This window comes from Artibeus jamaicensis, unplaced genomic scaffold (genome assembly GCF_021234435.1).
Source record: "Artibeus jamaicensis isolate MK-2021 breed Jamaican fruit bat unplaced genomic scaffold, CSHL_Jam_final contig_603, whole genome shotgun sequence".
In the NCBI taxonomy this organism is placed as follows: domain Eukaryota; kingdom Metazoa; phylum Chordata; class Mammalia; order Chiroptera; family Phyllostomidae; genus Artibeus; species Artibeus jamaicensis.
In genome coordinates this window covers 4,719,322-5,813,594 of record NW_026521904.1, presented here as the reverse complement: position 1 = coordinate 5,813,594, position 1,094,273 = coordinate 4,719,322, and the positions used below count along the sequence as shown (strand labels likewise).

At 37.4% G+C, this 1,094,273-nt stretch overlaps 5 protein-coding genes, 1 long non-coding RNA gene, 3 other non-coding genes and 4 pseudogenes across 27 annotated transcripts; 8 read left to right on the top strand and 5 right to left on the bottom strand.

Annotated features, from left to right (window-relative positions):
• Positions 1 to 53,137: 53,137 nt before the first annotated feature.
• On the bottom strand, positions 53,138 to 175,579 carry EPC2 (enhancer of polycomb homolog 2). 4 transcript variants are annotated; one of them, XM_037167665.2, is made up of 14 exons: positions 175,147 to 175,579; positions 133,109 to 133,268; positions 94,677 to 94,822; positions 83,619 to 83,825; positions 77,548 to 77,696; positions 76,601 to 76,763; positions 74,253 to 74,444; positions 70,974 to 71,063; positions 69,602 to 69,747; positions 69,153 to 69,496; positions 61,344 to 61,480; positions 59,521 to 59,680; positions 56,108 to 56,441; positions 53,138 to 54,957 (listed from the first exon to the last, which is right to left on the bottom strand). In XM_037167665.2, exons 1-14 carry the CDS (start codon positions 175,297 to 175,299, stop codon positions 54,888 to 54,890), a joined length of 2,451 nt encoding a protein of 816 aa, XP_037023560.2. In that variant the 5' UTR covers positions 175,300 to 175,579; the 3' UTR covers positions 53,138 to 54,887. The 4 variants fall into 4 exon arrangements, with proteins under 4 accessions (XP_037023560.2, XP_037023561.2, XP_037023562.2 ...); XM_037167666.2 differs by having other exon boundaries at positions 61,344 to 61,474; XM_037167667.2 differs by having other exon boundaries at positions 76,631 to 76,763.
• LOC119065585 (60S ribosomal protein L18a-like) lies at positions 99,197 to 105,273 on the top strand (annotated as a pseudogene).
• LOC119065581 (small nuclear ribonucleoprotein G-like) lies at positions 112,882 to 113,034 on the top strand. Its single transcript, XM_053670690.1, has one exon. It carries the CDS (start codon positions 112,882 to 112,884, stop codon positions 113,032 to 113,034), a length of 153 nt encoding a protein of 50 aa, XP_053526665.1.
• On the top strand, positions 126,040 to 126,146 carry LOC119065600 (U6 spliceosomal RNA). The gene has a single exon (XR_005085625.1). It is a non-coding gene; the product is annotated as a U6 spliceosomal RNA (small nuclear RNA).
• An 83,119-nt stretch (positions 175,580 to 258,698) lies between the features above and the next one.
• LOC119065599 (uncharacterized) lies at positions 258,699 to 258,774 on the top strand (annotated as a pseudogene).
• A 9,778-nt stretch (positions 258,775 to 268,552) lies between these two features.
• LOC119065596 (uncharacterized) lies at positions 268,553 to 288,693 on the top strand. Of its 2 annotated transcripts, XR_005085621.2 has the most exons (6): positions 268,553 to 268,623; positions 278,967 to 279,108; positions 280,153 to 280,292; positions 283,068 to 283,276; positions 284,553 to 284,654; positions 287,595 to 288,693. It is a non-coding gene; the product is annotated as an uncharacterized LOC119065596 (long non-coding RNA). The 2 variants fall into 2 exon arrangements; XR_008392559.1 differs by lacking the exon at positions 287,595 to 288,693 and having other exon boundaries at positions 284,553 to 284,880.
• A 6,764-nt stretch (positions 288,694 to 295,457) lies between these two features.
• Positions 295,458 to 756,951, bottom strand: MBD5 (methyl-CpG binding domain protein 5). 11 transcript variants are annotated; one of them, XM_053670694.1, is made up of 21 exons: positions 756,316 to 756,890; positions 753,850 to 753,927; positions 752,604 to 752,832; positions 743,577 to 743,628; positions 737,942 to 738,030; positions 673,769 to 673,839; positions 673,026 to 673,118; positions 592,721 to 592,814; positions 549,656 to 549,842; positions 450,289 to 450,410; positions 371,497 to 371,641; positions 350,547 to 351,217; positions 347,047 to 347,149; positions 345,829 to 346,009; positions 339,389 to 341,521; positions 326,165 to 327,190; positions 324,346 to 324,554; positions 319,792 to 321,000; positions 310,652 to 310,725; positions 302,514 to 302,589; positions 295,459 to 299,584 (listed from the first exon to the last, which is right to left on the bottom strand). In XM_053670694.1, the coding sequence occupies exons 12-21, from the start codon at positions 350,657 to 350,659 to the stop codon at positions 299,513 to 299,515; spliced, it is 5,196 nt and encodes a 1,731-aa protein (XP_053526669.1). In that variant the 5' UTR covers positions 350,660 to 351,217; positions 371,497 to 371,641; positions 450,289 to 450,410; positions 549,656 to 549,842; positions 592,721 to 592,814; positions 673,026 to 673,118; positions 673,769 to 673,839; positions 737,942 to 738,030; positions 743,577 to 743,628; positions 752,604 to 752,832; positions 753,850 to 753,927; positions 756,316 to 756,890; the 3' UTR covers positions 295,459 to 299,512. The 11 variants fall into 11 exon arrangements, with proteins under 11 accessions (XP_053526677.1, XP_053526669.1, XP_053526670.1 ...); XM_053670695.1 differs by lacking the exons at positions 673,026 to 673,118; positions 673,769 to 673,839; positions 737,942 to 738,030; positions 752,604 to 752,832; XM_053670698.1 differs by lacking the exons at positions 673,026 to 673,118; positions 673,769 to 673,839; positions 737,942 to 738,030; positions 752,604 to 752,832; positions 753,850 to 753,927 and having other exon boundaries at positions 743,565 to 743,628.
• On the top strand, positions 493,144 to 493,659 carry LOC119065595 (oligosaccharyltransferase complex subunit OSTC-like; annotated as a pseudogene).
• On the bottom strand, positions 496,433 to 496,559 carry LOC119065602 (small nucleolar RNA SNORA33). Its single transcript, XR_005085627.1, has one exon. It is a non-coding gene; the product is annotated as a small nucleolar RNA SNORA33 (small nucleolar RNA).
• Positions 669,160 to 669,261, bottom strand: LOC119065601 (U6 spliceosomal RNA). The gene has a single exon (XR_005085626.2). It is a non-coding gene; the product is annotated as a U6 spliceosomal RNA (small nuclear RNA).
• On the top strand, positions 756,269 to 825,861 carry ORC4 (origin recognition complex subunit 4). Of its 5 annotated transcripts, XM_053670703.1 has the most exons (15): positions 757,276 to 757,366; positions 758,232 to 758,341; positions 789,573 to 789,646; positions 792,731 to 792,807; positions 793,351 to 793,441; positions 801,756 to 801,831; positions 802,273 to 802,358; positions 805,046 to 805,094; positions 807,637 to 807,788; positions 813,107 to 813,280; positions 818,649 to 818,735; positions 821,491 to 821,599; positions 822,721 to 822,816; positions 822,907 to 822,974; positions 825,399 to 825,861. In XM_053670703.1, exons 3-15 carry the CDS (start codon positions 789,590 to 789,592, stop codon positions 825,585 to 825,587), a joined length of 1,311 nt encoding a protein of 436 aa, XP_053526678.1. In that variant the 5' UTR covers positions 757,276 to 757,366; positions 758,232 to 758,341; positions 789,573 to 789,589; the 3' UTR covers positions 825,588 to 825,861. The 5 variants fall into 5 exon arrangements, with proteins under 5 accessions (XP_037023580.2, XP_037023583.2, XP_037023579.2 ...); XM_037167685.2 differs by lacking the exons at positions 757,276 to 757,366; positions 758,232 to 758,341 and adding an exon at positions 756,269 to 756,373; XM_037167684.2 differs by lacking the exon at positions 758,232 to 758,341 and having other exon boundaries at positions 757,198 to 757,366.
• Positions 825,862 to 828,809: 2,948 nt separating this feature from the next.
• ACVR2A (activin A receptor type 2A) lies at positions 828,810 to 924,000 on the bottom strand. Its single transcript, XM_037167683.2, has 11 exons — positions 923,229 to 924,000; positions 865,265 to 865,472; positions 859,540 to 859,649; positions 859,185 to 859,339; positions 844,115 to 844,258; positions 842,307 to 842,450; positions 841,184 to 841,329; positions 839,368 to 839,482; positions 836,597 to 836,735; positions 833,179 to 833,309; positions 828,810 to 832,429 (listed from the first exon to the last, which is right to left on the bottom strand). The coding sequence occupies exons 1-11, from the start codon at positions 923,281 to 923,283 to the stop codon at positions 832,235 to 832,237; spliced, it is 1,542 nt and encodes a 513-aa protein (XP_037023578.1). The 5' UTR covers positions 923,284 to 924,000; the 3' UTR covers positions 828,810 to 832,234.
• A 23,692-nt stretch (positions 924,001 to 947,692) lies between these two features.
• Positions 947,693 to 948,260, top strand: LOC119065588 (superoxide dismutase [Mn], mitochondrial-like; annotated as a pseudogene).
• The last annotated feature ends 146,013 nt before the right edge of the window (positions 948,261 to 1,094,273 follow it).

Sequence of the window (1,094,273 nt, the reverse complement as noted above, 5' to 3'; positions counted from 1 at the left end):
TCCCCTGCTGGGAACTGGCCTGCAACCCAGGCATGTGTCCTGACTGGGAATTGAACCATGGTTGTTTGTTTCTCAGGCCCACACTCAATCCACTGAGCTATACCAGCCAGGGCCAGAGTAGATATCTTTAATAAAGAATTCTTACAACTCAGCCCTGGCTGGTGTGACTCAGTGGATTGAGCAGGGGTCTGCAGACCAAGGGGTCACCAGTTCAATTCCCAGTCAGGGCACATGCCTGGGTTGCAGGCCAGGTCCCCAATAAGGGGTGCATGGGAGGCAACCACAAATTAATGTTTCCTTCTCTTTCTTTCTCCCTTCCTCTCTCTAAAAACAAATAAATAAAATCTTTTAATTAAAAAAATTCTTACAGCCCTGGCTGGTGTAGCTCAGTGGATTGAGCATGGGCCTGCAAACCACATGATTGCAGTTTGATTCCCAGTCAGGGCACCCGCCTGGGTTGCAGGCCAGTTCCCTGCAGGGGACCCACAAGAGGCAACCATACATTGATATTTCTTTCCGTCTCTCTTTCCCTTCCCCTCTAAAGATAAATAAATTTAAAAAAATTCTTACAACTCAACATGACAGCTGTAAATTCACAGTAGAAAAACTAACCAAGAATGTAAAAACTCAAACACAAAAGAATTACAAATTATCCTTAAATGCATGAAAAACTCTTCAGCCTCATCCATAACCAAAGAAACACCTATTAATTTGGCAAAGATTACAGTAATAATGCCCAATATTGTCATGTGTACCAGGAAGACAGTCTTCTCCTAGCCTGCTGAGAGGGGGGTTGATTTGCATAATTTTCCCGGGAGGGCAGCACAGATGGATCCCTGACAAGAGTCCAGGTGCAGACCTCCTGCTGAAAGTGACACCAGGCACGCCAGTACTTGCATCTTCCAGGGAAACAAGTGCAAAGTTGTATGAAGGCATCTGGGGACTAAAATGTGAAGCCACTGAGAGGCTGGGACAACAGGTCATAGTGTCTGGGTGACATTCAAATGGCAGTGGAGGTCACTGGTAGTTTTTAAGTAGGGGAGTAATCAGTTGAAAGAAGAATTCTCAGCCCAGTTAGAAACACCATTGAATGAGCTATTGGGTTGGCCAAAAAGTTTGTTTGGTTTTTTTTTTAAAGATGACTCTGGTAGTACTTAATTGTCTTTAACTTCATTCAGAGCAATTTTGTTAGATTGTGTTGTGACAGCTGTCATATCAGCCTGCATTTAAAAAAATACTTACCAAAATTGGTGAATTTTTGTGTAGCCATTTTAATATTGAAGATGGAAAAAAATAGGCAACTTTTTGGCACATGATGCTTCATTATTTCAAGAAAGGTAAAAACCCAACTGAAACAAAAAAAGATTTGTGCCATGTATAGAGAAGGTGCTGTGACTGATTGAATGTGTCAAAAGTGGTTTGTAAAGTTTTGTGCTGGAGAGTTCTCACTGGATGATTCTCCACAGTGGGGTAGACCAGTTGAAGTTGATAGTAATCAAATTGAGACATTAATTAAGAACAATTAATGTTCTACCACATAGAAGATAGCCAAAATACTCAAAATAACCAAATCAATAAAATTATTGCTAAAAATGAAAAGTGTATTTTTTAGCCCTGGCTGGTGTAGCTCAGTGGATTGAGCGCGGACCTGCGAACCACACCATCACGGTTCGATTCCCAGTCAGGGCACATGCCTGGGTTGCAGGCCGGTTCCCTTCAGGCCAGTTCCCAGCAGGGGACACACGAAAGGCAACCATACATTGATGCTTCTCTCCCTCTCTCCTTCCCTTCCCCTCTAAAGATAAATAAATTTAAAAAATCTTAAAAAAAAAGTGTATCTTTATTTGATGGAATAAAATACAGAATCTTTACTTGTTTATTTTATTGACTATGTTATTACAGTTGTCCCAATTTTCCCACTTTTGTCCTCTCCACCCGGTACTCCCACTCCCTCCAGCATCTCCCCTTAGTTCATGTCCATGGGTCACACGTGTAAGTCCTTTGGCTTCTCCATATCCTATACTGTTCTTAACACCCCCCCATCTACTGTGTACATACCAGTTATGCTCTGTAGTCCCTTATGGACTTTTTGGCCCACCCAGTATGAATCCAGAGACAGAACCGGAGGACCCACCAGTCTTTCCATGGGGACTCTGAGCCTGCCCCTCCGCTTCACTCTCCACCAGAGCCAGACAGATGGTCCTCCTCACTGAACGGACACTTATGCATACATCAGCCTCTGGGCTCCTTTGATCTTTTACATTTGAGGCCTGTTGGTCTATGAGTCTGATATCACCTCCACAGGGCATGGAACCGAACATACTAAGGAATTGCATAATCCATGGTGTGTTATTTAGGATTCTTTGGGTTGCAAGCTACAGAAACTACTTGAACTAGCTCAAGCAAAAAGCAGAAGAGGAGTTAATTATAATTCTTGAAGAAATAAGTCTGGACTGCAACTGGGCTCAGAACTGAACGGGAATCAGGGACTCGAACGTTGAAAATTTCTCTTTGTCTCGTCTTTGCTCCTTTTTGGGAGCACGCTTTCTTCTTTTTCTCTCTGCACAATGTGTTCCTTGGTTTTTCCAGGCTCTCTCACAGAATATTCAGCTCTCCCAGCTCAAAATTTGTGTCCAGCAAAGTAGAAAATTATGAAAACTCTGTCTGTCTTGGCCCTGATCCCAGTTTCTGGGAAAGACCCTGATGGGCTCAGCTCAGCTAAGGTGCCTCTGCTGGACAAATCAGCTCCGACCAAGGACAACATCATGATCAATAGTCATGGTCGTCAGATGTAATCCCTTAACTCCATGGTTTCAGGTGGTGGAGGGTGGCTGCACAGATCCCAGGAAAGGGAATGCACTGGAAAAACTACCACGGTATTGATGTCCATGAAGCTTGGGGAGTCACGGAGGCCACCTCCTTTCCCTGCAGAATTCTTCCCAAGTGGTTGCTGATGCAGCAATCATCAATTCTATGTGCCGTCCGTAATATCACTCATCTCAGATTCTACCAGAGTCAAATGCCCCTCCCTGCCAGCTTCTTCCCCAGTGGCACCCCTGCACCACACACACATTAATTACCTAATGACAATCAGGAAAATCCAGGTCCAGCAGAGCCCTCATATGGCCATTAGTCAGCCTGCCACCAACAGTCTCTGCTCTGGAAAGCCAGCTGATACATCGGTCCAGTGGCTGAAGGTCCAGCCAGCTGATACATCGGTCCACCTCGTGCATGGCTGAAGACTCTGAAGGTGGCTTTATTTTTTTCCTTAAATGACCCATTTCCTCTGGAGAGGAGAGAGAGTAATTGAATTGCAAGAAATTGACTGGAAACAACTCTCTAAGTAACCCTGAACAGAGATGAATTTGTTATAGCACTTCAGGAGCCCAGCCCTGCCGGCACCGGTGATATGTGCAGGCTCAGGTGGTGCGGGCGGGGCCGCAGCTTGAACCCGTCTGACAAATGATTCTCCTGTTTGAAGGACTCCTTACTCCTACAATACATATATGGGCAACACTCCGCCTCTTGATTCTAATTCATAAAACTAACTGTTGATGTGTCTTTGCTTTTACTGACAGTCATCTGGCTATCTTAGCAAAATACTAGTGCCAGCCTCAAAACTTAAACCCTAGGATCCATTTTCCTCTATTTAGTCCAAACTATGAGCACTCAGGGATACACACACACACACATATATATATATATATATATATATATATATATATATATATATATATATATATGATATGCAAGCATATATATATTACATATCACATATATATGGTATATATGTGATAGATATCTTTGTGCTGGTGTTTTGAAAAATTCATTCATTTATTTCACAGATATGTATAAAATGCCTATTACATGCCAGACACTGTTTTTGGTGCTGAGAATACAGTAGTGTGACGAGATGGATGTGGTGTAAGCCCCGTGTACAGGAGGAGGCAGACAATAAACAAATAAGTATATGACGTGGTATGTCACAAAATAACACGTACAAAGAAGGAAAGTAAAGAAGGGTAAAAGGGGTGGTGGCTGCTATTCTAGTTCAGGTGACCAGGAATTAAAAGAAATTTGGAGATACTGGTATGTTTCAATCCTAAGTTCCAAGAGAAGAAGAAATGGGGGGAAACACACACACACACACACACACATACACACACACACATTAAAAAAATTTTAAAGCCCTGACTGGTGTGGCTCAGTTGTTTAGAGCGTCGTCCTATAAACTGAAGGGTTGTGGGTTTGATTCCTGGTTACAGCACGTACCTAGGTTGCTGTTCAGTCCCCGGTCAAGGCACGTGTGAGGGGCAATGGATCAATGTTTCTCTCCCTCCCTTCCCCTCTCTCTAAAAAAAAAGAAAAAGAAAATTGAAGAGAAAGAATGGAAGGAGGAAGAAATGGAGAAAGGGTGTTAGGTAGCTATTGTCATTTAACAAACCACTGCAAATGCAGTGGCCTAAAACAACAGCCATTCACTATTTCTCACCTGCCCGTGGGTCCCTGGGCAGTTCTGCTGAGCTAGGCCAGGCTCAGTGGCCCCAGCTGGGCTCTCTCCCATTTCAGGGGATCGGCTGATTGTCAGCTGGTTCTGAGATGGTCTTCGTTCTTCTCTGAGGGACTCTTGTGTCATTCCAGGGGGCTAGCCCAGGAATGTTCTCAAGGCAAGGTAAAGGCCTAAGAGTGAACAAGTCCAACTGTGCAAGAGATTAAGTGAAAATGTGTGTGTGATTTTCAAGCCTTCACTTGCCAGTCTTTCACTAACAGTGCTCAAACCAAGCACTTGGCTGAGACCAGAGACAAAGTAGGACTGCGTGTCACACAGCAAAGCACGTAAACAAGGGCTGAACTGTGTTCTTCCCCTCAAATTCATGGGTTCAAGTTTTAACCCCCCGCTATGACTTGTATCTGGGGTTGGGGTCTTTGCAAGTAATTAAGATTCAACGAAGTCATAAACGTGGGGCCCTAACCCAACAGACTGTGGCCTTTTAAGAAGAGGAAGAGAGCCCCGGTTGGTGTGGCTCAGTCGACTGAGCGTCGGACTGAAATGCAAAGGGCTGCTGGTTCAGTTCCCAGTTAGGGCACATGCCTGAGTTGTGGGCCACAACCCCAGTATAGGGGTTACATGAGAGGCAACCACACATTGATGTTTCTCTCCCTCTCTGTCTCCCATCCTTCCCCCCTCTCTAAAAATAAATAAAATCTTTTTTAAAAAAAGAAGAGGAAGAGGGATCCCTGTCTTTTTCTCCACCACATAAGGACACAGTGAGAAGGCAGGTATCTGCAGCCAAGAAAGAAGCTCTCATCAGAGTGCCCGCGGCACCTTGATCCTGGACTTGTCAGCCTGTGGAACTCTCAGAGATCCATCTCCATTGTGTAAGCCTCCCGGCCTGTGGTACCGCGTCACGGAAGCCCACCCTAAGGCAGGCACGGAGGCCACTTTCTAGCACAAGAAAAGGCTGGAGAAGCAGGGAAGCTAGAAGGGAGGGAGAGCAGTTTATTTTTTTAAATGTGTATAGTAGAAAAAAATGAATAAACTCCACTTTCCTTCATTGGAAGGAGGGTTTGTGCTTTGTAACCAACGGCAGTCTCCACTGGTGGGTGAAAGGCAGTCAGGAGGTGACGAGGTTTGGGACCAGGAGACAGAAAGAGACTGGGACCCGCTCACTTGATTCCAAAATCAAACAGGAATGGGTTGGGGATTTTTCATGCTCCGGACAAAACCCATTGTCATGTGAAAAGTTCTGGCTCTGCCTGAAGGACTCTCGGCGTAGCCGACTCCCTATCTGCAAATGTCAGGCGAGCTCGAGGTATCTCCTCCTAAATGCAGACTAGTGAGTCCTTTCCTTCCTCTTTCCGCCTTTGAGGTCACCAGACACGTTTTCAATAGCTACCAACATCTGTCACCAGCAGGCAGAATATTAGATTTCAGGCAGGATGTACTTATTTTATTGCTCATGCACATCACTAAGTCCAATGAATTCTTTGTCTAAAATATCTTTCCTTTGTATCCTTAAAAAAAACACCTTTAACATCATTCTAGACCAAGCCGTTATGACATCACACCTAGGTCACTGCAGCAGCTTCTTAACAGCTCACTCTGCCCCTGTGCACCGATCTCAGATTTTCCTTCCAACAGGCACTGTAAAACTTGGTTCTATTTTTATTATTCCATTAACTACGGCCAATGTGGGAAGGCAACAAACAGAAATGGGAGGCATAGCTGTGGAAAAAAAGTGGAAATGAAATTATACATAATTACAGAAAAGGTGATCAACATGCCCTAAATCATAAGCGTTAGCTAAAAAAGCTAATAGAGCTCAATAAAGTGACCAGATGAAAAACAAATAGATGAAGTCACCCATTTTTCTGTCCACCAGGAACACTGAGCTTTGTACGGGAGATGAAATGCCGTGAAAGAGAGCTCTGATTTCACGCACAGGTGGGGAGAAATGGAGCCTGTCCTCAAGCAGACAGTGCGGAGGGTGAGGGCTCAGGTTCTGGAGCTGGACCGCGTGGGCTTTAGCCCCATTCCACTGTTTCATTTTTGAGTGACTAGGCAAGCTACCTAAACTTTCTGAGCCTCGATTGCTCATCTGCAAAATGGGGATGAGCATTGTACTACCTGGAAGGTATACGTGGATTCATGAGATAGTACGGAAAGTGTGAGAGCAGTGCCTGACATAGAATAAGCACTACAGAGGGTTTGCTATTACTATTTATATATTTTATTATAATTAACTCTCAGTCACGCTGTGTCGCGCACCCTGAACATTTACCTCAAACCCTGAGTCTCATAAATTCTTTCATGAAAACAATGCCATTATTTCCTAACCTTCATTCTTTGATTAATATGGGGGTTTGGTGCGAGTCCAAGACCCAAACACTGTGCTAGCTCTCCCATTATTATCGACCCTTCCTTAGCTGAGGGCATTTTCTCTGAAAGCAATCAAAGTCTGCAGAATACAACTCAATGTGCAGTAAGGACAACATTTTTACCATCTTAAATTCTAAAACTGTTTGGCTCCTTGGAACTTGTCCCTAGCACCTTCATTTGGAAGAGATCTTTGCTTTACATTTTTAAAAAGATTTTATTTATTTATTTTTTAGAGAGTAGGGGAAGGAAGGAGAAAAAGAGGAAGAGAAACATCGATGTGCGAGGGAACCATCCATTGGCTTCCTCCAACACGCCCCTAACTGGGGGCCTGGCCCACAGCCCAGCATGTGCCCTGACTGGGAATTGAATGGTTGACGTTTTGGTTCCCAGGACGGCACTGGACCCACTGAGCCACTCTAGCCAGGGATGCTTTAGTTTTGCATCACTGAAATTTCTACTTGCAGGGAATTCTAGGAACAAAAGAAATGCCTCTGAAAAAACAGCTTATAAATAACAAGAGCTATTTATTTTTATTCTCTTAATTGTAAAGGTTTCAAAAAGTATTTGGATTCAGGTCTCAGCTTGGGCATGCCAGATACAAATGTCCGCTATCCCTCCTTATTCCAAAATTTTAAAATAATGTAATGGATGTGGTTGGATAGTGTTGTCATTGGAATCTAAAGATGAAGAAGCATTGAAAGTATCCGTTAGCTGGAGGCGGCTAAGCAGGCAGCAGGGACTCCAGGCTAAAGATGAGTGAGATAGATTCCTTAAGGTTATGTTACTCTTTTTGTTTATTTCCCCTCGGTTACCTGGAGTTTTCAAGAACTGTTAAAAAAAATCTTCCAGCCTGTTCTTAGCTGTGCCAAATGGAATTAAGGGAAGAGTTTTATGCTGTATGTTCTCATGCTTGGGCTGAACCCTCAAAAGTAAAGCAGCGGTTGCTGAGGCCAGACTAAAGGCAATAGGAGCAATTAGCAAGAAATCCCCAGGAGAGCAGTGAATCTCAGAACCAGAGTGAAAGCCTTGAGGTCTATCCAGCCCTGTCACTTGGTGATTCCCCCCCCATCACAAGCCTTAAAAAATCTGGGCTAGATTTTATTAGGCTAGCCATCTGGTTCCTTTCAATATAAACCCAAGTAGCATTAATACGAACGGGGATGTTATATCATGTATCACTGCCACGGGGAGTTAGAGGCAGGTGTTATAAGAATTCAAAGGCAAGAGAAGCCATTTCTAGCTTTCAAAAGGTCATGCAAGACTTCCTAGGGAAGGTGACATTTGAGAAAAAAATGGTGGCTTAACCACACAAGGATTTATAGTCTTTATAAGAAGGTATTTCAGGAGTGATACGGCAGCTCCAGAAGGTGACAAAAGACCCAGTATTCAAAGCAAAATGTTTTTTGATCCTATTCTGCCATCCTCAATGTGTGGCTTCTGTCCTCAGGATTGCCTCATTGTCCAAGACAACTGCTAGCACACCAGCCGTCAAGACTGTATTCTGGGCCACAAGAAAGGCCCAGGATCACAGTGCTGACTAAACAGTTCCCTTCATGTAACTAAGATGCAGACAGTACTCCCACTTACAACTCATTCACACAACTGCACCTAGCTGCTATAGCCTTTGAGCTGGGTACACTGCTGCCCAAAATAACATGGGAATTCTCTGCCTGAGGAAGAGAGGGAATACAGATATTAACTCTCAACTAATGGTCCCTGGGACAGGAATTTTGAAAGTTTCTGATCAAAGTAACGGCATCAACTAAAATGTCCCAAAGAGAATGACCCGGTGGAGGGTGTGAGATGGATTGGACTGGAGCGCACTTCCAGGACGGTGGTATGGGCAGCTGTGCAGTCCCTTCACCAGTAAAACAAGCAAAGCTAGTGAACACCACTTTAAAAACAGCCATTTGACGTCCTTGGAAATTCTCCTAAGGGCACACAGCAAATGAAGAAACATTCAGTGAAGGAAACCTATGTGAGTAGCACAGCAAGCATCTGTGGCATTTGAGCCATGACCTACTCCCTCCCTCTCCCTACCCCATCCCAGCCTGATGGGAGCTCTACGCCAAGCAGGCGTGGTCAACGAGACAGGGCTCCCTCTCCCCTCTCCTCCCAAACAATGGTTACTATGTCTCACTCAGGGAGACAGCGTTTCTCATCCCCTCCATCTCCGAGTTAAAGAGGCGACATTTCTGGTGAGCTCTCCTCTTCCATCCAGCCTAACCCACAGGACAGAGGTTATATCCACAGCACGACAAGCCAAGAACGCTGAAGCCTCAACTACCCTTATCCACGCTTGTTCACCTGTAAGGTGGAAGCAAGCCAAGAAGGCCAGAGGCTGCCATACCTATCCATGCTCAGAGCAGTAACTCAGAGATTTTACCCAAGGGAAAAGGCAGCCCATACGAAAGAAAAGCTCCAAAGCATGTGTGCTCTCTCTTAAAAAACACAGAGGACTGTGTTTTCTTAAAGAACTGACTTCACTTGAAACAGAGTGTGATAGTTCAAGCCTAAGATGTTCTAGAAAAACAGAGCCCCTTTTAATTAAGAGCAATAAGCTAGACCACAGGTTAGCTAGTTCACCAGAGAGGACTGAAGAAAGGACAGTTAAAAAAGAGCCCTTCTGGAGTCAGACCAAATGTCAAAGACTGGCTGGAAGACTAGCCTTGGAAGGATTCTGGGAGGATGGGAGACTAGGAAGCACCGAAATCTGTCTCCCAACCAGGACAATAATTGCACTGGCAGAAGCTCTCGGATGCAGCTATTCTGGAACTCTGGAGTCTATTGAAATTCTGTGACTTCCAGGGAGAGGCTTGGATGGTAAATTATAGTTAAATTCAGTCAACTTCATTTCTAGCACAACAGCAGCTACCCATCACCCCTGAAGCAGGCTGCTGTGCACATGTTCCTGAAGGAGTTTGTGTACAGCGTTCAGCAGCTAGGGTAGACAAAGAGGGTGCTGTGCTTCAAACATCAGGGATCTGTGCCCTGAACGCTGATTGTTGCTTCTGGTCACGAGGTGCAGACAGAGAGGCTGTGACCATTGTTGCATCTCTCCGCATTGTCGCAAGCAACCTGCTTCTGGCTGACTCGACTTCCAGGTGATTTAAAGGACCCATGCTTTTCCTCCTTTTTCATTTTTTTCTTTTTTCCAGTTTTTGAGTCATACATTAAAGACTAGAATATTTTTAAACAAAGTCATATTCAAGGAACATTAGAAAGTCATGGCTCATGCTCAGAGGAAAGCATAGGCTCAGAAAAACACCCAGAAAGACTGTAAGTTTATGCCTCGGCCTGACCTTTAACACAGAGACAGCCTAGCAACAATCACAAATACAAAACAAAACTTAGCAAGTCTCCCTGGGGAAAGGAGAAAATCTGATTTTCAGACCTACCATATATTATTTGATTTAAACGTCTGCTTTCAAAAACAGCAACAAGAAATCACAATACATACAAAGAAGTAAGACTATACTTTCAGGGATCATTTCTATACTTTGTTACAAAAAAGTAAGAAAGTATGGTCCCTGCAAAGGGAAAATATAAACCAATAGAAACTATCCCTAAAAAGAACCTGATGGCAGATCTACTAGAAAAACACTTTCAAACAACTACCTTAGCCCAGTGGAGGTCACAGCTAATCTGAGAGATACAAACTGTATTTGTAAATATTGCTACATATATCAGGTGCATATGCATTTGTGCATGACTAATATTAAGCCATAACATTAGTCATGACCTTAAACTTATGTGCTTGATATATGTAAGTTTTTTAAAAATTACTTTATTGTTGTTCAATTACAGTTGTCTGCATTTTCTCCCCCTCCACCCTAGCCAAATATGTAACAGTATTTAAGAAAAGAATTTGTTTGTATCTCTCAGATTATCCATGACCTCCTCAGGGTTAAAGATGCTCAAAGAACCAAAGAAAAATGTTGAGAAAGTCAAGAAAACCATGTATGAGCAAAATGGAGATATCAACTAGGAGATACAAGCCGTAGGCCTGACAGTGTGACTCAGTTGGTTGCAGCATCATCCCACACACCAAAAGGTCGCAGCTTCACTTTCCAGTCAGGGCACCTGCCGAGGTTGCTGGTTTTGTCCCTGGTTGGGGCACATGCAAGAGGCGACCAGTCGATGTTTCTCTCTCGCATTGATGACTCCCTTTCTCTCACTGTCCCTCCCTTCCCCCCTCTCCAAAATCAGTGAGCCTGTCCTCAGATCAGAATAACAAATAAAATAAATGAATGAAGTGGAATAAAATAAATACAAAACCTAAAAAAGAAACCAAAAAGAAATTCTGTAGCTGAAAAATATAATAACTGAAGTAGAAAATTAACCAGAGGAATTCAAAGGCAGATTAGAGCACATCGGAGAAAAGACAAGAAAACATGAAGATAAGAGAATGAAAATTACTGAGTTTGAGGACTGGAAAGAAAAATGATTGAGGATAGCGAACAGAGCCTAAGGGACACGTGGGACAGCCTCAAGCTGACCAACATGCATTGTGGAAGTTCCAAAATGAGAAGAGAGTGAAAAGAGTAAGACTATCCAAAGAAATAATGGCTGAAAACCCCCCAATTTGATAAAAGGTATGAATATAAACATCCAAGAAGCTCAATGAATTCCAAGTAGGATGAAATGAAAGGGACTCACACTGAGACACATTATAATCAAACTGTCAAAGACAAAGAGAGTGTTTTGAAAGCAGCAAGAGAGAAGTGATTTGTCACATACAGGGAATTCTCAATAAGACTATCAACAAATTTCTCAATAGAAACTTTGGATACTAGAAGGCAATAGGTGGATATATGCTAGAAAAAAAAACTCAACAAAGAATCCTATATCCAGCAAAACTGTCTTCTGAAAGTGAGGCAGAAAGTAGCCATTTCCAGACAAACAAAAGCTAGTGGAGTTCATTGCCAATAGAACTGCCCTGCTAGAAATTCTAAAGGCAGTCCTGCGGGTTTCAGTAAAAGGACATTAGATGGGAACTTGAAGCTATATAAAAAAAATAAAGATCTCAGTGAAAGTAAATACATGGCGATTACAAAAGTTAGCATTATTGTAACAATGGTATATAACTATTTTTTTGTTTTGCACATGTTTTAAGAGACAAATACATTCTATTTTATTTTTAATATGTTTTATAGATTAAACTATTACAGTTATCCCTGTTTTCCCCCCTTTGCCCCCTTCTACCAGGTACACCCCCACTCCCTCAGGCAATACCCATCTTAGTTCAATCCATGGGTCATGCATTTAAATTTTTTGGCTTCCCCATTTCCCATACTGTTCTTAGCATTGCCCTGCCTATTCTATAACTACCAATTTGTAGTTCTTAATCCCTGCAATTTTTCCCTTATTGTCCCCCTTCTCCCCCAACTGATAACCCTCTAAAGGATCTCCACATCTATGATTCTGTTTCTGTTCTGACTGTTTGTTTTGTTAGGTTTTTAGACTCAATTGTTGATAGTTGTGAATTTATTTCCATTTTAATATTCATAGTTTTGATTTTTTCTTAAATGAGCCCCTTTAACATTTCATATAATAATGGCTTGGTGATGATAAACTCCTTTAGCTTTACCTTGTCTGGGAAGCACTTGATCTTCCCTTTCATTCTAAATGGTGGCTTTGCTAGATATAGTAATCTGGGTTGTAGGTCCCTGCTTTTCATCAATTTGAATACTTTTTGCCAGTCCCTTCTTATCTGCAAAGTTTCTTTTGAGAAATCAGCTGACAGTCTTACGGGAACTTCTTTGTAGATAACTCTGCTTTTCTCTTGATGCTTTTAATATTCTCTCTTTATCTTTAAGCTTCGACATTTTAAATATGATGTGTCTTTGTGTGGTCCTCTTTGCATCTATCTTGTTTGGGACTTTGTGTTTCTTCAACTTATATGTCTATTCTTCCCTAACCCAGTTAGGGAAGTTCTCTTTCATTTTTTTTTCAAATACGTTTTTAATTTTTCGTTCTTTCTCTTCTCCTTCCAGCACCCCTACGATTCAAATATTGGTTTGTTTGAAGTGGTCTCAGAGGCTCCTTACACTATCCTCATTCTTTCTGGATTCTTTTTTCTTCTTGCTGTTCTGATTGTTTTTTTCTTTCTTATGTTCCCAATCATTGATTTGACTCTTGGCTTCATCCATTCCACTGTCGATTCCCTATAAATTTGTCTTTATTTCACTTAGTGTAACCTTCATTTTTGCCTGGGTCTTTTTTATGCTATTGAAGTACCCAATTAGTTCCTGGAGCTGTTTCTTAGGAAGAACCTGAAGGAGGGGAGGCTATTGAAATGGTCCAAATCAGAGACCGAACACCTGAAATGGAGGGCAGAATGACAATGGAAACCTAGAGGAGGGAACAGATGCTGGCTCTGGGGCAACGGAAGGGGAACTACTGTGTACTAGTGATGACGAAGTTTAAACATCCATCTCTTGAAGTATTTTAAAGGTTAAAAAACTATAAGAAACTTGGAGACTGCTTTAAAAAAAACCTTGCTGGAAATACAAGAAAATGTCAAGGATACACACACACACACACACACACACACACACACACACTCACAAACCATACATTTAAAATAATTCACTGCATGACAAATGGCAACACTGGAAGTATCCTGGGGGAACGTGGGGATGGTATGCCTTATGAAGAAAAGGAAAAGATGGCCCTGGTGAAGAAACAGAAAAGATCACCAGCTGCGGTGTGTGTTCATTAACTCATCCACCAAATACTGATTGAGCATCCACCATAATCCATGCTTTGTGGATAAAGCATTGCTTAAGACTCCACCCTCATGAAACATTGTATAGTGATGAGTGCTACAGAGAAAATTAAGCCAGTTAAGAAAATAAATTCAAGGGATGGTATAAATGAAGCAGATGACTCTGAGGAGGTGGCACTTGAGGAGCCAAGACTGGAATGATGCAAAGGTGTGAGCCCTGTGGCAATGGGGAGGGAGAACATGTCAATCACAGAGGCTGTTCGAGGCCAGAACAACTGGGAGAGTATGAGGAAAAGCAAGACCAGTGGCTGGAGCGCAGTAAGCTAGGTGCAGAGCGCTAGCAGGCCAAGAGCCGTGGAAGCTGCAGTTGAAGGGGTAGCAGGGCCCAGGTCAATCCCTAAGGGTCATAGGTCATAGTAACAAGTATTCAGGGGGAGTACTGAATTTATTTTACATACAATGGGAAGCCGTGGAAGGTTTTAACCATGTGAGTTACATGATCAGATTTGTATTAAAACAAGATATGTGGAAATGAGGGATATTAGGTATGTGTGGAAGGAGGTTGTTGTGAGTTGAATTGTGTCCCCTCAGAAAGATGTGCAGAAGTCCTAGCACCCAGCAAGAGTATCTGAGACTATATTTAAAAAGAGGACCTCTGTAAATATAATGAAGTTATGATGAGGTCCCTAGGGTGAGCCTTAATCCAATGTGCCCTTAGAAAAAGAAAGAAATTTTTACACGATACACGGAGAGAATGCCATGTGAAAACAGAGGCAGCAGAGGGTAGACGGCCGTGTGGAGACGGAGGCAGAGACTGGCTATGCTGCCAGGCCGCAGTCCACACCTGGGGTTTTCAGAAGCTGGAATCTCCTACGGTTTTCAGAAGCTGGAATCTCCTACAGCTTTCAGAAGGATCGTGGCCAACGCTTTAATTTCAGCCCTTTAGGCCCCAGAGCTGTGAGAGCACACACTTGTGTTGGTTGAGCCCCCTGTTTGTGGTGCTTTATTACGGCAGTCCCGGCAAACAGATGTCAGGGAAACAATCAGGTGGTTCGTGCAGATGTCTGAACGAGGGAAGCAGGCTCTCGGACAGGGAGGGTGAGAGAAGACCTGATTCCTAACATCCACGTATTTTGGAAGCAGATCTGACAGGAATTTGCTGATACATCATTGGGTTGCAAAAGAGAGGAATTAGTTGGCCAGAGGAGCCCTTTTCAAGGATCTCTAAGACCAATTAGTGTTTAGAATTTCTCAATGGGTATGGGAACTGGGGGGCAAACTCAAGACAGGGGCCGCTTTGCCTCCATTTCTGCGAAGCAGCTTTATGAAACTGGTTAGGCTAGAGTACATTTAGACCAAGTTGAACTAGCCTAGACCAAACTGAACTAGCCTTGGGTACAGCGCTGAGTCCTGAAGACACTCAGGTGTCACACTGGAAAACATTGGCCAGGGAGTAAGTGAGAGGCCTCCTGGGGGTGCAGGGTGACAGACAATGAGGCTTGCCTGCAGGGGTGCCACATTTTCCTCACCTGAGGGCCACCCCTGGCCATGATGGGGGTGTTTAATTCAAAGGAGCTTCAGGCAGATCCTGCTTCTCTGTAGCAGCCAAACACAATCAAAGCCAACACCCATGCACCAAGATCCCTGGGAGGCCTGTGGTGTGAATAGATTTTGTGTGTGTGTTCAGTGACAGTGGTGGTGGTGTAAGTGGGAAAAGGTTTCTGGGAAGGAGGACCAGGCAGAGCCCGTCAATTGTTGGGTAGTCTCTACATGCAAGCATTTTGCTACCCGTCTTACAAGCATGGTCTAATTTATCCCACCACAGGGTACTGAGGGCCAGAGATTTGCACAAGGACTGAAGCCCCAACAATGAGGGTAAACTATCATCTGCAAGAAGCATAGTATCGCCCCCATTTAACAGATGAGGAAACTTAAGCTCACAGAAGTTTAGAAACATGTCCAAGACTGCACAGTAGCAAGCACTGAACTTCAAACTCAGGGCTTTGTGGCAGAAAGTCTTGGATCTTCCCATTATATTGTGTAATGAGGTCTTTCTTGCTAGTTAAAGTACAGCCCATGGACCAACAGCATCAGCCTCACCTGGAAGCTTGTCCAGGCTGCAGACTCACGGGTCCCAGACAGACTTACTGAGCTAGAACCTGCGTTTTAACATGATCCCCAGGGGAGTCAGCTCTTGTTAGAGTATGAGAAACACCGTTCTGCTTGGCTTTTAAAAGGCCTTTGGTAAGTGTCCCCTCAAGAGTTCAACTGCCTTGCTATCTGGATGAGGAAACTGAGGGTCAGAGAGGATGAGCGAGTTGCCCAGTGTTCCCAACTTGATGCTTCTAACAACAGCGTGGGCCACCCCTGAGGACCCTGGCCAACAGGGTGCTGGGAAGGCAGCCAGATGATGGGAGCTGTCAACCAAGAACAGCACTGAAATGAGAGAGAAAACACTGTCCCGTTTGTTACACAGAGCAGCAGAAGGGCGGCTGCAGCCTCCCAGTCCCTCCCCTAGACCTGCTCTAGGCTTGCTTGTCAGGGTTACACTGACTCTTCCACATCCCAACTGTGAGCCCCTTGAGGGTTGGGACACTCTTACTTCTTTTTTTGCCATCTTAAATACCTGCATATATGCTGTGCACACAGTAGGTACTCAAGCCATATTTGCTGATGTCCCTGATGTGTCCAAGGAATGCGGCTCTGATGAGAAGTGGTGAAGTGTACACGAAGCCTGCAGAGTTGCCTGTGGGCAAATCCCCAGTCTTCACTCTCCCATTCCCCTTCCTTCAGTGTTTCTTTACGAAGCATTAAACTGCCTCAGTAACTCTTGGACTTCTCCAAATTCTTTAACAGGAGTGCTAGCAAGTGTGCCAGTTCTTTACTCTCTTGCATTGAAAACCCATTTTCTCTTCAATACCATTATTACTGCTGAAACTGCCAAGGCACTTTGGCTCTGAACTCTAATGGACATTGGGCAGCTGAGCCCTAGAGGATCAGCAAAAATCCTTTCTGGACACAGCTGGACACCAGTGCCCAGCATTCTTCATCCCCTAACTCTCAGGCTCTGCTTCCACCTGCTGCTGGCCCCTACCCACTGCCTCCTTGCAAACTCCGCCCACCTCCAGACCACAAACACCATGACCAGTGGGCAGTGAACTACCCAGGAGGAACTTCCACCTTGGCGAGGTCTCTGTGGAGTGAGGGCCAGACCAGGATGACCAAGGAGATGATGAAGCCAAGAAGACCAAAAGGCCTGGAGAGCCACAGGCCCAGCTACCCTCTACCCTGCTGGAGTCGAGAATGATCCCAGGCTCTAGCTCTGGCTGCAGGCATGTGATGGCCCTCCCACTCATGCAGCTGCACACAGGGAGCCATGATGAGGGGCTTTTGCCCTCTGCCTGTGTGTGCAGCCCCATTTCTCATTGCTGCTCTTGTTGGCTGTCTCTAGAGTATTCTGGATTCTGACTTCCACTGCTGGCTGGAGCTCTGGGTTTTTTTCTGTTGCCTCCTTCCTGATCTCAGATTCTGGACTCAGCACCTCGGATTTACAGAGTTTCTACATCATTGTCTAAGTTTCCTACAGCAACCCCTATTACTCTGGCCATCAGTTACCCCCCTTACCAACTAACTTCCCAAGTTCAAGCCCAGTGGGTTGTATAATCCATCCCTGTTCAACTTCTTGGCCAGTGATTGTGACACAGGAGGCTGCCATACAACCCCAGAGGCACGTGTACTCACATCACTAGCAGTCATGCCTTGGGGGACAGAAAGAAAAGAACAAATACATGATTACTCAGCTTGAAGAGCTAATAAAATAGACACACCTTGAAACACCCGACCAGGCACAGCCATGTGTACACACTGATAGCACAGCACCTGCTGTTGCATATCTGTCCACTCATTTTTGACCCAACCCAGGAAACTTGACTCAGCTGCAGGGGGAGTCAGCAAGCCTCTTTTCACTTTATTCTTTAGACAGATGCACAAAGATGGTCATGATATCTAGTGATTTGAGACCTAAAATAGGTTAATGAATGCCAGTTGGATAAACACCATTAGACTGAGGTTGAGTGGCTAAGATGTCTGGCACCACAGACAGGTCAGTGAGGATGTGCAGGGAAAATGTGAACCAGGCCCTGGCCATCGGCAAGTAAGGCCAGGGGAGCACCACATGCAACCCGACCTGGGTGAAGGAAAGCTGAGAGTGCTCTTGACCACAGATTCAACACACCACCCAACCTCCCCATCTGGGCAAACTTCAAAGCATGGGTGGCAATATCAGCAATGGCACACTTGCTAGGAGATGGCACTGGCTGAGGAGAAGTGGGTGGAAAGGAGCACTTTAGGACATCAGCCTGCCATGACGAGGCTCAGAGGGAAGTGGGGAAGGGAGACAAGTGAGCTGGGACGGCCTGGCCAACTGAGAAACGATGGGCTGGGCACAGGGCCAGGACAAAATGCGTCAGGATGAGAGTATTTAATGGAATGCATAAGTTATGAGCAAGACACAGCCAAAGTAGCGGACGGAGAAGCCCAATGGTTAAAAGAGATGAAATGGATTAAAGACACTGCCTGAGTGGCAATCTCGGCTCTGCTAATTCACTTCTCTGAGCCTCACTTCCCTCATCTGTAAATTAGGAATGATGCTGACGTCTGTCACACATGCTTTCAGCTATAGCTGGAGTGGAAGGTTCTCTGGGGGCTCACTCTCCAGCTAACAGCTTTGCAGGTGAGGAGCAGATCGGGTGCTCCTCAGCCTATAGACCTAAATCCCTGTGCCTCAGGCCCTCCTCTGAAAAAGCAGGACAACATCCATATCAGCACCCTCCGTCAAAGGCAGATGGGAGCCCATGGGCCAGTGGCCTAGCTGGGGGACAATTAGTCTTTCCTGCTTGGGACAGAAGATACGGATAGGGCGATTCTGGGGAATCAAGCCTCTCTTGCCTAGAGCAGCAATCTCCATGACATTCTCTGAAGTGACTTCCCCTCCTCTTCCTTGCTGTCCCTGCCTTCTCCCTCCTGCTTCCTGGGATGACTTTACCATAGGCAAGCTCCAACCACATCCTTATCTTAGGCTCTACATTTCAGAGAGTTCAAACTAAGACAAATTCCTTCCTCATGAAGTGGCCATAAGGAAAAAAGGAGAGAGTCTTTGTAAAGCTCTTGGAAGAGAAGACAAAAGGACCCAAGCAGTGAAAAAGGAAAAAGCAGCACCTGTCTCCTGTGATGTGGTCTGACTCTCAGGGCTGACCTCAGTGTTGTCAGAGCTCTTCTGACTGTCATAGCTGGGGCGTATTCTCCTGATGAACAGGAACCATCTCATGGAGCACCGGCATCAGCACATAGAGGGTCTCAAAAATGACACCGCCAGGACATAAAGGATCTCATGGAACACCAATGTCAGATGCTGTCACTATGATGCTATTATAAAGTGAGATAAAAACAAGGTCACTGTACAACACACAGAATACCAAACACTTTTCTCTGTACCTCCCCCTCTCTCCCTCCCTCCACTAGTGCTTCTTTACAATTATAGCTTTCACTTCACTCTGCTCTGCCCTCTCTCAAGATTTATTGACTTCCGTGTACTTCCAATTACAGAATTGCCCCACTTCCTAACAGCATCCAGTTCAAAGCAAATCCTTGAGCCTCCCCCAAATAACCCAACCAAAGTCTGCATCCCATCCCAGTTCTTACTTGCCCTCTTCCTGTGACACCCCTCCCAGCAGAGATGCGCCCGAAGCCCAGGAAGGAAAGAAGGCCCAGGAGGAGGTGAGGCCAGAAGACAAGTCCTGCCTCATCCCAGACCGTTTCACACCTGCTCAGCTATTTAGCAAGCATATATTGGCAGCTTTGGTGTGGAGTGTTGAGCAGCTCAGGGTTGGTGCTGAGTGCAAACAAACCAATGCTAAGACACAATCCCCACCCTGGAGGTTTTTGTGATGTATAATGGAGAGGAGAACAAACACTCGCAGGAAGCAGTGCAGCTCAGTGCAGGTATTTGAGGAACTCAGTTTTCCGCCCCTGCGGGCTCTTTGCCGTCATGCAACTTTTTACTAGGCCCAGGGAAGCCACAGAGCCTTTGTAGCTTTGTCTTGTTTTGTTTTGTTTTAAAAAAACACTAAACTCTACCAGTAAACATTTTTAAGAATCTCTTTGGAAACATATTCTGGACATCTTCTAGGACACAGATCTCCTCTGATGATCAAGTTTAACATCCTCAGTGACAAGTCACGTTAGCTCACATCCTTGAGGTGCTGTGGTAAGAATGGCAGGTCACAAGATGGAGGCGTAGGTAGACACACTGTGCCTCCTCACACAACCAAAAGAAGGACAACAACGATTTTAAAACAAAAAACAACCAGAACTAACAGAAAATCAAACTGCATGGAAGTCGGACAAGCAAGGAGTTAAACAAGAAACATTTATCCAGACCGATAGGAGGGGCAGCGATGGACGGCCAGGAGGAGAGGACTCACAGTAAGGCAGCAGATTGCGAACTGGGTGGTCCCACATTCATGTGTGGATGAACTGGGGGGAACAACTGGGGAGCAGGACAGACCCCACAACCCGGGGTTCTAGCACAAGGAAATAAAGCCTCAAACCTCTGACTGAAAACACCTGTGGAGGTTGAGGTGGCAGCAGGAGAAACTCCCAGCCTCACAGGAGAGTTCGTTAAAGACACCCACAGGGTCCTAGAATGTACACAAACCCATCCACCCACTGGGAATCAGCACCAGAAGGGCCCACTTTGCTTGTGGGTAGCCGGGGAAGTGACTGAAAATTGGCAGAGAGTGGAGCAAGCAGCACTGTTCCCTCTCAGACCCCTCTCCCACATATGAGGCGCCACAACAAAGTGATGTGGGTTGTCACGCCCTAGTGAACACCTAAGGCTCTACCCCTCACTATGCAACAGGTGCGCCAAGACAGAAAAAAAAAATGGCCCAAATGAAAGAACAGTTCAAAGCTCCAGAGAAAATACAACTAAGCAACGAAGAGATAGTCAACCTATCGGATGCACAGTTCAAAACACTGGTTATCAGAATGGTACAGGAACTCACTGGGTACTTTAACAATGTAAAAAAGACCCAGGCAGCAACGAAGGCTGCATTATGTGAAATAAAGAAAAATCTGCATGAAACCAACGGTGATGGGAAGGAAACCAGGACTCAAATCAACAGTTTGGAGCAGAAGCAAGAAAAAAACAATCAGCTGGAACAGAATGAAGAAACAAGAATTCAAAAAAATGAGAGGCTTAGGAACCTCCAGTATATCTTTAAACATTCAACATATGAATCATAGGGGTGCAAGAGGGAGAAGAGAAAGACCAAGAAATTGAAATTTTATTTTTAAAAAATAGTGAGGGAGAACTTCCCTAATCTGGCAAAGAAAATAGACTTTCAGGAAGTTCAGGAAGCTCAGAGAGTCCCAAAAACATTGAACCCAAAGAAGCATATACCAAGGCACATCATAATTACATTACCCAAGATTAAAGATAAGGGGAGAATCTTAAAAGCAGCAAGAGAAAAGGAGACAGTTACCTGCAAAAGAGTGCCCATTACACTATCAGCTGATTTCTCAAAAGAGACCTTGTAGGCAAGAAGGGGCTGGAAAGAAGTGTTCCAAGTCATGAAAGGCAAGGACCTACATCCAAGATTACTTTATCTATCAAAGCTTTCATTTAGAATGGAAGGGCAGAAAAAGTTTTTCCCAGATAAGGTCAAGTTTAAGGAGTTCATCACTACCAAACCCTTATTATGTGAAATATTAAAGGGACTTATCTAAGAAAAAGAAGATAAAAATATGAACAGTTAAATGGCAACACACAGCGATTAACAACTGAACCTAAGAAAAAAGAAAAAACTAAGCAAACAACTGCGACAGAATAGAATCACAGAAATGGAGATCACATGGAGGGTTATTAGTGAGGGCATGTGAGGGGGAGAGAGGGGGAAAAAGTACAGAGAATAAGTAGCATAAATGGTAGGTAGAAAATAGACAGGGGGAGGGTAAGAATAGTATGGGAAATGTAGAAGCCAAAGAACTTGTATGTACAACACATAGACATGAACAAAAGGAGGGGAATGTGGGTGGGAGGGGTGTGCAGGGCAGAGAGGAATAAAGGGGGGAAATGGGACAACTGTAATAGCATAATTGATAAAATATATATAAAAAAGAACGGCAGTTCACCTCAATGTGTTGCCTCTCAAAGATTCATAATACCATCTAATCATGAAAATGGCATCAAACAAACCCAAATAGAGAGGCATTTTACAAAATACTTGACCAGGAGTCCTCAAAACTGTCCAGGTCAACTTCCGCCAAGATGGAGGCATAGGTGGATGTGCCGTGCCTTCTCACACAACCAAGTTCAGAGACAACTAAATATTAGCAACAGAAAACACAGCCAGAACACGGAAAATTGAACTTTTTGGAAGTCCGTTAACAACAAATTCTTCAGCCTGACTGGTAAGGGGCGAAACCAGCGGCTGGTGAAGCGGGGTTGCACAGGAAAACTCGGTCAGCCGGACTCAGGCGCGGAATCCATGCGCAGGGTTGGACCTAGTGAGCGACCGAGCGAGCCACCAGGCGAGTTACCTCGGGGGAGACAGCGGGGGAGCGGTGCTGCGTGTTGACTGTGGTCTCGCATTTGTGCGCGGGCGGACAGGCGAGAGAGTGGGCGGTTCGACCGGGCCCGACAGGTCCCCGCGGCAAGCAGCAGTGGAGGGCGCCGCCATTTCCCTGCTCTGACCCCACCTCCACATACAGCGTCATAACCCAGCGACTCTGAGTGGCCCGGCCCAGGTGAACCACCTAATGCGCTGCTCCTCACCCAGCTGTGGGAAACAGCACAGGGGGTCGCCATTTCCCCACTCTGACCATGCCCCCACATACAGCGTCACAACCCAGCGACCTGGGAATCCAAGGCACCACTTCTCACACTTAAAGGGCCAGAACAGATCAAAAATGGAGCAAGAAGATCTCAAAGCCCCAGAGCCCATAGATCTAAGCGATGAAGAAATAGCAAAACTCTCAGACGCACAGTTTAAAACACTGGTCATTGGGATCCTCATAGAACTGGTTGATTATAGCCACAAATTAGACAAATATATGAAGGCGAAACTAATTGAAATGAATGGAATTGCACAGGACACCAATAGCAATGAAAAGGAAACTGGGACTCAAATCAATGGAGTGGACCAGAAGAAAGCAAATAATGGCCAAACAGAAAAGAGTCAAGAAGCAAGAATTCAAAGAAATGAGGAGAGTCTTAGGAACCTCCAGGACATCTTTAAATGCTCCAACATCCGAATTATAGGGGTACCAGAAGGGGGAAAGGCACAGCCACCAGTGGAAAACTTATTTGAACAAATAATAAAGGAGAATTTCCCCAATCTGTCAAAGGAAATAGACTTCCAGGAAATCCAGGAAGCTCAGAGAGTCCCAAAGAAGTTGGACCCAAGAAGGAACACACCAAGGCACATCATCATTACATTAGCCAAAATTAAAATGAAGGAGAGAATCCTAGAAGCAGCAAGAGCTAAGGGGACAGTCACCTACAAAGGAGTTCCCATCAGATTGTCAGCGGATTTCTCAAAAGAGACCTTACAGGCAAGAAGGGGCTGGAAAGAGGTATTCCAAGTCATGAAATCCAAAGACCTACAACCAAGATTGCTCTATCCAGCAAAACTTTCATTTAGAATGGAAGGACAGATAAGGTGCTTCTCAGATAAGATCAGATTCAAGGAGTTCATCATCACCAAGCCCTTATTATATGAAATGTTAAAGGGACTTATCTAAGGAAAAGAAGTTAAAGAAACATGAACAGTGAAAGGACAACAAACTCACAGTTATTAACAACCACACCTAAAACAAAAGCAAACTAAAAGGACAGCTAGATCAGGAGTGGAAACATAAAAATGAAGATCTCAAGGAGGGTTAGCAACAGGGGGAGTGGGAGGAGGAGAAGGGGGGGAGAAGGTACAGAAAATAAGTAGCATAGACAGTAGATATAAAATAGATGAGGGGGCAAGAATAGCATGGGAAATATAGAATCTAAAGGAATTGAGACACATGGTCATAAACTAAGGGGGGGTAACGGTGGGGATGGGGGGTAGGGTGGAGGGGAATGAAGGGGGGAATAGAACAACTGTAACAGCATAATCAATAAAAAATTTTTTAAAAAAAACTGTCCTGATCAACACAAGGAAAGTCAAAGAAACTGTCACAGCCGGGAGAGATCTAGAGGAGTATGATGACTAAGTGTCCTGCAGTGTCCTGGGTGGGATCCTGGAACAGAAAAAGGACATTAGGTAAAAATTAAAGGAATCTGAATAAAGTACAGACGTTAGCTAATAATAATGTACCGAATATGGTTTATTAACTGTGATGAGTACACCATAGTGGTGTGTGACCAGCAGGGGACAGAGAAACTCTGCACAGTCTTCACAACTTTTCTGTAAACCTAAAACTATTGTAACATCAAAAGTTGTTAAAAACCAGTAAACTTTCAGTACTGCATGTTTTATGTACTACTTCCTTAAAGGTGCATGCTGTTTGGGTGGGTCCTTCCTGCCGTCTAAAACATGGGGGTGTGCGTGTGTTGTGTGTGTGCGTGCATACGTTTAAAGGGGCGATTCCTACCCTGGGACTGGCTGTAAGAAGTCACCTAGTCATGGTGCGGCTGCAGAAGTGTGCGCACATGTCAGAATGTACCAGGTCGTGCACTGTGAACATGTCCAGTTTACTGTCACCCATTACGTCTTTGTAAAGCTAAAAAAAAGTTAGTCCAGCTAAATTTTGATGCCAAAACAAGTAAACTAAATTATGACCTCAGAATTTTTTTGAGGGAAAAATCAAACAAACTTTAGCGTCTCATGGGTTTTTCCCATGAAGACCGAACTAGCCACGTAAGAGTATGAGCCTGACATTCCAAATTAGAAGTTTTAGCAAATCTCCATAATCGTAATGTTCAACCACTGGAAGAATGGTCTGGCATCAGAAGAATTTTAACTCTGCGCCACTGAGAATCGGAGATTGGTGAGAAAGAAATACAGGAGGGAAGGAGCCGTGTCTCTGTTCTCCCAAAGTGCTGACTCCATCTGCACAACCTAACCAGCCCCCGACTTCATCTGAATGCTCTAAAGGGGGTGTTTTCCCACAGGGACTTTCTGGGGCTGGGTGGTGGGTGGCCTTCTCCTGACCTTGCTCGGAGACTTTCCAGACCCTCACTGCCTACTGGTTTTATTTAAAATCCTTCATCTTCAAGCTGTTGTCATTCAGCTATGTCACCTTTTCCTGCCTTGACTGTGACCCTCTCCAGAGCTCCCGCACATTTACTGAGGGCCTGGACAATCAATTTAGCATTGTACTAATAATGAAAATGATGCTATGAGTGATACAGTTAATGGGCACAACCACGTTGCTGAGCAGTTCATAAATGACCGTATATGGAACATGTATGCTATCCTTACAACACCCATGATGTGGACACTAGTATTGTCTTTGCTTCAGAGATGGTGAATGGAAGCTTAGCTCCATCGTTCTGGCTGGTGGGTGTCCTATCGGTGATTTCTACACCATGGAAATCTGTTCCACTCTAACATCCCCACATCACTTCAGCGGTCCCCTCCTTGTCCTTATCCTGGAACTCGTAATCTCTCCCAGTCTCTCCAATTCTCCTTTACTTGTGTGCATGCAATGAACATCTGTTGAACACCTATGAAGTCCCACCTAGGGCAGGAGATGGCAGGGGCCACACAGGACAGGGGCTGGGGACTCTTCTCTCCACCTATGGTAATAGCCTGTCCTCCAGGCACCTTCACGGCTCCTTCATTCCCACTAAGCCCTCTCCTCCCCTCACCCTCCAGCCCCGGAGACTCAGTTTCTCCAAGTGTGACTCCTGCTGTACATGGAATCACCTGGGGTGGTGGTAAAAGGTGACCCATGGCTCCTGCCCCAGGAAACTGAGTTAGAAATTCAAGGCCAACTTGTCCTTATGTGTGGCTGAAACTTCTCATCTCTTTTTAATATTTTAATAAAGTTCCATAAACTAATATTTTATATTAAAAATTCAAATAATATCAAGTAAATAAAATAAGGTGAATGTCAGCCTTTATTTGCCACTGAAATCCTGCTCGGAGTAAATAGTCTGGGCTTCTTTTTTCTTTTTCTTTCCTTTTTTTTTTTTTTTTTGTATGTACAAACACACAGGGTCTTCTTTATACAAATAATCATTAGGAATTAACCAAGCACAAGAAAGCTATTTAACTGAGTTGTTCCTTTATCCCCTTCTGCTTTTTACTGAATTTTCAAGGCTCCTTATCTTTTCCCTCCCTTAATTATTTGAAAATTATACAATTTCATTTCTATTTATGTTACACTTAAATTTTGACAGACATATGTAAGCATATTTTTCCTGTCAATGTTGAGAATTAATGAGCACCCATAACATCATACTCAAACAAGGTAATACTGTTATCAAAACTTTGTCTCATACCCCCTTTAAAAATGTTTATTATGGAGAATTCCCAGGACAGAAAAGAGTGGTCCAAATGGTAGAACGAATCCCTCTGCACACCTCATCAGCTTAAACATAAGGAGTATCTACCAGCTCATGGTCAATCCTCTTTCACCTGTATCCCCATCTACTTGCTCCTCCCATGTTATGTTGCAGTCTATCCCACATATCATATTATCTCATCTGTACATTTTCCAATATCTATCTCAAAACTATAAGGACTCCTTTTTAATATATAACTGCAAAATCAATTTCACACCCAAAGTAGGTTAATAATATTACCAAATACCTCATAGATATCCAGAATTCCAATTGTCTCATAAATGTCATTATTTTTTTTCTACAGCTTGTTTGAATTGGAATCCAAATAAAGTCCACAGTGTAAATATTGCAATTTGTTGATAGGGTTTATAATCTTATTTTAAAAAATATTTTTTAGCCCTGGCTGGTGTAGCTCAGTGGATCGAGTGCGGGCCTGAGAACCAGAGGATTGCGGTTTGATTCCCAGTCAGGGCACATGCCTGGGTTGCTGGCCAGTTCCCAGCAGGGGACACATGAGAGGGAACTATACATTGATATTTCTCTCCCTCTCTCCTTCCCTTCCCCTCTAAAGATAAATAAATAAATAAAATCTTTTAAAAAACTATTTAGGGAGTAAAATTCCCCAAATAAAAAATATATTTTTTAGCATTTTAAGGAAAATTTATTCATTAATGTTAGAGAGAGGGGAAGGGAAGGAGAAAGAGAGGGAGAGAAACATTGATTGGTTGCCTCTCACACATGCCCCAACCAGGGACTGAACCCACAGCCTAGGTTTGTGCCCTGACTGGAATTGGTGACCTTTCATTTTGTGGGACAACACCCAAACAATTTAGCTACGTTGGTCAGGACTATAATCTCTTTTAGTCTATAAATTGCCTTCCTTTTTCTTCTTACAATTAATTTGTTGAGAAAAACAGATTTTCCTATAGTTTTCCAACTGGATTTTGCTTATGACATTCCATGGGTGTTGTTTAGCAAGTTCTTCCTTTCTCTGCATGGGCAATTAGATCTACAGGCTTGATCAGATTCAGGCTAGATATTTTGGGCAAGAATGCTTGTTAGATGATAGTGTGTGCTTCCCTCCAGAGGTACATAACTGTCTGGTTGTTTTTCTTTTTGTTATGTTAACAGCTAACAATACTCCCAGATCCAAAATTGTGATATTCAAAATCCACTAGTGTTTCTTTATTTATCAGGTAAAATACTTCTATAAAAGTAAAATGCTTCTATAAAAGTATATAGAAAATACTTCTATACTTCTTTGCTTTGCCTGGTGGTACAGCAAGTAAAGAAAAGGCAGGATAAAGGCTTAGTTCTTCCCTTTTATTTACACTTTTCAAAATAATGGCTTGTTTCCAAGCATCTTCCAATGGTGACCAATTGGATTTACTTTTGTTATCATTTCTGGGTTAATATTATTATATGCTCATGTACTTACACATAATTGGTGTGCTTCAATCTGATGTAGTCATCATCCTCAAACTGTCTGATCTTTGGCCAGGTGGAACCTCTTCAAATTTGCTCGACTGTACTGGCTGGGTGAAGACAACATCATATTTTAATGGTTAGTCTCTGGTAAATATTCAAGTTCAAAATCCACATGGAGTTTTTTTGCCCTGTCAAAAGATTTTATTTGCACAAGCCTTGGAGAATGGAAAGCACAGAAAGCAGACCACAGTCCTCTGGGGAAGACACACACGCTTGATTACTATTACGAGTAAACATCCCCCACACCTCCTTTCAGGCACAGGCACCTTCACTGATTCCAGCAGAAGAGCTGGTGCTGGGCTTGGCCACACATTCATCTGTCTTTCAGTCTTTGCACCCAACCACATAGGATCCCTGGTGTGAGATTTGATTATTTATTTTTCTCCAACTACTTCTTATCGATGTATAATTCACATATACTAAAAGATACAGGTCTAACTGCACAAGTTGATGGGTTTTGACGAATGCACATCTCATGTATCTGTCACCCCAACAAGAAATAGAACATTTCCCTCCCAAACAAAGTTTCTCCTGCCTCTTTCTAGTCAATCCCAACCTCCCACCCAGACGTTACCACTGATCTGTTTTCTATCACCATAGATTAGATTTGTTTGGTTCAGGTTTCACGTGACTGGGATCAAACCCAATGAACTCTTCAGTGTCAGGCTTCTTTTTCACAACATAATGATTCTAAAATTTATCTAAGTGGTATCAGCAGCTCGTTCATTTTTAAGGCTGAGTAGTACACCACAATTTGTTAATCCTTTCACCAGTCGGTAGACATTTGGGTTGTTTCCCGTGTTTGCCTATAAATGAAGCAACTGTAAACATTCATGTACAAGTCTTTTTTGGAGACATATGTTTTCATTCCCTCTGGGTTTGATTGGAGTTATATTGTAAGTATATGCTTAAGTTTAGGAAAAACTACCACACAGATGTACAAAGTGATTGTACCATTTTACATGCCTGCCCACCATGTTCCAATTGCTCCACATACTCAGCAGCACTTGGTGACACCACCTCTAATTCCTGCTGTTGCAGTGGAGTGATCTCTCATTGCAATTTTAATCATTGCATTTCCCTAATGACTTAATGGCATTGAATATTTTCATGTACTTACTGGTTGATCTTATATCTCCTTTTGTGAAGTGTCTGTTCGAGTCTTTTGATCCTTTGTTATTGGGTTGTTTATCTTTTTACCACGGATTTGTGGAAATGTTTTCTATATTCTCGGTCTCCCCTGCTGGATACACATATTATGAATAGTTTCTCCTAATCGATGGCTTGCCATTTCATTTCCTTAGATTTTGTTTTTAATTGTATTTTTCACTTCATTTCTGTACTCCAGGATCTTTCCTCAACTGCTCATCCAAGCTCAAAATAGGATATACTGTTTATTGAGCACTTTACTCTGCTGAGCCCTCTGTACCCACTGACTTCCCCTCCTACCCACCACAATTCTGGGAGGTTCAAATAACACTCACGACATTGGATCACTGGGGAAACTGAGGTTGAACAGCCTTCCAATATCACCAAGCCAGTAAGCAAGTAGCAGAGAGTCCTCAAAGCAATGGTGCTCGATGCTGCCTGCACATTTGAGTCATTGGATGGAGGTGCTGCCAGTGCCCCAGGCCCAGACTCAGGGATTATTTGGTCTGGGAAGAAGGTCAGACATGGGTTTTTAAAAATGCTTCCCAAGGGATTCTACTATTCAGAATCTCTGACTCAAAATGTGCTCTGTTTCCTGCTGCTACTGAAGATTGCCCTGCCCGCCAGTGCAGAAAGAGTTAAGTGACAGACTGTGGTGGGGAGCCATCTCTCTGCCTCATTTACAGGCTGCGTGAGGAGTATGCATGCCCGGCTGAGGCAGCCTTTTGCTGTGCAGACTGCAGATGATTGGGGTTTTAATTTAAGGAGCTCTTTAAAATCTGTTCTCTCCTCTACTTGCTCCTTCCCAGGAGGCAGCACATTCAGACACCAGTGCACAAAACCAGGTCCAATTTGGAAGGCTGCAGCAGTCTGGGGAGCCATCCAACGAGTCCTTGCACACAGGCAGTCACAACTGGGAAATGACGACTGCATCGGGGGTTTTTATGTTGCATGCGAATTGACAGTTTTCAACTGGCTGTCATTTAATGAGGTCCCCCACCTCTCCAAGGAAGGCCGGTACCTAGTGGGGGAGGGGCTGGCTTTTCTTTTCAGTATTCTACGGATGTGCTGTGGCTTTCAGAAGCTGAGCTGGGATTCCTGAAAAGCCAACATCTTTATCAACTGGTAAAGGAGAAAGAACCAGGGAGAAAGAGGTTTCTTTAAAACCACCCCTTTCTTGATTTTTCTCCCTGTGATGCAGCTCATAGCGATGAGCCCAGAAAATTTGTATTTGTTCTGGAATCAGAACCCTGGTGTCACTCAGTTGAGGGTAAGAGAGAGGAGAAATTTAATGTAATTCTTCTGTGGAGCTTTGGCAATTACCAGTCACCGCGCATTTGTGAAAAACACCGAGTGTGTGAAACAATGTTGGATATCTGCTCCTGGCCAGTAAGCTTTCACAGAAAGAACATATCAGACTTGCTGAGGGAAAACAAAGTGACTCACATCAGGACAGACTCTCTCCCCAGACAGCTCAGGTGCCATGCTTTGCAAAACAAGGATGCCTGAGTTTCAGGAGAGGAGACTAGGGTCACGGCCACCTCAGCCGGTGGCTGGTGCCTGGAGCATGACATCTACAGCACTGGTTTTCGAAGTGTGGTCCCCAGGCCCATGGCACCGGCATTCATGGGTCCCCTCTCAGAACTATGAAGTCAGAAACGCTGGGGGTGGGGCCCTAGCGAGCCCTCCAGTGGTTCTGACTCACCTTGAGGTCTGAGACCCGTTCTCTAGCCCAGACTCTTGAGAATCATTCTTGGAAAACCTGAGCCCTCCTGAGTAACAGGCAGGAGGCAGGTGAGGAAGGGACCTGCTTCAGGCCTTTCCGGTCATTTCCTCCGTAGTAGAATGGGTGGGAGTGGGGTTGGAGGGGTGAAGGTCAGAGCAGCCAGAAGCAGAAGCGGAGCAGCTGAGGAGGCAGAGAAGCAGCTTCGCCACCTTCACACTGTGGCTCCAGGCAGCTGGGGCCACTTTTCTGCAGGTGTTCCCTGTGGAAGGAGGGTGCCTTCCAGTGCAGTCCAAAGCAGCTGCCTGAGTAGGATCCTGCCCTCTGCTTGAGTGGCACCAGGTCTGCAAACATATCTGGAAGGGATCCAGGGCCGTGGGAGGGACAATCTCGGGAACAACAGTCTCCGGCCCACAGACACAGGGGCCTCCTCTGGTCCACTCAGGGCAGTCTGGATACACCTCTAACTGGTTGCTGTCTGTAACCTGCACACCTGGCTATGGAAAGAGGAGCTTAACCAAACAGGAGTGTCGTGCTCGGGACAAAGAGGAGACGAGAAGGAGAGTGCCAGTGCTGCGGAAGGGGAGGAAGTTAATGAAAGAAAAGATAAGCCCAGAACAGAGTGGTTGAAGGGAACCTGGGATTATTTTAACTGGGTGTTATGAAATATGCAGACACGGCAATGACTGCCGTGAAGGAAGAACTGTGTAATAACACACTCACAGTTCCCTAGGAACAGGAGACCTGCTGCACCAGGCAGGGAGGCCACACGCAGAAGACCTGGAGCACAGGAGGCAGAGCGAGTGAGGAGAAAATGTGGACGAGAGCCTTTATGGTGGTTTCCACAAGAAGAAGAGAAAAGGCAGGCTTAGAGTTGGCTAGTTGGAATCATTTTGGCAGGCTCTGGGCCACAGGGTTGTTCCTAGCTGGCTGGTTGTCACCAGCGCATGTTTCACGACATATCTTTCCTATGAGTCAGCTGGGAGACTGCTCTGCTAGCTGCCTACAGAACAACCCAGCACCAAGGAATAGTCAGAAGTCACACAAAGTAACTATGCTGTTCGCTCAGACTTTACTGAATGCAGGTTCACTCGAGATAGAACATCAACATACATTGATAATCCTACTCACACTCTAACAAGGTTGGAAGAGTATAACACACACACAGCTATCAATGAGGGATAACAAACCCAAGTCCCAGAGTCTCAGCCGGTGGGTCCGGGAAACAGCATGGTGGGCAAGAGAGAGTCATCAGCATCTTGCAAGGAAGAGCCAGTTTCACATTTAAAATATTGGCTGGAAATTAAAATACAGGTTGGAAAGGGTATGGTCTTGATCCAGGGGAGCAGAGCCTTTGGTGGCCAATGCCACGGGAGATCAGCGTGGCAGGAGCAGCACTCTGGTGTGTGGAGCTCGGCTGTATCAGCAGTGGTCTGGAGCCTGCCTCAGTTTACCCTTGAGGGTGGCGTACTCCACCCTTTTGACTCTCTTGCTAAGTATCTTGGCCCCCGTGATGGCAAGTGGGGAATTTGCTCAGGAGCCTGTATATGGGTGATCCTGCTCTGCAGACACTGCTGTTCTGGTCATGTGTGCAGATATTTTAGGTGTGCTCCTTCCCAGACGTATCCGGCGTGACTTAGGTAGTTTCTTTCTTGAACCAAACTGTCATGACTGACTGGTAACAATCTCAGTTGACATGATCGATGCCATCATGTTTTATACACTTGATCCTATCTTGACCAGACCAGTGCCATTGTATTTGTCCTACTCTCCACACTGGTACCTGCTCCTGGGGTGACTAGGGCAGGGAGACAGTGGCCTCAAGTGTGAGAGCCCCACAGAGGAGATGTGGGAAGTGGGTTCTGCATTGTTTACCTTGTACATGAAAATGCTCAGGGCAAGTTATTTGCTAGCTCCAGGAACTGGGAGGGGCAGTCCCTGCAGGGTCAGAGCAACAGAATACAAAAAAATAAAAGACATGGCGAATACACAGGGTAATGAAGTAAGATCCAGCAAGTTGGTCTACTTAATCAAACCTACCATGTTCCCCCTAACCCTCTGCACCTGTGCTGTCCAGCCCGGTAGCCCCTGGGTACCTGTGGCCATTGAGCACTTGAGATGGAGCCAGTGTGACTGAGGAATGGAATTTGATTTGTATTTAACTTTTATTAGTTAAATATTCAAAGCTGAAGCAGAACAAAACAGCCTTCCATTAAACAAATTTGGTAAGAGTGTAAAACATCTAATTATTTTAGTATTGATTACATTTTGAAATTAAAATATTTAGGATTAATATTGGGTTAAATAAAACATAGTATTAAAATGAATCCCACCTATGCCTTCTTACGGTTTTAAGTGTGGCTACTAGGAAATTTTTAATTATAAATGTGGCTTGCATTATATTTTATTAGACATTGCTAGCCCATATACTTATCAGTGATCAGTAGCAAAATCCTAAGACAACGATAAAATAGTGGTTTGCCCTGAAAGGTGGGTGCAAACAAAGCAAACGCAGCGCCTGCACGTCTTCTCACTGGGGTGGGCATATGCTCTTCGGGATCTAGGAGAAAGGGGTAGGGTAGGCAGGATGCGGACCTGGCTGGAAAAAAACCACCCAAAAAACTCATGCTTAAGCCATTTCTTGAGAGAGAGAGAAATCTACCTTAGCTACTGCAGTCCAGCAATGGCCCCAAGGCCCAGAGGCGATCTGCATTTCCTGGCTGCCACAGTCCATGAGGTCTGCCAAAGCCTGCCTGAGACCCCCCAGCTCCCCCTCCTTCCCCAAGACTGACCACTCCCAGGATGGCCGGGTCTGGCAGAGACAGAAAACAGCAAAGAACGGCAAGTGAAGGGACCAGGCTGAGGATTTCGAATGGCCTAGTGCCCACCATGCTAAGTGCCTGCTACCAAGCAGCCCTTTACCCTGGGTGTTCTTGTCTGGCAGCCAGCCCTGGGAAGTGTTCATGACTCAACAGATATCCTCAAGGTTAGACTTTGGAGCATTGTGGTTATAAATTAGCACAAGAGGTTTCTTGGCACTGGATCCAAGAGTCCTGGTCCTATGTCAACAGCAAGAAAGCATCTCAACTAATTGGGAGGGGGTGGAGGGAATGAAGGAAGGTAGGGTGGGACGGGGGCTGGTAAAGGGCCAATGCTTCCTGAGCCAAGGACAAGAGCAAAGCTGCTCCCAGGCTCACTAACGGGAACCCTGCTGGTCTGGGCAGGGCAGTGGTGGGGGCCGAGTGTGAAAGGCTGACCTGGCAGAGCCCCAGAGGACAAGGTAGCACGGCCAGCAGCATTTTGCACCCACGTACTTTGACAAGGGGCTCAGGAGCACTGGCCTCCATGCAAATGTCATCTGAAATTTTGGGTCACATCTTCTAGTAAGTTAGGGGTGGAGGGGTCTCTTTAGATGGAAAAGAGAACTTCAGATGTCCAGAAACAGACTATCTCAAAAAAGCGGGTAGCTTTCTCTTTCCCGTTGGAAAAAGTAATCCAATTCCATCCAGCAAGTTACTGTATGTGCCAGGCACTGGTGTACGAGTACGGAGAGCTTAGAGGCAGAGGATCTCACCCCGCAGGTGTCGTGACAGGGAAGTAAAGAGGAAGTAGCCTCATCTGAGAAAGCTTGTCAGAGAAGGCCTCCTCCAAAAATATGTACACAAAAATACATGAAAAAGGAATCAAAATGGTATACTGCAAAAAATCAGTTAAATACAAAAGAAGGCAGCAATGGATAAAACGGAGGGGACAGAGGTACGGCATACAGAAAACAGAGAAAAATACAGAAGTTAGATCTTCCCTATTACTAATCACATTAAATGTAAATGGATTAAGCTCTCCAATCAGAAGGCAGATATTAGGAATTGATTAAAAACAAATAATCCAACTATATGCTATCTATAAGAGACTCACTTTAGATCCAAATATACAAATTGGTTGAAAGTGAAAGGAAAAAATAATTTTCAGCAAATGGTCACCAAAAGAATGATGGCTTGGCTATATCAGAAATATAAGGAAAATGTCAGATAATATCAGGAAAAAATAGACTTTAAGTCAAAAACTATTACAAGAAACAAAGGAGGATATATATGAAGAAGGGCAACTCATGTAAAAAATGTAATATTATAAACATAAACACACCAAACAAGAGAGTCCCTAAATATATATATAGCAAATATTGATAGAACTGATGGAGGAAATAGACAGTTTTATGATTATACTGGGAGATTTCAATACCCCACTTTCAATAACAACTAGCACACCCAGGGAGAGACTCACAAGGGAGGAGAGGACTTGAACACACTATAAACCAACTAGGCTAATGGACATCTATAGAACACTCTCCCCTCAAAAGCAGAAATACACATTTTTCCCCAAGTGCACATGGAACATTCACCAGGGTAGACCATATGTTAAGCCATAAAACAAGTTTCAATACATTTAAAAACACTAAAATTATACAAAGTATCTTGTAGATTAGAATATAATGAAACTACAAATCAATAACAGAAAGAAAACTGGAAAATTAACAAGTATGTGGAAATTAAACAACATACGTTTGAAAAATCAAATGGGTCAAAAAAAATCACAAGTAATCTAGAAAATACTTTGAGATTAATACAAACAAAAATATGATACACCAAAACTTACGGATGCAGCAAAAGTAGTGCTCAGAGGGAAATTTATAACAGTAAATAACTACATTTAAAAAAGAATAAAGATCTCAAGTCAATAACATAACTTTATATCTTAAGAAAGTACAAAAATAAGATTAAACTAAACCCAAAGCTAGCAAATGGGAAATAAAGTTGTGAATAAAGATATCATTTTTTTCAGACTAGAAAAATGATAGAATCAATGAAGCCAAAAGTCGATTCTTTAAAAAGATCAACAAAATTTTAAAAACTTTTAGCTAGGCTGACAAAGAACAAAAGAGAGAAGGCACACAACAAATTAGTAAATTGTAAGTGAGGGTATTAAAATTCAATATAAAAAGGCAAACAACCCATTTAAAAAACGAATAGAGAACCTGAGTAGATGTTTCAGATATATAAATTGCCAAAAAGCACATGAAAACATGCTCAATTTCATTGGTCATCAGGGAAATGCAAATCAAAACAATGAGATGGCTATAATTTAAAAAAGAAAGATAGTGTCAGCAGGAATTTGGAGAAATTGGAACTCATGTCTTTCGCTGGTATGGATGTAAAATGGTTCAGCCACTGCGAAAAGCAGTTCTGTGCTTCCTTCAAAAGTGAAATATAGAGTTACCATATGACTCAGTAATTTTACTCCTAATTAAATACTCAAGGACATTGTAAATAGGTACTTAAATTACTACATGTACTCACATGTTCACGGAAGCATTACTGATAATGGCCTGAAGGGGGAAAAACCCAAAACAAATACATCAGTGAGTGAATGGATAAAGAAACTGTGGTATGTACAAACAATGCAATATAATGCAGCCACAAAAAATAACAAAGCACTAGTAGTTCATATACCACAACACAAATGAACCTTAAAAACATTATGGTAGGTGAAATAAGCCAGACACAAAAGGTCCCATATGTTTCCATTATTATGGAATGTCAGGAGTAGGTAAAGCCAGAGGCAGAGAGACTGAAGGTTGCCAGAGGCTGCGGGGAGCAGGCAGCTGTGAGTAATGGCTTAATCGCCTTGGGGTTTTCTTTCAGGGTGTTGGAATGTTTTTGAACTAGGTAGAATGGTTATTGCACAACCCTGAATTGTATAGCAAATATCACTGAACTCTTGACGCTAAAATGGTTGACTTAATGTTATGTGAATGTTATCTAAAAAAAAAATGTGTATCTGTAAAATTCAAGCATTAAGAAAGAAAAGGTCCTGCCTTAATGTCAGGTGAGATGGCATTTAGACCAAAAATCACCGAACAGGACAAAGGAAGGTATTCTAAACAAGATGATTTAAATTTGATACTGAAAAGTAAAATAGAAAAGAAAAGGCAGAATAACTAAAAAACAGAAAAGCAATGATTGGAGACTATCTCTCTTATATTTAAAATACTTCAGCCCTGGTTGGTGAGGCTCAGTGGGTTGTATGTCATCCCACAAACCGAAAGATCACTTGATCAGTTCCAGGTTAGGGCACCTGCCTGGGTAGTGGGCCAGGCCCCTGGCTGACGAAATGCAAGAAGTAACCAACCAGTTTTTCTCTTGCACATTGATGTTTCTTTCCCTCTTTTTCTCCCTTCCTCCCCCATCTCTAAAAATACATACATACATATTTTAAACTAAAATACTATAAAGCCCAAGAATTAAAACAGTAAGTTGATAACACCAATAGAACAGAAAAAACAGAAATAGACCCAAATATATACAAGAATTTAGAACATGATAAAGGAAAGAGATCATTAATGAAGGAAAAATAGACTTACTAACAACAGTTTAATACAACTTTGGATAAAGATAAACTTGAACCTATATCTCATCATTTACCAGGATATACTTCAAATAGATCAATGTTTAAATATAAAAAAATGAAATGATACAAGTCTTAGAAGATAACAAGGGGGTAAACACTTTATAACTTTTGAGGGGGAAAGACTTTTTAACCGTGACTCAATAACCAAGGCATTAAAAATGGATATACTTGACTACATAAATTTAAAAAAAACTTGTGTGATGAAAATATATTCAGCAAAGTCATAAGACACATACTTGCCACTCCTACCGCAGAGAAAGTGCTAATTTTTCTGTTTTATAAAGTGTTCCTAGAAATTATGTAGAGGACTGATAATCCAATTTTAAAAAATTGGTAAAGAAACATAAAACTGCCCCTTAAGTTTATGAAAAGATAGATACTAAGTCTCTTTCATTATGATTCTAAATTAAACCCACACTAAAATGCCATTTTCACCTCTCAGATCGACAACAGTGCCAAAGTTTAAAAACACACTATTGTTGAGGCCTGGTGGGAATGGACGCTCAAATACGACCAGTGAGAGCACAAAACCCCGCATCCTCCAGAACGCCGTTAAAACCTACTCAGATTGCCAATAGCCTCTGACTCATGACTTCCATTTGGGGAATTGACTGCATGGATAGACCTGGACGCACAGGAAGTGCCACGGGTACCACTTGTTCATAAAGCTCGTGTCAGTGAACACAGGCCGCCAGCCACCACTTCTTCACACTGCAGCTCAGCATCAGGAAAATCTAATAAAGCAGTCGGAGCAGGAATAAACTGCATTGGGATGTGCAAGGATCACTTGTTAGTATGTTAATTTCTCAACTGAATATATTGAATTTTGGGGGGTCAGTGAGGCAGAAAAAGTAGGTTTCTAGGACCCTTTTATTTTATTTTTAATTTTTTTATTGTTTATACTATTACAGTTGTTCTTGCTTTCTCTCCCTTCCCCCACCTCCACGCAACCCGATCTTCTCCCCTTTCCAAGTCAATCCCCATATTGCTGTCCATGTGCATGGGTTGTGCATAAATGTTCTTTGGGTAATCCCTTCACTGCTCTCATCCTGCCCCCTCCCTTGCCTCCAGCAGCTGTCAGTCTGTTGCATGTATCTATGCTGTTTCTATTTTGTTCCATTAGTGTGTCGTGTTCATTAGATTCCACATATAAGTGAGATCGTGTGTTATTTTTCTTTCAGTGACTGACTTATTTAACTTAGGTCCAGCCATGCTGTTGCAAAAGGTAAGAGGTTTTTCTTTTTCACTGCTGCATAGTGGTCCATTGTGTAAATGTACCAAAGCTTTTTTATCCGCTCATCTACTGATGGGCACCTAGACCGTTTCCAGATCTTGGTTATTTTAAATAGTGCTGCTATGAACATAGGGATGCATATATTTGATCATATTGGAGTTTCAAGATCCTTACGACATATTCCCAAAAGCGCAATTGTTGGGTTGAAAGGGAGTCCCATTTTTAATTTTTTGAGGACACTCCATATTGTTTTTCATAGTTGCTGCACCAGTCTGCATTCCCACCAACAGTGTTCTAGGGTTTTCTTTTCTCCACATCCTTGGCAACACTTGTTGTTTGTTGATTTATTGGTGGTAGCCATTCTGACAGGTGTAAGGTAATATCTGATTGCAGTTTTAATTTTCATTGCTCTGATGATTAGTGCTGTTGAGCAGTTTTTAATACGTTTATGGGCCATCTGTATGTCCTCTTTGGAGAAATATCTATTTAGCTCTTTTGCTCATTTCTTAATTGGGCTGTTTGTCTTCCTGGTGTTGAGTTGTATTAGCTCTGTTTATTTTAGAGATTAAAACCTTGTTAGACACATTACCATTGGCAGATAGGTTCCCCTGTACAGTAAGTTCCCTTTTCATTTTGATGATAGTTTCTTTAGCTGTGCAGAGGCTCTTTAATTTGATGCAGTCCCATTTGTTTATTTTCTCCTTTGTTTCCAATGCTCTAGGAGATACATCAGCAAACACATTGCTACATGAGATATCTGAGATTCTACTGCCTAGGTTTTCTTCTAGGATTTGTTATGGTTTAGAGACTTATTTTTAAGTCTTTTATTCACTTTAAGTTTATTCTTGTGTGTGGTGTAAGTTGCTGGTCTAGTTTCATTTTTTTGCATGTATCGATCCAATTTTCCCAACATCACTTATTGAAGTGACTGTCTTTGCTCTATTGTAGGCTCTTGCCACCTTTGTCAAATATCAATTGATCGTAAAGGTGTGGGTTTATTCCTGGGCTCTCTGTTCTGTTCCGTGAATCTATATGCCTGTTCTTATGCCTGTACTGGGCTGTTTTTATTACAGTGGCTTTGTAGTGTAGCTTGATATCAGGAGTTGAGATACCGGCAGCTTTGTTCTTCTTTCACAAGACTGCCGAGGCTATTTGGGGTATTTTTTGGTTCCATATAAATTTTTGGAATATTTGTCCTAGTTCTGTGAAATGTGCCATTGATATTTTTATAAAGATGGCATTAAATGTATAGATTGCTTTGGGTAGAATGGACATTTTAAAGATGCTAATTATTCCAATCTGTGAACATGGTACATGCCTCCATTTATTTATATCTTCTTCAATTTCTTTTTTCAGTGCCTATAATCTTCTGAGTGCAGATCTTTTACCTATTTGATTAAATTTATTCCTAGGTACATTTTTTTGCTGCAATGTTAAGTAAAATTGTTTTCTTGGTTTCTCTTTCTAATAGCTCATAATCGGCATATAAAAATGCCATTGAGAGTTCTAGACAAGATGCAGGCATTGGTAGAAATGCTTCTGATGTATTCAGACAACACTGTGGAGGTTGTGGCTGATTTAAAAGATACAAGCAAACTCTTTTCTTAAATATTGTTACATATATTGGGTTTATAGGTTCAAGGTCATGACTAGGTGCATGTTTGTACATGACTAACAGAAATTGAAGAAAATTCTAATGACTACAGATATGGCTCCCTTGACAAGCTGGAAAAATAAAAGCTGTGTTAGGTGCTATGCATCCAAAACAGTTTGCTTATCAAAATAAATTTGGAAATGTTGTGAGAAGTATTTATGACTTGCACACAGCAATATTGTTTGCAACGACTGTTACAAACATTTTGCAAAGCCAACCATGGATGATTCTGATTAATTAATGTTAAAGACATTTTTTGGTTATATTTTTAAACAATATCCATGTTTCTGCTATTTGAAAAGAAAATTTTTTACTTTTTATGTTTTCATATTTCTTTGTTTAATAATTTCTAGAGTATAACTGAAAATCAGTTAAAATCATGTATTATATTTGCAGTGTTTTTAATTTTTTTCACATTTCAGTACCTACTAGCAATGACTTTATCCCTTGGATACACATGATCTACAATGTAATTTTCTGATTGTGACCTCCACAGGATTAAAGTCCACCATGATTTTTAAAATATCTTTAGCCACTTCTGTATTGGGTGCATAGATGTTTATAACAGTTATATCTTCTTGTTGAATTGATCCCTTTAGTATTGTGTAGTATTACGGTCTTTGTTTTGAAGTCTATTTTGTCAGATATAAGTATTGCTACACCGACTTTTTTCACTCCATTTGCATGGGAATTTTTCTCCATCCCTTTACTCTCACCCTGTGGAAACCTTTTGCTACGAGATGGGTCTCCCGCAGACACTGCATATATTGGCCATGTTTTCTTATCCATTTGGCTACTCTATGTCTTTTGATTGGAGCATTTAGTCCATTTACATTTAAGATTATTATAGATAGGTAGTTGTTTATTTCCATTTTATTGTACCTATGATTTTCTCTCTATGTATTATTTGTTCTTTTTATTTTTTAAATATATTTTATTGATTATGCCATTAGAGTTGTTCTATTCCCCCCCTTCATTCCCCTCCACCCTGCACACCACCTCCCCCACCATTCCCCCCTTTAGTTCATGACCACATGTCTCAAGCTCTTTAGATTCTGTATTTCCCATACTATTCTTACCCTCCCCCATATCTATTTTCTACCTACCATCTATGCTACTTATTTTTTGTACCTTCTCCTTCTCCCACTCCCCTGTTGCTAACCCTCCATGGGATCTTCATTTCTATGGTTCACTCCTGATCTAGCTGTCCTCTTAGTTTGCTTTTGTTTTAGGTGTGGTTGTTAATAACTGTGAGTTTGCTGTCCTTTCACTGTTCATCTTTTTTATCTTCTTTTTCTTAGGTAAGTCCCTTTAACATTTCGTATAATAAGGGCTTGGTGATGATGAACTCCTTGAATCTGATCTTATCTGAGAAGCACTTTATCTGCCTTTCCATTTTAAGTGAAACCTTTGCTGGATAGATCAATCTTGGATGTAGGTCTTTGGATTTCATGACTTGGAATACTTCTTTCCAGCCCCTTCTTGCCTGTAAGGCCTCTTTTGAGAAATCAGCTGACGGTCTGATGGGCAGTCTTTTGTAAGTGACTATCCCCTTATCTTTTGCTGCTTCTAGAATTCTCTTCTTCATTTTAATCTTGGCTAATGTAATGATGATGTGCCTTGGTGTGTTCCTTCTTGGGTCCAACTTCTTTGGGACTCTCTGAGCTTCCTGGATTTCCAGGAAGTCTATTGCCTTTGCCAGATTGGGGAAATTCTCTTTTATTATTTGTTCAAATAAGTTTTCCACTGGTGGCTGTTCCTCTTCCCCTTCTGGTACCCCTATAATTCAGATGTTGGAACTTTTAAAAATGTTCTGGAGGTTCCTAAGCCTCTCCTCATTTTTTTGAATTCTTGTTTCTTCATTCTTTTCTGTTTGGTCATTTTTTTCTTCCTTCTGGTCCACTCCCTTGATTTGAGTCCCAGTTCCCTTTCCATTACTATTGGTTTCCTGTGCATTTCCCTTCATTTCAATCAGTTTACCCTTCATAGGTTCCTCTAATTTGTTTCTAAAATCAACCAGTTCTGTGAGCATCCTGATCACCAGTGTTTTGAACTGTGCATCTGAAAGTTTGGCTAATTCTTCATTGCTTAGATTTATTGGCTCTGGGGCTTTGAGTTGTTCTTGAGCCATGTTTTGATCTGCTTGTGCCTGTTACGTATGAGGAGCTGAGCCTTAGGTGTTCACCAGGGTGGGGCCACCCAGGTCGCTGTTTTGTGACGCTATAGGTGGGGGCGGGGTCAGAGAGGGACAATGGCGGTTCCCTCTGCCGATTCCCGCCACTGGGGCCTGCACAGTCTGTCTTACCACTCACTCCTTCACCGGTTTATCTGTGTGCAAATGTGTGACCGCAGTCAGCCCTCAGTGAGTCCACTGCCTTGCGCCCTCAGTGGGTCCACCCACTACTCCACACCTGGGATCTGCCCACGGCTGCGGTCGCACTCCCAGGTCAGTCCCGTGGATCTTTCCTGCCCGACCCCGTTCTGCTGCTGGCTCTGCCCCTCTTACCGGTTTGGCTGAAGTGTTCATTGTTGTCGGACTTCCGTATAGTTCAATTTTCTGTGGTTTGGCTGCGTTTTTGTTGCTAAAACTTTGTTGTTTTTAAACTTGGTTGTGCGAGAAGGTACAGTGCTTCCACCTACGCCTCCATCTTGGCGGAAGTCCTTATTTGTTCTTTTTAAGAAAGATCCTTTAACATTTCTTACAATGCTGGTTTTCTGGTAATGAAGTCTTTTAACTTCTCTTTGTCTGGGAAGCTCTTTATTTGGCCTTTGATTTTTAAAAAAATATTTTATTTATTTTTAGAAAGAGAAGGGAGGGGAAAAGTGAGGGAGAGAAACACTGATGTGTGAGAAACAATCAGTTGCCTCTTACATGCCCCCAGCTCGAACCTGGCCTGCAACCCCCGCATGTGCCCTGATTAGGGATTGAACCAGCAACCTTTTGGTTCACCAATGGCACTTAATTCACTGAGCCACCACCAGTCAGGGCTATTTGGCCTTCAATTTTAAATGATAGCCTTGCTGTGTAGAGCAATCTAGGCTGCATGTTCTTAGCTTTGATCACTCCGAAAATGTCCTGCCAAACTATTCTGGCCTGTAGTGTTTCTGTTGAAAAATCAGCTGAGATTCCTCCCTTGTATATAGTTGACTGTGTCTCTCTTGCTGCCTTTAAAATTCTCTTTGTGTTTAAACTTTGCCATTTTAATTGTGATGTCTCTTGGTCTGAGACTCTTTGGGTTCATCTTGATTGGGACTCCCTGAGCTTCCTGAACTTCTGTGACCTCTTCCTTCACCAGGTTAGGGAAGTTTTCCATCATTATCTCTTCAAATAGGTTCTCTCTCTCTCTCACTCATTTCCCTCTGGCACTCCTATGATGTGGATATTGATAGGCTTGATGTTGTCCCAAAGGCCCATTAGACTTCCCTTGTTTCTCGAGTCTCTTTTCTTTTTCATTTTCTCTTTAGATGAATACTGTTATATTGTCCTCTAATCTGCTGATTCGATCCTCTGCTTCATCTAACCCACTGTTGATTCCTTGAAGAGAATTCATTTCAGATACTATCATCTTCATTTCTGCCTAGTTCTTATTTATGGTTTATATATCTTTTTAATGCTTTCTTTCTTCATTGAAGTTCTCACTGAAATCATCCTTTCCTCTCCTAAGGTCTTGGAGCACCCTTCTGATCACTAGTTTAAACTCTGCATCTGGTTTTTGTGTTGCTTCTATCTCATCTATTTCTTTAAATACTTTTTGTGGGAATTTCTGTTGTTCTTTTACTTGGGACATTTGATCTTTGTGTGTTGGGTAGGTGTGCTATGTTTCCAGAACCTGCTTTGATTGTTTTATGATAAAGGTGTCTTGCTGGGGTCAGTTGCACAATCTTTCTGAATACCTGAACTTTGTGGTCCAGGAATGTTTCTTGTGGGTTTTGTGTCCCCCTGGGTGCAGTTGCATCTTAAATGCTGGTGGCTCTTTTGTAGATAGAATTATCCCTTCAGGCAACTGTGAGAGTGACCCTCAATCTCCAAGTGTGGGGTGATGTGCAGTTGCTGCCTGTGATGTGGTGTTGCTCCCAGCAGGGTCTGGAACCTGCAGGAATCCCCCTTTGGGTGCACTGATTGTGTGGCTAGTTGGTTGGAGCTTTCTTGTGGGCTGAAGCCCACCATTGGTTTTGTTCTTTCTAGGTCCAGTTTGGAGGAGGTTCAGATACAGGTCACTGTGAGATGTTGTATGTAATCAGCCCTAGGCTTTCTCTCTTTAGCTACCATGCTGTTCACTGCCTGTGCGTGTCTACTGAACCTGCGTGTGCCTCTGAGGTGCCACGCTCTTTAGAAGAGTCAGCTTCTTGCTGGCTGGAGCTGGTGGCAGCTCTGTGTGAGAACTGAGACTCTCTGAGGTCTGCCTCCACCTTTTAGCCACTCTGCCTCTCCCTAAGGCTACCTGGTCTTCCTCCCAGGACTGAGTACATTAGAATCTGTGAAGATGAGCCCAGAAGTCTGTTTTTTTGTTTGTTTGTTTGTTTAAGGTTCTCAGGAAATCCTGATATAATCAGCCTGGCACTGTTCATTTCCTTATTTATTCAGGAACTATTTACTGAGCCTCTGTTTACATTCCAGGCTGCTGTAGGAGGTAATGAGGACAGAGCTTGGAATAAGACAGGCACTGTTCCAGCTCTTAATGAGACTAGAAGTCTAGGAGGAGAAACAGGCCACAACCAAGTGCGTGAACAAATACACAGAGAGTTTCAGGTAGAAATACATGCTGTGATGGAAGTAAAACAAAAACTAAATGAAAGTGAACTGATAGAGTTTAACTGCAGAAAAAGTTGGGAAAGGTCCCCTGAGGATGTATTTCAGCCAGGAACTGTGTAAGAAGGAGCTATAATCATGTGAAGATATTAAGAGTGTTCCAGAGGGAGCAGAGCACAAAGGCCGTGGGAGGAACAGTTAATGGGTACCAGGTAGACCAGGAAGGCCACTGTGGCTATAAGAGACGACAGGTAAGTCAGATCTAAGAGGTGGGCAGGGAGCAGGTCAAGAAGGGCTGTGTAGGCCAGGATAGAAAGCTGGGTTTTTATTTTAAAAGTAATGTAAAGCCCTGGAGTTTGGGAACCATGTTAGGGGTATTCAAACAACCCACCTGGCCGGTGCAGGAGTTGGAACCTAGGCTCTGATTAGCTGATCTGTTCCCATCTTCTCCATTGGTACATGTGTATGCCTTTTTTTCCCACAGGGTCAAGACTTAAAATTTTATATCCCTGACTGTGCCCAAGGGTGTCTTAAACAAAGTGAGTGGTCAACAGTTGCATAAAATGATAAATTCAGGTATCCTGAACAATTAGTAAATAAAATCAAAAGAAGGCACCTTATCCAAATTTCCATGTGATCTCTGTAGATTTTTAAAGCATTATTACCAGGAGCTCACTACTCCAGTAATTTACCACTTTTCAGTGACATTGCTAGTCTGCAAGATATATCTAATTTAAATGCTTGCAAATAAGTATCTTTAATCCAAGTAAATGAGGCTGAATTAGTAAATATATATATATACATACATACATATATATATATATATATATATACACACACACACATATATATATATGCAAAATTTCTGAAGTTGGCTTGCAATAAAAAAATTTTGTTTAAGCAATGGCTGCTTATATGTAATAATCTAAAATACTACCCTAAATGCAAATGGACATTAAAATATAAATTTCAAGGCATGCAGTATTTAATGGTCTCTAAACCCATGCAGTATGCATATCAAACTCTCTAAATGTTTATTAGTAGAATGGCCATCAATACTTTCAAACTTAGAACTTAAAACTAAGAGCTAAAAACCACTTAGACAAGCATTTGTTGGACCAAGTTCATGAGTGTTAAGAAATCGCACCAGCATTGGCAACCTTTTTGGGTTAATCCCAGGTCAGGCACCATCTAGCTCTGTGGACAAGCTTCTTCATCTCTCTGGGTCCTAGTTTCTTCCTATGTAAAATGGGAGAGTTAGATGAGATCATCAGTAGGACTCCTTTTTAGTCATAAAAAGTCTATGCAATCTAGTCCCAAGACAGAATAGAAAAGGGCAAAGCTTTTGAGAAAAGGGTTTTTCTCATTCACAAACACTGACAAATTTCACCCGCGGTGATGGAGGCTGGGGAGAACAGCACTTTCTAAAGCATCCAGGACAGAGTGGTTTACAGATGAATAAATCAACCCCATGTCAAACCGGATTTGGAACAGAACTGGTGTGAAATGTCAACAAGTGGGCACAGATGCTATTTGCGTTTTTGGGCAAGCATCTGCTGTGTCTTCAGTGTGAGCAAGCATCCTCTCTCCGAAAGAGCTCGAGTGGACAGCTCTGCTACATTCCGGATAAGTGTGTTGAAATCTAATTTTTTTTTTACACCCCCTCCCCAAAGCATAATGCATAGGCAACTATTCATTAATCACAAACCCCAGACACAAGCCGTGCAGCAATCATTAGTGAAGAGAGATTACTAGTTCACAAACACAATGACAAAACCAGGAGCTAGAAAATCTGCTCCCAGATTTTCTTATACTTGAGCACAACTGCTAATTCTGTACAAATATAAGCAGAAAAAAGGCTTTTAGGGATCTTAAAACAAAGCCTATTTTCTGCCACTATCCACCTACAACCATCTGCCAGAGCGCGGTTGAAGGAAGATTATGGCAACCTCCTAAAGAAAGCTTCCCAAGGAAAACGAGCTTCTGACTACAGGTCAATCACTTTAAGACTAACTGAACTATTTTAGATTCAAGTCTGTTTGGTTGATAAGTCCAAGAGAAATAAAAATATGTATTGTGATCAACATATTTTGCTTTAAAGTAACAATAGATAAAAAGGAAATCTCTTGACTCTCTTTGATATCACTAATTGTCTTTTTTTTTTTTTTTTGCTTATTTATTCAACAAATATTTCAGCAACTACCACATGCCAGGTTCTGTGCTGGGCGCAGGAGATTTAACAGAAAACAAGTTCCTGCCACCTCCAGGCTCAGGGACTAGTAAACAAGTAATAAAAATGATTTCCTTCATGTCACTGACAGATAAGGGGCTGGGACGGAGAAAAACAAAGGAGGAAGGCCAGAGAACAAACATCTCTCTCAAGAAGGGACACTCAAGGTCTAAAGATGAGGAGCTTATAGGCAGAGAGAAGTATCTGAGGCAGAACAGATGTCCCCATGCCATGGCACTGAGGTAGGAAGTTGTTTGTTGAAGTCAGGACCCAGATCCTCCAAAGGGGCTCCAGTGTGGTGAGTGAGAAAGTAATGGGAGGAGTTAGAAAAGGAAGGAGAAAATCTCAGTCATGGTAGGAATTGGGATTTTGAGTATTTTATTTATTTATTTCCCAGAGCAAGGGGGAGGGAGGGGGAAGATCAATGTGTGGTTGCCCCCCACGGGGCACCTGGTCTGTAACCCAGACATATGCCCTGACTGGAAATTAAACTTCGAACCTTTGGTTTGCAGGCCAGCACTCCACCAGCCAGGGCGGAATTGGAGTTTTAAATGTAAATGGAAAGTGAGAGAGAGGTTTTAGGAGCCAATTGAGATCATCTGACTTTTGAGGGCTATTTGCTATACTGTAATTGACTGGAAATGGGCAAGAACGGAAGTGGGAAGGTGTCATGAGGCTAGTGCAGTGCAGAGAGGACCATGGTCTAGACAACGTGGTGGTAGCCTGAACAAGCAGAAAAATGGATGGGCCCGACATATATTTTAGAGCTCACGTCAAAAGACTTGTTGATGGATTTAATGTGATGGAGAGGATGGTGAGGAAAGGGAGGAATCAAGATGACTCTTGGGCACATGGTGGTGCCATATCTGAGATGGTGAACACTGAGGGGAGTGGTGCTGGGGTGAGGAGGTGGTGGTAACAGATTTGGGAGCATGTAGGCAACAGACTGTTTGCATGTGGTTAAGTATGAACATGTCTGTGAGACTTTCAAGTGGTGTCAACAAAGCACTGGATATGTGAGAATGAAATTCAAAGCAGAGTTCTGAGATAGAATATACATTTTGAAAGCACCGTGATAAAGACTGTATTTCAGATCTGTGGCAGGGAAGAGTATAGAGGCAAAGAGGTCCTTGGAGAGAGAAGGCGCCAATGTGCTGCATAAATGTCAGGCAAGTAAAATTCTCCTAAAACAGCTTCTTGAGGACAGTAACTTTGTTCTTGTGGACAAATGCACATTAATAAATATACAACTGGAAAGGGTGTACGGACAGCCACAGTCCAGAGAACCTGAGTCTCTAACACTGGAAATAAGTCAACATTTGAAAATTGGGTATTGAGACCACAGAAGCAACTGTTCTGTCTCTAAGCGCGTTGATGTTTTGGGAGTGATTTGGGAACTTAGATTGCTTGGAATGGAAAGGTATGAGGCATATTTATGAATCGCTGTAGAGAATTTAAGTAACCACAATTTTAATCCATGAGGCACTGCAAGACAATTTTTAAAAAAACATATTATCTCAAAACCTTAGAGGATCAGGGAAAGGTATTTGTTGTAAGGAATTCTTCTAAATGAGCACTATTTCTAGTGCCCAGGGAGAGGGATTCTCTGTGTTCCTTTGGACCTAATGAGACTCAGGGAAATATTTTAGCCCTCCTTATTGTATAGCTAAGGAAATAAATTCTGAGCTTTTCAGTAAAGTTGTTTGTCCACTGTCACAACCAGTAAAAAAAAATTAGATTAGTCATTCATGACCTCAGCTGCAGTCAACAAACACCATCTGGTGAGCTAACAAACAAAAACACAATCAACCAACCAACCATACAAACAAACAAACAGAAAATACTGGTATCCTGACTCACTTTTGGAGATTCAACCAGCCTGGGATGAGACCCACACATCTGTACTTTTACAAGCTCTCCAAGGTGTTTCTGAGGGCTAGAAGCACTGGATAGGACTTCATTCAGTTCAGGACTTCTGATCCGTATCTTCACTCCACTTTTTACCTCACTGCTAAACCCTCATCATCTGTATTTCCTTACCAACCCAAACCACTCATTTCTGTCTACTTGCACTCTACCTCTGCATAATTCTCCCAAAGAAGGTTAGGAAACCTCCTGGATTACCAGATCCTCCTCCTCAATTGCTGCCCTGTGTCTTCCTCGGTGCCCCCTGCCCCAGGTTGCCCTGGCTGCATAGATGCTGATGTTTTGCCGTTCAGTTTTCTTCTCAGTCTCCTCTTAATCCAGCTGATGTCGCCCACTCATTTCCACAAGGCTTTCGCGCTGATGATGTGCAGGCTTATCTTCGGACTGGACCTCACCTCTTGCCTATCATGTAGGTGTTTGGAATTTATGATTCAGAAAGTAGCACAGTGTTTGCACTAAGGAATAGCTTAAATGGTTTCTTTGTGGGGGGGAAGGCTAGTGAGTGGGAGTGGGATGGTTAACCCAATTATTGAGATGTGGTAGACACCCCCTGGAGTGGCCCTATAGTTCCTGAGTATCTACACCTAGCGTCCCTTGGAGTGTGGATAAGACCTGTGACTTGCTGCTCATAGAACAGGGGACAAGTGAAAGGGTTTTACACGTCATTAAGGTCCTAATCAATCAGCTGACTGAGTTAATGAAATCAGATCTGGCTGCATGGGCCTGACCTAATTAGATGAGCCCTGTAAGAGGACTTCCCTGAAGCAAGAGACTTCACATGGCATAAACTCTCCTCCATCGCCAGCTTTGAAGAAGCAAATGCTGTGAATTCTACAGCCACAAGTGGTGAATTCTGCCTACAACGTGAGGGAATTGAGAAGTGACTGCTTCCTTACTGAGCCTTTAGATGAAAACAGAGTTGCTGCCACCTTGATTTCGGCCTGGTTACTAGACTCCTAACCCACACTATGTGTTGTTTGTAACAATTTATTACTCAGCAGCAGATAACCAATGTTTTATGTTAAAAGCTGAAATCTTGCATCTTGGCTTTCCCTAACTTGGGCTGACCAAAATCTACTCACGGCAAGTGAGAAGAGCACAGGAGAGACAGGCATTAGTAAGACAAGCAGCTGTGTGTGCCCATGCCCTTCGGCAGCCCTGGTATTGAGCAGAGGAAGAACACAGTGTTCGTCTATACACTAAAGACAAGGTTTCAACATTGGCAAATGGGAAATGCCATTGCTTTTGACTCTGACATTGATCAAATCAAGTTTGCATATGGAAGGTGAAATAATTTTTTGTGACTGGAGTTGGTCTCGTTCTAGCAGTGACAAGTAACTGCAGAATCCTAGCCTTTCCTGAGAATAACAGGTGTTTATTCTGAGGCGGGGTCAATGTTGATATTTTATCATCGTTTGACCCATAGCATTACTCTGATCAGTCAGCCAGTGAAGGAGGGATTTTGTTCAAATATGCAGTAATATGATAAGGGAGACTTCGCTAGAATAACAAAATGTCCTTAAGTACAGACAGAACCCTTAATCTTGATCTGATATAAAAGATGCTATTTCAAGATAGCCTGAGCCTAAAATTCTGTATGAGATAAATTGTTGCTGGAGAAATATGTGGCTTAATGTTACCTTCCTCTTCCCTATGGTAAAATCTCAAGCTTTGTAGTAAGCCACAGCCAAAAAGGGTAAGCCCATGTTTGAAATAAGAAATAGTTCCCTTCAGACATAGGAAAAGACATGGCAGGAAAGTCTGATTTCTTACTGAGCTTTTTGAATGGTGCCAGTAAGTCAACGGATGGACTTATCAGTAGAGGTTGTGATTTTCCTGGGAAGCAAGAGAGCTAAACAGGGAAATGAGAGGGGGAGGACTGGGATTTGATTCTGGTAGCGCCAGACCTGGCAGAGATGATGGGGTCACTGAATTCTACCTGTTTGTTCTCTGAGTTCAGTGATATGAAGAGGATAAAATTATGTCTACAGCCAATTAAATGGCACAGAAGGTATAAAAACCCAGCTCAACAAATCGATAGTCTACTGCCCGGTGTTGTCTGTCTTGTTTCCCCATTCACATCTCCTCTGAAAAATGTAATTCTTGTGACCTCAGACTTGCAGTCACTGAAGTTGGTTAGAAAGGTTAGTTCCACATGAGCTCAGCTGCATGACAACTGTCGATACTCTAGTCAGCCTTGATGACATTACGACTGAAGAAAAGCTCCAGACTAACTGTATCTCAGTCTTAGGTCCCACATGTTCTTGGTGAGAAACCAGTAGCACAGAGGCCATACAGAAACCTCCACCAAGCTTGTCCATGGGTCCTCCTTTCTGGAGTTTCATGAAAACTTCCTTCTTTTACAGAGGGGGAAACCAGATCCACAAAGAGCAAAACTCAGCCAAGTCCTGGCCCAGAACCAGCTCCCAGTGCCGACTGAGAGCTTCAGCCCTTACTGACCAGGTCTGACAGAGGAGGATCACCGATGGGTTTGGGTTTGCTGGGCAGTCGGCTAGAAGCCACAGTTGGATCTAATGCATTCAGTCTGAGAAGCAAAAAACAAACACTAATTGCCTGGTGGTCTAACAGTGGGGTGGCTGTTTTCTAAATGAAATGTAAAACTCTGCTACAGATGCTCCCAGTAAATGGACTGAGAAATACAGTTAAGTACTTCTTGGAAGAGTACTTCTTCCACACTAAAGATGAACACAGTGGTTTAAATGCTGATTACCTAAGTTTAGTTGCTGGCTCCACAACTTTCCAGCTATGTAACATATTTAACTTCTCTAAACTTGACTTTCCTAATGTGTAAAATAAAAAAACTAATAGTACTTCACACACCTCGTCAGGACTAAATGAGAAAGTCCCTAGCAGAGAACTCAACGTGCTCTCACCCTAGCAGTTCTGTCGTGGTTAATGCTGAACACATCTGTCTTACGGGATTAAACAGTCCCAACTGAGGTATCAATTGAGACTTGAGATATCCTTAAACTTTTGAAATTTAATTTGCCAAGTCAGTTAAAGAACAACAAAACATTTCAGTCAAAAGTGTATTACTGATCAATAAAATTTGCTCAAATACGGCATTATAGAATAGGAAGAAGTTTCTGAAATATTAGTCTTCCTTACTGCCTTCCCCTCGAAAACAACAACTTTGGGGATGAAAAACACTAAGTATAGTTGCAAATACTGTAACCCCTATTTTTAAAAAAGAATGTGTGTATACAGTGTATATATATTCTTTGTATCTGTCCTCCAGATAATTTTATTCTCCCCTTACTCTTGTCCAAAAAAAAGATGTGCTGTAACACATCACGAAAAATACTTGGAGATCTCTCTCTTCATAGTAACTGGTCATGATGGTCTCCACTCACTCTCTTTAGGAAGGCAGACAACTAGTTTATGCATATTTTTATCTATGCTGAGTTACAAGATATACCAAGTACATGAGAGTTACCCCTTTGTTTAAAACAAACAAACCTACTACACACTCCATCAAAAACCATTCTCCTTGCCCTGGCTGGTGTAGCTCAGTGGATTGAGCACGGGCCTGCAAACCAGACAATCCAGGTTCGATTCCCAGTCAGGGCACATACGGGGGTTGCAGGCCGGTTCCCTGCAGGCTAGTTCCCAGCAGGGGATGCATGAAAGGCAACTATACATTGATGTTTCTCTCCCTCTCTCCTTCCCCTTCCCCTCTAAAGATAAATAAAATCTTAAAAAAAAAACCAAAAACATTCTCCAAGGATTCTAGGAGCTTGACTGACCTACAAGTACCAATTCTAGTTTCTTCCGAAAAACAAGAGTGATAGTGGTATTGTTCGGGGGAGGGCCCATGCAAAAATAAACTATTCTTCTATTTAATACAGTGAAAATAAGTGTCTGTCATGTAAGTTTTAAAAGAACATTGGAAAAATGTGTGTGCAAGTAACTGAAATGCCATCTGTGAAACAGTTACAACCACCAAAATAAGAAAGGCTTATTTTTCTATTTTACTTCAAAGGAACACATAAATCAGTCATCAGTCTGATAAATTCTGGATTTGCCACATCTCCAGATACTGTACAAATGAATAGTTTTGTTTTACTTAAAATTATTTTTAACACGTATATCACATAAGGCAAATTCACTTCATGCTTTGCTTCAGTAAAATGGAAAAAAAAGCTTTCTCCAAAATTGGCACTAAAGTTGTCTTAAGTTCTTAATAGCAGAGAGATATACCCAACTATGAGCAGAATGAACACAGTCGTAATACATAGCACATCAAAATCATTTCCTTTATATCATCAGCAATGAGTAACTCCAGAGGTAGTATGGCAGAAATGAGCATGGATCCTATCAGGTCACAACCAATGAAGAAATTAAATTTATTTTTTTTCTCTGGTTTGCCCATAAATTGCTTCACACATTTAGGATCTGAATAAAAACCACTCTCAGCAGAAATCTTGGCCCATTAGTTCAACTGACACATCAATTTACAACTTTTAGAACTGCAGATATAAAAAATGTAAAGTATAAAATTATGTAAGTTTGAAATGGTTTAATCATATTCATTAAAAATATTTACATTTCCCAGTACTTACTTGACAAAACGCCCTTGCAATATAATTCTACTCTAAACTTCTATTTATAAAATGAGGCTCATTTATGAGATTTCAATGAATGTTATACTACAAATTACTTACATTCGGTAAAATATTTCAAGAACTTTTCATATCAAAGGTAGTTTATATTGGATTATCTGAAACCCAATAGTGCCCACAGATGAGCGGCTTATAATTCTTTTCATTAATGCTTGGCAAGCACTGTGAAAATGAAAAGTGCTATTAAGTGCTATCATCTCCCTTAAATTTTTACTTATATTGTGTGCACATTGTGAAATAAACACATATGCAGCATGTCCATGTTTTGATATGTATTTTTTATTTCCCTGCAGTTTTCACTTATCAAGAACAAGTAACAGGGAAAGTTGTCTGAACTAGTGCATAAACAAACATTCTGAAACACCACTACACGTATCTAATTTACAAGAACCGTATAAAAAAAGTCACTAAAACACTACACTATGAAGGTGTCCAACGCTTACAGTCAGACTTTTTCCAACCCGTTACTTGCCTTGTAGCCACAGGAAAACTCTCCAAAATTGAAAAGACAATCTTGTCACAACCCTCCCCCCCTCCCAACACCTGGGATGGCTCGATATCTAGACTTCCAATAATTATTGCAATGATATAATGCAATACATACCTGGTAAAATATCCTTTATGTGGTGTGTTACAGTTTTAAAGCCAGTTAAAATATGCAGTCTTCAGATAAAATGTAATCCTTGAAAAATTTTCATGTCTGCACAGTTTAAATGTGCTAGATGCATAATTTTTCCTAGTCCATTTTTTCTGTGTAATTATTTTTTATAAACTGGTATTATAAATAGAAATATACATTCAAAATATATGGAAAAGTGAGTTACTACATTAAATTTGCATGTATCGATCCATCCCTTTCCCCTGCACAGTAATAGAAAATACTATTTTGCCTTGAACTTCATATTTGACAGTGAAATGCCACTAAAGTATTTACCAAAAAGTCCATCTAGTCAAATTGTGAAACAAAATGAACCAAGTGAAAACTTTACAGTTCCTTTAGAAAAAAATTACAAGAATTTCATTTCCTAGCTATGAATCTTTAACTTTTTAGACACAAAGTTGGATTTATTTTTACAAGATACAAAATGTAAACATGGCAAAATAAATAGTTAAAACAAGTGATGCAGGATCCCATTTCATGCTCATGATCCCATTAAAGAATTATTTTTTAAAATCCATTCAGTTGCAAATTCAAGTGCAAAAGCATGATGATGAATATCTACTATTCAAGTAACAGAAATAATATTGATGATACAAATAAACTATTTTACAAGGTAGTGATTTTCCCAATTTTACAAAATATACATCATATATCGATTACACATCCGATATACTGCAGTCCGTTTCGGTCCACTGTCAGCCTCTGGGATCCACAGTGTTGCCTTCTGCGTTCAGCTGGAATACGAATGACTGCACACCATCAGCACAGGTCAGAGCCATACGTTTTAGGTTATGTCACTTCCATAGCCACTGTTGTCTCTATTCCATTTAAACCCAATCTTTCTGGTTCATGGTTCTCTCTGTAATAAGGCAAAGAATAAAATAAACATTAATCCTCTCTACTTAGATACATATTTCTGTACTATAAACATGTACTTCCCACGAACATTTCCTATTTTTACAATTTCTGTATAGGAATGAGAAAAAGTTTCCTTCAGCTAAGAAATCCTATTAATTCCTCATTCCTTGATTATAACTATTTACTTAGGAAAAAGTAATTTAATGTAGTATTTCAGTGTAAGCTAGTGATACATTACTTATGCAATATGTAACATAGGACAATCCAAGATTTTTACAACAGATGGACTTTATGATGCTCAAAAACAAGGATCATTAGGGGCATAATATTAATTAAATTAGTTTCAACAACAGTTTAATTTTACAAGTTTAAAGTCATATAGTTAATAATTCAAATCAATATTTTTCTGATTCGTTGTTCTCATATTTTAGTCTCATAGAAAGAATGTAAAAATATTCAGAAATACGTTATCCTAGATTTAGTTAACCCCAGAATATTTTTTTAAAGATTTTATTTATTTATCTTTAGAGGGGAAGGAAAGGAGAGAGGGAGAGAAATATCAATGTATGGTTGCCTCTCATGTGTCCCCTGCTGGGAACTGGCCTGCAACCCAGGCATGTGCCTTGACTGGAAATCAAACTGCGGTTGTTTGGTTCGCAGGCCCGTGCTCAATCCACTGAGCTACACCAGCCAGGGCAAAATATTCTAATTTTATATATAAAATAGAATAATTTACTTTCCCTTGGTGCTTAATATCGAAGAAAACAAAAATTTTGATTTGAAAATTAAAGCTCTGACATGAAAGTTAATAATAACTCTAATCATCCAGGCTGTCTAAACTACAAAGAGGAAAGAGAGAGTAATAGAAGCTTCTAAAATAGACTCTTTGATGTATTTTTTTTGGCTTGATGGTTCCCAATTTGATGAGGTTTTCTCCTAATGTTTTTATAATTCTGGTGGCTTTTAAACACTCTACTAGTGACCTCAAATGAATAACCTAAGTCATAGCACTTTACACTCAGCAGATAGTAAACATCTGTTGAAAAGCGGGTCAATCAACAGACATTTATTACTTGAGCGGTAACTAAAAAAGCCTTTTTCCTCCCACAGGATAGCCAGCAGAGAGAGAATAATGCTTGAAACACACACACCTTGCTATGCTGCTGATGGCACTGCTAGGAGTAACCTTTGGCACTCTGTCCATACTGGCAGCAACTGTGGCAAGTTTTAAGGCGGTTGGCGATGGTGCTGAAGTCCGTGTGTTGATATGCACATTGACTGGAGAAACAACACTGACGTTATTGAGGTGCACTGCATTCGTCAGGCAAGAATTGTTCATGGGAAGTGTTGGAGAACTGCTTGTGCACAATGCTGGGATTAAGTGGTTTGTAGTGGTGTGGCCAACTGTCCTTACAAGTTGTACAGCTGAAATCCCTGGGCTGGATGATAAAGCCATATTGGTGGAGTACAATGTTTTAGAGGTTCCTGAAGGAGAAAAAAAATCCATCCACATCATAAGACATTCATTAAACTCTTAAAAAATACCATGCGATCTCACTTATGTGTGGAATCTAATGAACAAAATAAAGTGATGAACAAAACAGAAGCACAGGCTTAGACACATGGACCAGTCTGACAGCTGTGAGAAAAAAAGGGGGGGGGACCTGGACAAAAGAAGGCGAAGGGATTAGCCAAGGAGCATACATACATGCATACGCACAGACACAGGCAACAGTCAGGTGATGGTCAGAGGGAAGGTGGGGGCACGGGCTAGGTGGAGGTGGGCAAAGCAGGAAAAAATGGGGACATTTGTAATAGCATAAACAATAAAAATGAAGGAAAAAAAGCAAGCATCTAAAAATTGCACATGCTGAATAGTGCTTGCTTAACAGTATACAGCATTTAGCAAGTACTTCATAAATTTTCTTTTTTTTCTTGTTTTTTTTAAATAAATTTATTTATTTTTTTTGAATTGTTTATGCTGTTACAGTTGTTCTATTCCCCCCTTCATTCCCCTCCACCCTGCCCCCCCAACCCCACCATTACCCCCCTTTAGTTTATGTCCATGTGTCTCAAGTCCTTTAGGTTCTATATTTCCCATACTATTCTTGCCCCCCCCATCTATTTTCTATCTACTGTCTATGCTACTTGTTTTCTGTACCTTCTCCCCCCGTCTCCTCCTCCCACTCCCCTGTTGCTAACCCTCCTTGAGATCTTCATTTCTATGTTTCCACTCCTGATCTAGCTGTCCTTTTAGTTTGCTTTCGTTTTAGGTGTGGTTGTTAATAACTGTGAGTTTGTTGTCCTTTCACTGTTCATGTTTCTTTAACTTCTTTTTCTTAGATAAGTCCCTTTAACATTTCATATAATAAGGGCTTGGTGATGATGAACTCCTTGAATTTGGTCTTATCTGAGAAGCACCTTATCTGTCCTTCCGTTCTAAATGAAAGTTTTGCTGGGTAGAGCAATCTTGGTTGTAGGTCTTTAGATTTCATGACTTGGAATATTTCTTTCCAGCCCCTTCTTGCCTGTAAAGTCTCTTTTGAGAAATCCGCTGACAGCCTGATGGGGACTCCTTTGTAGGTGATTGTCCCCTTAGCTCTTGCTGCTTCCAGGATTCTCTCCTTCATTTTAATTTTGGCTAATGTAATGATGATATGCCTTGGTGTGTTTCTTCTTGAGTCCAACTTTTTTGGTACTCTCTGGGCTTCTTGGATTTCTTGGAAGTCTGTTTCCTTTGCCAGATTGGGGAAATTTTCTTTTATTATTTGTTCAAATAGTTTTTCCACTGGTGGTTGTGTCTTTCCCCCTTCTGGTACCCCTATAATTTGGATATTGGAGCGTTTATAGATAGATGTCCTGGAGGTTCCTAAGCTTCTCCTCATTTTTCTGAATTCTTATTTCTTCATTCCTTTCTGTTTGATGATTTTTTCTTCTTCCTTCTGGTCCACTCCATTGATTTGAGTCCCAGTTTTTTTTTCATCTCTATGGTTTTCCTGTGGAATTCCATTCATTTCCCTTAATTTAGCCTTCATATGTTTCTCTAATTTGTGGCTATAGTCCATCAGATCTGTGAGGAAGCTGATGACCAGTGTTTTAAACTGTGCGTCTGAGAGATTTGCTATTTCTTCGTCACTTAGATTTATCTCCGGGGCTTTGAGGTCTCCCTGCGACATTTTTGGTCTGTTCTGGCCCTTTAAGTGAGAGAAGCGGCGCCTTGGAGTCCCAGGTCGCTGGGTTGTGACGCTGTATGTGGGGGCGTGGTCAGAGCGGGGAAATGGCGCCGCCGCCGCTGCTGGTCCGACCGCTCACTCCCTCACCCGCGCGCAACCGGGCAACCACAGTCAACTCGCTGCCACCGCCTCCCCACTGTCTCCTCCGTAGTCGCTCACCCGGTGGGCCGCTCGGTCGCTCACTAGGTCCAATCCTGGGTTTGGAACCCGTGCGACTGGATTCGTGCGTCTGGATTCCGCGCCCGGGTCGATCGAGCCCTCCTTTGTAACTCCTCACCCGACGCCGGTTTCGCCCCTTACCGGTCAGGCCGAAGAATTTGTTGTTAGCGGACTTCCGAAAAGTTCAGTTTTCCGTGTTCTGGTTGTGTTTTCTGATGCTAATATTTAGTTGTCCCTGAACTTGGTTGCGTGAGAAGGTACGGCACATCCACCTATACCTCCATCTTGGCGGAAGTTGCTCATAAATTTTCAATGTTCAATTAAAATAAATAAATGCAAACATTTGTTTTCTAATTGAATGCCAAATTAATCCTCCACATGACGGCCTCTCCAAAGACAGCTTCTAATCAGTAAGTACAACATACGTACCTGTTTCAACCCCAAAGACAAACCCGCTCTCTTTCTACTGGTCTACGTAAAAGGACTTTGTAAAGTATTCTACTGCTTCCATACCTAGGAACTCTGTAATAGGAAGAGAGGTCTGTGCTAGAGGTGGAGGGCATGTGAAAATGATAGTTGGATTTTTATTAGAATGCATACATGTAAGAACATCAGTAAGGAGGGGCAAGGATTGTGGATGCAAGTAAAAGCAAGTGGAACATTCTAAGGTCTGAGCTGTAGTCGAAGGATGTCAGAACAGCAAGTCTTTGAGGACTCAGGGTAGTAAGAAGCAGATGACAGTGTTTCACAATAATGCTGTACTTGAAGAGATGGAGTCAGAGAGAGCAGGCCTATGAGCATGTAAAAGAGGGGAGGTAAACCTGATTTCAATCATATTGACCATCCTGCACTGTATTTTGCCTTATCAATGTATGGATAATTCAATGGTGATGGTTAGTGATTAGCTTGATGCATTTCCTAGATGTGGCCTAAACCAGGTAGGTTGGAAAGTCACATAGGCAGGTACCCAGTGGGTGTAGAAGGAAATAGAAAGCAGGCTCTATGTAAATTCTAGAACACATCCAACTATTCCACTACTCATTATCGATAGAAATTCTGAAGACTGACTTTTTTGTACCTTTTCCCCTTGGATATAAAAAACAAAAACTATACCTCAAATCAGTGAGTTGCAACTCTGAGCTAGTAACAAACATGTGAAACCACAGGCTTACCTGAAGGCTGGACGACACCGTTTACGTTGTTGTGGCCAGTGTTCTGTTCCTTGGCTACCTCACTGCGACTTGGAACAGGTGCACTGACCACTGCAGATGCAGCAAAGTGGGCGCTGGCTGAGTCAAGTGTTTTAGACATACAGTCAGAGGTGCTTGAGCCCTATAAAACGAATGAAATTAAACTCAAGTTTTTACAGGTCATTCCATGAACATACTAAGAAATGGGCAAAGCCAAGAGGCTTTTGCCTTTTTCATATGGAATAGTTACAGGTGTTTAGATTAAGAGATCTAGGACTCCACAGACTATTTTTGGCAAATGGAGCGGGGAAGTGACTAAAAACTTGAAAGCAACTATTTCTAAGAAAGAACTAGGGGTTTAAAAACCCAACCTTTATTGCTGTATAATTTTTCCCAATAAGTGTTAATAAATGCCTTTAAAAATATTTGACAATCTTGATACTATGAGCAAAAAAAAAAAATCACAGATGCCTAATAGTCATTTTTGTCACAATGTAAAAAAGCATGTCTCAGCCTAATCTTGCAGTAGGCTGAAAATACTTTAGGCTGGTTACCAAAAAAACTCAGAAAAAGCAAATAAAAAGGCAAGTTTAATGGCATTTATTCTTATTTCTGTATAAAATTGGTAGCTACTACTAACAGCCAACAGCCCTAGAATGTGGGACAGTCCCACACCCACCAGCATGTCATGGGGGTGTTGAGGGGTCCTAGGGTCACTAGGATTTTCATGTTGTTAGACTTGGGATCTCCAAGGTCAGTGTGCCGACCCTGTGATGATAAACTGAACTCCTGTGGCAGACGCTGGCCTGAGATACAACAAAACTGAGTTCATCTCAGTTATTATTTTAGAATTACGAAGCAATAAAATTTAAGACTTAAAACACTAGGTTTATGTTTTTCAGGTGGCTCAAATTTGAAATAAATTTTGTTACGGTTTTGTTTTTAGAGGCTTAAACAACAAAAATTTATTTCCATATAGTTCTGGAGGACAGAAGCCCAAAATGAGTCTTATAGGGCTCATGTGAAGGTGTTGAAAGCTTTCTCTTCTGACAGTTACAGTTTTATAAAGTATTTTTATTTTTATCCATAGTGTCCTCATTTAATGGTGCTTATGGAAAATCTCATCTGGGGGCATATTTTTTTCTTCAGGAAAATATGATTCAAGGAGGCAACAGGCTATGTTTAGAGTTGCTGTACAATTAAAGAGGGTTACCTTTCAGCTTGGGCACACCCACATGGAAAGAGGAGCTAGGAAAGTTAAATCCTTGAAAAAAAATTTGAGGGGCAGTAGGGGCGAGAGATAATGGTTCTTTTTTTAAAAAAAATCCTCATCAGAGGGCATGCCTACTGATTTTAGAGCGAAAGGTAGGGAGGGAGAGCGAGAGGGAGAAAAACATTGATTTGAGAGAAAAACATGGATTGGTTGCCTCGCAAACGACCGGACTGGGAATCAAATCGGCAGCCTGAAGGGTTGTCCACGGGACAACAGTCCCACCAACGGAGCCACCTTGGCCAGGGAGGGGATAATGGTTCTAAGAGTATATAATTCCTTTTACAAATTCTTAATAACCATTCAAAACATTTTTTTCCTAAATTAAAAAATACAGTATTTGGCTCTAGTGCTCCTCTCATAAAATATAAACTAGTCACTCAAAATTATGTAAGTTAACTAAAAAGTCAGTTTTGATTTTCAAAATTAAGAGCGGCGACGTCAAAATTATCTTCTATGATGTGACTAAAATCGAACAAAACTATGTAATTTGGGGAAAAGGAAGAGAAATAAGCACAATTAAAGACAGGGTTACCTGTGCTTTTGGATGTGTCTGCTGTGAGGAATGCTGAGATTGCTGTTTCTGCTGAAGCTGAGCAAGCTGCTGCCTCTGCATTTGAACTAACTGCTGTTGATGTGTCTGAAACTGCTCTTCTGTGATACCCCCTGTTACTGATAAAGGACATTCATTTCAGAATAAGTATGTTTTAAAGTATTTTTAACAAGACAAGTAAAAATACAACATAAAATTATTCCATAAGTAAGATGAAAAGCAGTTACAAATCACAGTATTACATCATCGGCAAAGAACCCAATCAAAATGACAGCTCTTTTAGCAAGTAGCTTATACTAATATCCATGATCTTATGCTAAGAAAAAGTCCCTCTATGGTTTTTGCTCTAAAACAGTTTTAATATAAGAATTCTACCATTTATTCATATTCTCAGTATCTCTGTGATCACTCTTAACTCTCTACACTGTAGTAACTAGTAATTGTGTAATGAGAAAAACTTAGATTAGTACAAATAATAACATTAAGTTATAGTCTTAATAAGAAGACAGGACCATCTACAAGATGTAAATGATTCTGGCTGCTGGCTTTCATCTATGACACTCAAGTGAAAATATATTTTCTGATTATAAATCAGAGTGCAAGACAAAGATCTTCATCTAACATAACCATAAACCATAGTTCAAGCTAACAGATCAGATGCCTAAAATAAGTCCTATCTATAAATCTATGGGCTAGAAATCAGAGAGGTGTTAAGAAAATTTAAGATACAATGTATCCCTGGATGTAACTGATTATGCTATAACCAACTGTATTAAGTTAGTAATTTGAAATAAAAACAAGACATCTAAAACTTTTGTTGAAAAAATTAGCTAAGAGAAATTTATAACAGGAAACATTTCCCCCAAAAGAAATGTAAACAAAGCTTTCATATTTAAGTAGACCACTAGTAAAAAAAGATTTAAAGGGAACAAAGCTATTTCCATAGATGTGAGTACATTATTAGAGTCAAGAACTATTAAATCACATCGGGATACATGTACTACCAGAGTAATTTTGGTCTATTTTTTTATATTGCTTTTCTCTCTCCTATTTCACTCAATCAACAAGTATTTACTATCTACTGTGATGCACAGTGCTGCATTAGCAGTTAAGAATGACTACAGGTAAAAATAAATTAAGATGGTCCATCCTATAAAGTCCCAGAGGATTGTTGGGAAGCAAAGATACATATAAAGAAATACCACCTAATATGAGTCAAACTTTAAATGCAATTGAGAAATCTAGTCAATATGACCTAAAGGAGTTCAGCTAAAAGATACACCCTTAACCTAGCCCCCAAAGTATTGTTTAGTAGGACAACCAATTGGACATTTTAAAAAAACCTGTTTTTGAAGATTCTATTTTTATTTATTTTTAGAGAGGAAGGGAGGGAGAAAGTGAGGGACAGAAATATCAATCTGCAAGAGAAACACTGTTCAGGTGCCTCTCACCAGCACCTGGCCGCAACCAGGCATGTGCCCTGATGGGGAATCAACCAGCCACCTTCCAGTTTGTGGATGACGCCCAACCCACTGAGCCACAGCAGTCAGGGTAAGAAATTTTTTTAAAAAATTTGTGATAGTAAGTTAGATATAACAAGTTATGTGTAATATAGTCTACTTTCTATGAAAATGGAGTTAGGCATCAGAAATGGATAAAGCTTTAGATATGCCTTCATTTCTGTTCCACATCAATTTAAATTATCATTAAAATTAGACAATGAGGGGAAAACAGTTCTTATATTAGTAGCGATTTTATTTTTAGAAGATTAAAAAACCTGGGGCTATCATCATGCTCACTTTAACATTTTAATATTAACTGTATTTTTGAAGTATACATTAATTATCTTACTGAATTACCAACGAAATCAAATGTCTTTCTTTGCCCATGTTAAATTCACTGCAAGTGTTATAGTTTAAGTAAGAAAAATAATTTTAATTCTAAATTTACAATCTTCAAAATCAAATGAAAATGTTAAGTATTCATGAATTTCCAGATGTATGAAAACCTTGGGAAAGATGAAAAATAGTTTATTAGACACAAAGGCAGGAAGGAAAAATTACCCACCCCCCAAATCTGTTTGTCTTATGTGTATAAGGAATATATAAATTAAAAAAAAAAAAAAAGACCTGGAATCTGGTGTTAACATGGTCTACTCCCTCAAATCCAGCATTATGTTATGTTTTTTTAAAGACTTAGGCCCATGGAGGCAAGGTCATAGAGAAAGGTCATAGTTGTTACAACATGAAGAAATCTGTTTAGGGATAACCAGCTTTGGGACAGTGGTGGTGGTGGCACAAAGGGGAAATGGGGACATCCAAAAGAGAAACCTTGTTTACTTCTGTTGCTTAGGACCAACCCAAGTTCTTTCCTCTAGTTGCTCCTAAATTGCTAGCTTAAAAGTGAAGTTCACACTGGTTATAAATCTACCCTACCCTACCCTTCCTAGCCCTATCATGTTAAAAGTAACTACAAATCTTGTGAAGGTGGTGATATTTCACTATTCCAGACAGATGGGAAGCGTTCCTTTCCCTAGGTAAAAAGTTATGCAGATCTCCCTGGGTAACCTATTCCAATGGATAGATATATATACAAGGTCCAGCAGAACTAAGGCCTGCTTGAGTATTGTTGGTACAGTAATAATACGGGCATAAATATTTATAGTTTTAATTTGAACATTTCACTTAAAATGTCATATGGTGTGCTTGAGTGTGACATTGTTATGTTACAGAATAACAAGCTTATGATTTTGTAATAAAAAAGGGTGTTACTTGTGCCAGACCCTGTACATGTTATAGAATTTTCCCTTATACGTAAATGTCATTCTACACATTAATAACATACTAACATTTCTAAATATTTTGTGCATATAACCATCAGTCTGTTCTTCACTAAAGCCCCTAAACTTTCTGTCTATATCTTCTGTATACATGGCTCATTACCTATCTTTATCAGTTTACTTTAATCCTCAGATGAATCCAGGTACCTCTTCATAGGACACTATTCACAATTCTCGGAATGTTGATTGTTTTCAGAGTTTCTAGCATTCCTTATTGCATCTTTCACCTTTTCAGGCATGTGGTTCCTATACAGTGGTCTGGTGGGCTGACCACTTATCACCTTTCCCTCCCCACAGTAATTTATCAGAAACATACTATAGGTACTGTTGTTAGCTTATACACTGATATGATAATTCTAAAACCCTGGATCACTATTTTTTTAAACTTGGACCCACAGAGGTATTAAGTATGTGTGAAATCTCTACAAGTATTTGTTAACTCTGTATTGTTTCACTGCTAAACTAAAAAGAAAAATCTAATAGAAACATTCTAAATCTACTGCATGACCTCACAATATGATTCTGTGCTTGTATCTCCCTCTGTAAAATAATAGCTCTTAATGCAGTATTTTTCAAAGTGGGCTAAGATGATGAATTATTGGAAAACCATGAATTTTAACACTAGTTTAGACCAAGTTTTCATAGTTTAGTGAAGAACATCTAATGTGGTAGTAAAAATTATCTAAAAGTCAACATGAATATATTATCCAGCTTTTTATTATCAAGCAGGTTAGGTCTTAAAAGTTTTAATGCTGCCCTGGCTGGTGTAGCTCAGTGGATTGAGCACAGGCCTGCGAACCAGACAATTGCGGTTCGATTCCCGGGCAGGGCACATTCTTGGGTTGCAGGCCAGTTCCCTGCAGGCCAATTCCCAGCAGGGGACGCACGAAAGGCAACCATACATTGATGTTTCTCTCCCTCTCTCCTTCCCTTTCCCTCTAAAGATAAATAAATAAAATCTTTAAGAAAAAAAAAGTTTTAATGCTTTATTGAAGGAATGCTGATTACACCCAATTTTTGCAAATACAGATCTCCGGTCTGTCTTGGGGGCAGGGGAGAGGGAGTTCCTATTTTAAACCTTCCAGGTTGAAAGTTCACATACACCATGGGAGCTAACCTGAGGATGAATCTTCCAATCCTTGAAAGTTGACATAACCTGTCCAGGACTATATACATCCTGTAATAAAATTCTCACAGCTGAAGGCAAACTAACAAAGTGCAAAACTATGGGGGTAGGACAGGTGGAGATGGGAAGAGTTGAGGGTGGGTGGGGGAGAAGATGGAGAATAAGAAATAAGATGTGATGATAAAGAAAATGAAGTAAAGAGTCATTTAAACTTCTGACATTTAAGCTAAATAGTTACAACAGAAATTTCAGTAGTATTGCCCATAACTAACTAAAATCTTTTAATTCCTGAAGTCTGAATCCATTTCACCTTTGGAAGTCACCTTGACTCAAAAATAAATCATGAGTTCTGTAGCTAGATGTTAAAAGATAGTTTTAGATATCCTAAAACTTTTATACTTGCAAACAAACATTTTACCCTAATTTAAGAAAAGGAAGAGAAATGGAAAAATAAACTAAAAATCAGGAATTTCTCTTGTAAAATTGTCCAAAATGTTGATATTTTACAAATTGGTAATAGTAAGATATTTGAAGCTGGTCCAAAGGGCTGCTGGTATCTACTACTCAATATACTAAAACACAGGAGAAAAAAAAGTCGCAACCACGCATTTGTCAAAACCAAAATTAATCCAGCCCTTCAAATCTAAACAAGCAAAGCTACTTTTAGATATGAAATACATTCTCTTGAGGTTTGGATTTAAGAACATCTCAAAAAAAGTTAAATAACACTACACTTTCAAATGACTAAAAACTTCATCATCTATTTTTATAAAGAATGTAGTATCTGCCACGTAGTGTTAAGTTCCTTGAAGGTAAGAATTATGGCTTTGTAAAACTCCGCAACTTTTAAACATTTAATATAGTGCTTTGCATATAAAATACTCTAAAATAATTATGTATGAAGTTAACAGTCCTTGGTTATTCACTTGCCATGTTCAGCATGTCTTTCCTTTCTCTGTCTTGATTCCTATTCTTTGAGAATAATTTTTCAATGAAGAAAACATATCCTTGTTTCATTTAATAGTTAACAAGACATATCTCTTTGCTTTAAAATTATGTCTTTAGTTTTAGATCCCCTAATATTTAGGACATACATTTCAATTTGTTTTAAGTCCTTTATGTTTGATATAAAAAATAAGAATCAGAATATGTTTAGGATACAAGAAGTATGAGTTGAAATATTAACTGGGTAATTAACATCATTAAAAAAAACCCTTTTTTACCACTACCCCTCAAGTTCAAGTTTTTAAAAAAAATTACTAAGGAATCTGTGACACAAATAAATATAATCATCAAGTGTATTATATTTCTTTTTATGATTAAACTGTTTATTTGCTGGGTTTCCCAGCTGTGAAACAGAAGATTCAGTACTTCTAATTTGTCTAGCTCAGGTAAAAGTCAGGGCCTGGGAAAAAGTCTTGGACACTCTTAAAGACCCTCAAGGCCAAGGTAACTAAAATTAAGCAGAAGGCAAAAGTGTTAAAAGTCACACTGATTAAAAAGAAATTATAGGAGGATTCAACCCTTTTGTCTATGTCAATCACATACAAAAATACAACTTTCTAAAAATACCTACATCTTTTGCTTTAAGCAAATGAAAGATTCTCTACTAATATTTATTGAACTGTAAGTGAATCCACTTAAAATGACCTAACAGAACTAAGAAAATTATTGTAATGAATATAACTGGCACAAAAGAATACTTAAAATTGCCACTGCTTTTTGATTATTTATAACAATCCTGTTAAAAGACTTGTTTCCTTATGTATTTATATATAACAGTGCCTAATATTTTGAAACAAAAAAAATTTGTTAAAAACAACCACATTCTTTGTGGCTTCAATGACTAGAATAACATACTTAGCAGAGAAGAAAAAAATTCACACCAAATCCTTTACTCTAGTGACAAATAATTATATACTTGAAAAACATAATTAAAACATTGATTCTAATGTAGCTTAATTCTTGCTTAAGCCCTGAAATTTTTCAAGGAAAGATATACACAGTACAATATTGAGAGTACTAAAAAACATAAGACAGAAAAAATTATATAAACCAGAAAACTATTTTTCCTGATAGTAGGGGAAAGGCAACCCCCCCAAAAAACACCCCAAACTGCCACCCCTCCAAATCTTGGCGTCTATGACATTACAATTTTTTAAACATCTGTGATTTAAGTTCCTTGAGCAATGCATATTTTGTTATTATAACAGTATTAAATACTTATTTTATGCTAATGTATGGTAGTGTCATAAAATTCTAGGGCTGATTATGAAGTTATCTAAATTACACTAATTTTTTTCTGGATCAATACATTTATTAGAGTATGAATGCTATAATAACATATGCAACAAATACACATTTTCTGGAAAAGCGTTAAGTCCAATAGATCTAAAGTTGATTGGGAATGCATGGTAGAAAGGCTGTGTGTGTTCAAGTTGAGGAGGAACATATTAGATCATTTTTTGGCTTGGTATACATTGGTAGAGTAGAAACTGTTTCCATGGTAAAATCTAATGAGAAATGCCTATTCCAATATGTTTTCAAACTCCCTTTTTGGCAAAAATCATTTTTGAGTAATTTTTGGTATAGGAATTCTTGTTCATTTTAATAATTTGAACAATGTCTTAGAGTTGGCTGAAAAAATGATCGACCTAATATTTGTCAAATTCCTATTATCTTTAGATTTCTTAGAATCTTACCACCTCAAAATCAAACTAGGTATTTATTCAGTTTAGCTTCAAAAGCTCATTAAACATCAGACTCATGAACTTTATAAAATGGGATGCTATTTTACTTCCTAAGTTCATTTAGAAGATAATTAACCAACTAATTTAAAGAAATGATATGCCAATTTCCAATCATTAAAACAAATGCAATTTCCCATTATAATCTTTAAACAGATAATGTCTAGATCATGACTGAAAATAAGCAGTTCAGTAACTGAAAGACAACATTCACTAGACCAAATTTCAAGCCAAAATGATTTAAAATCACTTTAAAGAAGTTTAACAAAATTTCTCATACTGTACCATCCAGAAAATAATTTAGAATAAACAACTATTACAGAAAGAAAGGATATCAACAGTATAAGTCAAGTCACATCTAGTTTTGTCTCTGGATACCATGCATTATTTGCAATGCATACATTATAAATGCATTTACTAATTTTGCATACATGTGATTACAGAGAAACTATCCACAAAAGGGAACAAATCAAAATTACATTTAAGATTCTCTAGCAATTATGTTATTTATAATGTACATGTCATAAAGCTATTAAATTTAAGTACAATGTCTCTTAAAGTAAAAGAAAATAATAACTTTCCGAACTCAGAGAGAAAGGTTATCAGATAAAAATTATAACTATTCATAGAAAGCCTAATATCTTTTTTCATAAGAAAGCTTTCAATGTACTCTCAAATAGCAATGCCTAATTTTAAGCAAAGTTTATACTTAAAAAATAAGAATTTTCTTTAGATCGAGGCAGACAGAATTGTCTAGTGATGGTCTGGTTGCAACTTACAACCACTTTGCCCATTGGGATCCCTATGCATTCTACTAACATTTCACCACACAGGCACACACATCCAATAGGTGTTGGTAGTTTTATAGGTACCAGAACATTTTGGTTAAAGTGCAAACCACAGTAATTAGGTTTAGTATCTTGGGCTGGGAAAAAATGTACTAGGTTAGGTAAAATTGCTCTTGTCAGTGGGATTATGAAAACAAACCTTCGAAATTTACCCTGTGAGTTTTTGGAGTAGATAATGAAAATTAAGGAGAAAAGAAAAGCAGGATATACCTCCAAAAAGTGACAGCTTACCTGATATGCCATTCTTGCTGGTGTTCAATAAAGCTACAGATGCTGCAGAAACTCTTTTATTGTTCACAGTCTGCCCTGGTTTTCTTGAGGTACATTCTTCACTATCGCTGTCCTGTACATTTAATAGCCTTGGCTGGAAACACTGTAGTCGACATGATCTGATATTGCTTAATATTTCAGAAAGGGACAGTCTATTTTCACAATGTTTACTGGAAGGATTGGTCCGTGAGAAATTAGAAGAAAAGTCTATAGTTTGGGAAGAGCTTGAAAAACCATTCAGCATTTCAGGGTCTATCTGTTTCAGGACTGGGTCATGTTCTGTGGCTATTCGGTCCATTATGACCCTGAAAAGCAATATAAAACCAAGTATTATCTGGGAGAACTTAACATTTTCCTATACCTTTCTTTCCAGCTTGTAAACAAAATCCAGGTCAAAATAAATAGTTTACCTTCCACCTCTGCCAATTCGCCTCCTTGCAAATCCTATACATCTTCTTGGGACTGTCAATGTTGTAAGGCAATGCCTGTATCTCAACTTATCCAAATCTGCCAATTCTGAATTTTCAAATGAATGGTTAACTTGGTCCAAACGAGGCTGCAAAGAAAGAAAAATAATTAAAACTCATGGAGTAAATCTGAAATGAAGAAAAGCTAAATAATAAAAAGTAAATACAGCATTAGTAGAAAAATTAGAATTTAGCTATGAACTGTAAAATTGGGGTTTAAATAATATCAACCAGGTAAAATTTTATAAAATTGAATGAAATAATCACTCACCAAACTAACTCAAACTGAATTTTAGTTTACAAATATAGATACATTGAGGGTATATTATATTTTTAAAAGAAATCTATCCTTAAAGAATAAAAATGGCTTTTAATATTTATGTAAAAAAACAGAAATAGTGAAGTTAGTAATTTATAAGCTTCCTATTGAGATAAACCAGAGAAAATTTTTTCTGGACCAAAAATTGCACTTTAAGCATGAGTCAAGTTGATACTTCCTCTTTGCTTTTAAGAATACATAGTCCATTTCTTTGCCTTCTCATTCCCTTTATTATTCTGCTTTTTTTGTGCTTTACCACTTTTGCCCCTTTCATAAAACTTTCCCACCTCTATCATCAGCATAGCTTGTAAACAACTCCTTACCTCTTCTACACTAAATACAAACACACACACTGAAAAAGTTGTATGTTTACTGTAGTGCAATAAGACAAACAGTATCCACAGCCATATATCAAAGTCCTCCTTATAACTCTACAGTTATACTTTATCGGAAAACCCACACATTTGGGAGTGAAGGTCATTCCTTGATATTATGCTGCACCAAACCTTGACTTAATAGCACAAAGTAATTTCTAAGTGTGTCAAACAGTTATGAACATAATGACCAGATAAAATAATGCCATGAGGAAAGTTTAAAAATGATTTATTTTTGATACTTACTGGATATGTATGCACGAGATAAGCTTGCCTAATAGTAAATTTCAATAAACACTTTAATCAAGGGTTCAGTTAGAGATTCTGGCCTTACCTAACTATAGCACTGACACTGAGTGATTTTTGTAAATGCTGAGCTACAGCTGAAGCCCACAGTAAACTAGATATCTAAAATATGAGTCATCAAATTCCAGGTGAAAGATTTGGATATCCTTTGAAATAACTCAGTACTTTTAATCATCTTTTACTGGTATCTGCACAGGGAATATCAAATTAAAAATGCTGATGGATTTCCCATTTTTAGATCAAGTCTAAGTCACCTTGACAAGAGTTACCTGTTAATTCCAGTTCACAAAAACACCACAAAAAATAAAGTTCTTACAGCATAATACTGGCATCCTGCTCGCCTCCTGAAAGCACAGGGACCATCAGGATCATTTTCTTCTTCAGGTTCTGATACTGGGGACGGTACCTGAAAAATGAGGGATGAGACATTCTATTTAGAAGTTATCAAAAGTCAATAAATAAATCTTTATAATAGTCTAAAATTAGAATCTGATGATCAACAGTAAATTATGCGTATATTATACACAGAAGGCAGTGGACTCCCGAAAACATTTAAAGAATAGCAAAATTTCCTACAATTAGAAAGTGATTCTTTTTAATAGATTAGTTTTTTCAAGTAAGTTCACATGGTATTGCTTATGTGCTTCTGAACATGTAAGTGCTACAGACTTAAGAAGAATTAACACAGTTTTTTATGTCCCACTTATATTTTGTAAATAACATACGTGGCCATAAATACTTTGTTATGATAATTTTGCTTCACCTATAGGTAAGTGTACTTTTATCTAATAGCTTTATCTCTTAGTAATAAAGGCAAAAGCTAGGAAAATTTTTAAAAAGCTTATAAATAGCACCCACCCCAAAGCCATAGAGGCCATGTATTGTACTCAAAGGGGAGTCCGTTATTCCCCACTCATTTTTTTAAAATTACTTTTTAAACATAGCAAATCAGAAGCAGAACATTAGAAAAGGGAAGAAGACTTGCTAAAAGGTAAGGAGACTGGTTGCAGAGAGAACTGATACACCTGTAACTTGATAGCAAAAGGATAAATGAAGACCTGCCACATATTAAAAAGCTTTCTGCCTAGGACACCTTGTGATTATCAGGTCAAATCTGTATATAGTCTGAGTGGACCCTTAGGGCAGCACCCATATATTATAGCACACTTTATAAATGTCATCCAAAACCAGGTATATGATATATAAATATACTTGAGACGGGAGGGAAATAATGTGGTTTAGAGAAATTTCTACCCACAATGGTTAAAAAGAAGTTTCAGGTGTCTCACAATTTCACTTTGGGGTACATCTCTTTTTCTGACAACACAGGCTCATATATTTACTTGCAAATTTTTCAACCTCACAAATCCCCTTCTTCCTATTTTGAGAGGAAAAAATGTTTTCTTCACATTATTTCCAAACTGTGGTAATGACCACTGAGTGGGGTCCTGCAGGGAAGAAAGGCATTTGTCTGAGGTTCCGACATACCTCCATCAGCCCTACGGGGAAGACACAGAAACAGTAAACTAGGCTGGTTCTTCTTTGCAGGGAACCAAGCCCCAAACCTAAAACTTGAAAGGAAATCCCAAATGTGAATTTACACTTTGGTTCCTTTGCAAATCATCTACCTCTTCTAAAGTCTTATAATTTTTTGGCAAAAGTATGCCACCATTCCCTAGGAGTGAATTTCAGGATTTAGTCTGAGATACAGGAAGAGCCATTTTAGGAAAACCAGAAGCAAGATCAAGAGACAGGTTTTTCAGTTTTGCTCTGCTGCAAATCCACTGGATAAGTCTGGTTAAAATGTCTGTTCTCAAGTCTTCTTTTTTACTTGCGTATTGGACAAAGAAGAATATGATTATTTTATTGATTTTTTATCAATAAAATGTTGATTTTATAAGAGACACATTCTAAATAGCTGCAGCACTGAATAATGTCCAACTATAGGTAAATACATACTTTAGCAACTTGGGAATATCATTAAAAAATTAAGAATTATCAATGACCTAGTACAAGGACTCAGAGGAACCTAAGAGTTTCAAACTGCAATTTTCATGTGGCGATGAGAGCGGTGGACTATATGAATAAACACAAGAATTCAGAAAAGAAATGAAGATACCTTAATGTATGAGGAATATATGACTAGTACAATATGTTGAGTATGCCCTACCATCAGGGTGGATAGACCGATTCTAGCAGCAAGAAAAAAGTTTCTACAAGTAATAGTATCCCCATGATATTCTTAAAGGGAATGTACAGTAAAACATTATAGGGCCTTATTAGTACCACCAATATAAAGCTTTATATATACTTATCTACCATGTCATATTTATCTGGGTAGTACTTCAGGCATCATTCTGTTCAACCTTTCTTCCTTTTATTGTTTTATGTTCCAGCAATGCCAAGTTGCTAGCAGTTCTCTCTTAATATGCTGTTTTCTCTGCCTAGAGCCCTTCCCTACACCTTTTATCTGAAAAACTACTATTTGTTAGGACATTATTCCCCTTATTCTTTCAAAATGGTCATTTAATTACTGTTTCATGATTGTTCCAAGCCCTGCATACGTCTACTTGGATGATCCTTTAAGTCCTTTTCAAGAGCATACTAAATCAAACACATCTTGATGAATTGGTTACAAGGTACATGAATGCTAATGTATCACCTGGGGTCTAAAATATTTCTTGGGGTAAAAAATTAAGTAACTGACAAGAGTTAACAATGTATTATCTAGCCATGGGACACATTTTATGGGAAGTCTAGATTTTAAATAGTTACATAAAGGGTTTGTAAGCAGTCTTGCTTCCAAACATATCTTGTGATGTTGATTTTTAGAAAACTTTTTTTTAAAGCAAGTAAGTCAGAATGTTAAAATATGATAAACCTTGTTTGTTAGATAGTCTCTTTAGATCATCTATACCATAGAGAAAAAGAAAAAAAAAAAGGATAGTGCCAGAACAGGTGCTAAATAATTAAAAAAAAACAAAACAAAACAAAACTAATCCTTTAAGACATAAAATAAAGGTCTTGTTTTAAAAGCAGAATTCACAAAAGTAAAATAAAGATGTTAATTACTAATAATTTTCTATACAAGAATTATCTTCACAAGTTAAAATTTGAACCAGTTCTTCTGAATCTTGTTTGTAATCAAATAGTTACTGCCAAACGAATTAGCAAAATTAGCATTAAAGTTGTGAAATACAATGCTAGTGGACTATGGTAAAAAGGAAATTACTCTTGGTGAATATTTATAATTATGTATTAAATATCTTAAAACATAAATAATCTTTGGTTCACTGATTCCATCCCTAATAATCTATTTTAAATAGAGGGAAAAGACAGAGATGCTCATTTTCATAAAAGGGAAAACTGAATACTGCCCAAATTCTCCATCACAGAATAAATTCTATCCTAATGATAGAAAATAACAAGAAATAAATATCATTTCAGTGGCTAGATAAATGTGGAAAATGTTTATGCTATACCATTAGATGAAGAAAACAAGAATCAAAACTCTAAGATGTCAATTGTGTTTTTAAAATATAGCAACATAAAAGACTAGAAGGAAATGTTTTAAGAATAGTTTTAAAACAAGCACCTGTGGAAATTCATCTTCATCTGAGCTGTGAAAGTCATATTGCTTAATGTCACTCTTATTGATCACAGGCAATGTCTCAGGAGTGGGTTGCTGAGATGTTATCAAAGCCTCTGCTTTAGGCTTCTTTGGGTACTTCTTCTTTTGACGAACCACATCAGAAGCCTCTTCTTTCAAAGACAAATGATGAGGGTGCTGTTTACATGACGATTTTTCCCCCAAAGGAAGAAATGAAAACCATTTTAGAAATCATGAAAAACTATACTGCTCTTTGAAAAACATACATTTTTACCCAGGAGTAATTTTATTTACTGTTTTTATTATGCAAAACTTATGTGATCATAAATTTTAAGTGTTTTACTTCCTGTAAGTTACGATAAAAAATAATTATGGTATTAAGTTTGCTTTATATATTATTATTAATACTTGTTGGAGATTTTTAAAAATTGCTCTATTATTGTGCAATCCAGTATTTAAAAAGTATTTAATATTAATTTAAAATTATCTGTACTAATGATAAAAATTACTTTTTATTTTGAAAATAACCTGAATTAGACTATGAATTCATTAATTCATTTCTACTCTTATTTCCAATTTTTAAAAACATAATTTTTTTTTTAGAAAAAAGCAGCTTATTAACTAGAAAAAAAAAACTTCACTTTTTAGAGTGTATAATTACTGCCTCAACTGAACAATAATTAAACTGTTCTCAAGTACCCCAGAGCTATGTCCGTACTTCTAAAACCATCAGGCAAAAGACTGCCTGATGCGGTGGATTTCCACCTCAGCCTGTACCCCACGATGCCTCTCTTCAACAGAGTAGCTCTGTTTCTGTTTTAACATATTGGCATTCCTTTTATGAAAGGGACCTACCACTTTGAAAAGTTTGAAAATGGCTGTTCTAAGCACCAGAGTACAAGCAATATGAAGAGTGTAAAACTATTTAGGAAATTATACATTTTCCCATGTAGCCCAGATTTTTGTTAAAACTACATTAGGCTCAATATGGTATACACAATGAAAATGTTGCTTAAATACCAAATTATTTAGTGAGACATAATGGTTTCATACAATGGGTATAGTTTCAACACCACAAAGAAAACCTCAACTTCTTAGAAACTACCTGTACTTTAAGGTGGGATGTGTGACAAAGTAAATATAGTTAATTATGAGTAATATGGTACAGCAACAATGGATGCAACCATATTTCTGAAAGTAGAGTTTATATAGGCTGAGTGTTTATTCTTAGAAATGATCTTAAAAAAAGAATCAATATATAATAAAGGCTAATTCTGTCAGTAATTTGGGGTTGAGATTTTCATATTCTATGCCTATCAATCAAATACCTAGGGAAAGCACTGATTTATATAAAGTAGATTTTTAAAATGACTTAGAAAATGACACTTATTGCACTGATAACAGTGTAGCTATAGAGGCAAGTGCGATTTGAAGGGAATCAGGTAGGTGGGCTAGATGCCTGTGATTAATAAGAAAGAAGTCTGGTGTTTGAACTGATACGAGTTGAGTAAAGGAGGAGTTTCCCTGCTCCCACATTCTTCCTTGACCTTTAAGAAGAAACCCATGAAAAATGAGGATTGTGTACATTTTTAAAAGATGAATTTTCCACAAACACCCTAAGTCACTTTCACATCTTGATTCACAGTAAAGCTCTATCATCCAATGATTCATTAATACTTGTTTCTTATTTAAATCTAAGCTCCTAAAATTAAAGGTCTTATTTTTATATTTCTATTGAATATTTTAAATGTGCCAAGTGAATACCGAATAAATTTTTTAGTCTAAAAGACTAAAGTATTTAGTCTTTCAGTATTTAGACTAATTCTTTATTCTCAAAGACTGAAGTAATTGTGTCTGACTCATCACTAGGAAGAAATTGTAATCTAGAAATTAGAAGACTCTTTCAAATCACTAAGGATAGATAGTAATGGATAACTGCTGGTTTGGCAATGATGATGACAACAAAAATAACAGTCTCAATGAAGAAAGCTTTTATTTTAGATTCTGATGCCTGTCAGTACAATGCAGGATTTGTTAAGGCTCCTGGTAATAACTAAACTTTAACTTATTCTCTACCGAAGCAGCATGCACAGTGGAAAGCACATCATCTTTGATGGTAGACCTGGACTCATAACTTGAATCTGCTACTTATCAGTTATTTGATCTAGAAGTCACACAGAGTAGAATCTATCTCAGAGGACTGAGTCATATGTATGTAAAATTCCCAGCCAAGTATTGGCAGGTAGTAATAACTGAAAACGTTATTACTTTTTTCTTTAACTCAACTCTAGTAAGATGACTTCAGAAACCAATAATGTGAGATCAATTATTACCATACGTTCTTCTTCCGAGAAGATATTCACCTTAGTTTTACATTCTTGGACTTTATGATGATTTCCATTATGAAGAGTTGCTGGAGTGGCATATAACTCTTTTTCTGATCGACTAATTTTCACTTCATTAAGGATTTCACCACCATAGTCTCCCAAATGATATCTTGAAAATGTAACAAAATGTAAAAAAATGTAGCACAGTTTAAAAATAAAGGAAAAACAATGATACTTCAATTAATAGGAATACAACTAATCAAACAGAGACAGCAATTAGATTATTCTTAAAAGAGAAGATTTGTAGGAATAAAGAAGCTCATAACTGAGATTTAGTAAACAAAACAAAGAAACCCCCCAAATCTCCAAGGTACACAGAAAACAAATTTCTTGTATATTTTATATTTTGGAGCACTGGGAAATGATGCTTAGAATGCTAACTTCAGGAATCACATAAAATTCTATTAGGATTAGTACAGTCTAATTATGCAGAGAAAAGACCATTATATTAGAGAACACATTTTCAAAATGCACTGAAACAAAAATGGTTTTTTACCTACTCAGAAAATAAAATCAAACACTTATTCCCCTCAAATTCTGATTAATAGAAGTTTTAATAAAGATTTTGGACAAAATGATCCCTAGGTTCTTTTCTAAATACAATTCATTGATTCTGCAAAAACAAACAAACAAAAAAACCCCATAAAGCTTAAGTGTATTAGGGGATCTATATTACACACAAAAGTATCTCCCAAGAGTGTACTCCAAATTATAACAATCTGCTTTAAATAAAAACTAGTAACCAAAATTCTTCCAAAAAAAATGTAGATTTTGCTAGAGAACCAATTTCAATTGTTTTAAATTGAACAACAATAAAAATCTCTCTCATCTGGTTATGTTTTGCCCACCATTTGGCTAAAGATGCCACTAGTATGTAATTGTAGCAATGTTACCTTTTTTCCACAACTTCTAAGGTTAAGTGCAATAATTCTCGTTTTGTTTTCTCTCTTCTCTTAATCATTTCCAAAATTGTTATGGCTCTACTAAACTCTCGTCTCAGTTTCAACATCTTTTCATAAGAGGCTTCATCATTCTTACGATTCTATTGAAAATAATGACGATGTAAGAATAAACAATTATTCCAATTATCCACATTTCCAGCTTCATTCAACAAAATCTTATCAGACTCAAATTCATTCATGGTATACAAGTAAAATGTTAAAAGTAAAAATGTTTAAAAATCATCTAAACAATAACTGCATTAAAAAAACTAACCCTGAAAATATGAGGAAACATTTCATAATAAATATTCAGGAAAAATGTTGCCCACTGTCGAAAAGATGGAATGACGTAGAAGGGATAATTCCAATGTAACCAAATTTGTAAAAGTTTGCCTGAAACAAAACCTAGTGAGTAAATCAGAAAATGTAGTTCATTCGTATTTTAGCCAGGTATTTTCCAATAACAGAAACAGTTCTGTCAAATCAAAGTTACCTAAAAATAGCCAAAATGGGTTTTACACTTCTATGTGAACACGTACAAGGACAAGCAAAGCTTCACTTCAGAAACTCAGATAGAAAACAATGTGGGATATAAAGCATCTCAAGGAATGAGATTATCATGATTTAGTGTAGTAACACTTCACTACAGAGTAGAAAACAGATTTAGTAAAGATTCTGAGTTTCAGAGTGTTGTTCAGAAGTTTCTTTCTACTTTAAATTGTAGAAGGAATTTGAACAGACTTAAGAGTGACAGTCCTATTTAATAACCAGGAAAGGCTCAGTTGAAATTAGCACATCAACTTGCATACAAAAATTACTGTTAATATAAAATATTTTGTTCAATCAAATAGCCACAGAATATTTACTTTATATTAGGCAAGGCACACTATTTGTTTTAAAACAGACCATTACCACTCCCCATTCTACATGTCCATACAGACTGTACACTTAAAACAATCTCTCCATCCTTGAGTTAATAATGCAATATGACACTAAAAAGAACCTGAAGAAAGCCAGGTTTCATGAGGAAGGATTATAAGTAATAAAACTTGAGAAAGCATCAAAGTTTTACTTTTTCCTTTTGTGTAGTTTCTTGTATTTTAAAATTAATCAGCAACAACAAAATGTCACCTAAACTAAGGTGCTACTAATATCTACTAAGGTGCTGTATATCAACTACTAAGAAACTTTATGTTAGTAAGTCATCCTTTTATCAAGAGGAAATTAATTTTTTCCATTCATTACTATGCAACAAAAGGCAAAATCTAAAGCATAATTTTAAGAATTGGGTTTTTATTTTGCAAACAGGAAGCAATAATGCCCTCCAATTGAAAAAATTAACATTACCAACAGCAAATATTAAAGTATCTGCTCTGGGCAGGATATTGTGCATGTCCCTTATCCTCAGAAAGCTTAAAGTCTTGTAAGAATGAGATACATATAGATTCGAAACATAAAACATAATACGAGGCTACAAGCCAGCTGACCAACACTGAAAACAGCACCAGAACCAGAACCTTCAGGTTGCCTCCCTCTTCTTCACTAAGGCTTCCTCCTCTTGGACTGCATGCTTCTGCCCTGTTTTACTTGTTCACTTCTTGCTCTCTTTAGGCCAAAATAACCACCTTTTCTTAATTTTTTTCTTTCCCCAGCCCAGTTTTCCTTTTATTTTGAAATAATTTCAGATTTACAAAAAAATTACATAGTATAAAGAATTTCCATATATCTTCATTCATGTTGTCCAAATGTTAATATTTTACACTTCTGCCTTATCTCTCTCTCTCTCTATGTACACAGGGTGGGGCCAAAGTAAGTTTACAGTTGTGAGTATGCAAAACAGAGTTTATTCTTATATTATTACTTATTAATTATTGTATTATTTTTCCCTATGAACATAAACCCACTTTTGCCCCACCCTGTAAATATATATCCACACACACATTTGTTATGTATTTATGTACATGCATATGTATACTTGTCTCTCCTAAAACTTCCTATGCTGAAATTCTAACCTCCTAATGTGATGGTATGTGGGGGTGGGATATTCTGGAAGCTGATTAGGTTATCAGTGTGGATTCTTAGGAAGGACTAGTGCTTTTATAAAGGAGACCCCAGGGAGTTCTCTTGGGCCTTCTACCATGTGAGGGCACAGCAAGATGACCATTCATGAACCAGGAAGCAGCCCCTGACCAGACACTGAATCTGTTAGTATCTAGATCTTGGACTTCCTAGCCTCCAGAACTGTGATAAATAAATGTTTGTTAAGCTGCCCAGCCATCCAATCTAATACATTTTAATTACTGTAGGCCAAATGAACTAAGACACATATACACATATGTATAAAAACTTAAGCTATAATGCCCCTTTATCCCTCAACACATTAAAGTGTATTTTTTTCTAAAAACAATATTCTCTTACATAACCACAGTAAATTATCGAAATCAGGAAATTAACATGATATAATCCTATTATCTAGCTTACACATTTCATTTATATTTCACCAATTGTCCCACTAATGTCCCTTACAGCAATAAATATAATCATTACATATATTTTTATATACTTACATAACTGTTGCTATAAAGGATATTGAGTGGGACAAATAGTAATTTTTATTATTAAAATTCATTAAAATGTAATAAATTATTTTTTTCTGTCTGGGATCTGATTATGGATGAAAACTGCATTTAGTTGTCATGTCTCTTTTTAATGTCCTATAATCTGAAATAGTTCTCTGATTTTCTATGGTGATCATGATCTTGATATTTCTGAATAGTAGAGGCCAGTTATTTTTACAGAATATTTCACAATTTGGGTTTCTTTGATGCTTTTCCATAATTAAATTTGGGTTATATATTTTTAGTAGGACCTTAACAAAAGCAATGTTATATCCTTCTCTTATCATATCACGAGTTAAATGATACGCATTTGTCCCATGCATGAGTGCTGATGTTTAACTTCGATCACTTGATCGAGATGATTGTCTGCCAGGTTTCTCTAGTCAAATTACTGTTTTTCCTTTTTTTAAATTAAACAGTATGCTGTAGAATTTTGTATCTTATTTTTCATCAAATTTCCTCCCACTAGTTTTATATCCATTGACTCTAACATTTGCCTGAAACATTATTACTATGATGGTTGCCAAATGCTGATTTTTAAACTGCATCATTCCACTGACATTTATAAGATGGAAATCTACTATAAGGAAAAGTATACCCTTCTCTTACCTGTCTGTGTATCAATCATCCATTCATCCATCCATTTATATCAGTATGGACTCATGTCACTTACACTCTATGAGTTACCCATTACTCTCATTTAGACACTCAGACTTTCCCAGATTTGCTCAGTGGGGACCTCCTGTAAGCTGGCTCCTGAAGCCTTCTGTAATGACTACAATATGTTTCAATCTTCAGTCACATTCTTATTTTCTGGTATAACACAATGTCCCAAGCTTATGTTAGTATTTTTCTAGCCTCAGACCAGGAATCAACTATTTTTCTAAGGAAACCTGATTCCTTTTTATGAAAAATGGTATTTAACATCATGATCTACATGCAAAGCATGCCCACTGCTACTGAGTGATTGCTTCTAGACCCTCTCAGAGAACTAAGTTAGGAAACATGTATGTAATATATGTATGCCCCTAAACACACACAGATGCATATCTGTGTCTAACTATATCAATATATTAAAATCCATGAGTTCATACCAATACCTTTCCTACATGCTTTTAATATGACCCTATTCCCTATATTCAAACCCACTCATTCCCTTTGCCCTTCCTTACAGGCGTCTCTGCTCAGGGCTACTTCCTTCATTCCTATTCCAGGAATGAAGGTCTGACCCACTGCCAAATCTCTAGGGAAATGGTTCTCAAACTACTGCACTTCAGAGTTAACTAGATGTTTCTGTAACCAAGGGTAATTCACAAGTGATTGTTATGTGCAGCCAGACTGAGAACCACTACCACGAGAGTTTCCTGTTTGTCTTGCTGCGTCTGGGCCACAGAGAGGGAGGAGAGAAGGCACAGATGCTAACAGTTGCATCTCTGGGGTTAAACATATAAAATGTATATGCTGATTCAAAGCTGTCCAATCAGTGCATTTAGACTTGCTGGTGCCTTAAGATTACCTCATTTAAGAACATCCTAAAGTAGTTACACACTCCCAAATTATTAGTTTGGTGAATTAAAATTAAATTCTAGACTACCAAACAAATATTTTACAAGTCCCTTACTTTGTCTTTGCATCATCTATATAAGTGTTTTTAATTTTGTGGAAATAGAAAAGGAAGCAGAAAATCTTTATTAGCTGCATTCATTTTTGCATATCTCAATGCTTGCCCACCTCCTAATTACCCTGGAGGATGGGAGTGGGGAGTTCACTGTTGACTGTTCTCCCGACTTTCTCATTTTGAAAGACATAAACATTTTTAACCAGCAACGGCATGCAAGGAGAATAGTCTTTGGTACTACAACTAAAAACTGAGAGGAATAAAAAGACTAGTGGAAAAAATATATATATACCACCCTGTGGAAGAAGATGAAAATAACAGGTAAGAGAAGGGGTAGGAATCAAGAGAGTCAGGAAAAAGCTGGACTAGTTAGTTATGATACAACGGTGAAGCATCTAAACACAGGGATACATTACTAGCAATTCTCAATATCCACTGGTTAAAAAAGTGATTTAACCTACTGAAGAATAAAACATTTAAACATTTAGAATATTGTTTAGATGCCAATAAATATCTCTAATTTTAAATACTTCATACCTACTCACTAAAGGTCAACCAACAGTAGTTTTCCTTCAAAAGACATTGCTAAAAGTCTGTTTTACAATGTATCTTAATTAATTTCTTTTAAAAAACAATTGGCAGTTCAAATTTTCCAGTCATTCAGATAACCTTTCCTTCCTCATGTCCAATGGTCTATATTTATAAAGTTTTACTGTATGAAAACTTATCACACTCTTATCTTTTCTAACACACTAAATCTTCATGAAATATCTTCCTTAGCTAAGAACTAAAATGCCAAAATGCAAAAACTCAGCCTTGGTTAGGGAATGTCATCTACACTTGGGAAATCCTAGAAAGAGTTACATAAACTCTTGACTGTTAACCAGTAGGAGAGTTTCTCCTAAAATCCACTATCCCTGACAGCTGTTACACTTCCCAGCTGTTGTAATAACAGCTGACAAAGACGAGCTTTCAATGTTAGAAGAAACGGGATTCCACAGAAAAAAAACGTTTTGCCTCCAATTATAATTCCTCATGGTTTTTACATTTATATGTTCTTACTATTTTACAAAGCTAGAGAATGTGTTAGCATATGTGGGGTTGGCTGTTAATTATGAGAAATGGAAGGTAGCGAATAACTACTCTGAAATAATGCTTTCTTCTATACCATATCATCCCACAGCAGGAGACCTTTTTCTCTTAAAATTCTGGCTCACACTGCTTCTGAAATCCAGATGGGGACAAGTTTATCAATTTGAAATCTGACATTAACTGACAACTCATAAAAAGATTCCTCTGTGTTACTTATGACTGTTGGCAGAACAAGCTTGAAAATGAACCTTTCCCTACTTCCCATGACCCTATAGTAGCTAGAAGCTGTCAAGTCCATTTTTATTTACAAGGATTAGAATATGGTTTCAAGGGAACTATAAGCTCTTAAGCTTCCCAAATAAAGGATATAGATATAGATATAGAATGTATAGCTTACTGAAGAAATCGAAACTCCCAAGGTACACAAATACCTGTCATTCCACATATCACTTCAACTGCATGTCTAAAATAGTTATGATCAGTAGATTTATAAAGGGCATGGGATTAAATAAAAACTGTACACGAGTGGTCAACAGAAGCTACTAAAGAGAGAAATTTCTAACATAAAGCTCAACAATATCAGCAGTGCCCCTTTATGTTCAAAATATTCAAAATTATTCAAGTTATTAGCAGAAAAAAATACTGGTCTTAAATAATATTAAGCTATATTCAATTAAATCTAATCTGCACATTACCTTTCGAGTTTGCATTTTCTCCGTTCTCCTCCGAAAGGCAACATAAGGGTCGTTGTTAGTAGAGCCATCTCTTTTCTCTTGTTTTATCTGAGGAATGAGGGACGGTCCCCTGCAGTTTTTACGTTTTCTCACCCAGTAGTCATATACTGCTTTAATAAGGTAATCATCTTCATTTAGCAGCAGTTTTGCTTCTTGAAGTGTTACAAGCTAAATTTTAAAAAAGAAACAATATCAACTATAATGTTTGAAAAAAAGAAATAAAAAAAGTTAAACTATACCTATGGAAAAATATGATCAAGTCTAACAATTATGATCAGGTATCATGACAGCAGAAAACAAAATTCAATTCAATCAAACAAAAGATTTATTATTAAGGAGCTTTATCTGAAAATTTACATTCTGCTCTGAGAGGTAGTGAGTACTACTACTTAAAACATTTAATAATATTGGATGAATTATGGGAAGACTACAATCGATTCGTGCCTCAGGTAAATCTTGGACTGGAAGATATTAGAGGTTGTTCCAAAAAAAATTTTTTTAAATATATTTTATTGATTATGCTATTACAGTTGTCCCATTTCCCCCCTTCTTTCTACCCTGCACACCCTCTCACCCACATTCCCCCCCTTTAGTTAATTTCCATGTGTCATACTTAAAAGTCCTTTAGCTTCTACATTATTTCTCATACTATTTTTACCCTCCCCCTGTCTATCTTCTACCTACCATCTATGCCATTTATTCTCTGTACCTTTTCCCCCACTCTCCTCCTTCCACTCCCCTGTTGCTAACCCTCCATGTGATCTCCATTTTTGTGATTCTGTTCCTGTTCTAGTTATTTGCTGTTTGATTTTGTTTTAGGTGTGGTTGTTAATACTTGTGAGTTTGCTGTCATTTTGCTGTACATGTTTTTTATTTTCTTTTTCTAGATAAGTCCCTTTAACATTTCATATGAGGGCTTGGTGATGATGAACTCCTTAAACTTGATCTTATCTGAGAAGCATTTTATCTGCCCTTGTATTCTAAACGAAAGCTTTGCTGAATACAGTAATCTTGGATGTAGGTCCTTGCCTTTCATGACTTGAAATACTTCTTTTCAGCCCCTTCTTGCCTGCAAGGTCTCTTTTGAGAAATCAGCTGACAGTCTTATGGGAGCTCCTTGGTAGATGATTGTCTCCTTAACTATTGCTGCTTCTAGGATTCTCCTTCATTTTAATCTTGGTTAATGTAATTATGATTTGCCTTGGTGAACTTAGGTCCAAGTTCTTTGGGACTCTCTTGAGCTTCTGGAATTCCTGGAAGTCTATTTCCTTAGCCAGACTAGGGAAGTTCTCCTTTATTATTTGTTCAAATAAGTTTTCCACTCATGGCTGTTCCTCTTCCCCTTCTGGTACCCCTATAATTCGGATGTTGGAATGTTTAAAGATGTCTTGGAGGTTCCTAAGCCTCTCCTCATTTTTTTGAGTTCTTGTTTCTTTATTCTTTTCTGATTAGATGTTTCTTTTTTCCTTCTGGTCCACTCCATTGATTTTGAGCCCCAGTTTCCTTCCCATCAATACTGGTTGCCTATACATTTTCCTTTATTTCATTTAGTGTAGCCTTCATTTTTTTCATCTAATTTGTCACCAAATTTGACCAATTATGTGAGCATCCTGATTATCAGTGTTTTGAACCTTACATCTGATAGGTTGGCTATCCCTTCGTCACTTTTATCTGGAGCGATTTGTTTCCTTTTGGGCCTTTTTTTTTTTTTTTGTCTTGACGCGCCTGTTACGTATGGGGGGTGGAGCCTTAGGTGTTCACCAGGGCGGGGCAACCCAAGCCGCTGGGTTGTGACACAGTATGTGGGGGCGGGGTTAGAGAGGGAATAATGGCGCTTGCTCTTTCAGTCCCTTCCACTGCTTCCCCCAAGCAAATTGGGACCCTATGGTACTGATTCCTGTGTGGGTGGACTTGTGTACATCCTGGGACCCTGTGAGTCTCTCCAATGAACTCTCCTGTGAGGCTGGGAGTCTCCCCTAGCACCTCAACCCCTACATGTATTTTTAGTCGGTGTTTTAAGGTTTTATTGCCCTGCACTGGGACCCTGGATTGTGTGGTTTGTCTTGCTCCTCAGTTTATCTGTGTGCAAATGTGGGGCTGCTTGGTACACCAGCCGCCTTGCACACCACCCCCCTCCACAATCTGCTGCCTCACTGGGTCCGCCAGCTGCTGCCTGTGCACCTGGGGCCCACCAGCCACTGCTTTTTTTGCCACAACCCCTCTCTGCCCCGTCTACTGGTCTGGATGAATGTGTCTACTTTTAACTCCTTGGTTGTTGGACTTCCACACAGTTCAATTTTCTGTCAGCTCTGGTTGTTTTTTTGTTTTTAAATTGCTGTTATCCTTATTTTGGTTGTGTGAGGAGGCACAGTGTGTCTACCTACACCTCCATCTTGGTTGGAAGACTCAGAGGTCCTTTCAAAAGCCTGATATTCTACATATGATTCTACACATTTGAGGATCTACTAGTTTTTAATAGTCTCCTCTTTTCTGTGTTTTTGTTTATCAACAGAAACTAGAAGATAATAGGTTTATTTTTATCTCTCTTCAAAATAAAAGATAGATACTGAGTGGTGAGAAAGTAGTTTAGAGGGTATGGAGTGTAGTTTAGAGTTTGTTTGTATGGAAAATGATACAAGAAGAAACTGTTTGGTGTACTCATAACTGTAAGGCTACTTTTGCCTCACCCTGTATGCTCTAATTTACTGCAACTAAATATATAGTGCTTGTTTTGAAATTGTAAAATGGCAAACTGTTAGCATGTTTCCAGAAGTTTCAACACAACTTTCAATTTCTGGTATCAATTACATGTAAAAGCAATTCCTCTGTCCAAGCTGGTTATGTACTAAAGTCTTTTTTCTCAACACTCATTCTGCTAATGATATTGTCACATCTGCCAAGTGACAGCATCCTAGAAGTTTTCCTCTAGAAGCTCTGACATTGGTATCTCAGGGATCTGCTCCTTCATCAATGTAGCCAGTATAATACAAACATATTTCAAAATAACAATGGTAAAATTTCCTTGGTCGCATCTGTTTCCTTGTTCTTTGTGAAAATTGGATAGACCAATCAACTTCAGAATGGATTTGGGGTTACATATATCCATTTAGAGTAAACTTTAATGAAGATCATAGAGGAGTTTTAGGGCTGGACAGCCTCAATGAAGTAATATTATCTCAATTTTTTAAACTTGTATCAATTTAGAGATTAAGATTAGTTTCAAAATGGGTTGAGATAGCTACAAAAATGTTTCCCTAAAACTCAGAAATGAAGAGAAAATTTTCTCACTCAAATTATAAGATCAACATATGAACTGACCTATTGGGTTTTATGAAGTCATCTGAAGAAGGCATGACTCACCAAATAAACTTCTCATATGATCTGACTTACACTGGTATAACTTCATGGAATAAATGCAATGATCATTTGGACTTCCAGTCCTATGACAGTGATTACTAGGGCTAATTAGTTAATCTCTTATATAATTTTGTTGCCAAGATAGTTTAAACAACCACAGAAGGAGAATACACTGATAATGAAAACTCAAGTATTCTAGTTTATGCAACAGTTACATTTAGTTTATTAAAATTATAAGTGGTCATTCTTCAGTTTATTCACTGTCTCAGTGAAGTCAGCTTAACAGCATTTGAAAGCTGAGAAATTTGGTCTTTCAAGTGGCTGGTCAGAGCCTGCCCAAGCCAAAAGAATGAGACCAAGCCAAAAGAATCAATATTTCTAATCATCAACTTTATTACTTTTTAAAAATAATTTATTTAAGGGGAGAGAGAGTGGAAGCAAGGGAGGGAGGTGGGTTTGACTGGGATGGGGGTAGTAGTGGGGGTAAACGCAGACTTTATTTTTTAAAATATATTTTATTGATTATGCCATTACAGTTCTATTTCCCCCCTTCATTCCCCTCCACCCTGCACACCCCTCCCCCACCATTCCCCCCTTTAGTTTATGACCACGTGTCTCAAGTTCTTTAGATTCTATATTTCCCATAGTATTCTTGCCCTCCCCCTATCTACTTTCTACCTACCATCTAGGCTACTTATTTTCTGTACCTTCTCCCCCCTTCTCCTTCTCTCACTCCCCTGTTGCCCTGCATGTGATCTTCATTTCTATGGTTCTGCTCCTGCTCTAGCTGTCCTCTTAGTTTGCTTTTGTTTTAGGTGTGGTTGTTAATAACTGTGAGTTTGCTGTCCTTTCACTGTTCATCTTTTTTATCTTCTTTTTCTTAGATAAGTTCCTTTAACATTTCATATAATAAGGGCTTGGTGGTGATGAACTCCTTGAATCTGATCTTATCTGAGAAGCACTTTATCTGCCCTTCCATTCTAAATGAAAGCTTTGCTGGATAGATCAGTCTCGGATGTAGGTCTTTGGATTTCGTGACTTGGAATACTTCTTTCCAGCTCCTTCTTGCCCGTAAGGTCTCTTTTGAGAAATCCACTGACAGTGTGATGGGAACTCCTTTGTAGGTAACTGTCCCTTTATCCTTTATCTCTTGCTGCTTCTAGGATTCTCTTCTTCATTTTAATTTTGGCTAATGTAATGATGATGTGCCTTGGTGTGTTCCTTCTTGGGTCCAACTTCTTTGGGACTCTCTGAGCTTCCTGGATTTCCTGGAAGTCTATTTCCTTAAATGCAGACAACTTTAACTGAACAACAATAAAATAGTTTTTTAAAAAAAGAACAATATGGGAAATGGAGACGCCAAAGACCTGGGGAGGGGGGGAGAATGCTGTTGGGATGGGGGTGCAGGATAGAGAAGGATAAATGAGAGAAAAAATGGGACAACTATAATAATATAATCAATAAAATATTCATAAAAAAAGAATTTATTCTCAGAAAGAGGGAAAAGGAGGGAGAAAGAGAGCAATATTTGTATGAGAGAGACGTATCTGTTGGCTGCCCCTACAATATGCCCCGAGGGGGACCAACCCAGCAACCCCAGGCATGTGCCCTGACTGGAACGGCACTGGTGACCTTTCGCCCTGCGGGATGAAGTCCAACCAACTGAGCAGGCCAACCAACTCAGACTCACAATCAGGGTTCCAAATGTGTACTTTATTGGGACACTTTCCTATTTTAAGTTCTCTGAAATGGTGACATATGCCTCCAAAGGCTACAAGGACAATGGTACAATAAGAATCAAGCCTTGGCCCTGGGAGCATAGCTTAGGGGATTGAGCAAGGGCCTGTGAACCAAAGGGTCACAGGTTCGATTCCCAGTCTAGGGTACATGCCTGTGTTGCAGGCCAGATCCCCAGTAGGAGGCATGTGAGAGGCAAGCACACACTGATGTTTCTCTCTGTCCCTTCCCCTCTCTCTTAAAAATGAATAAAATCTTAAAAAAGAAAAAAAAGAATCAAACTTTGTGGACCTAATAAAATTCCACCTTGCGACGACAGCATCACAGCATCACTATCAGCTCTCATGTCCTGTTCCAGGGCCAAGGGACACAATGCTGGGATTATGCTACAGGTGCTTTAGTTGCTTGGTCCTTCTGCTTCTGATAAAATTTTACAACCTTTACTAATTAAATTAAAATTTTAATCTAACCTTAGAGTAGGAAGGATGGGATTCTTTCTATCAACCTGCAGAGCAGTCCAGAGTTTCTTACATAACAATACTATCAAAATACCACTGCTTCCTATCCTCTTACAGCGGGTATTAAGGGATTAAAACACTGCCTCAGATTTTCTTCTTTGGTGCTTCTTGCTCCTGCTAGAAATACTCTTCTGTTTGGTTGTTAAGTATCCTCTTTGTACCTCAGGTCACTAAGAATTCAATACACAATTTACAGTTAAGCATCCTGACATTTCTTTCCATTGTTAACTGTATTTCTTTAGTTAACTGCTGTTTTTATGTTGTTATCCAGCATAATTTTATTTTATTGAATAATCTTGGTTTTAATCATTCTATAAAAATTGTCTGTAGCTATTCTAAGGCAACTGGTTATCACCGTATCACCATGATGAAGGTGACAGCATCGATTTGAGTAGGCAAGAACTATTTGCAGATAAAGTAGTCCCAAATTATGTCACACGATTAAAAACCTATCAAATTAGAATTCTACTACTTTTAAACCTCAGGAAAAGTTCTGCCATTCACTTAGTGCTTTGTCAACTAGAAAGTAGTAGGAACCAGTATTTAACTGGCAAAGCATCTGGGGTAAGTTTACTACCCCCAAGGCAACTCTGAGTTGTTTCATTTACTTAACTTTGGGGGCCTGGGGATGGGGAAACTAAAAATTACCCAACCATACGGTTTTTTCTTCTAAACTGCTACTAGCTCCATCAGGACAAAGATCATTTAGTGTGTTTATAAACAAAACTCATGGTCTGGCAATTTTAATAAACATATTTTTAGTATATAAATAAATAAATTACATGCAAAAATTAATGTTTTCTATATATAAAATAGCCAATTAAGCAAAAAGTAGTTAATAATTAATTACTAGCAGCCCATCATTTTGTTATAGGTTGTGAAGAAGTAAAAAAAAAAAATTTTAAAGATAAATCCACCACCTAATGAAAATTATAGCAAAAAAGGTAAAGATAAATACAAATTAAACAATAAGAAAACAATGTAAGAACTCTGGAACTGAGTTATTAGTGAACTAAGATGCAGGACAGAATTACAAGAACACTATCTGGGAGTGCCTGCAGAGGTAGCTTACCATGTAAGAATACATTCGCAGGACAGATATCAAAGAAAACGGCAATGAATGAGATGCAGAGGAGCAATGGAAGAGGATGAAGACAACGATCAGTACATGTGGAGGTCGACAGCATCCAATACTACAGGGATATTAAGCGGGATACAGGGTGAAAAGAGGCGCTTGGATGACATAAGAAGGTCACTCCCTGATGGACCTTATTTAATTTCTATAAACAGAAATGGATCGTGGTGGCTAATCTTCTGAAAGCTGTGACAGAAAAAGGAGAGACATAAGGTGGTAGTTTATTAAGAAAGACAGTGTCAACTATAGGGACTCATGGCACATTTTTGGACAGACAGAAAAAGACTGAAGAAATGAGAGAAGAGACAACTGAAAACTAAACATTCAAGGAATATGAACATACACGAGGAAAAGTCAGAATTAGGAACTTAGGGACTAAAGGAAAGGTATAAAAGACAGATGATTCTGAGTTTTACAAATCACTGGAGAGATAGATAAAGAATAATATACCACAGCATCATCTGGAGTTGAAAGTAAATGAAGTTTTGGAAAGGTTCAAGTTGAGAGGTCTATGGAACATCTAGGTGGAAATGCCAAGAGGCAGTATGAAAAGAAAAACAAAATCCTGAAACCTGAAAAAGATGTCAAGACTAAAGGGGTATGTGTTGTTACACCCACAAAAAAGGCTTGCTGAGGTGATATCACCCCAAAATGCACAGGTTAAGAAGACCAAGAAGAAAACTTCAAGAAACCCTGATGTTTTCAGGCGTTGAATAAAAAGTTGGCAAAAGAAAATTAGAAGGAATGGTCATTGAACATAATAAGAAAAACCAGAAGGGAATGATTTATATTCTCAAGATCAAAGATAATGAGTCAAGAAATAAAAACAGGTTGAATTAGACATAAGGAAGGGGACAGAAAATAATCACAGCATTTAGCAAAAGGAGTTTTCACTAATGACTTCTTTACAGTAACCTCTACAGACTAATGCAGGCAAAAGCTTTGTCCCAGTCTATCTTCTGTATCTTTCTCTACTTAACCTAGTAAGTACTGATTTATCTGGTACTATGCTAGCCTCCAGTAAGGAAAAATAAAGAAATCCATGAATTCACACAACAGGGACTGGGAATGAGGACAGCCTTTTCGTATCTTTAATCCTTGATTCTATTAACAGGATCACTACATTGTTTCTCTGACAAAACCTTCACCTTCATTCATCTCCACTGCTGAAAGCAAATGCATGCTCTCATGCTCTGAGTCTAGCCAGTTTATTTAGGGCCTAGAGAAGCTTGTCACTGAGCAAAGAGAACTCAAATAGGATGATGCTAATTATATGAGTATAGTTTATTGCATTGTTTCCATGCTTTTTGTTTATCCTGCCCCTACTAAGAAAATAAACTCAACAAGGTGAGAACTTCTGTCACTTCTCCTGTTCACCTGAGCACTAAACAAATATTACTGATTGAATGAAAGGAAGTAAATTACAGAAGGGTGAAGGCTTCTGATGATAATTTCGGCCACCTTGAGTAATTTCTGAGCAATCATAGAAAAAAGTAGAAATACCAAAAAACTGATCAAGTCTAAGACTGCTAGGAAAATCTGAAACTATATCTGATGCCAGTGATCAAAATCCTAGAAAAACTGTAAGCATTAACTATAATGAACATCAATTTGATCATTAAAACAAATCTCCAATAAAAAAATTTTCTCAAAAAGCCAATTAAGTTGAATTTTACAAAATTCAGTTTTCAATGTACTTCTTTGGAAGTACACTAAATACTACTTTCTGTCAAAATGTGGGTAAAAGCTTGGTAGGAAGGCTAAATATGCAATAAAATAACTTTACAATGCAAAAGGTTTTAGAAATGTTCTGAAAGCTGGTAATGCCTCTGGAATTCAAATGACTTAGGTTGGGAGGTGAGGACAATTAATAGATTTGCATGGGTCAAGTAGTGAAAAGTTTTAATAGTCTATTTCCAAAAGTTTGTATCTGGGGAGCACAGGGCAAGGGGGCTGGGATGGGAGAAATAGACAAAAAACTGTACTTGAAAAATAAATAAAATTTAAAAAAAAGTTTGTATCTGTAACTTCTTACTACATTAATAACAACATATTAATATATCACACAGGTATACCAACAATTATATTTTTTATTGTTGTTCAAGTATTCTTTCTTCATTTGCCCCCCTATACTCTCCCCAGCCCCACCCCAATCCTACTCCCCTTTAACTTTGTCCACGGGTCCTTTATACATGTTCCCTAATGACCTTCCTTTTCTTTCCCCCGTTATCCTCCTTCCCCCATCCCTCTGGTCACTGTCAGTTTGTTCTTTATTTCAATGTCTCTGGTTATATTTTGCCTGTTTACTTTATTGATTAGGTTCCACTTATAGGTGAGATCATACCGTATTTGTCTTTTACCACCTAGCTTCTTTCACTTAGCATAATGCTCTTCAGATCCACCCATGCTGCCATGAAGGGTAGTAGCTTCTTTCTTTCTGCTGCATTCAGTATTCAGTTGTGTAAACGTACCATAAATTTTTTGATCCGTTCGTTTACTGATGGGCACAGCACTTAGGTTGCTTCCAGCACTTGGTTATTGTAAATTGTGCTGCTATGAACATTGGGGTGCATATGTTATGTTCTTTTGAATAGGTATCTCGGGATTCTTAGGGTATAATCCCAGCAGTGGAACTGCCAGGTCAAAAAGCAGTTCCATTTTTAGTTTTCAGAGGAAATTTCATACTGTTTTCCACAGTGGCTGCACCAGTCTGTGTTCCTACCAACAATGTGCTAGGGGCCCTTTTTTTCTACACCCCCTGAAGCACTTGTTTGTTGCTTTGTTTATGACGATCATTCTGACTGCTGTGAAGTGGTATCTCACTGTGATTTTAATTTGCATCTCTCTGATGGCCACTGATGCTGAGCATCCTTTCATAAGTCTCTGGGCCTTCTGTATGTCCTCCTTTGGAAAAGTGTTTGCGCATTTTTTAATTGGGTTGTCTGTCTTCCTGGAGTGGAGTCCTGTGAGTTCTTTGTATATTCTGGAAATCAAACCCTTGTCTAAGGTATCAATGGCAAATATATTTTCCCTTATGGTTGGTTCCCCAACAATTATTTTTAAAGATAGTTTATTTAAAAAATCTAATTATCATATCAACACACAATCATAGTAAATTTGGAAACCAGAAAAACAAATAAAAAACACAAAAGTCATCAATAATTCTATTACTTAACTATAACCATTGTTGGCTATTTCCATTGGACTTTCTTCTTTTATTCTATGCGACGAATAAAAGAACAAGGCTTTAAATAAACTTCAGAATTTTCCACTTAAACAATTCTATTATCCTGTTTTTGAAACCTAACATAAAATGGGTAATTTACTGTGGCATTAGATGTGATTCAAAATAATGATTTTAAATGGCTGTATGATATTCTACCACAAATATAACTTGTAAGTTATTCTGAACTGCACTGTTGAAAAATCTTTGAACCTGGCTGGCGTAGCTCAGTGGATTGAGCACAGGCCTGCGAACCAAATGATTGTGGTTCGATTCCCAGTCAGGGCACATGCCTGGGTTGCAGGCCAGTTCCCAGCAGGGAACGCAGGAGAGGCAACCACACACTGATATTTCTCTCTCTCTCTCTCCTTCCCTTCCCCTCTAAAGATAAATAAAAAAAATCTTAAAAAAAAATCTTTGAGATTTTCACTAATTATTTTTCTTGAGAAAAATTACTAGAGTTAGGATTACTAAATCAAAAGCTACAAACCATTTTATACCTAACATTTGCTGCCTAAATGCTTTCCAGGAAGACTACATCATTTAAAATTTTCTATAGCATATAAAGGTTGTCTCACTAAGGAAAATTTATTATTACTTTGTGAATAATAGTCCCTTCACTTAAAATTTTAATATATACATAAAATTAAAATACATTTAAAATAATTAAGAGTACCTCAATATAAATCTGAGCCACTAAACAAGATTTGGTATGAGGTATAATGCATTAGAGAGACCCTACCAAGCAAATTTAGCTATCGAAGCACCAAAAACACAGCCCTATGAAAAGGTACAAGAAGATATTATAATGTTGTAACTAGTATATTTTAATATCCAAACAATAAAAAAGTCAGAACACTACTCTTCATACTCCCAAAGAAATTATGCTTAAGTATTCAGCTGAAGAACTATTGTAAATAAAACTTCTAGCATGTCAGAAAAAGAAATACAAAAGACAGTAAAATGCAATATATATGTCTAAACATGTAAAATAAAGCTACTACTTGGATTAACCGTAAGACAAAAGACATTTTTACAATGTACAGTACCTGATTAGAACTGGCTTTTTCAAGTCTGTCAATCATAATTTCAAATTGCAAAGGCTTAATTTCCATCTTTCTGTTAAGTCTATTTAATAAGGTCTCATCTTCTGAATCCATATCATAATCTGGTTGCTCATTGTCTAGATTGAAGGCTAGAAAAGGAAAGAAAAAGTTTTCAAACTGAAGAGAAAATATAGATATACAGTGTTTATATTCTACCACACAATACTCCTAACCTATAATGCATTTACCAAAGAGGAGCTCATGAGCAGACACCTAAAAATTTGTTTCAGAGACACAAGGAACAATGGAAACCATTAAAATTTTAAATCATATATAATTTAAAGTTTAATAAAAGCAGTAACAAAAACTTATTTTTAAAAAGTTCACAAATATATGCTAAAATAAAAAATAGCAATTAAAAAAAGATACATCTTTATTAACATGATAATTTGGTAGCATAACGAGAAGCTATGAAACAAAATTACCCAAATACAAAATATAATGGAAATGGCATTTCAAATCATTGAGGATAAAAACAGATTTAAAAAAAAGAGGGGGCCATCGGCAGCATGGCTTAGTTGGTTGGAGCATCATCTGTAAACCAGAAGGTTGAGGGTTCGATTCCTGGTCTGGGCACATGCCTACTTTGCAGGTTCTGTCGCAGTCAGGGCACGAATGAGGGGCAACCAACTGATTGATGTTTCTTTCTCACATTGATGTTGCTCTCCCTCTCTCTAAAATCAATACGCATGCCCTCAGGTGAGGAAAATAAGTAAGTAAAGGGGGGAGATGGTACAACAGACTAATGTAAGACTAGTTACCTTAAAAAAAAAGTAAGTTTGATTCCTCATACTCTTAATACCAATACATGATATATTAAAAACACTTTGTAGTAAAAAAAATACATATACGAGAAGAAAATACAAGGGAAAAATGTTATATGGGCAGGTACTAGCTCAAAAATCATAAAACATTAAATAAATGCAAATGCAATAACTACAGTATGTTTTACTTATCAAAAGACCAAGGTCTAAAATTTGATGATAAACTACTTTGTAATAAATGGGGAAAGAGGCCTTCTTAACCTTCTTAAAATTGTGAGAAGGTAATTTATAAACTGGTATTTGGTATTTAGTTCCTATGTCTAGAATTTTATCTAATAAACTTATACAGAGACAAAGACATATAAACAAGAGTATTAGATGTAACACTGAAAGAAGTAAAAAATATAAAACAAGCAATGAATTAAAGAAATAAATGATCGTTTGTACATAAACTGAATCCCCGAGAATGAATGACAATGATGTATATACACTTATATGAAATGAAACTAATGTTCATAAACAGTAAATGAAAAAAGCTAAGGTACAGAATAGAGTATACAGTGCACTAAGTTATGTTTTTAAAAGGGTAAGGAATGTGAATGTGTGTGTGTGTGTGTGTGTGTATACGCGCGTGTGCAGAATATTTTAAAAGGATACTGGTACTACTTCTCCAACATCTACAAGTGGAATGTTAAGTAGAAATTCAAGAACAGTAAAGAGAATTTAAATTTTCTCTTTTTTCCTTTTATACTGTCCCCTTTATTTTTAAATACAAAGCATTTAAGATTTAAAAATAGAGGATTTTAAGTATGTATATGCATTAAGTTTTAAAATATAAAGGAAGAAAATGAAGGGCCACGAAGTATGTATTGAAATCACATGTCAAGATTTAGCATCAGGCAATGAATAATACCAGTCACCAAGAGGCAGTTTATTTGAAGGCTGCCTCAGTGCATAAATGAGTATCTCATATTCATATTGTGTGAAATGTCCAGCCATTCTCAGATGCAGCATGACATTCATAAAGGAAGTTTATAACACAGTAACAGATGTATATATTCATATAATTTTAGTAAAATAAGCTCCCAACTACAGGTAGTACTGGTGGACATAAAATATTTAAAAGCAAAAATAACTTATTATAAAGCAAATGACTATATCTCAAAAATCTGAACTGTGGCTAATTGTTTAATAAAATTGAACCACTATATAAAAACAAAAATAAATTTTAGTTAACACTTACAACCTTACATAGCATTTAATATGGGCCTAGCAGTGTTCAAAGTGCTTTATACACACTAAATTATCACACTCGCCCTAAGTAGTTAGTAGTATTTTATCCCTAATGAATCTTATATTCTAAAATCTGTAAAAATGTTATTGTATTTAACCTGCATCGCACAGCACAAAAAAATGGTGTGTACATAAATTGAGGCAATGAGAATGATTAATAAATCAAAGAAGTTATAACCATTCATGAAATAATGATGTAGATTATTTTGTAAGTATGACTGATTCACTTAAAATAGTCCTGAAAATAAAATTTTCTTCCTTCTCTTGATATACAGCTTTTTATTACTGAAAATAGCAGTAATTTACAAGTATGCTTTAAAAAAATTCAATCTGCATTGAATTCAATAACAGATGATATGGACCCTTAAACCACGCAGATCACTAAAAATTAATGTATATAATTTTTATATACACTGAAGTATATACAGTATATAAGGTGATGTATTTGTAAATTCACACAGTGACAGTCAGTGATCTGCCTTTAGTCCACAGACTAACAAATAATAAAATCAGGTTATCTATTACAACTAGAAGACATTTTAGAGGAAGATGTTTAAAAAATATTGAGCAGATATACTGAATTTCAAAGTTAAACACAAGTTTTTGAAAGTTCAAGGTCAAGGCTATATATACAAAGTTTGTATGACCATCTTTTACACACCTACCTATCTCACTCACCTCTTGTTCCTTCACCTCCCATCTCTGGTTCTATGTTCTTATTCTAGTCTTACAAAAGGCAGTGCCCTAGCTTCTGAGGCAGGGGAAGGGGCAAGAAAAGCTAGGAAATAGTTAGAAAAATTAATAGTGAGAATTGATAGGTCTTACATTATGTTAAATCAGAACCAGGGCAAAGACTTGCACTAGCACTGTAAGTCTTCTGAGGCTATCATTTCTCTTTTTATTCAAAAACTGTACAAGAATTCAAGTACACATTCAGGTATCCTATTGCTTCTGAACACCTATACGGTTTTATCTGTACCTCTCTTTATCAGATATTACACTGATTATCATCTCTATCAGAAAAAAAACCCCAAATTTTTAAAGCAGTGATTACTTTAAGTTATACTTGTATACTCCCTGCACAGCACATAAAGGAAAAAAGGTGGGTAATAAAAGCTGCTGAATAGAAAGTGTGTTTCTTAAATATAAGCGATTCTTTTAAACTACAAGCAGAATATATTCTGTAGGCTTTTTAGTATCTCATTTTTGAAAACCAAAAAATACTTACAAATATTGAGTTAGTTTTATAAGTCAGTCAACCAAACAAACAAGTAAAACAATCCCTTTTCTCTACACTTAAAAAAGAGGGAAACGAAGCAGACAGGAGGGGGAAAATTCCTTAATGTAGTTAATCAACAGAATCCAGGTAACGAACAAGGTTAAGGACAGTAGGGTATGTCTGTGTGTATGTGTAGAAAGCTTCCTGTGATAAAGTTAACTGTGCAGTAAACAATTACAAAAGAAAAATGAGGAAACTAGAGCATGTGCATAATTGCTATGAGAAGGAAAAAGAAGTGGGAAGGAAAGTAGATCAGAAAGTTCTTTAGGGTGGCTACCACTGTTCAGGGAAATTTGGTTGTTTTCTGAAGGGAAAGCAACTGCTTCTGCGTAGGTAGGAAAGTGAGTATAACCTGCTGTTTGAATATATAAGACATTTTCAAGTCAATTGGTTATTGCTTAGAAAATACATAGAACACGGTTGGTTAAAATTAGCTGGTAAAGCAAATATTACTTATAGTAAAATGTAACTTTCAAAGTCCCTTAGGCTACCTATTATTTGGATATAAAGGGTGGGGCAAAAGTAGGTTTACAGTTGTGAATATGTGAAACAAAGTTTATCCTTGTATTATTCTTTATTAAGCATTGTATCATTTTCCATATGAACAACTAGAAGCCTTCTTTTGTACCACCCTATATTCATACCCAAGTACCTAACAGGCATAGCTATCCAATGGAATTTTTAAAAAAGTGATTTCATGGCAAAGAAAAAATGTAAGAAAAATTTCCAGAACTAAAAAACATCAAGAAGTTTTCAGATTAAAAGGCATTTACCAACCATGGTATGAATGAGTGTCAAGTAACTCAATGTAGCACACAATAATGGGCAAGTTGCTGCCCATGACTGTATAATATTATGAATATTAATTAATATTATTACTACTACATATAGCATGCCTATTATATGTTCTAAGTTAATGGGAAATAGCTGTTCCCCACATTTCCACTCAAATATCCAGGCGGGAAAGGGATAGGAAGAATACTCTCAGCTTCTCTCTCTTTCACTCTCCTCAGCTAGGAAGGAGAGACTTAAACTGGTGAACTTGGGACAAGAACCTAGTCAGCCCTCTACTATGGGGCTGATTCTGCCTTTTATGGGGAGACCAGCTCTGTCAGTGACCACCAGTAATGAGGTAAGTTTAATTCAAGGGTTAAAAATTAGATTTTCTGTTGAGGCCAAACGTCTATGCCTTGTATTCCATCCCCATTTCTATTAGTAATAAAGCTAAAATTTTATATGTCTATACCTGTTTCTCCATTAGTTCCAAAATAAGAAGGGAAAGAAATGTTGCTTATTGCTCTTCTGAGCCTCAACATTACAGGCTAAACAACTTATAAGTGCTTTGTGCTTTCTTCCCCTCCTCCAGAACATTCTATCTCTGTATTTCAGTCTCCGTCATACTCCACATCCAGGGTTTATTTCACTCACCCTCTTCTCTCTGATTATTTATACGACTAGGATGCAATAGCTCACATAATGTAACACACTGAATGTAAGCCAAAACCAATGTTTTAAAAACAAAACAAAACGAAACACAGGTAATTTCTCTACCTTAATTATGTGAACTCAGAACTCTTTACATAAAATTGTCCAGTATTTATAGATGTTAATCACTGTATTTACCTTTCTGGACCCTCTTATGCCATGTTTGATACTATGTGACATCCCATTCCACAGGGAGTTGTACCATAGATGAGTAACTGACCCTTAAACTGTAGGTGACTGGTGACCTATGAAATGCTTCTGGGTTTAAAGTATGTGTAAGCCAGATTTTCCTCTAACAGAAATGTGACCAGAAAGATGGTTTCTGGTTAAGTAAGCCAGAATGAACTCATGTTTGTTTTGAAATCCTAATAAAATAAAAGCAAAGCATTTTTTTTCTCTGAAATGTCATTTATCCTCAGAGGGGACAGGAATGAGCAGGTAAAAATTATCAATCAAATTTTCAGACCGGTAATGCACATGGATTAGCAGACAAGCAAATAGTGAAATACAAATGGTGAGGAGAGAACACATGAAGTAGGAAAATTCTCTTGCCCATCTAAATACTTATGGAGAGTTGAAACTAAGTTACTCTCTGAAAGAAGAGGTAGGGCACTTCCAAAAAACAAGGCTGAATAAATATCTTTATGAAAATTAGACCTTTTGCTCATCTAGTATACTTAGGCAACTACTTTTCCTTGCAAATGGTAGAAGACTGAAGGCTTAATCTGTAAAGGTGAACCCAGAGAGCCAGTGGACTCCAGAGTAAAGGCATGCTGAAGGAAAGTATGAGGCTCCATACCAAAAATGATTAAGTACAATTCTACAGGTTGAAACATGAACTTTCTTACAACCTCATTCCCATTCCCCAACTCAGCTGTAAAAATTGAAAAAAACAGCTACTCAGGAATGATACTGAATTCTTTTTTGGGGGAAACTGAACAATCCCCCCCAAACACCATAAGATAAATGACCTTACTCAAATATAGACAGTCAAGTAATCCAAATATTTGAGAAAAGACAGCAAAAGAAATAAAAATTGGGGGGGGGGGGTGAGGATCCCAGGAAACAATGTAGTGGGAAGAAAAAAGATCTTTACAGAGACAGTACTGCATCCGTGAAACAAGAACAGAAATGGAATACTATATTAAAAAACACTTAGCATTGGCCAGTGTGGCTCAGAGGTTTGGAGGATGGACCTGTAACCAAAAGACTGTGAGTTTGATTCCAGTCAGAGAACGTGCCTAGGTTGTGGGTTCAATTCCCAGTCAGGATGCATACGATTCCCAGTTGTATGTGTATAAGAGGCAACTGTTTAATATTTCTCTCTCTCATTGCCTCACTCTCTAAAAGCAATGAAGAAATGTCCTCAGATGACAAAAAAACAAACGAAAAAATCCTACCCCATTTAGATATCAAAAAACTTAAAAATTTAATATCTATCTATCTATCTATCTATCTATCTATCTATCTATCTATTTAGAAAGCAGAAGAGACAAAGAAAGGGAGAGAAATATCAAGGGAGAGGGTTGCCTCTCACGTGCCCCCTTCTGGGGACCTGGCCCACAACCCAGGCATGTGCCCTGACTGGGAATCAAAGTGGTGACCCTGTGTCAGGCTGGCACTCAAGAGTCCCACCAGCCAGGGCTCAAAAAATTAAAGTTTAAAACTATGAAACTTCTGGTCAAGAGGGAGGCATACATAAACACAACTTGCCTCTTCACACAACCACATCAAAATTACAATTAAACTATAGGACAACCATCATTTAGAACCATAGGAAGTTGAGTTGAATGGAAGTCCAATTATAGGCTTAAAGAAACTACATCCATCTAGACTGGTAGGAGGAGAGGAGATGTAGAAACACAGAATGGGCTGGTCCCACCCACACCCATGTGTGGTAGATAAAAATTTGGGAGGGATATCTTGGGAGTGAGGGTCCCATTCCCACACTAGGCCCCCCAACTGAGGGTCCCAGTGCCAGGAAAATAAGTCCCTATAATTTCTGGCTGCAAAAGCCAGCAGGGATTGAGTCAGTGGAAAAACTTCTGGAGCCCCAAGCAGTTCCTCTTAAAGAACCCACACAGGGCCTCACCAACTCAGATACACCCCCTCTGAGTTCCAGCACAGGGTAGCAACTTGAAAGGCACCAGTGGCATATGGAGAGGAACTGAAGTGTCTGGCATCAAGGCGAGACCTAGGGGATATAGCTTTCTCCCAGACAGAAAGTCAGGCAAGAGACCATTGTTCCTCTTCTGAACCCTCTCTTTACAGAACCACAAAGCTGGCAGGCTTGTGCCATATCTGAAACTCCATCAATCTGGTTAACACTGTTTGCCTCTCCCTGGAGATCCCTTGTGACTCTGTCCCACCCAACTTACAGACCCACCCAAGCTGTTAACAGTGGCCTTCCCATATAAATGACTGGTCTTGGTTCATGCTTCACAACTTTCCAAATTCTCTCAATCAAGCAACAGCTGGCCTCAGCAAGCCCTCCGAACATGTACCTGTCTTTTTAAGTGGCCCAGCCCCAGCACTAGCAGCAGCCAGCCTAGGTTCACCTGGGAATCGCAAAGTCCAGCATAAGTAGCAGCTGTTTGCAGACTGCTTTGTAGCTCATACAGAGTGGCCCTGGGATGAACACAAGTGGGGGCTGACTTTGGCTTGCACCACCTTGGAAACCCCAGAGCCTGCACACCCAGTGGACAGGTACAGACCATGCTGGAGTACTACCACACTGCCCCTGCATAGCTGATCCTCCATGGAGGGCAGAGGTTGGTGGTCAGTGGTCACAGCCAATTGTTATAGCTGACTGGCCTGGGTAAGTCCCTTCCACTGACCTGCCAACAGAAATCAAGGCTCAACTATAAGAGGAGGGTATATTCAGAACACACGAAGGGTGCATTCTGAGTACCTAGCTTGGATAAAAGGGAAGGCTGTGCCACTGGACTCAACAGGACACCTATTACATTAGACCATGCTAATAAGACAGGGAGTTATAGAAGCTCTACCTAATACTTAGAAATACAACAGAGAGGCTGCCAAAATGAGGAGACAAAGAAACATGGCCCAAATGAAAGAACAGAACAAAACTCCAGGAAAAGAACTAAATAAAATGGAGATAAGCAATCTATCAGATGCAGAGTTCAAAAAACTCATTACAACAATGCTCAAGGAACTTAGTAAGAACCTCAACAGCATAAAAAAGATCCAGTCAGAAATGAAGGATACACTAACTGAAATAAAGAACAATTTACAGGGAAACAACAGTACAATGGATGAAACCAAGAATCAAATCAATAATTTGGAACATAACAAAACAACAACAACAACAACAAAAAGGAATCATAATAACAAGAAGAAAAAAGAAAAAACAAACAAAACCACGCAAGGACAGTGTAAGCAGCCTCTGGGACAACATTAAGAGGTCTAATATTCACCTTGGAGAGATGACTGAAGAGGAAGAGAAAGAGCAAGGAAATGGAAATCTTTTTGAAAAAAAATAATGAAAGAAAACTTCCCTATTTTGTGAAGGAAATAGACATGAAAATCCAGGAAGCACACAGTCCAAAGCAAATAGGCCCACTCCAAGATACATCATAATTAACATCCCAAAAGTTAGAGAGGGAATCTTAAAAGCAGCAAGAGAAAAGCAGACAGTTACTTACAAGGGGAGTTCCCAGAAGACTTATGAGCTGATTTCTGAAAAGAAACTTTGCAGGCTAGAAGGGACTGACAAGAAATATTCAAAGTCATGAAAAGCAGAGACCTATAGTCAAGATTGCTTTAACCAGCAAAGATATTATTTAGAATAGAAGGGCAGATAAAAAGCTTCCCAGATGAGAAAATTCTGAAGAAGTTCATCATCACCAAACCATTATTCTATGAAATGTTAAAGGGACTTATTTAAGAAAAACATCAAAACTATGAACATTTAAACGGCAATACATACATATCAACAATCAAATCTAAAACTAAGCAAAGAAAAAGAACAGAGACAGAATCATAGATACAGAGAGTGTTTTGATGGTTGCCAGATGAGGAGATTTGTGGGATTGGGTGAAGAGGTGAAGGGATTAAAAATTGCACATCAGTAGTTACAGAAGAGTCATGAGGATGTAAAGTATGGTACAGGAAATGGAATAACCAAAGAACTTATATGCATGACCCATGGCCAAGAACAAAGGTTTGGGGATTGCCTGAGGGAGTAGGGTGTGCTAGGTAGAGGGGGGCACAGGGAGAAAAACTGGGACAAACCTAATAATATAATCAATACAATATAATTAAAAAACTGTAATAGCAAAAAATAAAGAAAAGATTTTTCAATAGCAACAATAAAAGTTAGAACACAATATAACCAATATTCAAAATTCTGAAGGATATAGGTTTTCAACCTAAAACATTCCACTCAGCTAACCTATCGATCAAGTATGAGGCTAAAATAAAGTTAATTTCACACATACTTGACCTAAAAAAATTCACCTTCCACACACCCTTTTTTAGAAAACCACCAAAGGTTGTGCTCCATTAGAATGGAGTAAATCCAAAAGGAAGAAAGCATGAATTCCAGGAACTGGGGAAAAAGACATACGAGAGAAGCAAAGAAATTCCTAAGATAATGGATGATAATCAAGCAGTAAGCCTAAAAGCAACCAGCCCAGAATGCAGAGGCAAAATACATGGTTACATGAAAAAAAGTGTCCACAAAAGAAATAAAACTGACATTATCTGGCTGTCTGAATATATTAAGAGAGTTACACACTTCTGTGGGAGAATTTGTGGTGACTTAATTGAAGGTACATAGAAGAGGAAGCAGATACAAAGATAAGAAAGTTACCTTTGAAAATAAAAACCTAAACAAAAAAAGGGCATGTAATCATTGTTAAGCTGTTAATATTTGCAGAATGATAATACTGCATGCACTGGATACTGATTTAATGATTTACCCAGAGCCAAAATATGGGACAAGAAAAGTGTGCTGAGAAGTAAATTTTAGCCAATAACTGAAGGGTAATATATTTTTAAAGAGTTTTAAAACATTGTTATGTTAGGCCCACTATTTAGAAATGTGAAGTTAAATACCAAAAGAAAGGAGTTTTGAAGTTAGTTACCTCTCCAGAATGGAGACTACCATTCTTAGGGGGAAAAAATTTCAACTAAGACTATTAATGTATGTATTGCTTTGATTTTTATGTTTTATGCTTGAAAGAATGTAATTTTTAGCCTTTTGTAGGTGGTGGCAAACATGGAGAGAACGTTACGAACACCTTGGACGCTGCCTGCCCACACATAAGTGCCACATACTGCCTGTCTATCGCAGGCACATCTCTGCACCATGTTGTTGCCAAGTCCTGCTTCTGGTACTTTGTGTCTCAACTGAGGAAGCAGAACCCTCCAGGAGAAATTGTCCACTTTGGGCAGACGTTTGAGAACTTTGGTCTCTACCCATGCTGGACTCCCACAGTGGACACACATTATGTACTGAGAGTACTGGACCTGAACAGAGCAGGCTCCTGTCACCCAGTACTAACCAGATATGGGAGCCCTGGATGCCCACTTAATCCACATCATAAAGGTGGAGGAGATGGCAGATAGCAAATGCCATGAACCGGCAGTCAGGCAGGCCCATCACTCCAAGATCAAGTTCCTGCTGCCCCACTGGGTCCTTCATTGCTAGCACAGGCCATGCTTCACCACAGAGAGGCCCAACACCAACTTTTAGATGCATGGCCTCCCTGGCTCCTGGTCTACCCAAACAAACTCCTCGGGAAAACTGGGGTACTCAGGTAAAAAAGAATGCAATTTTTAAAAACTTAAAGGGAGACAATAAAAATGTTTATGAAAGGAGCAAAGAGGTGGAAAGATACCATTTACAACATGGCCCATGAAGACCAAAGCTGTAAAGTAATAGAAACTAAAAAGAAATAAGTAAAAGAATTCCAGCTGCAGGTTACAGGCATTCATAGTCCTTATACTAATCCACCTTTTTTGCTTTAGTTATATGAGTGATCACCAACCTCACAATCAAAAGTGCCTATTTAAAACACTTTACCTATTGCAAAAATATTTCCATGAGGGCCAGTACAGTTTATTTCAAGATTTTAAGATTTTAGCCAAACTTTGTTGTTCTTCTAATTTGTTTTTGGCCCTAAACATTTCCATTTAAAGTACTTAATAAAACCCTAATTCAGCTGTTGCTTGAATGTACTGTAAATTACAAGTACTCAAAACAATGCTTAAAACATTGATGCAATTCCTGTATCTAAATGTATGCATCATATACAGTTTTTCTAATCCTCACAAAGCACTGAAAGGCATGGTACTTGTATCTTCATTTTGCATCCACCAAAACTGAGATTTTAGAGATGTTTTGTTACTTTGCACCAGGTCGCACAGATAGAATTGGAACTCAAGTCTGTTGGATTGAAAAGCCCATGCTACTTCTCCTTTACTCCAATTTGCCTAAAAGGAGTGTATTCATAGGTTCTCTTAGTCCGCAATTTTTTGTGTGTGGTACAGAAATTTAAAGTTTTAATATAGTGAAATGCATCATCAATCTTTCCTTTACGATTTTGGCTCTTTGCCTTAAAAAATCTTCACCTTTAGGTCATAAAGTTATCCTCACATTTTTTTTCAAAAATAGTTAACATTTTGCTTTTAATACTGAGTTGGCCAAAAAGTTTTTTCCCCCATAAGATAGCTCTAGTAGGTATAGTTAACTTCATTTGAAACAATTTTGTTACACTGTATTGTGACAGCTGTCATATCAGCATGCACTTAAAAAAACTTACCAAAATTGGTGAATTTTTGTGTAGCCTTTTTAATCCTGAAGATGCAAGAAAATACATATTTTTGGCATATTATGCTTTATTATTTCAATAAAGGTAAAAATGCAACTGAAAAGCAAAGATTTGTGCAGTGTATGGAGAAGGTGCTACAACTGATTAAATGTATCAAAAGTGGATTGTAAAGTTTTATGCTGGAGATTTCTTGCTGGATGATACTCCATAGTGGGGTGGACCAGTTGAAGTTAATAGTGATCAAATCAAGGCATTAATTGACTACAGTCAATGCTCTCATGAGGGAGATTGCCAACATACTCAAAATATCCAAATCAGTAAAATTACTAGTGAAAATGAAACATCTGTCTTCTGTCTTGCAGAAGAAACCATATGGGCTTTTTGGCCAAGCCAATATTTACTCCTTATTTTTATATTTTCTATAGAAAAAAATCACTGTGCCAGTACTATTTATCAAATATTTCAATCCTTTCCCCACTGCTTTGTAGTTGCTCTTTGGTCATATATCAAATTTCCACCTATGTATGGGTGGATATGTTTCTAGCCTCTCTTTTTCTTCATTGGTATATACTTACCAATCTTCAAATAAATGATTAATATCCCAAACGGCAAATCTTTAAGAAATGGTTACTATAAGAGGAGGGAAGAAACAGAATGTGCTACACAAACACACATGAGATAGCAACTGAACGACTTTGATTATGTCTTATTTTATAGATAGGACTTTTAGAACCATACATTTTACATAATTATGAAACAAAATAAAATCTTGGAACAAAATACCTAAAAATAAAAATTAAATGGAACAAATAAACTGAATTTTAATTTGGGTTCTGTTGCAAGTACCTTTAAAATACAATAAAGTAACCTTTCTGGTGCGAGATATCCTAAGGACTAAAGGCAAAAACCAACCAACCAACCAACAAACAAAAAACTCCAAATTATTTCCAGTAATTATATAGTTGGTATAAGGGTTGGCATTATTATTCTGAGATTCTTGTGGTGTAAGGTGAGATGAAACATGGGAATATTTGGATGTTCTCGAGAACAGATGTGGAAGAAAGTTTTAAATGTATAAGGTTAAAATCCTGTAGTCTTGAATTAAAATAAGAAATACTAGTATAAACTCACGATATATTTTAGCTTTAAAAAATTTCAAGTATGTACATATTTCCTAGTGTGGCTGGCTAAAAAGTCTCCATTAAGGAGACAATGGCCAACCCAGCAGCAATGAACACCCTCAGTGCCCTGATTATAGTCTCCAAGTATGATTTCTCATTAAAAGGAACATGAGCTCTCTGGAGAAACAGATGCTTTCAGATTTGAGCAGGAAATACAGGGGTGGGGCAAAAGCACATTTGCAGTTGTAAGTATGTGAAAGAGTTTGTTATTATATTATTTATTTGTAGTACAACTGTAAACCTCTTTGTTTTCTGGTATGGTAGAGTCATGTCAAAAGTTAACCTGAATAACATTTTGTGAATATGAGTATCAGTGAGAATAGTAATGCATTGAACTGAAATATAATAAAAATATATAAATCCGTGATTCATAATAGTTCTAAAACAAAACAAACAAACACCTTCAGTCACCTTAAAAAATAGTAAGAAACTATCCTCCATCAGGAAGCACATAATTTTTGGTTGTCTCTCCTTTTATAATGTTGGCAACCATTAATGATCAATGCCTTGATACATTAACTCATTAGGGGTTGCAAAACAGTGACATTCTACCATTCCTTTTTGTTTTACTTTAGCTGGAATACGTCTATAAAGAGAAACAGTCCCCTCCTCAAATAATTAGAGATCCTGAGATATAGTTTATAGAAAAGGTAAGATATATGCTCCATTCCCAATTAAGAGTCTTCAGAAACTGATTAACCAATTGTAACACATGGAAGTTTCCTGGATCCCAATTCAAAAATATTTCTAAATTCATTTCTACAGTTAAATTGCCCTACGTTCTTGATCCCAATTCAAAATAATCAGCTTTAAAAAAAAATGAGAAAACAGAGAGAGAGCAATCACATTTAAAGGACAGCTAAGAAATGTGCACACTGACTAAATATTTTATACTATTTTAAAAATGCTGTTTTTCTTTTAAAGAGTGCTGGGAGACTGGTACTGTGATTATGTTTAAAATTTCCCAGTTGAAATCATGTTGCGTTGCTGTAAAATCATGGGGAAGGGGATGTATAGGAACAATACTGGCAATGCTGAGTGATGAGTACATAGAAATTCACTGTATTATTCTTTCTACTTGTGAATGTTGGAAAAATTTCCATAATAAATGGTTTTAAAAATAGACAACCTCTTTTAAAAAATCAGTAAGAAAATGACAGAAAAATGAACCTAAAGATAGGAAGAGGTAATTGACATAAAAAGATGTTTACCCTCATTATAATTGATGAAAGGCAAAATTAAATCAGCAAATACCATTTCATATCTATCAGATTGGGAAAAATTATAGTTTGACAATTACAAGTCAAAAATGTGAAGAAATAAGAATTCTCATACACTACTGATATATCCATACTGTGGAATTACACTAAACAATACATAATATCAAACTAATGATACATATAACAACTTGGTGCCATTCATTGCTGCATTATTCATAGGAGCTGAAAATTAGATAAAAACTAAATATCCATCAATTACGCAGAATTATACTTATGAAATGAAAAATTATGTTCACACAAACCATGCACATGAATGTCCATAGCGGCTTTACTCATAAATAGCCAAGCATGGGAAACAACCCAAATGTCCTTCAACCAGTGAAGGGTTAAACAAAGAGGTACATCCATACCAGGGAATTATGTTGAGCAACATATAATATCAAACTAATGATACATACAACTTGGATAAATCTCAAGGGAATTATGCTGAGTGAAAAAAAACCCAATCCCAAAAGGTCTCAACCTTTTTGTTTTAGATCTTATCTTTATAACATTCTTAGGATGACAAAATTAGAGGCAGAGAATAGATTAGTGGCTGTAAAACAAAACCAATAAATGCATCTCTATCTCATAAGATTCTTGTCAGGATTAAAGTAAATAACTGGTGCATATCATAGTGATCAGTGTAGAGTAAAAGTGCTCAATGAAGGTAGGCTGCAATTATTACTCAGTGCTACTTACTCCCTTAGGTAGATCAAGACTATTCTGTAATATAGCATAAGTGAAACTAAAGTACAATATAACTTTATAGGAATTTTTAGTACTAATGCCCTTAATCATCAGGTCATACAGAAATCATGGTTTTTAGTTTCAATACTTTAAAGAAGCCCCAACTATGACTAACTGAAAATGATAACAGTTCACTGTTAAAAAAAGGAACTTCTTCTTTCTAGCCCCTTCTTGCCTGTAAAGTCTCTTTTGAGAAATCCGCTGACAGTCTGATGGGAACTCCTTGGTAGGTGACTGTCCCCTTAGCTCTTGCTGCTTCCCGAATTCTCTCCTTCATTTTAATCTTGGCTAATGTAATGATGATGTGCCTTGGTGTGTTCCTTCTTGGGTCCAACTTCTTTGGGACTCTCTGAGTTTTCTGGACTTCCTGGAAGTCTATTGCCTTTGCCAGATTAGGAAAGTTCTCCTTTATTATTTGTTCAAATAAGTTTCCCACTTGTAGCTCTTCCTCTTCCCCTTCTGGTACCCCTATAATTTGGATGTTGGAACATTTAAAGATGTCCTGGAGGTTCCTAAGCTTCTCTGCATTTTTTTGAATTCTTGTTTCTTCATTCTTTTCTGTTTGGTCATTTTTTCCTTCCTTCTGGTCCACTCCCTTGATTTGAGTCCCAGTTTCCTTTCCATCACTATTGGTTTCCTGTGCACTGCCCCTCATTTCAATTAGTTTGCCCTTCATTTGTTCCTCTAATTTGTGACTAAAATCAACCAGTTCTGTGAGCATCCTGATCACCAGTGTTTTGAATTGTGCAGACCTACAACCAAGACTGCTCTATCCAGCAAAGCTTTCATTTAGAATGGAAGGACAGATAAAGTGCTTCTCAGATAAGATCAAATTCAAGGAATTCATCCTCACCAAGCCCTCATTATATGAAATGTTAAAGGGACTTATCTAAGAAAATGAAGATAAAAAATGTGAACAGTGAAAGGACAGCAAACTCACAGTTACTAAGAACCACACCTAAAACAAAAGCAAACTAAGAGGACAGCTAGATCAGGAGCAAACCATAGAAATGAAGATCACATGGAGGGGTAGCAACAGGGGAATGGGAGGAGGAGAAGGGGGGAGAAGATACAGAAAATAAGTAGCATGGATGGTAGGTAGAAAACAGATAGAGGGGAGGGCAAGAATAGTAGGGGAAATATAGAATCTAAAGAACTTGAGACACATGGTCATAAACTTAAAGTGGGGGAATGGAGGGGAGGTGTGCAGGGTGGAGGGGAACGAAGGGGGGAATAGAACAACTGTAATGGCATAATCAATAATAAAAAAAAAAAGGTACTTCTTCCTGTTTCTCTAAGGTTAAAACATACCATGTAAGAGCTGCAATATCTATTTTTCCAGCTTATTTCTTAAGATTGATTTGTAGCCAATTTGCTTTTCATTTATAAAACTTAAACTCACAAATGCTTTGATAGAATTTGGAGAAACTTTTAAAATTTACTCCTACATGTATCGCAGGAACAGTTTACAAAGTGAATCCCAAAATGCCTGATCTAATACTAATTCAATTTATCAGGTAGAGAGCTGGGTACAGTAGATGAAGCCATGAATCCCTGTCCTAGAGGATTTGTGGTCCCTCATTTTAAGTATAATGGTATTTATTTTTATTTGGAAACACCCATGGATTGGATAAGAACTTGGTGATTTTCCTCAGAAACACAAATACCTGTGGACATTGAGCTTAGAATATTGTTCATCTCCCAACAAAGTGCTAGCCTACAACCTTTGAATTACCATATCCAGTTTAGGGTTCCCTCCCCACCCTCTGATTAGAGGAGCAAATCTGGCTACATGTCACTCTTCTTTAGGTTACCTACAATAACAAGCGTAACTTGGGTACATATTTCTGAATTTTAGTTTCTTTTAGGTATGTCTGTTCAGAAAACATCATTAATACGAAGATTTGCCAAATAAGCTCTACATACTTATTTATGTACATACCTGCAATTTAAAAAACTTAACAGGGGGACAAGACAAAAGTTCACAGCAGAAGGGCTTAGCATTTCTTTCTTTTACCCAGCATTCAGAACTAGGCATTGTTTAAGATGAGGGTCATGTGTACAGTCTATAATGAATCCAGTAATAAGCTGGTCTGCACCAAGACCACAGTGAGGAACAAGCATGTGTTTATCAACAGCATGTAGTACCTAGCAATGGTACAAGTGCCATGAAATCACATGGGGCAAAACTGACTCCTGAGGAAGAAGTTTAAACAAAAATGTCAAAAAATGTCAAAAGAAATATGATTAAGAATAAAAGTTTCTGATGGAGTTCCTCCTCCAGAGCTGGGAAAGCTGCTTGGGTGGCTAAGCTGACAGCTTTGTGATGGAGAACAAACTAGAATTCCATCTACGGAAGATTGAGCCCCAGAGAGGTCAATCTCCCCCCTCCCATCTTAGTTCAGGTAATAAAGTAGTTTATTAAAAAACAAACAAACAACCTCCCCACCAAAAAACCTCAAGAAACAGTTAATATGATAAAAACTAATTTCTTACAATTATAATTTTTTTTAACAAGAAAAAGCTCAAATTCAGCTTGAATACTTCCAATGAAGTAGACCGTGAACTGTTTCAACCTTTTTAAAAAACCCTGAGTTAATAATGTCAGATACCTTCTTCTCTTACACCTCTAAGAAAAACATTTACTTTGAAGTAGAAAGTTTCCACATAAAAATTCATTCATTCTCTCTGATTTGAAAGAACAACAAACTGTAAGCCAAACTCTGAGATTTACAACTGTTTCACAAGTGGCTAAAGGGATGTAAGCATGAGAATGTCAAGTCCTGATTTTAAATACTTTTTAAAAATTATCAAAATTAGGCCCTGGCTGGTGTAGCTCAGTGGATTGAGTGTGGGCCTGCAAACCAGACAATCGCGGTTTGATTCCCAGTCAGGGCACATGCCTGGGTTGCAGGCCAGTTCCCAGCAGGGGACGCAAGAAAGGCAACCATACATTGTTATTTCTCTCCCTCTCTCCTTCCCTTCCCCTCTAAAGATAAATAAATAAAATCTTTAAATATATATATATATATGTATCAAAATTACTCCATTTTTATTAGGAATATTTTTTTTTCACCTAAAGTTGTCTTCTACACAGGAATTAAAGAAAATAAAGAGGTCACAGAAACCAAATGCAGTGAGGGTGTAGAAAATATTTACTATACTTAAAGAGTTTTTTCCTTACAAGCTGTTTTTTCTCTGATGTCCAACATGCATTATAGAGGGTCTACAATGTGCTAGGTAGTACAAGAGAAAGGATGCACAGGGGAATTCCAATTGGTGGGATCTTTGAGCTCCTTGAGTAGACATCATGAGCAAAGTTCCCAAGCTAAAATAATTTATGGACAAGAAGTTACCAATGAAATTAAGTGGTGGCAGACATGTCCAAGGAATACTGTGGGGATTTTATCCCTTTATGAATCATGTGATAGATGAATGTGTGGAGATGGCCACCAGTAGGCAACGGAACAAGACTAGAATGGTGGCAATATGAGGAAATAGTATCGTCATGTTAAAAGTCTTGGACCGAACATAAAGAATGGCTGTGTTCATTTGAGAGATCGAGTGCTTCCAGAGTCCCTTCTCCATATGGTGTGGGTCACTGGGTTGGGTGTTGTCTAGCAAAATGAAAGGTTGCCAGTTTGATTCCTAGTCAGGGCACATACCTGGGATGTGGGCCAGGTCCCCAGTTGGGGGCATGAGAAAGGAACTAACTGATCAATGTTTCTTTCCTCATCTTTTTCCCACCCTTACCCTCTCACTAAAAATTATTAAGTAAAAATTAGTAAGTAAAAAATAAGATTTTTTAAAAAGCAAAAAAATCTCAGTGTCATAAAATAAAACTTGGACAGTTTTCTTTTTATGATTTTTCTTATTCCTGGAATCCATTTTGATTCTTCCCCCTTTTCAAATCTCCCCTCTCCCCTCCTCCCTGTCAACTTCTTTTCTTTCTAGTATAACACTACTGGGTTCATTGTTAAAATACATCAATACAAAAACTAAAAAGCAAGTTAAAGATCAAATACACCAGTTAATTTACATGTTAATCCAAATAATAAAGTTACACACTGCAGAGCTAGAAACACCTTATTTTACAGATCAGAAAACTATGAAAGGTTAAGAACCTGATGAGTTGAGCACAAGTTTCAGGGCTTTGACTCAGGGCTCAATATTTTTCCCATTACATCACAGATGTTGATTAAATTAAATTCTAATCATTATAGCAGTAATGAAAACTTCTTTGAATACCAAAGGGAGCAAACATATAGATAAATCCAAATATTATTTTTGTTTGACTTTAGATTTAAATGTTCAAACTTACAGATTACATTTAATAATCAAAGATAATAAAAATTAACCTACAGATAGTAAGTAATTACCAGTTGACAGGAATGCAGATAAAACAAGCTATCGTGAACCTAGTGTATTAGTTACTCTAAGATTTGTTATAAACAAATGTTAAATATGAAAACCAACAAACTATTATAGTTTCCCACGTAAAGTTACTTCACGTTCAGAAAATTTCTAAGATTTGTCTAAGAATTATCAAGGATAATTTTTTGAATTGATTTTTTGAGATGGAGAGGGTGGGAGACAGAAAGAGAGGGGGAGGGAGGGAGCCAGAGAGAGATACATAGATTTGTTGTTTCACTTATTGATGCATTCAATTCATTGGTAGATTCTTGTATTTGCCCTGACTGAGGATTGAACCAGCAACTCAGGCACATCTGGACAATGCTCCAACCAAATGAGCTTCTGCAAACTATTTGCCCATATCCATTCCCTTTAATGGTAGTAACAAAATTAGACAGACACACAAGTACACCTTGTTTGTAAAGGCTCTTCTTTGGAAGTATTAACAATAGCACCTTCTAAGAGTGCTGTTCACTTAAAAACTCAATGGTCTATCTTCTAATTTTGCACCTCCTTTTTTATGTAACATAATTATGTTTATTAATTTAATGAACCCACTAACAACCCACACTGACTTTAACTCAAGTACAACATGTAAAACAGACTCCTTTCTAAATTAGAATAGTATCAATACTGTAAGGCAGAGAGAGAGAGAGTGGATGCCAGGGCATTACAGACAGAGCTGCAGGAGCAAAGATGGAATATGCTTAACTGCAAGAGACACAAATTATCAATAATTAGACAGGACTGGAGGCTGTATGATCCAAATCAACCTTCAAAATGAACAAAAATTCAGAACCAGATGTCCATAGAAGTTGTATGCACATATATAAGATGTGTGTGTGTGTACATATATACATATATATATTTTTAAAGGAGAGTTGAGGTCTAGGGATTTGACAAAACTTTCTCCTTGACATGCAAGCATCATCAACACCTTTAACCTGGTGTTTCTCAAACTTTAGCATTCACCACAATCATCTGCATGGCTTATTAAAACAGATTACTGAGCTTGATCACCAGATTCTGACTCAGCAGATGTGGAGAGGAGCTTGGGAATTCACATTTCTAACAAGGCCCCAAGTCATGTTGGACAATGTTTTGAGAACCACGGATCTAAACCCAACTCTTTGCTCTTAAAATGTTATAAACTTTACTTATGCCTAATATGAAATACACTGACTGATCTTTTAAAATTTTTAAATCTTCTTCTCAGGCTTCAAATAGGTCTGAAAATAGTTACTGACAAGCAATTGTATTTCAAAGTTCAGAAGCAACCCAAGCACCATCTTCCCTTTGCCCGGAGCTCTCCAAGGTTCTGATAGCCTCCAAGCCTAGCAGTTCTCAATATTGAACCGAGAGAGCATTAATGTTCAAAGTCAAGATCACGAATCTTGGCTTTAATTCTCCAAGATTTCCTACGGTTATAAAACTTGGTCAGAGTCCTCCCTGACACTCCCTCCCAATGTGCAAATGCAGAGGAGGAGTCCAAGGCTACTTTCCACAAGATCACATAGTGATCCAAGCCTCTCTACTGATTACAAAAAAGCCCCAGGTTTATACTATCATAAGGATTATTCTTAGTGTTTTTGCTGACCAGTCAACCAACAATCCACTCCCACTTTAAAGAATTAAAATTTTATACAAATAACAAATATTACTGGCAAAAATTAGTAACAGTGATGACAACTACTGAAAGCATAGACCATGAGAATGGATAAGTATGGGTTGGCCAAAAATTCTGATTGTTTTTTTCCTGTAAGATGTCTCTACTAGTGCTTAGCTGTCTTTAACTTCTTTTGAAACAATATTGTTAGACTGTACTGTGACAGCTGTCATATCAGTGTGCACCTAAAAACAAACCCTCATCAAAAGTGGTTAATTTTTGTGTAGCACAGAAACTGAATTTTAATACTGAAAATGGAAGAAAATAAATGACTTTTTTGGCATATTACGCTTTATTATTTCAAGAAAAATTAAAATGTAACTGAAAAACATAAAAAGATTTGTGCAGTGTATGGAGAAGATGCTGTGACTGGTTGAATGTATCAAAAGTGGTTTGCCACATTTCATGCTCGAGATTTTCTTGCTGGACAACGCTCCATGGTCAGGTAGATCAGTTGAAGTTGACAGAGATCAAATCGAAACACTGAGAACAATCAACATTCTACTACGCAGAAGACAACCGACATACTCCAAATCAATGAAGTTATTGGTGAAAATGAAAATTATGTTAGGACCTAAGGAATGCAATAGTGAATAGGTTTTTTTTAAAAAAGTAAGGTGTGTAAAGATAATGATCTTTTTATTCTCCCCCTAATTACTAGCCTTTTTCTTAAGTCTTCTTTAGACTCTTTCTCCCTTCTTTTCTAACTATTCAATAGACAACTGGACTAAAAAACAGTAACAATTCAAGGATAAAACTGTTAATAGCTCGTAAACATAAGAAAAGACACTCAACCTCATTCATAATGAGAAATCCAAATTAGAACTATACTAAGAAAAATCAAAAGTCTGGGTTTTAGTTAAGAATAATGTACTAACATTGCTTTCTTATCTTTGACACAGGTGCCACAGTAATACATGATGAGAATACTAAAGAAAACTGAATTGGGTAAGAGGTATACAGGAACACTATGAACTATGTTCGCTACTTCTCTAGAAATCTAAAAACAATTTTTTTAAGGATTAAAAAAAATACTACACCAAAGTATATCATCTTCCACTTATTAGACTGGTAAAAATCAAAAAAATTCAAAACCAACCTTGTGACCCAGCTCCAAGCACTCTCACACATTGCTAGTGGAAGTGCAAAATAGTATGACCGCTATAGAGGGCCATTTGACAATTTCTGTAAGAAATAGATATACTCACACCTTTATGAAACTATGTTTATTCACAGTTCTTCACTGAAGCACTATTTGTCATTAAAAAGACTGAAAATAATCCAAGTTTCCTTCTATAGGAAACTGGATAATAAAATGGCACATCCAAACAAAGTACACCATTATGTAGCACTAAAAAAGAATGAGGACACACACTACATGCTAATATGGGACAGTTCCCAGATTATATTCATTACAAAAAAAAAGTGTCAAAAAGTACATGAAATGGCATGCTAAGAGGGAGTATAAAAACATAAAACCTGGCTGGTGTAGCTCAGTGGATTGAGCATGCACCTGTGAAGCAAAGGGTCACTGGTTCAATTCCCAGTCAGGGCACATGCCTGGGTTGCAGGCCAGGTCCCTAATGGAGGACACATGAGAGGCAAGCACACATTGATGTTTCTCTCCCTCTCTCCTTCCCTTCCCCTCTCTCACAAAATAAATAAATAAAAATATTTAAAAAAACCATAAAGTCTTAATTATGTGCTTGAATTTGCATAGCAAAACCCCAAAAGAATATATGGACTAATAAAAGTGATTCCTTGTAAGGGGAGGGTGACTGGAGTGAAAAATGGAAAGGGATGAGGTTGTTTTTATACATTTTTATTTTGAAATCATCTGAATGCATAATCTGTTTACAAATAAAATAAAAGAATGTTATTCTGTGAATCTAAAGAGGTTTCGTTTTAAAAATAATATTCAGGGTCAGTGACCCCTATATACTATCTGAGATTTTCCCCACTTTCTGTTCATTTACTTTCTCATTCACTCTCAACCAATCATCCAACAAATGCAGACTGAAGGTAAAGAGCCTCACTCAGACGTCTGGGTGCAGGAAGTAGCTAACCACTACAAACTCATTCTATCATTGTATATAATGTGTACAAGAATATACATTCTACTCTCGTATCTAATATATTTAATAGTATAAAAATAATAAGTCACAGAAAGATAACATACCTTGATAGCCCACTAAATAATCAGGAATTTAAGAGATTAAACAGCAGTATTCTTATAAGCAGATTAGTTTTAATGTTAGCAGAGTACTGAATGGACAAAGAAGTAAACTCCGTATATTGGAAGACATCAGATGTTTTGAAATAGAACTCTTAATAGAGCTGCAAAAAACCAAACGTATAAAAAATAAAGCAGAAGGCGATGAATAATTAATTTCCTTCACTAAAGAGACTGTGCTAAATATTTTGCCAAATGCTCTTTTCAAAAACTAGCCCTACTGGAAATATAAAGTATCTCATTTAAAAATACATTTAAAGTTTCGAAGCATATTAGGAAGTTATAATAATCAAATCAGTGTGGTACTGGCATAAAGACAAGCACACAGACCAATAAAACAGAGCTAAGAAATAAATTTCTAGCATACGTTATCAAATAATCTAAAAGGGTGTCAAGACCACACATGGAGAAAGGATAACATCTTCAATGAATGATTTTGGAAAACTGAGAAATTCATGTGCAAAAGAATGAAGATGGCCCATTATTTTACATAATATACAGGTACTAACAGTAACTCAAAATGAATTAAAAACATAAATATAAGACCTGCAACTTAAAACTAGAAGAAAACAAGAGGGGAAAAACTTCATGACATTAGGTTTGACTATGATTTCTTGACTAATACTACTGCACAGGCAACAGAAGCAAAAATAGGCAAATGGGACTATGCCAAACTTAAACTTCTGCACAGCAAAGGAAACAAGCAAAAAAGTGAAATGAATGGGAGAAAATGGTTGCAAAACATATATAAGGGGTTAACATTCAGAATATATAAAGACTCCTACAACTCAAGAATAAAAAAATAAGCAAAGGACTTAAAGAGCGATTTCTTTGAAGAACTATAGAAACAGTCAACAATATATGGAGATACTCCACATCACTAAGTCATTAGGGTATTATAAGTTAAAATTTCAATGCAATATCACCTCACGCTCCTTAGGATGGCCACTATAAAACAACAACAAACCCTCACCAGTGCTGCTCAGATGAATGGGCGTCATACCTGCAAAGCAAAAAAGTTGCTGGTTTGACTCCTGATCAGGGCACATGCCTAGGTGGCAGGTTCAGTCCCCCACTGGGACATGTAGAAAAGGCAACCCTTCAATGTCTCTCTATCACATTGAAGTTTCTCACCCCCCCTTTCTCTCTCCTTCCCCTTTCCTCTAAAATAAATCAATAAAAAATTTAAAAACAAACAAAAACAAAAATTACATTTGTGTGAATGTGGAGGAACTGGAACTCTTGTGTACTGTTGGTAGGATGATAAAATACAGCCTCTGTGGAAAACAGTATGGAGTTTCCTCAAGAATTAAAAAACAGAACACGTGATCTAACAATCAAATTTCTGGGTATATATCCAAAAGAACCAAAAACAGGACGTCAAAGACATGAACACCCATGTTCACTGTAATATTATTCACAACAGCCAAGACATGGAAGCAGTCTAAATGTCCACAACAGACTAATGGATAAACAAAATGTGGTATATTCACATAACAGAATATCATTTACTCTTAAAGTTTTTTGTTAAAAACCATGAACCCTGAGGACATATTAAATGAACTAAGCCAGTCACAAAAAGACAAACACCACATTCCATTTACATGAGGTATTTAAGGTCGTCATATTAATAGAAACAAAAAGTAGAAGGTGGTTAGCAGGATGAGGATCTGTTGTACAACAATGTGTATAATTAACAGTACTGTAACAGACACTTAAAAACTGTTTAGAGATAAAATTTATTATTCTTTACCACAATAAAACAACAGCAATAACAACAAAACCCCTATTTTAACCTGAATGAAGTAATGAGGAAACAGACAAACCTAAGCTGAGGAACGTTCTACAAAACAAATGGCTTGTACTCAAAGTGTCAGTGGCATGAAGCCCAAAAAACCTTAAGAACAGGTGGAAGAGATGTGGCAACAGGATGCAACATATCATGAGTTTTCCTTCACTTATCAAGAATATCATTCAGAAAGCTATTAAATGGGAATAAAGTTAAGATTAGATGAATAAATCAACGATAATTTATTGAATTTGTTAACTGTGTTGTGGTTATATAAGAGAATCTGTTTTAAAGAAACATGCACCGAGGTACTCAGAAATAAAGGAGCATGACATCTCAAACTTAGGATTTGGAACAAAACTATTGTGGGGGGAAAAGAGAGAGAATGACCAACACAAAGGGTATGAGACTGGAAAGAAAGAGAAAGCAAATATTATTAAATGTTAACACTTAGTGAAATCATGGAGAAGGGTATAGAGAATTCTTGATACTATTCTTGCAACTTTTCCATAAACTAAAAATTAGAAATATTTAATATATTAAAACAAAAAGTAAATAAATGTGTATGTATTATATATTTTTTAAGCAATTTTCTCAACTAATCTCTTATATTCTAATTTAAATACAAGCCAGTGCTAAGACGCGGATATCTAATATAGCTGTTGTCAAAGACTAAATTCTGTATTCCAGAAAATTAGATAACTCATAAATATTCCAATGTTTCTTTAATATTATATGTCACTAGAACAGGGCCAGAAGAGTAATTAAAGAGAGAGTAATCAAAAAGATGAAAAATGTTTCTTACTCCCAGGTAACTGTCTAATCAAGTAATATTTAATTATAATATAAAGTGATTAAGTGTCTTAGGAAGAAGGGGTGAATTTGAAGCAAGTATCTCACTCATTAACTATGTGCCATCCATGTTCTCTTCCAAACAATCTATGTGACATTATAATTCTACATCCTTCAGCAGTAAGATTCCTGAATTCCCAATATAACATCTTATAACAGCTGGACAAAGCACAGAGATAGAAATCCTAAAAAATGAATCAAAAAGAAATATAGTATGACAACAGAAATTTCCAAAACTGAAAAGACAAAAAAAAAAAAAAAAAAGACTTAAAAACAACAGCTTTTAAAAAAGAAATAAAATATCCAAGAACTGTGGGACTACTATAAAACATACATGTAATAGGATTATCAAAAGTAAAAGATGTACAGAAAGGAATAGCTCCATCATCTAATGCAGCAATGACTGAAATATCCCCCAAATTAATGTCACACACCAAACCACTAATTCAGGAAGCTCAGACAACACCAGGCATAAAAAATGCCCTCCAAAACTATCTCTAGGCATATCACATTCAAGTTTCAGAAAATCAACTATGAAGAAAAAAACCCTGAAAGAGGGCAGGGGTCGGGGAGAACATCTTACCTATAGAGAGGAACAAAGATAAGAATTAGATCTGAGTCTCCAGAGAAACCACGCAAGCTCCTAAGAGGAAAGCATGGTGAAATAATGAATTGTTGAGAGAAAAAACTCACCAACATAAATTCTGTACCCTATGAAATTATCCTTCAAAAATGAAAAATAAATAAAGGCCTTTCAGACAAACAAAAATTTAGAAAATTTGTTGCTAGTAGACCTCCGTTATAAGAAGTGTTAGTTCTTCAGAGAGAAGAAAATGATATAGGTCAGGAACTTAGATTTATTTTAAAAAAGAGCTCTGAATAATGATTAAGTAAAAGCAAAGTAAAACCTTTTATTTTTCTTACTCTTCATTAATCTAACACGTAACAATTCTGTGCAAAATAATAGTAAAAATGTATCTGATTATGTATGCTTATGCATAAGCCAAACAAATGACAGCAATGATACAAGGAAAAAGCAGGAGGAATCAAATATTTTGTTGTTATAAGGTCCCTGCACTATCCAAGAAGTGACATAGTGCTACTTGGAAGTGACCTTGGATTATTTGTAAATGTATAGTGGAAATTCTAAGGCAACCATTAAAAATTTTGTTAAAATTTTTAAGTGTAATCGATATGCTAAGAAAGACAGAAAAATGAGCAATAAAATACTCAATTAAAACCAAGGCAAGGAATAGGTAACAGTAACAAACATGGTAGATAGAAATCCAACTATACCAATAACTGTTTTAGACATCAATGGTCTAAATACAGCGATTAAAAGAAACTGTTAGAATAAAAAAAAAAAAGGCCCAATTCTTATCTACCAATAACCCCACTTTAAATCCAAAGACACATATAGATTAAAAGGATGGCGAAAAGTAAATCCTGCTAACACTAAAAAAAAAAAAAAAAAGAAAGAGTAGCGATATTAATTTCACACAGAGCTGATTTCAGAGCATGGAAAGTTATCAGCAATAAAGAGGGCATTATACAATGATGAAGGATCAATACTTCAAGCAGATATAATATAAACACCTGCAAAAGATATTGAGCAGTTTTTTTTTTCATAATTGCCCCAAACTGGAATCAATCAAGCAAGATGTCCTTCAACAGGTAAATGAATAAACAAACTGTGGTATATCCATACAATGGAATATTATTCAATTATAAAAAGAAATCAACTGTGAAGCCACAAAAAGACATAGCAGAATCTGAAATGCATGCTGCTAAGTGAAACAACAGTCTGAAAAGCCTAAATACTGTATAATTTCACCTACATATATGACATTTTAGAAAAGGCAAAACTACAGAAACCAGAAAAAGATCAAGAAATAACAAATGCTAGTGAGAAAATGGAGAAAAAAGAACCACTGTGTGCTGATATTGAGAATCTAAATAGATATGGCCACTATGGAAACAGTTTGGAGGTTTTCAAAACACTAAAACCAGAACCACAAAATGACCCAGCAATCCCACTGATGGGAATAAATCCAAAGCAAACAAAAATACTATGTTTAAGAGATATCTGCATCCCCCTGTTCATAGGAGATGTATTTATAACAGCCAAAACCTGGAAATACCCCAAGTGCCCACTGATGGATGAATGGATAAGTAGTTCTGGTACATGTATACAAACAATGAATATTATTCAGCCAATACAAAAAAGAAAAAAAAGAAAATCCTGCATTTGTGACAACATGGATGAACCCTGACAGCATTATGCTAAGTGAAGTAAGTCAGACAGCTATAGTATGATCTCACTTAAATGTGAAATCTTAAAAAAAAAGGCAAAAACCAAATTCATAGAAAAAAAGAGATCAGATTTGTGGTTACTGGAAGTGAGGAGGAGAACTGGATGAAGACAATCAAAAGATACAAACTTCCAGTTATAACTACTAGGATGTAATCTAAAACATGACTATAGTTAATACTACCATATGATATATATTAAAATTGTTGAGAGTAAATCTTGAAAGTTCTCATCACAAGGAAAGAAAAGGGTTTTTGTAACTGTATGAAGTAATGGATGAAACTTACTGTGGTAATCATTTCACAACATTTGTAAATCAAATTATTATGCTGTGTACCTTAAACTTATGCAGTGCCTGTGTGTCATTATATCTGAACAAAGTGGGGTGAGGAAAGCAAGAACTCTGAAATCCGACTGCCTAGTTCAAATTCTGGCTCCTCTACTAAAAAGGCCTAGGAAACATGCTCCTAAACCTCTCTGTATTTACAACAGATTATTATAATCTCTGTAAAATGAAAAGTAATTCTCCTACCTCATACAGTTTTCATAGGTATGAAATAAAACAGACTACTAAAAAATTTAGCAAATCATTAATACTCAATATGTATTAATTATCATCAGATATTATGGAACCATACCTAAACATATTTCATTTCCACATTCTACAGGTGGACAATTAGTTATGTTCAATTCTGTTCTCTCTCATCTTATCTAGTCAGTTAAAAAATACCACCTGAAATTGTACAAAAAAATGGTTCTCTAAATCTAAACCTCATTGGCTCTTGTCTAAAGTTTTGCAGATGTGCTTATGGTTTTGTTAGAGGTTGGTAGAGTTTAGAAACATGTCAAATTAACAGTGGTTGTTCTAATATTATTTCATTTTATTTTTCAAGTAATCATGTAAAATAGGTATGAGTCCCTACCCCACCCCCCATTCAATAGAAGTATCTAAAACTCTAGATGAGCTCCATACCTTGACTCAAGTTGATCTAGCTCAACTTGTTAACGACTTTGTAAGTACTAGCACTGGAATGTCCCATTAATATCAAGTTATATACACTTTGTTTCTTAAGCACTCCAGCAATTAATAAATACCCCTTGTGAAGAAAAAGGGGAGGAAAACCTCTTAGAGAGTATTTCCTCAGGAAAACTGAAGTTATAAATTGCCCTGAAAGGACATAAATATTGGCATCTTACAAACTTTATGATTTCTCAAAAAGATTATGTAGTTGGATTTGGTAAGATTGTAAATGTTTCTTAGTTAAATCAGATTATACTAAAAACTTTTTTAGACACTACCTCTTGAAAAAAATAAATTACTAACTTCTTTAAAAAGCCTAAAATCTTTTTTCCTTGAAATGAAAATTTTATTTTACTAATGCAGATTTCTAATTTACTAATATACAAATTCATATTTTACTAATATAACAAAACCACAAATAACCTTGGTCTTAAATTTCTTAAGTCTAAATAAATAAAGACCTTTAGTACTGGCTTGCTTTCCTTATGGATTCCTATTGACTACTGACAAATACAAAACTAATTCCTGACAATATTTTACAGTTAAAATACAACTTTTATCTATGGTTATCTCTATGAGATAAGATTATTATTTTTTCTGCAATGAGCATTTTACTTTTCATTATAGAGAATAAATTTCAACTTCTCAAAAAAAAACAAAAAACAAACAAAAAAAACCCCCAAATCCGAAACACTAAATTTTCTTAGTTTTATCAGAAAAACAAAGGATATTCTTAACCCAGTGATGAGAAATAACTCCTTTCGAACAAGGTCCAACTGGGAGTGGGGTGGAGCGGCTTTATTCAACCTCCACAGGGAGAAGGGTCTTACATTCCTACGATTTCTATTAGTTTGATGTTACTGAAAAATGTCAGTGAGAAAACAATTCTTTTAATCACTAAAATATTACCATGTTAGATTAAAAAAACCCCAACTCATTCTAAATGCTTTATCCTTTCATCTTGTACATTACTTCCATTATCTATTTTAGCTTCCTCTGAACAATCACAAGAGGTACTATTTTATATATATGTATGTATTATTTTTAGACAGAGGGAAACAGAAGGAGAAGGAGTGGGACAGAAACATCAATGTGTGATTGCCTCTCATGCTGCCCCCACTGGGGACCTGGCCTGCAACCCAGGCATGTGCCCTGACTGGGAATTGAACCGGCAACCCTTTTGCTTCACAGACCCGTGCTCAATCCACTGAGCTACATCAGCCAGGGCTTAACTATATATTTTTAAACAGAGAAAATACAGCCCACTTGACCAAGGTCCTATGCAGTCCAATTCATTCCACCCAAAGCAAACTTAGCAGCTATGCTTAGTTGGAGGTGTTAGAAATAAAGCAGTACCTACTACATAGCCCTTTCCTAAATTGGGCCTCCCTCTATTAGTGTTGCAGGATTATCTTCAAAAATGGGTTGATCTTGGAGAAAGCCAGGACACCCAGAGCCACTAGAAGAGATTCTCTAGCTCAGCTCTGTTAGTTACCAGAGGCCAAGGGTCTTGCCTGATTCCTTACTTCCTGTGTGTGTGTGTACACTTGTGCCAATGTTGTATATGTATGGAATAAGAATATTTTTTTTAAGGCTCAGCCCATATTGTTACCCTAGTGGCTTTCTCCCCCAATATCTTTGATTGGTACAACTTAAAAGGCTTTTTACAAAATATTAGATCTTAGGTCTTTCTAAATGCTAAAACTCACCCACTTTCACTGGAACTCCACACTATCCTAAGAGAACTGTAAAATCTGTTTTTATTTCTTGTTTTTATAACTCTTATGGCGCTCTTTTCTTCAAGCTTTTCCCTCCTGCTAGCACATCCCTTCATCCCCAAGCACAGTACTTTTCACTTACTAAGCAACCCTGCTAGGCCAAACCATAAAAATGTCATAGCAGGTATCTGCTCCTGTCTTTCACATCCAGGACTCCTTTTCCTATCAGCAGGCAAACTGTCATCTATCCTGCAATTTATTCATCAAAAAAAAGGGAGAGAGGGAGTGATCCTTTACTTCACTGATTCGATTATCAGCCACACATGAATGGTAATGCATTTCTGTTTAATGTGCATCAGTATTTGCATCTCATAACAATGAGGTATAACTGAGAAGCAGTAAGAGCCAGAAGGCCTGGGTTTGAATTCTGACTCAGTTGCTAGCTGCATTACCTTAGGCTCTTTATATAATCTTCCATTAAAAAGGTGGTAAAAAGTGCTCACTTCAGCAGCACATATACTAAAATTGGAATGTTACAGAGAAGATTAGTATGACCCCTGTGCAAGGATTACACACACATTTGTGAAGCATTCCATATTTTTTATAAAAAATATGAACAATAAAATGGCAACAAACTCACAACTATCAACAACTGAACCTAAAACAAAAACAAAAACAAACTAAGCAAACAACTAGAACAGGAACAGAATCATAGAAATGGAGATCACATGGAGGGTCATCAGCAGGGAAGGGGGAGGGAGGAAGAACGGGGGAAAAGATACAGGGAATAAGGAGCATAAATGGTAGGTACAAAGTAGACAGTGGGAGGTTAAGAATAGTACAGGAAATGGAGAGACCAAAGAAGTTATATGTACGACCCATGGACATGAACTAAGGGGGTGGGTGAATGCTGGTGGGAGGAATGGTGCAGGGCACAGGGAAATAAAAAGGAAAAAAAGAGACAACTGTAATAGCATAATCAATAAAGTATATTTTAAAAAGAAGGTAAAAATATTAGCTGCCCTGTAAGATTTCTTTGAGAAGTAATTGCCATTAACATGTAAAACATAAATAGAATGTGAGCACAATATGAAAATGTTAAGTATTTTACTATACCTCTTCCCCATAACTGTGGAAAGTTTGTTTTCTATTAAAATTCAGAAAATAAACATATGAGGAAATATTTTTATACACAGGCAGCCCATGAATTCTATTACCAGCAACAGATGGGAAAAAAATTAGTCTTTTATGGTAGAGAGACAGAGAAGACTCTAAAAAGGTGCCAACCCTCAGGGCAGTGTGGTGTCACTGAAGAATCTTCCATGGAAATGCTAGATGAATGTGTTGAAGGCCTATTTCTAGTAACTCCTGTTAGTATAATCAGGTGTGCTGCTAGGTTGCACGACAGTATCTTCTTTGTGTGGCCCCACAGCAGAGTTCTGATGCTTCAGTGCCAGGAAACACGCATTGAAATATGCACCTTAAAACCAACACCATGCCCAGGCTGGTACAGTTCAGTGGACTGAGTTCAGCCCTGCAAACCAAAGGGTTGCTGATTTGATTCCCAGTCAGGGCACATGCCTGTATTGCAGGTTCCCAGAAGGGGGCATGCAAAAGACCCCCTTCTCTCCCACTCTTTCTCCTTCCCTTCCCCTCTCTCTAAAAATAAATAAATAAAATCTTCAAAAAGAGAAAACTCCAACATTACTTTTTTTGCTTTGTCTATTAATTATATCATGCCTAAAATATGTATCACTGTACATCAAATTTATCTCTTACTATAGTGTTTTTTTCTATTTCACTGATTGCTCTAACCATGGTCTTTAATCTACTGCACTATGTTTATTCAAAGTCACCGCAAACAATTTTTTTCATAGTGGATATAAATAAATGCATTATAGAACATCCAAACTTCTCTTTCACCTCTCTATCCCAGACTGTCAAGTGATTATTTTGCTTTTCCCAAATATACCTGGCATTACCTTAATATTTAATATTTTCTAAGTTCAGGGGTTCCCCCTCCTTTCTGGGTTAGTAGCTACCCAGATAAAGGTCTACCATTTCAGTCCTCACTCACAGCTCTATACAAAGACAAGAAGGTACTGAGAAGAGAGGAAAATACTTAAAGCTACCTAATCTGAATGTAGATTGCCTTCAGTGCCAGGCCTTGCTCACTGTTCCTTTTATAACCCCTCTCTCTAATCACCATGACCTGAAGGCAATCAGGACCTCTCTCTCATCACCCTGACATCCAGCTTCACCTGGAATGTGTTCTCTATAAATCTGATATAATCTGCTTTTTTACTTGTTATTCTGTTTTTCTACTATTTACTAAATGTTTGATGTCATTTCATGGGACTTGTGCTCAATTTGACTTAATATATATCCATTGAGTTTTACAAGAAAATGATGCCCCTAGAATGCATCCTCTCCACCAAGAAGTTTAACTGTATAAAACAAAACAGTGTGCCCTGGCTGGTGTAGTTCAGTGGATTGAACACGGGCCTGTGCACCAAACAACTGCGGTTTGATTCCCAGTCAGTGCACATGCCTGGGTTGCAGGCCAGTTCCCAGCAGGGGATGCACAAGAGTCAACCATACATTGATATTTCTCTCCCTCTCTCCTTCCCTTCACCTCTAACGATAAATAAATTATAATAATAAAAAAATCTTAAAAAAAAAAAAAGAAAATAGAATAGAAAAACAAAACAAAACAAAACCAGTAATCTTCATTTGGGATGTTTTTCAACTCTTTCCAATCAAAATGTGTTTGTTTCTCCAGGGACAAGAGTCAATTACCATCATTTTTGTTTAATGAGAATAGCAAAGGACATTCCAAGGATAATGAAATTCAAGTTGGATGTTAAGCCAGCATCTATCTGTCTCACTCTTGCTGAAAGCCTAGTGGACTATTCAGGTCCACTTTATATTGAATAAATGGGATTTTTTTCTCCTTTTTTTTTTTTTTAGCACATACTGGTCTGCTTAATGAGAGTGAGAAGGAACCAGCCTCAAGTGTACTGAGCTATACAGTAGAGTACACACATACAAACACTTTCCCGGGGCTTAAGATCTTGGCCGCAGGTACAAAAGAACAGAATTCAATTTCCTTTGCTAGAGTTGCTTTCACTACCTAACAGATAAGAGGGTGCTACCCCACCTGTCCTTTCAGCCAAAAAGCAGCAACATGTCTACTAATTTGTGTTTGTATGTGTAATGCAGTGAAGGGGAAGCGAAGCTTCCTACCAGTACAAGAAAAACAGTACTGCTATCAAGAACCACCTGAGTTAAAAACTAGACAAAAATTAACTTCAGAATACTTATGAAACAGTATCTCAAGTTCTAAATCCTGTTACCTAATCATGTTCTAAAATCCTGATACCTAATGTGAACTGTAAAAAATTATTAAATGAAAGGTCATGGGAGGTCAAGATAAATAACTTAGTATAAAGTAAACAGAGTTATTTCCTTAAGAAGAAATATTTGGATCCTAAACTTACTGAAGTTCTTAAACTCCAAAAAGAATTAAAAATTATAACATCTGTGTTGACATACCCCAAGTAAATCTGCTGTAACTGTAGGAATAACTTAACTGTAAGTAAAATGAAGGTAGCATTTTCTACACACGTAACACAAACAACTGATCAGTATGTAGTTAGCCTAAATGAGGAACAGTTTGAGTATTTTGGGTCTTCTATGTGCTTCCAAGATAATTCCAACTTGGTAAGAATACCCCAGTGTATTGTAATCAAGTTCCCTAGAATACAACTTGGGTGACTATGAAGAACTGGTACTAAAAGGGACAGGAAGGAACAAGGTTTCTCTCATGTCCCTACCAAAACTGGAGTCAGTCCACTCCCAGGTCCTTCTTGGCAGACACTTTTTGCCCTAAAATGACACTTTTGGTGAATAATAGAACTCACTTTTAAATTTCTAACTTGGATCCACAAAGTGGGTCTCTCAATTTCACTGTACACACTAAAAATTTTATTCTTATATTTGATTCTGTACACAATTTTGAGTCCTACAAGCCCGATGTCTGAAAAATGCCATGATGTGTATACTTTTATCTTCAACCATCCGTTCACTCATTTATTTATTCAGCAAATAATTACACACATAACCATATGCTAGGTACTATACTAGAAAGTGAAATTAAAAGAAAAAAGATCCCCTGCTCTCAATGAGCATTGTGTCTATTGAGGCAACAGAGGGCAACAATCACAACTGAAATGGTCATTGCCACACTAAAGGTGTGCGCCTGACACAGGAGGACTTAAGGTAAACAGTGCCAAGGCTTCAAGGGATCAGGAAAAGGCTCCTACAGGTAATCTGGGAGATGAGAGGTGGAGAACAAGTTATGCTTTAACAAGTGGAGCAGAAAAGTAAAAGGTTATGTGAAGGCATAAAGGCATGAGAAAATAAGGCATGAGCCAGAGAGTTGTGAGTTGCAAGCTCATTATTATAGCTGAAAGTATGGAGAGTTATAGGAAGTGGAAGAAAAAAGTATATCAAGACTAAGGATTATGTGGTGAATGAGGCGGAGCTTCTGTTTCTTAAGAGCTTAAAGCCAAGAGAAGTAAACAGCTCCCAACAGTTCATTTCAATAAGGTTGGTGTCATAGTAGAAGAACACACAGGGAACTGTGGCTGGACAGACACAATATTTAAGAAGGATCTTAAACATTACATATACAAAGATAATAAAATTTTATCCTATAGGTATCAGAGAGTGTTGAAAAAAATTTTAATGGGTAATAATTACAATAGTGGCAGTGTGGATAATGGATTGGAAGGCATGGAGACAACAGAAGAGAGACCAATAAAGAAGGTTCTGTTAAAGCCTAGGTAAGCAATATGATGGGCCTGAACAAGGCCACCCTACTATGGAGATTTTCTGGTAGCTTTTTCTAGCCAGGCAAATTGGGGACTCTTTCAAATCACTAAAAGAATAAAAGAAAAAAATCCAAAGCAGCATTATCTGAATTCTTTGTATTTAAGGGTTTAGAGAGAAGTTATATATAAAAAAACTTTTTAAAAAGCCTTCCTAGAAAATATTTTCAATTACACAAGATTAAGGTTTACTAGAGATAACTTTAAAGCAAATAAATAGGCATATAATCAAGAAAGTGAGGAATATTAATTTGATGAAAAAGTGATACACACTGAAAATGAAAATAAGAGATTATATAATACAAAACCATGAGAAACATAAATAGAAAAAATAAAAATATATGCATAGTATGAAATTCTATAGCATGTACAATATAAATGCTGATAAAAAGAAGTGAATTTTCTATTATTTTTATTTCACTTTTTACAATAGAATAAAATGAAATAAAAAAATTAAAACAAGATTAATGTTTACTGTATCCAATGGGCCTGACCCAGGTAAGTTACACCCAATTTCCTGATTCTTGATTTCTCAAAATGGTTTTTACAAATATTCTTGTTGTCTAGCTATACTGTTATTTAAAAAAAAATGGATACTTTGGCTTGAGAGATTGTTAAAATTCCTACTGTGAACAGCTAAATCCTTCCTGATACAAAGATAAGGCAAATGCAACAAGCTAAAAGAACTGAAAATTGAAGAACACAGAGGAAACCTACAACAAATAATTTTTCCATGTGTGTTTCTCTTAAATGCTTCAGAGAAAAAAAGACTCTGGGAAATGGTTAACACCTAACAGACTTATGAAAGCCACTTAGAAACAATTTAATCAGTCAAGAAACATGCTATTTATTGAGCATCTATAAGCCATGCACTTTAAAGACACAAAAATTTAATCAGTCAAGAAACATGCTATTTATTGAGCATCTATAAGCCATGCACTTTAAAGACACAAAGAGAAAATAAAAGAAAGTCCTCTGTTCTCAAGGAACTCACAGTCTAAAAGGAGAGAAAGAATGGCTGCGAATAACTGCAATGATATACAGTGAGTCCTCTAACAGAGGTTATGTACAGGATACTCAGATAAGCAAAGAAGAGAGAGAGAATGAGAAAAGTCTGGGTAAGCTTCAAATGGGAGTTAGGGAGTCTTAAATGAGCTTTAGGAAGGGAAATAAGACTTAAATATTGAATAGCAAGCACATGTAAGGAATTGTGAAATGTTAAAGCAGGCAAATGTGTATAATTTGTAGTTAGTCCCTATGGTCAGAGTCAGGGAAAGAGCAACAGGAAATGAAGTTAACAGAGCAGTCAGGTAATAACTCACAAAGTACCTTGTACTTAACATGGAGAATTGGCCATTACCGAGTTCTGTCAAATCTAAACTGCCATCAATTAATTGTAAGATGCACCATGATTTTATGTACAGTAAGAAAAAGAAAACTTTGTGCTAGAGTCTATTAAGAAGTAGTGCATTAAGCTGCACTACCCAAAGAGCAACAACTTCAGTGTACAGTAAGGAAACAACTGCCCATGCAGAAAAGAAAAGCAAAGAACTTTGTATTTCTCCGCTTGCCCTTAGGTAGACATGGGGGGGGGGGCCTGTGGGGAACCTCCCCAGTTTTAAACTCCAAGCAGGTCTGTAGTCTGAACTATAGCTACCAGTGTAGTCCAAAAACAAACAAGCAAAATATTTAATATAGTTTCAGATTAGTAGTATCCTCAGATGCCCAGCAGAAACAAATGTAGATTCTCTTTAGAACTCAATCAGAACTCAATCCTGGAGAACAGCAATTTAAAATATAATTTTAAAGATAACACATGAAAAAAATGTGCATCTTAGAATCAATTAAAAAAAATAGATCTCACAGTCACAATCTCATATCTGGAAATGTTTCAGAATTACTTGAGAAACTTAAAAAAAAATTCTTATTACCAAGCTACATACCAGAGATGCTCAGACAGGTAGGCCTAATGGAGCTCTGGAATCTCTATTGTAACAAACTACTCAAGGGGTGTGTGTGTTAGATACTACTAGACAAGACACTAGCATGTCTGTCAGCTGAAAACTGCTGTTGTAGACAATAAAGAACAACAGGATTTTAAGTCAGAGCGATGCATCAGGAAGACCACTCTGGTACTGGTGGACTTCGTGTATAGAAAGTTTAGAAGAGCATAAGGATACAAGATTGGGGTGGGATGGGGTGGGGGGTAACATAATAGTTATGAGATTAAATTTAAGCAAGAGATGGTGATCATTTAAATAGTAACAATGGAAAGAAACCTAAGAGAATATCAAGGAGGCAGAATTAGAATTTTGTAGTAACTAGATGAAGGCAGGATCTAATTCTAAAGAATTTCAGAACTCACATTTAATTGGCATTACAGCCATTAGGCTTTTAAAATAAATCTTATTTAGACTTGGTAATCCACCAATTTGTAGTCATATAATAAAGTATAAGTGCTATACAAAATCCTACACTACATAAACATCAAATGTTCCAAACACAACAAACACTCAAAATCTCCAAGTTCAGATATAAAGAGAGGGATTTTATTCTTTAATGTTTTACATTTCTATTATCCGTGTATATGAATTGAAAAATTAAAATCTCTTTGGGCAAAGAGAGAAAGGATTTTAAATTACAAACAGAAAATAATGAATTAGCAAACTTACGCTGAATATGAATAAACTGTTTTGGTTGTTTAAACTCTCCTTTGTACAAGCGATTGTAATAGTTGACGTTGCTCTCTGCCTCAGGAACTGGAATGACCATGCTCTCTTTTTTTTCTCTAAACACTTGCTGTGCTGAAATAGCTCGCTGTAAATGATGTTCCTGGAAAATGTAAAGTAAGCAACATAAGTTGTTTTAATAATATTACTTCAATGCAAAATTACATTTAAATTTTACTGTTTAATATTAGCAAAGTGCTTTAAGAATCAATTATAAATACTTCCTTTGCCGCAAAACCATTGGTACCACTGTTCTTTAATACTTGTGTTCATGCTGGTATCACCTTACATAATTTTAATAAGTAGAATTTAAAAAAATACATTCATATTCACAAACTAGAATTTAACATCTTAATTACAAGAAAATTAACCCCTTGTTTGCTAAAGTAATTGAAGTGTCTGTCACCAGTAACAAATTACAAACAAATATGCAAATACAGGAAAATAATTTTTATGACAGATTTTAAGTTCTTCTGCATTTATGTACTTGAAACTTCAACAGTACAAAATTCTGGATAATTCAAAGAATGATGAAATAATGTGCAAGAGACAAAAGTTAAACAAAAATTCCTATATAATTCACCCAGATTCTAAGAACTTTTCATTACCTCCAACACTTACTGCCTACTTTTCTCCCTTGACCCACTAGGGATCATTCCTAACAAACCAGCTTTACCTTATGGAAGGAAAATTAGGTTATGTTACTCTCCAAGAGATCCCCTTCATATAGATTCAAGGTTAAAAATCACTCAGTGAATAAGGCCCTGGATGCGTAGCTCAGCTGGTTAGAACCCTGGCCCATTATGCCAAGACTGTGGGTTCAATCTCAGGATGGGGCACATACAAGAAGCAACCAGTGAATATATAAACCAAAAAAGGTTTACCTTTGCCTTAAGAAAGCCCTGTGCATTGTTTCTGTGCTTGTAAGTTAACATACTTTTGAAATGCCCCTTTCAGAACCCTTTTAAAGGGTGAATAATCTTAACAATCCTGAAATCCAATTCTCATCTTGCTTGTGTTCACCTTCATATAATCTTCCTCACATTCCCTCCTTAATTTCAATACATAAAAGAAGCTACAAAGCTGTTATTCTCTGGAGCATTTGAGATCTTGCTCCCCTGCAGATGTCAGTATGGCTCAGGTAAACTGATACAAATTCTCTACAGGTTTGTACTTTTCTTACATCAACACATACAGGGTGGGACAAAAGTAGGTTTCTAACTGGGAGTATGTAAAACACAGTTTATTCTTGTATTATAATTTTAAAGTATTGTATTTTCTATACAAACAACTGTAAACCTACTTTTGTCCCACTCTGTATTCAGGTAATTTTCCTCTATGCTAGCTTGTTGAGTGTTTTTTTCATGAAAGAATGTTGAATTTTGTTAATGCATTAATTGAAATGATCATGTGTTTTTTGTCTCTGGTTCTTTTATTATGGTGTAATATATTGATAAATTTGTATTCTTGCATTGAAGGACTAAATCCCACTTCTCATGATAGTCACCATACTGTACTTTATATTCCCAGAATTTTATTAATCTTATAACTGTAAATTTATAACTTTTAACCACTTTCACTCATTTCCTCCTCCCTCCACTCTCCTTTGTCTGATTTTGTATCTGATTTTGGTATCAGGATAATACTGGCCTCATAAAACTTGTTTGAAAAGTTTCCCTTTTTCTTAATTTTTCTTGGAGAGTTTAAGAAGGACTGGTGTTAATTCTTTTTATGTTGGCAATATTCTCCAGTGAAGTCATTTGGTAGTGAACTTTACTTTGCTGAGAGATATTTGATTACTGATTCAGTAATCCTTAGTAGTTATAGGTTTGTTCAGATTTTTTATTTTCATGATTTAGTCTTGATAGGTTGCATGTTTCTAGATATTTATCTGTTTTTTCTACATTATCCAATTCATTGGTGTGTAATCGTTTATAGTAGTCTCTTATTATTCTCTTTATTTCTCTGGCATTAGTTTTAATGTCTCTTTTATTTCAAATTTTTAGTATTTGCGTTAACTCCTTAGTTCATGTAGCTGACGGTCTGCCAATTTTGTTTATCTTTTCAAAACAACTTTTTGTCTCATTGATTTTCCCCCTATGTTTTTAAATAATAATACTTCATTTATTTCTGCTGATATTTATTCCCTTTGTTTTGCTAATTTTGGGTTTTGTTTGTTCTTTTTCTAGTTCCTTGAAATACTGCTTTTGCACAACCCTTAAGTTTTGTTATGCTATATATTTTTTTATTTGTCTCAATATTTTCTAAATTCCTTTGTGAAGTGTGTTGTTCAATTTTCATATTCAGGGGTGGGCAAAAGTAGGCTTCCAGAAAGTTGTATATGAAAGTTTACTCTTTTTAAAAAATTTTGAAAGGTTTTATTTATTAATTTTTAGAGAGAGGGGAATGGAGGGAGAAAGAAAGAAAGACAGAGAAACATCAACTGGTTGCCTCTCACATGCTCCCAACTGGGGACCTGTTCCACAACCCAGGTATGTGCCCTAATCAGGAATCGAACCAATCTTTTCTGTCTGCAGGCCAACACTCAATCCATTGAGCTTCACCAGCCAAGGCGAAACAGTTTATTCTTGTATTATTTATTAATTATTGTATTTTCCATACAGACAAGTGTAAAACTACTTTTGTCCACCTGTATATAGATGGACAAAAGGCCATATATGAACAGCCCGCAACTAATACACTCAATGTTGAAAAACTAAAAGCTTTCCTTTCAAAATGAGGAACAAGGCAAGGATGCTTGCTTTTACCACCTATTCAACACAGTACTCTAAGTGCTAGTGAGAGCAATTACCAAGAAAAAAATTTAAAAAGGTATCCAAATTGGAAAGAAAAAAGTAAAATAATATCTGTCTACAAATAACATGATGCTTTATGTGGAAAACTTTAAGATTTTATAAAAACCTATTAGAATAAGTAAACAAGCTCAACAAAGTTATAGGACAGATCAACACACAAAAAATCAGCTCTTTCCATACACTAACAATGAGCAATCTATGAAGGGAATTAAGAAAACAATCCCATTTACAACAGTACTGAAAAGAAAAAAAAATACTCAGAAATAATTTAACAAAGGAAGTAGTGATAGAGCTGTACATTAAAAACCACAAAACACTGCTAAAATTAAAGACGTAAGTAAAAAGGAAAGACACCCAGTGTTCATGGACTGGAAGCCACAATTCCAAAAACAGAACTACCATATGATCCAGCAATTCCACTTCTGGATATACATTCAAAAAAGTCGAAAGCAGGATCTGGAAGAGAAATTTGCACTCTCATGTTCATTGTAGGTAGTCACAACAGCCAAGTGGTAAAAGCCAAGAGTTTATTGACAGATGAATGGATAAACAAAATGTAGTATAGTTATATACATGTAATGGAATATTATTCAGCCCTAAAAAGAAAGGAAATTCTGACACATGCTAGAACATGGATAAACCTTGTGGACACTATGCTAAGTGAAATAAACCAGCCACAAAAAGATCACTACTACAAAATTTCATTTATATGAAGTCTAAAATACTCAAATTTTAGAACACAAGGTAAAATGTTGGTTGCTGGGGGCTGGAAGGAGGCGGAAAAGGGGAAGTTGTTCAATGGATAGAGTTTCAGTTTTCTAAGATAAAAAAAGACATGCTAGACATCTGCTGCATAACACTGCATATATATAGTTACCACTACTGTACTGTACCCTTAAATATGGTTAAAATAGTATATTTTAGATAATGTGTTTTTCATAAGGAAAAAAAAAAAAACTTCAAGTATCTGGCAAAAGTAACCCAGAGCAACCTACTCTGACATATATTTGAATGAAACTATTTCAAAAATAATTGTAAAAATCTTCATAGCCTCCAAACAACAGTAAGAGTAATATTAATTACTATAATAACTTCAAAGGACAAAATAATCAGATTACACTAGACTTTAGAAGCAATATATAATAAAAACAATGAAGCAGCACTTTTAGGAACCTCAGTGAATGAGAACTGTGAACTAAGGACTTTTCATCCAGCTAAGTTGTCCTTTGAGTATCAAAGATAAAGAAAAACTCAGAGAATTCTGTAAGAGACTTTTGAAGAATCTATTAGAATAGCACTGTTCACCAGAAACATAAGCCACAAATGTGAATCATATATTCAAATTATCTAATAGACATACTTACCAAAGTAAAAAGATAAAACTAACTTTAATAATACTTTATTTAAGCCAATATACACATTTAAAACATTGTCATTTCAACATGTAATCAATTTTAAAACTGTACAGGGGTATTTTGTATTTTTTATTCTATACCGAGTTTACAAAATCTAGCATTTTTTTTTACATGTATAGAACATCTCAGTTCAGACAAGCCATATTTCAAGTGCTCAATAGCCACAAATGACTAGTGGCTACAATGGATAGTGCAGTCCATCTTCACATTGGTTTCCTACAATCAACAAGGAACTGGAACCCTAGCCAATGTGGCTCAGTTGCTTGGGTGTCATATTGCAAACCAAAAGGTTGCTGCTTTGATTCCTAGTCAGGGTACATGCCTAGGTTACAGGTTTGGTCCTGGTTGAGGAGTGTTTTGGCGAGTACAAAAAGGCAAACAATCAATGTTTCTCACATCAATGTTTCCCTTCTTTCTCCCTCCCTTCCCCTTTCTCTAAAAAAAAACCCCTCTCCCTTCCTAAAAACAATCTGTCTCTAAACGCAGTGCTAAAATGTCCTCAGGTGAGGAAAATAAAGGAAGAAAGGAAGGGAAGGAGAGAGGGAGGCAGGCAGGCTGAAAAAATTTATCAAAAATGTGTACACATACACATCAAAGACAGCGAAAAGGCTGGAAGACTAATGTTCAAACACCTGCACACTAAAGTGAAAATAATGCATCTAAAAATGTGAAATTGGAAAAAAACTTTCTTAAATACCAAATGCAATCTTTTAAAAAAATAGAGCAAAAAAATAAAGACAAAGAAACACAGCCAATATAACAAAATTAAAAAAAAAATTACTAGGACTTCCACCAAGATGGAGACATAGGTGAAGACGCCGTGCTTTCTCACACAACCAAGTTTAGAGACAACTAAATATTAGCAACAGAAAACACAGCCAGAACACAGAAAATTGAACTTTTCGGAAGTCTGATAACAAATTCTTCAGCCTGACCGGTAAGAGGGGTGAAACCAGCAGCTGGCGGAGCGGGGTTGCACAGGAAAACTCGGTCAGACGGACTCAGGCACGTGGAACCCAGGTGCAGGGTTGGACCTAGTGAGAGACCCAGCGAGCGACCTTGGGGAAACAGCGAGGGAGCAGGGCTGCAGGTTGACTGTGGTCGCGCATTCGAGCGCAGATAGACAAGTGAGGGAGTGGGCGATTAGACGGGAACCAGCAGGCCCCAGTGGCGAGTGGCAGCAGCCAATTCCCTGCTCTGACCCCGCCTCCACATACAGCGTCACAACCCAGCGACCTGGGAGTCCAAGGCTCCGCTCCTCATACATAACGGGCGCAAACAGACCAAAAATGGCTCAAGAAGATCTCAAAGCCCCAGAGCCTATAAATCTAAGCAATGAAAAAATAGCAAAACTCTCAGACGCACAGTTTAAAACACTGGTGATCAGGATCTTCACAGAACTGGTTGATTATAGCCACAAATTAGAGGAACATATGAACGCGAAACTAATTGAAATGAATAGAACTGCACGGGAAACCAATAGCGATGAAAAGGAAACTGGGACTCAAATTAATGGAGTGGACCAGAAGAAAGCAAATAATGGCCAAACAGAAAAGAGTGAAGAAGCAAGAATTCAAAAAAATGAGGAGAGCCTTAGGAACCTCCAGGACATCTTTAAATGCTCCAACATCCGAATTATAGGGGTACCAGAAGGGGGAAAGGAACAGCCACGAGTGGAAAACTTATTTGAACAAATAATAAAGGAGAATTTCCCCAATCTGGCAAAGGAAATAGACTTCCAGGAAATCCAGGAAGCTCAGAGAGTCCCAAAGAAGATGGACCCAAGAAGAAACATACCAAGGCACATCATCATTACATTAGCCAAGATTCAAATGAAAGAGAGAATCCAAGAAGCAGCAAGAGATAAGAGGACAGTCACCTACAAACTGTCAGCGGATTTCTCAAAAGAGACCTTACAGGCAAGAAGGGACTGGAAAGAGGTATTCCAAGTCATGAAATCCAAAGACCTATAACCAAGATTGCTCTATCCAGCAAAACTTTCATTTAGGATGGAAGGACAGATAAAGCGCTTCTCAGATAAGATCAAATTCAAGGAGTTCATCATCACCAAGCCCTTATTATATGAAATGTTAAAGGGTCTTAGCTAAGAAAAAGAAGTTAAAGAAACATGAACAGTGAAAGGACAGCAAACTCACAGTTATTAACAACCATACCTAAACCAAAAGCAAACTAAAAGGTCAGCTAGATCAGAAGTGGAAACACAGAAATGAAGATCTCAAGGAGGGTTAGCAACAGGGGAGTGGGAGGAGGAGAAGGGGGGAGAAGGTACAGAAAATAAGTAGCATAGACAGTAGATAGAAAATAGATGGGGGGGGCAAGAACAGTATGGGAAATATTGAATCTAAAGAACTTGAGACACATGGTCATAAACTAAAGGGGGGGGTATGGTGGGTAGGGTGGAGGGGAATGAAGGGGGGGAACAGAACAACTGTAATGGCATAATCAATAAAAAATTTAAATAAATAAATAAATAAATAATAGTTACTATGAAAGAGCTAAAAATTTCAGTCATATCAATAAATATAAATGAACTTTACTCAATATTTTTAAACTTGTTTCATAACTCAAGAAACATATGCTATATACAACACACACAGATGGTAGTTCAGAAAGAGTAAAATTAAAAGCACAGATGAAAGTTTTATCATGTAGTGAAAGACAATAAGAACAAGTAGAACTTAATATCAGACACGCAGAATTCAAGCCAAAGAGCAATAAGCATGACCTAAATAAAAGCCACAAATCACAGCCAAGATTTTCAGTATTTACATATCACTTATAAATATCTATATATCAAATAACTCAGCAACCATTTTTATGAAGCAAAGCTATAGGATATGCAAGAACTAATCTATAAGACACACTAATAATCAGTAACTTGAACACACCACTCAGCATAAGGCAAAACAAGTGGACAAAGAACAGGCAAGGAAGGACCTGTGCAACTTAATAAGGATCAAACTTTATATCCAATAACCCTTCTTCTCAAGTACCAATGAAACTTTCTTAAAACTGATCATATATTAGTTAAAAATTACGAGGAGAGGATATTATAAATGGAGTGGAAGGTATGAGGAGGAAGTGAAAATTCTGACCATATATGTACCCTTTATATAGTTTTGAATTTTAAAACCAAGTTAATGTTTCATGTACTCTAAAAATTATTAAAATCAATGGGGATGTGAAGAACCCAAAATAGAATACAAAGAGAAACAAAAAGAAACCTCAGGTATTAGAAATGAATATTCATACACCTACCATGAAGGGATGGGAAAAAAAGGAATTTCCTTTAGAAAATGATGTGAAAGTCATCTGTAAAAACTTCAAAGGATTGCTGTGATGATTATACAAGTTAATAACATGTTCAGAATAGCCCACTGCACACTATAAGGTATAAAAGTTTTTTTGTTTTTATTAGACATATAAAAATGACACAATATTCAAAATAATAGAATTTTCAGATCAAAAGTAGGACTTCTGGCCAAGATGGAGGTGTAGGTGGAAACACTGTGCCTACTCGCACAACCAAACTTAAGGACAACAAAGATTTAAAAACAGTACCAACCAGAACAGACAGAAAATGTAACTGTATGGAAATCCAACAATGAACCATTCATCCAGACTGTTAAGAGGGGAGAAGTCGGAAGCCAGCAGAGAGGGGTCACAGCAGGAAAAAGTGGTAGTTGGCAGACCCCGGAGAACAGGCAGTGTGGGGCTAGCAGACCCTGGGCATGGGGAGGAAACGAGCAGACCCAGTGAGGCGCACAAGGCGGTTGGCTGAACACAGACACACATTCGCGTGCAGATAAACCAGACAAAAATGAGCAGTGAGACAGACTGTGCAACCCAGGGCTCCAGTGACAGAAAATAAAGCCTAAAAGCACTGATTGAAAACACGTGTGGGGACTGAGATGCCAGGAGAGACTCCCAGCCTTTCAGAAGAGTTCACTGGAGAGACCCACAGGGTCCCAGGATGTACACAAGCCCACCCACCCGGGAACCTGCACGAAAAGGGACCAATTTGCTTGTGGGAAGCAGGAGAGGGGACTGAAATCCAAGAGAGAGCAGAGCAAGCACCATTCTTCCTTCTCTGACTCCGCCCCCACATACAGCCTCACAACCCAGCCACTAGGTTGCTCCGCCTCCTCATATATAACAGGCATGACCTGATCAAAAAATTATGGCTCAAACAGAACAAATCAAAGCCTCAGAGCCAATACTTTTAAGTGACCAAGAGATAGCCAACCTAATAGATGCATAGTTCAAAACGCTGGTGATCAGGATGCTCACAGAACTGGTTGACTTTGGTTGCAAATTAGATGAAAAAATGAAGACTACACTAAGTGAAATGAAGGAAAATGCACAGGGAACCAATAGTGATGGAAAGGAAACTGAGACTAAAATCAGTGGAGTGGACCAGAACGAAGAAAGAAACATCCAATCAGAAAAGAATGAAGAAACAAGAATTCAAAAAAATGCAGAGAGGCTTAGGAACCTCCAGGACATCTTTAAATGTTCCAACATCCAAATTATAGGGGTACCAGAAGGGGAAGAGGAAGAGCTACAAGTGGAAAACTTATTTGAACAAATAATAAAGGAGAACTTCCCCAATCTGGCAAAGGCGATAGACTTCCAGGAAGTCCAGGAAGCTCAGAGAGTCCCAAAGAAGGTGGACCCAAAGAGGAACACACCAAGGCACATCACAATTACATGAGCAAAGATTAAAATGAAGGAGAGAATCCTAGAAGCAGCAAGAGATAAGGGGACAGTCACCTACAAAGGAGTTCCTATCAGACTGTCAGCTGATTTCTCAAAAGAGACCTTGCAGGCAAGCAGGGGCTGGAAAGAAGTATTCCAAGTCATGAAATGCAAGGACCTATATTCAAGATTGCTCTATCCAGCAAAGCTTTCATTTAAAATGGAAGGGCAGATAAAGTGCTTCTTAGATAAGGTCAGGTTCAAGGAGTTCATCATCACCAAGCCCTTATTACATGAAATGTTAAAGGGACTTATCTAAGAAAAAGAAGATAAAAAAATATGAACAGTGAAAGGACAGCAAACTCATAGTTAACCACCACACCTAAAACAAAAGCAAACTAAGTGGACTCCTAAAACAGGGGTGGAGCCACAGAAATGGAGATCACATGGAGGGGTTGCAACAGGGGAGTGGGAGGAGTAGAGTGGGGGAGAAGGTACAGAGAATAAGTAGCATAGATGGTGGGCAGAAAATAGACAGAGGGAGGGCAAGAGTAGAGTGGGACATGTAGAAGCTAAAGAACTTATGACACGGGGACATGAACTAAAGGCAGGGAATGTGGGGGGAGGGGTGTGCAGGGGGAAGGGGAATGAAGGGGTGGAAATGGGACAACTGTGTTGGCATAATCAATATATTTTAAAAAAGAAAAAATCAAAAGCAAGAAAAAACTTAGAAATTTGACAATTAAAAACCTTTTCAACACTCACTCATAACAAAAATTTTCCTGAGGAGAAATGTCCTCAAGCTGATGAAGGGAAAGCAGCTATGAAAAATCTACACCTAACACGATTCTTAATTGTCAAAGTCTGAATGCTTTCCTCCTAAGACCAGTAACAATCCAATGAAGTCTGTTCTTACTACTTCTAGTTCACATTTTAACAGAAGTTCTAGCCAGTGCAAAGAGGAAAGAAATTAGAAATAAAAGCATACAGATTGGAAACAAAAAAGTAAAACTATCTGCTAATGATATGATCATATAGGGAGAAAATCCTAAGAAATATCTCTAAAGAGCTAAGAAAACTAAAAGGTAAATTAAACATGATTGCAAGTCAATATTCAAAATTCAGTTTTAGCCCTGGCTGGTGTGGCTCAGTGGACTGAGTGTTGGCCTGCTGTTTGAAAGGTCATGGGTTCAATTCCCAATCATGGCACATGCCTGGGTTGCCAGCCAGGTCCCCAGTTGGGAGAGTGTAAGAGTCAACAGATTGATGTATTTTTCTCACATCGATGTTTTTTTCCCTTTCTCCCTCCCTCCCCCATCCCTAAAAATAAATAAATAAAGTGTTTTTAAAAAATCACTTTTTTCTATGCGTCAGCAACTGAAAATGGAAAAAAAGAGGCCATATTATTTACTAGCATCAAAACTACATACTTAGGGTTTAACAAAGTATGTGCCAAACTGCACAGCAATATAAATGGAGAGATTTAACATACTCATAGGCTGGAAAGTTGAATAATATTCAGAAAAACCTTTCTCAGGTAAATTTCCCCCTAAATTAATCTAGTAACAGTGACTTTCAACTTTTTTCATCTCATGACGCACACAAGCAAATTACTAAAATTTTGCAGCACACCTGAAAATAGATTTTTTGCCTATCTGACCAAAAATAGGTATAATTTTGATTCACCCACACTGGACAGCTATTGTTGTGTTGGCTGTTGTCATTTTATAATTTGACAACCTAAAGGAAAGGCAGTCACTGCTCCTGACTAAATAGATACTCAATGTTTCAAAGCCTCTTGTGACATACCAGTGTGCTGCAGCACACTGGCTGAAAATCATTGATCTAGCCCTGGCCACATGGCTCAGTTGGTTGCGGACTCATTCTGTGCACCAGAAGGTGGCCAACTCAATTTCCCATCAAGGCACATACCTAGGCTGGGGGTTCCACCCCTGGTGGGGCACGTATACGAGCCAACCAATCGATGTCTCTCTCCCTTCTCTCTCTCTCTAAAAACTAAACATGTCCTCAAGTGAGGATTAAAAAAAGAAAATCACTCATCTAGATAGACATTCATCATAACCCCAATCAAAGCCCCAATAGGCTAAAAAAAAAAACCAAAAAAACAAAACACCAGAAATGGACAAGCTGATTTTAAGATTCATATGGGAAAGCAAAAATAATAATAAATAAATAAAATAGCAAAAACAATCCTCAGAAGAAATAAATTTGAACATATACAATTTGACTACAAGCTAAATTAATCAACAACATGTTGTTACTGCCATAATGACAAACATATAACGCAATGCAGATAAAAGAAGTCTAGAAATAGACCTACACACACACACAGGTAATGAATTTTAGACAAAAGTGCCAATTAAATGGCAGTAAAGGACAGTCTGTTCAACAAATGGTCCGGACTGAAATGATTTAAAAAATGAGCCTAATGTTCTTACCTCACATTATACACAAAAATTAATTCAAAAGAGATGACAGAATTAAACATAAAGCCAACCCTTCTAAAACATGTACATGAAAATACAGGAGAAAAATCTTAGTAACCCTGGATTCTGCAGTTTTTTCTGGGTATAAAAAGCACAAATTATAAATGGAAGAATTAATAAACTGATATTCTTCAAAATTAAAAATGTGCTTTTCAAAATATATTTTAAACATATATTCTACTGATTATGCTATTATAGTTGTCCCACTGTTTTCTCCCATTTCCCTCTCAACTGCATGCCCCCCACCAGCATTCCACCACCTTAGTTCATGTCCATGGGTCATACATGTAAGTTCTCTGGCTTCTCCATTTCCCATACTATTCTTAACCTCCCTCTATTTTGTACTTAGTATTTATGCTTCTTATTCCCTGTACCTTTTTCCCCATTCTGCCCCATCCCCTTCCCTGCTGACAACCCTCCATGTGATCTCCATTCTTGTGGTTCTGTTCCTATTCTACTGGTTTGTACTGTTTTTGTATTTTTAGGTGCAGTTGTTGACAGCTGTTGAATTTCCTGTCATTTTACAATTTGTATTTTTGATCATCCTCTTTTTCTCAGACAAGTCCCTTTAACATTTCATATAATATGGGCTTGGTCATGATGAACTCCTTGAACCTGACCTTATCTGGGGAGCACTTTATTTACCCTTCCATTGTAAATAATAGCTTTGTTGGATAGAGTAATCTTGGATGGAGGTCTTTGCCTTTTGTAACTTGTAATACTTCTTTCCAACCCCTTTTTGCCTGCAAAGTTTCTTTTGAGAAATCAGCTGATAGTCTTGTGGGCACTCCTTTGTAGATAATTGTCTACTTTTTCTTGCTACTTTTTAAAAAAGATTTATTTATTTTTAGAGAGGGGAAGGGAGGGAGAGAGAGAAATATCAATGTGTGGTTGCACCTCACATGGCCCCCACTGGGGACCTGGCCCACAACCCAGGTACGTGCCCCGACTGGGAATCGAACCAGAGACCCTTTGGTTTGCAGTCCGCACTCAATCCACTGAGCTACACCAGCCAGGGCTTCTTGTTACTTTTAAGATTGTCTCCTTATCTTTAATCTTGGCTAATGTAATTATGATGTGCCTTGGTGTATGCTTCCTTGGGTTTCACTTTCTGAGGATTCTGAGCTTCCTGGACTTCCTGGAAGTCTATTTCCTTTGCCAGATTGGGGAAGTTCTCCTTTATTAAGTTTTCGAATAAGCTTTCAACTTCTTGTTCTTCCTCTTCTCCTCTGGCACTCCAATGATTCATACGTTGGAACGTTAAAAGTTGTCCCGGAGTTTCCTAAGCCTCTCTTTATATTTTTTAATTCCTCTTTCCTCATTCTGTTCCGGTTGAAAATTTATTTCTGTCTTCTGCTCCAAACTGTTGATTTGAGTCCTCGTTTTCTTCCCGTCACTGGTGGCTCCCTAAACATATTCCTTTATTTAGTTTTTCACACTAAACATATTCCCTTATTTAGTTTTTCACAGGTGAAAGTAGGCAACCTTGTCTTGTTCCTGATCTTAGTGGTAAAGCCTTTAGTTTTTGCCCACTGAGTGTGATACTGGCTGTAGGTCTCTAACATATGGCCTTTATTAGGTTGAGGAATGCTCTCTCTATTTCCACTTTGCTGAATGTTTTAATCATCGATGGGTGCTATACCTTATCAAATGATTTTTCTGCATCTATTGATCTGATCATGTGATTTTTGTCTTTGCATTTGTTTATGTGATAGATTACATTTATTAATTTGCAAATATTGTACCATCCTTGCATCCTTGAGATGAATCCCACTTGGTCATGGTGTATAATCTTTCAAAATATATTCTTAAGAAAATAAAAAGACAAGCAGACTGAGGAAAAATATTCACAATATATACGTGAGAGAAGTTGTATGTAGAATATAAGGTAGGGCAAAAGTAGATTTACAGTTGTGAGTATATAAAAAATTTATCCTTGTATTATTTATTAACTACCGTATAATTTTCCACACAAACAACTATACTAAAGAACTCTTATATATCAGTGAGAAAACATTCCAATTTTTAAACAAAGTGGGCCAATATTTTAAACAGGTATGTCACAGAAGATGCTCAATAAACACTTTAAAAGATGCTAAAAAATCACTGTATGAGGAAAATACAAAATAAAATCACAGGAACTTTTGACTATACAACCTCAAAATCACTAAAATTAAGAAACTGATCACACCAACTGCTGGTGTGTTAAATGACAGTACCACTTTGAAAAACTGTTGTGCAGTTTCTTATAAAGTAAATCTACATTTACACATGACCCAGCAATCCCACACTGCTAAGTATGTACACAGGAAGTGAAACGCATGTCCACAAACAACCTGCACATGAATGTTAAATGTAATTTTATTCACAACAGCAAAAAATTGGAAATAATACAAATGCGCATCAACAGGTAAAGAGATAAACAAAGTGAATACATTTATTCAATAGAATATCTGGTTAAAAGAAAAAAAGAAATAGAGACAAATTAATCACATACACAACAGGATCTCAAAAGTATACTGAGCAATAACCAAACGTAGATGGATACATACTGTATGGTTCTTTTTATATGAATTTTGAGAACAGACAGACTAACCTATAGTAATCAAAATCAGATTAATAGTTGCGTGAAATGAAGGTGGAAGATATGACTGCCAAAAGGTTAAAGGGAACTTTCATAGGGATTGAAAATGTTCTATTTCTTGTTTGGGGTGCTGGTTACACTGGTATATTTCTTTTTTTTTTTTTTTAACTTTTAACTTAAAAAAAAAAAGATTTTATTTACTTATCTTTAGAGGAGAAGGGAAGGAGAGAGGAAGAGAAATATCAATGGATGGTTGTCTCTCATGCATCCCCTGCTGGGAACTGGCCTGCAACCCAGGCATGTGCCCGAACTGGGAATCAAACCACAGTTGTTTGGTTCACAGGCCCACGCTCAATCCACTGAACTACACCAGCCAGGGCTATTTCTTTATTAAAACACAGAACCATCTCTAGGTGGTGTGACTCGGTAGACTGAGCACCACCTGCGAACCGAGAGGTCGCTGGTTCAATTCCTGGTCAGGGTACATGCCTGGGCTGTGGCCCCTGGTTGGAGGCATGCAAGAGGCAACCAACTGATGTCACACATTGATGTTTCTCTCCCCGTCTTTCTCCCTCTCTTCCCTCTAAAAATAAATGAAATCTAAAAAAAAAAAAAACAAAACAAAAAAACCACACAGAGCCAAATACAAAGCAAATTTTTAAAATCTAAAAACGATTAACTTGTGAGGCAAACAAATATTTAATATAAACAAAATATGGTGGCGAGACAATATTTACAATACAGATAAGACTGTGATGAGTAAAAGAAACGTAAGAAGGAGTGTAGATAAAGTGTTAAAGTATAAATTGGCATGTTCTGGAGAAGTTTGGTAGTATGTTTCTAAGCTTTAAAAATCTAACAGTTAATCTATTATTTAAACAATAATTATAATAAGTAAAAGTGAAAACAACCTAATTATCTCCAAAACTGGAATAATTGTAATGTAGTATATCCATATAATAAACTTATACACTGCCACTTAAAACTTCTAGAAAAATAATTCCATATTTGGAAATACTTACATGTTAAGTAGAAAATGCAGAAAACAAAATTGCACACTGTAGATAATCTGTGTCCAACAGAGTAAGGTGAATAAATAGATGACAAGGGATGGGATATTAAGTGCAGATTTAAAAAGTAGAAAAAAAAGTCTGGAAAGAAATGTGTTGAAGTACTAGATAATAAAATAATAGATGGTCTGTTTTCTACATTTTCTACAATTTACTCAGAACATAAATTACAGAAAGCAACCAGTGCCAATCTTTAAAACCATTTAAATTGATCTGATATCCCTTTCAGAATAAAAGAAAGGAAAAGATGAAGAAAGGCAAATAAAAACAGATTCTAGGGAAGTCCTTATCGTATCTATTTAAAACTGCTTCTCTTCTAGCACTTTCTAAATCTAATTCTCAGCCCTGGCAATAAATTAAAATTACCTGGCAGGCCAAATATAGACTATATGGGAGGTGAAAGCAGCAGCAGAAATCAATTAAAAGGTTTTGGCATTTCACTTCCACTCCAACAAAGACAAAACACATATAACAAAATATTATTCAGCCATAAAGAAAAATGCAGTACTGGTGTATATTACAACATGGATGACCTTTAGAAACACCATACTATGTAAAAGAAAGCCACATATTATATGAGTCTATTAAAAGGAAATGTACAAAAATAGGCAAAGAATGTGTAAGGGGGGGGACACAAAAGAATCCCCTAGGTTTATCGTCTGGAGGATAGGCCCGTTGTAGTACAAGCTTCCCCTGCTAAGAGACTGTTCCAGGAACACATCTGTATCAGTGTATTAGCTAGTGGTGTTGTGAGACTGCGTTCAGCTTCAGTGAATTTTTTTTGAAGACTCTTTCAACACATTTGCCCATTTCATGATGCGTGATTTACAAGCACACCTGCCACAATGCATTGAGTGCGCAGCAGTTTTCCACCAAAATCAGCATTACCCCCATGCCTCGCCCTCCCTATTTACCCAACCTCACCCCAAGAAACTTTTTTTGTGACATTTTTTTTGTTTCCCGGCTGAAAAATGTCCTCAAAGAGAAACATTTTGCCCATGTGCAAGAGGTGAAACAAAAAACTGCAGAAACACTAAAAGGCATAAAAATTGACGAGTTCAGAAACTGTTTTGAGCAGTGGAAAAAACATTTCAACAGGTGTATTGCATCAAATGGTAAGTACTTTGAAGGTGATTTAAGTTTAAACATGCAAGAACAAATACTGTTTTTTTATTTAAAAATTCCAGTTTCTTGGGCCCCTCCCTCATAGTAGTAGTGGTTGTTGCAGTGTGATGCGGTGGTGCGGAAGAGTAGGTTAAAGACTGACCTATAAGAAACCCCATAATAGGTCTAGGGTTTGTTTTTTGAGTGATGAAAGTGTTCTTAAACAAAACAGTTGTGACATTGTAGAACACTGTGAATATACAAAAAAACCCCACAGTTATACACTTTAGTATGATGAATTATGTTATGTAAATGTTTTTTATCACAATAAAAAAAATGCTGAAAAGAAAAAAGAATGAAGTGACCAGAAATGAATTCAGCCTTCTACCTGAAGCAAAAACAAACTGGACAAAAGAGATGATATAATGGTTTTCTAGACACTGGACATCAGGTACTAAAAGACAATGACACTTGAAAGAAGGAAAATAAACCAGGTGAGCCCTATGACAGCTTCAGCTTACTGTACTGAAAGAGTTCCAGGCCATGGAGCAAAAGAATGAACTGAGGCAGAGCCAGAAAGACTTCGTGAACTGCAGAGACAGAAATAAGAGTCCAAGAAGACTAAGGCACTTAAAAGTTCTTAGGACAGCATACCAAAGAGGAAAGAACTACATGGAAAGAGAAAGAGCCTGGGAAATCTGCAGAGAGTTCCCTGGTATGTTTAAGAGAGAATGTGTCAAGCATGTGCATGTGAAGAAACTACCTGACATTGGAGAAAACTACCCCAAAAAGTTAGAGGGAACAGTGACTGTCACTCATGGTCACAAAGAGCACCTGCTCTTACCAACCAGACTGGGGAAAAAAATGATACATACAGAAGAACAAAGACACAGATGACACATCACATTTCTCATCAGAAACAATGCAAAAAAACCTGGAACACCATTTTTAATGAGTACTAGAAGAAAAAACTGTCAACCTAAAATTCTATATCCAGAACATCTTTCAAAAGAAAAGCAAAAATCATAGATCTGTTGTACAACAATGTGCATATACTTAACCAAACTGTAATGTGCATTTATAAGTGTTAAGAGTATAAATTATGTTACATGCTTTACTACACACACAAAAAAAGGTGAAGCAGAGACATTTTTTAGAAATGCAAAAGCTGCAAATATTCATCACCAGCAGACGGGCATTACAAGAAATGGTAATAGAAGTCCTTCGGTAAAAAGGAAAATGATACTGGATGGAAGTCTGGAGATAAGACAAATTGATGAAAAGCAGGGCTAAAGATAAATAAATACAGGGGATAAATATATACATCTTTTTCATATTATTTTCAAGTACTTGAAAAATGGGCTGTTTATGTATTATAGGGCTTATTATACATGAAAAATGTATGAAAACAATAGCATAAAGGCTAGGCAAGGACAAATGGAAGGGCACTAATATTAAGTTCTTATATTGTACGTAAGTGGTATATCACCTGAAAGTAGGCTGTGATGAAATAAAAACGTACATTCTAATCTCAAATCACAGGTTCTCAACTTTGGCACTACTGACATTCTGGGCAAGAATTCTTTTTTGTGGGAGGCTGCCCTGTGCCCTTTAAGATGTTTAGCAGCATCCCTGACCTTTCTCTATTCACAAGATGTCAGTAGCATGCCCCAAGCTGCCCAAATCAAAAAGGTTTTTAGACATTAGTAAGTGTCCAACAGGAAAGAAATCAGACCCCATTGAGAATCACATTCCTAAAGCAATCACTACAGTAACAAAACTAAGAACCATTGCTAATGAGCTAAAATGGAATCATAAAAAGTACTCAATCCAAAAAAAGGGTTAAGAAGAGGAAAAAATAACAAAGAACAGAAGAAACAAATAGAAAAGAATAAGATTGACAGAGTAAAAACCAACCATTATGCAAAATCCTTTTAAATCTCAGTAAAAGAGTAATACAATGGAACTTCCTCAACTTAACATAGAATACCCACAAGAAGCTACAACATCCTAGGTAATGGCGAGAAACTCGAAGCATTCCCATTAAGATCACTTATGAGGCAAGATGTCCCTTCTCACCAGCTTTGTTTCAACATCATACTAGAATTTCTAGGTAACACAATGAGGGGAAAAAAGGGAAAATAAAAGGTATACAGAGTGGGGAAAAAAACATAAAATAGTCTTTATTTGCAGATGGCCTGATCATCTCTGTAGAAAATATGAAGAACTGACAAAAAAACCCTCATGGAACTAATTAATGATTTATAGTAAGGCTAAAGGATTCAAGGTTAATATACAAAAGTAGCCCTGGCTGATGTGAGTCAGTGGACTGAACGCTGGCCTGCGAACCAAAGGGTCTCCAGTTCGATTCTTAGCCAGGGCACATGCCTGGGTTGTGGCCAGGTCCTCGGTGGAGGGTATGCTACAGGCAACCACACACTGACATTTCTCTCCTTCTCTTTCTCCCTCCCTTCCCATCTTAAATCAAATAAAATCTTCGAAAGTAAATCACTTTCCTATATACCAGCAATGAATAAGTGGAATCTGAGATTCAAAACAGTACCTTATACATTAGCAACACCCAAAGTAAAATATTTAGAGATAAATCTAACAAAATATTGCCAATATCTATGAGGGAATATCATAAAATTCTGAAGAACAAAATCAAGGAACTTAAATAAAGAGATATTCCACATTCACGAAGAGGAAGACTAAAAACTGTCAAGATGTCAGTTCGTCCCAACTTGACCTACAGGGTGGGGCCAAAGTAGGTTTATAGTTATATGTGAAATAGTTTATTCTTGTATTATTATTTATTATTTATTCTATTATTTCCCATATAAACTGTATACTTACTTTTACCCCACCCTGTGTATAGATTCAATGCAATCCCAATCAAAATCCAGGAAGATTTTTTATGGATATTGACAAAGAAATGATCCTAATATACATGGAGAGATACAAGACCTAGATTAGCCAACACAATATTAAAGAAAAGGAAAAAAGTTGGAAGACTGACACTACCTGACTTCAAGACTTATAAACTACAGTAATTAAGACAGCATGGTATTGGGGAAAGAACAAACAGATAACACAACAGGGAGCCCAGAAACAGACCCACATAAACAGATCCTTTTCTATATGGGAGCAAAGGCAATGCAACACAGCAATTCTTTTCAACAAATGGTGGTTGAACTGGAGATTCGAATGCACAAAAATAAACAAATGAAAATCTCAACAGACATTATAGCCTTCACAAAAATTAACACAAAATGGATCAGAGATCCACATATAATATGCAAAGCTATAAAATTATAAGTAACAGGAGAAAAGTTGATGACCTTGAGTATGGCACTTAGTTTTTAGATACAACAACTACCGCACCATGCATGAAAAGAAATAATTTATAAATTTGACTTCATAAAAATTAAAAATCTCTGCTCTGCACAAGAGAATGTCAAAAAATAAGAAGACAAGCCAGAGAATTAGAAAAATATTTGGTAAAGGGCTGTTATCCAAAATAAACAAAAACTCTTAAAACTCAGTAAAACAACCTGATTTTACAAAATGAGTTAGAGACTTTAACAGACATCTCACCAAAGAAGACAGGCAAACAGAAAATAAGCATAAGAAAAGATACTCTATCACAAGAGTAACTTGTGATACTCTATCACAGTTTACCCCAAAAGAGAAAAGTAAACATCCTTTGCAAATGCACTTGGAATATTTTCTAGAACGGACCACAGGTTAGGATACAAAACAAGTCTCAATAAATTTAAGAAGACTGAAATCACATCAAGCATCTTCTCTGACTGTAACGACTACACAATGAATGGGTTAACAATAAAAATCAAGGAAGAATTCCAAAAGTACCTTGAAACAAATGAATATGAGAACACAACAACTCAAAATCTGTGGAACACAGTGAAAGCAATCCTATGAGGGAAATTCATACCATTACAGGTCTATCTCAAGAAACAAGAAAAACCTAGTCTGTACTAAAACTCCTTCTATTTTTCTCTTTTAGGGATACAGGAAATTGTATTGAGAACCTACATAGATAATCTAGAATAAACTCCTCTTCTGAAAATCCTTTATCAAATTTCATCTGTTGCTAAAGAAGTTAATGGTTACAGATTTCAGGAACTGACCACAGACCCATCTTTTGGAGACCATTCTGGATCTGCCACAAAGGTTACCCAAACAATAAATGGCAGAACTGCAAATAAGTGGAATCTGGTAACTTGAAACCAAAGCCTGTGTTCTATGTATTTATTTTCTTTTTTAAACCTTCACCCTGGGGTATGATTTGATTATTTTAGAGGAAGAGGAAGAAGCAGAGAGGCAGAGAGAAAGAGAAACATTGATGTGAGGAAGAATATCAATTGCTGCAGTCTGAGACCAGGGATTGAGCCTGCAACCTATATAGATGCACCCTGACGGGGAACTGAACCCACAGCCTTTGGTGTTCCACACAATGTTCCAACGAAGTGAGTCACCAGGCCAGGACAAAGCCCATGTTCTTTGTAATAAACATTTTAAACCTTATCTATACTATAGAATAAAATTGGAAAATTTTTTTAAAGAAACAAGAAAAATCTCAAGTAAACTAACTTTATACTTAAAGGAACCTGAAAAAGAACAACAAACAAAGCCCAAAGTGAGTAAAAGAAAAATAATAAATATGAGAGCAGAAATAAATAAAAGAGCCTAAAAAAATACAAAAGATGAGTGAAACCAAGAGCTGGTTCTTTTGAAAAGATAAATAAGAGTGGCAAACCTTTAACCAGGCCCATCAAGAAAAAACAGAGAGGACCCAAATAAATAAAATCAGAAATGAAATAGGGTAGGTAACAACTGACACCAAAGATACATAAAGGAATGTAAGAAAATATGAACAACTATATGGCAACAAATTGGACAACATGAACAAAATGGATAAATCCTAGAAACATACAGTTCTCCAAAAGTGATTCAGGAAAACCAAAGAATCTGAATAGACAGATTACAAGTAGTGAAATTGAAGCAGTAATCAAAAAACTCCCTCAAAACAAAAGTCTTGGACCAGATGGCTTCGCAGGTGAATTTTACCAAACATTCAGAGAAGAACTAACATCTATCCTTCTCAAACTATTCCAAAAAAATTCAAGAAAAAAAGACTCCTAAGCTCATTTTATGAGGCCAGCATTAGCCTAATTCCAAAGCGAGATAAAGACACTACAAAGAAAGAAAATTATAAACCAATATCCCTGATGAAAAAAATGCTAAAATCTTCAACAAAATATTAGCAAACCAGATCCAGCAAGACATTAGGAAGACCATACACCATGATCAAGTGGGATTTATTCCAGGGATGCAAGGTTGATACAATATCTGCAGATCAATTGATGTGATACATCACATAAACAAAATGAAGGATAAAAAATCACATAGTTGTATCAATAGATGAGGAAGCATTTGGCAAAATCCAGCACCCATTTATGATAAAAACTCTCAGCAAAGTGGGAATAGAGCAAATATACCTCAATCTAATAAAGGCCATATGACAAGCCCACAGCCAACACTACACATACTCGAAGGGCAAAACCTACAAGCATTCCTCTTAAGATGGGGAACAAAACAGGGATGTCCACTTTCACCACTCTTACAGTACTGGAAGTTCTAGCCATCAGACAAGAAGAAATAAAAGGCACCCAAATTGGAAAAGAAGTAGTAAAACTGTCATTATTTGTAATGACACAATAATGTATATAGAGAACCCTAAAGTTTCCATTAAAAATCTACTATAACTGATAAATGAATTCACTAGAGTAGCAATACACAAAATAAACATCCAGTGCATTTATACACCAATAATGAACTATCAGAAAAGGAAACTAAGGAAACAACCTCATTCACAATTGCTTCAAGAAGAATAAAATACCTACGAATAAATTTAACCAAGAACGTAAAAACCCTATACTTCAAAAATTATAAGATACTCAAAAAAGAAACTGAAGAAGATACAAATAAGTGGTACCATATACCGTGTTCAAGGACAGAAAAAGTTAACATAATTAAAATATCCATACTACCCAAAGCATTCTACAGATTCAATGGAATTCCTATCACGATACTAATGGTGTTATTTCACAGAATCAGAACAAATATTCCAAAAATTTATATGGAACCACAAAAGACAGCAAATAGCCACAGCAATCTTAAGAAAGAACAAAGTTGGAGGAATCATGCTAAAAAAGAAAGAAACTAGAGAACCTTCTTACGCCATATACAGGAATGAACTAAATATGAATTGAAGACTTAAATGTTAGGGTGGGTGGCAAATTAAAAAAAAAAGACTTAAATGTTAGACTTGAAACCATAAATATCCTAGAAGAAAACAAAGGCAGTAAAATTTCAGATATTGCCCATAGCAACATTTTTTCTGATGTATCATCACCTGGGGCAAGGGAAACAAAACAAACAAACAAACAAAAAACCAAATGCAACTACATCAAGCTAAAAAGTTTTTGAACAGCAAAGGAAACCTGCAACAAAATAAAGACAACCCACTGAATGGCAGAACATATTTGCCAATGATACATCTGATAAGGGTTAATATCCAAAATTTACAAAGAACTATAAAACTCAACACCAAAATAACACCAACAAAAAACCAACCCAATTAAAAAATGGGCAAAGGACCTGAATATACACCTCTCCACAGAGGATATACATATGGCTAATAGACATATAAAAAGATACTCAATGTCACTAATCATCAGGAAAATGCAAATTAAAATCACAATGAGATAATACCTCATATCTGTCAGAAGGCTATCATCAATAAATCAACAAATAACAAATGCTGGTGAGGATATAGAGGGAACATAATCTTCATGCACTGTTAGTGGGAACGCAGATTGGTGCAGCCACTGTGGAAAGCAGTATGGAGTTAAAACTCCATACTCCAAGAAAATTAAAATTGAAACGGCCTTATGACCCAGCAGTTCCACTTCTGGGAATTTATCCTAAGAAACTCAAAACACTAATTCAAAAGAATATATGTACCCTTATGTTTATTTACGGCAGCCTTGGCTTATTTACAACAGCCAAGATTTGGAGCAATCTAAATGCCCATCAGTAGATGAGTGGATAAAAAAGCTGTGGTACAGTTTTATACAATGCAATACTATTCTGAATAAAAAAAGAAGGAAATCTCACCCTTTGAAACAGGATGGATGGAGCTGGATAGTATTGTATTAAATGAAATAAGCCAATCAGAGAAACATGGAGACCATATGATCTCACTTACATGTGGACTCTAATGAACAAAATAAACTAACAAACAAAGTGGAAACAGACTCATGGACAGAGAGAACAGACTGACAACTGTTGGGGAGTGGGGGTGTTAAAGGGCTAGGCAAAAAAATGGAAGGGATTAAGAAAACAACAAACAAACAAATCCAAAATATACAACTCATAGACATAGACAATAGTATGGTGATTACCAGAGAGAAGAGGGGGAGGGTTGGGGGAAGTAGAAGAGATAGAGGGGATAAATGGTGATGGAAGGAGACTTGACTTGGGATGATGAAAACACAGTATAGGTAATGTATTGTAGAATGGTATACCTGAAACCTATATAATTTTATTAACCAATGTCACCCCAATGAAGTCAATAAAAAAAAGAAAAAAACTACTGAGCAAAGATTTTTACCCATAATTGAAGTTCCTATATTTCCTCGTAAAATGAACATTAAAAAAAAATTAAAACAATGAGATACCACTACACATCTATTACAATGGCAAAAACCCCACATCACTGACAACATTAAATACTGATGATAGGGAACAGGAGCTCTCATTCATTGTTGGTTATGATGAAAAATGGTACAGCCAGTCTGGAAGACAGTTCCTTACCAAACAAAACGTGCTCTTACTATACAATCAGCAACTGTGCCCCCTTTGTATTTACTCAAAACAGTTGAAAACTTATGTTCATAAATAACCTGCCCATGAATGTTTACAGCAGCCTTATTTATAACTCTCAAAATTTGGAAGCAACCAAGATGTCCTTCCAACCAAGTAGATGAGTGGATAAATTGGTATATCCAGACAATGGAATATACTATCAATGCTAAAAAGAAGTGAGCTTTCAAGTCATGAAAAGAAATGGAAGAATCTTAAATGCATATTACTAAGTGAAAGAAGCCAATCTGAAAAGGCTACATATTGTATAATTCCAACTAGATGACATTCTCAAAAATGCAAAACAATGAAGACAGTAGAAGTATCAGTGGTTGTGGGGGGCCCAGACAATAAATAAGCAAAGCACTGAGGATTTCCAGGACAGTGAAAACACTCTATGCACCATAATGATGGGTACATGTCTTTCATTATACATTTGTTCCAACCCACAGAATGTACAACACCAAGTGTGAACTGTAATGTAAACCATGGACTTTGAGTGATCATGGTTTGTCAGTACAGGTTTATTAGATGTAACAAATGTACTACTCTGGTAGGCAATGGAGACTGATAGGATGGAAGGCTATGTATGCATGGGGACAGGGGTATAGGGGAAATCTCTGTCCCTTCCCCTAACTTTGTTGCCTAAAACTGCTCTTAAAAAATAGTCTTAATTTAAAAAATCATATTAAATGTAAAAGATCTAAACACCATAATTAAGAAACTGAGATTGCCAGACTGACTTTTTAAAAAAACTCCCAATTATAAGCTACCAATAACTGCATTTTAAATATAAGGATATAAACAGGTTAAAAGTAAAAAAAAAAAAAATAGAAAAAGATATAGCATGCGAACACTACTGAAAGACACTTAATGGGACCACATTAACATCCAACATAGATTTCAGATTAAAGAAAATCACCAGATTTAGAAATTTATTTCACACTGCTTAGAGGGGGTCAGTCAGGAAGACATAACAATCCTACCCATTTAAGCACCTAACAGTAGAGCTTCAAGATACATTAAAAATGAATGTAACTTCAAGGATAAATAGACTTATCTACAAGTACAGAGATTTCATTACCATGTTCTCAATACACAAAACAAACACACAGAAAAATCAGCAAAGATATGACTAAGAACACTACCATATAACTTGACCTGACCTTTAAAGAATGCTCTACCCATCAAAGGCAGCATATACATCCTTTTTATATTCAAAGAGAATATTTACCACAGCAAAATACACTCTGAACTATAATACAAGTCTTTAACCCCAGGAATAAAAAAAGAAATTGAAGGGGAAATTAAAAAGTATTAAGTACCACTTAGAAATTTATAGCACTAAACACCTATATTAAAATAGAAAAAGGGCTTCAAATAAACAACCTTTGCTTCTACCTTAAAAAATAGAAAAAGAGTGAATTAAACCTAAAGTAGAAGAAATCATCAAGATCAAAGATCAGTAAAATAGAAAACAAAATCAATAAAACTGATAAATTTCTAGCTAGATCAATGAAGAAAAAAAGAAGACACAAATTACCAATGTTAGGAACAAGAGAGGAGAGACTGTTACAAACACCTTCACACCAATAAACTCAACAATAAGACCAGAAGGACAAATTTTTTAAAAGAAATAAAGCTCAGAGGAAGAAAGAGATAACCTGAATAACCTTGTATCTATTACAGAAATTGAACTGTAGTTAAAAACCTCCATACAAAAAAAACTCTAGCAACAGATGGTTTTACTGGTGAGTTCTACCAATTATTTGAAGAAAAAATAATACCAACTCTACGCAAATTTTTCCAAGATACTGAAGTGAAAGAAATACTTCCCAACTCATTCTATAAGGCCAGCATTACTCTGATGACAAAACAAGAAAAAGACATTACAAGAAAACTACAAATATCCTTGTGAACACAGAAGCAATCATCGTAAACAAAAATTTATTTAGCAAATAGAATCCAACAATATATAAAAAGGAAAATACATGGCCAAATAGTCTTTATTCCAGGAATACAGCACTGGTTTACATTAAAGATCAATGTAACTGATCATATTAATAACTCAAAAAGAGAAAAACAGTACAATCAACTCCACCTACAAAAAAATTTATAAAACCCAACTACCATTCCGAAAATTTTTAGAAAACTAAAAACAAAGGAATTTCTTCAACCTGAAAAAAGGCATCAACCAAAAAACCACAACTAACACCATAGTTAAGTGAAATTCTGAATACTTCTTCCCTAAAATTAGAAACAAGATAAGGATAGCCACTCTCAACACTTCCATTCAATACTGTACTGGGGGGTCCTAGTCAGTATAGTGACCAGATAAGAGGCAGGCAGGCAGGAAGAGTGAGCAAGCATCCAGACTGGGAAAGGAAGAAGTAAAACTGCCTTTATTCACAGACCCACATGATCCCCTATGGAGGATATCTGATGGAATCTACAATAAACAAAACAAAACAAATCCTAATACTAATGAAGTGAGTTTAGTAATATTTCAAGATATAAGACCAATATACAAAATCACTAGTATTTCCATTACTAGTTAAAAACACACTTAAGTTAAAATACAGATTAATAAAGACAAAAATCCCACTTCAATTGCAGTGATTTGAAATATAACAATGTTGTCAGTTCCTTTTATTATGTACTGAAACAACCTGCCAAACATTCAACTCAGATAAGTATGTATCAGTTGCTATGCAACCCTGAGGTCTTAAACACATGAAAAGTTTTGACCCACAGAGTCTTCATCTGGGTGAGAGCAATGCCAGGCTCCTCAATTTGATCAAAAGAATTTTATTTATGCAATCAATATGCTTAATATCTAAAACACCAGAATCTTTTTTCACTTAGCACATATATTTTCAGACGAGATCGAGCACGTTCAGGGTGGTATGGCCGTAGACAGCACATATATTTTCAAACATCTCAACCATTAATGATGTTATTTCCTATCTAAGAATCCATGACGGATTTAACTTTTCAACCAACCATATCTTTCAGTCTTTCTACTACACAGTTGGCACTCAAAGAAAGTTAAGACTACCAATTCTTTCTTAGAAAGCCCAGATAATCAGCATTTTAGAGGAAAAACCCAAGGCAATGGCTCTTCAAAGTTAATGTGCATCAGAATTGCTTATACGTCTCATTTCAAAACATAGATCTGGAGTTAAGTAGACAATTCTCATTTCTAACAAGTTCCAATGTGATAGTAAAGTTGGAAGCTGGGGGACAACACTTAAAATTACTGGTCTAAAGGAGTGCTACTCAGACTACGGTCCTCTGGAAATTTTAAAGCAATGTGACAAAGTAATTCTGTGTGTTAAAACTAACAATTTTCTACAGCTTTCTTTTAATTTTTCTAGTAATTCATTTTTATTATACTTGAGAAAAGTATTAGCAAGCAATGGATCATTTTATTCAAACAGATCTTTCACCACAAAATCTGAGAAACATCAGCCTAAAGAAGATAGTATCCATCCATTCTTCTAGTATTCTACTGTCTTTGGAAGTAAAGTTACATTTACTTCATTAACTCTGGCTCCCAAAGAGATATATTAACTTTAGCCAAAAATCAGTAACAAAAAGTAACCTTATTAAGGTTTCTCTTTTTCTATACAACTGTATTTAAAGACATTTATCAGTTAAACAGGTAAGTGCCCATTTGCAATAAACCCTTTTAGAACTTAATAACAGGGTAAAGATTTTTCTCTTCTGAAAAACAGCTGTGTTAAATTTTAAATAAATAAGTATTGAATCACCCATAGCTTTTCCTTCTTTCTTAACTGCCCGTGGGGATGTAAAAAAGAAACGTGGGTGAGGAGGCTTTAATGGCCTGAGTAACTGGTATTTTAAATGAAAATGTAAAAATGAAAGCAATCTTACTGTGCAGAAATAGTTCACCACAAGTATTGCTGTGTAATTCTTAATACGAGGTCTGTCCAGAAGGTATTCAGCCACGTAATATAAAAAACAGAGACATTTATTGAAGAAGATACAAGAAACAGTGTACATAGGGCAATGACCTCAGTCCCCTTCAAAGCTGGCACCTAGAGATCTTGTGCAGTTCTCCCAGTCACCATCAGGTGCCTTATTGTATTTTCCTGAATCTCATCGATGATCTGAAATCTCTTCCCTTTCAAAGGTGATTTTAGTTTTGGGAAAAGCCACAAGTTGCAGGGCACCAAATCTGGGCTATAGCGGTGCTGAATCACCTGGGTGATTTGATATTTCACCAAAAAACTCTGCACAAAATGTGACGCATGAGTGGGACCACTGTTCTGATGAAGCTGCCAATCACCAGCTGCCCATAGCTGAGGCCTTCTGAAACTTCTGAATACTACACACTTAGTGCAAAATCTGATGCAAATTCATTGCTCTAGTAGCATGGTCATTTTGAATGCAACTGCCGCACAGTAAACATGCTCATTCGAGGGTGTCTACGACCCCACTAACAAATACAGTGTAGTCAGTGTTCACACATGTGCATTCCAGTCCACTCTTCTTTGCTTCCAGGTTATATAGATGTTGCACAAACCATTCTTGTTACGTTAACGATGGTTGGACTCTTCCTCAACAGACATCGTGTTTGATTTCTGATCAACTTCTGGAGAACAACTCAATTATAAGTTACAAAACACTAACTTGTTTTACTTGATTAAAAAAAAACAAATACTAGTTTTTAAGTAACGTGTTTCTTTTTAAAACGTTGTTTTAAATTGGGAATTTCCTAATGCTGATTAAGGCCATGACCTTCAACAGTAAGACTAATTCAGGAAGGTGACAGTAATATCAATGTAACCTGACCTTAAATATTCATGCAGCAATGAAAATGAGCAGTAGAGAAAATGTGAAACAGGCAAAATAAACTATTGGTATTTGGCTTTAAAAGCATTGATATTCAGTTAATTTACAGGTTGATTAACAAGGTCATTTCTGAATTTATTTTGCATTCCTTGAAAATTAAGAGTAGATAGATAACCCTTGCAGAAATTTTCCAGATTCCCTAATACGAAAATAACCAAAATTAAATACCTGGTTATGAAAACAACAATAACAAAAGCGAGCAAATGGACTCATTCACCAGATAAATTATGCAAAAAGAAAAAGAGCTCTTACCCACAAAAAAAAAAATTGTGTCGGGCTACACAGCTCTATATTGGAAAATGCTTGGGAAATAATTACTTCTAAAACTACCATATTTGAAATGGGCAACAGGCAAAAATATATTGTCATTAGTAAACCACTATGAAACAATCATCTGAAGAAGGGCAGAACACTCGAAATTTATCAATATTATGTTGGAATAAATAAGTAAAACTGTATCTCTTAGCCCCATTTGAGAATGTCATATAAATAAATGAGATAAAGCCATAGACATGTTAAAGCAAAACAGAAGATCGAACAAAACTGCTCTAAAACGGAGCTTCTCAAATCCTTATGTGCATTTGAACCACTCAAGTATCTTTTTAATTTTTTAATATGCACATTTTGATTCATTTGGTATATAATGGGACCTGAAATTCAGCAATTTTAAATAGCTCCTAGGTAATGCCAAATCCACAACAGACTTTGAGTAGCAAGGTACTAAGATATGTAAACATCTCATAACAAGATACCTTTACAGTATAACTGAAAAAGTCCGACAGTTTTTTTTTAAGTAACCTTTTAAAGTATACATACCATACAATCTAGCCATTTCACCCCCAGGTATTTAACTTAAACAACTGAAAGGAGATTCGTGTGCACGCACACACACACACATTCATAGCAGCTTATCTGTAATAACCAAAAATCAATCAACAGGCAAATGGATAAACTGTGGTACAGTCATTTTTATGCTGAGTAGGAATACTACTCAGCAATAAAGAGCAAAAAATGGAAATCCACTGTGTATTTGTTGTGTGCTTGCCTGCGTGTGTCAATGTGTACTTCATTTTGGTTACATAGACACACACACAATAGCGAAGTCAAAAAAGTTTGAAAGCCAATGAATAAAGAGTAAAATAAAGAGTAGAAAGAAGAAACTCTGAAAGGAGCGGTAAAATGGTGAGGCAGACAGGAAGGGGTTATGGGCACACACGCTAATCATCTTCTATTTAGAGTCAGAATCACCCCTAAATTGTGATTTGGTTAGTAAATCTACAGCAAAGACTACACTTGTACTTTTGAAAAGTATCACAGATATTCTGATACATGGTCTAAATGAGAACCACTGTTCTTCCTAAACAGGTAGCTCTCAAAGAGGGTTTGCTAGATAAGTAACATCGGGATCACCTAGGAACTTGTTCAAAGTGCAAAACTACGGCCCCAACCCAGACCTTCTACTAAATTCTACACTCTGGAAATGGTGACCAGTGTTTTTAACAAGCCTTCCAGGTGATTCTGAGGAATGCCACAATTTGCAAATCACTCATCTTAATCTTTTACATTTCTTTTAGCGGTATTTTGAAAGTCCTGATGAATTCTGCTAAGATGGCTGAGGCTATTTCATACAAAGCTGAAGGGTAACTGCTACTGTTACCCTATCGAAGCACCCATAATATATAGGAAAAACTTCTTCCAAGTGGTTTCTTTATGGAGAGTGACCCCTGCACTTTAAACCAAAGTAAAACCTACACATTACTTATATAATAATCAAGCAGCATGGTGTCTTTAGGCCATCCTCCATAACAGTTTCTTTTCTTCCGAACTCCTAAACAGATAATGTTTTGTTTTTTTTCCAAGATAATGTTAACACAAGTATGCTAGTCCTAAAAGGTGAATCTACACTAGACCACAAAAATTCTTTCAGCCCTTCAACAACTCTCCTGGGCATCACACACTTCCCTATATAAAAAACAATGACATGTGTTTATTAAAAATAACTTATGGCATTCTGGCACATGGACATAATTTTAAAACTAATTTGTAAATATTAATCCAATAGTATATTATTCTCAATTAGCTACTACATAAATTCATATATACTCTTGTTCAAATATCCTTCATGTCACAAATTTCCAAAATACCATTTTTATCTTCCACATAACACATTAAACCTCATATGGAGTTACCTGTGTACAACTCTTTTCTCTGGGGCCGTAAGCTGCTTAAAGACAGGTACTACATTTTCCCTGTCTCCGTGTCTAAAGTATACAGGAGGTATTGACCATTCTTTCAGCAAATGCAGGGTCCAGCAGAAGTAACTCCTGCTTGAGTGTTGTTGGTAGGGTAATAATATGGATATAATAGTTGAGTTTTAATTTGAATATTTCAGTTAAAATGTCATATGGTGCCCCTGAATGTGATACTGTTATGTTACAGAATTATATGCTTATGATTTTGTAATTGAAAAGGGGCATTATTTGTGCCAGACCCTGTATTTAATGAGCATCTACCATATCTCATTCACTGTACCAGATGACACAAAGGTGGTACAGATTCCCTGTGTTCATAGAGCTATTTACTGAATGAATAAACCTCACAAACTACACTGAAAGTCTGAGAGTGTAGTTGAGATGAACACCCAGTTTACCAATGTTATGCATGCTATTTAAGTTGCTATTTAAGGCCATATATGATTATTAGAGAAAATACAGACAAGTTACTTAATAGTCAGACTTTAATGTTTTATATATAAAAAAATAAAAGTCTGTGAACAATGCAAGGCTTACGGCTATAGATTAAGAAATTTAACTATAAGGTTTCACACATTATCACCCACTTATAAAATGAACACAACAGCAGAAATATTTGCCCAGTTCACCAAGTAAAAAGCTTGTGTTTAGAAATTTTCCAGGATACACACGCATACATGCATACGCATGCCAACAGCAGCTGCCTCTGTAGTATCTGGGGACATGGAGAAGGAAAGACACTTAGTTTCTATGTGTATCATTTTATTATTAAATTGTTATCTTCAATCATATGAATCTATTAATTTTCCATTTTAAGAAGCTAGAAATGTCGAAGTATCGGGGGGCCAATTTGTAAAGTGTATGACTGATCACTATGCTGTACACCTGAAACTAATACAAAATAATATAGAATGTAAAGTATAACTGAATAAGAAAAAAAAGGCTAGAAAATGTCTTAGACATAAAATAACATTGTTTATAGTAGCATCTTTTTTATAATGATGCGGATAAAAATATGGAGCCTACCTATATATTTGGGATAAGATAACACAGAACTGGGTTGTCATTGGGCCATGGAAATTCTCCTGAGGGGTTGTGAACCGGTCACAGATCCCCAAAACATTCACGGAAAGACCTGAGGCATCCATGAACTTGAATGAGAAAAATAATCCATTCTCTAATTTCACTCATTTCTAACATATTTAACATTTCCTTCAATTACTGATGTAGGCAGCAGACCACAGTAGTGCTAGTAATACTTAACAAATATTTAAATTAAAAGTTGTTTTAATGTTGATAACTATTTCAATATAATTGGATTATGTGATTTCATTTTATGCATTCAATAAGTCATTCTGAGGAGTTTCACCAGACAGCCAAAGGAGTCAGTCACAAAAAAGGTTAAGAAGCCTTGGGTAATAGTTCTCAAATGAAGTGCAATAGCCCTCATCTGGAAATTGAGGGAGGAAACATTTTGAGTTTATTCCAATTAGAATGCTACCAGATATTAGTGGGCAGTAGATTGATAAGAAACTTCCTGATGAGCCAGTCCCACACAACCAACTACAAACTGAATGTCAAAAACATCCTTGTTAAGAACCATCTCAAGAATCAAATAAATGGCAACAGTATCCTCTTCAGTACCATGCTTTCCAAAGTTTCCAAACTTAAGTGTTCACTGGTATAGCAGAATGTTTCTCTTCACTTGCTTCTTTAGTGTATACCACACACTGGAACATATTTTTATCACTAATACTAATTTTCCCCCAAGACCATCTAATCTTAAAAAAAATCACTTCTAAGAAACAAATATAACTATCAATTACTCAAGTCATAATTATTACTCTGAAGATTAGCTAAAGATTTAGTTCTCCTGGCTGTTAATTTTCAAAGTCTTCAATTCTATTTATCAATTCGATTGTTATCTTCTCTGCCAGGAAACAGAGATGAAAGGAAAAAAATAAAGTGTCAATCTATTCATGTCTGACAGATCTAAAAATATATTTAATTGTCAGGAGAAAAAGAAGTTAAAGTATACCACAGAGTAATGTATGGAGGTACTCTGTATATATTACTCTTCAATGTTCCTTCATACTTATTATTCTGCATAACTAAAAATTATCACTAATTAAAAAAACAGCAACTGCCTGTAGAAAACACTAACTTAAGTCTTTACAAAAAAGTTAATCTTTAAAGTTATCTTTTGAGATACTCATTAAACAGATGAAGAAATATTTAATGAGAGAAAGTAATTTATTTTGCCCAGAGGGAAAGTGACAGAGACCAGGAATGGAACCTAAGTCACAACTTCAAAGTTCCAACAACTTCATCAAATTAGTAGTACCAACTATGGGTGGCTTGTCAACTGATGCCCCAACCAACAACATTAATGTCTTCGTCCATGAAAAAGGGGTTGGCACAGTAAGAAAGCTGGAAGTAAAAATACCAGGACATGTGTTAGAGAGCTAGCCAGCCAACAAGGCAGGCTGACTCTTCTACTCTGCATCGTAATACTAGCTAACAAGAAAAAAGAAACCTAAAGGCGCGCGCGCGCGCGCACACACACACACACACACACACACACACACTCTCTCTCTCTCTCTCTCTCTCTCTCTCTCTCTCTCTCTCTCTCTCTGCTAAAAAGAATCTGGAAGTGACTGCCATCTTCTTCTAGCATAAATCCCAGAAGAAACAGTCCTACATAACGAAATAGACAAATCTGAAGTTGTTCCATTTAAGTGTAGGCAAGGCAAAAAAAAAAAAAAAATCAAGGATAAATTTTAAGGTAACACCATAACCATGATGGACCTTCTACTATTTACATTGGTCTCCTTCACTGGCTTATTCCTACCTATTACCCTTTCTTCCTCAGGTGGTTCCCTATGCATTCGTTACTGTTTTTCTACCACAAGTCTACTTAAAATGAAATAAAGATGCAATGCTGTGTTTTTAACATTTCAATACTTTAAAGGTCACTATTTCACAGATGAGAAAACTAAGCGCCAAAAAAGTTTTAAAAAACTTCTTTGAGGTCACACAGAATTCATCCTCTACTACTCTGAAAATCAGTACGTGTGAAGGGGTTGCTTTCTTTAAAACGATTCCAATCTCATTAAAAAAATGTGATACATACAAAATATTCTAATCTCATTAAAACACCTCATAAATTTTAGGTTTGTAAAAACACATCCAGTAAACAATTCACTTTGGGTCAAAACAATTTAACTCTACAACGTTTGATTATGGGTATGTTATATACCCACTAAAAGATCTCTAAGAGCAGCTCCCTGGTTACAGCTCCATTCTCAGGAGGGTAACCCTTAATAGCACATGTATACTAACTCCCCCTATTCCTTGACTGGTAGACTTAGAAGTAGACAGATACCTGATACAAGCCAAACCAATAACACCTTCTATCTCAGGAATCTAGAATTTTTAACTGGAAAAAATATAACAATGATAATGATAGCTAATATTTATTGAATGCTTACTGCATGCCTTGAACTGTGCCAAGCACACTACAATCCATCCTCCAACAACCCCATGAGATTTTATAGCTCTCATGGGGTTGCCTGAAGACTCAAACCCATACAGTCTGGCTCTAGAGTACATGTTCTTAGCCACTAACCCGTACTACTTCTCAGAAGATTAAGAATGGGTAGAATGACATCAGTATCACTTGCTACGGAAGGACCCATAGCTGCCCTGATTCCTGTCCTTCCCAAACCTTGACAGTTCACCCCTTCCTTGGTGTTTGTGAGACAACCTCCAGAATGTTAAAGAAGACAGATACGGCTTTTGCTACTTGAACCCTAATGATCCCACCTGTCAAATACTTTTAGGTTTCATTTTTAGAGAGCAGATACAGATGAAATCTAAAATCTAAACTTACATCACAGATTGTTCCTTTGATTTTTTTAAAAAAGGAATGTGTTTACAGAAGGCATTCACCACCAAGTTTCTCTCATAATATTCCCTGAGGAAAACTTTTAATGAGTCCTAGATGCCTATGAATAATAAGTGATAGAACAGTAGATACGTAATGAACTTTAGATATCTAGTTTCAATACACATTTTACAGATGAAGCAGGACAATGGTGAAATCAAGAGCCTCAGAGTCAATCACCAATAGAGCCTGAGTTCAAATACCACCTCTACCATGTTCTAGTCTAGTCTAGTCTAGTCTAGCCTAGCCATGTTCTAGTCTAGTCTAGTCTAGTCTTCCGGAGAAGAAGCACCCAAGGAGCTGTAAACCACCTAGAGTTCAACAGCCTGGCACATGCTCAGGATACTCACTACACTAACACACACTCAGTAAGTGGTAGCTGAGATGGTAGTGATGACCAACCTGAGGCTTAGAGAAGCTAGGCAACTTTCTCAGATCATATGGCCACTAGACAACAAAACTAAAACTCAGAAAACAGATTTCACACTTGTACCTCCATTCTTTCTTCTGTACCATCCTACAAACTGCTGGGCCCAATCAAAATTATCTACAAAATTCTACCTTTTTTCAACCTGGTCTGCACTCCAAACAATTTTTTTCATTCAGTTTGTTCTAAACATATCGAGTGCTGAAGATATAGCAGGAAATAAAGGAAAGGAAAGAAGTAAAAGCCATCTGCATGGAGGCTGTGGCGGGAGGAGACAGAGCCAGAGCTAATACTAAGAGAATGACATGCTCAGAAATGACAGACTGCTATCCTCCTCAAGTTTCTATCAGTAGGGGAAGGATAGACAACAAGAGGTGAAAAGCTTTTAACATGGAAGAATCTTCCTCTAGTCCATGTAACATCCACAGAACTAGTTTTAAATATTCCTGCACTAAATACTTGCTTCAACATACACCATACAACCAAAAGCCCAAAGTGTTCAATCTCTCTCCAAGGAGCCTTCTCTACACATTCCAATGAGTTTTCTCTTACTCCTCTTAACTACAATAACATTTAACTTTTTCTAGTGTTCTTTTAATGTCTGTCAGGCTGACTTAACCCAGTTGTTTTTGCTAACTTTCCAGATACGTTTTTGACCTCAATGATTCATTTAGTTACCCTCAAGTGAAGATCTGTATCATATTCTCCTTTTTATCCTAACAACACTTCAGCACACAGCTGTACATATACTGATATACAGACCCTTTTAAAGAGTTTCCCAATATCCTACTTGGGTAACAGTTGGAACTGAGACAATACCTGGCTCATGTTTGCTTTTGTTGAAAGAATGGACGCTTAATCTTTTTACAATATTAACTTACAAAATTGCATTTATATCCTCTTTAGAATTGCCCCCACATTATGAAACATGAAATATATTGCATTAGAGCCAAAAATAACTTATGGTGAAGAGTGAATATACTTCTACTCTATCACTCAAAATATCACTTAAAATATTAAGATAATAACAAAAACTAGACAACTAACATGAAGGAGAAATGGCAATTTAAATCAGTTATGGTCTTTGTTTTTAAAAATAAACAGAATCATCTAGTTCATGTTGATTTTGGTTCATTGTAGTATGAAGAGATCTTACACAAATCTACATACACCTAGGAGAGTGATAATTAACACAAGATAAATACTAATACTGCAACCATGTCTGTGTGTAAGAAGTTCTATAGTTAAATAGGTCTCTGACTCAAGAGGAAAAGAAAATTAGCATTGCAATATACACAGTACACCCAAGAAAGAAACCAAAAAGAGTCCCTGGAAGAATAACTTAAACCAAATTCTGCTAATGAATTACACACACACACACACACACACACACACACACACACACACAGTGTTTACAAAAACAGCTCTTGACATAGAAAAAGAAACAGAAGCTCATTCAACACTGTGCAAATACATGTTATATGTTAGGCACAGTTCCAGGAACTGAAATATATTAAGGAACAAAACATGTAAAGATCCCTGGCCTTACAGAGATTACATTCTATTAGGAGAAAATTAAAATAATAAAATAGGTTAGTTTCCCACAAATTTATTGTATGCTTAGGAGAACAAACACTCAGATAAATATAATGGCACCAATAGGAAAAACCAAAATTAACAGACTTATGAGAGAGAAAAAGAGAAAAAGAAAATTTGAAAAGCTAAACGCAAAAGTCAAAGTAATGGAAAACTATACTTCTTAATAATTTTTTATTTCAATCAAATCAGTATCATTTCTCGCGGTTCCCAAACTGATAAAAAGTACATTATTTACTAAAACTATAATCAACTTAATAGTTCATAAGATAATTTGAGATTCTGTAAGAAGTCAATGTGAAGCATAGTGATTGAGAATGGGCTTTTGTGACATTAAAGGCAAGGGTCTGAATTCTACCCCTGCCAGTTACTAGTAGTGAGACCCTTCAGTTTCTTCATCTATGAGATAGAAACAATAGTATTTCAAAGGGCTGTTTTGCAAGGATTCAATGAAAACCAAAAACTAGAAAAAACTCAAATATCCAACAGATAGATGGATCAATATACAGGGGGTAGGCAAAAGTAAGTGTACAGTTGTGGGTATGCAAAATAGTTTATTCTTGTATTATCATTAATCATTGTATTATTTATTCATATTACAATTAGACCTACTTTTGCTCACCCCTGTATTATAGCATATAAATTCATTGAGATACTATTCAGTAATAAAAAACAACGTACTGATATATGCAACAGGGATGAATCCTTAATACATTATGCTGAGCAAAAGGAGCCAAACACAATAAAGTATGTACAGTTTCATTTAAATGAAATTCTAGAAAAAGCCAAACCAATCTATAACAAGAAAAAAGAAATAACTGGTTGCTTAGAACTACTGATGGAGAGGGACTGACTTGCAAAGGAGCACAAGGGAACTTTTTGGGTATTTAAAATGTTTCTGTATCTTGACTGTGGTGTTTTCACTGTTGCACACATTTGCCATAATTCATCAAACTCTATGCATTAAATGGGTATATTTTATTATATGTAAATTATACCTAAAATTTAATTTTAAAAAGGATCCAATAAGATAAATAATGCTAAGTTCTTGGCACAGTACCTGTTGCACAAGAAGTATTAAAAAAGTGATAGATATATTAAAAACAACTACCACTATATAAACTCATGGAGAAGTGGCAGAACCAATGATCACCTGATCCCTCTGGCTGTTTAGATTCTAAATAAATGTAATGTTAACCAATAGTTTTTGACCAAGACTAAGTGCAATGAGGAGCACGGCAGAGACCAAGTTATAGAAAGATGCCAACTGGCAGACCTCAGGGGAAAACAAGAAAAGTAAAAGATGCCTGCATGTCCAAAAGAGAAGAGAAAGCTAAGAGAAAAACATGGTCTACTGATAGACTGCTACCAAAATAGAATACCAATATCATAGAACACCTAGATTTATCACAGCATTATTTACAATATCCAAGATAAGGAAGCAACTGAAGCGTCCAATGATAGACAATTAAAGATGTGAGATACACACCCACACTCTCTCTCTCTGAAATACTACTTGGCCATAAAAAATGAGGTTTTCAACAACATGGACAGACCTAGAGGATACACTAAGTGAAATGAGTTAGACGTAAAAAGACAAGTACCACACAATTTCACTTACATGTGTAATCTAAAAAAACAAAATAAACAAACAAATGAAACAGAAACAGACTCATAGATACAGAGAACAAACTGATGACTGCCAGAGAAGAGGGCGTTGGGAGGCTGAATGGAAAAGGTGAAGGGTTAAGATAAACAAATCAGCAGTTACAAAATAGTCATAGAAATGTAAAAGTACAGCCGAAGGAATACACTATGTTGGGGGGATCACCTAGTAAGTTACTGTGTCTAACCACACTATACTGTACGTATATAAATGTCTGACCACTATGCTGAAATTAATATAATACTTAATGTCAACTGTAATTAAAAGATTGTTTAATAAAGATTAAAAATAAAATTACAAAAGACCTGGGTTACTTCATCTAGGTATTATAAAAATGTAACTCAAAACTGACTCAATGACTATACAAAATTTAATGACAGTCTAATAGCTACACAGAGACAGCCTTAATTTTATTTTGGGAGGGGTATGTCCATGAAGTCTTTAAGCGAAGTCAAAGGATACTGCCAACCAATGAAAAAAGAGGGTCATGGTCATATTGTGGGCAATTTAGAAATGTCAAGAAAAAATTATAAATCCATATGCCAAGGTTTTTCTTGTTGTTGTTTTTTGTTTGTTTGTTTTACAAGTCTGTGATTAAGGTAACTAATTAGAAGCACATTAACAACCGAAGCTGAATTGAAATACAACTCAAATAAAGTGAGACATTTATGAAATTTATATTTACTGCTGCTTAAAAATGCTTATCAACGCAGAACATTTTTTAATGAACAAGTAATTCTACTAAGTAACAAAAATCCTGTACATAAGACCAGCAGACCTAAAGTGGCTGTCACTAATGAAAGCACAAGTCTTCTGACATATTTTATTTTATTTTTTTAAAGAAAAAACTAGTACCCAATGTAGACAATCTGGGAAGCAAAAGACTTTAGACTATATATTAATCTAAACTGTCAAGATCGGTTTAGTGTTGTTTTAATTTTAAGAAACTCCACTTGTAACACTAACCAGGCAGAAAGGGCAGGACAGAGAGTCCACAAGTCCTGGGTTACAATTCTAGTTCTATCAGAATTTGGAGCTTTTCTTCCTAAAACTAGTAGATGAAGCAGACTTCTTTAAATAATCCAACTTTAGTAGTGATGCTCCAGATTGAAAAATCACACATTTTACTGAAAAAGGTAATAGTACAAAACTGTGATAGGGTTAAGCATTTACTTTTACTCTATCACTAAAAATAACTACACTGAAAGTTTTCTTCCTAAATTCAGATAAAATACCAACATATTGGGCAAACTAAGGACCTAAAGCAGTAACTAAATATAATGATCACTGTTTGCAAAAAGTATTAGTAACATACCTTCCAGGGGTTAACTGTTCATTTTAGAACAAGTTTCTAGATTCAAGTTTTTCCTAAACCAAGATAATAGGATCCAAGTAGTTACAAACAGTACAAGGTGGGGCAAAAGCAGTTTTACAGTTGTGAGTACATAAAACAGCTCATTCTTGTATTATTACTTATTATTGTATTATATTCCATACAAACAACTGTGAGCCGTACATTGATACTTTAAGACCCATCAGACACCTTTCTTTTCGGATAAAGTAATATTAACAATAAATTTAATGTTATGAAATACAAAGTTGTGTTGTTTAAAGTTCAATTCAGTTAATTCTTGTACATACTACAACTTTCTTATTTTAATTGTATTTCCCATGGAAAACTGAGCTAAGTTAGAAATAAATTTTATTCAAAAAGTAATTTTCACATAGGACATAGTTCTAAACTTTCGGCATAAATGTTGGGTTTTTATCTGATTTACTCACAAGGAGTTGAACGTTCATCCTGATAGTGCAGCCATCTTTATATTCTACTGAAAGTGCAAAACTTTCAAGTAATCAACCACCAGAGAAATGTGATTAAATCACAGGACAAAATAGTAATACAGGGTAATGTAATGAGGTCAGAACTCGAGCAGCCAATCAAAGGCATAAAAGCATTTCCTGCAATATTAACAGTCAAAAGAGAAAACCAATCACAGGAACCTCAGGTCTTCTGTTGACAGTCACAGAAGCAAGAGGACCAATCCCCGAATACCCAGCGTTGACAATAAGGCGGGACCGTAGGTTCATTGAAGAAAATCTTGAGGGTGCAGTTACTATAAACTTCCCATGCAAGTAACACCATCCAGAGTCATAAACACTGTCAAACCAGATGAAATTCAACCGTATGCAAAATTTAACCCATCACGAAAAAACAGCAGCATTTTTGCCAAAATGCGCTGTATTATCATAAATGCAACGGTCAATTTTAGATGTACTAGGTCCTCAACTTCTTCAAGACTCCCCCCCTGATGACAATTCTCGGGGCGGCAGCATGACAACAGCACACCGCCGGCAGCTCGTGGCCGAACATCCCTGGTTCCTTTCCAAGGCTGCGTACTGAGCCGGGCCGTCCGACCTCTTCTCAGTGCCCTCATCAGACCACTGAGCTAGCGGGTTCCCGGCTTTCTAACGCTACAACCTGCTAAGGAGTCGCGGAACCCGCCCTCCCTCAACGTAGTGCCGCAACGCCTCATCCCGCCGCACCACCAAGGGCCTGGGAACGTGAACTACCTTGCTAGGAGCAAGACGTTTGTTTTAAAAGCGCTTTACTTTCCACAAGTTATTTCAAAGATATCCTAATGCAAAACTAAATTTAAAAGTGAAAAACAAATCTTTCCCAGCCAAAAGATCCCTCGCTCATTAGTTAACGCAGTGTCGGGAGTTAAAATAAAAGGTAAACAGAGGCCCCACGCCAAGTGCGGCCAGAACATTCCCTGCGCCATTCTCAGCTGCCGCTTACGGCATGGCCCCCTTACGGCAGCGTAAGGGGAGCTGCGAGCTAATCACAACACACGGACGCAACAACATGGCGGCCGCGGGCGGGCGCTGCGCCGGCAGAGGGTTTACGCTACTCCGCCGGCGTAGCCTCACGCGTTGGAGCTGCAGCGGCGCCCTCCAGCGAGCGTAAAGCGCGCTGTGAATGGCAAGGCCCGACTGACAAAGGGGAGGGGGGAGGAGGGAAGGGGGGGTAATAAACACTCGAGTCCCTACCGATTCCTCCTCCTTCTCCATCCCGGTGGGCATCTGGGGCACGGCCCGGTTGATGGAGACGCAGTCGTTGAGATCAGGCATGTCCTTGCCGCGGTAGATAGGCAGCGGTTTGGCGGCGTCCAGCGCCCGCGCTCGGAAGGAGAGTTTACTCATTGTCTCCCCGCCTTAGAGGAGCAGCCCGGGCGGCGGCGGGGCGGGTGGGGAGGGGGGGAGAACTCCCGCCGCCTCCTCCACCTCCTTCCTCAGTGCAGTGCGGCCGGCCCGCTCCTCCTCCTCCTCACTGCCCCCGGCCACAGCATGGGCGCCCACCCGCCCGAAAACAGCCCCCTGCCGCCCGCGGCCGCTTCCACACACTAGATCCTCCGCTCGCCCGCCCGATCCGCTCCCTGCGCCATGGCCAACATGGCGGACATTACCACAGCGGCGGCGAGCGATCCCGGCAGCCCGCGCGAGAGCGCGCCCCCGCCGCGGGAACGCGCCTCGCCCTTTCCCTCCCTCCCTCCTTCCTCTCCCTTCCCCTCCCTCGCCTGTCCACCCACTCTCACCGCGGCGCAGCTGGCCCGCGGGAGCGTGCCCTGCCTCGGGCGCCTTAGGCACCTCGGGGGAGAGGGGGCGGTGACTGCCCTGCGCCCGGCGGGCCGCGCTCTGGCCCAGTGGCAGGTGCCAGGTGCGCAAGTTCACCCGCGCCCCCCAGCGTGCGCCTCTGCCTCCACGGCCCCGGCACCTTGCTCACCGGGTTCCCGGGAGGGAGGCGCCGGGCAAAACAGCCCCGCCGAAATTGTCAAGGGCGCAGAAGTCTGTGAGCGAGAAAGGAAGATGACAACCAGGGCTATCACAGCTACCACGAAACCTGTACTTATAAAGTGCTTATCTTTAAGGCTCCCCGAGCGCCGGCTGATTTGCACCCTACAATTCGCACATCCCCCGGAGGTGCCAAAGGTCCTTTCTGGCTGCCCATAGGGGCGCAGACCTGCGGTCTTTTTCTCCCGCCGCTAAAACGCGTATGCAGTCCCTACCATCTTTCCCGCATCCTCACTTTAGTACCTGAACCAAAAGACCTCTCGAATGTCCCAGCTCACCCTCGCCTTCGCGGGGAGGATGCTAATGGCAGCAGTGAGACTTAATGTCTGGGACTGCCAGATGCAACAAGTGCACTTGAACCTGTCACCTAAACTTTAGTGGGTGGTAGATATTCTTCGAATTTCAAAAATACTAGAGTTTGAAAAACTAAACATAAAGTTTAACCAAGGCAGCAACATTTCCGCAGTGGTAGATATGTGTAAAATATTGGGTACTGTGGAAGACGATCAGAAGTTTGAGATAAAGTTCCTGCCCTCGTGGAGCTTTCAAGTTAATGGAATGGCAGGATGGTTGGGAAAAATCAGTAACAGTAAGAGACGTAAATGATTGAAGGACAGGCAACTGGAGACATAAACAACAGCAGAAAAAAATACAAGGTAGTAGAATGTGCTTAATTACCAAATGAGTTGTATTGACAATAATTGCCAGGAGAGCTCAGAGGAAGGAGATATTAACATTACCTTAGCCTGAACTGGCTAGAGAAAGTTCTGAAGAGGAGGAAAAATCAAATATACCAGCTATTGTTAACATCAAGCTCGTTTAGTCAAGTTTCTTGGTTATTCTCTAAACATTACAATTTTCATACAAAATCCCTGGGAAGGGTACAACATTTTACCATTTTCTAATAATTGCTAAATAATCTGCCTAGCTCAGAGAAGAAAGATGGTTTGCTGAAGTCCAAAAGTGGAAAAATTGATTCCTACAGTCATTTTCTATTAAAAAATGATACTTTCTTCTCCCATTTCCTCCTCCTCATCCACTTCTTCCTCTCTCCTCTTTTCCTCCCTTTTCTCTCCACCTGCCCTCTTGAAGACAAAATGGTGGCTATGGACTGCTGGCAGTGTCTGAACAGACTAATCTGCTTGGTCCGGCGGGACTTCCAGCTTTGTTTAACTGGAGGTGAGTGTTTTCCATCCACTTTGTTTTGGGAAACAATGGAGATGCTGTGACTCACGTTTTGTACGCAACACCTTCCTCAAGCCTGTGAGCCTGGCCTGCTCTGACATGCTACCCTCTGGAGCAGTTCCAGTCCTCTTCGAGGAAGAACGCGATGTTGGGAGGGGGTCAGCACTGTTCAAGCCTGAAGATGGTTGAAGAAATGAGTCGTCCAGAGCTTTTATCTGGGTGCCCAGCACTTTTCAGTTTCAGAAAGGATAGCTTTCTTCTATTCCCTATAATTAATATTACTTTTTTTCTCAAGAAAGGAAATAGAGTATTTATAACATACCGCCTACTATAGTTGTTATATATATATATACATATAATATATATTATATTATATATATATGTATCTCAATTGAGTTCCATTTTATTCTCATCACCCAATGAAAAAGTATTATAATTTTACTAACAAGGAAAATGAGGCTCAGATAATATGCCACTAATAACTCACAAAACTGGGTTCAAAACCAGGTCTAGCCTACCTCTAAAACTCCTCTGTTTCTCAGCAGCGCCACCTTGCTATCCAATGGCTAAGAGAGTGATAACCCACTCTGTATAAAAATGCAATATATCTTCAACGAGGTCAAGAACAACATCTGCTCTGTTAATGACTATAGCCCCAGTTCCATGCCTCACACACAGCAGAAACTTAATGTATATCTGTTGGCTGATGATATCCCTGAAGAGACTCTGATACTGACCCCACTTCACTCCAGTTTGGAGTTCACCATACCTTATTGGCCTGTTACCCAACCTAGTCAACCTCTGCCAATATTTATTCTTATGGTCCACCTTGCTCTCCAACTTTCTACCTGTGAGCATGGGAATTTTAGAACCAATTAAAGCAATTCAAAGAAATTTTTTAAAATCTGAAATTTTCTGATATAAATGGGTTTTTGTTATAGTAGTTTTTGTTTTGTTGTTCTTTTCTTTGACCAGGTAACAAACAGATTTCTTCTCCAAATCTCTATTTTCCTTTTGCCCTGTGGACAATGATTATAGATCCGGGAATAAAACAGTTTGAGGCAGACAATACAATATGCTTTTCAAGTGAGACACAGCCTGTGTTTTCGGGGCTTCCAATCCAGTGCCCAAATCAGAATGCCTCTGTTCACATTTGGAAAGTAGCTTTTATTTGTATACAAATAATCTTTTTCCATAAAGTTTATTTCTGATCTATTTGTTGAATACTCATATACTTGTTAGTGCTAAAAACAGAAAATATCTTTTCAACTTTCAAAGTAGATTCTGTTATAAAATGTCTATATCAAAACCTGTTGCAAATGACATTGCAGCCTAATAGTTTAATTTCCTTGTACAATGAACTGAGTACAGTCATTCTAAAATCATTCCACCTCAATTGTGCTCTGGGCCAATTCAAAATGACATGCATTTAGCCAAGCAAATGTCATAAATAAACACCCAAGAATCGAAATAGTTATAAATTCATATCCAAACCAAAATCACTGTCTAAATGTAGTCTAAATTAGAATAAAGGTCAGGTAGCTGTATTGAGATTATATTCCAATTTCCATCTCCCCATACTATGAGCAGGACAGGCAGCTTCCAAATAATGAACAGATAACTTTTTGAAAGGAAATTTAAAACTGGTAAATATAGTTGCTATTCAACTACTTCAGAGCTTTGTAAATACCACATTCTTTCTCATTGGCTCCCTATTTCAGCGAACCCAGTTGAAAGTTAATTGAGTTGGTGTGTCAACTGCCCCATGCGCTTTGCTCCTAGGGATGAGGGCAGTTATCAATAAAGCTTTGCTGTTTTCCATATGTATTCTGAATGTGGGGTCTGCATTCATTACAGGCAAGAGGAATCAGCCCCCAAGTTCCAGTGCCCTTTACTGAGGCAACTCTGAATCTTTGCAACATAGGGACAGCAACTGACCTCAGAAATGACATACCAAACATCTACTTCCACCTTTGTATTTGCCACAGTGAGAAAATGAAATGCTGAACAAAAATTGTGGCTGTGGCTCAGTCTCTTCACAGCATCGCTCCTCTCAAACCTGGTTGGAATCACAGGGTGCCACCTTGTGTATAAGCTGACGATTTACTTCCCAGTAGCACATAGGATCCAGATAGACTAAAAAATAATCAGACCCAAAGCTCTGTATTTTATCAAGCAAGGAAAAATGAGACAGATGTAATAGAAGGAAACAGACTTGGAAATACACAGCTCGAGAGGGTCCACGACACTCAATATTGAACTATGACAGCCTGGCTCATGTATTGCCCCACCCTGACCAGAAAACACACCCAATGCCCCATACATGGAATAGATGGATGTCTGTCACTCAAACTTTGGGATCGGAGGGGGGGAACTGATATTCTTCCCATTTTCTCCTTCCCTTCCCCTCTCTGAAATAAGATAAGGGCGGAACACCAGAAATAAGTAAAGCTCTTGTGGCAGAGCTAATAAATCTGAGCAGGACAATTATCTGTGTCCAGACAGCAAGTGAGCTATGTAGATTTAATTTTAGGACTCCAAATTTCTGAGAGGCACTGGGTTCCACTGAGGTGATGAATATAATCCTACTTATTTCAATAAGGTGCTAGGTTTGAAACAGAGTAACACAATTGTTGAAGGTAAAATAGGATCTTTCCCAATCCAGCTACCTTGCCCTTGAAAAATTCCACACTTCTATAAATTCGGCACAGCTGCCATTCAACCGAAGCCTCTGTTAACATGCGTGAAATTGGATGGACCTTTCATATTATCATCAGTAGGGAAGTGGAGTGGAGAGCCTGGGGCTTTGGGGCTACAGGTGCACTTCTGTTGGCTTAGGTCTCCTGTAACATCTACTCCTGGCTACCTTCCCTGGCGCTCTGCACCAGGCATCTTTCCTCCTCAAGCACCTCTGAAAGGTAACTTGGAAAGGGGTGATTCCCTCCCTGTGAAGGCAGGTGAGCCTCACTGATGCGCTAGCACATTTCAGACAACTGAAGCAGGCTCAGAGCACTGAACTTGGACTTGTTGGGGTCCCAAGTGTTAGCTGAGAGGAGTCCATTATTAGGAACCTTGGGTTGCTAACCTAAATGTTGCTCCCCTCACCGATTTTTTAAAAATCTCTCCCACCACCAAAGGACTAAATGTTCATAAACACAGATTTGTGCATTGAATACGCTATTGGAATCCTAAATTTTAAAAAATCGTTAAACTGATTTAGTAACATCCACACCTTATTGATCTTATCTTTGTTGTTCCCAAGAACAAAATGGTCTGTTTCCTAAGAAAAGGTTCTGGTATTAGCATATTGAGAACCCTGAACAAAAGCTCCTGACATTAGCATCTTGAGAGTCCCCTAAACTCCAAGGTGATTTGTCAAGAGGCAGAAAGGAAAGTACCTTTATGTCTCCAAATGAAAAGTCAGATCTACTTGTCTTTCGTTAGCCATTAAAGGTAACTGGCAGAGGAAGAAACTAAACTATTGAAATAAAATACACTAATTACCTAAATATTTACTGCCTCACCCACACCCCTTACCTTGTTTTAGAAAGACTTTTAGGTGACTTCTTATCTTTAAAAAATATTTTTTAATCCTCACTCAAGGATAAGTTATTTTTTATTGATTTTAGAAAGAGAGCGAGAGTGAGAGCAAGAGAGAGAGAGAGAGAGAGGAACATCAATGTGAAAGAGAAACATTGATCGGTTGCCTCCTTCATGAGCCCAGACCAGGGATTGAATCTGCAATGTAGGTATGTGCCCTGACCGGGAATTGAACCCACAACCTTTTGATGTAGGGAATAATGCTCCAAACAACTAAGCTACCCAGCCAGCCAGGCAGCCAACTAAGGTGACTTTTGAGAGTAGCTAAAATATGCTAGGATAGCATTTGGGCTTTATATTTCCCAGGAACATGAAAATTCCTAGTCATGTGAAAATAGGAAACTTTGCCAGCTTCACAATGTCTATCAGATAAAATGACTGCTCAGGAGATTTACAATTGTTCCTGTTTCTGGTTGAATATCCAAGAGTTCATAAATAGAGCAACTAAGGTGGAATGACAGACATCTCAACTATGCTTTCGGTAGGCACAAAAGGAGCATCCCAGGGTTGTCTCTTACAGTGACACCATATAAGCTGGTGGCCTCGTATGCAATCCAGCACAAACAATTCTGCAAGGATTAGAATGGATCTGGGCGTCTGAGGCTGTGAGCCCCACGCCATGCAGATCTGGGAGGGTGAATGGACTCCATGACCTCCAAGAATTCCTCCCTGAATAGTGTTTTCCTCTCAACTGTCACCTGCTAATGTGGCTAAGAGCTCAAAATTGTGCTCTATTATGATTGTCTGAAGTGCAGCTCTTCTATCAGTCCAATTAAGAGCAGACCCATATGCCTTAAATGACTGTGTTGTGGAGGACAGAGTTTAAGTCCTTTTCTGGAAAGGAGCTTAACAAGGACTACTGCCTGAGTAGAAAGCTGCCCTCCTGCTCTTGAAGTGGGGCTATACTGGCATGGCCAAGAGGTAATTTGGCCTTGGCATAAACAAGGTGTACGTTGCTACCTTAGATTAGATGACGAGGTTGGGAGTAGGGAGAGAAACAAATGGTGTTCTTGCACACTGCATCCACGTGAAGGTTGCCCTCTGGTTAGTGGTATCAGGTTCCAGTTCCAACTCTGCTTCCAGGGCTTATATTGTGCCTTTACTTAAAGAGCAGCCCATCTCTAACCACTGCTTGCTATAAACAGCTTTATAGCCCAGCAGGCTGTGTCAGGGCTGGTTTGGAAGGAAACTGAGCTTCAGAGTATCCTCTTTGGAAGGAAGACATCAGCTCCTCCTACTCAAACGCAGGTAGGGGACGCTTTTGTACCAAGCCTCCCCATCTTCCACACTTAGCGGTTCCAGCGGTCCCTCAGAGCCCTGGGCATTCTCCTCTAGCAGTAGTACACAGGCCCATGCCCACAAATGACCCAGACCTACCATTTTTTGGAAACATAACCTAGATGAAGGGATTCTAGAATGAATGTTGGTTTGAAGGCTAATTTTCCCTATCACATGGATGCCCTCTGTAAAGCTTGGGGGCAGCTATAGCTTATTTTAGAGCTTGCTGCTTCAAGGCCCTGCTGACTTTCTTAGTCCTTTCTTCTTCTGTTTCTCTATTTCGTGGAAATTAAATGGCCTAAATAGTGTATTTCAACCATGGATGCGATAGCTCCAGCTGTTTAAAATGTGCCCGAGTCGCTTAACCAAAGAAAACATTTGAAACCTATTTTAGGCATAGAGACAAGTCTGGATGGAACATTCTATCAAAATATTCCCTCTAGTGAGGGAAATGAGATTGCAGGGAAAGGGAGAGGGGTAAAGAGAAATCCTTACTTCTCACTTCCCAAATCCCTGTGTCAAATTTAAATAAGAATAACAATAATTCTAGAGAGATCGTTTAAAAAAACTCGTTAAAAATTTGAAGTCAGAAAATGGAGTACACTTGGGCTTTGAAGAAAGACAAAGCCTGTCTCCCTGTATTCTCTGACCCTCGTAGCATTGTTTAACTCTGTGACTCTCAGGAAAGGCTATCATGTGCCTCTCTCGTAGGCTGAATTAATACGGTACAATTTGGCTAACAGCGCCTGGCAAATAATGTAGGCCCAATCATCATTAAAACTCTTGTTCCTGTTTCCTTCCCTCTGCCTTTTTATTTACATGGCTTGAGGATTAAAATTTTATAAAATTAGATCCCTAGCTCATATAGTATACAACTTTGAGTTTCTACTCTGGTTTATGGTTTACTTTAAACACTTTAATTTAGAACTAAATAGAACATTCTTCCCTTCTCCCACCTGCCATAACACCTCATTCCCTGGCCCAGTTTGGTTCTCAGGCATGGGGTAGAACTATTATTATTCACATTATCATGGGCATCAGGCTCTGCCAAAGAGATGACATTAGGTACTTCATGATGAGAAGATCTAGTCTTTATTAGGAATGGACACACTTATATCTAAATGCCTAATCAGACTCTTTGAAAATTCCAATTTGTTTTCCATTTTCTAAAAGTCCTCTTCAATGACTGTGATAAGACGAATCCCATGAGTTTAAGACCTAGATTTGAGGGGAAGGATCCTGCCTTTCCTTTCTTCCTTCTTTTCTGTCACTCTTCCTCCTTCCTTCCTTCCCTCCCTCCCTCCCTTCCTTCCATTCTCTTCTTATTTTAGGAAATTCTAAAGCTAATTTTTAACAGCTCAAATTTCTGTGTGAATAGCAATATGGTTAGCTCCTATTCAAAATCAGAAAGAGATGGGCTACTTACCCATGAAAAATCCCATCATAATCCATGAGCTAGTTTGTGTCTGACTTTGTTTGCCTGTAAAATACTGCTACCACATTCACAAATGAGATTGTAAAGGATCTTAGTAGGAGACCTAATATAACATACTGGTAGGCTTTCCAAAGGAATTTATAAGAGATATTTTAAAATAATGCTTGTCTGATTGTTTTCAATAAATCTGTCAGAACATAGCCACCCTAAAAAGCCAGACACCACTTAGAGTCAAATCTGGTGACTAAAAGTAAGTGAGCCATTCAAGTAGAATTTTTTCTGGTCAAAGAGGAAGGAGATAATGACTCTGGTTTGCTCATATGATTGCTAAATGATCTCTGAAAGTCTTTCCGAAAGAGAGTTCTAAGAGGACAGTAAGCTTGCTCAGATCTCCACTTTGAAGGGTCACGGATTTGGATGTGTGTAGTGTATGTTGGCATGCTTATTAAGCCAGGCCCATCACTTACTGACCTTTTCTCCTCTTTATTATCTGTTGATATCATTCACAGAAAATATTGGAACATAAGACTTGGTTTACTAACATTCCTTGACTCCTGAAAGATGAGAATTTTCTTCAGACAACAGTTTAGCCCAAAAAGAACAATAAACATCCCGCTCAACACTGTGTTCTCTGACATTTATTTTTTAATTATTTTTACAAATTTATGAACAACTCTGAAGGCACTCTGTTTGGATTAAGATACAGTGCTCAAGCTTGATTTGGTAATTTCAATATCCTCCTTATACAGATTTTTGTCACTTTTAGAATCACTTTATCCTATTAGAAATAATTTGGCATGATAGGAAATAGTAAGAAAAGAGGGAATAACCCCAAAACACTCAGAATTAAGAAAATCGTCTTCATTTCCATCGCCAAACCAATCATTTGTTTCCCACCCTGGAAGCTCACGCTTGCTCTCAATAGTACAGCTAACATCCCCAAACAGGCACAATTATTGACTTCTCCTTTGCCCTGTTGCTTGATTTGTGGTAATAAGTTCCCAGGGTGGCTGCACGATTACATACAATGTGATCACTATCACAGCAGGCTCAGCTAGATATGGATGCACGGCATGATCACTTACCCAGTAGGCACTGCTCAGCATGGTTAGGCAATGTGATCACTGCACGGCAGGCCCTTTTCAATGTGGATTCTTAACATGGCCATGACTAATATACCAGGCAACTTACAGGCAACAAACTGCAGCCACCATCCTGTGGGATCCACAGCTTGATGAGGACATGTCATGTAATACCTAACTCCACAGGTGCACTCAGGTACAGACACCCTGCACAAAGTCATTCAGCACAGTGGGTTCTGCCACACAGAAATCTGACCACAGACACAATGGAAACAGATTTGGTCCTATAGACAACATGTGGTAGAACCTCTGTGGGACTGCTAACATGGTAGGCTGTATTCTGACTTTAGCCAAGTCAGTAAACAAAACCTAATGAACACAAGATATGTGATGGAGAAAACATCATAACAAAAGCACCCATAAGAATAGTGCTTCAGGCAGGAGAGGATGCATTTGACATTATCCCGCTGTGTCATTAGAGCACATCCTCTTGATGGAAGGTGCTGTGATAAATGTGAAAATACTCTGTGTAAAGTAACATTATCAACAGTTGTGTAGAATAAAAAGAAAAAGCTTTTTAGGCAAATAAATGAAATACTTTTTTGCCAACGTTAAAGAAGCAAATGGATTTATAAATTTGAAATCAAAATAATCCAAAATCAAATTATAAAAAAGTGTAATTATTTCATCAAAAAGATTTTCTTTTAAATGATGCTACCCCCATAGAGTCCAATATGGCTGATCTGGAATGTGGCCCAGAAATATACATTCAATAAATATGCCAGGTGATTCTGCCTCAGACTGTTTTACATAGCTTTATCTCATTGGTTCTCTTTCCTGCCTCATCTTTTCTCTTCTCTAATTTTCACCTTCCTCTTTCTCTCCTTACATCTCCCATTTCATTCTTCTGACTTCTTTTTTCCCTCAGTCCTATCTTCTTCCCTTTTTCTCCCTCTAGGTATAGGTAGGGATGAGGAGTATAGTTGGAGGGTTCTGAAGAAAACAGAAGAAAAAAAATCCTGCCAATTTCATCATCCTCAAGCCATGTTCAAAACCAGTGTGAGGTCTCACTGTTTTCCCTGTGTCCCTATAATTGCAATAAGCAGTGCCTGCCATTTTTTAACTTTTATTATTGTCCAATTACAGTTGTTCCCATTTTCCCCCCATTCCTCTCCCCTGCCCTATCCAATACCCACCCCTCAACCCAGATTTTCTGCGACCATGGTTAATAGAGGAAGGTCTTCAGGGGCCAAGAGAAGATAAGCAGAGATCTTGTACCAAGCCTACAATTGTCCAAGTTTGGTTTACTAACTAAAAGATGCTACATTTAAAATACTTGTAGAAAACCTGGTAGTGGAGCAAGTATTGTCTTAATTGCCACCAATGGCTTCAGGAAATAACGAGGCTATAGTATTCATGGTCATCCCTCTTCTGTGCCCTCTTTCCCAATTCTCCATCTATTCACTGGTCGTTTGGTTTTGTTTACTTCTGCTGTGGAGTGTTGTATTGAACACTAGTGAAGCGATATGGTTTAAAAGACCCTAGGAGTCAGGAGGCCTATATCCACCTCTTGCCCTGGCACTAGTTAAACTTGTGATCGCGGGCAGGTCGTGCGACCTCTTCAGTCTCATTGTCCTCATTGTAAAGTGAGGGGGTTACCTGCAATGCTCATTTCATTTTCAAAATTATGCAGAATAAAAAGAAGTCACATTACTCTTCTATAATGCTTCGAGATAAGTTGTTAGCATCCAGAATGATTTTGTTGTCCTTAAAAAAATTAAACTATTTTTCTAAGACAGTTGCATCTAGAGTCAAAATTAAATGGCTGCCAATTTTTTTACTGTTTTTGTTGGATCATAATCAAAGTTAGCCTGAATGGAAAAATGTAAACATTTAAAAATATATTGTATATAAAAGAGGTTAATGTTTTAAGTGAAACTACTGGCTTCTTAAATTTCCCTATTGTTAAGGATATATTTATTCTTACCAAGATTATCTTTTAAAGAAACTGCTAGAAAGCTTTTTAAAAAATTGAACAATTTGGATGAATCAAAACATTGGCTTCTTTTAATCACCACAACCCATATTTAGATGCCCCTTGAATAGGGAAAAAGTAGTTTTGATTTTTTTTCTGAACACTTAGGAAAAAGATGAGAATATGGTAAAGAATGAAGGCACATGGAGTTCTTAGGACAGAAAACCTTCCTTCCTGAGCACAAAGTGTCAGGCTTTATGGTGACATTCCACAGGAGAGACGAGAAGCTGCGGGGTGGTGGGGGAAAGAACTAACACTTAGGGAACAATATCATTTACCAGGCATTATGCGAGGCAGTTTTACCTCACTTAATGCATAACTACTGAATGCTTTCTATGCCTAAGAACTGAGCATGGAATGGTGAACAAGAAAGACACATCCGTTGCCCAGTTTAATCCTATAGCAATCTCTAACAGTCCTTATTATTGACCCATGTTCTTTGCACTGCTCACCTTGCATTCTATTACAATTCACAAAGTTTAAAATGTTTTCTCCCATCCCTCGCCAGACATAAACATACCTTTCCTTTTCTATCCTACACCTCGTATTGGTGATGAATTAAGTGCTACTTAGTAGAGAGCTATTCAGGTATTGCTCAATTAACTAAATTGATAAGAATATTAGCCTCCAACTTTTACTAGCTGCCTGGACAGAGAAGTCAATCAGAAAAATTAACAGCCTGAAATTTCCTTGGATTTCATAAAGTTCTATGTGTTTTTATTTTGATTTTTAATTTTTTACTGATAAAATACATAATACAAAATTTATCATCTTAACCACTTTTTAATGTACAGTTCAATGCTATTGAGTATATTTACATTGCACAACTAATCTCCAGAACTTTTCATCTTACAAAACTGAACCTCTGTTTGTTAAACAGTTACACAGGTCCCTTCCCCACAGCCTATGGCAACCACTGTTCTACTTTGGGTTCTATGGATTTGGCTGCTCTAAGTACCTCATATAATTGGGATCATAAACTATTTGTCCTTTTGTGAATGGCTTATTTCACTTAGCATGAAACCGTCAAGGTTCATCTATGTTGTAGCATGTGTCAGGATTTCCTTCCTTCTTCAGGTTGAATGATATTCCATTGTATGTATATACCACATTTTGTTTATCCATTCATCTGTCAGTAAACACTGGGTTGCTTCCACCTCTAGGCTATAGTGAATAATTTTGGGATGAATGTGGGTGTTGTGTGCAAATATCTTTTTGAGACCCTGCTTTCAATTCTTTTTAGTACACACCCAGAAGTGGAATTGCTAGATCATGTGATAGTTTTATTTTTAACTTGTTGAGGAAACTCCATACTGTTTTCCATTGTGGGAATGTACCATTTTACATTCCTACCAACAATGATCAAGGGTTCCAATTTCTCTATATTCCCACCAACATTTTTTATTTTCTGTTTTTTAACAGTAGCCAACTTCATGGGTTTGATGTGATATCTCATTGTGGTTTGCACTTGACTGTTGGCCATTTGTATAGCTTCTTTGTAGATATGTCTATTCAAGTTCTCTGCCCTTTTTTAATTGGGTTATTTAACTAAAAATAAGTAACCTGTTTTATATTAAATTCCATATAAACTATAAATTAAAAAAATAAATTAAATTCTATATAAACTTGTAGTTTATGTGGAATTTTCACACAGTTTACTGTATTTACTAACCCTGTGGGGTTGGCAGGTGGATATTTTGCCATTTGCTATGACAAAAAACTGAGAATAAAAAACTACATTTACTAACCTTGTGGAGTTGGCAGGTAGATATTTTGTCACTAGCTACGACAAAAAACTGAGTATTTTGGCTGATAGTCATTAAAACGCAGGACCAGGACTGAAAGCCTTATTGACTGCAGTCCAGATCTTTCCACTCTCCACATTTCCTCCTTCAGGTTCCTGATCCCAGAATGTATCCTAATCTTTCCCCCTTCATACCTTTCCTCCTGAACTCGTTGCCCCATTTCTACCTCTTCACATATTTTTCAAGGCTCAGATCGTATTTCACCCTAAAGCTTTTTCTGACATGCTCCTAGCCCACCAGCCAGTAATCTCTCCACAGTTTCTCCCCCACAGCATTTTTGGGTAGATTTTGCTTAAGATACAGATCACTTTCTATGTTGCAACATAGTTAGCTGTGTACATGTCTTGTCTTCTCTACCAGATAGCGGGCCCTGAGGGCAGATATTTTCTCATCTTTGACCCCTCAGAGCACTTAGTAAAAAGTCTTGCTTAGTTAGTAGAAAGTAAAAAGCATAGTAGGCATTTCTAAATATTTGAATGAATGAATGAAGTGCAAAAGTTAAGCCCCAAGAACATGGTCTTTGGAAAAGAATCTGTTTCTAACAGTTTCCTTTCTCTCCAGTTCACCCTGTTTAGAGTGGAAACATACTCTAGAAAAGTTCAAAGATTCCTAGCAAGCGTACTTCTGTTTAATTTTTATGAAGGGTTCACCTAATTTCTTACACAAATTCAACCAGGCATAAAGCATGAAACTTGGGTTTAATAACCACAAAAAGCTATACGAGGATAAGGAGTTTTTCCTAGTAGATTGGGGCCAGTGTTCGAAGGTCATGAGCATCAGGCTAAGAGGTTTGCCTACAACACTTGTACCAGGAGCTGATGAGAATTCCCATTGCTTCCCAAGTAAAGTCCAGTTACTTCTTTTATATAATGTAATATAATCAGGTACACCAGCTATGTATACATTTGGTATTGGTTATACACCTGTAACTCACATATTAAAATAACTTGCTACAAGTTCAAATTTTAAGCATAAGCTTCTAATTTTCCCTGTTTTCCTCCCCTATATGTTGACAGGTTTATCCTCTGGCCTGGACATTGGAGCCACCTTTTTGAATTTTTTTGTTCTCACAACTCCCTCTCAGGCCCACACTGGAGACATTCTTCCCAGCTCCACTGATTCCTGAAGAATTAAACTCAATCCTGGTCTGGAGCCCAGATTCCATTATTCAGCTCAGATTGAAAGGAATTCCCACTTACAAGGTAAAAATTATTTAAATCAATTAAGGGTGAATATATAAGTGGCAGTGTCTGGAAGGGTCTGCAGTAGCAGTTGAATAATCATTGACTCCAAATTTCTGCTGGTTTTTATTTTATGCTTAACTTTTTGGTTGTCACTAAAAATGAATTATTTGCAAAATTAAAACCTTTCAAAATAAAGCTGAAATGAATTTCTTGTAGATGTGGTGGCCTGCTCCCCACCCACTAACTGCCGTCAGTTGCAGTACCATTTCTCCATGATCAGACTTTCCGTGGTCTCCACGAACTCCAGTGGTCTCCTCACCAGACCCTCTTGCCCAGTCGTGCCTTCTTCCCATGCAGCCTCTACAATGGTACCAGAGTGGTCATTCTGAACATGCAGATCTGGCTGTGCCTTTCCTTTGCTTCCTTAGCATGGCTGACACCCCTCCATGATGTCATCCCCTGCCACTGCTCCCTGATTTTCATTCCCCCAGCTCTAATGTCCACATCCTTTATGTCACACCGCATACCCACTGCACTCCAAGCCACCACCCTCGTTTACAGTTTGCTTTTTCACATGTTATTCTCGGGATTTCTGCTCAGTGTCTTCATATTCTACCTTCAGGTCTCCTATCTATAAATCCCTTCTCTGTGAAGATACCCTGATGGGGACCCCTCACATCTTCCCCCAACATTGGCATCATCAATGCAGGCCTTCTCTCAGCACTTCATGCAAAATTAACTGTTGGGGCATTATTATATTTATTGCATCACCACTGTTTGTTTGCTCATCTGTTGCTTCTCTAGATCCTGAGCCTTTTATTTTTCCAAGCCTGAATATCTAGGGCAGTTGAGCCCAATACATAATTGTTAAATGAATGACTAGCAAACCCACAGGCTTTGACTTTAGAAAGTACTCTACAAATCCTAGTCCCCTTTCATCCTTTTCTGATCTCCTATTCTATTTAGTTTCCAAAAGCCATAATTTCCATTTCAGCTCAACTTAGGTCACCAAATGGAGATCCCAACAATAAATGTCCACTTTCAGGCAGTCATGTTACCAGCCATGGTGAAGACATCACTTTGTATTTTCAAGTAATCTAGAGTGAAGAAAAAGCCTCACATCTATTAACGGTATTTTACTCTCTTGCCTGAATCAAGCTTTCAGTTACACATACACTTCGGAGGAAAAAAAAAATACTGGTTTTGTCATATTTGTTCCTCCACAGAATTTTACCTAACAGAAGTAATGACAGAAAACAAAAATAGAGGTGTTACCCCAACCCATTTAAACTAGAAATTTAGTTCAATATTGGATGCCTTCTCTGTATCACGCTCAATGTGAGCAAGGTGCTTGTCCATCTTCTTTCTGCCAGAATCATTTACCTAGTTCAGGTTCCCCAACATTGGTACAATTGACATTTTGGGCCAAATAATTTTCTGTTGTGGGGGCTTTTAGGTGTGTTTTAGGATGTTTGGCATCATCTCTTGCCTCTATCCACTAGATACCAGCCACCACCCCACCCCAACTGTAATAATAAAAAGTGTTTCCAGGCATTGCCAAATGTCCCATGGAAGGCACAGCCATCCTGTCTGAGAATCACAGATTTAACTGATTTCTCCTCATTCTTTATATTTTAGCTAATGTGTCCTCACCTTTCTTGACCCTTCAGAGTGGATTAAATGTCCCATTACATGTTCTTATAACATCGTACTTCATTTCTTTACAGTATGTATCAAGGTTTGCAATTACATATTTATTTCCATGCTTATTCATTTATTATTTTTCTCCTAGTTTATAAGGCCCATGGAAGTGGAAACTGGATCTATTTTTCTCACTGTTGTATGCCTTAGCACAGCACCTGGCTCATGTTAGTTACCCCATAAACAAATGATATGTAAAAGAGAGGCTGGGGATGCAGGGAAATCCAAGATGTAATTTGTGCCCTCAAGTAACAATGAAAAAAAATTCAGAGAAAACATACATGTGAACCATTGGCCAGAAGTATCTAGGAAGCAATGTAGTTCAAGGGGGATGGGAGGTTGTAAATAATATTCCTTTTGTTTAATTGAGAAACAGTGGAAAGCAGCTATAAAATTAGTGTGTCAAGAGAGTCCCTGATGAGATGCTGTGGGGGGATGATGGGATGGGCACATACAGACGTGGAGCCATCTGTAAGAACTGGTCCATGGCAAGAAGAAGCTGGAAAGAGGTATTCCAAGTCATGAAATCCAAAGACCTACATCCAAGATTGCTCTATCCAGCAAAACTTTCATTTAGAATGGAAGGACAGATAAAGTGCTTCTCAGAGAAGATCAAATTCAAGGAGTTCATCATCACCAAGCCCTTATTATATGAAATGTTAAAGGGACTTATGTAAGAAAAAGAAGTTAAAAAAAACATGAACAGTGAAAGGACAACAAACTCACAGTTATTAACAATCATACCTAAAACGAAAGCAAACTAAAAGGACAGCTAGATCAGGAGTGGAAACATAGAAATGAAGATCTCAAGGAGAGTTACCAACAGGGGAGTGGGAGGAGGAGAAGGGGGGAGAAGATACAGAAAATAAGTAGCACAGACAGTAGATAGAAATTGATGGGGGGGGCAAGAATAGTAGGGGAAATACAGAATCTAAAGAACTTGAGACACATGGTCATAAACTAAAGGGGGGGTAATGGTGGGGACGGGGGGGGTAAGGTGGAGCAGAATTAAGGGGGGGAATAGAACAACTGTAACAGCATAATCAATAAAAAAAATAAATTAAAAAAAAGAAAAGAACTGGTCCATGGAGACTAATGCCCCTGGAGCTAAGGCTCAAGTAATGGTCTACAGGGAGGACTTCACAATACCAGGTTTAGATGGCAGGACTCCACATGCATGAAAAGCAGCAGCAGCAGCAGTTGTGGCCCTTAAGGGAACTAAGGACAGAGAAACTAGAGGAGCGTGAGGAGTGTCATTAGTTCTCAGCTTCTGATGTATTCTGTATTCATGGCTATTTGAAACAGAGCAGTCATTTTTTCCTTTAATGAATGAATAATAGATCATCTCCTTCATGAAGATGTAAACAAAATAGGAACCAAGGTATTTTATTGTAGTTATCGGTTGTCATTGCCTTCCCCAAACAAGGGGTCTTAAATTGTTCTCATCTTTTCTTGCTCTGAACTTTTTGCTTTGATTTGTTATTATTTATTTATTAGAAAGGTGTTAGAGTCAGGTTATGGACAGAAAAAAGGATGGACTTAATGAAGGTATTGTGTACAGGATGTGTTAGGAAACTACAAAGACAATGCTATATTAGGGGTCTAACTGGGAGGCATTTTCATCATTTCTAGACCTAGAGAGGTGAAGAAGTTACAGTAAGAGAAAAGAAAAGGGAATGGGGGAGAGGGAAGGGAAGGGAAGGGAAGGGAAGGGAGGGGGGAGGGGGGGAGGGGAAGGGAAGGGAAGGAAGGGGAGGGGAAGGGAGGGGAAGGGAGGGGAGGGAGGGAGGGAGGGAGGGGAGGGAGGGGAGGGAGGGGAGGGAAGGGAAGGGAAGGGAAGGGAAGGGAAGGGAAGGGAAGGGAAGGGAAGGGAAGGGAAGGGAACCGTACAGATAGAGAGGGTCACCTGCCATGAGCTGTGGCCTCAGAAGAGGATATAGCCTGCCTGCAGTGGCCAGGCTAGGAGAGAGCACAGAAAATGAATCAATACCCAGCTTTGCTCTCATCTCCCCTCTCCAATGTGTGTTGCTCATCATTGGTAGCCATCAAGCAGGCAAAGTCACCTGCTGATTCAGTTCACAAAGGTGAGCCTCTTGGAGCCCAGGACAGGGAGGAGAAGGGATCAAAGAGGACATACAGGGGCAACAGAAAATATCCAGTGCTGTGTATTATGCATTGCATACCATTTCCAGGGGGCGGCCCATAACATTATTTCAGACTGAACGTCAATGATTTGTAAAATAGCATTGTGTTACAAAATTTTTACTGGAGATGGAATATATACTCTCAAGTGTGTATATACTTTAAAAGTAGCCACAAATTAGAAAAATCTTGCATGACTGTGTCAGAGACTTGGTAATTTTCATAGGCTTTGTAGTGGCTCAGAATTAAAACTAGGCTGGCGACACTTCCAAGCTCTCTGTTGCACTTTTGAGCATGGCTGCCTGAAAAAGACTGAATAGAACTTAACCTACCTCTGCCTTTCCTCTTTAGGGATATGATGGAATCACACAACAGAGCCTTCTTAACTTTACCTACAAGGGAGCGGAAGCCTCAGAAATGAGAAGAGCCATCATGGCCGTCTAAGAAAGTTTAGAGGAAGGAAGGGAGGAGAGGGAAGATGAGAGAGAGGAGAGAGAGAGAGTGTGTTGGAATGAGAAGGACCTTGGTAATACGATAGATGGCTAAAAAGGAATGTTAGGATATTTGCCTCTGTGTCATGTGCTATTACATCTTTCCCTTTGGAATTTTCTGAGTGACCTAAGTAAAGATTTAAATTGCTTCCCAATTTTTTGCTTGAAAGTGAAGCTGTTCAGATAGATCCCAAGTCATCTCAGCTGTCTGTAGGCCACAGAAACAAACAACAGATGGCCATCTGGACAGCGGCACTAGAGCCAGAAGGAAAATATGAAGAACGTGGGAACTCAGTGATGCCAGCCTCAACATGATGCCTAGGTGAACTCTCCCCTACTCTCACTGTATTTTCCATGAAGAGAGAGCACATTCATCATGGGCAGTATGAAGCATTCATGGCTGGGAAAAGTACAGCCTAGCTCAATGTACTAATAGGTGCAAACATTTAAGAAATAGGTTGGCACTGCACTTAACTAGACAGACCCCCTTTTAGGATAATAAAGCTTACCAGAAATGATCCTAGTTGCTGTCTGAGACCAAACCTTGGCTTCTGCCTGTCCCAACTCTTGAGTCTTGATTTGGGCTTGTTGCCCAAGCTCCCATCTGTCCTTCTCACTGCTTGGTGCTCCTTCCCATTCATAACTTCAGCCTTCACCCATCTGTACCTTTGATGAGCCCCTTCTGTAAACTCTAGCACTAGCATGCATGTGAATTATGAGTTTTTAAAAAATACGTTTTACTGATTATGTCATTACAGTTGTCTCATTTCCCCCTTCATTCCCCTCCAACCTGCACACCCCCTCCCACCCACATTCCCCACTTTAGTTCATGTCCATGTGTCATAAGTTCTTTAGCTTCTACATTTCCCACTCTACTCTTGCCCTCCCCCTGTCTATTTTCTGCCCACCATCTATGCTACTTATTCTCTGTACCTTCTCCCCCGCCCCCCACTCCCCTGTTGCTAACCTTCCATGTGATCTCCATTTTTGTGGCTCCGCTCCTGTTTTAGGTGTCCACTTAGTTTGCTTTTGTTTTAGGTGTGGTTGTTAATAACCGTGGTTTGCTCTCTTTTTGCTGTTCATAATTTTTATCTTCTTTTTCTTAGGTAAGTCCCTTTAACATTTCATATAATAAGGGCTTGGTGATGATGAACTCATTGAACTTAACCTGATTTGAGAAGCACTTTATCTGCTTTTTAATTTTAAATGAAAGCTTTGCTGGATAGAGCAATCTCTGATGTAGGTCTTTGGATTTCATGACTTGGAATACTTCTTTCCAGCCCCTTCTTGCCTGTAAGGTCTCTTTTTTTTTTTTTTTTTAAATATTTTATTATTTATTTATCTTTAGAGGGGAAGGGAGGAAGGAGAGAGGGGGAAGGAGAGAGGGGAGAAACTTTTTTCGGGGCCTGTAAGGTCTCTTTTTGAGAAATCGGCTGACAGTCTGATGGGAACTCCTTTGCAGGTGACTGTCTCCTTATCTCTTGCTGCTTTTAGGATTCTCTCCATTTTTTCTTGGACAATGTAATGATGATGTGCCTTGGTGTGTTCCTCCTTGGTCCACCTTCTTTGGGACTCTCTGAGCTTCCTGGACTTCCTGGAAGTCTATTTCCTTTGCCGGATTGGAGAAGTTCTCCTTTATTATTTTTTCAAATAACTTTTCCACTTGCTGCCTTGTCATATTTTCCTGAATCTCATTGATGGTCTAAAATATCTTCCCTTTTAAAGGTGATTCTGGTTTTGGGAAAAGGCAGAAGTTGCAGGGTGCCAAATCTGAGTTGTAGGGGGGCTGAGTCATGTGGGTGATTTGTTGTTTTGTCAAAAAACTCTGCATGAGATATGATGTGTGAGCAGGCACAATTTGTGATGAAGCTGCTGATCACCAGTGGCCCATAGCTGTGGCTTTCTGAATCATTTGAATAGTTTTCGTGGAGGAATGTTCAAGCTTAAAGCAAAATTTGATGCAGATTCATTGCTTTAATTGTTCAGTCATTTTGAATGGGATGGCCACACAGTACACATGCTCACTCAATGGCATCTACCATCCCTACTGACTAGTACAGTGAAGTTGTGATTGTTCATGCATGCACATTCCAGTCCATTCTCCTTGGCCTCCAGGTTACATTGATGTTGCACAAGCCATTCTGGTTATATTAAAAATGGCTGGGCTTTTTTCAGACAGACTTTGTATATACAATTTCTACATCACAATCAAGATGAGCTTGGGTCTGATACTAAACCAAGTTCATGACAATGTCCCTACAATACTCTAGTCTGGCCCAGGCCAACTACCTCAATCCTTACAAATCAGTATTATATCAGTAATAATTACTGCTTTTCTCCCCTATAAAATTAGCACTTTGCATGAATTATCTCATGTCTCACACAGAAAATACCTGTATGTAAGAGAATACTACATTTTCTATCTTATATATGTAAAATGCCAAAACATAGAAAGGTCAAGTAACTTCTCTTAAGTCAGCTAGCTGGTGGTGAAGCTGGCATTGGAAACCAAGCCAGTCAGACTTCTGAGCCTGTGCTCTAAACCACTGTGCTACATGTGTCCAGAATGTTTCTGACCATTCAGAAAGCGATACATGATCTACACAGAGCTGTGCCTTACAGTCAGTGACACCTTCCCTCACTCTGTATGTGGTGAGCTCATCCTCAAGTGTCAGTTTACATATTTCTTCCTCATTGAGGTCTCCTCGCTTATCAGTCTGAAGATGGTCTCTCCCACTTACATTTTTTTCATGCACCCTGTTTTTCTTCTTTGTATCATTTATCCCAACAAATATTCTTTTGTTTGTTTACTTGTTTAATGTGTTATTTTGCTCTGCAAGGGCTAGGCCTGGGCCTGTGTAGCTCAGCACCATATTCCCAACACTCATCTCAGCAACTGACCCCTACTAGTCGATATCTTTTGAATAAAGGAGTAAATGAATAGACCTCCTTCTGGCATTATTTTCAACCTAGAATCTTCCAAAATTTCATCTGTTACCTAAATTGTTGAGCTTGTGAAAAGGTTTTTTGCTACATGCTTACTGCTGAGAAAGCAAACATTCATCTATTGAAGGTAGATTTTTATTTTCAGAGATAGAAGTCTTGGTCAATTTTGCAACAAGCAAGTTTGTCACAACTAAGTAGCTTAACTTTGGTTCAGAAATGCCTTGTGATTATAAAGTAGTAAGACTTTGTATGTCCTATAGCTTCTGCAGAAGATAGGTTCAAATGGCTGCCCAATGACAGTGGTGCTAATCAGTGTACAGTCTACAGGGAACAACTCAATTAGTTGCATACATTCTGGCACACCTGTTCAAGATGAGCTTTATTGCTTTCTAATTAGATTTCCAATGGGCCCAAAATATATCCTTTTCTATTTTTAAGATACTGAGGATTCCTGAAGGATCCAAGATGGCAGAAGAGTAAGTGGAAGCTACACTAACCTCCTTTCAGGACCAATCTGGAATTATTACTATATTGTAGAGAAATAATCCTGAGTAATCAACTGAACACTAGCTGGAGAGGAGCTTTATAACCATGGACAGACAGAATAAACTACTTCACCACAACAAGACTGGTAGTCTGTGCAAAGGAGATACAAGAGTGCTGGCTGGGCTCCCTGGGGTGGCAGGTGAAGTTCCAGAGGGATATTTCAGTGGCCAGTGGGTTTCTCCTGAGTACTGTTGGGTCTAAACCCCAAGCTGGGCTCCCCAGCCTATGGCACCAGAGCCAGAAAGGAACCCAGATAACATCCAGCTGTGAAAAGCAACGGGGTTTCTCTCTGCCAGGGAGAGATGTCTGGAGACACAGAGAGTCTTTTACAAGGTCAACACACAAAATTTTGCTTGCAACCACTTGTCCTGGGCTCAGGCCAAGGGAAGGAAGAGTGGACTAGAAACACTTGAGGAGAGTCTGAGGTTGGTGACTCTGAGGAGAGAACTGAAGAAACAGCCACCAAGATCCCTGTGCTGAGTCATTCCCCACACTGCAGAGGCCATCTTTCTCAGGCAGAGCACTCCTCTCTGAGTGGCATCAGCCTGAGATGAAGCCGTAGACTTTCCCATAGGAATTACTCTGCCCCATTCTGGGGAGCTTAAGTCAGGCTGCTGATTACAGCTTGAGGCTGTATCATTGATAAGTGTAACAGCTAAGGCAGGTCTCTGGGAGCTTTATGAGATTTCAGCTGACCTTCCCCAGGGTGTGGTGCTGATAATAGCTGGCCTTGGTGCACAACCTGGTTCTTTCTGCACACAGACAGTCCCAGCAGAGGGAGCAACATGCTAAGGATCATTGATAGCTCCAAAGAAATTGACCAGGGCCAGTCATAAGCAGTGTCTGACAAAGCACCGCACCAGAGTCTTTGCAGAGCTAACTAATACATAGAAAAAAACCCATAAAACAAAGAAGCAGCAAAAGTGAGAAGATAAACAGACCCCAAATGAAAGAACAAGAGAATTCTCCAGAAGAACTAGATGAAATAGAGGCAAGCAATTTATCAGATAGAGAGTTTAGAGTAATGATTATTAGGATACTCAACAGCATGAAAAAAGATATAAAAACTATTAAAATGACCAGTTAGAAATAAAGAATGCAATATCTGAAATAAATAATACCCTGAAAGGAATAAACAATAGGTTAGATGAAGCCAAGAATTGAATCAGTGATTTGGAAGACAAGGTGGAAAAAACACCCTGGTAGAGCAGCAGAATAAAAAATAATTAAAAAAAATAAGGATAGCTTAAGAAACATTTTGGACAACATGAGGCATAACGACATCTGCATCATGGGAATACCAGAAGGAGAAGATATTGAGCAAGGGATCAAGAACCTATTTTAAGAAATAATGACCTAAAATTTCCTGCCCTGGCTGGTGTAGCTCAGTGGATTGAGCACGGGCCTGAGAACCAGAGTATCGCGGTTCGATTCCCAGTCAGGGCACATGCCTGGGTTGCAGGCCAGTTCCCAGCAGGGGACTCACGAGAGGCAACCACACATTGATGTTTCTCTCCCTCTCTTTCTCCTTCCCTTCCCCTCTCTCTAAAAATAAATAAATAAAATATTTTTTTAAAAAAAAGAAATAATGACCTAAAATTTCCTTAATCCAGTGAAGGAAAAGGCACACAATTCCAGGAAGCTCAGAGAGTCCCCAACCAGTTGGACCCAAAGAGGCCTACACTGAGACACATAAAAATTAAAATGACAAGGCTTAAACACAAGGAGAGAATCCTGAGAGCTGAAGAGAAAAGCAGGTAGTTACATACACACAAGTCACCTAATTTCTCAACAGAAACTTTTCAGGCCAGAAGAGAATGACATCAGATATTCAAGGTGATGAAAAGCAAGGACCTACGACTAGGACTAATTTACCCAGCAAGACTATTGTTTAAAATAGAAGAGGAATGAGGATCTTCCCAAACAAGAAAAAGCTAAAGGAGTTTCTTAACACAAAACCAATACTACAAGAAATGTCAAAGGGTTTGCTTAAGAAGAAGAGGAAGAAGATGAAAAGGAAGAAAAAAAAAACAGAGAAAACTAGTCTAACAATAAAATGGAACTACATACATATCTATCAATAATAGATAAATGGCTTAAATGTAAATGGCTTAAATGCTCCAATCAAAAGATGGAGGGTGGCAGAATGGATAAGAATACAAGACCCATACGTATGCTGCTTCCGGAGACCCATATTAGATTGAAAGATACATACAGACTAAAAGTAAAGGGTTGGAAAAAGATATTTCATGCAAATGGAAAGGGGAAATAAAAGCTGGGTAGCAGTGCTTATAGCCAAAAAAAACCCACCAAAAACAAAAACAAACAAACCAGACTTTAAAGCCAAAGGGTACAGTAAGAGACAAAGAGGGATATTACATAATTATAAAGGGAACGATCCAACAATAGGATATAACCTTAGTAAACATTTTATGCACCCAACATGGGAGCAGCTAAATATGTAAAGCAAATCTTGATGCACATAAAGGGAGACTGACAGAAATGCAGTCATAAGTAGATGCTTTTAACACCCCATTGGCTTCAATGGATAGGTCTTCCAGACAGAAAACCAACAAGGAAACAGTTGGCACACTAGATTGAAAGGTTTGACACACTAGATGAAAGGATTTAATTGCTATCTTCAGAGCATTTCACCCCAAAGCAGCAGAACACACAGACTTTTCAAGTGCACATGGAGCATTTTCTAGAATAGGCCACATTCTAGGACACAAAACAAGTCTCAACAAATTTTAAAAGATTGAAATCATATTAAGCATCTTTTCTGACCACAATGCTGTGAAACTAGACATCAATCACAAGAAGAACACCGAAAAACACACAAAGACATGGAAGCTAAACAACATGTTATTAAACAATGAATGGGCTAACAATGAGATAAAGGAAGAAATCAAAAGATACCTTGAAACAAAAGAAAATGAAAACACAAGAACCACAAATCTGTGGGCCATAGGGAGACCAATTCTAAGAGAGAAATTCATAGCATTGATCTATCTTAAGAAACAAGAAGAAAATCAAATAAACAATCTAATCTTACATGTAAAGGAACTTGAAAAAGAACAAAAGCAATGCCAAAAATGAGTAGGAGGAAAGAAGTAATAAAGATCAGAGCAGAAATAAACAAAATAGAATATAAAAAAACAGTACAAAAGATCAACGAATCCAAGATCTGGTTCTTTGAAAAGATAAACAGGATCAACAGTCTTTTAACCAGACTCATCAAGAAAAAGAGAGGACCCAAATAAATAAAATGAGAAATGGAAGAGGAGAAGTAACAACTAACAACAAAGAAATACAATTGATTGTAAGACACTATTACAAACAATTATATGCCAATAAGCTGGATAACCGGGAAAAAGTGGTAACTTCCTAAAAACATAAAATCTTCTAAAACTAAATCAGGAAGAATTAGAGAATTTGAATACACAGACTACACCTAGTGAAGTTGGAGCAGTAATCAAAAAACTGCCAGCAAGCAAAAGTCCTGGACCAGATGACTTCATGGGTGAATTTTACCAAACATTCACAGAAGAACTAACACCTCCTTTTCTCAAACTGTTTCATAAAATTCAAGGGGAAGGAACACTCCCAAATTCATTTTACAAGGCCAACATTATCCTAGTTCCAAAACCAGATAAAGACACCATAAAGGAAGAAAATCATGGGCCAATATCTCTGATGAACATAGATGCTAAAATCCTCAACAAAATATTAGCAAACCAAATACAGCAGTGCATGAAAAAGATCATACATTCTGATCAAGTGGGACTTATTCCAGGAATGTGAAGTCGGCACAACACTCACAAAGCAAAAAATGATTCACTACATAAAAAAAAAAAGAATCATAAAAACCACATGATCATATCAATACATGCAAAAAAAGCATTTGATAAAATCCAGCACTCATTTCTGATAAAAACTCTCAACAATGTGTTATTAGAGAGAACATCCCTAAACAAAATAAAGACCATATATGACAAACTCATGATCAGCATCATATTCAGTGGGCAAAAACTACAAGCATTCCCCTGAAGATTGGGAATGAAACCAGTCGTCATCTTTCACCTCTCTTATTCAAAATAGTACTGGAAGTCCTAATCACAGCAATCAAACAAGAAGAAGAAATAAAAGCCATCCATATTGGAAAAGAAGAAGTAAAGCTGACATTATTTGCAGATAACATGACACTATACATAGAGAACCTCAAAGATTCCACCAATAAAGTACTAGAACTAATAAATGAATTCAGCAAAGTAGAATGATACAAAATTTGTATCCAGAAATCAGTTGCCTTTTTGTATGCCAGTAATGAACTAAAAGAAAGGGAAATGAAAGGAAATCACAATTGCCACCAAAAAAAAAAATACCTAGGAATAAACCTAACCAAGGATGTAAAAGACCTATACTCAGAAAATTGTAAGACAGAGAAGAAAGAAATAGAAGGACATACAAATAAGTGGAAGCATATATCATGTTCATAAATAGGAATAATTAACATCATTAAAATGTCTATACTACCCAAAGCAATCTAAACATCCAATGCAATTCCTATCAAGATTCCAATAATGTACTTAACAGAACTAGGCCAAATATTTCAAAAGTTTATATGGAACCACAGAAGGCTCCAATTAGCAACAGCAATCCTGAGAAAGAAGCACAAAGTTGGAGAAAGCACACTACTTAATATAAACAATACTCAAGGCCATAGTAATCAAAACAGCATGGTACTGGCATTAAACACAGACACATAGATCAATGCTACAGAATAGACAGGCCAGAAATAAACCCATATCTCTATAGCAATTAATATTCAACAGAAAGAGCAAGCACATACAATGGGCTAAAGATAGTTTATTTGATAAATGCTGTTGGGAAAATTGGATAGATATGTGCAGAAAAAATGAAACTAGATCACCTTCTTACACTATACACAAGAACAATTTCAAAATAGATCAGAGACTTAAATATTAGACTTGAAACCATAAATATTCTAGGAGAAAATATAAGCAGCAAAAGCTCAGACATTGCTCACAGGAATATTTTATTGAACATATCTCCCCAGGCAAGAGAAACAAAAGAAAAATAAATAAATGGGACTACATCAAACTAAAAAGCTTTTGTACAGCAAAGGAAATCATCAACAAAATAAAAGGAAAATCCACTGAATGGGAAAACATATTCACTGATATGCTTGAGAAAGGGTAAATAGTCAAAAATTTTTAAACTGACAAAACTCAATAACAAAAAAATCAAACAATCCAATTAAAAATGGACAAAGGACATGCATCTCTAAAGAGGACATACAGATGGCCAATAGACATGTGAAAATATTCTCAATTTCACTAATCAGCAGAGAAATGCAAATTAAAACCACAATGAGATACAACCTCATACCTTTCAGAATGGCTATCATCAATAAATCAACAAACAAGTACTGGTGAGGATGTAAAGAAAGGGGAACCTTTTTCCACTGCTGGTGGGAATGCAAACTGGTACAGCTACTGTTGAAAGCAGTAGAGAGGTACCTCAAAAGTTAAAAATGGATCTGCCTTTTGACCCAGCTAGCTCACTTCTGGGAATATATTCAGTAGAACCTAAAACACAAATTCAAAAGAATATAAGCACCCCTATGTTCATTGTGTCATTATTTACAATTGCCAATATGTGGAAGCAGCCTCAGCGTCCATCAGTAGATGAATTGATAAAACAACTCTGGGACACAGGGAGGCTGCCAAAATGAGGAGACAAAGAAATGTGACCCAAATGAGAGAATTGAACAAAACCCAGAAAAAGAACTAAATGAAATGGAGATAAGCTACTGTCAGGTGCACAGTTAAAAACACTTTTGATCAAGATGCTTGAAGAACTCATTGGGTACTTCAATGCCATAAAAAAGACCGAGGCAGTAATTAAGGTTCAATTAAGCGAAATAAAGAAAAATCTATAGGAACCAATGGTAGAGGGGATAAACTGGAGAATCAACTCAATGATTTGGAACACAAGGAGGGAAAAAACATTAAATCAGAACAGCAGGAAGACAAAAGAGTTCACAAAAACAGGGATAGGGTTAGGAACCTCTAGGACATATTTAAATCTGCCAACATCCAAAACATAGAGGTGCTAGAAGGAGAAGAGGAAGAGCAAGAAATTGAAAACTTATTTGATAAAATAATGAAAGAAAACTTCCCTAATTTGGTGAACGAAATAGGCATACAAGTCCAGGAAGCACAGAGAGTCCCAAACAAGTTGGACTCAAAGAGGACCACACCAAGACATATCCTAATTAAAATGCCAAAGGTTAAAGATAAAGAGAGAATCTCAAAAGCAGTAAGAGAAAAGCAGAGATTTACCTACAAAAGTGTTCCCATAAGACTGTCAGCTGATTTCTCAAAAGAGACTTTACAGGCAAGAAGGGACTGGCAAGAAATATTTGAAATGATTCAAAGCAAGGACCTATAGCAAAGATTACTCTATCCAGTAAAGCTATCATTTAGAATGGAAGGATAGATAAAGTGCTTCCCAAGACAAGGTAAAACTAAAGTAGTTCATGATCCCTCAGCATTATTACATGAAACATTAAAGGGACTTATTTAAGGAAAGGAAGAAGATCAAAACAATGAACATTAAAATGACAACAAACTCACAACTATCAACAACTGAATCTAAAAAACAGAAACAAACTAAACAAATAACCAGAACAGGCACAGAGTCATAGATATGGAGATCATTTGGAAGGTTATCAGCTGGGAGGAGGAAGGGTGAGAATGGGAAAAAAAGGTACAGGGATTAAGAAGCATAATCAGTAGGTACAGAATAGCCAGAGGTTGTTAAGAATAATAGAGAAAATGGAGAAGGTAAAGAACTTATGTGCATGACTCATGGACATGAACTAAGAGGAGTAGATTTCTGGAGGGAAGGTGGGTACCGGGTGGAGGTGGGCAACAGGGAAAAATTGGGACAACTGTAAGAGCATAATCAATAAAAGATACTTAAAAATGTGGTAGCCTGAAAGCTCTTTTCTAAGTGGAGCAATTGGGTTCTGTTCACAGTGAAGGAGAGGTGAATATGGGAGCCCTTCTTTTAAGTTCCATGTGTCATGTTGACAGCCTGGGATGCTGTGTTCGCATGACTGGTCTAGAGGATAGGGCCTTGGAGAGGGGCGATCTAGGCAGAATCAGGGTGAAGTGCAAGAGAAAGGAGGAGAACAGGCCATATTTGTCACATCCATGCAGTGTGACTACTGATAGGGAAAACAAAACTTTCTGTCCTTTTGGCATCTTCTCTGACTCTGAAACGTGCAGACAGAGTTCTGGACAGAACCTATTCCACCCCTGGGGTGGAACTCGCACCAAAACCTCATACTAGCACCAGGCCAGTGAGCCAGAAACACTGAAAGAAGTTGCTGACCAGAAGGCCTAACCTTGAAACTATGGAGGTGAAGCACTGGTTGGATGGACATGGCAGTGAAATGCCAGATATGGGTCAGCAGATGCTTCACGTTCCTCTCCCTCTAGTGGGTGACATGGACCCTGCCAGAGACCTCAACTGATGAATTGGAATTGAGAATTTTCTCAGCCTGCTGTGTCAACAGGCAGGAGGGGAGAGGTTATGTAATATGAACCATGCAGGAGAAGGGGAAAGGGAGTCAGAAAGTTTTTCTTATCACGAGGAAAGGCTCACTGATTGGAGAAAACTCGACCTGGGCTCAGGCTGCTCATGGTAACAAAAACAATGGTGCCATACATTTTCAAAAGCACTTTACCATTAGGGAGCATTTTCCCATGTTGCATTACCACGGTTGCACCTCTCTACAACCAAATGATGTAGGCAAAGGGCAAAGTGAGCCTCATGACTCACAGAAATGCCAGGGACTGTTTTTATAATAAGAAAATACACAAGTTGTAAAAACTGTCCATACATTCAAGCCACAAGCCTGTTCTTCAGTATAAAGTGAAAGGTGGAAATGAACACCGATATGAGTGCTTTTAGAGAAATTTCTTTTGGTGTCACAAGAAACAAGGACCTAACCTTTCTCTCAAACATAGAGCATTCATAATGAGAACAGAAGGTATCTGTTTTGGATGTTTCTGATGAAGTCATTCCATTTTTCTTCTCTTCAAAACAAGAATAAAGGCATCCAGTGACTTTCAGTCTGCCCTGGTTTTTATTACTCCAAGGGCAATGAGAGTTGACAGTGCCCATAATTCCAGTAATAAGTCTTTGCTGGCACCCACGTAAAAGTGCCAGCATTTGGAACTTTCTTAGCCTTCGGCTCTCTTGGGTCTCCTCTTAGTACCTAGAGTCAGAGGAATTGGGAAGAGACTCAGCTTCTTTGAGCCCGGGCTTCCCATCTGTAAAATGGTGATGATAATATCTACTTCACAAAGTATTGTAAGTGCTAGATTAAGGGAGCAATCACACAGATAAATGTGTACAGCAAAATTGCACAGCATATTAGTATAAACTTATTCAGTGGTGTGCTGGAGTTGACTTGTATGAGCTCGCAAAAGCTGATGATTATATTTTCCGGAACATTTCTAGACAGTTGCTAAACCGTTGGTAGCTTGAAACTAACTGTAGTACGAGTATTCACATCACTGGAAAGCAGCAAACTATAAATCAGTGTTCCTCCCCAGCCAGTGGATAGATGTCCAAACACATCACTGCTACTCACAATAACTATTTTTTTCTCTTGGCTTTTAATTTTCTATTTGATATTGTTTTAAAAAAATGTATGAACTAAATACTTGTGGAGTATAAGTATCTTGAAATTGTAATGAACTTTCTCTTACTGGGGCAGAGTCTCGGTTGCATTAAAGCACCAATGCAACAATCACGGGATTCCAGGCACCAGCAAGCTTAGTGGTTGTGGCAGACACTGCTGGCTGCCTTCCCAACAACCATTTTCCTGCCCCACCTCTCTTCCCTCTTCACAGAACTAGATTCTGTGATTTCAGGGGAGGTAGCCCCCAGTTCTGATTGGTAACCCCAGAGATGGATCCCAATTGCTCAAGTTCTACCTGGCAATGTAATTCTCCTTCACCAGAGATTGGTCTAGTGTTGGGCATATAACTGAGTTCCAGCTTCCCTTCTCAGATTAAAAAAAAAAAAAAAAGATCAGACCCTTCTTAGAAGAAAGACCTTGAGTCCTTTTCTCTCTATTCACTTTGGTATGGGAATATGATGCCCCAAGACCAACCACAAGGCAATAGGCAAGCAGGGAAAAAGGCAACTCCCTGAGGATGTCTGAGGAGGAGAGTGGAGAGTGTCTATTTGTGTGTCAGCATCACTGAGTCCCTGACCGAACCCTGAACCAGCCTCTTGCCAATAACAATGGTTTAATCCACAATTATATTGTTCTACTACTTGTGGCTGCAAGTAAGAGAATAAAGCATTCTTATCTAATACAGGAGGGGCAATATATTTCAAGGAGAGCTATCTTTTTCACTTAGTTATTTACACTTTGTAGTTGATATCTCCTTAAAAGTCATCTGGATCCAATCTCAAAGAGCACAGGGCTTAGAGCCAGAGGGGATGATATTAGGGTGAGGAGAATGCAGGCCTGGACTGGGGAAAGGAGATATTGATGGGTCTGGGGTTGTCCCCAGAGCTATGTGGATCTGCTCAGCTATTATAATGAATCAAGATGGATAGACAGCACTCTGCACACTGACAAGGTCTTGCATATTGTGCTCGTGAAGTATTCCTCTGGGCACCATATTATTAGGTTCTTCTTAGGACTATTTTATCTTGACTTATTGTGAATGCTCTAGATGGTTTCCAGAAAGGATTTCTGGAAAATTCATCCACAGTTGGCAAATAAATGAAAGAGGAATTAAGGGAATGGTGAAGATGGTGGTGGGGCTGTCTAGAGGCTGTATCTGTTACCCTTTCAAAAAATTTTGAAAAGAACATGTCATCATACATGTGAGAAAATAAGAACCTGAAGAAGATGAGGCTAGAAAGCAGAGGAAATAGTGAAATAGCACACGGTGTACTGGCTGGGTGTCAAAATCTGCCTATGACCCCTCGCCCCCCAAAGATTTGCAGCCAAGTCAGCGAAAGCCAGCAGCAAGGGAGCAGGAAGGAGGACATTCGAAGAAGCAGGCAACGTAGGTCTTGTTCCCAGAGGCAGCTTAGAGGCAGTCAGAGAAAACTCTGCCTGTCTAGATGATTTCCCTGTGTGCCCTGCCCCCCCAACCCCACCCAAGCCCGGGTTTTTCAAGACTTGCTGCAGGAGCGTTGGGACAGGAAGCGTGATTCAGGAGGGTATGAAAATAGCCTTATGTATTTCATCTCCCCACCACCACGGTTCTGGCTCAACTCTTACTCTGCGCAGTCTGTGATCCTGTCTGGCTTCTTCCCATACTCCAAAACCTATCAGCCTCAGAGAGCTCAGCTGCCAGGCTAGTGCCCAAGAAGAACAATGACGATAGTGAGAAGCCACATTCAGGGGCTTCAGCACTGGGAAATGGCAGAGAATGCTAGGACGTCTGTGAATGGCCTCAGAGGCCGTTCAGAGCTTATGAAGTCCTCCTTTCTCTTTTTGCTAAAAACTCCCATGGAAGTGAAAGGAACCTCTGTTTGGTTTATTTCAAAGAGGAGTTTGTAGAAAAAAAATATTCAACGTTATCCAAGTAGCTCTTTACTGGATTATTTTTCGAACTAAACATCTCATCTGCTCCCAAACATTTTAAAGATGTTATGTATTTATTTTTAGAGAGGGAAAGGGAAGGAGAAAGGAGAGAAACATCAATGTGTGTTTGCCTCTTGAATGCCCCCTACTGGGGATTTGCCCTGCAACCCAGGCATGTGCCCTGACTGGGAATCAAACTGGCGACCCTTTGGTTTGCAAGCACTCAATCCACTGAGCCACACCAGCCAGGGCAACACACATCTCATATTAGTCCAAGAGACTGGTGATGGGGTCTGACATCGAATGCGTTTTCCACTTATACATTCTGTTTCTCTTTCTTTAGGGAGATAGCCAATGCTTAAGTCTTTTCAGAAGCTATTTTTAGGGAACAATTGCTCACTGATCAGAGTTCATCAGAATAAAATCAACTGCCGGAAGCAGGGGAGTACTGGAAAATGTTCTTATTCTTTGGGATCAATGAACTCCAAATCTCTTAAAGCTGTCACCGCCTGTCCTGAAGAAAAGGAATCAAGAATGTGCTAGAGGCACTCTAGTGCCACGGCCTTTACTGGGGAAGTGTGATGTTTACATTAGAATACGGCCCCTCACTGCCCTCACATCCAGAAACAGAGACAAAAATCTGTGCGTGTGTTTAAGCTAAAATCATGCTATAATCACATCATTCAAAATAAGACTATATATAGTTTCAGTGACAAAGACACATTCAAATTAGCATTAAAAGAATGAGTGTTGTAAGCAGTGCTTCTGCTTCTACTGCTGGCGGCTTTAAAAATCCGAAAACCAGGAAGTCCAAATCCCCTGCCATAGGGAGGTTAGCAGTTGGAGTGGAGCTTGGGGGAAGGGAGAGGAAGGATTTGTCCAACCGGACACAGGAGCTGGTTGTGCCTATCCAGCTCCTCTGTTGGTCTGCCGCCTGCGTCTCATTTCTGCTTTCTCAGAGTTTTTGCTTCCTCATCCTACTCATAGTTTCTGTTTCCCCTTAACTTCTCCGGCCCGTGAAGATCCAGCGGAACCGCCCAGTTTCCCTCAGTGCTCCCTTTCAACCCCCGAGCTTACTTTTCCTCCCTCACTCACCGAGTGTGTCCTCATTCCAGGTTCTGGGAGAGGACTTGATCCAGTTTACCTTTTCCTGTATGGCTGGCAGTCCTGAGGATTGATCGCTCCTGGAACAGGGTCATGTGTTTCAAAACATGGCAGTCTTGGCTGTCTCTTGCTTAGGGGCAGTGGTTGGGGAAGTTCCTGTTAACAGTGGTGAGCACCGTGACTGGACATCTATCTAAAGATGTATAATATGTATAGTGTGTGAGTAGGCACCTAGTGCATCCTCTTAATTTAAACTTTCATTAAAAGTTTTGAAATCTGATTTGCGTAACAGGACTAAAGTTCCTATGTGTGTTGATGTTTGTGTTTTATCCAGAATGAGAATTCTGAAGAGAAAAAAATCATGAAACATGCATCTCAATTAGATGTCACCTCTTCATAGAGCCTTTCTTGACTATTTAATCTAAAGGAATGACTGAGCTTCTTGCCCCCCAACTCCCCTTCACTTTCTTTATTTTCTCCATAGTTATTACATGAAATTACATTAAAAATAATTTCTTGCTTCTCCCCACCGCACCCCTGCTACTCAACTATAAGCTCCTTAGATCAGGGACTTGGCTGGTCTGGTTTACCACTTTATTCCCCAGCACCTGAGATTGTGACTGACAATTAGTATTTGTTAAATGAATGAATTCATGAACAGGGTCAATGATGAATGCATAATAGGAGAAATACTACCTAGACTTTAGATCTCCAGCTTTCATGTACATAAGAATTACCTGGTTCTTTTCTAAAATGCAAAACCTTTGCACATACTCTGATTGAGCATTTCTGGGGTAGGATCCAGAATCCACCACTGCACACAACCACTCTGAGTGACTCTGATGTGAGTGGTGCCCAGGCCACATTTTGATAAACACGGCTGCGGTCGAGCCTGTAAGACCATTGACTTGAAATTCCCTACCAAATACATACAAAAGCAAACATGAGGTTACAGGGGGCCAGCACTTGGAAGATCAGAACTTGCTCCCTTTTTCATCAAGGACTGTCATGACCTATGTCCCATCAATTAGTTTGTTGCCCCCAGTTAGACTGTGAACTGCTTTTACTAGAAGAAAGAGAAATGGATGCTGGGGAAATATCAACAACAGATGTCTACTAGAAATATCTTGGCAAGGTAGCATCACTCTCAAACTCCTTTGCACAGTGTTGAAGCATTTCATCACCTGACTCCTGATGACTCGTCCAGCCACATTTGTCACAACTAACCAATCTCATAGGCAACAGCAGACATGCTGACCTTCTGCCATTTTTCTTAGATGACCATGCTCTTTATCATATCTGGGCAGTGGGTATGTTGGTAATTTAAGGTCCAAAAGCCCTGCTAAGGATGTTTGCCAATTTCTGTGGTATGAATACCCCTCCTGTGACTGATACCAGGCTATCGTGGTGACATCAATACATGTAAGGCTGGGAGGAGAAGCACACAATCAGCTCTTCCAATAGGCACTCACAGGCTCCAGCGCACCACTGCCTCTGGGTCCTCACACATTCTGTTCTTCCTGCCCAGTACCATCTTCCCCCAGGTTCCTCCACATCCCCGCCAACACACACTTCCAGGCTAATTCCTATAGAGCTTCAACCCATGACCCAGCTCAGGCCACCTTGGCTGAGAGCGGTACTCCTCCACCTGCACCAAGCCCTGGCGTTCCCTCTGGTAGAGACACTCACGCACATCTCGATAAGGTCACGGGTTCATGGCACCCGCCACACACTGCACACTGCCTAGCATACAGCAAGCATTCAAAATGGTTATTGCATGCAGAATGAATGTACTCCTTGTATGTCATAAATCTCTTCATGGGAGCAGCTGTCTACTGATACAAGGGCAGGCAGAACATATTAATTAGAGATGTAAACAATGCATCTTGGAAATGACTTTCCAAGGATTGGGCTAGTGAGTGCTTTCTCACTTCATTAAGATGCTTGTGCCCAAGAGATCAGAAATTCAGTTCTTAGTCTCCAGCCTTGCATGTGCCCTACTGTCCATGAAGCCCGAGGGAGGCATTCATTAGTGAACAAGCGCCTCATGCGGGGATGGAAGACGCTTGTGTGAGCTCAGTGCATGGCTTGTTTTTGTTTGTGAGGAAAGCTCACTGGAGAGACGATAAAGCCATCAGGATGGGACGTGTGAGATGTGGCAGACACGCCGGGACACTGGCGGGTGGGAGATGGGCACCAGGAGGACTCAGGAGGAAAACTGGAGGGGTATCGGTGCCTTCTCAGCATCTTTTCTGAACTTGGAGTGCACATTCTACACTCAGAGAGCTTTAATATTGTACCCCTTTTCTGGGAAATTAGGTCCTTCTGACTCTGCAATAAAGAATACAAGAGCACGTCAAAGAAGGGTTGGTGGCTACTTGTCCAGGAGTTGGGAAATAAAGCTTTTAGGCCTCTTGGGTGTCCCATGGAAGACACCTGTAATGCCCATGTCCCCGTCTGCACCTTCACTCCAAGCAACAGCTGGGGTTGGAGTGCATGTATGGCCACATGTTCATATCCACAGCCTTGTAGATGGGAAGTGAATAACCGACAGTTAGGGCCTGGCGAGTGTGCCTTTACAATTATGTGCACTCTGTTGAAAGCAATGGGATTGATTATTACTTGAGTCTTATTATCTTTACAACATCATTATTCTCTGAAATGTTTTTTCCTCCTTCTTCTTTGCTTCACTGACCCCCTCACACTCCTTCCGACAGTTTCTACAGCACTTTCATGGAAGTGCAAACATTTCCCTATCTCCACCAGGTGCCAACCTTCTAGTTACACAGTGGTGGAAAAATGGAAGCTTCTCTTTCTGTCTTTAAGAACTTTATAGACAAAAGGAGGGGTGCTTTACCTGGGTCCGTGATCCCAAGGGAGTCTGGGGATGACCTATAGGGTCTTGCATGTGGCTTGACACTGAATGCAAACCTCAGTTATCAGGGAGAGGGTCCATCACCTTCCTTGGTGTCTTAAAAAGTTTCCTGAAGCCCACAATAATAAGAGATGGGTGTGCGACTTGATAGAATGAGGCTGCCATTGAGGTGTCAGGAAAGCACTGTGGTGTCCCACCAACCCTGTGTAGAGCTCAGAGCTTGGCAGTGAAGCTCCGAAGGAGAAAGCAGGTGGCCTTGGGCCTTGGGCAGGGAAGCTTTAAATCCTGGCTCTGCCACAGAGCTGGGGTCAAGGCAGGCAGCTTCCCTGACCTCAGGTCCTCACTGGGTGTGAGAGTCCAGTGGGTATACAGGGTACTTGAGAAGTTGGGCAAAATAGTACAAACTTATCTTTAAACAGCACGGCAGTTATATTTCCAATACTGTGCTCAATATGTATTGTTCGAATCAATCTTCAGAGAGCTTTTCAGATGAGCTTCTAAATGTAAAGCAATGAGTCCAATTTTTTATTTGAAAAAAATACAGTAAGCACCTATTTTTCTCTGTTTCCAGACTTTTTTGAATGTCCTGTAGCATACTGACATTTAGAAGAATTTTACCTGAAAAGGTGTCCGGCAGTAGAGGAAAAATAATATTGAGCACATTATTTGAAAACACAGTAGCACACTGTTTAAAAACAGGTTTATCCTATGTTCCCAGACTTTTCAGACACTCTCTGTATGCGGGTGGCCGGGACACCATTTTCATCTATTTTTTCCTGTGGAAGGAGCAGAGCTATTTGAATCCCCGGACCTCAGCTAGCAGCACAGCTGGGGTTCTTGCAATTCTTGGTCTATGCACTGTTGACTTTTCACCACTGGTGCTGGAGTGTGCAGCTGACCATGTGCCCCCGTCCTTCTGACCCTCCCTCCCTCTGTCTCTCTCAACTCAGTGGCATGGAGGTGTCTAGCAGTCCTCCTTCATCCCTGACAGATGACCGCCCTGAGGTAGTCTTGCCTGAAGGGAAAAGACTGCTGATGAGAGAAGAGTCCAGTTCCACCTAGTTGTATAAACCTGGTCTTTAAAAAGTGATGCTTAGAGAAGGAGCAGTTGAAGGAGGCTCTGTCACTGTCTCCCAGCGGGCCCTGCACTTCCCTCTCTGGCACTGAGGACCAAGATGACGATTGCCTGATCTGCCCCCTCACCCCCAGCTCACATCCAGGGCTCACCAGCACATGGTAGAGCCTGCTATATAGCATGAGTTTAAGTATTTTTCAAAGAAGTACTTCTTGAAGAAATTTACAAGGAGATTGTTACTTGAGATTAGTGAGTTACAGTTGGATATAAAAGTTCCTTGAATGAGAAATGTCTTGTTAGTAAAGGCAAACATCTGAACTCTGATTCCCCAACTTCCTTTCTTCCCTGAGGTTGTGTCAGTAATGCAAGATACACAGTAAGCGAGTAAGGGCTGATGCGCTAACAGATTTCACTAATGAACCAGGGAGTGTCTACGGTGCCATCTCGGAGTTCTACATCTATCTGCTTCACGGAGGTTTTCTCAGTGTGAGTAGCACCCAAGATGTTTTCAGGTTTCCAGCCCCAGTGGGTCAGAGGATCACCTAGAAGTCCTTTGGGAAATACAGATTCCCAAATTGCATTCCTGAAGATGCTGGTTCAGAAGGTGTGAAGCCAGGCTCAGATTCTGTTTTTAACAAATACTCCCTGGGATTCAGAGGATCAGTTCTGTTTGGGGACTGACTTTCAAGGGACCTGTAACGAACTGAGCAGTGTTGAAAAGTTCCCTGTGACTCATACCTCTAAAGCAGTGGTTGGATATGTGTAAGAATCAGCCACAGAGCTCTTGAAAAATGCCGATTTGACATCCAGTAGAAAGCGTCAAAAATGACAAAGACAGACAACAGCAAATATTGGTTAAGAAGAAGCGGAGGGGGAGGACAGCAGGAACTATCATGACATTATAGAAGGAAATGCAACACTGTGCCGTCTTTTCGAAAAACCGTTAGACATTTTCTCATAAAGTTAAACATACACCTACCCTGTGATCAAGCGATTCTACTCCTACGTATTTACCCAACAAAAGTGAAAGCATATGTTCACCTAAAGACTTGTGTACTAGTATTCATAATTACTAAAAACTAGGAATGACTTCTGGTCGATGCATTCTAAGGTGGCCCCCAATAATCCACTGCCTGTACTATCCCCTCTCCTGGAGTCTGGGGGAAATTTGTGACTGGCTTCTATTCAATGTGGCAGAGGTGATGAGATGTCACTCCCATGAGTGTATTTTATATAAGACCCCATTTCAGCAGACTGAAGAGGGAGACTCTGCCACTGGTCTTGAAGGAGCAAACAACCAAATTATGAACTGTTTCCAGAGACAGCCGCATGGCAGAAGCTCTAGTGACAGCCAGTAAGAAGCCAAGACGTTTTGTACTCAGTTACAAGGATCTGGGTTCTGCCTACAGCCGTGTGAACTTGGAAGGGGACCCTGGCTCCCAACGGCAGTGCAGCAGGACTGACACCAAGGTTGCAGCTTTGTGAGCCAGACCTTGGATCCAACTAAACTGTGTCCAGATGCCCTACCTATGAAAATTGTGACACAATAGATGTGTGTTGTTTTAACTGCTACATTTGTAGTAATTTGTTACACTGCATAGAAAAGAAATGCACAGATCAAATGTATCAACTAGTGAATGTATAAACAAATTATACATCTGCCAGGGCCAGATGTAGAATTCTCCAGTTTTAACAAGCTTCCCCAGACAATTCTAACATAGAATTCTTTGGAACACATTTAGGAAAACACCGCAGAGCAGTAGGTCATTTAAGGAGGAAGGATGGAAGAGTCAGGAACACATGGTTTCTTCTGACTTAGTCTAGCTTTCTCTCAAGAGACCTGTGTTCTAATTAAAACAACAATGTCTTTCATTCATTCTTCAGCCAGTTAATGGGCAATTTCATTCAGTTCTATTAATTGAGTATAAGAAATCATAAGACATAGCCATTTTTCCAAAGGAGCTAAAAATTCACTTGAAGAAAAATGTCCATATATGCATGAAACTGGAAATACTTGACAGCAATACAAAGCAAACAGGATAATCAACCACTCTCTCTAGTTATAAAATCTAGTTTTTGTTGGTCACTTTCCAAAGTCCTCCCAATGGCTGCATCTCCCTTATGTCAGTGTGTCTTTAAAGTCACCTTTTCATGGGCTGGTTAATCATTTTAATGATCATTCAGATGTTGTTCCCTTACTAGGGTCCCTGCATTTTTCCTAACTTAAGGTTTTTCTTTTTCTCTCGTTTTATCCATTTCTGTTCTAATTTGCCATCCATGCTACTGGGAGATTTCAGGAGCCCTTGGTTGAGGATCATGGGAAAATTCAGCGCCACCTGCCTTCCTTGGTGTCTTGGCAAATCTCTTGGTACTGCATCATGTTCCAAGAACCAAGAAAAAAATCTTATTACAATCAGAATAAATGTTATCCCAGGGGGACAGGTGAAATACAACATCTTAATTCCCAGATGCTGCTGGTTTTCATTGAGCTTACTTCACCTGGAGAAATTTTTGTTAACTACCTAAGCACCTAATTTTAATTCTAATTAAGTATCACAATCTATAATGTTCATGCAGATTCATACTTTTGAAAACTTCCTGACAATTTTCTACTGAAATGTTTGATTCCAGGTCATTCTAAAGGAATCATGGCTGATGGTCCAGAAAATAGTGTTTATCTTTGGTGATAATGATGGAAAATGTCTCCTTTGTAATGGAAGAGTAAGATACTCCAAATCAGCAAAGGCTTTTCAAACATATTATTGTTACAGTAATTTTCCATTTCTGTAAAATGTAAGTTCAGGGACCTAAGCAAAACATAATACATTTTGAGAAAATTAACCGGAATGGAGAATGCACAGGCAATCTCTGGTCCAAAGAACAGAAGGCTCAAATAAGCTGTCTTCAAATATAGGACGGTTTCAAGAACTAAAACTAGCCCTGGCTGGGTAGCTCAGTTGGTTAGCGCATTGTCCCTGTATGTCCCTAGACACTAAGGTTGGGGGCTCGATCCCATCAGGGCACATATAAGAATCAGACAATGAATGCATGAACAAGTGGAACAACAAATTAATGTTTCTATTTCTTTCTTCCTCCCTCTTAAATCAATCAATACATTTTTTTTTTTTTTTGCTAAATTAGGTTTATTGTTGGAAGAAATGGAATGTTAGATCTTAGTGCAATAAATAAGGTGGCATTTCCATGCAAGGAGTGCTGTTCAAAGATGGAATAAGCTTCTTGGGAGATTTATTTATTTTCTATGACTGCCATAAGAAATCACCACAAATTCAGCAGCTTAAAACAACACTCATTAATTACCCCATAGTTCTGTAAATTGGGTGTAATTTGTTACAGAACAATAGAGAACTAATACATTTAGCTTTACCCTTAATGCCTCTTTTTTTTTCACTTTCTACATCTAATCCATCAGAGAATCTTATTGGATTTATGTACTTACATCCAGAATCTGACCCTCTTTCACCAGCCAGGCCCATCATCTCTCTGCTTCTACGCCTGCACTACCTCAGTCTCTTCTTAAAGGAGCATCCATGATCTTTGAAAGACACTAGTTAGATCACTTCACTCCCCTGATCAAACCCTGCAATTCTTTCAATTTCACTCATATAAAAGCTGAATGCTTACAGTGACTCTATATTCCCTTCCCCACCTCCATCCACTGGGATCTCAACTACTGTTCTACATCCGCCCCTATATCTGCCCCCCTACATTCCACACTCACCTCTTGGTTGCTATTTAAATTTGCAACCCTCTCTGCCTTGCTCGCCCTTCCTTATATCCTTAGCACCTATCATCATCTGACATATCGTGTAGGGCCAGGCCATCTGGGCCTAGTCTGACCCCTTCAATGGGCTGTCTTCCCCCAGCACGGGCAGAGCACTGTTACATAGCATCATGGTCTCAATGTTGTCCCTGCCCGGTCTGGCCTCCCTTGCCTTTTATCTTTTATGGGCATGACACTCAATAATTTTTTGCACTCCAATTCCTTCTCAGTGTCTGCTTCCCAGAGACAAAAACTAATACCAGTACAGTAGGATTCACTTTACCTATATTAACTCGTTTAAATGCTTGGCTCTTTTCCATTCTGGCTTCTACTCAAAGAGCTTTCAAAACTTTCTAGAAGCTAAAATTCCAGCAACATGGGAATTAACTAAGATACCTAAATCTTTACCTTTAGCAAAAGTTTCCTTTTCATAAACTTAAATCATTGCAAAATGTCCCCATTTTTCTCTTTTTGGACAGAAAATAATAAACCTTTATGAGATTCCTTGTCCCCTCTGATTTTCTCCGTCTTTGCACTGTCACACTTCCTAAAGGAGCTGTCTCCTTTTCCTCCCAGCACACCTGTGCCGTGTAGCTGGCAGTCCGCCTGCCCGCAGCCCAGGAAACTGCTCCCCTAAAGTTCCTGCTGCAGCTGGCACTCTTGACAGCTCTCTGCTTGGAACTCTCGCCCCTGTTGGGTAATTCCCATAGCACCTCTTTTTCCTTCCTCTCACTCACATATTTCTCCTGCATATTCTTTGCTTTCTCATCTTCTCCCTCAACCTCCGGTTTGGATGATTCAATAGGCGCGGTGCCTGGCCTCCCCCTACTGTCTCTACATGTTTCTTCTAAAGAATTGACTCATTCTCATGCTTCCATTATCACTTGCAGATATCTCATGATGTCAACCTCTGTCACTTCACTGCCCTGTTACCACTTCAGAGGAGATGCCATAAAGGAGGGCTTCATGTAGAATCAGAAGCCATAAAGATAACCACTGTTCAATTTGATGACCAAAAATCTAAAATAAGTGAGTGGCTAAAAGTCAAACAAAGACATGTGAAAACAATCAGCAAAGCAAGCTACCATAAGCAAAGTTAACAGATTAATCATAATCGAGAAAGACTATTTATAATCTATATGGCCAAAGATTAATTTTTGTACTAGACAAATGACTCTTCCAAATCCATAGAACCCCCCAAAACAACCTGGTAGGCATAAAATGGGAAAGAGATATGAACAGAAAATTTACAGGGATTTAAAAAAAGAAAGTGGGTGCTGGGACAACTGGATGTTTATGTGCAAAAGAATGAACTTGGACCCCCTAACTCACAATATATACAAGTGTTAATGCAAGATAGATCAGTGTAAGAGCTAACACTATAAAACTCTTAGAAGAAAACGTAAGTATGAATCTTTGTGACCTTGGACTAGGCAGTTTTTCTACATATGATGCCAAAAGCCTAGCAGTCAAAGAAAAAGTAAAACTTTTTTAAAGTTAAAACTTTTGTTCATGAAAAGACACTACTAAGAAAGTGAAGAGAAGCCACTTTCTTAGTAGTGTCCTAGTGGGAGAAAACATTTGCAGATCATATATTTGATAAGGAGATAACATCCAGAATGCAGGAACAACATTTACAACTCAACGATTAAAAGTTAGAACTAAGGGGGAGGGAGGAAATGGGAGGGAGGTGGGGGAAGGGGGGCTGGTGGGAAATACTTACTTGAAAATTTATTAAAAAAAATAACAGTTTTAAAATGGGCAAAGCATTTGTTTTTGTTTGTTTTTCTATGTCTATGAGGATTTTTTTTTTTACTTAGTCCCATCTTTTTCACCCAATGCCCTCGACCCCCTTCCCTCTGACAGTTGTCTGTTCTTTGTATCTGTGAGTCTGTTTCTATTTTGTTTGGTTATTTATTTTGTTCATTGCATTCTACATATAAGTGAGATCATGTGGTACTTGTCTTAACTTTTTAAGGCAACTCCATACTGTTTTCCACAGTGGCTGCACCAGCCTGCATTCCCACCAGCAGTGTATCAGGGTTCCCTTTTCTCCACATCCTCGCCAGCACTTGTTGTTTGTCAATTTATTAATGATGACCATTCTGACAGGTGTGAGGTGATATCTCATTGTGGTTTTAATTTGTACTTCTCTGATTAGTGACATTGAGAATCTTTTTATATGTCTATTGGCCATCCATATGCTCTCATTGGAGAAGTGTTTATTCATGTCCTTTGCCCATTTTTTAACTAGATTGTTCGGGTGTTTTTGGTATTGAGTTCTCTAAGTTCTTTATAAATTTTTCGTATTAACCCCTTTCAGATGTATCATTGGTGAATATGCATTTGAATAGATATTTCTTCAAAGAAGATACACAAATGGTCAATAAGCACATGAAAAGCTGCCGAACCTCAGTAGTTATTAGGAAAATTCAAGTGAAAACCATAATGAGATAGCACTTCACGTATACTGGATCTGTTATAATTTTTTAAAACAGGAAAATAATAAGTATTGCTAAAGATTTGTAGAATTTGGACTCTCATACATTGCTGATAAGAATGCAAATGATGCAGCCACTGTGGAAAACAGGCAACTCCTCAAAAGTTAAACACAGAGTTACCAATGACCCAGCAGTCCTTTTCTTAGATATACCCAAGAGAACTGTAAACATGTGTCTCCACAAACACTTGCACACTAATGCTCATAGCGACATTATTCATAGTAGGAAAAAGTGGAAACAACCCAGACACCCATCACTTGGTGAATGGATAAAGGAGAGGTGGTCTGTCCACACAATGGGATATTAATCAGCAATAAAAAGAAATGAAGTACTGACACACGCTGCAACATGGATGAACCTGGAAAATATTATGCTAAGTGAAAGAAGCCAGTCAAATAAGGCCACGTATTACTTGATTTTGTGTGTAGGAAAGGTCCAGAACAGGCAATGCCATAGAGACTGAAAGTAGATTAGTGGTAGATCAGGGACTGTGGGTGGGAGCTGTGGCATTGAGAGAGTGGGGGGGGAAGGGAGGGGGTAGGGATGACTGCTAAGGGGCTTGGGGTTTCCTTCGGGGTGCTGAAGTGTCTTGAAACCAGGTAGAAGTGGTGGTTGTACAGTCTTGTGAATATACTAAAATCCACTGAATTGTATACTTTAAAATGGTGAATTTTATGGTATTATGGTATGTGAATTCTATCTCAATTTTAAAAAATGAATAAAGGAATTGGAGCAATAAACATGGGACTAGATGATCAAACTCACTAGTAACCTTTAATATTCCAATTAAAACAAAAATCAAGATTCATTTTCTCATTTTAAAAAAACATCTATAGCAGACACCATGTTTCATGGTCTTAGAAAAACTCATATCTGTCCTCTTGGGGAAAATGTAATCTGGCATATTATATTCATACTCTTTGATAAATAATCTTACTTCTGAGAATTTATCCTGGGCTTATAGTTGCCCAGAACAAATGTTTAGAACTGTTAACTATAGTGTTGTCCTTAATAGTAAAACACTGAAAATCATTTCATTGTATAGCCATATAATGCAGAGTTAAGCTACTGATTACACAATAAAGTAGGTTTATATGGAAAAATGCCCATGATACAAGGCAAAACTTAAAAAATTTATCACAAATATATATAAATAATAGCTATAATCATATAAAAGGTTTATATTATATATAGTCATGTACCTTATATAAATATATATACATTATGTAAAATACATCCCATTTTTGCCCCCAAATGTATGCATGCATGCATGCATATCAATTTATAAAATAAAGACTAGAAAAACATACACTGAAATGTTAATAATGGGTATTGGGCACAGGGGAAGATGGGGTTTGGGGGAAATTTCTCTCTATCATCATTATTTAAAGTTTTAAAAATGAACATGTTTGTCCCTGACCAGTGTGGCTCAGTTGGTTGGGCATTGTCTTGGAAAGTAAAGGTCGCTGGTTCAATTCCCAGTCAGGGTACATGCCTAGGTTACAGGTTGTGTCTCTGGTCTGGGCATGTGCAAGAGGCAATCGATCAATATTTCTCTCCATCTCTTTCTCCCACCCTTACCCTCTCTCTAATAAATAAATACATACATATTTTAAAAATACAATTGAATGTGTAGAATCTTTAATCATCAGAAAAATTAATCACTGTTATTAAAAATTAGTGAGTTTCTTGAAAGCTGAAAACATAATATGTGAACATTATGATATATTTTGAGGTATTTTAAAGAGATCATTTTGGAGAACAAAATGAAATTTTTTAAAAATCTACCATTTATGATATCCTGTATTTCTTTTTTTGGTAGGGGGAGTTGTATTGCTTTATTTGTGTTTATCACCAGTTAATTTTTTTCTCACACACAGTTACAGTATTTTTTATCCTTTTCTACCTAAAGAGAAAAGAGCTGGGACTTGGGCAGTAAGAGGCTTCTGCTCTTGGACCATCACCCTACTACACAGAGGACAGAGGACGGCTGTGCCTCTGAGGAATGATTAGCATCACTATGACTATCAATAACTTCACAGCTCACAAAGAACTTCGGCACATCTCACCTTATTGAACTGAGGGGCCTCATGCGGTTCCATATTCCTTCAGATCAGGTTTCTACTTCATTAGCCACTGTGTTCCCAGGATCTAGCTCCATCAATGCTGTTTTCTAAACGAAACTGAACTGAAAGTGGAGAAAGAGACAGAAGGATTCCAATTATCCACATGTATTAGGGGGAAAATAAGGATTGAAGAGGAGAATGTTGAAAATAAGGATGACCCTGGAGCTGTTTAATAGGGTTTCAAATTTTCATCTCCCACCTATCTCATCCCACCTTTAAACTCTAGAAAAGAAAGCAAGACAGCAGGCCAGAGTAGAGTGACAGGAGTGAAACGGACAATGGGAAATGATAAAGCCAAGTTTCACCTAGTTCCCACTTTCAGAAGCCAGTCACAAGCTCCGAACTGCAAGGTAAATTGTACAGAGCTAAGCTTGACTAGATAAAGGCATCGGGCACTCTACCTTTTGTCCTCCAATCACAGTGAAATTTTGGTTTTGTTTTTAAGTGAAGCATATTGGTCTGTCTCCAATATTTAGCTGAATTATGCCAGGAAGTTGCTATTTGAAGTTGTCACACTTTTCAGACACTTCTGCTGGTGACAATCGTGGCTATAATGCAAATGGTCCAAAGTCTCCTTCAAAACTGTCAAGCTCAAGGTTTCAGGCTATGGTTGGCAGTTGCTTCATATCCTCTCATTGCTCTGAATTCTGCTCCGTTCAAAAGAAATTCATGAATGCTTCCTACATCAAGAAGGACAGAAAGCTGTCTGAATTTCCTGAAGCACCTGTTGCCAGGCAGGTTGAGGTAGGCGATCCTGTCATGCTTCCCTTGACAGTTTTGTGATGGCATCTTTCTTTGGTCTTTATGTTACTTACTGGCAAATTCCAAATAACATCAGTGCTGATGAATGTAAAACAGCCTAGTGACTGTGCCATCACCACTGCTCAGGGAACAGACGTTGACTGCTCTTGGGCAGAGTTCTTTAGGCTGGAGGCTGTCTGGCCCACTGAGGGGTTCGAGCAAAAGCTCGGTAGATCATGACGGCACTTAAAAAACAGAGCTGAGCAGGACAAAGTGGAAGCACACCAGAATCTACAGTTCATGGAAAAGGTGAGGACTGTGTTATGAACCTTGAGTTTGAATTACATACGTGTATGTGTGTTTATATATGTTGTAGCCTATTATGAATGCCTTTCTTACAGTCACGGTCAAGAGCCTGAAAGCCATTGATCTAAATCAGAGGTTGGCAAAGTGTGGTTCGCAAGCCAAATCCAATCTGCTTCCTCTTGCCTCTATGGGCCACAAACTAAGAATGGCTTTTCATTTTTTAATATTTTGCAAATAATCAAAAGAAGAATATTTCATGACATGTAAAAACCATGTGAAATTCAAATTTCAACATCAATAAAATATTTGGAATGTAGCCACACCCATTTGCTCATATATTGCCTGTGGCTGCCTTTGTAAGACTTGAGTAGTGGTGACAGATACTTTAATGTAATTTTAGGCCCGTAAGTCCTAAAATATTTACTGTCTTTTTGGAAAAAAATTACTGTATCTAGAGGACTCATTTTCATGATGCATTTTTTTCAAGTCTGTGTATCTATTTAATTTGGTTTGTGGAAGAAATTGGGGGTGTTGTGGACACTGCCACTGCTCCCAACATCCCCTGGAGTCCCCTCAGCTGTGCCGTCAGGTGTCCCGCACCTGCAGTTTTCTGCAGAGGCCTGGCTTTGGGCTTCCAGAGAGGCTTTGCCCACCTGTACAGGAGCCATAAGTGCCTGCTGTAGGTAGGTCCTTAGCCAAGATGCAGCGATATGAGAGGCTAATGCACTCACTTGAAGTCATGAGGACAAAACTTTGAAGGGGAACCTCTATTCCATAGGTAGATGCTTTGATACAGTGACGGGACTGTTACCAAAACAGCCAGCAGTGGAGCATGACCATGACAGAAAAGAATAACAGACCAAAGATTTGGTGCCAGGTATGAAGCCCAATATAGCAGAACTGAGGCTGGGACTGGGGTGAGGAGCGTTCATAGCTGTAAAGTCTGAAGCTTTACAGCTTAGAGACTCCATATCAGGGAAGCAAATCTCATAGTGGGATCAAGCAGACGTTCCCTTCCTCTGGACTTGCCCAAACCACACCCTTTCTTGATTTCCCTCTCTCCTGCGCCCTGTTTGCCGTTTCAGATTTCCCAGAGCACTTATTTAATGCTTAGGGACACATAAATCTTAGACTCAGAGATGTCTTCTGGGGAACCCAGCCTCTAGGAGAGGGCACTGGGGGTGAAGCTCATAAATGGCAACTCTTTTTGACAAAACTCTGGTTTAGTGGGTACCACCAATCTGTCTTGCTCTGTGTTGACTCTGCTGCTGTTGTTGGTGTTTTTCAGAAAGGGGAAAGAAAACTTTCTTACTGAAGATGAACTTGCAGCATTTGTAATTTTAAAGGGCTCTGGGATGTGTCAAGAGAATTGGATTCTAATTCTAATTGATCCAGGGGGCAAGCAGTAATGTCTACGAGACTCATTTCCCCCACTTCAGAAAGAGTTAGATAAGCCAATTTTTAAGGTTTCCTCCAATTTTCTGAGTCTCCTTGTAAAGTGGGTGGTTAAAACCATCTTCTGGGTACTGACTAATCCTGATCCAGCTGTGTGACCCACGAACTTGGCTGGGCTCCCAAGTCCAGCCTGGTGGACACACTGGACCCGTCATCCCCGGCGAGCACCCCCATTGCGATAGAGCCCTACCAGGGAGCCCAGGGCTTCCCCGGCTGCAACCCCAGACATGGGCAGCCAGTCAGCAGCATGAAGAGATTTGCTTCCCTAATGTGGAGTCCCTAAGTGTGATTTTAGCACGATGAAAGTACTAAAAGAGCGTGCAAGTTACAGCTATGGATGCTCCCTCACCCCAGTCCCAGCCTGGGTTCTGGGGTGCTGAGCCTCCTACCTGGCTCCAAATCTTTGGTCTGTTATTCTTTTCTGTCACGGTCATGTTCCACTGCTGGACATTTTTGTACCAGTCCTGTCACTATATCAAAGCACCTACCTGTGACACAGAAGCATCTCTAGTAGATGCTCAGGATGAGAGGCAGCCCTGAAGAGGGAGTGGGGAGAGTAGTGTGGGATGGTAAGAAGTAGGCGACTGTGAGGCGGCACCATTTTAGGCTTTATCTTTTTTAAAAATCTTGCTCATTATAAAAGTTTTAAACTATGCAGAAGGATAGAAAGTATTTCTTCAACCAGGTCTAAGAACCCCTAGAGATTCTGGACATATTGTCTGAGGACTGTGAGTTCCTCACACAAAATTATTTGTAATTGTGTCTATTCATCTGGATCACTATCTCAGTGATTGAATAGGAAAAACCCCATCATCCAGATTCTAGAAGGTGACCACATTCAACTTCAAGGTTGACCACCTTTGTTTTTGTTTGTGTTCGTAATCTTTGGGAGCCAAGTAATAAAGTGACAGCATTTTTAACTTTTCATTTTTTTAACAATAAAATCAGCTTTATCATTTGCTTTTTAGTTTATGAAATAATTGTGATCATTTAAACGCATTCCAATAGCACATGAAAGGGCAAGGAGGGAGTAAAACTTATTCAAAACCACTGATACCATGACCCTTTGCGCTGCTCTTCCCTGGGTTTCCACCCTTTAGGAGCTGGAAAGCGTGTCCAACTGTCACTCAGTTGGCAGGTCCCAGATCAGCAGTAGCTATCACCCTTGTACTGAATCATTTTCTTGTTAAGACCAAACCTCCCTTTGGCTTTGACAATTTGTGCTCGAGTGGCATTTTCATATATCAAAGCTTAAGCTTTTAAAATTATTTAATAATTACAAATTTAAGTTGACGTCCTGAAAGTTAACATAATTAAAATGAGTAATGTACTGCTTTCACTAATGGGAAGTGATGAGGACAGAGCAGAAGCAGATGTAACAGGGAGATGAGGCATGTGGGTCATCTGAAAGCCACAGGACAGGGTGCTGACATAGTTTCAACATTTTAGTTGCAGACAATACAGAAGCAGGGAAAATAAAACTTGAATTACGGTTGTTTTCTAAATGATATGAATGACTCACTTTCCACTTTTACCATTTTCTTTCCAAACTTATTTATGGACTCTGTGTTGAAACTATTTTTTTAACATCTGCAAGAAATAGAGCAGATTTGTATATTATTTTCTTGTTCCACCAAAAGTTTAATAGTTAAAAAAGTTACAATAGTAAGCTTGCTTTTAAGGAAATAAAACCAGTTTAGAGTTATCAAGCATCATCCCATTAAAATTAATTCATAGTTTTGGCTCAGTATTGTCTGATTATCTGGATATCAAACATAGACTAAATTTTTTTAATCTTTTTAGAGAATAAAGCAATAGAAAGAGTATCATCAAAAGTCAAATGCAAAAAAGTTTTAATACATGTGCCTGAGATTACATCTTTTCATCATTGTAACTTTGACAGATATCTTACTTCAGGACAAAACTCCACAATTTGAGTTTTCATTGCATAGGTTTTTGGCATTTAATTTATAAATTATCTTTGGATTTACATTTCTTTTAATACTGTAACTCTCTAGGACCTCCTAACTAATGCTAACAGCACAGAGAGTACATTGATTTCTAATACTTGTCCCTATTTAAGGAAAAATTAGTATTAAAAATTTTAAGCCAATGATGAATAGCCAAAGAACTATTTTCCTTTAAAAGATCCATATATCATCTGAATTTGAGAAAACCAGATGTAAGGCTGAAAAAAAATATTTGTTTTCCTATTGCAGGCTTTTAAAAGATGGAGAAAGAGAGAGATAGATTCTTTTTGTATCCATGGGACCATTCCACATGTGCCACCCTGTAATATGAATTTTTATTTAATAATATGTCACATTTTAAAAAATTTAATAATATATCACATTTTTTAATGGCCAAAAATTATTCCATTGCATGACTGGTCAGTCAGCCCCCTCATTAGGCTATTTTTGTTGTTCCCAGATTCCACTCAGGGAACATTGGGATGAGCATTATTGTTCATTTTGTAAACTTTTTATAGAAGTGGAATTGCTGAATTCAGGAGAACTCGCGTTTAAACTTTTGATAAATGTTGCTCAACTGCTTTCCAAAAAGGCTCTATCAGTTACCCGCTGGGTGTGGGAGTTTTGCCACACTCTTACCAACCCAGAGTATTATAGAATTTTTAAATGTTTGGAAATCTGACCATTGAAAAGTTAGGGCTGTATGTAAACTGAGTTGATGGCCTTTTATGTTTCAAATATATATAGATGCTGCTGTAATCACTGAAATACAAAAATCATTCCAAAGTGTCACTGCATTAATTTATCTATTTACCATTATGCATGTTCTCAATCAACAGCTACTTAACCACTACCATGCAAAAATTTATGATTTTGTTGCTTTCAAAAAAGGGTGTGCATAGTAATATATATTTGGAAGCCTGCAATTATTTGAGACAACTGTCCGCATGAGGATCTACCCAACGTAATGCAGAGAAATTGACAGAGTAGGGCCAAGACGGGGCGGCTCTTGCAGGTGCCCTGCCCCTTGGCACTGACACACGTACCACTCTGACTGGCCCTGGATTCAAAGGGGTCCCAAGGAAAGATGAGGTCCTAATCTGAGAGGAATTTTTTTCTTAAACAGGAATAAAGGTATCCTTTGTCTTCGTTGTTTCAAAGTTCCAGACTCTTAAATCCCATTATTGTGGAATCAGCATCCGTAGATAACATCTTAAAAAAAAAAAAGCAGCTGAGCCCATGTGTCCGGATGACACTGCACTTGAAGTCCTATGTGCTCGAGTCGTCCTAGCCCCTCCCAGTGCCTGGCAGAATGTCTGGCAGCACACACAGGAATGTGTGCTATCGTGAGCATGCGTGTACCTTTCTTAACCTGTGCGGGGTGACAAGCTTTGTAATCTTTCTCATTTTCACTCTTAATTGGGTTTCAACCTTTAAAGAAATCCTTTTGGGAATTACTGGTAAGGTCTTTTGATTTAGACTTTTGCTGGAAGTGGTGATAAAATATTTTACAAGACGAGTACAAATTTTCTCTGAAAACAAAACTATCTGACTTCTTAAAAATGAAGCTTCTATTACAAGGGCAGAATGTAACCTCCTACCCTGGTTCAGTTGATGCTATTTCAAAGAGACATTGTACACCCCTGTTAGTGTTGTGGAGACTGGGCTGATCCCATTATGAGTTCTACTAGTTACCTTCATCCAGAGGAGAAAGATTTGCTTACTGACAGCAACTCTGTCACTAAGTGAACTGAATATATCAAACTCCATACTTCTGACCACCTTGAAACTCCACAATTTAGGGCACAAAAAGAAAAAGCATATCTGTCCATAAAAATAGTCTCTCTGAAGTATTATCTGACCTCTCTTGCATTTTGACTTTCTTTAAAAATTTTTAACAATTAAGATATAATTCACATACCATAAAATCCACCCTTTTGATCTCTTTTCTTTATTGTTGACACTTTTACAAATTAAAAAATGCACCCTTTTAAATTACAATCTAGTCATTTTTAGTATATTTATCCACCACCACTATCTAATTCCAGAATGTTTTCATCACCCCAAAAAAGAAAATCCCTGCCGTCAGCCCCTGGGACCTCTAATCTATCCTCATTTCCTTTTACTTTGAGTTAGTAGTGCCTCTAGCCTTGGAGAGGTAGTGGTCATTAGTATCACAGGCCTTGAGAAAGTTCTGTTTCCCCAGCTGAATTTCTTTCTGCTGCCATTCACCATCTGTAAATGCTGTTGACCAAGTACAGAAATCCCAGGAAATTCTCTATAGGTCTGGCACAATGACTGTTAGTCATATAAAAGAAAAAGGGTGTGCAGTGACTAAGGAAGGGCTAACTGATGAACACATGGACTATTGCCTTTGCTGAAGTACAGTATTGATCGTCATGGCTGGCTGAAGATCATGTTGTCTTGAAGAGATAAAATAGTAGGGTAATATTTTTAAGAGTTAAACAAAGGCATTTGCCATCCCAGAGTCCAAGACTGCATTTTAAATTCATTTACATAATACAAAACTCTAAACTTGCCGACAATTTTTACCTGGCATTTTGTCTGCAAATGCAGCAAGGTGGTTTAGGAAAGAGCTACATGGGAAGGTGTGAGAGAGAAAGGCAGCCCGGATATCCAGGAGTGTGGTGCTCACAGCTAGGCCTCGTTCTCTTGTAGAACAGGGGCAGTGTCTGTAGAACAGAATGCTGACATCAGACAAGGCCATTCTATGACCACGATGGATCCCAAGAAAGACCCAACCACTCTGTGATAATGTCTGAACACAGGCTGAACATGAATGTTGCCCAAACCACAAAAATGAGCAAATATCCTCCTAATCAGGCTAGTAAGAGTGAATGCCACCTCCTTACCAATCTCAGCTTGTTACCTTCATTTCTCTCACCTTCTGGATAAGATGCCAAACCATAGAATTACCTTTTTTCTGATAGCATTCAGTCCAGAGCAAGGCCCCGCTTCCATAACCCTCCTTGAAAATCATATAGCACAAGCCCAGATCCTGCTGTCAGTTTCTAACGCCTCTTGCTGAGATGTCCCACAGTTCTCCCTCACTGAATGGGGTAACCGATCGAACTTGTTCGCCTGCAGGTGCGCTTTTGTCGGCCTCCAGCTGAAGGACATTGACCAGGGAAGTGGGTCATCTTCTTCAAGCGTGATTTCGGATCATACCAAAGCTCCTTCCTGAAATTATTTCACCTTCCTACCTGCCACAGGTAGTACCTGAAATTCCATCATGAGACTGTTATTTTCTGGGTAAACACTTTAATGATTATAGAAGTAGACATGCTCTTAGAAAAGAGGATGGCCTTTAAAACACTCATTCTGTAAATTTCCCCACACTCCAGCCGTTTGAGATTAGGTCACGTCCTATGGTTTGTGGCATCTGAAACCCTCTGACACTGGGTGATGCGGCTGAGCTTCAGTTTCTTTAAGTGTGAGTTGCAGTGGTGGGTGAGTAATATCTCACAAAACCTCAGTTCCTGGCACACAGTAATTCTTGCTATATGCATGTGCTACATAATGATGTTCAAATCATATCCGACTTTACAGCAACTCACTTTTAAATTTTAAGTAAATGTACTTTCTTCATAATAATATCCATGAAATCATGGGCAAGATACACTAGTCATAGTTTTCCCAAAAATATATTAAAATATATACACTACTGTAAAAAACTGTATAAAGTGGTTGTTCATGTTCCAACTAAAATCATCATACTTATCCTGTGGGGTGGCTGTGTCAAGCTTGGGCAACACTGAACGGCTTGACCCCCGCTGTCTTCCTGGTCCCTATGTTCAGTGTTTCTGTGGTTCCAAGAGGGGCGCAGTCTGTCCCCCATAGTTTACAATCAAAGGGGCAAGACTAACATGAACAAATGGGAGAAGAACGTACAATCACATATCCTTTTAAACACCAAAATAGATTCTATTAGCCATGGATATGGATTTTAAGTAAAGATAATTGTGTTGGGATCACTGGGGCTTGAAGATTAATTATCTGTGTTAGCAAAAAGCATCGGATCTCTTGATACTTGGAAACACATGTGAAGGATTTCAGATATAATCTTGTTTCAAATATTTTGAGGAGGATTTTGATTGGAAAAATACTGGGTCTGGCACAAATAATGCCCTTATTTTACTACAGAATCTTTTATTACAAAATCATAAGCATGGAATTCTGTAACATAACAATATCACACTGAAGCACACCGTATGACACTTTAGGTGAAATGTTCAAATTAAAACTATACATTATTACACCCATATTATTACCCTTCAAGCACACTCAAGCAGGCCTTACTTCTGCTAGACCCTGACTTGTTTTGAGTAGTCTGGGAAAGCCTGTTAGAGGAGAAAATATTTTGCAAATTACACACTCTTCTCTTTATTGCCACCAGTTAAAGGTCCTGTAAGCTGTTGCTACTAAAAGTGTGTTTGATGAACATCAGCTTGGCCAGGGAACTTGTTAGAAATGCAGGTTCTAAGGTCGTAACTGCAGCCCTGCTGAACTGGAATTAGCATTTTTCCTGATCCCAGGTGATTAGTATACATATTAAGTTGGAGAGGCATTGCTTTAAGCCACCGAAGCCTGCTTTAGCCACTGCTTACTTAAAAATGGTCCTGCCAGGCCCTGACTGGGTGGCTTATTCGGTTTGAGAATTGTCTTGTACTCTAAAAGGTTGTGGGTTTGATTCCTGGTTGGGGAGGATACGAAAAGCAACCGATTGATGGTTTTCTCTCACATCAGTGTTTCTCTCTGCACGCCCCCTCCTTCCTTTCTCTCTGAAATCAATAAACGTACCCTCGGGCGAGGAGGAATATAAGTAAATTAATTAATTAATTAATTTAAATGGTCCTCCCAGGCTAATAGCAAGGAGACCAGAGGTCCCAGGTAGATTAAATACATTAGATTCATATGTTTCCCCTCCACTCTCTTTGAGGGACACCACATTACACAGAAGACTTAGGATGGGAACATTTACTTTATTTAGGGGGAAAAGATACATCAATTTAAACTAAACTCAAAACCCCAAGCCATGACTTGTGGTTCTCGAGCTGACGGAGGCCAAGAATAAGATGAAATAGCACTCGCTGCCTTCCTTGTTCCAACCCCTGCGCCATCCCACGCCCTGCTGTCTGTGGCCCGAACCACATCTGCCTCCACTGTGAAATTGTGAGCCACAGCGTGACCACCTGAAGTGATAAAGAACCACGTACAAGAAAATATTTGTTGGTAAATGTACTCACATGAAGGAGAAAATGTCATATTTCACTCAGAGAAGGCACAGGCGTTTCTGTGAGAAAACGTTTTCCCTGGAAGCATTAGCCCAGAGGACTCAGTTGATCTCAGGACCTCTGTTCCTTCCTTCCTGCATTCATTTAGTCAACCCTCAACAAGTGTTTATTGAGTGAATGAATGAATGAGTGAACGAATGAATGAAAACATTTTCCCTCACGGGCAGCAGCCTATAACCCCGCTTCCCCACTCAGCCCCTCTGGATTCTTGACAAAGGCTGTTTGAGAGCCTGTTTTCTGCCATCCCACCACAGAGTAAAATCAAAAGCATTTTTTAAATTCCCAGTGACTAAGCAGAAATTGAAGAGAGCTAATCAGAAAACAAGCAGCTAGTGGCTATGCACAGCCATGGAGATTTCTGACTTCGTCGGTGAGCCACACGCCAATATTTTGATATAAAAGAAATTGTTTTATTTTTAGCATATCCAAATTCTTTATTCCGAAGTTTCCATTCACAACTCAAACTATACCAGGCTCCAATATTGCTACTGCTTTATTTCTGTGTCACATTTTGTCAGCGTATTCAAAAATCTTCCCACCTAGCTTTTCAACAGTTGCTGTTGGGAGGACACAATGTTATTGTTAGAACATCATCTCATGCGATGGTATGGAACAGTGGACTTTGATATATCCTTGTGAGTAAGAGTAAGTCATTTATTTGAGTTTAAAGGTCCCTCACTTTGCACGTTTCGACATGCATGGTATTAAGGTGCTTCAGTTTTTTTTAGATACTTTCTAGCCAGAAGAAGCGTGGAAAGGAGTGGCCACTTACAGTGCCTCTATTCTTCGCTCTGCTGGGAGCTTTGGAAGAAAGAAAGGTGGAAAGAATATTAGAAAAAGATATATCACAGGTGACCTACCATGTGCCAGATATTGTTTTGGACTCTAAGTGTCTAAGGCAGAAATTCTAATGTAATGGTTTTCGATCCTGGCTGTACGCTGGAAGCACTTGGAGTCTTTAAAAGTATATCCTAGTGCCTGGATCCCATGTGCAGAACTTCTGATTCAAGTGGTTGAGGTGGGGCTAGGGACATCAGGGGTTTTTTAAACAACTCCCTTGGTGGTGCAGCTGCGGGCCAAGGTTGAGAACCCCTGCTTTGAGATGTGTATTGCAGCACTGTATTCATGTCATCCACATGTAAGCCAGAGTAGAACATTTCTTGATGTTTCAGGGTAAACGATGGATAAAACATCTTTCTTTATGATTCTTGAGAACATGGGCCAGATTTTGTCTTTCCAGTCCCTATCACAGGGCATAGTCCATAAACACGTGTTAAGGACCTTAATGATGACAACTGCAAAGTTTCTTGAAGTCACACTCACTGCCTGCCCCATCTCAAGTGCTTAACACATTTTTATCAAATGAAAAACAGGCTTCGGCTAATGAAGGAATGATGATGAGGTGACATGGTGCTATATTACTTCCTTGAAAGGAGAACTCATAGGAGCTATGTTAGCTCTATCGTTCTGGGCTCTGTGGAACTTTACTAGTCATCTCCTCCACAGCAATAACTAGTGTGAGTTCTTTGCCACATATGGACTTAAGAGCCCTGAGTCCATCTCTGGAGCAGCTGAGGAGGTCTGTGGACCCTTCCTGCCTTATCTGGGGCTCCTCATTGCCAGGGTCCAAATTGTGACCAGGCAGGGGAGTAAGTAGGGAGATCAGACACACCATTAGCACCATGGTAGAAGAAAGAGTTCTATGGACCTTGGTAGCCAGTGAATGAACTCTGCTGGGAGAGTATTGCCCCCTTTTTTTTTTTTACTTGGAGTCAAATGTTTGCCCTTTTACAAATTCTTCCCTTTTTGTTATGACCGATTGTGGTGGGACTGAGCTCTCAGGCACTGAAGGAGATTCATAAGATTAAGGGATATTATGCATGCGTACGTGTGCTTAGATGTCACCTTCTATGAAAGAGTTCCTTTGAACAATTTGTGATGCCAGAATCCATGTACCATATCTTGCCATCTTGCAATACACTATATAAGATATATCACATTACATTCTTATCATAGGAGCATCCCACTATGTTATTACATTTTACTACACAGATGTGGTTATATCGGAAGTCCAATTGTTTCATGAAGCCTATAACACTATAAAAGACGGTCTTACATTGTCAGCCTTTTCATTGGGTATTGGTCTCTTCCCCAGTGCCAGTAGGATAAAGAACTCTCTGCTATTTGACATTAACTGATGTATCTGGTGTGTGAGGCTCCATGGAGGATGTTCTAGAAAACAGTCACCTGCTTCAGCACTAGCCATTGCAAAAGTTGTTCCCAAGTGTCTCACTGGCAGAGACATTGGTTCAAAGGCAACTATCCACAGTTTCTTAGGCACACAAAGAGCAACCACTAGGGATATACTCAAGAGCAGCAGGAAGTTACTCAGAATGCTGAGAGCCCTGACTACATACAGTTCTGTCCATGATACCATCTGAAAATGAGAGCATTGGCAGAAAGAGGGTGGCTCATTTCTGTACGATGGCATACTTATAAGAGAAAAATTCTGAGAATAAAGCGAATAACCCCTTTTCCAGCTCTTGTCTCCTTACTTGGTCTATGTCTTACAAATGCTCTTATCCAAATGTTCACTTTCTGTTCTTGATCCCATTTAAAAACTTCTGATGTCTAGCCCTGGCTGGTGTAGCTCAGTGGATTGAGCACGGGCCTGTGAACCAGAGTATGGCGGTTCGATTCCCAGTCAGGGCACATGTCTGGGTTGCAGACCTACCCTTCCCCTCTAAAGATAAATAAATAAAATCTTTAAAAAAAAACACAAAAAACCCCAAACTTCTGATGTCTAGAACAAGGAGGTAGGATAATATAAACACATATTAGCAACATAAAAACATTAACAATATATAAAAATACATAGATCCAAACATCCCATTCTTTCTTTGAAGGTTACTTTTGTGACTGTGGTTCGTCTCATTCCATCTGCATGTTGCCTCTTTATCAACTCACCTTCTACTATATTTCTTTACTCCTTCCTCTTGTAACTTTGTAATTCTCTTTCTGTTCCAGAATCTCCAAAAGCTTTAACTGCTCATTTATCAAACCGCATTCCCACACTGATATTTAAGTGCCAGGGAACAGTTATGATAAAGGAAATTAGATGCAGTGCCCATCATATTGTCTTCGTTCTCCCAACTGTAATATTTCCTGGGATTTTGTTTATAAAAGATTGCGTATATTGCTCATAGTTTGGTTTTCCCCCCACTTACATTCCTTCAATTTCTCAGTTTCTGTACTAAAAGGAAGTGATCACAATCACGAAGGGAAACACATCTGGGGATTTGGAGCTGGGCCCCAGGGTGGGGCGGGCAGAACAGTTTTCTAGAGCTGCTGTCGCCAAGTACCACAAATTGGGTGACTTACGCTACAGAAATTTGCTGTCTCACTGTCCTGCAGGCTAGAAGTCTGAGATCAAGATTTGCTTCTCTTCTGAGGGCTGGGCAGGAAACCTGTTCCACGGCTGTCTCCTGGTCCCTGGGGTGTTGCAGACCATCTTTGGCGCGCCTTGGCTTGAGAAGCATCGGCCCAGCCTCTTCCTTCATCCTCACGTGCCATTCTCCTTGTGTATGTCTGTCTCCAAATTCTCCCTTTTTAGGGGGACACCAGTCTTACTGGATTAGAGCCCACCCAGATGATGTCACTTTAACTTGATTACCTCTGTAAAAACCTTATCACCAAACCTGCTGAGGTACTGACAATGAGGATTTCAAATTTGGGAAGGAGACACAATTCAACCCTTAACAGGAGACTACTTTCTTCTGTTTTGTGAGTGGCTGGACCCGGCCGTGAATGCTTCCTCAACAGCAGATGTGACGAGAGAAGGGCACTTCCTCCCGGTTTCATTCTGCCTTTTGACTGCATGACATTGGTCTCACTTGGTATCCTTGTTCAAAGGAAACAGTCATTACTGGAGAGAGTGAAAATAGTGACTTGCTTTAAAAGAACTTGCTCATCAACCCTAAGGGAGAACAAAACCTCGCTCAGACTCTGCACATCCTTGTTCCTGTCCCTCCTCATCCCTCCCCACTCCCCCAAACCTCTCCCAAGCTGTAACTACATCTGACATTTTCTTCTGACCCTCCTTAGAAGTTGCTCTGCTTTGAGCCACTACATGCTGCTTGGTTCAAAGCCAAAGAAGCAGCTTATCTAGGTCTCTTTCTCAGATAGCAGAAATGCTGAGCCTTCCTGCTGTGAACCTTTTGTCCCTCTCAGACATCTGCACAAAGCCAATCACTGACCCAGAGACCAGCGATAGGTTTTCCTGAGAGGCCAGTGTGATGAGCTGAAAACACTGTACCTGCAAGGAAAAGGAGTTTAAATGAGATGGACAATAAATGGCAGAATCCATGTAGCCATTCAGAAAATTCTGCTTGAAGTTTTGGTTCACTCCAGCCTGCCATGGAGTGTCCTGTCGGCCTCCTGGTCAGGAGAAAGCACACACCTTGGCCATCTTTCAGGCAAAGAGGAGCAAAGCTGCGCAGCTGAGTGGTGGCTGACAAGGTTCTGTTTATGCTTGTGTTTTCCCAGCGGGAAAGAAGGCACATTGTTCACAACTAAACCATTTAAAATCTTTGTGTTCTCCTGATGCTTTGACATCAACAGAAATAAAAGGTACCTTTGCCTCAGGGAAACTTGGGAGCTGAATTAATACCGAGACTGGGAAAGCTTATTGAAAATCATCTTCCAACATGTCCAAATATTAGACCTTCCAGAAAGGTGGTCGCTGGGGCATCAGAGAGACTGAGAGATGAAAGAGGGGAAGTCCGTTCTGAGATTTGTAACACATGGCATAACCTGGGTGTGGTAGAAAGGGCAACACCATACCTCTTACCAACTCCACGGCTTCACCTCTCCGAACTTCAACGTTTGTCTTTCAAATTTTGCCAAATGGGGAAAATAATTTCCGTCTCGAAGATGAATATTAAGTGAGATGATACAGAATGACAATGTTTTTACCTTCATGGGTCATTTGGAGAAAAATTCTCCCGCCCATTTCAATAGAAGTATCTCAACGTGGTTTTGATTTAAAGGTGGGAAAAGAAAGGACAGGAAATGAGTGACAATCAAAGTGAGACAAGGAAAGAAGCTGCTTCATGCTGCAGCATCTCTCTCTCTCTGTGCAGAACTTCCCTGCAGGGCACCTCCTCTGACGGACTGGAGAGGCCAGAGCAAGGCCAAGACCACCATGCCCGCCCCTCGAGGCTGTTCTGACTTGACGGTCCCAGTTCAAACTCAGACTCACCTACCTGTACACACGTGCTCAGGGATTGACAAGGAGACTTTACTTTTGCTCTGGCACAGAACTTGAGGAACAAAAGAGACTTTCTTTGATTTTCTACAGTTCACTCTAGTGCTTCCCTTCTCCCTAATTACATACTCTCCGTGAAGTGTGCTGTAACTATTCCATGTCTTGTCTCAGTACATGAACAGGGAGGGCAGGGAACAATCTTATATCTTTTTTACCCACTGAAGCTCCACAATGCTGAGTCGATAGTAGGTGTTCAATAAATGCTTTACTAACTTCGTTTCCACTTGGGCTATAAAAGTCAACTTGTGTTAGACCAACTCTCCACTGAACACAATGAGAATAGCTGGATTTTTAGAAAGACCCTACCATTTGAAGTCATCAGAGCGTTCCCAAGGCAGATAGAAACTAGGGACAGCATCCTGGAGAGAATGGAAATGTGTTGAGAGGAGGCAAGGTTGGGGCCATGTCTCCCCTCCAGGCATTTGCTGATCCAGAAGAGGGATGCAGCTGAGAGGCTGAGGATGCAATCAGAAAGTGATAGCTAATCAATTATATGGATAAAGCTGGGGAAACACACGCACACCCAGATGATCCCAGAACTGGAAGAAAGAAATAAAAAGTGATGGCTGAGAGAGAAGCTGAGAAGCCAAGCAGAGTCTCACGGGGTTGAGGAAGCTGGAACTGTGGTCTCGCCAAGGGGAGAGGCCTGGGTCGCACCTCAGGAGCCAGCTGTGGTCCCTGAGAAGTTGTACCTAGGAGTAAGGAAGAGCCAGAAACAGCTTTTTGGCCAGCAAGACTGAAATCAACTTTGCACCAGATCAGCCCATTCTAACTGCCCTCCAGAAGCAAATGTAAATGTACCCTGGAGGAAGACAACATTATCCAGAAAATCTATAATTTTCTATGTAATTATTCAGTGATATTTACCTTTCTATATCTCCCCTCCCTTACCTTTCAAATCCTCCTGGTCAGATATGGAAAAGGCATGAAGAGTCAGAAACTCTGGCCTCTAGGTCTGTTTCTTTATTCACAGGTTTATCTGGCTTTGAAATTCTGTTTCCGTTTGTGGAATTAGACTCTGTCTTACCCTAACTGTACTGTCTTTGTGTTAACAACATCTTATTTTCCCCACTGGGGAGGAGCAGATTCCTGCCTTAGGGTTATAGGAATAGCTGGACAAAGGACAACAACACTGGACATACCCACACATATAGTCACACTTACTCACACCCCAGAGAAGGAAGACATGGTAAGCGCATGCCAGGGAGGGCCACGTGGGGGCTGACTGCGGGGACAGAGTGAATGGCCAGAGGCTGTAGGAGGCAAGCTTTATAGTACCAGGGGGGTGTGGTGACCCTGGTTTTCATGGAGTGATGTGATTGGCTTGTTTAAAATGTTCAGGGACTGGAACCCACCTCTCAGGGATAAGCAGAAACTGTGCTGGTCCCTTTGATAAGGAATGTCATTTGCCTATAGGACCTTATCTGCAGGAGCAGGGTGGCATGGGGCACTCGCAGTCAGGCCATTTGAGGCTGTCCCGATGTTACCAGCAGTCAGGGCAGCACATACTGCAGAGCCTGCATTTTAGGAGTCACACCACACCCCCCAATAGACAAGGCCCCCAGAGCCTGTCCGCTACTCTCCTCAATTGTCTTGACTTTTTATTTATCTTTAAATCTCCTACTCCTTTTTTTTAAAGTCTTATGGTCCCCACCAAAGTTTCGTCTCTTACCCTCATATCTGTTACAATAACATCATGCGGTAGGTTTCTGTGCTTCTATTTCTTCCCTGGTTGAATCTACCCTTGTCACAGCTCACATATTAATCATCACAAAATACCACTTTAACCACATTGCTTCCCAGGAGCTCCTCACAGCCCTCCAATAGCTCGCTATTGAACTTGTGATTTGGCTTGCCCGAGTTGTGTCAAAGGGCAGTAACAGCTAGCACAACGACAGGCCAAAGGAGCTAACTGTGATCTGCTAACCTTTAGGAGCCAACTCTCTGATTTCAGGATGAAAAATTAGGTATTTCTCTCCATGCTGCTACTTTCTAAACAAGATCTAGTAACAAAACTTAAAAAGTAGGGTCATCCCTCCCCTGGCTGTATGTGGCTCTGTTGTTTAGAGCATCATTCCATACACCGAAAAGGTGGTGGGTCAGTCCCTGGGCAGGGTGTGTATGGCAAGCAGCTAATCAATGTTTCTCTCTCACATCTGTGCTTTTCTCTCTCTCTCTCTCTCTCCCTTTCCCTTCCTCTCTCTCTAAAAGCAATGAAAAAAATGGCCTCGGGTGAGGATAAAGATAAATAAATAAATATACGTGTATACATGTGCATATATATGTAAAGTCAGCGCCAATTATTGACATTTTTTCAATAAAATAGGTAATCTTGGTTTTATGAATATGCTTCTTATCTATCTGAGTCCAAAAAAGCTGTTTTTATTTTGAATGATTTAAAGACAGTGGAGCTGTAACCATTTTTATTTTTCCTGAATTGATTCTTTGCAGGAAAAGATTGAGAAGCTAGGCCCATCACAAAGGCTTCCATTTCCCCCTGCTAACTCCCTGGATGTTCTATTACAGGGACCACACGGGATCCTCATCACATAATTCCGTCATTCATCTGGCTGACTTTATAAAAAATAGACTTTTTAGAGCAGTTTTAGGTTCAGAGCAAAAATGAGAAGAAAGTACAGCAAGTGCCCCGACTCACACACGCACGACTTTCCCACTATTGACAGCCGCACTACCCAGACCCCACACTGCGGTGGTACCACTGTGACAATTGATGAAATTGTGTTGACACATCATTATCATCTAGGTCCACAGTTCGCATCAGGGTTCACTCTCGGCAGTGTATGTGTTATGGGTTGGACAGGTGGGCAGGGACATGTGTCGATGACTGTAGCGTCGTACACAGTAGTTTCACTGCCCCCAAATCCTCTGTGCTCTCCCTGTCCATTCTCCCCCCACGCCCAACCCCTGGCAAACACTGATCTTTTTTACTGTCTCCATAGGTTTGCCTTTTCAGAATACCATATAATTGGAATCATACAGTATGTAGCCTTTTCAGTTTGGCTTCTTTTACTAAGTAATGTGCATTTAAGTTTTATCTATGTTTTTCCATGGCTTAATAGCTCCTTTCTTTTTAGCATTGAATAATATTTCATTGTCTGGATGTACTACTATTTTTTTATGCATTCACTTCCTGAAGGACATCTGGGTTGCTTCAAAGTTTTGGCAATTAACAACAAAACTGCATGTGGCACACCTGTTGCTTTATAAACAAACCTACCTAAGTTGGCCAGGCCAAAGGAGACCATGGCAGGAATTCCAATTAACAGCAGCATCAGTAAGTGGTGCTATATGGGGGTGACATTTAAGATATCTGCTAACTATACTTTTGCACATGGCTGAGTTATAAAATTCAGGTCTGGGCACTTTTCAGATTAGCAGATTTCCCCAGTGGAAATTATTCATTTAGCCTCCACAAGCACGTATTGAGTATATTCAATATGCAGGTGGATGATGAGGTGACTTGGATGACTACCTGCCTTCAGAAAGGCCTGAGAACAGTGTAGAGAGCCTATTACTACTATAATGTCCATAACAATGAACATTTATTGAGCAAGTATTGATGCTAGTGCCAAGTGCAGTGCTAGGTATTTCATTTGATCCACACGTTGACCCAGCAAGGATATTTTACAGAACAGGGGATTGAGGCTCTGCAGGGTAAAGGAAAGCCCTCCCAAGCTGAACTGCAGAAACTTGAAATGCATTTAGGACAGCCTGGACCTGCCCCTGTCCATTTGCTGCTGTCCATAGGAAGCTACCCCTTGGGCCCTAAGATCTCAGGTTATGTTCTTTATTCCTTTCCTTCTAAGCCAAAGGCAGGATCAAGGCCACATAGGAAAAGCTCCTCCTTGGATTCCACATACACACACACACACACAAATCAGAAAATGTGTAATAGACCCCTTGTCTAGCAAGGAACCTTGATGCCTTCCTTACAAACTGTTTGGTCTCCTGGAGTTAGAGCAAGATGAAGGCATCAGTGCAGGTATGATTACCTACCTCAGGAGGGAAGGGAGGAAGGAAAGTCATCTTGAGCCTTTGGGGCAGCAGATGCTGCAGCATTGGGCTGTTACCTGACCATGAGTGTCTTGTGATAGGCCATTCAAGAGATATGCTGATTAAAAAAAAAAGATGGGCAGGGGAGGTGAGAAAAAGAACAACCACAACAAAATAACAAAAATTAGTAAATAAAGCAAAGCAAAAGGAATTAATAAAAAACATAAAGAGTAATTAATAAATTTAAAACAGTAAAACTAACAGAAATAAACCCGAATGCTAATTGGTTGACAACAATAAAAAATACAACAGGTAATCTATACTCCTACTCACCAGGGCTGGTCTAGCTACAGGCATTGCTGAGTGACCAACCCACCAGCTACTAGAACAACACTGAGTTCACGATAAAGCACCATCGCTCATAGAGACCAACCAACTAGGGGTGATAGGTTGGTTACATTGGACCCCTCCCACCTTAGAAAGACAGGCACTTTCTCTGGACTGGAATGAACACATATTATAGGTTTTGATTTGCCTCCCCAGGAACATTATCCAAGGTCTTCTAGAATGGTTCATCCAAAAGAATCCTGCACAGTACCACCAAGGACCAAGGGACACACTTCATAGTCAGGGAGGTGTGCTGTGGGCACCCAGCCATGGGATCCCCTGATCCTATTACACACTACTCCACCTGGAAGTTGCCAGCCTGACTGGATCATAAAATAACTCAATGCCAAGGTGCCAACTTAGAAAGGACACCATCTTCTAGAATGTAGTGTGTACCCTCACATAATGGCTTTCATGAGGGGCTGTGTGCCCAGTAGGTAGAATTCATGGGTCCAGGAGTCAAGGGGCGGGGCAATGGAGAAGGCCATGATTACCATCACTTCCCGTGAACCCTTGGAAAATGTATGCTCAGAGCTCCTGCAAAGCTCTATCTGTGGGCTGAGAGGTCTTGGTTCCCAGCAGGAGAAACTCTTCCACCAGGAGTAACAGAAAAAGCCCCATTGAACTTGTAGCTATGACACTGAACTTGTTTACTTTGGGTTCCTGAGCAAAGAGACCAGCAGACAGGCAGTGGCCTTACTCTCCTGGCTGCAGAAACCTGGCTGATTGGCCCCGATCTGCAGGAATGGGTAGCTGCTTTTACATAACGGGGCAGGGTCAGTTATATTTGGTGTCTAGGTCATCCATGAGGTTTCCCTTCATACTCCCCTGTCCAACCATCATGGTAAATCAACAAGTGTGGCAACTCTGGCTGAGGAGGGCGTGGCAACTAGGCCCAGGGATGGAGATCCTGATTCCCTTCAACATGACAGACAGCTAAACTAGCAGAGGCTGAGTAGAGCCACAGCTGGATAGCAGACGATCAGCATCTGGTGTGACAAGATCAGCTGTAGCAGTGGGGGCTGTAGTTTGTGTCACTAATCTTAGGTCTTAATGGAGGCAGCCTGGAGGAGCTGTATATTTCATCTTCAAATGGAAATCTGAGTGTACAGAGGCAGACTACAGCGGACACTGGGATGCACTGCCTAGAATCCCTCTTCAGAACCGAGGCGCTCCCCATCCCCTCCAGCTACCGGAGGAGTGTCTGCTGGTGGCCAGGCTCTCACACGAGTCTCTCCCTAAGAACTGCCCTTGGCTGAGGGAGCTGTCTCACTCCAGGTTGTGCCCCTTGCCGGTCAGCAAGGATCTACTTGACGTGAGGGTCCACAGGCCTGGAGCCTTGCCTCACGTTGAGGCATCTCTGGAGGGCCATCCAGCTTCGGAGCTGAGGCCTCTGTTGTGACTGCGTCTCAGTTCAGCCTCTCCGTCTGTCCATCTGGTCTCCCGCATTCCCTCGCAGTGTTGTTCCTGAGAGCATGCTCCAACCACCCACCTGTACACAAATCTCCATCCCACAGTCTGTTTCCTAGGAAACCCAACTTACAATACTAGTGATTGGGCATTTTAGAAGCCGACTCCACTTGCTGATTTTGTGGATACCAGACATTGCATCCCTGAAAGGCAAAGGGAACTGAGTGAGAGAGTACAGAAAGGTGGCAGAGAAATCTCAGAAATCTGCCCTTGTATCCTTGGCCAGTGGCTGGCTCTTAGGGCCACAGCAGCAGCAGAATGACGCCAGATGTTCTACAGGCTCAGGCAGTTTCCTTTCCTCTCGGCAGTTCTCCCAGAGCTTGAAGCAGAGGACCCTTCTCATTGCTCTTTCGAACAGGTTTTGAGTCTGCTTTTGTGGCATCTTTGAGATGCCTTCTGTTAAGCAATCAGCCAAAGAGCTAACTACTGCCAGGAGTGAACACAAAAGTGCTCCTTCCATTCTGTTCCTTACTGTCTCCTCATAGAGAAACTAAGGGATATTTCCTAAGCAGGACACGGTTAAACACGTTTCTTTTAAAATATATTTTTAGCAGCCCACAGTTCAGGGTAGCTTTACCTGAAAGGAAGCTTTATCCACCTCAAAACCATTTCTTCACCATTCAAAATGATTTCAATGCTCTTCAACTCTTTAACTGTGTCCTTATGGTCTATTAGTCACCAAAAAGACATTTAGAGCAGACCAGAAACACAGAGAATGAATGCATCGGCAGATGTCCCCTTGTGGTTTGGGGGCCCAGCACAAAGTAGGAATTTGGCTGTGTGCATTTTAGCCAGATTTTCCACAGTCTCAAAGGTAGGCGACTCCATGTTTTAAGGTCAGCGTTGGAGTTGGGACAAATGACAAGCAGAAGAATGAAAAACTGACAAGCAGGTGGATGAAGGGTGAGTGCTGCTTCTCCCCTGCCATTAGACCGTGACACTGAGGGAACTGGAGGAACAGGACCATCGGGCAGGAGGTCCAAGGACTCGGGACTGCAGACACACTCCACCCCCCGCCCCTTCAGGGCCTTCTCTGGTGCTCACTCTCCAGGCTGAGGAAGCAATGACAGGGGATGCCACTTGGTTCCTGTTGTAAGTCTCTCCTCTCAGGCAGAATGTAGGCACTGTGAGCGCCCGCTGGTACGTGGAAGGAGATAACTGGGGATATTTACCTCAGCCTGTCCCTGGCTGCTGTCACACAGGGAAGGACTGATTTCTGCATCTGTGCCACCTGAGAATCTTCAGGTCACTCAAGGGCTAGTTTACCAGAAGATGCATTGATGCAATGTCCCACTGGCCTCACAGTCAATTTCCTAATAAAGAGACTCTCCTCTTTAGCATCTCCAGGCTGGAATACACAGTCATAGGAACAAGCAGAGCAGATCCCTCCCCAGTCTACCATCCCTTCCTCTCTCTCTGGGGGGGGGGGGGGTCCTCAGACCTGACCCTCCTTTCTTCTCCTCCTGGCATCGTCCTCTGACTCCTTTCCTGAGAACAGGGGTAGGGATGTTTTCAGATGGCCCACAAAGCTTCTTTTATCAGTCTGGCCCTGCTTTGCACCCATCAGCATAAACCCCAGGATGTGGTGATGCTGAGAAACCTCGCCACATGCTCTCAGGGCGCGCTGGGTGGCGTAGCCTAGGTGATGCATTTAAACACACACCCACACTGCTTTCTTCAGTTCACTCTCAGGTCTTGACAATGTTGGCCCTACAGGAGACAATTCCTCCTGCAGTCCAGAAAGCTCTTACTTTGTTTTCATTTAGAAATTATTTTCATCCATAGTATGGCCTCAGGCCAGCACCATGCCCATCCTTAGGCTCAGGAAGCTTTCTGGTTCAACAGATGGACAGCAAGTACTGTGGTCCATCAAGGGCACAGATAATCATCTCGACCATTTGTTGGCATCATTACCCTGTTCACCACTTCTTCCGTCAGGAACTTTTCCACCTTGTGCGGGTCCAGCAACCCTTTTCGGTCCCATGGCTCCAGTCAGCAGTGTCATGGGAGAGATGACACAAGATCACTACTGTGGTGGAGTGCGCTGGTGGCGATTAGACTCTTTCTAGAAAAATCTCTCCACCTTGAGAAGCTTCTGTGTGCTAGGCTGTGGGAAGATGGCTGAGAAGGTGCCGTTCTGAAGCCCAGCCACTGAGGTGTGCACATGTAGTGGCCAGAGCTAGTTCCTCTGAAGGAGAGGTGGCCAGGACGCCCCAGAGAGCAGACAGCTGAGTGGGACAGTAAAACAGTCCCACAGAACTCTGGTGGGACTTCCCGTAATGAATTTGGATGGTAGTACGGGCCCTGGAGTCAGATGCTGAGGTCAAATTCTGCCTTTGCTCTTGCCTAGGTGTGGCGCCTTGAGTAAGCGTCAGGGTTCCATCATCTGTAAGTCGGGAAACAAAGTCCCCGCATGGCAGGCCTGTTCTGAGGACCGGGTGAGCTAACACATGTGAAGCTCTTAGCACAGTCCCTGGCATACATTAAGTGCCTAATTAGCTGGTAGAAAATTTTAGAACATGTGCTTTTACAAACCTTTTTGTAACAGGAATGTTTTCATCTTGCCAGGCCGATTGAAAAGTGGAGGGAAACCCAGGAGAGGGAAGAGGAGAACGAGGCTGAATCTGGGAGAGTGGAGGGAGGGGGACAGGCAGGAGGCAGCTCCCCAGGGCGGCCGGTCTCCCACGGGCTCCACGGGCCTCCACGGGCCTCCACGGCCTCCACGGGCCTCCACGGGCCAAGTGAGAGGCTCCTCCCTGGGGTAGGGAGCAGTTACTCCACAAAAGATGCCTCCCCGAGATGAGAACATTTACAGGATTTCTGAGAAAAGGGCGAAGCCGCAAGGCCACCGCTGTGGAGGAAACACACCCCACAGTTTCACATGCCAGGAAACACTGCGGTGCGGACAGTGAGGGAGATGGGGTCGGACACCCAAGTAACTCAGTCCACACACGTAACATTTGCAGTTGCATGCGATGTAATAAGATATTCGGAATATTCTGTTGATTAAATCTGGACGTGAATATGAGGCAAGAGTATCTGTCTAGCATGGCAAACATTCAGGTATGTTGGGGGAAAGGGCAGGGAGTGCTGTGTCATTTGACTATATCTCAGGCCACTGATCGCCTGGTTGAGTGTATGTTAAAAAAATACCTTGATGTTGGTACCACTGCAGGATGAAGAGGAGTTTCCAGCTAGACAAGCAGGGAGGGAATGAACGTGCCAAGCAGGGGCAACAATGTATCATAAAAGTCCAAATATGAGTCAAGAATAGCTGGTGCGGAATGCACCAGAGATTGGGTGATTGATTATCTGATCATGAAGTGCAAGGAGAGGCGGCTGAGGGCCGGGGTGGGCCAGGACACTGTGTGTCTTGCCTGAACACTTGATCTTTCAAAGCTGTGAGAAATGACTGAATGGTGTTGAGCTGAGGGGTGTCAGCTCGGATACAGTGGAGAATAGTTTCCAAGGAGCTGAGACTGCATGGTGGGAACAAAGTGAGAATCATTAGGTCAGGCAGGACCAATAAAGGCCTAAACAAAAGCAGAAGAAATCCAGGCTATCAGGCAAGTTTCCTTCTGGAAGTCAGTAGAACTCAGAGAGCTTATCAATAAGAGAAAAGATCATTCTCTGGTTCCTGGTTTGGTGTTTGAGGGGATGATGAGGATTCAACAGACAGAATAAATACAGGTGGGCAAGATAACTTCCTTTTTGGAAGCAACGTGGAGAAGAGGAGCTGAACAGATAGAAGTGTGTACAGATGCACAGAAAGAGTGAAGTTAGTAAAAGACACTTTGCAAAGTTAAATTGAAAAGACAGCTCATCTGTTATTTTGTGTTATTTTTGCTACCTCGCTTCTTCTTCAGAAAGGGAATATTAAAAGACATTTCAAAGGCCAATTAAACAACTAACATTTATTAAATATGTCTTTTGTGACTTCTTTGGGTGGTTAAATACTTTACAAAGTTACCTCATTTGATCCTCAAAACAGTTTTATGAGATGAATATCACCACTCCTAGTGTAGAGATTAACCAATTAAGATTCAAAGGGATGAAGTAATGCATAAAAGCCTCATAGTTAATAAGTGGTACAACTGATACTTCTCCCTGAGAATAAAGAAGATTTCAGGAAAGATGAATTTCATTGTTCATATTTCCAGATGGGGGGAGTAGGCAGATAAGAAATTTTGATGAACAAACGCACTCTGGCAGTTTTATCAACACTGTACATTTATATGTTTATGTTTTCAAAGTATGTTCACATTCTGCACCTCGGATTTCTCTTAAAATCTGTCCCTGCATGGGACAGCCAGGGCAGTTGCTGGTCTCTATCAGTCAGTGAACAGACGTGTGCTGGGCCTCGCCTCTGAGCAAGTCACCACTCCCAGGCACTTCCTGAAGTTTCACTCTCAGTCCTGCTCAGAGGGGTTTTCAGTCTAGTAAGGAGCGGCCACAGGAGGCTGCAAGCAAGCATGCTGAGTGATAGTGAGATGCTGTCAACCGCTAGTTTTCAAACCTATTTCCCAGACCCCTGTGCCTCTAGGGCAACGGCTCTCAATGAGTGGACTGACTTTGCCTCCCTGGGGGACAACATCTGGAAGCAAACTGGATTCTCACAACCTTGGGGAAGATGTGGGTGCTGCTGGCATGAAGTGGGGGGAGGGAAGGGATGCTCTCAACATCCGATGAGGCCCAGGACAGCCCCCCACAGCAAAGAACCATCGGCCCAGAGTAGCACAGTGCCAGTACTGAGGAAGCTGCTCCAGGGTAATGCAATCACCTTATTTAAATTTAATGTCTTCAATTACACTGTATTTTAAAATAGTAATAAAACCACAGATAGGCTGCAAAGTATTATCCTGTACTAAAGTTCAACACATTGTACTCACCAAAGGATTAACCTGGGCTGCCAAATTAAATGTCTCCATGGAGAATTTGAACTAAATCTTCCTGGCATAGTAATTGTAAAGGAGAACAATTCTTGACAAGATTACCCAGTATGAAGAGTATCCTAATATTTCCAGTTGTCATTATTTTTAATAAAATTAACCACTTTTTAACGATTTGTCTGTTTGTATCGGAGTTTTCCTAATAAACACACAGAAATGAATTTGGAAGCTGAAGCTGACATTAAGCTACAAACTGTCACAAACAGCTTCGAGTTCATATTTTTGTATTTATCATGCATCTTAAAAGTAAGCATTGTTAGGTTGGAGCTTGTATCTTTGAATTAATGAAGTATTGATCTTATTTGGGGGGGGAGAAATGGTCTGTGTTGCTAGGAAGAAGTTTTACAACCACTGGACAGGGTGTAAGATCCTTGGCCTGGCCTCAAAGTGTGTCATTCAGACCGGCAGCATCAGCGTCACTTAGTACAAATGCAGAGTCTCAAGCCCCACCCTAGCTCTTCTGAGCCAGGATCTGCACTTCAACAAGATGCCAGGTGCACGTGAGAGTTTGAGAAGTGCTGGTGTATAGGGCTTCACAGACAGGAATCAAGTAGAGCTTATGATTAAACGGTAAAGACTGCAGGCAAAGTGCGGTCCCAGCAGGCGTGATTCAAGTTAATTGTTCAGGAATGTGGGGAGGGCGTTCTAGGTGGGGAAAGGGGCAAGACAAGGGGAGCAGGAATATACCACACTGGCCAGAAAGCCAGTTCTGGTAGCACAACACTTAGGAACAGTGTGAAGAATTTGGGGGCAGGGGAAGTTGGGGCTGAGAGAGGCCAGTAGCCGCCATGCTCCCCCACTCCAGGGCTACTTGAGGCCTCCTTACCTTGTAGACAGAGCAGCCTCTGTGGAATCCTGGCCAGGATTGCCAACCACTTCACCACCATGAATCAATTAAACCTTCAATAGCCCCAAGAAGTTGGGGCTCATTATCTCCATTTTCTAGATGGAGAGCCAACCCCTTCCGCAGCTGTAATTACAGAAGGTCAGAGGGCACCTGAGGAAGGAAGTCTGGTCTGTAACTGCACATTCTTGGCCCGCCCTGCTTCTCCCTTCCAAGGGGCGCGGAAGAGGACCTGCTCGCTGCTGCCGGGAGCTCTTCCAGAGCTTAAGGGGCTTCAAGGAGCCCTGGCCAGGAACAAAGGTGCTGATAGTGTCTCCACTCACCCTGTGGGGAAGGGGTGGGCTGCTCAGAGGGTTCGCTGGAAAGAGGCTGGGGCACAGCAATCATGGGGAATGGAAGGAGTTGCTAGGGAGGGCAGAAGAGGAGGCGGCTAGAGAGGGGAGGTTGGCTGAAGGAGGCCTCAAGTGGGGTTATTCCGGAGAGGAGTTGAGACTTGAATAGCCCTCCAATCGAGCAGTGAGAGAACTTCAGCTGAGTTGAGAACAACCTAGTTTTCTTGAACAAGAAGAAGAAATAAAAGGCATCCAAATTGGAAAGAAAAAAGTAAAACTGTCATTATTTGCAGATGACATGATACTGTACATAGAGAACCTCAAGGATTCTATCAAGAAACAAATAGAACTGATAAAAGAATTAAGCAAAGTAGCAGGACACAAAATTAATATCCAGAAATCAGTTGCATTTTTATATACCAATAATGAGCTACAAAAAGGAAAATTAAGAAAACAATCCCATTCACAACTGCTACCAAAAGAATAAAATACCTAGGAATAAACCTAACCAAGAATGTAAAAGACCTGTATTCAGAAAATTATAAGACACTGAAGAAAGAAATAGAGGAAGATACAAATAAGTAGAAGCATATACTGTGTTCATGGATAGGAAGAATTAACATCATTAAAATGTCCATACTACCCAAAGCAGTCTATTGGTTCAACACGATTCTTATCAAGATTTCAATGACATGTTTCACAGAACTAGAACAAATACTTCAACAATTTTATATGGAACCACAAAAGGCTCCACATAGCAACAGTAATCCTGCGGAAGTAGAACGAAGTTGGAGGAATCGTATTACCTAATGTGAGACTGTACCGTAAGTCCATAGTTATGAAAACAACATGGCACTGGTATAAAAACGGAAACATAGATCAAGGGAACAAAGTAGAGAACCCAGAAATAAACTCACATCTTTATAATCAATTAATATTCCACAAATACAATGGGCTAGATATGGCATATATTAGCATATACAATGGGCTAAACATAGTTAATTCTATAAATGGTGTGGGGAAAATTGGACAGATACATGCAGAAGAATGAAATGAAACCACCTTCTTATACCACATACAAGAATAAATTTAAATAAGTGGATCAAGGACTTAAATGTTAGACTTGAAACCATAAATATTTTAAAGGAAAACATAGGCAGCAAAATCTTGGACATTGCTCATAGCAGTTTTTTATTGGATATATCTTCCCAGGCAAGAGAAACAAAAGAAAAAATAAACAAGTGGGACTACATCAAACTAAAAAGTTTTTGCATGGCAAAGGAAATTGCCAACAAAATAAAAAGACAACCCACTGAATGGAAGAACATATTTCGTGATATATCTGATAAGGGGTTAACATGCAAAATTTATAAAGAACTTATAAAACTCAACACCAAAAAACCAAACAAATAACCCAATTAAAAATGGGCAAAGGACCTGAAAAGACTCTTCTCCAAAGAGGACACACAGATGGCCAATAGATATATGAAATAGACATATGAGATAATGCTCGATGTCACTAATCATCAGAGAAATGTAAATCAAAACCACAAGGAGATTATCTTCTCGCACTTGTCAGAATGGCCATCATCAATAAATCAACAAACAACAAGTGCTGGAGAAGATGTGGAGAAAGGGGAACCCTTTTGCACTGTTGGTGGGAATGCAGATTGGTGCAGCTACTGTGGAAAACAGTATAGAGATACTTCAAAAAAATTAAAAATGGATCTGCCTTTTGACTCAGCCATTTCACTTCTGGGAATATCAGGAGAAATCTAAAACACTAATTTGAAAGAACATAAGCACCCCTATGTTCACGACAGCGTTATTTACAATCACTAAGATATGGAAGCATCCCTAGTGTCCATCGGTAGATGGATGGATAAAACAACTATGGGACATTTACACAATAAAATACTACTTGGCCATGAAAAAAAACTTACCCTTTGTGATAATATGGATGAACCTGTAGCACATGTAGAACATATGCTAAGTGAAATAAGCCAGTCAGAAAAATATATGTATATACAATTTTACTCATATGTGGAATCTAATGAACGAACTGAACAGATGGAGGGTAGGATGACAGCTAAGGTGGGGTGGGGGAGTGAGGGAGTGGAGGGATTGAGGAAATAAGGGAAAGGACTCATGGTCATGGACAATGGTGTGGCGACTGCTGGGGGAAGGGAGTAAAAGGGAACTAAATAGTAATGGAAAAAAATACAGGAAATGTTTCTAAAAATCACCTAGTTTTCTTAAACGGGTCTAACTTGAAGCCTAATATGTCAGCTGAATTCTTTCCAGGCCACATAGGAACCCTGGGAAACAATGTGCAGCTCAGCTTGTGGCCAGAAGCACTGATGCTGACCAGGACCTTCTGACCAGCCCTGATTTTGCTAGGGATTTAGCACTGGGTCAACTCTCTCTTGACTTCTTGAGAAATTTCTAAGCCAAGGAAGGCGATGGACTCTACTCTAGTAGAACAAGTGACCAAGGGACAATGGGAAATGCCAGGGCAAGCTACTCTATCACTTCAGGGCTGTCCTGAAGGTGGAGAGACTGGGACACCACTCCACCCTGCCCCACACTGCTGAGGGCATTTGTCCACATCCAGCTGGGCCCCCTTAGCTCTGCCTTGGGCTAATTCATCCACTACCGGAGGCTGTGTTAAGGCCTGCCTCCCTTTCCTGGATACTGCCCTTTGATCCCCAGTTAATGATTCCCAGCTGTGCAGGTTTTGAATTTGTTCAGACTCCCTGGAAAGAAAAAGCTCTGAAACCTGAGCTCTATACTAGGTGTCTGTGGACACCTTTGGGGACAGAGCAAATGCTCTTGGTCCTTCTGCATCTGATGATGTGCTATGGCTTAGGGCACTGAGAGTGGGGAGAGCAGGGAAGTCACCCCCACCTCTTGGCCTCTCAGGCCTCCTGGGCAGGCTTCAAGTATGAGATCTGTCCTTAAATTCAAGGAATGATCTTGGAGACAGATCTTACCTTAAAGAGCCTAAGACTTCACCCAAGCAGAGGAATGTGGGTTTCTTGCCTCTCCTCCAAATTCCTTAAACTGACCTTTCTGGGATTAAGAAACTGTTCCTCACAGACTCAAACCCAGGGAAGGAGTAATACTAAGCTGAGAACACTGTACGTTAGGGGTTCTTCTTCAAGAAACAGCTAACGGAAGGTGACAAGAGTAGGGAGAGGTGTGAAGATAAATGGGGAGGCCCCTTGTTCATTGTTATCCACCCACTAAAGGGTACTTCACGAGGGGGTGCTCCTCAATCAGGAGGTTGTGTGGGCCTTGGATTTAGGGCCCACTTGCATAATCCAGAATTTGCATCTTCTCATTTGAAAATTCTAAATGGAATTACATCTGCAGAGAGCCTTTTTCCAAACAAAGTCATATTTACATATCTGGGAATTAGGATGTGGCTATGCCACCATTCCTAATGGTGAGGAGGCTGAGAATCTCCTGGGGAGCATTTCAGAAGAAACAGGGAGAGAGAGAGCAAGACAATGCTCACAGTGCCTTGGAGAGGAAGCCAGCCCCGGGGGCTGGACTGGAGTTGAACCACCGAGCAAGGCATCTGGTGGGGCCAGTGGAGAAACAAGACACTGCCACTGCTGACAGCCTGACTTCCCCAGGGGCCAGGGAGGCAGCGGGGCCCAGGTGATTTCAACACCCGAAGACCTAGACAACTATAGGATCCACGTATTACATACACGACATAGCCATTAAAATCATGCTGTTCTTTAAAAATACTTCAGTACATGGGGAAATTCTCATGATATATCTGTAAGTAAAAAGAAGCTAGTACTACAAACAGCACATGCAGGTTCCACTTATTCAGTCCAATACACACACACGCACACACCAGAAGTGTGGAACACTGGAAGTACGCCAACACATTTACACCGGTTACCTCTGTGTAGTAGCCTTGGAGGTGATGTTTAGTTTTTTTTTTTAATACATCTAAATTTTCTATGGTTGACATGCCTTGCTTTAGCAAACAGAGAGGATAATGACTATTTACTTAAGTGGCACTGGTTCTGCCTAAACTGGTGGTTCTGTTTAAACTGGTGTCAAGTGTTAGAGTTGGTGAGCTGTAGGCTAGGGAGTGGGGCTTGGTGGACACCGTCAGTCCCCTGGGACCACCCACTCCCTTTCTTTCTCAGTTTGCCTGTGCTGTGCTCCATATCTTCCGTGTGCCCTTCCAGACCCACTCTCCACTTCTCTCTTCCTCCTTCTGGGCCCCAGGATGCTGGCCTTTGTGGACCACCCCGAAAGCTTGGGTTGGGTTTGCCTAATAGGGGACTCCAGCAGGAGAGTGAAAGCCAGGAGCGTAAGGCCTGGTATCAACTCTCCCAGCTTCCTCCCAGTGGGCTATCTGTGCTTCCCTTTGGAAGGCTGTGGCTCCTGAAAAAGGCCCTCTCCTCATAGCCCTCTCTGTCTCTGGGTCACCCCTCACCCCAGCAGGCCTAAGGGCCGTTGAGTGGTGAATGGTGGCTTGCTAAGACGTAGCCACATCCTATTTCCCAGATATGTAAATATGATTTCTTTGGAAAAGGGTCTCTGCAGATGTAATTCTGTTTAGGATTTTGAAATGAGAAGATACAAATTCTGGATTACTCATATGGGCCCTAAATCTAATGGTAAGTATCCTCACAAAAGATCAGCAGAGGGAGATTTGACAAACAGGAGAGAAGCAGGCCATGGGATCATGGGGCCATGAGCTCTCCTCCTATGACCTGGTTTTTGTGAGCTACCCTTGTGACCTGCCTGGAGTCTTTCTGCTATGATGCCTGCCTCACCCATGTGAAGAAGTCTGTCCCACACCGACACCCAGGGCAGACCCTGCTGCATCCAAGCTGTCGTGCTAATCCTACTCCTTTTGTAATCGATTGGTCCAAGTGCAATGTGTCCTAACTTTGGCCAAATCAGAGGGAAACCTGGGGGCATTCTGGGACTGTCCCTTGTTCCTATGACAGAGCCACAGGGGAACATAGTCCTATCCCTCTCCTTCCTCTGCATTTCTGTGAGTCTGGGTGTGATGCCTACAACTTCTGCAGTCATCTTGCCACCGATCTGAGCCAACTGATGGGCCAGTGAATCTACCAGCCTTGAACATAGTCCTGGTCTGGACTTCCTCTCACGTGAAATGATGCATTTCTCTACCACTTATTTCTGAGGAAGAAATACCACTTATTCCAGGAAGCTGGGAGAGTCAATACCAGGCCTTACGCTCCTGGCTTTCACTCTCCTGCTGGAGTCCCCTATTAGGCAAACCCAACCCAAGCTTTCGGGGTGGTCCACAAAGGCCAGCATCCTGGGGCCCAGGAGGAGGAAGAGAGAAGTGGAGAGTGGGTCTGGAAGGGCACACGAAAGATATGGAGCACAGCACAGGCAAACTGAGAAAGAAAGGGAGTGGGTGGTCCCAGGGAACTGATGGTGTCCACCAGCGGCAGGAGTTATATTATTAGTGGCTAGAATCCTACTAAATGATGGAGAAATTAGATTGGTTATATGTTGCTCTAAGGCAGAGGGTCAAAAGGTTTTAAATATCCCCTCACCTTTAAAAAAAAACTTTCAAAACTTGAAAAATCTTGATTAAAAAAATTTCATGATATACATGTGTGCATATTTGTTTGGCAAATATACAAAAGCAAAATGGGCAGAGGTTTATAGTTAATAGTGGGGAGGGCCTGAAATCACAGCAATAAGGTAAAACAAAAACAACTGGGTATTCAATTCAGCAAACAACTGTTAAACACACTGTATTCTAGACACTGAGCACTGGGGCATCCTGTGGGAATGGTAAGTTTCCTGGAGGAGCTCGTAGTTAGTGGGGGTGGGGGGGGGGTTAGTATTTTTTCTCCATGTTATATTTTATCCAAAATCATAGACAAATAAATGAAAAACTCTTTATCCAGCAATATTTGTATTGTTCATTCCTGTGCTGCTGTTGATAATATTCTTGGTGAGAAACATCCTGTTAAAGTCAAATGAATGAAATTTAGAAGCAGTAAAATAGAAAAAAATTGTTTTAGAAAGATTGCATACAGAAAGTATGGAAACAAAATTGATCTTTACCCCCAAATGCTAAAAACTATGATCTTCTTGTAAAATATTACTTGTAACAGTAGCAGGTATTTTCCAGGGTCTCAGTTTGAAGCAAACCAGTTGGAAGCTTGGGGGAGCAATGACAGGGTGCCAGACCTACCCCTAAACGTCACAGAATTAAAAAAAGGAGATAGAGCCCTTTATTTACCAGCCAAGACCCTGCCCCTTCCTTGCAGGACCAGGAAGCAGACATCCATCAGGAGGGCAGATGGGCTCTTCCCTCAAAAACCACTCCCACCAGCCTGATACATCAACTAGATATCCATTCCTTCCAGTCAAATAGGACAACCACATAAATCCTCTTTAAAATATTAATACCCTTGGGAGGGACATCAAATTAATTCACAACAGTAGGTGATACTTTTAGTGTTTTAACGAGAGCTCTGAGAGAATAGGACACGGGGGATAAAGAAAAGAGGGACTGAGGGACTTGTGTGGGAAGATGGTACAGGTGGGACCTTCAAAGTGGAAATTCATAGCAAGCAAAAAGGCTGAGCAAGGGGCCTGGAGATAGAGTGCCTACTTTGGCCTCTCTCCTCAGTCCTATTTCCCATGTCTGCTTAGCCTTCCCTTAATGAGAAATGCTTAAAAAGAAGCCCATGGAGTAGACTTGCCCAAGGTTCACTCCATGGAACACTGGTTCTATGGGACTGTAGAACCAGTGTTCTTTACTCCTCAAATTGAGTGCTCTGAAAATTCTGTGTTTGGGAAGCTGTGGAAAGTGACAAGTAAGTTAGTGCACTGATGCCTCTGAGAAGCCCTGCAGCAAAGGATCCTAATTTGTGCCTACTTAATCCAACATTGTCTAAACTTTTCTTTGATCAAAGAACTCTTCATGCAGGTAAATGGTCATGTCTTAGTGACATTTTCTGAGAAATGCTTCTATGATGCTCACAGTTTTCAGTTGCAGTGTTTGTTATCTGAGTTTTCAGATAATAGTCCTATCCTTCTTCTGCCACTTCCCCAGCTAATTGCTGCCCCATAGCATATGAGCAGGGAGGAGAAGAGGCCAAATATACACTGAACCCTCAGTTGTTTCCTGTTGGCCTAGCAAGTGATTTGGCCAGGAACAGATTTAAACAATCCCTTACCTTATTGTTAGCAAATTTGCCACAGATAACAATCATCTACACTCTTATTCCTTCATTAATCTGGAAAAAGTGCAAGTTTACTCCTGCTGAGTTTTTCCTCAGCAAAAAAAGTGGCTTCTTTAAAAGCAGTAGCTTCTTTAGTAAGATTCTTCTCATTATTCTGTTATCTTTGAAAAGACCTTAAACATCTCTTCTCTCCCAGAAGAGCTGGTTCAGGAGAACTACTGTTGCTGGCCAGGAATATTTCAAATAGAATCATCACAGATGTCATGTCACTGGATGTTCAGGAGATTGCCCAGAAGCCATCAAGTGATCAAGCATTTGAGACCATGAGAGACAGACCTAAGGGCTCAGTCTAAGACTTTACTCCTCAAATTGAGTGCTCTGAACCAGCCACTGAGATCTTGTTAAAAATGTGGAAACTGGGGCACCCCACCCCAGACCCACTGAAGCAGAATCTGCATTGGAAAAGACTCACTTGTATATCCAAGTCTAAGAACTAACAGGATTCATCCCATAATTTCTGAGTCATTCATTCATTTATTCAGCAAATAATTGTTGAGTATCTCTCCATGCAACAGGATCTGTTTTAGGTACTGGGGATATAGTGGTAAAAGAGGAGAGAAGTTCCCAATTCTCTTGCAGTTCATATCCTAGTAGGGATGAGAGACATAAACAACAGGATTATGGAAGTGGTAAATGCCTGAAGAAATAAGACCATCATGGATCAGAAAACGACTGGAGTTGGGGGTGAGATGCAATGCTCAGGGAGTGTTTGTCTGCACGGGTGCTCACGCAGTGAGAGATGGGGGCCACAAGGCTGTCTGGGGACATTGCTGGCAGATAACACATCTAGAGCAAAAGCCCTGAGAAGAGTATGATCTTGGGAACAGAAAGAAAGAAGGCCATAGAGGCTAAAGTGTAGTAAATTAGGAAACTCAGAGGTCACAGAGGAAGGGAAGGGCCAATGATGCTCGAACTTAGTGTGCATCAGAATCACAGAGAGTAGAGCTGCTTAGAAAGATTCCTGGGTCCCACCCCCAGACTCTCTGAATCAGTAGCACTGAGGTGGGACCCAAGAATTAGCATTTCTGACAAGTTCCAGGTGATGCTGCTGGTCTAGGATCCACGATTTGAGGAGCATTGATATAGAGCCTCGTAGAGTCTTGTCAGGAGTTCAGTTATGTTATATGTGTGACAAAATGCTATTGGAGGTTTTTTTTTTTAAGATCTTATTCATTTATCTTTAGAGGGGAAGGGAAGGAGAGAAGGAGAGATATATCAATGTATGGTTGCCTCAAGTGTGTCCACCACTGGGAACTGGCCTGCAACCCAGGCATGTGCCCTGACTAGGAATCAAACCATGATCCCTTGGTTCACAGCCTGCACTCAATCCACTGAGCTACACCAGCCAGAGCCAAATTGGAGGGTTTTAAGCAGGGGATTTGCATGACCTGGTTTCCATTTTCCTCTGTCATCACCAGAAGAGCAGACTTTTCCAGTCATCTGTATATCACCTGGACATGCATCTCTTTCCTGCTTTGCTCATCACCTGATTTGACCCAGTTTCCATTTGACCTTCATTTCCTCCCAAACATTCCCATTGTATCTTCTGGAATCTTCCCCCACTCTCACCTTGTCTAATCAAAAATTCTGACACATCCTCAGGCTGTAACAATCTTTTCTCTTCCTCCTTGTCTTAGAGCCTGGCTAGCCCCAAGAACACTGTGTTCTTGCAGCTCTCTCTGGAACAACCGATTTTAAAGTTCATGAACTTCAAGGCCAAGAGGTACTGTTGGTGCCTCCACTTGGCTCCCAGGCCCCAGTTCCTATTCCCTCATAAGAAGCTCCCGCTGGTTAGGGTCCTGCTGCCTGACTTTCCCTGGAGCCCATGTCCTCACTCACTGAGGGCCGGAGCTCCATCTTCTGCCCTGCATTGCCCCTTTTGTCACTCTCAGTAAAGCTGACCACACTGATGCCCCATCCAGTACCCTGGCTTCTCAGTTACCTTGACCTTCTCATCTCTAATGACCATTTCTTCCTCTATCCCTCCTCAAGGTCATCATTTGAACCTTGTCATCACCAGAAATTGTCAGGTCTCTGCAAGCTCAATGCCACCGTCTCCCACATCTTCCTCTCTTTAATGCACTTGCTTAAGTGTCCACTGCAACAATTCTTCAACTCTACTGGTTCCATCATTTTTTACTGTCCATCAGTCACTGCCAGTGCTACTCTTTTTGTGCAGCTTAGGGTACAGAGTCCATCACAGTATACACTCCCTTCAAAAACTCTCATTCTCAGAATCCCCTAATCTTCTAGTATAGAACCTACATACACTAATTGGATCCAACCATCCATTTCTCCATGTCTTTATTCAAATGACTTAGTATTACTATGGAAAAGCCATGTAAGTAGACTGCTTTCACTCTAAGTTCATGATTGCAGACCCCAAAGCAGTCCTGAAAACTGCTTAAGCAACATTACCATGTTTAACAGCATTCGCATTTCTAGAGGCCATTTTTCATATGTTTTTAACCTTTAAAATTTCCACAATCCTTCCTTCTCCTTACTCTCAGGTAATGAACTCTCTTCATATTTCATTAAGAAAAGAGAAGCTATCAAATATAAATTGCCTCATTTTTCCATCTTAGATCTACACATTTATGCTGTTGTCCTCTTCTCCTCCCCTCTGGTCAGTTGTATTTGCACCCCATCAAAGGCAACCAGTCCACTGGTGCTCCAGGTGGACTCTCCCTGTTCACTCCATCATTCCCCATCAGCGTCTGCCTCTCTATCGGATCATTCCCATTGGCATACATATGCATTATTATCTCTCAGCTGTTTCTTCTGTAATTTGTGTCTGTACTTCTAGATAATACAGGTATTTTAAGACTATACTTTCAGGGATCATTTCTATAGTCCATTACTAGATAATACAGGTATTTTTAGCTTCTTCAATAATATACTTCCATTTGTTTTTATTTTTTATTTGTTAATACTCACCTAGGACAGGAGAGAGACAGAGAGAGAGAGAGAGAGAGAGAGAGAAACATTGAATTGTTGCCTCCCATACATGCCCCAACCAGGGATCAAACCTGCAATCTAGATATGTGCCCTGACCAGGGATCAAATCTACACCTTTTGGTGTATAGGATAATGCTCCGAACAACTGAGCCACCTGGCTAAGGCCATTTTAAACACTTTCCATTGCTTTTATGCACTTTCCTCATGCACATTTCCATCCTCCCACTTTTGGCTAAAGTTATATCGCCACTTTTGGCTAAATCAATATTTAGTGTTTGCACTACTGTGACTTAAGTACTCATAGCTGGACCCTGTAAAGATGATATTCTTTTATGGGTCAACTTTGTTTTTCCTGGGGTTACTTAATTTTTCATTGCTTTTTAAAAAAGTATCTGTTACTAAGTTTTTACCAAACTATCCAATCAAATTGCAAATCTCCTCTCATAAGTCACAGGAATCCAACCCAAGATGGCTTTGCACTCTTGAGTCTGGCACCTTGGCTTTTATGGCTGAAGTATGAATTACTTGGGAGTGTTGAGGCAGATCCAAGATGATAGAAGAATAAGTGAAAACTACACTAACCTTCCCTCAGGACCAATCTGGAATTACAACTAAATTGTAGAGATATCATTGTTAATAACCACTAGCTGGAAAGGAGCCCATAACCATGGATAGACAGAAGAAACCACTCTTCACCAGTGCAGAGGAAGTGCAAGAGGGCTGGCTGGGCTCCTGAGGGTGGCAGGTGAAGTTTCAGAGGGATATTTCAGTGGCCAGGGGGTTCCCTCTGAGAAGTGTGGGTTATAAACCCCAAGCTGGGCTCCCCAGCCTATGGCCCCAGAGCTGGAAAGGAACCCAGATAACATCCAGCTGTGAAAAGCAGCAGGGTTTCTCTCTGCAAGGGAGAGATGGCTGGAAACTCAGTCTCTTAAAAGGTCAAAACTCAAAATTTCATATGCAGCCACTTACCCTGGGCACAGGAAGAAGGAGGGCAGAGTGCATTATAGACGCATGAAGAGAGAGGCTGGGGCTGGTGGCTCTGAGGAGAGAACTGAAGAAACAGCCACCAGGATTCCTCTGCTGAGTCATTCCCCACACTGCAGAGCCCATCTTTCTCAGGCAGAGCACTCCTCTCTGAGTGGCATCGGCCTGAGTGGAAGCAGTAGTCCTGCCTGCAAGAATTACTCTGCCCCATTCTGGGGAGTTAAGCCAGGCTGCTGATTACAGCTTGAGGTTATATCATTGATTAGTTTACAACTAAGGAAGATCTCTGGGAGCTCTGTGAGATTTCATCTGACTCTCCCCCAGACTCAGTGCTGATACAAGCTGGCCTTGGTGAGCAGCCTGGTTCTGTCTGCACACAGACAGGCCAAGCAGAGGGAGCCACATGCTGTGGATCACTGATAGTTCCAAACAGATTGACCAGGGCCAGTCACAAGCAGCATCTGACAACGGCCTACACAAAAGTCTTTGAAAATCTACCTAATACATTGAAACAAATACAAAGAAGCAGCAAAAATGAGAAGATAAATAAACAGACCCCAAATGAATTCCCCAGACTAAGAGCTAGATGAAATGGAGGCAAGCAATTTATCAGATAGCTTAATGATTATAAAGATACTCAACAGCATATAAAAAATATAGAAATCATACAAAAGAACCAATCAGAAATACAGAATGCAATATCTGAAATAAATAATACACTGGAGGGAGTGTCAGGCCTATATGCTTGCATGTGGTCTCTTTAGCATGGTGCTCATAGAATAGCTGAAATTCTCACATTGCAGCTCAGGATGCTAAGAGTGAGTATTCTAGCAAAAGTGGAAGCTGTATTGCCTTTTGGACCTTGAATGGGCAGTCAGTTACATTATGTCTCCATATTGTAATGGCTGATGTAGTCACAAGCTCACCCAAACTCAAGGAGAAGGGACATAAACCTCACCTCTCAGTCAGAGGAATGTCAAAGAATATTTGTGGCTATGCTTTAAAACCGCCAGAGATGCATATACTTATACTTGCGTGTGAGTAGAATGCCTTTGGAAGGAATCACAAGAAACTGGTAAGGGAGAAACTGGGGACAAAAGTAGAAAAGATACTAACTTCACCCTGTAAGCCATTTTGCACCTTTTGAATTTTGCATCATGTGCTTGAACTACCTTTTCAAAAAATTAAATGTTTTTACCAAGTCACAGCTTTTCCTGGAGCTACACTTGCTCCTAGAAGCCACAACGGTTGCCAGGAGACTCCAGACCAGTGCTGTTCAGTAGAACTTCCCTTGATGATGTAAGTATCCTATGTCTGCACTGTCGAATGTAGCAGCCACTAGCCACCTGTCATTTTTAGAAGTAAAATTAAAATAAATTTAAATTAAATTTCTCAATCATACTAGCCACATGTCAAGTCCTCACTAACCACACATGGCTGGTAACATCACACCAGTAGCTCAGCACTGGAAGATGGAAGGAGTGCATATGAATGAGACCATGGTGTAGGGCCCGAGATTCCTTGGGTCAATGGTCTCCAAACATTTTTACACACGTACCTCCTAAAACAACTTTAAAGAAATACATACCCCATTGAAAAAAAAAAAAGTTGACATCTAAATGCTTCATCTTCAGTTTAAAAGTTTGTTTTTGTAGGAGTTATAAAAGATTAAACATTTTATAAGATAAGAACTATAATTAGAATAAATATTTCATGAGGTGGTTTGATAAGATAGGTTTAATTACCGAATAATGCAGACTGAATCTAAAAGAAATCCTGTAAAATTTAGCACCGCTAACCTATCCTGCTGTGTTTGTTCTAAATCTAGAGCTTCTCTACATGGGCCACCCTCACCCTGAACAGAGATATGTACAAGACAGGGAAAGACAGGAGGCCCTGAGGGGCAGTGTTGCCTCGACGAATCATTAAAGAAGCTCTCAGGAAACCAGTACATTAATATCCCCCCCCTCTCTTTTTTTTAATCAAGGAGGTTTTTACACCCCAGAGAAATGCTCCATGTTGAGATTATGATGGGTGAGTGGTCCATGGGAATTTTTATGAGATGATTTTAGAAATCTGTTCTTGGACTTTAAGACTCTGGAAGTGGATTCTCTTTAGATCATTTATGGACATTTCATGAATGAAAAATCAGTAGACCCTTCGGCGTACTTGAGCCCCAGTTTGAAGGCAGCTGCCATAGGAGGATGGAAATGGGGCTTGGCACCAGTTGCTGCCTCTGCTGCTGCTGCTGCTCTGAAAGTTTCCACTGGACCCTGCCAAAGAGTATGTGAGGACAGTCTCCTGCACTTCTGGAGCAGAGGCAGGGTGGCCCTGTCAGCATCACTGTCACTGGCCTCTGGCCTGTCCTCCAAGGCTTGTTCATCACTAAGCTGGAACTACTGTCTGGGTTTCTTCCACAGAAGCTCACTTCCTTGTCTGGAATTTTTAAGTCTGTTCTGAGTGGAAAGGGCCAAACACAGTGTAGCTTTCTTCCAGGATGGGGAACAGTCAGCAAAGCAAGGTTAGTTCCTTTTCTCTAGTTGATTCTGCTCCTATACTTCCCTCCTTTCCATCACCCCCTTCTCCCTCTCCATCTAATTACTTCAGATGCAATATACAACAGAGATGGGAAGAATCACAGGTCACTAGAACAGGGGGTGCAGGACTGAGAGGAGCTGACTGAGCACATCAGAGTGGACAGTAATCTAAGTTTACTAAGCGCTGGTCAGAGTATCCTCCTCTGTAAGGTGCTGTATGTCTGACCTGGGGGTTGCTCTTGAGATAACAGTTGCAAGGAGTCAAAATTAGTCTTCAAAGTCTCTGAAATCAACCTCTAACTATATCTTGAGGGGCAGTGTTCATGTGCCACATTGGAGACAAATACACCACTGCTCAGAATGTCCAATATGGAATCTGTTTTTTCTTCTGGCCAACTCAGGATAAATTAATGCTTTTTTTGGGTCAAAAACTAGATGTGTAGTTGGCTTGTATCTAAGAACCCTACTGTACAAAAAACATATATTTTTTAAAGCTGGGAATTACACTTAGTATTTGGGGTCTCAAATTGTGAGAGGCAGGAACTGAGACCCGACACGAGGGCAGAACAGAGGTGAGGGCTCCCTTTCACGTCTCCCTCCTACCCACACAAATGACCACTAAGGGGCTCATGGGCAGAAGCACAGAGAGCATTTAAATGGCCATTTAAAAATCTCCCCCTGCCTCCTCTCTTGGCCCAGCAGTTTGTAGTTGAACTTTAAGTCTGCATCTGTGTAGGGTACGTCTCTGCTGTATTCCCTCGTGCCGTCACTATTTTTGGTCTTCTCAGGAAGGTGGTAGGTATGAACTGCTGTTTCATGGCAGGCACTGCACTGAGCAGTCTACTCTGTGAGCATCTTCAGATAGGGGTTAGCACACGGGCCTTTCCACCTCACCCTGCTCCCCATTTAAAAACTCCACCTCTGTTTACTTGCAGAGTTGTAGAAGACATGGACAGCCAAGAAGATGAATGACATTTGGCCCACTTCCTTGCACAAGGGAGCCTGAGTCTGCCAGGAAGTGGCAAAAGTGGTGGCAATTAAACACCCAATGATTAACTGAGTGTTTGAGTGGAGCCTGTCCCAGGGGAAAGCAAAAGGGACCCAGCCAGACACAGCCACTGAACAAGTTGAACTGAAGATGAAGATGGATGAGTTAAATCCAGGAAAATAAAAGGACTTCATTTGCCAAAAGAAATGCCATCTTCATGTTCTTCAGTGAATGAAGCTTAGGCCAGCAATGTATTTTCTCTAATTTTCTCCATTTGCCTGTAATTCTTATCATAAAGAAAAGCCATCACCTACAATGAACACAATTAGTTTAATAGCTTTTAGGACTTGTCACCATTTATTTCATCATGTTAACCTTGGTGGCACATGCTAATCTCTCTTTGGAAATGGATTCCATATTAACATTGCCACAAGATAATTCACATGCTGCTGGTTTTCTTCCCCCATCACACCCCCTTCATTGAACTTACAGTGTTCTTTTCCCAAAAGGCCCTGTGAGAAGGTGTACTGAGGCATGCTTCCAGTGGGGTTCTCCTTAGTCTACTACCTGCATAGCCTATCTCCCCCTGCAGATGCCAGAGATGAAACAAGGACAAATCAGCCAAAACATAAGAGGCTGTTCTGTCTGCAGCCAGAGATGCCAGTTCCTCAAGGGAATCGTATTTCTGCTCCAACGCTGCCAAAGACCACCTTCTAGTAGTTTAATGGTAAGTCGGCTGATGCTATAGTACCTCCGTCACTGTATTTTCTTTGAAGTACCCATTACCAAACTAGCAGGGTACTGTTTATCCAAGGAGAAAAAGGGTGGTAGCTCCCTCTTTAACTGGGACCCCAGCCCTCTGCATGTCTCTCGGACTCAGGACACGTTTGTTCCTGTCCACCTCAGCACTGTCTGTCCTGGAAATATCAGTTGCCCCATGTATTCTCTGTTCATGCATAATCAGGGGCTGACTGTCTTTTAAATATATCCGCATGCCCAAGCTCTCAATTCTGTTCACAGTGAACCCCTGTGAGATGCTCTTCCACTCCTCCTCTTTCTCCAAGGCCTAGTTCTAGGTCTCTTGACATCTAACAACCATTCTCTCCCTTCACCAACGCTGACACCTTTCTCTGAACTCTAAGTCCTTTCTATAGACCTCCCAATCTGCCCAGTCTTTTGGCACCTGTTTCCGCATTGGAGCTGTTACTGTGTTTCTGTGGATAAGTCTTAGCTTCCCAGCCTGTTAGGCCATCAGAGCAGTATCAACCTACTTCAGAGCACAGACTCTGGATTATTTGTGTTGGTATTTCCCTCACCCGCCTTACAGCCAGGTCTGGTACAGTGCCTTGCAGGAGTAGGATTCCATCAGCGGTAAAGCTGTACTGCACATGCAGTACTCAAGCCCAGAGCTTACGAGATAAGTTTAGGACTCCAAACGTGGAAGCTGTGGCTTCTCCAGAGCTCTTGCTCAGCCTCCCCATCCACTCTGGTGCCATCAGATCCTTAGGTTGCACAGGCCAATGTGGCCCTTGGGAACCCAGTGCTGGATGGCAACCACCAGGGTAGGCTCTGTCCATCACCCAGGATCACATTGAGGGTCAAGGATTGAGAGGTCTTTCAGTGGCAGAGAACTTGAGATCACGAGATGGAAAAGACCAAAGTAGGCCCTGCCTTTGCTATATCTCTCACTTGAATTCTTCAGAAATATGAAAAATAACCTTCTTTTCATTCCCTTTCACTTGACCATGGTATTCACAGTTCCTAGCCCTGCCGCCATGCCCTGGACAACCCCCCGCACACCATCCCCTGAAGAACAGTTTCAGCCCCTCCACGTGGGCAGGGGTGGAAAAGCTGTTTATTCAAGAAAAGACTATTGTCTACTATGTGCCAATGAGCAAAACAGACCCCTGACCTCATGGAGTTTACAATCTAGTAGGGGGAAGGCAGGCATTAAACAATACGCATAATCAATAATAGCATTATATAATATGCTAGGAGGTGATTAAGTGTGATGGAAAAGCTCCTGGAGTAGGGTGGGGAAAATCAATATGGACAGTGATGGTCAACAAATCACCTCAAATTTTGTGGGTCACAGAGTTCAAACCTCAGGATAGCTCTTTCACGTATGGAAACGTCACCCTTATCAGCATGAAGGAGGAGCTTTTCCAGTAGAAACTGGCAACTTGGAAAGCTCTGTTGGTGGTAGAAGAGGCTCTTAGACATAGTTCCTGGGATCTGCTCAATGGCATTCATATTAGTTTTCCTAGGATAACCATAACGAAGTGCCATAAACTGGATGGCTCAAAACAACAAAATTCATTGCCTCACAGTTCTGGAGACTGGAAGTCCAAAGTAGAGGTGTTGGCAAGGTCATGCCTCCTTGGCAACCTGTAGTGGAATCCTTCTTTGACTCTTCCTAACTTCTGCTGGTTGCTGGCCATCTTTGGTGTGACTCAGTTTGTAGCTGCATTTCTCCAACCTCTGCCTTTGTCACAGACTCATGGCATTCTCCTGAGCCTGTGTCTTCATATGGTCATCATCCTACAAGGACACCAGTCATGTTGGATTGGGTCCTTATAAGTAGGGACCCATCCTGCTTTAGTACAACCTCATCTTAATTAATTGTATCTGCAATGACTTTATTTCCAAATGACATCACATTCTGAGGTACTGGGGATACACATATCTTTTTAGAGAGACATGATTCAACCATAACATCATCAGATTGGGGAGAAATGGGGTGATGGCCAAAGATAGGGGTACCCTCAGAGATGACAGTCCTGCAAGAGAGAGAGAGCGAGGGTGGCCACAAAACTCCCTTGCAAATGGAAATATTTTCAGAAAGCAAACAATCATGAGCACAGGAGTATGGGTTAGGAAGGCAAGAAGTCTGACAGAGCAGAGTGAAGTGAAGGGAAAGTACGGCAAGAATAAGGAGAGGGAAGGAAGGGGCATCTGAGCCCAGGAAGACACATGGGCAGTGAGAGGCACAGGAAGGGAGGGAAGAACGCACATTCTGAAGGACAGGAAACCACAGATTCAATGTAGGAAGTCTCGGTTTTGCAAGTGATTATTCTGGAGCTCATTAAGCAACTTCCTGCATGAGGCTAGATAGGCAGTGCATGTTCTTTCTAGCAAGCTGGTGGTCTTGCTTCATCTTGGTATAAAAGGTGAAAGAGCACATGGGAGGGGCCCGGAGCCGAGGCATTTTGAGCCAGGTTCTTTGAGCCATAGAGCCAAGTCTACCCTGACAGACACCCCAGCTAGGGGGAGAACAAGACTGCCTGGAGGAACAGAGCTGTTTGCTATGGGAGCTGAGCCCATAGCTTGGCCAGACACCACCTACCCCTACCTCGTACCAGGGAGTGGGCACAGCACAGGTCCTCCCAGCTCTCTCAGGCTCAGAGAGGAACACCATTCCCTGCAGACAGTTAGAATCTTCACTACCATCCCACCCATCTCCGAGGGTGTTCAGCCATAGTTCAAGCCAAGAAGTAATGAGCTGGTGTGGGAAGAGCAGGTTTCTCCATCTGGGGTTCTAGGGAACCGTGTCTTGCTTCCTTCTGTACGCATCTTTGTGAAACATGGAGCTGCTCATTTGTGTCATCCTTCAGCAGATTTGGGAAGAAGGTGGTGGTTCCCCACAGCCTGTAGGCACCCAGGATCCGCAGCCAACACACTGGACTGAGGTCCTTGCAGTAGGTTCTGAACCTCTCATGTCCCCTGGCAGTGCCCATCAAAGTGCCCCCACCTTGTGCTCCATTTTGTCTCCTAATAGATGGAAATGTTTAATTTGATAAGTTAATCAGAAAAAAAGTGTTGCAAAAAACTGAATGTGTTTATAGATTCTTATAAGGTCTGTCTGGAAAAAGTCCAGCCATTGTTAATATAACATGAACAGTTTACACAACATGGATGTAACCTGGCAGCCAAGGAGAGTACACTGGAATGCTCATTCATGAACAGTGATAACTTCACCGTACTAGTCATTGGGCCCCATAGCTGCTGTTGAGTGAGCATGGGTACTGGGTGGCCATTGCATTCAAAATGACTGAGTGAGCAGAGCTGTGAATCTGCATTTGATTTTGCATTAAGCTTGACATTCCTTCATGGAAACTACTTGGATGATTCAGAAGGTGCACCTATGAGCAATGCACCTGCTCATGCACCATGTCTTATACAGAGTTTTTTGGTGAAATATCAAATCACCCAGGTGACTCAGCCCCACCGTAGCCCAGATATGACACCCTGTGACTCCTGGCTTTTCCCCAAACTAAAATCGTCTTTGAAAAAGAAGAGATTTCAGACCATCAGTGAGATTCAGGGAAATACGATGGGGCAGCTAATGGCTATTGAGAGAACTGCGTGAGGTCTCAAAAACCCTACTTTGAGGGAGACTGAGGCATCATTATCCTATGTACAATGTTTTCTGTACCTTGTATCTTCTTCAATAAATGTCTATTTTTCATATTACATGGCTGGATACCTTCTGCACAGACCTCATATTCTCAACTGACTCTCTTAGAGAATTTGGTTGCACGGAGCAGGAAGTAACCCTAGGCACTTAAGCAGAAAGCTCAGTTAATGAAAGCACAGGCAGTTGCTCACAGCGTGGGCAGAGGTAATTTCTTCTCTATCACCACCTCAGGTGACTGGACACTTGGCACTGCTCCCTTGGACTTGACTTGGCCACAGCACCTGTGGGTCATCTCCACAGTGACCTGGGCCTTTGTACCACTTCTTTAAGACAGACAGTCCTGGGCTGCAACATTTGGTTGGAGCACCAGGTCCTGGGCTTCTTGCCAGCTTTCAGGAGGTGGGGATGGGCCATCCATAAATTTCATTTCTGTAGTGAAATGTGGAAACTTTTTTTCCTATTTTAGGATTCCTCCTAAATAAGAAGAGAGTTCAATGTGAGCGGTCTAAAAGAACAGCTGTTTACTGCAGTAATATTGTGATTATTCATAAGGACCTCCCAAGACAAGTTCCTAAGCCGAGAGTGCCTCTCCTGAGGATTTCAGGTACTGTGACAGAGGGGTGGGGAGACTTGCCCCATCTCCTAGGCAAAAGCCCTGAGTCAGAGCTCAGTTCTGAATATAGATCCAAGTGCTGTTGACGGCACTGGCCTCATCACGTACCTTGCACTTAGCTAATGTTCAACCAATATTTGCTAAGTGAATGAGTGAATCATTAGGTCTTTCACTATGCAATCACCTTCCTCAAGTCTACATGAAAAAGGGCAGGATAAAATTATCAACAGTAAAATCTGAGAGTTTGGGGGTAAGTTATTTAATCTCTCTAGATTGTAGTCTCCTTATCTTGTGAGATAAAACACTGGTTGATGTCTAAGAACTTCCTTTTGTGTAAGAATGTTGATCACTTGTAAGATAATAGGAAATTTGAACACTGATTAGATAACTTGGTGACGTTAAGGAATTACTATTAACTATTTTTTAGGTGAGATAATGATAGGGTTTGGTTTTTAAAGTGTCCTCTTTTTTTGTTTGTTTTCTAATCCTCACCTGAGGATATGTTTTACTGGTTTTAGACAGAGAGAGAGAGGGAGAGAGAGAGAGAGAGAGAGAGAGAGAGAGAGAGAGAGGGAGGGAGGGAGGGAGGAGAGGGAGAGAGACAGACAGACAGACAGACTGATGTGAGAGAGAAACATCAGTCGATTGCCTACTGTGCACATGCCAACCAGGAATAGAACCTGCAGCCTAGGTATTGAGCCCTGACTGGGAACTGAACCTGCAACTTTTGGGTGTATGGGACAATGTTCCAAGCAAATGAGCCACCTGGCCAGGGCCAGTGTCTTTGTTTTTTAAAGATCCATGCTGAAATAATTTTGGGTGAAATGATATGGTGTCTGGGATTTGCTTTATAATTCGAGGAAGGAAGCAGGAAGGCAAATAGGTGAGAGTCCGTGAGTTAATCATTGTTAAGGCTTGGCAATGTGAACATGAGGGTTTGTTTCCATCTTTTGTCCACATTTTAAATGTTTGAAAATGTCTGTAATAAAAAATTTTTTAAAATACAACTCTCCCCACAGCCTCTGTAGTGCCCATCACAGTCAAAACTTGCGGTGGGCCCTGCTAGTTGCCTACCTGGATGGCATCTCTTGCTCCCTGGGTCTTTCCTAACAGAAGCCCCAGTTTCACCCACCTGCCCATTCTTCCACACACAGACCCAGTGACTCAAGGCAAGGTGACCCCCATCCTCTCATTAGTCTGAGCCGATCTGGGCAAGCCCAGCCTTCTTGCCGATGAATGATTGGTTCTGGAAGGACACGGGAGGCAAGGAGAGGTGTGCCAGGGCTTCTGAGAGGGTCCTCCCTACTCTCCTGGAAGGCCTCTGAAGGCGGCACTGCTTTCCGCAGATGCCACCATCAGCTGTGCTTTATCCTAGACTAGCCCTGGGAGGAAGCCGACATGCTGGACAGTGGAGCAGAGAGAGAGAGAAAATCGACTCCTTGATACAAATGCTGAGCTGCTGGAACAAACAACCCTGAAGCCCACCCTCTCTCTGGACTCTATTACATGATACAATTAATAACTGTTCTTACTGGTGGAGCCAATATGATTTTACAACCTAGAGTATCCTAACAGATATAGCGCTCAGCAAACACTCACCCTGACTATGGTGGAATGAGGATGGTCCTGAATCTACCTCCATTGTTTGAGGTGTAGGATGGAACTGTGTAGGGGGAAAGGGGCAGCAGTAGGAGGGGTCTGTCGGAAGGTGGAGACCCTGGCATACCCTGGCACCATTCCTGGTCCAGACGGACAATTGTCCCTGAGGTCAGCCCACCCTGCTTTGAGTGACACTAACCTGCAGCTCCAGAGCAAGTGTCAGCAACAGGAAAGCTGTGCCTGGCCCTTGCTGCCTTTAGAACACGGTGGCGCCTGTTCCTTGGCAGAACATTCCCCACAAAAATTCTGCAAATTCATTTTTATTAAGAAGGAATCCTGGAGGAGGGCCATGCACAGGAGCAGGCGGCAGGGGAGGCCTGCAGCCAGCGGAGGGGTCTGACTCTGCCCGCACGTTAGAGATGGACTCGCTGGTCTTCTCCTTCATCCAGGTGGCCCACTTCCCCCATCCTTCTTCAGGGGACTTGAAATCCAGGGGATGGCACCCTTGAATTGAGCCTGGGTTTACTCACAAAGCAGAGAACTTCTCTGTAGTTTTTCAGTGAAAGCTAATTAAGCTCTAACTGCAGGGAACCTCAGAGTAGGGGTGCTACTGGACTCTCCTTTCTCCCATACCCACTGCGGGCAGTCAAGCCCCGAATTTTCACCCTATTACTTCCCAGTCTCTTGCTGAGTCATCCCCCGCCCCCTTTCACCTTCTCTGCCACTGCCCCAGTGCAAATCATCACCACCTCTCCCCCATGCCATGATTGCAATCTAGGGGTGTCCAACTCATTTTCACCAGGGTCCACATCATTATTTCACCCACTATAATGAACTTCTTCAGTAAATTTTTCTAAGATGAGACTTTCTCATGACAGTATAAGGAAGGGGTGCCAAACTCATTTTCACTGGGGGCCACATCAGCCTCGTGGTTGCCTTCACAGGGCTGAATGTAATTTTAGGACTGTATAAATGCAACTACTCCTTCCCAGTTAAGCGAGAGCTCAGCACTGCCGCTGAGTAGAAACAAGGTGCCCGACTGGATAAAACAAGGTGCCAGCCGGATTTGGCCCGCGGGCCTTGTGTTGGTACCTGTGCAACAGTCCAACCGTCTCCCTGAATTGATTCCTGCTTCTTCCAACCCCTTTCTCTCCACAACAGCTGGAGTGATCCCCTAAATATGCAAATCTGATGGTGTCTTTTCCTTTCTAGAACCCATCAATTGTTGCCCACTGTCAATCACGTTCTCCCAGCCTCTGCCTACTGCCCCCCACCCCTCGACTCCAGCCCCACCCCCTCCCTCCCCTGTTGTCTCCGCTCTGGAATCCGGTTATCAGAGTTCCTTAAACACACCTGCGCACTCACCTCAGGACTTTCCACCTAAGCTGCCCCTCCCCCGCCCCGTGCGGGCAGAGCTCTCTGCTCTACAGCCCTCCCCCTCATTTCCACACGCCCCGCTCCTTTAGGTCTTCACTTAAATACCACTTCCTTGGAGAAAAGGCTGCTTACTCTATCTCCCACGCCCAGCCCAGTTTATGTGAGCCCACAGCATCCTGTTCTTCTCTTTTTTTAATAGTCAATATAACTGGAAAGTATTGCTTAATGTCTTTCTTTCCCACTAGATTTTAAGCATAAAGAGGGTAGAGATTTTGTCCACGTAGCTCCACACCATCCTGAACACCTGTCACCACGCCTGGCCCGCAGTTGATGATTCTTAAATAAGTATCGGCTGGCTGCCTGTCAGGTGTAGCTACTGTTGAGGCCTCCCAGGAATATGTTCCCAATCACCCCTAAAAACCCCTTACACGCCCATGGAGCTACACACCTGCCATTCCTGAGGACAGCTCATGAAGACAACCAGGTGTAAACAAATCGGGGCCACTGGGAACCTGCAAGCAATGTTGTTGCCATACAGGGAAAAACGGCTTATTAGAATTCAGAAAGTTCCCCTCACAGACTCGTTTCTCACTGTTTGTTCTAAAATGTTTTGCATGACTCAAAGATTCAGACCACGGACTTGAAACAGAAAGCAAGGCCGAGAGGAAGAAAGGCCGGCGCCGTTTCCCGTTCCCCCACGGCACACATCAGGGGAGGCAGCGTCCTGTCCTCCTGCTTCCTCAGCAGTAGCACAAGCCTTTAAGTCCCCAACGGTGCGCTCTCACCTGGGCTGCAGGGAGAGCTGTGGCGGGAGAAGCCACAGCTACGATGCCCAGGCGTGGGGACCACGCGAAGTGGCACAGGTGGGAACCGCTGGTCCCTCCTCTCGAGACAAGGGCATTGGAGGAGCTCCGTGTCCCGAAGGGAGGTGTGACCCTGGGGCAGGAGCCGGTGCGTGTGCGCCCTCCTCGACACAAGGCCGTCAGGGTTATGGGAGACTCACCCCTACTCTGGGTGTGAGAACACCCATTTCTCTTCAGAAAAAGACACTGGAAATTGATTGTCATGTCTCCCTCTGACCAAGTCATGGAGTCACTTTCTCCTGGTGGGGTGAGAGCAGCCAGGCCCCGGCCACGTCAGTCCAGTGGCAGCTTCCTGGACCCAGCCAGGTGGCTAAGGCACCATGGCCTCCCAGAGGTGGGCCTGACCACAGGGACCCTGGGAGCTTGCCATATTGGAAACGGGGAACGCAGAGGGTCTCAGACACAGAGACAGATTGTCAAAGGGCGTAGCGGGCGGCGAGATTCAGCAGGCCTGCTCTTGAATTCAGGCCGTGTGACCAAAACTCCCTACCTTTCTGAGGTTCACTGTCCCGAGGTTACACAGGTCTTGCTGGGGACCTGAGGAGAAATGCACGTGGATTCCATGGCATACGGGTGGCTCTGGTTTCAAGAGGCAACTCGAACGATTATTACACAGAGGCTGAGCTTGAGAACCTAACCCCGCTCCTCCCATCTGACCATGCTGCGCTCAGAGCGGTTTCCCCACCGCACAGGCCAGTCCTGCCGGCTCTCGGCACGAAGCTTCCCGGACCTCCCGAGGCCCCACGGGAACTTCTCATCCGCTGAAGCTTCCCCAACGGGACGAGGACACGCTCCAGAGCAAGAGATGCAATTTCTCTTAAGTCCCTTGCTCTATTTTAAAAATTCATGTGAATTTTTGTTTCTTATTCTGTGACACCTTCATGCTTATTTTAATATAAATATGTTATTTTCTTCAAATATTCAAATTAAATGTACAATTCTAAGAAGTTCTTGGGAGAAGGGGGCAGGTGGTGAGGACGAGGAAGGAGGGCTTGGCCCCTTACATTCTGAAATTTGTTTAATTCTCCCTATAGCCCTATAAGCTAGAAACTTTTCTTTTTGTGAAAGAATTGAAACATTATAGCTTTATAAAACAGCATGTGAGCATCCCCACAGTGTTAACTCCCTGAAAGAATCCCATGTAAACAACATCTGTGGTCCTTTTCTTGCCACTGACCTTACAGTGTGTGGAGCATCCGGCTCCCTGGGTCTGTGAGGTGTCTCACGTGTACGGACCCTTGCAGGCACGGTCCCTACCCTTTCAATGGATGGCAGTGGCCTCCTGCCTAGATCCCATTCCGTTAATTAAATGTGAGCTTTGGCCTGAAGTCAGCTCTGCCGTAAGCCGAGAGAAGTGATAGGAGGGACACTTCTTAAGGCCCTGCCTGATCTTTGCTTTAGAAGTCGCTGAGCCCAGTGGGGATTCCCCACCCAGTGCAGTCGTGAGCCAGTTACTCAGGGGTATGTTTGCGTAAAGAGAGGGGGTGATGTGCACTTCAACTCAGGGTCTGGGGAGTAAGGGTGGGGCTGGATGTTATGGTGTTTGTTCCCCCTGCCCTGTGGATGAGGAAGTGCAATTAGAAAGAAGCTGCAGGCAGGCCAATGAGCTCCTTGCAGTGGGGACCTTGGGGTCCCAGGCTCAGAGGGTGACATACAACACAGGGTTTGGATGAAGGCTCGTCTCCTCATATCTGCAGGGCAGATAGGGGCTCAGGAGGAAGGCAGTGCTCCCAGAAATCCTGGCCAAAACGGTCACCAGCAGCTTCGCAGGGAGAAGTGGGCAGTGAGGGGCTGGGCAGGAGGTCCTGGGGCAGAAGGTCCGGTGACAGAGGTACTTCTTTCACACGGAGAAGACCAGCGACACGGTGGGGAGACTTCAGGGGATGCCAAAGCAGGGGCAATGAGCCAGTATAATTTAATGTTAACACTTATGTGGCCTAACGAATATTCACACACAGGGAGAGCTTGGGGAAATTAATCTTAGAGAAAGATTCCATCAACCAAAAATTAACCATGTGATTTTTTTTTTTTGCCTATACTGTATATGCACCTAAAATCAAAAGCAGAAAATAGACAAATTGGAACTCTTTATGAAATAGATTTGTCCCTTCAGAGAGGTGCCACAGGAGGTCGTGCACGCGTTCCAGGAGCTCACAGCATTTGCAGACATCATTTTTGGGAACTGCCTTCAGAGTCATCCTGTGAGTCATGCTTTAGGGTCAGCTGGTTTGACCACTCATCTCATTCTTCAGATTTGCCTTCAAATAACTTTTGTGTGATTCCAAAGATGAAACCCTCCATCCAATGATTACCCTCTTTCACCCAGCCCGTTTCTCTGTAGGTAGGAAATTTCTTGAACAGTAGAACCAGTGGTTCATCTTTGCCCGCCCAAGCCCTGGCCAGGCCCTTCAGAAATGCTTGGTCACTATTTAGTTCTGTGGTTGTTCCCTTCACTGCACAGGAGTGAACCCTTCCTCTTTCCATCACTGTTGTGTCTTATACACATTGTGAACATCAAAACATTTGCCTTCTCTTTGCTGGCATTTAAAAAAATATATTAAATAGTTAACATTTGTCCCAGAAAGGGAAGGGTTATTCTAAATCTGCACCCACCAAAACCCACAGTAGAAATGCCTTCTGGAAGTAGCATCAACCATTCAGCTTTTTCTGATGGTTGACGTCACAGAGAACAGTCTGTCAACATTTTCCCTTACATTGCTTTTCTTTTGGGGGGCACAGAATGGAGATGAAAAAGCACAGCTCTGGGAGCTGACAGAACTGAGAGCTGGCAGTCAAGGGATTGATTATGTATTCACTTATTTATTACAATTTTTAAAAAAAAATGGCCCAGCTGCTTCAGCTTATGCAAGCTGGGTTGAAGTATTTCACTCGATAGTATTCTCATCTGGTGACTACAATACTGAGTGATTTAATGCAGATTTTATTCAAAACCTAAAAGAAGAAAATCAAAAGTAAGTAAAAAATAATGTTGAGGACTGAAACTGAGATTCACACACTCAAGTGTTTTTGAGAAATGCTCACCTCTTTGCTTTCCCTCCCTGTGGGTTGATCTGTAGCAGCCATACTCTCCAGTGGCGCCTGTAAGAACACCTCACCGGACAGAATCCCCAGTCTGACCTGGGTCCCTCAGGGGACCTCAGAGGCCCAGGCCCAGACCCATTCACCTGTATCTGGTAAAATGTCTCCCCAGTGATTCTGCTGTGGCCCTGTGGCGGAGAATATGCCATCTACAGCCATCCGATCACTGCTGCCCTATGGTTTCTATCTTATGGTTGTCATTATTCCTGATAAATTATGTTTGGTCAAATGATGGACTAACCCCATTCCAATGGTCTTAGACAGAAGTTCATTGGCTCATGGAACTGGAAGTGCAAGGGTGGCTGTGGCACACGATGTGGCTTGGTTAAGCTACTCGAATAGTGTCAACCTCAGGCTTCCCTCATCTCTGGGCTTGACCGCCTCGTGTTGACGATATTCTCAGACAAGCCCTGTTGTGACAGCAAGATGGCTGCCCGCTGCTCTGCCCTCCGAGTCTATCAGAAAGTTAGTTTCTCTTTCTCAACTGTTTGAATACAATTCTGTGACTTGACTCTCTCCGTGGTCCAAATGGGTTCCCAAATAACCACCTCCTCTGTACCAGGCAGGGTTCATTGGTAGAACGCAGAAGCCGCTCTAGATACTTAAAGCAGAAAGGGTTTAATTCCAGCATTAGGTGTTTGCCAAATTGTTGGATGGTCTAAAGCAGCAATATTCAACTGGTGTGCCACGAGAATGTTTAAAACATGCAATACTTGACTAGTCAGGGGCAATGACCTATTTTCCCTTAGATTGTCAAATTAAAAAATGACAACAGCTAACACAACAATAGCTGTCTGGTGTGAATGCCCTGTCTTGAACCATAAATATATAGGTCACAGGGTTGTACCTTTTAGCTACATTGCATAATAAGGTTGTGTCTGATTGGTTATTTTGGTACCAGAAATCCTTATATACAAATATAGGTGCCTGATTTTTTATAAAGTCCCTTCAGAACAAAAAGACTAAGCAATTACTATTATTATTTTTGTAATATAATCAAAATTACACCCATTTTTAATCAGATCAGCAAAACAACATATTTTTGGTGTGCTGCAGAATTTTAGTAATTAGTTTATGTGTGCCATGAGGTGAAATAGGTTGAAGATCACTGTTCTAAAGGAATGAAAGGAAAGGTCAAGTCCACCTGCAGCCCAGGGACTAAGAGTGGGATGAGTCTGGCCGCCCAGAGGAAACTAGGTTGTAATGTAACCACTATACTGGTGCTAGAAGGACAGGTAAAGATTCTGGGTGACAAAACCACAAAATGTCTTCTGTAAGGTATATTTGATGCTTTATTGTATACAAGTACCTCCACCTACGCCACTCCATTTGATTCCCATAAGAGCACCATGGGAGGAAGGTCAATATATTATATTCCCATTTTACAAATGAGAAAGTGCAGACTCAGAGGTTAAAAGTGTGCCCAAATTAATCCCTTACAGCTGGTAAGAAAGAGTACTTAGATTCAGACTCAGTCTTCTGGCTCGAATTCTACTCTTTGGGCTGCAGCGGAATGTGGAGGAAACTTCATTCTGAAACAAAGGTCCCTCGTGTGCAGAGCCCTGTGCCGGAGGACTATGAGGGAAGGCATCCCCAGCTTTCGGCAGCTGTGGGCCAGGTGGGAGCACAGGGGCACGCAGGACCTTGTGCTGAAGTGGAGAAGTGGAGGGAAACCTGCATAAGCACCTTGGATGCTCTGCCCACCTTTCAACTGGTGTTTATGTAAATAATGAAACAGGGAGTTTTGTGTTTGTTTAACGTGGGGTGTTTCAAGATACCACATTTTCATTTTAAATATCTGAATTTCTCCCAAATAGCAATATGATTAGTATTAGCCATTCCCATGTAAATGCAAAATCTTCTCTGATAATAGATCAAAGCAGACCCCCCCCCCCCCAAGCCTTTCCTGTGGGCTGCAAAATGACTGGGTTAGCACAAACCCGATTTGAGTTGCACAGAGCTGCTACCAGCCCTACAGTGAGGACCCAGGAAAACTCCACTGCCAGATCAGCAAGGGCTTCCTGTCCATCGACTCTCAGAGACTTAGACCATCTTAGTGACAGAGATCTCAAAACCAGACTGCCTAGTGTCCTGGGAGCACCACATTGTAAAGAAAGGGGGCTTACTCCAGGGCCAGGGGGGCAGCAAGACTTTGTTCTTGGGGAAGAAGAGGAAGCATTAGGGTCTGTCCTCTGGAGGTCAGACCCTGCAGGGCCCCACGCAGCTGCCATGTGCAGATAGCTCCACCCCACCGGGTAGTGGGGCTGAAGATCAAGTTTGTGATTGAGGAAATTCCTCCTTTCCACATGTGTGGCTGGGTCATCATGCTCCTAGAATCCTTACCATCTGTCTTGGGCTGCTCTAAATTACCCCAGACTGGGTGACTTAAATAAATATTTATTTCTCACAGTTCTGGAAGCTGGGATGTCCAAGATATGTTAGTGGCTTTGGTTCTGGCGAGAGCCCTCTTCTTGATTTGCAGATGACCTCCTTCTTGTGTCCTCACGTGCTGAAGAACAGAAAGCAAACTTTTCTCATAAGACCCTAATCCCATCATGGGGGCTCCAGTCTCCTGACCTAATTAGTTCTCAGAGGCTCCACCTCCTAATACAGTCACAGGGAGGGTTGGAATTTCAATACTTGCACAGAGATTCAGTCCCTAGCACCACCCTGCTATAGGGGAGGCTGGGGTAAGAGCCAATCACTCCTGGAGTCCTGGCCCAAAGTGACCAAGGTGTGCCTTTCTTTTTGTCCTCCACAGCAGGCCCTGATGATATCTTTATGACATTCCACACAGTGAGCTGGTTGGTTCTATTTTCTCCAATTGCTTCATTTTAAACAAAGTTAAGAAAACACTGCTTTTATGGGCTGAATTTTACCTTCTCCCAAAATTCACTTGTTGATGTCCTATCCCCCAGCACCACAGAATGTGACTGTGTTGGGAGGGAGGGTCGTTAAAGGGGGTAATAAAGTTGAGGTAAGGTCATTAGGGGGACCTAATCCAATAACAATGGTGTCCTTATAAGGAGAGATTAGACATGCACAGAGGGAAGACCATGTGAGGACTGGAAGCAGAAGATGCCCACCTACGAGCCAAGCAGAGAGGCCTCAGAAGAAAGTAACCCTGATGACAGGGTTACTTTGTGCGTGTATTGAAATGCCAACCCTCCTTGTGGCCGTATTAGGAGGTGGAGCCTCTGAGAAGTAATTAGGTCAGGAGAGTGGAGCCCCCATGATGGGATTAGGGTCTTATGAGAAAAGTTTGCTCTCTGTTCCTCAGCATGTGAGGACGCAGGAAGGAGGTCATCTGCAAACCAAAAAGAGGGCTCTCGCTAGAACCAAAACCACTAACACATTAATCTTAGACTTCTGGCCTCCAGGACTGTGAGACAATAAGCTGTTGTTTGGGCCACCCTGTCTGTGGTACTTGGTTACAGCAACCCTAGTAGGCTAATACACCTTCCCTTCAGACCAACTGTCACATGATTTCTTGCCTCTGCTCTCTAGCCCTTATCTTAATAGCAGTCCTGATGAGTTGCCCTCCAGACTCAGAGATGGCAATGAAGCCATGACTGGTATGTGTGTGAATGAAGTCATCTCCCAAGTATGACCTTGGACTCGTTCACACATACCTTCTTTCTCTGGCTCCCTCTAGGGCCAAGAAAAGGCAAGGCTTACCAGGTGCTTCTGGCTGGGGAGCAGTCCATGGAGGGAAACTGAGAGGAGGCGAGGCCCACACGTACGTGATAGCCCTCCTTGGTCTCCACCTTTTCCATTCTAGCCAACAGACTCACCGGGTATTTACATCTCTATTTCTTTTCACCATGGCTGGCTTAATCCAGTGGGCCTTGTCTTCCCACGTTTATCTCCAATTACATCAGCACAACACACAGACACATGTAGCACCTGGATTGGTTCATGCTTTCTAGACAGGGTTAGTGCCTTGTCTCATGCATGCATGACAGGCTCATCATGGTCATACGTCTGAGCTGATCATACCTTATCAATGATGGCAGTTGATGCACCCTCTTGCTCTCAGTCCTTCATGGTGTAGCTTGCATTCTTGTTATAGTATTTTAAAGAAACATTATGAAATCTTAGAAGAATAAGGGTTAACTGCATCAGTAGTGGTTGTATAGTGCAGATCGCCTCTCCCCTTCAGAAGTCTCATAGCACCTGGTGTTTTAAGACAACTGGTCTTTCCATCTGCACCTCAAGACAATCTCACATTTGTATGTCTGCTGTCTCTACCAATCTTCCTCTGTGGACAGGCTCTTTCTGGGTCTAACTATGTCATTTCCACTGTACCCAGTACAAATCCTGGCATGCACAGGGGCTCAACTAATATTTATTGAAGGAATAAATTATGCCCCTAATTTAGATTGATTTGCACTTGTTAGCATTTTTAATTTCAAAATATTTTTTCTTTTTTTATCCTCACTGTAACCACCCTTACAGTTAAGGAAACAGAGACACATGAAAGTAGAGGGGAAGGTCCCCTAGGCTTTCATGAGGAACCTCTGCTCTGGTTTTTCAAGCACAATTTTCCCCTCATTCTCTTTGGGTCTGACACTCTTAAGATGAGTCTCTTCCAAAGTAATTAGCATAGTGCTTACTATGGTGCCTGGACTAAATTAGGCATTCAATAAAGATCTGATGAAAGATGTTTGGATGGATGAATGAGTGAGTGAATGAATGAATATATGAATGAACAAACCCCAGAATAAAGTACAGATGTTCTTATTCAACCAACCAGTACCTCAAAGTTTCTTAAAACTTGTTCTCATCATTGGGCCTAATTGCTTTTACTTAGAACATGATTTTGGCAATGTTTGCACCAGGTGCCCCAACCTCAGAAGAAGCCATAACCTTGGTGATTTTGCTCAGATCCGGAATTTCCTACAGCAGTACAACTTCCTCTGACGCCTCCTGTTTGGCCTTAAAGATCCATGTGGAGTGTGCATTCTACTCTGTAACATAGGTGCGTCCATGTCTATATTTTTAATTACGTGTACCTGAATGAAACTGATGCTCTGTGAAGATGTGCCCTCTACCATAGCTTCCAGCACCTCTAGCACATCACTCTGTGTTCAGGGGTCTATGCACTGTGAGTGACTGGCAAAGGCTTAGGCCAGGATACATAGACAATATTACAACTACTTGTATGTACCTTTCTCATTACCCTGCCACTTAGCAAGAAGAGGGACAGAGAGTCAGGCTGTAAAGTCTGCAATTCATGCATGTCTTCCTCTTCTTTCAGGGTCTGGGAAGGTCAGGGGGGAGATGAGGGGTTGTGAGCTTATAAAAAATGGGATAGAGTCTTCTCCATTTGTCCATCACCTGCTGGGTTGCTGAGTTAGGGAATCCCCATGGGATTCCCAAGGGTGGCGCCATCCTGCCTTAAGTCCGACTGGCAGCAGGCAGGACCCAAGTGCCCACCCTTGCCAGCCCCCACCCCTGGCGGGCAGGGCCAGGGTGGTCTGGAGTCAAGCAGAGCTGTTGGCTGGTGCTCAGAGGACCTTGGAGCAGTGCCTGCTGTCACCCCTGCAATGAGAGAAACCTGGATTGTTTGTGATATCCAGAGGTCAGAGAAAGAAAAAAATGACTGGCAAGAGTATGCATGAGGGTGGGAACAGCTTGATCTTAAACTGGGTGCATCTACAGTTACATTTTTAGCTCCATGTCAACAAGTGCCTGGAGGCACAACCTTCCCTGTGGTCTGATTCCCAGCGTGCAAGCAAATCCAGCTGGGGCTGCCAGACCGAGGCCCGACAGTGAAGAGATCTGATGCAGAATGTTGAAGACACACACCCAGAACAAACACACACACATACTGAGCAGAACCAGGAGTCCAGGCGCCTCCTGCAGCTCTCAGACGTCAGTGTGCAAGGGAAACACCTGGGTTGGGCAGCTTATCACAGATGCAGTTTGAAGGCCCACCCTAGGGACTGTGACCTGTAGCTGTAGGGTGGTCTCAGGTGGTCTCAGGGAATTTGCATTTTATTTTCTAGATTTTATTTATTTATTTTTAGACAGAGGGGGAAGGGAAGGAGAACGAGAAGGAGAGAAACCACAGTGTGTGGTTGCCTCTTGCATGCCCCCCACTGGGGACCTGGCGCACAACCTAGGCATGTGGCCTAGACTGGGAATTGAACTGGCGACCCTTTGGTTCCCAGGCTGACACTCAACCACTGAGCCACAGCAGTCAGGGTGGAATTTGCCTTTTATATGCGCTCCTCTGACGGGATGACCTGGGAGCTGCTCTTCACCGAGAGGACGAAGGGAGCTGGAGAGAGGTTATGGGCAGCTGGGTACAGAGCCGAGGTGCTGGTGGGACAGAGGGAGAAAGCTAAGCTGCAGCGTCCAACAAGGGGGCTGGCAGTGAGCTTGGCGGGCTCAGTTGGGATGGAGGGCTCATGTGCAGGCCTCAGAGCGGGGGCTCCTCCATCTGCAACAGAGCACCAGCAAGTTCAAGCCTCTGCACTCAGCCTCAGTGATAAGTGATGCAGCAGAGAATGAAGCCATGCAAATCAAGAAAAGAGCGAGGACTCAAGAAATGTAAACATAGAAAATAATATTTAAAAAATGCATACAAGGTAAAGCATGGAGATGACAATTATAGGCGCTCTTTCAAAATGCTGCGGACATGGTGGAGAACATGGGTAAAAGGCCTTTTTACTCAGCGTTTTGTTTCAATCTTTTGTGGGGGAGGGCGCCCTCCACACTTTGCCTGCTGCTTGGAGATGTGGGTGGAGAAGGAGATGTTGAAGGTGCTGGAGAGGCAACCAGGGATGTCCCTGAGGGGCAGGGCACAGATGGCAGACTGGTTTTAGACAAAGGAAGTAAATGCTTGTACTCCCTCCTGACCCTCAAGAAGAATCAGGAGGAAGGATAATAACATACGCAGCCCGGAACAGTTTTTTGGGGGGAGGGGAGTGGAGTTCCCACCTGTGGCTTGCACCTTCTCTGTCATTTGGGGCCCACTCTTCCTGTTTTCCTGTGGAGGAACTTCAGCCGGACTGCCTCACCTGGCCTCCCCACACCCAGGCCTCCCTGTCCTGTGGGGTGTCACCAGGAGGAATGATGCCTTTGAGAGGAGCTGAGAGCGCTGCACTGGGGCCTAGCTCCCTCCTCCCTTCCCTTCTTCCATGTATCTTCTCCTGGCTGTGTGCGGAGGAGAGGACTGGCTAGGACTCCTTCAGGGTGTGAGAACACTAACTCCTCATAGGAGGGTCCTAGACCATGGGAGACTGGAGAGGGACTTAGAAGATGACAATACTATGGTTTCCACCCCACTTTGCAGAGCCCTGATCAGTGGGCAGGATTCTGGACCTCACCCCTCCCCTTCTACCTAAGCAGCTCGCTCAGCTCATGAGTACCTCCTTTGTTTCTGCTTCCTTATGAAGAAAGGCTGCTTGTGGGATTTTTAAAAATTTATTTATTTATTTTTTAAAAACCACAAATCTAATGCAGCTGCCTCATTTTTCAGATAAGGAGGCCCGAGAGTAAACTCTCACCTTCCCAGTTTTCAGTTTTGATTTGGGTGTCGGACATTTGCTAAAATCGGATCATACTTTTTATGCAAGTTCCAACTGGAATCAAGAGAATTATAGTGAAACAGATTTTCTTCGAAAGCTGAGTTCAGGTCAATGACATTGGCAGAGGCCAACAAGCAAGCAAACAAGCCCCGGAAACAGGGAGGCATGTGTGTTTTTTTTGTCTTAAAACAATAGAAGTTTCTTTTCTTTAATTCCAGATGCCACATGTTTGAAGTCAAGGTGAGAGCAGGGTCGCTGCACCTCCGAAGGCTCTCGGACAGAACCCCGTGCCTCTAGCTGCCCGGCGTCCGCGGGCGTGTGGCAGCGTCACTCCAACCCGTTCCCACCTCCTCGGGTCCTTCCTTCCCCACCGTGTCTCTGTGTCCCTTCCTCAGAAGCACATCAGCCATTGAATGTGGAGCCCACTGTAAGTGCGGTTGTTTGCTTTGCTCTTATTGTATCATAAGCTTAATGATTACAGAGATCATAAGACCTTACCTCTTCTTATAAGGACACCAGTATGACCTGGCTAGGGTCCCACCCCTATGACCTCATTAAAGGTCTTATCTGTGAATACAGTCACATGGGGATTGGGGCTTCAACAGATGAATTTTGGGGTTTAGTTGATAATAGTCCCTGAACCCCTGAACTGAGGATGCCCTGCTCTGGGTAGGGGCTCATCCTGTCACACACCTCATCCTGTGCCCTTGGCTCAGGCCTAGTAAAGTCTCAGTAACTTTCAGCAGCCCCGCTGGGAGCTGGGAGCACACATACTGCAGAGCAGTTTGCTTCTGTTTTGCTCTTGGAGATCTGAAATCCTTAAAACCCAGCCGAATGCTGGTGAAATGCTCTTGTCCCATGTGACCATGTGGGACCTCTGTCCTTTGGTTAAATTTGGCCCAAACTCTAATTCCATGGCCCCCCTCCAGTTTCCTTGTCTCATTACCATCAGCTTCTCCCAGACTCCTTGCTAAGTTCCTCAGGCTTCTTGGCCTCACATGAGATACAGGAGCCCATCCCTTCACTTTTTCCATACACATCCAGACACACGCAGCAGTTTCACAGGTCAGGTGGGGACAGTGTGAGATCCTATTGGCACGATCAACCTTCTGTAACCTCCTCCTGGCCCCTCTCAGCCCTCCCTTGCTCATCTTTCCCAAAGCCCAGGCCCTCCTGCGTTACCGGGCCCCTGAGAGGTTGGGTTCCGTTGCAGCATGCAGCAGAGACCATGGCGATGAGCCTCCCCGATCCCCCATCAGGGCCGAGGCACTCATCCCCCACCTGAGGGAGGTGTCGCCTCCCGAAGCTCCCACAGCCGGGTCTCACCTTGCCCTGTAAGGCAGGGTAAGGCATCCTAGGCCCAAGGACTTTCACATGGGGAGCGCAGCCCAAGCGCGCAGCCACGTTTCCATTTGAGACACCTCGGAGGTGCATCCCCGCTTGGGTGCTCCTTGGAATCGGCTGCCGCCTTCGCTGCGACTCCGCCTGCTGCTCAGTCCGGCTGTCCTTCCTTGCGGCAGGTGTTATCCTGACAGCCTTCCCTGATACTGTTCTCTCAAACCCCTGCCTCAGAGACCGCCTCTGGAAAACGGGACCCAACACCCAGGGTCTGCCCCATCATGGTGACCCCTTGTCGCGACTCCCACAGTCCTGACAAGTCAAAATCTCTCCAGTCCTGACCATCATCCCCATTTTCTTGACAGAAACCAAGGCTCAGACAGGACGAGGCATGCAGACCCAGCTGCAGCCATTCTATCGGCTGAGCCCACCGGAAGGTCATAGCCACTGGGTTATGTGTAACTCCTGTTAGTGTGGTTAGTTGACTTACCATGTGGCACTGTGGGCGCCTGATGGTAAAACTAAGCCTGATGGTCCTGGCCATGGGAGAAGAAAAATCTCTCCCTCACCCTTAGTCCCTCCCCTTGTGCTGCCTTGCAGGCCTGCTCCATCGACGATCCATTCTTCTTAGCATGTCCACTCTTTCCCATTTTGAAAGCTCAGATCTTCCCATTTGATTTGGATCTTTTTTTTTTTTTTAGTTGCTAGGAACCGAGCCCAGTGTGAGTGCCTCAGGTAGGCTCAGGTGGTCTCAGGAACTGCAACAAAGCGTGAGTGCCGGAGCTTAGGAGGGGTCGCCGCCAGACCCCAGACAGCACCTCTGGTCTCCAGTGCGGGAGGCAGTAGTGTGTGTGGCTAAAAGTGAGGCCTCCATGTTACAGAACAAGGGGCCAAGGGGGGGCAATTATTGGCCCACCCAGGGAGGCCAAAAACTGTTACAGAACATGCCTCCCCCCCACACACAGGGCCAAGGGGGGTATGATATACTATTAGTGAAAAGACCCCCCCACTAGGTTCATTTGTCCGCTGCCTTAGGAAAGACATCTCTCGATGCCAGAGATTTGTGAAAAGGAAAGGAAATATTTACTCAGTGCTATACAGACTTAAAGTAGTGACCTAATGTCTTCATGAAAATGTCGAGAGTCCTTCTGGGTACCCACGGGTACACACAGTGCTTCCTTCTCCCCTGCCCTAATTCAGGGGACCGTAACTCCAGAAAAGAAGCAAACGCAAGTGATTCAGGCTGCCGGCACCGTCAGCTGTGTCACTATCCAGGCAGGATCTCTAATTAATCCAAAGCCATGTGGGCTCTCATGGCCTACTGGCAAGACTTCTTTCTCCTTTCTTCCAGGCAAAGTCTCTCCTGCTTCCCAGGCCACGTGGCGAAAGGGAGCACCCCAAAGCTGCGTGGTCCTCTTCTACCAAAGCTGTAGGGGTCCCCCACTCTGGCCAAAACCTCATGGTTCTCTCCACCAGAGCTGCAGGAAGGGGAGGGTCACCACTCTGCCAAAGCCGAGTGGCGGTTCTCTGCTAAAGCTGCATGGTGATTCGCTCCACCAGAGCTGCGGGAGTCCCCACTCTGGCCAAAGCTGTGGGGTTCCCTCTTCACATGGCTGCAGGGGTCTCCACTCTGCCAGAAGCTCCTGGATCTCTCTGGCAAAGTTGTGAGGGATTCTTTACTCCACCAAAGCCACGTGGCTCTCTCCTCATTGGCTGCTGCATCTCAGTTTAAATCCCCTTGCCAATCCTCCTCTGAAGTCCCATTTCCGACTCCTCCCACAATCAGCTACAGGTGCCAGCACTCCCATATCCTCCCAACTTTACTGGGCTGCCACTGTGAGTCTGGGCAGGTGTGGCCCCATGGCGTGGAGCCAATCATCTCCAAGCTGTCACGCAGGTGTTGTAACCTGGGGGACCTGCCCCAGTTCCATCTTGGTGGGGGGAAGTCCCTTTCCACCCCACTGGCTCAGAGTGTGGTCACAGCTATTTAACATATCTAAATGACCACACCATGGATTAGCTGCAAAGTTGTCGCTCTACAAAACAGCTCTGCATGTTCCTGCTTCATGTGTCCCTTCCCCCAACTCACACCTGAGGGGGAAGGGGTGAGGACATCTTATATGTCTTTCTAATATTTCCTGGACACCTTGAGTTCCGGTCCTTATTCCAAATCCCTATTTTGGACTTCCCCTCTTGGCTGCACCCTGTTACATCCGCAGCCTATTCAGTTTACGTCGTGGCTTCACCGTGAGTCCTCTTGGGCACGACTTCTTTGAGTCTTGGGTTCTTCCTCTGTAAAATGAGGATAACCCATCACGTAGGGTTGCTATGAGAATAAATGAGTAAATTAAGGTAGAGGTCTTAGTCCAGCACTTGGCCTACATGAAGCACTCGAGTTGGTTATTCTCTTTCACTTGTGGTTTCTCCTTGTTCCTCCTTTTGTGCGTTGTTCTCTCCTTTCCAGGGATTTTCCGTGGGTCCCCATGACTTAGGTATGCACATGACCAGATAATAGCTGCTCTATTCTTATCTACTTGATTTTCAGCTCAAGGATCTGTTCCCAAAGGGCACCTTTCATCTGCGCCCCTTTATTTGGGACTCCTATGAAAAGGGGTGTGATTGTCCCCAGTCATCTTTTTGAGCCTGATCATTCATTCAAGAGATAGGTCCTTGGCAAGTTGGGTTGGTCCTCTTCAGATCAGGTGCGCACCTCAGTGCGATCATGTGCAGCTGGGACCATGAAGACCACCGAGTCCCTCTGCACTCAGCAGGCACATGGTGGGGAGTGGACTTTCTGAGAAGGAAGGGTGGGGAGGGCAGAACCCCCCAATACAAGTATACCTGCTGCATCGTTCTGTGAAACAGCCACGATCTTTTGACTTCCCCTATCACTGTGGTTTCTTTCTCTTCCCAACATGTTCAAAGAGTATCTTTTTGATGGCTTTGCTTCTCTCCCCCCTCTTAACCCTTACATCTGACTGCCCCCTCTACCCACTCACCTGGAAGCATTTTCCTGAAGGTCCTATTTGTCTCCTTGACACATCCACAGATGTCTGCTCAGTTCTTTTTCTCCTGAACTCTGCATCACTGAGCCTTCTGATTATCCCTCCTCTGTAAAGTCTCCCTTGTTTTCTGTCCTTATGGTCCTCCTGCTTCACTCATCAGCGCAGCCACTTCTGCTACTTTAATAGATACGTGGGGGTCTAATTTTTGTCTTAGGTCACAAGCTTCTAGAAGTTAGATACTGTGTCTTGCACAATTCCACAGTCCACACAGGCTTCCACACAAGAGGTGTACAATTTACACTGTGAGCATTTTAGTCAGCTTTTGCTAGATTGTGCTGCAGGAACAGCCTCAAAATCCTACTGGCTTAAAACAGCAAAGGTTTTTCTGTCTTACTCCTGCAGGTCAGCTCTGCTGAGCCCCATCTGGCTCCAGGCAACACATCTCTTTCATTGTGGGACTCAGGCTGAGGGAATAACTCTCATCCAGGATAAAAACTGTGGGGGAAGAAAAGAGCAAGAGACCTGACAAAAAACACATAGTGGCTCTTACAGCTTCTTTTTGGAACAGGCCCAGTCACTTCTACTCACAATCCATTGACCAAAACCAGCCCACGGCCAAGCTTGATGTCCTCAGGGAGGGAACCAGGAAGACACCACGAGTGCTCACATGGCAATGAGGTCCTTTTATAGGAAGGGGGTTGTGAACAAGTGGGAAGACTATACAGTATTGCACAAAGTACTGTTTGGGGACCACTGACAGGGGCAGACTTAAAGGTGTTACATAGCAAGTGCGATGACAGCCATAATTGTATACAACGAGGGGTCAGTATTAAGTTATGACTCCAACCAGAATATGACAACTCTCCCACGAAATGGGGCCTAAGGGCTCTGCTCCACTTGGCGCTGGGAACAGTTCTCCACCGCCCCACAGAAAACACAGCAGCCGCCAGAACACGCAGGGGGCAGAGACAGGAGCTACAAGCCCCACAATCCAGGGCCAGATTCGTCAGAGCTTGATGGAGGAAACTGAAGTATTTTGTAGGAAACAATGGACACTTGGTGTTTAATGGTTAGGTTTTATGCTGAGACATCACCAAGAGCCTGAGGCTAGAGGAGGCAGATAACACCGGGCAGGAGGAACAAGGTGGGAAGCCTCAGGCAGCCTGGATTCGACTGCAGCAATGGCTTCAATGAGATGGGTGGACCTACTGCCCCTTCCCTAATGGAAGGGAACCGGAGACAGCCCTTGAGGTCTTTTGTTGTTAAGCACAAAGAATAAAATGCATCTGATTCTTACCACAGAGTGTTGGGTTAGTTTCAGTGAGTAATTAGAGTTGGTTTCCTAGACAGCTTGAGGAGTCATTATTATCTGGACTGCGTTGGACCTACCTGCCTAGCACAGTGCTGGCATCCAGAATGGGCAAAACAAGGTGAACAGCCTCTCAATCCAGAATTCAGTGTTACTGAGGTTTGTATCCAGGCCTGATACGTGTTCTCAATAGAAAAGGTTCCTGAGAAGGAGGCGGCAGCCCCTGGTGGGGCTGAACCTAGTCAGTGGGTTCAATCACTCTGTCAGGGACACGGACTAATAGTTAGAGGGCATGATCTGAGAACCCAGAGGTGAGTGTCTCCCTGTAGCAGCTTGGGCTGGTTCCGAGCCATCCTGGACAGGAGACTCAGGCTCTGAGCACTAACGAGGAATCCAGCTGCACCAAACTGTCGTGCAGTTCCCAACCTCACTGGAGAACTTTCAGAGGCACAGGGGCTGTTCACATTGCACGGCACATGGTGTCTTTCTTGCAAACCTCTTTACAAGACACAAATCTTTTTTAGACACATTTCTTCTCCTAAATCTCCTCCTGCTCCCCCTACAAGGAAAGGGGTGGGTTGAGAGTGGGGGACTGCTTCTTTCTTCCTCTTTCCCCCACAACAGCGCCTCCTTCTCCAAGGAAGCCCCCCTAGCACTACAACGTGGCTAGAGAGCTCCCTTCATCCCGCAAACGGGTGATCACAGCATCTTTCCCTCAAATACAGCTTCACCCCCCCAGAAATCTTCATATAAGAGCTACCAAGAATTTTCTCCATATCATCATGAACTGTACAGATATGTTTTTGTGTGTGTGACTGTGTACAGTTATGCATGCACTTACTAACTTTGAGAGACTTGTCTCATGTACCTGAACCTCATCTCACATACATAAATGAGAGCCAGAGGAGAGGGGCCAGGCTGGCTTAGTGGATGGGTGCTTGGACCCTCGGCCCGCCAGGGCCGCCACTTCTACCTGGGTAACAGAAAACGGGGGACGACTAGTATCTGTCTCATAGAATGGGTGCCATTTAACTCTCACACCAGGCACAGTGCTGAGCACCTTTCCTGGCATATAAGTGCTCCAGAAATATTAGTAATTACTTTTATCTTAGCAATACTTCTACCAGCAGAGAGAATATATCCCAATCACGAATTCTGTTGAAAACTTGTGTAGTTGTTATAAATGTGTCTGCACATTTCTGTCACTTCATCGAGAGAGGGAGTCGAGTTCCCCTCTTACGCACTGGCTTTAGGGCTGTGCTCCTGACCGAATGAACAGGGCAAAAGCCTTTAGAACCTGCCTTTAGAACCCGGATGGGCTGCAGTGGGGAGGCCCAGAGCCCAGGAGAAGACGTGTGTGAGAGCGCCTGTCCACAGACACACGAGTCTGAATACTTTGATTTCATCCGTACGATGGTCTGCATGATTTTTTTTTTTGCAAAATACCTTTATTTGTACATTCATGTGAACTTCATGATAACTCTGTGGGGCAGGTAGGATGATACTAGTGCCCCTAGAGATATATGAGAAAACCCAAGGTTCAGAAAAGTCCAAGGTCACACAGCCACAGCAGAGCTAAGACTAGAACCCAGTTCTGTTCTTTTCCCACAGTACCTTGACTTTACCAATGAGCTGCCTAGAACCACACTTCCTGGGTAACCTGTTCAGAAAGTTCCAGGATTCTTTTGAGGCTGGAAGTGCATGGAGTGACATGCACATGCACAATTAGGGTCCCTGGCCCAGGTCTGTGGGCTGGCAGGCCCACCCTGCCGTAGGTGAACCCATTTACTCCTAAAAGTGTGGTGTGGGCAATGGCGGGCCTGTGGTCAGCCCCACGCACAGTGGGGTGGCGCCTGTCTGAAACCAATGGCAGAACCTGGTAATGACCCTGTCTCATGTTTGAAGGCATGTATTTGGTAGACGGTTGGAACTTATGGAAGGATCAAGGTTTTCCACATAACCTAATATAAAACATACACTCCACAGTCATTATCAGATTTTCAGGAATGCTTTCCTTCCTTTCTTGTCTCCTTTACAATTTAATTAGAATCAAGCACAGAAAGTTGAGTAAGAAAAACCAGGTCTCTCCTTCAGTGGTCTGGTTCCGTCACTGGCCCTGCCCGTGGGAGAAACGTACTATGGCCTCCCAGCATCTCATCACTCGAGTGGTTTCTAGAGCCGAAGGCACACACACGACAGGCACAATGTGAGGTGACCTCTGGGGCGAGAGAGAAATGTCAAAACTTTTATTTCTGTTTCATTCAACTCAGCCTTTCCTAATTTCTGTTTTGTACACACGCATACACATGCTTATACCTGTATATGGTATGGTCTCAATTTTATTATTTTATGGGTAGGAATTTCTGTCAATAAAATTTGGAAAGCATTGCTTGAGAACAAAGCTTCTCCTTGAGGCAGGAGCTATACCTCTGTTTTGTTTTCTGCACAGAGGCTATGGGCTCCCTGTGAGGTGGTCGCTATGGCCTGAAGTTTTGGGGCTGACCCAGTGCTTTACAAGGCACAAGACACACACTTTTCCCCTCCTCTTAAGATGCCTCACCTGCTCCATGATCACCCTGGATGCAGGGAAGAGCTGGGAAGCCAGCAGAGAGGGGCGGAAACAGTCTCTCTTCGCCTTTGCTGACTGGCTCAGACGGATGGCTTGTCCAGAGAGAGAGCGTGTGCATTTCTCCCACCAATTCCTGCATGCTTTCTTTTCCAGCTCTGCAAATTTTAGCTTTCCATTCTTTCCCAAATAAATCAGAACAGTCAGAGTCAGCCTAAAATCACAGGCTCCTGACCCTCCACGCTTGTTTTGATATTTGAAAGAAGCAGCAATTCGAAATAATCCCTATTTGATTGGAAAAGGGGGACAGAGCTTGTAAAAGGTCACAGAAGATTTCCTAAGGATATCATCCCTGACCACGAAAGCTTTGAAAGATTACCTTGGCTGAGAAAGCTATGTTCTGGGGGATGCGGCCACAGTCCAGGGACCAAAGCCTTGGCGACCGGTCCTCCAAGCCCCACACTGTGCAGAGCAGCGGCCCAGGTTGCTGAGCACACAGGAAACCTTGAAGAGGCCCCGATGCTGAGAGGCTACGTGTTTAGCTAAACCATCTCCCTCCATCAGTGCTTGACAGGTTCTGCCCCCTCTTTTAGCAAGACGTGTCTAAAGTTACACAGCCTGAAGATTCTAAGCAAGTATTTAGATATAAGCTTCCAAAAAAAATAAATAATAATCTACCCTGGCTGGTGTGGCTCAGTGGATTAAGTCGGCCTGCGAACTGTAAGGTTGCTGGTTCAATTCCCGGTCAGAGCTTATGCCTGGCTTTTGGGACAGATACCCAGTAGGGGGTGCTTGAGAGGCAACCACACATTGATGATTCTCTCCCTTTCTTTCTCCTTCAAATAAATACATAAAATCTTTTAAAAAGTGATATACGAAGTCTACACCATTCCCATCTATGGCTGAAGGAACTAAGTGTGCCTCAGCCTCTATGATTAATAGTAATAATAACGATAATAGCTAGACTTGTATAGCACTTAATTCTATGCCTATCACTCAGGAAATTTAATCCTTAAACAATTTTATGAGGTAGGTTCTTTTATCCCTGATTTTCAGAGGATGAAACAAAGGCTTGGAGGTTGTCATTCGCCTGAGGTCACACTCAGTGTCTAGATTCACACCCCTGGAGGCGGGGCCCAGGGTCTTTTTAGTGATCACGTCCACCCATATGAAGAACTAGGACCCCAAATTTTAGTCTCTTAAGTCAAATACACTTTTCCATTCTAAACTCTGCATTCTCTGATTTGAGTGATTTTAGGTTGCTTAAAATTTTCCCACCTCGTGCTACTTATTTGAAGAGCCCTTTCCAATCTCACTCTGAGGCTGAAGGTTAGAAGTTTGGCTTCTCTTTCGGTTATCAGAGCCATGCCCTTAGCTTCCTGGAGAAATGATTTTGCAGGCTATTTTATTGGGAAATCAGTTTGCTGGTTTATTTCTGCATGACAGACATGTGGCTTTACGGACAGTAGAGTTCATCTAAGAAACACCCTAGGAGATCGATCCAGAGACTGTGGGCTGGGTGTGGAGAACCAGGAAAGGTTTCCAGGGGGCAGTTTGCTCTGTCAGAACTGCCCTGGACAGGCAGACCACGCACCTGCCTTTAAAGACTTCCTTGGGAGACACGGCTGCTCCTTATGGCTGACACTGGTGACTGGCAGAAAGTTCCCTTTTCTAACCTAAAACTATTTCAGGTTAACAGTAAACATCCTGATGCCTGCTTTACTTGCATTATCTCATTCAACCTTTAATTAGCCCCACAAAGAAAAGTGCTATTATTATCCCCTTTTGTAGGTGAAGCTAACCATAGATAGGTTAAGTAACTTGCCCCAAGTCAACTAGCTGGTGGCCTGACCTGGATTTGAATGTGGACAATCCCTCTCCAGGGCCCAATTTGTAAATGTTATGATGGGCGGACTCCCTGCGAGGGTCCGTGTCCTGTGTACAGGATCCTGTGCTGGAGGGAAGACCTATTTGTGGCCTCTGCCTCATAGAAATGAATGCCTGCTATTGCACTGCCTCTGCTTTAAAAAACAAAACGATTAGCTCTCAAACCCCTCAAGTTCAATGTTCATTGAATGTAGGAGGTGACTCATTGTGCCGGGGGTACTTTCAAGGGCAATCCATGGGCTGGACTGGATGATGAAATGGAGTGGTCTCCCCGGCTTCGGGGCAGAGGTCCATGCAGCCAGATGGCCTTGCTCTGGGCTTGGACTCCTCGTGGTTCCGCTTTCCTGTGCTTTCATCCCCGTGGTGCTCACCTCTCCAGCTTCCTGTTTCCCGTGGCTGTGTGCAGGGTGCAGTGATCACTCCAAAGTTCTACACCTGACCCACACTGTGTACTCTCATTGGCAGGACTTGCTTTCTAGCAGTTTAACAGGAGGCTCTGAGAGGTTAAACTTTCAGACCTCCAATCGTCAGAGTTGGAACACTACTGCTCCAAGAGCACGCTCGTTTGTGTGAAAGAAATAGGGAATGAATATTGCTGGCAAAAATCATAAGTGAAGCATTTCTTCATGACTGCTGAAGTGAACTTAAACATATATATGTACATACATCTGTCAAGACTGGGATGGAACTTGCTCAACAAACGCAGTAAGAATTAGAGTGGCCCCACATTTTATTTGAGTTTCTGAGGAAGCACATGCGTTTTAAAAATGCTGCACCTGACATGACGGGCGTGTTCTTCAGTGCTGTCCCCCTTCAAATGCTTCTTCTTCACACGGCAGTCAGAATAATATTTTTAAAACACAAGCCTGACCATATCACCCCCGAAAACCCTACAAGAGCTCCCCATCACACTGATGCTCAAGTGCAGAGTCCTGACCAGACTTGCCCAGACCCTCACTTTGCCCTTCGCTCCCTTCCTTTTTATAACTTCCTTTTGTTTTCTATTCTTCACTCGTGCTCCTGCCACTTCCACGCCTTGCACATCTGTTCTCTCTGCCCCCGACTCAGTCTCTCTTGCCCCCTCTAGACCACACGCCTCTCCTTTGCCTGACTGATCCTGTTCATCTTCTTTGATCCTCACAGAAGCGCCATCCCCATTCACTTAGGCTGGGGGCTAGCGATGGGCTCCCCCGCCCCAGCCCTATCACCTGTTATCGCACTTACATGTGTCATTGGCCAGCTCCTCGGGCAGCTCTGTGAGGGCAGAGAATGGGTCTGCCTTATGCACTATTGCCACGCACGGGATGTGGCACAGAGGAGAAGTCCATAAATATTTATCGAATGAATAAACGTATCCATGATATCTATAAGATCTATTGAACTGCTTCTATAAAAACTTACAAATAAGAGGATCACACAATAACTACCCATTACGGAACCAGACTGCTGTAGAGCACCGTTGAAATATGTATATAACATGGTCCCCTAATCTAGTTCCTCATCTTGACCAAGGGAGGGAGCCACCCTGTCATTAGCTCCTCCTTGCATTGCCCAAAGTGGGCTATCAGTCTTCCTGAAAACTCAGAACCATGGTGTTTAGGTTACTCTCCTCAGCCTTACCTGGGAGTTCTCAAAACATGGTTGTCCTGGGTCTTATGATAGAAGTGTCTAATGTGTTCAAATTGAAACCAAAGCTAATGCATTCACTTCCTTAACCATGGATAGAGAAGCACTCACTTGGCATGGATTTTGTTTTGGATTTTGGTCTAGGAATCAGTTTCCTGTTGATTACAGCACGCAAAACATGCCCATATTTTACACAGACATATGCTCCCTAACTAATTCCGTTCAGGCAGTGGCTTTCAAAGCTCACTTTGTCTCCCACGCCCGGCCCCGACTCCCACTCCAGGAGACATTTGGCAATGTGTAGACTAATTTTTGATTGTCACCATTTGGAAGGGATGCTACTGGCATCTGGTGGGTAGAGTCCAGGGCAGCTGCCAAACAACCTCCAATGCACAGGATGGCCCCCACGACGCAGAGTGATCTCACCCAGAGCGTTCACAGAGCCAAGGCCAGCGGGCCCCGAGTGGAGAAGACATTCTCGGCACAAGAGCTAGGCCTTGTGTGTCTGTGTGGTGCTTTCCCAGATGCATGGAAATGAAGCAGAAAAGAATAAATTAAAAGCAATAAGGTGGCTGTGGTTATCTCCCTGCCTATGGTTTAGAAATTAAGATGCACAGCCTGTATTTAACATAGAATAATTTGGTGTGAAGAGGCTTCCTAGGCAGAGCCCAGACCCGGATTCATGAATTTCCTATGGAAATCTCACAATATAAGGCATTTAGCATGGAATTGAAAAGACTCTTGAGTGTAAAAGGAATTTTGGTGAATTCAAAATCATGTTTGTTTTCCACATGGAAAATGTTCATGTCATTTTCTTTTCCTAAGATTATGAACATCTGGACAAAGATACTCACTTGAGATGCAGGTGAAACGTGAACAGCTACTCTTCTACACAGACGATCCAGTGTGTTCACACTTAATCCATAACGGCATGACGTTACAAAACACATTTGTATATCGTGAAGCCATCTGGCATCAAAGTTTCCAATTTATAGACAACTTTGTATTTACATAGCAAATTAGTAAATCAACCATTTTTTTCCGGCTTATAAAAGGTCACTGAGGCACACACACAGTGTGTATAAAAGCACATAAGGCTGATAATACACATTTACAGTAGATACAAATTAATCTTTTATATTTAAGAAAATCCTTTTTTGTATATTTTTTCTATATCAGACTCCCCACTGTTAGCAGGATATCCCATGCTTGTTTATTGCTTTTTGGCTCGCTGATTTAATAATCACTTCGGGGTTTTTTTACACATATGAATTACTAATGTTCTTATCTCTTTGGCTAATGCAAATGTGACAGAGTGAATGAAAGAAAAAGATAAACTAATTCAGTATTACAGTTCTCTATTACAGTTCTGACTGGTTGATATTATTTGTTCGTAGCCCCCAATGGATCGAGTAACACACAACTCACTTTATACACTGTGGTGATCAGTCCGAGTCTTTCGCATTACACCATTTGGGCATGAATGGGCAAAGTAAACAAGATATCACATTTCCGGTGAGGTCTAGAATCCTTGGCTTTCTTTTTAGGAAGAGTGATGTAACCAGCATCTTAAGTGTCTTAGATTTTAAAATCTCAATGCGAAACTGCCTGTGACTTCCAAGAGAACGTTGCAAATCGAGCGGCAGATTACCAGAGTTAACCACCATGGGTTGTCCTGGTCTGGAATGAGGAATCAACTCCTCAGTGGAAAAGTCAGTGGAGAATCTTCGTAAAACTTACAGAAAGCGAAAGAACTGCCTTCCACTCCTCCCACAATTCTACTGGGTTATGTTCAAAAAAGAAGGTTGGGTTTAAGTTAAAAACAAACAAACAAACAACCAGACATAGCAAATAACTCAGGGTCTAAATAAAAGACTAACAGTGGCCCATGATATCACAAGGGATGGCTATTCTTCTTAAAGCATTTATATTTACAGTAGAACTGAAAAGTACAAACCAAAAATGTCCCTTTAAATAAATAAAAACCCTGATTGCTTTTAATGCCACAAATAAGACAAATCAAATGAGAGGTGCTCTGTTAATATTCACTCATTTGAAATAATCTTCAAAAACTACTTAAAAGTATAGGCTGTTCTCCTTGTGCTCCTAAGACTGTTAAGGGAACAGGAGAAAACTAGATTTCCTTTTCCAAGGGAGACGATTCTGTTCCTCATAGGAACAAAAATTCTTCAGTCTGTTGCCATTCTCAGATATGTTGGTGGGGAAAAGTTTATTTTAGGGAATAAAAAATGTACTAATGTAGAAGGGCTAGCTTCATTTAAAAAAATTAATTGGCTTCAGTACAAAGAGAAAGAAATGGCTCTAAGGGCAAAATTCAAGTACGGTGACCAATTTTTTAATCATAAAGTAGGTGCAACATTTTAAAAAAATGTTACAGCACTGCATGACCTGTAATGCTAACAATATTTACAATGACTGCTTACACGAAACCATAAAACTATAAACGAAACTGTGAAAGAGCGGGGGGAAAAGCCCATGTGGGCTGAAACGACACCCAGTACCCACATCGAAGCCGTGAGCAGCCGGTGAAATCATGGGCGCAGACATACTTTACATGGTCTCGTGATGTAAAGTACACACAGGTGGCGGGAGCACAGGCCCGGTTAGGTTAGAATATGAAAAAGGAAGGCTTGGTCGACACAAACTCAGTCTGAAGACAAAAAAGTAAAGGCTATGAAAACCTCTGCATATCAACACACACACACACATGCACACACATGCACACAGACGTGGGCACCTCTCTGTGAGTAAAAACAACCATGTAAACAAAACAGTGGAAAAGCAGGTTGGTGCAGAGAAATGGACATTAATGGTTTTAACATGCCAAACACATCAACTTATAACAAAAATGTGCCAACTAAACTATGTATAAGATTACTGGAGGTGACTACATGAAGGACCGGGCAGGCCATCCCACCACTATTCCAAGGACAAAACCAACCTGCCTCGGAAGGAAGGGTGCCTGCCTGCGGGCCACCAGGCCGAGGCGGCCCGCTGCAGGCCAGCAGGCTTGGGGTAGGGCCGAGGGTGGGAGTGGGAAGGACACAGAGACACAGGAGACCTGGGGGAAGAATTAAGAGCTGTTGATATTAACGGTGAGCTCAGGTGCAGTGCTCTGTGCTGTGGCCCCGAGAAACCAATCGGAGGAATGACCTTGGTCTCCTTCTTCCTGAGTTACTGGAACTCTGAGGAGTTTGGGGCGGGATGAGAGGAGGAGTGAGGGAGGTGGCGGGCATTTGGGGGCCAGGGTCAGCTAGGCAGGGCCTCCCAACAGCCCGATCTTTTAGGCTGTTGAGTGAGCCCCAGGCAAGGGGGACAAGGCAGCGCTCCCTAGGAGTATAAGGATTTGGGGGTGGAGGCTGGTAGTAGTAAGAATAAAGGGATGATGGACTTTTGACAATTCATCAACAGAAGTCAGGCTGGAGGCCTGAAAATTTGCTCAACTGCCTGGGAGATAAGGTTATACCACCACTACAAAAACTGTGAAAAAAAGACGGAAAATTATGTTGTGCTACATTTCTTATTAATAACCTTGTACTTTACAATGGCTCACAGTTTTAGGTTTGTATACTCGTAATGTAGTATTTTCTTTCTACATTTGTTTCCATGTTTTTCTTACTTAATATAATATAAATAATTTGGTTAATAGATTTAACCTGCACATTTAGCCACATTAATATATATATATATAAGAATCTGTTAATGGTATAAATAATTCTTTAAATAAAATAAATCTGATATGTTACATAATACTGATAAAAAATTACCACTGCTAATAATTTTGTAAGCCACCTTAACTCCTGGTTTAAGTAACATTGATGAATGGATATATGAAATTTGCTTTGATGACTTATATTTCTTTTTTGCTGCTCAAGAAAAACTGAATTAGAATCAACCTTACTCCTGATAATGATTTCAAAGTGGGGCTTTAGCTTCTGGTTCTGGGAACAGAAAGTTTCACCTTGCCAGGTATTGTCTGTAAAAGGACTGAACTCTGAGCCTCGGTGGCGGTGCAGCATCAACTATGTAGTTCCACAGGTGGCTACTGAATGTTGCCTACAGAAATGACTGCGGAAAACAGTCCTCCTAAGATTTCTGTATAAAATCTATTCTACATTAAAACTTAGGTAAAAAAAATATGCAACAAATGGTTGCAGTTTCTGAGTTCTTAATTTAGACCTGTGAGCCCTCATCCCTTTAGAAATCTGCAAGGTTTCCATTTCCTGGACGCCCGAAGTCTAGTCCAGCACTTCCAGGCCAGGTTCATTGCAAACAGACAATAGAAGTGGACACTCGGCGGTGTGCGGTGCATGTCATAATTCAGGGAATACAGCATCATGCCTCTTCTCTGCTGTTAAATACAAAAACAGCATCTTTTACATTATCATAGAAAAGCATTTAGGTTGTATTTTTATTTATCACTTTACACTGGTAGTCTCTGGTAGGTGTACTCCATAGAAACCAAAGAATTTTGTACACTATTTCTTTGTACAATAAAAGATAAAGTGTGCATTAGGTACGCTTGTACATGACAATATTGTACAATATTTACATTTCTGATATCGCCATGAAATTCTGTATTTTCTATATACAACATTGAAAATTCTTCAGAAACATTTGGACTATTTCTTATAATCACAATTTTAGTATTATAGAAAAAAAGCGTTGCTTAGTAATCTCTTGACCACTTATCACTCTCATTATTCAGGGATTTTGATTGTTTTTTCCAGCATTCATTACCTTTCCTGACCAAAAAAATATTGTATCCCATTTCTTTTAGCACCCTGTGGCGGTGGTAGCTCTCTGCCAGAGTATAAATATCGACACAACAGTGGCTGTATCAATACCTATCTAGAGATACGTCTGTGCACGTCCCTTGAATAAACACTGTGGGTGGTGGAGCAGTCCCTGTTATCTGGAGATCTTCCTCCTCTTGGGTTTGGGGGGTCTCATTTGTCTGTCTCCCTGGGGGATTTGGTGAACCTGGAAAAAAAGAGGTGGGAAAAACAATAACGGAGATTGCAATCAGAAATATTGTATGATTTCTGATAAAGAAGCAGAGTAGAGAAATAAACTCAGGCTTTCATTTTCTAATCACTGCTATTGCGAGGCATTCAAAAATTTTACCAAGATTTTTACCTAGATCTCAGTGGGCCCACAGTCACTACATAATAGGAGGGTCCTGGAAACTTCCAAGCAGAGCATATGCGGTGGGCCCCCGAAACAGTGGAACGTATTGGAGGAACTGGAAAAATTCACGTGTGGAAAATGTGATAGGCAGATGCTACTGCTGCTGTCCATTAAAGATGAAAACGAGACCTTTCCTAACAGAGAGCTCCCGATCATCGAGTTCACGAGCTTCTGGAAAGTGGGTAAATACACACCAATCATGTTTTTTCTTCGCTCAATCATCCTACTTATTTTACAACTAGGAAGGGTCAATGACAGTAAGAACCTCTGCAGTTTATGCGTGAGAAGAGTCAGGATGGAAAGTAGAACACCACTACCATCTGTTGGCAGATCAAAGCCTGTGTAGTCTAGGAAGAGCAATTAATACAACTCATCTGTATCGACTAACACAGAAACTAACAGGATTCAGGGCTGTATATCAGACTGAGCTGAGCGGAAGCCTTCACAGAGAATGTATGAGACAGCAGGTATGGTGCAGAGGTGCAGATGGCAGGTGCTAGAGGGGTGATTGGGTGCCCTGCGTGGTACAGTAACTACCAATAAGAGAGGGCAAAGTCAAGACCCAGGAAAGGCAGGATGGACCCAAGGCAGCAGCGTAGCAAATGCCTAACAACCAGCTCCCTGTGGAGGGACCAAAGTGCATGGTAGCACAAGGCAGTTTCCAGGGTATAAATACTTCTACCGTGGCCAATTTCAAGCTACGGATGTGATGTCTCAGAATCTGGAGTTCGGAAGAGGTATGAACAATCAGCTCTTGAGATCCACTACAAGCTGGCTCTATTGTATGTGTCGAAGATAGTGTCTATATAACGGCAAAGGCCAATGCCCTTCAGGGTCAGATGCAGAAAACTTATTCAAAAATAGTATTTAAAATTTTAAAATAACATTTATGAGTTTTTCAAACTGCCTCTTTTTCCTATCCCCTTCATATACATTCTTAAAAAAAATTATTAGTTTCTGATAAGGAGCTATAACTGAAACTGTTTTATAACTGAGGAAAAAAGCCTTTATTTGAGAATGTAAATTAGTAACCCCTGGGCCAAATGTGGCCTGAAAAGGTATTTTGTGTAGCCATATGATGTTCTAATATTTAAAAAATAGTTGTCAACACTTAAAAAGAGAGAGCGGGAAGGAGGAAAATTTTATTTCTAGACTTCTGGGATCTCACAAAAAAACAGAAAAATCTTGGAACGCTGGTGCAATTTCCCACACGGTGCAGATCTGCCAGAGCTTGGAAAAGGGCCCTCCTCCGGACAGAGCACGCTCTCAGGGTCGCTGCAGTCCCTGTTGCTCCAACTGCCCCCCATCCACGAAGGCCCAATGCCCTGAGCAGACACCAGTGAGATGCTCGCCAAACCCATTTTCTCTTCTTCCTGAGCAGGCACGTGATAGAATGTTAAGAGGGCCACATGCTTGGGTCAGGCCAGGAAAGTCAGCAAAAGTGATGAGCATCCAGGCCTCACCCATAAAACCTATCCTGGTGACGACCTCTGTGTACTCTCTCTTCTCTCAGTAGCTGGGTGGGATGCAAAGGATATAATGGAGCACGCTGAGGCTCTAAGGAATAGTGGACACTAGATGCAGAAAAAACCTGAGCCGCTGAGTAACTGTGTGGAGCAAGACCTTCGCCAACTAGAATCAGACCTGCATGAGCCTTTACCGTGTTGAGCCTCTGAGACTGAGAGGGTGGCAGGCAGCCTACCCCGACCAGTGCATCTCCGTGGGCATTTCTCAGTCCACTCACATTGCTGCTTTTCTCATACCTAATGCACCTGACCTATTGACATTGTTTGGTCCTAGAAGGTTGAGTGTACAATCACTGCTCTAGACTTTTCCTGTAATTCTATCAGGAAATTTAACATCTCAGGGCCTCAGTGCACCCATCTGTGAATGGACGGGTTGGATCAGAGTCTTTAAAGCCCATAAAAATCCAGACACTCTCTGAATCTATACCATGTATCTGTTATGCAGTAGCCGCTGAATAGGTTTCAGATAACCTTGTTCTGAAACCTATCCAGTGGCTACTGCATAACAGTCAGAGTAAAAGAAATGACCTTTTATAGCTGAATAGCTTTAGATAATTCACATTTTTACAGAGATTCCCCAAATTATATTTTAAGGGTTTACATTAGGGGACTGGAGGATAATGATCACATTGCTCACATTCAACGCTATTACATGCACTGTTTAATAAAGAAAAAGTAGACACTACTTCTTAAAGCCAGAGGTTATAGTCTTAGTTACTTTAATAACAGAATTTTGTGCTGAATATTTTATTTTTTAGGTAACAGTGGAAGAAAAATGAGAGGTCTAAATACTCTTGATCTTGACCCTGTTGTTCAATTTCACTTTTCATTCTAGGAACAGAGTGAAATTTGTGCTACTGAACATTTAGCCAACACTGATGAATGGTTACTGCTACTTAGAGTCCAATGCAGAAAGCTGCGGTTTGAACTTCAATATTTTCCTACTCATATTTTAAATGAATGCTATGTGGGGAAAAAACCCCAAAGTTACTTATATCAGAAAAAGACATAGTAAATACTGCTAGGTTGTTTTTTCTTAAATTACTTTGAATGTTTTCGATATTAGTCTTTTTTCGAGTCTAGTAATTTAGTATTGGTCCGAGAGTTGCTTGACAATATTTAGAAGCTTCAGCAAAAAATGTAATATAATTTATTTTCAAGGAAACACAATATAATGGAAAAATAAATTAACTTACAGTCCCAGACATTTTGTCCAGTTCACTCATGGCCTCATGAATAGCAGCTTCTAAATGGTTATTTAGCTTTCCACTTCTAGAATTAATGAAAACAACACATCAGATTAATAGGTTAAAGAAACAAAAGTGCAATATAATTCCCTAGTCAGAAAACAGAAGTACCAATTCCATCAGAAAAAATCAACTTATATTTGCATTGGGAAAATTCAGATGACAAAGCACTGTGGAATTCTCACCACTGAATACTGATGATAAAGTAGCAGAATTATGGGGAAAAAAATGAACGCATGACTGGGGAAATGGATTCTTTTCCCTTCCATGTGCTTCTTCCTGATAATTTTGCAAGAAATTTGGGCCACGGGTCTCCCTTCCCGTAGACGCAGCTTGTCTTCCCAGATTCCAGCCTGCCCTGTATTGCTCGTTGTTCTGGCTTGTTTCTTTGCAGGCAGGAAGGCAATGTGGCCAAGAGGGAGGGTGGAGGGGCTGAAATGCAAGCTCTGGCCACTAGGGAGCTCCCTCTTCCCTCTCTGGAGCTCCTGGATTCTGGAGTCGAGCGAACGAAGGCTGATATCCAGATGGGAAACGGTTAACTTGCCACACCCGAGGCTCCGTCCATGCCTGGCCAACCCCCACGTTTTCCCAAAAACCAAAATAGCATAACTATTCAAACAGATGAAGAATGACGGCCTCAGAGTGTCTGCCACTTGTGCGACCTTTTCTTCCCATTCCCCTTCTCTTACACATGTTTATATAACATACGCGGTACATCTGCCTGTATCGAAACTTACATCTAGGTAGCTGTTGAACTAAAACCAGGCAAATCCACATTATTCACTTCTGTAGTTATGTGCCCTTGTCCATTCTGTTAACCTGTTTCCCCTTCTTTATACATATAAATAATCACCCAATTATTCTGAATAAGGTCATTCATTTCATTTATCTTGTCCTGAAAATGAGTAGAAAAGGTGCAAAGGTAAAACTTTTCATAATCGTACCTCAACGTCTATGTGGAGATTGGATTTACAATTGTGGAAGAGTCTGTCTCACAGTCCTATGTAATTTGGTTGTAATGTGTTTAAATACCCATGTGAACTTGAGAGAAATGCCTTTAGATGAGGCCTTCTGGTTTACCACAGTCCTCACCAGGGTCTACCCTCGTATACCAGGGCTGGGCAAGTCACACATTCAGTTTCTGTGTACACCTTGGGGAACTCGGAGTCCTCCATTCCTGGGTGGTATATGGCTAGGCACATCATGGATGCCTGTATTTACTAACCAAAAATATGTGTCCAAAGGTAGCACAATGGCCCTATATGTTGGAAAACATATAGTATGCACTTGTCAGTTTAACTGGAAGGAAAGATTAATGTATCGATTTTAACTATACTATAAGGGTAATATATTCCCCAAACCCTCTCACTCACCTTCTGCTAACCTGTAAGCTAGCCTCTAGCTCTCATATTCTTCCCATTTATTTTTTTTAGAAATGTAAACAATGCAGAAAAGTACATAAAATAAATTACTCCTAACAAACCCATTTCCAAGAACAAACCTGTTAATAAATGACATATTTTCTTTCAGTTTTTAAAAGTTATTTTATTGTTGGTCCATTATAGTTGTCTGCATTTCCCCCCCCCCCTTTAAGTCTTTTTCATTTGAAAAATTAAAGCTAAAGTTCCCATTTGTCATCAGTTCCTGGTCCCATTCTCTTCCACCCTCCTCCCCAAGGGCAACTGTGTTGTATATCCTTTTAGAATGTTTTCACATTTTATATAATATATCCATGAACAATACCTAGTACTGTTGTATTGGTTTTTGGAATCTAATGAACAAAATAAACTAGAAAACAAAATCGAACCAGACTTATTAATACAGAGAACTGACAGGCAGCTGTCAGAGGGGAGGGGGTCGCAGGGTGAAAAAGGTGAAGGGATTACCCCCCCCTCCCCCCCAACCCACAGTAAACTCATAGACAACAGCATGGTGACAGTGGAAGGGAAGGGGGGTGGGAGGAGGTAGGAGCGGGTATGCAGTGGGGGACAAATGGCGATGGAAGGACACTTGACTTGGGGTGGTGAACACACAGTACAGGTAATGTATTGTAGAACTGTCTACCTGAAACCTATGTAATTTTATTAGTCAATGTCATCCCAATAAATTCAGTAAAAATATATAAACATATACACACAGAAATGTTGTCCTGATATCCACACTATTCTGCAACTGATCTTTTTTCCCCCCCTTATCACTGTTTTCGAGCACCGTCCGAGTTGATACAACCTATTTATATATTGTCTTTTATTACCTACCCATTCAGTGTTTTAAGAGGCCCTGGTTATCTTGGGGAGTCAGTCTGCCTTGTTTTCCCAGTGATGAGTTTGCTAAGCATGATGCTGGGTGGCTGGGCAGGAACCTGGGCCCAGGACCTGGCTGAGCTGGGGGAGCTTGGCGGAGGCTTCTGCGGGCTGCTTAGAGACAGACTGGGAAATGTCATGCATGCCTGGTTGGTACTACCCCTTGTGTGAAGGGTTAAATGAATTTATCCTACTCTTTTCTTTTGTATTGAAAAATATGATCGTAAACTTTAAAACATATTTATTTGTTATGCATTTGATTATAAGATCTTATGGGTTTAAAATTGACTACATAAAACCCTAAATGTCTAAATGAAAGGAAAAATGTTCGCATAAAAAACCATCAGAAAATCTTGTTTCTCTCACCTTTACCTTAATAAAAAAATAGCTACTATTTATTAAAAATTTTCTAAGTGCCAAGAATTGTGTTAAATCTTTATATACATTCTCTTATTAAATCCATACAATCCTAAAACTTAGATATTATGACAACTGTTTGTATGCAATACTTCATGACTTTTGAAGAATTGGTAAAACCAATTCTAATTTCGTAATGAGGAAGGTGGATATTTAAATACAACAGTTTTCAAAAATAATAAACAAAGAGTCATAAAAAATTTTAACTATTAAACATTACAATAACATTACCATTAAATTACATAAATAATTCAACATTACTTGTCAAATGGAAAGATAGAATTTTAGGAGTTTGTGATCTCATTCTTCAACAAGATATTTAAAATGTTTGTAAATATCTTTGATTTGATTTAAACTAAATTTGTACAATATTATTTTTCTTTGACAAACTGAAGTAGTTAATAGAGGAAGAAATGACTATGCAAAAGAGAACAGACACAGAGGTGTGGGGCATGAAATGACTTGAAGGTCAAATTTGCAGACCAATTTTTACACTCACTTGTCAGGTCAGGGAAAAATGAACTTAAAAAGGGGGAGAAAAAAACCTCCGTGAGAGCCAGAAATGAATGATGGGTCGAAATTCAGTCCTCCAGCCAGAGGACCCCCCTGTGGTGTCTATTCTATTGCCTGTACCCTGCTGACATTTAATAAACACTTTTACTAACGGACACTCTAAAACCTACTTAATTAAGGAATAGATGTTCATACAATCACATTTCTGGTTCCTAATGGAAATAATTGTCATGTCTCATCTTCATTACATATATTGTTACATATGATCCTCAACTTCACCAAAAAAAAAAAAACTGCCAGGTACACGTCTGGGAACGGTACAAAGACTGAGAGGGCAGTGAGAAACTGCAGGATACTCTGCACCGTCAGCTCAAAATTCAGGCGACTTCATGTAGAACAGAACGAATTGGAGTAAGACAAACGTGAAGAACCTTAGACTCTGACACTCAGTTCGTAGAGCAAGCACGCAGATTTAAGACAACTCTACACACTAAGTTTCATTTCTTGGTTTTAAAGTAAAAGTGTGGTTTATGTTATTACTTTATCCTGTTTCAGCTTCAAAAAAATCAGGTTACCACATAATTTATATGTACAAATAAGACAGAAGATTTGATCCTCACTTAAGTGAAAACTGCTACATGTCCAAAAGCTATGAAATTTTTTCTGAAAGCAATTGCTTCTTTTAAGTACAAAATGACCCTTGAGTAGTGTCTTCAATAAATATGTTAATATTTCTTTTGTGATTAGGCTGTCATAAGCATATACATTTAAAGATATTTTTATTGTACGATTTGCAGGATACTGAGGATTAAAATGAGTACATAAAGTTTTAAACTCTTAACATGGTGGTGGAATGTTTCAACTGGCAAAAAGATCAGATAATTTTGTTTCACCTGTACCTTCATAACAAAAATAACTATTTGGTAAATATTCATCATGTTCCAAGTATGTTGCTAAGGCTCTAATTATGTTATCTGTGCCACAAAATCTTACAAGATAGATAAAAATATGTCTCTTTTAGAGATGAAGAGTTTAGGCTCAGAGAGGTTAAGCAACATACCCGATGGCACAGAAAAATGAAGCGAAAGCAACAGGATTTCATCTCGGGTCAAAACCCAACCTCTCTGCAGTCTCGTTCCAAATACCATCTTCCCCTTTCAGTCTCTTCCTCTCTTCTTTCCCCCTTACTCTACAAAAACAGTCAAACCTTTGTCATCTGAAAAACTCTTCCATTGATATTTCTCAGGAACTTCTCACATGAATGGCAGAGACCCAGGGCCACTTTGCTTTTCTGCCGACCACACCAGTGGAAAGTGCTTCCACCGAGGCTACCACCGGCCTCCAAACTGCCCGGGTCAGTGGAGACTGTTCAGTTCTCGCCTGGGACCTGCCTCTGTGGAGCATTTTGTCATCCCGCAATGTTTAGTCTTTGGCTAACACCCTGCTCTGCTGCCACTGAGTCTTCCCCTCCTTACTGACCATTCTTCCCATCTTCTTCAGTATCTCTAGTAAATGTTCCAATGCCCCAGTATTCAGTCCTCAGTCCACCATTCAAACTGGTCCAAGTACCTCGGTGTGATTGCAGCCATTCTTACACTGTCAACTACAAATTCTTCCCAGTTTCAGACCCGTGTGTCCCAGGGCCATCCCACAGGGCCCCACGCCGCACTCAGTGGTTCTCCCTGGGCTCTCCAGCTCGGTCGGGGTTCCACTACCCACCAAGTCACACAACTGACACCCTGCCTGCTTCCTCTCCTTCACATGCCCATCACTCACCAAGACCGTCTGTCAGCTTCACCTCCCAAATGTTTCTCTACCACACTCCTCCTCCATCCTCAGTGTTCTCTTCCTGGCTTGAGTCCTCATCCTCCCTTGTCTTCTTCTGCAGCCTCCTAAACAATCCCCCTGCTTTCAAAATTGTTACCCTAAAATTTATCCTCCACACAGCCATATCTACAGTGGAAACCCAACCCCCTTCTCCTTCGGGCACTTCCAATAAGATAAAGTGTTCTATGGACCCTCACGAGGTCCTTACGCTCTGGCCCCTGCTTACATCTGTGGTTGCATCTCTTACAGTTTCCTGTTCGACACTTTACGGTCCCCAATTCCAGCTGCTGATCCCATCTAACACTATCCCACGCCATCCCATCTTGGTCCTTGCTTCTTTTGTCTGGCTAGTACCCAGGTAGCGTGTAAGGCTTAGCTCAGGCATCATCCTCCCCAGCAAGTCCTTCTTTACCTGAATCTAATGCCACTTCCCTATTATGCCAAAATGGATGGTACACGTCACTGCCATTGCAGTTTCAACAGTTTACTTATTTGTTCCTGGGTCTGTCTTCTTCACCAGTGAGCTCCGGATCCTGCAGCACTATTTTTTTGTTAGTCTCCTTAAATTGGGGAATAAATAAATGACCGGGTTCCACACATCCTTTATCATCACTTACGTGCCCTTCCACTAATTATTTAAGCGATTTCAGTCTGAGTGTCCCCATCTATAAATGGACTCAGTAATTCTAGCCCATCCTGTGATTGCATAAACCACATGTGCAAAGTATAATCTATCCTTCTGGGCATTTGCAAGGCATGTCAGTCTACTTAAACAAGAGCACTGTATAAATAAAGCTGTTGTTACTAATGTGCGCCTCACCATTTCTTCCTTACCTCTTCAATCTGCACTCTGAGTTTATGGTTTCATCAGAGTGACTTTAGGTACTGCCACTTAGGACCCATTAAGTCCACTACAGATAGTAAACTGGTTTTGAAGAAAGAATTTAAAAAATCACTGTTTACTACTCAATGCCTTTCAGGAATTGCTGAATAGCAAATTTATGGGGAAAATACAGCTTTTTCAAGGCACTATCCCTAAGTATTTGGAGGAGTTGTTTCATTTCTATGTTATCAACTCTGTTTTGGGTATTTTGTGTATAATCCAGCTAACTTGCATGCTTCACTGGAGAAAAAGTTGGGGGGATTGTTAAAAACCAGTGAAACAAGTACTGTTGAATATGCTATAGTAAACAATTCATTGCAAACTTGTGATGTAAATAATTTTCAATCTCCCTCTTTTCATCCAGATCTTATATTAATTTTATAGGCCTATCCTGACACTAAGCTCTACAGGAAGTGCCACTTAATCAGAGTAGAGGGCACCTGCCTCACTGTGTCCTGATCAGATTTATAGTGAGTCTGGCCATTCACTCAGCCCTCGTCACAGCCAGTGCCAACTTGCTACCTTCCAAAAGAGTCCAACGTAGGAGTTGGCCCCTTGCAGTTGACATCCTTTAATGAGACATTCCAGTGAAATGAGGAGAGTCTTTCCCAAGATTTGTTGAGTTCTAAAATTTTACCTCTAGAAAAATTACGGAAGACCTCACTAAAAAAAAGAGAGTGCCCTTTAACAGATATTGCTATCATTATGTACACCTTTAATACAAGATACGATGAGGTCTGTCCAGAAAAAGGCCAGTCATGGTTAATATAATGAGAATGCTTTACGGCAACATTGATGTAACCTGGCAGCCAAGGAGGGTGGAATGGAATGTGCATGTGCGAATAATGACAACTTCACTGTACTAGTCAGTGGGGACAGTAGATGCCACTGAGCATGTGTACTGTGTGGCCTTCACATTCAAAATGACTGAGTGAGCACAGCAACAAATCTGCATCAAATTTTGTATAGTTTGAACACTCCTCCTTGGAAACTATTCAGATGATTCAGAGGCCACAGCTGTGGGCAACTGGTGACTGGCAGCTTCATCAGGACAATGTACCCGCTCATGCATCACGTCTTGTGCAGAGTTTTTTTGGTGAAATATCAAATCACCCAGGTGACTCAGCCCCCCTACAGCCCAGATTTGGTGCCCTGTGACTTCTGGCTTTTCCCAAAACTAAAATCACCTTTGAAAGGGAAGAGAATTCAGATCATTGATGAGATTCAGGAAAATAAAATGCAGTAGCTGATGGTGACTGGGAGAACTGTGTGAGGTCTAAAGGTGCCTACTATGAAGGGGACTGAGACATCATCGTCCTATGTACAATGTTTCTTGTATTGTGTACCTTCTTTAGTAAATGCCTCCATTTTTCATATTACACGGCTGGATACCTTCTGGACAGACCTCGTATACTCCTAATCAGTCTGACTTCATTATTTTTGGATGTCTGATAATATGAAAACTGCAGTAACTGAACAGCTCTGTCAATTATATACATTTTAAAATAATTTTTCATATTCATATAGAAAAATAACCTTTGAAGTTCTTTTCCTCAAAATGAAATAATAGTTATGATACATAAAACTACATTGTATTACAGTGGAAACTGTGTTTCAAACATTCTTTACCTGTCCACTCTACAGTTACTCAGAATGTACAGATCTGGAAGAACATGAATAATACTGTCCCAAAGTTCAACTTCTTGTTATAATTCCTAAGAGAACTTATTGCACCTGATCCAAGGAAAAAATATTATTTACCTCCACTTAGATTAATAAGTCAATTTGCCAAACTGTAAATTGTAGACTTTTGCTATACTTTCAGACAATGTAACTGCTACATGTTGAGAATATTAATCATATTTTCTTGCCCACCAAATCAGAGAGATGGAGATGCAGGGAGTTAGGAAAGAGCCGATGAAGAGGGAAAACTCCCACAAAGTATAAATTGTTGAGAAAATATTTCCTGTAATAGCTGATTTGGCTTGTCTACCATGGTCCTCTTTGGTTACCACTATTCAACTGTTTATAGGCAGGCTACAAGATGGACAAAATCAGTGACATGTCATTGTCCTTTTGAAGGAAAACCAGTAAATCATATTTCTGAAAAACAAGATGGGAAGGAAAAAAAAAATAGCGCTTACTTTCTGTTTCTTTTCCGGGCTCGGCTGTAGGCTTCAAAACCTTCTGTTAGTGTCCTCAACTTCTCGGGCTCCACCTGAGTGAAGGCATGAGACCACACCACATTACCCAGACCTGCCATTGTTAACACTGTTTCTGTTTCCTGCTGTGCGCGCGGGCTGTGGCTGGGGGAGGGAGGCTAACACTGGCGCCGCCCTGTCAAAGGTCACAGGTCGGTTCTGTGGCTCCAGGCTGCAGACATCAAGGGAAAGGAAGACTCTGGCTTTTAAATTGTCAACATTTCAAAAATAGTGTTCGAAGAACAAAACTTAGAATTTAAGTAACTTGTGATTTGAAAAATCATATAAGTCAGAGATTCTGGTTTGCTTTCTTTGCAACCTGCTGTTCAGAAACTCAAGTCTGTATTTCCTCAGGAAGGACAAGCGTAGTGGTCAGTGAGGAGCAGGCTTTGGACTCAAGAGTCAAGTTTCAGTCTGACCTCCTGGCATGGGTAAAACATTTAAGTTTTCTGAGCTCCCGTTTCCTCCTCTTTAAAATGAAGTCGATGGTACCTACCTTGTTGTTAGAATAGCTGTGGGCTTAAAATGTGACAAGTCATGCTGAACATTTAACCAAGCATAGAGAAGCTAGCATCACCTGGTGTGTGTGAGGGAGGCCACCCGCAGTCCCTACTGGTGTGGGAGGAGGGTGTTGCTACACCTTATGGGCGGGCCCTCTCCCCTCTCCTGCTTTATCATGAGCGACCTGTGTGAAGCCTGCTGCCTCATCACCATCACTGCCAAAGGGCAGCTGGGGGATCGGTGGTGGGGGGGGTGCAGCCTTTGCCACTCACCCACAGTGATCTCTAGCTTGGCTCTTGAAGCTCCCTCCCCTAGGAAAAACAACGAATAAATAGGAACACTTGTATGTAACTTGTGAATAAAAACACCTTTAGAAAAACACTGCTATTTTTATTGATCTTCAGAAAAAAGACAAACTGAGTAAAGACAGTGTTACTTGTATAAACACAGCTTCACAGCAAATCCCCTGGCTGTCCCTTAACCCAGCTTTTTCCCAAGCCCTCTGCTACTTTTATGTAAAAATTATACAAATTCAGAGGTTGACAGAAATGCTTCATGGGTAAGAAAGTGAACACTAATAAGCAAGAATATTATTATCACTTTTTGTCTTTAAATCTTCCTGACTTATGAATATTATTTATAAGTGATTTTTTCTTTTACCCCTTTCCAATTTAGTACACAGTAATGATTAATGAAGTGTTTTAGTCATCAAGTCTGAAAACAAGCATTTCTAATCATTCAATGGGAAAAATGGTCAAACAGTGAAAACATTTTCCTTATAGTAATTTTTTGTATTTTGTCATAAAGGATCCAAATATCTCACAGAGCAGGAGACATCTCTGTTCCAGTCACACTTCGTAATGTAAGAGCTATGAAGGAAATGTCTTATCAGGATGAGTGGAAAAGCGTAAGTACAATGAATACATCCATGTGTTGTTTAAAGAAAGAAAAAGGTGCCTGGGATACATTTTCACCTTTCCTGTGAGACACGAGACTCCATCTCGTATTCACTCCCCCGAAGAATATGAAAGCTATTTCACACATTACATTTATGTAACTTAGAGCTAATTCCACTTGTATTTAAATGGCTTTCTTGACGGCAGGAAGAAAGCTTTCCTGTAACAGAAGCTTCTATTAGACACACGCTGGCGCGGTGAGAGATCTCGGAAGGAAGGATGGATGCGGGCGACAGAAGGCGGATTCGCGGTGAGACAAGGTGGGGTGGGTACCACAGTGGGAACTTTCCCTGTAGAACTCCATGAAAAAACAGAACACTAAGCTAGCTCAAACTCTCTTTTTAAATCTTCAACTTTTCATTTTAATTAAATAAGGAATATGGGGCAGTAAAAACATTTCATGTGCATTTTTATGTAAACGGCACTGTTTTATTATTGGTCTGAAAACCAGTATTATTTTTGTTATTTCTCAGGTGGGCCTCAGTCTTTAAGTGCCAGGGCCAGCACTGAAACTCACGTCTGACTCCAATGCACTCAATCTCTCTCTGCCACGCCAACTCTAATGCCCATTGGAACAGTCATTTTATATGTATAGTATATACACACATGTATATATGTATGCACACAGACATAAAAAAGTCAGTCAAATGATTTGAAATCAAACTGCATTTTTGCAGAAATTTAGATAACACCTGTCCAACTTTGCTTTCAAAATTTTCCTATGTTTACATAATTTTCTGGTTGTTTTTCTAAACTAAATCTTTACAATGATTTCTTCATTTAATTTTGCCCGTAAGGGTCAAAGTTCCTCTCACAACAAACTACATTGTTTTTAAAGGATTCAGTGAAGTGACAGAGAAAGCAATGATGTTAACTGTAAATGAGAGTTACGATGTTAAAACTAACTCTAAATGAGATACGATGTTAAAATTCCCTGCAGGCTTTAATCCTGATAACAGGTTTAAATCTCTTGGTGATTCCTTTTCAGCTACTTAGTGCTGAGGCAAAGCTGTCACACAAAGGTTTTGACCTTTGTGTGACAGTGCACAAGCCACATCACGGATTTCATCACGGAGGTAAGACAGCTGACCTCAAGTTCCTCCTTTCGTTCTTCACTTCCCCGCCCCATTTCTACGGCGCCAGCGGCCCCGTGGGCTGGTGGCAGCAGGCCCGGCACTAAACCCGGAGTCAGGAAAGGAGGACCTCCCTGCTTGTGCGTTGTGTGCTTGGGCATCCCTCTCCTCCGGGCTTCCGTTCTCTCATCTGCACGGCAGGGGTAATTGTGCACATTTTTATGGGTCACTGAGAGACTCTAAAGAGACGATGAACATGAAGGTGTTTACAAACACCAAAGCAGTGAAATTATTTTAGGTGCAACACAGACAGGCCTTTAAACATTTTTAATAGTTATGTAATCATATAAACTTATATTAGAAAAATACAAGAACTACTTTACCTATGATTTCCATATATTATAATTTGGAAGGCTGAAGAAGCTATTTAAAAATGGCTTGAATAGTGCCTAGTACACAATATGCGTTCAAAAAATAGCTGTTGAATGAATAAATGAGTAAATGGGTTTAAAGGAAAATTTTAACTAAGTAATAGTACAGGTAACATACTTCTTTAGCTGAAGTCTGGGAAATAGCAAATTAAGCAAATATGAGGCATTTCTTAGGTTCATTATTGTCAAATATTTATTAAATAGTAAATTTTTTAAATCTTGAAAGAATGGAAATTAATGATAAATAAATAATTTGGGGTAAAATGTTAACTCACTGGTGACAGAAAGGATGAACCAAATTTTCCAACAATAGAACTCGTGGACATAGCACTAAATTGACTCCTAATTTTTCCCAGCGAACCCACCAGGTCCACATTATTACCATTTTTGTCAGTGGTACGACCTGAGGCTTTTGTGTCTGTGTGTGCTTCCTCGCCTCTGCACTGTGAGTAGCAGGATCTCTGAGTTTTAGAGAACTGCACGACAGGACCACAGTACGTCTATTCTAAAGGTCATGACAAATTTTGTGCCGGCCCACAACACATAAACAGATGAGATGTTTTGGATAAACTTGTATATCTCAAGGAACACTGGGTAAAAGCTCATGTAACAGAAGTGTGTATATGCCTCTGACCTGAGATTGTGTTTGCCACAAAAGCATCTACATGCAAACAGCATCGACAAGCTCCTGAACTCTGCACTGAGTTCCCGTGAATGGAGAGAGGCCACCTTTCCCTCTGGCTCAGGGGAAAGAAGTCACAATACTGGATTCCACAGTCCACTAGAGTAAGGCTTACAGTCTTACCTACGCTTTCGGCTCACTCAGTTTAGTCTTCTTCCTGATGTTCACATGTCTGATCTTACCTAGCTCTTCCTTTTTATGAACTCTCAAATTTTGATCAGGCACTGACTTTCTTCGCCAGGATCTTATCTTGCTTATCACTTGTCAAAAAAACGATTTTGCTTCCTTTTCAAGAAGATTCCGTTGCTACAGAGCATTGATTGCCTTTGCCGCCCCACCAGCCAAAATGTAGCCCAAATATTACAGAGAAAGGATTCATTTCCAACTGAGGTTAGGAAAATATTTAAGGTAAAGGGAGTACACAAAGAACAATTTCAACATTGTTTCGGCACCAAACAATGTAAACGGCTCACACTAATAATCAAGCCCAGAAAGAATGCTCTTGAAAATGAAATGTTTAAACATCACGGGAGGGCGGCCTCCCAAAGTCGGTCCCTAGGCTCGGGTTCTTAAGTTAGGCCCCGCCCCCTGAATATGACGGCCGCCCAGCTCTGGGTTGGACCCACACCGTCAAGATGTGTGAGCATGGGATGCAGAGCTGACAGACCAGAAGTGGGTGCTCCGCGGATCGATTTTCTTATGAGTTTTGTCTCCTTTGAACGGCTATCGAGAGAACTACTTTTATCTCTATCTGCCCAACATGACGGTGCGGGAAAAGCCAACAGTGAGTCCAGAGAAGGAGCACCCGCCCACTGCCTTGCAGAGCCTGTTGTTATTTCACCAGGTGCTGTTGCACTGACACGTGGAACTTTTCTGGGTGGTCAGGTGATGTCTCTATTCGTCAAACAACAAATGTCCCATTGAAGAGAGACATTCTGGTGACAATCTAGAAATAAATCTCTTCCTAAGTTAAGCTCAAGTCAGAACACGTATCAAATGTTAGAGCAATGAAATGTGACGGCCAATGGGGCAATGTCCAGAAAGAGTAAAAATGATCTACTCAGAAGAAAATAAGAACTTTATTTTTTGTTAGTAAAAAAGAAAAAAGAGAATCATCCCTTTCAGGCTAGTTAATGCAAAATCAAAGATGAGAATTATGACATTTGTTTTCGACAATGAGAGCATTTCTCCTATGCTTAAATAATTAGTGAAATAAGTACACAAAGACAACTGCCTCCCCCACAGTTGCACAGCCTCGAAGTGTTCGCACGGCACGGCACATAGGTGTAGTGCCGGTGGAAGCCGTTTTCTTTGCAAGAATTCTCTCATCCAGAGCCAAGGTCTGGCAGTGCGTCTCTCCAGCCATGAATGGCCATGTAATTGAGCACTGCAGTTAGGTCTTACCCTGGGCCCCTGAACCTCAAACTATAAAGGGTTCAGGGTTTAGAGAGGAACTTGCATTTATTTAGAAAAAGTATAAATATTTTCCAGAAGATACTTCATTACAAACTGCTAACCACAGGGGAAAAATTATTAGTAGGTGATACCACTTCCCGGATGGTGTGACGTCACACAGTGTCCTCAGCGCAGCCAGTTTCAGTGCCCGGCCAGGATCATACGGGGGCGATCAGCCCAACTCTTTACAGATGGTTAAAAATCTCTACTAATTAATGTTGTTGGTCAGGCGAAAGGGTATGAGGGGAGGTGGGAGAAGGGCGTGAAGGAAGGTAGATGAAGAAAGCGTGAGTTTACATTTTTTAGAAACTCTGAGACGGGATCTTCAAGCTGACTCAGTAACTCAGAGCTTCGAAATGCTTCCAAGTTGAGCTCCTGTATGAAATGAACAGCTAATACTAATTTATAATCAGATATGCCAATTTGTATGATGTGCTGAGGTTTATAAAAAGTTATAAATGATTTCATTCACTGGATATATTCCTTATAGCCCTTTTATACCCAGCCTGGTTAGTAAACCCTTTACTCATGCATAATGCATAGATAAGCCCTAAGGTCAAATGACCACCATTCCAGAACACTGAAAGCCAAATTAACCAGGTTGTCTTACACAGAGAACTGGGGTGAAGAGGCTCATTTTTACTGAGCCTTTTTGTGTGCCGGATAATCTAGTTATGGTATCTTGTTTAATTCTTAAAAACGTCATTCTGAGTAAGGAATTAATATTCCCACTGGAGAGGCGCGAACATTGCAGCCCTGGCAGATGAATCTGCCTACCCAGGACCGTTTTGGTAACTGGCGGAGCTGGGGTCAAGCTCACGTCAGAATGCCCAAAGCCCGTGCCTCTTCCTGGCCACACCTTGCTTTCTCTCTAGTTTTCTGTAGACTGTGTTCAGGGAGTATTTGATGTTTAGAAATCACACATCTTAGGAAGTCATCTCAGAAACTATAGAATATTGCCCACGGCTTATTCATAGTTTTGCTACATGTCTTGCCCCACCAAAGGTTGAAAGTGCCTTTCTAAAATCACAAAATGAACCAGTCATTTACCGTCATGACAGACAGTCGGTGAAAGCATCAGCTCATGGACAACATGGAGATGGAAATCTCGGCCCCCAGCAGGCATTCGCACTCCAACCACAGCACCGGCCCCTCAGTCCAGAGGTCCCTCACACAGCCAGAAACACAGCAGGCGCCTGGTCTGCTCTGACTCAGTAACCCGCAGTCCTGCCAATTAATTATTTATTTTCCCCTGCTCGGCCTGCTTCCAAAAAGAGTTTGGAGGGCTCGTTGAGAACAAAGACTGCCACAGAAAATAAATGACAGGTTTGTGGGATGTGGGGTAGTAGGGAGATAAGATAATACATCTCCTCTAAAACTGGAGTTAACAAAGATTTTATCTGGTGGGATCTGACAGGATCTTTGATTAATTTGCTTTGGTAGACAGAGAAACCGTATGAAAAACTGAGAGGTGAAGAAGTTTTTAAAGGATAATGTGTAAGAAAACTGTCCAGCAAACCATTTCTTCTGAGATGCTACAAAGATAAACACTAGGGAAAATGGTCCCTTCTGCGTTGGTAAGGTGGAATTAATGAGACCTTACTATTATAAACAAACTGTTTACACAGTCAACCTCTATCTCTCTTTTGACTTCATTAAAATGTCAGGCATTGCCACAGTATATAGAAGAAGCCCTAAAGTGTTGCTTACTTTTTTAAAAGCAGAAATCTGGTTATCAATGTGCAAGACTTGACCTAACACTGTTGAGGATAAAGGGTGCTATGCAAACAAAATTCACATCACTGTTTGTTCACTTGAATAAGAGTACACATTTTAAAAATGTTTTACTGAACATCTTTTCAAAAAGATCCTGCTTTGTCTTACACAGAAATTAGACACAATTTAACTTTCGCTGGGTGAACCAGGATCACCAAGACATCAGGCAGAGGCCAGCTGGCTTGAAGTCAGGACTGTGTTTGAACTTTTGCCTTTTCTGGGGCTGTAAACTGGGAACACTGTTTGGCTAGCTGGGCATCTTTAAATAAGGTATGAGGAAGCCCTTCCTTTGTTTTGTGACCCATAGGAGAAAAAAAGATTCTTTGTGAAGTAGCACTTCGTTTTTCCTGTGAAAAAGTGAGGTAGGCCCTGGAAAGACCTGAGGCTTTCAAAAACATTAAGTACCCTAGAGCATTTAGGGTTATTTACCTTGCTTTTTAATGATAGATAAATATTTCATGTGTTATTAATATTTCATTACATATATGTTTTGTTTTTCACCTCTAAACATGCGCTTTGACTTATTTTTCCTGAAACTAAAAATACGTGTAGTGTATCTTCATAGCAATGTTTTGAGAATGCAAAACTACAGTGTCAGCCAGTGGGAGGGGAATATACGAATTTACAGATAAAAATTTATGCTTCCTATTAAGAATTCCTCTACTGCTTACAATAAGAAAGAAGAATCTGGATTTTTGGAAATGTAAACCAGTTGCCTATTTAAAGGAAGGAAAATAAATGTTTCTTGGACTCTTAGGTAATAACATTTTTTAAAAAGTACATCTCTCCAAATATCAGTGAAGAACTCAATTTTAGGAGCTTGCCAACACAGACTAATCAGAAGATTAGGACCGTTGTTTAATGTGGAATGTGTTAAAGGAACATGCCTCTAGTCTCGTGGGGACATACAGAGATGTTTAGACAAGGCATTCAGGTCAGGAAGGTTTCCAGGAATCAGAGAGCAGCCATAATCTTTTCTTCCGTTAAGCTTTTGAAAATGGCGCATTAAAAAAAGACATGGTTTCATTCGCACAGACGTTGTAAAACAGTTCAGTGTCTACATCTTGTGTTTGCAGCAGTTCCATTTATACCATAAAAGCCCAATTTTGCTGTTTCTAATTATTTTTGAATAAACTGTCAAACATATTTAGGTTTATCAACCTAAAGAATGTTTGTCTGGTCTCAGAGAGATTAGAGCACAAAATGTTTTGTGAATAGGAGTATGGAGTTCATTTTCTTATCAAACATAGAAACATTATGCCCAGAATGCATCCTGACAAGTATATATTAGGCATTATAAGCAACGGGTTGAAGGACCTCCCGGTCATTTGGAGACAGACAATCCTTTTATTGTGCTGGCAAAAACGCTTTTGGTTTCCTGCCATTAAACCTAAGTGCCAGTGGAGGTTTGAGCAGAGTTGAAATAGCTTTGCTCAATATACTCTTTAAGAGAATAATACTATATACCTGGAAGAGTAATTTTTATTTCCTAAGGAGATGAAAAATTATATGTTTCTTCACTACATGTGGGGAATATGCATTATTATTTCCTCCTGGTCAGATGTAAATTTTTTTTTTCAGATGTAAATTTTTGTACTTTAAACATTCTGCATATTTCTGGCCTAGTGAATCACTTCTACCAACTCTGGGGTGGGGGGAGAGAGACCAGAAGACCCCCAGTAATTTCTTCTAAACTGAATGGTAGTTTCATGGAGTTTTCATTTAATTTATATGATCAGATTGTGTTAAGTAGAACCAGACTATGGGGTTAAACATTTCCATGTGTTATAAAGGCCCAGAACTTTTCCTGAAAGGAGACATCATTCTGATTCCAGACATGACCTGCTGCTTCCAGAAGTGGCTGCAGCTCCACCCAACGTTAGCCTCTCCCCAGCGCTAAGGGTCGCACGGAGGTGCAGGAGGGAAAGCTGTCCCCTGGCACTTCCTGTTGCCTCCGGTTTCCCGGGTGAGAACCATTCTGAGCCTTAGCGGAATCTACAGACGTTTCACAACTCACCCCTTGATGATACGACATTTGGTGACTATAAACTTCCCCTCTTCACTTTATGCTCCAGAAGTTTATGAGACCTCAATGAGTCATGGAGAATCCTAATTTCACATCCAAAGACTCCAAAGTGATGATAACAAAAAACAATAATTGATATTGGAATAAAGGTTAGTATTTGACAATGGATAAAGATTGGTATACCTTCCCTTCCTCGGGGCTTTGTTGACATAAATTGTGAACGTCGTCTTCTCTTACTAATTTTCCAGGCCAGGAAGTCAGTCCTTTGATTTGGCCCCAGACCAAGTCGCCAACATTGAACGTCCTTGGCCTATAATGTATCAACTCGTTTGAAGAGGGGGAGTCTGGATTCCGTAGGTCATCTTCACTACTAATGCTTTTAGCATCTGAAGGGCTAGGCACACACCCATTAATGCTTTTGGCATTAAAGTCTCCATTGTAATGGATGCAGTCTTTGACCAGAGAACTTTCCAAACTGTTTGAGGAGCTTGGAGACTGCTCCTCTAGGATCAGGTCTTGCTTGGTGGTGCTCAGCAACTCTCCAAAGCCACGACTCTGCCGCGGTCTGTTCCCATTAATGTGTGTACATCTCTCCACAGTGTTCTCTAGCCTCTCCTTAAAACTCATCATAGTTCTTTTGTAGTTATTATACCTGAAGTTCTCCTCTAGAATTTTATTCCCTTGACAGTTTCTTGGTGGTAACAGTATTGGGTGCTGCTCCCCAGGCAGAAATGGCAGTGTAGAGATGTTGTTGGCCCTCTCGTGACAAGGACTACTGTGAACATGGCCTGCATGATCTAAAAAGTCCTCACACTTCCACCTGTTGCGCTCCCCTCCAGGGCTTTGCTCCCCATCCCACTGTTTTTTAGATGCATGGCAACTTGCTGACTTGAAATATTCAAACCCATCTCCTTCGTTTGAGTTTTTTCCCTGGTCCAGGCTCCTAGGCAGCCGTGCCCCTCTGGCACTCCTCGGCCTCCCGTCATGATCGACAGTGCCCATGTTCCGTCCGTGAATGACCGCGCTGACAGCACTGGGGAGACTTAACGGGTCACCGATGGAAGCAGTGAAGGCACTCATGGCACTCAGAGCTGGAATGGGGCTGATCTGGGTCGTGTTGTTGACGGCGGTGGTGATGACAACCTGCATTCCTTTGCTGGCTGCATCAACAACTGCCTTGTAAATGGCATCTACCGAGGCGTCACCTTGGCCACCCACAACGAGGCCGTCCTTCACCTGCTGACCCAGAGGTGGGTCCATCCTGGGCTGCAGATCACAAGATGTATCTTGGAAAGGTGGGAGTGCGGTGTTCGGATTCTCAGGGAGTGCTGTGAGCCCTGGCTGAGTGCTTATTCTTTTGTTGAGGAGCGCTGCATCTTCCTGCATTCTCACCTTAAGGACACAGGAAGCAGTGAAGGAGAGAGAGAGAAAAAATTAAAGACCTCAGAGAGAAAGACATAATTTTAAGATCTACCAAAAGACACACAGGTATGACAAGGAAGGAAAGGTAAAGAAAAAAAAAGATTCAAAAATAAAATAAAAAGCCACTCTACAGAAAAGCTTGTGCGTCCATTATATTTAGGTACTTTTTCTTTGGTTAAGAATCATTCAACAGATTAAAAAAAATCACTAAATATTCTCTAGAAAAGTTAAAGTTGAGGATGTTGGACCCAGAGTGTTTTAAGGTGATGACTCCCAGTATTTTGCATCCTTACAGGTTTTGCAACTTGGGAGTCAGCCACCAATACCGCTCAAATTACAAAAAGAACCGATTTTGAAAATGATTTCTACTGAATTAAGTGAAATGTATACAACATAAAACAAAACAAACATATACTCCTTTCTTTACGATAAGATATTTCTGATGTAACACCGAATTTTGAGTCTTCAGGTAGGGCCATAACATCTACTTTTCACCCTTACCCGGCCACAGCTGAGGGACACCCCCTCGGTGTCCTCCGTGACACAGGCTTCCTAAGGAAGCGATTCTCGGTGGAGAAGTGGTGAAGGGAGGGAATGCCCACCAGGGAAGAATATCAAATCTCAGGATGGGAAGGATGAGTGCGGTTTGAACATGTCCCCAAGGTTATTCTAAGTTCACCAACCCCATCACCAAGAACTGCTGCTCCAGACCTCTGATACTTGATGTTTTCCCTTCGGTGGTGACTCCCTTCCTGTTTTCCTATCCTTCCCCACTAAACCAAGACCTGGGACACACCAGCACATCAGTCACTCTCTTGCCATTCACCTCTTCTCTACACCTACCACAGAGAACCCCAGTCCTGAATCAATTCAACTGCCTGCTTCATCTACATCTGCAGTGAGGATGCTGAGTATCTGACTGCCAATCCAGCTGGCAGCTTATTGTTTCCACCAATCCTACGATCCTCCAGTGAGGTAGCACTCTCCTTCACCACTGTTCAAATCTTTACCCACTTCCACAAGCCAGCGGCTATCCCATCTCCTGCACTGTTCTTAGAAGGTGGCCTTACTTAACACAGAAAGTGGAGTTTGCAGGTTAAGAATTCTCTTAAGTCTTACACTCTGTCCTCCCTGCCTTCTGGCTGCACATCCTTCTCTGCAACTATGTGTGTCCCAAATCCTGTCCAGTTTCCCAGGGTAAGAGGGGCCCCTTCTGCTCTCCGAGAGTAAGTTCTCTGTTTACGCTTTGGATCCCAAGGCCCTGCTCAGGGATCTTGCCTTGTCTATTATTCCTTCCCTTCTTCATGTTCTATCTCTTCCACTTTATTAAAATTGAATTTATTGCAGTGACACTGGTTAGTAAAATTATATAAGGTTTCATGTGTGCAATTCTATAATACATCACCTGTATATTGTATTGTGTGTTATCACCCAAGGACATTTATTCTCTCTTTACCCTCTTCCACCAACCCCCAGCCTCTGCCCCTCTGGTAACCACCATCTCTTCCACTTTTTTTGCCTCTTTCCTTTAGCACACAGCTATGTGCATGGTGTTCCTATTTTAAAAATTGGCATTCAACCTGTGTCTGCTTTGGGGCATTACCCTGTTTTTCTTATGTTCTTCGTGGTTAAATTTTCAAAAGTGTTTATTTCACTCTTTGATTCCTAATCTTTTCAATCCTTTCATCCATTGCAGTCTGGCTCTTGCTCCCACTACTCCATCAGAACTGCATTCCACCAAGTCACAGGTCATATTCTCACTGCTGAATCAAACAGTGTCTCTTCAGGCTTTATCCACTTATTTTCTCAGTGACATGGTTAAGCACTTCCTCTTCTTTCCTAAATTATATGTCTATGAATATATTCTCATTGTCAAAAACAAAAGTTTTCTTCACCATTGCAACCCACCTAAACCTGGACTTTCCCATCCTACTCCAACCCCATTTCCTTGCAGACACTTGTTTTTAATTCATTAAAATGTATAGGTGAATATCTCATCTTCCTTCTCTTTCCTTCCCTTTTCCTCTCTCACTCCCTCCCTTCTTTTGTTCTTTGTATCTTTCCCATAAATGGCATTGTATTTCAGTTTTCTTCTATAATACTACAGTACTGGAGTCTCACAATCTTGTGGATCTTTTCACATCAGATTATATAAGTCTAGCTAATTGTTCAAACCACTAGGTAGATGAATCTACCACAGCATATTTGACTATGCCCCTACTGATGGACACTTAAGTAGTTGTAACGAACATTCTGAATTGTGCCCTTTTGTTCACATATGAAGACTTCTCTAGAATAGATACATAGAAGTTAAATTTCTGGGTCAAAGACATGTATATTTAAAAACCTGATAAACGATCAAAAGGACTGAATCAGCATATAATCAGACCAAGAATAAATCTCAAAGACTTCATTATCTCATACCACTGTCAACAAGGTATCATCAATCCAATGACATATTAGTGTTGTGATTTACATAATGCTGATTATTCTTTTCATGTTTATTAGTAGTTTATCTTCAAAGATAAAGATTTTAAATGTGTATGTATTTAATTATATAACTTTTAAAAAACTACTTGGTTTTGTGTCTTGCTGAAAGAGTCTTCTCTATCCCAAGATTATTGTTTTATTTTTTAAGGTTTTATTTATTTATTTTTAGAGAAAGAGGAAGGGAGGGAGAAAGAGAGGGAGAGGAACATCAGTGTGTGGTTGCCTCTTGCATACGTCCAACTGGGGACCTGGCCTGCAACCTAGGCACATGCCCTGACTGGGAATCAAACTCTGACCTTTCAGTTTACAGGACAATGCCCAACCCACTGAGCTACACCTGCCAGGGCCCGAGACGATTTTGAAAAATTCTGTATTTTCTTCTTATATTTATTTAGTGTTACTCTTTGCATCTAGCTCTTAAATCTATCAGGGATTTATCCAGTTTGTCTAACTAAAGGAAGACCAGGTGGCCAAAACCAGGAAGACAGCAGTAAGAGCTGGGGCTGGAGAGTGAGGTAGGCATGTTAAGGCTGTGGATTTTAAGCATGAGAGCAATCGGATTAAACCCTCTGAAGGGTTTGGGAGGGTGCCAAGATCAGTTTTTACTAACCACTCCAAAAGAACCACTGACATGCTTCAGACAAAATAAAATAAGCTTCACACGAAAGACCAGATCTAATGTTTAACATTCATTCCTGAGAAAAGACAGTGAGTAGAAGTGGTGGAAGGGCATGTAACTTCCATCTTTTGTCTCTTCCCCCAAAGTAAGTGTTTCCAAAATTCAGACACTGTTCTGCACTAAAGTGACCCAGGGAAGGCGAGTACCTGGAAGTTCTGAAACAGACAAGCCATGGGGTTACTGTTAGCTGGGCAAGGGATTGCGGGCTGTCCTTGAAATGCCTGGAGATTCTGGGAGCCCTGAAGAAGCTGCTGCTGCTGCTGATTTGGAGGAAACATCTGATTGTTGTTTAACAGCGACTGTAGATGAGTCAGTTGATGGTTATTCAAAGTATTGTTTATTGAGGACATGTCACCTATAGTTTGAAAAACATAAAACATAAGTCAATGTGATTCTTTGGCAATCTTATGCCTACCTTTGTGCCTGACAATTCCTAAAACAAAAACTAAAAACTAGACTGACATGATAATTTTCCCTTTTTCTTCTCAAAGTCTTATTATTATTAGGTGGTGAGGAAAGAGTATTTTATTATTTAATTTTATCTTTCATGATTAGTTTTTTTTTTAAATTTTCTATTACGGAGAAACTAGTCTTTGCTTTATACACTAACCAGGCCTTATATTCAGTTTAGGTGTTAAACAATTCTTTGAAACTATTTTTATTAAAGTGCCTACAATTAAAGGTAGAAATTAGTCCTACACTGTTTTAGCAATCACAGGAATTTGACCAGATGATTAAAATGAGTGGCTCTGATCAGGCCTTACTTATAAAATTTAGCTCTCAAATCACAATCATCTGCAATTACCACCAAATAAAATTAGATTTGGTCTGGAAATATGTATTTTATTTTAAGTAAAAGGTTGTCTAAAAATTAAAATTGTAAAGAAAGCTAGCAATACAAAAGACATCACTGTCACAATCATTAAAAATAAATATTAGACGATCAGGTAGGACTAGTTAATAACTAAATTTATATTCAAAATTGATAATAGACTTGTTTTGAAATTACACTGAAGTTATTTTGAGGATGATGCCATAGAAATTGTCCTGTAATTTGAAATATATACATCTGTTATGCTCTTAGGTTATTTACCTCCATTGATTTCAATGTCAAAGAGAACTAATGAAACTGTTATAAAGGTGTCCATAAATCTGGAAATGCATGTATTTGTATATATAAATATAAATGTATAAAAACATGTATGTTTACATACAATGAACCTGAAAGTATCGAGTACGTCTGTCCCTGCTTCCAGACTTATGGGAACCATCTCTGTTTAGTATAGTTACCTGCATCAAGCAGTTGAATATACTTGACATTATTTTCTAACATTTTTGTGGTAGTATAATCTACAGGAAGGATTCTGTTTGTAAGCCACAGAATTCCAAATACTACTACTGTCTGAGGAAATCTGGCAGTAACTATTGGGGCTGTTTCCTTGAACTTGGGCAAACTTTAATTTTGAATGTTTGTATGCCTTGTTTCTTATTTGGCTGGATAAGTATTTAGTTCTGTTTATTTAGGGGTCACCTGGAAAAACACTTCCTCAAACTGTTTCCATCCACAGTGCAGCTGCTCATACTAACCCTGTGATGCCACACCAACTAAAATTCAAAGAAAAGTTATTTTTAAGATGTACCTGTGCTTTATTATTTGAAAAATAAAACTCTACTTGGCTTAAAAGACTGACAAACAGGTTAGGTTTAAGTGGCATCAGAATTAGAAGATGAGAAAGCAAATTAAAATATTTAGCATTGCTAAAACAGGGGAAAAGGAAAAAGTCACTTTCATGTTTGTATAACTCTGGTTGTGTGCGGGTGTTATTGTATTTAGTTCCTTAAGCAAGCTGTGACATAACAAAAACATTTTTAAAAATAGTGTGACAAAATGGAGTTTTTAAAAAGGAGAAAATAGAATTAGAAAAACGTTTCTTTTGTAAAAATTTGTGAAAAAATTTAACTTACCAAGCAAACCTGTCCCCAGTAGAGGGTTAAGTAGCTGTGGCACCACAGAGTTACTGTTGAGTTTAGCTGGACCAGGTGTGTTCCCAGCATTATTAGATATATTCAGCAATGTTTCTGCCATTGACACCACTGCTGTCCCACCAAGTGTTGAGACAGTCAGTGCTGCCACTGCTGATGATGTAGTGGTTGTGGTAGTGGTTGCCTGGGAGGAAGTTGCTATGGAAACCTCTGGATGATTAGCGGTGTTGGCCGATGCCGAGTTCAGGACACCTCCCAACAGCTGGGGATTCAAGGCCATTAATCCTGAGGCCCCAGTGACAGCTGGGAGGAACAGGGGGTTAAAAGCAGTGTCACTGCCTGCAAAGCTTGGTAAAGGGTTCCCCAGGGGGCTGGTTAAAAGGGTCTCAGCTTGGCTGTTCTCTGACTGATTGCTTGGCAAATGGTCTGGTGGGGCTGTCATCTGTGTTAATGAGGGGAAAGGGGTATTTTGCTGTTGAAAAAGATCTGAGATGGTCAGATTGAAAGATGGCAGGGGAAGCATGGCAGCTGCGTGGGCTTGGTTCTGAAGCAGGGCTGCTAAGAGCTGAAAGTGAACAGGCTGCAATACCTGCCCATCCACGTCACCGGAGAGCAAAGCTAAAGCAGCGTTTACATTCGGGTTGAGAAAACCTAAGGGGTGGAGGTTGATCTCAGACTTGCCTTCTCCTGCTGAAGGCTGGAGGATATTTAATAGATTCTGGTTTAGGAGATGCTGTTGATTCACTGGCAAAGAGATAGGTAGAGAACTGAGGAGGCTGGGGTTCAAGGGGTGTGGAAGATGGTTGTTTGAAGTGCTGTTGGATGGAAAATGAAGTGCGTGCTCCTGGCCAACAAAAGGAAAATCGCTCCCGATGGGCAGCTGGCTCTGCAGTGGGTTTCCAGCTGCAGTGGTGACTATGACGCCGTCCTGAAGAACAGATGTTGTCTTTGTGATGGCAGGGTGGCTGGTGCCGGCTATGGCAATGGAGGATGACGGTCCTGACCTGCCTGCAATGGGAAAACAGCAAAACAAGAACAGCACTTGTTAATGACGGATGTCAAGGAAGACAACCCCCTAACAATACATTGAGAAACTTTTCAATCAGTTCGTTACATGTCATCTTTACTGGTTTTAACCAGATTAATTGTGATCAAAGATGATATGCCCTCTGTTAGTGACACAAGTTTAACTTCGTACTTCCTAGTCTACTTTGAAAATACATGTATTGGAAAAGTTTAGCATATTGAGAAATAGCTGTTTCTATCAAATAGCTCATTTTTCACAGTTGGGCAAAGTGAAGATGGAGAAAGTTCTGTAGTAGTTCATTCATTCGGGTTAGACAAAAGCAGAAGTCTTCATTTTTCAAGATACATATTTTTCATTTTTAAAAAGCTTTTGATCTTTATGTGTAATACTCTTCTAGTAAGAAAAAAGGAACCAAGTAGAATATACATGAGTGTACAACAAAAATAAAAATTACCTTATTTTAACACTTTAATGTATAGTTATCCCGCCTCTCTATACACACATATATACATATACACATATACACATACCTATATACACACATATGCAGTTATGTTATATATTTTAACAAAAAGGGAATCATGCTGTTTTATAACTTTTTCATTTATCAATATAAGTATCTTTCCATGTTAACTCATTTAACTACAGAATTATTTTACTAGTATCATGTATGAATACACCATAATTTAATCAATCCACAGATGTGATATTTGGATTGTTCAGAATCTTTCACATTGTAAGCACGCTCTGGAAACATTAACTCATCTTTGTCAATATGCTTAATCCCTTACCAAGGCTCAGTTCTTCACAGTGGAATTCCAAGGACACAAGCATTTACATACACTTAAAGCTCTGAATACATACTGTCAAACTGTCCTATAGAGAAGTTGATCAATACACATTTAATTTACATTTCTACAAATAGTGTATGGCATTGGTCATTCTCATCAACACTGTATTTCACTATTTTTAAATCTTTGCTACTCTGACAGGATAAAGGTGCTTTTTTTGTATTCGTGATTTCTTAAATCAGACCAGTCTTCACCCAAAAGGCATTTTTAGTCCCGAAAGTCTTATTTATGCATGAGATGAAAAATCTGGGAATTTACTATTTAATAGTTGTTATTATAATTTGGATATTATAATTGTTCTGATTGCTCTCAATCCAAGCTGCACACTAGCATTACCTGGATAACTTGAAAAGAAAATAGCAATGCTGAGGCCCTATCCAGACCAGGTGGAAGCGCATCCTGGGTGCAGCTCCCTGCGCAGCAGAGTTCTCTGAAATCACCCTGGTGCCTCAGATGCACAGGGGGTGGGGTGAGGAGGGTGAGAATCACATTCTGTTGAAAAGCAACCTATAATCATTTTCTCATAAAAGCTTTCCCCCTAAAGAGATGCATTGTTTCAACATAATACATGCATTTGGCAAATAGTTATTGTTACAAGCATATGCATTTAATTTTATATTAAAATATAAACATGTATATGGTATAATGAACAATAGCAGTGTTACTGAAAATCTAAAATAACTCAGACATTTTAGTGCTCTTCTATGTCATCATAAGAAGTTTTACATTTGACCAGGTCACCACTGAGGCATTGTCCAAATACACAGAAATGTTTCCACAGTTATAAGAGTAGTACAAATATAATTTTATATTCTTCTTGTTTTCTCATAACAAAATAACACAATAATTTTTCCTTTTTGATATATAGACTCTATATTAATATATTCGGCCATGTAGCGTATGGATTGATCATATTATTCTGATAAAGTCTGGCATTTGTATTTTGATTTTTTCACCATTATATTTAACACAGGGATGAACATCTTATTGCATATATGATACTTTCCTACCTTTAAACTTTTCCTAAGGAAAACTTATTATGAGAATCAAAAAATAAACAAGTGAAGGCTTTGTAAAAGTCTATACAAACAAAAGGAGTTATCATCACCATTACTGACGACACTGGCAGATGTCACTGTAGCAGTTAGCACAGATGAACACGCCCAACACACCTCACAGCCTGTGTCGGTAGCACAACTCTGAAACTTTTCCCAGCTGTCATGCCTGCTTTTTAAAAAGCTCCCAGTGTTTCATTTAAAGAATGAGATTTAAAAACACCTTCTATTTGAAAATATATAAATATTTATAGAATATTATCATGAAATAATAACTATGTTCACAAAGAGTCGGGTAATAACTTATCAAATGATGAAGCAGGCATGTGGTATATAATTCTTTAAGTATTAATTCCAACTTATAATAAAACAATCAACATCTTCAACATTTCATTGCCTCTTAAATCTCACTGCTATTTTGGCAAATAGGTACTGTGCTTTATTTGCATTTGGAAACTGTATTTTTAAACAAGTGAATAAAAAATTTCTTATTTACTGGTAATCACTATCTGAGGCCTCTCCCCTATCTGCTAAGTAAAAATGACATGTTTAAATGCACAGATCACCACCCTTCTGTTCGCAGAGCACATTTTCAAAGTACCCCGGCATGCACGGGGCAAGGCTTTGTAGAAGGAGGATTTCCATAGAGGTTATTTTTTAAATCTTTGTAAGAAAAGCATCCTTATTTAAGATTCAAGAAAGTAGCCATTTGGGGACATTATTCTAAAAGTGTTCTACCTAAATATTCTTGAGGAATGACAATAACAAGAATCCAGTTACTCTGGGTGTCTTTTTGCATTGCAAACGAGGAGGTGGTGAACAGCACAAGCTTCCTAAGAGTAATATGTAGAACAAGTTCTATTTTTATCTCCTCTATTTTTCAACAAATCAGTTGGACAAACAGGTATACTGTGCTGGATAAAAGTGTAGACATGATCGTACAAAAGCAAGCACCAAACAAAACCACCACACAACACCCTGCTCCTTCCTACAGGAACTCTGTTCAGGCAAAGTCCGGAGCACACAGACCTCCCTGTCCCTCTTTTTCTTCTCTCAAATACACAATTATTGAGAGCTTAGTATGAATGAGGAAATCATGCTCTTTTCAGAGCTAGTGCCATTGTAATAGCTAAGAGCTGTAATAGGTGTATAACAGGAAGGCAACTGTAAAACTGAAAGTGTCTGGGAAAACCAAGCAAGTGGTAAAATTTGATCTGGGATTTGAGAGTGGAAAAGGAGAAAGAAATTGCCTTAAAGTAAAAGTGAAGTATTAAAAAAAAAAGACAAGGAGGTAATAAAATGTTATGAAGGATAATAGATTCTTACATACTCTTGAAATGAATAAATATGCCTGAAAATATCATATGCTGCTTTTCCAGACACTGTCCCTCCCACCCACGGTTAAATGTGCTGCCTTAGACAAAGAGGTGATGAAGTTTGAAAGCATCTTTCTAACCCATTAAAGGCAAGGACCACTTATTTCCCTCTGTATTTCCAAGACCTAACACAGTTGGTCACACATGGTTGGCATTCCTGGTTGAATTAATCTAAGGAGGAGTTCATAAAACTGGAACATGTTTTCTGGAAATCAGATCATCTGCATTTGATGCTGTGTGTGTGGCATGTGTGCATGTGCACGGAGGGAGGGAATACCACTCACTGGTGGAGAAAGTAACTGCCTCTCCAGTATTCTGGTCCAAGGCCAGGAGATGAAGGCTGGGAAAGAGATGGATGGAAGATATTAAGTTACTTTAGAAGGCTCCCAGGTGCTCCTGGGAGTTAAAGTCACCTTATGGAGGAAGAGGGTCACCACAAAGCTCTCAGTTCTTAAGGTCACACATTAACGCTTTGGGTCATTCTGAGGACCCTGAATTTTTATAGCTGGAAAGAAATCAAAAGTTGCTTATTTCGGAATCATTTAATCTTGAATAAGCACTCCTTGGTGATCCTTGGTGAACCTACTTCATAGTTCTACATAAAAGCCTTGTGGTCTATTGAGGCATTCGGGGCAAAATGCTTTTTCTTCTTTCCTTTTTTCTTTCTTTTTCTCTTCTCTTTTCCCTTCCTGCCTTCCTTCCATCCTGCCTACCCCCCTGCCTTGACCTTGTTAGGCAGCCAAGATGTTTCATGCTTAATGTAATGAAAGGAACAGTTAGAGCTTTTGAAAAGGCAAACTATTCATTAACCATTTAGCAGAAAGAATGAAAAGGCAGTTGGGAGCCTGAAAAATGTAAGTTGGATAAGTCCTTTAATTGGAAAAAGTGATTATTTCATACCACCACAAACTGGCACAATTTCTTCTTCTCATCATCTCTGTTGCTCTTAAAGACGCAGAAGGCTCGAAAGCCACCCAAAGAAACTATCCCCGTGCGAGACCATGTGCCTGGACCCCCAGCCGGACACTGGGTCTAGTACAGTGGGGAGAGGACTTGCCACGAGGGGACATTTCCAGATACAAACAATATTCTACATGTACACATATAATTGATAATGTGTATTTGCCAGTGTATAATGAATAGCATCAGTAAAATTTTTTGAAGAATTTTTATGCTATTTTTCCTGCTACTAATACTATTTTCATTCTTGAGAAGTTGATTCTTATTTAAAAAATGCTTTTCAAAACAAAGGTAATGTCTACCTCTTTAGATTTATGCATCTTCTTCATCACTGACATTCTTGGAGGAAAGTCAGTGTTCGCACTATGCTAAACTCCTTTCAAGCTGGATCTGAAGTGTCAATGACATTGTCAGACGTATCTGTGTATGTGTGCAAAAGAGGACATGAAGCTCACATGGAACAGACCAGTAAGTTGTTTTTGAACTGTCACTATACCATTTTAATCTGTATCTCCAATTTTGAATAAATAGTACTTTGTGTTAAAAAACATTTTTCTAAACTGATACGTGCAAATACTGAGTTTTGTCCATACAATTCAAGAAGTGAGTCATACAGAAGGAATGCCTGTACTGTCTAACTTTTGTCATTAGCTTTGGCAAGTGTACTTGAACTGCAAATAGTTAACAGTGATCTCTAATCAAAATGAATGCTTCTAGATACAAGAGAAAATATCACCCCTAATGAGCCTAGTAAATATAATGTACTTTTCAATCCAATGGAAATAGTAGAGTTTTCTCCTCTATATTTCAAGGATTGATTTAAAAATTGAAAAAGAACTTTGATGAGAAGTCTTTATCTTCCAACACGACATTATTTCCCTGAGCTTTAGGAAAGACATGGTAATATGTATTTACAAAAATATGTCAATATCTATGCTTGTGGTTCGGATTGTGATGTAAATTTGTAGCATCCCTTTAGCTGAAATAGCCAGGAAGCCCTAGGAACTACAGATGTGTCTAACTTCCAATCGGGTTACACCCCAATAAACCCATTTTAAGTTGAAAATATCATAAATCAAAAGTGCATTTAATATAACCTACTGAAACATCACAGCTTAGCTTAGTAGCCTACTTACACGTTCAGAACATTTGCATTAGCCCATAGTCGGTCAAAATCATATATAAAAAGCCTATTTTACAATATAGCATTGAATATCTCATGTAATTTACCGAATACAGTATCCAAAACATGCTGGCAACACAGCGCACTGCGGAGTATTGGTTGTTTGCCCCTGTGCTCACGTGGCTGAGTGGGGGCTGTGGTTCCCGGCTGCTTGCTGCCCAGCACCAGGAGAGAGCGCATGCTGCGTATTGCTAGTCTGAGAAAAGATCAAAATTCAAAATTCGAAGTACAGTTTCTACTGAATGCATACCATGTTTGCACTGAAGTGAAAAAATCGTAAGTCGAACCATCATCAGTTAAGGCTGTTGAATTCTTCACCAAGAACACACGGATGGACTCAAAACCAAAGCGCTTAGGAGAAGAGGGGGAAGGAATTAATGAGCCTCTTGCATTCTATTGTATGCCTGCTGGAGTAACAGTAAAAATGCTTCGCCAGTATTCCGATTGGAAGTCTTATCTCCTTATTTTCCTGAGCTGAGTTTCTAGATCATTAATACAGTTAACTTTGCATCCTTCCATTGTATACTATTTTATCTGCAGTGCTAAAATAAGCACACAAGAGGTGCTCAATAAATATTTGCTGAGTTAATTACCACATGAATAGTCTAAGACAGTGTTTAAACCAATTTGGGGCTGCAAATTCAATTTGGTGTGCCCCAACCAGTATATTTTGATGAATGAAATAGACAAGAGTGCATTGCATAGCTAAGGTATTATTTTGTGGGAACTGCTTCTTGTTAACACGTTTGAGTGCTGGGTTATGTTGTTATTGGGTGATAAAAGAATTCCAGTGAGTTACAACTGCTTATAAAAGAAATACAATAAAACAGGACAAGATAGAATGAGATGGAAAATATCAGACTGCATCCCATGTAATGAGTGTTTTTCCAAGAAACTTTCATGTGTTATACTTTGAAAATATACCTCCAGTGGATTGTAGGGCAAATCCATTTTTTTTATTGTGGGAAGAAGTAAAAGGAAAAGCTTGAGAAACGCTGCTTTGGGATCAGGCCTCGGAGGTGCTCCACTCCGCGGGGGACGACCTACGGAGCTGGGCTCAGGAAGCCTACTTAGCGGACGGCAGTGCGAGGAGTCCCGGTGGAGCGGAGGAGGTGTGCGGCCAGCAGCCTGCTGCAGGGTGTCTGCGATAAGCACTCTTGGACGTGTACCCGTGCGTCTTGGATAGACGTTCTGAACATGCCTGGACTAATGCTATCTCAGGACGGACCTCAGCCAGTCCTTCAGAACTGTCAAATTCCATTTTTAATCTGTAAAAAGTTGAGTTATTTGAATTTGCAAGAAGTTTAATTCTTCGAAAATATTTTTTACTTTGCTCCGTTGGCATTAATGTTGTTTGCTGTAAATTCCTAGAACTTTATGATTTGATTCATTTGCAACCACATGCACATGGAAATGAAATCTGTTCTGCTGATATCATAGGAATATTTTTAATTATTATCTTTAGCGAGTCAGTTTTTGTAGAGTTAACATTACTGCCTACAATTTGGGTACTTTTAGAAGCTGCTCCACTGTTTTCAGACCACTTGATTTTAGTAAATAATAGCTTGGGCATCTCCTGGTGAAGTGAGGATTTCCAGTGGCTTTATAAGTGAGTTTAGTGTATGGCAGTGGAATAAAATTCTCCCAATTTGCACACTGGCACAATTTATTTCTTGAAAGGTACAAAATAGATCATAGAATCAGTGAACATAGCACCCGATCTGAGTTCTGTTCTCACCTTTGATTACACAGACTCAGTGTCTAAAGTCAAACATATTTTAGCTTTTTTTTTAACACAAGGAAACATTAAACCTGGAATATGTAAACAAGAGGCGTAACCCTGGTATGAGGAAACCTTCTTAAACAGCAAGACACAGCCTGTTGTAAAAATATCTTACAACAAAAAAGAAATGGCTCATTTTGCAAAAATTAAACCAAAAGAATACATAGATTATTATCACACAGTCAATAATTTAATAAAGTTTTGGTATTTGGTTAAAAAACAAGAGCAGAGGGCAACTTTTAACTTACAGGCCTTGTGCATTGAGGATAAAAGGTAGTCAGCATTTAAAAATTCGGGTGGAAATGCTTTCAATAGAAACTACTAACTACATATTCAGTCACGACCTCAAAAATGCCTCTGGCTTTCTTCACTTTACGTTAGTCTATAAGAGACTAGGTTACTTCTACAGCAACTTCCCATATTTTGAGTGGTTTAGCTTACATAGTACGATCTACCCTTGAGCATTTTTATCCCATAAATTTGTTTGTACCTGTGACATGTAGGGAATGGTAATTTCCCTTTATTGTCTTTCTGGCATGTTCTAAGAATAAATAAATACATACAACAAAACAACAACAATCTTATTAGTTCAAAGTTTTTTTGCCCAGAGTGTTCCTTTGTGGTTTTCTATTTCATTTTCTTATACCTACCATATCAATGGTTGTATGGAGTTTCAGTCAAATGTATTTGTACTGAAATAAAACTTTCTTTTCCAGAGTTTTAAAAAATATATATATATAAATATCCACAAACATACACTTGTAGGTTTATTTATATTCTTCTCAGTCGATGCATATCTTTAAGTGTTAAGGCAAATAAATGTTTGAATTATTTTCTCTTCTAGTACAAACTCAGAGGATTTATTCTCACGTGTTTAGAAGAGTTGATTAAATGATTTTATTAGGAAAAAATAAGAGAATAGAAAAAGCATTTTAAAGTGAAAAAGTTGATATATTTAATGACTTTATCATATTGGAGGAAGGTAAAGCTCAGTTAAGTTGGTTAGCAGAGTAGTCTAAATCTTTTTCTTTGAAAACTGGAAAAAAAGTAGAGGGCCAGGGAAAGGATGGGCTGTAACGTGGACAACGACAGTGTGAGGTCATCTGCAGAGGCTGGGGGTGCAGCCGGAACGGGGTCCCCTGCGGAAGCCTGGGTTCTTGGCACGTGTGTTTCTGTCCTAGGGCCAGCAGGGGCAGTAGTGAGAGGCCTGAGGAGGCACAGCCTGATGAAATTTGCCAGTCAAGGGCACCTGGATTTTGGATTCCTTTCTAAACCAAAACACCAGAGAACATGCTGAAGCTTGTCGCCTTTCATAAACTGAAAGTTGCTTTCAAAGTACACTGGTGATGGCTCCCAGAACACACCTGCGCCCAGCAGTCTGCAGTGAGGGCAGGAACTTGGGGTGAGGCTGCCAGGTGCACCAGTGCCTTGCTTTACAATGTGAGGAATGCCACCAAGTGTCCTACCAGTCAGTTTCTAGATCTGTCACTTGGAAATACTAAACTTTACCTGTAATTTGATATTCACAAAGCTAATAGAAACCTGTGAACTTTACAACGCAAGCTTTAGAAAGCTTTAGTAAGCTTAGTGGAAAGGCAGTTTCAAAACTCCAGATAAAACTATTAAAGCCTTGGTGGTCTTAAGTTTTAAAAATGTCTTCTAAGCATTTCACATTTTATCTGATTTTGTTTTTCTTTTATGATCTTTGCGTCCCATTCACACCTGAGTGTGTCCCATAGAATTCACTGATAGGCCCCAGAGTCTTTATTTGGGTGTTTATGATAGAAAAACTCTTTAATTTAAAAAGGACTTTTAAAAAATAAATTACCAATAGAATGAGGCATTTTCAGAGCAAGTGATTTCTTATCTTAATTGATGTCTTAATGTGACATTTTTGGGCTGTTGCTTCCGAGAGCGGAAAAGGCACTGCACGGACCAAAAGGCGACCCCAGTTCTGCTCCGGCTCTGTTAAAGCAGTCGGCCCGGCCACCTGTGAGCCTCTTTCACCCTCCCCCACGCTGTCCTGCTCGGGTGGCAAAACCGGCATGTGCACCACTGTCTCCTGCAAAAGTCTGATGACACGTGAGCCACAAGGAAACTCGTTCTCATCTGAGATGATACCAATTCATTAAAATAAAGGTCACCAAACATGATTCACAAAAGAAAGGCAGTTCCCTTATATTTTGGACATTTCATCTGCATTGACACATTCTAATCATTGTATACTATGATATCAGAATCTAAACAGAGAAGGCAAAAGTAACTGACTTTTGTCTAAAAGTCCATCTAAAGTTTAAGAATGAGACTTCTAAGGTGTCAATGTGCTTCAATTCATTATCTGTTAGATAGTTTTTAAGATGTTGAAAGGGAAGAGTATTTTTGACCACTAAATGCTTTAGTTGAAGAACTTATGCAGTTGAGAAGAAAATGGATTTTAGAGTTAGACGAACCTGAGTTCAACTCCTAATTCAGTTATGTATGATTTTGGGCAGTTACATTCTCTGATGCTCAGTTTACTCATCTGGAAAATGGGACATAATATCTTATACTTTGGGAAACTGCACAAATTAGAAATAATATAGGTAAGTCACCTGGCACATAATATGTAATCAATAACAGCTATAAGCAACACTTTAAGAATAAAAGTGTTTTTCTTCTCTTTTCTACCTGGTGTGCTAGGAATACCCAACAAAGTTTATGAAGATGATGGTGACTACCATCTGCTGTCTACCTCTGAACACCAGCCTGGGTGCTTATTTGATGGATGCATAAGTGTCAGTGTATATAAATATTTAGTGTAAGCAGCGACAATGACAGAACACTCTGTGACAAAATTCACTACATATCAAAAAGAAAAATGGCATGAGACTTCTTCAATATTCAGCTTATTGAAAGAATTATATTAATTTGTAAAGCTACTCATTTTCATAACTAGCTGCATATCAGATCTCAATGAACATTTAATTTTATAGAGTTTAATATCTTAAAAATTCTTGCTGACCTAGGTATCCATCAAGCATATGCTTTCTGTTAGCTTTCATATGATCATATCCATATCATTTACTAGACATTTATTCTTGTCCCTTTTAGCTATTTATAAACCAATAGTTTTCTTATACGAATAAATTTTCAGCCTGTGTGTTTTGACACTCCCAGCACTGGGAATCCAGAGCCAATGTTTTACAGAGATGAGTGGAACAAGAAAATACATGTTTCAGACTATGTAAAATAAATCTAAACTTGACAAGCAGAACAAGAATGTAAATGCTGGTCTTTTCCATTATAAATTTAAATACATCATTAATAAAATGTATACACTTTCAAATATGAATGGAGACCTGAAATGAAGTTAAGTTGAGGTAAGGGGTATCAAAATGTAAAGATATGAGGTTAACAACACCTCATCTAAGTGATTGAAGGCATGCTTAATAAATATTGTGCATTTTAGAACAATTGCTTATTTCATATAACTTTAATCTGTTAAATGCATAAGATTAAATTTTCATTTGTGTGGAATTATCTAAAAAGGAATATGAATCATTGAAAAAGTGGAAGCCCATTTGGAGCAAGTATCCTCTTAAACACAAAAAATATTTTCATGAGATTCCTTAGATTACAAGTTTCAAGAAGGCACTGATGATTTCAATTATCTTCCCTACCTTACATTCTTTTTAACACAAGGCGTCAATGAATAGTTCTTCATTAAACACTGACAATGGGACATAACACACAACACAAGTCGTGGAGGATGGCAAATGAAGTCGTGACACAGGGGAAAGAACACCTGATTTCACCCTCAGCAATGAAGAGAAGAAAGAAGGTTGTAATGCTTTTCCGGCAGGATGGTACAATACAGTCTGCACAGACCTACACAGTAGCTTATCATTAACAACCTCGGCAGTTTTCCCATGTTCCGTTAGCACTCCGGTTTTTAAAGCCCACTGTTTTCATATTTGAACAATATTGTTTCTACAACCACCTTTTATTTCCTCCCTGTCATTTCCCACAAACTTCCCAAATTGTTAGTGCTGCATTTTGGATATTGTACTGTTTTCATCATAAAATTTTTGGATGCCTCAATGAATTTCCCTCTTTAGTGCCTCTTTACAGTTTTTAGTAACAACTTCTAATGACTCTATTGCACAAAATACAGTTCCTTCTAATGTGTCTGCTTTTAAATAACTTTTCTGTATTAGTAGCGGATGAAGAGACATAATAATTTGGGTTCGAAAACCTTACTGTCAATGCTAAAAATAATGGTTTAGTCCTACAAGGAAACTGTAAAAAACAATTTCAAGATCAAAAATTCTGGAAATCAGGTTTTCAAGCCTTTTTTTTTTATTAGAAAACTTAAATTATTACCCTTTTTAAAAAGGGAGTTGTCAATGTCCATTTTTAAATTTTCTCTAACAAATAATAATAAAGGATAGCAAACTCGGATAAGAAAACACATTAGAAGACAGCTTTCTACTTCATACAACTTCTGGTTACCTTTTCCTATCCATTCACCTATTTCTGGTCAGCAGCAAGAACAGAAAATCCACTTATTTTTGCCTTTTTGGGTCTTCCAAGAGGAGCTTCATTTACCTGAATACAAACAAAGGCTAGGGGAGATGGCTTTCATGCTAGCGCCAACCGCGTGCCAAGCTCGTGAACCAGCACACCCTGCCTTCTATGGCTTCTTCTGCAGCTTACAGTCCAATGGCTATGTGACCAACTGAATGGTGACTGATACTTGCACTGACACAGATGGACAACAAATAACGGAAACAGAGGGAATCCCCTTGGCTGTTCTTTTTTCTAACAGACAAATCCCTAGCATTCTGTAAATAAAATTATAAATACTAAAGAAGTGATGAGAGTTTTACAATGGGGAGAGGATCATTTCTTATAATAAATATTCTGGTACAAATTTTAAAAAATGTAGAAAAGTTTAGTACCTCTGGGTACTTTTTTCTAATAAAACCATACCTGCTTCAGAACTTGTTTGATTATAGCTGCTAACAATGCTGTTTGGTATCACTGGAGTAGAGGACGTTGAAATTCTTGACTGAGGTGGATTGGGATGTAATGAATTTCCTAAAGCCATGCCCGACTGACTGAGCATCCCACAGTTCCCGCTAGCCTGAATCTGATTTATTAAACCTGCAAGGTGGTGGTTTGGGACTGAACTGTTACTGTGAACAAAGTTAGTGTTTGCATTGTGGCAGTGCACGGCTTCCCCTCTTAAAGGTATGCTCTGTGTCAATGAATTCTGAAGAACACTGGAGTTCATATTGGGATCTGTAAAATGCAGCTGGTTAGCAGAGCAAGGCAAAGCAGTATTTGAGGCCCCGCAACCCGGGGTACTATTGCTACTCAAGTGAGAGCTTTGACAACTCATAGACTGCAGTAACTGAGACATTGAACTGATGGGAAAAGAACCCTGACCTTGCTTCCTTAGCAAGTCGGGCCCAGGTTTAGGAACTGAAGAACTATCCATTTGAGACTGTCTGAGCAAACTCAAAACCGTGGTAGGTGGCTGTTTTCTTTTCCGCAATGAGTCTTTTTGCTGAGACATCAGCTTATCTCTTAGTGCTGCTCGACCACTTTGCCCTTCACCTGTTGGGAGAAGCATGTTGGCAGTAGGAGGGAACATGGTGTTTAAAGTGCTATGTCCTTCAGTGTTGCCACTGCCAGCAACAGCTCCAGAATTGCTACTGCTGCTACTGTTGTTACTAGCAAGTTTGTTTTGATTTGCTAGCTGTGCTTTGGCTGCTGCTGAGAGTAAACTACTTGCTGGAAAGGAGGCAGCATTGTGCTGGTTCAAGATCTGATTTAAAGGCATTCCCAGCAAACCAGGCTGACTCTTTACAGAACCACTTCCGGCAGATGCAGTAGGAAAAGCTGCACTGCTTGGAGTATTTAGTACATTACTCATTCCAGCAATTAATGGGTTAGGGATATCCTTGTACTGATGATGTCCATCGGACTTGGTAGAAGGGCTTGATGGCATTGATGGCCTTGGGGACCCTATTGTTGACCTTGGTGACCTGGGTGGAACCTTGATACCACTGCAAGTGGCCTGGGGTCCTAGAGGTGGCATCATGAAATTTCCGTGATCTGATGATGTGGAAGATGAGCGTGATCTTTGGGGCGATGCCTCAATCCTTCCGATTCCAGCCCCCATCATGTGCACTGGGGATGTCACTGGAGAAGGGGACAGGGAGGTTGAAGCTGAATGCTGAACTCTTTGTACATGACTCCCATGATTCATGTGGCCGGGTTTTACAGTTGGCAAAGGGAGATTACTTGGCAAAGGAACAACAGCAGGAGGCATGCTTACATTCATCACAGGTACCTGAGAGTGGACATTTGAATGGAAACTGGCTGGATTAATGATAACAGGGTTCTGATTCACCGGTTTACTAGGAATAGGGTCAAGAATGCCAAGTGGATCTTTCTCAGATGTTAATGGCTTTTTCTGAAGAGCACAAGAAGGTGGAGGGGGAGGTGGGCCTTGGGGTGGTTTGTGGTGGAACATTGCTCGTGGTATTTCCATATTAGTTGAAAAATTACACATTGGTTTTTTCATTACTGGACTCTTTGTAGTCAAGGTTGGGGAAAGAGGTATATTAGTCCTTCCAGCCATTGCACAGGATGACTGTACAGGAGAACCGTGTAGCATTACTGAAGGTGGAGAAAGAGGAGTCCTATTCAGGTGAATAGGACTAGAATTGGGAGCTCCATGAAAACCAGGATTATTTCTTGTGAAAACATCGGGGCTTCCAAGTGGGTCAGTCCTTGGAGAGATTGAGCCGTCTCCATAAATCTGGGATCCTGACGATGCTGGGCTGGGCAGGCCCCCGTGGCTGCCACGGAATGGAGACTTCTGTCCGTGTTCACTGCTGCCCAATCTTTGCCGGGGGTAGACAGGGTGGAGTTCTTGTTGCTGGCTTCCAGGCAGTTCTTGTACATACAGCCTTCCCATGGCATTTGATGATCCAATCATTAACTTGAAAGGATTCTTACATTCAGGCATTACAGAATTTGTAATTCCTTCATGAGGCTTATTTCTTATGGATCTTGGAGTTGCTGCCCGTGAAGGTACTACTGGAGTTGCATCTGATGTGTGAGAGAGAGAAAAAAGTCTGTTAAGGAGTGTAAGTTCTTTTGTATTTTGTGGGGGGGGGTGTTGCGGGGAGGGAAGGAAAGCAGGAAATGAGGAAGGGATGGCACCTGGAAATAGAAATCTGCAAACAGAAGCTGTGCCTCTATGCAACTAGAAATTCTGCACTCTACATTAAGTTTTGATTTAAAAAATGCACATTATTCTCCCTTAGTTGGCCAAAAGTTCTCAATTAACTGCTCATTATGCTTGTTTGTCTCTTATCTGTGGAGAAAGGATGGAAATCTGAATTAGTTCACACTGACATTAGCCATTCCAGTAATATTTAGAATATGCAAAATCAAGACTGACAGCCCAGATGGAAATGATGGTGTTACTATCTTATTGGATTTGAATTTTTTAGGAACACAGTTACAATAGAAAATTATCTTTGTGGCATATTTACTTGGGCAATTTAAATGAACTGCCATTTTCACCAAAAAAATCTGTTACCCTATTAATATTTCTCTTACTGAAACCTCCTCAGATGGCTAAAAGAAATGCTTCCTTATCCCACCATTTCCGCTGTGAGAGTAAAAGAGTCTTAATTTTTGTGAATTAAGTGAATGGGATTCAGCATCTCTCACAATGGGAGCACTAACAGTAAATGCAGTGGTACTGCAGTCATGTCTAGCTGCCCATCGAGTCTGTAACAGTTTCTTTGCCATTAATCAGTCATTACTGCAAAATTGGCTTTAGTCAGTCAATTCAGGTAAAAAACTGCAATTCTTTTGTTAGGAAGAATTCCCATGCAAAATTTAGTCACAGTGCTAAATCTTCAGTACTGAGTTCTAATTGAGAATTCTCTTTTCACAGAGTGCACTGCTCCCTCACTGGCTTTCCGGAATCCCTTCAGGTTCTTTGGAGATCAGACAGAACACAGGCAACAAAGGCACTCTGGCACGTCGGACTGAACTTTCACTTTATCCTGTCAGAATGTGAGGTTTAAGCTTTTTAGCCCCTGCAGATGCTTGACTATTTTATAAAGTTATACCTTCTAAAGCAGGGATAGAAAAGATAATTGATTTCATGGGCCAAGTCCCATCAACTGGTGGTGGCTGCTCAGCGGGCTGTGATGAAAAGGATGCTGAGCTTTGCTGGGCTCCGCGCGGGCCCACTGAGTTACCACAGGCACAGCGGATGTGAGTGGTACCACCCACGCCACACTGGCCATTTCCCCTCTGAGACACAGCATATTGGCAGGTATATTTGAATTCATCTGCAATCAGAAGTACATTGACTCAAATGAATACTTGCAAATTTAAGATACCTATACTTCTCCTACATTCTAGGTGGTATACATATCAAATCATGTAGTAATTTCTAAGACTCTGGTTCTCAACTTGGGGTACACAGAGGTCTAGGTAAGGCGCATTCAAGAAGTAAGAGAATACAGTGTGGAAATGTGGGCTTTCTGTCTGTCGCATGGTGGAGATTTTTGGTAAGAGTCATTTCTGGACATAATATATGAAAAGTTGAGAACCAATGATATAGGAGAATTGTAGCAGATAAACTCCCCTGAACTTCCTTTCTTTTAAAAAGAGATTTTTAAAGTTTGCGATAAAAATAATACATACATGAAAAATATACATACGAGGCACTATGTGTGGCGTGTGGGGAGAACAGTTGTCTGTATCAGCCCTGTTACAGGGCTCACGCATCCTCCTCAGTAACTACACTACAGACTTGTGTCTCTTCTAGGGTATTTATGTAATTATTTACAGTTAAATGATTAAAAATGTAGGCATTGGATTTTTTAAAATATTCAACAGAATTTAGAAAGTAGCTGGTTTTAAAAGGATTTCTTCCATACCCGGGGAAAACCAGTTACCATCTTTAAAATAACAGGAATACTAAATACACAACAGAAGTCATGCTGTGGTTACGTTGGGGTTAGGAACTCAAGGGTTACAAGGGTTGGTAAATATGAATGTTAGGTGCCCATCAAGGGCTTTCATGGAGACCTTTCAAAAGAGTAAGTAGAAACTAAATATATGTTTATGTATGTTAGAGGTGAAAACTTCTATACAAGTCTTCTTAACCCTTAATTATTTAAAGTTCAACCTCATGATAGCAGTTTAAAATAAGAAAAGTGAAATAAATGTTATTCCTGATGCTAGTAAAACAGCAGCAATTAATCGAAAAGTACACCATTTTAAAAGGGAATAGACGTATACATCTTATACCTGTACCAGTTAAATATTTACCTTTCTTTTCAATAATGAAACTTGCATGTATAGGGTACGACAAAGGACCAAATCATGACTCTGTTAAGTTCATTAAAAAGACAAGGTAGACGCTGTAGAAAGAGGTAGAACTGTTTGATATGATATGATACGAGAACGACAGCAGATATGAATATATGAAAAAGTGAAAACACAGTTACATCAAGGTGGCAAGATACGTGTGTTAAATAATTCATTACTATTAAATGTCTTTATTGTAATATCTTTTAATTAAAAAATGTAGCTCATTAAAAGAAAAAGAAAAATCCCTTACGAGACTTTGTTTCCTTACATACCTTAGTGCAGCAATTTTTTCCTGATCTTTCCTGTTAAGGTTCAAAGGTCAGAGGGTTATTGGAAAGGAGCTCACTGACAGCTGTGAAGCTCACCTCTCCCTGCCCTGTGCACGTGCTGAGTTCCGAGTGTAAACCTGCACCTGTGTGACGTCACAGCCGCTCCTCTCTGTATGAAAGTCTGCACGGGACCCCGATTTACCCACACAGGCTTAACTCTCCCTCCAGTCAGATTAGTTTCCCCATCATCACTTCTACGGATTCGGGACAAGAACTTTCTTATTTCCTTCATATGTCTAAATCCTACCCTTCCCCAGACTGGTTGAAATCTGCTTTCTCTGATCACTACAGGCTATCCTCATCATCTCTACTTTTCTCAAAGCTTTGCAAAACAACATCACTTTTCCTTCATAAACAAATGTTTTGGCACTTGGCCATATTTTATTCTGAATTTTATTACTGTTTAGGTGCTGAGTAGATTGTAATATTTTAGAGAGAGTTAATACTCTAGCCCTTACAAAAAGAAGTTCCTCAGTCTCAAAGGATAATTCCACATGTTACATATTAATTGTAAAGGGAAAGGGTACCTTAACAATGCAGTAATCAGATGGATATATCTACAACCAAGCCATCAAACTTAAGGTCATCCATTTGGGGCAAACTGACACTATGTGTCTCCTGAGGAGGACATAAAATCACCTGTGCACTATTCCTAGCAAAAAGGGTTTAACCTGAATATACATATGAGGACACAATCAGGCAAATCCAAATTGAAGAACATCCTACAACCCTGACCTGGACTCTTCACAAATGTCAATGCCAGGAAAGAATGAAAGAGACTGAGGAATTGGTGTAGGTTAGAGAAATGTCGCAACTAACTGTAGTGCAGAATCTCTGATTGCATCCTGAATTTAAAAAAACTGGATTGAAACTAACTATAACAAATTATTCGGACAACTGGAGAAATCTGAATATAGACTGCATATTAGATAATATTGTATCAGTGTTAAATTTCCTGAATGTGATAATTAGATTTTGGTTTATGAGGAGAATGTCCTTGTGTGCTGAACTATTTAGGGGTCAATTTTTACAACATCTGCAATTTCTGTAACAAAATGGTTACTTAGGGAAACTAGATGAAGGGTATGTGGCATTCAGTGAACTGTTCACGCAAGTTTTCTGCACCTTTGAATTTTTTTTAGAAAGTGAAAGCATGCATGCATACATACGAGCACGATGGGGAAGGTACAAAAAGCTGCCGACAAGGTAAGATCTGTTAGTAGGTGCTCAATAAATAGCTGTTAAATGACAGAAAAAATAATACTGCTAGTTCTTGAAAATACTGCTAGTTGCATTTGAACATTTGATACCACACACTCCAATAAAGGCTGCATTAGTTTCCTAAAAATCTGTGGCACTTTCTTTTTGTTAGCTGAGCTCTATATCTGCATAACATTTCTATGTGCTAATGAATGCTTAGTCTAATTGTGTAACTAGATGATTTATTTGGATAGGAAATTTTGGGAAACAAATTGATGAGAATTTTTCAGAAATTCTTGGAAGATTTTTCGGGGTGAATTTGCTCTTTGTAATAAAATGATAAAACATTCATAACTTTAACAGCCATGTGCATGTTTGAAAAGTGGGCTTGGAAAATGCTTGACAAAGTGATTTCTCATGGCTCCTCCAGGACTGGTGAGGAGTGGTGGGGCGGCAAAGTCCTGAACCCTCCCCGGGGTTACATACTTGTTCCTCCTCCGGGACTGGTGAGCACCAGAGAAGGGTGTGGGGCTTCCATGCTTTTATGAAGTGTGGCCACGGCGATGATTTTTCTTTTGTGTATGCATAGCTTTGTGACATCTTCATCTGCTTTAACGTCTTCGGCAGTTCTTTGTTTCACGGCAGCTCCAGGATCAAAGTTAAACACCTGGAAAAGGATGGCCTTTGTTTAGAGTATGTTGTAAAAGCATAAAATGAAAAGATCCTTTGTTTAAAGAATTTCTTTATGTAGATTAAGCCACAAATCTGAATAAAATTTTCTCCAGTTTTTAAATTTAAGAAAAGCAACCTTATATAACTTGGTAAATACTTTTGCTGAACTCTTGGTTTTTAGCGGCACAGTATGTAATGAAAATTATCCTAATTCTAAGATAGCCAAGATAAATGCATGCAAAGATATACTATCTGATAATGTTGCTAATATAGATATTTCCTGATGCTATAACAGTACAAAAAATAGATGAAGTTCAATTTGAAATCCAAGCTGACATTTCTACATGCTAACTTTTCCTTTGGCTTACTTTTATTACTATGTTAACATTCCCTTTCACCTATTAAAAATCTATTTCTCTGTTTTAAAAAAATACTATCTATTGTGTACATACTTATGAGATGTTTCAAATCAACTTTTTGGAATGATGTGACACACACATAAAGAGAAAGAAGGTGTCTGTTAACCCAAGTTCTAAAACCGGCACCATAACAGATCCTTGGAGAACACAGTCTCTTTCTAGAGTAGTAATATTTTGTCATTTATCACAATTTTTACTTTCTACCTTGCAAAGAAGTAAAACAGTTTCACATGTTAGCTTTGTGACTTTAGAAACACTGGTGGCAGAATTATCATTTTAGATTGAACAGTTATAGTAGGGAAAGAAAATACTGCACTATTAAGAAAATACTGCACTATTAAATGGTGAACATAGGTACAGTTCTAATAAAATGGGCAGAAGAGGTTTTAACAAAATATTTAACATAAAATATTTAAAAATGACTCCAGGATTTGAACCATTTTCCACAATCACTAAGTATTCCAAAATGCATGCAAAAGATATCTAGTTAGACTTTAGAAGTAACATGTGATTGGAGAAGTAATGTAAAAACGAAATGTCAAATGAGAAACGCAAATACACAAAACACCTAAAAAATAAAAAAACGCTGAGAGATCTGTTGTGAAATGGTTACCTTGGGAAGAATAAGAGGACATTCCAAGCCACACTTGCATGTTCCGTCAGTAAGCAGGTATGTTTTAACCTGCTCCAAGCAAGATAACAAAGACCCACTGGGACTGTAAAAATAATTTTACAAAACATCAGGAAATAATTCTGACTGCACATATTATGTGAAAAAAGGCATAATTTATAGTCTTACTTCCTTCATGGGGTAATATTTTCCTACTAAGGAAAAGCATTTCCTTTGTCAATATTATGTTAGCTACTAAATTATAGTCTTTCAGCACTATCACTCTTTCTTGTGAACCAAAATATTTCTCAGAAAAATACAGATCTTCACAGAAAATTAAACAGAAGTATTCTGAAAACCAAAACTGGACTAGACTGGGGAAAATGCTATTCTTAGGAAAAGACGATTGAAGCACAAGCAAGCAAGAAACAAGAAAACTCCATGAAAGTAATCATTATCATTTTAAACCAGAAGATGTACACTTAGAGCTGTTGGAGGGAAAACGGAAATTTAGGAACACACTGGAGGTCAAACTGGAAAGTCACTAAGTGTACAAAAGCTGGAGCTAGCAAGTTCTCTCCATTAATCTCGGAGACTACAACCAAGTTGCCCTTATGTAAAAATAGGTTTCCTTTTTCTTCTCCCTCATCCACGTGTTTCTTTGAAGATAGATCTGTGCGGCTCAACTCCAATTACTGCGAAGAGCCGAACCATTCTGACAAGGAGCGAGGAGCCGGGCGGATCTGACAAAGGCTGAGGGGGCTCTTGAGGAAGCAGGGCTTCGGTGCTAGGGAGGCACCTGCCAGGGCTTCTGGCTGGTAAATGGGCCGTGTTCTCAAGTTATCACTCTTTGCTTTTATTCAATTTTTATTCACAACGAGGGTTAGTTTAAAACTGATCATTTGCATTTTAAGATGTTTATTATTAAAATATTAATTTTACAACCTTGAAAATTATTATATACTTTTTATTCAAGAATACCTTTTATTTCTGGCTACTTACCAAAACCTTCACTTGAGCCTTCTGGTCAAATCTGGACTTGACCAGAAATAATATAGAGCATTACACTACTGGGGTAGACTACTCTACTACAGGTAGTTTGCATCTATAAATGGACCAGCTTTAAAATACAATTAATATTTTACTTATGGACAATCATGTAAGTGACTTATGCATGTAGAAAACCTCAATTAAAATTCTCAACTTTGTCGATTCACTCATTCATTTACTTAGGCTAACAATTTTTTTTCAAATGGTCTGTAAAAAGTAATAATTCCCATATTATAGACTTGAGTTCCACTCCGGTGGTAAGGACGAGATGTTTCGGAGCCCTACTAATTTAAATAAAATAAGATCGCCAAAGAGTTACTTGAAAAGTTCATGAGTTTTGTGACATGAAATTGCCTAACATTTTATAGTTAAAGAAAATGTACAGACTAAACCCTAGAGGAATTTAACTGGAACATTAAAACCAAAGACAAAAGCTCCTAAATTCTATTAGAGTACTCCAGACACTTTAAAAACACTTCCTCTCAGTCAGTCAGTTCAGTTCTTTTCTTTAGTTGTACCTCTTTAATTAACTTTTGGGAATAATAATTAACATAGAAAATAGTTACAAGTCTTAAGGCATAGATAAAGCTTAGGAGGTTGGAAGCAGGTGGCAAATCTACTGTGCAGCCTCAATGCCTCCCTGAGGCATAGCAACTGAAGACAAACCTAAAAATTACCAGCAAACTGCACACAGAGAAGGGGGCTAGAGAAGGGGGCTAGCCTCCTATACGGGTTCAGGTAGTGATGTCACCAGTTATATACAAACAGATCGAACCCATATTGGTTTAATTTATTTGAAAGTGTTTTACCTTATCTGGCAGAGTTAGTTGTGAGAAGAATTCTTAGTGCAAGACCTGGATTTGGAGAACTTACGCTACCTCACACTAATACACAGTGAAGTCTACTTATGCCTGGACAATCATGGAAAAGATAACTTACAGATTCCTAGACTTACTGTGGTTTAACTTAGTTTATTTTAAAGTAAATTTCATTTTCTTTTTTAAACATTATTTTATTGTTGTTCAAGTATAGTTGTCTGCATTTACCTCCACCATTCCTGCCTCCCAACCCCTCAGGGTTTAACTTAAGTTTTCTGCAATTCAGAAAGCTGATCTGTCTTTCACTGGAATGAAGATGAAGTAAAAAAATTAGATTATCAAGATCTTAGAGTCAGTTGCTCTAAGATGAACACACACTTGCTCCTTACAGACTAGAACAATCATAAATATAAACAGTAACACACCTTGCTACATTATATTAATAACCAAGTGTCTCTGGCAGTGTGGTAACAGCATGGGCAATATGAACACTGAGAAAGTCACCCCATGTGTCCACCTTACCGACTGTGGGACAAGCTCCACAGCCCCTGCTTCCTTATTCCTTCACTCCAATTAATGCAGAGCACATCTTTAACATTCCCAGAGGCAAACAAACAAAACTGATGTGCAAAAGAATTATTAATTGTTAAGAAATACCTAACATAAAACCAACCCAAGACAGAATCTGAACTGAGTTTTGAGTTATGACACGAAATCATTTATGTTTATACAATGGCAAATACCTCTTTCATATAAATATATCTTTGCACAAATAGAGAATTCCACTGAAGCAGAGATACACATAACTGCATTAAAAGTAACAGCATTAATATATTGGTGCCATGTGATATCTTTAAAAAAGTTCTAAGTCTATTTCTAATAATTTGTATTATATCACGAAGAAAGATTTATGGCATTGTAACTTTTCATATACTATTGATAAGCTACTATGTAAGGAACTTGGGCATCGGTTATTTGAAAATAAGACTGAAACTCCTTGCCAACAGTTTAGTTATTCCACTCAGCTTGCTCTATCAGTGATACCTGCCTTCAAAATGTAAAAGAGCAGGCATTTGCATTTTATTTGTATGATTTGATTTTTTTTTACTATAATATGCAAAGGTATAGCTCAAAAACTATGCAGAAAAAAACTGGGAAATTTTTATGTAATATTAGGCATTAAGGAGTGTAATAATTAAAACTGCCTGTAGATGAAAACATGAACCTTACATCCGAAAATCCAGTTGAAGCACCATGAAGGACAGAATCACATTATCAAGAGACATTAGCTCTGTTTCCGGTATTTACATTCTCTTGTGAATGTGGTAATAGCACCTATGTTTCTTTTAGAAATCTTTATTTTTTTCTTTATCCTTGTTACAGTGATAAGCAGAATGACACATTATATAAACACAAGTAACGCATAAAACCTCTCTCTTGTAACCTAGGGCAATTTACATTGCAAAATAGTACAGATTAAAATTACCTGAATATTTTTAGCACAAAGTTCATTTATTCAAATTTATTTGAGGTGCTGTCAGTCACAATATTTTGCTCCCTCAGAGGAACAGACTCTGCCTCCTTAATTTGGGGACTGCAGACTTGGAGGTGACACAGGTAGTAACGAGGGCTCACCTGACATAAAGAACTCCATTCTGATCCACACGGCGCTGCCAGCCCACAGGAACTTGTATAGCTGGAAGACCTCCATCCTTGTCCCCTCCGTCACACTCCTTGCCTCCATTCATTTTCTGTATCTGCTTGGGACTCTCCAAAGATATCAGCAATAAGATGATATCCTTATATTACAGGGCATGATGGCCTTCAAAAACGGCCAGTGCAGCATAGTTGTTCCCAGACTACAAAATGTACTGGGACGCTTCGGCTCAGTTTGGAACCAAGTCCTTGAAATCTGCCATTGTGGAAAAAATCAGTTTCCCATTATAATCTACATTAAATAACCAATATTTAATTCCTAAGAATGACCTACATGGGTGAAAAGGAGTGCTTCTGACTAAGGAAAACCATATTTGACCAATGCTGGTACCTGTCTGAAGTGGGGGAGGGGAGGAGTGTAGTTTTTAGTTCAACATGTTGTCTTGAACCTTGATGTTGGACTAAAATAATCTCTACTGTTTAAAAATCGGTCTCATTTTTACAATGTGAGTCGGTTAATATTTCCAGGTACTACCCGCCTTTAGAGGCCACATTCTTTAAACTTTCTCTTCATCTTCCGATCTGAGTCCAAGACGTTGCAGGTTGGTTCATCCGATGTTTTCATGTCTTCAAAATTCTAATAACGTAGCCTGAAACATATATAAATATATAAAATGTACATTTAATGTTGAAAAACTGAGAACCCACACACTTCTATATATAAACTGATGAGTGTACCAAACTATTTTGATGTCTTCTGCCATCAAAATGACAAATTCAACTTGTTTTCTTCACCTAACAATCCACTTAGCCGAATTTGCTTGCTTTTTACCACATGCAACTCTTTTAAAAATCATTTTTTATTTTTCAGTTACAGTTGACATATTGCATTGACATATTCTATCAGTTTCAGGTGTATATTCCAGTGATTAGGCATTATAGAACTTACTAAGTGATCATCCCGATAAATCTAATACCCATCTGATACCACACAGTTATTACAACATTATTGACTATATTCCCTATGCTGTACTTTACTACCTGTGACTATTCTGTAACTATCCTTTTCTACTTCTTAATCCCTTCACCGTTTTCACCCATTTCCGCAACCCCCACTCCCATCTGGCAACCATCCAAATGTTCTTTGTATGTATGTTTGTTTCTGTTCTGCCTGTTTGATTTCTAGATTTAATTATTGATAGATATGTATTTATTTTCACTTTACTGTCCATATTTTTAATCTTTTTTTTCCACCTCCTTTTTAAAGAAGACCTTGTAACATTTCATGTAATACTGGTTTGGTGGTGATGAACTCCTTTAGTCTTTCCTTGTCTGGAAAGCTCTTCATCTGTCCTTTGATTTTAAATGACAGTTTTGCTAGGTAGAGTAAACCCTGGTTGTAAGGCCTTGCTTTTCATCACTTTGAATATTTTTTCCTTTTTATTGAATACATTGGAGTAACATTGGTTAATAAAATTATATAGGGTTCAGTTGTACAGTTCTACAATACATATTTGTGTATTGTATTTGAATATTTCTTGCTACTCCCTTCTGGCCTGCAAAGTTTCTGTTGAGAAATCAGCTGACAATCTTAAGGGAACTCCCTTGCAAATAACTGCTTTTCTCTTGCTGTTTTTAAGATCGTGTCCTTTTCTTTAAATGTTTGCATTTTAATTGTGATGTGTCTTGGTGTGGGCCTCTTTGGGCTCAACTTGTTTGGAACTCTCTGCACTTTGTAGGCTCGTGTGTCTTTTTCCTTCATTAAGTTAGGAAAGTTTTCTGAGGGGAGAGGGAAGGGAACTTAAGGGGAAAAAGGGGGAGGGATTTTGAGGAAGTTGAGAGGGGGGGGGGGGGGGGGGGGGGGGGGTGGTTTGTTAGGAAAGTTTTCTGTTATTATTTTTTCAAATAGGTGTTCAATTTTGTTCTCCTTCCAGCACCTCTGTGACATGAATGTTGGAATGCCTGACATTGTCCCAGAGGCTCCTTATTCCAGCCTTACTTTTTCTGCATTTCTTTTTTTGATGTACTGATGGAGTGTTTTTTGCTTCCTCAAATTCTAAATTGTTGATTTGATTCTTGGCTTCATCTACTTTGTTGTTAACTCCCTATAAATTCTTCATTTCAGTTAGTGTACCCTTCATTTCTGACTAGTTATTTTTTAGAGTTTCTATGTCCTTTTTCATGCTGTTGAAGTTCCCACAAAGTTCCTTGAAGTTCTCACTAAGTTCCTTGAGCATCCTTATAATCATTGTTTTGAACTCTGCACCTGGTAATTTGCTTACCTACATTTAATTTAGTTCTTTTTCTGCAGATTTCTCCTGTTCTTTCATTTGGGACCTGTCTCTTTGTCTCTGAATTTTGCCTGCTTTCTTCTGTTTATTTCCATGTATTAGGTAGAGCTGCTCCATCTCTCAGACTGGTTGAGTGGCCTTGTGTAGTAGGTGTCCTGTAGGGCCCAGTGGTGCAGCCTTCCACCTCCCAATCCCCCGTTACCCAGCCTCGGTGCTTCAGGTGTGCCCCTGTGTGGGTCGTGTGAAGTGTCTGTTGTAGTTCAGCCTTGATTGCTGTTGGTATTACTGGGAGGGATTGATCCCTTACGCAAACTGGCTTCAAGGACCAGCTGTGACTACAGTGGAGGAGCTGCTATGCAGAAACCAACCCTATGGAGCAGGACTTGCTCTAGTGAGGCTTTGTTGCTTACCCAGTCCGCCCCTTGAGTGTGTCGCTGGGGGAGGTGGCAAGGTTGTAAACCAGTGTGGTCTGAAGCTGTCCACTGGGCACACTGGCTCTGGGGCCTCCTAGAGGTACAAGATCAGCCACCACCGGTACCCTGCCTGAAGCCACCTGGAACGGGCTATAGAATTATTTGCAGATGGCTGCTACCTGAGCTGGGCTTGGAGGTACCTTGGAGAGGCCAAGTTGTGAACTAAGGCCAGCTCCTGTTAGTGCTGGGCCTGGGGCCACTGAGCCAGAGGCCCAGATACACAGAGACCAGATGCTGCTTGTTTGAGAGATTTCAGGAAAGTCTGATGCCTGTGGCAAGAGAGGTCATTTGTATGGAAAAGCAACTGGGAGTGGTGTGGGTGGGCTTGTAAATTGGGTGGGGTGTGGCCTCAGGGAATCACCAGGATTGGGGGAACAGTGATAGCCAGGTTGGTGGAGACTTAGATACGGCACCTTCCTCTAGGCTTGTTGGGGGGAAGAAGGGCTCACCAAAAAAATAATGGCATCTGTCAGCATTTCTGTTTGGGAGAAAGCTGCCCCTCAGCTTCTGCCCTGATGCCAGACAGCTCAGTTCTTCCCCACACATCCCTGGTGCCTTCTGAGCACCTGTCACAGTGCTGAAGCTCAGAGGTAGTACCTCCAAGTATTTCCTTATGAAGACCCTTTAAGAGGAATGCCTGGGACTCTTAAAGCCCTTCATCTCCCTCAGCCTCAATTCCCACTGGGTTTTACAGCCAGAAGCTGTGGGAACTTCTCCTCCCGTCATTGGAACCCTGAGCTTCGGGGCCTGGTGTGGGGCTGGCACCCCTCAATCCTCGGGGGGCACCTCCACAGTCAGGATATCCTTCCTGTTTTTATCTGCTACGTGTGTGTCGAACCAGCCTGTTCTATATCTCCACCCCAACTACAAGTCTTGTTGTGGCTTCTTTAAATCCCTGGTTGTAGGACTTCCATTCAGCTAGTTTCAGGAGGTCCTGAATGATGGTTGTTCTATAGTTTAGTTGTAATTTTGATGCGGTTGTGGGAGTATTTGAGTACTGCATTTACCTGTGCTGTCATCTTGACTGGAATTCCCCCTTTGCAACTTTCTAATTACTGGAGGCCAACCCATAATTATGGCATTACACACACTCACACAACCCTCCTTAACTCACAATAAAAACACATCTTTCGAAACTTCTTATGACCCGACAACTGGAAAGTTAGGTGTTAATCCAATCACATTTGGTTACTTCTTGATTCCACATACCCCTATGATTTACTTTTCTTTTCTAATCATCATACTGGCCTAAAGAGAAAAAGGTGTTGTTATTGTAAAGCAAAAAATTAAAAGGAAATAAACTTCTAGTAGATTTCCAAATATAAAAGGTTTTTCTCCACCGTTCTTAAATACTAGAGTGGAAGGTGCTTCATAGTTAAGATTCACAAGCTCCTTTCCACTATGGGATACTCTCTCAATTCCTTTCCTGAATCATAAGGTACTGTTTTGGGAGGACATATTGGCTTGAACCAGCAGGAATCACTGCTAGTGTAGAATGCTTGCAAGAGGTCATCTTAAAGGATCTGTTAAATAAAAAAGATGGGAAGTAAATTTTTAAAATGGTTTAGTATGTAATCTTTGCAGAGAATGTTGTATCATAATTTCTAGTATTATTTGTTATGGTAAACAAGACTTGTTTTCTTCTTCTCCTTTTTGTTTTGGTTTTCAGTGAGAGGACAAGGGAGGGAGAAACAAAGGGAGGGAAACGTTGATGTGGAGAGAGAAATACCAATTGACTGCCTTCTGTATGTGCCTTGACTGGGGACTGAACCTGCAACCCAGGCATATGTCTACCAGAAATTGAACTGCTGACATTTCGGTTTGTGGGACAACGCCCAATCAATGGGCCACCCTGGCCAGATTGTAAACATGACTTTTTATTATCAGTTTAATACATAGTATATGATTACATTGTGGGACTCTTGAAAGTACACTAAAAATGAATGAAAAAATGTTCTAATGTTATATGAGAGGAACTTGTGGGTTTGTGATAAAAATTTCCAGTGATAGCATCAACTCCAGATTCAAAAAAGTAATATATCTCAAATAACTTAATGAAAGCAAGGTGTGTTAAAAGATTTAAGATTCATATGGAAGTACTAAAACTGTTTCAAAAAATTTAAATAAAAAGTTCATATTTTAGATGATATGTTTAAACATGCATGCATAACAATCAACAAATTAAACAGTGTAAACAGACACATAACTGCTTAATCTGTGTTCCTAGAAGTCTACACATTTAAGTTAAAGCCAGACCTTTTTGGATCTCTTCGTTGGGAAAGCAGGAGAATGCCTTATTGTAAATGGTGTCACATATTTAGGCATATGCCTTATGTGCAGTTTCAGTTTGACACAGATTAAAAATGTCACAATGAAACGTATACTCATTTAGCTGAAATTGGGGAACCATACATATCAGTGTAGAAAAGACTGGTAAGGCAATGGGAAAAGTAGCAAAAATTTATTGGGAAAAGTGTAGGATATAAAAAAGAGTGCCAGGTAGTAAGACTCCCAAATGGTGTCTCAAGCCGGCAATCTGTGTTGTTGGGCTGACTCCACTGTGTCTGTGCTTCTCATTTGCACGTATAGCATCCGGTTTCTGTCTTCCATTCGCTGCATCTTTAACCATGCCCTCTTCTGATCATATACGTGTTTATTCATATTTTATTCAACAGTTAGTGAGCAGCTACTGTGTACCTGATACTATGACATGTGCTGTAGTACAAAGATGGTAAGACACCACTTTATCCAAAGCCCAGGCTAATACTTGTCACTAAAGCTCAGTGTGGGGGAACAGAAAGGAAAGTGGGATGAGGGAGGATGAGAAAGGATGGGGAGAGCAAAAGGGTCACATCCTGGACTCCCAGTTTTGTCAAATAGCTACAGACCCTGATAACGGAACTGGTTTGTATTTTGTTAATAGTGCCTTTTAATGCTCATTCTATTACCTGCCTTTTCCTAAAGAAATCCCTTCAATGGTCTTTGATCATTATATTGGACCAGCTCTCACTTTGTCTACTTCTGAATTTTCTGACCATCTGATGACTTCTTTTTTTTTTTTTTTTGTCTGCTTGCTGTCTAGCATGTGACTCCAACTTCTCGGAGACTGGCTGGCTGGCTCCATTAAGTAATTTGTAGATCTGCCAGATAATAACATCCGAGTGATTACTGCCAAATGTTTCCCTCATGTTTCAGCAATCAGAACTACAAATACCTGATGGCTGCACTTTGAGTATACCAGAAGTTCTCAAAGCATGGTCCTGAGACAAGCATCATTATTGTCAATAACAGCTAGAAACTTGTCAGAAATGCAAAATTCAGAGGCCTGACCCCAGATACTGAACCAGAAACTCTGGGGTGGGGCCGGGTTGGAGGGGGAGCAATCTATTTTTTAACAAGCCCTCTAAGTGATTTTGATACATGCTGAAAAGTTTGAGACCCATGGCTTAGAATGATGCCCATCCTCCCTTCCCACGACAGAGCGGTTTTACATGTCCACACTTCGCAGCCAGCCAGCCCTCGACTTCCTTTCCTCTGGGGGAGGAGCATCCTTTTTTGCTGACTCTTCAGCTTTCTAGAGGCAGCTCCTCTGTAAGGGCCTTAGACACCCCTATGGGGCACAGGTCCAGTAACTATACAGCTACTGGCTATTGTTTATTTATCTATGTGGCACTAGTTTTCTCAACATCGATTTTGTGAATTTGGAAAATGCAGGGAAGTTTAAAAATAAAAATTGAACTGTAATCTTACTTCTGAATAATAACCACTGCAAACACACATGTACCTTCTTCCAGTCACTGTTTTTAGAAAAACTTAGAATCATACTTCCCACATGAGTCTCACCCTGCTCCCTCCCACCCTAAGGAAGCCACCATCAGGATTCTGGTCTGCAGGCTTCCGGACTTTGCTCTCCTAAGTTTGTTCCCCACTGTGTAACTGTCAGCAGTATACGATATTGTTGTATCTATTTTAAATTTTTATGTAAATGTTACTGTACATATATATAGCATTCTGCAACTTGCTTTATAAAATTCAACATTATTTTGAGAGCTGTCTGTGTTGAGATATATCGATTTATCTCTGTTGCAGATATATTGATCCAATTCATTAATATTTAAAAGCTGAATAGCATTTTATCATATGAGTATATAACTACGTATTGGTATATCAATCACACTAACTTTTGGTTAGGGTCTGCACATTTTCAACTTAACAGGCAGTGCCAAATGGCTCTCCAAATTAGTTACATTGATTCCAATTTTTTTCTAAGTATAAATGTGTCTTTTTCCTTTAAATATTGAGTCATTACCACTTTGTACTTTATCTTTGTCCTGAGCATTTTATTATGGCATCAAATATTTTCCCAAAATACAGGTTTTAATTGCTGGATAGAAATGTCTTGGATAATTGTATATACTTTAATTATATAGATTTTTTCTCCTAAATTCTCACAATTATAAATAAACCTGAGATAAATATTCCTGTGTATAACTTTATGGCCAGTTTAACAATATTTGTTAAAATAGAATTAACTGGATAATTTTAGGGCCCTTCATAAATTTCTTTAAAGTGCTAAGAGGGTAGTTTTAAGAAAGCCCTTCAGGCCGTATTTCTCAAACTTCTGACACCTATACGTGCCCTCTTTTGCTAAAATAGTAACATATTCTTTGTGCCTCCAAGATTCTGGTAACTACTCTTCTATATAAACCCATCATTCAAGATTCAGTCAAGCTCTATTTTTATGGTTTGTATTATAAAATACAGTTTTTCCTCTTTTCTAATTTTTATAAATTTAACATAAAAAACTACCTATCCACAACATTTTCTCTCCACTTCTCCTGAAGATTCCGTTATGGCCTACCTTGTTCATAAGGCTTGGGCTAAGCCCAATAGATAATAGGCTGATATCCTGGATAAAGGATAGACCTTATACTTACGACATAATTTACATTTACTTCACAAACTGTTTTAGTAGTATTACTAATTTAATTCAAAAAATGTTGTGTATGTTCTAAGGAGAATATATGTCATAATTCTACCAATATTTTATTTTCCTGCTTCTTTTCCACATGCATATTCATCTATGAGAAATGGCTTGTGGTTAATTGAATTTTAGTGACTTGATTTCTTTACACTGGCTTTTTCTGACCACAAAGAATTCTAATTAGATGTCACCATGTTACAGGGACTATTCTGTGAACCCTCAGTACTTGCTCACACTTTGTTAATTCACTGACTCCTCTTAGTATCTGATTTTTTTTTAACGTTTGTTTGTTTATTGACTATCTCTACCCACAGGAATGTAAAACTCCCTCAGGGCAGGAGTCTTGTCTCTCTAGGACCAGTTTATCTTCCCAGTTTCAGACTATGCATATTCTCATTAGTTAACATAATTTTATATACTCTGATTTTTATGAGGTAGGCATAAAAAGTTGTAACAACACATGTCTAAAATGAAAGAAACATTTAAAAAATAAGCCAATAGAAGTTGATGAGTAGGTGTTTAGACAAAATATACAAAGAATTTTTTGCTTTAGATTTGTCCCTAATGATCTCATAATCTCTGATTGTAGAAAAAGTATGGGAGAATTTCTAAGAAAATTAATATGCTAACTTTATGCATCAGAGTTTTATTTATTAAGTGGTTTATATACTCACATATAATTTTAATTGAATTTCTAAAGGAAGCACAAAAATAAATAAATGCAACAACACAAAAATTAAACATGATGTTAATGCAATAAACCTTTTTCTCAATCTGCTTTACTGACATTCTTGTCAGGCTATGAATAAACTCACTATGCAGTGTTGATGCAAATTTTTAATGTTACACCCAAAACATCATGAAGATAACTTAAAAAATTTTATGAATATGACATCATGTAAATAATTAAGCAGATATCCTTCACAAATTTTTCTGAATAACATCAAACATAATAAATATTCTGAATATCACACAAAATTAATGGTAAAAATAATGAACTGATTTTTGAATCACATGATATGAGTAAATTCTGATAAATGTTTATGATGACATCACACACTGATCTTGTGCTCAGTAGGTTTACTTGGATACCAAGGAGGAGAGAATTAATACCTAATGAACTATTCATTTATCAAGGTGAGACTATGTAACGGGGTAATACGCCAACATTTAATATGTTATATAAATCTAAATCATTATTATACTCTTTAATACTGTGTTTCATTAGCCCATGAAACATTTCCAGTTAAATACGAAGTCTACTCCATTCCTACATTTGCAAGAGTGAACACCTCATCTTCTGCAATGGAGAACAAGGAGCACATAAAACCTACCTATATTTAAATTCCGAAACAGTATGGGCCCACAGTGATGAATATGATTGGATTAAGGCAACAACATCAGCATTAGTATTTTGGAGAGCAATGTCTGAGTGGCTACAAAATAATTATCATTTGATTTGGTAAAAAATGGATATACTTATAATCTTTCCATCATTATTAGTTAAATGATGTTTGTTACGGTAACCCTAAATGTTATTTCCCCTTTTCAACTATCTTTCATCTGTGTATATCAATGATTCAAACAGCTCCTTCATAGCACTGAGCCATCCCCCTAATCCAGCCTTCCCATCTGCTTCACCTTTCACCTATTTATTCAAGCTATGCATTTTTACTTATGAACACACTTATCTTGCAGTTAGATCTTTCATTAAAAAAAAAAACCTTCCAGTGGATCAGTCAGTCCCATTTTCACTCTGGTTGTTATTTCTACTTGGTTCCTATCTTCACTGTGCAGCCACCTCTTTTAAAACACACCTCTCAGATAGATCCTTTGTAAGAGACCTAATCTCTGCCAGGGTTTCTTTACTCATTCCAACCCCCTCCAGCACATTTGCATTTTATGTTTTATATGGTTGTATCAGGAACCTCAAGCACATCTTTCCTGCTCTGATCACTGAAGCTCTCTAGGTCTTGATGTCCTTGTCCTTTCAGTGCAGAACAGTGTAAATGTAAAAGGACACTACATAATGATAAAAGGCACAATCCAACAAGAAGATATAACCCTACTAAACATCTATGCACCCAACATAGGAGCACCTAAGATGTAAAGCAAATATTGATGGACATAAAGGAAGAGACTGCCAGTAATATAGTCATACTATGGGATTTTAACAATGCATTGACAACTGTGGGTAGATCTTCCGGATAGAAAATCAACAAAGAAATGGTGGCTATAAATGACACACTAAATCAAGTGGATTTAATTGATACCTTCAGAGTATTTTATTTTAAAGCAGCAGAATATACATACTTTTCAAGTGCACATGGAACACTTTCTAGGGTAGATCACCTACCGTTGTCACAAAACAAGTCTCAATAAATTTAAGATTGAAATCATATCAAGCGTATTCTCTGACTACAATACTATAAAACTAGAAATCAATCATAAGAGGAAAACTAAAAAAAAACACACAAAGCAAACATATCTTTGTGTGTTTTTGGAAAAAACATGTAATTAAACCATGAATGGGTTAACAATAAAATCAAGGTAGAAATCAAGATACCTTGAAACAAATGAAAATGAGGACACCATAACCCAATATAGAACACAAGACAAGCGGTCCTAAGATGGAAATTCATAGCATTACAGGCTTATCTCAAAAAACAAGAAAAATCACAAATAAACAATCTATCTTTACACTTAAAGATACTTGAAAAAGAACAAACAAAGCCCAAAGTGAGTAGAAAGACAGATGATAAAAATCAGAGCAGAAATAAACAAAATACACTCTAAAAGAAACCATATGAAAGATCGAGAAAACCAAGAGTAGGTTCTTTGAAAAGATAAACATGACTGACAGACCTTTAACAGGACTCATCAAGGAATAAAAGAGGGGGGACCCAAATAAATAAAAGCAGAAATGAAAGAGAAGTGACAACTGACACCAGAGAAATGCAATGGAATGTAAGAAAACATTACTAACAACTATATGCCAACAAATTGGACAATCTACATGAAATGAATAAATCCCTAGAAACATGTAATATTCCAAATTTAAATCAGGAAGAATCAGAGAATCAGGAAGAAACAGATTACAATTAGTGAAATTGAAGCAGTAATAAAAATTAAGACCCAACAAACGAAAGTCCTGGACCAGATGGTTTCACAGGTGAATCTTACCAAACATTCAAAGAACTAACTTACCCTTCTCAAACTATTCCAAAAAAAAACCTTAAGAGGAGAGAAGACTCCCAAACTCATTTAAAAGTGTTTTCTTTTTTTATCCAAGGACATGTTTTCATTTTAGAGAGGGAGTGAGAGAGAGAAACATCAATATGAGACAGAAACATCAGTTGGTCACCTTCTTGTACGCACTCTGACTGGGGATCAAACCCGCAACCAGGGTGTGTGCCCTGACCTGGAATCAAACCCATGACCTTTATGGGAAATGCTCCAACCAACTGAACCACATTGGCCAGAACCAGCTGCATGAATGAAGGTTCATTCATCAGTAATGAACCTTCAGAAAGGGAAACAATCTCATTCATAATTGCTTCAAAAGGAATAAAGTATCTGGGAATAAACTTAACCAAGGATGTAAAAGACCTTTACTCAGAAGATTCTAAGGCACTGAAGAAAGAAACTGAAAAACAAGTAAGTTGAAGCACATACTGAGTTCATGGACAGGAAGAATTAACATCATTAAAATGTCCATGCTACCCAAATCAGTCTAAAGAGTCAATGAAATTCCTATTAAGACACCAATGGAATATTTCACAGAAGTAGAACAAACATTCCAAAAGTATGGAACTACAAAAGATTCTGAATAGCAACAGCAATCCTGAGAAAGAAGAACAAAGTTGGAGGAATCATGCTATATGATACCAAAGTATATTACAAGGTCATAGTAATCAAAACAGCATGGTACTTGCATAAAAAGAGACATATAGGTTAGTGGAACATAACAGAAACCTCAGAAATAAATCCATGCCAAATTAATATTTGACAGGGAAGGCAAAAACATACAAAGGATAAAGATACTTTTTCCAATAAATGGTTTTCGGAAAACTGGAAAGATAGTGTGTAAAATATGAAACTAGACCGCCTTTTTATACCATACACAAGAATAAACTAAAAATAGATTAAAAATTTAAATGTTAGACTGAAAACCATAAAACTTCTGGAAGAAAAGGTAGGCAGTAAAATCTTGTACATTTCTCATAGCAGTATTTTTTCTGATATCTCTCCTTGGGCAAGGAAAATGAAGAAAAAATGAACAAATGGGACTACATCAAACTAAAAAGTTTTTGCATAGCAAAAGAAACCATCAACAAAATGAAGACAACCCACTAAGTGGGAGAACATATTTGTCAATAGTACATCTAATAAGGGGTTCATGTCCAAAAATTTATAAGAAATTTATAAAACTCAATACTAAAAACCAAACAATTCAATTAAGAGATGGGCAGAGGACCTGAAAGGACATTTCTCCAAAGAGGACATCCAGATGGCCAATAGACATGAAAGGATGCTAATCATCACTAATTATCAGAGAAATGAAAATTAAAACCACAATGAGATATCACCTTGAATCTGAAGGGATGTCGACCATCAATAAATCAACAAACAACAAGTCTTGGTGAGGATGTGGAAAAAGAGGAACCCTTGTGTACTGCTGGTTGGAATGCAGACTGATGCAGCCACTGTGGAAAGCACTATGGAGTTTCCTTAGAAAAATTAAAAAATGGAACTGTCTTATGATCCAGTGATTCTACTTCTGGGAATCTACCTGAAGAAACCCAAAACACCAATTCGAAAGAATATATGCACCCCTATGTTCACTGCAGCATTATTTACAATAACCAAGATTTGGAAGCAGCCCAAGTATCCATCAGTAGATGAGTGGACAAACAACTAAGATACACTTACACAATAAAATACTACTCGGCTGTAAAAAAGAAAAAATTATCCTTTCTGACATCATGGATGAATCTGGAAAGCATTATGCTAAGTAAGATAAGCCAGTCAGCAAAAGATAAATACCATATGATTTCACTCATATGTGGAATCTAATGAATAAAATGAACGAACAAGCAAAATATGGACAGACTCACAGATAGAGAGAGCAGGCTGACAGCTGTGTGGGGCAGGGGCCTGGGTGCAGGGGTGGAGGGATTGAGCACAACAGAAAAAGAAAATGAAGGAAGTTGTGGGCAGGGACAACAGCAATGTGAATTTTGGAGGCAGGGGGCTAGTGGGAGGTGGAGGATGGTACAGATGGGCTAAGTGGTTTTGGACGGAGACTGATTTGGGGTAGTAAACATATGATACAGCGTATAGATGATATGGTGCAGAATTGTGCACCCGACAGCTGTAAAATTTTGTTAACCAGCGTTACCCCAATATATTCAATAAAAATAAAAACAGTAATTCCCAGCCTCCATTGCAGTTAAGTATGGTCATGTGATGAGATTCTGACCAAAGAGATGTGAACAGAAGTGACACACTGAACTTCCTGGTCACATTCTTCAAAGGAAGTTGCTGGTCTCCTACTTCTCTCTCTTTTGTCCTTTCTGTGAGCTGAGAGCAATAGTGTGAACCACTTTGACATCATGGGCAGGAACACATCCCAGGAATAAAGTAACAAAATAAAAGAAACCTGTGACCTTGGACAGAGCTACCAACTTATCCTGGACTGCCCACCTACCTCTGCACTGTTAGATGACACAGAAAGAAACTCTTTTTCAGTCATTGTGTTTTTTTAATGACTTGGTTATAGTAGCTCATCCTCTTACCATCTATGGACTGGTTTGGTATTAATAACAAAACACTACATTTAGGTTATTTACTTATAAAAAAGGAGAAGAAAACAGTATGATTTCACTCATAGGTGCAATCTAATGAATGAACTGAACAAGTGAAATAGAGACACACTCGTAGAGATAGGCTGACAGCTCTGTGGGGGGAGGTCAGGAGGTGGAGGGGTTGAACGAAATGGAAAAAGGACTCATGGGCATAGACAATAGTGTGGTGATTGCAGTGGGGATGGGTGATGGTGGAAGAGGGTGTAAGTGGGATAAATGGTAAAGAAAAGAAATACAACAAAAATAAATTAAAAAAACATAAGTACATCACAAAAAAGTATTGGCTCTATACTTGGAAAACATACTATTTCTAAAAATTTAAATGTTATATCTATAGAATAGCTAATTAATATTTTCCTGATCCTTAAAATATTATAGAAGTTTTTTATTAGAAACAGTTACAAGCTTTGTGTCTAGTATTATGCTATTGCTCTTTCTGTTTTAGCTAAGCAGAGAAAAAAAGATATGGAAAGCTGGAAAGAATACCTGTTAACCTGAATGATCTAAATACTAGAGAGAAAATTAGGCTAGCCTTTTGATTGGTTCTAAAATTCTTCACGGTGTCACCCTTAACTTTTCTGCGTAGACTACCTACCATCTCCACCTTGACCTTCTTGTTCTTCACTACTAAACCAGTATCTATTTTTTTCTCAGTTTAAATGTCTATTCCTCAGAGAGGCCTTCCAGGTTTCTCTAATCATTATTTACTTCCCAGATGTAAATTGGATCCCCCCATATAATATCTAGTAATTCACATACATTTCTACACATAACTGAACTTTCTCTTTGCTCTTGCCATTTTACATGACTGCAAAAAAAAATATGATTGAGACACCTAACTTCAAGTTAAAGCTTTCATTTGTGCCTTTAAAAACATTTAGGGAAGTGCTGCCTGTTAACAGCAGAGCCTCCTCTACCTCTCCAAGCTGCAACCAAAGGAGAAGGGGGTTAAGTAAAGAGGTCTCTATACCAGGGCTTACGAAGCAGCACATTTGCTGGTGGTGAAGCACCTAAGAAGCAACTGGCTACCAAAGCCTCTTGCGAGAGCGTGCCCTCTACTGGAGGGGTGCAGAAATCTCATCGTTACAGGCCTGGTACCATGGCACTTGGTGAAATTAGATTTATCACAACTCCACTGAACTTATGATTTGCAAACTCCTCTTCCAGTGACTGGTGCGACAAATTGCTCAGGACTTCAAAACAGATCTGCACTTCCAAAGTGCAGCTGTTAGTGCTTTGCAGGAGGCAAGTGAGGCCTGTCTCGTTGGCCTTTTTTGAGGACACCAACCTGTGTGCTATCCATGCTAAATGTGTAACAATTAAGCCAAAAGATGTACAGCTAACATGCTGCCTACATGGGGAACGTGCTTAAGAATACACTATAATGAGAAACATTTCATTGTTAAACAAATCTCTTCTTCCTTTCATAGGTAGTTCTGAGCATTAGGTATTTTCTTCTGCTGGGGTCAAAAGGTAACTAAGTATATGATTCCAAGTGTGAAATAGGGAACAAAAAGCAGGTATTAGCAGTTTTTCCATTTTCATTTGTATGTGAATTTTAAAAATATAAATGCAGAGAACATAAAGCATTAATGCAAGTCAAAATATTTCAGTGAAGTAATTCAACTTTATAATAATATAAATAAACCCGTTAAATTTTTCTGGACAATGCTAGTATTTGGATTTTTTTAAGAACAATTTCTTTTTTTAAGTATATTTTATTGATCATGCTCTTACAGTTGCCCCAATTTTTCCCCCTTTGCCTCCTTCCTGCCCAGTACCCTCCTTCCTTTCCAATAATCCACCCCCTTAATTCATGTCCATGGGTCATGCATGTAAATTCTTTGGTTTGTCCATTTCCTATACTTTTCTTAACATCCCTCTGTCTATTTTGTACCTACCATTTATGCTTCTAATCCCTGTACCTTTCCCCCCATTCTCCCCTTTCCCTTCCCCCACTAGTAGTCCTCTGAATGATTTCTCTAGCTATGGTTCTGTTCCTCTTCTAGTTATTTGCTTAATTTGTTTTTGTTTTTTAGACTGAGTTGCTGATAGTTGTGAGTTTGTTGTTATTTTAATGTTGATAGTTTTGATAGTCTTTTTCTTGAATAAGTCCCTTTAACATTCAATAGAGTAAGGGCTTGGTGATGATGGACTCCTTTAGCTTTGCCTTGTCCGGGAAGCACTTGATCTTCCCTTTCATTCTAAATGATGGCTTTGCGGGATACAGTAATCTGGGTTGTAGGTCCTTGCTTTTCATCACTTTGAATACTTCTTGTCAGTCCCTTCTTACCTGAAAAGTTTCTTTTGAGAAATCAGTTGATAGTTTTACAGGAAATCCTCTGCAGGTAACTCCCAGCTTTTCTCTTGTTGCTTTTGAGATTCCCTGTTTATCTTTAACCTTTGGCATTTTAATTATGATGTGTTTTGGTGTGGTCCTCTTTGGGTCCAACTTGTTTGGTACTCTGTGTTCCTAGACTTGTATATCTATTTCTCTTATCAAGTTTTCTTTCTTTCAAGTAAGTTTTCAATTTCTTGCTCTTCCTATTCTTCTGGCATCCCTATGATTCAAATATTGGGACTTCTGGAGATGTTCCGGGCTCTTCTTATTCTTGCCTCATTTTTTTGAATTGTTTCTTCATTGTGTTCTGGTTGATTGTCTATTTCTTCTTATGTTCCAAATTATTGATTTGAACCCCTTCCCTTCACTCTTAGTTCCCTGTGGATTTTTCTATATTTCACTTAGTGTAACCTTCATTTCTTTCCTTATGTTTTTGTCTTAGTTCAGTGAGTTCTCTGAGCATCCTTATCACCAGTGTTTTGAACTCTACATTTGACAGGTTGGCTCTCTCTGTTTCTCTTAGTTCTTTTTCTGGGGTTTTGTTCTATTTTTTCATTTGGGCCATAGTATTTCCTTGTCTCCTCCATTTGGCAGCCTCCCTGTATTTGTTTCTGTGTATTAGGTAGAGCTGCTTTGACTCCCTGTCTTAGCACACCAGTTAAGTTGTATGGGGTGGAGCCTTAGGTATTCATGGGGTGGGGCAACCAGCTTCACTGCTTTGTGGCACTGTATGTGAGGGTGGGGTCAGAATGGGGATGATGATGCTGAGGCTCACTTATGACTTACCCCATTTCCAGTCACTTCATTCCCTTCCGGTAAGCAACTGGCACCCCTCTAGCTGCTGCCCTGGTGGTGGTTCCCAGAGCGGGTGGGTTTGTGTCCCAGCCCTATAAATGGCTTTTCTCAAGAGACTGGCAGTTTATGCCACTGTCCTAACCTCTACTGGTTTTTACAGGCAGAAGTTATGAGGTTTTATGTTCCTGGTGCAGAAACCCTGGTCTGTGTGGTCTGGCCTGGGGCTGGGATTGCTTGTTCCCAAGGTATCCCTCCTGATTTTATTCACCACATGGGAATGTGGGACCACCTGGTTTGCCAGAGGCCTATTTGCTGCTGCCTTGCCACCACCACACAGTGTCCTCTCTGCCTTGGCTCCCGGTCTCTACCCTTTCTATCCATCTGGATGAGTAAGGCTTCTGTAAATCCTTGGTTGTTTGGACTTCCGTACAGTTTGTTTGGCAGTTCTGGGTGTTTTTGTTTTGAGGTTAGTTGTGATCTTTTTTACGGTTGTGCAAGAAGGTGAAGTGGTGTCTACCTATGCCTCCATCTTGACCAGATGTCCAAGTAAATTTCTTTTCTTTTTAAAATTATTTTTTATAGTTGTCCAGTTACAGTTGTACCCATTTTCCCCTCATTACTCTCCCTTGCCCAACCTACCTCCTCTCCCACATTCAATTCTCCCTCCATGGTCTCTGTCCATGGGTCTTTAATACTGTTCCTTGACTTGACCCTTCCCCTTCTTTCTTTACTTATCTCCCTCCTCCCTCCCCTCTGGTCACTGTCAGTTTGTACTGAGTAAATTTCTTATGGATGGCAACTAACTGGTGTTTGTAGCATTTTAACCATACAGTAGATTCCATCCATTCAGTATACATTTCTGAGTTGTCATCCTACATGCAAGCACATGTTTTTAATGTTGTCTCTCTTCTGTGCTGTTCCTGTAAGCTTGCTATTAAAATACATTAAAATACAAAAAATAAGGGAGTGAAAAGTGTGGGTCTGTATGCATGTGTTTAGAAAACATATGAATAGACAACAAATGAATAGAAAATGCTTACTATTCATTTTACCTTCTTAAAAGTTAAAAAGTGAACAATTACCAGCTCCTACATACATATCCTTAAAAAACAGAGAATTGTTTTAAAATAAAGTAATAACAGAGAACAGCTATATGTTCATTGATAAACACAGTATAATTCTGAGGGAAAATAGTTTATAATGTATTTCTGTATTTTAGTCATCAGCGGTTTGTTACTTTTGCTTTTGTATGGTACAATGAAACTTCTTATAGGAAATATTTATAAGAAATGCTTGTTTGTGTTTACATAATCTACTTAAGAGTACACTAAGCAAGTTTAAGTGGATAATTATTATTTTATTATTTATTTATTTATTTTGATTTTATTGATTATGCCATTACAGTTGTTCTATTCCCCCTTTCATTCCCCTCCACGCTGCATCTCCCACCCCTACCATTCCCCCCTTTAGTTTATGACCATGTGTCTCAAGTTCTTTAGATTCTGTATTTCCCAGACTATTCTTGCCCCCCTATTTTCTACCTACTGTCTCTGCTACTTATTTTCTGTACCTTCTCCCCCCTTTTCCTTCTCCCACTCCCCTGTTGCTAACCCTCCATGAGATCTTCATTTCTGTGGTTCTGCTCCTGATCTAGTTGTCCTTTTAGTTTGCTTTTGTTTTAGGTGTGGTTGTTAATAACTGTGAGTTTGCTGTCCTTTCACTGTTCATCTTTTTTATCTTCTTTTTCTTAGATAAGTCCCTTTAACATTTTATATAATAAGGGCTTGGTGATGATGAACTCCTTAAATTTGATCTTATCTGAGAAGAACTTTATCTGCCCTTCCATTCTAAATGAAAGCTTTGATGGATAGAGCAATCTTGGTTGCAGGTCTTTGGATTTCATGACTTGGAATACCTCTTTCCAGCCCCTTCTTGCCTGTAAGGTCTCTTTTGAGAGATCCGCTGACAGTCTGATGGGAACTCCTTTGTAGGTGACTGTCCCCCTATCTCTTGCTGCTTCTAGGATTCTCTCCGTTATTTTAATCTTGGCTAATGTAATGATGATGTGCCTTGGCGTGTTTCTTCTTGGGTCCAACTTCTTCGGGACTCTCTGAGCTTCCTGGACTTCCTGGAAGTCTATTTCCTTTGCCAGGTTGGGGAAATTCTCCTTTATTATTTGTTCAAATAAGTTTTCCACTGGTGGCTGTTCCTTTCCCCCTTCTGGTACCCCTATAATTCGGATGTTGGAGTGTTTAAAGTTGTCCTGGAGGTTCCTAAGTCTCTCCTCATTTTTTTGAATTCTTGTTTCTTCATATTTTCCTGTTTGGCCATTTTCTTCTTCCTTCTGGTTCACTCCCTTGATTTGAGTCCCAGCTTCCTTTTCATCACTATTGGTTTCCTGTGCAATTCCTTTCATTTCAATTAGTTTAGCCTTCATATGTTCCTCTAATTTGTGACTATAATCAACCAGTTCTGTGAGCATCCTGATCACCAGTGCTTTGAACTGTGCATCTGAAAGTTTTGCTATTTCTTTGTCACTTAGAGTTATGGGCTCTGGGGTTTTAAGATCTTCTTGAGCCATTTTTGGTCTGTTCACGCTCATTAAGCATGAGGAGCGGAGCCTTAGGTGTTCACCAGGGCGGGGCTAGGCTGTGACACTGTATGTGGGGGCGGGGTCAGAGCGGGGAAATGAGGGCCCCTTCTGTTGCCTCCCGCTGCTGGGGCCTGCTTGGTGCCGTCTCACAGCCCACTCCCTCGCTGGTCTACCTGCGCACTAATGAGAGACCACAGTCGACCCGCCACCCTGCGCCCTCGCTGGGTCTGCCGGTTGCTCACTGGGTTGCTCACTGGGTCCACCTGTTGCAACCCCGCATCTGGGATCCTCGTGCCTGAGTCCGTCTGATTGAGTTTTCTTGTGCACCCCCACTCTGCCAGCTGCTGGCTTTGCCCCTCTTACGGGTCAGGCTGAAGAATTCGTTGTTATCAGACTTCTGAAAAGTTCAATTTTCTGTGTTCTAGCTGTGTTTTCTGTTCCTAATATTTTGTTGTCTCTAAACTTGGTTGTGTGAGAAAGCACGGTGTCTCCACCTATGCCTCCATCTTGGTGGAAGTCTCTAATTTCGTTTAAGTGGGTAATTTTTACATGTTATTCATGCACTACTAGTCTTTTGGTTACTCAAAATACAGCTCAATATATAGGTTAAACCACTGTTGAAAAAAAGATGTACATCAATATTGCTTTTTCCCAAAACCATACTAAGAATGAAACAATTATGAATTATGCCCATTTGGGGTTGTGCCATATTATAAAACAATTAATATTTATACACTCTTACTATAAAAATATTTAGCATTTTTTAATTCACCTGACAGTGGATGTAAAGTTCTTTCTTGGCATAATCACTTCTGTATAGAGGTAACAACCCCAACCACCACTCATAACCTTGAAACTCAGGCTGTTCCTGGAGTAGAAACAGGAAGACTTCTCAGCCACGGAAGACACCCACCCGAGGACACTGTCTCTAAATGTGTGTAACTACCTAGAAACATGTAGGTCCAATCAACGTCTCTAGCGAACATAATTAAATGTACAACATAACTGAAGTCTAATAAGTTGTCTGATAAGGTCTCTCAAGAAACAAGAGGAGAAAATCATTTCTGTGTGGATTCTAGAAAGGGGGGCACAAAGCATACAATCTCTAAGCCCCATGAAATAAATGATGTTTTACTGTTTTTATCAGTAACTAAATGAGTAAGTAGTATATATCTGTAAGTGTTTAGTGGTGTCATATCAGAAGTGTCTCAGGGATACTCCATTTAGTATTGACTGCTCACTGGGATGAGAGTGGCAGAGAAAATGCAACAGCCAAAAAAAAAAAACTTATGTGCAAAGAACTCAGGTTGGAGAGGAAAGGAGTTTCAATATCACAAAGCTGGGCATAGTGTATTATAGAGCACAAGCTGAAGAAAAGCAAAACCTGTAGAAAATGAAGTCTTCAATTTAACAAAAAAGGAAGCCAAATATAGGACCAAGTTACAAAAGGGAGAAATCTAAGCCAAATCTATCTGTAAAAGTGTTTGGCTTGTATACAGCTTGAGAATAATCATCAATAATAGCAAGTTAGTTGACAACATTTAAATTAAAAATTTCACATGAAAATTTGCATTTCCTGCTTTACCTGATAAACTGGACAGAAGGGTGTCACTAGGTCAACATGCCTGCCTTGCGACAATTATCTGGAACTTGGTTCTCCAGCTCACTGCAGCGGCTTCCTGCTTCATTCCCACCAGACTGGCCTCTGTAGGCACTTGGGTTTCCAATCTCTGGAATAGAAAGGACCTCGAGATAAGGCTTGAGAGACTCACTCACTTCAGCCCTTGAGAAGAGGTACGACTGACTTATTTTTTTCAATGACCACTTAACCTGCCTGCACTTCATAGTTTCTTTACAAGGGTATAGGATAAACTAGTGGACCATCATGCATTATTAGTATATAGAGGAGCACCAGTAAGCCAGCTAAAACTACAAGCAGAGTGAACTTCAGTAAAATTGAGCTGACCCTGAGACTGTGACGATTCTTGAATTAGAGGAGGTACAGTTTTAACTTCAATCCTTTATCTTTCCTTCTTTCTTAGCACCATCATCGGCAAGATCACATTATCATTAACTTATGAACTCATGTTGGGGTCAAAGAATTATGGAACCAAATTGTATATTACCATTATTAAGAGTATTAATTAATTGTAATTATTAGAAAATGCCATTGTTTTATTTTCTGACTTTTAAAATATTTATCTTTTAACAAATAAGAAAATAATTTTTATAAGGACTTTCAAAAGTGTTCTTGATACCCTATCACCCATCACTCTATTGTGTCCTAGCCACCAAGGAGATGCTGACAAGGCCCTGCCTCATCCTGGGTAAAATCATCCTTGTGACAGGTCCAACTCATTCTGCTCTGTTTCCAAGGTTTGGTGGATTTCTTTTTTTTTTTTTTAAATTTAGTTAGATAAGCTTAGGCTTTTATTTTTTTCTCATTTTTTTACTGTTGTTCAAGTACAGTTGTCTCCATTTCATCCCCCCACCGCCCATCCCATGATTATTTGGAGGATTTCACAGGTGCTTTGATATCATTAAGTCAGTGACTTGAATACCAGGTGTATGCATTTCACTCGAAGAAAACAATCAAACAAACACATAGGTCATCTGGCTTACAAATTAATTTCTTGTAAACGTACATTGTGTAGATGGTTTGTATTAGACCCTAGAGGCCATCATCCTCGAGAGCAATGGCAAAATCAATTTTTAAATGGAAGCATAAGGACCACATCCCGGGCCATCCCAGTTACTCCATGGGGTGCGCCTCTACCTTTGAGGTCTTTCCTGATAGCCAGCCTACTTTTTATTTCTCTGTTTGATTTTAGGCCAAAGGAGGACAGGGAAATGTGCAGTATGTGGTACAGTAGCATGCTTGAGCATTGCTATTCCTCAGGGAGCAGCCAGCAGAGACAAAGGAGCAATAGAAGGATGTGGGGTTAAGTAACTACGTTTCCATAATCCTGAAATACTGTAGGCGCTGCAGGCATTATAGTTCACGTTTTAAGTATTTATTGGGAAACTGCATTTGAGACACTGAATGGATGGTAGGAACCCAAACATAAAGAGAACACTGTCCCATCTCAAGGAGCTCACTGCCTGGGAGGTGAAAGGTGGGATGCTGGGCATTCAGGCAAACAGGCAATTACACATGAAATGATACTGGCGTTGATGGGGACTAAGTATGGAGTGCTAAGGGAGCACAGAGAAAGAGCCAGTCACGACTTCAGAGATCAGAGATCAAGGTCAGTTTAGGAGTCAGGCTACATTTAAAGATGCACAGAGGTTAGAAAGGCAAAGAAAGGTAAGGGACTTGAAAGTTCACCTAATCCATGTATATACTCTTAATTCCAAAAGATTGATATTGCAGATGCTACATTTTCTCTGGTAATAACAATGTCAATATTGTACTCTTTTTTAGACGGTAAGCAAGCATAAAGGTCTCATTTTGTCAGAACTTTTAACCTTGAGATGTGGTAAGTCACGAAGCATTAATGAATATTTTCCACAGAAAGATCTGGATGTCTGCCTAATGCCTGAAGTAGAAAGATGACCTGACATCTAAATAAACAACTACTGTTTTCTAGAAGAAATATTATCAAAAAAACAATAACTTACTTCAATAAGTAATATTATCAGTGAGTACATTGAAAGCAGAGGCTAAAAGGAGCAAGATATGGATGAGGGAGTCTTAGCTATGGAGAGGTTCCAAACTTTAAGTATATCCTTTGTTGCAGAATAGCCATGGGGATGTGAAGTACAGGATAGGAAATGGAGTAGCCAAAGACCTTATACAAATGACCCATGGACATGAACAACGGGGTGGGGATTGCCTGAGGAAGTGGGAGGTGCTGGGTGGAGGGGGAAACAGAGGAAAAATTGGGACAACTAATAGAATAATCAATAAAATATAATTTTAAAAAGCCCATAAGTGACGAAAATAAGATGGCTATTGTGTTAAACTTATTTTATCCAAATACATAGGAATACTAGCTGACAACTCTCTTACCATCTTATGGAAACTAGGTTGAGCACTTTATACATGCATGATTTAATTCTTGTCACAACTGTGTAAGAACTAGTATTTTTTTCTTTTCTAGAGTTGAGGAAATGGAGGCAAAAGAAATTAAGTAGCTTTACCTCCTCTTTTCCTTTGATAATTTATATCCCCCTTTTCTACTTTATTTTTTTCTCCTTACTATTTATCACTGACATATCACATATTTTCCTGTTTGTCTTATTATTGTCCCCTTTGACAAAAATGTAAGGTCTGTGAGTACATTAATTTATTCATCATCAAAAAAGACAAAAACCTACTATTTTTTGCTTTGGGTTCACTAGCTCCTTGAAGACTGGCTTTGTATCTCAAGTTTTTTATTTCTAATGGCACAAAGTGCAGAACCTTACACATGCTGCAGCCGAAAATATCTGCTGAGTGAATGATGGGCACGATTAATAAGGAAGCATATGCTGAGCCCTCGCCATTCTCAGCACTGCACACATCACCATCAGACTGGGCAGTGCAAAACACCACCAGGGTTCTTGAAGAACTTAACATTTAGGAATAAAAATAGGTAGACGCGTGAAGGATATGTACGGTACAAAATAAGTTCACACATTTCATTACTTCCACTCTCCAGTCATCTAATGACAGGTAAAAATGTTTATTCGCTGCTCCTCCTAAGATACCCCAGGATCTTACTGCATTAACCTTTCTTGAAAATGCCAGAACCTCTCATAACTCTGTGCCTATGCATGTTGTTCCCTGGGCTTAGAAAGAAAGAACTTCCGTTTGCTTAAGGCAGCCTTCCTTCCTTTAACTAAACTCCAGGGTCAGCTCTTCCATGAAGCTCCCTCCAGCCTCCTGCTTAGAGTTACTTTTTCATTTCTCTCTCATTCTACAGTGCTGTTTACATAAAGGCAATAGCACCCACCACACACATTTCTGTTTCATACATCTTTGAGCTTAAGGCTGCCAAACACATTACCAGGTTCATGGGATGCAAACAGAGAGCTTTGAGTCAAATTATTTGTTTTTCTTACCTTTCGAAAATTCTAAAGAACTTTTTTCACTCCCCTAAAATATAACTACAAATACAAAAGTTCTTGCTAATAATAAAGTAAGCCCACTCAGTGATATATAGGCTAATTGCAGGAGGCTGAACAGAATCACTTTTCTTATTTTATTTTCAGCACAATTTCTAGATTCAGGGAATGTATCCAGTGCCAAAAAGAGTGTCTGGGGTATGGATAATTACTTGTTGACTAAATAAATGATATGTACAAACCGTGTCATTAATACTAAGGGGCATGACATAAACTAAATGCACTATAACAAATAATACACAGAACAGCGAACTAAAGATCTGGAAGTTTGCGACTGCAGTGTTCTAGCTGTAACTTTCAACAAGACACTTAAACTCAGATTTAATGTTTCAATTTGTACAGTTAATCGATTGGGCCAGATGAGTGGTTTTCAAATTATTTTAGTTGCAGCCTTCTTTTATCCAATAAACTCTAAATGAACCCTCCATTATATAAAACAGAACAAGAGATTTGCTAGTAGTAATTCATCTTATAAGTCCAAAGTATGATACCACTTATCAAAATCTATCAATGAAAATAATAAACCATTGACTAACAATAAGTATGAAATCAAGGGACATGGGTAACAGCTGCAATTTTAATCATCATAGACAAATGGCAAATGGTTTTGGAAATATTAAGATCTTTGCAATTAAAATAGTCCAGATGTTTGAAAGATGAATAAAGAAAATCTTGTTTCCAAATTGAATGATTATGTCTAATTATTACTCATGTTTCTGGTCATGAACACAAAGTATTCAAGGGCAACTAACCAAAACATAAATTAAGCAATAAAATTTCTTTAGAATATACAAGGTCTGTACAGAAAAAGTCCAGCCATTGCTAATATAACGAGAATAATTTGTGTGACATTGATGTAACCTGGCAGCCAAAGAAAGTGGACTGGAATGCACATGTATGAACAATGAGGACTTCACTGTACTAGTCAGTAGGAGCAGATGTCTTTGAGTGAGCATGTGTACTGTGTGGTCATCACATTCAAAATGACTGAGTAAGAAGAGCAACGGATCTGTATCAAATTTTGCATTAAGCTTGAACATTCCTCCATGGAATGTATTCAGATGACTGAGAAGGCTGAAGCTATGGGCAACTGGTGATTGGCAGCTTCATCATGACAATGTGCCCATTCATGCATCACGTCTTGTGCAGAGTTTTTTGGTGATCACCCAGGTGACTCCCTCTGTAGCCCAGGTTTGGTGGCTTGCAACTTCTGGCTTTTTCCAAAACTAAAATCATGTTTGAAAGGGAGGAGATTTCAGGCTGTCAAAGTGACTCAGGAAAATATGATGGGGTAGCTGATGGTGATTGGGAAAACTGTGTGAGGTCCCAAGCTGCCTACTTTGAAGGGCACTGAGGCATCATAGTCCTATGTACACTATTTCTTGCATCTTCTTCAATAAATGTTTCTATTTTTCATATTACATGGCTGGATACCTTCTGGACAGACCTCAGTAGATATAAGAATAAATCCTCAGCTGCAGAATGCTTATTGATTTTAGAGAAAGAAGAAGGGAGAGGGAGAGGCAGAGAGAAAGAGAGATAAATGTAGACATCAATGTGAGAAACACTGATTGGCTGGCTGCCTTCTGTATATGCCTTGACCAGATTTTACCCCTGAACCCAGGTATGTGCCCTGACCAGGGATTGAATCCAGAACCTTTTGGTGTATGAGACGATGCTCCAAACAACTGAGCCACCTGCTCAGGGCTCTTCAATATAATTTTATCACATGAATTTACCGTCCCAAACTGTTAAGGAGTGATAAGGATATATGGCAGACAGATGCTTCAACATCTTGTTTGTTTTTATTCAATGAAGCATACAGATGCTGCAGCAGTGGTCTGGCTCACATAATTTGATTTGGATATATAACAATGAACTAAAGTTTTATAAAAAACCCAGCTAAAAACATAAATATAAAAATACATATTTGTAAGTTAAACACCTATATAAAAATTGGTAGTAAAGCTTTTAGTCATAGTCCATAATACAAACTAGCAGGGAAGCTTATTTTTTGTTTCATGGTATGTTCATATTATAAATTGGTATAAAACATCTAAGTGTGCATTTTATTTTCATTACAGTGTTAAAATACTTAATATATTTTAAATTTATATCTAATATTTAGAAAACTCTGAAGAACCTCCTCTGTGATGGATTTTCTTCTAATCCTTTTGATTCTATCATTTCTATGTAAGCTAGAAAAGCAAGAAAGACTTTATTAAGGACTGCTGGTCAATATGGAAGTGTCTGTAAACATGCTTTGCCTTCTCGTGCAACCACAGAAATACAATTAGACATCAAAACAAATAATACCCAGAGCTGTCAGAAAATGAAGATCAATGGAAGAGACTGACAACCAAGGATTTAAAGAAGCCACATTCATCCTGAAGGGTAGGAAGGGTGGGGTTGTAGAGATGGGTGGAGAGGCATGGAGCTGCAGTGTGGCACAGAGGGGTGCCCATGGTGGAACAGGTGGTCCCACATTCATGTGCAGTGGATAAAAATTGGGAAGAATACCTTGGGAGTTATCGCAGCCCAAGTGCCAGTTCCAGTGCCAGGAAGGCAAATCCCTGTAACTTCTGGCTGTGAAAACCAGTGGGGGTTGGGGTGGCAGAAGAAGCTGCTGGATTTTCATGAAAATGTACACCCCTGCACTAGGATTCAGCATCAGGGAAACAGCTGGATTGGCCCCAGTCACACAGGGCAAGTGCTGGGCAAACCTCCAGAGGCCAGGCAGCAAAACCATCCCTGCTTTGAGGCCTCCCACCATACAGAGCCACAAAGCAGTGAAGCAGGTTGAGTGCCCTGTTGATTATCTAAGGCTCTGACCTGACAATTTACAGGTGCCTTTTCTACAACAGGCCACACAGTTGAGACAGGGAGTCAAAGCAGCTCTAGTTAATAAACAGAAACAAAAACAAGGAGGCTGCCAAATTGCGGAGACACAAATATGGCCCACATGAAAGAACAGAACCAAACCCCAGAAAAACAATTAAGTGAAGTGGAGATAACCAACCTATCAGATGCGGAGTTCAAGGCACTGGTGATCATGATGCTCAAAGAACACAATGAGTATGGTAACAAAATAAAAAAGACCCAGGAGGAAATAAAGGTTTCACTTACACTTTGTTTCTAAGTGAAACAAAGAAAAATCTACAGAGACCCAACAGTAAAGGTGATGAAGCTGGGATTCAAATACATGATTTGGAACATAAGGAAGAAACAAGCATTCAACCAGAACAGAGAAAAAAAAAAAGAATTAAAAGAAAAAACAAACAAACCAAGGTTGGTATAAGTTGCCCCTGGGACATCTTCAAAACTATCAACATCTGAATCATATGGATGCCAGAAGGAGAGGAGAAGAGCAAGAAAATGAAAACTTATTTGAAAAAATAATGAAAGAAAACTTCCTAATTTGGTGAAGGTAACAGATGTACAATTCCAGGAAGCACAGAAAATCCAAACAAGTTGGACCCAAAGAGACACATCATAATTAAAATGCCAAAGGTTAAAGATAAAGAGAGAATTTTAAAAGCAGCAGGAGAAAAGCAGAGTTACCTACAAAGGAATTCCCATAAGACTTTCAGCTGATTTCTCAAAAGAAACTTTGCAGACAAGAAGGGGCTGGAAAGAAGTATTTAAAGTGATTAAAAGCAAGGACCTATAGGACCAAGATTACTCTACTCCGTCAAGGAAAGCTATCATTTAAAGTTGAAGGGCATAAAAATGCTTCCCAGATAAGGCAAAGCTAAAGGAGTTCATTATCATCAAGCCCTTATTATATGAAATGTTAAAGGGACTAATCTAAAAAAAGAAGATCAAAACTATGAACAGTAAAATGACAAAAAACTCTCAACTATCCATAACTAAACCTAAAAAACAAAAATAAAAACAAACTAAGCAAACAACTAGAACAGAACAGAATCACAGAAATGGAAATCGCATGGAGAGTTATCAGCAGGGATGGGGAGGGGAGACAATGTGTGGAAAGGTACAGGGAATAAGAAGCATAATTGGTAGATACAAAATAGACAGGAAGAAGTTAAGAATAGTATAGGAAATGAAGAAGCCAAGGAACTTAAATTCATGGACGTGAACTAAGGGGGCGGGGGGAGTGCCAGAGGCTGGGGGTACAGGGTGGTGAGAAATAGAGGAGAGAAAGCAATGGGACAAGTGTAATAGCATAATCAATAGAATATACTTAAAAATTATATCTGCAAACACCTCTGTATTTACAAATTTAAAATAGTCACTCATATATAGGCAGTGTTGAAAGGCAATTTGAAGTCAGCGATCATGAATTTATGGCATAATCTAAAATATAACTTTATTCTCTACAACATGACTTATCAGACAAAAAAGTAGTATGGATAGAGTAGACCCTGTGGCTTACTGAGTAGAAGGATGGACAAATTAAAAACAAAACAGATGACATGATATTTGCAACTTACTCTAAAACTTCTAAAAGGTACACATAAATATACACACTGAGAGGCCAGAGAGAATGATATAGTGGTTATGGTAAAATGTTACCCATTGCTGAATGTGTGTAAAGAGAACTCATTGTACTACTGTAACTTCTCTGTAAACTCAATTTAAACTAAAAAGCTTTCAAAATGTAAGAAAAATACAAAAAATAAAACAGAATCAGGGTTTTGCTGATGGGTGGGCAAAACACAGATGGGCAATTAAGTTTGAGATACGGCAACTGTGTTACTGAAGATACAGAAATGTAAGCTAGAATAACGATCTATACAAAGTTCAAAAACATGCTGTACAGGTTTAAGGGGAGAAGGATAGGAACTGCAGGGATATAAGAGGCAGGAGAAATAGTCTGACCTGAAGGAGTTAAAATACTGGGGAGACAAAACATGGAACCATAAGCATTATAAGGCAAAAGTGAGTACATACTCACATAAATAAAGGAGAAAGAAACATTCTATATCAGGTCAGAAAAAGTTAATAAAATGGGCTATTCTACTTTTAAATGCCTTCCCTGTCTTGCCTAACTCCCCCGACATCACACATGGTTTGAATAACTAAGCTTAATGTAAATAATTTTTTAAAGGTGGGTAACAGAAATTGAAAAAAAAATAACTTAAATCCATCTTGTATAAATGGAGGGCTGACTTTGGGAGGAGGATGGGTAGAGAAAGATAAAACCTTCTTCAGAAGCTGATAAGAATGAGCTCCTTCATAGGTGTTTATTTGGAAATGGAGTTGTCTTGAATATTTATCAAGGCAAATAACTATTATATAAGGTATAAGAAAGAGTAATAAAGAGATAAAACTGTCCGTACTTGAAGTCAATATGAGCTTTTAAAAAATATTTTATTTATTTTTTATGTTGATTTTTTTTTTTAGAGAGAGGGGAAGGGAAGGAGAAAGAGGGGGAGAGAAACATTAATGTGTGGTTGCCTCTCACATGGCCCCCAGTGGGGACCTGGACCAAAACACAGGCATACGCCCTGACTGGGAATGGAACTGCAACCCTTTGGTTCACAGCCCATGCTCAACCACTGAGCTACACCAGCCAGGGCTCAATATGATCTTTTACCTCAAAAAACCAAACTGAAAAATTAGGACCAATGAAAAAAGTAGTTAGAAGGTACCGGGGTATGATACTAACATGCAAAACAAGAAAAAATTGTCCTATCCAATAGTAAACTATGTTAAAAAGTTGTATAATTGGTGCAAGAATAGGCAAGTAGTATATATAACAGGAGAGAGTGGCCACAAACTCATAGCCATGCAAATTTATTTAATTACAAAGTGGCATTTTATTTTATCTTATTTTATTTTTTTACAAAGTGGCATTTTAAATGGGTAAGAAAAGAAAAGTCAATTCAACAAATGGTGTTGGGAAAATTGGATATCCTTTTAGAAAAAAAAAAGAGTTACTTCCATAACTCATGTAATTCACAAAAATGCATTCCAGATGATTCAAGGCTAAAATCAAAAGGAAAAACTAAACCAATGCAATTAAGGAAATACATTAACAAAATGCAAATGAATGTTTACTTGTGCTCTATTTATGAAGGCCTTCTAAACAGGATACAAAAAGGAAATGCCATAATAAAAAAGACTAGTAAATTTTACTGTAATAAAAATTAAAATTTCTGTTCAGGAAAAGAGCCATCAAAAAACTGAAAACATAACTGGTAGCCTGGGGAAAATATTTGCAAAAGATATAACAAGGTATTAATATCTAGAATGTATAAAGAACTAAAAATCAATAAAAAAATAAAGAGCCCAAAAGAAAAATGGACTGTAAAATATGGCTAAGCTGAGAAGACAAAATGCAACAGGAGAGTAAATGTATGATGTTCAATCTTAGTAGTAATCAGAAAGTGCACAATAAAACAATAAAAAACCATTGCTTTTCACTCATAAGTACACAAACATTTTAGAAAGACTGCTAATGTCAAGTTTTGTCAAAAGTATGGGAAGATATCTAGTGTCATTCTGCTGGCAGAAGCATGAACTGTTACCTCCCTTTAGCAGGGTCCTATATCAGTGTCTGTGTGAATTTAAGATATGCATCTTCTTTGAAACAGAAATTTCTCTTCTTCATTATGCCTGGAAAAATAATCAAATATGTGCAACAAAGAATTATGTAAAATGATGTTCACACTGACACCGATCATTAGAATGAAAACTGCAAAACAACATGAATGCCCAGTATTTAGGGAGTGGGCAGGTTGTAAAACCTTCAGAATAGTGCACCACTGACAAGAGGTAGCTCAATGGTTCTATGAAAGATTTCTAATATATACTGTCAAGTGCAGAAAAGTATGCTGAAGATCGACCATGTTCTAAGTGTAAGAACATTTAAGTGACAGTTAAATATCATTCATATGGTTGTCGTACTTAAAAAAATCTACAGATGGTGAAATTGGGTTCCCTTTTATATAACATGCCATGAATTTCCAACCTTTCCTTCCTTAAGTGGCCTTAGTAAGAGTAATTTCTGTATCTTAATCTTCAGAGACTAAAATTATATGTTGGTTTAAACAAACATGGACTGAGCACTTACTATATTCAACTCATATTTCGATGTTCAAAAAATAATATATGGACTGTTTCCTCAAAAACCATGCAATAACTTCTGTAAACCTCTTGGGAATTTCACTTATGTGGCATAAAACAATCAGGTTATTATAAACAAAAGTATATTTATTTTTGGCAATCTACACAAGCTGAGTATTTACCTTAAAGCCCTAACTCAGGCATGACTTTTAACATATAACACAGAGGTGTGCAATTACTCCAATTTAATACTGTTTTTCTATGCTCATTAACATAGGCTTTAATATTTTGTAACAAAAAAGCTTAGAATACTAAATATAAGCCTTCATATAAGTGTTTGAATTTGTGACTTTATTTTTATTATGCAAGTGTCCTTTTTTTTTTTGGATCAAGAATAAAAATATGACAGTGATCTTGATAGTACCATTGGTCACAACAATGGGTTATGTTTGAGTTTCCAGAAAACTCAGCATGGCAGGATCTCTGGGGAATCCAGAATAAGTGGGAGGTTAAAACCTAAAGCTGGCTTAGGAGGCTTTAGCAACATTAGGAATTGAGATGATACAAACCATTCTATATCTGGGTAAATCAATCCAATGCTAATGCAAAAACTGCCATGGCAACCTTTATACAGAAGCAAAGGTGCTGAATGAAAAGATAAAACTTTTTTTGTTCTAATTATAGGTGACAGTTGAAGACTTTTTATTGCAGTTTTTTTGTTTTTAGATATCAACTGAGATATGCTTTAATATTTTTATTTTTATAGTTTTTAAGATGAATACCAGTGATTCAGATCAATCAGCTAATACGCTAGTTTCCACTGACCTACAGAGCCAAAGTCTCTGAAACAGGCTACATAACTTTTAGGAGCATACATTAATTCTAGTTCATGGTTAGGCAGTATCGCCAGCTATCGATTTATTATTGTTGTCAGAAAGATATCCAAATTAGAATCGGAAAACAGATGTTGACATAAAAATCATGTATTAAACACAGCAGGCAACTATAAAACATAACCATGAGTTTTTACATTCAAAACATGAGAAACAAATAATAGAAACTTACTAAATTTATAAGAAAATAATCCTGAAGCCCTCAAATACATTTCAATTTTAGACTATGATGTCATTTCTTGCTAGAAATAAACAATAAATCCAAACATGTGACTGCACTGAGAACCCTAATGTTTCAGCATGAACACTTCACCAGACAACTGCAGTGGTAATTTTATATTTTCAGCATGAACACTTCAGCTAACAATAGCATTCCTGAAAAAAAAAAAAAGCTAGGATATTAAAATACAGGTGCTGTAATTTAACAGTATTATATGATTAATGCTGAACAATAAATGCTGAAGATAAAATTCCATACTGTCTCATATTTTCAATCCCTGTTTTGTATCAGGCATTATCAAATAGCTCACTATTATATACATTCTATTTTTCTAAAAAATTCCCTGGTAGCCTCAATATACTTCATATATACCCTGAATATAAATACGTAAAATGCATACTATTTATATTAATATAGTTACATATATAAAATATCAGAGAGATACTGGGAAATTTCATATTATCTTACAAAACACAAAAAGATGCCATAAACGATTAAAAATTAGAAAATAAAATTATACTTAGAAAAATGTATGTTGTGAGATACTGTTAACGTTAATCTTTTTCATTTGTTCAGCAAAACACACACAAGAGTAACTGGGTCATTCTGAGTCACTATTTCAGGTAATGAGGATTTTAAATTACCTATTTATCCTTTTCCCCTTACTGAATATCTCACACTTCAGTATTAAACAAAATCTTTCTTGAAAAGTTGTATTTATTCTAAATTTTATAATTTACTTTCTAATACAAGAATACCTTATTTTATTGTGCTTCAATTTGTTACACTTTGCAGACACTGCATTTTTTAAAAATTGAAGATTTGTGGTGACCCTGTGCCGAGCAAGCCTCTAAATGCTATTTTTCCAACAGCATTTGCTCACTTAGTGTCTCTATGTCACAGTTTAGTAAATCTTGCAATATTTCAAAATTTTCATTATTATTATATTTGTTATGGTGATCTGTAACCAGTGCGCTTTGATGTTACTGTTGTAATTGTTTTTTGGCTCCACGACCCATACCTGAATAAGTCACCACACTTAATAAATGTTAGGTATCTTCTGGCTGCACTACTGACCAGCAGTTGCCCCACTTTCTCCCTTTCCTCCCTTTCCTCTTTCTCCCTTTCCTTTCTATTCCCTGAGGCACAACTATATTTAAATTGACCAATTAATAACCCTACAATAGCCTTTCAGTGTTCTCATGATAGGAAGAGTCCATTGATCTGACAAACTTCATGGTTGTCCTATTTTAAGAAATTGTCACAGCTACCCCAACCTTTAATGACCACCACCTTAATCAGTCAGCAGCCTTTAAAAAGCAAGACCCTGCACCCGCAAAAAGATTATGACTCTCTAAAAGCTCAGATGATGGTTAGCATTTTTTACTAATACAGTATTTTAAAATTAAAGCAGGTGTGTCCAACCTGCAGTGCAGGATGGCTATGAACATGGCCCAGCACAAAATCATAATTTACTTAAAACATTCTGAGATTTTTTTTGATTACATGTTGCAATATCATGTAAAATAAACATACGCACAATGATGTTTTATTACTTAGACATGTACATTTTCTATATTTGTGATCACAAATTTGGGACCTCCCTGATGATTTCAAAAGATTATTGAAAGGGCCACTGCATACTTAGGGTATTATGTAAGGACTTTTTTGCTTCTCTGTGGTAGCAGGTATCACAAAAATTATGTACAGACCTTTTTTTTTGCTTATTAGTTTTTGTTAGTGTTTGTGTATTTAATGTGTGGCCCAAGACAAACTCTTCTTCCAGTGTGGCCCAGAGATGCCAAAAGGTTGGACATAATTGAATTAAGGTATAGACATTGTTTTTTAGACACAATAATACCATATGCTTAATAAAGCATATTACAGTATAAACATCACTTTTATATGCACTGGGAAACATGAGCCTCACTTTATTGCAATATTTGCTTTATTGCAGTGGTGTGAAACCTAAACCAGAGTTTCTCCAAGTTATGCCTGTATGTTTACTCATTTATTAATTCAAAAATATATGAGCTAGATGTAAACTCAAGTGAAATCACCAAAGTGCTTCATGTAAGGCCTACTTTACAGCAGACAGTTGTGGGCACTGTGGAGGCTGCAGCTGGGAGGTTCAGATTGTAGTGGGGCAAATACATAAATAAAATAACTTCAGGTTATATTAACTGCTATAAAAGAAATAAACAAATGCTTAAAAGAAAACAAGGGGGAGGGATAGAAAAGATCTCTTTTACATAGATGGGAGGTCCTCTCTGAGGAGAAAAACTTCAAGTGAGGCCTGAAGGATGAGAAAGAAACTATTCATGAGAAAAGAAACAGGAAAAGAGTATTCCAAGCAAAGGAAGGAGCATGTGCGAAACTCCAATGCTGGACAAGAGCTGGGTGTGTTCTGGAAACTGAAGGAAGATTGATGGTGCTGGAGTGTAATGAGGGAAGGGAGAGCGGCATGAGATGAGGTTGGAGAAATAGGCAGGGAGGGAATCAGGTCAGAATTTATTATTCATAATCGTGTTTTGAGTTTTATTTTAATTGCCCTGGGGAACCAGCAAAAGAATTTAAGGGCCGGAGTGACAAGACCTTAATTGCACTTTAGGAAGGTATCTCTTTTTTGCTTCATAAGGATGGACTGAGAGAAGCTGCTAGAAGTCTGTGATAAAAGCCAACAGTCTGACAAAAATTTGGATGCCTGCTCACAACTGTCTCCTAAACTACTTCTTTGTGTTTAACTCTAGCTAATAATGATAGGCATAATTAGAATAATTGAAGATATGGGTCATTTTATTTTGGAGATTGTAATAGCTTGAAAAGTGTACACTGGGAGTGATTACACAAGACAGATTTGAGAAAAGCATATTTCAAAGAATTCAAAGGCAAATAAAAATGTATTGTTAGTACTGGTTATAAGGAAGGCAAAAAAAACTTTAAATTATATAAAAAAAACTCCACTGGATCAGGACCTTACAACCAGCATAAGCCCAAGGATGGAGAAACCAGACCGAGATCTCTGGAGGCTCAAGTGGTTGTACAGGGATGTTCCTATGTGGCTTAGGTAGAAAAAGTATGTTTGAAAAGTGAAAGGAGAGGCATATAAACTCATCAGTCATCTTTCAAGGTGGTATGTCAGCAGTCCCCAACCTTTCTGGCACCAGGCACAGGTTTTGTGGAAGACAATTTTCCACTGTGGGCATGACGTGGGGGGGGATAGCAGTAGGGAGAGACAGGAGGTGGAGCTCAGGTGGCAGCATCAGCGAAGCTTGGCTCTCTCACCTGCAGCTTGCTTCCTGCTCTGGGGCCCATCCCCAACAGGCCACGGGTGGGCCTGGTCCATGGCCCAGGGGTTGAGGACCCCTGCAGTATGTCATCTGACACTTGAATACTTCCATGACCATGTTTTGTAGCACTATCTTCTTGGTAAATGACCTCCAGTCTCATCCTTTTTCTATTTCTTGAACATGTCAAACTTATTCTTGATGTTGGGCTTTTGCAGTTGCTGTTCCCTCTTTTAATATTTAAACTAAAATGTCACATCAAAATGCCACCTTGTTTATTTCCTTCATAGCACATATTTCTAACCAAAGTAACATATTATTGATTTTCTAGTATCACTAGAATTTTGTCAATAGTGCAAAAACTTTGTCTGTCATTTTCATGACATTGTCTTCAGTGCTTAGCTTATCACCTGGCACATTATAGACCTTCAATAAATATTTATTGAATAGAAAGTAGAAAAGTTGAAGGAAAAGAAGTGAGGGAAAAATGAAAAGGCATGTGAAAAAGGGAAAAAAGTTTATCAAGTCCAAAATGAATTGGGCTTTAGAAAAATCCTAAAGACATAAAAGAAAATTTTAAAGTTATGATTGGAGCAAAAAAAAGATTAAGGAAGAGACCTTTACTTGGATAAAACTGTAATAATATAATTAAGTTAAAATTCAATTTTCTTTCTATCTTTTTGATTAAAGAGAATAAAATAAGCCTTGTCACAATGAAAACAAATTTGATTAAGAATAAATTAGAGGACTTTGGCTTCAAGTTAAGATGGGATAACAGGGATCAGATTTGCTTTCTTACTCAAAACAATCAAAAACAAACAAACAAACAAACAAACCTAAATCCCAAACAGGCAAGATATATGAAACAATGGTTTTGAAGATACTAGACACCAGGCAATGAAGGACAGTGATTGCTCATAAACAGGAAACAAAGGAGATGAGCCCTGGAACTGCCCCAGCTTATTGCCTTGAGGGAGTTTCTAGTGTGTGTGTAGACAGGAAGAACTTGGTTGGAGTATAATAGATTCTCTAAGTTGAGGAGACACAGATGAAGAGTCGGGGAGGTCAAGGCAGTATGAGTTGCAGGATGAGGGGTTGAAGAAAAGAGAGCTTGCAGAGAGAAAAATGCAGGGACCTACACAGAGTTCATTTGGAGTGTCCAGTGGAGTACTGATTAGTGCAAGCATGTGAAGACACTATCCAAGGTTGAGGAAAGGATTTCCTGAAAGGACAGAACAAATGGCACTTGGTTCTCAGACTGGGCTGGAATGAACACTTCATAAGAACTCATGAGGTACAAGGTAGAATTCTCAGAGATGTCTTGCTCAGTATTGGGAAATACATAGATTTAGACTATACACTACTCTGTTTCCACTAATGAGTTTTAAAAGCAAGACCTGAAAAAATCAAATTGTTATTTCCAAGTCACTTATCTGCATTTCACAGTAAAAGCATGCAAGATGCCCAGAACCCAACCAAAAAATACTGACAATGTCTAGCATCAAATAAAAATTTTCCGATAAGGAAAGAAGCATAAAATTAAATCACATAGTGAGAAAAATCAATCAATCTTGGATGAACCCCAGAGAATTATGCTGAGTGAAAAGATTCACTCAGAAACTTAGAAATGGAGAACATACTAATTGTCACAGGGGTTAGGGATGGAGTAGGTAAAGGCAATATAGATGTGCGAATGGATGTAAAAGGGCAACAGGAGACATTCTTGTGGTAATGGAATGGTACCTTAACTGTGGTGGTGGATATATAAACTTACACATGGGCACACAGATGAGTACAAGTAATAGTGAAGAAATCTGAAGAAGATCAGTGATTTATATCAATATGTTCTGGTTATATTTCACTAATTTTATAAGATGTTACCTTTGGGGAAAACTGGCTAAAATGTACATGGGATTTCTCTGTATTACTTCTTACAATTGCAGGTGAATGTACAATTAACTCAATAAAAATTTCAATAAAATTAATTAATTGAAACTGATCCAGATCCAGATTTAGAATCAGCAGATATGAACATTGACATAGTTATTTTAACTGTCACCCATGTGTTAAAAAATATAGAGTGATGTGCAAGACAGAAAAAAAAAAGCAAAATTGAACTTCCAAAATGAAAACTAAAATTTATGAGATGAAAAATATACTAGATGGAAAAATAAACAGATTAGACATCTCAGAAGAAAAGGCCAGTAAACTTGAAGACACAGCAATATAAACATCCAAAATGGAACATAGGAAACAAAGATTCTGAAAGGAATCAGTGATTGGTAGGACAACTGGAGCAGTCAACTACAACTGCAATTACAATCCTGAAAGAGAGAAAAGAACGAGGGACAAAACTGTTTTTGAAGAAATAATGGCTGAACATTTTCCAAATTTGATAAAAACTATACACCTGGAGATTCAAGAGGCTCAAGAACTCTCAAGACAAAAAGCATTAGGAAAATTTACCTGAAGGCACATAATAACCAAATTGTTCAAAACCAGAGATTTTTTTAAAAGCCTTAAAAGCAGCCAGGAAAAAATAGTGTCAGGTACAGAATAACAAAGTTAAGGATAATTATGAGATTCCTCAATGAAAACAATTCATGTAAGAAGATGGTGGGCTCTTATTTGTGAAGTACTAAAAAAATCCTCTGAAGCCTGTCAACCTAGAATTCTATATACAACAAAAATATCTTCCAAAAGTGAAAATAATATAAAAATGGTATTTTTTGATACACAAATGCTGAAACAGTTAATCGCTAGCAGATCTGCAGTACAAATAATGGTGAAGATGGTCTTCTAGGAAGAAGCAAAACAATACCAGATTTAAATTTGGACCAAAGAAAGGAATAAAGAGCAACATAAAATAGTAGTTATTTGGCTAAATATATAAAATATTTTTCTTGCATTTACATTTCCTTGAAGATAGTTGACAATTTAAACTTTAAAAATGCAGTGTAGGGTATATAACACATGAAAAAGTAAAATACATGAGAGCAATACCACAAAAAGTGAGAAGTAGAAGTATATTAACTGTGAGGTTTACATACTATAAATGAAATAAAATAATATCACTTGAAGGTAAGTGATAAGAATTTAAAGATGTACACTACACCCCCAAACAACCACTAAAATAACAAAATGAGGAGTTACAGCTAAATAGCCATTAAAGAATATGAAAATAGAATCATCCAAAATAAGATAGAGGAAAAATAACAAAATACAGACGGGTCAAACATAAAGTGAGAAACATGGTACAAATTGCAAAACGACTTAAACCTAATGATATCAATAACAATATTAAACATAAGTAGTCTCAACACCCCAATTCAAAGGCCAAGGTGTTCACCTTGTATAAAAAAAGCAAAGCCCAACTATAAGCAGCCTACAAAAATTACACTTTAAATCTTTTTTATATTTAAATTATTTTAATGTTGTTCAATTACAGTTGTGTGCATTTAGCTATAAGAGGCATTTATGATAGTGAAAACCGAACAGATAAATTAACTGTGGTAATCCATATAGTGGAATATGAATCAGGAAAAAAAAGAACTATTGACTTCTGTAGCAGCAAGAATAAATCTCAAAATAATTATTCTGAGTGAAAAAAGCCAAATAAAAAAAATTATATACTGTATTATTCCATTTATATAACATTCTAGAAAATGCAAGCTAATCTACAGTGATAGGAAGCAGATCAGTGATTACTTGGGGGACTTGGGAAGGACATGGGGAGAAAAGAAACTTTTGGTGGTTATGGATATGTATCTTGATGTGATGATAGTTTCTCATATGCTAACTGTATCTCAATAAAACTATTAAAAATAAATAAATTAAAACAGGACAACTCTTCCTCACAGAAGTCCAATCAATACATGCAAAAGGAATGAAAGAGATAGAAAATCCCTACCAGAACACAAGGGTAATAATTTCGGCAAGCATGACCCATCAATGAATGCTAAAAATAGTAGGTGAAGGTTTAAAAAGAAAGAGGATATATGCATAGTATCAAAGGTTTAATCTCCAAAATATACAAAGAACTTACATGACTCCACTCTAAGAAGACAAGCAATCCAATTCTAAAATGGGCAAAGGACTTGAACAGACACTTCTCCAAGGAGGACATACAGAGGATCCAGAGACACATGAAAAGATGCTCAATATTGCTAGCTATCAGAGAGATGCAAATTAAAACCACAGTGAGATACCACTTTATACCAGTCAGAATGGCCATCATAAACAAAGCAACAAACAACAAATGTTGGAGAGATTGCAGACTGGTACAACCATTATGGAAAAGAGTATGGAATTTTCTAAGAAAACTAAAAATGAATATGCCTTTTGACCCAGCAATTCCACTACTAGGAGCATATCCTAAGAACACTGAAACACCAATACAAAAGAATCTATGCACCCCAATGTTCACAGCAGCACAATTTACAATAGCCAAGAGTTGGAAGCAACCTAGGTGCCCATCAGTAAATGAATGGATCCAAAAACTGTGCTACGTAAACACAATGGAATTCTATGCAGTGGAAAGAAAGGAGGAGCTTCTACCCTTTACAACAGCATGGATGGAACTAGAAAGCATTGCACTGAGTGAAATAAGCCAGGCGATGAAAGACAAACACTGTATGATCTCACCTTTAACAGGAAGCTAAACAACAAAACAAACAAGCAAGCAAAATATAACCAAAGACACTGAAATAGAGAACAGGCCGACAGGGACCAGAGGGGAGAGGGGACGGAATCTCAGGGGAAGAGGGGAAGGATTCACAGGAACTAGTATAAAGGACACATGGACAAAATCTAAGGGGGGTGGAAATGGGAGGGAGGTGGGGAGCACTGGAGGGTGTGGGCAGGGATGGGAGTAAAAGACAGAAAACTGTGCTTGAACAATAATCAAAACAACTATTAAAACAATTAAAACAATAATAAAAACAACACCCCCCCAAAAAACAAATGATCACCTTCCAAATATTAATTACAAAAAGGGAAAGTAACTTTAAGAGGGGAAACCTGACAGATATCCCCTAAAACAAGTGATCGAGGTCAACAACCTCAGTAATAAGTGGAACAGCCACCTGTTCTAATGCAATGGTAGGGTACATCACTTTAAAATATTTGTCCCCCAAACGTATAATCTCAATCTAATCAGGGTTGAATGTCAGATAAACCCACATTGAAGGGCATTCAAAATGACTGACTCGTACTCAAAGTGGGAAGGTCATGAAAGAGAAAAGATAAGGATCTCAGATTGGCAGAGACCAGGGAGATATGAAAATGAAATGTTATGTGGATCCTGGATTATATCTTAAAAAAGAAACGGTATATTAATGAGTAAAACTGCTGAAATCAAAACAAAGCCTGTTGTTTAGTTAGAGCATTGTATCAATATTAATTTCTCAGCTTTGATCATTGGTTTATGGCTATGCAGGATGCTAACAGGAGAGCATAGGTAGAGGCTGTAAAGAAATGCTCTGTACTTTTTATACAACTCTTCTATAAGTCTAAAATTATTTCAAAATTAAAAAAGTTTTAAAAATAATAAATCACAAGCTCAGGCAAGTGAAGAAATAGTTACATACTTGCACGTTGACCTGCATGACTGCCTGAAATGAGAGAACTTGGGGAGAAAATGATTGGATGATGATGGTGATCTTGGAAGAACTACAGAGACCAGAAGTGATGTTGGAAGGCTAGATAATGAAACTGTCTCTAACAATACAGTGAAGAATGTGGAGGTCTGAAATTATAAATCAGTCTGGATTTAAATCATGCTTTTAAGCCTTCATGATTTCTAGAAGGAATTAATAAACAGCTTTACATTTGTTTAGAAAGAAAGCCAGTGGTAACTGTGAGCTACTTTGGCTTCACCAAGAACAAGTCATGTCAGATTAATCTCAATTATTTTCTGAAAGTATTGCTTGCTTGGCAGATCTGAAAAATGCTCTAGACCTAGTAAATTTGATTTCAAGAAGGTATTTGGCAAAGTTGTTAGAAATCTTGTGGACCAGATGGTAAAGTAAGAGCTAGATAATATTTCAAATCCTGCATATAGTCATTATTGAGTGACTATTTATAGATTTATGACTTAATGTCCAAGGTCAGTCTAGAGAGTACTCTGTTGGTAGATCAAAAGACTTTTTTCTGCAATTCTATCGAAATAAACATTTTCCATTAAACAGGATGAAGAAACAATGAATTGGAAGAATGGCTGATGGTTATAGAACTGAATTAGAATTCAAATGTCTTTGAAGGGAATTTTTAAAAATCATATTAAAACTAAGATTAAATAAAAAATGGAGGAGATATAATTTATAGTATAAGACATAAAAAAGCCATTTGGGGGCTAATTCAAGTTCAGTAAGTTTTGCTGTATAATGTAGTTGGTAGAAGGGCTAACAGGATTACATTTATCAGAGAGTGATATTCAGCCTATTTTAGAATGAGTTCTTCTGACAAACTTCATATTTCACTCATTAAATTTCTTTAAGACATAGAAAAAATGAGAATAAATAAATATTCACAGTATAGATGGAGTTTCCAAATGCCTTTCAAACAAGCTTCTTTCTTGAAAGAAAGCATCCTGCCTAGACAGGAGAACCACGTTCTCATTATAACCTGTCTCTGATTATATGGGTTAACATGAGTAGAACAAACTCTTTATTAGCAAAATGGGGCAGCCTATTTATTAGTGAATGGCAGCTATTAATTAGTATACATGCTATTTTGGCACAGGGTTAGGATGGCAATAGAGTTCAAGCTAGAGAAAATAAAAAGAAAAAAGGTAAATATTTATTAAGCACTGGTAATAGGTGCTGACCAGTTATTTACCAATTGTGTCTTAGGTGCTAACCTTACTTTAACTAGAACCAGTTCCATTTTTATTTTATGTATTAGGATTATATCTGAGATTTACTTAGATGAAAGCTTTCTATAGTTGCAAATAAAACAAAACCGAAAACAAATCAATGATCTTTTAAAATGTAAGGATTAGAAGACAGAAGTAGAGGGGCCACAGGGTACACTACTTGTGAATTAACCAGAGAATTATAAAGCCAAATATAATCAAGTAGGCCACCCAGTCAATTTTCCCTGATTGGGAACTGAACTGTGATCCTCTGGTTCGAAGGCCCACGCTCAATCCACTGAGCTACACCAGCCAGGAGGACATGTTTTTTTTTAATTTTTAAAAATTTATTTATTTTTAGAGAGAGAGGAGGGGAGGGAGAAAGAGAGGAAGAGAAATATTAATGTGAGAAACATTGATTGGTTGTCTCTCCTACATGTTCTAATGGGATACGAACCTACAACACAGGCATGCTCACTGACTGGGAATTAAACCTGTGACCTTTCGCTTTGGCGGATGATGCCCAACCAACTGAGCCATGTTGGTCAGGGTAAGGATATGTTTTTCACTGACTTTAGAGAGAGAGGAAGGGAGAGAGGGAGAGGGAAGAAGGGGGGAGAGAGAGAATGAGAAAGAGAGAGAGAGAGAATATGAAAGATACGTTGATTGGCTGCCTCTCATATATATGCCCTGACCGGGGACCGAACCCACAATCTAGGTATGTGCCCTGAACAGGAACCGAACCTACAAACTTTTGGTGTCTGGGACAATGCTCCAACCAACTGAGCCACCTGGCCAGGGCTATTTCACACTTTTTTATTTAATAGAGAAATACTAAGGGCCTGAACTAGGATTTTGAGAGAGTGAACAGAGAAAGGATATGACTGCATAATATTTGGCACATGAAATAATCAAGTCTTTGTACTTACGTTGATGTGTGGGACTTGAGGATGATAGAGTTTAGAAAAGGATGGCATATAAATTTTAATTCCCATGCTATACCAGTCATGGTACTGACAGAAAACAAAACAATATACTCAAATTGGGTAATTCATGGTCACGATTTAGGAGAACTGACAAGGGATGATATATGACCTCAGGGCTGGCAATGCCGGAGATCCATTATCACGTGTGTTAGGAAAGAGCAGTTTCTGGAATTGAGGAGGATGTTGACAAGACTTGTGTCCTACAGTAAAGGGATGCAGCCAACCTGTGGCAACCCCTGTAATATCTTGCCATAACTAGCCTCCTGCTTCCTGATCTTCTGCAAATGCCTCCCCGAAAACCCAGCCAGAAGACAGAGGGCAAGGCAAGAAAGGGCTTGATGTATCTGTATGAGTGAATGCATAAAGAACAGGCTGGGGAATAAGCAGGGTACCAATCCTGACTGAATGGCAGTGGTTGCCTGAGACACCATGTAGAAAAAAGATGCTGTGATGTCATTCAGCCTCAGTAGGAGAAAGACCTGTGAGAGCCATATGCCGATTATGGGAACGGGATGAGGCAGTGTCAGCGTGCGTAGTCAGTGAGGCTTGTGTCTGTAATAAGAGTTGGATGCAGGAATGGTGGCACGTGTGCCATGTGTTTTCAAACCTGGGGCTATGCTCGAACGGCAAATGGTGATACCAGTAAATGAAACAGAAATACACGACAAACAAATTTGGAAGAAGGGATGACAAATTCAGCTTGGACATGTTGACTCTGAGGTGCCCAAAGAGCATCCATGGATGCATGAATCTGAAATCTGTGGGGAAGTATAGGCTGAAAATGGAGGTTTTGGAATCAACAGTTTATATGTGAGAATTGAAACCACAAGAGTGAAGAGAACACAGAGTAAAAAGAGTAGTGGGTAAATATGAAATTGGGGGAATACCAACATTTCAAGTGGAAGCCATAGAAAAAGCCCCAAAGAAGAAAAAGAGCAAGAATAGTCAGAAGGTTATGTAAGGAGCATCATGGAACTGTGGATTCACAGAACCCAAGGGAGTAGACTGTTTACAGGAGAAGGAGGCCATGAATGTTAAATGTTGAACAAAGGGCAGTAAAATAAGGAATAAACATCACCCACTGGATATAACAATTAAAAATTCACTAGTGCCCTTGCTCAGAGCAGTTGAGGAATATAAGAAAAGAGTAAGCCAAACTTCAGTGAGATGAGAAGTTACCCAGAGACAGGATGTGACAGCAAACATTCCTCTTCTGAGTACAATAAATGAGATGAAAAGGAGCACTGAATAGATGAAAACACATCTATTCGGTTCTTAAGAAAAACAGAGGATTTCTCTTAAGAGTGACAAAACAAAACTTAAAGTATGAGGAGAGAGAACTAATGAAGTGAAATTGAGTATATAAGAACAAGAGGATGATTAGAGACAACTGGAGCCTGTTCTACCCATATATACGCCCCTAAGAGAAAATGTCTGTCCACAGCACCGGCCAGCACTGAGCGAGTTGGTGTGGTTCCTCAGCCTTCAATACAGGTGGCTGAGTAATGGTACCCACATGGATTGGTTAGTGACTTGTTGCCCATTATGACAAGATGAGTTGAGCCAATTGGGTTCTCTTCGTTAGGAGTATAAACTAAGAAATGGAAATAATGGGCTTGCTAGCCAATGAAGGGGTGGTAATACAAAAGGAAAGACTAGTGCAACAGTAATGAGTCATATTGTAGTTGAAGTTAGAGAAAATAAAAACCATAAGTAGCTAAAGAAGCCTCTATAAGGTAGAGCATGAGGAAGCTAGCTTTTAGAGAACTATATAGAAGGGGACAGATGTGTTGAGAGAGGCAGAGACTCCATGAAAGACCACGTCCCTCTAGAGGAGGGTGGGAAGGACAGAAAAGGGGAGGCGCTGCCTGCCTTAGTATCTAACAGTTTTCTGGCCCACAGTATCCTTATACTAACTCCTGTCTTCTCTCAACATGAATGTGGTTCTATTCCTCATACCCCAAACTCCAATACTACGACAAATCTATAGGCAGAGTCGTGGGGGAGATAGAAGAGGAAAAGTCAAAGTGGAAAGGGTAGGCCTTGAACAGGAAGGGAAAGTCCAATCCTTAGTAATCTTAGCAAAGAAGTAGGTGTGTGTTGGTGCAGGAGCTGGAAGAAGTTCATAGCTCAAAAACATTTATCAAGAAACAAAACGGTTAAAATTGAGTTAAGGGTCCAACTAAAGGTGGGAAAACAGAGCAAGCCCGAAGAAATAAGAAGAAAGAAAATGTTAAGTATTAGGGTAGGTGACATACAGACATATTAACAACCACTACAATAACAGCAAGAAAGAATAGTCAAAGTAAAAAAAAAACCTGATTATTTGAAACAATAAATAAGTGAACATCAGGCAAAGCTAAAAAAAGACAAAAGAGGGAATGCTTAGAAGCACTGGTTTATAACACACAGGAACCAATGACATTAGCAGTTTATTGTTTTGATTTGGGGGGTGCACAATTACTTCTCATAAGGCTTCAAGATCTACTCCTGGACTAATCTGTGAAGATGAGAAAAGGCTACAGATGTCTTTGGAAAAGGGAGATGTCAATCATAGACGATGTGGCTTTTCTGTTTTGTTTTTTTAACTAGTTGGGGGAACAGAGAAATCTGGGCAATATACTGTTTCCTTTCCTCAATGTCAGACTTTTGACTCTGGAGGTAATTTATTTCTTTATCTTAGCATCATAGAGGTTGAAGAGGAGATTCTAAAACCTACAGAAAACAGAATAGGTACATATCAATTTAAAAGATCAGATAGGAATAATTTCCCACAGGACTGCCATGCTTCTCAATTTTCTAAAGTATGTGGTTAGTTTCTTCTTCCTTCATCCAGAAACTCTAGCAGGAGTGAGGGCTGGATATTTTGTTAGAAGGCCTGTATCTTCAGCTCCCTTGGTCTGTGTATAACCATGTATACAGGTCTGTGGCTTATAATGTTTCTAGAACTAACTAACTCTCGGTATGCAGAGCTAAAAGAAATATACTGTAATTCCCAGCAGAGAATTACAGGTTATATTTAAGACGTTGAAAGGCAGGGGAGTTTTAAAACTTAGTTTTAAACTGTTCAAATTTGCAATTACATTGAATGAAAGAATGAATCTTGCATTGTAACCATTATCCCCTAAGTAAACAGTGGGCTAAATATTTCTTTAAATAGATCAAAAGATAATAATTACTGAACTCAAATTACAAAGAGCGGAACAGACTTTACAAATGCTATCTATAGTCCAGGCCTGACAAGACAAGCACAGGGCAGGCATAGGCTGTGAAGGATGCAGAGAAGTTCTTCAAGTGAACTAGTGTAGGTAGGGCCATTTAGCACAAAGCTAGACCTGTGGCTAGGTCTCCTGGGTTTCAAGTTGCTGTTTGATTTAAACTAAGGTAAAAGAGCAATAACACAAGATATCATACTATGAAGCAGTAATTTGGAGGATAAACCACATTTAAAAAGGCAGGGAGAAGAGCTTGTTCAGTACTCAGGCTATTGTGGACATCAGGGGTCCCTGACCTGTAGAATGCCTAAGAGTCACCAGTGTTGCTTGTTACAACACAGATGTCCAGGCCAGACTGGCGGTATTCTGACTGAGAAGCCTGAGGGGAGCATTTAGACACTGGTATTTTTAACATCACCTCCAGGTAGTTTTGATAGAAGTGAATGTCTGTCAAAAGATAAAACATTGAAAAAACACTGGTCTATAATATAAAGAAATAAGAAATAGAATGGTTAGCAGTTCCCCCACTGATTTGGTTTAAAATGAATTTAACGCTCATAACAAATATTTGGAATTTGGGTTCATGCTATGTTACCTTCATTGTCTACACTGCTCTTATCATAAAAATAACCATGGCAGTAATGAAATGTAGTATCATATCTTCTAGAAAATCCATTCCAATATGAATTTTGTCTATATTATTAGAAACACAGACATTTGAAACAAGTAGTACCACTCATATTCAGAGAACAGTAATGAAGTTATTTCTACAATACTTCATTTAAAGTAAAACAGAGAAAAAGTAAAACAGGAATTTACATAATGTAGCATACCAGACTGAGAGAAGCTATAGCAAAAAAATTATTAAATGCTCCATTTGTTTTTCAGTAATTCCACAGAACTCAGAGAAAACAGAAAAAAAATGGGTCTGTATAAAGGTCAACAGAAATATTATTTTACAGAATACATGTTGTATATCTATATCCCTTGAGGAACAAATGCAAAACCTAAGCATAATAGATATTAACTTATTTGTTTTCAGAACAAGGATTTATAAATACATATTTGCTTTTATCTGAAAACTTTATTGATATACCTATTAGCTTTCAGGCTATTAATCTTTGACGAGATGCAGGATAATTGAAGAAATATGCCTGTTGCAAATTTACCTGGAAGCTTCCATTAATTCTTACTTATGTCCTTTCTAAAATCAGGCAGATGAACATATTGGACAGGAATGCTGTCTGCTGATAAGAAACCCGTTCTTTATTTTAGTGACCCCCAAGTATATTACTTGTAAAATATTCAAAGTAAAAAAATAAGCATTCTAGAGTCAAAAATCACTTTCAGGCAGTAAAAGGAGATTTAAATAGTATAAGTTACATCAAATCATCTGGGTATTTGCTAGAATCTTTCTCATATTCAATGCAGAGAAATATTAAGTCATTGAGTCATTCAGTCTGAGTGATTCAAGAACATGCCAAAAATATAAACTTGTGGTAAAACTATTTTTAGATATGAATTTTACCCTATTAAGTACTGTTCTTTAACACTGTTTTCTGAAAAATCTAAAAAATATTCAACATTTCTCTAAGCTCTTTATGGAAAATAAAAAAATTTGGACTATATCTTTAGATTATGTGAAATTAAGTAAAATATTCAGAAACCTCAGAATGTTTTCTTCTCTGGTCTCTTCCACTCTTAGGTTTATTAAAAAGTCCTGGGAGTTGCAATTTACTGGCCTGACAGGTAGTCCTTACAGACTTATGTGGAGTGACCTACGAATATGCCTGTTAAAGCATGTAACCAGTCCTATCCCTTGTACACCCTTTTAATTGCTTCTCTAGAGAAATATGAAAAAAATTTCGAGAGGTTAATATCAAGAACTTTTGAACATCAAAGTGGATAAGTGGGAGGTACACATTTTCTTTATTTTTTGTAATTAAAAATTATTGCTCTAGACTAAATTGAATTTCCCTAAAATTCATATGTTGAAGCCATAATCCCCCAGTATGACTGCATATAGAGATAGGGCCTTTAAAAAGGTAATTAAGGTTAAAGTGAGGTCATAAAGGGGGGTCATAATCCAAGAAACTGGTGTCTTTATAAGAGGAAGAGGCATCGGGGTGGGAGGTCACAGAGGAGGCCGTGAGGACACAGCAAGAAGGCAGCTGTCTATAAGCCAAGGAGAGAAGCATCAGGATAAACCAAACCTGCCAATACCTTGATGTCGAACTTTTAGCCTCCAGAATTGTGAGAAAAGAAGTATCTACCGTTTAAGCCATTCAATCTGTGAGTTTGTTAAGGCAATCCTAAGAATAGCAAAATAATTTTATTGGGTATACAGTAAGGAAATAACCTTACTGTCACAGATTATGAGTTATATAATAATATAAAATCTCACAGTACCTCTCTCATCTCGAAGTCCCTGCCCCAGAGGGAATCATTATCTTAAATTTTGTATTCACCATTCCTTTGCTTTAGGGGGAAAAAAAGGTTTATCACATATTTAGGTAGTATCTCAAAACAATGGAGTTTGTTCAGTTGGTCAAATTGTCCATCCCTCTGCCAATACCACTTTCTTAAATTCTACAGCTTGGCAACAAACCTTATTATCTGACAGATCAAACTCAATCATCTTATTCTTCTTCAGGAGTGTGTTGGCTATTCTAGGCTTTTCGCTTTTCCAAGTAAAATTTAGACCCAAGTAGGAGTCCTCAAAAACCGTATTGGGGCTTTTCACTAGAATCACAGTACTGTATGAATCAATTTGGAAAAAAATTGACATCTGGACTATACTAAATCTGTTATATTAGTGCAACTTCCCAGTTAGACCTCAATTGTCGTTCAGTCAAATTGACAGTTTTCCCACAGAGATCTTGAAAACTTTTGTTCTTGTTATTTCTATGTACTTTATGTTTCTGTAGCTGTTAAATAATATCTCTTCTAACATTTGTTTACATTAAAAATGCAACTTATTGTTGTATACTGACTTTATAGTTAGTCACCTTGCTAAACTCTATTATTTCTAATAGTTTACCTGTAAATTATATGGAGTTTTCCTGGCATCTATAAATGAAGGCAGTTTTATTTCTTCCTTTCAAATGCTTATACAGTTGTCACCTGGTTGGGGGCCTGGGGGTAGAAGCACTGGTTCCAGGAACCAGGATGCTCAAGTCCCTTATATATAACATGGTGTAGTATTTGCATATAACCTACATACATCCTCCTGTATACTTTAAATTATTTCTAAATTATTTATAACAGTACAATGTAAATGCTATATAAATAGTCATCATACCTTGTTTAGGGAATAATGCCATAAAAAAAAAAGGCCATCACAGGCCTCACCACATAATACAGACATACCTCGTTTTACTGTGCTTTGCTTTACTGCGAGTCACAGATGCTGTGTTTTATACACATTGAAGGCAAGACCCTCCACCAGCAAAAAGACTATGACTCACTTCATTGAGATACTCACTTAATTATGGTGGTCTGGAACCAAACCTGCAGTATCTCTGAGGTATGCTTGTACACATCCACGACAAGGTAACATTTTTTTTCCTAAATGTTTTTTTAATCTGTGGTTGGCTGAATCTGCGAATGTGGAACCCATGGATACAGAGGGTTAATGGTTCTCAACCTTTCTTCTCTGTTCTTGCTTTGGGGACTCTGAGCTGCACTACGATATTAAATGGTTTTGTTCCAATTGTAAAGAAAATGTGTCTAGTATTTCATTGATAAAAATGGTATTTGATACAAGTTCTTGTATCAAATACCATTTGATAGATGTCCTTTATCGAGTTTGGGAATCATCACTTCTTTTCCAATTTTTCTAAGAGCCTCCCCGGCCCACTAATGATTTAACTAAATTAAAAAACCAATCTGTTGAGATGATTGCACCTTTTCTCCTTCAATCTGTTAATGTTAAATGATATGTATAGATTTCACCCTAATGTTAAACTTCAGTTATATTTCTTTGATGTCCTTCTTGTTCATGATGTTTTGTTTTTTCTTTTTTAAATATTGTTGTATTCAGTTTGCCAACATTTTGTTTAGGATTTGATGTTAACATTCATGAATGAGAGTGAACTGTACTTTTTTCTCTCCCTTGTTGTCTTTGGTTTGGTTTTGGAGGTTAAGGTTTTAACCTTCGTCTGGTTTGGGTATTAGATATAGGTTTTGATATAGATAAATGCTGCTGAATTTGGGAATATTTCTCCTTTTTCTATTCTTTGAAAGCGTATGCAAACTAGAAATAATTTTTATTTAAAAGTTCATATGTCAGTTTTAGCTATGCAGTATCAGTATTTTAGGGGGGAAGCTTTAACTAAATATTTCATTCTTTAGTGGTTACAAAATTATCTTGGCTTTCAATTTTTTATTGAATCATTTCTGGTAAGTTATAATTCTAAAGAATTTGTACATTTTACCTAACTTTTCATAATTTATTAGTACGAAGTTGTTCATAATACATTCATATCTTTTAAATCTCTACCTGATTTGTAGGTATGTATGTACCCTCCCCTTTTTTACTCATAATATTTGTCTGACTTTTCTCTTTAATTTTTAACTGATTAAACTTCCAGAGAATTGTCTATTTTATAGGTCTTTCAAAAGAACCAATTTCAGGCTCTGTTGATCCCACCTGCTAAATGTATGTTTTTCATTTCATTAATTTCTTCTAATTTCATTCTTACTTTTTTGTCTTTTTTTTAAAGGCTGTTGATCAGTTTCTAATTCACTAATTGGAAATCTAGGCCATTATAATTTTCAGTCTCCCTCCTTTTCTAGTATAAGCATTTAAGGTTATATATCTTATAAATTTGATATACTTAGTTTTTGTCCAGTAAAAGAATAGGTATTCCTCACTTTCTGAAAGTTCATATTATGCCAGTTGCTTTTATGAAAGACCTACATTAGTAGAGTAATGGTTTCTTTTATTCCCCCCCCCCATAGCAGAAAAAATGCTCTTTAGTTTCCTTCAGTTAGCAAGTACAGGTACCAATAGGTCTTTCTTAAAAGCAAAGTGGCAAAAATGTGAACTTCTGGAAAGTGGTATGGATACTCTTTGCTTGACACTATTTCATTATAGGTAATTTTACACAGGAATGCTCTACTTTCAGATAACAGGGGAAATAAGTATTTCTTTTTTATGCATTTAGTAAAAAATCATTTAAAAATTTTTTCTAAATGTATAATTATTTAGCAATTTATCTTTTTGCAATTGACTTTAATTTCAAGAAAGGTAAAAATATGATGGAAAAGCAAAAAAAAAAAAAAGATTTGTGCAGTGTATGGAGAAGGTGCTGTGACTAATCAAACTTGTCAAAAGTTGTTTGCAAAGTTTCGTGCTGGAGATTCCTTGCTGGATGATGCTCCATGGTCAGGTCGACCAGTTGAAGTAGATAGGGGTCAAATGGAGACATTAATTGAGAAGGATCAATGTTATACCATGTGGGAGACAGCTGACATGCTCAAAATATCCAAATCAATGAAGTTACTGGTAAAAATGAAAAAATGTACCTTTTATTTTTTGGAAAAATACATATGGATGTTTGGCCAGCTAGATATATTTCAGAGAATATGGTCTACAAGACAATTCTGTAAAATTTATTGACACTTTGTGGTAAAATGTGGTCCACTTTTGTAAATGGTTAACCACATTAGAGGAATGCATATTCTTTAATTGTTTGGTGTACAGTTCTATACAGATAAATATATGTTAAAGTTTATTTCAATATTGAATTGATCAATTTCTTCTTTTCATTTTATTAAATTTTAATATTTTAGTATATTTTGAGGCTATGGGTATAGAGTCTTAATACTGTTGTACCTTTCTAGTGAATTGAGTCTTTCATTTTATGTAGTGACTCTTCTTCTCTCCAGTCATTCTTATTACATTATAATTGATTACCCAGCTTTTTATTGTTTGTGTTTGCCAAGCATAACTATTCACTGTCCTTTTATTTTCAGCCCTTTCATGTCTTTATGATTTCAGAGTGTCACAGATTGTAATTGCCAATGTATTTAGACTTGTTTCAAGTATATACCTTTTGCTTTCTATTTGTCCCACATTTTCTATGCTTAAAATTTTTCTTCTCGCCTTAAAATATTAACTGATCTGGATTAGACATCATACACTCCATGTATACTTTTTTGGCGGGTTACCTTAGAAGTTTTACTCTGCATACTCATAATCCCTGCTGTATCCCTCCCAAGGCTTTCATGTTATTGTCTACTGTTATATTCCCATCATTTTTCAAGCCCTGAAACTTTAAATAATACTATAATTATTAACAGTAATAGTATTTTATATATTTTTTACTTGGTTTACTTCTGTTTGCCAGTTTTTTCAAGCTTCTAGTATGCCACATTTGCTTTTGGAATTGTTTTCCTTTTATACTGTCATTTAACTGATTTATTTTCCTTAATTATTTTCTTTTAGAAATTCCTTTAGTTTATATCTCGTGGTGGTAAACTCTGTTTTTGGTCATCTATCTTTTTTATATCCTTGGCTTGGGGGAAAGTGTTGCGAGCGACCCATTTAGGATGACAAGTATTTTCTCTCAACAGTTAAAAAATACTCCGTTGATTTCTAGTTTCCATTGTTATTAAGAAGCCTGTTTTCCATTTCCTTGTTTCTTCTCAGGTGATGTGTCCCCTGCCACCTTTAGTATCTTTCCTTGTTTTTTATGACCGTGAAGTTTTACCACACAATCTGCAGCCTGAATTTCCTTGTATTCCTTCTGCGTGTTATTTGTTGTACTTCTGTGATCTCTAGACCCCTGTTTTTCACCATTTTGAAAAAAATACCAGTCATTAGTTCTTCAATTATTATCTATCCTTCATTTCTTCTATTTTTTCTGTGGGAGTCTTTGATTAGTCTCAGAATTTCACATTTAAGCCTAAAAATCTCTACATTGATTTCATGTTTTTCATGTATTTGTTTTTCTCTGCTGTATTTTGTCACTTAAAAAAAATCTCTTTCAATACATCTACTTTCTCTTTAGCTGCGTCTAAACTGGTTAATAACGATCCTGCCAACTGCCTGTCCCTTTACTCTTCAAGCCTGCATTCCCACCCGTCTATACTCTGCTTTATATTATCAATATAGGAGGTGAGGAGTTTGCAAATCCTGGCTCTCCTAACAAGTTTCCTATTAAACTCTTCCAGTAAGAGGCACTGGTGGAGGATTACAAAGAAAGAGCTGCTTTTCAAGCAGTAGAGATAAGGTGAGTCTAGAGCCCAGGCATCTGGGAGGAGGCAGTCACTTTTTGGTCATCCCGGCTGCGGCTGGGAGGCCACTGCTCTAGTGAATCCAGAAGTGATTACTACAACAGCAGGGCAGTGGATCCGTGCTTATGGACTCAACCGAGGTATGTTCGCAGCTTCTGAGCTCCCCACGCTCCTCCTTTTCCCTTTTTAGTTTGTTCTGCCAGTTATCCTCTCTTTGCTCTTCTGGTGCTTTTAATAACCTGCATAACCAATTCCTTGTATTAAATTGTCTCTAAAACAATTAGACTAGTTTCTGTTTTCTTGTCCAGATACTAATACATCTATCCATTAAGTACTTTTTTCATTTCAACAGTTATATTTTCTACTTTCATAAGTTCAATTCTGCCAGACTATTTTTTGAAACATTGCAGGTTTGTTTTTTTACATTTTACTTACATCAGCTAATTTAATATCGGCAGTCCTTGGGGGTCTAAATCTTAATGTTATTTTGACTAATTTTCATGCACAGTGGCTTATTCCTTGTTTGTTGGGCTTTGATTATAAAGTTGATGTAATCTGCAAACAAAACAGAAGAAAAAATAATACATCTGGGAATTATTTCTTCCAGCTCTTCCATCTCACTGTTGGCCAGTTGCTCTCTTTCTAAATTAAGCGCTATTATTTTCATTTAGCCTGAAGTCAGCTCCACTAGTCTTATATGTTTACTGCTCATGCTTCAGTTTCAGTCCAAGATTATTTTTCTTCCCATGTTTGTTGAGATATCTCTCCTATCTGTGGAACCTAGCAATGAAACACCATTAAGTTTTCGGCAGGATTTGTTTTTTTTTGTCTCAAGACATCCCTTAGGAGTACTCTGTTATGCCCTGGATGGGTGGCCCAGTGGTTGGCGCATTGCCCTGTACGCCAAAAGAATGTGGGCTCAGTCCCCAGTGAGGGCACATCGCTAGGTTTCGGTTTGATCCCTAGTCCGTGTATGAATAGGAGGCAACCGACTGAAGTTTCTCTCTCACACAGATATTTCTCTCTTTCGCTTTCCTTTCCTCTTGCTATAGAAATCAGTAAATATATCCTCAGGTGAAAATTTATTTGAAAAGAATAATCTGTTATACTATTGGAAATGAGTGTCTTTATACTGGTTTTCTACCTTTTCCAACTCTGTGCTATTCGAATATTTTCAAAATAGTATTATTTTCAACATAAAATCTTAGTTTCTAAGAGAATTTTAATATAGTAATGCAGACTTTAGCAAGAAAGTATTATATCATTTTTCTTTCCAATTAAATATTTCTTTTAACACTAAGCAATAAAGTATACAGATCAATTTCTTTTACATTTTATTATTTTACGTAATGCACCTCAATCTCTTGACATTCTTTTCACTTGGTATAATAATAGGTAAAATTTAAATCTTACTAATATTAAAAATAGAAAGATGGAAGCCACAAAAAATTTGTTACCTTTCAAATAGGTCAAGGGATAGCTAATAACCGAAAATTTGTAATTACCTAATCATATATTCATAAATAAACAATTTTCTTATGTATATTAATAAACATAAGCTATACCAAATTTAAGTTAATTTTAATTAAAATTATGGACACTATGAGGGTACATTAAACTAAAGCTAGTCAAAATTAATAAATAAAAATGAACTGATTAAAATTAGTGAGTTATTTCAAGACAGAATAAGATAAATATTTCTTTCTCTTTTTTAAATAATAGAAAAATTTAGGTATTTCTGGTAAGAAAAAAGTTATTTCTAACATAGCTGATGAACTATTTATGACACAGTATAAAAACTGAAACTACCTTAATAAAAAGCTGAATTATTTATTTTCCCTAAAAGCCATACAGAAATTTAATCATGTCCTCATATTTGCAAAGCTATAACTCATTAGGCAGTAAAAAAATTAACTTGATATTAGAAAATTAGATGTTACTCTTTGATTTTGGAAAGGCATGCTTCTAAACTCTTAAACCAGGTTAGCAATTTTGGAGGTTAATTTTAAAATGTAGTAATATGATTCAGGTCAAATTTAAAATTAATCAGGACACCAAATGTCATTAAACTGATTTTTTTACTATTTTTATCTTTGCTCAGAATAGTTAAGGATTAATACATAAAATCATTTTACTCGCATAAGCTATCATTTTTTTTAAGGAGTGAATAAATGAATGAATACTGCAGAATGTGTTTTAAAAAACGTAATTTATATGGCTTATCTATAGTTCCTTGCATATGCTCTAAATTACTAAAAGAAATATAAAAAAATTTTTAAAAGAGGCTTTCCAGGCTCAATGCCATATCTTGACTACAACATAACTAATTTCTGTATTGTGGAAACATCGTTTTAAGTAAATTTAATGTAATGACACAATGATAACCTTAAGAAATATGTATTCACCCAATCCACCAAATTTTTGAAGCACAAAGTTTAAATTCAGTGTGAACTAACTTTTCTTTTCCTCCCTCCCTCCCTTCCTTTTTTCCTTCCTTCCCTCCTTCCTTCCTTCCTATAGGTGCCCACTGTGAAGACTATCCTTGAGGAAGGGAGATGATATAGTAGAAAATTTATATCATACAGAAAGGGCACAAGACAAAGCAAAAGAGAAGTGTGGAAAGAAGCAAGTGAATTCCTAGAGGCCTACACAGAAGACACAACTTTTCAACCTTCTGTTTATATTTATATAATTTCTTACATTTTGATGAAAAGAATTTAGGTGAAGCAGCAAGAGACATATAATTATAACATCAATGGTCATATTGTAAGAAACACAAGAAAGTAGTCAAAGGTAGCATACATTTATTTGCGTAAGTTGTCCACTAAGCAAAGACATAGTTTCATCTTAGTGGCTCTCAAGAGACAAAGATTTTGGAATCCAGGGGACCTCTGTCAATGCCTGAAGACAATTTTGATCATTATTATGGGTGTGTCTGTGTATGTCTGTATGCACACTACTAACATCTGGTGGGTAGAAGCCAGGGCTGCTGCTATAACATCCAACAATGCACGGGACAGTTCCCCCAACAAAGAACTTCCCATTCCCAAATGTCAATGCCGAGGGTGAGAAACCCTGCCTTACCAGGACGGATGGGCTCCTCCTCTTTCAGTTCAAGCATGAGTGGTGGTTAGAGGAGCTAACAATTGGTAGAAGTCATTTGCAGAGAAAATAATTTGGATGCTTACTGAAGGTAAAAATTAGGATAAATTTTCCAGAGAAAGACAATGACTTGTATATGACATAGAAATTTTAAATGATGCAATGAAGATTTAAGATGAAAGTTAATCTAGTTCACTGCTGTCTGTGGACATCAGTCACCTGTGCCTACCACAAAGTTCTGAACACTTATCTCTGTTGATTTTCTACAATCTGTCTAGGGCAGAAATCAGAAAACTAGCATTTTCAGGCTGTCGTACAGCAGTAAATATCTTAGGTCCCCGTGGTCAAGTTCAGATTGTAATTTGAAACTGGGAACAAGCAACCTGAGGATATAACTCTTCTTGGAGAACTTGATTTCTTGGTGGAAAGATCAGGTTCTTGGGGGATGATAAAGGGGTTCAGACTGGTGTAACATAAGTGCTGTCTGCCAGTGGAAGTAGTGTTTTGCTAGAGTCTTCTGGAATATGTTTTTTTTAAAATTTAATCTTTATTGTATTTTTTTATTACCATTTAGTCCCCTTATTCCCTCCTCCACTGCAATCACCACACTGCTGTCCACGTCCATGAGTCCATTTTCCTTTTTGCTCAATCCCTCCATTCCTTAGCCATCTCCCAACCCCTAGCTGTCAGCCTACTCTCCATGTGTGGGTCTGTCTCCATTTTGCTTGTTAGTTTGCTTGTTCATTAGATTCTACATATGAGTGAAATCATGTGGCATTTGTCTTTCCCTGACTGGCTATTTCACTTAGCATAATGTTCTTCGGATCCATCCATACTGTTGCAAAGGGTAAAATTTTCTTCTTTTTTACAGCTGAGTAGTATCTCACCGTGTAAATGTCCCATAGTTGTTTTATCCACTCATCTACTGATGGACCCTCAGGCTGACTCTATACCTTGGCAATTGTAGCGAACACTGCAATGAACATACTGACGAGGTAACTTCAGAGCTCTCTGGTCCTGCAGAAGTCTGTTAGCTACTGAATTAATACCTTTTAACATATCTCTTTTATTGTCAACCTAGCCAGAGAGAATTATGTTATTTATAATAAAGAATTTTGATTGAGAAGATGGAGGTATAGGTGGATGTGCCGTGCCTTCTCACACAACCAAGTTTAGGGACAACTAAATATGAGCATCAGAAAACACAACCAGAACATGGAAAATTGAACTTTTCGGAAGTCTGGTAACAACAAATTCTTCAGCCCGACCGGTAAGGGGCGAGACCGGTAAGGGGCGAAACCGGCGTCTCATGAGGGGTTGCACAGGACTCCGGTCGGACGGACCCAGGCGCGGAATCCAGACGCGCGAATCCAGACGCACGGGTTCCAAACGCAGGATTGGACCTAGTGAGCGACCGAGCAACCCACCGGGTGAGCGACTGCTGAGGAGACAGTGGGGAGGCGGTGCTGCGTGTTGACTGCGGTTGCCTATCTGTGGGCGAGCGGACAGGCGAGGGAGTGGGCGCTTGGACCGGCCCGGCGGTCCCCGTGGCTTGCGGCAGTAGAGGGCGCCGCCATATCCCCGCTCTGACCACGCCCCCACATACAGCGTCACAACCCAGCGAACTGGGAGTCCAAGGTGCCGCTTCTCACATTTAAAGGGCCAGAACAGACCAAAAATGTCGCAGGAAGACCTCAAAGCCCCAGAGATAAATCTAAGTGACGAAGAAATAGCAAAACTCTCAGACGCACAGTTTAAAACACTGGTCATCAGGTTCCTAACAGATCTGGTTGATTATAGCCACAAATTAGAGAAACATATGAAGGCTAAACTAAGGGAAATGAATGGAATTCCACAGAAAACCCATAGAGATGAAAAGTAAACTGGGACTCAAATCAATGAAGTGGCCCAGAAGAAAGCAAATAATGGCCAAACAGAAAAGAGTCAAGGAGCAAGAATTCAAAGAAATGAGGAGAGTCTTAGGAACCTCCAGGACATCTTTAAACGCTCCAATATCCGAATTATAGGGGTACCAGAAGGGGGGAAAGACACAACCACCAGTGGAAAAATTATTTGAACAAATAATAAAAGAAAATTTCCCCAATCTGGCAAAGGAAATAGACTTCCAAGAAATCCAAGAAGCTCAGAGAGTACCAAAAAAGTTGGACTCAAGAAGAAACACACCAAGGCATATCACAATTACATTAGCCAAAATTAAAATGAAGGAGAGAATCCTAGAAGCAGCAAGAGCTAAGGGGACAATCACCTACAAAGGAGTCCCCATCAGACTGTCAGCAGATTTCTCAAAAGAGACCTTACAGGCAAGAAGGGGCTGGAAAGAAATATTCCAAGTCATGAAATCTAAAGACCTACAACCAAGATTGCTCTATCCAGCAAAACTTTCATTTAGAATGGAAGGACAGATAAGGTGCTTCTCAGATAAGACCAAATTCAAGGAGTTCATCATCACCAAGCCCTTATTATATGAAATGTTAAAGGGACTTATCGAAGAAAAAGAAGTTAAAGAAACATGAACAGTGAAAGAACAACAAGCTCACAGTTATTAACAACCACACCTAAAACGAAAGCAAACTAAAAGAACAGCTAGATCAGGAGTGGAAACATAGAAATGAAGGTCTCAAGGAGGGTTAGCAACAGGGGAGTGGGAGGAGGAGATGGGGGAGAAGGTACAGAAAATAAGTAGCATAGACAGTAGATAGAAAATAGATGGGGGGGGGCAAGAATAGCATGGGAAATATAGAACCTAAAGGACTTGAGACACATGGACATAAACTAAAGGGGGGTAATGGTGGGGATGGGGGGCAGGGTGGAGGGGAATGAAGGGGGGAATAGAACAACTGTAACAGCATAATCAATTTTAAAAAATAAATTAAAAAAAAAGAATTTTGATTGATACAAAAAATTGTAAGATTTAAAAATATTTCTTCCCTAAACATTTTCATTTGGATCTGGTATTTATAGGATTTTCATTAACATATTGATGAAAGGATGCTAAAATAAAGAAAAGTCTAAGGCTGTGGCATTTAGGATCAAAATTTAACAAAACATTTGTACACAGCAGGCATTGAATAATATTAGCTAGGAGGTTAACTTGAATTGAAAATAGAATCACTATATTGGAATAGTGATCAAGTACTTAAGAGTATCGTTTTCTAGTGTTGAGTAAAAAAAGCACACATATCAGTAAAAATGCTCTAAAATACAAGTATAGTCACATGTATGCACAGCAGAAAGGAAGCTGGGCATAGCAATTCAAGAGGACACTAAAAATCTGTATTATTATTATCATCATTATTTTGCATCTGCTGTACTAGTCTGCACATCTGCCTGAGCAATCATCTTCCTCAGTATCCCAGAATCCTGAGAGGAAGTACTCTGTCCTTCACACCTCAGCCCCAGGGAAGGGAAGTGGTCACCTTTAGCCCTCCTACCCCTGGCAACGCCAATGGAAGGTACTTTAAATTTCAGGTTACACTTTGAAAATGTTGAATATGCACTTAATTAAACAAAATGTGATTTACAAGGATTTAAAAAAATAAGAAAACAGAGCACCTTATAGGAATTACAAGAAATACAGAACCTGGTCTCATAATGCTTAGTATTGCTCAAAAGTCTTTACACTGTAAAAAATATAGCTGAGGACTATTAAATAAATATGTATTCAGAATAGTTCCGCTCTCTATCTGACTTGGTAATTAAAAAATTTTGAGCATATGCACTTTCACAAACACAGAAAGGTACTTATTTAGTCTGGAACAAGTAAGAGGCCTGTGTGCAATGCACAGACTAAGCTTTGCAACAACTCTGGAGGTGACAAATTGGTATTAGTTACTGTTAAATCTGTAGTGTAATCAGACAGGCCTAGCTTCAGTACATAAAAGGAAAGCACTGGAAAAGAAGAATGTGGAGGAAAGCCACTAAATCAATTATTGTGTTGTGAATAATTCTAATTAGTAAATATTTCAAAAAGAAGATTTAGTCACTGATGATTATCGAGAGTATTTTACTTGGCTTGCATTTTCATTGAGGATTTTCCAATAAATGTAACTGGTTTTAGAGTCTCCAAAAAAGGTGACCAATGTGGAGATAGAAACTTGTCTATTTTATCAATAAGTTGAATCAACACCATTAGTTTGTAATTTCCAGTATCTTAAGAGTTCTATTATACCCTAGTCCAGAAAGTCTTATAATTCATTAATTATTGGAAAGGAAATGGATATATGTATGATAAATAAGAGCAAAGATGGTATTTGTAAAACTTCTTTCAATAATAAATACAGAAGAACACGTGTGTATTTTTCCCCATGGCAGGTAGAAATCAACAGGAATTATCACTGTGTTATTATCTGGTTGTTCAGTATGTACTTCTCACTGTAATAAAATGCCATCACTGAACAAGAACTATTATACACTGAATTAACTGAAATCTACCAAAATCACGAGTGGAAATAAATAAGTAAACAAAACATTATCAAATATGTTCTCTCTCTCTGCTTCCTGCAAACTTTGAATAGTTAAGCCAAACAATAAAAATTAAAAAAAATTAGAGCATGTACAATTAATATACATTGGTAATAATAACAAATGACTGTGTTACTCATTTATGTATTTACTGTATTTTTATTGTTAGTTTACAGTGTAGTCTTTGTACTTATATAAAAAAGTTTGCATAAAAAATAAAATTAAAAAATCATTTTCTATAAAAAATTAGGGCTGCTTGTTTTCCTATTAGATATTATAATTAATTTTTCAGTTTTCACTAAAGCATTCTAATCAAAGTTAAAACAAGATCAATACAGAGTTCTTTTAAAAAATTAACTAAGAACTACAGTACAGCTAAACGGGGTTCATTCCTGTATGTGACTAAATGGTAAGAGGTGGGTCTTCAATACGCTGTAGGGAGTTAATGAGAACAACTACTCAAAGGCTAAACTACCTTTCCTCAGTTACCCTCTGGGCAGCATTGGTGAGAACTACTGGCAGAACTGTAGAAAATAACAATGGCTGCACAACAACCCAATTTCAAGTACAAGTGACTTTCCATTAAATTTTTGTGTATGATATATGAAACTCCTAAAACTTCTTGAGTCCACTGTACTTTTCCCCACTTATTCCACTTCATTTAAACTCAAGTTTTCTTCCCTAAACTTCCCAACTTTCTTTTTTACCTTTCATTTTAATTTGTTTTCCCATTTTTTCCTGTATTTGGGAACCTCCCTCTCTGTTCAAGGCTGTTTCACTAAATTCATTGCTGCTACTTTTCAGAAATATTGCTTTTTCTACTGGTCAAGGTTCACAGTGTGATCATGATTTGCTGCCCTTCCTACACAATGATGAAGGTGATGATCCAACAGTGATTAGTAGGCTATGAGTTGGAGCTGAGTTCCTAGTAGTAAAGGATGGATTTTCAATAATGAACCCATATTGTTTCTCCTGGGTACCTCTGAAAGTCAATGGTATCAGTTGTATGGCATGAATTGGTGTATACCAGTTAACAACAAAAGCCAACAATCAGAAGAAATAAGACATATTTTCTTAGGAAAAAAGATCCTCATTATTATTATTATTATTATTTTAGATATCTAATATAGATGAAAAGGCAGTATTTGTTATAATAACTATTATAACATAGATATTAATAAGACATGTTAATAAGCTGAGTTGGATCACAGAAGTTACCTCCTATTTTTCTAGTCCCATCTTTGCCAATCAAAAATCACTGGGTTCTATAACTACCCAGTATGAGTTAGGAGTTCCAGCTCTGTACCTTGATAGCACATTGTGCTTACTTATTTTATTTTTTTAAAAAGAATTTTATTTGCTTATTTTAGAGAGAAGGGAAGGGAGGGAGAGAAATATCAATGTGTGGTTGCCTCTCACATGCCTGCTACTGGGGATTTGATCTGACCCACAAACCAGGCATGTGCCCTGACTGGGAATTAAACTGGTGACCCTTTGGTTTGTAGGACGGCGCTCAATACACTGAGCCACACCAGCCAGGGCACATTGTGCTTATTTTTGTAACACTTATTATATTGCATTGTCATGGTTCAGTTTTCTTGGGGACTGTATTTTCTCTGTCTGCAACTTTAATCCAACCACAGTACCTGGCAAACATGTGTATGATTTAGGCTGAATTAATGAATGAACATAACCTGAACAGCTTTTCCAACAGGGCTTTCAATCACTAACACTAAGAGTGAATTTAATTTATTGATCTTTTTTTAATAGTAAGGTCACTAGATGTATAAGGGAGTCATAATAACATTATGGGAAAAATTACTGGGAAAAAGTCACTTTTCTATTCCTGATTTCTCTGAACCCATGCGAGTTAGAGAATAAAAAATGGCTTTCACAGGAAGTATAAGAGGATGTAAAACCATCTGAAGTAATACAACCTCGACTTGAGATTCTGTGACTTTCCTTCCCATTTTAAATTATGAATTTCTTACTAAAATATCAGTTTAAAGAAGCTTTAGCAAAATTTTGAAAATCTTGAAGTTCTGTAATTAACCTAGTATATATAGCCTAGCTTCCTAGACTAGTTTTTCCTCTGTTGGCTGGGTGCTGGCTGATACAGAAACACAGCAAGAATGAGTTTCTTTTTAAAAAATGTTACGATAAAATTCTGGCTCCAAATCATGGTGTGAGACTGTTATTCTCTCACAAAAAAATATGAATGAGGAAAAAAGTAGGTCAATGTTGGTGCAGAGTCCATTCTTATATAAATAAGAGATTCAAGATTTAATTCTTTAAAATAATTTTACATGGTAATACATGACTATTTTCTCAGAGGAAGTATATGGTCACCAGAAGGACAAAAATACTGACATGTGTTATTCAATACATTTTGAACAGACTATAAAATTCCTGGTGGGATTAAAAATAAAAATTAAGATTAAAAAATTCATTTGCTGAAATTCTTATAAATTTCCCTTTTCCCATTTTCCACAAGAGGACAATATGTTATCTCCCTGCTTTTGGTTTAGAAGCTTGGATTAAAAAATTATACCAGGTGATACCCGAATCTATGAGTTTTTGTATTCCCATTGTCTGTTAAACAGTAAATACCTTTAAAATTAAACTATGGTACTATTTAGCCCTCTGGATTTATTTTGATTTATTAATCTTAATGTAAAAAAACCAACAAGTAATATTTGACTTCTGAACGGAAAATAAATATTAATTTGCTAATAAAGATTACATAGCATATGAACACAAAGAAGGCAGAATTTATACTTTGAGAAAGGTAAAGGAAGTAAGAAATAATTTTACTTACCGTATATAAATAAACATTATATAAATAACATACATAATACAGATAAATATAGTGCCATATTTTTAAAAATTATGATATACTTAAAATATTTAAAACTTTAGGATATTTTAATAATTATCCCATTAAAAAACAAAACATAGTATAGTAATTTATCATACAAAGAAAGTATCAAAAACTAGGCAATTTCTTAGTACAAAGTCTTAAAGTTTCTCAACTTAATACATAATCTATCACCTTTAAAGAGTGGTGGAAATGATTTATTATAAAGAAATAGAGGGCAAAAAGGTTCCTGGACAAACCTTTTGTTACACTTAAACTGGTAAAGTGGAAGATGAAGAGTAAGAGATTTGTAGCAGGTGGATGGAGGCTCTGGAGAATGAATGTATTGTAGTAGTTTTATGTGTCTCTTGAAATAGCTGTCTACAGTATGTCCTCTAAGGGCATTCACTTAAAATATTAGTACCATGAATGTGTATGGTACCTTTACATAAAGAATTTAATATTACTCAAAAATGGACCAGAGTTTACCTTTTCTTCATGGAGAGAGATTATTCATCACTATAGTAATTTGCTTCATAATTGTAGGAGTTTGGATAAAGACCAAGGGATAAATTTCTAAGGTTTAACCTTTTTCTTACATACCTGAAAATTTGACCCATTCTAGTGAAATAGGTTTTAGCTCTTAGTGATATGCTCAAGTTTAAAAAAGTATTACAATTTTTTATTTGAGTATAAATTCAAACTTAGAGAAACATTGCAAAAATAGGACGAGGAACTCTCCAGAAATGTCATCTAGACTCCTCAGTTGTTTACATTTTGACCCATTTGCTTTGCCATCTATGTGTCTATCAATCTAAGTTGTTCTCTGAGAGTAAATTGGAGCAATGCGTCAATTTACCTCTAAGAACTTCAGTATTTCCTTATAAGGCGGACATTCTCCATAATCGTAATACAATTTTTAACAATGCAAAATTTAGTATATCTAATCCATAGTCCATATTGGATTTTTAAATAATTGTCCCAATAATGCTCTCTATAATATTTTATAATTTTTTTTAAAAAACCTCTGGGCCAGGATTGTTAATGTCTCTTTAAGTTCCTTTAAAATGAAATCTTTACTCTCTTTCTCTCTCTCTTCTCTCTCTGTCTTTCTTGATTTTTGACATTTTTGAAGATACAGGCCAGTTAATTTGGTAAATGTCCCTCATTTTGAGTGTGTCTGATGTTTACTCATGAGTAGCTTTAGGTTATACATTTTGATGGGATTACTATAGAGGCAATACTGTGTCCTTTTCCAGTGTATTATATCAAGGGGCACATGAAATGAGAGTTTAGTTCAATATTGGTCACAACTTTCTTTGATCAGTCTGTTAATGTGCTGTCCATCAGTCGCTCCACTATCAAATGACTAGGTTTTCTTTATAATTAATAAGTAATGTGTGAGGAAATATTTTGAAACTATTTTATATAAAATTTTACACACTAATTTTAGCATTAATTCATGCTCTTCTAACTACTTATCCCTTGATTGGCGGACATTCTAACTGAAAAAGAGCTTTGTATTCTTATTTATTTATTTATGTATTCCTTTATATTGGTATAGATTGATAAATTTTCATTTTAAGTATTATATTTTAATTATTATCATATATTTTGATGCTCAAATTTTCCCAGATTTGGCTAGAATTTCTTTAAGCTGACTTCTACCCCAAATATGTTTTGCAAGTAAATTTTCTTAAAAAAAAAAAGGGATTCCACATTTCATTCTACCTTCAAAGACATAAAATATTATTTTATTATTTTTGTTTTTCTAGCAGAAAGTTACTATAATGTCAAATTCAAAAGTGCTCTAGCATTCAAATACATGGAGACTGAATAACACATTATTAAATAATGAATGGGTTAATAATGAGATCAATGAAGAAATTGAAAAGTACCTGGAAACAAGTGAATATGAACAAACAACAACCCCAAACCTATGGGACACAGTGAAGGCAGTCATGAGAGGGAGCTTCATAGCAATAGAGGCCTACCTAAATAAAGAAGACAGAAAAATCTCAAATAAACGACCTAACCCTACATCTACAAGGACTAGAGGAACAACAAACAAAGCCCAGAGCAAGTAGAAGGAAGGAAGTAATCAAGATCAGAGCAGAATTAAATGACATAGAGACTAAAAAAACAATTCAAAGGATCAATAAATCCATAAGTTCATCCCATGAAAAGATAAACAAAACTGACAAACCTTTAACCAGATTCATCAAGAAAGAAAGAGTTATAACTGAAAGCACAGAAATACAAAGGATTGTAGAAAATTACTATGAACAATATATATAGCAAGAACTTGGGCAACCTGGGTGAAGTAGACAAATTTCTAGAAACATACAATCTTCCAAAACTGAAGAAGAAGCAGAAAGCCTGAATAGACCAACAATCACTAGTGAAATTGAAGCAGTAATCAAAAAACTCCCAGCACACACAAAAGCCCTGGTCTGGATGGCTTCATAGGTGAATTTTACCAAACTTTTAAAGAAGAACCAATTCCTATCCTTCTCAAACTATTCCCAACAATCCAAAAAGAGGGAAAACTTCCAATTCTTTTTATAAGGCCAATATTATTCTAATCCCAAAACCAAGTAAAGACTCAACAAAGAAAGAAAGCTACAGACCAGTATCTCTAATGAACAGATGCTAAGCAATCCAGATTTAACAATACATTAAAAAAGATAATACACTATAATCAAGTGGGACTCATCCCAGGAATGCAAGAATGGTACAGTATTCACAAGTCAATAAATGTAATATGCCACATAAACAAAATGAACAAAAATCACATGATCATATCAATAGATGCTGAACAAGCATCTGATAAAATCCAGCACCCATTTATGACAAAAACACCAGCAAAGTGGGAATAGAGGGAGCATACCTCAACATAATAAAGGCCATATACGAGAAATATACAGCAAATGTTATTTTCTTTTTTTTTGATTTCCTCAATCGTCCTTTTCTTTTTTTTTATAAATTTATTTTTTTTGAATTGATTATGCTGTTACAGTTGTTCTATTCCCCCCTTCATTCCCCTCCACCCTGCCCCCCCAACCCCACCATTACCCCCCTTTAGTTTATGTCCATGTGTCTCAAGTCCTTTAGGTTCTATATTTCCCATACTATTCTTGCCCCCCCATCTATTTTCTATCTACTGTCTATGCTACTTGTTTTCTGTACCTTCTCCCCCGGTCTCCTCCTACCACTCCCCTGTTGCTAACCCTCCTTGAGATCTTCATTTCTATGTTTCCACTCCTGATCTAGCTGACCTTTTAGTTTGCTTTCGTTTTAGGTGTGGTTGTTAATAACTGTGAGTTTGTTGTCCTTTCACTGTTCATGTTTCTTTAACTTCTTTTTCTTAGATAAGTCCCTTTAATATTTCATATAATAAGGGCTTGGTGATGATGAACTCCTTGAATTTGGTCTTATCTGAGAAGCACCTTATCTGTCCTTCCGTTCTAAATGAAAGTTTTGCTGGGTAGAGCAATCTTGGTTGTAGGTCTTTAGATTTCATGACTTGGAATATTTCTTTCCAGCCCCTTCTTGCCTGTAAGGTCTCTTTTGAGAAATCTGCTGACAGCCTGATGGGGACTCCTTTGTAGGTGATTGTCCCCTTACCTCTTGCTGCTTCCAGGATTCATTCCTTCATTTTAATTTTGGCTAATGTAATTATGATATGCCTTGGTGTGTTTCTTCTTGAGTCCAACTTTTTTGGTACTCTCTGGGGCCTTCTTGGATTTCTTGGAAGTCTATTTCCCTTTGCCAGATTGGGGAAATTTTCTTTTATTATTTGTTCAAATAGTTTTTCCACTGGTGGTTGTGTCTTTCCCCCCCTTCTGGTACCCCTATAATTCGGATATTGGAGCGTTTATAGATGTCCTGGAGGTTCCTAAGCTTCTCCTCATTTTTCTGAATTCTTATTTCTTCATTCCTTTCTGTTTGATGATTTTTTTCTTCTTCCTTCTGGTCCACTCCATTGATTTGAGTCCCAGTTTTTTTTTCATCTCTATGGGTTTCCTGTGGAATTCCATTCATTTCCCTTAATTTAGCCTTCATATGTTTCTCTAATTTGTGGCTATAGTCCACCAGATCTGTGAGGAAGCTGATGACCAGTGTTTTAAACTGTGCGTCTGAGAGATTTGCTATTTCTTCGTCACTTAGATTTATCTCCGGGGCTTTGAGGTCTCCCTGCGACATTTTTGGTCTGTTCTGGCCCTTTAAGTGAGAGAAGCGGCGCCTTGGAGTCCCAGGTCGCTGGGTTGTGACGCTGTATGTGGGGGCGTGGTCAGAGCGGGGAAATGGCGCCACTGCCCCCGCCGCCGCCGGTCCAAGCGCTCACTCCCTCACCCGCGTGCAACCGGGCAACCACAGTCAACTCGCTGCCACCGCCTCCCCACTGGCTCCTCTGCAGTCGCTCACCCGGTGGGCCGCTCGGTCGCTCACTAGGTCCAATCCTGGGTTTGGAACCCGTGCGACTGGATTCGCGCGTCTGGATTCTGCACCGGGTCGATCGAGCCCTCCTTTGTAACTCCTCACCCGACGCGGGTTTCGCCCCTTACCGGTCAGGCCGAAGAATTTGTTGTTAGCGGACTTCCGAAAAGTTCAGTTTTCCGTGTTCTGGTTGTGTTTTCTGATGCTAATATTTAGTTGTCCCTAAACTTGGTTGTGTGAGGAGGCAGGGCACATCCACCTTAAACCTCCATCTTGGCGGAAGTCTCACAAATGTTATTTTCATCAGGCAAAAACTACAAGCTTTCCCTTCTAGATCTTGAACAAGACAAGGATATCTGCTCTCACCACTCTTATTCAACATTGTACTGGAAGTTCTAGCCACAGTGATCAGACAAGAAAAAGAAATAAAAGGCATTTAAATTGGAAAGGAGGAAGTAAAACTGTCAACACTAGTAGATCACATAATAGTGTACCTAGAAGACCCTATAGTTTCCACCAAAAAACTATTCCACCTAATAAATGAATCTGTAAATTAAGTAAGTGAATAAGCAAAATAGTGGGATACAAAGTCAATATTCAGAAACCAATGACATTTTTGTACACCAACAATGAAATATCAGAAAAAGGAACTGGGGGGAAAATCCCACTTACTATAGTGACAAGAAAAATAAAGTACCTGGAAATAAATTTAACCAAGGAGGTAAAAGACCTGTACTTGGAAAACTATAAAACCCTGCAAAAGAAATTAAGGAAGATACAAATAAATGGAAGCATATACCATGTTCATGGATTGGAAGAATTAACATAATTAAAACATCCAAACTACCCAAAGAAACCTACAGATTTAACAAAATCCTTCTTAAAACACCAATGACACATTTCACAGATCCAGAACAAATATTTCAAAAATTTATATGGAACCCAAAAAGACCCTGACTATCCTCAGCAATCTTGAGAAGAACAAAGTAGGAGGGGTCACAATACCTGATATCAAACTGTATTACAAGGCCACTGTAATCAAAACAGTCTGGTACTGGCACAAGAACAGACACATAGATAAATAGAACAGAATAGGAGCCCAGAAATAAATCCATGTTTCTACAGTCAATATTTGACAAAGGTGGCATGAGCATACAATAGAGTAAAAAATAGCCTTTTCAGTAAATGGTGTTGTGAGAACTGGATTGGTACATGCAAAATAAATGAAACTAGACTACTAACTTAGACCATACACTGCGCTAAACTCAAAATGGATAAAAGACTTAAATATAGTCGTGATATAATAAAAGTCCTAGAGGAAAACATAGGTAGCAAAATTTTAGATATCCTACCTAGCAATATTTTCACATCCCCTAGGGCAAGGAATATAAAGGAAAGAATAAACAAATGGGACTACATTGAAATAAAAAGCTTCTGCATGGCTAAAGAAAATATCAACAAAATGGAAAGGGAACCAATTGTATGGAAGAACATATTTGCCAATGATACCTCAGACACACACGGGTTTGAATATATAAAAAACTCACATGACTCCACACGAGGAATACAAACAATGTAATTAAAAAATGGGGAAAGGACCTGAACCAGACACTTCTCCATGGAGGGAGGACATAGAGAGAGCCCATAGACACATAAAAAAAATGCTCTATCTATCACTAGCCATCAGAGAGATGCAAATTAAAATCACAATGAGATATCACTTCACCCTGGTCAGAATGGCCATCATTAATAAATCAACAAACAACAAGTATTGGTGAGGCTGTACAGAAAATGGAACCCTAGTGCACTATTGGAGGGAATGTAGACTGGTGTAGCCACTGTGGAAAACAGTATGGAATTTCCTCAAAAAAACTAAAGATGGATCTACCTTTTGATCTAGTGATCCCACTTCTGGGACTCTGCTCTAAGAATACTGAATCACCAATTCAAAAGAACCTATGCACCCTAATGTTCATAGCAATGTTATTTACAACAGCCAAGTGCTGGGAACAGCCTAAGTGCCCATGACTATATGAGTGGATCAAAAAACTATGGTACATTTACACAATAAAATGGTATGCAGTAAAAAGAAAAAAAATTTCTACTGTTTGTGACAGCATGGATGGAACTGGAGAGCATTATGCTAAGTGAAGTAAGCCAGTCAGTGAAAGACAAATGCCATATGATCTCACCAATGAGAGGAACTTAATCAACAAAACAAGCAAATGAGCAAAACGTAACCAGAGCCTTGGAAATAAAGAGCAAACTGACGGTGACCAGAGGGAACAGGGCAAAGGGACTAATTCAAGAACATGTATGAATGACCCATGGACATGGACCACAGTGTGGGAATTGACTGTGGGAGTACAGTGTGGGGAATATCAAAGGGGAAAATATGGGACAAGTGTAATAGAAACAATAAATAAGTAATAACCCCTCAAAAAACAAAAGTGTTCTAGTGGACCATGCCATGATATAGGACATTGATGATTACCAAATTAAGTGATGAAAAACAGTATTGCTCCTCCTTCAAAAAAACTATTTTTTCTTTAGCTATTATTTCCTTAGCTTTGTAAGATATGCAGTTTTGGAGTTAAAAATAATATGTGTATGATTTTAGAGAATTTTATCTAAAAACCCTAATGAGTAATGCCATATAATGCCTTAAAATCATTAACACTCTACCTTATGTACTCTAAAATTATGCATATGTTATTTTTAATTGAAAAGACCAAATATATGCTAAGTTGTTACAGTGCTGCAACTTAAGACATTTTTTCAGATAACCCTAGTCCCTCATAAAGCACACAGTTCTTTGCTTGTAAAAATGTGCAGTCCTCTTTTTTCTTTTGAGGAGAAACATGTAAATTGATCATTTAAATTTAAAATCACTGAATATAACAATTCAGAATTACAAAAAAGTTTGGAATATACTGTCCTGTATTTCCCAAACTAGTTTTAAGGACCACTTAATATATGTGTGTTAGTTATGGGGTAATGGAAACTTTTAATACTATATCCATCTGTAAATTCACAGTGCATATTAATATTGCTTATAGTATTTTGCTGAACTTTAATTCAAAATTTTCCAAACTTGGGCACAGGGCTTGGATTTTTTTAGAAGTTCACTGTTAATATCTAGTAAAAAAAAGTGGTAATCTCATTTTCAGAAAAGAACTATCTTCTGTAGTGTCTCATGGATTGCTGATGGCAGATCCGTAACAGAAAATGCAAATCTAGCTACTGGCAGCTCCATGTGTCTTGTTGCAATGCACTGTGTCCTGCATTAACACAAGACGACCTCAGGACATTTTTGGTTGGTGTCCTCTTTACCAAGTATAGTAAGAGTAGAATATAGTTAGAGTGGAACGTATTTTGCTCTAACTAATGTCTAGTGATTGCTGTCCAAAATATAGGATCAGTGTCTCTGTGTTGTGGAGTTTAGCTTCTATGACTCAACATAGTCACTAATAATTTCCTATTTGTTTGATTATACAAATTATGAGTCGTTTATTTTTATAAGATTTTCTTTATTTCTTTATTTATTAGAGAAGAGAAGGGAGGGAGAAAGAGAGGGAAAGAAACATCAATGTATGGTTGCCTATTAGACACTCCCTACTGGGAACCTGGCCAGCAATCCAGGCATATGCCCTAGACTAGGAATCGAACCAGCGATCCTTTGATTTGCAGGCTGGCACTGAACCACTGAGCCACACCAGCAAGTACTAATGAGTCACTTTTATACCAAAGACTGGATCCTGCAAAGTTGCAAATCTGTATTAGTAAATATTGGGAAAACACATTTGTTCATTCAGCATATACCCTACCTTTAAAAAATGGCTTTGCAACAGCACTCTGTATTGAAACAATAAGCAGTTTCTCAAATGGTATCTTGGAGAACACAGCTCCAATGGCTGGCATTTGGTGTGATGCAAAACAGTGCTTGAGGTCAATCAAGTTTGGGAAATGTTGAGTTTACAAATTTCTTTTCCCTGCACTACTCAGAAGCTTTGATTCTAGGCACTGGCTTTCTAGCAGATGGCCTTAGACTTCTCGATATTGATTCTGCTCATCTGCCCTAGTACTTTGTAGTTCTCCCTGGTTATATAAAGGAATCTATAAATTAGTTTGGCAGCTAATCTTTCTATCACCAAGAGGACAAACAAAAATACAGGGTTGATCGTTCACACATCTGTGCTTTAATTTTTCTTAGCAGAGAACTGTGATGTATGATCTATTGTTTCTTCTATTTTATAATATTTTTGCAATAAAGAAAAAACAAACCAGATTTTTTCAGTAATATACGATTCTCTACTTGAAAGTCAATCGTCTGTGCAGATGCTTTAACTCATTCAATGCTTTCCTTTCAGGGTTTGATTTTTTACACAGAAGTATTAAAGGGTGAAACAGCTTTGTTGACTGGAAGAATATGGCTTCCTGAGCACGAAAGCTGACTTTTTGGAAGAGATGCTTTATACCAACCTAACAGATGACAAAATTGCTTTTGATGAACAAAATTTTATAATGTAGACTCTATATGCTATTTTATTTTTAAATAATTTAAAAGAGTTCACTCAAACTTAGAAAGTGGCAATAGATTAACTGCATCTTATTGTGATTAAATTTCAAAATTCGTAAATTACTGTAATTCTAAACAAGGTAAATAATGAGGGGAAGAAATCCACAATAAGGCTTATCTAGCATGTTCTAAAATTTCAAGTGGAAAATGACTGTGTGCATTTTTAACTGGATTATAAAAGCGTTTTATATTAGAATATTTTGAATATTTAAAACAATATTTTAATACTAACTTAAAAATGATTGTGAAGACTTTCAGAGACCTTTTAAAATACCAGTAATATGAAACAGTGTGTACCCTTTAATTTTAGCATGTGTGCCCAAAACGTTTCTGAGGTTTCACAGTAAATATCAGCAATGCAGCACATTCTACCTTGATTTTCAATATCTAGGTCACATGGACCACTTTGAATACTGTGAATAGGAAAAAAAAAAACAAGCAGGAAGATTTCTGTAGTGCCACCAAAAATCTTAACAACATTCAATCATGGAACCACCCCCCAGCATATTACGGCATTTAAAATAATGATTCCTACATAAAAATAGAAGGCAGGGTCCTAACAATGAACTTCTCATCTATTATGTAAATATTTGAGGAGTGTTATATACTTAGTAAAATGCCTTTTGTTTTTATTGCTCCCGCAAATGTGTTTCTGTGTGTGTATGTTTGCACACTGTATGCATGAGCATACACACAGACACAGATAAAACCTGAAAATCAATGTACTGTTAATCAAAACCACATGCAATTTAGGAAAAAAACCTTGCAGTAGTTAGCAGTAATCAGAAAGCATAGCTTCCACTTACAATAAGGGCAAGTGGGTATGATAATAATGATATCTGAAATGAAAATCTTTTAGTTTATGTAAAAGAGACATAGAGGACTGACAATGTATTTTAATTATAAAAAATGAATAGTGGTTTTGCAACTTCTTTTAGCTATAATCATATAGTTGCAGTTGTTTGGAGGCTGGAATCACCTTTACTGTAATTTTTTATTATTTTCCTTGAAATATACTGAATTTATTATGTTAGGGTTTAAAAATTGCTCTCTGTCCTTTGCCCAAGTTGTTATGTGACAAGAAGGAAATACATTTCTTAGCAAAAAAGAGAGACCCTAACAATCTATAATAAAACTGCTACCACTTATAATTTTTATGTATGGACAGTTCTTTTTTAAGGGAGATAGAAATGAAAGCAACTTGTCTAAGTGCATTTTTCTTAATCTATTCAATAACACAAAAGGGAAGTCACACATACGTCAGCATAACAATTCTGACGGGAAACACTGAAAAACACATTTAAATGACTAGAATTTATAGAGATAGAACTTTCATAGATTTTTCATATTAGAAAGACTTGGATATAATCAATGTATATATTTTTAACAGCACTAAATATTACAAATATCTTTTAATCAAGTACAGAACGGAGGTGCTTAAGCCTGCAAGAAAGCAGGACAAATGTGTTCTGCATGTAATATTCCATTAGTTGGCAGCAGACCCTTTTAAAGCACTAAAATTTTCACATGGATACAGCTTAGGAGATTTAGATTACAGAATTACTATAATTATGGAATTGTTCTGAAGGTGGTTTAAAAATGGGTTTATAACACAAAGAAAGGAGAAAAATTAACATTATATGTTTTATCTCATTCTAGTCATCATTGCCACCCACAAGAAAGTCGTTTTATACTCATTGTGGTCAACCAACTGCAAACAAAAGATCATAAACTTCTAGAAATCAAAGTCTGGTTTAAGGTTAATTTATTGCTATGCTTTGCAAAATAAAATTTATATTCAATGATGTAGGAGATGGGTTGGTATAAAGTAATAGATGGAAAGCACTGGCAGAGTAGGTAGAGATTAGGTTATTTCTGAAGAAAGTCGCTTTTGTTTTGGCATGGAGACTAATATATTACATACATATAATTTATTAATATGATATATTTATATAATATAATAAATACATTTTGCCTTTAGTAGGAGAACAAGTATTTAATGAATTTCTAGATAATTGCATTTCATTAAATACTGATCCATTTATGTCTAAGAATACACTATTAATATCATTATTTTAATAAATTGTTTTATTACCTATATTTTGTGCTAAGTGGTATAAGCATCAAAAAAATTACATCCAGGAGAACACAGCTTGTTAGTTTATGTTGCTACAATTCAAACTCCAGCTAGAGTAATCTTTGTTAAATGTCATTTGATCTGGTCAATTTTCTGCTTACAAATTTTCAATGACTTCTAGTTAAAGATGGCAGGTAGACCATACACATTTTTACTTCCTTTAAGAACTACTAAAAAGACAGTAAAAGAATTCTATAAATAAAACCACAAGTAATGAACTTGTTTCCAAGATGGCTGCGGAGTAGGTGGAAGCTATACTCACTTGCTCCAGGACCCAAACTGAGTTTACTTCTAAATTATAGAGCAATCAACCTGAATAGCCAAATGAAGGGTAGCTGAACTGAAATATAACCACAGATTTACAGAAGCCACAGAGACTGGTGAAAAGGTTGGAGGGGTGGAAAGGGCTGCCCCACACCCATGTGTGGAGGCTGAGAGGGGTATCTCGGCTGCAATACTCCCTCCTCCTGGGAGCATGGAGTCTCAAATCCACACAGGGATCCCACACCCAGAGCAACAGAGTAGGGAATAAGAGCCTACATAGCATCTGGAGTAGAAAATCAGTTGGGATTCAGTTCACCTGGGAGATAAGGGAGTCTGCTAGAGACCCAGATGCCACCTTCCCAAGGACCAGAACTCCTGTTGTTATAGCAACAGCCTGGGGAAGTGCTGCCTGGTCCCAACTGCTGGGGAAGGCCACTCCACTATGCTGGGATCCTGAAGTGGGGTCTGTTGGCCGCACTTAGCAGTGACCTTGGGGGTGCTCTTTTCTCTGGGGATGCTCTTGACAGGGACTCAGAGAGTGACTGAACTGTGTGGCTTTGGAAAGGGGACCAGTCTCCTCTACTTGAGCTCACAGTGGCACCCAACCCCCAATCTCTTGATTCACTTGGCCACCCCGTTGTACTGAGTTCAGTCATGCAGGGGGGTCACATTGCTGTGCAGATCTGGGACTTTCAGAGCACCATCTGCCAGGGAATCTTCTGTCAAGGAACTAGATGGGTGGGGCTCAGGTTTGTGGCTATATCGTGGGGAGGGGCACTCCTATCTCCCCAGCATGCTCAACCTGTGATATTCCAGGAAGGGGAAGAAGTGCCTGCTCCACTCCTGCAGGCTTGCAGGCACCACCCCCAATGAGAGACTTTGGATCTGCCCTTCCAAGTCCCCAATAAACCACCCTGCTGAGCTCAGTTCTGTAGGAGGAAGAGAGCTGCTTAAAGCTGGAACATTAGGGATGCGTGATCCCTGTATGTTATTGTGTGGGACCAGGATGAAGGGCTTGGCCCCCTCCTATGGGCTGGGGCAGCATCACCCCCAAGGGAGACTGTTTTGATCTGTCCTTCTGAGCCTGGTGGCTCTGTCCAGCTGAGCTTGCCCCTGTAGAGGGGCTGGCTGGCTGAAGCCATCCTGAACCTGTGGTGTGCCCCTACTGAGGGAGCTATAGTGGAAGGCTTTGGCAGGGACTGAGTGGTTTGACTCTGGATTAAGGTCTACTTTCCCTACATTGAGTACCTGACCATGTGACTCCCAAAGAGGGGATCTACTAACTCCATCTTCCTAACCCTGGTCACCCAACCCTACTGAGTTTGAAAGCCAAGAAAGAGTGTGCGGGTTGTAGCCAGCCTGGGCCCACCTAACAGTCTCTCTTCAGAAGGCTCTGGAAGAAGGCCAGGTAACCTCAGGGAGATATGGAGTAGCTAACAAGTAGAGGCAAATATCAGGGAGCCTCAGTCCTTTTACAGAACTTCCCCCAGCTCTAAGCTACAGGAAGCCAACCCATGTAAACAGACTGACCACCCGGGTCCAGCAGATGCAGGCACAAACAGTAAATAGCATGGCACCTCCTGACAGGTAGCTCAGCACTGGTTACACATAATATCCTACATCCACCCATACCTGAACCATGTCTAAGTGGACCCAGAACCAACACAACCAGTGGTGGGCTTCAGATCACACCAGAGCTTGATCCAACCAGCCACACAGTGGCACACCCAAAGGAAGATTCTGGCGGGCACCAGACCCTTCTTGGAACAATGCGCCTCAGGGGGCAGCTCCTGAACAGTGACTCATACACAAGGACTGAGTTTTCTCCTTATAGTCAGTCAGCCAGCCTGAAGGGTTAACTCCACTTACAAAAGAGGTAACAGCATTCAAGACTCAACTACAACAGGAGGATGCATAATAACCCACAAGAAAAATTCCTGGAGCACAGAACTCAGGTGATCTGGAATATTGTGCCACTAAGCCTAACAAGGTACCTCCATCATAAAGCTATCATAACAATTTTGGGAGTCATAGTAGATCTACCCTCTACACAGAGACAAAATGGGGAGACAAAGAAACATGCCACAAATGAAAGAATAAGAGAAATGCCCAGAAAAAAGAATGAAATGATATAGAAGAAACCAAAATACCAGAGGCAGAGTTTATAACAATGGTTATGAGGGTGCTTAAGGACCTTAGGGGAAGAATGAATGATCTAGTAAGAACTTAAACAAAAAGACAGTAAGCCTTAAAAAGGATAGAAAAACCAATAAAAAAGTAAAAAAAGAAAACAAAATATTAAAAAAGTAAAAAAAAAAAGAAAAAGAAAATATCTGAAATGAAGAGTACACTAGAAAGAATCAACAGCATGTTAGATGAAACAGAAGACTGAATCAGCAATTTAGAGGACAAGATAACATTAAGCATCCAGAGTATCAAAAAGAAAAGAGAATTAAAAAATGTGAGGAAAGTCTTGGGACTTCTGGGACTACATCAAGTGTAACAACATCTGCAACATAGTGGTACCAAAAGCAGAAGAGAGTGAACAAGGGATAGAGAGCCTGTTTGACAAAATAATGTATAAAAACTTCCCTAACCCAGTGAAGGAAAAAGTCAAACATGTATGAGAAGCACAGATAGTCCCAACCAAGATGATCCCAAAGAGGACCACACCAAGACACATCATGATTAAAATGCAAAATGTTAACGACAAAGACAGAATCTTAAATATAGGAAGAGAAAAGTAGTTAGTTACCTATAAAGGAGCTCCAATAAAACTGTCAGCTGATTTCTCAACAAAAATATTTCAGGCCAAAAGTGATTGGCATGAAACAGTCAAAGTGATGAAAAGTAAGCACTTATAACCAAGATTATTCTATCTAGCAAGGTTATTATTTTAAATTGAAGGCAAAATAAAGAGTTCCCCAAACAACAACAAAAGTTAAAAGAGTTGATTACCACCAAACTGGTATTGCAATAAATGTTAAAGGACCTCCTTATAAAGAAAAAATTAAGAGAGGAACATAGATATAAAAATAAAATGGCAATAAATTTGCCATTTATACCTATCAATAACAGTACCTATCAATAATAACCTTAAATGTTAACCAACTAAATGCTCCAATAAAAAGATATGGTGTGCTGAATGGATAAGAAAACATAACCCATATATATATTGCCTACAAGAGACCAACTTCAGAACATAAGATATACACAGACTGAAAGTGAAGGAATGGAAAAAATATATTCCATGCAAATGAAAATGAAGAGAAAGCTGGAATGGCAATACTTATGTCAGACAAAGTAGACTTCAAAACAAAGGCTATAACAAGAGCTATAGGATGGCACTACATAATAGTAAAAGGATCATCAACAGAAGGATATAACCTTTGTAAACATATATGCATACAATAAGAAGCACCTAAATATATACAGAAAATTTGGTTGACATTAAGAGAGAGATGAGCAATAATATAGTCACAGTGGGGATTTTAACACCCCACTGATATCAGTGGACAGATCTTCCAATATAATCAACAAGGCAACAGCAGCCTTAAATGACACATTGGATCAGATGGATTTAATTGATATTTACAGAAAATTTCATCCCCTAAAAGAATATATATTCTTCTCAAATGCATACGGAACATTCTCAAAGATAGGCCATGTGTTAGTACACAAAATAAGTCTTGATAAATTCAAGAAGATTAAAATGATATGAAGCAGTCCTGGATGGTATAGCTCAGTGGATTGAATGCGGGCCTGCGAACCAAAGGATCGTGGTTCAATTTCCAGTCAGGGTATATGCCTGGGTTGCAGACCAGTTCCCAGCAGGGGATGCAATGAGAGGCAACCATACATTGATATTTCTCTCCTTCTCTCCTTCTCTTACCCTCTAAAGATAAATAAATAAAATCTAAAAATCTAAAATAGAATGATATAAAGCATCTTGTCTGACCACAATGGTATGAAAAGGCAACCAAAACTACAAAAAACATCCTGAAAAACATTAAAAACTATGGAGGCTAAACAGAATGTTATTAAACAATTAAAGGGTTAACAATGATATCAAGGGAGAAACCAAAAGTTACTCCCAAAGAAGTGAAAATGAACACACAAATCCAAAATCTATGGGACACAGTGAAAACAGCCTTGTGAAGAACACTTATAGCATTAGAGGCCTATATCAGGAAGTAAGAAAAATCTCAAATATACAACCTAATCCTATACCTAAAATAACTAGAAAAACAACAATAAACAAACCAACAGTAAGTAGAAGGAAGGAAATAATAAAGATCAGAGTGAAAATAAGTGACATAGAGATTAAAAAAATACAAAGATCAATGAAACCAACAGCTGCTTTTTTGAAAAGATAAACAAGATTGACAAACTTTTGAGATTCAACAAGAGAAAAAACAAGAGAGGACTTCCAAAAATAAAATCAGAAAGGAGAGAAGCAACAACTGATATCACAGAAATAAAAAAGATGGTAAGAAAATACCATGAACAACTATGTGCTAACAAACTGGATAACCTGGATGAAAGGGATAAATTCCTAGAAACATACAATCTTCCAAAACTGAATCAGGAAGATTCAGAAAACTTGAACAGACCAATTACAAATAATGAAAATGAAGCAGTAGTCAAAAACCTTCCAGCAAATGGTGACAAGTGCATGTCTAGCCAAGAAGGTGGCAAGAAACCCCTGAAGCAGCCCAAGAAGCAGGCAAAGGAGATGAATAAGGAAGACCAAGCATTCAAGCAGAAGCGAAAAGAGGAGCAGTAGAAACTTGAGGAGCTGGGACTTCCGCCAAGATGGAGGCATAGGTGGATGTGCCGTGCCTTCTCCCACAACCAAGATTAGAGAAAATTAAATATTAGCAACAGAAAACACAGCCAGAACACGAAAAACTGAACTTTTCGGAAGTCCGTTAACAACAAATTCTTCAGCCTGACCGGTAAGGGGCGAAACCAGCGGCTGGCGGAGCAGGGTTGCACAGGAGGACTCAGCCAGACACACTCAGGCCCGCGGAATCCAGGCGCAGGGTCAGACCTAGTGAGCGACCCAGCGAGCAACCAGGTGAGCGACCTCGGGGGAGACAGCCGGGCCCGGGGCTGCATGTTGACTGAGGTCGCGCATTTGTGCGAGGGTGGACAGGCGAGGGAGTGGGCAGTTGGACCGGGCCGGCAGGTCCCCACGGCAAGCGGCAGTGGAGGGCGCCGCCATTTCCCTGCTCTGACCCCACCTCCACATACAGCGTCATAACCCAGCGATTCTGAGTGGCCCGGACCAGGTGAACCACCTAAGGCACTGCTCCTCCGCACCCAGCTGTGAGAAGCGGCAGAGGGGGTCGCCATTTCCCCGCTCTGGCCACGCCCCCACATACAGCGTCACAACCCAGCGACCTGGGAATCCAAGCCGCCGCTTTCACACTTAAAGGGCCCGAACAGACCAAGAATGGCGCAGGAGGATCTCAGAGCCCCAGAAATAAATCTAAGCGATGAAGAAATAGCAAAACTCACAGACGCACAGTTTAAAAAATTGGTGATCAGGATCCTCACAGAACTAGTTGATTATACCGACAAATTAGACAAATATATGAAGGCGAAACTAATTGAAATGAATGGGATTGCACAGGACACCAATAGCAATGAAAAGGAAACTGGGACTCAAATCAATGGAGTGGACCAGAAGAAAGCAAATAATGGCCAAACAGAAAAGAGTGAAGAAGCAAGAATTCAAAGAAATGAGGAGAGTCTTAGGAACCTCCAGGACATCTTTAAACGCTCCAACATCTGAATTATAGGGGTACCAGAAGGGGGAAAGGCACAGCCACCAGTGGAAAACTTATTTGAACAAATAATAAAGGAGAATTTCCCCAATCTGGCAAAGGAAATAGACTTCCAGGAAATCCAGGAAGCTCAGAGAGTACCAAAGAAGTTGGACCCAAGAAGGAACACACCAAGGCACATCGTAATTACATTAGCCAAGATTAAAATGAAGGAGAGAATCCTAGAAGCAGCAAGAGCTAGGGGGACAGTCACCTACAAAGGAGTCCCCATCAGACTGTCAGCGGATTTCTCAAAAGAGACCTTACAGGCAAGAAGGGGCTGGAAAGAGGTATTCCAAGTCATGAAATCTAAAGACCTACAACCAAGATTGCTCTATCCAGCAAAACTTTCATTTAAAATGGAAGGACAGATAAGGTGCTTCTCAGATAAGATCAAATTCAAGGAGTTCATCATCACCAAGCCCTTATTATATGAAACGTTAAAGGGACTTATCTAAGAAAAAGAAGTTAAAGAAACATGAACAGTGAAAGGACAACAAACTCACAGTTATTAACAACCACACCTAAAACGAAAGCAAACTAAAAGGACAGCTAGATCAGGAGTGGAAACATAGAAATGAAGATCTCAAGGAGGGTTAGCAACAGGGGAGTGGGAGGAGGAGAAGGGGGGAGAAGGTACAGAAAATAAGTAGCATAGACAGTAGATAGAAAATAGATGGGGGGGCAAGAATAGCATGGGAAATATAGAATCTAAAGGACTTGAGACACATGGTCATAAACTAAAGGGGGGGTGATGGCGGGGATGGGGGGTAGGGTGGAGGGGAACAAAGGGGAAATAGAACAACTGTAACAGCATAATCAATAAAAAAATTTAAAAAAAAACAACAAAAAAAACCACACCTAAAACAAAAGCAAACTAAGTGGACAGCTAGATCAGGAGTGGAACCATAGAAATGGAGATCACATGGAGGGTTAGCAACAGGGGAGTGGGAGGAGAAGTGGGGAGAAGGTACAGAGAATAAGTAGCATAGATGGTAGGTAGAAAATAGACAGGGGGAGGGCAAGAATAGTATGAAAAATATAGAATCTGAAGAACTTGAGACACATGGACATAAACTAAAGGGGGGAATGGTGGGGGAGGGGGTATGCAGGGTGGAGGGGAATGAAGGGGGAAATGGGACAACTGTAATGGCATAATCAATAAAATATATTAAAAAAAAAAAGAAACTTGAGGAGCTAAAAGCAAAGGTCATGAAGTAGGGCCCCTAACACAGGTGAAATGAATCAATTTGGCAAAAAGTAAGCTGCTGCTGTGCCCGAGGCAATGGTGACTCTTAATTTCATTCCTGTTTCAACATCTGGATTTCCTGCCACAACATCTCTTGCCACTGATGCCTAGAATAAATTGTTGTCCTGGAGCTTGTTGTACATTTAAGAATAAACTTTTGTTAAAACAGCAACAAGTCCTCCCAGACAGCAGAAGTCCTAGACTGGGATGCTTCACATGTAAATTTTACTCAAACTCAAAAAAGAACTGACATCTATCCTTTTCAAACTATTCCAAAAATTCACGAGTAGGAAAGACTTCCAAGTTCTTTTAATTAGACCAGCATTATCCTCATCCCAAAACCAGAAAAGAACACTACAAAAAGAGAGTATTATAGGTCATTATCCCTAATGAACACAGATACAAAAATCCTCAACATAATATTAGCAAACCCAAACCAGCAATGCATTAAAAATGTCATACACCAAGTGGGATTTATTCTGTAAATGAAAAGTTGGTACAATATTTATACATCAATAAACATGATATATCATATAAGCAAAATGAAGAATAAAAATCACATGACCATATCAATAGATGCAGAAAAAACATTTAATAAAATCTAGCACCTATTTATGACAAAAACTCTCAGCAAAGTGGGAATAGAGGGCTCATACCACAACATAATACAGGACATGTATGACAAACTCACAGCCACTATCGTACACAACCGGCAAAAACTAAAAGCATTTCTTTTAAGATCAGGAACAAGACAGAGATGTTTGCTTTCAGTACTTAATCGGTATAGTACTGGAAGTCTTAGCCATAGCAACCAGAGAAGAAGAAGAAGAAGAAATAAAAGCATTCAAATTGGAACAGAGAGAGGAAAACTCATTATTTATAAATGACATGATATTGTACACAAAAAACCCTATGACTCCAACAAAAGTACTAAATCTAATAAATTAACTGGCAAATTAAGAGAATGAAAAATTAATATCAGAAGTCAGTGGCATTTTTTAAATACCAATGATAATCTATCAGAAAAAAGAAGTTAAAAACAATCCCATTTACTATCTCAGCAACAACCAAAAAAGGTACGTAAAAATAAATTTAAGAAGGAGTTTAGTAAAAGACTTGTTCTCAAAAAATTATAAGACACTAAATGTGGGACTGCCTAGTCCGCCAGCCACTGCCTCATCCACCTGGTCTTCCAGCTGCTGCCCTGCCTCACTGCTCTCTGCTCCGGCTGCCCTGTCTCTGCCCCTCCTACAGTCTGGATGAATGTTTCTTTTTTAACTCCTTGGTCGTCAGACTTCCATACAGTTCAATTTTCTGGCACTTCTGGTAGTTTTTTGTTTTTAAATTTGTTGTTTTTGTCCTTTTTTTGGTTGTGCGAGGAGGCACAGTGTATCTACCTATGCCTCCATCTTGGGCAGAAGAGCAGAATAAGTGCTTCCTAGGTAAGGTGAAGTTAAAGGAGTTCATCATTAGCAAGCCCTTATTATATGAAATGTTAAAGAGCCTTATCTAAGAAAATGCTGATCAAAAATATGAACAATAAAATGACAACAAACAACTATCAATCACTGAACCTAAAAAAATCAAAACCAAAGCAAACAACTAGAACAGGAACAGAATCAAAGAAATGGAGATCACATGGAGGGTTATCAGTGGGAAGAAGAAGGAGAGAGGATGGGGAAAAAGGTACAAGGAATATGAAACATAATTGGCAAGGTACAAATATACAGGGGAGAATAATAGTATAGGAAATGGAGAAGCCAAGAACTTATATGTATGACCCATGGACATGAACTAAGGCAGGGGTGGGGGAATGCTGGTTGGAGGGAGGTTGCCAGGCAGAGGGGAATAAAGGGGAAAAATGGGACAACTGTAATAGCATAATCAATAAAATACATCAAAAATTGTAAGACACTGAATATACAAATAAGTAAAAGGATATACTGTGGCCCTGACTGGTGTAGGTCAGTGAATTGAGCACTGGCCTGTGAACCACAGGGTTGCTGGTTCCATTCCCTGTCAGGGTACATCCCTGGATTGTGGGCCAGGTCCCCAGTAGAAGGTGCACAAAAGACAACCACACATTGATGTTTCTCTCCCTTGCTTTCTCCCTCCCTTCCCCTGTCTAAAAATAAATAATTTTTTTTAAAAAACAAGTATATACTTTGTTCATGGATAGCAAGGATTAACATCATAAAATGTTTATGCTAGCCAAAGTAATCTACAGATTCAGTGCATTCCTGTTAAAACACCAATGTTATATGTAACATTGATCTAGAACAAATATTCCAAAAATTTATATGGAACCAAAAAAAGAAAAAAAAAACCAAATAGCCTCAGTAACCTTGAAAGAAGAACACAGTTGAAGGTATTCAATACCTGATAGCAAACTATACTGCAAGGCCACTGTAATCAAAATAGCCTGGTATTGGCAATAAGAACAGGCATATATAGATCAATGGAACAGAACAGAGAGCCCAGAAAAAAATCCGTACTTTTATCACCAATCAATATTCACAAAGAGGGTAAGAACATATATTGTGGGAAAGATAGTCTAATTAATAAATGGTGTTGAAAAAACTGGACAAATACATGCACACACATGAAATTTGAACACCTTCTTACATCACAGACAAGAATAAACTCAAGATGGGTTAAAGACTTAGTGTAAGACTCAAAACCATAAAAATCCTAGAAGAAAACACAGGCAGTAAAATCTCAGACATCTCTTGTATCAATATTTTTGTCACTATGTCTCCTTGGACAAGGGAAACAAAAGAAAAGACTAAATGGGACTATATCAACCTGAAAAGTGTTTGTACATCAAAGGAAACTACCAACAAAATGAAAAGGCAATCTACCGAATGGCAGAATGCAATCACCAGTGATACATCTGATAGATTAATGTCCAAAGTTTTGAAAGACCTTAAAATGAGAAGAAAAAAAAGGACGTACAGATGGCCAAAAGACATATAAAGGATGGTCAATGTTACTAGTCGTCCGAAAAATGCAAATTAAAACCACAATGAGAGGAGTTAAGCCAAAAAAAACCAAAAAACCGCCTCAGGGATAAACAACACTATGGTGATTACCAGAGGGAAGAGGGGGTGCAGGGGAGGTAAAAGAAGGTAAAGGGGATAAATGGTAACAGTAGGAGGCTAGTCTTTGGGTGGTTAGAACACAATATAATATGCAGGTGATGTATCCTAAAACTGCACACCTGAAACCTACAATTTTATTAACCAATGTTACTCCAATAAATTCAATAAAAGTTAAAAAATATCTACCATATCACAAATATATTTGTCTTCTAAAAAACAGAACTCTTTCCCCAGCCAGCATGGCTCAGTTAGTCGGACTACCATCCTGTTCACCAGAAGGCTGAGGTTTTGATTCCTGGTCAAGGCACCTGCCTGAGTTGCAGGTTGGAAACTTGGTCAGTGTGTGAATGGGAGACAATGTTTCTCTCTCTTCCTCCCTTCATCACTTTCTAAAATTAATAAACATATTTAAAAATTAAGAAAAAGAACTAGTATTCTAGCTAGTATTCTCAGGAACAGTGAGTAAACATCATATCCACAAAATAATGATGATGATAATAATAGTAACGATTATAGCAAATACATATAAGGCTTACAATATTCCAGATATTGTCCTCAGTGTTTTATATTTATCAGTGCACTGAATACTCAAAACTCTGAGTCAGATATACTACTCTTACCACATTCAGATTAGGACAGAGACAGTTTTATACTTGTTCAAAGTCACAGAAATACTAAATGTGAGAGATCAGAATTCAAACTCGGCCCAGTTCCAGAATTTGTGCTCTTAATCACTACCCTCTTCAGCTTAAAACAAACAAATAAATAAAGAAAACAAATACTGAGAAACTATGAACCCAGAGTATGAAACTCTTAAAGAATAAAAAACAAAATTTTCCATTTCAAGCCTATAAATCTGTTTTTTGGTTTTGTTTTAACAATTGAGAGCATTGCCAGAAAATAGATTTAAAAAGAAATAAAAAGTATCATTGAAAAGATGAGACACTAGTTGTTCAACTCATGTGGTCCTTCAAAGAGTAATAGAAGTAACAGAGGAAAGAAGAAGACAAAAAGAAGAAAGGGAAGAAATTGTAAAGAAATAATATAAGACAATTTTCTAGAAATGGAATCCTTCAGATGAAAGTGCTCACAAAGCATAACATGAATAGGAAGTCTGTACCTACAGAACTGAAGAAATGCCAAGAAAAATTAGAGTGGACTCCAAAAGTTGTCAGAGGTAAAAAGCAGAGGAACTTCAAAGGACTGAGGGCGGTGTTAATGAATTTTAGAAGTCTGCGGAACATCACCTTCCAAGTTCACAGAGAAAGCAATTTGTACCCTAGATTCCAGATAAACTAGATGGCACACAGTTAGATGGGCAGCCATTGCTTCTCTTCAGCATATTCTTCAAAGGCAGTGTCTTTTCCACAATTTTTAACACAATGATTGTTATGATGATCACAAAAGAAGTACACAGAAGTGGTATGAAATGTCAGTTTTTAGACAGCATATCAAATGTCAAAATGCAGCATTTTTAATGCATTTTTCTTGCTCTCCAACAATGATTCACATGCCCCCACTCCCACTCCACCTCTCCCCTTCCCCCTGGTCAGGCCCTGCACCAAGGCTTGCCCGTTCTGGAATTAGGTCCTGGATACACCGCTAGTGAGAAATAAAATAAACATTTCAAACATGTAAAAGTTAAAATATATATCATCCATATGTTATTTCTTAGGGAGTTGTTAAAGATATGCTTTGCTAAAGGAGGCTGTACAAAGAGACAGGAAACATAGAAATGGAGATAAAAAAACATAAAAAAGAACCAGTCGGAAATTGAGAAATAAAATGGTATCAGAAGTGAAAACTACATTAAAGGGAATCAACAGTAGATTACAGGAAGCAGAGGATCAACTCAGCAATTTAAAAGATAAGGTAGCAGAAAACACCCAATCAGAACAGCAAAAAGAAAAAATATATAAAAAATTGAGGAGAGTGTAAGGAGCCTCTGGGACAACTCCAAGTGTACCAACATTCACATCATAGGGGTGCCAGGAGGAAAAGAAAGAGAGAAATTGAAAACCTATTTGAAAAAATAATTATTGAAAACTTCCTGCCTGGCTGGCATAGCTCAGTGGATTGAGTGTCGGCCTGCGAACCAAAGGATCGCAGTTCAATTCCCAGTCAGGGCACATGCCTGGGTTGTAGGCCAGTTCCCAGCAGGGGACCCATGAGAGGAAACCATACATTGATATTTCTCTCCCTCTCTCCTTCCCTTCCCCTCTAACGATAAATAAATAAAATCTTAAAAAAAACCCACAACAACTTCCCTAACCTGATGAAAGACATAAAAGCCCAGGAAACGCAGAGTCCCAATCAAGATGAACCCAGAGGCCCACACCAAGACACATCATAATTAAAATGCAAAAGGTTAAAGACCTTTAAAGAGAGAATCTTAAAAGAAGCAAGAGAAAAGCAGAAGCTACCTACAAGGCAGCTCCCGTAATTATGTCAGCTAATTTCTCAAAAGAAACTTTGCAGGCCAGAAGGCACTGGCAAGAAATAGGCAAAGTGATGAAAAGCAAGAGTGCTCTACCCAGCAAAGCTAACATTTAGAATCAGTATTATATGAAATGTTTAAGAGATAAATAATATGAAGAACAAAATGGCAATAAATACACATCTATTAATAATGGAAACTAAAAACAAAATAAACAAAGAAGCAGAACAGAAACAGAATCACAGATACAGAGAATGTTTTGATGGTTGACAGACAGGAGGGGGATGGGGAAATAGGTGAAAAAGGTGAAGGATGAAGAAGTACAAAGTGGCTATTACACGATAGTCATGGGGATGAGAACAGCAATGGGAAAATAGTAGCCAAAGAGTATATGCTCAGGACCATGGACATGGACAACAGTGTGGGGACTGCTGAGGGAGTGGGCAGGGTTTGGGTGGAGGACAGCAAAGGGGGAGAAACTGGGACAACTGGAATAGCATAAACAATAAAATATAATAATAAAAAAAAGAATTGAAAGGCTCATTAAGAGCTTCCCAGACAAGAAAAAGCTAAGGAAGTTCATTACTACCAAACCAGTATTACAAGAATGTGAAGGGTCTTGTTGAAGAAGAAATAAAAAGATAAGAAACAAGAGTAATAAAATGGCAAAAATATGCATCTATCAATAATTACTTTAAATGAAAATGGATTAAATGCTCTAATCAAAAGACACGTGTAGCTAAATAAATAAGAAAACACTACTACCCTTACATATGCTGTCTACAAGGAACTCACTTCAGATTGAAAAGCAGATATACACTGAAAATAAAAGGATGGAAAAAGATATTTCATGACATTGGAAACAAAAATAAAACAGCTGGGGTAACAATGCTTGTACCTGACAAAATATACTTTAAAAAAGGCAATAACAAGAGACAAAGAAGAACCCAGCAATTCCACTTCTGGGAAAACACAAAATTGAAAAGATATATGCATCCATAGGTTCACTACAACATCATTTAAAATAGCCAAGATATGGAGGCGACCTAAGTGTGAACTGATATAGAGTAGGGCATACATACAATGGAATACGACTCAGCCATAGAAAAGAACGAAATCCTGCCATCTCCAACAACATGGATGGACCCAGAGGGTATTGCGCCGAGTGAATTAAGTCAGAGAAAGATAAATGCCATATGAGTGAGTTTACTTATATGTAGAATCTAAAAAGCAAAATGAATGAACATGCAGAAGAGAAGGACTCACAGACGCATTTTGACAGATGCCAGATGGGAGGAGGTTGGGGGGTGGGTGAAAAGGGTGAAGGGATTAAGAAGCAGAGACTGGTAGTTACAGAGCAGTCATGGGGATGTAAAGGAAGCACGGGGAGGACAGCCCATAATATTGTAGCAACTATGTGTGGGGCCACATGGTAACAGATTTATTGGGGTGAGCACTTCATAAACTATATAAATGTCTGATCACTGGACTGTAAACCTGAAACTAATATAGTACTAATATAGTACTAACATGTCAACTGTAATTAAAAATATAACAATTATTTAGAAAAATAAAAAAACAAAAAATAACAATAATGCAAAACAACCTAAGAATTCAAAATTTTAAGAAAACTAAAGAAATTGTGTAAGTAATGACATATAACAAAAAAAGACTATTTGGGACTATAATTAATCATTAATTCAAATATTCTGTCTCTGACACGGTTTTAGGTACTGAGAATATAATGGTGAGGGGGAAAATAATAGACGAAAAATCAAATAAATTAAGCTAGATAATAATCCTTGTCTTCTTGAGCTATAGTTAATGTAGAACATGACAATTTCAAAAATTAAGTGATATATGTTATTTTTAGTAATAGTATTATGGAGAAAAAGATTAGAAGGAAAGTAGAGCAAGAATGCCCAGCAGCGCCCTGACCAGTGTGGCTCAGCTGGGTGGAGCATTGTCCCACAGACCAAAAGGTCACAGGTTCGACTCCTGGTGAGGTCACATTCCTTGGCTGTGGGTTGGGTCCCAGGAGTAGATGAGATACAACCAATCAATGTTTCTTTCTCACATCAATGTTTCTCTCCCTTCTTTCCCTCTCTCTAAAATCAATAAGCATTTCCTCAGCTGAGGATGAAAAAAAAAAAAAGAATACCATGTAGGAGAATTGATATTTGCAGTAAAATGGTCAGGGATAACCCTCGGAGCAGCTGCCGCTCGGGTCAAGAATTGAAGGAAGGGAAGGACCAAGCACCGTGGTTATCTGGGTGGGTGAAATTTTCAGATGGAGGGGAGAGCAAATGCAAAGGCATCTTTCATGCAATAATGTAAATCCTTAATTGCAGTTATAAAACAGATGTGAGCAGAATAAATTTTAGAAATATAAACAGAAAGGACCGAGGACAGAACCATGAAGTAGGTGTGTGCACTGATGTCCTCATGTGACACAGGGGACAGTGCCAAAGCAGCAGCACCTGTAGTTCGTGGGACAAAAAATAAAGTTATTAGTTTATTATCCAGAGTTAACAACAGGGAAACCAAAAATAGAGATAAAACCAAACCCAGAATGAGAGAGAAAAGGTGGAGGGGTGGGGTAAGGCGAGTGAGCGTTTAAGGCCTCCTTTAATTATTTATGTGTGTGAGTGTGTATGCTTCTGTGTTAATATATGAAGACTACAAGTAATAAATAAAAAATCTGATGTAGAGGTAGATTACTTTTACCTGGAAAAATGAAGATAAATATCAGAAAGAAAATGAAAAAAGAAGTGAGGCTTAAGTGGGAAATGCTGGACCCAAGAACTATTGATTTTAACCATGTGTGTTATTAATTTGATTTAAGCAGACACACACACACACACACACACACACACACACACACACACACATATCCTTTTGGAGATTTTCCATTGCTCTTAGAATAAATATAAACATCCTAAACACAGCCTACAGGGGCCTGCCTGCCCCTGCCCCTGCCCCATGCCTTCCTCCCCTGAACTCTCTGCTGTAGCCACACCAGTCTCCTTTAAGGTTCCTGAGCAAACAAGCCCCTAGAAGCTTCTGTCCATGCTATTTCTTCCATCTGGAATGTCTGGGGCCCCGTACAGCTGGTCCCACCCCCAGGCCTGACTTACCCATCAGGCACAACAGGCACAAATGCCTAGTGCTCATAATATTTTAGGGGTCCATGAAGTGTTTTAACTTCATTTAAAATAATAGAAAAAAGCCTTTCACATAAAAGAAATGTTTAAGTGGATAATATTAACACATTGTCTTCATGTGAGTGTAACTGCAAAATATAGTTTTAACATGCTAATATTTTTTGGAGGTGGAGGCCATGAAGGCAAAAGTGTGTAGGAGCACAAAAGGCATCATGTGGCCCCTGTCTGTCTTACTTCCTGATTCCATGTGACCTTGTGAATCCCTCAGATCTCAGCCTGATTCAGATTATATGAAGTTCTTATATATGTTCTCCCATCACCATGCAATACGAAAATTAAATATATTATTGTGTGATTTTGTATTTAATGAAATCAGAAACCATGTGTGCGTTGTTCACCTTTATATCTGCTGCACGAAGATTTGTACGCAGTGAGGTGAGACCCCGAAGGACTGAGAATCTTCTGCTGTGTTATCTCAAATGCTTGTTTGGTTTTCTGATCCTGGATTTGCTATTTACTAATTTAATCCCTTAGTGATTAACTTTCCTCATTTAAAAAATGGGGATAATAAAGTTAGAATAGTACCTGGTACATAGTAAACCCTATTTAAAGTCCAGTTCTTCTTCTTGTTATTGGAGGATTACTACTATTTTTATTGCTATTATCATCATCATTATTATTTCATAAATTAGATGAGTCAAGTAAATGTTTTGGTTTGTTAATTCCCCCCCTTTTACTATGTTATGTAAATATATTTTAAATGCCGGGGACCAGCCCTGGCGGGGTAGCTCACTCGATCGGAGCACTGTCCCGATACACTAAGGTTGCAAGTTTGACCCCCTGTCAGGGCACATGCAAGCACCAACCAATGAATGCTTAAATAAGTGGAACAACAAACTGATTCTCTCTCTCTTTTTCAAATCAATAAATAAAAATTAAAAAAATAAACAGGGAGAGTCATTTTAACAACTTAAGTCACAAAGTTCTTGGGAAAGTTAGAATGAATAGCTGTTAAGACAGAAGGAAGCTGAGGTTCTGGTAACTGAAAATACATAATTATCCACGAATTCAAGACTTTAGGGCTTTCAAAATATTTACACTAACCAGTTTATAATTTTACATGATAAGATCAGACTAGAAGAATATTTTCATCAAAGATTAGAAAATTAGAATTCTCTCGAAGATAAATTCCATGAAAATCTAATAAAAATGAGAGGTGGCGTTTATTATCTTATTTTTTAAAACAAAAATCTTACCTATTTCCCCTGAATAGATGTGCTACACAGCTGAACACAATTTTCAACAATGAATGTAATTTTTATACATAATTCCTTCTGCAGGCAAATAAAAAAACATACCCCAAAGCAGTAAAAATAAAATAAAGCCACAGTACCTGAAAAGCCTACTAAGGATTTTTGTTTTGGTAAACATCTGTGTTACCATTTAAACCCCAGACTCCTGAGATGACCCTTGGGATAAAGTGACAGCTTCAGGTTTGATTCCCTCTGGTACTTCAAGCAACGCTCCACAACCTAAAGACTATTTTTTGAGGATAAATGGCTGGCTACAAGCAGAATGTCCTGAGGCTTTGCCTTGGGGCTATAATCTCACCTAATCATTATTCACAATCTCTCAGAAAAGCCTCAGCTAAAATTGTGATTGCTACTTAGAACTAAACTTGCAGATTCACTTTTGAACATTTTTCTTTTTCATAATTTCAGTTTTTGTCTAATTTATGCACCTTTAGGTCTCAATTGCAGCAAGTGTTAAAACATAGAGCAACAAATAATGTGTTTGGAGTGTTGCTTTCTTTACCAATTTATCGAAAAGATATTTTTATAATAAAAAATGCTTAAGGACTACATGGCATCATACATATAACTGAATACATAGAATCCTTAAAGGGAATATGAAAAGCAGTGATAATGGAGAGAAGGTTGGTAAATCCAGAATTTTGCAATAGAGCTCTCATAAGCCATCTTTTATTTGAAAATCCAAAATAATTTTTATAAATACAACAATGAACTAAAGGATGCAATAGTCCCTGAAATATCAGGGAATAAGATACAGTCAAATCACGTCACAAATTTCTTTAATTAGACCTCTTACTTATTTTACTTAGGATGTCAAAGATATTACTTCTTGCCATCTACCCTGCCAAAAGTTTCCACTTTCCCTTTATTTCTAGGATTGATCATTGCAATCTCTTCACTGTTCTTCCTATAACTCTGCTTGAGCTGACAGTGAAATACAACGTCTTACTGATTGTAACAACTTAAAAGAGTCTCCTCTCCTGCAAAGCAGCAATTAAGAGCAGGGGCTGTATGTCTCAGAACGCCTGGATTAGAGTGAGACTCCTTACCTCTATCAAGGATATAGTAATAGTTCTTACTACAAAGTATATGGTGAAGATTGAATGAGACAATTGATATAAAGTATTTAGTAGATTGTTTGGTACATAATAAGCACTCAATAACTGTTAGTTATTATTGTTAATAATGGTTAAGGTTTTTTTTAAATTTAATTATTGTTCAAGTACAGTTTTCTGTCTTTTACTCCCAACCCAGCCCACCCCCGCAGTGCTCCCCATCTCCTTCCCATTTCCACCCCCTCATGGTAAGTTTTAAGAACCTTTCATTAAGCAGAGACTTCCGCCAAGATGGAGGTGTAGGTGGAAGCACTGTACCTCCTCGCACAACCAAGTTTAAAAACAACAAAGTTTTAGCAACAAAAACACAGCCAAACCACATAAAATTGAACTATACGGAAGTCTGACAACAACGAACCCTTTAGCCAAACCGGTAAGAGGGGCAGAGCCAGCAGCAGGGCAGGTCGGGCATGAAAGATCCACCGGACCGAGATCCACCGACAGCAGTGAGACTTGCAGGCCTCAGTGAAGGGAAGCGGCAGAGGGGATCACCATTGTCCCTCTCTGACCCCGCCCCTTCCTACAACGTCACAAACCAGCGACCTGGGTGGCCCCACCTCTGGTGAATAACTAAGGCTCCGCTCCTTAGTTGTCACAGGGCTCAAGAACAACTCAGAGCCCCAGAACCGATAAATTTAAGCAATGAAGAAATAGCCAAACTTTCAGATGCACAGTTCAAAACACTGGTGATCAGGATGCTCACAGAACTGGTTGATTTTAGTCACAAATTAGAGGAACATATGAAGGCTAAACTAACTGAAATGAAGGGAAATGCACAGGAAACCAATAGTAATGAAAAGAAAACTGGGACTCAAATCAAAGGAGTGGACCAGAAAGAGGAAAAAAAAACGACCAAACAGAAAAGAATGAAGAAACAAGAATTCAAAAAAATGAGAGGCTTAGGAACCTTCAGGACATCTTTAAACATTCCAACATCCGAATTATAGGGGTACCAGAAGGGGAAGAGGAATAGCCACGAGTGGAAAACTTATTTGAACAAATAATAAAGGAGAACTTCCCCAGTCTGGCAAAGGAAATAGACTTCCAGGAAACCCAGGAAGCTCAGAGAGTCCCAAAGAGGTTAGACCCAAGAAGGAACACACCAAGGCACATCATAATTACATTAGCCAAGACTAAAATGAAGGAGAGAATTCTAGAAGCAGCAAGAGATAAGGGGACAGTCACCTACAAAGGAGTTCCCATCAGACTGTCAACTGATTTCTCAAAAGAGACCTTATAGGCAAGAAGGGGCTGGAAAGAAGTATTCCAAGTCATGAAATCCAAAGACCTACATCCAAGATTGATCTATCCAGCAAAGCTTTCATTTAGAATGGAAGGACAGATAAAGTGCTTCTCAGATAAGATCAAATTCAAGGAGTTCATCATCACCAAGCCCTTATTATATGAAATGTTAAAGATTACTAAGAAAAAGAAAATAAAAAAGATGAACAGTGAAAGGACAGCAAACTCACAGTTATTAAGAACCACACCTAAAGCAAAAACAAACTAAGAGGACAGCTAGATCAGGAGTGGAACCACAGAAATGAAGATCACATGCAGCGTTAGCAACAGGGGAGTGGGAGAAGGAGAAGGGGGGAGAAGGTACAGAAAATAAGTAGTATAGACGGTAGGTAGAAAATAGGGAGGAGGGCAAATATAAAGTCTAAAGAACTTGAGACATGTGGTCATAAATGGTGGGGGAGGGGGTATGCAGGGTGGAGAGGAATGAAGGAGGAAACTAGAACAACTGTAACAGCATAATCAATAAAATATATTATTTTAAAAAAAAGAACCTTTCATTTACTTATTGACTGCCTTCTGAGAAAACTGGAAAAACACACTGCATGACTTTGGACTAACTGGATTTAAACTCTTGTTCTTTTGCTTTCTCATTCATAAAATAGTATGATCTGACAATATTAACCTACTCTATTAACTATTAAAACTTATATGATTTTACTCAGCTATGATTAAGGTTCACATTTATTTTTCTTCTCTGCTTTTCATAGATTGATCATTCTATTTCTAGTTGAGACCAAGTTTGTTTTTTGCATCTTCTTTGAATAAGAGCCATCTGATGATATTCTGTACTCTTCCTGGCATTCGTAATAATGAGATATTTTCCTAATTTCCTACAATGAACTATAATATTCACTATCAAACCCCACAGAAGACCCTAAGAAAGTACTGCTTTCTTCACAACTGATACCTTAAAAACTAATGAAATATTAATCACACAAACATGTAAAACTTTGTATTCCATCTAATCCAAGGATTAAAAAAAATCTGTTACATCTCTGGAGAAGCATATGTATTTTTACTGTAGAGTTTGGAAAAGTCTCTATTAATACAGTGAAACAACCCACAACTTAGGAGAGTGGCTTCTGAGGACAGAAAAATGTTTATATCATGGTATAAAAAGTTCTGCCCTGGCTGGTGTAGCTCAGTGGATTGAGCACGAGCCTGCGAACCAAAGGATCAAGGTTGGATTCCCAGTCAGGGCACATGCCTGGCTTGCAGGCCAGTTCCCAGCAGGGGATGCACGAGAGGCAACCATACATTGATATTTCTCTCCCTCTCTCCTTCCTTTCCCCTCTAAAAGATAAATAAAATCTTTAAAAAAACTTCAAAAAAGTTATAGCTTCTAATAAGGCATTTAGTAAAAATGGAAAACTGCTTTTTAGCAAAGTTATTTACAATAGCCAAGTGCTGGAAACAGCCTAAGTGCCCATGAGTAAATGAGTGGATCAAAAAACTGGGGTAATTTACATAATGAAATACTACACAGCAGAAAGAAGGAGCTCCTACCCTTTGCAACAGCATGGATGGAACTGGAGGGCATCATGCTAAGTGAAATAAGCCAGGTGGTGAAAGACAAATACCATATGATCTCACCCATAAGTGGAAGCTAATCAATGAAACAAACAAGTGAGCAAAATAGAACCAGAGACATGAAATAAAGAAGAAACTGACAATGACCAGAGGGGAGGAAGGAGGGGGATAACAGTGAAAAGGGGAAGGGTCCAGTCAAGGAACATGTATAAACAATGGGTGGACAAAGACAATGGGGCAGGGAGGACTGAATGTGGGAGGTGAGGGGGTAGGTAGAGCAGGGGAGAGTAACGGGAGCAAAATGGGGACAACAGTAATTAACAGCAAAAAAACCCCTAAAAATACAAAAAAATGACTTTAATAACAAAAAATATGGGTCAAAAACAAAACAAAAACAAAGAAAGTAATGCATGAGTAATGAGAAACACATTTTTTTTTGGTCACAACTACTTAGTATAATTTAATTCTTATAGAGGCTACTTTAAAATCCTAAATTAGATAACACAGGTCTTAGCTAATGCTGATGTTTGGTATAACATTGTAACTATTTTGTACCGGCAGTCAATGATTTCAGCAAGAAAAGCTATGGCAGATGTAAAGTACAGGTTAGGTAAAATGATCCTTAGAGTCACTCTCATACTGAAACATTAAAAGATGGAGTAACCTGGTGTCTGAATTTACTTCCAATAATACAGGTGGTTAAAAAAAACAAGATTAGCCATGAGTTCTTAATTACTAAAGCCAGACTGAGGTACATGGGGGTTAATTATACAATTCTGCCAAATCTTCTATTTCAAACTATCCAAAAAAATTAAGTTTTTAAAGAAAAAGACACTGAACATACAGACACCAAAACCAGAATCTGTGTAGAATAGATGATGACACACAGATTCAACTTCATAAACATGCTAACCTTACATGGCAGAAATGAAGCACATAAAATCAAAACAAAATAAAACATAAACAAATGAAAACATGGGAAATAATTATATAACAAAATTTGCAGCGTTCATATTCTTAATAATGACTGATTCCTTGCAATCCAGAAAAACCATGAAAAAGCCCAAGAAAAATTTGGAATGGAGCATGAATGAGATGGTCCTAAAAGAAATATAAGGACAAATAAAAATACAAAAAGACATTTATTTTACAAATAATCAAGTACTGTATTTTTAGGATTATAAGATGCACCACACCATAAGAAGCACCTGGGTTTTAGAGGAAGAAAGTAGAAAAAAATTTTTGAAGCAAAAAATGTGGTGAAATATGTAATAACCTGTGACCCCGCTGTACCGCCGCCCCCTGCAGTGGCAAGCCAGGTGAGCTACATTCGGACTATAAGATGCACCCCTCTCCTCCCAGATTGTGGGGTGGGGTGCGTCTTATAGTCCAAAAAATATGGCTAATGAATGTTAAAATGCCATATACTTTTCTCATTTCAGATTTATTTAAAAACAAAAACAGTTAATATCAAATAACAAAACTACAGAGAAAGTGGCACTCTTACATAAACTACTGGTAAAGATGAAACTTGGTAGAGATTTTTAATAATTACCTTTTGATCCACCAATTCTATTTTAAGAATGTATCATAAACTAATATTTTCCAAAGTGTTCAATGGATGTTGTCAGATGTTACTTTGTATATGTGTGTTCAAGTCTAAATTTAATTTTAAATGTAAATTTATACAGTGGCACTTAAATTTTTTCTCCTTAAAATTTTTTTCCTTTGCCTTTATAAAAATAGACTTTATTTTTTAGAGAAGTTTTGGACTCAGACAAGTTGAGCAGAAAGTACAAAAAATTTTCTTATATTCCCCACGCACATGTACAATTTCTCTAATGTTCAAAATCCCACAGACAGGTGTTATTTTAAGAAAGGATTCTATAATCAAGTAAGTTTGATTTGGAAGACCTTAGTATACTACACATTGGTATTCTCTAAGCTGGAGAACAATAGTGTTTCCTTACATTCTACATCATGGAACCCTTCCATCAGCGAGCACGCCTAGGAACCAAGGTTCTGCAAAGCTTACTTTTGGAAATTGTCCTAAAAAAATCACAAGGCATGAATTTAATGATGTATGTACAAGTACATTCACTGAAGGCATGTAACCACAGGGAGAAGTTGAAAAAGATCCCAAATGCTCAGTAATTGGAAAGTGGTTACATGACTTAGGCTATATCCTTAAATTAGAATACTATGCAACCACTGACAGTGGTAATGTGGATGAAGATTGCCACAACTTGCTAAGTGAAAGAAGCAGTCTAGCCAAAGAGCATACTTATCCTATTGTGGCTAGCCATAATCATAATAGTTATGTAGACACATATGTTATACATAAACATGTGTATCAATAAATTCAGAGAGACATATAATAAAATATAAAGAATAGTTGTCTCAAGGTGGTAGGATACCTATACTTTTCTGTACCGTCATATAGATAATTTTTTAAATGAACATTTTAATTTTATAATAGAAATATGTTTTTAGAGGCAAGGTATGTCTTAACTCTTTGGCATTTTACTCTACAGATGCAGAAGATGTTTTCCATATTTAATAAAAGTTCAATTCACTGATAAGAAAACCATAATTATATAAAATAATTCCAAGAGAGAAAGAAACCACAGTTCCTACCTTCTGGAGAGAAACTGATAAAAACATAACAAGTGCTGTGAGACCCAGCAGCGTAACGGAGGCAGTAAGTCTCTAGATGCTCTATGCCTTCATGAGTCCCCGTGTGGGAGCACCTCTTCTCTCTGAAACAGAAGTAATGGAGACACACGCATTATTTAAAAGAGCAGCTGAATGGAAACCATTCTTAAGCACAGATTGGAGCTATACAGGCGGCCTGTTTTCAAGTACGGTCTTATAAGTAAACAGTTGGAAATACTATCTCTCACAGTGTAACTTTGGAAACATTATTTATCTTCTCTGTACCTCAGTTTTCCTCACCTGTCAATGGGGATAGTAATAGTACCCAACTAGAAGGACGGCTACAAAGATTAATATTCATAAAATAGTCACAACATTGCCAGATACAGTAGCATATGTTATATATGTGGTTTTTAGAAGTAAACACCTGGGAAGGGTTGATTATTAATAGAGACCCTTCATAGAGTATATTATTGTAAGTGACATTTTATTTCCATTCACATCTCAAGTAATTCTCACCTCAATGCTGTGAGGTAAGTATTATTACGACCTGGCTCTTAGCTTTGTAAATTAGAAACTTGATTTTATCAGCTCCCAAAACTGTTACGAACTCAAAAGAAACTGATCAATTTAAAAAGAGAGTATTTTTGTTGTTCTAAACGATGTTCAGTGGTTTGAATAAAATATTATTTACTGATGTCTGCTCTATTTGAGTATCAAATGACTTAGAAATAACCTATCAGTACAAAATTAAAGCAACGAGTCCTGAAAAGTCAAAGTGGACCTTCTATCGAATCAGAGTAGTGTGCGTGTCCATTGTTTTACCATTTTTTCTTAATGTTTATATGGCATAGCATCTCCAATGGCACATTTTTCCCCAGAATATTAATCTAAATCTAATAATAATTTTTTCAGAAAAATCTAAAGGTAGATCTTAAAAACAATTGGCCCAGATTTTTTTTAAAGCGGGGAAGGGATAAACATCACTGTGAGAAATATCGACTGGTTGCCTCTTGCATGCAGTTTGAACCTGAAATCCAAGCATGTGCCCTGATCGGGAGGGAGACCAATGGTGACCTTCTGCTTTGTGGGACGATGTCCAACCAACTGAGCCATGCTGGTCAGGGCTGGCCCAGACTTAAAAAAAAATGTCAATGTCGTGACCCAAAAAGGCTGGGAAATATATATTTTTTAGATTAAAGGCAATTAAATGGATAGGACTACTGAATACAATCATCCTTATTTGGCTATATGATCCTTATTTGGCTTTTGGATTGGGGGTAAAGGATAAGCTATATTTAATGGACGGTTGGAAAAATTTAAATCGAGACTTTGAAAATCTCTATTAATACATTTAAAATTAACTTAGGTGGTTTGTTCTTATAGGTGAAATTATTCATGTATTTACATTCATCATAATTTATTAAATACCTACTCAGTGTGGCAAGCCTGCAGGTAACAAAAATTCTTACAAATAACAGACCCTAAAATACAGCCCTGACTGCCCAAAAACGTTAAGTGAAGGGCAATGAGGACCCCTCTGTCTCAGTCTGGTAAGTTAGCAAAACAGCTAAACTCTCATCCATTACATGTGGGACTCAGACCATCTTCCTATTCAATTATTTCCCCTTATACTAGAAGGAAAAAATTCAGAATGTGAGAATAGGTTGCTACTTCAGGCAGCCTTCAGTAAAGTTCTACCAGTAGGAGGGGAACATCAGAAAGCAGAGGAGGAAAGGACAGCTTCGCCAAAAAAGCTGCTTCGTGGCTAAGAATCAGATATGGAGCCTGGTAGGATTGAAGAAGACCAATAACAGATGTTTTATATTGATCTCTTATTTGTTTCTTGAATAAATTATTTCCATAATCCAGAACTGGAAGATATTAAAAGGCAATGAAAAATTTCCTTTCCAGGTGTCTTCTTCCCCAGGCACCTGTTTTCCCTCCCCAAAGGCAACCACTGATACCAGATTCTTGTATCTTTTCAGAAGTGGTTAATGCTTTGCCATATCTGCACTTGCATTTACAGAAATGGAGCAAGTTATGCACATTGTTCTATACTTTGCTTTCTTCATGTTTTGTCAACTGATCATTTCAGTATATACAGAACTGCCTTATATACTCTTATTATAAAGCTTATGGCATGAAAACTATAGAGTACACAAAAATGCAAGAGGATATAACAGATGTTTTCCCATGCAGAGGAAATAAGATACTGGCCACCAGGCAGGAGAGAGCATCAAGGTGTCTGAGCACAGAGTACAGAAGGCAATGACTGAGGAAGGTGCCAGGGAGGGTTGTCTGAAGACATCTTTGGGTTTCAAGATGCCAAAGTGTTGCGTGTATTGTGGCAGAGCACCTGAAAAGTTACTGAAGCCTCTGCTATGTATGAGAGGGTTGCAAAAATGGCCAAGACTGATCTGGCAGACGCAGAGGAGACTGAGGTTTAAAAAAATGAAGCAAAGGGAGCACAAACCCCCCAACTGGAGGCCATGGCAAAAACTGTGGCAGCACGTCCAGTGCATGAAGTCCAGGGGCCCAGCAGGGGGAACTACACTACAGTAGGTGCTGGCACGTGGCCAACATGCCAAGGGCCAAGCAGCAACTGGGCAGAGACCAGCAAGCAGAGAGGAGACTGTGGAACCCCATACTTACCACCAATGCCAGAATGATACGGGTCTCCCCAGGAACTTGAGGAAGAGTAGAAGGGAAGGAGAAAATAAGGGGTAGGGGAGAGTCTTAGGTGAAAGCCTAAAGTGACTCAATTTTATTTCAGAAATGAACAAGCAACTACCAATTGGTAAGACGGAGTTTTCCTCTTTCTGTGGAAATGGTGGTGGTGGTGACAGGGACCTAGGGTTTGGAGGGGCCACTGGAAAGGGGGTTTGTGAGATAAGTCAATTTTAGATATAGGCAAACAACTTTCCATACTTGAGATAAACAAGTATAAAATTTAAATTTACACTGTCAGCTCACAGGGCTATTAGAAGGATACAATGAAATGGTTGTGTGAAAATGTACAACAGTAAATGGTTCTGATTTCTATTTCTGACAGTAACCCTTCTTTGACTTTTCACCAAGTTCTTGGTATGTAACAGTCTCATAATTCCAGATTTTATTATGCACACTTACTTCCAAAGGGTATTAGCTTTGAAGTATGGGAATCCTTGGTTCATATTCTACCTCTTGTCACCCACTAGCTGTATGAATTTGGGGAGGTAATGTCTCTGAGTCTCTTTATGGTCTTTATTTATAAAACATAGTATGATAATAAAAAATTATTTCAGGCCATGACTGGGTAGCTCGGTTGGCTAGAGTATCATCCCAATAGGCCAAGGTTGCAGGTTCAATTCTCAGTCAGAGCACATTCAAGACTCAACCGATGAATGCATAAGTAAGTGGAACAACAAACTGATATTCGTTTTCTCCCCCTCCCTATTCCTCTCTCTCTAAAGCAGGGGTGTCAAACTCATTTTCACCAGGGGCCACATCAGCCTTGTGGTTGCCTTCAAAGGGCCGAATGTAATTTCAACTCCTTAACAGTTAAGGAGTAACTACATTTACACAGTCCTAAAATTATTTTGGCTCTATGAAGGCAACCATGAGGCTGATGTGGCCCCTGGTGAAAATGAGTTTGGACATCCCTGTTCTAAATCAATAAATTGTGGGCTTCTGGTCAAGATGGCAGTGTAGGCAGACATGGCTTACCTCTTTGCACAACCACATCAAAATTACATCTAAAATATAGAACAACCATCACTCAGAACTGTAAGAAACTGAGTTTAATGGAAGTCTGACAACTACAGAATTAAAGAAACCACATCCATCCAGACTGGTAGGAGGGGGTGCAGACGTGAAATAGACTGGTCTCCCACCCACATGTGAGGGATAAAAATTTGGGAGGGATATTTTAGGAATGAGCGGACTGAGCCCCAAACCAGGCCCCCCAGCCCAGGATTCCACTGCCAGGAAGATAAGTCCCCACAACTTCTGGCTGCAAAATCCAGTGGGGATTGGGTTGGTGGAAGAAACTTCCGGAGCCCCAGGCAGTTCCTTTTAAAGAACACACACATGGACTCACCTACTCAGACTCACTCCCTCTGAGCTCCAGTGCTGGGTGGCAGCTCGAAGGGAACCAGTGGCATACTGGGAGAGGCTGAAGTGTCTGGCATTGGGGTGAGCAGAGGCCACCGTCCCTTTTCTGAGCCTTCCCCTGGAAGAGCCATGGAGCTGGCATGGAGTCATATCTGAGACTCCATCAGCCTGGCTGACACTGTCTGCCTCCCTTAGGAGATCCCCAGAGACTCTGACCCACTGAACTTATAGGCCCACACAAGCTGTTTCTCCAAATGAGTGGCTGGTCTTGGCTCCTGCTCACAGCTTCCTAAATCCTCTCAAACAAGCATCAGCTGTCCTTGGTGAGCTCCAGGCCCCCACACCAGCCGCAGTTAGATTAGGTTCACAGCTTGTGTTTGCCTGGGAATCTCCAAACCCTGCACAAGTTGCAGCCTTCCTAGATTGCTTTATAGCTTAGGCACGGTGGCCCTGGACAACACACAGGTGGGGGCTGACCTTGGCCTGCACCACCCAGGAACCAGGGCCAGTGCACCCAGTGGACAGCCACAGGCCAATTTGGAGCGCCACCATCCTGGCCCTGCACAGCGGATCCTCTAACTGAGGGTGGAGGTTGGGGATCAGTGGTCACAGACAATCCTTGCAGCTGACTGGCCTGCGTAAATCCCTCCCATCGACCTGCCAAAAGCAATTAAGGATCAAGTACAAGAGGAGGACCTACTCAGCTCACACAAAGGGCACACCTTAGTACCCAGCCTGGGTGATAGGGGAGGCTGTGCCACTGAACCCTACAGGACACCCACCACATTAGGCCACTCTACCAAGACATGGAGTCAAAGCAGCTCTACCTAATACATAGAAACAAACACAGGGAGGCTGCCAAAAACAAGGAGACAAAGAAGCATGGCCCAAATGAAATAACAGATCAAAACTCCAGAAAAGTGAAAAACAAAGTGCAAAACGAAATGGAGGTAAGAAATCTATCAGATGCAGAGTTCAAAACACTGGTTATAAGGATGCTCAAGCAACTTAGTGAGGATCTCAGCAGCACAGAAAAGATCTAGTCAGAAATGAAGGATATACTAATTAAAATAAGGAACAATTTACAAAGAAACAAAAGTAGAGTGGATGAAGTCAGGAATGAAATCAATAATTTGGAACATAAGGAAGCAAAAAACAACCAACCAGAAAAACAAGAGAAAAAAAGAATCCACAAAAATGAACGTAGTATAAGCAGCCTCTGGGATAACTTCGAGAGGTCCAACATTAATATCATAGGGGTGCCAGAAGGAGAAGAAAAGACATTGGAATGCATTTCAAAAAAATAATGAAAAAAATTCCCCATTTTGGCAAAGGAAATAGACATGCAAGCCCAGAAAGCAGAGAGAGTGCCAATCAAGTTAGGCCGAAAAAGACCACACCAAGACACATCACAATTTAAATGCCAACGGTTAAAGATAAAGAGAGAATCTTATAAGCAGCAAGAGAAAAGCAGAGAATTACCTACAAAGGAGCTCCCATATGACTGTTAGCTGATTTCTTAAAAGAAACTTTGCAGGCAAGAAATATTCAAAGTGATGAGAAGAAGGACCTACACTGAAGATGACTCTATCCAGCAAAGCTATCATATAGAATTGAAGGGCAGATAAAGTGCTTCCGAGATAAGGTAAAGCTAAAGGAGTTCATCATCAACATGCCATTATCACATGAAATATTAAAAGGACTTACTTAAGAAAAAGAAGATCAAAACTATGAACATTAAAATGACAACAAACTCATAACTATCAATAACTAAATCTAAAAAAATTAAAAAACAAACAAAATTAAACTAGGCAAACAACCAGAACAGGAACAGAATCATAGGTATGTGAATCATTTGGAGGGTAATCAGCTGGGAGGGTGAGGGAGGAGGAAGAAGGAAATGGTGCAGGGATCAAGAAGCATAATTAGTAGGAATGAAATAGACAGGGTGGGTTAAGATAGTATAGGAAAGGGAGAAGCCAAAGAACTTATATGTACGACCTGGGGACATGAACAAAGGGAGAGATTTCTGGAGGGAATGGGGAGTACTGGGTGGAGAGGGGCAAGGAAAAAAATTGGGACAATTTTTTGTCCCAATAATCAGCATAATCAATAAAATATTGTAACGGCATACTTAACAAAATGTATTTAAAAATATAATCAATCAAAAAAAACTAAAAACAATATTTCAAACATGTATTAGAGAAGATAATGAACTATATATAGCATACTGGCCCAAGGTTGATGGATCTACTTACTTTCTTTAAAGTTTTTTAAAATATATTTTATTGATTATGCTATTACAGTTGTCCCATTTTCCCCCACTTCATTCCTCTCCACCCTGCACAGCCCCCCCCACCCACATTTGCCCCCATTTATAGTTCATGTCCATAGGTCATAACTATAAGTTCTCTGGCTTCTACATTTACTGTACTATTCTTACCCTTCCCCTGTCTATCTTCTGCCTACCGTTTATACTACTTATTCTCTGTATCTTTTCCTCCTCTCTTCCCTTCCTATTTCCCTGCTGCTAACCCTCCAGGTGATCTCCATTTCTGTGGTTCTGTTCCTGTCCTAGTTGTTTGCTTTTGTTTTTTGTTTTAGGTGTGGTTGTTAATAACTGAATTTGCTGTCATTTTACTGTTCGTATTTTTTATCTTCTTTTTCTTAGATAAGTCCCTTTAACACTTCATATAATAAGGGCTTGGTGATGATGAACTCCTTTAACTCGACTTTATCTGAGAAGCACTTTCTCTGCCCTTCCATTCTAAAAGAAAGCTTTGCTAGATAGAGCACTCTTGGACGTAGGTCTTTGGATTTCATGACTTGGAATACTTCTTTCCAGCCCCTTCTTGCCTGTAAGGTCTCTTTTGAGAAATCAGCTGACAGTCTGATGGAAACTCCTTTGTAGGTAACTGTCTCCTTTTCTCTTGTTGCTTCTAGGATTCTTTCCTTCATTTTAGTCTTGGGTAATGTAATTATGATGTGCCTTGGTGTGTTCCTCCTTCAGTCCAACTTCTTTCGGAATCTCTGAGTTTCTTGGACTTCCTGGAAGTTTATTTCCTTTGCCAGACTGGGGAAGTTCTCCCTTTATTACTTGTTCAAGTAAGTTTTCAATTTGTTGCTCTTCCTTTTCTCCTTCTGGTACCCCTATAATTCGGATGTTGGGACGTTTAAAGATGTCCTGGAGGTTCCTAAGCCTCTCCTCATATTTTTGAATTCTTGTTTCTTCATTCTTTTCTGGCTGGATGTTTCTTTCTTCCTTGTGGTCCATTCCGTTGATTTGAATCCCAGTTTCCTTCCCGTCACTATTGGTTCCCTGTACATTTTCCTTTATTTCACTTAGCATAGCCTTCATTTTTCCATCTAATTTGTAACCAAATTCAACTAATTTGGTGAGCATCCTGATTACTAGTGTTTTGAACTGTGCATCTGATAGGTCGGCTATCTCTTTGTGGCTTAGTTGTATTTGCTGTGGAGCTTGGATCTCTTCTCTGGGCCTTTTTTTTTTTTTTGGTCTTGTTGCACCTGTTACGTAGGGAGGGGCGGAGCCTTAAGTGTTCACCTGGGCGGGGCAACCCAGTTGCTGGACTGTGACATTGTTTGTGGGGCAGGGGTCAGAGAGGGAACAATGGTGCTTGCTCCATTCTCTGCCAACTTTCAGTTACTTCCCCTGCTACCCACAAGCAAATTGGGCCCTTCTAGTGCTGAATCCTGTGTGGGTGGGCTTGTGTATGTTCTAATATCCTGTGGGTCTCTCCAATGAACTCTCCTGTGAGGCTGGGTGTCTCTCCTGCTGCCGCCTCAACCCCAGTAGGTGTTTTCAGTCAGAGGTTTTGGGACTTTGTTTTCCGGTGCTGGAGCCCGGGGCTGTGCAGTCCATCCACTTTCCAGTTGTTCCTCCTGGTTTATCTGCATGTGAATGTGGGACCACCTGCTCCACCAGCTGCCGCCTTGCCGCGAGTCCTCTCTGCCTGACTGCCGGTCTCTGCCCCTCTTAGTGGTCTGGATAAGTGTTTCTTCTTTAACTCCTTGGTTGTCAGACTTCCATACAGTTTGATTTTCTGTCAGTTCTGGTTGCTTTTTGTTTTTAAATCGTCCTTCTGTTGGTTGTGTGAGGAGGCGCAGTGTGTCCACCTACTCCTGCATCTTGGCCGGAAGTCACTTTCTTTAAAGTTTAAATTATGTTGTCCAGTTTTTGATTTGAAAAATTTGATCATGTTGTCCTATGTCCTGATTATAGGAGATTGGGCTATGCAATGTATGGCTCCTAGTTACTGTTCTCAGGCCAATGGAGTAATATACATCCCACATGCTGTGAAGGAAGCAGGTCTGTGTAATAATAAAACCATTTAAATGCAAAATATGTAATATGTAAACAGCAATCTCCTCAAATCTTATTGTAAGACTCAGTATAGGAAATGAATATGGTAATTTGCCATAATCTCCAGATAGGAATTTTTTTATTAATGTATTTATCTAAAATCTAACAAGTGTTAGATTTTAGAAAAAATGTTTAAAAAGAAGTAACTATAAATTCAATATAAAGTAAAATAAAAAAGAAGAAACTCCAAAGTAGGTAATAAAGTAAACAATATTGACAGCTGGTTGAAAATGGCAGATTGAACATACACATATAACTTCATCCCCTTTCAAAACCACACTAAAATACAATATGATGTTAAATATTTTATTAAAAAGAATAAATCAAGAAGGAAAAGTAGAACAGAGATTAATGATAGTAACCAAGATTTGGAAGCTAGAAGGCATAAAAACTATAGCTAACTGACCCAAGCAAGTTGACTCCTAAAGCAGCAGTAGGTAAAGCCCGAAGCAATTTCATTTGTACTCCAGTTTCCAAAAAACCTAGGAATTGGTGGCACTCAGACTTATGAAAGTCAGTTAAAGGTAGAAGTAAGAGCAAGGCTATTTGGAATTCTACTTGAAAATTAGTCTTTTACATTCCTTTTTTACTCTTCACAACTAGACAAGAACCTTTTCCTCCCTCATCCAGCAGAAGAGTAAATGTTTATTCTTTGAGGTGGGTAAAACAAAATGTTCCTTAACTGGGAAATTGTGCATAATTCTGGAGGGCAGAATACTCTGATGCAGGGGTCCCCAAACTCCTGGCCTCCCACGGGTACTGTCTGGGCCTGTGAGGAACTGGGTCACACAGCAGTTGAGTTTGGATGTAATGCACTTGAATCATACAGAAACCATCCCTCCCCACCTCCAACATGGTCAATGGAAGACCTGTCTTCTACAAAACCAGTTGGTGGTGCCAAAAAGGTTGGGGATCGCTGCTCTACTGGAAACAGACTGAATGACATTTTACATGTTGAATATTGAGACTCCCAACACCTCTTCTACTTGGTTTGCAGAATGCCAGTAACCTATCACCTAACCTCTAGGGAGGAGGGTAAAAAATTCTTTGGTGAAGCTAACTGGACTGGAATGGAAGGTATTCACTAAAATGATATCAGAGGTTCCTGAACAAACAGCATAGTCAGATTTAGGAAATGCACATTTATTAAGCCCCAATTATGTGTTATCTAGGCATTTTCTTTTCTTACTACTTTAAATGTGAGCTGACCACAGACAATAATCACTAGATATACGAGTAAAACCCCTAACGTGAGAGAGAAAGCCTAAAGCAAATAAACAGGAAATAGAACTACTCAGGGAAATAAAATTCCCAAAAAATTTATCCTGAAAGAGATGAAGAACTGCATCCATGAAACAAGAACAAGTTAACATTTTTTAAAAAGAAAAACAAGGAAAGTATTACTGAAAAAGAAAATTCTATTAGAAATGAAAACCTCAATGAAATGGTTAGATTATATCGCAGCAAGTAAAGGAACTAAGAAAAAGAATGTAGGATAGAAAAGATAAAAAAAATTAGAAAACCAATCTAGAGTTTTAACATCCAGATAACAGAAAAAAAAAGAAAATGGAGAGAAAGATATCAACAAAGAAGTAATTCATGAAAATTTTCCTGAATTAAAGAATATTAGCTCTGGCTGGCATAGCTCAGTGGATTGAGTGAGATCTGTGAAACAAATGGTCACCAGTTCAATTCCCAGTCAGGGCACATGCCTGGGTTTCAGGCCAGGTCCCCAGTGGGGACCACATTAGAGGCAACTGAACACTGATGTTTCTTTCCCTTTCTTTCTTCCTCCCTTCCCCTCTCTCTAAAAATAAATAAATAAAACCTTTAAGAAAAAGAATAATAATTTCTAGATTAAAAGAGCTCACTGAGTGTCAGGCCAAATGAATGAAAATCAAATCCCAACAAGGCACATTAAAATAAAGTTTCCGAATTTTGGGACAAATAGAAAACAGTGAAAGTCCCCAGAAATAAGAAATACATGAAACAGAAATTTGATTGTCTTTCAACTTTTCAACACTGGAAGCTAAAGACAATAGAGACAGACCATAAAAATTATGAGAGATAATGAATTCCAAACCAGAATGTCTGTACTCAGCTACAATATCAATCAAATGTCAGTGAAGCATAAAGACATTTCAGACAGACAAGATCAAAGCTACTGTTAGAATGCTGTATCAGAATAAGAGAGTAAAGGAAGAAGGAAAGACACGAAAAACAGGAGATCCGATTCAAAACAGGTACAAAAAGAAACCCCAAGGTGACAGGAGAGAGAGCTGTTTCATCTGGGACAGAGGCTACAGCTGAATCAGAAACAAGTACATAAAAAACAAGCAAATGAAAAATAAGGCAATTAGTAATCTTGGGGAAAGCAGAGAATTAGATACATAATATGGTTAAGCTTAAGCCACGAAATGAGTTTATGTAGTTATAAAAGAGAGTTACGTAGTTATGTTGTTGTAACTGAATGTTAAACATCAAAATCACGACAGAGGCATCTTGGGAAGACGGGGTGTGTGTGCGGTGATGGTGTAGGGGACTAGAAAGAGATCTAAGTCTGTCTCTCCCACAGCACCCTATTCACAGAGTGTACGTGAAGCTAAAAAAGGCAATAGGTAGAAATACAACCATGTTATTTATAGACATTCTTTTTCATTAACCACCGAAGAAAAGAGCAAAATGAAAAAAGGAAGAAAATAAAGTGACCGTTTCTGGGAAAATGATGAAAGGAAGTTCAAAGCAGGGAATTGCTGTTTTTTTCTAAAAACAAGTTTTGTAGGACTACTTGACTTTTTAAAACTATGTACATGTGTAACTTTGATAAATATAAAACAAAACAAAAACAGCAAAAAATTATCATTAACAATGATCTGTGGGTGTTTAAACTTAGCAGGTGTTTATAAATTCTTAAGCGTAGCTGCATGAATGACATTGTATAAACTTATACAGAAGTTTCCAGAAAACAGCTGTTGCAACAAACATCTGCTATGGCAGCCAGCACATGGCAGGTGTCCAAATATTGCTATTAATTGGTAACAACGAAAATAAAAAAAAAAAAAAAAACAGGCACTGCAGTGGGTTCTGGACTTCCTGGGTTTAAATCTTTAACTCTAGTTACATAATGTTGGGTGAGTATTTAAGCCTCTTTTTGCTTAAGCTTCCTTATCTGTAAAAATTTTTATTTCATAAGGATGTTGTGTTAATTGATACACTACAGGAATAATGCTTAGCACAGTGCCTGACATAATGAAGGGCTAGTGAATATTGGCTTATTTTAATTGTTGTTCCAAATTACTAACTCTGGATTATAAGGTCCATTGTACTTCCTCCCACCTTCTTGCACAGACCTTGGGGCATTTTATTTTCCCCAAATTCCTTGTTCAACCATCCTACAGAGATCAAACTTAATTACCACTCTAGAATCAATCATGCTTGTTCACTTCAAAACATACACTAGAAATAAATATCATACCTAGAACCAACCTCTCTCTTTTCTTATCCATTGCCACTTCCCTTTCCCCTTTGAGGCAGATTTGAGCAGGATTTCAAACAAGAGACCTACGTTTGGGTAGCTCATCTGAATATCCACTTTCTCATCTGTAAGGTGGAGACGATAACATCTGCTAGAGTGGACACTTGAAGTTGGCCACCCACCATGCTTTCCTGCTCCTTTTGGAAACTGTATATTGACCTTCCTTTGGATAATCACCTATTTCCAGCTCTACAGGTGGGTCTAACTGCCAAAGCTTGTTGGAGGTCTAGCGATTCCACTGTCCACAGTGATGTATCCAAGGTTGGGCACTAAACCAAGTAAGTAATAGTGATACTAAAAAATGGCAGGGTCACCAAAGTATGAAGCTGACTTCAGAGCCAATACAGAGGGAAAGAGTTGGAGGCCTAAATTTAGCTCTTTAAAAAATGACTCCATTCTATGAACCAAAATATCACTTTTTAGCCCAGCCACTGTGTGTGTGTGTGTGTGACTAGAATAGGAAAAGAAAGAGGGTGGAAGAATGTTCTTCAACTGCAATCAAATAAGTCTTTTTTTTCTGATTTATTTTTTATTGTTTTTTCAAGTACAGTTTTCTGCCTTTTCCCCCATCTCACCCCACCACCCCAGCCCTCCCCACCTCCCTCCCCCATCTCCACCCCCATCTTGTTGTTGTCCATGGTTCTTTATAACTGTTCCTGTAAACCCTTCCCCCTTTCCCCCTTTTATCCCCACCCCTCTCCCTTCTGATCGCTGTCAGCCTGTTCTCAATTTCAAATGAGTCTTAACTCCTATCTACCTGATAAGTATTATCTCCACAGTTTCTAGAATCAGTCAACTATTTTGAGGTAATATAAAAATATTTGGTAAACGTAAAGCAGTATGCAAATGTTAATTGTTGTCACAATTTTTAATAACATAAATCAAAGTTATTCAGAAAGCGAACTATGCCTTGAAACAATTATCACTTATTTTCACAAAAATCAAAGTACCTTGTTAAGAGTTTTGGCCTGGTAGATATTATTTGTGAATATCTATTTTGTAGAAAAATATAAAGATGTACAATTGTTGTTCCTTTCAGGTCATGCATGTGACAACTGCTCAGATGGCTTCCCATCCATCAGACTTAACAGGTTAGGCCGGTGTCCCCACCCCCATCTCTATTTCACCTTTGAAATTTACGCTTCATAAATCTGTTTAAATCCTTTTGAAATATGTATTCTGTACTAATTACTTATGAGTGAATTTATCAGGCTTAATTAGTAAAGTCTGGGGTAGTTCATTTTATTATTTATAAATAAAACACTAATGAAAGGGAAATTGAAAAAGTACCTACTATTTATAAAAGCTGATTTTATAAACTTGTAAAATAACATACTTTGAAGTCAGAATAAAAACTGGAAGTAAATGGATATTCCAAATGAGCTCAAAGGCTTTAAAAAGGCAATTGTTTTCTTAAATAGATCTATCTCTTCACGTCTATAGGATTAATTTGACTAGAAATTCATTTTTGCTAGCTAAACGAGAAGTAAACTTTAGCTTCACTGCTGTTTCATTTCTCAGAAACTGAATAAGTGCAGGTGAAATAAATGCTGCTCACAGTGTTTGCTCTACCTGACAAGTCCACGGTCGTATCTCTAGATTAGGCTCCTTTAGGTGAAAGATCAGATGATCAGGCCATGAGGATGATTTTTGGTCTCACCCTTTATCATTATTAACTGACAGCAACAATGAATATAATAATGAGAAAATCATGAACATGGTTGCATATAATTTCTCATCATGAAAAATAACCAATAAAAATGAAAAAGCAAAGCTTCAGTTACATTTTTTTAAAGAAATAAAATGATGAAATAAGAATGATATTTTCTAATTAAAAACAAGTTATCACATATGGGTCACTAGTAAAAATTTGATAACGATTCAAAACAGTATTAGACTAATTATTTGTCAGGAAACATCATAAAATGCTTAAATTCCAGTCCAATAAAATGAACTCTCTAATAAACCAGAGTTACAAACTGTGACTATGAAGAGTCTGGTTTTGGACAAGTTTTGTCCTTCAAAATGGTTGCCCTGGGAGGTCATAACCCAAGCCTAGAAATGCTAAAATTGTTCAGTATATTTTGGGAATTTCTCTTTTGTAATTGGCTTTACAATAAGCCTTTGCACCCCACAAGATCCCTTGTTATTGTTGACCCTAAAAGGCCTACATAACTTTTGACTCACTAAGCTTAGTTTGATAGGACATTTAGTGGGTTTATGCATTCAGATAAAACTACTGTGCGTATATGCAAAGGAGTTTATCAAGGAACAAAAGCAATTCTATAAATATTTTGTGCAAAGGCAGTACACATAGAATAAGCCTACAGTTTTCAAAGTGATACTAAGAAAAAGTCAAATAAAATAAATTAAAAATTTTCTGTTTGTCACCTTCCCTACAATAACATCTTAAATTAGGAATAAAATAGTAGTCTGAACATGCAGATCTAATATATTAAATTGCAGACTGTGAGTTTAAATTTTTTAAAAACAGCAGCTCCTAGAAATTAATTCAATTTAACACACATTTATTGAATGTATTCTATGTATCCAGAGCAGTACTAGGAAAGAGAAAAAAATAATACACAGTCCAGGCCCTCAAGGCACTTACAAAGTGGTAGATGAGGAAGTGATATACAATAACCACTACAGCATTCTACTTCAATTCTAGACTGGATAGCTAAATGAAATGTTAGTTGTATAAGTTAATCTATATCCAAACACCAAACACTTAGTTTATATTTTCTCATGCCTATCCTATTACCACTAGCATTTTGTATCTTTAGAAACACACAGCACATTAAACTGTACAAATGTGTTTATATACCTGCATCCTAGCCAGGCTACGAACTTCACACAGCAAGAAGTGCAGATCCTCATAGCACAATGTCTAGGGCAGCGTACGTGCACAACAACTCTATAAATCATAAGGGGTTGAAGCATAAGGTAGGAAGTTAAATGTAGTATCATTGAACGAAATGCAAAGAGGTATGAGAAAATGGAGGATTATAGATAGATGGAACAACCCAGTATCATTACATTTCCAAATGTTCTGACTGACTGCTAGATGTACTAGAGGTCTGGGGAAGAACAGGGAGAAAAACACCTGGACCAGTTAGTAGCGATCTGAGCAGGTCTGCTTTCCCGGACCTGTGTAACTGGGGGACCAATACAGGTGCCGTGAGTTTGCCCTTGGGAATCTGTCTACATGACTGAACGAAATTCAAATCCCTATACCATTTTAGAAAAATGTAAAACACTGTTTACTGAATGGTGCTTCATGGGATAACATACTCTTAGAGAAATGTAATACATGCTGTCAGATCCTAGTTCAATACAGTATATTTTCCAAATAATCTGACCATGAAACCTTTTATTGATAAAATTCCTATTCACATGTCAGTTTGGAAAATAATATAATTTCCCTATGTTTATATGTAAGGCAACACTATATTTTAACTTAAAATCTGAGTCATCAAATGGTTCTGTTTCAAGTATTAAAATATTATATTATTATTGGGAGCAACTCCTAAATATCCACTATTTGGTAGCAAACAGAGAATATGAAATAAAATGATAATAAATAAGAAACTACCAATAGAAGTTTACTTTTTTCTTTTGTTTTGAATTTATTGAAGTGACATTAGTTAATAAAATTATATATGTTTCAGGTATACTATTCTATAATACATCATCTATACACTGTATTGTGTGTTCACCACCAAAACTCCCTCCTTCACCATTTATTCCCCTTATACCCTCTTATATCTCCCTGCACCTCCTTTTCCTCTAATAATCACCAGACTGTCATCTGTGTCTATGCATTGGGTTTTTGGTTTTTGTTTAGGGTTAATCCCTTCACCGTTTTACCTAGGCCTGCAACCCCCTCCCCTCTGATGGATGTCAGTGTGTTCTCTGTCAATGAGTCTGTTTCTGTTTTGTTAGTTTAATTGGTCCATTAGATTCCACATATGAGCGAAACCATATTCTTTCTCTGACTGTCTTGTTTCACTTAGCACAATGCTCTCTAGGTCCATCTATGCTGTTGCAAATAAGATTTCTTTTTTTTTTTAAATCCTCATCTGAGGATACATCTTTATTGATTTTTGCGAGAGATAGGGAGACAGGGAAAGAAAAATATCAATGTGAGAAATAAACATGGATCAGGTGCCTCCCATATTTGCCCTTACTGGGGATCGTGCCTGCAACTAGGAATTGAACCTGCAACCTTTAGGAGTACAGGATGATGTTCCAAGCAACTGAGCTACCTGGCCAGGGCAGGGTTTCCTTCTTTTTTATGCCTGCCTAGTATGCCATTGTGTCAATCTACCACAGTCTTTTTATCCACTGATGTGCCCTTGGGCAACTTTCATTTTATGTACCCAAAACTACAAGAAATATTTCATTTTCAAAGTTGAATGATTTAGACTACAGTGGGATTTAGTGAAATAAACATAAAGTTTGGCTTAGATATAATACCTTGAAACATCAAGAAATAGGCAACAAAATTAATGTCCATAAATAGGGGAACAGCTGAATAAATTTTGATAGGTCCATACAACATACTATATTGCAGTCATTAAAAAATAAATCAGAGCTATCTCTGCAAAGTATACCAGAGTGAGAAATGCAAGCTGCAAGTATATATGTGTGTTTGTGTTAAAATTTTTTAGGGCAATTAACACAATTTCTCTCTCTACACACACACACACACACACACACACACACACACACACACACACACGGTATGTCCAGGAGGTATCCAGCCATGTAATATGAAAAATAGAGACAGTTATTGAAGAAGATAGAAGAGACAAGAAACATTGTACATATTACAATAAGTAGGGCCCTTCAAAGTAGGACCTTGGGACCTCACACAGTTCTCCCAATGGCTATCAACGGCCCTGATGTATTTTCCTGAATCTCATCAATGGTCTGAAATCTTTTACCTTTCAAAAGTGATTTTAGTTTTGGGAAAAGCCAGAAGTTACAGGACACCAAACCTGGGCTATAGTGGGGTTGAGTCACCTTGGTGATTTTATGTTTCGCCAAAAAACTCTGCACAAGACGTGATGCATGAGCAGGTATTGGTGAAGCTGCCAATCACCAGTTGCCTAAAGTTGTGGCCTTCTGAATCATCCATTTTCCACAGAGGAATGTTCAAGCTTAACACAAAATCTGACGCAGATTCATTGCTCTACTTGCTCACATTTTGAATGTGATGGCCACACAGCACACATGCTCACTCAATGACATCTACCACCCCACTGACTACTACAGTGAAGTCATCATTGTTCATGCATGTTCATGCATGTGCAATCCAGTCCACTCTCCTTGGCTGCCAGTTTATGGTGTTATGCAAACTGTTCTCATTATATGAACAATGCTTAGACTTTTTCTGGACAGACCTTGCATGTACAGGGGTGGTTGTAGGTACTTGTTTTTCATCACTTTGATATTTCTTACCAATCTCTTCTGGCCTGCAACCTGCAAAGTTTCTTTTGAGAAATCAGCCAAGAGTCATATAGGAGCTCTCTTATAGATAACTAAGCACTTTTCTCTTGCTGCTTAAGATTCTGTCTTTAACCTTTTACATTTTATTGTGTCTTGGTGTGGGCCTCTTTGCGTTCATCTTGTTTGGGACTCTCTGCACTTCTTGGACTTTTAAGTCTATTTCCTTCACCAGTGTTAGGAAGTTTTCAGTAATTATTTTTTAAAATAGGTTTGAAATTTCTTGCTCTGTCTCTTTCTGCCATCCCTATAGTATGAGTGTTGGTATGCTTGAAGGTGTCCCAGTAGCCTTATTTTTTTGGATTCTTTTTTTCCTTTTTGTTCTTCTGATTGGGTATTTTTTGCTTCCTTATATTCTAAATTGCTGATTTGATTCTCAGCTTCATCTATACTACTGTTGATTCCCTATAAATTATTCTTCATTTCAGTTATTGTATCATCAATTTCTGACTAGTTCTTTTTTTAATGGTTTCCATGTCCTTTTTTATGTTGTTGAAGTTCTCACTGAATTCATCTACTCTTCCCCTAAGTTCACTGAGCATCCTTATTGCCAGTGTTTTTAACTCTGCATGTAGTAGATTGCTTATCTCCATGTTGTTAAGTTCTTTTCCTGGAGTTTTGTTCTATTCTTCTATTTGGCACATTTTTTTTCTCTCATTTTGGCAGCCTTCTTGTGTGTGTTTTTACACATTATGTAGAGCTGCTACATCACCTGGGCTTGACAGTGAGCTAATGTAATAGGGTTCCTGTAGGGTTCACTGGCACAGCCTCCCTGTTCACCTGAGCAGGGCACTCCAGGTACAACTCCCTCTTCCACCCACCCTGTGAACTGGGTACACCATCCTGTTGTAGCTGAGCTATGACTGCTGTTCACAAGTGAGTCTCCAGACTGATCAGGTGTAAGGACTGACTACAACCACTGTTGTAGACTGCTCTGCCTAGTTTTAGGAATTGTATCTCTATCCCTTGTAGCTAAGGGCAAGAGATGACCTTTGGAATGCCAGCCACAGGAGACAAAGCCTGTCTCTGGTAGCAAACGCTGCCTCAGTTCCTCTCCCTGCCCCCAGAGCTTGGTTGGAAGTCAATGACACCTAAGACCCCTCACAGTGGGGGGCAACCTGTGCCAGACTTGATCACCTGGGAGGCCTTCATGGAAGGACTCAGGGGGCTGCAACAAAGAGGGAGCAATGGAAATGGATCCCCCCCCCGCCCCCACTTTGACAAAGCCTGCTGAGTCCCCATGTTCTCTGGGAGAAGTGCTTCCTGGCTCTAATCCCCTTAAGCCTGAATACCTGATGGGGAGAGGTGCAGCTCCTTGCCTGGCTAGAGCGTGCCCTGGGGAAAAATCTGGCACCACAAAGACTTGCTGATAAACCTGTGAAATCTGCTCTGCTAAGAGTGCTTTCATTCATATGATAAGAGTCCGAGAGGAAATGAGTACCTCTCCCAAAGTTTCTGCAACTCTCTTCCTGACAGACACTCACTCAGACTGAAACCCTCAGATCTCTTTGAAATGTTATCTACTGTTTGATCCTTGCCGCCCTGTATTCCTGTCTATTACAACCCAATAAAAGGCTATGGAAAAAGGCACTCGGGGCCTTTTTCTCCTTGGAGAAACTGGCCACTGCCGGCATTTGTCTCCCCTGAGAAACTGGCCACAGCCCACTCCTCCTCTCCAAACAGACCCAGCATGTCTCGGCCATATTTACTCATTCACGCGTGTCCGTGGCACCGGGGGGACCTCTCATGAAGCAGTCACCCCCACAAACCACCATGGAGGATCAGCTGTGCAGGAGCCCACTACACAGAGAAGGACTTACTTTAGTGGGGTTCTAGTGCCCGCTGAGCCTACCCCTTGAGTATGTCACCTATAAATATGGCTGGTTGATGCTTCAACGTGGTCTGAATCTGTCCACTGGTTATGCTGACTCTGTGGTCTTCTGGGAGGTGCTGGCCAAGTTGAGCCACTGCCTGTGTTCTGCCTGAAGACACAAGGCATGAGCTATACTGATCTGTGGATGGCTGCTATTTGTGCAGGGCTTGGAGGTGCCTAGGAGAGGAAAAAATGTGAATCAAGGGAGGTTGCTACTAGTGCCAGGCCTGGGACCACTTAGCGAAGAGTATGAGGCATTCGCAGGCCAGGTGATGCTTCTTTGAGATTTTAGGAAAGTCTGAAGCATGAGTCAAGACAGGCCATGCATATGGAAAAACCACTGGAAACAGTCTGGGAGGGCTCACATGTTGAATGGAATGGAATCTCAGGGAATCACACTGGGGCACAGGGAACAGAGTGAGCCAGGTTGATGGAGACTCATATGACCCCTGCCTACCTGATCTGTGTGTCGGGGGAGGGCTCAGAAAAGGAAGAATGGCTTCTGCCAGCACTTCTGCCTGGGAAAAACCTGCATCTCCAGCTCTCACCCTAATGCCAGACAATTCAGATCCATCCAGTATGCCTCTGATGTCTTTTTGAGCTGCTGCCTCAGTATTAGAACTCAGAGTGAATGAATCCAAGTAAGTCTGTGGGCAGGCTATTTTATTTTACTTTATTTTTTAAAATTATACTTTATTGATTGTTATTACAGTTGTACTGATCTTCCCTCTTTGCCCTCCTCCACCCAGCAACCCCCACTCCCTGAGGCAATCCCCCCACCATTGTTCATGTGCGTGGGACCTATGTAAGTTCTTTGGCTACTCTATTTCCTATACTGTACTTTACATCCCCATGGCTATTCTGTAACTACCTATTTGTACTTCTTAATCCCCTCACCTCTTCACTTATTCTCCACCTCCCCAGTCCCATCTGGCAACCTTGTTGTAACTTCTTTTTTCTTGCTTTTAAGAGTCTCTCTGTATCTTTAACCCTTGACATTTAATAATAATGCTTTTTTTTGGAGTGGGCCTCTTTGCATTAATCACAATTGGGTCCCTCTGTGCTTCCTGGACTTACATGTCTATATCTTTCACCAAATCAGGGAAGTATTTTTTCACTACTTTTTTCAGATAGATTTCCAATTCCTTGCTCTTTCTCTTCTGCTTCTGCCCCCCTTATGAGGCGAATGTTGGACCTATTAAAATTGTGCTAAAGGCTGTTTATGCTATGCTCATTTTTTTGGATTCTTTTTTCTTTTTGTTCTGATTGGTTGGAGTTTTTTTGCTTCCTTATGTTACAAATCATTGACTTCATTCTCAGTTCCATCCAGGCTACTGTTGCTTCCCTGTAAATTGTTCTTTATTTCAATTAGTGTATCCTTCATTTCTGAATGGATCTTTTTCACGATGCTGAGGTCTTCACTAAGTTCCTTGAGCTTCCTTATAACCAGTGTTTTGAACTCTGCATCTGATAGATTGCTTATCTCCATTTCCTTTAGCTCTTTTTCTGAAGTTTTGATCTGTTCTTTCATTGGGCCATGTTTGTCTCCTCGTTTTGGCAGCCTCCTTGTGTTTGTTTCTATGTACTAATTAGAGCTGTTTTGACTCCATGTCTTGGTAGTGAGGCCTAATGTGGTGGGTGTCCTAATAGGGTCCAGTGGCATAGCCTCCCCTATCACCCAAGCTGGGTACATGTGTGCACCCTTTATGTGAGCTGAGTAGATGCTCCTCTAGTGTAGTTGATCTTTGATTGCTGTTGGCAGGTCAATAGGAGAGATTTACTTAGGCCTGTCAGCTGCAAGGCCTTGCTGTGACCAGTGACCCCCAACCTCCACCCTCCATGGAGGATCAGCTGTGCCAGGGGCAGGGTGGTGGTGCTCTAAAGTGGTCTGTAGGTGTCCACTGGGTGGGCTGGCCCTGGGGTTTCCTGGCTGGTGCATGCCAAGGTGAGTCCTCACCTGTATTTTGCTTGAGGCACCTTGCCTGAGCTGTAAAGCAATCTGAGATGGCTGCAACTTGTGCTGGACTTGGAGATTTCCAGGCAAAGCCAAGCTTCGACTCTAATCTGGCTGCTGCTAGGGCTCACTAAAGCCAAGATGGGCAGAACATTCTAGAGGAACTCTCTGGGACTCTAACAGCACTTGGTCTTACCCAGCCACAATCCCTGCAGGTTTTTACAGCCATAAACTATGAGGACTTTTCTTTTTGGGACTGGAATCCTGGGCTAGAAGGACTGGTGTGGGGCTGAGACTCCCTTCTCCTCAGGGAAGACCTCCACAGCTGAGGTAACCCTCTCAGTCTTTATCCCCCACACATGGATATCCCTTTCCAGTCTCTGCCCCTCCTGCCAGTCTCGATTGGGCTTCTATTTTATGTCCTTGGTTGTAGGACTTCTGTTCAGCTATATTTCAGGCAGTTCTAAATGACGGTTGTTCTGTAGTCTAGTTGTAATTTTGATGTGGTCGTGGGAGGCTATCTTTACTGGAAGCCCCATCACAATAGTAAAAAAGTCTCTTTGGATCCTCTCTTTCTCTAGAATCAGTGGGCATGTTCTTGGGTGAAGATTAAAATAAAATAAAATAAAATAAAATAGTCTCATTTGAGTTTGATAATTTCTTTTTCAAATGTCCACAGAAAGTGTTTACGGCACCTAACAAAACTATATTTGATAAAAGTAAATTTTTTGTTATAATTAATTTTTGATAACAAGAATGGAGAAAAAATATATCTAAATCTACTCAGAATGAGTGAAATCAATAATATACTCTACACTGTGATATGTTACAGTGCATTAATAAATTTTAATAGGTTGAACTAGAAGAAATTACCATGTTTGATCATTTTTCATTTTAAAAAGTGGTGTTTTCACTATGATCTCACCCATAAATGGAATCTAATCAACAAAATAAACAAGCAAGCAAAATATAACCAGAGACACTGAAATTAAGAACAAACTAACAGTAACCAGAGGGGAGGCGGGAGGGGAGAAAGGAGGGAAAAGGGGGAAGGGTTGTTGAGGAACATCTGTAAAGCACATATGGAGAAAGCCAAAGGGGGCGGGATCCAGGGTGGGAGGTGGGGATGGCTGGGTGGGTGGGAGTGGGGGGAGATGAAGACTACTTGAAAAACAACAACAAAAAGTGGTATTTTCATATGTTCCACCTAATATTTCCTTAAAGTAGTTTAGACAAAGAACATGCATTTTTATTAATCAAATTCTATACTTTGTTAGCTAAAATAAGCAAGAAATACTGTGGAAAAATAAAGCCAACCAAAATCACTCATGAAATAACAGTCTGGAACCTGGAAAACTCTGTCTCTGCCTATAACCCCTGGTTTCTCTCCTTGCCCCTGCCGTGCTGTTGTGATGAGCAGCCTGGCCTGATGGGTGGCCTGTCAGGCTTCTCCCTACCAACCTGACATATATTAGCCACCACAGGCCTTGTCTTTCTTTGGAATATTGCTTTTTAAAGTATAACTGGAAAGATTTTGTGGAAGGGTAAATGTATTCTCCAGAAACTGAAAGGCCTTTGACTATCTGAATGAATGAAAAACCAAACTGTTATATTTACCAATGAATGCTGCTTGTAATGACTTGGGGATTCGCTGAAATTTATAAACTGTACATATTAAAATCAGTAGCAGCTCTAATTATTTTGCTAAACACCTGCAATCTGGCTATCTACAATCATTATTTCAATCTCTGAAACAAAGTACAAATAGTAGATTCAAACTTAGTTTTAACTAGCTCTTGAAATAAGTACATATAATATGTGGTCATATAAAAAATAATAAAATAAAAAGACATTATTAGCATGTTTTACCATGGTATATCCCTTTTTAGTTTTCAATGAATAAGATGAAAGGTACCCCAACTTGTCAAAGAAAAGCAGAACTGCTTTAATACCCAAATATCAAAAAGTCTGATAACAATTATATGAAATTAAATGGACTTGATAAATTTAAGTCTCTATATTAGTATTAGCTATTAATAATAGCAAGAAACAGGGGGAAAACATTGCTCTGCCCTGTTCTGCATCATATTTAGCTTCAAAGGTTAAAGGGCTATCTGGTGGGAGAAGGGAGGCCCTCAGGTTGGATTGCTCCAGAAGGAAAAGTTTAGGGTTAGTAGGAAGACACGGGCAGGAAGCAATGATCGCACTGGAGCTGTGTGGAACCTCTTCATTCTATGCGCAAAGCTCTCAAATCTGAGTAAAATCACCAGTATTTCCTTACCTTCAATTTATTCTTCAGGCTACTGTAACTCTTTAGAATATACTAATCCAATCATCACATTATGGGGCCAGCTGAAAACCTTCATTATCTTCCCATTGTTCTTAAACTAAAAATAAAAATGTCTTCACATGACCTTGCAGCTTTAATATGATCCAGTTATTTCACTCTTCTAACAACTTTCTTCTACCAGTGACACTTTTCACTAACTAGTTCACTTTATCTTTCAGCTGTATTGTCCCTCCAGTCCCTGGTATTCTCTATGTTCCTTCCAGCCACATGGCTTCCTGCCTAGAATGTTCCTTCTTTCCCTCTTGACAGACTTAACCCATATTCTACCGGCAATTAACTATAAGACAGTATGATTTATTGGTATATTAGCCTGTGAATGAAGTGCTATGCAGGGTACTGAGAGGTGATTATTCTATTAGGCATCCCTGTATCTTAGTTACCAATAACAGAAACCAACCCAGTGTAATTTCAGCAGAAAATAAATTTATTAAAAGATATGAAGCTAGAAATCAGCTTTGGAGGAGGCTATGAGCCAGGAAAAGAAGCTGCAGTGTACAGTGCTCCTACTTGGAAGTTGCAAGTTGGATGTGGTCACTAGAATAACTTTTCTCTTATATTTGGAACTGGAAGTAGCTGCTGCTGCTACTACTACCTTTTCCAGAAATGGAACCTGTGGTCTCTTTTTCCAAGACTAGCCTTTGCTTCAAAGCCTGTGGTGTGCATGCTTGATTAGCAGTCTTGCTTACTTATGCTCAATGTGTGAGGAAGGCTAGGATATTAAGTGGTTGGCATTCTGAGCCTCTGATGTAGAAACTATATCTAATTCACAAGGCTGCAGACATCCTAAACACAGAAAGAGGGCCCTATACTTATTAGCCAAGAACAACAACATATATCCACTGGATTAAGAATGAAGATGGAATTGAGGAAAACTTTTAAGATATGGTAATATTTTAGTTTTAAGATCTCTCTCTGTCTCTCTCTGTTTGATTTTGTTGGGCAAGATTTCTGTAACGTAAAGTGAAAGCAAGAGAGAGAGAGAGATAGGGAAGACATTGCAGGGAGAGAAAAGAGAACAGCCATGGTTCTTAAATAGCTTTACAATCAACTGAAGAGTTTTTAAAAAATAATTGCACATGAAGATTCTGATTCAACAGGAGTGGATTTGGGCCCTGGATTGTTATATTGTTATTAGGACACTATTCCAATGACTTGGTTATCTCTGATAACAAAAGCATGGACATGTGAAATAAATTATATGCTTGGAGAATGTAGCAAGTAGCTGGCCCAGTATAAATGAAGCACAGGCAGAAGACCAGAGATGAGGGAAGACAGGTAAACTGTGGCCAAATAGGAAAGACTATGAATGACTTCTTGAATAGTTTGAAGTTTATTCTACAGGCCATTAGATATTTTTTTAAAATGAGGATGGTGTAACACAAAGAATTACTAACCCTGCATGTGAGTAAAATATTATTGGGTTGGCCACAAAGTGTGTTTAGTTTTTTCCATAAAATAAGACACATTTTCATTTTCACCAGTAACTTTATTGATTTGGATATTGTGAGTGTGTCGGCTATCTCTCGTGTGGTAGAACACTGATTACTCTCAATGTCTCAGTTTGATCGCTATCAACTTCAACTGGTCTACCTGATGGTGGAGCACTGTCAGCAAGAAATCTCCAGCATGAAATTTCACAAACTACTTTTGACATATTCGATCAGTCACAGCACCTTCTCCATACACTGATACACTGAACAATCTTTTTCTGTTTTTGCATTTCACTTATGTTTTTACCTTTCTTGAAATAATAAAGCATAATACACCAAAAATATTGCATATTTTATTCCATCTTCAGTATTAAAATGGCTACACAATACTTCACCCACTTTGTTTTTTAAAAAGTGGATGCTGATATGATAGTTGTCACAATACAATCTAATAAAATTGTTTTGAATAAAGTTAAAGACAACTAAGCACCTCTAGAGCCATCTTACAGAAAAAAAAACAAAACAAAACAAACTTTTTTGCCAGCCCAATATATCATACTTCAGTTGACAACAGAAAATAACTGGATATCAGTTAGTAAATACAACAGAAAAAAGATATCCCCAGGGAAATGGAATAAAACAGAGCCTTTTATGTATCTTGTATGTAGGTGCCTAAAGGCTTAGACAACTGGTAGATCCAAAGATCTTTTCCTCCCATTTTACTGGGCAAATTGGAGTGGAGGATAGTAGTCAATGGAGATTGGGTGGGGTGAAGAGGAAACTCTTAAAATTCTTTAACTTCAAAATTAAGTTGAAAATTTAACTTTATAACTTTTAAAATTCTAAATAAATGTAGCGAAAGCAACTTTAAACAAAGGACAGAGAAAGGTCTTTTGCCAGTGGAGCTCTGGGAAGGGAATGGCTGTTGGGGAAGGAAGGAGGGCCTGGTCTGGCCTGGGTTAACTAGGGGGTCATTTTTTCTCAGAAGAAGGGAAAAGTTTCCCAATCCCTCCTTTGTCACACTGGATATGGACAGAGGCAGTAACATCACAAAAGAATGAGATGGGCTGTGATCCTGCACTGCTTATTCTTTTTCATTATATATGACCTACAAAATGACCATAAGTGAGGTTGCACCTATTCATACATATTGGCTTTAATTCTATACATGTATTATTGATATTTGGGGATGCTATAATTCATAGATTTGTAGTATAAAAAGTGGTCTGTGGCATGATGATGGTGACTCTAGAACTATAACCAATATGTGAATAAATTATAAATCACAAAGTAATAAAGATCCTTCTGAGAACAAGTGAGAGTTTGGTAGGATACCATCTGAAAGTTAATGGATCACATTCGCTTCTGGAATGGATGAGGAGTGAGGAGCTCACTAGTGAAACAACTGTTAACTGGCAACATTATAAAAAAAATCACTTAAAATTTCTGAACATTGTCTTAAGGGCACAAAGCAAATGAAGAAACATTTATGCAAGATAATTTATTCAATCTTGGTAAGAACAGTTGTGGTCAGTGGCACTTGAATCTTGACCCAGACCCTCCATCACCCCTACCCTCCAGCTCAGCATGACAGAGATTTCACTCCAGGTAGATGTGTTAAAGGCACCCAGGTCCCAGGCAACAGTTCTGGTATCTCCCAGAGAAGAGCAACCCATCAACATTTCTCATGACCCTAGCTATGTGTTAGAGACTAAATTCTAGCAAGTACAGATGTACCCAGGGGCTCCCTTCCTGTACCCAGTCTTCACCATAAGTTTTATTCAAGGTGAGGCAGGCTGACAACAGTGGGTTCCCACATCCTTGCTCCAGCTGAGTCTTAGAACACAAGTTCTACTCCACGAGGGCAAGCCAAGATCAGAGGCTACTGCCCTGCTGATTTCCCTACACATAAAACACAGATGTTATTTCAAGAAAAGTGGGCCCTGTCTATCCTCTAGGTTCAGAGTAAAGGCTTCACGATTTAGCTCATAGGGAAGAGCAGGACATAAAAACAGAGCTCCCAAGATTTCTCCCCCACAGAACTGACCTTCTGTAAAACTTGTGTGAGAAAGTTCAAGCTCAAGGAAGGTCTTAAATCAATGGAAATTTCACTGGTAAGCAAGTAAGAAGAAACAAGAAACTCCACGAGACAAATAAGTTTGGCAAGATGGTAGGCCAAACTGTGAACAATAAGAAACGACCAGATTTATCAGTAACTAAACAAAACAAGAAATGCCCCAATAAAATGGAGGTACAAACTAGAAAAGAAGAAGAGCCTTAAGAAGAGCAACTAAGAAGAGCCCTTCTGGGGTCAGGACAAACTCCAAAGAGTGACCTTAAACACTGTTCTAACAAAGGTGCCATTACTTAATTTGATCGGCCTCTGGAGTAATTTTTGTCCTTGGGTTTACAAAAAAAAATAAAAAAAAATAGAGCGTTCCACTTGAAATCACTGAAGCTTAACAGACATGTGACATACCAACAGAAGCAGATAGCACATCCGAATTCAGGGAAAGAGACAGTCAAAGGTAGCTCTGCTATAACTGCTGTCATTCAGAGATGACCATGTGCATGGGCACATCTGAACACTGAGGAGTATTATCAGAAACTTGATAAAATGGAGGGAATAAACTACATTAAAATACTCTAAAGACAAATAAAAGTCATTAAACAAAGAACAAAAAGTCTTGTGATCAGTATCTAGAATTATTATAATATGCTATACAAAATGTATAATTTTACAGAAATATAAGAGACATGCAAAAAATAGGAATGACCAAAAAAGGGGGAAAAATGAACAAAGATTGCCTGTGAGAGTCCAGATGTCAGAAAACAAAGACTTCAAAGGGGCCATTATGAACATGTTAAAAGAACTAAAGCAAAATACGATGACAGTGTTTTTAACAGATATAGATTACTAAAGAGATAGACGTATTAAAAAACAAATGAAAATTCTGGACCTCAAAAGTCTAGTGATTTACATAAAAAATTCATTAGAGGGATTCAATAGTACATTTAAACTGACAGAAGAAGGAATCAATGAACTGGAAGATAGATCAACAGGGATAATGCATTCTGAAGAACAGAGAAAAAGTAAAAAAAATGGAATAGGCTTTAGAGAAATGTGGGACACCACAAAACACACCAAACACATCCATTAACTGGGAGTACTAGGAGGACAGGGGGAAAAGGACTAGAGAAATCATTCAAAGAAATTATTCATAGAAGCTAGAAACTTCTTAAATTTGATAAAAAGCAGAACTGATACATCTAAAAAGTTCAATGAACTCCAAATGGGACACGCAGAAATACACACTGAGACACATCATAGTAAAATGTTTAAGACAGAGACAAAGACAAAGTTTGAAAGCAGTAAGAAAAAAATAACTCATCATGTATCTGAAAAGTCCAATAATATCAGAAGGTGATTCCTAAGAAATAATGAAGGCCAGAATGCAATAGGAAAAAAGAAAAAATCCAATATCTGCCAACCAAAAACTTGTATCTGGCAAAACTAATTTTTGACAATGAAGGTGGAATAAATATGTTCCAACAATAAATAAAAACTGAGAGAAATCATTGTTAGCACTCCTACATCAGAAGAACTACTAAAGAAAGTTCTTCAAGCTGAAAGCAAGTGACTGCAGGTGGTGATATGACTCCAAACAAAAAGTTGAGCACCAGTAAATGACATTATGGAATTATAAGAAAGCATAAATGTGAATTTCTTCTCCTACTTGATTTAAAAAGGAACTGCATAAAAATGAAAAAAAATTACATATTGTTGGGTTCTGACATATACAAATGCAATATACTTGACAATAATAGCACCAAGGAGGTGGGTGGGAGCAAATCTGTATTGGAGAAGGAAATAACAAATTTTAACTCAGACCCTTAAGAACAAATACAGAGCATTAGAAACGGTAAATAAGAAGGCTAAAAGAACACACTCTGTACCTCTGTACTTGCTCGTCTCTCTTCTCTTCTTTAAAAGACAGAAAGTTATTTAAACTAATAATCACATCAATGTATTGTTAGGTTTGTAAATATACAGATGTTAGTGCAAAGTGATAATAGCACAAAAAAGGGAGAAAAGAAAATAGAGCTATACAGGAACACTATTTTTAACTTCACTGGAATATGTTAGTATAAATGTGAAGTGGAATGATGAGATAAGATGGGTAAGGTAATTCCTAGAGCAATCACTAATAACTAAAAAAATCATTACTTATTTCAAAACAAGTAAATAGGAATAAAAAACAAAAAAGAGACATTAAAAACAGATAATTAAATGTCAGGCACAAATCTAAACATCTCAATAACATTAAGTGTGAATGAATTAAATCTATCAAAAATCAGAGATGGTCAAACTGGATTTAAAAATATCCAATATATGCTAAAATGAGACAGCTTGCATTTTATTCATTTTCAATGTTTAAATATGCTGACGTTCAGTATTATTTTATATTAGTTTCAGGTATACAGCATACTGATTGGGCACTTATATAACTTAGAAATTCATCACCTTGATAAGCCTAGTACCCACCTGGTACCATATGTAGTTATTACATTATTATTGAGTATAATCCCTATGCTGTATTTTACATCCCTGAGACTATTTTACCATGCCAATCTGAACTTATTTTCTAGAAAATTTTTAAAATTTATTTTTAGGCAGAGGGGGAGGGAGAAAGAGAGGGAGAAACATAAGTGTTTGGTTGTCTTTCTCACACCCCATACTGGGGAACCTGGCCCCAAACCCAGGCATGTGTCCCAACTGGGAATTGAACTAGTGATCCTTTGGTTTGCAGGCTAGTGCTCAAACCACTAAGCCATACCAGTTGGGCCCCAATCTGAACTTCTTAATGCCATCACCTATTTCACCCAGCTCCTATACTGCCCTTCCATTTGTCAACCATCGACATGTTCTTTGAATGTATGAGTCTGTTTCTATTTCGTTTGTTCATTTATACTGTTTTTTTTTAGTTTTGGCATATAAATTAAATCATAAGGTATTCTTTCTCCATCTAACTCATTTCACTTCACATAATACCCCTTAGGTTTACCCACAGCATCATGAATAGTAAGATTTCATTCTTTTTTAAAGCCAAGTATTCCACTATATATATGTACCACTTATTCTTTATTCAACTGTCTGCTGATGGACACACAGGTTGTTCCATATCTTGGCTAATGTAAATAATGCTAGAATGAATAGAGAGATGTATATGGTTTTTATTGTTTTTTGAGTTAGCATGTTGGATTCTTTTTTTGGTAAATACTCAGAAGTGAAATTGCTGTATCAAAGGGCTTTTTATTTGTCATTTTTTGAGGAGTTTCCATACTGTTTTATAGTGGCTGCACCAATCAGCAATTCCACCAACAGTCACCATGGTTCCCTTCTCTTCACATCCTCACCAAGACTTGCTGTTTGTTAATTCATTCATGACAGTCATTCTTACATGTGTCAGGTGATACCTAACTGTGTTTTAAATTTGTATTTCTTCAATGTTTAGTGGTAGTGAGCAATTGTTCATGTCTATTGGCTATCCGCATGTTCTCCTTGGTGAAATGTCTATTCAGATCCTCTGTCCATTTTTTAATTGGGTGGTTTGTCTTTTTGGTGTTAAGTTGTATGCGTCATATTTTGGATATTAATCCCTTATCAAATGTATCATTGGCAAATGATATCTTGTCCCATTTGACAAGCTGTCTTTTCATTTTATTGATGGTTTCTTTTGCTTTGCAAAACTTCTCAGTTTGATGTAGTACCATGTGCTTATTTTTCTTTTGTTTTCTTGCCTAAGTAGATATATTAAAAAAAATATGAAGAGCAATGACAAAGAGTTTACTACCTATGTGATTTTCTAGGAATTTTGTGGTTTTGAGCCTTCGGTCAAGTCTTTACTCCATTTGAGTTTGTCCTTGTGCATGGTATAAGGGGTGTAGTTTCACTTTGGGGGCACATATCTTTTCTTAACAGCATTTATTGAAGGGGTGTCTCTATTCCATCGTAAATTCTTGCCTCTTTCCTTATAGATTAACTGACCATATAGGTGTGGCTTTATCTCAGAGTTCTTTACTCTGTTCCATTGATCTATATGTCTGTTTTTATGCCAGAACCATGCTGTTTTGATTATGATAGCCTTGTTGTACAGTTTGGTATTAGGTAGTGTGTGGTATCTTCTACTTTGTTCTTCTGTCTCCAGATTGCTATAGCTATTTAAGGTCATTTGTGGTTCTATTTAAACTTCAGGATTATTTGTTCTAGTTATATGAAAAATGTCAATGGTATTTTGATAGGGATTGTACTGAATCTATAGATTACTTTGGGGAGTATGGACACTTTAACAATATAATTTCTTCCTATCCATGAACATGATACATGCTTCCATTTATTTATATCTTCTTTCAATACTATGTTGAATAAAAGTAAAAGTGGGCATCCTTGTCTGGTTCCTGAACTTATGAAAACGTTTTTAGCGTTTCATTGCTGAATATGATATAAGCTGTGGTTTGTCATTTATGCCTTATTGAAGTATATATTTTTTGTTGTTGTTATCATTTTGGATCTATTTCCACTTTGCTGAGTTTTATCATGAATGGATGCTGGATTTTTTCTGCATCTACTGTAAAAATCATATGAGTTTTTCTTAAATTAGTTTATGTGGTGTATCACATTAATTGATTTGCAGATATTGATTTGTAGATAATGAAACAACCTTGCATCCCAAGAATAAATCCCAATTGATCATGGTGTATGATATTTTTAATGTATTGCTGAATTGGATTTGCTAGTATTTGTTATGGATTTTTGCATTTATGTTCAATAGCAACATGGTCCTATAATTTTCTTTTATTATAATGTCTTTGTCTGGGTTTGAAATCAGAGAAATGCTGGTCTTGAAAATAAGCTTGGGAGTTTTCCTTTGTCTTGAATTTTTTGTAATAATTTTAGAATGACAGGTGTTAATTCTTTAAATGTTTGCTAAAATTCGACTGTGAAGCAATCGGGTCCAGGCCTTTTGTCTGTTGTGAACTTTTTTTTTTTATTATAGATCTATTTTCTTAGTCATTATTGGTTTGTTTAGATTTTGTTTCTTCTTGACTCAGTCCTAAAAGACTGAATGATCTAGAAAAATATCCATTATTTAGATTGCCTAATTTGTTGGCATATAATTGTTCAAATATTTTCTATAATCCTTTGTATTTCTGTGGTGTCAGTTTCACTTCTCTTTCATCTGTGATTTTACTTTTTGGGGTCCTTTCCCTTTTTCTCTTGAGATTCTGGTTAAAGGTTTATCAATTTTATCTTTTCAAAGAAGTACTTCTTGGTTTGACTGATCTTTAGTATTTTTTAGACTTTTATTTATTTCCACTGTAATCTTTATTATTTTGTTCCTTATACTCATTTTGGGCATTTCTATTCCTTCTTTATCTAGTTCCTTAGATGAAAGATTACATTGTTTATTTAAGATTTTCCTTGTTTCTTGAGGTGGGCTTTTATTGCTATGAATTTTCCTCTTAAAACTGCTCTGTCTGCATCCAGTAGATTTGGGGTTATTGTGTTCTCATTTTCACTTGTCTCAAGGTGTCCTGTGATTTATTCCCCAATCTTGTTGTTACCCCATATTTTATATAGTGGCATGTTATTTAACCTTCTTCTATTTGTATGTTTTTCAATTTTCTTCTTGTAGTTGATTTCTTTTTTTAATACCACTGTGGTTGGTGAAGATGCTTGGTATGACTTCGATATTCTTAATTTTATTGAGACTTGTGGCCTAACATTGGGTGTACCCTAAAAATTATTCCATGTGGGCTTTAAAAGAATGTATTTTGAGCTACTTGGGGATGAAATGTTAAAAAAAGATAAATTAAATCCATCTGGTTTAATATATCATTTAAGGCCACTGTTTCCTTTGTGATTTTCTGTATGCATGGTCTACCCATTGATTTTGATGGGGTGTTAAAGTTCCCTACAATTACCATATTACTGTTGATCTCACCCTTCATGTCCACCAATATTTCCTTTACATATTTAGGTGCTCTTACACTGGGCATGTAGATATTTACAAAGGTTATATCCTCTTGTTAGATTGATTCCTTTACTATTATTGAATGTATTTCTTTGTCTGTTGTAATAGCCTTCATTCTGAAGCCTATCTTGTCTAATATTAAGTACTGCTACCCAGCTTTTTTCATTTTCATTTACCTGAAATGCCTTTCTCCATCTTTTCACTTTCAGTCTGTGTCTTTCAATCTGAACTGTTTCTCTTGTAACCAGCATTATGTATGGTTGTTTTCTTATCCATTCAGCCACCCTATGTGTTTTGGAGTATTTGATGTATTTGCATTTAAAGTGATTACTAATAGGTATGTAGCTATTGCCATTTTATTATCCATTTTTTTTTATCCTTTTTTTCCTTCTTCTTAAAGAAGTCCCTTCAACATTTCTTGTAATACTGGTTTGGTGGTGTAAAACTCCTTCAGCCTTTTCTTATCTGGATCGCTCTTTATCTCTCCTTTGATTTTAAATGATAGTCTTAAGGAAGCTCCTTTGTAGGCAACTAACTGGTTTTCTCCTGCTGCTTTTAAGATTCTCCTTGTCTTTAACCCTAGATATTTTAATTATAATGTGTCTTGGTGTGGGCCTCTTTGGGTTTATCTTGCTTCAGACTTTTCATGTTTTTGGACTTGTATGTTTACTTTGTTCACCATGTTATGAGTGTTTTCAGTTATTTCTTCAAATAGTTTTTCAATCTTTGCCCTTTCTTCTCCTTCTGGTATCCCTGTGATGCAAATATTGGTATGCTTGATATTGTACCAGAGGTCCTAAACTGTCCTCATTTTTTGGTTTCTTTTTTTTCTTTGTTATGACTGGATGTTTTCTGCTAACTTTTATTTCAAATCACTGATTCAGCTCTGTTTTACCTAATTAGCTTTTAACTCCTTCCAATGTAGTCTTCATTGTAGAAATTGTACAGTTGTTCCTTGCTATATCATGGTTCAGTTATTGCGGCTTCACTGTATTGCGGGTTTTAAAAAGCCTGCAATGTTTTATAAACCCTTCCTGAACTCCTATAAACCTTTCCCACACTCTTACAAACACTTCATATGCTCTTAAACACTTTCTACCCACTTAAACCTATGTAACTTTAACAACATATAAAAATTCTATATGGGTACTCACCTGTGAAGTATACAGTCGTCCCTCGCTATATCATGGTTCAGTCACTGCAGGTTTTAAAAAGCCTGCAATACAGTGAAGCCACAATAAGTGAAATGTGATATAGCAAGGGACGACTGTATACTTCACTGGTGAGTACCCATATAGAATTTTTATATGTTGTTAAAGTTACATTGGTTTAAGAGTGTAGAAAGTGTTTAAGAACATATGAAGAGTTTATAAGAGTGTGGGAAAGGTTAATAAGAGAGTGGGAAAGGTTTATAGGAGTGTGGGAAGGGTTTATAAAGCCTTAAAAACATATAAATAATAAATATAACACTGCTACTTTGCGGATTTTCACCTATCATGGGGGTCTGTGGAAGTAACTCCCACAATAGGTGAGGGATCACTGTATTCTTCATTTCTGATGGGTTCTTTTTTTTTTTTTTTTGGTTTTCTGTCTCCTTTTGTGTTTTCTGTCACTTTGTTGAAGCTACCACTGAGATCTTCTATACTTCCCCCAGAACAACTAGCACCCCCATAAGAATGTTTTGAACTTTGTAGCTGGTAGGTTCATTCTGTTTAGTCCTTTTTCTGTACTTTTGTCCTATTCTTTCATTTTGGTCACCTCCCTGTGTTTCTTTCTATGGATTAAGTAGGTCAGTTATGTCTCCCAGTCACAGGAGAGTGTCCTAATACAGTAGGTGTCATGTGGGGCCCAGTGTCGCAGTCTCCCTGCTTTCCTAAGCTGGGTGCTCCAAGTCTGTCCTCTGTGTGGTTGTGTGTGCTCTCCTATTGTGGTTGAACTTTGATTGCTGTTGGCACATCAGTGGTTGGATTGACTCTTAGGCTGACTGGCTGTGAGGATTGGCCATGACTACAACAGACAAGCTGCTGTACAAGGGCTGACCCGATGAAGTGGATCAGCTTTAGCAGGGCTTGGGTGCCTACTGAATCCATGCTTTGGGTGTGTTATTTGTGGAGCTAATTGGGTGGTGGTGGCCTGGTGTGGTCTCAAGGCAGTCTTCATGTGTGTTGGTTCTGGGGCATTTTGGGAGGAGCTCTGGTGCAGACAAAGGTTAGCTGCTGCCTGTGTCTGGCCTAGGACCTCCTGGTAGGAGCTACAAAGTGATCTGCAGTTGGTAGCTGACTATACTGAGCCTGAAGGTGCCCGGGAGTGGTTACAATGTGAGGAGAGGATGGCTTCCTCTAGTGCCAGGCTCAGGGCTGGTTAGCTAGATATACAGGGATCAATCAGGTCAGCTGTTATTTGTTTAGGATTTGTGGACCTTAGAGATTTTGGGAAAGTGTGCAGCATGGGCCCAGATCAGCAGCTTGTGTCTATTAGTCTTTGAAATAGGGTTAGGTTGGGTAGAGGGTTCTCAGAGAATTACCAGGTTGGAGTGAGAGCTATATTAGCCTGCTTAATGGAGATTCAGACTTGTTGTCCACTTGAATTTACAGGCTGAGTGAGAGGAACAGTCAACAAAGGAACAGCGGCATCTGCAGGTATTTAAGTATGGAGAGAGCGGCCCCTCCAGCCTTCACTCTGAAGCCAGAACAATCCAGTCCCTCACACCACCTGATGTCCCAGGTACTTTTTGAGCTGCTACTCCTTTGCTGGAGCTTAGGGCAAGTGTTCCGGACTGAGTCTGTGCTCAGGTCCTTTTAGAGAGCACCTTGGTCTTCAGATGCCCTCCATTTCACCTGAAATGGGTCCTTACTGATTTTCTCAGCTAGCAGTTGTGCAGACTCATCTTTCCAGCACTGGTGCTCTGGGCTTGGTGTGGAGCTGGGAACCCTTGATCCTCACTGGGAACTTCTGCAGCTGAGATGTCCCTTTCAATTCTTAAAGGCCATATGTGGGAGTAGGACCAGTCCATCCTGCATTTCAACCTCCTACAAGTCTCAATGTAAAGACTAGTAGGACTAGATATAGATATAGGATATAGCCCTAGATATAGGACTACTGTTCAGTTAATCTTAAGGTGGTTCCCAAGAATGGTTGTTTTTACAATTTAGTTGTAGTTTTGATGTGGTCATGGGAGGCAGTGAGCACAGTATTCACCTACTCCAACATCTTGACCAGCACTTTATAAATATGTAAAGCCATATATGTATATTTGATTTTGATGACTTATTTTTTAAATCATAATCTTTATTATATTTTTCCATTACCTTTCAGTCCCCTTCCCCCAGCAATCAGCACAATATTGTCCATGTCATTGAGCCCTTTTTCCTCAATTCCACCTCCTGCTAGTGTACTGACCCCTCAAGCTTTCATCTGTTTTCCATCTATGAATCTGAATCTGTTTTACTTGTTAGTTTGGTTTGTTCTTTAGATTCCATATGTGAGTGAAATCCTATGGTATCTGTCTTTCTTTAACTTCAGTTATTTCACTTGGCATCATGTTGTCCAGGTCCATCCATACTGTTGCAAAGGGTACATTTTTCTTCTTTTTTATGGCTGACTAGCATTCCATTGTATGAATGTCCCATAGTTGTTTTATCCACTCATCTGTTGATTGACACTGGGTCTACTTTCGTATCTTGGTGATTGCAATGCTTCCGTAATGCTGCAATGAACACAGAAGTGGTTATGTTATTTTGAATTAGTGTTTTGGTTCCTTCGGCTATATTCCCAGAAGTGGGATAGCTGGGTCAAAAGGCAGGTCTATTTTTAATTTTCTGAGGTGTCTCCACACTGCTTCCCACAGTGGCTGCACCACAAGTGCAAATGGGTTTCCCTTTCTCCACATCCTCACCAGCACTTGTTGCTTTTTGATTTACTGATGATGGCCATTCTGACAGGTGTGAGATGGTATGTCATGGTGGTTTTAATTTGCATTTTTCTGATGATTAGTGTTGTTGAGCATCTTTTCATGTATATTGAGTATCTGTATGTCTCCTTTGGAGAAGTGTCAAATCAGGTCCTTTGCTCTTTTTTTAATTGGGTTTTTTTTTTGGTGCTCAGTTTTATAAGTACATTATAAATTTTGGATGTTAACCCCTTATCAGACATATTAGTAAATATGTTCTCCCATCTGTGGGTTGTCCTTTTATTGTTGATGGTTTCCTTCTCTGTTGAAAAACTTTTTAGTTTGATTAAGTACCATTTGTTTATTTTTCTTTTGTTTCTGTTGCCTGGGGATATATATCCTATAAAATATTGCTACAAGCTATATCTAAGAATTTGCCACTTATGTTTTATTCTGATTTTTATGGTTTCAGGTCTAACATTTAAGTGTTAGATCCATTTTGAATTAATTCTCATGTGTGGTATAAAAAGGTGGTCTAGTTTCATTCCTCTGCACATATCTGTCCAATTTCCTCATCACTATTTACTGAATAAACTATCTTTAGTTTTTTGTAAGTACTTGCTTCTTCTGTCAAATATTAGTTGACTATAAAGGTGTGGGTTTATTTCTAGGCTCTCTACTCTGTTCCACTGATCTATGTGTCTGTTTTTATACCAGTACCCGGCTGTGTTGATTATCAGGGCCTTGTAGTATAGTCTAATTATTAGATAGTATGATTCCTCCAACTTTGTTGTTCTTTTTCAGGATTGCTGGTGCTATGGGGGGCCCTTTTGTGGTTCCATATAAATTTTTTGAATTATTGGTTCTAGTTCTGTGAAATATATCACTGGAATCTTGATAAGAAATTGCATTGAATCTATAGAATGCTTTGGGTAGTATGGACATTTTAATAATATTAATTTGTGTTAACCATGAACATGGTATGTGCCTCCACTTATTTGTATCTTCTTCAATTTCTTTCTTCAATGTTGTGTAATTTTCTGAGGCTAGGTCTTTTACATCCTTAGTCAGGTGTATTCCTAGGTATTTTTATTCTTTTTTAAAAGCAATTGTGAATGAGATTGTTTTAATTTCCTTTTCCCTTAGTTCATTATTAGCATATAAAAATGTAACTGATTTCTGAAAACTAATTTTGTATCCTGCTACTTTGATGAATTCATTTATCAGTTCTAGTAGGTTTTGGTGGAATCTTTGGGGTTCTCTATGTACAGTATCATGTCATCTACAAATAATGACAGTTTTACATCTTCCTTTCCAAGTTGGATGCCTTTTATTCTTCTTCTTGTCTGACTGCTGTGGCTGAGACCTCCAGTACTATGTTGAATAAGAGAGGTGAAAGCAGACATCCCTGTCTTATGTCTGATCTTAAGGGGAACAACTGTAGTTTTTGGCCATTGAGTGTTATGTTGGAAGTGAGCCTGTCACATATGGCCTTTATTATGTTTAGGTATATTCCCTCTATTCCCACTTTGCTGGGAGTTTTTATCATAAATGGGGCAGGATTTTATTAAAAGCTTTTTCTGTATCTACTGATATAATTGTGTGGTTTTTATCCTTCATTTTGTTTATGTGGTGAATTGCATTTATTGATTTGAGAATGTTGTACCATCCTTACATTCCTGGAATAAATCCCACATGTTGATGGTGTATCATCTTCTTGATGAATTGCTGTATTCAATTTGCTAATACTTTGTTGAGAATTTCAGCATCTATATTCATCAGAGATAGCGGCCTACAATTCTTTTTTGTAGTGTCTTTATCTGGTTTTGGAATTAGGGTAATGCTGGCCTAGTAAAATGAGTTTGGGACCCTTCCTTCCTCTGAAACTTTATGAAATTGTGGAGACGTGTTAATTTTTCTCGGAATGTTTGGTAAAGTTCACCTGTGAGGCTATCCAGGGCTTGTTTGTTGGGAACTTTTTGATTATTGCTTAAATTTCCTTAGGTGTAATCTGTCTATGCAGATTCTCTGATACTTCCTGAGGTAGTTTGGGAACATTGCATGTTTCTAGGAATTTATCCATTTCATCCAGGTTGTCCAGTTTGCTGACTTTCTCTCTCTCTCCCAGTTGTGGTCCTTTCTCTCTCTCTTTTTTTTCTTGATGAGTGTGGTTAAAGGTTTGTCAGTCTTCTTTATCTTTTCAAAGAACCAGAACTGATATTCTGTATCTTTTTTTAGACTCTATTTCATTTATTTCTGCTCTGATCTTAATTATTTCCTCCCTTCTACTCACATTGGGCTTTGCTGTTCCTTTTCAAGTTCCCTTAAATGTGAAGTTAGGTTGTTTATCTGAGCTTTTCCCCTTCCTTCTTTTTTTAAAAAAAAGATGGGTCAGTAATGCTATCAATATCCCTTTTAGAATTGCTTTCTCTGTGCCCCACAGATTTCAGATTGCTGTGTAATAATCTTCATTTGTTTCAAGATATTTTCTGTTTTCTTCCTTGATCTCATACTTGACCCATTCATTGTTTAATAACATGTTATTCAGATTCCATATCTTTGCATGTTTTTCAGTGTTCTTCTTGTGATTGATTTCTAGTTTCATAGCATTGTGGTCTGAGAAGATTCTTGATTAGATTTCAGTCTCCTTAAATTTATTGAGACTTGTTTTGTGTCCTAGCATGTGGTCTATCCTAGGAAGTGTTCTATGTGTACTTGAAAAGTGTGTATATTCTGCTGCTTTGGGGTGAAGTGCTCTGAAGATATCAATGAAATCCATTTGATCTAGCATGCTGTTTAAGGGCATTGTATCTTTGTTGATTTTCTGCCTGTAAGATCAATCCATTGGAGTGAGTGGGGTGTTAAAATCCCCAACTATGACTGTATTTCTGTCGATCTCTCTTTTTATGTCCATTAAGATTTGCTTCACATATTTAGGTGCTCCTATGTTGGATGCATAACTGTTTACTAGGGTTTTATCCTCTTGTTGGATTGTTCCCTTTATCATTATGTGGTTTCCCTCTTTGTCTTTTACTAGAGCCTTGGTTTTAAAGTCTACTTTGTCAGATGTAAGTACTGCTACCCCAGCTGTTTTTTTCTTTTCCATTTCCATGAAATATCTTTTTCCAACCCTTTTAGTCTGTGTGTATCTTTTGATCTGAGATGGGTCTCTTGGAGGCACCATGTATATGGGTCTTGTTTTGTTATCCATTCAGCTACCCTCCATCTTTTGATTGGAGCATTTAAGCCATTTACATTTAAGGTGATTTCTGATAGATACAAATGTTGTGCCATTTTATGGTTAGACTGTTTTCCTCTATCTTTTTTTCCTTTCTTTTTTCTTCTTCTTCTTAAAGCAAGTCCTTTAACATCTGTTGCAGTATTGGTTGGGTGTGAACAAACTTCTTTAGCTTTTACTTGTCTGTGAAATTCCTTATTTCTCCTTTTTTTTTTTTTTTTTCGTTTTTTTTTTTGGGAGATTTTTTTTATGCCTGGCCTCACAGATATTTAAATGATAGCTTTTTAAAATGGTAAAGTAGCCTTGGTTATAGGTCCTTGCTTTTTGTCACCTTGAATATTTCACACCACGCCCTTCTGGCCTGAAATGCTTCTAATGAGTATTTAGATGACAGTCTAATTGGTGCTACCTTATAGGTAACTACCTGTTTTTCTCTTGTGGCTGTTAGGACTCTCTCCTTGTCTTTAAGCATTGTTATTTTAATTATAATGTGTCTTGGTATAAGCCTCTTTGGAACTCTGTCAGCTTCCTGGACTTGTGTGCATATTTTTCCTTCTCTAGATTAGGAAAGCTTTTGGTCACTATTTCTTCAAATAGGTTCTCAATTGCTTGCTCACTCTCTTCTCTTTTTGGTACTCCCATGATGCAGATTTTGTTACACTTCATGTTGTCCAAAATGTTCTCATCATTTTAAAAAGTAAGTTCTTATTTTTTAAAATTCATTATTCTTTTTGCTGCTCTTCCTGACTGTATATTTCTACCTTGTCTTCCAAATACTGATTCAATCCTCTGCTTCATCTAACCTACTGTTTATTCCTTACAGTATATTATTTTAAGATATTAAAGATATAATAAACACATTACATTGTTTATTTCTGATTGATCCTTTTTTATGGTTTCTATATCTTTTTTGATGCTGTTGAGTATCATTAAAATTATTACTCTAAACCCTCTACTTGATCAATTGCTTACTTCATTTCATCTAGTTCTTGAAGAAAATTCTCTTGTTCTTTCATTTGGAGTCTATTTCTTGGTCTTCCCATTTTAAGTGCTTCTTTGTATTTTCTGCCTTAGATGTCAATCCAATCAGCCACTAAACCAATCGTTGTTAATCAAATCGACAAATGATCAGCAGTCGAACTTAAACACCACAGGGAAGGGCAGAGTAATTCCTATGGATGGGGCTATTGCTTCCTCTTAGGCTGATTCCATTCAGAAAGGAGCACTTTGTCTGATAGAGATGGTTCCTGCAGTATGGCAAATGACTCAGTACCTGAATCCTGACAGTTATTTTCTTAGTTCTCTATCCAGAGCCACCATCCCCAGACTCTCCTCACACATTTCTAGGCTAATCTGCCCTCCCTTTTCCTGTACCCAAGGTTTAATGGCTGTAAACAAAAATTTGTGCTCTGGCCTTTTAAAAGGCTCTTCATTTCCTGCTGTCTCTCCCTAGCTGACTGAACCCCTACTGCCTTTCACAGCTGTGTGTTACCTGAGTTCCTTTCTGGCTCTGGTGCTGAAGGCTGGGGAGCTCAGCTTGGGGTCTGAATCCACACTTCTCAGGAGGATCCTCTGACCACTGAAATATCCCTCTGGCACTTCAGCTTCCACCTGTGGGAGCTCAGCCAGCCCTGTCACATGTCCTTCCCACTCCCTACCAGTCACATTGTGCTAAAATGTTTTCTTCTGTCTGTACATGGTTGTAAGGCTTCTCACCAGCTGGTGTTCAGTGGGCTATTCAAGATGATTTCTCTACAATTTTGTTGTAGTTCCAGATTGGTCCTGAGAGGAAGTTACTGTAGCTTTCACTTACTCCTCTGCCATCTGGGGTCTCTAAAGCTATGTATTTGTAACAAATAGTCTATGTTTTGACAAACTGTTTGCAAACATCATGTATAATACCTTCATATTATTGAACTAAAGTCTCCTTATTACTGTTATTATTTATCATTTGGTTTTGTCCAAATTTAATTATTTTAAATAATGTCACAAAATTTCCTTGGGATAATGCTTTTCCCACACTTCTTTAGAATAGATTTTTAGAAACCAGGTGAAACAATAACCAATATATTTAGGTTACAATATACATATATATCTTAATTACTTTCCAAAAATTGTATCAGTTCATATCCACAAGCAATGTAAAAAAATACCTGTTTCTGCATATTTCATCAACATGTCATCATGTTTCCCTCATAAGGGAATAAGAACTCATTGTAAGTTTAGTAATGGGAGTAATGGTAAATGTTCGCTATAAACACTTTGCCTAGTTTTGTGACAGCAATGTACCAACCATTAAATAGGAATCAAGTTAAATTTTCTTATTCTGGAAGAGAGTGTGTTTATCAATCAAATCAAATAAAGTTTTGGCCACATCTACTATTAGGAAGGCACTATAGTAGAAAGTGGAGAGTATGATGGGTTACAAGAGGCTTGGAGTTTGGTTGGAAAAGTTTAAGCATGAAAGGCGTTCAATAACAATATGAGTTTTAAATAAGCTTCTGAAACTAGGAGACCAAGAGCTGTCCTTGCCACCACCGACATGGAGACTTTGTACTGTGTCTCATTTTTAGTGCTGGGATGCTCCAACCTGAAGCTAAAGAAGCTTCCCTAAGTGCGTGTGTTCTTCGCCATGATGGCATATGCTCTGGTGGTGGTGTCTTCATTTCTTATCATCAGAGAAATAATTTATGATGTTATTGTTGAACCTCCAAGTGTTGGCTCCATGACTTATGAGCCTGGTTATCAGAGACCAGTAGCTTTCTTGACCTACAGAGTAAATGGACAGTATATTATGGATGGACTTGCATCTAGCTTCCTGCTTATAATGGGAGGTTTAAGCTTCATAATCCTAGACTGATCTGATGCTCCAAACATTCCAAAACTCAATAGATTTCTTCTTCTGTTCATTGGATTGGCCTGTGTCCTGCTGAGTTTCATCATGGCTAGAGTATTCATGAGAATGAAACTTCTGGGCTATCTTATGACTTGGAGTCCCTTTCGAGAAGAAATCTGTGGATACTGGATTTGTTCCTGTCACTTAAGTTTTAAAGGCTGAACCAATCCTCTGCTATGACATATGGAAAAGGATGAAGAGCAATAGAAAAAGAAATATCTAGTAGAAAACATGGGAAGCATATTAAAGCTTGGACTAGAATATCCTCTCGGTATCAAAGACACAAGTTTATAACACTTTTTCCTGCTGACCTAAACTGACAAACAAATGATGTTAAGTGGCATTTTTTGTTTTTAATTTCTTAAAGAAAATATATTCCATTTAAAAAACTATATTGAAAAGAGTGATTAGTTTTTACAACCCTCTTAACATTTTTTGGAGATGACATTCCTGACTTTCAGAAATTAATGTAAAATCAGGAAGCAAGTTCTCATCTTAAACTCCCATAAGCTGAGAATTCTGGACAGCTTCACCTAGGGTGCTTTGCCTTTAAATAGAGTGTATGGCAGAAAATTATTTCAGATATGTATATAAGACTGTTTCCTGAGCAATAAGGTATATGAAAAAAAGCAGAAACAAGAACTTTTCTAATAAAAAAATTAAGTTTCTGAAAAGTTTATCAAAACTGGTACAAAATTATTTGTTAAGGAAGCAATATGGAAAATGAAGCTTCTACAAGTTCACAAGGGAAAACAATCACTTCAGGTTAGGATGAGATTTATTTCCTAATCACAGAACTTACTATATACATATACAGGAAACCCAGAAGAGTCTTAGCATTATTCAAAAGTCTTTGGACAATAAATGTCAGACATTTAACCAGTGTTTATATCATTTGACCATTAATATAATCATTAAACTGGTTTTTCTTTTATTATTTCGACTTCAAAACTCACTTCCAAAAAAATTAACTTGTTACTGATTGTACTAAATACATCCCTGCAGTGAGTGGTTAACTGCACCTATGGCTCATCCAGTCCTGTCACCAGGGCTTTGTTTTCCCAGGTATGGACCTGCGGGTGGGGCACCTACTGCAATGCAACAATGAGTCAACGGGTATTACATTCTTTTGTCTAATATCTATTACATAGAAAAATATATATTTTTGGCTAGTAGAATAGTATTTATGGTAAATAAATACCACTATCAACACTGGCAGCCCAGTTTAGTCAATGCTGTGAATGAATTTCCATCTCATTAGTTTAAAGCAATCAATTCAGTTTTTTTCAAAGTTTGAAGTTGACACACACACAAATTTATCATTTGTAATAAAATATTATAGTTGATGAGTTTATGAGAGATGAGGAAGCTATCATTTTAAACTCGAGAAGCCTCAGAATCTGCCACCCAGAAAGCTACGGTTCCATATCCAGAAGACCAAAGATAAAACAGGGAGTTGCCATCATCCAAATATTCGTCACCCAAGCAAAAGTTCTCACAGCATAAAACATTGATGTGTGCATCACTCACTAATTGCGTGTATTCACCCATTGCGTGACCAAAGTTTTGTTGGCTGATCTCTCCTTAATCATTGGATTCTGTAAATGTATCTGTTCCTTCGGGAAGCTATTTATGGCTATAAATAATACAACACAAATTGCCTCAAAGTTGATATTCAAAAAATGCAGAATTTCGTGATGTTAATGAAAGTATTTAAATACTTCTCAAATCATACAAAAAGTCAGTTAGACAAGTTGAAAGTGAAATAGGGAAAAACTGTGAAGATTATGTTTCAATGGGTGCACCAAAGGACAGTATCTTAAATATCAAATAATCATACAAACCGCTGAAAAAAAATTCTAAATATTTAAAAAATATTTATTTATTTGGGGGCGCACCAAGGAAAGGTGATTTAAACATCAGGTAATTGAAGAGACCACTGGGAAAATTGAAAAAAATTCTTGAATAATAAAAAAAATATTTATTTATTTTTAGAGAGAGGGGAAGGGAGGAAGAAAGAGAGGGAGAGAAACATCGATGTAAGAGAGAAACATCAATCAGCTGCCTCTTGAGCGTGACCTGAAACTGAACCTGCAACCCCGGCATGTACCCTGACTGGGATTCACACAGGTGGCCTTTTGCTTTGCTGAATGACGCCCAACCAACTGAGCCACACCAGTCAGGGTCTCTGATAATATATATATTACCCCATCCCCCCAAAGGCACCTCTTTAAAAGCATGCTAGAAAATTAAACATTCAGGGTAACATTCATATTGTGTTGTCAACTGTGTTAGATAGAAATTACAAAAAAGCAAACAAAAATGTCATTCAGTCTTTGTTGATTTTCATTATTCCCACAGTTAAAATGGTAACATTTAAATGCTTTCAGTTTAATACTTTCCAAGATAAAGTCCCATTAAAACTTCATTTTCCACTCCCATGTCCCCACTATCTACCATGTCTTCAGTTCCCATTTCATTTAGACTCCTTGCCCTGGTGCCAATTATTCTCACATAACAACAATAACAATGCAGAAAAATGATAAAAGTCTTTTTATTCTAAAAATGAGTAGAACCAGGTTCACTGAATTCTTTTTCAATACAGATGTATAAACCTTAATTAAATGTGCTTATGACAAAGCATTCTATAGTTCTGTATCACTGTTAACAGGGAATGCAGTGTCCATCATCTTCAATATTGAAGAGAGATTTTACACCATGAGAGATTTCAATGCAGAGAATGTACGGTGCTGGATGAATAAGTGATTAACACTTATCTAAATAAACAGTGGTCTCCAAAGTTTGGAAGATGAAAATCAGTGGGAAGTTATAAGGTTAGTCAGTCCGCTCAGGGACTGAAGTGCAGAGGAAATATGACCATGACCCTGATTAATCTTGGTGTAACATTTCTCAGTAACTGAAGGTGTGTTTTTCCCCATATAGCCATTTTTAGGGACCTTAATGACCTCAAGGTCTTTAAGGATCACATGACTTTAGTACTGCCAGCATTCTGTAAATTTCTGTAGCTACGCATTCAGGTAAGCAGACTCATTACCTGGCTTTGCAACTGAAAAAAATTTTAAAGATATATATTAGAAATCAAATAACATAAATATGGAATAATCAGTTCATTACACGAAGAAATCAGGAATCATTTGGAAAGTGATAAAAGTCAATGATAGTTTTTCAAGACAGTAATAAAATATGTTCATTTATTAAAAGGAAAAATTAATCTCTATGTTAACTAGTTCAACCATTAAACTAAATGTCAGAGTCTATGTCCCCATCCCCGCTGTGGGAGATGCAGTTTATTTATACCAGCAGCCATGGGGGCAAGAGAGATACACAGTGTTTACAAAGTTACTTACTTGTACAAGATGGATTACATATGCAAAAATAAAAATCTGAAGACCACAGGACAACGTGAGCCCCCTCCCCCTCCCCTAATGATCCCACAAGGCAGTAATGCCAGGCGGGTGGCCCCTGGGCATGTGGGTGTGGGGCAGGGGGAAGCGATACATGGAAGGAAAAGCCACCAGCCCAAATTCCATGTTTTTTAAGGATACTTTTTATCATGACAATTATAAATTTTTTACTGACATATTATTGCTAAATACTATGTGTAAATCTGAAAACAGTGGTAACAAAAACAAGTGTTTGTGCCCTGGCTGGGTGGCTTGGGTGGTTGGAGCCTTGTCCTGTACATCGAAAGGCTGCACGTTCTGTCCCTGGTCTGGGTGTGCTGGGGAGGCACAGATCAATGCCTCTCTCTCTCTCTCTCTCTCTCTCTCTCATGAATACATGTATCCTTGAGTGAGGACTAAAACAAAAGTTTAAAAAACAAGTGTTCACTGATGTTAAGGCTTATTAAAACTTTAAATAAATTATATAGTATGCCGAAGTATAAATAAAAACAAAACGAGAGGAGAGGCCAGGTATAAGAATGTAGTAAACTAGAGTGATGCCCCATCAATAGGATACTATGGGCATGTCTGGACAGATATTCTGTTATTCAAGTGAAGCCAGAAGTTTGGATTTTAATGTAAAATGTGAGACTATGTGAGACATATGATATAAGCCTGCTGACTGGATCAGGCTGGCAGGCCAGTGGTTGCCAAACCTCGTAAAAGTCAGTGCTATTTTGGTTATGTATGGGTAATTTATATTTACAGTAAAGAAAGAAAATGTTTCAGACACTTTAGTTCAATTTTCTGATGTCAATACTATATTATCACCATTCTTTCTTTTATTAAGTTTACAAACAAAGATATAAAATTGTAAGATCTTCATTGTGTTTCATTTTTAAATGCTTTTACATGGGTAGGAGGCAGAAAAGAGAAGTTCTTTGTGTATCTGAAGTTGTGAACATTTAGTGAAGAACAGTTAACATCTCAAAGGTATACAACTGCAATACAGACTACTTTTTCTGCTTTCCTTCAGTTATTCCTTAGTTATTCAAAACGACAGAATGCTATAAACTGAGCTGTCTATTTGTTTCAGGAGCAGATGGGAAAAGTAGCTGCTTTAAATTGTGATGAAAATACGAGGCCTTTGTTTAATATTTATTTTTCTTTTTAAGCTTCAGATTTTAGGCTTAAGCAACTTTAATCAAGAGAAGAAGGACCAGACAGCTGGGACTGCACTAGGCTGTTGCCTGCGTCTGCACCGGGAATACGCTAACGACAAACAAGCCACCCCAGCAAACAAACCACCAGCTCTATCTTTTGCCAAGGCCGGGAGAGAACAATCACTCACACACTGCTGCAGGGGTTCAGTGAGGCTGTACAAGCTTTACAGAGAGTAAATAGCCAATATTTACTAAAATTAAAAATGCATTTACTATTTGGCATCCAGATTATGGTGGTGGTTACACAAATCTATGCATGTGTTAAAATTTATAGAAAACTACATTAAAGGAAAGAAAAACCCAGTTTTACTGAGTGATAATTAAAAAAATAAAAGCAAGCGAGACTAGCATGTGGGAATCGGGGTTGTGGTCATTATCAGGTTAATGATAATCTGAGCACCTTAATGGTGAGCGGTGCTGACAAATCCCATCCACTTCTCATCTAACTTGATCATTACCCAGCTGAGACAGAGACTGTTCTCCTATACTTTAATACGTATTTTTATTTTTTAAAAGATTTTATTTATTTACTTTTAGAGAGGGGAAGGGAGAAAGAGAGGGAGAGAAACATCAACGTGTGGTTGCCTCTCTCAAGCTTGCTATTAGGGACAGGGTCCGCAACCCAGGCATGTGCCCTAGACTGGGAATTGAACTGGTGACACTTTGGTTTGCAGGCTGGCACTCAGTCCACAGAGCCACAACAGCCAGATGTTCTCCCATTTTGGCAGAGGAGTACACTAGTACAGAGTCCACAAGAGGGGAACTGACCTGCCCAAAGACATAAGACAGGGGGGTGACGAAGCCGGGACCAAATGCAGGACTGTGCACAGTTCCTCCAACAGGTTCCCCCACTCTGTTGTTCTGAGGTGGTTAAAATAATAAAGAAATGCTTTTTTAAGTGCATTTTCTCTTTGACTCAGCAATCCTACATTTAAAAATATATCCTATAGATACCTTCATGTGTACTAAGTGACAGACAACATGCAAAGTTTTTCACTGTAGCAGTGTTTGTATCAGGGTAAGAGTTGGAAAACAGCTCAAGTGTTTCTCCTTGAGAGGCTGATTACATCAACTATGGCACATACTTTCCATGGAATACTACACAGCTCTAAACAGACATAAAGAAGTTCTCTATGTACTGACATTCAAGCAAAAACAAAGGGAAACGCCAAGAGAAACTATTCAATAAAATAAGCAGAGTGGAAACAATATATATAGTATGCTATATATAGTGTATACATATATGTGTGTGTGCACTATGCTATATACTATGTATCTTACACTAATATATACTATACATATACTATACAGTATGCCATCTACATACTGTGCTGTATATAAATATATAAATAAATACAGCATTATTATATAGTATGCTATTCCTTGGGTAAGAAAGGTGAGAATATATCTCTACATCCATCTACATTTTTAAATTTGTGTATATGAAGGAACAGCAGAAGGGTACAGAAGAAACTAGCAATAGCTTTGACCAGAGGGGAGCAGTGGTGGGCGGAGATGGGAACATGGGCAGAAGCAAGATATTCAGTGAATATCTTTTTAATACTGTTTGAATTTTAAACCCTATGTGGAAAATTAAGAAGATAGTTAAGAAGGAAAGATGTTAACAAGCAGCTGAGTAGAGCTATAAGCTTACATCCTAACCTTTTACCTGGCTTCCAAAAGCAGCAATTTTACTCTATTTTTTTATTAATTTGTTTTTTATTGTATTTTTTCCATTAACATTTATTGCTCTTATTTCCACCTGCGCCCACTCCCTTCTTCCCTCCCCACCCTGGCCCCCAGCAATACCCACACTGTTATCTTACCCATGAGTCCTTTTTCTTTTTCATTGATCCCTCTAGCCTCCAACAACCCCTCGTTCTCAGAGCTGTCAGCCTGCTCTCCATCTATGAGTCTGTCTCTATTTTGCTTGTTAGTTCACTTTGTTCATTAGATTGCACATATGAGTGAAATCATATGGTGTTTGTCTTTCTTGGTCTGGTTTATTTCACTTAGCATAATATTCTCCAGGTCCATCCATGCTGTTGCAAAGGGTAAAATTTTCTTATTTTTAAGGCAGAGTAGTACTGCATTGTGTAAATGTAACATAGCTGTTTTGTCCACTCATCTACTGATGGAAACTTGGGCTGTTTCCAAATCTTGGCTATTGTAAATAATGCTGCAATAAACATAGGGGTGCTTATATTCTTTCAAATTAGTGTTTTGGCTTTCTTCAGATAAATTCCCAGCAGTGGAATCCCTGGGCTATAAGGCAGTTTCATTTTTAATTTTTTAGGGAAACTCCATACTGCTTTCCACAGTGGCTGCACCAATCTGCATTCTCACCAACAGTGCAAAAGGGTTCCCCTTTCTCTACATCCTTGCCAGAACTTGTTTATTTATTGGTGACAGCCGTTCTCACAGGTGTGAGATATCTCATTGTGATTTTAATTTGCATTTCTCTGATGATTAGTGACACTGAGCAATTTTCATATGTCTATTGGCCATTTGTGTGTCCATTTTGGAGAAGTGTCTATTCACGTTCTCTGCTCATTTTTTAATTAGATTGTGGGTTTTTTTGGCATTGAGTTTTATAAGTTCTTTATTAATTTGGGATATTAATCCTTTATCAGATATATTGGCAAATATGTACTTTCATTTAGTGTGTTGTCTTTTTATTTTGTTGATGGTTTCCTTTGCTGTGCAAAAATGTTTTAGTTTGATGCAAGGTTGGTACAACATTCACAAATCATTAAATGTGATACTCTACATAAACAAAATGAAGGATAGAAACCACATGATCACATCATTCAATAGGTACAGAAAAAGCATGTGATACAATCCAGCACCCATTTATGATAAAAACTCCCAGCAAAGTGGGAATAGAGGGAATATACCTAAACATAATAGAGACCGTATGTGACAGACTCACTTCCAGCATCACACTCAATGGGCGAAAGCTACAAGTGTTCTTCTTAAGATCGGTCACAAGACAGGGATCTCTGCTTTCACCTCTCTTATTCAACACAGTACTGGAAGTCTCAGCCACAGCAGTCAGACAAGAAGAAATAAAAGGCATTCAAATTGGAAAAGGAGAAGTAAAACTGTCATTATTTGCAGATGACATGATACTGTACATAGAGAACCCCAAATATTCCACTAAGAAACTACTAGCACTGATAAATGAATTCAGTAAAATAGGAGGATACAAAAGCAATTTACTTTAAATGTATTCTGCTCTAGCAAGAATGAAGTAAAACTTAGGGTCCACTTACAGGAGTTTCTGCTGCATTTCAGTCTGCAGGAGGAAGGGGAAAACTGTATTGGAGATTTAGGTGAGGAACACCTTTCTTGTGACTCAGAATAGGGGAATCAACTAAGGATAAACAGCTTGGCTCTTAGGTTTGTTCAGCAGAGTCCATTAAAGGTATGTAGTAACTACCTGATTGGGATGAAAATGCCAGCTCAACTGACTTCAGAACTAAAATTAGGATTCCTTACTTACACAGCAAATTGCTAAGAACTAAATATTGTATGCTGTGTTTGAAAAAGCAAAGGAATCTAAAACTTTGGTCTCAGCAGCTAAACTGTCATACCCAAATACTAGATAATGTGCATTTACTTCACTGCCATCACCTAAGGATCATAGAATGATTCTACACAGCATCCTCGCTGGGAGTGTTCCGTTATTACAAAATGTGCAGGGGGACTGCAACTGCAAAAGTCTTTCTGGGCACAGGACCACCTGTTTCCACACCAGCTCCCTACAGCCTCTCATGAAGACAAGCAATCAGAGCTTACTTTTGTAGAGCTGTTTACAGTTTACAGATTGCATTTTCATGCCTTACTTCATTTAATCTTGATAAACATCTGGTATGTGGACATTATTATCTCTGTTTTACAAATTAAGAGACTGAGGTTCAGAGGTGAGGCAACTGGTTAAAAAACCCAACCTCCAGAGACTGGCAGAGGTCAGACCTGAATGCAGGTCTTCTAATTCTCAGATCAAATGATTTTCAATTATTGCAATGTTATATGTAATTATCAATGCCTGTCATAAGTGCAGACATGAATGGAGATAACTAATGATAGTTATATCTGATGAGAAGATTAAGTCTTAAAGTTGGTCTGTAAGGAAAAATTATATAGTAGTCAAAATTAACTTTGAAGATAATTTACATCACCCATGAAATGGTAATAAATACATAGTACAGAGGATTTAACAACTTTGGTAATACTTAACTTCGAAGTACAATGAATGTATCATATATACTAGATATATACTTCAAATATACTCTTATCCTACATGTATTTCACTAAAGAAAATGACTGCGAGTGAATTTATGTAATTAAATGGGCACATTATGCAACTCCACTATATAAATAACAGCTAACATTCATTGAGGGCTTATTATAAGTCACATATTATGCTAGTGTTTTATATATTTCCATATTTAATCCTTCATAGATATCTATGAGGTAGATACAAACTCATAAACACAGATGAAGAAACAAAAGACTTAGAAGAGTTGAGTCACAGGGGAAGTAAATACCAATGCCACAAGTTGAATCCATTCAAATGGAGTCTAGGAGCCACACCCCTGAAATAAGAGCTGGTGTTCATATTTTTGTTTTGATAGCAGATCTGTGCATTACCAAGCAGAAGAATGAATCTATCTATCTATCTATCTATCTATCTATCTATCTATCTATCTATATATACCAAATATGATGGATTTAATAAAAATTCATATCCTAATTTCCAAATACTTATGGGAAAACTATATAGCTAGGACTTCTAGGTCAGAGAGCATGTGGAGTATACATTTTAGAGTCTTCTCTATTTCAGATATTTAGTAATTAGAGATCAGGTATAGAGGGGAAAAATGGAAAGATATACCAGTTCTAAAAATAAAAATCCCCATGTAACTGAACACAAAGTAGTAAGCAAGCTGACAGTGCACACTTGTTTGGTTCCAGGTTTGGTAACACTCAGAGACACCAGGGTCAGTGCAGATTAAAAAGAACCGACCACCTGGCAAAAGCCTTCAGCTAGTCTTAGTGGGTAAAATCTGCACTGAGGAGTGAGTCCTTAATCTATGAAAAGAGACTGATCGATTCCCAGTCAGGGCAAATGCCTGGGTTGCAGGCCAGTTACCAGCAGGGGACGTACCAGAGAAAACCACACATTGATATTTCTCTACCTCCCTCCTTCCTTTCCCCCCTAGTGATAAGTAAATAAAATCTTTTTTTAAAAAAAGAAAAGAGACTGAAAAAGCTATGAGAGCTAAAGGTTACGGTATATACACCCAGGTCAGAAGTTGCAGACAGAGCCTGCCTCCTAAAACACAGGCTGAACCACCCACTGCCTCCATGATTAGCATCCCCGGAAGACAGTAATAGAGAAAAAAAGTTTTCCTTCAAGATGAGCCTGCAAAATAATTTCCAAAGCACATGAGGAAAATTAAAGCAAAGAAAGGAGCTAAAAGAACCTCAACAATTAGAAGGGTATGTAAAGTTAAAAAAAGAAAAAATAAATATCAGGAACAAATACATACACAGGGCAGTCAGACAACATCTTAAAAATAAGTTTGATTGACAAAATAAACAAAGGAATAAATACCATCCATAAAAAAGAACTAGAAAGTATGAAACAAATTCAAAAGAAAAGACCAGAATAGATCTCTATAAAAAACACAACAAAAATTCTTGGTTTTGAAAATATACTAATTTATAAAGAAAAACTGACAGGGCACCTGCCTGGGTTGCAGGCCAGTTCCCAGCAGGGGATGCACAAGAGGCAACCATACACTGATATTTCTCTCCCTCTCTCCTTCCTTTCCCCTCTAAAGATAAATAAATAAAATCTTTAAAAACCCCTGAAATATATTTAAATATATTAATAGGGAAAACCCAAATGATTCAGTGGTATGAAAGTGAGGAAGAATAAAAAATATATTCCAGGCAAGTACTAGTCAAAAGAAAATAAGATTATAGATGATATGAACAACAGAATTAATATGCTTTACTAACAGCTATATATAGAACCCTGCACCAAAAACATCGAGAATTCCTTTCAGGCACACATTAGACCATTCATGAAAAATGATGACATACTAAATCTCAAAAACTGTCAGAGATTCAGAATCATATAGACTAGACCTCTGATGTAGAATGGAATCACTGATTTGTGTAACAATACAGATGAATCTCAAATGCAATGGGTTAAGTAAAAGAAAATAAAATCGAAAGGCTACATGTGATATGTATATACCTGTATGACATTCTGGAAAAGCATGGAAAACAAACCATTGGTTGCCAGGACTGGAGTTGCAGAAAGAGTTGACTACAAGGTACAAGGAGTTTTTTTGTGAGTAATGGAGGTTCTACACCTTGACCATGATGGTGATTAAATAACGTACATTTGCCAAAGCTGTACACTAAAAAGGTGATTTTAGTTTATGCATATTCTACAATCAACCTGAATTCAAATACCTTACTCAGTTAATTAAAACAGTAATAAAAGCACTGCCCAAAATTCTTTTACTGAATTATGAAACAGATTAAAAATCAATTTTCAATAAAAATAGTAAATATAAGAAGAGAAATGCTGACAATAATGTATACTAATTTCTAGCAAAACTGATGAAGAAAACAAAGAAAAAGACATTTGGAATGTAAAGGGGGCATAATTACAGATACAGCAGCTATAAAAATAACAATATTAAAAACAACTTTAGGATAGAATTAATAGCTTGAATAAACTGAATAGTTTATACAGATATATCTTTTTTTGATAGAATTCAAGTAAAGAAATGAATTTTATAAAATTATTCGTAGTGTTTACTATAGTCAAATTTTAATGAACTGTGTTAGCCCTCAATCTCAGCAAGACTGTTTTTCCTATTTTTGAGATTTATCCATGTTTTCAGCCCCAAGGCTTTGAACTTTCCCTAAGTTTTTACCATGTTTCGTAACCGTTCTCTAATTGCCTTACTTATATAATTATTGTCCATTCAATCTGACCTTATTACTTTGTATTCTCAACTGGGCTTAACATAATGCTCTAAGAAATACTGGGAATGAAACTGCAAACATTCTGTAAGAGTGACGTTGAAGAAGGGAAGACACAATTGTTTTCTGAATTACAGAGACCACAGTACCTCAACTTGAGTATATGAAAAATAGAGAAAAGCAAACTTTCCCTTTCCTTTCACTGGGTTTAATTTTTTTGAAAGGAATAATGCAATCTTTATCAAAAAATTTGAACTCCTGATAATGAATACATATGGAATTGCTCTTTGTGATGAGAAAACAAAGAAAAATCATCACATATGAAAAGAAGAAGCTCATATTCAGGAGTCATATCAAATATTTCTATATAAAACAGATTTACATCAAGAAAGAGCAAAACACTTCAAAATTTTTCTTACATGGTAGCTAAAATTCATGTTTAAGTCTTGACTGAATTATAGACTGGAGAAAAAATAGTTATAAAAATGGAAATAATTGGTAAAATTTTGAATACAGAGTACATATTAGATGACAGCATTATGTGAATGTTGCATTTTCTGAATTCAATACCTGTTTAAAGTTATGTCAAAGAATGTCTTGCTCTTAGAAAATACCTGCTGAAGTATTTAGGTGAAAATTATAAGGTCTGCAACTTACTCTCAAATAGTTTAGCCAAATAATAACAAGTAATGCATATATATGTGAGAAATAAACCAAATATGGCAAATGGTAAAAATCGATCAACCCATGTGAAAGGTTTAATAATATTAAACTATTCCTGAAAATTTTCTGTAGCTTTGAAATTCCTCAAAATAATTTTAAAAAGCAAATAAATATATCAATGTCTTAGGTACATTTTAAATTAAAACATATTTTCAATAAAAATATAAAAAATATTGCAACCACAAAAATATGAAATCAAAAGTATTGCTTTTAAGTGAAAAATATGATTACCAAATTTATAAAAATCCATAAAGTGCTGCAATAATCAAACAGGTATTTTTAGGATGACTATTTTGAGAAACTATCCTAGAACTAAACTAAAAGGAAGGAGGAAAGAGAAAGTGATTCAGGGAATGTGATTCAATTTAGCTAGGCTGCAGTATACAGCTGTTTGGTCAAACACCAGTCTAGATGTTCCTGTGGAGGTAATTTTAGCTCAATAGACTTTGCGTAAAGCAGAAAACTGGTAGTGTGGATGAGTCCTCATACAATCACTTGAAGGCCTTTAGAAGAAAGAATAAGGTCCCCAGGAGATAAAAAAATTCTGTCTCTAGATTGCCTTGGAATGCAAGACTACAATATCAACTCCTGCTGGAATTTTCAGCTTACTGGCCTTGCTTACAATTGCAGACATGCCAGCTGCTACACCAGCATGAGCCTGTTCTCCAAATCTACTTACATGTATACATCCCATCGGTCCTCTGGAGAACCCTGACTAATACAGAGGACATGCCCAGGAGGGCCGACCTAGTAAGAATGTGAGTAGGTGAGAAGGTGGTAAATGGAAGGGAAACAATAATCCAGGAAATAATACTGGGAATATTCCTGATATAAAAGAAGATATAAATCTTCAGACTGAAAGGATTTACTCGAACTTAGGCAAAACAGACACACTTAAAATATTCTTGTGACACTAATGAACTTAAATAAATTAAAATAAAAACAGAACCCTGTATAGGTCTCAGCAGAAAAAAAATGTCATGTAAAATGAAAAAAATCAGGTTGACATCAGACTTCTTGCACATACTGTATGTAATAGAAGACAATGGAACATAATTAATTTTTAAAAATAAAAGATTTTTACCAAGAATTTTAAACTAGCCTAGTTTTAAAATTCATTTCCAAAGTCATTAAAGAATTTCATAATCATGAAAGGACCTAGAAACTTTACCATCCATCGTATAAAAAATAACTTTGTGAAATGCAAAATATTTTAACTACGAGGAAGCATGAGCAGTAAAACCATTAAAGCTTCAGGTTATATGCCTAAGTTAACATGGTTCTCAGGCAATGCACATATTAAATAATCATTTAACAAAAATAAGCAATGTGAAAATGAGAGAAAGTAAAACCATGTTACATGTTTCACTCTACACAGGGAAACTACTACATAATTTTATTCATGACACTGAAAGAAGAATGAAGCGCTTAAAGAGTAAAAACAATGTAATACTCCCAAATGGAAACTAAAATAAAGGAAGACCAGGAAAAACTGGGCAGGCGTTCTATATCTAAATATAGGGAAAAAAAAAGAAAAGGAGCGAGCACAGAAAGTTTTGAAAAAACAGTTCATCTTTGAAACAGATGATGAAAGTGAACCTCCCGTCTCTATAAGCAACGTGGGCAAATTTAAGCCTTCTCACTTCCCAGAGCACATGTGAGATGAGACAAAGAGAAAAAGAAGTGTTTTCTAAGAAGAAGTGTGAAACATAGAGAGCATAAAATAAAGAGTTCTCTTCACAATAACAGTGAGATCAGTTTTTTTTCTCTAGGAAAATAAGACCTGTGGGCTTTTCAAACAACAAAACAAAACAAAATCCAATTCTGTGTTGTTTTCTATGCTATAAGAAAGCATTCTGTGCTTTAAGGCTTTCATTTTAAACATTTCTGAGCAAAGGTTAAAATTAAAGGAATAGGTAAAAACATATGAGCCAAACACAAATAAAAAAGGCCAAAGTGGCAACATTCAAGTATCCTTGTAGAAATCAAAGCAAAATGTATTATACAGGAAAAGTGAATTATTTCAAACTGATTTACAAGTATAGGTTCATAATAGGGATATACAGTTTATGAACTTTTATGCTAAAAATAGCACATGAAACACCCTTTTCATGTTCAAGGAGAACATTAAAAGATGGAAAGAATTGTTGGTTTGGGGAAAGTAACTTCTCTCACACAGTCATTTACAAATCAAGAATCCAGAAATAAATTAAAGAATTAACCTTATAATGAATGTTTATATATCTCTATATAACAGAGAACATAATTTTCTTTGAATGTCCACGTAATGCTCACCAAATTGATTACATTCCATACTACTCAGAAGACTTTACTGAACTTGTAAAATCAAAAAATTTAGACGCAAGCCACTAATCCCAGGGTAATACAACTGAAAATTATAAACTAAATAGTCTATACTAGACTATACTAGTATAAACTAGAGAATAAATAATACTATGAAGGGGTGAAAAATCATTCTCCAAAGAGGAATTAAAAATATAAATTATAGAATGCACATTTAAAAAATAACAATAAAGGCAGTCAAAAGCTCCTAAGATGGGTTTCTGTTATGCGAAGCTGAACTCACAGTCCTATCTCCTTTCCTGTGAGATCTCACTAAAATATGATTAAAGACATACTTTTTTAAAAGTGAAAAACATAAAATGAAGAAAAGAGATGAGCGGTCAGCTAGCAGTAAAAAAAGGAAGTTTTACAACTTCGGAAAGAAGGGAAGAAGGAGTGGTAAATGACAAAGCAGAGCAGAAGAGGAGGAAGCCTGGGAAAGCAGGAAGTACACAATGCAACGCACTTTACTAGAAAGATATAGGATAGAAAACATGAAATAACTGACAAGTCAGATGACAAAGCGGTCAATTGCCCAAGTACTTGTCACCCTAGAATGCTCAGGAGATAGTTAACCTTCATGTTTAGCCCAAGTAAAAAAAAAATTGAGGTTTCTTCTCCAAAGAAATGAACACACATCTGGTATGAACTGGGGTGTCTAGAATGAGAGGCAATGCTTCCCATCTGAGACATGAGCACTTTATATTTAATAAAAAACTCAGACATAAATTCCATTTATCAAAAATAAATAGTTTGAAATACATAAACCAATTATTAAATTCAAGAAGCTAGAAAAAGAACAATAACATAATCCTAAGTAGGAGAGAAGAAAAAAATAAAAACAGAAAAAAAGAAAAAGAAATAAAACCCCCAAAAGGTAGACTTGGAATAACCACAGCTAAAGCTAGCTCTTTTTAAAGATCAGTAAAATAGGCAGTTCCAGTGGTATTTCAATATTTCCAATGATCTTAGAGAAAAAAGATAAGCCTTTAAGTTCATTTTATAAAACTAGTACTTTGCTATAAAATGTGATAATGACAACTCTATAAAAATAAACACCGAAAACTAATCTCACTTATTCCTTCATCAGGTAAATATTTACTGTCTGTTCTATGCCAGGCATTATAACAGGCACTAAAGATAAAGCAGTAAATAAAAAGACAAATTCCTACCCTACCTCCATGAAGATAGGACTTAAAAAATGAGCAAATCAAATAGCTAATTAGGTAGAGTTCATATGAGGAACTGTGTTGGGAAATCTAATGCAATATACTATTAATTTTTTCATTTTAGACAAAGAAAAGGAGAAAGGCAGGGAGGAAGGGATTAGAGGGAGGGAGAGAGACAGAGAGAAAGAGAGAGAGAGAGAGAGAGACTGATCTGTTGTTCTACTTATTTACATATTCATTGGTTGATTCATATATGTGCCCTGACTGAGGTTCAAACCCGAAATCCTTGTGTGTCAGGAAGGCCTTCTAACCAATAGAGCTACCTGGCCAGAGCTAAAATATATTATTTTAACAGGTCAAAAATAAAAAGCATGGGGGAGCGGATGATGGCGAGGTAGGTGGGAGCTGAGCCCACTTGCTTGTGTATTCAGTTCGGACACCTAGCTGATAATCCGAAGAGCAGGGTGAAACAGCCAACAGAATTACAGCTGATGTGAAGTTTGGAAGCCAAAGGTTGCAGAGGACGTTTAAAAACAGACATTTAAGACAGTAAGACCTGTATGATCTCACCTTTAATAGGAACCTAAACGACAAAACAAACAAATAAGCAAAATATAACCAATTACTCTGAAATAGAGAACAGGCTGACAGTGACCAGAGAAAACAGGGGAGGGAATTTCAGGGGAAGAAGGGTTTACAGGAACAAGTATAAAGGACACATGGACAAAAACTAGGGAGGTGGAAATGGGAGGGAGGTGGGGAGCACTGAGGGGGTGGGCTGGGATGGGAGTAAAAGACCGAAAACTGTACTTGAACAACAATTAAAATTTAAAAAATATTTAAAAAAAGACACTAAGACCTGGAGCTGTGAGAAGACCAGAGAGATCCAGGAAGAAGTCAGAAGGCAAACAGCAACAGCTGAGACAATTTCACTTTGCTAGCTTTCAGAACTTGCATTTTATTTTACTTTTTGGTTATTTTTTAAAATTTCTCTTCTTTCCATACAGTTTTTTTCATTTTGTATGTTTGACTCCATTGTTTGATCAGTTTTCTTTATTCTCCCTTTCATACTGCATTTTAATTTTTCTTCTTTCACTTCACTTCTCTTGGTCTTTTACTTTTTATTCTTTTTACTCAGATTATATATTCCTTATCATATTATTGTTATTCCAAATCCCCACAGTACCCTTCCCTGGTCTTAATCCATTTTGCCACCTTCCTGAGCTTTATTACTCTTGTGGTTAACTTTATTCTCTCACATACTATGCCAACTTTCTATCCTTTACTCTCACTATATCACACCATCAAACCTCTCATAAGTGCTGTTTTCTAACACATTCTCTTTCCTATCTAATAAGAGTCCTATCTCTTTTTTACCTTTTACAAAAGGGGCTAGTTGGGTGAAATACCACTGTTATTGCTGTACTTCTCCAAAGGGCCTCCTATCTGCTCTCCACCTGTCAGTACTTTAAATTCCATAGAATACTTTCCCGCTGTCTTACTCCATTTTGCCTTTGCCCTGCCCTTGATCACACACAAGACAAGGTGGGAGCTGTGAACAGCAGTAAACCTGCTGGAGTAGAGAACCCACCAACAAAGTAGCCACCAATCGGTAAAGCCAAAGTACAAGAGAGCCCACACAAACAGAAGAAAGGGCAACCCTAGAACATCCAGACAAGGAGATCGAAGAGACCGCACCACTTGAACCCACAGAACTCCTACCATAGAAACTCACCATACACAGACAGCTGGGAAAGCAGAGCATCGGGAATCACAGAAACAGAGTCGCTTAGAATGGTGAAACAAAGAAAGAACCCACAATCACAAGGACTAGAAGACTCCCCAGTAAAAGAGCTAAATGAAATGGAGTCAGGCAAACTACCACATATAGAATTCAAAAGAATGGTTATGAATTCTATAAGGAATAGACAGACAACCTCAAGGAATTCACAGACAACCTCAAGGAACTGAGTGGGAACTACAACAGTATGAAAAAAGAAACAGAAACTATAAACAAGAACCAGGAAGAAATAAGGAGTATAATTTCTGAAATAAAAAAAATATATACTAGAAGGAATTACAAGTAGGCTACATGAAGCAGAGGACTGAATTAGTGAGCTAAAAGACAAGGTAGAAAGAAATACCCAGGTAGAGCAGCTACACAAAAAAAGACTAAAAAATATGAAGATAATTTAAGGGAACTTCAAGACAACATGAAACACAACATTTGAATCATAGGAATACCAGAAGGAGAAGAAAAGGAGCAAGGGGTAGAAACCCTGTTGACAGAATAATGACAGAAAACTTTCAAATACCGTATGATCTCACTTATAAGTGGAACCTAATCAACAAAATAGAGAAGCAAGCAAAATATAACCAGAGACACTGGAATAAAAAACAAACTGACAGTAACCAGAGGGGAGGAGGGAGAGACATAATGGGGGAAAATAGGGGAAGTGTCCTCAAGAAACATATATAAAGGACACACGGACAAAGCCAAAGAGGGTAGGAATGAGGGTAGGAGGTGGGGATGGGTGGGGTGGGGAAAAGTTGAGGGGAAAAAATGGAGACAACTGTACTTGAACAACAATAAAAATAAATAAAGAAAAAAGAAAAAAAAAAAGATGATTATTACCTTAAATGACTAAAGTTATTTGATAAAGTTCAAATAAAGTTCAGCTACTTCTATTTCACATAAATAAATGATAAACTTTTCAGAGTACACTTGTTTAACATTATTCTGTAAGTATTAACTAATGCAACAAGATATGAAAATTAAACGAGACACAAATATTGGAAAAGATTTAGAATTCTCATTATTTGCTAATGATTAAACTATCTACTGAAAAAAACCCAAGTGTACCTAGTAAACTAGTAAGATAGCTCATGAAGATGGCCTGTTAAAACAAATGTAAAATAAAAATAAGAAGAAAAAGTGTGATTTAAATACTGTATAAGCAAAATAGAAAATGGAATAGAGAAAGTGTTCACAATAGCACAAAAAACATATATACTTGTTAATGGTAATAATTTCACAGAAGCTGTATTACTAAAATCAGTTAAAATAGAATGGGCTCTTTTAGACAATAGGTTATTTCCCAAGAAAAATAAAATTATATCTCTACCTCAAAGCATATGTAAGGCAAATTCCACATGGATTAAAGACCTACACATGGACAGCACAATTAACTATAAAAAATTTAAAAATTAAAACATTATATATTGTTCATCAATAATACGTATAATTAGTAAATATAGAAACATTCACATATATGGACACATTAATTCAGGATAGTGGTTACCTTTGGAGAGGAAGGGCTGGAGAAGAGATGGAACTGGGCTTTGGCTTCGTTAGTAACTGATATAACAGGAGTTCCTGAATAAGTATCTGCTCAGTAAATTTATTCATTTTACCACCAAAGAACCCCACGCCCACTCATAAAAAACCCTGAAAAGCTAGGAATATATTTATAGACTAATATAAATGAGAATTTGCATTTGTACTGAATTTAGTCAAACCAATGTGTATCTATTTGTTATTTATTTTTAAATGTCAGTAAAGTTTTATAATTTTCTTTAAATCAATTGTATATGAAATTTCTTTTAGTTTATCCTTGGTATAATTTTTATTATTGATATCCTTATTCTTTCCTCTTAAAATTAGTTATGATTAGTAAGTAGGGGATTTATGAATTTTTCCAGGTTATTTTTAAAAAATTTATTTAATTATTGTTCAAGTACAGTTTTCTGTTTTTTTACTCCCATCGCAGCCCACCCCCCTAGTGCTCCCCACCTCCCTCCCATTTCCACCCCCCTTGGTTGTTATCCTTTATACTAGTTCCTGTAAATCCTTCCTTTTTTTCCCCTGAAATCCCCTCCCCTCTCCCCTCTGGTCACTGTCAGCCTGTTCTGTATTTCAGTGTCTTTGTTTTTATTTTGCTTGCTTGTTTGTTTTGTTGTTTAGCTTTCTATTAAAGGTGAGATCATATGGTATTTGTTGAATTTTTCCAGGTTATTTTTATCCAGCAAACTTATATCCATTTTTAATTCTACATAGATTATAGTACTCTCTGCAAATAATGACATCCTGTTTCTTGCTACCCAATCTGTATATTTCTCTTCTTTTTTCTTTTCTTACTGCATAGAGTAGTAGAACTTCTATTATGTTGAAAGTGAATTGATAATAGGCAAACTTTTCTGTTTTCCAGACCTTTAAATGGCATGCTTGTTGTTTCTTGATTTTATCAAATCAAGAAATTGTCCTTCTATTCCTAAATAGAAGGACAATTCTATTTTTCCTTCTATTTGCTGTCTTTCTTAAAATTGTTGAATTTTATTGAATGCTTTTTAGTTACATGTGTAGATAACCACACAGTTTTTCTCCCTTAGTTTCTTTACTGTAATAGGTTACAGTGATAGATTTTAAATGACAACACTGGACATTCCTGAATTCCTCAGATAAAGCCTTTATGGTCAAGAGATACTATCCCTCATGTACATGAATATTATTCACTTCAATCTGCCAATATTTTATGTAGGATTTTTGCATCACAGTTTCCATATGAAACTAATCTATAATTTTTCTTTCTAGTATTGTCTTTGCCTGATTTTTGGTATTAAAAATCAAACGAGAGAAGGTTTTCCACTTTTCCTGAAAAAGTTCTAGCTTTCTGCACTCTAGTCTGAGCCACCATTTGAATTACTTTCTAATCCTCCTGTTTGTTTTCAAACTTATTTAGAATTTATTTTTTTCTCTTCCCTGACCCCATGTGTCTTCCCTTCATCCTACCACCTCACACACGACCTAGAATGTAAGCTCCACAGTAGCAAGGGGTTTGCCTCTCTCCAGACATCAGGCCTGTGTGGGACCTATAGCTGGGCCCCACACTATCTGTTGAATAAATAAAGGAAACTAAATACTACTTTTTTATCTATCAGATTAGCAAAGACAAAAACCTTGAAATGCCCATATTGGAACTTTGGGAAAAAACAAACACCCATTTATGTGATTATATTAATACAATTTTCTCAGGAATAGTTTTAAGATAATGACCAAAAGCCTCTAAAATGTGAGGAATTTTGATCAAGCAAGTACATTTCCAGTAATTTATTTTTTTGAAGCAATCTAATAATGTGAAAAACAATAAAAACTGTAAACAACATAACTGTTCAATGATATGTGATTTTTAAATAAATTATGATTTATACATATAGTAGAACAGTATGTACTTCTAAAACTGTCATAGAAAGATGTTTAGGGTGATATGTGGAGTTTAAAAAGATGATAATATAATATGCATTATCACCATATTTTGGTTAAAAACTTTATTTCCATGTATTTACTTCTATGAACAAAATTTGAAAGAATATCAGGTCTGTCCAGAAAAAGCCCAGCCATAACAACAGTTAGTGCAATGTAGATGTAACCCGGCAGCCAAGGAGAGTGGACTGGAATGCACATGTGTGAACAATGATGATTTCACTGTGCTAATCAGTGGGGGTGGTAGACACCGTTGAGAGAGCATGTGTACAGTGTGACCATCACATTCAAAATGACCGAATGAGCGTAGCTATGAATTTGCATCAGATTTCCCATTAAGCTTGAACGTTCCTCTGCCAAAAGTATTTGGATGATTCAGAAGGCTTTTGAGGATGATGCAATGAATGTAGTGCAAATAAAAGTGTTGCAGAAATGTTTCAAAGACGGTGAAGAATCTGTTGAAAGTGATCTATGTTCTGGAAGGCCTGCAACAATCAGAACACCTGAGAATGTTGAATGTGTATGGACTGCAATCAACAAAGATCAGTGACTGGCAGTGTGAGAACTAGAAGATGATGTGTGGATTCCAAAAACTACGGTTTGATATTTTGACACAGGATCTTGGCATGAAATGTGCCATGGCAAATTTTTTTCATGGCTTCTATTACCACAGCAGAAGGAACATCATGCTGCAGTTGGTAATGATTTGATTCAAACTGCTACCAATGAACCAGATTGCCTCAAGGTCATAATCAGAGATGAATTGCGGGTCTATGTCTATGATCTAGAAACAAAGGCCCAGTTGTCCTAATGGAAGTCACCTAGTTCTCCATGAACGAAGAAGGTGCAGCAAAGTCACAGCAAGATCAAGACCCCATTAACTGTGTTTTTTGATTGGGAAGTTGTTGTGCATCACCAGTACACAACAATTAATCCAGGCCGAACAATTAATAAGAATTATTACACCTCACTGTTCTTTGCCAGTTGAGAGATGAACTACGACAAAAATGGCTGCAGCTCTGGGCAACTGGTGATTGGCAGCTTCATCATGACCTTGTATCTGCTTGGGCATCAGAACTGGTGCAGAGTTTTTTTTGTGAAACATTGAATCACCCATGTGACTCAGCATTCCTACAGCCCAGATTTGGTGCCCTTCCGTCCTTTCCCAAATCTAAAATCCCCTTTGAAAGGGAAGAGATTTCAGACCATCCATGAGATTCAGGAAAGTATGACGGGACAGCTGATAGTGATTCCAACAAAGGATTTTTTAGACTGTTTTGAACAGTGGAAGAGATGCTGGGTGAACTGTGTGAGGTCCCAAGGTGCCTGCTTTGAAAAGGTCTCAGGCATTATTGTCCTATGTACAATGTTCTTGTATCTTCTTTAATAAATCTCTTATTTTTCATATTATATGGCTGGATGCCTTCTGGACTGACCTGTCTCATACACAAAAATATTGCTGTTCTCTGTCATCATCAGGTACTAGGATAAAACAAAGTTTATTTTTTCCCATTTTCCTTTATTTGTATTTTTCTACTTTTCTCCCATGAAAATTATGTTTTGAGTAATAAAATATAAATTAAAAAACATTGTAAAATTATGCTGTTACCAATTTAATAATCACTGTCTTGTGAAGTAATATCAGATATTCAAGTGTGTGTGTGTGTGTGTGTGTGTGTGTGAGAGAGAGAGAGAGAGAGAGACACCTGTTGATGACAGACCAGTATCTGAATGTACTTTTTACTTTTAGGAATCTCAAAACAAATAGGTGTCTGGGAAAGTCCCCTCCTTAGTTTCTTGGGTACTAATGAGAAGTCATGTGACCTAGTTTCAGCCAAACTAACGCTGCCACCCAGGGCTTTGAATTTTGTGAGAGTGAAACATAGACATAGAAAACCCTTAATACCCTTCAAATCTGTCGCCGCACTGAGACACACATATACTGACAACTTGTGTCTTGCTATCCAGACCGTATTATCTCTCCCTTTTCTTACTCCATAGGGTAGAACTTCTAGTACGTTGAAATTGGAAAGGTAATAGACAACATTTTGTTTCTCCAGCAACTGTCCCAGGACAGCAGTGCCTAGCACAGGCTAAAGAATATCCAGCACAAGTTACATCAGCAGCAGCTTCCAAAGCAGAATTTTCTTTATAGTAAGATACTGACTAGGCTTTGCTGTGCTTTAGGATTCTGTTTTCTTTCTTAAGGCTGGTAATCCAGTGTCTGTCATAGATAGAATCTGTGAGCTCTACAATGTTTCCATAAAAGTCCTTTTCTACTTTAGACAGTTGGATTCTATTATTTAAAAACAAAAATCCTAACTGGTACAGTTATCAATTGGTATGACTTCCTAGCAAGTATCACTAATAATGCTCTTGCATTTCAGAAATTGCCATTATTTTTCTAGGTAGTTCAAAAGGTTTACTAGAAAATGCATGTGCTTTGAAGCCAGAGAGAGGTCAGGTTTGAATACCAGAAATGGTGATTTCCTAGTTGTGTGATTTTGGGCAATAGAACTAATTTCTCTCAGCCTTAATTGCTTCATTTGTTTATATTTAATTTTTTTTTAGATTTTACTTATTTATTTTCAAAGAGAGGAAAAAGGAGGGAGAAAGAGAGGGAGAGAAACACTGATTGGTTGCCTCTTGCACACCCCCAACTGGGGACCTGGCCTGCAACTCAGGCATGTGCTCGCCATTCATTTTATACTTTAGTATCCCCATCTATAAATAGGAATTTTAATGGGCAACATTTTGGTTTGCAGGCCAGTGCTCAATCCACTGAGCCACCAAGGCCAGGGCTATTTTTGAAGCTTGACTAGGATCACGGTAAAATCTCACATATTCCATATTCATCTCAAATCCCCAACTTTTCTCCCCTATTCCGTGGCTTACATTATATCTACACTTTCGCTCATGTGTACCTCCATTACAGTGAAAACTACTTTATGGTCAACTACTTCTGTCTCTTTAGGCTATGAAATGCCTATCCATAAATCTAAATGTTTGCTTTCTTCGTTATACATAGGTTGCTGGATCTGGTGGAGAAATTGGAATTAACCCATATAAAGTCAAGCTGCTTTTTGGCCAGTCTCATAATAAGATGTTCAGATAAAAATAAACAAACAAAACCTTAGCCTATATCCAATAAGCCCTAAAAGTGAAAAGATATTTTAAATCCTCACTGAACTCTGATGAAAAAAACACTAATGTAGGATTTCATTTCTAATGCATAATAAATTATCTGAAAATTCTCTTTTGTCCTGTCCTTAAATCACAGAGTAGGGCAGCTGTCCCAGAATCACAGTTCATACCCCCAAATCTTCCTCCAACTACCTTCCCGAGCTTCACCCAATATGACGTTTTACTTTAATACAGCCTCTTCTCCAACAGTCTTTCTGGACTGTTGATTCTTTTCCTCCTCTAACTTCCTAATGTAAATCGATCTCACTTCCTTGGTGTCTTTCTCTCCCTTCCCAATACATAAAAGAGCAAAAATAAATTGGCTCTGAAACTGACCAGGCAAATGGGGAAACATTTATTAACTTTTAAAATATTTAAATATTTTATCCTTTCCCATGCCTTCTAAGATTTCTCCTTTTTCTCATCCTCCCTCTGTCCCATATCTTGCTTCTGCCTTGCACTCGCTTGACCCCAATGGTGTAGATATGGGCCATTTTATCTAAAATCAAGTGTATTTGTCTTTTATCCCCTGGCTTATTTCGCTTAGCATAATACTCTCCAGTTCCATCCATGCTGTTGTGAGGGGTAGGAGTTCTTTCTTTCTGCTGTGTAATTGAACAATAATAAACAAACAAACAAACGAAAAAAGAATTTAGCCCTGGCTGGTGTAGCTCAGTGGATTGAGCATGGGCCTGTGAGGCAAAGGGTTGCCGGTTCGATTCCCAGTCAGGGCACATGCCTGGGTTACAGGCCAGGTCCCAGCAAAGGGTCTGTAAGAGGCAACCACATATTGATGTTTATCTCCATCTCTTTCTCCTTCCCTTACCCTCACTCTAAAAATAAATAAATAAATCTAAAAAAAAAGAATTTAAAAAGACAACGATGAAGTAAACAAAGCCAAGGATGGAGATCTGGAATGGTAAAAATTAGTAGCAACCTACCCATCTAAATTTATTTTTTGTCTTTCTTTTTAATAGTTGTATTTGATCAATCATACTTAGTAATGACACCTGCTAGCACCTTAATTTTTACATGGCTTTTGTTCTACCTTTTTGTGCTATGTTCAGATGTGAAAATTATAATTAAACTTTTGGTTGAAAAACAAACAAACAAACAAACAAAAGGACCCTAACTCATTTGCATCCTGAAAAATGATTGGCAATTCTGCATTTCTCTGCCTGATCTCCTTCTCCATTCCCCAGTCCAGATCGTTCTCCTGAGCTCTAGATTCACAAATGTTTTTGCCTTCTGAACATCTTCTCTTGGTTGCCTAATGAGTATTTCAAACACAAGTTTAATGAAACAAAAAACTCAACAACTTTCTCCCTACATATCCTCCTTCTTTTATTCTCTATCTCAACTATCAGCTTCTTACTGAAACAGAAAGCCCTGGATGATTCCTGATTTTCCCATTTCCTTCATATCCTATGTTAATCAATCGGCAAGTCTTGATATTCGTGATTGCTAAAGTCTCGTAAACCCTTGCACTGCTGTATAACATGGGTTCTAAAGTGTGACTGCTGAGTTTTGAACCCTGGTGAAAAAGCAAGCAGGAAGGAGAGAGTTTATGCTATGGCAGTCTGTGACTAACATAATAAGTCTTTTCTTATTAATACGTGACCTTAGAGCAATTACTGAACCCCAGAGGGCTTAGTTTTCTTAATTGTAGAATTGAAACAACAAAAGCATCTATATTATAGAGCAGTTGCAAGGATTACATTAATTAATGTAAAACTCTAGTAGATTAAGATCCACATAAATGTTTACAATTATTACTATATAGCTTTACATAACTTACAATCTTTTTATACTTCAGTATCCCCACCTATAAATAGGAATAATATGTACAACATAGGTTTTTTTAAATTTGATGATGTGAAAGAGACTCACATTAGGTGTCACATCCAGTTAAGGCATTCCCAGACTTTCTCATTCCCCAAGGCAGGAGAATAAAGCATCTGTACCCACTCCACATCATACCAGTTATCACATGTAGTGAAAACTGACTGCTTCTATGTTTTCCTTACCACACTGGATGTCTTACATTGGAGGAGCTACACAACCTCCAGTGGTTTCATTACTATACATTATAGCAAAATTTTATTGTAGAAATGAATGAGTAAATATATATAAAGTACATTTTCTGATGTTTAGCAAATAGTAGGTGATCGGCATATATGAATTCCCTTTATCAATTTTCTCAGTCTATGGTGGGGATGGTGGTATGACAACTTTCTGGGGTTCTCTCTGCTTTTAATCTTCACCTTTACCAGCCAAAATACCAGGGCATTTGGTGAGCCCTTTTACTTATCTAAATCAATTGTCACTGCTGAGTTTCATTATCCCAATATCAATAATCTCCTCATAACAAGAGATTAAGGCCATTTCGATTTCCAGGCCTTTTTCTGAAGGGACAACACTGAAGAAAAATGTCTCTAACAGTTCAGGATACATTCTTCAAATACCACAATGCCCAGTGAAATGGGTAAACTTGGTTTTTCCAATAAACATCTTCATGAGATGGTGGTTTGTTCAGTTTACAGATTATGCCTTAGAGATGACTTAAATCTCAGCTCCTTTAACTTTTCATAAAGATAACTAGCATTTTACACACACTCATAACTAGACTATGCATTAATATCTTTCATTGTTTCTTACTGGAAATGCTTCTGATATTTTGGATAGAAAAAAATCTGTGTTAGATGGGACTGTTTTACACTCTGCATGAAATTGAAAATTCATGGACCCTACCAGGAGCAGCCTTCAATGGCAGCAACTCGTTCCCAGTTAGATTATTCATACACCTTCTAAAATATCTTCTTTTCTGTAATATACTTACTGCTTTGACCCCTGATTCCTACTGATGAAGGCAAGGTGGGAGTTGTAAAGGTTATGATCACTTATTGCCCCTTTTGAAATGATCTGTGCTTTTGTTATATACAAATAAAATGGTGGGGGAAATCAACACTTTCAACAGTTGTTGAATACTTATATATTTTTAAAATACTATCTTTGAAATGTTTTTACACATACTCAGTTTTAGGCAAACCATCTGGCACTGGGCACTCACTCTTAAAATATGAAAAAATTCCATTTAAAATGACTGAGACTCTTCAAAAACCATGACCAGCAGATATTTTATATTGAATAAAAATTATTTAAATTGTAGCTTTAAATAAATTTATATGGACAATTCTACCCTAGCTTCCTAGGTATATTATGAATTGGTACTGAATATTTTCAAATGCCTGTTTATTATTTTTATCAAGATGGTCATACAAATAAAAAATATGAAAATGAAGACCAATCATTTTTTATTTTGACGACAGTAAGTATGATAAGTCACAGGAAGTCTGTAATGCATGGGAGGTCTTGTCTTTCTTAACTTATCATGACACTTAACCTCAACACAACAAATCAGTGAACTAAATAATTCAAAAAACCACCAAATGCTAAGAGCTCCTGAAGTACAGCTTTTTGAGTAAAAAGGAAATATAAACAAAGTTCTAATTTAAAATTTAAACCTAACCTTTTCTGTTTTGAAACAACTACTCTAGCAGGCTTCTTACATAATTCTGAAGAAGTCGGGCATTCCTACCTATTCCTTATTACTCCATCTTTTCCTACTTTTCTTTCTTTTTAAAGAATATTAAGCTTGGACTTCCACCAAGATGGAGGTGTAGGTGGGAATACTTTTCGTCCTCGCACAACCAAATCTAAAAACAACAAAGTTTTAACAACAATAAACACAACCAAACCACACAGAAAATCGAATATGGAGTCTAGAAATAATGGACCACTCAGCTAAACCGGTGAGAGGGGCGAAACCAGCAGCGGAGCCAGTAGGGCAGAAAAGATCTGGGTGGTGCACAGGCAGCCTGGGGCGCGGATACCAGGTGCGGGTTAGCCACGGGCGGAACCCACGGAAGAGGCGCTGCTGGTTGTCTGCAGTTGGTCGCGCATTTGCTCGCAGATAAACCGGTGAAGACGCAAGCGTTGAGACAGATCTCGCAGGCCCCAGTGACTGGCGAAGGGCAGCAGACTCGCACATTTGCACTTGGATAAGCAGGCGGGGGCGAGCAGTGAGGCGGACTGGGCTAGTGGAGAGGACCGCCCCCATGTACAGCATCACAAACCTGTGACCTGGGTGGCCCGCCCGGTAAACATCAAGGCGCCTCTCCTCCTACTTAACAGGCACGAACAGATCAACACGTGGCTCAAGAACAACTCAGAGCCCCAGAGCCAATAAATCTAAGCCAAGAAAAAATAGCCAAACTTTCAGATGCACAGTTCAAAACACTGGTGATCGAGATCCTCACAGAACTGGTTGATTTTAGTCACAAATTAGAAGAACATATGAAGGCTAAACTAATTGAAATGAATGGAAATGCAGAAACCAATAGTAATGGAAAGAAAACTGGGACTCAAATCAAAGGAGTGGACCAGAAAGAGGAAAAAAAAATGACCAAACAGAAAAGAATGAAGAAACAAGGATTCAAAAAAATGAGAGGCGTAGGAACCTTCAGGACATCTTTAAACGTTCCAACATCCGAATTATAGGGGTACCAGAAGGGGAAGAGGAATAGCCACGAGTGGAAAACTTATTTGAATAAATAATAAAAAAGAATTTCCCCAATCTGGCAAAGGAAATAGACTTCCGGGAAATCCAGGAAGCTCAGAGAGTCCCAAAGAAGTTGGACCCAAGAAGGAACACACCAAGGCACATCATCATTACATTAGCCAAGATTAAAATAAAAGAGAGAATTCTAGAAGCAGCAAGAGATGAGGGGATAGTCACCTACAAAGGAGTGCCCATCAGACTGTCAGCGGATTTCTCAAAAGAGACCTTACAGGCAAGAAGGGGCTGGAAAGAGGTATTCCAAGTCATGAAATCCAAAGACCTACAACCAAGATTGCTCTATCCAGCAAAACTTTCATTTAGAATGGAAGGACAGATAAAGTGCTCCTCAGATAAGATCAAATTCAAGGAGTTCATCATCACCAAGCCCTTATTATATGAAATGTTAAAGGGACTTACCTAAGAAAAAGAAGATAAAAAAGATGAACAGTGAAAGGACAGCAAACTCACAGTTATTAAGAACCACACCTAAAACAAAAGCAAATTAAGAGGACAGCTAGATCAGGAGTGAACCATATAAATGAAGATCACATGGAGGGTTAGCAACAGGGGAGTGGCAGGAGAAGGGGGGAGAAGGTACAGAAAATAAGTAGCATAGACAGTAGATAGAAAATAGATAGGGGGGAGGGTAGGAATAGTAGGGGAGATAATAGAATCTAAAGAACTTGAGACACGTGTTCATGAACTGAAGGAGGGAGAATGGTGGGGGAGGGGTGTGCAAGGTGGAGGGGAATGAAGGGGGGGAAATAGAACAAATTTAATAGCATAATCAATAAAAAAGGTTAGAAAAAGAATATTAAGCTTAGAATTTTTTTTTTTTACTCACAGCGCTATACTAGGTACTCTGAATTATGTTGGGTATAGGGACAAACAGGCTGAGCACAGAGGATTTTTAGGACAGTGAAATACTCTGTGTGATATTATAATCCATTATACATTTGTTCAAACCCATTGGATGTACAACATTCCGTACATCTGGGGTGATTATGAGGTGGCAGTGTAGGTTTATCCTTGAAAAGAAATGGACCATTTGGGAAGTGATGTTGATAATGGGGGAGATTATGCACATGTAGGGTCAGGGAGCATATGGGAAATCTCTGTACCTTCCTCTCAACTTTGTTGTAAAAATAAAACTGCTCTATAAACACAACAGCCCTGGCTGGTGTAGCTCAGTGGATGAGCACGGGCCTGCGAACCACACGATCGCAGTTCGATTCCTAGTCAGGGCACATGCCTGGGTTGCAGGCCAGTTCCCAGCTGGGGACTCATGAGAGGCAACCATACATTGATGTTTCTCTCCTTCTCTCCTTCCCTTCCTCTCTAAAGATAAATAAACAAAATCTTAAAAAAAAACCCAAAAAACACAACCTCTTTTTGAAAAATATAAGCAAGAAAAAAGGACATTAAAAGCATAATTTTTCAAATACTTTATTTTCTATGCAGCATAATAAACATTAAAAAAAAAAGGACTGGCTAAAGGAGGCATGCTGCAAGCAATAAAGTATTAAAATGGCCGAGTGGCACTGTAGAAAGAACACTAAACTTGAGTAGGAAAACTTGGCTTCAAATCCCGAATTCTACGTGAAATCGGGCAAGGCACTTATATGCACTTTTTCTAAGTTCTAGTTTTCTCTTCTGTAAAATAAGATTTGTTTTGAGAACTAATCTGTTCTGAGAACTAATGTGCTAAATCACTGAAAACACCAGTTCAGTATAACTAGGCACCCATTAAGTGCCCCCCCCCATAAAGTCTGGGAATGAAAAACAAGGCAGTATCATTATCTGCGAAGGTTTTTTTAATTGTTTCATTGATTTGCCTAATTTCATGATTTATGGAGGAAAACACTGACACAGAAGAGAAGGAAAGCCCTAGCTCTTCAAACCTGTATTTGCCAATCCATTATCTACTGTCTGCACTACTTTGTCAGCTGTAGTAGCAGAATTCAGAACAGACTGTTTATTCCATTAGGGAAATGGTCTACATGGACAGGTATGTCCAAAGAGTCAAACACAGAATACAAGCATAAGAAAGTAGCTAGAGAGGCAGTTTAGGGCTGGGTTGCTCAACTATGGCACTGTTTACATTTTGGGTCAGATAATTTATAGTTGTGGGAAGGCTGTTCTGGACATTGCTGGATGCATAGTAGCATCCCTGGCCTTGTATCATACCCTGACCCTAATGATATCCCCAAATGGTACCAGGTATTGACAAAGGTTCCTTTAGGATAGACCCACTGATTTAGCAGTAACAGTGGCACAAAAAAAGAGTGAGGTAACTAATAACACTATCCAAAAGATTCACAGTTAAAAATAGGCACAATTTTTAAAAGATTACTAACACAAAAATGATAAATGTTTACATGAATCATACCTGGGGAAAACTATAATGTCTTATCTACTTGATACCACAGAAAAAGAAAGAATATAATGTACTGACTGTATCAAAGGTCAGAGCAGAGAGAAAGTAATAATGAAGTGGGTGGGGAAGACACAAAGATATGTGAGTGAGTTGATGGACAAAACTGGGCCACATACTAAACCTGACAAGCTCAGGGGAGGTCTGTGTGGTGGCCTTATTAACTCAGAGACCTAAGTAACCACAGGGTAGTCTGAAATTAAAATTTATTAACTAAAAGCATGGCAGGTAGTCATATCCTAGGTTAGAATCTTCCCTGACAAAAGTCAGTCTTTACCTTAATTAAGCCTATTTGCATCTATAATAACCTACCTTTGGAATTTCAAAGTAATTTCCTTTTTCAAGACTCCTGAAAGCACAGACACCACACCAGAGCAGAGACCACAAAACCCCTCATTGTTACTGAGTTAATCGTTGACTGTTAACTATCCTGTACCCACCCATGTAAAAGAAGTTATGTGTCTACCCTTTTACTGTTTATCCAATCCCAGAAGTTTTCCTGCTTTGCTTTCTCCCACCTCCCTGACCTATCAGCAATGGATTTCACTTAACCCCCTTACGTCCTCTCTGTGGATTGTAGTGTTAGAGCAGGGTGCAGAACTAACACTCACCCAGAGCATCTGCTCTATCTGTTGGGATTTTGCTTCTCAGCAATTGTCAGTTTGGCTCAAATACCCTCGCAAAAGTTCACTATAGGTTTAAATGTTTCTTGCGTTGATACATCAGTTCAAGGTTTCAGTGTGCCAATTTTAATTTGCTTACGTTATTTTCCGAAACAGTGACTGAGAAATACACAGTATTGGATTTTGCCTCTTTAGGTGAATACTATGTGGACAGAGATAAAGATCAGAAATAAAGGGCCATTTAAAAGCAAAATAAGATATAAAAGGTCTTTCACCCATTTTTCTACTTTTTGCATTGATTTGTAATAATTCTTTTTCAATTACATGTTTTGAAATGTCTTCTCTAATTTTAATGTCTTTTCATTCTCTTAAAGTGACTCATGAGCGACCACAGTTGTTATGTAGTAAAATGTAACAAACTTTTTCTTAATGACCTTTTCATTTTGTACCTTAATTTTTTTCCTACTTTGAAGATATTCCCTTAAAATTTTATACTTTGCCTTTTACATTTAGGTCTTTACTTCACCTAGATTTGGTCTTCATAGACGGTATAAAGTGGGGTGAAATTTCATTTTTTGCTATTTTTTCACTAATCAATGACGCCAATACCATTTATTGAAAAGTCAACCCTATCACAATGCTAGATCTGTTTAAAGGGTGGAGGGAAAGTAGATTTACAGTTGTTCATAAGGAAAATAATACAATAATAAACCTACTCACAAACCTACTTTTGCCTCCCCCTGTATATTAAGTTTCCACTCTCATAAATGTTTCTGGGCTGTTTTGCTTCACTGACCAATCCATATACCTATTAATTATTAAAGTTTTATGCCAAATCTTCATATCTGGGATTTAAGTCTCCCCACATTATTCTCCTTCAAGAGTATCATGCTGTTACATTAAACTTTTATTTATTAAACAGATTTGTTTTACATTCTGCTTCATAATTTTAATATCCGACATGACTACAAATCTTATTCTTCTGAATATTGTTTCTGATATTCATAATACCTGTTTTGTAATTTTTGAGTGTAAACTCCTATTTTTTCGAATTATACCTTGGAAGCTTGAGTCCTGTATCAAAGTAGATTTGTTTAGATAGGATTTATATTGCTGCTGCCAGCTACTTGAAGGATTTTAAATTTAGGGCCACGTGAAATCATTGGCTTTGATTTCCTATTTTATATCATCTGTGTGGTGTGACTTTCAGTGGTAAAATCACAAGACCAGCTTTGGTTACAGATGATTAGGGATATATTCTTTTACTACACACTCATTGCCAAGCTTTGAACCAATCAGTTTTCCTTCTGGTGCTGTAGGCTCACTTTATTCTGCATTCTGACAATGAACGTACAGAGATTTGGAAGTGTATGCTGAGGGAGCCTTATGTTTTGACTTTACGTGGAGAAAGAACACGGACTTGAACTGTCTGCTATTCATCTTTCAATGAGGAACGAGTCTGTGAAAACTCTAGTCCCGGGTTTACCACGTTCAACAAAGGCCTACCTCTCTGAGTTGCACTTTTGCCTACGTTTGTTTGTTTGTTTGAGCCTCCAGTTCATAGTTGTATACAAAAACTATTTATAAATATATCACATTATTTTTAGTTGATCATCATGAGATATTAGGACATTTATCATATTAACAAGACAAAAATGTAAATTTTATTTTTTCCCTTCACTTTATCCTTTCCCTTATTTCCTTTAAAATGTCTCTGTTACTTTTGTTTTTCTGGTGAATAACCAGATGCTCATTTTGAAAGAATTCGAATGAGGTGGAAGTATATAAGTAAAAAGTCACAGCCCTCTACCCAAGCTCCACATAACCCTCAGACAAAGGCACTGTTAGTAGTTTCCTCTACATATTATTTTCATTTTTATAAAAAGTTTTATACCTACTTCGACTCCCCTGTTGTTCTTTAAAATGATTTTTAAAAATAAATAGTTTGTCAGGGAGAACTTAATATGTCATTAATTATAGATCTTATTTATGGATATTTTCAAAAGAAAATAGTGACTTACAAATGTTGAATTTATTTCTGTTTTCCTCAATTTAGAATCCCACTTTCTGAAACACATTTGAAAGTATACTTTAATTGGCTTTATTGAATATGCAATGTTTGATTGCAGGCCCAAACATAGCAGTTCAGTTATAATTATGTTATTTATCAATAAGCAACTTAAATAAATATGACATATTTTCAAAGTTTGACATTCTAATTTCTTTTTATTAAATTCCATGATCAGACATTATTAACCTCAGTGAACTTAGAATTTTATGTCATTAGGTAAGTGGTTTACAAAATATTCTTAGTATGTTATATAAGTTTTTTTTCTTTTCTAATGACACTAAGTACATTCAAAGCAGTTGTTGTACTCTCTAAAAGGACACAATGTTCTGTGTGTGAGCTACCATCTTCTCTGGCTATTTACCTATTATGGCAAAGCACAGCTCTTTTTGAGTGACCAACTGAACAATTTAATGACATCTGTCATCTTCAATATTCTGGATGTCCCCTAACATAAAGGGTAGTGGTTACACATATTTTGAAGGCAAGTTAAAACCTGTGAGAACTTAGTAAATAAAGTACTCATACCATAAAAGTTATTTATTATTAGAAAAACATTAGAGATCTTTGTTTTAAATTTTGTTTATTTCATCAAAAGATATTTTAAATGTGGCTTTTGGAAAACTTTTGGAAACAAAAGCATAGACTCTTCAAGAACAAGAACAAATTTCTGGTAGGAATAGTTTGTGAAGTCTGCAAAAAACTTGCTGCAAAGTTTAATAAAGAAACTAACTGGACGAAAGATAATATACACACCAACCATGTTTTCAAAGAATAGTGACAGAGACAGAAAAAGGAATAGGTGGAAAGACAACTTCCTTCTAATTATAAAAAGCTCACAACAGAAAATAAGAGAAAAACTAGTCAATAAAAAGCCCTGTATAAGAAAGGAACTGTAATTATAAGTATACTAGTTGGTTTTGCAGTGAGCAGTATTTACACAATATCAGTAAGGTAAACATTTTTAGCTATATTGGCAGGATGGGGAACAGAAACCTACAAGTGAGTTAAGTCACCATCTATGATAATAAATTAATCATTTCTAATTTCTATTTATAAATAGTGTCTGATATTGATTAACCTAGACATAGCAGTAAAAACATACAGTGACTACGCTCCACCTCTGTGTTTCTGAGTCCAGTGGAGAGGCCATGTGGTACGATGCGTCCTGAATGCAAGTCCAGACAAACATGGGTTTGATTCCGGCTCTGCAACAGACTACTTCAAACATCTGTGGGAAAGCCCGTTAATGTTCTGAGGTCATACTCCTTTATATGTAATTAAGCAATAAAGATTCCTATCATGTGAAGTCTCTGTGAGGACTACCAATAAATAATCTGTGTGAAGCATATGGCACTTAGAAAATGCTTAATATAATAGTAGTTGCTATAATTACTCATTGTCTCTTGCCAATAAAAACAGCAGCTAAATATATCAAAGTTTGTACTTTCTAAAGCTTCATTCTGATTATGAAATCTGAATCACATAACAGTCAGGTGAGTTTTATCATCTAAACTTTACAGCTGAACAAAAAGGACAAGCATACTTGCCTAAATCCTCCAACTGGTAAGAAAAACTTGAAATAAAACTGGAAATGTACACAATGGAATTCTATGCAGCAGAGAGAAAGAAGGAGCTACTACCTTTTGCAACAACATGGATGGAACTGGAAAGCATTATGCTGAGTGAAATAGGCCAGGCATTGAAGGACAAATACCATTTGATCTCACCTTTGACAGGAAGCTAAAGAATAAAACAAACAAGCAAACAGAATAAAAACAAAGACACTGAAATAGAGAACAAGTGGGCAGCGACCAGAGGGGAGAGGGAAGGGAACTTAAGGGGAAAAAGGGGGAGGGATTTTGAGGAACAAGTATGAAAGACACAGGGATGAGGACTGGAGGGGGGGAATGGGAGAGAGGGGGGAGACCGGGCGGGGGGGGGGTGGGATGGGAGAAATAGATTAAAAAAATGTACTTGAAAAGTAACTAAATAAAATTTAATATTAAAAAAAAAGAAAAAAAGAAATAAAACTGGAAATGCTTAGTTTGCTTAGTCTCTTTCAAAAATAGCTCTGTCTCATTCAAACAATAAACAGAAAAGCACAGAAGGGAAGGATCTATGTAGCTTTTTCTGAGATTTAGTGGAATGTTTTGATCAAGAAAGTTTTTTCACAACAATCAGCAATATGGTGATTAATGATGAGGAAAATAGAAGAAAAGTTCCCAACAGAAAATAGCTGTCAACTTGGGTACCAGTCCAAGGCCCAAGGTTTTTTAATACTCAAAAAATAGAGTGAGTTTAATTATGTTTACTTAAAGTAGCCCAGATAACAGAACTAACTCTAATAGTAGAGTTCGATTCAGTTGTGATCATGTACTTTTCTTACCTAACTCTTGTTATTCGTTTGTACCTAAGCCCTCATAATTTGGTAAAGCAAGCTGGGAAATACATCTTTTCTTTAACATGACAGCAAACAATTACATGTAACTTTCAGGAATGTAGACTAATAATGCAATTCTTTAAGCTTGGTGCTGTCTGGCATTATTATGATTTATGGAGTGAAAAAAAAAGAAACCCTCATTCATGCGATGTCTGCTCCTTAAATCTCAAAGACAGTGTCTAGCACTGTTCACCACCTGTGAACCACCTCTGAAGACTGTACTTTCAAATCCAGATCTAAACAATGAACTAGGATTCCAATGAAATGTCACCTTCCTGAAGGCAGGAAGTTGGTCAGCCTTGCTCACAGCTCTATTGCTCGTGGCTACCACAACGCCTGGAAAATGGTTATGCTCAATTAATATTTGTGGAATGAATCAATAAATAAATGAAAGAGTGAATATAATTCTTGAGTGATTATTTGTGTTTTCACTATGCAAAGACAAAATAACAAGGTAAAAATTAAATATTAAATTTATTTATAGCTCATGACATTTTTCCTCAACTTAAAAAAATCAAATAATGTAGATTAAATGAAGTATCACCTATCTAGAGTTAAAATTGTGCTACTTATACTTACGCCAAGTCAGTGCTATGGTTTAACTACTTCTGTTCCATAACAAGGTAATTTCACCAATTCCTTATCAGTAAAGATAATGAGAACAATATTTCTAACAATGTTTTCTTTTTTCTAACCTAAACTATTATAGCCGCTGTAATATAGGCCCGACATACATTATCTCATTCACTCTTCACAACAAAACTATGACATAGATATTGTCACCACATTTGACAAATGAAGAAAATGGAGTTTAAAGAGGTGATTTGCTCAAGGTCACAAAGATGGTAAAATCCAGATGAAAACAATCTAATTCTAAAACACCTGGTTTAATCACAGATCGTTAACAAACACAGACTCACACAACATCTAGTTTGCTCTCCAGCCCCAAGCATGAGGGAATATTCATCTCTTTTTTTTTTAACACTTACTGAACATCTATTATGCTTCAGGCACTATGCTAGTCAGCTCTCTTAAAAATCACTTGTGATTCTGAAACACAGTTAACAATGGCGCACACCAACACTGCTCTCTGGAGCCCAACTACTGAGAACTAAACTGTGCAGGTTTCCCCGCTCTGTTCATCTCCATATGAGACACGTGTGCTTTTGTTTGTCCTACCAAGCAATACTCATCTTACAAACATTGATACCAGATTCATTTTTTGGTATCCCCTAAAAATACCTGGCATGGTGCTTTGCTGATAAAAAGTTCTTAATAAACACTGTTTAAAATTAACACTGAGTAAATTGAATTAAATTTCCTAAATGGAGAGAAAACATAAATGAAGATTTTATCTTCAAATTTTCTGTGCAATTACCGTATAATTAAAAAAATAAGTGTTAAAACAAGACAGTTTTATTATTTTAAATATTTTATTTTATTTACGTTTTAACAAAATTTTAAAGCTTTCATGGAAACAAGTATAAAATCTAATCTGATAAATCTCATGTTCTATATAAATAGGTTTTGTTTGCTTTTCACATATTATAAACTTATATAATGCTCGTTTTATAATATGGCCGTCTCCTACAATCCAAATTAGTGCATATAATCATACAAGTATAAAATTCCATTCTAAAAAGATAAATAATATTTTTTCTATTTTCTCTCAGGGCCATTATTGTGATATAGAAATAAAAGAACCTTGATTCTGCAAGAATTATATATAATAAAAGAAAACCACATCCTTGCACTGCATTTTGCTTCTTAATCTGGATAAAAATAAAGTCAATTTGAAAATAGATTTTAATCTTAGATATTACTGAGCATTTTTTTGGTGGAAGAAATATGTGGCAATTCAAGCTATGCATTGGAGATCAAAATCGGGCCCTAAGTTTACATGATTGATGGGTTTCTATTTGAAAGGCATAAATGTGAATAGTAACTGTAATAATGCTTACCAGAGAGAACTGATGCAACCTCAGCCAGTTTCTCTTTCTTAAAAATTAATTTTAGAGACAGAAAGAAAGGAAGGGAGGGAGGGGGGAGAGCAGGGGAGAGAGAGAGAGAGAGAGAGAGAGAGAAACACTGATTTGTTGTTCCACTTAGTTATGCATTCATTGGTTGATTCGTGCATGTGCCCTGCTCGGGGATCAAACCTGCAACATTGGTGTCTTGGGATGACCCTCTAACCAACTAAGCAACCTGGCCAGGGCTAACCGGTTTCCCTTTTTATCTGTGGCATTAAATTGTTTCCACCATAGCAAAATGCTTTTGAAAATCACACACAAAATCTTATACGCAAAATCTTTCAGTATAACCCAAAACAATATACACATCCATACCATGCTTCCTGTTGACTGAACAATCACTGATGTTAACTATTCACAGAAAAGCTCATTCAATTCAATAGCCAATTTCTTAAATTACATGTCTGTCTAGGGTAAATATTATTCATTTCTGAGTCACAAGTAAACCTGGAGGAGAGGCTAGTTCATTACAGAGTGCTATGTTTTTTATTATAGTCTTTCCTGGCCATATACACAAATACTATTTATTTTACTGAATATCCTGTCTGGCTCTAAAATTGGAGACTTGCTTAGACTCATTCTTCTCTGGTAGGAAAAAAAAAGCTATAGTAGTATCTTCTGTTACCAGTCAGTTGTCTTGCTCTTAAATGCTGGGAAAAGAGAGGACAGATCACCCAGAACCCTGACCATGTAGCCTTACTACTAGTAATTCTTGTTTAGCTGCTGCTCCTCTGAATCACCATCAGACCATTAGCTCTTCCTCATATAAAAAAATACTAAAACTGAAATCTCTGGGAAACATAAAATTATCTTGCAGAATTTATTTAATTAAACTGTGTATCTTTTACATAGCAGAAATACCTTGAGTGAGTTGTTCCATACAGCAATATTTTACCTTCCAAGTTACAGAATAACTATGGTTAATAAAGGTAGAACTATTTATGAGTGGCAAACGTTTTCTAGACCCTGTGCCACATGTTTTACACCCATTATCAGTATTTAAAAGGAATCAACCTACTAAGGTATACATGGTCATTTCCACTTTATAGAAGTACACTACAGATCAGAAATTTGAAGTAACATTATAATACGTGGCAGGGCCAGGAATGAAATCTACATCTAAATTGACTGAACTGATCATGAAGTGACATTATATACTTGAATATGAAATAATAAAGTGAATAGGTAAAAATGAAAGAATTTATTAATTAGTAAATTAATTAATTAATTGTTAATTAATAAATCATCCATTAATTTTGGTAATGGTGGAGTAACTTCAGTCAGACTGGCTATCCCACTGACAGTCAATTATAAACTGTGGAAAATACTAAAACAAATAAAAACAACTATTTAGAGACACAATGGAAGATGACCAAAAGTAACAGAAACAGAGAAAGTGGGGATTTAACCCTTCAAAGAAGGGAACATCACTCAGTGAGATCTCCATTTATACAGCTTATCCCTTGAGATAAAAAGTAGTGGGAACAGCCTGAACTAAAGCCAAAGACCACACTTACTGGCTTGATGTATCAGAGGCCACTGTTCAGGGAAGAAAGAGTGGCTGATAACTGAGGGTTGGGGGAGGTGGATTTCAGAAAGTAGGAAAACATAGGAGAGCTATAAAATTGCATACACGTGACTTGGGCTGACTCCTGAACTGTGCATGCATGGGGAAGACTCCAAAGTACCCAGTGGAAAGTAGTAAGTTGAAGGCTGAAACAGGGATTGCTGTCACTGCCTACTGAATAAGACAAAGTTTTTGGAGTTTGAATCACATCAAATTAAAGCAGCTTAGTGAACAACTCAGGCTTTTCACATAAGTCCCTGAAGGGACATGTTTTAGGAGCAAAGATCATGTTACAGTGCTGAGAGAGTCAACCTGGGATTCAGGGCAAAACCAAAAGAGATTCTCTCTTACAAAATGTAAAACCAAGTCTTCATTAAAGAAAGCAGCCAGTGACTTAACTGTAATAGTAGAATGCTGAGTCTCTAAAAAGATATCACTAACCCAGTATATGATAAAAAAATTTCAAGATTAAACAAACAGGAAAATATGACCCCATGTTCACAGAAAAAGCATTCAAAATAACAGACTTTGAGAGGTCTCAGACAACTACTTAAGGCAAGTAGTATAAATATTATCAAGAATATAAAGTAAAACATCATCGTAATGAATACACACAGGGACTCTTAGCAGAAAAATAGAAACAATAAAAAAGAATTCATGTATCAGTTCTAGTAGTTTCTTGGTAGAATCTTTAGGGTTCTTTATATACAGTATCATGTCAGTTGCAAATAATGACAGTTCTACCAATTCCTTTCCAATTTGGATGCCTTATATTTCTTCTTCTTGTCTGATTGGTATAACTAGGACTTTCAGTACTATGTTGAATAAGATTGGTGGAAGCGGACATCTCTGTCTCTCTTCCAATCTTAAAGGGAACACTTGTAGTTTTAGCCCATTGACTGCTGGGACCCACTCTGCCTGGTTTCAGGAGTTGTAACCATCCCCCAAGGCTGAGGCTGAGGCTGAGTAAGCGACCTCTGGAATGTGAGCCACTAAGGAGACAAAGCTTGTCTCTGGCATCAAGCATTACTTCTGCTTCATCCCCTGCCTCCAATGCTTGGTCAGTTAGTCTATGATGGGTAAGACCCCTCGGGGGAGGCAACCTAAGCCAGACACGATCACTTGGGAGGCCATCACGGAAGGACTCTGGGGCTGTAACAAAGAGGAAGTGATGGACCTTGCCGACCCCCCGGTCCCCCCCCACCCCCGGCTGTTCTGACACAGCCTGAGTCCCCATGTCCTCTCGGAGAAGCGCTTCCTGGCTCTAATCCACTTAAGAGTGAAAACCTATGATGGGGAAGGTGGTGCAGCCCCTTGCTGACTAGAGCAGGATCTGGGTGATCGGGCATAAGAAAGAATTCCTGAAGTCCTGTGAAGCCTGCTTTGCTAAGACTGCTTTCATTCATATGTTAAGGGTCCGAGCAAGAATGAGTATGTCTCCCAAAGTTTCTGCAACCCCCTTACCTGACAGACACTGACTCAGACTAAGCCCTCGGATTTCTTTGAAATGTTATCTACTGTTTGATATTTACCGCCTGCATTCCTGTGTATTACAACCCAATAAAAGCTGTTAAAAAAGGGGCTTTTGGACCCTCTCCCCTGAGAGATTGGCCACCTCTCCTCCCCAAGCAAATCATGTCTTGGTAGTTTCACTTTCATCCATAGCGGATGGAGAAATTTTGTGGGCAAAGTTGTCCCCACAATTGACTATGATGTTGACTGTGGCTTTTTTATATGTGGCCTTTATTACATTTAGGTGTGACCCCCCTATGCCTACCTTGCTAAGAGTTTTTATCATAAATGGTACTGAATTTTACCAAATTCTTTTTCTGCATCTATTGATATGATCATGTGGTTTTTATTTTGTTAATGTGGTATATAATGTTTATTGATTTGTAAATGTTGTACAAACCTTGTATCCTAGAATAAATCCTCCTTGATCATGGTGTATGATCTTTTTGCTGTATTCCTGTATTTGGTTTGCTAATATTTTGTTGAGGATTTTAGCATCTAAGTTCATCAGAGATATTGGCAAATGAATTCAGTGAAGTAGCAGGATACAAAACTAATATCCAGAAATCAGTTACATGTTTATATGCCAATAATAAGCTATCAGAAAGGTAAAGTAGGAAACAATCCCATTCACAACTGCTTCAAAAAGAATAAAATGCCTAGAAATAAATTTAACGAAGGATGTAAAAGACCTGTACTCAGAGAATTAACACACTGAAGAAAGAAACTGAAGAAGATGCAAATAAGTAGAAGCATATATTCTATACGTGACTAGGAAGAAGTAACATTATTAAAATGTCCATGCTACCCAAAGCAAGCTATACATACCTATCAAGATACCAATAACATATTTCATAGAACTAGAACAAATATTCCAAAAATTTATATGGAACCATGAAAGACCCTAGCAATAGCAATCTTGAGAAAGAAGAATACAGTTGGAAGAATCACACTACCTAATATTAAAATATAATATTAGTGTAGGGCCATAGTTATCAAAACAGCATGGTACTGGCATAAAAGCAGACATATAGATCAATGAAACAGAACACATATCCCAGAAATAAACCCATATCTTAACAGCCAATTAATATTTGACACAGGAGGCAAGCACATACAATGTACTAAAGATAGCTATTCAATAAATGGTGTTGGGAAAATTGGACAGAGATGTGCAAAAAAAAATTAAACTAGACCACATTTTTATACCACATACAAGAATAAATTCAAAATGAAGACTTAAATGCTAGATTCAACACCACAAAAATCCTAGAAGAAAACATAGGCAGTAAAATCTCAGACATTTCATGTAGCAATATTTTTTCTGATATGTCTCCTCAGGCAAAGGAAACAGAAGGAAAAAACAAACAAACTGGACTATATCCAACTAAAAAGTTTTTGCACAGCAAAGGAAAACATCAATAAAAAGATAACCCACAAAATGGGAGGCCATATTCACTGATACATCGGATACGAGGTTAATATCCAAAATTTATAAAGATCTTATAAAACTCAACACCAAAAAACCCCCAAACAATCCAATTAAAAAATAGGTAAAGAATCTAAATAGACACTTCTCCAAAGAGAACACACAGATGGCTTATAGACATATGAAAAGATGCTCAATGCCACCAATCACCAGAGAAATGCAAATAAAAACCACCATGAGATACCATCTCTCACCTGTCAGAATGGCCATCATCAATAAACCAACAAACAAATGCTGGCGAGGATGTGGAGAAAGGGGAATCCTTCTACACTGTTGGTGGGATTGTAGATTGGTGCAGCTAATCTGTGGAGAGCAGTATGAATTACCTCAAAAATTAAAAATGGAACTGTCTTATGGACCAGTGATTCCATTTTTGGAAGTCGATGTGAAGAAAGCCAAAACACTAATTCAAAAGGATATATGCACCTCTATATTCACTGTGGCATAATTTACAGTAGCCAAGATTTGGAAGCAGCCCAAGTGTGTATCAGTAGATGAGTGGATAAAACAACTACGGTACATTTACACAATGGAGTTCTACTCAGCTGTACAAGAAAGAAAATTTTACCCTTTGCAACAGCATGGATGGAAAGAAGCCACTCATATAAAGACAAGTATCATATGATTTCACTTATATGTAGAATCTAATGAACAAACTCAACTATCAAGCAAAACAGAGACAGACTTGTAGATAGAGTGTAGACTGACAGGTCTGGGCAGAGGGGTTGGGGGTGTGGGAACTGAGTGAAAAAGAAAAAGAACTCAGACATGGACAACAGTGTGGTTATTGCAGGGAGCAGTGTGTGGGTGGAGGTGGGAGGTGGTATAAGGAGGAAAAATAGTAATAAAAATATAATACAAATAAACTATTAAAAAAGAATTTAATATGTACACTTTAAATAGTTAAAATGGTAAGTCTGTTTATGTATATCCTACCACATACATAATAATAAAAAATTATAAAAGAATTGACCTGAAATCATAGAATTGAAAAGTGTAATATCAAAATTAAAAATTCACTGGATGGGCTTGACAGCACATTGGAAATGATAGTGAAAACAACCAACGAACTTGAAAATAGGTAAATATAGATTTCTGAAGAACAGACAGAGATTACAAAAATAACTCTGGAACGATATTGAGCAATCTATCATATACATACTTGAAGTTTTAGAAGGAGAAGAGAGAAGAAATGATACAGGAAAAAAAATCTTTAAAAGAATGGGAGAAATTTCCAGTGTTTGGTGAAAAACACCAACCTATAAATTCAAGCTCAGCAAAACTCTATAAGAAAATTTACAAAGAATCATAATCTAGGCACATTGTTAAATTGCTGAGGGTGAAGGATAAAAAATAAATCATGATGTAGCCACAGGAAAAAAACAGAGAGAAAATTGGTTCATATCACTCATATAACTACTCAATTCAGTTTTGTTACATTTTTGCCAGTACCTGTTTTTCCTTTAATCAGAGCTATGAGAGCTATAATGTTATGCATCATATCTATGATTGTAAAAGTATTTGTGGGCCAAAAATAAAGTTAAAAATAATTATAATGATATTATTCTATATATACTAATTAGATAGAAGGTGTACATATCAGAAAGGAAAAGATACCTACTCAATAATGGATAGATGAATCCAGACAGAGACTCAATAAGGAAATAGTGGATTTGAACAACACTATAGACATAATGTTCAAAACATGCCACCAACAGCAGCAGAATATGCATCCTTCTCAAGTGCATGTGGAACATTTTCTATGGTAGATAACATACAGGGCCACAAAATGTGTCTCAACAAATTGAACAAGACACAAATTATATCAACTACATTTTCTGAATATAACAGTATGAAATTAGAAATCATAACAAGAGGAAGGTTGGAAAAAACACGAATATGTGGAAATTAAAGTGTACATTCTTAAACACCAATGAATCAAAGAAGAAATCAAAAGGAAAATTTTTTAAAATCTTGAAACAAATGAAAATGGAAATACAACATATCAAAACAGTAAAAGCAGTTTAAGTAGGAAGGTTTATAGTCATAAATGCATACATATAGAAAACACAACAATCTCAAATAAACAATCTAATGCTACACCTCCAGGAAACAAAAAGACCCCCCAACAACAACAACAAAAAACAAACTAAGCCCAAAGTTAAAGATTGGAGTGGAAATGAATGAAAGAGAGAATAGGAAAACAACAAAAAAGATACAAAATTGAAAAGCCTTTAGCTAGGCTAAGCAAAAAAAAAAAAGAGAAAGAACTAAAAAATAAAATAAAATTTTAGATGAAAATGGGAGATATTACAATAGACACCACAGAAATACAAAAAATAATAAGATACTACTGTGAATACTAATATGCCAATAAATTAGACAACCTAGGAAAATGGATATATTGCTAAAACCACACAACCTACACCAAGACTGAATCACGAAGAAACAGAAAATCTGAATAGACCAATAATGATTAAAAGGTTGAATTAGTAATCAAAAGTCTTCCAACAAACAAAAGCCCTGGAGTAGATGGTTTCACTAGTAAATTCTACCAATAGTTAAAAACGAATTAACAACGCTTCTCAAACTCTTCCAAAAAACTGAAGAGGAAGTAACACTCCCACACTTATTTTACAAGGCTAGCATTACTCAAATACCAAAGCCAATAAGGATAGTATCAGAAAACTAGAGGCCAATAATCCTAATAATATATATTTTTGCAATAATATACAGGCAAAAATTCTCAAGAAAATATGTGCAAACTGAATTCAGCAGTATATTAAAAGGATCATATTCCATGATTAAGTGGGATCCATCCCTGGGATGCAAGGATGAGTCAATGTATGCAAATTGTAAATGTAAACGTCGCATTAATAGAATGAAGATTGAAATAATATGATCATCTTAATAGATGCAAAAAAAAGCATTTGAAAAAAATCCAAAATCTTTTTATGGTAAAAACCCCTAACAAACAGCTCAGTATAATATAGACTACATAAGACAAGCCCACAGCCAGCTAACATTATACTTAATGGTAAAGGTTGAAATGTTTTCCTCAATAATCAGAAACAAGACAAGGGTGCCTACTCTTGCCATTCCTATTCACCATAGTACTGGATGTCCTAGCCAGAGTGATTATGCAAGAAAAAGAAACAAGTCATCTAAATGGGAGAAGAACTAAAACTGTCCCTGTTTGCAGATGATATAATCTTATATGTACAAAAACTTAGATACTTTACCACAAAACTGTTAAAACTAATAAATGAATTCAGTCAAGTTGAAGGAACAAAGTCAATACACAAAAATCAGTTGAATTTTCACCTACTAACAGTGAACAATCTGAAGAAGCAAACAATAGTATTTACAGTAGCATTAAAAAATACTTAGAAATAAATTTAAACAAAGAAGTAAAAGATCTGTACACTGAAAACTATAAAACATTGATAAAAGAAATAGAAAATGACGCAAGTGAAAAGATATTTCATGTTCATGAAGTTGAAGAATTAATATTGTTAAAATGTCCATACTCCCGAATGCACTCCCTCTCATAATTCCAATTATTCAGAGAGATAAAACAATTCTGATATTCATATAAAACCACAAACAGCCAAAGAATTATTTAAAAAGAAGAATAAAGCTAGAAGCACCATACTTCCTGATCTCAAACTATACTACAAAGCTCTAATAATCAAAACAGTATAGTGTTGGCATTCAAAAAGACACACAAACCAAAGGAGCAGAATTGAGAGTGCAGAAATAAACCAACACATATGGTCAACAAGGGACCAACTTGATAAGGGAGTCAAGAAAACTCATTGTGGAAAAGATAGTTAAATGTTAGGGAAAATGGATATCCACATACAAAAGAATAAAAAGGTTCTGTACCTTATACCATTCACAAAAATTAACTTGAGTTAGATTAAACATTAAATGTAGGACATGAAATAATAAAACATTAAAACAGGCTCCTTGACATTGGTCTTGGCAATGGGGTTTTTTTGGATGTGACAACAGAAGCAAAAATAAATCAGCTGGACTACATTAAGTGAGCTTCCATTTAGCAAAAAATAAAATAAAATGACCAAAAGAAAAGGCAACCTATGGAATGGAAGAAAATATATGCAAATCATACATCTCACAAGAGGTTAAAAATCCAAAACATAAGAAAATCATACAGCCCTGACTGGTGTGGCTCAGTGGACTGAGTGCCAGCCTGCAAACTAAAGGGTTGCTGGTTTGATTCCGGTCGGGGTGCCTGGGTTGTGGGCCATGTCCCCAGTAGGGGGCATGAGAGAGGCAACCACATGTTGATGTTTCTCTCCTTCTCTTTCTCCCTCCCTTCCTCTCTCTCTAGAAATAAATACATAAAATCTTCAAAAAAATCATACAACAAAACAACAGAAAAACATATAATCTGATTTTTAAAATGAGCAAAGAAATTGGGTAAACATTTAAAAAAAATACAAAACCTGCTAACAGGTAAATGAAAAGTGTTCAAAATCACTATTTATCAGAGAAACACACATCAAAAACACATCCACTGATCAAAATCAATGTGAATGGATAAAGAAAATATGTGTGTGCATATATACATACATATATGTGTGAATATATATACACTTATGTATATATATATATAATTCAACCATGAATTATGTCATTGTGACAACCTGGATGAAACTTGAGGGCATTATGCTAAAATAAGTCAGACAGAGAAAGACAAATACTGTATAATCTCACTTTTATGTGGAATATTAAAAAAACTGAACTCACAGAAAAGAGAGTAGATTGATGTTTGCTGGGGTGGAGGTGGTGAGGTAGCGGAAATGGGTGAAGGTGGTAAGAGTACAACTTCAGTTGTAAGTACGTTTTGGCGATCTACCATAGAGCATGGTGACTATAGTTAACTGTATTGTATAGCTGGAAGCTGCTAAGAGAGCAGATCTTAAAAGCTCTTATCACATATGGGTGTGGACAAAAGGTAATTATCTGAGGTGACAGATGTGTTAATTAAGCTTACTGGAGTAATAAATTGCAATAAGTACATATACTAAATAATCACATGTATACCTTAGACTTACATAATGTTACATGTCAATTATATCACATAAACCTGGGGGGCAAAAAAGAGACAATTATATCTTTACTTATATGATGACATGCATGTATACTTGGGAAACCCAAGAAAATCAATAGAAAAACTAAGGAAAAAACTTAGAAAGGTAGCTACTTTTATACATAGTATATGGAAATCAATGTTTCTCCTATATAAAAGCCATGCCCAATTAGAAAATAAAAACTAGAAACAAACCCATTTAATATAAAGACACAACAAAACTAAATAACTTAGAATAAACAAATCTAGGTATCTGCAAGACATGAAATTTGCTTTCAGGAAAGTATAGTCATATTCTAAGCCTTATTCTGTCTAGATTAATCTATTATTCTAATAAGATTTCAATAAAAATACCAATTGGATTTTTAATTTTGAGAGCTCAAAAGATAATTACAAAGTTCATCTGATAAAAAGATTTCATTATCTAGGAATATTTTGATAAAAAAAGGTGTAAGAGGCAACTAGTCCTTGCAGATATTAAAAACATTTTAAAGATGTAGTAATTAAAGAGTTTAGTTCTACAAAAGGAGTAGACAGATAGAAGTTTATATAATGGAGAATCCTGAAATACACGCCAATATACATAATGTTTAAAAATTTTCCCCACTGGGGACCTAGCCAGCAACCCAGGCATGTGCCTTGACCGGGAATCAAACTGGTTACCTTTCAGTTTGCGAGAGGATGCCCAACCCAGTGAATCACACCAGTCAGGGCTACCCACAAAATTTTAATACAGTATAAAGGTGGCATTTAAGGAAAAGATTATTCAACAAAAGTCGTTAGGACACTGACAACATTCCAGGTGATTTAAAGCTTTAAACATAAAAAAAAATATTGGGGGATGAATAGGCAGAGGATGGAGGACTTTTAAGGTAGTAAAATTAGATCCCCTAATACTGTGATAGGGGATATATGCCATTTTACATTTGTCCAAACCCATCAAATGTACAATAGCAATAGTGAACCCTAATGTACAGTGGAGACTCTGTGATGATGTGTCGGTGTAGCTTTGTCAATTGTAGCAAACATGCCACCGTAGCAGGGATACTGATAATGGGGGAGGCTATGCATGTTTGGGGCGGGGGGGAGTCCATGGGAAATCTCTCTACCTTCTTAATTTTGCTGTGAAACTAAAACTGCTGTAGTAAAAAAAGCCCCTTAATAAAAATTAAGCCATAATGGTGGGAAAGAAAAGATGATGCCGTATATTTTATCATCTTGGACATAAACTCCAGAGCCATAATAGATAAGAGTGACAATCTGACTAAGCCAAAATTAAAAATTTCACTATGGAGAAAAGAAACTACCATAAATCATCTTGAAGGGCATATTAAACTACAGAAAAACATGTGAAACATGAAAAAAGGCACATTTTATTAGTATGCAAAGAACTCTTACAACTCAATAATACAGAGACAAATAGTGGAAAGGCCATGAACAAAGAATAAGCAACTATTTAAGCATTAACGTAAAAAAAGCATATAGTAAAAGTATATGCATGTGTCAGTGTATACATATATGTGTGTTACATATTTGTGTACACATGTATTTATATTTGGATAGAAAATTTCTGAAATGATAGATTAAAAAATTAATTGAAGTTACTTAGAAGTAGAAACAGGATGGCTTCAAATTTTACTTTTATACTTTTTCTATGTTTCTGATTTTAAAAATCATGAATATGCATTGCTTTTATAATTCAAAAGCTAAGCTTACCACAAATACTTTACTTTTGAAGAACCTCATCAGTATAATATGCTGATGGTTTGACTCAATATATATTCATTTCTGTGGTCCCTCTTCACTTATCAATAGTATTACATGTTTAATTCTATTATGGAGTTAAAATATTTCAAAAAAGGGAGTGGCTTACTAAAACCCAGTAAAAGGAAGTGGTAAAACCCTAGAGTAAGGGAAGTTAAGTTAAAAAAGGTAGCTTAATTTTACCTTTAAACTTTTTTCTTTTCCTTATATTGCTTCAGAAGTATACAGCAGAGCCCTGGCTGGTGTGGCTCAGTGGATTGAGTGCCAGCCTGTGAACTAAAGGGTTGTGGGCCAGGTCCCCAGTTGGGGGTGTGAGGGAGGCAACCATGTATTGATGTTTCTTTCCTTCTCTTTTTCCCTCTCTTCCCCTCTCTCTAAAAATAAATAAATAAAATCTTAAAAAAAGAAATATATAGCTGAAGAAAGAAAATAATTATTGATGTTTTCATTTTACCTCTTTAAAGTCAGAACTAGACAGTTTTCTTTAGAAATTCCTTTCCCCTCATTTCCTCTGGGGCTCCAGAATCAATTGAGTCCTATGCTTTAAGACCCATTATACACAGTCTTTCTCTTATGGATACTGCTTCTCTATCATCAGCAGTTTTTCTTCCAGGAAACTGGCCTCTCTCTCCAAGATTCTGGCTATTAATAAGCAATAGCAGCATCAAAAGTAACTTCATCAGTTGCATGCTCGGTAAAAGAGCATGCAGGCAAGGAACAATGACAATGATTAATGTTAGGGTCTGAGACTTACCCTATAGTAGAGTCATTTGAGATACAATATTTTGCATATTATATGGTGTTTTCAAGAAGTTTATCCTGAAAAATCTTGGATCAAGATAATAGCGTTTCTAATGAAGTTTCTTTCTGAACATTTAAGTATATCAAATTCCTTTTTCATACATTTATGTTAGCTCCTAAATGATAATAGAGATAGCCAAAACACATATAAATGACACACAATTGTATCATTTAACTGCCTCCATGATACTATATTGTAGCAATTATGAAACTTAGTATATTCTATTTTTCTCCATATCCATAAATTTTATTTTCCAGTATTGCATCTGGCACATAAAAATTTTCAAAATATATAGACAAAATATAAACTCTAAGAAAGGACAGTAAGTTATTTACAAATATAGCATATTAGAGTTGGAAAGGCCCTTAGAGGTTTTCTAGTTCATGAGATGACATAAGCTACCCTACCCTGTCGCTGATCACAACCACAAGTACCACTGCCACTCTTCCAGCAAATGGTTTTTCAGTCTCACTGGGAATACTCTATTGCTGTTAAATTCCCCATCTAAGAAATTAGTCCACTCCAGTTTCAGACATACCCTGGGCCTTGAAATACAGACATTTGAGGCAAAAGAACACTTTCCTAACATTATGCTCAAGTATTTCTACCAGTAATATAAGTATTTACTTTGTTCTTGTTGATGCTCTCAATTCTATAAAATCTTTATTGTTTAATTTGTATATTTATCTCCTCAAATCCCTTGTTTTTCAGTTCAAAGTTTTCCTAATAAATTGGCACATCTCTAAATATATATTATATTTTATTTCCAATATCTGTGAAACACATTCTTATCTAAAAGTACAATACTTCTGTATCATCTCCACTTCTACAGAACCTGATTCTGTGGACTAAAATAATGCTCAAAGTAACACAGTTAGTAAATGGAACAACTGAGATTAACCGGCAGAGATAGGGCCAAAGTATCTATGTTTTTTAAAAGCTTCTCTGGCTATGCTAAAGCATAGTCAGAGTGGAGAAGCACTACCAGAGTATAAACTAATCCGTAGTTCAGAAAACCAAATCTCAATCACAAAATATATAGTCAACTGCTCATTTAACCATGTACTTTATGTTTTTTTCCCCAAGATTGCGATATTCCCTTGGAAAACAAGATAAAAATATAAACCAAGGTCTTAAATTCCTTCAATTTACTGAAAAGTTACTAGAAATAAAGAACATATCTCCATTTTGCAGCACTGCACACTCTCTAGTTCTTCTCTCTGTTTACCCTTCATCTCAAATTTAAGAAAAACACCTAACATAAAGGTGTGTAACTGACTTAGCTTCAGAATCACTTTACCTTCTCACATCACTCTTTCCGGTTGCTATCTACAAGCAGAGGGACTGATTACAATTTCCTTCACTCACTTCATAAACATTTATTGATTGACTATTATATGTAGAGTAATTTGAAGCAGGTGTTACTTGCAAGAAAAGTATGTTTTGCGTTTTATGTGTTTCATGCAAGAACAGAAAAACATAAGGACACCACAACAGGATTTTATGATGCTTTACTTTCCTTCCCTTTCAGAAGGTCAGAGAGAAGCAAATACTCATAAAATCCTTTTATTGAAGTACTTAAACTTAAACCATGAAAGTTTTATTACATGAAAAATCTGTGACAGTTGTCCAACTATATGGGAGATGACCATAAGGAAGATGTGATAACAATGTGCTGATGATATATACACCACATACCACGTTAGATATTAGAGAGATTTCATGGGAATGAGCTTTAGTAGAATAAGTAGTAGAATTACTGTTAAAAATACATAGTGGCTATGTTCACCTTGAAAGGTCAACAGTTTTTCTTGATTTTAAAGTAAATTTCTTACTCAGGAGAATGGTTCATTTACTTACAACATGTAATTCTCAGTACAATTATAAATGCAAACGTTATACCATTTCTAGTATCTTCAAGGTGTCACATTTGTTGATACATACAATACGGACATAAACCTGTGACCATAAAACTGTAACCCTATTATTATTTGAACTCTGATCTCAAGTAAACAAACAAAATGATAGCTATTGTTCTATAATTTAAAAAAACAGAGCTACTCAGTCTATTGGAAAAAGTATTACAGAGAAACTATGTTTAAGAAATGGTACTGCCAAATCAGTGTAAGCAAAACATGTACATCATTGCACATGCACAATGTACATGAGTACGTGAGTACAGTGTACATGTACATGAATACATCATACATGTACATGAGTACACTGATCATGTTTTGTCGCAAGTGAAACAACCATTATTCTAGGAGAATTCTGTTTTTAAAATCCATTTTTCTTTTGTAACTTTGTTCTCAGTTAAAATATATATCTAAACACAGATAGACAGACACAGAAAAGAAGCTTTATTAGTTGAACTGTGCTTCCCCTCCCAAAAGATATGTTCAAATCCTAATCCTCCACACCAATGAGAGTGATCTTATTTTCAAGTAGGGTCTGTGCAAATGCAATCAAGTTGTGGCCATGCTAAATTAAGGTAGACCCTTATCCATTACGGACCCTGTCTTTACCGGAAGAGAAGAGACACAGACACATAGGGAGAAAATCATGTTATGAAGGAGGCAGAGATTGCAGTGATGAGTCTACAAGCCAAGCAATACCACACATTGCCAGAAGCTAAGAGAAAGGTGTGGAACGAATTCTCCCTTAGGGCGTTCAAAAGAGCATGACCCCGAGGACAAGCTGAGTTTGGATTTCTAGATTTAAGAACTGTGGGAAAATAATTTTTTAATTTAAACCACCCAGTTTGTGACAATTTATTGCAGTACACCTGGGAAACTAACCCAGAGAACCAAACTGTCTGTTTACTTTCATTTTTCTAGTGGGAAGATCAAATCAGTTTCTCATACTAAATAAACATCTGATCAACATATACCTAAAAGATATTTAATCCAAAGAAGAAAATTCTTCAACTTTCCCTGCTTTGCACATGCAATATTTCTCCAAACTACAGTGGTTGATAAAAAGTTAAAATTTTAGAACAGGTAATAAGTCCATGGACACCCAAGTAAAATTGTGCAAAATTTGGAGTGTATAGTTTTCATAAAACTCAAAGATAAACAACTATTAAAAAAAACCCTGTTTTTTAATCATGATTTCTGCATAAATTGCATTTTCCCATATTTAAACATAAACAGAGAACAAAATTTAGTAACAGTACAACAGACATACTGTCAAAGAAATCTGGCATGAGTATAATGGACAGACCCATTATTTATTTTCTGAGAGCTGAGCTTTCTATGAGGAAACCTGCTTCAATCATTTTGCAAAAAAGTAATAACTACATCACCTATCTATTGAGTTAGGTGAGTGCTAATATCTAAGCTTTTTACTAATATTATCATCTATCCCATTTAATCTTTATAATTATATTATTATTAGCATCTATACAAGAAAGATGTACAAACTGGGGTCAGAGAGAATCAACAATTTTCCTGAGGTCACACAGCTGGTGGGTGTGCCACCGGGTTCTCATTAGTTTTAACTGTTCTATGCATAAGGCATACATGCTATGTTCTCATTATCTTTCTAGCTACTAAAATTTTTTACAATAATAATTTGCAAATAAACCTTAAATTATGGAAAATAAATGAAACAGCCAGCACTTTGATTAGACTTATTATTATCTGTGGCATATTAATGACATGGTCATAAATAGAACGCAACTGGAAGAGAACAAAGGGCTGCATCTTACTGTGGAAGAAATACAAATTAGAGCTATCTGACAAGAGATATGTTGCTGTGATTAAAGAATAACTTAATATCAAAATGAGACATGATATATGGATGTGCTAAAAAAAGGGAAAATTAGAGAAAGAAATTTGACTATAGGTTGCCTGTGGAGTAACATTTTTTATGGGAACTACTGATATTTCCATTAATTTAGAAATGGTCAATTTAAAGTATTTTTAAAATAGTTAAGTAAATTGTACTAAGCTAAGGAAAGACTCAAATCATGATTAAAGTGTAATTCTGAGAAAAGAAATTTTAGAAACAGTCACTCAATGAATGTGTGCAAAGGGTTACAAGAAAGAACTTGCTATTCCCAAAAGCTGTTATACTAGATTGGTTTGTTTAAGAAAGCAGTAGAATGTATTTTTTTTTGTTTGTTTTTTTGCAGATACTTCCTGACAAACAGAAGGCATACATTATCAGCAGTTCAGAAAGGTTAGGTGTGTTTCTGCCAGAAGACAGCCAGAGGATCACCACTCAGGGTTCTATGAAGCCCAGTGACTGCATAATAATGCTGTTCTTGTAACTACTAGGCAGGGGCAACACAGCTGCTTTCTTTTCTTTGGTGATCAGGATTTGCTGTCCAAAAAGTTGCAGAATAATTTGAATGTAATTAGATGAAATTTTCCCCAACAGAAAAGCAAGAATTAATTTTGACTCTAGTTACTGAAAGAAACTCAGAAGCCCTACACTGGGCTTTTTAAACATTTATGGTCTCCTTTACTTAGAAAGCGTTTCTCCACATTCAACTTAAAAAGCAGACTCTTTTGCTGGATGACCTTAGGCTTCTGAGTTGAATTGACATCAAATAAAAAATTCTGAGCAAACCTGTAGTTTCTCTGTTTGTATAAAATGCTTTGAAAAATTCAATTTTATTGCATTCTACTTAATTTTTTGTGACTTTACTTTGTTTCATTTTATATTCATCTACTTAAGTCTTTATTTTTCATGAAGGTGAAGAAGGCAGATTCCTTACATTTATAATTTTTTCTTTAAAATACAGTCAATTTTGTTCCAGGCAAACTCTCCCTTTCAAGTGTAAGGTAATTAATTTCAATTTTGAAGATGGCGCTGTGGTCCACAATTTTTGGCTGACTGTTCTTCCAGGAAAAGTAAGAGCAGCTGTGAAAGTAACTAAAAATTCAGTGGGATCTTTAATGTAGACATCTCACAAAACACAAAGCTGTGAGGGATGTAAAGGAATGACTCCCAAGCGCTGGGAACACTTTAGAATATTTAAAAACAAGTGAGAAAACTGCAGGAATTAAAACAAAAATTCAAAATGGTAGGGTAATTTTAAAATAGAAAATAATTCTAACTTTCCAAACTACTCAGTATTTGTCATTATATCATATGTGGGTCCGAAATAGATACGAAGAGCACTGTTTTCAAATGAGCACTTCATTTCTCTTATTTAAATTTTTACTTTGGATTTAGGAATGTAATGTATCCCTACATCATGTAAAAGGCAAACGCAGCTTAGCTCAATGTAATCTTTGACATGCAACAATGCTCATGAAAAAGAGGGAAGAATAGCTTAGCTATATTTATATAAATTACTATGTTAAAGAACACTTCTAATATTTTCATTAAAACATAATTCTACTTGTTTCTACATACTTAATAATAGAAAACTCATAGCATCAATATTTCATTGCTTGCCTCCAAAAAATTGTTGACATCCTCTGTGGCCATCTGCCAAGGTGGTCATTCCTTTGTATTTGATGCAGTTAGAGAAGTATCACGATTCCATGAATTAACAAAAAAATTCTGTGCTCTTGGCTTCTGGTATTTTATTTCCTTGGTCCTGTTAAAAAGGGAATAAGGGTGAATTTACCAATTTTAAACAGGAAGCCAGTTATCTCATATTTCTTTCATTTAATATTTAAGGACATTTTGAGACTTTACGAGGTCTCGTTAAGAATCGTACAATTTTAGTTTTACACACAGCCTTGCTAAATTTATGACTGCAGGTAAGAAAGAGCTATATTAATCAGATGATTCAATTCCCATATTTCACAGTATAGGAAACTGAAATTCAGAGAGGTTAAACAACTCAACCAATGTCACAATCCTAGTGACAGAGCCAGCATGAGAAACCAGTTCTTACTGCTTCAATTTCAGGCTTCTCTCCTCTAGCAGTCTACCTGGGAGGGAAACTGGGAAGAGCGTTATCGTGGCCAAACTAATTTCCCAGCCCTAATACTTAGGGAAAAGTCTAGAACAAGAAACAACAAACATTATAGTTTATTATTTAGATTACTAATTCAAAGCATGGCACTTGTTCAAGGGATATCTGAGAGATTATTTTATTAGCGTATGGTCATAATTTTATTAAAAATGACCAGTTACCATTACATTTCTCAATTGCATCCAGAGTCATAATAATTTTGACTTTGGACGAGCTTTTTTTTTTTTTTTTAAATTGTTGTTCAAATTGTCTCCATTTTCACTCCCTTCTGCTCCCCCCCTTTTCCACCTCCCACCCTCAATCCTACCCCTTTAGGCTTTGTCCATGTGTCCTTTATACCTGTTCTTGATGGACATTTCCCTATTTTCCCCCATTAACCCTCTACACCCTCCCCTCTGGATACTGTCAGTTTTTTTATTTCAATGTTTCTGATTGCATTTTGCTTGCTTGTTTTGTTGATTAGGTTCCACTTAATGATTCATTTCCCCAATGCTTACTAGTGCAACATGGCAAAAGACTGATAGTTTTATTATCTGCAGACCAACAGACTGAAGTTTAAAAAAACTGGGTCTTAGATATGCCTTTGCAAAACCCTTCAAAGATACCCCATAACATTTCAGATAAAAACCCAAAGGTCTTGCCTCAGATGACTGGGCTCCTGGTTACTTCTGACAGCCTACTGATCACTCCCTGATTCCCATTCCACAGCCCTAGGGGCCTGTTCTTCTTCAAACATGCTAAACACATTTTTGTTTTGGGTATTTGAGCTTCGTCTGTCCTCAGACTAGGACACTTTTTTCCAGAAAGCCACATATCTGTTCCCAATGACTGAAGCACTCTTTTCCATTGAGAGTTCCATGCATGTTTCAGAATCTGCTCAAATGTCACCTCCCAAAGAGATCTTTTCATACTACTCTAGTTAAACAAGTTCACCTTCCAGCACTCACTTCTGCTGGCCCTCATTCTCTACATCCATATCTGCTTCATTTCCACTCATAGTATTTGTAATCTATAATTTATAGATGTTATACAGGCCAACACAATCCCTAGAGGGACCAGATGAGTTTTGGAATTCAGTAATATTTGAATGAAGAGGGTACAGGGGGATAAATAATAATAAAAAATACAATAAAAATAAACTGTTAAAAAGGTAATATAGTAAACGTACTGGAATTATGTAACATGTATCGCCTCCCCACTTGAGACATCTGGGACAGCACCCTAAAGTAAAATATTAGTATCTGTACAGATAAAATACATTCATTTAAAGTATATTTTAAAAAATAAATGGCCTCACAGTTTTACAACTACATGAGTGTAGTATTAGGTTTTACCACTATATGAGTGGCAAAAGCTTTCAGTTTCAGAGCTTTCTGATTTTGGAATTAGATACAAGGGATTGTGGGATATACTACATACTAAGTTATTTCTTTATTGGCTGTCTTATCATATAACAGCCTTGTATGCTCACAAGGCCAGAGATATTTTTTTGCTATTGTATGTTGTGTGGCTAACAGGTAACAAGTACTCAATAAATATTAGTAGAATGGATAAACACACACAAGCTTCTGCAAGAACATTGTTTTGTTTACATTATAAGTAAATCCTATGCTATAATAATGCAATTCTTCTCAATTGAAGGAGTAGCTGAAAATGTTATTTTAATAACTTATTTTTTTGAAGATTTTATTTATTTATTTTTAGAGAGAGGGGAAGGGAGGGAGCAAGAGAGGGAAAGAAGCATGGATGTACAAGAAAGAAACATTGATAGGTTGCTTCTTGCATGCTCCCCAACTGGGGCATGGCATGCAACCCAAGGGATGTGCCTTGACTGGGAATCGAACCAGTGACCATTTGGTTTGCAGGCCTATGCTGAATCCACTGAGTTATACCAGCCTGAGCTATTTTAATAGCTTCTTAAAACTATTTCTTAAGGTTCATTGAAAAAAAAATGAGACAACATTTGGACAAAACTAAACAACACCTGCGCTGTGTGAAATAGTGGGAAGACTTCTCAACTAGAATTCTAGCAGTCTTGATTTGCTTCTTTGTGTTCCCATTTTTATTTTAACTACTTACACTTACGCATCCATCTAGCTATTTCTCTTTGATTTAGATATCTCACCATTCTTGGCTTAATTTATCATCTGTAAATTGAGATGATACAACTTGATGATCTTTGCTAGTTCTATGATTTTATTAACAGTTAAATAATTGAGGCAGAAATCGTTTTATCCCAGAAGTTGGCTGGCGATTTTAAAGGCATATATTCTTGTTCATCTAATCTGCAATTTAAAAAGAGATTAGTTTTTAATCAAATTTAAGCATGTCTGTTTAGATCTACTAAAGTGACACATTTGACAAATATGTTTGTTTTTTTTTACTTTTTGTCACATTTTATTTTATAAAGGGGAGGTAATGGTGGGGACCGGGGGTAGGGTGCAGGGGAATGAAGGGGGAAATAGAACAACTGTAATGGCATAATAAAAAATTTAATTAATTAAAAAAAAAGAAAAAACAAATGAGCAAACATGACATGATAGAAAAGATGTTTTGAGAATGAAGAAGAGAAATATAATAATTATGTTTTGATCTCTCTATTTTTTTCTGAAAACATTGCAAAATACTCATGGGGACAAGAGCCAAATTTATTTATTTTTTTTAAAGCACTATGTCTTTTATTATTATTATTATTCATTGACATTTCATGAATCCATTCTTGTTGTTAATCAACTCTATTAAACAACCATTCAAAATTTAGCTTACCAAGAGGTGATAGTTTATGGTCAGAAAGAGGTTTTCCTTTTTTTTAATTACTTTCCTCCCAGAAATCCCATTCTGTCGTCTGATAAGAAGATGGAATTTTTGGAGTGATAATTATAGTTAAAAACCCAGGGCATGTGGTCACCATATAAACCACAAGTGAATTCCTGGTTTCTTTCTAGTTGATAAAAAGGGGAGATTGTTGAGTAGGAAGTGTGGTTCTGAGAGGGGACCCATTACGCAGGAGGAGGGAAAAGGTATTTAGTGGAGATAGAAAAATTAACACTTGTAAATTTAGGAGACAAATATGTATTTTAATACCTAACTTGTATGTAAGTTTCTTCATGAGTATGCCTAATAATATTTATTGAGCAATTACTTGTTCTAGGCACTATTCTAATAAGTCTAAGCTCTTTACACACATTAAACTTACAGCAACTCTATGAGATAGGTGTTAGTATTACCCTTTTGGTAGACTGGATCACTCCTCCCTTTCCTCACCACATACCCAAGGACGGTGTATTTATGATGAAATAAAGTCCCAGCAGATATCACACAAGTAAAGCCTTGAAATAAACTTTAGCAGTTGGGTTTCTGCCTTTTACTCTGAGTAAAAAGTGCTTCAGGCAGTTGTAGGTCCAAGGAAGATGAGAGACAAGTGACAGAGATGTAGACCCATCCTAGTCAGACCTACTCCTGCTTCCCCACAGACCACTGATCAAGAACTAAATTCTTACTGTATGTGAGATGCACAGTTTGTACTGAAGCAATAGCTCACTGATAAAGCTCCTTTTTTTCCTTTTTTATTTAGTTATTTTTCAAGTACAGTTTTTTGTCTATTTCTCCCATCCCATCTCACCCCGCCCTGTGCTCCCCACCTCCCTCCCATTTTTACCCCCTTTAGTTCTTGTCCTTGTGTCCTTCATACTTGTTCCTCCAAATCCCTCCCCCTTTTTTCCCCTTAAATTCCCTCCCCTCTCCCCTCTGGTCACTGTCCCCTTGTTCTCTATTTCAGTGTCTTGGTTTTTATTCTGCTTGCTTGTTTGTTTTGTTGTCTAGCTTCCTGTTAAAGGTGAGATCATATGGTATTTGTCTTTCAACACCTGGCCTATTTCACTCAGCATAATGCTTTCCAGTTCCATCCATGTTGTCGCAAAGGGTAGGAGCTCCTTCTTTCTTTCTGCTGCATAGAATTCCATTGTGTATATGTACCACAATTTTTTGATCCATTCATTTACTGATGGGCACCTAGGTTGCTTCCAATTCTTGGCTATTGTAAATAAAGCTCCTTTTTATAGACAAAATGAAGGTTAGAGATTTAGTAACCTGTCTAAACTTTCACAATTAGGTGGTAGGTTAAGGATCTAAAGCTGTGCAGAACTGGCTAAAGGGTCTACACTATACTGGCCATATTATATGATAAAAAGCCATATATTAACAATGACAGTGGGTGATCTAGTAGATGTATATTAAAATTCATTAATTTAAATGCAGTCTAATTGTAAATGGACAAAGTATCTTGCAGCTTCAAGTGAAATGTTTCATCTTGAGACATTAATAAAGATAAACGCATTGTTTTCTGGAGTCAGATTACCATCCCAATTCACTGTAAGACTAACCATCAGTTCTCCATGCCGACAGCTCTGCTTCGTGACTCTATGTCTGACTTTGGCTGACCAATTCATGCTGGATCAACCAAGCTTCTTTTAATATTCTGGAATCTGGACACATGACTAGGAATTCCCATCAATGGCTTCACTCTGCAGAACCTGAAGTCCTGGAGCAGCCCTTGTTCCTTTCCATCTCACACATCAATTCCATGAAATACTCCAGTTTCTTTAGAGACTAATGCCTTTTATGAATAAGCTTGCCAAAATCTCTTGTTGCAACCAAAAGAAATCTAACCATCAAAGTGCAGGGGAAGGATTTCTTAAGAGACCAAATAACTATGCTTTCATTTTTTTATTCTATCAAAGTAATTTTACAGGTTATAGTTATGGATTGTGTGTTCTCTGATACTACTTAGAAATTCTTCCAAATTTTAAAATCCAGGGTCCATGGATTCTAAAGAGTCTGTGGATAGAAATATATTTTAGTGCAGGTGAATAAAGTAGATTTCCTTTGTAAGTCTACATGTTTTATGCATTTTAAAATATTCTATGTGGAATAAGCTTTCTATATTTCTTTTGATAATGTAAGACAAGTACACATAAGGGACTAACTGAGTCACTTAGAACTACTTAGGAGACCCAAACATATTCCAGACATTGTTTTGGATACTGAGGATGTAAAGCAGGGAGAAAACAGACAAAGTCTGCCCTCAAAATAGTAATACAAGAGAATATGGAGTATAATTAAAAATTTCTTGACTTCTGCCAAGATGGAGGTATAGGTGGAGATGCCTTGCTTTCTCACACAACCAAGTTTAGAGTCAACTAAATATTAGCAACAGAAAACACAGCCAGAACACAGAAAATTGAACTTTTCGGAAGTCCGATAACAACAAATTCTTCAGCCTGACCAGTAAGAGGGGCGAAACCGCAAACTAAAAGGACAGCTAGATCAGGAGTGGAGACATAGAAATGAAGATCTCATGGAGGGTTAGCAACAGGGGAGTGGGAGGAGGAGAAGGGGGGAGAAGGTACAGAAAATAAGTAGCATAGATGGTAGATAGAAAATAGATGGGGGGAAAGAATAGTATGGGAAATACAGAATCTCAAGAACTTGAGACATAGTCATAAAGGGGGGGTAATGGTGGGGAGAGGGGGTGGGGGGAGGGGAATGAAGGGGGGAATAGAACAACTGCAATGGCATAATCAATAAAAAAAATAAAATAAAAAAAGTAAATTTCTTATAACCATTAGTAGTGAACTCGGTACATCTACATACAATGAGGAGATAAGGGTGACTTATACGTGTGAGAGTATGGAGGCAAAAATGCTGGAAAAGTTTATGTGCAATCCTTAACTTATATGTAATTTTCAAGACAGATATATCAGAATATATAGAGATCCCTGTCAGAAATCATATGTAAGAGTAAATAATAAAGTTCAACCACCACCACAAAGGCACTGTTTATGTTACACATTTTACTTTACTAGTGGTTTTCTATCTATTATTACATTATAACCTCTTAATACTTCCAGATAAGCAGGAGAGAAAATGGAGCCATTGAAGAGGTAGAAAGAACTATAGACTGACTTCTAAATTTTACAGTTTTATTTCTATCATACCACACTACATCATCTAACAAAAGACAACTAGTGTCAAGGCAGACAATGTTAAAATTCCTTTTAATATATTTCTGTGAGCTACTTATGGAATGTGACAAAGAAGCAATGCTATTGGGGTCATGAAGAAGCTGCTGGTAAGAAATTGAACATCTTTTATCAGCAGGCAAAAACTCAAATCAGTAGGGACTTTGGGAGGTTTGACAGAATTGGCTGTGGAGAAGTTTGAGAATGTATTATTAAAGCAGATTCTCCCAACCAATGGGGATGGCACACTTCATTCAGAAGAACAAATCGAGTCTGCCATGTTTTTGCATGCCTGCCACCCCCACAAGCATAAAAAATTTGATGCCTGAAGATTACATGAAATTCGAGTTTCAGTATCCATAAAAAAAGCCGAAACACAGCCATGCTCATTTACTTGGGTGTTGCCTGTGGCTGCTTTTATACATCAACAGCAGAGACCTGCTAGACTATCTGGGCTTTTACAGAAAAAGTTGGTTGATCCTTGATCTAGCACAGTGACTTTCAAGTGGTGTGCCACAAGAAGTTTTAAAACATGCAATACCTAATGGTATTAGTCAGGGGCACTGACTTTTCCCTTAGACTGTCTAATAAAATAATGATAACAGCCAACACAGCAATAGACATCTAGTGTAAATGAATCAAAATTATACCAATTTTTGGTTAGATTGGCAAAAAAATTTTTTTTTGATTTGATGTAGAATTTTAGTAATTATGTGCACTATGAGATGAAAAAGGTTGAAAATCGCTGATGTAGAAGGTCAGAGTTTTCCAAAGAGTTCAAGATGTTAAAGGCAGTAATGACATTTGTATAAATTTGTAATTAAATTTAATAACTATATAGTTACTTAAATATTTCTTCCCCTTAAAATCAAATGATTTCAGAGTACCCGAGGTATGTGAGTCATTGACTATCTTAGGGGTCTGAGAAGCATGCTTATGTATCTCAGCCATTCGGTCAGCTGATCACTTAAGTTACCTCTTTGTGTTTAAATTACCTCATGGTGTTTGTGATTCTTACAGAGGTTTTTAAAAAAATAATTGTTGTTCCAGTACAGTTGCCTCCATTTCCCCCCACTACTCTCCCCTGCCCCACCCATCCCCACTTCCCACCCTTGATCCTAGCCCCCTTTGGCTTTGTCCATGTGTCCTTTATACATGTTCCTTGATGACCCTTCCCCTCCCTACCTCCATTATCCCTCCCCCCACCTCTCTGGTTACTGTCAGTTTATTTTTACAGAGGTTTAAATTTCTTAAACCTCTTAAACTCCCAGTCCTACATTTTGAAATTTACTGTTACATAAATTGTTCGTTAAAGACAGCAAGCACAAAGAAACTTTTGGTGACATATAATTAATGAGAAGCACAAAAATCCTATGAAGCCTATCATTTTGCATTCAGATGACCACCATCAAGTTTATTAAATTGCATTAACCTAATTAAGAGGAGCCCCTAGAAGTCTCAAATACTACTTTAAAACTCAGTATTAAAGAGAAGTTGATTAAATCCAAAATTTTCTTGAGCAAAATTATTTATTATTTAGAAATTAAGTCCAGCTGATTTCAAAAGCATAAAATATAAAGGACTCCTAAGCGTGAGATTACAAAAGCAGTTTTGAACCTACTTTTGATACTGTGCCTTATTTTCAATATACATTTAAATACTCATTAGGACTCAAAGTCAAGTATTATTTAAAATATTGTTAAAGTTTTGTATTTACTGTTGTCAAATTAGCACCCCTTACCAACACACATACACACTCCAATTTTAAGTTAAACAGCAGGTCACTTATTAAAAGTAAAAAAAAATGTCTATTATGCACAATAAATACTGATTTATATCTAAAATAAATTTTATAGTTTATCTTTATCCTTTTGTAACTCAACCATCCTTTCAAGGAGGTTTAAAAATGTGTGTGTATATACACATTTCTGTTTATTTTCTGTAACATGGCTGCTCTGAAAAAAGCTACTTTGCCATCTGGAGCCAAAATCTACCTTTGATCAGAAAAAAAAAATTAACATTGTCTTTACTAGTTCTTCTGTTTTTACTTTTTTTCATTTATCCCTTAGGAATATGTCTAAACCTCATTTTGGAACTTCATTGTTTATTCCCACATCTTTCCTCTTCTCCTGCATCATTTTAATTGTTTTGACTTTCCTCTGAGTAAATTTCTAATATTTTTTTCTCTGCATCACTAGGTTGATTTCTTGGAGGTCGAATCTGTTTTTACTGACAAGGTTGATAATGTTAATTTATTTCTGTAATTTTAATTTTCTCCAGTCATTTTTAACCTCAATGATCTTGTCTCTACATTTATCCCAGTGTTTTTAAGTTTTACCAGTTCTCCCCTGTGGACATCTGCTTCTGTTTCAAATAGCCATGTCCTCTTGTGATCACAAGCAGTTTTCTAAATATTTATACTTTTGCTAAGTTATTTCTCTGAGTGTTCACTACAGAGGTCTAATTCTCTTTAATTTGCAATCTTCTTTCATAAACTTTGCATTGTGATTCAGTTTTTTAACAACAGTTTTTTGTAACTCAAAAACAATGACATACTTTTGAAAACTTTCAAGTTTACTTATTTTAAAAATGTTGAAAAATGCTGTAACAGGTAAAAAAAATCAGTGATAATATTTATTCATTCTTCTCGTTCTTCATTATTTCTTCAGCAAACAGAGGGGTACAAACTCTTTGCCACTGCAGAAAAAGCCAAGAGACACCTAACAGCTCTTCCTTTCAAGGAGCTTACTACAGGCCAATAGCTGGAAAAAGGTAAGATTCAGATTGTTAGAACACCATTTGATAGCTTCCCCAATAGATGTAAATTAAGCTGTACAAAGATGTAAAGAAACTGCTACATTATAATCTAAAATGAAAATAAATTCAGTTCTTGATAGTAAGAAAGTGGAAAATGCAAATTATTAATAGTAGAATCCACTGGGCATAGCGACCAATTTGATGAGGGAAGTAAGAGAAATACATAAAATTTAGAGATACAAGGAAAAGGTGGGCAGGGTCTAGAGATGTACATACCTGATTTACTTTTAATGTCATTTTTATTTATTAAAGTAATTCATAATCATGGTAAAATTCAAAGAGCACAGAAGAATGAAAAAGTGAGAAATAAAAGCCCTGTCTGTTCTATCCACAGATAAACACCATCGATAGTTCCTTGCATGTCTCATTCCATAAATTTTACACACCTGTATTAGAAACTCTTGAGGACAAATATATGTAGTAAGTAATTTGGAGTTTTTAGATTTAGGAAGTGAATCTGATGCATTTACTGCAGCATGTCTAATACCAGCCAGTGGTGTCTAAGCAGCAGCTCATTATGAAATACACTAACTTTTCTGTAATGACTAGTTGCACTTTGACTTAAACATAGATTATAAGTAATTTCATATATTCATAATAGCTTTTATTTTTTCCTTAGAGGATGTCCTTTTCCCCCTACCTCTACTGCAATATATTTGACATATAATATTGGTAAATTAAATGTGTACAATGTTGATTTGATGATTTGAATATGTGTGTTTATACAAACACGTGGTTTCATTTGTGTTTAGACTGCAGAGTGATAGTTGTAGTAAGGTTAGTTAACACACTTGTCACCTCACCTAATTACAGTTCATGTTGTGAAAACATAGCATTGTTAACTGTAGGCAGCATGCTGAACATCAGATTTGAAGAACTCACTAGTTTTATGACTGGAAGTTTGTACCCTTTGACCAAAATCTCTCCATTTCCCCTACTTCCCAGCCTCTGGTTACCATCATTCTAGTTCTGTTTGTATGACTTTGGGCTTCTTTTTCTTCTTTTTTTTTAAAGATTCCATATATAAGTGAGATCCTGCAGTGTTTGTCTTCCTCTATATGACATTTCACTATGTTCAATCCCCTCAAGGTCTACCCAGGTTGTCACAAATGACAGGATTACTTTTTATGACTGATTAACATTCATGCATGTATATATGTTCACACATGTGATATGTGTACACTTTGACATATATGTATATCACATTTTCTTTATCTACTGATCTATTGATAGACACTGAGATTGTTTCCATATCACAGCTATAGTGAATAATGTGACGAGCATGGAAGTGCAGATATCTCTTTGAGATTTCCTTCTGATACATACACAGAAATGGGATATATATATATATATATATATATATATATACACATATATATATGCAGATGTGGGACCATATGGTAAGTCTTTTTAATTTTTTGAGGAGCCTACATAATACTCTTTTCAATAGCAGCTATGCCAATTTACAGCCCCACCAACAGGGTGCAAGTGCTCCCTTTTCTCTACATCCTCACCAGCACTTATCTTTCTTTGACAATATCCAGTCTCCCAGGTAGGAGTTGCTTCCCCGGGGTTTTGATTAGCAGTTTCCTGATGATCAGTGATGCTGGGCACCTTTTCCTGTACTGGTTGGCCACCTGTACATGTCTTCTTTGGAAAAATGTCTATTCAGGTCCTCTGCCCATTTTTTTATTCAGCCTGTTTTTTTTATTTTAATTTTTTTTGCTATTTAGTTGATTCAGTTCTTTATGTATTTTGGATGTCAACCCCTTATCTGATGTGGTCATAAATAGCTTTTAAATTCATGACAAAATTAAGTGGGTCTGTAATGTTTCTACATCAGTTTGGTTTTACTGCCAAAATGTATTGAACAAAAAAAGAAACTTTGGATTTGAGAGCGATTTGCCATCTTTCAGAACTGCAATTACCGACCTCTACTAATTCTGCCCGTGGAAATATAATACATCACCATATACTCATAATGAAAAATTATATTCTTTTATTCATTCATATACTTCATTATTAATGAAACGTAATCCTGTTCTCCTCTGTTCAATGACTAAAATCCTTAGAGAACACTACCTATTTACTAAATAAAGGTGGTAATTTAGTACCCATTAGTAAAGTTTCATCATTGAGTTTTTTCTGGATTTGTGTGTATTTCTTGGAAGCATCTTTACAGAGAACTCAGACAGCGGGTTGAGTGAAGATACTCCATCAGGTAGCATATGGTGTATCCATTTAACGTCTCCAACATCAAGCCTTGAATTGCTTGCAGATGTCTCCCATAGTCTCTCTTTGCTTTTGATTATGGGTTATTAATGATCATATATTTTATATATTTGATTCATCCTTTGATATTTCTCCTTTGTCATCTGCAACTTTTTCTCTTTTTTTCATGTTACCTTAACAGCTGTGTTCACTAGATGTTCAATCTGGCTGATAATCCAATCTAACTGCTCTGACAGTTCATAAGCATTGCCTCATGATTTCATAAAGTTCTTATACACTAAAGCTATTAAGCATTTTAAATAAACAAATGCTGAGAAAGACATACAATTCACCTAAATAATTTTACATGTACTGTATTGAGTTCAAAATAAGGTTTATGTTTATTTTATTATTATATTTTTTTATAATTTTATTTATTTATCTTTAGAGGGGAAGGGAAGGAGAGAGGGAGAGAAACATCAATATATGGTTGCCTTTTGTGCGTCCCCTTCTGGGAACTGGCCTGCAACCTAGGCATGTGTCCTGACTGGGAATCGAACTGAGAGTGTCTGGTTCGCAGGCCGGCACTCAATCCACTGAGCTACGCCAGCCAGGGCGGTTCATGTTTATTTTTAAAGCTGCGAAACCTGAACTAAATTTTAAAAACATTGAATAAGCACTGTGAAATGCATGCTGTCTTTAAAATGTTCACTACCTGCCTGTCACCTCTATTTTATAACTGAGATCTACCTTTTTTTTTGCCATCTGCTATATAGTATAAATAACAGGTGGGGTTTACCTAGGATCATTTGATGTGCATTTGTTGTCTAGCATGATCCAATAAAATCCAAGTTCAGCTAAAACTTGGGGAAATATACCTAAGCTTTATATTAATATAAGTAGAAAAAAGCATACACATATCTCCTTTAAAAATCATTCAAATGAGAATATTTTTTTCCATGTATAATGTCCTTTTAAAAGGTATCTTTTCACAATACTACAGAGATCTATTTCTTTAGATCAAATGAGGCCTCCCTACATCATGCAGCTCAATATAGCTGGAGAAAAACCCATAACCATGTTGACTGGTCTCATTTTGAAATTCATGAAGAACTCAAGTGGGCTCTTCACGCTCCCAGGAAATCACAGTACATCTCCCTAGTCCATTCATTCTCCTATTTTTCTAGGTAAGGTTTTCACACTTCCTCTTCCTATGTTCTTTCCCTCACATTCCACATCCAGTCTCTCAGGCATGCAGTTGATTTAATTTCAAATTACATCACTACTTTCACTGCAAATCCTCTGGTCTAAGGCAACATTATCTCGCAGCTTGTGCCCTTACTCCCTATCAACCTGTTTGTAATAACATCAATCAGAGTAAGCTTTTAAAAATTTGTCTGGTAATTGCCACTCCTGTGCTAAGATAAACAAACAAACTCCAATGGATATCATTATCTTTCTGGCCCCATCCCCTACAGCTATCCCTCTTGATCTGCTCAAGCAACACTGGCCTTTAACTCGTTTAAAATATCTGCCATGCTACAACGGTATTCTCTCCACCGAGGAACACTCTTTCCTCAGATAGCCACGAGACTAAATCCCTCAGTTCCTTCAAGTCTTTGCTGGAATTTGCTCTGTCCTGATGAGACCTACGCTGCTAATCCTACTTAATGTTGCAACAACCTCCTCCTAATCCCAATGACACTGCCTATTCAATTTACCCTGTTTTATGTGTTTTTCTTTAAATGTTTTATCTTTTGACATACTACATTAAGTATTTATTATGATTAACTTTTGTCTGTCTCCCACCACTAGAATATAAGCTCCATAAGGGTTGGGATATTTGTCACTGATCCCAATACCTGAAACAGTACCTGGTACAAAGCAAGCCCTCGATTACTGAGAAATAAATGAACAAAAAATGATTCATTTACTCTAATAAGTTAATATACATAATTTTAATATTTTGAAAGCTTAGAATATTTCATAGTAAAATTTCCATCACTCCTGTTCTCCATCTGTCCAGTTTCTATTCTTTCCCATAAGATAATAACATCTTTTTTATTTCCTTGTATTTACTTACAGTGATTTTTTTGCATAAGTAAGCATATATAAATGAACATATTTTTTGCTCACTATCCTTGAACCCCAAAGATAGCATCCTATACATACTCTCCTGCATTTGTAAACTGCAATTTTAATTTAGTTACAATTTTAAAGAGGACTAGACCTTGAATACTTTTCTTTATTAGAAATAACAAGGGTCCTTGTTATTTTTAACAGCAGCATTGTTTTTCATTCTAGATACTGCATAGTTTAATTTGTTCCAAATAGATGAACATTCAGGTTTCTCCATTTGCTATTAAATATTGCAAATAACCCTGCACATCATCTCATTTCATAAAGCAATATATGGGTAGAATAAATTCTAAAAAGTAGTGAAGTCAATGGAAAAGTTTTTCCCCCTAACTTTGACAGATATTGGCACTAATAGTCTCACTGAGACTATTATATCTAATTTTGGGATATTTAGAAATTCTGATAGTGACAAACAGTATTTCATTGTCACTTAAATCTGCTTTTCCTTTATTAGAAGTGAGGTTGGGATTTTCATATTCTTAATGGCCATTTGTATCCCTTTTCCCATAAACAATCTGTTCATGTCCTTTGTCATTTTTCCCAACCTGGTAAGCATTTCAACTTGCCACTTTGTAGTTTTTAGTTATACTTTAGGAAATGTAACCACTCTTAAATAAGAATAGCAAAGATTTTTTCGTCAATATTTACAGTTTGTCTTTTTTTTGCTTGTGTTTTTTCAATAATGTAGTCAAGTCTATTATACTTTTTTAATGGCTTCTAGGTTTTAAAATTTTTATTATTATTGTTTTTATCCTCATGTCAAGATTCTTTTTTCCATTGCTTTTGAAGAGAAAATGAGAGACAGAGATAAACACCAATATGAAAGAGAAACATCAATTGGTTGCCCTCTCATACATGCCTGGAGCGGGGATTAAATCCGCAACCTGGGTATATGCCCTGACCAGAATCAAACCTGCAACCATTCGGTCCATGGGATGACACTCCAACCAACCGAGCCACATCAGCCAGGTTTTTTTTCTTTTAATTATATCCAATGAGGTGACATTAGTTAATTATATAGGTTTCTAGTGTACAATTCTATGACACATAATTTTTACATTGCATTGTGTGCCCACCATTGTCAAATCTTTTTACGTCAACATACGTTTGACCCCTTTATCCTTTACTACCCTTCCACCCCCTTCCTTCTGGTAACAACCATTCTGCTGTCTGAGTTTTTGTTGTTCATTGTTTTGCTTTTAGTTTTATATTCCACATATGAGTGAGATCATATGGTTCTTGACTTTTTCTGACTTATTTCACCTCGCATAATATTCTCAAGGTCCATCCATGTTGTAAAGGCAGTATTTCATCTTTTCTTAGGGCTGAGTAGTATTCCATCGTACATATGTACCACATCTTTTCTATCTAATTACCCTTTGGTTGTTCCCATGTCTTGGCCTCCATGAAGAATGCTGCAGTAAATATAGGGGTGCACCTATATTTGCAAATAGGTGCTTTTGGTTTTGGGGGTGTAGATACTTAGAGGAGAGGTTGCTGGGTCATCTGGTAACTCTATTATTAATTTTTTGAGGAAACTTCACAGTGTTTTCCATAGAGGCTTTACCAGTTTACAATCTTACCAGTTTACAATCTTACCAACAGTGAATGAAGGTCCTTTTTTCTTCACAGCCTCTCCAACACTTGTTATCACTTGTCTTGTTGATAACAGCCATTCTAACAGGTGTGAGGTGTTATCTCATTGTAGTTTTGATTTTTTATTTCTTTAATAGCTAGTGAAATTGAGCATCTTTTCACATATCTGTTGGCCACTTGTATGTCTTCTTGGGAGAAGTGTCTGTTCCAGTCAGTCCTCTGCCCATTTTTAAAATGAATTACTTGTTTGGTGTTGAGTTGTATGAGTTCTTATATAGTTTGGATATTAATCTCTTGTCAGAGGTATTGTTTGCAAATGTCTTCTCCCATTCTGTTGGTTGCCTTTCTGTTTTGTTGTAGGTTTCTTTTGCTGTGCAGAGCTTTTTAGTTTGATATAGTCCCATTCACTTGTTTTTGCCTTACTTCCCTTGCCTTTGGGGTCAAATTCATAAAATTCTAAGACTATGGTCCATAAATTTAGTATCTACGTTTTTTTTATATGTATTGGTATGGCCAAAAAGTTCATTTTCCCCCCATAAGATGGCTCTAGTAGCACTTAGTTGTCTTTAAGTTAATTTGAAACAATTTTTCTAGATTGTATTGTGACAGCTGTCATATCTGTATGCATTTAGAAAAAACTTATTTTCAAAATACATAAATTTTTGAGTAGCCATCTTAATATTGAAGACAAAAGAAAATATGCAACATATTCAGCACATTATGCTTCGTTATTTCAAGAAAAATAAAAAGGCAACTGAAATGCAAAAAATCCCCCAACATCTGTGCAGTGTGCGGAGAAGGGGCTGTGACTAATCGAATGTGTCGAGTAGCTATGAAGTTTCATGCTGGAGATTTCTCGCCGGACAATGCTCCACCCTCGGGTAGGCCAATTGAAGTCGGCAGCAATCAAATTGAGACATTAATTGAGAATGATCGATCTTATACCATGTAGGGTGTAGCTGACATACTCAAAATATCTAAATATGTATAAAGTTACAGGTAAAAATGAAAAATGTGTCTTGTTTTGCAGAAAAAACTAAATGGACTTTTTGGCCAACCCAATAATGTATTGTTTCAGGTCTTATATTCAGGTCTGTGATTCAATTTGAGTTAATTTTTGTTTTTGGGGACAAACTGTAGTCGACTTTGATCTTTAGCACGTGGCTTTCCATTTGTCCTAGCACTTTTTATTAAAGAGGCTTTCTTTTCTCCATTGTATATTTTTGGCTCTTTTGTTGAAAATTATGTACCTAGAACCAGATTTTGTTTTGAAGGCTTTTTTCTATTCCAAAGGCCTAAGAAAAAAATTCTTGTGTTTTCTGACTACCTCTATGGGTTCATATTTTACATTCAAATTTCTGGTCCATTTAGGTGTATAATGTGAAGTGCGGATTCAACTTCTCTTTGCAGGTGGCTAAGCAGCTGTCCCAACAACATGCATTAAATAGTACACCTTTTCCCAGTAATATGAGATGCCATCCTTAACATTTTTGATATTCCTGCATTTATGAAATCTATGGTTGGAGTTTATAATCTTGTTCATTCTGTCATTTCATGCCCCAAGACAAGACAGTCTTTTTCAACCAGGGTTCTGTGAGAGAATTAAACTCTATAAAAATGGTATGTGACTACTTCCTTAAATATCTCAAGGGTGGTACTTGACTTATTCTCTCAGAGATAGTACATAGCCAGTACCATTTTAAATATATAGGAAGTTAATTCATTACATACAAAGAAAATTCAACTCTAAAAAATTTGTATGTGACTATTCTTTAAAATTATCCTAAGGATAGTACATAGCCAGTACCATTCTAGAGGTATAGGAAGTCAATGCATTACATTCATAGAGAATTAAACCCTACAAAAATGATATGTATTTTCCTAATTATCCCAAGGGTAGTACTTTCCTGATTCTCCTAAGGATGGTACAGAGCTAGTATTATTCTAGATGCATAGACTGTTAATTCATTACATAATATATTATATTATATGGAATGGCCACCCAAAGATACCATATCCTAATCCTGGAACCTGTGAATATTATCTTGTAAGGAAAATGGGTCTTTCCAGATGTGATTAAGTATTTTTAATTGGGGAGATAATCCTAAACTACTCCAGTGAGCCCTAAACGCAATTGCAAGAGTCCTTATACGAAAAAGCAGACACACACAATGGGAGGATGCAATGAGGCCACTCAGCCATGGAGACTGAAGTGCTATGGCGACATGACAAGGAATGCTGGTAGCTGTCAGAAGCTGGAAGAGAAGAGGAAAGTACTTGCCCTGAGCCCCCAGAGCCTGCAGCGGGAGGCTGGCCTTGCCAACACACTGATTTTGGCCCAGTGATGCTGATTTCACATTGTGGCATCTGAAACTGTGAGAGAATAAATATCTGTTGCATTAAGTCACGAAGTTTGTGATAATTTGATACAGCAGCCACAGGAAATTAACACACAAAAAAATACAACTAGGCTTACGGCACACACCCAAACAATATGCCTACGCACAGTATGGCACTGGGGCTTACTTAATTCACAGTTATTTTGGTATATATGAAAGTTACCTATATGGATACATTAATCTTGTGCCACATCTAAGTGAATTCTCTTACTATTCTTAGTACTTAGTTGATTTTATTTTTGGTGGTGATTCTGGGTATATGATAATGTATTACGCATGTAGGGGTTTTAATTTCACCTTTTTGATGTTTTAAGAAACCTCTAGTAATTTTCTCTTGTCTGGTTCCCTTCACCATTTTTAAATGATAAGTCATGTCAGTAGGCAGGCATCTTTGTAATATTTCTGACTTTTGAGCAAATGTTTTCAGGGTTTTCTCATTCTCCCCTAACCCAGCCCTGCTTGATTTGCTTGGAAATAACAGGAGAATAAACTTCCCAAGTCTGGTGTGTTTCTAACTATTTTCCTCGTACCTGCATTGTTTTAGTTTTGTAAGTGTTGTGCGATATTATTTGGTTTTTTGATATTTGAAATTGCTACATTTTCATTGTGATTCACTCTTTGCATTAAACAAGTGACTTTGTGCATCTCATCTGATGTTTATGTGGACTGACTGATTGCTCAGGTCTGATGTGAGTAATTTTTCTTGTGTTCATCTGGCTTAATTTTTACCCTTTAGTTTTCAGCATTTCTAAAACACTTCAGTTCTGTTATTTCTGCGTGTATCAGAGAATAGAAGTTTGCTCTGTGATTTAATTGGAAATTCACTTAAGAATACAGACATGAGTTAAGCCCATTAACATTAACTTTTTAGTTGGCTAATTCCCTCCAGTACAATGTTAAATGATAATTTTGATAGTGAGTATCTGATAAATAGAATCAGTCTTCATTCTATTATTATTTTAACTTGTTTTCTAGATTTTTTAAGAAAATATTTTATCAATAGCTGTTATTTCATATTTCTCCATGTATAGTTTTGCTGTATCCATCTTTGTTCTAGTAGTTGTGTTTATAACTTCATGCAACTTGGTACACACAAACCAAATGATCTAATTTCCATAATTTTATTTTCTTATTTCTGTACTCAAGATATATTAGTTTACTTCTATAAACAATTATGATATTAACATATTTTCTATTACTCTGTCCTACTCATTTCTTTATCATATTTCAGTAAATAATTTTCAGTGTTTTTTCTATGTTCTGTTAAATTCTGCTTATTTTTATTATTTGCAGTGTTAACTGATCTTTTTTGACTTGCAAGTATTAAAGAGGAGGAAGTCAACAAATTTAAAAATACAAAAACCTGGGGAAAAAGAGAGACGATAAGGTCACAGTAGTGCATCATTTCTATTTTTAGGGAACAGAGTACTTTAACTCGAATTCTTTATTCTTTAACTCGAATTCCCTTTGTTTTCATCTTTTTGTACAGTTAAATCCCTTCAATGCTCACCATGTATCCTTCTGTGATTTTTCTAGTTATTTTCATCTGAATGGCAGTAGTTAATTTCATGGATTTTTTTCAAGAAGGACACACATGAAATAATGCTCTTTGAGTCCAAAACTGTCTATAGTCTTTATACAAGAAGACAGTTTGACTGAATTTAAAATATATTCACAAAATGTACTTTAAAATATAAAACGCATTCTTTTTTACAAGATCCTGCAGATGCTACTCCATTGTCAGCTGATTCTCTATGGTGATGTGGATAAATTGGAGACAAACCTGAATATTTTTCCCTCTTATCAGTTTATAAACCAGTTCATAAACCAGTCACATTTATAAACCAGTCACTTCATGAGGGTGTGTCTCAGTATTGACAGTTTGAGGTTAATTTTCCCTGGCCCATGGAGTACCCTTTCAACAGGTGGATTAAAACTGTCTCCTACTTTATGAGTTATTAAATTTTATCTTTAAATATTTATTATTTTCTACCATTTTGTGTTCCTTTACTCAGTTTATCTTTCTTACTCATAAATACAAAATTTTCTCTCTAGTCATTTTATTTAGTTTTTTATTCATTCTCTTTATGTTTTTATCTTTTATATTGCTTAAGATCCTTCCCATAATTTTCAGTCTTTCTTGAGATTTTCTAGTTTCATCTTTGAAATAAATATTTTTTCTCTAAGTTTGGTCCACTCGAAATTTATCTTCTCCATTGTTTTATGTATTCCCGAGTTCTTGCTTTCTGGATCATGAATTTTTCTCCTAGAGCTGATTGCTTCATTCATCTTTTTCTCTTCTCTTTCTGTCTCTTTGTCCCTTCCATCTGACTGTCTGTTCTTCCCTCCAAAGTAAGAAATGCATACAACATAGAAATATCAGGATTCCAATAAAAGCAGTTGAAAACTGGTAGGATCTGCATGAGCAGAAGTAAAGAGAAGCAGTTTTGGAGAAATGTAGTGGTGAGGAGCCCACAGTGTGAATCCCAGAAAATGGGGGGAAATATGCCCTAAAGTTATACAGCGCACCCTAAGTTGCTACAGGCCATTTTTAAAGTCACAGGTATGAGAACAGAGGTGAGCTGAGTTGTCAGCAGAATCTATGAGTCTACTAGACTCAGATTTAGAGAAGCAGAGAAGGTGGAGGGAACTCAGAGGATACACAAACCAGCCACTTCTATAGGACGTATCCTCTGTCTGTGGCAGCAGAGGAAGGACTCCTTTGTGAAGACTGGTAAATCTGGAATGATCTTCTGGACTCTCCCTTACCTTCATCCTCTCTACCAACACACACACGCGCATACACACATGCACACTTCTTAAAAACAGCTAGCCAGTTAAGACTGTTACATTCAGTCATGAGTAATAAAAACAAGGAACTAGCACAGCACTGATAACAGAGACTCTATAAAAAGATGGTGAAGATAACAAGAAATACAGTAACAGGCAGCAATTGATTACTAGAAATATGTTACCATAGTGCAAGGGAAAGGCAGGGAAATGAAAAGAAATATTCTCATATAGGTACTTGTTAGCCATTAACATTTCTTTTTTGATAAAATGCATTTTCATCTTTTATATAAATATGTTTTTTCCACATTGAATTAACACTCTGCCTATTAGGAAAATGAGCATCTCCCTTGATTTAGCTACTAAATATTAATTCTTAGTTTTTTAAGTGCCTTTTAATTTGTGGATTTCTAATTATTTAAAAATTCAGAGAAAAAATTATCAATCTATTATTATACGGTTTTTAAAGTGAAAAATCAATGTGAAAGAAACACTGATTGGTTGCCTCTTGCACATGCCCTGACGGGTGATGGAAATCACAACCAAGGCACGGGCCTTGACCGGAAATTGAACCTGGGACCTGCAGGGTTACGGGACAACACTCCAACCAACTGAGCCCCACTGGCCACGAAAAGAATTGTTTTTTTAAAATAAAAACACTATAATTATCATTCAACATGTTTTCTGAAGATGTTTTAAATTTCATACATCACATGAATCTTACATTCAAAATCCACCAACGGCTTCTTGTCAGTAAAAATAAAACCTAAATGTTAAATTCCTTAATATGACCTCTAAGGCCCTACATGCCTGGCTCCACTATCTCCTCAGCCTCATTTCAGACACTCTTTCCCTCACTGTCTCCACGCCCACTCAGTTTCTGGCTGTGCCTCCAGCAGTTCTTGCTGATCCAACAGCCTTTTCACTTGCTGTTTCGTTTTGCTGCCTGGGCCAATCTTTGTCCATTCACAGCTCCTGCTTACACTGTTCAGGAGGGTTCTGCTTAAATATCATTTCCTCAGGTAAGTGTTCACTAACCACCTTATCTAAAATAACATTTCCAGCCCTCACCTACTTACCACATATTATTTTTCTTTTTAGACAATGTAACTTTTTGACATTGTACTATTTAATTATTTACACATGTGTTGCTTGTCTCTGGCCATAGGTAGTGAGCACCATGAGGGCAGGGACTTTGTTGCCTTCACTCTTTGCAACAGCTCCTAGAACTTTTCCTTACAAGTGGCTGGAGCACACGTGTGTGTTCTAAATGAGTGAATGAATGAATGAATGAATAAACAGTGTTTCTGATAATTTAAAATGTTTTAAACAAGGTTGAAAAATTGCCTCTATCAGTAAAAAAAAGCATATGAAGTCGAACTCTTTAGATCAAAAGGCTTCTTTCAATGTTCGTGCTTTTACACATTTCCTTTCAGAGCTCATTGGCACGTGCAGAACATGTCATTTCTTCTGTGGTGAAATGATCATATTTCTGTTGGAAAACATTTAAATTTTATTTACACTTGCCTTACACGTTACAGTTTCATAAAAACTGCGACTTACTGTTCAAGCCCTTTGAGAAAGCACCCATATCAATGCAAAATCCCTGCCTTAGTGACCTAGCTTCCAGAGCAGTTACATGATAAATATGTACGTTACATTATGCATTAGAAAATTTAATGTTATGGAAAATAAATGAAGCAAGGCAAGGTAGAAGAGTGTTGCGATTTAAAAGAGTGGTCATGCAGGCCTTACTGAGGTGGTGACACTTAAGCAAATGTTTAAAGAAAGTGGGAAAACTACCAGTGCAGTTACGAGAATGCATCTCAGTCTCAGACGGCAATTCTAGAAGAGGCTCAAAACATTCAGGGACCTCAAAATCATAGGATCAACATACCATCTCACAAGATGTTGGAGGATTTAAAATTCATTTAGTTGGCATGATATATTTGTTTAATAATCAAATCACCAGTCATACTCTCTACTGTATATGGTATCTTTTTTGCTATTATTAGATACTCATAAGAAATGTTATAGAAGAAAGTATCAGGAAGAAATCCATAGAATCTATGCTAATTGTAAACCTTTCCCCCTTTAATATGTTAGTCCATTTATTTTGTTTTTTTCTTAAATGTCACAATTAAAGGTATGCATTAATGCTGAAATGAGGAAATGTACTGATACTAAAATGATCATCAAAAGCCTGCCCCATTATTTGTCTTTGTAATGGTCATTTTTCTGCATCACCTTCAGCTGTATCACAGCGACTCATTTAAACACTAATTGAGGAGTTGCTGTGATAGTATTTAATAGAATTTTTAACCACTATTAACATCTACAATCTGTTGACTTTAAATAAAAGAGATTATCTTCCATAATCTGTTTAAACCTCATCCAATCAGTTGAAAAGCCTCAAGAGCTAAGCTGAGATTTTCCTGAAGAAGAAATTCTGCCTCATGACTGAAGCATCAACTCCCTGCCTGAGAGTTTTCAGTCTGCCAGCCTGCGCTACAAATTTCATACTTGAGAGACTATGATCTCAAAAGCTAACTGCTTGAAGTGAATATCTTTACATACAAGCATGCATGTATGCACACACACAGACACATTTATATGCATATATGTCCTGTACTGGTTTTGTCTGTCTGCAGACCTGTGACACATACAGTTCTTCTCTGACTAATTAGAAGCTACTTAAGGATAGGTACCCTCTCTTCCTGTGATTAGTGCATCTAATATTGCTGATAGCACTGCACTTTCTTGAAAGAAAAAATAAAACCATAGAGGAGCATTTTAATTCTGCAGGTAGTTGGAAGGCAATTTTATTATTAAACATTAGAAAAAATTATAAACATTTAATAACTTTATACAACAAAATCAAAAGATTAAAAAGGAAGATGACCATGAGATAAATATGACAAAGTTCTTATATCAAATATATATGATGAAATTACAAGAATATATAAAATCATTACAACTTCTCTGTATGAGAAAATCTCAAATTACTCAGCATTCTTTGAGTGTTTAAAATAATATAATATAAAAAACCAAGTCAAATGCTTCATGTGTAGCATTTTACTTACTCCTCACAACCACCGGAGATAGGTAATACTGAGATCCTCGTTTTATGGAGGAGAAAGCCAAAGCCCAGAGACACGGAGAAATCAAACTAGGTGTCTGGTGGTGGAGCGGTCAGGGGACCATGAGGACCCAGGGATTGTAGTGCTGTACTAGGGGGTCACTTAAAAAGATCCAGCCTTGTTCAATCTTGGTATAAATGAAAGAAATTCAAACAACTGGGTAGTTCAACTTTACATTTTAGCAATGAAAGAACAAAAAGAAAAATGTTAAACCTTAACAAGGGGTTTGAAAAAAGATACAATCTATATTGATCATGGTAATGTGAAATATTTTAATTTCTTTGAAGTTAATGTAGGCAGTCATTAGACATTTTAGATGCGATAGCAAAGTAATTCTACTCCAAAGAATAGAGTCTGTGGAAATAACTAAAAGAGAAAGCAAGTTTTTACCAAAACACATGTACCAGCAAAATGTTATAAATAACTTAAATCTTCAAGCACAGAAGAATAAGAATGAGCATGATGGTTTATTAGTAGAACACAGCCCTTATAATGATGACTATGGAAATGCGTTCTCAAATCAAATGATACATGAGATGCTCTATGCAAGTACATACTCCATGATCTTCTTGGAGAGCATCATACATATTAGCACACTAAAGGCTTTGCTGTAGCAAAGAAACTTTCTTGCTATAGTAAGATTTTCCAAATTTATTTGAAAACAGAACTGTTTTGGTACCAGTTACTTATTGCTGCATAACAAAAACCAGTTATATTGTTTGCTGGTTCAGGCAGAGTTCACCGGGGATAACTTATCTCTGCTCTACGAGGTGCCAGGTGGGGCAGCTCAAAGGCCTGGGACTGAACTTATCTGACAGTTGCTCAACTGCACACCTGGGGTGGTGGTGGCCTCTTGTTTGGCCTAGGCTTCCTCACAACATGGGGGTTTGGGTTCTAAGGGTGAGCATCCTGAGAGAGAGACGGAACCATGCAGAGCCATAGTATCTTTTATGATGAAGTTTCTGAAGCTACCTAGTGTCCACTGCATTTACTCACCAAGGCAGCCAAATTTGAGAGGGGAAAAGAGACTCCACCCACCTCTTGGAGACGGAGTAGAAAGGTTCTGAAGAGCGTGTGGGATTAGAAATACGTCCGTGGCCAGTTTTGGCAAATATAATCTGCCACGTATTTTTTTCATGTATTAACTGCTGATTTCCAAAGTTTGGTAAATGTTAATGGAGGTATACTTCAAAAGCTATGTATTGTATATATTATATATAAAATATGTACTTATATATATTTTTTCACATGCACACACCACTTGACCTAGGAAAAAATCCCCTTTGTTTGACACCATGTGAAAGTCCCAATCACTGCGGATGAATGAGGCAATGCCGCTCACATTTGTGTAAAACAACAAGAACCAGCGCCGACTCCAGCTCAGATTCCCTCTGACCACCTGGGCTGACAGACTGTCTGCCTCCTTGCATTTCACAAGAAATACCACGCCTTGTTAATATTAGTGATAAAAAAATCTTAATGTGATTTATAAGTAATCTACACAGATAAATATATCTTTTTTTGCTAAACCCAATTCTGGGTAATAAAGCTTATCTGAGGGATTAATTATTTCTATAGCAACAGCTTCTTGAATTTCCTTCCTTATGAAAGACTGTTTTTCAGAACGTTTCCCTTATGTAGATACAGAGACTAAATAAAGAGAAAGTATTTTTTAATAGTGGTGCAAAAACATATTTACATAACTATTTCTAGTTACCTTTATAAAACAGAACAGCTTAAGGCAACATAAATGAAACCAAAGTAAAAAGATTAGTGAAAGTGAAAAATTATTTCCTGTATATCCTTTCTCATGATACTCCTAGAGGACTGGTTCCACAAAAATGAGACAGCAAACCTTAAAAAAAGGTTTAAGCTCCCTGACCCACGTGGCTCCGTGGATTGGGCATCGTCTGGTGAACTGAAAGGTCACTAGTTCCATTACTGGTCAGGGCACACGTCTGGGTTGAAGGTCTGGCGCTGGTGGGGGAACGTGCAACAGGCAACTGATAGATTTTTTCTCTCACACATCCATATTTTTCCTCCTTTCTCCCTACCTTCCCTTCCCTCTAAATATATGTATATTTATAAAATATATGCAAAAATATATATTCTTTAAATTTTAAGCAACAGGAGTTTCAACACAGGAGGGAGTAAAAGGGAATACCACGAAATAGGAAGGGAGATCCCACAAGGGCACCCGGGGCCACCAAGGAGGAGGGTTGAGGAAGAGCAGCCAGGCCACGTGCAACAGTGTGATTCATGAAGAGAACGGCTGTCATCAGCTAGATTCCCCACTGGCGATTCTAATGGGCTCTCTCTTTTTCTCTCCTTGGTCAGTTTAGTAAGAGATTTATCAATCTTATTGATATTTTCAGACAACAATTTTTGCTTTCACTGGCTTTCCCTATTTTTTTGGTATTTCCTAAATAGTTACTTTTGCTTTTATAGTGTTTCCTTGTTTCTAATTAGTAATGGATTTAATTGGCTTTTCCTTCTCTTAAAATGATACATTTCTCTCTAAGAACTGCTTAAGGTACATTCCACAAATTTTAATATGCTGTGTTTTATCATTCAGTTCAAAATATTTTCTAATGTTCCTTATGGTTTCTCCTTGACACACAGGTTACTTAGGAAGTGTGATACTTAATTACCAAATATTTGGGAATTTTATAAACTTTTTTGTTATTAGTTAGTAACTGAATTCTAGTTTTTACAGACAACATATTCTGGATGATTTCAATCTTTGAGACTGGTTTTATGGCCCGGCTCACGGTCCATCACGGAGCCCGTTCCACGCACAGTGGTAGAGAACGTGTATTTGGCTGTTACCGACTGCTCTGCCAATGTCAATTATGTAGGTCAGGTTGGATTTTACAGCTGTTCAAGGTCTGTTTACTGATTTCTGTCTACATTTTCTAACAGTTGTTGAGAAAGGAAGTTGAAATACTTAATTTTAACTGTGGATTTGTCTATTTCCTCTTTCAACTCTATTCATTTTTGCTTCATATATTTTAAGATCTTAGTTAGGTGCATACAGAATTAGGGCAGTGTGTCCTCTTGATAAACTGTCTTTTTTCATCATTATAAATTTTTTCGTTACTTTGAGTAAAGATGTCTGTCAAGGTATTTCTCTAATATTGAGTCACTTCAACTTTCTTATGATTTGTGTTTGCATGGTATATTTTACTTTTAACCTATGTGCACCTTTATATTTAAAATGCACTTCCTCTTTTTAGTATACCAAGGATTTGCAAACTACAACCTAAGGGCCAGCTGGTTTTGTTTTTATAAATAAAGTTTTATTGAAACACAGACATACCCAATTGTTTACATTCTGTCTATGGCTGTTTTTTATATATCACAGAAGAAGGAATTAAGTAGATGGAACAGCAACAAGCACAAAATATTTACTACCCGGTCCTTTAATAAAAAGCTTGTCAACCCATTCAGCACAGAATTCTTTACAGGTTTTTTTTTTTTTAATCAGTCTAATGAAAAAATCCAATTCACTGGAGTGTTTAGACAACTTACATTTAAGATAATTATCATACAGTTGAATATAAATCTGCCACCCTGGTATTTTTTTTGGCCTATCTCTTCTTTCATCCTGTTTCTGCCTTCTTTTGAACAAATTCTGTTTTTTAGTACTCCACTCTCTCCTCTATTGACTTGTTAGCTATATCTATTTTATATTTGTAGTGGTTATTCTGGGGTTTTGATAGGTATCTTTAAGTTCTCACAAGCTACCTTTAAATAATACTATGCCATTTCCTACATAACGTAACGACTTTATGACACACCTCCTTCACCCTCCCATTCTCTTCACTTCTGTCATACATTTTACTGCTCTTACTTTTATTAATATTTTTAATTTAAATTGTCGATTATCTTTTTTAAAAGTTAAAAAGAAAAGAAGTCTTATATTTGCCCACGTATTTGCCATTTCTGGGGCTCTTCATTCTGTTGTGTGAATTGTGTTCTACTTAAGTATTACCTTTTTCTGCCTTCAGATTTCATTTAACATTTCTTATAACATTTTGTTTACTGGCTGTATTATTTCAGTTGTTTTGTTGTTATTATTTTAGATACGTTTGCTGGATATAAAATTTTAAGTTTATAGTTTTCTTCTTTCAGATCTTAATTTCATTCTAACATTTTCTGACTTTCACTGCATCTTTCATGTTTTGTATATAATGTGCCCCTTTTTTTCCCTTGAACTCTTATGATTTTTGTTTTTAATCACTGATTTTCAGATATGTGTCTTGGTGCGGTATTTTTCCTGTTTGGAGTTAGTTCCTGTTTTTCTAGGACTTTATAGAGTTTATATTTTTCATCAAATGTAGTCAGATTTCAGCCATCATTTCTTCAAATATTTCCTCTTCCTGCAACTCTAATTATACATTTTTTTTATTACCACATGATATCAAGACAGTGATGTAATGTTCAAACTTTTGTAGTTGTCTTACCCTATGCTTTAGTTTGGATGATTTCTTTAAGTCCAAGCCTTTTCTCTGTAGTGTCTAATGCACTGCTAAACCCTCCAGTGGATATTTTGTTTCAGATGCGGGAAATTTCTAAAGCTAAACAATATATATTTTATGGCGCATCTCAAAATTTTAATGTTTTTCTTAAAGTCTTTGAATATGTACACAATTTGTGTGAAAGTTTTTGCCAAATTCATTAATGTCATTTCTTGGTCTGTTCCTATCGACTATCATTTCTTGGTTTTGGGGCAACATGTTCCTAACACAGTTTCATTAAGCATCTGGATTTAGCTGCCTTCCCATGCATCTCTGTGGGTTTACTTTAGGTCTGGGTAAGGACTCACAGGGAAAACAACGTGATTAACTTTTGCCAAACCTCAACAGCAAAATAATCTGCTATTTAATAATCACAAGTCTATTTTAATTTGAGTCCCTTTTCTCATCATCATACTACTTTTTTCTTTAGTCTTGGATGGCAATTTGATTTTGGTAATGTTCAGAACCCTGTAAAGCATTTCCTTCATGATACGGCAAGTCACCCTCTTGCAGACAAACTACAGAAAAGAATGTGACTGTTTCCATTCTGTTTCCTTCTACTTTATTCTCCGTGACTTTATCTACTGTACTTTTACTCTACTACTAAACTGAAACTAAACCAATGATCTAACTGCCAGCTCCAATCATCCTTTCCCATTCCTAATTTTCCATGTGTCACACGTATGAGGGTACATGAGCAAGTTGGCACAATATCTTCTTCATGAGGATCTTCTAACTGGAGACAAGGACATAACATAATAAATCTGTAAAGTACTTTAATACAGTTATACAAATAATGCTGAATATTCGCATGTAATGAATATTTATGCAAGCCCAGAAAGGTCAAGTAAGCATTCTAAATAAACATCACTGTGATGTCCACTATTCTTTATATCTTTAAGAGAAAAATGTCTGCTCTTTCAGATGAATTAGTTTTTTTTATTTTGATAAGGCAATAAAAATTATATAAATTAATACATTTTCTTTTTTCCCCCTTGACTTCAAACTTTCAGACAACACTAAAGTGAACAAATAGAAAAGAAAAACATAAACTAAATGTTTGGTATACCCAACTCCCCACACTTCAGCTGATCACTAGTGCTTTATTAAAATATCTATTTGTTTGTATACTAACTTGGAGTACAAAAGCAATATATGCTCATTTCAGAAATCTGGGGACGTACAAAAAACCTCAGCAAAAATAAATCTCTCCATTATGTTATACTAACATATAATCTCTATTACATTTTGTGCATGTGTGTATAGCTATTCAATAATGTATTATCTCAGAATAGTTTATTCTATGAATATACATTTATTTAATGAACTCCTAATGGGACAATTAAGTTGTTTTCAAATATTATGATAAAATCATTCTTGGTAATAAACAAACTTAGGAGAAACTTATAGAAATGTGGTCTCTGGGTTAAAGGGCACACAAAAATGTAAAGCTTTGGTCAGAGTTTCTTCCAGATAGGTAACACCAAAATGTGGGATTAGAAAAACTGCTGGGTCCCTCTGCAAGGATCAGCTCCCACAAAACTATAGAGAGGAAAAAAACACAAGAAGTAAGAAAACTCAAAATCTCTTGGGGAGGCACGGTGGTGAGAGGACTGTTTTGAATTGGTAAATGTTTTTGGGCCTTGGAACCTGGGGTTCCAGGGCAGGGGGCAGCCTTTAGGCTGTGGGAGGACAAAACAGAAAATAAACTATTAGAGTTCTGCTTTTCCGTTTTTAATTCTTTCCTGGTATTGCCTTGAGATAAAAACTGACTGTCTCTGCATCTGCAGGGACTGTACAAATGTCCTCAGAAATAAACAGAGTAGTTTAAAGAGCTGAGAAAAAAAACATGTGGAGACTAACTTTGTCATATTCCTACCGCTTCCTCCCAAGTCCTAGAGCTGGTGAAATGCAACCACCGGCCTTGAATGCTGCTTTTTCCTGGAGGGATAAGGGAGAAAGGGAGACGGGAAGCATCATTATGTTAACTTGACTAATTACCAACCGTCATTTCTCAGGTGGACTTGGGCTTTTCTACCTAGCACCCTTCCTCTGAGCTCACTGAGAATGACATGAACTAGGTGCTAGCCTTTCACCGTAGGTAATGCCAAATAGAGTAGCCAACATGCCCTGGGGAAAATGATCTTACGGGTCAAAATATGAAGACATTTTAAAGAGCCTGACTATTTCCAAAGACAATGAACATACTGGCATTCAGAGTCTAAGAAAAGCAGAATATTAGCTCTGTTGACTCAAGAATTTAAGATTAGCATAATAAACACACTAAAAAAAGAAGGGAGCATAGCTATACAAAATAAAAACAAGCAAACAAAGAAGCAAGTAGAAATGTAGGTATGAACAATCTAATAACTGAAACATACAGATTAAATAAACAGTAGAACTAAAATGAGGAATAAATTAATTCCTTTAAAGACCAGTTTGAGTAAATCTTCAAGACTAAGCGAAGGGCAAAAACATTAAAAATGTACGAGAAAGGTTAACAGATGGTCGGTGCTAATGTATAAATAACAAGGACACAGAAAGAAAAAGAAAAATATAAGGAATGCATTTTAAAAAATGACAGTGAGAACAAAAGAGCCATGGATTTTCAAATTACTGACAACCTAAAAGCTAGAGTTTTATGCACAGCTGCATGGTCTTTTAATTATGATATGATAATATATATTTTCAAGCATCCAAGGCCTCAGAAACCTGTTGTTGAAGAAATAATCAAATAGAAAGAGAAACAAATCCAGAAAATATTTAAAAGAAGAATAAAGTAATGCTGATCAAATATCTCTGTAAAGTTTCTTGTCCTTAAAAATAGTTAACAGAAGGGGTTGGGGCAGTTCCAAGATAGCTGCAGAGTAGCTGGACGCTGTCAAGTTGCTCTCAGCCCCGCACGGGTCTTGCACCTAAACCACAGAGAAATCAATTAAAAAATCTAGCTGAGTGTGAGTGAAAGTGACGGTGAATAAGCATGTGCACAGACAAGTGTGCAAGTGACTGACCACCTGAGTGGACACTCAGGGATGGGCAGCCCGAGCTGGCCTGGCAGAGCTGCTGCCCAGCCTGGCCTGTCTGGCTGCACAGATTTGGAATGGGAGCCATCCTGAGGAAAATACAATATCCTCCTCAGGAAGAAGCCGCCAAAGCAGCCATGCCTCAGTGCTGGGACTTGTCTCTGTGCCCTCTGCCCTATCCAGGGCCCCACACCCTGCCATTGCTGGGGGCTGTGGTACTTGGCAGGGAGAGGGCTGTGGCCCCTCAGCACCGGGTGCTGCTGGAAATGGGACCAGGGCAGTGTCTGATTGAGGAGGCTGTGGTCTGGCCAAGGAGCGGGGAGCATCGGGGGTGGAGAGAGGTGGCCAGAACAGCACTGGCTGCAGAGAACTCGGGGTGAGTGCAGTGGGAAGGGCTGGAGGCTGAGACTCAGTGGAAGGAGCAGCATGAGTGCCCTGCCACCATCCAGTGTTACAATTTTGCTACTGGACTCTCCCCTTCCCTCACCCCAGCAGGATGCTATGAGACTTGAAAGATGGTGATGCATGCAGGGTATAATCTACTGATTAGGGAGAGAGGGGGAGAGGTGTCAATAGGAGGCCTCTTCTACATGCCTTAACTTGGGATCCAACCTATACCTAGAAGCCCTCAAGGCAGAGGTGGCTGTGTAGGGGTTGAGCCCCTCAGTCAGCTGGAAGTGCGAAAGGTCCCACCAATGAGCAGGCCAATAAAAATCAGTACCCAAATACAACAGAAGAGTCCACATAACCCACAGAAGGGACATTCCTAGAGCACCTGGATCTGGAGATCAAGGAGTCTTGCACCATGGCGATTCTGGGCTCTGGAAAAAGAGGAAAACTGCTGGAGACAAACCCACCATCTTTTTGGTGGACTGGAGTCCTGCAAGGAGAGTGTGAAGTGGGAGAGTACTGGGGGAGAGGTTACGGAAGATTTTCAGGGTCTGGATATCCCTGGGCTCCACAGCAGCCATCTTTCTTGAGACAAGCTGGCCCCTCCAAGAAGAAAATCAATTACCTTACCCTGTGGGATGCCACTCCTCTCACCCTCTGGAATCCCCTTGCCACACCTCTGAAACCCTGCTTGCTTCACTCAGCAATTTCATTTATTCTTTTTTCAGTACTGCTTTGTCTTGGAGTTCTGTTTTGTTTTTTTTTCCTTTCTTTTCTCCAATGCTGCATCTTAACCCTTGCTGAGGAGACAGCAACATAAACGGACTCAGGTGTCATCAGAGATTGGCAGTAGGGTTGGCCAATCCAAAAACTGTTCTGGGAAACAGACTGGTGCTTCCCTCTCGTGGGAGAGCCACAGAAACACTCTCCTGGCATCAGCACACCTAAAATCTGAGCTCTGAAAGTCTGCTAGGGCCCCTGCCCTGCTGAGTAGAGGGAAATAATTCCTGGACAGACCCAGACTAGTGGCTCAGGGGAGGGGGAACACACCCACCACCTTTCTTGAAGTCTGACAGGTACCTGCTATGAAAGATTCAGAAACCACACCCCATTCCTGCTAGAATTCCTCTCAGAAATAGGTCTGTAACTAGTCTAAGATTGACAGCAGGCCAGCAGGCAGAGACAGGCAGAGGCAGACCCTGTGGTGACTTGGGGCATCTGCTGACAAACAGGATCTAGGGCTGGTAAAAGCCAGCTTTGCAGAGCAGCTTGCCCCAACCTAGGAGCTACTAAACCCAGAGGAATCAGCCACAAACTGTGGATCACCTGCAGCTTTTAAAATGCAGCCAAGGGCCAGACATGGACAGCACCTGACACTGGCTTACACCAGACTCCAACATCAGAGCAGCATCCAAAGGGAGAAACTGGAAGACGAGATCTGAACTGTGCTGAGACAAATCCACTCGGTTCTTTTTTCATTATCTTAGCTATCTTTTCTTTTTCATAGCCTTTTTATTTATCTGTTAGTCTACTTTTCTTTTATTTTTTGTGCTCTAATTTTTATCTTGTATCTCCTAATCTTACCTTTGATTACTCTACTGTTCCCCTCCCCTCTTCTTTTAATATTTTTATTACTTTTTCTGTGTTTCTTTTGCCTGTTTTCCTCTTTCAATTCACTACAAATGGTAGTTCTCTTCCCATTTCTCCTCTCATAACCACTTTTCTCTCCTTTGGTCTTCTCATAGTGTTTTTTCTTTTCCCTTTTCTTTATTATTACATTTTGCTTTCCTTTGTTATTCTTTGCTCTCCTGTAGTTCACATTGCTGTGGTGGCAAGTTGTGGTTGCTTGTTTTGGTATTGCTTTTATGTTGTTTTGCTTTGTTCTGACAGCACCTACACAGCAGCGTGCAAAACATGGCAGGGGTCGAGTCTCTTAGTCAGACATGCAGGGGAATTCCCACCAACAAATAGGCCAATAATAATTGGACACAAATACAATAGGAGAGTCCATATAACCCACAGAGAGGTCATACGTAGAACATCCAGATCAGATCAAGGATCTGTACCAGTGGGTCCCATGGGACTTCTGACATACAAGGCCAACCCACAAGACAGAGGGTCAAAGCAAGTCAATCTAATACATAGAAACAAACACAAAGAGACAACTAAAATGGAGAGACAAAGTAACAAGTTGTAAGTGAAAGGAAGAATCTCCAGAAAAAAGCTAAGTGAAATTGAGGAAAGAAATTTATCAGACACAGAGTTCAAAGTAGTGGTTATAAGGATGCTCAAGAAACTTAGGGAAAACTACAAAGAACTTAGTGGGAACTGTATCAACATGAAAAAGGACATAGAAATCTTGAATAAGAACCAGATAGAAATGAAGAATGTAATATCTGAATGAAGAACACACTAGAAGAAATTAAAAGTAGACTAGAAGAAACAGATGATTGAATCAGTGAGATGGAAGGCAAGATAGAAAAAAAACAATCAGAGCAACAAAATGAAAAAAGACTCAGAAAGAATGAGGATAGCTTAAGAGAGCTTTCTGACAACATAAAATGTTACCATATTTGCATCATAGGGGTACCAGAAAGAGTAGAAAAGGAGAAGGGGATAGAAAACTTGTTTGAAGAAATAATGACAGAAAACTTCCAGAATTTGGTGAGGGAAACAGTGATGCAAGTACAGGAAGCAGAGAGGGTACCAATCAAGATGAACCCAAAGAAGTCCACACCAAGTCGCATTATAATCAAAATGGCAAAATTTAAAGACAAAGAAAGAAACTTAAAGGCAGCAAGGAAGAAACAGCTAATAACATACAAGGGAGTTCAGTCCCATAAGGGTATCAGCTTATTTCTCAACAGAAACACTACAAGCCACAAGGGATTGGCATGAAATATTCCAAGTAATGAAAAGCAAGGACCTGCGACCAAGACTACTCTATCCGGCAAGGCTCTCATTTAAGATAAAAGAAAAAAAAAGGGGTTCCCAGACAAAGGAATGCTAAAAGAGTACCTCTCCACCAAGCTGGCACTGTATGATTTGCTAAAAGATGGGCTTTAAGAAGAAGAAATAGAGAGGTGGGGGACACAGGTACAAAGGGAAAAAATGACATTGAAAAAGTACCTATCAATAATGACCTTAATGTAAATGGATTAAATGCTCCAGAAGACATAGGGTAGCTGAAGGGATAACAAAACATGACCTAAATATATGCTGTCTACAAGAGACCCACCTCATAACAAAAGATATACAGAGGCCGAAAGTGAAAGGATGGAAAAAAATATTCCATGCAAAGGATAAGAAAAAAACCCCAAAAACCCTGGGGTAGCAATACTTGTATCAAACAAAAGACTTCAAAACAAAGTCATAAAAGATTACTACATAATACTTAAGGGAATACTCTAACAGAAGGATATAACTCTGGTAAACATATATGTACCTAATATAGGTGTACCTAAGGGACACCTAAGTATACATAAAAATATAGTGTATCTAATATTAGGTAATATTAGGTAAAATATTAGGTACTGTACTTAGTACCTAAGTATATAAAGAAAATGTTGAAGGACTTTAAGGGACAGACAGCAATACAGTCATTGTAGGGGATTTTAACACCTCACTGTCAACCACAGATGGATCTCCCAAACAAAAAAATCAACAAATATATTGCAGAATTGAATGACACTCTATATAAAATGGACTTAAATAATATTTACAGAACATTTCACTCCAAGGAAGCAAAATACACATTCTTCTCAAACTCATGTGGATCATTCTCAGAGGTGAACCATATGGTAGGACATAAAACAAGCCTTAACAAATTGAAGAAAATTGAAATCACATCAAGCATCTTATCAGATCACAATGGCTTATAACTAGACACCAATCTCAAGAAAAATATTCAAAAACATTCAAATACATGGAAGCAGAATAACATGCAATTAAATAACGAATGGGTTACCAATGAGAACAAGAAAGAAATCAGAAAATATCTGGGAACAAATGAAAATGAACACAGAACAACCCAAAACCTATGGGACACAGTGAAGGCAGTACTGAGAGGAAAGTTCTGCCTTTGTAGAGAAGATAGGAAAAAATCTCAAATAAACAACCTAACCCTATATCTGCAAGAACTAGAGGAACAACAACAAAGCCCAGAGCAAGCAGAAGGAAGGAAATAATCAAGATCAGAGCAGAATTAAATGGCATAGAGACTAAAAAGAGTATTCAAGGATCAATGAATCCAGGAGCTGGTTCTTTGAAAAGATAAACAAAATTGACAAACTGCTCATCAGACTCACCAAGAAAAAAAGAGAATTCAAATAAATAAAATCAGAAATGAGAGAGGAGAAGTAACAATTGATACTATAGAAATATGAGGGATTCTAAGAAATTACCATAACAACTATATGCCAAAAAAATTGGACAACCTGGATGAAATGGATAATTTCTAGAAACATATAAGCTCCTATAACTTAATCAGGAAGAAGCAGAAAACCTGAATAGACTAATAACAACTAGCAAAAATGAAGCAGTAATGAAAAAACTATCAACAAACAAACGTCCTGGATCAGAGGCTTTTCAGAAGAATTTTGTAAAACACTGAAAAAAGAACACCTCTCCTTCTCAAACTATTCCCAAAAATTCAAGAGGGAAGACTCCCAAAACTTTTTTACAAGGCCAGTATTACCCTAATCCCCAAACCAGGGAAAGACATAACAAAGAAAGAGAATACAGGCCAGTATCTCTGATGAACACAGATACTAAAATCCTCAACAAAATACTAACAAACTGGATTCAACATACATTAAAAAGAAATTCACAAATCAATAAGTGTGATACATTATATAAACAAAATGCAAGATAAAAATCACATGATCAAATCAATAGATGCAGAAAAAGCACTTGATGTAGTGCTTTTTCTGCATCTATTGATGCAGCACCCGTTTATGGAAACAAACTTAGAAGTGGGAACAGAGGCAGCATAACAACATAATAAAGGCTGTATATGAAAAGCCTACTGCCAACATCATACTCAGTGGGCAAAAACTAAAAGCGTTTTCCTGGAGATCAGGAACAACACAAGGGTGTCCACTGTCACCACTCTTACTCAGCATAGTACTGGAAGTCCTAGCCACAGCAATCACAAAAAAAATAAATAAAAGGCATCCAAATTGGAAAGGAGGACGTAAAACTGTCATTATTTGCAACTGATATGTTGGTATGTGTAGAGAACCCTATAGGCTCCACAAAAAAACTCCTCTAAGTAGTGGGATACAAAGTCAATATTCAGAAATTATGGCATTTTTGTACTCCAACAATGAATTATCCGAAAGAGAAACTAATACAAAATCACATTTACTATAGCAACAACAACAAAAAATAAAGTACCTAGAAATAAGTTTAACCAAAGAGGTAAAAGACCTGTACTTGGAAAACTATAGAACACTGAAGGAATAAACTGAGGAAGACAGAAATGAATGGAAACATATAACCTGTTCATAGATTGGAAGAATTTACATCATTGAAATGTCCATACTCCCCAAAGCAATCTATAGATTACATGCAATTCCTATTAAAATACCAATGGCATATTTCACAAATCTAGAACAAATACTTCAAAAAATTATATGGAACCCAAAACACCCCGAATAGCTATGGCAATCTTGAGAAAGAAGAAGAAAGTTGGAGGGATCACAGTACCTCATATTAAACTATACTATAAGGCCAATGTAATCAAAACAGTCTGATACTGGCATAAGAACAAACATATAGACCAATGGAACAGAACAGAGAGCCCAGAAATAAGCCCGTGTCAATGAAGTCCATTCATATTTGACAAAGGGGGCACAAGTATAGAATGGAGCAAAAATAACCTCTTTAATAAATGGAATTGGGAGAACTAGACTAGTATATGCAAAAAAAAATGAAACTAGATCAAGTTACATCATATACCAGAATAAAATAAAAATGAATAAAAGACTTAAACATAATTCATGATACCATGAAAGTCCTAGTGGAAAACATAGGCAGTAAAATTACAGATATCCCATGCAGCAATATTTTTGTGGCTGTATCTCCTAAGGCAAGGGAAATAAAGGAAAAAATACACAAATGGGACTATATCAGATTAAAAGCTTCTGCATGTCTAAAGAAACTGTCATCAAAATGGAAAGGGAATCTTCTGTATGGGAGAACATATTTGCCAATGATACCTCAGACATGGTTTGATCTCCAAAATATGTAAAGAATTCATGACTCAACACCAGGGAGACAAACAATCCTTTTAAAAAATGGGCAAAGGACCTGGAATAGACACTTCTCCAAAGAGGACATACAGATGGACTATAGACATATGAAAAGATGCTCAACATCACCAGCCATCAGAGATATGCAATGAGATATCACCTCAAACTTGTCAGAATGGCTATCATTGATAAATCAACAAATAACAAGGGCTGATGAGGATGTGGGAATTCTTGTGAAAAGGGAATCTCAGTGAAAAGGGAATCCTAGTGCACTGTTGGTGAGAATGCAGACTAGTGCAACCACCGTGGAAATCAGTATGGAGTTTTCTCAAACAATTAAAAATGGAACTGCTTTATGACCCACCAGTTCCACTTCTGGGAATATGCCGTAAGAATCCTGAATCAATTCAAAAGAACTTAATGCCCTCCTAAGTTCATAGTGGTGCTATCTACAATAGCCGAGGGATGGAAACTGACTGAGTGCCTATCCGTAGATGAACAGATTAAAAGACTATGGTACATTTACAATGGAATACTATGCTGGACAAGGAAACCAGAAGGAATTCCTATCCTTTGCAACAGCATAGATGAAACTAGAGACTATAATGCTAAGTGAAATAAGTCAGTTGGTGAAAGACAAATAGCATATGATCTCACTTACATGAGGACTCAAATGAAGAAAATAAACTAATGAGGAAAACAGACCAGAGACCTGGAAACAGGGAACCCACTGACAGCTGCCAGAAGTAAGGGGGTGTGAGAAGGTGAGGAGAATGGCGGGAAGAAGGGGAAGGGATCAGTCAAAGAACATGCATGAATGACTCATGAACATGAGCAACAGGGCGGGGATGAGCAGTGGGAGTGGGGGGTGGGCTGGGTAGAGGATGACAAAGGGGGGAAAACTGGGAAAACTGTAATAGAATAAACAAGAATTTAAAAGATGAAATGTAGTGATACCTATGAAGAGCTAATAAAAGGATTACACACACCCCATTGCCCAAAAAAAGTAAAAAAAAAAAAAGAAAAAATAGCTAACAGCAAAGGAAAAGACAATTTGATTACCATAGCTTAGAATTTAAAGTAGATAATAGCAACATGATGGAGGCAGAGAAGGTGAGGGAGAAAAAGGATGTCAGGGTGTACAAGAGTCATTTTAGAGAGGATATAAATATCACGTTTTTCAAAAAGACATAAAGATACACTGTCAAAGTGTGTGAGAAAAATTGAATCAAGATGGTGAAAGCACAGTCAAATGTACTGAAATTACATTAACTATTATATTTTCATTGACAATATATTTTTGTTAGTAGGTCTAGGAACTTCCATGTTTTGTTAGGTGGAGATATCTTTAATTTTTTTGATAACACACATGCTTATTATAATGTTTCAAACTCTGGAGGGAAAGTGACAACCTTCCAGAGTTAATTATAATTTGATTTATACTGTGAAGAATGTTAGAACAGGTGACTGCCTCAATTTTCCCAGACACTAATCTTCCCTGAACCTAACTCCTTATTTATTTCTTTGTCAAAATATTTTTCAGAAGTATGGCAACAGTTTTAAGAAATATAAAGAAGTCAATTCAGGGCATCATTAACCAAAGTTTTTGGTTATAAGAAAGTCAAAAACTGTTGGAGTACAGGTTTAGTTTAGGTATGTGGTAGTGAGAGTTCGAGTGAAGCCAGACTGGGCAGATGAGAGCACCCTGGTCAGGGTTAGGATGCTGAATCTCTGGTCAGTCCTAAAGAGGATGACCATTATATGGCTAAGTTGAAAAGTGGACAGCAGGGCTTTCTGGGTATTTTCTGACTCAAAGGACACTGGGTTCGGGTGATACTTGCAGATGGGGAGAACATCAGGTGTCATGGGAAGGGGACTGGGAAGAAGCTAAGAAAAAAAACCCTACTGAATAGACCAAAAAGCATTAAGGCATAAGTACCTTTCTAAGAAATCTCTCAATCAGAACCGGACAGTTTTACATGAATTTTAACACATATCTAAGAAACAATAAATTCATATATCATAATATTGCTCTAGATAATGTTGAAAAAGAATAAAATCTGCCTATCTCATTTTATAATATAAGCTAGTGTAATCTTAAATGTGAAACCAGATGAGGAAAATTAAAAAAATTACAGCCCATTTCACTTAAGAATGTATCTTCTAAAATCCTAAATAAAATATTTGTTAATCAAATACAATGATGTATTAGAAATGATACACCATGATCGAGTAGTGTATAAATTAGGAAAGCAGGAATGGTTTAACAGTAAAAATTCTATCCATATAATTCATAACATTAATATACCACAGGATAAATATCATATGATTATTTTTACAGATGCATAAAAAATCATCTTATGGGGTTCAATAGCTATTTATGATAATGCACAGTAAGCTAGAAATAGAAGAAACTTTCTTAACTTGGTAAACATTGTGTGTTGAAAACTTTTAGCAAACATTACACTTAAATTAAGAAATTAGATGCATCCTCTTTAAGTTGACCTGTATAAGAGGAAGATGCCCACTGTCACTACAACTGTTCAACATAGTTCCCAAGAAACGGACCAAAGATATTGGGAAGAAGTAAAAACATACAGATGAAAAGTACAGAAATAAAACTGTCATTATTTGTAATCAATATAAGATACTCCATCTAGAAAAAAACAACCGATTAAGAACAAGAGTTCAGAAACATTGCCAGAACCAAGATCAAATTTTAAAACATGAGTGGCATTTTTCTATACCAACAACATACATCAAGAATATGTTTTTAATTGAACATTTAAAATATTAATGTCTACTTGAGGAACCTCATGCACAAAATCAAAATGTTGAAAGAAGAGAAGCAGAAATATTTTAATATCTCAAACTGACAGAAATGAGTATCTGAAATACACAACAAACTCTTAAAAAACATTGAGAGATAAGAATGAATATGAAAAAATGTTAACAACCAGTTTCAGAAGTGGGAAGTCAAAAGGGCAACAACAATATAAAGAGATGCTCAAACTCATTAGTGATGAGGGAAATTAAAATTAAAACCCTGTGCTATAAAATTATACACATTAGGCTGAAAATATGAGAAAGCTCAAAAATGCAGGGGTAGGCAGCAATGAAGGGTTAATGCTGGGCAAAGTATGGACCAAAGTGTTTATCTGGTAGAGCATCTCGCAGCACTTGGTTATATTAAGTATAAACACATATCCCATTACCCAGCAATTCTGATCTTTGGTGTACATCCTAAAGAAATCCTCACAAAATTCCACGAAAGGACAAGTGTGAGGATGTTCAACAGGCATTGTTTGTTGTAACAGGAAATTGGAAGCAACCAGGGTGGCTGTCACTGGTAAACATGGAGAGTTAAAACATGGTAGCTACAAATCATGGAATACGATGCAGCAGTCAGAAGCAATGTAAACACAACTACATAGGCAAATAAGAAAATATAAAGTTAGGTAATATAAAATAGTAGGAACCAGAATGAGATACAGAACACAATACTATCTACACGTATTAGAATTTCATGTATACAAATGGGGGAGGGGCAGGGTAGAGATACAGTTATGACAAGCTCATCATGGGATGTAACTGCTGAAGGTGAGAGATGGGCACATGGAGGTTCAAAATATTATTTTCCCTTTTCTAATTATTTGAACATTTCCATTAAAAAATTTAAAATACATGTATACAATACCCATATTAGGACAATATTGCATGCAAACCAAAGACACAGTATAGTGGATATTATTTTAGACTATCACAGGAGAATGGTTGCCCATGGGTTGAGGTCAGGAGCATGAGAGTGAAAATGAGAATAAATGAAAATTCATAAATAAATAAAATAAGTGCTTTGCATGGACCAGTGATGACAACTGTGTCATGTACTGAGCAGTGTGATTTACTCTGTTCTCTGTACAAAAGGACCAATACAAAACGCATGATTCCTTTTTCTTTTCCTTAGAGGGCTCTGTTTTAGGCTGGGGAGATGAAGAAACTATAAAAATAACTGTCTAATTATTATAATTCAGAAAACAATCGGATAGCTGTTCCAAGTAACCAACTCACCATATATAACTGTACAAATGAATTAAAAATAAGTAGTATTTATATCATTTATATTTTCAAGAGAAGTCATTTCTGACAATAATAGTCATCACAGAAAACTAGCAAAATCAGTACGCTGCTAACTACAAATTAAAATGAACAGATTCTTAGTTTTTGCATTCTAAAAGAATAAAGAAACATAGAACAAAGGAAAAAATTCCCCTACCAGAGGCTATAAACTGTTTTATTTAGCTCACACAGTAGCAAAAGTAGATTTTTTTCACTGGCAAAATTTTATGCTGATATTGAAAAATTAGGACTTCTCAAAAATCTGTATTTCTGGTTTCTTCTGAAATAAATCATAAGATATAATTTTTACTGGTCTTTATTTCCACTTAGAAAAGGATTCTAGAACTGAACGGAAGTGGCCCATTTAGAGGTCACATTTACACCTGACATACAACATTATTTATAATTTTAACCCTCATAATCTCACTCAGAATTTTACCAAAATGTATTAAATGTAAGCACATAATCACCAGAGGTACATTAAATGTAGTAATGTAAGCACTACATTAAATGTAGTAATGTAATTAAGCACATAATCACCAGAGGTATGAATAGAACATGCTAAGTGAAAGAATATGGTAGGTCAAAACAAATTTTGGAGGACTCAAGAAATAATGAAAAGAGGTTTGGTATTCAGAGGTAATACTGTGAGTATCTGAAACTATGACAGGGTTCTTGGACAAGTTCTTATCATGGTTAAAGAACAGATTAATGAATACATTAAAAAGGAAGTGCAGTGCATGGTAGTTTTTGTTTAATTATTTTTGCAAGTTAAACACTACAGAGTGAGTTGTGCTCACAGTTGATGGAAGCTACTTCTCCACTCTTCTTAATTGATTTGCTTTCTTCCACAATAATATATCGAGTTTATAACAGCCTATGGTAAATAAAATCCAATACTTCCTGTCAAGATGGTATTATGGCATAAAAATTTGTGTCTGAATACGAATGAATATGGCTGTGAAATCCCTTAGACAGGGCCAGTGATAAAACATAAGCAAGTTCTGCAAGTCAAATTACAGTCTGGCAACCATAACCATTTAAATGAGATTATCTATGAGGCTATAGTTACTACTTACCTTGAGTGTCTGTCTTTTAAAGATATTGTCTGTAAACCATATAACTTTCAATATCTACTTCCCATATGCAGAAACTGGTATTCTCAAAAAGCATCTAAAAGAGAAATGTAAGAAAATATCATAAATTTAATGTTACAAATATGGTTTCATTTACCTAAATGTAAAAGCAGATCTTGAAATTCTTTATGACTTTGTGTAATGAGTCTGGATAAAGGGAGGTGTGTATCAAAGGATGTGTTTTATGTAAGTATAAAAATGATGAGATTTTCACATTAGAAAAATCAGAAAGTTCTGTGGAACATATATTTTGATCCATGCCATAAACTTTAGCACTTTTTACAGTACTAATTTTATGGGGTTGCCTAGGTCCTATGAACATTTTTTAAAATAAAATTTTATCAACATATTGATGCTGATATCCTACATGCACATAGCCACACTCTAGAAAATATTTTGCTTGTTCAAAATAGATAATTAAAAATAATTCCTGATTATATTTGAGTTGCCTATAAACGCCAAAAATCATAAAAATAAACTAATTAAATATATCTGTCCCCAAGAAAAGGTCAACATTTTATTTCCCTTATCAATCAAACAGCCTAATCAGTACTTTATACCAACCTAGTGAAGCTTAGTAGAGATACTGGAAGAGAAATTGCCTCTAAAAGAGAACTGAAATTACCCAGAGAAAATATTCTTTGCAGAAAGAATTTGATTCTAATTTTCTTTGATTATTTTTTAAATGAGTCACAGAATAGTAGTTAGGGATAACAGGATTTGGATGCTACAGAGTCATACCTTTAGTATGTGTTTTGAGTATTATGGATTTCCAAGCCAAATATTAGTAATTTTGAATTAGCAACATCATTGTTCTTTTTGGTCATTTGTGTAGATCCCTCTTTCTCAGTTTCAGCTGCACATTAAAACCACTTGGAACTGTTTAATATACGTTTATAAGGACTCAGCCTATTCCTTCGATGTTTTGATTTAATTGTTACTATGTGGGGCCTGGGCCCAGGTATTTTAAAAAAGTATTAAGGAAGTATATTTGTTCTTCAGGTAAGAAATAATCTCACTGAAACTATTTGCCTTAGATTATACAAATTAAGTAATAAGGCACTATCTTAAAAAAATACTGTCTACAGAGTTCTATTAAAAGTATTGAGATAATTGCTGATCTGACTACTAAATATCTAAAATTACTTCAATTCATCCATCACACACACACACACACCCATCTCTACAACTATGTAATAGATTACATGGATCCACACATGACATAAATGGTAGTAGCAGTGAATTCCAAACTATAATGCACTCACAGACGAAAGGTTTTACTTTGAAATATAAATTCTCAGGTAACATGCCCAGAGCTGATGATTTGGAGAAGGAGGCTAAGGCCATGGACGCTCTCTTTTTAAATCATCTCTGATGATTACAATGCAAAGGTCTACAGTCCTTGTAAAACAGTGCTCTCAGTGTTTCTGAACACTGACTACCAACTGACCTTCATTATGAACATTTATAGAAATACTTCTTGAGTTTTATTCTAAGATTATATTTCTAATATTAAAAGAAAATCCTGAGACCCACTCAGTAGGAAGTAACTTTAAACATAGAGTAAACAGAACTTTGGCAATAAATCAATGTAAATAAGCTAAAATAATGCTTATGGATTATATGTTTTGTAAGTTCTGGCATCCTCCTAAGTAAACTGTGCAGGTAATCAATAAAATACTTGTGGCAAACAAAACAGAACAAGACAAAAACCACCAATTATATTTCACAATGGAAATTTAACCTAGAACCTCATACATAACTAGAACCATTCATTTAATGGCTTAGAATTAAAATTTTTTTGTCCCTAACTTAGTGGGAGGGAAAAAGCTCTCTAGCATCATTTTCTGCTTAAATACAAAGCCAACATTTTTAAAAAGAGAAAGTGTCAAATCATTTCCCTCAAGAACACACACATATAAACTTACTAAAAATAACATCAAATAGGCTGTTGGCATTTTAGTTTTGAAAATTCTTATGAACAGGTCCAGAAATACTTTGCAGTAAAAATAATATATTCAGATACACATACTCTTTAGATTCTTTTTTAAATTTTATTTAGTTATTTTTCAAGTACAGTTTTTTTATTTTTCATTAAAAATGTCAATAAAAAGTATCTGAGTCTTCGCTATACATAATAAGAATGTTGATCTTAATAACTACTAAACCTTTAAAGACATGTGTACTTAGTTTCTTTTACCCACCTAGTTAACCTAGGTTAAAGTCAACCTTCAGTTCATGACTACAGTTGATTCTTTCCTCAGGCCTAGTGCTGCGTAGTAGCCGGTAAACAGTCCTGGGCTTCCCAAATGTCTTCACAAACAGGGAGCTATGCACCTCTGAAATCTACAAGATGGGGTGCATATCTGTCTATGTGGTGAGCAGCTATGAAATGAATCCCCAATGTCTTTCGGCAAAACTCTTGATCTTCTACGATCTGACTCCGGCTGCATTTTTGTTGTTTATCTCTTATCTCTTGGTCAACCCAAACTGCTTCCTCCTAAAAGGAAATTTCCATCAACGTGACATTAAAACCTCTCTTTCTCTCCTGATTTTCTACACTAATTATTGCAAATTGCTTAGCTAATTAATCAGGCACTCACTTATGGTCCTTTATATCTACCTTTTGTCATTATTTAAAATTTGGCATGTTTGTTTCATTTCCTATATTAAATATAGTATATTATAATTTTTCAGCAATTCCTAGCCTAAAAGCTAGATGGTTTCACTTGTTGGTCTTCTGGGTGATTGAGTATAGTGTTTTACAGTTACTGGGTGAGCGACGCAGCATTTCTCTTTCAGTATACTCTATTTCTATGAACGGTTTAAAAATTGTCATCTCTCTGTGCTGCATGAACATTCCCATCTTTTCTGAGGACTACCACAACTAACTCCGTTCATGTCTCATAATCCAGGTACATAATTTGGGATAACTGAGAGTAATGGTGTATTAATTACCATTACTAACCATAGGTGAATTAACAAGAATGAATTTTTTCCCAATAAATTGGGCTCTTTAAATATACTTAACACAAAGTTGCAGAAAACATGGTTTAGTGTTTCCTTAGGAAAACTACATATTTTAATAAGGACCAATAACTGTAAACCACACAATATTCCACAACCCAAAAGAATTCACTCTATGCATGTTATCTTCTTAAAAAAAGATTTTTATTTATTTATTTTGGAAGAGACAGGAAGGGAGGGGGAGAGGGAGAGAAACACTGATATGCCAGAGAAATATCGATTGGTAGTCTTCCACACTCTCCCAACCAGGGACCTAGACCGCTACCCAGGCATATGCTCTAACTAGGAATCCAACCATTGAACTTTTGGTTTGCCATACAATGCCCATTCCACTGTGCCACATTAGTTAGGGCTATGTCTGTTACTTTTAATGACTGAACATACAAACCTCTAGATAATAGACATTGCTAAGTATCTCCAAAATTTGTTATATTAAGTTGCTAAGGCTTCCTTCTTATTTTTAAATACACAAATAAGAACTAACATTCACTGACTGCTAAATTCTAACTAGCATTAATTTCATTCTCACAATCCTAAGAAGTGCTATTTTCATCTACATTTTACAGATGAGGAAGTTGAGGAACAGAGTGATTAACTTGCCCAAGGTTTTACAGACTTGGGTTTCAGATTCATGCAGTCTACAATTAACTATGGTAGTTCATGAATGCCCCATCCATTAAAATAAAATTTCCAGTAGCCCTGGAAGCCTTACCTAATGTGTGTTCATATACATTTCTGCCTTACACCCTCCAGCCTTTTGGAAGGTTTATCAGGTTTCCCACTGGAAGAATGCTGGGGTGGGCCACTTCCAATTCTCAACATGACAAAGAATGATTTGTAAGCCCTCATTCAGCTCTCTGTATTTCATTATTTCTATATACTTCTGGGCACAATACGGCCTCTGAGAGACTAAAGGTTTACCTTAAAAACCTCACTCCTGTTTCTGAGTATAATGTTCTATAAGCCTATTCTACTAAAGATCCTTTAAGTACAGTTCAATATTGGGATACAAAATTAATTATTTTACCTCTTTTTTCATTTAAAAAAAATAAAAGACTACGCTTTCTTATAAATATTACTGCATTCCTAATTTTAAAATACGAGAGTTTTTATAGAAAGAAAACATACTTTCTACTTTCCTGACCTATAGAGAGTATATCCAAACCTAAACTTTTACAGGTGATTGCTTTCATAGCATTAACGGCATGCAATTTCCCTCCTTCCCTCTTCTTCCTTCTTATCCCCCCCTTCTCCCTCCCTCCCTCCCTCCCTTTTTGAGTAAAGCAATACAAATCCTTATTATTCACTCAGTTACCTCAGGCTTTGTTAGAAGGAAGGCAAGAATCCTTGACTTAGCCACACCCCAGGCTTGCTATGCAAAGAGCTGGGGGGGGGGGGTGTTGTGAGATGAGAAGAAATTATCTGAACAACCCATGAATCCCCTAAGAGCAATGACTTTGCCTTATCGAGCAGTATGCAATTTCAAAGCCCTCAAGAGCTCATTCATTCTGATCCGATAGGTGACTTAAAAATTTTTTTAAATTCACGGCCCTGTCTGGTGTGGCTCAGTGGGCTGGGCCTTGTCCTGCAAATTGAAAAGTCACTGGTTTGATTGTCAGTTATGGCACATGGCTCCATTGTGAGCCAGGTCTCCCTGGGCGAATGCAAGGGGCGATTGATCAGTATTTCTCTGGCACATTGATGTTTCTTTCTCTCTCTTTCTCCCTCCCCTCCCTTCTCTTTGAAAATAAATAAAATCATTTAAAAATTCTAATTTACAAATTTCATATATGGTTGAATGCAAACAGATCACAGTAAGAAAAAACAGAATAAAAATAAAACCTCATAAAGTATTTTTAACAGATAAATATTCAAAGAATTAAAAATATTTTCAGCCTATGCTTGTTTTTCTACTTTTTAAATATAATTCTTTTTGAAATTATTTTTAAATATTTTATTTATTTATTTTAGACAGAGGGGAAGAGAGGGAGGAAGAGAAATATTGATGTGTGGTTGCCTCTCGCATGCCCCCGACTGCGGACCTGGCCTGCAACCCAGGCATGTGCCCTTAGTGGGAATCGTACTGGTAACTCTTGGTTTGCAGGCTGGCACTCAATCCACTGAGCCACACCAGCCAGAGCCTATGATTGGTTTTTTAAAGATTCCAAGTTTCTCCTGTATAATAAGAGCTCTAATTACAAAATCCATAAAAGATTTGTTTTCTCAACTGTTTTATCACAAAGAATAATGTTAACCTGAATTTATTTAAGTCATTGCTTAGTACCAGTTAGGACTATTATTATTTTTATTACAGATGACTCCTTTAGTGGACCTTGCATAACTTTTATTTATGGTTTTAGTGCAATTATTCTATTTATTTGTTTCTCTTCTTAAGGCAAACCTTATTTGTTGCAACACTGGTTTGGTGTTAACAAACTTCTTTAGCTTTTTCTTGTCTGGGAAGATCCTTATTTCTCCTTTGATTTTTAAATGATAGCCTTGCTGGGTAAAGTTCCCTCGGTTGTACATCCTTGCTTTTCATCACCTTGAATATTTCATGTCATTCCCATCTGGCCTGAAATGCTTCTGTTGAGAAATCAGACGATAGTCTAATTGATGCTCCATTGTATACAACTACCTGCTTTTTCTTGAAGCATTTAGGATTCTCTCCTTGTCTTTAAGCCTTGCTGTTTTAATATTGATGTGTCTTGGTTTAGTCCTCTTTACGTCCAGTTTCTTTGGGACTCTCTGAGCTTCCTGGACTTGTGTGTCCTTTTTCCTCACCAGTTTAGGAAAGTTTTCAGACATTTCTTCAAATAGGCTCTCGATCCCTTGTTCACTATCTTCTCCTTGTGGTATTCCCACAATGCTGATGTTACGCTTCATGTTGTCCCAAAAGTTTCTTAAGCTCTCTTCATTTTTAATGATGCTTCCCCTTGGGCTGCTGCCACTTGGAGACAGTACTTTGCCTGAGAAAGACGGGCTCTGTAGTATGGGGAGTGACTCAGCACAGGGATTCCGGTGGCTGGCAGTTTGATTTTCTCCCCAGAGCCACCAGCTCCACTCTTCTCAAGCACAGGTGAGGAGGAGGTTAGTGTAGCTTTACTTATTACTCTGCCATCTTGGCCTATTTATTTATTTTGGTAAACAGCATAACAGTCCGTTATTGTGTATGCCTAAATTGATTTAAAATACAAAGCACTAGTGGTAATTCTAAATCTGTCAAACACATTAAGTTTTGTCTTTAGACCCCTTAAAACTCGTTCAGATGATCTGGTTCAGTAAAAAACTATTTTTAAAGTCCAAAGCACCCCAAGTTCTATGAAAGTTGAAAATTACCAATTAATAGTAAATGATATATGTTCATCAGAGAAAGATAAAGAAGAAATCTTTTCTTTCTTACTTTTTTCTCTACCAGCATTCTCTAAAAATATCCATCTGACATGGATGGGGTATCTCTTCAACTGGAATAAGTAATCCATTTGGTTCTGATAGACCACCTTAATTATATCTGTTATTTGGAGAATACCAGTACACTAATTTTGGGTACACTAATTATCAAACACCGTAAGAGCTGACCTTTCTGGAAACAAAGAATTTAGTACAATATTTTGCCAAATATACTATAGAAACATTACTAACATTCTGGCAATAATAAATTCTACTTTATTCTTCTTATCCAATAGATCCCGTTGATATACAACTAATGAGCTATTTAGGTTGGAACCCCATAAATGGACTGGAAGTTAATTAATTATTTTAATTCTCTATAATCTCTCCCAACACCAAAAATAAGGTTCTTGAAAACAACTATGGATTGAGAACTGAAGGAAAAATGATTATAGAGAAAAAAACAGGACTGGATGACTGAAATCATGTGAATATGAAGGTTTATGTTAATAGGTTTATATTCAATAAAACAGTTTTATTAGAAAACTATTTCTTTCTTAAATGGAAAGAAATAATTTCCATTTATCCTTCCATGCACTAGACTCTTTCAAGGATTTCCTCTAGGCATTGTACAGAAATAACACTGTAAAACTACTTAATACAGTTTTATTTTATTTAGCTATTTTACCTTTGAAAACAACAAATATACGAACGACCTTGCTTGCTACCTCACTTCAAATGCTGGCATTGTTAGAAGTTTATGACTAGGGTGATGTAGATGTTACCTTCCTCATACTTTCTCAGGTTCTGCCTCTTGCCTTTTTGAGGTTTGACTGGGTAGTCTCTTACACATTTCTAGCAGTGTACTCTCTCCTTTATCTTCTTCATGGCTTTATTAAAAAAAAAACACTACCATTGACGTCACCTCCATTTTCTTTTCTGAAACATCATATTCCTCTTTTACTCATTACTGTCACCAACAGGAATTGCCTAAATTCTCAGGATGCTAGAAATAAACTATTTTTCAATGCTAGAAAGTTCCGAGGAGGAAACAGAAGGGAAGAGAAGCAAAGCAACAGTGAGAAGTAATGTTGATTTTACTGATGAGGATTATGCTAGAAGTACAGATGGAATTCCTGGAAAAGAGGGGATTCAAAGTATAACATCAGAGGGTATGCTTAAATTCCCTCAACACATGGTAACCTTGAAAGTCCCTTCCCAATCCATGATTCTATGACTTTATAATTAGGAATCAAAAGAAATTTTGTGAGCAAGCAAGAGAAGAATGCTTTGAAAAAAAAAGCATTCACAAGTTAAACACCAAAGTTGTACTGCCCTACTTTGGAGGCAGACAACAGAAATTCAAAAACACTAAATAGGATATTATTAATTAAAAAAAATTCTAAACCAGTAGGCATAATGCAGATGTTAGATATACCAGGAATATATTATACAACATATTTAAATAACTCCCAGGTCAAAACAAACAAAACAGTGTAAATTGATAGTGGGCCAACATAAAGAATAAAACAAAAACCTTGGGACCGATGATGAAATTCATGTCACCAAATAAAAGATTGCAAAAGAAATGAAATTTAGTCCAACAAAAAAATGTTTCTGCTGTTGAGCCAGAAAATAGGTGGAGGACCCTGTGTGCTCATGTGTGTGTGTGACTACTGTTTTTGCACACAAAAATTAGGAGACCTTAAAGAAGCTGCACATATTTTGAAGCATTTTAATGATGCTATGATATAATTTTGGGGTATTTGATGTGTAAGACACTAGTATCCTAAAGAAAAAACACTATGATAAAGATAGATTGCATGAACCTATCATGAATCTGCACCAATGCTTAAAAAGAAATCCAGGTCTGGAATATGAACTATAATGCTTTACTTACATGGTGGTAACAAAGATAATAGGTCTAAAAGCAATTTCACTGTATTGAGCTGAACAAATTACTAGATGTTGTAGGAGCTTGCTTAAACAGAAAACACAAAATCAGAACTTAGAAAAAATCTTTTAAAAAGATTTCCTCAACATAAATTCAAAAGAATATCACATAGCTTAAAAAATTAATAAGTTATGGTAGACTCATTAATCATTAAGACTAATTTTAGAAAAAACTAATAAAAATACGTAAATTAACTTATAGAAATTTTCAAATAAGTACAATTGTAAAGGATGTATATACACATACTAAACATGGCCCTTTGGAAGATATTTTTAAAATAAACAGGTTCAAAATGCAGCTATATATTATTAAAATCAACATATAAAGTCCTTATAGGGAAATATTAAATTTATGCTATCAAATTTTAAGGTGTTCTATAATATGCAAACACCTTCTTTCCAATGTTTTTTGGCATTAATGATGTAAAGCATTACTTTTTTTATACCATGTATACTTCATTCAAAATGACTTTTTAAATTATCAAAAAAAAAAACCCCCAAAAAACTAAAACAAACCCTCTGAAATGAAGAGTTTTCCTTAATGAAAATAAATCCTCAAAGTTTATCCTAAGCTAAGGAAAGAGATGATTAACAATAAAGCAACAAAAGACTTGCATCTTAGGACAATATGAAAAAGTGATAAAGGAAAAAATGGAGACAAAACAGAAAAATGAACATTTTCTACATAACCAAACTAAATTCTACCATAATTTCCAATAAAAACAATAAAGATAGCAGGGAGAGGTGTCAGAAGTTTGTGCAAAGAGGCGGAGAAATCCCCGTGTGCCAACACATTCTAAGAATAAAATGACAAGAAGATAAAATGCAGAGAAGCACACAGAAGAGTAAGGACATTCTCTTTAGTGATGTTTAAAAAGGATATTAATGCAACCAAAGTATCAAGCTGCCAGCATGAGGAAAACACAAGGCTCAGACTTTCTGTTCATTTTTGGTGCAGGCACTTACAACAGTAAAAGAAACTATATTACATGAGGAAGTTTGTGAACCAGCAGTAGTGCCTGATTTTATGATGTCTGGAAATAACTATCTTCTACCAAAAGAAAACAGTATTTCAAACCCTACAAAAACAGCTCAATACTATGCTAACCTGCCAAGTAATGCAGTTTTGTTAGGGAAAGTAGCACACTGATATAAGACTAAAAATCTTATAAACAGAAAAATATGTCTGAATTATACAAGCTATTTCCAGGAGTAAACCAAGATGCGGTCATTACTGACTCCATGAAACATAGTGAAGAGATGAAAAAGTGAAACCTGAACATGAGCAAGTGCAACCAAAGACCTTTTGAGTCATTCTTGTTTGTTAGAAATTTTTCAGGTTTAGGGGACTGTCCTGTCAAGTTTTGTTTTAGAAAAAGAAATGGGGTATCATTTTAGATCTTTCAAAGGTGACAAATCTAAAGCTACACATATAAAATGTACAGTATTTCCAGAAAGTTGCTCCACCTTCTCTTTATAATGAACTGAAATGACTATGCAAAAAACTAACCACTGAAATGTTTAAACCAAAACATTATAGGATATTTTGCTCTATACGAGTCATATAAGTCTTCATACCACATTTCACATATAGGTTTAAATGCTACTTAATATCAATAAAATAGTAAATGTTTCCTATATTCCTGCCATTTATAATGCTACAATTGTTCTTATGGTTCCTCAGCACTGAGAATACAGCTGCACATACCACTGCAGATAGAGATAAAATAAAAACAACCTTATGTAAATAGATATAACACAAACTTTCACTCAGTAAACTGCAGATCAATATACGAAAGTAAAACTTAATATGGTGGGTTCATGGACAGCAAAAATTAAATATAAAATATTTTAAATTATATATGGATTGGATGGTTGCAACACAAACCAACTGAAGCAAAAAATAAGATGAAATATTCTGTTTATTCATATAGAAAATAATAAAAATTATCTCAAATAAGTCAATATGCTGGCAATAAATGCCTCTCCATTAAGAATTACATATAATTTGAACTAAAAGCATTATAAAATTAACATATTTAGTTCATTTAATTCCATAAGATAGTATAATACCCCAAAACAATGTATTCAATGCTTAAAATGTGTACTTCAAACAAAATTTCTACCACGCAGAAAAGGTGGAAGTGAAATGAGTATTATTAGTGATTTCTGTTGTTCCAAGATTAAGAGAAATGATGAAAAGATTAAGAAAAGGATATAATTAAGAGACTTCCGGCCAAGATGGAGGCGTAGGTAGAAACACTATGCCTCCTCAAACAACCAGGTTTACTAACAACAAATATTTAAAAACCAGAACGCAACCAAATCAGAGAGAAAATTAAACTGTAATGAAGTCCAACAACAACAAACCATTCATCCAGACCTGTAAGAGGGGTGGAATCCATGGCTGTCGGAGAGGGGTTGAGCGGGAAAAAGCAGCTGGACCAATCCAGGCGCGCAGGCAGTGGTTGGCAGATCCTAGGCGTGGGGCAGCAATGGGCAGACCCAGTGAGGGCGCAAGGCAGCTGGCTGACTATGGTCACACATTCGCACACAGATAAACCAGGCACAGGAGTGGCAGTGAGACAGACCTTGCAACCCAGGGCCTCAGCGACAGGAAATAAAGCCTAAAAGTACCAATTGGAAAAACTTTCAGGGTCCAGGTGCTGGGGGAGGCTCCCAGGCTCACAGAGAGTTCACTGGAGAGACCCACAGGGTTCTGGAAGGTGCACGAGCCCACACATCTGGCACCAGTAGGGCCTAATTTGCTTGTGGGAAGCAGCAGAGGGGACCAAAATCTGAAAGAGAGCAGAAAAAAATGCCATTGCCCCTCTCTGACCCCGCCCCCACATACAGCGTTACAAACCAGCGACAAGGGTTGCCCCGCCCTGGTGAACACCTAAGGCTCCACACACCTCATACGTAACAAGTGTAAACAGACCAAAACATTATGGCTCAAGAAGAAGAACAGCTCAAAGACCTCAGAGCCAATACTTCTAAGTGACCAAGAGATAGCCAACCTATCACATGCACAGTTCAAAACACTGGTGATCAGGATGCTCACAGAACTGGTTGATTTTAGTGACAAATTAGATGAAAAAATGAAGGCGTCATTAAGTGAAATGAAGCAAAATGCACAGGGAATCGATAGTGATGAGAAGGAAACTGGGACTCAAATCAATCGAGTGGACCAGGAAGAGGAAAAAAATGACCAAAGAAGAAACAATGAAGGAACAAGAATTCAAAAAAATGAGGAGAGGCTTAGGAACCTCCAGGACATCTTTAAATGTTCCAACATTCTGAATTACCAGAAGGGGAAGAGGAACAGCAACAAGTGGAAAACTTATTTGAACAAAGAATAAAGGAGAACTTCCACAATCTGGCAAAGGAAATAGACTTCCGGAAAATCCAGGAAGCTCAGAGAGTCCCAAAGAAGTCGGACCCAATAAGGAACTCACCAGTGCACATCATAATTACATTAGCCAAGATTAAAATGAAGAAGAGAATTCTAGAAGCAGCAAGAGATAAGGGGACAGTCACTTACAAAGGAGTTCCCATCAGACTGTCAGCTGATTTCTCAAAAGAGACCTTATAGGCAAGAAGGGGCTGGAAAGAAGTATTTCAAGTCATGAAATCCAAAGACCTACATCCAAGATTGCTCTATCCAGCCAAGCTTTCATTTAGAATGGAAGGGCAGATAAAGTGCTTCTCAGATAAGGTCAAGTTCAAGGAGTTCATCATCACCAAGCCCTCATTATATGAAATGTTAAAAGGACTTATCTAAGAAAAAGAACAGTGAAAATATGTTCAGTGAAAGGACAGCAAACTCACAATTAACAACCATATCTAAAACAAAAGCAAACTAAGCTGACAGCTAGACCAGGAACAGAGCCACAGAAATGGAGATCACATGGAGGGTTAGCAACAGGGGAGTGGGAGGAAGGGCGGGGGAGAAGGTACAGAGAATAAGTAGCATAGACAGTGGGGAGAAAATAGACAGGGGGAAGGCAAGAGTAGTGTGGAAAATCTAGAATCTAAAGAACTTGTGACACATGGACATGAATTAAAGGGGGTAATATGGGAGGAGGAGTTGTAGGGTGGAGGGGAATGAAGGGGGAAAATGGGACAACTGTAATGGCATAATCAATAAAACACTTTTTAAAAAGATAAAATTAAGAGATTAGGTTTTCAGCAAATTTGAACATATGTTATGTAGATTATTAGGTAAAACTCAGCAATGTTTTATTATTCTTCTATGCATAGAAAAGTTGTAACAAGATGAATGTTACAAATGATGGCAAATTTACATTTAGAATAAAGGTAAACCAAAAGAGTTCTTTATGGTATTTACAACAACTTAATTTTGGGGGCAAAAGAATGTATGGTGTAAGATTCCCCCACTAAATTATTGTAAGATGGTAATATTTAAAAAATAGTTGACTGCAAATAAAGGCAACTTATATTACCTGGAAAATGATCAATTCATCAACCCATCATTGTAAATGGAAAAGGACAAGATATTTATGTAATAACTGTTTAGCAGAAATCTCAAGGAAGGAAGTGTCAATCAATTATTCCTGATCCTAAAATGTGTCAAAAACCACCCCCAAAATAACACACTATTTAAAATTTTATATACCTCTCTATAACATTAGGTACATCACAATGTCCTGTCTTGATGTATCTAATGTGTGATCAGAAAGAACACTGTGGCTATACCAGTTGTTAAAACTCTAAAGAGTAAAGTCTTCCATACTTGTTGGAAAATGGCCGCTGCTCCAACCTTTCCACATGACCCCTTCTCTAGGGCCCTTCTTCCCACTGAGAATTCTCCAGGCTCCAACCCCTAATGAGATAACATCTAGCAACACAAGGGGCCTCCTACAGCCTGCCATCCACTCTGACTGGTTGGTACCTGGGCCATACCAATTGTTATACATTTTGAACCTCTCCTCTGTGCAAGACAGGGAGAGTAGCAGAAGTTTTGAGTCAGACTATATTACAGCAATATTACCTGGATAAATCACTGGATATTGCCGAAATTACAACTTTTAAAGAATGGAGGTTTTTTTTACATTTAGCTTTGTAATATTTAACATTTACTTATTATAAAGTCAATCAAAGAACACACTTGATAAACACAACATTTGAAACTGGGATTAACAGATAACTCCTACAGTCTTTATAACAATATGAACACATAAGAAATTTGAATCTGAGATTTATAGACTTTTTAAAATATTCATACAGAATTCTGGGGTTCCATGAGACACAATTTGACAAACATGGTTTCAGCACGAAACTCTTCTCATAAAGCTGGCCTTTCTTAGCGTTAACTATCCAAAGGCTGCTAAAGATGTCACATTTCCTATGTCTGTTGTATAAATGATATGCTTTTTGAGAAGGCTTAGATCTCCCTGAGGGGTTTGATATCCACACGTACTTGATAAAAAGTTTTCCCTCTAGGACCATCAAAGTCTTCTTTGCCAACTCTTCCTCCCTAGGTCCTGTTGCCTCACTGCCCAGAGACATTCACTGTTAATATAAATGGAGTTATTGATAGCTTCCTAGTAGGGCTGACTGTGGATTACTCATAAAGGACAGAAAGTGTTTATTAGCAGATGGAAACAGTTAATACTACATGGAAAACTAAGCAAAAACAACAGTCCCTTTACTCACAAATGGAGCACGTTTCTAGCATTTCATTTTTGGAGGAGACTGGTAATCAGAATGCACTTTCCCTCAAATAATCATTATACAAAGGCAGTTGTATATGTTAACAATTTATATTTTCCCATTTTATCCATTGCATAATGCTTCCAGGCATTAAAAAAAGTTAAGCATTCATATATGCTGGCACTATTTTAAGAATTTTATATTTAAGTTACTTAGTCCTCAAACAACCTTATGGGATAGTATCCCCTACCGTGCCCACTTAACAAAGGAGGAGATCAGGGCGAAGAGGTGAAGTCACACGGTCTGATCGTTGGTATTAGCTAGGAAGTGGCATAGCCAGCCTCACACCTAGGCAATTTGGCTCAAGGGCCTATGTTCCAAATTACTATGCTATATTGTCTTTGGAGTTATTTGAAATCATAAAACATATAAAGGTTTATAGAAATCAAAACACTGAAAAAATACATGGTAGTTCCGCAACCTGTGATATAAACAAAGCTGTTCCAACTGAGGAAAAGTAGAAAGAAGTATCCTGAATTTATCTTGCATGTTGGTGGCTCAAGGAAACACAGGCTGATACAGATCAGATATAAAGTGGATGGTCTACTGTCAAAGACTTTATATCCTGGTATCATTGCTTCTTCATAATGACAGTCCCTGAATTACTTTTTGTTTCCTTATTTCCATATCTATTATCAGCTTTTACAGAAAGTTACTGAAAGAGGGGCAAATGCAGCAGGAAGTCCTGGGTCCCTGACATGGTTTGATTTCATCCTCTTTCAGTGTGTCTTTTTTAAAGACAGTTTACAAGCAGGCCTTAGACCACCTGACACTGGTCTGGGCTTCCAAAAATGTGTTCTGACAGTACCAGGCTCTTACCTTCACTTTTCCTACAAATCAAGATAACAGGCATATTTGTTCTAAGAGCTTAAGCTCAGATATTGTCTGACCTCCATCTAATTCAGATCAGACTTGGGGCTTTTTACCCTTGGGCTCCTTTGAATGCGCTGTAACCATTTGCAGCTTGAAAGATCATTTTTAAATTCAGTTTTTGGTGTGCTAAAATGGTTTCTGTCTAATACTCCTAGCATTTTTTAATTGTCGTTTTGTATCTATTAAAATAATTTTTAAAAAAGATTTATTTATTTAGTTTTAGAGAGAGGGGAAGGGAAGGGAAAAAAGAGGGAAACATCGAAGTGTGGTTGCCTCTCATACAAAGGCCTGCACTCAGTACACTAAGCCACACTAGCCAGGGCTATTTTTTATTCTATTTTTTCCTTTACTATTTATCCCCATTACACCCCTCTCCTGCTGTAATCACCACAGTGTTGTCCATGTCCATGAGTCTTCTTCCATTTTTGCTCAATCCTTCCACGCCCCAAACCCCCAGTGCTGTCCACCTACTTTCCATCTGAGAGTCTATCCCCATTTTCTTTGTTAGTTCAATTTGTTCATTAGACTCCACATATGAAGAAAATCATATGGTATTTGTCTTTCTCTGACTGGTTTACTTCACTTAGCATAATGTACTCCAGGTCCATCCACGCTGTAATAATGGGTATTTTTTTCTTTTTTTTTAAAGTATATTTTATTGATTATGCTATTATAGTTGTCTCATTATTTTTCTTCCTTATATTTCTATTCACTCTGCACCACCCCTCCCACCAGCATCCCCCCCCAACCCTTACTTTATTTATGTCCATGGGTTGTACATATAAGTTCTTTGGCTTCTCCATTTCCCATACAATTCTTAACCTCCCCCTGTCTATTTTGTACCTATAATTTATGCTTCTTATTCCCTGTACCTCCTCCCCCATTCTCCCCTCTCCCCATCCCTGCTGCTAACCCTTCATATGATCTCCATTTCTCTGGTTCTGTTCCTGTTCTAGCTGTTTATTTTCCTTTTGTTTTTGGGACCAGTTGTTGATAGTTGTGAGTTTGTTGTCATTTTACTGTTTGTAATTTTGATCTTCTTCTTTTTCTTAAATAAGTCCCTTTAACATTTCATATAATAAAGGCTTGGTGATGATGAATTCCTTTAACTGGACCTTATCTGTGAAGCACTTTATCTGCCCTTCCATTCTAAATGGCAACTTCGCTCAATAGAATAATCTTGGATGCAGGTCCTTGCCTTTCATGACTTGGAATACTTCTTTCCAGCCCCTACTGGCCTGCAAATGTCTTTTGAGAAATCAGCTGATAGTCTCGTGGGAACTCCTTTGTAGGTAACTGTCTCCTTTTCTCTTGCTGCTTTTAAGATTCTCTCCTTATCTTTAGTCTTGGGTAATGTAATTATGATGTACCTTGGTGTGCTTCCCTGGGTCCAACTTCTTTGGGACTCTCTGAGCTTCCTGGACTTCCTGAAAGTCTATTTCCTTTGCCAGATCGGGGAAGTTCTCCATTATTTGTTCAAATAAGTCTTCATTTTCTTGCTTTTGTTCTCCTTCTAGCAACCCTATGATTCGGTTATTGGAATGTTTAAAGTTGTCCTGGAGGTTCCTAAGCCTGTCTTCATTTTTTTTTGAATTCTTATTTCTTCATTCTGTTGTGGTTGAATGTTTATTTCTTCCTTCTGCTCCAAATCATTGATTTGAGTCCCCGTTTCCTTCCCTCACTGTTGGTTCCCTGTGTATTTTTCTTTATTTCACTTTGGATACCCCTCACTTTTCCCTCTATTTTGCAACCATATTCAACTATTTCTATGAGCATCCTGATTACCAGAGTTTTGATCTGTGGATCCGATAGACTGGCTGTCTCTACTTCACTTAGTTCTATTTTTGGAACTTCAATCTGTTATTCCATTTGAGCCACATTTCTTTGTCTCTGCATGCCTGTTACATAGTAAGGGGCGGAGCCTTAGGTATGCACCCGGGCAGGGCAACCCATTTTGCTGCATTGTGGTGCTGTACGTGGTGGAGGAGTCCAAGAGGGAACAATGCCGCTTGCTTGGCTCTCAGTTGGCTTTCATTTAGTCACTTCCCGCACTACCCACAAACAAACTGGGTCCTTCTGGTGCTGATTCGTGGGTGGGTAAGTTTGTGTACATTATAGGACCCTATGGGTCTCTCCAACAAACTCTCTTGTGAGGCTGGGAGTTTTTCCTGCCACTGCAACCCCCACAGTATTTTTTACAAGCAGAGGTTTTGAGGCTTTATTTCCCTGCCCTGGAACCGTGGGTTGTGCAGTCTGTCTTGCTCCCCAGTTGTCCCTCCAGTTTATTCCCATATGTATGTGGGACTGCCCAGTCTGCTGGCTGCCACCTTGCCACACTGGTGTCCTCTCCGCCCTGGCTACTCAGCTCTACCCCTCCTGTCTGAAGAAATGTTTTTGTTTTCACTCCTTAGTTGTTGGACTTCCATACAGTTCAATTTTTTGGCATGTCTGGTTACTTTTTGTTTTTAAATGTTCTTTTGTCCTTCTTTTGGTTGTGGAAGGAGGCAAAGTGTATCTACCTACACCTCCAACTTGGCTGGAAGTCAAATTTTCTTCTTTTTGATGGTTGACTAGTATTCCATTGTGTAAAAGTGCCATAGTTGTTTTATCCACTCATATACTGATGGACACTTGGGCTGCTTTCAAATCTCAGCAATTGTAAATAACACTGCAATGAATACAGGGGTGCTTATATTCTTTCAAATTAGTGTTCTGGGTTTCCTTGGATAAATTCCCAGAAGTGAAATCGCTGGGTCATATGGCAGTTCCATTTTTACTTTTTTGTTATCTACATACTGCTTTCCACAGTGGGTGCACCCATCTGCATCCTTACCAACAGTGAATGAGAATTCCCCTTTCTCTACATCCTCACCAGCACTTGTTGTTTGTTGACTTATTGATGACAGCTACTCTGCCAGCTGTGAGGTGGTATCTCATTGTACTTTTAATTTGCATTTCTCTGATGATTACTGACATTGAGCATCTTTCCATATGTCTGTAGGCCATGTGTAAGTACTCTTTTGAGAAGTGTCTGTTGGGTTCTTTGCCCATTTTTCAACTGGATTGTCTGTCTTCCTGGTGTGGAGTTGTGTGAGTTCTTTATATATTTGAGATTAAAGCCTTGTCTTTAATCCATTTTGAGTTTATTCTTGTTTGTGGCATAAGAAGATGGTCTAGTTTCATTCTTCTGCATGTTATCTGCTCAATATTCTGAACACCATTTATTGAATAAAGTATTTATAGCTCATTGTATTTGCTTGCTTCCCCTGTCAAATATTAATTGACTACAATGGTGTGCATTTATTTCTGGGCTCTCTATTCTGTTCCAGTAGGATTTATGCTCCCTAATACCAAGCTATACCTTTCATTTTCAGTGTTCATGTTATCCTGATGAGGACAGATGTCTGCTTCCTCAAGCCTCCAGATTCCAATTTTATTTTATTCAATCTTAAATATATTTTATTGATTATGCTACTACAGTTATCACAATTTTTCCCTCTTTGACCCCCTCCACCCAGTATCCCCCATTCCTTCTGGCAATCTCCACCCTTAGTTCATATTATTTAAGTTCTTGGGCTACTCAATTTCCTACACCATTCTTAACATCCCCTTGTGTTTTCTGTACCTACCAATTTGCATTTCTTAATCCCTGCACCTTTCACATTTTCCCACTTCTCCCTTTCAATTGATAACCCTCCAAATGATCTCCATATCTATGATTCTGTTTCTCTTCTGCTTGTTTGCTTAGTTTTTTAGATTCGATTGTTGATATTTTTATCTATTGACATTTAACTGTTCATAGTTTTGACGTTCTTTTTCTTAAATAACTCCCTGTAACATTTCATGCAATAATGGGCTAGTGGTAATGAACTCCTTTAGCTTTACCTTGTCTGGGAATCACTTTACTTGCCCTAGCATTCTAAATAGCTTTGCTGGGTAGAGTAATCTTGGATGTAGGTCCTTGCTTTTCATAATTTTGAATACTTCTTGTCAGTCCCTTCCAGCCTGCCAAGTTTCTTTTGAGAAATCAGCTGACAGTCTAATGGGATCTCCTTTGTAGGTATCTCTGCTTTTCTCTTGCTGCTTTTAAGATTCTCTTTTTATCTTTAAACGTTGGCATTTTAATTATAATGGGTCTTGGTGTGCTCCTCTTTGGGTCCAATTTGTTTGGGTGTTTCAGTGCTTCCAGGAAGTGCATGTCTATGCCTTGTTAAACCAAGTTAGGGAAGTTTTCTTTCAATTTTTTTCATCCCAAATTTTAATAACAAGAATAGTAGAAATTTACAGGTGGAAGGATCAGCAATCCCACACACCTCCGTGGGAAGGGGGCTCTGCTCACAGGTGCCCCCCCCCCCCCCCCCCGGCAGCCACGGATGAGAATAAGTCTACCAAGATATGATCTGCTTGGGGAAGAAAGGTGGACTATCTCTCAAAAGAGAAGGGCCAAGACCCTTTTCCTCAATGGGCCTTTATATTGGATTTATTTTGCACAGAAATGCAGGTAAAGCTCATTAATCATTGTCAAGCATTAAGGATCAAACACTAGATAACGTACAATGAACCACTAGGGCTTATTCTAAGTCAGGGCCTGTTAGCTAAAGGGCTACAAAACTTTGGGCAACAAACTCATCTCCTGCTTGGACCCTTATCATTTAATTGAGGACATTCTTAGCAAAGCAGGTTTCACAGGATTTTATGTATTCTTTCTTAGGCCTGATAACCTGGGTAACCTGCTCTTTCCAGCACAGGGCTGCACCGCCCTCTGTCATTGTTTCAGGCTTAAGTCAGGTAGGGGAAGTAAGGTAGCCAAGAGATTAGGAGACTTCTAGCAGACAGAATGAGAACTCAGGCTTTGTCAAAGTCGAGGGGTGAGGGTCCATCACCTCCTTTTGCTATAGCCCCCCGAGTCCTTCCCTGGGGCCCCCTGTGATCGCGCCTGTCCTAGGTCATCCCTCTCTTGAGGAATCTTACCCATCATTGGTTAATTGATCATGCACTGGGGGCCAGGCTGGATGAAATAAAAGGGGCAGAGGCAGCACCCCCGTCAGGGAGATAAGCTTTGTCTCTAGTGGCTTATGGTCCAAAGGCTGCTCACTCAGCCTTAGCCATGGGGGGATTACAGTTTCTGAAAGCAGGCAGGGCGGTTCCCAAGACACCTTGTCTTCATTTTCAAGAAGAGAAAACACAGCTAAAAGATTGACTTGCCAAAGGTACAGTCAGTGATAAAAGGGCTAGAATCCAGATCTCCTCATTTCCTCTCAGATATTTACAAATAACTTAAAATATTAATAACATAGTCATTTTGCAATTTGCAGAGCTTTTCATTTGAGTCTCACAACAAACACAATACCTCCAAAGAAGTAATACTTGTAGGAAGAATTATCAGCACTGTACCACCTCCCAACATGAACATATTTCAAATCTACCTTTTTTAATTTATATTTTTTTCTAATAGTTGAGAAAAGATGCTTTTCTAATAGTTGAGAAAAGATGTTTGTATTAAGAATGATGTCTTGACCATTTTAACAATTCTATTGACATGATATACATCTCAATCAATGTAGTTATTTTTAAATTTACAACAAGTCATCAGTCTCAAATATAGAGACATTTTCTGGAAGTCATACCTTCTGAAATTAAGCATATTGTGGAAAGGAGGGAAAGTGGACATATCTTTAAAAACATAAACCTAGCACACTACCCCAATGTCATCTTTTCCTCTATTGTTTTTGTTTTACACTCCTCTCCAACACTACATGTAAATAGAATCAGAAAACTGTTTCTCTATAACTGTTCATCAATACATAAAGTGATTTTAAGCAACAAAATAATATTACTTTATAACAAGTTCTGTTGGTATAGTGTTTTGGCTTGGATATGATACAGTTTTAAGGAAGTTTCAGTCTTCAAAAAACTTGCTCAGAATGAAAGGTATCATGGAGATGACAGGTCTCCATAAACTAAGTCTAGATTCAGACTGAGGAAAAGGCTTATTTGCAATAAGGAATATGGTAAGTATAGTTATATGTTTATGAATGCACAATTGTTTAATTATATTAAAAATGAAATCGTTTTGGGGGGGAACTAAGACAGAGCTATTTATAGCACAGCTTCTTTAAGAATATGTATTTTAGGCTCCTGCTTTGGAGGCTGGGAGAATGTCTTCCTCTTGCCACGTCTACTGGCACAGAGCTAACATGGAAACTCAAGAAATAAGCCTCCTCCTCTCTCCAGAGGAACCTCTACATGCACAGCACAAACACAGCATTCTTTAGGGCTTCACAAATTTGATGCTCAGAATCCAGAGTGCCTAGACTCATTGCTAGCAAATGTGACCATCTATAACATTTTAATCATAGGAATTACAGGTTGTAAAGGGACAAAAATAAAAATATTTTTCCCAGTTTGTGAAAATCCATCTGGATTCAAGTAACATTTAACTAAGTTTTTAGCTTATGCCATATACCTTCTCAAATAAGTTGTGATTTGATCATCACTAAAATCTTAGGGTATAGGTGTTAGCATCCTCATTTAGGAGATGAGAATGCTGACAGACTAAGAGAAGCTAAAGCTCTGACCCTGGAGTGGAAAGCTGCAGAGGTAGAAATTGAACCCAAGTCTCTAGTGCTGCATTCCATCTTTTCCCATTGCTTTGTGGAGCCTCTGATAATGGCTACTAGGTGTGTCAAAATTAAGACCCATCACATTTAAGATTGATTTATTTATATATTTCTGTTTTATTACAAAGTGACTAAGGCAGTTTATAAAATACCAGTATCACACAGGGTGGGACAAAATAGGTTTACAGGTGTAAGTATACAAAGGTTTATTCTTGTATTATTATTTATTAGTTATTGTATTTTCCATACAAACAACTATAAACTTGCCTTTGGCTCACCCTGTATATTACAATGGAAATTAGAACAAAGGAAAATTATAAAAAAGGAAAGTTTAAGAAAGAGTTGTAGGAAACAAATGCTTTTATATATCATTGTGAAGTTGGTACACATATTAATATATAACACCTGCTTTAGCAATATAATCCTCTTTTCCAAATATCACTACACAACAGAAACTGCAAGGAAGGCCCAGCAATGCTGAAAGATGTAAACTCCCTCTGAATTCTTTTTTCTATGGGTTCGTTTCATTCCCAGTGATGTAGTTATCGATGGTGATCCACAATCAGGGTAAGCTGTCCTTTTCACAGGACGGTAGGATGATGATATGTCTAGGAACAGTGCCTTACAATTCCAGTTCCATACATGGAACTGGAATTGTAAGGCATATATTACATATATAGTTTTTGAAGGGGGAAATGTCTTCCAAATTCCAAAACAGTAAAGTACTAAAGAAAATAAAGGGTAATTTCTGGTTTTGGGGGTTTCAGTTATTTCCCATTTACTGGAGTAATGCAGAAAGTCTATGGCATAATTAGTGTGATGACCAAGAACATTTACAAAGATGTTTCTAGTTCCTAACATAGTCATTTCCAAAGAGCCTTTAATTCAAATCAGATCAAGCTCACTTCAGTAAGTTACATTAATAGCATACCCCATTTTGGTCATATTATGTATTAATGGAAACTGGAAGGTACATAACATATTATACACAGAAAATGAAGGGAAGAAATCGTAAGGTCAAAGTTCTAAGTGTTAGTTAGACTTTCCAAAAAAAACACATGTAAAATCCATTTTAAACACCCCTTTTCAATTAAATATTTATTTATAAATATTGATATCTATATAGATATTTATTATTGATAGAGCAATCTATCAGATGTAGACTGATTATCAGGATGCTGTACTACTCTCGGAGTACAGCAACAGCGTTAAAAAGACCCAGGAAGAAATGAAGGTTATAGTAAGTGAAATAAAGAAAAATCTACAGTGCACTAACAGTGGAGGGGATGAAATCAAGAGTTAAATCAATGATTTGGAACATAAAGAATAAATAAACATTCAACAAGAACAGGAAGAAGAAAAAAGAATTAAAATTAAAAAAACGAGTATAGGCTTAGGAACCTCTGGGACATCTTTAAATATACCAACACTCTAATCACACAGGTGTCAGAAGGAGAAGAGGAAGAAATTGGAAAAAATTTCAAGCCCTGGCTGGTGTAGCTCAGTGGATTGAGCACGGGCCTGTGAACCAGACAATCAAGGTTCGATTCCCAGTCAGGGCACATTCCTGGGTTGCAGGCCGGTTCCCTGCAGGCCAGTTCCCAGCAGGGGACACATGAAAGGCAACCATACATTGATGTTTCTCTCCCTCTCTCCTTCCCTTTCCCTCTAAAGATAAATAAATAAAATATTTTAAAAAATTCAAAAAAATGTTTTTGAAAAAATAATAAAAGAAAAATCCCCTAATTTGGTGAAAGAAATAGACACATAAGTCCAGGAAGCACAGAGAGGCCCAAACAAGTTGGACCACACCAACCCATTATAATTAAAATCCTAAAGTTTGAAGATAAAGAGAGAAACTTAAAAGCAGCAAGAGGAAAAGAGAGAGTTACCTAGAAAATAGTTTCCATGAGACTGTCAGCTGATTTCTGAAAGGAAACTACAGGCGAGGAGGGACTGGCAAGAAGTATTCAAAGTGAGGAAAAGCAAGGACCTATAAGCCAAGATTACTCTATCCAGCAAAGCTATCATTTAAAGTGGAAGGGCGGACAAAGTGCTTCCCAGATAATGTCAAGTAAAACAAGTCTACCATCACTGTGCTTTTATTACATGAAATGTTACAGGGATTTATTTAAGGAAAAAAAAGACCAAAACTATGAACAGTTAAATGGTAATAAATAAACATATCTATCAACCACTGAGTCTAAAAAACAAACTAAACAAACAAGCAGAATAGAAACAGAATCATAGATATGGAGATCATTTGGAGGGTTATTAGCTGGGAGAGAGAAGGGAGAGAATTGGGTACAGGGAATAAGAAGCACAAAATGGCAGGTACAAAACAGACAAGGGGATGTTCAGAATAGTATAGGAAATGGAGAAGCCAAATAACTCACATGGCATGACCCATGGATATGAACTAAGGGGGGACTGCCAGAGGGAATGGTGGTACTAGCTCAAGGACGTCAAAGAAGAAAAAACTGCGTTAATAGCATAATCAATAAAGTATATTAAAAAGAAGAAATCAAACCACAGTCTCCTCCTTTGAAAAAGCAGAGTGTAGCCATTTAACACTGTATAAAAACAGTGTAAATATAACAACATTTACAAACCTGGCTTTTACCCTATAAATGATTTTGGATCTTGTGATATAACAAATTCCTCACTATTGTGAAAAAAAGCTGACATGCCCCTCAACTGGGCTACAGGTAAAAATGTCGACAGAGTCTGTTCATATTAAATGTATGCATCTCTGAAATGACTGATATAGTTGAAGAAATGCCAAAGGAAAGAAGTTTAAATACACCCCAACTCAGTCCTACCTAATAGTATTATCCTGAGCAGCACGAACTTTGGCTTTGTGAGTGTGGTCACTGTGGACTGCAGAGAAGCTGACATTCTGTCACTGGAAGACCTTGTGAAGTGACAACATTACACCTGATATGCATTTTGAATTCTGCTTCGCCCTCCTTACCTGTTCTCCTTTCTTTCTTCCCTTTGTTTCTTGCTTCAAAGAAAAAGCTATGTTATTGCTTACTACTTCCCAAAACAAATTAGAAAATAAACAGGTGTCAAATTTAACATGAAAATTTATACACTGTCTTTTGCCATGTATGATGCACTCCTGTGTATAATGTGCAGCAATGTTTCTGGTCAAAACTTTCAGGAAAAAAAAATCTTTCCTGGTTTTAATTTTTAAATTCAATTATTTATTTATTTATATTTAGAAGCAAAACCAGTTATTGTATTTCAAGATTATTATTGCAAAATAAAAAATTATTTTGCATATGAATATTGTTATTGCTTTCTAAAGTTATACTTTTAATGCATAAGCATAAATAAAAGAGTTAAAACACTTATACAGATACAGAATTAGTAGTACCCATGTATAATGCTCATTCTTATTCTTCTCTCCAAAATTTGGGCAAAAGTGTGTGCATTATACACAGCAAAATATAGTATTTATTTTTAAAGATACATAATATTTTATTGCCTATTTCCCTGCACATTTTCTCAATAATTTTTTCTGGATTTTGGCTTCATATATTTATTTTCATTTTTTTAATTTAAATCATTGTTTCAGTTTTTCAATTACAGTTGACGCACAATGTTATATTAGTTTCAGGTGTACAACCCAGTGATTAGATGTTATAGAACTTACTAAGTGATCATCCCAATAAACCTGGTACCTGCCTGGTATGATATACAGTTACTACAATATCATTGACTATGTTCCCTATGTTGTTCTTTACACCCCCTTGACTATTTCGTAACAATCAACATGTACTTTTACTATAAATCTCTTCACCTTTTTCACCCTGCCCTGCAACTCTCTGTCCTTCTGGCAACCATCAAAATGTTCTCTGTATCCTCTTTAACGTTTCATGTAACACTGTTTTGTTGGTATTAAACTCCTTTAGCCTTTCCTTGTCTGGGAAGCTGTTCATACGTCCTTTTGATTCTAGATGATAGCTTTGCTGAGTAGAGCAATTATGGTTGTAAGTCTTTGCTTTTCATCACTTTGAGTATCTCTTGCCCATCCCTTCTGGCCTGCAAAGCTTCTGCAGAGAAATCAGCCGACAGTCCTATGGGCGCTCCTTTGTAGGCAACTAAGTGCTTTTCTCTTGATGCTTTTAAGGTTTGTTCTTTGTCTTTAACCTTTTGCATTTTAACTACGATGTGTTTTGGCATTGGTATTTTGTGTTCATCTTGTTTCCTGAACTTGTATGTCATTTTTTAAATAATTCTTTCTTTTCAAAAACTTTAAATTATGGCTTACACTCAGTATTATTTTGTATTAGTTTCAGGTGCACAGCATAGTGATATAAAGCAAACTGAATTACAGTGGACGGAGATTCCAAATCCAATACTAATTAAGGATCTTACATGTAAGTCCATCACTAATGATAACTTTCAACAAAAAAACCTCATAAACTCCTTCTGCTTATCCTTCTCACAGATATCTCCTACAATACACCCTATGTCTTGGAGTGATCCTACTCAACAGTTTCCTGTCATATTTCACTTAACTTCAGAAAATCCATCACTCCTAGAAAGTCTAGTCACCTGATGGCAAGATGGGTGGTTATTCTCTACAATATGTAATCCCACATTATTCACGTTACTTACTGTAATGTCAGTGTACATTTACATAACTATGTTAAACTCTGGGGAGTTAGTATGTGTCAGGCACTGTGCCGAATTTATTTATTTGCATTTCCTCTGTTGATCCTCACTGCATAAGCTATTTAACAAAATTTACCCTACTTTATGCATCAGGAAACTAAGTTTTAGATACATTAAGTCACATGCTCAAAGTAACAAAATTACTAAACTGTCATCAGAGAGTCTAGCTCCGAGCCCACACTAACCATCAATAAGCAATACTACCTTGCTTAGTGTTTTTATTAGTGACATATTAAGAATTTTTGGATATGAGAGCCTGAGATATCATGATAATACCATTTGCTTCATGTACCCAGGGGACAACTATACACCAAAATCATCTATGGGACATTGTAACACACATATCCATAACCTACCCTGGAAGATGGTGATTCATTTTGTCCACAGTTAGAGTGGACCCTGTAAGTATAGAAAACCACATGGGCATTTTTGATGTGCAGACACTGTTGAGAGCTATTATGTATTACATACTTTCAGAGCAAACAGAGATTTCAAATAGAAAACAAGTTTTTTCTTAAGCATCAGTTTGGATTACTCAGTGGCTGCCTGGAAAACCATGTTAAAAAGAATACTAAAGCTCAGACTGCCTGGATTCAAACCTTGGCTTGGCACTAATTACCGTGAACTTGTGCTTCGGCTTCTTTGTGTGAAAATGTGAATAATACTGGTTTCTTTTTTACTAGGGTTATGAGATGATTGAAAAGGTTACTATGCAAAGAATTTATAATGGTGCCTAGCACATGAAAAATTTCAGTGAGTATTAGCAGTTGTCATGTGTGCAGCATTGTAAGTACTGAGTGTGTGTCAATTCATACCTGAAAAACACTGAGGGTTGAATCTTAATGAATTTAATGCTATACCTATGAGAAAAGTGATATGTACACGACTAGTGTAGAAACACATTTAGAACACACACATAAATGGAAACTGGGGACTGTTTACATTTGAGGCTTTGTGGTGGTGATGTCCAGCATAGCACAGAAAAAAAATCTATGCTGTGCAGTAGAAGCAGCATAGATTTGGAAGTGGGGTACTAGTGTCTAAGCCTTGATTTATACCTGTGCAAGCCAGAGCAGTCACTGAATGTTTCGTTTTCCTGTCTGTAAAGTGGGCACACAAAAAGTTATTACTCTGCAATGTTCTTGTGAAGATTATATGAGATGATGAATGTTAATGTACCTAGTATATATATGATCGAACACAAAATATATTCAATAAATACAGTGTTCCAAGTCCTATTTAACCTATTTACAGTATAAAGACAATATAAACTGCCTAGTATAACCTCCCAGTTCAGTACGTTAACATTTTCTCCTTTCCTGGGTCTTTGCACCATGATGGAACAGAGACCACTGACAAAAGCAGAATCCCCATGGTTGAAAGTCTGAGAGACAGCTGTATGAAAACTCCAATGTAAAAGCTGCCATTTAAACGCCTGGCATAAAGGATTCATCTTAAAGGCACTCAAGAAACACTGACAATTTTCTTTCAATTTTGTGTATGTATGCTTGTTTTACAAAACTGTTCAACTGTTTAATCTTGTACTCAATGTTCTTCTTGTGACATATGCTCATGAGAATTTCCCCATTTCATTAAAAATGCTTTACAAATATTATTGCAATGGCTACACAGTGGTCTATCAGATAGATACATCATATATAATTGCTTCCTTTCTATTAAACATTGCTATTGCGTATATTTTTCTATTATAATAATGCTGAACTGAACATCTCTATTTGCTAACATTTGTATGTTATTTCCTAAGGATGAACATTTAGAAAATAATCTAATAGAGGTAAAATTCACATAATACAAAATTAAACATTTTAAAAGAAACAAGTCAATGACATTTAACAAATTCATAAAGTTATGCAACCACCCCCTCTATTTCTAAAACTTTTCCATCAGGATGATTATTTTGAGGTATTAATGAATATAGACATTAATACCACATTTTTTAAAAAGATTTTTTTGTTTATTTATTTTTAGACAGAGGGGAAGGGAGGGAGAAAGAGCAGGAGAGAAACATCAATGTGTGGTTGCCTCTCATGTGCCTTCTACTGGGGACTTGGCCTGCAACCCAGGCATGTGCCCTGATGCTTTGGTTTGAAGAACAGCACTCAATCCACTGAGCCACCAGGGTTAATACCACTTTTTTTAAAAGGTTACACCAATTTACACTTTCATTAGTGGTAGATGAGAGAATACATTTCATAACACGCTTATTTCCAAGTACATTATTACTATTTTTAAGCTCTCATCTAAGTATTTGTTTATTAATTTGAGAAAGAGAGAAAAAGGTGGGTGGAGGGAGGGAGGCAGCAAAGGTGGGAGGGAGAAAGAGAGAGACAGACAGACAGACAGACAGACATTGATGTGAGAGAGAAACATTGATCGGTTGCCTCCTGTACATGCCTGGAGTGGGGATCAAAACTGCAACGCAGAAATGTGCCCTGACTGGGGATCCAACCCACAAACTTTTGGTGTACGGGACAACACTACAACCAAATTAGCCACCTGGTGAGAGCATTTCCAAGTGTATTATTACTATTAAAAACCAAGAATATGTATTCTTGGGAGAGGTGTCTGTTCAGTTCCTGCGCCCATTAGAAGACATTCAAATTTGTTAATTTGTTTATATCACTACTGTCTTCTCAGCGTAGTAGGCACTCAATAAATGTTTAGTTAATTAATCACTGAATGAAGGAATACACAGTGTTGCCCATACAGGCGTAGAGGAAGGAAAAAAATGTATGTACAAAATGATTACAAGTTCACTTTCAGGTATGTTTAAATATGAGATGTCTCTGGGACATCTAAATAGTGTTAAAAAAAAAAAGGTTTCAACTGGTGCCATGAAGCATATTATACCCAGTGACCGTATGTAGGATAAAATAAGGAAAAATAACAAACTTATTGGGAAATAGCAATATTTAAGGAATGGGCATATGAAGGAGAACAAGCACAGAAGTCTAAAAAGGAATAACCAAAGGAAGAGGAAGAACACTGGAAAAGGAGGGAAAGGAGGGCAGGATGGAGGGTGGGAGGTGGGGGTGGGGAGGCACAGGAGAGTGGTGGAGGGAAAACGGACAACTGTACTTGAACAATAAAAAAATGAAATAAAAAACAAAAAAATAAACAAAGACAATTTCAAGATACTAAATAGTATTAAATGTAATAGAAACTAAAATAAAGGTAGAGAAGGGCACACAATTTCATAAGCAGATTGCTGGCTTTATGCAATATAGTTATATTTTTATTTTTAAGTTTTTATTTATTTTTTAAGTGAGAAAAACATTGATATGCAAGGCATACATTGTTAGGTTGCCTCTCATACACCTCCAACTAGACACCTGGACTACATGCCCTGACTGGGAATCGAACCAGTGACATTTCTGTTCACAGGCTGGCACCCAAACCACTGTGCCACACCACCAGGGAGTGATGTATTTGTAGACATAATCATAAGTATCACTGTTGAGCACCTATTTACATGCTATGCTCGGGTTTTGGTGATTAAAATATAATGACACTAATCCTTTCAACCACACTGCCAAGTAGCGATTCTATTACCTAAATGCTATGAAAGAAATTTAGGCTCAGAGAATTGTCTTATGGATGCAGAGATGAATAATGGGTGAAGAAACTAAGGTTTGAGTCATAATGAAAATATGCTTTCAAAATATTTCGTTCATTTGACACTCGATATAAATTATTTTTTCTAGGAACAAAAAACTTGCCACTTTAAATACCAATACTCACATATTTTATATATCTTTAAAAGAAGTTTTTAAAAAATCTTATATTTGATAACTCAAGAATGTCATTATGAATATCAATTGCTTCTGAGTTGTCTAGAGTTCATATTTTTATGATGAAAGACACTGCAATAATTTTTTTGTATCTGTCTTCATTTTATAATTTTTCTGCTTATGGGTCCAAAGTGCTATATATACATACATTATCTCAGGTAAGCCTCAGCACAACCTTATGATTTAACTTCTATTATTTTAAAAAAATGCATTATGGAGAGGTTAAATAACTTATCCAATGGCCAGTCCTAGCAGCAGCTGAAGGTCTCCGAGCCACATTCGTAATTCTGACTCAGCTGTTTTCCAGGCTGATTTTTTAGTGCAGTCCTTGATACTTTTCGGATAGCCGAGACTTCCAGAGAAGTGCAGATGGATAAGTGCAGATGGAAACAGCACTGCCCTAAAAGAACTCTGAGATACTCAACTGCCAGAACATTTAGTTGGAAAAAAAAAGTTGGCCTTTTAGAATTTTGGACAAATTCTAATAATTTAAGGGGAAAAAAAGGATGCATGTGCCATATTAAGTATAACTTTTCTGGCCTATTGTTAAATGTTTAGTAATATAGAAAATCTTCACTATTTGGGAGTACTCTGTCCTAATAGTTTAATAACTGTATTAATTTCCTATTTGCTACCCAAACAAATTGTCACAAACTTACGGCTTCCAACAACACAATTTATCACCTTGTTCTTCTGTAGGTTAGTAATATTATTGCACAGGTCTCAATAGACTAAAATCGAAGTGCTGGCAGAGCTGCACTCCGTTCTAGAGGTTCTGAAGAAGAATGTTCCCTTGCCTTCTTCGGCTTTAGAGGCTGCCCACATTCCTTGACTCGCAGTTCCCTTCCTCTGTTTTGGAGCCCATAGTAGCAGGTCAAGTCCTTCTCACATGAAATCGCTCTCAGCTCACTCCTGTTATGCCTCTTCCTCCATTTTTAAGGGTCCTTATGAAAACACAGGACCCACCTGGATAATCCAGGATTAACTCTCTATTTTAAGGTCAGCTGGTTAGCAACTTAACTCTGCAACCTTAATTCCCCTTTACCAGGTAAGGTAACATATTCACAGGTTCTAAGGATTAGAACTTGGTTATCTTTGGAGAGCCGTTATTCTCGTACCATGGTAACCAAGATAGCATTATGAACCTACAAGAATGGGTATGGAGACATGTGTTCTCCATTTCTTTTTCTTTATTTCTTTTCTACTGATAGAAGGAAAAGGAAAGAGATACTAGGCTAACTGGGAAATACTAAATTGGATTACACAATTTTCCAGAAAAATTTAGACTATAATTTTAAAATTTATCTTGCACAGGGGGAGGGGGAGGGAATAATGGGGGGTTTTCAGGAACTACTATAAAGGACACATGGACAAAACCAAGGGGGAGGGTGGAAGCAAGGGAGGGAGGTGGGTTTAGCTGCGGCAGGGGAAGTGGTTAGGGGGAAATGCAGACAACTGTAATTGAACAATAATAAAATAATTTAAATAAATTTATCTTGCACATCTTAAAAATAATTTTAAGATGCCCTCAGACTAGGCCATGATATTTACCAGTGTACTGCTATGGTCCTAAAAGGCACTTGCTTTCTGTAAAAGTTAATTAATCTTTTAGTTAATTTTTAGTTAATTTTTTATTAAGTTTTTATTAGGTTAATTACAGTTGTCCCCATTTCCTCCCATTACTCTCCCCTGCTCTACCTACTCCCACCTCCCACTTTCAGTCCTCACCCCTTTGTATACCTTTTTGTTTGCCTTCGTGTACTGCTTCCTTCATCCTATGCCCTTGGAATTTACAAACCCTTTTGCCCAGCCTGGGCATACCGTTTGGCCTTGAAATATACATATACAATAAAAATTTAAGCTACTTGAATGAAAAGCATCAAAATATCAGTAATTCTTCTTAAATACTGAGTAAGGCTTACACTGTTCAGAAATTTCACTGTATTTTAGAAGAGGTAATTATCCCAATTAGTTTACCAGCAGTAGAAATACATGAGAGAAACATTTTTAAGCTGTGAGTGTGCTGAAAGCTTTAGTATCATCTACTAATCACAGATCACCTCCTCTCTTTCCTCCAGTTTCACAGAGGGTGACATCTTGAAACTTCCAATGCAAGAAGTTTAACAAGAAGAAATTGCTAACCGTAAACTTTTAAAGCAATAATTCACAAACTACCGAATAAAGGTGGTCTCTGATATTAAGCAATAATTATAAACTACCCTTTATTATAATAGCAATAAAAAAGATAATCTAGATAGGAATAAACTTAAAACACAAGTAGGATCAATATAAAAACTTTGGAATTCTATTGAGAAAATAATATATAAATGGAATAACATATCTTGTTGGAATAACATCTTGTCAGAATAATGTTAATACTGGAAGGGTGGCAATTATCCCCAAATTAATACATAAATATGTTTACTGCAGTAGTCCTCAGAGTTTGGTGCTCCAGACCAGGAGATCAACAGCACCCTTGAAATATGTTAGAAAAAAAAAAACTTCCCAGGCCACAACCTTTACTTAGTGAATGAGAAACTTGGAAGTTGAGGACTAGCATATTATATATTAAAAAGTTTTTCACTCAATTCTGATTGATGCGAAAATTGAAAACATTGTTTGAATGTAATTTCAGCAAGGTAACGGTAGTATTTTTCCTTAAGAGGAAAACAGAACTAGACAAACTTACTCTAAAGGTCATATGGCAAAATAAACACTAAAAGTTTGGCACTAGACAATCATATTTCAATAACTATGTTTCAACCACTATGCTGTGTACCTGAAACTAATATAATACTGAAGTCGACTGTAACTGAAAATTTAAAAAAATTTTAAAAATGGCAAATGAGAAAGGATAATTTGTGAAGAAATCAATGAAAAAGAATAGAGTTCAGTAATGTTCTCTATACATAAAGGAATTCCGTACCTAACAAGAGTGGCATTTTAAATCAGCAATGCTGCAGAAACAACTGCTTAGTACTCACAAACAACAAACCAGTCAAATAAATACATAAATGGAACAATAAGTTTCAGGAAGAAATTATGGAAAAATCTTTACAAATTGAGAAGCAAATGCCTTTCTAAGTAAGTCAAAATACCAGAGGAAGACTGGAAAATTTGACTATTTGAAAAAAGTTAACATAGATAAATACTGTCCATTATGCCAAATAATCAACTAGAGAAAGATATATGTGTAATATATAGAACAGACCATCAGTCTTAAGTCCCTTAACTCAAAAAGGGCTTTAAAGGTAAAAAATTCCATAAAAAATGAATAAAGAATATTTTAAAAACTCATTCTAGGAGTGGTATGTGTGCTGGGTGGAAGAAGATTTATAAAGAGACAAAAAGGTATTGTAATAGAAGTAAATTAAAACAAAAATTTTTTTCATTTTTAAAATGGCAAAATGTTTGGTAATATAATGTGGCAAGGGCAAAGAGAAACAGTGTTCTCCTTCACTACAGGCAGAAGTAAAAACTGATGACACCCCAGTACAGAGTATATTCAGCAACATTCACCAGAAGTTAAAAACAAGTACAGCTCACATTTCATAGGCAGAAATGCATCCTACAGTATGTATCAGCACACATGGTCAGAGAGTTGCAAATGCAATAGTGTCCTATTGTTTGAAATAACAAAATAGTAGACAAAATCAAATACTTGTTTCTAGAAAATGTGCAAATAGGACTATCCAGCCATGGAATATCAAACAATGACAAACGGATAGTTACATGGATCAATATTGGCAATGGATCAATATTTATTCACTTGGTAAGGCAAATTACCAAGTGAATAAAATGGTGAAAAATATACAATATATTTCTATACATATAAAAGAAAATATAGATCTTATCTCTAGACACATACATGCTTCTCTAGGCATACATTTATAGAGGATGCACAGTAATTGCTACTTACTAGTTAATATTCTGGTTGGAACTGGGAGACTAGGTTTTAGGAAAATAACTTTGTTTACAATAATCTTTTGTTCTATTTGTACTATCTGAATTTTTGTAAAACCACAGCTCAGTATTTTGAATGGCGGAATAAAGATTGCCAAAAACAGTTTCTGCATAACAATAATGATAACACTGGCAAAAACTGCCCAAATCACCCTTTTTAAAGCTCTGAAAATTAAAGGCGCACAACAACCCAAAGATTGTTTAGTCAAGAAAAAATGGGGAAATCTTGCTAAGAAGATAAAATCTTGTGGCATTTCAATTTGCTCTAAGCCCATTCCACTCTCAGGTTCTGGAGTGGCAATGAAAACCAAGAGTCTCCCAACTGGGCAGCTGTAAGGACTATCAGCCTATCAGCATTTTAAGAGACTAGGATAGTCTCTTGAGTTCCCCAGAGTGTCCACCCCCAGAGAACTGTCACTCCTGACTGAACTGGCAGCTCACTAAATGGCTCCATTTCATTTCATTTCATCTGACTCAGAACAGGGCATTTGTTGAAAACAAACAGTGGCGGTTACTAAACAGTGATGCTGCTGGAGGCAGCTTTAACACTTGGGGCTGACAGGAGGCTGATAAAAATAATAGGGAAAACTGGGGAATGAGATGACCACACGGGGCTAGAAAAGTTTCCAACATAGTTTTGGGACACTAGAGTGACATGCACATGCATGGGCTTTGTGCATGACCATGAAAGACCTGAGAAGGCGCTAAGCTCTCACCTATGGCTGACTTTGAGGCTCTGTGCAAGGAGAAAGTAAAGGCTAAGGCTAAGGCAGAGATGTCAAGTGCCCAGTGGACACTGAAGTCATGCCCAGCACATACTTGAAGCCTCTTGGCAAAGGCTGAGAGACTCACTAGTTCAATCTTCTATCAATCATTCGCTGACCATCAAAGTAACAGAGCAGAGGCTTTTAGTTGCCACACACGACAAATCACACAGACTTTACAGAAAAAAATCACTTAAAAAGCAAAGAGCAATAACAAAAAAATCAAATAGCAACAATAACAAATCCTGAGGAAGAAGGCATCTTATAGAGTTGACAAATTATTTAAAATGTCCAATTTCAACAAAAAGCATGAGATATGCAAAACAGAAAAGTATGGCCCATAAGCATAAAATATGGTAGTCAGTAGATACTGTTCCTGAGGAAGGCCAAATGTTGGAATTATTAGACAAAGATTTAAAAGATATCACCTATAATAAATAAGATTAAAAAACTAATAGAAACTGTGTCCAATAAATAAAGTATGCAAATAATGTCTCACCAGATAAAAATAACAGTAAAGATATAATTTTTTTTAAAAACATAGAAATTCTGGTATTGAAAAGTACAACTAAAATGAAAACCTGCACCAGTCTAAACAGCATATTTGAATTGGCAGAAGAAGGAATTAGTTAACTTTTAGACAATGGAATGAAGACAGGTCATTGAGATTATCCAGTATGAAAAGTAAGACATATTTTTAAAAATTAACAGAGCCTCAGAAATCTGTGAGATACCACACAACTTCCCATGCATTATGGGAATCCCAGGAAGAGAGGACAGAAAGAAAGAAGCAGAAAAACAATCTTAAGGAAATAATGACTGAAAATTCCCCAAATAATAACTACACACACAAAAATCATCTTAAAATCCAAGCTGGACAAACTCAAATAAAATAAACTCAAAGATATCTGCACTCAAACACATCATAGCAAAATGGCAATGACAAAAGACGACACATAATCTTGAAAATAGCAATGGGGAATATACCCATGATGTACAGGGAATCCTTGGTGAGATTAAAGGCTGACTTCTCATTAGAAACTAGAGATCAAATGGCTTTGGATGATATATCCAAAATCCTGACAGAAAAAGATGGTTAACAAAGAATCTTACAACCACCAAAACTATTATTTGAAAATGAAAGAGAAATAAGCTTTTCTAGAAAAAAATGGGAGAATATATTGTTAGCAATTCTGCCCAAGAGATAAAGAAGAGAACCCTTCAGGGCAACACGAGACAATAACTGTAATCTATATAAAGAAACAAAGAGCACCAGTAAATTTAACTACATAGGTAAACATAAAATTCATTGTAACCTGTTTCTCTCTATATTATTTAAAAGACAGCTGCATAATTTGAAAACTGTGTTGATGGATTTATAATGTATGAAATGTAATTTATATGATAATAATAGTACCTGGTGAAGAGGAGGTGAATGGAATTACACTGGAGCAAATTCTGGTAACACAGTTAAGGTGCTATTAATCTAAACTGGATTGTTCTAGGTTAAGATGCTAATTATAATCACCAGGGAAACCATTAAGAAAATAACCCTAAAATATATAGTAAAAGAAACAAAGACATTAAAGTGGCATAGTAAAAAAAATGGATCTATTAAACACAAAAGAAGGCAATAATGAAGGAACGGAGGGGAAAAAAGACGCAGGAAACAGACAACAAATAATCAAATGGCAGATGTAATTCTCACCTTATCAGTAGTAACATTATATGTAAATGGAATAAATGAAAAGTTACACAATGGAAGAATAAATATGAAAACATGATCCAACTATATAGTTTCTTAAGAGGTATGATTTAGATCCAGATAAAAATAAGTTAAAAATAAAAAGATTTATGGCCCTGGCTGGTGTAGCTCAGTGGATTGAGCATGGGCCTTCGAACCAAAGGATAGTGGTTCGATTCCCAGTCAGGGCATATGCCTGGATTGCAGGCCAGTTCCCAGCATGGGACGCACGAGAGGCAACCACACATTGATGTTTCTTGCCTTCTCTCCTTCCCTTGCCCTTTAAAGATAGATAAATAAAATCTTTAAAGAAAGATTTAAAAAATATGCCATACAAACTGTAACCACAAGAGAACTGGAGGACATATAAAAATATCAAATGAAAGGAACCCTAAAATAATATGTACATATTTTTACTAGGAAAAAAGGAGACATTTTATGATATTTAAAAAATAGTTAATCCACCAGAAAGACATAACTACTGTAAACCAAAAGAAAAATAAATTTGAAGAGAAAAGTAGACAACTGAACAATACTGTTAGAGATGTCATTATTCCATCTTCAATAATATAACAGGTGGAATAACCAGGCAGAAGATCAACATGGAAACAGAGACCTGAATAACAGTAATAAGGAACTAGGCCTAATGGGTCTATAGAACAGTACAACCAACAACAGTAGACTACCATTCTTCTCAAGTGCATATGGAAATTCACAAATATGTAAAAAGGAAATGACACATTTCTAAATAATCAATGAATCAAGTACACAGGCAAAATTGGAAAAATGTAAAAATACACCAAAACTATGGGATACAACCAAAATTAGAGTATAAATAAAAATTTAATGTAAACACCTGTATTTAAAAAAAATAAAAAGATCTCAAGTCAACTCAGGAATAAAAAAGATTATAAGAGAAGAAATACTATAAATGATGGCAAATAAAGGAATTAGACAACCTACATATAAAGTGGGTATTCATTAAAAGACCTTTAGTTGATGTTTTTAAGTGTTGTTGTATATAAGTTCTGTAAAATGTCAAATCAACACAATTAACTTTTGCTTTCATAAAAGGTAAGATACTGTATTTTCAAATTGATTTTAATTTTATTAAGGTAATGCCTTTATGCAGGTTTTATATAATGTAAAATATTACAAGGCTTATATAAAAAAATAACATTCTTCTGTTGCATCCCTCTCTATACCCCAGAGGCAATTATCCTCAACTTCTGTTTTCCTTTCCTCTGGATGTTTCTAAATGATATTCTTATACTTCTTATTTCTTCCCTTGTCAATTTTAAACAGTACTGGTAGACTCCCAATCATATATGAAGATGTAACTCTTTGGTATTCCACCTCACATTTCTACCCAACTCTAAATGCTAAAACAATGTTATAATTTTTGGTTAAACAGCTAATGTTACATTACCGTAACTTGTGAATATTGTAGGCAAAGTAGTAAAGTAGGAGCTTACTATTTCTCTGAAAATAATAAACAGCTGCCCCATTTTCCACTTTCCTAGTTTTCCTATGTATTTAATACAATTATTACGTACTCCTCCAACATCATTGTCATATATATGTGTGTGTATGTATATGATTATTTTTACATGTATATGTACATATGCATATAAAATTACTTTTTCTGAATGCACAAACGGATCAATTCCTTTTGTTCCCTGGGGAGAGTCTTCCTAAATTCTCTTTTTAAGAGAACAATCTGAAACTGACTGCCCTCTTGGTTTGCTAAAGAGAAGCCCTGCTGAGACATGGAATGCTGTTTTCAGTTGTTTGTCTTTCTCTTGATTTACTGAATTATCTACATAAATCACATTCTCCAGTAATTTCCTAGGAATCATTCCATGGAAAGTATTTTATGGTGTCAGGCAGAGGGAATATTCTTTTTATTCTACTACCACACTTGATTTGGCTGGGTATAAATTCTAACTAATAAAATTATTTCCCTTACAATTTTAAAGAAACTGTTCCACAGTGTAAGTTGTGAAGAAATCCAGTGCCATTCTACTCCCTTGAATGTGAACTATCCTCACCCCTTGCTTTTGGGAAACTTTTTTTTTTTTTTGAAGAGTATAACAAATGATGTTGGGAAAACTGGACAGAGTGAGAAGACTGATCTCTCAGAAAAGAAAAAAAAATGGAGGCTTAAATGTTAGACTTGAAACCACACAATCTTACAAGAAAACGTAGGAAATAAAATCTGGGACATTGCTTATAACAATATTTTTCTCATATATCTCCTCTGGCAAGGGAAACAAAAGAAAAACTCTTATAATCTTTTCTTTACTCTTGGTATGCTGAAATTTTGTGGTGATTTTCTGTGGTGTGGGTATTTTTCATTTACTGTGTGGGCTACAGATACGCAGTGGGCTTTTCCAATGTGGAGATTCATATCCTTCAGTTCTGAGAAACTTAAAAACATTATTTCTTAGTTAATTTCTTGTCCAATCTACTTTTCTCTTCTTCCTTTATGGGACTCCTGTTTTCAATATGATGGTCCTCCTGTGTTAAACCTTGAATCTCACGGTTTTTTTCTATCTTTTGTTTTTTGTTTCCTCATTCCTTCTTGTTCTATTTTCTAGGAGCTCTCTACAACTTTGTCTCCCAGCCTATTTAAGTTTATGGTTAAATTTTGTTTTACAATATTTTAAATTTCAAAGGTCTGCCTTTTTTGATCTTTAAAATTTAAATAGCTCATTATCCTTGTATAATGGATTCAGTATTTTCTCTTAACTTTTGAGGACATATTTTGTTTTACAGGGGTTTTTTTTCTTTAACATTTTTATGTTCCTTTTCATTTTCTTTTTTGCTTTTGAATTTTAATCTGACTACCTTCATTGTCAGTGTCCTCTGGATCCCACTGTACTGTCTGTTTAAGGTTATTATAGTTTTCATGTTGGAGGCTTTCCTTAAATTATTGGACAACTGCTGGAGCGAACTGCTGGACATTCAACCTCAAGAATGAAGCATCAAAAGGAAGTGTGGTATATCAGTAGAACTTGTCATCTCCTGTGCTTTACTGACAGTTAATCAGGTTAACCATCTGTAGGAGAATCTCCAAGTATCAGGTTCTGAAGATCTCTTGCTCTGGAACTATTCAATTCCTCAACAGCAAAGTGCTGTTTTCTTACTCTGTTTTACTGCATAGGTTGACACTCTTTCCGCGGGATTTCCAAAACCTACAGCAATCTCAAGGATAATTCATAAATACACTCACCTAACCTAACATTATAAAATATTTATAATTGATTCTGATTATAATTTAAAAAGATTTGTCAATTTAAAAATTTTTAGCCAAAATAAAGTTCAAACTATTTAAGACATTTTCAGAATATATGTTAGACATGCTTTATACATTCCCCTTATCTCTAAATGCATTAGGAAAAGAGTACTTTGGACAACACAATATTTTAAAATTCAAGTTTAATAACTTTGATTAAGATAAATATAGAGATAGAAAGGATTTAAGCTATCATGCCAAATCAACTATCGCGTTTTATAAAACAGGGAACAACAACTGAATCACTCCTTCAGATGAACTAAATGAGAAAACTGTGACTGACTACACGGGAGGCCAAAATGGAATTAGACTTAAAAAGTGGTCAAATATATAAAGCTATGCCCAATGCAACATTCTCTTTGTGCTTTTGCCTAAAACAACCTACATTCTTATAGTATCTAACTGATACTAAAATTATCAGTGGTGCCTGGTGCTTTTGATTTAGTTATGTAGAAAACGAATTCTTTTTCTAAAATTCAAAGCAAAATTTCATTGTTATTACACATGAACAAATGAAATGCCTTTGGGATAACAGTTAAATCACAAGTCCAGCATGATCTGACAAAAAAAAACCCACTGAACGGAAAATAAGGGGTCTGGGTTATCACTTGTTACTAATATTCTGAATCTGGGCAAACCATTTAAAACCTCTTTTGGCCTCAGCTTCCTCTATTATAAAATATAAGCATCAGACTAGATCATCTCTCAGGGCCTCTCTAGTGGTGAAAGTTGCATTACCTTAATGTAATTATTTCCACAGCAGAAATATTACTTACTAATTGATAATCTGAGAGATGGACTTAGTTTTACAATGCTGATGCTTAGGTTCTGTCACAATTACTGCCATTACCACGGAGTGGCAGCTTCACCTTACGGGCTGCTACTCCATGCCTATTGGGGCCCACGGCACCAGGGAAGAACAGAAACCAAAGATCAGTGGTGATTAAGTCCATGCACATCCAGTGAACACACTGAGAGACGATGGGAAGAGAGGGTTGTGAGAGTCTAATACTGAAAAGTCATTCTGAGAGGAGGGGAACAAGAATCACTGGGCCTGCACTTCAGGTTGTCTGGGGAGAGGAGACATAAAAAACACAATTTATGACTGCTTTCTCTGCATATACCAAGTCCTAGCTTTTTAATGTTCTTCTTGGATCAGAGACTGAATAAATAACTTATCTCTATATTGCCTTTAACAAGTTTACAGAAAACATCATGAGACAATATACTCAGGAAATCAACTGTATCACCTGCGTCAACTCATCTCCCAAACTCAATCTCTCCTTTTATAATTTATAGGTAATCTACAGTGTGTAAAGATAGCTTTAAAATTTGCTAAAATTCATAATTAAAAAATGCAAAAATTCTTCTAAAGTGACATATTAATTGTTTTTCAAGTAATAATGAAATTACAGTATGAATTAAAAAGAAACAAAATATAATACTAAAGATTTCTGAGCTTTGCATCCCTTGAGAATCAAGGACTGTATTTAATTGGTTGCCTCAACCTGAAACCCCTATCAGTTAATAATTCTTCCAAAGTAAATAATTTTTGAAATTTCAAAATATCATGTTTTAGCAGTTATTTCTAAAAGGGTTTATCTTGGAAGTTAAGCAAACAGAAAATCTGGGGATTTGAATTATGTACTTTCTCTCCTTTGCCCTCCATATCCATTCCAATGGTAGGTCATATATGTTCACCCTGTATTAGACTTCTCCTTTGCATTCTTACTGCCTCAACTAGTTTGAAGTCATCATTTCTTGATTAGCTTAGTGCAACAGCTTCCTAACCGCCCACTTCATACAAATCTCCCCATTGTCTTCCTTAGGCAATAGCCGTCTGTACAGGTGTAAGTCATGTCATGTAGCTACATGCTACATTCTAAAAAGTTAAATGGCCATGACATTTTAAAGACGAAGATTTATTCCTAGTACATTAAAGAAAATTACTTCATACAAAATTTTCCTATATTCTGATAGAAATTTAAGCCTGAACTCTGACAGATTGCCTAGATTTACTGTAAATGTGACTGGGCAAGTGTCTTTCCTTTCAAGTACCTTACTTCTGACACTAGTAAAATTGACAGAGGCTGGAGGCACTGTTGTTGACAGGCCAGAGAGTATAACCAAAACCCCCAGCATCTGGGGATATCTTGGCCTTTGCTGAAAGTAAGTTCATGCCCATTTGCACAGTCTGGCTGATGTCTGTGGAAGACCTTCCAAAGAGGCATAACGATGGTCAATCTTGGCCTTTGCTGAAAGTAAGTTCATGCCCATTTGCACAGTCTGGCTGATGTCTGTGGAAGACCTTCCAAAGAGGCATAACGATGGTCAAAGTTGCCCTCTATTCCTTAGGAGAACTTTAACTCAAATCCTGTTGCTTTAAGAAATGGTGATTAGGTGTGCCAGTTGAAATATTTAAAGCTTACAGAGCATCTGCCTGGCCTCTTGCAACTCAAAAGCTGCACAGAAACATTATTAGACAACAGAAAATAATAATGCACCTAAAAGGCTCCAATAATCAGAGAGAAAAAACAAAACAAAACAAAACAAAAAACCCTGAGAACTGGAAGAACCTAGTGTAATGGAATTGTTGGAGCAAGAAAAAAAAGTAATAGTAACATAGAATAATGATCAGCTTTAAAACATATTCTGGAATTTTAAGAATCTGATTTTTGAATTTCAAAGTATCTGTTGAGCTCAGAATTACTGCCTTGTAAGACCAAATGGAAGAAATACCTCAAAATATGAAGCAAATATACAAGGAGAGAAACCTTTGGGGAAATAGACTTGGAAAATAACTCCAAGAGAAATTTCAGGTCAGAAAGATAATAATTACAAGAAAAAATATAAAGGTTAGGAATAAAGAAATAACATATGTGAAGTTCCTTGATTTGAAAAAGAATTGAGCTTGTGAATGAAAGGACTCACTAGATTAATCCATGTAAGCCATGTAACTGGACATAGTTTGGTAATATTCTCATATTATACCGATTAAATATTACAATTTCCAGAAAGAAAGAACAAGGTACTTGGAAAAAAAGAATCAGATGGAGATCTTACTTCTCAACTACCGCACTTGAAGCTGAAGGTAATGGACAACTGAAGACAGAGAGAGACCATCAACAAACAATTCTATGCCTAATTAACTTACCACTGATTTTGCAGGTCAGGAGAAAGAATTGTGGCTGTTCAAAGATGAGAGACAATGATATTCCTCTAGACCCTATATGATGCAAATTCTCAAGAAAATACCTAAACTAAACACAATACGAATCAGAATAGAAATCTCAAGATACATGATGAATGGAAAATAGTTCAATCAGCCCTGCAATATACATGTTAAAACCAAATGGCTAATAACTGTTTGACTGAGAGTTTGTAATAAAACTGTGAAGTAAGGATTCATAAAATAGAAGAGACATGGCAAGGGAAAAACCTAATAAAACTGGAACCCAAAGCATTGAACTATGTCAGCAAAATCAAAGAGCTGGAAGGGGGCGAAAGGAAAGTGAAAGCACCCAAAAGGCCTCATTTAGGAAGATGAACAGACTGGAAATTAAAATATTCTTAAGATTTCATCTAGGAAATGAGGATCAAGTGGATTGTTGGACAGTTTATTTGGTTTCTGGTTTTCACATATTGTGAAGAAATATGTTAGGTAATGAGTATCAGAATTTAAAAAGCACGCCACTTACAGATTAACAGACACTAAGGAAAAGAATAAAGCACTAAAAATGAAATGAATAGTTAATTGAACAAATCAGGAAAAAGGGAAAAGAGCAAATAACAATATAAAACAAACAATGAACATCAATTAATAGGGAAAAACAACACAGAATCAGTTGTCACTTTAGATAGTGATAAGAGGATTTCTCCTAAAATAGAGGGAATTTCAGAATGGCCTAAAAAGCAAAACCCAACCATATGATATTTTATAAAAACATACTTAAAAATTACTAAGTATCTTTCTTGTTTTACTGCCATGAATTTCAAAATATATATGTATATCTCTATATTTATCATTAAGATATATAAGAGCTGGGAATAAATAAAGTAAAATCAAATTTACTTCAAAGACTGGATGGATGATACATGGCCATTTAGCAAAAAAATTTTTTCATATTCCAGAATCTTTAGAGAAAATATTTCCTTAATGACATTCGTGGCACTTTGGACACCTACCCTGACTACCCTTACTCAGCAAAAAAATTTTCTTACTGTAATGTGAATTTTGGGACAATTGTTTTCTTTTTAAAATAAGTTAAAATAGTATGTTTGCTTGCTTGTTTTGAAAATAGTATGGTTTTATTTAAACATACTATTTTCTATATTTGACAACCAAAATGACAGGAAAAAACAAAGAAGAAAAAGTGAAGGCAGAAATGTCAGACTAGGAAAGCTTATCCAAACAGAAATAACAACCTGGAAATAAACAAGGGCAAATTCATACCTCAATATTCTACTGAAAATAATTTATTCGGAATGTTATAATTTGAAAATGTAAGGTTTATAAGGTACACTGCAACTCCAAATCATTTAAAATATGAATAAAGAAAGTGTACTCTACCCTGCATGACATTACATTACCCCATTTGAAATTTATAGAAACTTTGTTCTAAAAATATAATATGCATGCTCTTTTAAGAGATGAACAAATACAAATTAAACTACTATTAAACCTCAGGAGTAGCAGACAAAAATATTTCCGGTTTCTTTTATAAATGATTGCATAATCCCTCCAAATTATGTATTGTGACAGAGACACTAACTGTGAACTTTTTTTTTATTAAACTAACGTTCTGGTATAGTACTATCAATACCCCCACTTTCTAATAAAAAATTATGCTGTTAATCATGAACCATCTTATTATTTTTTAATCATCATTTAAGGACATGCCCATTGATTTCAGAGAGGAAAAGGGAGAGGGAGAAACATCCATGTGAGAGAGAAACGCTGATTAGTTGCCTCTAGTAAGCGCCCGACTGGGGACTGAACCCATAAATTAGGTATGTGCCCTGATCTGGAATTGAATCTGTGACCTTTTGGTTTACGAGATGATGCTCCAACCTACACAACAGGCCAGGACTCACCCAACTGCTTTTTAAGTAGCAAAGATAGTATATGAATACATAGATGTAAGTTACACTATTAAATCATCCTTCAGTTTTTACCATTTCATGCATTTCAAGTAAATGAATGAGTATTCTTATGTAAATACCTGCATATGCCTATAAAAGATGGAAGTACCGAATAACTATAGCCTACAAAACCTGGTTCTGGTTAAAAAGAAATCGTATTAGATTTTAATGTTCCAGCAAAAATCCAAAATGTCTTGAAAAATGATGCATGACTAATTGATGACTTAAAATATTTACCAGTCTATCCTCACTGAACTTGGATGAAGATACTGATAACAGCTGAAATGTTCCTTTCACTCCTGTATAACTTTCCCAAAGGTTTGTTTGGGAACTGTCTCATGCTTAGTCACCCTCCAAATATGATTTTATGAGCAAAAGCAGTTAGCTATTTTTGTGTTATGCAAGATGGGAAAAGATGTATGAGTATTCATTTTTAGGCAACATAATTTGATTTTCATGCTTATTTAATATCAAAAAAGCAGTTCATTTTTATATTTTATAACTGCCATATGGATTTCACTGAGGATCCATTCCTGTTGAAAGCCTAGAGAACTTTTGTTTACAATAAGAGATAAAAGCAAGAATATAATTTATGCATTGCCTGTGTATATTTTATTTGCATTCCAGCTTTTGAACAGTAGATTCTAACAGCAGGCTATGGAGTCTTAGTCTCTAAAAACATGAAGGCGCAGATCCTAAAAAACCTACAATATTGCATTTATTATTCTGTTTTGTAATCCTCTAATAGTTTTTCGATGACTGTTTATTGAGCACTTCCAACTACTGGGCATTGTGCTCAGTGCATTATCTCATTTAATCCCCATAATAGATCTATGTGGCAAGCATACTTCTTTCCATTTTACTACTGAGGAAAGAAAGTTGAAGGCCCATGATAGAATCTTAGCTCAAGTCTGACGTCAAACCTCTTCCTCTAAAATAATGTGAAGGCCATTTAACAAAAAACATTTAACACTAAGACAATGATGTGCAAAGTATGCAGTATGGAATAGTACCCAAGAAGAACACACACACATATGCTGTCCCCAAGCCCCTTTCCTGAAGAGCTCATCATGCTGAAAAGATACAATAATATCTCTCTCATCTGGAACAGTCAAGAAATTACAAACTTTAGGTAAAGATTTTGCAAGATAATTAAAATGTACAGCAATCTATTTACCATTTAAAATAGTAAAGGGACTTTTAAAAATACAATAAATTCTAATTTAACGTATCAATAGGTTCTTGGACCACAAGCAAATTATGTTAAGTTCCTAATGGCATCTCATCAACATTATCACAAAACAACATTAAGAGAAATGAGGTTACAGGAGGGACTGCTGTATGCATAATGCATCTTCCTATATTCTTAATAATATGAACATTTAAGAATAAAAAAACTTTTCTTGATAATGCAACTTTATTCTTATAAAAATCAGAACTTTTTCTGGTAAACAAATTCAGTGAATGTGCTACAACTATAGTGGTGACATCAGCTGCCAATGAGTGTCAGGCTCCTTGCCTTACTGCAATAGGACTTGAGGACCATGCTTTTTGGTTTCTTAAATCTATTCTATTTCCTCTTATTAGCTGCCTACTGTAACCATGCAACCTCTTCCTGGTATGCCCCTCAATCCCTTAAAAGATAATGCCTAAACAACTGCAGACTGGGAAATAAAAAACCAGTAGGTTTTTCAACCCTCCTAACAGCCTTCCTCTCTTCTGTTGATTCATTAAAGTATTGTGCAGCTAATTTAGGTGCCAGGCACTGTCCTAAATGCTGGATGGAGTTAGATTTTATGTTATACAACCCATAAAATGACTGATAAACAATTTCTCTAAAATATTAGCTCTCCTGTCATTGGGATACATAGCTTAGTAACAGAAATTACAGTGAGATAGCAGCTACCATATAGGATGAGCTTACAAAGTATTCACTTTGGCCTTAAACTTCTTGAGTGCAAAATAGATGGTATCTCTTTTCAGGCAGAAATAATGACAGTGTGATAATGTCAAAGGTGCACAAGTAGAGGAATCCAAAATAGAATATAAATATAGATAAAAGCATCTAAATAAACAAGAGCAGAGAGAGGGAAATAAACTCTTGAAGCCTCCAATTATGGTATCATAATATAATCACACAACCCTAATATAATCTATAGGTTAGTCAGAAACCACTTGTATTGGGCTACAGAGACCCTTCCCCACATTTTTCTTTACGTCTTAGATTCTTCTTGGCAATGCTTTATTAAATCACATAGCTGAAGATGATGCTGGTGGTCCAGGATCCACATTTCATTAAGTACATTTGTTCCTCCTGGTCTGCAGTTTTGCTTTCTGCAATTTCAGTTACCACTGGTCGACCATGGGCCAAAAATATTAAATAAAAAATCGCAGAAACAAACAATTCATAAATTTTCAACTGTGAGTTCTAAGTGGCATGTTGTAATCTTTCTCGGATGTTAACCAACCCTTGGACCAGCATACGCACTTCACTTCGTCTCATCACAGGCATTGAATCATCTCGCAACATCACAAGAAGGGTGAGTGCAGTACAATGAAACAGTCTAAGAGAAGAAGACCACATTCACATAAATTCTACTATCGCATATTATTATGCGATAATTGTTCCATTTTTGTTTTTAATCTTTTACTATGCCTAATTTATAAGTTAAACTTTGCCATAGGTATATATACATTGGGAAGAAAACATAGTATATATAGGATTTAGTATTTTCCTTGGTTTCAGGCATCCACTGGGGGTATCTCCCATAGATAAGGGGGGTGTACTATACAATATTATAGGAGACCAGGGTAAAAATACTATCAATGTTACAGTTGAAAAAGGAACATAAGGTCTTGTACATATTGGGAAAGGAGAATGGTTGTGTCAGTCAGGTATGACCTGGGTATGTGGGTTTGGGTTTTGCAATATGGTTCACTTACTACTTGTAAAATAATCATCCATAATCCTGCAGTCACACGCTCTACCACCGAGCTATACCCCAACCCATCCATAATCCTTATCAGTAAAAACATGGATTCCTCAACCTTATTCCAGATCTACTGAATTAGAAAATCTAGGACTAAAGTCAAAGAATCTCCATTTCTAAAAAACTCACTCTTGGAAGCTTAAAATAGATTTTCTATATTACTTTCATACAAAGGCCATTTATTCATTCAGGATTTATGAAACCCTCATTATACATCACACAGTGTTGGTAGTACAAAGATGACTAAGAAAAGTCCCTGAACTAAAAAAACTGAGTGTAATGTTTGTAAAACCACTAAAATCAACAGTGTTTTCACTTAATAAGCTCTAATTTTTATTTTTGAACATGGACAAGTGATTATAGCAATTAGTTGATAATAAAATTTTACCCATAAATCCTCTTTAAAAAACAGCATCAAAGTAGTCCTTTTAAATGACCTCTACATTGCATTTTATGACAAAGAACCTCTCATTCATCTCTTATTATGAGGAAATGAGATATTATGGATGAACACAGTTTTCAGGTAAGTGAAGCTTCAGTTATTAAGTGCCCAACTATTTTGATTCAAATTACCTTTGGTGAGCTTTCTAAAATATATTACACATTAGCTGGTCTCCCCAGCCGTGCCCAGGAGAACCATTCATCATTAAGTGAGTAAATCCCTGCTGCTCAGTCTGGAGCCACATGAGAAAGAGCTGGATGGCAAATCCAGGTCTGCAATTTGGCAGGTCCATCCTTGGATTTTTTATTGGAAAGTTGTACTGAACACCACTGTTTTCTCCAGGGGTATCTTAATACACATCCCTGTCTCTCTTTGGTATGTATGGTAATTTAACTGATCTATGAGATAGGTTCCTTTAGTTCCCAGAGTGAATTTTGTTTATATCACGTAGCTTATATTTTAGGTTATACATTCTAAAGTTTCAATTTTGTTGAAAATTTTCTACGTGCTTGCTTTTAGATGTTCATATGGTAACAAACAGAAATATCCCTGTCATAGTAAGCAAAATATTGGAAACAATTTTGCATGGTTTTACTAACCTAGTTCATTACTTATTATACTGTTCTATTAAAGAATGATACCTAGAGGTGTTCAGGGTCATTGCTATACTGTGCCAGTCTCTAGAAGTACAGTGCTTTTACTGTACTATGTAGGAAGAACTGACAGGTGTCAGAAGTTTATTTAATTAAATTAACTAAAACATATTAATATTTTCTCCAAATAGTGTGTTAACCTTTTTCCAAAATAGTAATAATGCTTATCCTTCTCTCTCTTTTAAATCCTCACCCAAGGATATTTTCCATTGATATATCTATATCTATATCTATATCTATATCTATATCTATATCTATATCTATATCTATATCTATATCTGTCTCTGTATCTATATCTATTATCTTAATATATATGTATATCTCTATATATCTATATGTACATATAGAATATAAAAAGAGAGAGAGAGAAACATAAATGTGAGAGAAACACTGATTGGTTGCCTTCTTGTAGGTGCCCAAACCAAATATCAAACTTGCATCCTGGGTATGTGTCCTGACTGGGAATCAAACCCAAAACCTTTTGGTGAATGGGATGATGTTCCAACCAACTGAGCAACACCAGCCAGGCCTATAATCATCTCTTTCAGGACAAAATTCATGGGCTTTTACATTGTTTCCCTAAATGTTCAGACTTAGTTTCTAGATCAATGGTTCTATAATGGAGTTATTTTAAGCCTACTAAAGCCATCAAAATGTCTACAATGTCACAAAATTACTTCCATTTGATAACTGAATCACAAACATGTTAAATAATGAAAAAAAATCTTACTAATACAAACATTTCTGAAGTGGCAATTAGAAAGGTAGTCTCAATTTCAGAATATTATTAAATTATGTTTAAGTATTTTATAGATGTAAATTAGTACAGAATGTAAAAAAACTTGAAGTCACATATAATTTAATAAATTTAAACTAAATACCAAATTCTGCATTTGCCTATTCAATTATTCAGTAAAACATTTATAATGTTTGAATTATCAATTTTTATAGTATAGTCACAAAAAAGGTAAGTAACAGCAGAACTAATAAATTATTTTCCCAAATCCCAACATTTTCAATTACCATGTTTTTAAAACTTATTACCAACAAAATATTCCTTTTTTTAATACTCAGTGATATTTTCAATACACCTTCACTGTACCATGTATCAGCAGTATTTCCACTGGGCCTGCCTTTTTAGATATAATACTATTATCTGAGTCGCTCTTTTCGTTAAGAAGTTCCTTCAGCCACAGTTTGTGCCCTGCTTCCTTGTTCCCTGCTGCCTATCATTCTCCTGCAGTGTGAGATCTTATCATTGGGGTTGGTTGGTAAAGGCATTTTGGAGATCATTTTAAAAACAATGAAAAGCGACTTGAAATTGCCAGCCTAAAATAAATACAGTTAATGTTTTATTTAAACTGTTATGAGATCTAAACTATGTGCTATATTTTACTTGTGCTGATAGGAATATTCAGATGCCAGTTTTTCCCCTTAAAGAAACAAGAATTATGCTGGTACACTAAATAAGTGCAAATATTATGCACACGAAACCTATTAATTTAATTAATCTTGTCCTAAGACAGGGGTGGAAGTGAAGCTTTAGATATTTGCTGCTGGGAGAATAGTTTTCAGACATTTAGAGAGTAACTCATTGGCAATGTGTATAACATATATGTGTGAGTATAAAAATGTACACATTATGTTTTTCGTGATTGTCATTTTCAGTTCTTTACATGGCAATGTGGTTTAAAGGGAAAAGGACAAGCCCATAAAGCAAGAAACTTTGGACTTAGTTTCTGTTCTTGCTCTAATGTGTGACCTTGGACAACTCTTTGTCATTGGCCTTCAGGACCTTTTCTATTACAAATACGGGGTTATTGTAAAATTCAGTAATACATGTATTGTATGTATATAAAGTAATAGAATTATTTTTAAAGTACAGTTTCTCAATTAAGGTGTGAGAGTAATTCATTACTAATAATTAAGTACCAAAGTTCCCAAAAATATTTTAAATTTCAGGAGTATTCCACATTACTCTTATACTGTAAATTATATTCTCTCACTTTCTTTCAGTGAAGTCATTCTGATATGCTCTTTTGATTAAGGAGTGTGTTGTACACGTGGCTACAATCCACCGTGTAGTCATGCTGGATGAGACTGCCAATGCTGTTTATGCACAGACAGTTGGTGGGGGGAAAGATGGGATTATCACTGTTTCTATTGTTAAAATAGCCCAGGTTAGAAGCCACCTCCTAATGTAATACCTCATTTTGAGAAATGTAAGTAGAAGGATTATTTTTTGTTTTATTTTTTTCCTTTTGGTTTGTGTAGAATATGGGAAGAAAGCACTTTGCAAAAAGCACTCACTATAAATATGAAAGATAAAGTGAATACTCTGGTTTCACATATGGAAGGTTATATTTAGCCAACTAATGACTACAATTACATTTTTCATCTAAAACCTTTAGTAACTTTTCCTTTATAAAGGTACCTACTTCTTAACCTAGAATTCTCAATGCCATGGATGGGTAGATGGCGGATCTGTTCAACACATTTTTATTGTAGTTGCTGCTTCCTCTTAAGATGGCTAAAAACAGAAAAAAGCATGTACCTGTAATACCAAAATATTTTCATGTTCTTCTAAACTAGTCTAATAGCTCTGTAAAATTATCTTATTATTTTCCTTTTCAGCATAGCAAAAAAAATTTTTTGTGAATCTTTAAGAAATATTTGGAAATATTTTCAAAATACTTCACAGCATTATTTACTTCAATATTTACCAACTTATTAACTAGCAGCTACTCATTGTGTTGACTACAAAGTCCCCACTTTAAAAAGTCTACTGCAAGAGATAGAAAAATAAGGCATCTGCAGTACGGTATGGCGAATACTGAAAAATGTTAAGCAAAGGGGCCTATTGAGCTATGCTGGAGATGCATTTGACATTGAAAATAGTCTTCTACAATGACACCAAAGCTAAGTTCTTAGGTCTGAATGGAGAAGGAAAACACGGAGAATACCGTAAGAATTTATATACTACATTACATTTGTCAGGATCACATTTACCTGTTAGAGAGTGGATAACAATTGCAATATGGAGAATGGATCAGAACAAGAAAAACAAGATGTCAACCACTACTGTATTTTCATATATGCAAATTAGCAATATAGCTTATAAGCACTTAGCATAACATGAAATAAACACAACATTTACGTAGAAAAATTAAGCCATTTTGAGTAACAGCAAAAGCTTAAAAACCAAAAATCATATTGGACAACAACAAAAAGCCTTTAACCATAAACAGAATACTAGTTTAAAAAATTAGGAAAGACTCATACCATGGAATAATATGCAGCAAGGGAAAAAATTAATCACTGTATTTTTATCAAGTCTATATGCTAGAACTGGTAAAATATAACTCAATTCAGGGAAGGTAAAATAAAAAATACTTTTAGAACTGATGAAATATGGTAATTCAATACATATAGATTTCTATATTTCAAAAAAACTTTAATTTGAAAACCTATACACACACACATTACTAACCCTACCTTTACGTAAAATAGAGACAATATACATTGATATATATTTGATTTATGTACATACCACATATTTAGTTCTAGTATTTTGATGACTATATTTTCTGGATTTTATATATTATAAATATATATGTAACTTTCATTTTATTAACTCATATAAAATATTTTCCTATTCCTTGATTTTCATATGGTATTCCTTTAATACCAGTCTTTCTGGAGAAAATCCATTAACTTTAACGTACACATCAATTGTAAGACACAGTCTAATTTCAGAAAGATTAAAATGTGAAAAATTTTCTATTTGAAATAGTGGAAATACAGCAATGCTTGTACATGTGGGAAAAATAATCCAAAAGATGCAGAAGAAATTTAACATTTAGTATTTCAGGGAAGAACACAGTGGGGTAGGGGCCCTTAGTTTTTACTTTCTACCTTTTAAATATATTTCACTATTTAAAAAAATAACAATACTTTTAAAATTAAAGTTTCTTTAAAAAAGGTCACTATGGACATTTGTGTTAACTGCCATTACTCAAGTAATTTGTCTTTTGTCTTGCTGCCTTCACTCTTTTGAGTTCCCACTTTCCCAAGTGTTCTATCCAATCCCCTCCACTGGATCCCCTTCTACTGCCCAATTTTAAATATTTCCCTCCACATTTAAGTTCTCAGAAGTGTTCTTTCTGGACAGATGCCTCTCTCGGAGACACTGTCTATTTAATGCAGTAAGCTCATTTCTACATGGTTCTTAGGCCCCACCTCTCATATCTGAAGAGTAGAAAAAGTAAAACTGGAAACAGTCTACTCCCAGCTGTCTGGTGGACATTTCTATTTGGGTATCACATAGTCAACACATAATGAACATAATCAAAACACAAACCATCTTATTCATTCTCCATCCTACTTCGACAATCGTTCTACATCTTAGTTAATGAATCATCAACACTTCTGCTCAAAACCACAGAATCTCCTTTGAGTCCTACCCAGTTTACAAGGCCCCCAATCTAGGCTGCTGCCAGTTACCAAACACTGCTGAATTCGTATCTATGTTGTTTTTGACATTCTCCCCCTTTCAAAGTTCTATAACTTGTATATATCTCTCATTTGAATTATACTAGCTTTCTAAGTTTTGTTTCTAATTTCCCCAAGTCAAGTCATATTAAAGTCATTTTTCTAAAGCACAATGATTCTATTCAGTTGATTCTCCTAACTTAAGAATTTGAAAAGTTTACCACACTATAAATTTCCACAAATATTTAATAGGTACTTATTATGTGCCTGTACATTAGATAAACAGGAGAAAGACTTCAAAAAATCATTAGGATTAAAGGTAAAAGCCAAGGAGAACATCTGATGAGAGCACAAAGTTGTATATTCTTAGTTATTAGTACATCACACAACTGTCCACTGACCACCCCGTCTGTCTACCCTTAGTGTTCACTGCCTTTAGCAAAGTCATCTGGCTCATTTATAGCTGCTTGCATTTGCCTATCTTCTTTAAGAAATATAGAACAGTAAAACACAGCCTTATATGTGATGAAAATGACCAAGAATGAACTCCATACAACACTTTACAATTTACGAAGGCTACTTTTGACATCCACCCTGCATTTAATGTAATTTTTGATCATTGCCTCACATTTTGAGCCTAACATAGTATAGTTGACTGATAGGCAAAAAGTTGTCAACCTAACAAGTAGGTAAGGAAATATGTTATTTTCATCAAGCTATTTTGAGGCAAAATTAAAAACATAAAATACCTCATTTATGCAATTTATAGGAAATGAAGTATTTGGCATAACTCATTTTTCTAAGTAAGTGACATTTACCTCTTCAAATATTAATCTCAAGAATAACTTTACCTTTATTTGATAACTTCAGTCCGTCCGTAATGATATACAATAGAGTGCCATTTTGTAGCTCTCATTTTTTAAAGGCCCCTCTTTAAACGGAGGTTGTCTCTGTTCTATCCAAGTACTTTTCAAATCTCTATGTTCAGATATTGCTTCAAAGCTTTTTGTACTGAACAACTAGAAACCCATGTTTAGAGGCAATAAAGTCAGTGATGGTCTCCCGAGAAAAGGAAATGCTCTAATACAAGACCTGTGTGATAACTATTTTCAGTGCTCTGGTATTCATATTATTTTACCTCTGTATTAGGAGTTGTACTCAAATGCCTCCTTGTGCTGAAATTTATGTCCTATCAAAAGTGAGGAGCTCAGTTAATTCTAGAGTTCTTCTAGATAATACCTAAAGAACAATTTCAAAATGGTATTCAAATTTCATTAGGATGAGAGTAAATCATATGAAACAGTGGTTCACAGGTAAGGAAATTAACATTCTGAAAGATGGTCTCATTGTTGACTCCAAAGAAATACAAAGAATTTCACTTTGAAACTTCTCATCTATATGTATAGCTCATAACAGGTAATAAGGAATCATTTTATCTGTCTCCTTTCTTTCAATTTATGCCCAAAGGAATTCTCAGGATACAAAATAACTGTTTTACTCTGAAATAAAAAGTCTAGAAACTGAGTTCTTTAAACTTTAGGGTGTTCTTAATGAATCTAGTCCCTCACAGCACGACATGTTGCTTTTCGCAGCTACTCATTCATGTTGTCTAAGGACATAGCCTAGCCAACCAAATATCAAAACCAGGGAGGTGTCTCTTGAGCTTTTTCACAGACGTGGTGCATGGCTGCTTAAAGGAAACAGGATCTGAAGAACTGAATTCATCTGTAGGAACAGGCGTGGCATAGATACAAACCAAACAAACCTTAAAACTTCCCAAAAATTGGACAAGGGTTTCTGAATCTTACATTACCCAATTCTGTAGGTGGTAGATACGAACGTAGCCTTAGGTAAGTTTGCTTGAATATTCTTCTAAGAGTAATGTTCATCATTTTTTAAAAATCCCAAAATATTAAAATACATTTTTGAATAAAATATATTATTTCCTTAAGAAATGTCTTCTAAAAAGCCTATGCACGTGAAAAAAAATGTATTGGGATTAATTCATGCATAAATTATGCATATTCTTAATAATTAAGGTATATTAGTGGTTATGAGGCCAACTGCTATTCTAAAGGTTTTATATGTCTTTAAAGGACCCCGTGAGGTAGGTATTAAAAATCAATCAAACCCAGTTCTGCACAGGAGGAAACTCAGGTATACAGAAGTTAAAGTTGTCCAAGTTCATACATCTAGAAAGTAGAAGCACTGTTTAACAGAAAGCAGAAGAGCTATTAATATAACTGAAGAATAATTTAGTTACTGTTGTCTCTGTATGATATGGACTCTGAAATACAAAATATTGAATCCAGTGTAAAAATAGACATTTTTTTTAGTCTCTCCCAGGGACATGCTTATTGACTTTAGCGAGGGAGGGGAGGAAGGACAGAGGGAGAAACACACTGATGTGAAAAACACTGATTGGTTGCCTGTTGTATGCGCCCTAACCAGGGCTGAACTTGCAACCTAGGCATATGACCTGACTGGGAATCGAACCCCCACGTTCCAACCAACTGGCCAGGGCACGACTATTTTCAATTCAATAATTTAAACATTGTACTACACAGACTAGAGATAGAAGGGAATTTCCTCAACTTGATAAAGGGCACTTATGAGAAAACCACAGCTATTATACTTAATGGTGACAGAAAGAATCGTTTTCCCCCTAAGATCATGAACAAGACTTTTGCCACTTGTATTCAGTATTATACTGAAGTTTTTAGTCACAGCATTTAGGAAAGAAAAAAAAAGAAGAGACAGCCAGATTTGAAAGAAAAATTAATGTTGATTTTTTGTTCACAGATGATATGATCTTATTTATAGGAAATCCTAAGGAATACAGTAAGAAAATATTAGAATTCATGAATAAACTCCGTAAGATAGTAGGATAAAAGCCCGACATACAAAAGTCAATTGTATGTCAATACACTAGCAATGAACAATCTGAGAGTGAAATTCAGAATGCAACTCCAACTATAATAGCACGAAAAGAAAATACTTAGAAATAAACTGTAAACAATGTAAAGTTAAACTTTAAAAACTGTAAAACACTGTTTTAAGGTATTAAAGAAAATCTAAATAAACTGAGAGACATGCCACATTTCTGAATCAGAAGACTTCATATTGTTGAAGTCTTATAGTAATATTCCTAAAGTTGATCTACACAGTCAATGCAAGCTCTATCGAAATTCCTGCTGGCAATTCTGTAGAACTGACAAGCTGATTAAGATTTCACATGGAAATGCAGGGATAACCAAAACAATCTTCAAAACGAAAAAGTCAAGGAACACTTACTTCAAGTAATCAAAATGTAGCGCTAGCATACAGACATGTAGATTAATGGGACAGAACTAAGAGTCAAGAAATAAACCCTTATATTATGGTCGGCTGGTTTTTGACAAGGATACTGGGCCATTCAATGGGGAAAGAACAGTCTTTTCAACAAATGGTGCTGCATTCAGTTGGATATCTACATGCAAAAGAATGAAAAGTGGAACCCTTCCTTTCATCACACACAAACGATAACTCTAAATGAATCATAGATTTTAATATAAGAGATAGAACCATGAAACTCTTAAGAAAAAAAATAGGAATAAATCTTTGTGACCTTGGGTTTGGCAAAGCCTCCCTTAGATATGACACTGAAGCGTAAGTTATAAAAATAAATAAGACTTCCAAAATTAGGAACTTTTGTTTTGCAAAGAATACCATCAAGAAAGTAAAAAGATAACACATAAAACAGGGAAAAATTATTTGTAAATCCTGTATCTGATAAGGAACAACTTAAATACCCATCAACTGATGGATGGATAAATAAAATGTGATATATTCATATATTAAAATATTATTCACCAATAAAAAGTAATGAAGTCAGGACATGTACAACATGGGCAAATATTAAAAACATTATGCTAAATGAAAGAAGCCAGTCACAAAAGATCACATACTGCATGATTTCATTTGTATAAAATGTCCAGGAGAGGCAAGTCTATGAAGACAGTAAATGAGCAATTTCTCAGAGCTCGGTGGGGAGAGGTAGGTGATGGTGGGAGAGAATAGAGAGCAATCACTAATGGGTAAACGTATTTCGGGTACATTTTTTTTTGAGGGGTAATTAAGTCAATCTAAAACTGTGCTGATTGTTACACAACTCTCTGAATATATTAAAAATCAATGAATTATATACTTTAAATGGGTGAATTACATCATATAAGTCCCATAAGTTGTATCTTAATAAAGTTGTTAAAATAATTTAACACCATCTTTTCACCTTATATAAGCTATTACGAATGAAATCAACATTAAGTGACCTGGGAAATGCTACCTTTGTGAAAGGGACAAAAAGTGAAATTCTTTTTTTGTCATGTGCTTCGAAGCTTGACGGAGACTAAGCAAGAACAGGTCTAGTATTAAAGTATTATTAGGTATAATAGCTTAATCACTGTAAAGCTAAAACAATGAACTTTTAACAGTTTTTCTTGAAAATAAATTGACTTATACCAATAATTTAGTATGGCAAATTCATTTTTATAACCTGTGGGCACATTTTGAAACTAATTTATTTGCTAGAGCAACTATATCACATCTTTTTTAAGTCCATGAAACTATTATGACACAGGTCTGCTCATTCTCTGTGATTATTTACTGCGTACTATGAGCCTGGCAGTGTGGTAGATGCTGGGTATTCAGTGGTGACCATTCTTTCAGGGCTATAGTGAAATACTGGCAATGCCTAATCTAGTAATAAGCAGCACAAGATCCTTTGTGGTGTTTTATGCTTTACGGTGATGACTTCCCAAGATTCAGTCAAGTTTTCCTATGTACTGGAGCAGATACAAAACTAACTCTCTCTCTCTTTCTCTCTCTCCCCCCTCTCTTAACGAAGATGCAGCATGCTGTAAGCATGCTTTTTAATTCATTCTGCATGGGTTTTTTTCCTGGGTATGACACTATTAGCTAGTTACTTGGATTCTCAGTGCCTTAATTCCTAAATCCACAAAATGGAGGTAATAGTATCTACCTTATTGGGTTCTATGAGAATTAAGTGAGATGATCCAGGTAAAGCCCAGACTATTGCCTATGTGCTTGAGTAAAGACTAAATAAACAATGATGAGGACGGCAACAGTGGCAGTGGTGATGATTTACATACAGGTGTTTTTTTACGTAAACAGGTGAATTCTTTTCCCACCCAGGTCTGTGGGTTGGTTAGGCTTTTTATTTACAAATGCATGTAACTTTATAGCCTTTGTCCATCTGGCTTTCAAAAGTGTATGGATATATATCCTGAGCTGGCAAGTATGTACAACTAGTGTCTATCTAGCTTCTTCTATGTAATGTCTAGCTGTAAGAAGTAATATGCAGAATATTACTTGAAGGTGATGTGATTTTTCCATTTTACTTATTTAGTTCTATGGTTAGATAAAACACAGTTCCCAAAAGGCTACAAACTTGGACTATGTATTTCCTGGTTGTTTGGAGAAACTCCATCTTTAACTAAAAAAGTGAAGAATAAACAACCATAAGAAATCTATTTATGCACTTGTTATTGAAAATCTGTAGAAGCTACAGTCATGCACCATATAATGATGTTTTGGTCAATTCTGGATTGCATATATGACAGTTGTCCCATAAGATTATCATACAGCTGAAAAACTCCTATGATCTAGTGACACCCTAGCCGTTGAAACACTGCAGCACTGTGCATTGCTCATGGGTTTGTGGCGATGCTGGTGTAAGCAAACCTAGCACACACACACTTATGTACAGCTATAATACTTGATAATGACAATAAATGATTATGTTACTAGTTTATGTATGTATTATACTATACTTTGTGTCATTATTTTACAGTGGACTCTTTATACTTATGAAAAAAGTATGCTGTAAACCAGTATGCTGTGTAATACTGCCAGCTGCCTCATAGAAATCATGTTTATTTTGTCTCCTGATTGCATCATTTTCTCATGCGCTTGATTTAATCTTGTGTTGTTTTGTGCAGTAGCAAGCTGTACAGGCTTGAAGCCTAAAAGCAAAGGATATTCCATCTAGCTTTGGTGGGTAGCAGCCTATACCACTGAGGTTTAAGTGCACTCTATGGTGTTTGCACAACCACAAAACTGACTAACAACTCATTTGTTCTAACTCTTCGGTCATTAGTGGCACATGACTGTATACTTATGTACCTTTTTACCATAATCTCCAAAGATGCTTTCACATTCTAGAAGTGTCTTTTTTTAGGCTTCACTAGTAGATAATTACTTTAAAAAACACTGAGAAATTATATTTATGGAAAATTATTTGTAAGCTATCTCTTTCCAACTCTTTTAGGTCCTATTCTTAAAAAAACCTTCACCACAGAAGGCTATGAACTCAAACTACATTATCTTCCATATTTATATAAAATAACGTAACAACTTATCTGACTATTGCTATGCATAGAAAAACGCTGAACTTCTGTTCTACAAGTTGACCATATTCAGTAAGAAAATTCACTTTTTCCCAGTCTGCTCCTGTCGGAACCCCTGCAGCCACGCCTACCTGTGTGCTGAAGTCCATGAAGAGTGGCAACGGCACTGTTAATGAAGACTTATATAAATAAGGATTACTGGATAAACCAGGAGAATCAGTAGTTCAGAAGAGAAGACCAAGGTGAATAAAGTGTGCAAATGGCATCCAATGAAGAGAAATAATGCAAGAAACAGGAGAGCTGATTGAAACTGTCTAAATGTTGTTTTCAATTACATTCGAGAGGTACTATGTCAATAAAATAAGAATATACTACCATGGAAAAGAAGCAGTCAATAACAAAAAAGACCTGTACTTATCTACATATTCCTCCTCATACATAAAATTGAGAATTTCTCCAAATACTCAGGTGCTATTTTTAAACTCAGTTTATCTGAAAAGCAATGGATTAAATGCACTGTCATTTTTATTTATAATTTTTGATGTTTACTTTCACATTGTTGTTGGCAGAAAGCAACAGTGAAATAGAGAGATCTGGTAGGGCAGTTCAAAGTCAAGTACAACTCAGGAACTCTTTGTTGAGGCAAGTTCTGTGCAGTAGAAGAGTCTGGCAGACATTTCTGGCTCCTGACCACTGAATACCAGTAGTGCTTTCTCAATCTTGGTGATAACCTAAAAAGGATCCTAGTATTTCCAATACGTCCCTTGAGGAAGTAGAGGAGGAAGAGTACCAGCTACATTTTTAAAAAAATGGTTGTAAATATTTAACTGTAGAAAATAAAAATGATGAAATCTCTAAAACAGAATATAGGAAGATAATTTTATAATATTGCATATCATGCTAAGAAAATTTTTTCTTAGTATGACACAAAGATCAGAAAAGAAAGGACTGGCACACTTGACTAAAGAAAAGTATAAAACTTAAATGCAGGAAAAAGATAACAAAGTAAAAGAAATAATAATTAAAAATTGTTATAACTTATAAAAGAAATAAACATTCTTAAAATAAAAAATTCTCCTACAAGTCAATATAAAATAAACTATCCAAGAAAAAATTGAACAAAAGAAATTCGTAAAAATTCACTGAAGAAAAATATTTGTAACAATAGAGATATTTTAGTATTTTCTATATGCCAGGTAGAATCGGTACATAGTAACTGACATAATTTTGTTCATTAAGACAGAAGACAGAATCCTCAACAATTCTATAAAGTGGCTTCTAGAGTCACATCAATTTTATACTAAGGCCAATTAGCTTGCCAAAGGTACACAGTATATCAGTGGTGGAGGCTGGGATTCAAACTGTAATACCAGAGCTCAGAGTCTTATCATTACTCTCTATCAATAACAAACAGTTCCACTGTTGCAGGTCTATTTATTTTATGGAAATAATAATAAAGCACATAGATGTCTGTATAAGGTAATAAGTGCACTCACAATCTGTAATTGGTTAGAAAAAATAATCTAAATAATTATCAATAGACAATTTATTTACTAAAATATAGTATGTCCATTCCAGGTAATATCATACAGGAATTAAAAAGAGTAAGGCAAATCTACATGCAATAATATGGGAAGAAATAAGTAGTATGTTGGTAAATTTTTAAAATATCAATTGCACAACAGAATTAGTATGATCATATATAAATTTGACAAATTAAATATAACTTCATATATTTATGTGTATATTTAAACTTAACAGATATTGCTAAGTAATATGATTATAGATAATTTTTATTTCTATTGTTTCATATTTGTATACTATTAGATTTATTAGGCAACATACATTATTATTTTATAATTTAGAATAGGTAATAAATATATCCCCATTTTGGGGAAAAAAAGAGAAAATTACATTAATCAAATCATTTCCTATAGGAGATTTCCAAAGATTTTATACATTGCTAAAATGTCCTATGCTGTTACTTAGTAACACTTTAAATTTATATTGGAAATTCCTAATATAAATTCCTAATATAAATTATATTGGAAATTCCTAATATAAATTAGGAATATTCCTTATGATAAAAGGTAGTAACTAACTTACTCTCACTTGAGATCATTAACCAAATATTTCACAGCTTGCTAAGAGGTTATCTAGAGTTCTCAGAAAACACCTTTGGTTTTCTTTAAAAATTATATTAAGCAATCTTTTTGGTACAGAGTACTTTTAAAAAGAAGTTGAACAATATGTATCAAAATTTTTAAAGTTCAATCCTAGCTATAAAAGTTCGATCTAGCTATAATATTTTTTATTGAAAAGAAATTGTGCTCAAATAGTTATTTCTTACAAGTCATCAGAACATCAGTGTAATAAAAAATTTAAATCAACAAGAGGAAGCTGTTTAAATAATACAAGGAGCAACTACATAATATTATATGGTCATATGAAATAATATTGCAGAAGGAAATGAAATAACTTGAAACAATTTTTTTGGGGGTTTCTTTTTGGGGGCTGGGTTTTTGTCGTTGACGGGGGGGCCGGCAGACTGTCGTGTTCACGTCCACAATATATTGTTAATGAAAAGATTTGAAGTAACAAGGTGGCATACACAATAGATCTAGTTTAAAAAATGGAAATCTCCAAAGAAAAAGATCAGGAAGATACACAGCAAAATGATTATCTCTGTATGCTATTTTAATTTTCTTCTGTATTTTTTAAAAGAAAAAGTATTACTTTGTAATGACAAAATTAGTTTAAAAAATACAGAAGGATAAAAATTGTGTGTTGTGTTATATTTCCCATGTGCTATACAGTCATTTGCAGATTATTCATAGAGAGAGGAAAAATGGGGTAACGAATCAGAGAGATGGACACATCATTTACTAACACAGATCCACCATCCTGTCCTACTTTTTCCTAGCAGTCTCCTCTACACTAAAAGTGGCCGATCACAACAGAGTAAGGTGAATTGAGGCTACTCACATTCTTCTGAAAGGCTGTTTTACTGCATGTCATTTTAAGTTCCTTTATCCCCTAACAAAATCTGGGGATGTCAACAACTTTTTAACTAGAGATTAAAAGCTCTTAACAATGCCAAAAATATCGATAGTACAAGTTTGAGAGTAAATACTATAAATAAGAAAGTTTTCCACAGGCAAGATCCCCAGCATATGAAACACAATGTACCTGCCATTATCTAAGAATTCAACTTAATATGTAAAAGGGAAGCATCAATCATAAGATTATTGAATGAATTTTTATTATAAGAAAGATGAATCTGCAAGTCATACCACTTATTTCTCTATCCCAGCCTCACTAAGAGAATTTGTGTGCTAAAACGAGCAAGACTTTTTAGCTGTAGTTTGAAAGCGAACAGCTGCAGATGTCACACAATTAAGGGAGCATAGCCAACTCTATGCTAGAGTAGATTGTTACAGTCAGTGGTCGTTACCCACCTATCTGGTCTAATGAAAATTTTAGATTACCAAACAGACCCAGACACTCACACAACCAAACAGATGCCTGAGTTTTAGAGCTAGTCAGTAAGCGAACTGGGCCTCCTAGGATTTCTGAATCTGACTGGAAGATTTTCTTTTCCAAATTCAGCACTACATTAGACCAAATGAGACTGACAAATCATAAACAGATGGAAATTAGACTCAATAATAAACATTTAAAAACTGCAATTTGTTAAAAGAAGAAATTGTACATCAGACTATTTTTATTAGGTATTGGAAACATGAACTGCAGAGAGGCTCATGTGATAATTATTCATGCTTACTTTATAATGTGTGAAACATTCATAAAGACATTCATTTTGCACCAAGTAGAAAGTATCTGGTACATAGGTTAGGCCAATTTAGGATAATATTACAAGAAAAGCTAATAAATAGTATAGTTTTTTAAAGAAGAAAAGCACATTTTAGTTTAGGATATTTATGACAGAGCAGAACTTTCAATAAAAAATACATACGCTGAGGAGATTCCTTGGGGAATAGCATTTCAGTAGAGACTCTAAAGGTTCTCACAAATGTGTATGTGTCCATATACACACTCACACACAACACACACAAAATTTCTTTGGCTGAAACTGGGTGAAAAACACCATGAACAAAAAGAAGTTGTTAGAGAATTACTACAAAGGAGATATAGTTATAGGCATAGAATAGCTAAATACATTGTTTAACTTTGATCTGGAACATAAAATTTATATTCAGCACAAATTTTATGTTACAGATCAAAGTTAGATAGTGTATTTTACTTTTCCAACTTTTTTTGAAAAATTTTAAACTTAAAGGAAATTCCAATAGTAACACCCACAGAACACAATTATTTTTCACCTAGTCTCCTAGGTATGAGCTTGTGAGTATGTATACACATACACACACAGATATATATGTGCACATATACACATTTTTTGATTTGAGGGTTGCATAATGATATTCTTTATACTACTGTGATAAGTACCACATTCAAGACATTAAACATTGATATTTAATATGATGTAATTTTTAGTCTATATTGGCATTTTACCATTTGTTCTTGAAGCATCCTTAGCTTTTTTTTTTTAATGAACCAATCGATCTTTTTTCTCCTTTCAGCTAGAGCAATTCTCTGTTCTTGTTTAGTTTTTCACATCACTGTTTTGAAAAACACTAGGTCAGTTGTTTCTCAGACTCTGCAATTCAAATGTATCTGGTCAATTCCTCATGATCAGATTTATGTTAAACATTGTTTGTGGGGCTGTAGCAAGAGTGGCATCTTTTCCTTCGGATGTGCATTGCATTAGGAGGCACAGGATGCCAGACTGTCCTTTGTTAGTGTTGTGAAGTTTAATCATTTGGTTAAGATGATATCTGCCAGATTTCTCCAATTTAAAGGTACTTTTTCCTTTCTAATTAATAAGTAATCTGTGAGGTGGTACTTTGAGACCATGTGAATGTTCTTTTCCCAAACAGTCTTTTTTTACACAACAATTTTAGCATCAATTGATGACTGTTGCCTGAATCAGTTACTATGATTGTTGTAAATAAAGATGACTTTATATTTCTATTCTTTCTACATTTATTCTTACAGCTATTATTCTTCTGTAAAGAAGTACTTTCTGTTCACCCTGTCTTCTGATTTCTTTTATATATCAGTGTGGACTCATGAATTATTATTTTTAATTCACTATTAAAAATAATTCATTTAGAATTATTTTTAATTCTATCATTTGAATTATTGATAGAATTAATTTCTATCATTATTTATTTTGATAGAATTCATTTCTATCATTATTTATTTTGGTAGTCTAATTGTTTCAAAGTTGTCCAGAGGGACATGTGTCCTTTGCATATGTCTCCTTAGTTTTTGAGCCTTTTCTAAAATACATTTAAAAAATAATGACCTATTTCATCACAGAAATCAATTATTACATCCAGTAACAGAACCCTAGTAAAAAACTATTCCCTCCAAACTCAGGGATAAAATAAAGATATTAGTTATTATTAATAATATTTAAAGTGATTTCAAATATTTTTCATAAATGCAGAACAGAAAAAAAATTTGCAACATATGAAGAGCCAAAATTTTTTTGACAAAATGGTTGTATGTTATGAAATGTGAATCAGTACAGAAATATAAAAACTAATGAGTTTAATAAATTTTGCACATATAAGTTAAATATACTAAAGTAATATCACTAAGTAATAACTAGCTGGAAAATGTTACGAAGGAAGAAATTTCATTTCAGATAAAAAGGAAAAACTGTACATTTTGGAATGCAATTTAATGAGAGATGCATTTAATCTTTATGAAGACAACCACTGAACTTAACTAGGAAATTTAGATTATGACTTAAACAAAAGAAGAAAATGTCATAGTTTTAAGTGGGTGACCATGATATTATAAAATGAAATTTTTAGTTAAGCATAGTGGGTAAAACATGGGTTCGTTTCTAATCTTTACTTAAATACCATGTAAATTATATATATATATATATATATAATATATTTTTATATAATTAAAAACTATAACACTACAAGAAAAAAAGAAGACAACAACAGGTAAAATATGTCGATACGATATTTGAAACTGGAAATTGGATTGATTAAAGATAACATACGAATAGGAAAGGTAAGCATGGGAGAAAGAGAAGGAAGAGAGAGCGCAATGAAAGGAGAGAGAAAAAGCACTTCTGCAGAACCTTAGAAAAGCTTGGGCACTTCTGGATACGGGGGTGTATTTGGGCAGGGCTTTACATGGAAGGATTTGTACACAATTGTTTAAAGAAGATGTCAAATTAAACAGATCTCCTTCCCTACTCTGGAGCCAGGTGACAACCCAAATAGATGACTAGAGTTTTATTCTCCAGAACAGTGATTTTCAACCTTTTTCTCTCATGGCACACATAAACTAATTACTAAAATTCTACGGCACACCAAAAATATATTTTTTGCCAATCAGACAAAAAAAATAGTTGTAATTTGATTCATTCCTACTGGATGGCTATTGTTGTGTTGGCTGCTGTCCCTTTTTTACTTGATAATCGGAGGAAATAGAGGTCTGTGCCCCTGACTAAATAGTCAGGTACTGTTTGTTTTTAACGATTACTGAAGCACAGCAGTTGAAAATCACTGCTCTAAAAGCTTGCGCAAGAGAGGCCTTAGATTATGAGCTACCAAGAAGAGCTGAGAGTGGAATGAGGCACTTTGTTTATTTAACAATTGTGATTAAATAAAGGTTTATTATACCACTGCTCCCATTACTGTTATTGCCTCCCAGAATGCTGGCTGGAATCCAGGTTTTTACTCCAGAGGCAAAAGACTGGAAAATTCCTCTTGGTGTAATCTGAACTGTCTAAGAATAGATACCTTGAGATACTGACATTAGGTGATCTCCCAACAAAGTTACCAGTTCATTGCTCATTTGACTCTCAGAGAAACTCTCCAGTCAAGAAGCTCTGTTCACAGCACACAGTGACAAGATTCACACCATAGGAACAAAAAAATAGTGAACTTGGAGAAACTGATACAATTCAGGGGACTGAAGAAACTTCAAAAAACATATTAAAAAACTTCACAGTAATAAGAAACTGTATTGTATCCAGTAAACAAAGACTCAGAAGTTAAAAGAAGCTCTCAAAGATTAAGAAAGATCAGAACTGAATAAAAGAGTATACATTTGTGAAAAGAAGGTTCAAAGATAAAGCTGAAGAACACTTCTACAAGGTAGAACAAAATAAAGACACGAACAATAGAAAACAAAAGACAAAATGATTAGAGTCTAGGAGGTCCAATATCCAAATAATAGGAGTTACAAAAGGCTACAAAAATAATAACATCATCATCCACAACAACAAAAATAGAATACAAGAAACTATCAAAGAAACAGAATATGGAAAATTTCCAAATGAAATATATAGTTAAAGAAAAATAGGACAAATAACAAGGCGAATCATTAAGAAAATTATAAAACACTGAGGGAACAAAGGAAGATCTTAAAAGCTTCCAGAGACTGGGCAGGAGGAGCACCAATGCAGAACATGGGAATCTGAAAGTTATTGGTCTTTTTTCCTTTATTTTTATTGTTTACACTATGTACTACAGATGTTTCCATTCCCTAACTCGCTGCCCACCTCACCCCAAGGTCATACCCTATTCCCTCTGGCCATCACTGCACTGTTGTCTGTATCTATGAGTTAGTTATGCATATTATGTTCTTTGTCTAGTCCTTTCCACCTTCTTTCATCCAGTCTCCCCCTTCTCCCTCCTCAAAATAATGGTCTTAAACTCTATTTTCTGGAATAGATATGAGACTCAGGACACAGAATTAATGCAAACTAATTTCCATTCCTGTTAACAATTATGGAAAACAAACTTTACAAACTACCACACCAGACCGTAAGATGCACCTAGGTTTTAGAGGAATAAAACAGGTATAAAAATGTTGAAGCAAAAAATGTGGTAAAATATTTAGTAACCTGTGACCCTGCTCCATCGCTCCCCCCACCTCCCACAGCAAGCCAGGTAAGCTACATTTGGACTATAAGGCGCTCCCCCCTTTCCTCCCAAATCTGGGGTGAGGAAGAAGTGAGTCTTATAGTCTGAAAAATACAGTAACCAAAAAAACCTCAGACAAATCAGAAAAACACTCAGACAAACCTGTATTGAATTACAGTTCAGCCCCTTACTAGCTTTATAATCATTGAGTTACTTAACTTCTTTAAACCTGTTTCATCTTTAATAACAAGATAATAATACCTAAGTTGTAGAGTTGTTCTAGAAATATAACTTCTATGAAACAACAAAGAGGTATGTAATAAATTAGAGCCGTTATAACTATCTTCAGAATTATCATTTTATTATTTAATTAATGTTAGTCATGATAGATGTTAAAAAGTAAATATTTAAACAATTGGTAATATATTTTAATTATTGAACAAATAGAACACAATTATCATCAAACTGACCATCTAAAAGCCATGTAGAAACATGAAAAAATTAGAAAATGCCAAAGAAAAAGGCAGAATACAAAAATATATGTACAAAATAATTTTAACTACATAAAAATACATGTGCCTAAGCATTAAAATTGAAATTAATATGCAAAAATGTAAATAGTTGTATTAGAATATTGGCATTGTAACTTAAGACGCTTACTTAAAAATTTATTTAATGGCATGTTATCTATTTTTAATAATGTTGAGATCATTTTAGAAAACACAAATGAGTGTTAAAGATCATTGAAAACCTCATTCCCAAGAGCTTTACTTTTAACCTTTTAAGATTGCTTATGGTTATATATATATATATATATATATATATAGTTTAAAAAAAATTAGATTATTTGTGTGTTTCAGCTTGCAATCACTTGTTCCCCCATAACAAATTATCATGAGCTTTATTCAGTGGCATTAATACACTTCAAAGGCATCTTTAAAATTGCTATTTAGCATTTTAGTATATGGGTATTTCATACTCAACTCAACCCATTCTCTTACTGTGAGGCAATTAGTTGTTTTCCAATATTTTAATTTGCTATAAAGTGATAAAAGAATCACTTTTGTAGCTAAATTTCTGCACATATCTTTAATTCTTTTTATAAGAATTTAGCAGTGTAATTTAAGAATCACAAATATAAATATTTTAATACCTTGAATACACACTGCTAAATTACTTTTCATAGGAGATATAGCAATTACCATTCTTACCAGTAAGAGATATGAAGGTATTTGGATTCTTAAATGTTTGTAATTTGGGGGTTACAAATTTCCTTTCCTTCCTTTCTCCCTTTCTAATTATGCAATACCATAAAAAATGGTATTGCATGGATACTTCCATCAGCACTTTCTGGATTACTCACGATTTAAAATATTTATGTTTCAAATACTTAAACATTATGTCTTTCATGTAGTTATTTCTTAAAGCACATGCTCAGAGTCAACTTTTATTTTAGCCTTGGCTTTATTATTTACAGTAACTATAATTATAATGAACCTCCATCTTCTTTAACATGAGTACCACTTGAAAAAAACTAAATAGAGCAAAATAAAATAATATATAAAAATACTCCTTAAATGTTCCCATGAGCTAATATAAAAGCAGTGAATTCTTAGGACAAGATTAAGTGTAGTTTTCAAAATGGTAAGGCAAACATTTATTTTATAATTAATAAAATTCTACTATTAAACATTTTAATTATCTAATTTAATTATAAATATTTTTATATTAATAAAATTCTAACAATGACAGTGGTATAAGGTCATTTAGAGATAAAAGCTGAGAAGGTTTATTACATTCACATCCTCACTGAACATACTATCAGGCAAAAGGACAAACCAGATGCAAGATATGAAATGTCAGAGAAATGATAGGGGGAAAAGAAGCAAATATAAGTAATATTAACATAATAAAACAATGATATTTGTTTCTTACAGAATTAAAAATTGTAGAAATACAAAAGAGAAAAACAGACAGCCCTGGCCAGTGTGGCTTGGTTGGCTGGGTGTCATCCCACAGACGGAGGGGTCATGGGTTCGATTTCCAGTCAGGGCACATGTGGGTTCAGTTCCCAGTTGGGGCATGTGCAAAAGACAACCCACAGGTGTTCTCTTTCACACTGATGTTTCTCTTCCTCTCTTTCTCCCTCATTTTCCCTCTAAAAACAAATAAAAATAAAAATGTATAATTTGGGAAATGGTGAATGGAGTTAAAATGTTCTTTTAAAAAAAGATTTTATTTATTTATTTTTAGAAAGAGGGAAAAGAGGGAGGGAGAGAAACATCAATGTGAGGTTGCCTCTCTAGCACCCCCTACAGGGAACCTGGCCCACAACCCAGGCATGTGCTCTAGAGTAGGTATCAAACTGGCAACTCCTTGGTTCATAGGCGGGCACTCAATCCACTGAGTCACACCAGCCAGGCTGAGTTCAAATGTTCTGTTCTAAGGTCTTAGTATAAGACCTGTTTAGGTGGTAAGTATAAATATGTGCATAATTTGAAAAGTGAACATGATAACATATCTAGGTTAACAACTAAAAATAGTATGACTTCCAAACTAGCAGAACAACAAAAATGAGAAAAAATAATGGAGAATACAAAAAGTCAAAAAGAAAAGAAAAAGAAACAAAAATTGTGGGAAATAACAACGCAAAATACAATGGTAGATATAAACCCAAATATATCACTAATTATAATGAAAGGAAATGAAATGTAAGTTCCAATTAAAAGATAAAATTGTCAGGTTGGATTCAAAATGTTTTACTGATAGCTATATTTTCTTTTTTTTAAAGATATCTATGTAACATAAAAGTACAAAATGAAAAATATATTAATAGCAAATACCAAAAATTATATTAACATTAGACAAAATATCCTAAAGGAAAAAGCATTACTAGAAATAAAAAGGATCATTTTTAAATAAAAAAGGCTTACTTCTCTAGGAGGGCATAATCATATCCAATTTGTATGCAATTAATAACATGATCTTAAAATATATAAAGCAAAACTTTACAAGTAGAACTAAACATTACCACAAAAAGAAAATTTTTAATAAGCTTAGTAAATGAAAGCTTGAGAAGACAATGTCATAAGAACCTAGAAGATTTGAACACATATATAAATGGCACCAACAGCTGTCGAATACATGTTGTCAACTACATTTCCAAAAGAGAGTAAAAACCTGATCACACACTAGAGCACAAACACAGGTTTAGCAACTTTATATAAACCACATATAAATCAGTATAGCAACTGATTTTATATAAACCACACTTTTTAACAGCGAGATTAATATAGACTTTAATAACAAAAAGATAACTAGAAATAATGCAATGCTTTGAAAATAAGCATACTTCTAAATAACTTAAAATGGAAATTGAAACTAAATATTCAGAACAAAAACCCAAATATAATATGAAAAACTTGTGGTATATAGCAAAATCAATAACAGTATTTTATAGCCTTACATGCCTACAGGACAAGAAATAAGAACAGAAATTAAGAAATAGAAAAATAGAAATAAAATAAAGATGACAGCAGAGATAAAAGTTGACTCTCTGAAAAGCCCAATAAAGCTGCAATCCTTTGGAGAGATTTAGCAAAATGTAGCAAGGAAGGAAGAAAGAAAAAAAGGGAGAGATGAAGGAAAGAGAGAAAACTATATAGAAATAGTTAATATCAAAAACTACATAATTATAAATCCTGCACTAAAATAAGAGATTAAAATAGCTTCATGTGAATATAGTTGAAAACAGATAAAATGGACAAATTCCTAAAAAAATATAGCTTACTGACACAAATGCACAAATAGAAAAGTCTCTATAATACTATTAAAGAAATTGAATCAATAGCAAAAATCTTCCCACAAATTAAATTCCAGGCCCATGTGTACAATCCAGGGTATTATTTAACCTTTATGATTCTTAGTTTATTTATTTATAAAATGGATGTTATAATATCCCACTATATAATTTCATAAGTATTGTATTATCTCACATGAGTTTAATATGAGGATTATATTTTTGAAAAGCACAAGAAGGCAATCTGTGAACTCTAAAGTGTTATAAAACCTATAAATATTATTCACACAATTTTAGATTTAGATCAGGAAGCCTATAATTTTAAAAACACATTACAAACAATCCACCAAAGGAATGACATTTTTAACATAAGGCAAATAAATCTTATTTTGCTGCAGCCTCCACTAAAGAACTAAGGACACATTCTCTAGAGGAAAATTTGCCAGAAAACAATACAACTGCAAATTAAGAATGGTAAATTTCTTATTAATAAAGTCAACAATAAAGTAAAAACCTTACTGACAAAGTTATAAATGTAATTTAAATCAACAACTATATTTTGTTTAGGGCAAGAGGTTGAAGTTCCAAAGGAACAAAAATAACACTGCAGAATGGGACAAAGAAGCCTAACAAAGACACGTGTTCAGTGTTTTACGGGTAAAGAGTTAATGCTGGTTTCCTCCTGAAACACAATCTTTTATGAATGTGTGCTTCATAAAATACCTACAAATCTATTAATTTTCATTTTTTCATGTATGCTTTCATTCAACAAAGACATTAGTGCCTACCAAGCATCAGGCACAGGATTAGCTGCTGAAGACACAAAGATGAGAAAACAGTGAAGATTACAATTTTACAGTCCAGCAAGGAAAGATAAATAAAGAGAAGTACCTGAGTGTGCACAGGCTGCTACAGATAATTCATAGAAGAGGTACACATAATGCAAAATGAACAGATCAGAGAATGATCTGTATATTAAAGAAGAAATTAGAGTTAGCTAGGAGAAAAGGAGGCGCTGGATGGCCATTCCAGGAGGAGGAAACCCAATTCTTCATGCTCCCTACAACTTCATCACACACACAGATGTTATCCTGTATTGGTCATGCACAGTGCTTACCATAAACATTATCTCATAAGGAGCAAAATTTTAAATTTACTGTTGAATAACACTAAAAATGAGTTTTAATATGAGTTCATGTATTTAAATTATTCTCATAACTGGCAAGACACCTTGAATTTATTTTCAAAGTAAACTTCAAAGATCCATGTTTGACTAAAATATAATGAAATTTAAAAAATCATGACTGTCACGATGTTGCTTGTTAGTTTGGTCTGTTCATTAGATTCCACATGAGTGAAATTGTATGGTACTTTTTCTGATTGGCTTATTTCACTTAGCGTAATGTTCTTCAAGTCAGTTTATGCTATCACAGAGGGTAAAATTTTCTTCTTTTTTATGGCGGAGGAGTATTCCTCAGTGGTACCACTGGTCTGAGGATGGGGGTTTGGTAGGAAATGGAGGGATCAAGCAAAAGGAAAGAAAACTCAGGGACACGGATAACAGTGCGATCATTGTGTGTGTGTGGGAGGGGTGGGTGGAAGTGGAAGAGGATATCGGAGGATAAATGGTAATGGAGAAAACATAATAAAAACAATCTATTAAAAATAAAAAAAGTAAAAATCTTGACTATCCAGTTTCAGTTTTTCATGCACTGGCATAGCAAGAAATTACAAGAAAGAAATAGGGGATCTGTAATGGGATGGGCAAGTTGGGTAAATCTCTGGTCCAAATGAAGAAAGTGCACTTCACGCTGGCTTATTTTCTGAAGTATTTCATGTACTAACTTGCCATCTTGCAAGTTAGAACATCAGAACATCAATGGGTTGTGTGGCTCCTTGAAAAGGTTCCCTAAACTAAGACCGTTATCCTGGCTCTTCTTCCAGTAGTGATTAACTTTTGGGAGTGTTTTTTATAATACTACTTCCAGCTTGACTTTTCTATGACTCCAGAAATATTTACCCAGGAGCCACTACATTAATATTAAAATATTTTCAGGGTTGCAATGTTTTCAATTACATTAATTTTGATCTCAGTAAAAAAATGCAACCCCACTGTTAAGGAAATATGTTACTTCTAAAGAGGAAAAAGTCATTGATGGAAAGCAAAATAATAGATCAAAGAGTAAGTAGCAACAGGGCTTGGCTTTGATACAATAAGAAAAAATATAATATAAATAGAAAAATACAATACAAGTAGATATTTTTCTTATGGTGCTTACATGAATTTGTGAGGAATTTAATCTAAGGTAACAATTTGATTTCTCACGGAATGTTATATTTTCTTACAGGCAATTCATATATTCTGATTAAATTTTTCCATTTATCTTTCCTTGGCGAGTTGGAATGTTCTGGTATTTTACAACATAATAAATTATATTACTCATAGTTTCTTTTGTATACTTTTTTGGTTATAAGGCTTTAAAATTTTTTTGATGTGACAGCAGACTGTGAGCTCTTAGTAGGGTTAATGTCCTGACTTACCCCTAAGTCTTCTTACTGCTGCTGCTTGTGCCCTATACAAGTACATCTAGCTGAAGAGAACAAGCCATTTACTCCCATGAATGTTAAATCAAAATCAAAATAATATTCAACTTTGAAATATTACAGAAATAACTACATGTTCTACCTAAACTGAATAAGAAGTATTCAGAATTGGGCAGATCTGGCTTAGAATCTTATTCATTGTCACTATGTCAGAGCTGAGAAACAGTCAAGCTCCTTCCTTCATTTCTTCCAGGCTTTTGCTTTCTTCTTTGTGAAATAGAAAGAAGAACAGGTTACTCTTCTAAGTTGTTGTGAGAATTAAATAAGGTAACAAATGTACAGTACCTGGTAAAAATGGCTGACGCTACCATTTTTCAACTCTACTTTTTATCTAGGTAGACTGGGTGGGAAGTTTTTTCTAGGTCAGTGACTCTGAGATTTGGCTGAAGCAGGTGAAAGCGATATGCTGGTTAACTTTGTGCCCAGTTCAACCTTCCTACAACATTTGTAGGTAGGATGGGATGGATTAGAACAGCAAACCTGATCGCAAAAATAGATACAGAACTTTTTTTTATTATTGATTTCTTAGCAGGGGGAAGGGAGAGAGGGGGAGAGAGGGAAGGAGGGGAGAGGAGGGAGGGGGGGAGAGAGAGAGAGAGAGAAACATCGATTTGTTCTTTCACTTAGTTATGCATTCATGGGTTGTTTCTTGTATGTGCCCTGACCAGAGATTGAACCTGCAACCTTGGCTCATTGGGACAATGCTCTAACCAACTGAGCTACCCAGCCTAGATACATTACTTTAAAAAACTTTCCTTCCAATTCAGAACTTCCTGGATTATTTAAAATCAGAGGACTAAGAGGATGGTGAATATATGCAAGTGAAACCAAGGCCTAATTTTGGGTTTATGGCTATGTATGCATATAGAGATGGTTCCATATATTTGTGTATGTATATATACACACCTATGTGTATAAACATACACATCTTGCACAAGTGCATATATAAAATGAATTCTATGCATTAGAAAACCAGGGCCAAAGAAAAACAAACAAATGAAATGAGTTGTAGTTTTAACTTTAATATCTATTTTTACTGGGAGAACACACTGTTTTTAAAGTTTAATATTCTGTTTATATTGTAGCTGAGGCTAGAATACAGTTGTAGTGTGATAGAAGGTTAAACCCTGCCCACACAAAACTGTCCTACCTAGCTAGCAGGCTTGTAAAGGCGATAAAGTAGTAGTAAAGTTCCATTACTTAAAATCACAACAGGTTCTGAAAAAAATGTTCACTGATTTCTATTTATTTATATGTTGAAAGTGACAACATAAAGGCAGTGTAGTTTTATCACTTTTAATTAATAATCTTTTGTTGATTTCCAATGGAATCATATAATTTTTCTTAGTACCACTTCTAGGTTTCTTTCTGCTTTTGCAAATATTGGATGGGATGGGACAACTAGCATTTATAAAATACCTCAAAAATAATGTTAAAGGCATCATGAGTGAGTAACAGGCAAGCTATAAAGGACAATTAGTGACTGCTACTGGTACAGTGGGACATGGATTGTTCTTATTTGTGAACATTCTTACATGAGGAATGTGCAAGATTACTTTTTTCAATATACTAATCAGTCAATCAATCAATCAATCAATAGTTTCCCACATTCTCTTCTTACAATGCCACTAACACTTCTCCGAAAAGGTAGGTTCTATGTTCTCTTCCATTCAGTATGGACAAAGGCCATAAATGCTTCAACAGATACAGTATGGTAAAGATGGTGCATGTGATTTCTGAGGCTAGATCATAAAATAATAAAACTACACAGAGTTTTCTTCTTGAGGCACTTAATCTAGGATCCTGGTCGTCAGGCTCTGAGTATGGTCAAACTAGTCCACGAGGAGAGACCATAGAGAGAGGCTTTTTCAGAAAAGAATTACTGAATTTTGCTGTGTACAATGTGCAGTTTTTGGCCCAAATTTTTGAGGGAAAAATAAGAATGGACATTATACATGGGTAGTGCTAATTCTATATCTATGTAAATATTTTTATTGTTTTAAAAAAATATGGAATGCTGCACGAATTTGTGTCATCTTTGCGCAGGGGCCGTGCTAATCTCTGCATCTTTCCGATTTTAGTGTATGTGCTGCCAAAGTGAGTACTGTTTTTCATTCTTTTATTTATGCTTACACATTAAAAATGTAACTCTAGAAAGCAATTAACAATGTCCATATGCAAAATAATACCTTGGAATAAGACAGTCAGTTTTGTTTCTAAATATAAACAAAAAATTGAATTAAAAAATTAAAATGAAAGATTTTTTTTCCTATAAAAGTTTAGGCCAAAAACTTGGGTGTGCATTATACATGGGAGCGCATTATACACGTCAAAATATGGTAAGCCCTCCAGCGAACAGCTAGCACTGACTGTTAGACAGATGAAGGAACAAATGCTGCAGATGACTTTAGCTCCTCCAGTCCTCAAGTTGACATCCCAAACATCATGGAACTGAGACACGTTATCCCTGTTGTGACCAATTTGAAATCCTGACCCACAAGCTGTGGGTATAATAAATGTTTACTCTATTCCATTAATTTTGAGTAATTTGTTATGCGGCATTAGATAACTGGGACAAGCTACTTCTCCTATACACACAAGTTTGAGACCTGGCATTTGAGAGCTCTAAGTAGGGGTGTGTACTTCTAGGAAAATCTGAGCATATCTCTGACAATGGAGTTGAGGAAGACAATAGGTTAAAAACCTATCTAATTTTTCCCATCTATATATGGCTTTTTGCTTTCTCTTGCCTTAAGAACATTCTACTCTATTCCCTCAGCCTTAATATGCATATTCCCCAGTGACTCAACATTCACTCTTATCTTCACTTGGCAAATTCCTACTCTCCTTGAAGGTCTTAGGTCTCACACAAAATATCACCTCTCCCAGAAGACTCTTTTAACTGCTAATGAATGAGTTTGGGTACCCTCTCTATCAGATTATAGTACATTTGTCACACTGTACTCTACTTGTTTAATTAACTAACTGTCCACCCCACTAGTCTATAAACTATTTACAGGCACAAACTCTTATTTACTAATGCAGGCCCAGCATCAAATAGTGCTGATGACAGATAAATATCACTTGATGAATGAGTGTATTCTATGAGTGCATGCATGCTTTTTTACATCTCTACCCTGCTATAAGCACCTAAGTTAAAAGAAAAGACCTTTAAAAAGTGTAGGAAGTAAATACTCAGAAATTTCATATTAGATAGGAATGAACTAAGAATACACTTAACTTAGCAGATTTCCAAATGAGGCTTTCCTACACCCAAAGTAAAACAAAGGCATCAGGATCGAAAAATTTCAGACGTAAAGTCTCCATTCTAGTTTCAGATAATTTGACAAATCAAACACGTTTCTCCCTCAGTTTGTTTTGCTTTTACCTCCTGACACTCCATTACTTCCTCAAGTTATCCTAGTCTGTAGATCCTCATGATAACCTCCTGATATCCCCGATCTCCTAATTTACCCAGATTTACCCTTTACTGTGCCTCCTACTCAGGATCATAGAGCTTTCACAATGGTGAAAGAGAATGTGACGGAGTGGTGACATCAACCGTCTCCTTTTCTCTACCTTTCACTGACTCCCCAAATTACAGCAACTCGACTTCCATGACAATTAATTCCGGTCATAATTCATATTCACACTGGCAAATCTAAAGATACTTTTTGACCATTATTTTTTATACTCTGCAGCTCTTTACTCAGCTCATTTCCTGATTTTTTTCTTTCTTTGGCTTGGAGACACCAGATGGGTTCCCTCCTGTGTCACTGATTATTAGCCTCCTTTGCATTCATTTTCTGGGTAACCCGACATTAGTGGCTTTCAACCCTGGCTGTATGTTAGCATCACTAGAGGAGCTTTTGAAACACGGGATATCTTAGGACATACTGAGACCAATTTAAGTCTGGAGCCCAGGTAACGTATTTTTAAAAAGCTCAGATGCACTGAGGAAGTTAAGAACCTTTGCCTTAAATGTTGTCTGCAGGGCCCTGGCAGGCTTTCTTCTCTTTCACAGTATACATTTCCCCAGTACAAACTGACTCTCGTGGCTTCAGTTATGATCTATGTGCTGATAAATCTCTTTCCAAGTTAAGGTCTCTCTTCTCATCTCAGACCTATGTATTCCACTTTTGTTTGGCTATAGACACTTTGTATGTCCCAAACTTAGCCAATCATATCCCCCATATATCATACTACTCCCATTACTGACTTCGAACCTATGTCAGAGACCACAAATTCCAACAACTTAAATATCTCCCCACTTTTTTCCATTCCCATTCCTGTAGGTTCCTATCATTGTTTAACCGCACTGATGCTAGTGGTTCTTAACTGGCCCCGTTTGCAATCTTGCTTTCCTCCAATCCATACTGTTCACTTCAACCAAAATGATTTTTCTAAAATGCAAATTTTATTACATCACTCATACCATGCAAAATTTATCATGCTTTAACCTCCCAGTGTCTTCTTACTGACTTCAGAATAATTTCTAAATACCTACACACAGCTTATAAAACCTTTCAGAACTGTACCCCTACCTGCCTTACCCCCCCATTCATTGTTCAAGTGCTATACTTCCAGTTCTTAGATCCTTCTCTTTCCTCTAGGCACTGGCACAAGATTATTTCTACCTAACATAATCTTTCTGTATCTTTCCTGGTCAATTTAACTAATTCTTACTTTTCAGGCATCGATTTAAATGCCACAGCTTCTGGAGCTTTTCCCGCATTGTTCAATCTGTGCTAAAGATTAGTGGTGGAATTGGCCCTCAACACTCAAACGTAGCTCCTCTGCATTTTGTAGCTTGCCTTCCAGTTAGGTTAGAGGAATGAGGCTGATTTCTGGACAGTAAAATGTGAGGGGAAAAAAAGATGTAATCAACGTACAGGACCATTCCTTACATGTTTCTGCAAGATGGGGGAGGGTTGCCTGATACAAACTGGACATTACTTGAGAGAAAAACAAATTCCTTGTTTGATAAATTATTAGTATTTCTAGGTTAATTTGCTACCAGGGTTAGACTAGTTTAACTTACTAATAACAACACAGGACTTCAGCTATAAACTCCCAGACGACCCTTTTATTATTCAACGCAATTTTTATTGGTTATCTTCCCTGACGAGACTATTAACATTTTAAGGAAAAGTTTTGTTTGTCTCTTGCTCGCTGTATTGTCCCTAGAATGTAGCGTCGTGTCCGCAACATCCAAGGCATTGAGAAAATATCTGCTACATGAATGAATCAGTATAATCTACTTTGTTTAATAGAATACTGTAACACCACTTTGAATTTATAAATACTATAATACTATACACCAGATACTTTGTCAGAATGTTTTTAAATTTTTAGTTAAAAGCAGAGGATTAAATTTTATATCATTTAATTTTTTTGCTTAATATAAGGGTGTATCTTTGTTACTACAAATTCATCATAAACATCATTTATAATGAATACATATATTCCTTTATGTATAAATACTGTAATGTACCCACACATGTCCTGCTCTTTTAACACGTAGGTGGATCCCTGCATACAGTTTTGGATGCAAGGTGGTTTTTTTCAACTCACCTTTTGAGTAATTTTTCCCCACATTTCATTTTCTTTTAGATTGTATTTTCCCAAACGCTATACTTTTGTTTTAAAATTCTTATACCCCTACAGTATGCCTTGCAAGATGCTCTGAACTATGAATAAACATTGATAATATGTATTAAGTTTTACACAGAGAAACAAATTGAAGCTACCGATTCCAAAACAAATGGTACTTCTAGATACTATATAAATTAGACAAGTGAATAAACACAATTTAAACCTAATTATGCTACAATTAAGGGGCACATAAAAATGGAGATATAGCACTTACTTTGATAATTCCTTTGCTTCCCCTCTCACTCACTTCTCCAAACTGACAACATTTTTTTTTGTAGTTTTTAATCCTTACACAAGGACATGTTCACTGATTTTAGAAAGAAGAGAAAGGAGGGAGGAGGGGAGAGACAGAGAGAGAGACAGACAGACAAAGAAAGAGAAAGAAACATCAACGTAAGAGAGAAACATTGATTGGCTGCCTCTCATAGTAGCCCCAAGAAGGTACCAATTGGGAAATCTAGGTATGTGCCCCAACTGGGAATTGAACCTGCAATCTTCCGGTTTATAGGACAATGCTCCAACACCAGCCAGGGCAGATAACTCAAGTTTTGATTCTAAGAACAATGAGAATCAAGGAAAACAAATGGCTTGGGGTCAGGAGATCCAAATTCAAGTTATGGCCACTTCATTTAGTAGCTTCAGGGCCTTAAACAAATGAGAGATGGTGTCTCTTTCCAAGGCAGGGTTTCTCAGTCTAACACTGTGGACATCTGGGACTGGATAATTATCTGTTGTTGGCGGCTGTCCTACGTTCTGTATTGTTCAGCAGCATCCCTGACCACTGTGCAACCTGATCCCCTCAAGTAAGGACAATTAAAAGTATCTCTAACATTGCAAAATGTGCCCACAGGGGCCAAATCAGCCCCAGCTGATAATCACTGCTCTAAGTGTAATACTTTACAACTCTATAGCTTTGTCTTTTCAGCAATTTATCCCCCCAGTTTTTCCAGAACTTACTCACAGTCTGCAGTATTTCCTTTTCCTTCTAATTTCCTTTTCTGCTCTCTGCACAGTCGTCTCACCCTTATCTGTGAAATTGAAACCAATTTTCCAAGTTTCAATGATCCACAATGGACCACAGTCCAAAAATATTAAACGGTAACTTTCAGTAATAAAGAATTCGTAAGTTTTAAATTGTGCAAAACTCTAAGCAGTGTAATAGAATCTTGTGTTGTCTGCTCTGTCCTGCCCAGGCCTGAATCGGCTCTTTACCCAGCACCCCAGGCTGTGCATGCTACCCACCTGCTAGGCAGTTAGTAGCCCTCTTGGTTATCAGACCCCCGTCATGTTGCTAACTAGGCTTGTGTTCAAGTAATTATTTTACTTAATAATGGCCTCAAAGCACAAGAATAGTGATACTGGCACTTTGACTATGCCAAAGAGAAGCTGAAAAGTGCTTCCTTTAACTGAAAAGGTGAAAGTACTTACCTTAAAGGAAACAAAAAACATTGTATGTTGAGTTTGCTAAGATCTATGGTAAGAACAAATCTTCTGTGAGATTGCCTAATTTTAAATTAAAGTTTATCATAGGTGTGTATGTGTAGGAAAAAAACAGTACACGTAGGGTTGGGTACTGTCGATGGTTTCAATCATCTGCTGGGGTCTTAGAGATGTTTCCTCTACAGATGAGGGAGAACTAGGGTAATTTCCTTTTAAATACTCAAGAGCATGTCACAGAAAAGAGAAAACAGAAAAGTGTCAATCTTAAACTGATTATATGACTTATCCTGGAATACTAAAAATTGGTAATACTGCTATTTTAACTCTTAACAGTATGCCAATTACTTTTTCTATATTCTCTTTTAAGAAGAAAATGGTACCTCAATTTCCCTTCTAACACATATAACACCATTTTAAATGGCTTGATAGCTCAGGGATCCCAATTAACATTTAACATAACAAGTATTTAACATCTGACACTGTTTATTCACTCAGAACATCTTTAAATTCTACTGAAGATATCGAGAAGAGTCCAAAAAGCTATCAAACAACTTCCAAAACTCAATGCAATGAAATTACCTTAAAAATGAGTATGCATGCAGGCATGTATTGCTCACAGTAAGTAATCTGTATTTATAGTATATCACATACTCTCAAAACACTGTGATTGCTAAATCTATAATTAAATGTTACCACCTTTTATAAGAAATTAACTTTAAGCATCTGAAATGAAGCCTTCAAAGAAAAGTATCTCCTTAAAATACACCTTATATGACTTTAGCACTTTAACACTAAGTAAATTAAGAACACTTTTTACTTAAATGCAGATTGTATGTATACTAAAAGGATTAAATAATTCAACTGATAAAATATTATAGGTGGCCAAGTAGAAATGATTTCCCAGCAAATAGAAATAATTTTGTATTTTGTTCAAGACTTAATATAGAAATGATGTAAGAAAGTAGTTTCAATTTCTAAAGCAACAGAATAAGAGAAAATCTGTTCATATTCAAATACTTATTGAAATAATATCTTAATATTTTTAGGATTTTGAAAATAAACATTTCTATGACATTTTCCTAACCATTAAAAAGAGCTGCTTAATCTGAAGCCGTAATTGTGACCCAACATTTTTAAGTGATTAGGTGTATGCTGGGAGTAACGGCAGCCTTTTAGCTAGATTTAGTGAGAAAATAGCAAACCCTTGCCAAATTTTATTTATTCATTTATTATTTGCACCTGCTAGCTTTCACGAATGATTTACGATGATTCACCTTGTCTTTCCTTGCATACACAGGAATTATGAGGCAGTACTGAATGGCTGAAAAATCACTGGTTTTAGATTCAGACACCCCTAGGTTTGAATCCTGTCCCTGTGGCTTAGTGCCCACGGGACACTGGACAAGTCACTTATTTCACTCTCTGTACAGCAGCTTCTATACCTATTAGCTCTAATACCTGTATTTAGCTGGTGTGTGGCAGGCATTTCATAAGTTATTTTTCTTCCACTTCAAAAATGTTTAGATTTTCAGAAAATTTTCATGGTATTCTGTTCTAGATCAAGAAAGATAAGGCTTTGGCGTTGTGCATAACAGGAAAAACATTAATATCTCAAGATATGAATGCAAATGCCATTTTGGACTCTTTTTAAAAAACTACTTTATATTATGTACTCTACTACTAAATGTAGTTAATGTTACTTAAAGGGTACATAAAAGTGGCAGTGGAAATTAATATTTGAAGACAAATACAATATAAGTAGCATTTTAAAAATATTTTAAGCACGGGCCTGCAAACCAGACAATCATGGTTCGATTCCCAGTCAGGGCACATGCCTGGGTTGCAGACCAGTTCCCTGCAGGCCAATTCCCAGCAGGGGACACATGAAAGGCAACCATACATTGATGTTTCTCTCCTTCTCTCCTTCCCTTCCCCTCTAAAGATAAATAAATAAAATCTTTAAAAAAATATTTTAAAGTCCCTGAGTAAACCTTCACTTTAGAACAGTATGCTTCAAATACAGAGCTCTACTGAATTTTCCTTTAAAGGTCTGTAAGAGATACCATGCTATTCTAATCCTTAGATCAAGTTTTGTTTTTGACTTATGAAAACGTTAATTACTCTTTGAAGCTGGTTTAAGACAATTCCAAACAAAGAAATTTCTTTTGAAATTAGAAAGCAAACAAAATTTTGTCCCCAGTTCACTGAATCAGCTATATTGACTTTCAATTACAGCTATACATTTTTCAAATTTCTGATATGTGAAAATTTAAAGAATATCCTGCTAACAGCCCTGGCTGATGTGGCTCAGTGGATTGATCATCGGTCTACAAACCAAAGGCTCACAGGTTCAATTCCCAGGCAGGGCACATGCCTGGGTTGCAAGCCAAGTCCCCAGTAGGGGGCACGCGAGAGGCAACCACACATCAATGTTTCTCTCCCTCCCTTCCCCCTCTCTAAAAATAAATAAAATCTTAAAGATATATATTCAGCTAACAAAAACATGCACAGAAAAATACATTTTAAATTATTAATCTGGCTTATAAACAAACAAACAGAACTAATCCTTCTCACAACCGGTGCAAAGAAATGTCTAAATTAGTGGTTATGTATCAAAATCATGACCCGGGAGACTTACTGAAACAGAGTGCAGGGCCCCACCACCAGCATTTCTAGTTCAATAGGTCCTTGGAGTTTGCATTTCTAACAAACTCCCAGGTGTTGCTGCTGCTGCTGGCTCAGGTTAGTTTAGCAGGCTGTGAGAAACACTGGTCCAAATACCCTTAAATCCTTATTTCTCCTAGTCTTTTTAAACCAGAATCATCTGTTATGTTTTCTAGACTCAATTCATACATTTTTTTCCTACAGGTATTTCTTGGCTAGTTTAAAAAGGTGCTGGTGATAAAGTGTAGATAATAGATAAGAAGCTTACTTACACTTTATTAAGAGAAACAATCAAGGTGGAAACAAACACATAAAGAAACAGGAAAATACCAGATGGAAAGAGGTAACATAAGCAACTAATATGCAATGATGTGACTTCAGTGATTTCTTTACATTGGTGGTAGCTGAAGACTTCTCTGAGGAGGTAACACTTAAGCTGAGACCTGACTAGGGAGAGCCAGACTAAAGTAGGAACCAGAAATGGCCTAATTTGGATTACAAAAGAGGGTGAAGAGGCAGCAAGGGGCCAAACCGATCATGTATGGTCATTTGTTATGAGGATTAAATAATATAATGGATATACCAACAGCCAGTAATTGCCTGATATTTTGTGGGTACTGTAAAATAGTACTTATAAAAATGTCATTCCAGATCAGTCTCTTCTGGTCTTTCAGATGTATACACATCAGCTCACAATAAAGGAAAGAAGGATTGAAACATACTAGGTGTTTAAGAAAACTCTTTTGTATCTGAATCCCCAATCTTCTACTCTTGTATCTCCAACTTTCCAATGATGCCACTGCACATATATGTCTACATCTGATGTTCAAATACACCCATATAATAATAAACCTAAAAATAATGAGTATTTTAAATCAACATACAAAAACTTATACACCAAGTAAATGTTGCTCTATTCAAAGCATAGAATTACAAGGCTATAATTATTTCAAATAGCTTTGAACCTCTTCTAGAAATATTATAAGAACCCATTTAAAAGCCCCACAAAAACCTACTATTTATTAACTTTCACTTGTTTTGAACACAATACTGGGTCAACTCAATACATAATGATTGATTAAAGGGACATACTGCTACCTAGGGACATAATACTATCACAGCATTGCTATGATAAACAGATATTGAATGAAAAAACTAATATGCAAATTAAAAACTGCCTGGTTAGTCTCTTCAGGGTGATAAAGCCTACCATTGTTAACAGTTATTAAATAGGTCACTCCAAGGACACATGACTAAAACTACTAAAGGCCGAAATACTTCTCTCTCAAAACCCAAGCAGCATTTCGGAATTGATACATACGTAATGTCAAGCCTCTGATTAGCTTCACATAAGTTCAGCTCTGGATTTGCCACCATACCAGTTAAGTTCAAGTCAGATTTTGCTACCTAAATTAAGTATACTTTTACTTAATTTTTTCCTATTTGAAAAAAGTGTGGGTTCCCCACCTCCCTATTCTTTGGAGTTCAGGATTATAGATAATGGACTACGTACACTGTTATCAGTATTTGTAAATATCATTTTCTCAACATCCTTGCATCGGTGCAAGGTCAAAAGGCTTCAGGTACTGGGAGGAGAAGAAAGTTTTTCTAGGAGTGCATGTTAGAAAATACTATTATTTAAAATTAGATTTAAATTAGCTCTTCTTTGCCACAATCAATAATTACAGTAAAAATAACAAGGATGTGTGAAACTTTGCTTTACACCACTGCTAATAAAACCTGCCATTCCTTCTTTCCTCCTGTTCCAGCAGAACTCCATGAACCCAGGCTGTTCAACCCTGCCCTTCTTTCAGTGGTCATGACATGCTGTGTTTCTTCCATGGATGAAATACATTTATGGGGCACAGAGGATGTTATCACTGCATCAATCTGCCTACTATTTCCTTCTTGCTCCTTCCTACTGATCGCTTTTGTGCTAGCTTCTATCTCAGTCGCTGAAATCTATTTAGGTTTGCTTTCAGGGGCTTCTCTGACTTCAAATTAGACTCTAAGTTCTATGTTTAAGAAGTTATATTCTCCTCCCTGGAGTAGCTAATTTTCTGCCTGAAGCTCAGTGTTTGATGAGACCCTTATTATCTGTTAGCTCTCCCAGGCCTAAATCAACTTTGGTCTCTGGTTTCTCAACCTGCCTCATCCTGTGCCACTGGTAATGACAGACACATGGTTAATCCTCTGAAAGTACTGGTTTACAGTATGTTTTCCTTCTATATTTTTTCTTCTTCATAAATGCTCCCATCAACCTCCTAAACAAATAAAATGGAAGCCACTGGCTAAATATTTTGAAACAAGATAAAAATGTAGCATTAGGAAATAAGGTAATGAATTTAAAGATAATAAAAAATACTTCATACAACCCTTTAAAAATCTGCTGTCAGTAACAGTTTCAATTTTCAACCAATTAAATAAAGAAAATGATGGCAATGGGGAGACATGTTTAGTTGGGCATGGGGACTAGGGCAGCAGATTGCGTAAGAATGGGAGAGAAATGCCTCAGAGGGGAAAACAGCTGCCATTAAAAGAAACAGCAAAAATATTTTATAAATAGTAACAAGATACCCTGTATTTATAATATGGCTTTCTTCCAAGGAATTCATGGTAATGTACTTTTTATAGTGAAGGTAATTTTTTAAAAAGATGAACCAATATAGGGTAAGCTCGAATCACTCTTTAAAAAAAAAAACTATATGATATTCTGACATTGAAGATTCATTACTTGGCCCTAAAAAAAAAGGAGAATCTTTTCAAGATATTTTAAAACCTCGGATAAAGGTTTTTATCTGAAAAAAAATCTTACTAGGCCCAAGTTTCTATGGAATGATCAAAGTAATAACAATGATGAAACATTTATACTGAAATACTAACTTGAAATTCAACAAACATTGCACTGAAATATTTAAATGTTTTTAAAGCTATATTTTAAGAGGCAGAAAATAAGAGCAGATACTACTTTAGATATGAAAAACCTGTTTTATTTTTTCAAAGGCTAATATAATATAATCTTTTGTTTTTATGTCCTTGTTTTTGAAATATTTTAAATTCTAGTTGGGTAGAATTTGGTAATACTTTTGTAAAGGAGCAGCTTCTAGTTAGGCTTGTCACAGGGAGTTGCTGGTATTCTTGATATGAGCATAGAAGCACGAAAAAAGATAATTTGCACAATATTAATGATGAAGTAAGATAGAGATCTTATTTGACTTCTAGTTCAATACTTTTAAGTACTACATAAATCTGTGTTCTACCAGATTAAATTGCAAACTATTAAACTGCAAATAAAGAAGAGACTTTATATAGTATTTCTGTGCTGTTTTTAATTTTTGTGTGCTATATTTAGAAAAAAAATTGTCTTCCTGGTAGTAAAAAATTTCTGAAGGACACAAAAATGTCTTATAAACAATATAAATGAAAAAAAGGGGAAACTATTTCAATACAGGCAGGGAAGAACATAAGGCCTTGACTGGGATGGTTCTCTTTATTTTTGTAAGATATATGTTATGTGAATATTATAAAGTGAAAAAAATATATTCTTGGGGGACACTATGTATGGTGTTTTTTCACCTTATTTAAAAAATTCATTTTTAACGAAGAAATTATGCTGACTCCCAATTATTTATAATTTAAAATCATAAATACTAACATGCAATTGATCATTTTATGAAAATATTTTCTACTTGATAGTAAATATTCCCCATTGTTTTAAAAGTCACTCTCTCTTTCATAATCAAAACTAACCAATCAAAAAGAGGCTTTGTAAATATGGTTGTATCTTCATTTTTGAAACTAAGATTTTGTACAGCAGAAATGTTAGTGTATTAGGTCAAAGAGAGAACACAAATTTCACACGTCTGACTTCTGAGCACTTTCACTGGGGATGGAAACTGCCCAACATGAGAGACAACACAGCTCAGGCTCCGGGGCAGAACAGACTTGGATTTGAATCCCTACTCTCCCAGGTAGCACTTCAATGACTCGAGCAAGCAACTTGACTTCTCTGTGTCTCTCTCCTCCTAAGTTTGTTGTAAGGATCACAGGAAATCATGTCCATAATGAGCAAGAAGCACAGGGCCTAATACATATTGGCTATAATTATTAACAAGAGTTTTACAGAAAATAGCCTATTCATTTTGTTGGAACACATGCCAAATGGTCTTGCTGTTGTGCCAAAGCTACCAGCAAACAGATAAGATTATTTTGTTCTTTTTTAGGTTCAAATGTGTAATAGAGTTGTGTAATAAAAACTTTCTTTCCCTGAAGCCAGATACAATTAAGTGATGGAGGTAGATGTGAGGTTAAGGTTAGTGTTTTATGCTTCAGCTGGACAGAAAACTCGACAAGTGTGGACCATGTTTGTTTCTTTTACCACTTATCCTAACACTTAGCGCAGCCCTGGTACATGGTAGTGTACCAAACATGAGTAGAATGACTGAATAATTAAGTGAATGAACGAGCTAATGTGAATCAGAGAAGAAATAAAAGGGCCAAAAGATGAATAATGGGAAATATGACCACTGGAGATAAAAAAACAATCCAGAATAACATGCTGGTGCTCCTGGGCAAATGACCAAGGACTGAGGAGTTTAGAGAAGCTGTCAGAAGCAAAAGAAATAAAGTTGAAGCAGTGAGATGGGGAGATGGACATGTGCTCTAGAAAAGGGGCACCAAAGAAGACAGTGAATGAATGACAAGATTCAGAACTTGGGGCTCAGAGGGAGAGATCCTATCATAAAATTATTCAAGCAGTTCTGGAGAGAGCAGTTTCAGCTTAAAACTATAAGTGTTCAGGGCTAAAGAAAGGAAATTACGCTTTCTCGGAGTCCAAAGGATCTATGAGAAATGCCTCTAGTTTTACATATAAAGTGTGAAATATTTGCACAAAGTTGAAAGAAGCAAAGAGGGAAACAGCAATTAAAAAGAATGAAGGTACCGAATAAATGAAAGCAGATTTAGATGAGTCTAAAAATGATTTACATAAAATCATGTTATGTGAATAAAAGGTTACAATAGGTGTATTGGCCATGTGCAAGATTAAATGATTTACTTATTCAACTGATTCAATCACTTTAGAAATGAGCCCTTAATGAAGTTTTATTTAGTTCCTGTTCTAAGATATCTGGAATTCCCCCACAAAAGCACGAGTTACTGTGGAGTAGGCATTATGTGGAAGAAACAGGAGGATTAACACTATGATTCTGGGACAGACACAGAGTAGGGTGCATGGGGTCATCAAAGCACACAGAAAACAATATGGAAAATTTTCTGAGCAGGTGCCATCTTGGGTTCTGCTGCAATCCAGGATCCATTTATGGTAAGCAGACCAGGACTTATCGGATATTGCTATCACCTCTCCACCCTACTTACTGTACTTATTCACATTATCCCTTAGAATCAGGTGTTTTATTAAGAGTGTTGGGGATGTAACTCCTTATCTAGGTTGCTCCTGCTTGGCTCCAAGTTGCTACACTCTCTGAATATCAAGACATCTTCAACTCTTGTGACAAATTTCATATTCCTCTGGTTTTACAACTTAGCTAGGTTAGAAGGAGAGGGTATAAGGAGAGGGTATAGTGGAACTATCTGCACATAATTCATTAGGATTTAATTCGAAATTAGAGAGGACATCTCTCTCATGTGTTACTTATTTGCTCAATCAACATATTAAGCTCCTATCATGTCCCAGAAACTATTTTAAATGCCAGGGACACAACAATTTAAAAAGATAGGTAAGAATCTATTGAGTTTTTATTCAAGGCATTTGGGGGAATGAGGAAGTTTAGAGGAGACAATAAAACAAGTTAACATTTACTTAACCCCTTTACATTTAAACTTATTTAATAATAATTTTGAAAATTGCCTAGCACTCTGACACTGTGAGCCTTCAGCTGCTTTGTACACTAAACATACTCTAAAGAAAAAACAGTATTTTTGGTACATGAATTATACTTATAGTTAATATAAGTGCCTGTGAATGTGCTATAATTAGAAGCAGCAAATGTATTTCTATATTTAATCTTTATTACATTTTGTAAAAACATATTTATTTTATTCTTCCCATCATAAAAGTAACAACTATAGTACAGAAATATTGGAATCTAGAAGAATAAAGGCCTTAATCTTAGCACCTTAATATAACCATTAAGTGTTTTTGATACCACACCTTCTAATATCTTTGACGTTTAAATAGTTGTGTTTTTACATGGTTGCAATCATAATTTGTAGTATTTCTGAACATTTGTTTTATTTTAAACAGTTTTCATTACTTCTTAATGCTTATTTACTTTTAAATTCAGTAGATCCACAAATTAGCAAAGGAGTCACATATGTATTTATCTTTCTCACAGATCATTTAAAAACTTTAAAAATGAGAGCAGCAACACTATTTTAAACCTATCTTTTAAACTGAGGATCAATACTAAATGTTTTAAGCCTGAATAATGCTAGGTTCAATATCTGATGCTAGATAGTTAAAAAACACACACACACACACAAAACACATTGTTTGTATACAGCAAAATGTTATATGTACATTACCACAAATTTCTACTTCAGATTTGCTACTGAATAAAAATGGGAAAATTAATTAGGTCACTTTTTCAGTAATAAACATTTATGTGCAACTAGTAAAATATCAAGCTCTAAAATATCAGGCTCTAAACATATAGAAGTTCATCAAACTAATCATACTTTTTAAAGAAAATAACATTAATCCAAATTAAACTTCTGCTTCTCTCATGACCCAACATTCCTGAATCATTTTTTGAAGTTATTTGAAACTTGCTTTCTATAGAAGATATGTCCTAAACAGAGGATACACTGAATTTCCGTAACAGTGATTTTACTGAAGGTTTACAATTTTAATACCTCTCTCACATTATAAGATATAACTGCCCAGGTAACCACAATCTACTCATAAATGTAGTACAGGGAAACCCTGTGTGCTATAATTGAGGAAAGATTAATCACCTGCTCCTAGTTTTATGACTCCAGATTCCAACTTCACCTTGATTCCAAACTTCCATTACACATTAAATTATGTTTTGTCTGTTTTGATTTTACTTTAATAATTCCAAAGACTTGTTAAAGATAAAGTAGTATTTATTAACATAACAACATGAGTTATTAAATTAACTAGCTTCAGGGATCTGGACACTAATGAAAATGGGCAAAGGCAAGTTTTAATAGGCAGGAGAGTGATCACAACTGTAACTGTGATGGGGCTACAGTGAATGGGTTGGGACCATCTCTCTGACTTGAGAATTTCAGGCACATAGAAAAGGGTGTATTTTTGTAATCACCCACTAATGAAGAGGACTCTTTGAAACTTCACTTCTCTAGTTTGTATTATTAAAACTGATTTTGCTTCTCCAAATTACAACAATATCCTCAGTGGCTGTTACTGCTGCCAACACTACTCTCACCTCTAAAATATTTAAAAACCACTGATCTCAGATAGACTGAATGAGGCGAGGCAAAGCCCAGTACTCAAAACACAAAGGCAGTGGTTTCGAGATTGGAAGATAGAACTAACCTATTCAGAATTCTGCTAACATTCGAGGTCAACATTTTATAAACTACAACTGATAAAGTGGCAATAAATAATTTCAATTACTTTATCATTTAATTTTGTTTAAAAACTTTAATTATGTTGACCTAGACATATAATTCAGTAGATTACTGACAATGACAGAAAAGCTGTATGACAAGAATAGATGAGACAGATGAGCCATAACATTAAATATTGTTTTTCTATAAATATGTCTTAGAAGGTTAGGGATGGGAGTTAACTGCCCTAGTCTGTGTAGATTCATCTTCATGTGTGAAATATTCTGATGTAAAATATTTTAAGAGTTAATAAAATATTTTGATAAAATAACTTACATACTTATTCTTTCATGTTAAACTTTCCAACAAAACAAAGGGATTTTTGGATAATTCCAAATTATAGCTATGATACCCAGTTTTATAAAATTACATGTGCAATTAGCAATGACCAAAAGAAGCTCGCAATTACTAACAAAAAGGTCATATTTGTAATGTAGAAAAAAGCAATTTGAAAAGGTCCAAGAAGGTGTTTTTTAAAAAGTATCAATGGATAATATATACTTACACTGGACTATTTTAGGTGCCAAAGAAAGGGCAGTCAGTCATGTGACCTTATATGATGGTACATTTGCAGTAACTACGTAAGAAAAAGGCAATTTAAATAATCTCAGAATTACACAGAGCACTAGTCAATAGACATGAGAATGAATCATACATAATTGATAGTAAACACTGGCACATTCAGTGTATTTAGAGCAATCTGCTAGTCCTCAAACAAACAGAAGGCTGGTGAAATTCAAAGCCAACTGGGTATACACATAAACAAGCACCCCCTGGACACACAGACTACTCAGCATACTAGTTCAGAATCTGGGACCTGAGCTACCTCTGTCTTCCAGTTACAATCAGTCATAAAACTAGAAAGAATCTTAGGAATCATTTGGAAAAACATACTTAAACAAGGTTAAGAAAGCTAACTCCAGTCACTTATAAAGTAGTTCATAGTTATGTTTAAGGCTGTAAACTCTGAAGCACCTGATCTGAAAATGGATATTTCCCAAATCTATGAAAATTTGGTTCCTACAGACAACTCAACAGGGTAGAAGCTGACCTTGAAACAAGACTAGAATTCTACCAACTGTTGTTAAACAGGTATTTTTGGCACTGGCATTCCACATTTCAGAGTACCTTAATTAGATCCTAAAACTAGTGTGGAACCTGGCAGAGTTCTATGACCTAACGCGCAAGTAAAAGCAGAGATATAACTCAACTGAGCTCTGATGGTCAATACAAGACTGTATAAAGCATAAGTTCAGGGCATTTTTTTCTTTTCTGATCCTTTAAAGTTACATATTTTGGATGCTTTTTGTCCAAAATTGCTTTAGAATAAACCAGATTTGTTTTATACAATCCTGTTCCTCTCAACCTGAATCAGAATACCCTTTTCATTTTGAACTTGAGTGCAAGTAGTGATTCTCATTTGTCCTTGCATCTCAAGTGCCTCATTCATATCAGGGACTTGACATATACTCTTCGAACCACAGCCTCTTACTCATTTTAAGAAATGTCTAAAATTATAACCCTTAACAGCATAGCCCAGCCCATAGTCCAGAAAGTTAAAAACAAAAAAACAAACAACTTTTATGTGTACCCCATTCTCTGACTTTGATTTCTAAAGTCTGGAAAGTTTAGGTCTTATTTCTCTGAGGAAGTAGACATCCTCATGGTTACTTGCTTTTCCCAAACAAATAATTACTTAATATCTGCATATTCACATTCTAGGGGTCTGATGATCTTGTGGCTACCTAAATATGCAGAAAATTAAACAGGGACCCATATCTCCAATGTCCAGTAACCAGAGCACTCAAGATGCCAATAAAATCACCATTCCAACAACACAGGAAAAAAATACATATATTTCCATAGAAATATATTATCAGGTAAAACAAAAGTGTATTATTAAGCAGCATCCATAGCTTACAAGGTAACTGTGTGCCATTTTCAGACAATCCAGGTATGTCCAACCTCTTGCTGAATCCTGGCATCTTTGGGACACACTAGAAGAAGAATTGTCTTGGGCCACACATTAAATATACAAACACTAATGAAAACAAACTGGTGAGCAAAAAAAAAAAAAAAGGTTTTAAGTAAATTTATGGTTTTGTGTTGGACTGCTTTGACAGCCATCCTGGGCCGCATGTGGACTGCAGGTTGGACACCCCTGTAAGATGGAGACTCATTTGAGGAGCTTCAAACTTAAAGACAGATGTTATGGATCAAAGATTAGTAAAGATTCTTACTACAAAGAGCCAGACAGTATTATTTTAGGCTGCACAGGCCACTTACAGTCTCTGTTATACATATTCCTTCTTTGTTCACTTGCCTTTGCAACCTTTTAAAAATATAAGGCATTTTTAGTTTAAGGTCCCTATAAAAACAGACTGCAAGCCAGATATGACTTATGGGTGATGTTTCTGAGCCCTAGTATAGAATTACTTGCCTCTTGTCTCTACTAGACTCTGAGAGCCTAGAGAGAAGGAATTGAACATGTTTTATACCCTTTAGTACTTTCACTCTCTAGTAAAATAACTTGTACATGGCAGCCATTCAATAAGTATTACATGAATAAATGAGTGAATAAATTAAATGAACGGATCTGTTAGCAGTCCAGTAACAGACTTATTACATAAAGTGTTAGTTATTTGTACTGCTTACCAATAGCTCGTTCCTCTAAGGCACACAGAAGACTAACTTCCCAGTTCCTTGTGATTGGTATGATTTCTGAGCTAGAACATTTAATTGGAGACATAATATATTCCAGGGCTTCCCCCCCGCCCCCAGCAAGACTGAATGATTGAAATGGGGGCTGCTCCATAAGTTCCCTAAGTGACTATTAAGAGCAGAGGTACCTCTAACCATGACAGACATGCAAGAACAAGGAATAAGAATTTGTTGTTTTAAACCACTGAGGTTTTATGGTTGTTTCTCACTACCTTATAATATAGCCTATCCTGACCAATACCAATCATATTTTCATCTTCAAGCTACTTGAAATCTATTTGAAAATTCACACCTGACTGTAGTACAAAGAAAGACAAAAACATCTTTATTACTCTGATAAAAAAATTTAAATGCTCTGAATTTTCAGTTAGTTCCTAAAAGTGATCCATGGTAAATTACCAATCATTTCATTTTTGTGACCTGTTTTCCTAACCAGGATTGATTAATCAGGATAATATTTACTTTCTAAGACTATACATGCACAGCAAATTAAGAAAACAACTATATGGATGTTATTTACAATTGAATAAGTTGGCTGATTACTAACTGCTCCTGAGTTCTTGCAAACCAGTTATTTAGATCATTCATACATTCATGTGTGGGACTAAAAAAACAAAACTAGGTAAGTACTTTCTCACATATTTAATTCTTATATATTGCTATTTTCTGAAATCTCTAGAGTTAAATTGTACACATAAAAGTAAGTCTAGTCAATTATTAATCCTGAGAGTGAAAATTTTGAGATTCAGAAACACTTAAGAGATACATCAACCAACTGCAATGTATGGACTGATTTAGATCTTGATTAAAACAGACAACTGGAAAATAAACAAAAGAAAAATCCCACAGAAAGCTAAACATGCCCTGGCCAGTGTGGCTCAGTCGGTTGAGCGCAGTCTCACAAAGCAAAGTGTTGCCAGTCTGGTTCCCAGGCAGGATACGTGTCAGGGATGCAGGCCTGGTTCCAGGGTTGGGGTGTGTGTGAGAGGCAGCCAACCGATCCATGTTTGTCTCTTTCTCTCTTTCCCTACCTTCCCCTTCCTCTAAAATAAATAAATACAATCTTGAAGAATACAAAGCCCCTGGCTGGTGTGCTTGAGTGGATTGAGAGCCAGACTGCAAAGCAAAGGGTCAAAAGGGTCACCTGTTCGATTCCCAGTCAGGGCACATGCCTGGGTTGCGGGCCAGGTCCCCACTAGGGGGCATTCAAAGGGCAACCACACATTGATAATTCTCTCCCTCTCTCCCTTCCCCCTCTCTCTGAAAAAATAAAAAATAAAATCTTTAAAATAGAAGCCAAACAAAATAAAGTAGAAAAATCTGAAAACTGTATGATAATAATTAAGGACTATTTCTAACTTTTTAAAGTATGATCATAGTGTTTTTAAGTTGAGTTCTTGTTTTTTAGATATACAGAAATAATTGTAGATGAGAAAAAAGTTCTAATGGATAATGTTACAACCCTTTTAGGACAATTATTTACATTTCTCTTATCCTAGTCATCTGCTTTAGGAAAGAAGGGTAACGGGATAAAGATCAGATTGAAAGAAAAGAAAAGAAGAGAAAAGAAAAGAAAAGAAAAGAAAAAGATATAATTGACAGGTTTCTAGACTACTATTCTGATTTCTGATAGAGTAAATCAGTTTTTACTTTTACTCGTAATTATAAAGTGAAATAAAACAAAACAAAATACAATAAACTCTACCACACCAAAACCAAAACCAAAACAGAAACCCAAAGACACAAATCTGACTCAATCCAGTTTATGCCAGTATACCATACGGCTCTGACAGGTTTCGCTGCTCCTTGACATACAAACCCCTGTGCTAGAGCCGTTTATACACCACATTCATTGCCACCTTCCACTCTGGGCTGCTTCTTCCCTGAGCACCCTTCCAATAATCCCTTCCCAGCACACTTTCCTGCTGCACCTCTATGACTGCTACTATAATTACTAATTAACAACTGACAATCCCCTATGTCACATCATCACAAAATGCTCCCTCTAGAGACCTATTTGCCTTAACAGAAACCCAGAGGACACCATTCTCCGGTTCCCCTCTCCAGAGAAGAAAGTCTTTCTTCTCCCAACACCCTCCTATAATTACAACAGAGTCTGGGGGAAGTAGGAAGTCAGCATTCCTCTAGCCATTTATGATAATTTCCAAGTCATTACTACCATATCCTCATGTAAAAAATTCTGTTCCGTTGAGGTCTATTAGTTACAGGTTATACCCAATACTCTTTTTAAATGCAAATAGTACACCCATGAAACTGTTCAACCAGAAAGCTCACATTCGAGTTTACTTTTGTCCTCTTCATCGATACTTACTGGAAGTCCAACAAATACCAAGCTAACTACTACAAAGGTTTACAAAAGAAAGAAGGATCATCCAAAAGAAAGAAAAAATTACACATGACTTTACAAAACAGAAAGATACACATCAATTACAAACATAAAAAGTCCTTCTAACGCTGAGGGACTTGATGAAGGTCAGCAGACTAAGTAGTGTTACTGCTGCTTTGTAGAAGTTAAAGCACCAAGACTGAAGGGGGAAGGAAGAAACAAACAGAGAAGTGGAGGAGAGACTATTCCGGGTAGTAGTTTATTTATTGTTTCCAAAATAGAAAAGCTTTATTTACTTTTTCTGTTGAGACAAATCATAAATATTCACTGTAAAATATTCATAGAAGGAAAAAAAATTACCTGGTATCTTGAATGCCAAAAATAAGCAGAGTCAACAAGTTTATGCAGATCGAATCATACTATATATTGCATGCTATTTTACCTGTTGTTTTATAAATATTACACATTTCCCTATCAGCAACACAGATCTATATAACATAGTAGTTAGTAGCATTGGCTCTAGAATCAAACTTGTGGGTACGGATCAAGCTGTTCTTTTTTTTAATTTAAATTTTTTTTAGAGAGAAGGGAAGGAAGTGAGAGAGGGAGAGAAACCTTGATGTGAGAAACACTGATTGGTTGCCTCTCACATGTGCCCTGACCAGGAACCAAACTCACAACCTAGGCATGTGCCCTGTCCTGGAATCAAACTGGTGATGTTTCGCTTTGCAGGACGATACCCAGCCACACAGGTCAGGGCCATACCCTAGCTTTTCTTCTTAATAGCTATGTGATTTTGAACAAACTTCTTTAAGGTAAATCATCTTTAAAATGGTGATAAAACGGTACCAGTCTCATGGGGTTGTTATGAGGACACAATGAGATATTTCTTCCTAACTGCTTAGAGGAGTACTTCGAACATTAAGTGCAAATGTTCAATAACTATTAATAAATTATTGTTTCTATATATTATTTGATATATGCATGTTGCGAAATGGCTACTGCGGTATGTTTAGTTAACATTAATCATCATGCAGTTATTTTTTTCTTATGAGAACTTTGAAGATTTACTCTCTTAACAATATCCAAATATACAATGCAGTATTATTAGCTCCAGTCACTATGCTGCATTTTTTGTCCCCAGAAGTTATATATCTTATACCTGAATTTTGTACCTTTTGACCACCTCCACCCATTTTACTGCCCTACTCCCACCCTTCGCTGCTTCTGGCAACCACCAATCAGTTCTCTGTACCTATGAGTCTGGTTTTTTATAGTACACATATAAGTGAGAGCATACAGTATTTGTCTTTCTCTGTCGGACTTAGCATGTTGTTGTCAATGGCAATGTTTCTTTCTTTTTAGTGGCTGAATAATATTTCATTATATGTAAATGTGCATACACCACATTTTCTTTATCTACCCATCCATCAGTGGACACTCAGGTTGTCTCAATATCTTCAATGTCTTGGTTACTATAATACCGCCCACATCCGTTATTTTTAATGGCTATACAATATGCCATTTTAAGAATCTGCTGTAGGTTTTCAATTATCGTGTACTAATGGACGTTTACATGAGGTAATGTTTTTAAATATAAGAGCAAGAAAAGAAGAGGAATACAAAAACCATTTACAGTTTTTTATGATTCATGAAAAATAATTACAACATTGAATTTTCAAATTAACTTCAAAACCACCGATGCTAGCAATTGCCTTCCCACTTACTCAAAGAGTTTTATTTGTAGATCAGGAGAAAAAGCCAATCTAGCTTACCTACACCCCATTCCTTACCCCCCAACAAAAAAACTTAGGAAATCTAAAATTAACACAAGTAACCTTTTTCTCTTCTAAACTGACTTCATCATCATAGTAGGTGTGTTGATCTGATCTTCTTGTCACACAGTAATAAAAATCACCATTGTGGGAATCTCACATTTCTAAGGAGTCCAGGCTATTCTGATTAATCAAGTACTAAGATACTAAAATACTTGTGAGGATTCTTGGACAGTTCTACGGGAAGGGCCTAACGTCAGGTTTTCAGAAACCTGCATGGAGGAGTCACCTATCTATCACTTCATTTCCTGTGTCATTTTTGTTAAAAAGATTAACTCTAGAGCTGCATATGTGTAGTCCAGAACATTAACAAAATAAAGTAGAAATTTATACTTTTCAGTCAAATCACTGTGGCTTAAAAAGCTTACAGAAAACAAACATAAACATTTACTACTAGTGAAAGGACTTACTACTGCCATTCAGATCAAACTGATTCAACTTTTGTGAGAGATGAGAATTTGGAATGATAAAACTTCTGAGTTAATAAATAAATCTGATACTTTCATAATACAAGAGCCTATCATGGAAAGACTTAATGATCTATTTTTAGGGGCAACTGAGGGTCATTTTATTCAGTTTTAATACAACTAAATCACATGCCCTCTAAAGAGCCAAAGTGATATGTGATCTGTTAAATCTAAAATAATTTAATTTAATCACTCAATCAGTTCCTTGGGTTGGTATATAGGTTAAGACCACAGGGAAAAGTAATGTCAACCCTAAATAAATAACAGTAAGAGGAAGTAGTATATTTCTTTATGCTGTATAATATATAGACTTTGGAAGTATTTTTCGATACAAAGCAAACCATGTTGATCACTTCTAAAACAGATGTTTTACCTACAAACACGAAAGTCTTCAATTTAAAAATGTTTGATTCCTGATAAAATAGGAATCTGTTCTGCATCTAAAACTATATTATCCTGAGGGATGACACTGTGAGATAGTGTAATTTAGTAAACTTATTTTTTAAAGGGATAACTCATTTTCACAATGCATATTTCAGGTAACTAGGTTCATGTAGTCCCTTTACCTAAAGCTATTTGTTCCTTGAATTATAGTTGGTCTGAAGACAGAAATCTATTACAATAAAAATACTATTATCATATTAGTCCGAGCAGGGCTGAATCTATCTTTGAGTTGGCATACTGAATTCTCTAGGTGAGTGAACAATGATGTATAATGAATAAAACAAGGAGTACAGATATGTACATTTAGATATGATATCCTCCAGAAAATAAGAATACCTGATCATACAGGATTGTGTAAAAATGTCCACTCCAATGAACTTTAAAATTTTTCTTCATATATTCCTTCAAATTTAGTATCAGAACTCATTAGGAACATTATTCAAAATCCAATCTTAATAATTGTGTAACTCAGACTATGTTAAATTTTTATTCCACTTTCAACTAGAGAGAGAGTTACCAATCTAACACCTATGAAAAATCTGTAGAATAAAAACAAGGTTTGTCCGTTAGAAGTTTTAAAAACAGAATGCATTTTAAAGACAAGGGGAAGCATTTAAAGACTCAAGGAAAGAAATGGGTAATGCTGAATTTTATCAGAGAGAAAATTATTTCAGATCACCTCTAATGAACAGACCCCCAAGCAAATAGAAACATTAGGCATATATTTTAGCTACAAGATAGGGACAGACACCAGTTTGAGTAACAAGGTCTATTACTTAATGACTGGGCAACCTTGAATATGTTGCTTCTCCTCTCTAAATGTCAGTCTCATCATCTAAATAAAAGGAGATAAGAGTAGTACTTATTTCTTTGGATTATTAGGAGTATCAAGTGAGAATATAAAGTAACTGAGCACAATACCTGCCTCGATAATTGTGGCTCTGATAACTATTCACATGCCTATATACTAAATTCATACCTATATACATACAGAGATAAAATACATAATAATAAATATATATGTATATAGAGTTAAGCAAAAGTAGGTTTACAGCTGTGAGTACAAGAAACATTTTATTCTTGCATTATTATTTATTAACTATATTATTTTCCACATGAACTATAAACCTACTTTTGCCCCACCCTATATTCACATATGTGAGAAAGATGGAGAGAATATCATAATCGAATGTTAGTGATTTTAACTATAAATGAAGTGGTTCTCAGTATTTTAATGTCTTCTATTTTGTTAAATCAATACTTTCCTGAAATTATCATCAATTTGTGATAATATTAAAGGGTTTTTTTTTAATCCTCAGGTGAAGATGCATTTATTGATTTTAGAGAAAGGGAAAGGGAGGAGGGGAAAGATGACAGGGAGGGAGGGAGAGGGGAGGATAGGGGAGAGCAAGGAGGAGGGGAGTAAAGAAACATCGATGTGAAAAACATCAGTGGGTTGCCTCCCACACACACGCCCCAGCCAGAGGATCAAACACACAACATAGGTATGTGCCCCGACAGGGGATCAACCCACAACCTTTTTGGTGTATGGGACGATGCTCCAACCAACTGAGCCACTCAGCCAGGGCTACAATTAAGTTTTACACCTACATTTTAGGAGAAGTATTCAGCTACTAAAAGACCCCTGTCATTAAAGAAAAACCATGAATAACACTAGTGGATTGATCAAATATGGTTCTTCAATTTAGTAGAACTCCATTTGGTATTTAAAATTATGTCAATATGTATGCATTGACATAAAAATATATTCATAATGTAGTAAATGGGAAAAGGTTATGTAACAGCATGTATATTTTGATCCCATTAAAATAATGAAATAGAAATAAATATGTTTCACTTCTTCCCTTCCTCTACCTTCTCTTTGTCTATATACACAAGGTAACAAAAGTTCTAGAATATCAAACATTTGATAACAGTGGGCATATCTGAACAAGTAAATTATACACGTTAAATCCTTTCTTTCATTGATTCATACATTACACTTTTTCTACAGAGACTATACATTATTTCTGCAACATTAAAAGATCAAATGAGAAAAATCCTTCATTAGTTGACAAATTGGGTTCAAGTTTAAAGTGTTCTAGTCTCAAAAATGTCTGTAATATTTTACTTTAATTACTGGTAACAACACATTACTTAAAATTATAACCAGGGACCAAAAACTTTCTTATAAAGGACCACAAAAATCAAATTTTACTTTATTTTTTAAAAGATTTTATTTATTTGTTTTTTAGAGAGCGGGGAAGGGAAGGAGAAAGAGGGAGAGAAACATTAACAAGAGAGAGAAACATCAATATGTTGTTTCTTGCACATCCTCAACTGGGACCTGGCCGACAACCCAGCCACATGCCCTGATGGGGAAATGGAACCAGTGACCTTTCAGTTTACGGAATGATGTCCAACCCATGGAGGCACACCAATTAGGGCACAAAGATCAAATTTTAAATAAAAAATTAAATAATTATATTAGTAAAATTGGAGGAACAAATTATCAACATGGTACTCAGATCAATGATATACTGAAAAGTAAAATAAGGTACACACAAAGCACTAATTAGTTACAATTATCACCCATCATCTCCTTACTTCTTGAGATGGTCCTTAAAGCAAAAAAACAAGAAAAAAAGAACCTATCAATGCATTATCAGTGGGAACATTTGAGGAATGACCATATTATATGTAAATGTAAAACCCCACCATACATTTTCCAATGGAAGTTACTTGTTAGAAGTATTCTTCAACCTCCTTGACAGGTGTAGCTCAGTTATTTGGGTGTATTCCTGCAAAGTGAAAGATCACTGGTTAATTCCCAGCCTTTCTGGATGAACTAGACTTGGTTATAGGTCTTTGAGTTATATCATTTTGAATATTTTATGCCAATGTCTTCTGGCCTGAAACGTTTTTGTGGAGAATGAGCTGATGGTCCTATGGGACCTCCCCTGTAGGTAAATTATTTTTTCTCTTACAGCTTTTAAGATTCTCTCCTTATCTTTAAATGCTGATATTCTAATTACTATGTGTCTTGGTGTGGGACTCTTTGGGTCCATCTTGTTTGGGACTCTGTGCTTCTTGGACTTTTATGTCTTTTTAGTTCACCAGGTTAGGAAGGTTTTCATAATTATTTCTTCAAATAAGTTCTTGATCCCTTGCTCTCTCTTCTCTGTCTGAATCCCTATGATATGGATATTGTTACACTACATGTTCTCCCAAAGGTCCCATAAACTATCCTCATTCATTTTAATTCTCTTTTCTTTTTGCTGCTCTGTTTGGGTGTTTTTTTCTAGCGTATCTTCCAAATCGCTGGTTCGATCCTCTTCCTCATCCAACCTATCTTTTATTCCTGTCAGTGTATTCTTCACATCAATATGTTCTTCATTTCCAACTGGTACTTTTCCACGGTTTCTATGTCCCTTTTCCTGCTGTTGCAGTTCTCACTAAGTTCCTCAAGCCTCCTTGTGACCATTATTTTGAACTCTGTATCTGATAAATTGCATGCCCCCATTTCACTTAGCTCTTTTTCAGGAGAGTTCTCCTGTTTCTTTATTTTTATTTTTGGCGCCTGTTTCTTTGTCTCCCCATTGTGGCTGCCTCTGTGTCTCTTTCCATACACTGGGTTGGCTAAAAATGTGTCCCGCCCCCCAATATGGCTCTAGTAGTGTTTAGTTGTCTTTAACATCATTTGAAACAATTTCGTTAGGTTGTAGTATAACAGCTGTCATATCAGTGTGCCTTAAAAAAAACATCAAAATTGGTGAATTTTTCTGTAGCCATTTTAATACTGAAGATGGAAAAAAATAGGTGACATTCTTGCATATTATGCTTTTTTATTTCAAGAAAGGTAAAAATGCAATGGAAACACATTAAAAGATTTGAGTACTATATGGAAAAGGTGCTGTGACTGATCAAACATGTCAAAAGTGGTTTATGAAGTTTTTTGCTGGAGATTTCTCATGGGATGATGCTCCATGGTTGGGTAGACCAGCTGAAGTTGATAGTGATCGGATCGAGACATTAATTGAGAACAATCAACATTGTGCCAAGCAGAAGATATATATCCAAAATATCCAAATATCCAAATCAAAATATCCACACTCAAAATATCCAAATCAATAAAGCTACTGGTGAAAAATGTGTCTTTTATTTCATGGGAAAAACTACACCAACTTTTTGGCCAACCCTGTATTAGAGAAATTTCCTTTGCCTCCCAGTCTTTGTGTGTCTTATGTAGTAGGGTGCTGTAGAACCCAGTGGCTCAGTTTCCTTGATCACATGATATGGGTACTCTAGAAATGCCCCATGTTTGGTTTATGTGGGTCTTCCTGTTATAATTATCTATGCTTTTTTAACCTCACCTGTGGACATTTTTGCATTGCTTTTAGAGAGAGAGGAAGGGCAAATAGAAGAGACAGAATTATCAAAGTAAGAAACATCAATCAGTTGGTCCTGTATATACACAGACTGGGGATCATATGCACTTAGACTCTCAACCCTGGCATGTGACCTGACTGTGAATCAAACCCACAGATTTTTCGTTACAAGACAATGCTCCAACCAAGTGAGCCAAAGTGGGCACTGCTATAATTGAGTCTGGATCGATACTGGCCCATCTGTGCATAGGACCAATCCTCAGGCTGGCTGGCTGTGAGACTCTGCAATGACTATTGCATGCGAGCTGCTGTGCAGGAAGTGACCACACAAAGAATTCGCTTCAGAAGAGTGTGGTGCCTGCTGAGCTCTCCCTTTGGATATGCTGTTTGTGAAGCTTATTGGATCCTGCTCTGACGTTGTCTGAAGCTGGCCACTGTTTGTGCTGGTCTGGATCCTTTTGGGAAGGACTCTAGCACAAGCCAAAGAAAGATGTTGTCTGTACCTGGCCCTTGGCAACCTGTTTGGAGCTACACATGATCTGCGGCATGAGGCTGCCTCACTGGGGTTGGGTGAGCACAGCAAGGATCAAGCTGTGTAACAAGACAGGCTTTTATAAGCATAACGCAAAGACAAATCTAGGGTGCCTTTGCCTGTCTCCACCTGCTGACTGCCTGTTAGGCTTAGTCTCTGAAAGAGCCTCTGGCAAACTGGGGAGGATGGGGCACAGACTAAAAAGTAAAGGGATGGAAAGAAATATTTGGGTCAAATGAAAAATGAAATAAAAGCTATGATAACAAGCTTATATCTGACAAAACAGACTTTAAAACAAAGGCTATAGTAAGAGAAAAAAAGGCTATAGTAAGAGAAAAAGGACAGTACATAATGATAAAGGATGGACCCAACAAGAGAATATAACCCTTGTAAATATTTATGCACCTATAGAGGTACAGAGGTACCTATATATGTAAAGCAAATCTTGATGGACATAAAGGGAGAGAGAGACAATAATGCAATCACAGAAGGGGATTTTAATACCCCATTGACATCAATGGATATATCTTCCAGACAAAAATTCAACAACAAAAAAACAGTAGTCTTAAATGACACACTATATCAGATGGATTTAACTGATATCTTCAGAGCATTTCACCCAGCAACAGAACATACATTCTTTTCAAGTGCACATGGAATATTTTCTAGGATAAACTGTGTTAGGACACAAAAAAAGTCTCGATAATTTAAGAAGACTGAAAATATTATCGAGCATCTTCTTTGACCAAAACGTTATAAAACTAGAAATCAGTCATACACACACAAACTGAGTAACACACAAAAACATGGAGACTAAATAACACATTACTAAATAATAAACTGGTTAACAAAGAGATAAATGAATCAAAAGACCTTAAAGCAAATGAAAATGAGAACACAACAAACTCAAATATATGGAACACAGCAAACACAGACCTAAGAAAGAAATTCATAGCACCACAGACCCACCTAAAGAAATAATAATCTCAAATAATCTTCACCCTTAAAGGAACTTGAAAAACAGAAAACCCTTAAGTGAAAAGAAGAGAGACAGTAATGATAAATGAAAAAACAAATGACATGAAGTGTAAAAAAACAATACAAAGATCAATGAAACCAAGAGCTGGTTCTTTGAAAAGATAAAGATTGACAAACCTTTAACCAGATTCATCTAAAGAAAAAGACAAGGACAACCCTGAGTGGTGTGGCTCAATTGGCTGAGCATCATCCCATGACTAAAAGGTTGAGAGTTAGATTCCAGCTCAGGTCACATACCTAGGTTGTGGGTTCAATACCTGGTCCCAGTGTATATGACCCGTTCCAGACACATAAGATCCTTGGGATAGGTGCCGATCCCTGGTTGGGGTGTGTACAGAAGGCAGCCAATCAATGCATCTGTCTTGCACCAATGTTTCTCTCCCTTCCTCTTTTTCTAAATGCAATTAAAAAAGTATCCTCTGGTAAGGATAAAAAGAAAAAAGAGAGAAAAAGAAAGAGGACCCAAATAAATGAAAGCAGAAATGAAAAAGAAGAATGATGGACAAAACAAATACAAAAGATTTTAAGAAAATATTGCAAACAACTATATGCCAACAAATCGGATAATCTGGGCAAAATGGATAAATTCCTAGAAACATATAAACTTCCAAAGCTGATTTAGGAACAAAGAATCTGAATAGAAAGATCATAATCAGTCAAATTAAAGCAGTAATTAAAAACCTCCCAACAAATCAAGCCCTGGACCAAATGGCTCCACAGGTGAATTTCACCAAATATTCAAAGAAGAACGAACGCCGAGCCTTCTCAAACTATTCCAGCTAAGTCAAGAGAGGGGAAGACTCCTGAACTCATTTTATGAGGCTGCCATTATCTTAACTCTAAAACCAGATAAAGACACAACAAAGAAAAGTAAATGTCAGTATTCCTGACACAAGATGTTAAAACACTCAATAAAATATTACTGAACCAGATCCAACAAAACATTAGAAAGGTCATACACCAATATCAAGTGGGCTTTATTTTGGGGATGCAACACTGGTATAATGCCACAAATCCATAAATGTGGCGTACTATGTAAACAAAATAAAGGACAAAAACATGGTCCTATCAATAGATTCAGAAAAAGCATTTGATAAAATTCAGCACCATTTATGATAAAAACTCTCAGTAAAGTGAGAATAGTGGGAACATACCTAATATAATAAAGGCCATATATAGACAAAACCACAGCCAACATCATATTCAATGGGCAAAAACTACAAACATTTTTCTTAAGATTGGGAAAAAGATAGGGATGCCCATTTTCACCTCTTTTATTCAACATAGTACTGAAAGTCTAGCCACAATAGTCAGAGAAAAAGAAATAAAAAGCATTCAAATTGTAAAGGAAGAAGTACAACTGTCATTATTTGCAGATGACATGATAGGGTATTTAGAGAACCTGAAAGATTCCTCCAAAAAACTATCAGAACTGATAAATGAATTCAGCAAAGTAGGAGGATAAAAAATTAATATCCAGAAATCAGTTGCATTTATAGCAATAATGAACTAGCAAAAAGGGAAACTAAGAAAACAGTCCCATTTACAATTGCAACAAACATAGGAACTGCTGGCCAAGATAGAGGCATAGGTGAAAGCACTGTGCCTCCTCGCACAACCAAGTTTAAAGACAACAAAGTTTTAGTAACAAAAAAGCAGCCAAAAGACATAAAACTGAACTGTACCAAAGTCCAACAACAATGAACCATTCATCCAGACTGGTAAGAGGGGCAGAGTCAGCGGAGCGGCAGAGTGGGGTCTGGCAGGAGAGATCAGCCAGACCGCTCAGGAGCCCAAAAGTGCAGGCAACGGTTGGCGGATCCCAGACGTGGGGTGACAACAGTTGGACCCAGTGAGGGCGCAAGGCGGCTGGCTGACCACGGTCACACATTCATGCGCAGATAAACCAAGAGAAGGAGCGAGCATTGAGACAGACCGCTCAGGCCAGGTCCCCAGCAATGGAAATTAGAGCCTAAAAGCACCAATTGAAAAAACTTTCAGGGACGAGGTGCCAGGAGAATCTCCCAGGCTCACAGAGAGTTTGTTGGAGAGACCCACAGGGTCCTAGAATGTACACAAGCCCACTCACCCGGGAACCAGCACCAGAAGGGCCCAATTTGCTTGTGGGAAGCAGCAGAGGGGACAGAAATCTGAGAGAGAGCGGAACAAACACCATTGCTCCTCTCTGACCCCACCCCCACATAAGCATCACAACCCAGCAACAAGGGTTGCCCCACCCTGGTGAACACCTCAGGCTCTGCCCCTCATACATAACAGGTGCGATCAGACCAGAACATTATGGCTCAAGAACAGCTCAAAGCTCCAGAGCCAGTAACTCGAAGTGACCAAGAAATACCTAACCTTTCAGATGCACAGTTTAAAACACTGGTGATCAGTATGCTCACAGAACTGGTTGATTTTAGTCACAAATTAGAGGAACAAATGAAGGCTAAACTAATTGAAATGAAGAAAAATGCACAGGAAACTAATAGTGATGGAAAGGAAACTGGGACTCAAATCAAAGGAGTGGACCAGAAAGAGGAAAAAAAATGGCCAAACAGAAAAGGATGAAGAAACAAGAATTCAAAAAAATAAGGAGAGGCTTAGGAACCTCCAGGACATCTTTAAACATTCCAACATCCGAATTATAGGGGTACCAGAAGGGAAAGAGGAACAGCCGTGAGTGGAAAACATTTGAACAAATAATAAACAAGAACTTCCCTAATCTGGAAAAAAAAAAATTGACTTCCAGGGAATCCAGGAAGCTCAGAGTGCCAAAGAAGTTGGACCCAAGAAGGTACACTCCAAGGCACATCGTAATTACATTAGTCAAGATTAAACTGAAGGAGAGAATCTTAGAAGCAGCAAGAGATAAGGGGACAGTTACCTACAAATGAGTTCCCATCAGACTGTCAGCTGATTTCTCAAAAGAGACCTTACAGGCAAGAAGGGGCTGGAAAGAAGTATTCCAACTCATGAAATCCAAAGACCTACAACCAAGATTGCTGTATCCAGCAAAGCTTTCATTTAGAATGGAAGGGCAGATAAAGTGCTTCTCAGATAAGGTCAAGTTAAAGGAGTTCATCATCACCAAGCCCTTATTATATGAAATGTTAGAGGAACTTATGTAAGAAAAAGAAGATAAAAAATATGAACAGTGAAAGCACAGCAAACTCACAGTTATTAACAACCACACCTAAAACAAAAACAAACTAAGGGGACAGCTAGATCAGGAACAGAACCATAGAAATGAAAATCTCATGGAGGGTTAGCAACAGGGGAGTGGGAGAAGGAGAAGGGGGGAGAAGGTACAGAGAATAAGTAGCATAGATGGTAGGTAGAAAATAGACAGGGGGAGGGCAAGAATAGTAGGGGAAATATAGAATCTAAAGAAGTTGTGACACATGGACATAAACGAAAGCGGGGGATGGTGGAGGGGGTGTGCAGGGTGAAGGGGAATGAAGGGGGGAATAGAACAACTGTAATAGCATAATCAATAAACTATATTTTTAAAAATTGCATTAAAAATAATAAAGTACCTAGGAATAGCCCAGGCTGGTGTGGCTCAGTGGATTGAGTTCCAGCCTGTGAGCCAAAGGGCTGCTGGTTCCTGATTGGAATTCCTGATTGGCATACACCTGGGTTGTAGGCCAGATCCCCACAGGGGAGCACAAGAGGCAACCACACATTGATCACATTGATGTTTCTTTCCTTCTCTTTCCTCCTCCCTTTCCCTCTCTCTCCAAAAATAAATAAAATCAAATCTTTAAAAAAATCATTAAAACACTTGAAAAGTAACTAAATAAAATTAAAAAAAAACACTAAAAAAAATCATTAAAAAATTAAAATTCCTAGGAATAAATTTAATGAAGAATATAAAGACCTGTATTTGAAAATGTGTAAGAAACTAAAAAGGAAACTGAAGAAGATACAAATAAGTGGAAGCAGATACTATGTTCATGTGTAGGAAACATTAACATCATTAAAATGTTCATACTCCCCAAAGCAATCTATGGATTCAATACAATTCCTATTAAAATTCCAATAGCATATTTCATACATCTAGAATATTTCAAAAATTTATGTGGAACTCTAAAAAATCCTGAATAGCAACAGTAATCTTGGGAAAGAAGATAGAAAACAGATAAAATTTGGAGGAATCATGATACCTAATATCAGTGTATACTACAAAACCAGAATAATGAAAATGGTATGGTACTGGCATAAATGAAGACATGTAGATCAATGCAACACAATAAAGAGGCCTGAAATAAACCCATGACTTACTGTCAATTAATACGTGACCAAAGGAGGCAAGAACATATAATAAGGTAAAGATAGTCTAGTCAATGAATGGTTTTGGAAATGCTGAAAAGATACATACAAAAAAAAATTAAACTGGACTACCTTCTTACATCATAAACAGTAAGAAAATGGATAAAAGACTTAAATGTCAAACTCAAGGCCATAAAAATATTAGAAGAGAATATAGGGAGTAAAATTCTAAGACATTTCTTATAGCAATATTTTTTGTGACAGAGCCCCTTGGGCAAGAGAAACAAAAGAAAAATAAACAAATAGGACTACTTCAAACTAAGAAGTTTTTCCACAGCAAAGGAAACAGTCAATACAATGAAAAGACGATCCAATGAATGGGAGAACATACTCACCAAGGATACATGTGACAAGGGATTAATATCTACAATTAATAAAACACTTATACAACTCAATGCCAAAAAAACAAAGGATCCAATTTCAAACACAGGCAAAGGACCTGAATAGATATTTCTCCAAAGAGGACATTTAGATGGCCAATAGACATTTGAAAAGATGCTCAATGTCACTAATCATCAGAGAAATGCAAAATAAAACTACAAAGAGGCATCACTTCATACCTGTCAGAATGTCTATCATCAAAAATGCAACAAACTGGTGTTTGCCAGGTTGTGGAGAAAAGGGAACCCTAGTGCACTGTTGGTGGGAATGCAGACTTCTGCAGCCATTGTGGAAAGCAGTAAGTAGTTTCCTCAAAAAATTAAAAATGGAACTCTCTTATGACCTAGCAATTCTACTTTTGGGAATATATCCAAAGAAGCCTGAAACACTAATTCAAATGAATATATGCTCCACTATGTTCACTGCAGTGTTATTTACAGTAGCCAAGATTTGGAAGCAGCCCAAGTGTCCATGAATAGATGAATAGATAAAACAACGATGGGACATTTACACAGTTGCAATATTACTCAGTCCATTTAAAAAAAAAGAAATTTGGGGTTCTTAGGATATAATCCTAGCAGTGGAATTGCTGGATCAAAAGGCAGGTCGATTTTTATTTTTCTGAGAAAATTCCATACTGTTTTCGATAATGGTTGTACCAGTCTGCAATCCCACCTACAGTGAACTAAGGTCCCCTTTTCCCCACAACCTCTCCAACATTTGTTGTTGGTTGCTTTGTTTATGATAGCCATCCTGACTGGTGTTAAGTGGTATCTCATTGTGGTTTTAATTTGCATCTCTCTGATAGCTAGCGATATTGAGCATTTCTTCATGAGTCTCTGGATGTTCTGTATGTCCTCCTTGGAGAAGTGTCTGTTCAAGTCCTTTTCCCATTTTTTAATTGGGTTGGTTGTCTTCTGAGAGTGGAGTCGTGTGAGTTCTTTGTATATTTTGGAGATTAAACCTTTGTCTGAGGTATCATTGGCAAATATGTTTTCCCATACAGTTGGTTCAAAGAACCTATGCACCCCAATATTCACAGAAGCACAATTTACAATAGCCAAGAGCTGGAAGCAACCTAGGTGCCCGTCAGTAAATGAATGGATCAAAAAATTGTGGTACATATACACAATGGAATTCTATGCAGCAGAGAGAAAGCAGGAACTACTACCCTTTGCAACAGCATGGATGGAACTGGAAAGCATTATGCTGAGTGAAATAAACCAGGGGTTGAAAGACAAATACCATATGATCTCACCTTTAACAGGAAGCTAAACAACAAAACAAACAAGCAAGCAAAATAAAAACAAACACACTGAAATAGAGAACAGGGGGACAGCGACCAGAGGGGAGAGGGGAAGGAATTTAAGAGGAAAAAATAGGAGGGATTTAGAGGAAGAAGTATAAAGGACACAGGGACAATAACTAAGGGGGGTGGAAATGGGAGGGAGGTGGGGTGCATGGGGGAGGGGTGGGCTGGAATGGGAGAAATAAACAGAAAACTGTACTTGAAAAATAACTAAATAAAAATTAAACAAAATAAAATAAAATAAAGAAATTTTACCTTTTGTGACAGCAAGGATGTACCTAGAGAGTATTATGCTAAATGAAGTAAGCCAATCTGAGAAAGACAAGTACCATATGATTTTACTTATATGTGTAATGTAATGAACAAAATAAACAAAGTGGAGAGAGACTCACAGATACTGAGAATAGAGTAACAACTGTCAGAAAGCAGGGGGTTGGGGGCTGGTTGAGAAGGGTGAAGGGATGAAAGAAAAAAGGACTCGTGGATACAGATGTTGACTGCCAGAGAAAAGGTTGGGGGTGAAGGGGGAGGCAGAAGAGGGTGAAGGTGGGATAAATGGTGTTGAAAGTAGACTTACCTTGGGGTGGTGAATACACAACACAATTTACAAATGGTGTGCTGTAGAAGCGTATATCTGAAACCTGTATAATTTTGTTAACCAATGTCACCCAAATAAATTCAGTAACAGAAAAGGGCAGAGGATATGAAGAGACATGTCTCCAAAGAAGTCATACAGATGGCCAAAAGACATGTAAAGTTACTCAATGTCAATAATTATCAGGAAAATGCAGGTCAAAATCACTTGGAGATGTCCACTCACACCTGTCAGACTGGCTATTATCAAGCAGTGAAAAATGAACAAGCACTGGGGAGCATGTGAAGAAAAGGGAACCCCAGAGTACTGTTGGTGTGATTGTAAATTGGTGTAGCCACTATGGAAAACAGTAGGGAGATTCCACAAAGAATGAAAATAGAATTGCCATTTGATCCAGCAATTCCGCTTCTGTGGTATTGATCCAAACCAAATGAAAACACTAATTCAAAAAGATATATGCACTTCTACATTCATTGCAATATTACATATTTATAATAGCTAACATATGGAAGCAATCTAGGTACTGATCAATAGAAAAAAGGCTAAGAAGATATGGTATATATGTAAATGTAATGTTACTCAGGAATAAAAAAGAATGAACTCTTAAAAACAACAGAAATAAAGACAGCATCATTATGAAATAACTAATCCAAAATCTTTGTTTCTATCTTTCAAGACATTCTCTCAAGTACAATTCTGGAAACAAAGTGTAGCTATATTCTCAATAACCATTAAGGAATCTTTTTTGGTTCAACTGAATATGCAGATTTATCAGACAACCATAGGCTACCACAGGCACCAGTCTACTCAGAAAGATATAGCACATGCACACATGCTTGCTAGTGGGGCATTGTTACTCATTCCTCTTCTGCAGGAGTCCTTGCAGCAGCCCGTGTAGTAGTTCATACAGCCATCTGGGAGTTTTCTTTCCTGACCTCCTACATCATGGTTTCCATACAAGATGAGACTCACATCAAGCAGGTGAGGGAGTTATGTGACTTGGAGGTCTCATGCCCCACCTGGAGTCAACATTTTTTGGCAGCAACTCTATAGGCACAGCTGCTAGGATTCCTTATACAGGTGGCAAACACAAGGCCCACGGGCGAAATCTGGCCCCCCACCTTGTTTTATCTGGTCTGGCACCTTGTTTCTACCCGGTGGCAGCACCAAGCTCTCACTTAACAGTTAAGGAGTAGTTACATTTACAAAGTCCTAAAATTACATTCGGTCCTTTGAAGGCAACTGCGAGGCTGATGTGGCTCCTGGTGAAAATGAATTTGACACCCCTGCCTCAAAAAGGCATATTCGTTTATAAGAGTCACTACATTCAGAGAAACCCAAAGATATGGCTTTCTGCCAGGTATTTATAGTGCTATATCAGTACACATGAAGTTTATTAGGGGTCATTTTTACCACAAACAACATTACCTAGTGACACAGCTGATATACTACCCTTATCAGATCACCAAGAAAACAGACTAGAGAGTTAATAGAAGGTCAAACTCCCTTGTTGAAGGAGAAAAAGTTTTGTTAAACCTTTGCCAAAACAAGGCAAGAAGCTTTTCCATAGCACTGGTGAGAAAGAGGAGTAAGAACCATCATTCAGTTACCATGAGATTTTAAAGGCCAGCGCTGGAGGTCAAGGGAATAAGATGCAGTTGGAAGAAGGGAATAGTATAAAAAAAAAAAGGGGGGGGGAATTGAATTAAAAAAAAACTACTTTGTAGCACAAACTGCATCCTCTTTCTTTTCAATTTCGCTTAACAGCTGAATAAAAATAGAATCCAATTTTAATGTTTGTATTTTATAGGCATGTAAAGAGTGACATTTTAAACTATATTTACGTAAGTAACAAGTCATCTGGAACGAATCTATAGAATAGACTCATCTCTTAAGTGATGGAGGTTTCAGCTCTTAAGAAATATTTATTTATGTCTTGGCAAATGAAATGTTACTGAATTCTTGAAGTTTTTTTTAATCTTGATCTATGTCTAATGATAACGTATAAAGATGATCAAATATAACAAATACACCTAACAATTACTGAGTGGCTCTTAACTGAAGTTCAAAATATATCTTTGATGAGATACAATTAAAGCTCACAAACATTTCAATGTCTAGCACAGTGTCTGGTTCACTGTGAGTGCTTAATAAATGTACTGAACAAATGAATATTCATCGTATACCTTTTACAAACTGTATTTACATAAGTAACAAGTCATCTGGAATGCATCTATAGAGTAGAGATTCTTATCTTAAGTCTTGGAGGGTTCAGCACTTAAGAAATATTTATTTATGTCTTGGCAAGTGAAAGAAGATGTTACTGAATTTTTGAAGATTTTTGTTTAGTTTTGTTTTGATCTTGCTCTATGTCTATTGATAATGTGCAAAGATGATCAAATATAACAAAATACCTAACAATTACTGAGTGGCTTTTAACTGAAATTCAAAATACTTCTTTGATGAGATACAATTAAAGCTCATAAACATTTCAATGTCTAACACAGTGTCTGGTTCAAAGTGAGTGCTTAATAAATGTACTGAATGAATGAATGAATGTTGTTCATATACCTTTTACATTGTTTTTGCAGTTATTGTGAATGGAGTCTAAACTCTATCCGCATTAACTACTGTTTCTTACTATTAACCAGGACAGGTACAGCTGTTCTTAAATCCACATGCAGTTACACAGATACTTACTGAGCATCTCTCTATGCCATGATCTGCTCTAGACCCTAGAACGCCATCTTTGTTCCCAGATAATTCTAATATGAGAGAGAGTACAAAATTAGACGGCACCGTTAGTGCACTGAAGGACAAAAGAAGTCTGATAGAAGGTCTAAACCAAATGTTAATTGACAAATAAGAACGAAACAAGATAGATAAGTAAAATTCACTCTTCATTGAAAGCATAGCTTAAATAAAGGCCTCAAGGTGAGAAAACACGTATGTTGGCAGAACTAAAATAAAGTATTGCTAAAAGCAATACTAAATACTAAAGGTAGTGTGAGATGAGGCTTCATCAAGAGATGTGCATAAAATATTTACCTATTAACATATAACATTTAAAATTAGTGAATGTTTATAAATCTACCCAGTAAAAATAATGTCACAAAAGTCTCTTGGCCCCTCCCTACCCCAAAGCTTTAACAACAGCATTTACTTAATTCTGGAACATACAAACTTCCAGACATGTTTTATTAATCACACACCAGTTAAATACTTAGTTCATCTTATTAGGTTTGCTTCCTATATATTCCAGGCAATGGTAATTAATAGACAATCTTCCTACTTTCAGGAAAAGTCACACAGGCTCAGAGTCACACTGTTTTTTACTGAAAAAGTGTTTAATACACAGTATTCGAATTTCGCATTTTATTTTGTGATATTCCTATTCCCTACTCCCCAGATCATCTCTGTCATCTCTGGTTTAACTAATAGGCAGTTAACTTTAACACATTCAACTCTGAAGAAATTCAGGTTTTATTACATTCTACTGTGATATTTGTATTATTAATCTTCTTCCTGAGATTATTTTTTCCTACATGTTTTATTGAATGGTGATTTCAAACACTCATGACACTGCTTCTGAGTTATCACTTTTTAAGAAAATAGTCTGGCTTCAACCATGGGACAGAAAATGCCCCCAGGCTAGGAAAACACACAATCACCTCACAAACTCACAAGTTTGCTGGTCTCAACTGATAGCCAGAACCTCTGGTTCACACATCATACTGGTCCAGCTCTCCCCCATCTTGAAGCTATTCTCTCTCTGCCTTCTCCCTCTCCTACCTTAACACTGCTGGGAAGTACCAGATTATCCGAAGACAAGAATCCTTCATCACAAGAGCCCACACGGCTGGCAAGAGGCCTGCTAGTACTTCCTGGTGCACGTTCCAGAAAAGAGCAGGCAGGTTTTACCCTTCCCCTCTTCCTGATTTGAGCAGATGGGGCTTATATGTGTAAAAACTGGGTATGAAGTTGGGAGTTATCTAACCCCAAACCTTCCTTTTGTAAAGTAGGGATGCCTAAATTCATTTTCGCTGATTATCGGCTGTGCAACTGCATCTCTATCAGACTTCAAAGCAGTGACTGCCTCCTGGACTGAGAGGCCTGAAGAAGGTAAGACAAGCAGGAACCACAAATTTAGCTATGGATAAGTGATACCTAGTAAGTGTGCCCCTGTACACACAAGGCCATGTCATCCAAAATATGCACCAGCACAGGAGTCAGCAAACTAAGCCTATCATTTGTTTTTGTAATAAAAAACAAAAGGTGTAATGGAATACAGCCATGTCCATTCACTTATGTATTGTCACGGGCTGGTGTCTTGCACAAAAGCAAAATTGAATCTGGCTTGTAAAGCATAAAGGGTCTTGGCCCTTGATAGAAAACGTGTGCTGACCCCTCCTTCAGAGTAACACGGTCTACAGAACGTCCTAAGGATCCCTAACTTCCATCCTTCACATTTACTTTACTTTCATTCCTTGGGTTAATTAAAATCTGGGTGTTTCTCAAAGGAAACATTTATACTAAAATGGAGTAAAAAATGTATAATGGGCCTATAATTTCAAGAAAAACAAATTCAAAACACGAAGAATAACTTAAATTCTGTAGCTATCAAAGCAACATTGGTGCTCAATCCATTCATAATCCCTAAAACATTCTAAAAGTACTATGTACCTCAGATTTCTTTCAAAACACATGTGGTATTTCTCCTTGTTAGTGATCAGAGTAATTATTTTCAAAAATTTCCTGAGTGTACTGAAACAAATAAAAGCTAAGTGAACAGCTTCTCAAACTGGGTCACAGATCCCAAATATGTGATTATGTTCCAGAAATTCTTATGTTCTTCCAGACAATTTGTAATTTTTTGATTGTCCTTTATTTTGTTAATGTGGAGCAGTAGTTACAGATATAAGAAACTGAGTTCATACCTTGTTTATATTGATATATATTTAAGAAATTTTCCAGAAAGCAGTCTACAATTTTTTAGAGTTGTATATGTAATAATAAAATTTGAAAAAAATCTTACCAGATTATGTCAGTGGAGGAAAGAAAATATGCATCCCCAAATCCTAACAACGTAATTAAAACTCAGGAGTGATTTTTGTGATTCAAATACCATTATTTATTGAAAAATCCCCAAGCCAACATTCAAACTAGATACTCATTTGCCTGTAACATTAAACACACATCTTAAAAAAGAAAACATTGCTTACATAAGTTAAACCAAAAAATGCTTAGCAAAAGTTTATATATTACTATGAGCTTACAGAACATACAGACTTAAATATTTAGATTACTAAATACAGTATATAAAATATGTTTTGAAAGCAAGTTAAAGGACTCACACTTTTTATGATGAGTTGAAACTCCAAAGAATAGTTTAGAAAGTTTACAAATTTTGAAAAGACTGCTTTAAGAACAGGAACCATATAGTTGTTTTATTTTTACCTTTTACAAATTAAAATTCTAGGCAATAATGTAAAATTTTGTATCTTGCAACTTTCATTTCACCAAAAAAAGTTAAAATGAAATATATATATGTGCATATACATATTTATTACATTTATTCATTTCAAGGTTAACACTGCCAACAGAAAGAATTTGTAGAAGAATTTTATGATGATTCTGACTTCAATCTAACATACAAACAAACTGGAAAAATATTTTCAGCCAATATGACAAAATGTTAATATTTATACCACATAATACTCTTACATATTCATAAATAAAAAATTAATCCCTCAACTAATGAAAAAACAAAGTGAATAGCGGGAATAAATACTAAAACCAAAGGAAGAACCAAACATAACAAATACATGAGAAATATTTAATATCATGAGGACACAGAAAAATAAAAGTTAAAAATTTTAAAGAGGAAAATACTCAAAACTTTCAATGGTACAGTAAGATATTCTGATATTCTGCTGGCTGGGAATATGAAAATCAGTTTCATCTTTCTTAAGAAGTAAAATGGCAATATAAATGAATAACTTTAAAATCATAGACTTTGATTCAGGATTTTATTTTCAATAATTCTAGTCCCTAAAAATTGAGATGTTAAAAAAGTCTTATGCAAAATAGTAATCACTACTGTGGTATAGCAAAGAAATATTAGCAACAATCTGGGATATAACATTATAACATTAAGGAAATGGCTAAGCAAACTGTAGTATATACATACAAAAAATGTTTTTTTTTAACTTTTTAAAAAGATTTTATTTATTCATCTTCAGAGGGGAAAGGATGGAGAGAGGGAGAGAAATATCAAAGTATGGTTGCCTCTCATGTACCCCCTGCTGGGAACTGGCCTGCAACCCAGGCATGTGCCCTGACTGGGAATCTAACTGCAACGATCACTTAGTTTACAGGCCCGTGCTCAATCCACTGAGGTACACCAGACAGGGCATACAAAGGAAGTTTTGAACACTACGGAAATATATTTACCATAGCATAGATTTCCCCTTTCATCTGAATAAGAAACATCAGGTGCACAATATAATCTCAAATATGAAGGCGGAAAGGATAGAGAAATGACAAAGAAACATGCCTAAGTCTTAACAGCGGTTATGCTTAATTTTATATACTACTGAGATTTACCAGTATAAGCAAGAAGCAGACTCAAAAACTGAAAAGAGAAACAGAAAAATAAAAAAAAAGTTACCCACAGTGCCACTGATCATTTAAATACAATTACAAGCTACTTATTATTATAATAATCTTATCTAATTACAGATCAGTCAGACAACATCTGTAATAAGAAAGGAGTGTTATTTGTTATAAAGAAAGGAACATTTTGTGAAGGACTAATGTTTTAAACAGAAATTCTACGGGAATGTAAATATGTTCAAAATGAAAAAAGTAGAAATGATTTATATTGATATTGAACTTACAAAAAATTTTACCTTCACCTGAGGGCATGTTCTTTTACAGAGGAAGGGAGAGAGAAACATTTATGGGACGAGAGAGGAACACAGACCGGTGGCCTCCCACAGGCACTCAGACGGGGGATGGTACGCGCCCCGACCCAGGACACTCCCTGAAACCCAGGCATGTGCTCCAACTGGGAATGGAACCCGCAATCCTTCACCTATGGGGTGATACCCCAACCAACTGGGCCACACCAGCCAGGGCATTTACATTGTAAACACCTTGACAAAATTAAACCACAAAACTATTTCAAAAATTGAGTCATCCAGAGATCGGGAAACTTTTTTTACAATGGGGAAGAAAATGTATAAAACACACACAAACAAAAGATATAAAACACAAAAAAGGTACATAACGAAAAATAAAAAGAGCATCGGCATCAGAAATTAGTCTATATACCTTTTTATGATCTTGGTGGAAAAATGTAAAAGCCTCTTTGGTTAGCTCATGAACATAAATTGAAAAGGAAAGGTGACAGGACAAAGAGCAGAACCAGACAGAAGTCTATGAATGGTAGTCAAAAAGGCGCCTCTGATTTGACTGAGATAGTATCATCTATTGGAAATATTGAAAATATACTTATAGAACAAATAATCATGTACTTTTAGTCATTGTAAGAAAAAGATACAGAGGAAAATTTTTTTCCAAATTCCCCTGTGAAGTCGTCTGTTTAACACTGTAACAAAATTCTGAACACTATTAATTAAGAAAGATACTAACAATAAAATAAATACCTTTCCCTCATAAAATTTCAAGGATTGAAAAACTTGTGAGTATGACAGACCTTAGTAAGGTCTTAAAATAATCAGTTTACAAATGTATACAACATAAAAGCAGACTTGTACAATTAATTCTTGCTACCGAGTAAAGAATACATAAGGTGAAAATGGTCAAGTACTGGCACCATAAAACTGAATCACAAAAACTGGTATCGTACAAAGCGTGTAATAACAGATTTATAAAGTGTGCCTCTCCAGTGGGGCATTCTTAAGGCATCCGTCCATGCCTCTGAGGCCTCCAAACACCCGGAAGCACCTCTCCAGACACCAAGAACCAAGATTCCTCCTAGCCCTGTGCTAGAGAAATATTTTAAAGAATTGGATGAATCTCCTTTGGCTATTTATTCATTGAAAAATAACTAACTGTATTTAAATCCAGACTATTAAAAACCTCTTAATTTTACTAGTATATTTTCATAGTTTACAATATTGATTAAATTTCTATGAGCCTATGTATTAAGATAAAACTGCTTTACTGCATCCAAACTTAAAAGCATAGTGATAGAACCCTGGTTGGTGTGGCTCAGTGGACTGAGTGTCAGCCTGTGAACCAAAGGGTCGCTGGTTTGATTCCCAGTCTAGGGCACATGTCTGGGTTGCAGGCCAGGTCCCCAGTAGGGGGCATGTAAGAGGCAACCACACATTAATGTTTCTCTCCTTCTCCCTCTCTTTCTTCCTCCCTTCCCCTCTCTAAAAATAAATAAATAAAATCTTTTAAAAAAAGTATAGTGATAGATCTAATGTAGAACATGGTGACTACAGCTGGTAACGCTATTTTACAGTTGATATTTGCTAAGACAGTAGAATTTAAATGTTGAAAGAAGGAAAAAGAAACCAAAGGTAAATATACGAGGTGAGGAATATATTAGCTTGATGGAGGAAATTCACAATCTATATCAAATCGTTATGTTGTACATTTTAAGTATCTTACAATTTTGCCAATTATATGTCAATAAAGCTGAAAAACTGCACAGCGATAATGCTATGGTAGATGAGCTGCTTTCTGGGCACTCCATTACTAAGTGTGTAAATGCTGCAGCTTACGGCATATGTGGAAAGCAAATAGTAAACTATGCTTTCCTTCAATTGTCAAAACTAGCTTTAATGCATATACAAATATTTTTATATTAAAAAGTCACTGACAACTCTTAAGTTAAATTTGTATTTATAAATGGTGCTAAGATGAAAACATGCACACTACAGAAATAGATACACAGCCCTTTATACAAGCAAATAATATCACAATGAAGGACCTATAAGAAGTTCTTGCCAGAGTAATTCATCCAGAAGTCTTCCTTCTGTTATGTCTATAACATTAGCAATAGCACAAAGGTACACACACAAGACTATATACTGTAAAAACATAAAATTTTTGTTATCTACTCATCCATCCATCAATTGATTCATTGATGGATCCATACATTTATCCAACATACTGCATGAAACACTCTTATTGTGTTCCAATGACTTAATTTAAAGATTAAAATAGCTAAAAGTTCTGACCAAGCTCATGAGAGGCCACGATATGCTTCTGGAAATCCATGTCTAATACACACATACAAAAAAAAAATACATCCCGGCAGTAAGTTTGTAAACTAATAATTGAAGCATACTTTTGCCTAGCACGCATTCTTTGAGTAATTCTTTCAAAGTCAGGACAGAAAGAGCCCTGGCTGGTGTGGCTCAGTGTATTGAGTGCTGGCCTGTGAATCAAAGGGTAGCTGGTTTGATTCCTAGTCACGGCACATGCCTGGGTTACCAGCCAGGTCCCAAGTAAAAGGCACATGAGAGGCAACCACACATTGATGTTTCTCTCCTTCTCTTTCTCCCTTCCCCTCTCTCTAAAAATAAATAAAATCTTAAAAAAATAAAGTCAGATAGAAATAATGAAATATATTTGCAGAAAAAACATCAAGAACAGTGCCTATCTAATATAGAAGTTAAAGATACATGAAAAAGTATATGAGAAGACAGATTCAAACTTTATAATTATACTCTGCTCATTTTTTAAAAAGTGATTAAGCTAAAGAAAACTGGAGAATTTTACACTGTAGTAAATACCTCTGGAAACCTGTTCTTTGTAAGCATTTGCAATGCAAATAAAATAAAAGCAATATGAAAAATAAAATTCATATACAGAGTCCAGTAAAAATAATACTTTTTTATAACATAAAATCTTTTATTACAAAATCATAAGCATGTAATTCTGTAACATAACACTATCACACTCAAGCACACCATATGACATTTTAGGTGAACTGTTCAAATTGCTGTTCATCTCATGCAAGATGTCCATGTACTATACCAGCCACACTCAATGGTGTTACTTCTGCTGGACCCTGTATGGGAACACGTTAAGCCATTCATGGATTAATGACCCCACAAATACTACTAAAGCTCTACAGAACAAAACCTACACAAACTTAGAAGTAGAGGTTAGATGGGTTTGAACTCTGACTCATCCCACCTGGTAGCTAAGGCACACTGAACTTAAATTAAATTTAGCATCTCAGTCTTGGCTTCATTACTGGGAAAATACAGACACTACCTAATCTGTAGGGTATCTGTGAGTATACAAGAAATAGTATCAGGAAAACAGTTCATGGCATTATTAAATGATACATCTGAGTTGAATGCTACATTAATATAATAATACGTATTATACTGAAAACTCTAAAAGAAATGTTGACTCAATCTCAGAGGTAAAGCGTGGGGAGGTAAATTACTCTTATTTCCTTTAAAACAGCATATTGGTCCTAAGAACATTATACACCATGAACGTTAAAGTATTTAAAAGTACAGGGTGATGATCATGTTCACTGACATAATGTCTTTGAGAATAAACTATGAATCATATTGAAGATTTTAAAGTCTGTTCTTTATGATTAATGAATCTGATCCAGATTTACAATATTGCTTATTTCATGGTGCAGTAAACAAATTAAAATAAAATAAATTATGAATATAAAGCAACAACTCAGTAATTGAGATTTCAGAATCTAATTTTTTTTAAGTATGGGAATAATTTTGTGGATATTCTCTTCACACTGCTGCTAATATCTGGAATGTTAGATTCAAGGGGAGAAAACTAATTAATGACAATACTGCAAATGCACGTGTCTAAAATTACAACCCTAAAGCATCCTGGACATATTTTTTTAGCATTCTGAATTTAAAATTGGAAAAATGGATCCCACTAGTACAGTATGGGATTCTAAGAATTAAAATCCTTCTACTAAGTAAATAATCAGGTCTTCCTACTGTTCACATCTATGCCCACAGTGCCTTTAAATGTAGCAATCAGTAAGAGAAAAAAAAGATATTCTTATACGCTTGTAAGACAAAAGCAAACAGAACGCTTAAAGAAGTCATAAGTCATAGAAGAAATCATAACAGAATCAGAAAATATTTACCAGAAAACAATAACAAAAACACTACATATAAAACCTTCTGGAATACAGCTAAAGCAGTACTTAGAGGATATTCAATGGCCTTAAATGGTTACATTAAAGAGATAAGAAACTAAAAACGAATGAAAAAGCACCTTAATGTCTAGAAAGTCAGAATATATAACTAACGAAGCATTATAAAGTGGAAAATAGTATAATTATAGAAGTAAATTAAATAGGAAGTAAGCATACTGTAGAAGTATCAGTACCACCACAAGGTAGGACTTCAAAAATACAAGAAAAATTGATAATGCCATTACAGATTAATAAAAAAAAACAAAATGAGAGAAGCATAAATAAGAATGTTATGAAAATTTAATTAATAAGTAATATGTATTAAAGAGAAGAGATAGAAAGGTTATATCAATAAATGTAAAAATATAGATGTAGATGAATCCCTAGAAAAATCCAATGCATTATATAAAGAATGAATTGAGACCCTAAATATTCTTTAACCCCTAAAGTAACTATATCAAAAGTTAAAAACCTCAGAAGAAAACATAGCTTTGATGGGTTCCAAGTAAATTTCACTATGCATTAAAGAAACAAAATTCTGGTCTTACAAAAACACTTGCAGAGAACTGAGAAAAAAAAAGGTAAACTCATCAACTATTTTTACAAAAACAAACAATAACAGATCAGGTTCTCTTCATAAAAAAAGATTCAAAATGCCCAAACCAAACATTTAAAAATCTAATCCCGTGACATAAAAAAAGATTTCACAACATGATTAAGTTGGTTTTAGAAATTTGCATAAATGAAATTTAACAGTTGCATTTACACAGTGATTTTCAACCTTTTCCATCTCATGACACACAAAAATTACTAAAATCCTGCAGCATGCTAGGACTTCTAGTCAAGATGGGGACATAGGTACACACAGCTCATCTTCTCATCCAACCACATCAAAAGTACAGCTAAACTACAGAGCACCCATCACTCAAACTGTCAGAAATCAGAGTGTATGGAAGTCCAACAACTATGGAATTAAAGAAAACACATCTACCCAGACTAGTTGCAGGGGTGGAGACAGGGAGACATGAGATGTGGAACAGGCCGGTCCCATACCTAACTTGTGGTGGATAAAAATTGTGGAGGGTATCTCAGGAGCAAGAGGGGTCCCAGCCCCACACCAGGATTTCTGGCCCAGGATTCCAGTGCTAGGATGATAATTCCTTATAACTTCTGGCCGTACAAGCAAGCAGGGAATGAGATGGTGGAAGAAACTGCTGGATCTCCATACACCTTGCTAAGTGGCCCTAGGCCTGGCACTAGCTGTAGCCAGGATAGATCACAGCTTGGCTTTGTCTGGAAACCTCCAAGACCAGCACAAGTAGTAGCCATATGAAGACTGCTTTACAGCTCATGCTGGGTGGCCCTGGGCAGAACACAGGTAGGGGGCTGAACTTGGCCTGCACCAGGCGGGAAACCCCAGAGCCAGTGCACCAAGTGGACAGCTAGAGACAACTTTGAAGTACCACTACCTTGTCCCAGCACAGCTGGTCCTCCATTGAGGATGGAGGTTGGTGATCAGTGGTCACAGCCAGTCCCTGCAATTGACTGGCCTGGGTAAATCTCTCCCACTGATCTGCCAATAGCAATCAAGGCTCAACTACAAGTGGTGGGTATACTCAGCCCACACAGAGGGTGCACCTCAAGTACCCAGCTTCAGTGATAGGGGAGGCTGTGTCACTGGGTCCTAAAGGACACCTACTACATTAGGCCACACCACCAAAACAGAATGTCACAGCAGCTCAACCTAAGACACAGAAACAAACACAGGGAGGCTGCCAAAATAAGCAAAGAAATATGACACGAATGAAAGAATAGGTAATAGATCAAAACTCCAGAAAAAAAACTAAATAAATGGGAGATAAGCAATTTATTGGTTGCAGAGTTCAAAACGCTGGTTATGAGGATGCTCAAGTAACTTAGTGAAGACCTCAACAACATAGAAAAGATTCAGTCAGAAAAGAAGGACAACTAATTGAAATAAAGAACAATGTACACGGAGTCAACAGTAGAGTGGATGAAGCCAATAATTAAATCAATTACTTGGAACATAAGGAATCAAAAACCAACCAATAAGAACAAGAAGAAAAAAGAATTCCCCCCTTAAAAAAAATGAGAATAGCATAAGGAGCCTCTGGGACAACTTTAAGCATTCCAACATTTCGATCATGGGGGTTCCACAAGGAGGAGAGAGAGCAAGAAATTGGAAATCTATTTGAAAAAATAAGGAAGGAATATTTCCATAATTTGGTGAAAGAAATAGATATGCCAAGTCCAGGAAGCACAGAGTCCCAAATAAGATGGATGCGATGAGGCCCACACATGACATACATCATAAGAAAAATACCAAAGGTTAAAGATAGAGACTCTTAAAAGCAGCAAGAGAAAAGCAGTTACCTACAGGGGAGTGCCCATAAGACTCATAGCAGATTTATCAAAAAAAACTTTGCAGGCTAGAAGCAACTGGCAAGAAGTATTCAAAGTCATGAAAAGCAGGGGCCTATGAAAAAGAGTGCTCTAGAATCCAGCAAAAGTATTATTGCGAATGGAAGGGGATAAAGAGCTTCCCAGACCAAGAAAAAAAAAGCTACAGAAATTCATTACCACCAAACCATCATTATATGAAATGTTAAAGGGTCTTATTTCAGAAAAAAAGATCAAAACTATGAACAATAAAATGGCAACAAATACATAACCATCAACAACTCAATCTAAATAACACACAAAGTAAACAAGAAGAACAGAGGCAGACAGAATCATGGATATGGAGTATTTGACAGTTACTAGATGGGAGGGGGGTTTGGTGAAATGGGTGAACAGGTGAGGGGATTGAGAAGCACAAATCTGTAGTCAGAGAATAGCCGTGGAGATGTACAGTACTGGAAATTGAGTAGCTAAAGACTTTATATATACGATCCATGGTCATGAACTAAGGTGTGTGGGGACTGCCTGTGGGAGGGAAAAGTGTGCTGGATGGAGTGGTACAAAAGAGGGAAAATTGGGGCAGCTGTAACAGCATAATCAATAAAATATAATTTAAAAAACCAAAATTCTGGCGCACACCAAAAATATATTTTTTGCCAATCTCATTAAAAAAAACAGGTATAATTTTGATTCATTTACCCTGGATGGCTACAGTTTTGTTGGCTGTTGTCATTTTTTTACCTAACAATCTAAGGGAAAAGTGGTCAGTGCCCCTGACTAAATATTCAGGTATTGCATGTTTTACAAATTCTTGCATCACACCAATTGAAAGCTGCTACATTAACACATTAATAAAGAGAAACCACATGATTATCTCAATAAAGGCATTTAATGTAACTCAGTATTTCTGTGTAATAAGTTTCAATACTAGGAACAGAAGAGGATGTTAAAAATTGAATGAAAGGCATCCACAACAAAAAATGTCATCTTAAAGGAAAGTATTTTTTAAGATCTGTAATATTACGAGGATGTCCATTATCATCAGCAATCAAGATTCTAGCTCCCATATAAAGGCAAAGAAATAATAGGTATGAGGCTTGAAAAGGAGGAAACAAAAATCTTATTTGTTCAGTCACTATATTGTAAAAAATCATGAGCTTATACAAATAAGTTATAAGAGTGATAAAGAGTGTTTAGTAAGCTTTCTGTATAAATAACAAGTGTACAAAGGATGTTTTTCTGTACAAAAATATTGGTAATGTATTTTATTTTTTAATACACATAGGTATATATTTTTTATTGTTGTTCAATTACAGTCATCCCAGTTAATATTCATGGGTAATGTATTTTAAAGCACCAAAACTATACAGAAAAAACACATAGGGAAAATTTTACAGCTTTTTGTCAGACATTAACAAAAAAAATATCTTTGTGATATTAAAGAGTAAATATAACAAGTACCCAAGTCTTACACATAAAGCTCATTATGAATATGAGGTCAGTTCTAATCAAAATCACTACAAGGTTTCTTACAGATTATGACAAATTGATAATGAGATTTCCTTGGAAGAACTACATGGCAGGACTTATGCTACTAGCCATCAAGCTTTATTTTAAAGGTGTAGCAATTAAAACAAGGGTTTGGCCAATGGAATTGACCAATGGAAACAATATTGAGGCCAGAAGGTGACCTATACATATAGTAAAATATAATTCATAATCAATTGGGCATTGCAAGTCAATGGTAAAGGGGAACCTATTCATCAAACAATACTGGGATTTTTAACCACAAAGGAAAAAATATACTTAGATTCTTATCAAAAACACTACACATAAATCAAATTCAGGTACAATTGAGTTTAAGACTTAAGTATAAAATATAAAATTTAAAACTTATAAAATAGTTAGAAATTTCTATTTACTATACATGACAGAAAAAAAAGACCTTTTATTTATCAAAGTATCATAAAAACAAATGACAAACTAGAAGATAGAAGATATTTGCAACAAACATAACCAATAAAGAATCAAAACCCAGACAGAAAATAATTTCTAAGCTATAACAATGGAATGTAATGTTTCATATATATACACACGTATATGTATTTAATATATACACACACAGATATATAAAAATATACTTAAACTCTTTAGTAATTTGGGAAGTGCAAATTAAAATTACAAGGTACCATTTCACACTTACCAGATGGCAAAACTTAAGAAAAGAAAAAAATAGAAAAGAAAAGACAGGGTTGGTAGGGGAAATACCAGAGTCAGAGAAACAACACAACAATGGAACCTCTTATACTCTTATGGAGGGAGTATACATTAATGCAGTGATTTTGGAAAATAGATTGAATTTATCTTGTAAAGATTAATATATGCATGGACTGTGATCATGCAACTTTATACCTTAGAGTAGTGCTTCTCTCACTGTGCACTGTAAACAACCAGTTGTATTTTTTCAATTTACAATCTGTCACAAATCTACGCTAACATAAAATATAATTAACATAGACTTCCAGCCAAGATGGAGGCGTAGGTAGATACACTTTGCCTCCTTGCACAACCAAAAAAAGGACAACAACAAATTTAAAAACAGAAAATAACCAAAACTGCCAGAAAATCGAACTGTATGGAAGGCTAACAACCAAGGAGTTAAAGAAACAGTCATCCAGACTGGTAGGAGGGGTGAAGATGGGCAGCAGGGCCAAGAGGACTCATGCCAAACGGCGGCTAGAGGGCATGGCAAGGCAGGGGCTGGCAGAGTGGTCAGTCCCATGTATGCATGCGGATAAACCAGAAGGAACAACTGGGGGCCAAGACAGACATGCAACCCAGAGCTCCAGAGTGGGGAAATAAAGCCTCAAAACATCTGACTGAAAAAACCCATAGGGATTGCAATGGCGGTAGAAACCCCCAGCCTCACAGCAGAGTTTGTTGGAGAGACCCACATGGTCCTAGAACTTAAACAAAACCACTCCCTCCTCCCACCCACCAGGAATCAGTACCAGAAGGGCTCAATTTGCTTCAGGGTAGTAGAGGCAGTGACTGAAAGCTGGCCGAGAGCCTGGCAAATATTGTTCCCTCTCAGACCCTTCTCCTATATACAGTGCCACAATGCAGCCAGGCAGGCAGCCTTACTCTGGCAAATACCTAAGGCTCCACCCCTTACTATGTAACAGGTGCACAAAGGCAGAAAATATGGCCCAAATGAAAGAACAGATCAAAGCTCCAGAAAAATACAACTAAGCAATGAAGAGATAGCCAAATTATCAGATGCACAGTTCAAAACACTGGTAATCAGGATGCTCACAGAAATGGCTGAATATGGTCACAAAATAGAGGAATAACTAAAGGCTATGAAAAGTGAAATAAAGGAAAATGTACAGGGAACCAACAGTGACAGGAAGGAAAGTGGGATTCTAACCAATAGTTGGACCAGAAGGATGAAATAAACATTCACCAGAACAGAATGAAGAAATAAGAATTCAAAAAAATGAGGACAGGTTTAGAAATCTCCAGGAGAACTTTAAACATTCCAAAATCCAAATTATAGGGGTGCCAAAAGGAAAGGAGGAACAGCAAGAAATTTAAAACTTACTTGAAAACATAATGAAGGAGGACTTCCCTAATGTGGTAAAGGAAATAGACTACCAGGAAGTCCAGGAAGCTCAGAGAGTCCCAAAGAATTGGACCCAAGGAAGCACACACCAGGGCACATCTTGGGTAATTACATTACCCAGATCAAAGATAAGGAGAGAATCTTAAAAGCAGTGAGAGAAAAGGAGACGGTTATCTACAAAGGAGTTCTCATAAGACTGTCAGCTGACTTCTCAAAAGAAACCTTACAGTCAAGAAGGGGCTGGAAAGAAGTATTCCAAGTCATGAAAGATAAGGACCTACATCCAAGATTACTCTATTCCACAAACCTATCATTTAGAACGGAAAGTCAGATAAAGTGTTTCCCAAATAAGGTCAACTTAAAGGACTTGATCATCACCAAGCCCTTACTATATGAAATGTTAAAGGGAGTTAACATTTAGTCCCTTTGAAGAAGAAAAAAAGATAAAAAAGACGAACAGTAAAATGACAACAAACTCACAAATATCAACAACCGAATCTAAATAAACAAAAACAAAAAAAGAACTAAGCAAACAACTACAATAGCAAATAGAGATCACATGGAGGGTTATCAATGGGGAGTAGGAGAGGGGCAAATGAGGGAAAACATAGAGGGAATAAGAAGCATAAATGGTAGGTACAAAATAGACAGGGATGTTAAAAATAGTATGGGTAATGGAGAAGTCAAAGAACTTATATGTATGACCCATGGACATGAGCTAAGGTGGGGGGAATGATGGCGGTACGGGGGTGCAGGGTGAAGAAGAATAAAGGGTAGGAAAAAATGGGACAACTGTAATAGCATAAACAATAAAATATATTTTAAAAAGGAAAAGTATGTAATTAACATGAATTACCAGAATAGTGTTTATGCTTGGGTATTGAAGCTATATATGTTTCTAAGTATTTTCAACCTCTACACTTATTTTAGCACAGACCGGGGATAGTGTGGACATCAGTACTAGTCCATGGACAACATTTTAAATAACACTGTTTTAGATCAGTCCTATCAACAGAATTTTCTATGACGATAGAAATGTTATATATCTGGGCTTGAAAGATTGAAACTAAGTGTATTTCTTTTCTGAGCTCAAAGGCATGAAATTAGAAACTAATGGAAGAAAATCTGAAAAATTCACAAATACATGGAAATTAAACAACAGACTTCTAAACATGTCAAAAAAGAAATCACAAGAAAAATTAGAAAATACTTTAAGACAACTAAAATATTTAATGTCTTAAATACTTTAAGACAACTGAAAATACTTTAAGACAACTGAAAAGATACAACCACCAAAAACTTATGGTATGCAGTGAAAACAATGCTAGAAGAGAAACATCTCAAATCAATACCATAATCACCCACTTTAATAAACTAGAAAAAGAACAAACTAAACCTAAGCAAGAAGATAGAGCAGAGATAAAAAGAGAAGAGAAAAATCAACAAAACCAAAAGGTGACTGTATAAAAAAAACAAAATTGACAAACCTTTAGCTATTAAAAAAGGAAGAACAGCTACTGAAATTAGAAATAAAAAGCAAAGACATGATTACTGATTTTATATAAATAGAAATGATCATAAAGCAATACAGTGAATAATTGTATGCCAACATATTACATAGCTAAGATGAAATGAATAAATTCCTGGAAACAAATATACTTCCAAAACTGACTGTAGAAATAGAAAATCTAAATATACCTATAACAAATAAAAGGATAAAATCAATAATAAAACTGTCTAAATATAACGGTCCAGGATCAGATGGCTTCACTGGTAAATTCTACCAAATGTTTTAAAAAAAACACCAATTTCTCTTAAGCTCTTCCAAGAAATAGAAGAGGAAAGAACACTTCATAACTCATTTCTGAGATCATTATACCCTGAGACCAAAATTTAGAAAGAAAATTATAGGCCAATATATCTTATGAATATGAATGCAACAACCATCATCAAAATATTAGAAAGTCAAACCAAGCATTTAAATGGATTACACATGATAGCCAGTAGGATTTAACATAGGAATGCATGGTTTGTCCAACATTTAAAAATAAATCAGTGAAATACATCATAATAACAGAACAAAGAAAAAACCATACGATAATATCAACAGATACAAAAAAAATCACATGATAAAGCAGCATTACAAGAAATCTTAAAGGGAGAAGAAGGAAGAAGAAAGAAGACACAGTGAAAATAATATATGTAAATAAATATGTACCCATCAATAATCACTTTACATGTAAATGGCACAAATGCTCCACTAAAAAAATAAAGGGCAGCCCTGGCTGGTGTGGCTCAGTGGACTGAGAACAGGCCTGCAAACCAGTGGGTCACTGGTTATATTCCCAGTCAGGGCATCTGCCTGGGTTGCAGGCCAGGTCCCCAGTAGAGGATACACAACATGCAACCACACACTGATGTTTCTCTCCCTCTCTTTCACCCTCCCTTCCCCTCTGTCTCAAAATAAATAAATAAATAAATAATCTTTTTAAAAAAAGAGTAGCTGAATAGGTAAGAATACAAGATCCACAAATATCTTGTCTACAAAAAATCCACCTCAGAACAAAAGACATAAGAAGATTAAAAATAAAAATATGGAAAAGAAATCATGTAAACTGCAATTTAAAAAAGACTGGTATAGCAATACTTAGATATATCTGAGAAAAAGAATTTAAAACACAGGGTATAATAAGGACAAAAACAACTGTATAATGATAAAAGGGAGAATATAACCCTTATAAACATTTATGTACCCAGCATAGGAGCACCTAAATACTGGTGGACATAAAAGGAGACTGACATTATTACACAGATAGTAGGAGATCTTATCAACCATTGATATCAATGAATAGATCTTCCAGACAAAAATCAACAAAGAAGCAGCAGCCTGAAATGACACACCTGATCAGATAGATTTAACTGGTATCTTCAGAGCATTTCACCCCAAAGCAGTACAATATAGCTTCTTCGCAAGTGCATGTGACACAGTTTCTAGGATAAACCACATGTTAAGACATAAACCAGTCTCAATAAACTTTTCGTAATTGAAATCATTTCAAACATCTTCTCTGACCATAACACTATGAAACTACAATCACAAGAAAAAAACCCGAAAAACACACAAAGACAGGGCAGCTAAATAATATATTACTAAACAATAAACGGGTTAACAATGATATTAAGGAAGAAATCAAACGATACCTTGAAACAAATGAAAAGAAGAACACAACAAGTCAATAACTATGAAACACAGCAGTAGCAGCAGTCATAAGAGGGAAATTCACACCAGTAAAGGCCTACCTCAAGAAACAAGAAAAATCTCAAATAAACAATTTAACTTTACACTTAAAAGAACTGAAAAAAGGACAGGTGAAGCCCAAACTGAGTAGAACACAGGAAATGATAGAGATCATGCAGAAATAAACAAAATGGAGTCTAAAAAGCCCACAAAAGATTAATGAAACCAAGAGCTCTTTCTTCGAAATTATGAACAAGATTGACAGACCTTTAACTAGACTCATCAGAAGGGAGAAGGTGAGGCGGGGGCGGGGGACGATGATGAGGACCCAAATAGATAAAATGAGAAATGAAAGACAAGTAGTAACTGACACCACAGAAATACAAAGAATTGTAAGAAAATATTAGGAACAACTATATGCCAACAGATTGGACAATCTGGACAAAATCATCAGATAAATTCCTAGAAACAGAACCTTCCAAAACTGAATCATAACATTCAGAATCTCTAAACAGATTACAACAGAAAAAATTGAAGCAGTAATCATAAACTCCCAACAAAGTCCTGGACCAGATGGCTTCATAGGTGAATTTTACCAAGCACCGAAAGAACTAAGACCTATCTTTCTGAAACTACTCCAAAAGAATTCAAGGGAAGACTCTCAAGCTCATTTTATGAGGCCATTGTTATCCTAATTCCAAAACCAGAAAAAGACACTACAAAGAAAGAATATTATAGGCCAGTATCCCTGATGAACACAGATGCTAAAGTCCTTAACAAAATATTAAGAAACTTGATCCAGAAATACTTCAAAAAGATCACAGACCAAGACCAAGCAGGAATTATTTTGGGTATGCAACATGATACAAAATCCATAAATCAATAAATGTGGTATGCCACATAAATAAAGGATAAAAAAAATCACATGATTATATCAATAGATGCAGAAAAGGCAGTTGACAAATACTCAGCACCATTTATGATAAAAACTCTCAGCAAAGTGGGAATAGACGGAACGTACCTCAGTGTAAAAAAGACTATATAGGACAAACCCTCAGCCAACATCATATTCAATGGACAAAAACCACAAGCACTTCCCTTATCATTGGGAACAAGATAGGGATGTTCACTTTCACCACTCTAATTCAACACAGTATTAGAAATCCTAGTCATAGCAATCAGACAAGAAGAAATAAAAGGAACAAACAAATTGGAAAGGAAGAAGTAAAACTGTTTTATTTGCATGATACTTTATATAATAAACACAAAAGATTCCACTAAAACCCAGCTAGAACTAATACACTGATTCAGCAAAGTAGCAGGATACAAATAAATAACCATAAATTAGTAGCATTTTTATATACTAATAATGAACTATCAGAAAAGGAAACTAAGAAACCATTCCTATTTATAACTGCCTCAAAAAATAAAATACCTAGGAATAAATTTAACTAATGATGTAAAAGACCAGTATTTAGAAAATTAGAAGACAATAAAGAAAGAAATATTTATATAGAACCAAAAAAACCTTTGATAGCAAAGGTTTTTTCCTTGAGGAAAAAAGAACAAAACTGGAGAAATCATGCTACCTGATACCAAGCTATACTACAAGACTACAGTAATCAAAACAGTATCATACTCACTTAAAAACAGACATAAATCAATAGACCAAAAGAGAGAGTCCAGATATGAACCCATGCCTGTATGGTCAATTAACATTTTTAAAAGGATGGAAGAATATACAATGGGGTAGAGACACTCTACTCAATAAATGGTGTTGAGAATATTGGACAGAAAACGTGTAAGAAAATGAAACTCTATCCCCTCCTCACATCATACACAAGAATAAACTCAAAATTGATTGTAGACTGTAATGTTAGACTTAAAACCATGAAAATCCTAAAAGAAAATACATGCAGTGAAATCTTAAACATGTATTATAGCAGTATTGTTTTTTGATATATCATGCTGGGCAAGAGAAACAAAAGAAAAAATAAACAAATGGAAGTACATCAAATTAAAAAGGTTTTTTAGAGCAAAGGAAAGCTTCTGACAAAATAAAAAGACCCATGGAATGGAGAACATATTTACCATTTACATACCTGATAAGGGGTTAATACCCAAAATTTAAAAAGAACTTCCAAAATCAACACCCCCCAAACCAAATAATCCAATTAAAAAACGGGCAAAGGACCCTCATACAGGCAAAGGACCTGTATGAGGACAAACAGGTGGCCAAAAGGCATATGAAAATATGCTCAATGTCTTCATCACCAGAGAAATATAAACCACAATGAGATATCATCTCCCACTCGTCGGAATGGCCACCATCAGTAAACCAACAAACAAGGAGTGTTCATGAGGATGTGGAGAAAAAAGAATATCCATGTTCTGTAGGTGGGAGTGATGACTGATACAGACACTGTGGAAATCAGTATGTAGTTTCCTCAATAAGTTAAAGTGGATTTGCCGTACGACTTAGCAATTCCATTTCCGGGAGTATATGGAAACATATGTGCACTGGCTGTGTGGCCCTGTTGCTTGCAGTGCCATTCCACACACTAAAAGGCTGTCGGACTGATTCCTGGGCACGTACCTAGGTTTTGGGTTTGATCCTGTATATTCTTTTTTCAGACAGCAAGCAGGGTACACATTGGAGAAAACTGACTGATGTTTCTCTCTCACATCAGTGTTTTTCTCTCATAGATGGTTCTATCTTCCCCACCCCCCACCCCCTGCCCAAACCACTAAACATATCCTTGGCACTGGATTAGAAAAAAGAAAAAGAAACCTGAAAAAAGAGCAGTCACCTCTATGTTCACTGCAGCCTTATTTACAACAGCCCAGATCTGGAAGCAGCCCAGATGCCTATGATCTACTCATAGGCAATGATCTACTCAATGATCTACTCAGATCAGTGGATAAAAAAAAGCTGTAGTACATTTACACAGTGAAATACTACTCGGCCATTAAAAAAAGGACTAAATCTTAACTTTAGCAAAAGCATGGATAGACTTGGAGAGTATTATTCTAAGTGAAATAAGTCAATCAAAGAAAGACAAGTACCATATGATTTCACTTATATGTGGAAATCTAATGAACAAAATAAACAGACTCATAGATACAAAGAGACTTGACAGTGCCCCTGGGGGAAGGGGGTTTGGGGGCTGGGTAAAAAATGTGAGGGGCTAAGGAAAAAATAAACAAACAAACCAAAAAACCTCATAGATGCAGACAACAGTATGGTGATTACCAGAGGGAAAAGGTGGTATGGGGAGGTCAGGAGAGGGTATAGGGAGATGAACGGTGAGAGAAGGAGACTCGACTTGGGGTGGTGAACACAAAATACAATATACAGATGATGTCTTCTAGCATTGTACACCTGAAAACGATGTCATTTTATTAACCAATGTCACTCCAATAAAATGAATTACAAAAACAAATCTGAAATTCTCCAGGGAAAAAGTATTAGAGCTAATGAGTTTAGCAGGATCAATATACAAAGAGCAATTGTATTTCTGAATACTAGCAATAACCGAATCAGAGGAAAACTTTTACAAAATGCAGTATTTACAATATCCTCAGGAGGATAAAATATTTAAAAATAAATTTACCTAAGAAGTTCAGGAGGAACTTCAACTTCCACAATGAAAAGTATAAAACGCTGTTTTAAAAAACTGAAGACCTAAAGAGGAAAATGTTCCATGTTTGTGGGTTGGAAAGTTAACATTAAGACAGCAGTAATCCTCAAACTGACCTTTAGATTCAATGCCATCTCTGTGAAAATTCAAACCTAGCCTTCTTTTTTTTTTTTTTTTACAGAAATTGAGAAACTGATTCCAAATATATGAAAATGTAAGAGATCCTGAATAACCTTAGAAGTAAAAAAGATGGGACTCATACTGAGATGTCACCTCAGACACATTAAGAGTAGCTATCATCAATAAATCAACAAACAACAAATGCTGGCAAGAATGTAGAGAAAGGGAAACCCAATACACTGTTGGTGGGATTATAAATTAGTGTACCTACTGTGGAAAACATGGTGATTGCTCAAAAATTAAAATTAGAGCTGCCGTATGATCTCACATGCCACATGATCTCTAGCTTCTCAAGAGCTAAGATGCTGTCCAATTTGGGGGTACAAAGCACTGGACTGCTGAGAACCAGTGAATATACAACTGTCCCATGAATCCACATTCTAGTCAGTTAATCCATCACATTTCTTAAGAGAAACAGTCAGCAATCACAGGAAAATCCTTTTTTCTTGCCATGTCCCCACAACATGGTCAATTTTACTTTTGCTGCTGGTACCACCTCTTGGATCCTAACATCATTAATGAAATCTTGTTCCTGTGATCCTCCTGCCTCTCCTCTTGACCCAGAGCTCAATGCTCACTGCTGAGAGCACTGGCAGTGTTTTCTTAGACTGGGTTAGACTTCGTGGCTAATGAGTGTACCACCCCAGCATCCCAGACTAAGTAAGACAGAGCAGTTTCTCAGAGGTTTCCCTCATCCTCACCCTGGCTGAGTCATTGCTTCTCTCCTAGGGGAATCAAAGTTGTATATTCAGGCTCTCTGGGGGGATTTGTCAACTACAGAGTGTGCTGTGTAAAAGGTTCACTCCTCTACATTTTTTCTACTTCTATCCTTTTCTCTTTCACCTTGTCTTTCTCTGAAAAGTTACGGCACCTTACACTTACTTTTGAATGTGCTCTTCCTGTTCCCTGGGTGACCTCACTCCTCTCCGTCCTCCAACTCTAAACCAGCAGACTGTTCTTCATTCTTCACATCAGTCTTCCTACGCAGACTTTCGTATAATGCTCCAAGTTGGTCTGGGTGTTCCTTTTCTCAGTTCCTACTTTCTTAACTATCCTCTCCCCGACTAAAGCATCTGCTAGGTTATAATAGTTGATTCTCAGTATGTAATATGATATAGTACATATCCTAACTAAATTATAAATTATTCAAGGGTAGAAGTTTTGCCTTACTCATCTCTGTAATTTCAATACCTAATATATAGTAAGCACTTAATAAATCACTACTTAAAAAGTTAAAGAAAACAAGAAGGCCCATGAAAAGCCGCAACATAGGTAAAATTTATTGAGTCCTATGGACACCTTCATATGGACCAGGCACTGTGCCAACAGCTTTGAATACATTCACTCTCTGAATGTTCCTAAAACCCCCTAGAGGTCTGTAGAGTTAATATCCTCTCTCTTTGGTGGGTAAAATAATACATGGTGAAACGGAGCATTTCAGGATTTGAACTCAAATTCTGATCTCCAAAATTCATGTTCCTACTCATTTTATACTTCAAAGGGAAAAGAAATTGGTATGAGGATTGTTTCAAGAGAGCATATTTAAACACTTCAAGTTAGGAGTTACCTACAGTGTCTCAGTGGAGGCTGCTTTGTGAGGCTTTTCTAAAATAAATAACTACATATATGAGCTCTTATAAGCAATGGTTTCTCTAGTCATGCTACTTTGTAACTTAGACCATAGGACTTGTCATTCTCTTACATTAGGGGTGGCAAAGTCATTTCACCAGGGGCTACATCAGCCTCAGGGTTGCCTTCAAAGGGCTAACATAATTTTAGGACTGTATAAATGTAACTAAACTTTAACAGTTAAGCGAGAGGTTGGTGCTGCTGCCAGGTAAAACAAGGTGGAGGGTCAGATTTGGCCCAAGGGCCGTGTGTTTGCCACCTGTGTCTTGGACACCAAGCCTTTAACATCTTATCCATCCACAGAACTCTAATTCATACTTTAAAATGTTGCTAGGGCATCACTATGGACTTGAGGTTTCTCTGCCGAAGAAGATATTCTCATTATAAGGAGTTTCTGTTTCTCACGATTAATTTATTAACATACGTTTCTAGATGATATTATTTATTTACTTATTTGCATTTCTATTTTCCCTATTCATTCTGAGGTTTTTCAAAGACGGAGTCCCTTTCTTGCTCATCTTTGCTCCCCTAGTACTGGTGTAGCACAAAACCACACAAATATCAAGGTGTTTATTAAAAATACTGGCTAACTGAAATTCTATGTTCCCCAGTTTGGCCTCTGGCAGGTTTGAAGTACATGCTGCCCGCCCCTAACCCTAGCCAAGAAGGATGTGAAAAATCCAGATTTGCCATGGTCCACGTTCCTTTTGAAAACTTCCCTTTTCCTCCACACGAAATGTATTCCATTCCTTTTGGCTACACAGCCTTTACTTCAATCCAGGTATGTCTGACCTTTGCAAAGCCCAGTCTTAATGACTACAATATATCTAGGATATGCATCTTTTACGGTTTAGATTAGATCTGAAAGTACATATAAAAACAAAGCAAGCACTTATCATCTTAGAGGTAGACAGACACTAAAAGTAAAGAAGTACCTACCTTATATGATGATAGAAGATAAGTGTGTGTGCCACTAACTAAGAAGCAGCAAACGAATTCTGAGAAGGGTTAGGATGATTTGATATGAAGTGACATGTGAGTTAGGACTTGTAGTAAAACTATATTAGGCCTGGTGGGGAGGGGAGGGGAGCAGATAAGACAAGAGGCATTGTACAGAAGATAAGACATATGTAAAAGCAGAGACCTGAAGAAGTACAACATAATCTTGATGAGGAAGCAGTTTGGTGAGCTGCAAGAAGATATAAGCAAAAAAGCATAAGAAGAACTGGAGGTCTAAGTTGAAGTAAAATAGTAAAATAAAGGGTGTATATATGCCAGAAATGAAAGTAACATTTTATATCAGCCAAGATGTAGGGACACACCTAAAAGTTTTTAATTAGGGTAATAACAAACATAAATAAACTATATTTATGTTTGAGAATGACTAACTTCAGCAAAAGATGGACTACAAATTAGAAAAGAGAAGGCCAGAGGCAGATAAATTAAGGAGACTACTTACTGTCATTGCCTAGCCGAAGAATGAGCTAAGGAGGCATGGATAGGCACAACAGGAAGATAAAACAAGAGACTTAGGTGTTACAGGGTTATGAAGGAGACAAATTTGATAGGATTTGATGACTTGATGCCTATGGTGGTAAAGGAAGGTGTGGCAGAGTCTGCAATACTTCTAACTTGGGTAACTGGGGTGAACAGAAATAATACCATCCCTGAGAGTAAATATAAGCAGAAGAAAGGTTTGTGGAAGATGTTAATGAGTTTATTTATATAAATGCTGATTGTGAAGGACCTCTGGGATGCACTGTTAACCACTCAGTCTAGGACCTAATCATATGTTGTTGAATTAATTTGATGTTTATGTAGACTTCTCAATCAATGAGAAAAATCTTTGAAGATCTTTCATTTCCTTCACATCACTAGCACACAAAAAAAGCCCTCATTAAAAAAACAGTAACAACACACCTTTGGTGAACTGATCTGATTCATATGGAATTTGATTATATACATATATCAAGACACAATTTTATTATTCCAGAATTAAGGAGCAAAAGTGTTCAAAATTTCTAGATTGTTATGTACAAAGAATCCTAATATACATAATAGCATGAGGGCGGCAGAGAAAAAATAACACTTCTTCACATTTATTAGCATCTAGAGACTATTTTCCCCTCTATTTTTGTTCATTTGCTTTTTATCCTAGAATAATTAGTTTCCAGACTACTTGAGAAAATGATCCAGCCCAAGTTCAGTATTTTTTATTCAGCAGAGTACTACAGTGTCAGATACTGACTCTGCCACATAATGTATGACGTTAAGCAAGTTACAAAGCAGACCCTTAGTTTAAATCTGTACAAAAGGAAAACAAAGCCTATCTTACAAACAAGGATTAAATACAATATATATGAGTGTCTACAATTATGCCTGGCATTTAAAAAGCAGGCAAGTTAGTATCTTCGTGAGTTCTCAATGAGTGGAGAGAGAAATCTACCATACACTGATTTTTTAAAAGATATTTTTTAATATAAAGACTTTAGAATTATAATTTAAAGTCATCAAAATTAGTAAAGCATAGTGGTTAAGAAGTCATGTATTGATGTTAAACCTAGCTTAAGTTTTACTACTCAGGTGACCTTGGTTGAGTTAGTTCACTTTAATACGTATTCCCATCTATAAAATGGGGATAAAATATGTACTTACTTTGAAGGTGACTGTGTAGATTAAATGACACGATGAAAATAAAGTATGTATTTATTATGTACCAGTTAGTATGCTAATCAAAAAGTTAGCTGCAATTATATCCATTACAATCCATTAAAAACAGTTTATAGGTGTATGTGTTTACATACATTTGTATGACCTTGAGGGACACAAGGAGGAAGTCAAAGAGAACCAAGAAATTAAATGCAATATACTGAAAAAATATCATAAAAAGTGGTATGTTCTAGCAGAAAAAAAATTTTTAGTCAAAAATAAAACAGAAAATCACCAACTAAACTTAAACCTTTGTAGAAATAATTATCTAAACTTGTTTTTTGCAAATGTGGCTTACCACAGGATACATAAAAACATTTTATAGGGTATTTTCATGTATTTTCCAGAAATAAGAACCTTAGGAAAAAACAGATTTTACATAATAACATTTACTGAATTTGCTTTTAGGAAAGTAGATATTGACAGGTCCTTTTATTTTAGTAAGTAATATAACAATACCACAAGTATTTTCCCCATACAAAAATGGTATTTCTGACTTACCAACTTATCACCTTACAAGTATTTTTTCCTCTTAGCAAAAAAAGGTTATTTCCTGAGCAATTTAATTATTTTACCTGGTCTCCCTTAACTCCCAACAATATGTCTGATGAGAAAGTTGATTAAAACACAGTGATCCCTCACTTATCGCGGGAGTTACGTTCTGCAGACTGCCCCCCCTCCCCCGTGATAGGTGAAAACCCGTGAAGTAGCAGTGTTATATTCATTATTTATATATTTTTAAGGCTTTATAAACCCTTCCCACACTCCTATAAACCTTTCCCTCTCTATTAACCTTTCCCACACATAAAAACACTTCATGTGCTCTTAAACACTTTTTACACTCTTAAACATCTGTAATTTTAGCAACATATAAAATTCTGTATGGGTATGGGTACTCACAGGTGAAGTATACAGTCATCCCTTGCTATATCGTGGTTCACTCATTGCCATACAGTGAAGCCACAATGAGTGAACCACGATATAGCAAGGAGCGAATGTATATGGTACAATTCTTGCTGAGGTAAGTTTTTCTTCTGCGTTTAAACAAAGTCCTAAGAGTACTGACTTATAACCTGTCTTCTAGTGCCATGGTACAAATGTGTACACGCACTAATACTAAACAGTTCAGCTACATGGGCATACTAGCTATTAATTCAGATTCAATAATTTGAAATGAGATAATGGCATGACCTTTTAGTCTAAAGTTCAATCCTGAATTTATCTATGAAGGAAACCAGCAAAAGTAAATTAAGATCATAACCATATTCAGAAGGAATTGTTTGGTCAGATTTTATATACTGTTTTCAAGCAGTCTTTAAACTGTTTTAGCAACATTGATTTACATACCACCACTTAATATGTAAATTATAAATAAGGCTGATTCATTCAGATATAGACACTACTCTTCTTAAAGGCAATGCATATCTCATTTGAAGTAAAACTGCATATATTTTAAAACAATTCCATAAGTCATGCTTTTCCAAAATTCACACTGAATCCAATTTCAGTTATTTTGAGTTTGCAGTACTTTCAACTAGCTATCATCGGAAATACCAGTATAATATCCATTAAACACTTGAGTAACTGTAGATATATTTTTAGAGCAAATAAATATACTTTACTAAGACTAGAAATATGTTGAATTTGTCCTAATTTGTATGTCATATATACCCAAACACCCAGGATCTAAAATGTTTATTTTTCATAACATTTCTTTTCAGTAAAATGATGCTCAATGCAGTAAAAATAACTACATTTCTTTATGATCCTGGTGCTTATTAATATTAATAGCCTCTAAATGATTATTTAATAGATAACCAACATATGGTTAAGTATCACTAAAAATCTTGTTTCTAGGCCAGGGTAAAACTGGTATAATACATAATGTTCTAGAGCAGTGATTCTCAAACTTCCGTAGTAAACAGAAGAATCATGTGGAAATGCTTGTTAAAATGCAAATTCCAAAACTCAGTTCACTAGATATTCTAATATGGAGGTTTGAGGTATACAGAGTCCAGCATCTGCATTTTAACAGGCACCTCAGGTGATTCTGATGCTGGTGGTCTAGGGGTTAATTATTAGCCTTCACATGGTTCATGTATCCCTTGATATGTAAACAAGGTCATATGGAATTCTTCATAGACATACTCCCTCCAGAGTCCAGTGATTTTACCAGGTTCTTAACGGAAGCCAAGACCCAAAAGATGGTATATTAAAAGTCACACCACCTTCAGAAACCCTGAAGCCCCAGTAAAAGAATTCCTGACCATGAACGGATTCCTATGCCTTATAGGATTTCTTTTAGCACTACTACCCTGGTCTCCTTTTCCTTTCTTTCTTTCTTTTTTTTTTTTTTTTAAAGCTTTAGAAGCAGTCACCTTGCAGTTTTTATAAAACTACCAAATGCTAGTTTGGAAACTTTATCAACTTCACTGTTTTCTTTCCAAGAGATTTTGAGATCTGCAACTTTTTTTATTTACTCTACTTGTAGCCTTTTTTGTACTTATTCCTTTTTCTCCCCAAATGTTACAATAAATTGTATTTCACTCTTGATTTAATGTAGATTTTAGGGGAACTGTACAGCCAATTTTTATAAATAGTGTAACTGCCCTTGATAGTGTAAAAATTTTAAAAATTGTCCTTGTGTCTGAAAGGCTGGTCTAAATATCTTTAGGTATCCAAGAACATTTAAAAAAAAACGGCTCTTGGCCTTTCACCTGAAGTTCCCTATAGCTTACTCATAGGGAACATTTCTATGAGAAATGTTTTATCTCTTAAGTCTTAAACCCCTTTCTTCCTCGTGAAAGTATATACTTCTCATCAATCATGTAAAGGAAAACGTAACTTTAAAATGTTACATACGCACTGAAAACAAATGGTAGGAAAAAACTTTCAAGAAAGGGTAGAGACATACAACCACTGAACTTTTAATGCAGCAGTCTTGTTCACCAGTTTATTAGTCACTCTAATCACTATTATGTAGAAAAGAAAGAAAAGGGTGCTTTCTGAACCACAGTAACATCCACCTAATAACATCTATCATAGTAGTGTTTACTATTTTTACCCACATAAATTCTTATAAAAATTTGACATCTTTTTAAAATAAGAATACTATCTGCTAATCACTTGTCTTCAACTACACTGCTCACCAGAGGTTTAGCAGGCTAACAGTACTTCTGTACATATTTTTTACTTATCTGTTCACAATAAAAGGTAACCAGCAAACCAGGAAGTGAGCTATGGCTCACTTTTATCCTTGTTACTCTCACTCACCGTGAAATACGGGAAAGGATAAACACACATTTAACTAGGTAAAAGACTGCACTACCCTGTGAGATTTCAATGTGTACATTTGCATGTTAGTTCTTAAACTCTAACTAAGGAGAAAGTGACATTTTCTTAAGAAAGTTCACATGTAAGCCAATAGGTATTAAGTTTTTTGTTTATTCTTTTGGGAAGAAGATAGGTAGAAAGAAACAAAAAGAAAAGCAGTGGAGACAAGGCAAAATCTTTTGCCCCACAAATCGATTTTTGCATCAAAACGTGTATAACCTTTCAAGAATAGCAGGGTGGCAGTGGGTATGATGTGCACAGGTTGTACGTGCATGCTGGGACAGGGGGCGAGCTGTTAAACAGGAATTTGTTAACAGCCGGTTCTCATCTCTGTCCCTAAGGAAGACTACCATGATGGCAGAGTAGGAGCTCTTCTGGAGGCCCTTTCAAAGCATTTCAGGGTGAGAATGGCTATATAACCTGCTATTTTTAATATTACTTTCCTGAAACTTCTAAGCTCACTTCGATTTCCCCTGGTCAGTCAGAAGGCCCTTCTAATTCTCCCCTGGGCTGAGCGACGATGAGGGCTCTCAGCTACTTGCTCTAGTCTTAGCAACTAGAACTGAGGATCCAGAAGGCAAACTCACAGGAATTTCTCATCACACTCTAGTGTCTCTCCCCAAAGAAGTCAGAGTCCACATTTTGCAGTGACATCAGTCCTCCAGCACCCTCAAATTTTTACACAGTAGATCTTAGACCTAGAACATTAATCCTCAATACTGGCTGACCTTTAGCATCATCTGAGGAACTTTTTCTTTTTAAAAAGATTTCATTTATTTATTTTTAGAGAGACAGAAAGGGAGGTAAAAGAGAAGGAGAATGCCTCTCATCTGCCCCCGCTGGGGACCTGCCTGCAACCCGGGCATGTGCTTTGACTGGGAATCGAACCTGCGACTTTCCCTGATGCAGGACAATGCCCAACTCACTCAGCTGCACTGATCAGGGCACCGAGGAACTTTTAAAAATATCAATATAAGGATCCAGGCGGGGTGGCTCAGTTGGTAGGAATGCTGTCCTATACACCATAAGGTTGCAGGTTCAATCCCCTGTCAAGGCACATACCTGAGGCTGTGGATTAGATCCCAGTCTGGGCATGCATATGGGTGGTGACTGATCAATGTTCCTCTGTCTCTCTCCCTCTTCGTCTCATTCTAAAAATCAGTAAACAGATCCTCAGGTGACGATAAAAAAAAACTTTATAAAACATATCAATACAGGAAGCCTTAGACTCAAAATCTCAGATTTAAATATGGATTCACTAGAACCACATCTTAGACCTAGGAGAAAGAAATGTTTTGCAAAAACACAAAGTAATGCTTTAACATGTAAAATTGTTCAGGGTGGGGTAAGCAATTAATAAATTAATGGATATATATATGTTAAAGAATAAATTGTATGTTATCAAAACTAATACTGCAGTTTGAACAAATAAAATAGTATCGCTACATTTGTCATTTGTAGCAATTATCATATGCGATAGATATAGAGGCTCTTAGGGCTGGATACTGAACTCTGTCCATATGCTGTATGTTCAGGCATAATGGGCATGAATTTATCCAAACTGGACAACAGTCAGTATTAGAGACCACTGGATTCCCTTTTGCTAAATGAAGAACAATAGCCTCTGCTCAAACTAGTATCAGTATTTTGAAATGTAACCGACAGGCCAGTATTCTCGTGCTTAATTGATACTTATAGAATAATACCATTTTTACATATAAAATTCCTTACTTATATATTATTTTCATGTAGACTCTATAAACTAATTTCAAAGATAATAAAATTAAAGATTATTCACTAGTAACTCAACAAAATATATTAACTTAGATGCAAATGGAGTTTCTATGTGCAAAATACTTTTTAATTAAGTTTATGATTAAAGTTTCAGTTATAAGAAAGCTCTTATAAATTAAAATATGTTCATATCGTATCTGGAAAAAAGATATAGTATCACTATTTCTGAGAAGACAGATCTATGGTCATAAGGCAGAATAGGTGTTTTCAACTCCCAGCCATTTATTTTTCTTTGTATTCCGTTATAACATCTTTTTCCTTTGCCATATGCATTGTACATCGGATGTTTTCTAATGTTACTATGACTAGCTTTACAGACTCTAGTTTCAGTTTATTCACTTATGTGCTTCACTGCCCCTGAGTAAAACTAAGTTACTAGGATATATATCTAGTTTTACTACTTAACACTCTTTAAAAAAATAAAAATTCAAATTTCCAGTTACCCTGAAGGAATTTAAACAGTAACACCGTATATCAATTATAAAAATAGTGGAAACCAACATAGCATCATGTAACTTTCCTACAGATCTGTATGTCTATCAGTTTATTCAAAACCTCATACGTGATCTGAATATCCTTTATAATTTATAATGGTCTTTTATTGGTTATATAAAGGATTAACTACAGCAACAGGATTTCAAACCCATGTTAGATCAAAACAATCCAGGAAATTGTCTTTTAATGTTCCATCATCCTGTTTTTCTTTCTTTCCTGCAACAAATACACTGTAGCTTAGTCAAGATAATTAAATGAAACAACTTTCTTTACTGAGGAAAAAAACAGTACTGAAAAGTTATAGTACATAAGAGCTTCAAAAACATGGCACCAATGTACCTGACTTCCAATGGCATGGAACTAACTTAAAATTCTTTGTGTGCAAATATGGATTTGGCAAAACCCTAAAAGACTATTTAATAACTGATAAAGGAGAATCAAAGAAAAGTTTAAAGAAATTCAAATAAAGTTAAACAATCATAAACAAATAAATTTCCAAAGTATAATTTTTCATATTTTATTAACTACTGTAATTCAAATCCAAAGTGGCTAGTCCAACTGTCTAGGGACCTTGCCTTACTTTCTTTTCTTTCAGCTTCCTGCTTTAAGCAAGTATCAAATGGTAAGTCGAGGAGGCAGGGGACCTGGGTCCTCAATATAACTTGCTATATGACCTTGGATAAACAATTTACCTTTTCTGGGTCTCTAGTCCCTCATCAATAAAACTGAAAGGCTGAAAATTATATGACTTTACTATTATCACCTAGAAATATCTGACTTACAACTGGACTTATATCTCTATTCTCTAAGTCCCAGAAAAAACTGTTTATTCTTTGTAATGTCCGCCACTCTTAAAGCTCCATGTTCCCTGCCCCTCTTAATTATTGCTGAATATCTGGCTCATAGCAAAGAGTTACTATTTGTAGAACAAATAAGTGAACTAATAAGTACTTATGCTTCTCTATACCACTAGGAAAAACCTGAGACTGCTTCTTGAGTCTTAGGATTCTTTTTACCTAAATGCATATGTAATATGAATACATCTACACGATATATATTTTTTCCTCTTTGGAAAAAATTTCTGCTTATAAAAATATTAGTATTCCCTTGAGTTGGGATTTGATGTATCTTAGCAGTTGAAGAGTGCTTTGTAATTGATAATGTTACAACCTTAATAATAGTTTCAAATGTCGACAACATTGGACATTAAAGAGAATAATTTTTCATAAGCTATAGCTTTAAAAAATACTATTTAAATGTAACTTGATATTTTTGAGAAAAATTTAAAATGGTTTAATCACATCAGGATTTACAAAATAATTTAAGTTTCAAACTGGGTTATTAGGTGATTAGGTTCCCTGAATCTATGCCTCTAATCAGCACAATGAATATATGAAAAGAACAAATAAAAAAAAAGGGAGAGAAACAGAAGTGGGGTAGAAACACTTTGTAGAGCTTGTTTACAAAATTTAAACATTATTTCATGTGGAAAATACCAAGAGTATTGTGTCTTTGAGTCAAAAGCTTGCTATTTTAAACACATACAGAATTAGCTTTTAGTTTTATAAAATAAAAATGGCATTTATGGGAAAATCCCAATAAATGTTTATAAATTTTTAGACTGGAATACTAAATTTTTAAGCTCTTTTATTTTTAAAACAAAAATTCAGAAAAATTATTTTACATAATAATCCTACTTCCTAAGCAGCTATGAACAATTGCAAATTAGAAATTAGACATTCTCTTATCAATTATTTAAGAAACCATTTACAATTTCTTACAGAAATGATTCTGAGTCTTTTAGTCAACATCATTTATTTTCCAGATCCCAACCAAATTATTTACCATATTCTAAAATTAATGAATTATAGATACTATGCAATATCTGTAACAAAAATAAACATCTTTTAAAAATTTCCTCTGTCTTTATAAAAATACAGATACCATTTTTAGAATCATACACTTTCCAAAAGTTCACTGTATAATATTTTATTCTTTGAAATATGTAATCACTTTCCACTGAAACCAAGTATTAAGAATGACGGTTAAGCTTCTAGGGTGACTCTGAAAATTACCCATACTCACCTGTTCACCTATTTTATTCACCCATATTTACCTATTACATATAAAATGAACCCATATTCTATGTAATACTGATTACATGAAATATAGAGAAGGAGTTTTTGATCTAGTTCATCAAATGTGGAGAGAAGCCAGTTGACAACTAAAAACCACATACTCAACCCTAAAATGTCCTAAGGGATAGTAGGCCAATACTTTAATTAGTCTAATCCTATTTAAAACAAATTTTTTCATATAATCTTTCAATGAATCAACTGGAGCTAAAAGGATACATCTAAAGGACACAGCCAATGAAAGTTAACATTTATTTTGCCAACTGATAAGTTTGTTGTTTGAATACTTAATAAGAATTTGAGATAGCTTGGCTCAATATACTGGCATATGAAATATTTCAAATTCAATTTTAGTCTTTCCACCGACTTTTCTACTGTCTTGCTTTAAAAGGTCCTGAACTTTCTGTATGTCTCAATTTCTTTATGGGGAAATAGAAATGTTTTCCCTGCTATTTCTGAACAGTAAGATTAAGAAGTATAAAAAAAAATAAAGAAGTTAGCAAATATAAAATGCTACATAACAGTCTGACATATTTTTCAAGAAACTATAAATTAAACTAAATTTGCCTGGCTGGTGTAGCTCAGTGGATTGAGCGTGGGCCTGCAAACCAAAAGATCGTGGTTCGATTCTCCATCAGGGCACATGCGGGGGTTGCAGGGCAGTTCCCAGCAGGGGACCCACTAGAGGCAACCATACATTGATGTTTCTCTCCCTCTCTCCTTCCCTTCCCCTCTAAAGATAAATAAAATTTTAAAAAATCTTAAAAAAAAAACCCTAAATTTGTATTTTTCCAAATTAAAAATTACCAAGTTAGATACTTACAAAATATATTAAACACTATATTTTTTATTTTAGAACTAATATATAGATAATACATATAATACTATAACAGGTAACAGCTTTTATGGCATTTGGTATGTTGCAGGCATTTTTAAAAGATACATACATTTATTTATTTATTTATTTATTTATTTATTTATTTATTTAATAACCTAAGGTGAGTTCAATTGTTATACCCATTTCACTAATGAACGAATTAAAGCACAGAAAGCCACACAGCTAGTGAGAGTAGAAATTTAAATCCAGAGTCCACATCAAAGGATTTTACACTTGAAACCTATCTAATCTTACTAACCACTGTCAGCCGCAGTAAAATTAATTAAAAAAAACATAACCATATTATAAAAATAAATAAATCCAGACAGTCTGGCTCTGGAGTGCGGGCTCTTCATTTTTTGTAATACTGGCTATTTAATGTTGGAAAACTAAGAAAAAGGGAAAAAACCTATTTACATATTATTTTGCTTAATAGGGATCATGAAAAGCACTAAGTTTTAAGTAGAATATTTACATTAAAAAATAAGTATGACCATTTCTTCAAAACTTTCATAAAGTTCTAGATGCCCACTGTATTAGCAATGTGGAGGAAAGCAAAAAGATGAAGTAAATCAGGTCCTCATCTGCAGAATTTCAGGGAAGTTTTAAAATAATTTTAGGAGTAATGGATAATTTTTTTAAAGAAAAAAAGTTAAAATATTGTGCATAATTTCAAAAAGACTCTAAAAGGATGTTTCCTAATAACAGAAGCAGAGAAAGAAAAGGAAACAGAGTTTAGTGAATGTTCACATGTTAGAATTTCATTTGTACTCTATCATTTAATAGTCAAAGCTAAGTGAGAAATACATCACTATACTAATCTTGCAAATAAACTAAAGCTCAAAACCTTAATAGCTCACCAAAGGCTGTATGCCACAGCTTTGAGTACAGTAAATGAAGTCAGTGTTCAAACCCAGAAATGTCTCTAAAGCTCTAAAGATTATTCCCCATTGATTAAGAGTTTAATAGTTATCGTCTATCATCTGTGAATACTATGGTTAGAAGAGTATGGAAACATACTATTATATTCAGTATTTAATTTTAAGAATTCATTTCATAAGCTTACTTTCCCAAAGCTGTAGGGTTGTAACAACAAAAATGTTATTTGTCTCATTTTACATTGTTAACAGAAGCTTTTGCAGAGATGCTTATAAGGAGTCTAGCAACATGAAGAAAAACTTCTGAAGTGTGTGTCCCTCTAAATATTTTTTCTGGTTCAGAGGATTAAAAATGCTTAGCACACTGAGTGACACAACGTAAGCACACAATCAATGTTAGTGTTTACTATTGTAGTAAAAAATCCTTCTAATATTCCTTAATCACAATTATTTTTACTAAGTTTAATTTGATAAAGGAACTTTATGGAGGGGGACAGAAATCATACCTGTTAACTTACCACAATACTAGGGATCTTTGGAATACACTTCCATTGAAAGACAAGTAGTAATCTATAAAACAGAGGGAAAACATCAATCCCTGAACAATTCCCAAGTGAATCTTCCTTTCTATTCGGAAGGTACATTGACCCCTTAGAGTCATTAGATAAATTTAGTCAACTGTCTTTCCAAACACTAATAAGCCTCCAAAACACTTATGGCCTATGAATCATCAGTGGTCTACAAGACATTGCATGAAAAATAAATCAATGCTAGTGATATTTTCTCACTTAGAATGTTTTATAAATAAATAAAAAAGCAAGTGAATAAATAATCACTAAACTCATTCCACCATTTTTAATTTTAGATATCAATCTCCTTGAAAAGCACGGTCTGCAATACCTAAATATGCCAGAAAGTTCAGTTCAACGGCAGGTGATTTAGATGTAGTGACAGAGTGCAACCAACCGTTGTGTGATGCATCCTCTCTAGTCAGTGCATAGACTTTACTTCTTCCTTACAATTTAACAAACCTTTGTGATATTCTGGTCTTAATAAAATTTAATTTATTTTTTTTTTTTTTTTTTTTTTTTTTTTTTTTTTTTTTTTTTTTGAGAGGGAGAGAAGAGAAGAAGGGATACTTTTTGTGCTTTCTGGCCGCGCGGGCGTTGGCCTGGAGGGAACCAACCAGCCTTCCCTGTTTGCCCTGCCTGGGAATCAACCCAAAGTTTTTGTGTCGCGCGCCCGCGCTCAATCCACTGAGCTACACCAGCCAGGGCTAATTTATAATACATTTTATAATGTTCCTAATATTTGCTGCATTTTTTGAACTTGTTATTAATTAGACTGTTCACTGCCTAATATGAACAGAAACTGGATTCAAAGAGGTTTAAGACTTAAAGATCACAATGAAATAACGGTATTTTATCGGTAATGTTATGCTGAATTAAAAACTAAATTTCTTCAATGGTCTTGTGAGATCCATCAATATTTTCAAGGCTAATAATACTTAATGTAACTTGGTAATTTATAGTTAATTCTGATTGTATGATTTACCCCCCAAATTGGCATTGTATTGCTATCATTTTGTAATTCTATTTTTCTTAAAATAATATTAATTTTTTCTAATAACATTGATAATAATATACCCTACATTCAGAACATTCAATTTGTGAATATTAAATTCACCACTTTCCATTGTTATCACTATTAAAGGGGTTTTATGAGATCTGATCACAATAACGATTCTATGGGAAAAAACTTTATAAATTTTATTTTATTTGTGCTAGATTTATTTATTTATTTTTTCCTTTTTATTGAATTTATTGGGGTGACACTGGTTAACAAAATTATACAGATATCAAGTTCACAATTCTACACCATTTGTTGTGTTTACCACTCCTAGTCAATTTTACGAATTTTAAATTGAAATAAAAATGAACTCTTGAAACTTTTATTAGTAGAAAGCATTTGTGTTGAGCATTAAGAACATCAGCCTAAGTTTAAAATTAACCCTAAAGATAAAAACAATCTTGGCCTATAAACATCCTGTAGTTTAGCTCCTACATAACTCAGTATCATCTTTTACCATGTATAGTTCTTCATTTCTGCCACTTTGACATTAATTTAGTGTTAAGTACTATGCTCTCTCTCCACTCATGACCTTCCTACCTTGGTCCTTCCTTCCAGAATACTGTTTTCTCTCTCTTGATCAAATTAACTCTAATTCATCAAGATTTTAGTTAAGAACACTGAAGTAGAGAGCAGGCTGACAGGGACAAGAGGGGAGAGGGGAAGTAATTTCACGGAAAAAGGGGAAGGATTTACAGGAACTAGTATAAGGGACACATGGACAACAACTAAGGGGGGTGGAAATGGGAGGGAGGCGGGGAGCACTGGGGGAGTGGGCTGGGAGTAAAAGACAGAAAACTGTACTTGAACAATAATTAAATTTTTAAAAAAAGGTATTTGTTCCTCACCACCTCCCTTATTTCATTTCACTATAATCCTATTTAAAAAAAGATTTGTTAATCAAATATTGCTTCAAAAAAAAAAAAGAATCAGGGAAGAGAGAAGAGGAAAAGGGAAGTGGAATGGAATGGAAGGGAAGGGAAGGGAAGGGAAGGGGAAAAAAAGAGTGAGCTGCCCTTGATCCCAGTGATTGGTCCAGTAATTCTTCTAAAACCCCTCATATTGAGTAGCATATACCTCTCTACAGCAATTGGAACAGTTCCGACTTTGCATTTATTTACATGATTATTTGATTAGTATCCTTCTTTAGCTGTAGGATGTAAGTTCAGAAGATCAACAGGACCTATGTCTATTTTTGCTCACTATTCCATTTAGAACACAACTGGCATCAACGTGTATTTGTTGAAAAAAAGACACTGGCAAAACACTAATTAGAGAAGCAGGGAGAGAGAGAGAACACTGAGTCAGTGACCCCTGTATAGTTTTTTTTTTAAGTCACTAAGACTTTTCAGATAAAAACAAAATACAAAGCCATTTGATAGAACTCTATAAACTTCCTATTTTCCAGAGAAAAATGTTCAATTCATGATGGTAGAGGTAGATTGGATAATTTACATGACAAGACCAGCTGGAAATAAATTAGATGCAATTAAGACATAAATGAAGAAAACATAAGCTGTATCTTTTTGTAATTTTTAGAATTTATTTATATATATGATTTACAGTTTTAATTATGTAGTATTTACTACTAATCCTAGGGACCAACCTGGGTATGAACTTGAATTATAAAAGGAAAAAGAACCTCAGTATCTCTAGATAAAACTTTCCAATTTTAAGTATATTTCCATCTTATATTCAGAATATCCTTGTTTGAGACTCCAACAGATTTTTCCAATCATAATTGCAAAGAATTATTCTCTTTCTTATTTTATGCAAGTGTTCTTTTCTTCCTATTTCTTTTCTGACCTGCTTCCTGGAAAATAAAGTTTTGAAAACATAAAGGCTAGGTATATTATTTCTAAGCACTTTATAACAGATTATGCTGAATTTTATGCCTAGCTTTTAAACAAGTAAAAATAAATATACTCATCCCATCATTTTACTGGAAGGTTTGGCCTTACTTGAATTAGTCTCATCTGTGCCAATCTAGGATTTTCTCCTCAACCCAAACTATGATTAATTCAAGTCCTCTCAGGAAGCCCACTGAGATGAACTCTACAGAATTCTAATTGTTTCTTTACTCTGCATATTTACCTACTCAGTTTGATGTTATTTTACAAAGTGTTTTTCAAGTACATGTTCCAGTTACTTTTTTTTAAAAGGACCTTAAAACCTGTTTTATTTTTGTCCTCTATTCAAACCAATAACCTGGATATAGAAAACATTATAAAAATGGTAAGTGACTATGCCATCTGTATTTTGAGTAAGCATATGATAATTTGGTCAATGATTAAAGTAAAAGTCCAGCTTAGGCCCATATATTATATCTTATCTCACACTGAAACCAACTTATTGTCCACCACTTCATGACTGACATTCTACAACACTATTGCACTAGTCTACATTTTCCCAGGATAGTGAGAAATGTATTTTGTGATAAGAGGCAAAATATTTAAAAACCATGATATCCAGTGTTCCTCCCTCAATTGACTAGTAGGCTTTTCACCCCATTGGTTAAGATTAGATCAGTCGAACAGTCTTTATTCTGTATCAAGCTATGATGATTACTAGCAAATACTCAATTTTCTTCAGGGTATTCAAGAGATATATTCACGTAACAATTAGGGGTAGAACTACAATTTTCCTGGGTCATTCTATTTCTCATTTTTTTTATTATGTAAGTATATTTTTCCATTACACTATTACCACATGAATATAACTTGTTGTTAAAAATAAATCCAAGTAACACTAAAGGATACAAAATAATAAAAGTTCTTAGATCTTCAAGCATGCCATATACATACTATCTATAACCCAATGACATTAATTTGATATATATTTTCCAGAACTTTTACTATATTTACATAAATATAATATGTATATATACTTTTTAAGATTTTTTATTTACTTAAGACACAGGGGAAGGGAGGAAGAAAGGAAAAGAAACATCAATGTGTGGTTGCCTCTTATGCATCTCCTACTGGGGACCTGGCCCACAACCCAGGCATGTGTGAGGTATACATTTTATACATTTTTTATTTTATAAATATGTATACAGCATAAAATGTTATATACAATATAAATATATTACGTGCATGTTATCTATATGAGTATTTGTTTTTACAAAAATGAAACCATACTATGCATATTATTTTCTTTTCAACTTAGCTTGTTTTAGAGGTCTTTCCATGTTTTTAGCCTACAAATCTAAATGTTGCACGGTTTTTGGCAATTTCTATCTTCAGATACTATAGGTAGTATGCCTAATTTTCTGTCTTACATGATTTCAAAGTAAACAAATAATTTAAGTGCCCAAGAAAATTAGTATATTTCCACTGTAATATTTCTTAATTAAAATTAAAAGGGTTTTAGCAAATATTCAATTAACTGATCGTTGATCTTTCCTAAAATGCTTAAACCTCCTATAAATTCGTATTTCAATAAAAAATGTTTATAAAGAATGCATACAGTTAATAAATCAAAGTATAAAATTAAGAAAAACTAAATTTATTTTTATAAAAAGAAAAAGCAATATAATATAGCAAATTTGCCTACTAATTACAAAATTCAAACTATTCATATTATGACTCAATGAGGTAACCTGCAAAAAAACAGAGCTGATGAAGAAATATTTTTAAAGAATTTTAAACAGTTTTAAAAGAAAAAAGCTTTTAAAACTTCACAGAAACATTTGCAATATAGAAACCACAAACAGCAGGAGCAGCAGACTAGAAAAGCAACATAAAATTAAAATATGGCCCTGGCTGGTGTGGCTCAGGGTACTGAGCACCAGACTGAGAACCAAAGGATCAACGGTTCAATTCCAAGTCCAGGCACATGCCTGAGTTGCAGGCCAGTCCTCCAGTAGCGGGTGTGTGAGAGGCAACCATACACTGATGTTTGTTTCTCTCTCTCTCCCTCCCTCCCTTCCCCTCTCTAAAAATAAAAGAAGATTAAATTATATGGATCTAGTTCCCTCTCATACATAGAGGAACACTGGAGTAATATCACAGTTTTGTTTTCTAATATGTGACGTATCGCTTTGTTCTTCAAACTAGAAAAAGAAGTCCCATTAATTGGATAACAAACTAACACCTACTACAAAAATTACTAATCTTACAAAAACTAATGTGGGACCATTTAAATAAGATATGCAGTAATATAAACTGTTAGGTTTTTATTATCAAATGAAACTGTTAAAGGAAATGCTATACTATTTGTAGTAGAAGATAAGCTTAATTTTTAGACTTCCATGAAACAATTAAATGTCAATACTTCCTAGATGGGGAAAAAAGTATTCATAAAGAGTGGCATGATATGAAAGCCTATGGCTGCTCAAAATCATTACTGGCGATATCTGCAGCTAGTATGAACTTTCTGAGATATAGTGAACACTGTAGCTTTAATTGAAGTTTGAATGTTATAAACAGTTAGATGTCTGGCGCTGGCCTGCATTCTAATACCATCAGCAGAACAGAGATGGGAAGCATAAACAAACCTTTTAACTAGATTACAGTTTCTAAAATGGCCAAGAAATCCTTCAGCACAAACTCCTGTGTGAAGAATGTGGGAAACGGGAAATGATTTTGGAATAATGGTAAAAAATAGGTTCTAAAATTCTGTCATTGCTGGAACATGTATTGAACTTTCTAAATATTTTGATATTGCTTAGTATTAATTAATGATCAACTTTACATTTGACTTTCCAACTAAATAAAAATTCTTTTTATTTTACATGGCAGCTACTATTCAGATTAGTAAAGCCCAAGGAAGCTACTTAAAAATCAATACTTTTGTTGAATGAAAAATACTTCTCTCCCCCAGCATCAGTGAGTGTATGTATATTTTTAGGTACTAATAATGTTAAAAGTGTATGGATTAAGTTAATTAATGGTCAACAGATTAAGTCAACTTCTGGATTTAAGTTGTATACAGAAAATAATAGCTTTGAATACAAAATTAAATCTAAATTTAATTTTATACTTGGTCAACCTTAACAAACAACTCAGGCAAACTTTTAACTTCTGAGATATGGACATTAAATTAGAAAAAAAGAAAAGGCAGCACAAGAATGTAAGCTATAACACTAACACTATACAGAAATGTTTCCTTTCATTGATGGAATCTTGGTTGGTAGGCAAAGAACTCAGTGAAACATGGATTAACAAAGACTTTTCTCCATTGCACAGATGATAACTAATTTATATAACTCATTTTAGTCCTTTAAAACAATACATCCTAACAAATTACTCAATGACACAATATAATTACAAGTTCTCTAAGAAAAGGTTATGTAGGTCAGATAAAATGAGGACTCAAATCAGAGTTAGTCACAACTAACACTTGAATGAAATGTATGCTTTTCACCAGGTATGATATCATTAGTTATTTTCGTTTTAATCATGTCCAGCTACATTAGAAGATAAACCTTAATACATGTTAAGCCTGGTTCTCGTTTTGTTTCTTTAAAGAGCTATACTCAGTCATTCTAATTTCTGAAATCTTACATAATATAGAAATACCTCGAAAAGAAAATGCTGATGAGTTCCAATCTTTACTTTTAATTGAATTATCTTCAGATTATCTAAGGAAATTATTTGGGATGATAAACTAATTATATCTCATCAACTATTCAGATTATTTTTAAAAGCAAGAAATCACATTTGTTATAAATATTCTTTTATGAAGTCTAGTAGATGACACACAAAAGTTCTTTACTGTTCAAAAATATTTCCAAACTCTATCAGTCTTAACGCCTTGGTATCATACTTATAGGATAACAGAGTCATTGTAAGCATATAGGATGGTTGTGTTTTTACTTAGGATGAATATGAAAGTTACTTGACTAACAAAATAGAATTTTTAAAAATTATTATTTCCTCCTAAAAGGATGGAAAAAGCAATTCTTGTTAGCTGGGTCAAAAAGAGTATTCAGTAGCTGCTTTAAAGAACCATATAACAATAATGGCATCTTAAGAATCCAACAAGTTGTACATTCTAATACTAAAAATATTTCAGACTTTAAGTGGTACTAAAGAAAAAAGAACATTAAACTTAATCCTATTATAAAAATATTGCAAGAAAGAGCATTCAGAAGGAATGTTTATACACACCAAAGCACTAGGCAATATAAACTCCCCTTTGTTTATAGGTTTTCCACCTATCAACAGAGGTATATAAAAATTTTTACAGTAACTGTTCATTGGATCACAAATTGTTGGAACCTCCAGATTTCATATAGCAAAATGCTAAATGTAACTCCATGCAAGGTAAAGGAAGTTTAATATGTAAAAGGCCTAAGTATCATTTTGCCATACAAAGAGAAAGCTGACTTTATGCATATTTTATTTCAAGTTGCACACTGGTCTGCATCTATGTTCCTTACAAAGAATTAGGGTTTTTTTGTCCTTGAAAACTTTTTGAAATTTTCCATTCCTTAATCAATAAGTTACTGGGGCCATGACTTTACTAATGTTTTTTAGGGTACTTACGGACTGACAGTAACTCTTTATTGTGACTCTGTTTTGATTCAGCAAGTGCCAGGGAGCCTGCCTGGTGTGGCTCTGTGGATTGAGTGCTGGCCTGAGAACCAAAGGGTGGCCTGTTGGATTCCCAGTCAGGGTGTGTGCTCAGTGGGAGGTGTGTGAGAGGCAACCACACATTGATGTTTCTCTCCTTCTCTTTCTTCCTCCCTTCCCCTCTGTCTAAAAATAAAATTTTAAAAAATTTTAAAAAAATTTAAAAAGTATCAGGGAGTAGTTTGCTGCTATATAATAAAATGCTGAATGCTGTTCTGTCAGTAGTAGGTTTCCTCATTTGTAACATAAGGACAACATTACCAAGTTTACCAAGGCACTTTAATGACTGGGACTGACAAATTTATCACAGTGCTAGGCACTAATAATAAATGATAACTATGATTATTACTAAAATAGAAAATTAAAACCAATATGAAAGAGATAAGAATTGATTTTCAAAAGTCTATTTACCTTCACAAAATACGGTACAAGCAAGGGATCTCCTCCTTTTAAGTTGTGAATAGGTATTATTCTAAAAGGCACACTTAAGAGGGCAAAAAAAAAAAATCCAGGAAATCTCTTTCTCTCTAATACTTTAAAATTACATAGGGAAGCCATGACAGGAAACAAGGCAGTATTCTTTGTTTTTGAAACAACCGTCAACTAAGAAACTTCCAACTCATTTTACTAAAGTTACAGACACAGTATCACAAAATAAAGATTAAAAATTGCAACTAACTTAGAATTAGAACTGGGAAATTTCTTATGAAGACCTTGGAGGAGTATATCTAGTGTCCATTATAAGTTCCAAAACTTCTAAATGGTGCATACTATAATTACTCCATGATAATTAAATCATTCTGTCAGCTTGAACTATGATAAATATGATAGAAAATAACTAAGTGCTCAAAATGATAATGTACAATGTCGTCCAATGAATCATGAAAAATTACCTGTTATATGAGATATGAAAAGGAAAAAGCTACTTTTAAGAAAAAAAAGTTTAAGTTGGGAAAGTATGGGTTTTTTTTGGGGGGGGTGTAATAATTTAATAAGAGATACTTAAATGAATAATTCGGGACATCTTTGAATAAAAGTATATAACAATAAAATACTATAGCAGTGACAGTCACATAGACTATTTTCATGGTCTAAATTAATGAATTAAATACAGACAGAAATCCCCAGAGTACAGTATTTAAGTGGAAATTTTTACTTTATATTTTTCTGTTTTAATAAAATACAGCAATATCCTTTTTAAACATGCATTTTTCTACCTAACAGTATCTGTTTAGTTATATAAAATTCATTTAAGTAGAAACATCAAAATAAGGATATCATGAATATACTTCTGGAACACAATTACGCTATCTCTTCACATTAATTTTAGGAACCGACCTTATTTGTCAGGTGCCTAGTACAGTGCCTGAGAGACAGTAGATATTCAAGCAATGCTTAATGATTAATATCTAAGTACAATCTGTTTTGCATCTATACATTCAAAATCCAGACAAGTTTGCAAAGATACATAAGTTGGACATAGGCTTTCTGGCTGACTTCATTGGGTCCCACTGATGACTAGGAGTAAATCTTCATATCCATAGAAAACTGGAAAGTTGATAATTGTCTGGGTAAGGACCAAAAAAACAAAGTCAGGGAAACATGTCACCTAAGTAACAGTTGCCTTATAGAGCTGGTAAAAGCTGCCTAGTCATTCTCACAACCTACTGCACCTGTCACTCAGTGAAATGAAATTTAAGTGTATCCTGAACATTTGCTAGTATATTTTTAATTGGAATTTTTTTGATCCTCTAATTTAAAATAAGTCACTCTTGTCAAATTGCATCCTGTACCAGAGTTAGGAGGATTATATTTTTACTTATTTTGAGTACTATATTGTTCACAGGATTTAATTTGGCCATTAGAAAAAGTGAAAGCCACAGTAAAATTAAAAAATAAAATTCATGGCACTGAAGAAATTATAGCAAAGAGGAAAGGAAAAATGAGGAAAGGGAAGGAATTCTACAAATGGGAATAAAGAAATTCAAATATGCCAATTCAAATATGCCTAATTCTAATATAAATTATAACAAATAACCAGTAATGCCTACTGTGTACCAGACACTGTGTTGTAAGGAATATAAATGCTAACAAAACAAAATTCTTTTGTCCGTGCCCTTCTTGGTGTGGCTCAGTGGACTGAGAGTTGGCCTGCAAACCAAAAGGTCGCTGGTTCAATTCCAGGTCGGGGCTCATGCCTGTGTTGTGGGCCAGGTCCCTACTCCGGGCTGTGTGAGAGGTGACCACACATTGATGTTTCTCTTCCTCTTTCTCCTTCCCTTCCCCTCTCTCTAAATATAAATAAATAAAATCTAAAAAAACCCACTGTGGTCCAAAGTAATTCATAAAGCAAGATTCACAAGTAAACATTTATAATACAATATGCATTTTCCTTACATATATGGGTCCATAACACAAGAGTAAGAGTAATATTTACTGATTAATTGGAGATGCAAGGGGAAATATAAGCATTAGGGGAAGCTGAAATAATTCCCCAAATAGTAATAATCCACCTCTTTAAAAGAAACTAACAACAAATTATTCTATTATAAATTAACAAAATTATGGCTTTGAAGCTATTTACCTTAATATTCTTAGAAGAATGTGCCTCCATAAAAAACCCTTAAGTGCCATACACAGAATTGTGATGATAGCTTCATTTCTGATGAAGGAAAGTGATACAGAATATCAAGAGACCTGAGTTCTCTGGTCCATGTTCCATGTACATTTAGGCCTTGGAACCTGGGCAAGTTCCTTAAGCTCTTTAACTTTAGCAATATGGAAAATGAAGAGTTGGATAAAGTGACCTCCAAGATATCACCTTGCTGAAAATTTCAACCCTAAAATATATCTGTATACTTAAAAAATAAGGCATAATAAAAGTGAAAGGTTTTCTAAATGTAAATAATGACTCGACCTACAGGAAGTCTGGAATCTTCAAACCACATAGGGGAACCCTGAGAGTGGTAGGATAAGAAATGTTTTCAAAGGAAAACAGAAACAAAGTAAAGGTATTATGCTCAAGAGTGTACATTTTCACTCATTTGGGCAACCACCACCCCAATTATTCACACAATTTGCTTTCCTTAAAACTCATTTCTTCACTAAGTTCTACTTTCTATCTCTTAAGGTTGCTGAGGAATTAAGGGAAGAAGAAAATGTAGGTAGACCTGAAATAGTATTGATATCGGAAGAAAAACCTGAACTTGGCACAGATTTCTGCTTAAGTGCACCATTTATACCTCAGAGAAATGCAAGGAACCGTTCAAATTTATAACAGAAAGGAGAGAAATAAGACCATATTGTTTACTGCTACACAGCTTTTTTTCCCTGTGTGCAAATGTCTGCTTTTGCAGAGTTGATAATTAAAATTTTACAGGACAAATTTCTACATATGCAATGCTTTTTGCCACTAAAATATAAGTGTATAACGTTTTGGCTTTATTATCAAGATAATAAAAATTAAAAGTATTATCATATCTTTATCATATTTATGTCAAACATCCTTCTAGATTTTTCTTCAATCCTTTCAAATTGCTGTTTTCATATTGCCAGTCTGATCACAAAATTGCTGCTTTACAGAAAAATATTTTTTGATGACATAAATTATGGGATCAGAGATACCAATGCAGTAACAAAAAAGGGTGTGAGAGATACACACACAGAAAAAGAGAGAGAGAATGTGTGTATATGTGTTGCATCCATCTCCAAGGAAAGCATAAAGAAATGTATGTACGAAATAAAATACCAGTCTCTCGTGTAAAACCTAATAAAAGGCCTACATCAGAAATATACTTTCTAGGTTTTGTGAAATAAAATGCTGCACTGAATTTGAAAGCCATTTCACTAAGAACATGTCATGTAAAAAGAGAGAATAGTGATTTTTATCAAGATTGTTACTCTAGAAGCCTAAATATGGATTCATCTTTCAATTTATATGTAACTACCATGAATATACCAACTACTTCATTATTTTTTGAGTCAGGAAAACACATTTTAGAAATATGCCCCCTTCACATATAATAAGCAATTTAATTCAGTAGCCCATGAGATGAAAAACTCCTCTCAATTTACAACAGTAAATAAATAATTCAGTTAAAACTGAAAGTGGTACCAATCCAGCAAACTATTGATGGAGAGGTTTGGCCTTCCATGAAGCCAGAACAACATAAAGTTTTCAATGGGGATTACTTGTTCAGGCAACTCACAAAGATTAGAAAAATACTCAGATTAATTATGAAATAGCTAACATTCTTATCTTATGGAAAATATTAGGAACGTATGTGGGTAGAGACAATACCAGTGGCATTTAAACTTTAAGCATTATAAGCTTTGAACTTTATATGGTGATATAGCAATCAAACATTTAACAAAAAAAGCAATAATACAAGTGAAAACCTAACCTAACCTAAGGCCCCTATCAACTAAAAATTTGAAAATTTCTATGCAGGTCAGACAAAACGAAAAAAGAAAAATTTAACCCAGAAAGCAAAAACCAAGCAAGTCTGTTCCAACACTTAAGTCCATACCCAAATCACATAGAGAACCAAAAAGGGGAAAACACTCAGGTCTACAAATGGATAAGCAGTTCCAATACAATCCTAAACCCGACATTTTCCCACTCAAAAACAAATGCAGTGGAGCTTTTCTTGGGGAAATAGATAAATAGCTCTCCAATTGAAATTTTTTAAGTGACATCTAGAAAGTGTGCCTCTTTCTGTCTCTTTCCCTGGCGCCTTATTGGAGGAAGGAGGGGGTTGTTTTTGTATTCTCTCCCACTGGAGCAAGACACAATCAGATGTTAGCTGAAGAAGAGAAACCACTTTTGACAACAGCAAATAAAAACAAAAGTGCCCTTCCACCTCTGACAGGATGGGCACACACCTCATACACCCCTCCCCACTGCAACCCCTCCTTCACCCGCCCCCCCTCCAGTACCACCCCCTCCTCACCCCGGAGCTACACTGCGTATATGGTTTGGTGCTGCTGTTGCCCCGGAGTTAAAGTCAGAGCCAGAGGAAGGCAATAAAGCCCCCACGGACACACTTACCTTTCCTGCCCCCCACTTTGGAGTGCCTTCCCTGGAGCTGTGGAGGATGACACAAAGGGTAATAAAGGGGGGGAGTGGAGGAGGAGGGAAGGAGGAGGAGAGTGGGGAAGTGGCTGCTCCTGGGTGTAGTGAGATGTCTCCAGCCAGGGCCAAGCAGCAGTAGCAGTAGCAGCAGCAGCAACAGCAGCAGCAGCAGCAAAGAAGGGTCTGTGTTGCTAAGAGGCTTTAGGTCTCTTTCTCTCCTCTCACGGCCAAAGAGGAGGAGGGTGGAGGGGGCTCGGGAGGGAGGCTACTGGAGGGGTGAAGGGGTAGGAGTCGTGGACGAGGGTTTTCGAAGAAGAAGAAACTCCTTCTCCTCTCTCAGTCTCAATCCCCCTCTCAGGTCTCGGGGCTGGAGGGTGGGGGAAGGAACTCAGCCGCCTTCCCCCCACCCCCCTGAATTCAAGGTTGAAGTGGGGTAAAATTAGTGTCCTGTCCCTTTAAAAATAGAAATAAAAGGTGCCCCCCCTCTGCCACTGCCTCTCTCTTCATCATCAGCTGCTGCTGCTGCTGGGGTCTCTCTGCTTGGGGGGGGAGGGGGGGTTCGGGTAGAAGAGAAGGGAGGTACTCACTGCGCATGCCTCTCTCTGACGGGAGGCTGGTTGGTTGAAAGCAGGAGAAGGGGGAGGGGAGAAAATGAGATGATTTCCCAGAAGGCTTCGAGGCTCTCGCGACCCGGAAGACATTGTAGCAGGGGGTAGAGAGGCGGGGGCGAGGAGTAGGAGGAAGTCGCTACTCTTTACACCCTCCATCCCCCCCCTCCTCCCTAGTAAGAGAAAGTGGAGGAACGGAAGTGGGCGTGGACGGAGGCAAAAGAAGGTCACGTGTTAGGGCGGGGGATAGGCGGGTGAGAGAGTGGTTCAGCGCTCGAGGGGCATGACGGGAGTAGTGGTGTGCCATTGGCAGCACCTGGGGAAGCTAGTCGGCATACACGCGAAGCGATCCTGTGGAGTCTTCTCTTGGTCCCTAGATCCGCGCACCGCCCTCGTAAGGGCAGGCTTTTCTGTGAGAGGTAACATGGGTTCGGCTGGAGTCAGGACAATTACTAGGGGGCACCGGTGGCGAAAGGCGAAATAAAAGGTGGAGATTGCAAGGCTTTGGAGACTGGTAACGCGGGAAGGGGTGGGGGGACAGGCTTGTCTAGGCCGGCAGGCCAGAAGATAGGCGGGATCCTTCTGTCTCCTGGCCTCCGAGCCAGCCCTCAGATGAATCCCGGACGAGCTCAGGGAGACCTATTGATACTAGATTTGTAGTGGCGACTACCTCCGTTTGTGGTGAGGTCCCGGTGTAAAGAGAAACGAGATCTGGACGCTCTGCAGATGACTGGTGACTGCTTCAGCTCACAGCAGGGGACCTATCCAGGGAGACCCAAGCTCCCTGTGTGAATTTTGGTAACTTCTAGGAATAGATGCAATGCTCATATTGGAAATTGACCCTCCCCGAAATTCTGAACTGAGTTTGAGGATGGAGCACGCCGGGAAGTCTTGATGGAATTTCCCTCCTTGTCTTGGTGTTGCTGCAACAACGCCTAAGCCTGTTGTCAGAAGGTGGTGGGGGTTTCTTTAGTCCTTGATAATTGCGTTACCGCTGATAAAAAAGGGACATATCAAAGTTTTCCCTTTCTGTATACAGGTGAGAGATCTTCAAATGGGTATTTTGTTTTAAGACTTTTTGGTTACTAGCCTCTAATTTAGAGCCTTTGGTTTCTCAAATGCTCCTGTTTTTGCTGGAAATATGTTTCTCTCATAAGATCAGAATTAATTCAAAATATTTAAGAAACGATTCATGAATTTGCACTAGTAACGGGTTTTTTTTTAGTAAAATAGCACTTTTTTCACATTTTGTTTACGCACTTTAAAATCATTTCACTATTTCAGCCATCGTCTTTTGCAAAGGTTCTGTGAAAGATTGTCATCCTTGTGTGATATCTATTAAGACCAAGAATCTACAGTTTGTCTTATTTACCTGCGTTGGTAATCAATTAAAGGTACTACCTTTTGTCTTCGTTTTGTTTTAGCAGTGGACCCTATTTATACTCATTGCCTAGCGTTTTTTAGTCTCTGCGTGTGGGGTACTCCTGTGAAATGAAGTAAAAACTAGAGTCTCGTACCTTAAAATTTTGCGTGTAGTGAAACCAAATGTTTATTACTTTATAACAAAAATATGTAGTAAAGCAAATAAACTGCCTTAGATAACAATTGAAAAGATTTTTTTGTATAGTGAAATACTATACAAAGTGTGGTATGGTGTTTCATGACTAGGCCCCAATTAACTAGTCTAATATTAATGGACATTTGGATTTTGTCCAGTTTTTAGCAGTTATTGATAATGCTACTGGGTGTTTGTAAACATGTGTATTTATTCATGTAGCATGCAATTTTGTAGAATAGATTATGCCCAACTTTTCCTAAGTGATATATGAATTTATACTGCTATTAGCAGTGTACGATAGATCTTTTTTCTATAATCTCACCTACAGTTAGTATTTTTTGTTTACCAAACTGATGAATGGAGCTATATGTTATTGTTTTAACTTCCAGTTTTGTGGTTATTAATAAGGCTAAAGTTTTTTAAATTTCTTGGTTATTTGGATTGCCTTTTCTTTGAATGGTCTTTTTAAAGTCTTCTGCATAGTCTTTCTGTCAGGTTTGAGCAGTGTGACAAATACCTCTGGTGTACTTGGAGCATTTCTCACTTCCTGGTTAACTTTATCTCCATTTCATTCTTACCACCTTATATGTATGCTATTATTGTCGATATTTGAATTTTATTAGTAATTTTATCTCCAGGAAAAAGTTTCTATACTTGTGCTAATACAGTAGCCATGATTGCATGTGTCTGTCGAACACTTAAAATGTAGATAATGTTCAAGGAACTAAATTTTTGGTTTTATGTTGTGTTAATTTAAATATCAATATTGATATTTGATTCAGTTGTTGGAAAACCCTTAACTATGTTTACAACTACTTAGATATGTAAATATATATTTTTAACTGTAAACTTTATAAAAATATAGATCAAATATTAATGATGACAATTTACCATCTGAATTGTCATGTTCAGTAAATGTCAATCACCAGATTTTTAAAACTAAGAAAAATATATAAATTCACCTTTTTATGATTACATGTTGAAATCCAAAAATTAATTTCACCTTGTTTTTTTAATGTGGCCACTAGAAAATTATAAATTACACATATAGGTGGTATTGTATTACCATTTGGACAGCATGGTTTCTGCTGTCATTATTGAGTTGCATATCCCTGTTTATTTATACTTTCCGTATTCTTCATTTCTACTTACAGATCCGACTTTTCTTAGGGTATCCTTTTCCTTCTGTCTAGTACATTATTTAGATGTAGATGTGCTAATGGCTAATGGTCTTAATTTTTTGTTTGCTGTACAGTGCCTTTGTTTCATCTTTGATCTTGAAGAGTGTGTTGGGGTATTACATTGCAGGATTATGGTTGGTATTCACCATAACCAACCATAATGGTGGTTATCTACCACCAACAGTGGAAGATATTCCATTGTCGATTGCCTTCCATTATTGACTTTGGAAGTCAGCTGTCGGTCTAAAATCTTGCTACTTTGAAACAAATCTGCTTTTAAACATGTTTCTTTTAGATTTTTTGTGATTTTTTTTCATGATGTTTTCATGTGGAATTCTTTTTCTTGTTATGGGGCCACTGGAATTCATAATTCTGTGGATCAGAATACAAAGGTATATATCAGCTATATTCATTCTTACAGTTTTTAACTGCTTGCTAAAAGTTGCATTTGTGATTTTTATTAGCATAGCATTCATAGTTAAATTTTTTGTCTGTGGCTGATGATTACAGTTTCTGAATTTCCTATGCTAATTATAATTTCGGAATTTTGTTTCTGCTGCTTTATGTTTTTGTGTGTGTGTGCTTATGTGATGTTTTTTATGTTTAGGAAATTGTAGGAATAGTGTATATGTCCTAGAGTAATGATACCTTTCTCAAGAAGGCATATTTTTCTGGGAAAGATGATAAGGAAATGTTAACAGTCCCATATCAGTTCTTGTTCAAGATTTTGGATTCCTTCTATTACACAAGTCATATGAGTTCTCTTTACTTCCAATTCTCCCTGTACTTGTGATGTTTCCCGTAAAAATCTCAGCTTAAGTTTGTTCCTTTTGTTTTTAAGCTAACAGTTTCAAAAGTAAAAGAACACATGCTTGAAGAATCAGCTATTTCTACGTGGCTTATTATTAAAAACAACTCACATTTACTTATTACAAGTTTGGTTCTCAAGAATACTGCCCATTAAAGTTAGTGCTATGGTGGACCAAAACAGGAGGGCCTTTATCCCCTCATGTTGCTTAGGCCCAGGAAGGGGGGTATAATGTTGGACAAGGTAGCTGTTTCCCCTCTCTAGGGGGAAATGCTTAAAAATTTGTGGGGCAGATTCTTTTGTTATTTACTTCCATACTTCTAAATAACATATTGCTACCTCTTGATTTTTTTTTCCATTTTAGACATTATCTATTGACTTCTCACTATGGATGATGTAGATTTAGCTTTTACTCCACAACTACCCCAGCCACTCTCCCATCATTACACTGATACTTTAGTTTTTGGTAGGTAAGCATCAGTGTATAGTTTCTCAGTATTGTTCATTAACTCATTAATTTCCAAGCCGCCTGCTAGTTGTCAGCATATCTTCTCCATTGGTTCAGAAGTATCTATTATTTTTATTAGTTTAACCCTGTTCAGGAAATTCTCTTAGAACATTCTGCTCTTCAGGTTAGACCAGTTCCTTAATAAAGTTTGCTTTCATGCAAGTTCTATCCTATGACTCATCCTCTGTTTTTTGTATTCCATGTAATTCTTGGTCTTGTACACTCCTTCATTTTGTTTGGTCACAGATTCCAGTAGCTATCTGAAAGGCAGATGTTTTGAGACATCACGTTTCTGTAAATGACTGCACTTTACCCTGATCATAGTTTGGGAATTTGAAGGCATTCTTAGTATATGATGTAAAATGAAACTGTTTTAATTTTCAGCACTTTACATTTCACTTTTCTTTCTCCAGGAAAGCTTCTGTAGTCTGTCTGTTAGAAGCTTACAGAGTGTTATCTGTGTCATACCCAGTATTCTGAAGTGTCACAGTGATATGAAATGACTTATTATAAGTCTGTAGGCATCCATTTTGTACATTCCATGGGCTCTTTCATTTTGGTAACTTGTATACTTCAGCTCTGAGAAAGTTTCTGATAACTTTTTGTGTAGTTTCCTTGCCTCTGTGTTTTTTGTTCTGCAAGTACAATTAGATACTGATCTCCTGAACTTATTTTCTTTCTACTATTTTTAAAATTTCTGGGAAATTTACTTGATTAAAAAAAGTGTGTAAGATTCTCATTTCTGCTCTCATATTCTTTTATTTACAGTAGTTCTTTTGATCTCTGATTTTTTTCACAGCATCATGTTATTTTATGAATTTCACTGAAGTTTTCATTTGAAATTTATTTCTCTCTGCTTACTCTGTTCTCTTTACAGTACTTTTTTCTGTGTGTTTTGGTTTCTTTCATTTTAGAGCTTTGCCATAGCTATCTTAATGTCCTTGATTGTGTATTTAAATGTTTATAAGGGGCAGTAAAAAACTATTTCAGGTCTTTGTGAACCTGGCTGGGCTTGCTAGTTATTGATGATTCTCACTGAAGAAAGATTTCACTATGGCATATTTTGGGGGTAAAAACCCTTATGGTACTTTTCTTTAAGTCTTTGGAAGCGTTTTCTACTTTGTTAATGAGCGTCCAGTGAAAAGGATTTTTCAGCCTCCTGCCTGTAATTCACTGGTTTTAGGATGTGACAGTGTGACACCCCAGGGGATATTTGGTTGTGTCTAGAAACCTACTTGATTATCAAGAGTGGGTTGCTACTAAAAACAAAAAACTGATAGATAGAAGCTGCAGGTGCTGTTGAACATTCTACAATGCACAGGACAGCCACCCACAACACAGAATTGTCCAGTTCAAAAATATCAGCAGATACCCTGCTCCAAGGTATAAGCCCGACTGCCAAGTGAAAGCAGACAGCTCAGGAATCTAACTATTCAGTTTTTTCCATCTGTGATACTCTCACCTTCTACTGTACCTGGTATCCCCTAGTGTAGAGTTCTTCTGTATTACCTTTTATAAAACCTTTTGTCTTTTGATGGAGTGGAATAAAGGCTTTCATTTCATTTTAATTATTTTAGTACTGCAGGTCTTTTGGAAATAGCTTTGTTAATGAATTCTAGCCCAAATTAAAACACTGGTTGTTAAGTGACCACGATATTATGTATTTATCCTTTTTGGACAGAATTGGCTGATGGGATTGAATAGCTTTGTACATTTTACTAAATGCTTAAGTTGAAAGATAATATGAATTAAAAATTATAAACCTAGGAGGTAGGTGAAATCTGGAGGTGAAAGATGTTTCCCCAGCCTTTTATTTTAGTTCCTCCCCCCGCCCCTTTTCATTCTAAATTATGCTCTCCATGCCTGTATTCAGACAAGCCAGTCTTTGGGGTTGCTAGTTGCTCCTAATTTCTTTTCTTCTTGAGCTCATATTATTCGCTGAATCTACTTCCTCACCTCTAATGAAAACAACAAAATTCCAGTCTTTTGCAGCTTCCTTAATGGAAATGGGATTTGAGATTAATTAGTATGAAGTTTTGACCCAAAGGTTGAAAGGATGGTCTTGGCAAGATTAAAGTTCTAAGGTAGTGAGGGCTTTTCTTTTAAACATACACAAACATTTTTACTTTTTCCCATGTGCTTTCATTGTTCTACCATTTATAAAAACATATATTTTTAAAGTATTTATTTTCAGAGAAAGGGGAAGGAAAGGAGAAACAAACAATTGGCTGTCTCTTGCACACTCCCTACTGGGGACCTGACCTGCAACCCAAGCTTCTTGTGCCCCAGGACCAGGAATCCAGCTGGTGACTTTTGGGTTCACAGGCCAGCACTCAATACACTGAGCCATACCAGCCCTGGCTACATTTTTAATATAGGTGACTCAAGAATGTCAGCTAATGTTGCTCTCTTAAAATAATCACTTCTAGGTTTGCATGTCTCAGTCAACTTACATTATAATGAGTAAATGCCAAAAATATTTCTTCTAACAGCTGAGTGGCAGCCGGTACTTCAGTTGTTTGTATTTTGCTTGGTGTGTTATAGCACCACTATGATGCAATATCTTGTGGGTATCATAGTGTTACAGTTAGCACTGATAGCTGTATGGACAAATTATACATCATTTTATGTAAATGTGCAAGATTATTCTTTAAAGTGTCAAAAGACTATACGTTCAGTGTAAAAGTGATAAAAATGGTAATCATTCACGCACACACATATATATATATTTCTTGTACCTGGAAGTAATTCTTTTTTTTTTTTTTTTTAAGACTTTATTTATTTATCTTTAGAGGGGAAGGGAAGGAGAGAGGGAGAGAAATATCACTGTGTGGTTGCCTCTCATGCATTCCCTGCTGGGTACTGGCCTGCAATCCAGGCATGTGCCCTGACGGGGAATTGAACCATGATACTTTGGTTTGTAGGCCTGTGCTCAATCCACTGAGCTACACCAGCCAGGGTGGAAGTAATTCTTTTAAGATGTTGATGTATATAGTTTTATATAATTTTAGTCTTTTTAACCTGTATTTCCATACATATATTAAAAGATCTGTGTTGTACAGTTTTTTCATAATAAAATAAATAATTTGTAGCTAATATCTTTTCCATTATATCAAATACTTTTATGAAATAATATTATATTTGCTTTATATTACAAAAATTTTCTCCCAACTTCTAGGAGTTATGTTCTTGAATAGTGCCATGATCAGTGTTGAAAAAATAAAATATGAATAATTTTCCTTACATTATGTATAAATGTTTTAGAAGCATTTGATTTCTTTAAAATTAAAAACATGAATTAGTTTTAAAATGTTTTTCGAAGCAGCTAACATTTGTCTTGAAATTACCATCCATTGTTTTGCAAACATTCCTATAGGGTCATAATTAGCTAAAGCAGATTTTGTCCATACATTTTATTTTATAGAGATTCTTATTTACTTTATAGGTTATCTACCTTACTGATTTTAAACTGACTGCATTTGTACTTACATTTCATTTTCACAAATCTTTCATAAGCTTGTGTTCTCACCTGGTTTTTTCCAGAAAAATTTTTTTAAAGTGTAAAGCGTGTTTGGATCTAGATATTTGCATGAATGTCAGGATCACCATAGTTGACTGCAGAGAAAAGTGAAAAATGTGATTTTGATTCTTCCTTCCCTTTTTTAGTTATTGTTTTTTATTCATAGACATTGCAAGGCAGTTTCAGGTTTATATAAAAGTTGAGTGAAGAGTAAAGAAATACGGTATTTGTTTTATATGTCTCAGCTGTGCCAGTCCCTTACCATTTCCCCAGTTTCCCTTAGTATTTACATCTTGCCTTAGTGTAGTACATTTATTGTAGTTGATGAGCCCAATATTTATAAATTGTTATTAATGAAAGTCCATTTTTCACATTTTCACTCTTTGAGCTATACATTGTGGGATTTTTAAAAATGTGTAAATGACGTTATCTACCATGACCCTATCATCCTAGAATAGTTTAGCTGCCCTACAAGTTCCCTATACTCTACTCTTTCCTTCCCTTGAACTCTTGGCAATCACTGATCTTTTTACTATTTCTATTGTTTTGACTTTGCCAAACTCAGTTGAAATCATACAGTGTTTACCATTTTCAGATTGGCTTTTTTTCCTTTGTCAGTATGCATCTAAGGTTTCTTGTCTTCTCATGGCTTGATAGTTCTCTCTTTTTTCTTTTTAGCACTCAATAATTTATCTTACATGTATGCCATAGTTTATCCATTTAGCTGTTAAGAAACATTGGTTGTTTCCAAATTTTGAAAACCCTGAATAAAATTGTTATAACTATTTGGGGCAGCTCTTTGCATATATATAAGTATTGAACTCATTTGGTTAAATGCCAAGGTGTGTAATTGTTGTGTAACAAGAATGTGTATAGATTTGTAAGTAACTGCCAAGCTGTCTTCCAGAGTGGGTGCACGTCTCGCATTTAATCGGTAGTGAATCAGTTCTTATTCCATGTCCTCACCAGCATTTGTTGTTGTCATTGTTTTGGATTTAGCCATTCTGGTAAGTGTGGAGTGATACATAATTGTTGTATTCAATATCCTAGGGACATATGCTAATGAGAATCTTTTCATATGTTTGGCATCCATATTTCTCACTTGGTGAGATATCTGTTTAGAAATTTTGCCTATTTTTACTGGGTTGCTTATTGTCTTATTCGTTGAGTTTTAAGAGCTTTTCTGTATATTTTAGATACTACTCATTTTTATCAGATATGTGTTCTCCAATTATTTTTTCCTAGACTGTGGTTTGTCTTCATTCTCTTAACAGTATCTTTTGTAGAGCAGAACTGGTTAATTTAAATAAAGCCCAACTTATCAATTTTTTTTTCTTTCATGGATCTTACTTTTGATGTGGTATTGTTACAGAACAGCTAGTGAGGTTCTACTGCTTGACACCAACAGGCAAACTCTAGTCAGAGGTTTGGTGAAAAAGGAAAGGGGTTGTTTGTTTAAAGGATATACAGTTTTGGAATAATGGCAGGTTTCTGCCTCAGCAACCCACTCCCCAAAACACCTAAGGACAAATAACCCTGCCACCCTTTGCTAGGCTAGACCAGTTAAAAAATGAGCCTGGAATCCCTCGTCTCCCGTGTAAAAAGTACCATCCTTCAGGAAATACGATGGCTGTAGCATGCTCATCTAGGCTGCTTGATGGATTCGCAGTCACAGTTTCTGCTTCAGGTGTCCTTTGGATTCTGTGCAGGCAGGCTGGAGTACTACTACCTGTGGCATGCTACGCCTTCCCTTTAGCCCTTAGCTTATATCTGAGGCAGGCCCACACACCATTAGTGTTGCTGCTGCATTTCACTGAGGAGGGGCACCAGGGAGCTCCCAGACCATGGGTCCTTCAGAGCCCACCAGGCCCATTAACCTGGGCCCCTGCAGCCAACCCAGCTAACAAGGGGAGGGGAAAGAGCATGTTTTCCTTCAGCATTCTGTTTTATAGTCTCAGCCAAGAGACCCATGCATGACAGGTCATCCAGCTTTTCAGCCAGTGTGAGCTAATGTCTACCATGTTTGTCAGCTGCATGCACAGTGTCTTTGTCCCTCTTCTGGGCACCATTTTCCAAAAGAGGGCAGGAGTTTTGCAGCCTCGTACAGGGGCACAGTTGTCTGACCTCCTATGGGTCAGGCTCTGTGCAAAGGTTCTGTGTGGCCTGTGTTATGAGCTGCTCAGCTGCTGCAGCTACACAGGCGGGTTTTCTGGCTTTGTTACAGGGGTATGCAGCCCAGCACAATATTGTAAATTTACTGAAAACCTTTTCTTGCTTGTCAGTTTTTGCTAGTATTTGTGTATTTAATGTGTGGCTCAAGACATCTGTTCTTCCAGTGTGGCCCAGAAATGCCAAAAGGTTAGAAAGGACACCCCCAACAGTCTTCCTGCAAGCCTATCAAAGCCCAGTTCCAGCTGCAACCGCCGGGATGCCCTTAGGCTTCCTGAAACACCCTCCCTTCTTGGGGAGATGCTGCCTCTTCTACACCTTCTGGGGTCCCCACCCTGTTACAGTATCTAAAAATTGAATGCCAAACCCAAAGTCACCTACATTTTTTCTATGTTCCTTTTTAGAGCTTATAGTTTTGCATTTTACATATATGTCTGGGATCCATTTTTTTTTATCCAGTTGTTACAGATTGTTTCAGTAGCTTTAGAAATCTTGAATGAATGAGCCTTACATCCTGGAATAAATTCCACTTGCTCTTTGTGTATAATTTTTCTTATATATTATGCAATTCAATTTGCTAATATTGAGAATTTTTGTATCTGTATTCATAGAAAATACTGATATATAGTTTTCTTGTAATGTTTAGTCTGGTTTTCGTAAGGGTAATGTAGTCTCAGAGAATGACTTAGAATGTATTCCTTTAGTTTTTATTTTTGGGATGAATAGAAACTTATTTGGATTATTTGTTCTTGCAGAAGTTTTGTTAGAGTATTTTTCAGTTGCTGTATATCATCTACATATAAAACTTATGGGCATTGAGTTTCTTATTTTCCCTTATTATTATTTTAATGTCCATGGGAGCAGTAGTGATAGTCTTGCTTTCATTTCTGATAGTAATCTTTTCTGGTATTAGTTATTTGTGCCGTGTATAGTTTAATGTTTTCTTTTCTATTTATCTAAAGTATTTTTTCTATTTAAACTTACATTTTTAATTTTATGTCTTTTTTTTTGTTCTAATGTATGCACTTAGTGCCATAAATTTTCCTTTAAAGACTGCTTTTGCTGCATCTCACACATTTGGTAAATTCTATATTCATTTTTATTTTATTTACAATTCTTTTTCTTGATTTTTCTTCTTTGATCCATGTGTTATTTAGAAAGGTGCTGTTTAAGCTATGTAGTATCGAATTTTCTAGCTTTTTTCCTCTTTTTTTATTCCTCACCCAAGGACATACTTACTGATTTTAGAGCGAAGGGAGGGAAGGGAGAGAGATAGTGAGAGAAACATTGATTGGTTGCCTTTCTCACCAGCCCTGACAAGAGGATGAAGCCCTCAACTTGGGCATGTGCCCTGACTAGGAATCAAATCCGTGACCTTTTGATATCTGGAATGCTGTACCAACTAACTGAGCCATACAAGCCAGGGCTATTTTTCTGTTTATTTGTACTTTAATTCCACCTTGGTATTAGAGCATACTTTATATAATTTCTTCAACTTCCAATTGAAGTTATGTGTTGGGACCCAGACTGTGATCTCTCTTGGTGAATGTGCCATATGAGCTTGAGAAGAATGATTATTTTGCTCTTCTTTGATACAGTATTCTATAAATGACCATTGGATTCTGTTGACTGGTCGTCCTATCCAATTCAAGTATGGCCTTACTGATTTTCTCTCAGTGGCTGTTAGAGAGATATTGATGCCTCCCAAATGTAAAGTGAATTTATCAATTTCTTCTTGTAGTTCTATCAATTTTTCCCTTTGGAATTTGGTCTGTTGTTAGGCCACTCACACATTAAGAACTGTTATGTCTTATTGGAGAACTCACTCCTTTTCATTACGTAATGCCCTCTTTATTCATAATACTTCTTGCTCTGAAATGTGTTCTATCTGAAATTAAATATCATTCGTTCTACTTTCTTTTGATTAGTATACAAGTCCCTCTATCCCTGTACTTTAATATGGGTTTTTATATTTGAAGCAGGTGTCTTGTAGACAACATATATACTGGAGTTTTGCTTTTTACCTGCTCAGACAGGCTCTGTTAATTAATTGATATATTTAGACCATTGACATTTAAAGAGCGACATAACTAGATTAATATGTGCCACATTTATTGCTGTTTTGTTTTCCCTTTTGTTTCTTTTGTTCTTTTTTGTGTTTTCTTGTTTTCCACTCTCCTGCCTTTTCTGGCTTTAATCAATCATGTTCTATTCAGTATTTTTCCTCCCTCAGTCCATAATTACACTTCTTTAAAAAAAAACAAAACCAAAACTTTGTTTAGTGGTTGCTATAGAGTTTACAGTATACATTTATAAACAATCCAAGTCTACTTTCAAATAGCACCATCCCTTTTAACCAGGTATACAAGTATCATATAACAGAATATTGCCAATTCTGGTAATGCATCTGTACCATTATTGTGTATTCATTCCATTAACTACAACCTTACCAACCATGATTATTGTCTTCATTAAAACAAAATATTTTACTTGCGTTTGTTGTAGTGGTATCTCACTTCATCTTTTTTTATTTAAATAGAGTTTTAATAACAAAGATCTGCATTTTAAAGAGATTTATTTTGTTACTTTCCTAAGTTAATTTGTATTAACACCAGAATATCAGTTAATAATTTTGCTAATTATCAGTCATGGTGAATAAGATAAAGGAACATTAAACAGTAGAACTTTTCAGGTTACTATATTTCTGTAGTAGAGCTTCGACTATAAAGATTTTTGTTGCCTTATTCCAGTGTTATTAATAAAGGTTATATTAGATGCATAAAATAAAGTCATATCGCCTGCATCTTTTGTTTAGATATTGAAACTGTGTAAATCCCTTTTAATATTTTGTTTTTAATGTTTAATATTTTGTTTAAAAAATAAATTCCCAACCTACTTGGAGCCATAGCTATTTTGGTGCAGTTTTGAGTACCCTTTCTAGTTCTTTTGTGATGACCTCAGTGTTTTCTGACTGTCCTCACTATATGACGGTTGGTTTCCTTCAGAACCTTTGTCCAGATGGTCCAAAAGAAGTCAAGGCTTATTCTCAGAAGTTAAACACCATAATTTCCACAGTATCATGTTTGTGGGATGATAGAGGGTTTTTCAAAGATATAAATACTAGAAGGTGAGAATCATCTAGGGCCGTTTTTTGAGGCTAGTTAAAATAAAATGGAAATATAAGTTTTCTTAGGACGTAAGGCATATCTTATAATTGATTATGATACCCCCTCTTTTATGATAGCCAGAAAGTTATCTGGAGCACCACATCCTTTTTCCAGACCTCATTGCCTGCTCTAGGTGTCTTCCGAAACAGCTCACTTTATATGCAGAACTACAATTGTGGCCTTCGGGTGGGATAGAAGGAGCTGCTGAGTATTCAGAATTAGAAATTGGTAAACTCCTTTACCATTCGTTTTCCTCGTTCACCTTTTTAATGACTTTTCTACTACTTTAGATTTCATGGTTATTCTGGAGTTCTGCTGAGAATACTTATTTGTCATAGAAGTCTTTTATAAATATTGGGTTGTAATCCCTGTATTCTAGTTGATTTTTAGCCCACATGCTTTATATGCTTTAGAAATTCTTCAGCATTCTGTTCATCTCAGCTTTTTTAGTTTTACTGTTGGAATAGATTTATCCTTATTATTGTTGGTTCTTTCATAATCATTGATATTGTGAAGGCAATCAAGGTAAACTGGTGTGCTCAGCCTTCTTAAACAGGAAGCCTCTTTGCTTGTGAGCCAACCCTTTGTCTAGGTTAACTCAGTGTTATTTAGTCTGTCTTTGTCTAAAGGGAGAAAAGACTATTCCCCCATGCTATTTCACGTGTGTTTACTTAGAAAAGACCATATTTATTAACAAGTAAATTGCAGATTCTGTGTTGGACATCCTAAATTTGTTTACCTGCTGCCTTTCTTTCCAGAGGACTAATCCATATATTATGAGCTAGTTCCCTCATATTTAAGAATTAGGAAATTGATTGATCAGGCTGTATTTGAATTTTTTTTCCGGCCAGTGGACTTAAGTTTTCCCTGTAGCCAGTTAACAGTACTGATGCTCTTGTTTATTGTTTTGATGGAGTTTTGTTTCAGTGAGAGTGGATTTTATTGTCATTTTTCTTTCCTTAATGGTTAAGGAATAGCCATTCCTTCTCAGGACAGAATTTTTCTCAGGACAGAGAATAGTGTTTATGTAAGAAAAGGTGAATAAAGATTGACATCAGTATAGAAAACAGTGTGTTTGAACCTATCAGTTCGTAATTGTTCAAAAGTTATCTCTTGACTGCTTTTTAACCTTGTGGAGGAAAAGAGATGGGCGGAAAAGGATGGATATGTGGCACCTGAGTTCTTCACCTGGATCTGCCTGCAATAGTTGCATAAATTTGCATCTCAATTTTTCTCATATGTGAGAATAAGGGAGTTATGTTTGATGATCTTACTGGAAATAAAGAAGTGAATCTCTAACTTTTATGAAGATAAAAGTTTGAATATTTTATTGCCTTAAAGTCACCATGATGAACAGTTATTTTAACATACAAGGAGTAACTTAAGCTTTTTTAGCATTCTCCTTTTTAGTTTATGCTTTTTGTCATAATTCCCCCCCATTTTTCCGTCACCTATTCTGTGCCTTCTCCCCCCATCTCCTCCTTTCCCCATTCCCCTGTTGCTAACCCTCCTTGAGATCTTCATTTCTATGTTTCCACTCCTGCTCTAGCTGTCCTTTTAGTTTGCTTTTGTTTTAGGTGTGGTTGTTAATAACTGTGAGTTTGTTGTCCTTTCACTGTTCATGTTTCTTTATCTTCTTTTTCTTAGATAAGTCCCTTTAACATTTCATATAATAAGGGCTTGGTGATGATGAACTCCTTGAATTTGGTCTTATCTGAGAAGCACCTTATCTGTCCTTCCGTTCTAAATGAAAGTTTTGCTGGGTAGAGCAATCTTGGTTGTAGGTCTTTAGATTTCATGACTTGGAATATTTCTTTCCAGCCCCTTCTTGCCTGTAAGGTCTCTTTTGAGAAATCTGCTGACAGCCTGATGGGGACTCCTTTGTAGGTGATTGTCCCCTTAGCTCTTGCTGCTTCCAGGATTCTTTCCTTCATTTTAATTTTGGCTAATGTAATTATAATATGCCTTGGTGTGTTTCTTCTTGAGTCCAACTTTTTTGGTACTCTCTGGGCTTCTTGGATTTCTTGGAAGTCTATTTCCTTTGCCAGATTGGGGAAATTTTCTTTTATTATTTGTTCAAATAGTTTTTCCACTGGTGGTTGTGTCTTTCCCCCTTCTGGTACCCCTATAATTCAGATATTGGAGCGTTTAAAGATGTCCTGGAGGTTCCTAAGACTCTCCTCATTTCTTTGAATTCTTGCTCCTTGACTCTTTTCTGTTTGTCCATTATTTGCTTTCTTCTGGTCCACTGCATTGATTTGAGTCCCAGTTTCCTTTTCATCTCTATGGGATTCCTGTGGAATTCCATTCATTTCCCTTATTTAGCCTCCATATGTTTCTCTAATTTGTGGCTGTAATCCACCAAATCTGTGAGGAAGGTGATGACCAGTGTTTTAAACTGTGCGTCTGAGAGTTTTGCTATTTCTTCGTCATTTAGATTTATCTCTGGGGCTTTGAGTTCTGCCTGCGACATTTTTGGTCTGTTCTCTCCCAGTTTAGAGCTGGAAAAGGATAAACTTTTTTTTCTGTATTATATAATGTTACATAAGAAAAAATTGTAAGCTGTCTTTTTAAAGCAAAACAAACAAACTCTTTCCTAAACTATATCCAAGTATTTTAAGATCTTACTACAGTATAAATGTTTAAACTCAAATGGCTGTGGTAGTAGAATTACCTAAGCATGCTGATGGAGAAGGATTTGTATATTCAGTAGGGAACACAATTGGAGAACATAATTTCTCTGACCTTAGGATTCTGATTGTAGGAATTTGGCCTCTTCATGTTTTCCACACAAGTTGAAGAGTCTCATTAGAAACAATATAGTAAAGAAAAATCTAAGATTTTGTATTCACAAGAATAATTTCTAGAAATTCTTAAATTTCTAAGGCAATGTTATTTTCAATTTTCCCCCCAAAATATTTAAATTAATATTTGCTAATTCACTGGGGTTGTAGCATATCATATTTACACTTACATAAATTCATCTGTAAGCATGTCACACAAAAAATTATTTAAATAGTGGTAAGGATTCTATTCATTATTCTAAAATGAACATATGCCCTTGAGTAATTGCCCTTGCAAGAAGGTGCAATACTTTGAGTACAGGACTTTTCAAAGAAAATGTGTCTACATGTACTCTCACCTTACTCATTGACTACGGTTCTCAAGTCTTAAATTGTGGGTTCCATGTATGATACCTTCCTCCTTCCACAAAAAAACAATGTTATTTGTTGATTCAAGTCTTTGTTGCCTTTATTGCCTTTATTTATGCCTTTGTTGCCTTTGTTTATGCCCTATGTATAAATCCACATAAACACATTAGCTTCGATTCACAAAGTTAATTCCTCCTATTTAGCATGTGCTCAGAGAAAGTAGACTATTGTTGGCCTGTATAATTTTTAAGATGTAGTTATAAAATGAATCAGTGCCAATAAAATGATGCAATGCATTTCAAAAATAGAAAGGAATTCTGGATTGTTTGCTAATTGTGTTTTGTCTTTCAGTAGCCTATATAATTCGTAAGAGAATGTATATTTTTAGACATGTGTTTTAGAGAATCCCTCCCAATATTATTTCCCTTTTTAAAATTAATTTATTTTTAGAGAGAGGGTAAGGGAGCGAGAAAGAGAGAGAAACATTGATGTGTGGTTGCCTCTCACATGCCCCCTAAAGGGGACCTGGCCCACAACCCAGGCATGTGCCCTAACTGGTGATTGAGCCAGTGACGCTTTGGTTCACAGGCCAATGCTCAATCCACTGAGCTACACCAGCCAGGGCCTATTTCTTTTTATTTTTTATTTCACACTAATAACAAAATGTATCACTTCTCATTTACATGGGATATTCCATGGTTAATAATAACTACCTTTTTTTTTTAATAAGTGGTTTTCTTTTTTTTAAGATTTTATTTATTTATCTTTAGAGGGGAAGGGAAGGAGAGAGGGAGAGAAATATCAATGTATGGTTGCATATTGTGGATCCCCTGCCGGGAACCAGCCTGCAGGGAACTGGCCTGCAACCCAGGCATGTGCCCTGACTGGTAATCGAACCGTGATCTTCTGGTTCGTAGGCCCGAGCTCAACCCACTGAGCTGCACCAGCTAGGGCTAATAATAACTATCTGATGACAGTCTTATTGAGGATCCTTTATATGTTTAGAGTTGCATCTTTTCTGCATCTTTCAAGTTTCCGTGTTTGTCTTTTGAGAGTTTGATTGTAATATATTTCTGTGTAGGTCTCTGAGTTCATCTTGTAGTTCATCAGGCTTCTTGGATGTTTATATTTATGGCTTAGATCAAATTTTGGGAGTTTTGAGCTATTATTTCTTTATATATTTAATCTGCCCTTTTCTTTCTCTGAGACTCCCAACAATGCATATATATTGATCTATTTTATGCTGTCATACAGTTTTATAGGCTCTATTCACTTTTCATTTTTCCTTCTATTTCTCAGACTTGATAATTTCCATTGTTCTATCTTCATGTTGGCTTATTCTTCTGCTTGCTCAAATATCTGCCTTTTAATTCTTCCAGTAAAATTTTCACTTCAGTTATTGTACTTTACAACTACAAAGTTACTTTTTTGTTCTTCAGGGTTTCAATGTCTTTAATGATATATTCATTTTGCTCAAATTTTTACTTTTTGCACATTTTCCTTTTGTTCCTTGGGCATCTTTAAGACAGTTGGTTTAATCTTTGTCAGGTAGACCTGCTATCAGATCTTTTTAAAGGACAGCTTCTGTTCATTTATATATTTCCTTTGAGCTCAACATTCCTGTTATTTGTATGACTTGATCATTTTTATTTGAAACCTGGACATTGAGTCTAATAATTTGATATCTCTGAAAAGCAGATTTTCCTGTTCCACAGGGCTTTGCTGTTTCTTTGTTATTCTGCAAGCTTCTAATATAGTCTAGAATTCCAAAATAATTACATTGGACACATTCTGCCATTAAAGTTGCTTCTTAGGTGTAGAGACAGATTATTGGTGCTATTATTCTGCCATTTTCCCATATTCGTATAGGACACTGGTTTTTAAGTACTTTTGCTTGTTTTATTAGATATTGCAAGGACAGAGATTTGCTTAATTTTACTCCATGATCCTCATTCACATGACTCTTTAATGGCTTTGCAAGTTTTTGTGATAGGAGAACAAAACAAAGTAGGAGGGATATCAATACCTGATATTAAACTATACTAGAATGCCACTGTCATCAAAACAGTCTGGTACAGGAAAAAGAACAAACACAGAGATTAATGGAATGGAATAGAGAGCCCAGAAATAAATCCGTGTCTCAGTGGTCAAGTAATACTCGACAAAGTGGGTAGGAGCATAAAATGGAATAAAAATAGCCTCTTCAAATGATGGTGTTAGAAGAACTGGACAGGTACGTGCAGAAAAATGGAAACTATAACACCAACTTACAGCATACACCAGAATAAACTCAAAATGGATAAAAGACTTAAATATAAGTCATGACACAATAAAAGTCCTAGAGGAGAAAATAAACAGTAAAATTTCAGATATCCCTTACAGCAGTATTTTTACTGATACATCCTTGAGAGCCAGGAGCATAAAGGAAAGAATAAACAGCTGGATTACTTCAAATTAAAAAGCTTTTGTTCAGCTAAAGAAGACATCATTGAAATGAAAAGGGAACCAACTGTATAAAATAAAACATATTTGCTAACCATGCCTAGGATAAGATTTTGATCCCCAAAATATATGAAGAACTCAAAGGACTCAACACCAGGAAGAAAGACAATCCAATTTAAAAATGGTCAAAGAATATGAGCAGACAGTTCTCCAAGGAGAACATACAGAGGGCCCAGAGACATGAAAGGCAGCTCAGCATCACTAACCATCCCAGAGATGGCAAATTGAAACCACAATGAGATACTGCCTCACACTGGTCAGGATGGCCATTATTAACAAATCAACAAACAAGTGCTGGAGAGGATGTGGAGAAGAGGGAACCCTAGTGCACTGTTGGTGAGAACTCAGACTGGCACAGCCACTGTGGAAAACGTTATGGAATTTCCTCAGAAAACTAAAGACGGAATTGCCTTTTCACCCAGTGATACCACAGCTGGGTTTATAGCCTAAGATCCCTGAAACACCAATTCAAAAGAACCTGTGCAGCCGTGTGTTCATAGCAGCATTATTTATAATACTCAAGTGCTGGAAGCAGCCTAAGTGCCCATCAGTAAATGAACAAATCAAAAAACTGGTATGTTTCACACAGTGGAATACTAGGCAGCAAAAAAAGGAAGGACTCCTACCTTTTGTGACAGCATGGATGGAACTGGAGAGTATTATGCTAAGTGAAATAAGCTAGATGGCAAAACACAAGTACCATAGATTTCACCTATAAAAGGATCCTAAAGAACAAACCAAACTTAACAAGCAAAATAGAACCAGAGGCATGGAAACAAGGGACAGGGTGACAGCAACCAGAGGAGAGGTATAGGGAACTAAGGGGGGAAAGAAGGGGAAAAGTATAGTCAAGGTATAAGTAACCTATGGACATGGTATAAGTGACCCATGGACGTGGACAATAGGGTGGGGATTGACTGAGGGAGGTGGAGGTAGGTGTGGGTAGGTGTGGCAGGGTAGAGCAATGTGGGAAAACTGGGGCAACTATAATAGAACCGTAATAAAAATAAAGAAAAATTTTGTGATAAACATGTTTCTGATGAGAAAAAAATACTTATAATCTTAAAAATATAGATGTCTATAAAAAGCAGAAATTACACTGATACATATTTGAAAAAAATGATTGTCAGTGTTGAACATCTGGGATACTAATATTTTCCTTTCAGAAGGTATCCATATGTTCTTTTTATTCCCTAAACAAAAGCCCATTGATAATTTAGATGGTTTTTATGATGTTTACAGGTGTTTTTCCATGCCATTTGCAACAAAATGAACACTGCATGGGTGGTTTCACTAATAGCTCCTGCTTATAAGTAAGTTATATGATCTTGGGCAAGTTATTTAAAATCTTTCTGCCTATTTTCCACTGTTACAGAAAGTGTTGTCTAATGTCCCTTTCTTTTCTAAAACCATGAGTTTATTCTTGTTTTGTACTCATACAGCCTTTTCTGCTTTTATATTCAGATGTTTTATTGCAATCAGATTTTAAGCTTCTTGAGAAACCAACTTTTATATCTCACCTTTTGCATAGTGCTTGTCATAGGGTCTTGTAATAAATGCTTGCCAAATATTTTTAGATCGGGTTGATTGAGATTCTTTGCCATCAACTTGGAGCTACTTGATTTTCTCACTAACTATAATACAAGGAGGCATTTATGCAGAATATTTATTTAATCCTTTTCATACTGCTTTCATTTTTTTTTGTCAGTTGAAATGTCATTTTCAGTAACAATTTGTGTTTTGATGTAAGAAAAATGTTTCTTTAAGCAGCGTAAACTGAAGCCATAAACTTCTTTATCTGTATGTCACCCATGTACATATACAAACACACACCTACACATGGATATGGAAAAATGTGCTAAATATGTATTTGTAGCATCTTGTTAATTTATTGCAGCAGAGGAACTTACTATGAAGTGCTATCACCACATAACTTACAGCGTTACCAAAGAATTTATGTAAAACAGCAATATTTAAAATTAGGTTTAGTTTTGTCCTAATATAGATGTTGTGTGCTGTTGCTAGTCAGTAAGATGAAAGCTAAATTTTGTCAATAGACCAGATTAAAAAAAAAATACTCTGACTTGAGGGGCTATCTCAGGAATCCATCCCCACTGGTTTTCCCTTCATGGTTTAGTGTTCTGTTACTCTGGAAAACAGTATCAGAACCATCCTAAGATGTAGGCATTGAGGTGGCTGTGCATACTGAGTAGATTTTTATTGAGCATCCCTAGGGTGGGAAAATAGTTGACCTCTGGCTGGATATCAAGGGGTATGTGGGAATGGGTTACTAGTGTCACTTCTTTTCTCAAAGTTATGTTTTAGAAGTTAAGAGACTTCCCTATATAATCATTTTTATTGTTGTTCAAACAGAGTTAACCTAACATGTACTATGTAGAAACTATGTAGAGGAAAAGGCTGTGAGGGAAGGTTTGTAACTGAAGAAGGCACCATGAGAAAGAAGAGCTGTGACTGCTCATGAAATCTCAGGAACAGTAAAGGATGTGCTTCATAATTCTCAGGAATTAATCCACATGTAGTTTTGAAAAGCAAAGCAATGGGTGATTATATGATAAATAAGCCATCTCAGTGGATAAGTACAAAGTGCAAATATACACAGTTGAGTCTTGAACTCAATCATTTAGTCATCCTGTTTTGGTTAACATGTTTTTAAAATTTTAACGTTTCAAATACAGTTCAAGGTATGTAGTCAATGAATACATTTCGTGTTTCACCTTTTAACATTTCTTCAATTATAGAGGTGTAGATTCTAGGGATCTTAGTGTTACAGGAAATGAAGACAGGCTATTCTGAGCAGGTGACATATATTTATAATTTTGTCATTTCTGTCCTTTATCAGTGCAAGAACAAATTTTATATGGCCAGTACCTTTTTGATTTATATTATAAATCAAAAGGAATTGGTGCAGTGAGAATCTTCTCCACCATATATATGTAGCCACTTTTATATGTGTGTCAGAACTGAAAACAATGACGTAGAAAAGTAAGAGCTACATTGCCACTCACTTATTTGAGCCAATAATGTAGACCAGTGGTTCCTAGATCTGGTGGTACAGTAGAGCCAGTTAGGAAGCATTCTCTAGATTCCCAGATTTATGACTGAGACCCAGAGATTATGTTTTAAAAGTTTTACAAAGTTATATTTGGAAAACTGATGTGAATATTTAATTGATTTTTTTGTGTACATTTTAGTTATATTTTAGTGTTAACCTTTGTCCAAAATTTCATGAGTACACATATATTTTCCTTTGCCTTTTAAAAATAAAAACTGATAATCTGTGAGTTTGTGCTCTTGTTTTATGGAGAAGAATGCTTTCATTGGACGTTCCCCATTAAAGGTAACTTGCTAGGTGCACTGAGAGGTAAGGAATTTTAAATAGTGGAATCCCATTATAGATGAATTGGCTATAAACTAACTGCTTCCAAGTTGACTCTACTATACTATATGGACCCTAAGAATGTTACATTGTAATTCGACAGGTGAGAAAAATTATTAGAATTCAGAGAAATTTAAAAATTGCCTGCCCTGGCCAGGTGGCTCAGTTAGTTGGAGTGTTGTCTCATACAACAAGAGGTTGTGGGTTTGATCCCCAATCAGGGCACGTAACCTAGGTTGGGGGTTTGGTCCCCCACAGGTGAGTGGGCACACATACATGGGAATTGGGGGGGCACAATTGATGTTTCTCACATCAACATTTCTCCCCTTCTCTCCCTTTCCTCACTCCCCACCTGTTCTCTCTAAAAAGCAATAAACGTATCCTTGGGTGAAGATTAAAAAATAATAAAGTTGCCAGTTTTGACGTTTTCTCTATTGACAGCTTCTAGATGAAAATAAAATATCTGGGTAGTTAGCTTGGAAGTTTTGGATTTAGTGCTTTAGGTATGGGCATTTAAGAACATCTAGAGGAAAGACCATTAATGATAAACAATTCTATTGCTTGTGAATATTTTGTGAATGATGTATTTTACTTGCCTGTTGTATGAATGAATATACTGGCTTGGATAGTTTTATGTGAGCATATTTACACATGGGTAAAATTCCATTGTTTATTTTTAGTTATCTGGTTAAGAGTTTTTAGTGTCTTCACATTTCGAGGTGTTTGTTTGTTTTTTAAGAAAATAAACTAGTCACTGCCTTATTTGTATTCTGAGCCATTTGGTCTGCTGGTAATATATATAGGAAAGGTCATATAATTCAGTCAACTTTAACTCTTTCATAAGTACATTAAATAAATGAAGGTAGGTAATTTAGTTAGTTAAATGTGTATTCACCAAGACCAGCACATAGAAACAATGATGGTGTATTTCTTGTATTATTAATTAATTTATTTTTACGGCTCTTAACAGAATATCTGTGGTGATTTACCTGGATTTTCAGAGCAGTCATCTCATTCTGAGCAGTGTTTGAAGCACCTAGCCTTTGCCAAAGGAAAGTTCCTTCCTTTTGTGGATCTTAGCAGTAATTTTCTCCATTCTGTTTTCACTGCAGTTTGTAAGAGTCTCATATGTGACACTGACTGCTCAAAAGATCAGTGTCCACAGGAAGTGGGCAAATTAATGCCCTGAGCTGCTCAGGTTTTATTTGTTTGTTTATCCTCACCTAAGGACTTGCTCTCGCTGATTAAAATTAGTGAGAGATGGGAAGACAGAGAGAGAAGCATCAATCAAGCAACTGCACATGCCCTGACTGGGGACCAAACCCACCACTTAGGCATGTGCCCTGAGTGGGGATCAAACTCACTACTTTTCACTTTACAGGAGGACGCTTCAACCGAGTGAGCCACACTGGCTAGGGCACATTGCCCAGGTTTTATAAAAAGGAGCCCATTGGCATTTACCAAGCACTCCAGAGGCATGTTCTGTGACATTAATACAGTTTTCTTCCAACTCTGAAGTTCATCAGAATAATAATTTATACAGATTTTTTTTTAAGGAGAAGGTTTCTAACCTTAAAGATTCAGTCATGTATGTTGCCTTTGGATTTTTTGTTCTTTAAGGACCATTCATACTTTTTGCTCGTGTCTTCCGATACATTGCTTTTAATATTGCCCACTTACGTGGCATTACAGTAACTGAAATAGTCTGTCCAACAGTGCCACAGCATTAGTGCTTAGTCAAGTCCTTCTTCATCATGTAGTTGAGACTGTGAAACTGTAATCTTCAGTTAGCTTCACTAAGCCCCTTCATCAACGCAAATGTCTGTCCTCATCTCCTAAATCTAGCACATCTTTTTGGCCTTCTTATATTAGAAGCCTTTTTTGATACCAGTCTTATACTGGTATTCATTTGATAACTCTTTAAAAGTATTTTATATTTTTGGTACTAATTTGTACTTTTAATATTTTTACTCTAAGCGTTTTAATTTTTCCCAAGGAATATTGATGAATCAAACACGATTATAGAAACATTGTCCTCTGTGTTCAAATATACATAACAAAAAATTTTAAAATTCACTGCATGAAATAAAGGGTTTTTGGAAAAAAATTTTAGTTAGGGGATAATGTATAAATAGAAAACATCTGGGCAAATATTTGTTCCTGTAATTTTACTCTTTTATTTAGAGTTTAATGAATATCTAGGCAATCAAAAAAGTCTTCCAAGCAAATTCAGTAGCTATGTATATTTTTTAGCGTAGTCTCAGAAGGCTCTCTGAATTATGATGATGGAACAAAAACTTTTATTATGGGTTGGCCAGAAAGTTCATTTAGTTTTTTTCCATAAGGTGGCTCTAATAGCACTTACTTATCTTTAACTTTATTTGAAACAATTTTGTTAGGTTGTATTGTGACAGTTGTCATATCAGTGTGCATTTTAAAATAAATCAAAATTGGTAAATTTCTCTTTAACCATTTATATATTGGAAAATGAAGATGTTTACAAATTGGGGAATAATAAGTGACTTTTTCAACATATTTGCTTTATTATTTCAAGAACAGTAAAAACAGAAAGATTTGTCCAGTGTGTAGAGAAGGTACTGTGACTAATCAAAAATGTCAAAAGTGGTTTGTGAAGTTTTGTGCTAGAGATTTCTTGCTGGATTATGCTTCATGGTCAGGTAGACCAGTTGAAGTTGATAGTGATCAAATCGAGACATTAACTGAGAACAATCAATGATATCCTATGTGGGAGATAGCTGATGATGTACTCAAAATATCCAAATCAATAAAGTTGGTGAAAATGAAAAGTATGTCTTTTATTTGACAGACAAAACCATATGGACTTTTTGGCAACTCAGTACTTTGGCCAGTAATGGGGAAAGAGAAGCTCTTCTGACATATTTTCCCCCTTGTGGTTTATGATCTGTGATTTTCTGTTGATCTATGATTTACTTATGATCTGTTATTTTTCTAGTAATAGGAAGGCTTCAAGGGCTTCAAAGCTTATTTGCTCATATGCCACAAAGAAAGGGTCTTAGCCTCCTGATCTTTCTCCTGTGCCAAATTCTCCTGTTTTCCCCTCATGAGCCTTAGACACTTTTTACCTTTGTAAAGCTTAGCTTGATTTGAAGAGATATGGTCTGTACTTGGATTTCTTTATTTTGTATGACCTCTTACCAGTTTTATCAGCTTTGATGTGGAATGAACAATAAGTCAGTTTTCTCAGTAGCTCACAAACTGTATTTCTTTGACTGGCATCAGGAGTATCATCTGGGAACGTATCAGAAATGTAAATTCTTCAAGCTCTACTCCAGACTTACTAAATCAGAAACTTTCCAGATGGGCCAAACAATCATAATCACTTCCAGGTGTCGAATGTCTTCTTGACATTAGTTATTTGAGGTCTTCTGGATCTATGTAACTCTAGACAGATTGGTGTACCCATAATTTCTTTTTATTACTATTTAAAAACTATTATTGTTCCTACAAATAATCCAATTAAAAATGGGTGAAGGACCTGAATACAGACTTCTCTAAGGAGGAGATCCAGATGGATCATAGATATGAAAAAATGCTTAGCATCACTAGCCAGCAGAGAGAGATAAATTAAAACCATAATGACATACCATCTCACACCTATCAGAATGGCTATCATTAATAAATCAACAATAAGTGCTGATAAGGATGTAGAGAAAAGGGAATCCTAGTGCACTATTGGTGGGAGGCAGACTGGTACAAACACTGTGGAAAACAGTATAGAATTTCCTCAAAAAACTGAAAATGGAGTTACTTTCTGACCCAGTGATTCCACTGCTGGGAATATATCCAAAGAATTCTGAAACACCAGTTCAAAAAACCTAATGCATATCTATGTTCATAGCTGCGTCGTTTACAATAGCCAAGTGTTAGGAGCAGCCTAGTGCCCATAAGTAAATAAGTGGATTAAAAAACAGTAGTACATTATGTAATGGTATACTATGCAGAAAAAAAGGAATACCAATCTTTTAGGACAGCATAGATAGCCTCCAGCATAACTGGAGGCTATTATGCTAAGCCAGTCGGGGAAGACACTGAATGATCTCACTTATAACTGAAATCTAATGAACAAAATAAACAAGCAAAATAGAACCAGAGTCATGGAAACATGGAGCAGACTAATAGCTGTAAGGGGAGGAGGGAAGAGGGTGTAATGGTGGAAGGGATTAGTCAAAGAACATGAGTATGAATGACTCGTGAACGTGGACAACAGAACAAGGATTGACTAAGGAAGTGAGAAGTGGCCTGAGTGGAGGGGGGCAAAGGGGAAAAATTGGGACAACTATAATAGAATAAACAGTAAAAACTATTATTTTATATTGAGAGAAAGTCGGAGTGTATACTATTGAAGTTCACCCTCATAGTTTTGCAGGGAAGTTGAAGTTGCACTTGATACTTGATTGCACTATCAAGGAAGTACTGTCAAATTGTTTAGAACTGAAGTCTGATTCTGTGCTTTGCCCGTCCTCAACCTACCCACATCAGTCTCAAAATGTTCTTCTTGATTCTTCTCTCCAGTGTAATATGATAATTTATAAACAGTAGTTTGTATCACAGTGCTTGGTATTTGACAGCTGGCATATCAGGTAAACCATTTAATTTAATCCCCACAACAACTCCATGAACTACATAATACTTTTGTCTCAGATTTTAGTGATGAGAAAACAAGGGTTTAGGAAATGTAGTTTTCAGAGGTCACACCACAGAACTAAAAACTCAAGTCTGCGCCCAGCTGAGGACAAAACTCTTTAGGACACTTGATAATATTACCATCAATCTTAATTTTCTAGTTCTGCTTCTTGGTTTTGTCTGAATTTGTATTTATATTAAATTTGATTTACAAGTTGACTTTTTCTGGACATCTCCTTGCTTACAATTCTGATTTGAGTACTGTTCTGAACTAGTTCTCTTTTTCATCACTTGTGACTTTCTAAGAAAAAAATCAAATTTCTAGAAAATGTTGGTGTCTTCATCTTTACTTTCTTTGTTTTTTCATTTTCTGGTTTAATTTCAGACATGTTCAAAACCTTTGACCCTTATGCTTTCATATATTTACTCATAAATTTAAAATCTCTGTTGCCAGATCTGTCAGATATGCTAAAACTGGCATCCAGTAATTGCAGCTTTGAAACAAGCAGGGAGAGTAATCCAAAACCCTGCAAAATTACTGTATAAGCCAAGAAATGGAGAATTACTGGAGTATTTGTGTATAAATAAGTAAATGTATAGGGTTTTGACTAATAGATTTAATCTTCATTATAGATACTTCTCTTAATCATCTCGGTCTTAATCGAAGGCTGTATAAGTAAATTGTAGTATATGCTAGCTTAATTCCAGAAAGGAGAATATACTTATTAATCTTTTTAAAATGTTACTTGTGAGCTATCAGTCTAGGATTATAAAAAGATAGAAATGATGTTCTTTTTCTAAAGATAATTGTGACTTTACCTTATTTTGAATCACCAGACTTGTAGCTATATAAGGTTTGCAACTTGATTTAAAAGTTATTTGTAAGAATCTTTGTGTACTTTATTTCTTGTTAATATTGTGACTTCTCAAATAAAATTTTTAAACAAATTACCTATATTTTAACCATTTTGAAGTTCTTTTGATGTGACATTACCATGATCATATGCTGCATGCATTTTATGTGAATTGTAAAATAAATTACTCTGTATTCCTGTAACTTACTGTTTTTTTATACCTGACTTTTTAAATTTAGAGTGATGGCATGTAATCATTTGAAAATTTAAAATGTAGCCAGGCAATTGATTTAACCTAGCTTTTCTCTCCCCCCCCCCCACACACACACAGCTAGTTGACCACTCTGGACGTGCTCCACTGCCTAGCATTTGTTCATTTATCAAATAATGTTTTGAAAAGTAACTGTATGCCAACATTCACTTAGTTGATTTGAATGGAATGATAGCATAATTTCTTTTCAGAGTATGTGGACCAGTGGAGCAAATAGATAAGTTAGTCAGAGTTAATTATGTTACTGTGTGCTAATTAAGTCCTGTGAAAGAAATGAAGATTGCATATATCCTGAAAGTACTTTAGGGACACATAACCCTCAAACTTTTGCCAGAGTTGGAATGTATAGGGGTGTCACAGAACGTATTCCAGAGGAAATAATGTCTCAGCTTAAGGTCCAAGGTTGGAGTAAGGCAGGTACAGGGAATGGTTAATTGTTACAGGGAGAGTATCAAGAGGAGGAGGTAGTGTGTTAATCAGGGAAACTAGTCATTTTTTTAAATGAATTTGGAATTTAGAATTTGGGGGTCAGGGAAGGGTTTTATGTGAAAATGGTCTCACAAATGGGGTAAGACTTGAACACCAATAAAGAAGATGTCAGGGATTTCCAGTCAAGAAATGATCTAGAAGTGGAATAGAGGCAGCAAGTGGCAGAAGTAGTTTGAGTTGAAGTTTTTAAGGCATTATGATAGACTTGTTACTTGAGATGCTGAGATTGATTATTAGGTTCATTTGCTCTAGCAGCACATAATTTAGAGAGAATGATCTATTGGAAATTGATACTATAGCAAGTGTAGAAATTAAAGAAGTAATATCAGGGTTAATCATTCCTTGGGATTACCTATTTCACTGTTCCTTGTAATAGTATGAGTAAGTAATAGTAGCTTCTACCAGATGTTTTATGATGAAATAATAGTCACTTAGATTTATATTTGATATAAACATGAGTAATCACTTGGTCATGCATAGACATTCAGCTGGTCTTACACTTTATGTCTAGTCCTACTATTAGAGTAGTGAGTGCAATCACCATATAGAAAGCACAGTAGGAAGGAGTCCCAGGATCTGCTGGAATAATTTGAGGAAAAATTCAACCAAGCTTACTCAAATAACCTATATGCAGATTATAGACATTTAGTTGTACCACTGATCACTTTTTTGATCATTAAGCAGTTTTTTAAAACTGTAATGTTAGAATTGTCTTTTTCTTAAACTGTTTATTTTGAAATCATCATAAACACAAAAGTTGAAAAAATAGTATATGGAATACAGTTAACCTTCACCCAGCTTTTCTTAAGGGTGACATGTCATACAACTGTAGTGCTGTATTTAAACCAGGAAATTTACATTGGAACACCACTGTTAACTAGACCAGGGGTCCCTAACACCTAGGTCTCTGAGCGGAAGGGCCACAGCTGGCAGCCTGTTAGGCCTGTTAGGAACTGGGCCATGAGCAAAGCTCACCTGATCCCCTCCTCCTGTCTCCCCACCTCCCCATCCACAGTGAGCTAAAGAGCAAAGCTCACCTGAGCACCCACTCCTATGCACCAATCCCCACCCCCAGGTCTGCTTGTCCCTGGTGCCAAAAAGGTTGGGAACTGCTGAACTAGACCACAGACTTTATTTCATTTTTAGCAGTTTTTACTTACATTCGTTTTTGTTTGTCTTTGTGATTTGACCCTGTGTATAGATTTATGAGACTACTGCCACAATAAAAATATAGAACAGTCCCATCATTACAAAGAAAATCCCTCATGCAACCCCTCATAGATACATACTCACCCCTCAACCCTGTCCCTGTCTCCTAGTTGCCACAGTTCTGTTCTTCATTTCTAAATGTTTTGTTGTTTTAAGAATGTGATTTAAATGGAATCATATAAAATGTAAGTTTTTGAGATTGGTCCTTTTTTGTCTTACTAAGCATAATGCCCTTGAGTTATTGCATATATCAATAGTTACTGTACTTTTTTTTTTGCTCAGTTATGTTTCTCTGTTGTATGGATGTTTCAGAATTTCTTTAACCCCACTGGCTTTATTGTTTCCAGTTTCTTGGCTATTACAAGATAACTTCTTAGAAACATTTGTATTACAGTTTTTTGTTTGAACACAAGTTTGACTATGTTGCATGTTGACTGTATGTTTGGTTTTTTAAGAAACTCTTAGAAAAAACTTCCTCTAGTGAAAAGTTTATTTATGTCTTAGTTTTCTAATTTAATTGTCTTTATAGTTGAGTTTTGAAGATTTTTTTAATATGTAAATTCTTTGTCAAATACGTGGTTTGCAAACATTTTCTCTAAATCTGAAGCTTGTGTTTTCATCTATAAAATTAGAACTGCCTTTTAAATTATTCTTTGTTATAGAGATTTGACTTACTTGGAGAGGCAAGATGTATTAAAATTAACCATTTGACTAAGACTTAATTTACAGTCAAATTTATGAAGGTTAGAAACTAAAGGAGTCCATATGTGTCTTTCATGGATGATCCCAAATGAAGAAAAATGCCTGCTTTTAATGTCCTATGTGACCTACATTGAGGCCAGGAGACAGTTAAGTACCTGCCCCGTAACCTCAGATATTTTAATGATCTTTTCTGAGCAGTGTTTTGTGAATCTGTGAAATGGTGGTAAATGGTTTTTAATTCCAGTAATACTGTGAAATAACTAATATAGCTCAAAATAAATAAGGCATATTGCAAAAGCTATCCCCCCACTTTAAATATTTAGTCCTCTGTATCATTTAGGGAACAGTTGTTCAAGGATTTGAACCCAGTCTTCTGTAATTTCAGATGTCAACTTGTAGAACTTTTTCAAAGTGAAGAGTATTTTATTTTTATTTATTTGTTTATCTTTAGAGGGGAAGGGAAGGAGAGAGGGAGAGAAATACCAATGTATGATTGCTTCTCATGCTTCCCCTGCTGGGAACTGGCCTGAAACCCAGGCATGTGCCCTGACTGGGAATCAACCGTGATCCATTGGTTTGCAGGCCCTTGCTCAATCCACTGACCTACACCAACCAGGGCAAAGTGGAGAGTATTTTAAACCAGAGGATATTATTTTATGTTACTAAAAGGGTTTTTTTGCCACACACAACACTCATTTAAGGTAAAAAAAATTTTAAGTAACATAGAATAAAATAGAAATTAATGTAAAGATTCTCAAACACACTGCCCTGTATAGACATAAAAGACTGCTGTCTTAGGGCAGCTGAGAAAAATACTTTTCTCCTAAGAGAGAAAATTCTTAAGGGACAAGACATCAGTTGAGTACTCTTCTGGAGTTTCCAGTTTGGGAGCCTGGAGCTAGATGCCCTCTAGGGTTTTAGGCCTTGGCTACTTGTCTCATACATTAAGGGAAAGACAAATTTGCTTGCTGTCTATCTGTCAAGGGCTTGTTCAGCTGCTAGCATTTCCAAAGAAAAAGAAAGTTGCACGCATTCCAAGGCTCGTGTCTAGCTGTCAGTATGTGAAATTAACAGATATGAATGTAAAATACAGGGTTAGGCACAAATAACACCCTTTTTTATTACATAAACATCTTTTATTACAAAATCATAAGCATGTAATTCTGTAACATAACAATATTACACTCAGGTGCGCCATTTGACATTTTAGGTGAAGAGTTCAAATTGCTGTCCCTGTCATATAAGATATTCATGTACTATACCAGCCACACTCATTGGCGTTACTTCTGCTGGACCCTGTATAATATTGTCACTATGGCTGATCTTCCTTCACATTATTGAAATTTGTACCTTTTAAAATAGTTGTGTAAGTAAGTAACAATTATATATAACTAAGTGCATAATTACATAATAATTATGTATATAACCAAGTATAACTTTAGCTTAAAATCTTCGTTATATGACTCAAATGCAGTTTGATTTTGGCCAAGTTACTTAACTTTTTACATCTTCTAATATTAAAGCAGTATTGCAGTAGTACTTACTCCATAGGGTTATTTTGAGGATTAAGTGATGTAATAAATGCAAAATACTTGTAACAATTCGTGTTATATAAGTAAATACTACTTAAGCCATTATTACTTGACTAGTAAAGTACTCCAATAGAAAATCAGCACCAAGAAAATTAGATCTTTCAGCCACGGGTGTTTATCAGTGAGTATGTTACCCTGAAGGGGAATTTTAAGTTATATTTTTATTAGTATATGTATTTCTTTCATTTCAGTTATCATTGCCGACTTTGTTTTGGACATTGTGCTGAAATATTTGGAATCTTTAACTATTTTCAATTTGGTGACTCTGGTAATTAAATAGACAATTTTGTTTAACGTAGTTTGATTATGGGTAAAGAGAAGTACAGGCAGTTACGGATGTTTGCAGAAGAGGCATCTTATTTACCTACTCTCTAATGATTATGATTGATCATGAAAGCAAAGGCTTTTGGGATGGGCTGTGGAATGGATGTGGGGAGAAACATTCTATATTAAGTAAGCACATAGTTTTTGTTTTATTTTGTTTTTTTAAACATAAGGGAAGGAGGGTGAATAGTAGATTGAAGAGAAAGGTAGTAGAAGTAGTTGTCTGTAAGAGCCATATATAAAGCATGGCATGGAAGTGTCAAATAAGCCTTTACTTAGATAAAGAGCCACTGAGACATCCCCCCCCCAGTTTTATGGAAAAAATTGACATGCATCACTGTATAAATTTAAGGCATACAACATGATGGTTTAATTTACATATATTGTGAAATGATTACCACAGTAGGTTCAGCTCAGAATTTACAGTTTGAGAAATTTATTTATTTTTCATGTTTTAAAATGTGTGTTTAATTTGATTCTATAATGGTAGATTCTTAAATAATTTTTTAAGACAATAGTTTTGTATTCATACTAAACGTTTTTTTTTATTTTTTAAGGATTTCAGTTTGTTGAAATGAGCAGTCGTAAATCGAAGAATAACAGTTTAATACATGCAGAGTACATTTCACAGGTTAGTATATATTTTCATTAATCTCAGGGTTCCTTACTATGCAAAGGTCCTCAGAGAAATAGTCATCATCTTTTTAAACCCTCAATAGAGTATATGTTTATTGATTCTAGAGAGAGAGGAAGTGGAAGAGGGAGAGAGAGAAAATGTGAGAAATATCGATCAGTTGCCTCAAGTTCACAGCCTGATCTGGGGTCAAACCTGTAACCTTTTTGTGTTGGGAATGACTTGTCAACCAATTATGCCACTTGGCCAGTGCCATCTTCTCCCCTAGCACTTATGAATAATCATTCTTTCCATTCTAAGGGCAGAACATCTTATGTTTCTTCTTAATTTCATTCTTTGTAAGTCTTTGGATAGTTGGGGTCCTAAGTTAACTCACGTGTTTCTAAGTGTAAGTACCATCAGAACACTTAGGTTAAATTTATTCCTATGTTATTTAATCCTTTCGATGCTATTATAAATGAAATTGTTTTATTTTTATTTGTGTATCTAATAAAGATACATTTGCTCATATATCTTTATTTGCTAATGTATCCAAATGCAATTGCTTTTTGTATATTAATCTTGTATCATACAACCTTGCTGAACTCATTTATTTTAACAGTTTTTTAGTTTGTTCCTTAGTATTTTCTACATATAAGATCAGGTGGAAATAGTTTCATATCTTTCTTTTCAATCTGGGTGCTCTGGCTAGAACCTTTAGTGCTGTATTGAATGTAGATGGCAAGAGCAGACATTCTTGTTTTGGTTTTAATACTGGGGAAATCCATTCAGCCTTTAACCATGGATGTTAACCAAACCAGCTAACCATTATTAGCTATAGGTTTTTGTAGATACTCTTAATCACAGTGAGATTCCCTTATATTGCTAGAATGTTGAGTGTTTTTATAACAAACATTTAAATGTTTTAAATTTATTGATTGATTTTGAGAGAGAGACAGAGATTGATTTTTTTGTTCTACTTATTTATTTATCCATTCATTGGTTGATTCTTATATGTGCCGTGACCAGAGATTGAACTGCAACCTTGCGGTATCAGGACAATCTTCTAACCAACCTGGCCAGGACTATCGTGAACATTAAATACAACTGCATACTAAATTTCAAGTGCTAAGCATATATCTATACATATCTCTGTTAAGGAGTCTAGTAGGTAATGGGCACAGTATTTTCATCCTAGCTTTTCTATTTATTTGGCTTGATCAGAACTACATTATGTTTAAATTAAAAGTAAATGATGTTAGCATCCCTTTTTTAAGACCTTTCTTTATTTTTGATGGAAAATGTTTAACTGTCTTCGAAAGAAGTTTTTAACAAATGTAATTTTCATGTCCTCAAAGTGCACAAATTTATGTATAGCTTCATTGATTTCCGTACATGTATACACTTGTGTAACCTCTACCTCAGATAACTTTGGGATTTTTGCATCTCTAACTCTTTATTACAGCTTCACTTCACTTTACCCTGTTTTATATTTTATACGTAGTTGTTCCCTCTCTAATTGAATTTATTGAGGAAAGAAAAGGATTGAGGTTTCTCTTTTGATTTCTAGCAATTTTATCTAGATAGAGGAATAAAGATTATAATTAGTTGAGTCTGCATATATGTTCATTTAAGTGTTTTTACAGGTACCAGATATTATTTATCCAATATCTATATTGTGTTAGAGATAGCTGCCTTACTTAATCTGAAAAACAGGCCAGTCAGAAAAATGTTAGTGTCTTTATTTTATATATTTTAATATTTAGAAAAAGATAACTTTAAAATGCTTCTCTGGCACCAATCCTCTTTTTCTTTTCACTTCCTTTATAATGATAACTATAGATTATTTTATCCCCAGTGAATAATTTGCTTTGCTTATACTCTAGTGCATGCAAAGAGAACTCACTTATCTCTTTGGTATATGAAGAATCAGTCCTGTGCTCTCAGTCTGGGAAAAATAAATAATTTTAAAGCCTTCTTGTTTCTATTCATGGGCCTTCTAAGGTTTGTGTCCCTGGAGGACCTCTGCATTAGTAGTAGATGCTGGAAAGAAATGTCTTTGATGGTCCATCTTTTTAAAGAATGTGCTAGATTTTCTGACATGAATTTTACAGCTATGTATGAGCCCTTCATTCTATGATGACTTCAAATTTCAGCTCTTTACAAGACTTTTTTTCATAATGTATTCCAGTGATTTTTTAATTTTATAGCCTAGATGAATGTAATATCTTTCATATAATTGAGCATTTCTTATATGCTGTTACTACTTTTTTGAAGATTGTTTCTTAAATGTTCATTTCTGTCCAATATATTTGCTATGCTTTTTTTTTTCTTTTAAGGCATGGATCATGCTCTTTTAGTACTCTACATCTAATAGGTCCTCAATAACTATATGGACTTTTAAACTTATTTCCTTAGAATTTTGACCTCTTTGGCAGGTGCAGATTGGTAGGGTTTGAGCTAAGCCACTTGAGCCACATCACTATCTAGAGATTGAGGTGTGGTGCATAAGCATTACAATATTAGATTACATTATTAGATTACCTCCTGTCTTTATTCCTTAGCTGATATGTCATACAATGAAGTATTCGATCATTCACATGCATTGAAAAAGCCCTCAGGCCTGGCTGGTGTGGCTCAGTGGATTGAGCACAGGCCTGTGAAGCAAAAAGTTGCCAGTTTGATTCTCAGTCAGGGCACTTGCCTGGGTTGCAAGTCAGGTCCCCAGTGGGGACCACATGAGAGGCAACCACACATTGATGTTTCTCTCCCACTCTTTCTTCTTCCCTTCCCCTCTCTCTAAAAATAAATAAATAAAATAATTTTTTAAAAGCTCTCAAATTGCTAATGTAGCCAAAGTAAGTAATTCTTTCTCTTGTCGAAATCTTCACAACTACATTTTCATCTTTTCTTTAGAACTTAAGATAGAAAGAAATAATCTTATAACTCATGAAAATGATTCCAGAGCTTTTAAAGAAAAGTTATTTATGGAGGGTTGAATTGATTCATTATATCCTAATTCTGACTGCTATAAATATACAATCTAGTTCATTTTTTATTGCATGGAATTTTATTTATATTTATCTTCTTTATTTTCATCAGGTACAAAGAATTTTACGTGAAAGATTTTACCATCAGAGTCCACATAGCAACCTGTTTGGAGTACAAGTACAATATAAGTAAGTTTAGCTATTCCCTGGCTTGTTATGAACATACTTTACAGGTACACTTTAGGTTTTTCAGAAATTATACACAAATCTTTTCTTAATGCTAATGAACTAAAAATTTTGCTTTGGTTATGGAAGCATTGCATATCATGAAGCAAGAGATATAAATTAGTTTCAATGAGAAAGCCTTTTAACTTTTAGTATTATGTTGTTTCTATTATCTGGTATTATGGAGATCATTTTAATCTTGTACCTAATACTTGGCAGCCAGCTGTGGGATGAAAGGTCCTAAGAATTGTTACTGTTGTCTCTTATAGTCTCATAAAGACCAAGATAATTCAAACTTATTTCCTCTTGAGGTTTCTAGAGAATCAGTATTAGCCAACATTCTCTTCTGTGTACTCCGCAGGACAATTTAGAGTGTAAGGCAGGTGCCCAGAGGGAAAGAAAAAAAGAATGCCTGTCTTCTATGGATACTCAAATTTAGCTTTTAAAAAAATAATACCCAGAAATTATTCTAGCTTTTTTAATTTTGGCCTATTTATGTCATTTTAGACACCTAATTGAGCTGCTGAAAAGAACTGCTATCCATGGAGAAAGTAATTCTGTTCTCATTATTGGACCCCGAGGATCAGGAAAGACTATGGTAAAGCTGTTTATTTCTGGTATTTCTTTATTTTGATAGTCTTGTGATGATTCCTGTAGACAACACTAAAATGTGTTTCATTACTTTTATTATTTTGTTATTAACATTTTGCTTTTTGTCCTTAAATCATTGAAGACATTGCAAAGCCTTACAAAGTTAGGTTGATACATTCCAATTGAGCATATCTTTTTTTTTACCTTATTTTTCCTCACAGTAACAAATTTTTAATTGCTGTTTGTTTTATCATGGTCTTTTGTCCTTGAAGAATTAGTGATTGCCACTGGAATTGCATTTACTAAACATGTACCTTGTGCTTTTTATTTATGTTCTCTAATTTATTGTTTACTTACCCAATAAGGTAGGAATTAACCTTGTTTATAGATTAGGTATTGTCCTTGTTTATAGATTATCACACCATGCATTCTTTTTTCTCTGATCATTTATTATATATTGTTTAACCCTAACTTAACAATTTTTTCATGTGTCCATTCACATCTTCCAGATTTATCCTCTACTTTCCCTCATCATCATATTTACTTAGTTACCCCAAAAATACGCTTTTGCCTTTTTCCTCTCATCTTCTCTTTTCACATTCTTTATTCAGTATCATATGAGACAAATTATGTATGTCACATTGAAAGTATTACTGTGCTATTCTATTTTAAATAGTTGGGCTATGTAAATCTGATTTCTGCTATATTCCATACAGTAAATTTAGATTTCTCACTAACATACATTTTTATTCTATAAAAATATTTAAGATTCTGCTGTTATCACCCATTTTCAATATTGTTTGAAATACATAAATTGGGAATATAGACCTATGCATGGAAGTACTTTCTTCTTAGAGAAGAAAGTACTAGATGGGGAGGTTAATCAGAAGTATTTGGTTAATGTCACTGAAGACCACCACAGCTAACTTGTTTTGAGTTCGTATATGATTTTTCTGGGTCTGGGTGCTTGTCTAGTTTCTTCATCTAGCAATGTGGAAATTTCACAGGTTATGTAAGTGTTGGCCATAAAAACTGATACTTTGAAAATCTTCATAGTATGGAACTTAGATCTTTGTTTCAGTAAAGGATAATTTTTACCCCCCCACACACACACCTTACATTGTTATATCTGGAAAATGTATCTTCACGCTCACGCTTGAAGAACATTTTTAGATAATGCTTTAATTCTTTAAGAAGTTTCACAGTGATACTATTGTATCAATCAGTACAGAAGAAAAAGAGATAATAGGAAATCAGCACATTAGATCAATTAAACTACATCCTGAAACAAAATGGCGTTACATCAGGAAAGTTGAATTTCAGTGATTTGTACCTCAAAGTGTCAAGCCCATGAATATAACTTGAGTAGGTGACTGAATTTATTCTGAACTTCACCTTGGAAGTTTCTCACTAAAGATATGGAAAAAGTTCAGAAAAAAACCCAAAATAGAGCCACAAACAAAATACTGGCTCTATTTTGTTTTGTTTTCTGAATTTTTTCCATATCTTTAGTGAGAAACTAAAAAACTTATAACAATGAGTAACTAAATAAAAATTATAATTGTACTCCATTTCATTAGAAAATTGTCTAAAATAGATTTTTTTACCAAAAAAATTAATAAAGTGGACAGTACACAGTTACTGTGTTGATCCCTTGCCCCCCCACACACAGTTTCTCCTATTATTAGCACCTTGCCTTATTTTATGTTTCTTATGTTAAGAAACATAACATAGTATGTTTCTTACAGTCAATGAATTGCTGTTGATACATTGTCATTACATTGAGACTCACTCTTTGTGTCATACAATTTTATGGTTATTAAAGCCCATAACATATATAATGTCATATATCCACCATTTTGGTATCACACAAAGTTCACCATTCAAAAAAATTCCCTGTGGTTTACCTGTGTTCCCACCCCAGCCCCAGGCAACCACTGATTTTTTTTTTTACTGTCTCCATACTTTTGTCTTTTTCAGCATGTCATATAGTTGGAATCATACAGTATGTAGCCTTTTTATACTGTCTTCTTCCATTTAGCAATACACATTTAAAATTCCTCCATGTCGTTTCATGGCTCGACAGGTCATTTTTTTTTAAATTACTGAATAACATTGCACTGTATGAATGTACCACTCTATCCATTCACCTATTGAAGGACATCTTAGTTGGTTCTGATTTTGGGAAATTTGAATAAAACTACTCTAAACGCTTACATGCAAGATTTTATGTGGAGGTAAGTCTTCAATTTAATTGGGTAATTACATAGGAGTGCAAATTGTTACATCATATAGTAATACTGTGTTTTTAGCTTTGTAAGAACTTGCCAAACTGTCTTTCAAAGTGGTTATACCATTTCGCTTCTTACCAGCATTGAATGAGAGTTTCTGTTGCTATATATCATCACCAACATTTGGCATTGTCATTTTTAAAATTTTTAGCCATTCTTGTAGTGGTACCTTATTGCTTTTCCATTAATTAATTAATTTTTATTATTTTTTTCTATTACAATTTATCCCGCAAATACTCCCCCCCATGAAATACCACTTTGATGTCCATGGCCATGAGTCCTTTTTCCTTTTTGCTCAGAAACTTCATCCTCTACCCTCTCCAGTAGCTGTCATCCCGCTCTCTATCTCTGAGACTACCTCTGTTTTGCTTGTTAATTCAGTTTGTTAATTAGATTCCACATTTGAGTGAAAGCATATGGTATTCCTCTTTTTCTGACTGGCTTATTTCACCTAGCATGATAATCTGCAGGTCCATCCATGCTGTCGCAAAGTTCCTTTTTATGGTCAAGTAGAATTCCATTGTATAAATGTCCCATAGTTGTTTTATCTACTCATGGACTCTTGGGCTGCTTCCATATGTTGGTGATTGTAAATAACACTGCAATGAATATAGGGGTGCTTATATTCTTTCAGATTAGTGCTTTGGTTTTCTTCAGATATATTCCAAGAAGTGGGATTGCTGGGTTAAAAGGCACATTTGTTTTTTTGATTTTTTGACATACCTCTATACTGCTTTCCATTCTGCATTCAAATCAGCAGTGCAGAAGGGTTCCTCTTTTGCCACATCCTCACTGGAACTTGTTTGTTGATTTATTAAAGATAATCATTCTGACTGATGTGAGATGGTATCACACTATGGTTTCAATTTGCATTCTCTGATGATTGGTGAGATTGAGCATCTTTTCATATGTCTATTGGCCACCTATATGTCTTCATTGGAGAAGTGTCTATTCAAGTCCTTTGCCCAGTTTTTAATTGGGTTGTTTACTTTTTTGGTGTTTTTAAGTTCATCATAATTTTTGGATATTGACCCCTCCTCAGATGTATCAGCAAATATGTTATCCCATTTCAAAAGGTTTCTTTTTATTTTATTGATGGTTTCCTTTGCTGTGCAAAAACTGTTTAGTTTGATATAGTCCCATTTGTTTATTATTTCTTTTGTTTCCCTTGCCTTAGGAGATAAATCAGTAAAAATATTACTTTGAGCAATAATATTCCTTTTTCTGCGTCATCTGTCCAATTTTTCCAGCACCATTTATTGAATAAACTGTCTTTAACCCATTGTATGTACATGCTTCCCCTGTAGAATACTAAATTGACAATAAAGGTGTGGGTTTACTTCTGAACTCTATTCTTTTCCATTTTTCATGTATTTGTTTTTGTGCAAGTGCCATGCTGTTTAGATTGCTATGGCTTTATAGTGTAGTTTGATATTAGGTAGCATGATTACTCCAACTTTGTTCTTCTTTCTCAGGATTGCTGTTGCTGTGTAAGGCCTTTTGTGATTCCATATAAATTTTTAAAATATTTGTTTTCTTACTGTGAAATATGTCATTGAAATCTTGATAGGAATTGTGTTGAATCTATAGATTGCTTTGGGTAGCGTGGACATTTTAATGATTTAATTCTTTGTATCCATAAATACTGTATGTGCTTCCACTTATTTGTATCTTCAGTTTCTTCAGTGTCTTATAATTCTTTGAGTACAGGTCTTTTATATCCTTGGTTAGATTTATTCCTAGCTATTTTATTCTTTTTGAAGCAATTATGATTGTTCTCTTAATTTCTATTTCTTACATTGGTTTATGAAAATAAACTGATATCTGGATATTAATTTTGTATCCTGAATGCTAACTTCATTTATCAGTTCTAGTTCTTTCTTGTTGGAGTCTTTAGGGTTCATTATGTACAATATCATGTCATCTGCAAATAATGATAGTTTTACTTCTTTCTTTCCCATTTGGATGCCTTTTATTTTTTCTTGTCTGAGTGCTATGGCTAAGACTTCCAATAGCATTTGAATAAGAGAGGTGAAAGCAACCATCCCTGTTTTAGTTCCTGATCTTAAGGGGAACGCTTATAGTTTTTGCCTGTTGAGTATGATGCTTGCAGTAGTTTTGTGACATATAATGAATGACCTTTATTATGTTTAGGTGTGTTCCCTCTATTCCCACTTTGCTGAGAGTTTTTATCATAAGTGGGTGCTAGATTTTTTCAAATGCTTTTTCTGCATGTATTGATATGGTCATGTGTTTTTTAACCTTAATTTTGCTTATACGGTATATCATATTTATTTCACTAGGTGTAATCTGTCTATTCAGAATCTCTGATTCTTCCTTATTTAGTTTTTGAAAATTGTATGTTTCTAGAAGTTTATCCATTTTATCCAGGTTGTCCCATTTGTGGGCACATAGTTGTTCATAATATTTTCTTATAATTCTTTGTATTTTTCTGGTGTCATTTGTCATTTCTTCTCTTTCATTTCTCATTTTATTTATTTGGATCCTCTCTTTATCTTGATGAGTCTGGTTAAAGTTTTGTCTGTTGTTTATCTTTTCAAAGAACCAGCTCTTAGATTCATTGATCTCTGGTAACTTATTTTTTAAGACTCTATTTCATTTATTTCTACTCTGATCTTTCCTTCTTTCTACTCACTTTGAGCTTTGTTGTTTTGTTTTTTTTTTTCAAGTTCCTTTAACTGTAAAGTTAGATTGTTTATTTCAACTTTTTCTAGTTTCTTGAAATAGGCCTACAATACTATGAATTTCCCTCTTAGGATTGCTTTCCCAGTGTCCCACAGATTTCGATTGTTGTGTCCTCATTTTCATTTGTTTCAGGGTATCTTATAGTTTCTTCCTTGATCTCATTGTTGATTTCACTCATTCATTTCATTCAACCATGTTGTTTAGTTTCACGTCTTCATGTAGTTTTTAGTTTTCTTTTTTGTGATTGATTTCTAGTTTCATAGCATTGTGGTCAGAGAAGATGTGTGCTATGAATTGAATCTTAAGTTTATTGAGATTTGTTGTTATAGCCTATCCTTGAAAACATTCAGTGTGCTCTTGCAAAGTATGTGTATTTTGCTGCTTTGGGGTAAAATGCTCTGAAGATAACAATTAAATCCATTTGACTTAGTGTGCCATTTAAGGCCACTGCCTCCTTGTTGATTTTCTGCCTGGAAGATCTATGCATTGAAGTCAGTGGGGTGTTAAAATCCCCAACTATGACTGTATTTCTGTCGATCTTCCTTTAAGTCCATCAATATTTGCCTCACATATTTAGGAGCTCTTACGTTCAGTGCGTAAGTGTTTACTAGGGTTATACTTTGAAGTCATTTATTTAGTGTGATTTCACTGTAATATGGAAGAGTCCCCTACTTGGTATTTCATTTTGGTCCAATGTCATTTATTTCTGCTGCACTTCAATATTGAGAGGTTAGAACGCTGAGAAGCTTGTTTAACTCTGCCACTTCTGTTAATTTGCTTTGTGTGGAATTATCCTGATATAAAATAGGTAACTCTTACATAGGAATGGTCATTGATATAAATAATGTAAATTCAGATTTAAAAGTGAGATTTCAGAGTATATAAGACATTGCTCTTGACCTGTCTGAAATACAAAAATTCAAAATCTATAGTAGATTGATAAAGTTTACAGATAGTATGGTTTGTTGTATTTCAAACATTTTACTTGAAAAAATAATAAAGTTCCAAAGGACAGATTGGAGCCTGGAAAATAACTCTTATATACAGGAATTACTGTAGACAAATAAACTTGCTAGATGGTTAAGCAGATGTTTCTTCTAATTGATGTTCTATTAGCATATTGTTGAATGTTATGTTCATTAAAGTATTTGGAAATTGTAATATTAGGTATGCATAAAAATCCCTAGATACTAGGACAATTTAAGCAAACTGCTTGTACATTCATAAAATTAATTTTTAGCTACAGAGAATGTGGAAATTGGGCCCTGGCTGGTGTAGCTCAGTGGATTGAGTGCAGGACTGCGAACCAGACAGTTGCGGTACGATTCCCGGTCAGGGCACATGCCAGGGTTGCAGGCCGGTTCCCTGCAGGCCAGTTCCCAGCAGGGGATGCATGAAAGGCAACCATACATTGATGTTTCTCTCCCTCTCTCCTTCTCTTCCTCTCTAAAGATAAATAAATAAATAAAATCTTTTTTAAAAAAAGAATGTGGAAATTGGGTAGCCAAATTGGTTGTGCTATAGCTGGTGTAACATTAGTAACTAACTTTTTTAGTATATAATATAGTTTAAAATATTTGAAAAGATGACATTGTATCTATGAAAAAACTGACTTAAATTATATGATTAATTACCTAGCTAATTACACAGTAAATTTTAGCAATATACAAATTGGAACAAAAATTATTTGAAGACAAACTTGCTAATACATTTAAATTTAAATGTATTAACGGTTTCAGACCATACCCCTCCCTCGCTCCCTGTACACGCCCCCCTCCCCAATTAAAAGAGCTGTGAATTGATCTGGACAAACCATAACTTGATGCTTAAAGTAAATTCAGTGGAAAGAGTTCTCAATAAACCTGTTAAGACTCTTTATGCATATGAAAAATTAAAGTACTATTATTGACCTCATTTCTTTCTGCAAAGCATTTGAAGTGCTTTTCAATTCATCAAACTTCAAATTACTTAATAAATAAAATCAGCCAGGGATATGTAAATGTTATATAAAGAAAACATCAAGAGATAGGGGCAATAACATAGCAGATTACTAAAAAAATACTGTAGAAGCCATAATTGGAGAGCCCAAATTTGTATCATCTGGTGACTAACTCCTCTAATAAGGTCTGATTTGACCCAGAGGCAGAGAAGCTCCACCTTATCTTCTGATGGTTCTTTTTTACAATTTTGTTTATTTATTTATTTATTTTTGACAGAGGGGAAGGGAAAGAGAGGGAGAGAAACATTAATGTGTGGTTGCCTCTTGTGCACCCTGTACTGGGGACCTGGCCTGCAACCCAGGCATGTTCCCTGACTAGGAACTGAACTGGTGACCCTTTGGTTCACAGCCCCACGCTCAACCCACTGAGCTATACCAGCCGGGGCTCTTCTGATGGTTCTTCATGTAGAATGTCACATCTTAGCTGGGCCTCTATACATAGTATGACAGTTGATACTTTGAGCTTGTTCTTTTAAAGAGGACCTGGACTACCTATTCTGTGTTTTAAGGTAGAATTTCCATATGCTTAAAAACTGTACAGGTAAACAAAGAATAGCTATTATGTTTGATGTCCTGTTGTGAAACCTAACAATTTAAAATGAGGTTATTTGCTTCTTCCTATTGCACAAAGATGTTACAGTAACTGATAGAGGATAGATTGTTGAAAGTACAAATAGTATTTTGTTTACCAGTTGTCCCAGTTTGCTTCTTAAATCCTTTTGTTCTCACTAAATTTTGATGCCATCTTAAAATTTTTTTGTTGTTGTCAGTGGAGCCTGTTTTATAATAACATTTATTTTGTGATAGTGCCCTTCTGTTTTAATATTAGAAGGAATAGTTAGTTCTTCATTACCCTGCCTCTTAAAAACTTTGTCTTAATTTTATTCATTTTCAAATTTTAGAAAATGTATGCAGCATTAATATAAAGAGATGTATATTTTAATGAGTGATAAGATGTCATAGTTCAAAAATATAAAGAATATAAGTACATGGAATAGGAACCTTTAATTATAAAAATGTGAAGCTTTATAATTGGACAGTTTTAAGGTGGTTTAATGCTGAGCATACTTTTAGTAGTAATTATTATTACAGACATATTTTTAATAGTAACAATGTTTTCATTACAAGCACTAAGTTTCTGTAATAAGAACTTTCTCTTTTATACCTAGCAACTTACACAGATGAAACTAAAGAATATGCAGATTTATTTTTTTATTTTAAGTGACAATCTGGTTATATTCTTTTCCACTAGTTATAGTTTAAAAATATGGCATATCATCTTTACCTGTTATTAAATATTTTATTAACTTTTTAATATTATTTAGTTAATAAACCATGCTTTGAAAGAACTAACGGAGGTAGAAGATATGAATGAAAATGTATTACAAGTTCACCTGAATGGTAAGTATGTCATTATTTTGTAATTGGAAATGATAACAAATCATGAGCTTTTTGTACTGTGAAACTAAATTCACTTGTATGTTTTAAATTTAGATTAATAATTATATTTTAAAGTGTAGATCTGTGTTTAACAAGTTTAAATTTTGTACACTATATACAATATTTTTAGAAACTAAAACAAAAATAAAGGAGACACATAAAGACTTTTGGTTTTTCTCTCTTTTTTTAATAACACTGACTCAAAAAAAATGTTTATTTGTTCTTTGAATCTACCAAATATCTTTATTTGCTCAGTTGTAAAAGGAAATACGAACTCACAGTCTTAAATTTTTTTTCTACTTCAAAAAGCAGTAGAAAAAATTTTTGACTGGGAAATAATCTGTACTGTGTGAAATACATAGTTTATTTTAATTAAATAATTTTAAATGGGCTTTATTTCAGGACTGCTGCAGACCAATGATAAAATAGCCCTAAAGGAAATCACAAGGCAGTTAAATCTGGAAAATGTAGTTGGAGATAGAGTTTTTGTAAGTATCATTTCTGTTCTTTTATTAAATAGGCATAAAAGTAAAACCTGTGATATCATATTTTTATGCTTTTGGAAAGCTAGGGAGAATTTAGAGATTTTAAATTGGAATATGCAAGGTTCTTGTCAAAAACGTGTACTGCACTAGGATGCATTTATTCATCAAAACCTAGTTCGTGTAGATTTTATCTGAATTTGCTCCTTTATTTGTAAGATAAATAATCCAATTCTTTGTCCTTCTTTGGAGATAGATTAGTGTTTTTAAAACTACTTTAGTGGTCCATTTCTAGTCTTCTGAGTCTTGGGTAGCATGGGAATGGTAGAAAATGCACTGTATTTGAAGTTAGAAAAAGGTGGGTTTAGTTTTTGCTTTACAGCCTGGTGACCATGATTAATGAATACCTCTGCATTTCATATTCCTCATCTGTTAAATGGTCATTATCTTAAACTTCATGACACAAGAAAGCATTAAACATTATTTATGTTTTAAGAAAAGATACTTGATTGTAATAACATCCTATACAAAATATCAGTTACCTCTTACTGTTAAATTGTTTTCAAAAACTTAACCAATAACTAATTATAATAATAGCTTGGAATCTAGGACAGTGAACATCAGTAACTTAAAAAGAACTGATTAGAAATGTTTTTGAACTTTTAAAACCTTTTTACCTATCACTTGATTTATAGGGCTCAATGGAAGAATTTAAGTTTTAGCTGCCTTAATTTTTGTGATGAAACAACTTATCTTCATGCTGTTAATGCATTTGCTGTGGGCTATATATAAGCGGGCACCCCCCAAAAACCAGAATTTTTATTTTTTTAAATCGTCTGTTTAACCTCAGTCACCTTCAAAATACTCTCCATTTGATGCAGCACACCTATCGAGACATTTTTCCATCACTCAAAACAGTTTTTGAACTTGTCGGTTTGATTCCTTTTAGTGCTCCTGCTGTTTTTGTTTCGTCTCTTCCACATCTGCAAAGCGTTTCCCTTTGAGGACTTTTTTCATCAGGGAAACAAAAAATAAGTCACTTGGGGTGATATCAGGTGAATGGGGAGCGTGGGGCATGGGGATCATGGCATTTTTTAATGAAAAATTGCTGAATACTCAAGCCCAGTGGTGGGAGGTACGCTTGTAAATCACCCATCATGAAATGGGCAAACCTGTTGAAAGACTCTTAAGAAAAAAATTTACTAAAGCAAATGCTACCTCTCACAACAATACCAGCTGGTGCACTGATACAGATGGGTTCCTAGAACACTCACCTAGTGGTGGAAGCCTGTACTGCAAGGGGCCCACCCTCTAAAAGATAATTCTGGGGTGTTTTGGGGGTCCCCCCTCATACCTCCCTAGTTCATTTTCTGGTCACTAGTAGTCATGCAGTGCTGTCACTCTAATTTCTAAACTGTATTCTCTAAGACAGCAACACAGCCATAGTTGTGAAAACCTCCTCACATTTAGTAATTTATTCTTTTGTGATTATCTATAAAAACTTGAGCCAATCTTGTGTTGTCCGCAGGTTTCTGAAGTGCAAGTTCAAAATACCCCTTTTATAACTCCAGTGTTTTATCTTTTATTAGATTTTAATGTTGAAAGTAGTTGCCTACTTGGTCTAGGAGAGTTACTGTTATAGAGGCTCAGTTTGGCTTTTGGGTTTCCAACTGAAGTACATTGGTGTTTCTAACTTTCTTAAATGGACCTCTGCATTGGATGCACAGTTATTTGCCATCCTGGTCGTCAGTCAGCATTGTTACCCTAGTTGTCACATGTTACGGTAAATACCTGTAGTCTGCCTACCTTGGAAAAAGTATTCACTTGACTGAAGGTAATGATCACGAAATGTATGCAAGTTCTAAAAAACTTATGCTGTTTAATATTAGTTCTCTCAATCAGGAAACAAACAAGTGTATTTTTTTTCTTTACATCTTCTCAAATTTAAAGTTGGCTACTTCTCTAAATTAAAAAAATCTGAAGTAAATTGACTTTAATGAAAAAATATTTAACAGGGCCTTTATCCACAAGCCGGAACATCTGGATAATACATCTGCTTCCTCTGTTAATTTCCATCTAGAATATTTAAGTTGTATCCAAAAATATTTTGACTGTGCTCCAAGCAATCATAGCCAAATTTGATATGCTATATACAAATTTTATAATATGCTCTTGAATAGAGATACACTATTATAGTTTCTAATATTTGAGGTAAATTTCTTCTCCCTTTTTCTTCTGGATCTCATTTAAATGCATGTTATTTTTTTAGTGGTAGAGATTAATTTGAAACTTGCAGGAGCCTGATATGTTTGAATAGACAAAGTGCAATAGATTTCTAGTTCTCTAACTGTACTTATAATATAGCGACTCTTAAAAACTACCTTTAAAAACATTAACATTTTTATGGGTTTTATCCAGAAAATATAAAAATTTGAACATGATTTAGTAATGCCATTTTCAATGCTATGCTATTCTGCTTTTATATTTAAGTTTTAGATTATAAGCATCCTGATATTCAGCTGAAAATCTAGTTAGTGACTACAGTTTACTATAAAAAATAGAGTGTCTATGTAGTGTTTAAGAGTCAGGTATAGAGTCAGATATATAATGTCTAAGGGCCAGATAGCTCTTCTGTTCTTTATTTCACAAAACTTCTAGTTATGGTATGTTTTTTTGTTTTTGTTGTTATTCAGGGAAGCTTTGCTGAAAACCTTTCATTCATTCTGGAAGCTCTAAAAAAAGGTAAATATCAACTTATTTTACAGTCAAGGATATTTAAGTTTCTCTTTTCCCTATTATAAAAATAATATGTTTTTATTAAAAAGTTAAAAATATATAAAAGAGGATAAAATAATCATCACTGTATTCCCACCCCTGGAATAGTGATTATCCCAACTAACTTGGTTTGATGTCTTTATGTACCTGCAGTATATCATTGATGTGGATAGATAAATAATTTTTATAAGAATAAACTCAGTTTTAATATTGTGTAGCCTACATCTTTTCATTTACTAATAGCATGTTGTGAGCATGTCATATCTTTTCATGTCAGTAAATATTGAGCTGCACCATCATTTTTATAATTCTGATACATGTAAATTTATAAATTATTAACTGTAGTTAAAAATATGTTGTATCTTAATAACAACCAGCTATAGGCTTTTATTTCCGATTTTATATAATTAAGGAGATCGTCTTAGATATTTATGTAACCAAAAACAGGTGTAGAGGCTGCCTGCCTCTGTGAAAACCACCACTGGCGAGGCAGGTGCTGCTGTGAAGGAAAGTGGTTTATGTGCATGTGCTGGCCATCTGGAAGATGGGGACTCATGTCCCAAAGCCCATCTCCACCTCTCAGTGGAGGCAGAGGTTTTTTATAAGGAGGGACAGGGGGACAGAACAGAGATCGAGAAGGGGGTTGAAAAGTTCCTGCGTGCAGATGAGCACAGTCCATTTGGTAAGGCAAGTGATAGTCCAGTGCGTGTCATCCTGGTTTAGTGATCCTGGCTCTGTGGGTAAAGGTCAGCAAATCTCCTGGATCTGGGATGCCTGGAGGTTGGAGTCTGTATCATTTGAAGCTGGTTCCTAGGATTCTTATACAAACATGTTCATCTACAAGCCACATATTAGTCAGAGTCAGCACTTACAGAAACAATGTCAAAAGAATGATGAGGTGGTTTATAATTTTCCACTGTTACAGTCATGCAGATATTTCCTGGGATAAATTTCAGTTAGTAGAATTCTGGATTAAAAGGTTAATTTTGGATTACAACATTTAAAAAGAATAAATACTACCAAACTACCCTAGAAGGTCAGTTTTCTAAGCATATTTCAGAGTGCTATTTTCTTTACAATTTCAAAACCAAAGATTAATTTTTGTTTGTTTTTTTATATTTCAATAGAAAATAATTCGCTAAATTTTGGTAATTATCATTTTCTGTTTTTATTGGCCAGTTTACTGCTTCATGTATTTCCTATTGCTTTTTTGCCTTATTTTGGTGTTTAGTTTGCATTTATTTATGGGAATTATTTTTATTTTATTGATTGATTTTAGAGAGAGATAGGAGAGAAGGGGGGAGAGAAAAAGAGAGAAATAATAATTTGTGGTTCCACTTGTTTATGTATTCATTGGTTGATTTTTGTATGTGCCCTGACCAACCATCAAACCTGTAACCTTGGTGTATCAGGACAGTGCTCTAACCAACTGAACCACCTGGTCAGGGCTTCCTTATGGGTATTCTTGCACTTAATATTTCTCTTCTCTTGAATTTGGTTGGTATTTTCTACTGAACAGGATTTTAAAATATTTATGTAGTCAAAAATTTTTCTCCTGATTTTAAAGATAATTATGTTTTCATCTAATACATATACTTGTAATTAATAATTTGGCTGGAATTTATTTTGCTAAGGTGTAAAATGGAGCTCTAACCTTAGATAAGTACTTTTCCCCATCGATAAGTAATACTGTATTTTACCAGTATGAAATTTCTAATTATGTAGATCTGTTTCTCAACTTTTGAGCAATCCCTCTGAAATTCATGCCATTTAGGTTAGTGTTAAATGTTTTATTGTCAGTTGGAGTGAGTGTCCCCTTACCAGATTTTCTTTCCACTTGTTTATGCAAATAAAAAGTTTTAAACCTAAAAGCCATAGTGATTCTTTTGCTAATAAGTAAGGTAGATTCCACTGTGATGAGAAAAATGAATCCACAGATTCATGTTGAACTTTTCCCTATTGTTGCAGTCTTAAAATTGTGGTTAGAAGGCATTTAGTGGTTTTGATTGAACTTCAGTCTAACCATTATTTATTAAAAAATTATTTCTGTGGGAAGTTGTATGTAGCATTTCTACTAACCAAACAAGTCTGTCTCATTTGAAGTAATAGTTTTCTGCATAAGTTAGTGACTCTTTGTATTTAATCACAAAGTGATTTGGTCTGTTTAGGTATGAAGAGAACTTTGTAAATTTTTCGATGATAGAAGAACTATGTTTACATAATTTTTAAACAATAGTCTTCAGTATTTAAATCATTTTCTTAATTTTTCATCAGTAAACTGCTAGAGTCTAGTAATTAGACTGAAATACTTAAGGGTGTTTTATCCTGTGAATAATTTATTTTTGTTGATTAAATATACTTGCATTGGTAAGTGCCCTATCCAGGGCAGGTTATCAATATTTGTTTGTTGACTTAAGTTTTAAAAAGTGTAATGCAGTAAATAGTTTGGAAATTTAACAAAGATTGACATAACTGCTTGTTAATATCGAAGTCTTGTTTTAAACCCTAGGTGACCGGATGAGTAGTTGTCCAGTGATCTTCATATTAGATGAATTTGATCTTTTTGCTCATCATAGAAACCAAACACTTCTCTATAATCTTTTGGACATTTCTCAGTCTGCACAGACTCCAGTAGCAGTTATCGGTCTTACATGTAGATTGGTAAGTCTTTCTTTCTATTAAAAATTAACTATATCTGTAAAATTAAAGTGTAATTACCAACACAGGCACCTAGGTAGGTCATCATATTCATATTAGGCATTTTCAAACATGTTTCAGTGATGCCTGGTGCATCAGGTTGAGGAAAATAAGAAAACAGTTATCACACATGCTCATAAACTAATACATTAATCCCTCCAGTGGAACCATTGAATTAAAAAATGTGAAGCCAGATTATGCTAATAAATATAATTTCTACATTAGCATGTAAAGAGAAAATTAAAGTAATCTTATCAACATTTGATAAAAGTCACTAATTTTTTCTTTACATTTATGATTCCATATTTTGAAAATGTTTGGGATCAACTCAGAATGATACTATTTTAACTTCTTAAGTACACACCTCTGGAAATAAGGCTCATTTACTTTTTTTCTTTTCTATAATTCTTTGTCTTTTTTAGAATAGTGTAGTTTTTTTACAAAGTCACCCTTTAGCAGTGCTTTTTGTAGTGCCGATGCTTGTATGGAGTGGCTTTCTGTGTCCTACTTCCCCAGTGCTCCAGAGCTTATGATGTCTGCCCTTATAATTACCCCCCTGTACATGGTTCTCCACATATCTTATTCCTCCTTACCAAAAGCAGTATCCTGTCATAAGGGTTGAGGCATTTTTCTTCTTGCTATAAAAATCTTCCTTTGCCCTGGCTGGTGTAGCTTAGTGTGTTGAGCTCTGGCCTGTGAACCAAAGGGTCGGTCGTTCGATTCCCAGTCTAGGGCACATGTCTGGGTTGCCGCCCAGATCCCCAGTAGGGGGCGCCTGAGAGGCAACTACACATTAATGTTTCTCTCCCTCTCTACTTCCCTCCCTCTCTCTCTCAAAAAAAAAAAAATTAAATGATTCTTTAAAAAAATCTTCCTTTGGTTGGAAGTGGCAGTGGCAAATGTTATTGACCCAGGGAAGGAGCAAATAAAGGGTCAGTAGTTTCTTAGCAATGTTACCAGAGGCTCTTTTTTATTTGTTTTTTATTTCTTTTTAATGGAAATTTTTTTAAGAAAGGGATACTTTCAGAAATTTAGATTTGGGACCCCACACCCTAAATGTAGTTTTGCTCTAGACACTTACACAGATCTCCTCTGTGTTCAACTGGGATGTTCAGGCCTTACTTCCAGCCTATCTGGGAGTCACCTGAACCAAGGTACAGTCAGAGGTAGATAGTACGAGGAGGCATGTTGTTTTCCTCTAACCAGCTATGGAACGGTTTTGTATTGGTGTCTGTTGATCTTACATGTGTTAGCTTTTCCACCACAATCTGAGTGCAAGTTTCATGAGGCCAAGTTCCAAGTTTTATATATATAATTTTTAATTTATTTATTTTAATTGTTCAAGTACAGTTTTCAATCTTTTACTCCCATCCCAGCCTACCCCCCCAGTATTCCCCACCTGCCTCCCATTTCCACTCCCTTTAGTTTTTATCCATGTGTCCTTTATACTTCTTCCTGTAAACCCTTTTCCTCTTCCCTTGAAATTCCCTCTCCTCTTTCTTCTGGTCCCTGTCTGCCTGTTCTCTATTTCAGTGTCTTTGGTTATATTTTGCTTGCTTGTTTGTTTTGTTGTTTAGCTTCCTGTTAAAGGTGAGATCATATGGTATTTGTCTTTCACCGCCTAGCTTATTTCACTCAGCATAATGCTTTCCAGTTCCGTCCATGCTGTTGCAAAGGGTAGGAACTCCTTCTTTCTGCTGCATAGGATTCCATTGTGCAAATGTGCCATAGGTTTTTGACCCGCTCAATTCACTGATGGGCACCTAGGTTGCTTCCAACTCTTGGCTATTATAAATTGTGCTGCTATGAACATTGGGGTGCATAGGTTCTTTGGGATTGGTGTTTTAGGGTTCTTAAGATATAATCCTAGCAGTGGAATTGCTGGGTCAAAAGGCAGATCTATTTTTAGTTTTCTTTAAAAATTCCATACTGTTTTTCATAGTGATTGTACCAGTCTGCAATTCCACCAACAGTGAACTAGGGTCCCCTTTTCTCCACAACCTCTCCAACACTTGTTGTTTGTTGCTTTATTTATGATGGCCATTCTGACCAGTGTGAGGTGGTATCTCATTGTGGTTTTAATTTGCTTCTCTCTGTTAGCTAGTGATATTGAGCATCTTTTCATGTGTCTCTGGATCCTCTGTATGTCCTCCTTGGAGAAGTGTCTGTTCAAGTCTTTTGCCCATTTTTTAATTGGGTTGCTTATCCTCTGAGAGTAGAGTCATGTAAGTTCTTTGTATATTTTGGAGATTAAACTCTTGTCTGAGGTATCATTGGCAAATATGTTTTCCAATACACTGGGTTCTTTTGGATGATGTTGGCTTCATAAAAAGAGTTTGGGAGTCTTTCATCATTTTGGATTTTTTTTGAATAGTCTGTAAAGAATAGGGGTTATCTCTTCCTTAAATGCTTTGTAGAATTCTCCTGTGAAACCATCTGGTCTAGGACTTTTGTGTGTCGGGAGTTTTTTGATTACTGCTTCTTTCATCTTGTGTTACTGGTCTGTTCAGGCTTTCTGCTTCTTCATTGGGTTTTGGAAGATTATATTTTTCTAGAAATTTTTCCATTTTGCCTAGGTTTTCAAATTTCTTGGCATACAGTTAGTTCTTCGTAGTAATTTCTTACAATCTTTTGTATTTCTGTGGTATCAGTTGTAATCTCTCCTCTTTCATTTCTGATTGTGTTTATTTGTGTCCTCTCTCTCTTCTTGATGAGCCTACTTAAAGGCTTGTCTGTTTTGTTTATCTTTTCAGAAAACCAGCTTCTGGATTCATTGATCCTTAGAATTGTGCTTTTAGTCTCTATGTCATTTAATTCTGGCCTGATCTTGGTTATTTCCTTCCTTCTACTTGCTCTGGGCTCTTTGTTGTTGTTCCTCAAGTTCTTATAGGTGTAGGATTAGGTTGTTTGTTTGAAATGTTTCTATCTTTAGGTAGGCCTGTATTGCTATGAACTTCCCTCTCAGGACTGCCTTCACTGTGTTCCATAAGTTTTGGGTTGTTGTGAGTTCATTTTCATTTGTTTCCAGAAACTTAATTTCTTCCCTAATTTCATTCTTGACTCATTCGTTGTGTAATAGCATGCTGCTCAATGTCCATCATTTTGAGTATTTTGGGTTTTTTCCTTTGGGATTGGTTTCTAGTTTCAGTCCCTTGTGGTTGGAGAAGATCGTTGGTATGATTTCAATTTTCTTGAATTTATTGAGGCTTGTTTTGTGTCATATCATGTGGTCTATCTTTGAAAATGTTCCATGTGCATTTGAAAAGAATGTGTATTTAGCTTCTTTGGGATAGAGGGCTCTATATATATCAGTTAAGTCCATTTCATCTAGGTCATTGTTCAGTGCCACAATATCTTTGTTGATATTTTGTTTGGAAGATCTGTCCATTTTTGACAATGGGGTATTAAAATCCCCTACTATAATAGTGTTGCTGTCAATATCTTTCTTGAAGCCCTCTAAGATTTTCTTTATGTATTTGGGTGCTCCTATGTTGGGTGCATATATATTTATAATGTTTATGTCTTGGTAGATTCTTCCTTTGAGTATTATGAAATGACCTTCTGGGTCTCTCTTTATGGCCCTTTTTTGAAGTCTGTTTTGTCTGATACGAGTATTGCTACCCTGGCTTTTTTTCCTGTTCATTTGCTTGGAAAATTTGTTTTCCAGCCCTTCACTTTCAGTCTGTGTAGGTCTTTTGTCCCGAGGTGGGTCTCTTGTAGGCAGCATATGTGTGGGTCATGCTTTCTTATCCATTCAGCTATTCTGTGTTTTTTGATTGGAGCATTTGATCCATTTATGTTTAAGGTTATTATTGATAGGTACTTATTCATTGCCATTTTTGTACATGTGTTCCTCTTTGTCTCTCTCTTTTCCTTCCTTTCCTTAGAGCAGTCCCTGTGGCATTCTTTTTTACTTAGATGTATCATTTTCAAACAAGTACGTGTCTATGTTTATAGGGAAAAAGCAAAAGGACAGATGGAGTGGTGTCTTTGCCAGCAAATAACCTCTTCCTTGTGGAAGAAATATCTTTTATTTTACTGACCTCTTTATCCCCCCATTATCAATTTCTGTCATTACTGTCCACCACCAAAATACCTTTTACATTCATGTTTGTTTCCATCCCCAAATCTGGCTTCTTAGTTACTGCTCGCATAATGTGTTGCTTACACAGTCTTTCAGCCACTTACTGCTATGAGTGATGTAGAACTGCTCCTTAAGAGAAAGTAAATGTGTAATATTCCTTTCTCTGAATTTAACTTCCTTTAATTCTCTATTACTGGCACTGTATTTTTCTTTAAGCTATAAAATTATTCCAGGTTTTCATTCACCCTGTTCTCTCCAACCCCAATCTATTAATCTTTTCCTGTTTTCCTTCCCAAACTGACCATGATTCCATTTTGAGCCCTTGAATTCTTTCTTCTGTGTAATTGATTTCTTAACCTAGTTATTATATGAAAACCATCTGAGTAGATTTAAAAATCCTTATTCCTGGGCCTCACCACAGCTTTTTTTTTTTTTTTAGCTTTTTAATTTTAGAAAATTGACAGTAAACTTGATTTCTAACTTTATAAGGAAAAATAGCACAGATATAAGTAGTTTCTAAAACACCACTATAAGAAGCCAGAAGACAGTCAGTTACCACTGTCATGTTCTGTTCTGCCAGTCTTCTCTTCTGCAGTTTGTTCCTTTAGTCTAGCGTGGTTTCAGCTTAAATTGTGGGGGTTTCAGTGAATGGGACTTTTCTCATTACACATATTGCTACGTGAGTCTTTGTTACATAAAACAAAGATGATGTTTAAATTTTTATGAATATACTAAGTTTTAATACATTTCATTTTAATTTTTTATCTGAATTCTTTGTAGATGTACAAAATTCCTTATTGAAACACTTAATGTTACTCTGACACATAACTATTTAATAATTGTTATATATTTTAGCAATTATTGTAGGTCCTGGAATGTTAAAATTATCTGAGAATAACATGGTAGATAAATGACATCACTAGGCCTACAACTGCTTACAAGTGGATTAAAGTAGCATGCATAACAGAGTTTTTTAGAGGCTTGGTTTATTTCCAAGCCATACTCTCTTAGTTTTACTGCCTCGTAACCATAAGGAGATCAAGGGAATAATTTGAGTTTTTAGAGGCTTTTATAAATTTTCATGCTTAATTGTGTATTATAGGATATGCATTGCTAATTACAGGTGATAGTTTAAATACTTATAACATTGATACATTTTTTAACATGCATCTTACTAGAGTTTCTGTTTGTTTTTAAGGATGTTTTGGAACTCTTAGAAAAAAGAGTGAAGTCACGATTTTCTCACCGGCAGATACACTTAATGAATTCATTTGGATTTCCACAGTATCTTAAAATATTTAAAGAACAATTATCTCTGCCTGCGGAATTTCCACATAAGCTTTTTGCTGACAAGTGGAATGAGAATGTTCAGGTATCTTAGAACAGATGCAATAATATTTAATGTAATTTTTCTGTCTTGCTCTATACCATTTGAAAGCAATTAAAACTTATCAATATTTAAAATGTCTAAATTAACACAGCTTCTAATGTACTGTGGCATAAAACTGCATAAATACAAATTATACATTTTTGTGTGCATATATTTTCTTCTCAAAAGACTGTTGAAACATATCTTTTGAATTTTTTTTTTCAAAAAAGCTTCAGTGACATTTTTGTTTTATTTATACCTGATTTATACTTTAAGTTATTTTCTTACTGGATTTCCATCATGGAACTTATTTTTTTATTTAATAAATTTAGCAGTATACTAGCCCAGTGATTTATACCTATTTATATTCATTGCATTTCTTTTCCCTCCGGTTCTCGTAAAGAACTTGACCTTTTATCTGATTGTGTTTATTAAGAAGCAGTCCAGAGTATGGCACTTGTAGTTCTATTCTGTACAGTGGTGAATACCATGTTGGAGTCCCTGGAGTCCTAAGGTTCTTAGCTACAAAGGCACCTTCACGTGTTGTATTGAAGTTTTACTAAACCTGTGGAGTCCGTAAATTCACCTACATTTACATCGAACAGACTAACCTGTATAGACCATAGTTATAGCAACTTAACATATTAGCATTGGTTCATCTTAAGCTGATAAGAAATTTCACTTAGGGAGAGGAGGTTTAAGAACATAATTGAACAATGTTGTTAGATAAATCCCACATAGTACAATCTTTCAAAAATATGGGTCCTGTGAAAGTGAAAAGATTGTTTTATATTAAAGCAATATTGATTTTATTCTTAAATAACAATACCAAGTTAAAAGTGAGAATTTTGTGTTTATATTTCTGTTAAATCTAGTTTCTTCTCATTTTTGTTGAAGAATAATTGGCAAGTTGAAAACCGTACATGTTAATGATGTACAACTTGACATTTTGACATACATTCATTGTGAAATACCCCAATCAAGCTATTAAACATATCCATCTCCTTGCATAGGTATAATTTCTTTTGCGTGTGAGAAAACTTAAGATCTGTCCTCTAAGCAAATTTCAAGTATACAGTGCCATGTTGTTAACCATAGTCACATCGCTGTACTTCCTCATCTCTGGAACTTACTCATCTTTCTTCCCCCCTTCCCCACTCTTTTTATTCCCTACTCTTTTTCTTTTGTAATTGTTGTTCAAGTACAGTTTTCTGTCTTTTACTCCCAGCCCAGCCCACTCACCCAGCCCTCCCCTCGCCCTCCCCTCCCCCTCCCATTTCCACCCCACCCCTGGTTTTTATCCATGTCTCCTTTATACTTGTTCCTGTAAACCCTTCTCCTAAAATTCCCTCCCCTGTTTCCTTTGGACACTGTCCCCCTGTTCTCTATTTCAGTGTCTGTGGTTATATTTTGCTTGCTTGTTTGTTTTGTTGTTTAGGTTCCCGTTCAAGGTGAGATCATATGGTATTTGTCTTTCACCTCCTGGCTTATTTCGCATAGCATAATGTTGAACTTACTCATCTTTCATTACTGAAACTCCATTCTTGTTTTAATAATAAAATATAGTCTGATCATGTAAGTATTACAATTTTGACATGGGTTAATTTTTAGTTTAAAAGTTCATTGAACAAATTTAATCAGTGGTAAGAATACAACATAAAAGGTACAAATTTCTCTCAAATGACAGCTTAATTCTTTTTTTTTCTTTTTTTGCTACAGAGTAGTTATTATAGCCATTTCAGACTTTATATACATACTAAACTTGTTTTTACATAAAATGTTCAATCTCTTATTTTTTTCTAATATATAAGTCTATGGAATTATATGTAAAAGTGGCAAATACTATGTTAAAATTTAGATATGCCATGGTATAAGTGGGTGTGGGCTCTCCCTTCTACCCTCTTCCTGAAATTAGACTTGCCTGGGACCAGATGTTTGTTAGATCAGGCAAGTTTTCTTTGACACTTTAACTATAAGATACCATTTTTTAGGAACACTTTACAATTGTCCCTTCTTTTACCAAGGTCTGGAGTGGATCCGAGCTCTGGCCTCTTGGTCTTTGAATCCACTTCTGAGTGAGTCTCAGACTTACCTTCTACAGCTCTTTAAGTAATGTCTTGTTACAGTAGTATGTTATCTGACTGCATTAGAGGTTCACCTACAGTCTTTCATAGTGTTTACATTTGTGCTCTCCCAAGGCTTTTATTCTTTCCTCAGATGACTAAGTAGCCAGGTTGTACTATGCCATCATCCATCTTTCTGTGCTTCCCAGACATGTTACATTCTGATCATCTCAGAGTGGGTATATAAAGGAAGTAGATGGTGGGGGTTATCGGTGAAGCATAACTTGAGATGACTCAGAAAATTGGGAACCATATGGTAGTAGCGTGGTTAACTTGGGTTTGTGGGTCATTTTTTGCTGGTCCTATATCACTGACTTTAGGGGCAGATGGCAGGAATGAATGTCAGTACTATCCTGTTGTTTTTTTTTTGACAACCTTGCAGTTCTTTTGTAAGGTGATACTAGTGACACTGGAGTGTGTGTCTTTTAGTTCTAATACTTTAAAAAAATTCTAATCAAAATGAACTTCACTTGAAAAATATGTCAGCACCATGGCCAGAGGCTCTGTCCTGTGGGTGGGAGTTGGGTAGGGACCACATTAAGGGAGCTGTCGTTTCTCTCAGTGCTGATTGTCCAGCAAGCTTTTCTAATTCCAAAGTTAAACCAAAAACAGTGGTTTAGATAACAGGTCACCTGCCGCATCTCATTCAAGAATATCTTTAGGATAGTGTTGAACCTGGGACTCTGAATATTTTAACCCTGCTCCAAATGAGTCAAGCAGAGTAAACACTGTCTCAGCCTGGCAGTGCAAGAGAAATAAATCTTTGTATAAAAGAACATCTGAAAGAACCATAGCTAATTTTCCTCTAACAAAATTTTCTCAAATACTATAGCTAAGGGCAAGGAAGATTTAGAAGATTTACCTATTGTCTTAAACCTTCCCTGTTTAGTTAACAAAAGGTGAGAGGTTTCTGTAGGAAATGACCAGGAGATTTAGCACATATACTGCTGCCAATAAGTTATCCCTAGAGCAGCAGGAGTCCTGAGATGTAAGTGTAACCCTGTAACAACATTCCGCCCAGAATGTACGTGAAGAAGGCACTGGCTGAACGCTGTGCAATCAGCACAGTAAGAACTTCTGTGGCATCTTTGCATGAGTTCATCAAAGTAAAGAAATTATCAGCCTCCCTGAACAACAGGGAAGGTCTGTCTGCTTTTATTTCCGGGAATTTCTCCCATGTTCCTGTAAGTGGTGATGTTAGTCTCTGTCTTACTCCCTTTACATCATTTCTGGAGACAAACATAAGAAATTCAGTCATGTTTCAAAACCTAAGATGTAATAATATCTTCAATAATTATCATAATTAGTTAAGAATAATAGGCATTCAGTAAGTGGTTATTGATAATAGCCTTATTCTCAGGTAGTTTATATTTGAATTAAGGTGAAATTAAAAATGTGATGAGGTCGTGTTTTTTAATGTCTCACACACAGATCCTGTAAACTTTTCTTAAAATCAGATTAATTATGGAAGCAAGGAAGTGATAGCCTTCAGAAGGAAAAAAAGTTGGATTCAGACATCAGAAAGTAAAGAGATGAGCAGAAAGGCCAAGTATAGAAGATTAACCCTTTGACACATGTTATTTTTTAAAAAGCAAAAACTTTTTTTTTTAGAAGTTGAATTATGGTAGGAAAAAAAACACTTTCATCAATATTTTTGCCCCAGGGGATTTTCTTTAGTTTTCCTAAGTGCTTTGATTGTAATACATCAACTTTGTTTGTGACTTGATAAGAGTCAAAAATTGCAGAAGCCAGGACCACGGTTAATTTCCAAAAGTCTTTTATTTGATTGAATTACTTTGTTTTATTTTATGTCCATCTTTTGTATGTCCAAAGGCAATGTGACCCTTTTTATAGTAAAAAAAAAATACATATAGTAATAGCAAGTCCTTTAAAATAGAAGACCTAAAACAATAGTAAGGGTAATGGGAACTATAACTAGGATAATATGTCTGCTGAAAATGCAAAACTTTATTTTATGAGACTAGAACTTGAACTTCCTGAATCTGTATCTTCCTAACAGTGGAAGAAGTAGAGAAAGCAGTTTTTAGCTCTAGAAAATATAGAAATACATAGCATTTAGTTTTCTGGCTTTGGGCTTTTTTCTTTTTTTAAGAAAAAATTTTATTCTTTGTAGATGATTTTTTAAAAATTAATGGCAGTCTTCCACAAGCTTTCTTGATTCTGCCAACTTTGAATTTACTTTTCTTTCATTAACCTTTCTTCAATGCCAAGTGTACCTTTCATTAATCCTAATCCACTGCAGTCAGTTGACTCTTTTCTCCAACTTTCCAAAGCCATTAGCTTCTTCTCAAAATATATCTTAATTATACAAACTAGTTTATACATTGTTGATCACCAGTGCCTCTTGAAGTTTTCTTCCCTTGGTTTTATTGCTCTTGCTTTACTCTCTTCTAGTCTTCAGTATTTTTCTGAGTCGTTTCACTTAGCTTCTCTTTTTCCATCTGCTTCTTAAATATTGATAATCTGAGTTTCACTTCTTGACCACATCTCTCTTCACCTCTCCTGGGACATTCTGTATGCTCTGGTGTCATCTCTGATTTTTTTCTTTCCCTCTCAAACCCTTTCTCCTCCACTTCCCGTCAGTTGTCTCTCCATCTAACATGTCTTTTGTGTCTAATCCTCTCCTGTCTCCACACCACTTTAATTTAGACCTTGTTTCTCTTATATGAATAGTTAAAATTGCCTCCCATTAGGTTGTCCTGCCTTTTCTTTCTCTACAGATGACTTTACCAATAACTGAAACTCAGGATTGCATGACTACTTACTTCTGTCACTATGCCACAGTCTTCCAACATTACTCATGCTGTTCCTTATGACTGATACATCCTTTCATCTGTTTTACCTATTGACTCGTACAGTTTAAGCATTCTGTGTATAGCCTCGTTTTCCCAAGTATAGTAGCTCTGATTTTCTGTTGTGTTTTGTGCTGCATTTTGAACATCACACTAGTATCATTGTGTAGATTCCCTTTTCAGACTAGAAATCTATGGGTAGCAAGGATTATGGTCTGTCTTTGTGTCAGTTAAGTAATGTAAAGGGATGAGAAGAAAATCAGTGGACTGAAAAGTCGATTTTGACTTTTGTATTCTGAGTAAGAGAAGCATCTATTTTATGATGAATAGAATGAACAAGGTAAAAGAAAAAAAACTTAATAAGGTATACCAAGAAGGTTATGTTTAGGTTTTTAAATTCCATTATTCCTTAATTCTCTTTTTTCCCCCCTCTAGTGTCTCTCTGAAGATACAAGTGTGCGAGAAGTACTACAGAAGCATTTCAACGTCAGTAAAAACCTGCAGTCATTACACATGCTATTGGTTTGTATTAGTTTTGTTTTTATCACTTACTTTATTTCACCAGGTTAATTATGTTCTGATGAGAATTGATTAAATGTATAGGTATGTTTGAGGAGAATTATAATGTGTACTACATGGAGTCTGCCAATCCCCAACTGTGGTACATCTCTCCTTTTATTAAGTTCTGATTTCTTCCATCATTATTTTATAATTTTTACTACTCTGGTCCTGTTGGTCCATGTTTAAAGTGTATACCTTTAATATTTAACTTTAATGTTGAAATACCTTTGTATACCTGGAATAAATCCCACCTAGTTATGGCCTTTGACAAAGTAATTATATCTTATGCTTAAACAGTGTCAATGAACAGGTACTTTATTCTGTTCATTGTGAATGAACAGAGTTCATTTTCAGAGCTTATTCTGAAAAATTAAAGCTCTCCCTCCATAAGGAGTATGTGATATTAGCCCAGTGTTTCTAGAACATTACCGTGGTGAATACCTTTCAAGGAAAAACACTTTTTGTTTCAGGAATTTCTTACTTTCATTTATAATAATAATAGGTATCTTTTACTAAATAGCACTTGAGCCAGGTGATAGTTATTTAACCAACATTATGTCTTTTTTATTTTGGCTGTTTTTGTTGTATTTTTTGAAGAATGAGGCTTCTTGTGGTTAAATAAATTGCCCCAGGTCACACAGCCAGTAGATGACAAACCCAACTCAAATCCAAGGTTCTTTGGCTTCAAGCATATATCTGCTTCAGTGTATGGTCTGCTGTGTTTACTTACAGATTCTCCTTCCCCATTTCTGTTTTTACTGAGGAAATTTAAGAGGTTTTTTTTTTTTAAAAAACATACCCTCTCCTTAGCAGTCCCCTTCCATTCATCTAAATCATACTGCAATTTTCATCAACAGCTATCTTAATTATAAAGTAATTTCGGGATAAAGAATTTGTAGAGTAAGGTTTTTAGTCATTTACATACCACAGTTAGATGTTACTTACTTATGGAGTATAGGGGATGCACACACATAGCACACTTACGTGCACAGGTATATATTCATATACAAATACACTGCTCATTCTGAAAAAGGAAAGTATCTCCCGCTCAGAATTGTCAGCATGAAAAGTCATTATTTTGTGAATTTTCTGTTACATTTCTAATTTGAGATAATGGCTTGAGTTTGTCTTGATTTTTCTTGTTTAAGAAAAGTTCTGGTATTGAGGGAAATTATAAAAAGAGAGAAAGTCTTGATGGAGATTGACTATAGTCTGGATACTTTTTCAACAACAACAAAAAAAAATCAGAAGTTAGCCCTGGCTGATGTGGCCCAATGGATTTGGGTGCTGGCTTGTGAACCAAAGGGTCACTGGTTCAATTCCCAGTCAGGGCACATGCCTGGGTTGTCAGCCACATCCCCAGTAGGTGATGCATGAGAGGAAACCACACATTGATGTTTCTCTTTTTCTCCCTCCTTTCCTTCTCTCTAAAAATAAAGAAAATCTTTTTTAAAAAATCAGGAGTTATGCATATAGGAAAAAACACCATCGTTGCATATCTGAAAATGAATTCCCGTTTACCTAAAATGTATATATAAAAAAAATTTTTTTAATTAAAAAAAATCTAAGCGAATAAATACATTTGTAATCTTGAGGTGTAGGGGAAGACTTCTTAGAGAAAATGCACAAATCCCAAACCATTAAAAAAAAAAGATGGATAAGGGTAACTACACTTAATCTTTAAAGGTCTGGACAAAAGATAGCACAGAATAAATGAAGTTGGGAGCGGATGGATGCAGTGCATGTAATCATCAGAACTATTTGTAATATTAAAGAGCTTCTACAATAATCAGTCAAGGAATGAGATAAGAATATGAGCTAAGTGGCAAAGTAGAAGAATCTCACATGACCTATAATATACAAAGATGTTTAACTTCTCCAGTAACAAGGGAAATGGGACAATTTAAACTCTACATCCTTAAACACTACAATTAAACCTTTTTTTCCTGCGAGTCTGGTGGGTGTCAAAGTTTATGTGTAATGGAAATGTGTCTGTGCCTATTAAAAATTATTGCTGCTGACAGTGTACAAATGTGTAGGTGTTTTGGAGAACAATTTGGTAAATTAGGTACCTAGAGTAACTCAGATGCACAAGAACACATGTACAGGATTGTTTATCTGCAGCCTTACTTAACAATTCTGAAAAAAGGAAATGGAAGGTGCCCATCATGAAAAGAATAATTAAATGGCAAAGCAATACAACAGGAAAAAATGAATTGACACCTTGAGGGTAACTTTGCCTTTTATCTGTTTCGTTTTTTAACAATTAAACATAAGGTAGCTGACTTCTGTCTGTCATTTCACCCTGCTCTGGACTGGCGGATTGGGTAGTTAGCAAGTTTATACAAGTTACAGATCTGCCGGTAGGGTTTGGTCTGGGGCTTTAAATAGTATTCTTATTTTTGATCTCTTCTGCTTGCCCTACTCCTTTTTAAATGTATTTTTTGAGGAGTTGTAAGTAAACAAGATATGCAAATGGGAGGGGTAGAGAGAACAGTAAAACTTTTATGCTTTACGTGTATAGTTATATGGCATATGAATCGAAATACTAAATTTTAATAGAGCTAAATATGAGAGAATACTTTACCAAGCATTAATATTTACTCTCTCATAAGAATAGAGTCTCCAAATTAAAAGGTTTTGTTCAGTAATATTCCCAAATTGCCAAAGTATATATGTAAGTTGTTTATTGTTTTTTTGCTCTCCATTTCCCTAGATGCTTGCTTTAAGTCACATAACAACATCACACCCCTTTGTGACTGCAGCAGATCTGATGGAGGCACACCAGCTGTGTAGCATGGACTCTAAAGCAAATATTGTACATGGTGAGAAACCTACTTGATTAATACAGGGTCCAGCAGAAGTAAGGCCTGCTTGAGTGTTGTTGGTAGGGCAATAATACAGGTGTAATAATTTACTTTTCATTTGAACATTTCACCTGGTGTCATATGGTGTGCTTGAGTGTGGTATTGTTATGTTACAGAATGACATGCTTATGATTTTGTATAAAAGATTTGATCATTAAAAATGGCGTTATTTTTTCTGGACCCTGTAATTTTTTTTATAGGTTTGAGTTTGTATAAAGGAGTGCTTTTCAAAATTATAATGAATGTTGTGTGTAGTGCTTCATACACAGAATACTTTTATGTCTACTCTGCCTTTACTCAGCCTTTTATAAGGTGTTGTCACTCCCATTTAAAGTCAAAGAAAATTAATTCTCTGCTTCCCTTGTCACTTTGGAAATCCAGCTAAGACTGTATTGCAGGTGTTCTTATGGCACCAAGTGCTACTGAAGACATTGGCTTTTAGCCATTAGGGGGTTTACTTTCCCTTTTGTGAATCTAATGAACCTTCATTTTTTTTTTGAGATTTTATTTTTAGGCAAGAAGGAAGAGGGGGGAGACAGAGAGGGAGGGAAATATCAATGTGTGGTTTCCTCTCGTGCACCCCCTACTGGGGACCCCTTTGGTTTGCAGGCAGGCACTCAATCCACTGAGCCATACCATCCAGGGCTAATAATTTTTTTTCTTTCCAGGAAAAACAATTTTAGATATAATTTTTAGGGATGTAGGGATTCTCTGAATAATCAAGAATCCTGTGTGATTTAAAGTTACATAATGAGTGATTGTGCTTCGGGTTTTTGGGTGTTTTTTTTAATACCGTGGGTCATATGGTACTTGATTATATTGTCTCTAATGCTTCTAATATCTCTAAGTTTAGAAAGATCCCTCCTTTGCTGATATGAAAACTAAGCTCAGAGAAGTTGAGGAACTTGCTTAAGATTATATAGATAGTATTAACTGAAACACATTTGAACCTCTGTGCTCTTCACCTCCCCACCCTTCAAATCTATGATCTTTTATCATTCTATTTGGAGGTCATTTATTTCAGTCTTATGTACCAGTAAGTAAACTACAATTCATAGTTTGTTTCCCTTTTGCTGTAGGTCTGTCAGTCTTGGAAATCTGCCTTATAATAGCAATGAAACATTTAAATGACATCTATGAAGAGGAGCCCTTTAATTTTCAAATGGTCTATAATGGTGAGATGAGACTTTAGTAGTTTCTTTCTGACTCTGTCGCACCTGGCTGCTTATTTGAAGGTACTGATTTTGTCATTGCTTTCTGTCCAGAGTTTCAGAAGTTTGTTCAAAGGAAGGCCCATTCTGTTTATAATTTTGAGAAGCCTGTTGTCATGAAGGTAAGATATGCTCTTACTTCTCTGTAGGCGGGTATATTTTTGTATCCAATTTCATTGTCCATTTGCCCTTGAACATACACAGGTGTTTGAACTTTGAGGGTCCACTTATACGTGGATTTTTTTTCAAAAAGTACTGTAAATGTATTTCTCTTCCTTATGATTTCCTTAACATTTTCTTTATTCTAGTTTTATTGTAATAATATAGCATATAATACATATGATACATAAAATATTTTCAATCAACTATTAGTAGTAGTAAGTTTTAGATCAATCAGAAGTTATATAGTGATTTTTGACTGGGAGTAGAGGGTTATTGGTGCTCCTAACTCAGTATCATTCAAGGGTCAATATTATGGTTGCACTTTTATTAATTTTGAAAATTTTTGAATAATTTTGAAGCAAGCAGGTGTTTTAGTTTGTGGGGGTTTACTGCCCTCTACTGTCTGTTCCTAACACTTGCATCCTGTAAAGTAACTTCAACAGTGTGAAATACATTGCTGTAAGCCTAGGCCCTTTACAACCCAAGGTTTGGCTCTATAAATGTAGCAGTAAAAAGCGACAAAAAATGCTGATATGAACCATTAAGAAACCAACAGACAAAATCCCACTGGCTGGTGAAGGTTTTATTAGGTAAGGGTTGGGTGAGGCATGAGTTTTAAAACTTGAGGAATGTTATTCTAGTATACCATTGTCCATTAGAAATGAAATGGGAACCACGCTGTGTAACTTGAGATTTTCTAGTAGCAGTAAAAAAGGTGAAATTATCTTTAGTAATAAATTTTATTTAACCTAATATAACAAAAACATTTTAATAATCAGTATTAGATTATTAATGAAGTATTTTCCTTTATTTACTTTTAAGTCTTTGGAATTCTGTGTGTTTATACCTATTTAATTCACTAAATATCCATTGGAAATACTTGCTGTTTAGATTCTATAAAATTTTTAGCTACAAATGTAGATTTACATTCTGAAATTGTTCTAAACCTATTTAAAATTTTCTCATTGACTCAACTGTCAGGTTTGGAATTAAACTTAAAATTAAATAAAATTTAAAATAGAGTCCCACATTTCAAATACTCAGTACTGGTGGTTACCTTATTGGACAGTGCACAGCACTGAAGGGCTTTATGAGAAGAAACATTTTTTTTAAGGCAGTGGACCCATATATTTATTAGCATCCCTTACAGACTGTAGTGGTTAGAATTTTATTTCTTATAATAACCAAAAAATGTTGAGGCGTTGCCATTTCTTCACAATGCAGGGAACATGTTTCACCTCCTGCCGAGTGTGGTTCTCTCTCCCTTTCCTGATGTCCACGTCCGTCTGGTAGTCGCAGTGTGTGGGAGTTGTACGAGTAGAAAGGGTTACCTGAGCATTTAAATTCTTACGAGTTTCTACATTTTTTAATAAAGAAGTATTTTTGCTGCCTAGAAATATTTTAAATCTCCTTGTTTTATTGGACCCAAGCCACTTGTATTTTTGTATTTTCTCATTTTCAGAAATAGTGTTTGAGCTATTTTTTTATCAGAAGAATTTTTATGATACATAAAGAATATATTCTAATATTTTTCACAATAAAACTGTACGAATAGAAAGCTCAATTTGTGTCAGTATTTAATGGTTAGTATGGCATGATTTAATGGCCTTTTTTCTCATACCCTAATAAAATACCTAAAACAGTAATCAAGGTTAGAAACAGCACAATACATGAGGTAAGAGGAAGTAAACAGAGAAGAGCCTGTTAAGATGGGGAAGATGGAAGGACAACTTTCCCACAGGCTGTGGCAGCCTCCATCTGACTTCTGAGGGAAACTGGGACCTCTCTCTTCTCCTCCATTCAGGTACCAGTCTGCTGAGTCATTTCTCTGTTATTAATAGGATTGGCTGAACAGACTTGGTGCACTCTTATGGGTCCTTTCTCCTTCCTCATTTTTTGTGGTTGTATTAAAGTTATACAGCAAAGTCTTAGAAATCTGCTAACAAAATATTAGTGTGAATGTGAGTAACCAAGAATAACTCAAACAGTACTGGTCCTACCAGATCTTAGGTTTTTTATAAAGAACTGGAAACCCTCCCTTAACTTCAGTACAAGAAGGAAATATGATACAGAATGAGATTAGGAACAAAAACTGAGATTAGGAGGGAAAAATCACGTTGTGCAGACTGAATTAAAATTTGTTCTGTTCACATTTAGCAATGCAGGGTGAGATAACTATATTGAAACTGCTTCATCTGATACATGAGTTTTTATGAAGTTGATGGAGAGTTGTTTTTGAACCTTACTGATTTCAGTTAAGGCTCTTTTGTTTTGTTTTGGCATTCTGTTACTCCACAGCTGACCAAAACCATTAACTGTCCTCTGGGTTAACATTGTTCCTTTACTTCCCCTACTGAACCTAAATTATTTCTTTCATCTTTCAGGCTTTTGAACACTTACAACAATTAGAATTAATAAGGCCCATGGAAAGGACGTCAGTAAATGCCCAGAGAGAATACCAGCTGATGAAACTACTTTTGGATAATACTCAAATCATGAATGCTTTGCAGAAATATCCCAACTGTCCCACAGACGTTAGGCAATGGGCAACGTCCTCACTGAGCTGGTTGTGAATATGACCAGTGGCCGCAGTTTCGGAGTTCCAGGCACACTTCTCTAAAGAACTAGAGGCTATTGTCCTTCAACGACATATGTCGTGATGTTTTCTTCTATTTATAGACAATTATTTTTGTATTTATGGGGTAATGTTACACATGTAGTATATTCTTGGCTCTGCTGTGCCTTTAAGTCATGAGCAGTTACATGCTTTATAATCCCAGGAATTTAGACTATGTTGTAAGAAGTTCAAGAAAATAAATGTGACTATTTTGTAGGAATTGAACCATATACTTATTAACAGTTGTGAAGCATTTGTGTATTACATTTGAAGTGTTCATCTGGCCCGGCGGTTTTTATAAACCTTAAAGCAGTAAAGAAACAAGGGTAGAGGTTGAGATGTACTAATTAATCTTTTCGCACAGTGGGAAGTGCTGTATTTTTCCCCTGTACCCTGCAGGGCATTTTGGGTTCCATGCCAGACCTAGGTCTTCTAGTTCAGAAGACTGGCCAGTTTGGCTAAAGATGGTTCACATGGAAAAAAAGACCAAAAGTTTGGACATTTTTTGCCAGAATTCTCAAAATGTGGCACTTATACCATCTACAGAAGAATCCCTTGAAAGACTTTAAAAATGCAGATTCTTGGGCATAGTCTATCCAGAAGCATCAGAATTTGTCCATTTTTTTAAACAGGTACTTTAGGAAATTGCTGGAAAACCACTCCCACAAATAAGGGGAAATAAGTCAGTGTTAACTTAAACAATTTATATCTAAAAGTAGATTCCTAAGAGAAATGTGGAAACATCAGCCAAAGGATCACCTTATTAGTTCAGGAATCCATGAACTAATAGAGCTATATGTTTAAAGTGAAACTTAGTAAGCATTTGTTAAGTTTCAGTGACTTCATTTATTCCAGATTATTTGATCGCCTGTTGTTTTCATGGGAGATGAACAGAAGGCAGTGTCCCCAGTGTCATTCAGTTTATTGTATTGTCATACCTCAGTACTCAGGGGCTTCAGAACTCATCAAATCTTTTACTCACACTTTGATGAGAGAAGAAATGTTTCAGCACTCGGCGCTTGCTCGGGACTCGTTGCTCTTGCTAGAACTTGTATGAGTCACACCACTGCCCCACAAGGAAAGATGCTTCATCACTCATCACTTCCAAAATTTCTTTCGGTGCTGGTTGGTTTCAGCACTTGTCACAAGTTCTGGAATGAATAACAAGCAGTACTGGGGTATCACTTGTAACTGTGAAAGGCCATTATGATTTCCATACTGTTATTTACAGATGAGAAGACTGACATAGTAGGGAAATGTCCAGAATCACACAGGCAGAAAGTGATGACAGAGCGTGGTTCAAATCAGGTTTGTGTGACACCAAAGCCCCTACTACTAAGACTTAAAGTTCAGTAATGGTTCCTTATCATGTATTTTTATAAAGAATGCTCCAAGAAATGATTTGTCTGGTTAAGAAGTCTTAGGTGTGGAATAGAAGCCACTGTGCATCAAAGTAGCTCTTCAGTAGACAACCTACTGTTTGTATGCATCGCTGCTCCCTGCCTTCTCAGTCTTCAGACCACTGTCATTTATTTGTGTTCTGCAGTCTCATTAAATCTGAAGCTTGTGTAGTGGTCCTATGCAATACTCAGAAGATTTCTAGGAAGTATTCTGCCAAAATATTTAACATGGTAATATCACTATTAGTAGAAGCAAGTGTTTTACTCTTGAGTCAAAATGTCCCTTGACTGTGAAAGTACCTGAAGAACTGACTTGAGGATTACACATTTTTATTAGGTGAAGATGCCACTAAAAGGTTGGGAGCCTTCATCTGCCTCCGTGGTACTTATGAGCTACATCAAGATCCATCAGCATCCAGGTATACAGATTAAAAGACTGAGTAGCAAGGTGGGTTTTCACATTCAGTGAAACATAAAGCCAATTAGGAAAAAAATAAGTTAGCAAAAATCATACGGGTAAGTGTATGTCTACATTCCAAAGTCGTTTTTTGAGAGGAGGTATATCGATTTTCTGCTTTGCATACTCCCTAATACAAAGAAGCTAAAGTGTACTTAGAAAACTTTCAGACTAACTTCATCTATTAAATTCTTATGCCATCATTAATTGAATCTGAAAAGCCCTAGTAAAAAACTTTAGTGAATAGTGTAAACATTGTTGAGAGGTACTTCCTTCATTTACGAGAGGAGTAATGCAGCCTCTGAACAGCACGATCGAAAACCAGTGCGAGTGCCTTCTGCTGTACCCTCAGTCTGGGTCAGCAGAGCCAGGTGTGGGAGAAGAGTGTGAGAGAATTCAGTGCAGTTTTGACTCGTGTGATCCCCCCAGGTGCCCTACCAAAAACAGGATTTTATTTAAAAAAAAAAATTAATTCGTGTGCACATGCATATGCACACTTCTGAGGAATTAAACCTGTCGTCCAAACTGATGGCCCCATGCCACTCTGTATGTTGAGTATATACCGCGTATTAACTTCCTGAAGAATCTGTTTTGCAGAACAGACTAGAGAAGGATTCCAGTCTTTCTGTGTATTCCATGTAGATTCCACCATGGTTTGTATTTTCATCTGATTGAGAAGACAATGCAGATTCTTTCAAATCACCATAACCTAACTGTTGCCCCTTCCTTCACCTTTACCCTAAAAAAAAATTAAGAATCCTTTGGCATGAACATTGACACTCCAGGTGACAAAGTGGGCCTTTTCCACTCCTTTCTTCAAAAGCCACCATAATATAAACAAAACCTTTGTAACATTAAAAATGTGAATGGAAGCTAGCTTCCTTTTATTGTTACCCTACATGAAAATACCAGAATTTTTGCAACTAATTTGTAAACAGGTTGCAAACTGCTAATACAGTTTGTATCTTTAATGACTAGTTCCTAAGCCACATGTTTCTTATTTCCACGTAAAAAAACAAGACAACTGATGCTGTGTGGCTTGTGGCTCCCTGAAACTAGCAGGAAAAATGTAAGGAATTAGTGACAGCCTGCTAAGACAACAAAGGAGGGAGGGACATGTCCCAACTGACAAGCCTCCCTTTTCACCATCATCCCCACTGCAAATCTCAAGGTATAAGCCTCACTACAAATCACAAAGCTACTATTCCCCTCTTAAAGAACAAATTGCTAAAGAAAAAACTGCATATGCAAATCGTACCATATTCATTTTTTTATTTAACTTGGGGATGGAATGGGGATAGCATACATTTTATTTGTACAATATTTAACAATCACTTATCCAAGGTGGGGTTTAATGGGGCTTTTTTTTTAGCTTTTTGTTAAATACTTGCAGAAAAAATAGCAAGTACAATTTGACAGTAGTACAACAACCTGTGTCCAAAACACTGACAAAAAATACAGAGTAAAGCTAAAATAATTGCTTTCCAATATTTTGAGAGGTAACAAATAGGATATGGGTTGAGACTGCATAAAAAATGTACTGCTGGTTGAATATCTGAGGTAAATGATGTTCAATCAAGATGCTACTTGTATCATTTTGCCCATAAATCAGTAAGTAATTTTATGCACATTATACCAAATGTTCCTAAAAAGTAATTTAGAAAGGTAAAAAAGAGAAATTGGAAAAATCTGTGGTGAAGCAGTTGTTTTAAACAGTAATCAGTTTATTCCACCAAACTACAGTTTCACCTGGACAGGGTGTTCTCTCCTACCGCCTGCATTTTACCTGTGGGGTGGGGGGAGGAAAGGGGGAAGAAGAGATTCTTTTTTAATTTGATGATAGATGATTCTATTTTAAATTCCAAACTTGGGGTTGTTTCCTGATTGTATTTTCAAAAACATCACCATGAAAAAAAAATAGTTCATGGGATCAATAATTGTGAGGCACAGTCTCTGTTCTAGAATTCACAAGGTACCTGTAATAAACATTCAAACAAGAATCACACATCACATGCTAAAAACTTCCTAGCATCTGAAATACACACAAGAGTTGTCAGGGCATAGACTTCGAGTAAAGCCAAACACTGGTTAGTCCGTCATTAGTCCTATGGCAGTTGATCATACAGTGTTCCTTAGACGGAGACCTGGGCAAGGTAAAGTGGGAGTGAGAGCAGCAGTTCCAACAGGCATCAGAAAGGCAAAATACAAGACAAATCATAAGGAGCACCATACACATGAGGAAAAAATCACTGGGGTTCCAGTTCACCCCAAGACGAAGTCATATTTTTCTCATTCTTTGCTCTTTCCTTTTTTTAGTATTCCTAGCTCAAACTTTTGTTAACTTGCCCACTCTGCACCTACTGTAGACAAACATAAAAATGCCCTGCAAAAGAAAGTTTTAACAAGACTGGGTATCAGGTAGTCACTGGAACGTTCTTATTTAACATCTTTAAAAAAAGTGTTTTTCTGTTAATATAGTTCTCAAAAGGATACAAGTTTTAAAATTGGTTAAAGTACAATACCCAGATTTCTGAACATTTTTTTCTGACATGGGGAAAAATTTATCTTGTGAATAACTGGTCTTATAAAATTTATGTCTAGTGCTCACAGAGGCCAAATAGCCGCAATACTCATTTTCTTTGGATTGGATTTTTTAACCGTTTAAAATGAGGATTAAATGTGTAGAATAGGTATAAATGTCTTCAGATGGTAATTTCTGTGTGTGAACTATTCTCATTATTTTCCTTTCTTGATTAGTTTCAAAGTGGAAGCAAAATAAAATCAAGAAATTGAGAGGCAAAGTACTTTTTGAAATAAAGAAGTGAACTAAACATTGAAATGGAAACTCTTAAAAATAACAGGATGACCTGGGCATGTAATGTGGCGAGAGGACGTTCTGCATGGTGTGTGTGGTGCACAGACAGCAATGCTCCTACTCTCCTTTCCCTCCCTGCTTCGAGTCTGGTGACCAGTGTAGTGCTCATAAATAATGTAACTTATTTTTCCCAGAGAGTAAGTGCGTATTATATGTAAAGTGTACTGTGTGGTTAAATAGCCGTTTAATGATAACACTCACAGTAAGCTCTTGATAGTGACATGTAAGAAATCATTTTATAAAATTAATGTATGGATTTTAAAATGACCTGACAAAAATTACATAGCATAATACTGGCTATTTGTTGGCGAGTAATCTAAAATTTCAGGAAATTAATGTTTTACTTTGGCTTGTATAAATTTGAGGAAATCCAATTATATTTTGATATGTTGTTTTGAGAAGCACTTCAGCGCCTACCAACAATTCCATTTTCAAGGATAAGGCATGAACTATCTTAAAATAATATTAGAGTTAGTTGTGAAAGCAATTTGCAGGAGGAGACTAGGCTATGTTACCTATATCAGCACTGGTTACCTCTAAATATCATTGCATATTTTAAGTTAGAAGTTTGACTTGTTATCCCTGATTTGTTTTAAAGCAGTAACATCTGAAATCTGTGCTTAAAATTTACAGTCTCTATCCTAGGATAATTCTTTACATATCACAGACATCAAATATTACCCTGACAAGATGGCACCAAGCAGAAATACGGTGAAAAAGTTACAAGTCTCAAAGCAGAGAGTGAGGAATTCTGGGTAATGACACTTCCTGAGGTGATCCTAAAACAGTAATAAAGAATATCCCACACACTGTTTGATGAAAAGACAAAAACACAAATTTACATAATATAAATAGGAAAAAATCTATTTTAAAAGAATAAAAATGAAGAGCTTTCCAGTGTCACAGCTCACTTAAAAAATTTTAAATCATGCTTTAAATTTTCAAATTTCCCCAAACACAGCACACCTAAAAAAATACTTAGGTAAGTATGCAATATTTTGGGAACTAGATATAAGATGAAGCTTTAAAACACGGGAAGAAGTGGAAAATGACATTTGCTCATTTCAAAACAACAGCACTATTTTCCCCTTAAATTACAAGCTAGCACAAGAAAAGCTAAAACACTGCTTTACCAGTGGCCATTTACTGTTGGCACTAAGCATAGCTTACCTTTTTTCTTAAATAACACAGTGAATTTGTAATACCTTGTTACAAAACATGGATCAGTTTATTCAAATTTTGTTAGTGTTTTCAGTGATATAATTTAGCAACCGTGGAACTGAGGTATACCTTGTTGAGGGAGGTTAAAGTAACGCTCGGAAGCCTCTCCTGTGCCCCACTTTGATGACTTGTTTATGTACACAGAACAGCAGCACACTACACATTCACAAGCTGTGTCATATTGGCATTACAATAGTCATTTATAGAAACACAACAGCAAATGCAGTAAAAACAAGTTACCCTTTTAAAAATCTGAAATGAAAAGTTTTTGATTTAAAAAAAAATAGCAGTAGTTCATTTAAGGAATTAGTGTCTTCTGACAGACATTAAGAAATCTGAAGTCAGTTTTCAAACACTTGATTAGCCAGGTCCAAAAGATCCTTGATTTGGAGAGGGCTACATTCTTCATGTACACTTTTTCAAAAGTTTATATAATTTGCAACGTTTCTCTTAGTCTCACGTCCTTCACATCTCTGCTACAGGCAACGTCCTAAGTCTCCCAGAACCACAGTTTTCAATGAGGGTCTTCTTTTCGACATGTCCAGGAGACAGCCTACTCATTTCACACAAAATAAACTGTGAGCAGTTTCGTTAGCTTAGCAGCTCCAGTCCAGAGTCCTGTTTCTCACCGTGTACACATGGTGCAACCATCATAGACTAGATTCTTTGGGAGGAAAGTCAACATTTGTCACCATTGTGACCACTGTTACAATGTCCTCTGTGGTAATGATATTTGTTAGTCTTTGCATCTGAGTAATTCTTTCACCTACACATCCTGCTGATAGCCTGGCTTCTGCATCATGATCCCAGCATTCTTCTATCGTTTCGCAGAGCATCGCCATTCCCTGCAAATGAAAAACGTCTTCAAATACCACAGCAATTTGTGTTTTCTACTATGAAATGGAATAAAACTTCCATAAAGAAAGTTGGCTGTTTTTGTGGGTTAAAGAAAGTATCGAGATTAGCAGTCTTGCTTTTTTTTTTTTTAGTCAATGTTCACTTTTGAGTATTTTATACAGGAAAATTAAGAAAACACTAAGAAATTTTTTAGCACTCACAGTAGGTGATTAACTCTTTTATTTCCCCAAATCCCTATCCATCATTCATACACCAAGACATTTCTGACCAAACCCCTGAAATGGATTCAAACCAAGGCTAAGTGAAGTCTACTAATTTTTATTGTTTTCTTAGTTACTGATCAGCATTTCTCTCCTGCAGTTAAATAGGAAAGTTAGCTATCCTTGAGAATTCTCTACCTAGTTTTATCCACGTTCCTAGTTATACACCACGTAAGAATGCGGTGATCGGCAAGATTACCCTAACCATCCACAGGCTCGGAGCCAGGGACTCCTTTTCCTGGGAAGCTTTCCCAATAGGAGACCAGAGATTTGAGTCCTGTAACACTGACTGCACTATCTCATGAGCCATGAGCGTTACGCAAACACAGCCCTGGTTCTGTTTCTAGAACAAAATATCCTGTACAAAGATCACCTCCCCAGAAAATCATTCCAGAAGAGAAATGTGCAGAGGTATAAACCAGTCCTCTGAAAAGCATTTTATTTGCATTTCAAGTGAACCAAACTGCATGACTTACAGCATGTTTCTGCCAATAATCTCTCAAAACAGGCCTCTTTTTTTTATGAACAACCACCTCCTGCATGTCTTCAAGAGATGGATGCTGGCCAATTTCCTCCTCAAATGGTAACATGTACTCATCTACAGGTCCTAAAATGTGGAAAATAAAGGAAAAGAACCAATCATGTTAATTCATATCTTCCTGAATTCCAAAGAGGAACAAACTTTATCACCTTTTCCCAACTGTTACATGTTATAATGACAGGATAGCAGCAGACTCTCAACTGGACTTACACCACAGTGTAACCCAAACTCTAATTTAGGAGAAATCAAAGAGTCGGATTTGCCATGTAACTCTGCTAAGGGTTGGTTGTGTAAGGACCTCTCTTACCTACCGTATGAGGAAGGGCTGTCTCCATCTGTATACAGGACACAGGGAACCGCTGGTATTTGCAAATGTAGTATCCCTTTAAGGTACCCACTCCTAACTCAGATCAGACCGTAAAGAGTGGTGCTGCCATCTCTGAAGACTCTGGGTCCAGTCTGTTGTAAGCATATTTATTCTATGAAATGCTCAAACTCCCCGTGTGCTCCACGTGAGAAGTCATGTACCTCACAGTCGTACCGCTTAATCTGCTCTCAGAAGAGCTGACAAAAATATATTTAGTTGTTTTAAATCATACTCTCCAGGGTTCCCAACAAGTCAGAACATGCCTTCACAGACAAGCAAGATTTATTCAACATTAACGGTTCCTCTTTTCTAAGACCCACTCAAACAAGAAAACGCAGCTAGGGATGCGTTTACATCTGATGAGCATTTCTCCTGGCCAGAAACTTCACATTGTCATTCACTTCCATTTTATCTTCACAGATTGAAGGTGGTATTACATCTATTTTACAAGTAAAGAAGCTCAGAAAAATCCCATAATTTGCACAAGGGCATACAGCTAAGTGGTAGAGCTGGAATCTGAATCCATCTAAATGAAGTCTGCTTTCCACTGTGCTGCGTCCCCTTGACAGAAACCTGTCACTGATCAGCAGTGTCAGTGTCCAGATGTCTCGATGAAAACATAAACCCCGTACAAGCTCTTTGCATGTAATTCTTCTGGATAGAATGAATGTAAGTTACCACAACCCTGAAAGAGACCCTCTAACTCCACGCTCTCCAAATGTTAAGAACCCCGGATGCCTGGAGAGGGCTCTACTGAAGCACTTCCCGGGGACAGAGGACTGACTTGCTAGGGGACCTGTCATGCCCAACGCTGCTCCGCAGGGCAGCTGCAGGGGCACTGACCCCAGGAGCTGTAAGAGGTGTCACTGCCAGGCCCCAACCCAGACATAATAGTCAGAATCTGAAGTAAGATTCCCAGGCGTCGGTGCACATTCCAGTTTGGGAATCACTTAACTGAATCAACAATTAGCTATCAAGAAATTTTAAAGTACTCACTTTAGCAACACTCACACTGTGTCTGCCCCAGCCTCTGACTAAGGGTTAGAAATGCCTGATCTGCAATGAAGTACTTCGCAGCATGTGCCAGGCAACTGAGAAAAGTCCGCATATCCTTTTCTCTAAGAACTCCCCTGATAAACCCTCCTCCCCAATAACAGTGCCATTTCTCACTCTAAACTCCCATGACATTTCCTTAGATTTATTTCTCAAGTATTACATTTATACAGAAGTATTTACTGAATACCTATGTACCAAGCACTTGGGCTAGACAATCCACACTTAACTCTAGAGTTAAACAGCCCAGGAAAAAACTGATCACCTTAATGAAACAGTACATTACTGAATGGCAGGGCCCTGAGTATCCTCCATAAAATCATATCCAATGGTTTTTGGTTTGGGGAGTTCACATTAAGGAAGTTCTTATGAAATGTATGTTCCTATGATGCCTGTCATTTCATTTCCTTCCGCTTCCATAAATGCCCACATTAAATGCCCTTCCTCTTCCATTTATAGTCAAAAATACACTGAATACCTTACTCTTCTTCCTGCAGACTTCTAAGCTTAGATTATATCCAAATTGCTTCAGACTTTTTTAGGTTCTGGATCCACTCCTGTGCCAAACCCCCTGTCTCGGAAGGATGAATGGCTGTCCAGAATTCCTGAGCACACTAATAAGTTCCTTTCAAATCACAGTGCCCCAAATCCAACCTCATACACCCTACACCAGCGGTGTCACTCATTTTCCCTGGGGGCCACGTCAGCCTCGCAGCTGCCTTCAAAGGGCCAAAATAACTTTAGGGCTGTATAAATGTAACTACTCCTTAACTGTTAAGGAGCTGAAATTACACACATCGGTCCTTTGAAGGCAACCGTGAGGCTGACATGGCCCCCGGTGAAAATGTGTTTGCCACCCCTGCCATACACTAAGACTGTTACCATCCTTCAGCGAGTTCTATAAACGTAGGTTAAGTTGATGATACCTTTTAAAATATTCAACAACACAATTTCTGTGGTCTTTAACAATCTGCAGAAAAGTTTCAGGCAATTATAAATTAAAATCTAAAACACCAGATCATGTAAATTTACATTTGGGAGTTAAAGAGAAAGTGTGCCTTACATTCTCACAGGTAAAAACTGTATCATATAATTGGAGAGACTTCGGGAGAAGCACTAAAGACAGTACCTAGAACAGCATAAACCCATCACACCAGCAATATACAGTATGCAATTTTATTATCAACCAATGCAAATATCTACAGGACTTGAACAAGGGGTTCGAAAACAAGAACAAAGAACAGGAATCCTCAGAACCCAGGTACTGTGCCAGCAAGCATTCAAAATAACTGAGTCTTTCAAAGTTCTAAGGAGCCAGAATTTAACCTGTGGTAAATCCCAACGCGTGCTCGGTTCTGTGCCATGGAGGACAGACTGTTCAGTTCAATCTGGTTACTTAGGTACATGGGTAGACTCGGCCTGAGCATCCTGGAAGGCAACGTCCCCCAGCCCCCCACTCTACATGCGTCTCTTCAAACCACAAGAGCTGGCTTTACAGCCTGGGGCAGGAGCCCCCGGGCCAACCAAAGCAGCAGCCCTCCCTGTCTGCATCAGAGTTTCAAATCTAGGTTTTACCGTCTGCCACTTTGAGGCAAAAAAAGGCAAAATACTCAATTTCTACTTAAAAGTTGAGCCTCAAATTCCTCTTTTGTAAAACTGAGATAATTACTACTTACAAAGTATTTTAGGAAATAACATAAAAGTATGTGAAGTGCCCAGCAAAACCTCTGGTAACGGTAGAAGGAGCAACGCGTCCTGCCCTCCCTCCATTCCTTGCCTCCTGAATTCTCTTTAAGCTACCTCCTCTTGGTGTCTGTTTTAAAAAAATAAAAAATTGTGCTTTAAAATATTACCTTTGAGTGTAATCATCCCTTTCCATACATGTATTATGTGTCTGTGTGTGTATCTTTTTAAAAAATGTTTTTCCCCTTACCATCTGCAGCAGTACAGCGAGAAGCCAGTTCCCACAGGACCAATCCCATGGCGTACATATCTATCCTCAAAAATGCATCCCTTTGGAAGTTTATAGCGCCCTCTAATACCTCTGGAGCCATATACCTCCGGGTACCAACCTGAAAAAGATGTTGAAAGCAAAAAAATACTCATTAACTTTATGAAATAACATAATCTTGTAAAAAGAATCAAAACCAAATGTGGTCTAATATCAGATAACGTAACTAGATGAGGAGCACCAGACTACAGAGTCAAGTAGAATTTTAATACATTTCAAATAATGTCGTAGCCAAGACATTCACTGAAAAGAGCAATGGCATCCACCAGACTGACCGAGCAAACTGGCTACTCTGCAGCTCTTAAAAAACATGAGGTAAATCTATAAAGGCTGACAGAGAAAAATTCCTCAAAATACTATAGGATGAAAACATAAAGAAACAAAGCAGTGTGTATATATATATAGTATATATATATATACTAAGTATATATATATATATACACTAGTATATATATATATATATATACTAAGATCCTTTCTGGGTACACTTAATAAGTATATTAATATTATGTTTAAGAATTTTTTCCTCCTCTTCTAGAAGTAATCACAAGAAACTGAACAATAATTGTGGGGAGAAAGATGGACTAGAGGAAAAAACATACTTTTAAGTTGTACTTTTGCATACTCTTTGAAATGTATCTTTTTTAAAAAGTACTTTTATTAAAGGGTTTCTCTTTCTCTGTATTAAGAAAAATAAACAATACAAAATGTGAAAAGAATTAGCCAAAAAAGGATGGACAAACTTGTTAAAACTCTATTTTTACAAAATCTATTATGTTCATTCATTGTATTGGAGTTCTCGATTTGTCTGTCCCTGACAATTTGGTTATTTCTTAGTAATGTAACACTGGTTACTAAGCTCCTACAGGTAGCTTTGGTTGGTGCTTGACAACACTCATACATAGATGCTCAAAGAACTGTGTGAGCTGGCTGGGTGATCAGAATCGATTTGAGTAGTGGACCTAGGGTGAAGCCCAGATACTGGCATTTCCAAAGAGCTCCACCCTCAGGTGACTGTGATCTCTCGACTAGAATTGGGTGACTATCTGCAAATATACAGATAATAAAAATAGGTTACCAAAACTATGAAGTTCACGTTTTTAATTGATTTGATAAGAATAAAGTAGCCCTGGCTGGTGTAGCTCAGTGGACTGAGCTCGGGCCTGCGAAGCAAAGGGTCACTGGTTCGATTCCCAGTCAGGGCACATGCCTGGGTTGCAGGCCAGGTCCCCAGTAGGGGACACATGAGAGGCAACCACACATTGATGTTTCTCTCCCACTCTTTCTCCTTCCCTTCCCCTCTCTTTAAAAAAATAAATAAAATAAAATATTAAAAAAAGAATAAAGTAAAAAAGCTTAATTTTTTCTACTTTAAATAACTCTTTTAATTGTACAATAGTGCAATATATAAAATGTATAAGAACATGAATTTCTGCATTTTTATGTTTTCTGCTCCATGAAATCTAAAGTCAAGGAACTGATGTAAGTAATTAGTTATTTATACCTCATCATGTAACCCAACTGTGAAAGTGTAAAAAGATATGAATGAGCCCCCAAATTTTTCCTTATAAAAACAGGGATGAAGGTTACAAGGTACCAAAGGATTAAACCATTCACCGAGTTTAGTCTTACGAAATCACAAGATAACCACAGAAGCTTGTCCCTGGGCTGCCCGCACAACCCCCCTCTCAATGATATTCTCCAAGAAACTGCCTTTGTTTCCAAACACATTTGGTGTCAACCTTTCTGGAACTATCACTGCTGGCCATTGCTCCAAACTGAATGCTTAAATCATTAGTCATTATTGCTGAATCTGTTGTGTTATGATTCTCTGATAACTGTGTTCTTGGAAGTTAATAGGATATGCTGGAGAAAAAAGAAAGCTGAGAATTAGATGAGCAAATAATCTGCATGATTTGAAAGAAGAAATGATCATGCCACAGTCTAAGTCATTTGGCTTTGTAAAAAAAAAAATGTCACCTTTCAGGTCAAGCTGGTTTTCTGAACAAAAGTCATCTGGTAGGAGTGACAACACCTTTTCTAGCCTCACAGTGTTTGAGAATAAAGTGTACAGATGACGTTCTTTCCCCTCTGGCTTTCTTAAAGGCTCCCTTTACTGAGATCTCCGTGTGTAGACCTGGACTAGAGTCAGGCTCCTCACTCGGGCTTTACAAGTGTTCTGAACTCTGGAGAGAATTCAGAGAAAAGCTATAAAATTGATTAAAGAGAAAATGAAGCAATAAGGCCAAGAAACAAGACACTATAATTGCTGTCTGGAAAAATGGGCAGTGGATCTTAATACACTGTAGCATGAACAGTGACTGATAACTCTTCCATTCCTCTTAAGATAGTGAAAGGACTAAAACTGAGTTAATCTAAGAACTCCCTAAGAAAAAGGTCTATTAAAATGTTTTGGATTATTTGATTAGTTTTTAAAACAGAATCCCATGACATCTGTCTCGGTTACTTTATGTACTGTTTGATCTAAACCACTTGAGGTACTAACCGGTCCATCACCATTGTATGAAAATGTCTCCTTAGCAAATTTAACATATTACTCTTAAGATGGTCATTTTACATTAGAATGCCAATCGAATTACCACCACAAATATTTTAAACCAATCCAGGTATGCCATGCTAAGAAAATATGGGACAAACTATTTTTTCTTACAGGCTACAGTTATCATTCTTACCTGTCCATGAGTATCACCTGCAGACTTGCCAGCCTCAAACTTTAACGCCAACCCAAAGTCAGCAATACAAGCTGTCAGATTGTTTTTCAACAGCACATTTTTACTTTTGATGTCCCTTGCAAAAAAGAAAGAGTATTCAAATTAAGTTTAAACCAGGTACATCTTTTTAAAATTGTTGTTGAAAGTGGGAAAGAGGGAGACTATGTATGCTATAAAATATAGTTACTGGAAAGTATGAAATACAAAAAACAAGAAGGAGAAAAAGCCTATGCAAAGTCTCCACACTGCTTAAAGCACAAGAAAGAATACAGTGACAAATTCCTATTTATAACGTGGGCAATAAGAAGGAATTCTCTCCATAATACAGTTTTATAAAAAAGTGCCACTCCAAAAATACTATCCAGCCTACATGTTATCTATGCCATTCCTATCTACCAATCATAAAACTGCTGTTTTCTAAGATAAGAATATAGCAGAGTTTATCGTTAGAAACTCCCATTAAAACAGAACTTTAAAAACCAAAATTTAAACCTTTTCAAAAATAGCTGAATCATGGCCTTCTCTGGTACAGGCCTACATTTTAGAATGGCCCCTTATTTTAGTCGTTCTTGTATTCATTCCTCAGCCTTGCTGCACAAAAGCATCTCTAGGAACATATAACAGAAATTTTATACCAAGAACATATAACTGCTCCAGCTGAATCCTGATGCTCTGAACAGAGTAATGTTTTAAGGCAACCAGATGTCCTGTGCACACCAGCCTTAACTGGTCCATCCTGGCATTACTGTGCCTACGCTAAACACTGCTGAGCAGTGGTTAAACCTGTGTGTACAGAAACTGAGAGGGGACAGAGGAGGCACAGGGAAACACACACAAATGCTACAAAACCAATCAGCCTTAGACTGAAATTTTTTTAGGGACGGTAATCCTAATAATCTTAGGGGTTCAGTTCACTCTAGAATGGAATGAGGTAAGTAAAAATTCAGGAAGAGGCAGTAAGACTGAATATAGGAAGCTAAGAAGAAAGGGGAGCTATTTCTAAGGTGGAAGTTTCCAAAACCAGAATCTATATGAGAGTTGGCTTTAAAGTAAGCCTCCCAGTAACCTACAACACCACCTGGTGCCACTCAACTAAGTATTTTTTAAATGAGTAAGTTTATACCTACTTTTAAAGCAACCATCTTTAAACTGAATACTACAAGATGACAAATTGGTCACATGTCTGAAGAAGTTAAATACACAGTGACAAACTGAATCCCATGTTCAAGGGAACTAGTGTTTTCCCTTTTGAGGAAATAACAACTATTTTGTCCAAGTATTATTTCTTTCCTGAAAAAGGCAATTATAAATACTCTTGTTCAAATGGTGCCTCCTGCCACCTCAGCTCAGGTAGTGATTGTATGGTCCCTCAACACATAAGCAAAACAGATACTTCTGAATTGTATCACCTTATTCCTGTTTATAACTATCTTCATGGTTATAGAGGAATCATGTTTTGAGATTAAACACATACACCCTTTGATTTAGAGAAAATACACTTTTATTCTTAACCATGCTTTCAAAACTGAGACTAATTACAACATAAGTTGGTAATTAAATTAATGATGACTAACAAGCTAATGATGTTAATATATACATTATCCAAATTATTTCCTGGCCAATCTCAAAACTAATTTGAAAAACAAATGAAAATCATTCTACCTCTTATAGCATGAATAGATAACTAGGGGAAAAATCTATTTTGTTCAGGGATTAAATGTTTAAATATTAAACAAATACTGGGTTATTTGGGAAAGTAATATAAATTTAGCTCTACCTGTGAGATATGGCAGGTTTGTGGCCATCCTTCAGACCAGGTATATCCTCATGTAGATAGGCCAACCCTCTAGCCATGGTTTCTGCAATATGACACAATTCGTTCCAAGAGACCACATTAGCCTTAAGAAAGTCTGACAGTGAACCCTAAAGAAAGGGGAAAGAAAAACAGTTTATGCTCTTGACAAAAGCCATTTGTATATGGAAACTCTCCCTTTAAGAGGTTATGGAAGAGAACATACTTTCCTTTTTGGTGAATAATATACAAAAAACAGTCTGGAATGGTTCAAGTTTCACATTAATGAACATTTGACTAGAAATACCACGAATCTTCAAAGATTTTCTACGAGCACAGATGGTGGGTCAATTTTCCCGTGTTCAAAAGGCAAAAGTTTAAAAAAGATAAATAAAAAAAAAGATGAGTAGTCGAAAATCTAAAGCTCCAGAAAATACTTTAGAAGTTAAAATATACTGACTACAGAGGTGCTATATCATAGGTCTAGGAGAGCACAACGTTCAGACATACAAACAACTCATACAAAGAATCCTCTAGGCATCACTGCCATCTTTTTGGTCTAGAATTAAGAGAAGTGAAAGAGGCACTTATATCTGACACTGATGGACCCAATGGCCCAGAAGAACATAATCTCCTGCCTCATTAATGTGTTTTTCACACTGACTCTGAAAGCAGGGAAATGGCCAGTGTGCTTTGGTACTAAGTACCCTACAAATGAGTGACAGATCAAAGATCAGATAAATTTCCTAATTCGAGTTTTATCACTAAACTATACCGATTAAAGAGTTTTACAAAACAAAATTCAAACTGAAAAAAAAAATGGGTACATTTACTAAGCATTGGTTATATTAAAATAATTTGTGAGACAGGTGATTGCAGCACAAGAAATCAGGGACAAAAGATTGATGTTATAAACAGAGGCTTAAGGTAAAACCATCTTTGCTCTTTTATTAAAATAAATTATTTTTAAATAGATTTTTATTTATAAATTCTAACCAAGGAGAACAGCACACTGTTCCCAGAAAAATAAGGCAGAGGGATATGTAACCAATATTAGGTAGTCAAACCAACCCTGACTTTACTGAGTCAAAATCGAAAGGCGTTTTACCTTTTCATGAAATGCTGTGATTAGCCAAAGATCCACATCAACACTGGTGCCTCGTTTTTCTGCACCAATGAACTGTAATATGTTCTCATGCTTCATTCCAGGCAAACTGTAGACTTCATATTCGTTTTGCCAAGACTGTTTATCCTGCAGTCAAAAAGGAAGAATAGTAAGAATGCAAAGAACAGAGTCAATAAACCATATCCAAAAATTACTCAAGTTTTAAGGCAAAAACAAAGTGTTAAAAAGACTCTTTAGTTTTGTTTTTAAATAAAACTCTGATAGTAAGTAATACCAAATGCCTGCCCTCCCCCATTTCCTCAAAATAATACTTTTTTTTTGAGGGAAATGCTGCACCTCTGTGTCTACAATGACCACGCATTCTGCTGCAAGTTAGCACCACAGAGTAAGAACTTCATCACGGAGTGGAGCTGCTTGTGTTACTACTCAGAATAATGCCCCCGACAGATGAAATCCAGGCAAAATGACTTTGTCTAATTAGAAAACCATTTCTTAAAAGACTATAAAATGCTTAGATACCCTGTAAAGCCAACAAGAGCACAATGGAGTATAAATACACTAATTTAAAACACTACACACCATTTGTGCCTGCAACTGATCCATGCTTACTACGTATCAACTTACAAAAGTTACAGTTTCTTTCCACAGTAAGAGAAGAATAAGGAAGGCAGATCGCATCAACAGTTAGGGACTCTCGGGGTCCAAATGAAGAGCCTTTGGCAAATTCCATAACCATTCAGTTTTTGCCTCATTAAGCTGCTGTATTATATGCATACTGTATGTTGTATATGCGTAATACATAGACACATATTAATGAGAACTCCTATGTAAGCACCTCTACCTGACAAATGGAAGCATCATATAAAATGTTAGCTACTATTATTGTCACTAATCTTACATTAATATCACCCAAGTATTTGCAGATCTTGGCATAACAGAACAGATTCTTCCTCTAAAAACTAAATTATACTTTATAGTATATACACTTACACCAAAAGAAAAAAACAGTAATAGCAAACTGTTTCATAGACTCTTAAGAAATAGGCTTTAGGAGAGACAAGAAGGCTAAAATCTAGGTATATTAAGTGAAGAAGCTGGTTTTATGATAACGCCTAAACAAAGACAATCTCCTATCTAGGTGCAGTCACGAAGCCAGCATCACCCAGCCTGGCCAGGACCACAATCCCATGTGTGGTATTAGCCACAGAGGTGTATTACACCAAGGTTTTATGAGGTCAGCCCCCTTTAAAAATAAAAATTCAACAGTAAACCAATTATTTACAGTATTGATTCACTGCATCTGAAAATTCACCGAACAAAATCTGAAATGATTACATAAACACTCAAAGTAGAAAAAAAATGAATAGTTTGGTAATATATTTCCAAACAGCAATTCTGAAACAAAGCATACTACTCTTTTACTATTCTGCTTGCTTTTTCTGATTGTGTCAATGGGAGTGTAAAAGTTAACCACTCAGACAATGATTCCATTTGTATTGGAATTACTCATCTTCACTTTGTATTTCTTTAGAATTTTTACTGGCAAAAGATCTCCTATATGTTCATTTATTGTAACTCCACCACTGTTAAGAAAACATACTGACTGGTGTACCATTAATTCTGTTTCTCAGAGGAGAAGGCAGACATAACAGGGCTAACCACTTTCCCTAGTATCACAAGAACCATCTTAAAAAACATGGCCTATGTTGCAGGCTGCTTCTGAGTTACGATGACCTAGCCAGTTGCATCTTTTAAAAAATATATGCAGATTAGAAAACTGATCAACATACCTGTATTGGAAATATTTTCACAGCTACATATTCATTGAGCAACTGAGCTTTCCATACACAACCAAATCTTCCCCTTGCTTTCACTTCCAATAACTGCAGTGGCTTCAAACCTAGTAATGGAGAAGGTGGGGGTGGTCCTGGGTCCTACAGATAAACAACAATACTAATATCAAAAAAGCAGCACAAGATATGTACAACTTTATATGTGAGGGGAAAAGTGAGTAATAGTGGGGAATCAATTGACAGAAACAGTAGACACATACAAGTGACATTAACTTCAATGTTTTCAAAACTGAGTCCTCAAGCTTCACTAATTACCTACATGATCACAAGGCAAGCAATTTGAATTAAGAGTTTTCACAACATTCAGCACTATTGCTATATAGGTACAGCACAAGAAAAGATCTAAAGTCTTTCTGATCTAGTATCACTAATTTCCCAACTAAGATTTTCTGTGGCCTCTGGGACACCTCGAACAGTATTTCAAAGGCGTCATCCAGTGACGACAAGGAATGAGGATTTGAAAAGGGCTGGAAACAGCAAATCAAGGCTGTGTCTCAAAGAAAACCTCTTCAAAATCCCCTACTTCCTCTAATTTCTATTTAAATATTTTCTTCATTTAATCTCAGAAATATACACAGTCATTCTCAAAAGCATCACAGAGAAGTATATCAAATACAAAGCATGTAACAGGAATGTCAGTTAATGTTGCTATAGTCAAACTGTTCCATTCACTTTAATTTTTCAACCTATTAACAACTCATCCCTTTGCTTACAATTATTTCCCAAAATTGAATGTGAGGTAAAATGTATTAGTGTTCTGGGTGTTATTGGCAAAGAAAGTACAAATAATAATCTAGAAAGTGAGTAGTTATCACAGCAGCTAGGGTAGGGTAAAATAAAGAGAAGTGTACTGCTACAGTTAATTTTTTTTAATGGAGCAAATACAGCATACAAATAGGAGTATGGCATTTACAAGGGACAAGGGAATCCTTTCTATACAAAGTAAAGTGACAACTCTTCACTGAAAGCATTTTATCAGTTCAATATCTGCAAGAAACAAAGGATGTAAGAAGCCTCTTGGAAATTTTCCAGAGGGAAAAAAGCAATAAAAATGTTTGAACTGCGTAAGGAGTACTGCAACTAAAATTCTGTGGCTACGGCAGCAGACACTATGCCACGGTGGAACGTAAGACACCTGAACACAGTATGTCTCCCCACATCAGTGCATCTCTCTCTGCTTTTCCTCTCCTCCCGAGAAAGAAAATGTCTCCTCTTCTAATGCCTGAAGACTGTTAGTGCTCCCTTTAGACATTATTCAGCCCACTGGTGCCACTAATGATGTAAAAAAGTTAACGTCAACATTAGAAGGACCTTCAAGAATAGAAACACTGCAAGGTATTAAAGAGAAAAAAAATGTACTTTCTTCTTCTACACTAAAGTAGACAATGTTTGCAAAATGGTTTCCGAACTCCTATTTTGTTAGAGTAAGATAAACTACGAGACTTTCTGTGACTCATTTCAATTTCAGTATTTATTTTTTAATGTTTACAAAAGTTGCTTTTCTATCACACATTCAAAATATGAAAGGTTAGTAGAGTTAAAGGCCGTTTTCATTTAACAGTGATGAATCAAGGAGGTCAGATACAAATCTTGTAGAAGAAATATGGCCCCTAAAGTTACAGTCTAGAGTAGGAGGGACACAAGAATCTCTGGGAAGGTTTTATTAAAATCAACCCTCCCTACCTCATTCCTTGACTGATCACTTATACTTGTAACAGGGGATTCTACCAATAGGAGTTTGTTCCTTATGTGAATGTGAAGTTAAAGAGGAAAAAGTTGAAAACTACTCTTTTACAGGCAAAGAAAACTCAATGCTTGAAGTCTAAGAATTGCTGGATAACTGCATAAAAGAATAATTATGCTAACTAACCAAAAAAAGTTTCATTTGAAAAACTTTAACTATGAAGTTAAAGTCAATGATCTCCCCTCCTTTAGAGGTAAATTAGAAAACTTGAGTTTTCAAAGCGGGGATGCCAGAAACTAAAGTATACAGATAAGACTTGAAAGCTGAAGGAAAAATAACCAGGTAAAGAGTAATATGGCTCTAAATGTAAACACTAAGATTTTTAAACAGCTTTTATATAAAGTGACTGATAATGTCTCTCGAGGTAACATATATATTGTCCATTCTTGGTTCTAAAGAGAACCATCCACCTGGATATGATTGTCTATATGATGACTTAATTCACACGTTAAATTAAGACTATGTCAGCAGTTTAAAATGTGATTTAACCAAAAATTAAGCTTACTTTTAGGAAAAATAGGGTAATTTTCAATGCTCAGGAAAAAATCACTGAGTGTTTGCTAAATATAGAATAATCTTCAAAGTTTCCATAAGTTCCAAGGCTTTGTTCAGCAAACTTCTAAGTTGCCATTATTTTAGTAAATCTTAGATTACTCTCCTAATAATATTACCAATGTACCAGAGCCTGAAAACAGTGTCGTCAAAATTACTTGTAAGTGAAAAACTTAAAATAAGGAGAACATTGGCCAATTTTCAAAGGGTGATAAAAAAGGTCTATGAAGGAACAGTCCTATAGAGTATCAAAACTTTTAGAAATGATGTGTGTTTTTAAATAATATCCTATAATACTTAAAAGGTTGAGTTCAAAAACAAGTAACTCTATAACAGGTAACTGTCTGAAGAACTATAACACAAATCAACATACCTTTTGCTTTTTCAATGAAAAATTACTAGAATCTATTTCATTCCTTTCAGCTCTTGATTAATTTTTAACTATATCTCTAATGTCTTTTACTTATTCTATAAGATTAGAAGTTATTTTGAGCTTATTAACGTCACTACACTAATTTACCCACAAAAAAACTAAATACTTGATTCTAGAGATAAAGATTTATAGTTTTAAAGTATAAGAATACTTGGGGAGACAAACTCAGACTTAGACTTCATAATGACAGCAACATTCTAATGTTATTCATAAAACAGGGCTTTGTCCTGCCACATAAAAAACTACTTTGGGGCAGGGGCAGCTATGAAGACTGCTTAATTCCTGCTAATTTCCCCTAAGTCTCCAGTTCTTTTGCAGTATCAATACTATTCTTGCACAGTTAAAAAGATACGCATTAGAACATGGCCCTGATTATATCCCTGCTTTACCCGTCTGTATGTAAAAGTGACGGCATCGTAAGACATCATGTGATGAAGCAACAAATGACTACCGCTGGAAGAGGTGTCCCCCACCCCAACAACAGCCAGTAGCACTACTATTAACCGATGCTAGGATAAGTTATCAGATAGGAAGAGCTGCGAAGGAGTTTGTCATCCTTTTACTCATTCTGAATTCTCCATCTGAAGGGTGAACTCTGACCTAAACAAGGTCTTAAATTTCCACACAGCAGAAGATCCCTAGCTAATCTACCTGCTAAAGATGTCAAAGATGAAACTACCTGAAAATATAGACTTCACATGAAAAGATGATAGATTTGACCAGAAAGTCAGCCCCTGTCAAAAGTGAACAAAAACTGACATTTAAGGTAATGATGTAATGTAAAAATTAACCGATACAAGTTTTTTAAGGCTAAAAATCTTTTGAGACTAAAAATCTAGCCATTAGGTATTAACTTCTAATCAACTAAAACACTTGTTTCTACATTCCACCTCAGATAACTATAAATATGGTTAACAATCCTTTAAAACCAGAAACTATTACTATAACAAATCAATCATATTTTCAGTACTAAAAGTAGAAAAAACTTCATAACATAAATGTATAAACTATAAAGGATGCACAGTAAAGCAACAACAAAAAAATCTAAGAACAAAATGTTTAGTATGCATCCACAAGAAGTTCCACAACCATGAAACAAACATCAAGGCATCTTACCTCTATCATTATATGAAAGGCGTGCTTGTGAAGAAAAAACACAGGCAAAGGAAATTACGATTTATATCCAGAATGAAATGAAAAATGACACATCAGTTACAAAAGTGAAGAAAGGAGAATAATGATTTAGCTTTTTAAAAGTTGGCAATGATCCAACGTGTATTTCTAAAATGAGGATTGGGAACCCTTTCCTTATAAACAAAGGAAAGTGATATTTAAAAAACAAATGAACTTGGACATCACCTATCAAATAAGGGGTATTATATAGATGACTCTTGTAGGACCCCAAGTTACCTGATCCAATGGACTTCAAACCAGCAAATAAACTAAACCAAGTCTTAAACAACTGAAACTTATTTTTCTAAGATGTTATAGCATCTTAACTATGAGTAAAAATAATAATTTAATTAAGATATATGTTGGAATTGACTTGTGGACACCAGAGGGCAGTATTGCCTTTAACAAAAACTGTAGAAGGAGCAATGAAAAAATTTGTATATAGCTAAGTTGCTCAGACCACACTCTGATAGTTATCTTAAGAATCTCTAGAATCTCCTGCTACTTCCTCAACTGCTTCACTCCCCTTTCATGGAAGACAGTAAAATCGTAATAGTGAGAAAGAAAACTGTTTCCAGTACCTACCTATGTGAATGTGTGTAATACACTAGGGTAAAACAAACAAGCAAACAAACAAGGGAAGACTAAGAGGATCAGATTAAATAGAAAGAGTGACACACCAGGCCTATTGCTATTCTACTTCCCCAGCCACAGCAACAGTGAAGAAGTTGGGCAGGGGTGGGTCCTGGGAACAAGTGTCCACACATACTTTTCAGTCTGAGTAGACTCTTAGGGAACAAGATTTTCATTTTCCCATTTATCCAAAAAACAAGTAAGGGCCCAGATTTAAAATTAATAGAAATACTATCACAGTATAAAGGAATGCTATGAATCTCTCCAATTGCCGGTTATATTATCCAGTTTCCACTATTTTTCTACAGCATCTACAGAAAACAATGGCAACAAAAATTTTTTTGACAAGTCATCCATGCCAGTTGCTTAACTAGTTTTTCTTTCTTCCTTAATTTTCTCCTGTGAATGATTCAGGATTATTTTATAATTCATCTGAAAGGCTTAGCTAATCCCACTATCGAAACATCTTATCAGTACTCCAGGGTAAAATTCATCCCTTCAAAGAAATTCATGCCACATGAATAACTAGACTACAGCTTCCCAAAGTTTAAACATCTCTCAGATTTTGTTTTCATACAGGTGGTTTCAGAGATAAAGATGCTACTGTAACAACAGTGTGTGCAAGTTAAGTGCCATTCATGGCAGTTACCAAAAAGTTTATCTTTGTTCAACAGACTTCTCAATAAATAAACGTTAGAGTAAACTACAGAATGATCCAAACTAAACAAGAGACACCAAGAACAGGCTTCTGTGCAAATTATATTAGAAAACAAAAAGGTCAAAACAAAATCCAAAAAAAACCAAATTCACCAAAATACATAAATAGATAAAAAAAGTAACAAAACAGCCTGTATTCCCAACATGAAAATGGGAACCTGAATGTCACTAACTATAATCTAGAGACGATACTGAAAAACCCAATCAGCACATCAGTGTCAAGTAATTAGGTTTGCTGAATTAAAAAAACAAAAAAAACAAAAAAAGACTTTTTAAGGGGAAAAGAAATGAACTGCCAAACATCAGAAAAAAAATGAATAATACTTCAATTTATTTAACAGATGTTAACTGAGTGCCTATTCTGTTCCAGGCACTGACTACCCTTGCTCTCATGACGCTCACTGTAATGTAGGGAAGAAAGACTAGTCAAAGATTCCACTAATAAATGCATAACCGTAAAATAAGAGCAAGAAAAAAAATTCACTACCTTAAGCACCTTGACAAAGATCCTGACTGAAACTGGCAACTTAGTTCCACCTGTGGAGAGAGTCTTTCTACAATCGTTTAAATGAGAAATGGAGTAAGTACTAGAGGAGGGAGATAAAGAACAGAAAAACAGTATTGGAATCCATCCTATATTTCTGACTTGTGTAACCAAGTGGTTACTGGTTCCATTTATTGAGAACCAGGTTTGAGAGAGAAGGTCACTACCTTTGAATGTTAAAGTGCTTGGAGTCATCTAGGTGGAGACATTTAGTAGCCAGTTAGACACACAACACTAGAATATGAAGAAATACTTTTTAGAAATACATATTTTGGTTCATTTATATACTATAAATAAATATATATGAGACATAACATTCATTTCCTCCTATTTAAACTATTCTGACATCACTCAACAATTCCTTAGAACTATCAAGAAGAATTAAGGACACTCTACCCAAATATTTGAAAACTAACAAATTCTATATATGTCTTCCCTTATTCATCTATCTATCTATCTTATATTCTAAGAAATTTCACAACTGCTAATTATAAAAAGATTATTGCCAAGTAGAGAGAAACAGAATCTATAAAGAAATAACATAGTGTGTGTATCAGGACAAATGTTTCTGAGTTAGGGAAAGAAAGACATTTCTACATTAACAGATTCAATAGCACTGATGCTTTCAAAGGCACAAACAGGATTCCATCCAATTAGAGCTTCAAAATTCCTTTGTGCTTTATCAACTCCTACTTCCTACAGTTTCTCTCATCTAATTCCTCCTGACAGCAAAGCAAAGACAGATCAAAGTAGATGAAATCAGGATTCTGAACACATCCCTAAGAAGTGGTTAGGTCCTTAGGGTAGTCAGCCCTGGGGTTAAAGGTCTGAAAGAGACGTAGGCATGCCCATTCTCCTTCTGTTGCTGCTCAGCAGCACCAGGTTACAGGAAAAAAAAATTACTGGTCCAGAAAAAAAATTTTTTAAATTTACTTCAGCACTTGTTTTCTGCAAGTAAGGATGAAAAAAGGACCATGCTATGCATTAATAAATTGTGATATGGTTTAAATGGTTATGTTAGCTATTGGTCTATATACACTCTCTATAAAAACTATTTTTAAATGTTATTTATGTGCTCTGATCGTTACCCTTATCCTATTTTAGTTTTTTATGGGCCCCACAAAATTATTGAAAAAATAAGCCATTCCACTAAATTTACTTCAATGAACAGTAAGCCTTACATGTAACGCCCAGGTTTTGCCACTCAGCAGGCTGACTCCAGGCCAAGGAAGACACTTCACCTATCTGTGTCTCCACTTTCTTATTCTATAAAATGGACTTAAAACGGAACCTATACGACAGGGTGTTGAAAGATTACTATGTGTACAGTGCTCTGTATAGCACTTGACAGAGCCAAAATGAAATCTTTTATTACACTAAATTAATTTCAAAGTATTGACATACATATCTACAATAGCTTTAATAACAACGATTCATTTTGAATACAGTTTTGAAGTTGTTACTCAGTAATGCCAGCTAACACTTACTGAGCACTTAAAATTAACTAAGCACCCCACATGGGGCTCTTCTCCGAACCACTACAGAACTGGAATCGGATGTTTCTCCTCCTTTCCTCCACCTTTGCCCAAAATCAGTGAAGCAACTCCCTTCTTACTCTCTATACCCTTCATCTCCAAGCTGTAAAGTCGAACAACCAACCAACCAACCAACCAACCAACCCACCAACCTACTTTTAGTTCACCTACATATTAACTGTGGGCTTCAAAAAGGTGGAGCAAGGACCGCTCTGGTGCTAGTTACCATAAGACATCCAGTTTGGGACCTGGCACACAATAGGCACTCAAGCACTAGGTGAGCCGTGGAGCAAAAACAAAACAAACAAATTTGAATACCTACCTCCCAGCCTATCTGATACAAGCAGCTTTCACTAACAAATGGGCTTTTTCATTTTTATAATTTTAAATTAATAAAAAAAAAGATTCGACAGTGATGAAGTAGTTAAGAATGAAGGAATTGGATCTAGGATGAGATACAGGAAATAAAAGAACAGAGAGAAAAGCAAACCTAATACTATCCTACTACCATACCATCTCCTTACCAAGGAGGCAAGGAGAAATAATGTACTCTGGTCTACATGCATCAGTCCCGTTTGCAAGTTGTCAGGCTGGGCTCTCCACAGGCCAAAGCAAAATGAAACTCAAAATTTTAAAATTTCAGTGAAACTTTTAGAAATAAGGTTCTCTGATTAATTTTAATGTGCAGCTTTAATTTGTTTTAAGCTTTTGGGAAAGCTTTTTTCCCCCTTCCTTCCTTCCTTCCCTTCCTTTTTGCTTTTGAACACAGGATTTGAGCCAATCTCCAAGGGGGCCTATTTGTACATTTGTAAGTGAAACAACTTACATTATGCCTAATGAGAGTGATTTTTTGTCAAGCTCCATGTCTATGGGTAATTTATGATACTTCTCCCACAATTAGTCTAGAAATATATATAAAAGTAATTTGTAATTTAGGCTACCAATACGAAACACACACACACACACACACACACACACACACACACACGTGGAACACAGAAGAAAGATATTTGTAACCCTCCAAAAAAATGCTTAAGCAGGAGACAATAACATTGTATCACCATATTTTAAGAATGCTAAAATAATAAAGTGAAAACATTTATGAAATGTAGGTTCCAGCTCTCAGAAGAAAACTAAAACAAATTCTAAGTTAATAAAACAACAAATCTTGGTATTTTAAGAGCACACATTAAAGTCCTACTAAATTTCACTTAAAAACATATCACAATAAAAATGAGGTCAATTAGAAGTGCTGAGCTGAAAAGCTGTCCTCAGTACATATTGTGGACTAACATTTTATAGTTGATAAAAGAAACAAAAAAATATATACTCAAATGAGATTAGCGAAAGGTGTCAAAGGATACACCAACCTGTTAGAATTGGTTATTTCAGAAAAGTGGTTAAAAATAAAAAGAAAAGAAAATGATTCTTTCTCCCTTTAGTGGGACACACTTCTATCTGTATGTTTCTTATTATAACAAGCAAGCACTTATTTTAAATAAAAGAATGTTAAAGGAGAAAGTGAACGATATAAAAAAAGCAAGAGATGTGTTCATAAACTCCAAGCATTTAATAAGAGGTCAGCCTATTTCAAGATGTGTTTCTATAAATGTAATATTTATTTTCCAAGTATAACTTAATATTAGCATATTAAGTACTTAATAAAATTTAGTAAATTTCCCCTATATACTTCCCCAAAAAAGAACACACTTCCCTAAACTGACTTGGTTGAAGGAGGATATGCTGCCCTTTCAATACCTTATTAATTTTAAACGGGTACATGTGTAGATTCATGTTCAACAGGAAAATCCTACAAAGCATCTCACAAGTGGTTTGGTTTCTTAGTGGACGGTAATTTGACAGAGCATGAAATGACAACCTATGATTACTTTAATATTAAAGTCAACAGGATTATTCTGTATGCCCAACCAGGTATCTGAAACATCTAAAAGCCTTGTAAAAACCTAGACAAAATGTCAGGATGTAAGAACTGAAGAGACCAATGTCATTTAAAAAATACTAATGTTGTAATACTATAGTGCTGTTTATACAGCCTTTAAAAATTGAACACACTAGCTTCACACCTTGCTAAAGGCAGGTAATTTCTAGTCCCTAAAATGCATTCTCGTATCAAGTGGTATTTTTTGTTAGCACAAATATAGATCTCATAAGCAGAAAACTTAAGCTCACATATGATTATGAAAGTGATACAAATAGTTTTATTGAAACTACATTATTCTAACCACAATAAGACTTGTTAATAATAGAGTGGAACACATCAATTCCCTCATATTCATGACTCGCTGGCACTAGGAAAACCAGTTTATGTTCAGTTTACTCACTACAGATTGCAAGAACATCTCCCTACATGTGGAAAAACAGTTTCAACACAGACTAAAGAAAAGTGACCAAAGTTATACAAATTTAAAGGATGCTTTAACAGAAAAAAATTGAATAGTAGCATTACCTCATAGAAGCCTGCAATACTTCAACTTATTTTACCCCCAAGAAATAAAGTCTCAAGATTAATCTTAAAGCAAAGCCCCAAAGCTCCTAAATCTAAATGAATCCCTGGGCATACTGCATTATCACCTTAGTATAACTCTAAATGCAACAAAGTCAATTCAGCAATTCATCATTACAGAACAGTTACTACATATAGACACTGTGTAAGATACAGTAGTGATTACAAACATACCTTGTCTTCAAAGAGCGTACAATCAAGTGGGAGAATGAAACTTGTACACAAATGACTAGAGACTTTCTCAACTGAGGTCACTCATTTGAATCACAGAAGACTGAAACTGACTTGAGCACTATTTTCCCAATTCTTTCAAGGATAGTACATAATGAATACCATTCTAGATAGGTATGAGGATGTGTTAGGCTATAACAGTAGGAAAAAATGAAAAGGCAAAGTATGGAAGACCTCATATCATGCTCTATTGTATATTTTGCTATTGATCAACTGAGAACTCTCAAATATTTTTAAGCACAGAAGTAACATAATCAGACACATAAAATCCTATTCTGCAGCATTAGTACAAAGAAAGAGAGAAAACCGGAAGACCAGTTATGAGATTACAGAAGTAATCTTAGTCTCAGATGTCATAATGTCCTGAGCTACAACAGGATCAGAAAGGATGAACAGGTGAATGAACAGGACTTTGTAAATGACAGGACCAAGAATAGAAGCGCTAGTCTCCAAGGCTTCCATTCAGGGTGACTGGGAAGACAGTCATACCATGAAATAATGTTATCAACCTAGTAGATACAGGTTATAAAGAAAAAAGAATGACTTCAATTTTTTTTCAAGAAAGGCCTTTCATTATTCCTAGATTTTTTAGAACAAATATTTTTATTGGTTAGTAAGAACTCTAAGTAATGACCATATTTTAAAGAGCATGTATGTCTCTGTATCACTTCATCAGAATAAAATACTCATAAAACCAGAAGAAATTCTAAACAAGTTTATATTATATAGAAGTCTACCATTTAACTACCAGAACCAGCTCAGTAAGAGATATCGATATGTGGATGTCTCGTAGTCCTCTGTATGCCCCACAGAATTGATCTTTTTTTTTTTTTTAAGATTTTATTTATTTATCTTTAGAGGGGAAGGGAAGGAGGGAGGGAGAGAAATACCAAATGTGTGGTTGCCTCTCGTGTGTCCCCTGCTGGGAACTGGCCTGCAACCCAGGCATGTGCCCTGACTGGGAATCGAACCACGTTCCTTTGATTTGCAGGTCTGCACTCAATCCACTGAGCTACACCAGCCAGGGCTTGAGCTTTTTTTCCCTCAAGAAGAATAAACACTGAGATCAGAGTAATGAATGTGCACACTATAAGTAACTTTATCAGCACAGATTCTTGCTCTGCTGAGAATCACTATAAATCTATAAGTATAGTTCTTATTGTAGGACTGACTCATCAACAAGGTATCATCATAAGAAGAAATCACCACAAATATCTAACAATAGACCAGTTAATCCACAAACCAGCCTTTAGCCAAAGTTCTAAGGAAAAGTTTCCCTAAGAAAAGGAACGATAAATTTTACAACATTGTCTGAAAGTGTTTAAAAAATTGAGAGAAAGAATGTTCCAGAAATCCTCAAGAATGTTAAGATATTTTCCTAACTGGTCTTGGAATTAAACTTGGAACAGGGGGATATGAACATGGGGTGAAATAAAGAAGTCACCTTATGATTTCAAACGTAGCTTCTCTCCCCATCTACTTCTATGCCTCAAGAAAGTCTTGAATGACAACTAGACACTAGCACTATCAACTCAGATACACAGGAATCTTCACCTCCAACCCAATCAGAGTTCATAAAACCTATTCTAAAACATACTTAAAAATTTTTAATGGAAAACATAAGTATGATCTTCTATATGTCTATGACTTATTTCTTTTCTTTTTGTCCTATTGGAGATCCATGTGATACCATTATTGCTCATTTTAACAGTCAAATTATTCAACATCCAAAATTAAGAAAATAACTTAGCCTGTAGAATAAATTTGAAATGGCAGGGATGTTTACTGAATTACCTGAAAAATGTGAGGCAACTGCTCTGCAGAAAAAGAGAAGCAGAACAGTGTAAACAGTAAGAGCAAAGCTTTAGCTGTTAGAGTCCTAGGTGTAGATTCCAGTTCTGATACTTGTGAGGTATGCTATGTCTCAATTGCTTTATCTATAAAATGGGGATTATACAATACTATATAAACAGTGAGGTTTATATAGTATTAACAAATACAAACAGATTTGTTTATAACATACATGAACAAATTCCACACCTGGCTGGTCAGCTAAATCCCTGGGAAACTTATTAGAAACACAGTATCCCAGGACCTCGTCTATACTTTCAGTGATGTCGTCCAGGCACTTGGATTTTTTAACAAATTCTAAAGATTGATCCTCATATAGCAGTCACAATGTGGAAATTGTAAGGGGAAATTTATATATATATAATTTATATATATATATATATATATGAATGAAATTATTTATTTATTTTAAATATTTTATTTGTTTATCTTTTAGAGGGGAAGGAAAGGAGAGAGGGAGAGAAATATCAATGTGTGGTTGCCTCCTCATGCACCCCCTTATGGGAACTGGCCTGCAACCGAGGCACGTGCCCTGACTGGGAATCAAACTGAGATCCTTTGGTTTGCAGGCCTGTGCTCAATCCACTGAGCTACACCAACCAGGGTGAATTTATTTATTAAGAGAGAAAACAGTAGACAGAGAAAGAGGGAAGGAAACACTGATGTAAGAGAAACATTAATTGGTCTGCCTCTCATATGCGCCCTGACCAGAGACTAAACTAAACCCAACCAGGGACCAAACGTGCGACCCAGGCATGCGCTCTGACTGAGAATAAAACTGATGACCTTTCACTTTGTGAGACAACACCCAATGGATGGAGCCACACAGGTCAGGGATAGTTCATATATTTTGATATATCTCACTAATTTATAAATTTCTACATACACATAACTTACCAGTATTCTGGTACATTCTAAATGTTCAATAAATGTGTTATAATTTTTCAGTAATTATTTTGAAGTAGATAAAACTAAGTATTTTTTAACAAGGTGGCCCCTAAGTTGTCTTGCAGAACTAGTTTTCATAACCTCTCACCAAAAATGAGACTCAAAGTATGACACTATACTTTTTGAGACATTGTGAAAGCTGACACAAATGATATTTCACACTGATGAAAATGATGCTCATTTTCCACAACATAGTTTACCACAGAACAAAAGCATAACATCAGGCATGTCTTGTATTTTTAATTACAAAACTTGACTATTCCAGGTCATTTCATCAAAGCAACCTTAAAACTCATTCTTTATTTTTTAGTAATTCATACAATTTATCTGAATTCATCACAGGAACAATGCAAGTACTAAATAAAGGTGTATAATAACATTAACCATGGCAACAATATCTAAAAACCATAGAGGTAGTTAGTACTGAAGAGCCCTAATTCTTAGTTATTAATAATAGTTGCATCTTTCCTTTTTTAAAGTCTAAACCCTTGAATTAATTAGCATTTTTAAATGAAGTACCTTCATATATGATATCTAGTCCTTTATAAACATGCCCAACCTTACTTTTATGTCAACATTACAAACAAATCAATGCTATCTGTAAGGTTACATTAGTGTTCTTAGAGTTCTACTAAGAAACAACCAATTTGTTTTTAAATGTAGGTTTCCAGTTTGTTTGTATCATACTACAAATGTAAGGTCATTCATTCAGACACCACTATAGTACTAAATATAAATGCTTTCTCTTCTAAATGTAGACATTTACCATTAAAATAGTTACTACCAACAGAAGATAAAGTAAATCATCCTATGGCCTTTTAGAGTAAACTACACACATTTATTGGACACTAAAGTTTTTTATCTTAAAATACTTTTTAGAGATGATTTTATAACACACATAACTTAGTTACTAATGTTTAAAAGTTAAAATATTTCAGCTGCACAAAATAATGTGTTTACCTAACTGAATCAGGTATTCTACTATCAGGTTTATTTCTCCATATACACATCTTACAAAGATTATGGGGATCAATGATGTAATGCTAACAGATTGCTGCAAATACTGAGAAAGAAGTATGTTATGTAAATAAAAGCTTAAAGGGAAGAAGTTGTTTTGGTCATACAATTTGGTCAAATTATAGAACCATACCATTTTCTTCTATGAAGTTTTAACCATTAATCCTATTGGTACTTGAGAAATAAAGTTAAACAAAGAAATTCAGAGGCCAAAGTAATCTGATCTTAAGAGTGAAAAGAAACACAGTAAAAACTAGTTTAAAAATGTCTCAAGCAAGTATAACCAAAAGTCATCACCTTTCCTCAGCGTGCAGAATATGAACTACTTATATTAAAAGTCCGTGTAAAGCAATGGACCAAAGCCAATGGTCTACATGCCAGAGAATGAGAAAACTTCATGCACTTAATTTGGCCACCCACCACACCTACATTTTCAGGTATATACCAGCTTGGGGAAGTGACAATGAAGGGCATTAAAAAAGTTATTGCTGCAAACAAAGTATACACACGCACACACACACACACACACACACACACACACAAAACCGACAACACATGATAAGAAATGGTCCTCTCCTGCTCCTTTTCCTCAAAACACCATTTTTATGGATATATCTTTCTAAAGCCCTTGTGAAACCTCTTTCCCACACTTTCTTGGTGACCTTACTATGTGGATCCCTCCCCATGGTTAAAAGGATATTTTGGCAAGTAGTCTTGAAAAAGGCTACTCACAAAAATTTACAAATGGAGAAGAGAATGGGAAGGAAAGAAAGGGTGTTTTCCCTTCTCCATCATCAATTATTACTCAAGAAACAAAGCAGGGTATATGTCACATTGTAAAGTATGACAATGATAGTAAAACTCTCCCAAGAAGAATAGGAATGGAATACTTTTCGATCTAATCTATCTCAAAACTAAAGCGAGAAAGCTCAGGTCATAGCAAATCAATATGTCTGCAAAACCAGCTGTAAGTTCCATGACAATAAACATTCAAAAATTAACTGCAAAGTAAAATAAAATTTAACAACCTAGTGGGCTTTACTACAGCAATATTCCTTTAAAATATGCAATTTAAAATAGAACAAAGTACAAGACAGTAACTTACTTGAGTCGGAACAAGTACTGGAGGGTAGGCCATCTTATGATGCCTATATACCCAATATGCACAAATGACAATCCCCGCAATTAACATAAGTGGCACCAAGGAATAGAGCAAGATGTTGTAGTAGGGTGGCTTAGGTGTAACTGGATTTGAAGTAGCTGTGGAAGGGGGAAAAAGAAACAGCTCAGATATGCTCTAAAAACTCTACAATAAATATGTATTATAGCGATCAAATTTTATGAGAAAGATAAGTGAGAGGCAGGAGTAAATTATTCCATCAACAAGATTACACTTTGTTTTCAATCTATTAAGCAGGCTGCGTGATGCATTTAAAAAATGCATTTTCCTGTGAACTTACGCTGTGTGACTTCCATCTCCGGAAAATAAGAAAACCTTTCGTTACACATATTGCCCTCACAGCAACAAAAATATACTTCAGGGCTATCTTTTTTTTCTATACAATCAGTCCTGTAAACGAACAGAGGAGAAATAATTAAAATCAACATTATTATACTGATCTACAACAGATGTTTTTCAAAAGTTCCTCTCAGAGAAAAAATAGCAAGTCATTTATAGTCCATGTGAAGATTTTTACTAATATTCAATGATCAATTCTTAAAAACCACAACTGTTCCTGAAATCCTGTTACTAAATCTCATCAGAATAAAATCAACAACTGATTTTTAAATAGATTTTATTTATTTTTTAGAAAGAGGGGAAGGGAGGTAGAAAGAAAGGGAGAGAAACATCAATGTGTAGAATCATCAATGTGTTCCTCTCACACGTCCCCCACTGGGGACCTGGCCCAAAATCCAGGCACATGCCCTGACTGGGAATCCAACTGGCGACCTTTGGTTCGCAGGTCAGTGCTCAATCCCCTGAGCCACACCAGCCAGGGCAACAACTGATTTTATATAACAATCACATTGGCTGCTTGAGACTGTTGCTTTAACTTGGTTTTTAATGACCAAGGCAACCATTTTTTTGTGTGTAATTATTAGATAACTTAAAGAGAAACATAAGCCAATGAAGTAATTTGGTCTCAGTGTTTTTTCTCACAAGAAATACAGTGTTCCCATTTCAGGAATACGAAAGCTGGACACTACATGCAAAACTGTATGTGTGTACATATAAATACATATACAAGGGGGAACCCCCCATAAACCAGAATTTCCCCACTAGATGAGTGTTCTAGTGAATTTTTTTGAAGACTCTTTCGACACATTTGCCCATTTCATGATGGGTGACTTACAAGCACACCTGCTCACACCACAGAGTGTTCAGCAGTTTTTGACCCAAACTGGCATGACCCCCATTGTCCTACCCTCCTTGTTTACCTCATTTCACCCCAGGTAACTTGTTTTTGCTTCCCTGGATGAAAAAAGTCCAAAAGGGAAATGTTTTGCGATGTGGAAGGGGTGAAACAAAAAACAGCAGAAGCACTAAAAGGCATTAATATTGACAAGTTCAAAAACTGTTTTGGTCAGTGGAAAAAAATGTTTCTCAATAGGTGTACTGCAACAAATGGAGAGTACTTTGAAGGTGACTGAAGTTTAAACACATAAGAATAAATAGACAATTATTATAAATAAACTCCAGGTTTTAGGGGGTTCCCCTGCATATACACATAGACACATAAATACAAAATGATGCAAGTTCCTATCTCAAACAGGAAAATACCTCAGTATCAGAGACCCAAACTAGCCTTTGGGAATTAAGTGTCATTTTTAGTACCAGTAGATTTAAATCCCCTGAACACAATGGACAAGGTTAAGATAAGCAACAGGAACAATATGTATCTACAGATAGAACCTAGTTGACTCAAGAAGCAATTCAAGTCAAGTCTATCTGGGGGGAAGGAAGAGGCAGCCTTCTACACAGGACCTAAGTTGCTGAAAAAATGGGAATTTAGCATCTAGAACTAATCCTAATCAACCACTAAGAAACAGCTATACAGTAGTCCCCCTGCCCTTATCCCCAGAGGGATAATTTCTAAGACCCCAGTGGATGTCTGAAACCAAAGGATAGTACCAAACCCTATATATACTATGCTTTTTCCTATATATTCAGACCTGTGATAAAGTTTAATTTATAAGTTAGGTACTACATGAGATAACAACAATTAATAATGACATGGAACAAGTATAACAGTACTGTAGTGATTATACATGTAGAGTCTCCCTCTCTCTCTTTCTGCTATGTGATGTGATAATCAAGACTAAATGGCTAATGGGCAGGTGGCATAAACAACATGCATAGGCAGGACAAAGGGATGATTCTGGTCCCAAGTAAGACAGCATCAGATTCATCACGACACTCAGAACAACGCACAATTTACAACTGGTGGATTATTTCTAGAATCCTCCATTCAATATTTTTGCACGAAAAGAATAACACTCAATGCCCGTTGGTAACTGAAAACTACAGAAAGCAAAACTGCAGCCAAGGAGGGACTACTGTTCCTATTTTTAACTTTAAAAAAAATCAAACATTTAAATATTGCTAATACACATCAGATGGAATTAAAGACATATGTTACAAATAAATTGTGAACTTTAATAATGGTTGTGAGAATAATAAGATTGAATATAAAATTAAAAGCTCAAGATATTTTAGGGAGAATGCAGTTTTTTTTTTAAAAAAATCAAAATTTAAAATAAAATTTATACCAGTATCTACTTAGTAGAAAGTAAAAGACAAAGCTAAATTTTTAAACACTTTACAAAAATGTATATATAAATTTAAAATTTAATATTTAGAATCATGACTCAAATTACAGGAGGTTAATTAACCTAGCCTAATTACCTTTTGCAATCCAACTTCATTCTTATTACTCTTTTCCTCCACTCTTTGACATTTCTTGAGTCTTTTTTCCTTTCTCCTACCTCCCTTACTATCCTTAATATCTATTTTCTAATCAAATTCAGAGCATGAAAATGAAAATTCCCATACTTTCAAATTAGCATTTAATCGCCAGAAACAGAGCTGGTATAGTAAATATTGCTGTAAGAACAAGCATTTGCAATGAACAACCCACACTCCATTACTGAACAAAATTTAACCTCCAGCAATACTGGTTTTAGGTGAGAAGCACATTATCTTTTTACTACAAAAAGAATAAGAATCCCTGATTAGTTGATAGAATCCCTTTCAACTAATTAATGAAAGACAGTTTTGGATAAAAATGATTCCCAAATTTAATTTTCCCCCAGCTTCTTTTCACCTATCTTTAAAAAAAAATTGTTTTAAATAGGTTATATAGAGAGAAAGAGGACAGAGCGAAAAACACTGATTTTTTTGTTTAACTTATTTATGCATTCATTGGTTGATTCTTATATGTGCCCTGACCAGGGATCCAACTCACAACCCTGCCATATCAGGATGACACTCTAACCAACTGAGCTACCTGGCCAGGGCCTACCTAGTTTTATTTAAAAAATTGAGATATAATTGACATGTAACATTGCATATTATTCAGATATATACCATAATAGTATGATATTTGTATATACTGTGAAATGATCACCACAATAAATCTAGCTAACATCCATCACCACATAGCTAAATATTTTTTCCTTGTGATGAGAACTTTTAAAATCTAGTCTTTTAGCAACTTTCAAATATGCAATTCAGTATTAACTATAGTCACCATACTGTACATTACATTCCCAGGGCTAATTTGTTTTGTAACTGCAAACTTGCGCCTTTTCTTCCCCTTCACCTATTCCATACGCTCCTTACCCTCGGCCTCTGGCAACCACCAATGTTTGGTTCTCTGTATCTACGAGTTGTTTTTTTTAAACCACATATAATGACATTGTATGGTATGTTTTTCTCTGACTTATCTCACTTAGCATAATGCCATCAAGGTCTAGCCACACAGTTTCAAAGAGTAAGATGTCTTTCATTTGATGGTTGATTTATATACACACAATAGACTATTATATTTTTACATGTTATATATTAATATTAAAATGGATATACATAAATATGTATTTTAATATAAATATTTTATGTACACACACACATTTTCTTTATCCATTCATCCATTGATAGACAGGCTGCTTCCACATCTTGGCCACTGTAAATAATGCTGCAATGAACATGAAGATGCATATACAATGCCCAATACAAATAATGCCTTTTTAGTACAAAATCTTTTATTACAAAATAAGCGTGCAATTCTGTAACATAACAATATCACACTCAAGCACACTATATGACATTTTAGGTAAATGTTCAAATTAAAATGAAAAATTATTATATCCATATTATTACCCTACCAACCACTCTCAAGCAGGAATTACTTTTGGCCAACACTGTGTATCTTTTTGAGTTGGTGTTTTCATTTTCAGATAAATACTCAGAAGTGGAATTGCTGGATCATTTGGTAGTTGTATTTTTAATTTTTAAGGAATCTCTATACTGTTTTCTTAGTAGCCCAAGTTACCCTTCATTATAGCAAATAACAATGATCACTTCTGTTAATAGAGAGGCCAATAATTGAAAAGCATAAATATATAATTATAAAGAAACAATCCCTGGAAAATTCACGAATTTAGAAGTATACCCTAAATAATAAATATACACCTAAATGACTTTATTTCTCATAAAAAGCAGAGCTAATTCAATCTGTATGGTCTTATTCAATACATTTTTATATTAATCATATATAGCCAACCACCCATAGATTCATGGTAATCAAATGAGGAACCTGAAAGCAGATCAGGAATTATGTAGTATTTCATGATTATATGAGTTTTTTGGCTCCAAGAAGTCTGGTTACCTAGGATTTTGCAGCCTCTGTCAGTCATCATCACCTGCCTTCAATGAAAATCCTGTGGCCCTGGCAGTTTAAGTAGTCAGTGCAACATCTATGGGACTCCTTACAGAAAGATCACCTGTCCTCTGTATTTCGTTTCCAATAGAGAATAAAACAATTTAAGCGAGATCTTTTAAATAAAATGTAGCTTTCTATGAGGACTGTATTAGTTCTGATGTAATTCTGAACGTCAAGTTAAAATGTCTTGGGGTAAAGAACAAAGGACTACTTTGCAAGGAGAAAGAGTAAAAAATATAGTGAGATCAATTTCTTCCAGATACATAAAGAAGAAAACTAAAAGGAAATTAAATACTATAATTAAGCTTAGTCTCCTTGAGAGATTTCACCAGATATACTTTCTTTTAAAGCAATTTTAAAATGATTTTTCCTTGAAATTGGCATTTTAAGAATGTTTATAATCCTAAGAATATAAAGAAGAAAATATTTCTAGTCTATTGCGTTGCCCAAAATGTCCATATGGTTTTTTTTCTGTAAAATAAAAGACACATTTTTCATTTTCAACAAAAACTGTATTGATTGGGATATTTTTAGTATGTTGGCTATCTCCAGCTATTGGCTTCTACTGGGTAGAGGCCAAGGGTGTTGCTAAACATTTTGCAATGTATGAGACAGTCCCACAGCAAAGAATTATTTGGCAAAAATGTCAACAGTACCAAGAAACTTCACAAGTCTCTTGACACATGCAATCAGTCACAGCACCTTCTCCATATACTGCACAAACCTTTTTTTTTGCATTTCAGTTACGTTTTTACCTTTCTTGAAATAATAAAGCCTAATATGCCAAAAAGTTATGTGTTTTCTTCTATCTTCCAGCTATTAAAATAGCTACACAAAAAATTCACCAATTCTGATAAGTTTTTTTTAATGCAGGCTGATATGACAGCTGTCACAATACAATCTAACAAAATTATTTCAGATGAAGTTTAAGATGACTAAGCGCTACTAGAGCCATCTTATGGAAAAAACAAATGAACTTTCTGGCCAACCCAATATATTTCTCACTACTTGGTCAATTGTTCAAAGCATATCAAAGATAAAACATGAACATGTCATACTTATTTTAGTACTTTAAAATATATATATTGTCATTAAAACATGTAATAATGGTCTTCATAATCTCATATTTTTTAAGAAGCAGAGAAATAAAATGAAAATCCATCTATTGATCTTTCCCCTTTAAAAAGGGTAGTGGTGGTGAAAATTATTCAACATTATTATACAAAATGAAATGTTTCCTTACCTGTCATAGCAGTTGATATCATCCAGCCAACAGCCCTGTTTCACTATTTCAATGGAACCAGAAATATTCTTCCAGGTAGCAAAACAATGTCGCCGTTTATCTTTGTCACCATAACAGGGTTCAACACCAGTTCGATTGGTTTTATCTCTTTCCCAATTAGCATTATAGAAAATACACTCCTGAGTTTCAGATCTACCAAGTATAGCACCTATAATAAAACAAAAACTTAATATAACTACATTGCTATTAAAATAACAGATTTGTCTCTCACTATACTAACTTCAGATGTTCCAAATATGTCAATAATTTACTGTCTTCCTAGTGTTGCAACATTGGGGTTAGGTTTCCAGGTCAATCATTGCACTTTAAGTATAATAAAGATAATAATGGAAAGTGAGTACATATTATCACAAGATTTCTCTGGAAAAGACCAGTTTCACTTTACTAAAGAATGTCCTTGATACAAAACATAAAAGTTGTTAATTTTATTAAATCTTAACCTTAAGTAGACTTCAATATTCTGAGTGACAAAGTAGGAACTGAACAACAACAGCACTTCTGCTGCATAGGAAAAACGGCTGCCTCAAGAAAAAGCCCTTGCATGATGAAACTGCAAAATAAACCAACCATGGTTATTCCAACTTGGGTATGTGGCAGATATGGTCTCAAAAATGAACCAAGTAAACCTGTCACTTCAAGAAAAACAACTGACAGTATGCATAACCAGTAATAAAATATGAATTTTCAAACAAAATTTAAAATTTTAGGAAACTTGTATCCCCCACCATTAGCATGATGCCTTCCCAATACATAAACTCTCTGACAAGGTCAGTGATAATATTAACAAATGTTACATTTAAATATCGAATAATAAAATGTGACAATATTCACAAGGTCTATATAATTGAGAGAACCAATACTTTTCAAATGAATTAGGTGTCATGTTACAAAAGCTTTCAAGGGGAAAAATCTATTCAATGTTCAAGATAGCCCAATACAGTTTAATGTTATAGAGGACAAAAAGTTCATTAATGATTTTAGATTCTGCACTACATCTAATTTTAATTATTTGTTGTCTTATGTGGAAAAACAAGAGAACAGAAATACCCAAAATAATTCTGAAAAAGAGGTACAGAAGAGAAACCACATTATCTTTTTTGAAGACTTTCTATAAAACTTCAATAATCAGGACAGTGTGGTCTCAGTGAGAAGACAGACTCATGCACCAATGGGACAGAATAGAGAATCCAGAAATCCACACATCTATGGTCAACTGATACAGCAAAGATGCCAATAAACTCCAATAGAGAGAACACAGTCTTTTCCACACTGATACTGAACAATTAGACAACTATACGTGCAAAACAAAAGAAAAAACCACTCAACTCACAACTTACACCATATACAAAAATTAATTCTAACATATCATAGACCTAAATCAAACCTGAAACTATGAAAATTCTAGGAAAAAACAGATGGAAAATCTTTGGGACACCAAATTATAAATGATATCTTAGAAAACAAGACATATGAACTATTAAAAAATAACTGATAAATTGAACTCCATTAAAACTTCTCTTCAAAAGTTAAGGAATAAAGTTATAGACTGAGAGAAGATGTTTGTAAAGTATTATCTAAAAAAGAACTGATATTCAGAATATAGGAAGGCCTATCATAACTCAGTAAGAATACGTACTACCCAGTTTCTAAAAAATGGTAAAAGGTTCAAGTAGATGTTTTGCCAAAGAGATAGGAATGAAAAATACTACGTGAAAGGTACTCAATATCATTAATGATTAGGAAAATGCAAAGGCTAAATCTAATATTAATCAGAATAACAAAGAAAAACGGAAATCTCAAGTGTTGCTAAGTATGTAGAGCAACTGGATGGGTGGGAATGCAAAACGGTCCAGCCACTTTAGAAAAGTTTGGCATACCACCTAGAAATTGCATACCTAGGTATTTATTTACGTAAGAAATGAAAACGTGTCCATGAAAAAAAAATGCTGTCCATTTGAATCCCCTATATGTTTGAATGCCCTTTTGTAGGTCCTGAGAATGAGTATCTGAAAAGCACATTGGGGGGATATAAGTTTATATATACAAATATATCTTGGTATGTGTGTATTTTGGGAGGGGGGCAGCAAAGACCCACTGGTAATCTTATGTTCCTTCTTAGTTAAATTAAGTGGCACTGGCTTAGTAGACTATGACCAGAACTTGGAATTTAGTTCACAAACTGTGACCTTGCACCAGTTACCAAACCTTTTACATCTGATTCAATTTCCATACTAATTCCATAATTAATATTATAATACCATAGTTTCATAATTCATACTCAGCATAGTTACAGCAAATTAGTAAGTCTAGTAAAAAAATCCAGTACCAGACTTAACTTAGATATTGTTCTATTGACAAAGTACTCCCTATGCATTAATGAGTAGCACTGACCTTTTTTTTCCAAGGAGGGGGGAGGGAGGGAAGGGATGGATGAAAGAAAGGTAAAGCAATAAAAAGGATCTGAAATTTGGTAGACCACGTGAGTATAAAATAAGCCTACAAAAGTCATATTCAAATCTAAAATACTCCTCCTATGAGGAAAAAGTGTATTTCATCTAATGTAACTAGATCTCCAGACAATCAAAATTTTGTTTTTTAAAAGCAAAAAGTATTAAAATAATACACCGATACTAATTTTACACGGTCACTTCTAGAAACAGAAGAACTACTTCACAATTAATTTTATGAGGCCAGTATTACCTAGATAACTAAAAACAGATTGTACAAAAAAAGAAATACAGACTAATATCCCTCATTTACTTAGATATAAAAGTCACCAACAGAATTTTAGCAGACAGAATCCAACAATGTATTGTTTTTTTAAGTAATACACTATAACCAAGTGGAATTTATGCCAGGTATGCAAGGTTGGTACAATATTAAAAAAACAATAAATGCAAGTTGCCAAATCAGCTAAATTACAAGAGAAAAATCATACGGTCTATCAGTAGAGCGGGAATAGAACTGCCTCAAACTCACAAAGAGCATCTACAAAAAAAACTACAGCTAATATGACTAAACACTTTTCCTCCTAAGATCAGAAATAAGCAACCATGCCTACTCCCACTGCTATTATATAGCATAGTACTAAAAGTTCTAGCTATTGCAATAAGGCAAGAAGAAAATTAAGGGCATGCTGATTAAAAAAGAACATATAAAAGGTTTCTATTTGCAAATGGCATGACTATCTATCTAGAAAGTTCTAAAGAATCTTAAAACAAAATGATAGAACTAGTGAGTTCAGTAAGGCCATAGGATACAAGATCAACACATAGAACTTAATTGTATTTCTATCTACTGACAGAATGGACAAATGAAACTGAAATTAAAAATGAAATACAGATTACAGTTGCTCATAAAAAAATAAAATACTTAAATATAATCTAACAGAACATATCTAGGGTCCGTATAATGAAGATTATAAAATGCTGATGAAAGAAATCAAAGACGAATACTTGGAGAGACATACTGTGATCCTGGATTGAAGATGCAACATAATAAAGATGTCAATTTATTTAAATTAATGTATAGGTTAAATTCATATCAAAATCTCAGCAATTTCCTCTTAAACATAAATGAGCTTATTCTAAAATCCTTTTGAGAAAGCACAACGAAGTGGGAGAAATCACTCTTCCTGCTGTTAAGGCTTACCACGTAGCTGCAGTAAGCATTACAGTGTGGTCTGGCAGAAGGACAGACACAAGGTCAATGAAACAGAGACCCCAGAAATAGATCCACACAAATCTGCCCAATTAATTTTTGGCAAATAATCAAGAGCAATTCAATAGAGGAGAGTGCTTTTTCAATAAACGGTGCTATAGCAATGAGCAATGGTTTAAGAAGTATTTCATTGCTATCTACCACCATTCTAACAAGTTCCTAAAAGCCCAGCTCCCTACACAAAGCCTCCCAGGTTAAATCTCACATATGAGAATTTTCACATTTTCTCAACTATAACAAAATCCTACAAGTCTTTAATCAGGACTTCTCATTCCCCCCAAAACGCATACTACTTGCAATCTGGTATAAAATGTTTTATTTTATATTTATTCATTGTTTTTAATCACTTGTCTATACATGTCATTTTACAAGTCAGAATGCCACTGGGTCTAAGACTACCCATTTACTTGCTCTCCAAACACAAACAGTAGTTGATGAATAAAATGTAAAAACTCAACATAACAACTGATTACAAATTTTAAAAACCACCAACTACTATTGCTCCCCGCTCCTCTGAAAATGGCAGATAGAATTAAAGTGTATTTTACAATTACGAATTGCATTGATTTCTTTTCCAATTAAGACAAGAATGTTTTTCATAGCCCTGTGACTAGCTTTACCCTCACAATTTTCCTATGTATACAACCAACTTTAAACAGAAAGAATTTTATGTGACAACTTATGAACCTGAGTCCCACTTCCAAAAAAGTATTCTAATTCTGTATGAGCTGTCAACAAGTTATCGAAAATATGGTATAAAGAGGCAAATTAGTCTTCTAAAAAAGGTTAATGAAATTTCAAAAATAATAAATCCAACTTGAAACAACATTCTTATTTCTCTTTCACATGTCATCGCTTTCTTCCAGTTAGGGATAGAACACATGTCCAAAGAGAATTAGCTATGGAAGGAATCAAACTGAATGATATTTTAACCCCAAACATTTTTTGTACTACAAATAAAAAATAAGATAGTATCAAAAACAATATACAAAAGAATGATTTTAGATAAATTAAATAATTGGGAAATTCTGGTATAATACAATCCTTCATGGCACCAAGAAACCCTAAAACAAGTAAATATAAACAGCATTTTATTAGTCAACATTAAAGGATTCTCAATTTTCCCTCAATGAGATTTTCTAAAGATTTTTACCAACTTGAAATATACAAACCTTGTATATTTATATGAAACAGTCCAGTATGTACTTATTTGAATTCATTAATTTAGTTTTATAAATATTTAAAAATCATAAAGCACAAAAGTTTTACACAGCAATTTAGTCTGAAGCTTCACATACATCTTTCAACAAGTGTCATCTCATTACCTTCCTTTTGAGTCATCTAAAAGTCTCAAAATGTAAATAATGTTTACCTTTGTTTAAGTTCTTTAAGAAACAACACCTTTTGGAATCACACAGGCTACTGAAAGTGCTTCTCCAAGGTCACATACATCCAACACATATAGTAAGACAGTGGTTTTTTCCCATTGTTCTATAGGTATATAAGAGTAACTACTTAACAATATTTACTTTAAAAGTGACCTTTTAATTTTTTAAAAAACCTTTGTAAATAGTTGACAAGTTATGATAGTAAGCCACCACCACTCCCATTAGTAGTTTCCTACTTGTTAAATTCTTTATCCCTTTCTATCTATTCCCTCCAGAAACCTCCATAAACATTCAAAACTTGCACCGACTGGCATCATTTCAAGGTTGTCTGTCTTCTTCAAATACTGTATTTTTATTCAAAATAAAATTATTGAGAGCCTCAAATATGAAAAAACTTTGTAAGGATTCAAATATAAAAATGACTCTTATTTTGAGAAGTAGTCCTTTAGAGAAAATTTTGCTTTATATTCAATATATACACACAAAAAACTGATTATATGCTTATACTATAAATTAAAACACCAAGATAAGGGCTACTAGAGATCAACTAAAGTAGTCCTTTAGAGAAAATTTTGCTTTATATTCAATATATACACACAAAAAACTGATTATATGCTTATACTATAAATTAAAACACCAAGATAAGGGCTACGGATAAATGATGTAGGAATTTGAAGATAAAAATCTAGTATCTCCATTAGACTAAGAGTTTCTAGAACAAACTCTGGTATCATCTCTGTATTACCAGTGCCTGGACACACAAGAACTCAATAAATATGCACTAAATCAATTCACGGGAACAAAAAAGGGAGATTTTATAGAGGAAATAGAACTACAGCAGGGCTATTAAAAACAGACAATAAGGTAAACATAGGCAGGGAAGATCCTAACCAAATAAACAGGGCTGTGAAAAATCAGTGTTTGAGAAGACTGCTCTCACTAGACATAAGTGGCTCATATTCTTTAGTATTGGGTATAATCTACACAGGTATGTAAGACAGCAAAAGTTAGAAGAGGTATCTTCAAGATTAATCTGACAACAATGAGTAAACTATGTTGAAATGGAAAGAAACTCTGTAAGCAATACTAACTACCCAATAAAAACCAAGGGTCTATAATATTCATGCTGACCAGATGGCCCCAGTGTCAAAAAGGAGTGGCAAATTAGAACACTAATATTAAGTTTTTGCTTTCCATAGTCCCTCATTTCATCCCTCTGAGTATAAGAAGGAGATAAAAGTAATTTGGTTTGAAACTCATAAATGAATGGATCAAAAAACTATGGTACATTTACACAATGGAATTCTATGCAGCAGAAAGAAAGAAGGAACTCCTACCCTCTGCATCAGCATGGGTGGAATTGGAGAGCATTATGCTGAGTGAAATAAGCCAGGCATTGGAAGACAAATACCATATGGTCTCACCTTTAACTGGAACCTAATCAACAGAACAAACAAGCAAGGAAATATAACGACAGACACTGAAATTAAAAACAAACTAACAATAACCAGAGGGGAAGGAATGATGAGGGGAGGGGAGAAAGGGGGAGGGTTTCAGAAACAACTATAAAGGACACATGGACAAAAACAGGGGGGTAGCTAGAACAGGGGAGGGAAGTGGGGATGGCTGGGGTGGTGGGGAGGGGTGAAGGGAAAAGGCAGAAAACTTTGAACAACTGTAAAATTCTACTGTTGAACAACAGTAAAATTCAAAAGTATTTAATAAAAAATTTGAAAAAAAAAGTACAAATAGGTGTTACAGAACAGACACGGGGATATAAAGTTCAGTATAGGAAATGGAATAGCCAAAGAACCTACTCATGACCCACTGACGAACAATGGTGTGGGGAGTGCCTGAGGGAGTGGGGAGGTGGTGCTGGTTGGAGGGGGAAAAGAGTGAAAAATCAGGACAACTGCAATAGCATAATCAATCAAATATAATTAAAAAAATAAAACTCATAGACATAGGGAACAAATTGCTAGTTGCCAGATAGGACGGGGGTAGGAGGGATTAAATATAAATTGCCAAGTATAAAAACAGAGGTATGTAAAGTATAGCATAGGGAATGTAGTCAATAACATTGTTAATAACTATGTATGGTATCTAAGACTACTAGACTTACCGAGGTGATCACTTCATAAGTTACATAACTTCCTATTCGTTATGTTATACATATGAAATTAATATATTGTACTGTTGTATGTTATCTATAATTTTTGAACTTTAAAAATTTTTATGTGATTTGGTTTGTAAAAGTAATATAGGTTACATGATGGGCTGCTTCTACATGTTTATCTTATATCATCTGACAAAACAAAGCTTGCTTCCATACATGTTTATTACCCTTTGTTTCTCTTTGTTGCTCACTCTCTTCCTGATACTTAGTATTACTGTCATGAAAAATATGTACTGTCCAGGATAAATATCTTTAAATATGAGAAAATAGAAAAATGTTTTGCCTATAGCCTCAAAATGTGTGGGATATCTAAAAGTCCTCTGATCTCGAGATTAAAATAGTTCCATGTAGTTCTCCAGCATTCATTAAACACACAAATTTCATCAAACAGGTACAAGTACATATGCCTATTACTTGGACTGTATTAAACAAGATTTCTAATATTAGATGTTCATCTTTTGGGGGTCAGGGAGATCATGCTGACTACAACTAGAGATCAGCACTCCCATCAGAATTAATAGGCTATTTTAGAAATTGTACAAAAGCCAAATTGGGCCTAAATTTATAGGAGTAAAAGACAAAAATTCTCAAAATCAGAACAGAACTCCTAAAATATATTAAGAAAACACTACACACACTGCCTACTAAAAACAATCTAAAAGTCTCAATTACACTGAAGAGATACTATGAACATTAGGCCTTCTTTATAGCAAGTCATCAAACTATGATGCAAAAAATAAAAATGGACAACTTCAACTGCTATAAAATGAAATATCCTTGAAGCACTAAAAGTGCTTCAAGCACTAAAAGTGAGAACCTTAAAAAACAAAAACAAAAAAAAACCCCACCTGTTTAGGAAAAACTCATCAAAAAAGTTTTCATCAAAATATTATCTGGCAGTTTAAAACTAACAACTTTAGAAAAAATAGAAGTATTTATTGGAGTACTAATGCACTTCTATTAAAAGAAAAGAATGAAAACCGAAAACTATGACACTAAATATTAACAGAATATACAATAACTTAAATAGCTTAATTTGAAAAATAAAGGGCCATTGCCAATGGCCTTTTTCATGTTTATAACTGAGATTCCTACTATTAGAAGAGTAAAATTTTAAATTCTTATTTATTACTTTTGTGTTATGTAATTTTTCCAAACTGAAGTACTCATTTTAATAATTTCTATTCTAACTATAAGCACATCAGAGGTCTCCTGGTATCCTTTCTTTTCTATATTAATACACATCATAGAACACAAATCACCTTCCACATATGGCTGCCCTGGGCTGTTTTTAAGCATTAGCGAGAAAAGTCAAGTCTACAATGTCCCAAGACTTCTGATAAAAAGGTCACAAATAATGAGGAAGGAGAATAAATTTTCAAATAAAGTTTCTGCATGGCTATGCAACATTCTGGGTCCTGCCAATCTATTTTTTTTTTTAATACTAAGCACCTTCCTACTACCAAACAGGCACTTCTAAAGAAAAACACAATACCCAAACACTTTCTGGCATTCTTCCCAGGAATATTTTTTGCCTTGCCTGTTACATTCTGTACTTAGTACTATCAGTATGACAAAATATTGCAAGATTCCATCCATCTAGCTCAAGTCATACAAACTAAAAAGACAACTAATATGTAATAAAACTGAAAGATACACCCAGGTTGTGAAACTAGACACAGCATAAGCATGTGTGTATGTAAGGAGAGTAAAAGTACTTAGAAGTCAACATTTAACCACTGGTTATTTAAGGACTCCTAATGTTAATTCCTAACAAATTACTTAAGATAACCACCCAAAATGTATTTTAACATTGTTAACTCATAAGTGACTAATTTTCCCCATATAGATAGTTCTAAAGTAAATATATATCTACTTATAAACAGACCAAGATTTGGGAAAAAAAACAAAAAAACAAAAACATAAATCAACTCGTTTTTTCAAATCTCTTTCTTAAAAAGCCTAAACATAAATTTAAGTCCCAAAGAGAGCACCAAATTTGTAATGGTAGAATTTTCTTTTATAAAAGAGGCAAAAGCCCCGTTATAGCTTTTTCTTTATTTACTTATTTTTTAGGGAGAAAGAAAGGGAGAGAAACATCTATGTCCAAGTGAAACATGGACGGTTGCCTCTCCTATGCCCCACCCAGGGACCAGCCTGTGACCCAGGCATGTGCACTCTGACCGGGACCACGCCCAACCCACTGAGCCACATCACTCAGGCCAAGAAGCCCCTTTAAATAAATTCCTTACAATTTGCCTATTTTTTAAGTCACTTAATTATAAATCCAGTTTAATACAAAAGGGTACACTTCTATATTATCAAAACTTTTAGAAGACTTTATTTCTTAAATTCTTCACTAAATACAGAAGGTACTCTCTACACAGATCTTGTTCAATAAAAGATGTTAGTAAACCAGCTCTTAATTACTAAATACTAAATAACAAAAGACATCCATTGTAATATTTCCTTCCCAAAGAAAGAAAAATTTCTTTAAGACCCACAGATTTAGACACACTGACACAGAGGCAGAGAAAAATACAGTATGAAAGCATCAGAATCAGAGAGATTTTATCTTTAAAGGTAACCACTCTCAGCTTCTTAAGGAATGACTTGACATCTGTTTGGGCAGGAATATACTTCAAGTTGGTATAGGTGATTGGTAGTCTACAATAAAGAATTGATTTTTGTCATCAATTACCAAAGAACTTCACTTTTCTAAATATAAAAAGTAGGTATATGTATATATGCACATGAGCCAGCAAAAGAGCAAATCACAAAACTCCAAATTTCTGATTCAATTAACTAGCACCTGGGACTACATTTAAGACTGTTTTTCTACGACAGTCCAAGAAAGTCTGGCAGATTTCCAAACCTCAACCTCCCTGTGCCTTTTTAATTATTAAAAAGAGGGCAGAGGTAATGGTTGTAAGAAAAAAAATGGATTTCACTCATTTTAATCAATATAAGTAGGCTTCTTATAATATTATGGGGAGAGATTTCCAATTAAACAAAAAACAGGAAAAAGAAGAGCCCAATATTCTCCCCCTCACAAATGAGAAAGTTCTACTCTTTTACCCCTTTCACCCCAAGCAAGACACTTTAATGTCTATTTTGGTGACATGTAACAAGATATCTTATAGGACACAAAGCATCATCTACATCAACAAATATACAGTGGGGTCTATCTAGAAAAAGTCCAGCCATGTTAATATAACGAGAACAGTTTGCACTAACATTGATGTAATCTAGCAGCCGAGGAGAGTGGACTAGAATGCACATGCATGAACCATGACGACTTCACTGTACTAGTCAGTGGGGATGGTAGATGCCCTTGAGAGAGCATGTGTATTGTGCGGCCACTGCATTCAAAATCAGTGAGCAAGTAGAACAATGAATCTGTATCAGATTTTGCATTACGCCTGAACATTCCTCCCCAGAAACTATTCGGAGGATTCAGAAGGTCACAGTTATGGGCAACTGGTGACTGGCAGCCTCATCATGACAACGAGCCTGCTCATGCATCACATGTCCTGCAGGGTGTTTTGGTGAAACATCAAATCACCCAGGTGACTCAGCCACAGCAGCCCAGATTTGGTACCCTGCAGCTTCTGGCTTTTTCCAAAACTAAAATCACCTTTGAAAGGGAAGAGATTGAGATTTAGGAAAATATGATGGGGCACCTGATGGTGAATGAGAGAATTGCTCAAGATCCCAAGGTGCCAACTTTGAATGGGACTGAGGTGTCATTGTCCTATGTGCAACATTTCTTATATCGTGTATCTTTTCCAATAAATGCCTCTATTTTTCATACGACGTGGCTAGATACCTTCTTGACAAACCTCGTACAGTGTTGGAACACACTGTATTGGGCACTATGACATTCAGGTAATAAGTAGAAATAGTGAAAAAGAAAATTATTTTCAAAATCTGAGAAATCTTTAACCTCAACCTGGAAAGAAGAAAAAAGAGGCTTATTTTCAAAACAAAACAATGAAAGTAGAAAGTAAGAGAGAAACTCATAAATTATTAGATACATTGAACTTCATTAAGGTTTATTCTAATTTCTCCTCTAAGGTAAGTGGGAAGACACTAATGATAGATACATAATCAGAAAATCACAAACATTGTGGAATTTTAATCTTTATCAAGTACTTTACATGTACTTATATAAAAGAAGTAAGAAATGTGTTAGTGTCTCTAAAAAAGTAAACTTTTGTCTTAGACTGAATTTAGAAAAAGGTGAATAAAGAAAAACAAAAATCAAGTGAGTATACTTACAGTACACTAAGTGCTCACTAGTCTGTTTAATATTAAGAGCAGCCACATCAAGTCATTTGTAGGCTGTAAGGACAATTTAGAAAGTAAATAAACTCTCCATAAAGGTATACTAGCCATAAGAAATTCATACTAGCGCCCATAATAAAATAAAATAATGTTAGCTATTTCATCAAATGAAAATTTATCAATAACTGAAACAAAACAAAAACACCAAAATCAGTTCAGAGATTTAAGTCATAAGTAATAGAATTAGAAAAAATCTAAACCAGTGTTTGAAGGAGGTGAGTGCCAGTAGAGTAATAAGGTTATTGCTGGGAGTCACCAATCTCCCTGAAGAAGAGCAATAGTCTCCCTGATTTCCCAGGTTCACTTTGATCCCATCCAATCATTTCTCCATCCAGAAGTCAGAGACTTTATTAAAGCCAACAAAATCAAGTCACTCCCCTAACTTAAAGCCATCGAATGGCTTTCCACTGTCCTATGCCTTAAAATAAAACGATCACTTAAATCCTTCCACAGTTTGGCTCCTCTTCAGCTTCAATTCACAGCAGTCAGTGAATTTTCTTTGAACATCAAACTCTTTCAAGCCTTGATATTGTCTTTCTACAACCACCCTCCCTATCTCTAAACTCTTTTAATGGGGGACATAGCAGAATGGAGTTAAAACACAGACAAAATGCTTGAGAAGTTTGGAGAAGTTACCAATCATAAAATGAACAAAAGCAAAATAACTCTAGTTTGGAAACAGTTCCCAAACAACTAAGAACTGTTTGAATAATAAAATCAGGAATAATAAAATCAGATTAACACACACTTTTACTTAATATTACAAAGTATATCTAATATAAATCTTCCACATTAATAATTTTAAAATATTTCTCCAAATCCAGCTTTAATCTTTACCTTCTAAAATGAAAGAAAAATATCAATACTTTAAGTCTTACTATATTGATACTGCCCAAAATCTAACAATTTTGTTCTATACTAATTACCACAATAGAAGTTATTTTAATACTATCTCAATAGATATTTCCCCCCACAACTTAATGAACAAAACATTTATACTACTTGTAATGATTTTTACTGTAAGCATTCCTATTTCTCTGTATAACGAGTCAGTAGTTAATAAAAAGTTTCTGAAAAGTAAAAAAAAAAGTAGCATGATAAATATTACACAGTTTTAACCAAGATGAAAGTTATAGCAGAAAAGAGTCTAGACTAGCCTCCTTCAGAAAGCTTTCATATAAATATCTGTAAAGCATTCTACATTTAGTTCACAATTTTTATCACCCTCACTAATAAAACTTTCACTTGCAATGTCATGTTTACCCTGAACACAAACCACATTTACTTCGACAATAATCAATAACTGATATGTTTTACTATGGGGAGAATTATTTTCTAGTATGTTACACCACCTATATCCAACTAATAAAACTAGGAAAACCCTTGTTTTTCTAAGTGAATAGTAAAATAATACTTTTTGTGTTCAGGACTATGACAGACAACCCTGGAAAAGTAGAAAAGAAGAACAGTCAAGCAGTTTAAACTATTTACTATTTTTAATTAAACATTTTATTTTAAGATAGTAACAGATTCACATACAGTTGTATGGACGAATATAGAGAGATTCTCTGTACACCTACCTAACTCATTTCCTCAAATGGTAAGATTTTACAAAACTATGGAATAACTATATCGGCAATGATACAATCCACTAACCTGATTCAGATTTCCCCAGTTTTGTACTATTTGTATATATAGTGATGTGTGTGCACTAATTCTAAGCAATGTTTTTCAAATGTGTAGGTTCATGTACACACCAACATAATCATAATATGAAACAGTTCCATCACTACATATACCTTCCTATTTACTTTTAAATCTAATATTGCAAGAGAGACAAGACATCAATACATCCTTGCCTATTATGTTCTAGTAAGTTAAATATTTTTTAAAAAATGCTGTTAGGCCACCTTGAATGAAATTCACCATTTCTTCAACATACTCTCACTCAGAAATGTTTATATCCATCATTAGAACAAAGATCCACAGAACCCTAACAATTATTGAGCTGTTCCTACTTCTTTATTTGTGAAACAATTAAACAGGAGACATTTTTTTTTTTACTAGTGAGCCACTGAAACAGACCAAAATAAGATTTAAAGAAGTTCAAATACAGGGCACTTTCTTCCAAGTTAAAAGACACTTTCTCAGTGCCAAAAACTAAGTGCACAGCTGGCCAATGTTTAGGTCTATCCTCGGAATGGAAGTCTGAGATCAGAACATGTGTAAGCAGAGAGCAAAGGAATTCAGAGACACGGAGACTTCAATAATAACGCTACTATAGTTACCCCTTTTTATACTCAGTGATGTATTTGTACACTGAGGAGACAAAGAAGGAACAGGAGCAACAGGACAGAAAAAAAGGAAGGAGACAAAAAGCAGTTGAAAGGACATGGGCAACAACTGCATCCATCAGAGTTGTTCTCTGTTAAGCAGCTGGCTGGCTGGTGACTCAGGGGTCAACAATTCTAATCTCTGGCTTTCCACTAAGTCTGAAGACCAATTCCTAGTGGAATTCACATACTTTCTTCCCATTTAGCACTTATGCCTACCTGACTCAATTTTCAGTGAAGCACAATTTTGCTTTTTAAAAACAAATTAAGAATGGTGAACAACTTAAATAAAAGTTTGAGCCCCAATAATACTGTTATTAACTATATGTGGTGCCAGGTGGGTAATGGAAATATCAGGGGAATCCCTTTGTAAAGTCTTTGATTGCCGAACCACTATGCTAGACACACGAAACTAATAAAAAGTAATACTGAATACATGTTCCTTGACTTGACCCTTTCCCTAAAGGACCCGTGGACAAGGACAACAGGGAGGACAACAAAACGTGGAAGGAGGGCAGGGCAGGGGACAGCAATGGGGGGGGGATGGGGACAACTGGACTTGAATAACACTAAAAAAATTTTTTAAATAATAATATTGAATGCAAACTATAATTGAATAAAGTTCCAGCCCAAAGGGAACTTACATATCTATAGATATTAAAAGCCTCATAAATGTGATGAAAAGAGTGATAGTGATAAGCTGATGAAAATTATGTCCTAGGTGCCACACAATCAAAGATCTGTCTCTAATATTAACATTTTCAAATATAAATAAACACGTCATATATCTAATACCTAAGGAGAGGCTTTGAGGTAATGACTAAGAGAAGAGGAAACAGCACTGGTGAAAGAAAATTGGTTTTCTGAAAGCAAATTTTAATTTTTTGCTCACTTTACTACTTCGGAATGTTCATTTTTTGTAAACTATTTCATTCATTTTATAATTATACCATACAGTAAAGAGGGAGAATCAGGGAGAGTGACAAGTGAGAGGTATTAAAAGAAAAACAGAATTAACAATGAGTGAGCCAACTGTTTAAATGAGAAAAGGAAAAAAGACCAAAACCTGAGGATTATTCATGGGAATAAAGACATTCAATCCTTTCAAGAGGTAAATGCTAGTATTGAAGATGCTTGCAGAAGCACAGTACCAGGCACACAATAAGGCTCAATAGTTTTTCTTCACAGAAGTACCAGACACTGCCTGCTATCCTATTTTCCCCTTCCCTATTTATTTTGCCACAAAATCTTAACAGTTTCCACTAGTAGACTGTAATGTTTTTGAATCCCTGAAACTAACTTAGAAAAGAAAAGCCAAGAAGTAGATCCTATATCCTATGATTTTTTTAAGATAATTTTTAAAAAATTGCATTTATTTATTTTTAGAGAGGAGAAGGAGAAAGAGAAAGAAACATCAATGTGTGGTTGTCCCTTGTGCACCCCCTACTGGGAATGTGGTCCACAACCCACGCATGTGCCCTAGACCAGGAATCAAACTGCTAACTGTTTGGTTTGCAGGCCAGCACTCAATCCACTGAGCCACACCAGCCAGGGTTGATTTTTTTTTTTTAAGAAAAATGTTTTCTGTGATTCCTGGCCAGGTGGCTCAGTTAGTTGGAGCATAGTCCCAAGCACCAAAAGGTTGGGGGTTCGACTCCTGGTCAGAGCACACTCCTAGGTTGCAGGATGGATCCCTGGTACGGGTCCCTACAGGAGGCAGCCAATTAATGTTTCCCCCTCACATAGATTTCTCCATCTCTCTCTGTCTCTCTCTTTCTCCCCCACCCCTCCCTTTCTCTCTAAAAATCAATAAGCATATCCTCAAATGAGAATCTTTAAAAAATGTCTTCTATGATACTAAATAGCTTTAACCTACAGGTGGTCAGTCTGTCACCTTCATCTGACATCTGCGTTAATATCATCTTGAACTCCTGAAGAAAACCACACACAAACACATGTGATCTGCAACATTTTTATGATCATTTTCAAGCTGGAAGTATACTATACTATTCCTAATTTATACTATGCAGCCAGCAGCATAAATTATGCCTCTACAGGCAACAAGAAAGTCAAAGTAATATTTCCAGTGTGGGACCTACACAACTTCCATCAAAATCACCAAATGCTGATTCTGGGACCCAATCCAGACCCACTAAATTAAATTCTCTGAAAATATGTTTTTTTGTCTGGATGCTGCATTTTTAATAAGTGTTTCTATATATTAAAGTTATATGTAGGAATTAAATATGAAAACAAGAATGTTTAAGCATGAAACACTGTAACTAGCAAAGATATTCAGTAATAGTCTATCTTCTCTGAAAATGGAGAAAACAGGGGATTATATTTTATTCCCAGAGAAAATACCCTAATAGTGGGGGAGGCTTTTTGTTCTGGGTTGGTGTTTTGGTGCGTTGAGAGCACAGGGGTTAATTGGTGGATAAAGAGTATTAAAGGCATACCACTGATAATCCCTAAACAGAATTTCTACCTTAAACAATTAATAGTCACAGAAATTATTTAAAAAGAATTATTCCTAATACTAATGTTAGGAATTATTATTTCGAATGTTAATACTCCTAATATAAAATGTTTTAAACCTCTAAATTTAAAAATTAGAAGAGTCCTTATTTCAAATGATATAGTCATCTGGTTTGAATGTCTATAATCCTGCTTAGCCTCTATGTGACTTAAAAAAGCAAAAAATTAAATGAGATGTGGGAGATAAAAATGAATGTATTTTGTGCATAGGAAATCTGGTATCAAATGCTTAATAAGACCTGTGATCCACCAAGGTTCACCTCATGTATAAATCATTATAGACTTATAGGTAAGAGTCATCGCTTATATACATGGATATTATAATGTATGCTTGTGTAACATGTATATACATATTACAATTTATAGGATTCTAAAATTTTTTTTCACTTAAACTTACTTTTACAAATTTAAAGGTATCTTACTTGATGCTCAGAACAATTCTACAGGGTAAATAGGAATAGATACCATTATTCTGACCCAACTCCTACTATATGTAACATCCAGTGAGTAGATTCATAATTGAATCAAAACAGATCTTGGGTCCTGGCCAGGGTGGCTCAGTTGGTTGGAGTGACATCCGTCCTGTGACCAAAGGATTGTGAGCTCCATTCCAGGTCACAACAAATACCTAGGTTGCAGGGTCAATCTCTGATCTAAGCGTGTATGACCCCAGGACGGGGTGTGCATAGAAGGCAACTAATTAATGTGTTTCTCTCACATTGATGTTTGTCTATTTCCCTTCCTCTCTCTCAAAAAGCAATTAAAAAAATGTCTTTGAGGATAACAAAAGGAAAAAACAGATCCTGGAATCATCTTTTCTGGTGGTTAGATACAGTACGGTGTGAATAAGCTACACTTGAGTGCTAAAGAAAACTCTTTTAGCTCTATCCTTAGAGATTACTTCAGTGGGTCTAACATGGGGTTCAAGAATTTTTATCCAGTACTCAAGGTGATTCTAATGTTGGGAGGTCCTCGAACCACAGCTTGAGAATCACTAATTACTTCAAATTAACTGTGTCCCAGAGAGATGAACTGATTAGGTCACTATGTGGTGGAGTGGGGACTCAATCCCAGACTTCTTTTTTCATTTTCACTATCCACACCATTCACAAAACAAGACTTAGAAAATCTTTCTGCATTTAATTTTAATTATGAGTAAAAAGAGAAATAAATTATCAAGAGGTTTCACCACAGTGAACTCTGAAAACTGCCATAAGGGGTAACAGGTTAGTAGATACGGTATGAGCATGTATTCCAAGAAAACACTATTGTAATTTTTTCCTTCCTTTAGATATTCCAAACAAAGAGGAATAACAGCAAAATGTGTCATGCTAGTTCAAGGTCACTGTATGCATAATCTCATTCAATCTACATTACTCTAGGGAATGGATACTATTTCTGCCCAATTTGTGAAGAAACTGAGGCTTGGGTGCTTATAATATGCCAAGGAATATGAAGTTAAGTAGCCAGGTCAGGACTGGACCAAAGCTAAAAGCATGAGCTCTTAATCTCGCTTATATACTGTGGCCAATGTCCCTTTCACTAGGTCTTATTCACTGCCTAAGCAATAAATTTTGATATAATATTCTGCATCTTTCATTTGCTCTTAAGTCACTAAGAACTCTATCCGGTTCTTATTTCATAAATAAAATCAATCACTTACCTCAAACCCTTCCTCTCTACTGTATTAGTGTAAATCATCCTCTACTACCTCCATACTACCCCTATTATTTCTCTGCAATCAATTTTATTTGCTGATTCAATGGTTTCTCTTGGGTGTCATTATGAGAAATTAATACTCTCCTCCAAACTGTAATGATATAGCCTAGGCTACCAAACCCTTGATCGGGAAAGATGTTTTCCTTAAAATGATAATCAATTACCTTGTTCCTCTTACAGAATACTGGCCATTGTCTGTTTTCACCTTCTTTTGAATCTATGCTGTTCTCATTTTCCAGCTGGTTTCCCTATCATCCACCAGAAGTCTGTTTCATACCAGTTTCTCAATCTGAGTCTCTTGAATTTTCACAGTTTCATACAGAATTCCCTGTGCTAGGTCTACCTTAGAGATTCGTGTGTGCTCCTCTTATACCTTCCCCAATTTCCTGGCTTCACCGTTATCATCTCACTGAACACTCTAGACCTAACCTGTCCAACACAGTAGCCACTACCATGTGTGGTTACTGAGCACTAGAAATGTGGCTAATCAAAACTGAATTGTGCCAGAAGTGTAAAATATACAGTATATTTCAAAGGTTTTGTATAAAAAAGACCTAATAGTTTTCATATTGATTATATGTTGAAATATGTTTAATATACTGAGTCAAATAAAATACCACATATCATTAAAATTAATTTCACATTTTCTTTTTACTTTTTAAAATGTGACTACTAGAAAATCTAAAATTATATTCTGTGGCTTACATTACAGCTCTTTTGTAGCATTGCTTTAGACACTGCATCATCCTGAGCTTACCTGGCCTAATGCTCTCATAATGCGTCATATAAGACCTTCTTAGAACATACCCACTCTATTTTCAACCAATGCTTCAGAGTTATCTCACCCCATTAAAAACCTATAGCAATATTCCATCATAAATAATATATGTGTGCATTTCAAGGAACACCATCTGGAGATGAAGATACCATGAATGTCTCTAAAGTAAGAACTACAAATTAGGTATCTAGAAAATGAGCTAATCATAACCACCCTGCCTACTCTAAACATAGTCTTCTCCTATACTCGAACATAGTTTTCTGGAATGTTTCTTATTGTTCTCTCCTGTGTACTTAAAAGGTGCTCCGAAGAAGGTAAGGCAATGGTTATCCATAACAAACAAAAAAGAAAATCCTAGAAACCATAGAAAGACAAATATAGTTTCTATTGCTAAAGTATCTATATGGAAAACCACATGTATACATAATTCTGGGAGTCAGAAGATACACTATTAAGAAAAAAAATCATTATAACTTTGAGGAAAAACACAGTGAATAGCATCTGCCACAATCCTGCTCAACCAGATGACCTGGAGGCAGTGGTAGATGACTCAGACTCCTACCACGGCTGTCTAGTAGCATTTCTGTCAATGGAAGAAGTCCTAGCAACACTTCCTTAATTGTTTGAGCCAAGAGATACAGCAATGGTAACTTTCCTGAATTTGCAGAAGTGGCAATGACAAACCAAAACATCAGTGAAAAACTCTGGCAGTCTGTGATATCACACTGGAAAAGGAGCAAAAGAGAGAGGTTTTGGTTGAGAAATACCTTGAAAATATAGAGCACAACAAAATGGAAATTAATGTAATTTAGGTCAACTACTAAACATGCTGAATATCCATGGAATCCAATTATCCATTAAGACACAATAAGAAGCTTTTTACATCAAGGTAAATTTTACTTTTAATTGGGCTTTACGTAATATATTCAACATGGGGCAGAAAAGGTATGACTCCTTTCTGATAGATGCAAAACTGGTGAGACATATTTAACAAGTTAGCTATAAATCATTAAAATTTTACTGTGGGAGACTAAATACACACATATCAAATCATGGGCTCCATATTTTCAATGCTAATTAAAAGAAGAAAGTGGAAAGTGCCTGATGCACTATTTGCCACTATGTGGGATAAAAAAAACATGGATCAGAGAGCAAGTAATCTTAACCAATAAGAGTCCCAGCACTTGAATACAGTAGGCACTTGACAAATTGTTTTTCTCCTACTCATGTCAAACATCAACAAACAAAATCAGGTCACAAGGAATATAAATGGAGAAAGTAACAAAAGGAGAGAATGAGCAGAAAAGATGAAAGATGTCAACTTGAAGAAGAGAAAGAAAGCGATATGAACAGCAATTTAAGATGATCCCAAAAAGACTTCTGGCCAAGATGTAGGCATAGTGGAAACACTACCTCCTCACACAACCAAATTTAAGGACAACAAAGATTTAGAAACAAAAATACAACCAAAACAGACAGAAAATTGAACTGCACTGAAGTCTGACAACAATGAACCATTCCTCCAGACTGGTAAGAGGGATGGAGTCCGCGGCTGGTGGAGAGGGGTCCTGGGCAGGAGAAGGTGGTGACTGGCAACCCAGCCCGGCACAGGACGAAAACACAGTAAGGCTCTCAAGGTGGCTGGCTGACCTCGGACACACATTCACATGCAGATAAACCAGGCAGATTTAAAAATGGTCAGTGAGAGGTCAGTGAGACAGACCACGTAACCCAGGCCCTCAACGACAGGGGAATAAAGCCTAGAAGCACCCACTAGAAAAACTTTCGGGGGATGAGGTGCCAAGAGAGGCTCTAAGCCTCACAGGAAAGTTCCTTGGGGAGACCCACAGAGTCCTAGAACGAATACAAGCCCACCCACCCAGGAACCAGCACCAGAAGGGTCCAATTGGCTTGTGGGAAGCAGCAGAGGGGACCGAAATCTGAGAGAGAGTGGAACAAAAGCCATTTCTCCCTCTTTGACCCCGCCCCCAGTCACAACCCAGCAACTGGGCTGACCTGCCCTGGTGAATATCTAAGGCTCTGCCCCTCAAACGTAACAGGCAAGAACAGACCAAAACATGGGTCAAGCAGAACAGCTCAAAGCCCCAGAGCCAATACTTCTAAGTGACCAAGAGATAGCAAACCTATCAGATGCACAGTTCAAAACACTGGTGATTAGGATGCTCACTGAACTGGTTGATTTTAGTCACAAATTAGATGAAAAAATGAAGGCTACATTAAGTAAAATGAGGCAAAATGCACAGAGAAACAATAGTGATGGAAACAAATCTGGGACTAAAATCAATGAAGTGAACCAGAAGGGAGAAAAAATTGATCAAACAGAAAAGAATGAAGAAATAACAATTCAAAAAATTGAGGAGAGGCTTAGGAACCTCCAGGACATCTTTAAATGTTCCAACATCCGAATTATAAGGGTACCAGAAGGGGAAGAGGAACAGCAGCAAGGGGAAAACTTATTTGAACAAATAATAAAGGAGAATTTCCCCAATCTGGCAAAGGAAATAGACTTCTAGGAAATCCAGGAAGCTCACTGAGTCCCAAAGAAGTTGGACCCAAGAAGAAACACACCAAGGCACATCACAATTACATTAGCCAAGATTAAAATGAAGGAGAGAATTCTAGGAGCAGCAAGAGAGAAGGGGACAGTCACCTACGAAGGAGTTCCCATCAGACTGTCAGCTGATTTCTCAAAAGAGACCTTACAGGCAAGAAGGGGCTGGAAAGAAGTATTCCAACTCATGAAATCCAAAGACCTACATCCAAGATTGCTCTAGCCAGCAAAGCTTTCATTTAAAATGGAAAGGCAGATAAAGCACTTCTCAGATAAGGTTAAGTTCAAGAAGTTCATCATCACCGAGCCCTTATTATATGAAATGTTAAAGGGACTTATGTAGGAAAAAGAAGATAAAAAATATGAACAGTGAAAGGACAGCAAACTCACAATTAACAACCATACCTAAAACAAAAGTAAACTAAGAGGACAGCTAGATCAGGAACAGAACCACAGAAATGGAGATCATGTGGAGGGTTAGCAACAGGGGAGTGGGAGGAGGAGAAGGGGGGAGAAGCTACAGAGAATAAGTAGCATAGACGGTAGGTAGAAAATAGACAGGGCGGAGGGCAAGAATAATATGGGAAATGTAGAATCTAAAGAACTTGTGATACATGGACTAAAGGGGGGAATGGGGGAGGGGGTGTGCAGGGTAAAGGGGAATGAAGGGGGGAAATGGGACAACTGTAATCGTATAATCAATAAAATATATTTTTAAAAAAAGATAATCCCAAAAAGCATGAGGCAAATTTGTCTTTAAAATGAAATCTTAACAGATGGTTAAGCAGCGGACTTAGTCCTCAGAATATTTATAAAATTAGTTTTTGAATACATATCTGCTCAATTCTACTGACACTAAAAAGACAGTACACGGCTTAAGAGCAGCTGTCCCATACTTTCTGCTTGCTAGGACTTACCCAGAGCAGATAGCACAGCTTTTTATTTACTTTTTTCCTTCACAAAATATTGATATGACCAGCTGTAAAAATTTATTTATAATAAAATAAATATCAATAAATGCACAGGCACCTAAGCTAGATGTTCTGCAAATTTTCCTGAGGGATAAAACACAAAATTTTTCATTGAAATAAAACTGATTTAGAAAGTAAAACCAAATTAAATTATTTGATGTCCCATCAAGTCCTTAGAATTTAGGTATTAAAGGCAAAGAAAGTGATCAGAAGAAAGTAAGTGTAGGAAAAAGCTTATTTAACAATTAATTTAATTAGTAATAATGCATTAACTCACTGGCATTTACTCAACATTGACCAAAAGGAAAGAAAAAAATGTCTTCTTAACAAATTTTTAATATCATAACAACCCACAAGTATAAACTGGAACTTGAGACACAGCAGGGGAAACATCTTTCCACATGTGAGTTCTTGGCACAGGAGCACCAGCTATCAGACAGCAACCATAGAAGTGCTCAGAGTAAGCAAATGCTATGGAAACACACCAAAGGAAATAGAATAGGCTTTTTCTGCCCCTGTGGAATCTGCAATCCATTCTTAATAGTGAACAAGTCAAAATTTCAGAAATTATTTTAAAGTTTGTGTGCTTATTTGCAAGCCAAGTACATGAAGAATGTGAAGACTTAAGGAATAAAAAGGTTTCATAGTAGTTTATGAAAAAGATTCTAGCTGTATTCAGAAAATAAAGATATTTGATTGTCTAAAGAGCATATTCGAGGAAAAGGATGGCACATATGCAGAGAGTAGTCTGTAATAAAAAGTAATGAAAAAGGAAGTTCATTAAAAGAGAGGAAGGAAGAAGTGGGGTCTTCACAAGACAGTGGATTAACTAAACAGAAGAGAAAGAAATGAGAAAAATCACATGTAAAAGACTCATGATAATTATCTATAATATTCAGAGTCACTGAATAGTGACTTTACAGGTTAGCAGGCCTGAAGATGTAAAAGGCAAAACTCTGTTCTTGCAACTAAAAGACTTATAATTACCTATGATATTACCTTATAAGACTTATAATAATTGCCTATAATATTCAGAGTCACTGAATAGTGACTCTACAGGTTAGCAGGCCTGAAGGTGTAACCGGTGAAAGTGCCCCAGGCAGTCCTCAGAGTACTAGACAGGCGGATACAAAGTGTGATACCTGCTCTCAAGTTGCAAATGCTCAAATAAGAAAAAGGAGAAGCAGCTTGTTAAAGTAAGCTTTCTGGTAAGGTGTGTTTTACTCAAAGACTAATTTTTTTTCAAAGCACAGACAGTTATTTGAGATTAACAGTATATTTTTTATTAAAGAAGTAACAGAGATGGCCAACTACTAGAGGAAGGAAGAAACAGGCCAACATTTTCTCTGATGCTATGTCATATGAGTATAACAGGGACTAACACACATATCTGAACGTCAAGTTTCCTTATACTTCAGATGTTTTTCACTCCACTAATTTTGTTTTTGCTTTGAAAAGAGCACACTCACAACCTCCACACACGCCCTGCTCTCACACTCACATACTCCCTCACATCTCCATATACCTTCCTCTCACAATTCTACACACATCCTACACATTCCCACCACATACCCCACAATCCCTCCTCTCACACATCCCACAATACCCTCACATCCTATCACATACCTTCCTCTTGCACACCTTCACACTCCTATATACCTTCACATCCTCTCCTCTCACATATCCCCACAACTTTCACACCCCACACAGCTCACTCATCCTCCACATCCATCCCCTCCTACACTCCTAAAAACATTCATAACCCATTCAATGCAAATAAATCTTTCTCATGCCTACTCTCACTCTTCTTCCCCAACCTCTGAACCCACTGTGCACTACTGCTTTCCCTCCTACATGAATTTTAACTCATCTTTCAAGGTTCACTGATGTCCTATTTTCTCTATGAAGCTTTCCAGACTACTTTGCCTCTTAGTGATTTTTTTTTTTTGGTCCTGGATTTCTTACTCAGCTGGTGTTTAAGCAACAACATTTAAATACAAACTATACTGTAACATTTACTGCATCCAGCCATGTATGATGAAAAATAGAGACATTTATTGAAGAAGATATATGATACAAGAAACACTGTACATAGGACAGTGATGTCTCAGTCCCCTTCACAGTAGGCACCTTGGGACCTCACACACAGTTCTCCCAGTCACCATTAGCTGCCCTATACTTTCCTGAATCTCATCAATGGTCTGAAATCTCTTCCCTTTTAAAGGTGGTTTTAGTTTGGGGAAAAGCAGAAGTCACAGGGCACCAAATCTGGGCTGTAGTGGGACTGAGTAACCTGGGTGATTTGACATTTTGCCAAAAAAACCTGCAGGACATGTGATGCATGAGCAGGCATGTTGTCATGATGAGGCTACCAAACACCAGGTGCCCATATCTGCAGCTTTTTGAATCATCTGAATGTTTCCTCAGAGCAATGTTCAAGCTTAACACAAAATCTGATGCAGATTCACTTTCTACTCACTCAGTGATTTTGAATGTGACAGCCACACAGTACACATGCTCACTCAAAGGCGTCTACTGCCTCCACTAACTGGTACAGTAAAGTAATCATTGTTTATGCATGTGCATTCCAGTCCATTCTCCTTGGCTGCTAAATTACATTGATGCCAGTGCAAACCTTTCTGGTCATATAAACAATGGTTGGACCTTTCTAAACTCACCTTGTATATATAGAATCCTCTCTTCAATTAAGGTATAAGCATTCACCATAGCTTTCTATTTTTCTCTACAGGAACACAGTAAAGTGGCATATCCCTTTTGAATGATTATTTCCTTACATGGTATTTCCTTCTTTTTACCCAATGTATATCATAGTTCCCTAAATACATCCCTAGATTTCCTTCCACAATTTCACAATATCACATTTAAATACACAACTGAGAGGGTCTTGCAGTCATACACTGGAAATTGGCTTAAGGTAATATGCAAGAGACAAGAATGAATAGTCAATCTCCCTTATCAATAATGCAAAATCAATTTTAATGTTTTTACAAATAATCTGCAAAAGCATGTATACAGCAAAACCTCCAGACTTTCAGATTTCAAAAAAGCAACTCGAGGAAGCAAGTTACCAAGCCAAAAGAGAGAAACTTTGGAAAGTTCTCTTAAGGGTAGACAATTGTAATATTATAATACTTTCTAATATTAAAAGAAGAATAATAAAACTGCCCTTACTAAATTATTATTTCTGAGTAAAAAATTCAGAAGTCATCAAGGATATTAAAAGATAATGACAAAAAGTACTGATATATCTACAAAGAATAACATTTTATTTTATTTTTTTTAAATGTTTTTATTCTTTTTTTAAATTTTTATTTATTTATCTTTAGAGGGGAAGGAGAGAAGGAGAGAAACATCAATGTATGGTTGCCTGTAGTGCATCCCCTGCAGGGAACTGGCCTGCAGGGAACCTGCCTGCAACCCAGGCATGTGCCCTGACTGGGAATCGAACCGCGATCCTCTGGTTCACAGGCCCGTGCTCAATCCACTGAGCTACACCAGCCAGGGCTAAAGAATAACATTTTATAATCTGTACGAAAGGAACTAAAAACAAAAACAGAAATTACTAAAACCTTGCACAAAATAGACAGGTTATCCACAGCTGATATTTCAAGAAGATATAGATTCTTTCCTAGAAATTCAAAGTTGGCGTTACAGCCCAGTTTAACATTCCATAAGGGTTGTTATGGGGGGGAATCTTAAAGCATAGCATCCAAGGCTCCATTTCACCTGCACCCAACTTATTTTTCTAACCCTATCTCTCATTATATTTTCTACTGCTCTGTCCTGTCTAAAAGAAATACTGAGCATATCTGCAAATATTATCATATTTATTTCCTCAATGCTCTTGCATATGCTGGCCTCTCTGCACAGAATCTTCTTCCACATGAAAGATCACCTGGTGAAATCCTACCATTCTGCCCAGGTTCAGTCAAATGCCACCATCACTACATATGTCTTTTTGTATCTAATCAATGAACATCAGCTGAGCACCAACTTCACCAGCACAAAGAATTCAGAGAGGAATGTCATAAACCAAATGTGAAGAGAGAAAACCAGAGAAAATGTCAATAATGTAAGAAGTATAACAAATATAATAAGCTAGGTAAGGTGTTCATGCAACACAGAAATGAGCACCTAACACCTTGCTAAGGAAGAGTGATCCCCAAGGAATTGCAGGATGAACCCAATCAGTGGAGTCTGGAGGCAGAATACAAGTATGTGGGGGAGGGGAGAGACTAGATGTTTTTCAGTGTTACAGGATCCAAGTGGGAGGCAGTAAGTGGCAGGAAATAAAGTTAGAAAATAACAGCCCCAGAGGATAATGTATGTCATGTTAAAAAGCTGGCATCTGGCCCTGGCCGGGTGGCTCAGTTGGTTAGAGTATGGTCCCACACCCCAAAAGGTTGTGGGTGTGATTGAGGGTGTGATCCCAGTGGGCCTGAGTACAAAAGGCAACCAACTGATATTTCTCTCTCACATCAATGTCTCACTGTCTCTCCTTTTCTCTCTCTCTCTAAAATCAATAAACATATCCTTGGGTGAGGATTTGAAAAAATTTAAAGCTTAATCACTCTTTCCCCTCCTCCTCTGTAAAATAAAATAATAAAATTTAACTTAAAAAAACCTTGCCCATCATCCTGTGTAGGTGATGAGAAGTCAGTGCGGGAGTTTTAAGTAGTTGAGCATCAGGGTCAAATTTGTACATTCACAATAGATCTCTTTAGTTTCTGTAATCTCCATGGTTTCTAGCAAGACTGGAGAAGACAAGTTTTCTTTTTCCCAGGTGTTCTGAGAGTAGGAGGGGAGACAGTCCATTTAAGAGCCCAGGCGAGGAATGATAAAAGTAGAACTAGTAGACTGGTGATGGCAATGGGTGAGCAAGAAGAAATTCAAGAAATATGCATAACATGAAATTTACAGAATTTAGTAATTTCTTGGATTTGGCACAACACTAAGAAGTAAGCGTTAAAAGATGGCGTCCAAGTTTCTGGCTCCAAAAGGTTTAAATTTTAATCTTTCTATCCTGAACCAAGCCCCCAAGCACATAAACATCTCAACTTTAGTTTTCTTCCCATCTCTCTACATCCCTTTTCAGCCAACTTTTCTTAAAAAGTAACAGACCACAGCTGAACCAATTTCCTCATCTACATTTCACTCCTCATCTTCTACAACATGGTTTTTGTCTCCACCATGCCACTGAATGTCCCTTGCTAAAGTTACAAATAATCTCCAAACTGACAAATCTAGATGTGACTTTTCAGGCTCTATTTTATTTGATCTCTCTGGCACTGCTGAATAGTCTCTTTATACATTTAAAACAATGACATTATACTTGTTTCTCTTCAAACTTTCTGGCAATGTCTTAGTCTCCTCTACAAGCTCTTCCTTGTCCTCTCCCCCTACCATAAAAATGTTAGCGTTTCTGAGACTGACCTTTGGTTCTTTTTATTCTTCCTTCTGCCTACTTGATTTCATGCCTATTCCTCTAGTGGCTGAAGACTCAAATCTCTCTCCAGCTGAGATCCGTATCATCAACTGCTTATTTGATGTCCCTATCAGGATGAGCCACAACTACTTTGATCTTTCAATTTATTGAAAACTTATGCCAACTTTTTATGCTAAAGCTCTAGTCTGATGAAGGACAATTCTGCTCAAAATGGCCCTTCCATGGTCTTCAGCATGAAGTTAACACTCCTGAGCAAATGAAGCTCTGCACAATCTGAACCCCTGCACACCTCCGCAAGCTCATCCCCCATCACTGCTCCATGCACCATAATATGCCTTACAATCTAAGTCTCATGAACTAATTCTAGCTCCTCAAACATGTAATAATTATTCATGTTCCCACATAAGTTGTTTACTCTGCATTTGTCTGGCCATTCTTGGCTCCAGTAATCGCTTTCCACTCAAAGTAAAGGGAATGACAGCAATAGCATCACTGGGAGCTTGTAAGAAATATAAAATGTCTCAGGTTCCACTCCCGATGTACCAAATCAAAATCTGCATTTTAACATTATCTCCAAGAGATCCATAATGCATACTACAGCCTGAGAAGCACTGCTTTAAGTTATTATGACCACTACTACAATATATAACAGGTATCACAGAAAAGGGCAAATACAGAACACACAACTTTCAGAGCTTTAGTCTAAATGATTGATTCCATTGTACAACTGCTTTTGACAGAGTAGTAATGGGTTTTGATATTAACTCCCCTGTTCTTACAGTCACCTCTCTCGTCTGGATGTAATTCTTGATAACATTTTGCTCACCATGACACTGGATCCACTGGAAGACTCTCACTGCCTGTCCCTGCAGCTCTGTGTCCTCAGACCTCCAAGAATTCCGTAGTGGGCTGTTTCCAGAGGGAGCGCAACCACCAGACTTAACAGAGACAACATAAAATACTCCTCCCAATTTATTCACCTGGTGAACTCTTTTTTTTTTAAGATTTTATTTATTTATCTTTAGAGAGGAAGGGAAGGGGAGAGGGAAAGAAATATCAATGTATGGTTGCCTTTGGTGTGTCCCCTGCTGGGAACTGGCCTGCAACCCAGGCATATGCCCTGACTGGGAATCAAACCGCAACTGTCTGGTTTGCAGGCCCGCGCTCAATCCACTGAGCTACACCAGCCAGGGCTCACCTGGCGAACTCTTAATCATCCTTCTCAGGCATCACTGAGGGAAAAAACATTACCTGACTCCCTCCAAACTGAATCAGGCCACCTTTTTCTTTAGTCCCAAGGCACTCTAATAGAGATATAATGTGCTGCATAAGTGCTAGTTTGCTAATCATTCTGCTCCAACTAAAATGTCAGTCCTCTGGAGTAAACTGTGCCTTATTCATCTCCATATTCCCAGTTCTGACATATATTTAGTATTTACTGGCTGACTAATAAATAAGTCTGGAGCTCAAGAGGGAGGTCAAAGCCAGATGTATAACCGTGGACATCTACATGCAGTTAAAAACTAAAAACGAGTGGTGGGATTACTTCAGCAGGGAAGAGTATGTGGATTAAGAATTCTGTAACGACTGAACTCTGCAAAACACAAAAGTAAAAGAATGGGCAGACTAAATATTGAGGTGGTAAGGGACTGTAGTCAGAAAAACTGACAGTAAAGGCACAAAACTATTTCAAGTAGGAACAGAGAGACAATAGTATCAACGTTACAACGAAGCCAAGCAGTAACTACATATACATAACAATAATCTTTAGACAATTAGAAAATTGTTAAGCTTTGAGGTAATTATTTCATCACTTTGGGATAGCAATGAGCTGACGAAGAAACAAAAGGTACAAATGTGAAGCCCACATAGGATAGAAACCTTTCAAGAAACTGGATAATAAAAGGAAAAAGGGAGACTTTCACATTAATTTGCTCAAAACCTATTTATTGATCACTGGACACTAGAAATGCAGTGATAAACATGAAGGCCATAATCCCTAGTCCCATGGTGCTCTTATTTTAGTAGCAATAAATTCAGGTAAAAACAAAGCCAACAAAGACTTTAAAAAGACTAGATCAAGGAGAATCTGAAAAGCATTCCTTATGTAGTGAGGTTCCTCTAAAAGATAACCGAAGCCTTAAAAAAAGAAAGAGAAATGCCCCTTTGTGCCCGACACCATTGATTGTAGTAATTAATGTGTCAAATGTTTTTTACATTTTCACTTTCAAAATGTGTATTATGTTTAGAGTACAAGGTTTATTATTCCAAAGTGACTAGGTTCTTAGGCAATCGAACACTACATATTCCTTCTGTAACCTCCACAGTACTAGACATACTGAGAAGCCCAAAGTAGGTACCCCTTAGATATTGACTGATTCAATTATAGCTAATATAGACAATATTAGTTTTGTATAAATTCAGTCACTTAAATTCAAACCAAATCCCTATGGATTTATTACTTTCTACTCCTCATTAGCCACATTCATTCATTTTTCCTAGTCTAACAAACGCAAAAACACTGGATTTCCTTTTCTTCCTATTCTCTTCAGCATCTTTCAGTTTTCTACAAGCTAATCTAAAATTTAAGTTACAGTAACAGAAAACTGAAGTTTTCTTTAGTTTATAAAAACAAAGTGTGTGTTACAGCTCTGTACCAATCTCTCTTAATATGAATGTGGGCAAGGGAGCCAAAAGTCCAAATGCCAGAACATTCACATTTATGGAGCATGATCTTCCTCAAAAAATCCAGCATGTGTAATGGACAAAAAGTGAGCAATAATGACCACTATCATAAAATTATTTTCCAACTATGAGTCAAAATAACCTGGATTTGTTTTCTTCTACATGAGCAAATTTCAATTAATTTAACTTCTCTGAATCAAGGTATAATCATATTGAAAAGATGCATTTACTTTGATCATTTGATTCACTAATTACTCAAGTGTTGATTAGAGCCAATGAATTCTGACCTACTTCTGATTCGGGCGGGCTTACTGTACAACCAAAAGGAACAACTTCTGTTTCTCAGCTTTTGAAAGAGCTGTGAACAAACAGTTACTTTTATTTAAGGGGTGGAGAAAGTATGATATCAGCTACAGGAACCACGGTAGGCCATCAACAACTCAATTTGTTAATTCAGCATTTTTTACGCATCATTTTTAAGGGGTACCAGCAACAGCAGCTGATATCAGAGTGAAGACAGTGGAGAACCTGTTCTTGGCAGAACAGGTTCAAAGAAAGTCACACTGCCCTGGAATTAGTAACACCTATTTTAATATACATGTCAGGATACTTGATTCAATAGAAAGAATAAAGTTAAGCCCTATAGACTTAGGTTATATACCCTGGCTCTGTTACTTATTTAGTTATATAACCTTAGGCAAGTCACTAAGTCTCAGTTTCTTTAGCTATAATTAGGGGGTAATATTTATCTTGTAGGGTGAGTCACACACTAAAGTTTTAGTCATTATCTTGTAGGGTAATCTTTTAGTCATTTTATCTTGTAGCGTAAGTCATACACTTAAGTTTTAGTCATATCACTAAAACTTAAAAGCACTTAGCCCAGAGCATGAACTAAGAAGGGGTTGTTAACAATGGCAGTTTTAACAAATAATAATCATTAATAACATTATTGTTTTACATATGATTGGGCTGTGACATAACTTCCCACTTCCAAATTTTGGCCAAGGAAGTGTAATAATGTAAAATTCTGGCACATGTGTAATTAGAATCACCTAATAATTAAAGCCCATCAAGAAAACAATTTTAATGACTCTTCATCAAAAGCAACAGTAATTTGAAAATGTAAAGTACAACATAAGGAATACAGTCATAATATTGGGTACTAGACTTACTGGCGTGATCAATCTTTAAGTTATATAAATGTCTAATCACTATGTTGTACATCTGAACTAGTATTAACAGTGTGTGTCAACAATAACTGAAAAATAAATTTTAAAAAAAGCAAAAGTGATTGAGAAAAGCACTTCTGCAGCAGTAAAAGGTAGGATTTACCTACATATTTCTTTAGCAACTAACATGTAAGGATTTTGGGTTGCCACTGAGCTATCCAAACAAGACACAACCAGCTCTGCCCCGGAATCAGAACTCTCTTTGGTGCTTCCTACTGCAGTATTGCTACTTCGGGCTCTCCCCATCTCCTGCCAAGCAACTATCCCGTACCACAAACTGTGGTACAAGGATTATCTGCAAAGCAACTATCTCTACAAATGACTGCAAACATTTCCTCACTAAGAGAGGGAGATGGCAGAGGAGAACGAGAAAAAGTTTGTAAGCATTCTTTACTTTTACAAAAGAACACTGAACTTAAAAATCAGGGTATAAGTTTCAGCCCCACCAATTATGTGGACTATAGTGTCTTCAAGCAAATTCTATTATCTCAGGGAGAGTTAAAACAAAAAAATCATAAAACTCAATTCAAATAGGATCAAATATGTATTTAAATACTAAAACAATAAACAATATACACTTTTGGAAACTTCAGTTCTTCCCCTACCACCCACTCCCTCTTTGTCTTTATTTCGTTTTGGAAAGATTTTGAGGTGCTCTTATTTGGGAATATACTACTGAATGATGCACTGCTCCATACTATTTTACAGTTTACTTAAAAAACTGCCCCCCAAAATCTCTAAAAACAATACTACAAAATTACATGATTGAAAATGTTAGTATTCTTCCCTGAAAAGCAACTGATGTTCTAGAGTCCAGTAAATATTAAAAATAAAACAAAAACTACTGTATCCTAAACAAAGCAGAAGAGCCATCTGCAAAAATAGTTTTACACTAAATACAGGGTGGGGCAAAAGCAGGTATATAGTTGTTCATATGAAAAATAATACAATAATTAATAAATGATAATACAAGAATAAACTGTTTTGCGTACTCACAACTGTAAACCTACTTTTGCCCCACCACGTATAATAAAATGCCCTCAGCTTGTTTTATTTTCTTTCAATTTTATTTTGTATTGGTTTCAGTGTCCAGCTTGGTGGTTAGACAATCAGACACTTTACATAATGTTCCCCTTGATATTTCCAGACCCCAACTGGCACTACTGCTGTATTATTGACTATATTTCCTATGCTTCACTTACTTCCCCATGACTATGCTGTAACTACCAACTTGTGCTTCTTAGTCCCTTTACCTCTTTCATCCAGTCCCCCAACCATCCTCCCTTCTAGAAACTACCAGCTTGCTTTCTGTGTCTATAGGTCTGTTTTAATTTCACTTATTTTGTTCATTAGATTCCACATGTAAGTGAAATTATATTGTACTTGTCTTCTTCTGACTGGCTTATTTCACTGAGTATAATGCTCTCCAGGTCCATCCATGCTGTAGCAAAGGATAAGGTTTCCTTCTTTTTATGGCCAAGTAGTATTCTATTGTGTAAATGTACCACACCTTTTCAAAAAATAGTTTAATGTATTTTAATAGGAAATTTACAGGAACAGCACAGAAGACAGACAACATTAATAAAGTGCACTTGCATGTAAGACAACTCAGAAAAATATAGTGAATGGGTGAAAAACGCTACATACACCATTTAGTTGCCATAAGAAATTTACCCACAACTTTATAGTCAATTAATATTCAAGAGAGGGAGAAAGCACATACAATAGGCTAAAGAAAGTTTATTCAATAAATGGTGTTGAGAAAACTGGACAGATACATGCAGAAAAATGAAACTAGACCACCTTCTTATACCACACACAAGAATAAATTCAAAGTGGGTTAAAGACTTAAATATTAGACTCAAAACCATAAAAATCCTAGAAAACATAGGCAGTAAAATCCCTGACACTACTAGTAGCAATGTTTTTACTGATATACCTCAAAAGCAAAGAGAAACAAAAAGTAAATAAACAAATGGGATTATATCAAACTAAAAAGTTTTGCACAGCAAAGGAAACCAGCAACAAAACAAAAAGACAATAGCCCTGGCTGGTGTGGCTCAGTGGATTAAGCACTGGACTGCAAACCAAAGGGTCGCCAGTTGGATCCCCAGTCAGGGCACATGCCTGGGTTGCAGGCCAGGTCCCCAGTAGGGAGTACATGACAGGCAACCAAACATTGATGTTTCCCTCCCTCCCTTTCCCTGTCTCTAAAAATATATAAATAAAATATTTAAAAAAATAAAAAGACAACACACTAAATGGAAGAACATGTTCAATGCATCTGGTAAGGGATTACTATCCAAAATTTATAAAGAACTTATACAACTCAACATGAAAAAAAACCAAATAATCCAATTAAAAATGGGCAAAAGACCTGCATATACCCTTTTCCAAAGAAGACATACAGATGGCCAATAGATATATGAGATGCTCAACAGAGGAATACAAATTAAAACCACAATGGAAACTATCTCACAACTATCAGAATGCCTGTCACCAACAAACAACAAGTGCTGACGAGGATGTGGAGAAAGGGGACCCTTTTCCACTGTTGGTGGGAATGGTAACTTGGTGCAGCCACTGTGGAAAGCAGAGTGAAGATATCTCAAAAATTAAAAATAGATCTGCGTCTTGACCCAGCAATCCCACTTCTAGGAACATATCCTTGGGAACCCAAAATACTAATTCAAAAGAATGTAAGCACCCTTATGTTCAGTGCAGCATTATTTACAATCACCAAGATGTGGAAGCAGCCCAAGTGTCCATCAATAGATGAGTAGATAAAACAATATTCAGACATTTACACAATGGAATACTACTCTGCCATGAAAGAGAAAAATTTTACCCTTTGCGATAGCATTGATGAACCTGGAGAACATTATGTTAAATAAAATAAGCCAGTCAGAGAAAGACAAATATCATGATTTCACTCATGTGAAGCATCTAATGAACAAACTGAACTAACAAGCAAAATAGAGACAGACACATATAGAGGAGGATGACAGTTTGGTGGGAGGAGTTTAGAGGGTAGAGGGATCAAGTAAGATGGTAGGACTCATGGACATAGACAACAGTATGGTGACTGCAGGGGAAAGGGGTAAAAGGGGGCTGAATGGCAATGGAAAAAATACAAAAATGCAAAAAAAATCCAAAGGCTGGCATCATCCAAAAAATTTTAACAGGTTTATTTATATTGTTATAGAGTTGAACTGCTAAAACTCATTCACTGACACATTTTGACTTACATTAATGCTTTGTGTCCCCACATTTACACTAAAAATTTTCACACAAATAAAAAAGAAAAAAGTACCAATACCTCATTTCTATCCCATTTCCAACTTGCAATCATATACTTAGGTACCTTTTGACCCAATGGGTAAAAAAAGTTCAGAACTACCAATAACAGGAAAAAGAGTTTTTTTAAAAGAATTAAATGTTTCCCATCATAAGGGATTCTTAAGCACATTCTCCATGTATGCAGCATTCTAGCTGTACATCTTTTGGCGTAATTGTTACATGTTTGGCATGGATAGCACACAGGCTGGTATCTGTAAAAGGGCCAACCAGACAGGCCTCACTTGCCTCCTGCAAAGCACCAACAGCTGCACTCTGGAAGCACAGGTCTGTTTTAAAGTCCTGAGCAATTTCTTGCACCAGTTTGCAAATCAGAAGTTCAGTGGACTTCTGGTATCCTCCAGTAGAGGGCACACTCTTGCAATTGGCTTTGGTAGCCAGTTTCTTCCTGGGTGCTTTAACACAGATGGATTTGCAGGCAGTCTGCTTTGTTTGAGCCTAGATACCTTTTCTCTCACCCTCCTTCTCCTTCAGCTGGAGCAACTCAAGCTAGAAGTAGTGCTGGCATTAGAGAGTGAGGATGCTGGCAAACACTGTGTGCTTTTATATCCGCTCATCTACAGATGGATTTTTGGGCTACTTCCAAGTCTTAGTTATTGTAAACGAAATAGCAATGAACATAAAGGAGAATTTATTTTTTCAAATTAATGTTTGGGTTTCTTTGGATATACCCTCAAAAGTGGAATCGCTCTTCATTTTTAATTTTTGGAGGTTACTCCCTACTGTTTTCCATAGTGGCTGCATCAGTCTACTTTCCCACCATCAGTGCACAAGGGTTCCCTTTTCTCTATATCCTCACCACATTCTTGTTATTTGTGGCTTTTTTTGACAATAGCCATTCTAACAGGTGTAAGGCGATATCTCATTGTGGTTTTAATTTGCATTTCTCTTAGTGATGCTGAGCATCTTTTCCTATGTCAACTTTCTGTATGTCCTCCTTAGCAACCTTCTGTACGTCCTCCTTTCAACTGTATGTCAATTCAGGTCTTCTGATCCTGTTTTTTATTTGAGTATTATTTTTTTAATTTAATTATTGCTCAAGTAGAGTTTTCTTTTACTCCCATCCCAGCTCACCCCCCCAGTGCTCCCCACCTCCCTCCCATCCCCCCTGCCTTAGTTTTTGTCCATGTGTCCTTTATACTTGTTCCTGTGAATCCTTCCCCTTTTCCCCTGAAATTCTCTCCCCTCTCCCCTCTGGTCACTGTCCCCTTGTTCTCTATTTCAGTGTCTTTGGTTATATTTTGCTTGCTTATTTGTTTTGCTGTTTAGCTTCCTGTTAAAGGTGAGAACATATGGTATTCGTCTTTCACCACCTGGCTTATTTCACTCAGCATAATGCTTTCCAGTTCCATCCATACTGTTGCAAAGGGTAGGAGCTCCTTCTTTCTGCTGTGTACTATTCCATTATGTGAATGTACCACAGTTTTTTGATCCACTCACATAGTCATGGGCACTTAGGCTGTTTCCAGCACTTGGCTACTGTAAATTGTGCTGCTATGAACATCGGTGTGCATAGATTCTTTTGGACTGGTGTTTCAGGGTTCTTAGGATATACTTCTAACAGTGGAATTGTTGGGTCAAAAGGCATATTCATTTTTAGTTTTATTAGAAAATTCCATACCGTTTTCCATAATGGTTATATCAGTCTGCAATCCCACCAACAGTGAACTAAAGTCCCCTTTTCCCCACAACTTCTCCAACATTTGTTGTTTGTTGCTTTCTTTATGATGGCCATTCTGACTGGTGTAAAGTGGTATCTCATTGTGGTTTTAAACAGGCACACAGACCAGTGGAACAGAACAGAGAACCCAGAAATCAACCCAAGTCTCTACAGGCAACTAATTTTCAAAAAAGGGGGCAGTAACATAAAATGAAGTAAAAATAGCCTCTTCAACAAATGGTGTTGGGAGAACTGGACAGCTACGTGCAAAAAGATGAAACTTGAGCACCAACTTACACCATACACCAAAATAAATTCAAGGTGGATAAAGGACTTAAATATAAGCCGTGACAGCATTAAAGTCCTAGAGGAGAACACTGGCAGGAAAATCTTAGATATTTCACGCAGCAACATTTTTACTGATATGTACCCTACAGCAAGGGACATAAAGGAAAGAATAAACAAATGGGATCTCATCAAAATAAAAAGCTTCTGCATGGCTAAAGAAAACAGTATGAAGATAAAAAGAGAACCAACTGTATGGGAAAACATACTTGCCAACGATACCTCAGTCAAAGGTTTAATCTCCAAAATATACAAAGAACTCACACGACTCCACTCTAAGAAGACAAGCAACCCAATTAAAAAATGGGCAAAGGACTTGAACAGACACTTCTCCAAGAAGGACATACAGAGGATCCAAAGACACATGAAAAGATGCTCAATATCTTCTGATCATTTTTTAGTTGGGTTGTTTGTGGTTTCTTTATTTAGTTTTAGTTTTTGGTTTTTTGGTGTTGAGTAGTACTAGTTCTTTGCAAATTTTGGATATTAACCCCTTATCAGATGTATCATTGGTGTACATGTTCTGCCTTTTAGTTGGCTGTCTCTTTGTTTTGATGGTTTCCTTTGCTGTGTAAAAACTTTCTAGTTTGATGTAATCCAATTTGTTTATTTTTCTTTTGTTTCCCTTGCCCAAGAAGATATAGCAGAGAAAATAGAGAAGATATAGCTAAGAGAAATGTCAGGGATTTTACTGCCTATGTTTTCTTCTAGGATTTTTATCAGAAAGGAAAGCTAAGAAAACAATCCCATTTACACCTGCATACACACACACACACACACACACACACACACACACCAAGAAGGTAAAATACCTGTACTCAAAAAATTATGAGGCACTGAAGAAAGAATCAAAGAAGATACAAATAAGTGGAAGTATATACCATGTTCATGGACAGGAAGAATCAACATCATTAAAATGTCCATACTACCCAAAGCAATCTACAGATTCAATGCAATCCCTGTCAAAATACCAATGGCATGTTTCACAAAACTAGAACAAATAATCCAAAAATGTATATGGAATGGCAAAAAGAAAAAAAAAACCAAAGAGCCTCAGCAATATTGAGAAAGAAGAAGAAAGTGAGTAGTGTCATGCTACCTGAATACAAACTATGCTACAAGGCCACAGTAATAAAAATAAAAATAAAAACATAACATGGCACTGGCATTAAAAAAATACATATAAACCAATGGGACAGAACAGACAGCCCAGAAATAAATCCACATCTGGACGGTCAATTAATATTTTTTAATATTTTATTTATTTATCTTTAGAGAGGAAGGGAAGGAGAGAGGGAGAGAAACATCAATGTATGGTTGCCTTTTGTGCATCCCCTGCTGGGAACTGGCCTGCAAGGAACTGGTCCACAACCTGGGCATGTACCCTGACTGGGAATCAAACCGTGATTGTCTGGTTCGCAGGCCCGCGCTCAATCCACTGAGCTACACCAGCCAGGGCTCAATTAATATTTGATAAAGGAAGCAAGAACATACAATAGGGTAAAGACAATCTATTCAATAAATGGTACTGGAAAAACTGGATAGATACTTGAAAAAAAATAAAACTAGACCACCTCCTTATACCATATACAAAAATAAACTCAAAATAGATTAAAGGCTTAAATGGAATGCCCTGAGTTTTAGATTCACTACATTGTCCTCAATCCTATTCAATAAATAGTTCAAAGCTAGCAGAGCTACTAGCTTTGACTCTAGCCAGACTTGCTAGCTTTGACTATTTAAAACAAGCAGCATCAGTAACTTTTTTTAAGACACTTTATTATTTTAGAGCAGCTTTAGGCTCACAACAAAATTAGAGGAACATACAGATATTTCCCATATACTCCCTGGAAGCACAAATGCATAGCCTCCCCCATGATACATCACTCATCAGAGCAGTACAGTTGTTAGCAAGAGTAAATCTGCACTGACACATCATAACCATCCAAAATCCATAGTTTACCTTAGGGTTTGCTCTTGGTGTTGTATATTCATTCTACGGGTTTAGACAAATGTGTAATGACATATATCCATCACTATCATATCACACAGAGTAGTTTCACTGCCCTAAAAGTCCTCTGTGCTCTGACTATTCACTCCCCACACCCTACTCCACTCCTAGCAATCACTGATCTTTTTATTGTCACAATTTTGCTTTTCCAGATGTCATACAGTTGGAATTATACTGGATGTTGCCATTTCAGATTGGCTTCTTTCACTTAGCAATATGCATTTAAGGTTCCCTCATGTCTTTTCATGATTTGACAGCTCATTTCTTTTTAACACTGAGTAATACTCCATTGTCTGGATTTATGAATAAAGCTGTCATAAACATCAATGTATAGGTTTTTGTGTGGATATAAATTTTTTATTCCTTTGGGTACGTATCAATGAGCATGATTACTGGATCTCATGGTAAAGAGGGTGTTTAGTTTTGTAAGAAGTAACCAAACTGTCTCCCAAAGTAGCTATACTATTCTGCATGCCCACTATCAATGAGTAACAGTTCCTGTTGTTCTATCTCCTTGTTTCATTTGGTGGTGCCAGTGTTCCAGATTTCAGCCACTGTAATAGGTATGTAGTAGTATCTCATTGCTTTAATTATCATCTCCCTGATGACATATGATACAAAGTGTCTTTTCATATACTTATTTGCCATCTTCTGTTGAAGCTTTGGGCTTATTTTTTAATTGGGTTATTTGTTTTCTTCTTTATTCTTTGACTATTTTGAATAACAGTCCTTTATTCAGGTATTATTAAATATTGCCAATATTTTCCCCCAGTCTGTGGCTTACCTTTCAACTAATGTTTTTTATTGACTTAAGGTAGAATACTTACGAAAGAAAAGAATGATTACTACATACCAGAGCACTTTACACATACTAACTTTCCTATACTTTATAACAACTATATAGAGTGAGTACCACTATTACTTCCATTTTCCAGATGAGACAACTGTGGCACAGAAAATGTAAATGACTTGCCCTAGGTCACAGAGGTAGAAACTCATGGCACTAAGACACAAGAGCAGGCACTCTGGCTCCTCTGCTCTTAACCTATATGCTAACTAAGCACTATACTAAATGAGTCTCAAAGTGCACAGGCTCAGCTAGTAGATGGACACATTAACAATTATAATACTACATTTGGTAAGCAGTACCATAGGGTGAGTCCAGTCTTCAGATATTACTAGGTGAAACTAATTATATTTGAATTCGTAATCCCCACAGCTAAATTAAGAATCCTAACTCAGACATAGAAAGAGGAATACATTTTCCTAAAGGTCTGTCATTTTTCCACTCAATTAGTCCAGTATTTGTCCACTATGGTTTGTTACTTTTCTAGTTAGGAACAATAACTTTCCAATCAACCTTTATTTCCAAGGAAAGATCCAGATAAGTTACAAATTGGAAATCAGCATAAATGAGTTTTGGTGAAACTCATACTTGTTAATAACTCAGTACATAAGAAAATATGCCTTGGGTATGTATGCGGGAGGACCACCCCCCAAAAAAAACAGAATTATCTTCTGCGAGGCAGACCCGTGTGGTACAGGCTTCAGCCACTAGATGAGTGTTCTAGGAACCCATCTGTATCAGTGTACCAGCTGCCATTGTTTTGAGAGGCTGCATTCATTGGACTTCAGTGAATTTTTTTTGAAGACTTTCAACATGTTTGCTGACTTTACAACAAGTGTTTTAGGAGTGCACCTGTCCACATGCTGAGTGTTCAACACTTTTTGACCCAAACTGGCATGATGCCCATTCTCCACCCTCCCTATTCACCCCATCTCACCCTGAGCAACTTTTTTGTTTCCCCAGATGAAAAAAGTCCTCAAAGGGAAATGTTTTGCCAATCTGGAAGAGGTGAAACAAGGCAGCATAAGCACTAAAAGGCTTCAAAATCAATGAGTTCAAAAACTGTTTTGAGCAGTGGAAAAAAAATGTCTCAATAGGTGTATTGCATCAAACGGAGTGTAACTGGAAGGTGACTGAAGTTTAAACATGTAAGAATAAATACACAACTTTTTATAAATAAATTCCATTTTGGGGGTCCCCCTCATACTGACTTTCAAGTACTTAAAATGGGTAACTAAATCTGGACTTGTTGTTTAAGACAGATGTTCCCTTAATAACTAAAAAAGAACTATTTCAATTAGCATATCAAAGCTAACAGTCTCCAAAGTCAAGACTTCTGCTTGTAACACAATTAATAGCAGGCTCTGTTTTACCTACACTCACTGATAAATTGCCACCTGGGAACAGCCAACCTATCTGGGTGACCAGGTGGCCCTGCTACTTGAGTTTCCCTTCTCATTCTCCTTTCAGCTAAAGACAAGATTATGTTACTCTACCTCGCTAAGCCTCATCCTCAAGCCCTTGCTGTTTCTAGCATGAGTTAAGAACCCATACTGGTAGTGAGTTATGAATGAGTGGAGGGGGAAGAAGAAAAAGGCAAAATGACAAAGCCCCTTCCTTTCTTATACATTGTTTCATTCTCCACATGTAGTTCATAACCATTTTCTTCCAGTGACCCTGTCCCAATACTTAAGCCAGCTACCTTTGTCTCAGGCAATCTGGGGCATTACCACCAATTGGGACTATTTTTGTCCTTTGAAACACAATGGAAGCCACACAGGGCTTATTTCCTACAGGGAAAACATCGTCATATAATGAACGAAGCCCATATTCTAAAATAAGATAAGCATCTGTTTGAATCTCAGTTGTGTAGCTTACTGGCTATATGACACTGTTTCCTCATCTGCAAAACTGGTAACTAAGGTAGCTCAGTACCAGAAGTACAATGTAGCAAGTAGTCAAGAGGTTTCCTTTATATTTTTCATTTGGCTCTGATAAAGGATCTCAGGACCAGTATCTCAAATCCTTACAATACAAGCTTTCAAACTTGGACTACACACCATGGTAAGAAACACATTTTTCATTGTGACTCAGCACATATGTAGATATAACATATCTCATAACTGAGATTTTACAAAATGGTACTAACCTCTACTATGTGTAATACTCATTTTGATATTTTCTATTTTCTTTCTCCTCTCTCCTGTAACACTTCTCTTCCTATGCCCTTCTCCCTAATCACATATATGAGTTTCTTTTTAGTCTGGTCACCATACCACCCCTACTGGAACCCCAGGGAGCAGGGTACTTTCAGAATGCAAATTGCAGCTGGTGAAAGAGACATCGGAGAAGAAGAAAATTCTAATAATTCAGGGGAGAAATCCATTTTCCCTCAGACACCATGTTATTCCTGGGGTAGCTAGTTGTATTGCTGTAACACAGAATACCAGAAATAAAACAGGCTTGCATATTGGTCTGGGAACTTAATCACACATATATCAATGATCCTTATAAGAAAATCCTTCCTAGGTTCCAAAGTTTTGGGAACATAATATGGTTGGCCAACAAGCTCACTTGGTTTTTAAGTACAAATAAGAGTCACATTTTTCATTTTCACCAGAATTTTATTGAATATACTCATCATTTTATTCCACTAGCTTCTGCCATCTTTCAGGCAACTTCATAATTCCATGTTTCCAAAACTTTTTTATCTTTTTGAGCAAAGATCGGTTCCAAGTACCTTTTGCAGTCTTCCAGGGAATTGAAATTTTTTCCATTAAGAAAATTTTGCAAAGACCAAACTAAATGGAAATCAGGTGCAATGTCTGGTGAATACAGCAGATGAATCACAACTTCCCAGTTAAGCTGTTTAACAGTTTTTGCCTGGTCATCAAAGAAACATGAGGTCTTTCTTACGTTGTTATCCTGATGGAAGATCATGCATTTTCTGTTGACTAATTCTGAAAGTTTTTCATAGAGTGGTGCTTTCAGCTGGTCTAATTGGGAGCAGTACTTGTTGGAAGTATTTGTTTGGTTTTCCTGAAGGAGCTCATAATTGAGGACTCCCTAACAATCCCACCATATATACAACATCACCTTCTTTGGATGAGGACCAGCCTTTGGTGTAGTTGGTGGTGGTTCATTTTGCCTGCCCCACGATCTCTTCCATTCTACGTTGTAAGTATCCAGTTTTCACAGCCCATCACGATTTGTTTTAAAAACAGAACGTTTTTGTTACATTTCAGTAGAGAATCACATGTGGCAAATATGGTCAAGGTTTTTTTTCACTTAACTTATATGGAACCCAAACATCAAAGCAATTAACATAATAAAGCTGGTACAAATGATTTTCAAGGCTTGGTCTGGCTATTTTGAGAATGTTAGCTATCTCCTCTAGTGATAGAACCTTGATTGTTCCCAACTAATGTTTCAATTTGACTGCTACCAACTTCAACCGGTCTACCCAACCATGGAGCACTGATCAATGAAATATGTCCAGCATGAACCTTCGCAAACCACTTTTGACACGTTTGATCAGTCGGTCGCAGCACCTTCTCCAAACACTACACAAATCTTTGTTTGCACTTCAGTTGCTTATTTTCTTACATCTTCAATATTAAAATAGCTATACAAAAATTCACCAGTTTTGATTAGCTTTTTTAAATCCATGCTGATATAACAGCAGTCAAAATATAATCTAACAAAATTGTTTCAAATGAAGTTAAAGACGACTAAGCACAGAGCCACTGTACAGGGAAACTGAATGAAGTTTTTGGCCAACCCAATATACTTCTAAGTCAGGGAAGGGGTTCTACCTATTCAGTGTCCTCTATCAGGGGGCGGTAAACTATCTCCCACAAATCAAATCCAGTCTGTGACCTATTTTTGTGCAGCCCCTAAACAATGATTTTTACATTTTAATGGTTGAAAAAAATCAAAAGAGTATTTTGTCACACATGAAAATCAAGTTCTAGTATCTATAAATAAGAATACAGTCACACTCATTAATTTACACATTTTTCATGATAAATATTTGTTAAGCACCTATTATGTGTCAGACACCGGGAAAACTACATTAGCTAAATCAGATATAGCACCCCTCATAAGTATTAATGAAAAGCAAGTGAAATAAAAAAAGCTCAGAGAAATAAAAAGCACTTGGTTTGTTGTAGAAATCATCAGAGGGCCTATACCGCAAAAGATGAGGATGGAAAAGATCCTTATGAAACAGTGCCTTCAAGGTCACTATAATGAATAAACATTCTCTAATATTTTATATCAGTTGTTCACGTAGTAAATTGCTCTCTACTCCTTTAATAAATCATTGCGTTGTTACAAATATTTGCAATAATATTTTAAAGTTTCATGTATATATGTATATGCAAGTATGATTCTGTTTGTGTATATAGCCTTTGATCCTCACTGTAATATTGTGAGGAAGGTTATTACTATTACAGACTCTCTACTTTATAGATGAAGAAACTAAGATCAAGTAATTTCCCAAAGTTCACATGGTATATCATCACACAATGGTAAAGAAATGCCCAACACCCAAGTTCTCGCCCTACAGAATGTTTGCTCTACTATACTAGCTGAGGACCTGCATAATTGATTACTTTCACTGAATTTGAGATGAAGAATGTTCTTACTGCTGTTTATTTGTTTGTTTTAGAAAACCATTCTTTCTAACCAACAGCTACATTTGTACCAACAAGATTAGCTTTTGTTTCTATTAACTAGTCCCTACTGGCCAACCACATGTTCTAATGGTAGAAAACTCTTAATCTGTAACATACTAGGCTTATCTATTCTTCTACTGATTTCTTTCCATATCATGGAAACAAGACTAGTTGTTAATTATAAATTATAAAAATATTGCTTAATTGAAGCTGCTAAATATGTTTCAAGACAAACAGGAATTACAATTCTTAGTAGGGACTATTCTCAGGCTCCTGTAGTGAAAGATAAGATCAAAACTACCCTTCACTAATTCAAAAGAAAAAAAAAGCACACTTCTCTGACCCTAATCTTTTAACTTTATTCCATCCTTCAGAACTAAGGATCAACTTGAGTATTCTTCATAAAAATCATTCTGATAGAGATAGTTACTGAACAAAATAGTATCTGACAGTTTGTTAAGACGCTCTAACCAGTTAAAGTGTCCTAATTTAATTGCTTCTATTATTTCTAGCCCTCTCAGATAACAGGCAATCTCTATTTACATTTTAACAAACAATATAATTAGCAATCGATTTCCTAATTCAATACCCAAACTGGATTCATTTATCTCTAAAGAACTAAGGAAGAGAATTTTAAAAGGTTACCAGGTAAGATTTGTTATATAATATTCACATAGAATAAAAAATGGTCAGTAGCTATTACTATTACCTTGCCCATCTTGTATAAGTCAGTATCTCACAAGTACCCTTACTCATAATTTAGCATTCTCTTTTAACTTTGATTTTTCACTTCTAACCATATCATCTTAAAGTGTACTCATACAACTAATTTCAAGTCTTACCTTAAATGAAAATAATCAGCAAATTCTATTTGCTAATCCTGCATCATAAAACTCCATACCAGGTAACACAAAACCTCACAACCAATTCTTTTTCTATAACTACTTGAATTATGGTAATAAATAAAATGGCTTATCATATCTATAGGGTAAAACTGTATTTCTTTACAGAAGGTAACTTACTAATAAGGATAGTTAGCTTTACCTGCTTCTAAAATGAAAGAAACCAAATGAAAAGATGCAGCCTCTTTAATTCAGCCTATTTTTTAATTCAGTAAAGTTTAATGTCTATTCTGGTTTTATCTCTGTGTAGTCATGTAATTTTCCCTAGTCAAAGATGCTACTGCTGAATTTCTGCCAATATAAAGCTGATTTCCCTGGTCCAAGCACCAACTCCCTCTCCTACCAACAGTAGAAGCTTGAAATCCTTCACAGATAAAAATATTCAAGCTGACTACTTAAAGTCCATAGTCCTGAGTAAAAATAAATAGCCCATAGTATTAACAATTTATCCTTTCAGCCTTTACTGTAAGACCTTTGTAACCTATAAAGATATCAAATTCCTAAGAATTAAGATACAAAATATGCCAAGTTTCTACTTCTGAATCTTCAGCCATAATAACAATACCTTACAGGTTTAAAACAATAAGAGGTGATCTCATGGGGGGGGGGGGGCAAAGATGGCATCTGGAAACAAGTAAAGCCAGAGTTCCAGAGAGAAATAAGAACGCTTGGTAAGTAAGAATATAAATTAGTAGATATCCAAAACTTGAACACAGGAATTTGCGACAAAAATTCAACAGCCTCTGGTCTATTTTATTATCTCCTTTTGAGGTTTTTTTTAAGACATTGTATTCAAAGTTCTCATATACACAATAAACCCATCCATTTCTTTTAAAATAATAAGTAGGGAAAATGAGGTGACTAAGACGAAGACTGGTAAGTATAGGCAAGCTTTAAAATACAAAGAATGACCCTGGATGGTGTAGCTCATTGGATTGAGCTCTGGACTGCAAACCAAAGGGTCGCAGTTCAATTCCCAATCAGGGCACATGACTGGGTTGGAGGCCAGTCCCCAGCAGGGGATGCACAAGAGGCAACCATACACTGATATTTCTCTCCCTCTTTCCTTCCCTTCCCCTCTAAAGATAAATAAATAAAATCTTTTTTAAAAAACACAGAGAATGGTCAAAGCTAGAAGGGTTCTTGGAGAGTTGTACCTGTAGCTTAGGAGTTGCTGTAGCTTAGGTTGATGTAATAATCACCTTGTAACTGGTCTCACCTCTTCACTCTTATATATACTTTCACTTTATTTTCCAGATGGCTTCCAAAGTGATCTTAACACATAACCCAGATCTAACTTCTCCTTAAAACTCTTTGCTGCCCCCTGCACTTTGGATTTCATTCCAATTCTTCCCCATATCAGATCAAAACCCCTGCATGATCTTGTCCCTCACTATCTCTCCAATCCCATCCCTGCATTCATTTCTTCAGGCAGCCAGTCAAATATTTATTGAGCTTCTACTCTGCCAGAAACCGTGCTATCCCTTGAGGGTATTGCAATGAAGGTGAAAGGTGTCTCACCCTCTCTTACATCCTACACTCCAGTGGTGGAAAGGGCAGACAATAAACAGGTAAACAAATAAACTAAGTAATCAGAGATTGTGACATGTGATGTGAGATAAACAGTCAACCTCTTGGGACCCTGTTTTTGTCAGAGCACATTGACAATTTATAATTATTTTATTAATGTGATTAACATGACTGTCAGCTCCATAGGGACATAATCATGTCTATCTTATTCATTGTTGCATGCCAACAGTACCTAGCATATAGCTCAATATTCACTAATTAATGCTTATTTCATCCTCTTTAATTTAGGGATGAATAAAGTGGGGTCTCAGTGGTTGCCAAAGTCGAAGAAAAGCAGGAAACAAGGAATCTGAATGACAGACTTCAAAATTTTAGTTCAAAATATTATACCACATTCAAAATATTTGTCTCAAAACTGAAGGATCATATTTTTAAAGCTTGTAGCTGATACCCCAAAACAAACCCAAGAATCTTTCAAGACTTTATTTTTACATGAAAAATGTTAAACACTGAAGAAAAATATTTTAAATTCCAACAAATAAATAGATATGGAGATTCACTCCAATGTTTCCTTTTAATGTATGCTAGAACAATGAAACCTTAAAGAGCTTGTAAAAGAACCATGGTATCTGAATGTCTACATATTTCCTAGCACTCTTTATTCCTATTTTCTTTGGCTGAATCACTCAGAATAGTATCTCATATTAACTGATAATTTACCTACAAATTTAAAAATATCCCCAAGAACTAAATATGTATTTTTAAATGTTTTACATACTACACACTACATTTTTTAAAATAAGACTTAAAGATGGGTTAAAAACTAACATATAGAGGGGTGGGCAAATGTAGGTTTATGGTTGAAATGTTTTACACACTGCAATTTTAACAATAAGACAAAGATAGGTTAAAAACATATACAGGAGTTGGCAAAAGTAAGCTTACAGTTGTAATACAAATAAATAATATAATAATTAATAAATAATATTACAAGAATAAATTCTGTTTCATGTACTCACAATTGTAAACCTACTTTTGCCCACCCCATATAGGTAAGATTTATGAACCAGCTATGTATTTATTATGTGGCATATTACTTTATTTAATATACACTGATTTATAAATTTTTAAAAATTCTCATAGTTTTAGAAACTTTCCAATATCTCATAATTTGCCCATGACCATTTCTCTTGAAATAATGCCTTGGAACAAGCTTGATTTATCATGTATAAAGATTTGAACACTAACAGATTTGTTCCTAATAATCAAGGTCTCATTTCTATAAAATATAAACTGTAAACTTAGTAATCCTAACCAGAAAAAAAATCCAATCTCAAAATTTTAATAAGCTTATTTTTATTAAAATACATAAAACAATTCATTTTTTAAATATTTTAAAAGGCAACTCCTCCCTACATGGGTCCTTCTAATTACCTTATTGCTTTATATTTATTTTCTTCATCAACATTAGAGAATAAAATGATTCCAAATGTGACTATAGCGACTAAGAAAATGGTCAACCAAAGGAAAAAAAAAAGAGTTTTTATCTAGTCCAAAAGAATGATACTTAAAAGATTTAGAATTCAGGCATGAATAGCATATATCAAGTCAGAAAATTTCTAAATCTATTTCTATGGAACAGTGTAAATTACTGTGAGGAAAATGCCTCATGTAGATTTCAAAGAATATTTAAACACAAACAACATATTGAGCCACTAGTGCTTAAATTCTTTAACTCGACAGCACAATGGCTGCATATCCATCATACAGATTCTGCCCTATAAAAGAGTATTTATGCTATCATGGGTTTTACGTACTCTTATTTTCCCAAATCCATGCTGTATTTTCATTCATGCTTATAATCTAAATCCATAACTGTGTGTAGAATTTCTTTTGTTATGAGAGTGATTCCTCTTTTCTTCTGGCTTGTTATTTCTTTACCAATTTTACTTAGTGCTACCATACTACCTTAAACTTCAGGCTGCTTTTGCATCGTATATCCATCACACATGTATTTGGGACACCAATCATGATCATAGCATCCACTCCTCTCTCCTTTAGGTTTTAATTACTTTACTTGTGGACTTAACCCTCTCAAGTGAGACTGTTCTGCTTCTTCAAACAGTTCTAAACATCTTTTCACAATATAAATCTCTCCTTCAGATTTAGTCAAAATTCCTTTCTTCTAACTTGCATTTCATCCATGATCAAGTTTACTCACAGATGCCCTCAGTGTTCCTGATCCTATCGTACTTTTCTCTTCATATTACGATAAATAACCTTCTCACCTTGACCAGTGTGCCTCAGTTGGCTGGGTGTCCTCCCACATGGCAAAAGGTCACCGGTTGGATTCCAGGACAGGGCACATGCCTGAGTTGCAGGTTTGGTCCCCCACCTCTGCAGCTGGGGCACCTACACAAGGTAACCAATTAAGGTTTCTCTCTCACATTATGTTTTCTCACCTTCTCTTTCTCCCTCTCTTCCCCTCTCTAAAAATAAATAAAGTCTTTTAAAAAAAAGATGAATAACCTTCTCAACCTCCTGCCAAGCCATTTTCCCTATTACTAGGATCTATATTTTCCAGCATATCTTCCCTAAATGAAAAAATCCGAACTCTTCAAAATTACCATCGATTTTGTTTTGGCACCTTTGTGTGTGCTTAACTCATCCAGCTAATCCAGAAGAGAAAAGAGCTCAGTCAGGGCAGGTCCATGTTTTCCCTGGGGATCAGGTTTCCCTTGATTCTCTATTGTAGACACATATTCTCTATTGTAGATTAAATAATGAGTATATTTTTCACTGCACATTATTTTCTTTTGCAAATATTTACTTATTCATCTTCTCTACTCAAGAGTACCAGTTACACAGAATAAGAGATTACTGAAGTGGGTCAGTATTTTTTAGGAGTTTACTAACCATTGATCATTGAATTAATTAAGAGATCATAATAAAAAAAACATTCAAATGAAACAGAATATAAAAATAAATAAAAGTGCCCTGCACATAGTAAGAACTAGTTCATGAGACTTCTGATACATATATAAGGGAGGACCGAAAGAAACTGGAATTCTCTTCTGGAGGACAGGCCCCTTGTGGTGCAGGCTTCCCCCTCTAGGAGAGTTCTCTAGGAACCCATCTGTGTCAGTTTACTAGGTGGCAATGTCGTGAGAGGCTGTGAGAGGCTGTGTTCAACTTCTTCAGAGAATTTTTTAAAATTTATTTTTAGAGAGAGGGGACAGGAAGGAGAAAAAGAGGGAGAGAAACATCAATGTGTGGTTGCCTCTCATGTGTCCCCCACTGGGGATCTGGCCTGCAACCCAGGCATGTGCCCTCTAACTGGGAATTGAACCGGCAACCCTTTGCTTCACAGGCCCGTGCTCAATCCAATGAGCTACACCACCCAGGGCTCAACTTCAGAGAATTTTTTTTTGAAGACTCTTTCAATGTGTTTGCCCATTTCATGATGGGTGATTTACAAGTGCACCTGCCTACGCCACACTGAGTGTTCATCGGCTTTTGACCAAAAAAAAGTCATGACCCGCATGCCCCACCCTCCCTGTTCACCTGATCTCTACCCCAGCAACAATTTTTGTTTGTTTGTTTCCCCAGATGAAAAAAATCCTCAAAGGGAAAGGTTTTTGCCAATCTGGAAGAGGTAAAACAAAAACAGCAGAAGCACTAAAAGGCATCAAAATTGACAACTTCTAAAACTGTTTTGAGCAGTGGAAAAACTGTCTTAATAGGTGTACTGGATGAAATGAAGAATAATTAGAAGACGCCTTAAGTTTAAACATGTAAGAATACACAATTTTTAATAAATAGATTCCAGGGGGGTTTTTTTGCATCACCTTTGTACATATTTATGTATACAGGAATTGAGTCATGATGCAATGTGTATTTCTTATTATGGGTTATGGTAAAAAAAAAAGTTGAAAGTCATTGAATTTCAAGACCTCTAAGATGCCTTCTAAATCTATATGATTCAAACTGTATTAAAAAAAACTTAGTCTAGCCCCGGCAGGTGTAGCTCAGTGCACTGAGCACCGGCCTGCGAACCAAAGGATCACGGTTTGATTCCCAGTCAGGGCACATGCCTGGGTTGCAGGCCAGTTCCCAGCAGGGGATGCACAAGAGGCAACCATACATTAATATTTCTCTCCCCCCTCCTTCCCTTCCCCTCTAAATAAAAAAAACCTAAACAAAAAAAAACTTAGTCTAAGAATCAGAGACATCATTTTAAAAATGAAAAGTAATAATATGAGAAATCAAAGAAATGATTTTTCTTAATAAAAGTTATTAAATGCTAACCTTAAAATTAAGGAATCATAAAGCTTTTAGAATTAAAAAAGTTCAGAGATCATCTAATACAAGTTTACCGCTTTAATGCATAAAAAAAACCTGACTTAGAAATAAAAATAATAAATTTCACTTCATTCAATAAATGTTTGCTGAGCGCCTATTGTGTGCCAGGATCTAGGATTGGGTCACTGAAAAAAGAGATGTCTTCGAAGAGTTCATAGTCTAACATGTATATAGGCAAGTATACACTGGCAATAATTATTGGCATCAAGGTAATTTACAAAGTATAAGAAAACAGAAAGCAACTAAATCAATCTGGGTTGAGTGGCAGAAAAAAAATGTTTCTAAAGAAGTGATATTTCTCAGTCTTAAAAACAATTAAAAAACAAGGAGCTAGCCATGTTATGGAGGAAGAAATAACATGTATAAAAGTACCATATTGATATACAATAAAAGACTGTACATTCAAGAACAGTAAGTCTAGTGTGTACAGCTGAAATATAGGACTCATGCTGAAGAAGAGTCAAAACAGAATACCTAGCACTTATGTGACATTCAACATTCAAACCACTCTCTGAAATAGGCACTATTAATATCCCCATTCTGTAGACGACAAAACAAGCATACAAAGTGAAGTGATTTGCCCAAGGTTAAGTTGAAAATCCAGGATGTAAAACGTGTAAACCAATGAAGTCTAACCCCAGAACCTGTACTCTTAGCCACTATCCCAAGAGGTTAGAGAAAAAAGGCAGGTACCAAATGATAATGGAGTTTTTATGCCATTCTAAGACTTTAGATTTTAAGCTAAAGGTGACTCACAGTCAGTGAAAGGTTTTAAGCAGGAGTGACATATTCAGATTTATTTTTTAATGAGGTCAAAATAACAGACAGCTATGTAGATGGACTCGAAGAGGAAGTACTACAAGGAACTAGCTAGTCTTAGCTAGAAATGTACAATAACTCAGGTAAGAAAAATGCTATTGAACTATATACTGGCAGTGCTGGCACCTGAACCCAAGGCTAATGACCACCACATTCCTGTCCAGTATCCATAAGAACCTCCCAATTATTCCCCTTAAGCCACCATTCTAACAGTGTAAGAAATCCAACCTCAGAGACAACACATTCCCTTTAAGTCCCTTTATTAAACAAAACCTGATCATTAGATGCATTAGGTATATGAAAATGACTAACAGCTGGAGAATGAACAGAAGTCAATTGCTCTCTATAGTAGTTTTCTTACCTTCTTGACTTCTCCTTCCTTTACACACTATTCCTGTAACTTTCATGTTCAATAGTCAATTTCAAATCAATGTTCTGTCTAGACATGACTATTATAACCCAACAGAATTAAATTTACCACAGAGGAAGTCTAATGTGGTCATAGCTGTGGCAATAAATATACTCTCTGGTCTGGTCAAATTTTGGTTTAAACAGTGACAATGAATGAATATTAACAAGAGGTAGACTTTTTGAAAGCAGCAAAGAGTTAAAGAAAACCAGAACATTAAAAAGGGAATAAGAGCAATCTAAAGTTGGACAAAGCCATTCGATTCCAAGACAGTAACACTACTCCAAAATGTGTGTGTGGTATTCCAGAAACCAAGAAATGAAAGAACAGTGGAAAAGATTACCTGCTCAATTCTCAAGCATTCTAAATTCAATCTGTTTTCATTTAAACCATGGGTGAGCCCTCTTGAACCGCCCTTAATGCAAGCAGTGAGTGGGTTCCATAAGCAAGTAGCCTACAGTACAGGAAGTACAGAAGGAACAGAGGAAGAGAGTAAACAAAGAAGGGAGGAAAGTAGCAAGGGAAATATTAATAAAATGGAAGAAATAATGAGTTACAGAATACGGAATACCAGTGATCCCAATATCAAGTTCTGCCAGCTTTACCTAAGTTACTGTGTGAGGGGCACCATGACAAATGGCAACATAGGAGAGCATGAAAAGAGAAATTTAAATCACAGATTTACAAGACACCAAAGATGAGAAATAAGCATATTTACAAAAATGAAAAAGCAACAAAGCAGTTTTAGAGTCTATGGGACAATCTAGAGATTATTCAAATCTCATTTGGTTTAGTTATACTTTACTTTTCACTAAACAGTGAATCTGTTAGTATCAAATATATACATGACAGGTATGTCACAAAGACATTATGAGGCTTATTTGCATACTTTTTGTGGGAGTGACTTCAGAATTTTTCCTCTCACCATTTCAATGCTACTTATTTTAAGAGTTTCACTGTAATTCTTATTGTGGCTGGATGAGTTAACTTCCTTAAAACCAGACTTCAAAACAAAGTAAGCACTTTTTAATTATAGTCAAAATTTAACCTTAAAAAGGACAAGGGTCTACAATAGATCACAGAATATTATTTAGTCCAGTCTAAATAAGCATAATGGTAACCAAAACTCTGCTAATGATTCTCAAGAAAATTATGTAATTAAGAAATAATTTTAAAAGTTTCTTGAATTTAAAGTTAGCTAGACAAAAAAAAAATATGCTTTTTAAAAAAATGAATTTACACCTTGAATCATTCAGGAAACATGTAATAGTGGACACATTTCTTCAATATGAAACTTACAGAACTCATACATATACACACATTGCCTAGGCAGTGATTTCAGTAAGGATAAAAGAAAATATCCTTAAAGACAATCATTATGGCAAATAAACTACTGGATCAAAAGCAAATTTAAGTAAACTCTATACCTTCACCAATCATTCATTATATCCATAAATGTACAATCTTCATGAGCATTCCATCATAACAAATGACTGGAGAGAGTGCATTCATTACAGCAAATTATTTTTAATAAAGTATAATAGGATGAAATAATGTATATATACTTATAGTCTGTTTCTCTCATTTTAAAAGATAATAAAAAGATGAAAACTCTTAATACAAGGTCACCTGGAGATCACCAATACCATGTACTTATAAAATTTAGATAACCTGGGAGGGGAAGCAGAGCCCCTTTACTAACATACTGATGCTTTTAAAAATCAAAAGTTTAAAGTAGGGCTTCTCAACCTCAACACTACTGATATTGTGAGTCAGATAATTATTTGTTGTGGAAGGCTGTGTGGTGCATTATAGGATAATTAGCAGCATCCTTCCTCTATACCCACTAGATGCCAGTAGCACACCCTCCCCACCGCCCCTATAACTGGGACAACCAAAAAAGCCGCCAAATGTGCTCTGGGGCAGAGGTGCTGGGGAGGCATGCAAAGATCACCCAAGTTTGAAAACTGCTGGCTTCTCATAAATAAACTTTAAAATTTTTTAAATGAATGGGGGAGTTGATTATTTTATTTCTCTCCTGCTCTTGATGTTCCAATATATTATATTTGAATTTGATCACAAACTACATTTAAGAGATTCTGCCTTTCAGAAAACAAAGCATTTAATATCTATCATTTGTTAGCTAAAGTTCTGAAGAGTTCCAGAAGATTCACTGCACTACCAATTCTCCCTCTAACCACATATACTTATTACAGAAATATACACAGTATTGTCTAGCTGAACTGAAGAAACGCACATATTACTTTATTTCCATTTCTTATTTCATTAAATATATGAATCAGACTGCTCCAGCTCCCACAGAATCCAAAGTAATTCTCAACTTATTCAGTGCAACTCAAATAGTACCACAACAGTTGCACCACTTTAGGCTGGATAAGAACTAGAATAAGTATTAAATTCATCCTCATATTTTAACAAATTGTGGAAAAAGGTACCAATTAACCACAATGCTTTAAAAACAAAAACAGACTAAGCAGGTTTCTGTCTGAAACAAAATCTGAGGACTATAACAAGAATGAAAAACAAAATCAAAATCAAAGCAAATCTGTAGACATTTCTAGATGAGGGCAAAACACAAGAACATTTCCCTTGGAATGAGAGGAGGAAATTATACACTTGACCATACCCTACAGGAATAGTCTGTACATTCAGTCTCCAGTATGCATATCACAGAATGGAAACTGAAAAGTAAAAATCCATGTAATACTAAAGAAAACAGTAAGCATCTATCCTAAACACCTGAAATGAAACTATTCTTTACTACTACTCTGCATTTGATTTAAAATGTTCAAATATCCATAAACAAAAACCCTGGAAACATGAAAAAATTACTTCTTATAAAAATAGCCATCCTTGTGCCAGATTACAAATTACATAAAAAATCAATTAGGAAAATAAACATAATAATCCTTTTTTGGAGTGCATTTGATTCACAACAAAAGCCCTTTAAAGAAGCAGACATTTTAAGTTCTAAAAACCTTCACCTATAAATATGGATTAAAGTATTTAAGATTATTTCAATTATTCTCAATAGAAGTATATTTTAGTTCAATTAGAGATGTTTATTTTAAAAACTATGTAAAAATATTTACCATTAGTTTAATGTAAGTAGAATATCTACATGCTCTACAGCAATAAATTATTTTATTACAAAATTTTAGCTATTAACCTCTTGGCCCAGTGAACATAATCCTACAACAAACTAACGCTCAATTCTTTTTTACTCCCAAACCAAGCAGAGAAAGCTCTAAGATTATAAGATCTGTAGTGGCAGCCTGCTTTTCCAGAAGTAATACCTTAAGACTGCTCAAGAATAACCTCCTTCACCAATGAGTGTGACTCAGGTGAGCTTGGGAGGGAATACTGTCTACAATTCTTTGGTCAGTGGCCATGATGCCCCTCCTCCTCAAGGGCAGGAGATCAGAAAGAGGGATCTGAACAAGAGGAGTTCACTAACCAGAACATATAGGGGCAGCGGAGGAGGAGAACACGCAGAAAAATAAAAACCTCATGATTAAGTCATGTCACAAAAGAGGTTTAATGTTATCAAGGTATTCATTCATTTCACAGACACCATTGTTTATCTTCCTTCCCAAACCGTGCACAAAAAGAACTGTCAGCCTGCCTTAAGCATGTACCTTCTTCCATTTAAACAGACACGATTCTTTTAATCTCTGGCAATGATCGCCATTTCACAACACATTCAGCCCACCCAGAACTGATCAATACCACTACAGACATAGGACTAGACTTTATCCATTTATTAACCACAAGGAAACGTACCATTCAGCAAAATTCTTTACATTACAAAGGATTCTATTAAAAAAGGGGGGTGGGGAGGACGGACTGATGGACACACACACACCACAGAGGTACACAAAGAAAAGACTACCACCCTCTAATTTCCCTGTGGCAAATGAGATAAAGACGTGGCCATGAAAACTGTCAATCCCCCCCATTCCATTATTCTAGCTCACAACCTAGTAACTGAATATTTAATTTTATGATAAATAGATCCACTGCGACTTTAAAATTGTTCATCTTTTGAACTAACTCTCCTGTTATGTACATTTGCACACCTTTGAGCAAGATGCTGTATTCATTTACATAATTTCAAATACAAAAGATTAGATAGTTTTCCAACCACTGGTTGCAACCACAGAACGTTTTCACTAAATCAAAATTTCAAATACAAAAGGGCCAGATTATTCTTCCAACCTTGGGCTAAAACCTATTTTATGAAATAGTGTATTTGACAGCATGAATAATTTCAAATGGGCTAAAATAATGCCCAAAATAATGCTTCAATACAACGCATTTAAAATAGGTATTCCGTAGGTAAGCAAAATCTATGCCAGAAAAGAGCACATAAATGGTGGTTGAAAGCCAGTAACATTACCAACACACAGCGGCATACCTCTTCTGCACTGGATTATAGTTAATACTCCAACAGCAACAACTACAACTATTTTTAACATTGCTGGACACTGAAGTTGAAGAAAACGTGAGAGACACAGATGAAATTGCTGATTGTGATCCATTGTTTCTCACGGTCAAAATTAAGTAGCAACTGACTTGATCTCTGACGTTACAGCCAGAGTACGGCTGAAGCACTAATTAAAAGACGATTTAAAAAAAAACAAAAACCTTATTTTGGAGGATGCCACACTAGATGACATGTCGGGATACGCCTTTCAGGTCTCAAACCTTTGCATAAATTGTCACTTGTGGTATTTGCGGCTTAATTGCAACCCAACCGGCGCTGTCATCCAGTGTTATGGCCACAAAACCATGACTTTCTCACTTCCACAAAACATAGCAGGCACTCTTATCAGTTACCAGCCTAAGTCAAAACGAGAAAAATTCATGGAGGTTTCCAGATCACAGTCAGACCTTGGGGGTGGCAGCCCAGGGGCTCGGGTTGGGGGGGCGGGGAACTCCCCAGGCTCCACCGGAGCTCGTCGACCCAACAACAACCGCGGCCGCCAGCAGCGGCACTAGCCGCTGCAGCCCCGCCGCGCCGCGCTCCAGGCACCTACCTGAAGAACAAGAGATAAGAAAGACGGCAAACGCCAACTTCGCAGCAGCTCCCATTTTCCCGAGGCGCCGGGGAAGCCGTATGAAGTTCTCGCTAGATATCCAGTTCCCTGGATGTTCCTCGGAGACAAACCTCCTGGTGTAAAATCAACCGTCATAAAACATATTCGGAAGCCCCGACCAAAAAACGTTCACGGGGTTAAAAAAAAAAAAAGAAAAAGAAAAAAGGAAAAACAAAAAGAGCACAACAATAAAAAGAAATGCACCACGGGGGGAAAACCGCCACACACACGCACAACACACTAAACCAAACAACGAAAAGCCAACAACAACAAAAGCAGGCTTAAATCACTGTCAAAATCACTGTCAGCTCCGCTCGCCTCTCGGGTCTCTCAGAACAAAACGCCAGGCTGAGGCGACGAGGAGGCGGCGGCGCCGGCGCCCGCTGCCGCCCGGACAGTCCGGGAACCGAGCTGGGTCCGACGTCCGGACCGACCTTCAGCCCGGACACCCAAAGTCTGCGGACCACTGGTAGCCGAGCTCGCGGCAGCGGCGGCCCAGGAGGCAGCGGCGCGGAGAAGGAGCGACGGGCAGCGGCGACAGCGGCGGTGCAGCAGACAGCCAAGTTCTGGTCCAGGCTCTGGCTCTGGCTCCGGCTCCGGCTCCGGACTCCGAGCTCGGCCGCGTTTTCGGTCCCCTGGCCTCCACCGGCCCCGCCCCCTAAACTTCCGGTTCCGGTCCGAGGCTAGAAAGCAAGCACCGTGGAGGAACGCTTCGCGGCGGCAGCGGTAGCGGCAGCGGCGACGGTGGCGGCTCTAGGGCGCAACGCGCGTGCCGAGCCCGGAGCTCCAGGAGATTGTCGAGCTCGGGAGGCGGGAGCAGTGGAGGGGTAGAAAGGGAGAGAGAGAGAGGGCGGGGCCGGCTGGAGAGCGAGGAGGCGGGGCGGATGGAGGCTTGTCAGCGCGAGGCCGAGGCGTCCGGCCTGCTGGGCCTGCTGGGCTACTGGGTTCCAGCGGGCGGGTGGATGTGGTCCGCGAGCCACAGCACCTGGTTTTTTTAAATCGCCCTACTGGCCTCTCTGGAGCTCACGCCCGAAAGGCCAGGGGAACCCAAGAAGAAGAGGCCCTTAAGGCGGGGTGGTTGGCTGGTGACTCCTCCGGGGGGTGTCTGCGGCGCTCTGTATTTCCTCTGGGGGGACGCCTCGTCCGCTCTAAGACTTCGGGCGCCGGGAAGCCGCGGGTGGGAGCTGACCCGCTGCGCCTACCAAGCTGCCGGAGCTCGGTGCGCGCGAGCTGGTGTGTCTGTGCCACCAGTCTTAGCGAAGCATCCCACCGCTCTGGCTTCTGCTTAAATGATTTGTCATTAGGCTAGAAAGAAAAGAAAGAGAAAAAAGCAAAACCGAGGAGTATGGCTATCCACCCGGTCAGGGTATCCACGTCAGTCTTTAGGATGTGCAATTTGAATCCATTCCCACCTTCCTTTTAATACACGAATCATTGTGTTGAGAACTGTTCTGAACGTAATAGGTTCGCAAATACCTGCAGAATTTGATCGACATATTTAATGATCAGAAAATTGTTTACTTTTTAAAAAATTATAGGCCTGTTTTTATCCCTTAATCTTAGTTGATTGCTTAGAAGGTGCTGTTCTAAGTATGGAGTTGGATCCAAAATGTAAAAGTAGTATTACCTGCTACCTCAAGGAGATCACAGTATTTGCTGTACTAGATGTGACTGCCGAATACAAACTAAAGACAATATTAAAGATACTGGCTTTGTCATTTACCACACTTTGGCAACCTCCGTGAAAGTAGGGATCTTACCTGATTAGCATATATAATGAATGCTTAGTAAATAATTGTATAAATAGCTAGGGGATTTTTTTCTTAAATCCAATATTCTTCCTTGTATTCTACCAATTTGTGTTTTATTAACAAAGACAATAAAGTAACTATATTCTGTGGCTAATTCATGTTTTACTTGTGGCTTACCAATTCCCACATTTTTCCCACAAAGCCAAGCTTTGTCCCTTGTATTTACAGTTTTATTTTTCTCTTCCTCCAAATTACTCTATTAAATTCATTCTGTAATTATCTGCCCATTTCTACAACTTGTCAGGGTTATTAGCAATCACTGGGGCACTTTAAACTTTCTCCAAGACTTCCAATTCTCAAGTCACGGTACTCAGAATGTGACTGATACTGTGCACAGTTAAGAAAAATCCAAAGTTGATCTTCAAAATATTTAAAAGATCTCATGTAGTTCTCTGGACTTTATGAGCAGTTCAAAGAAATAAATATACATCTTCCATTGGCTGGTTGAATTAAGAGATGCCACTAACATTTCTGGAATGAAAGAGTGTATTTTATTTAGAACAACCTTTGTTTCATCCAGGAATTTGACGTCGGTTATACCCTGGATCGGGCCCCACTGTTGTCTTATCTCTGTATCACTTCAATATTTTTGAATTGTGAAACTAGAGCAAGTGGAATAACTGGAATAACCAGCAATAGAACTAAAACTTGAAAACATTCCTTACCTTGCCACCCAAATTACCTAGTGTAAGAATGTAAGGGAAGATCATTTTTTTTTTCACAGTATGAAAGAGGAGCAACAAGTCAAAGTCTTCACTATAATATTCTTTTCTAATAAAAAGTTAAAATAACCCCATGGGAAATATTACTGGCATCCAGTAGCAGTAGTTACTGTGTTCCTAAATTTGTGTTCACTCTGCCCTCAGCATTTTTTTAAATCCTCACCTGAGGACATTTTTTCATTGCTGTTAGAAGAAAGAGAAAGGAACCAGGTGAGAGAAAAACGATCAGCTGCTTCCTGTACGTGCCCAGATCAGGTATTGAACCTGCAGCCTGGCTATGCGCCCTGACCAGGAGTCAAATCCCCAACCTTAAGGTTATGGAAGGAAGCTCCAACCAACTAAGTCACACCTACCAGGACTGCTCTGTGCATTTTTTAAAAATTCAGAATAATTTAACCTATTCAGACATGAAAGTGCCCTGACTGGTGTAGCCCAGTGGGCTGGGCATCATCCCACAAACTGAAAGATTGCCGGTTCAATTTCCAGTCAGGGCACACGTCTTGGTACAGGCCAGGTCCCCAGTTGGTTGGCATGCAAGAGGCAACCAGTTGATGTTCTCTCACACCTCTTGTCCTCCCTTTCCTTCTCTCCAAAAATAGATAAAATCTTTAAGAATAAAAAAGAAGTGAGAGTATGTGACTAATTCCCACAGGAATTCCAAAGCTTCAAAAGAAGACAAGTAGCTGCAGCTGACTCTGCTGCCCCTTTTTCCTCCTTATTTTGTAGAATCACTTGTTCTTATCTACAAATCTGAAACCTCCCCAACAGTGCTAGCTGCACAGACTGGACTTAGGAAGAACAGCGAGAAAAGAAAAAAACAAGAAAGGAATTCTGGTCTGCTAGAGCATTAGACATTATGTGTTAAACAGCTTTAACTAGCACCACTTAATGCCTGAACTTGAGACTTAGTCCTATAGCCAGTCACTCTAATACTAGAATTTCAAGTCAGAGTCCCAGCAAGAAGGTCAATTAAACTTCAAATCATTCCCAGCTGGAAGAAGCTTAAGAAGCCTGTTCAACCTAGAGATTCAAGTGTGTGCTGGCTAGATGAGGAAACAGAGGTAAATGAGAGTCACAGATTGCTTCCAGAACACAGGATGGTTTCTCATATGGTTCAGAAAGGTATGGACTGGCTTAAATCTTCACCTCTGAAATGGGGCTGGAATTGAACTAGCCTTAGAGATTGGGTAGTATGGCATATATTGTGAGGGAATTTACCTGAAGGTGTTTACCAGTCTCTGGACATGCCAACAGCTATATATAAACAACACATGCCAATCCTTTCTTTATCTTCAGGAAAAATGACCAAACCCTGTAGAGTATGAGGAATGAAGGATTTTTAAATATTTCTGCATCTTTCCAGCTACTATAAAAAAATCTGAGCTCAGATAAAATGGGTATTCCATAAGTGGCTCAACTAATGAATTTCATATATATATATATATATATATACCAATGCTGTAAAGCATAATACATGGGGAACAAACTTGGCACCTTGGTAGGTCAAAGGAAGGCAGACAATAATCGGCATACCTTTCATTAATATCCCCCTCTCACTAAATGTGCAGTGGGAAGAATACTCCCTATATCCTAGTTTTTGCTACTGTTACTCCTCTATTTCTACTTAGGATTGTACTGTACCAATGGGGTAAAAAAGACATACTAAGATGAGGATGTGGGAGTAGATGGTGGGACAAAACATTAAGGCCAAATAGTCTAGGACAGAAAAGTGGGCTAGGAGAGTTATAAGAAGCTATGGTAGAAATAATGTATCTACTTTGATAAAAAGGCTACATTAACCTAGCTAGTAATATAAATCTCATTAAGCAATTGAGTTATCTATTATCTCCCAAAGGTAACATTTGACTTTTTCTTCTATATCACCTCCTTCAAAATTCAGTAAATATGTGGAAAACAAAAAGAACAGGATTATTTGGGGGAAGGTTTTTTTTTTCTCCCACTGTCCAATACATAAATTCATGAGCTCAGGGAATTAGTTTTCTAACTAATTTTAACTGTTTAATTTCTAATAGTTTAATAGCTGTTTCATTTCTAAATTTTACAACTATTTTATTTCTAATAGTTTTCACCTGCTCTTTCTATAACAAAGAATAGTTAAGGCTTTGAGATATACTACCTCCCAAATGAAAAGATGGTGGAGTGAACCCACATTACTCAAAAGTGTGGTTCTCAAGTCACTGTTGGTGTTAAACTGTCTTCAGTGAGATTAGTGCAGACATTAAAACGGTTTAAAAAGTTTCGTAGAAACTTAACACAAGAAGTTTACATCTCCTGAAGCTAATAATAATAACAAATGTTTTCATTTCATGATTTTAGTAACTAAATTTTATTGTACTTTACAAAAGTATCATAGATTGTAAATTCACCACAGAGAATTTGAGAAGCACTGGAGCAGGGAATAGGCAGTATAGCCAGGACTCTTTCTCAAAAATAGTGCCTTCCATCCATTTTAACAGATGCTTAAAATCTTGAATAAAGCTTTGATGCTCTAGTCCTAAAACGTTCTATAATGTAAGGCTGCATAAGAATCATTTTTATTACATCATTCATCTTTTTCTGTGTTATTCATTTGTTCAACAAGTAGTTACTAGCCATAGGATTTGTGCTGGGTATTGGTTGAATAGTGATAAGTGAAATGGATATCGTCTCTACCCTCATTCAACTCACAGTGTCATGAGGAAGACCAAAGTAGCAAGTAAAAATGTAATTGTCAAATGGAAAGCATTATTTATCATAGCAGACAGGATGCTGAGATAAAGAATAGGAGTGATGGGATTAGATAGAAAGAGGGGACCTATTTTCAGAGAATGATTCAGGAAGGACTTACAAAAGCATTTAAACTGAAATCTGTAGGACAAAAAGAAGATAGGAAAGGAGCTAGTTAAGAAGGAATAGTATGTGCAAAGCCTATGATATGTTCAAGAAATGAAAAGGATGTCCTTATAGCATTAAGGAGAGTGTATGAATAAGGAGAGAGAGGAGTACAGGCCATACTATGCAAGATCTCATAGGCCAAGGTAAGGTCCTTGGACTTTATTCAAAGTGAAGCATCAAGCCATTGGATGGTTTTAAGTAAAGGAGTTATATGGTCTGGTTTATGTTTTAAAAATTACTCTTGCTGTCATATGGAGAAGAAGTTGCAGGATATTACCAAAGAAAGCAGAAAGACTAGATAGAAGGATACTGTAATAAGTCAGGCAAGAGAATATGGATAACACAAGCTCATTTAGAAATAAATGGCCAGGTGTGTAAGATATATTTTCTAAGTATAATCGACATGATTTCCTGCTGAATTAGATGACAGACATGGTGTCATTTGTTGAGATGGAAAATGTTCAGGGGAAATATGTATTATAGAGAAGGGAGCAAAGACATGAATAGTGAAAAATTTTTATTTTGAGAATGTTAAGTTTGACTTGCCTGTGAGGCAGCCAAATGAAGATGTGATCAATTGGATGTAGGTGACTGAAATTTGAAGGAACATGCAGTGCTAAAGGTATGAATTGGGGCATGTTCAGCACATAAATGTAAGGCCATGGAGATGCATGAGAAGATCTTAAAAAAAGAGTAAATATAGAGAAGAAATGTATCAAGTGGAACATTAGGAGGAAGAAAAAGGGATGAAAAAGTAGTAGCCAGAGAGATGAGATAAAAAAGCAAGAGAGAGATGTCATACATGACAGTGTTTTACAAAGGGAGACAGGAACAGTACCGAGTCTTACAGAGACATCAGTAAATTGAAAAATAAAAAAATAAAGGACCACCAGATGTGACCATCAAGGAGAACTGATGCACTTGGCAGTAATTTCAGAAGAAGCCAGACTGAAATGTTTGAAGGGTCAATGGTAAATAATAACTTGAAGGCAACATAAATAACAGCTCTCTAAAGATATTTGGCTATAAAAAAAATCAAATAAGGTAGTGGCTAGAGGCAAATGCAGACCCAAGGGAGGATTTTATTTTCTTTCCACTTTCCGATGAAAGATTGTAAATTATATCTGTAAACTAAGAAATATAATGCAATAAGGAGGGAAGGTTGGAAATGCAGAAGAAAGTGAAGAAAACTAAATAAATGGACAAAGTACTTGTCAGGGTAAAAAGGAAGAAGCTTTAGAGCATGAGATGGGTGAGTTAGCCCTTGAGAGAATCACGGCTATTTCTTTTTTTCTTTTTCCTTGCTTTTTCTCCCTCCCTTTGTCTTTTCTTCATCTATTATCTACTATCTATCTATCTATCTATCTATCTATCTATCTATCTATCATCTATCATCTATCTACCTCTATCTCTAGTCTTTGTCTCTATTTCTGTTATCTCTTTCTTTTTTTCTTCAAGGCATGCAAGAAGAAGAAGAAAGGGCAAATAGAAGCAGATGAGTTTGTAGAACTGGACACTGGAGGGTGATGGTATTCCCAGCTGAGAGCTCTAATTTCCCTGAAATATAGAGCAAGATTTTAGCATAAAGTGAAGAGGACACAATGAAATGGTTTGACATAGTCCTAAATGAGGTCGGAGAGAAATGCATTATAGTCGAATTGTCAGGGTTGAACATCCATTTGAGAGGTTAGAGATCATGGTTATCATGACCTTAGTCTGCCCAGCTATGTGTGTGGTTATTTCCTGTAACACAAAAGTGTCGGCAGGCACAAGGAAGGCAGATGATTGAGTTCTTCCTTGGTTGGATTTGTTCAGTAAGAGATATGGAGGAACAGAGGAACAAGGCAGTTATGGGAATCATATGAGAGTCATTGGGACAATGAATAATAGAATTTCAGTTGGATAAGAAGAAAGTATAGTCTAGAAGAAGCTCTTATTGGTAGAAAGAAGTGGTAGGACCAATGGATAAGAAGGCTGATACTATTAGGAGGATTCTTGCTTTCTGGAAAATATTTACACAAGTGAGCCAGAAGGATGGTAGTTATAATTATGAATAATTCAAGATTTTGGAGTGGAGTTGTGTCTGGCGATGACAGTGGCTAGGGAGTTACCACTGGAGTGATGGAAAACTGGTCACTAACCATGAGAAGATTCAAAAATTGGATGTCAGAGCATCCAGGGAGTTGGATGAGTTATTTGCATGGATGTTGAAACCATCTAGAATGGTGACAAAGATTAGGCTGGTGAATAAAAACATCAACACTTCAATAATAGAGATGTTACTTGGAGGCTGTTAGATGACAGAATTCCTCAATGTTATTTCTAACAAAAAATGGTTTCCAAATTGTTTTCATATACATTCTTACTTGATTTTTAAAACTTAAATTTTATTTTATTTACTTCAGTTGAATTTATTGGGATGACACTGCTTAATAAAATTGTATAGGATGCAGCCCTGGCCAGGTACCTCATTTGGTTGTGAAGTCATTCTTTGCACCAAAAGGTTGTGACTTTGACTCCCGGTTGGGGCACATACCTGGCTGGGTGGACTGATCCCCAGTCGGAGTGCATGCGGAAGAAACTAATCCATGTTTCTGTCCCACACTGATATTTCTCTCTCTCTCTCCCCACCCTTGTTTCCTCTCTCTCTAAGAAATCAATAAACATATTCTCTGGTGAGGATTAATTTCTCAAAAAATAAAATGAAATTCTATACACTTCAGGTGTGTTCACTGTCCTGTCAAATCACCTTCTGTGACTATTTATCCCTTCTTCACCCTGTTGTACCTCTTCCCACCCCTTCAATCCCCCCACCCGGCTGGCGATCACCATAGTGTAGCCTGTGTCTCTGAGCTCTTTTTAATTTGCTTAATCTCTTCGCCTTTTTCACCCAGACCTGCCCCCCAACAGTTGTCAGTCTGTTCTTTGTATCTGCAAATCTGTTTCTATTTGTTTGTTTATTTTGTTCATTAGATTCCATACATAAATGAAATCATACGGTATTTGTCTTTCTCCTACTGGCTTATTTCACTTAGCATAATGTTCACCAGGTCCATTCATGCTGTTGCAAGGGTAACATTTTCTTCTTTTTTACAACTGAGTAGTATCCCATTGTATAAATGTACCATGGCTTTTTTATCCATTCATCTACTGATGGGCACTTGGGCTGCTACAACTTTGACAGGTAGCTTTGATACTGTTTTTACTATTTCATAGGTATGAAAAAAATGGAGCCTTAAAGAAATTACAAATATACTTGAAGCAGATATAGAGGTGTGGTAAAGAGGGTCAGTTTAGTGTTCTCTGTTTCAAATTAAACTCAAGCTTATGAAATAAATTGGATATGGTTTATTAAATATTTAAAAGCATTCTTTTTAAGGTTTCCATTCAATGGCAACTCTCCTAAGTACAAGTCCTATATTTTAAATTTCTCTATATTCACATTAATTCGATCTTCATATTCTTTCAGTTTCACGTATTGTGAAAAGGAAGATAAAGTACCGGGCAAAGGAACAATCTGCCTATTCACTCCCTTTTATGACATGGTGAGAGCATTAAAAAGAACTGTTCTGAGATAAAATTATTATAAAATTTGAGAATAATCACTATTTAAACTCCACTTCTAAGGAATTATAAATAAGAATAGAAAAAGAATAAATGTGTTTATTATTCTTATTGTGTAAAAGTAAATTTTTGTGCTTTTGCAATAAAAAGTAATATACGTGTATAATATATTATACTTTCAAATTTAAGAGAATCTATGAAGGAAAGAAATATTATTTTTCTCTCTATTTTTAACCTTTTTTTTTGTTTGTTGTCTCTGGCTTAACTACACTGGATTTTCCCACATATTTAAGCATGCAAATTAAACAAAACTCTTAACTGCACTTTATCATGCTTCATTTTAACTTAGATCAGAAGAATTTTAATCGAAGCACTACCAAAGTTTTAGAGGAAAGCAAATTTAGGAATATTTATAATAATTTTAACAGGTCAAAATACCTCATATATTATATGCATTTCTTTTTTAAGTTTTTTTACTTATTGATTTTAGAGAGAGAGAAAGGGAGATGGAGAAAGAGAGATCTTTTCCCACTCACGTATGTATTCACTGGGTACTTCTTGTATGTGCCCTGACTGGAGATTGAACCAGCAGGCAACCTTGGCATATCAGGGATGATGCTCACCCAACCAAGCAACCTGGTCAGGGCCTGTATGCATTCTTTTATATTCAAAATCAGTTATTACTAGCTACTCTTGCAAATAAATGATAATTTTATCCCATTTTTTTCAGGTGAAGAAATATAAAAGTTAAATGGCTAGCCCAGGGTCACAAATTGAATCCGCAGCAGAAGTAGGATTCAACTCCAAATTACTGACTCAAAGCTCAGTCCAATGATCCACGCTGTTTCTCAAGTACTGAGCGTATTAATTATCCCTCCAAGCAGGAAACACAGCTCTAAATGGAGTATGTCCCATACAGAATACCTTCACAACATAGTAAAAAGACCTACTTCTTTCATTTTAAAAATACAGAACTGTTAAACTTGCCTTTTTTAAAGAAGGAAATATATGTTATAAATTTAAAAATACAAAACATACACTATAAAAAGACACTAACTTTTATAGTTGTAAAACCAAACAATGTTTTGATTTTGTTTTTCAATCCTGATGTTAGACCTGGGATACACAGAATGGTGAATCCGTGGTATTAAACAAACATCTACATAACTCAGACACCATGTTCCCTGTGTTGTTTATGTTATTCATAGAAAAACAGCAATCAGTTGTACAACTTTTATTTAGTATTTCAATAAATGCTTTCTTGATTCATTTTTCTTATCCTAAGTCACCCTGGTGCATAATTTTTCTGATTCAATTTTAACTCTGTTGTTTTAAGGAACCACAAATGAGAAGACTATATTGAAAGTGGAGATTAAGGAAAATTGCAAATTAAAAGTAAGGGGTTCAAATTCAGATGTGAAGTACTGCACAGGAAATGGAGTAGACAGAGAACCTATGCATGACCCATAGGCATGAGCAATGGTGTGGGGATTGCCTCAGGGACTGAGGGGTGCTGGGTGGAGGGGGAAGAATGGGGAAAAATTGGGACAACTATAATAGCCTAATCGATAAAATACATTTTTAAAAAGTAAATGGTTCGACTCCACTTTGGCTATGATAGATTGACTTGTATTACTTTAACTTTCCTGTTGAGAACAGCTATTTTAAAATAATATAATCAACTCTTGAGGTCATTAGAGGGTAACTAAGGATGCCAGCACTAGACGAACCAAGATCTCAGAGAGGAGAAAATTGTAATGAATCGAACACCACATTGACCTCTGCTTTTCACATGTGGGTTTGCAGATTCATGGCACGGGTAATAGAGGCCAAGAAACAAGTGTCAGCCAAGGCTTACAGCACTCTCACTGGGTTGAGGAGACAGATGTTGGAGTTCGAAGCTACCAAAGTGATTACGACTTGAGAGACAAATACCTGGGAGTTAAAAGGAGTAAGCCCAAACTTCTGCATAACCTCTCCTGAAGGCATGTGCTGACTCCTAAACAGTGCAAGGTAAAACTAAGAGAAACTAAGTGTGAAGAAGCAGCTTGAATGTTAAAGATCTGAGCAGAGATTCTGGCAGTCTTGGTGACCTTGGGAGATAACGATAAAAATTTAGGCACCGCCAAGATATGAGAGCCCAAGTAAACACCTCAGGATTTCAGAGGAGAACCCAAGAAAGCTATTCTTTAAAAATTAAGGGCTGGATTTTAACAGGAAAAAAAGGAAATTGATGAGGATAGCATAGTCAAAAATTTAGCATTGACTGGAGTAGTTTTCCTCCCATATATTATATGACTGGAGCATATTATATTCTTTCTGGAGAAAGCTAACTTCATGTAGAATCTTTGCAATTTTTCACACAAGCTGTTCAGCATTCCATTAAAAAATTACCAAGTATGTAACAAGCAGAACCAAATGGAAATGCTAGAACTGAAAATTACAAGAACTAAACAAATTAAAATACAAGATTGTAATAGATTAGGCACATCAGAAAAAAGAATTGTGGACTGAGAGAGAAGGCTGTAGAAAATATTCAAATTTAAGTATATAGAGTAAGAAGGATGGAAAGCACAAAAAAGAGATTAAGAGCAATGTGAAGCACAGTTTAAAAGTTGGATATATCCATAATTCAAGTCCCAGGAGGATGGAAAAGCACGAATTAAACAAAAGCAACATTTCAAATACTATTGGCAACTAATTTTACAAAACTAATGAAAGACAGCAAATCAAGAATTCAAGAAGCTTCACAAATCACATGAAGGATAAATACAAGAAAAATTACAAGAAATGGATCATATTAAAAATCTGTAAAACACTTTAAAAGAAAATATTAAAGCAGTCAAAAGGAAAAAAGTAATTACTTTCCAAGGAGCAAAAATAAGACATAAGGCTGACTTTTCAATAGAAACTATGGAATCCAGAAAACAATAGAAAGACACCTTTAAAGTTCTGAAAGAATATTACTGCCAACCAAGAATTCTGTACTCACAAAAAATATCCATTAGAAAGGAATGGAGGATATTTTCTTCATTGGAATGAAAAAATTCCAATGAAGAACATTTTGGACAAAGGCAGAGAGAATTTGTTGCAAGCATACTTACACTGAAAGAAAGTCTGAAGGGGCCCTGGCTGGTGTAGCTCAGTAGATTGAGCACGGGCCTGTGAAGCAAAGGGTCACCAGTTCGATTCCAGGTCAGGGCACATGCCTGGGTTGCAGGCCATGTCCCCAGCAAGAGACATATGAGAGGCAACCACACACTGATGTTTCTCTCCCACTCTTTCTCCTTCCCTTCCCCTCTCTCTAAAAATAAATAAAATATTAAAAAAAAGAAAGTCTAAAGGGATTTTTTAAAGGTTCATAATCTCTTTGTTATTTAGGGATGTGTTGTTTAATTTCCACGTATTAAATTTCTCAATTTTCTTATCGATTCTTAATTTTATTCCATTTTGGGTAAAAAACATACGTCGTATGATTTATATTCTTTTAAATTTATTGCAATTTGTTTTTAGGTCTCACATATTGTATACTGAGGACTAATTCTGTAAAATTTGTACTTTTTTCATATGTGGCTACTGAAATTGGCTAACAATTGCAGGAAGATTTCTTTAAATGCCTTCAAACAATATCTGTTCAAGATTTTGCTAAGAGGCTCTACCTGTGTTTGCGTTGGGGCATGTCTTTAATGTTTGTAAGTCTGCCTTAGCCTTCATATCCTGTTTGCAGAAGGCCTCAGGTTGTGCTACAGCAAGGGAGTAGGACCTTCCACAGTCATTCTGGGACATGCACACAGTCTTATACATGCGGGTGTCTGTCTAGATCTCCAGGAATATGTTGGAGCTTTTCAAAGCCCACTATGGGTATCCTGTTTTTCAGATTTTCCTGTTCAATTTTTTGGCAAGCCTTTTACTTGTTTCTCTACCTTAGATAGCTGTGATTGTAAATAATTGCCACTGGATGTTTTTGACAATGCCTTGGGAATAGAGCTCTCCTCACTGAGTAAATCTGGGTGAGGTACAATAAATGGAAGTCTTATGAATGGGGCCTTTCTAGGTTATTTCTAGATAGATCAAATAGCAATAATTGACTGAGGGTTTTTTGAGAGCTCCAAACTCATTCTGCCCCCTTCAGTATCTACTAGGATGTCTTCACAGCTTCTATGTGTGAGGTTGCTGGCTCTTAAGGCTACTATAGATCTGGGGAGAGGGCACTCAAAATAGACAAAGTTAAATGCCACAAAGCTTATTTTTTAAAATAGACTATTCCATTTTTTTAATGACCTTCTGATTGCTGCTAGTCTTTGGTTTATTTCTAGAGTTCAGAAAAGTTTCTTTTAACAATGTTTACCAGTGATCTCACTGCTTTTATAAAAGAGGAGATTTTCAGAGTTCCTTACTCTGCCATTCCAGAAGTGCTTCTGTCATGGTATTTTCTTAAAGTGAAATAGTATACAGCAGTAAAAATAATGAATAATGCAATCACACTGATGAATCCCACAGAAATAATATTGGTGAAAGTAGCAAGACACAGAATACACACAGTATGATTTCATTTTTGTGAACTTCCAAAATAAATGTAAAAAAATCTATATTAATGAAAGTCAGAATAGTAGTTACCTTTGGGAGAGTTAGGTGGGATGGGGCATGAGGAAATAGTAGAATGTTGGTAATGTTCTATATCTTGACCTGGATGACAATTACACAGGTATATTCATTTACTAAAATTCTTTGAGCAATACCCTTTGTGAACTTCATTGTATGAATGTACACTCATAAAAAAACCTAACAAATAAAAGTACATGGTTAACTGCAAGTCCATTCTTTAATCTTTGGATATAGAGTCTCTTGCAGAGTTTTATGCAAGTAAAATTTTTCATACCTGTAGTTATGAGATTTGTATATGTGCCACTGACTGAGACATAAGAATGATTTGTTTGTAATATTGTTAGTACAAATAACAGAGGTATATATATCTGCAATGCTCTACAGGTCTAAACTGCTTTCACATTTATTATCTTATCATCTCCACAACTCTTGAAGGTGAGGGTCAAATGTTATATTTTCCAAATGAAAACACTCGGATATAGAGTCAGAATTTGTGAATAGTAGAATCAGGATTGATACTTCATGTTTTACTCTTGGATTATTATGTATCTTTGCCACACTTAACAGTTTCCGAACAATATTGCTAGTCACCAACTTATCAAAATTAGATGGGTACCCAGGATTTTTAGATCTCTATTAAGTCATCCTTAAAATACAATGTTAATCCTTGATTCTATAGGTAATCACAGGATTCTAGGAACAGACAGAATTCTGAAATTCCTCTTTTAAGTCTCTCTGTGAGATACAACTTACACATTTAACATAAATATCTTTTGATGAGATCTCACAATGCTCACTCATTTCAATATCACATCTTTTTTATGATATGAAGTCTTCCCATGATTATGCTCTGTCCTTATTTCTGCAGCTTTCCCTGCCTTCTACTCAAGTGTAAAATGATTAATCACAGTCTATGACTCCTTTCTACATGCTTGAGGAATATTAAAACTTACCTCATATTAGCGATCTCTTCTCTACTTCATTTAGGCATTTCTTCTGCCATTTACTAAGCATTCTCATATTGGTTAAACTTCTCCCTATCAGAAAAGATCCTGTCATTTCATCCATACTAGGTGGTGTTATCCTAGAAAACAGTACTCTGATTAAGACCTAGTCAGTGATCACTATAAAAGCTTTGTTGTTTACTGCTTCTGATATATCATGATTCCTAGATAATATTCTGCAAAGTTTATGTAAATTTCTAACATCTATTTCTTTTATTCAGATGATTCAATCTACATTTGTCCAAATTAAAGGTCATTAGATTTGTGAAGATGACTTTTAATTCAATCATGTTTTTTTAAGCAATAGGCATGCCAGCTAACCTTGTATCTTTGGCTAGTTTGTAAGTTGATTCACAACATAAATTCTGAAATCACAAGTGAGGTAATAAAGTAGGACCCACAAAGCTGCTATGTATTTGTGGATAGCTACAAGGAAGCCTTCATTTGCTTTTCAGGCAAATAAAGAATAGCACACAAGTGAGAAAGCGTTATTTATAAAGGGAATAAGGGGCTTGGAAAATTTATTTACGCTTTTGCAATTAAGTTCTAAATGGCTGGTAAAAAACCATTCCCAGATCCCAAACAGAAAGCAGCCTAGCTGGATTTTCTCTGTTCCTCATCTTGTGGGGAAAAAATTACCTTCTCAACCATGTAAATATTCAAGGTGTGTGGGGGAGTTTTTTCCTCCCAGCCTGGCAACTTTTCCCCTCTCTGGAGCACACCTTTTGTATTTTATCTACCAAAGTACGGTATACACAATCTGTTCAGCCCCAAAACTGAAGAAATAAAGAGCTTCCCAGACAAGAAAAAGTTAAAGGAGTTTGTTACAACCAAACCATATTACAAGAAATGTTAATGGGCTTGCTTTAAAAAGAAGAAGAAAAAACAAAGAAAAATAGTTAAAATAATAAAATGGCAATAAATACATACCCACCGATAATCACTTTAAATGTAAATGGCTTAAATGTTCCAATCAAAAGATGTAGGGTAGCTGAATGGATAAGAAAACAAGATCCATATATATGCTGCTCCCAAGAGACCAACCCCAGAATGAAAGACACACACTGACTAAAAGTAAAAATATGGAAAAAATATTTCATGTAAATTGAAATGACAAAAAAAGTTGAAGTAGTGATATTTGTAACCAACAAAAATAGACCTTAAAGCAGAGGCTAACATAACATAGAAAGAAGGATGCTGCACAGAAAGAAGGGAGCAAAAAAGAAGAGGATATAACCCTTGTTAACCTTTATGCACCCAAAATAGGAGCACCTGAATATGTAAAGCAAATCTTGATGGACATAACAGAAGAGATAGTCAGTAATATGGTCACAATGTAGGAGATTTTTACACCCTGTTGACATCAATGGAGGGATATTTTAGTTAGAAAACAAAGAAATAGCAGCTTTAAATGACACACTAGATCAGAGAGATTAATAGATAACTTCAAAGCATTCCATCTCAAAGCAGCAAAACACACATTCTTTCAAAGTGTACAGGGAACATTTTCTAGGATAGACCAGATGTTAAGACACAAAACAAGTCTCAGTAAATTTAAGAAGATTGAAATTGTATCAAGCATCCCCTCTGGCCATAACTGTATGAAACTAGAAATCAATCACAAGAAAAAAAACTGAAAAAGACACAGAGACATGAAGGTTAAATAACATGTTACCAAACAATGAATGTGTTAACAATGAGATTGAAGAAGAAGCAAAAGATGCCTTAAAACAAGTGAAAATGAGAGAACAACAACCCCAAATCTATGGGACACAGTGACAGGAGTGCCAAGAGAGAAATTAATAGCATTACAGGCCTATCCCAAGAAACAAGAAAAATCTCAAATAAAAAAAAAATCTAACATTACACTTAAAGAAGTTGAAAATGAACAACAAAGCCCAAAGTGAGAAGAACAAAGAAAATTAAAAAGATCAGAGAAAAAAATAAACAAAATAAAGCTTAAAAAATAATTAAAAAGTCAATGAAATCAAGTTGATTCTTTGAAAAGATAAACAATATTGATAAACATTTAACCAGAATCATCAAGAAAAAAAAAGAGAGGACCTAAATAAATACAATCAGAAATGAAAAAGAAGTAAAAACTGACACAAACCCCCCCCAAACCCTACACAGGATTGTAAAACAATATTACAAATACCTATATGCTAACAAATGGGACAATTTGGATGAAATGGATGATTTCTTAGAAACATACAATCTTCCAAAACTGAATTAGGAAAAAGTAAGAGAATCTGAATAGATAGATTGCAACTAGTGAAATTCAGGTGGTAATCAAAAAACTTCCAACAAACCAAAGTCTTGGACTGAATGGCTTCACAGATGAATTTTACCAAACATTGAAAGAATAACTTACACCTATACTACTTAAACTATTCCAAAAAATTCAAGAGAAGGGAAGGCTCCCAAGTTTATTTTATGAGGCCAGTCTTATCGTAATTCCAAAATCAGATAAAGCCACCACAAAAAATAGTAAAATTACAGGCCAATATTATAGGTACTACCTAAAAAAAATTTTAGAGAACCGAACACAGCAATACATTCAAAAGATCATAAGAATTTATTCCAGGAATGTAATGTAAAGATAAAAAGAAGGATAAAAGTTACATGATCATATCAATAAATGCAGAAAAGGTCTCTGATAAAATCCAGCACCATTAATGGTAAAAACTCTCAGCAACATGGAAATAGAGGGGACATACCTCAACATAATAAAGACCTTGTACAATACACTCACAGCCAACATCATATTCAATGGGCAAAATCTATAAGCATTTTCCTTAAGATTGGGAATAAGTCAGGGATGTCCACTTTCATCAGTCTTATTCAACACAGTACTGGAAGCCCTAGCCAGAGAGATCAGACAACAAGAAGAAATTTAAGGCATCCAAATTGGAAAGGAAGAAGTAAAACTGTCATTATTTGCAGATGACATGATATTGTACATAGAGAACCCCAAAGACTCCACAAAAATCTACTACAATTGATAAACGAATTCAGTAAAGTAGTTGGATACAAAATAAATAGCAGGATATCAGTTATATTTTTACACACCAATAATGAACTACCAGAAAAAGAAGCTAAGAAAACAACTCCATTCACACTTGCTTCAGAAAATTAAAATACTTAGGGATAAATTTAACCAAAGGTGTGAAACACCTTTACTAGGAAAATTATAAGATACTGAAGAAAGAAACTGAAGAAGATACAAATAAGTGGGAGTTTATTCTGTGTTCACTGATAAGAAAAATTAACATCATTAAAAATATGTTCATACCACCCAAAGCAATCCATAGATTCAATACAATTTCTATCGAGATACCAAGAGTGTATTTCATAGAGTTAAAACAAATATTCCAAAAATTAATGTGAAAACAGATATGATCCAAAATAGCCACAGCAATTTTGAGAAAGAAGGACAAAGCTGGAGGAATCATGCTACCTGACACCAAACCATGCTACAAAGTTCTGATAATCAAAACACCACAGCACTGGTGTAAAAACAGACATATAATTCAATGGAACAGAATAGAGGGCCCAGAAATTAAGTCACATCTTTTTGGTCAATTGACATTTGACAAAAGGGGCAAAAACATAAAATGGGGTAAAGATAGTCTATTCAATAAATGGTGTTGGAAAAATTGGATATATATATATATATATATATGAAACTGAATCACCTTCTTACACTACACACAAGAATGAAATCCAAATTGATTAAAGACTTAAATATTAGACTAAAATTATAAAAATCCTAGAAGAAAACATAGACAGTAAAATCTTGGACATTTCTCGTAGCAATATTTTTCTAATATATTGCCTCAGGCAAGAAAAACAAAAGAAAAAGTAAATAGATGGGACTACATCAAACTCAAAGGTTTTTGCAAAACAAAGGATACCATCAACAAAATAAAAAGGGAAACCCACTAAATAGGAAAACATATTCACCAGTGATATATCTGATAAGAGGTTAATATCCATAATTTATAAAGAACTTCTAAAACTCAACACCAAAATAATTTTTAAAATCCAATTAAGAAATGAACAAAAGACCTGAATAGACACTTCTTCAAAAAGGACATGCAGATGGCCAATAAACATATGAAAAGATGCTCAATGTCATTAATTATCACAGAAATGCAAGTTAAAACCACAGTAAGATATCATCTCACACCTGTCGGAATGGCTGTTAGCAACAAATCAACAGCAATGCTCAGTGTTGGCAAGGATGCGGAGAAAAGGGAACCCTTGTGCACTGCTGGTGGGAATGCATATTGGTACAGCCACTGTGGAAAGCAGCATGGAGTTACCCCCCAAAAAATAAAAATGGAAATACCTTATGACCCAGCAATTTCACTTCTGGGAATATATCCAAAGAAACCTGAAACACTAATTCATAAGAATATGTGCTCCCCTATGTTCAGTTCAGTGTTATTTACTGAAGCTCAAGTGCCCTTTAGTAGATATGTGGTTACAATAACCATGGTACATTTACCCAATCAAATACTACTCAGCCATAAAAAAGAAGAAAATTTAACCCTTTGTGACAGCGTGGATGGACCGGGAGAGCATCATGGTCTGTGAAGTAAGCCAGTCAGAGAAAACAAGTACCATATGATTCCACTCATATGTAGAATATAATGAACAAAGTAAACTTATAAACAAAACTCAAACAGATTCATAGATAGAGAACAGACTGACAGCTGTCAGAAGGGTGGGAGGTTGTGGAGCTGGGTGAAAAAGGTGACAGATATAAGCAAGAAAGAAAAGCCCCATACCTCATAGACTCATAGACACAGACAACAGTGTGGTGGTTACAGAGGGAAAAGGGGTAGACAAGGTAGTAAAGACTACAGGGGGCATAAATGGTGATGTAAGGAGACTTGACTTGGGGTGGTGAACGCACAATCCAATATACAGATGATGTATTATATAATCGTACTTCTGAAACCTGTATAACTTTATTAACCAGTCATCCTAATAAATTCAATAAAAAATATGCACCACAGTAAAAGAGATTAAGTGTTTACTTCCTTTAATTTTTGTTATGAAAAATTGTTCAAAATATACGAAATGGAGGAATATTATATCGAGCTCTCAGATATCCATAACTGAATTTCTACAATTATCACAGTCTGCTTATATTAATTTAAAAAGAAATATGATTACTATATTATATTAACATTGCTTTCTCAAGTATTATTATTTCCTAGGACCAGGAATTTTTCTAAATTCAATCTTGAGATGAAACTGAAAAACAAAGAGGAAAATGAGGGAAAAACATCCCAAACAAACCAAATACAATTATAGGAGTGTCACTTTTATATTATCATTACCATAAAAAGCAAGTTGCAATGCAAAGTGTGTTATAAATTCTCTATTTTAAAAATGGCTAAGGGGAATTCTAGGTTATTTGAGTTAACTGTACTTATATATGTGTGTATACACACACATGCATGCACACACACACATATATATCTACTTCTTTTTCTATTATGCAATTGGTCAATATATACAGCAAAAGCAGAGTGGACTTTTTGGACACCTTTGGCAATCCAATATGGAGTCACTGTCAGCCATGACAGTTATGTCAAGAGCTATGCTAAAACCTATGTAATGAGGTGTTGTGGGAACACCTTTAAGAGGGACCCAGAATATCCAAACCACAAATCTAGACACTTGGATAAGGACTCCGTCTGGACACAATATAAATGGCACCTCTACCCCCGTGGGCTACAAGAATTCAGAACTCTGACCACCCAATGCTGGAGCTTGGCTGTACCAGGCACGGGTCACACACAGAGCCCTGCCTGACTTCTACTCCACCAGAGTGTGCTGGCACTTCAGCTGCTTGGCTTGAGACCAAGGCCCACCTCTCCACCTGCAGATACCACCAGTGGCTAGGACTTCGATTCAAATGCTTGCTCTGCTCACTTCTATTGTGTAAGTATATGACTCTATTGGCATATTGGGGAGATATCCCCTAATAAACCTGGCATTGTGGAAACATCCAAACATAGAAGTGTCTGCTTTTTTGGTGAAGTTCCCTTGCTCAAAACAGTCTTTCATTAGTTTCTAGTAGCTCTTCATGTTAGGGAGAGTAGTATTTGTCTATGGTATGAGTTTCTCAGTTTGTCATTTATCTTTTGACTGTTTATAGTTTTACATATTGTTGAATTTTTTTTCTTTATGAATTCTAGATTCTGAGTCATAACGACCTTCTAAACTGTATTGAAAAGGAACTTCCTATGCTATCTTCTATTACTTTTCATATGCCCTCATTGTTTTATATATACATCTTTGATTCATTTGAAATTTACCCTGATTTTAATGGAACATGGTATGAGTTACAAATCCAACATCTTTTTCCTTTGCTATTCCATCACAATTTATTGAAGTGTTTATCTTCTCCAACTGATTTGAAATGTTATTTTTTCATATATTAGGTTGCAGTATGCATTTTGAATTATTTCTGGACTTTCTATAATATTTATTGGTCAGTTTGTCTAATGATGAACCAATACTACACTATTCAAGTGTTCAGGTTTTTATGTTTTAGTATCTAATAGTGCAGATTTCCCCTCACTGACCTTTTCTTCCCAAGTCCTTTTAACCTATTTTTGATTATTTTTTTCCATGCAAACTTTTTGACCACTTTGCCTAGTTTCAAAAACCCACTGCCAATGTTTTTCTTATTGGGCTCATCTTGAAATTACAAATTAACTTAGAAAGAATTGACATCTTTTTATGTTAACTCTATCAACTAAGTACATCTTCCCTTTGTACAAAATTTCTTGTATGTTTTCCAATGTGTTTTAGTGTCTCTTACTAAGTTTATTCCTTGTGCCTTTAATCTTCTTTTTTTATTTAAATTAGTACTTTCTTTCATTATATATTCATACTATTTGTTGTTTGTCTTTTGTATATTAATTTTGTGTTCCACTACTTTGCTAAGCAGCTTTTAAGTTGAGTCTCTTGTGTTTTCTAGGTTTATAATTACAATATCTGGCAGGAATAATCCTAATGGATGCTGTGGAGAAGAAGAAATTGTGCTTTTCAATGTAGTGGATGAAAGTTCCTTCTGACAGATCTCAGGAAGGACAAATATGGGTATATGATGGAACCTGTTGTTCTCTAGACCAGATCAGGTAATACCCAGTGTTCAATGGCTGTTAAATCATTTTAGGAGGGACATACTGAAATGAGGATTGTTTTAAAATAGAAATTATTATTATCTTAATCTTAACCATCAACATTTCTATCATATCCTACATTTATATAGCAGTCTGTATTAAAAAAACTGATACAAAAATTTACTACCTATTTATTATTGCCATTATTATTTATTAAAATATATCTAGGATCCATGTAAGACTCAGTGAAATTTAACTCTAATATAGTGTAGTAAAGAAAAAGTGCAGTGTTATGAAACTACCCATCAGTCTTGAAGTTGAATTTGTGTTTTTGTGTTTAAGTCACCTAATGAGGAGCTTTGTGTTGTGATGAGCACAGCAAATCCTGCTTGCTGAAGTTACTAAACCCTCCTCACCTAACAATGATCTCCTTTGTTGATCTTTAGGGCATGGTGTCTCATCTGTTTACTTTGGCCTTTTATTTGACTTTCATTGACTTTGCGGCCAAGCCTGTTTTCTTTGTTTGATATGTTAGTTCAGATATGTAGGTGAACTCAGCCATTTAGTGATGGGCATGTAACTTTTAAAAAATAACACATATTGGATTTGATGAGAGAAAACAACTTTCCCTAGAAAATGAAGAAGCAAATGTTTGACTTTTGAGTAATATCTTGCTGGCTTTTAAAGGGATTGTCTAATTGTCTTTTGTCAGGAGACACAGACTTCTGGTTGTTGGATTTCCGCCATCTTATTTTTCTATACATAGTACTCAACCTTAGATTAGATAGAGACAAATTGAAATCTTCTTTAAGTGCTTGCATGGATAGTATCACCATTTAGTGCTAGTTTCTGGAGAACTGCAGCTGTCATTTCGTACTGAGCTAGCCATTATAACATGAAATTTGGTGTGTTAAAGAATATTCTCATTTGAGGTACATCACAAGTTGTACCATGTTTTTAACTGTTAGAAAAATATGAATACACATATTGGGCAGTATGCCAATAAATATGAAAGATGTACAATCAAGAGTCAAAGGATTGGGTGTATGTAGATTTATTCAGTACCTATTGGTACTGAAATCCTGATTTGATCTAGTAAATTTAACTTTATTGCCTTGTTTCTGGTACAGTTAAATCTCAATGTTTCACCTCTCTTCTACAAAATTCCATAAAGGAAGCCAAAATATAAAATGCTTTTAAAATAGTAAAGAAGTTTTATACAAATTTTAGTTTTCTCTGAGACATTATTTCTGAAATAAAATCAATGAAACCTCAGATCAAATAACATGAAGATCTGAAAACTTAAGGCACTTATTCTGTGTGTTGAGAGACCCTGGCAATTGAAATACTCTCATCTATAGGAGGTTTCTGTTGGCTCCAAATGTGAATTACTTATATAAATGACCCTTTAGAATCTCTTTTTATGTGATAGAGGTCTTAGGCAATCTTAGAAAAGGTGTTATCTTGCTTAATGGGCCTTCTGATTTGCTAACATGCTTGAAATATCAATATTCAAAAGTAATTCATGTAACCTCTTTTATCGATGTGGTTTTGAAAACCTTCAGGTACCTATTTGCAAATGCTTCCCAAAATATTTCCTTGTGTCTAGAAGGTACTATGACTTCTACCTTCTTTCTCTCTTTTTTTTATTATTTTAAAAATAGTGATTTGCAAACATAGTGCATATTTCTGAGAAAAAAGACTTGGAGAATAACAGAGGCAGAGCCAAGTTCAGGTTTCTTCACATGGCCAGCAACACAGCAAATAAAGCCCTCTTTACTTCTTTATAATTAACCAAATTCAATCTAGAGGACATTTTTTTTCCTGTAAACTTGGACTACTTTACCAGTTTGCTGACCTTTATACTGTCCTCATGTAACCTGAACTTGATCATCTTTTTGGATGAACATGGATTAAATATTGTAGTTCTGTCTTAGCTCTTTGGAAAAGGAAGAAACATAATATTCCTGTGGATGTGGGAAGGTGTATTGAAATTCCTTTTATGGTTCTTGCTCTATTCAGAAGTCACAAAGGGGCTGAACTTCATTTTAGCAACCACTGCTTCAATAATAGACATAAAAGAGAAGATGAGGTTTTCAGAGCAGTTCTTCTAACTGCTTTCTACTCTTTGCTGAGTCTTTCACTTGGTTTACTCAGTGTTTTATCTTCTAAAAGCTAGAATTTATTGCTCGGTGAAATAAGTCAGTCAGAGAAAATATCAATACCATATCATTTCACTTATATGTGGACAGTTGTTAGAGGGGAAGGGGTTTGGGGGAGCTGGATGAAAAAGGTGAAGGAATTAAGAAAAATACTCATTGACAAAGATAATGGTATGGTAATTACTAGAGAGAAGGAGGCTTGGTTGGAGAAGAGGGTAAGGGGGCCATAAATGGAGATGGAAGGAAACTTGGGGTGGTGAACACAAATACAATCTATAGATGACATTATAGATTGTATACTTGAAACCTGTATAATTTTATTAACCAATATCATCCCCAATAAAGTCAATAAAAATTTAAAAATAAATAATAAAAGCAACTCCAGGTGGTGAGCAAGGTGCAGAGGCTAGAACTTGATAAGGCCTGCAGGTGGCGTCGTCACATGCACTGGAAGCTGGTGCCAGTTTTGAGACCTCAGGGTCGCCAGCAGAAGCACAACCTCCCCAACTTGCCTATGATTGTGGTGCCCTTGAGTCTCACAGCAGCGTTCACATCATGCAGCTGCACCATAGCAAGCACCACGTGGCCTATGTGCACATTCTGAATGCCCCTCAGGACAAGTACAACAAGAGGAAAAGTACCAGGAAGTGCTGGAGAAGGGTTACATTAGAACTCAGATAGCTCTTCAGCCTGCACTGAAGTTCAATGATGGAGGCCATATCAATCACAGCATTTTCTGGAAAAACTTGCACCTTAAATGGTGGTGAAGAACCCAAAGGGCAATTGCTAGAAGTCATCAAATGTAACTTTGGTTCCCTCACCAAATTTAAAGAGATGTTGACTGCTATGTCTGCTGTTGTTCAAGGCTCAGGTTGGGCTTGGATTGGTTTCAGTAATGAACAAGGATGCCTACAGATTGTTGCTTCTTCTAACCAGGATCCCCTGCAAGGAACTTAATACCTTCAGCAGAAAATGTCAGAACTGATTATCTAAAAGCTACTTGGAATGTAATCAACTGGGAGAATGTAACTAAGGGATACATGGCTTGCAAAAAGTAAAACATCAGCATTACACTGAATACATAACACTCTTTAGAGCTATTTTTGTGGGCATGCAGAGCACCTCAGAATACTAGTAAGCTGCTCTATTGTAGTGTTTCTGAATGTAGTTTATTCAAGTATTTGCTAAACATAATTTAGTGCTATGGATATTTCTTTTTCAAAATATTATATTATTGGGCATCTGTTTGAAAATACTACAAAATGCTTTGTATGATTTAGTCTTTTGATTGAACATTTTCTTCAGAGGAAGGAAAATACTTAGGAGGTCATAAATGTTATCATAAAGCAATCAAAACTATCACATCCCTATACTATTGCAGCCTCTAGGGAAGCCTTTCTGATCCTGTTCTATTGCATTTGTAGAAAATCTAGTCTTTTGTCCAAGGTGTTTAACAATAAAATATAAAAATTTTTCCCCAAGGAAAAAATATTGAAAGCTAGAATTTATAATTTTTATACACTTAGAATTCTAGTTGTCCTTTTAGGTTCCGGCCAAGATGGAGGCATAGATAGAAATGCTTTGCTTCCTCACCCAACTATAAGAAGGATAAGAACCAATCTAAAAACAAACAACAACCAAAACTGCCAGAAAATCAAACTGCATGGAACTCTGACAACCAAGGTGTTAAAGAAACATCCATCCAGACTGGTAGGAGGGACAGAGACAGGCAGCTTGGTAGAGAGGACAGGAGGCAAGGTGGCTGATGGTGGGTGAGGCTGGGCTGGCTGACCAGGAAACTGAAGACTCAGAACCTCTGGCTGTAAAATTCTGTAGGAGTTGCAAAGGCAAGAGAAACTCCCAGTCTCATAAGAGAGTTTGTTGGAGAGGCACATGGGATCCTAGAACATACACAAATCCACCAACCCAGGAATCAGCACCTGAAAGGGCACAATCTGCTTGTGGGAAGCGAGGGAGCTGACAGAGAGTAGGGTGGGAGCAGAGCAAGCAGCATTGTTCCCTCTCTGACCCCTCCCCCACAGACAGCACCACAATGCAGCTGAGTGTTGCCCCTCCCTGGGAATACCTAAGGCTCCACCCCTTACAATGTAACAGGTGGGCTCAGACAAAGAAATATGACCCAAATGAAAACAGATAAAACTCCAGGAAAAGAACTAAGTGACGAGGAGATAGACAACCTATCAGATGCAGAGTTCTTAAAACACTGGTAATTAGGATGTTCACAGAAATGACTGAGTTCATGTGACTCTGCATGAATAAAATGAAGCATTTCTTTTGCTCAGAAATGACTGAGCAAAATGAAGGAAGAAATAAAGGCTATACAAAGTGAGATAAAGGAAAATATATAGGGAACCAACTGTGAAAGGAAGGAAATAGGATTCACATCAATGATTTGGAACAAAAGGAAGAAATAAACATCCAAATAGAACAGAATGAAGAAACAAGAATTCAAAAAATGAGGAGAGTGTTAGGAACCTCTAGAACAACTTTAAATGTTCCAACATCCGAATTATAGGGGTTCCAGAAGGAGAAGAGGAAGAGCAAGAAATTGAAAACCTATTTGAACAAATAATAAAGGAAAACTTCCCCAATCTGGCAAAAGAAATAGACTTCAAGGAAGTCCAGGAAGCCTAGAGAGTCCCAAAGAAATTGGACCCAAGGAGAAACACACCAAAGCACATCATCATTAAGTTAACCAAGATGAAAGATAAAGAGAGAATCTTAAAAGTAGCAAGAGAAAAGAAGTTACCTACAAAGGAGTTCCCATAAGACTATCAGCTGATTTCTCAAGAGAAACCTTATAAACAAGAAGGGGCTGGAAAGTAGTATTTGAAGTCATGAAAGGCAAGGACCTACAACCAAGATTATGCTATCCAGCAAAGCTATCATTTAGAATGGAAGGGTAGATAAAGTGCTTCCCAGATAAGGTCAAGTTAAAGGAATTCATTATTACCAAGCTGTTATTATATGAAATGTTAAACAGACCTATCTACAAAATAGATCAAAAACTATAAACAGTAAAATGGCAACAAACTCATGACTATCAACAACTGAACCTAAAAAATAAAAACAGAAACTAAGTAAACAACTAGAACAGGAGCAGAATCACAGAACTGGATATCACATGGAGGGTTATCAGTGGGGAGGGGAGGAAGAGAATGGGGGAAAAGGTACAGGGAATAAGAAGAATGATTAGTAGGTACAAAATAGAAAGGGGGAGGTTATATGTATGACCCATGGACATGAACTAAGGGGGGGTTGATGGTGGTGGGGTACAGAGCAGAGGGAGGAGAGGGGAGGAAAAATGGGACAACTTTAGTAAGCATAATCAATAAAATATACTAAAAAAGAAATTCAATTGCCTTTTTATTAAAATAAAGACCACCTTTTTTTATTGCTGTTGTTGGTGGTGATTTTTTTAAGTTTAAAGAGGTGTGCTTTAGTCAAATTATAAGGAGAATGGACTCTAGAGTCAGACATATTAGGGTCTGAGCCCATATTCCTCATGTACTGACTTTTTTTGCTTCTTAAACTAGTTATATAACACCTCATTTGTAAGTTGGTTATAATAAGACCAATCACATAGGCTTTACTATGAAAATTCACGAAGACTATACTTGTAAAGTGCTACCCAAAGCCTAACACATGTTTAGCACTCCATACATATGAGTTTATCTTAAATTTATTTGAGGTATTCTAATGCCTACTTATTTTGTGAAAGGATTTATGTCTACAAAAAGAAGACTATCTACTTTCGTTCATTTATCACATATTTGTTGTCCACTGTTTTTAATGTCATGCACAGGTTTAAGGGTTGAGAATATGTAGTAAATACAACTGAAGATATTTAACATATGTTAAATTATACATGATTTTGCATCCTTATGTGGAAAACAGACAATAAAAAATAAATATGTAAAACATATAATATGTCAAATAACAACAACTACTGTAGAAGGGGGCTTGTTTTGAGCAGGTAACAGTAAAGCAGAGACTTAAAGGAGGTAAGGGAGTGAGCCATGTGGATACTTAGGGGAAGAAAGGGTGGCAGGTACATTAACTTTCAGGCAAGGAGGCCAGTGAGTCTGGAATGGAGTAGGATACATAGCCAAACAGATAGCAGAGGCCATATCACGTGGTGCCTTGAAGGCTATATATAAGGACCTTGGGTGTCAGAGTGAGTGACGTGAGAAAATGACATGATCTAAAATTTGAAAAGACAGTATTTTGGCCACTCTATAGAAATAAGGGAATTAAAAGGACCAGGACAGAGGCAGGGGAGACCAGTCAGTAGGCTGTTGCAGTGAATTGCAGTGGCCTGGACCAGAGTGGTCAGTAACGGAGGAAACAGTGAGAAGTGGTTGGAATCTGTATACAGTTTGTATATGACTTCTTGAAGGATTTTTGTAGTATGTGTGGGGGAGGGGCAGTGCAGGGAGAGGTGAGTAAAGGGTGACTCCAAAGTTTTTGGGCTAAGAAACTGGAACTGCTGGCCACTGAGAGAAGACTGAAACATTAACATATTTGGAGTGGAAGTGAAGAGATCAGACATTTGGACTTGAATATATTAAGTTTGAGATTAAATGATTGTTAGACTTAGAGATGGAAATATTCTCTAGGCTTATAAAGTCATGAGACTGGATGAGAACTACCAGGGGAAGAGTGTGTGTAGTCAAGAGACTCAGTCCTGGGTCCTTCTAGCATTAAGAAATGCTAGAGATAATCATGAACTCTGGTTTTCGAAGGTGTTGCTCATTGTGAAAGTGTAATTTGAGGAATATATGTTGAGGAAATTTATCTGTATTTACCATGTTTTCCAACTCAAACCCTAGGGGAATGAGGTAGTTGCTTCCTGAAAATAACAAATGTTGCATCACTATTGCTTAAGTAGCATAAAAACCTAAAAATGTTTAGGGAGTTTGTACAGAAAGTAGACCAAAAAGTCATCTCCACATGAGAGATGCTAAAATCCCTTTTAAAAAAGTCTGGAGCAAGCATCGATACACTTATAAATGGCTTGCAAATACATCAAAAGTAGAAAAGTGAGGTGATGAGCAGAGTTGGATAGTCATGACCAGTGTTCTTTGGCTGTAGAGCCATGTGGCTGATTTAGAAATGGTTTATGAAAGAAACTAACCTTGATCCAAGTTTACGAGAAAGAGAACATGGATTTGTAGGAAAGATAGAATTTAAAAATCAAGAATGGCCTATTTGCCATTGGGTTAGTAGAACTAGTTGTTTGGTGAGTGAGCCATTTCTTCCTCATTATACCGCTCAGGATCCCAGAAACAGATGACTAGCTCAAAAGGAGCAATTGAGGAGAATTTAATAAAGAAACTACTTATAATGGTGTAGGCAGGTTTAAAACACTAAGATGGTCTGGCTAGATAGACCCTCTCTAGCCCCAGAGAGCAGGGGAGGCAGTGGTAGCCGTATCTGTAGGAAAGAACCAAATGACAGGAGCTGGGGTGTTCAGCAGAGGAACACAGGCACGGCCAACCTACAGTGTAGCATGGAGAGAAGCAGGGAAATACATACTTAACTCACTGTCCTTCCAGTGTCCAGTATCCTGTTGGGGCTTCTCATTGGTGGGATTTAGCAAGAAACCAGAGAGCAAGCAAGCCTAATGGTGTGCTCCATACAAGTCAGCCTCTGGGGCACAGATCTGGCGTGGAAGGATGGAGAGCGGATCTGAGGGACACACTGGGACCATCATTTGTATCCATAAAAAAGTTTATAATAACATTCTCCGAGAGGTCAGAATTGTGAGAAATTCAGCATCAATGAGAACTTTGAATATTCAATATATATTGAATAATATACTCCCAACCCTTCGATGTTTATTCTTTTTTTTAAAATTGTTCATGGACATTGGGGGAGATTGAATGTAGGAGTGGGGGGCAGGGCAGGGGAGAGCATTAGGGGAAAATGTGGGATAACTGTAACTGAACAACAATAAAAATTGTTTCTCTTTTTTCTGCTTCCTTTTAAAAATGTTCATGGCTGTTTAATTTGTTTCGCTTTGGCAAAGTTCTGCTCAAATGTGTTGTTCAACATTTATAAAGACCTTGCCATGCCTTTTCCCATCTAAGACACATCTGCTTTACAGCAGGTACTAGGTTTCAGCTATGCAAAATCTCACTTGGCTGTGGCACTGTGCATTCTAGTTTGTAAGAGTTCGATGTTGATACCCTAGCTTAACTTTTGTTCCTATTAGCTGTAATGGGATAACTAGTCACCAGATGTAAGGAGTTAAAATCCTCATTCTAGCAAAATAGTCACTTGTCAAATTGTAATTTTTCCCCTTCCACATGCTGTTTTCTGTTTACCTCCATATTTGCAACCATTCTCCTTTAAAACCTTTTCACTATAGACATCTTAGTGAGCGTTTTTAGGCAAACTAGATACACAGACTTAGTAATATGAGGTAGATTTTGAAGAAAACAAATAAAAATAATAGTATTAAATATGTGTAAAGTTAATCTTGAAAATTATAACATCAGAATTTATTAGGAATATACAAATCATTTGCCTATACCCACTACTTTCTCCCAAGTGCATGTAGATTTTGTCAAGGATGCTAACTCTTCCCTAATACTGATTTTCTCCTATTTTTGGTAGTAGAACCCTCAACATTTAGTACATGGCAGTGCAGATAAAGACTACATTTCCCAGCTATTCTTGCTGCTGTGTTTGGCCATTTAGTTTAGGATCTGGCCAATGGTAATGTGAGCAGAATGCAGCCACACTGATAGAGTAACAAAAGCCATCTTATACAAGAGGATGAAAGCCATGTCTTGAGAATGACAGAACAATAAAATAGAAAATGCCTTGGTCCTCAAGATCATGGAGCTGCCATGTGGCCCCTGGACTACTGTGCTCCAGCTCTAACATGAGAAAGAAATCAGTGTCTATTTGTGTAAACTATTATTTTTTTGGCCCTTGTAACAGCAGCCAGAATTATATCCCAATTTACTCAGTCCTAATAGAGGCCAGCATACTAAAATCCAATAGTAGTTGTAGTTTATAGTCTGTTGGTAGGGAATATACATAACAGCAAAGAGATATCATAAATGCAGGAAGATTTTAAATGAATTTTTATTTAATTAATCATAGGTACATACATTTTTAAAAAGTACTTTTGTAGGTGCTATGCATTGCTTATTTACTCTACTGATGATACTTGGACTGGCATGTAGATTGAAGGACTCTTTGCCAGACTCCTCCCCCAAACAAGTCAATGGACTTAGACCTTAGAATTAAAATGAGAGTAGGCAGTGTGGAATCTAGCTCAGAAAATGCAAGCAAAATCTGAAATGCCAGATCAGCTATAAAGCTGTTGACTCTAACCAGGTAAGTGAAGAGAGCAAAGGGCCAGAGGGTTCCACATCTCTAGTGAACATTGTGGGAACCCCCCCTAATATCACTTTGCACTTTTCCATTGCATAGCAGGCATCTCACTTGGGGGGTTATTCTGGGTTAAATAGTGTTCCCTCAGATTTATGTCCAATCAGAACCTGTTAGTGTGAGCTTATTTGGAAGTAAGGTCTTTGTAGACATGGTCAAGTTAAGATAAGGCTAGGCTAGGGTGGGCCCTAACCCTGCCACTTATGTTTTTACAAGAAGAGGGAAATTTAGACAAAGACTCATGGTAGATCATGATGTGAAGACAGATAAAGAGATTGGAGTTATCCTACCACAAACTAAGGCACACCAAGGAGTGCTGGCAAAAGCTAGAATAGACCAGGAGAGATTTCCCCATAGAGCCTTTGGAAGGAGAATGGCTCAGCCAACAATTTGATTTTGGATTTTAAGCCTCTGGAATAAAGAGATAGTAAATTTCTGTTGTTTTAAGCCACCCAGTTTGTGATAATTTGTTGAGACTGATGCCTCAGGTTAGAAGATATTTAAAATGTTTAATGACCAGGATATGACCCATCCAAACAGAATGGACACCTACTGTATTGCTGGAGCATGGTGCAAGTGTATCTTTGCTTTACAGATGTTAAATTTTTAGTTGCTGGATAATGGGGAGGTCAGGGGGATTTCAGGTGGGGTTGCCGATGCAATAAGGAACACTTGGGAAGACTCAGAGCATTGGCCACATATGTTTAGAAGTATTTCAATATTTGAGAAACCTATGGAGTTGTATCAGGGTGTGCCAGGCATATGCCCTGGTTGGTCTAAATCAATACATTGGTCTGCCCTTATTGATGGCTTTGCTTTTCACAGTTTTAGTTACCCAGAGTCAACTGTGGTCTGAAAATACTAAATGGACACTTATAAAAATAAACATTTCATAAATTTAAAATTGCATGCTTTTATGAGTAGCATGATAAAAATCTTATGCCATCCTGCTCCATTCAACGTGGGATGTGGATCATCCCCTTGTCCAGTGTCTCCACTCTTGTATATGTTTCCTTCCCATTAGTCAGCTTAGTAGCCATCTTGGCTGTCAGAGCGCCTGCACAATATTGCTGTACTTGTGTTCAAGTAATCCTTATTTTACTTAATAATGACCACAAAGTATAAAAGTAGTTTGAATTTTATCATAGGTATGCCTGTATGTATAGGGAGAAACAGTGAACATAGGGTTTGGTACTACATAGGGGTGTGTATGCAGGGATCTTGGAATGTATTCTTTGCAGAAAAGGGTGGGGGGGCTACTGAATGTCTTTCCTTCATGTCATTAAAGGTAATTCAAGAGTGGTCGCAACTGGGTCAATGAGATTGAAGTTCAGGACTTTTATTCTTTGACTGGGAAAGAACATGCCCTCTCCTAGGAGATGTGAATGAGAAAGAATATGACCCTGGTTGCTTCTAGATGAAATTTTGCAACCTGGAAGGAAGCTAGATTAAGGGCAGAATCAACAAACAAGAAAGGAAGTACTGAGATAAACGCAGCCAAATTATCTGGAGCTTTGGTCATTTGCACGCTCCTATCCTCTGGATAGTTAGTTACATGAGCCAATAAAATATCTTCATTGGTTATGCAAGTTTATGTTGGGTTTTCTGTTCTTTGTAACTAGAAGCATCCTAACTGGTACTATCCCTGTGACTTTCTTAGCAGATATTTATTATGTCTTCTCTTTGAAACATTCTATTTTGATGTCTACAAGTATAATTATTTTGTAATTACCTTTACTTTCGTGTTCTGTTAATAAATGAGACACTATCCAGACTTCAAAGAAGTAGGGCTTTGCTGAAAGACTAATATCAATTTCATACCGAATCCTTAGTTTAGGATACAACTCAAAAGCATACAGACACATGCAGCATGAATACATACACACGCACATATCTGCAGTCTCCCCCACTTTGCACCTTACTATATATGGTGAGAACTAACTTTTATTATAAATGCAATTGATGGGCAAAACAGTGCAAACAAATGGGAGAGGACCTGTAATCTATGAGGATATTGGAAAGCTGCATAAAATTATTAATTCAAAGAAATAAGCCTTTGTGAATAGAATTCTTATTTATAAGAATAATGCCAGAATAAATCAAGTGATAGAGCAAGAGCCAATTTAAATACAAAGGATAGCAAAGGAATGGAATGGAGAGATGAATAGAGGCAGCCAGGGAAAAATCATGAAGTTTAAACTTCTTTTCCTCTATCTCTGCCTTCAAAATAAATCTTTCTTTTGAAGTTTTGGGGGTCATTTTAAAAACAGGGTTAATGGGGGACAGAAACAAAGTACCAGTGTTCTCTGCAACCCCCCACAAAATGAAAAATTTGAGTTGACTCATTTTAGGCACCTCGAATACTGTTCATCTATTTGCACACTGGATTTGGGGCTTCTGCTTTACACCCACATGGCAGTTACTGTCTATACATATTTAACAATAAATATTAGAAAATGCAATTCCATATTCAGCTGACATTTCAGTTACCTTTGATTGATTTTTAAATAAGTATATAGACTCCAAATAATAAGGAAAAAGAATTTTAGAAAGAAAACTGTAAAAATGATAACATAGTTTTTTTCCAGTATGCAATTTATGTCAAATCACTGTTGTCTGAATGATAGAGAACTGAGATTTTATCAATATATGCAGTACCACACATTTCTTATTTTAGTTGCTAATTAGTATTCAGGTGTGTGGTGGAATACATGAAATTAAATGCAAATGCTGTTTCATTTGTGATTTAACATGTACAGACTCTTACTACAAGCAGTATTTCCCTGTGTACATTTGTTTGTTTTTTTCTTTGTAATAATATATTTTTGCATGTTCATTTGATTCATCCTTCTAATTGTATAATATGAATAAACCTTTGTTTCAAAAAAAATCATTACCCTCTATAACTTAGAAATAAAAATAGGAGATATCTGAGCTCCAGTTGAGAACTTAGTTTAGTTGGCTTACTAGTATAGACATTTGAGTTTTTCCTTTATTTTGTTTCACTTAATTTACATAAAATTATAAACACTTGATAAAAATAGTTTTATAACGATTACATGCCATTTTATATTCTCAATCTGTACTTCCCTTATTAAGTATTTTTATGTTTAAAAACTTCAAAGTTAATATATGAGGAAGTAACTAGCTACTTCAGTTAGTTAGATTTCTCTTCTTTGAAGAAAATTACTATAATGGTTACTTTTACTAAAATGCAATTACTGTCACTGTAACAATCAATCATGTTTTTATATAAGAAACTTTAACAACTTTTGAACGCATTAAGAAAAGTAAATGAAAAAGACTCAGTGTGAAATAAGACTAGACACTGAAAGCTACCACCCTGACGTCTGATGTAAGAAAAAACTCAACCACTTTTTTTGCAATAATGTTTTAATGCCTCTTCCAAGATCACTGTGCACATTTTATAATGTAGTAGTGAGTTTCTTAGAACATCATTGAAAATGCTGTGTATATTCAACAACTAATAGCTATTATTGTTTCTGTTGAATAGTTTACTTCTAATTCCTCAGAACCTGTAGTCCTAAATTTTGTGAATTAAACCAAAAAACATCATTTGAAAAAGTTTAACATGGTGATACTCCTACACATGAAAATATCTCTATGCAAAAAGTAGGAGTTAGGAAATATGAACTGTATCAGTTCTTGGCTTTAATAAATAGATCAGTAGTTGAAGTCAGAAAATTTTTGTCTCAAAATTATGTGTAGTCACATGGAGATGGTGTTTATTTTCCCCCCAAAGCATCTGTAATATACCCATGAAAGTAGAATACTAAGCATAACATAAGAATACTGCTACCGAACATATTATGCTCCTCATAGTATTGGGAATATAGAAATGGGTGACTTGGTCTATACTGTTATATAACATGTATTTTGACATTGTGAATTCATTTAACAGGGACATTACTCAAAGACATCAAAGAATAATACACTATTGGTAAAACATTATTATATATAACTATTATACTACAACACAAAATTAATGTCATTTAGCACAGGTGGTCACAGCTCTGCTGTCCCTTCTCATCCATCCCTGCCCTGCCTTCCGCCCCAATGACTATTTCTTCCATTTTCTCAAATATCTTTAAGGGTATTCCATCAATTAGTCTCCTAAATTGGGTATATGAGGTATTTCGATTCCCTCTTTATCCTTAATTTCCTCATTCAATCCATTTCTAACAATTTCCATTTGAACTTTGCAAAGTCTCTGCAGACTTCCAGTCTTTGTTTAGGCCGCACGTCAGTCTTTTCTATAAGGTCTGAGGTCTCAGTGAAATCAGTCTCTCTCCTCTGTCACCTATGTTTTCTCTTACTTCCAGAGTTACCTCCATTCCATTCTGCCTGGTCCCACTCCTGTCAGCTCCCTGACATTCCTTCCTGCTGTCTGCCCCCTGCCCTGCCCACAACTTAGGGAATCTACAAAGTCCTATAACAGTGAACACTGCTTTTTCTTCCTGGCATGTGCTTTCTAGGTGTCTGGCTAAAAAAATTACTCTCTCTCTCCATCCAGGCCTTCATCTACAAGGCTTTCTCTGATAGACCCCAGGCAACACGGTTTGCTGCTTTGTGCTGATGCAGCTGTCTGGACATGAGTGGTCTATAGTGCTGTCTATGCTTTTGAGCTTTCCTCTGCTATGTTGTGAGCTTCTCTAGGACAAGGTCGTGTCCAGTTCTTAGGTCAGAGCATGATAATACAGTAGGCTCTCAATACAACGTGAAGGAATGAGGGAACAAATAAATCCTTTAGCACTTTTACTTGTGAACCAATTTCATTGTTATCACTTAATGGGTTCACATTTGTCTAAAAACAAAGCCATTAAGAAAAATAGTAATTTTGCCATACTTTGTCATAAAAATTAACTTTTACCACTTTCACTACAAGTAAAATCTAGTACAATTAGAAGATATTCTTCATTATTAAGAAGCCTCTTTATTCTTATGGATTCTTTTGGGGGACTTTTTGGTATTAAAAATATGAGCTGTGAAGGACTAGTAGATAACAATTACATGCATAATTGTTTGTTAATAAAAAAATCTCAGGCAAAGACAAACCATTACAGGATATATGTTGGACTTTAGATTCTTTTATTTTCCTCAAAACTAAAACTGGCCATAAAGTTCATCTGTTGGCATTTATTTCTTTAGTTTTTTTCAGTTTTACAGAGAAATAATTGACATATATCACTGTAAAAGTTTATGGAGAACAGCATGATTGTTTAATGAACATATATTATGCCATGATTACCAAAACAGGTTCTGCTAATATCCATCTTCTTATAGATACGAAAAGAGAAAAGAAAGTAAAAAGGAAAAAATTCTCCCTGTGATGAGAACTCTCAGGATTTACTCCCTTAGCACCTTCCCTGTATGTCATACAGCAGTGTTAGCTATAGTCACTCCTCATACCTATTCATCTTATAACTAGAAGTTACCTTTGACCATCTTTTTCCAACTCTCCCTTCCCAAACCCCCACCTCCAGTACCCACCAGTCTGATCTCCTTTTCTATGAATTTTTGTTTGGTTTTGTTTTGTTTTTTTAGATTTGGTGGCAATTTTTTTGAATATATTTTAAATTGAGACAACAGCAGGCTGGTTGCTATCTATAGAAAACTGCATTTGGTTGTATTGCCAATATGTGCTGCTTAAAAAAAAATTCTACACTCCGTCTGTTATCAGAGAATTAATAAAGGTGCTTCTTTATGTCACTGCCATGCTTTCTAGAAAAAAGGGAAGGAGTAATAGCATAAACTTCAACATCACTCTTTCAACGAACAGAGACCTTGCAATTCTTTGACTTAAAGTACATTTGCGCCCTGGCTGGTGTAGCCCGGTGGATTGAGCATCAGCTTGTGAACCGAAAGGTTGCTGGTTCCATTCCTGACTGGGGCACATTCCTGAGTTGTGGGCTAGGTCCCCAGTTGGGGGCTTGTGGGAGGCAACCATTTGATTTTTCTCTCTCTCTCTTTCTACCTCTCTCCCTTCCCTTGCTCAAAAATAAAATAAAATCTTAAAAAATGTAAAAAAAAAACATTTGCATTAAACACCAGTCATTTTAATCTGATCAGAACCCCTGTGCTATTTGAGGAGTGACTCTTCCTTCATCCAAGTTCTGCCAAACTCCTCCTATTCTTTGGCAGAAAACATAGTCCTTGTGTTCTGCCTGCTTCTGCTACAAGTGTGGGCAGTGGACTGGGCAGCAGATCCAAGCCTGTTCAATCATGGTATCTCTGTTTCTGTTTTATAGTGTTAGATGCAAGTGGTGGGCATGTGACCCCGACAGGACCATTTAGAGTCTTTCAATGAGTGTCTCTATGTGTGTGTGTGTGTGTGTGTGTGTGTTGGAAGAGAAAGGGCTTATTTATTTTTTTACATCTCAAGGTGTAAAGATGTACACTTGGAAGTACTGGCACTTACGTCTCCTGAAATGTGGAGAGGGTTTGTTTGGAGTAGGAAAATATAAACCTTACTCATAAAGAGAAATGGAGACTAGCAGAGTTAAGAGAGGCTTCACAAACCCTAATGACACTACTTGCACCCTGGAACCTAGTCATGTAGTGAGAGCCATCCTTAAATTTGAGTTTCATGAGCCTCAAATTCCCTCTTTTCTACCTAAGCTGGTTTGCATTCTTGCACCAAAATAGTATATGTCAGAGTGACATTATGCTGAGAAAAAGTAAATGTTTGGGCCCTGTAAGTGTGAAATGCCAAGGTTAAATAAAAAGTAGTAACAACATTTACCACTACCAGTAGGGGTAACTCCAAAATGTAGCAGCGTAGAGTAACATGGGGAGAAGCTCTGGACAGGGGTCCTCTGACAGCTGTCAGTGTTCTCCACTCAGAGAACTTGAAAGTTTTAGCAAATCACTTTATTTCACACTTGCCGTTTTTAAATACAACTTTTAGTTTATTCACAGTAAAAGTATTAAACTGTGCGATGGCTTTGTATGATGTCAATTTCCAAATTTTCTTTTTGTGTGGTTCCCGTTCGGGGTTGGCCACGAGGGAAACTTGTGGGATTTGACACCAATGGGCAGGCATTTCTAGCTCTGAGGAGTGCTGCTGGGCAGGCACTGTTGGAGTTGGTGCTCGTTGTCACATGTCTGCCTTTGGCGAGGGGCAGTGGCTGGGCCCACAACACCTCCAGCTCCCACCAAACCCCTTCAGCTTCTGAAAATCCTGGGCTGGGGTAAGTATAGCTCTGTGATAAAGGATGCTGACTCATCCCACAAGTGGCCCAAATCACTGGGACTGGACTTGGTGACTGATGAGGTGACCTTTCAGTTTTTCCTCGCAGGCTCTGATTTGTCTTCGGTCGCCACTACTTCATGTCCTTCTCTTCCTGACTGCTGATGTTCAGGTGTAGCCACTAGATCTAGATGCAGTGGACATTTACAATTGCATGAAGACTAATGCCAATAGAGTGAATTCCTTGTTCTCTGTCACTCATACTGGTTCTTCTTGCCTGATTAAATCATAACTGATGGGTGGGTGATCTATATTTCATTATTCATTTCTGAAGCCATACGAGAATTTGTTTGTTATTGGGAAACAACCCTGATGAGATTGAAAGAATTTAGGTTTTATACTCAGTTCTTACATTCTATCTTTGCTTCTTGTTATCTGTGTGATTCAGACCGTGTTATTTGATCTCTTGGTGCCTTGGTTTCTTTAACTGTCAAATGGGGAAGAGTATATTTACCAATGGGATTGCTTACAAGGAAATAGCATTTGCTTTGTCAGTAGACTATTCACTATTGCACTCTCAGCATCTAGTTGAAAAATTACTACATTGTACCTACTCATAATCTTTTGTAAATTGATGAATAAATAGGTTATTCAAACACATGTTAATCTTTTCTCCTTGTTTTTTATTTGAGGAGTTGTGGTAGAATCAGTTGTTGCTCAGACAATATTTAGTTTCTCCCTCCATAATACCTCTAAGGGAGAAATATATTTCCTTATCCCACAGTTTTGATCTGGGTCATGTGCCTTGCTTTAGCCAATGGGAAGGTAGAAATGTGGGCAAATGTTTGACATATACTTCCATACTAGAATTTTCACTCTTGTTCTGCTTCCACCAAGGTAAGCATATACCTCAGGTATCTGCTGATCCTTCAGCCTGGGCCTATAAATGAGACCAGTGAAGCAGAGCAGTTGTGGTCCAGTCTGCAGCAAAGACACTTCAGCTGACTCAGAGATATATGACTGGAATCAAAGCTTATATTTCTATGACTTGAGTATTGGGGTGGCTTGCTGTAGAACAATCATTGACTGATACAGAGGAGTTTAATTGTAAAGATAGAATAGAATTTCTATTTATAGAATTGGCATGTAAAAGAAACTTTAAAATTCAAATGTGTTTATGTGCCTATGCTAAATTAAATATAGAGGTTTGAGTAATAGTTTAAGACTCTTTTGCCAGATTAACCCATCCACTAACATGGTCCATGAGTACCAATTCTGGTCATAGTCTTGAGATGGCTCTAATGAACATTCAAAGGGCATAAAACATTATAGCCATTCTCAAAAAGTACATAAATGTGTCCTCAAGAAAAGTGAGAATCTTCTTTTAAAGAATACCACATCTCTGAGCTCTGCAACTGACTTGGTATAGGGTCATTGCATTGTTTCTCATTTGGACATGTAGGAAGAATTCTGCTCTACTTAGAGGCTATGACCTTGGACAAGAAGAAACTCAGTTTCATTTCTTCATCTTTAGAATGAGGATAATAATAGCTACCCCGTAATGGACTAATGAAACTTAAGTGAAAGCAAAGCTCTTAGCACTCTATAGGGCACATAATAAGCCATCAATAGAAGTTAGCCCTTGTTATGGTTGTTATCCTCTGAGTGACAGGATGATTAGGCATAAGGCCAGTGAACTGCCTTATGCTACAGAGCACTGCTACAGTGCTCTGCCACTGTAGCAACAGTGAAGTGATAGAGCATTCCAGCTTGGCTCTGTGTTAGGACAGAGAATCTCATAGCAAGAAAATTTTGTTAAAGGAAAAATCTAGGAGAACCAAACCTTAGTCTCCATGGAAAGGAAAATAATGTAGATTATAAGTTTTTGTAACTATTCCTATAGAATCTGTTGTATCAGATTTCAGATTTCCCTTTGTTTGGCTAAGGAATCCAGATATTTTTATTTATCTTTGTCATTCAGTTATAAATCATCTTCTATATTTTCACATTTCTCATTTTGTTTTGTGAAGACCAAGGCAGGTTTGATCTGAGCCAACCACAGTGGAACAATAATAGACTGGCATAGAGTATACATTCTACTATTTTATTTTATTTTTATTTTTATTTTGATATTCATTTCCCAGCCTATCTTTCTCTATTCTTAGTTAATGGTTTGGGAGGTGGGATTGACCCTGTTCTCATTGCTGGACTGGGCCTTGTTTGGCTTATCAACATCTCATTGCTGTGGTCCTTGTGATTAGTTCCAAGTTAGGCATGTGGTCTAACCTGGACCAAAGAAATCCTGAATCCAAATTTGTATTTGACTGTTGAGTTCTTTTTTTTCTTGGATGATGAGATATGAGAATATAAGTTGTGAAGCTGTTGTGGATGTGGCCACTAGGGGCAAATGCATAGAGCTAGATCATAAAACCAGCAGCAAGGAAGGTGAAATGTAGGAGATAGGGAGAAGCCCACTTACTGGCAAAATCAACAGAGCTGCTAAACTCAGCCTTACTTAAAGTCAGAACTGCCTCTGGATTTCAGCTACTGAAGCACTATTTGAGGTAGTTTGAGTTGGGTTTTCTGTTATCTGCAACATAAAGAGTACTGTATCTACAGGTCATCCCTTATTAATATATATACCCTGTGAATGCTCAGGTAATCATAACAGTTAAAAAAAATTTTTTATAAATGAAAGTCCTGCTTCTGCACTGTGGCACATTCAACTGGCTGTCCAATTTTCACTATTCCTTTTTCTTCCTTTGATTTGGTGTGTGTAGCAGAATAGGATTTCCTTAATTACACTTTCAAAACACTTTCTTAAAAAATATAATGTAAGATGTATTGCTAGATTTACAAAAGCAGGAAAAAATCTATAAACATACACAACATATATGTAGTTCTTGTATAATTCTATATGTTGTACCTGACTATGTAGACATACAAAGGAAGATATTACTTTCATAATAAAAATTATAAACATTAAAAATACTCCTTCCACCATGGCATTTTTTATAAAGGATGTCATTCTTTTTAGGCATCAAGATGGTCCCCTCACTAGATAGTCCTTGTGACACATTACATTTGTCATACAATTATTTCACTTAACAACTAGCTTGTGATCAAACATTATAGCACATTAATTACTTAGAATATAATGTGCACTGCTGTTTTGTCGCATTTTCTTCTTTTTATTGTAACTTTCTTTTTTATATTTTGGAAGTTTTATATTGAACTTATTGGAGACTGACATTGGTGGGTAAAATTCTGCAGGTTTCCGTTATATAATTCTGCATCATCTATATATTGCATTGTGTGTTCACCACCCAAAGTCAAGTCTCCTTCTGTCATAATTTATCCACTCTTTAATTTACCCTCTTCTATCTCCATTCACCACCTGTCCTTCTAGTAATTACCACATTGTTGTCTGTTTCTAGTTCTATTGATTTACTTTGGCAAAATCTCATTATTTTTTTCACCCAGCCCTGCCTCACAGCATCCCCACCCCCTGACAGCTGTCCCCCTGCTCTCTATGAGTCTGTTTCTATTTTGTTTATTTTCTTCATTGTATTCCACATACAAGTGAAATCATATGATACTTTTCTATCTCTGACTGGCTTATTTCACTTAGCAGGATACTCTCCAGGTCAATCCCTGCTGCCACAAAAGGTAAGATTTCCTTCTTTTTTACAGCCAAGTAGTATTCCACTGTGTAATATACCATCAGTTTTCTACCCACGCATCTACTGATGGGCACTTGGGCTGTTTCCAGATCTTGACTATTGTGAATAATGCCGCTGTGAACATGGAGTGATTATGTTCTTTCAAATCAGTGTTTTGGGTTTCTTCAGACATATTCCTAGAATTAGAATCTCTGGGTCATAACTTTCTTTTAACATCATTAAATCTGGTGCTTTTATCAAAATGATTGACTCCTAAATTGGGAGATGGTTTTATAGTTAGGCTCTATATCCTAAGTTAGAGTTTTGTTTGAGATTTATAAGAGCCTGTGAGTGGCATTATCTCTATCAGTCTTATATAACACGTAGATCAGGTACACGATTTCTCATTTCTGAAGTAATAATAGTTCAGAAACAAAGGCAAGAGTAGAAGAAAAACTTTCCATTCTTGAAGTTAAGTTGAAAATATCTTAATGATTTTCTATGCACTCTTTAATCATCACTAACTTTTATTGTTTCTATTTTGACATACACCTTTAAAATAAGTTGTCTTTTTGACAATGCAAAGGAAATGAGTTATTCAAAGTAGAGGGCTAATAAAGCTAACAATGATTTAATAAGAATTTCAAGACATCATTCTAATGGTTGATTGGTAAGCTCTATCCCTAATTTTGTTGCTTTTAATTCTCTTGAGAGTGTATTTACACTTCCAGGAGTACAGATGAAGTGATGGAATTGTTAACTGGAGGGAAAAAGTAACTAAATGGTGTAATGCATACATCTGCCTAATGAGTGATATAACAGTTAGGCTGTTTCTTAAAAATTGAGTTATTTTCTAGTGTCTCTGATTCTACACAGCTTCCTAGGGCTATGCCTCCTTACTCTTTGAGGGGTTGGGTGTAAGGGGAGGAGGGCTTGTGGTGACAGAAGGAAAAGAGGGAAGTGGAAAGCCGCTTGGGGGATTTGTTGCTTTGGTTTAACAAGGAGCTGAGAATTCTGTAGCTTTCTTAAAGTTTACTTTTAAAACACTGATGATATGATGGAGCCACTGTATATAATACTGGTGATAGAGGTAAAATTTACATTACTATTTTAGGTTGTATCTAATTTTCATGGGAGAGATACTCGAAGTCATTATGTGAATTGAAGTATAAATCTAATCCACAATAAAATGAAACAAATTATTTCAGGATGATACTATACTTTGATTCAACCTAGCTGTGAAGTCATTTATTTTGGTATATTCAATAATAGTAAATGAACATTTCCTTTTCTTTCAACATATTTGTACTAATATAATCAATTATATAGATAAGAAGATGCTAGAAAAAATTTAAAACATTTTTCTTCTTCTTTGCCAAAGATTCACAGCAGAAATACAGTTGATACTGTATGCACAGGGAATGCTTATGAAATACCCACTGAAATTCCTGTATTTGAAACAATATATGTGGACATAGGTTACGTAGATTTTTGGTTCCTTTCTAATATAAAGATTTTATTCAACTTGTTATTAGCTTATTTTCTCTCTATCTCTTTCTTTCTCTCTCTCACACACACATACTTAGGTACTTTACATATCTAAAGAAGAAATTTTACATATGGTATATTTTTCCACTCAGTGTTAAGTTTAACATTGTCTTAGAACTTATTAACTGACAAGTTGACAAATTAAACATTCAAAAATTTAACTGTAGTTAGTGTGAGGGAATATTTTTAATATATGTGCATTTAAAATAATTATCAAACATTACAATCCATCTTAAAAATATAAAATCTATCATTATTTCTTCCAAACCTGTAATGGTGACACAATTAACTATGTTTAAAACTTTTCATTAATGGAGTTCTGGCCAAGATGGAGGCATAGGTAGATATGCTTCACTTCCTCACACAACCAAAAGAAGGATAACAACCAACCTCAAAACAAATAACCAGAACTTTCAGAAAATCAAACTGTATGGAAGTCTGACAATCAAGGAGTTAAAGAAGAAACATTCTTTCAGACTGTTGGGAGGGGCAGAGACAGGCAGTTGGGGTGGAAAGGACTGTAACGAGGTGGCAGCTAGCAGGCCAGGCCAACAAAGCAGCAGCTAGTTAACCAGCCAGTCCCACACTCTCATGTGGATAAGCCAGGAGGAACAACTGGGGAGCAAGACAAACCGTGCCACCCAAGGAAATAGTGTGGGAAACTAAAGCCTCAAGACCTCTTGCTGTAAAAGCCTGTGAGGGTTGTGGAGGGAAGTTCTCTGGAGAGGCTCATGGGATCCTAGAATCTACACATGCCCACTCACCTGGGAATCAGCACCTGAAAGGGCACAATCCACTTGTGGGAAGTGAGGGAAGCAATGGAAAGTTGGGTGAGAGCTGAGCAAGCTAGCAAGCAGCATTGTTCCCTCTCAAACTTCTTCCCCATATACAGTGCCACAACACAGCAAAGTGGGTTGCCCATCCTGGTGAATACCTAAGACTCTGCCCCTTACAATGTAACAGGTATGCCAAGACAAAGGATTATGGCCCAAAGGAAAGAACAAATCAAAACTCCAGAAAAAGAATTAAGCAATGAGGAGATAGCCAATCTGTTAGATGCACAGTTCAAACCATGGGTAATCAAGATGCTCAAGAAATTATTAAATTCAACCATAAAATTAAGGAAGAAATGAAGGCTATACAAAGTAAAATAAAGGAAAATGCACAGGGAACCAACAGTGAAGCGAAGTAAATCAGGACTCAAATAAAAGATTTGGAACAAGAGGAAGAAATAAACATCCAAGTAGAACAAAATGAAGAAACAAGAATTCAAAAAAATGAGGAGAGGCTGAGTAATCTCTGGGACAACTTTAAATGTTCTTACATCCAAATCGCAGGGGTTCCAGAAGGAGAAGAGGAAGAGCAAGAAGTTGAAAACTTACTGGAAAAAATAATGAAGGCAAACTTCCCCAATCTGGCAGAGGAACTAGACATGCAAGTCCAGGACATTCAGAAAGCCTCAAAGAAGTTGGATTCAAGAAGAAACATACCAAGGCACATCATAATTACATTACCCAAGATTAAAGATGAGGAAAGAATCTTAAAAGCAGCAAGAGAAAAGGAGACAATTATCTACAAATGCATGCCCGTAAGACTGTCAGCTGATTTCTCAAAAGAAACCTTGTAGGCAAGAAGGGGCTGAATAGAAGTATTCCAAGTCATGAAAGGCAAGGACCCACATCCAAGATGACTGTATCCAGCAAAGCTATCATTTAAAATGCAAGGGCAAAAAACTGTACTTGAAAAATAACTAAATAAAATTTAAAAAATACAAAAAAATAAATAAAATGCGAGGGCAGATAAAGTGCTTCCCATATATAGTAAAGTTAAAGGAGTTCATCATCAGTAATTCCTTATTATATAAAATGTTAAAGGGACTTATCTAAGAAAAGAACATGATCAAAACTGAATAGTGAACATGAATAGTGAACATGAATAGTGAAATGTCAACAAATTCATAACAATCAACAACTGAGCCTAAAAACCAAAAACAAAAACTATGCAAACAACTAGAATAGAACAGAATTGTAGATATGGAGATCACATGGAGGGTTAGCAGAGGGGAGGAGGGGGGAAAATGGGAGAAAAGGTACAGGGAACAAGAAGAATGATTCGGTAGGTACAAAACAGACATGGGGAGGTTAACAATAGTATGGGAAATGGAGAAGCCATGAACTAGGGAGGGGGGAATACTGGTGGGAGGGGGTGCAGGATGGAGAGGGATAAAGGGGAGAAAAAAATGGGACAATTGTACTAGCATAATCAATAAAATATACTTAAAAATAGGCTTTAAGGGGTCTCAACAGATTGTATCCCATTAATTGTCAGTGGGCCTTTAATTTATAATGTTTTATTATGTTTTTAAATTTACTCTCAGTTGTGAAATTAACGGTATATTATAGACTTTAAGAGCATGAATTCTGGAGCCAGGCTACATGTCTAATCTTTCTACCTGCTATCTGTGTTTGTATTATTTAACCTCTCTTCAGTTAGTTTCCTCATCTCTGAAATGGGGATCATTGTGTATTCATTGTAGAGCTGTTGTCAGGATTAAACGAGTTGCTAAATGTAAACCATTTAGAACTGTGTCTGACCTACAGAAGGCTTTATAAATGTGAATAATTTTGATGATTTTTTAATCCTCTCCCAAGGGTTGATTTAAAACAATTCATTTAATATTATTTTATTATGCTTTCGAATCCCAATACAGCACATCAAATATACACTAAGAGCCTCAAGTACTGTATTATTCCATTTAAATAAAAATTTCAGAATATTTAATCAATACTTCAAATAATTCTTTTTCAGTATGTAAAGAAGACAAACCAATAGTTAACATGAAATTTTCTTCATCTATGCCACAAATATTCTAACGAACTCAAAGTATTTAATATACATGTTACAGGAAGCATGTAAGTCTAACACAATAACTTTCTTTCTCATTCTCAAGGTGCTTGTGATGTTTAATTGGTTAACATTTGAAAAGCACTGTGTGGATAAAGGTGTTACATCTTCATTGTTAGTAACAAATGATCAAGTTTGAAAGAACGTATCGAGAATATTTTACAAAGGAATTGTATTTTATTGTAATTTTTGCTTTTCAACTTTGTAGAAAATTGCCATTAATGTGTATTCTCTGAATAGATAAAAGCAGAGCACTCTCACTGGAAATAGCTCAGTTAACACAGTGATAAATGGAAGGACTTTGACTAAGCCACCCCAAAGCAATGCCTTTCACTTTTGTTATTACTGAAGTGAAGATAATTATACTTAACCCTTGCCTACTTAATGCAGACATGAAAATAAATACTCATGTAAGGTGACATTAGCTTTGAGCTTTGCAGGACAGTGCAATTGACAACTGTTACAATTATTGTTAGGTTGGAGTTGCTCAAGAAACTGGACAGATGCAGCAAGCTAAGGAGAACAGGGTTCATTAGTGGGGAATAAGAGGGAAAGTGGAGCCAACCAAGGGAGGTTGGGGACTCGCCCAGTTGTTCTTAGGTCAGGGTTTTTAAATGCAGAAACCTGTGAAGGATATCAGAGTTTGATTGTCTAGAGCTGGTTGTTGGGTGCAGGCTCAAGTTAAAGCTGTATCTTGTTAGGCTGATAGGCCGACCCCAGACACTAATCTTCATCAGTTTTTCCTGGTAGGGTCTGCAGGCAGCTTCCCACAGTGCCATTTTCTAGTCTGGTGATTTTCCATTCCTCCTGGGCCTGCCTAGGTCTGTCAATTATCCCTCAGTGACTCCACATTTCCCACATACTTGGTGCAAGAACGTTGAAGGAGTGAGAGTCTTTGCCCACAGTGCTGACTGCAGCTATCTAGGCTATCTCCTCTCCACCAGCTCCGTCCCCTCACACACAGAGCAACTGGGAGAGCACAACAAACTGGAGAATCCCTGACCTGCGAAGGACCCAAGAGACTAACTAACCGAACCCTTCTGTTCCCCAGAAACAGGTAAAGTCCACTTTGAAACCAAAATTGTTACTGTATATGTTAAATGGGTGAACTACATGGAGTAGGGACAATATAGCAATACACCGTTTTTAAAAACCAGCTTACATGAACAAATGTGTTTGTGGTGTATGGAAATATCTGCTTCTGCAGCCATTTCCTAACCTGAATGCCAAACCGACTCCACTGACCCTGTTCTCATCCCATTTGTGGTCTTCGATGGACTGTGCAATGCAGCGATATTGGTCAGACAAGGACCCCGATGAGCTTTCTTAAGAGCTAATGGCAAACAGCAAGGAATATTTAGGCTTTTCTGTTTTTCAGACGGCATTAACTTCTCAGGGGATCTGAGAGGGCCTCACTGACCCATCAAACTTTCCTTTCCGCCATTTCCCAATTCAATTTCTTACTCAGTCCCTAGCTGGTTTCTGACATTACACTTAGGAGCTCCATTCTTTTAACTCAGTGATTCTCAACAGAGTGTTCTTTATGGGGCACTTAGAAATGAGAGACATTTTGTATCACTACTATCTATTGGAGCAGGGGCTAGACATACTGGTAATTGTCCTGCATGCACAGTCAGTCATGCAGAACAAAGGATTATCTTACCCCAATTGTCCAAAGCACATGTGGTGAGAGCTAATGGACAGAGTCTAGTTTAAGACTGATTTCTTTTAACTCATAAATACCAGAGCTGTCATTGTCCCTCAGGACTCACCCTAAGTTCTATATTCTTTCCTTACAAGTAGTTTTGGTATGTAGACTGGTGAGATAGTGGAAAGAGAACCTGTATATGAGTATCCCGGAAGTAATACTTTAAAGGGGGCAAAGAATATGGAAAGAAAATAATCGGTGGCAGATTGTTTTGTTTCTACTGTTGGTTGGCTGACCTACAGCAACTTTTTTTAAATTACAGTTTACATTCAGTACGATTCTGTACTAGCACGAGATGCACCGTACAGTGGCCAGGCAACCATTAAATCCATAGAGTGGTTCCCCCAGCACTTTAAGTACCCACCTGGCCCCACGCATTAACCACAGCAATTTCTGGCCCCCTTCCCTTTTGTCTCCTTTCACTAAAGAGGCTGGAAAAGCTAAGGCTGGATTTCCTCTCCCAGTTTTCCTTGCAGGTGACTAACCATGTGATAATACACCAACCAATGAAATGTAAGGAAAAGCCTACCTGGGGTGGGAGTTGGGGCTTCAGGTAAAGTGTTGCTTTCCTAGTGCAAGGGATGGTTGGTGTTGTCCTTTCTCGTTTTCCCTCTGAGTATGGGTGTGATGTCCAGAGCCATCTTTCAGAGTCAGATGACAATCATGTTGAAGAAAAGTACATTGAATATGGTGAAGGAAAAGAATAGAAAGAGTCTGAACCTCAGCGCATGCTTTTTTTACTTAAAAAATTTTCATCTGAGGATATATTTATTGCTTTGAGAGAGAGAGAAAGAGAGAAACATTGATCAGTTGCCTCCTGTACACACCCCGACTGGGACTGGACCCTCAACCTTGGTATTTGCCCTGACTGGGGGTCACTGGGAGGATGCTCCAACTGAGCCAACCAGCCAGAGCCTCAGCACATGCTTGAACAGCTAAATAATCCTGGCAACTGCTACCTCTGACCTTGTTATGTAGAATAAACTCTTTATTGATTTGAGCCAGTTAGCTAGTCTTTCCATTTCTCATAGCTAAACATATAACTAACAATATAGACTCCAGGGAAAATTGCCTACGTATGCATAATTCTGTGTATGCCTACCCTGCTTCTTCACAGAATATTTTGTCAAACAGGATCACCCTACTCTGTGACCCAAAGAGTAGCCAAGCCTGACAAGGCTAATGTGATATTTGTTGAGAGTATACTACTTACAAGGTAACACGGAAGAAAAAAATGAGAAATATACAATTTTTACCTCAGTGTGCTTAGATTTGGAGACATATAAGGGAGACAAATGATTTTACAAAATTATTCTGATTTGGTCTATATTAGAGCCAGTAACAGAATCAATTTGGCAACCATAGAACAGGATTTGGAAAGCATAGAACTAGGTCCACATTAGGACCCTCACTGCAATTGACATGGAAAGCATAGAATGATGGTGGTTGGGAGAGACTGACAGCAGAGGTATGTGGGCAGTTACTGCTGTCACGTAGGCTCAGCCAGTGTCCACATCACAGGCTGGTTTGAAAGACACCACTGCTTGGTGTCCGGACTTAAGATAAAAGACAGAGCTTCTGCGTTATCAAGGATACTCCCTTTTATACTTAAAAAATTGGCCTTTCAAATGCTTTCCTATATTTTCATGATCCTGCTTGTTAAAATCCTCTATTCCAGTATTAAAATTTGATTAAGCATCTGTGGTGCGGGAGGAAGTGTTGTTCACTGGTCAGGAGTGCATCTCTGGCTTCAAATTCTGGCTCTGCTCCTACTTACAAATGTGAATTATTCTTTGGCAAGTTACTGAACATATCCATATCTTAGTTCTGTTGTCTGTAAAGTGGGGATAAAATTCACACCGCTTCATAGTACCGTTGAAATGATTAAATGCAATAATTTATATTAAGTGCACAGAACAGTGTTTGGTGTGTAGTTAGTGCTCAATAAATATTAGCTTTATGTATACAGCCTTGAATCAGACCACCGGGAACACAAAGAGGGACACAAAGAAGTTAGGGCCATAATCTTTCCACGTAGGAGTTTAACAGTATGAAGAAAAGGATAGGAATTGAGTTTGTCGAAGTTACCTAAAAGAAGGGGCCTAAATGACATGCAATACCTGGTCTGTATGTGCCTCATGCTAGGTTTTATACTGGTGATTTTTAATGCTTACACACATGCCTATACTGCCCCTGACCCCACAAAGCCTTCCCTGCTGCTAATGTGAAGCTAATAGTACAATTGTTATGCAGGCTGAATAATTTTCCCAAGGCAGCTGGGAGGTAAGCTTTGGACACAAACCCCTTGAACAAGGTAGTACCAAATCTACTGGGGACTGTGGAAAGAGATGTTCAAAGAAGATTGGCAGTGGCTTATAATAGGACCAAAAAAAAAAAAAACAACCCCAGAAAATTTTCGGTGAAATACAAAAAATAAAAACAGGAAAACGGGATTCAGTATAGGTTAGGAATGCTTGGAGAAAATTTATTGGACCATTTTAAACTGGAAGGAAAAAAACCCCCAGTAATTCAACTTTAACCTAACAGAGAACAATTGAGCAAAATACATGAATGGCTGGTCTTTGTCTTTATTATTTTCATAAAGTTGGCAATATTTTTTCTTTATCAGCATTGTGTATAGTTTTATATAAATGTGTTATTAATCTCAGTACTCAGGAATGTTTGTATCCCAACTCATCTTATAAATGTATGAGTTTTCTAAGATTGGATTACATCATTACACCCACATAAATATGTAAACTTCATGCTTCATTTATTTAACACAAGATCCAGTTACTAAAACATCCTTTGTTCCTTTTGTTTTCCACCACATGATATTGTTTAGAGGAGTGTTTTTGTTCCAAGCACATAAGACATTTTTTTCAATAAACAGGAATTTATTTTCCTTGTGAGGATGTGGGTTTTCTATTTGAAGCATTAGAAAAGCCACTCTCTGGGGCTTAATGTTTTTGCACCGAGCTCTGCAGACAGTTGTCAAAGGGGTGGGTACTGGGCAACTTGAAGTGTTCCAGTACCCAGGGGTGGGGAAGTCCCTTCTTTGTATTTCCTCCTTTCTCTTGCCCTCACAGGAGAAGTTTGTGGGACCACAAACAGATCCCTTTGACTTGGTCATGAGGAGGGTCGGTGGACCTGTGACAGCCCCCTACCTGTTTTCACTACTTCTATTTGTGGGTGCACAGTCCAGGGCAGAGGGGAGAGCACAAGGAAGGCAAAGCTGTCTGGCTAGTCAGCACCCATTCCAAGAGGTAGCCACATTTTTTCTTCTTGGAAAAGCATAGAAGTGTGCCTCTCCATGATTTTGCATCTCCTTTTAGCACATTTGAAGCTAGAAAGGAGAAAGACAAGATAGATGAAAGTGCTGATGAGAAACTGTAAAAGCATTGTCACTGGCGTTTCAGAGAAATTCTATTGTAATGAATTGAAAAAGGATCATTGAAACTAGTTTTTTCTTTTAAAAGTATTTTTGTCATTTATAATAAGATTTGAGAGTGCCTGTTTTTGTATACTGCAAAGATGATGAAAAGAATTTTTAACAACCAAAAGACTATTAAGCATACTTTTTTAAAAAGCAGACTAGAGGGTTTTGCTTGTAAGATTCACAAACATGTTAATGTTAATTCAGTTGGTGGTAAAGTTGTTATTGTAAAATGGAAACCAAAGGAAAAAAAACCCTAAAGAGTAGTGTTCTACATTTTTGCGTGATAGAGGAAAAGAGAGCTAAGAAACTTTGCAGGAAATCAGTATGCTACCGTAGTTCTGTAATTAACATTTTACATCTGATATGCTTTTAAATACCTATGAAAGGGGAGGCATGTTCTATAAATACATATATACATACATACATACATACATACATAGGTTAACGCTGCTTTTTTTCCATTTTGATATTTTAAAATGAAGGGCTTAAATTATTCTTACTTAAAAATTAAATAAAAATGTAAGAATCTTGATTTACTGTGTATTTATAGTAAATTAATATAATACAGGGTGGGGGAGAATACTGCCAGTTTTCATCTTTTTCTTCTTTCTTTGAATTGACCCCTCTCATAGTGGAAGTTGGTGATTATGATGCTCAACCTAAGTACTGTATATAAAGGCATTTATATCTCCATTGGTAGTTAAAAGGGAAGAATCAATGATTAATTTTCTTTATTTTCAGGAGTAAGGAATTATTAAAGTTAGGAAGATGTGTGCATCCATGTATGTACATCCATGACCAGTTTTATAACTCTTCCTCATGATTCTGCAGGCACTTTATTCCATATTCCTGTGAAATATGTGAGTGATTAGGTTTCTCATATTTGGCATAATAAAATGTTTTTTGAGGACATGGGAGAGGACTTCTCAGCTTTTGGACATTAAGTGGTATGGCAATATTGGAGCCTACGTGAAATTTCCTCTTCTGTTCTCGACATTCGTGAACAAAGATAGATGGATTTCTGATATCAGGATTAAAGGAAACTTGAGTGTCAAAAATACATGTAGCACTGTGCAAGAGTGAGCTGAGAGAATCAACAAGTTATGGTCTCCAGGTCCCTGAGGCTCATAATCTAAAAATACAACCTGCCCATCTCCAGCTCTCAGAAGCAGTCAGTGCTTGTGTAACTACTTCTAGGGCTTGGACCACTATGTCTGTGGCCCTGCCAGCCGGCAGACTTGCAGAGAAGGCAGATGCCTTTCATACTTCCATCTATTCATTATTTTTCTACTAGGCTCATTTATTGTTAAACCGAAAATTGTCCTTTAAAGAATGGTGTGTGATTGTCTCCCTTATTAAATACTGTCAGAAAACAGTTATTTTGTTGATGTTGTTGCTAGAATAAACTTTTATATTAAGTAGTTGGCTGGCTTTATAATTGTGCTTTATAGCCATAAAGGAATAATGTAGACAACTACAATAGAGATACAAGACCTCAACAAATTATTTCCATAAAGACAAATGCCATATAATTTCACTTACATGTAGAATTTGAAAAATGAAATAAATGAACAGGCAAAACAGAAACAGCCTCATAGATGCAGAAAACAAATTGATGGTTACCAGATGGGAGGGGGTTTGGGGGGATGGGTTAAAAAAGGTGAAAGGGATTAAGAAGCACAAATTATGTCAGTTATGAAAATATCATGGACTATAAAGTACAGCATAAGGAATACAGTCAATAATATTGAAATAACTGTGTGGTGTCAAGGGGGTACTGGACTTATTGGGGTGATTACCTCCATTTCCCATTATAAATTATATATATGTCTAATTATTATGTTGAACATATGACATTAATATAATAGTGTATGTCAACTGTAAAAATGTTTCTATAGATTTTATGCTTTAAGATGTTTTACTACTCAAATCAGTTTTAAGGAGCATTTTCTCTCCTTCAATTAATATTTTATGTGACCAGAATTTTACTCATGTGCATATGGCTTTCTCATTTGAAGGACATCAAAGTTCTTCAAATCCTGCCCTCCTACTTCCAGACTTACCTTGATGACTACAATTTGCACAGCCAATCCTGGATGTCATGAAATTGCAACCAGAAAGCTGCTGCTGTGATCAGCATCTGTGTCTTATGTAAATGTGTTTATCTGATTAAGATTGGACACCTGGGAGTGGGAGAGGGCAGGTACATTTTGTTGGAAAGAAATGAGGAAAACTGAGAATGTTTATGGCCACAGGAGCCCTCCTAGGCAGACCTATGAGACCAAGTAGGACTTCTACCCTGAGAAGGGGAGGAAGATGCTGTAGGGGTCATTAATAAAAAGGCAAAAAGTGCAGAAAAGATTTGAAAGGCTACACAAGGTCATCTATTTTACATTTTTTGACCAGAGAAGACCATATCTAGACGCTACATTGAAAAAAGATCTGCCAACTTATGACTTTGTAAGAAGTAAATGAGCAGGCAATTCATGCAAATTTATTCTAACCACAAAATGAATTTTGAAAGGCCCAGAAGTTTAGAAATATAAAAATATGCTTAATCTAAGTCTATAGAACATTTAAAAGTATATAGAAGGTAAGCCTAAGGATGGTATGCCAAAATAAAATTACAAATAGTCCAACTAGGGGAGGCTTGAGGTGGGCTAAAATATGCAGGGAAAGCTATGAGGGGGGTCATATAAAAGACCTGAGGAATTGGCAGGATTTTAAAAAAACAAAGAGGAAAGGAACTACTATATACCTGAGGAAAGCATGAGAAAACACAAGACCATGGGGTTTTATATACCATATTTTACAGAATGAAAGGTGAGGACCACAGAGTCTTTTCAGTTGGGAACTTCAGATGGGAAGGGCCACATTGACAGTTGTGTCTGAATATGTGGTTGAAGAGTTTGCACTTTCTGGTGGCACCACAGAACAAATGATGTATGTATGTATAGGTAGAAGTATTTAAACTAATCATGCTCTTCATAATACACCTTTCACTTACCATTTTGATGTACTTGCTTATTCTCTGTGATCTGTGAAAACTACATAGGGTGTGAAAACAAAGGGTGGAGTGAGATGATGAGTATTTTTATATGCCTGCCAGGCACAAGTAAATATACATATTTTTAAGGTAATGAACTAATTGCTAAGTGTATGACTTACGCAAGTCAATGTTTCTGTGACTTCATTTACTATTATATAAAATAAGGATAATAACATCCCTACAACTATGTGCCTATCTATCTACCTACACATCTAATGGATTGGGAAATTCTGAAGGGAGAGGCCCAACAAATATTTGTTCAGTGGATACCTGAATCGGCTACTTTATTTTATGGGCTACTTTTGAGGACCAAATGAATTGAATGATAACTGAGAAAATTGTGTTTTATAAACATCAGAGCAATATATAAATGAGGAAGGAATCTCTTGTCTCTGTTTTCTTCTCAATTCTCTATTGAAATTGCAGTAGTCCTGCAGTTTTGCTTTCTGCAAGTGTTACCTGCAGTCAAATGGTTTGAAAACATTAAATGGAAAATTCCAGAAAAAACAATTACTAAGTTTTAAATATATATTTAATTAATTATGCTATTAGAGTTGTCCCATTTTTCCCCCTTTATTTCCCTCTGCCCCGTACCATCCCTTACCATCATTCCCCCACCTTAGTTCATGGCTATGGGTCATACATAAAAGTTCTTTGGTTTCTCCATTTCCCATACTATTCTTAACCTCCTCCTGTTTATTTTGTACCTACCATTTATGCTTCTTATTCCCCATACCTTTACTGCATTCTTCCTCCACCCCTCCCTGCTGATAACCCTCCATGTGACTTCTATTTCTGTGAATCTGTTCTTGTTCTAGTTGTTTGCTTAGCTTGCTTTTATTTTTGTTTTGTTTTTAGGTTCAATCGTTGATAGTTGTGAGTTTGTTGTCATTTTACTATTTATATTTTTGATCTTCTTTTTCTTAGATAAGTCTGTTCAACATTTCATATAATGAGGGCTTGATGATGATGATCTCCTTTAACTTGACCTTATCTGGGAAGCACTTTATCTGCCCTTCTATTCTAAATGAAAGCTTTGCTGGACAGAGTCATCTTGGATGGAGGGAGGTCCTGGCCTTTCATGACTTCAAATACTTCTTTCTAGCCCCTTCTTGCCTATAAGGTTTCTTTTGAAAAATCAGCTGATAGTCTCATGGAAACTCCTTTGTAGGTAACTGTCACCTTTCCTCTTGCTATTTTTAAGATTCTCTTCTTATCATTGCTCTTGGGTATCTTAATTATGATTTGCCTTGGTGTGTGCTTCATTGGATTCAATTTCTTTGGAACTATCTGAGCTTCCTGGATTTTCTAGAAGTCTATTTCCTTCCCCAGATTAGGGAAGTTCTCCTTCATTATATTTTCAAATAAGTTTTCCATTTCTTGCTTTTCTTCTTCTCTTTCTAGCACCCCTATGTTTTGGATGTTGTAATATTTAAAGTTGTCCCAAAGGTTCCTAAACCTCTCTTCATTTTTTTGAATTCTTGTTTCTTCATTCTGGTTGAATGTTTATTTCCTCCTTCTGGTCCAAACCATTGATTTGAGTCCTTGTTTTCTTCCCTTCACAGTTGGTTCTCTATACGTTTTCCTTTATTTCACTTTTCATCACCTTCAATTTTCCTCTATTTTGTGACCATATCCAATCATTTTGGTGAATATCCTGATTACTAGTGTTTTGAATTGTGCATCTGATAGACTGGCTATCTCTTCATCTCATAGTCGTATTTTTTCTGGAGCTCTGAATATGTTCTTTCACTTGGGCCATATTTTGTTTTGTCTCAGAGCACTTATTAAATAGTAAGGGGGGGAACCTTAGATATTCCCTAGGGCAGGACAACCCACATCCCTGTTGTGGAGCTGTATGTGAGGGAGGAGTCTGAGAGGGAACAATGCCGCTTGTTGGGCTCTCCTAGGACTTTCAGTCACTTCCTCTGCTGGTGCTGATTCCCAGGTGGGTGGATTTGTGTACATTCTAAGACCCTGTGGATCTCTCCAATGAACTTTCCTGTGAGACTGGGAGTTTCTCCTGCCACTTTGACCCCCACAGGTTTTCACAGTCAGAGGTTTTGAGGCTTTATTTCCCTGCACTGGAACCCCAGATTGCATGATCTGTCTCACTCCTCAGTTGTTCCTCTAGGTTTATTGGTGCACAAATGTGGGACCACCTGCTCTACCAGCTACTGCCTCACATGACCCAGTCCTCCAGCTGCTGCCTTGTGCTCTCTACCTTGGCTGCCTGTCTCTGCCCCTCCTACTGGTCTGGATGAACGTTTCTTCTTTAACTCCTTAGTTGTTGAACTTCCAAACAGTTTAATTTTTTTGGCAGTTCTTGTTATTTTTTGTTTTTAAATTTGTTGTTGTCCTTTTTTTGGTTGTGCAAGGAGGCAAAGTGTGTCTACCTGCACCTCCATCTTGGCTGGAAATTCAACAGTTCATAAGTTTTAAATTGCACGCTGTTTTTGAGTAGCATGATGAGATTTCATGAGTCTAGTTCTGTCTTGCTTGGGATGTGACTTATTCCTATGTCCAACATCTCTACGCTGTATACTGTCCCTGCCTGGTACTCATTTAGTTACCCTTCTGGTTATTAGATAGACTGTCAGGGTATTGAAGTGCTTGTGTTCAAATAACACTTATTTTTCTTAACAATAATAATATACAAGAGTATTGAGGCTGGCAAGTCAAATATGCCAAAGAGAAGCCGTAAAGTAGGTTCTTTAAGTGAAAAGGTGAGTACAGCACAATAAGTAAGATACTTTGAGAGGCAGAGAGACCACATTTACATAACTTTTATTACAGTATGTTGTTATAATTGTTTTATTTTATTACTAGTTATAGTTGTTAATCTCTTACTGTGCCTAATTTATAAAATAGACTTTGTCATAGGTACATATGCATAGAAAAAACATAGTGGTCAATGACAGACTGCATATATGATGGAGGTCCCCATAAAATTTTGATAAATTATAAGCAAAATGCTTGTTTTTGATGTTGAAAGGAAAGGCTGGACCCAACTAAGATGTTGAATTTTCTGCCAGCTCTGGGTGGTTTAAATAGACAAGGAGGTTCGAATATGTCCGCCTATCCAATGCCCACCACAGCAGGATCCTGGAGTTGGTAAGAAAGCAAGTGGAGAGGACTGGGGAGGAAGGGAGCCCACCATGAACCCACCCACACACCCATTCCCTGTAAGTGGCACACGCCCAAACACTTGTGAGAACAAGCTCACTTCTCTTCCTTACGTTTCTCTTTATCTGTCTCTCCTCTCAGTCTCATTCCCTGCTCCTCCCCCCCTCTTTTATTATTTCTCATCTCAAGCTTTATCTTTCTGGGTCTCTTTTAATCTTTGTTCTCCCTTTGTCTTCCCTCCCTCCCTCCCTCCTCCTGATGTTCACTCTTCCTCCAAGGGTGCCTTCCTTCACACCCCACCTTCTGTGTGCAAAGTATGTAAAAGACATACTTTTACAGTATCTTTTCTATATTTAGACACACAAATACTTACCAATACACTACAATTGCCTACAGTATTCAGTACAGTAAAATTCTGTACAGGTTTGTAGCCTAGGAGGAATAGGTATACCATATAGCTTAGGTTCATAGTAGGCTATGCCATCTGGGTTTGTGTAACTGCACTCTATGATGTTTGCACAAGGAGAAGATCGGCTAAAAACACATTTCTCATAATGTATCCCTATTGTTCAGTAATGCATGATAAGGTTTGGTACAATCCAAAGTTTCAGGTATCTACTGAGAATCTTGAAATGTATCCCTTGTGGATAAGAGGAAAGTACTATGGACTAATTCCTGGGTTGAGTAGAGAGTCATTCCCACCTCAAATTGAGGCTATCCACCTTGTAGCAGAGACACTGCCATGGGCCCACCAAATCCATTTTTATGTCTGTGAAATGGCTAAGTGACTTTTCCTTTCTTCTGCAGTAGGGTAAGGCCATGTGACTGAGTTCTAGGTAATGCTATGGAGGTGGAAATGATATATAAGATAGTCCCTAAAATCTGTAGGAACTGGCCCTGAAATTACCTGCAAGATTCTCCACATTCTTTCTTTATATGTTGGCTGGATAACACCTGATGACTAAAAAGCTTTATTAATTTGCTAGGATAGCTATAAAAAAGTGCCATGGACTGGGTGACCTGAACAGCGGATTTTATTTTCTCACAGTTCTGGAAGATAAAAGTCTGAGATCAAGATGTCATAGGGTTGGTTCCTTTTGAGGGCTGTGAGGGAAGAATCTATTTTAGGCTTCTCTCCTTGGCTTATAGATGGCTTTCTTCTCCCTGTGTCTTTACATCATCTTCCCTATGTATATGTTCATGTCCATAATTCCTCCTCTTATATGAGTTATATTTGGTTAAGACCCACGCTAATGGTCTCATTTTAACTTAATTACCTCTGTAAAGAGCCTGCCTCCAATACACTCACATGCTGAGATTACTGGGAGACAACACTTTAAACATACGATTATTAGGAGAAAACACACATGAGCCTGTAACAAAATCCATGTGTCAGAGTAAGGGGGGGTCCATAACATGCATTGACTATGACATAACTTAGAAACCTTTATTAATTAACTCACTGAGATTGTGATCTTGTTATAGGATGCTGGAATATCTTTAATAATACCAAAATTGTCAACAAGACGAGGGTGCTATATAAATATGTGCCATTGGCTTAATGGTGGGAGGAAACAAGTAGCAAAGAAAGTAACTAATAGAAGATGAAAAGTGGCAATCTGTGTTATGTAGTAGCTGGGTAAAAATGGTTGGGTAAAATGGTCACCTCTTCTATTTTGAAATGCAGAGGACATCTCTATTGATCAAATAGCTGTAGAGGAAATAGTTAGAAAGAATCAACCTGTTAATATATATTGACTACTGTTGGCTAAATTTTGAAAAGTATTTCAAAAATTACATAAGATCTGAAAAGAATTGCCCTCATAGCAAGCAGAAATGAATCAAGCCTAGAAATTTGGGGTCTTGAAGGGTTTGCAAAGGTGACTGATTCTAAGTCCCAGTAAGTAGGACATAAGATTAAAAAAAAATTAAAAGCCCATTAATATCTAAGCATTTGACAAAGATCAGATTAAGGATGTGGCTTTCCAACCAAGCTTGGTGACAATGAGGTAACTCATTAAATTGAAACAGCAAAGCACACAGTAAGGAAAAATCGATAAAGAGTAGTTTATGAGAATTATGTTGAAAAATAATTTGGGAATGGCTATTTAGCTAATGGGATGAACATGAGTAAAGTAGATCAGAAATAATCTATACCTTTGAGGAAACTGTATTACCAAAGAAACTGCAAACTATAGTCTTGGATTACAAAAAAGAAAGAAAGAAAAGAAAAGAAGAAGGAGGAAGAGGAGCAGGAGGAGGAGAAGCAGCTTGACTGTTCAAGCAGTAAGACAACTCTTGGAGTCCCAAGTATCTGTAACCAAAAATGGCTTATAGAAACTGCAAGTTTCTGCAAGAAAGGAAATTAATTCGTGCAGTCTGCAAGAAAGGAATTTAATTCTCTTAATTAATTCTGTCATTCCAGACATAGCCAAAGAAGATGTTGGACAAGGAAGAAGCTCCCAGATGGAATAGATAATGGCCACTGAGGTTTGGAGGCTGTTTGTTACAGCAGTTAGCATAGTCTGACTGATAGAGTCATTGATGCTGTTAGATGGTCCTTTTACTCCTTCTCAATTTAGTCCTTTTCACACTTCCTCTGAACTCTTACATTCAATGGAGTAACAAAAAAATTCAGTCAGCCTACTCTCAAATTTAAGCTTCCTACAAAACCCAACCCCCACACTCTCTGTATATGTAGATTTTCTGAGAAGTAGTCTATTGTATTATTTTAAGTGATACTTTTATGTAGATTACTCTACTTCTTCAGTTTGACTTCTTTCCTGAATTCCAGATCTAGATTTTTGACTGGTTACTTAGCATCTTTCTAAAATCAAGTGGAGTCTAATTTTCAGGTATGAAATACATGACTGTGGTCATTATCTTGATCTCAAAATCTAGGCCTTTTTCTCAATTAATAGGATCACAAGTCTTCTTGTAATTCAGCATGACGCTTGAGAGTCAGTTTTCAATCTCTCCCTCCATCTCCACTCTAATACCTGATAATTTTTCTTTACTGTCTCAATACATCTATTTCTTCATTAATCGGAACCTCCTCAGTGTATCTCTGGCCCATTAATACTTTTATCCGACTCTAGTCTCTCCCCCTTAACTCCATCCTTTTAATACTTTCAGAATTATATTTTTAAAATTGTGGCTGAATAATGACACTCCTTTTTCTAAGAAGCTCTGGTAGCATTTCATCATTTACAAAATAAATATACATTCTTTAACATAGCATGTAAGAGTCCTTATCCATTTGTCTGAGCCTAACATTTAGTCCCTCCCTCTATGTTCCAGCTACACCAGGCTTCTCTGCATCTCCATCTCGACTTTACACATTCCCCATGACTGCTTGCTGCTAATAAAGGTTCTCTATTACTGTCAATAACTGTCCACCTCAGAATCCCTGGAAAACTTAAAAATTATACTTTACACATGATCGCAGTTCGATTCCCAGTCAGGGCACATGCCTGGGTTGCAGGCTGGTTCCCTGCAGGCAAGTTCTCAGCAGGGGATGCACGAAAGGCAACCATACATTGATGTTTCTCTCCATCTCTCCTTCCCCCCTTCCCCTCTAAAGATAAATAAATAAAATCTTTCAAAAAATTATACTTTTAAGCCATATCTTTATAGATATTGTGGCCTACTTAGTCTAGCTCGCATGGACCATGCAATGAAAGCAATCCCTTTTGGGTGTGGATAAGAAAAAAACAACATAGTTTCATGGGTGTTTCCAGGACTGCTGGATCAGAATCTGCAGGGGTAGCGTTTCCCGTAGCATGCAGCAAATTTGGGAACTGCTCATAGACAAGTTGGGGATAAGAAAGTATTGAATAAGACATTAAATATATACTTTAATAAGCCCTGGCTGGTGTAGCTCAGTGGATTGAGTGCAGGCCTGGGAACCAATCAACCATGGTTCGATTCCCAGTCAGGGCACATGCCTGGGTTGCAGGCCAGTTCCCAGCAGGGGACACACCAAAGGCAACCATACATTGATATTTCTCTCCCTCTCTCCTTCCTTTCCCCTCTAAAGATAAATAAATAAAGTCTTTAAATATATATATATATATATATATATATATATATATATATATATATATACTTTAATAATACTGGCAAGGCATGGAGAAGGAAAATATCATTATGAAATGAGGGAAGATTTCTTTGAGTTGGCATGTTTATAGCATACTAGATACACTAGGATTTGGAGTTTGAAAAAGTAAAGTCCCCTCATTTGTATAGGATCTTCATCATTGGGAAGAATATGAATAGAAGAAAACTGACTTTTTTAAAGCCAGTAAATAGTTAAATATACAATAAACTTAAACGGCACTGTGGTAAATGCCATACCTAGCAACAAGGAGAGCATATATGTTCAGGAAACACAGCTTCTCAGTGGAAAAGAGACAAAAGCATATTGACAAATGATTAAAGCTGGATGGCACAAGGAGGCAAGATGACAAAAGCATTTGTGTCCTACTGACTACGTAAGCCAACTGGCTATCCTATTGAGAGGGGGAGTGAGAGAGAAAAGAGCCATTAAGCACTCCAGTCTCTTTGGCCTAGACCTTATGTTCCTGCCCTGAATGAAGGAAGAAAAACAACTGAATAGCTCATAATAACAAATGAACAAGCTGATGGTAGAAAGGACTGTGATTTGCTAAGAACTCTATGATGAATTGGTCTCTGTATTCTGACCTGATATATGAATGGGTGAATTATATCCATTTTGCTTTTGTTCTTGGCTTCAGTAGTCAGGAAGCCACCCAAGGCCATACAGTAATATAAGGTAAAATGCCACCATTGTAGGAATGTCATTGAGATACAAGCCAATATTTGGATACGAAATGATTTTCTGTGACATTTTTCTCTTTAACTTTGAGGATAATCATTTCAAGGAATTCCACATCTTGAAAAGGGTTAAAGACAGTGTTTTGAAACCAGATCTGATCTGTTTTTCAAGCTGTGCTGTATTTAGAGATATATTTAGTTCTGCAGATGTCTTGGGTTTATCATTGGAATTAGACTTTCCCATCAAAACTAGACACTGCTTCTCAAGGAGCCAGTATGGAGTGATCGATACTATTTGGTGGACCATTTTCACATTGCCTTCTACTGTGAAGCTGCATGGTGGTAAAAAGAGCAAATAGAACTAGTTCTCTGGTTGGCCTGGGGGAGCTATCTCCACTTGGCTGTGCAATACAGGTTGTAGACTTTTATTTGGCAATTGCCTTGACTACAAAAAGCCATCAGGAGTTACATAAGACTGTCACTTTCGAGGGTTTGAAAAAGTGTAGAAATAACTAAAAAACATGAACAGAAGAATTATTTCTATTCTTTCAGAGGATAGGTATTCAAATTGAGGGGAAAATCTGATAAAAAAGAAAAAAGGGTTTATGATTCCCGTGGTTCAAAATTCTGTAATGAGTCAAGGGGTAGGGAAGTAAGATCTGAGAAATTTAGGATTAAATCTGAGGTTGGAATAAACAAAAACAAGGACCATTCTTATTTTTTAATCGGGGACTGGATTTTCAAATGCTCTAGGAATCATTGAGTACAGAAAAAGCCTATCACATATCTCATCTGATTGAACAGATGAATAAAATCATTCAGGGTAAAATGGTTTTCTATAGCTATTGTGTCATGTTGTCCAAGTTTTCCCCCAAAGGTGTGATTTACATAACAAAGTTAGTAAAAAATTTACAGGCCTAATTATCACTTTCAAAATAGAACCTGGAAATCAGCCATTGGTAAGTGAAGATTACAGATTGTTTTTAAAAAAGCAAATCTTGAGTTCAGCTCAAATGTTACTTTTAAAACTGGATTGTATTATTTTGCCACATCAAATCAAATGCCTTTTTGGCATGAAAGAAAGCAACTCTCAAGCTAATTCATAACTCAAAGGCTATCATTTTTGGTCATACTAAAGCTTTAATTCTTTTAAAGTAAAAAAAAGACAATTGTGCCTATGTCGTTTATGATGACTTTTTGCCCATGTGATAGCCTACACAGTCCTTTCCACTTTGTAAAGACAAAGCTGGAAATCAAAAATACGTTATTTTTCTTCAATTTATGCTCTATTATGGAGACAGTAGAGGAGGAGGTGGTTTAGTGCACAGGCCATGGGTTGGATTGCCCGCCAACGCCGGCACTCCTCAGCCATGAGTCCTTGGATACTTTTTAAAACTTCTCTGTGTCTCAGTTCCTTCATCTGTAAAAGGGAATAATAATAGGACTTCTCTCATGAGGTTTGTTAAGAAGATTAAATGAGTCAATTCATGCAAAGCACTTAGCTTAGTGCCTACAAGTAGAAATCATTCAGCACATTCTCTACATTGAATTAAGGAAGATTCAGACTCCTGTGTATATAAGGGTACTTACCACTCCTGATTATACACAATACTAAGCTAGTTGAGAATTTTTTAAATATAGAAGTGCTAAAAATTAGTACAAACAATTTTTTCAATGTGGGTATGATTTAGGCAATATTCCTGCAAAGTAAAGTAATTTATTTATTATCTTTTAAGATTTTATTTATTTATTTTTAGAGACAGGGGAAAGGAGAGGGAAAGAAAGGGAGAGAAACAGTGATTGGTTGCCTCTCATGTGCAGCTCTACCAGAGACTGAACCTGCAACCCGGGCATGTATCCTGACCAGGAATCAAATTGCCTACCTTTCACTTTACAGAATGGTGCTCAACCAACTGAGCCACACTAGTCAGGGCAAAGTTAAGTAATTTAGATAACACTAGCAAATACTAGCAATGTCCAACTTTTCTTTAATAAGAGGGTTTTTTTCTCTCTAAAAATAGACTAACTCTATTGTGTAATTTCATTAGTAAATAATAAATATTTTCTGAATTCTTACGGAGGACAATGAATGCACTATGCTAATAACTATGAGCAAAAGGGTAGTAGTAATTAAGGAAGTTACACATATAAATACATATATAACACTGATTCTACTTGATAGGCATGTATAGTATTTTGCGGACTATAAGACACACTTCCCCCACCCAATTTGGGAGGAAAATGGGGGTGCGTCTTATAGTCCGAATGTAGTATACCTGGCTCACGGGGGGGGGGGGTGAGGGGGGGGCGCGGCAGCATATGTTATTTATATTATTAAACATTTTACCACAATTTTTGCTTCAAATTTTGTTTTACTATTTTCCTCCTCTAAAACCTAGGGGCATCTTATGGTACGGTGTGTCTTGTAGTCCGAGAAATCCAGTACTCAGTTTGGGTAATTCATTTCTATTACAAATCATTGAGAATTCAGCATGTTTTAGATTGTACCATGAGGAAGCAATAAACTCTTTATGTCGAACTACTGAGGCTTTGGAGTTTTATTCTATAACAATGTAGTTATTTACATTAACTAATAAATTTGGTTTCTAAAATCTGTAGTAGGACTAATAATATGAGATTTGGGACTTCTATTAAGTCTAGTGTTTTTGCTGGGTCCCAAGTAATCCCGCCTCAAGAACAGAACAGGTAAAACCTCTTTGTTCACATTTTGGAATTTTGTTGAGCACCAACTCCATATGCAGTTTTTTATGTGAGATATTGGGGATAAAAAAGAAAAATAAGACAAAGTTGCTGTCCTCAAGGAGTTCATGAGCTAACAGCAGAAGCAGTGACAATAATACAATTGACATTTATTGAGTGACTACTATGTGCCTTGTTTTCATCATTTTATTTCTTCAAAAACTCTTCTAGGTATTTATTCTTATATTCACTTGAAGATGAGAAAATGGGGCTTAAAGAAATTAAGAAATTTAGGAGCATCTACTAGTACTACTATAGAAAATATGCACAAATAAAACATAATGAAATTAAAGCAAATGGAATGCTTGTAATGCCCATGGTATGCTGGATATATATATATATTCCAAATAATATTACCCTAAAGATAATGTATTACTATCCCCAAGTTGGAGAAGGAATATGAATCAGAGGGTTGAGTATATTCCCCTAAATCACTAAGTTTGTAGTAGTGGAGTAAGAAATTTAAATATGCGTCTTTCTGGCTTTAAAACTCAAGTTCTCTCTACCACATCAAGTGGTCTGTGCTAGGTGGAGGAAGGAGAGAGAACTTCAAGAGACAAGGCAGGATCAGGGTGAATCTTGAGGGTGCTGAGTAGCCATCAAAAGATTTTGGAGGAGGAATATCAGATTCGTTTTGATTAAAGAGCAATTTAGTAGCATTTGAGAAGAATGATTATATCTTGAAAAGCTTTATAAATTACAGTTATTACACTACTTTCTTTATTGACTTAAAAGCATCACTAAGATGAAGGTCATGAACAAGATGCTTCTTCATCCCTCTCACATGTTGGGACTTAAAATTTTCACTTTCCTTTTTCTTCAGACTTAGATGACTCATGCTCTCATCCTGTCTACCTCAAGCCTAGGCTCCCAGCTTTTATGAGAGTACCCACTATACACCTACACCCTTTTCTGTGTGCACACATTCCATTTTATATTTCCTTTCATATGTACTCCTTGACATTGTTATCCAAATTTGACTACAGATGATATTCTCAAATGAGTGTGGTAATAGAGTTATTGCATTTGTATCATAATAGTGTAATAAAGTGGAATGTATGGTGATTTATGGAATTATGAATGCTATATTGTTTATCTAACAGTGTGTTGTACTGGTTAAGAGCTAGGGCTCTAAGCAAGAACTGCTTAGTTAAGAATCCCGCTACATAACATACTAACTGTTAAGCACTTTGCTCAGGTTATTTAACTAAATAATTGTAAGATAGTAAGCCACTTGCTATAATAAAGGAACACACAGAGTATAGAATGGGAGAAAACTCTAGCTGAGTGCTTACAGTGCAAACGGTATACTAGACATTATGCTGCATGCTTCATATATCTCACTGCATTTAATAAGAACATGGCAGACCTAGTGCAGCTACCTGCTTTATATGTATACTCCTGCACTGAATGAGAATATGGGGGACTTGGAAGGTGGGTATTATTTCTCAAAGTTCACCTCTGTTTATTACTTTCCTTATCCTTATAAGGATAGTGATAGTAAGTATCTCTTAGGGTTATTATGAGGATAAAATGAATCAATCCATTACTATATGCCTGGTGTATACTCAGCTTTCAGTCAATGTTAACTATTGTCTGATAAATCAAGAAGTAATTCAGTTTTTCAGAAAACTAAAAATGGACCTGCCTTTTGATCCAATGATTCCACTGCTGCGATTATATCCTAAGAACCCTAAACCACCAATCCAAACCTATGCACCCCTATGTTCATAGCAGAACAATTTACAATAGCCAAGAGCTGGAAGCAACCTAGGTGCCCATCAGTAAATGAATGGATCAAAAAATTATGGTACATATACACAATGGAATTCTATGCAGCAGAAAGAAAGAAGGAGCTCGTACCCTTTGCAACAGCATGGATGGAACTGGAAAGCATTATGCTGAGTGAAATAAGCCAGGCTTTGAAAGACAAATACCATATGATCTCACCTTTAATAGGAAGCTAGCAACAAAACAAACAAGCATGCAAAATAAAAACAAAGACACTGAAATAGAGAACAGGGGGACAGTGACCAGAGGGCAGAGGGGAGGGAATTTCAGGGGAAAAAGGGGAAGGATTTACAGTAACTAGTATAAAGGACACATGGACAATAACTAAGGGGGGTGGAAAAGGGAGGGAGGTGGGGGGCACTGGGGGGGTGGGCTGGGATGGGAGTAAAAGGCAGAAAACTGTACTTGAACAATAATTAAATTTAAAAATTTTTTAAAAAGAAGTAATTCAAAACAAAAGCTCCTGACTTCTGAGACAGAATGATAAGGTATGAAAAGGCAATCTTCATATAGAGATGAAAATGAAAGAAATCCAGCAGAGAGAAACCAGAACTGTTTTTCCAGCTGGTTTATTAGATTAAAGTAGAGAAAACTGACTAGCTGCAAAAATTGTGCTGTGTATCTCTGACCACAAGTACAAAAATAGCACTGTTTTTAGATTTAAACATTCTTGGTAATTTATTGAAAAATATTATAAAATGAATATTTTAAGCAATTATATGTTCACTGATTAAACCACAGAAACTAAACTTTAATGAAAGAAAATCAGCTTAACTCTTAAGTGTACTAATCTAATGGAATCCAAGTCAGAAAATGCTAAATTTAAATTCTATGAAAATGAAAAATAAGCAGATAAAATTGCTTGTAAATATCAATTGAATGTCACTTTGATTTCTTAACTTGTTTTATGTATGTAAATAACATTCATTTGCATAAGGAGAATATTAGTCAGATCAAAATGCAACCCCATCAAGAAAAATTTACAGGAAAATCATCTGTAGAAAGAGAAAGGGACAGTGCTCATCAAATCAGACTGAGTTGAAAACATGAGAGCTCTGAGCTGTCAAACATGGCATTCCTCTAATTAAATATTAGAATAATATTCAGACTTTCCCCTACCAAATATTAAAGTGATCCTTGACAAATCTCAGTGGTCACATTGATCAGTTTCCCTGTGCTGAGCCATGGTCCAGTAACCGTTCTGTTTAAACTCGTCTTTTTTCTCGATTATACCTTACTGGGTCAAAAATACCAAATCACTCAGCTTTCACTCTTGAGTATTTAATACCTGTTTAAATCCTCACATACTGGTAACTTTAATTTCCTTATTTATTGGCTGTCCAATTGGAGAAGATATTTCAAAGATAGATTTTACACTGTACTTCCAAAGATAAAATTCAAACCACAGTGGAAAAATTGGGTTAATTTTCTTCATTCTTCATGCCTAGATTCCTGTGCTGACTCTGCTATTGGGACCATGTCTCAAATATAGTTAGTCAAGCTGGGGAAAAACGAGCCCAAGAGTTTTAAAAACTAAGTGGCTGCCTATAGGTTGGAGACAGTGTAAGTGTGGAGATGCTTCTCCTAAAAAATACTAAGAAAATTTTAAAAAAGATTTAGGAGATCCAGTAATAAGGAATTACCACTCCCCCTCCCCAGCCAGTTAACATTTAGGAGTCAATGGTAACTAAAGATGATTGGTTTATAATTTTTTGCCCTTTTTCCTAGCAACAACAGACATCTGTTTGGGAGGTGGTGGTGGAAGGAAGGTTGTGTATGTGTGTGTGTCAGTGAGCACGTGAGCACGTATGTCTGTGTGAGAGAACCAAGGGAGGACCTGCGTAAAGGTTCCGCAGGGACCTTCTTTTGTGAAGGTTTAAATCTTGAGATATAATTCTCAGGTGCACATGACATGCAAGGAAAAAGATCAATTTGCTAGAATTTAAAAAATTCTTTGTCCTCTTTCTACTCCCTTCTGAATACCATTAACCCTTTAGGGATGAAATTTGCTGAAATCTGTGCAGGCTGATGAGTTATTTTATGGAAATTAAAAAAACTAGTGTGGCAAAGGTGGAGAGGTACACTCACTGCATCCCTTCCTCTCCTGGGTTCCAGTAATGCTCTGCGTTACATATGGAGGTCTAGTACTGAAGTGCATCCCACAGCGAAGCCAGCGGGGAGGACAAAGCAGTAAGAACAGGCCTCTTATTGCATCCAGGGGACAGAGAACACCATTTTCCTGAAAGAGGAAGCAGTGATTCTGGATAACTCCTGGATTCTTTTTAATACTTCTCTGCTGGACCTACTGCTGGTTTCTGGGCAACACATTGCCACACACGCTTCCCAGGAAACACCTTACCCTACAGACATAGACATCTCAGGCTCTTCTTCTAGCTTTCTGTTTATAGGTTAGAGACTATAAATTTAGAGAGGAATGCTGTCCTCAACACTCATTTAAAGATACTATAAATTTGCATGGTAAAAAGTTATTTTGAAGATATCGCTTGTCGAATATCACTTTCTCAGTGAAACCTTCTCTGGACACCTTATTCATAATTGTAACATCTCCCCTAGCCACATTCCTTAACTCCCTTCCCTAATATATTTCTCCATTATACTTATCACCTGTATCATATATTATATATTTTACTTATTGATTCATTTCCCAGATGAAAACATAGCTCCATGAGGGCAGGGATTTTTCCTTTCTTTCTTCTGACTACTCTTTATCCCAGGTGTCTAGAATAATGTCTGTGTCTCGTGGTCATTCGATAAATATTTGCTGATGACAAACAAAAGTGCTCTGTTCCCTTCTGCCTATGCATGAAGCATCCAAGTGAGTTCCAGTCTCACAGGGAGAGCTCCTTCTTGAATGCTATTTTGAACCACCCAATCCGGTTATGAGAGTCGTGATTCTCACAATAGCTTTTGCATACTACTGGAAGGGTGCAGTATCCCCAATTGTTTCCTTTAGCAAATATTGCTGGTGTTCTGCTCTGCCTCCCTTGGTGTCTCAGGTTCCTCTCCGCTGCTCAAATACCTGCTATTGCTGAAGACAATGCACTAGTACAACCATTGTTCTGGCTTTCCCTTCATTGGTCTCAGTCAGAGGTGTCACTGTTGGAACAGTAGATAGGTCTCACTTTTTAAAAAGATTTTATTTATTTATCTTTAGAGGGGAAGGGAAGAAGAAAGGGAGAGAAACATTAGTGTATGGTTGCCTCTTGTATGTCCCCTGCCAGGAACTGGCCTGCAACCCAGGCATGTGCCCTGACTGGGAATCGAACCAGTGACACTTTGGTTCCCAGGCCCACACTCAATCCACTGAGCCACACCAGCCAGGGCTCACTTTTTATTTTTTTAACTTCCCTGGGGATTTATTCCCTGCCTTCACCAGTGTTGCCTTCATCATCATTTTGGCCACCTCTCTCATCAATGTTCTCTTTCCCTTCCTCCCAGAACCAATGGATACTTCTCTGTTTGGGGCAAACAAATAGACAAAAACTCCAAACAAAGACTGTTTCTAAAAGGGCATGGGCCTGGATTCTGTAAGCTTCCACTCTTATTCTGATATCCTGGGGAACAGAGAAAACAAGAAGTCCAAATTAGCTGGGTCCATTAATAGTTCCCTGCCTGCTGGTGGATTTTTGTATGGAAGCACATCACAGGCTTCCTCCCCAGGCATGTAATTGCAGCTCTCTCTCCAGCTCCTCTGTCCCTTTGTCTTCCACTGTGAATCTGGTACTTGGAATTATTTCTGGTTCTGGGATTGATCTTTGGGCTTAATGATTTGGGCTGTTTGACCCAGGACTAGGACTTTCAGTCTCCTTTGGCCACAGCCTTGCACTAGCCCTGTTACTCTTAGAGCTGAGGAGATTGAATCCAATCTGTTTTAGCTTTTCATTCCCTGTTGAGGATACTTGGTTTTTCAACCAGAGCAGATGGGGAACGGGCAATGATAAGCCAAATATCTTGACCCATGAGTCCTGGAACACTGGATTTGCAGAAACACAGCTGACCCCAAGAAGATTTAAACACACCTCTACAGACACATGAAACTCACAACTACCATTGCTTCAGACCACCTTTCAGCAGCTGAGAATCCTTTTCTTCTACAATGAAGCCTAAAGTATGAGGACCATCTCCTTAAGCACCTGCACAATGTCTAAGAAACTCTGCCTTTTCCTGTCCATGGCATCATTTGACTCCCCTACAGATCAGTTGGTGGGGGAAGCTAGAAGGATTCCTGTGGGATTCTGTATGTCCTTAGAATAAGGCACTTTTTACAGCTAAACTCTCCCCATAGGAGCTCTCAACCCGGGAGCACATGGCACATGTTTGGTATCAAGAGCAGACTTAGGGGTAAGGAGGAATGTTATGTCATTCAATCAGACAGCAGCTTCAGGGCAGCTGTGGGAAGAAGGTGCGGGTGGGCAAGGGATTGCTCACATGTCACATGCCCCCCAGGAAGTCTTGATGTCATCAGGGCTAGAGTGTCAAAATTTCCTTCTTTCTATATAGAAACAAATGCCATCTCTTGCACATTCACTAATCTACATTTTAAAATATATGCAGGCAAAGATTCACTGAGCACTTACTATGCACACAGTGTTGGGGTGGGAGGTGGGAGAGCTGAAACTTATAATAAACAACACCAGTTTCCTGATTTCCTAAGAGATTACTGTCTTGTAGGGGAGACAGATACGCACAGAAATAACATAAAATGGTATAAAGGGGTAAAGCAAGTGATGAATGTGGGAGATGAGAATGGAAGTAGCCAGCAAAAATTTCTAATTTTGAGCATTAGTGTTACAGTACATATGGCTTTTATTTCTTTTGCAAAAGGAAGAATAAAAATTCTATAATCTTTTTTTATAAGACTATTAAGCTAAACTACTTCCAACAACTTAGAGAAATTTGGTTATTCATGAGAATAACACCTTTTCTAAAAGAAATAAAGTTAATTTTCTACTCTTCTGCAAAGGAGGTCATTAATTATACATTTTAGATTTCATCAATTTCAGTTAGATGAGACTAACATTCTAACTAGATGTCAAGGAAGAAATAATATTAAATTAAATATACTGGAAGACAATAAATGGTTATTAAAAACAGAATTCTGTTACTCTCATAATTTTTTTCACTCGGGCATCTAATTAAAGGCCCGAGTTTCACATTTAGGCAGTCATGTCAATGCATAGCAATCCTGTGAGCTTTAAACAAAAGCTTCTAAACCATTGAGTCATTTCCAGATTAAGGACAGATGGATGGCATTTTTTTTGAGCACTTAAAAAAACAAAATCAACAAAAACACTGGCATACACAGTAGTACCATCTTTCTGCAAAGAAATTAAAATCAACATACCTCTTATTCTGCTCCTGCTAGGAATTTACTGTTTTTAAGATAGAAACTTTGTCTTGAGGAAGTTAATACATGTGATTTTGTGTTTTGGTGATTCTCATGGACAACAAATGTAGGAAATAAAGAAAATAAAAGCAAAAGACTTTGGCATTCTGGGTGATTCTCCCAGTTTGCTATTCTGTATTCATCTTCTACTGGTTTTCAGAAATTGCCCCCTGTTTGGACAGCCCCCTATGTTTCTCCTCTGAGGAGGAACAGAAGCAACACCACGCTCCCCTCGATACTGCATGGGGCAGCCAGAGCCATCTTTCATTTTTCACATTATTTTCTGCTCACTTGGCTCATATTCACAAATGGAGATCTGTTTCTTTCTTAATTTTTTTTCTCAAGGAATCCAATAAAAAATTTAACCAATTTCAATTGCTTTTACTAAGCTTATGGATGGGGGGGCATTCATTTTCCAATGAAGATTAATGGTGCTGAAGACTTTAATTTGGGGGTTAAAATAGTTTCTTTAAACTCTTTGACTTCACACATCTGGAGTGAAATCTGAATAGTTTCCACAACTGTATGATGAAAGATTGATACACATGTGTTGCATCTGTTTTACCCTGCTATCTTGACCTATGGGATGGCAATGCAGTGAAGACCCAAAAGAGGAGTGGGATGAACTTATCACAATAGTTAACAAAAGTTAAGATGGTAAACAACACCGATCTTTGCTGTTGCTCCTTCAGGGAATACTAAGGCTGGTCATACATATTTTCACTATATTTTTGCATGTCATTATTTTGTATTCATTCAGTCTCTGTTAGATTCTTTCTCTCCCTGTTAGACTTTGAGTGTTTTAAGAGGTGTGGTTACTATCTCCTACTTCCTGTCTCCTAGTATAGAATCTATTCCAGTATTCCATACTCACTGTTTAAAAGATAATTGTTATGAGACCTGGCAGGTGTAGCTCAGTGGATGGAGTGCTGGCCTTTGAACCACAGGGTTGCTGGTTCAATTCCCATTCAGGGCACATGCCTGAGTTGTGGGCCAGGTTGCCAGTAAAAGACGTGCAAGAGGCAAGCACACATTGATGTTACTCTCCCTCTCTTTCTCCCTTCCTTCTCCTCTGTCTAAAAATACATAAATAGACTCCCATTCTCCTGGCCAAGATGGAGACCAAAATGGATGCATAGGTAGATATACTTTGTCTTCTCACATAACCAAAAGAAGGACAACAACAAATTTAAATGCAAAAAACAACCAGAACTGCCAGAAAATCAAACTGTATGGAAGTTCAACAATCAAGTATTTAAAAAATAAACATTCATTCAGACACTCATTCAGACTTGTAGAAAGGGTGGAGATGGGCAGCCTGGGTGGAGAGGATGTGTGTCAAGGTGGTGGCTAGAGGACTAGGCAGATGAGGTGGTGGCTGGTGGTCCCACATTTGTGTGCAGATAAACTGAGAGGAACAACTGGGAAGTGAGAAAGACTGCACAACCCATGGTTTCAGAGGTTCTCAAAACCTCTGGCTATAAAAAAACCTGTGGGGGTTGCAGTGGTGGGAGAAACTGCCAGTCCCACAGGAGAGTTCATTAGAGAGACTCACAGGGTCCTAGAATATACACAAACCACAAACCCATCCACCCAGGAATCAGCACCAGAAGGACACAATTTGCTTGTGGGTAGCCAGGGAAGTGACTGAAAGTTGGCCAAGAGCTGAGCTAGTGGCATGGTTCTCTCTCAGACCCTCCCCCCACATATAGTACCACAACTCAACAATGTGGGTTGCTCAGCCCTGATGAATACCTAAGGCTCTGCCACTTACAATGTAACAGGTGTGCCAAAACAAAACTGTAGCCCAAATAAAAGAACAGATCAAAGCTCCAAAAATAGAACTAAGCAATGAAGATATAGCCAACCTGTCAGATGCAGAGTTCAAAACACTGGTAATCAGGATGCTTACAGAAATGGTTGAGGACAGTCACAAAATAGAGGAAGAAGTGAAGGCTATGCAAAGTGAAATTAAAATATACAGGGAACAAACTTTGAAGGGAAGGAAACTGGGACTCAAATCAATGGTTTGGACTGGAAGGAAGAAATAAAGTCAACTGGAACAAAATGAAGAAACAAGAATTCAAAAAAAATGAGGAAAGGTTTAGGGACCTCCAGGACAACTTTAAACATTTCAACATCCTAATCATAGAGGTGCCAGAAGTAGAAGAGGAGGAGCAAGAAATGGAAATTTTATTTGAACAAATAACTAAGGAGAACTGCCCCAATCTGGCAAACAAAATAGACTTGTAGGAAGTCCAAGAAGCTCAGAAAGTCCCAAAGAAGCTGGACCCAAGGAAGCACACACCAAGGCACATCATAATTAAGATACCCAAGAGTAAAGACAGGGAGAGACTATTAGAAGCAGCAAGAGAGAGGGAGACAGTTACCTACAAAGGAATACCCATAAGCTAATTTCACAAAAGAAAAGTAATTGCCTTAATTCTTGCCTTACAGGCAAAAAGGGGCTGGAAAGTATTTAAAGTCATGAAAGGCAAGAACCTACATCCAAGATTGCTCTATCCAGCAAAGTCATCATTTAGAATAAAAAGGCAGATAAAATGCTTCCCAGATAAAGTAAAGCTAAAGGAGTTCATCATCACTGAGACCTTATTATATGAAATGTTAAAGGGACTTATCTAAGAAAAAGAAGAAGATAAAAAATATGAACAGTAAAATGACAACAAACTGGCAACTATTAACAACTGAACCTAATCCCCTACAAAAACAAAACAAAATGAAAAAAAACAAAGCAAAAACAAAATAAGCAAACAGCTAGAACAGGACCAGAATCACAGAAATAGAGATCACATGGAGGGTTATCAATGTGGGAGAGGGGAAGAATGGGGGAAAAGGTATAGGGAGAAGCATAAACGGTACGTAGAACATAAAGGGAGGTTAGAAATAGTATGGGAAATGGAGAAGTCAAAGAACTTATATGTATGACCCATGAACATGAACTAAGGTGGGGGAATGCTGGAGTGAGGGGGTGTGTAGGGGCAGAAGGGAATAAAGGGGAAGAAAAAAATGAGACAACTGTAATAGTATAATCAATAAAACATACTTAAATAAAAGATATAAAAGTAAATAAATAAAATCTTAAAAAATATACTTGTTATCAGACTGACATTTTTCCTCCTAGTAACTGATTAAAATTACTTTTTTCCCCTTTATTTCACCCTATGCAGAAGCAGTGACCTTAATCTGTAGTATGGTACATAAAGAAAAGAGATCACTAGAGCTGACACGAATTTGAAATAGCAAAGAAATGTGTCATTCAAACTAAAGCAAACAATGTGGGTAGTTTTTGTATAAAAGAAGCCTCTGCTTTGTAAGTGGCCAGTTACTATTAGTAAAAAATTACCACTAATTTTTTTTTGTTTCCAACTATTATGAAGTTGATTTTCTTTAGAATGGCTTTGAAAGAACGCTAAAAGCAAACTCATCATTTTAAAATGCTTATTTACTGTTTTACCCTCTTTTTTCAATGTGATATATAGACATTAAACCATAAGATTTTTATTTAAAAATTTTTTATTTAGTGATTTTAGAGAGAGAAAAACATTGATCTGTTGTTGCACTTAGTTATCACTATTGGTTGATTCTTGTGTGTGCCCTGACTGGGGATTGACTGGGGACTTGGTGTGTGGGGGCACACAACTGAAGCACCTCACCAGGGCTAAACCATAAGATTCTTGTTAAATATGGTTTAAGCTGTGGAAATAAATTCCCAGTGTATGACAGGGGAAAAAAGGACCCTTAGTATCCTTCAAGGGAGAAAAGCAATGATCATTTTGTAGGTCTTGGACGGTTTCCCTTCTTTTCCTTTTTCCTTCTGTCATCAATTTAGCTTTATTAGAAAACAAGTGCCCATCTGTTTTTCATATGAAAAGAAAATGTTTCTTAATTGTATTTATATGCAAGCCAATAATTCCAAGCAACAAGATTAATCTAAGGCAATAAACAAATGACTTCAAGAAAGTACTTATAAAGGCCACTGCCCTTCAAGTTTTCAGTTTTTCTCACATTCTCAAGTTTCTTGGGTAAAATCCTTCTTGATTTCCCAACTGCTATTAATTTTTATTGCAATTCTTACTGACAAAGGAAGTTCAGTAGAAGAAAAATGAATTACTGCATATGAGAAAAAATTTATAGTAGTTACCTGAGCTAGGGCTTATCTTTTAGAAGGGCAATTGAATAAATCTAGAGTTAAAGAAACTAGTATTTATAAACTTATTTTTGCCATGTCCTCACAGGAAAAGACCATGTCTAGACAGCATGGCCTATTAGTGAGGCCAGGAAAAAAAATCCTTGGCTGGTGTGGCTCAGTGGATTGACTTTTCAATTTGATAAAGATTTTCCCACATAATTATGTTGTAATGCAAAATATAGAAACACCATTTCAATATATGGAATAGTTAAGATAATCCCACTGACTCTCACTAGCTAAATATTTCAGCTCAACTCTGTTAGATGGTCCCTGTTGGTTGCTTTACTTGAATGGCTACTTCTAATGCACATACTTATATACATAAGCAGAGCCATAAAGTTTTCAGAAAAAAGTGTTCAGGTCAGGCCATTGTGGAATGAATATGAATTTCCTTTTTATCTTCTTTGTTCTAAGGTAGATTATAAAAATGAATTTTAGTAGGAAAAAAATATGAGCTTATTCAGAACATTATGCAATCTGAACCATGGACCCCCTCAGATATTTTGGAAATTTGAAATTTAGTTATAACACCTTTCACATACATACAAGAAATTGATCAGTGATAACCCAAAATCAAAGCATCGTTTAATATATATTGCCCTGACTCAGTGTGGCTCAGTGGGCTGCATGTTGTTGATTCCTTGTCAGGGCACATGGCTGGGACGCAGGCCAGGTTCCCTGGTTGGGGGCATGGGAGAGGCAAATGAAGATGTTTCTCTCCGTCTCTTTCTCCACCCCTTCCCCTTTCTCTAAAAGTAAATAAATAAAATATTTAAAAAATTATTTAATATATATTGCTCGTGCACCCTATACCAGGAGCTGTGCTAAACTCTAGAGACACAACATTCTTTCTTTATGTATGTTATGGGCTGGAGGTTCTGAAACTAGAGAAGTAAAATGGCAACAGAGAAGTCTGTGAGTATTTGGGGGAATTAATCTTCTGTTAATAGTTGTTCTAATGTCTAACAGATGCCTTCAACAGGGTATGAGGTATACTTCTGAGAATGAGTAGGGATTATCTTAGTCGTAGTGAAGACAAATAGAGAAGCAGGCCTCGGTATCTTTGAACTTGGACTAAGGAAGAGCAAAGCAGATAGTCCACTAGTTGAAGATGTGGAAAGGTGACTTGAAAAAAGAAGGGGGTTATCTATGTCTATGAAGTGGGAAGAAGAAAATAGAATTAGAAAAAGAAGAGAATGAACATATATATTCAGCTTCATGTGTCTATATTTAATACCTAGCAATCTTGAAGAGAGCTTTTTTTTTTTTTGCTTTCAGTGGGTGTTTCAGTATAGAATGTCAATAACACAGGTAATAAACACTAGCATTGTTTGATTCTGAAACCTTGGTCTCATATTACTGTGGTCTTGGAAACCCAGTAAAATGTGTAAAATTATTGGTGGTGAATAGCTGAGGCCAGTGTGTGGTTTAGTAATAATATATGCTGATTGTTTTATTGTGGATAATTGTTGAATAAATACTTATTTTTGTGTTTAAGTACACCTACACTTAAAAATCCTCCAGGCATACTGATGGTCAATATTACCAAGGATTAAAACAAAACAAATTAGCAAATTCACTCATTTTCTTTCTAACACATGCTTAATTACACAACTGAGGGATCAAAGTCCTGTGCTCTGAAAGTATGTTTGCTTTTCACACTAGGGAGTCAAGTTTAGCTGCACTTGAGGAATTCAAACAGAAACTGTTTATTAGCCAGCAGCATAATAAAGGCTATAATTAGATAAATACCTAGGGAATAGAAAGATAAGCATAGGAACAATCCATCTACTTTTACTTATAGTTATTTTTTCTTACCGTTTATTACATGGGTTTCCATCTTTCATCTACAAATTGGTCAGAGTTTTTAGTTGCAAACCACAGGATCCACTCTGGCTAGGTTAAACAGAAAGATTTGTGCAAGTATCTCAGGTAGCTCACAGAATTTCTGCAAGGTCCATTGGACCAGATGTGAATGCAACACGTTCTCAAATAATACATTTGGGAGCTCTGCTCCACCAGCTGCAGGATTGTTATTATCAATCGACCACTGCTGCCACTGTCCACTGACTGCTTTATGCCACATGTCAGACACCTCCTGAAGAATCAGATAACTCCACTCCCCCATTTGCCGGAAACCAGATTTCTTCATGTGTGGCTACTGGCTCATGTAGTTACCTTGCATGCTTTATTTCTGGAGTCTTTTTTAAAAATATTTTTCTTTCATTTTAAAAGTATTTTATTGATTATGCTATTGCAGTTTTCCCAATATTTCCCCCTTTATCCCCCCTCCGCCCTGCCTTCCCAACCATCCTGCATTCCCCACCACCCTCATTCATGTCCATGGGTTGTACATACAAGTTCTTTGATTTCTCTGTTTCCTATACCATTCTTAACCTCTCTGCATGTATTTTATGCCAACAAATTATGCTTCTTATTCCCTGTACCTTCTCCCCCATACTTCCCCTCCTCTTCCCCACTGAAAACCTTCCATGTGATGTCCTTTTCTGATTCTGTTCCTGTTCTAATTCTTTGCTTAGTTTTTGTTTTCATTTATTTCTTTTTTTTAGGTTCAGTTGTTGATAGTTGTGAGTTTGTGGTCATTTCTGGAGTCTTATATGGGTATATTTGTTTGGCACAACCTAGAGCTGATGCTTGTACTGTAGCTGAAAGTGAGACTAGAAGGAATTCTGTTTTGTTTTTTTAATTCTACTTTGGCAAGGCTGATTCATGATATGAGAATCTTTCAAAATATTGAGAATGTTTAAAAGATATCAGACAGCTACAAATGATAAAGTTCCAAAGGCTATGACTAAAGAAGCTCAATGAGGACACAGTTATTTCAGGATGAGCTAGAAATTAATATTAGGTGGCGCAGTAACAGGATGTACTGATGAAAAGTTGGAGGCTAAGATCTTTTTTGAATCTTGATGTGTAGAATTTGGACAAATCATAATTTCTAAATTGTAAACATCCCAAACACCTAGGGATAGACTTAATATAAACTATACATGACCTATGAAGAAAGTGATGAAATATGCATAATGGAAGACAAGAAATGGAAAGACACCTTTTTTGGCTAGAAACACTAATGTGAAGATGTCAAGGCTCTCAAAGTCATCAACGCAATTTCCTAATCAAAACTCCTAATCAAAACCCTAATCAAATGGGTTTCTTGAAGGGAACTTGACTAAATAATTGTGAAGATAATCCTGGATCACAAATATAGTCAACAATATTCTGAAAAATATATTAGGTAATGAGTATAATAGCCACTAAAATTCTGAAAAAGAAAAGCAATGAGGGGTAACTTTCCCTGGCATCAAAGCATTAGTTACAGTAAGTCAATGTGGTTCTGCTAGCACAGGCATAGACAGAAGGATGAGTTAAGATGATGAGTCTAGGGGACTTGTTAGTAAAAGAATAAAATACACAATAAAGGCGGCAGTGTCAAAAAGTTGGGTTATTTAATGAATAATGTTAAGAAAACTGGTTAGTCATTTAGGAAAAAAAAACTCAGTACTGACTTCACTTACTATGTTAACATCAAATCCAAATGGATCAGAAACTTTGTGTAAAATACTGAACTGTGGAATTATAGAAAAAAATCAAGGGCAGCTAGTGTTACACTCTTATGGTAGGGAAAGCCTTTTACCATCACACACTCCCCCTCATATAACCTAAAGAAAAATATTAAAATATTTAAGTATAAAATTTAAAAAATTAGTATAGCAAAATAAACCATGAAAAACAGAAAGAACATAAAACAAATTGGGAAAAATATTTGAAACAAATGTTTACATAGCTGAAAATAAAATCATGTGACAATATAGTCCTGTGTTTAACAGTTCTCAATCTTTTCATACACATGTAACATATGGACTCATAATTTGTGTCTTTTCCATAATTTAGTTCCTTTATAGACTTCTCATTGACTGTGTGTTTTTTAGCACCTAGTAAAGCTATGTTGAAAAATTTTAAAGATTTGGCTGATTCATCAGGCAAACTTAAAAGAACATAGTTTTGTCTCTTTTTTAAAAAAAAGAGTTTGTTGTCCACAGTATTATAATGGAGTTTTGTATATTAAATATGTTTCCTTTGAAAAATATCTTTAGATGAGTTAGATTTCTGTAAAGAGTAATGAAAAGACTTCTGGGATTATGCAGATTTAAAAACCCTCTTTTAGGGCTTTTTTTTTTTTTGCTTCCCTGCATTCAAGGAAGAGAAGGCAGGATTTTTAAAAGAGGGGTTGTGTTCCCTTTGGATTGTTATTCTAAATCTGACTTGATGGCAGAATCCAAAGTACATCATCTCCCAGATAAAGCTAACAGCTTGCCAGACTGCTGTGTTACAATTGAACTGTAAATGGCTCACATCAGCACATTCTGTCAACTTTATATAAACCCTACTTTATGTAATGTGATCATAGATCTCCCAAACACTATTTTGTACCTGCAGCTTGCAGGATGATTCCCTTGGTTTTCCCTATTAGCCATGATGACCATGAAAAGTGTCATGGGCTAGTGGTGAGGACACAGGCAGAGATGACAGGTGCCTAGTGCTTGTAGTTTCATTTTTCTAGAAGCCCGTTAGCCCATGTGTAAGAGTGTGACTAATTGTGTACCTTTCCCCACTGCCCCAAGCCTTTACTCCTTGATCTCTGTCTTTATCATATCTAGAGCCAGTTTTGGCTGGCTTACTTTGACCCAAAGACCTGAGAACTTCATAAGAAGAGCAGGTGATTCGTGTGGGCCAGACACTCTTCTGTGGAATGTGAATTTTCCAGGAAAGCTTCACTCTCCATTTCTCTTTGATATAATTCCTTCTGGACCAGGTGGACCTCATGGTATGAAGAGTTCCTAGGAGATTCATTCAAATCAACAATCATTCACTGAGCCTCTGATTGGGAATACCAAGACGTGTAATGCAAGATCCCTACTTTTGCAGGGGTGACAGCCTAGTAGGAAGACAGACAAAAGCCAGTTTATTCAATGTAATATAATTAATGCTAAAATAAGACTCCTGGATGTTGATTATAAAAAGGGTACTTAGGGACCCTACTGGGTCCCTACTTTGCAGGGTCCCTACGTGGCAAGGATCCAGTAAAGTTTCCTGCAAAGATGATTCTTGATTAGAGTCTTGAAGGTTGAGAAAGAATTGTATAGGTGGGAAGAGAAGTCCATGCAAAAAGCACACCCTTAAAAATGTCATAAAGATATGAAATAACATGCGGACATGGGCAGGAAAACTCTCACAATTCCGAATTGCTGAAGGGAAATGTTTCAGACATGGAATGTAGGAGATGGGGCCTAGGAAGAAAAAAAGTGTCAGATCTGGTAGGACATGGATGCTGTACTATCAGCTTGGTCCCTATTCTATGGGCAATGCTGAGTTCATTTCTTGCTTTCTCTTGTATCCACATTTAACCCTTCAGCAAATGCTCTTGACCATATAACCCAAATCTGAGCACTATCACCAACAAGTTGATCCAGGCTACCATGGATCATAACAATAGCATTGCAATAACAGTGGGACTCAGTCTCCTTCCTTTTTTGTTCCTCTAAAGTCTGTCTTCTTCACAGAAGTGAAAGCGATCCTTCTAAAACATAAAGCAGGTAATGACATTCCCCAGTGAGTTCTCAAACCTCCAATAGCTTTGTCATAGCTAGAATAAAATCCACACGTTTACCAAGGCCTAAAAGGCAAGGCCTTACCTTAATTGGCCCTTGTCCTGCTCCCCACTCCATCCTCATCCCTGTTATGCACTGCATTCCAACTACACAGGCCTCCTGTGTGCTGGGGACACATTGGCATCTCTCTGACTTGGTAATCTCTGTTTCTGTAACACTCTTCTTTGCTTCCTGCCCATCTCCCTCATGCCTGACTCTCTCCTCTCATTGCTTTCTGCTGAGAAAGGGCCCTCCTGACCAATCTTTTAAAACTTAACCCCCCACTTCCATCACTCTCTGTCTCCTTGTCTGCTTATTGCCTGTCTTATTGACAGGAATGTAAACTTCAACAAGGCAAAAATATGTCTGTTTTTGTTTACCATTGTATTTCCAGTGAAGCACTGAAAATTTTTTAATCTACATTTTATTTTTTCTACATTTTTTAAACAAAGTCATTCTTTTTTTAGATTTTTATTTATTTATCTTTAGAGAGGAAGGGAAGGAGAGAAGTATCAATGTGTGGTTGCCTCTCATGCGTCCCCTGCTGGGAACGGGCCTACAACCTAGGCATGTGCCCTGACTAGGAATCGAACTGCGATCGTGTGGTTCGCAGGCCTATGCTCATCCACTGAGCTACACCAGCCAGGGCTAAATTTTATTTTCAATCACAGTTTATATCCAATATTATTTTGTATTAGCTTCAGGTGTATAGCATGGTGGTTAGACAATCATATACTTCACAAAGTGTCCCCCCCAATATTTCCGGTACCCTCTTGGCACCATACATAGTTATTATAACATTATTGACTATATTCCCTATGCTGTAATTTATATCTCTGTGACTGTTCTATAATTACCAATTAGTACTTCTTAATCCTTTCACCTTTTTCAACCAGCCCCCCCAAATGTCTTCCCTCTGACGAGCATTAGTCTGTTCTTTGTGTCTATGAGACTGTTTGTATTTCGTTTGTTTATTTTGTTCTTTAGATTCTACATTTAAGAGAAATTATATGGCATTTGTATTTCTCTGATGGACTTATTTCACATAGAATAATACCTTCTAGGCTCATCAATGGTGTTACCAATGGTAATATTTCATTCTTTTTTATGGTCAAGTAACATTCCATTGTATATGTGTAGCAACAGTTTTTTCATCCCCTCTGCTGCTGATGGGCACTTGGGTGGCTTCAATAGCTTAGCTATTGTAAATAATTCTGCAGTGAAGACAGAGGTGCACATACCCTTTCGAATTAGTGTTTTTGATTTCTTTGGATAAATTTCCAGAAGTGGAATCACTGGGCCATATTGAAGTTTCATTTTTAATATTTTGAGGACCTTCCATACTGTTGTCCACAGTGGAGACACCACCTTTATTCCCACCAACAGTGCACAAGGTTCTCCTTTCTCCAAACCCTAGCAACACTTGTCATTTGTAGATTTATTGAGGTAATTCTGACAGGTTATTGTGGTTCTGACCACTTATTGTGGTTTTAATTTGCCTTTCTTTGATGATTGGTGATGTTGAGAATCTTTTCACATGTCTATTGGTCATCTGTATCTTCATTGGAGAAATGCTATTCAGGTCCTCTGCTCATTTGTTTAATTTAATTTTTTTGGGGTGAGTTGTATGAATTCTTTATAAATTTTGGATATTAACTCCTTATCAGATGTATCGTTGGCAAATATCTTCTCCCATTTAGTAGGTTGTCTTTTTGTTTGGTTGGCACTGAGAATTTGTTGAATAAATGAAATGAATGAATTCAGAATCTTTAAAAATTTGGGAGTGAAAAGATCAGATGTGTGTTTTTAGCAGGACTCTGACTGCAATGTAGAAAATGTATGTAAGGGTAGTTTCAGGATGGGGCAGATAGGTAGTTGAAAGTTAGAGAGACTAGTTTGGAAGATCTTGTGTTAGTACAGGTCAACAGTGTAAAGGACTGAACTAAGACAATGGTATTTGGCACGCAGAAAGAGGAGATAGATTTGAGAAGTGTTTTGGAGATAGAATTGGCCAAACATGATCAGATTACATCTGGGCTTCCCTTCAGACTCTTGGCTGCATAAGGGGATGATAAAAGATGCTGAAGTTGGAAGTGGTCCAGAATCAGAGGAAGCAGAATGATGTTGCCTGAGTCCCTTTTGGGATCAGTGCTTTTCCATTTCAGCATTTCCCTGAGTTGAAATTGCCAAGGCATTCATGTGTCCCTTGTGAAGCACAGAAGCATTGTCTTGCTGCAGACCCAAATGACTACAATGAGTTGGATGTATTTTTGGCACCAGATACATGTTCAATAATAGTTTAATGATAGTTTCTACTGCAGTTGGATTTACCCTGGAGGCTGCCCATCTTTCTAATGACTAGGACCAAGCCTGCTTAGTTTATAAGATCTGGCAAAATTATAGTATGAATTGGTAATACCGTGGGCTGTTACACAAATTATACCAGGTCTGTCTCTGAGGAACTTATCCAGGCCCAATGCCACCAGAGACTTCAAGAATACTGACTTCAAAACAAGTACTGTGCTATTATGACCATCACAAACCATGCACTTAGTAAAATAAGAAGAGGGCCCACAATGCCTCACTTTTAGAAGTATTATATCTGCTTGAAATTTTTGAAAATGTATTTGGGCTTTTGAAATTGACACTTAGTGAAGTGTAATAATTTTGTTTTCAACATGGTTTGGGAAAGTTTTTTTTTAGCTTGGAAGAAGTTATTATCTAAGCCAAAGACAGAATTATGTGGCCTCAAATTTATAAACTTTTAATCCCAGAGAGATTATGAAATTATTTTGGATGATTGAGACAGAAGTCTTTCCAAAGAAAAGGTTTATCACATGGGTGATTTAAAACACCACTAAAATTGCCTCTCCAAGCAATGACCTAGAAATCTGACAATGTGCTAATGAATTCTCAAACAAATCAAACAAACAAACATAAAAATCACATTGGAACATTTCACAATTGGCAGGGTGAAAACTGGCAACAATGACTTCTGGAAAAGTGAGTTGGATTTTAGAGCATTAAAATGAGTTTGGGGACTATAACATGAAGTCAACACTTTTGTGAGAATTTTGGAATGCTCAATTTCCCACAATCTCATCATTTTGCTGCCTGACAATTGTAATTATTCTTTACCAACTTGACAGTCAAATTTGCTTCCTATAGTGATAATGTACCTCCTACTATCATGACCAGACCTTAGCCCCCCTCCCCGTGCTCCCCACCTCCCTCCCATTTCCACCCCCTTTAGTTCTCGTCCTCGTGTCCTTTCTATTTGTTCCTCCAAATTCCTCTCCTTTTTTCCCCTTAAATTTCCTTCCCTCTCCCCTCTGGTCACTGTCCCCTTGTTCTCTATTTCAGTGTCTTTGTTTTTATTCTGCTTGCTTGTTTGTTTTGTTGTTTAGCTTTCTGTTAAAGGTGAGATCATATGGTATTTGTCTTTCAACACCTGGCCTATTTCACTCAGCATAATGCTTTCCAGTTCCATCCATGTTGTTGCAAAGGGTAGTAGCTCCTTCTTTCTCTCTGCAGCATAGAATTCCATTGTGTATATGTACCACAATTTTTCTATCCATTCATTTACTGATGGGCACCTAGGTGGCTTCCAACTCTTGGCTATTGTAAATTGTGCTGCTATGAACATTGTGGTACATAGGTTCTTTGAAATTGATGTTTTAGGATTCTTAGGACATAATCCTAGCAGTGGAATTGCTGGATCAAAAGGCAGGTCAATTTTTATTTTTCTGAGAAAATTCCATACTGTTTTCCATAATGGTTATACCAGTCTGCAATCCCACCAACAGTGAACTAAGGACCCCTTTGCCCCACAACCTCTTCAACATTTGTTGTTGGTTGTTTTGTTTATGATAGCCATCCTGACAGGTTTGAAGTGGTATCTCATTGTGGTTTTAATTTGCATCTCTCTGATAGCTAACGATATTGAGCATCTCTTCATATGTCTCGGGATGTTCTGTATGTCCTACTTGGAGAAATGTCTGTTCAAGTCCTTTTCCCATTTTTTAACTGGGTTGGTTGTTTTCTTAGAGTGGAGTTGTGTAAGTTCTTTGTATATTTTGGAGATTAAACCTTTGTCTGAGGTATCATTGGCAAATATGTTTTCCCATACAGTTGGCTCTTTTTTTATTTTAATAGTGTTTTCTTAGCCACACAGAAGGTTTTTATTTTGATGAGATCCCATTTGTTTATTCTTTCCTTTATATTCCTTGCTCTAGAAGACGTATCAGTAAAAATGTTGCTGTGTGAAATATCTGAGATTTTCTTGCTGATGTTCTCCTCTAGGAATTTAATGGTGTCATGGCTTATATTTAAGTCTTTTATCCACCTTGAATTTATTTTGGTGTATGGTGAAGTTGGTGCTCAAGTTTCATTTTTTTGCACATAGCTGTCCGGTTCTCCCAACACCATTTGTTGAAGAGGCTATCTTTACTCCATTTTATATTACTGCCCCCTTTGTTGAATATTAATTGACTGTAGAGAGTTGGGTTTATTTCTGGGCTCTTCGTTCTGTTCCATTGGTCTCTGTGCCTGTTTTTATGCCAGTACCAGGCTGTTTTGATTACCGTGGCCTTGTAATACAGTTTGATATCAGGTATTGTGATCCCTCCTACTTCATTCTTCTTTCTCAAAATAGCAGCTGCTATTCGGGGTCATTTATGGTTCCATATAAATTTTTGAAGTGTTTGTTCTATGTCTGTGAAATATGCCATTGGTACTTTAATAGGTATTGTATTGAATCTGTATATTGCTTTGGGTAGTATGGACATTTAAAAAATTTTTTTAAACTTTTTTATTGATTATGTCATTACATTTGTTCTATTCCCCCCGTTCCCCTCCACCCTGCATGCCCCTCCCCCACCATTTCCCCCTTTAGTTCATGAACATGTGTCTCAAATTCTTTAGATTCTGTATTTCCCCTACTATTCTTACCCTCCCCCTATCTATTTTCTATCTACTGTCTATGCTACTTATTTTCTGTACCTTCTCCCCCCTTCTCCTTCTCCCACTCCCCTGTTGCTAATCCTCCACGTGACATTCATTTCTATGATTCACTCCTGATCCAGCTGTCCTCTTAATTTGCTTTTGTTTTAGTTGTGGTTGTTGATAACTGTGAGTTTGCTGTCCTTTCACTGTTCAACTTTTTTATCTTCTTTTTCTTAGGTAAGTCCCTTTAACATTGCATATAATAAGGGCTTGGTGATGATGAACTCCTTGACTTTGGTCTTATCTGAGAAGCACTTTATCTGTCCTTCCATTCTAAATGAAAATTTTGCTGGATAGAGCAATCTTGGTTGTAAGTCTTTGGTTTTCATGACTTGGAATACCTCTTTCCAGCCTCTTCTTGCCTGTAAGGTCTCTTTTGAGAAATCCGCTGACAGTCTGATGGGAACTCCTTTGTAGGTGACTGTCCCCTTATCTCTTGCTGCTTCTAGGATTCTCTCCTTCATTTTAATCTTGGCTAATGTAATGATGATGTGCCTCGGTGTGTTTCTTCTTGGGTCCAACTTCTTTGGGACTCTCTGAGCTTCCTGGATTTCCTGGAAGTCTATTTCCTCTGCCAGAATGGGGAAGTTTTCTTTTATTATTTGTTCAAATAAGGTTTCCACTCGTGACTCTTCCCCTTCTGGTACCCCTATAATTCGAATGTTGGAACGTTTAAAGATTTCCTGGAGGTTCCTAAGCCTCTTGTCATTTTTCTGAATTCTTATTTCTTCATTCTTTTCTGTTTGATCATTTTTTTCTTCCTTCTGGTCCACTCCCTTGATTTGAGTCCCAATCTCCTTTCCATTACTATTGGTTTCCTTTGTATTACCATTCATTTCAATTAGTTTAGCTTCATATGTTTCTCTAGTTTGTGACTAAAATCAACCAGTGCTGTGAGGATCCTGATAACCAGTGTTTTGAACTGTGCATCTGAAAGTTTGGCTATTTCTTCATCGCTTAGATTTATCGGCTCTGGGGCTCTGAGTTGTCCTAGAGCCATTTTTGGTCAATTCGTGCCGTTAAGTAAGCTGAGTGAAGCCTTAGTTGTTTCCCAGGGTGGGGCCACCCCGGTCGCTGGTTTGTGACGCTGTGTGTGGGGGCGTGGTCAGAGAGGGAGCAATGGCGGCCCTCTCCGCTAGACCAGTCTGTCCCATCCCACCACTTGCCCTGGACTGTTTATCTGGGCAGAATTGTGTGAGCCTGCTGCCCCGCGTCTGCTCGCCTCTTCACTGGTTTATCTGCACGCAGATGCGCAACCAAGCGCAGACAGCCAGCCGCGCCTCTTCCCTGTGTGCGCCCGTAGCTAGCCCTGGATCCGCGCCTTCGGCTGCTTCCGCACCACCAGGTCAGGGATCTTTTTGGTCAACCGGCTCTGCTGCTGGCTTCGCCCCCCTTACCAGTTTAGCCGAGCATTTCGTCCTTTTTCAGACTCCGTATTGTCGATTTTCTGTGTGGACTGGTTGTGTTTATCGTTGTTAAAAGTAGTTGTTCTTAGATTTGGTTGTGCACGGAAGCAAGGTGGGTCCACCTACGCCTCCATCTTGGCAGAAGTCCTCAGTATGGACATTTTGATGATGTTAATTATTCCGGTCCATGAATAAGGTATATGTTTCCATTTGTTTGTGTCTTCCTTGATTTCTTTCTTCAGGGCTGTGTAGTTTTCTACATACAGGTCTTTTACCTCCTTAGTTAGGTTTATTCCCAGATATTTTATTTTTGTTTTTGCTATATCAAATGGGATATTTTCCTTGATTTCTGCTTCTGCTGATTCATTGTTGGTATACAAAGATGACTTTGATTTCCAGACATTGACTTTGTAACCCGTTTTTTTGCCAAATTCATTAATTAGTTTGAGCAGTTTTTGGGTAGAGTCTATAGGATTTTCCATGTACACTATCATGTCATCTGCAAACAGTGACAGTTTTGCTTCCTCCTTTCCTATTTGGATGCCTTTTATTTCCTTTTCTTGCCTGATCACTGTGGCTAAAACTTCCAATACTATGTTGAATAGAAGTGGTGAAAGTGGACAACCTTGTCTTTTTCCTGATCTTAGTGGAAAATCTTTTAGTTTTTGCCCATTGAGTATGATGTTGGCTGTAGGTCTCTCATATATGGCCTTTATTATATTGACCGATGCTCCCTCTATTCCCACTTTGCTGAGTGTTTTTAGCATAAATGGGTGTTGTACCTTATCAAAAGCTTTTTCCATGTCTATTGATATGATCATGTGGTTTTTGTCTTTGCTTTTGTTTATGTGATGTGTTACATTTACCGATTTGCAAATATTGAACCATTCTTGCATTTCTGGGATGAATCCCACTTGGTCATGGTGTATGATTTTTTGATATATTGTTGGATGCGATTTGCCAATATTTTGTTGAGGATTTTAGCATCTATGTTCATCAGCAATATTGGCCTGAAGTTTTCTTTCTTTGTTGTGTCTCTATATGGTTTTGGAATTAGGATGATGCTGGCTTCATAAAAAGAATTAGGGAGTTTTCCATCCTTTTGGATTTTTTGGAATAGTCTGTGGAGAATAGGGGTTAGCTCTTCCTTAAATGCTTTGTAGAATTCTCCTGTGAAACCATCTGGTCCAGAGCTTTTGTGTGACGGGAGTTTTTTGATTACTGCTTTGATTTCTTTTGCTGTTATTGGTGTGTTTAGATTTTCTGCTTCTTTTTCATTGAGTTTTAGAAGATTGTATTTTTCTAGAAATATGTCCATTTCCCCTAGGTTTTCAAATTTCTCGGCATACAATTCTTCGTAGCAATTTCTTACAATCCCTTCTATTTCTGTGGTATCAGTTGTAATCTCTCCTCTTTTGGTTCTGATTGTGTTTGAGTCCTCTCTCTTCTTTTCTTGATGAGCCTACTTAAAGGCTTGTCTATTTTGTTTATCTTCTCAAAGAACCAACTCCTGGATTCATTGATCCTTAGAATTGTGCTTTTAGTTTCTATGTTATTTAATTCTGCTCTAATCTTGTTTATTTCCTTCTGCTTGCTCTGGGCTGTCTTTGTTGTTGTTTTTCAAGTTATTGCAGGCATAGGGTTAGGTTGTTTGTTTGAAATGTTTCTATCTTCTTTAGGTAGGCCTGTATTGCTATAAACTTCCCTCTCAGGACTGCCTTGGCTGTGTCCCATAAGTTTTGGGTTGTTGTGAGATCATTTTCATTTGTTTCCAGAAACATTTTGATTTCTTCCCTAATTTCATTCTTGACCCATTCGTTGTTTAATAGCATACCATTCAGTCTCCATGATTTTGGGTGCTTTGAGTTTTTCCCTTTGGGGTTGGTTTCCAGTTTCAGTCCCTTGTGGTCAGAGAAGATGCTTGGTATGATTTCAATTTTCTTGAATTTTTTGAGGCTCGTTTTGTGTCCTATCATGTGGTCTATCTTTGAGAATGTTCCATGTGCATTTGAAAAGAATGTGTATTTAGCTTCTTTGGGATGAAGGGCTCTGCATATATCAGTTAAGTCCATTTCATCTAGGGTGTTGTTTCCTCTAAGATTTTCTTAATATATTTGGGTGCCCCTATGTTTGGTGCATATATATTTATGATGTTAATGTCATCTTGGTGGATTCTTCCCTTGAGTATAATGAAGTGACCTGGGTCTCTCTTTATGGCCCTTTTTTTGAAGTCTATTTTGTCCGATATGAGAATTGCTACCCCAGCTTTTTTTCCTGTTCATTTGCTTGGAAAAACTTTTTCTAGCCTTTCACTTTTAGTCTGTGATGGTCTTTTGTCCTGAGGTGGGTCTCTTGTAGGCAGCATATATGTGGGTCATGCTTTCTTATCCATTCAGCTATTCTGTGTCTTTTGATTGGAGCATTTATTCCATTTACGTTTAAGGTCATTATTGATAGGTACTTATTCATTGCCATTTTTGTACCTGTGTTCCTCTCTGTCTCCCTCTTTTCCTTCCTTTCCTTAAAGCAGTCCTTTTAGTATTTCTTGTAGAGCTGGTTTGGTGGAGGTGTATTCTTTTAGACTTCTTTTGTCTTGGAAGCTCTTTATTTGGCCTTCTATCTTGATTGAGAGCCTTGCTGGATAAAGTAGCCTTGGTTGTAGGCCTCTGGTTCTCATCACTTGGAATATTTCTTGCCATTCTCTTCTTGCTTGGAGTGTTTCCATTGAGAAGTCAGTAGCTAACCTTATTGGGGCTCCCTCGTATGTTACTTCTTTTTTCTCCCTTGCTGCCTTTAAGATTCTCTCTCTGTTTTGGAATTTTGCTGTTTTGATGATGATGTGTCTTGAAGTGGGCCTCCTTGGATTCCTCTTGGTTGGGACTCTGTGATTCCTGGATTTGTGTGACTTTTTCTTTCATCAAATTAGTGAAATTTTCTCTCATTACTTTTTCAAATAGGTTTTCTATCCCTTGTTCTTCTTCTCCTGCTGGTATTCCTATTATTCGGATATTATTACGTTTCATATTGTCTTGCATTTCTCTTAATCCCTCTTCATTCTTTCTGAGCCTCTTTTCCTTTTCTTGCTCTTTCTGTGAGATGCTTTCTACTTTGTCCTCCAATTCATTAATCCGGTCCTCTGCCTCATCTATCCTACTTTTGAAACTATCTACTGTGTTCTTCAATTTGGAAATTGTATTCTTCATTTCCTCTTGTCCCTTGCTGATATTTTCTATTTCCTTTTTCATGTTGATGTAGTTTGCAGAGAGATCATTGTAGTTCCCGATAGCTCATTGTGAGCTCTTTGAACTTCGTAATAACCAGTGCTTTGAATTCACTATCTGATAGTTGATTTGCCTCTATTTCATCTAACATTCTTTCTGAAGTTTCTTCTTTTTCTCTCATTTGGGGATTGTTTCTTTGTCTTCCCATTGTTTGAGACTCTTCTTGTTCATCTCAGCTTTTAAAACTGATCTGTTCTGACTCCCTGGGTTTATGGTGTGAACTTCTGTGGTATGATACCTGTGAAGTTCAGTGGTGCAGACTCCTTCAGGTATCTTGATGTTATCTGTCACCACCTACTCTAACACTGGTCCTCGTGCCGGTCCCCGCGCTGGTCACCTACCACTGCTGAGTGTCCTGGCTCCTGTAGCCGACTCCCTGGTGACCAGGCCCATGGCTATGGCAGCAGCACAGGGGCTGCGAGTGACCAGGCTCCCGTAGCTGACTCCCCGGCACCCAATCCCGTGGCTCTGGTAGCGGCACAGGGGCCGAGAGTGTCCCAGGTCCGTAGCTGACTCTCTGGTGAGGGGGGCGCCAGGGGAGATGTCCTGGCTCCCATTGCTGTCTCCTCTGGCACCCAGGTCTGTCACAGGGGCTTGGAGTGTCCGGCTCCCATAGCTGACTCCCCTGTGCCCAGGCCTGTCTCTATGGCTGCAGCACAGGGGCCTCCAGTGTCCCGGCTCCTGTGGCTGACTCCCTGGCGCCCAGGCCCGTTGCTATTGAAGCTAACTTTCTATATTATTCTAGCCACTCTCTTACATTATTCATTAACTAATCACCATCCATGCTTTTGACAGTAGTTTGTGACTTTGGAGAAAATGTGGAAGTACACAATTATCTCCCTGATTATAAGGAAAAGAGTACTTCACTAATGTCACAAATTAAAACTAATTACTTGGGCAAGCTATGACATACTACTTCAGAAAATATTGAACATTATCGTATATTTCCAAAATATCCAAGGCCATTACATTATCATGCATTTAATGTATGAGACATTATAAAGAAATCTAATTCTGTACCGGTTGAGAAAGTATGCATGGAACACTAAGACCAGGTGATATATTTTTTTAAAAAGGACAATGATAGGGAAAGTAGAATAATTAATTATAGAGTAAAAAAGTGCCTGATATGTATATAATATATTATTTTGAAGTCTATCCACTTAGCTACTTATTCAATAAGTTTTTCCTCACCTTTGGGAAGGCAACATTTGAGAAACACTTAAAGGAAGTGATGGAGTGAAGCTTTCAGATACCTGAGGAATCAACTTTCAAAACAAAGAACTCAAGTGGGCCCTTGCCTGCAGGGTTGGAGGAGGAGCCTGGAGGAAAGCAGAGGCCATTGGCTGGAGCACAGCAACACACAGGGAGGTGAGGTCAGAAGATCACTAGGGTCTGTAGCCAATGCAGGGGTGTTCGTTTTTATTCTGGGTGAGATGGAGAGGACTTGCAGTGCTTTGACAAGACACAACTTAAGTTTTAAAGGGTCAGCCACAAAGAGTGCAGTGATGATTGCCAGAAGGGAGGGAGGTTGGGGGACTGGGTGTAAGAGGTGAAGGGATTAAGAAGTACAAATTGGGAGTTAGAAAATAGTCATCAGGATATAAAGTACAGCATAGGGAATATAGTTAATGATATTGTCATAACTAGGTATGGTGCCTAGTTGTGGGTACTAGAGACACTGGGGCTGGGAGCACCCTGTAAAGTGTATGACTATTTAACCCCTATGCTGTACACCTGAAAATAATATAAAATAATACTAAATGTAAAATGTAACTGAAAAATAAAATTTTAAAAAGTAAGGAAACAGAGAAGTTCTATGTGTGTGTGTTGTGTTGAGAATAGATTGTAGGGACTATGGATGGACTCAAGGAAACTCTGTAAGGGGCTAATCTAGGACCATGACTTCCATGAGTGGGAGCAGCGGAGGGAGTGAGAAGTGGTCAGATTCTGGATATATTTTAAAAGTAGTGCTGTGGTGTGAGAGAAAGATGCAAGTCAAGGACAACCCCAGGAGTTTTGGTAAGCATCTAGAAGGGGGAAGAATCATCATGTGTATTAGAGTTTTAGTGATGCTGTAAAAAAAAATACCACAAACTGGGTGATCCAAAAAAAAAAACAGAAATATATTCTCTCAAAGTCCTGGATCATAAGTCCAAAATCAAGGTGTCAGCAAACCTGTGCTTCCTTTGAAGGCTCTAGGGGAACATCCATTCTTTGTCTTCCAGCTTTGGTGTTGTTGGTTTTTAGTGGCATTCCTTGGCTGTATCATTGCAGTCTCTGCTGTTAGGGTCACATTGCCTCCCATCCCTATGTGTCTTCGGGCACTTGTCTTAGGGCCCACATGAGGTAATCCAGGATGACTTCATCACAACATCCTTAATTTAATTATATCTGCAAAGTCCCCTTTACCAAATAAGGTAATATTCACATGTTCCAAGGATTTGAGCTTGGATATTTTTTGGTGAGCTATCATTCAATGCACCACACCATTCACTGAAAAAATAGAGATTATGGGTAAAACAAGTAGGGTGAAAGGGAGAAATGTATGCAGTTTTCCTTTTAGCTGGGAGGACACCTTCAATAATCTGAGTTATTGAATTAAGTAATAAGTTATTTTTAGTAAAGATATGCATAGCATTGGTCATAGAATAGTTTAGTAGATCTCTATAGTCAACATTCTGTTTAGATTTAGCCAGTGTCTTTATTCTTCATGAGATGTTTTAACTGAAGCCATTAAAATAAGTGAGCTGTTCATATTTGAATTTTATTTTCTCCCTCTTCCATTGATCAATGGTTTGTTTAAAAACATTAATTTGTTCAATAGATATTTATTTAATTTTAAGAGTATGCAGTTCATGTACTAGGCAATTCAGAGGTACAAAGATTAAGAAATAATTTATATCATTAAAGAGCTGACATATAATAATTTAGTTAAAAGTAGTATCTTCTCCCCACCCCCAAACACACACACATTCTGTCTTAATGTGGCTTATTAAACATATGGGTCACTTACAGTAGGTATTTTGTGAATGAGAACACAGGTGACTAAGTCTCCCTTGCTAGGGAAGATTGATAATGGTTGCAAAATCTTTGTCTTCCTTTTCCCTACACCCCTCTTTCTTTACATTGAGAAGGTTTGGGTAATCATAGACCCTGAGCTGTGGGTTCCAGAAGTGCTTCCAAATGCAGAAAGAAGACACCAGAACAAATACATGGTGGGTGGAATCAGTTTACTTGCAGGAGCTTTTCCTAGAAATAACCCATCCTACACTCTGATTTGAAGAAGAGAGTTTGCTAAAGAGGCAGATGTGCTGGGAAATAAGCACCATAAAATGTAACTAACGTAAGTGAAACTGTAATCTTGGAAATAGAAGCATATTAGTGATAAATGGTCCTCATGGCATTTAGGAAAGGGAATGCCGGTGCGTATTTTTCAGTGTTTATTCATGACTGCTGAAAGGGACAAATAGACTCTATTTGATGTCACTAGTACTCTGATTACTTGAAAACTGACAAATTCTTTGATCTCTTAGGAAGCTCGATTTAAATAGTTCACAGGACTATCCAACCTCCGTTTCAGTGACACTGGGCTCAGCAGACACCAGACTGTTACTATAAAAACCATGGGGCTGGGGGAGGCAGTTCCTGACACATAAATAATATGGGCTCCAAGAAGATTAGCTGTTATTGTAAATTATTATTTTATTTTCCTTGCTACTTTATCATTTCTCCCAGTATCATTAAACTGCAGAGGGTAAAACCAATGAAATTGAGTTTGTAAACCTTTTTGGCCCTCCAGACTGTGATGATTCTTGTCAAGATGTGATCAGTTATTTAATCAGTCACTCCTGAACCAGTTTACTAGGTCTCTTTTTATATTACAGCACAAATAATTTCCTCATTGATACACTACTTCCTAATGTTTGTCATATAACATCACCTAAGTATTGTCTCTTTGTTAGATCATACTAAGCATGATTTGATAAGGCCCTCTTTCTCAAATATCTTAAAGTAGTGTTCAAGGCTTGCTTGTTACCATGGAATTCCAACATGATTCCAACTTATTTCTCCCACCACTCCACCGTACTATTTCTAGGTTACCACTATAACCTAGAGATACCACTATCTCTAGGTTATAATACCTAGAGATATACCACTATATGTAATATTACCACTATATTAATATTACCATTAATAATACCACTATATGTATTATTAATCTTTTTTCCCCAAATGTATGCTCTTCTACCTCTGTGCTATTGCCCGTGTTCCTCTAACCTTCTAGAATGATTTGGCTTACTATTGTTTCTCATCTTATTAGAACCCTTGCCACTGCTCAAGGGCAAGCTCAAGGGCTAGCTCTTCCACTGAACATTTGCAATTAACTCTGGCTGCAAATGGTCACTATAAAATAACTGTAGCTCATGGGTCTGCTTTTATGATGTTCGCCATGTCACTAATTTGTCTACCTGTGGGAAATGTAATGTGGTAACACAGAAAGAAAATAATGCTTCTTGGAGTCAGACAGACATGTCTTGCTTACTAGTTTTAGAATCTTAAACCACTTACCTAAACTCCGTAAGCCTAGTTTCTTTATCTGTAAAATATGAATAATAATACCTACCCCACAGTGTTAATATGAGGATTAAATGAGATCATATATGTGCCTTGGTATAGTCACTGGTAATCGTATAACCTGATATGTGTTTAAAGTTATTATTTTATTACTATTAATATGTTCTTTCTTACTTAAACATTATAGTCATTTTGAGGTTAAGGACCATACAGTCTCATTCCTCTTTATATTCTGCTTAGCATAGTGTCTTACACATAGGTCCTCCTTTGCTAAATTTGTGAGTGTGTGTATGTCATTTTTGCCTCTCCAAATATATCATAAGTTTTTGGAAATCAGGGACAATGCCATGTTTTCTATAGTATATGTGTTAAGTGTTTGGAGGCTGGTGTAATGTGCATATACCCAGGTGGGAATAAGACCTATTCAGGTACCCTCTGTTAGGAATAATGCTTACCATACCCCTGTTATTGTGGGCAAATGAATATTGACTGCAGTTCTTAGTTGGGGTGTTGGAGATCACCTAGTCCAGATGGCATTTATGAAAATCCATACCTGAGGATATGTTTATTGATTTTAGAGAGAGAGGAAGAGGGTTTTGGAGAGAGAAGGAGAGAGAAATCCACCAGTTACCTCCCATACATGCCTCCCAATACTGGGGATCAAACATCCAGCATTTTGTTGCAGGGGATGATGCTTCAACCAACTTAGCTACCCAGCCAGGGCCAGACAACATTCTTTAATTGTGTACAATTGAAATAACTGAACCTATTATACTAAATCAGTACTATTACACTTAAAATTAAGTTTACTTGGATATATATCCAACAAGCTACAATAAATAATGAACATTATTGTGACAGAGATAGTCACCGCTTCATATGAGGAAATTGGAAGAATCTTGGGTAAGTGTGTATTAAAGAAATAGCTCTGCCCTAGTATTGGTCCTTTTGCATGGCTCCTTCTCTGTGTCCTACACTCTGCATGTCCTATATCTGTATGCTTCAGAATGGACATGCATTGCCTCAGACTCAGGATTATTATTGGAAGAGGATATTTGGTTGCTGCATTTCCAGTTGCATAGCATAGCATAGCCTTTAAGTTTAGAAGATGTCTAGATGCTAAAAATAACAAAATTCCTAAATATTTACTATCTAAATTTCACAGTATCTGAAATGTGTTTTGTGAAAGTCATATAGGAAAGTATGTGTCACTATGAAAGTGGAAAGATTACTAACTAATTGTATTATGTCTGCTCATAATAACATAATCATAGTATTAAAGAGTAAATTCAGAGATGAAGGTGAGATGATGAAAGAAAATTAATAAGAAATTTAAAACCACTTAAACTTTCTCTCCCGACACTTTTCTCCCAATGTGTCTGTTAATTTTTTATCAGTCATGTGGTATATATTATATATAGGTTTACAACATTAAACTATCTTTCCTACAAATAATGGAATTCATTTCTAGTAATAAAACTAGATTTTTGTTTGGGAAAGAGGATAATTGAAAGGGAAAGGAAAGTTGTAATTCAATCAACTTTTTCACAGCAGGACAGAAATTAATTTTAGCTGGTGTTATAAAATTAAGTGCTATGACATTTCTTTCACTTAGAATAAATGGAAGAATAGCTCTGTTAGTGAGTCTCTAGTCCACCTGTCTCATTTGAACAAGTGGAAGGACTGAGAGATATTCAAAGACACACAAAGAGTTTTAACACAACTCATGTCTCTTGACTTCTTATCCAGAGCACTTTTCATCTTTCTATAATTCTTTAAGTTGTAAATTACCTCAGAAGCACCATTGTGATGTAGTGAACGTCTATGTCTCTCCTAAATTCATATGGTGAAACCCTCGCCCCCAGTGCAACAGTATTTGGAGATGGGGCCGTTATGGAAGTAGTTAGGGTCTCAGGAAGTCATGAGAGTAGGCCTTCATTACAGGATGTCTGTGCTTAGAAGAAGAAACACCAGGAAGTTTGCTGACAGCCCGGAAAAGAGCCATCATTAAAAGTCCGTCACGCTGATCATTGACTTATCAACCTCCAGAACTGTGAAAGAATACATTTTTGTTGTTTATGCCACCCAGTATATGGTATTTTAGCCCACGCAGATGAATACAACCAATAAAAGAAAAACACTTTTTAAACTGTGGCCAGATTTGGCTATTCTCTCATTGATTTGGTGTTACAAATATTGATGTTGTCTTGATGAACACAGCGAGAAGGTAAGAAGGAAAACAGAAATATCTTTATTCCTGCAGTGTGTGTTAACTTTCTGCAAATCACAAATTCACATTTGTAGATTTGCATGATTTATGTGCAAATTCTATTCTTGGACCGGCCCTAGAGATGGATCTGCTTAAGCAAACAAAGATTAATTTGATTAAAAAGAAACTTTATTATGTCATAAATTTTTCTTTCAAGTGGGAATATGTTATTCACTACTGAGTGTTCAGGGATAAATTAGGTGATTTCTAATTATCTTGGTCAATGGGGTTAGTAGCAGAGGGAGCTTTGCACTTCTTATTCTGCAGGGCACCCATCCACACTAGTGGCCTAGCTTCCAATGAGAAAAGAACTATGTGGGGGATAAAATTAACTCTACAACTTCTACTCAACCCAGACACCTAAACACTTAGGAAGGAACTAAAATAAAAAAAGTTTCTTTTCTAATATTTGTATGGGCTTGCCCCATAGAAGAAACAAAGTTCTCAATTTTTTCTTTGTAAGTCAAATCTGGATCAGTAAAATATTTGGGCAGGAGCACTGTGGCTCATTCAGTTTTGGATTTCAGGAGGAGTCAAGTTGTTTTTGTTTATATTCGATGTAAATGTGCATAAGAATATTTCTGATTATAATAAATAAATATATGAAAAGATTTAAAAACATAATAGCAGTTAATACTGGTCTCTCTGGGAAATGAGACTATTATATTTTATTTTTAGAATTTATATATCTTTATATTATCAAAAATGTCAAAAAACAAAGATAATCAATCTTTGTTTTTACAAACTTATTATTAAAGCTACAACTTTAAAATTAATGCATTTAAAATTAGAAATAAAATATATTTTCATTTTGAAAAATGAAGCATTTAAGAAAAGTAATATAAGTATACCTAGAATATAATATAAGTTACATTACAACAATGGACCAGTACAGCAAGCATTATGTCTCAAATTCTCAGAAATACTTTTAAGTTTTCTTCTATAGTGCTAGGGTGGTTGGGTACTAATAGCAATAATAAAATATTTTATCTAATAAGCTTATCAATGAAGGCATTCTCTCATTTTTACCCAACAGGAATACTTTCTAGTAGGCAAGGCAAATATAACTTTCTTCATCTTACTCATGAAGTAACTGGGCTCAGGAAATTAAGTGACCTTTTCAAGTTGAAATGGTAAGAAATGGCTGGGTCAGAAACAGAAATGAAATTCAGTGTTCTTCCCTGTATAGAACTCTGTATTCACCATCGCCACTATGTACCTCCTGCTGTCACTTACATGTCTTACCAGGTCTTCATCTCTACCAGGCCAGTAACTCACCCTTATTAAGTTCAACAAGGACTCCACCTGCTTATCACTGGTCAGTTTTCAGTCCTTGTTTTACTTGTCTTCTTGGTGATACTCTTTCCTCAAAAATTTTAAAATACTTTTGAGTAGATAATATATGAGGCCTGTCCAGAAGGTATCCAGCCATATACTATGAAAAATAGAAACATTATTGAAGAAGATACAAGATACAAGAAAGATTGTATATAGAAAAATGACCCCTCAGTCCCCTTCAAAGTACGCACCTTGGGACCTCACACAGTTCTCCCAATCTCCATAAGCCCCTTGGTCATATATTCCTGAATGTCACCAATGCTCTGAAATCTTTTCCTTTGCAAAGATGATTTTAGTTTTGGAAAAAAACAGAAATCACAGGGCACCAAATCTGGGTTATAGGGGGCTGAGTCCCTTAGGTGATTTGATGTTTCACCAAAAATCTCTGCACGAGATGTGATGCACGAGTGGGCGTGTTGTTGTGATGAAGCTGCCCATCACCAGTTGCCCATAGCTGCAGCCTTCTGAATCATCAGAATAGTTTCTACAGAGGAATGTTTAAGCTTAACACAAAATTTGATGAAGATTTGTTGCTTTACTTGTTCAGTCATTTTGAGTGCAATGGCCACACTCTACACATACTTACTCAATGGCATCTACTGCCCCCACTGACTAGCACAGTAAAGTTAGCATTGTTCACACATGTGCATTCCAGTCCACTCTTCTTGGCTGCCAGGCAATGTCACACAAACCATTCTCATTATATTAATGATGGCTGGACTTTTTCTGGACAGACCTCTTATGTACATATTAGTCTCTCTTCTACCCCACATAGTTCTCATGCACAGAGACAACCTCGTATCCAGATTATTGTGTATCTTTTCAGAGATATTCTAGGCATATACAAAGATATTTATATATACATATAAAAGAATATATATAAGAGAACATATATATATATATTCTTTTATTTTTTATATAAGAGATAGGTAACATACTAAGGCACAAGTGGCAAACACAAGGCCCATGGGCTGAGTCTGGCCCTCCACCTTGTTTTATCTGGCCTAGCACCTTGTTTCTGCCCAGCAGCAGTGTCAAGTTCATGGCCCCTAGTTAAGGAGTAGTTACATTTATACAGTCCTGAAATTACATTTGGCCCTTTGAAGGCAACCTCAAGGCTTATATGGCCATCGGTGAAAATGAGTTTGACACCCCTGTACTAAAGATACTAATCTAAACTCTAACTTGTTTTACTTAGTCATTTATCTTTAGGAGCCTTTTATATGGTACCTCTTTCTTTTCAACAGCTAAATAGTATGTTATTTTCAGGATGAGCCATAATTTATTTAACCATATCCTTGATAATATATATGTAAGTTGTTTCCAACATTTGCTATTGAATATAATATTGCAGTGTGTGTCCTTGTACATTTATCATTTTGTACATGTCTAAATATACCATGGGATCAATTCCCAGAAGAATTGCTTGGTCAAAAGGTATAGTTACATTTAAAATCTTGGTATTGCCAAGATACTTTCCAAAGAGAATATCCCAATGTATTACACAATATATGAGACTGTCTATTTCCCTATAGTGTCATCAATGTAGTGTGTTATTAAACTCTATGACCTTTTATAATGTGATGGGTTTATCTTTTGAAATCTGAGCAATGATATTGTAATAAAGTTTAAATTTTATATTCTCATATTGTAAGGGATTCTGCATATCTTTTATTTTCCAAGGATAATATGTATTTTATTTTCCATGAAGTGTATTTTTATATCCTTTACTCATTTTTTTACTTATGTCTTCTTTATATTCCTGATTTCTCACCCTTCCAGTTTTCCTGCGGTCAGACTAGCTGCTCCTTCTGTCTTTTATTCTGGGTCTTCCTCCAGTATAGACCTTGAAATGGGAGAATGCCCTGGGGCTTGGTCTCCAGCCTTCTTTTCTATTCATTATCTAGAGATCACCTCCTGTTCCACCTAAGAGCTGCTGCCTTCCAAACTTATACTTTCAACCCCAGTCTTATCCCTAGACTATTTTTCTAATGGCCTGCATAACATCTTTACCTAGCTGTCTCATGGGCATCTCAGATTTAACTTGTCTAAAATATAACTGTGAATTAACCAGCCCCCTTCCTCATAAATTCCTTCCCATTTCTGTAAACAGAATTGCTATTCCACTAGTTGGGCAAGCTAAAACATGAGTCATCCTTGATTTGTCCCTTTGTCTCTCTTCCAATGGGCAATTCATCAGCAGGCCTGCCAGCTCTACCTTTAGAATATATCGACTTGGAAACCTACCAGTTACGATTACTACTGCAACAACTTAGTCCAACCAACACTATGGCTCACCTGGATGACTGCAATAGCTTCCAGTTGTCTTGTCTCCTTACAATTTATTTTCTACACAGTATTAAGAAAGATCTTTTAACAAATCAGATTGTGTCATTTCTCTATTTAAAGTGTCCAGTGACTTCCTATAATACTTAGCAAAAAAAATCCCAAACTTTTGGTTTGGCTTATGTGATTTGGCCTCTGTATAGCTCTGTGATTTCATATTTTGCCATCTTTCCCTCATTCTCCAATTGTTACCAAACTGGCATTCTTCTATTCTTTGAACACACTCAGCTCATTGTTTTCTCAGAGCCTTAGAATTTGCTGTTTCTTTGGTTAGATGGTTCTCCCCTACATTACTGCATGCCTTACTTCCTCTCCCATTTTGGTCTCAAACACCTCCTCAGAGAGATCATTTTATCTGAAGGATCTCCCTTATCACTCTCTTACTTTGCTTTATTTTTGTAACACCAACTATTTTCTGAATTATACTATAATACATGTTTATTTTATTATTGTCCATTTCTCCCAATTTGTTGTACTCTCCTAAAGATCAGGCTTTTGTCTTTGCTCACAGAAGAATCCCTAGCATCTAGAACAGTCCTTGGCTCATGGTAGGTACTCAATAAATATTTATTGTATGGATGCTGGATAATTGCATATTTCAAAGAACTCAGACCAAGTTCCAAAGTATCAAGAATAATGCAGCTTAACATTAAATGTAACTATAATTTTCTTATCTCCTTCCCTCTCCCTTTCTTTCTCAATCTTTGATTTTAAGAGTATATAGTATACTTATTTTATTTTAAGGTATGGTGTATTATTGAGATATACCATAGACCATAAGCTATGGTATATTACTTACTACTAAGACACAGGAAGGGTTTTTTTTTTTTTGTAATACTAAAGTAATCTTTTCAACACTTCAGACTTGCGGTGAGGAGAGCCAGGAACATGTGTTGGAATGAATTTAGATGAGAAGTCTAAGTGTTATTTTCTATGCCACCACTGGTTAAAGTAACCACTGTGACCCAGTTAATCTCACTTCTCTGAAATGTTAACATCTGTAGTTCAAAATTATTAACAACGTACATTAAAAATGATCCAGTCTTCATAAGTGCTTCTTTTGTTCCATGCATAATAGTACCTTGGAGTTAGAAACCAGCATCATTCCCAATTTAAAGATGAGAAAAGAGTAACATAGGGAATCATATTCTTGCCCAGTATTTCACGGCGAGTAAGTGGAAGAGCCAGTCCATCTGTTCAAGCAAAGCCTGAGTGGTTGTAGAATGTCCTGAAAACAAATGAAACCATTCCCATTCTCCACGTCTACCTCTTGTGGCTTTGCCCATTTGTGGAAGTACGATATGTGTTCTCATATAGATCAGAGCAACATCATCATGTGTTCCAGTTTTACTGTGTAACATTGGCAGGAAGCTGAGACAAGCCATTAGGAAGAATGCTTGATCTACAGAGTCTTGGTTGACAATATTCTTACTGTCTGTTAGAGTGGGAGCATTTTGAGGGCCACTCATCCCTGTGGCATATTAATCTCTGTATCTATAGCACTTGGAATAGGGCCATTATACAAGAGGTGTTCAATCAATTTTGGTAGAATGAAGAATAAATGATGTGACTATGGTGGAAGATGACAGGCATCATACTAGAGAGGCTAATGGTTCATTAGCCACAAATTGTTTATTTGCACCTGTGTTTTATTAGGGGCATTTGGTTAGATGATTGGTCCAGGGGCTCAAAGGCTCTGCTTGCTGGCCCACCTTTTACCTTCTGTGGTAGGGCTAATAGACTCTTGTTTTGGTGCAATATTTAATTTGAGTAAGCAGATTTTTGTCTTCTTAGGCCTGTCTTGATAATTTGCCTGATATAGCTGATACTCTCTCGGATGTATCTTACTTTAGACACTTTTCCATGTTTTCAGAATCCTGCCTTTGGTCTCCCAAACTCTGGTTGAATACTTGATATGAGGTAGCAAACCTAACAACGTCTTTTCACAAACCTCTGCTTATGGCCTATTGCCCGATGCCTTAAAACTTGCCCATCATTCCAGTCTTTCTTCCTTCTTGTCGTATCTGCATGGACAAGTCTAGCTTCTTCTGGTTTGGCTTTTTAGTCAGCTTCCCATTGATCCCCTATTCAATTCCTATATTGGGCTGCAGAAATGAGAAAGTCAGCTTGGACCTTATTTTAAAACCTGCAGGTTTTAAAAAACCTGCAGGTAATTTTGGAGGGAACTCTTCATGGAGATGAATATTTTCATCTCCATTTCACAAGTGCCATGGACATTAAGTGCTTTGAACTCCATAGGTTGATTTCTGAACCCCTACAAGAACTTCTGGATGTCCCAGAGCTCACCCTTTTCATTTAACTACCCATGTCAGACAGTGGTCTCTTCCCAACGAAATGGTAATTTTCTTATGAGTAGATATCTTAAGTCTTCTTATGCCAACATCAGTTCCAATATCAGCACCAATTACCATTTTTGAGCACTTACAGTATTGTAGGCACTGTGCTAAGTACTTTATTTATATCGGTTTACTTAGTCTTTACAATAATATTTTAAGAAAAGTGTGAATATTCCCATATCACTGGAGAATAAACTATGACATAATGGAGTTGCAATATGAATCCATGTATGTCCAGTTCTAAATATCTTCTTTAATAAAAAAACAGCCCTGAGTTCAATCAATAACTAATCTTTGACCTTGACTTTAGAAAAATATGTTTAAAAAGCCATTCTGTCTTGCATCCATAAGAATGGATACTACTATTTGAAAAATCTGAAAAAGTAAAAATTACTGGTAAAGATATGGACAAACCGGAAACCAGTGTGCGCTCTTGGAGGGCACGCAAAATGATGCAGCACTGTGGAAAACACTGTGGTGTTTCCTCAAAAAAATTAAAAATAGAAGTACCACATGATTCAGCAATTCCACTTCTGGGTACATACCCAAAAGAATTGAAAGCAGGGTCTCATGGGGATATTTGTCCATCCATGTTCATAACAGCATTATTCACAGTAGCTAAAATGTAAAAGCAGAATGAAGGTTCCCTGATGGGGGAGTAGATAGGCAACATGTGGTAGAAATTTACAATGAAATATTATTCTACCATAAAATGGAAAAAAATTCTAACACATGCTACAATGTGGCTGAATCTTAAGGATACTATTTTAAGTGAAATAAGCCAGTCTTCAAATTCTGTATGATTCCACTTATGTGGAGTATCTAGAGTTGTCCAATTGATAGAAAAAGAAAGAGAATGGTGGTTGCCATGGCTGAAAGGAGGGGAGAAAGGGAAGTTGTAGTTTAATGGGTGTAGAATTTCAGTTTTACATGATGAAAATTCTGGAGGTCTGTTGCACAACAATTGTGAATATACTTAACAATACTGAACTGTACTCTTAAAACAGTTATAATGGTAAATTTTATGTTGTATGTATTTTACTACAACTTACAAAGTAATTCTTATATATGGAGGACAGACTGAAATACTATATAGCAGGCGTGTCAAACTCACTTTCACCAGGGGCCACATCAGCCTCCTGGTTGCCTTCAAAGGTCCAAATGTAATTTTAGGACTGTAGAAATGTAACTACTCCTTAACAGTTAAGTGAGAGCTCAGCACTGCTGCCAGGTAGAAACAAAGTGCCAGGATGAATAAACCAAAATAGAGGGTCAGATTCGGCCCATGGGCCTTGTGTTTGCCACCTGTGCTATATAGTGTTGTGCTATGTCCAACAACACATATGCAGTGTAATTTTGCTATTAAAGATAATAGTTCAAATGATGAGTTGTCGAATCATTACACAATGCAATTGTTCTAAATTCTGGATTTAATATCCTAAGAACCCTGGAAACACCAATCCAAAAGAACCGATGCACTCCAATGTTCAAAGCAGCACAATTTACAATAGCCAAATGCTGGAAGCAATCTAAGTGTCCATCAGTAAATGAATGGATCAAAAACCTGGTACATTTATACAATGTAATTCTATGCAGCAGAAAGAAAGGAGCTCCTACCATTTGCGACAGCATGGGTGCAACTGGAGGGCATTATGCTAAGCGAAATAAGCCAGGTGGTGAAAGACAAATACCATATGATCTCACCTTTAACAGGAACCTAATCAACAAAACAAACAAACAAGGAAAATGTAACCAAAGACACTGAAATAGAGAACAGGCTGACAGTGACCAGAGGGTGAAGGGGAGGGAATTTCAGGGGAAAAGGGTGAAGGGTTTTCAGGAACAATTATAAAGGACACATGGACAATAACAAGGGGGCAGGGTGGAAACAGGGGAGGGAGGTGGGGAGGGCTGGGATGTTGGCCTGGGGTGTGGGGAAAAGCAGAAAACTGTACTTGAATAATAACAAAAATACAAACAAACAAAAACAAAAACCCAGATAATACATATGGGCAATTTTTATAAATATCATCATAAGATTGAGTAGTTTTTAAGAAAAATGTATGAAAACTCTAAACATTTTGTCATGTCTCCAAAGCTTAGTTGGAAGCGTTTTTCCTGGGGACACATATACATACATTACATGCAAGCAGACAAGGCACCATACCACATGCATTATGACCCTTTAACTTGCTTGGTAATTGTGTATTAGTTAATGATCCAGTGCCTTTCCTGTGTGACAAATATGCTTGTCTACCCTTTCTTAGATCTAAAAAATGACATATCCGATGCCAAATTTTCTGGTCAGACTTACCTGCAATAATGTTTAAAGCATATATTTCACTTGAAAAGAATATATACTCTAGTTTATGTAACATACACAGAAGAAAATCTAAAGGTCGCCTTTATGCCAAAGCTTTTTTGGAATATTGAATAGATAACCCCATTCTGTTACTTTCCATTAATGAAAGTTCATCTTGCTTTGGTTTTTAAAATGCCAAAAAGCTTGAAGTGTTTCAATTTTTGTACTGTAAATAGATGTCTGTGGATTTGACAGGAAGCTGGGAAGTTTCCCTGCTCAAAGATGCAGTCCTACTGCGTGTATGTAAAACAAAACCAGTAATGATTCATTGTTTTCTGTTAAGCTTTTCCCTCCTATCGGGACTCTTTTCTGAATTTCAAATACTCCATGAAGGAGTGATATACTAGCTCACACTGTATTATGAAATAATTGACTATTTTTTTCCATGATAGGAGAGACTGGAGGGGAAGAACTGACACAGGACCCATGAAAGAACTAGCTGAGGCTAGCTCTGATCAGGTAAAGCGGAGGCTGTAGAAGATTTTCCCTTCCACCTGAACATATTGCTGAATTCCTGGTCCTTTTGCAAAGTGAGTTTTAGATGTCATGACACCATAAAAGTCCTACAGGAGAATATAGGCAGGAAAATTACAGATATCCCATGCAGCAATTCTTCACCAATACGTCCCCTAGAACAAAGGATATAAAGGGAAGAATAAACAAATGGGACTACATCAAATCAAAAAGCTTCTGCATGGCTAAAGAAAACATCAGCAAAATGAAAAGGGGACTGACAGTATGGGAAAACATATTTGCCAATATTTTGGACAACGGTTTGATCTCCAAAAGATGCAAAAAACCTGACACCAGGGAGACATCAGAAAGACAAACAATCCAATTAAAAAATGGGCAAAGGACTTGAACAGACACTTCTCCAAGGAGGATATACAGAGGGCCCAGAGACACATGAAAGGTTGCTCAGTATCAGTGGGCATCAGAGAGATGCAAACTAAAACCACAATGAGATACCATTTCACACTGGTCAGAATGGTCATTGTAAACAAATGAATGCTGAGAAAATGGCAAAATGAATGATTCCAGTTTCTTGCTGTCCCATTCCACTCTCAAGCCTGGGAGGGACTGGGCCTCATGCATTTAATGATCCTAATTCAGTTGGTCCACTATGCATTTGCATGGGTTTCCACTGGGCATCCTATATTAAATATATTGCTTTCGATAAGTATTTTGCTTTGGAACAATCAATATAGCCAGTACATTGCTTGAGAAGCAAAGAAAGCAAGTTGAGTCAGTGTGTTGCTAGTTAAAATGTTCTGTGTGCCTACTATGTACCAGGAATTTGTTATCTCATTAACTTAAGCATTATTGGAAGTGGTGCAGTGGCTTCTACCCTTGATGGTTTGGCTCAGTAACCCATTTGCTTAAGCATAGCCCTGGTGCAAGAGGCAATGGAGAGCACTGATTAAAAGTGTGGGCTCTAGACTCAGATTACTGAGTTACATAACCTTGTGTGCCTCAGTTTCCCTTTCTGTAAAATGAGGGTAATAACCGTTTCTAACTCATAGGGTTGTTAGAAGGATAGAGAGTTAATACATGTGAAGGTCTTTTTTTTTGTGAAGGTCTTTTTTATAAAATTATATTTTTATTGATTATGCTATTACAGTTTTTTCAATATTTCCCCTTTGCCCCCCATCCAACCAGCACTCCCCACTCTCTCAGGCAATCTTCATACCATGTTCACATCCATGGTCATGCATATAATTTCTTTGGTTGTTCCATTCCCTACACTGTACTCTACATCCTGATGTGTATCCTGTAACTAACCTATTTGTAATTCTTAAACCCCTCACCTCTTCAGCCGTTCCCCCACACCCCACTCTCATCTGGCAACCATCAAAACTCTCTCTGTGACCATGCTTCTGTCTCTGTTATTCTTATTTGCTTAGTTTGTTTTTAGATTTGGCTCTTGATAGATATGTATTTATTGGCATTTTAATATTCATAGTTTTGATCTTCTATTGCTTAAATAAGTCCCTTTAACATTTCATATAATAATGGTTTGGTGATAATGAACTTCTTTGGTTTTTTCTTGTCTGGAAAACTCTTTATCTGCCCTTTGATTCTAAATGATTTCTTTGCTGGGTAAAGCAATCTTGGCTGTAAGATATATGAAGCTCTTAAATGAGTGTTTGGTATATAAAAATCACTTAATAAATGTTACCTGTTATTATTAATGTCATTATTGCTGGAGTCCCTCTAAGTTATCATAAGCAATGTTTCTCCATGGATTTGTGTGGAAATCTCTGCATTTTGCCACCAAATTTAGCCCTTCCCCCATCCTTTAGGCCCCAATCTTACCTATGCATTATTATACATTCTTAAAAATTAAGATTGGCTTTAGGACTGTACATTTAGGCAGAGTTTTAAGTCAAGATCAAATGAGATATTTCTGTCTGTGTGATAGTCATATGCTTATTTTTTATCTTTTTATTTGAATAATGATCCTAAACATCATCGCAATGATAAAATTTGTGTAGCACTTCATGGTGTTAGCATATTTTTATATTCATTATCTCATCTGATACAGCGACACTCCATAAAATGTGCAGATGTGACTTTAATCAATAGAAATTGTAATGCAGAGAAGTTAAATAACTTGCAGAAGGAATCCCCACTAGTGGGTAGTAAATACTGGACTTCCCATAGAGGCTGGTACAGTAGAAGTTGAGGAAAGGTGCAAGAGAAAAGTGTGGTATTAGCCAGAGAGTTTTGAGTTATTGGAATTGTCAGTGTCAGGTCTAGGGCCAATGGTGGGGGTTAAGGAACCCTAAGACTGAAAAAAGTGAAAGTAGATAAGAGGTCAGGAAAGCAGAAAAGGGAAAGAAAAAGCAAATGAAGAAAAGAGGTGGATAGACTGGGAAGAATAAGGAGTGTAAACATCAATTTCCCACAAGTTGCTGATTATTCACATCAGAAAATGGAGGTACCACAATGGCGGGGTCTTTATCAAGGTCCTTAATAGCTCCTCCTGGCACTTAGTGTAGTATTGTTGAGTACCTAATGAATTGTTCTCTCCTGCGCAAAGGACTTTCACTACAGCAGCACCTGCGAGTTTAAATGATGGGAAATGGTTCGTTTGTCCCATTGAGGAGAAAGGAGACCTCCTATGAAGTTAAAGGATTCGATAAAAATGATGGGTGTTCTCTGGGGTGGTTGAAATTAGAGTTCTGTGGTCCGGAAAATAAACCATGCTTCAGTACAGATACATTTATGGAAACATCAATAAACACTGTGATTGAACTGCAGATAGGATCCCATCAGAGAAAACAATTTAAATAGTATACAAAGTTATTTTAAACCCTTATTCAGTTTGCAGGTAAGAATTCCATTTTTATCAACCAGATGGACTTATTCAGATGCTTTTGTTATATTCAAATTATGTTAAAGAAAAAGTCTAGTGCTGCAGAGTATGGAAAGGTTACTTTTTCCCTTTTGTTTCAGTGTGCACTCTTTGCAGATAATAGCTTCTCAGCACTCCAAGTTTGGGTGGGGGCATGGGTTCTTTCATTCGAGAAGCAATTATGAAGTAGTTATTGTATGGTGAGCATTAGGCTTATGTGGAGGATATCCTGACTGGGTCCTTGCTCCTGAGGAGGTTAGTACCTTTTAGAGATTACAAGACAGTATGACAATGATAAGGGCACCTAAAGAGACAGCCGAAAGGCCTGTGGGAGCTCAGGGTGGGGGGCAGTCAGGAGAATCAGCTTGGTCTGTGCTCTAGCTCTATATCTGGTGGGAAGAGTTGGTGGGGGTGTGATCCATGTAGAGAGCTGTGCATGTGTAATGCTGTACAGCAGGAAACATTCAGGAATTGAGGATGCTGGCTGGAGTATAGATAGGGATTAGAAAGAGAGACAGGAGAAAAGATAAAGCTGGAACTGTAACCAGTCTAATCTTAGAACGTCTTGTCTACTGTTCTAAAAGTTTGAAGTTTATTTGGAATGCTATAGGGGAGTCATTTAAGAAATTTAAGCATCATGTTGGCATAAGGGGCAGGAGGAGGAAGAGAAAGGTGGGAGTAGAAAAATATGTAGATACAATCAGATGATAAATTTTACATTTCCGATAATGCCCTCTGGGATGCAGAGAGTGAAATGGGTTGAAGGAGGTGTGACCGAACAGTAGGGGTGATTCAAAGAATCTGCATGAGAGGCTGTGGCAGTAATGGAGAGAAGGGAACAGATTTGAGCAGCAAAAGGGAATAGTTGTCAGAACTCAGTGATTGGTAATGCTGGTAAGTGAGAGGGGAATCAGTGAAAACCTAGAGATTTTAGCTTGATAATGAAGTGGTTTTTTGTTTTTGTTTTTGATTTCTTACTGAGAGGGTTTATAGGAGAAGGTATGAAATGAAAGATGACTTAAAATGGCTTCACTGGGGAAAGCACTGTTGAAATTAGCATTGCCTGGAATGGTCGTTATCATGATTTTTGCTTTCTGGCAACCGCCTCTGGAACTTCGGTTGTGATTGCCCAGCCCAGTCTTCTCTTTCTCTCCCGGACTCCCTCTTACTCTACCTCACTGGGGTTTTCTTTTACCTCACCTGGCTCTGCTAATAATGCTTCTTTCCTGGTTCTTCCCAGCCCGCCCCCAGCTGAGAATCAGCAAACACACATACTTCTTACAGAGAGAACAAATACTGAACCAACATTTTTGTTAAATAGCTTGACTGCTTTGTGGACAGGGATTTGTCAACACATCTGTTCTAAAGGATTTTCTTTTAATAGATTATTTTGTGTGTGTGGAAACCAGATCAGCAAAGCGCGCTTACTATGGCCTGTCCTTGGAGACCTGCAAACTGCTGTGCTAAGCAGAACTGATTAAATGGTATTTTACCTGTTTGAAATGAAACTCACAGTTTGTTCTTGAAAATTGTTGCTATAAACTGGCCAAAGATAATTGAGGAGAGGAATATACTATTCCTTATATTCCAGGACTGAGATTTGTGATTTCCGTCTATAGACGGTGGACTCCCTTCTCAATCAGATAAATGTAAACTGTGAATGTTGAAGGGGACTCATTCAAAACGGAGGGAACCCTAAAACAGGAAGCACCAAAGCTGATTGTCAATGTAATGTAAGGACACCACCAGATACGGAACTAGGGTATAGGTCACAGTGACACCTGGGTCCACCATGGAGAAACTAGTGTTTTTCAGATATACCCTTTATGTGACACTGTGTAAGGGACTGGCCTACAAATATAAAAAAAAAAAAGTGAAAGTTGGTTCACCTGGATGTATAAGTCCTGAGGATATCTGACCCACAGAGGGAATATTATCTTGCCTCAGGATAGCAGAGGAATAAAGAGAATCTGCCAGCTCTAATTTCTTTTCACACCAGGAAAGATACAGGATCTGCCTGATCCTCACCCAGAACAGGAACACACCCCGGAGATGGTGTGGTAGGTAAACTTTATCTAGCTGGGCTGCTGATGTTGTGATTAAGAACAGGGACCTTGGCAAACAGGGGCCAGCTTGCCCCTGCCTCCCTCACTTGCCTCCCAACGGTGTAACTTTGAGTAAGTTACCTGACCTCTTCGAGTCTCCTTTTTCTCTCCATAAGGGGAGTAACAGGACTCACCACCCTGGGTGGCAGTGAAGAGCAACTGAGCTACTACTGTGTTTACTGAGCTTAGCATGCCACCTGGCAGATAATGAGCGCTCAATAAGTGTTAGCTGGTGTTATCTGATGGGACGTTAAAGATGAACTAGAGAATTGCAACCAAGAGCTCTGAAAAATAATGTTTACATGTCATGACATTGAGAAATCAGTCTATAGGAATTTGGTTACAATGAGTTTGCTGCAAGGAATAATTCTATACTACAAAAGTATTTGTGGGGTTTATAAAAGGCTTCTTGTTTTCCTCTGTTCACTGTCATTGTGATCAACGTATTCTGTAAACTGCTGTTATTTATAGTCAATTTCAATCTCTACCTCTGATCACTCTTCGCCTGCAGCCAATCACCAACTTGCATAGGGAGTTTCCAAACGACATGTGAAGGGTCTGCCGCAAGGAGCCAGAATTCGGACTGTTCATTTTCATCTCTATCTTTTCTTCTCCTTATTTCTTAACCTATACTGCCAGGGGAGAGAATAGAGCAGTGGTCCTCCATTCTAGCTGTAGAGCTGTGAATAAGGTGTAGATGACCAGGTGCCGGATGCTGAACCCTCAGAGAGCAGCTTTACCTAATTCTCCATATCTTTATTTTACAGAATTCATTGTTCCAGTTCCTAGTTCCAGCTGCATCTTCCCATCAGATAGCCACTAATGATACCAGCTAACATTTACTGAGTGTCCATTGCCTGCCAGGGAGCATGCCAAGCACAGTAGTAGAAGATTTCCCCTTACTGGACAGAAGCTCTTTTCTCTGTGGCAGTTTACTGTTCTAGGTTATCAAATACATCCCCCTCCCCTACTCCTAAACTTGGCTATAATAGCTGAGGTTACAGACTGTTTTCTTGGAGGAAAGCATACCTAATGGGGGCCCCTTTTAATAGTTTAATGCCAGCATCTATCAAAGCCAGAGCTGCCTCCTCAATTACAAAATTTATTCATAGCTAAATTTTAAGGTCGAAATGTTTTTATCAGAACTAATTTGAATATTGTTATTTTTCTATACATTTTGTTTCATTTCCTTTTTTGTCCCAAATTAAAATACATTTATGATAATTTCTCAAAAAGTATTTTCTTCATTCCAGGGGTGTTTATAAGTTCTATTGGAAAAGGGAAATATTTCCTGGTGGAAAAAAATGGAGAAACGTTAAAAAAAACAAGATGGTTTCATCTTTACATGACTCATCACAGCCTTTAACATGGTGATTTTAATAGTGTATGCAATGTTTTCCTCAAATTATTTTCCCATAAAACTCTTCTTTCCCCCAGAACACCTCTGAAGATTAGGTTTTTGGGGCAAAGCTTTGGGAGATCATGCCCCAAAGTTTTAAAACAAGAACTGAAGAACAGAGAAGATAAAAGGTACAGATATTGAAACAAAAACTGGTACACATAACCTGGCATGTTCTCTGACTGTAGGACAATTTAAAATTAAATCTGCCTTAATCCATAACTTTTGATCAAAGTGTACCCCATGCCAAAAGGGTGATGGGAGATGGCACAGACCTGGTGAACTTTGAAATCATCAGTGTTTGATCTTCAGTTGCCAAAATTGTTTTCAGTAGTTGGCAGCATCATTGAAAAAGTGGGCACACAATGTTGAAAATGGGGTGATCCAGATGTATCTTACAATTCTAACTCTGCTGCCTAGGGAGTTAAAAGATTTGGAGCAAAAACCATAGGACCTTTCCAAAACAGGCATGATATTGAATTGCACCAGAGATAAGTAGGCAAGAAGTAAAGTGTGGACAGCTGTTTGGCTGGTACTGCTCAGTAGACAGGCAGAACTATTGGATCATCTTCTTGGTTTGCACCTGTGTAGCCAATCATTAAAGAGGAATCACATTTATGCTGCTCTTGTTCTAAGCATCCACTAATTCACTCAACAAATATTTATTGGGTGCCTGCAAAGTGGTAAGTACTACTCTGGTCACTTGGGCTAGAATGACAAAAAAGATAAAGCCCTTCAACTAAAATGGGTATTACCTAGTTTAATTTTTGCAATGTCCCCATTTAATAAATGAGACAAGTATTATTCCAAGACTTTTAGATTTTCATCTCTGGAAGATACCTTACACAACATTTTAACTCAAACTGTTTTACTCATGAAGATTTAAGTTTAAAGGGTTATTCTTTCTGATTGAAAATAATGACCAAAAACCAGATCTTCTACCTTCCAAGTCTGGTCTCTCCCTGTTGCTGTGAATTTATACAAAGTAGGTAGTTGGGAGAGGTATGATTCTTTGCCCTAACATAGCCAGAATTTGACACTGTCAGCTTAAGCTGTTAACTGAAATCCCAAAAGCAGCAGTGGCTTGAGGACCATGCCAAACAGTATTTATCAGGATAAAGGGTGGAAGGGACCCCCATTAACATAGAGCAATAAGAAAGATAGTCCCAGAACTCTGGCTTGCATCTTGCTGAATTTTGAGAGTGTAGTGGACGTGCTCCAATTTAAACTTGGCCAGACGCTAGGGGATTTAGTTTCATGACACAGTGGGTGGGTATTGCAATCTTTGTAAGTTCTCCATGAGAAGATGGAACTCTTATACATCATTATATGTAGGGAAGAGATTTAAGAACCATATTTCTTTTATAAACAGTATTAGAAATTGCTATTTCCCCCTGATTGCAACACTAAATCTAGGAATGTCAAGGGAGAGAATGTGCTTCATGAAATCCTGAAAACTTGGTTTAAAAAACCCTTAATTGGTAGAAATGTATCCTAGAAATAGTATGGAGCAAGTAGCACAAATTTTATATTTCAATTTTAAAATTTGATATATCAAATTATATTAGATTTATTAATTGAAGGAATAAATCATAGGGGAACTTGATGACAATCAATCAATAAACATGTACTAAGTATTTACTATGTACAAGGCACCATTAGACAGGGAAGATTACAAAAATGAATAAATTCTGAACCCTGAAAGAGGACAAATGTTATAATGCAAGGATGAAAAATTTCATGTTCATTAATGAGGTATGGAATGTTTGGGAGAGTGAAAGTATTTCTAGCTGTGGGGAATATAATCATAAGAGAGTGAGCAAATGTTTGTTGCCTATGAGAATGTTTGGTCTTAAGAACCTGGTTAGATATATGCCACTGAAATTATGGAATTACATGATTTACCTTTTGAAAAGTTAATTTGGTATGGATGGTATGATTCAAAACACCATTTTGCAGTATGGTCTATAATAATACCTGTTATTTTTTGAGATGATGTTATATTGGCCCAGATCCTTCTGAAGTCGGTTCTGACATTCATAAGGGAGCAGTTAGCTCTTTTGTAGACAGCAAGCTCACCATCCTTGCATACTTGTACCTAAAATAGTCCTGAAATTCTCTTTATTGCCACTACACTGTTTCCCAAAATGAAGCATGAGATCATGGTAGTATTTAGTTATTGGTTCAGTTTCCTGTCTTCCTAGATCTTTTTAAAGCTCCAATGTCCTTACAGAATGACCTCCTAACTTAATGTCTGATCACATGATCAGCTATTTACAAAGTGCTGCTGTTCTAATCTGATTTCTTTTGATAACATAAGAGGACATTTGGTTGTATGGTCTGTGGTAAGTATAATTTATTTTATACTCTCACAGTCTTCAGAGACTGTGCAGTGTCAGAAAGCAAGCAACTATATCACAACATTCTAGAAGACATCAAGTCAACCTTTCTGTAAAGGGATTTCTTTGGACTAGCTTTCCTTGTTGATTGTATAGTTCTAAACAAAACAGATTCAAAAACATTTGCCAGTGAATGTGCCAAATTGTGCTTTGATTGTCAACATTATTATAAAAATATGTTAAATGTCTATGCATTATACATATCACATAGTTTCTTGCTTAGGAATATGTGCATTTAAAAATACAAATTTTAATTTGTACTTATGGTGTTTGTAGTATTAGTCACTAAAATTCTAATGTTAGAACCAATGGCTGAAGGTTCTTTTAAGACAAACTTGTTAAATCCCAGTTCCCAACTTTACAACAAATCTATTATGCACACATCATGCATTTCACACTATTGCAGGATGCAAGTCACTGCACTGCCATAACATCTTTTCATAGACGATTATCTTTCTTTTCCTTGAAACAATGAAATATCCTTCTTAGTTTGTATTGTTTTGTGAAAGTTTTGTGGATTGCACCTCTGACCTTAGAGGATTGGTCATGATTTTACTGAAAACTGTAGCTCATTATTCTTATGCAAGCATCCATGAGTGGCTATTTTTATTCTCAGTTCTCAACAGGAACAAGTAAATACTTCAGTACCAGTTATTTCTGAAGTTTTTAAAATAGTGTTTGTTATTTCAAGGCATTAACGAGTAAAACTTCTTAGAAAATACTGGCCAGTTGTGTTTATTGCCTTGTGTCAACACACTTGTCATTTTGAGAAAGTGTCATAATCCTAGAAGAAGATGGTTTGCACTCCTTAAGTCAGATTCTAATCTGAGAAGTGTTCTGTGTATCCCTGAGCATCTCTCAGAAGATCTGTGGCTGCACGTCAGTAAGCATCTCACTTCTCATGGCAGAGCACTTGCATGTTGGGAAGACTTAGACTATTTTTTTCAATAGTGTAATTGCAATTTGGTTAGCTAATATGGAAGAATGGGAGGTTCCTCAACCACCTGTTGTTTTTTCCCTTTCGTAGTATTTATATTGTTAACATAGAATAAGCCAGTTACTTGTGCACTGAAGTGAACACAGAGACCTGGATTCCAGGCCTGGATTTGCCCACAAGCAGTTATCAGATTTTGAACGTAAACTTGAGCCTCAGTGTCCTTATTTTGTGAAATGAGAGGTTTGCAAACTCCTGGCTCATGATTTAAATCTAATATGCACTGGTGTTTTATTTGAGCCACATATTGTTTTAAAAGTCAGAAAATTTTACATAAGATTCCTAGTGTCTCTTAGCAAATTGGAAGATGTTGCAACATGGGGCCTGCCTTCTCAAATAGCGATAATGGCCTGGCCCTGTAGTTTCCTTAGTTCTCTCTCCTTGCCCTTATGTTCCTTTGATCTTCTAAAATGGTGTGATTCTTTGGGATCTGTCTCAAGAAATGCTGTGGAAAGGCTTGGTTCCTCTTGAAATTCATTAGACACGTTACTTTTTTTCTGCTTACAAGGTCTGAATTTTCCTCTGGTTCCTTTTTGACCTACACTCTTGCTTATAAAGTGCAGGTGGCAAACAAGGCCCGAGGGGCGAATCTGGCCCTCCACCTTGTTTCTGCCCGGTGGCAGTTACAAGCTCCTTGCCCCTAGCTAAGGAGTAGTTATATTCATACAGTCCCAATATTACATTCAGCCCTTTGAAGGTAATCTCGAGGCTGATGTGGCCCCCAGTGAAAATGAGTTTGACATCCCTGTTATAAAGGCTGCAGTGCTCCACCTGTGTATGGCCTGTTCTCCTCGGCCTCCTTTCTGTGGACAATAGTGGGGAAATAAGCTTGGCTTTAATTTTTACACCTTTTAACTTTTCTCCTTCTATAAGTTCACTTCCAAGTAAACAATGTAAAGTAATATATTATTTCTTTCGTAGAAATTAGGAAATAGTGACTTTTTACTCACAAAATCCAGAAAGTATGTGGAACTGATGATAGAATAGTAAATTTCACTTTCTGAAGCCATCCTTGTTCACATTTTTTGGTTACCACACTGTATCTAATCAGATTCTTGCAAAGCAATGCTATGCATGCAATGATTCTTCTATAACTCTCTTTGGAGATGGAATACAGCTGCTTCTTATGGCTTGGGAACATCGTTCATTAAAAATCTCAGCTGGTAAGATCACATAGTATTTGTCTTTCATCACCTGGCTTTCTCGCTTAGCACAATACCCTCCTCCAGTTCCGTACATGCCGTTGTGAAAGGTAGAAATTCCTTCTTTCTTTTTGCAGCATAGTATTCCATTGTGTAAATGTACCAGTTTTTTGATCCATTCGTTTACTGAAGGGCACTGAGGCCATTTTCAGCACTTGGCTATTGTAAATAGCACTGTTCTGAACATTGGCATGCATAGGTTCTTTTGAATTGGTGTTTCAGGATTCTTAGGGTATGATTCTAGCAATGCTATCTCTCGGTCAAAAGGTATTTCAATTTTTCATTTTTTGAGGAAATTTCATACTGTTTTCCACAGTGGCTGCACCAGTCTGCCTTCCTACAAACAGTGTACTAGGGTTCCCTTTTCTCCACATCCTTGCCAGCACTTGTTTGTTAGCTTCTTAATGATGGCCGTTCTAACGGATGTGAAGTGGTATCTCATTGTGGTTTTAATTTGCATCTCTCTGATGACTAGTGATGCTGAGTATCCTTTCATATGCCTCTGGGCCCTCTGTATGTCCTCCTTGGAAAAGTGTCTGTTCTTAACAAACAAAAACAACAAACAAAATAGAACAAGAGACTTGGAAACAAGGGACAAACTAACAGTGACCAGAGCAGTGGAGGGGGTTAAGGGAGGAAAGAAGGGGAAAGGTCTAGTCAAGGAACAGGTATAAATGACTCATGGACATGGGCAACAAGATGGGGAATGACTGTGGGAGCGAGGGCTGGGCAGGGCAGGGGAGAGCAATGAGGGAAGTTTGGGACCACTGTAATAGAGCAACCATTAAAAAATAAATGAAAAATCTCAGATGGTAGAATATTCTCCCCATAAGGACTGGTATAAGCTTTGGTCAGGCAAAGGAAGGATGTATAACTACGAAGAGCTTCTTTAAGCACAACATATGAATCATGCCCAATTGACATGTATCTTCAGTTGAACCCCCGGCCCTGATTCACGGGAAAAAATCAATATAGTAGTCAATAAAAATACAAGGTAGTGAAATAACCTTAAATATACAAGAAAGAATGATCAATGAAAGGAATTTATTTCCTGTTGATTTATTAAGAATTGAATTTGTGTAGAAAAATATTAGTAGTAACATTAGACAGGTAGTTTAGAGGCAGACAATACCTATCTCCTGAAATAAAGCATTGGTTTCTTTTTAGGTTATTATGACATGACTCCCCTTCAACAGCTGTAGAGTAAAGCAAGTGTTGCTTATCGTCAAGTGTGATCACTGCAGAGTTTGGTTATTGACAGTTAAGAACCATCTATGAAGATGAGGCACATTTTGCAAGATGGTTTTCTTTCACCTGCTGATTAAACTGTGAACAATCTGTGAGCCCAAATGCAAATTTCTCTGTTCTTGTTTTACTGGACAGGCTCCCAGGATTAGACTGGAGCTAATGCAAATTAGAAAATTTCCACCAGTTGAATTAGGGAAATAAGTAGTTTGAAATATAAACCTTTCTACAGTGAGAACCTGCAGAAAAATACAAAATTGGGAACTTTGGTTCAGCTAAGGAGTTTAAGGGGACAATAGGATTCCTTTTTATATTATAATTATTACTCCAAGTAAGGAGCAGATTGACCAGATTCTCAATTTGTCAATTTATTCTCTCTTTTCCTGCTCCTGTCTTGTCTGGTTTCTCTTTGCTCATTACTGTCTGCTGAAAATGAAACAAAATGCCATAGGGTAAACCCTTTACCTCTGTATTTTTGCAGTATGCATTTCCCTAAGACCCTCATTGGGAAATTCATTCCAAAAGAATAAGGGGGAACATTTTGTGAGATACATAGGCGGTGAACAATTTAGGTAGAAAAAACAGGTGAATTCATCTATGGTTTGTATTTGACTAAACATTCTAACAATTCTATGGAAAGTAGGTGGAATATTTTGAATATCTTGTTATGAAAACCCAGACTCAATTCCATAAAAGACAAAGGTGTCTACAAGAAGGCATTTTTTTGTGGATGTTAATCTCAAATGCTTTCATATCCAGTCATGACTGGGTGCCAAAATTCATTGATAATATAAAGAATTTGGTAAATTTTTATAACAAGTTGTTCTCGGGTATCTATCTTTGGAGCCCTTGTGATCTGCTTCAGGGTTGTCACCTGCCAAATTGTTCAGTGAGGGTAACAATTAGTCCTCGGCAAACATCTAAAAAGATTCTTATGAGTTAGCAGGTAACAAAATCGAGGTGGGGCTGGAGACTATTTTATAATCTTCATTTATATTTAAACTTGAAATTTTGGAGTCAGATGGACTAACACCTTCGTTTCACAGATGAGAGAACTGAGGACCAAACATGTAAATGCATTTATTTAGTTCACGTAACTTTTTAGTTGTAGAAACAGAATGAATTCTTGATTGCCAGTCCAAGGCTTTGTTATTAGGGCCTGCTGCCTTAGATTTTCCCACCAGATCAAGATGTTGGCTTGGGTAGAAGTTTAATAATTGATATTTCATTTTGATAAAAGTTTGTTTTGTGAAGCCTGAGTCACATTATGTCCTTTCAGTACTGTAAAAGGAGCTTAATTTGAATGTCCTTGTAGCATACTGCACCAGCTAAGTGTACCAGCTTAGCCAGTACAGTATTATCAACAGGCTCCAAGAACACTGTGTAACTTTTTGCACCTGATGCTAGCCCCTATCTGTTATGCTTCGATTCAATTTTGAAAGGATGCCCAATTTCTCCTGTATCTGAGTAATCTTACAGAAAAAAGATGCTTTTAGTGTATGGTGATTTTCAAAGAATCTTTCCCCCCAAACTTGCTTCAAATTAATGCAGAAAAGTAAACAAAGTTATTTTTTATAAAAATACTAAAATATATAATAAGGGCATAAATAACAAATTAATTGACTGTTATATTGAGACATTCTAAGTTTACATAAAATTGCTATTGTGCTAAATCATGGAGCCAAAACCAAGTATATAAGCCCTCTTTTTTGCATTTTTAAGCTGTCTGTCTTTGAATGCTAGGCATCTTGACATGGTCATTTTGGAAATCCAACTTCTCTCTCTTTTGTTTTTATGCAAAGATGTATAAAGTCAGCCTGCTCAATGGGAATGAAATCATTCCTTAAGAAAAAAAATCTGACTATGCAGAATGACCATCTCAGAATATCTGTGACTCAAATATATCTTTGAGTATTATTTCTGGGCCTAAGTAATCTCCATGGGTTATGGGTGCCAAAAATGCAATGACCCTAAAGTAGGAACAAATGGTGATAGAAGACAAAGAAAAAAGCAAATGAAAAGAGTGAAAAGAGATAATTGAGTAACAGAATAATTTCAGAAATGGTTTCAGGTAGGTCTGTGCTGTGTGGTCTCTTACTCTTAAGCTTTTTTTTTTAAGAGCACTATTGAGTCATTATTTAAGGCTATAATTTACCTACCTTAAAACTCACCTATTGCAAAAAAAATGTACAATTCAATAACTTTATTTTTTGAGTCATTTTTTAATCATTTGACCTTCATTATTTCTGATGAAGAGATGGTCATTAATTACATTATCATTTTTTCTCTTTCTGTTCCTCAGACTGCATAATTCTATGGTCCTTTCTTCAAGTTTTCAGATTGTTCTGGCATATCCCATTTTCTGTTGAAACCCATTAGTGAATTTTCCATTTCAATTATTGTATTTTTCAACTCCAAAATTTTCATTTAGTGTTTAAAATAATTTAAAAGTATATTTTATTGATTATGCTATTACAGTTGTCCCAATTTTCCCCCTTTTTCTTCCTTCACCCAATTTCCCCCTTCCCTCCAGTGATTCCCCTCCCTGACTTACTTCATTTCCATGGGTTGTGCATGTAAATTCTTTGGCTTCTCCATTGCCTATACCGTTCTTAACATCCCCCTGTCTATTTTGTATCTACCCAGTTAAGCTTCTAAATTCTTGTACCTTTTCCAACATTCTCTCCCTTTCTCCTCCCTGCTGATAACCCTCCAAATGATCTCCATATCTATGATTCTGTTCCTGTTCTGGTTGTTTGCTTAGTTGGTTTTTGGTTTTGTTTTGTAGATTCAGTTGTTGATGGTTGTGAGTTTGTTGTCATTTTAATGTTCATAGTTTTGATCTTCTTCTTTTTCCTATATAAGTCCTATTAACATTTCATATAAAAGGGCTTGGTGATAATGAACTCCTTTAGCTTTATCCTGTCTGGGAAGCATTTTATCTGTCCTTCTATTCTAAATGATGGCTTTGCTGCATAGAGTGAGTGATCTTGGATGTAGGTCCTTGCTTTTCATGACTTTGCATAATTCTTGCCATTCCCTTTTTGACTGCAAAGTTTCTTTTGAGAAATTGGCTGCTAGTCTTATGGGAACTCTTTTGTAGGCAACTGTCTGCCTTTCTTTTGCTGCTTTTAAAATTTTATCTTCAACGTTTTGCATTTTAATTATGATGTGTCTTGTGAGGTTCTCTTTGGGTCCAACTTGTTTGGGACTCTCTGTACTTGTGCACTTGTATGTTTATTTCCTTTAGTAAATTAGGGAAGTTTTCTTTTATTATTTTTTGCAATAAATTTTCAATTTTTGCTCTTCCTGTTCTTATTCCAGCATCCCTATGAGTCAGGTGTTGGCCCTGTTGGAGGTGTGCCAGAGTCTTAAACTCTTCTCATTTTTTTTAATTCTTGTTTCTTTGTTTTGCTCTGGTTGAATGTTTATTTCTTCCTTATGTTCCAAATTGTTGATTTCAATCCTGGCTTCCTTCCCTTCACTGTTGTTTTCCTGGGGATTTTTCTTTAATTCCCTTAGTAGAGCCTTCATTTCCTCCCTATGCTTTTGCGGTATTCAGCGAGATCTCTGAGTATTCTGGCCACTAGTGTTTTGAACTCTGTGTCTGATAGGTTGGCTATCTCTACATTACTTAGTTCTTTTTCTGGGGTTTGGTTTTGTTCCTTCATTTGGGCTATATTTCTTTGTTCACTGATTTTGGCAACCTCCCAGTGTCTGTGTACTAGGTAGAGCTACTTGGACTACGTTTTAGTGCGTCTGTTAAATCTTATGAGGTGGAGCTTTGGGTATTTGTCAAGGTGAGACAACTGTAGCTCTGTGTATGGGGGTGAGATTGAAGAGAGGACAATGTCACTGCTGGCTGACTTCTGGGGTATTGCTTGGCCCTCGTCCCATTTCCAGTAACTTTATCCATTTCTCATATGCTATTGATACCCCTTCACTCAATGTCCTGGTTGTGATTCCTAGGGTAGGTGTGTTTGTGCACATTTCTTCCACTGCCCCAACCCCTACTGAACTTACATCCAAAAGTGATACAGCTTTATTTACCAGGGCACCGAAGCCCTAGGCTTCATGGTCTGGCTTGGGGCTGGGCTTGCTCACTCAAAAGGTGACCACCTGATTTTTATCCACCAAACGTGAATGTGTGGCTGCCTGATCCGCTGGCCGCCACTCTCTACCTCTCCACCTCCAGCTCACCACTGACACACCAACTCCCCTCTGCCCTGAATCCTCTTCTACACCCTTCCTACCTGTATGAGTGAATATAGCTTCTTTAAATCCTTGATCATTGGACTTCTGTACAGTTCTGGGTATTTTTCATTTTTAAGTTAGTTATGTTCCTTCTTATGATTGTGCAATAATGTGATGTGTGTCTACCTATGCCTCCATCTTGACCACAAGCCAGTTTTTTAAAATAATTTTTATCTCTTGATTGAGATTCTCTAATTGCTATCTCTATTTGCTCTATTCTCTACCATTGTCATTATATTTTCCTTTAATGCCTTAAATGGTTTTTATCATTCTTTGAACATATTTGAAACCACTTTTAAGGTTTTGTCTGCTAAATCCAACATCTGGGTTCTCTCACAGACAGTTTCTATTGACTTCTTTTTCACCTGAGCCTGGCTTGTAATTTCTTGTTTGTTTGGATGTCTCATAATTATTTTTTATCATTATGCATTTTATTTATTTTTATTTTTAAATTATTTTATTGTTATTCAATTGCAGTTGTCTGCATTTACTGCCCCCCCCCACTCCTCTTCAGCCATCCCCACCTCCCCTGCTTCCACCCCACCTTGGTTTTGTTCACGTGTCCTTTACAGTTGTTCCTGGGTTTTCAGGAATAATATTAGACATTTTAGATAAATCTCTTACAGCAACTCTGGATTCTGACTTTTTTTTCACCTGTAGGATTTGTTGTTGTTCGTCTGTTGATTAAATAACTTGCCTGTGAAGTGTATCTACCCTGCAGTGTGTGGCCTCTGATGCCTCTATGTTTTGTTCTTGTTTTTATTTTTAAGCTTGGCTTCCTACAGATCACCTCTATGCCTACAGAGTCTAGTGTCCAGGCCACGATTGTTCAGAGGCTATGCTTAAACACTTTGAATTAATGAAACACAGTTTCATTCATTGCTTATGGATCTGTGTGTAGGTCAGGGACTATACTCAAACTTCAGGTCATTTTCAGGTGCATATCAGAATTTACTTTCTTGCATCTTCTTTTCATATAGCCATATTCAACTCTGTCAACCAGGGATGTGCGGGTGGATGGTCAACCTAGGCTATTTGAAGAGTTTATTACATCTCCAAAGAATGTCTCATTTCCCACACATCTCTTAAAGGTCTGGCTGGTTCACCAATCCATTGCTTGGCCCAAATAGGTTAGTATCCTCAGGCTAATGGGGCCCTGGCCATCCCTTGCCACCATATCTCTTTTTTAACTAACAATTCTTCAAATCAAGTGAGTACACTCTACTAGTAACAGCAACAACAAAGCTTATATTTCCACAGCCTCCCCAACTCCAGCTGCATTACTGGGCTGGAAGCTGAAGAAAGAATGGTCGTAGCCTCAGGCAAAATGCTACAGATTTGTAATGCTCTTACCCAAAGTTGAATTGTTTCTATAAATAAGTGCTTCTCAGTTTCCAATTTGTCTTTTGTTAAATTCCAACGAGCTGAGATGATTGTTTTTGACTGTTTTGTCCAGCTTTAGAGTTGCTTGTGGGGAAAAATTTTTTTTGACCTTTTAATTCTGTCATAGTGGAGATTGCAAGTCTTTTTTTTAATGTATTAATTGTATTTTTTATTTATTTATATTTAGAAACAAAACCGATTATCATATTCCGGGGTATTATTTTGAACACAGATATCATTACTGCTTCTTACAGTTACATTTAAAAAAAAATCTATTTTATTGATTATGCTGTTACATTTGTCCCATTTCCTCCCCTTCATTCCCTTCCACCCTGCACACCCCCTCCCTCCACATTCCTCCCTTTAGTTCATGTCCATGTGTCACAAGTTCTTTAGCTTCTACATTTCCCGCACTACTCTTGCTCTCACTCTGTCTATTTTCTCCCCACCATCTATGCTACTTATTCTCTATACCTTCTTCCCTCTTCTCCTCTTCCCACTCCCCTGTTGCTAACCCTGCACATGATCTCCATTTCTCTGGCTCCACTCCTGATCTAGCTGTCCGCTTAGTTTGTTTTTATTTTAGGTGTGGTTGTTAATAACTGTGAGTTTGCTGTCCCCTCACTGTTCATATTTTTTATCTTCTTTTTCTTAAGTAATTCTCTTTACGTTTCATATAATAAGGGCTTGGTGATGATGAACTCCTTTAACTTGACCTTATCTGAGAAGCACTTTATCTGCCCTTCCAATCTAAATGAAAGCTTTGCTGGACAGAGCAATCTTGGATGTAGGTCCTTGCCTTTCATGACTTGGATTACTTCTTTCCGGCCCCTTCTTGCCTGTAAGGTCTCTTTTGAGAAATCTGCTGACAGTCTGATTGGAACTCCTTTGTAGGTGACTGTCCCCTTATCTCTTGCTGCTTCTAGGATTCTCTCCTTCATTTTACTCTTGGCTAATGGAATGATGATGTGCCTTGGTGTGTTTCTCCTTGGGTCCAACTTCTCTGAGACTCTTTGAGCTTCCTGGACTTCCTAGAAGTCTATTTCCTTTGCCAGATTGGGGAAGTCCTCCTTTATTATTTGTTCAAATAAGTTTTCCACTCATGGCTGTTCCTCTTCCCCTTCTAGTACCCCTATAATTTGAATGCTGGAACATTTAAAGATGTCCTGGAGGTTTCTAAGCCTCTCCTCATTTTTTTGAATTCTTGTTTCTTCATTCTTTTCTATTTGGCTGTTTCTTCCTTCCTTCTGGTCTTCTCCATTGATTTGGGTCCCAGTTTTCTTTCCATCACTGTTGGTTCCCTGTGCATTTTTCTTCATTTCACTCAGTGTAGCCTTCATTTGTTCCTCTAATTTGTGACCAAAATCAACCAGTTCTGTGAGCATCCTGATCAGCAGTGTTTTGAACTGTGCATCTGATAGGTTGGCTGTCTCTTGGTCACTTAGAAGTATTGGCTCTGGAGCTTTGATCTGTTCTTTCATTTGGACCATTTTTTGGACTTGTTGCACCTGTTATGTAGTGAGGGGCGGAGCCTTAGGTGTTCACCTGGGTTTGGCAACCCAGTTGCTGGATTGTGACGCTGTTTGTGGGGCAGGGGTCAGAGAGGGAATAATGGCACTTGTTCTGATCTCTCTCAGATTTCAGTCCCCTCTGCCACTTCCCCAAAGCAAACTGGGCCCTTCTGGTGCTGGTTCCTGGGTGGGTGGGCTTGTGTCCATTCTAGAACCCCATGGGTCTCTCCAACAAACTCTCCTGTGAGGCTGGGAGTCACTCCCGGCACCTCAACCCCTGCAAGTTTTTTTCAATCAGTGCTTTTAGGCTTTATTTCCCATCACTAGGGTCCTGGGTTGTGTGGTTTGTCTCACTGCCCCTTTTTTTTGCCTGGCTTATCTGTGCACGAATGTGTGTCAATGGTCAGCCAACTGCTATGTGTGCCTTACTGGGTCTGCTCATTTCCTCCCTGTGCCCTGGGGCCAACCACTGCTTTTTCCTGTGGGGACCCCTCTCCACTGGCTGCTGACTCCGCCCCTCTTACTGGTCTGAATGAATGGTTCCTGGTGGGACCTGGGTATAATTCAATTTTCTGTCTGTTCTGGTTGTGTTTTGGTTTCTAAATCTTTGTTGTTCTTAAATTTGGTTGTGTGAGGAGGTACAGTATTTCCACCTATACCTCCATCTTGGCCAGAAGTCAGTCCTACAGTTACACTTTCAGCAGGGGTGGAGGTGTTTACTCAATAGGCCTGCCTTGCAACCCAAACTGTGAGGACCTTTGTGACCTCTTCTGTCTGGCTTTTCTGATGGACTTCTGAGAAAATCCATCTACACTGATGGAGGAGTAGTTGTTGCTGAGGACATATCCCTACTTGAAGCTTCTGGGAAAGAATTTGAAGATGATCTGTGTTTTGAGGGGTGGGAGACTGGCAAGAGGGCCACGACAGAGGCATGTGGCATGATGGTGACTTGAGGTGGGAGGTCGGGACAGCAGCAGGGAATCCAGGGACATGGCTGTCCCATGCAGGGTCCCTCTGGTTCCCTGACAGCAGCGGCGCCTCTAGGTCTCACCCCCCCACCTGAATCTCAGCCTTCTGGAAGCAGCAATGGTGGCCTCATGATCCTCTCCCATGGGTCTGTCCCATTAAATTGGCACCAACCCTGTTGCGTTTCTGCCAGTGGTTCTGGGCTCACATTCCCGGGGGGCAGCACCTCTGCTCTTTGCTCTGGACCTGGCCGTGGTATTGATGACATGAGAGTGGAAGTCTTTTACATTTAATTTTAGTGACAAGATCCTCATTGAAATCGATTGCTCCATACCATTTGAATGTGAAGATAAAAGCTCAGCACATGTTCCAAAAGTCACACACTGTGTTTTGAGGGCATGTCCAACAGTGGGAAATCCTGCATCTATTACCCATCCTTCAAGAGGCTCTACCCATACCCACTCCTCTATTTCCTTGCAAACAAATGTTCAGTGTTCTCATTTCTGAGTGCTGATAACCAAGGTGCAGAGGATTGTTTTTCCTTTTGGCAACAATAGCAGTCATTTAGTTTTCAGGTTGGGAGATTGACAAGGGAAGGGCATTATCTTTCTGCCTTCTTAGTAATAAATATTTAAAAAGCAATAAGAATGTCTACAATTTAGTGAGTGTGCCAGGTACTTTGTTAAGCATTTCCCAACTTTATGTATTTTTTATCTCTGTTATACAGTTTAGAAAAGTTAAGTAACTTGCTCAAGGTCACTCAACCCATAAGGTGCGAAGAAATGATTCAAGTCAAGGTCAGTGGGATGCCTAATTTCATGTTGTTAATGACCATCTTATGCTTCTTTGGGGTACCCCTACTTCCAGACATTAATCAAGTAAACCAGGTCCATACTTGTTTTGAGATTATTATCCAATAAAATGTCATTGTCAATAATCTGCCATGGTGATACTTGTCTGTCTCAACCAAAATCTTTCTTTTCCAGCCTTTCTCTACTGGCCCACTAAATTTAGTTATAAGTTAGGCAGTGGAGGAAGGAATTGTAAAATATTTTGTTTTTCTATATCTTTAATTTTCTGGATTGAAGAATATGTGTTGTCACAGGTTGGGTCTCAGAACCTGAAATGGAGATTACCATATAAGAGGTTTATTAGAGAGTACTCTTGGGATCAGCACCTCTGAAGGGAATGGAAGGAGGTAGAATTGGGGAGAGTAAAAAAACTGTTATGCTGTGATCTCCTCAGTGTCCTCAGCCATATAGGGATTTTTGAATCTAGGATAACCCTTTGAGAGTTGGGGGGTGGAGGCCGGGCCTGTTATATCCACAAGGATCTGTCATTAGATATGGGCCATCCCAAGGAAAGGGGTGTGCCTTTGGGTAAGGTGGTGTTCTATCACTGATGAAGAGGGCTGACCCCTGAGAGCTATCAGCTTCTGCCCCAGCTGGGGAAAATAAGTTTTTCATTCCTTAAGGGGATCTGGGCAGTTTATTTTAACACCCAGCATAACTGTTTATGTTCATACATTTTCTTCTGTAATTATATTTTTCTAATTTGGAAAAATTGCTTACTAAAAGTATTTTTAATTGAGATGTAATTGACATATAACATGAGGTGTACAACATAATGATTTACTATATGTATTTTAATGCTTTATTCTCTCATTTATTCAAACAACAGATAAGTTTTAAGTGTGAAGTTTTTCTAGGCATTGTGTAAGAGGCTAGGGATATAATAATGAAAAATATATACCAAGTTCTTGTTCTTATAATGATATAGCCAGGGGGAGACTACTGGTGTTAAACACCTTTCCTTGATGCCTCTTGTTAATCAGAAATTGGTTCTAGGTCAGTAACTCAATGCGTCCTAATTTAAGCCCATTTTGATCTCTCATCCCAAGATCTCTCATCCATCCCTGGATCTCTCATCCCAGCCTTAAGTGCTTGATTGTTGTTTCCCAATCATTTTGAATTACACTCTGGTTTCTCTTCAGATCATATAAATATTTTGTCAAATCATTTTGAAGTAATGGATATCTTCCTTAGATAGTTTTTGAAGTTTAGAATTTTTTTCCATTTATAAAGTTACAAATACCAGTTTAATAAAGTGTGAACTGAGGGAAAGGAACCTCTGTATTTTAAAAAAAGCATTAAAAATTAATTATAGTTTTGACAGAAAGTGGTGATATCAGCAGTTAAATTTTTTGCTTGAGATTGCCCTAGCTTCTTGGTATTATCTTATTATCCTTAAAAAAGAAATAATGTGTTTTAATTGTTATTACTTTTGATATTATTTTTTACCCTAGGAGGTAAATTATTAATTAGTGTGTTCATTATAAATTACTTTTTTGCTAGGTGATTTCTGTCTGACAGTAGTTTCTAGTTTTTTCTTTAATTAAACTATGTCTCTTGGATTTATTATTAATAGCTTTGGGCCCTATTAAAAGGGAGGCTAATTTGATTTCCCCCTTCTGGCTTCACATGCAACTGGAAAAATAATTCTGCCTGACTGAGATAACTGGTGAATTATGTGTGGCCAGTATGAATGGCTCTGGGTGAGGAAGCATTTCTAAATGAAAATTTTATTTTCACTTTTTCCCACTGTGTGTTTTTATTATAGATGTTAGTTAATTTGTCTTACTGTTTTACTCTTGTGTCAGAAAAGATAGAACCAATTCTTACAAAATTGGTCTAGGCACAAAAAGAAATTTGACAAAACAAATAAATTAATGGATCACTGATTATTTCATCATTTTGTATATAAATGGGGAACCTTGGCTTAAACTGAGTCCTGAGACTTCTTTTATTTATGAAATTTCATAGGTATAAATGATTAAAAAACAAAATCAACCAATTAAAACCTTTAACAACAAAAGTATTAAGGTAGGACTACTTGTAAGTATTAAGGTAGGACTACTTGTAAGCGTAAGTCAGTTTTTTCTCCAGTTTTACCTTATGAACAACCAATCTTTTATTGAGAAAATCTGTTGAAAGAACAGGGTCCGGAAGGAATATATATTTCATAACAACTCAGAACGGCCTGAGACAATACCATGGAACCAGGCTCTTTAATATTTCTACAGTGAAGCCTATGGCTATTTACATAAAGTAGATAAGTAAAGACTTTATGTAGCTGTGGTCAGTTCAGGTTCAATTGGCTACCTAGTGAGTCAGCCCCAAACTTCAGCAAAAACATTTGGTTTTTAGACACCTTTAGATTTCAGAATTTTGGGTACAAGATTGTGTATCTGTATCAATGTCGCATCTTGCTGTTACTAGAAAACTAAAAAGTCATTTATTCCCAGGAAAATAATCTGAGATCTCAGCTCTTAAATAATTGAACAAACCCTTGAAGGAAAGGGCTTGTTCCTGGGAGGAAAGTTAAGGCTTTGTGCCTTTCTTATTATTTGTGGGATGGATAGGAGTAGGGTCTGCAACCTCAGCATTGGCCCTTAGCCTCACTCCCTACATAAAGCCTGCTATTATACATCTTACCTATGACATATAGTTCTATATTGGGTTACCTATTCAGGGGAGAGCTCTTCCAAGTAGATTGGTTTATGCAGCAGCAGCAGCAGCAGAATCCTTAGCAGCCTCTAAATCCCCTTTTCATAAGTATAATAGGATAGGCTAGGAGCACAAAGGAATTTAGCACCATGAAAGGAAAAGAGCAAGACAAACAAACAGAAATTAAACCTGAAAGAAACCAATGTCATTTAGGAAACAATAAAACTTTAAAATAATACTCAGAGAGAGTCAAGAAAATATTATACAAAATAAGAGCAATAAGAAAAGTAAGAGCTCTTAAAGAATAACAATATTATCATCTGTCTAAAAAGAATTTAGTGCAAGAGCTGGAAAATGAAATAGAAACTTCTCAAAATGTAAAGCAATAGCATCAAGTAGGAACATATGAAAATGCATGACATCAAGCCAGAAGGCCCAATGTCTGGGAGAAAAAAGAAAGAAAAAGAGAGAAAACAAAGGGAAGGAATAATCAGAACGGTGAAAGAAAACTCCCAGAGTTGAAGCATATGAATGTTCAACCTGAAAGGTCCCACTCAGTGAATGAGAAAAGTCTGTGTTCTGAGCGCTGAGGAGCAAGAAGAGGAAGAAAGTGGCTTAGCATCTGTCCGTGGAGAGCCCACTGTAGGGGGCAGTTAGACTTGCCATGTCTGGTGAATTGTCCTGAGTCCTATTTGTAGAGTGAAATATGATTTATTTCTTTGTAAATAAGAGTTTTCTCTTCATCATTTGGATGGGGGGCGCAGAAAGAGAATGTAGCAGGTCATTTTCTACCAGGAAAAGACAAAAGGTTAGATTTAGATTCTGCAAGAATTTTTGAAGGTGTTTAAAAAAAGAGCTTGGAATAACCATACTAATTGGATAATACAGTGCAAAAGCATAGCTTCAATATACATGCATGGTCTCATTCACTTGGGTGTGCACATAAGTATAGAAAGCAATCCAGAAGGATAGATCCCATCTCTGCATGGTGGGATGACAGTGACTTTAATGTTCTTCTTCAGGATTGTTTATATTTTTAAAAAATAAATGTGTGTTAATTTTATTGTTAAAAGTAAAACATTGTTAAAAATAAAAACATTTCTATTTTGGGAAGAGTGGGGAGGGGTTTAGGGGGACATATCTGTATTTAAAATGCAAATATTACAGGAAGAAGGGGATGTCGAAAACCTGGAAAGAGTGACCTGTGAAGGCAGAAGAGGGAGGAAGCCCTCAAGGGGACTGAGAGAGGGCCTGGGGTAGGACAGGCTGTAGAATGAGAAGGCTGTAACATCCTAAGGGTCCAGCTAAAGACAAGCTTCATCTACCTTATGGCTTACCCAAGACCTGTCTTTACAAATTTCCTAACTGGGGTAGGTAGTTTTCTTACACTAGCACATGTTGCCTGAGGAAGAGGGCTGTACAAGATTCTCTGTTTACAAAGGGGCAGAAAAGTCAGAAGCAGAGTCTGGAAAGAGTCCGGCCAATGGCTCTGCTGTGAGAGAGAAGGGAAGGAGATAGGTGAGGTGATTTGGCTTGGCTCACATAAGACATTTTGTGAGCACAGAGATCTTTTTAATTTATTTAAAAACAGACACACAGTGCTTTACTGACCATCCCAGCATCCTTGAAGAACATTTCCATGGTCATTGTCTCTTTGTCATCGTAAAGATAGATTTATTTCAATTGACTCATGTGTAGCACTATTTTGAGCACTTTTAAAAAAAAGCAGGTTAATAATGAGAAATTGTTCTTTTCTTCTAAAAGTCAGCAGATGATGAGAGAGACCAATTTAAAAGCTTACTTACTTTAAAAGATGATGAGAGAGAACAATTTATGTCAACAAATTGTAAAATGTAGCTCCTCACAAGGAAGCCCTGAATGGCCCTGTGATAATACAATTGTTTAAAAACATCCCTTAACTGAGTTTAACTTAGATCACTTAACTTTGGACTTGACCCTCATGATAAGACAAAACTTTCATTACTAAATGCATCTGAATTAATTTAATAACCTATCTCAAATAACAGTGATAAGGAACTGTCATAGAATTTTCTATCCATGTTAAACTTTTTTCCCCCAAAAAGCATTGTGTTTATAAGATTAAAAATAAAGAATTCAAACTCTAAAAGTTACTTTTCCCTACAAAAAACCATTGTGCAATTACATACATATTTTCCACTGCAGAGAGTAACAAAAGCAGGGGGAAGGTAGAAAAGGAACAGAAAAGTTGATTTAAGAGATAATGTATTGCATTTAAAGAACTTGAATGCCATTACTTTTCATCACTTAACTGTTCAAAGAACACTTTGAGCTTCCTTATTTGCATGTTTCATTGTTTTCCAGCCTTTATACTGTATGCTTAAAATGCAAATGGAATAATATAAGAATAATGAGAAGTAATATTTGGAAATGTTCTGAGAAAAATGTTGAAAAAAGGGCCTGGTTTCCATCTGACTGAAAGGAGGTGAGACTTGGAAGAGCAGTCAGGCTGGATAGAATTTTGTCTTAAGCTCTAACTAGAACCATTACTATCCTTCTTTTTCCTTTGCGCTGATAAAAATTAGTTAATGTTTCTCTTTCATGACTACCTGATATTTTTATCCATGTCTCCTCTGCCAATCAGTTAACCTCAATTCAATGAACATTTATTGAGCACTTACTAACTAGTCATTGACAAAATTCAAATATAGAATAAATAGTTCTTCATTTGAAAAGCAGCATTTGGCTAAGGAGCAGCATGGGAAACATTTGTCAGTACCTCCTGCTCCAACTTTGATGTCTGGCTCTTCACTGAATGGGCTCAAAATTTTAACATCTTGGGTTCCCTATGAAATGGAATGAGAGCACCTTTCTTATTGGTGTTTGTGATCATTGAGACAATACAAATAATGTGCTTATAGAAATACCTTGAATGCTCTATCTGTCCCGTGGCTTGTGCTATAACACAGGAAGTATAGGGTGACCAGTCATCACGGTTTGACTGATATTGATGGGTTTCCTGGAAATTGGTTGTATCAATTTAAAATGGGGATGGTGCTGGACAAATCCAGATAAATTGGTTATCCTACAGATAGAGGAACATGTATACAGTTAGTCATGATCTCAAATAGAGTAAATCCAATTACATTCTAGAAAAACAAAGTTATGCTGAGGAATAGGACAAGGCATGGAAAATTCTCTCCCAAGGAAGAGAAGAGCATTCCATACAGAGAGAACTGAAGAGGCAAAGCATGGAAATGAGAAACTGCATGGCCTGCCTTTGGAAGACTTAAGCCATCTAGTGTGAGAAGCATGTGGGCATACGAAACGTTGTAGTGAGTTAAGGTTAAAAAAAGTGTGGTATGGGCAGGCTACCCGAGACCTTGTGTGATTTTCTTAGGACAGTGGATTCGTTCAGAGGTTACGGAAAGATGGACATCAAGGTGGGTGGAGTGGAGGCATGATTGACATGTACCTCTCAAACCTTAGTTTAACCCCACTTTTCTAACGAAGAGCTCACGCAGCCACTGCAAGTAGATTAAAATGAACAATCTGTCTTCAGCTTTCATTTTAATGTTAAGTAATCACATAATTTTTCATTGTTTCAAAGTATTTAAGATGATTCTCCTTACATGATTGCACGTCAAGGTACAAAGTCATTTTTACTACCTTCCAGAATCAAACTTACGGTGTCTTTGAATCATCTCTTTCCATTATCCTCATGTAATGGGTGTTACATACAATAGGTTGGTTTTTGTTTTCATAGCCATTTTTTTCTTCTTTATTTTCTAGTTCAGGCTGTAGTCACAGTCTAGATTCAAGAAATAATTGTATGTGGTTGATGCTCCTTACCTCACTGTAGATGTAACTATTCATCCCGAATATTGTGCCTGATTAATCTTGTTAAACAGTATTTTTGTCATGTAACTTCCCTATTGAAGAGCCCATTAGAGCTCTGTATTAACACCTGGGTCTAGACGGCTCTTGTCAACCTGCCTTTAAGATTTCTTCATCAGTGCGCCCTTCCTACGACTCCTGGGTTTCCCAGAAAACATTTGTGTTGTTTGGTTCTACCTCCTTTTTTGTTTGTTTGTTTTTAATTTTTAATTATGATAAAATACACATAAAATTTACCATCTTAAGCATCTTTATGTGTACAAGTAATGTTAAGCATATTCACATTGTTGTGCAACTCTGAATCTCCAGAAACTTTTCATCTTTTATCTTTAACACTAAGCTTTACTCTTACAAATCCAGCCCCTCCATCTATTTCAAGCCACTTGCCGCACATGGAATTGAGTTTCTCTTCCTTCTTTCTTCCTGTTTAAATCCACAGCCAGACTCCAAGGGAAGTACTATGTGTAGTCTCTAAAAGAGCAGGTGCTCAAAAAATGGTTCAAATACTATTGCTCTTGTATTTCATATTGTTCTCCAGCTACTTGTTATACGTGGAGAACATTTTGCCATTCACAGCACCCAGACACATAGGTCATTTCATCTGGTCCTCACCACAGCCCTCCTTGTAAGTTAGATAAAGTGGGTGCTTGTATATGCAGTTTCAGCTGGGGAACCCCAGAATGACTAATGTACTTACCCAAGACGATGCAGTTAGTAAGTGACTGAGCTAGTAGAAGAATTGAAATATTCTGCCTCCTGCCTAACACAGAGCTCTTTCCATTATTTTTAGCTTCCTCATTTCTTTGAAGCATATCTTGCCTCCCCAACAAGAGTGGAACCTTTTTGAAAGAAAGAATTATTACAATTTTCTTCAGCTCCCCTAGCATGTAGCTGGGTTTGGGGCACAAAGATTCTGTTTATTAGGTACTTGTGAGCACATTGACAATTCCCTGTATTATTATCTATGTTTTCTTAAAAATATTATATCATTTTATATACAGAGTACAGCAAAAGTAACACCTGCTTGAGTGTGGTTGGTAGGGTAATAGAACGGGTGTAATAATTTATAGTTTTAATTAGAGTATTTCACCTAACACATAATGTTGTGCTTGAGTGTGATATTGTTATGTTACAGAATTATATGCTTACGGTTTTGTAATCAATGATTTTGTACTAAAAGAGGGGCATTATTTGTGTTGCACCCTGTGTATTCCATGTACTTTCTTACATAACTTGGTAGAAGATTTTTAATTCTCACTTAGTTCTTTTGGGTACATGGGAAAATTGTGTTTTCCCAGCCTCCATCTCATGCTTGGAAGAGGTCAAATGACAAGTTCTGGCCAACAGGTTTAGTTTAGGATTTTTAAATTTTCTTTATTTTTTAACCTCAGCATACTCTAACCTATTCTGACAATACGAAATGGCAGTGTTTAAGAGTCTGCCCATTCACATCTCAAATTCTGAGTTTCCCTGAATAGACAAGAGGAAATTGTTCTTTCTAATTTATAGTTGGAAAAAATAAAGGCCCAGAGAGATTTAAGAAATGACCTTAAGTCATTCCTCAAATCAGTCTTTTAACCCAAGCTGATGATCTTTTCCCATATACTTAAGACTAGTATAAGACACATAAGTCAGTACAGAAAAATACCACAACCCTGTCTGCTTTTATAATAACACCCTCCAGCTTAGCCTTCCACCCCACCTCAAAGCCATCTTCCCTTTTCAATCTGGTTTTCTGCTTAATCTCCAGTTAAAGCCTTTACCAAAGCAGGCTACATTGAAGGAGATATTATTTATCAATGTGTTGCCTAAGTAACAACCAGCCTGCACACAGAGCCGGCTGAAGGCCTGGGATGAGTACAAAGGGTAGTTTTGCTGGTCTTGTGTAGACTGCTCAGTCATCATCTCCTTCCCTTGCCCTGTGTGTGAGAAAGAGGTGGGAATCAAGCCTGCTGTCTTTCCAAAGAGGAACGTGTCTCTGAGAGAGAGAGAGAGAGAGAGAGAGAGAGAGAAATTGTATAATTTCCTAGCGAGTTTCAGTTTGATAATGGTAATTATAGCTTTTCCATTGCTTCCATTTAAATCCTTTCTTAATTAAATCAATTTTTATTAATTACTCTAAGTAAAGTCCAATTACCAGAGTTTAGGGTCTTCTTTTCATCTTCTTCTCAATTTTGATTGAAATTTAGACTTTCATATAACTTTATTTCCCTAAAGTTTGTATATGTATATGTATATATAAACATATATCTCTACATAATATATGCACATGAAGCACATATTGTTTTTTAAATCTTTCTTTTTTTTCTTGAGTTGAAGCTGGTTTCTTGGGGAGCTAGGGTAGGGAGCTGTTATTGAGACACTGATACTCCACTCAGACAGACGAATTTTCCTGTGTATATCAGCATGACCTACCAGGAAGTTACTGATGTTTCTTCACAGCACCATAAAGCTGAGCAGATTATTCAATTTACAACTATTAGAAAAAAGCTGAGAAGGAGGCTCTGAAAAGATGTTCCTTGGGGGAATTTTCATTGCTGAAGTAAAAGATACCAATAGACTCACAAAAAGTTCCATGAAACAAATGGGAAAAAATGTTACACTGAAATACAGATAATTTGGGAAGCTGAAGCCATCTGGTTATGGTCAAAATAGCTGCTTCTGATGTCCTTAGATGGTACAAATTACTGGCAGACCTCAAAAACCAAAACAGGAATCCATTTTGAGATCAGATTCCTTTTGCCTTCAAGACATGTTTACAAAGAAATCAAGATTAGAGGAAACAGAGGAAGAACTAAAAGTGTGGAAAGAACATGTCACCAAAAAGTTACTTAATTTGGCCAGCAATGAACATGAGCTGAATTTGGATGAGAAGGCAGGTGGATGTCCAGCCCCAGGTCATTCACTCAACCTTTCTCATTTTCCCTTAGCCATCAGTCCCCAGCTTCACCCCCTAAGTCGGTTGGTGATCTCACAAGGGGCATGCTAACAGTTGCAACCAAGAGGCTTCTTCATGTAGGGCAGAGGACATCAACCATGGAAGACACCAAGTGGTGATTAGTGGACAGTTGTGTCTAAGCACAAATAGAGTGGGGGAAGCACTTTCCAGGTGTTGGACAAGAAAACGAAGAATGTCTTTTGTAGGGAGTACTAATATAATTTGAATAATAAAAGTAAGGGTACTCCGAATTTATGACTCACACAGGTCAGTGAAACCTTATAGTGTACTGCTCACACTACTGAGCTGCTTCAAACAGGTTATGGGGGGGGGGTTGTCCTCTTACTCAAACTCCCCTTCAGTCACCGCACAACTAACTTGTCTCGACACTCAGCCCCCCCTCTACCTCCATGTTTCTTGGTTGTCTGTGCACGGCAATTTCTTTTCCCTGTTTTTAAGCTTAGATTTTTCTTCTTCCCCTCACATCTTCTCTTCTATCTTTCTCTTAACCTCACTGCCCACTCCAATTTCTAGAACTGGCTTCTGCTTTAGTCCCTATTCTCATCTCCTTTTCCATTGATCTCTGAAGTTAGAAAATAAAAAATCAAGTAACTTCTTCAAAACACTTGTTCTTCAGCAATGGGGAGGGAAGGATGAGGAAGAGAGGTGTTGGTGTTTCTGTATGTGAAAAATAATTTGTGTACTGCAACAGATAATTTATACATACTGTTTATGCAGATTAAAAATCATTTTAAATGTTTTTGAAATCATTTTTAAAAAGTACTTAAGAGTAATTGCATGGACTATTGAAGAAAAAAGCATTTCCCTTACACTTTATGCACATTGTTTTCTAGTCAGTTCTCACATTGTTCGAAACACTGCAAGTTCTTTTCATGCCTTCAGTTGAGATGGGAATTAATGCATAATGCATGCAAATAAAATTAAATACTCTTATCCAAACAATAACTATATGGCATACCAGAAATTCACTTGTGAGTTTCCTGGGGCCCGCTTCAAAGAGATGGGAACTCATAGGCTGAGATGGAGGCATCATTAGAAATTCTTAACCTGTGAATTAGGAGAGGCACTTGGCATGTGTCAAGGCTCCTTGGGCAGAGAAAACCAACATTTGTTTCAAAATGAATTTTAAGTGAAACATCTCAAGGGCAGGTGTCCTGATTTACAGATGTTGATTTGCAGTCAAGCTAGTCTATGGAGCTGGGCTGCTAGGTGAATAGCAACAGGGACTTACCTATATAGGTGGTTAATGCTTTTACTGAGTAATACTCAGAAGGTGAGTCAAAATTGAAATGATTTTAGGAAATTTATTCTTGATTTTTGCCTGGAAAATATGTCTGTGCTAGTTAGGGTGGGCTAACTGCCGTAAGAGTAGACCATAAACTATATTATGGCTAAGACACAATAGAAGTTTATTTCTTGCTCACATAAAGATACTAGGGAAGAGAATTGGCCAGAAGGGTGGCCCACTTTCATGAAGTCGTTTAGGAGCCCAGGACAATGGAGGCTATGTCCTCTTCAATATGAGGCTTCCACGTGCATGCCTAGTAGAGGAGCAAGTATGGGAGATGTGGGCCAGGTGTGGAAGTGGCACGCATCCCTTCTGCCCACATCTAACTGCAGAGGAAGGTGGGAAATACAGTCGGCCTGTGCGGGGAGAAGTGGTTAATAATGGGTTTTAGTGAGCAGCCAGCAGTTTCTATCACAGTCTCCGTTTACCAATCAAGGGCTGTTGTTACCTGTAGGAAGGCACGTATTTTAGTCATGTGATGAATCTTGCCAAAAAGATTTAAAAGGGAGCTCTTTCCCCCCAAAAAGTATGTAGATAAATTTATCCAGGGGGAAATGTTTATTTTAATTCACAATGTTACACAATATCCACATTCCATGCTGCCCCAGCTCTTTGTTTTGCCCTCAAATAAAATGGAAATAGCATTCTGCCTTCATTCTCCAAGGCAGTAATTTAATATCCTAAGGCCAAAGTCAGTTTTCTAACAAAGTTTTTAACAAAGCTTTACTTAATTCAATATATCATCATTGGAAACATCTGTCTGAGTATGCATTGTGTGTGCACATGTGCACATTTCCTATCACTGAGATCTGGGTAGATATCCAGTGAATGACATAAGTATGAATCTAAATCACTTGTATGGAAGCTACGCTCTTTAAGACCCATTCTTTATTAAGAGGACCATCTGTCTTTGGACTTTTCTGGCATTTGAAAATGAATAAACACGCCCTGGTTGGGTAAGCAGTAGGAATAAAGAATCCTTAAATGACTTAATGACCTTGTTCAGTACTGGCCTTAAATTGTATTTAATTTAAGGGTGGGCCCTTGCTGTTGTATGACTTGCAGAACCAGTTGCTTTCATACAGAATGACTTTGTTTATCTAAAATCAGAGGTGAAGTCTTTGTCTAGGTTAATTAGGTGGGTAAAAGGGCAAAGCAAACAAAACTGCTTGGGAGCCAACTTGATTATGTAGGTTTACAAAGAACAGTGAATACTTTTGGTAACTGAAACATGCAAATAATGCCTAAATCTCACTCTGCCCCATTGGCTTTAATGACTTCCTCTATGGGTCTGGTAGCAGGTGAGTCAAATCAATCGCTTTGTTTTTCCTTTTCCCCTGCCTTTGGCGCCTGTATGCTCACTCTTCTGAAGGAAGCTCTAACAAATGTGATTAATCTAGATTAAAATCTAAAAACTGTTAGTGCTGGAAGAAAGTGGTGATAGCCCTCTTAATCCATAAACTGGGTAAGAGGCCCCAGGCAACTGAGGATCGCCAGCAAATGATCTTTTCTTATACGGGGTTCATGGCCCAAGGCAAGATAAAGACATGAGGCAGGGGCTCTGAGGCAGACACTGGTGCAAATCTCATGGCCCCCACGTACTAGCTACATCATTTCAAGCCGTTGTTTAACTTCTCTGTGCCCTCGTTCCCCATCTACAAAGGGAGACTGAAACGGTCCCTTTTTCGTGGAGTTGAGGCAAGGATTAAATGAGATCGTGTGTGTTATATTTCTACTCTGGTGCCTGGCCTGCAGTAAGCACTTAATCAGTGTTAGCTATTATTATCTATGGAAAGTTTGGACATTCCTTTCTTCCTTATATGTTCCACACACGCCCTTCTCTCTTTGGGATGAGCCCAAAGTTCCTCAAACCGGTGTTGTTTCAGTAGTGAATAAATGCAACAGTCCCCAGTGCCTCCTGTGACCTTAGGGGTAAAACAGTTTGGTGGTTCAGAGCAGCTCTTTCTTCTCAGCTCTATTTTGTTCTCGATATAGCTGTTCTATTCACACACCTTGCAATCTGTGAAGTTAAAATTAACCTATTTGCCAACCTGCATCTCAGTGAGAAACTGAAAAATTACACCTTCTCTACGCACTAGACAGTGTTTTCTAGTGCATCTTTGATGAAGAATATGTTAAAGGAAGAGATAGTTTCAAGGGAGAAGACTGAGTCTATCTGCACTCAGTTTATTCCTTTGGAAGAGTCCTCTGCAAATGTCAAAAGCTGGATTGAGAGAACAGGATGTGACATGGAAGTCGCTCAGTTGCGTCTCCACACACATTTCTGAAATGGGGAATCGAAGTGTGCCAGTGTAACTGTCAGATCTGGGCATATGGAAAATCTAAGGAATCTGACTCTTTCCAGTAACAAGTTTAGCAACTTTCTTTTAACAGAGAGAGAAAGAAAAACACTTGCTTCACGCACAACCAATGGTTATTCTCAGTCAACAGTTCAAATGAGTTTATTTTCCATTTTGTGTCTGAGCTGACGTTTCCCTGACATCAGGAAGAGGTAGTGCGGCTGACCTGGATGTCACCACTCTTTGATCTTAGGTGCCCTGGATTAACCTGGTTGTCTTCTGCCTCCCCATTATTTCAGAGGTGTGGTAGGTAGCCAAGGATAAATTTGTTTGCCTTGACCTTGTCCCAGAGGGCAGCTGGGTATTATCTGTAGTCTCCGAAACAGCCTGGGCCATTGCACAAGGGCGCACAGATGGACGCTCTTCTCTTTTATTTCTTATCTCCTTCACAATGCCATTTTGGGGTATCCTCAGTCTTCTCAGGACTTAGCTCCCTTCCTCCCCCACCCATACCCAGTAGTTTTAGACACTCTGAAGTTCCACACTTTAGAAACTAGAGTCAGTAGGGGTGGGACACAAACTGGTGGGTGTGCGAGGTGGGGGTCCCTTTATGGCCTGGGCCTAAGAATTTCTAAGCTATGAAAAAGCTACTAAAGATCAGACCCTTAGAGATATGGGAGGAGGAGAAAAAGAATTAGAAATAGCCCTTTTCTGCCTGACACAGTGGACTCCAAGTTAGGGTGAGTAGGTGTCTATGTGGTGAGTCCCAAGCCACTGTGTCCTATACCAACAGCATTTGTTTTTATTTTGCCACCTTTAGCACCTCACTGCTATTGCAGAAACTGCATTCTCCAGAAAAGCTCCCTATGCCCCCATTCTGGACTATTTCTGAAATTCGCAGAGACTAGTAAGGTAGACTGAGATATTAGGCGTAAATCTCTATGCTGATATATATTATTCATATCTGCAATTTTACCACTAGAGATTAATTGCTTTAGATCTGGAAGGTTTTAGTTTCCAGAAGGTCTCTGTCTACATCTGTCTGGGAAATAACATTTAAAAAGTGCTCTTACATATATTAATTTATTCCCCAAACCCCCCTTTGTGAGATAAATACTGTTATTTTTTCCCATTGTACAGATGAGAAGCCTGAGGCACAGAGGCACTAGCTAGGAGGACTCCTCCTCTAGGAAGTGGTGGAGCAAGAATTTAACCCAGGCACTCTATCTCCAGAATGCCAGCAGTGAGTCCCAAGGCACTGTGTCCTATACCAACAGCATTTGTTTTTATTTTGCCACCTCTAGCACCTCACTGCTATTGCAGAAACTGCATTCTCCAGAAAAGCTCCCTATGCCCTCATTCTGGACTATTTCTGAAATTCGCAGAGACTGTCTGGTAGGTGTGGACCAGTGGACCTTGGTGTAATGTGTAGTATTACACATTACACATTCAGTATCTACTGGATAATTTTTTCCTGTTCAGGTGTCCCCTGGATGTTTTCTTACCATTGCTTCCATATTTCAACAGTTTAATGCAAGAAGGCTGTGTGCTGTTTATAGTCCCCAGTGAGCTGACACCATGGGGTGATCCACATGGAAGGAGTGAGGATTTTCTGTGTCTGTGATCCATCGGGCTGTAAGCAGCACTATGCTCTGCCCAGCTGCAGAGGACACCTTGCACCTGGGATTATCTGCTGAATCTCTTTGCTGAAAACTGCCTGCTCCCCATTTTCTCATTCTCATTGTTACACAGGCACACACCTTTGAGCGTACTTTCACGTTCATTCCCAGGTCCTCTCGGATGGTCTACCCTGGAAACTGGGCAACCCTTGCTCTGGCCCCAGCTAACTGGTTCACATGCTACTTCAAGCTCAGCTAATAAGTATTTTTCCTGAGTGGACTGGGGCTAGAGAGAGCCTGAGGGCAGCCTCTCTCTAGGGATTATGTTTGTAAGATTTAGAACTTCATGACTGTCAAAGGTCATGTATCTTTTCGTTTGAAGAAAATCATTCTGCAAGGGGAGAAGATCAAGTGGAAAGGCAAAGAGGCAGGAATGAGGAACAGAATAAAGGCTCAGTATGCATGAGTCCCCAATTTCAGTAATTTCAGAGGTTTAGTAGCAACCCTACTCTTCCCATGTCTTACTGTTTTTTTTCTTTCTTGAATATTGTAAACCAGCAAAGCCCCATATTTGCTCAACCTGATTTGAATTGTGTGTTTATCATTTGCAATGCAAAGAAATCTAAAAGTCCAGCAGGTAACATTTTCTGGTTTAAGTACCTTGATATCTGTTTGTGATTCTCTTCCTCTTGGACTTTGACAAGGAAAACTGGCCAACTGAGAATTTTCCACCAAAGCACTTTCTTATTTATCCACCCTAGTTCCCCTGCCTCAATATCACAATTAGTTCCTTAAACCTAATGCCAATGATTTGAATCTTTTATTTATACATGCAAATACACTTGGGAAAAGAAACACCTTACACCAATATCAGCTAAAACCATTACCTGTAGATAGTCTAGCTAAAACTTCTGGGAAATAAAAGCTGGTTGGAGAGCTGCAGAAAGCTGATGTGTAAGTCAGGGAAATGGAAGGCTGAATTTGTTAAGGACAAGTCTTACTTTCTGGATGTGCTTCTTACATTAGCAGGGTGAATCTGGACATTTGTATGTTTGTTGGATTTCTTTTCCTATTCTAAATATGATTAAATTAAGACAAAGTATATGTTCTTTGCTGTACTTGAATGTAGCCTAGAGGAGTATTTATTTTATAGTATATACTGTAAGTTTAGGCATTTTAAAACTTAATATCGAGAACTTCCACATAAAATACAAATTGGTGATATGTTCTTTTTTTCAATCTGGAACTTGGAAAGAGTCAGATTACAATCCTGTGTGCATACCTTCCTCATCATGATTTAACATCCACCGAACTGGGAAAACGCCTGGGGTTAGGAACACTGTAAACAAGTACCATAGATTTTTCTCTTGGGTTGCTAATCGGCTTCCCTAAAACCAAATTAATCTTGGTTGCTTTCTCTTGGAGAGAGATGGGAAAACAGAAGAGAACTTAGGGATTCTGATTTTTGCTTGCTTGGTGCCTCCTCCTGGCTTCCCCCAGCTTCTTGTGTTGTTTAAGAAACATGGAATTTTAGATCTGGAGAAGACTTCAGGGAGTGAGTAGTCCAGATCTTTCGATCATAGACTTTAGAAAATTTAGTTATTTCGACCAGGGTCATACAGTTATTTAGAGGTCATCCAAGTCCTAGGACAGTGCTACTTCCAGGTAAGACATAGGATTTTTCCAAATTAGGTCTGTTGACCATATATCAAAGTCAAATCTATGTTCATTCTCCATTTGTTTTCCTCTGCTTACCGTTGGAGGCAAGAGCCAACTGAACTCATTTTTGCTAATGTCTGATTCCCCTCTAAGTTCAAAGAGCTTGACCTGGGCTAGCAGGGACTGGGGAGTCAGGGGGCACTGAGTAGGTGGGATTGGCTGGTTCGCTCACTGTTGAAAGCGGAGCAGAGCCAAGAGATATTAGAAACCTTGTTCAGATGAGAATCAGAAGTCCAGTCCAAAGTAAAACTTTTCACCTGCAGAAATTGAGTAGAGATGGAAATCAGTGGGGTGCAAGATGGAAACCAGTGAGAACCAGGAGGTTGGGAAAGAAGTTCTGGAAGGCAGAGCCTAAGGAAGTACCTGAAGTCTTAGAGCGTCACTAGGAACTTCCCTCTGCCTTCCCACCTCCCACTACCTGTACCTTGAAGATGTGGGGTGATTGGTCTGGGCTATAGGACCTCAGTGATTAAATAAAACAGAAATCTCCTTTATGAAAAAAATATGTGCTTTCAGACAGCATTTTTAGCTCAATATTTGTCAGTTTTATTTATCCCTTCGTGTGAAAGCTCAGTGAAGGAAGGCATGGTCATGCTTGAGGAGCTGTCTTAAATCCACGGGTCTATTATGAGACTGATAACACTTAAATATCATCATAGAGCTAGAAAATGTGGAAAGCAATATTTTTGTGAATTTCAAAGAATGTGTATTTTTATGGCAAGTTCTTCATGTGCTTCCATGCAAATAAATTATGATTAAAATTCTCCCACCCTTCAGTCTGACAAATTAGAGTTGAAATGAAATTGATGAGTCCCTTGAGAAAAGCACTGGAAAAGAAGTGTAGAAATATGAGTTTTTGTGCTAGCACAGAACTAATTCCTTGTCTGAATGATTCTTTGTCACCCTGTTCCTTTTCCGAATAGGGAAGGGCATGGAATGAAAAAATCTGCAGGAAGACCTGTAGTTAGAAACTTCATTTGTTTTTCTTCTTCATATCCTTCATTTCTCCCCCTTCATTTGAAACTTGAACTCAGATTTTAAGATTTCAGAAGCCGTGAATCATTTGCATATTCCTTGGAATAATGTAAAACACAAATAAATGAAACTGTTTTAAACTTACATGACACATGATAAAGGTACATGATAAAGGCATAGTATATTGTGTTTGTATAATTTGTTAGAATGAAGGCATGGTTGTAGTTGATGAGGGGTGTGGGCTGGTTCACGGTGCTTGCTAAGTTCCTCTTTGCTACCGGTATAGCATCAAGCATGTGCTTGCTTTGGCAGTTCATCTCATTTCATTACTGACATTTTCAGTTCCCCTTTTCCAAGCATAGTTTCAAAGTTCAATGCTTTGCCTGTACTTTGCAAAACTATGGTCACAAATGAGTAGGAAATTTGAAGGCAGCTTAGGGGAGCAAATGAATGAAGTCACCCTCCCCAAATTGTTTGCCACTAAGACCACCCCCAGGGGTCCAGGTAAGTGGGTGATACAGAACTAGTGGCAATGATCCTGGGTGAGCCATTTCTCCTGACCTCACAGATTTGTGCAGATAAAATCTGGTTAACATGATTATGGTAGGAATCACTGAGGGTTATCACCTCTTCTCCCCATCCATGGATCTACATTCTCCCTGGAGCTCTGCCTATTCACAGCAGAAAAACCCTTCCCCCAGCACTCTGAGTGCCTCTCCCCACAGCACTGAGAGTACAGGGCACCTCTGAGTACCTCTGTGATGAGCCTCCAAGCTGTGCAGGATGAGCCAAAGCACCAGGAAAAACTGCCTTTGTGGGTGATTTTTTGGTTGCCTTTGATATACTGTTCCCCCAAATGACATTTCATTTCTTTTTTTTTTTAATGGGGTAGGTGTTAGGAGATTTAGCTGCAATAGAGTCTTCACTCTAAACTTTGGATGTTCCTGAGTCTAGCTTTCTTCATTCTGTGGATGTTCAGCCTGATGAATAGGTGTTATATGAATGTTCAGAGGATATATCCAGGGTGGATTCCTGGCTCAGCGATGACACCTGAAAGCCAGGTTCTTTCCATATTCTGTCCAGTTACTATCAGTGTGTTGGTATTTGGCCCTTGTATTGCTTACCTCAGGGCCCCAAGATGGCTGCCACAACTCTATGGCCATATTCAAAGGCAGAATGGAGGAGCATTTTAACCAGATTTCATCTGCACAAATTTGTGAGGTCAGGAGGGTAGGTGGGATAGAAGTGACTTAAGCTAATTCTCTCTCTTCTTCTCCCTCAGTTGATAGATTGATAGACATATACAGATGGATGTAGTTATATGGGTAAGCAAAAGACCTCAGAAGACTTTCACTCACAGCTTATTAACCTGAAACATATCCTTTGTCACCCACAGTACAAGTGTCTCGGAAAGCTAGTATCTGGACAAAATGAATGGGATTGCTAGTAATGGCTTAGCTAATCATGATTTAAACATATAGGGGTTGAACACATTACTGTTCTTCATAGATGGTGGTTCTGTTGGTGTGGAAGAAGGGGTGGATGGCTGTTGAGGGGCCAGCCAACAATATTTGCCGCAGAAAGAGAATTGTGGTTTTGTTGACTTCTCTCCTCTGCACTGTCATTGGAGAGTGACTCATTCATGCTGGGGGGCTACTTTTCCAGTTCTAGAGAATGAATCATGGTCATGAGTAATTTAAGTCAATCATGGTGGCCCATTCCTCTTGCCAGTGGTTGGGTTAAGTGAGGAAGTGTGGCACGATTTTGGCCAATGAGATGTGAAGGCAATTGGACACGAAGCTTCTGGGAATGATTTGCCTCTCTGTCTAAAAGTGACACATGGGGGGAAAGAATACTTTATGTGCCTGTTAGATATTGGCATATGTAATTTTAATGGTTAGTGGTGCTGCAGTCATGAGAGGAACCATCCAGTGCTGAGAAAGGCAAAGAAAAGACACAAAAGTTCATGAGGCCTAATGACATCACTGATCAGCTGAATTATTCATCCTTAGAGACCCCTAATGAAGAACTTCTTGCTATATGAAATAATAATTCTTGCTGTTTAAGCCATTCTGAATAATTTTTTTTCCTGTTACTTCTAGTCCATAGAATCTCAAGACAAGACACGGGGTTAAATAATTAGGACAGCTTCCCACAATGTATAACTCAAAATATTCCCTGGATATGCTCTCCAGCCTAAAATAATCCATGATCAAATAAATATGGGATATTTAAAAACTATAGATGGCTGTGGAAGTTAATGATTAAATTAGCATATCAAAGGCTCAGAGCAAAACGGTTCTTAAAGAGGATCTTTGCCTCTGCTTATAATCCTGTAGCTCATATTTAAGAGAGGAGTAGATAGATAGCATGTAGATGAGAGAAAATGTTTCAGAGCAGAAAATATATTTGATGTAGTAACCCACTCTCCCAATACCAAATTCACAGACACCTCTGGACTTGTCCACCTATTAGACTTGTATCTATCCTCAGTACTAGGTAATCACCAGCAGGGCTCTTGTGCTTTGTAAATGTCTTGAAAATGGTTCATTGTCTCCACTTAAAGACCAGCTCTTGATTATGGCTGACCTAATTTTTGCAATTATTATGAAGAGTCTTTCTGTTGATAATTAATCACCAGCCACAGCCCTGATATTCTGGGAAATCTGAAGATATACAGGTATAAGACATGGTGTGTTAGTTTCCTAGAGTTGTAATAAATCACCACAAACTAGGTGGCTTAAAGCAACAGATTTATTCTCTCACAGTTCTGAAGGTTAGAAGTCTCACATCAAGGTGTTGACATAGCCATCCTCTCTCCAAAGTTTCTAGGGAAGAATCCTTTTTTGCCTCTTGTATCTTCTAATGGTTGCTGGCAATCCTTGGCATTCTTTGGCCTGTTGCAGGAGAACATTGCCTCTATTTTCTCACGGCTGTCTTCCCTCTGTGTATTTGTGTCTCCTCTGTGTCTCTCTTCTTATGAATACATGAGTCATTGGACTAAAGCCCACCCTAATCCAGTGTGATCTCATCTTAACTAATTATATCTGGAAAACCCTGTTTCCAAATAAAGTCACACTCTTTATTGACAGTGTTGTCCTTATTGTGGAGGCCATGTGGCTTAGAGAGGCGAGAGTGTTTAACTCATTTAAATGGATCAGGACAATTGTATGGATGAAGTAGAACTTGAATGGAACCTTGAATTTAGCCTGATGGGGAAATAGAGTAGAATATTCTGGATCATGGAGATGGGAAAAATTCATAAGCAAGTACTATTAACCAATAGTTGTATATTGAAAAAAAGAATTATTATGATTTTCTGAGAATGTATGTGGTCAGGACAGTGAAAGGGCATCATTCCAAAGGACCATGCTTTTTGGCATGGCTGGGAAGGGTGGTGATGGGGGAAGCAGGTGTGTGTGTGTATGAGGGGGGTGGGCACTTGAGGAATTTCCTTTATGAAATAGTCTGTCCCTTTACAAGAAAAAACTTGAAGATAGTAACAAGAGAGGACTGTGCACTTTTAGTAATCATAAAAGCAGAAGATACATGATGCCCATTTAAAATAGATATATGGAGACAAACTCTGTGGGTCAAATGTAATTGTGGACTTTTGGGGGGGGTTAAATCCAGAGGAAAACTTAAAGTCTTGATCATTATTTTCAATGGTTTTTATTTAACCAGCACTTTTTTTGTCTTCATTAAGATTTGTGCACCTCTCTAAATTTATCTCATGAATATCCTAATAACTATTGATAACTTTCTAAACACCTGGACTTCTGGTCAAGATGGCAGCACAGGTAAACACAGCTTGTCTCCTTCCACAACCACATCAAAATTTCCACTAAAATAAAGAACAACCATTACTCAGAACCATCAGAAGTTGAGCTGAATGAAAGTATGATAGCTACAAAATTAAAGAAACCACATCCATCCAGACTGGTAGGAGGGGTAGAGACGCGGAATGCACAGTTCCCACATTCATGTGTGGTGGATAAAACTTTGAGAGAAATATCTTGAGAGTAAGGAGTCCCAGGCCCACACTGGCCCCCCCAGCCCAGGATTCCAGTGCCAGGAAGATAAGTCTGGCTGCAAAACCCAGCAGGGATTGAGTCAGTGGAAGAAACTGCTGGAGTCTCAAAAGGTTCCCCTTAAAGAAGCCACACATGGACTTACTCAGGTTCACTCTTTCTGAGCTCTAGCACCAGGGCACCAGTATGTCACTTGAAAGGCACAAGTGACATACTGGGAGGAACTGAAGTGTCTGGCGTCAAGGTGAGAGCTGGGGGACAGTTTTCTCTGAGACATAAAGATGGACAGAGGCCATTGTCCCTTTTCTGAGGGACACAGAGCCACAGAGCCACAGAGCCACAGAGCTGGCAGGCTTGTGCCATATCTGAGACTTCATCAACCTGGCTAACACTGTTTGCCCCACCCTGGAGATATCCTGAGACTCTGTCCCACCCAACCTACAGGCTCACCCAAGCTGTTAACTCTGACTTTTCTGTAGAAATGGCTAGTCTTGGCTCATGCTGCACAACTTATTAAATCCTATTAAACAAGCAACAGCTGGCCTCAGTAAGACCTCAGTCCCCATACATCTTGCTAAGTGTTTCCAGGCCTGGCACTAGGAGCAACCAGCCTAGGTTCAGAGTTTGGCTTGGCCTGGGTATCTCCAAGCCCAGCACAAGTAGCAGACATCTCAGATTGCTTTATAGCTCATGCAGAGTGGCCCTGGACAGAGCACACGTAGGGGCTGACCTTGGCCTGCACCACCCAGGAACCCAGAGCCAGTTCATCCAGTGGACAGCTACAGGCAATGTCAGAGGACCCCCCTGCCCCTGCACAGCAGATCCTCCACAGAGGGTGGAGGTTGGTGGTCAGTTGTCACAGCCAGTCCTTGCAGCTGACTGGCCTGGGTCAATTACTCCCATTGATCTGCCAGCAGCAATCAAGGCTCAACTACAAGAGGAGGGTATATTCAGCCCACACAGATGGCATACCTTGAGCACCCAGCTGGGGTAATGGGGGAGGCTGTGGCACTGGACTCTATAGGATACCTACTACGTTAGCCCACACTACCAAGATGCAGAGTCATAGCAGCTCTACCTAATACACAGAAACAAACACAGGGACCCTGCTGAAATAAGGAGACAAAGAAACATAGCCCAAATGAAAGAACAGATCAAAACTCCAGAAAAAGAACTAAACAAAACGGAGATAAACAAATCAGATGCAGAGTTCAACACACTGATTATAAGGATGCTCAAGGAACTTAGTGAAGACCTCAACAACATAAAAAATATCCAGTCAGAAATGAAGGATTGCCAGTTGATATAAGAATAATTTACAGGGAAACAACAGTAGAGTGGATAAAGCCGAGAGTCAAATCAATGATTTGAGAGATAAGGAAGCAAAAAACAACCAATAAAAAGAAGAAGAAGAAAGAACAATTCAAAAAAAAAAACCCACCAAGGATTGTGTAAGCAGTCTCTACAATGGAATGTAGAGTAGCCAAAGAATTTTATCTGCATGGCCCATGGACAAGAACAATGGTGTGGGGATGGCCTGAGAAAGTTGGGAGTGCTGGGAGGAGAGGGAAAATGGGACAATAGCAAAATCGATAAAAAAGAAAATTTAAAAAAGACTTGTAATATTGGTTAGATGTTCCAACTATTAACCTTAGTTGTTTTAAAGTAACTACAGTATGGCTCCATATGCAAAAAATTACTAGGGAAGACTTTGCTGCTTTATGAACCAGCTGAGGATTTTACTTCCTTTTCTTTATATATCTTCTTTTCCCTATATATAGATCAAACGGTTTTTAAAAGTATCTCTAATTCCTGGTCTGGTCTTCAAAGTCTGCTAGAGCAGCCCTGAAAATTGTCTCCAGAAATAAGCTTCTATGCAGCCTACTAATTTAAATCAGCTGTTCCCAAATTTATGGATGGTGTTTGCCCCAAAATGACATATTTTTCCTATGCTACAATCACAACTTTGGCTCAAGGTACTTTTGACCACTGTGGACATCCATAATGCAACTATACAGCCCTGAAATTTTACTAGGGAGGAATGTGTCTCCTGCCTGTCATTGGCCCTTTGGATAAATTTCTTCATATTTTGATGACAAACTTTGGGTTTCAACCCAAAAGTTGTCTTTTTATTTTCTGTCTTCTGCTGCATGGGATCAAGATGCACAATCTACGTTTACATTGGTAAGACTGAGCAAAACAGAAAAAATATTTAGTTATTTGAGTCAAAACAGAAAGAATCTTTATGACAGTTAAAGAGAAATGATTGAAAGGGGGTTGTTCCGGGGTAAGGCCCAGACACTGGCAGTCAGAATAGAGAACGGACATAAACCTCTGATGCAATCATCCAAATGCCGATTGATACTAGTTGCATTTTCTAGGCTGTTGGCATTGCCCATGTTCTCTCAGGCTCTGGGTCAGTTGGTCTGTTCCTTGTGTCTGTGGGAATCAGCTGTACAGAGAGGTGTCTTGCTTCCTAAAGTGCTGAGCATTTTTCCTCTTTGAAGAAAGCTGCTACTTCTACTTCAATGGTCATTTTACATAAAAACTACTCAAGGCATCTCCCCAGTTAACACATTTGAACCTGACCCTGAAGGCTGTCAGAAAAAAAAGTTTTAGAAAGCTCTTGGCAGATCATCCTTTCTTCCCCAGGCTGAAGGGACATGAAAATCCTGACAGAAATCTGAACTTGGTAATGCTTTTTAGCTGCAATTAGGATAGAAACTTCTGGGAGTTTGGGGGTCTCAAAAAAGGTAAAGTGTATTTGAAGGGTCTTAGCTAAAATGTTGAATCAGGGCTCAGTGTTCTTATGTGTGCTCAAATCAAGCAGATTGTGTGTTATAAATTCTGTGAGATCAGGGACTAGGTCTGTCAAATTATACCATCTTTAGCACCTTGCTCAGTGTCTGGCACATATATAATAAGCCCTCAATAAATATTTGGTGACTGAATAAATAAATGACAAAGATGAATGCCTCAGATCTGCATATATTTGGATCTTACAGGTAGATGGAAAAAATTTGAAATTCCACCATTGGGAGTTAATTTTTTGTTTGTTTTAAACATTTCCCATGCCTTCAGAAGAAACACTCCTGAGGAGGTGACACACTGACCTTCCGGTACCTCTGATGTTCTAGGTGAGTGAGTGTATCAGATTGTGATGCTGTGATGCTCATGAAAGGGGAGAGAGGCTAAATGAAGGTAAATTGTTGCAGAAAAGATGCCAGAACACAGGAGGCCAATTTCCAAGAATTTTTCCTGGGGTTGGTCTTGTAACAAGAACCCTGCCCCAGCTGCTACAATTATTCCTGGGAACACCTGCAGCTTTTGGAAAGTAGCACAAATTAGGAAAAGAGAAGAAAAGTAGTTGGAGAGTGGGCTTAAAAAAATTCTGACCTAGTTTTCTATTAATAAAATGTATTTATTACTTGGGCAACATTTTTCCCAGCAGGCAAATTATAACTAACAACATACAATTTAAGCTAACATTCTTTTTGCTAAAGGCCTTCGTCCTAACAGGTGTTATTAAGGGTAATAAGTACTTGAGGAGGAAAGAAAGAACAATTCTTTTTATGGGAACAGTTGTGGAAGGTCCAGCCAGTGCAGTTACAAATTATGTCAAGTACCTTATTTTTCCACTCTAAGAGGAGACCATGATGTGTAAATGATGTTAGAGTGCTTGGTAATGATTCTGGTAGACGCAACTGAAATAGTCCTGTGGCCTCAAAGGCAGTGACACTGGGCTTAAGGAGAATGGCTATTTACATGTAGGAATTGAAACAAACACTAAATGTTTGATCTATGGTGGTATGTGCTATTATGTTTCTGAAAAGAGAGAGCGACCATGTATATTCTCAACTTAGGGTGTAAGGAAGAGCAAGCTGGGAGATGTCAGCCTGGTGGTAGTACTTCCCACGACCAGGAGTAATGCTCAGAAGGTGCCCTGTGAGAGCACCAGCTCTGGAAGGAGGGTTCCTAAGGCCACTAGTTTTGCTTTTTCCTTGGGCCTGAGTTTCTGTGGTGCATGGTGTTAGAAGAGAAGCAGGTTTGCCACATGCAGCACGTATGGTCCACAGAACACAGGACCACTGTAATAGCAACTTATTGTAGGGGCATTTTATTGGTCTTAGAAATAAACAGTAACTCATTAAGTTAGTTATAATCTCCCCTTTAGACCCAAAGGCCATACAGTCGTATTGGCAACCAGTTTGAGTTCACATTGACACCAGGTTGGTATCATTCATTCCTCTAGCACATTGAGTGACTCAGATGTGCTGTCTTTCAGGGCTAGTGAAGACTGACAGAGTCTTTGGATTCTCAGAGCTTACATTTCAATGGAGTAATACACAATCAGCAATAAGTAATAAAGACTCAGAGGTAATATTTGAGAAAGAGTTTCTACCTTGGGGGAGCTCTTACTGTAGTTGGAGAGATTAATACACCAGCATATGCAGGTATAGTAATACAGTATCAGCCACTTCGAGGACCTTTGTGGATCTCCACTGGAAATTCAGTTTGCCCCGATTTGGGGCATTTCACAGTGGAGTCCTTACTTCAAGTCCACTGAGGTGTCTCTAGAAACTTTGTGATGATGTCATCACTTATCTTACTAAAATAATTAGTATTCTGATGAAATAGGGTCACCATTACATAGTGGCTGATAATTAGCTTGCTGTTCTCCACGGAAAGTAGCAGTCAGACCAGTCTCCATTGTGACTAACCTTTTCCATCTTCCAGCTCTCAGCTCAGACAACAGCTCACAGAGCGGCCTCTGACCACCCACTTTCCAGCTGGCCCCGACTCCCCTGCTCCACATTGTTCTTTTTCTCTTTGGTTTATCCCAAGGTGTTTTCAGCCAAGAAGAGGAAGTAAGAAAAATATACAAATAGCCAAGAAAGAAAGGCAGAAGGCATAAATACTATAAATAATTACAAATAGTGTTACGTAAATTTAGTGGAAAAGGTCTTTTTATTATTTCATATTTTAAAAGAATTCCACCTTTGGAGAAGATTAGGCCTTTTATATATGTGTGTGTATATCTTTGACTCACTGAACAAGAAAATAAAGGTCCTGAAATGTTAACAAGATTTATGAACACAGGAACAAGGTCTTGTAGAGGCGATTGAAATATGTGACAAGCATTAGCATTTCAGGGTAGTGATGAGCTATTTGTATAGATTGATGTGGCTAAAAATTAGACAAGGCATATTAAAAGCTGAGATCATTCAGGCTTAGGAGCCACTGAATATGAGCAATTATGAAGCAGTTAAGCCATTAAATAAAACTGAGGATCTTGTGAACCACCAGAGCAAAAAGTCACCTCCGTGTGACCGAGAGCTTTATCACCAATGCTCTCCTCTCAAAACATAAACATTAAGAAATATTGGTTCCCAGGGCAATGGAGAGGCTCTTTAAAGGCACACCCTTCCACATGTTGCTTGGGACCCCAGTCTCATGTAGAGAAAGCTATCTTTAACTAGGCTTCCCAATTGTGTGAGCAGAATGTGGGGATAACGTGATTAAGGCCAGCCTTTTGGTTTGGATCCGAATAAAACAGAGTCCTATGGAGAATGACTCACCTGGTTTCTGTCATGTTCCTATAATTGTGCATCCGGCCTGGCTGCCTTCACCAACTGATCCTTCCTCTGCAAAGTATTGGAAAGATGGGAGCTACTGTTAATGTGAAAACTTGGGAGCTACTATTTTATTCCCATCCTGCTCGGGTGGTAGGTACCCAAGTGGGTTTCAGGAACACACTAGGTAAGGGGAAATAATTCTAGAAACATCTGTTCCTTCCCAGTCACTGTGTCTTGGCTACATCAGCAAACAGTGAATAAGATTATCCTGTGAAGGAAAGGCTGAGAGGGTTTCAGAGTGGACTGCCCCCATGGAGCCATGCTGTGTCTACATGCATAAGTCATTCTGAATGGCTTAATCGGTTGTCAATAGAAACATCTAATATTTATTAAGAGTCTGCCATTTGCTAGGCATGGGATAGGCATGTTTGCATATTTATTCAGCAGAAGCAGGGTGTTGGAATAGAAAGAGCATGACAATTAGAGCTTCCGTCTTGGCATAGCCTCTAACTGGCTGGGGAGACTGAGCATGTTATTTAAAACACTCCACAAATGTAAGGAAGGAAAGCAACCCTCCAGATCTGTATTTATTTTACTGTTTCAGTGTGTGTGTGTATGTGTATACATCTGTGTATGAAAAAGATTATCTTTCATATCCCCAGCTCTAAAATTCTATGGGTGGGACAGATATAAAGGTTTGTTTATATTTTTGACCCTTCTGCAATTTCTTGGATAATATCCTGTGCATTTGCTGTATTTTCTTTCTTCCTCATCAAAGTTGGGCATCAAATTTCACTTTGATTCTTCTTCAAAAATATCTTTCAGGAACATGCCTCCTTTCAATTGTTTTTTTATCTGGAATCCCAGTGGTTAGGAGCGCAGGCTCCATAGTATGATAAATTTGGGCTCAAATTTTCCCCTTGCCATTCATTAGTAGGCATGCAATCTTAAGATCTTTACTATTTACTTAAACTTCCTTGAAGTCAGCTTCCTTATCTGTAAAAAGGGATGGTAATACTTATCTGTCAGGATATTTTTGTGAACATTAAAGAAAAAGCTGTGTATGAAGTGTCTGGTATAAAAGACAATGTTAGCAGCTAGTCCTCCTATTGCTGCATTAGTATTATTGGTAATAATTGTATTACTTTCCTACCATCACTACTGTTATTTTCACCCTATCATCCTCTTTCATTAGACCAGTGTGCTATAATAGCTGATATTCTTAACTCCATTCATGACATCTGCTATAATTAATAACCATACGGCATGGTAGACCCTGTTTCATTTTAGAGAGTTTCTATTGATTTTGATCTGGTTCACTAGCTTTTTCTTTGTAGTGTCTAATCTGCTGTTTGTTTTATTCAGTGTATTTTTCACCTTAGGCATTGTATTTTTCATTTATAGAAACTTTAAACGGGTCTTTTTGGTATTACCTGTGCCTCCTCTTAACCTGCTCATGCTTGTCTCTGCCTTACTTATTCTCAACCAGGGGTGATTTTGCCCCCAGGAGACATAGGACAATGTCTGGAAAATGCTTTTGGTTATTACAAGGGGAGGTGGGGAAATGCTACTGGAATCTAGTGGGTAGAGGGCCGGGATGCTGCCAAACGTCCTGTAATGCACAGAATAGCCTTCCCACTGCAGAATTACCTGCCCCCAAACGTCAGTGGTACCTGCTCTACCATCTTGAACAGTCATAGTATCTGTTTCAATATACATGTCTACTTGTCCTATCACCTGTGTCATATCTGAATCTGTGATTTTTTTCTCCTCCTTATGCTTCTTTGCATGCTTGGTGATTTTTCTTTTAAGTTGGACACTAGTTACTGTGAGTGTTATCTTGTTGGATGCTGGGAATTTTTTGCATTCTCTAAATATTCTTGAGCTTTGTTCTGGACTCATTGAAGTTACTTGGAGAGAGTGTGATCCTACAGGCTTGTTTTTAAACTCTGTTAGGTGGGACCAGAGTAACCTTTAGGACTAGTTTTTTCCTACTGTGAAGCTACAAGTACTCAGCTTAATGCCCTGTGTTTTACAAGGTTTTCCATGCTGGTGCGGGCAGGGGTCTTTCCCTGGCCTCAGTAGTTCCCAGTAGTTCTCAGCAGTCAGCCTGTGTATCTGTGCAGCTCTTCCCATTCAGGTACTGTGTGCTACAAATTCCAGCCACCTTGGTGTCCCTTCTTCAATAGTCAACTCTGCCTCCTCCACTCAGGGAGAAAGCCAGGCTCTGTTTGGGTTTCCCCTCTTTGTTCCAGCCTGGACACTCTCTGCGAGCAGTGAAAGGGGGTGATTGAGATGGAACTCACCTGGTTTGTGTTCCTTCACTTAGGGATCACGGTCCTGTGCTTCCTGTTGTCCACTGTCTGAAACCACTGTTTCACGTGTTTAGTTTGTTTATTTAAAGTTATTTAAGATGGGAGGGTAAATATGGTCCTTGATACTTCCTGTGGCCAAAAATGAAAGCCCATGGTAGACTTTTATGAAAAGTACATAGTCTATGCTATACTTTATATTCAGAAGAAAATCCCATTTTGTTTCTACAGCTGTGCTTTGAGAGATACAGTCTATCTGCAGACTCAAACTGGCATCAGTGCTGAGATCTCAGCCACAAGGTATGTGTTTACCAGAATAACCTCTGAACTTCTCTATGTCACTTCCATTCTGCTTCCTTTGTCCACTTGGGATGCTTCTCTGGAGAACTGATGCTTCAGTGCCTCAGCTGTTTCACTTTTAAACCTTTTACCCTCCTGGATCTTATTACTTGCTCAATTAATTCAAACCTTTTTTTGTTTGCTTTTGGCCTTTTCTGCAGTTAGGTCCTAAAGTTTATGTATGGCTCAATAATTCATATATCTGTTTGTTGGTTACAGTGCAGTTTAATGGTATATTTATATTACTGTATTTATTAGCTTTGAAATTCCTAACAGAGGTATCCCTTTTCTGGCCCCAGGGCATGCTGACATTTTAATCACCACTTATGTATTAAAGAATGCTTCTTTACATGTTTCTAGTAACCTTTTTTTCTTAAAATCTTTCATTCAGATATGTTTATAGAGGAGGATGGGGTCAGGAAACATAATGAGAATAAAAGCAAAAGTATGATGGGTCCCAAGATTCAGTGCTTGCCAGCTGTGCCATTACTATTTTTCTTGGAAGCATGATGTTTACAAATTTTGCAAAGCTACAGAAATGTTAGCTCTTCATGGCTTGTTGTCACTAGCATGGAAGTTACTAATTCAGATGCTGTTGTACTGTATAGCTTGGGTGACCTTGATCTAGTTAGGGGTTTGTTAGGCTGCTCTGTGGCATTGTAGCTTGCTGCTTGATAATAAAGCCCAGGATTTAGGTTGAGTGGCTCATAAGATCAGAGATGGGAAATGTGGAGTCTTTCATCTTTTGGTTCCTAATTCAGAGCCAATCAAGAAATCATTGGATTTAATGACCTCCAGTTAGAGGATCCTGTGAAATAAGCTGTTGCTGTCAATTCTATTTTTTTAAATTTAATTTTTATTATTTTTTTCCCTTTACCATTTACTCCCCTTATACACCCCTCCCCCAGCAATCACCACACTGTTGTCTGTGTCCCTGAGTCTTTGTTCCTTTTTCCCCCGGGTTGATCTCAGTTCCCTTTATCTAACCCCCTCCCACCCTGCTACTAGCTTAATCAATTCTATTTTAAATGGACACGAATCCTTACAATTCAGTGGCACATGGTGTCTTTTGTCCCATAAGGTTGACAAATGGGCTGGGAATTGAGTGGTTTCTGGGAATAATTTCTTCTTCTCTCCTTATAGCTTAGGCCGTTTGATAGAATAAACTACAGAGGTGTAAGCAAACTTTTTATTGATCCAAATATGTGATTTGGAGCTCATGTGGTGAATGGGTCGGTGGTAAAAAGCAAATACTATTAAAGCCAAAGGAAGCTGGAATTCACTGTTGGCCTGAGAGCTTAGAGGGCACTATGGAAAGGGGTCAGCAGTCTTAAAGCCAGAGAACACACTACTCATTCTAGGGGTCAACTGCTGTTTGAGTTGCCAGAATCAAGGTCAAGAAGATAGTAAATCACTGGGCATGTAATTCAACAGCAGACCAATACTGGTACTGGAGAGTTTGAAGCTGAGGCTTCTGTTTCTGGCAAAAAGTCTCTTACATTTTTTTCTGCGGTGGGTACAGATGAGCTAATTTAAGAAAATAGTACATAAATTGAACAGGATAATGCAAAGTGAGGACAGATTATGACAAATGACAAGAGGTCCTCACATACATAGATTTAAATTACTTGAATTTAATTCTATCTACTTGGAAAAAAAAGAGAGAGAAAATTAAAAAATTTAAAGGGTAGGTGATTCTGCTTGCCATTCTATCTAATAAATGAGCGAGAGATGGGAGACGTGAACCTAAGCTGTCCCCTGGGTTGATCTCAGTTCTCATGTGTGTCTCACACTATTTCCCTGCAACAAGGGGGATCCAAATGTCCAATGAGACTTAATTGTCATACAACATGGCTACTAGAAACAAGCTAACAACTTTGTCTGGTGCTCAGTCAGAGAGAGAGAGAGCTGGGAGAAAGTGGGGTTATAAATCTTCCTAAGGTTTTTTTTTTCCAAGGGTAATTTTGAGTCTATATAATTTTTATCTCAGGTGCTGACACTAGAACCCAATTTCCACAAAATACACAACTCCATTGGAATAGCATAATACTTGGCACACACTTGACACTCAATAAATACTGGTTAAATGAATGAATATGTGAATATTAGATATAATATATGACCACGGTGACAGGAGACCCTGTTTCTAGAATATTCCATAGCTCTGCTAGAAATGTCTCTAAGAATTGCCCCAACTACCATAGATGTATGTATATTATCTTTATACCTATCAATTGATCAATTGCTCAATTATTTTATCTAAAATATAATTATAGCTGCTGCTTACACTGAGTGCTAAAGTATGACCTTAGTAAAATTTTAATAATATCTGAGTTGTAATAATGAGTGGCATATTTTGTGACTTGCTCCTCTTTGAGTTTAAAAATAGATTTTAGTCATTAAAATGAATAAATCAAAGAACAGTTTTCAAGCATACATTGTGGAAATAATCCACATACATAGAAACTCACCTTGTGAAGTAAAATAAGTCCTGAAACACATGCCAAAGATTCTGTGTAAGGCTCCTCCTGACCTTTCTAGCTGACTGACCTTGGTCAGGTGAGCTGTAACCTTTCTGCTCTCAGTTTTCTCTCCTGTAGAGTGAGAGGGTCAGATCAGAAGAAACTGAGGCTCTTTCTCTTTAAACAGTCAATGGTGAATTTCAAAAAACCAATTCATCAACAGATGGAAAGATTGAGGAATTTTTATTAGATTGCTTTCCTTTTTTCATATTCAGCATATTGATCTTTAACATATTGATTTACTATTGACAGAAGGGGTAAGCTTTTGGGAGCTAAGATTTCCACCTAGATACCTCATGTGTATCTATTTAGAAATACTTATCAATACTCTTTGAGATCTCTTAGTTTAGTGATTATTCTTAAATATTAAAATGCATACATATCAACTTGGGTTTTGTTAAAAATACAGTTTGGCGTGGGGCTTAGGAATCTTCATATTTGTGAACATCCTAAGTAATTCTGGAGTGATGTTCTCTGTGTTTGTTTTGAGAAACACTGATTTAAAATATAAATAAATTGTACTTTTTTATTTGTATACCTGAAACTAATAAAGTCATTTATACATAAATTTTAAAAAATACAGACCCAATTTTGAAAATGTAATAAAAAAGATCGTAACATATTTTGATATTTTAAAATATTGATTACATGGTTAAATAATAATGTTTGGGGTATTTTAAAAGGAAATATATTATGAAAATAAATTTTATTTTTTGAAATGTGCCTGCTGGAAAATTTTAAATTATATGTGTAGTTTGAATGCTATTTCTTTCTGGAGGAGAGTGCTATGAACCAGGTACATTTATGCCTTTTCTCAGCAACTTAGGGATACACAGAGAGGACTTTTCTTCTGGAAGAAATTATTATTATTATTATTATTTTAATTTGGTCTTTATTGTATATTTTTCATTACCGTTTAATCCCTTTATACCCCCACCCCCAGCAACCACCACACTGTTGTCCATGTCCATGAGTCCCTTTTCCTTTTGCTCCACCCTTCCACCCCCTCCCCTCCCCACACTACCTGTCATCCTGCTCTCCATTGATGAATCTGCCCCCATTTTCCTGTTCGGTTTGTTCATTAGATTCCACATATGAGTAAAATCATATGGCATTTTTCTTTCTCTGACAGGCTTATTTCACTTAGTGTAATTTTCTCTGGGTTCATACTGTCACAAAGGGTAAAATTTTCTTATTTTTTTGGCCATGTAGTGTTCCCTTGTGTAAATGTCCCATAGTTGTTTTATCCACTATTGATGGACTCTTGTGCTGCTTCCAAATTTGGTGGATTATAAATAACACTGCAATGAACATAGGGGTGCTTATGTTCTTTTGAATTAGTGTTTTGGGTTCCTTTGGATATATGAGGTCTGTCCAGAATGTACCCAGTCATGTAATATGAAAAATAGAGACATTTATTGAAGAAGATACAAGAAACATTGTACATAGGACAATGACACCCTAGTCCCCTTCAAAGTAGATACCTTGGGACCTCACACACTTCTCTCAACTGTAGCATGATGTTCCTTCTGCTCTAGTAGCGGAAGCCATGAAACAAATTTCGCCACAACATGTTTCATGTCAAGATTCTGTGTCAAAAGCTCAGACACAGTAATTTTTGGAATCCCTGAATGAGCTTCTAATTCTTGCACTGTTGGAAGCCATTCTTTGTCGATTGCAGCCCACACATGTTCAACATTCTCAGGTGTTCTGATTGTTGCAGGCCTTCCAGAACATGGATCACTTTCAACAAATTCTCAACCATCTTTGAAGGGTTCGTGCCACACTTTTATTTGTGCTGCACTCATTACATCATCCCTCAAAGCCTTCTGAATCATCCGAATAGTTTCTGTGGAGGAATGTTCAAGCTTAACTGAAAATCTGATGCAGATTCATTGCTCTACTCACTCAGTCATTTTGAAAGTAAAGGCCATACAGTACACATACACACTCAAAGGCATCTACTACCCCCACTGACTAGTGCAGTGAAGTTATCAATGTTCACTTCATACATGCACATTCCAGTCCACTCTCCTTGAATGCCATGTTAGCTCAATGTCATGCAAACCATTGTTATATTAACAGTGGCTGGACTTTTTCTGGGCAGAGCTCTTATTTCCAGAAGGGTGAACACTGGGTCCAATGGCAGATCCATTTTTAATTTTTTGAGGTATCTCTATATTGCTTTCTACAGCGGCTGTACCAGTCTGCATTCCCACCTATAGTGCAAAAGAGTTCCCTTTTCTCCACATCCTCAGCAACACTTGTTTGTTGATGATGGCCATTCTGACTGGTTTGAGATGATATCTCATTGTGGTTTTAATTTGCATTTCTCAGATGATCAGTGACACTGAACGTCTTTTCCTATGTCTATTGGCCATATTTATATTCTCTTTGAATAAGTGTTTATTCAGGTCCTTTACCCATTTTTTAATTGGGTTGTTTGTTTTCGGTGTTGTTTGGTAAATTCTTTATAAATTTTGGATATTAACCTTTTGTCAGATACATCAGCAAATATGTTCTTCTATTCTGTGGGTTGTCTTTTTATTTTGTTGATTTCTTCTGCTGTGCAAAAACTTCTTAGCTTGATGTAGTCCCATTTGTTTATTTTTTCTTTTGTTTCCCTTGTCTGGGGAAATATATCTAATAAAATATTGCTATGAGCAATGTCTGAAATTTTGCTGCCTATGTTTTCTTCTACTATTTTATGGTTCTTGCTCTAACATTCAAATCTTTGATTCATTTTGAATTCTTGTATTCTGTGTAAGAAGGTGGTCTAGTTTCATTTTTCTGCACGTATCTTTCTAATTTTTCTAACAGCATTTAAATGAATTGTCTTTCAATAGGAAGGAGCTCAAGAAATCATCAGGTTCAACCTTCTATCCTCAAAGGTAGAATAAGTTTATTCTCAAAGTCCACCATAGAAAGAGATTACACAAACTTCTAGTTTTAATTTATTCAGATATTTAGGAATTTCTTCTTTGTGTTAAACCTGAGCTAATACTGTTTCACTTTTATAATTACTTTTCTTTCTTGGTCCCAATATTCTAGCAAAAATTCTTATGGGATAATGAAATTTTGAAATTGAAAGTGATATCAAATGATGATTTTATTCAGTCTTTGGTTTTTGGCTGGACTAAAAGGAAATAAATTTTGAAGAAACAGTGAAGTGATTAGAAGTATAGCATAAAAAGATTTGTTTGGCAAAAGACCTCAAAGGCATTTTGGAGCACACAAAACACTATATAAAAATGAGGAAGCAATTAGTGACCTTTTAAGGCACTGAATTTTCCTAGTCAGCCATCCACAGAGAATTCATCTTTAAGAACAAGCAATTATCTGGGAGGCAAGTAGGTAAAAGGTAGGTAAGTAAAAGCTTCCCTTGAGGAGTTGTGGATGTGTAGAGGGGCCACAGTTTAAGTGGGAGAAAAAAAGTAAGGTAAATATCTAAAAGCTCTTATTGCTGGTGCGTGGTACCACAAATTCTCCAGCTAGACAGTGTCTCTCGGCTTCAATCTGCAGGTGGTACCCAATGTCTTAAAAATTATTTTTAGGGTTTGGTAGGGCTTACAGCTCTGCCTTAGAGGTGTAGTACTGGGTATAAGGGGGTAATAGAGAAGATGAATTTGTTAATACCCTTTGTCATAATCACGCACAAGCATGTTGAATTAAAATGTATAACATGAGGGAAGAGGGGAGGGAATTTCATGGGAGAAAGAGAGAGGTTTGCAGGAACAGGTATAAAGGACACATGGACAATAACAAGGGTGGGTGGAAATGGGAGGGAGATGGGGAGGGCTGGGGGTGGGCTGGGATCGGGGTAAAAGGCAGAAAACTGTACTTGAGCAACAATTAAAATAAATAAATTTAAAAAAATAATAAAATAATGAAAATAACAACAACAACAACAACAACAAACCAAAATAAAATGTATAACATGAATAAACAACTTCCAATGGTGGATGAGTTTCCCCAAATTCCTTTTCCTTAGATGAAATTTAAAACTTCTCAATTTTATTATTAATGTTATGAAAAATAATGATTATTTAATTAAAATGTATTTGATAATTAATACTGGGGAAAAGATCCTCTCCAAAGGAAAAAAATCAATGGCATCAAACACAAGAAATATTTTTCTAGAAATTTTTGAAACCCTAGCAGCTCTTGTGTTCTTTACCTCAGCTCCCACAGCTTTCCATGGAGACTCTCTTTCAACTTTTACTACAAGTATCACAAGAAAATAACAGAGCAGGAAAAACAAGTCCATAACTAAAACCTGAAGCCTGAAGTCTAATGCCACCTCTAGCATTTTCCATGTGCGTGACTTTACACAAATTCAGTAACTCCCTTAGACCCAGTTTCTTCATCTATCAAATGAAGAGTATCACTACCACCTACCTCAGAGGGCTTGCATAGGATTAAATGAGATAATCCATGTGAAATGCTTGGGACACTGCTTTGCATATATCAGATGCTAATTAAAAGTTAGCTAGCCGCTGGGGGAAGGGGAGTATAAGGGGACTAAATGGTAATGGAAAAATATACTAAAGATTATATATATATATTTAAAAGTTAGCTAGGTGTGATAATAAATTGTATGGCTCTTCCTCTACACTTGAAGTTCTCACAGGGCACAATCTGTATGTCAACATTCAGGTTTATTCTTGGAGTTCCTGGCCCATAATCTGTACTCAATAGATGGTGAATTAAAAAATGCTTTACTCTTGGTGACAGTGTGGAGCCAAGATTGTAAAAGAAGTTAAGCAAACACAAATCAAGCCTCAAAGCTAATACTGTGGAGTATTCACATCAAGAAAAAATAGTTATGTTATCCCCAACATTACATTGTGTGTGGCGGGGGAAACAGTGGTGCTTTAATAAATCTTCTACTCTTATTCTCTTCTACTCTTATTCTACTATCTGCTAAATGTACACTGAGTTTTATACTTGGGAAAAGATTATGAATTTTGGTGTCAGGAGGGCTCCAATCCTCTCATTTAATTGATAAGACTTTGTCCTTAGTGGTCCTGTGGTTGATGCAAAGACAAAACCAGTCATTAGAAGGTCTGGAACCAATAGTTAGGACACCTGATTTCCTGGCAAAGGCTTTTTGTGAGCAGACATGTATAACTGAGGATAGTGTGGTAATTTACTGGGTAGTCTTAATTGGCAAAGAAAGTGAGTAGAGCTACAAAAATAGTCCCTTAGAAAAATCACTGACTCAAGGACTCAACCAGCAAATGAGGGTTCTCACCATTAAGGCACTAGGCTGCTATGGGGTAGCAGAAAACTTCTGACTTTGAGGTAAAGGGATAATGGTTTGGAGCCTTGCCATGAAGTGAGAAAAACCTGGATTCTAATCCTAGCTTTGTCATTAACTAGCTCTGGATTCCTAGAAAATACCTTAATTCTCTAAGCCTCTGTTTCCTCAACTTTTAAATGCAGATAGTAATATAGCTACTTTGTATAATTAATATGAGCATTCTATGAAGAAATTTATATAAAGTATTTAGTATACAATATTCAATAATTGATAGATTAGCTATGTGGCCTTGAAACTTCATTAGACTTGGAGCCTCAGTTTTCATATATGTAAATTGGTATAAAGATGTTTAATCTGCAAACAGTTGTGAGAATTAAATGAGATAACAAATGTGAAATCTCAATCAGTGTTCTTTTGAAAGCCTCCTTTTTACATCCCTTTGTCTCTTCTGCCTGTGTCCCTTCTTTCTTCTCTCTCCCATCCGAGGACCGTGGACCTTAGATTACCCACTGGTGGTTCAGTACTTTTTATCGATGTGCCAGTTCAAACCCGACCCTCTTGTTAGTGCCCTGAGCTTCTTTTATTCTTCAAGTCAATAGCTTAGAGTTCTTATCCTGTTCATCTTATCCGAGTATCAGTAAGGAAAGCAATTCGATTAAAGTAATTCACAATGAGATGTAGATAATTGATAAATTAACTCAGATATTTGCATTTGACAGTTCATTCTAAGAAAAAAATATTCTTATATGGGAAAAATCCATAGAATTTGTTAAATCAAAGAAATTGGTAACATCTATGTGGAAAATAAAGATGAAATATTTTGTGGAAGAAACATTTAGTGACAGTATACTTTTTTCCTCTGGCAATGGTTTTCCCTCAGTACATACAAAAGAACGAAACGGGTTAGCATTCTCTCTTCAGAAATGTTGCTGCTGGCAAGACGAGTCTTTTAACGTAAGAGTGGGTGTAGGTATTTGAATTAGGGTCTCTCATAGGTCTAAGTGTTTCCCATTTTTATGTCTTCTGTAGCGATAGACTCTGTAAGATCTCATTTTCTGAGATAGCCTCAAGAACCAAAAACATAGACTTTTTTTTCCTTGAGAGCACAATGGAACCCTCTATTTTTGTCTTGGCTGGAAAAGAGAGTGCTTCCAAATTCCAAATGTTTCAAATCCTTAGATGCCTTTAGTTTGGACAGAATAATGTGAAAGATGAAGGTTGGTGGAGATATGATTGAAGTCTGTAAAGTCACGAAGGGTCTGGGCAGGGTGGGTACAGACGTGCTCACAAAGTCTCTGAAAGCTAAAGCCAAGGGCAATGCCTCAAAGCTTACAGGGCTAACACATTGCACTTAAACTGCACCTTACCGAACATTCCTCTGGTGATATAAAGGAAATAAAGTAGAATTTTAAGAGGCTGATTGGATTAGCAAATTCATGAGAGTTCACTTCAAGCACTGCTAACTGGATCTGTGAATGATCTTGGGAAGAGTTTGGATCTATTTACATTAAATCTGTGATTGCAAGACTTGGATTAGAAATGACTTCCCAGAGAACCTGACCTTCTCTGGCTTTGTACGTGATTAATGAAAGTTATAGAATGATTCTGAGTATCTCTCTACCTTTCAGAGGCTGAAAGCTTATAGGAATAAGAGTTTCTTAGTGTCAAAACTAGAGACTTCTTATTAGATCCAAAGGGTCTCAACTTTGCAGGTCTGCACTTCTCATGAGATAAATTTATCCTGGAGAAAAGTAACTTATGAATTCCTAAACTAATGTATGAATTCTTAATTGCCCATGTTATGATGTGAAAAAGCAGAACAAGACAATGTTCAAATCCTTGATATTTATTGGATGTTCATGATGAAATCACATTATTAGCAACAATGATATACCTGTTTATATAGGTATAAATATATTTGTTTCAATATATTTGGTTTTTGACCTACAGTGATTTTATTGGTTCCAAAAAACTGCACTCAATTAAAAGTGGATTGTGTGCTTATTATAGCAAATGTATATTGATTTGATTAAAAATGCATTAATTTCTTTAAATTTCAGTAACAGTGGATTCATTTTGAGAAAGAAAGGGCTAGAAAATGCACTGTCATGTAACCTTATAATCTCAGTAAGTGGTATTTAATATTGCTCAACAGGAAATATTTTCCTATACTTTTAAAGCAAAAATCTCCAACATTAAGCGATGTTTGTAGTGCATATGAGGCATTTAAAAGAAAAGAAAGCTCTCTAATTTAACTCGCGGTCACATGCACACTGTTGGAGCAAAGACAGAGTTGTGAAATTATCCAGGGAACTTAGAACAGTCTAGACAGTCAATCCAGATCATTTAAAAAGATATGTTAAAGATGCTCATAAGAGTGAGAGAGTTATCTGCTAATGTGAAGACACTGTTTTGGGACAAATCAAATTTAGTGTTGCTTAAGAGCCTTGAGGTCTTTGCTTGAAATCCATTTTCCTAGAAACACACATACACTTAAAATATTCCCATCAATAGGGAATTATTTAAAAATTAATGTTTTATTCATCTATTACACTTACACACAGAGCCATAGAAATATCTTTAAAAATAACCTAATGTGTGTAAATTTAGTTTAATTTTTTTCATGTCAAATGAATGGAATTGAGCAAAGCCTGTAAAACTTAATGCATTATGTAAAAATCCAAGCAAACCCCAGAAGAAGCACTTACCTGGAAGGAGGAAGAAACCAGAGTTCTCTTATTAAATCTTCTATTGGCTACATTTAGGCAAGTCTTTTATTCTTTTTCAGTTTTTTTCATTTGTAAGATGAAGAAATGAGAGCTGGAAGGACATAGAATAGATAACTGCTAACTATGGCTTAACGTAAAGTAATTAAATATGTTTACACACATTTATGTCATATAGACACACCACAATGTAAGTCTGCAACAGTTAGCTAATTATATAGCTGGCAGAATATAAATAGCAAATTAATAAATTATGCTTTTGTTTACTCTTCTCCAAAGGATAATTGCTCAGTAGCTCAAGCTTCCAATTAGTAGGAGCTCATTCAATGATTGTTGAATTGAATTGATTGTGACCCATACTACAAAAAAATGGGTTTGAATTCTACCAAGTGTGCTTGAATTTCACAAAACTTACATTCCACACTAGGGAAATCAGCCTCAGAAAGTACTTCATTATTTTCATGGCTTGGACAAAGGTGGTAGATTTTTCTAACAAATAGTTGTCTTTGAGAACAGAACTATAAACAAAATCGCAGCTTGCATGTGAACTGATTCTATTCTTCTTTCCAATGCAATTGAAAGCCAGATGTGTGAATATAAATTACCAGTGTGAAGGCTCTGTCTCAGATAAACCGACCTGCTAATTCTGCCAGTGGACTGTCATGCACTTGCCTTTCTCTCCGTTCTCATACTGTCACTGTTAGTATCATTTACTTCTACTTCTGCTTCTACATCTACTTCTAATTGTCTGGATTACTCCTGGACAGTTTCTTTGGCACCAGAGTGGAAATGTTCAACATAGTATTCACTAGCCGCTGTGGTTACGGAGCCCTTAAAAGTGGCTATTTCAGTGGAGATTGCTTCAAATGTAAAATCCACAGTGGATTTCAAAGACATCCTATGAAAATAATGTAATATATCTCATTACTACTTTTTATATGGATTACATGTTGAAATGGTAGTATATTGGATACGTTATGAAAAATGTTAATAATATGAACTCAACCTGTTTATTTTTTGCTTTTTAAAACGTGGCCTTCAGAAAATGCAAAATTTTGTGGGCCCACATTTGTGTCCACATTGTATTTTTGTTGGACAGAGCTGTTCTAGAATATCTACTGAATATGAATCTTTCCCATATGCTCTTTTGCAAATACTTTCAGGGGTACGTTAGTCCCAGCAACATGACCTGTGTGTTCTTTTTAGTTTTCAAGGCCATCACTGGTCTGCATGCACTTTTCTCATTTAACTGTTTTAAGAGGAAACCTTCCCTTCTGGAATGTGTAGTTTACTGCCATTTGTGCCAAGGTTCTGAACAGTTTCATTCAACACATATTTATTGGTTTTACTTCTGGGCTGTAGGTCTGCAGTGCCTCTCCTCTTGGAATATACAATTTAGTGAAAAAAGAGACAATTAAACAGTAAGTAGCAATGTGAGTCCTAGGTGTCATGATGTGGTGACAGCAAGGTGCCGGAGGGTACACAGATAGGCCCCTAACTCAGGTTCTAAAGTTTAGAAAAGACATGTGAGGGAACCCAGCCAAGATCAGCAAATCCACTCAACAATCCTGATATATGAGCCACTAGATGCTAAT

Bases quoted from the DNA above. Each gene is read 5' to 3' on its own strand.
- MBD5 (XM_053670699.1), bottom strand. From the start codon at position 350,659: ATGAATGGAGGCAAGGAGTGTGACGGAGGGGACAAGGATGGAGGTCTT. The intron at 347,150-350,546 runs GTGAGCCCTCGT...TTATTTTTACAG, and splicing joins AATGGAGTTCTTTATGTCAG to TCCCAGTGGGTCTTTGTTAT. The intron at 346,010-347,046 runs GTAACCATTTCA...ATCCTTTTCCAG, and splicing joins GTCCTCTTATTCTTCCCAAG to GTGTTTAACTTTGATCCTGG.
- ORC4 (XM_037167684.2), top strand. From the start codon at position 757,231: ATGACGGGAGTAGTGGTGTGCCATTGGCAGCACCTGGGGAAGCTAGTC. The intron at 802,359-805,045 runs GTAAGTATCATT...GTTGTTATTCAG, and splicing joins TAGTTGGAGATAGAGTTTTT to GGAAGCTTTGCTGAAAACCT. The intron at 813,281-818,648 runs GTATCTTAGAAC...TCCCCCCTCTAG, and splicing joins AGTGGAATGAGAATGTTCAG to TGTCTCTCTGAAGATACAAG.
- ACVR2A (XM_037167683.2), bottom strand. From the start codon at position 923,283: ATGGGAGCTGCTGCGAAGTTGGCGTTTGCCGTCTTTCTTATCTCTTGT. The intron at 859,340-859,539 runs GTAAGTTCACAG...CCCCTTCCACAG, and splicing joins GGAGATGGAAGTCACACAGC to CTACTTCAAATCCAGTTACA. The intron at 832,430-833,178 runs GTAAGTCATGCA...TTTCATTTGCAG, and splicing joins ATTATTGGCAGAAACATGCT to GGAATGGCGATGCTCTGCGA.
- LOC119065581 (XM_053670690.1), top strand. From the start codon at position 112,882: ATGGACAAGAAGTTACCAATGAAATTAAGTGGTGGCAGACATGTCCAA.
- EPC2 (XM_037167665.2), bottom strand. From the start codon at position 175,299: ATGAGTAAACTCTCCTTCCGAGCGCGGGCGCTGGACGCCGCCAAACCG. The intron at 83,826-94,676 runs GTACTGTACATT...TTTAAAATTTAG, and splicing joins AAAAAGCCAGTTCTAATCAG to CTTGTAACACTTCAAGAAGC. The intron at 69,497-69,601 runs GTAAACTATTTA...ATTGCTTTTCAG, and splicing joins CGAATTGGCAGAGGTGGAAG to GGTCATAATGGACCGAATAG.